General features: G+C 35.8%; 5 protein-coding genes across 15 annotated transcripts; 3 read left to right on the top strand and 2 right to left on the bottom strand.

The window, feature by feature from the left end:
- Positions 1 to 194,197: 194,197 nt before the first annotated feature.
- Positions 194,198 to 710,005, top strand: GRIA4 (glutamate ionotropic receptor AMPA type subunit 4; the record flags this gene model as incomplete). 3 transcript variants are annotated; one of them, XM_081240207.1, is made up of 16 exons in its annotated part: positions 194,198 to 194,578; positions 195,777 to 195,935; positions 370,400 to 370,639; positions 535,261 to 535,445; positions 572,552 to 572,605; positions 620,829 to 620,987; positions 625,452 to 625,619; positions 634,151 to 634,255; positions 640,046 to 640,156; positions 647,823 to 648,029; positions 653,611 to 653,981; positions 659,725 to 659,923; positions 665,911 to 666,158; positions 703,066 to 703,180; positions 705,360 to 705,494; positions 709,841 to 710,005. In XM_081240207.1, exons 1-16 carry the CDS (start codon positions 194,491 to 194,493, stop codon positions 710,003 to 710,005), a joined length of 2,709 nt encoding a protein of 902 aa, XP_081096333.1. In that variant the 5' UTR covers positions 194,198 to 194,490. The 3 variants fall into 3 exon arrangements, with proteins under 3 accessions (XP_081096333.1, XP_081096334.1, XP_081096335.1); XM_081240208.1 differs by lacking the exon at positions 703,066 to 703,180 and adding an exon at positions 696,658 to 696,772; XM_081240209.1 differs by lacking the exons at positions 647,823 to 648,029; positions 653,611 to 653,981; positions 659,725 to 659,923; ... (2 more) ...; positions 705,360 to 705,494; positions 709,841 to 710,005 and adding an exon at positions 641,499 to 641,531.
- Positions 710,006 to 748,619: 38,614 nt separating this feature from the next.
- MSANTD4 (Myb/SANT DNA binding domain containing 4 with coiled-coils) lies at positions 748,620 to 762,417 on the bottom strand. 4 transcript variants are annotated; one of them, XM_081239056.1, is made up of 4 exons: positions 762,303 to 762,417; positions 761,896 to 762,025; positions 751,445 to 752,062; positions 748,620 to 751,093 (listed from the first exon to the last, which is right to left on the bottom strand). In XM_081239056.1, exons 3-4 carry the CDS (start codon positions 751,904 to 751,906, stop codon positions 750,518 to 750,520), a joined length of 1,038 nt encoding a protein of 345 aa, XP_081095182.1. In that variant the 5' UTR covers positions 751,907 to 752,062; positions 761,896 to 762,025; positions 762,303 to 762,417; the 3' UTR covers positions 748,620 to 750,517. The 4 variants fall into 4 exon arrangements, with proteins under 4 accessions (XP_081095182.1, XP_081095181.1, XP_081095180.1 ...); XM_081239055.1 differs by lacking the exon at positions 761,896 to 762,025 and adding an exon at positions 752,629 to 752,709; XM_081239054.1 differs by lacking the exon at positions 761,896 to 762,025.
- An 80,654-nt stretch (positions 762,418 to 843,071) lies between these two features.
- Positions 843,072 to 892,754, bottom strand: KBTBD3 (kelch repeat and BTB domain containing 3). Of its 2 annotated transcripts, XM_081239053.1 has the most exons (4): positions 892,500 to 892,754; positions 851,546 to 851,690; positions 848,723 to 848,967; positions 843,072 to 844,795 (listed from the first exon to the last, which is right to left on the bottom strand). In XM_081239053.1, exons 3-4 carry the CDS (start codon positions 848,953 to 848,955, stop codon positions 843,193 to 843,195), a joined length of 1,836 nt encoding a protein of 611 aa, XP_081095179.1. In that variant the 5' UTR covers positions 848,956 to 848,967; positions 851,546 to 851,690; positions 892,500 to 892,754; the 3' UTR covers positions 843,072 to 843,192. The 2 variants fall into 2 exon arrangements, with proteins under 2 accessions (XP_081095179.1, XP_081095178.1); XM_081239052.1 differs by lacking the exon at positions 851,546 to 851,690.
- A 62-nt stretch (positions 892,755 to 892,816) lies between these two features.
- Positions 892,817 to 922,551, top strand: AASDHPPT (aminoadipate-semialdehyde dehydrogenase-phosphopantetheinyl transferase). Its single transcript, XM_081239061.1, has 6 exons — positions 892,817 to 893,074; positions 895,058 to 895,283; positions 907,241 to 907,362; positions 907,992 to 908,153; positions 918,603 to 918,674; positions 920,511 to 922,551. The coding sequence occupies exons 1-6, from the start codon at positions 892,892 to 892,894 to the stop codon at positions 920,673 to 920,675; spliced, it is 930 nt and encodes a 309-aa protein (XP_081095187.1). The 5' UTR covers positions 892,817 to 892,891; the 3' UTR covers positions 920,676 to 922,551.
- A 5,717-nt stretch (positions 922,552 to 928,268) lies between these two features.
- On the top strand, positions 928,269 to 1,136,399 carry CWF19L2 (CWF19 like cell cycle control factor 2). 5 transcript variants are annotated; one of them, XM_081241069.1, is made up of 19 exons: positions 928,269 to 928,424; positions 929,969 to 930,079; positions 930,837 to 930,956; positions 950,560 to 950,670; positions 951,427 to 951,546; positions 971,839 to 971,932; positions 986,306 to 986,412; positions 992,143 to 992,801; positions 1,004,716 to 1,004,812; positions 1,006,418 to 1,006,510; positions 1,037,286 to 1,037,402; positions 1,039,403 to 1,039,540; positions 1,046,932 to 1,047,144; positions 1,060,165 to 1,060,281; positions 1,065,241 to 1,065,396; positions 1,067,351 to 1,067,431; positions 1,078,721 to 1,078,822; positions 1,081,583 to 1,081,712; positions 1,084,384 to 1,088,347. In XM_081241069.1, exons 1-19 carry the CDS (start codon positions 928,332 to 928,334, stop codon positions 1,084,413 to 1,084,415), a joined length of 2,691 nt encoding a protein of 896 aa, XP_081097195.1. In that variant the 5' UTR covers positions 928,269 to 928,331; the 3' UTR covers positions 1,084,416 to 1,088,347. The 5 variants fall into 5 exon arrangements, with proteins under 5 accessions (XP_081097195.1, XP_081097198.1, XP_081097196.1 ...); XM_081241070.1 differs by lacking the exon at positions 1,084,384 to 1,088,347 and adding an exon at positions 1,136,359 to 1,136,399 and having other exon boundaries at positions 928,272 to 928,424; positions 986,303 to 986,412; XM_081241068.1 differs by having other exon boundaries at positions 928,272 to 928,424; positions 986,303 to 986,412.
- Positions 1,136,400 to 1,153,433: the final 17,034 nt, after the last annotated feature.

Below are 1,153,433 nucleotides of genomic sequence, written 5' to 3'. Positions count from 1 at the left end.
TGGTTTGATTGCTGATCGGCACCTGCCCTAGATATTGAGCAGTGCTTCCCCTTTGCTCTGTGGTGTTCACTGTCTTGTTAGGAGCAGGGGCTGCTCCCTAGTTTTTGGAGTAAAGGCCCTCAGATCTGTTTCTTTGATGTGATTCTGATCTGCAAAGTGAGGTATGTGGGATTGGAGCATTCCTACAGGGAGAGAAGGTACTGATTATTCCTCCTCTGGAGCTGTTCTCCTGTGAATATGTTCTGTTGTGTCCACTTTCACCCATTGTGCATGCTCACAAAGTATACTGTTGTTGGCACTGCTCTTGGTCCTGCCTTAACTGTCGGTATGCTAACAATTTGTCCTTGTGACTCTCAGGCATTGTTTTCACCCAGCTACTGGTACAGATCCACGAGGTCAGGTCCCAGGACTGCAGCAGTCATGCACCTGGACCCTTTGTGGAAGATATGGAGGTAACTCGGACTCTGTTCTGGCCAAACCCCTATGTGTACATGCCTACAAAGTCCACAGCTGCTAAAGCCAAACCTGTCCCAGCTACAAAAGCACTTGTTTTCCTTTTGGATATTTCACAGACACTGAATTTAAGAAGCTATCAGTGGAGGTGCAACTCCACAATTCATGCAGGCATGAAGAGAGATTTCAATGTTTCTTCCTTAGTCACACAGCTCCTGGTGTTCAGCTGTGGTTACATCTCTTCCTCTGAGAGGATTTCTTTGTGAGGGTTGCCATCTGCACCCTCCCAGGGCAATGGGGTGGGTCCTGGCACCCACTGGCAGATTTCCTAGAAGTGAGAGGTTTTCCTATACACTTGGGACAATGGGGGCAGGTCCTGGTAACTCCTGATGGATTTCCTAATAGGGAGAGTTATCTGTGCCCTAATGGGGCAGTGAGGCAAGTCCTGGCAACCACTGGTAAATTTCCTAGTAGTGAGAGCTATCTGTGCACTCCCAGGACAGCAGTGTATGTCCCAGTACCCACTGATGATTTCCTAGTAGCAAGAACTATCTGCACACTCCTGGGACAGTGGGGCAGGTCCCGGCATGCACTGGTGGATTTCCTAGTGGGGGGAATTAGCCACATGCTCCTGGGACAGCAGGCCAGGTTCCGGTACCCACTGATGGATTTCCTAGTAGTGGCAGCTATCCAAGTGACCCCAGCACAGGGTGGACAGGTCCTTGGACTTGTGGCATAATTCCTAGTGGTTGGAGCTGTCCATGCCCTTCTGATTCAGCCAGGGTAGGACATGTGGCCAACTGGCAGAATTCCTAGTGTCAGGAGCAGTCTTCGCACTTCCAGGTCAGCAAGGACAAGTCCTAGTGTCTGCCTGTGGGTCTGGAAGAGGCGGCCAGTGCCTGCCTCTGGAGCCCAAGATGGCAGTGGTGACTGACGTCTGCCCCCAGAGCTCCTGCAGGTTATGTCCTGTTGCCTGGGAACACTCACATGGAAAGAAGTTCCTTTGGTCGTCCCTCCCCTCTCCTCCTGCACATCCTAACATTGGTGCCTTGTCTCTCTGGCAGGCCCAAGCTTCTTCCTAATACACATTCATTTGCCATGGTATGACCTATTCAGGCTGTTGCTGCACCTAACCCGTCTTTTCCCTGGGTCTGAGCTTTGTAGTGTGAGCTTCAGCAACCAACCCCCACCCTCACCAACAGAGGAGTATCTCAGGTTAGGGAACGCAGGCTGGTGGTTCTGACCCTCTGAGCTGGTTACTTTCCATTTTGCCTTCCACAAACCAATCGCTACTCTCCCCTCTTAGGCTCTGAAACTCTCCTTCCATCCAGTCTAATCTCTTTGCTGGTGGGGAGCCTTCCCAAGGTGAGAAAACCTTTCCTCCTTCACAGTTCCCTCCCTGGGTCACAGGCCCTATCCCGATTCCTTCTTTTTCTTTTCACTTTTTTCCTACTTGGTTATGTGGAGGCTTTCTTATCTTTTTGGACATCTGAGGTCTTCTGTCGGTGCTCAGTAGCTCTTCTGTGTGAATCGTTCCACTTGTAGATGTATTTTCAATGTTTCTGTGAAAGGAGGTGAACTCTGCTTCCGGCTCCTCTGCCATCTTGATCCCAACCCCATACTTTTAAATTAATAAAAGACTCCAGACATAAGGGAAAATATTGAAGGGGATAAAGTAAGGGTGCATTTATATAACATTTTATTTTTCATTTTCTAAAAGAGTTCTAGATTTTATTCTGAGTGGTCCTTTCTTTTAATAAAGCTGAGAACCTAATTGGGGATCTTATAATGTTTATAACAATATTTCTTGGATTGTTCAGCTATGAAAATTTTAGTTATTCTTTTCACATTTCAACTCTTTAACATCATGATACTGCAGATTTTATTTTATAATTCAAATACCATATTTATAGAAACATTCTAATTTTCTGTATAATATTTGCATGTCAGTTGCAGTTATATGCACAAAATTACTTATGTAAACATGTTTTAAATATTTCCAAAATTTAATATGAACTTCTGAATTGAGTTTGTCTGATTTTCTCTCATTTTTCTTCCTAATTAAAAGTTCATAAAGATTAGAGATTAAATGTAATGTTACATCAGATTTTGTAGCAGTCTGTCATTTATGAAAACCAATAGAATTTTCACCAATTAAAGCACAGATGAGGTCCTCGGCTATCATGACAGTTCCTAGTAGGAGGACGATAAGACTGGAATCTGTGACTGACGGTGGAGACATCCCATTTCCCAGGACCAAGTTGTCAGGACCAAGCAGAGGCAGGACAAACTCAGAGATGAATGCATGTGAAAAGGTCCCAGGAAGCAAAATTTAATGCTGGAAGCATCCTCCAAGTTTGAAAAGTTGTTTCACAATTTTAGGTCAGAGGCTGAAAATGATATAAAGAAGAAAACAGATTTGGGGGATGGGACAATTTCTGCCCATTCTGCTCAGAAGGAACAGTGGATGAAAAGGCTAAATCTAATGGATCTATAGGACAAAGAGACAATGGAAATTTAATGCAAATTCTTGAAGTAAGGATTCCAAGTTTCAGATGAGTAAGCATTCCTTATTTCTCACCTCAAATCCTATCAGTCCTTTGTTTCTCTTCCCTACAGAGTATAATCCAAACTCTTGAGCTTCACCAAGTCCTCCAAAAGGACTGGGACAATTCTCATGAATGATGATAGCCCAAAGAAAGTTGTTCATATAACTTTAACAATTTCCCCACTATCCTTCTCCTCTAATCAACATTAATTTATTTAGCTAGTTAAAATTGTCACATTCTTAGTTTTGTCTGGATTCTCTGAGGAAAAATAAAGTTATGTAAGAGCTTAGGCCTTACTCTCAAAATATTTAGTAGCATTTACATATAATTTAGAGCTTTCAAATAACAAAATCAACAAACAGAAAAAAATAATAAATGGCAAACAAAATAGATGAAATAAAAATATGAGTGCATATGACATTGATAAGAAAGCAACTTAACAAAAATCAGTGGATATAGTGGTAATGGAAAACATTGTTAGATTTAACTACATACAAATATAATACTAAAGAAATCTAATAGAAAAACACTTATAATAGAGTGTTAGAAATAAACATGATTTTCCGGGAATTAAGTTCTTTAATACATAAAAGATTATTAAAGCCCAAATGAAAAATGTCAATTTCCAGTTAAAACACAAAGAACAAAAGACAAAGGACTTGTACAGAGGAAATAAAAACATACATGAAAAATATACCAATGTTACTAATAATCAAAGAAATAAAATTGAATCTATAGAAGTTGTTATTTAATGATCTCATTAGCAAAATGTACAGAGAGAATGGCACAAAGCTCATAATCTCAAGAGTAAATGTAAAACTAACATTTTTAAAAAGCAATTTGTCAATGACTACCAGATGTCTAAATAATATTATTACTCTTTGATGTAGTAACACAGAATAGAATTTGTACTGAAGATATAATTGTAGATTAGGTAAACATCTATGTGCTAGAATAATAATTATCCTCTTAAAAATTAATTGAAATTAGAAAAATGTCTCTTCTCTGATATTATTTTAAAAAGAAATTAATTATAATACATGAACCCAATTCAGTGTTATGCAGTTATTAAGATTATGTTTTAAAGGCTGTGCAATGGCATGATAAAATATTTAGATTATAAGGTTAGGTGTAAAGGTAAGATGGTCAAACAGTATTAAGTATTGGATTCCATATCCAAATTGGGTAAAAATATATATGCTTATTTATAAATAAAAGATTGTGAAAGAAACACATGAGACCACTAACAGTGGTTATACCTGGATGGTGAGATTACAGATAATATTTTTTAACTCTTTTTATACATTTTCAAGTTTGAAAAAATAGATGTGTGGTATTTATTTATTTGTTATTTTTTAATTTGAGGATGTATTTTAATAACTTGTACTTTTAGTAACAGTTTTGAATTTACAGAAAAATTGCAAAGATAGTACAGAAAATTCCCATATGTTCTACATACAGTTCCTCCTATTATAGTGGCTTACATTAGTATGCTACAGTTGTTAAAATTAATGAGCTGATATTGGTTCATTATTATTAATTGTCTATAATTTATTCAGATATCATTACTTTTTACCTAGTGTTCTTTTCTGTCCAGTATACCACCTTACCTTTAGCATTCATTTCTCTTTAATCTCCTTTCAGGTGTGACAGTTTCACACACTTTCTTTGTTTTTGATCACCTTGAAAATTTTTAGGAGTACTGGTCTGGTATTTTGTAGAATGCTGTCAGTTGGAATTTGTCTGATTTTTTTCATGATTATATGGTTGCCATGAGTATTGGGAGGAAAACCATAGAGGTAAAGTGCCATTTTCAACACATCATAACAAGGGTACATACTATCAACATGATTTATAGCTGTTGATGTTGACCTTGAACATTTGGGTGAGCTAGTGTTTGCCAGATTTCTCCACTGTAAAATACTTCCTCCCAATGTCACCTTTCCATTCTGTATTCTTTGGAATGAAGTCTCTATGCATAGCCTACTCTAAAGGAGTGAGGAGTAATGCTCCATTTTCCTGATGGCCGAGTATCTATACAAAGTATATTTGGAAATCTTCTGCATGGGAAATCCCTCTCTTTGGTATTACTGTTTAAATAAAAACTAAAATATAATGATAATTCAATATTGAAATAATATAATGTCAAAGAATTTGTCATAAATTTTTCTGAATATTTTACTAAGAGCTTTTAATCACTTTTTTCAAGTGCAATTTCAAGTACAAACATATATTTGTTAGAATTTCATTTTGTTCCCTGGGGAATGTAAAAAGAAAAATACACCATAATATTAAAAAAAAATTTAAGTACTAAATAAAACATATTTAGGGAAAAGTAATTTTTCCATTTTAATTTAGCTTTTTTAGAATTCCTATTAGAAGAATGATATCAGTCTTGCAATCAACATAAATGCTGGATTTAAAAGAGGACTTGTACACATATAATTGAAGAAAAAGTAGACATAATAAAATGGATATTTGAGTTAATTTTATTATTCTTTTTAAATTAATTAATTATTATTTTTATTTATTTATTTATTTATTTATTTTTGGCTGCATTGGGTCTTTGTTGCAGCACACGGGATCTTCGTTGAGGCATGCGGGATATCTTGTTGCAATGCATGGGCTCTTCATCACGGCACGTGGGCTCCTCTCTGTGGCGTGTGGGATTTCTCTCTCTAGTTGTGGTGAATGGGCTCCAGAGCACGTAGCCTCAGTAGTTGTGACATGCGAGCTTAGTTGTCCTGTGGCATGCAAGAGCTTAGTTCCCTGACCAGGGATGGATGCACGTCCCCTGCATTGGAAGGCAGGTTCTTTACCACTGGACTACCAGGAAATCCCTAATTTTGATTTTTATATTAAATTTAACAAAAAGTGACAAGTTGCTCTATATCATATCTTTCAAAAAATAAAATGTTTGGTGACTTATGATGTGACCAAGCAGAAGTAAATTTATGCTATTAAAGATTGCATTAATGCCAGTGTGCACAACAGTTAAATAAAAATTATATTGTTATCTTACTATTTATAACAAAATGCATTTAAAAATGAGAAAAAAAAACCTTTAAACGTTGCTTTAGGTATATAACACATCTCTCACCTTACTAAACCCATCCTGAGATGGTGAGGATTTTATTTTTATACTGTCATTAATTCACAAGTAAGAGGCAATGTCAATGCAAATTTAACATATAGATCAAATATATATTTATGTTTTGATGAATCTAAAATGTTGATCTAGTTGTGGAAGGTCACATTACTATCATTAGCTTTGCTATTAATCTGTAAATATTTTGCACTTTATTAAAATCTCTCTCCTTTGATTGCTTATTTGCTGGAATTTAAACACTGGAACCAGATTTTGTGGGTTGAAATCTCACCTTTCCACCTTACTCTGTGATCATGGGCAGATTACCTAACCAAAGACGTCTTCTTTCTCAGTTATATCATAAATAACATTACCTCTGTCAAAGACTATAGCTGGGGCTTCCCTGGTGGCGCAGTGGTTGAGAATCTGCCTGCTAATGCAGGGGACACGGGTTCAAGCCCTGGTCTGGGAAGATCCCACATGCCGCGGAGCAACTGGGCCCGTGAGCCACAACTACTGAGCCTGCGCGTCTGGAGCCTGTGCTCTGCAACGAGAGGCCGCGATAGTGAGAGGCCCGTGCACTGCAATGAAGAGTGGCCCCCCCTTGCCACAACTAGAGAAAGCCCTCGCACAGAAATGAAGACCCCACACAGCAAAAATTAATTAATTAATTAATAAACTCCTACCCCCAACATTTAAAAAAAAAAAAAAAAAAGACTATAGCTGGAATATATTTAGAAAAAATGAAACAGTTTATGGCATATAACAAGCACTCAATGTATGTTAACTAGTTAATTATGATTATGATTGTTCCTATTATGATGTAATAACCTGCAGTCCAAAGATGGTAGATAACAGAATGAAGAAAAGATTTCTTCAGAAAAATAATATAGTTATATGTATGTATATTTATTGTAATTGTGCACAGTTTTATAAATATGCATGTAACATATAGATACATATACAGAGTTTCTGTAATAGATATTCTAATGTTATAAAAAAATAATTGAATTCAAATGCTGAATATTTGATCAGTGATTCCAGAGACCTCATTGGAAATATTTAACATGCTTTGAATGACATTCTGTCATAAATATGATGTATTTTAAAGACAGTAAAAACTTTGAGTTCTAAAATATTTTATATCCCTATATATTTATTATACTCATCTAGACATTTATTGTTAACAGCAGTAGTCAGGAAATTAAACAGTAATCCTGATATTGATTCAAAGTAATTTTTTCTTTTTATAATCCAGACTTAATGAAAGAGCTATTTTTATCAATGCTTAAGAATATTATATTTTTCTGAAGTAAATTCTGTCATATTTTATTCATTGATGATCTTTCTTTTATTCTTATAGAGGTTTTAGCTTCTCACACTTTATTTGATTAAATGGGAAAAGAAGATAGGTTGTGATCCATAAGTCAATTTCAAATCACTGAAATCTCATTGGCTTTTCTTTATTTGAAAGTTTAAACAGGAAACAAAACATTCTAGCAGGAAAGACAGACAATAAGGAATTTCTATCTGTGTCTATCTATCTATTTATCTATCTATCTATCTATCTATCTATCTATCTATGATCTATCTCTCATCTTCATCATCATCATATTTTTTCACATATACACACTGTATTTTATTTTTACAAGAGATAAATAAACTGACACCAAGCATTGTAAATGGATGACCACAACAAAAGCAACAATGATTGCAATTACTAAACACAAAACACACTCATACTATGTCATAATATTGACATTCAATCCAGTAATCCTCCACTGTAACAACTCCTTTACTTTGCAGTGAAAATTGATTTGTACATTCTTTGCCTCTGAGTCCTTGTGGGATTTTTTTTTATTCAAACAGAAAGTCACAAAAATTATAATCATCCTCATCAGTTCACTCAATCCCATGTAATTAATTTTCTTTCATCTTAATCTTTTGTTAGCACTTTTATGAATTCATCAGTTTTGCATTAGACTTCTGAAAATGCTTATTCATTCAGTTCATCAGTATAGTCAGTTACCAGAAACCTGTACTTGTCAGAGTCTTTTTCATGAATTCCTTGAAGATGAAACCTTTTATAGGAACATTTTTGCAAAAGCATCAGAGTACACCCAGAACTCTCTGTAAATGACAAAAGACTTAAAAATGACCATGGTTAAAGATTTGATGAATGTTCATAGTAATGCAATTGATAAAGAAATTTCTGAGATATACATTTTAAAATAATAACTAGAATTATGACTTATAACATTATACCAGAATATATAAGGTTTTTTTAGAAATTTCATGTAATGTCTGAAATATTTATATTACATATTTCCATACAAATAACCCAAAGAAAGTTTAGTATTAGTTGTTTTTTCTGTTTGTTTGGTTTTTTACTACTGCAAGTTCTTATCAGCTATCAATTTTATACACATCAGTGTATACACATCACTGTATGTCAATCCCAATCGCCCAATTCAGCACACCACCATCCCCACACAACCGTGGTTTTCCCCACTTGGTGTCCATACATTTGTTCTCTACATTTGTGTGTCAACTTCTGCCCTGCAAATCGGTTCATCTGTACCATTTTTCTAGGTTCCACATACTTGGGTTAATATATGATATTTGTTTTTCTCTTTCTGAATTACTTCACTCTGTATGACAGTCTCTAGATCCATCCACGTCTCCACAAATGACTCAATTTCATTCCTTTTTATGGCTGAGTAATATTCCATTGTGTATATGTACCACAATTTCTTTATCCATTTATCTGTTGATGGACATTTAGGTTGCTTCCATGCCCTGGCTATTGTAAATAGTGCTGCAATGAACATTGGGGTGCATGTGTCTTTTTGAATTATGGTTTTCTCTGGGTACATGCACAGTAGTGGGAATCTTGGATTATATGGTAATTCTATTTTTATTTTTTTAAGGAACCTCCATACTGTTCTCCATAGTGACTGTATCAATTTACATTCCCACCAACAATGCAAGAGGGTTCCCTTTTCTGCACACCCTCTCCAGCATTTGTTGTTTGTAGATTTTCTGATGATGCCCATTCTAACTGGTGTGAGGTGATACCTCATTGTAGTTTGATTTGCATTTATCTAATAATTAGTGATGTTGAGCAGCTTTTCATGTGCTTCTTGACATCTGTATGTCTTCTTTGGAGAAATGTCTATTTAAGTCTTCTACCCATTTTTTGATTGGATTGTTTGTTTCTTTAATATTGAGCTGCATGAGCTGTTTATATATATTGGAGATTAATCCTTTGTCCGTTGATTCATTTGCAAATATTCTCTCCCATTCTGAGGGTTGTCTTTTCGTCCTTTTTATGGTTTCCTTTGCTGTGCAAAAGCTTTGAAGTTTCATTAGGTCCCATTTGCTTATTTTTGTTTTTATTTCCATTACTCTAGGAGGTGGATCAAAAAATATCTTGCTGTGATTTATATCAAAGAGTGTCCTTCCTGTTTTCCTCTAAGAGTTTGATAGTGTCAAGTCTTACATTTAGGTCTCTAATCCATTTGTAGTTTATTTTTGTGTATGGTGTTAGGGAGTGTTCTAGTTTCATTCTTTATGTGCAGTTGTCCAATTTTCCCAGCACCATTTATTGAAGAGACTGTATTTTCTCCATTGTATATCTTTGCCTCCTTTGTCATATATTAGTTGACCATAGGTGCCTGGGTTTATCTCTGGGCTTTCCATCTTTTTCCATAGATCTATGTTTCTGTTTTTGTGCCAGTACCATATTTTCTTGATTACTGTAGCTTTGTTGTATAGTCTGAAATCAGGGAGTCTGATTCCTCCAGCTCCATTTTTTTTTCCTTCAAGACAGCTTTTGCTATTCGGGGTCCTTTTTGTCTCCATACAAATTTTAAGATGATTGGCTCTAGCTCCATAAAAATTGCCATTGGTAATTTGATAGGACTTGCATTGAATCTGTAGATTGCTTTGGGTAATATAGTCATTTTCACAATATTCAGTCTTCCAATCCAAGAACATGGTATATCTCTCCATCTGTTGACATCATCTTTAATTTCTTTCATCAGTGTCTCATAGTTTTCTGCATATAGGTCTTTTGCCTCCCTAGGTTGGTTTATTCCTAGGTACTTTATTCTTTCTGTTGCAATGGTAAATGGGAGTGTTTCCAAAATTTCTCTTCCAGATTTTTCATCATCAGTATATAGGAATGCAAGGGACTTATGTGCATTAATTTTGTATCCTGCCACTTTAACAAATTCATTGATTAGCTCTAGTAGTTTTCTGGTGGCATTTTAAGGATCCTCTATATATAGTATCATGTCATCTGCAAACAGTGACAGTTTTACTTCTTCTTTTCCAATTTGTATGCCTTTTATTTCTTTTTCTTCTCTGATTGCCATGGCTATGACTTCCAAAACTATGTTGAATAATAGTGGTGAGAGTGGACATCCTTGTCTCATTCCTGATCTTAGAGGAAATGCTTTCAGTTTTTCACCATTGAGAATGATGTTGGCTGTCGGTTTTTCATATATGGCCTTTATTATGTTGAGGTAAGTGCCCTCTAAGTCCACTTTCTGGAGAGTTTTTATCATAAATGGGTGTTGAGTTTTGTCAAAAACTTTTTCTGCATCTTTCAGATGATCATATGGGTTTTATTCTTCAATTTGTTAATATGGTGTATCACATTGATTACTTTGCGATATTTCAGAATCCTTGCATCCCTGGGATAAATCCCAATTGATTGTGTTGTATGATCCTTTTAATGTGTTGTTGGATTCTGTTTGCTAGTATTTTGTTGAGGATTTTTGATCTATCAATGATATTGGTCTGTAACTTTCTTTTATTTTAGTATCTTTGTCTGGTTTTGGCATCAGGGTGATATGGCCTCATAGAATGAGTTTGGGAGTGTTCCTTCCTCTGTAAATTTTTGGAAGAGTTTGAGAAGGATAGGTGTTAGTTCTTCTCTAAATGTTTGATAGAAGTCACCTGTGAAGCCATCTGGTCATGGACTTTTTTTTTTTGGAAGAGTCTTAATCACAGTTTCAATTTCATTACTTGTGATTGGTCTGTTCATATTTTCTGTGTCTTCCTGGTTCAGTCTTGGAAGGTTATACCTTTCTAAGAATTTGTCCATTTCTTGCAGGTTGTCCATTTTATTGGCATAGAGTTTCTTAGTAGTCTCTTAGGATGCTTTGTATTTCTGTGCTGTCTGTTGTAACTTCTCCTTTTTCATTTCTACGTTTATTGAGTTGAGTCCTCTCCCTCTTTTTCTTTATGAGTCTGACTAATGGTTTATGAATTTTGTTTATCTTCTCAAAGAAACAGCTTTTAGTTTTAATAATCTTTACTATTGTTTTCTTTGTTTCTATTTCTTTTATTTCTGCTCTGATCTTTATGATTTCTTTCCTTCTGTAACTTTGGGTTTTGTTTGTTCTTCTTTCTCTAGTTCCTTTAGGTGTAAGTTTATTGATTTGAGTCCTCTCCCTCTTTTTCTTTATGAGTCTGACCAATGGTTTATGAATTTTTTTATCTTCTCAAAGAAACAGCTTTTAGTTTTAATAATCTTTACTATTGTTTTCTTTGTTTCTATTTCATTTATTTCTGTTCTGATCTTTATGATTTCTTTCCTTCTGTAACTTTGGGTTTTGTTTGTTCTTCTTTCTTTAGGTCCTTTAGGTGTAAGTTTAGGTTGTTTACTTGAGATTTTTCTTGTTTCTTGAGGTAGGCTTGTATAGCTATAATCTTCCCTCTTAGAACTGCTTTTGCTGCATCCCGTAGGTTTTGGATTGTCGTGTTTTCATTGTCATTTGTCTCAAGGTAGTTTTTGATTTCCTCTTTGATTTCTTCAGTGATCTCTTGGTTATTTAGTAACGTATTGTTTAGACTCCATGTTTCTGTTTCTTTACAGTTTTTTCCCTGTAATCCATTTGTAATCTCATAGCATTATGGTCAGAAAAGATGCTTGATATGATTTAAATTTTGTTACATTTACTGAGGCTTGATTTGTGACCCAAGATGTGATCTATCTTGGAGAATGTTCCATGTACACTTGAGAAGAAAGTGGAATCCACTGTTTTTGGGTGTAATGTCCTATAAATATCAATTAAATCTATCTGTTCTATTGTGTCATTTAAAGCTTTTCTTTCTTTATTTATTTTCATTTTGGATTATCTGTCCATTGGTGTAAGTGAGGTGTTAAAGTCCCCAAATTTTATTGTGTTACTGTCGATTTCCTCCTTGTAACTGTTAGCAGTTACCTTATTTATTGAGGTGCTACTATGTTGGGTGCATATATATTTATAATTGTTATTTCTTCTTCTTGGATTGATCCCTTGTTCATTATGTAGTGTCCTTCCTTGTCTCTTGTAACATTATTTTAAAGTCTATTTTGTCTGATATGAGAATTGCTACTCCAGCTTTCTTTTGATTTCCATTTGCATGGAATATCTTTTTCCATCCCTCACTTTCCATGTGTATGTGTTCCTAGGTCTGAAGTGGGCCTCTTGTAAACAGCATATATATGGGTCTTGTTTTTGTATCCATTCAGCAAGTCTGTGTCTTTTGGTTGGAGCCTTTAATCCATTCATGTTGAAGGTAATTATTGATATGTATGTTCGTATGACCATTTTGTAATTTTTTTTTTTTTTTTTTGCGTTACACAGTCCTCTCACTCTTGTGGCCTCTCCCACTGTGGGGCACAGGCTCCGGACGTGCAGGCTCAGCCGCCATACTTTAAATATATCATGCCACTCCCTTCTGGCTTGTAGAGTTTCTGCTGAGAAATCAGCTGTTAACCTTATGGGAGTTCCCTTGTATGTTATTTGTCATTTTTCCCTTGCTGCTTTAAGTAATTCTTCTTTGTCTTTAATTTTTGTCAATTTGAGTACTCTGTGTCTCGGCATGTTTCTCCTTGGGTTTATCCTGTATGGGACTCGCTGCACTTCCTGGACTTGGGTGGCTATTTCCTTTCCCATATTAGGGAAGTTTTCAACTATAATCTCTTCAAATATTTTCTCTGGTCTTTTCTCGCTCTCTTCTCCTTCTGGGACCCTTATAATGCGAATGTTGTTGTGTTTAATGTTGTTGCAGAGGTCTCTTAGGCTGTCTTCATTTCTTTTCATTCTTTTTTCTTTAGTCTGTTCCACAGTAGTGAATTCCACCATTCTGTCTTCCAGGTCAATTATCCGTTTTTCTGCCTCAGTTATTCTGCTATTGATTCCTTCTCATGTAGTTTTCATTTCAGTTATTGTATTGTTCATCTCTGTTTGTTTGTTCTTTAATTCTTCTAGGTCTTTGTTAAACTTGTCTTTCATCTTCTCGATCTTTGTTTTTCCGAGGTCCTGGATCATCTTAACTATCATTATTTTGAATTATTTTTCTGGAAGGTTGCCTATCTCCCTTTCATTTAGTTGTTTTTCTGTGGTTTTATTTTGTCCCTGCATCTGGTATATAGCCCTCTGCTTTTTCATCTTGTCTATCGTTCTGTGAATGTGGTTTTTGTTCCTCAGGCTGCAGAATTGTAGTTCTTCTTGCTTCTGCTCTCTTCTTTCTGGTGGATGAGGCTATCTAAGAGGCTTGATGGGAGGGACCCCATAATCATCATATTAATCTATAATGTATTTATGTAAATAGATCTAGATTTACCTACTATATTATTTCTGGAAAAAAAATGAGTACAAAAATGAGAAAAAAATACAGTGATGGGAGAATGCTATTTTAGTATAATGCCATTTGCTTAAGCCACTCTTTCCAAAGTGGGTGTCAGTATGTATTCAATATCTATCTTCATTAATACACTTATTAACCAGTATCTTTAAACATTTATTTTGTTCCAGCCACTGTCCCATATGATGTGTGTACAATGGTGAACAATACAGACTTGCACACAAGTATCTTTAAGTCTAGTTAAATTATAGCAATTAAAACTGTCGTTGAGTGGCTGACATGCAGTAAATATTATACAAATATATAAAACAATAAAATATCATGTAGTCTTATAAAAAGATTTAAAAATTAGCTTAAAAATTCTTGGGCTATAAAAAAGGAAATACTCCCCCAATTTGTAAAGAGGGAACATTTCTAGAATCAAAAGAGCAGAAAGCATAACACTTTTCTAATTTTTACTTAGGGTTCTATAGATTAAACATTTTCCTATTTAGCTGCACCTTAATTGTATTTCATTTGAAGTGTCTCATCTAGTCACTCAGGTAATTTGTGATAGAGTTTGGTTAAAATTAAAATAACAAGTAATAATCTAAATGCCTGAAAATTCTTGTGACTATGTAGTCCTAATAGCTTCTAAAATTAATTAAAACTAAAACATATTGAAAATTCAATTATTTTGCTTTCAAGTTACCTACCCCATATTTTTTTCTCTTACCTTTTTGCTCTTTTTGGTTCTTTACTGATTAATTAGGTTTTTGCCTTTTATTATTATTATTTTTTAATGAACAGAGGAGTCTCAAAATCTTTGTAAGAAAATTATCACAAGTGTTGTAAAAGATGGTTAACTTCAAATGATTCAGTTTGGGTCCTATGTGAATTAAGAAAAAAAACAACTATATTTAACCCAGGATATTCAAATACTTGATTTGCAAATAATAACCACTCTTTATAACCAGCTCTAAGAAAAATATGAATGGGAGATCCATCCTACATTGCACTTACCCTTAAGAAAGGAGATTGGTATTGCTTTTCATTTCAGAATTTTACTGTGCATATGTAGATTCCTGAAATCAGGAGACTCTGAATTTCCCAAACCCTTGACCACCACATCCTCTATTCCCATTAACATATCTTGACTATATTCACAACATGCTTTTCCACAGAAAGGGTGAATAAATAGTCCTTGGGTATATTTTGAAGTAGAAATGTAAGGCAGCAAATGTACTAAATTAAATATTGTATGTAAAAATTCTGACATATATATTGCCTTCAATAACTTTACTTTTTTTCTTATTTTTGTTTTAATCTCAATTGAGGACCCAACCATCATTTATTACATTCATAAATTAGAAAATATTTTTATATTCCAAACTTAATTTGATTAATATTAATATTAAAATGCAATGTTTTAATACATTCGTTGGAAGTTGTCTAAAATAAAACTATTACCCCACACACACATGCATGCACAATTTTTGTTTAATATGGTAAAGGCTTTTACATGCACAAATGCACAGATATATTTACATACACACACTGCATATGAGTACATTCATTGTATGATTTAAGAAAAACTTTTTGGAGTATAATTGATTTACAATGTTGTGTTACTTTCAGGTGTACAGCAAAGTGAATTAGTTATACATATACATGTGTACACTTTTTTTTTTTAGGTTATTTTCCAGTATAGGAACTCTACTCAGTAGTCTGAGTAGAGTTCCCTGTGTTATACAGCAGGTTCTTATTAGTTATCTATTTTATATATAGTGGTTTGTATATGTCAATCCCAATCTCCCAGTTTATCCCTGCCCCCCTTATCCGCTGGTGACTGTAAGTTTGTTTTCTACATTCATGACTCTATAAGTTCATTTGTACCCCCTTTTTTAGATTCCACATATGAATTCTGAGATTAATATTTTGTATCTGATAACACTTAGACCAGCAGATATCAAGTCTTTTGAGAAAAATTTTCTTTTGTATTCTAATATTTATACATCCAGATCCTGTATATGAAATAGAGCAAGAAGAGAGAGCACATGTAACATGTCCATATTGATCTTACTCACTTAAGTTGATACTTCTAAGAATCAAGATATCTAACTTCTTATGTGTGTGTTCAAGTCTTTTATCCATATATTTTTTACTCGTTTTAGACTGTGTTTTTATTTTTGTCTTTTTATTGTTGACTTGTAAAAGATATTTATATATTCTGGATACAAGGTCTTTGTCAGATAGTAGCAAATATTTTGTCACTTTCGCTTGTTTTTAATTTTTTTAATGATTTCTTTTAAAGAATAGAAGTTTTCAACTTGTGGTAACTTCTGGGCAAAAATCCACTTAGTTGTGGACCTTATTCTTTTTATATATTTCAGTATTCATTTTGCAAACATCTGTGCTTATATTTATGAAGGATATATGCAGTTTTATTTTCTTTCAATGTCTTTCAAATTTTTCTCTTCAGGTTTTTGCTGTCCTCATGAAATCAGTTGAGGAATGTTTCCTGCTCTTCTATTTGCTAAAAGTATATAAAATTGGTATTATTTTTTCCTTTAGTTTTTTGACAAAATTCACCTGTGAAACTATTTGGAACATGTATTTTATTTGTAGGGACTACATCAATTTCATAAATTTCATATATCAATTTCATAAGGCTGTTCAAAATTTTAGCTCTTCTTGTATCACTTTTAGCAAGTTGTATTTGTTAAGACATGTGTCTCTGTAATTTAAGTGGCTGAATTTGTTGCATGTTGGTCATAATATTCCTATATTATTCTATTAATGTTTGAAGCAGTTATAGTATATCTCTTTTTCATTTCTGATGCTTTATTTTACCTAAATTCTAAGGTGAACAATTAGATTTTCATTCTTTCTTGTTTTCTAATATAATTATTTAAAGCCATACATTTTCTTCTAAGCATAGATGTGCTTCACAAATTATGAATGTTCATTGTCATTTGATTTTTAATTTTCATTATGATTTCTTCTTAGACATGAATTATTTAGAAGTCTGATGTTTAATTTTTAAATATCTTGAACTTTTCTAGATATCTTGTTATTAATTTAAATTTTAATTCCAATTCTGTTGCACAACATACTATGTAAGATTTCAATCATTTGAAATACATTAAGACTTATTTTATGGCCAAGCTTATGGCCTATCTTGGTAAACGTTTTATGTGAAAATAATGTGTATTCTGTAGCATGGGGTATACTCTTCTGTCAGTAAGATTAAAAGTGTTCATCAAAAGTGTTGATCAGATCTGTTATATCCTCATTGTTTTTTTTGGTTTTTACTTGTTCTGTCAATTACTAAGAATATGTTCTTCAATCTCCAACAATTATTTTAGATTTTTATATTTCTCACTTTATTTCTGTCAAATTTTCTTCATGTATTTGAAGGTATGTTATTTATAACCTATTCATTTAAGATTGCTATATATTTATATTAAATTGGTCATTTCATTATTGTGTAATATTCTTCCTAACATTTCTTTTTTCCTGATATCTATATAGTCACACCACCTTTCGCATATGGTGTACAAGGTATATTTTTCCATCTTTCACTTGTAATTTGTTTAAAGAAATATTTTTTAGATAACATATTACTGTGCAGTTTCTTTTATTATTATGATAGCCTATATCTTTTAAGTGGAATTATTTAGTCTTTTACTTTTAATATAACTGTGAGTTTTAAATTTTGCATCTTGTAATTTTTTTTTCTTTTTCTTTTACTAGCCTTATCCTTACAAACTATTTCTCTTTTTCTATATTCTTTGGGGTAAATTAAATATCTTAATTGTTCTATTTTATTTCCTCTATCTGTTTTTTAATGGTTCTTTTAGTTTTCTATCTTAGATTAATATATGAATTACACAACATAAAATCCCCCAATTATAAGTAAATAAATTCAACAATTTTTTTTGGTAAAATTTTCAAGTTGTAAACATCATCTAATTTGGTTATAAAAACGTTTGCCTCTTGCTAGATAATCTCCTCATTTCTGATTACAACTGAGTCGTGCTCTCACTCACAACCTTAGTAAACAACTGGTCAGCTTTCTGTCTCTATTGATTTCATTTTTCTGAAATTTCACATAAATAGAATCACACACTATGACATTTTTTTGTGTTTCAGGTGTAGTGTAATGTTTTGAAATGCATTTATAATGTAATATATATGGACACACCACATTGTGTTTATTTATTCATAAGTTGATAGAAATTTAGATTTTTCCAGTTTTACCTGCTATAAAGATTTTTCTATGCATATTTGCATACCAGTCTTTGGGTGGACATGTATTTTTATTTTTATTGAATAGATACCAAGAATGGAGGGAAGTTGCTGGATCATAATTGCTTTATGTTTAACTTTTTAAGAAGCTGCCAAACTATTTTCAAAAGTAGATATATGTTAGCTAGGACTTCCAAAACTATGTTGAATAGAAGTGGCAAGAGTGCAAATCCTCATCTTGTTCCAGATCTTAGAGGAAATGATTTCACCTTTTTACCAATGAGTACAATGTTAGCTGTGGGTTTGTCATATATGGTTTTTGTTAAGTTAGATCAGAGAAGAAAAAGAAATGAAAGGAATCTAAATTAGAAAAGAAGTAAAACTGTCACTGTTTGCAGATGACATGATACTATATATAGAAAATCCTAAAGATGCTACCAGAAAACTACTAGAGCTCATCAAAGAATTGGTAAAGTTGCAGGATACAAAATTAATACACCAAAATTTCTTGCATTCTTATGCACTAACAATGAACAATCAGAAATAGAAATCAAAGAAAGAATCCCATTACTATTGCAGCAAAAGTATAAACTACCTAAGAATAAACCTACCTAAGGCATCAAAAGACCTGTACTCCAAAAACTATAAGATGTTGATAAAAGAAATCAAAGATGACACAAACAGAAAGGTATACCATGTTCTTGGATTTGCAGAATCAATATTGTCAAAATGACTATACTACACAAAGCAATCTACAGGTTCAATGCAATCCCTATCAAATTACTGATGACATTTTTCACAGAATTAGAACAAAAAAAAAAAACACTACAATTTATATGGACACACAAGAGGCCCTGTATAGCCAAAGAAACCTTGAGAAAGAAAAAAGGAGCTGGAGGAATCAGGCTTCCTGACTTCAAACTATACTACAAAGCTACACTAATAAAGTATTGTACTGTCACAAATACAGACTTATAGATAAATTGAACAAGATAGAAAGTCCAGAAATAAACCCAGGCATGTATGGTCAATTAATCTACAACAAATGAAGAAGAATATAAAATGGAGAAAAGACAGTTTCTTCAATTAATGGTGCTGGGAAAACTGGACAACTACATGTAAAAGAATGAAATTAGTACATTCCCTGACACCATACAAAAAAATAAACTCAAAATGGATTAAAGACCTAAATGTAAGATTAGATACTATCAAACTCTTAGAGGAAAACATAGGCAGAACACTCTTTGACATAAATTGCATCAATATCTTTTTGGATCCACCTCCTAGAGTAAAGAAAATAAAAACAAAAGTAAACAAATGAGACCTAATTAAACTTACAAACTTTTGCACAACAAAGGAAACCATAAACAAAACAAAAAGACAGTCCACAGAATGGGAGAAAATACTTGTGAAAAATGCAACTGACAAAGGTTTAATCTCTAAAATATACCAACAGCTCATGCAGCTCAATATCAAAAAAGCAAATAATTCAGTCAAAAAATGGGCAGAAGATCTAAGTAGACATTTCTCCATAGAAGACATACACGTGGCTAAAAAGCACATGAAAATATGCTCAACATCACTAATTATTAGAGAAATGTAAATCAAAGCTACAATGAGATATCACTTCACACTAGTCAGAATGGCTGTTATCAAAAAGTCTACAAACAATAAATGCTGAAGAGGGTGTGGAGAAAAGGAAATCCTCCTACATTATTGGTGGGAATGTAAATTAGTGCAGCCACTATGGAGAACAGTACAGAGATTCATCAAAAAATTAAAAATAGAGTTACCATATAATTCAGCAATCCCACTCCTGGGCATATATCTGGAGAAAACCATACTTCAAAGAGATATATGCAATCCAGTGTTCATAGCAGCACTATTTACAATAGCTAAGACATGGAATCATTCTAAATGTCTATTGACAGATGAATGGATAAAAGAGATGTTGTACATATATACAGTGGAATATTACTCAGCCATAAAAAAGAATGAAATAATGCCATTTGCAGCAACATGAATGGAGCTAAAGATTATCATACTAAGTGAAGTACACTTGACAGAGAAAGATGTGTCATATGGTATCACTTATATGTGGAATCCAAAAACTATTATAAATGAATTTATTTACAAAACTGAAACACACTCGCAGACTTAGAAAACAAACCTATGGTTACCAAAGGGGAAAAGTTGGGGGCAGGGATAAATTAGGAGGTTGGGATTAACATATACACCCTACTATCTATAAAATAGATAATCAACAGGGACCTAATGTATAGCACAAGGAACTCTACTCAATACTCTATAATAATCTATATGGGAAAAGACTCTGAAAAAGAATAGATACGTGCATATGTATAACTGAATTACTTTGCTGCATGCCTGAAACTAATATAACATTGTAAACAAAGTATATTTCAATATAAAATATATTTTTTTAAATAAGTGGATATGCCATTCCCTAGTCTGACCAGCAGGAGAAGTGTTCATTTCTCTATAGTCTTCATAGCATTTGGTATTATTAGACTTTTGATAATAGTCATTTTGTGGTAACTTGTTACACTTTCAATTTGTATTTATCATATGACTAATGATGTAGAGTATGTTTTCATGTGCTTATTAGCTATTTGCATATATCTTTTTTGTACAATATCTATTCAAGTATTTTGCCAGCTTAAAAAATTGGGTTATTGTCTTCTAATTGAGCAGTATTCTGGATACAAGTTTTTAAAAATATGTGATTTGCAAATATTTGCTCTCAGTCTGTAATTTGTCTTTTCATGTTCTTAACTGTGCCTTTTGAGAAAAAAAAAAAAACTTCTAATCTGAAAGAAGTATCTTGATATTTTTGATAGTTTGTGTTTTGCTGCTATCTCTAATAAATTATTGCAAAATTTAAAGTCACAAAGATTTGCTCCTGTATTTTATTATGGAAATTTTATAATGTTATTTGCATAATTAGGTTTATACACCATTTTGAGTTAATTTTTGTGTATTGAAGATTTTTTAAAAAGTTTGTTTGAAATGTACACTTGAGAAATTTTATGTTTATTTTTCTTCATCAAAAAATATGCAAATATAAATATTTTAAAGATGTTCTTTTCCAACATGTTTTCCAAAGCATAGCAATATGCTCATATATATTTTAAAAGTAATAGTTATTTAAAAGTACTATTTACATAATTGTTTTTTTAGTTTTCTGAAACAACCAAGTACCATACTATTTTCAACACTGTTTTTAATGAAAAAAGCTAAAAATTTTTGAACATTTTTTCTTTGAAGAAGAAAAATATGTAACCATAGCCTATAAGCGTTTGCCACAGATAATTAAAAAATCTTTGTGTGGTACCAAAACACCCCTTTTAATCCGTATTTTTCTTATTAGAAATATTTGCTACAATTCTCCTGTGTGTTAAATTGTATTAAAAATAAGTTGGCAATCCCCACCAGAGACCATTTTGGAATATTTTAAAATCATTTGTGGTAATGGTTGCACAACTCTGTGAATATACTAGAAAGCACCAAATTGTATACTTTAAACAGGTAACTTGTATGCCATGTGAATTCTATCTCAATAAAGCTACCATAAAATTTGTCAATGATAAAATGTAGGTGATGGGTATATAGGTGTTTACTGTAATGTTATTTCAACTTTAAATTTTTAAAAGAAAATGTTCCTAAGAAAAAAATTCATAATGTATTTATAGATAACACAATATCTACACCATTCATTTTCAAGTGACTGTGTAGCAGAGTTTGAAATTAAAATTTTCTATTGGTGCTAAGTCTCTCACCATTCTTGTTTCAGTTAAAGGAGATGATCCATCAATGGAGAAAATAAAAGTTTTACCATAAAACATTTTCCTTTAAATTAAGGAATAATCAGTCTTAATAGAATGGTGAGGTGGTGCATCAAGGCTTGAAATCACTGGGACACAGCTTGATCCAGAAAATTTGGAACCCAGTCTCAAATTACACCACCAGAGGAATGGATGTATCCCAACTAAGAATGCTGAAGTGGCAAAAAAAGCCAATGGTCTCACTGGTCACAGCAACAAATATGTGATGGATACCAGTCCCTGATCATTGCCAAAGAAGGGCCAGGTGTTTCTCTAATCATGGATTTTATAAATTTCATAGTCCAAAGACTAGGATCCTTCTTCCAAAATATGGTATCCAGCTTTGTTAGAGCTCATTTCATTGCCACAGAGCAAAATGAGCAATGGGGAAACTCTGTGCCTGCTACTTCCCTTGCTTTTTATGTTTTTCAGAAATGCTGTTCTGAAACTTGTGTACATACTACTTGGTCCATGTCATTTGACCTGATACACTTGGCAGGCTCAAAAACACACAAAATTTATTCTTCTTATTATTGTTGATTTGGAGTCTAGTAAATATAATAAGCAAAGAGATGTTACAAAGGCTCTAAGTTAATCTAATTGTATATCAAAACTTCACACTGCATGTTTTTCTTAATACCTGTTTTTCACACCTTTAGTAATGTTTTCTATGAAATTTCCAACATTCTTGGCAGAGAAAAGAAAGTATTATATTTTCAGTATGTCCTTTCAACCATTTTTATTGCAGCAGAAAAAATGAGTGTTTTTGTCTTTCACGACTAGTTAATAAACCTAAAAAGAGGTTTATAAACACTTATCATTTAGTACATTGAAACTTTATAAAGCACTTGAGTGTGTAGTGTGTGACTTTAAGAATGAAAAAAAATAATGTAGAATTTGTGTCTGGATTCTGTTTATATCTTGATAATATTACGAGTAACTAAAAATTTGGGGCACTACATACCCAATGGACATTCTTAATGATAGACAACTGGATCCTTATTTCACACAAATATCATTATTATTATTATTCTATTTCTACAAATGAGGGAATTTTGGTTCAGGAGAGTTATATTCTTGTCCAAGATCACATGGCTCAAAGGCAAGCCACTATTTCCAAGTCTTTGCTTTCTCACATTTTTCATGGCTGCTTAATTGTTTTAAACCAGGATCAAAAAATGCTTCCATGTTTGGGAAATATACTCATGTGTGTCCCTGGGAGTGCTACTTCAATGACTAGGGTGATTATTCTGAATAAAATGCTTCACAGAAGGTAAGTACTTGATATAGAAATTATGCATTTTGTTGCTGCAATGTTATGTACAATGTTGTGTCCCAAAACAGATTATGCAAAACATCGATACCTCCCCTTTCTCCTGAGTTATATACTTTTTGTAGGTCAAGCATTTTTAATAGATGCATATGTATTTTTATATTATATATATATGTAATTTATGTGACATAAGTAGCAATTCATTTCGTGTTCTGAGCATTTCAGAAGTAATGTGCCATAGGATTGTTAAATTGTTAAATCATTATTTGATTTTAGAGATTAATTGTTTAAATTAATGCATTATACTTCTTTTGTTAAAAAGCCTTATATAAAAATCTGTTATTTAAATGTATTTGAATTTTTATCAATTAACTAAGCAGTAACATCTGATTTTTCTCTCTTTTTTTTATAATAAACTTTCCTACAGCAATTTTTTTAGGTTCAGAAAATGCCTTTTGGTGAAGCATTTACTCATACATTAAAGTATGATAATTAGCTTACCTAAATTGTTGGCAGATTTGCCTCTTAGGAAATCGCTTATTTATTTGGCTAGCAGATTTGTAAACATCACTTAAAAAGTAAGTAACACTTTAAAAGATTGATTAATGCATAATTTCAAAAATGGACATAGATATATCTGAAATCTAATTTTAGGATATTTCTGTCCTAATAGAACTAGGTTACTGTAGTAAATAGTTTTCCATTACATAATTGCTCCACTGCATAATATTTCACTAAATTTCCAAGAAAGGGATGCCATATACAGAAGAGCAGCACAGAAAAAAGGGAGATAGAAGTGAATCCTAATATATTTTCTCTACTAAGAGTTCTTTGACCAAGAGTGGTGCATCCCCTAATTCTCTAAATTGTAATGTGTCTATGAACATTCAGTTAATAATCAAGTTAAGAAGAAAAAAGAAAATTTTATTCCAAGACAAACTGAGGAATATAAACTGAGAAATAGACTCTCAGAAGTGCTGATAACTGTTCTGCCTGGTAGAAGTTGAAGGCATAGTCATATACATTTTTGAGACAAGTGATTGCACATCAAAATGAAGTACTGATATTTTACATAAATTTCACCAAGAATACATAGTGCAGGTAAGCACATACAAAGCAAGAATCAATTCACCATGACTCCCTACAGAATTGGGAAAGACCGCCATTCTTTTAAAAAGTTACATTTCTAATGTCAGAAAAAGAAAAAAAAAAAAGATCTTTAGGGTCAAGCAGGCACTAACATCCTTGAGGAGCTCTGGCTAATGTGTAATGCAGATACACATTGCACATTAGGGAGGGAGGGAAAGAACATGCCTGAACAAAGAGAGAATTTTATATTTTAATTTTTCTTGTACTGCCTTAAAATATAAATTTTATTTCATCAAATTGAAGATGGACGTTTTATGAAAAATTTGTGCTGATCACCCACATTGTCTCATAACTTTTGGGGACCCAGAAGCTATAAAATATGAAAGGAAGCTATTTGATCTGCTTTTGCTGTTTCTCTGGAAAATCCCAAGTCCAGAGATTCCTAATATAACCGAAAAACTTTACTAAAATCAACCTTTCTACCAGAATGCTCTATATCTGCCCTTTGTATCAGTTTGTTCAAGGTCAATTACCTGCTTAGTAAAATAAATTGATTATCGTTATGGTTTGGTTTTCACAAGCTCAGCTTTTTCACTATTAATGAAGTTTAATAAATCATGAATAATCCTCATATTTGGGAAAGAGAAGGTGAAGGTTTTTAAATATTCCCAATGGAAAATTTAAAATAGGAATGCAGATGGGCCTTATCATAAAAGTTCATTTTTGGGGTAAAATATTTCATGTTTTGTCACCAGTTATATAAATTTACATTCAAAGTTTGTTCCACACAGGAAAGTGTTTAAAATAAAGCAAGTACTATTTGTGGGTGGGTTCTTTTTTGGTACCTTATTACTAGGCCACTATGCTGTGTCTTTAGAGATGGCCTTGCTTTTACCCTCATCTATAGGATCTTCCTTGGCAGTTTTATTCCTTTACTACAAAATCCATGATTTCCAGTGCCACACTTAAATTAATTTCACCATTGCAGGAAAAGAATCATCACATCAAAATTTTCCTACGTACACAGTTGTCACAATATTACTGAATTTTTTGAGGTTATCTTGCATATTTGGGTTCCTAATTTAACTTCAGAAAATTAGAATTGGGGAATACCCTGTCTCACCTTCCAGTTCACAACCCTCCCTAGTGTTGTGCTATTATCTGTTCATGTTCCTATTTCTTTATTCACATTAAATAAAAAGGTTCAATTTTAATCACCAACACAACTTAGAATAGATACCGTTTAACATCAATTAATTACCTTAACTATGTATATAATGTGTAGATGTTTCCTAAGGAGAAAAAATAGAACACTGAATCTTTTCAGGTCAGAGAAAAACAATAGCCTTATATTGTATCATATTTTGATATGAAATACCATAACAGTGACAAGCCTTAAGTAACTTTCAAGTTTTTCTTTTTATCTATTAAAGTATTATCATAAGTAGATAATTTTACCAAAAGTCTCAATTTGAAAATGTTTACATTCTCAAAAAAGTTTTTAATTAATAATTATTATTTTAATGTCCTTGACATTTTTTTAAATTTCAGATACATTTTTATGATTATAACATTTATTAGAAATAGGTTCTATATTTTACATTAAGTTTTAAATTTCTATAGAAGTCTTGTGCCCTTTAAAAAACAAGGTTTTATCCAGAGCACATAAGCTAGAGGAGAAAGTAAAGCTGTTTGTTGCTGTAATTGTCTGGGTTTAGGTTTTTCGTCATGGGAGCACAATGAGCAGAGAAGAGAAAAAAATGGAGAAAGGACACTGGCAGAAGAAACCAGCAGACATCACATGTAATTTAACATACCAAATGAATCCAGTTAGTTTAGGATCTCTCTTTGGGATGCTCCAAAGGTCCTTTAAAGCATCCCAAAGTTAGCTGAAGGTCAAAAGAACTTTAATTAGAATATGATATTTGGGAAGTCTGTCAAAAATTTCAAAAAGTTTTAAAACACCCAGGATCATAGGTTGCTGTGAAACAATAACTATTCATTGAGCTAAGTTGAAAAAAAGATCCCAAAAGTAAATACAGATCACTTAAAGACACAGAATTTCACAAGATCTGTTACCGAAAGCAGCATTCTAGGAAAACTTTGTTCTCGTATGACAGAGACAAACCAAATCCAGTTTTGCATCAGCCTACTCATTTTTTTTATTATAATTGCTTTACAATGTTGTGTTAGTTTCTGCTGTACAATGAAGTGAATCAGGTATATGTATACATATATCCCCTCCCTCTTGGACCTCACTCCCACCCTCCCATCCCACCCAGCTAGGTCATCACAAAGCACTGAGCTGAGCTCCCTGTGCTATACCACAGGTTCCCACTAGCTATCTATTTTACACATGATAATGTATTTATGTCAAACCTAATCTCCCAATTCATCCCGCCCTCTCCTTCCCCCTCTGTGTCCACACGTCTGTTCTCTACATCTACGTCTCTATTCCTGACTTGGAATTAGTTTCATCGGTACCATTTTTCCTTCTCGATAAAATCCACTTACCTAATTAAATTGAATCCAAACTTAGAAAGTCCTGACCACATACAAAATTCTTTCCCCAATATTCCTTTTCTGCAAACATTTTGCAACTTTCTGTAGCTATATTATTTTGTCCCTTTTTTTCCTATTCAGAAATAACCAGTTCTAAGGAAAAAATCACCCTTTTTCCTTTAACAAAATATTTCCATTTCGCATACCTTCATTTACTGAAAACACACATCCTATTTTCCTTAAGTAACCATAAACTGAATTTTACATTAGCATTCCCTGATTGAAATATTGCATAACCTCTAGAAACATGCATCTTCCCCAAACACTATTTCTTTCCTTAATGTGGTATGTGGTATGAGACATGTTAAGTCTTGCATTTGACCTTGGGCTTCATCTCTGCTACATTCCTTTCATCTATATGAAGTATTCATTAATATTAGTGATTTAGGAAACACTCTTTTATAGAGACATGTTCTTATGGTTTTGAACAATGCTACCCATTGTAACCATTCATGGGCAACAACCTTATATGGCAGATAACAAGTATGATCCAGGCTGCTTTAATCCATCCAAATTCACTCTCCCTTTCTTCCAGAGAAAGAGAATAATGGACTATATTTACTAGATTCCTCTAGAGCTAGGTGTGGTGATGTAACTACATTTGTTGACCATGGAATGTGAATGGAGAGGATATGAAATTATGAGATTTAAGGCCTTGAACATGCAGGCCTCCATGCACCGTTGTCCTCCAGTCAGCTGGAACATGGCCATGTCTGTGTCTTGTTCGACTTTACAGACACAAATAAGGCTCTAAGAGGTGGTAAAGTAACATGGTGGAAATAATTTGGGTCCCTGAATATACTGATCAGGTTGGACCACTCACTTTGGAAAAGTTGTACGAAAGAGAATTCAATTTTATGTTCTTTGAGCCACTATATTATTGAGTCCCTTTGTTTCAGCAGCTTTGCTTTTCCTCTGAATAAGTTCACCAAGTTAAAGACTACTATCTAACATTGATTGAGCATTTACTGTATAAAGGCAGAATTGCCATACTGCAGAACACTTCTCTGAATGATCTATATGTATTACAATAGTTAAAGTTCACAAAAACAGTTTGAAGTAGGTACCATTATTTTCTACTTTTTACAGATGAACTAACCTAGGCACAAAAAGGTTAAGTAACTTGCCTGATGTCCTGTGCTGAGGAGATAGCACAGGTGGTATTTTAAACCACCTCAGTCTGGTTCTAAATCTAAACTTCTTTATCTCTATACTGTATTGCCACTCAATTGGAATATACAAAGAGAAAGATAATTTTCTCATGTTTGCATTTGTATATCCACTCATTTCCTATCAATATATGTATATAAATCAAGTCATAACATTGTAAATATTTATATTTATCAATAAACTCACATATACTGATCACCTAACATTTTATTCAGTATTTTAATGAAGTTTCCAGATTACTCAAATGTAAGAGGTATAACTAATAATATACTCAGAGGATTAGCAATTGGAAACAGTGATGATTGATTTTTGACTACGAACAAAAATTTAAATGTACCTTAAGAGGTTAAAGTAATGCCTACATAATAAAAGTAACCAAATGAGCATTAACAGTGATATATTACACTTGGGTCTAAAAAGAAAACCTTCTCAACAGAATTAGAAGGAAAAAAGTCATTGTGTTCAGGTAAAATGTAAATGGCTTAAGGTGACTGCAAAGTTGAAACAATGCTCTGGTTACTTAAAATCAAATAAATTTTAGTCTGAATTTTATGAGGACTTTGTCCAAAATAATGAACATAATAGTTACAGTTGAGTGATTAGATCTTATAAGAATTTTGAATTTAGATTTCAGGACTATATTTATAAAAATAAATCCTTACTGAAATATAACATATACAGAAAAAAATGACAAATTGTTGGAGCTGCATGAAATTTCACAAGTTGAGCAGAACTATGTAACTAGCAGCCAGTAGTCAGCTGTTCCATCCTGGAGCTGGTCCTATTGCTGTAGTCATCTTGTAGATCAACTGGGGCTGGATCTAAGATGGCAGCACTGAACTGTCGGGTCATTCATGCTGTCAGCTGGGCCTCTCTCTTAATGCGTTCTTTCATTCTTATAGGGGCTAGCTTGGACTTTTCACTGGTACTCCTCTTAAGTAACTTCTGTTGCATTTTAATTGTCACCTAAAATCACAAGTCCAAATAAATTCAAAGGAATGGATGGAGAAATAGGTTAATATGGCTATGGCTCCTACTGAAAGGAGGAGGGCAAAGTCACTTTTCAATGAGATGTGAGTACAGAGATAGGAAGAATAATGAGCATTTTTAAAAAATTGATCAGAGTGATCCCATAATTCATTATCCAAATCAGAACACTTTTGAGAATGAAATGGTCACTAATTGGAAGCAATGCCAGTAGATGTAGACCAGGACTATTTTAGGAAATATGGGTTCCCTGTTCATTGACTGTATGGAAATTTTCTTTCCTGAAGTGTTTAGTCTTTTTTCCATATTTCTGGTTTTGTTATTTTTAAAAAAATAACTTGGATGAGTTTTAAAATGTATATCCTGGATAAGGGTTCCTAGTTATATATATAGCAAATGTCTTTACTCAATCTGTGACCTTCATTTTTATTTTTATTGATAATTTGTCTTGAAAGTTCTTAGTATTAATGTTGCCCAAGTTATCAAATTTCCCTTTATGATTAGTGCCAAAGAAATATGTGCCTACCTTGAAAAGTTGAGTTTTTAAAAAACAAATAGCTTCTAAAAGATTGGCTTATTTACCATTATCATTTGGATATGCAATCCACCTAGACTGAGTATCCTTTGTAGTGTGAAATATTGGAAAATATTTTTTCAACATGGATAGCAAATTAACCCAGAACAATGGGGATTGACATCTACACACTGCTATATTTAAAATACATAACCAACAAGGACCTAATGTATAGCACAGGGAACTCTGTTCAGTATATAACAACCTAAATGGGAAAGGAATATGAAAAGGAATAGATATGTGTATATATATAACTGAATCACTTTGCTGTACACCCAAACCTAATCAACTATACTCCTATATGAAATAAAATTTTTAAAAAGATTGACCTTCAACTACTGCTCAAGAGTCATATCTTTGTCACATATGATATCTATATGTATATATCCCTATTAGGGTTTCTGGATTCTACTCTATTTGTCTAGCCTTGTTCTAATACCATGCTATTTTAATTATTGTAGTTTTATAATGATTGTTGCTATTCAGTATTGTCCTCCATTTTTTTCTTCTTAAAGAACTTTTTGGTTATTCTTGGACCTTACATTTTCCAAATAAAATTTATTTTATTTTTCTTCCAGTGTATTTAGATATAATTGACTAACGGCACTGTATAAGTTTAAGGTGTGCAGCATAATGATTTGACTTACATCATGAAATGATTACAGTAGAAGTTTAGTGAGGATCCATCATGTCAAAATCTTTTTACTTTGATGTAATCCTATTTGTTGATTTTTTTCTTTTGTTTCCATTGCATGAGAAGAAATATTCAAAAAAATGTTGCTAAGGCATTTCAAAGAAGGTACTGCCTATGTTTTCTTCTAGAAGTTGTATGGTTTTAGTTCTTACATTTAAGTCTTTAATCCATTTTGAGTTTTTTTTTTTGTATATGAGAAAGTAGTCCTCTTTAATTCTTTTATGTGTAGTTGTTCAGTTTCACAACACAATTTATTGAAGAGACTGTCTCTTCCATATTATCTGTTGTTATTGCTTTTATCATAGATTAAATAACCATGTAAGTGAAGGTTCATTTCTGGACACTCTATTCTGTTCCATTGATCTATGTGTCTGTTTTTGGGTCATTACCATACTGCATTTAAATATTTTTTGAAATATAATTGATTTAAAAAGTTGCATTAGTTTCAAGAGTACTGCAAAGTGATTCAGTTATACATATATGTATATATATATATATATAGTTTTGCATTCTTTTCCATTATAGATTATTACAAGATATTTTGCATTGTTCCCTGTGCTATACAGTAGGTCCTTATTGGTTATCTATTACACATACTACATATTTTACATATAATAGTGTGTATATTTTAATCCCAGCTCCTAATTTATCCCACCCCCCTCCCCTTTGGTAACCATAAGTTTATTTTCTATGTCTGTGAGTTTATTTATGTTTTGTAAATAAGTTCATTTGTATTTGTATTAATATTATTTATTTAAATTCCATATATAAATGATATCATTTGATATTTGAATATCATATGATATTCTAGGTCCATCCATGTTTCTGTAAATGGCTTCATTTCATTCTTTTTTATGGCTGAGTAATATTCCAGTATATATATATATATATATATATATAATATGTGATATATATGTATACATATGCATATATATGTATATATATATATATATATATATATATCACATCTTCTTTACCCATTCATCTGTCGATGGACATTTAGGTTGCTTCCATGTCTTGGCTAGTGTAAATAGTGCTACTATGAACATTGGGGTGCATGTATCTTTTGGAAGCATGGATCTCTCCAGATATATGCCCAGGAGTGGGATTGCTGGATCATATGGTAATTCTATTTGTAGTTTTTTGAGGAATCTCCATACTGTTTTCCATAGTGGCTGCACAAATTTACATTCCCACCAACAGTGTAGGAGGGTTCCCTTTCCTCCACACCCTCTCCAGCATTTCTTGTTTGTAGACTTTTTGATGATGGTCATTCTGACCAGTGTGAGGTGATATCTCATTGAAGTTTTGATTTGCATTTCTCTAATAATTAATGATGTGGAGCATCATTTCAAGGGACTTCAGGTCATCTGTAAGTCTTTTTTGGAGAAACATCTTTTTAGATCTTCTGCCTATTTTTTGATTGGATTGTTTGTCTTTTTGATAATGAGCTGTCTGAGCTGTTTGTATTGTATATTTTGGAGATCAGTCCCTTGTCAGTCACATAATTGGCAAACATTTTTCCCCATTCTTAGGTTGTCTTTTTATTTTGTTTATGGCTTTCTTTCCTGTGCAAAATATTTTAAGTTAAATTAGGTCCCATTTGTTTTTGTTTGTTTGTTTGTCTTTATTTCCATTATTCTAGGAGTTGGATCCAAAAAGATATTGTTGCAATTTATGTCAAAAATTGTTCTGCCTATATTTTCCTCTAGGGGTTTTATAGTATCTGGTCTTAAAATTAGGTCTTTAATTCATTTAATCCATTTTGAATTTATTTTTGTATATGGTGTTACAGAATGTTCTGATTTCATTCTTTTACATGTAGCTGTCCAGTTTTCCCAACACCACTGATTGAAGAGACTGTCTTTTCTCCATTAAATATTCTTGCTTCCTTTGTCATAGATTAATTGATCATATGTGCCTGGCTTTACTTCTGGGCTTTCTATCCTGTTCCTCTGATCTCTAAGTCTATTTTTGTGACTGTTTTGACTATTGTAGCTTTGTAGTATAGTCTGAAGTCAGGAAGCCTGATTCTTACAATTCCATTTTTCTTTATCAAGATTGCTTTGGTTATTTGGGATGTTTTGAGTTTCCATACAAATTGTTAAAAAAAAATTGTTCTAGTTCTCTGAAAAATGCCATGGTTAACTTGATAGGAATTTCATTGAATCTGTACATTGCCTTGGGTAGTATAGTCATTTTGACTACTGATTCTTCCAATTCAAGAACACAGTATATCTTTCCATTTGTTTGTGTCATCTTTGACTTCTTTCATCAACGTCTTATGCTTTTTGGAGTACAGGTCTTTTACCTCCTTAGGTAGGGTTATTCCTATATATGTTATTTTTTTGGTGAAATGTTAAATGAGATTGTTAATTTCTCTTTCTGATCTTTCATTGTTAGTGTATAAAAATGCTACAGATTTCTGTGTATTAATTTTGTACCATGCAACTTTACCAAATTCATTGATGAGGTCTAGTATTTTTCTGGTAGTGTCTTTAGGAATTTCTATATATATTATATCATCTGCAACACTGACAGTTTTACTTCTTCTTTTCCAGCTTGCATTCCTTTTATTTCTTTTTCTTCTCTGATTGCCAAGGCTAGGAATTCCAAAACTATGTTGAGTAAAAGTAGTGAGAGTGGACATCCATGTCTTGTTCCTGATATTAGAGGAAATGCTTTCAGCTTTTCACTGTTGAGTATGTTGTTAGCCATGGGTTTGTCATATATGGCCTTTGTTATGCTGAGGTAGGTTCCCTCTATGCCAAATTACCATACTCTTTTGTTTACATCAAATTTGTAGTAAAGTGTGAAATCAGGGAGCTTGATGCTTCCAGTTTTTTTTTTTGTTGTTGTTGTTGTTCTTTTTCAAGATTGACTTGACTATTCATGTCCTGAAATTTTGTGTTTCCACACAAATTTTAGGATTATTAGTTCTAGTTCTCTGAAAAACACCATTGGTATTTTGGTAGGGATTGCACTGAATCTGTAGATTGCCTTGGGTAGTATGGCCATTTTAACAATATTAATTCTTCCAATCCATAAGCATGACAATTCTTTCCATCTGTTTGTATTATTTTCAATTTCTTTGATAGGTGTCTTATAGTTTTCTGAATACAGGTCTTTTACCTCCTTAGTTACATTTATTCTCATTATTTTATTCTTTTTGATATGAATGTAAATGGGATTTTTTTTCTTAATTTTCTTACTGGTATTTGGTGTTTAGTGTATAGAAATACAATGGACTTCTGTATATTAATTTTGTATTCTGAAAATTAATTGATAATTTCTAGGAGTGTTTTGGTGATATCTTTGGGATTTTCTATGTATAGTATCATGTCATCTGCAAACAGTGACCTTTTTTTTTTTTCCTTTCAATTTAGATGTTTTTAATTTCTTTTTCTGATTGCAGGGGCTAAGACTTCCAATACTATGTTATATAAAAGTGGCTGGAGTGGCAGCCTTACCTTGTTCCTGATATTAGAGGAAATCATTTCAGCTGTTCACTGTTGAATTTAATCTTAGCTGTGGGCTTGTCAATATATGGCCTTTATTATGCTGAGGTACTTACCCTCTATACCCACTGTGTTGAGAATTTTTATCATAAATGGAAGTTGAGTTTTGTCAAATGATTTTTTTGCATCTATTGAGATGATCATATGATTTTTACTTTTAGATATGTCAATCTAGTGTATCACATTGATTTATTTGCAAATATTAAACCATTTATGCATCCCTGGGATAAATCTCATTTTATCATGGTGTATTATCCTTTTAATGTATTGTTGAATTCAGTTCACTAATATTTTGTTGAGGATTTTTCATCTATATTGATCAGTGGTACTGGCCTGTAATTTTCTTTTTTTATGTCTTTGGTTTTGGTATAAGAATGATACTAGCCCTGTAGAATGAGTTTGGAAACATTCAGTCTTCTGTAATTTTGGCGGGTTTTTTTGAATATTTTGAAATGAGTAGGCTTTAAACTTTCTTTAATGATTGGTAGAATTCACCTGTAAAGCTGTCTAATCTTGGACTTTTGCTTGTTGGGAGTTCTTAAATTACTGATTCAGTTTTATTACTGTCAATTAATCTGTCCATATTTTTTTTTCATCCTAATTCAGTAATGACAGATTGTACATTTCTAGGAATTTGTCCATTTCTTCTAAACTGTCCCTTTTTTGGTGTATAATTATTAATAGTAATCTCAAATGATCCTTTGTATTTCTGTGGATTAAATTGTGACTTCTCTTTTATATCTGATTTTATTATTTTGGGCCCTCCTTTTTTTCTTGATGACTCTGAGTAAAGTTTTATCAATTTCATTTATCTTTTAAAAGAACCAGTCCTTTGTTTCATTTTTTTTTAGTTTATATTTTATTTATTTATGTTCTGATCTTTATTTTCTTTCCTTCTACTAAATTTGGGCTGTGTTGTTCTTCTTTTTGTATTTCCTTTAAGCATAAGGTTAGGTTGTTTATTTTAGATTTTTATTGTTGCTATAAACTTCTCTTTCAGAAGTGCTTTTACTGTATCCCATAGATTTTGGAATTTGTGTTTTTGTTTCCAAGTGTCTCCAGATATTTTTTGATTTCCACTTTGATTTCTTCAGTGATCCATTTGTTGTTTAGGAGCATATTGTTTAGCCCTCGTGTGTTTGTGGGTTTTGTTTTGTTTTTCAGATGTTTCTTTGTTGATTCCTATTTTCATAACATTGTGTTTGGAAAGGTGCTTTATGTAATTTCAATCTTCTTAAATTTACTAAGGTTTGTTTTTTGGTCTAGCGTGTGATCTGTCCTGGAGGACATTACATGTGCACCTGAAAATAATGTATATTTTGTTGCTTTTGAATGAAATGTTCTATAAATATTTATTAAGTTCATTTGGTTTAATAAATTGCTAAAGGACAGTGTTTTCTCATTGATTTTCTATCTGGGTGGTCTGTCCATTGATGCAAGTGGGTCATTAAAGCTCCCTACTGTTACTGTGGTACTGCCCATTTCTCCCTTTAAGTCTTTTAATATTTCCTTTTTGTATCTAGGTGTTACTCTGTTGGATGCATATATTTACAATAGGTATATCTTGTTGGATTGATCCTTTTATCATTATGTATTGCTCTTTCTATCTTGTTACACTCTTGGTTATAAAGTCTATTTTGTCTGATATAAGTACTGCCACCCCAGCTTTCTTTTAATTTCTATTTGCATTGGATACCTTTTTACATCCCTTCATTTTCAGTCTGTGTTTTTAGATCTGCATTGGGTCTCTTTAGGCAGCATATATATGGTTCTTGCTTTATATCTATTCAGCCAGTCTATGTGTTTTGATTTAAACATTATTCCACTTGTAGTTAAAGTAAGTATTGATTATGTACTTATTGCCATTTTGTTAATAGTTTTCTGGTTGTTGTTATGGTGCTATTTTGTTCCTTTCTTCTTCTTTTGCTCTTTTTCCTTGTGATTTGATGACTATATTTAGTGTTATGTTTGGATTCCTTTTTCTTTTTCTTTGTGTGTATCAATTATAGATTTTTGGTTTGTAGTTACTTTACTATGAAGTTTATATATAGCTCTATCTATCACCTATCTATCTATCTATCTATCTATCTATCATCTATCTATCATCTATCATCTATCTACTTACCTATATAGAGATAGATATATATGTTTGTTTTAAGTTGCTGATCTTTTAAGTTTGAATGCATTTTAACAATCCTGCATAGTTACTCCCTCACACATTTAATGTTTTAGGCATGATATTTTACATCATTTTGCTTTGTGTATTACTTAACTACTAATTATGGACATAGATGATTTTAATTATTTTGCCTTTTAACATTCCTTCTAACTTTATAAGTGGTTGATCTACTACCTTTGCTATATATTTGCCTTTACAAATGATATTTTTCCTTTCATAATTTTTATATTTCCTTTTGCAGCCTTTTCTTTTTCACTTAGAGAAGCCCATACATTTCTTGTGAAGCTGTAATTCTTTTAGCTTTTCTTTTCTGTAAAACTTGATCTCTCCTTCAAAAATGAATTTTAGCATGGTCAGTTAGAGTATTCTTGGTTGTCAGGTTTTTTTCTTTTATCACTTTAAAAATATCATGCCACTCATTTCTGGTATGCAGAATTTCTACTGGAAAGTCAGCTGTGAATCTTATGGGAATTTCCTTCTAGGCACCTTGTTGCTTTTCCCTTGTTGTTTTAAATAACCTCTCTCTATCTTTAATTTTTGCCATTTTAGTTACAATGTGCCTTTGTGTGGTACTCTTTGGGTCCAACTTGTTTAGTACTCTTTATGCTTCCTGGACTTAGATGTCTGTTTCTTTTCCAAGGTTAGGGCAGTTTTTAGCTACATTGTCTTCTAATATGTTCTCTGTCCCTTTCTCTCTCCTTTTCCTTTGGGATTCCTATAATGTGAACATTCATACAATTCATGTTGTCTCAGAGGTCTCTTAAGCTGCTCTCATTTTTAAAATTCTTTTTCCCTTTTTTAGCTCAGCTTCAGTGTTTTCTACTACCCTGTCTTCCAGTTTTTGAATGAATCCTTTCCTCTGCATCATCTAATCTACTATTGATTCCTTATAGTATATTTTCTAATTTCATTTATTTTATCTTTAGGTCCATTTAGTTCTTCATATTTTCTAACTCTTTATTAAAACTCTGTTCAGCCATTCTTCTCCTGAGTTTTTTGAGCATCTTTATGAACTTTATGAGCATCTTTATGACCTTGAACTCTTTATTGTATAGATCACTGATCTCCACTTCCTTTACTTCTTCTTCTTGGGTTTTATATTGTTCCCTCATTGGGAACATATTCCTCTGTCACCTCATTTTGCCTAATTCTATTTTTATTTCTATGTATTTGGTAGTTTGGTTACATTTCTTGATCTTGGAGAAGTGGCAGTATGTGTGAGATGTCCCATGGGGCCCAGCAGTGCACCCCTTCTCCTCACCAGAGCTGCTCTAGGGTTCTGTCTCTGTGGAGTGCATGGGCCCTTCTGTATTGGTAGTCTGACTACTATGGCTGTTTTGGTAAGCATGGCTATCACCCAGTCTGTTTGGTTGCTAGGCCCTTTCTAGTGCAGAGGCAGCTGGAAGCTGGTGCGAAGGCACAGGTCCTGACAAGGCTGGCTGCACAGCTCAGAGGGTGCTGGGTGGTGCAGTCCTGCTGGTGGGCAGGGTTGGATCATGAGACAGTCAGTTGTGGGGCCCTGTAGGGTCACAGGGCTACTGTTGGCCCACTGGTCAGCTGAGCTGAGGCCTGGCATGGCTGGCTGTGCTGCTGGAGTTCCCAGAGTTAGTGTTTGCCTGCTTATGGGCAGAACCATGACATGTTAGGTCCTAATGAAGGGCTGGTGACAGCCTGCTGATAGGCGAGGCTGGTACCTGACATGGCTGGAAGTCTCAGAGTTGGTTTCTGCTCACTGATTGTTTGGGTCTGCTCCTGGGGCAGCTGGCTGAGGGGTTCAAGTGTCCCAAAGCTGGTATTGGCCTGCTCATGGGTGGAGTAGGGCCCAGGGGATCCTGGGGCTGGTACCTTCCCACTGTTTTCTGGAGCCAAGTCCTGGGGTTTTTATCTGTCTGCCCTGGGTATCTCAGAACTTCTGTATGCCCATTACTGGGAGGAGCCAGGTCGAGGGTCTTTCTTTGCAGGGCCTTGGGAGTATGAGAGTTGATATTGGCCCACTGGTGGGCAGGGCTGCATCCCATGGGTTCCTTGAGCTGGTGTCCACCCACTGGTGGGTGAAGCAGGGTCCTGGGGTATGTAACTGTGGTGTTTGGAGTTTCCTGGCGCTGGTGTCAGCACCCTGATGAGTTAGGCTGGAACCCAGTGTGCCCTAGCATTAGTGTCAGCCTTTTGGTTGATGGGGTTGGGTCCTAGGGCCTCTGGCTGCAAGGGCCCTGGAACTCCCAGATTTAGTGTCTGTTTTCTGGTGAGTGGAGCAAGTTCCTGGGGTGGTTGGGGTCTCTGGGGTCCCTATTGCAGCCTGCCTGCTATTGGGTCAGACTGTGTCCCTGTCCAGGTAACTGCCTGGCCTGGTATGTCCCAGGACTGCTGGCAACTGGATGGTGGGTGGGGCTGGCACCAGAGCTTGTAAGCTAGAGAGAGCATTCCAAAATGCTGCTTGCTAGCGTCAGTGTCCTCACAATAGGATGAACTCCCGCAGGAGGCTACTGCCAGCATCTATGTGTACAGGGTGAGTCTCAGTTACCTCCTTCCTCTCTGGTAGGCTCTCCAAGACCAGCAAGCAGGTCTGACTCAGGCTCCTTTTAAATTACTGCTTCTTCCTTGAGTCTGATAGTGAGATTTTGTGTACACTCTTTAAGAGTAAAGTCTCTATTTTCTACAGACCTCTGGCTCTACTGAAAGTAACCCCCATTAGCCATCAAAGGTAAACTTTGTAGGGGTTTGTCTTTCTGCTGCAGGAGCCCAGGCCAGGGAATGTGGGGCTTAAACCCTTTGCTCTTTGGGGAGAAGCTCTGTAATTGTAATTATCCTCCTATTTGAGGGTTTCTCACTTAGAGCTTTGGGTTTTGACTATACCATGCCTCTGTCCTTCCTAGCTGTCTGATTGTGATTCCTTCTTTATATCTTTAGTTTAGAATACTTTTTGTGCTAGGCCTCATGTTGTTCTTATTGATAGTTGCTCTGTAAATAGCTGTAATATTGATGTGCTTGTGGGATGCGGTGAGCTCAGGCTCTTCCTATTCTGCTATCTTGCCTACTCCCTTTTTCCCAAATAAATTTTAAAATTGTAAATTTTCAGACATGCCATACACCCAAGTTGTCTAGGATTCTGATTGTAACTGCACCGAATTGATATACATTTGGGAGAATATTTTTATATTATTTATTCCAAAAAATAAACTTGATAGACTGGAAGAAGTTCACTGGGTTTTATTTAATGTGTTATATTTTACTGTTTGTTGGGTTTCCTTTAGTAATATCTCTTCTAAGATATTTGATGTTTTTAGTGCTATAGTGATTAATATTTTAAAATATTTATATTTAAAATATATTACATATATAGCTGCTATATAAAAATTATATCAAATATTTAAATATTACCCTTGTGGGCGATATTGCCTTTACATCAATCAATCCAAAATATTTACTATGTTTTATTGTGATGTCTTGTCTTATTTGATTCATGAGATATTTATAAGTTATTGGTTATATATTTTAGAGATTTTCAATTTTTGTTTTGATTTCTAAAATAATTCTTTTATTGTCAGAGAACACATTCTATATAATTTTATAACATTTATTGAGACATTTTTATGGCATCATAATATAGTTTTTCATAAATGTTTCATGTGCATTTGAGAAAATATGTTCCTGTAGTTCATTTATGTAGTGTTCTATGTCAATTACATTATATTATTTAATCATGTAGTATTCTACATGATTGTCTACTTGATCTATCAGTTATTGAGAACTGCATGTTAAAATCTCCAATGATGATTGTGAGTTAGTTATTTCTCCTTTTAGGACTGCAGTTTTTGCTTTGTGTATTTTGACACTAACTTAATAGAATCATGCACCATTAGAAATGCTGTATTTTCGCTTGTAACCCTATTTATCTCAAATAATGCTTTATGCCTTAAATTACACTTATATTGATATTAGTATATATTTTTTAACATTTTATTTTGAGACAGTCATAGATTCATATGCAGTTGTAAAAGGCAGTATGGAGAGGTTCAGTGTACCATTTACCCAGTTTCCCCCAATGGTAATATCTTGTAAAACAATAGTATAATATCACAGCCACAATATTGACACTGATACAATCAAGATACAGATTATTTCCATCAACACAAGAATCTCTCATGTTGTTCTTTTGTAGCCATATCCATTTCTCTCCCACCTCAATCCTCTCCTTCACCCATGGCAACCAGTAATCTAGTCTCCATCTAAAATTTTCTAATCTCAAGAGTGTTAACCAATGGAATAATATAGTATGGAACCATTTGGGAAACTGCCAAATTGTTTTCCAGAATGACTGTACCATTTTACATTCTTACTGAAATGTATGAGTGATCCATTAACTTTATATCTTCTCCAGCATTTGGTGTTGCCTCTATTTTTAATTTTAGCCATTTTGATAGTTTTGTAATGACACCTTACTTGATGTTGTCTTTTTTAATTGAAAATTATTCTCATTTATATAAAATATATTTATGTATATAAATTCATAGAAAAGAGAGTTGTTTACTCTTTTTTAATTTTTTATTTTATATTGGAGTATAGTTGATTTACAATATTGTGTTAGTTTAAGGTGTACAGCAAAGTGATTCATTTATACATATACATATACAGATACAGATACGTACACATATACCCATTCCTTTTCTTCTTTTCCCATATAGATTATTACAGAATATTGAGTAGACTTCCCTGTGCTATACAGTAGGGCCTTATTGTGGTTTTAATTGGCTTTTCTCTTATGGCTGCTGATGTTGAACATCGTTTCATGTGTTTACTTGCCATCAGTATATCCTCTTCAAGGAAATGTCTTTTTATGTCTTTTGCCTAATTTCTAATTGGATTTTTTTTAAACTGTTGAGTTTGGGAATTCTTTTATTGTATAAAAATTGGTACTTCGTTGGATATGTATTTTGAAAATATTTTTTTTTCAATTTGCTGCTTGTCTTTTCATACTCTCACAGGGTATTTTGCAGAGTAATAGTTTTTAATTTTGATGAAGTCCAATTTATTTTTTTTTCCTTTTATGTACCATACTTTTGATGCCAAGTGTAAGGACTGTTGGTCTAGCCCTAGAGCCCACATATTTTCTCCCAATTTTTTCCATATTGATTTATACTTTTACATTTAATTCTGTGGTATATTTTGAGTGTTTGTATAAGGTGTGAGGCTTAGATTGAGGTTGCTTTTTGCCTATGGATGTCCATATCTGCCAGCAGCATTTGGTGAAAAGGCTATCTTTCCTCCATTGAATTGTTTTTATGCCTTTGTTAAAATCAGTTGGGCATATTTGGTTGGATCTATTTCTGAGTTCTTTTTATAGTTCCATTGATAAAGTGTCTATTTCTCTAACAATATCATGCAGTCTTGATTACTGTAGCTACATAATAAAATTTAAAATTAGGTAGACTGATTCTTCCTAACTTTTCTTTGTCAAAATTATTTTAGTTATTCTGGTTCCTTTGCTTTTCAATATAAATTTTAGAATAATACTTGTCTATACCTACAAAAATGTGCTGGGATTTTGATAGGAATTACATTAAGTGTATAAAATTTGGGTGGAGAACAGATATCTTTTCCATATTGAGCCTTTAAATCCATGAACATAGTATGTCTCTCCATTTATTCAGATATCCTTTGATTTCTTTCATCAGCATTTAGAACTTGTCAGCATACAAGTACTGTACATATTTTATACAATATTTTAAGCTTTTGAGTGATTTTAAATGATATTATATATTTAATTTCAGTGTTTGTGTTGAGTCTGTTTTTTAAAGATTTCACTTCTCTGCTTAAATTCTTCACACTGTAAGTCTTTTTCTGGAATAAATTGATCAAAATTATTTTAAAGTCTGCTTCTGGATACAGAAATATCTTTAATCTCATGTTTCTATTTTATATTTTTTTCTCTTAGTTTTTCATCACTTTGTTTTCTGCTGGACTTGGTGAACTTTTATTAAATGCCAGTCATTTGGTATGAAAACGTATAGAGTTAGTTTACAATTATTTTAGTCTTGGTATCACTATTTTTACTTAAAGATGATTTTTTTAAATTTTATTTTTTCTTCTTGAAAGTCATTTAAGGAAGAGGCACATCACTATAATATATGCTTAGATTGAAGCTATTCACTTCAGATTATTTGAAAGTCATTCTATTTGAACTTTGTTCTTACTATTGTTTGTGGACCTTCAGAGGTCTCAACTGAGAGGTTGGCATTTTACCAGGACATCTCCTCTTTGGCTAGCTCAGAACTCTAATTTCTCTCAGCAGCCCCATGTGACTGCTTAGTGCTCTGCAAAGATTCAGTTTCTTAGAAAGCTTTTTTTTTTCTTTACATATATGTGTATATGTATATATATTCATTTTTAGATTCTTTTTCACTATAAGTTAGTACAAAATTTGAGTATAATTCCCTGCACTATACAGTACGTACTTGTGTTTTACCTATTATATATATATATATATATATATATATATATATACACACACACACACATAGTAGTATGTATATATTAATCCCAAACTCCTTATTTATCTCCTTCCCACCCCCTGCTATCCCTTTTGGTAACCATAAGTTTGTTTTCTATGTCTGTGAGTCTATTTCCTATTTTGTAAGTAAGTTCATTTGTATCATTTTTTAGATTCCACATATAAGTGATATCATATGATATTTATCTTTCTCTGTCTGACTTCACTTATTATGATAATCTCTAGGTCCATGTTGCTGCAGGAAACCTTTTTCTTTTCTCAGCTTTTGGCTTCTCAGCTAAAACTCAGTAGTGACAATTTCCTTGATGGGAAGTAACACTTGAAAGTTTTGGCTTATCTCTTTATATTTTCTTTCTGTCTTTGATCTTTTTCCTTAAGTACTTTGCTTTCTTAGGTAACAGAATTCTTAAAATAAGTGGCATACAAACTACTTTGCTGTGTTTTCCTACTTTTCATGTTTGGAACAGTTGTGGCATTATAAGGTCATCTGTCATAGTCAAAAGCAGATATCCTGGACACTATTTTTATTTTAAGAGATATGTTAACAATTCCATAATTAATTCCTGAAGTAAAAATGATAAAATGGTGAAGAGTCTAGAAAGAACATAATTTGAGAAACAAATCTGTTATCAATAGCTGGCTGAGAAAAGAGAAAATATAGGGCTGTCATAATGATATTTTCATATATTTAAATGGTTGTTATAAAGAAGAAAAAATATTTTACTTAATGCTACATTGTAATAATCTACTAAAACTGACAAACAAAAGTAAATTTTGGTTCCATTATACAAGTTCGTGCTGATAATTCAAACTGTTTATAAATAGAACAAGCTGTTCTCTAAAGTTCAATGCTCTCTAGCACAGGGGATGGCTAGAAAGAGGCTTGCTGAATCCATATTAAGAATAAGAGGTTTCAAAATGAGGACAAAGCTAAACTTTAAATAAGCCTTGACAAATTGTTAAGGATTAGTGAATAAATAAAGTAGAGTGAATTTTCCAGAGAAGAGAAATGTTTTATGGAAAAATGTATTGATGAAGAAGAGCAAAGTTCTTTGGCTAGAGAGGGTTAATGAATAGTTTTGCCTGGATAAAGACTTTAATTTGGTCAATCACAAAGGTATTTTCTACTAGGAGAAAGCTTCGTTTTTTTTTAATTTTAATTTTTATTTTTTATTAGTTTCTGCTTTATAACAAAGTGAATCAGTCACACATATACATCTGTTCCCACATCCCTTCCCTCACGCATTTCCCTCCCTCACACCCTCCCCATACCACCCCTCCAGGCGGTCACAAAGCACCGAGCTGATCTCCCTGTGCTCTGCGGCTGCTTCCCACTATCTATCTACCTTACGTTTGGTACTGTATATATGTCCATGCCTCTCTTTTGTTTTGTCAAAGCTTACCGTTCCCCCTCTCCACATCCTCAAGTCCATTCTCAAGTAGGTCTGTGTCTTTATTCCCGTTTTACCCCTAGGTTCTTCATGACATTTTTTTTTTAATTCCATATATATGTGTTAGCATACGGTATTTGTCTTTCTCTTTCTGACTTACTTCACTCTGTATGACAGACTCTAGGTCTATCCACCTCATTACAAATAGCTCAGTTTCGTTTCTTTTTATGGCTGAGTAATATTCCATTGTATATATGTGCCACATCTTCTTTATCCATTCATCCGATGATGGACACTTAGGTTGTTTCCAGCTCCGGGCTATTGTGAATAGAGCTGCAATGAACATTTTGGTACATGACTCTTTTTGAATTATGGTTTTCTCAGGGTATATGCCTAGTAGTGGGATTGCTAGATCATATGGTAGTTCTATTTTTAGTTTTTTAAGGAACCTCCATACTGTTCTCCATAGTGGCTGTACCAATTCACATTCCCACCAGCAGTGCAAGAGTGTTCCCTTTTCTCCACACCCTCCCCAGCATTTATTGTTTCTAGATTCTTTGGTGATGGCCATTCTGACTGGTGTGAGATGATATCTCATTGTAGTTTTGATTTGCATTTCTCTAATGATTAATGATGTTGAGCATTCTTTCATGTGTTTGTTGGCAGTCTGTATACCTTCTTTGGACAAATGCCTATTTAAGTCTTCTGCCCATTTTTGGATTGAGTTGTTTGTTTTTTTGCTATTGAGCTGCATGAGCTGCTTATAAATTTTGGAGATTAATCCTTTGTCAGTTGCTTCATTTGCAAATATTTTCTCCCATTCTGAGGGTTGACTTTTGGTCTTGTTTATGGTTTCCTTTGCTGTGCAAAAGCTTTGAAGTTTCATTAGGTCCCATTTGTTTATCTTTGTTTTTATTTCCATTTCTCTAGGAGGTGGGTCCAAAAGGATCTTGCCATGATTTATGTCATAGAGTGTTCTGCCTATGTCTTCCTCTAAGAGTTTGATAGTTTCTGGCCTTACATTTAGGTCTTTAATCCCTTTTGAGCTTATTTTTGTGTATGGTGTTAGGGAATGATGTAATCTCATACTTTTACATGTCCCTGTCCAGTTTTCCAAGCACCACTTATTGAAGAGGCTGTCCTTTCTCCACTGTACATTCCTGACTCCTTTATCAAAGATAAGTTGACCATATGTGTGTGGGTTTATCTCTGGACTTTCTAGCCTGTTCCATTGATCTATCTTTCTGTTTTTGTGCCAGTACCACACTGTCTTGATTACTCTAGATTTGTAGTATAGTCTGAAGTCAGGGCGCCTGATTCCTCCAGCTCCGTTTTTCGTTCTCAAGATTGCTTTGGTTATTCGGGGTCTTTTGTTTTTCCAAACAAATTTTGAAATTTTTTGTTCTAGTTCTGTGAAAAATGCCAGTGGTAGTTTGATAAGGATTGCATTGAATCTGTAGATTGCTTTGGGTAGTAGAGTCATTTTCACAATATTGATTCTTCCAATCCAGGAACACGGTATATATCTCCATCTATTTGTATCATCTTTAATTTCTTTCATCAGTGTCTTATAATTTTCTGCATACAGGTCTTTTGTCTCCTTGGGTAGGTTTATTCCTAAATATTTTATTCTTTTTGTTGCAGTGGTAAATGGGAGTGTTTTCTTGATTTCATTTTCAGATTTTTCATCATTAGTGTACAGGAATGCCAGAGATTTCTGTACATTAATTTTGTATCCTGCTACTTTACCAAATTCATTGACTAGCTCTAGTAGTTTTCGGGTAACATCTTTAGGATTCTCTATGTATAGTATCATGTCATCTGCAAACAGTGACAGCTTTACTTCTTTTCCAATTTGGATTCCTTTTATTTCCTTTTCTTCTATGATTGCTGTGGCTAAAACTTCCAAAACTAGGTTGAGTAAGAGTGGTGAGAGTGGGCAGCCTTGTCTTTTTCCTGATCTTAGTGGAAATGCTTTCAGCTTTTCACCATTGAGGACAATGTTGGCTGTGGGTTTGTCATATATGGCCTTTATTATGTTGAGGAAAATTCCCTCTATGCCTACTTTCTGCAGGGTATTTATGATAAATAGGTGTTGAATTTTGTCGAAAGCTTTCTCTGCATCTATTGAGATGATCATATGGTTTTTCTCCTTCAACTTGTTAATATGGTGTATCACATTGATTGATTTGCATATATTGAAGAATCCTTCCATTCCTGGAATAAACCCCACTTGCTCGTGGTGTATGATCCTTTTAATGTGCTGTTGGATTCTGTTTGCTAGTATTTTGTTGAGGATTTTTGCATCTATGTTCATCAGTGATATTGGCCTGTAGTTTTCTTTCTTTGTGACATCCTTGCCTGGTTTTGGTATAAAGGTGATGCTGGCCTTGTAGAGTGAGTTGAGAGTGTTCCTTCCTCTGAAATTATTTGGAAGAGTTTGAGAAGGATGGGTGTAAGTTCTTCTCGAAATATTTGATAGAATTCGCCTGTGAAGCCATCTGGTCCTGGGCTTTTGTTTGTTGGAAGATTTTTATCACAGTTTCAATTTCAGTGCTTGTGATTGGTCTATTCATATTTTCTATTTCTTCCTGATTCAGTCTTGGCAGGTTGTGCATTTCTAAGAATTTGTCCATTTCTTCCAGATTGTCCATTTTATTGGCATAGAGTTGCTTGTAGTAATCTCTCATGATCTTTTGTATTTCTGCAGTGTCAGTTGTTACTTCTCTTTTTTCATTTCTAATTCTGTTGATTTGAGTCTTCTCCCTTTTTTTCTTGATGAGTCTGGCTAATGGTTTGTCTATTTTGTTTATCTTGTCAAAGAACCAGCTTTTAGTTTTATTGATCTTTGCTATCATTTCCTTCATTTCTTTTTCATTTATTTCTGATTTGATCTTTATGATTTCTTTCCTTCTGCTAGCTTTGGGAGTTTTTTGTTCTTCTTTCTCTAATTGCTTTAGGTGCAGGGTAAGGTTGTTTGCTCGAGATGTTTCCTGTTTCTTAAGGTGGGATTGTATTGTCATAAAGTTCCCCCTTAGAACTTCTTTTGCTGCGTCCCATAGGTTTTGGGTCGTCATGTCTCCATTGTCATTTGTTTCTAGGTATTTTTTTATTTCCTCTTTGATTTCTCAGTGATCACTTCGTTATTGAGTAGTGTATTGTTTAGCCTCCATGTGTTGTATTTTTTACAGATCTTTTCCTGTAATTGATATCTAGTCTCATAGCATTGTGGTTGGAAAAGATACTTGATACAATTTCAATGTTCTTAAATTAACCAAGGCTTGCTTTGTGACCCAAGATATGATCTATCCTGGATAATGTTCCATGAGCACTTGAGAAAAATGTGTATTCTGTTGTTTTTGGATGGAATGTCCTATAAATATCAACTAAGTCCGTCTTGTTTAATGTATCATTTAAAGCTTGTGTTTCCTTATTTATTTTCATTTTGGATGATCTGTCCATTGGAGAAAGTGGGGTGTTATAGTCCCCTACTATGAGTGTGTTACTGTCGATTTCCCCTTTTATGGTTGTTAGTATTTGCCTTATGTATTGAGGTGCTCCTATGTTGGGTGCATAAATATTTACAATTGTTATATCTTCTTCTTGGATCAAACCCTTGATCATTATGTAGTGTCCTTCTTTTTCTCTTTTAATAGTCTTTATTTTAAAGTCTATTTTGTCTGATATGAAAATTGCTACTCCAGCTTTCTTTTGGTTTCCATTTGCATGGAATATCTTTTTCCATCCCCTTACTTTCAATCTGTATGTGTCTCTAGGTCTGAAGTGGGTCTCTTGTAGACAGCATATATATGGGTCTTGTTTTTGTATCCATTCAACCAATCTGTGTCTTTTGGTGGGAGCATTTAGTCCATTTACATTTAAGGTAATTATTGATATGTATGTTCTTATTCCCATTCCCTTAATTGCTTTGGGTTCGTTATTGTAGGTATATTCCTTCTGTTGTGTTTCTTGCCTAGAGAAGTGCCTTTAGCATTTGTTGTAAAGCTGGTTTGTTGGTGCTGAACTCTCTCAGTTTTTGCTTGTCTGTAAAGTTTTTAATTTCTCCATCAAATCTGAATGAGATCCTTGCTGGGTAGAGTAATCTTGGTTGCAGGTTTCTCTCCTTCATCACTTTAATTATGTCCTGCCACTCCCTTCTGGCTTGTAGAGTTTCTGCTGAGAGATCAGCTGTTAACCTGATGGGGATTCCCTTGTGTGTTTTTTGTTGTTTTTCCCTTGCTGCTTTTAATATGATTTCTTTGTGTTTAATTTTTGACAGTTTGATTAATATGTGTCTTGGCGTATTTCTCCGTGGCTTTATTCTGTATGGTACTCTCTGTGCCTCCTGGACTTGATTAACTATTTTCTTTCCCATATTAGGGAAGTTTTCAACTATAATCTCTTCAAATATTTTCTCAGTCCCTTTCTTTTTCTCTTCTTCTTCTGGAACCCCTATAATTTGAATGTTGGTGCATTTAATGTTGTCCCAGAGGTCTCTGGGACTGTCCTCTGTTCTTTTCATTCTTTTTTCTTTATTTTGCTCTGCAGCAGTTATTTCCGCTATTTTATCTTCCACCTCAGTTATCTGTTCTTCTGCCTCAGTTATTCTGCTATTGATCCCATCTAGAGTATTTTTCATTTCATTTATTGTGTTTTTAATTGTTGCTTGATTCATCTTTAGTTTTTCTAGGTCCTTGTTAACTGTTTCTTGCATTTTGTCTATTCTATTTCCAAGATTTTGGATCTTGGAAATAGAATCTTGGATCAGCTTTACTATCATTATTCTGAATCCTTTTTCAGGTAAGTTGCCTATTACCTCTTCATTTGTTAGGTCTGGTAGGTTTTTATCTTGCTCCTTCACCTGCTGTGTGTTTTTCTGTCTTCTCATTTTGCTTATGTTACTGTGTTTGGGGTCTGCTTTTTGCAGGCTGCAGATTCGTAGTTCCCGTTGTTTTTGGTGTCTGTCCCCAGTGGCTAAGTTTGTTTCAGGAGGTTGTGTAGGCTTCCTGGTGAGGGGGACTAGTGCCTGTGTTCTGGTGGTTGAGGCTCGATCTTGTCTTTCTGGTGGACAGGTCCACGTCTGGTGGTGTGTTTTGGGCTGCCTGTGGCCTTATTATGTTTTTAGGCAGCCTCTCTGCTAATGGGTGGGGTTGTGTTCCTGCCTTGTTAGTTGCTTGGCATAGGGTGACCAGCACTGTAGTTTGCTGGTCGTTGACAGAAGCTGGGTGCTGCTGTTGAGATGGAGATCTCTGGGAGATTTTCACTGCTTGATATTATGTGGAGCTGGGAGGTCTCTTGTTGACCCATGTCCTGAAGTTGGCTCTCCCACTTCAGAGGCACAGCACTGACTCCTGGCTGCAGCACCAAAAGCCTTTCATCTACCTTGTTCGCCAGGATGGAATTTCTTTTGGACTCTGCCATGTACCTTCCACTCTCTCCTCTTCAGAAATAGAACAGCCTGTAGTCCTCCCTCCAAGAAATGGTGAGCTAAGTCATGATTGCCCCAAGTAAGGAGAACAGCAGGGATCTTTCCAAAGCAGTGTCTCCCCTAGGAGAAAGCTTCTATCAGAAATTCTTTAATAATTTGTTGTAGTTATGTTTGTGTTTTTTTGTAATTTCCTACAAAACTGTAAATAATTTAATAGAAGGGATAATAATTTTCATCTCTATATCCTTTCCTGCAGCAACAAGTATTCATAGGAGCTTTCAAGGAGAAGTAAAAAAGCTGACATCAGTATTTTAGAAATATTAATTTGAGGGTTACCAGAAGAAGGACAGAAAACCATGCAGTGTAAAAACATCAATCCTAGTTAGGAAGCTTTCAGTAGTGGAAAAATTTTCTGTAGTGGAGACAAAGAGGAAGAATAAAAAACACCATGCAGGAAGAATTGAAACAACTCAGTAAACTGACTGTAGTAAACCAAGTAAAGAGAGAAGTGATTCCCGGGCTATATGACTGGGAGAATATTAATTTTATTTATAGAAACTGACAAGAAGCACTCCTGTACCATGAGATACTTTCTGTAACAGTGTTCTGATTTTTACACCTTCATATCATGTATTACAAATTATAGTGAGTGTTTCACTTTCCAGTGTCTAATATCTACCCCTTACATGGCATTTTCAGAGACTTCTGCATTTTTCATTGACAACCCTGTACTCCCATAGCTTTTATAGTCTTTGACACATCTTTGCGTAATTATAATCTGATGGCATTTTGCTTGCTGTTGTGTTAAATGAATGGCTCATATGTTTTCCAACTAGATTATAAGTTCTGAGTGCTGAAAACTTATAAATTCTATCTGAATGCTGAATCCAATCATTTAATTTTTGATATATTTTATTGAATGAGAGTTGCACTTAAATCAATCTTTATTAATGAATATAAATAATTTATCATCAACATACCACAATATAGGTATTCTTGTAGCTTTTTAACTTTTAACTTGAAATCAAAGTGACAGAAACTCTTACAAATGGTAGCTTTACTGAATTTGCCAAATGTGTTTTGAGTTCCTAATTACAGCTAATGTTCACTTCCATAGTCCAATTTGGTTTCTGCTGTAGCTAACCTAAGTGTAATCTCTTGAGGGTTTGCAATTTGAGTAGCCTTTCCACCGAATTTTAAAGGTTAAAGAATTGGATTTTTAAATTATAGTAAAAGCCCATCTGAAACTGGTTTAATTAATGTAGGAATTTGTTATCTCATATAGGAGGATATATAGGTCCCACGTCCAGCAGGTCAGAAACCTATCCTCTATTAGATGGGTTTACCCTTAACTAATTTCAGCAGTTGCAGGTATCACATATAAAAAGCATAATAGCCAAAGTACAAAGAAGGGCTGTCTCTTACTTTATCTCTTTATTAAGAAGGAGGGACTCCTTTTTGTCGTTCCTTAACAGATTTGTCCTTATGTCTCCATCAGAATCACACATTCAATCCTAAATCAATTAATCAATTGCTGCAGAGCACAGTGAGATTACCATGATTATCTTGGGCTCATCAAAACCCACTGTCTGATATTTTATTTTACTTTTATTATTATTATTTATTTATTTATTTAATTTTTTTGTGGTATGTGGGCCCATAACTGCTGTGGCCTCTCCCATTGTGAAGAACAGGCCCCGGACGCACAGGCTCAGTGGCCATGGCCTACGGGCCCAGCCACCCCGCGGCATGTGGGATCCTCCCGGACCAGGGCACGAACCCATGTCTCCTTCATCAGCAGATGGACCCTCAACCACTGTGCCACCAGGGAAGCCCTGTCTGGTATTTTAAATGGGTTCTTTTTTTTTTCCTTATTCATGTGGAGAAAAGGGTGGATAGTTGAATAAAATCTGGGTGATTTTAGAAAGCAGAAGGGAAAACATGGAAATGTGGAGGATAAGCAATAGTGTGAACTCTAGAAGTTCTCCAATGTTAACTTCTCAAAAGGAAGAATTTTCTTTGGGGAAAAGTCTTAACTAATTTTGTACAAAAAATAAAGCTAATTGCATCCATATATCATGTACAGTAAGATTATATATGATGAAGTTAAGAAATAATATAAATCATTAAAATTTCCTTAAGAATAACCCTCAGATCTCAAAAGGCCAATTATCACAAATAATAAACTCAGAACCATGTTAGAGTATCACATAATATTCCAGGGTACATTTTAAAGGATTAAATTTTGCATACTTTACTTATAATGTTATCTGGTGACAGTTGTAGGAATGTTGCAGGAGGGTCTGAAGATTCCGGGTCCCTGTAGATTAAGTTAAAAATGGTTTTCAAGCTTGTTCATGAAAAGTGTCATTTATCACTTGGTAAAATGATGGTAAATGCACCAACATGCAAATATATGTTTTGGAAATTTTTTAAAATGATTCATTTAAAAATTACAGCAAAGAAAAACATTTCTAGTATTCCAGCAATAATCTCTCTCTCTCTACCTACCTATCTACTCACTATTAATTTATCATTGTATTTATAACTCAATCTTGTAACCATAGCCAATACACACAGTACTTTTAGGATCTAAATCCAATATACATATTTTCCACTCACATTTTCCTCTATTCTTCTCTGACATTGAGTTTTATAGAGAATATAAACATTGTTAAATTCTTGAAGGTAAGTGGAGTCTTGAGAAACACTCTGGTTGACAGAAAGTGGGAGTGCAGTAATTCCTCACACAGACCTTCTATTTGGCAATACCCACCCTCTGCCTTCAGATCAATTTATTAGCTATTTTCTCTTTATTAAGATAGAGTTTTAATCCTTATTTAGATCTCTCTACAGTTTTAGCCGATATAGGACCAATAAACATTTATAATAAAAAAAGGATCTTGGATGATTATCTATTCTTCTTAATATTAGAATGAGGCAGCAAGTGGACTATTCCCTCCTCTGATAGACATGGAAGATGGCTTCTCAGTCTTCCTGATTTCTTTGGAGTCACAACAATTTTGATAATGGAAATGGTCCTAGGATCATAAGACATAACAGGCAACACTTCTGGGAAATTCTGTAAAGTTTTTTATTAACTTGTGGGGTTTGGTCTTGCTGTTTGGCTTAAATGGGCTCTATATTAGCAAATAATGTGGATTTTCATCCCCTTTATGGCTAAGCAAATGAGGACCTTCATTTTAAACCATTTCAATTTGTTTATTTCTTCTTTTGCCATAGTGAAGATGTTAACAGTGTGTGTAGTGGTGTTTGTGTGGGGTTGAACATTGAGGATTTGTATTTGTAGAGTTCAGAGACAGATATTAAGGACAGCTAAGATTGTACATATTGGAACAATGGTCACTCGAAATTTCAAGGGATAACCTGGTCACCAAGTCTGAACAGCTGGGTGAGAAATATGATCCTGTCAGGGGATGACTAGTAATTGCCATCAAGTCTGACTGTTGTCTGTGTGAGTATTAGCTAATCATATAAACTCCTAGTCAGGAAAGGAGCATCAATGTAGGCACTGAGAGCTTGATTAGACTAGTAAAGTAAGATCAGACCATGACAGTTTTGTGGCAGCATATGGTCCTTCACCATAACTAATGAGAAAAACTGATGATTCTTCCATTGTATGAGGAAATGTTGTGGATACTCCTGCTTCTAAAAACCCTGACCACCATCAGCGCCATCACATCCACAAAGGCATAAAGAGGAGTCAGTATGAAAGGACGAAGAGAAAGGCTGCAAGTTATATCTATAGAGGGAATAAAGGGATTCTGAAGCCAGACACAAAAATATGTGCACATAAGTTCAAAAATATATATTTTATTCCAAGCTGGCATTAAAATCAATTGAAATAAATTTTAAAAGAGAAAAATTTTAAATTTAATAATATTTATTGAGTCTGTAATGTATAGCACTGAATTAAAAAAAAACCTGAAATATTTTCCTTGTACTTGACTGGATAATTATAGTAGCTATAATTCATTGAGAACTTCCTATCTAATAGTTGCTATGCATAGTGATTGATGTTTATCATTTCATTTAAACTTTAAACAACCTAAGAGCTATATGCTGTAATTATCTCCATTTTACCTATAGAAAAACTAAAGCTCAGATGGGTTAAGAATCTTGTCTAAGATCACATGACTTGCCAAGATGAATAGCTAGAATTCTTATCCATTTCTAACTCCAGAGCTGACACCCTTAACCAGTTTGCTACACTGCTCAAGTAGTTTAAGGAAATAATAATGTTAAAATCGAGTCACATTTGTTTCCGTCAAACACATGAACTATTTTTTTTCTTTCAACTCCCATACAAATATTCTAATAAGCTCTTAAATATCTACATTTCCATGGAATTCAGATTTAAATATAATGCAGTGGTCATGCTATGTGACAGCAAACTTGCCAATTAAGCAGCAGTCCTAATTGGAAGAATTTTGTACTGTGCAAACACATTTTCTGTATTCTCAGTGAGCTTACATCTGCTGGCTTAGACATCATTAGAATCTACGAAAACAGCTATTTCCAAGTGAATATCAACATACTGCAAACATATGTCAGAAAGGGAAGACATTTGAATAGATTTTAGTGAATGGGAAAGAGGAGTGTAATAAACCAAGTGGAAGATTGCCTGAGGTCAAAGTTGTTTCTAATAGAGAAGTTGGATCCTTAATGGAAATGAATGGTCAGAAATTTTGTTTTTCAATTTATATGACAGAAGTTACAAATATGATGCTTATTTTCCTTTGTTCTCTTATTTGTTTTATTTTAGGATTTGGGTGTGTGTGTGTGAGGGTGTGTGTGTGTGTTTTAGTATTCAGAAGATAGAATTATCTTCTGTGTTTCATGGCTCTTTCTAAATTCTCTTAGATATCATGGGTACTGTGCCTAAACATTTTTTTTCTCAAAGCAATGCTGTAGTATTTCTTCCCTGGAGGACAAGGTTGTTGGTTTTGTAAACTTAGTTGTGCAAAGAAGAAAACATATATTTAAAAAAATTTAATAGAGACCCTATTTAAAATTAAATAGGGTCCTTTCCCCAATTTTATTTTTTAATTCAAATGCTATAGCATATTCTTGAACAATAAGGCTTAATAAAATCAACCTTCACTCAGGTAACGTAAAACATAGTCTCTGCATCGCACACATAATAGTATGTGGCCGGATTTTGGACTACATTCAAATATGAGAGTTTAATCCGATTTTAACCATCCACATAAAAGTTCTGTTAAAGTAAAAACTCTGAAAATATTCCTTAAAAACTTTATAAGTGTACAATTCAATGATTTCAGTAAATTTATGGAGTTGTACTATTATCACCATAATCCAATTTTAGAACATTTTCATCACCTCAATTTTGTTATTTCTTGCTCTTACCCAGGGCCTTAGGGAACCATTGTTCTGCTTTCTGTCTACAAATATGTCTCTTTAAGACATTTCATACAAGTGAAATCATAACATGCAGTCTGTCACAACGGGCTTCTTTCACTTAGCATAATGATTTTTAGGTTCATCCATTTTTGAAACAAATTTTAAACTATTCTCTTTTGTTCAAATGTTTTTAAAAGTATTCAAAATTGGGGTGGGGGAAGATTTCTCCTTAAAAGGTTTATTTTAGCAAATAAGTGACATACACAAAATAATAACTAACATGAATTAAAAGCTTACTAGATGCCAGCCACTCTTTTAAGTGGTTAAAGTTTATAAATTACTTTAAATATAAGAAATCTCTATGAATAGCTTTTTTTTATTACTTCCACTTTATAAATGAGAAAATGGAAATCTAACGAGGGTAATTTGCCCAAAGGCATCACTCTAGTTAATGAGGAAGATGGAGTTTGAACCCAGGAAATCTGGCTTCAAAACCAATACTTTTATTTATTTATTTATTTATTTATAGAAATTTTTTATTTGTTTCTGCTTTATAACAAAGTGAATCAGTTATACATATACATCTGTTCCCATATCCCTTCCCTCTTGCTTCTCCATCCCTCCCACCCTCCCTATCCTACCCCTCCAGGCGGTCACAAAGGACCGAACTGATCTCCCTGTGCTATGTGGCTGCTTCCCACTATCTATCTACCTTACGTTTGGTACTGTATATATGTCCATGCTTCTCTCTTGCTTTGTCACAGCTTACCCATCCCCCTCCCCATATCCTCAAGTCAATTCTCAAGTAGGTCTGTGTCTTTATTCCTGTTTTACCCCTAGGATCTTCATGACTTTATTTTTTCTTAAATTCCATATACATGTGTTAGCATACAGTATTTGTCTTTCCCTTTCTGACTTACTTCACTCTGTATGACAGACTCTAGGTCTGTCCACCTCATCACAAATAGCTCAATTTCATTTCTTCTTATGGCTGAGTAATATTCCAGTGTATGCATGTGCCACACCTTCTTTATCGATTCATCTGATGGTAGACACTTAGGTTGTTTCCATCTCCGGGCTATTGTGAATAGAGCTGCAATGAACATTTTGATACATGTCTCTTTTGAACTATGGTTCTCTCAGGGTATATGCCTAGTAGTGGGATTGCTGGGTCATATGGTAGCTCTATTTGTAGATTTTTAAGGAACCTCCATACTGTTCTCCATAGTGGCTGTACCAATTAATATTCCCACCAGCAGTGCAAGAGTGTTCCCTTTTCTCCACACCCTCTCCAGCATTTATTGTTTCTAGATTTTTTCATGATGGCCATTCTGACTGGTGTGAGATGATATCTCATTGTAGTTTTGATTTGCATTTCCCTAAATTAATGATGTTGAGCATTCTTTCATGTGTTTGTTGGCATTCTGTATATCTTCTTTGGAGAAATGTCTATTTAGGTCTTCTGCCCATTTTTGGATTGAGTTGTTTGTTTTTTTGCTATTGAGCTGCATGAGCTACTTATAAATTTTGGAGATAAATCCTTTGTCTGTTGCTTCACTTGCAAATATTTTCTCCCATTCTGAGGGTTGTCTTTTGGTCTTGTTTATGGTTTCCCTTGCTGTGCAAAAGCTTAGAAGTTTCATTAGGTCCCATTTGTTTATTTTTGTTTTTATTTCCATTTCCCTAGGAGGTGGGTCCAAAAGAATCGTGCTGTGATTTATGTCATAGAGTGTTCTGCCTATGTTTTCCTCTAAGAGTTGGATAGTTTCTGGTCTTACATTTAGGTCTTTAATCCATTTTGAGCTTATTTTTGTGTATGGTGTCAGGGAATTATCTAATCTCATACTTTTACATGTCCCTGTCCAGTTTTCCAAACACCACTTATTGAAGAGACTGTCCTTTCCCCACTGTACATTCCTGCCTCCTTTATCAAAGATAAGGTGACCATATGTACAAGGGTCTATCTCTGGGCTTTCTATCCTGTTCCATTGATCTATCTTTCTGTTTTTGTGCCAGTACCACACTGTCCTGATTACTGTAGCTTTGTAGTATAGTCTGAAGTCAGGGAGCCTGATTCCTCCAGCTCCATTTTTCGTTCTCAAGATTGCTTTTGCTATTCAGGGTCTTTTGTTTTTCCAAAAAATTTTGAGATTTTTTTCTAGTTCTGTGAAAAATGACAGTGGTAGTTTGATAGGGATTGCATTGAATCTGTAGCTTGCTTTGGGTAGTAGAGTCATTTTCACAATATTGATTCTTCCAATCCAGGAGCATGGTACATCTCTCCATCTATTTGTATCATCAATAATTTCTTTCATCAGTGTCTTTTAATTTTCTGCATACAGGTCTTTTGTCTCCTTACGTAGGTTTATTCCCAGATATTTTATTATTTTTGTTGCAATCGTAAGTGGAAGCATTTTTTTGATTTCAATTTCAGATTTTTCATCATTAGTGTACAGGAATGCCAGAGATTTCTGTGCATTAATTTTGTATCCTGCTACTTTACCAAATTCATTGACTAGCTCTAGTAGTTTTCGGGTAGCATCTTTAGGATTCTCTATGTATAGTATCATGTCATCTACAAACAATGACAGCTTTACTTCTTCTTTTCCAATTTGGATTCCTTTTATTTCCTTTTCTTCTCTGATTGCTGTGGCTAAAACTTCCAAAACTATGTTGAATAAGAGGGGTGAGAGTGGGCAGCCTTGTCTTGTTCCTGATCTTAGTGGAAATGGTTTCAGTTTTTCACCACTGAGGACGATGTTGGCTGTGCGTTTGTCATATATGGCTTTATTATTGTTGAGGAAAGTTCCCTCTATGCCTACTTTCTGCAGGGTTTTTATGATAAACAGGTGTTGAATTTTGTCGAAAGCTTTCTCTGCATCTATTGAGATGATCATATGGATTTTCTCCTTCAATTTGTTAATATGGTGTATCACATTGATTGATTTGCATATATTGAAGAATCCTTGCATTCCTGGAATAAACCCCACTTGATCATGGTGTATGAGCCTTTTAATGTGATGTTGGATTCTGTTTGCTAGTATTTTGTTGAGGATTTTTGCATCTATATTCATCAGTGATATTGGCCTGTAGTTTTCCTTGTTTGTGACATCCTTGCCTGGTTTTGCTATCAAGGTGATGGTGGCCTCGTAGAATGAGTTTGGGAGTGTTCCTCCCTCTGCTATATTTTGGAAGAGTTTGAGAAGGATAGGTGTTAGTTCTTCTCTAAATGTTTCATAGAATTCGCCTGTGAAGCCATCTGGTCCTGGGCTTTTGTTTGTTGGAAGATTTTTAATCACAGTTTCAATTTCAGTGCTTGTGATTGGTCTATTCATATTTTCTATTTCTTCCTGATTCAGTCTTGGCAGGTTGTGCATTTCTAAAATATTGTCCATTTCTTCCATGTTGTCCATTGTATAGGCATAGAGTTGCTTGTACTAATCTCTCATGATCTTTTGTATTTCTGCAGTGTCAGTTGTTACTTCTCCTTTTTCATTTCTAATTCTATTGATTTTAGTCTTCTCCCTTTTTTTCTTGATGAGTCTGGCTAATGATTTATCAATTTTGTTTAGCTTTTCAAAGAACCAGCTTTTAGTTTTATTGATCTTTGCTATCGTTTCCTTTCTTTCTTTTTCATTTATTCCGCATCTGATCTTTATGATTTCTTTCCTTCTTCTAATTTTGGGGATTTTTTGTTTTTATTTCTCTAATTGCTTTAGGTGCAAGTTTAGGTTGTTTATTTGAGATGTTTCCTGTTTCTTAAGTTAGGATTTTATTGCTATAAACTTCCTCCTTAGAACTCCTTTTGCTGTATCCCATAGGTTTTGAGTCATTGTTTCTCTATTGTCATTTGTTTCTAGGTATTTTTAAATTTCCTCTTTGATTTCTTCAGTGATCACTTCGTCATTAAGTAGTGTATTGTTTAGCCTCCATGTGTTTTTATTTTTTACATATCTTTTCCTGTAATTGAAATCTAGTCTCATAGCATTGTGGTTGGAAAAGATACTTGATACAATTTCAATTTTCCTAACTTTACCAAGGCTTGATTTCTGACCCAAGATATGATCTATCCTGGAGAATATTCCATGAGCACTTGAGAAAACTGTGTATTCTGTTGTTTTTGGATGAATTGTCCTATAAATATCAATTAGGTCCATCTTGTTTAATGTATCATTTAAAGCTTGTGTTTCCTTATTTATTTTCATTTCGGATGATCTGTCTATTGGTGAAAGAGGTGTGTTGAAGTCCCCTACTATGAGTGTGTTACTGTCAATTTCCTCTTTTATGGCTGTTAGTATTTGCCTTATGTACTGAGGGCTCCTATATTGGGTGCATAAATATTTACAATTGTTATATCTTCTTCTTGGATCAAACCCTTGATCATTATGTAGTGTCCCTCTTTGTCTCTTCTAGTAGTCTTTAATTTAAAGTCTATTTTGTGTGATATGAAAATTGCTACTCCAGCTTTCTTTTGATTTCCATTTGCGTGCAATATCTTTTTCCATCCTCTTACTTTCAATCTGTATGTATCTCTAGGTCTGAAGTGGGCCTCTTGTAGACAGCATATATATGGGTCTTGTTTTTGTATCCTTTCAGCCAATCTGTGTCTTTTGGTGGGAACATTTATTCCATTTACATTTAAGGTAATTATCGATATGTATGTTCCTATTCCCATTTTCTTAATTGTTTTGGGTTCGTTATTGTAGGTTTTTTCCTTCTGTTGTATTTCCTGCCCAGAGGAGTTCCTTTAGCATTTGTTGTAAAGCTGGTTTGGTGGTGCGGAACTCCCTCAGCTTTTGCTTATCTGTAAAGTTTTTAATTTCTCCATCAAATCTGAATGAGATCCTTGCTGGGTAGAGTAATCTTGGTTGCAGGTTTTTCTCCTTCATCACTTTAATTATGTCCTGCCACTCCCTTCTGGCTTGTAGAGTTTCTGCTGAGAGATCAGCTGTTAACCTGATGGGGATTCCCTTGTGTGTTTTTTGTTGTTTTTCCCTTGCTGCTTTTAATATGTTTTCTTTGTGTTTAATTTTTGACAGTTTGATTAATATGTGTCTTGGCGTATTTCTCTTTGGATTTATTCTGTATGGGACTCTCTGTGCCTCCTGGACTTGATTAACTATTTCCTTTCCCATATTAGGGAAGTTTTCAACTATAATCTCTTCAAATATTTTCTCAGTCCCTTTTTCTCTTCTTCTTCTGGAACCCCTATAATTCGAATGTTGTTGCATTTAATGTTGTCCCAGAAGTCTCTGAGACTGTCCTCAGTTCTTTTCATTCTTTTTTCTTTATTCTGCTCTGCAGTAGTTATTTCCACTATTTTATCTTCCACGTCACTTACCCTTTCTTCTGCGTCAGTTATTCTACTATTGATCCTATGTAGAGTATTTTCCATTTCATTTATTGTGTTTTTAATAGTTGCTTGATTCATGTTTAGTTTTTCTAGGTCCTTGTTAACTGTGTCTTGCATTTTGTCTATTCTTTTTCCAAGATTTTGGATCATCTTTACTATCATTATTCTCAGTTCTTTTTCAGGTAGACTGCCTATTTCCTCTTCGTTTGTTAGGTCTGGTGGGTTTTTATCTTGCTCCTTCACCTGCTGTGTGTTTTTCTGTCTTCTCGTTTTGCTTATCTTGCTTGGCTTGGGGTCTCCTTTCTGCAGGCTGCAGGTTCGTAGTTCCCATTGTTTTTTGTGTCTGTCCCCAGTGGCTAAGGATGTTTCAGTGTGATGTGTAGGCTTCCTTTTGGAGGGGACTGGTGCCTGTGTTCTGGTGGATGAGGGTCGATCTTGTGTTTCTGGTGGACAGGTCCAATTCTGGTGATGTTTTCTGGGGTGTCTGTGGCCTTATTATGTTTATAGGCAGCCTCTCTGCTAATGGGTGGGATTTTGTTCCTGTTTTGCTAGTTGCTTGGCATAGGGTGTCCAGCACTGTAGCTTGCTGGTCACTGTGTGAAGCTGGGTGCTGGTGTTGAGATGGAGATCTCTGGGAGATTTTCACCATTTGATATTATGTGTAGCTGGAAGGTCTCCTGTGGACCAGTGTCCTGAATTTGGCTCTCCAAACTCAGAGGTACAGCACTGACTCCTGGTTGTAGTACCAAGAGCCTTTCATCCACCTGGATCAGAATAAAAGGGAGAAAAACTAGAAAGAAAGAATTAGTAGAAGTAGAAATAAGGAAAGTAAGAAAGAAAGAAAAAAGGAAAGAAAGAATGGAGGGAGGGAGGAAGGATGGAAGTTAGGAAAAAGAGAATGAGAGAAGATAAGTAAAATAGAATAAAGTATGATAAAATATAATAGTGTTTGTAAATTTAAAAAATAATTATTAAAAAAAATTAAAAAAAAAAACAGACGGATAGGACCCTGGGACAAATGATGGAAGCAAAGCTATATAGACAAAATCTCACACAGAAACATACACAAACACATTCACAAAAAGGGGAAAAGGGGAAAAGGTCATAAATCTTGTTCTCAAAGTCCACCTCCTCAATTTGGGATGATTCGTTGTAAAAAGAGGAAAAGGGGAAAAAATCATAAATCTTGTTCTCAAAGTCCACCTCCTCAATTTGGGATGATTCGTTGTCTATTCATGTATTCCACAGATGCAGGGTACATCAAGTTGATTGTGGAGATTTAATCCCCTGCTTCTGAGACTGCTGGGAGAGATTTCCCTTTCTCTTCTTTGTTTTCACAGCTCCCGGGTCTCAGCTTTGGCTTTGGCCCTGCCTCTGCATGTAGGTCCCTGGAGGGTGTCTGTTCTTCGCTCAGACAGGACGGGGTTAAAGGAGCAGCTGCTTCGGGGACTCTGGCTCTCTTAGGCCGGGGGGAGGGAGGGGTACAGAGTGCGGGGCAAGCCTGCGGAGGGAGAGGCCGACGTGACGTTGCACCAGCCCGAGGCGCACCGTGTGCTCTCCCGGGGAAGCAGTCCCTGGATCCTGGGACCCCGGCAATGGCGGGCTGCACAGGCTCCTCGGAAAAGCGGCGTGGATAGTGACCTGCGCTCGCACACAGGCCTCTTGGCGGCGGTAGCAGCAGCCCCAGCGTCCCACGCCCATCTCTGGGGTCTGCCATTTTAGCTGCGGATTGCGCCCGTCTCTGGAGCTCCTTTAAGCAGTGCTCTTAATCCCCTCTTTTTGCGCACCAGGAAACAAAGAGGGAAGAAAAAGTCTCTTGCCTCATCGGCAGGTCCAGACTTTTTCCTGGACTCCCTCCCGCCCAGCCATGGTACACTAACCCCTTCAGGCTGTGTTCAAGCCATCAGCCCCAGTCCTCTCCCTGTGCTCTGACCAAAACCGGAAACCCGAGCCTCTGCTCCCAGCCCTGCCCGCCCCGGCGGCCGAGCAGAAACGCCTCTGCGGCTGGTGAGTGCCGGTCGGCACCGTTCCTCTGTGCGTGAATCTCTCCGCTTTGCCCTCCGCACCCCTGTTGCTGTGCTCTCCTCTGGGACTCAGAAGCTTCCCCCTCTGCCACCCACAGTCTCTGCCCACGAAGGGGCTTCCTAGTGTGTGGAAACCTTTCCTCCTTCACGGCTCCCTCCCACTGGTGCAGGTCCCATCCCTATATTTTTGTCTCTGTTTTTTCTTGTTTCTTTTGCCCTACCCAGGTACGTGGGGAGTTTCTTGCCTTTTGGGGTGTCTGAGGTCTTCTGCCAGCGTTCAGTAGGTGTTCTGTAGGAGTTGTTCCACGTGTAGATGAATTTCTGGTGTATCTGTGAGCAGGAAGGTGATCTCCTCATCTTACTCTTCTGCCATCTTTCCACACAACCCAAAACCAATACTTTTAATCCTTAAGCCCAGGAGTTATTAATGTTACATTCAAAATGTTTTCATAAGATTAATGTTTAAATGAACTAAATGGAAATGTCTGGTAATATAAGATACACAAAAACATTTAAAATCCTTTTCCCTGGAAGAGAATGGCTAGTAGAAAGTGTAACTGGAAGTATTAACTAAGCAACGTTAACAAATAGGTTGATTTTTACAAGTGACATCAGGGAACACAAGTCACAGGGACAATCTGTGCTTTCTAGACAAAGGAAACTGCAGAATATGCAAGGGTTTAATGCTCTGAACATGTGTGGAACTCTAATTACCTGGACAGAGGAAAGGTTCTACTCTGAGGAGCTAGTGTTATTAAAAAGGCCTTTACGTATATTCATACTGTAGTATTTCATAGACACAGAAGTATATATAAGTTATGGGGCAAGATAATAAACATCAGTAAAACCATCACCCAACTTAACTAGAAAATTATTAATACCATTGAGATGACTCGTGTGTGATTCCTCTATCCTATCCTCCTACATTTCCACTGTGCTGAATGGTGGGTTATCATTCCCTTGTATTTTTGAAACCATATGTGAAGCCTAAACAAAATAATTTAATTTTGCTTGTTTCAAAGCCTTATATGGTATTTAAATTTCTGAAATGTGTTTATTATTTATTATTTGTTGAAGTATAGTTGATTTACAATATTGTGTTAGTTTCGGGTGTACAGCATAGTGATTCAGTATTTTGCAGATTATATTCCATTATAGGTTATTACAAGATAATGTGTATAATTCCCTATGCTATATAGTATATTTTGTTGCTTACTTATTTTATATATAGAAGTTTGTTTCTGTTAATCCTATGCCCCTAGTTTGTCCATCCCTTACTCCCCTCTCCCCTTTGATAACCACAGGTTTGTTTTCTATGTCTGTGAATCTGTTTCTGTTTTGTATATACATTTATTTCTATTTTAGATTCCATACATGTGATATCATATAGTATTTGTCTTTCTCTGTCTGAAATTTCACAAAGTATAATATTCTTTAGGACCATCCACATTGCTGAAAATGACAGTATTTCATTCTTTTTATGGCTGAGTAATATTCCATTGTATACCACTCTTATTAATCCAATCATCTGTCAGTGGGGCTTTGGGTTGCTTCCTTATCTTTACTATTGTAAATAGCTCTGTTATGAACATTGCATGTATCTTTTTGAATTAGCGTTTTTGTTTCTTCTGTATATATAACTGAAAGTGGGATTGCTGGAATATATGGTAGCTCAATTTTTAGTTTTTTAAGAAAACTCCTTACTGTTTTTCATAGTGGCTGCACCAATTTACAATCCCACCAACAGAGTAAAAGTGTTCCCTTTTCTTCACATCCTCTCCAACATATGTGATTTGTAGACTTTTTGATGATAACCATTCTGACAGATGTGAGGTAATAACTCATTGTGGTTTTGATTTGCACTTCTCTAAAAATTAGCCATGGTCAGCATATTTTCATGTACCTGTTAGCCATCTCTATGTCTTTGGAAAAAGTCTATTCTTCTGCCAAATTTTCATTGAATTGTTTGTTTCCTTTTGTTTGTTTGTTTGTTTTTTGACAATTAGTTGTATGAGCTGTTCTTATATTTTGAATATTAACCCCTTATTTGTTACATCATTTGCAAATATTTCTTCCATTCCATAGGTTTTGTTTTCATTTTGTTGATGGTTTCCTTTGCTGTGCAAGAGCTTTTAAGTTTAATTACAGGTAATTTGTTTCTTTGTGCTTTTATTTATTTTGCCTTAGAAGACTGATTCAAGGAAATATTTCTACAATTTATGACAGAGTGCTCCACCTATGTTCCCTTCTAGGGGTTTCATGGTTTCATGCCTTAATTTAGTTCTTTAAAGCATTTTGAGTATATTTTTGTATATGGTGTGAGGGAATGTTCTAATCTCATTGTTCTACATGTGGCTGTCCAGTTTTCCCAGCAACACTTATTGAAAAAACTGTTTTTTCTCAATTGTATATTGTTGCCTCTTTTGTCAAATATTGATTGACCATAGGTGTGTGGGTTAATCTCTGGGTTCTCTATTCTATTCCATTAATTTAAGTGTCTGTTTTTGCTCCAATACCATGCTGTTTTGATTACTGTATCTTTGTAGTACAGTCTGAAGTCTGGGAGGGTTATAATTCCAGCTTGGTTCTTTTCTCACAGTATTGTTTTGGCAATTCTGGGTCTTTTATGGTTCCATAAAAAGTGTATGATTATTTGCTTTAGTTCTGTGAAAAATATCCTGGGCATTTTGATAGAAATTACTTTAAATTTGTAAGTCACTTTGAGTACTATGACCATTTTACTAATATTAATTCTTCCAATCTAAGAGCAAAGGAGATCTTTCTATTTCTTTGAATCATCTTCAATTTCCTTCATCAAAGTTTTACGGTCTTTTATTATTATTTTTTTATTTTTTATTAGTTTCTGCTTTATAACAAAGTGAATCAGTCATACATATGCATCTATTCCCACATCCCTTCCCTCCTGCGTCTCCCTCCCTCCCACCCTCCCCATCCCACCCCTCCAGGTGGTCACAAAGCACTGAGCCGATCTCCCTGTGCTATGCAGCTGCTTCCCACTATCTATCTACCTTACGTTTGGTACTGTATATATGTCCATGCCTCTCTTTTGCTTTGTCACAGCTTACCCTTCCCCCTCCCCATATCCTCAAGTCCATTCTCAAGTAGGTCTGTGTCTTTATTCCTGTTTTACCCCTAGGTTCTTCATGACATTTTTTTTTCTTAAATTCCATATATATGTGTTAGCATACGGTATTTGTCTTTCTCTTTCTCACTTACTTCACTCTGTATGACAGACTCTCGGTCTATCCACCTCATTACAAATAGCTCAGTTTCGTTTCTTTTTATAGCTGAGTAATATTTCATTGTATATATGTGCCACATCTTCTTTATCCATTCATCCGATGATGGACACATAGGTTGTTTCCATGTCTGGGCTATTGTATATAGAGCTGCTATGAACATTTTGGTACATGTCTCTTTTTGAATTACGGTTTTCTCAGGGTATATGCCTAGTAGTGGAATTGCTGGGTCATATGGTAGTTCTATTTTTAGTTTTTTAAGGAACCTCCATACTGTTCTCCATAGTGGCTGTACCAATTCACATTCCCACCAGCAGTGCAAGAGTGTTCCCTTTTCTCCACACCCTCTCCAGCATTTATTGTTTCTAGATTTCTTTCTTTTTTCTTTTTTTATTAGTTTCTGCTTTATAACAAAGTGAATCCGTCATACATATACATCTGTTCCCACATCCCTTCCCTCATGCATCTCCCTCCCTCACACCCTCCCCATCCCACCCCTCCAGGCGGTCACAAAGCACCGAGCTGATCTCCCTGTGCTCTGCGGCTGCTTCCCACTATCTATCTACCTTACGTTTGGTAGTGTATATATGTCCATGCCTCTCTTTCGCTTTGTCACAGCTTACCCTTCCCCCTCCCCATATCCACAATTCCATTCTCAAGTAGGTCTGTGTCTTTATTCCCGTTTTACCCCTAGGTTCTTCATGACATTTTTTTTTAAATTCCGTATATATGTGTTAGCATACGGTATTTGTCTTTCTCTTTCTGACTTACTTCACTCTGTAGATTTCTTGATGATGTCCTTTCTGACTGGTGTGAGATGATATCTCATTGTAGTTTTGATTTGCATTTCTCTAATGATTAATGATGTTGAGCATTCTTTCATGTGTTTGTTGGCAGTCTGTATTTCTTCTTTGGAGAAATGTCTATTTAAGTCTTCTGCCCATTTTTGGATTGGGTTGTTTGTTTTTTTGCTATTGAGCTGCATGAGCTGCTTATAAATTTTGGAGATTAATCCTTTGTCGGTTGCTATATTTGCAAATATTTTCTCTCATTCTGAGGGTTGTCTTTTGGTCTTGTTTATGGTTTCCCTTTCTGTGCAAAAGCTTTGAAGTTTCATTAGGTCCCATTTGTTTATCTTTGTTTTTATTTCCATTTCTCTAGGACGTGGGTCCAAAAGGATCTTGCCATGATTTATGTCATAGAGTGTTCTGCCTATGTTTTCCTCTAAGAATTTGATAGTTTCTGGCCTTACATTTAGGTATTTAATCCATTTTGAGCTTATTTTTGTGTATGGTGTCAGGGAATGATCTAATCTCATACTTTTACATGTCCCTGTCCAGTTTTCCAAGCACCACTTATTGAAGAGGCTGTCCTTTCTCCACTGTACATTCCTTCCTCCTTGATCAAAGATAAGTTGACCATATGTGCGTGGGTTTATCTCTGGGCTCTCTATCCTGTTCCATTGATCTATCTTTCTGTTTTTGTGCCAGTACCACACTCTCTTGATTACTGTAGCTTTGTAGTATAGTCTGAAGTCAGGGAGCCTGATTCCTCCAGCTCCACTTTTCGTTCTCAAGATTGCTTTGGCTATTCGGGGTCTTTTGTTTTTCCGAACATATTTTGAGATTTTTTGTTCTAGTTCTGTGAAAAATTCCAGTGGTAGTTTGATAGGGATTACATTGAATCTGTAGATTGCTTAGGGTAGTAGAGTCATTTTCACAATATTGATTCTTCCAATCCAGGAACATGGTATATCTCTCCATCTATTTGTATCATCTTTAATTTCTTTCATCAGTGTCTTATAATTTTCTGCATACAGGTCTTCTGTCTCCTTAGGTAGGTTTATTCCTAGATATTTTATCCTTTTTGTTGCAATGGTAAATGGGAGTGTTTTCCTGATTTCACTTTCAGATTTTTCATCATTAGTGTACAGGAATGTCAGTGATTTCTGTGCATTAATTTTGTATCCTGCTACTTTACCAAATTCATTGATTAGCTCCAGTAGTTTTCTGGTAGCATCTTTAGGATTCTCTATGTATAGTATCATGTCATCTGCAAACAGTGACAGTTTTACTTCTTCTTTTCCAATTTGGATTCCTTTTATTTCCTTTTCTTCTCTGACTGCTGTGGCTAAAACTTCCAAAACTAAGTTTAATAAGAGTGCTGAGAGTGGCAGCCTTGTTTTGTTCCTGATCTTAGTGGAAATGGTTTCAGTTTTTCACCATTGAGGACGATGTTGGCTGTGGGTTTGTCATATATGGCCTTTATTATGTTGAGGAAAATTCCCTCTATGCCTACTTTCTGCAGGGTATTTATGATAAATAGGTGTTGAATTTTGTCGAAAGCTTTCTCTGCATCTATTGAGATGATCATATGGATTTTCTTCTTCAATTTGTTAATATGGTGTATCACGTTCATTGATTTCCGTACATTGAAGAATCCTTGCATTCCTGGAATAAACCCCACCTGATCTTGGTGTATGATCCTTTTAATGTGCTCTTGGATTCTGTTTGCTAGTATTTTGTTGAGGATTTTTGCATCTATGTTCATCAGTGATATTGGTCTGTAGTTTTCTTTCTTTGTGACATCCTTGCCTCATTTTGGTATCAAGGTGATGGTGGCCTCATAGAATGAGTTTGGAAGTGTTCCTCCCTCTGCTATATTTTGGATGAGTTTGAGAAGGATAGGTGTTATTTCTTCTCTAAATATCTGATAGAATTCACCTGTGAAGCCATCTGGTCCTGGGCTTTTGTTTGTTGGAAGATTTTTATCACAGTTTCAATTTCAGTGCTTGTGATTGGTCTATTCATATTTTCTGTTTCTTCCTGATTTAGTCTCAGAAGGTTGTGATTTTCTAAGAATTTGTCCGTTTTTCCAGGTTGTCCATTTTATTGGCATAGCGTTTCTTGTAGTAATCTCTCATGATCTTTTGTATTTCTGCAGTGTCAGTTGTTACTTCTCCTTTTTCATTTCTAATTCTGTTGATTTGAGTCTTCTCCCTTTTTTTCTTGATGAGTCTGGCTAATGGTTTGTCTATTTTGTTTATCTTCTCAAAGAACCATCTTTTAGTTTTATTGATCTTTGCTATCGTTTCCTTCATTTCTTTTTCATTTATTTCTGATCTGATCTTTATGATTTCTTTCCTTCTTTTAACTTTGGGTTTTTTTTTTCTTCTTTCTCTAATTGCTTTAGGTGCAGGGTCAGGTTGTTTACTCGAGATGTTTCCTGTTTCTTAAGGTGGGATTGTATTACTATAAACTTCCCCCTTAGAAATGCTTTTGCTGCGTCCTATAGGTTTTGTTACTGTCTTATCATTTAGGTCTTTCACATCTTTGTTTAAATATATCCCTATGTATTTTCTATGTGATTTTAAATGGGATGTTTTTTACATTCCCTTTCTGATATTTCATTATTAGTGTATAGAAATGCAACTAATTTCTGTATATTAATCTTATATCCTGCTACCTTGCTGAATTCATTTTAATTTTAATAGTTTTTAGGTAGAGACTTTATGGTTCTCTATATAGAGTATCATGTCATCAGCAGATGATGACAGTTTTATTGCTTCCCTTCCAATTTGGATACTATTTTTTTTCTTGTCTGGTTGCTATGGCTAGGACTTCCAATACTATGTTAAATAGAAGCAGTGAGAGTGGGTTTTCTTGTCTTGTTCCCAAATTTATTGGGAAGGCTTTCAACTTTTCACTGTTGAGTATTATTTTGGCTCTGAGCTTATTGTATTCAAAATATAATATGGGGACTTCCCTGGTTGCACAGTGTTTAAGAATCCTCCTGTCAATGCAGGGGACATGGGTTCGATCCCTGGTCCAGGAGGATCCCACATGCCACAGAGCAGCTATGCCTGTGTGCCACAGCTGCAGAGCCTGCGCTCTGGAGCCTGCGAGCCACAACTACTGAGCCTGTGTCCCACGACTGCTGAAGCCCATGTTCCTAGAGCCTGTGCTCTACAACAAGAGAGGTCACTGCAATGAGAAGCCCATGTACCACAATGAATAGTAGCTCCCACTCTCTGCAACTAGAGAAAGCCTGTGCACAGCAATGAGGACCCAACACAGCCAATAATAAATTAATTAATTAATTTAATTTAATACAATATGTTCATTATGTTGAGGTGTGTTCCCTGTATACCCATTTTGATAAGAGTATTATCATGAATGGATGTTGAGTTTTGTCAAATGCTTTTTCTGCATCTATTGAGATTATCATGTGGTTTTTGTTTTTCCTTTTGTTACTGTGGTGTATCACACTGTTTAATTTACATGTATTAAACCATCCTAGTGACCCTGGAATGAATCTAACTTGATTACGGTGTGTGATCCTTTTTATGTGTTGTTGGATTTTGTTTGCTAATATTTTGTTGAGAATTTTTTCATCAGAGATATTGGCCTGTGATATTCTTTTTTGTAGTGTCTTTGTCTGGTTTTGGTATCAGGGTAATGGTGGCCTCATAGAATGAATTTGGTAGGGTTTCCTCCCATTAAATTTTTTGGACCTGTTTGAGAAGGATAGGTATACCTTCTTCTTTATGTTTGGTAGAAATCTTCCAGGAAGCTATCCATTCCTGGTAATTTGTTTGCTGGGAGATTTTTAAATTACAGATTCTATTTCACCTTTAGTGATTGATCTGCTTGGATTGTCTGCTTCATCTTGACTCAGTCTTGACAGGCTGTATATTTTTAAAAATTTGTCCATTTCTTCTAGGTTGTCCAATTTGTTGGAATATAGCTGTTCATAGTATTCTCTTATAATATTTTTTATCTCTGTGATATCAGTTGTTATTTCTCCTCTTTCATTACTTATTTTATTTGGGTACTCCCCTTTTTCTTCTTGGTGAACCTGACCAGAGGACTTGCTTAAGAACCTCTGTGCTTCCTACACCTGGATATGTTTCCTTTATTAGGTTTGGGAGGTTTTCAACCATAATTTATTCAAATATATTTTTGTTCCCCTTCTCTCTCTCTTTTCCTGGAATCTCTATAATGTGTATGACACATTTTATATTATTCTATATACTCCCATGTTGCTTTCATTTTTAATTTGTCTTTCTGTCTGTTGCTCTGATTAGATGATTTCCATCATTCTATATTCCAGATCATCTATATATTCTTCTGTGTAATTTAGTTGACTATTCATTTCTTCTAGAGTGCTTCTTATCTCAGAAATTGAATTAATCTACTTTTGATTGAGTCTTCTTTATAGCTTCTAGTTCCTGTTAAAAGGAGCTGTGTATAATTTATCCAAAAAAAACATACAGATAGCCAATAGGCACATGAATAAATGCTCATCACTGCTAATTATTAAAGAAATACAAATCAAAACTACAGTGAGGTACCACCTCACACTGGTCAGAATGGTCATCATTATAAATGTCTATAAATAACAACTGCTGAAGAGGGTGTGGAGAAAAGAGAACCCTCCTACACTGTTGGTGGGAATGTAAATTGGTGAAGCCACTGTGGAGAGCAGCATGGAGGGACCTTAAAAAACTAAAAAAAATAGAGTTACCATATGATCCAGTGATCCCACTCCTGGGCATATATCTGGAAATGATAAAAACTCTAATTCAAAAAGTTACATGCACCCCAATGTTCATAGCAGCTTAATTAATAATAGCCAAGACATGGAAGCAAACTCAATGTCCATTGACAGATGAATGGATAATGAAGATGTAGTATGTCATACATACCGCATCTTTATCTATCTAGCTATCTAGCTACCTAGCTAGCTAGGTAGCTAGATAGCTAGATAGTTAGCTATAAAACTCAGCCATAAAAAAAGAATGAAATAATGCCATTTTCAGCTACATGGATGGACCTAGAGATTATCATACTAAGTAAAGTAAGCCAGAAAGAGAAAGACAAATGCCATATGATATCACTTATATGTTAAATCTAAAAAATGACACAGATGAACTTATCTACGAAACAGAAACAGACTTACAGACATAGAGAATAGACTCGTGGTTGCCAAGGGGAAGAAGTGTTTAGGGAAGGGTTGGATTATGAGTTTGGGTCTAGCAGATACAAACTATTATATATACAGAAAGGATAAACAACAAGGTCCTCTTGTATAGCACTGGGAACTATTTTCAATATCCTGTAATAAACCATAATGGAAAAGAATTTTTAAAATCTGTGTTTAGATCAATTATCTCTCTTAATTCCATTAGCATTTTCATTACCAGCTTTTTGAACTCAGAGTCTGGTAGACTAATTATCTGTTTCATTATTTTTTCAGGGCTTTTCTCTAGCTCTTTCAATTGAGAGTAACTCCTCTGCCTTTTATTTTACTTAACTTTCTCTGTTTCTATGAATTTAGAAACAGTTACCTATTGTGGTCCTGAAGAGGTGTTTTTATGTGGGAACATCCTTACATAAACTGCATTTGCCCAATGTCTTTGGTGCGAGGCCTGGATTTGAGGCTGATACCAGTCACCTCTTTCCTCAGGGTGTTCTGGCAGCTGTCAACTTGATAGGGGGTGTGGTTGATGTTGGAGGAGCTAGAGCCTGTACAGTGTGTGAGGTGAGACTTGATCTCTGCTCAGTGACAGTCAGTCTTGTCACAAGTAGGGTCTGCTCCCACATTGCTGGGGCAGAATCCATGAGGTTCGGGCTCAAGGTGGCTCTGTTCCCTTTAAGTGTTTCCTTTTCCTTCTCCCCACACTGGAGCCTTTGTCCTGAAGGAGGCGAGTGCTGAAGTAAGTGAGGTTTGTGTGTTTCCAGTGGTCTGATGTAGGTGTCTGTGGCTCCTCTCAGACATAGTCCAAGGTAGCATCCTTTCCCCTGTTGTGGACCTCGCAGACCTAGTGCAAATATATGGCATGGAGCAGATGGGGCTGGAGCATTCTCTTGGCTGGGACTGGACGTCAGGGCATTGTGGTCATGGGAATTGAAGAGGTTGTGCCACCCTCAAAAGTTTGAGCTTCTGGGTCAGTTTCAGTAATCACCAAAAATGGCCACCACTGCCCCACTTGGAGCACACCCCAGACCCCAGGGGCAGCCTCTGCATTCCTAGATTGAATAATTTCCCAGAAATTGGCATTTCTAGATCCAGTGCCAAGCTGTGGTGTGGAGTGAGTGGGGCCTCACTTTATACTCAGGTTGGTTTGGGGAGTGTGGTGAAGCCACAGCCACTAAGGCAGACCTTTCTCTGTTCTGTCTCGTGGCAAGCCAACACCCATGCACTGCTCCTCTTGAGTGGAGTTTAGGCTTCTCCAGCCTTTCTTTCTGCCCCAGTGGTTCTCCATGCAGCCACAGGGTCTTGTCTACTCTGCTTAGGACCCCAGGACTGGGCACCTCAGTCTGTGGTTAAACCCACTCATTCTACCCGGGTGGTCTTCCTTTTCCTCTTAGTTGTCTCCCAGGGGCACAGTTCCCAACTTGATGCATTTTTCCCCCTGTCCTGCCAGATTATCTGGAAATGGAGTCTTTCTTACAGGCTTGGTTGTTTAAGAATTATTCTGCCCATTTCCAGTTAATTTTCCATGAGAATTTTTCTACATGTAGATGTATTTTCGATGTATTTGTGGGTTTGTGGAGGGGCAGTGAGCTCCATGTCCTCTTACTTCTCCATATTGATCCGCTTCCCTCTTCAATTCTGTTTCTTGATTTTTGCTATGGATACTATGCAGGCACTAAAATATGTTAATAGAGTTTATATTTACAATTAATATCAGTGTAATACATTTTTGCTGGTATTTATTCAAGCAAAGAAAACAAGCTGCATCCCTCTCTTCCTTCTTATTCTTCTTCCTACATCCCTCCACAACCATGGTTTATCTAAGAAAATTCTGTCATGTTTCCTATGATTAGTGGTAAAGATCTTATGTACTTCCTATCACTAAACTTAATGTAGATTGTAAATATCTCAATTTACATTTTACTTAATTATTTCTAACCATTCTCAGCTCACTCCATGGAGGCCAGTTTTTGCTCTACACTTCTGTTTCAATCTCCTGACTCTCCTTCCACCTTTACACAGCATACCTTCTAACTACCTTGCTTTTTCTCTTCTACTGTCAGCAAAGTATTGAAAAGCAGTAGGAACTCACTGTCTGCATTTTCTCAGATTTCCTTCATTCCTCAGCCTCCTGCAGTTTGACTTTCTCCCCAGCCAAGCAGGTGAACCTGTTTTCATGAAGCTTAATGATGGCCTCAACACACACAATGGAAACTTTTCAGTATTTACAATTTCAAGCTTCTCTAACACATTAGATTCTGTTGAACACCTTATATGTTTTGGCATTTTCTATTCCCTTGCCTTCAATATCCCCATGCTCTCCTGAGCATATAGTTGCATACTTTTGACTGCTTATTCTCTGTTTTCTTGATGAAATCCTCATCCTCTTCCCACTCTTTAATTGTGATTCTTCCTGTGTTTCCATCCTTAATCTACTTTCCTCCACATGTTCTCCTTGTGGAATCTTATACATTCTTATGATTTAAGTACCTAACATTCTTGAAAAAACATATAATGATGTCCCACTAACTACAGAATCATCTTCCTATCAGCCACATCACACATATTGAGCTCTTATTATGTGCAAGGCATATACTTACACAAGACCGTTCATATTTTTGACTCATTATTTGATGTACAGTATTATTACTCTAATTAAATCTTTACTACAGCCCTTCAAGAAAGGGTTCATTGGGCTTCCCTGGTGGCGCAGTGGTTGAGAGTCCACCTGCTGATGCAGGGGACATGGGTTCGTGCCCTGGTCTGGGAAGATCCCACATGCCGTGGAGCGGCTGGGCCCATGAGCCATGGTCGCTGAGTCTGCGCATCTGGAGCCTGTGCTCCACAACGGGAGAGGCCAAAACAGTGAGAGGCCCGTGTACAAAAAAAAAAAAAAGGGTTCATTATTCCCATTGTTATAAAGAAAGCCAGTTCCAAGCTCAAAGAATGTAAGTAAAATGTCCAGATAACCCTGATGGTTATGGCAAAGCCAAGATTGAGAACTGAGGTTTTACTAACTCCATAATATATAAACTTTCCATTATCAATTTTACCTTTGTAGTCCTTATGCTCAAAGGGCTTACATTTTTTGCTAAGTAGCTGGCATATATAAAAGTCTGAGATTCAAAGGTCTAAGTCATAAACTACCCCTTCTCTGATCCCTGCATAATCATGACCATTCCAACTTTCAAACTTTTTTTGCCATGGAAGTGGTGAAGAATTATTCAATGCCTATCAAAACTTAAGTCATGTGTTGATCTTTATCATGAAGCCCTCTTTAGATCTTCCTACTAATACTGAGTGCCACCTCCCAGTTCTGAACCATTAAAACCATTTTCTTTCAGCCCAAATTCTAGAATGCTTTATTTTGTTACTTCATCATTTCTTAGTTTGCTTGGGGGAGACCTCAAGTAAAGTTAGAAGCTTGTGGTTGTTAAAGACTTGGGATTTGCTGCAGTACATAGAAAAGTACTAGCAGAGAACTACTGCTCAATAAATATATTCTTTTTTTTTTTTTTTTGGTACGTGGGCCTGTCACTGTTGTGGCCTCTCCCATTGTGGAGCACAGGCTCTGGACACACAGGCTCAGCAGCCATGGCTCACGGGCCTAGCCGCTCCACAGCATGTGGGACCTTCCTGGACCGGGGCACGAACCTGTGTCCCCTGCATTGGCAGGCTGACTCTCAGCCACTGAGCCTCCAGGGAAACCCAATAAATATATTCTTAATTTTATTGAATTTAAAGTTGAACTGAATTGCTTTGTGACCCATTTCAATGCTGTAAAATGGGGGGAAATCTTAGTAATATAAAACTCATGCTGATTTGCAAGGAAGGCAACAAATGATTGATTATACAAGTCTGTAAGAGGAAGTGTTTTTGCAGCTATTCCAAGCTCAGTAAATCAAAAATAGCTTGCCAGATGTGACTCATACTTTTCTATAAAATTCATCTTTTGCTACATTTAAATAGCAAATAAAGAATTTTATAAATAGCAGCACATAAAGAAAATTAGTCCTCCCTTCTATCTATCTATCCATCTATCTATCTATCTATCTAATTAACATCATCTACCTTTAGATCTTCATATTTGTATAAAACACACTTGAGTATGGACATTGAGTTGAGTTGGGAAAATTTTTAATTTCTGAACAAATAGACTTTAATATATTAAGGATTTGTGATGTTGATTCAATAACAATAAATAATTGAACTTGGTGACTTTTGAAGACTCTCTAGTTCTATGATTCTCTGATTCTGTTAATGTAGCATTTTTATAACTAGAGGCTAAATATTCAACAAAACTTAAATTCCAGGTTAAGCTTGATGACTTTCAAATGTAGCAAGCTCTATATTGCAACTTGTCAGTCTCTTCATTATCTTTATACTAATTAACATTTATTTAATCCCTCAGATGATAGACCCTCTCCCTCTACACTATCTCCTGTCCACACAAACCTCTACTTCACTTCTGTCACAAGACTATATACCTTGAAAGTAATATTTTCCGTTCAGAATTATCCCATAAAACTCTTTCAGTTATTACTTTATCTTAGAAACCTGGCCATATGAATCACAGTTTGAAAGCACAGTCTGTTTGTTTATGTTCTCATATATTGTCCACAGCCATATTTTATTACAGTGAATTTCAAAACCTTGGTGTCTGTAAGATTCATGGGGGATATTTGTAAAAATGCATGTTCCTACTCTCTATTCCTCCATTCTATCTATCTATCTATCTATCTATCTATCTATCTATCTATCTATCTATTACCCCAAGAGCTATTAGTTCTTGGGGAAAGCTGAGATGTTTCAGATTTTAATAAGCACTCCATGTAATTCTGATGTTGCTAATATGATATTTTTTTCTGGAAAAAACTTTGAGAAACTCTGGTCCTTAATATTAACTCTTTTTTAAAAAATATCTTTATTGGAGTATAACTGCTTTACAATGGTGTGTTAGTTTCTGCTGTATAACAAAGTGAATCAGCTATATGCATACATATATCCCCATATCCCCTCCCTCTTGAATCTCTCTCCCACCCTCCCTAACCCATCCCTCTAGGTGGTCACAAAGCATGGAACTGATCTCCCTGTGCTATGCTTCCCACTAGCTATCTATTTTAAATTGGGTAGTATATATAAGTCCATGCCACTCTCTCACTTCATCCTAGCTTATCCTTCCCCCTCCCCATGTCCTCAAGTCCATTCTCTATGTCTGTGCCTTTATTCCTGTCCTGCCCCTAGGTTCTTCAAAACTATTTTTTTTAGATTCCATATATATGTGTTAGTATACGATATTTGTTTCTCTTTTTCTGACTTACTTCACTCTGTATGACAGACTCTAGGTTCATCCACCTCACTACAAATAACTCAATTTCATTTCTTTTTATGGCTGAGTAATATTCCATTGTATACATGTGCCACATCTTCTTTATCTAATCATCTGTTGATGGACACTTAGGTTGCTTCCATGTCCTGGCTATTGTAAATAGAAGTGCAATGAACATTGTGGTACATGACTCCACTTTTTGAATTATGGTTTGGTCAGGGTATATGCCCAGTAGTGGGACTGCTGGGTCATATGGTAATTCTAGTTTTAGTTTGTTTAAGGAAACTCCATATGGTTCTCCATAGTGGCTGCATCAAGTTACATTCCCACAAACAGTACAAGAGGGTTCCCTTTTCTCCAGACCCTCTGCAGCATTTATTGTTTGTAGATTTTTTGATGATGGCCATTCTGACTGGTGTGAGGTGATACCTCATTGTAGTTTTGATTTGCATTTCTCTAATGATTAGTGATGTTGAACATCCTTTCATGTGTTTGTTGGCAATATGTATATCTTCTTTGGAGAAATGTCTATTTAGGTCTTCTGCCCAGTTTTGGATTCAGTTGTTTGTTTTTTCTTTTGATATTGAGTTGCATGAGCTGCCTGTAAATTTTGGAGGTTAATCCTTTGTCAGTTGCTTCATTTGCAAATATTTCCTTCCATTGTGAGGGTTGTCTTTTCGTCTTGTTTAGGGTTTCCTTTGCTGTGCAAAAGTTTTTAAGTTTCATTAGGTCCATTTGTTTATTTTTGTTTTTATTTCCCTTTCTCTAAGAGGTGTGTAAAAAAGGATCTTTCTGTGATGTATGTCATAGAGTGTTCTGCCTAAGTTTTCCTCTAAGAGTTTTGTAGTGTCTGGCCTTACATTTAGGTCTTTAATACATTTTCAGTTTATTTTTGTGTATGGTGTTAGGGAGTATCCTAATTTCATTCTTTTACATGTAGCTGTCCAGTTTTCCCAGCACCACTTATTGAAGAAGCTGTCTTTTCTCCACTGTATATTCTTGCCTCCTTTATCAAAGATAAGGTGACCATATGTGCGTGGGTTTATCTTTGGGCTTTCTATCCTGTTCCATTGATCTATAATTCTGTTTTTCTGCCACTACCATACTGTCTTGATTACAGTATCTTCATAGTATAGTCTGAAGTCTGGGAGCCTGATTCCTCCAGCTCCATTTTTCTTTCTCAAGATTGCTTTGGCTATTCAGGGTCTTTTGTGTTTCCATACAAATTATGAAATTTTTTGTTCTAGTTCTGTGAAAAATGCCATTGCTATTTTTTTTTTTTTGTCCAGTACGTGAGCCTCTCACTGTTGTGGCCTCTCCTTTTGTAGAGCGGAGGCTCCAGACACGCAGGCTCAGCAGTCATGGCTCATGGTCCCAGCCGCTCTGCGACATGTGGGATCTTCCCGGACCGGGGCATGAACCTGTGTCCCCTGCATTGGCAGGCGGACTCTCAATCACTGTGCCACCAGGGAAGCCCTCCCATTGCTATTTTGATAGAGATTACATTGAATCTGTAGATTGCTTTGGGTAGTATAGTCATTTTCACAATGTTGATTCTTCCTTAATATCTTGATAACTCTTTTCATGCTGAATAATTTTATTTTACCACAAAATATCAAATATTACAGAATTTGTTATAACTTTAGAAATTATTTTTTATGCAATGACATATACTTTTATGAGTATAAAGATGTACTCTTTCAACCCAAAATATATGCTGAATATTGTTTTATGAAATCATGTTGAAATGCTAATAAAATTGTTCACAATCTTATATAACATACTTTTCAATGTTAAAAACTTAGTTGATAAGCTAGTTGTAATCACTGTATTACATAATTTCTAGTTAACTCCTTGTTAACAATGGATCTCTCAGGCACCCTGATGTCTAAAGACATAAGAACACAATCTGGAATACTACCTTACAAGATAAAGTGTTTTTTAATGAAGTACTTTTGGTAATTCAGCATCTAACTCTACTGAATGGTATCCAAAAGAGGCATGCCTAACCACAAACTATAGTCCACAGAAAACCATATTACAACATACTTCTGGGTTACTTCAAGGCTAATTTGTAGTGCCCTTAGTTCAAATAGCTAAATTAATTAAAGCACCAAAATTCAGAAATAAGGGATAAAAAAGAGCTCTCATCAGGGAAGATTAGCTTAATGTAATTTTCAAATTAAAATAAGTTTGGAGGCTGTCGAGTCTCATTTGCTTTACAAGGTAGGAATTTTTTTTTAAATCATCCATTCTCTAAATTTATCAAGGAGCAGGAAAGGATCTACTTTTTTTTTTTTTTGAGATGGTCTCATCTCCTGATGGACAGCAATATTTATTAGAACTATGTTCCTTATATTTAACCAAAATCAATATTCTTGTAATTTTGTAGCTTGAATTTATCATGAAATAGTTCTGCTTCTTATTTCACATGACAGCAGGAGAAAATGTGGTGTTTTGTAGGCTGGGCTAAAGTAACTTCTATTTTGTCTTCTGTGTTAGGTGTTTGACATGTATTAGGAATTTTTCTCCTTATTTGATCCTATGAGGAAGGTATTATTCCCCTCTTCTCTCATTTTATAGACAAAAGGACTGAGACTTAGAGAAATTAAGCAACTTGTCTTTGGTCACAGTTTATAAGGATGGGAGTCAAACTAGAACATAGATCTTCAATCCAGTTCATACTTTTAACATTCTAAATTGTCTAATGTATTGAGCACTGTCATTTAACCTTGACTTCTTGCACATCTATTGTGTGCCAGGCATGTTAAGTACTGAAAATATAATGAATAACAAATCACATGGTTTCTGGTCTCAAAAACTTTAAATCACCTTTAAGGTGATTATTTGACTCATTTTACATTAAATGATAACAGATTTCAGGAGAATTTCTTAAAAGAAATACAAACATTTTTGGCAACCTAATGTCTGTAATCTCTACAGTGTGTTGGGTATTTGGCTCATGGCATTGAACATGACAGGTACAGTTTTTGCTCTTCTATATCTAAGAGAGTTGGGTAAAAGATACAAGCTCAACAAATAAATGTAGGAGTATAATGAAACTACGGAAACATATGATGTAGGAAATTTACCTAGTTTTGGAAGTTAGGAAAAGGCTCCTGAAGTACCTGCTAAACAGCCTCAGGCCTAAAGAATGAATTTAATGAAAACTAGGAAGGAAGAGCATTCTAGGCAAAGAGGCTATGATGTGTTAAGACTGAAGATTGGGAAGTGTATGGAATGCATGTTTGGCATCCCATTCTTGTTTGGCAGAAGGCACAGCATCATCATATACTGAACTGTCACTTGCTTTGTCATGCATTCTCAATATATTCCACACTTCCAATATCCTTTTGTTTTCTGATGTGCCGACTGCAAGTTATATCAATTACTCAAGATATTATGCATTTCATTATAGCCACAAAAATTAAGGAGTAGATTTGACATGCAAGTTTCCACTTAAATGTGAATAGAGAAAGTTATGATTTTATTTTGAAATTGAAATATACTAGAGATGAAATATCACTGATTTATTAATAGAAATTGATATTATTTTTCACTTGTGCACAGTGTAGACTTGGGAAATTACATATCCTTTTTGGACCTCATTTTCCTAATCTATTAAATAAGAATTCAGAAAAATTTGTATAGAATTTTTAAAAAGTTGTTCTAGAATTAAAAGTCCATGTATATGTTATAATCTTTACTTAAGATTATAAGTGAGTGAAGTATATAAACTACATTACATATAAAAGCTATTTAATTAATACTATTAAATAATTTCAAATGCCAAGCTTTTTCTAAGAGCAAATAAGAGCAAAAAGAAAGATGCTTTCTATTGATGTGTCAATGATTATTATGTTTTTTGTGAATGTAATAATGACAGTAAACCTTTATACAATACTTACCATGTCCTAGACATTGCTTTAAGTGCTTTTCATTTATTAACTCTAAATTCTCACATCTCCTCAAAGGAGGTACTAATGTTAACATTATATAATAATGAAGGAACTGAGGCATAGAGAGATAAAGTAACTTAACTTTCTAATGATCACAATCAGAATTATGAATTTTAATACTTGTGCCCCTGTGTCTACACTTGTCTATTATACTATGTTTATTTGCTGCAAAATTTACTAGTGAAGCATCAGAGAGAGGAGCATTGTTTCTTTAAGAATCAATCCAGGAGTTATGAGGTCTATTCTTTAGACTAGAGGTGATCTTGGAGAGGTCATGTCATCTCTCAGTCCTGCCACAGATATCTCAAAGCCAAGATTTAGGAACTGAAATAATTCATTTTGTTTTCTTCTATGCTTTCAGAAGATGGCTGGTATCTAATAGTTGGGTTCTCGAAGCCTGTAATCAAATAATTAAGATAGATCTTTATTTACTGAAATAAAAATAAGTGAATGTATAGCAAATTCTTATTTCTTAATTCTCTAATTATAAATACTAGAATCTAAGAGCAGATGAAATATTATTGAACTCATTATCAAATACTTATTTTAATTTATAACAATATTTGTGATATTACTAATAAAAAAGAGCATTAAAACTTTCATTTGCTGATATCTTTAACAAGATTGAAAACTAAATTAGGTGGTTTTTAAGACCTTATAGTTTTTTAGTAGTTAGTCTTCAAATAAGGCTCCCAAATGAACTATAATTCCAAGAAATTCTGTTGCTCTCTTCCCTAATTCTGGGACAGTCACTTTTAACAAGTTGAATCTGACTCAGACAGGCATCTTTGTATACTCACTCTTGGAGCCCTGAGCATCATGGAAGAAGTCCAACTACCCACTGAACAGAAATTCTGAGGACAAGAGGGTGAGAATCTGAGCTCAGGCTTCCAGTGGCCCCACTAAGATCCCAACTATGTGAATGGAGCCTTCTTGGACTCTCCAGATTAGACCAACTATCAGCTAAATACTATTGAGTAAACCCAGTTGCCATTATGTGGAACAAAATAATCAGCCATCTGAGTATCCACCAAATCATGAGATATAATAAAATGAGTGCTATTTTAAGCCTCTAGGTTTTAGGGTAGTTACACAGAAACAGATAAATGAATAATTCTAAAGGTAAATGGTTCAATACATTATAAAGTCAACACTTCATTATCAGATTTTATCTCAGTTTGTTCAACAAGTGGCCCTGGTCAAAATGATGATGATGGTGAAACAGTAAAAGTATCCAGCAATGAGTTTGTAGTCAGAAGTAATTCCAACCTTAGCATATAATATACTCTGTGACAAACCACTCTTTTAGCCTCATCTACAAAATAAGAATAATACTACCTATCTCATAAAGGATTAAATATAATATTACACACAAAAGATATAATTATTATTAGTAGTTGTTATAAGTTGAATTGTGTTCCTCAAAATTCATATGTTAACCCTTGTACTTGGGAAAGTGACTTTATTTGGAAATAAGGTTGTTGCAGATGTATTATAATTAGTTAAGTTAAAGTCATACTGGATTAGGGTAGACTTCTAATACAATACAACCAATATTCTTATAAAAAGGAACAATTTGGACATAGACGCATGGTAGAGGGAAGATGATGTGAAGAGACATAGGGAAAAAACCAGTTCAAGCCAAAAAGAGTGGCCTAGAGCAAGTCCTTCTATCAAAAGCCTCAGGAATAACCAACTCTGCCAACACCTTGATTTCAAGTTTTTAACCCCCAGAGTGATGAGACAGTAAGTTTGCTTTTTAAGAGCCACCATTTTGTGGTATTTTGGTATGGCAGCTCTAGCAAGCTAATACCGTAGCATTGTTGTTTCCATTTCTAAATTCATAGTGACAATTCTTCCCACAGGTATCCAATTAGTCACTCAACCTGAATCTCTCATTTCAGAAAAATGGTCTATGAGCTAGTAATTTATAACAAGGTATTTTAGGAATTTTTTATTTTAAATAGATCATCTGAAAAACATTATTTTTAAGAATTGTCAATGTCACTGATCATCAGAATATTTTTATGAAAAAAAGGTTCCTGGTCATCCTCAACAATTTAAATAAAAATTTATGATCAGTACTGAGGTGCTGATTAGGACCTCAGTTTTTGAAGGAATATTTAAAGGCTTAGTTTACAGGGCAAAGAAATCTCTTTGTAATACAAAATTGATGCTAGCATATTAATTTAAAATACATCCAGTTGGAACAAACTAGGGAACAAATTAATTCTAACCAAAAAATAATCCATTTTGTCACTAATGGTGAAAACAATTGACAGAAAGACTGTACAGACTGTTGCTCTCCTATAAACAGTGAAATTACCATGGCTGAGACAACTGAATAATAAGGAAATAGTAGCTGTAATTGGCATTTGACATATATGTATTATAGAAAACCCTGAGAATAATAAGATGTTTTATAAGGTGACTTTTGGTTTACTCTTATTTAAAATTATCAAGCACTATTTGTGTATCTAATAACTTCATTATGTCACATTAATTTATTGGAAAGGGTCAAAATACATATACTAAATTAACAGCATGAAATAGGACTTTTGAAAATATAATATCAGATGATAAACATACTTATCAAACTAAGAAACATACAAGTAGATGTCTGATTTATGCATGAACATTTGTACAGGTAGAGATTCCACAATGGCACTCACTAACAAATTCTGAAGTCATTTTGAAGTTCAACCATCAGAAATCTCCTAATTTTCTACAGCTAACATCATACCCAACAGTGAAAAGCTGAAAACATTTCCTCTAAGATCAGGAACAAGACAAGGTTGTCCACTCTCACCTCTTTTATTAAAAATAGTTTTGGAAGTCCTAGCCATGGCAATCAGAGAAGAAAAAGAAATAAAAGGAATTCAGATTGGAAAAGAAGCAGTAAACCTGTCACTCTTTACAGATGACATGATGCTCTACATAGAAAATTCCTAAAGATGCTATGAGAAAACTACTAGAGGGCTTCCCTGGTGGCGCAGTGGTTGAGAATCTGCCTTCTAATGCAGGGGACACGGGTTCAAGCCCTGGTCTGGGAGGATCACACATGCCACGGAGCAACTAGGCCTGTGAACCACAACTACTGAGCCTGCGCATCTAGAGTCTGTGCTCCGCAACAAGAGAGGCCGCAATAGTGAGAGGTCCGCGCACCGCGATGAAGAGTGACCCCCGATTGCCACAACTAGAGAAAGCCCTCACACAGAAATGAAGACCCAACACAGCAAAAATAAATAAATTAATTAATAAACTTCTACCCCCAACATCTTCAAAAAAAAAAAAAAAAAGAAAACCACAGCTTAAAAAAAAAGAAAAAGAAAAAGAAAATTACTAGAGCTCATCAATGAATTCAGGAAAGTTGCAGGATACAAAATTACTACATAGAAATCTGTTGTATTTCTATACATTAAAACTAAAGATCAGAAAGAGAAATTAAAGAAACAATCCCAGTTACCATCACATCAAAAAAGGAAAAAATACCTAGGAATAAACCTGCCTAAGGAGAAAAAAGACCTGTACTCTGAAAACTATAAGATGCTGATGAAAGAAATCAAAGATGACACAAATTGATGAAAAAAAATACCATGTCCTTGGATTAGCAGAATCAATATGGTCAAAATGATTATACTACCCAAGGCAATCTACAGATTCAGTGTAATGCTTATAAAACTACCAATGACGTTTTCCACAGAACTAAAACAAAAATTCTTAAAATTTGTATGGAGACACAAAAGACCCTGAATAGCCAAAGCAATCTTGAGAAAGAAATTGGAGCTCAAGGAATCAGGCTCCTTGACTTCAGACTATACTACAAAGCTACAGTAATCAAAACAGTAGAGTACTGGCACAAAAATAGAAATATAAATCAATGGAACAGGATAGAAAGCCCAGAAATAAACCCATGAACTTATGGTCAATTGATCTATGACAAAGAGGCAATGGAATAAAGGCAGTGTCTTCAATAAATGGTGCTGGGAAAATTGAGCAACTACATGTAAAAAAAAATGAAATTAGAACATTCTTTAACACCACACACAAAAATAAACTCAAAATGAATTAAAGACCTAGATGTAAGACTGGATATAAAACTCTTAGAGGAAGACATAGAGGACACTCTTTAACATAAATTGCAGCAATATCTTTTCCAAGCCATCTCCTAGAGTAATGGGAATAAAAACAACAATAAACAAATGGGACGTAATTAAACTCAAAAGCTTTTGCACAACAAAGGAAACCATAAACAAAATGAAAAGACAACCCACAGAATGGGAGAAAATACTTGCAAATGATGCAACAAGCAACTCATGCAGCTCAATATCAAAAAAAACCAAACAACCCAATGAAAAAATACACAGAAGACCTAAATAGACATTTCTCCAAAGACATACAGATGGCCAAGAGGCACATGATAAGATGTTCAACATTGCTAATTATTAGGGAAATGCAAATCAAATCTACAATGAGGTATCACCTCACACCAGTCAGAATAACCATCATCAAAAAATCTACAGACGATAAATGCTGGAGAGGGTGTGGAGAAAAGGGAACCCTCCTAACACTGTTGTGGGAATGTAAATTGGTACGGCCACTATGGAGAACAGTATGGAGGTTCCTTAAAAAACTAAAAATAAAACCACCATATGATCCAGCAATCCCACTCCTGGGCATATATCCAGAGAAAAACATTGATTGAAAGAGTGCATGCACCTCAATGTTCATTGCAGCTCTGTTTACAATAGCCAAGACATGGAAGCAACCTAAATGTCCATCAATAGATGAATGAATAAAGATGTGGTACATATATACAAGAGAATATTACTTAGCCCTTAAAAAGAATGAAATAATGCCACTTGCAGCAACATGGGTGGACCTGGGGATTATCATACTAAGTGAAGTAAGTCTGACAGAGAAAGACAAATATCATATATAGCTTATATGCAGAATCTTAAAAAAATGATATAAATAAACTTATTTACAAAACAGAAACAGACTCCCAGACTTAGAGAACGACCTTATGGTTACAGGCAGAGTGGGGGAAGGGTTGGGGGAAGGGATAGATTGGGAGTGTGAGATTGACATGTACTCGCTGATATGTTTAAAATAGATAATCAACAAGGACCTACTGTACAGCACAGGGAACTTTGCTCAATATTTTGTAAAAACCTAAATGGGAAAACATTTGAAAAAGAATAGATAAATGTATAAGTATAACTAAATCACTTTTCTGTACACCTGAAACTAACACAACATTGTTAATCAAATATGCTCCAATATAAAATAAAAATAAAAAAAAGAAATATCTGGATCTTAACCTAAGTACCTTTCATTTTCTTGCCCCTTCAGAATGGAAAAAAAACTAAATTTAAAACACAAAATAGTCCTTTTTGCCAGAAAATGAACTTAAAGTCTCAACCTTTAGGCTTCTATTTATAAGATAAAAGTGACCACTTCCATTTAATTCATTCATTCAACACATATATATTTAGGTCTGAGATGTGTCAGGGACTGTCCTAAGCGCTGGAAATAAAGAAGTGCTGGAGATAAAGAGGTAAAATCCTTAATGGAACTTATGTTCTAGTGAGAAAGAAAGGCAGTACAGAAAAAAAAAAAAAAAGAAAAAGAAAAAGCTAACTAATGAATTCAATTTAAAACATTCAGATAAATGTAAATTCTATGAAGAAAAATATTGCAGGTAAAGTTAGGGGTCTGGAAGGTGAGGGACTGAATTTAGTTAGGTGGTCAGAGAAGGCCTCTGAGTAGGTATATAAATGATATGAAGGAACACACTTCACACAGGACTAAGCAGTCAACTTTCCAGATGGAGGGACTATTAAATGCAAATTCTCTAAGGTGGAAAATGCTTAGATACTAGAAGATAAACAGAAGGCCAATATGGGCTGGAGAATGAATGAGGGGGAGGACACTAGGGGAGGAGGTCAGAAGTGGACAGAGGCCAGAGCATGTTGACTGACCCCATCCTGGCATATTTGACCTAAGCATAATATATAATTAACAACAAGGATAAGGGAACTTTATAATAAATAGTTATCAAATTTTAACATTTCAAAAGATAGGAAAGACTTCCTATATGTTAAAGGACAAAATAATAATTCATTGTGATTTAATAACATAATCATAGTTGTGCCACTAACTAACTTTATACTAGTGGACATCAACTCAGTTAACATATAATAGATCTTAGTTTCTCTATCTTTTTAATAAGAGGATTGGATTACATTATTGTACTTTTTTTTCAACTCTGAAAATGGATTTAGAGAATTTTCCTCCTATGGAATGAAACAACAATCCAAATCCAGCAAAAAGAAATAAACAAGGAATAAGTGGAACCATAGTGTTCTTTAAATTTTTAAATTATCTTTCAGATGAGGAAGTTCTGTAATGCTCTGAAAATCCCTAGGAATTTGCAACTACTTTTAGGTTTCAGGAAATAATATGATCATAAAGAAAAAGTAAAGTACAGAAGTCTAATACATTCTGATTTAAGGCTTTAAGGGTCAATTTGTATCTATTTTTTTAAAATTCTCTAATCAAGTTAACTTTTTATGACATTTCCAAATATATATTGCACACTGGCCCTATTCTGATTTATTATGTTTTGAAATGTCATTCATATACTATAAAATTCAGCATTTTGAAGTACAAAATTCACCAATTTGAAGTATAAAATTCATTGGTTTTTAGGATATTTACAAGGTTGTGTGACCATCATCACTTTTTAATTCCAGAGTATTTTCATCAACCCCCAAAGAAATCTTGTGCCCCTTAGTAGTTACTCTCTTCCCCCTTTACCCCCTCCATGGGCAAACATTAAGTTGCTTTCAGTTTCTATGGATTTCTCTACTATGGACATTTAATATAAATGAAATTATACAACATGTGGCATATCTTTAGCTTGGCTTCTTTCACTCAGCATGAGGTTTTGAAGTTTCATCTACATTGTAGCATGTATCAGTATTCCATTCGTTTTTAGCAGAATAATATTCCATTGTACGAATATGACAGATTTTATTTATCCATTGAGCAGTTGATGGGCATGTACATTTCTTCTATTTTTTGGCTATTATAAATAATGCTGCTATGAACTTATATGCAAGTTTTTGTGTAAACATATGTTTTTTAGGAGTAGAATTCTGGATCATATAACACTATGCTTAACTTTTTGAGGAACTGCCAAACTATTTTCCAAGGTAGCTGCACCATTTTACATTCCCACCAACTTTGTATAAGGGTTCCAGTGTCTCTACATCCTTGCCACTCCAGCATATTTTTGGACTAATCAATGGATGTGGTTTGGAAGAGAGAGGAGATAGGAATTTTTTTTCAGATCACATATAGAGTAATTCAAATTTAAATAAATTTAAAATGAACTGTTTTGTAAACAAACACTATTTACTATAGCTGTTTTATAAAGTTAGTCTCCTTTAAGATAATTACAAAGAAGCCAGGCATGTGTATGCTATAATTGATTCTTATGATAGTGTATTTTTATCCATAATATATTCAGAATAACACTTTATTCCTTTTTTATAATTCAGAGACATTTTATGTGTTTGATATTCTATAGGATGGAAAGGAAAATTTACAGATGATGCCTATCACATCTCAGAGTGGACTGACAGGGCATAACTGCATGGTCACAAAAAGGTGAAACAGAATAAGATTGGGGCCTAGGGCTAGACTCTAGTTCAGCTGCCAATGGACATTATTGTGTCCTTGGAGCATTCAAGTCCCAAATTATTTCTCAGGTATATGATCAGCATCAATAGTGAAACTATACCAAGATGTTCCCTCAGCGAAAAATGATCCTTGAAAAGGCAATCAGCAGATATTCAGAGCTCCAGAAAGACAGTTTTGGGGACATGTGAAAAATAGGTAACTAGTTCCTTGCTCCAGGATGAGAAATTGCTGACAGTGTTTTAGTTCCAGGGGTGTGGACCTAGCAGAAGTGTGACTGTCTTAGGAGAGGTCTGAAATACTAAGCAGGTTACAAAAATAAGCATGTGAAAAAGGGAGCCAAAATCAAAACCAGATAGGCAGAATTATGTGTTAACATAGGCACCTGATCTTAGATGCAAGAGTCTCATTATTGGAAAAAGAGCATAAGATGAAAAATGTGACCTGAGAGAAGTCATTGGTCAGCAATGGCTGTGCTCCAGGTTAGAGGGAAGCAGATAAAATTCTTAAAACCCAGTAATGAGCCCTGGGGCCTGATGTCCCTAGTTGGCCTGACAGGGGGTTGACTCAGGAAAAACAGTTCATTGGTGGTTAACAGGGGTTCTGTATGCCTGGGAAAGTGATTTAAATCTGAATCTGAAATTGCTTAAGTATTTCCCTTCTCTAGTTTGTTTTATTCTGAAAACTGGGGAATTATTCTGAAAATTAGTGAAACTCTGGTTGGGAGAATAGGGTTTCACCTTTGAGAGGAGACAAGCATAGGTAGGAGAAAATAAGAAAAGGGCTCCTAATATCTACAAGTTATTACATTTAAGAAGGAAAACAAGATTAAAGTCATCATCAAGGTAGGTGCATTTTAACAAAATGGGACTCATCCTTCATTTTTTTCCCATTATTTCACCTCCTCACACCCCAAATACACACACACACACATACACACACACAAAAACACGCACACACAAATCCAGTCACCATGTCTTATAGGTTCATTTTTATTAATGTGCCTCATACCGGCCCCATTCTCTCTATCCTCCCTCTTTAGTACCTCATGATTTTTTTTTAATTGCAGAAGTTCCACAGATTACTAGTCCTTTTCTCTTGAGACCACTTTTTCCAATGCTTTTCACTCCCCCCTTCATCAATTTCTACAACACTGTCTGAAAGATATTATAAAGTCTCAAACTACTCGCAATATTCCCATGACAAAAATCTTTCGAAGCTCTACATCACTTTTAGGGTAAAGTCCAAAACTTGTAGGCATTATGTCTAGATTTGGCCCCTACTTACCTTTCCAGCCTCATCACATGTGAGGGCCTTTTTTTAAATTCCATGCTTTGCTTACATAAAACTAATTTAAAAGTTACCTAAAATCACAATTTTTTTGCTAATTTTAGGTATTTACAATTTATGTTTTTCTTTCTTGGAAAGATTTTGCCTCCTGACTCTTTTTGACCATTAACTCCTTCTATGAGCTTTCTACTATTCTATAGAATATATCATGGCATATTACAATTTCCTTTTGTTCTTTTGGTTCAACTGCATTAATATCACTGTCACCTCTAGGGTGTAAGCTCCGTAGAAGAATAGATTCTGTTTTAGTTCTGTTTATTTATTAAAGGCTTGGCCCATAGTAATGCGCTCCATAACTCTTTGATTAGGAGTGAGCATGCATGGCCAAATGTATTGGTAATGAAGACAGACTTAGAGCTTTATTTTATTGATAAAGTTCTTAGAACCTGTAGTATAGAACAGTACATCACCATTTACTACCTTGACATAAACAATGACACGTCATTATTAACTTTTCTGTGTCTTAGTTGCCTCATATGTAAAACAGGATTAATACATATAGCTACTGTAGGACGTTAATATACGATCATAATAAAATGAGATAAAACATGAAAAGGGTTGGGAAAGTGTCTGGCACACAGTAAGCATGCAACAAATGTGTGTGATAGTGATGATAATGATGATAGTTTTGATGGTTATGATAGTGATAGTGATGTTTACCATTTGATTAAGCTAGTCCTGTATTTGTGTCTTTTTGAAAACTGTGGAAAGGGGAAATTAAACCATTATGTATTAAGTACTGCTACTTTCATAATTTTTTTTTTTTTACTTAATCTACTCAGGCCATTTTTATTAGTAAGGAAGCTGACTTAACAAAGGGAAAACATTTATCTAGTGCACATGTTAACTGTCAGACATTCTATTTAGGACTCTAACATGGGTTATATTGGATCATATCATTACTTTGATAAAACTGTTTTGAACAACTGAGGATGACATATTTCCATATCTATAATCATAATTATTAAAATCTTGCCTCTGCTGAAACTCTTACAAGGACGTGATCCAAACTGAAGTATATATTAAAGAAAATTGTGTAGGTCCTTTCCTTTTAGTTCTTAGAATTCTATGAAGTATATCTTAAAACAAAAAATAATAGTTTCTTTCTTTTAGTTCTTACAATTCTCTGGTGTAATGAAAAGCACTTGAGATTTGGAAAAAGAAGTGTTCCTGCTCTGCTTTGCTTCTTAGGCAACACCTAAGTATGAAGATTCTTTTAAAAGGATATAAACAAGTTGAAGCAGTCAGAAGGGAAAGATCAGGATTATGAACTGACTCTGAAAGCAGGTAATACGGAAAAAAGTGGGAGGAACCAAGGAAAAAGTAGACTCAAGGAACAAATAAATGGCTTTCGTTGAATATTTGATATTCTGTCATGTAAATAAACATTTTCATACAACTATAATAGGCAGAATTGTAACCACTGGTTATAAGGCACAGAGAAATGTATTTGGCCTCAATATAAGATTTTTTTTCTAATAAAAAGAGTTGTAAAAAGAAGGGCAAGCTTACAAGAACCAAGTTCCCAGTACCTGGAGGTGATTTCAAAGGGAATTCAAAATGATCTAATTTGATGACATTCAAGATGCCATCCAACTCTGATAATCTATCATCTTGGCTAGTTCATGGAGAATATATGATGTTCCTAGTATTGTCAACCTCATTTACCTTTCTTATAATCTTATTCCAGGTAGATTTAATTATTATTTTGTGCATCTACTGTTATGATGTGATACTGTAGAAGGATTATGAACTTGTAATTAGACAGACTTGATTTCCAATCCTGAGTTTGCCACTTACTTTTTGAGGACATTGTACAGTTTCTCTAGGCCTCAGTACTTTTATTTCTAAAATAGGAATACTATTCATTTCGTAGCAAGGTTTAATAAAGTGACATCTGTGAAGTACCTACCACATGGTAGTGGTCAACAAATAAAGCCATCAGTACCATCTGATGAACAATTTTGACATGAAAGGCTATTGAGAGAAAATATTTAATTTATTTTCCAGTAAAGTTTTTGTTAAAATCTAACATACATACAAGCAAACGCTCAAAGTACAAAATAAATAATTGGCTAGATGAATTTTCTTAAAGTAAACTGTCTTTTTAAAAAACAAATTTTAACATTCATGTGGGAGGATGATATTCAATTTAAAGGAGATAATAATCACATATTATTAGGTATGTGATATAAAAAGAACTGAGGATTGGGGCACTATATTTTTGCCATTTTATTATTTTATATATATAATTAACAAATTATAAGTGTGTATATTTATGAATATTGCCAAGGTAAATACCTTGTAGCTAGCATCTAAATAGAAAATTACCCCAGGAGTTCCTTCATGTTCCCTCTCAGTCTTTAAGAATAGATTTCTTTTCAGTATATGGCATGTAGCAGATTTTTTACATACATTGATTTTTTGCATATATATGTATATATATATATATATATGTATATATGTATATATATATATATTCTTTTTGCACTTAGAATAGTGCTTCTAAAGCTAAGCATGCATCTGAATTACCTGGAGGGTTTGTCAGAAACTGAAATCTGAAGCCCCACCTCCAGAGTCTCCAAATCAGTAGGTCTGGAGTGGGGACTAAGAATTTGCAGTTATAACAAGTGGTACTGAGTCTCAACTATTCTCAATTGGTACTGATGCTTTTGGCCCAGGAATCACATTTTGAAGCTTATTGATCTATAGTACTCTATTCAATGAATATACCATACTTATTTATCCATTATACTGCCGATATAAATTTGGATATTATGAATAATGCATATTTGGTCACACTTGTATATTTGCTTGGGTGGGTAGATAGATTAATAGATAAATAAAAATTATAGGGTCATGGTTTATGCATATATTTATTCATAGATTATATTGTCAGAAAGCTTAAAAGTAGTACCACTAACTTGTAATCCCATCAGCAAAAGGGAGATCTAGTTGCTTTATACATGTAACAGCTTTTACATTAAAAAAAATTATCTACACTATATATGTAATGGTACCTTATGATTTTAACTTGTATTTCTCTGATAACTAATAGTATTGAATATATTGGCACATGCTTCATTTAAATATCCTCTTTTGAAGTACCCTTTTAAGATCTGTTCAATTTTATACTGGTTTATCTGTATTTTTCTTATTAATTGATAGGACTTCTTTGTCTATTTGTTGGATATAAGGACTGTCTATATGGGGTGTCTAGGAAGATGAAGACAACAGATGATCTCACAGAGATATCCATGGTCCAGAGCAAAGGAAAGAAGCACCAGAATTAAGTTCTAGCTCTCAATGGTGAAGGAGAAATGTATGAAAGATCTCTCAGACATGAAGGATATTTATGGAAATGAGAGGCATCACTGAGGCAACCTGTAAATATCCCAGTCCAGATGGGAGGACAGGAATCTCCACAGATACCTTTGAGTATAAATGACTTGAATGCAGAATGACCCCTCTTCCAACACCTCAGCTCTACATAAGACCACCAAAATTTAGGCAAAAGCAGAGGAAAGGGGAGATGGAAACTAAATAACATTAAGTTTCTCCTATCCAGCAGGATAAGCTCTCAAAATTGGAATGATTTTAAATCAGAAAAATACACTTAAAATTCCTGCTCACTTGAATTTGTGAATAAAATTGTAACGAAAACTGGATGATATTCTCATTCTTCAAGGAAGATTTCATTTTCATAATTTTTATTTTTAATTTAAATTTTAATATTTATTGGAGTTTATGTTATTTCATTGCTTCTTTCTCAAATTGCAATCCATGTATTGGCTTAAATCAAATTTCAGGCTGAGAAAGTTACAGTGCTAAAAGATAAAATGCTGCTAATTTTGTGTCTTTGTCACCAAGAGTCTTGTGACTGCATACAAGTAGCAAAGGAGGAGAAACAAGATTTCTCCATATTAAAGCAAAAGATTCCATTTTCATTTGACCAATAAATGTAGCGTATCTATTCAAGGAATGCTAGGAAAAGGGAAATAGTGACCTACACAGGTCCTTCTTTAACCAATGTTCTCAGGACTATGCATGCCTGACACAAAAACCATATTCTGTGTCCGTAAGACTGTTTTAGATTATGTGGAAAATAAAGCATAGCAGTAAATATCAGAAAAACAACTTATAAAATGACTAAATCCTTCCCCTAGAACCAGTGACTCTTAGAACTATTTTTGATTGAATACTTTTAGATCTTTTCCAAACCAATGCTATACTAAAATGCAAGCCATGTTCTATGACTATCCTTAGCTGACTCCCATGATTTTTCATTTCTTACAGAGTTGTAATGTTCTTCAGATTCTTGCAGTGATTAGTGAATGAAAGTATTAGAAAACAGTAAAATCAGTTAATTACCTAATGTTCTAAAATGGAATACATATTTAAATTGCAGTTCTATTTTTATAAGAAAAGTATAAAAGCATGTAACTTTTTATAAAAGCATGCTATAAATCTTACAGACATGTCATTGTACTTTTTATATAACTTCATGAAAGAATTTAAAACCAAGACTTATTCAACAATATTTTATTTGGAAAAAAACAGTGATTACACAGTTCATACTTATATATTTTGAAGATAAAATGATCTTTTAGCTTCTTCAAAAAATAATCTAGAACTGAAATATTTTAAAAATATCCAAAACTAAAATTTCTGACTCGTAGTACTGTGACACCTTAGATACAGGTAAACTTAAGATATAACAAGTTTCTTCCATCTTCTGAAACCTAGAATGTTTTTTTTTCTGAAATATCATATATGTTGTTGGAAAATTACAAAATGCTTTAATACTCTAAGTGTAAAATGTATAGAGAACAATATCATAAATATTTGTGAACTCACAAGCTGCTTTGTCACATTTACTTCAGATATTTCATTTTTAAAAGATAAAATAATGCAGTTGGGGTTAAAGTTCTCCTTTTAACATTATCTATTTCATTTCTCCTCTCCCTGCCTATGCTATGGTTACCATTAGCCTGAAATAAGTGTTGTGGCAGATTGTATTTTACAAAAATGGCCACAGTAATATCCGGCATCTTACATGTGCTTCTCAATGTGACTGTGAAAATGTTGCAATAAGAGATAGAGCTTATTGCTTCTTCCCCTTGAATCAGAGCAACTGCTGAGACTGCTTTGACCAATGGCAGATGTGATGCTAAGTCAGTTCTGAGCAGTCTTCAACTGGCTTGCACTTTCTGTCTCCTGTCTCATAAAAGCCAGCCACCATGTAAGAAGTATGACACAATTGAGATTGCCACGTTGTGGGAAGTTAAATTCCATGGAGAGGCCCTGGAATGTGAAGAAAAAGAACAAGGAGTATCCAGGCACAGAACTTTCTAGTGACTCCAATCCAGCTGCTGTACTTTGGCAGCCCTAAGAAAAGTCCAAGCATAAACCATCCAAATGAGCCCAATCAGCTCACAGAACATGACAAAATTAATAAACTGTTTCAAACCATCAAGTTTTAAGGTGATTTGTTACATAGCACTAAAAAACTGAAAGAGGTGTGTGTAATCTTACACAATGTTTTCATATATCTATATGTATCCAGAAATATAGTATTTTCACTTATTTTTTGAAATATACATAAATGTCATCACATTTTATATATTCTTTTGAAATCTACTCTTCACTGAATATAAATATGCTTATTCATTTTTATCATTTTTTATTTTATTATGAAATGTTATGCCTGCTAAAGAATATGTATATACTTAAATGCAAAACTATTGTAAATAGTAATAGTAACATAATGAACATAGTTGTACTTACCATCTAGTTACAAGATTATAACTTTAATACACTTATTGAAGCTATCATGTATTATATCCTTATTGATCTATTTGTTACCATCCCTCTTCCACACAGGTAACCACTATTCTTAATATTTTGTTTACTATTCTTTTGATTTTATTTAATTGCACTATATGTGCTAATATTTAAAGCAAAGTATTTTTGTTCTAATATTTTATATACAAGTTGAACTGTTGAACTATACTACCTTTTTTCCACCTTAATACTTGTGAAGTCTTATGTAAGTTTGGTTAATTCATTTTCAATGTTTTATATTATTTTATTGTAAAAATATACATTCATCCATTATCTTGATAAATATTTGAATGATTTTGAATATTTTTGCAAAGAAGAAATCTGCTATGAATATTTTATATTATAATAAATGTCAATTGTAAATAAACTAATAAATTATATGAAACAATCTGACAGAAAGGATCAAATATAACAATAAAGAATTGATCAGTTAAAAAGGCAGAAAATGAGGATGAAGAAAGAAAAATAATTGAATAGTTTAAAATGAATAACAATACAGTGAGTTAAATCCAACTACATGAATATTATATAAATATCTAAATATGTGTGCATCTATAAGGAGAGCTTCAAAATGTATGATATAAAAACTGATGGAAATAAAGGGAGAAATAGACAAGTACACAAGCATGGTTGGATATTTGAAAGCCCCTCTCTTTGTCACTGATAGAACAATTGTTAGAAGAAAACACTGAGGATATAGCTTTGAAATTCTTCTCCAATGGTAACATGACCGATCAGTCAAATAAAATTTGACTTTATAGAATGGACATTTTTAAGACATTATACCTAATACCTGCACAATACACATTATTTTCCCAATGGCATATGGAATATTCTCAAGGAAGTTGATATGTTGAACAATAAAACAAGTTTCAATTTTAAGATATTGGAAGTTATAGAGTATATCCAAACCAAAATAGAATTAAATTAGAAATCAAGAATAATAAAATGATTAGAAAACACCCACATATTTGGAAACTAAACAAAATTCTTCTAATAATCCATGAGTCAAAGAAAACTTAATCAGGGAATTTATAGAACATTATGAACTGAATGAAAATAACATTACAACATTTTATAATTGTGAGGTACCAATAGTGTTCAGAGGAGATTGCAGTTTTAAATGCTTATATTAGATAATAATAAAGGTTTTAAATCAATCAGCAATAGGAAGCTATAAAGTAAGGGCAAATCAAACCAAAACAAGGGTAAAATGAGGGAAATAATAAAGGTATATAAAGACATGAACAGAAATCAGTGTATTAGAAAACAAACCAACAATAGAGAAAAATCAATAAAACCAAAAGTTTGTTCTTTTAAGATATTAATAAAATTGTTAAATCTCTAGAAAGGGAAAATTCAAATAACCAATATCATAAATGAATTATTAAATTTTATAGAAATTAAAAGGATAACAATATTTTATGAGTAAATTATCCCAATAAATTAGAAAATGTTGATGAAACAGATAAGTTATTTGAAAAACATGTGACCAGGGACTTCCCTGGTGGTCCAGTGGTTAAGACTTCACCTTCCAATACAGGGGGTGTGATCCCAGGTTGGGGAGCTAAGATCCCATATGACTCGTTGCCAAAAAAACAAAACAGAAGCAATATTGTAACAAATTCAACAAAGACTTTAAAAATGGTCCAAATCTAAAAAAAAAAAAAGTGACCAAAAATTACAAAAGAAGATTTTTTTTTTAAATGTGAATAACGGGCTTCCCTGGTGGCACAGTTGTTGAGAGTCCACCGGCCAATGCAGGGGACACGGGTTTGTGCCCCGGTCTGGGAAGATCCCACGTGCCACGGAGCGGCTGGGCCCGTGAACCATGGCCGCTGAACCTGCGCATCCAGAGCCTGTGCTCTGAAACAGGATAGGCTACAGCAGTGGGAGGACCCTGTACGGCAAAAAAAAAAAAAAAAAAAAAAAAAAGTGAATAGCCATGTATCTGTGAAAACAATTGGATTTGTAATTAAATATCTTTCCACAAAGAAAATCCCAAGTTCAGATTGATTCATTGGTGATTTCTATCACTTAGGGAGAAATGCCAGCAATTAAAAAAATATATATATATATTTATTAATTTGGCTGCATTGGGTCTTCATTGCTGTGCATGGGCTCCCTCTAGTTGCAGCGAGCAGGGGCTCCTCTTCATTGTGGTGAGCAGGCTTCTCATTGTGGTGGCTTCTCTTGTTGCAGAGCACAGGTTCAAGGTGTGGGGGCTTCAGTAGTTGTGGCATGCGGGCTCAGTAGTTTTGGTGCATGGGCTTAGTTGCTCTGCAGCATGTGGGATCTACCAGGGCCAGGGATTGAACCCGTGTACCCTGCATTGGCAGGCGGATTCTTAACCACTGTGCCACCAGGGAAGTACAGCAATCTTATACAAACTGTTGCAGAAAATGGAGGAAAACAGAAAACTTCTCAACCTTTTTTATGAGGTCAGTTTAATCCTGATACCAAAAGTAGATAAAGATATTAGAAGGTGAGAAAGTTAGTATTTCTCATGAACACAGATGCTAACAACCTCAACATAATTTTAGTAAATTAAATCCAACCTTACACAAAAAATGATAATACTTATGAAGTGCTCAAATAAAAGACATAAAGTTTGGAAAGAGTAATAAACCTTTCTTCATAGATTGTCTTATTGTGTATATAAAAATATCCTAAGGAAGGTATTGAAACAACCTTAAAACTAATAGTGATTTATTTTCAACACAGGTCAACATACAAAAATGTTCATTTCTATGTATCAGCAAGAAATATTTGGAAAAAGAAATAAACAATACCATTTTAATAGAATCAGAAAATACAGAATACTTAGAAATGAATTCAATGACTGCCAAGATCTCTACGATGATAATTGCAAAAAAAATTCTGAGCAAAATCAAAGTCCAAAAATACATTGAAATAAATAAAATGTATAAAGACCTATACACTGAAAACCCCAAAATTTCTAAGAGAAATGAAAAACAAACTGAAAGTGAAATATGATGGTCATGGATATTTTAAGTTATCAAGTCTTTCCCGTAAGATTTTTTTTTAAACATCTTTATTGGTGTATAATTGCTTTACAATGGTGTGTTCGTTTCTGCTTTATAACAAAGTGAATCAGTTATACATATACATATGTTCCCATGTCTCTTCCCTCTTGCGTCTCCCTCCCTCCCACCCTCCCTATCCCACTCCTCTAGGTGGTCACAAACCACCAAGCTGATCTCCCTGTGTTATGTGAAGATCTTTAAATTGAATACAATCACAATAAAAACTCCAACAAGCATTTTTGCTGTAAAATGACACTAAGATTAAAATTGACACTAAGATTGCTCAATTTAGCTGGAATGAAAAGAACTTGGAGGAGTCAAATCACCTTCAGAAGGAAAATTTAAGGATATATGTAAAATAACAGAAACCAATAGAGTATGGTATTGGAATAGAAAGACAATTAGACCCGTGGAAGAATGGAATTCAGAAATATACAGACACACATACAGTCATCTTATTTTTCCCAAGTATCTATTCAATACAATTAGGAAAATAATGCATTTTTAAAGAAATTTTGCTTGAAAAAATAAACTTCATTTATCCATATATTTATCATTGTACTGTTTGCTATTTCTTCTTCACTTTTCTATCTTCCATATTGAATCATCTTTCTTTAGCCCAAAGGAAATATTTTGGTATTTTATTTATTACTTGTCCATTTCTGAACAATATTTTTTCACTTTTTTCCTGAAATTTTAATTTCTATTTTGTTTACTGTGTAAGGAATTAGGGACTGAAAATATTTATTTCATTGTCTTCTTGCTTTTGTTTTTTCTGGTGAGAACTTAACTGTTAGTCTAATTGTTTTTCCTTTAAAAGTATTATGTGTTTTACCTCACTGACTTTGATTTTCAGAAATTTCCCTGTGATGTTTCTATGTTAAACTTCTTTTAAAATTTTTCAGTCTACAGGTTCATAGGGTTTCTTTAATTCATGGTTTCTTGTATTTTATGGATTGTTTTAAGAAATTTCTAAGCCATTATCTTTTCAAATTGGAAATTATATTTGGAAAAGTAATTGTTGCAATAATTTGAGTTCTAGGAATCTTTTTTCAGAGAGGATTTTATTTTCATTATTTGGTGGCACTGGCAATCTAAAGTCACTTTAATCCAAAGTCAGAGAGTCAGAATTTTTGAGAGTTAGAAATTTACTTGCCTAAAGCTGGACAACTTCTGAATTATGTCTAGTTAATCTTTACTCCCAGCATGCAGCCCTTCAGATGGGAAAAGAGTCATGCTTTTTGCCTTTGTCAGTATCTAGGTTCCACTTTTATTTCCAAGACCTGAGTCTATCAGATGTCCTGCTCAAAGTTGTGCCAAACACTCTCAGGGAAAAGCATTTCAAAATACAGAGTTCATTCTCAGAATTTCCCTTAACCTCATTACTTACTATTTTATTTGTATTCTGCCTTCCATATAATTTTAAAAATTATTTTGCCCTGTTATGGTGGCTTTCCTCAATAAGATTTACTAGTCAAACTATGTTAATCTATTGTTGCTGGAATTAGAAGACCAAGGGCACTGTTTTTTCAAGTATTACATTTCTTTCATTATTTCTATTGCATCTCACTGAAACTCTCATTAGACGTATGTTAGAACTTCTGTCTTCAGAGTTTTGTAATATTTCTTTCATATAAGCAATCTTTTTATCTCTTTCTCTTTCTTTTGGGCAATTTTCTTAGCTGTGTCTTCTAATTATCCAGTTGTGAGTTATCTGCTTTTTAATCCACTTAGAATCTACTTTTATTACATTAGCTTTCATATTTAAGATGTTATTTTCTTAATATTTTCAAATTAGGTGACAATTTTCCCCCTGTGTTTATTCTTGTTCATTGTGGTTTCCCTTCCATCTCTTAAAACATTTTAAATGTACCATAGTACATTTTAGATAAGTCTATAATTTCTACTTCTTGATGTCTCAGTTCTCTTATTGATTGTGTTGGGTGACTTTCCCTCATACTGGTTTCCACATTGTCTTAAAATATTTATTGAAAACTCCCTTTTAGGGAGAGTTTGCTTTTTATATTTCAAGAATCTCATACATTCCTGTTGAACTGACCTTATGGTGTAATTTTAATTTTTTTTCTGCTAGAACTCTGTGGGTTTCTAGGGTCCTAAAAATTTTTTTTGGTCAATTCCTTTATCTTGGGAGTCTCACATCTTCAGGAGAATTTAACATGCATACATGCATAGCTTATATGCTTGGAGTCTTAATTTCTCACAGGAAATTGTTTCTCTGTCACCAGGGGTCCCAGAAAAAGCAAACAGTTTTACTGCTTTAGGTGCTTTTCACGGTTGCATAGCCTTTTTCGGTTCTAGCTTGATACAGTTTTTCAACTCCCATTCTGAACTTGACCAAGTTCAATGTTATTTATTATTTCCCTGTGTGGTTATTAAAACACTAGATACTGTTTTGGGGGGCTCTTTTTTAGATCTGATACCAAATGATATCAGACCACTTTTATCAGTATGACTTTTAGTTCCTGCTTTATTCTGACAATTGGGATTTACCTCTGTTATTATCTAACTCTGTATTGTTACTTTTTATTGTTTTAAGTTAATTTTTGTTGGAGTTTAGCTGCCTTACAGTGTTGTGTTAGTTTTTACTGTACAGCAAAATGAATCAGTGCTATATATATATATGTATATATATATGTATTTATATATGTGTGTGTATATATATATATATATATATATATATATATATATATATATCCCCTCATTTTTGGATTTCATCCTATTTAGGTCACCACAGTGCACTAAGTAGAGTGCCCTGTGCTATACAGTGAGTTCTCATTAGTTATCTATTTTATACATAGTATCAATAGTGTATAGGTGTCGATCCCAATCTTCCAATTCCTCTGACCCCCCCACCCCCCCCGCTTTCCCCCTTGGTATCCATACATTTGTTCTCTATGTCTGTGTCTCTATTTCTGCTTGTCAAATAAGTTCATCTATACCATTTTTCTATATTCCACATATATGCTTTAATATACATTTGTTTTTCTCTTTCTGATTTACTTCACTCTCTAGGTCCATCCATGTCTCTACAAATGGCCCAATTTTGTTCCTTTTTATGGCTGAGTAATATTCCATTTTATATATGTACCACATCTTCTTTATCCATTCTTCTGTTGATGGACATTTAGGTTGCTTCCATGTCCTGGCTATTGTAAATAGTATTGCTTTGAACATTGGGGTGCATGTGTCTTTTTGATTTATGGTTTTCTTTGTGTATATACCCAGAAGTGGGATTGCTGGGTCATATGGTATTTCTCTTTTTAGTGTTTTAAGGAACCTCTATACTGTTCTTCATAGTGGAGAACATCAATTTACATTCCCACCAACAGTGCAAGAAGGTTCCCTTCTCTCTATGCCCTCTCCATCATTTATTGTATGTAGATTACCTGATGGTGGCCATTCTGACTGGTGTAGGTGATACTTCATTTTGGTTTTGATTTGCATTTCTCTAATGATTAGTGATGTTGAGCATCCTTTCATGTCTTTGTTGGCAATCTGTATATCTTCTTTGGAGAAATGTCTATCTAGGTCTTCTGCACAATTTTGTATTGGGTTGTTTGTTGTTTTGATATTGAGCTGCAAGTGCTGTTTGTGTATTTTGCAGATTAATCCTTTGTCAGTTGCCTCATATGCAAATATTTTCTCTCATTCTGAGGGCTGTCTTTTTGTCTTGTTTAAGTTTTCCTTTTCTGTGCAAAAGCTTTGAAGTTTAATTAATTTCTATTTATTTATTTTTGTTTTTATTTCCATTATTTTATTTTTGGAAGTCCTAGCCATTGCAATCACAGAAGAAAAAGAAATAAAATAGAATTCAAATTGGAAAAGAAGAAATAAAACGGCCACTCTTTGCAGATGACATGATACTATACATAGAAAATCCTAAAGATGCCACCAGAAAACTACTAGAGCTAATCAATGAATTTCATAAAGTTGCAGGATACAAAATTAATACACAGAAATCTCTTGCATTCCTATACACTAACAATGAAGGGGCAGAAATAGAAATTAAGGAAACAGTCTCATTTACCATTGCAACAAAAAGAATAAAATACCTAGGAATAAACCTACCTAAGGAGGCAAAAGACTTGTATGCAGAAAACTTAATGTACTAATGAAAATAATCAAAGGTGACACAGAGGGAGAGATATACTATGTTCTTGGATTGGAAGAATCAATATTGGGAAAATGACTATATTACCCAAAGCAATCTACAAATTCAATGCAATCCCTATCAAATTACCAATGACATTTTTCACAGAACTAGAACAAAAACTTTACAATCTGTATGGAAATACAAAAGATGCCGAATAGCCAAGGCAATCTTGAGATAGAAAATCAGAGCTGGAGGAATCAGGCTCCCTGGGTTCAGACTATACTACAAAGCTCCAAGCAATCAAGATAGTATGGTGTGGGCACAAAAACAGAAATATAGATCAATGGAAAGAGGTAGAAAGTCCAGAAATAAACCCACACACTTATGGTCACCTAAACTATGACAAAGGAGGCAAAAATATACAATTCAGAAAAGACAGCCTATTCAATAAGTGGTGCTGTGAAAACTGGACAGATACATGTAAAATAATGTTATTTTTTAACTGTCATGTTTTCTCCAGCATTTTAATTTTTTTTTATAATGAAAGGTAGTTCTATGATAACTCAGTCAGTCATGTTGTTAGAATCTAGAATACTGATCAATAGGTACATTTTTCTCAACATATTAATATGAAAAATTATAATAGAACATCAACTAGTTTAAGAAACTAGTTTTCTGATTAAGGTTGCAACATTAACTAGATGATTAATTCTTGGGCAAATCCTTTCAGCTCTTCATGTTTTTTTGTCAGGATCAAAGAATCATTTGGTGTCAGATAAACCTGAGAACATGATTCCAGCTCTGTTTGTTAGCTCTGAAGTCCTAGAAAGGTCTTCAAATTTTCTGAGCCATGGCTTCTTACAACATTGAATTCAAATATATAAAATATGTATAGAAATATGATATATTGCAAATATAGACATAAAATATAGATTTTTAAAAATATATTAATACAATATGTGAAAATATATAGAATATATATTGTGAATATAGAAGTGTGAATATAAATAATATGGTAATATGCCTCATATGAGGCATAATGTGTGTATATAAGCAAAATATTTGGTATAATAAACTGACTACAGCTAAAGAATTTTAACTACTGGACCTTAGGGTTTAATTTTACCTGCAAAAATACAACTTTGAAAGATTTAGTCATTTACAAACTTGAAAGGTTTATAGCACTCACAAATTTCCATTTGTTGCCAGTTTTAGGCTATTTGATGTGAAAAAGTTAATTGTGCCAGATTGTCCTTGATTAATCCTTGACAATGAGGTGGCCTCTGGAAGCTAGGAATTGCCCTAAAGTTATAGCCAGCTCTAAGGATAAGTGTTAGACAAGAATCCAAGTCACATGTATTGATCCAGAATAACACATTATTTTGTAGAGACTTATGTTTTAAATTTTAAATGTTAAGAAATGTTTTCTAAAAATAGTTATATTCATTATATTATTTGTTATTTTTATATTTGCACTTTTGTTTTATTTGTATAGATTAATAGCATTATTTTCATAAAGGGAAATAAAATTTGTTATGTAAATTAATCCATGAATTTAAATTCATTTCATATGAGTTCTGGTGTAATATTAACAGCATATTAGAAAAATATTTCATAATCTAAAACAATAAATATTGTTTCAGAATCATTAGCAAGTAACTTTAATGTGACATGATAAAGTTGTGAGTGCAGAGAGGATTACTGAGTGTATTTAGGATTTCCCAGGCTCAGCTTTCATTACTCTGAACATCACATTTACATTTTATGTGGTTGTCTCCAAGACATGTCATAATTTCTTAAGAACAGTCATATTCTCTATCTATTATTTCAAGAGTGTCTAGCATAGTGTGTGGCACAGAGTAAATGCTCAATAAATGTTTCATTTTATAGAAGGAAAGTATTATAAGGGGGAGTTTTAATGCTAAATATAAGTTATTCAAGGGGGCATCAGGTGGTGTTTGTGGCAGAGTTGCCAGATTCTTAAGGATATTCAGGGATGTACATTTTGTTTGAGTGGCTGGAACATAAGATGCCAGGCAGGAATGGCTTGTGAGATGTGAGGCTGAAGGTATAAAATGAAGAATTTCTATAACATATTAACGATGATGCACTTAATCTTGTAAGATATAGGGAGCCATCACAAAAGAATTTTAAGCAAGAAAAATTTTAAAGGGTTGTTTTTGAGATAGAATATTCTGGTAGCTCATTGAGGATGTTTTGGGAGAAAACAGAACTAGGAGCAAGAAAAGCAATGCATGTGATATAAATTAAGAAAAATAAGATAAAATAAAGTAAAGAGGGAATGAGCTAAGCACTAGTGGTAGGTATGGAAATAATGGGAAGATTTAAAGATAATATTAAACTTAAAATTAGAAGAATGTGTGATGGATTAGTACCATAGCAAGAAAGCTAAGAAAGCAAGCTTTAGAGATGGTGTCACTTGCATTTGAATCCTGATTCTAACATTCTCTAACTCTGTGAATGACACTTAGCAATTTATTAGTCTCTCCCAATTTTTTTCACCTGTAATTATAATGCCATCTCATGAGACTGTTGTGAGGAGTTAAGTGAAATAACACATGCAGAGCATTTAGCATGGCAGCTGGCACATTCTAAGCATTTTTTGGTGGGGAGAAAAGACATCTGAGTCTGCTTATTTCTGTTTCAGATTGACTTTCCTATTTAAGGTTTACCTACTACCAGTCTTTCTCAAGGACCTGTAGCATTTGAAGAACTGAAGTTTGACAAAGTAATGTAGCCATTTTTCCAAAGGCAAAGCAAGCAATGACCCAGGGACTAATGTGCTGAGCATGATTCAGTTTCTAACATGGAATGGTGTCAGAATTTTTTTTAAATGTGCTTATGTAATCAGAGAAGGAATTAGGAAGAATAGCCCAGTAAGAAAAGTTTATTTTTATCTAGGTCTCTTCTGTCTAAATACTCCCAGTATTTTCTATATCTGTCTTAAACACCCTGCTTTTAAAACTCCACATACTCTGTGGGTCTTGTATCCTTCCTGTGATGAAAGAAAATGATTTGGAAGGATGATTTCTCCAAATATATCATAGGTTACTTTAACAAATGTGTGTGTGTATATATATCTATATCTATATCTATCTATCTATCTATCTATCTATCTATATATATATATATATAATTTTTATTTTATTTTGGAGCATAGTTGATTAACAATGTTATGTTAGTTTCAGGAGTACAGCAAAGTCAGTTACACATATACATGTATCTATTCCTTTTCATTTTTTTTCCTATTTAGGTTATTATAGAATATTGAGCAACATAATAAATGTATATATTTTAAAATTAAATATTTCTGGAGAAGAATATTTAGCCAAAGGGAGCTCTATCAACACTTATTCTATGTGTGTTCCATCCTGTCTATATCTTAATAACAGTCTGTGTGCCATCTACACCCAAATTTTATAACCAGCCCTGTCCTTTCTCATGCGCTCAGTCTTGCATATTCAACTTCTTGCTTTCAGACTTTACTCATATGTCTAATATACACCTCAACTGATCTCTTGGGCTTTCCCCAAAACCTGCTCTTCTTACAGTCTTCTCCATCTTAACTGATGACAGCTCTATCCTTTCAGTTACTCAGGCTGTCAGTCTTGGGGCTATATATGATTCTTCCTCATCCTCTACATCCAATCTGTTAGGAAATCCTGTTGGTTGTACCTTCAGATGATAGCTAGAATTGGATACTTTTTCACATTCATGGCTACCACCTTTATCCAAATTATCATTTCTCATCTGATTACTGCAATAGCTTCCTAACTCTTCTCTTTGTTTCACCTTTCCTCCCACCTTCCAAAGCGTTTTCTCAACACAGTAATTGTATTTGTTTTCTGTTGCTGCTGTAACAGATCACTGTAGACTTAGTGGTATAAAATAATTAAAGTTATTGTTATATGGTTCTACATATCAGAAGCTTGGTAAAGGTCTCATTGGACAAAAATCAAGGTGTTGGCAGATCATACTCCTTCCTGGAGATACTAGTAGAGAATCTGTCTCCTGTTTATTCCAGTTGTTGGCAGAATTCAGTTCCTTGTGGTTTAAGAACAGAGGTCCCCATTATCTTGAGAGCTGGCTATAACTTGAGAGCAATTCCTAGCTTCTAGAGGCCAACTCATTCTTTAGTTGCTGGCCCTTTTCCATCATCTTCAAAGCTAGCAATGGCAAATAGAGTCCTTCTCATGTTGCATCTCTGATCCAGCCTTTTGCTTCCCTCTTCAATTTCTGAATTTCTTCACTTAGGGGATCAGATTGGATCCACTTAATCACATCTGTAAATTCCCTTTTGTCATGTAAGGTACAATAGTATATTTATAGATACCAAGTATTAGGATGTAGACATCTCTGAGTGCCCATTATTTTGCCAACCATAGTAATTAAAGTGATTCATTTTACACATAAATTAGATCCTATCACTTCTCTGTTCAAAAACCCTTCAATGACTTTGCATTTCATTCATAGTAATAGCCAAATCCTCTACAATAACCTATAAAGCCCTCCATGAGATGATCCTCTTTAAGCCTCATCTTCTATTATTATTTGCTTCTCATTTACTCAATCCAACCATATCAGCCTCCTTCTAGTGCCTTGAATACGAGAATGCTCCCTTGTTAAGACCTTCACACTGGCTCTTCCTCTGCTTGAAATATTTTTCCCTCTGCCTGTATGTTGTTTCCTTCAATATCTGCATAGCTAATTCCCTCCTTCAAGTTTAATTCAAATTCCATTTTCTGAATGAGACTACCTTGAATATCTCATTAAAATGGCAACCATCACCTGTTCCTAATCTAGGTACTCCTAATATTCTTTTCCTGTCTTATTTCTATTCTCCAAAGTACACATCACCTTCTAACATACTATTTAATTTACTTGTTTAGTATGCTTACTCTTTCTCTGCCCACCCCCCATAATGTAAGCTCCATGAGTGTGGAGATGATTGTTTTATTCACAAACATATCACATCTATTTAGTGCCAGGCTTAGAGTAGATTTTCAATAAATACATTAAAATTGCCCAATAAATGAATGACAGCATCTAATTGTGGCAACTTATATGCTAGTAGTTGTATTTGACTTTTTCTTATTGCTTGTTCAATTACATACATAGTCATGTACCTGTGTTGCTTTCACAAAATGTTGAATTCAAGTATTATTATTACTAAATTAATAGGGAACCATGAAACTATAATACCAATGCAAATTTTCAAACTGAATTAATGTTATAAATTTGGGGAAATTATATATTTTTTGTATTTCTCATCACCTTTATGGAGAATAAATTTGCTTTAGGTACTCTATACAATGGGTTTTACAGACAGTCTTTCTTCTCCAGGAAATTAAAATTGATTGTTATGATTTTGTTCTTAGTGTATAAATTGGCTCTTAACATTCATTACATGTTCTTGAATGATTTGGTACTTGCTAACCTCTGCATCATTTCTCATCAGTCTGTCCTATCAAAGTGTGTGATTAAAAAAACTATGCTTCAGCTACTTTGTAGTTCAAATTCTTAATTTCACTTTACTCCACCTGGACTCAAGAATTCTATACATAACATTCCATCTGCCTTTAGGCCTTGATCTTGCCTCCTTTATGTGGATAACGTACTCATTCACTTGGAACACATTCACCTTAGAACACTTTTTCAGGAAACCATCCCCAACTCCAGGTATTTAAGATGTCTCACTATAATGCCTACATTTTCCCAAGAATATTTCTTTCAAACTTTATTTTCTGTATCTTCCTTTATTTTCTGTATCCTCCTTCTGGACCAAAAGCTCCATGAGAGTGGGGAATATGGCACTTTTGTTTATCAATATATATTCAGGGCTTAGCAAAGTATCTAGTACTTAGATGATCAATACATGTTTGTTATGGACTGAGTTGTGCCTTCCTCAGATTCTTATGATGAATCCCAGTCCTCCTGTGTGAGAATATTTGGAGGTGAAGTCTTTGAGAGATAATTAGGTTTAGATGAAATGATAAAGGTAGGGCCCTCATGATGGGATTAGTTCCCTTATAAGAGAAGGTACCAAATAACTTTCTTTTTTCTTCCTGTCTGTCTGTCTCTGTCTGACATGTGAGGACACAGGGAGATATCCTCATTTTACAAACTGGCAGAAGGTCCTCACTAGAATCCAATCATGCTAGTATCTTAAAATCAGACTTCCAACACTTAGAACTATGAGAAAAATAATTTCTCCTGTTTGAGCCACCCAGTCTATGGTATTTTGTTATAGCAGCCCAAGCTTATTGATTAAATGAATAGGTAAACAAATGAGTGATTGGGTGCTTGGTTGCTAATATATATATCTTATGATCCCTGGACACTTTGGTGTCTTAGTTGGCCTGATACCTTGGAGTCTATAGATGTTATATTTGCTCACTTTTCTTCTTCCCTTAAACAATAAGAAATAATTGACCTTTCCTTAAACAATGATACAAGGCCTCGCACTTCCAGGTCCCCTATTTTATAACAAGGCTTTTGATTTTATGTTAGAAAGTTATTTTTCAAGCTTGATTTATGGAGAACTATGTGTCTGTCTGTTGAAATATTGCTACTACCAAACACAACATATTCATTCTTTTTACCATTTAGTAACCACTGCTGTAATTATATTAATTACATTGAAATAAAATTCTAACCCAGAAAGGTACTGATATGAGGAGATACGGATTATCTCATATACACAAAATAAAGTCATGGAATAAGTAGAGTACTTACATTATGAACATCATAAAGATAAATGTATTTGTGGGAAGGAGAATGGAGAGAGTTTTTTTGCTCTTGATGGATTTTGGGAGACAGGAAGCTTGCTGAGGGAAACTATCTGCCCTTTTTACTGTATATTTAGGAATGACTTCTTCAAGGAACTTGGCTTCTTTAGTTGAGAAGTCACTCTGATGTTGAGTAAAAAGAATTTGTGTACTTTTTGAACGCCTGAGTTTTTGTCAGAGAGTAAATGGTGATTTACTAATTCATGTGAACTCTGTGAGACTTTTTTTCCTGTTAAAATACATATTTACATTAGATAGATTTTGTTTGGCAATGAACAATCCTGTTACGTTAGAAGTAATCTAGATTTTGTTGGGCTCATCTGAGATTGGTGGAGATTTGTTTCATGACACCTGCAGTCTTTTTCTAAAACATAGGCAGAAAAAGGCACCACTATTTGGAATACACTGTCTTCATGAAAGCAAGAGAATTTCTGGGGGCAAGTTGAAACATCAAAACTCTGAAAGCCTATGTTCACAGTTGACACACTGACACTTGTACATTCTCTCTATTGATCAAGTTGAGTCACACGATCCAAGTAAAAGTCTGAGGTTGATGATGTACTATACTTTGTCTACTAGAAGGAAGAAAATTGACAGAAGCAATAGTTCAATAGATCACACTACCCCACTGAGTTTTTGAGAGAGTTAAATATATATATTTTTTGTGAATAATATATATTTATGTATAATTATTAGCATGAATCATAAAAGGAAGCAAATTTATCCAATGGAACACTAGTGTAGACATTAGTGATAGATAAATGAAGGCTAAGAGTCAGAGAAAGAATAACTAAAAAGATATGACAATTAAACTTACTGGAATAAAATAAAGTTAAAAATTTATAAGAATAAAAGTGGAAGAAATACCATAGTTTGAAGAAGCTTGGTGATGAATTTTAAATAAGAGGCAGAGACTATCATAAACGTGACCTAGTATCATCTAGGTTGGCACAGAGTTTTACTAAAGTAATGCTTACTTATAAATAAGTTCTGTCCAGAAAATATTATGCAATATGTTCTAACAATCAGTCTCTAGAAGAATCATTTTGTTGTGAACATTTAGATGTATTGTTAGGTTTAATAATTTTTATTTTTGAATTAGCAGAGCAAGCACTATGTGTTTCTGTGCCTACTGAGCATTGCAATTTAATATTGTTTCTCTTATCCCAACCTCTAAATAAGTATTGAAATGTATTATACACGTATGCTCTACTGCCAGAATGCTCCGAATCTTTCTACCATCAATTATCCCCTCAACATCTTTACAGTGGTTTCTTTTTCTGAGAACACAGAAAGGATTAAGTTTCCACTACTAATAAGGGGAATGGAAAACTCACTCTCAAATCTGTGTTTTGTTTTGTTTTTTTCCCCTACTTAACACTATGATTGTTGAATCATCAGCCTGGATCTTTGTCAGCTCTATTTTTTATCTTCCATTTCTTCCTCACTAATCACATTGTATAATTTTGGCTTTAACATATAGCATGGCTAAGATTAACTTTATTTGTTATATTTTAAAGCCAATGAAAGTACAGTCAAATTGACATAGTTTTTGCTGAATAAATATTAACTTCCTATTTGGATGATATGTTAAAACTTTAAAAAAAGTGATTATGTACATTTTTCAAAGTGACTTTATACCTGAAGAAATCAGTCAGTCATAGTAACATGACAATGGAAAATTTGTTGATATATTTTAATATATATATTAAAATATAAATATATATAGATAATATATATATTTAGCACCTAATGAATTGCCATTTACAATGGCTGCTAAAGGAATTAAGTTAAAACAGTAGCTTTTAGGAGGAGACCTTCAAGATGGTGAAGGAGTAAGACATGGAGATCACCTTCCTTCCCACAAATACATCAGAAATACATCTACATGTGGAACAACTTCTGCAGAACACCTACTGAGTGCCAGCAGAAGACCTCAGACCTCCCCAAAGGCAGGAAACTCCACCTGTACCTGGGTAAGGCAAAAGAAAAAAGAGAAAACAGAGACAAAAGAATAAGGACGGGACATGGACATCTGGGAGGGAGTTGTGAAGGAGGAAAAGTTTCCACACACTAGGAAACCCGTTAACTGGTGGAGACGGGGGTCTGGGCGGGTGGTGGGGGGAAGCTTCAGAGCCCCGAAGGAGAACGCAACAATAGGGGTGCAGAGGGCAAAGTGGAGAGATTCCTCCACAGGTGATTGGTGTCGACCAGCACTCACCAGCCTGAGAGACTTGTCTCCTCACCTACCAGGGCAGGTGGGTACTGGGAGCTGAAGCTCCAGCTTCGGAGGTCAGATCCCAGGGAGAGGACTGGGGTTGGCTGCATGGACACAGCCTGAAGGGGGTTAGTGAGTGCATCACAGCTAGCTGAGAGGGAGTCTGGGAAAACGTCTGGAACTGCCTAAGAGGCAAGAGACCATTGTTTTGGGGTGCGTGAAGAGAGAGGATTCAGAGCACCACCTAAATGAGCTCCAGAGATGGATTTGAGCCATGGTTATCATTGTGGACACAAGAGATGGGCATGAAATGTGAAGGCTGCTGCTACAGCCACCAAGAAGCCTGTGGGCAAGCACAGGTCACTATCCACACCTCCCCTCCCAGGAGCATGTGCAGCCCACCACTGCCAGGGTCCCATGATCCAAGTACAACTTCCCTGGGAGAACACACAGAGCACCTCAGGCTGTAGCAATGTCATGCCCACCTCTATCATCACAGGCTCCCCCACATTCCGTACAACTCCCTCCCACAGGCCTGAGTGAACCAGAGACCCCTAATCAGCTGATACTTTAACCTTGTCTGGGTGGGAAACAGTTGCCCTGATATACAGAGGCAGGGCCAAATACAAAGCTGGACCCCAGGAAACGTGCAAGCAAAGGAGAGAAAGGGAAATTTCTCCCAGCAGCCTCAGGAGAAGGAGATTAAACCCCCACAATCAACTTGTTGTATGCTGCATCTCTGGAATACCTGAATAGACAATGAAATTTCCCAAAATTGAGGTGGTGGACATTGGGAGCCACTGTAGACTTGGAGTTTGCTTTCTGCATCTAATTTGTTTCTGTTTTTATGTTTATCTTAGTTTAGTATTTAGTGTTTATTATCAATGGTAGATTTGTTTATTTATTTGATTACTCTCTTCCTTTTATATATATATATATCTTTTTCTTTTTTCTCTTTTTGTGAGTGTGTTTGTGTATGCTTCTTTCTGTGATTTTGTCTGTATAGCTTTGCTTTTGTCATTTATGCTAGGGTTCTGTCTGTCCATTTTTATCTTTTGTTTTGTTTTGTGTTTTAGTATAGTTTTCACTGCTGGTTATAATTGGTGGATTTGTTTTTTGGTTTGGTTGCTCTCTTCTATGTTTCTTTTTCTTATTATGTTTTAATTTTTTTATTATTAATAATTATTTTTTATTTTAATTTTTTTATTTTATTTTAATCTTTTTTTCTTTTTTCTCCCTTTTCTTCTCAGCCAGTTGGCTGACAGCATCTTGGTGTTCCAGCCGGGTGTCAGGCCTGTGCCTCTGAAATGGGAGAGTCAAGGTCAGGACATAGGTCCAACAGAGACCTCCTGGCTCCATGTAATATCAAAGAGTGAAAGCTCTCCCAGATACCTCCATCACAATGATAAGATCCAGCTCCACTAAATGACCAGAAAGCTACAGTTATGGACACCCTATACCAACAAATAGCAAGACAGGAACAAAAACCCACTCATTGCAAAGAGGGTGCCTGAAATCATAATAACGTCACAGGCATCCCAAAACACACCACTGGATGCAGCCCTGACCACCAGAAAGACAAGATCCAGCCTCATCCAGCAGAACACATGCACCAGTCCCCTCCACTAGGAAGCCTACACAACCCACTGAGCAAAACTTAGCCACTGGGGGCAGACACCAAAAAATATGGAAACTAAGAACCTGCAGTCTGTGAAAAGGGTATCCCAAACACAGTAAGTTAAGCAAAATGAGAAGACAGAGAAAAACACAGCAGATGAAGGAGCAAGATAAAAACCCAAGGAACAAAAAAAAAAAAAGAAGAAGGGGAAATAGTCAAACTGAAAAAGAATTCAGAGTAATGATAGTAAAGATGATACAAAATCTTGGAAATAGAATGGGGAAAATACAAGAAACTATTAACAAGGACCTAGAAAAACTAATGAGCAAAGAAACAATGATGAACAGCATAATAAATGAAATTAAAAATACCCTACAAGGAATGAATAGCAGAATAACTGAGGCAGAAAAACGGATAAGATATCTGGAAGATAAAATAATGGAAATAACTACTGCAGAGCAGATTAAAGAAAATAGAATGAAAATAATTGAGGAAAGTTTCAGAGACCTCTGGAACAACCTTAAATGCACCAACATTCGAATTATAGGGGTCTCAGAAGAAGAAGAGAAAACGAAAGGGACTGAGAAAATATTTAAAGAGATTATAGTTGAAAGCTTCCCTAATTTGGAAAGAAAATAGTCAATCAACTTCAAGAAGTGCAGAGATTCCAATACAGGATAAATCCAAGGAGAAACACACAAAGACACAGGTTAGTCAAACTAAAAAAATTAAATACAAGGAAAAAATATTAAAAGCAGCAAGGGAAAAACAACAAATAACACATAAGGGAATCCCCATAAGGTTAACAGCTGAACTTTCAGCAGAAATTCTGCAAGCCAGAAAGGAGTGGCAGGACATATTTAAAGTGATGAAAGGGAAAAACTTACAACCAAGATTACACTACCCAGCAAGGATCACATTCAGATTCAATGGAGAAATTAAAAGCATTAAAGACAAGCAAAAGTTAACAGAATTCAGCACCACCAAATCAGCTTTACAACAATTTCTAAAGGAATTTCCCTAGGCAGGAAACACAAGAGAAGGAAAAGACCTACAATACCAAATCCAAAACAATTATGAAAATGGTAAAAGGAGCATACATATTGACAACTACCTTAAATGTAAATAGATTAAGTGCTCTAACCAACAGACATAGACTGGATAAATGAATACAAAAACAAGAACCATATATATGCTGTCTACAAATGACCCACTTCAGATCTAGGGACACATACAGACTGAAAGGAAGGAGATGGAAAAATATATTTCATGCAAATGGAAATCAAAAGAAAGCTGGGGTAGCAATTCCCCTATCAGAAAAAATAGACTTCAAAATAAAAACTATTACAAGAGACAAAGAAGGACACTACATAATGATCAATGGATCAATCCAAGAGGAATATGTAACAATTGAACAATTCTGCACCCAACATAGGAGCACCTCAATACATAAGGCAAATACTAACAGCAATAAAAGGGAAAATTGACAGTAACACAAACATAGTAGGGGAATTTAATGCCTCACTTTCACCAATGGACAGATCATTAAAAATGAAAATAAAGAAGTAAACACAAGCCTTAAATAGCACATTAAACAAGAGGGATTTAATTGATATTTATAGAACATTCCATCCAATAAATAAGATTATACTTTCTTCTCAGGTGCTCATGGAACATTCTCCAGGATAGATCATATCTTGGGTCACAAATCAAGACTTGGTAAACATACAAAAATTGAAATTGTATGAAGTATCTTTTCCAACCACAACACTATGAGACTACATAACAATTATAGGAAAACAAATCTGTAAAAAATACAAACACATGGAGGATAAAGAAGACACTACTAAATAACGAAGAGATCACTGAAGAAATCAAAAGTAAATTAAAAAATACCTAGATACAAATGACAATGAAAACATGATGACCCAAAACCTAAGGGATACAGAAAAAACAGTTCTAACAGGGAAGTTTATAGCATTATAATCCTACCTCAAGAAACAGGAAACATCTCAAATAAACAACCTATCCTTACACCTAAAGCAATTACAGTAAGAAGAACAAAAAACCCCATAGTTAGCAGAAGGAAAGAAATCATAAATATCAGACCAGAAATAAATGAAAAAGAAATGAAGGAAATGATAGCAAAGATGAATAAAACTAAAAGCTGGTCCTTTGGGAAGATAAAAAAAAATTGATAAACCATTAGCCAGACACATCAAGAAAAAAAGGGAGAAGACCAAATCAATAGAATTAGAAATGAAAAAGGAGAAGTAACAACTGACACTGCAGAAATACAGAAGATCATGAGAGAATACTACAAGCAAATCTATGCCAAAAAAAATGGACAACCTGGAAGAAATGGACAAATTCTTAGAAATGCACAATGTGCCAAGACTGAATCAGGAAGAAATAGAAAATATGAACAGACCAGTCACAGACACTGAAATTGAAACTGTGATTAAAAATCTTCCAACAAACAAAAGTCCAGAACCAGATGCCTTCACAGGCAAATTCTATCAAACATTTAGAGAAGAGCTAACACCTATCCTTCTCAAACTCTTCGAAAATACAGCAGAGGGAGGAACACTCCCAAACTCATTCTACGAGGCCAACATCACCCTGATACCAAAACGAGACAAGGATGTCAAAAAGAAAGAAAACTACAGGCTAATATCACTGATGAACATAGATGCAAAAATCCTCAACAAAATACTAGCAAACAGAATCCAACAGCACATTAAAAGGATCATACAGCATGATCAAGTGGGGTTTATTCCAGGAATGCAAGGATTCTTCAATATATGCAAATCAATCAATGTGATACACCATATTAACGAACTGAAGGAGAAAAACCATACAGTCATCTCAATAGATGCAGAGAAAACTTTCGACAAAATTTAACACCCATTTATGATAAAAACCCTCCAGAAGTAGGCATAGAGGGAACTTTCTTCAACATAATAAAGGCCATATAGGACAAACACACAGCCAGCATCGTCCTCAATGGTGAAAAACTGAAACCATTTCCACTAAGATCAGGAACAGGACAAGGTTGCCCACTCTCACCACTCTTATTCAACATAGCTTTGGAAGTTTAAGCCACAGCAATCAGACAAGAAAAGGAAATAAAAGGAATCCAAATTGGAAAAGAAGAAGTAAAGCTGTCACTGTTTGCAGATGACATGATACTATACATAGAGAATCCTAAAGATGCTGCCAGAAAACTACTAGAGCTAATCAATGAATTTGGTAAAGTAGCAGGATACCAAATTAATGCACAGAAATCTCTGGCATTCCTATACACTAATGATGAAAAATCTGAAAGTGAAAACAAGAAATCACTCCCATTTACTATTGCAACAAAAAGAATAAAATATCTAGGAATAAACCTACCTAAGGAGACAAAAGACCTGTATGCAGAAAATTATAAGACATTGATGAAATAAATTAAAGATGATACAAATAGATAGAGAGATATTCCATGTTCTAGGGTTGGAAGAATCAACACTGTGCAAATGACTCTACTCCCTGAAGCAATTACAGATTCAATGCAACTCCTGTCAAACTACCACTGGCATTTTTCACAGAACTAGAACAAAAAATTTCACAATTTGTATGGAAACACAAAAGACCCCGAATAGACAAAGCAATCTTGAGAACGAAAAACGAAGTTGGAGGAATCAGGCTTCCTGACTTCAGACTATACTACAAATCTAGAGTAATCAAGACAGTATGGTACTGGCACAAAAACAGAAAGATAGATCAATGGAACAGGATAGAAAGCCCAGAGATAAACCCACGCACATATGGTCACCTTATCTTTCATAAAGGAGGCAGGGATGTAAAGTGGAGAAAGGACAGCCTCTTCAATAAGTGCTGCTGGGAAAACTGGACAGGTACATTTCAGAGCTTGAGATTAGATCACTCCCTAACACCATACAGAAAAATAAGCTCAAAATGGATTAAAGATCTAAATGTAAGGCCAGAAACTATCCAACTCTTAGAGGAAAACATAGGCAGAACACTCTATGACATAAATCACAGTAAGATCCTTTTTGACCCACTTCCTAGAGAAATGGAAATAAAAACAAATGGGACCTAATGAAACTTCAAAGCTTTTGCACAGCAAAGGAAACCATAAACAAGACCAAAAGACAACCCTCAGAATGAGAAAATATTTGCAAATGAAGCAACTGACAAAGGGTTAATCTCCAAAATTTACAAGCAGCTCATGCAACCCAACAACAGAAAACAAAAAACCCAATCCAAAAATGGCCAGAAGTCATAAATAGACATTTCTTCAAAGAAGATATACAAACTGCCAACAAATATATGAAAGAATGCTCAACATCATTAATCATTAGAGAAATGCAAATCAAAACTACAATGAAATATCATCTGTCAGTGGTCAGAATGGCCATCATCAAAATATCTACAAACAATAAATTCTGGAGGGGTGTGGAGAAAAGGGAACCCTCTTGCACTCTTGGTGGGAGTGTAAATTGATACAGTCCCTATGGAGAACAGTATGGAGGTTCCTTAAAAAACTAAGAATAGGGCCTCCCTGGTGGCGCAGTGGTTGAGAGTCCGCCTGCCGATGCAGGGGATACGGGTTCGTGCCCCGGTCTGGGAGGATCCCATATGCCGCGGAGCGGCTGGGCCCGTGAGCCATGGCCGCTGGGCCTGCGCGTCCGGAGCCTGTGCTCCGCAACGGGAGAGGCCACAACAGTGAGAGGCCCGCATACCGCAAAAAGAAAAAAAAAAAAAAAAAAAAAACTAAGAATAGAACTACCATACGACTCAGCAATCCCACTTCTGGTCATATACCCTGAGAAATCCATAATTCAAAAAGAGTCATGTGCTGCAGTGTTCATTGCAGCTCTATTTACAATAGCCCAGAGACGGAAACAACCTAACTGTCCATCATCAGATGAATGGATAAAGAAGGTGTGTCACTTATATACAATGGAATATTACTCAGCCACATAAAGAAACGAAATTGAGTTATTTGTAGTGAGGTGGATGGATCAATTTTCTGTCACACAGAGTGAAGTAGGTCAGAAAGAGAAAAAAATATATATTATGCTAACACATATATATGGAATCTAAAAAAAATAAAAAGTAAGAAATGATCATGGAGAAAATAGGGGCAAGAGGGAATAAAGTCACAGACATACTAGAGAATTGACTTGAGGATATGGGTTGGGGGAAGGGTAAGCTGGGACAAAGTGAGAGAGTGGCATGGACATATATACACTACCAAACTTAAAATGGATAGCTAGTGGGAAGCAGCCGCATAGCACAGGAAGATCAGCTCGGTGCTTTGTGACCACCTAGAGGGTTGGGATAGGGAGAGTGGGAGGGAGGGAGATGCAAGATGGAAGAAATATGGGGCCATATATATATATGTATAACTGATTCACTATTTTATAAATCTGAAACTAACACACCATGGTAAAGCAATTATATGCCAATAAAGATGTTTAAAAAAATTGAAAAGATTTTGATCTCTTATCCAACTTTTTACATGTCTGTTATCTAAACATTTCCCTTATCTTCCAATAAACAGTGTTTATAACTTAATAAACCTAATATACATTAGTTCTTCTAACAGCAATATCTAGATAACTCAGAAATAGAAGCTTTTTTAAGTTGTAGAATTCTATAAGCTTTGCAGGTAAAGTTCTATATAATGATCAGTATGAAATGAACCACCACAGAACTTCTGAGAAATAGAAGTAATACTATTCCTCCTAAATAATTGTAAGAATTATTGTAATCTAAGAAAGTTGCAGAATAAAATAAGTGACTTTTCCATTTCTGGGAAACAAAACAAAACTGTCAGACAGTATGCAAAACATTTTTTTCCAGGAAATGTGATAACACATTTAAAGGTAATTTATTAATCTAAGTAAATAATCCATTTCCAAAAACTATTCCAGGCAGAGTGAGTGGCAGTAGTAAAATCACTGAAATAGAAAAGTTTGGGCTTCAGAAATACTTGATTACTATCTTAGAGAACCTGTATGAAAGTAGTGGGTTTGGGGCTGATAGAAAATTAAAGGACCTTGATCTGGGGTAATGTATTGTTATCACTCATTAGATAATGAGTACCAATGAAGTTCTCCAACAAGAGAGTTCTTGAAAAAAAAATTTGGGAAAGAACTGTTGGGAAAAATTGCAGTTAGAAAAAAAGTGTGGGAATACCATCGAGAAATATGCTAAGTGAAATCAGCCAAACACACAAAAAAAATAAAAAAGCAACTGTATGACATATCTTATATTTTGTATCTAAAAAGTTGAATACCTAGAAGTAGAGAGTAGAATGGTGGTTACCAGGGGCGGGGAGGTGGGAAAAATTGGGTGATGTTTGTCAAAGTGTGTAAAGTCTAAGTTATGTAAGATGAATAAGTCTAGAGATTCAGTGTACATCATGATAACTCTAGTTAAAAATACTGCATTGCATACTGGAAATTAGCTAAGAGGGTAGATTTCATGTGCTTTTATCACACATACAAAAAATGTAACTATGTGAGGGCATGATATTTTAGCTTGAGTATGGTATTCATTTCACTATGTATATGTATCATCATGTTCACCTTACATACAATTTTTATTATTAAAAGGAAATATACATCTAGTTATGTAATTTTGTTAATTAAAACTTTACACTGCCTTTTCATTGCTCTTAAGTACAAAATATATTCATCTATCCATCTATCTATCCATCCATTTATCTATACACTCAATTATTCAACAAGTATTTTAAAAGCAGAAGAAAGATGGATAGAAAGACAATACAATAAAATGTATGTGGTCAGATACATAAAGAGACCAGAGATTGGGTACAATAAAATCCTGGAGCAGAGAGAGTCTGACCGAGGTTCTAATGAAAATTATTGCAGAGTTAGAGGAAATTGAGATCAAGAATGAAGCTTCCAATTTGGAGATTTTAAAGTCACATGAAGGCAGTCTTCAAATGATCACTGTTGTGAGAATGTAAGTATAAAGTATAAAGCCAGAAAAAAAGTGGGTAAAGTGTCAGTAGGTGGTAAGAAAATGGAAAAAGTTAATATGCAGTACTATTTTAAGAAATGAACTTTTAAATGGTTATAACACAGCTATGATCACTTTTACTGATCTTATACAGGTTCCTCAATGTTCTCCATCCCACTTCATAATCAATCATTGATTTGTTTATTTGCTTTAAAATTTCCAGCTTTATTGAGGTATATTTGACATATAGCTTTATATATGTTTAAGGTGTACAGCCTGATGTTTTGATTTATGTACATATTGTGGATTGATTACCACTAAGTGTTAGTTAACACAACTGTTACCTCACATAGTTAACATTTGTGTGTGTATGTGTGAACACTTAACAACTTTCAAGTATATCATACAGTATTGTTTACTATAGTCACCATGCTGTACATTAGATCCCCAGAACTTATTCATCTTTTAACTAGAAATTTGTACCCTCTGATCAGCATCTGCTCATTTCCCCTACCTCATAGCCCTTGACAAGCACCATTCTACACTCTGTTTTTATGAGTTAGATTTTTTTTTAAGATTCCACATATGATGAGATCATGCAGTATTTTTCTTTCTCTATCTGATTTATTTCACTTAGCATATTGCCCCCAAGGTCCATTCATGTTTTTACAATAGCAAGATTTTATTTTTATGGCTACATAATATTCCACTGTATATGTATACCACATTTTTAAAAATACATTCATCCTTCAGTGGATTCTTAGGCTGTTTCTATGTCTGGCTATTGTGAATAATATTACAGCAAACACGGGGGTGCACTATCTTTGAGATAGTGTTTTTAATTCCTTCAGTTATATACATAGAAGTTGGATTGCTAGACTATATGGTAGTTCTATATTTTATGTTTTGAGGAACCTCCATACTCTTTTCCATAGTGACTGTACCAATCACAGTCAACTCTTTGAAACAGTGGGTCTAAAACAAGACTAATGCACAAGGTTTGCATGGGAGCCTTATGATCAGAAACATTGTTATGTATTTGTTCTATTCCTTGAAAATGAATATGTTGAGGTACCTCCCAGTACCTCAGAATGTGGCCTTAGTGGAAATAGGGTTATTGCAGTAGATTATTTAAGATGAGGTCATACTGAAGTGGGCTAGACCCCTAATCCAATAGGACTGGAGTCTTTATAAAAAGGTGAAATTTAGAAACAGATACACAGGAAAGCTCCATGTAAACATGAATCACAAATAAATTGTTACATCTACAGTTCAAGAAACGCCAAAGATTGCTAAGAGAAAGGCATGGAACTGATTCTCTCTTACAGCTCTCAGAAGTAACAAACTCTGTTAGCACCTTACCTTAATCTCAAATTTCTAGCCTCCAGAACTGTGAGACAAAAAATTTCTATTATTTAAGCTACTCAATTTTGTGATACTTCGTTATGGTAGTTTTAGCAAACTATTATAGCAATCAAGGACTAAATCTATGGAAGCTGGATTCTATTTTCAAATCTGACACCAAAACTGAATCAAAGTTAGAAGATCTAGAGTCCATGAAGTCAGTGAAACACATTGAAAAAAGGAGGACAGATATTAAAATTGAATATTTCATTGATTTCTGAAAAAATGGAGCTGTAGGTCACATGTGTGCCTGTGTGTCTGTTGGCTGTTTAAAGAAAGAGCTTGGCTAGACAGTTTCTTTGTGATTTCTGACTTTTCCTTTACCTATAACTATTCCCCATAGCTATTTATGAGTCATGGGCTCCTGTGCTTGACAAAATATATTAAAATAATCAAAGCAAAAATAATCTAGACTTAGAGTCAGTCACACTTGGAATTTTAGTTTGCTTGGGATATTTTACATCTACAGACAACTGCCTGCCTTGACCGTTTCTGTTTTCTCTTGCTATATTCCTACTTTTTGTGTTTTCGGCTTTCTCCAATTTAGTCAGAACTGAAATTGTATAAGCTTCATTTCAAGGACTTGAGGTCCAGATCACTGGCTGTATATGACTTGCAGAAGTCCTTAACCCTTAGCCAGTTCATCTGCAGCCTGAGCTACTGCCCAGTTTGACTGCTGACCAGCTTTATTCATCTGCTCTTCATGTCTAGAATATAAAAGGAAGATTGGATTTTTATGCTTACATCAAACAATAGAAAAGTCTCCTGCTACTTCTGTATTCAGGTGAAGAATTTTTGAAGTCATTTCTTCTTGTAGTGCACAACTTGATATGTAGCACAGCTGGAGTAGCATAGATGTTGTTTATTGTCTGATGGCTGAGTCTTCAAATGTAAGTATGTTTTATGGTCAGTAAACAAATTTATTTTTTACATAAAGTGTATACAAAGGAGCATAAATTTTCACGATTCCTTAAAATTATATTTTGTAAGAAATGTGTAGGTGATGAGATGTTATTTTAAAGTAGGTTATATTTTTTCTTGATATTTTAAGATTGCTCTCACTTTTTAAATGATTTCTTATCATTTGAAATCTTTGCTAATAAAATGTTACAAAGTTACAAGTTTTCTATGTCTAATGCTTTATACTATTTGAAGATACTCTGTCTTAAAAATGAAGAACTACATTTATGAAATATCCCATTATAGTTAAGCATAAAAGATCCTCATTACCCTTCACCATACATTTTTATATTCCTGGCTGTAATACCAAGACAGGTGTTTAGGGACAAGATCTTTCTCTCAATGTTTACTCAGCATTTGTTTGCCCAGTAACCTCTCTGTGGCTCTTCATATACTTCTGCCCTCCATGACAATTCAGTTCATGTTAACATTTAATGAAACCTCTCTGCTTTCACTAAACTATAGTTGATTTTGCTTTCTTCCAATTTTGTTTTGATTGAGACATTTGTGTTGGGGACTTCCCATTCTTTCAAGTACCCTAATGCATTTCTGTACAGAGCAGATTTATTTTTGAATAGTTATTTAATAATACAGTTTATATTGTAAAACTAAGAAAACATGAAATGAAAGAGATGGGAAAGAAAACTAAGAAAAAAGTAAAGAAGCAAAAAAGGAAGAATTAATCTGTGACAATATATAGCTACCTATTAGGACAGAAAACCAGTGTGGGAGACTAAAAATAATGGTGTTAGAGAGTGACTCTTAGTTCCAACCCCTTGACCTCTCATGAGGAAAGACACTCTAGGGTAATCTTGACCTGTCTCCCTATGCCTTTTTGTCTTTACTCCCTGGGATGGAGGTAGATTTAGGTGACTGATGAATTTGAGAAAATGAATTGTTTATTCTTGCCCATTGCCAAATGCGTTTGCTTTGCTTCTACATGACATTAGTTTTAAAGGCACAGCCCCTTTGGAGAAACTCTGGGGTATTTCAGCATGGTTAATGACTAGATGAATAAATTTAATTCTGGAGTACAGCATTAAGAAGCCACTGTTGCCATAGAACTAAGCCAAGCTCCTCAAACAGTCTTACCTGTTATAAAGCGGCATTTTGATTTCCATTTGTGTGATTCCTGCTTCTCTCTCTCCATTATTTCTACATTTGCCAAGAAATTAGGGAAGTTACTTATTGATTATAGAACTCCAAAAGTAAACGGTGGAGTGTATTATGGGGAGTTTTTGATTTCCATCTAAATTTTCTTAGTTGGATGGTAGAGCCTGTCAGTGGGGACTGCCCAGTCCCACCCCCACACACGCCCCCATAAGTGAACTGCTCCATTTGGCCTTGTTGGAGAGACAGTGATTCCTATGCTATGTTTTGTATCACATGACCTAACCCCTTGACAACACACAACTAGACTGGTTTGGCTTTAATATTGAAGCCAGGTTTGGGAATCTGCCCTGACATAGGCAATAGTCAACTATCATAGGATATCTTTAAGAAGTTGTCTATTTTATAATAAGCTAATATAGAACCAAAATAATGGCAAGGTCTAAATCCCAGATTTTCATATTTATTATTTGCTCATTATACAACAGGTTTTCCAAAATATATAATCCTCTAGAAATTACAAAGTTTATATAGGCTAAAAACACTGGCATTCAAGATTTATAGAAATTCTTAGAAATTACATTAACAACAAATAAATATTGTTAATATTAAGCACTCATGATGTTCTTTGAAAGAAACATTGCTTTTCAAAATATTGTTTTCTTTGTTTTTTTAAAGAGATGATGTTATGAATTTATACTTCTGTCCTCTTTGATCCAATCACACCATATGCCACAGTTTCATTTTATAAGGTCCTAGAATTTTGGATGTATTTCCAATAGAAAAATGGAATTTGGGATTAACTTCTGTTGCTACTGAGTACTGCTAATCTATCTAGAGTAAAGATGTTCAATTTTCTTATGTAATAAAACAGATTGAAACTGTAGGAAAAAGAATGTTAGGAGACATAATTCATAATTTTAAGAATGAAGCATTAATGTAAAAGAAAAATAGCTATTGGGCTTCCCTGGTGGCACAGTGGTTGAGAGTCCGCCTGCCGATGCATGGGACACGGGTTCGTGTCCCCGTCCGGGAGGAACCCACATGCCGCAGAGCAGCTGGGCCCGTGAGCCATGGCCACTGAGCCTGTGCATCCGGAGCCTGTGCTCTGCAATGGGAGAGGCCACAACAGTCAGAAGCCCGCATACCAAAAAAAAAAAAAAAAAAAAAAGAAAAAAAGAAAAATAACTATTGATTGACCCATTCACCGAATATTTATAAAGCAACTTTTACATGATAGTGTTAAGCCATATGCTAGGCATATAGCCATGAACATGACAGAAAAGGGTGGTCTTACTATTCCACTCTAGTGGCAGTAATATAAAAGTGGATAAATACCTAAAAACATTTTTTTTTAAGTACCATCCAATAATATATACATATGGACACTCAGGTATGGAAATTAACTTAGTGACTACAGAGTCATAAGGATAATTAATTAAAGAGAATACTTATTTGGCCTTAAAGTTTCAACTATTTGTCTTTAAAGCTGAAACCCAGTGTTTAGATAGAAACTCTGAGGCAGAGCTATGTCTATTAGAATAAAGTACCATCTGGCTTTCTTTTAGGATGGCCTCATCTGCTACCCCATTTACCTTTCTGGTTATTGATTTAGTCATTCAGCCTATACCTTGCCATCTTACCCACTGGATTTTCTGTCCTTTGCTTGATATCTGCTGTTTAACTCTGGTTTTGACCCTGGACTCTGCCGTGACCATGTCTGTATTTATTTGCTGCTGACTCAGTGCTGGTCTCCTATGCCCTTGACTTCTGCCTTCCTGTGTCAACCTTCGAGCTTTTAAGTAATAATTACTATGGATAAGTTTTGGATATAACCACTATACCATCTTAATTTCAGCTCACTTCACCTGTGTCTTATCCCTTTAACAATAAATAAACTGTCACTTGTTTAGAGCAAGATCTGAAAGCTATTAAATTGTTTAATGCTAGCTTATTGATATTGCAATTATGTGTAAATTTTAGGGAAATAATATTTTGTGTTTGAGATACAATAGACTTTTGTTAACACAAAGCTCTCTTGCCAATTTGAAGTTAAGAGTTTAAAGCAGTGGCTATTTGAGTTTGTTTTTTTTTGTTGTTTGTTTGTTTTTGAAAAATGACTTAAGTGAGACCAAAATCCAGCTTCACTAAATACCCATAGATTATACCATATACATTTTAGAATATTTGGTTTGAGAAGTAGATGTTGAAATTGAATGATTTGCTGACTTAGCCCTACCTCCACTCCCGTTTGGATCATTTAGGGTTTTCAGGGGTTTTTGTTTTGTTTTTTATTATTAGTTTTTTTTTTCAATTAAATTCCACAGCTATTCTTTCCAAAAAGAAATGTTTTAAATGTAAAACCAGCAGGACTAAAGGGAAAAGAATATATTTTTTTCCGAGAAGATGGTTTTCACAGAACTTGACATCCTGAAAAACTGAGACTTTTATGTGTTGTTTATGAGATGTTGTTATTTGGGCCAAAAAGTCAGATGTTAATAAATGAGCCAGATTGTCCCCAGTGCCCGAGTCACTCTGAAAACTCAGCATAGCCAGCTGGGTTCAGCCAGCCTTGATGAACACTGGAGGAGTTCCCTGTGGTGAAAGGGAGCAGGGGATTGAGAACAAAGAAGTGAAAGTTTGGTTTTCAGTCTTATGAGTCAAATCTCCTTGATACACTGATGTCACTGAAGAGAGAAAATATGAATGAATAGTATAATTGCTCTTAACCAGCTATACTAATATCAGGACCACAGTAAACAAAGAAACAAAAAAGTGGATGCCTAAATTAGATAAGCAAATACAGTTTAAACAGAATTTAGAATTTGAAAGGAGGAAAAGAAAATGACAATAAAAACCTAAGAAACCTAAAACAAAGGATAAAGTGAAAGCTTTCCAATCTTCATATTTAATTCTTAAAGCAAGAGTTAACAAATCAAAATTGAATCAAGGAACATAAATATATTAACACCAGGTCAAAACTAGGACTATTTTAACCTTTTATTTTTCTACAAGAATGCAAATGGGAGATAAGTTTAATCTTCCCTATTTTGGTAAACACATCTGGGGAGAAAATAGATTAACTGAGAAAGTAAATATTTGTGAACTCATGCGTCCATTAAAGTATACAAAATGGGTAATTGGCACCCCTGAAGTGTTCTAAATGCCACTTATTTAGTGACTATTCTCTGACAAGATGAAATTCACAAGGAACTGATTTCTTCCTGTTGGAAAATAAAAAAATGTAATTCATGCTCTTAACGGCCAGGCTAGGAATGGGGGGATTGCTGAGTAGCAGAATCAGATTGAAAAATCTTGGATATTTCAAAGTAAAGTTAATGAAACAATTCTGAGCTAAGCACACCAACAGGCTTGAATTTATAGCTTTGCACAAAAAGTGAATCTTTGTGAAGAAGCTAGCAACAATAGACTTACTTGCATTTTTTTCTCAAGTTGGTCAAAAAGTGATGACTGTAGCTGTTTGTTTGACAAGACTAACTAGTGCCTTTGATTCCACAGTTTGAAGTTTTGCTCCCAGTAGCTTTCCCTTTCACTCGACCTTGCAGTGATGGTAACATAGCAACTGTTAATTTTAAATATATTGCTCTATGTCAATAGATAGCACACTACATTTTCTTAAGTCTATTTCCAACCTGACCATTCCCCTTCCCTGCACATCACAGGCTACATCAGGGAAGTTCTTCAAAATTAAATTTCATACATAGAACTACATAGATGTAGCATAAATAAAATGCTTAATAGAAAATAAAGTGATCAAATATCTAACAGACAGTGCTTTTATATGTTCTTTCCTGGTTTAAATCAGCAATTTTTATTATGTATCCACTGATGTAGAGGACTTTATGGGATAGAGATCTCTTTAGAGATGAGAACTTTGTAATAAAGTAAAAGACATTTTACACCCACAGAGAGTTTATTTTCTAACATGGCAATAGAATAATGATATTAACAGGAACTACAGAAACATTTTCTCATTGTGTGTAGGTATCTAAGTCCTTTCCCAGCCAACAGATTAATTGCTCTTCTTCAAGAAGGGAAAAAATGAGAATGATTAAATGTACAAGTAAATATGAGGAGCCACATTAATGAAATTCTTCAGAGTAACTGCAGCCAAGTTGCTAATTTTCCCTTATCTTGGAAATAATGTGACAGGAAAATGACATTGATGACTACTGAAAAAAAAGTCAGCTTAATATCAATATTATAGTTGTTCCATTATTGCAACAGCAAAGTCATGAGCTTTTTTCTCTATATCTCTGAACGTATAAAAATAATACCCTTTCAGAGGAGCTTCAAGATGGCAGAAGAGAAAGGCACAGAGATCATCTTCCTCCCCACAAATACATCAGAAATACATCTACATGTGGAACAACTCCTACAGAAAAACCTACTGAACGCTGGCAGAAGACGTCAGACCTCCCAAAAGGCAAGAAACTCCCCACATACCAGGGTAGGGCAAAAAAAAAAAAAAAGAAAAGAAAAAGAAAAAACAGAGACAAAAGTAAAGGGACGGGACTTGCACCAGTAGGAGGGAGCCGTGAAGGAGGGAAGGTTTCCACACACTAGGAAGCCCCTTCGCAGGCAGAGACTGTGGGTGGTGGATGGTGGAGGGGGGAAGCTTCGGAGCCATGGAGGAGAGCACAGCACCAGGGGTGCGGAGGGAAAAGTAGAGAGATTCCCGCACAGAAGACCAGGGCCGACCAGCACTCACCAGCCCTATAGAAGCTTGTCTGCCCACCCCCCGGGGCAGGCAGGGGCTGGGAGCTGAGGCTTGGGCTTTGATCAGATCTCAGGGAGAGGACTGGGGTTGGCTGCATGAACACAGTCTGAAGGGGATTAGTGCGCCACAGCTGGGCAGGAGGGAGTCCAGGAAAATGTCTGGAGCTGCTGAAGAGACAAGAGACTTTTTCTTGCCTCTTTGTTTCCTGGTGTATGAGGAAAGGGGATTCAGAGCGCCGCTTAAAGGAGCTCCAGAGATTCGTGTAAGCCGCAGATATCAGGGCAGACCCCAGAGACGGGCATGAGATGCCAAGGCTACTGCTCACGCCACCAAGAAGCCTGTGTGCCAGCACAGGTCATTCTCCACACCTCCCCTCCCAGGAGCCTGTGTAGCCCACCACTGCCAGGGTCCCATGATCCAGGGACAACTACCCTGGGAGAATGAACGGTGCACCTCAGGCTGGCGCAAGGTTACGCCGGCCTCTGCCGCCGCAGGCTAGCCCCGCATCCATAACGCTTCCTCCCCCAGGCCTGAGTGAGCCAGAGCCTGCAAATCAGCTGCTCCTTTAACCCCGTCCTGTCTGAGCAATAAAGAGACACCCTTAGGCAACCTACATGCAGAGGCAGGTCCAAATGTAAAGCTGAACCCTGGGAGCTGTGTGAACAAAGAAGAGAGAGGGAAATTACTCTCAGTAGCCTCAGGAGCAGAGGATTAAATCTCCACAATCAACTTGATATACCCTGCATCTGTGGAATACCTGAATAGACAACAAATCATCCCAAATTGTAAAGGTGGACTTTGGGAGCAACTATATATATATATATATATATATATATAATATTTTTTTTTCCTTTTTTCTCTTTCTGTGAGTGTGTATGTGTATGCTTCTGTGTGTGATTTTGTCTATATAGCTTTGCTTTTACCATTTGTCTTAGGGTTCATTTTGTCTGCTTTTATTTTTACTTAAAAATTGTTTTTTCTTAATAATTGTTTTCTATCTTAATAACTTTATTTTATTTCATCTTCTTCTTCTTTCTTTCTTTCTTTCTTCTTTTCTCCCTTTATTCTGAGCTGCATGGAGGACAGGCTCTTGGTGCTCCAGCCAGGTGTCAGGGCTGTGCCACTGAGGTGGGAGAGCCAAGTTCAGGACACTGATCGCCAAGAGACCTCCAATCTCCATGTAATATCAAACGGGGAAAATCTCCCACAGAACTCTTTATCAACGCCTAGACCCAACTCAAATAAATGACCAGCAAGCTCGAGTGCTGGACACCCTATGCCAAACAACTAGCCAAACAGGAACACAACCCCATCCATTAGCATAGAGGCTGCCTAAAATCATAATAAGGCCACAGACACACCACCAGATGTGGACCTGACCACAGAAAGACAAGATCCAGCCTCATCCACCAGAGCACTAGTCCCCTCCACCAGGAAGCCTACACAACACACTGAACAAACCTTAGCCACTGGGGACAGACACCAAAATCAATGGAAACTACGAACCTGAAGCCTGCGAAAAGGAGATCAAAACACAGTAAGTTAAACAAAATGAGAAGAAAAAGAAACACACAAAAGATAAAGGAGCAAGGTAAAAACCCACCAGACCTAACAAATGAAGAATAGTCAGTCTACCTGAAAAGGAATTCAGAATAATGATAGCAAAGTTGATACAAAATCTTGGAAATAGAATGGAGAAAATACAAGAAAAGTTTAACAAGGACCTAGAAGAAATAAAGAGCAAACAAATAAACAGTGATGAACAACAGAATAAATGAAATTAAAAATTCTCTAGAAGGGATCAAGAGCAGAATTACTGAGGCAGAAGAATGGATAAGTGATCTGGAAGATAAAATAGTGGAAATAACTACTGAAGAGCAGAATAAAGAGAAAAGAATGAAAAGAATTGAGGATAGTCTCAGAGACCGCTGGGACAACATTATTTGCATGATAGGTGTCCCAAAGGAAGAAGAGAAAAAGAAAGGGACTGAGAAAATATTTGAAGAGATTATAGTTGAAAACTTCCCTAATATGGGAAAGGAAATAGTCAATGAAGTCCAGGAAGCAGAGAGAGCCCCATACAGGATAAATCCAAGGAGAAACTCACCAAGACACACATTAATCAAATATCAAACATTAAATACAAAGAAAAAATATTAAAAGAAGCAAGGGAAAAGCAACAAATAACACAGAAAGGAATCTCCATAATGTTAACAGCTGATCTTTCAGCAGACACTCTGCAAGCCAGAAGGGAGTGGCAGGACATATTTAAGGCGATGAAGGAGAAAAACCTACAACCAAGATTACTCTACCCAGCAAGGCTCTCATTCAGATTTAAGGTAGAAATGAAAAGTTTACAGACAAGAAAAAGCTGAGAGAATTCAGCACCACCAAACCAGCTTTACAACACATGCTAAAGGAACTTCTCTAGGCAGGAAACACAAGGGAAGGAAAAGATCTACTATAATAAACACAAAACAATTAAGAAAATGGTAACAGGAGCATACATATCGATAATTACCTTAAATGTAAATGGACTAAATGCTCCCACCAAAAGACATAGACTGGCTGAATGGATACAAAAACAAGACACATATATATGCTGTCTACAAGAGACCCACTTCAGACCTAGAGACACACACAGACTGAAAGTGAGAGGATGGAAAAAGATATTCCTTGCAAATGGAAATCAAAAGAAAGCTGGAGTAACAATTCTCATATCAGACAAAATATAGTTTAAAACAAAGACGATTACAAGAGACAAAGAAGGACACTACATAATGATCAAGGGAACAATCCAAGAAGAATATATAACAATTGTAAATATTTATTCACCAAACATAGGAGCACCTCAATACATAAGGAAAATACTAACAGCCATAAAAAGGGAAATCGACAGTAACACAATCATAGTAGGGTACTTTAACACCCCACTTTCACCAATGGACAGATCATCCAAAAAGAAAATAAATAAAGACACACAAGCTTTAAATGATACATTAAACATGATGGGCTTCATTGATATTTATAGGACATCCCATCCAAAACAACAGAATATACATTCTTCTCAAGTGGTCATGGAACATTCTCCAGTATAGATCATATCTTGGATCACAAATCAAGCCTTGGTAAATTTAAGAAAATAGAAATTGTATCAAGTATCCTTCTGACCACAATGCGATGAGACTAGATATCAATTATTGGAAAAAATCTGTAAGAAATACAAACACATGGAGGCTAAACAACACACTACTCAATAACCAAGAGATCACTGAAAAAATCAAAGAGGAAATCAAAAAAAACCTAGAAACAAATGACAATGAAAACACAACAACACAAAACCTATGGGATGAAATAAAAGCAGTTCTAAGAGGGAAGTATAGAGCATTACAATCCTATCTTAAGAAACAAGAAACATCTCAAATAAACAACCTAACCTTACACGTTAAGGAATTAGATAAAGAAGAAAAAAAAACTGCAAAGTTAACAAAGTGAAGAAATAATAAAGATCAGATCAGAAATAAATGAAAAAGAAATGAAGGAAACTAAAGCAAAGATCAATAAAACTAAAAGTTTGTTCTCAGAGAAGATAAGCAAAATTGATAAATCATTAGGCACACTCATCAGACAAAAAGGGAGAAAACTCAAATCAATAGAATTAGAAATGAAAAAGGAGAAGTAACAACTGACACTGCAGAAATACAAAGACTCAGGAGAGATTACTACGAGCAACTATATACCAATAAAATGGACAACCTGGAAGAAATGGACAAATTCTTAGAAATGCACAACCTTCTGAGACTGAACCAGGAATAAATAGAAAATATGAACAGCTCAGTAACAAGCACTGAAATTGAAACTGTGATTAAAATCTTCCAACAAACAAAAGTCCAGGACCAGATGGCTTCACAGGCAAATTCTATCAAACATTTAGCAAAGAGCTAACACCTGTCCTTCTCAAACTCTTCTAAAATATAACAGAGGGAGGAACACTCCCAAACTCATTCCACAAGGCCACCATCACCCTGATACCAAAACCAGACAAAGATGCCACAAAGAAAGAAAATTACAGGCCAATATCACTGATGAACATAGATGCAAAAATCCTCAACAAAATACTAGCAAACAGAATCCAACAGCACATTAAAAGGATCATACACTATGATCAAGTTGGTTTTAACCCAGGAATGAAAGGATTCTTCAATATATGCAAATCAATCAACGTGATACACCATATTAACAAAGTGAAGGAGAAAAACCATATGATCATCTCAATAGATGCAGAGAAAGCTTTTGACAAAATTCAACATCAATTCTAAAAAAACCCTCCAGAAGGTAGGCATAGGGGTAACTCTCCTCAACATATAAAGGCCATATATGACAAACCCACAGCCAACATCGTCCTCAATGGTGAAAAACTGAAACCATTTCCACTAAGATCAGGAACAAAACAAGATTGCCCGCTGTCACTACTATTACTCAAAATAGTTTTGGAAGTTTTAGCCACAGCAGTTAGACAAGAAAAAGAAATAAATGTAATCCAAATAGAAAAAGAAAAAGTAAAGCTGTCACTGTTTGCAGATGAGATGATACTATACATAGAGAGTCCTAAAGATGTTACCAGAAAACTACTAGAGCTAATCATTGAATCTGGTAAAGTAGCAGGTCACAAAAGTAATGCAGAGAAATCTCTTGCATTCCTATACAGTATTGATGAAAATTCCGAAAGTGAAATTAAGGAAACACTCCCATTTAACATTGCAACAAAAAGAATAAAATATCTAGGAATAAACCTACCTAAGGAGACAAAAGACCTGTATGCAGAAAATTATAAGACACTGATGAAAGAATTTAAAGATGATACAAATAGATGGAGAGATATACCCTGTTCTTGGATTAGAAGACTCAACATTGTGAAAATGACTATACTACCCAAAGCAATCTACAAATTCAATGCAATCCCTATGAAACTACCAATGGCATTTTTCTGAGAACTAGAACAAAATATGTCACAATTTGTGTGGCAATACAAAAGACCCCGAATAGCCAAAGCAATCTTGAGAACGAAAAATGGAGCTGGAGGAATCAGGCTCCCTGACTTCAGACTCTACTACAAAGCTACAGTAATCAAGGCAGTATGGTACAGGCACAAAAACAGAAATATAGATCAATGGGACAGGATAGAAAGCCCAGAGATAAACCCACGCAGACATGGTTGCCTTATCTTTGATAAAGGAGGCAACAATACACAATGGAGAAAAGACAGTCGCTTCAATAAGTGGTTCTGGGAAAACTAGACAGCTACATGCAAAAGAATGAAATTAGGATACTCCCTAACACCATTCACAAAAATAAACACAAAATGGATTAAAGACCTAAATGTAAGGTCAGAAACTATCAAAGTCTTAGAGGAAAACATAGGCGGAACACTCTATGATGTAAATTCCAGCAAGTTCCTTTTTGACCCACCTCTTAGAGAAATGGAGATAAAAACAAAAATAAACAATTGATACCTAATGAAACTTAAAAGGAAATCATAAAGAAGACAAAAAGACAACCCTCAGAATGGGAGAAAATATTTGCAGATGAAGCAACTGACAAAGGATTAATCTCCAAAACTAAAAGCAGCTCATGCAGCTCAATATCAAAAAAACAAACAACCCAATCCAAAAATGGGCAGAAAACCTAAATAGACATTTCTCCAAAGAAGATATACAGATTGCCAACAAACACATGAAAGAATGCTCAACATAATTAATCATTAGAGAAATGAAACTCTAAACTACAAGGAGATATCATCTCACTCTGGTCAGAATGGCCATCATCAAAAAATCTGTAAACAATAAATGCTGGAGAGGGTGTGGAGAAAAGGGAACCCTCTTGCACTGTTAGTGGGGATGTAGATACAGCCACTATGGAGAACAGTATAGAGTTTCCTTAAAAAACTAAAAATAGAACTACCATACAACCCAGCAATCTCACTTCTGGGCATATACCTTGAGAAAAACATAATTCAACAAGAGTCGTGTACCAAAATGTTCATTACAGCTCTATTTACAACAGCCAGGACATGGAAGCAACCTAAGTGTCCATCAACAGATGAATGGATAAAGAAGATGTGGCACATATATATAATGGAATATTACTCAACCATAAAAAGGAATGAAACTGAGTTATTTGTTGTGAGGTGCTTGAACCTAGAGAATGTCGTACAGAGTGAAGTAAGTCAGAAAGAGAAAAACAATTACAGTATGCCAACACATATATATGGAATCTAAAAAAAATGAAAATAAAAAGAAAAAAATGGTCAGAAAAGACTAGAGGTAAGACAAGAATAAAAATGTAAACCTACTAGAGAATGGACTTGATGGTATGGGGAGGGTGAAGGATAAGCTGGCACAAAGTGAGAGAGTGGCATGGACATATATACACTACCAAATGTAAAATACATAGCTAGTGGGAAGTAGCCGCATATCAATGGGAAATCAGCTCGGTGCTTTTTGACCATCTAGAGGGGTGGGAGGGAGGGAGATGCAAGAGGGAAGAGATATGGGGACATATGTATATTTATAACTGATTCACTCTGTTATAAAGCAGAAACTCACACACTATTGTAAAGCAATTATACTCTAATAAAGTTGTAAAAATAATAATACCCTTTAGTTCAATTAAATTTTAAAGTATCCTTTCAATCTATGCTGATTATAAACAATGAACATGTAATATTAGTTTTGAAGGTAACTCTGGCACATAATAATTACTAGTACGTTTATTTTTTAAAAGAATTCACATTTAAAATTTTACACAGGTACTTATTTTGTACCAGTATTTCTAAGGTCACAGAATTGATAATTTAGGAGCTACTTTTGTTTTGAACTCCTGATACATATCAAATGTTTCACAGTTTAAAATAAGTTATAATCCTCCACAGTAGTTCTTCAAGTCAATCTTATCCTTACTTTTCCCATGGATAAACTGAAGCCCAAACTTGTTAAATAATTAGCCCAAGGTCAACAGATATTAAGTGACAAAATAATATTTTGACTCAAGAGCTCAAATTCTTGCCACTGCAGCATATTCCTTTCAGAGTTGTAGAATATGATATATATTTGGGATTTAATTTGAACTTAATCTAAGTGCTACAAAACTTGTATTAGACATAATTATTTCACGGAGCTGCCCCTTCCATTGACCTAGGCTTTCTTCTGTTTTTATTCTATAGTTTCTTCCTAGGCTAATTTAAGTCAAAATCCTCAGTCATTTTTTATATCTTACTTATTCCTAGAAGAATATTTAAGGAAGGCATCGCTTCTGAATTTAAGACATTAGATGTCTCCAGGTGACTGTAAACACCTCTTATCCAACTGGTCCAATTTCAATCTATTTCTTCCAAACCTGGTTAGTTTTTAGTTGCTTACTCAGGAAATAACACCATCATCCAACTACATTTTTAGGTCAAAAGGTAAAAAGACCCTCTTGCTATCCCCCTTCTTTCACCTACTCTTTCTAATGCATCACCAATTTCGGTTAACTTTACCTTTTATATTATTTCTCATATTGGTCCATGCTCCTAAATCTCCTCTGCCACAAGCCTACTACGAGCTGTCATCACCTCTTATCTTGATTGCTGTAGAACCTAATTTACTTCTTATTTTTCACTTGGATCCACTTCCAATCCACTCATACTACATACAGCTAGAGAGGCATTCTCAAGACACGCATCAGGTCATGTCATGTAAGCTAAAATCCTTCAATGACTGACCATTGTTTTTAAGTTAAATTCACTGAGTCAGCCTGTAAATCCCTGCATGACTTGCCTCCCAAGCCTCATTAAATACACACTCCCTCACCCAGGAAATGTATCCAGCTCAAATTCCTGGAGGGATATTTGGGTGCTGTACAATCCTCTTCATCTGATATGACATCCTACTCTAACAATCATTGGACAAACGACAGGTGATCTGCCCTGCCCTGAAGCAGGGATGGGCTGCAAACTTCAATGAAAGTCTCATTTGGGGAAGAGAAGGATGGGAAAGTCATAGCAATGACAAAATCCTACGGGACTGACTTTATAACAACTCTCTGCCCTGGTAATAGAGAAAGTTAGTTAAGTAGACTTTCTTCTCTGGGAACAAATCTTTTGTCCACTTCTTTTTTCTGTAGTCTAGGGCAACATTTGTAATGGGCATTAGGGAATATTCCTCCTTGGAGAATTCATATTCTGTAGCCACATCCTGCAAGTACAAGTATTTTTAGGCCAAGCTTATGGTTTATTTGGAAATACAGTTCTTGAATAAATTAATCTTATCACCTCAGTCAGTACCACATATCTGTAAATATATTCAAGTTCTCTGCTAGATGTAATTATCTAGCATGATTTATTTATTTGAGTCTTACCTCCTTGATTTTCTTTCTTTCCCTCTGAAATTAATGACATATGATTTGAACCCTGTTAATCAGTCCTCCCCATTCTTAAACCTCTGTGTACAGCTAAGTCCTTTGTTCAACTAAAATGTCTTTTTCGGCCTTTCCCAGGTGGGGATGTAGAAGCAGTTGACTTTTTCAATCTGCAAGTCTCAGAATTTTTTATTTCTTCTGGTTTGAATTCATTTCTGCTCTTAAACTAGCCAATTCTTCCTGAGGCTCATCTCTTTTTTGTTGTAACACTTTGCTGTAAGAATCACTTTAAAAACATACTGATACTCAGCACACATAACTGATACTCTGCTGTGTAGCCCTTTTCCTCTGCAGTGATCCAGATTTTCAAAGGAAACTATTTTACAAAATATTTATCTTTTACAATAATATGCATTGGCATCTTTCCAGTGTTTGATAACAACTTCCTCACTGACTGCCATCTGCTAACTAAGCTAAATGAGGTATGTTAACTTTTTATTTATTTTTATTTTTATGATGTATAATTTCCATGTAGAGAAATGCATAGATCATCCTTAATAGTTTAGTATATTTTGGCAAATACAAAAACTTGTGTAACAAATACTTCAATCAAGATTTAGAACTTTTTCACCATCCCAGAAAATGTCTTCATATCCCTTTCCAGTCAATGCCCCTACAACAAGAGGCATCAGATTTGATTTTTATCATCACAAATTTGTTTTGCCTTTTCTTGAAGTTTAAATAAATCAAATCATGTGGATGTACTCTTTTGTATAAGGCTTCTTTTGTTTTAGGTACTGTTTTTATTTAATCCATTTTGTTGAATATATCAGTTGCTAACTAATTTTAATTGCAGAGTAGTGTTACATTGTATAAATATACATTTTAAATTACTCATCTATTTATAGACAACTGGAATGTTTCCAGTTTTTTGGAAATACTTGGGGCTTTGAACATTCTTGTACTATTTTTTTGTGGATATATGTTTCCATTTCTCTTGTAAAAAGAAATAGGAAATTGAATTATTGAGTCATAGGAAGGTGGTACTGAACTTTATAAGAAACTATCAAATGATTTTCTAACTTGGTTCCATTTCATATTTACATTGTCAGTGAATGAAAGTTCTGGCTGCCTCATATCCTCACTAATATTCATGTTTTCATTTCTTCTTCATATTTTTACTATGTTAGTTAGTAGAGTGGTATCAAATAATTTTCTTTCTCTAATGACAGTTGGAGCACATTTTAATTTGCTTACTGTACAGTTGTATATCCTCCTTTGTGAAATATCCAAGTCTTTTGTTCACTTTTTAATTGGGTTATTTGATTTTTAATATTGGGTTTAGGAGCTTTTCACATCTTCATATGTGTCTTGTCAAACATTTTTATTGTGAATATTTTAACCTATGTTATAGCTTGTCTATTTTTTGATGATGACTTTTGATGAGCAGAAAATGTTCATTTCGAAAGAGACCAGCTTATCAATTTTCAATGGTTATACACTTGTGTGTGTGTGTTACTGTCAAAGATATCTTAGCAAACCACAAGGTCATAAAGATATTCCTTTATATATTCTTTAAAAAACAGCTTTATTGAGATATAATTTATATGCCAAAAGTTTACCTGTTTAGAGTGTAAAATGTATTGGTTTTTAGTATAAGTACCAACTTGTATAACCATCATCATAGAACATGTTCATCACCCCAAAAAGAACCCCACATCCATTAAGGGTCAATTCTTATTCTCCCTCTCTCCAATCACAGCTCTTGCTGATAGGAATCAATAGCAAAAGGGGGAAATTTGAACTGAAGTGATATAGAAGTGATAACAGAGGTTTTCTGGGAAAGGCATACTATCTAACCAGTGGTCAACAAAGATATGTTAATGGCTTTATGTAGTTCTATACTTTTAGTAAACTAAGAAGCATGATCATCACCATAAGAAAAGGAATGAAAGGGGAAGAAGGGAGTGCTAGAGTTTTAATAAGAGTAGAAGAAAGTATAAAATTGTTGCCTAGAAAAGCAGATGTGACTGAATTAAGCAAAAGTAGCATGATTGTTGATTAACATGGAGGGCCCATTTGAAGTCAGGTATTGTAAATTTCAATTTTTGACCAAAAACATTGTTGAAGTATTTTTCCAATGATGTTCTGGATGGGGACATATGAAGTAGTCAGAGAACTGGAACTAACTGTGGTTGGGATTTTACCAGATGAGAATAGCAAAGCAAAAAATGACATGAGAGTTAGGGACTTTACTTACATAAGAAAGTGAAGATTATAATGAATCAAGGAACTTAAGCTGGATAAGGTGGGAACTGAGCACATGAGCAGTGAAAATATGGTAGGGTCAATGGATTATAACTACAGATGTTGTTGAATAATTGTTGCAGTGAAGGCATCAGAACATATCATAAACATTCATAAACATTTAGTTTCAATCCTGCAAGTGCCATGTTATACCAAATACAACTATTAATGGAGGCCATTATTTTCCAGTTCAACTATATCACACTCATATTGGTCTTAGGTTTTAAAATTCTCTCTTTCTCCTTTTTACCACTACCAAACACACTAACTATTGAGGTAGTAGAATGTTTGAAAATAAATAGTGTTGATATTTCTAACTAGATTTCTTCCCAGTCGTTTTTATTCCTGGTTGCAAGAACAGAAATCCACTCAATTTAACTCAAATATATTTAGAAAATCGGAATTGTAATAATAATAAAACTTAGAAAAAGTATAATAAATGAAGTAAAAGTTTAAAATGAAGTAAAGCCAGATACCATGAAAACAGTGTTTAGGAACACAGGAACTAAAGTCATATCCTCCATCTTTAAGGGTTGCCTAATCTCTCTCATCTATGCTTTTCTGTGATTCTTTCTTCTCTGGGCTGGGCTATACTGAATACACTTGCAACTCTATGACTTCTAACTCTAGAACTATGCTTGTTGTAAAACCCATGACCATCTGACTAGCTTATGTGCATGGTATTTAAATGTGTTTAGGCTTACCCTTTGGATTGGGTCAAGTGTGCACTACTAGTCTATTCAGCTCTTTCCAGGGCAGGGAAGTGGAGATATGTAGCCATCCTTTCAGCAATTCAATTAAATTATGTTGGTTGAGCAAATAACTTCCAATTATTTGGCCACTTAACTTGCATCCATCAATATCTAAAACTGGATTAACTAGTCTTTTCTCCAAATCAGTTCCCTATAGTTTCGTTACATGTACATCATTTTCCTAGTTACCCAAAATAAAACCTTCCAAGTTATCCTTGAGTGCTCCATCACCTTTGCTTCTTTTATCTAATTAGTTGTTTTCCCTCATAGTTGATCCTTTATGTTCCCTTTCCATTACTTCCAGCTTAATTTAGGCCCTGTAATGGTTAGTTTTATTTTTTAAAAAAGTCTATACTATAGTAGCCATCTCTGCAATCAAACGCTAATCTAGGCATTACGTAGATATTTTGTAGATGGTGCTTAATATCCGCAATCAGTTGATATTTAGTAAATGAAGGATTAACCAGTCAGTTGAAAGGCCTTTAATAGCAAAACAGGTTTCCATGAGGAAAAAGAAATTCTGCTGGTAGGTGGACTGAAGCATCAGTTCCTACCCTAGAGTTCATATTCCTGCCTGCCAAATACCTTTCTCCCTTATATATCATGATGATTATACATATACTACTGGTTCTGTTTGGTGGAACTCTAACTGATACAGATCCTCATCACCTTTTGCCAGAATTTAACTGGAGTAATATTTTGTTAAATATTGATTTAATTTCTTGTTCATATTTCTCTATGCAAGACTTTATCTATAACTAGGTTGAGTTATCTGCATAAGTGAATAGATGGAAATGTTTATTAATTGGGATCATTTCAAAAGTAATAAAGTCAGATAGAGTTAACAGTAAGCACCTGACAATTAACATAAGGTTATGTGTCAAAATACCAAGCTTTATCATTAGATTTGGAAAAGAAACAAAAGAATTTTCCAAAATCCTTTAAAATAATAATAACCAAGTCTAAATACTTAGGTGACAGAATTTCTTCTATAAGTGTAGAGAAGTTCCTTCTGCCAGTAGTAGTTATGAATTTTTCTATTTAAGAGTAGTAACAAAATATGGTAAAGGAAGAAAGATGCTTATGCCCACCTTTTCATGTTTGGACCTCAAGTTCTCTACTTGGGAAATGACCAATGTTTTATAAATATTCAGTGAGGGATGAGTAGCTCAAGAATGTAAGGATTTGTATCATGCTTCTCTTGGGACACTAGAAAGAGTCTGTAAGTTTCTGGGGATATGCCTAAAAGCAGCGAATTTTAAGATGGTACAGACTCATTGATAGGAGGTATCCAAACAGATGATCTTAGAACAGAGGTCCTGGTTGTCAAAAGTTATTATACTGTAATTCAAGGAATTCCTGTCTGCCTTGAGGACAGAGGTATAAAGGAAGGAATATAGATCGGGATGAGAAGCTGTTGAAGGTTTGGTCTTGAAGACCAGGAATAAATGATCAGGACCACTGCAGTGGGTAGTAGTCATAATATTTAATTTCCCAAAGGAGTCAGGTAGAACCATTTGCAGGTCATCAGTCACTGGTTCAGTTTTCACCCAGACAAACTGTTCAAATATTGTAAATTGTGTGGTTCTTGAAGAGCCCTGTGACTATGAGCATCCCTTTTCCTGTAAATCCTCAAAGTTATTTAAACCCATACTTCCTCCACCATATAGTCAGATACCATTTTATAAAGAAGCAGGAGCAGGGAGGGGAAATCTGAAAGAATATCTTTCCCAGACACGAAAATATAAATAACAACCATATAATACTTATTTTTATAACCCCTGAATTATCCATCAAAAAGTTTGACAGATAGCCATGGCTTAATTTGAAATGACATTTAAGGGCAAAATTGGTCAGTGATAAAATACTATAGCTCATCTTGGGTATGGTTACTAATGTCAGGATTGGGGACCGTCCATGCTATGTGTAGGTGTTAAGTATCCTGGAATTGCCAGTTAAGGGAAAATTAAAATGAGATGACCCCAAGAGGGAATCAGATTTATTTGATTATGTGCTGATATTGAAACATAGGCCTGGATGTTCTACAAAAATCTCTAAATTTTAATGCTGTCCTTCAAAGTCTAGCTAAAGTGCTTTGAAGCTTCACTGGACCACATAAACCTTAGTTTCACTATTCATTTAACAGTTGTATAATATCCAATTACACCTTTTGAACCAGTATTGCATTCCAAGTTAACTCATTATTATTAATTGATTTTTCATTTGACTGAACATTTCCTTCTAACCTAAATTATAAACTCCTTGAGGACAAAAAGTTGACATCTCTTTGTATCCCTCTAAGGTCTTCTTAAAGTAGAAATTTCAAAATGTTCATTGGTTAATAAATAGCTTAATTTATGTCCCAGTGTCAGGGACATACCTAACTTCACAATTATTCTGAAACAATGCCTTAGAAAAAAGCAGGTCTTAATTTTATTTTGAAATTTATGAAAAGCAACAACCAGGAATTGCCTGAAATTTAGCAAATTACAAGAGAAAAAATTTTTAATGAAAGAACACAGCACAAATGCAGTTTTGATATATGAAAAACATAAAAATATTGTAATTTCAGTATTTCTGAAGAATATCATTTTGTGATTAATCCACATATTTAGAATTTCAGTGAAGGGATGCCAACATAATACCCTATTACAGATTACAAAAAATCATTGTTAATGACGTGTTCTATCTTTGAAATTTCAGCCAAATCCATCATCTTCTCACTGGAATATAGAAATAGACAGAAGCTGAGTTAATTAGGAAACTCAGTTCAGTGCCAGCACAACTCATGAGTCTTGTTGTGTAGAGAGAACAGAGGAGACACACAGAAAAATTAAGAGTATGATTTAGATAAAAGGGAATAAGAAAATAGAACATTTCACCTATTAATCACCAGTTTATAATGTCACTGAGCAAATGTGAAGATCAAGAACTTGCTTTGAATTCAGCTTGAGTTCTAAACTTGACAGCATATTAATAACTTCTAAATGGCTGAAGAAACAATCACCTGACGTGATTTTTGTTGGCATTTTATAGATTAGTTCAGTAATTATTGAGGTGGCATGGTGAAATTACTACTGGAATATGTCATTTCTTATAAAATGCTAGTAAAAATATTGCAGTGCCTACTGCCAGGTGAGTTGACTGTGTCTTTTCTGCTATGTTAAATGATAAATTTAAAAGTAATACAAAATAACTTTGCCAATGAATTCAAAATTTTCAAGGTGGGATCATTTCACTGACAAAGAAAAATAAAAAAAGGCATGGTAACTTACTCATTTGAGTGTTCTCTATACTTTTAAATACAAATCAGTACTGAAAACATGCATTATAATAATAAAAAAAATCTTCCTATGCCAGAAAATGTGTTTAATTTGAGAGAGAGCAAGTGTCTCCCTGTTTAAAAGTATCTCTTTATTACGTGCTAATTTGCTTAAATTGCATTATTAAAGCCATTCATTTGGATTGGGATATGGGTTCCAAAAGACTTCACTGAAAAGACAACTATGTTTTCTTAAACTATGTGTCCTGTGCTCTTACATAAGCATGAACAATTTTTGTTGTTGTTTTTGAAGTATAATCAATTTACAATATTATGTTAGTTTTAGATGTACAACATAGTAATTCAATATTTTTATAGATTATTCTCCATTTAAAGTTATTACAAAATAGGTGAGGGATAAAGGTGGTGGCAGAGTAGGAAGTAGAGTTCAACTCCCTCAACAGAAACATTGAAAATACATCTACAAGTGGAACGATTTACACAGAACAGCTACTGAGTGCTGACAGAAGACCTAAGATGTCTGAAAAGATAAAAAAAAATAACCTCCATGGGTAGGACAAGAGGAAAAGGAATCAGGATGGGGCCTATGCCCCAAAGAGGGAGCTGTGAAGGAGGAAAGATTTCCTGCACCTTGGGAAGACTCCTCACCAGTGAAGAAATTAGACTGGATGGGGTGGGGGTGTGGTTAGAGCATAAAAGGGGAGAGCATCAACGAGTTTGTGGAAGGCAAAAATGGAGAGTAACCTGCACAGCAGGTTGGAACTTTACCCTACTCGCCCCAACCTGAGATATTCCCCTGTTGGTGAAGTTAGGTTTTGGGTGCTGAAGCCCAGACTCTGAAGCTCAGTCCCAGGAAGAGGACAAGGATTTTGTACAGAAGCAGCCTGAAGAGATCAGGCTGTGGCAACGGAGGGTGTACTAAGAAGAAACCTGGGACCACCAGAGAGACAAGCCACCATTATTAGGAGAGGCACCAGGAGAGGGACAGGACCACCATAAAAGCTTCTTTCTCTGTGAGCACCCCCAGGCAACAGGCCTACAGGAGCTCAGGGGATGAACACCAATCGCTGCCACCATCTTGGGCTCCAGAAGTGGGCACTGCCTGTCTCTTTCATGTCTACAGGAAGACTCCAGGTCCTGCCTCTGCGGACCTGGAACGGTGCTGACAGTTCCTGAAATTAGAAATTCCACCAGTGGGTAACAGGACCCACCCCTGCTGACCCAGAGAGGCTTGGAAGGATTCAACCACTGGGAATTCTTACAATGGTCCCCAGGACCTGCTCTTGATGTTCCTGAAGGGTGCAGATAGCTTCCATGACTGAGAAATCTGTCAGTGTGTGCTGGAACCCACCCTGCTGTCACACTGAAAGCTCTTGCTACTGGGAAATCTGCCAGTGGGTGACAGGTTCTGCACTGCTGTTCTGGGAGGGTGCAGATAACTCTCCACACTAGGAAATCTGTCAGCAGGTGCAAGGAGCTGCCCTGCTGTCCCAGGAAGGTGCAGTTACCTGCTCCCCACTAGGAAATTCACCCAGAGGAGGGGCTGAAACCACAGCTGAGCCACAGGGGATATGTGACTAAGGAAGAAGAGCTGAAATGTTTCCTCATGCCTGCATGAACTGAGGAGTTACACCTTGGCTGACAGCTTCCTAAGTTCAGTGCCTGTGAAATATCTGGAAAGACAACAAGTGCTCTTGCAGCTGGGATGGGTCTGTCTTTAGCAGCTGTGGGCTCTCTGGGGGGTAGGGATGGATCACAGTTTGAGCTCCCTCCATAGCTCCCACAGCAGGTCCAGGTGCACAACTACTGCAGTCCTGGGACCTGACCTCAGTGGACCTGCACCAGGTCTGCACAGTCTCAGAGACCTCTGGAACAATGTTAGACACACCAACATTTGAATTATAGGGTTCCAGAAGAAGAAGAAAAAGAGAAAGGGCCTGAGAAAATATTTGAAGAGATCATAGTAGAAAACTTCCCTAAGATGGGAAAGGAAATATTCACCCATGTCCAGGAAGCACAGAGTCCCATTAAGAATAAACAAAGCGAGGAAGATGCTGAGACACATATTAATCAAACTAACAAAAATTAAATACAAGGAAAAAATATTAAAAGCAACAAGGGAAAAGCAACAAATAACATACAAGGGAATCCCCATAAGGCTATCAGCTGATTTTTCAGCAGAGAATCTGAAGGCCAGAAGGGAGTGGTAGGATATATTTAAAGTGATGAAAGGGAAAAACCTACAATCAAGAAAGCTCTACTCATCAAGGCTCTCAATGAGATTTGACAGAGAAAAAAAAGCTTAAGAGACAAGAAAAAGCTAAAAGAATTCACCACCAACAAACCAGCTTTACAACAAATGCTAAAAGAACTTATCTAGGCAAAAAAGATGACAGAAGAGAACAAAAGAGGAAGAGAAGAAAAAAGACCAACAAAAACAATCTGAAAACAACTAAGAAAATGGCAATAGAAATATACATGTAGATTACTGGCTTAAATGTAAATGGATTAAATACTCCAACCAAAAGACAGAAACTGGCTGAACGGATACAAAAACAAGACCCATATATAATATATGCTGCCTACAAGAGACCCAATTCAAACCTAGGGACACATTCAGACTGAAAGTGAGGGAATGGAAAAAGATATTCCCTGCAAATTGAAATAAAGCTAAAGCAGTAGTAGCAATAGTCATATCAGACAAAATAGACTCTAAAATGAAGACTATTACAAGAGACAAGGGAGGACAATACATAATGATGTAGGGATCAATCCAAGAAGAAGATATAATGAATGTAAATATATATGCACCAAACATAGGAGCACCTCAATATATGAGAAATACTAATAGCCATAAAAAGGGAAATCAAGAGTAACACATTAATAGTGGAGGACTTTAACATCCCACTTACAAAAGACAGAAAATTAATAAGGAAACACAAGCCTTAAATGACACATTAGATGAGAAAGGTTAATTAATCTTTATAGGAGAGTCCATCCGAAAGCAGCAGAATACACTTTCTTCTCAAGTGCACATGGGACCTTCTCCAAGATAGATTACATCTTGGGTCACAACTCAAACCTCAGTAAATTTAAGAAAATTTAAATCATATCAAGCATCTAATCCAACCACAATGCTATGATATTAGAAATCAATTACAGGAAAAAAATGTAAAAACACACAAACACCTGGAGGCTAAATAATATGTTACTAAGTAGCCAATGGACCGCTAAAGAAATCAAAGAGGAAATCAAAAAATACCTAGAAACAAATGACAACAAAAACATGACAACCCAAAACCTATGGGATGCAGCAAATGCAGTTCTAAGAGGGAAGATTATAGCAATACAATCTTACCTCAGGAAAAAAGAAAAATCTCAAATAAACAACATAACCTTACACCTAAATCAACTAGAGAAACAAGAATAAACAAAAAGCAAAGTTAGTAGAAGAAAAGAAATAAAGATCAGAGCAGAAATGAATGAAATAAAGAAAAGAATAGCAAAGATTAATGAAAATAGAAGTCAGTTCTTTGAAAAGATAAACCTTTAACCAGACTCATCAAGAAGAAGAAGGAGAGGACCCAAATCAATAAAATTAGAAATGAAAAGGGAGAAGTTATGTCTCACACCACAGCAATACAAAGGAACATGAGAGACTACTACAAGAAACTATATGCCAAAAAAAAAAAAAAGGACAACCTGGATGAAATGGACGAATTCTTAGAAAGGTACACTCTTCCAAGACTGAACCAGGAAGAAACAGAAAATATAAACAGACAAATCACAAATAATGAAATTGAAACTGTGATTTAAAAACTTCCAACAAACAAAAGTCAAGGACCAGATGGCTTCACCAATGACTTCTAGCAAACATTTAGAGAAGAGCTAACACCTATCTTTCTGAAAGTCTTCCAAAAAATTGCAGAGGAAGGAACACTCCCAAGCTCATTCTACAAGACCACTATCACCCTGATACCAAAACCAGACAAAGATATCCCAAAAAAGAAAACTACAGGAAAATATCACCAATGAACATAGATGCAAAAATCCTAAGGAGAATACTAGCAAACAAATCCAACAACTCGTTAAAAGGATCATACACAATGATCAAGTGGTATTTATCCCAGGGATGCAAGGAGTTTTCTTTAAATGCAAATCAATTGATGGAATACACCATATTAACAAATTGAAGAATAAAAACAATATGTTCATCTCAATTGATGCAGAAAATGCTTTTGACAAAATTCAACATCCACTTATGATAAAAACTCTCCAGAAAGTGGGCATTGAAGAAACTTAGCTTAAGATAATAAAGGCCATGATATGACAAACCCACAGCAAACATCATTCTTAATGGTGAAAAACAAAGAATTTTATCTAAGATCAGGAACAAAACAAGGATGTCCACTCTCACCACTACTATTCAACATAATTTTGGAAGACCTAGTCACAGCAATCTGAAAAGAAAAAGAATAAAAGGAATCCAAATTGGAAAAGAAGAATTAAAACAGTCACTATTTGCACATAACATGACACTATAAATAGAAAATCCTGTAGATGCTACCAGAAAACTACTAAGACTCCTCAATGAATTTGGTAAAGTTTCAGGATACAAAATTAATACACAGAAATCTCTTGCATTCCAATGCACCAATAATGAAAGATCATCAAGAGAAATTTATACAACAATCCCACTTCCCATCTCAACAAAGAATAAAATACTTAGGAATGAACCTATTTAAGGAGGCAAAAACTTGTACTCTGAAAACTATAAGGTACTGATGAAAGAAATCAAAGACGACAAAAACAGATGGAGAGATATACCATGTTCTTGGATTGGAAGAATCAATATTGTGGAAATGAGTATACTACTCAAAGCAATCAACAAATTCAATGCAATTCGTATCAAATTATCAATGGCATTTTTCACAGAATTAAAACAAAAATTTTACAATTTGTATGGAAACAAAAACCAACCAAAATAGCCAAAGCAAACTTGAGAAAGAAAAATGGAACTGGAGGAATCAGGAATCAGGAATCTTGACTTCAAAGTATACTACAAAGCTACAGTAATGAAAACAGTATTGTACTGGGACAAAAACAAATATGCATCAGTGGGACAGGATAGAAATCCCAGAGATAAACCCACACAACTATGATCATCTTATGTATGACAAAGGAGGCAAGAATACACAATGAAGAAAAGACAGTCTCTTCAATAAATGGTGCTGGGTAAACTGGACAGCTACATGTAAAAAAAATGAAATTAGAACACTCCCTAATATGATACACAAAAATCAACTCAAAATGGATTAAAGACCTAAACTTAACACCAGACACCGTAAAACTCTTAGTGGAAAACATAGGCAGAACACTCTTTGAAATAAATCACAACAAGATCTTTTTGATCCACCTTCTAGAGTAATGAAAAAAAAACAAAAATAAACAAATGGAATATAATTAAACTTAAAAGGTTTTGCACAGTAAACGAAACCATAAACAAAAAGAAAAGACAACCCTCAGAATGGGAGAAAATACAAACAATGCAATGGACAAGGGAATAATGTCCAAAATATACAAACAGCTCATACAGCTCAATATCAAAAAAACAAGTAACTTAATCAAAAATTGGCAGAAGATCTAAATAGACATTTCTCCAAAGAAAACATATAGATGGCTAAAAAGCACATGAAAAGATGCTCAACCTCACTAATTATTAGGGAAATGAAAATCAAAACTACAATGAGGCATCACCTCATACTTGTCAGAATAGCCATCATCAAAAAATCTACAATCAGTCAGTACTGGAGAAGATGTGGAGAAAATGGAACCCTCCTACACTGTTGTTGGGAATGTAAATTGGTACAGCCACTATGGAAAACAGCGTGGATGTTCCTTAAGAAACTAAAAACAGGAATACCATATTATCCATCAGTACTACTCCTGGGCGTATATCTGGAGGAAACCATAATTCGAAAAGATACATGCACCTCAGTGTTCATTGCAGCAATATTTATAAAAGCCAGGACATGGAAGAAACCTAAATGTCCATCAATAGAGGAATGGATAAAGAAATTGTGGTATATGCATACAATGTAATATTAGCCATAAAAAAGAACAAAATAATGCCACTTGCAGCAATATGGATGGTCCTAGAGGCTGTAAAACTAAGTGGACTAAGTCAGACACAGAAAAATAAATATCATATGACATTTCTTACATGTGGAATCTAAAAAACAAAAAATGGTATAAATGAACTTATTTACAAAACAGAAGTAGAGTTACGACGTAGAAAGCTAAATTATAGTTACCAAGGAATAAGGGAGGGAGGGATAAATTGGGAGATTGGGAATGACATATACACACTAGTATATATAAAATAGATAACTAATACGAATCTGCTGTATTGCACAGGCAAAACTATTCAATACTCTGTAATGGCCTGTATGGGAAAAGAATCTAAAAAGAAAAGAAAGAAACGAGTAGATACTTGTATATGTATAACTGAATCACTGCTGTACACCTGAAACTAATACAACATTGTAAATCAACTATACTCCAATAACAGTTTTTTTTAAGTAAATTCATTGTAATTCTGGAGTTTTATTAGGAATCTCTTTGAGGTATCATTAAGGGAGTTTCAGAAAAGTTTTAAAATTTGTGGGAAATTATCATAAACTCCCCTGATATATGGCACATTCATTTGAATCAACTCAAATTATGGTTCATAGTTTATATTTAACAGCTGTGTTTTTTTAAGAAAGATAAAAGGAAAGTTTAAAGGAAGTTACTGCATTCATTCCAAAAATGGGTAATAAAGTTGAGAGAAAATTACTTTAAAAAATGTATATGGCTTCCTTCATCGTGCAGTGGTTCTGAATCTGCCTGCCAAAGCAGGGGATACAGGTTCGAACCCTGGCCTGGGAAGATTCCACATGCCACGGAGCAACTAAGCCCATGCACCACAACTACTGAGCCTGTGCTCTAGAGCTCATGAACCACAATCACTGAGCCTGCATGTCACAACTACTGAAGCCTGCCCACTTAGAGCCCATGCTCTGCAGCAAGAGAAGCCATTGCAATGAGAAGCCCACATACCACAATGAAGAGTAGCCCCTGCTTGCCACAACTAGAGAAAATCCATGCACAGCAAAGATCCAACACAGCCAAAAATAAATAAATCAAATAAATACAATTTAAAAAAATGTTTACCATTAAAAAACGTATGAAATACTGAATATTTCTGATCAAAATCCTGTTATTTTTATTTTTAGTTAATTAGAATATTCTGGAACACAGTATTATAAACTCACATGACATTTCATCTCCCCTCATATTGTCTATAACATTAAAATCTCCATGTTGTCTAATCAAGTAAATGAAAAAAAAATAATTCTTTTGACCTACTTACCAAAAGTGTCACTTTCAGAGAGACAGAAAACCAAATTAGCTTTTGATTTTGTATTTGACCTGTATTTCTGCACAGATCAAATTTGATAAGATTAACATTGACTACCCAGTCAACCTTGTATAACCTGATATTACTCATCGGTTTTTAAATTACCAGTAGGGATTTGTATAGAATAACTCCGTCTAGGAGGATTCTCTTTCTTTCAGCTTTGAAAGTTCTGCATATTATACATGCCTATAAACATCAGCTTTATTGACAGAGAATGCCACTGACATCACCCATCCTCTGATAAACTTCCAATTTTCTTTTAAAATTCAACTTAGAAAATCTCTCTTCTGGAAAATTCCCTTGTAATGTAATGTTCTCTTAGCACATTTAATCACTTCCTTTCTTTACAATCCTTGTATTACACATGAATCCAATGTTGTAGTCATCATACTGTGTTATATTTTATAACTTTATACATCTGTATCTTGCCTAAGAACACTGTAAGGAAAAGTACTATGTCATTTTTCCCTATGTACCTCTCATGTTTAACATATATTTTAGAAGTATACTGGGCCTCACATCTTTCCACTAAGTAAGGGATCTCAGGATAAGAAATTGTAAATCAGAAGGTTCTTTGCTGACAGAAACAGAAAAGCTGGAGTCTCCTCAAGACAGACGTTTCTGTCATCCAGAATCATCCAAGCTGGTCATCCAAAATCAGGCAATTTCTTTCTGAAGAGAGTTGAATAAACTGAGAGAATTACTCTATCTGGAAGGTCGTAATTTTCAAGACTTTTAGCAGATCCCCCCCCCAAATTTAACAAATTATTATTATCTCTAGAATATATTTACAAGTTAACTTATGCATTTGTACAGGTTCATTTTCATAGGTTTCATTCTTTTTCTTTACATATAGTCATTGTATTAGTTTAAGAAATTCTGCTACCTAGATTAAACTAAGAAATACTTCAGTCTTCAGACTGAATTTTGAAACCATCTTTTTCTTAATGGAAACTTGTTATCAAGTATAAACCTGGTATAAACTATCTGTTTATACTGCGAATTTTTCCCCTGATTGGTAGAGTAATGTTCATCTTAGGATGTTGCAAAAGACATAAAAATTTAAAGACTCAGAAAAAACTAAACACCTGTGGTCTCATCACTTGGACCAACACTTTTGGCACTTTGATAATCTTTAATTCCTGTCTCTTTTTTCTTATGCACCTTATTTTTATTTGTGATCTATCAAATTATTCTTTTTTAAAAAATTAACATTATATCATAAACACTTTTTCATCATTAATGACCTTCATAAATATAATTTCAAAGACTTCATAATATTGACTTGAATTGATATATAATAATTTATCTATCCATTAAACATTTGGGTGACTTTTTCCAACATTTTTTATCACAGATAAAACAGAAAAGCATTTCTGCACATAAGTTATATTGACTTCTGGTTCTTTATTTACTATAAAAGAGTATGGGGATCATGAAAGGAGAATAAATAATTGAATAATTAAGAAACCTATACTGGTTATATTCTCTCTTGTGATATATTTTTCTCATCATAAAATCACCAGTATTGAATATTAAGTTTAAAAAATGTGCCAATTTTATGAGTATGAAAGCAACTTTATAAGCTTTATTTACATTTTTATCACTAGTGAAATGAAACACTTTTATGTATGTATTTTTATATACTCGTGTTAATTATGTACATGTGCTATTGGGGTAATATGGTTTTCTTATATATAGGTTCTCTCTATATTTCAGTTTCTTGTCCTAGAGCTTACAAAGAGTTACCTCAGAGAAACTAGTTCTTAAAATAATTGCTTTATACATGATTAATTGATCTCATCTATATTATGCTCCTGATGTGAAAGAAGTTGATCTTCCAAAATTCATGCAACAATATTTCCTGAACATGTTTCCAAAATGAAATAGCATTGTCAGGAAATGGATTATAGTATTCTAAGGACTAATTATAATAGACTCAATAAATATATAAAGAAATTATATGCCTTCATCACAATCAGACTCTAAAACTGTCTTACATATATTGCAAAAAAAAGTACCAAATTACTGCAGTATCATTTCTTACAAACAACCTAAGTTTATAAATTACATTTTCCAATAAATTGAATTAGACTAATACCTATAAAGTAAGACATGAATAATAGGAACAAGGCATTCGAATGACATAAATATAGTTTAGTTTACTACTAGTGGGTGACAATTTTATTTTTTATATTTTATTTTTTATTGAGTAGAGCTGAGGTACAATATTATCTCAGTTTCAGGTACAATAGAGCAATTACATATTTTATAGATTGCACTCCATTTAAAGTTATTACAAAACAATGGCTGTATTTCCCTGTTCTGTACATTATATCCTTGTAGCTTATCTATTTTATACAGAGTAGCTTGTACCTCTTAATCCCATACCTCTATATCTTGCCCCTCCCTTATTTCCTCTCCCCATTGGTAACCACTAGCTTGTTCTCTATATCTGTGAGTCTCTTTTTGTATTGTTTTATATCTGGGCCTTCTGTTCTGTTCCATTGATTTATGTGGCTGTATTTGTACCAGTACCATGCTGTTTTTATTACTGTAGCTTTGTAGTATAGTCTGAAGTCAGGGAGCAGAATACCTCCGGCTTGGTTATTGATTTTTTTCTCAAAATTGCTTTGGCAATTCAGAGTGTTTTGACGTTCCATATAAATTTTAAGGTTATTTGTTCTCGTTATGTGAAAAATGTCGTGGTATTTTTGAGGCACTGCATTATACCTGTAGATTGCTTTGGGTAGTATGGAAGTCTTAACAATGTTAATTCTTCCAATCCAAGAATATGGTATATCTTTTCAATTCTTCATATCATTTTCAAATTTCTTCATCAATGTTTTATAGTTTTCAGAGTAGCATGTGACAACTTTATCATATAGCCCATGCATACAAAATGTATAGACTATGCTTTTTCTAACCCTATACATAAATAAATTTTTAAATAATGAGTTTAGAAGTATTGGAGTTTGGAGTTCTTCAATTATTTGAAAGAGATTGAGGATAATTGATATTAATTCTTCTTTAAATTTTTGATAGAATTTACCTATAAAATCATCTTGTCCTGGACTTTTTTGGGGAGAAGTTTTTGATTACTGATTTAATCTCCTTGCTTATTTTTGGTCTGTTTAAATTTCCTATTACTTCATGATTCAGTCTTGGTGAGTTGTGTGTTTTTAGGAATTTATTTCTTCTAAGTTGTCTAATTTGTTGGCATATAATTGATCATAACAGTCTTCCATGATCCTTTGTATTTCTGTGGTGTCAGTAATGTCTCCTCACATGTTTATAATTTTATTAATTTAAGAAATCTCCCTTTTTCTTAATTTAGCTAAATATTTGTCAGTTTTGTTTATCTTTAAAAAAAACAACTGTTTTGTTGATCATTTCTATTGTCTTTCTTTGTTTCTATTTCTCTTACTTCAGCACTAATATTTATTATTTTCTTCCTTCTGCAAAATTTAGGCTTAGTTTGTTCTCCTTTTCTAGTTTCTTGAGGTATAAAGATGAGTTGTTTGAGATCTTTCTTTTTTCTTAATAAAGGCATTTATAAACTTCCTCCTGCTTAGAAATGCTTTTGCTGAATCCCATAAGTTTTGGTGTGCTGTGTTTCCATTTCTGTACAACTCAAGATTTTTTAATTTTCTTTTGTTTCCTTTTGGTGACACATTGCTTGTTCAGAAGTGTACTGTTTAATTTTCACATATTTGTTACTTTGCTAGCTTTCTTCCCATTATCAATTTCTAGTTTCATATCATTATGGTTGGAAAATCATATGCTTGCTTTAATCATATCAATCATATGCTTGGTACTATTTCAATCATCTTAAATTTGTTAATACTTGTTTTGTGATCTAGATTTATCCTGAAGAATGTGCACTTGAAAAAAATGTGTATTCTGCTATTGCTGGATGGAATATTCTGTATATGTCAGTTAAACACAATTGGTCTAAAGTGTAGTTCTGGTCAATTATTTCCTATTGATTTTCTGTCTGAATGATCTACCTGTTGTTGAGAGTGGAGTACTGAAACCCCCTACTATTATTTCATTGCTGTCTATTTTTGCCTTCTGATATAGCTCATTTTACAAGACCAAAATTATCCTGATAGTGAAACCAGGTAAGGATAACACAAGAAAAGAAAATTACAGGCCAATATCCCTGATGAACATATATGCAAATATCCTCAACAAAATACTAGCAAACTGAATTCAAAAGCATATTAAAAGGATTATACACCATAATGAAGTGGGATTCATACCTGTGATGCAAGGATGGGTTAATATATGCAAATCAACCAATGTGATACACCACATTAACAAAATAAAGGATAAAAGTTATATGATCATCACAATAGATACAGAAAAATCATTTGACAAAGTACAACATTGTTTCATGATTAAAAACCCTCAACAAATTAGGTATAGAAAAAATGTACCTCAGTAAAATAAAGGTCATATATGACAAGTTCACAGCTAATATCAAACTCAGCAGTGAAAAGTTAAAAGCTTTTTCTCTAAGATCAGGAAGGAGACAAGGATGTCCACCCTCACCATTTCTATTGAACATAGTCCTGGAAGTCTGAGCCATAGCAGTCAAGCAAGAATAAAAATGCATCCATCTTGGAAAGGAAGAAATAAAAGTATCTCTGTTTGCAGATTACAGATCTTATATACAGGAAATCCTAAAGACTGCACACACACAAAAATAAAACAAAATAAACAAACAAAAAAACTGTTGAAACTACTAAATGAATTCAGTAAAGTTGTAGGTTACAAAATCAACATACAAATATCAGTTGTTCCTATATATTAACAATGAGCTATCTGGAAGAGAAATTAAGAAGGCAAGAATCAAAGTGGTGAAAGACCTGTACACTGAAAACCATAAGACATTGATCAAAGAAATTAAAGTAGATACACATAAATTGAAAGATGTCCCATTTTCTTATATTGGAATAATTAGTATTTTGAAAATGTATATAGAACCCAAAGTGATCTACAGATTCAATGCAATCCTTATTCAAAATTCCAATGGCATTTTTCACAGAAATAGAAAAAAAACTATCATAAAATGTGTATGGAACCATAAAAGACCCCAAATAGCCAAAGAAATCTTGAGAATAAAGAACAAAGCTAGAGGCATCATACTTCCTGATTTTAAGATATATTACAAAGTTATAGTAGTTGAAACAGTGTGTTATTGGCATAAAAATAGAAACATAGATCAGTGGAGCAGAAGAGAGCCTAGATATAAACCAATGTGTATACAGTCAATCTAATTTTGACAAGAATGCCAAGAACACACAATAGGAAAATAATAATCTCTTCAATACATGGTGCTGGGAAAACTGGTAATTTACATAGAAAATAATAAAATTAACCCCCTATCTTACACTACTCACAAATATTAACTTGAAGTGGATCAAGACTGAAATGTAAGAAGCCGTAAAATTCCTAGAAGAGAACTTTGTGAAATAACTCCTTGACTTCAGTCTTGGCAAAGATTTCTTGGATAAGACACAAAAAGTACAAGTAACAAAAGCTAAAGTAAACAAGGGGGACTACATCAAACTAAAAAGCTTCTGTACAGAAAAGAGAACAGTCAATAAATTGAAAAGGCAACCTATAGAATGGGAGAAAATATATGCAAACCATTTGCCTTGATAAGGGGTTAAAATACTAAATAGATAAGGAACTCATATAAGTCAATGGCAAAAATGTAAATAATCCAATTAAAAGATGAATAAAGTACCAAAATAGACATTTTCCCAAAGAAGACATGCAGTTAGCCAATAGGTATATGAAAAAGTGCTCAACATTTTTAATCAGAAGGGAAATGCAAACCAAAACCACAATAAAATGTCATATCTCACTTGTTAGGATGGTTATTATCAAAAAGACAGAGATAACTAATGTTGGCAAGGATGTGGAGAAAGGGAATCCTTATACACTGTTTGTGGAATGTATATTGGTACAGCCATAAGGGAAAACAGTATAGCAGATCCTCAAAAAATTAAAAATAGAAATACCGTATGACCCAGCAATCCCAATCCTGGGTATATATCTGAAGAAAATAAAATCACGATCTCAAGATATCTGCACACCTGTATTCATTGCAGCATTATGCACAGTAGACAAGATATGGACTTAATTGTCCTTCAGTGGATGGATTCATAAAGAAAATGTGTTATATTTTTCAGCCAAAAATAGAAGGATATTCTGCCACTTGTGACAACGTGGATGAACTTGAAGAGTGTTATGCCAAGTGACATAACACAAGTAGAGAAAGAAAAATACTGTATCATAATCATTTACATGTGGGAAAAAAGCTGGTTTTGTAGAAACATAGTATGCTGGTTTCCAGGAGCTAGGTAGAAGGGAAAATGAGGAGATACAGGCCAAAGGGTACAAAGTTTCAATTATAAGGAGAATAGACTCAGAGGATCTAATACACAAATGCACAGCATGGAGATTATTGTTAATAGCAAGGTATTGTGTACTTAAAAGCTGCTGAGAGTAGATCTTAATCATTCTCACCAAAAAAAGAAAAATATAGTTAACTAAAATGATAGATGTGTTACTATCTTAATCTTGGTAATCATACATATTTATATATGAAAGGGAATATCTATATAATATCTATCTATTTAAATATAGATAAATGGTGAAATCATATGCATTAAAAGTATAAAATTGTATTTGTCAATTATTCCTTGATAAATTTGGGAAAATAAAGTATACCATAAATAATAAATGCTTATATATGAACATTTAAAGTAATTATCTTAGGGCTTCCCTGGTGGCGCAGTCATTGAGAGTCCACCTGCCAATGCAGGGGACACGGGTTCGTGCCCCAGTCCGGGAAGATCCCACATGCCGCGGAGCGGCTGGTCCTGTGAGCCATGGTTACTGAGCCTGCGCATCCGGAGCCTGTGCTCCGCAAAGGGAGAGGCCACAGCAGTGAGAGGTCCGTGTACTGCAAAATAATAATAATAATAATAATAATAATAATAATAATAATAAATACATAAATAAATAAATATCTTAGGACTGGTTAAGTGGCTTATATTAGTGAGATAATCTCTCATGTTCATTCACTGAATCTCTTAGACCTTTAAAAGTATAAATCTTTATCATCAGCAGCTTCATTTCAGATGCCTTATTAAGCAGGGACACATGAACTGGAGAAAATAGACATTCTAAACGTTAATCTATTTCTACATCCAATTATACAAATATTTATTTCATTGAATCACTTTGTTTCAAAATGTCTGAAAATCAAATTCTAATCAAGAAGGTTGCCACTATCAACTTTTGAGTAACTAGGTTGAAAGAACGAATTTCACATTTCATGGGGAATCTGATCCTAATCATTCTTTAACAAATTTTGAAATAAATCTTCTTTTGAAATAGTTTAATAACCTTCATGAAGTGACCTTAACATTAATGAAACTTTTCAAATTGGATCAATTCTCAGTATTTGTTTTATTCTATTTACAAATTAAAACTTCACCTCAATTTACTTGCAAATGAGTTTTTGAATGAAATATGCATATATAGATATACCTAGCACTATAATGCATCCTGTATAGGTATAAAATTTTAATTATGAATATAATAGTTGTCCTCAAAAATCTTAAAATTTTAATGAGTAGATAGCTCAAAGAAATTTTCAAAGATATTAATAAAGATAAAGCCAGCATCAGGAAACCAAACATCAAAATATGGGAACTTTCCTCCAATATTTTAATTCTACTAAATCATTCTGACAAAATAATTATCCAGCCTATTTTCAAATATCTCAAATTACTGGAAGGCCAATACTTTTCAAGATAGGACATCTTTTCTTCGGATGGCTCTGCATATAGAATTGAAGATTTCTGTATTCAGTGACATTGTCTTCTTGAAGTATCTAGCACACTGATGTTTTCCTAGAATATAGTGGGGACATTCAATAAAACGTATCTTCCTCATGACAGCCCATCCAAATCTGTTGCTGCTTCTCTTCAACAGTAATCACTTTTCTCAACTAAACTTCACTTAGTCTGCATCTGTTCCACTTTTGTTCCAATTTCTAGCCTAATCACCATCTCAGTTGCTCTCTTATTAACACAGCAAACTTATCTACATATTTCTTAAAATGTGGGGTCCAAAACTGGAAACAATATTTTCTGTAACACAACCACATAAGCTTTTACAGACCTCAGGCAAAATACTTGTTATGGACTGAATGTTTATATCCTCACCCCAAATTCATATGTTGAAGCCCAACCCCCAATGTGACTCTATTTGGAGATAGGGCCTTTATGGAGGCAATTAAGGTTAAATGAGGTCATAAGGATGAGACGTCAATCCACTAGTATTAGTGTCCTTATGAGACCAAACAGGAGAAAGCTATCTCTCTTGCTCTCCTCCATGTGAGGACACAACAAAGAAGCACATACCTGGAACCAAAATGACCTTGGCCAACACCTTGATCTTGGACTTCCCAATCTCCAGAACTGTGAAAAAAATAAATTTCTGTTGTTTAAGCCGCCCTGTCTATGACTATTTTATGGCAGTCTGAGCAGATTAAAACAATAATCTTTTTATTTCACCTTAAAGTAGCCAAAGAATACACCAAATTTTTGGTAATTATATCATATAGTTATTTCTATCAAATTAACTGCCACATAAAACCTTCAAGCTTGTTCCACACATACTACTACTAAACTGTGTATGCTCTATTCTAGATTTATATTTATTTATTTTCTACGGAGACATTTGTGAGTACTGACATATCATCCTGCATTTTTCTGTATTTCCTAGCTACATGTTTTCCACTGCTAAAGAGCATTCCTATGTTTCTTCATCCAAGACATTGGTAAACATGTTCAATAAACTTGAGAACAGAGCTTTCTGGAATACCAGTAAAATGTTCCCATCAGATAGGTATCAATTGATTAACCAACTTTTTTTTTTTTTGGTATGCGGGCCTCTCACTGTTGTGGCCTCTCCCATTACAGAGCGCAGGCTCAGCGGCCAGGGCTCACGGACCCAGCCGCTCTGTGGCATGTGGGATCTTCCCAGACCAGAGCACGAACCCGTGTCCCCTGCATTTGCAGGCAGACTCTCAACCACTGTGCCACCAGGGAAACCCGATTAACCAACTTTTAAGTTATAAGTATCAAGAAGATTTTCATGGTCTACAGGACTTCAAAATTCTGCTTATTTTTAGCCAATTTTAATGGTGTCTTACCAGTGTACATCATGGTAGGAAATTGCTGCCACTGCTGCTACTATGGTAATTATTATCACTAATTTTAGAGTGTCCTTCTAAAATTTCTATATGGGTGTTAAAATATCTAAGGAATAGACCATAATCTGTTAATTTCTAAATTTCCAGTGTCCAGAAATTCCATAGCATGCAATGTATAATCATTAACTATTTCTTAAACTATAATACATGTTGGAATGTCCTAATGATACTGCTATAGAAATCTAATTACAAGAGTCAGGATTTATTAGTAATAGGAATATGGTGGGGAGAGTAGTGGAAGTGTCAATCATTTGATAAGTATTTTAAATTACTACCTTTATTTTCCAGTTTAACTAACTAATATTTTAATAAATATTCTATTTTATCTGCTACCATTTTATTGGAAATTCAATTAATCCATTAAAATTTTTAAATTTAATTTGTATCCCTTAGTTTTGCCATATATTATTTAAAAAATGATTAAGGTGGCTTACAAGAATTCAAGGAACTCAGGAAGCCATAATGTATGTTTAATATAAGTTAGAAAAATGATGCAAAGAGAAAACAAAATTTGTGAAAGCAAATGGAGACAGTAATGAGGTCAGTATACAAAATTCATGCCTTCAAGTCTTATGCACTTTTTGGAGGTGGGCCACAATTTGTCTTTAATATTGGAGCAATCAACAGAAACAGAAAAACATGATTCACAGTAGTTTCTAATACTGAGACTTATATGCTGTGTAGGACAAAACTTGCATAGGAATTACCTATGTTACCTCTGGTGCAGTCTCCATATCCAATCCATCACTCTGTCAGTGATTTTTACCTCCTAAATAATGTTTTATGAGGTAGTACCCTCTCCTAAAACATTACTTTTCACAAATGCAATAGCCTTACAACTGGTGTCCCCACACCCATGTTGACCCCCCCAACCCTAACACATTTTTCACATTGCAACCACAGTGATTTTGTAAAATGCAAATAGGATTCTATGAGGTCTTTTCATAATGCCTTTTAGAAACCCTGTATTTCCCTCAGGATAAAGGCTCAGTATGGTATATAAAGTCTTATGTGATATGCCTTCCCAACACACAAGCCCAAATAATTTAACTACATTTTGTGTGGGTTTAGCTAAATGGGCTTTAGTTTAGTTCCACAAAGTTACCCTGCTTCCTCCAAACTCAGGCCCTTTGCATTTGCTGTTCCCTCTGCTAGACTGTTTTTTTTTCTTCATTGTTCAAATATTATACATTTAGTGGTGTCCAAACACATTTCATGTAAATAGATATCAGAACATTCCTCTGCAAATGTACATTCAACTGCCTATATGCTATATAACATATGTATCATATATAAAAACTTTTTAAATATATAGGATAGTTTTAATAAATATTGTATGAAAAAGACTATATTGACTAGATTGGTTAAATAGTGCTAACTTATCAGGATTGTTAGATTAACTCTACACCATCAACTCAAAAATTTATTTTTCCTTAGAGTAAACAAAATGAGTATTCTGCATTTAATATTCTTTACTTAGCTCAATAAAAATGTTATGGTTATGTTTCACAAATATAAAATGTTGAACATTTAAAATAGTGTAGACTTTAAAAATATTAAGGATCAAAAAGCTGATCTGAAATATGAAGAAAACAAATCTGACATCCTATAAAAATAAAACTTATTTAACAATCAGCTTTTCTACTGCTTATTCTATAGAGCTATAATTTAAATTTCCTATTTCACCTCTTCTTCTCATCTTTATGAAGTAATCATCAAAACATGTTTGTAGGGAGACAGACTACAAAATCTTTGAGCTTCCCATCAAATGATCCTATAAAGCCCAGGATAAATCTATTTCTAGTCACTATGTTGAAAAGATATATATGATACAAGGGTATTAATAACACATTTTGTTCTGTAGATAACATTGTGTTAATAATAATCATCCTTCTAAAATTATACTCCTTAAATTACTTTATAAAAATGTCATAGGAATAAACTATAATTTTTGTTATTCTTTTGGCAATTAAAGAAAACGTTATGACAATATAACATTTTAAAGGCACACTGAAAGTAAGGAGGAAATGCCAACTTTGGAAACATTTTTTTCAAGAATAGAAAGATAATGACACAAATAAAAATCAAGTGTTAATACAGTGATTTTCTCTGGATTTAATGGAGTTTTATTATGATATTTTATTCAAGAAGATACTTTTCTTGAAAATTATATCCCTGGTGGATTTATGCAATCTAAGTAATGTTAGATTGCATAAATCCACGAGAGCTATATTAAACAATACCAATTAAATTTACACTAGAAAATTATCGAAAGCATGAATAAGTGCTGAAATTTGAAAGGTATGATTGTTGTATAAAAAGAATGAAGGAAAATAAGAGAAGGAAATTAGCTACAGCTATCAATGCTCAAAGAAAGCACTTTTATATGCTCTAAACACCACATCAAAGGCAATTACTTGTTCGTGCTTATTGTGGTTATTGATACTGATATGTGATAAATTTTCTGTATATGATCAAGAATCACTATTGATCAAAATAAGAACACAGGCATTCATCTAATAGTAGAAATTGTATTTGCTTTTGGAAGTAATGGGTAAACATGGTAAGAACTAGAGTTATACACACACACAAACACACATGTATTCTTCCACTATCTCTACAAGCTCCTCCAAATTTAAAGATCTCTAAAGTTACCACTTAAAATTTTTATTCATATGTTTTAATGAATCTATATTGTATTTATTCTGTTACATTTTATTCTATTTAGTTTCACTGCATCATCTCACTGATATTCGTTTTTTAGTATTGGTTGGAGAAAAACAATGCAAAAAAAAAAAAAAAGAAGAAGAAAAAAAGCAGAGAATTTGCTCAGGATGGATATGTGAGTATTGATCACATACTCAATTGGAAGGAAATAGCTTCCTAAGCCATTTCATTAGCCAGAAAATGGCCCCTTTCATGTAAATCAGAGTCTGAAAATAGAATTGAATAAGAAGCTCTGGCCAGGCATACAATACTGGCTTTCTGCTATTATTTTTTTAAAAAGCAGAAGTTCTTCTCTTTAGGATTCCATTATTTTAACCATGTTCAGTATGGATAACCAATACCAACCCGAACAGAATTCCAGTAGAAACTCAAAATAATGATAGCAGAATATTTAAAAGTGACAACCGTTACAACAATTGTAGTTACACAAACATATAGAGAAAAATTGAGTAGTATTTCTACATCAGGATAGTAATATATGGTTGGCTCTTTTCATTTCCAGAGCAAAATATGATTACATCACAGTTTCACCATACATAAACAAAATAACTATACTAATCCACCTTTGTTCAGGTATTTATAAGGGTTTACAGTATTTAGCTTAGACATCTCTGGCATCAAGGAATCAATAAGTATTGAATACTCAGCATCAGTAGTTGGTGACTTCAAAGTTTATAAATAGGAATTAGTAGATCACGTATAAAAAGACAGATAACCAAGCTGGGATAAAATGGAGACGTTTTTAGTGCTTGGGGTTTATTAACTCCTTGTCTTTTTTATCCTTGATTCTTAGTGTTCTTTATTCTATGCTTTAAATCTATACATTTCTTAATTGTTCTCTGCTTCACAGGGTCTCCAGTGAATCCTTGAATAATTGAAAACATTTACCTCCCCAGTGGTTGAGCTTTGGTCACTGTGGGACTGCAAGAGCTCAGTAAACTGATCATTGTGTTCATGTAAAGATATCAGATTTTAAGATGGAGTGATATAGCTTCAACTCTGTGGCCTCTTTTCATTTAGTTAATTACACCAAATCATTTTTATACTGCAGTGTTTCATATTCAAGTGCTAGTTATGATAGCATGGACATTAAAATCTAATACGGATCTGACCTGGTGTCATAGTTATAATTCTTTCTACCTCCTCAAATATATATTAAAAAAAACATCATTTTAACCCTTTAAATAATATTATGCAATTAAAAAGATGGAATATTTTGAAATATATTATTGCCAATGAGATGGTCATGGAACAAAATTTTAAAGTAAACCAATGAAAAAGAAATATCAGTAAGCAGAATCATAAGTCTAGTGATGGCATCTATATGTTAGGATTAAACACTACAACAGGGCTTCCCTGGTGGTGCAGTGGTTGAGAGTCCACCTGCCGATGCAGGGGACACGGTTTCGTGCCCCGGTCCAGGAAGATCCCACATGCCGAGGAGTGGCTGGGCCCGTGAGCCATGGCTGCTGAGCCTGTGCGTCCGGAGCCTGTGCTTCACAACGGGAGAGGCCACAACAGTAAGAAGCCCGCATACTGAAAAAAAAACAAAAACAAAAACACTACAACAGGCAAAAGTAGAGACTAGAACAAGACAGAAAAATAACCATTCATATTTTCATGTGACCTTCTATTCTCAAAGCTAATGTTTTTGAAACTATAACAGAACTCAGAAATATTAGTTTACCTTATTTTCTCTATAAAATAATTATAAAATTGAAATATACTGTAAAGTACAGCGTTGATTTGCTAATGGTAATGCACTTAAGCTAAGTGGAATTATTTTACCTGTTTTAAACCTAAGCCAGAAAATATATATCACAATGATACAATATCACCGAATGAAGAGGAGAATCCAAATAGAAAGTAAGTAGAAAGATTTAATTTAAAAAATTTAATCATAAAATATCTATTTCTATTACTCAGTAAAGAGCAACAATAAAACATTAGCCCTATAATCTAAAAGTTAAAAATATTGTTCATGATAATCAAAGAAATCAAATTACAATCCAAAATGTAATGGTATGCACTACAAATGGATTATAGTTTATATAGCTCATTATTTTTATGTTTAAAATTATATTTTAAAATTTTAAAGGAATTTTTGTAAAGAATTTACATAATAAAAGATATAAGAAAAAGGTTTAAAATCACCTAAAATTAGGCTATTCCTGACATAATAATCAACACTTCAGTGAATATCTTTTCATAAATATCTTTATGAATTATACATATGAATTATATATAAACCCATACTTTTATGTAACTATATATCATATGTACTGTTTTTATCATAGACAATTATATTTTATCCCTTTCCTCCCTCTTCCCCACATCTCTTACTTCCAACTTTCTACCCTAAGATAACAATGGTCAATAACCTGGTGTAAACCCTTCTATCTTCTCTATAAATATGCACTCAATCATATATACATATGTGTGTATGTACATGCACAGTATATAATATATACACACATATAAATATATATAAGTGTACATGTCTATATATACATGTATAGCACATATACACATGTAGGCCATTTTCAGAGTTTGTATTACAGAAATAGGATAATTATCTATAAATGCCTGTGAATCTTGCTTTTCTCACTTTACAAAACAGACTGGAAACCCCTCCATACCTTTCTTTCTTTCTAGTAATTACACGATATTCCATGGTAGGGATATATCATAATTTATGAAACCATTCATTTTTTCCCTCCCTCCCTCCCTCTCTCCCTTCCTTCCTTCCTTCTGCCTCATTTTTTCCTTCTTTCCTTCCTTTCTTCCTCCCTTTTGTTAATACTAAAACTGCCACAATTGATATCTTCCTATATATAATCTGATGTATTGATGCATTTTTTCCTATGGGGTACATCCATAGGGCTTGGATTGTTGCATCAAATTATACATGAACTTTTCATCATAATAGATGTGGCCAGATTGCTGTGGAAAATGGTTGCAGCAATACTTAATTTCACAATTAATATATAAGTGCCATATTTTTGTCAGTACAGTGTTAGTACTGTTTAGCTTTTGTAGTACAAAATGTTAGTATTCTTTAACTTTTGTGTTAATTTGCAAACTTGGAAGCTTTTTGGTGAAATCAGAAAGAGATCCCTGTACACCAAGATCAAGGAAAGACCAAAGAGGCAGACCACTCTAGATCGGTACACAGCAGATTTAATAAGCAAGGGAATGTACTTACAAGCCTTATCTTGTGTGGCTGCATCTGAATCTGAAAAGTTTATATAGAGGGCTTAACTGGGTTCAGTCACATATTTAGTCCAGGTGGTCTCTACAACATTGCTCTCTGAAGTTTGTGTCCTTGAATATGGCTCCAGCCGTGGGAACAGTGGGCAGAACTTACATTTGAAGGTCAGGGGAAGGTGTGAGAAGCCTCTAATTGCCTGGGTCCAGCTCACTTGTCAACCACTGGTCATGTCCCCTCTATTATCTTCTCCAACATTTTGTCAAACTACTAAGTGTAAATGTTATACTTTTATTGTCCTAGCTCTTCATTACTTTCATTTGTATTTCCTACAGAAGTGGAGCACCTCACGATATATCTTGGGTCATTTTGTTTACCCTTCTGAATTGTCTATTCCTATCATTTCCTTGTTGCACCATTAGAATTATCAGTTATAAGAACTTTTAAAATATTATAGCTATTAACCCTTTAAGTAACACAATAATTTTTCTCAAACTATATATTTCCACTTTGTTTATAGTATTTTGCTATCATAAACATTTAATGTATGTATAAACATATCTATCTTTTAAATATTAGCTTTAGCTCAGTTGAAAGTTCTTTACAAACTATAGGTGGTAAAATAGATTATCATAAACTTCATTGTAATTTATCTAAATGCACTGATTATAGATGGAGAGTGTCAGAATAGATGTTTTTAAAAAGACCCAACCACATGTTGTGTTGTCTATAAGAACCCACTTTAACTATAAAGACACTGATAAGTTAAAAGTAAAGGGATGGAGAGATATACCATGCTAACACTGATCAAAAGAAAGCAGGTGTTGATATACTAATACCTGACAAAGTTGACTTCAGAACAAGGAAGGTTATTGGGGTAATGAGGGACACAACGTAATGATGAAGTGGGCAATTCTCCAAAAGACATAAAAGTTCTATCTGTGTAGGCACTTAACAGAGCGTGAAAGTACATGAGGCAAAAATTTATAGAACTGCAAGAAGAAATAGACATTCACTATTATAGTTGGAGCCTTCAACACCTCTGTCAGTAACTGATAAATCTAGCAGGAAGACAATTAGTGAGGATAAAGCTGATCATGCACTATGGATCAATTGACCTAACTAGTATTTATAAAATACCCTATCCATCACAGCAGAATGCACATTCTTCACAGAATCACATGGAACATAAACCAGGACAGACAAAAATGTACCATATTAGTGAAAGATGCTAATAGTAGGGAACTGGGTGTTGGGATTATGGGAATTGTTTATACTATGTTTGTAATTTTCCTATTAATATAAAGCTACTCTAAAGTAAAAATTATATTAAAAATATTATATGTATTAAAAAAGTATATTTAGAATTTTTAATATAATATTTAGAAACATATACATTGAAAAATCGTAACTGCATTTAAAATTTCTAAAAAATGTACAAAATATTAAGTTAAATTTTTTAATTTGTTACATATTTAGGAAGAACAGTAATTAACTTTCAAGATATTAAAATTATTTTTCATATTAGCAAATATGTATATGTTTAGCAAAGCTGATGATTTTGATTACATCATGTTGTTTACCCATATGAAATATATTTCAACATTTAATCTATTATTTATACATGAAATAACTAATCTGAGAAAATATTTTTGTTCCATTTTTTAATTTTCTTTTGATGTTTTCCTGAACAGAAGGCTTTAAAGATTGATATCAACGTCATTCATAGTAACAGGCAGTTTCATGAGTATCAAATGCTACTACAAAGCATTATGAAGCATTTAACATTAACTATTAAAATGTATTCAATAAGAAAAATATCATTGCATAAAATGGCACCTAATATTTCAATTTTTTGCAAGCCATTAACAAGCCAGTCAATAAACTATTTAATATAGTGGTAATATAAATATTTCATGACAAAAGTCAGTGGTCTCCTGCTGACAACTGATAAAGTCATTGCAGCAAATCCTTAGAGCTACGTTCTAGGGAGTAAGGTGTACAGTATTTCATGCAGAGAATATAAGTTAGGATTATGCTTCCTTGAAAATAATTTAACATTTAATAATTTGAGACATTATTTTATCTTCTAGTACATGTATCTTCCTAGAATACTTTGAGTACATGAATTATTAAAGAATCTCAGTCTTTGCATGCTCTTACAATCTGCTGCAAGAATTAAGAATTCTTTCATAGATCAGACTCATATCTCATATTATTGTTATTCAAGGAGTATTACCAAATTAGTGAATATAATCAAAAGTTTTCTTGAATCAGAAAGAAACACAAATTATATTTTTATTTTTCAGACATTGCTTTACTGTCATTTATCTTTTATAAACAAAAATGTTGGATTTTTGAAAACTTGCAAATTGCTTTGATATTGCTATGTAAAAGATGAAGAAACTGTCAAGTTTTAAAGACTTATGTGCTTGTTACATATTTGAAATGAGTTAACTCCTGTGGATATAAAATAATCACTCTTAATCAGTGCATTCTCACAGTGTTGTGTTCATACCCTTATTGGGTTTACTGTACTCCATTTTGTACTACAGTTACTTGAGATATGTATGTCTCCAAGCAGAGCATTCTTATATATTTTGGAATCCTGCTTCAAAACACAGCATCTTGATGTTAAAGGTGGTTAATAATGACACAAGCTTTTGTACCTCTCAACTATGTTTGACAGTGGCTATCACTCTTTCTTCTTTAGGTTCTATTCTCTATAGAGAAACTCCTGAATTCTGTAATGGACAGTGTGTGTTCTTAGAGCTGACTGTTATTTCCTTTCCATCCCTTTTCTTTCTATCCCTTTCCTTTCATTCTATGGATAAAACATTTTGCTATGTGCTGTAGAGCAGAGCTTTCCAATAGATCAATGGTGCACTGTAGAAGGCTTATAGGTATGTCATAAGATACTGACTTCAGTCCTTGGGATGAACAGGTGGAGCTTAGAGCTTCCAGACTCTTTTGTTGGTCACCTCCAAATTAAAGTAAACATTTCCCTGGTTTTTGTGGGAGAGGTCTGTGTGAAATTGAGTCAATCCCTTCTGTCTTGCAGGCAGTTAGCATATTACAGATCATGAGCACTCACTGCTCATATACCAGGTACAGAGGACAACCACAAAGGTGTTCGACCACATGAAGGTCTACCTCATCAGCCAGCTACAGAACAGCTACTGTCCACTACAGAGGGGTGGAATTTTTGGAGGAATTCCTTTTCCAGTGTGCATGGAGCTTTTCACTCAGCCCAAAGTACTGCCAATTGGGGCCTAGGGAACAGAAAAGTTGAATGAGGCTCCTGACAGATGACTCTTCAGGTAGCCACTCCCAAATTTTGTCTTCACATATGCTGAATATTTCTGTCCCTTTGCAGCTGATGTTCATTGCACTGGCTTTACATTGGATGCCCAAGAATGTATGTGAATTCTATAAATCAAGGATAATTATTTTGAAATACTTAATAATATGAAAACTTTGATTATATCCAAAGTCCATACCTATTGTTGCAATAAAGTCCAATATAAAGTTATCAATTAAAGAAAATTTAAATTATTTAATCATTTCAACTCAGGAAAAGTGTTAAATTATTATTAAATAAAGGATTAATATTTTTATCACCAAACTCTGAACAAAGATTCTCATAGATGAAAATTCACAAACACATGAATAGATCACAAGTAAAAAGTTATGAATTCACTTAACCATTCAAAGCATAAAACCTGATTTTAAAAGAAATTAATATTCACAGGAAGCTCAAGTTTCTCCTTAGAAAGTGGAAAACATTACTTTGAAGTTGGATACGAATTCATAATTTACTATTTTCCTTTTTAATTTACAGTTAATTACTCATTATAATTATTCAATATATTGAAGAGTTGATTCGCCTTTTCAACAAGCCCCATAGAGATGCCTTCAAAAGGTGGGAGGTCCTGCCTCAATGAAACAGGATCAGTCATAGCTGCACCACTAGCTCTGAGGAGCTCCACCTCTCATAAGTTACATGAGCATGAACTGAAATGTCTGCAATAACGTATGACACTAGTAGTACCTGGTGCTGTAGAAATGCAAACAATTGAGTAATTGTATTTAGCTAGAGAATCAGGAAAAGAGTGAAGATTGGGGGAAAGAAAGTAAGGGAAAACAAAGATACAAAGGTAAAGGAAAAAGCTTGCTTTAGATTTAAAAAAATGGTTCGCTCAAAAACACAGAAGTGGTTGTCAACTTAGTTAATTTCCACTGATGTTCTTGCTGTCATTTCCTATTTGCCCTCAACCCACTAAAACTGGGTTCTTTCACTGACTGATAAACTGAAATTGTTTTTGGAATTCTATCATCAGTTTTTCATTTCTAATGACCAATTTTCAGATTACATTTTGTCTGCTCATTATAGCATGTGGCACAGTTATTATTCTCTCTTTTCACTTGAAATCTATGACACCATTTTTCCCTTGCAGTGTTCTTAGTATCACTTGTCTTCATCCTTCATGAGCTTCTTTTCTTTGCCCACTCTATTTCTACAGGTTTCTTAGCTCCTCTTCTCTTCCCTCTATACACCACTTCTCTTAGTTTCCTTGTCACATCCAAGGTGTGACCTATCACATGTTTGATTCAGATCTCAGCTGAGCCTTGGATCCATATATTGTATTGCCAAGTACAGGTCTCCATTATGTATCTTGAGGTAATCAACAAGCCACAAATTCATTGCATGTCTTACCTCAAATCTTTTCATTTTTTAATTCCTATATTGCATAACATAATCATCAACCCATTTACTCAAGTTGGAAATCAGCAACCATCTTTCTTTTTCTTGATCTCTAAATTCTATTCCCTTAGTCCAGCCTATCCTGCAGTCCTATTAATGCTCTCGGAAATCTGTATGTTTCTTTATGCCACTTCTCTATCTAAAAATGAGAGAAATACATTATATGAAGGGTTAATATATGGATTTACATAAGAGGGTAAGAACCCACCAGAGGACCCAGGACCCAGCCCCATAGTCCAGTGCACAGGCACTACTCCTGGGAGGCACCAGGGTCCCATAGTCAGCCATCCAGACCCAGGCCCACATAACAGCTGGCCATATAAACTCTGGGAATCCTAGGCCCTGCAGCCAGAGACACCAGGACCCAACCCACCCATCAACAGCCTGGCACCAGCCCCAGGACTCCCTGTATCCTGGTCCTGCCCATCACCAAGCCAACAGCAGCTCTGGGACAACTTGAAACCCTCAGCTAGCTTCCCTGGTCCCACAACTAGTGTGCTGACACCAGTTCTGGGACAAGCCAAGCCTACCAGACAGCCCACAATAGTCAGCCCACCACAGCAGCTACATAGAAGGAACACTTAGAGCATATAGCTCTGGTGACCAGAGGGAAGTATGTTGCAGGGCCCCATAGGACATCCCCTCTATAAAGCCACTTCTTCAAGTTTGGGAAAAGTAAGCAGCCTACCATATATAGAGAAATAAAAACAGAAAATTAGGCAAAATGAGACAACAAAAGGATATATTCCAAATGAAGAAATGATATAAAACCCAAGAAGAACTAAGTGAAGTGCAGATAAGAAATCTACTTGAAGAAGAGTTAAAGGTAATGATTGTAAAGATGATCAAGAGCTTGAGATAAGAGGAACACAATGAGAAGTCAGACATTTCTAACAAAGAGTTAGAATATTAAAGAAGAATCACATAGATATGAAGAATAAAATAACTGAAAGAAAAAATACACTAGAAGGAATCAACAGAAGATTAGATGATACAGAGGAATGAATTAGCAAACTGGAAGACAGAGTAGTGAAAATCACTGAAGCTGAAGAGAAAAAAAAAAGATTTTTTAAATGACAACAGTTCAAGAGACCTCTGAGACAACATCAAGAGTACTAACATTCACATTATAGTGGTCCCAGGAGAAAAGAGAAAGAAGCAGAGAACACAGCTGAAGACATAAGAGTAAACATTTCCTTAACCTGAGAAAGAAAACATACACTCAGGTCAAGGAAGCATAGAGAGTCCCAAATAGGATCAAGCCAAATAGGAACACACCAGATACATTGTAACTGAATGCAAAAATTAAAGATAAAGAGAATGTTAAAAGCACCCTGGGAGGAACAACAAGTTACCAGGGAACTCCCATAAGGTTATCAGCTGATATTTCAGCAGAATCTCTGCAAGCCAGAAGGGAGTGTCATGGTATATTTAAAGTGATGAAAGAGAAAAACTTACAACCAAGAATATTCTACCTGACAAGGCTTTCATTCAAATTTGATGGAGAGATCAAAGGTTTACAGGCAAGAAAAATCTAAGAGTTCAGCATCATCAATCCATTTTTATAAGAAATGTTAAAGGAACTTCCTTAAAAGAAAAAGAAAGGGCAACAAATAGAAATATTATAATTACAAAAAGTCTCATTGGTAAAGGCAAATATATGATAAAGGTAATAAATCAACAATTATAAAGCTAGTAAGAAGGTTAAAAGACAAAAGCAATAAATCATCTATATCCACAATAAGTAGTTAAGGGATATGCAAAACAAAAAGATAAAAAACATGATGTCAAAAAGAGTAATCATTGCAGAAGAGTAGTAAAAATGCAGGGCTTTTAAAATGCATCTGAAATTAAGAGATCAGCAACTTAAAATAATTACTTTTATATAGATTGATATATATAAATTTCATAGTAACTACAAATCAATAATCTCTAATAGATACACAAACACAAAAAGACATGAATCTAACATAACACTAAAGTTAGTTGTCAAATCACAAGGGAAAAGAGCAAAAGAAGAAATTAACAAGTGAGATTTACCCCAGGAATGCAAGAATAGCTCAGTATTCCCAAATCAATCAACTTTATACACTACAATAACAAAACAACAGTATAAAAATCATACAATCAGGAGGGGTCAAGAGGTGGAGGTCACCTCTTCCCACAGGGACATCAAGAATACATCTACAGTAGGACCTTGTTTTTTATCCATCCTATATATAATAGTTTACATCTGCTAATCCCAAACTCCAACAACAAGATCCTACTGTATAGCACAGGGAACTATATTCAATATCCTGTGATAAACCATAATGGAAAAGAATATCAAAAAAAGAATGTCTATATGTGTATAACTGAGTCACTTTGCTGTACAGCAGAGATGGACACACCATTGTAAATAAACTATACTTCAATAAGAAAAAAAGAATACATCTACAAATGGAACAATTCTCACAGAGCACATGCTGAACACTAGCAGGGGACCTCAGACACCTAAACGGACAAGGAAATATCCCCATGTAACAAGGTAGGATGAAACAGAGGAAAGAAAAAAAAAAACGAAAAGTGGAAGTGGGACAGGACCCGTGCTCCTGCTGGGGAGCTGAAGGAGAGGAGAGGTTCCTGCACACAGGAAGCCCCCTCACTAGCAGGGAGATCAGCAAAGACAGAAGGGGAGTTTCAGGGCTCAGAGGAGAGTGCAGCAACCAGTCTGTGGCAGGTAGGACAGAAAGACACCTACCCAGGTGGTCCATGCCACAGCCTTGCATTCCCCAGCCTGAAACATGTGTCCACTGGTGCTGATGGGAACTGGATGCTAGACTGTGGGATTTGGAGAGGAACCTTGGGAGAGGATGGCTGTTGGCTGTGTGGAGACAGCCTGAGGAGACAGGAGTGAGGAGCTCCACAAATGTGAATGCTCCTGGAGGAAGCCATTGAAGCACCACTGTTGAGTGATGCATGCAGGGAAGGGCTGCCATTACAGCCTCTCTCTCCATACATCAGCCCCTGCCCACAGAAGGTGCTAGGAGTGGCTCCTGATGGAGTGGGTTTGCACACCTGTCAGTTTCTGCCTCTTTCCCCACCCCTGGCAATCATGTGCGCCCCTGTCAGTCACCACCTCCACCCCATCTCACCTGGGCAGGGAGCAGGTGCCTGTGGGTGGCCCACATGTAGATGTAAGACTGAAACCCAGGGGCTGTGGAACTAAGGAAGAAGAGGTGAAAGCAGAAAGCTGAAGAAAGCAGCTCCTTGCAGCTGCACAAACCATGGATTAAACCCCCATGACACGCTTGATAAATGCAGCACCTGCAGGACACATGAATGGACAATGAGTGCTCCCACCACTGAGATTGGTCTAGCTTTAGCAGCTCTGGACTTTGTGGGCAGGTACATGTGGAGGTTGGACCAAGTCAGAGTCTGAGCTGCCCCCATAATGCCCACAGTGGTCACAGATCCATGATTACTGCAATTCTGGGACCTCACTTCAGTGAATCTACAATGGTGGCCTGGTGAAAACAATGCTTGAGAGACACCAGGGCCAATTGTTGGCATACCAACAGTTAAGATGGGCCTGAGAGCAGTGCCAATAACAGAGTAACTTGTGAGCTTGCACAATGGGTGAACAGTGACACAACAGAGCTCATTCACAGGTGAAGAGCTCTGGAGGAGGAATACTCAGTGGCTACTCTCCCCATGGAAGTGCTCCAATCCCAGCTACCTTTCACTGCAGATCAGAAGCACAGCTAATAAACAGATGTGGGGGTATCTATTCCAACAAGTAAGGAGCTGATCCTGCCCCAGAAAGGGGCAACCACAGACATCCACAGAGCACAGGGAAGGCCCCACTCAATATCCAGAGCAAGCTCTGGTCACTACAACACCAGTCAAACCCCCTATCAAGGGGATAATGGAACAAGCCTCTGGATCAAACTCACCCACCTGGGGGCAGACTCCAGAAACAAGAAGAACTACAATCCTGCAGCCTGTGGAAAGGAGACTAGAAACACTGTAAGTCAGACAAAATGAGACAACAGAGAAATTTGTTCCAAACGAAGGAGCAAGATAAAAACCTACAAGAACAATTAAATGAAGAGGAGATAAGCAATTTATCTGAAAAATAATTCAGAGTAATGATAGTAAGGATGATCCAAGATCTCAGAAAAAGAATGGAGGCATGTATCAAGAAGATACAAGAAAAGTTTAACAAAAGGCTAGAAGAACTAAAGAACAAACAGATGAACAGAGTTATTATTGTCTTAATAACTGAAATGAAAAATACACTAGAAGGAATCAATAGTAGAATAACTGAGGCAGAAGAACAAATAAGTGACCGGGAAGACAGAATGGTAGAAATATCTTCTGCAAACAGAATAAAGAAAAAAGAATGACAAGAAATGAGGACAGTCTCAGAGACCTCTGGCACAATACTACATGCAACAACATTTGAATTACATGGGTCCCAGAAGAAGAAGAAAAAGAGAATGGACCTGAGAAAATATTTGAAGAGGTTATAGACGAAAATTTCCCTAACCTGGGAAAAGAAATAATCACCCAAGTCCAGGAAGTGCAGAAAGTCCCACGCAGGATAAACCCAGGGAGGAACACACCGAGACACACAGTAATCAACTTCACAAAAATTAAAAATAAACAAAAACATTAAAATCAACAAGGGAAAAACAACAAATAATGTACAAGTGAACACCCATAAGATTATCAGCTAATTTCTCAACAGCAATTCTGCAAGCCAGAAGGGAATGACACAATATATTTAAAGTAATGAAAGGGAAGAACCTACAACCAAAAATACTCTACCCAGGAAGGCTCCCACTCAGATTTGATGGAGAAATCTAAAGCTTTACAGACAAGCAAAAGCTAAGAGACGTCAGCACCACCAAACCAGCTTTAAAAGAAATGTTAAAGGAACTTCTCTAGGCGGGGGTGGGGGGGGAGGCCACAACTAGAAACAAGAAAAACATAAATGGGAAAAATCACTGGTAAAAACAAAAATGCAGTAAAAGCAGGAAATCATCCACACACAAATATGATATCAAAACCAGCAGCCATGAGACGGGGAGAGTACAAATGCAGGAAATGGGAATTGCATTTGAAATTAAGAGACCAGCAACTAACCACAAACTTGTGTGTGTATAAATATATATATATATACACATATATATATATTTATATAGACTGTTATATCAAAACCTCACGGGAAATGCAAACAAAAAAAATTACAATAGATACACACACAACAAAGAAGAAGCAACCCAAATGCAACACTAAAGATGGTCATTAAACCACAAGAGAAGAGTACAGAAGAAGGGAAGAAAAAAACCTACAAAAACAACCCAAAAACAATTAAGAAAATGACAATAGGAACATGCATATTGATAATTACCTTAAATATAAATGGATTAAATGCTCCAACCAAAAGACATAGACTGGCTGAATGGATACAAAAACAAGACCTGTATATATGCTATCTATAAGAGACCTATGTCAGACCTAGGGACACATACAGACTGAAAGTGAGGGGATGGGTAAAGATATTTGATGCAAATGGAAATCAAAAGAAAGGTGGAGTAGCAATACTCATCAGACAAAATAGACTTTAAAATAAAGACTGTTACAAGAGACATGGAAGAACACTACATAATGATCAAGGGATCAATCCATGAAGAAGAAATAACAATTGTAAATATATATGCACACAACATAGGAGCACCTCAACATATAAGGCAAATGCTAACCACCAAAAAGAGGAAATTTACAGTAACACAATAATAGTGGGGGACTTTAATATCCCACTGACACCAATGAACAGATCATCCAGACAGGAATCAATGAGAAATCACAAGCTTTAAATGACACACTAGACCAAATAGACTTAATGGATACTTATAAGACATTCCTTCCAAAAGCAGAAGAATATAATTTCTTCTCAACTGCACACAGAACATTTTCCAGGATAGATCACATCTTGGGTCACAAATCAAGCCTCTGTAAATTTAAGAAAATTGAAATCATATCAAGCATCTTTTCTGACCACAACATTATAACATTAGAAATAAATTATAGGAAAAACTGTAAAAAACACAAACATGTGGAGGCTAAACAATATGTTACTAAACAACCAATGGATCACTGAAGAAATCAAAGAGGAAAAAAAACCCCCAAAACTTAGAAACAAATGACAATGAAAACCCGATGATAAAATTCTATAGGACACAGCAAAAGCAGTTCTAAGAGGGAATTTTATAGCAATACAATCTTACCCCAGGAAACAAGAAAACTCTCAAATAACTAACCTCACCTTACACCTAAAGCAGCTAGAGAAAGAAGCACAAAGAAACTCAAAGTTAGCAGAAGGAAATAAATCATGAAGATCAGAGAAGAAATAAATAAAATAGAGATGAAGAAAACAATAATAAAGATCAATGGAACTAAAAACTTATTCTCTGAGAAGATAAACAAAACTGACAAACTTCTAGCCAGACGCATCAAGAAGAAATGGGAGAGGACTTAAATAAATAAAATTAGAAATGAAAAAGGAGAAGTTACAACTGACACCACAATAATACAAAGGATCATAAGGTACTGCTACAAGCAACTATATGTCAATAAAATGGACAACATAGAATAAATGGACAAATTCTTAGAATGGTACAACCATCCAAGACTGAATCAGGAAGAAATACAACATATAAACAGACCAACCACATCAAATGAAATTGAAACTGTGATTAAGAAAATTTCAACAAACAAAAGTCTAAGACCAGATGGCTTCACAGGTGACTCCTGTCAACATTTTAGGGAAGAGTTAACACCTATACTTCTCAAACTACTACAAAAAGTTTCAGAGGAAGAATCACTCTATAGCTCATTATACAAGACCAACATCATCCTAATAACAAAACCAGACAAAGATACCACAAAAAGATATTTATAGACCAATATCACTGATGAACATAGACACAAATATCCTCCAAAAAATACTAGCAAACTGAATCCAGCAACACATTAAAAGGATCATACACCATGATCAAGTAGGATTTATCCCAGGGATGCAAGGCTTATTCAATATATGTAAATCAATCAATGTGATACACCACATAAACCAACTGAAAAATAAAAACCATATGATCATCTCAATAGATGCAGGAAAAGCTTTTGAGAAAATTCAACACCCATTTATGATAAAAACTCTCCAGAAGGTTGACATAGAGGGAACATACCTCAACATAATAAGGGCCATATATGACAAACCCATAGCAAACCTTATTCTCAATGGCAAAACATGAAAGGGCTTCCTCTAAGATCAGCAAAGAGAAAAGGATATTCCTTCTTGCCACTTTTATTCAACATAGTTTCAGAATTCTTAGCCATGGCAATTAGAGAAGAGAGGAAAGAAAAGGAATCCAAACTGGAAAAGAAGAAGTACAACTGTCAGTCTTTGCAGATGACATGATACTATACATAGAAAATCCTAAAGATGCTACCAGAAAACTATTGGAGCTCATCAATGAATTTGGAAAATTTGTAGGATACTAAATTATTACACAGAAATCTCTTGCATTCCTATACACTAACAATGAAAGACCAGAAAGTGAAATTAAGAAAACAATCTCATTTACCATCACAACAAAAAGAATAAAATAAATAAGAATAAACCTACCTAAGGCAGCAAAAGACCTGTACTCAGAAAACTATAAGATACTGATGAAAGAAATCAAAAATGACACAAACAGATGGAGAGATATACCATGTTCTCAGATTGGAACATTTAATATTGTCAAAATGACTATACTACACAAAATAATCTACAGATTCATTGCGATCCCTATCAAATTACCAATGGCATTTTTCACAGAATTAGAACAAATATTTTTACAATTTGTATGGAAACACAAAAGATGCTGAATAGCTGAAATAATCTTGGGAAAGAAAATCAGACTGGAGAAATCAGATTTCCTGACTTCAAACTATACTACAAAGCTACACTAATCAAAACTTTATGATACTGGCACAAAAACAGAAATATAGATCAATGGAATAGGACAGAAAGTCAAGAGATAAACCCAAACACCTATAGTTACCTTATCTATTACAAAGGAGGCAAGAACATACAATGGAGAAAAGACAGCCTCTTCAATAAGTGTTGCTGGGAAAACTGGACAGTTATATGTAAAAGAATGAAGTTAGAACACTCCTAACATGATACACAAAAACAAACTCAAAATATATTAAAGACCTAAATGTAAGGTCTAGTACCGTAAAACCTTTAGAAGGAAACATAGGCAGAACACTCTCTGACATAAATTGCCACAAGATCTTTTTTGATCTACCTCCTGGAGTAATGAAAATAGAAATAAAAATGAACAAATGGGACCTAATTAAACTTAAAAGCTTTTGCACAGCAAAAGAAACCTTAAACAAAATGAAAAGACAACCCTCAGAATAGGAGAAAATACTTGTAAACAATGCAATGGACAAGGGATTAATCTCCAAAATATACAAACAGTTCATGCAGCTCAATATTAAAAAAAAAACAAACCCAGTCAAAAAAATGGGCAAAAGATCTAAATAGACATTTCTCCAAAGAAGACATTCAGATGGCCAAGAGGCATATGAAAAGGTGCTCAACATCACTAATTATTAGAGACAAGCAAATCAAAACTACAAAGAGGTATCACCTCACACCAGTCAGAATGGCCATCATGGAAAAATCTACAAACAATAAATAAATTTTGGAGAGGGTGTGGAGAAAATGGAACCCTCTTGCACTGTTGGTGAGAATGTAAATTGATACAGCCACTATGGAGAACAGGATGGAGGTTCCTTAAAAAACTAAAAATAAACTACCATATGACCAAACAATACCACTACTGGGCATATATACAGAGAAAACCATAATTCAAGATGATGCATACACCCCAGTTGTCATTGCAGAACTATTTACAATAGCCAGGACATGGAAGCAACCTAAATGTCCATCAACAGATGAGTTGATAAAGAAGATGTGATACATACATATAATAGAATATTACTGAGCAATAAAAAAGAATGAAATAATGTATTTTGCAGTAACATAGATGGACCTAGAGATTGTCATACTGAGCATAGTAAGTCTGACAAAGAAAAAAAATATCATATGACATTGTTTATATGTGGACTCTTAAAAAAATGGTACAAATGAACTTATTTACAAAACAGAGCTGTAGAAAACAGACTTATGGTTACCAGGGGGAAAGTGGGGGTGGGTAGGGAGGGATACATTAGGTGATTGGGGTTGACATATACACGCTACCATATATAAAATAGATAACTAATAAGGATCTACTGTTTAGCACATGGAACTCTTCTCAGTACTCTGTATGACATATTTGGGCAAAGAATTGAAAAAAGAGTGAATATATATATATGTATAACTGATTCATTTTGCTGTACAGCAGAAACTAACTACATTCTTAATTAACTATACTCCAATAAATTTTTTAAAAAAGACAAATCTTATGATAATCTCAAACTGATGCCAAAAACAGCTTTTGACAAAATTCAGCATTCATTTCTGATAAAAACTCAACAAGGTGAGTACAGAGGGAACATACCTCAACATAATAAAGGCCATATATGACACACACAGCTATCATATTTGACAGTGAAAAGCTGAAAACTTTCCTATTAGATCAGGAGTAAAACAAGGATGCCAACTCTTGCCACATTTATTCAACATAGTTTTGAAAGTCCTAGCCTTAGCAATCAGAAAAGAGAAAGAAATGAAAACACTGTAAATTGGAAAGGAAGGAGTAGAACTATCACTTTTTGCACGTGACATAATACTATACATAGGAAATCCCAAAGACATCACCCAAAAGTTCTTAGGACTTATCAATGAATTCAGTAAAGCTTTAGTATTCAAAATTAATATATCTACTGCATTTCTATACACTAACAACACAGTATCAGAAAGAGAAATTAAGAGAAAAATCTCATTTACAATCATATCAAAAAGAATAAAATAACTGGGAATAAATCTCCCTTAGAAAGTAAAAGACCTGCACTCAGAAAACTTTAACATTGACAAAAGAAATTGAAAATGACAGAAACAGATGGAAAGATATACTGTGCTCCTGGATTGGAACAATCAGTATTTTTAAAAACCACCATACTTCCCAAGGCAATCTACAGATTTAATGCAGTCCATATCAAAATACCAATTACATTTTTCACAGAACTAGAACAAATACTTCTAGAGTTTGTATGGAAACACATAAGACCCTGAATAGCCAAAACAATCTTGAGAACAAAGATCAATGATGGAGATATCATGCTCCCTGATTTCAAACTATACTACAAAGCTGCAATAATAAAAATAATATGATACTTGCACAAAAACAGGCCCATAGATCAATGGAACAGGAGCCCAGAAATGAACGCACAATTGTGTGGGCAATTAATCTATGTCAAAGGAGGCAAGAATATACAACAGGGAAAGACAGCCTCTTCAATAAATGTTGCTGGAAAAACTGGACAACTACATGCAAAACAATCTAAGTGGAGTACCCTCTGACGCCATGCACACAAGTCAATTCAAAATGGATTAAAGACTTAAATATAAGACCTGAAAACATAAAACTTCTCGAAGAAAACATAGGCAGTACACTTCTTTATAGTGGCCTTATTAATATTTTTGGATGTGTCTCTCCAGGCAATGGAAACAAAACAAAAATAAACAAATGAGACTACATCAATTTAAAAAGGTTTTGTAGAGCAGAAAAACTGTCAACAGAAAGGAAAGGCCACCTACTGAATGGGAAAATATATTTGCAAACAATATATCCCATGAGGGATTAATATCCAAACTATACAAATCACTCATACAACACAACATGGAAAAAAAATCCTATTAAAAAATAGGCAGAGACCTTAACAGACATTGTTCAAAATAAGACATACAGATGGCCAAGAGGCATATGAAAAGACAGTCAACATCACTAATCATAAGGGAAATGCAAATCAAAACCACAATGAGATATATCACCTCACACTTGGCAGAACTTCTATTATCAAAAAGACCACAAACACTGGTGTCGGCTAGGATGTGGAGAAAATGCTACCCTAGTGCACTGTTGGTAAGAATGTATATTGGTGCAGCCACTATGGAAAACAGTATTGAGATTATGCAAAAAGTTAAAAATAAAACTACCATAAGATCCAGCAATTGTACTCCTCGGTATTTATCCAAAGAAAACTAAAACACTAGTTCAAAAGGATACATTAAACCTTAGGTTTATTGCAACATTATTTACAATAGCCAAGATACAGAGGCAACCTAAGTGCCCATCAATAGATGAATAAGTAAATAAGATGTTATATATATATATATATATATATATATATATATGATGTTATATATGTATAAAATTGTATACACACACACACACAGACACACACACAATGGAATACTACTTAGCCATAAAATAAAGAATGAAATCTTAACATTTTCAACAACATGGATGGTCCCAGAGGGTATTATGTTTAGTGAAATAATTCAGACAGAGAAAGACAAGCACTAAATATTTCACTTATATGTGAAATCTTAAAAACAATATGATGGAAAAAATGTAACAAAGCAGAGACAGACTCATAGATGCATAGAACAAACAGATGGTAACCAAAAGGGAAGGGAAAGGGGAGAGGAAATAAATAGGTGAGGAAGTTTAAGAGGTACAAACTTTCAATTGCAAAATAGATGAGCCATGGTTATAAAATGTACAGCATAAAGAATACAGTCAATATTCATGTAATATCTTTGTATGGTGACAGTTCATGACTAGGCTTATCATAACTAGATGGTCATTTTGAAATGTATAGAAATATCAAGTCACTATATTATGTACCAGGAACTGACATAGTTTTGTAGGTCAATTATACTGCAAAAGCAAACAAACAAACAAACAAACTCATATAATAAGATCAGATTTGTGATTACCAGAGAGGAGGGGTTTAAGGGGAGGGGGAGCTGAATGAAGGCAACAAAAAGTACAAGCTTCCAGTTTCAAGATAAATAAGTACTAGGAATATAATGTACAACAGATAAGTATAATTAACACTGCTCTATGTTGTATGTCAAAGTTGTTAAAAGGATAAATCCTAAGAGTTCTCATAAAATAATAATAATAATAATAATTGAATACAAGGTTTCAACACATAGAGTTTGAATGATTAGTGGGTTGGATTGAAAAATAAATATGGTGACTGGATAGCACAATACAGTAAACTTGTTCCATTTGAATCTGTATATCTTTATGGTGCATTTTCAACTTTGATAGCCATTAAAACCAGTACTAACACAAACCAAAATTATAACCAGATCTTCAAATGTCTGTATCATAAAGAATTAAAGCAAAGCTAATGAAGCACATTTGATCACACTTCTCTCTCACAAACTATTAATAAATAAAAACATACTGTAAACCAAAGAACATGATGTTATTAGATTTTATTAACAAATTATAAAAACAATATTTTAGGGAAAAATCAAAAGATTTTCCACTTATGGAAATAAAATGAAACTGAAATATTCTTTATTTACTACCTTTTAATGTCCATATTTTCATGTTTTACCTAAGAATGAACATAAGTCTGCCATTAGAAAACATATAATCACTCTTCAACACATTTTTATAGCCTGTCTGATACTCAAGTTTCTCTACCCATTTGATATGTTCCTTCTCTGTCTTACCAGGGATTTCACTTATTTGATATGGATTCTACTCCAACCAAGATATTATGCATGCTTTTATTCTTGTTCTAGAAGTATTTGGTTCATTTCATTATATACATTTTATTTCTTCCAATTACAAAGGAAGCACAGCCACATTTCTCCACCAATTGGTTTAATGTCCAAATATAAACCAATAATATATTAAATTAATGTTCAAATATATGTTAGGGTGAAAATAAATGCAAATTATTTATAAATACCTCTAAAGATACATTAGAATGTATGCTCATTTTTTTATTGATAGAAGGATGCAGAAAAATTTGGATACCACTATTATCTATACACAGTATTAAAAGTATTTCATAATATAGCTGTTGATGCCATGTGGTTCCTTTGTCTACCATCTATCTTACCTATGTTCTAGCTTTCTTTATGCATATAGAATAAACAATCTAAGAATGGATACAAAATATACAGAAATCTGTTACATTTCTACACAGCAAAGTATCAAAAATAGAATGCAATCCCATTTATAATTACATTAAAAGAATAAAATATTTAGGAATTAATCTAAGGAGGTAGAAGAACTTTACTCAGAAAACTATAGGGCACTGACAAAAGAAATTGAAGATGACACAAACAGATGGAAAGATACAGCATGTTCATGAATTGGAAGAATTAATATTGTTAAAATGACCATACTACCCAAGTCAATCTACAAATCAATGCACTCCCTATCAAAATACCAATGGCATTTTTCACAGAACTAGAACAAGTAAATCTAAAATTTGTATGGGAACACAAAAGACCCTGAATAACCAAAGCAATCTTAAGAAAGAACAGAGCTGTAGGTATCATGCTGTCTGACTTCAGACTATACTACAAAGCTACAGTAATCAAAACAACATGGTATATATATATATATATATATATATATATATATATATATATGCAATGGACTATTACTCAGCTTTAAAAAAGAGTGAAAATTTGCCATTTGCGACAACATGGATGGACCTAAAAGGTATTAAGCTGAGTGAAATAAGTCAGACAGAGAAAGACAAATACTGTATGTTATGACTTATATGTTGAATCTAAAAATTAAAACAAACAAATGGATTTAACAAAAGAAAAAAGACACAGATATAGAGAAAAATCTAGTGGTTACCAGTGGGAAGTGGGAAGAGGGAAGGGGGGAGGGGGCAAGATAAAGGTAGGGACTTAAGAGGTACAAATTAGTAGGTATAAAATAAATAAGGCACAAGGATATATTGTACAACACTGGGAATCTAATCAATATTTTATAAAATTTTAAATGGAGTAAAGTCTTCAAAAATATTGAATCACCATGTTGTATAACTGAAACTGATATAATATTGTAAATCAACTACACCTCAATAAATAAATAAAAATAAATTCAATACAGACCAATTTAGAAAATTTTGAAAGTACATAAAGTATGTAAAAGAAAATTAAAATACCTATGATCCCACATTCTCCAAATAACCACTAGTAATATTTTCTTTGATGTACATCTGATTTACATGCAATATTCTATTACATATATGTATGTATACTTTATAAAAATATATTTTTGTATTTTTCTAATAAAGATATTGAAATAATCAGATTTTAAGAGTTTATCTGGGGATAGCAGTAATTGATCACTTTCATAAATAGCTTATCTATAATCTCTCCATTGGACTAAGAAGTATATTGGCTGACAAAAATTTTGCACAAGACTGTTTTGAACATTCAGGAAACCAGACAAGTTTGTGAGTAGAATCATCTTAAAAGTGAAGTCAGTATGGCTCCATGTTATTTTTGTTTAAAATGCTATGCAAAATGTATTCAGTCACAGCCAAGGATATTTTCAAGGGAAAGAAGTTGGATATGGTATGACTAAATACATACAACTCACATTTTCTTAGGTAATAAAAAAGGGAGGAAAAAAATGGAATCATAAAAAAGTTTAGAACTTAAATGTAATAAACTGGGATGTATATGATTTATAATAGGGAGAGGGTAACTCTATTATAGATCAACCATTTGAGTTGTTTCAAGTACCAGATGGTTATATAACTAGAGTGAGTATGCTTATTTCCCTTTATTTAGATTCTTTTCCTTCCTAACCAATCAAATATTTATATTTGTTAAACTGGAAGAAATTATTATTATTGATCTAACTTTGCTACCATGACACTTATGTTAAATGACTTACTCAGTACTAATATTTCTACAATATTAGAAAGTACATAATTTTTCTTTCATTAATTAAGCATAAGCTTCAGCTTAAGTCAGAGCCATGACAATAGGTGCAAACAAAACACTTGGCTTTTCTTATAAATATATGTGATATATATGGAACTGGATATTTCTTTGAATCCTGCTGTACCATTACTAGCTATGTGACATCGGGCTTCTTACTTAAACATTCTATGCTTTAATCTTCTCATCTCTAAAACAAGGCTAGTAGTAACTAAATTGAAAGATTGTTTTAAGAACTAAAAATTACATTCTTAAATCATTGTAGTTGCCTAATAAAGAACAATTATAGGGCTTCCCTGGTGGCGCAGTGGTTGAGAGTCCGCCTGCCGATGCAGGGGACACGGGTTCGTGCCCCTATCCCGGAAGATCCCACATGCCGCGGAGCGGCTGGGCCCGCGAGCCATGGCCGCGGAGCCTGTGTGTCCGGAGCCTGTGCTCCGCAACGGGAGAGGCCACAGCAGTGAGAGGCCCGCGTACAGCAAAAAAAAAAAATAAATAAAAAATAAAAAAATAATCTTCTCATCTCTAAAACAAGGCTAGTAGTAACTAAATTGAAAGATTGTTTTAAGAACTAAAAATTACATTCTTAAATCATTGTAGTTGCCTAATAAAGAACAATTATAGGGCTTCCCTGGTGGCGCAGTGGTTGAGAGTCCGCCTGCCGATGCAGGGGACACGGGTTCGTGCCCCTATCCCGGAAGATCCCACATGCCGCGGAGCGGCTGGGCCCGCGAGCCATGGCCGCGGAGCCTGTGTGTCCGGAGCCTGTGCTCCGCAACGGGAGAGGCCACAGCAGTGAGAGGCCCGCGTACAGCAAAAAAAAAAAAAAAAAAGAACAATTATAGCCATCGCAATTAAACTGTCCAAAGTCAAATTAAATTTTAAAATACTAAACACATAATTTGTGAATGTGTTCAGTGCAGTTGTTTAAACTGGAAAACACAATATAATATTCAATTTTTAAATCTGAAATATCATTTTGGAGGAGTTTGATTATCAAAGTAATTTCATCAATTCTCCATCAACTGCCTGTATATGAATCAAGTTAAACAAACAATCCATGACTCCATTATTAAAAGAAATACAATAGTATTTGTTAATAAACAAGGTCAAGGAGAAATGTATGTCTCAACACCCTATTTTGTATCATTTTCCAATTTGTTTACAAAATATTTATTTCATGTCTACATATGCCAAGCTCTTTAGAGTCTGGGTTTATTAAACTCCTGAGTCCTACTGGCTACCAATCCCCATAATGATTCCCATCTCTGGGCTACTCATTGCTCCTAATGAGCACCCACTTCTTTCTTCTGTCTGGAATGCTCCTCCATTTCTCAACAAATGATAACCTTCCAGTTTTTTATAATCATGCTCAAATACTGACTTTCCCATGATACTTTACTTGGCTATTCCTATCCTTGAATAGGTATTAAGATGAGGAGTTAGTGCTGCTGTAGGGGTAGATTCATGTTTAATACAACATAATTCCTGCCTTGAAGGAGATCAATCACATCAGGTTTCTACCACTAATGTAAGGTTTACAACATATTTTTTTGTACTCACTTGGATATGTGTGTTTATGTATATGTGTCTGTATTTGGGGTCTTTTAATTTTAAGGAACAAATGCCATAAAGGCTAAAACACTTTTTCATTCCTTCATGATACCATGGTCCATAGTAAATGTTCTAAAAATAAATGGTGAATGAATGAGTGAATTAGTCTTACTTGGTGGCCCCTTTCAATTGCAGTGACTCCAGAGAAGAATGAGGAATGTAAAACAAGGAAAGTAATTTTTTTTTGGTGTAATAAGGATTCTGTGGTTTTGAAAGAGAGATAACTTATCATCATTTAAATCATGCACAATGTCAATCAGTTTCATGGAGAGACCATGTGAGGTAGGTAGATGGGAAAAAGACTAATCAAGCAACTGCTATAGGGCAAGATTAGTGTGCTGATTTCAAGTAAGTTTAACAGATAGATAAAAAGGTACAGCAATGCACTCTATGAGGCACTAGGGTATTGTTCCTATTGCTGGAAAGTGATTGCATCAAACTATATGAAATTCAAAAAGTATCAGTTTAGTTGGGGAAAAATATATACATATTGAAAAATCTAGGCCCTGTCAAGAAATGATTTAGCTAATAAATACATAAATAAATTTATTAAATTGTTGGTCTTAGTCTGGATAATGCACCTGCCTCTTATAGGACAGATTGCCATAAACAATGTCATCCATTTATATTAATGTCTATAGAATTCAGTGTATTCCAGGCATGCAGATAATCAACAATAGTATACATGGGTTTTCAGTAATCACCAGTGGATTAAAACAAAAATATGGTATAAAAATTAAATTGTTTTGTAAAACTTAAATTTAGGCTTATATCATAAGTAAATGTATTTTACTTGATTGTTGGAACCAGGTTTCTCATAGTTGGAGAGAAATTATGAGTTGCTTTCCTAGCATTATATAAAGGAGACTGGTGAGACTGTTGTCTTTTTAAACTCATCATTATAATGTCATAGATTTAATATTTATATGTTATAATATATGGCAGATATCATTTCTTTTGATATCTAAACAAGATAAGGAAGAAAGGAAGCTAGAACGAACTCGTCAGTGCTGCATTTGAGGTGGAGAAATCAGTATGAACTCATATTTAGCTTAATACATATATAGATGGGTAGCTAGAGAAATAATTTTTGATATGTATGTATACATAGGTTAGTGTACAAGCTCTATCCTACATGAAAACCTGGAAACAATGACAACCCAGTAACAATGAGCAAACCCACTGTCCAGATTTTGGGTTTTAAGTATCATCTTCCAATAAGAACAAACAGGACTCCTTGAAGAAATGTACCATACTAAGTCTACAACAGAAAATGTACAAGATGATCCTGGATTATCTTGTAATTACAATAAGCATGGAAGTGTTCAAAAAACAAAAGGATGGGGGAATAATTGTAGCTCCAAACGTCCAAAGCTGGAGTAATTTAAGCAACAAAATAATTAGTAAATAATTTAACATTGGATTATAACCCAAAGTATAAAATAAACATAAATCCACACTGGTATAAATAAATGATTAAATTTAAAAAATGAGGGAAGAAGAGACAGATCTTCCTTACAGAATTCCAAGTAATATATGTACATATTCTCTCACCCTAGAGAGTGAGCCATACTTTTTGACTCACTTCTATGGAATAGATTATGGAATGGAAAAATTGTAACTTTACAGTGGAGAAACCTTGCAAATACACTTTTACCAGTTGATGAAGGTTATCACTAGTGATGTCATTGGGAATACCATGGAACCCCTGGTATGATATGATACTCTATGGTATTCTTACCAAAAATCCAAAACCTCAGTTAGCATGAGAAAAACATCAGACAAATCCAAACTGGGGGACTTTCTACAAAACTCCTGATTAGTACTCATCCAACTGTCAAGGTCATGAAAAACAAAGATGACAAAACTGTTGCAGAATAGAAGAGACCCAAAGATATATGACAACTAAATGCAATGAAGTATTCTGAATTGGATTCTGGAACAGAATAAAACACTAATGAAAAACTGATAAAATCCAAATAAAGTCTGGAGTTTAGTTAACAGTAACATGCTAGTGTCGGTTTCTTAATTTTGGTAAATGTGCCAGAGTAATGTAAGGTAACACTAAAGAAATCTGAAACTAGGTGAGGGGTATAGGGAAACTCTCTGTAGTATCTCTCCAACTATTCTGTAAATCAAATATGCCAAAATGAAAAGTTTATGTTAAAAAATTTATTAGTTGGTTTCCTAACTAACATAAAGGAGATTGATGAGGCTTCTATCTCTTTTCAAAATTATCACTATGATGCTGTGGATTTAACAGTGATGTGTTATAATATGTTGCAAGCATTATTCCTTTCGATATCTAAATTTTCATATCTTCAGCCACTGAAAAGATCTTCCAGTTGACTGCTGAAAACTCTTGACATGAACTCGGTAATAATAATAGCTTCATATATTTTTGTTACGACACAATGTTCCAAGTGCATTTTGTACAGTTCCTTCCATAGACCTGGAATGAGTCATTTCCCTAGACTTGGAATGTCTTTTAGTAAGGTATAGTATTAGATACCACAAAATGTGTACAAGAAGTGTTGATTTTAATAAGTTGGTCATTATTTCTATGCCTTTACTGTATAGAACTAGAAAATACATATTTCATTGAAAATATGAAATAAATCATTAATCCATACTGAAACTTCCAATTCAAATTCAAAACTACCAGGTTTTTTACTTACCCTCTTTGATCTTAAACATGTATCACCTTTCTCTGATGCTTTTTCCAACAACACCAGCATAATAATTCATTGGTTTTATGCAACAATATATACACAACATTCTCAGAACAGCAATATCAATACTAGCATCAACAATATGATTAGTGAAAACAGTGTAAGTTGTTTTTTGCAATTATTTTTGTCTTTAGGAGATACCCCACTACAGAGAATGCCAGAATTATCTGCTTTTAAATAAATTAAGATAATGTAACTCTGAGTACCTATGGAAGGTTTATTGTTTCTTTCTCTTTACCCTGATTTTCTGTCCCTAGAGAAAATACTCCTTCTTTTAGATAAATGCTAGTGTGCACATACTTGTCCCTACCTTCCTTTTTCTCACATAACATATCCTTGAGATCACTCCACAGTGGTATATAGAGGCAATTCTATTTCACTGAATAACCCCAATGTTTAGATATACAATAGCTTGTAAGGTAGTCTCCTCTCAAAGAACATATGGGTTGTTTGGGGTTTTGCTATGATAAATAGTACTGTTATACATAGCTTTGTACATAGAACTTTTATAATTCTGCTAGTGTATATGTGGTATAGAAACCTAAAAGTATAACTTCAAGTAAATTCGACTGTTATTAGCTTTGTTCACACAATCATTTTTCACCTAGACTATTTCTACAGCTTTCAAATTTCTCTTCCTGCCTCCAGCCTCACTGTATAGCATTTACTACAGATTTCAAGATTTTGGATCTAAAATGAAAATCTGATCTTTTTACCCCTTTGCTGATAATGTTTTTTTTTCTATGTCTATGAGATTCAGACAAAACTGCTAAATGGAACAGTTCATAACCATCCCTTGCTTTGCTTTCCAAACTTACTTCCAGCACTCCCCCTAATACAAACTTAAGTCCAGTTATACTAAACTTCTAGTAGCTTACAGAAAGGCATATGCCCAATGATGTATTGCCCATATTTTTTTTCTCTTTACCTAATCCATAAAACACACCCATAAAGATTCAGTTCAAATTCTCTTTGTGTGTTCTTCCTGGGTTCCCTAAAAATCAGAATTAGACTTCCTATTTTGCTCATGTAGTACTCTGTGCCTCCCTCTATTGGAACCTTGATCACATTTTTGGCAACTCTTTATTAACAAGAACTGCCTATGATGTGCCATAACTGTGCTGAAAATTTACATATATTCTACCAGAATAGAAAGGTTAAGTAATGTATACATGCTAATGTAGCCAAGGCACTAAAGGTCTATAATCTGAACCCACTTATTTTAATCTAAAAGCCTGAGGTCTTTGAAGACCATACTACTTTTCTAAATATTGTGGATTCTTCCAGTTTACTTTTTAATCTTCCAGACCCCTCTTTGCACCTTGAACTCATTAACTCAGTAGGTTTTAATGAGGACAACATGGTCTCTGAAATCAGACAGACCTGAGTTTTATCCCTAGCTCTTGGTTTTATCAGTTACTAAGAATATAAATTTATGTAAGAATTTTAACCTTTAGATGGGTTTCCTAATCAATTTAATGATACCTAAATTTTTCTGTAGATCAAATGATATATGTAAGGCCTTAGCAAAATAGTGAGGGTTCACAAATATTAGGAATCTTCCAGTAATAGCCAGAATTTTGTTTTGTTCACCACTATAACTCAAGCACTTAGACATGGTAGGTGCTCAATATATAACTATCTGAGTGTGAATAATTTGATGAAAAGCCTATTTCCCAGCAAACTTTCCCTTTCTCCTAACTTCCTTTTCCCAACTGAAGATATCTAGGTGAACAAGCTAAGAATTGGTTAACCTTGATTAATACTCTATATGAAAGTAATGCCATTCTATTTAAATAAAAAATTAGATTTTGTTAAAAAATAAAAACATAAAACTTGTCCTGCACCTATAGTGATTGTGGCATTACATTATTTGAAACCTCAAATCTTTCAATTTTGAGAAGAACAAAAGTTAATTATTGCCTCTGTGCATTAGGGGGAGCTAGACTAGTTGCCCAACTAGGTGATGAATTTAATGATTTGGTGGGTTTTGAAATTTTAATTTCAGTTAAATTCAACTTGAATTTTATGTGGCTTATTTTATTGTCTTCTTATAAGAGAAACAGAATAATCTTATTACAGCTTGGTTTTTACATTGATAGAAAAGACAAAAAGGAAAACATTTCAAATCCCACTTGACTTGTAAGACTAAAGCCTTATAAACTGAAATGACAAATGTATGATTTGTGGTATCCAATTACTCACAATTAAGATGTTTTTGTAATAACAATCTGTTGTGAAATGTAACAGAAAGTGGATAAATAACAGCAACAACAAAAAGATGTGAATTTAAAAGCAAAATTCAGAACTTAGAGAAGCACTCTGAAGAAAAGCACTCTGAGGATTTAACAGAGGATTAATTGAGGATTATTAAATGTCATCCTCAAACTCCAACTATAGGCAATTTGTGATATCTAATGAAAGGAGACTTGAAGGAGTAAAGGCAGTACATATTTCAAGAAGTCTTTACCAGGTGGGCCACACTGATCAATTCTTTCTCCTCTTTTCCCAAATGTTACATCAGATAAACATAGGTACTTACTATATTCTTTTGTAAACTGTAATGGAAGACAGTACGTTAGGTGTAGAAGACACTAATATGAAGGTATGATACCAGAAGATTTCTAAAATTTCTTACAGTTAACCTTTAAGGAGAATCCCTCCCTCTAATGATTCGTCAAAAGCTTCGCTTTAGCTGATGTGACCCAGCCTTCCAGACTCTAAAATAATATGATTCAACCAATGGCACCCAAAGAACTGTAAAGATTTAAAACACTTTTTCTCTCACAGTTTAATGGAATTAGGGGATTAGATATACTATCTAGGTCAGGAGACCTCAAACCATAAACAGGAAATCAGAAAACTTGCATTCAGTGCTCCTGCAGTCACTCTCTCTGGGTGTGGTACAGACTCCATCCAATACAGCCAAGTGAAATGAAGTCTTAAAGGTGACCCTTGGAGAGGCAATGACACCATAGCTCTAAAACTTTCTAGAATAATTAATTTTCTTCTACCCATTTAAAACAACTATTGACATCATCAAGGCAGTGCTTAAGTATTCTTGGAGTGACATGGAGTAGAGTGAGTATTCTGAAGCTCCAGCTAAGAAAAGATGTGCATGAAAAATACCCCATTTTTCTATCAGGCACAAATACCAACTCGTGTCCACTGCTCCAAGCACTGCCCGTCCCATTCTTCTTCATCAGCCCCTGAATTATGTTCTTGCTACTCCTGAAGTGGGTCTAGCACAGAGGAAAAGTGTCTCCTGAAAAGGTGACTAGAGAGAAAGAACTCTTTAATTACCTTTCCTACTCCTAGTTCCAAGCCTTTCAAAGAACAAGTAGACCCCCTATTCAGTTTTCACTTCTCAGTCTCTTCCCTACCCCGTTCGTCACCCTATTTTGTTATTTAAATTAACTTTTTCTTCCTTCCTCTCTTTCCTAAAATGGTTTGACCTCTTTGTGTCTCTTCTCCAGCCTGACCTCCATCAATTCTTTCCTCCTTGGTTCCAGCTTCTTAGACCTGCCTGAGGCTGCCCTTTGCCCCCTTTTCTCATCCTTTCTCTTGAGTCCCTTCATCTCGTCCATTCCCGTCTCAGGCTCTCCAGATTCCCGGGCTGTTTGCTGGTGAGAAATATTTGCTGCAGCGAGGACCGGAGTCCCCCGCGCGCAGCCCAGTGGCAGAAGAGGGCGAGGCTGAGAGAAAGGCTGAGCTGAAGGAGAGGGAGGCAGCCGGTCCTCCCCGAGAGCCTGCAAGAATGCGGCAGGGGGCCGGGGGCATGGGGAAGTACTAACTCCCCAAGGCCCTGTTCGGGGCTTGAGGACCTGGCCCGCGGGTGAATTTCCTGCCAAGTGCAGCCGCGAAGCAGAGGCACTGGAAAGCAAAGAGAGGGACGCTGGGGGTGCCTATCCCCAGAGTAGGACCCACTGCGAACGCGGGAAGAAGAGAGGCGGGAGTCGTGAAAAGGAAAAACCTGTCTCCAGACTGGCTCTGGAGCGTCGAAGAGACTGAGGCGCTCGGGTGAGCACCCAAGGGGTGAAGCCTGCCGAGTAGTGGGCGAGGGGCGTGCGGAGGGAGTGCTGCGCGCTCGCGGAGGGGGCGCGAGGCTCCGGGCTGGGGTAGGCTTTAGGTGGCTGTTGGCTGAAAGGAGCAGCGGAGAGCGTGTGGCGGCCGCGGCGCTAGTGTGTGTGTGTAGGTGAGAAAGCGAGGGCCGAGCGCGAGTGCGAGCTAGGCACAGAGAGAGCGCATGTCTCCTCCCTGCGAACAGCCAGTAGCCGCTCCACCACCATCTTTTGCATGTGTAACATTTGCAGCCGGACAGAAAACCTCTCCCAGGGCTATGGAGACTGCGGGAAAAATCTGGCAGCTCGGGATGGATTGCTAAAGGGAAATAGTCATAACCCTAAACCACCCAAACCTCTCTCTTCTGTTTTTTTTTTTTTTTCTTTTTTGGTTGTTTTTAATTTTAGCGCCATAGTCCTCAATGCCTCTCTGAACAGCCTTTAGGAAGAGTGCGAGAGAAAGAGAGCGCGCGCCAGGGAGAGGAGAAAAGAAGATGAGGATTATCTGCAGACAGATAGTCTTGTTATTTTCTGGATTTTGGGGACTCGCCATGGGAGCCTTTCCGAGCAGCGTGCAAATAGGTAAGCTCTGCTCCGGTGGGGTATGCGTGTGGGTGGCTGTAGCAGATATCTGAAAGTGAGTCAAATGAGTTACTGATAAGCAATTTAGGGGAACCTTCGGCGGCTCCTTTCCCCTCTGCTTCCCTCTTCCTTTCTCCCCTTTATAAAAAGACTGCCTCTTTGGTGCAGGTTCAGTTAGAACAGCACAGAGCTGCCCACCCATCCGTCCTCAGTCTATACTCCTGTTTCCACCTTTGGCTCACGTCGCTTAAGTAGGATTGCAATAAGTTGGGGGAAAAAAAAAAAAAAACCTCCGTGGGGTTTGGTAGCATTTTATCTGATATTTCTTTTCATTTCTTTCTCTAAAGCATGAAGGGATATAGAGTTTGTTTAAACAAAACAAAACAAAACACCGCCCCCCCACCTTCTTCCCGTGCTGTACGCAGCAGCTTTCGCTATTACAGAAAGACACTGTTTGTGCAAAAAAAGCATTTACACCCACACCTCCTTGTCTTTGCTTGCTACCAGTTAACCGATTCCAAAGTTAGATCCCTTTCCCGGAACCTTTTCTTCTTTTGTTTTCCTCTTGAATCTTTTGCCCTTAATCCTCCCTCTCGACTCTATTTCCAGGGACCCTATCCGTCCTTGGCTTTTCTTGCTATTCTCTCCTGTCTTTTAATGGGAAGCAGCAATTGAATTTCTTCCAGCTAAGCCCAGCCTCAGACTGCATCATTTCTCGTAGACAGTGCACAAAACGGTGCTAATTAGGCTGAGTCCAAGAGCTGCATAAAAACAAAGTTCATGTCTCCTTTCTTATTTCCCTCTAACCTGCACGTCACCACATCCCTTCATTTCTGTATTTTAATGCAAATTATCTTTTCTTCCCATCTGCATGCATCTTAGAAATGCCCGGAGCTGGCTTCTGTAGCAGTGTGCTGAGAATCATGGGGAGGGCAAGAGAGAGAAAGGAAAGCACACTAAATGATCTGTCTCAGAGGTCACTGTGATCATGACAAATTGGGACAAGAAAAGGCTGAGCTGTCTTAAAGACTAAAATATTAAGCACACACCTTAGGGACAAAGGCAGTCTCCCAAGATGTGGCAGTCTCCTTAATTCTATATATTGGTGAATGGCAGTGGATTTGACAGTTCTTGGGGTGGGTATAGTAACATTTACAAGAGGAGACACTGAATGTGCTTTTTCTGCTGTTTTTAATAGGTGGTCTCTTCATCCGAAACACAGATCAGGAATACACTGCTTTTCGATTAGCAATTTTTCTTCATAACACCAGCCCCAATGCATCAGAAGCTCCCTTTAATTTGGTACCTCATGTGGACAACATTGAGACAGCCAACAGTTTCGCTGTAACAAATGCTTGTAAGTAAAACATAAGTTGTAGGTAAATGAGAAGAGAATTAAAATGGGGCAATAGAGAGTCCCCTTCCTCTGTATTATTATTATTATTATTATTATTATTATTATATTTTTTAGAAAGACATTCAAGATCTCCACAGTTTGCTGGTTACAGTGCAAATCAGCTAAAAGTAAGATTTAGTCTCAGGGATATTTAGCTGGTCTTTCTTTCCCTTCCTTCCTTCCCCCCTCCCTCTTTCTTTTCTGCCTCCCTCACTCCCTTCTTCCTTCTTTCTTTTTTCTTGAAATTAATTGAAGTTACTTTCTCCTTTAACATTTCAGTATTATTTCTACAACCTGAATATCAAGTTAGTGAAAATTGTACTCTATCTAGTTTTTGATTTCTGTTCCTTGGTTTTTATTTGCTTTTCACTTGAGTAAGCATATGTCTTGCTTTTAAAGAAGACATGCTCTCTTATACTGGTAAAAGCAATGGTAGGTTTGCTAACAGTGAGAAAGAGGGGAGCAGTGGTGTGGAGGATATATATTTGAGTCGGTTGGCTGACACTGCAGATGATCTGGTGATGTCACTTGAGACTGCCCTGCTCTTATATTCTGGGTTGTAAATGTCTCCTGCTATCAGGTAATGCATATATCCTGTGAATATAACTCCATGAATCCTTACCTTGGTGGCAAATCATGTTAGTCTCCAATCCACTGAATTTGCAAACCAACCCGGCTGGATCTGTTACTTTACACAATAAGATTGAGATTTGGTGATCTTACTTAACGCTATAATTAAACAGTTGTACAGAGCTCCCCTTCCAAAATACTGTATAACAATGTAAAAATATAATCAACTCTGTATTAATTTAAAAATCACTAAAATATGATCAGTCAATGGAACATTTAGATTGCATTTTCACTCTTGAGGGAAACACGTTTCACATACCTCCTTATTTTTACATGCTAATTTACTACTGCTCAAAATTTACATGTTAAGATAATGGTTATAGATTATGTAAGACATATAGGAATAGTTTCTATATAAAATTTTGCACAGCAGTAGTAAAATATTCAATCTGCACTGATGATATTTTTATTATATCAAGTTGAGCATATTTTAATTTTGAAAGTCCTCTTTCTGAGTACAAGAATGTGTATGCTGAACAAACTAGTGAAATTGAAAACAAGGAGTTTTTATGTTAGGAGGATATCTGTTTGATTAATTATTTTAATTCATATATATTTGCCATTAATTCGTCTAACAAGTGACATGATCACGTTTCCTTAATTTTTGACATCTAATTACTTTACTTTAGAACTTGGTTTCATAAGGAGGTTAAAGCATTTGACTTTTTTTTAAACTGCTACAATTGTATTAATTTGTAGGAATTCTCTAGTTCCTTTGGGTACTACTTAATTAAAAAAATCATTTTTTGTATTTAGTAATAAAGTCAATATCCATTAGAATGATAATTATATGGGAGTTATTTTTAATCAGAAATGAACATAAGTTAGAGTTAAGTTTGTGGATAGTCATTTTTGAAAATGTCTTGTTATTAATTTTTGTTCCAAGTTTTGATACAGATGTTAACATTTCAAACAGTTCTAGGTATAAAATATTCTTAGTATGTGAATATTATCTGTTGATTTAAATATTTTTCTTGTGTCTCTCTTGAGATTCTGTCAACAAAACCATTTCTAAGTTTAAAGATAATTCATGATTCAAATATATTTGAAGGTACTTTGTCTACAGTAACTTGCTATTTAAGTATTCATTTTTATTATTTAGTTAATGAAAGAATGTCTTAAAATTGGAGCTATATTAGTTTTATTTTTTCTAACTAAGTGCTTAAGTATTTTAAAGTTTGTGTTATGGCTTCCAGCTATATAAACTATAAAGTGATAATGCTTTCTTCTTCCATATCATATGTTAATCTCATTCAGGAAAATTTTAATTAGTATTATATTATTTATGTAATAAAAATATTGTATAAAATAAAGTGTTACTGGTAAAGAACCTGTAAACATAAGAAATTGCTAAGAAGCTGTACACAAAATGAAAAAGTAAAAAGTGGTTTAAAATATAGGTAATATGCTAATTTTTTTTCATGTTAGAATTGAGAAAATTAAAGCTGAGTAAACTAAGTCTGCTTATTTTGATTCCAAGTGTAAGGCAATATTAGTGGTGTCATGTTTTGCATAATCACATATAATTGACTTTGTGTACATGCTTAAAATATTTTTAAAAAACATAAATTGTAAATAAGGAAAAAAAAATTTCTAGTGAAGACAAGGAAAAATTTTTGACAAATGAGTATGCCAAATGTCCTTAAGGCAAATCTAAGCAGAATTTGGGAAAAATCAATGGTCAGACAGTGTGGGTCAGGTGATTGTTAAATGGACTGACCTAGAGCATGTAGACGCGTGATTTTCTAGTCTAATTAAAGGTGAAATGTAAGCAATAAGTATGAGGCAAACTCATATATCAAGTTGTATGCCTTTGGGTACAAAAGGATAAAAATAGTGTTCTGGAGAATTAACATGGAACTTATTCCTCACAGTGATACAGGCTAGATTTTGAATTTTTTCATGTTGGATTAAATATAAATATAATTTTTAAATATAAAAAAATATCTATGTGTCCGGCTAGGTTTATTTTAAATACGATTTTCCTGCAGTGTGCCCTTATAAAACTTCATAATCTAGTGTCTTTGTGAATAAGGGCCACTAAACAGGATATGTTTATTTTATGAAATGTATAGTAAAGACAAAAAAGGCAGATTAAAGAATAAAGAGTATTATGGGTCATCTATTGGACAGATGTAATTTAATGTTGGTTCTTCTGCCTCAAAATTAATTTAGCACTCTAAGAATACTTCAGACAATCTAAACATTCTGTGTATAGAGTTTACATACTGCGTAAGTATAAACCCAATTAACTCAAATTTTTCACTTTTGGTATAAATCCCAAGTTGCTGAGAGAGGGTGGGGATAATTTTGGCTTATAGTTTCACTTTATTTTTTACAATATTTGTATAAGATTAAATTAAAATATTGTTCTCTTTTTAAACTCTTCACATGGTTGAAAAATCACACTTTGCTAAGTATAAAACTGAAATTATAAGAAATACAGATAATATAGAATTATGACATATTTCAATAACAAAGTATAGGTGAAATAAATAGCCCAAGTAGTCAAATTTCAAAATGTAATTAAAGGTATACACTTCTTTGTTGTAATCTATTCAAAGTATGGGGTATGGCAAAATAGATATTTAAAACATAAATTCAATACGGAATGTCATTTAATAAAATATTATACAGTTGACCCAAAATAGTTATCCTTGCAAAAAAAACATGCTAGTTAAATTGAATATGTTCTTTACAAAACATTTGAGACAACCTGAAAAAGCAGGCTATGTTCTTATATTTTTCTAATAATTAATAAAGATATTTTGGTTTGGAGGATGATGTATCTTAAATTGGGCCAAAGAAGTAATAACCAAAATACTAAAGTAGTCTATCCCAAGTGTTCTAAAAGATAAAATGATGAGACATTGCAATTATTAATTCAGTCCAGTTATGTTAGCTATCTTGTAAAAGAATCAGTCCTTTAGTAAGGAAGGCAGTCTCTTTACAATATAATCCACAGATGTTCAGTTTCTCAAATGATTCTTTTAATTTCATATGAGTAATAGGAAAAACATAGTGAAATATATCAAGTACTCATGTATTGTCCCTTAGGTGAAATAATAAGAGAATTTTGTGGAATATTTCTAACTTTTTAAACTTGGATAGGAAAGGCCACTGGTTAATATATATATTTTTTTAATTTTTTACAAAAATTATGTTTATCTTACTCTCCTTTTCTGTCTGAAATCTGTCTGTTCAGTGGTTTACAACATGATGGATAGGAAAGTTGTATGTCAAAAATAGAATGCATATTATACCCTAGTAATGATGAGAAAGTTGTTCTTTTTAAGTTAAATATTAGTTTTGTTTGTGATGGGTTTAGTTATCAACTTTAAATACCCAGTTGTGTGCTACTTGTAAAAGTAGGTTGGTATGTAAAATATACTTGTTTAGTTAATCTAAATACATTGAAAATGTGACACTATATCCAGTAGGCTCTGCAGGCAGAGCTTATATAATAGGGACTTAATTCAAACTTGTTTAAGGGTACTAAATAATACAAACTTTTGGCTTTAATTCAACAATGTTTAAGTTTTGTACATTTTCCTTTTCAAGGACATGAAGTCCTAAACAGACATTCTAAGAGTTTATATTGGACTGATATAATAATCTTAAAAATGCTAAAAATAAAATTCTGATGGTTTGACCTGCAAAGCTGTTAGCAGAAATACGTTTAATACTATTTGACTTTTGATTATTTTTAGGGAAATGAGTGACTGTCATTAGGTTTCCTTATTTTGAATTGATAGCAAGATTCTATGTTGATTTGAAATAATTCTTTCATTTTATAATATTCTTTCCCTCTTTTTCTTAATTTTCCCCATGAGATTGATGACAAAGATGAGTCACATTCCTATGGCTTGTCCCTTTCTTAAATGATGCACAATTTGCATTGATATATTTCAGAATTGTCACAGTACTAAGCTTTCTTAAAGCCATTTGAAAATCTCTCTAAACTTGTTTTTTCTTGTGGATTCTCCCAAGTGTTTTTAATTTCTCAAAGAGGAAAAAAAATTACTTTCTGACATTGGGAAATATGTATATGTCTTATTTACAGAATTTTACTATAGTCTAAGAATTTAAAATGAAGAATAAATACCATACACCTTACAATTTACTACAACACATAGTTTTTAAACTGCCTTTATGTACATGATTTTATTTGACCTCAAGCTAGTCTTCGAGTGAGACTGTCTGAGAAGATGGTCATTATTTTTTAGTTAAGCCAGCTTTGGCTCAAAGAAGTTACTTGACTTGCCAAAGACCATGTAGTTAATAAGCTGCAGAGCCTGAGTTTGAACTCAGGTCTTCGAATTACTATCCTAGTACTTTAACCAGGAGACCATAGGATGTGAAAACTACATCTGTATTGAGATTACTTGAATCAAGAAAGAAAACAATTGTCATTTTTTTTTTCTAATTTAATTGTAACATCTTGAAGAAAATAGGGCAAGACATTTCTGGCAACTTATTCATTAATCAGATGGCAGTGAGTGATATAGCAAAGACTGAAGCCATATTGTGTAGTGAATTTGTCCATTCATTCACTAGATTAGATAATAAACATATCCATTTATTCATGAAACACATTTATCAAGGTTAACTATATTTAAGACACTATACTAGAAAGGAGCATACAGAAACTTATAAGAGTAGTTGTTGCCCTCAAGAAGCTAATAATCTAGGGGGGGAAATGTACAAGCCAGTTATCACAGTACAGTAAGACAAAGTATTATGACAGAGAAACAGAGTGCTATGACAGACATTAACACAGGAAGGAACATCAAACTTGGCATGGTATCCTAGGGGAGATGTTATCTGATCTGGGTGTTAAGACTCTAGTTGAGTTATTTGACAAATAGAAAGGAAGGAAGGCATGCCTGGCCAAAGGAGCAGAACGTGGCAAGGCACCAAGGTGTGGCAGGGCCAGGTGTGATTGAGCCACTGGATATGGTTTAGTCTGGCTGTAGTACTGATTGTGCTGGGAAGTAGAGGTGTGCTAAGGGGCAGGGCTTTGTAGATCCACACAGGATCTTGTAGCTCTTGTAAGGAGACTCTTCTGAATAAAAAGGGGGACCCATAAATGATTTTAAAACAACAGTGACATGATGAGATTTATGTTTTACAAAGAACAGGATGATTTCAAGAAGGAGAATGTATTAGAAGGGGGCAAAATGGGAAGAAAAAATCAGTTAGTTGAGTCTTGAAGTAATGCAATTTAGGATGATTATGTGCTTGAATAAAAGTAGAAGCACTAAAGAGAGAGAAAAGTACATAGATCTAAGAATACAAAACTGTTGACAGAACTTAATGATAGATTGGTTCTCTGTGTGGGAGAATGGAAAGGAAGTATGGTAAGAATTAAAGATGATTTCTTCAATTTTTGGTCTGGAAAAATGATTAGATAGCAGTACCATCAACTAGGAAGGGACACACAGGAGCAGATTTGAATGGGGAAGGTGGGTATAGTGTGGATGTACTGATTTTGAGGAGTTTAAGAGACATCCAAATGCAGTAGAGAGTTGGACATGTGTATCTGGAGCTCTTGGGCTCAGTTTGAACTAAAGAGAGTCATTTGATAATGGCTGAAACCATGGATGTGGGCAAAATCCTACAGAGAGAGCAAAAGCAGTGAACAGAATGTTGAGGACAAAAATCCAGGAAATACGGTACTTGAGGGACAGGGAGAGAAAAAGAGACTGAAGGAAATGGGTCAGTGAGTCCAGAGGAAAATGAGGCAAGAGTAATTTCACGGGAGCCAAGAAATGGAAAGAATTTCAAGTAAATAGTCATCAACCTTGCCACTGGCTGCAGAATTTTAATAATGAGTTGCACGGATAATTGATCTTTAACAAGTTTTTCCTTCTCTTTTCTTTAGTGTTCTTTTGTATTTTGACCAGCAAAAAAGCAAACTTTATTAATCCCACATAAATTCTATTAATACATACTCTTTCATGTATGTTGGCCTAGAATAGGCTTATCTTTTATTTAGAGGTAGGGAGAGTCTTTTCTGGACTTTTGAGCCAGATAGTCTTCAATTTACAATCTGATAGCGGGTAAGTTACTTAACAGTTTTGAGCCGCAGTTTCTTCATTCATTAACATACAAAACACATGAGTTTTATGAATATTAGAAAAGCGTTTGGAAAATATTTAGCCTATAACTATAACTCAATTAAATTTAGTTGTATTACATTCTCTGTCATATAGAACATTTATTTCTGAACCAATGCTAAAACTTCGAGTTTATTTATATTTTCTGTTTATATTTTGAAAAAGCAATTTACGTTTTGAATAAATATATTCTGTTGATATTTCATAGGAATTTTTTTGACCTCTAACTGAACTGTTAATTTTAATTTATATACACAAATCTAAATACATATTTGTCAAAATTATTTCTAAGTCCTATGAGAGGGTAACTTTGTCTGGGATCTATGGACCATTTGGAGAGAGAACTGGTTCATGGATGGATTAAAGAGATTGATGAATTCTCATAATTGCATGCAAAATTGTGTGTTCATGAGCACAGTGTGTGTGTGTGTGTTTTTACAGAGAGACAGTCTAAACTTTTGAACAGCTTCTTAATGAACTCCAGTTACAAGAAAAAAAAAAAGCCCACAGCCCTAAAGGAGCTACACATATATTAGATAAACACATAAACACACAGCACTTCATTCTCTACCTTCTTCATTTCCAAAAAAAAAAAAAAAAGAAGAAGAAGAAGAAGAAGAAAGCCAATTGGATTTTATCTTTGAAACTAACCTGGAATTTTCCCATAAACTCCATCTCCAGTACCTTCTTCCTTGTCATAGAAAATAATCAGTGTGTCCTAGCTGGAAAAATGCTTGCCTTGGTCCTCTGCCTCTTAAACTGTCATCATATTATTTTTATTACTTCTCTTACTATCAAAAGTTCTACATATTCCACATCAGCTCCTTCTATTTTTATCACGATTTACTTTCTCCCTTAACCATCACCACTCCTGCAACAGTGTTCTTGAAGGTCATCAGTGACTTACAGATTAGTAAATCCCATTGTTCCTTAGTCATTGTCTTTTAATTTTGTAGTTTGCAGGATTTGACATAGCTGATAACTCCCTGTTCTTTGAAACTCATTTATCCTCGATAATAATAATAGCTACTGATTATGTTCCAAGTCTCTGTGTTAGTTACCTCAATTCTTACACAACTCTAGAAGCAGGCATCATTATTATTTTAATTATTTATGTGGAGAAACTGAAGATCTGTAGTTAAGAAAATGTGCCTAACGACAAGTATCCAGGGCATCAGATCCTGAAGTCTGTTTTTCCTGCCATTCACACTATAGTATCTTGGTTAGTACAGTATTCACAAGATAGCTATCACTATGTGACAGTAGCTAGATAACTCCTAATTTAAATAGAAAGATGTTTTCTTCAAACTTAGTTCTTTAACAATATTAATTTACTCCAGTGTATATGTCCATTTTACATTGGGCATCGAGATTTCTATGTGATTTGTAAGGCAGCACAGAAATTTGAGTATTCTAAATGATAATGCTCTCATTACTTTATATTTCCAAATTCATGTTATAAATACCACCAGGTGTAAAAATTAATAAGTGAGTCTTTATATGTTACACAAACAGTGTTGGATACTTCATTAGTTGGCCAACCTACATAAGTTTTATAGGAACGTTATTTGATTTCAGAATAACTACATCTATTCGAAATGAAACATATTTTCCCCAGTGCTTTAAAGATTTGCTTAGCTGTCAGGGATTTCATTTCAGGTTTTCCTTTACAGGTTTTTGGATTCCAATAAACATAGTGAGGATTGTCTTAAAGATCATCACCCTAAGTCAAATTTTCTTCAGTCTTCATAGCATCATCACTTGTCTCCAACTTAATAAAACTACTAGTGTCATAAATAAAAAGTTCAACGTTATCTCAGAAATAAAGGGTAAAAAAATTGAGATGTAGTATTTTCTTTGAATAAACCATTGTATTTCTCCAGTTACAGCAAAAATTACACCATAAGATGTAATCGTTGTTTGCTTACTTTTGTTGCTTATCTGCTTTTTCTAAGATAGGCAGTTTCTCATCAGTAACTTTAAATATATTATACCCTGTGTTCTTTCCATTTTTCATATTTTTATCTTTTTAAACTGACACAAAAATTTCGAATAATTTAGAAGTCTTAAAAAACCAAAATATTTTTGCAGTCTCACCACATAGAGGTAATCACAGTAAATAGGGTTTATAGATCTTTCCAGACTTCTTTTCTTATCTGTATAGACCTAGGTAGAGAGATAAAGAGTATTATAAACATAAGGTACTAATATATATCTATTGAATAAATAAAGCTTTTTAATAAAAAAGATATTAGTCTATACCTATATTTTATTATTTTATTTCATTTATCATAAAAAGTTTTCTGTCAGTTATATACTATACTTATATAGAGCTATCTTATTTTCTTTTACTGCTACATAATGTCATTGTGCAAAGTTACTATGATAAATGTACACTCTGGATCAACATTTAGGTTGTTTCCACATCTTTTATATTACAAACAGAATAGCAGTAAAACTATTTGAATACCTGTGTGAATATTCCTGTAGGATTAATTCCTGGAAATGAAATTACTATATGAAATAATGTGGATTTTTGCTTTTAGTACATATTGTCACTGTCTTGTCCTCAAAAACAAAGTATTATTTAAATTTACAACCACCTAGATGTGAGAATAATTGTTTTTCTATGACCTGCTAGCACTAGTCATTATCAGTCTCTTGAATCTTCACTTGTCCTGATGGGTAAAAATGACATCTAACTGCTACTTTAATTTGCATGTTTTTGATTAACAGTGTGGCTGAGAATATTTTCCTATATTTATAAGACCATGTATATATTTCTGTGTGAACTGTTGTTCTTTTACTTTGCCAGTGTTTTCTTTTTTATTTGAGGGAGTGTTTTACATGCTAAGAAATGAACCCTTTGTCATGTATGTTGCAAATTATTTTTCTACTGTGCCTTTGGCTTCCACCTTCATTTATGATGCCTTTTACTGTACAGGCATTTTAAATTTTTATGTAGTCAAATCTGTGAGTCATTTTCTTTATGGCTTCTGGGTTTCATGCTATGCTTATAAAGGTATTCCTGTCCTTAAAACTATATAATATTATTCCACATTTTTCTAGTATACTTTATGGTTTTAAATTTATTTATAATGCTAACTCTTTTGGAATTTATTTTCTTATGTGTGTTAGGAATTGATCTTTATATTTTTTCTGCTCTATTTATTTGAATAAGCTATTCTTTTACAACTTCTTTGAACTGACATATTTGTGCAGATCTCCTGTGATCATGACTGAATTTGAGCTTGAGCAGAAGTTCTGCATATTACCTCTTCTCAAGTTCTCCTATTTGCTTTTCTTCATCTACCTTTCCTGACAGTCCCTAGTGGTCATATTGCTAGTTTTGATATTTTTATCATCTGCTTTCTTGCTCCATCTATTACTTTCCTAGGTTTTTTCCTGTTGTCATTTAACATCTGACCAGGTCCTCTTGCTTCTATCTCCAAAGTACATTACAAGTATTTCCACCTTTCTCCATTTCTATCCCAGAGTTCTAGTCCAAGTCAAGGGTACTTTTCTAAAAATTTCATAGTTAATCTGCTTCTACCTTACCTCTCCCCATCCACTTTACATACAGGAGCCAGTGGTTCCCTTCAGAATTGAAAGAAGAGACATTTTTCTTTACTTAAAACCCTCCAATGTCTTTTCAGTCTCTTGGTGTAAAATTGCAACTCTTTAACAGGCTCTGACTATAAGCATGATATGACTCCTGCCCATCTTTTTGCCTTGTTCTCCATGCTGGAGTTTGCTCATTCTTCTTTTTGTTTCCTGAACATTCTTTAACCCTTTCATTCTTTTTTCTATACCTTTGTACTTTCCATTACCTTTTTTTCGAGAGGGGCTGTTCCTCCAATCCAGTTATTGCTTGACTAACTTTTTCTGAATCTTCAGGACTCAGGTCAAAGTCATCACCTAAGAGAAAACTTCCTTGCCAACCTCTCTAGAGTAAGCTTTCCCACACCCAAACTCCAATCACTTTATATTGCATTACCAACCATACGATAATCTTTGCATTTATTACAATCTGTAATTATTATTTTCATTTGTTTACATATTTCTCATCTATAATTCCCCACTAGAAAATAAACTCCCAGAACTAAGGGCTTTATCTGCCTTGTTAAACAATATATCCTCATAGCCTTGCACAATACCTGGTACAAAGCAAGGATCAGTAAATATCTTTGAATATATTAATGAACAAGATGTGATGAGTTTTCTCTCCACTTATCTTTGGGGCATCCTTAAGATAGCTAAGACTTTTCATGTGTTATCTTAGAAAAAAATGAGCAGAACATATAAGGACAATGAGGTAGTGGATCCAAAATAAATGTTATGTGTCTTCCTTATCTTAAGCATGCTTTCTTCTCATTTGTTTTCATTAGAGTCAATTGATGGAATGGGTTAAAAAAGGAGGAAAATAAGTCCTATAAAGTACAAAGTGGGACTGTTAATGCAAATTGACGTACATTGTGCTGGCCAGAGAGCACTTTGATGAATTTAAATCTGGTAGAAGAGAACTTCTAGGTACTTATAACATGTGGTGTCTGCTAACAAAAGAACTAGTAAATGCTGATACAGTCCTCTTTCAGAATAGGAGAAAGCCTATGTGGAAAGCCCAGGTGTACTAGTAAGCATACCAGGTGTACTAGTAAGCATACTCAGGAGAACCATCTGTTCAGACTTTGACTGCTTCCTTAGCACTTCTTAAGGTTCACGAAACTAGAAGACTTGTGAAAGAAGGGATCTGGAATCAAACGTATGATGAAAACCTGTCAATTCTCTCTCTCTCTCTCTCTCTCTCTCTCTCTCTCTCTCTATATATATATATATATATATATATATATATATATATATTTTTTTTTTTTTTTTTTTTTTTTTTTTTTTTTGCGGTACGCGTGCCTCTCACTGTTGTGGCCTCTAACGTTGTTGAGCACAGGCTCCGGACGTGCAGGCTCAGCAGCCATTGCTCACGGGCTTAGCTGCTCCGCGGCATGTGGGATCTTCCCAGACTGGGGCACGAACCCGTGTCCCCTGCATCGGCAGGCGGACTCTCAACCACTGTGCCACCAGGGAAGCCCAAACCTGTCAATTCTTGATTATCCACATTGCTTTTCTATAGTAAATTTCACAATTTGCTAGTTTCTATAGCCCTTATCCCTCCCTCTTTTGAAATTAGTTTACCCTGTGTAAATTACTTAAATTTTAAACTATGTATATAATCTTACCTTGGCAAGTTTGAAAGACATTTCACTACTTCTCTGCTCCAAAGATCTAGAATCAAGATAAATATTTTTTTTTTCTGAAAAACATATGCATGCTTTCTTTTTTCTTAATGAACACTTGTAAGTCCAAATGTTTCCCTTTTTCCTCTGATAACCAAGGAGCTCAATTTCACATTTACTGATCAGTAACAACATTGATCCCATTAAAAATTAGCTTTGTTTTTATATTTGGATTTAGATATTTAGTCTTGGTTGGATATTATAACAACTAATTCTTAGCCAGAATTGAATAACATAACATAAATCAACCTCTTCTCTATATGACTCAAACCCTTCACATTTTTGAAAACAAATATCACAAGTCCCCTTTGTACTTCCCCAAGCTAAATAAAATTTCCTTGTATAACATAGTTTCTAAAACCTTTAACATCCTAGTTCTGGCATTCTGAATATCCCATGGATTTATCATAATTTTATTAAAATATATTGACCTGAATTAACCCAATTCTCCTGTCATGATCTGTCAAGAATTAAACCACATTTTCGACACTCATGATTATGATCTGACATGATCTGTCCAGGTGAGAATGTTAATTCCAATTATTTAGGCATTTTACACATAAAGTGTGGGCCAAAATTATTTGAGTTTTTAATTAGTCTGTTACATCACTCTGTTCTTGTTAAATTCATGGTCAATTAAAACTTAACACTTTGTTCTTTTTTCCACATGAATTGCTACAAATCAACTTCTCTATAGGGCATTTTTAAAAATGAAAGATTTTACATGTACACTCTTAAATTTCAACTTGTTTGGAAACATCAAGACCATCTTGAATCATAATTAAGTTAGCTATAAACAATTTTAAATTCCATGTGACGCTTCACTATATGATTATCCTTACTGATGATTAAAATTGAAAATAGGCTGTGATACCAGGTCATGAACCAATACTCTTTAGGTATGTGTGGTAGTTAAATGTGAATTATCCTAAAATAATTTATTTGATCAAATTTTTCCATGTTATTTATAAAGATTGTCATTTCACTGCACTTGTATTTTTTAAACATTAAAACAAACACAAAGGCCATCAAATTTAATTGAAAAAGAAAATTTCAAATTACTCAAGATGGCTGGTGCATTTAAAATTGATACAAAGTTTTTGAAAATCAATTTGTCACAATGTATCAAAAACATTACAAATTGCGAATCATTTGAACTCATGAATACAGGTAAATCTCTAGTCATGAATATGCTCATTAAAGCATTACTTAGCAGTATTTAGTTGGAGGAATGGTTAAATTAATAAAAGTCTATCCAGACTGTTTAAGGAAGAATGTCAGTCATGACAGTCCTCTGTCTGACTTGTCCCAGCAGTTGAGTTCAGGAATTTTAGTTCAGCTTACTATCTCAACCATGTATCTTCAGACTGCAAAACAGGCCTTTTATGATAATAGGCAGGTTGAAAAAGAGTTGGTATCTCTGGGAGTTAGTATCTGTTGGGATCTGTGGGAGGGAAAAAAATGAACAAACAAGCATCATTTATAATGTGTTTAAATGCAATTAAGTCTCCTGAAAGATTGGTATAGATGGTGATAGAACATGGCATATACATTCCAGATGAAATTTCAGACTATTCTCCCTTTTTTTAGTTATCAACCTTCGTAGAAGTGTATAATTTAATTTAGTTGGCACAAATGAGCATCTATACTAAAATTGTGATTTGTCACTCAATCACATATAGAGTTTAAGAACCGGTTTTAAAAAAGTAAGCTGAATAATTGTAAGATGAGAATAATAATTAGTACAGTTACAAATAACTTTGTAAGTAATTTTATATTGTTATGCATAGATATAAAAATATATAGCATATACATCACAATCTATTGTGTACATATATAATATATACATGCCTTTATCATTTAGTTCTTGTTATTTTCACAAAATTTGGTAATGACTGTATGTTATGAAAACATAAGTGGCTGTGAAAATAAGCTTCATTTTACAGAAGTGATAAAATCTCAGATTAGAAACCAAGTGTGAATATTCTATTGAGAAGGAAATCTTGCTACAATGAAAAAAAAAAATTAAATAGCAATGTCTTTACCTCTCCTACACTTTATTTTATTTCAAAGGGTAATTTTTCATTTAGTGATAGTAATACTCTAGTGCTTTTAAATCAATAGACTGCAGCCAATGTGCCCTCTACTTGGCAGAATAGTAATAACTGTTAATAATTTAGAGACACTTAATATATGGGAAATATAAAAGATATAATGTCAGTGAAAAAATATAGACTGTTTTTTGATTCCAATTTCATAAGAACCATAATATATACAAGAGATTGAAAACTAGCATACCAAAATTTGGTAGTGACTATTTTTGTTCAATGTTACTATGCAGAATTTTTATTTTTAATTTACATATTTCTGAGTTTTTTTATATATTTACAAAAAACATACATTTATAGTGTTCTGATTAACAATATTTAAATAAAGGAAAATGTTGTGATCTTACCACTAAGTATTGTGTTTGTCTTGCTCTGTTCAAATGGGACAGATAACCTAAGGAGCTCTTTAGACATTTAAGCCAATATAGGTTGTTGTCAGAATATCATGTCCACTTAGCAGTTGCCATGTTTGATCTCTTTGTTTACACACGTTCATTATTTTAAAATGAAAATATCAGCTTGAATTAATTAAAAGTATTAAATTAAGTCATTATGTTTACTTTAAAAGAGCCAAGAAAACAGTTGGTGATTACAAGCATTTTTCATTGCCAATTGAAATATATAACTTACTGAGTCTAATTGCATATATTATTTTCAATTCTGTAGAAAGCACAGTAGCTGTGTGAGTGAGTTGATGGCTCTTGGATATCTGGTCACTGTCTCTGGGTAGACTTTTCTGATCACCCTAGGCTGGTTTAGCTCCACTTTGCTATGATCCTTGTGGCATCCTGAGCTTCCCTTTTAACACTGTATTATTGTTTAGTTGTACATTCTCCCCCTGGAATGTGAACTCCTGGATGACTGGGATACTGTTGTATTTGTGAATGAATCCCTAGTGCTTGGCTCATGGCACATAACACTAAATTACTACCCACTGAGTTTATGGATATGAGACTGGAGGGATTTGGGAATTGATGGTTAGATACTAGTGTTTTAAATCAATTTTTTGAGCATCCAGTTCAGAATTGTGGCAGATTCTGTGTTTGTGACTGTTGAGACTATAAAAACAATTCTTTATTGACATCCCCATATGAATAGATGACTGGTGAAGGATTTTAAAGATTACTACAATGATTATAATTGTATAAACACATTGCCTTCAGAATTTAGAGGTGAAGAGTTCTATAATTATAGTCTCCATGCAAGAAGGGACAGTCTTACAAGTTGCCCTCCCTCTGTGTTCCTATGTCTCATGAGGATTGTTTCACCTGAATTATTGATACTGCCAGGATACCTGCCCATGGACAGGGATGTCTCAGCTCTCCATTTAAAATTCTGATCCAAGCATCAATGATTCATTATCATTTCTACCCCAGACTTTTTTACACAGCATCCATAAAAATTTAGACTCCAAAAAATTCTCACATTTCTACTTGGTTTCCAAGACAATTTTTTTTTTTTTTTTTGCGGTATGCGGGCCTCTCACTGTTGTGGCCTCTCCCTTTGCGGAGCACAGGCTCCGGACGCACAGGCTTAGCGGCCATGACTCATGGGTCCAGCCGCTCCACGGCATGTGGGATCTTCCCTTACCGAGGCCCGAACCCGTGTCTCCTGCATCGGCAGGCGGACTCTCAACCACTACGCTACCAGGGAAGCCCCCAAGACAACTTTTTGTGTGTCTAGTGTCCTAAACCATATTCCATTCTGGGGACACAGCCTCTTTGCTCCTAAGCAGCACACAATTTAGTGATGACTACTGAAAATCTCAATGCAATGTGACAAATACTATGATTACATTGGAAAGGAGACAGCTAGCTCTGCCTGCCTTAGTGTTTTTATAATGTACTTTAAAAGTCATTTTCTCTTTTTTCTCCTCAAGGGGAGAAAGACAGTTTGACTGTTTCTTATAAGGCCAAGATAATAGACTCAAGAAAAGGATTCTACATTATAAACACTAATTTGATTAATGAAGTATGATTGGATTGATTTACTTAGATGCCAGAATTTATATGGAAAGAATAAAACCAAATTCTTTGTCAGCTCCAGATTTGACTCAACACCTATGAATCTGAACGACCCTATTGTCTCAGAGACATCAAGTTACTTATCACTTCTATATTCTATATTCCTTAAGCATCTGTATGTGTTTGCTACCAAGTTATTATGCCCCTGTTAATATGCAGCTTTTTAAGTGTTCGGTTGTCACTTTAGTTAATTGAATGTTCATTTGGCAACTGTCTTGCTTCCTTAATTGTACCACACATTTTATTGAAAATAAATATTAGATGTGATATTTTACCACAAAAGGCTTATAATCTGCTGGAAAAGTAAAAATAGTGTAATGTGAAATAAGGGCACAAGAAGGTGTTAAATTAGAATACTGTTGTCTAATAATCACCAAAGAAGGAATATCAGAAGAAGCCAGACTTTATCAACATAAACCTTAATAAAGTGTAATTTAATCTTGTCATGAAAGTAACGGGAAGGGAATGGAGAGACATAAAAGAGGGTTGAGCATAGTAAGCAAGCACGGTGACCTTGAAAAGGTGGTAGGACAGCCCAGGAAAATGACTCATTGGATCCATGTAGAGTTACAGTGAAGGGAGTCAGATGCTGGAGCCCATTGTAAATTCAGGACTTTCTAAAGTTTTGGACAGGGGACTAGCATTATGAAAAGTGGAATTCAGGGACCATTGTTCTGGCATATGCAGGATCAACTAGAGAGAAAAGAGGGTAGATGCAAGAGCATAAAATGATCCAGGGCAAAGTCTCACTCATCTCTAATCACCCCTCATTGTTCTGGGTTCCCTTCAATCTATAGCTTTAACTGACTTCTCTCCTCATAAGGATCTACTCTAGACATGTCTGTTTACTTATACTTCTCACTTTCTAGCCTCTGCTCTCACTTCTACCCAGTTCAAAGACAATAAATAGCACTGCTTTAAATGTATTTCCACTTTTGTTGCATATGTAGAAACATTTCCATCCTTCCAATCTCTGTGAAGGGAGAAAACATAGGCTCTGGAGGCAAACATGGATTCAGTTTCCATCTTTGTCACTCACTAGCTGTGTGACTTTTTTTTTTGAAAGAATTTAATATTTCTGAAAGTATCAAAGTCACCATCAGCACACTGATGGACTTTGCCACATGTATTTTATTTATTGATTGATTGATTTTTAAAATATTTATCTATTTGGCTGTGTCGGGTCTTTGCTGTGGCATGCAGGATCTTTGTTGCCCTGCTCATTGCAGCGCATGGGCTTCTCTCTAGTTGTACTGACGGCTTTTCTCTTCTCTGGTTGTGGCACGTGACCTCCAGAGTGCATGGGCTCTGTAGATGAGATGTGCAAGCTCAGTAGTTGTGATGCATGGGCTTGGTTGACCTGCAGCATGTGGGATCTTATTTCCGCAACCAGGGATTGAGCCTGCGTACCCTGCATTGGAAGGCAGATTCTTTATCACTGAACCACCAGGAAAGCTGTGTGAATTTTTGACAGGTTAATCAACTTCTTTGAGTTTCAGGAATATAAATTATAAATTAAGGGAAAAATTACTTTGCTTTCAATTGGAAACATAAAAACTGTGCACTAAAATAGGTCATATGAAGTGTTAGGTATTGTCCTCTGAGGATTAGTGTAACTGCAGTAATCATTGAAATAATAATATGTATCACTCACTCAGCCTTATGTGAACAAAATAAAATGCAGACTTCAATGGCTGATGGAGGTGAAGGAGAAGGTGCCTCTAGGATCATGACTTAAAAGATAGTGGAGGGTGTTGTTGTTAAGTAGGATATGGAATGAAGTTAGAATAAAACAGTCTTAAAGCAATTTATGCTTTCATTTTGGAGCTAATCCAATTAGGGATTTCTGTCTGCTGGAGGAGCTCTGAGGAAGTTGAGTATTCAAGTAGCTGTAGAAAAGTCTGGGATGAAGATACGGGTTTTAGAATACTCTGCAGGTAGGTGACAGTTAAAACCATGAACAAGAAGCAGATTGCTGGAATATATCTAGTTAGCATTATATATATAAAAAAAAGCATTCCTGGGGAAGAGTAACATCATGAGAAAGAAGATAGCAAACTGTTTTGTTTGGTTCACAAGAATTTAAAAAATTAATTTGTTGCCAACCTAAAAATCAGTGGATTGTACATAAAATTTTGGATTTCTGACTTCTCTGGAAAATTACAAAATCCTCATAACAATGTATCAGAATTTCCTAATGGCAACAATGATCTGGAGCTTAGTGAGTGGCCCCCAGTTTAAAAAGGTCTGTTCTCTCTAGTTGGGTCTTAGAAACCCAGAGGGCCTACTTCCCATCTAGGCTTTATAGGCATTTGACTTTATGACCCTTGAGAAAAAGACCAAATAAGCGAGAACTGTTTCTCAGAAGCCACAGAGAATCACAACCCTTGCATATGCCTTAGATAGGCATGGGAAGTAAAACTGAAATATCTGTGATTAGGGAGAGACTCCTCTGCTTTAAGATCATTTAAGAAGGCAACCTCCCAAATACCTTGCAGTATTTAGAACAAATCAGAAGATAAACATAGAAGCTCCTTAAAGGTAGTTACCCCATAGTGTTCTATGTTGTATTTTATATATTATCGGAAATATTAGTTCTATAGTGCTCAGTAATTCCTAAATGACCTTAACAAAATGTACAGTTTAAATAGAGGAACTTTACTCTTCCACATATGTGGATTTCTGTTTGAAAATTACCTTAAAGTCAAGGTTGATTTTTTTTTTTTTAGTCAGGAGTGGTTTTCACAACTGACAATATTGCTATTTCTTAGAAGATTTATATATCTATCTATCTAAAGTATTTATTTTTCTGGTTGTCAGATTCAAAAAAACTGATTCCAAAGTAAAAATTTACAAATTATGCACAAGTTGTAAATCTGATCAGTAGAGTATAAGCTTCTCAGGGACAGTCTCCAGCTATGTTTCTGTTTTATCCCCTGAACTTAGAACATAGCACAGTGTATAAATTGTAATAAACTCTCAGGAACTATTTTTTAATGTAAATTTGCATTATTTTTCAAGTTGTTCAAGCTGTAAGTCCACAAATCAAGTGTAATTGCACTGGAGTTTTGAAGCCAAGTATGGAAATCTCTTGCACCACAGAAATCCAGACTATATAGGTCAAAGGGCTGTATTCCAGACCTAGTGCAATAACAAAATCAGAATCCAAGACCTGAAAGATACCTTTTGAAATAACAACCACATCATTTACAAAACCTTTCATACAGCTTATGTCATTTGGTTTTCAATAAAACCCCGAGAAATAACTAGAAATATTAGTCTGGAACCTGAGACTCCTAGTACTAGCCTGGTGCTTAGTGCTCTTAGGTTGCAAATGGTTTCTGCCACTTCCTAGACATCATGACCTTAAGCAGATTATTGAAACTTTTTGAGTCTCAGTTTCCTGATGTGCGAAACAGGGAAAATAGTAGTAACTATTGATGGAGTAACTATTTGATGGAGATTTTGCTTGTAAAGTGCCTAGAACAGTGCCTACCACGTGGATCAGTCCAACTGTGACTATGACTACTTTGCTACTTGCCCAAGGTCCCTCAGCCAGTAAGTGGACTCCAAACTGAAAGCTTTTGACTCCAGATTCCAGGCTGTGTTTTCTATTCCACAAAAGGCTACACAGGCTTGAAAGTTGCCACTCTTTAATATCTCAGACTCTGGCAGTCCCCGGATTTCCTAGGTTGCCTGTGTGGACTTATTATGTAATACAGTATATGGAAAATAATCTTCTGGAATGGCTGCCTGATTGTGAAAATAAAACATTGTCAGATATTCTAGGTATAGGTGAATGTTGGAAAAGTTTTCATAAATTCCATTCTAAAAAGTGCACACTTTGTAGTCCATGCACCAATATTTTTATTAAATGATTTTGGGGTGTGTACTTTTGGTCTGAGACTTGAAGAATATGAATACCTTTGTATAGCTGTGATAATAATACCTCACACATGTATAGTACTTCACAGTGTTTCAAAAATAAGATATTTAGAAATTAGATGATATACAGAATTCTGACAACAGTATTGTCAGTTAAAACTACAATTTGTGTCTTTTTCTTAAATATCTACAATCAAATACAGGAATCGTATTTAAATATTCTCTAAAATAACACTATCAGAGACTTCAGAAATAAATTATCTCTAATTTTCTTTGGAACATAAAATAGAACCAGGGAATTAACCTCTTTGTAGGAAATTAACTGCTGAAAGTAAAATAAAATGTCATTATTTGAATTACAGTCATACTAAGAAATGTATAATTTGTGACTTAGGAGCAAAAACCAGTATTTTAAGGGGAAAGACAATATAAAGAAGATCTGTAATAGTGCTGATAAATGATGCTTCCACAGTAAGAGTTAAGCATAATAATATACATTATAAATTTCTTTGGTTTTACTTTAGGAGAAGTGGCTAAGTAAAATTGAAATATGAATTGTGGAAATTATATTTTTGTCAAAGGAAAAACTTGAAGGACATTTTGTAACTTCTGTGGGACTCACTGAGGTGAGACTTGTCCTGGATTCATGCCATTTCACAGGTCATTAGAGACATGAGAAGAGGCTGCTCTTTCTTGCCTGGCTGGGCTGTGAGCATTCCATGCAGAGCCTCCCAGCCAAACAATCCCCTCGAGTGACCCTCACCATCATTTGCACTTGAAACTGTTAGTGGTTAACGGCCTTGAATACGGACCAATATGAACTATTTCTTACATTTTTAATTTACCATTTCAATATCACAGTAAACTCTAACCTTATTTCAACTCTTCTCCATAAACTCAAATCCTAAAAAAACAACATATATACATTATTGCATATACTCAAGATGGTTTAGAAACAGGAAGGTATAGAAGATGATCTCTGTAGTTTGACATGGAATGCTACTGGAAGACCTGAGAGCTGAGTATTCCACATCAACCCAGAGACATCTCTGCCGCACATCTCTGTTACCATCAGTGTGTGCAATGCTAAACACTGACTCTTAATTATCGAGTATATTTGGAATCCGTTAAATGTGAAGCAGACAGTTTTGGAATACAAACTGAGCAGCTTCCAATACAGAGCAAGTAAAAGACAAATGCCTTCTTGCTTTCCATCATTTGTTTCTATTAGATGATTCCCCACATGGAATGGCTAACAGTATAAAATTTTCATGTTTAGTAAAAGTAGATAATGTTCATGAAATATATATTTTAAGACAATGGTGAACAAAATTTGCAGAAGTGTAAATAGTATAATTTTCTATGTTTTTTTCTAATATCCTGCTCTCTTCATTTTATCCCTCAAGAATACTTTGCCATTTTTCATTTTTCACTTTTAAATTTCAAAGTGACCCTTTATTAAGAATCTTATTTACTTTCCTTACCCCACATGACCCACATACCAAATCAAAACATCATATATTTTCATCCTTTTCCTTTCTTTATAGGTACAATAAGTAACCTATACATTATCAGGGCTAACATGGAAAAGAGTGCCCCCTCCATTTTCCCTAGTGTTCCCAGGTTTTGGAAGTCCATGGTCTAAAGTCTACCCTCATTTAATGCACACCATATGGTAATGCTTCCCCACTGTTGTGACAATGTCATTGTAAACATATGCTTTGGAAAAAGGATGCTTATTTAATCCATGAACTCTTTGTAAAGAAAAATCCTAAAATGATGACATGGGATGACAGTATCTCTCAACAATGAATCATTTCAAATAAATCACAGAGGCAGAAGTGCTCAGTTCTAACTGCACTTGGCTAGAATTGAATCAGTGCATTATCTGTCATGACCATCAAATCAACCAGGTCCCCTCAGTCTGATGTGTTTGAATTTTACATGATCGTTCAGTTTCTTTACTTTTCAGTTGGTATTAATAAAAAAATGACCTCAGCATGTACCAATACAAAACAATGGTGGGATTTTTATGGCATCTAAAATATTAACTATAGAGACAGAAGAATTTAGAACATTTATAAGATTAAAACTCTATGTAATGCTGTTTAACTCTGATATTTGTACTCCACGTTATTGTTGAGAATAATCAATCATTTGAAAATATTTCCCTGTGAAGTTAGATAATCTTAATGGTGTGAGGTTTGAATAGAAACTTTGTTGCCTTTAACACTAGAAATGGAAATATATAATTAACTTAATGAATTTAATGATGTTAACAATAGAATTCTATGAGTTTTATGCCTGTCACCTTTAAAAAATCCTTTTGCTTACAACAGAATTATATAAAATCTTATTGTAATATTATTGCCATTTTAAAGGTAATACTTTTAATTAGACTGTATATCTCAGGGGAATAGAATCTCTGGATTTTGTGCATACTATGTGATATGAATCATCTCAGATAAAACATTTACATTTGTTAAAACAAGTATTTATAAATATTTACTGAGTGACTACCATGCATCATACCATACTAGACACTACAGAGGATTCAAAAAAAAGCTTGGCCTCCTGATGTTTAAAGTCTAAAAGGAGAAATAAGACATGTAAATAAATGACCATCATACAAACTAGATAGTGGTAAATACCACAGTGTGTTCTGCAGGTTCTAAGGACAGAAAAAATTCTAGCCAGGAAAATATGGCATTGTGTCTTAAACCTAGGCATATTATGGGCAACTCATATTTTAGAGTCATTATAGCATACTGTTATTTTAGAAGCTAGGTAAAATAGAATGCATTTGAACATGAAAGTTTTTAAAAGCTAACCCAAGTGAGAATGATCATGAAGGAAGAAGATGATTCATCAATGGAGTTCTAGTTCCAATTAACATGGATATCTTAGATCCTGAATTCTTATAAAGGTATATTTTTGTTACCAGTACGTCATGTAACATCAAACTAATTTCACTGTCACCTGATAGATGATATAGGTTGCTTTTTTCTGAAAGAAGTAAAGTAGCTCTTATGTCGAGTTCTTATGCAAGAGTGGAATTGTGAAGTACTTCTCCCAAGGAAATCCTGAAGTTGAAACACTAATTGAAACACTAATGGAAGCTGTGCAATATTGATGGTGATTGTTGTGAAACCAAAGCATCAGACAGATCATGCTGATATGAACAGGGAGAGATGTGGTGGAAGAGGCGGTTCAGAAACATTGTGTTAACAGAGGCTATCAAGACCTGGGGCATCCACAAACGATACCCAATAAGCAGAGTGTAAATGCAGCTGCCTTGAATCTGCTGAACACCTGTTGCTCTAAATCTTATTATTTTATTCCATAAATAATATATAAATTCATTTTCAAACAAATGCCATAACTACAAAGTGGTGATATTATCAAATAGTTTTTCTCCTCAGGGGGTACCTTTTTTTCTCCATACCTGATTACTTCATATTATTTGTACCCCTTTTAAAATAATGTCTTCTATTATTCAGATTTTCTTTTTAGTAAAAACTCACTATTTTCATTTACTCTAATATTACTCTAATATTTCAAAGTCTCTTCATTGACCTTAGGTTTTCACACTTTAGCCTCCATTAGAAAATTTACTGTGAGCTACCATTTTCACTTTATCTCTCCTCCTTGAGGGAAGTGCTTTCTTTCTTTAGTCATCTTTCTTTGAATTATTTGAACTCATTTTCTCTAAATTTTTCAGGATAAAATTCATTCTTCGTTTTTCTTCTCCATTATCTTTTACCTTTTTTATTAGTGAAGTTGTCCACATATCCTTTCCTAATATGTATTCTCAGTTCTCAAATTAGGGTAGTACACATAGTAGATAGTCAGAAAATATTTGCATAAACAATTAATATTTCACTAACATGCCTTCATTTTCCCTTAAAACAATAAAGCAACAAAGAAAGAAAACAAATCATCATATATAAAGCAGCAAATACACCTTATCTCACACTTACTTGGAAAGGGAATATTTATTTAATCATATTAATTATTAAGTACACTGATTCACTTTTTTCCTTTATTAAAGTATTATTTACCTACAACACTGTGTTAGTGCCAGTAATGTGCCTGTTAGGCAATTTGAAAAATACAGTTATAACAAATAAACCAATTAAAATCACAGTAATTAAACTACCAAATAATAAATCTATGGATACTAGTTTTACTGTTTTAAAAACAATTATCTGTAAACTATGTTGTGTGCTTTGAATTAACATTTTATTTTAGGCATTTTCTCAATAAATATTCAAAGATAATGTTTTAATGACCAACTAATAGTTTAGTCTATGGAAGTTAATAATGTACTTAACTAACATTTTTTTAAATGTTTTTATTTTTTCCAGTATTAACAAATATAAGTAACAATTTGACCATATTTCTACTTATTTCCATTGGATATGTTTCTAGAAGAATTACTGGATGAAGGAGCATGCACATTTTTAGGCTCTTGATGCATACAGTGAAATTGCTTTCCAAATAGACAAACATGACCATCAAGAGTGTATGATGATGCTCTTTTCATCATAATGCATATTAACTTTTATTCATTTTTTAATTAGATGGATAACTGGTCATAGCTAATTATTTTTTTGTTGTTTTGCTTTCTTTGTAATGTATTTTTAATTACATTTCTTTTGCTTAATTTTTACTTTTCCTTTCATCTAACATGTAAAAATAAACTGGTGTTTTTAAACTTCAGAACATATTTTATAGCATTATTCTTATCCTAATTATCATTTTTATTGTAAATTACTATGTTTTAAATTATGCAACTTTGCTCTGTAAGCTTTTAATGAGCACTTACAAACGTTTATGTGTGTTTATTTATCCAGTATTTGTCATGATAATATTAAAGAAACTAAAAGTAAAATAAAATAAAACTTTGATTTATCATTTAAATCTAGAACTTTATTAGCTTTAATGAGTAAGTAATATAAAATAATTATTACTTCTTTTTTAATAAAATTCTGAAATTAGCAACTATATTAATTTTTAATCAGAATTTAATTTTTATGGAATTTAGATCTAGTGGTCATTTAACCTAAATCGTTGTATTAAATTAGGCTTTTGCTCCCTACTCACCCCAGCCATTATCGTCTCTTCTGAATTTGTTTCCCAGTTCAATCTGGTCACTAATGTTTATTTTAACAGTTAAATGAGCAGAAAATTGAGAGGAATTTTTCTGCTTAATGTTTTAGCTGAGACTAGTAATGAGAGCAATTAAATGGCAACAGACTTGGCAGGTAAGATATCTCTGATATGGGAGATTTTTTTTTTAATCTCCAAAGAATCCTTGAATATAGCAAGAGAGAACATATCTTAACAAACATATGGGCCAGCATATGATATCATTCTATGTCATCCCTGATTTTGATCATGTGGATCCTATGGGTCCTGTTGTGATGTCATTCACCAATTTCACTTCCAGCCCATAGAAGGTTAGCCACCTCTCTATCCTTCTGTACCTTATTGAAGGAAAAATGTTCTCCAGTGCATGTGTGTTACTGGTCCACAAAGCAGTGTTACCTGTATTCTATTTCTTGCAAGATACAAAATTGCCCTTTCCAACCCTTCTTTCACAGGAATCCACATTTGAGGGAGGAGGAGTGGGCAGCAGATAAGAACACACATTGCATCAAACAAAGTCATCCATCCATCTTGATGGAAACCCGTTATTCATGAAACGAAATTGCACACTTTGACTGTGTTAACTATTATGGTGAAATTTTGTCCATGCTGTTGGGTCACATCCAACAATCCTTGGAAAGTTAAGGGGTGATCCTTGTCCCTAAGTAGGGCCCTCAACCTTAACAGTCATATAAAAGCCTCAAAATTATTAACTAGACTATACTGTCAATATTCTCAATTTTTATGCAAATACATAACAGGCAGCAGAAGTCCTCCCCACCTACTTTACTAGTTCCTAAAAAGTTCTGGAAAAGAACAGATGTATCTAAATTGATCTAGATCACATGTTCTAGATCCTAGGTTTAGGCTATCAGACTTCTATTAATTCAAGATAAGTTTGTATTATATTGTTGAATCAGACATATCTACCTTAAAATATTGTCTATTTTTAATTCTGATGCAAAGCCACATCTTCCATATTCTATAAATATTTAGGTAATTTATTTAAAGTACAGCATTTTATATTTCTTCTTATGATTTTTGTTTTGAATACAGATCATAGTTCAATACAATATGTTTGATATATTTACCATTTTATCTGCTTCTTGCTTTCTGAAAATATTGTGATAAATATTCAAGGGAATGATAGTAATATCAGTGTAGTATAGGAACATGAAAAAGATAAGATACTGTAAAATTTTTTTTAAAAATTATTCCCTTTAGGAAATGTTGATGTCTATTGATTGTCAACAGCCATTTATCCAGTTACAAAGCCCCTGTCTTTTCTATTGGGATCCCATGTTTCCTTATGATTTACTTAGAGATTTTAAAGAGATTCTACAATAAGCTCTGCTGAGGTACCAATAAACTAGGTGCACCTTGTTTTCCTGGTCTTCTTCATTGGAACTGGTGGAGATCATCCTCACTGTAGTAACATAGGTAATACTAGTAGTTATAGAATTGGAAGTAAGACTATTTCTAATACTGTGTTGCACACAGTTATTCCTGCTGCAGTTTAACTGAGTTACCAATATGATTGATGTCAGATATAAAAGTAAGTATGAGAAAAGTTCTGCCTATAAAGATTTTCAAGGGAAATTACTGAAAACCTTATTGCATGTGCCAAAGCTGAAGAATGACAAAATCCAGATATGCTCCTTGGCAAGGAGTCAACTGATTTGGAAAGAAAGTGGGAAGAAATAACAAATGCAGAATGCAGCTGTCCATTGCCTCAGGCCCTGTTTACACCCTCTTTCAAACAAGTGAATAAGTAAAGCACCCAGTTCAAAGAATAAGGAGAAGATTCCAACAGCATCTGTTTAAACAGGGAGGGGAAATAAAAGACACTATTTTGGGGCAGTCAGCACTATTTTGGGAAGTTAACAGGAATGGATGGAACTTCTTGAAGTCAGAAATAAAGTGTATAAAAACAACAAAAGCAACAAAGAATATCATGATAACTCTAAGATTTCTGTTACATTGACATAAGGGAATATAACATGCAAAGGACAAATGAGGAGTATTCATTTAAATGTATATCCTAAGAAATAAGAAGAAAATTAAAAAGCAAGTGTTTGAACGTTTAAGAAAATTTAAGAGACCATGAGATCTAAGAAATGAATTATGAGTAAAGAAGGAAGATACCTCAAGAGATGAAAGGGAGCTGGCAAAATTAAGTAAAGCATTTGATTAGAAAAGTAAAATCATCTCAAAACTTAAACTTACATTAGCAACATCAATAAGTAGAATTAGCAAGTTTAAAATAAGAAGGATAGAATAGAGCAAATATCACACATTGTAGAGCTACAGAACTAGAACCTAAGTAATGATAGATTATTAAGTAACGATAGATTAGCTATTGTAGCTATGGAAGATAATGTTGATCAAATATATAAATAATTGACTTTTCTGAAGATGGGGAAAAATGTAAGAATGAGTACAAGGAAGTTCCAGATAATGCAAAAATGTTCATCTGAAGTTCTGTGTAGAGAAAGCTTGTTATATTCTGTGAAATAAAACTCACATATTATAGCAAGACAAAAAAAATTAAACATAAAATATTTTCTCTGCCCTTTTGCCTCCTCTCTCCCTCCAAATGTGTATTGTGTATCTTCTTATGCATTGACCAAATCTCTCCCATCAGCAGAAATACCTGCTCAACCATAAAGAGCAACATTCTCCTAGCATAAAAGGGTGATTCCTTAAAAGATAACATACATTCTTGATCTTGTAAGGGGCCACAATGATGCTTAGATGTGGATCGTATCAACTGTCAATAATATTGTAACTCATTTAATATACAGCCCTCTGATATTAATAAATTGAAGGATAAAAACCATATGATAATCTCAATAGATACAGAAAAAGATTTTGACAAAATTCAACATCATTTATGATAAAAACCCTCCAGAAAGCAGGCATAGACGGAACTTAACTCAACATAATAAAGGTCATATATGACACACCTACAGCCAACATCATCCTCAATGGTGAAAAACTGAAACCATTTCCAGTAAGATCAGGATCAAGACAGGGTTGTACACTCTCACCACTCTTATTCAACATAGTTTTGGAAGTTTTAGCTACAGCAATCAGAGAAGAAAAAGAAATAAAAGGAATCCAAATCGGAAAAGAAGAAGTAAAGCTGTCACTGTTTGCAGATGACATGATACGATACATAGAGAATCCTAAAGATGCTACCAGAAAACTACTAGAGCTAATCAATGAATTTGGTAAAGTAGCAGGGTACAAAACTAATGCACAGAAATCTCTGGCATTCCTATACTCTAATGATAAAAAATCTGAAAGAGAAATTAAGGAAACAGTCCAATTTACCATTGCAAGCATGAGAATAAAATACCTAGGAATAAATCAACCTAAGGAGAAAAAAGATCTGTATGCAGAAAACTATGTGACACTGATGAAAGAAATTAAAGATGATACAAACAGGTGGAGAGATACACCATGCTCTTGGACTGGAAGAATCAACATTGTGAAAGTGACTATACTACCCAAAGCAATCTACAGATTCAATGCAATCCTTATCAAACTATCAGTGGAATTTTTCACAGAAATAGAACAAAAAATTTCACAATTTGTATGGAAACACAAGACCCTGAATAGCCAAAGCAATATTGAGAAAGATAAACAGAGCTGGAGGAATCAGGTTCCCTGACTTCAGACTATACTACAAAGCTACAGTAATCAAGACAGCATGGTACTGGAATAAATACAGAAATATAGATCAATGGAACAGGATAGAAATCCCAGAGATACATCCATGCACATATGGTCCTTTGATAAAGGAGGCAAGAATACACAATGGAGAAAAGACAGCCTGTTCAATAAATGGTGCTGGAAAAACTGGGCAGCTACCTGTAAAAGAATGAAATTAGATCACTCCCTAATACCATACACAAAAATAAACGCAAAATGGATTAAAGACCTAAATATAAGGCCAGAAACTATAAAACTCTTAGAGGAAAACATAGGAAGAACACTCTATGACATAAATCACAGCAGAATCTTTTTTGACCTACCTCCTAGAGAAACGGAAATAAAATCAAAAATAAAAAAAAATGGGACCTGATGAAACTTAAAAGCTTATGCACAGCAAAGGAAACACTAAACAAGATGAAAAGACAACCCTCAGAATGGGAGAAAATATTTGAAAATGAATCAACTGGCAAAGGTTTAATCTCCAAAATTTACAAGCAGCTCATGCAGCTCAATATCAAAAAACAAACAAGCCAATCCAAAAATGGGCAGAAAACCTAAATACACATTTCCCCAAAGAAGATATACAGATTACCAGCAAACACATGAAAGGATGCTCAACGTCATTAATCATTAGAGAAATGCAAACCAAAACTACAATGAGGTATCACCTCACTCTGGTCAGAATGGCTATTATCAAGAAATCTACAAACAATGAATGCTGGAGGGAGTGTGAAGAAAAGGGAATCCTCTTGCACTGTTGTTGAGAATGTAAATTGATACATCCACTATGGAGAACAGTATGAAGGTTCCTTAAAATACTAAAAATAGAACTACCATATGACCCAGCAATCCCATTACTGGGCATATACCTTGAGAAAACAATAATTCAAAAAAAGTCATGTACCAGAGTGTTCATTGCAGCTCTATTTACAATAGCCAGGACCTGGAAGCACCCTAAGTGTCCGTCGACAGATGAATGGATAAAGATGTGGCACATATATACAATGGAGTATTAGTCAGCCATAAAATGAAATGAAATTGAGTTATTTGTAGTGAGGTGGAGGGACTAGAGACTGTCATACAGAGTGAAGTTAGTCAGAAAGAAAGAAACAAATACTGTATGTTAACACATATATATGGAATCTAAAAAAAACAGAGGTTCTGAAGAACCTAGGGGCAGGAATAAAGATGCAGATGTAGAGAATGGACTTGAGGAAAAGGGGAGGGGGAAGGGTAAGCTGGGATGAAGTAAGAGAGTAACACTGTGCCACTGACATATATACCCTACCAAATGAAAAATAGGTAGCTAGTGGGAAGCAGCCGCATAGCACAGGGAGATCAACTTGGTGATTTGTGTCCAACTAGAGGGGTGGGATAGGGAGGATAGGTGAGACGCACGAGGGAAGGGTTATGGGGATATATGTATACCTATAGCTGATTCAGTTTGTTATACAGTAGAAACTAACACAACATTGTAAAGCAATTATACTCTGATAAAGATGTTAAATATATATATATATATAAAGATGTTAAATATATATATATATATATATATATATATATATGTACAACCCTCTGTCTCAAAAAACCTACATAATTGTGTTTTGACTTCTAACTGGTGGAACAGTTCTGGGAGCTGTCTGAGGTGCTGTTCCCAGGTTATAATCCTCAGTTTGGCTTGAATTAAATTTTCTGTTTCTTTCTTAGATTGATTAAATTTTTTGTTGACAATTCTAAGGAAAATTATTAAAGATTGGCTAAGACATAGTCTGGTGTATTGTTTCAAATTAGGGTAAGGAAAGATTCCTATAGGGACTTCCCTTGTGGTTCAGTGATTAAGAATCGTTCTTGCAATGCAGTGGACCCTGGTTCGATCCCTGATCAGTGAACTAAGATCCCACATGCTGTGGGGCAACTAAGCCCGCACACTGCAACTATAGAGACCACAAGCTCTGGAGCTCACGCTCCACAACTAGAGAGACGCCCAGGCACTGCACCGAAGAACCCATGGGCCACAACAAAAGATTCCACATGCAGCAACTAAGATTGACACAGCCAAAAAATAAAGAAATTTAAAAACAAACAGACAAAAGAACTACCACAAAAAAAAGAAAAAGAAAAAGAAAGAAAGAAATATTCCCACAGGCCATGAGGGGAAAAGAGGAAGATCACCTACAAGGTAAAAAAAAAAAAAAAAAAAAAAAAAATCAGGCTGTTCTCAGACATCTTCTCACCATCATTAGCTAAGAGATGGCAATGTGACGTTATCTATAGCTATTGAGGGGAAAACTGTTAGTTAAGCATGTGTTACCAATTATATGGTTACTCAAATATAAAAGCAATATCAAACGTGCAATAAATCAGGACATAAACCACCACTTTGCTCTTTCTAAAAATAATATTGGAGAATGTATTTCAATAAACAGAAAGTTTTATCAAATACTTAAACTTAGTAGGAAATTTATGGTATTGAAGATCTGGAGGTAAATATAATTATTTAAATAGTAATTAGTCATAAAACTCTAATAATTATTGTTGAAAACTGGAAGCATGTTTAATTCTTAAAACAAAGTATAAAAATAATATTAAATTAAATATAATTCATTGTTACCAGAAAAAAAATATTTTTCAAAAGTGAACACTAGAAAGTAAATTTCAGAGTGGAGTGAGATATGATAACAGACACTGTTAACAGTTAAAGTAGATACATTAGGAAATAAGCATATTATTTAGAGTTATATAGGTAACTACCTGTTACCCTCCAAATTACCAGTAGGGGAAAAGCCTAAAGAATATATAGGGTGTAACAAAAATGATAGATATAAAAGAAAATATTAAGGAAATCAAGAAAATTTTTAAAAATTGTAAAATAGGATGATAAAAATCAAACGTTTTGTTATAATTTGATAGCCTCATTTATTAAAATATAATGTTTCTTATATTGTATAAAAATAATACTTCATACTGTGAAGAAGACACAGTCTATTCAGATACCTCAGAGAGTTTAAAAATAAAATATTTGTAGATATCTTAGGAAATGCAAAAAGAAACCAGGAAAGGAGAGAGGGAGAGAGAGAAAGACATGCTGGAATAATAAAAAGGGAGGGAGGGACAGAGAGAAAAAAGGAGAAAACTTCTCTAAGCTTTAACAACCCCTTGAGTAGGTACTGTTATTGCCATTTTACAGATTGCAGAATAGAGAGCTAACAGCTTTGCCCAGCGTGTCACAGCTTATGGGAGGCAGTGCTCAGGTTCCAGCTTAGGCAGCCTGGCTACACAGCCCATGATCTTCATTGCCATGCTCATGCTATAGTGCTTATCAGACAAAGTCAATGTTAATGTGAAAAACATTAAATAGGATAAGAAAGGTCACTTGCTACTTAACAGCTGTAGAAATTGTCACAACGAGGTTTTCATAAATCTTCAGACATGAAACATATTATTGACATATAGAAAGCAAAAGCTATAAAATAGATTAGGAAGAAAATATAAATACAATATTAATAATAGAGCATAATAGATCAGAGAGTTAAGAAATAGAGCTATAATGGGTTGAAAATATAATTAATTCTTCAGTTTACCTCAGCAAAATATTTCTGAGAATGTTTCAGCATTTTTACTTATAAGGTCTTTGAATACTTCAGTATAGAACATAAATTATTTTAGAAAATAATGTTATTAAATTATTTCAGGGCCTCCCTGGTGGCGCAGTGGTTGAGAGTCCGCCTGCCGATGCAGGGGATACGGGTTCGTGCCCCGGTCTGGGAGGATCCCATATGCCGCGGAGCGGCTGGGCCCGTGAGCCGTGGCCGCTGGGCCTGCGCGTCCGGAGCCTGTGCTCCGCAACGGGAGAGGCCACAACAGTGAGAGGCCCGCATACCACAAAAAGAAAAAAAAAAAAAAAATTATTTCATCCATTCTTGGCCGTTAATTGTATCTTTAAAATGTTGTTTATTATTGTATTGTTCTGACAGTTCTATCTGACAGACAAGATTTAAGACAGAAAAATCAAGGACTTAGGCTTTTTTTTCATTATGTATTAACATTGGCTTGTAAATGTGATCTTTTTTCCTTGTATAAACTAAAAATCACCTATGCAAAAACAGCATGCCAATTCATAACAAATTGGTGAAATTCAAAGAAGGATAAACGTTAAGCTGTGTGAGATTTCATACGTGGGGTTTATCATATACTTCTAGTGAAAGTTTAAATTTGTTTACTTATTCTTTTTTTTCTAAGATTTTTTTTTGATGTGGACATTTTTAAAGTCTTTATTGAATTTTTTTACAATATTGCTTCTGTTTTATGTTTTGGCCCTAAGGCATGTGAGATCTTAGCTCCTCCACAAGGGATAGAACCTGCTCTACCTGCACTGGAAGGTGAAGTCTTAACCACTGGACCACCAGGGAAGTCCCTGGTTTAGTTATTCTGAAAAGCAATTTTAATATTATTTTTATTATTTAACAAGAAATTTTAAATACACACAACTGTTGACCTGTAAATTAATAAATATTTCAGCAACACAGAAGTAGATTTCAGCATTATATATAATATTGAAAATTCAAATACAAAATAAATGTACACATACAAGGTAATGATTACTGAAATAATGAGTCACCTACACAGTCAACTCATATGAAGACATTAAAAGGATAATGCTAATAATTTTGAACTATCTGAGAAAATAACTATGAGAGAAGATAATATAAAACATAGAACATCAAAGACATGTATACTATATGATCTCAACGGTCCCCACTTACAATGGTTCGAGTTAAGAGTTTTCCACTTTATAATGGTTCGAAAACCATACACACTCAGTAGAAACAGTACTTCAAATTTTAAATTTTGATCTTTTCCTGGGCTAGTGATATGCTGTATGGTGCTCTCTTGTGATGTTGGGCAGAAGCAGTCAGCCACAGCTCCCAGTCAACCATGTCATCATGAGGATAAACAACCAATATAATATAACCTTCTTGTGCCCACACAACCATTCTGTTTTTTACTTTCAGTACAGTATTCAACAAACTACATGAGATATTTGACACTTTGCTATAAAATAAGCTTTGTGTTAGATGACTTTGTCCTATTGTAGGCTAATGAAATTGTTCCAAGTATGTTTAAGGTAGGCTAAGCTAAGCTATGATATTTGGTAGGTTAGATGTATTAAATGCATTTTTCTTATGATATTTTCAACCAATGATGGGATGGGCTTATCTGGATGTAACCCTATTGCAAGTGGAAGAAGACTTGTGTATAAAGATAAGACATTTTAAAAAAAGAAAAAAAAAAGAAAAAAGTGCCAAAATATTCACTGAGTCTTTCTGAGTGTTGGGAGAATAAATAAATGATGTTTCATTAAACTGTTCTGCATTTACAAATGTTCCAAAGTATAATTTGAAAATGGTGGGAATACTTCCTTTTATTTGTTTTGCAAGTCTCACCCATTTGGGGACTTTTCCATTCATCATCTTCATGAGGGAAGTCCTGGAGAGTAGAAATCTCTCAAAGAATATTTTCTCAGAAGAGAGGGACTGCCAGATAAATAAAACAGTGTGTCCTGTTTCCATGTAGTGCTAACCCCTAGAATTTACACAGCCCTTCAGGCTTCCTTATACTTAAAGCAGCTTCCTGAGAATGGAAAATAGGATACCAGTTATAATTACTTATAAGATTTAAATATTTTATTGTATAACAACCAAAGAGTATGAAAGAATGTTTCCATTATTGAAAAAGATGACACCAACATGAAACTCTTAAACATCAAGACAAAGAAAAACTTTAGAATCTCTGAGTGGGGTGGAAAGGCACTTAAAAAAAAACAAGAATTCCTCGACTTAGCCTCTCAAATTTTGATTCAGTTGATCTAGGATAGGGCACAGGAACTAGAATTTTATATATATATATTTTTTTTGATGTGGACCATTTTTAAAATCTTTATTGAATTTGTTACAATATTGCTTCTGTTTTTCTTTTTTTTTTTATGTTTTTGTTTTTTGGCCCTGAGGCATGAGGGATCTTAGCTCCCCGACCAGGGATCAAACCCACGCCCTCTGCATTGGAAGGTGATATCTTAACCACTGGACTGCCAAGGAAGTCCCAGGGGCTAAAAAAAAATTTTATGAGGGTTCTCAGACTGTTTATTCAGAAGGTCCATGAAGCACATGCATTTTATACATTTATTTATTTATTTATTTTTGGCTGTGTTGGGTCTTTGTTGCTGTGCGTGGGCTTTTTCTAGCTGAGGCAAGCGGGGGCTACTTTTCGTTGCGGTGCATGGATTTCTCATTGCAGTGGCTTCTCTTGTTGCAGAGCACGGGCTCTAGGTGAGCGGGCTTCAGCAGTTGTGGCGTGTGGGCTCAGTAGTTGTGTCTTACGTGTTCTAGAGCACAGCCTCAGTAGTTGTGGTGCACGGGCTTAGTTGCTCCACGGCATGTGGGATCTTCCTGGACCAGGGCTCGAACCCAAGTCCCTTGCATTGGCAAGTGGATTCTTAACCACTGCTCCACCAGGGAAGCCCAGCACATTCATTTTAGACTTTCAAGTGACAAGCTGGCTTTTCCTATAGAAATTTCAGAAAGGAAGATTGTATATAAATATTCTCCCTAAAAATAAGCAGTGTTTGAATAATATACAAATTATATTCAATAGGCCCCTCTTATAGCAAAATCATGTCAGTCAGTAGGGTAGATCCAATCTTAAAGTAGTGGCTATTTGAGCAAACATTTTTCAGTGTAATCAGTTGAAATTGGACATTTATAAGGAATCCAAGTTTTATAACTTTATGTTAAAAAATGAAATTTCAGGCAGATCAATATTTCATCATGGATTTTTCTTATGAATTTTCAAGCAATTGATTAAACAAGAAAAAAATTCCACCTATCTTAGGTAAACATAAAAACTCACAAAATATGCATATTCATACCTAATTTATAGTTCATGAAAATACTATTCTGAAATGACAATCAGTATAAATATTATATTTCAAATGCTATTTTCCTCAAATAATGCTACAGTTTCATTTGTCATACAGCACCTTTGCAACATACAGCTACACTGAGTGAACTGAAGCAAACCTGCATCACAATTACCTGAGGTATTTATGAAAATGCACAGATATTCGTTAGACTCAAAAATTTTGCTGAGGAAATGGAAGTCAGGTGGGAGAAGGACACAAATATCTCTTTTTTTAAGAAAAAATTACAGATAATTCTGATGATCAATCATGTTTGAGGACCATTATTCTGAATGTAACTAGCTAGAATGTACCTGAACCATTAGTCCTTCTCTACCAAGACCTATACTTAGGCTTCATGAGATACTGAAGAGAGATTCTCATATACACCCAAATTGCTTATGATACTTTGATAACCTTTACATTGTTTCCATATCACTGCAGTGTTTTCCTCTGCACACTTCCATTTGGGGTTGCATTAATTTGGCTCAATAGATAGTAACAATTATAGTAGTCTGTTGTCATTTATCATTCCCACATCAGCTTTACTGTAGTAGGAATTGCTTCAATGCCAGAAGAATGAGTAATGCTTATCCCTGAGCTAATCAATGGAACTCTGTCACTTTACATCCAAAATAGTAATTAAGTATTGCTGATGAAACAGGTTTAAATTTCACGCACAAAGTGAGCCATTTTACAGATCTTTAACATATTTTGGAGCTTCCAGTATTTAACTCCAGAATAAACAAATCTGTGCTAAGGAAATAATTATTGTTAATTGATGTAAGCTCAATCTTTTCCCACTCTTTTTATGGGCAACAATCAAGCTTTTCAAAAGTTACTCATAGTATTCAAAAAGATTTTACAAATAATGGAATAAGTTTTTCTTTTCCTTAGTTAACAAAGGAAATATCATGATTCTTAGATGTGTTATTGGTCGTCCATTGATTTACCCTTAGTATTATTGGTTGAGAACTGCTAACCTAATGTTAAAAGTGATACTAAAATCTGAAGAATAGATGCAGGGGCTGGTTTATAACCAGCTTAGTCATTGCTAAGCCTCTTTAAGTTACTACAAAACTGTCTTTCCAGATCCCTTGGAATATCTGATCCAATGTGTCTCAGAGTATTCTGAATGCTGTAATACCTTTTTAGGTTCAGGTTCATAATCAGCTACCCACTGATGACATCCAGCAATGTTTCCAGTTTTCATCTGCTCATGATAGTATACTCAACTGTCAAGTTGCCTGAGACATAAACTACATGATTGTACACTGCTCATAAATTTGTCAAGTGGGCACAGTAACCTGAAGTCAAATCAAAGGAACAGCACAAGACTTTTTATTTGTAATGTAGCACTTTGAATTTAAAGGCCATTATAGTTTAAAAAACTGAGCTAAACTAAAAAAAACCCAGAAGAGTGTTGTGCAAATAAATAGCAATAAATAGACTCATACTTTAAGGATGAAAACTTAAAAATGGATTGTTACCTAGGACATATCCAGTACATTTTCACTGTGGCTTTACTGGTATTGTCAATCAATTGACATGACATATTTACTGTGAACTTGTAAGAGTCAACAGTCTTCACCCTTGACCTTGTCAATTTGCCTGACTAGGATGATACTTCAGAGTAAGTAGAATTGCATTCCATTGCTCCCTTCCACTTTCAAATATTGTTCATCTTCATAAGGATCTATTTGCTACAACTTTGATATATTTTTTAGACTTTCTACTAAATAGTAATTCAGATTATCAGAAAATTGGTTAATCTATTCTACTGAACAAGAGACTAAATTTTCATTGGAACAGTGGATGTTGTCACCCATGTAGCTCAATGGCTATGTGAACAGAGAACTAGAATTAAAAATGTATCTCATGTTCAGTACTGAGAAGAGAACTCTCTTCTTCAGGAAAGATAAAATTTTCCTTTAAACATATGTGCCTTTTCAACACTCAGCAAGTTTCTTCTGGATTTATATCTGTATTTGGAGAGCAAAATATTTCCTTTATTTAGAGTTAGTAAATACTGATATCTCATCAATGGAGTTACTTTATAGTCATTCAGTTTTGTAAAATCTATGTTTAGAAGGTATGGCAAATTCTTGAAGAGTATATATATTGCATCATAAACATAACACTTCAGTGTGTCTTGGACAGCCACAAAGTAAAGACAAGTGACAAGCAAGAAGCAGTGGATTACAGGACATAGAGAAAATGTGGACTCTATTCTTAGAAATATTAGAATCTGTTTATTATTTGTTGCTATAAAACTCTTCCTCTATATGGAAATTTCACCTTCAAAGGTTGTAACTTAAAGCAATAGTTATGAGGTTAATGGTTTAAATAGTGACATATATATTATTTGATAAGTGAACAACATATACAAAAATATACAACTGTGTATTGGACTTTCTGATTGAAGTTTGACATGAATCTTGCATTTTATTTAGTAACTACATTAATTTAAGAGTCTAAATCAAAGTAGTCTATTTGAAAGGAATGTTTTGTTGTTTATGCAAAATTAGATTAACTTAAATATGAAAAGGAAAAATAAGATTTATATATTTAAAGAAAGTACAGATGGAAGGCATTTTCTTTGTCATCAAAAATTTTAGATTTTTATTATATCTTTTAATTTAAATATTTGTGTTTACAACTATTTTATCATTAAATTCCTCACTTTAAATTTTATTTTAGAGAAAATATTAACTAGCATTTTTCATAAATATAGGAAAATTTAAAAGTTGAAGACTATTCATATAAATGTCATATAGTCTCAACTTACAAAATGTTTTGTGTGTCTGGTCTTTCTTAGTTTCCAAGTAATCAGCAGTATTACTTAAATATGTATAGAAATTAATATTATATATATATATTTTTTTTCAACATTCAAGTTATGTGATGGACATTATCACCATGTACCAGAAAAGATTAAATTTATTAACAATTTATATACTTATATACTTAAATTTTCAACTTAGTATTTACAGAGAGAAATAGTGATGAAAACATCCTTTACCTGTTTGAAGAAAATGACAAAACTAATGTTATAAAGTACAAAGTGAATTTCCTAATTTAAAAAAATGTTGAACTTATTATTTATTTTTAGTGCTTACTTATGGGTATAGAAATGTTATACTTTCTACTGTGAATGTATCTAGAAACCTGAAGCATTTATGCAGAGGTACGATGCTGAGCTTGGACTAAATTGTCCTTTATAAAAAAGCATCATGATTTTTCATAGAGGAGTACCATTAATGCAGTAGGTATTATAATAAATTACAAATATTTGGGCTGAATATATATTTAAGTGCATCTCTTTTAGGTTTAAGTTAAGATGTCTTTAGGTGAATATGCTACATGCCATGAGTTTATAAGATAAAGAATGAAAGAACTGAATTTTCGTTTTTTATACTGAATAGATTTCTTCTTTTAAAACTTGTAGTTTACATAGTAAAAATAAGGCTCAGAAAAATAAGTAACTGATCTTTAAACAGAGTGTTTTAAATGGCCTGGAATTCATAAAATAATCTACTGTATTACAAAGGAAATTCTGAAATGTGTCTAGAAAAAGAAAAGAGAAAGTTCACTATTTTAGATAAAAAGATGTGGGATTAAGAGAGGTGATTTCTGTGGGAACAAACTGGTGGAGGTCTATCTATTCAATATGCATAAATTAATGCAGAAAGAAATAAGGGTCTGAAAGGAAAATTATTGACAAATAAAACAACAGGTAGTAAAAATTATTTTGGCTGCGATATTTCACAGTGTCAAGAAAAAATTTAGAAGGATATAGGATTCAAGTATGAAATGAACAACGACTTCCACAAATCTATGCTGAATTTTTGGAGGAAGTTTCTAAGAGATGTTGTCTATGGAAAAGTAGCAGAATGTAATAAACTAATAATTTCCTCCTTAATTGTGACTTGAAAAGTAGGTTGATAATTAAAACCCCTGTTGAATTTGAATTTTAAACTTTCAGGTCAAGATGATAGATTGAATTCACACATTAATTTCTTCTTCCAAAACCCTAAAAATGATATTCAAATAATTAAAAGATATAAATCCACATTGATGGAGGTAGTAGGGAAAGGCCATCAGTAGATCCCAAAATGCTCACAGAAACAAAGCCAAAAAGGAACCAATGAATTTAGCCAAACTCCAAGGAGATTCATGAAACAAAAATACCTGGAAGTTCCATAATATTAGTTCATTCCCCACCCCCATGTGACAGCTGCTTGGGTTATTAACCCAAATGTCACCTATGTCAACCCCCACACTTTTCCTTATTGGAAGAGATGGCTGTCACCATCAAAGATAAAAGTGCCAAATACTCATTTTTGAAGGATCCCTTATATCTTGGTCACGAGCATTTGACCCAGCCCTGATATGTTGGATGGGAGGAAGTCTTAAGAGACTTCTGGGGAAGGTTTTTGTCACTGAGGTAAAAAGTGTTAGGAGAAAACGTCTTTTTTCTTTATCATATTTGTCATGTCTACCTAGGATACCTGGAATTGCCACAGCCTTTTGGGACTAAGGGCTAAGCCTATGACCTCTTCCCTAAATAGCATCATTGAACTTATGAATTAAACCCTGGAATAACCTACCGTCATATTTCTAGATGTTCCACACTGTTTAAGGCATTTTATTTAATTATTGTGTTACTTCAGGCCAAAATTCTCCCAACAGACATCCTCAAATAAAGCCTCTAATTGACAAACTCCTACCATGTCCAGAGTCCCAGTCAATTTTTTATTGCTTTATTCTAAAATATGAACAAATAGGCACCAGACTTTTGAGGAAAGCCTGAAACATAGTATTAAAAGAATATCAAAAAAAATACCACAGGAAAAAAAAGATAATTCAGTGAAAAGAACATAAATTTAACACTAAAACCACTAATTATATCATCAGAACATTCTATGTCCCTAGTAACTTCTGAAGTCACAAAAAAAAAACAAAATGTAATATGTAATATATGTATCCTGTTTAGATTCTGATTCAAACAGCCTTTTTGGGAAAAAAAAATCATTTTGAGATAAATAGGAAAATAAGAATATGGGCTGAATGTTAGATGAAATCAAGGAATTAACTGTGTAGGTGAGATAAGGTCATCATATTAGATAGTGAAAATTTACGTACTTTTAAAGAAATTGATGCTTAATTCCTTGTACAGACAGATGTATAAAAATGATGAGATAACATTATGTCTGGGCTTTGCTTTGAAGTATAATCCAGCTGAGACAGGAGGAGCAAAAGAAGGGGAATATATAAGTAGTATGGTAAACTCTTGATAATTATGAAATTTAGGTGACAGGATATGGGGGTTAAGTAATATATTTTGCAAGCATAGTTGACCCTAGAGAAGACTTGGTTAAGGAAAGGACTTTCTATACCACTTGATTTTTCTGAAAATCATACTCATATATTTCAATAAAAAATCTTAATGAATTTATTCTAGTAGAACCATTAAGGAACTGTAAATTTGAGGTGATAAGATTTTTAACTATGCAAAGTGTGTTTGATTCTATGTGTGTGTGTGCACACCAAATGTATTTAAAAATATGAACTTAATAGTATTTGACAAGGTTAAAGAATGTGATGTGGCAAATCAGGCAAGATTTAGCAAAGCAGATGATATTTTATTTGTCATAGAGTAATAATGGGTCATGTACATTTAAGCTACTCAATACACAATTAGACATTTGGCAGTCCACCATATCATCTTATATAATCCTTATAAAATATCCATTTCATAGGGTGGATAGGATGGGAAGTGAGAATGCTAATAGACCAAAGTGAGGAGGTTAAGTTAAGAAGGAAAGGGGGATCGGTCAGATCAATAAGACTAAACCATAGTAAACAAGTCCATAGTAAAGTGAAATTATTGAACTTTTAGAGAGAAACACTGTTACTCTATACTCATTTTGAAGTAGAATTTTAAGAAAGATGGAAAATACTACATGGCAAAGCAAATTCTACGTAATAAAAAAGGGATTCATAGAAAGGTGAACGTAAATGATGTAGGAAAAAGCTGAACATTTCAGAAAAGATAATGGTTGAAGTCAGAAAAAAAGAAGTTACAGACTGAGGATGAGATTTCCTTAGAGTCAGTGAAAAGAATGATGGAAGGGCATCTCTATGTTCTTTAAAATACAGATGGAGGTATCATTGTAGTGGCACTCACACTCTCTCTCACATTAAATCCTCTGTTGCTTTCAGCTATGACACAGAAAACAAAATACTACATAATAAAATAGTTTCTAGAGATTAGTGAACAAAAGCAATTTTGCCAAAAATGTTTACATAGCAGATAATACAAAGTGTCCTTATACCTTTATGAAGAAACATTGTTATTGAATACCAGTAATTATTATAAACTTATGTCTCTGAGAATGAAAAATCTTAAAAAGAATAACTGTATTGAAAACCATAAACCCTTTATATCAAGTCCTTCAACTTAACCAATTTTCAATATAGAGAAGTTTATATATCTTAAGTGCATAAGATTTCTGATTCAAAAGTTACTTCGTTAGACGCAAAAGGGAGGGGATATGGAAACATATGTATATGTATAACTGACTAAATTTGTTATAAAGCAAAAAAATTAAAAAAAAGTTACTTCATTAAGAAAATTCATTATATTATAAAGCTCTCTTCAATACATAAATTCAACAAAAATATCTCATGTTAGTTATTAGTAATAGAAGTTGTCTAAATTCATCTGTTTCTTCAACAAATATTCATTGCAAATCTATGTTTCAGGCATAAGAGTTATATAGATAAATAAGGCACAGTCATTACTCCCAAGGAACTCATAGTCACATGTGGAAAATCAACATGTAAATATGTTTTTTTAATAAATTTATTTACTTAATTAATTTATTTATTTTGGCTGCGCTGGGTCTTCATTGTTATGCACAGGCTTTCTCTAGTTGCAGAGAACGGGGCTACTCTTCATTGCAATGCACAGGCTTCTCATTGTGGTGGCTTCTCTTTGTTGCAGAGCACGATCTCTAGGCACATGGGCTTCAGTAGTTGTGGCTTGGGGCTCTAGACCACAGGCTCAGTAGTTGTGGTGCACAGGTTTCGTTGTTCCATGGCATGTGGGATCTTCCTGGACCAGGGCTCAAACCCCAGTCCTCTGAATCGGCAGGCAGATTCTTAACCACTGTACCACGAGAGAAGTCCCTGTAAATATGTTTTAAAGTGACAATTGCTTCAATAGACATCTGTATAGTATGACATGAAAATGGAGATGATGATACACAGTGCTCAAGTTTTCATTCATATTTGCTAGTAGGTTAGTGAAAAAATAAGAGTTCTGGAGCCAGACACACCAGATGGTGAATCTGGGCCCTTACTAGTTATAAATCATAATAATAATATTTACCTGGCAGGGTTGTTAGGAAGACTGAACAAAATACTGTATGTATCACTAGCAGCACAGAGACTATCACATAGTAAGTGATTATTCCACTACTCAACAAATAATGTATTGAGTGTCTAGTGTACAGAGTGAACTAATCAATATGTTGGGGATACCTTAGAGAGAAGGCAGCAAAGTGTTGCTTTCATGGCTCGTAGATTCTAGTTATGGGAGTGGTTAGGAGAGGTCTCTCATTTGAAGTCCATTTTTAGCAAAGATGTGAATGACTCAGAGTCAGACAAATGAAGATTAGGAAAAAGAAAGTCTAAACTAGGGGCCCTGTGATAAAAATGAGCTTGCTGGTTTTGAAACAGAAGGAAAACCAGTGTTTCCAGCATGAGGACTGGGTGGCAAGTAAGAAAGAAAAATGTAACAAGATGAGATCCAAGAGCTATGGGCATGTAAGGACTTTGAAAACCAGAATAAGGAGCTTTGATTTTTATCCCAAGTTGGGATAAAGCAGGAAAGCAACATAAGCTGATGTATAAATTAAAATGATAACTCTAGCTATATTATATGTATTTTGTAGCTTTGATGCACATTGCCACAAATATTATCTGACACTTCTGTGGCAGAACCAGTCGTCTTTTCTCTCTGTAAAATAACTTGCTAAAATAACCAATTAAAATCTTATTTTGTTAAACTAGTGTGATTTCATTACCCCTCTGTACAAGACAGCGATATTCTGGTCTGTCTTCAGAGGATAAATCATTGTGTGACCAAGTGGTTAAATCAGATAAGATGCCAAAGGGGACTCCAATCAAGATGGTGGAATAGGAGGGCATGGAGCTCACCTCCTCCCGCAAATACATCAAAAATACATCTACATGTGGAACTGTTCTCACAGAATGCCTACTGAACACTGGCAGAAGATCTCAGACAGCCAAAATTGCAAGAAAGATCTCCACCTAACTAGGTAGGATGAAAGACAAGGAATAAAAAGAGGAATCAGGATGGGACCTGCACCCCTGGGAGAGAGCTATGAAAGATTAAAGGTTCCCGCACCCAGGGAAACCCCTTCACCAGTGGGGGGGGGTCAGCTGGGACAGAAAGGTAGCTTCAGAGGAGAGTGCAGAAGCCAGTTTGCAACAGGCAGTACCACACAGAAGGTCCCTGCTACCTCCCTGCACTTCCCAGTCCAAGACGTGCATCCTCTAGTGTGGGCAAAGGCTCAGTGCTGAAACTTGGGTTTCAGAGGACAGACCTAGGGAAAGGACTGGGATTGACTGCATGGAGACAGCCTGAAGTGGCTGGAGTGTGATACAGGCTTCATCTGAGTGTGTACATGGAAGAAGACCAGGTCCATCATGGAAGGGAAGCACCATTGTTAACAGGGGCATGAAGGGAAGGAAAGGGCCCTCCATAGTAGTCTCTTTCTAAGCACACTCTCAGGCAGCACACCATCACCTCTATGAGCTCTGGAATCCTGCACATGCCAGTGGGTTGCCCACATGCAGAGGCAGGGCTGAAATATGAGCTGATTCCCAGGGACCATGTGACTTAGGAAGCAAGGATGAAATCTGAGCCCTCTTTCTGCAGGTGTGTGATCAACAGGTTTACAGCCTCTGGGGCTTCCTGCCCGACATACCAGTGGACTACAGGTGTTCCTGTGGCTGGGGCGAGTCTAGTATTAACAACCATAGGCTGAGTGGGCACAAATATGTGGAGGTCAGGCCAGGGTCTGTGCTGCTTCCATAGCTCCCAAGACAGGTCCAGGTGCATGACTGCTGTCATGGTACCTGACTTCAGTGAAAATACACCTACTATCTCTGGTGGATTGTAAACACAGCACCTGAGGGACACCAGGGCCGATTGCCTGCATTCCCATGGTTGAGGCAGGGCCAAGGGCAGTGACAACAAAAGTGTACTTTGTGAGCCTGTGCAGTGGGCGACAGGCAACACCACAGAATGCAATCCTTTGTGGAGAGCAAAGGATTACTCAGTGGCTCCTCACAAGAGGAGTGCTCCAATCCCACCTATGTCACACTGCAGCTCAGAAATGGATCTGGGGGCTTCTACTCCAACAACTAAGGAGCAGACCCTACCCCTGGCATGGCTGTGACAACAACAGAGCAAAGAGGAGAGTCCATTTAGTATCCAGTGCAGGCTTTGGTAACAACACCACCAGTCACACCCACGATCGAGGAGATAAAGGCCAGCATACACTGAGGAAAGATGCAGCAGGCATCCATACTAAAAACAGCCCTCATACCAAAAATATTAAAGCCACTCATGCTACACAGGGATGCTCACACATAAAAGAAGCCCTCCAAGACCACAATGGATAACTGTTTCCTCCAAACTCATAGACTCCGTGAAATATAAGTAAAATGGAGAAGCAGAGGAACCACTCCTAATTAAAATATCAAGAAAATTTCCCTGAAAGAACAAACAATGAAATAGACCTTTTCAGTCTAATAGATACCAAGTTCAAAAAGGAGGAAATGAAAATACTGAAGGAATTAAGAAAGGCTATTGATAGAAAAGCAGATTACTATAAAAAGGAATGAGAGGGCTTCCCTGGTGGCGCAGTGGTTGAGAGTCCGCCTGCCGATGCAGGGGACATGGGTTCGTGCCCCGGTCCGGGAAGATCCCACATGCCGCGGAGCAGCTGGGCCCGTGAGCCATGGCCGCTGAGCCTGCGCGTCCGGAGCCTGTGCTCCGCAACGGGAGAGGCCACAACAGTGAGAGGCCCGCATACTGCAAAAACAAAAACAAAAACAAAAAAAAAAAAAAAAAAGGAATGAGAAACTATAAAGAGGAACCAAGAAAACTTAGACAACTCATTTTCCAAGACAAAAGCCGAGCTAAGGGCAATAAATAGCAAAATTGAATAATGTAGAAGAATGAATAAGTGATCTGGAAGATAGAATAATGGAAATCATCCAATCAGAACAGCAGACAGAAAGACAAATAAAAGAAAAGAAAAACAATACAAGAGAACTATGGGATAATATAACACTTGCCAATCTATACATAATAGGGATCCCAGAAGGAGAAGAAAGAGAAAAGGATATCAAAAATGTATTTGAAGAAATTATGACTGAAAACTTTCCAAATCGGAAGAAGAAAACAGATATCTGTGTATGGGAAGCACAGAGGGTTCCCCAAAAGATGAACCCAAACAGACCTATAACAAGCATATTGTAATTAAAATGGAAAAAGTTAAAGAGAGGATTTTAAAGGCAGGAAGAGAAAAAAAAATTCAAAAAAAACCCCAAAAGGCTATCAGCTGATTTCTCTACAGAAACAATGCAGGCCAGAAGGGAGTGCAAGATATATTCAAAGGCCTGAAAGGGAAAAACCTGCAACCTAGGATCCTCTGCCCAGCAAGATTATCACTTAGATTAGAATTATAGAAAAAGAATTTCTCAGACAAGCAGAAACTAAAAGAATACAGCAATACTAAACTTATTTTAAAAGAAACACTAAAAGGTCTTCTCTAAAAAGAAAAGAGGCAAAAATCTGTAGGAAAGAGAAAATCCCAAATGGAATGTAAATCACCTAAATAAGCCAGAATACAGATTTGTTTTTAAAAAATCAAAAATTTTTGTGAAAGAAATGATAACCACAATGAACACAATGAACAGCAAAAAAGATAAACATAAAGATGTAAAAGTGGACATCAAAAAATCATAAAGTGTAGAGGGTAGATTTTTTAAAATGTGTTTGAGCCTATATGATTACCAGTCTAAAGCAAGTAGATATAGGAAGGGTTTAACATACTTGAAAAACAGGGTAATGTGTTTTTATGTTACCCAATTCAAAAACATACAAAAATTTCACAAAAACCAAAAAGAAGAGAACACAAACATAATACAAAAGAAAACCATCAAACCACAAAATGAAAAACAAAAAGAAAAAGGAACATAGAAAAAAATACAACTGGAAAACAAGGTTTAAAATGGCAATAAATATGTATCTATCAATAATTACCTTAAAAGTCAATTGACTAAATGTTCCAATCAAAAGACATAGAGTGGCAGATTGGATAATAAAATAAGAGCATACAATATGCTGCCTACAAGAGACCCACTTTAGGGCGAGGACACATATAGATTGAAAGTGAGGGGATGGAAAAAGATATTTCATGCAAGCAGAAATGTCAAGAAAGTAGGGGTAGCAACACTCATATCAGACAAAACAGACTTTAAAACACAGGCCATAAAGAAAGATAAAGAAGGACACTATATAATGATAAAAGTATCAATAAAAGAGGATATTACACTCGTTAAAATATATGCACCAAATATAGAAGTACCCAAATATATAAAACAAATACTAACTGACATAAAGGGAGAAATTGATGGGAATACAATCGTAGTAGGAGATTTTAACACCCAACTCACATCAATGGACAGATACTCTAGACAGAAAATCAATAGAGATAACAGGACTTGCCTTTTAAGAGGCAACAGAGACCTTAAGTGATACAATAGAACAGTTGACTTAATTTATATTTTCAAGATATTACATCCAAAAAAACCAGAATACACATTCTTTACAGGTGCACATGGAAGATTCTCTAGAATTGACCACATATTAGGACACAAAATAAGCCTCAACAAATTTAAGAGGATAGAAATTATTTCAAACATCTTTTCTGACCACAACAGCATGAAACTAGAAATCAACCACAGAAAAAGAAATGAGAAAATTTAAAAAAAGAAAGAGTTACATGGAGACTAAACAACATGCTACTGAAAAACCAGTGGGTTAGTGATGCAATCAAAGAGGAAATTAAAAAAAATACTTTGAGACAAATGACAATGAAAACACAATGATACAAAATCTATGGGATACAGGAAAAGCAGTTTTTAGTGGGAAGTTCATAGTGATGCAGGCCTTCCTCAAAAAACAAAAAATCTCCAGTAAACAACCTAAGCTACCACCTAAAGGAATTAGAACAAGAAGAACAATCAAAAACTAAAGTCAGCAGAAGGAAGGAAATAATAATCAGAGAGGTGATAAATAAAATAGAGATTAAAAAGCAATAGAAAAAAGTCAATAAAACCAAGAGCTGGTTCTTTGAAAGAGTAAACAAAATTAGCAAGGGATATGATGAGCAATTATATGACAACAAATTGGACAACCTAGAAGAAATGGACAAGTTTCTAGAAATATACAGTCTACCAAAACTGAATCAAGAAGGAACAGATGATTTGAACAGATTGATCACTAGAAGTGAAATAGAATCTATTACACTATTACACTGTTTATTACATTATTAACACTCCCTACAAACAAAAGTCCAGGACTGGATGGCCTCACTGGGGAATTCTACTAAACATACAAAGAAGAAATTACACCAATCCTTCTCAAACTTTTCCAAAAGATTGAAAAGGAAGGAACACTCCCAAAATCATTCTGGGAAGCCGTCATCACCCTGATACCACAACCAGAGAAAGACACTTGCCAAGAAAGAAAATCACAGGCCAATATCTTTGATGAATATAGATGCAAAAATTCTCAACAAAATATTAGCAAAACAAATCCAACAACACATAAAAAAGACCATACACCATGACCAAGTTTGATTCATCCCAGGGTCACAAGGATAGTTCAACATATGCATATCAATCAATATGATAAACCACATCAAGAAAAGAAAAGGTAAAAACCACATGATCATCTCAATAGATGCAAAAAAGCATTTGATAAAATTCAACATCCATTCATGATAAAAACTCTTACCAAAGTGGGTACAGAGGGACCGTATCTCAACATGATAAAAGCTGTTCATGACAAACTCACAGACAACATAATACTCACTGATGGAAAGCTGAAAGCGTTCCTGCTAAAATCTGGAACAAGACAAGAATGCCCACTCTCACCACTTCTATTCAACATAGTATTGGAAGCCCTAGCCACAGCAATCAGACAAGTAAAAGAAGTAAAAAGTACCCAAATTGGAAGGAAACAGGTAAAATTGTCATTATATGCAGATGACATGATATTCTATATAGAAAACCCTAAAGAATCCACAAAAAATTGCTAGAACTGATAAATGGATTCAGAAAGGTAGCAGGATACAAGATTAACATACAGAAATCAGTTGCATTTCTTTACATTAACAATGATATATCAGAAAGGGAAAGTTAAAAAAAATCCCTTTTAAAGTTGCATCCAAAAACATATTTAGGAATAAACCTGACCAAGTAGGTGAAAGACTTATATGCTGAGAACTATAAAACATTGATACTGGAAACTGAAGATGATTCAAAGAAATGGAAATATATCCCATGCTCTCAGATTGGAAGAATTAATATTGTCAAAATGGCCCTACTATCCAAAGCAGTCTACTGATTTAATGGGATCCTTATCAAATTACCCTTGAGGTTTTTCACAGAACTAGAAAAAATAATCCTAAAATTTATATGGAAACATGAAAGACCCAGAATTGCCCAAGCAATCCCGAGGAAAAAGAACAAAGCAGGAGGCATAACCTTCCCCATCTTCAGACAATACTACAAAGCTACAGTAATCAAAACAGTGTGGTATTGGCACAAAGACGTATGGATCAATGGAACAGAATAGAGAGCCCATAAATAAACCCACACTCCTATGGTCAATTAATCTATGACAAAGGAGGCTATAATATACAGAGGAGAAAAGACAGTCTCTTCAGCAAGTGGTGTTGGGAAAGCTGGGCAGCCACATGTGAATCAGTGAATCAGTGAACACTCCCTCACACCACACACATAAATAAATTCAAAATGTCTTAAAGACTTAAATATAAGACATGACACCATAAAACTCCTAGAAAAGAACATAAGCAAAACATTCTCTGACATAAATTGTAACAATGTTTTCTTAGGTCAGTCTACCAAGGCAATAGAAATAAAAGTAATAATAAACAAAGGGACTTAATCAAACTTACAAGTTTTGCATAGCAAAAGAAACTATAAACAAAACAAAAAGACAACTCCATTTATTTGGACCTACCCATGCTGACTCTCACTTCAGGTTTTTAACCATTACTCTTTATTGTTGTAGCACTGTCCACAGAGAAAGGCATTGGCAGAAGACCAGGTGGGATGCTGCAAGGAACTAGTGCATAATACAAGGTACTGGGAACTGGAAATGAAAGGAGGCCAGAAAGTAGGAAGCACAAGTGTGAAGTGATTTATCTGACTGTAGTATATAAACAAAACTATTAATTAATTCTTGTTTTTTACAGAGCCAAAATAAAATATATAAAGCACTGCTAATTTCTCAACTCTTACTTGAATTCAAAAACTCTCCTTTGGGGAACAATTTATGTCAAAATGACTTCATAAGTATTCAGATGAAATTAGGAATATGTTTATACATCACATCTATTTGTGAGACACTTCCTACAATGAATTTAATGCTGAAAAAGTATTTTCACAGAAAGATAGTACACGAAGTTTGGTCTCCATGCCATATTTTGAAGAACGTTTATGCTTACTTGCATGCAGGTATGTGATAGATGGATGCTTTTGGCCAAGAAGGATCCTAGTCATAGTTTTCACCTGAACATGGAATAACAACTAGGAACAATCAAGTGAAATTCAGTTATTTATCAAAACCAAGGGTCTTTCCACCTTTAAAAAAAATTGCGTTATTTTAATGTTTTTCTGTTTAGAGGCAAAATGAGGGCTGTGAATAGGTAAGACTGTGTACTAAATACTTTAAACCACGACCTGAGAGTTCTAAAAATGTAGTTATTAATGACAGTGTGTTAATAACCATTGTTTTGCTCTCTCAAGGGACAAAAAATGAAAGAAACCATTTTATTTTATATAAATCTCAAAGCACAATTTCTTTTAATTTCTATCGATTGTACCCTATTTTTCACTGATCCATTCAAACAATATTTATTGAATATCTATTATGTGCTGTGTACTATGTTAGTGCTAATATATATTTCCATAAATGTTTATGATGTCTTTCCTAACTCTCTATGGAAAACTGTGGGGGAAAGATGACAAGAAATAAACTACATTTTATCAAAGATTCATTCATGTGGATATTAACATGAAAGTATTCCTTCATGACTTCTGAATTAACTGGTTTAAGCAGATATTCTGGAAAACTTAATCTCTTTTTAAAAATATGAGATAATGTTTATACCTAATTGAGTCAGTGTTTGGCATAGGTGTTTATTGTTATTTTTGTTGGTATTATTCAAATTGTATGATTAAACTACTGAAGAGAATCTTTAGTATCTGGTATGTGTTACTTTGTTCATTTTTGAATTAGTTATTCATAAAAGAATAGCTAAGTAGATGTTGTGGTTACCTTACCTAAATTATACTGGCTTTCTTTCTTTTTGGTTTTAACTTCTTAACCTGATCATCATCTGCCTTATATGCAACATTATTTAATTTCTTCCTTTGTTTGCTTTTGCTTCTGAACACTTTTTGACTTAAAAAAATAATCATGCTTCTTTTTGGTCAAGCTTAAACTGTCAATTTCTTAAGCATCTTCCTGAATTGATTACCTACTCTCTCCACGGAGTATTGGAAACACATGGTCTCAAGATCACAGTCTCTTCAGTTGTTCAAGTGGAGCATGAAACAAAAGGCAGTAAATACTTCCTACAAACAGTCCTCTCTAGCTATAGTGAAAATACTTTCAAAGCCACACAATGTAACTACCCATATTCAGAGCCATTTATGCACATATTGCAGGCAGGGTAATTCAACTTTCATACATTTTTTTTTTAATTAAGAAAAGGCCAAGTAGCTATGTACCTTGTGCTGGATTCTGTTTCCTTCCACCAAATAAAGCAGATTTGATGGCAAAGTACTTTGTATGAAAATACCCTACATTTATCTTCTCTGGATTTAATGTTTATTAGAGGTTATGATATAAACTACTATGGTGATAAACATAGAGAATTGATAACTGCAAAAGGCAGTCAATGCCTAGAAATCAAAATGGTGTAGAATGGAAATGAAAATGAAGGTGTCAAGGACTGGCGTAACCCATATCATTAGACTGTTTTGAAAAATATCTCAGAAAGAAATGACCTCGCTTTATTTGTTTGATTTTTACTATTTTTAATTGCACAAGTAATCCTTTGCCACACAGTAGAGATTATCATACTAAGTGAAGTAAGTCAAAGGCAAATATCATATGACATCACTTATATGTGGAATCTAAAAAAAAATGATACAAATGAACTTACCTACAAAACAGAAATAGGTTCACAGAGATAGAAAACAAACTGATTATTACCAAAAGGGATAGTGGTAAAACAACAAGGACCTATTGCCTAGCACAGGGAACTATATTAATATCTTGTAAGAACCTATAATGAGAAAGAATCTGACAAAGAATGTGTGTGTGTGTGTATATATATATATATATATATATATATATATATGTCTGTATATATATGTATAACTGAATAACTTGTTGTGCACTTGAAACTAATACAACATAGTGAATTAACTCTACTTCAATTTTAAAAATCTGAAAATATTAAAGAACTAATAGTCTCCTTTGAGCTTGGCTTAAAAGGGAATTTCCTGGTGGTCCTGTGGTTAGGACTCAGCACTTTCACTGCAGTGGCCCAGGTTCGATCCCTGGTCAGCGAACTAAAATCCCACAAGCCACACGGCATGGCCAAAAAAAAATTAAGTGAATAAAACCTGAATTCTTAATCCCAGTATCTTTCCTGAGCTTTGTTCATCTGTTTCTAACCTTCTTCTGCTGGACATTGCCAACTAGATGCCCCTGGCACAATGTCCAAAAAAAATTTACTCCTCCATAATTTGCTGCTTTTTTTAGAGTACATACATTTCAGTCACATATGTCAGAAAACTGGGAGTCATTTTTATGTCTCCCACACTTCCTATACATTAATCAGTCACCAAACTCATGATACCCCCAGAATTTCTCTCTTGTTCTGTGTCCTTTCTTCCACTTTTATAGCCTCTGTTCTAATTTTGTCTTCTCGCTGAATTATTACAATAACCTTTTTCACATGTACCACCTTTACACTAATCTCTTTGGACTTCAGTCATTTTCCATACCAGAGTAAAAACATCTAATTTTATATGTATAATAATATATTATATATATATATATATTTATATTTATATTTATATTTATATATATATATATATGTGTTATTTCTTCGTTTGTTTAAAACAAAAACAATATCCTTGGCATATGATCACCTTCAAAATTCTTTCCTTATCACCTTCAAATTCAGCCATACAGGATATGCAGTCACTGTGATTTTATTCATGCTGCTCTTTCTGACTGGGAATATTTTAACCAAACCCTTACATAAACAGATAAAATCTCACAATCTCTCACACAAGCCCAGCTTCACTTTTTCACCCAGAATGTAAAATGCTATGATTTATTTTCTCACAAATCTATTTTGATCCTTTATCACAGGATAATCACAATGCATTGCACTTCATGATTAACTTGTTGGTCTCCCCAACCCTATTCCCTTATCAAACTTAGAAATCAGAGACTTTAAATATATGTGTATATTTTCCTGTATATCAGGTACCCAGTAGAGTGTCTGCTGACATTAAGGAGGTTTGTGAGTGAGGTTTGTGTAAGGAGGTTTGTATTTCATATCCACATGATCTTATATTGTCAGTCTTTAGTCCTTCCCAAAGAACTCCCTTAAGTCCCCCTTAAGTGGGACCAAAGATGTACATTTTCCAAAATTGTTTCTACAGGCTGCTGATCCTATATGAGTACACCTGTTTTACATATTTTAAATAGATATCTGTGTTTCTAACCCACTGAAAGAATTGTTCAGAAAACACTTTATGGACTCCCAAGCCACCACTTCTTCGCTTTAGATTCAATGGGCATAGTAAATACGAGGCATTATAAAAATTTAAGACAACCTCCAGAAAAAATGAGTTATTAAAAGTATCATTTATTTAGTAAATTTACTTCTAGATTCTAGAAGCGACCAAGAACCTTAAGATGTATTGTGCCTATGTATTCAAGTATAGGACGCACAGAAAATCCTTCTGTTGTTTCCTTTAATATTGATTTATTTTGAGGTAACTTAATTCCCATGGATATTTTACTATAATATTTTAAAATATATTTTCAGGACATTTTTAAGTTCATCAGCTGGCTTTTGCATAATTGCAAACAGAGACCCTAAGGATGAGGGCCAGGCATTATCATATTGATTTTCTAGATGAAGAATGATGTACACAGAAAGGGGGACTGTTTGTCTAAGACAACCAGAGCTAAGAAGTGGTAAATGATCTAGATCAACTTTAAGATTATTTCTACTAAACTATTTCAGTGTCTCAGCAGTTAAAAGTGTATGCAACAAAGATATTTTTGGTGATAGCCTTCAGTTCTAAATATCTTTGTGTGTTACATGCAATTGTGTATGTTGTAAATCTCTAACAACCTTAGCTAAAATTTGAAAAACTGAATTGATAATAACTAGAATATCTTTTTCTCATGACAGATACCAGTCATACAGGTACTTGTATCCTAAACAAATAAACATAGTCAATGCCTTCTATATCCTATTTCTGCCAAAATAAATTACCATAAATTCAGTGGCTTAAAACAGCAATTTTTTTTTCTTATAATTCTGGAGATCAGAAGCCTGGTAGGGCTCTCACTTGGCTAAAAATAAATGTCAGGAGGGCGTCATCCCTTTCCAGCAGCCCATGTCTGTTTTATTAGTTTCCTTGCCTTTTCCAGCTTCTAGAGGCCATCTGCATTCCTTGGTTCCTGGTCCCCTTCTTCCAGACTAAAAAATAACAACAATGTATCTTTTTTTTTTGAGATGATTTTTTTAATTGAAGTATAGTTGAATTACAATTTTGTGTTAATTACTGCTGTACAGCAAAGTGACTCAGTTCTATATATATATATATTGATGTTGAATATATATATATATATATGTTGAATATATATATATATATACATTCTTTTTCATATTCTTTTCCATTATGGTTTATCACAGGCTATTGGATATAGTTCATCACTAATTATTAGAGAAATGCAAATCAAAACTACCATGAGTTACCACTTCACACTAGTCAGAATGGCTGTGATAAAGTCTACAAATAACAAATGCTGGAGATAACAAATGCTGGAGAAGGCGTGGAGTAAAGGGAACCCTCCTACACTGTTGGTAGGAATGTAAGTTGATACAGTAACTATGGAAAACAGTACGGAGGTTCCTCAGAAAACTACAAATAGAATTACCGTATGATCCAGCAATCCCACTCCTGGGTATATATCCAGACAAAACTGTAATTCAAAAAGATACATACACCCCTATTTTCATAGCAGCACTATTCATAATAGCCAAGACGTGGAAACAACATAAATGTCCAGCAACAGATGAATGGAGAAAGAAGATGTGGTATGTGTATACAATGGAATACTACTCAGCCATAAAAAGAATGAAATAATGCCATTTGCAGCATGCAGATGCATCCTTATGCCTTTCTTCCATAGTTACTTCTCCCTCTCTGACCACTTCTGGTAAAGGTCCTTTGCTTTCATTTGTACATGTGATTAGATTAGGCCTACTTGGATAATACAAGATAATCTCATCTCAAAGTCTTTAACATTAATAATTTCTGCAAGGTCCCTTTATCTCTGCAACCTGTATTCACAGGTTCCAGGGATCAAAACATGGATGCCTTTGTGGAACCATTTTTCTACCTACCATGCCTTCTTTTCAAAATAGAGAAATGGCTTGGGGAAGTGTGAGAGGGGGTTAAAAGGACCATACAGAGGAGGTGGTCAACAGAAGTTTCATTTCTGAGGTAGATAATAAATCAAATGAGGTTCAAAATAAGAATTTAAGTACCTATGGAATTAATTGTATGGTCAATATCATATTAGGGGAAGAAAAGTTAGATAATTATTATAATATCACCTACTCTTAAGGAAATATCTATTAATACTGGTAAAGTTCTATTCCATTATTACAACTGATATTTATAGACTCTGTTAAAATGTACAACCCAGACTCCACCCACCATAGATGCTGATTCAGGAGGCCTTTGCTGAGGTGTAGAATTTTGCTTTTTAACAAGTATAGCAGGTGATTTCTGATGACTGTGTCCATTTACTACCATCCTTCAAGAAATGATGCTGTGGTATTTATTTCTTTACCACTGGAGCCAGAACAGCTTAATTGCTCTAACTGGAATTTTGAACTGCTGACTCTGGAGAACATATATTATTCAAAAGTGACATTTAGTATGAAATAGAATAGCACAGTATAGAATTTTAAGTTCATGTAAACAGAATGATTGGGGCTTATGAAAAATACAACATTTTAATCAGTTACTACAATTCTTTTGTCATTTAAGGATTGTGTACAATTAAAATGAGTTGAATATCAAAATAACTTCATTGATTGGCCACTCTACACATAAATCTGGGCCAACTGCTCTGTGAGGATCAAAGGAGTATTCTCTGTAGTCACACCTTTAGAAAACATATTTGATCTTACCCATCCTGCTTTAAAACTAAAGAGAAAATAATTTCTCTAATGGAATGTTAATGGAAATATAAAGTAATGTAGCTCATAAATTACCAAAGAAAATATTAGTTTTAATATTACTGTATTTAGTTTACTATAAATATAATACAAATTGAAGGACACTTTCTAATACTAAAGCCCAGCTATGAAACTTTCCCAGAAAGACAAGTACAGTAGTCCAGCAGAAATAGATTGACATTTTAACATAAAATTGAGAATGACTTTCTGATGCAGAGCTTAATATTGCTTTGTAGTGACAATGATAATGGTATCCTCAGAGCCAAATAATTGGGTATAACTTTATTTTACTGAATTACCACCTGTTATTTAACCCAGAGATGCAGTCATTTCCATGAGTTAGTTAACCTGTGAGTACTATAAGAAAAAATATATGTTAATTAAAGGATTATTAGAAAAATTAATTTTTCTAATTTCTGATTATTTTTACCAATCTAAAACTTGTTTTCTACTTTTATAGTGTTGTTATCAATTTTCATACATATTACAGATATTTATTAAATACCAGCATTCATTTAACAATTTATTTTTAGATTAGGTAGGTCACATATTTCCTTGTAGCTGAATTGAACTTTCCTAATTGAAAATCAGATTGGATAGTTCACTTAACTTTTCTAATTAAACTATTCTAATCTATCCCCTTTGCTCTTAAAATAACTCTAACCAGTTGAACGGGGCTGAAAAGGTCAACACCATCTGACTCTTACTCCCCTCTCCAGCCTGACTTCATACACTTACCTCCACCCACCAAAGTTATAGCTATTATAGTTCAGTTGCTGGGAGCCATATTTTCTGTGCCTTCTCTGGACCTATGTGCATGCTTTTCTATGCCAAGAACACTCCACTTTTTCTCCATGTCTTGCCTGGATACCTACAACTACATCCAAATTAGCACTATGAACTCAGTGCAAGTTATCATTTTACCCATCTTACTGTATTGTATTTGTCTACACTGTCCCTAAACTAATAAGTTTGTAGAAAATAGAACCCAAGAATAAGCTAACTGAAAAAAAGTGCTGTCTTGGTACTGAAGAGGTGATTAAGACTAGGATCCTGGCTCCAAGTAGCTCACAAATATTGGAAACAAAAAAAAAGAAAAGAAGGCACCTTGAAAACACAGGTTAAAGTGTTATATGGCAAGAGACATTAACATAGAACTATTCATATGTAAAATAGGGTGTACAAATCCAAATAAGCTTCCTGACCTTTGCACTGGAGTTGGCAAAATGTAAAAGTAGAAGAACCCCTTTATAAATTGATACAAATAAAATAAATGTTTTATTCTATATGAAAAAGAAGCAGTTTTACTCTTTACTCCCCCTTATGTTAGGACTTGGACTTTTATCCATTTGCTATGAATTTTATGAAGCATGACAAGATGTCAGCTCACAATTTACCACTCTCATTTTTTCCACAATCATCTCTCATGAAATAACTCTACTGTATCTATTTTAAAGTTCCCCATCTTACTTAAAAATAAATATTGGACTATTAATTAATATTTGTTTAATTAATTAATTAATTAAAGACAAGAAAGTACTCAAAACAGGTGCGTGAGTTATTTATTATTACATTCAGAAACTTTATGACTGATAAAACTATTTCTTAAAGTTATCTACATAGAATTATGAGATCAATTGAATATAGTTTTAAAGGCAAAAATTTTAAATAGCAGGGTATATCTAATGTTTTTTAAATGTAAGTGGATTTTCATGTGTTCCTAGATTTTTTTTTTAATGTAGTGAGATTCAAGGAAAGGACTGTTTAACAACCACCTGCATATGCAATCCATTTAAAGTTATCTCTATATTTGAAGTATAATGTGTTACTTACCTGAATGACATATGAAGCATGAAGAATGTGAAAATATATGTGGAAATGGAGAAATAGTACTTGAAATATCTATTTATTCTATCTAATAGTGAAATATTCTACCAATTTCTTGCAATCGTGTTTATGTATGTATTTTGATAACCTGTATATTCCATGGTGTATTAACATTTTGCCATGGAAGTAAATCAGTTTTATAATTAATTTTAGCAATGTTGGATTAAGATGAGTTTAGCAAAGTAGACAATGTGTGAGTGTGTCGCAAGAGAATTGGGTAATCTTTAAATTTATTCAAAGAAACCAAGTCCACATCTCTATAACTTGATACCTACTAGATGATTTAGAAACCCATTTGCCTAGGATGATTTTTGTTGAAAGAAAAAGGATGGAGTAGACTTCTGAAGATAGTAGCAACACTGTGGCCAAATACAGGCTACATTACAATTCAGTCATGGACAAAAATTATGAATTTCTATCTAGTGGACAACATGGCTTCAGTATGTCAGCAAATCTGAAATTGTCTGCATAAGTAGTGAACCCAACTATTCCAGTATTTCCATTAAGATACGTATACTGCCTCCAAAGCCTATATATATTGTATTATCACATTTATCACTACTGGGAATTAAAAGTATGCATCAAAAGGACAGCCTAGTTTCCAAGTTTAAAAAAGGAGTATTCCAAGAAGAAAATGGAGGGTTACTTTAGTATCCTTATCTGTAAATATGAAACAAATCTTTTATGCCATGAAAAATAAAACAAATGCTGATTCAGGTGAGAAGCTCAGTTATAAAATCAAAACCTCAGTAGCACTAGGCCATCATCTCAGATGAAAGTATTAACCTTCTCTTAATCTTCAGGGACTTGTAGAGAATTAAAGATATAAGTGTCTATGTAAAAAAAGGAAATCTCTGCATGGAGAACATTTTTAAAGTACTAAATGGGCTCCTTGGGGATATGTTCTTACAGTAGCTGACAGGCAGAGACTTATGTTCTTTTCAAGATTTTCACTATAGCTGAAACTCAGGAAAGCTAGTCAATTAATGGCACAGACTTTGAGTTGATTTCTATTTTCAGGTAATTAGGTATGAATTGATGTCAACATATAAAAATTCCCATGGATAATTGTTTCCCCCTTGTGCTGATGCTCTCTTTGTAGATAGCTACCTGCCATTTATTTGTATGAAACTTTTTTTTAAATGCATGATATTTGTGACCCAGGGTAACTCTTAACTGAAATCTTCTGCACATTTTGAATTCCATAAGAATATAATTACTTGAGTCATCTGCTTGTTGGCATGATCAAAGAACAATATTTAGGAGTCAAAGCACAGTTTATTGACCAGAAGATTTAATTAATCTTTAGAATTCCTCTCTTGCTTAATTTTTAATAGAAAACACTGAGGAATTTAATAGAAAGCATACCTGACACTTAAAAACTCTATCTCAGGTGTCATACTCTTCCCCAATTGGAATTCAGTTTTAATTTTTGAACTGTTTTCTTAAGAAGGAGATCTATAAGGATCGTCAAACATTAGAGTTATTATCCAATTAATTTCAGTGTTTTTTTAATAATCTTGGACTCAGAAAATCTACTTCACTGTAATATTTGATTGCCTATAATAGTGCTGTCTTATTTTCAGAATCAAAAAAATCATATTTTAAATTATGGAATTACAGGTTTTTGGCAAATGTGAGTATTTATATGTTATGATATTTATACTATTTCAATTATCCAATTTAAAAAATATGATACATAGCTATATTCCAGATATATTTAGTCATTTTATTAATATTTGTTCCTAGACTAACTGTAGTGATTCTAAGAATACATGAAAGACATTATCAGTATGCCTTTGATCCTGTCACAGTAGTCTTCTCACATTTATAAATGTATTAATTTATTCAACAAGTATTTAATAAACACCCAATAACCAAAATATGTTAAGCACAAGGGATATGTTAATATATAAAATAGAGAATGTTCTTTTTAAAACGTAGTGTATAATAAGGATGTTAAGTACTGGAAATAATAAGAGGAAGTAGGTGAGCTCTTACACTACTGATAGATAAAAAATTGTTATAGCCACTGTATAAGGAAATTTGGTAGTAAATAACATTATTAAAAATAGGTGCATATTCTTTTGGAACCAGCTTTTGGTATCTGCTCTAGAAAAATACCTGCACAAGTATACAGAAGGCCATTTCATTATTTTACAGCAGAATTGTTTGCTTTAGATAAAATAGAGAAACAAACCAAATGTTCTTCCATTAGTAATGGTTAAATAAACTACATTGTAATACTATGCAAGAATTTGAGTGAATAGGACAAAAGTTTCTTTTGGTTTGTAGAACATATTCACTAGATATATTATATTTTAAAATATCTATAAAAACAAATCAAGATATTTACAGGGGTATGTGTGTGTTTATAAACTCATAGTAAGAAGTCAGAAAATGTATACATGAACTGATAATAGTAGTTCCTTGCGGGGAAAGAACTAGGTATGTGAGTGATGGTAAACGTTAACTTCAGCATTATTTCTCATATCATAATATAATATTTGTAAAATTAAAAATAAATACCAAAAAATAAAATTTAGTGTGATGCATGCTGTAGAAACATGCAGGAGTGAAGAACAGTAAGTGACTAATTTTAGGTGGCTCTAGAGCAGGGAAATAGTTCACATTACTGAGTTCAACAGACATTCACTGTATGTGTTATGTTCCAAAGTGCATTTTACCAATTTATATCTTAAAGATTTCATGGAGGTATGATATAGAGTTTGTGCAGCTTTTCCCATGACAAAACTTCCTACAGTGGCATTGGATATTGTTTACCCCAAAGTCTCACACTTAGGGCAGCTACTCCTCTCCCTCTCCACTGCCCACCCTGCACCCTATGCTGTTTCCTCTTTGGTGTCCTCCTTCCTGGTCCTATGAATCTCATGCAGCCCTCTCTTATCAAAATCTTCTAGAAGTCACACATGACCCTCCCACCTCAGTATACCTGTGGAATTAAAGTATCCTATTCTCTAGTCTGTTGCTTTTCTCATGAGGAAAAGCTCTCTCTGGAATTCTTGCCGCTGAAATGTTTCACCTTGTTATGAAGTGTATCTGCTAAACAATGCAGTGGGTGCTGTGCCTATCAAATGAGTTAGGTAAAATCTCATCTTCAATAAGCTTCATTCCTAAGAGGGGAAAAAAAGACAGGTTGACCAAGAAGTGTGCTAACATTGTGTAAATATAGAAATAGAAGTATGTAAAGAAGACATTGATCATAAACAGTTAAATTAAATGGAAAGGATGGAAAAATGTTTCACAAAGAAGGTGAAATTTTAAGTGAACATTGAAAGAGCAAATGTTGCATTTTTCTGGACTCTGAAGGATGAGCTTAATGATTCAGCTCAAGGTAATATATTTTATTAACCACAGAAATGTTCAAATACTTCAGTATTGCTAGAGAAAAGAAGTCTTGGGGAGCAGAACTAGAGGGAGGTGAACATTTCCCTTTGCATACCTGCTATTGAATACTTGGTAATTACATATGAATATAAGTATATTGCATAGGTCACATGCTTTTAATAAGAAAAATGAGAAATTTTTAAAATTCAGTAATACTAAGTACAGAATTTGTAATGCACAGAAGTAGCCTTATATAATGTTATTGTTAAATAAGTACATATATGTGAAAAAATCAGACTTAAAGATAAAATTATTATCTTCAGTATTTCCAGATGAGTGACAAACAAGTGATTCAATCTCTAATTTTTATTTATCTTTAGAATAAATAAATAAAGATAACCATTAAGCTATAAAACCTTAATTGTAAACTGCCTTTGAGCAATCATTGTAACTTTCTGGTGTGTCCTCTGGTGAAGTTAAGAGAAGGACAAAGTAATAACCACAGTCGAGCAACGCACTCTTGATGCATGTAATGTTAACTGAACAAGCAGTTAACTGGGCAAAAATAAGTTAAGGTAGCTTTCTTCTGTTTTACTCACCAGGAAATATTCCTAATGAACTGCATGATCAGTTAATAAAGTATCAACAAATTAAGAAGATGCCAAAAAAACAGGAAAAAGGTCATGCAATATAACTAGCATTTTTTTTTTGAAAAGGAATTTACAAATTCAAACAAAGAAGAGTTTACCCTCCCTAAATGAAACAAAGCAAAACTTCAATTCAGATCTTGAGAAAGTGCTGTATATTGTAACTATCTTTTTAATGTGTTTTAGACCACCACATCTCAGATTCTTTCTTGTCTTTCATACCTAGTATTCCCTAGTAGTCACTTAAAAAATAGCATAGTCACACAGCAATTTCAGTCTAGAAAGAAGATAATATTTGAGTTGAGGCCTGAATGAGGGAACTAGCCAAGCAAAGATCTACAAAAAGAATTGTAGGTTCAGGAAACAGCCATTGCAAAAGCCAATCTGGCTTGTGTGCATGAACTATGGAGGTATTCCTAAAAGGTGAGGTCACAGAGGCAGATAGACTAAATAAATATTTGTAAATTATGATAAGGAATCTGGATGTGTTGCACTGTAATCATCTATTTGTCTGCATCTTCCATAAGCCTGTTCAGAGATTAACTCCATCTCATCTCCCAGTGTATCACTGAGGTTCATACTGTGCCTGGCACTAAGTAGACACTCTGTAGATATTTTTGGATGAAATGATAGATGAACAACTTATTTTATTGGAATTTGGTACTTCCTTATATAACTTCTATTCAAGTATGTACTTTAAAAAATATTATAATTTATGTATTTGAAAGCCTGAGAGCAAGCTATATTTAAGCCAGGATTTGGGTCACTAGCAATAATAAGAAAGTTCTCTATGAGTAAAGGTAAAGGTCATGTGGGGGTCCAATTATGTAGATGCTTTAAGCTAAATCTAGTTCAGCATTGATTTTGATGTTTCCTTTCTCACGTAGAACTCTAATGAGCTTTACCCATTATCTTGATCATTAGTGAGCAATCATTTCAGAAGATTAAAGACAGCGGTCAGAGCTGAAAATGGTTCTCACTTGTCTTATTCACTTTAATTATATATTTAATTGGGGAAGCTAATGCTTTTCTATTTCAGTTTTCTATTCATAATTGTTGCCTCATGAATGCAGTACGGCTTTTGACATTTCATGTAAGCCACACAAAATTTGTATTCTACGTTTATTTAAGCAACTCTCATAACCTGTTGTTTCATGAATAAGTTCTATGTTTAGCATCCAAAATTCACCTCTGAATTTCAGCTTTTGAAATTAATTTCTGAGTGTTTTTTCACAGAAGCTTCTCACTGAAATTGCCATTCAGACTGATGTCAGTGAAGCACATCAAGAAATTATGAGATGAGACTGAATAAGTCATTCTAGATAATTTTTAAATATATTTAAGCTAAAAGCATATTTAAAAAGCATAGTATTTGCAGAAATAAATAAAATTAAGCTGATATTTAATCATAGAGGGTGGGATGTGAGGTTTTTTGGGGGTCTATGGGTAAGTTAGGAGAGAACTGTAGTTAATTTTCCCACTTGAAGAGATTTAACCCTGAATGTCTTTGAGAATATAGTTTAATGAAAAGAAAAAGACAAGATTTGGAGATTCCACTAAGGAAATTGTGATTTAGTGAATGATTAGTCAGGGTTCTCTAGAAAAATAGAACTGATAGAATGTGTATTTATATATGGAGAGTCAGAGAGATTTATTTTAAGGAATTGGCTCACATGATAATAATGGAGGCTGGCAAATCCAAAATCTGCAGGGTGTTTTGGCAGGCTGGAGACCCAGGGAAGAGCCATGGTGCAGTTCAAGTTCAAAGGCCCTCTGCTGGCAGAATTTCTTCTTGATTGGGAAGGTCAGTTTTTGTTCTATTAAGGCCTCAACTGATTAGATGAGGCCCACTCACACAGCAGAGGCCATCTGCTTTACTCAAAGTCTACCAATTTAAAGGTTAACCTCATTCAAAAAACACTCTCACGGAAATATCCAGAGTAATGTTTGACCCAGTATCTGGGCACTTTGCTCAACCAAGTTGACACATAAAATTAACAATTACAAATCTACCCCTTGTCACCTTGTCACCTATATGCATCTCCTAAACTATACTTAATCTCTCACAAAGGACAATAATAAGGTTATAATTCTGCCTAACATGATACAACTAGCCTGCAGACAACTGAAAATGGCTAACCCTTTTTCAAGAAAAGCATGCAAAGTCCTTGTGTGATGCTTACTATTCTCCTTGACTTAAATATATCCTGTAACTTAAATATTATGATGTAAAGTTAACAATACTTGAATACTATACTATAAAGTGAATGCATCTTCTGTTACATGATAAGAGGATAAGAGAGGACAGAAAACACTTTTGTTTCAAATGTGTTTTCATATGTGAAAACACATTTGTAACAAAATAAAGAAAATATTCATGACAATTATAGTTCTGATTTCTATATGGTCATGTGGTCAGAGCAAGCATCTCAGCTGGTCATGGTTCATTACTTGGTGGGGAGACCCAAACCTTCATTTCTGAGACATAGATATTTGGATGTTGTTTGCTACAACCATTCAGGTTTTCTAGGAGCTTCTAACTGAAGACAAATTTATTTTTGACTTTCTTCAGTACTGTTTCCAAAATATTAAAAAGGAAATACCATTAATGGTGAAATAGTAAATATACTGAACCATTTTATCCCCTGTCTCTCTTCAGGTTGGAATCCCTCAGTGGCAAAAAACAAGACATTTCTTTGAAATTTGTAATTTTAGCAACAAAGTGCATACAAAACTACTATTTAACTCCATCAACTTTTATTTGATTTACAAAATAGTGCTTTTCAATGACTTTCTGTCAAGTAAAATGAGCACTTCAAGGATCGTACACGGCTCTTTTCATTGGAGACCAGTATAAGCTATGTGTTCAGAAGATATACTTAGGGTCTCTCTACTTAGCAGTGGGATTTTAAACAGATAGCAAATAATGCACTTCTTGACTAGAGATGTGGTCAGCCCTACACTTACTTACGGTTCCAGCCATGTGCATTACTTAACCCTGTGTACCAAAAGCAGTCATGATCAGATTTTTGCTGTTTCACACTGTTATTTTAACCCAGCACTGCAGTTGGCTCAGATGATTAATTAAGCAACACTACAATTTAAAGAAGAGCAGAGCTTGGAACCCCAACATTAATCTCTAGGAAATGACAGTCACTTTCACTGTCATTTCATTGGACAGCGACTATAGTTGTCTTTAGCAAAAACTGTATGCTTGAACTGATGATGCATAGTCCTGGTGTGAAGAATGACAAAACCTTCACCCATCATATAAAAATATGCCATAATCTATCCATTATTTTTGATAGGTCAAATCCTCCCAGAGGGGAAAAAGATCTATCCTCTAATATTAATACTACCTTTGAAATACATAACCTATTTATAATAATGGTAGGTCTTCGATTTTTCTAATCGTAAAACTCTAAGGAAATAAATTGACAAACTGAGGTTAAAACACTTAAGATAGAGAGGATGTATAAGAAATTTAAAAATCTATGTTCTCTGTATATTAAACATATATATTAATTTTTCAGGCATTTCATTCAATGATATTTAATGTTATATTTTAAGTTTGTATTGTACTTGATATTTTGCAAATGAATCATTGTATATGGTGGTCCCTAAAATAATATGTCATTAATTAATATTAATTAGTTGTTTTTTATTTGCTCATACCCAGGATCAATCTGAATCAGCAAATAACTAGTATTTTTGACACTTTTAAAAATCTACAGTTTGATTGGAAAATGTGTGATAACGGACAATATTTACTTAACTTGAAACTAAGCTTAAAACCAAGGCTTCTGAAGGCCAAAGGAATGTTTTTTTTCCAGTATAAAATAATATATAACCAACTTTTTAGAAACTTCCTTAAATTTTAATTTATGACTCTTTTATGCAATATTTCATCAAAGAGCATTTATATATAAAATATTTCACTTCATTTGTTATTCATGGAAATATTTGCTACTACTTTCTAACTCTTGTCTGGTGTGAATAATAACATATAAAAAAACCCTTGCATGATTACCATCATCTTTATCAAATAATACACAATACATTGATTTGACTATTTGATCATAATATTTAGACAGTGCAGTGTTGTTCAGTACCATACAATTATGAGAAAAGCAGGGAGGAGCAAAATGAAAGTCTTAAAAACCTAATGGAAAGAGTGAAAATGGGGAAAGTGGAAGATATAGAGGAAATGGAAATAAATGCATATTATTGGAGTGGAGGTGTGCCACACAGACTGTTTCAAGGGAAGCTTAGTGTCAGTATGATAGATTTTGCATCATCAGGATAGGCTGAGCTTAAGAATTTCATAGACGACATTGTACAAATAGGGAACACAGAGGTTGCATGATTTGTTCATCATTATACCATGTATCTGTTACAACCATATGTAATCCTAATGCTCTGTGTCTCAGTCATTTGTTTGGATGAATGAGTTTCTTTTGTTTCAATTGCTAAAATAAAAACATATGAAGATTTTGTTGGCTTAGACTGACCACAATAAAACAAAAGAAAACAAAACAACCTTAGGTGATTTTCTTTTCTGAGGAAAAATAGGGTAAATAAAATAACCTAGGGGAAAAAAATTAGTCCTGCTTATTCTTACTTGAGCAGAGAAGGAAAAGAATTTGGCTTACTTAAACTGTGTCTATTCTAAAGGTGAACACTTTAGAAATAGTATTAACTTTTCAAGAATTGTTAATATTTCTTAAGTTGATGCAACAGTATTTCTTAATATACTAGAAAATAGTAGACTAATGTTCTCATAAAGAAAGTATATTTTTTAAAATATCCTTTATCTTAATTTCATTATAAAGATTGCTCAGTATTTTGTGTATGCCTTGTTTCCCATAAGTCATGTAAAGATTTGGAATCTTGAACAACTATTTGCATTGATTTTTCTTGTGAATAAAAATAATATGACTAATCTCCTGGCTAAAAAAGAATATTCCTCATATGTCTGGGTTATAGCATTTATTATTAGGTAACACATCTATTTATTGATTATTTGTCACCTGAATTCCTTTGAGTCTGTGGTTTTGTAACCAAAATCCTAGCTACAAAAACAGAGGGAGAGAGAGAAGGAAGGAAGGAAGGAAGGAAGGAAGGAAGGAAGATAGGAAGGAAAAAGGGAGAGAAAGACAGAAAGAAAGAAAAAAAAGAAAAAGAAAAAGAAAGAAAGAGAAAGAAAGGAGAAAGAAAGAAAGAAGAAAGGAAGAAAGGAAGAAAAGAAAGAAGGAAGGAGAGAGGCCAGGAGGGAGGGAGGGAAAGAGGAAGGAAGAAGGAAAGAAAGGAAGAAATAAAAATTCTTCACACACCCATAAAACTGAAATATGCCCACTGGCTGTAGCCTATCTTCAGAAATGGATGTCACTTCATAAAAGTGAGATTCTCAGCCAAAGCTCTAATTTTAAAATAAAACGTGAGCTTTAAAAAATTTTGTGTTCAAACTTACTGGACTTGGCCCCTGGTTTGAAATCACTGCCAAATTTGCTCTGTGACAGCATGAAAATATAATGTTAAATCCTATGGATTTGCCATTTTAAATGTCAAAACTGACAAGTGACAGCACTTTGATATAATTCAACCTAATAGAAGAGTAATACTCTCTACAGGGTATAAGGAGCCAATATAAGATATGTTTGTCTGCTAATAGTTCTTAATTACATAAGAGAAAGAAGTCAAGTATAAAAATTATGTTTTATATATTATTAGAAAAGTTTTAAAGTGGATTAGATTGGATTGAGAATGGAAGTAGGATGGAAGACATTCTAAGAGAAAAGAGAAATACCAACAAATATATGAAGGTAGGAAAATGTAGACTGTATTGGGAGAGTTATAACATAAAAAGTAGACTTCTATTGGATGCATGTGAAAGAATAGAGAGAGGCAAGAATCTAAGGACCAACAGTGGCCAGATTTTAAAGATCTTTGACAGTTACATAAAAAATATATGAATCTAGTATATAATAGAAAAAGCAATAAAGGCTTTTCATTCAGAAAAGTCACATGAGCTGTCCTGAACTGTTTTAAGATGGGTAAGGCAATGGTGTGTATATTGGGCAAAAGGTGTATGAGCAGACTCTCAAAGCTGAGAAATAAAATTGAAACTATTTTAGCAATAATAATCTGGTAATAAAGCTAGAACAAAATTGGCAGAAGAAATGGAAGAAAAAGAGGGACTTGAGAAGCACTGTGAGGAGTTAATCTACATTTGTTACTCTCTTCTATGGACATGGTTAATTGCTATGAAATATCTAAATTTGGTCTCCAAGGATCTTAGAGTGTAGTAAACAGTATAGCAAATATAAGTCAGTGTCTATTATTAGTATTATTAAATTTTGTGGCCCTTCTACATGCCAGACTACTCCTAGTGCACTAATAGGTAGAAGGCAGAAAGTGATATTACTGGAGAGACAGTGCTAGGGAGCTCCCTCTCGGGAAGAGACAAGAAGGGCACTGTGAAGAAGGGGAAATAGTATTTACATCTTCAAATAGTTGTAGACTTTGGACACATCAAGATGACTTGGCAATTAATTCAATGTGGGGGAGTTAGCAATTAAAAAAGAAGAATCAATGATAACTAGATTTCCAAATCTGAATGACAATGCTCTCTAGGGAAATAAAGATATCTTGATTGAAGGGTGAGATAGTTCTCAGAGGAATGATGATGACTTCGTTTATAGCCAGGCTGAAGGTGAGAGATGCCAGTGCAAGTGCAGGGTTGTGAGTACTGAGAGAGCTGAGTTAGGCAGGAGACACTTGAAATACTAAGACCTTCTCAAAACTCCAGGCACTCAATATCACTATAATATATCATTTTCCCCTTAAAATGCAATAATGTATGGCTGATCCTTAATGTTTCTACATACGTTTATAAAATCATTTGTATCAGTTTTTTTAGTTCTCTGCATTTTTCTTCATTTTTATCATCAGCACCAACAGCTGCATTTGTTTATAAGAAATGAACTTTTTAATCACCATCAAAGAATGGTTTCATATGCAGCACTAAGCAGAAAGCAAGAAACTGGCCTTATGAAGAAATTAGGTTTACTTCCATCCAAAATCAGTCTCAGTCTGTGACTGTATGTCTCTCTCTCTGTCTCGGCCTTTCTCTCTTCTCTCCCTCTATCTCTGTCTTTCTCAAATATCTGGTAACTGACACATTCCACATTTCAGGGTCTTGGAAAATAGAAACGAGAAAAATATGATGAAAATAAGGTGGAATAGGAAACAAATACATACTCTCAACAATATATATTAACTACCAATATGCAACAGGATTGCATAGTGCTAGAGATACAATGTTTAATGGAATAAAGGGTCACATTTTTATGGTACTTACAATCTATTCACCATGACTTCAACACAGTTACATTTCACACATCTGCTATGAGAAAGAGATTTTGGTAGCAGAGAGGTAGGTAGTAATATACAGCTAATACACCATTAACAAAAATGGCTGTGCTAGAAAGAAAAAGTCTCAGATGCTATTTATATCAGGAGGATCTGACCTAGCCTAGTTGCTCAGGGAAGGTATTTCCGATGAGGGGACATATAAACAAACAACAGAAGAGTGACTTATCCAGTATATTAATTGTGCCAAACATATTCTAGACAGATGAATAGCAAGTGTGAGAGAGTGGTTTAGGTAAAGTAAGAGAGGATATATGTTTAGATTTTCTGTTATAAAAGAAATTAAACAAAATATAAGATCATTTTCTTTTTAAATCAATACATGTATTTTTATGATGAAGTGGTTTAATTATTCATGGCCCTGGTTAGTTGGAGGGGACACAAAGTAGGGGTGGTATTTGGTTAAATTGGAGACATTGTAAGTGGGCAAAAGGAATCATGTATTAGATTTGGGGACAAAACTTTTGTTATCATTTAAGAAACAATGAAAGGCTCAATTAGCTTTCTCCAAACCCTTGCCTGCTCTTTGATACAAAAATTTAAGGCATTGTGTTTGACTGAAAAGCACACTGTGAGTTGTATACATCCTTACTGATCCCTTTTATGACCCAGAACTTGTATTTCAGTTCTATTGTAAAACCAGACAACTGTGAATTAAACTGAATTTGGGGTAAATTAAACCAGGTCGTATACTTCTTCTTCTGTAAACAGGCCTCTAAAATTCACAGAGTATTTAACCCATTTTGAGTTTATTTTTTGCGTGGTGTTAGAGAATGTTCTAATTTCATTATTTTACATGTATCTGTCCTATTTTTCCAGCACCACTTAGTGAAGAGACTGTCTTTTCTACAGTGTATATTCCTGCCTCCTTTGTCATAGATTAATTGACCATAAGTGCATAGGTTTATTTCTGGGCTTTCTATCCTGTTCCACTGATCTATGTGTCTGTTTTTGTGCCAGCACCATACTGTTTTCATTACTGTAGTTTTGTAGTATACTCTGAAATCAGGGAGTATGATTCCTCCAGCTCTATTTTTCTTTCTCAAGATTGCTTTGGCTACTTTTTTTTCTCAAGATTGCTTTTGTGTTTCCATACAAATTTAAAGATTACTTGTTCTAGTTCTGTGAAAAATGCCATTAATATTTTGATAGAGATTGCATTGAATCTGTAGATTACCTTGAGTAATATGGTCATTTTAACAATATTGATTCTTCCAATCTAAGAACATGGTATATCTTTCCATCTGTTTGTGTCATCTTCAATTTCTTTTATCTGTGTCTTATAATTTTCAGAGTAGAGAGTAGAGGTCTTTTGCCACTTTAGGTAGGTTAATTCCTACGTATTGTATTATTTTGATGTGATGGTAAATGGATGGTTTCCTTAGTTTCTCTTTCTGAGAGTTCATTGTTAGTGTATAGAAATACAACAGATTTCTGTATTAATTTTGTAGCCTGAAACTTTACCAAATTCGCTGTTGAGCTCTAGTAGTTTTCCAGTTGCATCTTTGGGATTTTCTATGTATAGTATCATGTCATCTGCAAACAGTGACAGTTTTACTTCTTCCTTTCCAATTTGGATTCCTTTGATTAAAGACCTAAATGTAAGACTGGATATTATAAAACTCCTTGGGGAAAACAGACAGAACACTATTTGACCTAACTCGCAGCAATAGTTTTTTGGATCCATCTCCTAAAGTAAAGGAAATAAAAGCAAAAATAAACAAATGGGACCTAATTTAATTTAAAAGCTTTTACACAACAAAGAAAACCATTGACAAAATGAAAAGACAACCTACTGAATGGGAGAAAATAGTTGCAAATGATATGACCAATAAGAGATTAATATCCAACATATATAAACAGCTCATAAAACTCAATATCAAAAACAAACAAACAAACAACCCCATTAAAATATGAGCAAAAGAACTGAGTAGACATCTTTCCAAAGAGGAAAGGCAGATGGCCAACAGGCACATGGAAAGATGCTCAGCACCACTAATCATCAGGGAAATGCAAATCGAAACCACAATGAGATACCACCTCACACCTCTAAGAAGGGCTATCATCAAAAAGAACACAAATAACAAATGTTGGCAAGCAAATGGATAAAAGCGAACAATTTTACACAGTTAGTGGGAATGTAAATTGGCACAACCACTGTGGAAAACAGTATGGAGGTTTCTCAAAAAAACAAAAATAGAACTACCATGTGACCCAGCAATTCCACTCTTGGGAAAAACACTAATTTGAAAGGATATTTGTACCCAACTGTTCACAGCAGCATTATTTACAATAGCTGAGATATGGAAACAACCTAAGTGTCCATCAACAGATGAATAGATATAGAAGATGTGAGATATATATATATATATATATATATATATATATATATATATCACATATATATAATGGAATGCTACCCAGACATAAAAGAGAATGAAATTTTGCCATTTGCAGCTACATGGATGGACATGGAGGGTATTATGCTAAGTGAGATAAGGCAGGAAGAGAAAGACAAATACTCTATGATACCACTTATATATGGAGTCTAAAAATATAACAAAAATAAAGAAGACTCACCAATATAGATAACAAACTAGTGGCTACCAGTGGAGCGAGGCAATACAGGGGTGGAGGAGTGGGAGATATAAATTATCAGGTGTAAGATAAGCTCAAAGATGTATTACAACATGGGGAATATAGGCAATATTTTGTAATAATTGTGAATGGAAAGTAACCTTTCAAAATTGTATTAATTTTTTTCAATTAAAAAAATAAAATTATCAGAGTCATAATTATTTTCTTAAGCAGATTTAAAATTGTATTGCCAAAATATTGCCCTATAATTTACAGAAGTAAATCATAATTGATACCAAAAGAGTACCACCTTCAAGAGAAGGCTTTTCAAAACATCAAGCAGAATACTTTGTTTCTAATCGGTCTAGGTCACCTTTATTACAATTTTATTCTCTCTTTTACTTCAGTGTCAACAAGTCATGTGATAGAATCCCTCTCATGCAGTCAGCCTGGAACTTTGTGCTTCAGAGTCCAATCTCTCTAGAAACTAGCTTTTTTGAAGTAGGACCTCAAGAGGTTGTAACCGAAGCACAATTATTTCTTAACTTTGAAACTTAGTCCATCTTGGCAGGAAAGCCTTCAAGTTCCTACCAGCAACTTCTGGTCTAATCCTTACACCTTAGCTATCCTTAATTAGTGCTTACACCTTAGGTAACCCCCTTACCTAGAGCAGCCTTCTGCTACCCATGGCAGAAAAATCATTTTACTTGCATTTTTCCCTGACACCTATCCTTACATATTTTTTTCTTCAAAGTTAGAGAGTGGAAGTATGAGAGAGAAAAGAAATGCAATGTTTCCATCCCTCTTGATCTCATGATTTTTCTGCCCTTTCGGAAAAGGAGTATAACTTGATTTACATGACAAACCCACTGCTCCAGCCTTTAGCAAGTTTATACTTATTTTTTCCTTATATTTAATAGAACTGACATTATTCTTCTTAACTGAGCTCATGTTCATTTGCTGACAGAAGCTGCTTTTTTTTTTAAAGGATCTTACATTGTCATACTGAGTGAAGTAAATCAGACAGAGAAAGACATATCATGATATCATTTATATGTGGAATCTAAAAAAAAATGGTACAAATGAACTTAACTACAAAACAGAAATAGAGTTACATATGTAGAAAATAAACTCATGGTTACCAGGGGATAGGGTGAGGGAGGGATAAATTAGAAGATTGGGTTTGACATATGCACACTACTATATATAAAATAGATAACTAATAAGGACTTACTGTATAGTACAGGGAACTCTACTCAGTACTCTGTAATGGCCTATATGGGAAAAGAATCTAAGAAAGAATGGACACATGCATATTTATAACAGATTCACTTTGCTGTATACCTGAAACTAACACATTATAAATCAACTATACCCCAATAAAAATTTTAAAAATAAATAAATAATAAACAAATAAAAGGATCTTACACTTTGGGAGCAACTTTAACATTTGAACATTCTGCAATACATATGTGGCTAAATTTGTTCTGTGTAGGTTAATCAGTCACTTTTACCTTAGTGGACATCAACAAATTCTGATAGGTTTACTCTTAATAGAGTTAGGGGAGAATAGGGTCTAAATAGGGCTGTTAACATAGAAAGGACATTCTTAAAATAAGGATTCAAAATGAAAGGATTGGGGATGAACATAAAGCTTATTTCACAACTTCTGTGGTCAAGTTCTTTAAATAACAAAAATATGTATGCATTTTAAATAAAAACATGTATGCATGCTCTATCTCAAAATTTTGAGAATATTCACCCACCCACCATGGATAGTCATTTTCTTGCCAAGGCTGGAGATCGATCCAAGTGACCTTTTCTAGAGATTTTTTAAAAATCACATCTCAGATTCCACTCATATTTAATAAAGGCACAGTTACTAAAGAATTACAATAATTTCAAGATTAAATATTTAAACTATGTGCGTTAATTAATTTGCCTGTTTTCTTCCTTTTCTTCCTCCTTCTCTGTGTGTTTTATATTCAGTTTTTATTTCCTCATTTTTAAAATAAGAAGGTTGAACTTGTCATAAGAACCTGAGATTTACATGGAGATTAATTAGAACTGGGCTTTTATGACACACTGTGTTGTGTGTATGTGTTTGGGGTGTGTGTGTTTGCGTGTGCTTTTGTATGTGTGCACACTTGTGGGGAAGGAATCCTTGTTACCATGCTCTTATATAAAAATAAATGATTGTGTCAGTTTTCTTTATTATTAAGGACTTTTAAAAATCTTGAAATAGAATATAGATGGGTACTTTTCTTGGGTGAAGCATGTATTCCTCTTATGTTAGTACTTAATTTTAACAGCCAAGGGCAGAGAGTGGAAATCAAGAAGTGCGGTGATAAAACCCTGAGGCGAATAAGCAAGATCAGGTGCTTCCTGCATAGTTTGTACTGACTCAGAAGAAAATAATCACGGTGCTAAGACAAAGATGAGAGGAAAAGTCACCTACTCCTTGTTAAGGGTTTTTATTTTTCTAGTTACTCAGTAGGTTAGATAATTGGCTAGTTAATGAGTTAGTTTTTAGCTTAAGACTAGCATGCTGAAAAGTGCATGCAGGTATGATTCCTTGGTATAGATTTTTGTAAGTAAGTTACATCAGCCAAGTTAGACAGACTGACTGATGTGTGCCTGCTGAAGATGACAACATTGAGCAATCAAAAAGAAATGTAAGCTTCCAGATTGTGTTGTTTAAATATAGAAAATAAAAGTGAGGAAATACGAACAAGACAGAATAAAAAAATTTCTTAGAAAGAAATAGTCTATTTCCTTTGTAGAATTTAGCCAGAAGGAGAAGTTAAATTTTCTTATGAAAATCAAACATGCACTCTGTAAGAGTCTGAATAATACTTTGCTTAGCTTAATTAAAATTTAGTTTTAAACAACTGAGCCTCAGTTTCCACATCTATAAAATGAAGATAATGATAGTAGTTACATCATAGGACTGTTTTGATGATTAAATGAATAATTTTATTGAAGAGTATTTTTAAATGCTATCACATAATATTAAATAATAGCTATAGAAATAATTGCTAGGTTTTAAAACCATACACCTAAGGGAATATCTAAAATCAACAAAAACCAAGTTACAAGTTAACCCCATGGTGCTGACCTATTTGAAATATACATGATCCCTAAGATGTACAGAATGCAGGGATTGTATAAATTTGATGGTATTGTGATGTTGATGACAAAGACGATGATAATGGTGAGAAAAAGAGTAATAGTCACCATTTATTTTTTTAAATAAATGTATTTATTTATTTATTCAATTTTTGGCTGCATTGGGTCTTTGTTGCTGCACGCGGGCTTTCTCTAGTTGCGGTGAGCGGGAACTACTCTTTGTTTCAGTGCACTGGCTTCTGGTTGTGGTGGCTTCTCTTGTGGAGCACGGGCTCTAGGTGCGTGGGCTTCAGTAGTTGTGGCTCGTGGGCTCTAGAGCACAGGCTCAGTCAGTAGCTGTGACACACGTTCTTAGCTGCTCTGCGGCATGTGAGGTCTTTCCCGACCAGGGCTTGAAGCCGTGTCCCATGCATTGGCAGGCAGATTCCTAACCACTGTGCAACCAGAGAAGACTTCACTATCAGGTTTATTTAAGTACCTTCCATGGGTTAGATCTGTACTGGAAACATCGTATATGTAATTACTTATTTTTTTTAAGTTGGCATTTACTGAGTGATTTTTAGGACTAAAGCACCATAATAAACATTATTGGGAACACAAAGACTCCAATGGTGCCTCTGATCTCAAAGCACCCAGTGCTATTGGAGAGATATGATATGAACTATGGCAAATTAAATATCAATGAGATATTTGCAACTGCTCCAAACTTCCATAGCTTCATCCTTTTGATTAGAAAGTAGTACTGTATTCAAATGTAAATAACTCATAAAATGAACTAGGGAAAAAAATCCATCTCAACATGTTCCCTTGAAATCCAAATCAAAAGGATAGACTATCATACCCATTTCACTGCTAAACTTAAAATAGCTATTTGTCTAACTATGCTTTTACATAACTTTTTGGTAACTTATTTCAGCTTTAAGTATGGAAGATATTTGAACCATCTGAGAGAGATATGGAATTCTGAATTGTAATCATCCAAAACTACAATGATCTCATCTGTAACGTATCAGTTGGGTAATTTTTCCTCTAGGGGTTAATGCAAATAATTTAATATAAATTACTAAACTAATTTATAGTATTCTTTATTTCAGCTAAATTATGCAGATTTGAGCATTGTGAAATATAAATGGATATGAAATATGTAAAATCAAATTACAGCACTTTTGGCATATATTGATTGTGCTTTTTGGGAAAAAAATATGCTAGACTCTAGAGCCATAGTATTTTGCTGTTAAGTCACTTGGTCATCATCTGGCAGAGACTTCACCGAAGGCAGGGAGTTGAAAGCTTCAGCTATACCCATATGACTTTATGTTATTAATATTAATAGATTGTATTTTTAATATTTTCAATCACCCAAGATTAAAAGTCATAACTAAATAAAACAATGAGTCAAATCAAATCAAAGTTCAGAAAAAAAAGAGTGAAAATATAACTAATAATAATGTCTGCTGTTTAGTCTCTTACAAACTGAAATATTTGTGCATGTTATGAAAATAATTGTTATATATGACTCCATTCTTGCACCTGATTAATATGCAGTTTATCAGCAAACTGGCAAATGGCAACTGGTCAAGGGAAAAGGAAAAATTTGTTGGGGTTTAGGATTTCTAAAATTAGTTATTAAAAAAATCTCAATTGGTGTTTTTGATATTTAAAAATATAACTGTAAAAAATATTTGATTGTAGAGCAGTCTATATTTTTTTAAACTCTAGGATTTCAAAAAGAGAGGATGTAAATATTCCTAGAGATGTGCTGTCCCTAATGGCCAGAGGGAGAAACTGGCATTTCTTCCTGTGTCTTCACACAGTGCAGTACTCTTTTTAGCATGTTATTACACTCTTCTTTTTATTATTTTTAGCTTACCTGTTTATTTATTGTAAACCCTTAAACTGTGCATAGTATTGATTTCGGACGCAGGTGGCAGTAAGCGGCAGGTGGCAGTAAGCGGCAGCTTGCAGCAAGCAGTAGCTGAAAGCAAAATCTCAGCTCCCTGACGGGGAATCAAACCCAGGTTGCCTGGATAGAAACCAGGATTTTAACCACTAGACCACAGGGTCAGCAGCCAGAACCTAAATCCCCAGTGCTTTATATACCTTGAAATGAAGAATCTGACAAGGTGTTGGAAGGTATAGAAGAAAGTAAAGTATTTATTAGAAAAACAGAGTACATGCAAAAAGATGCACAGGCAAACTCAGCGGGAGAGTCGTGAGAGTTGTGCCTTTGGGAAGTTTATATCCTTTTTAAGGGGGCAGTCTTGCGGGTCTTTGTCTTCTTCTGGGCCAATCATATTGTTCTGTTTTGACTCCATGGCGAATTTGCCTCTGGACTCTCCCCATGGGTGTGCACGCACTCCTCAGTCAAGATGGATTTCATCGCAAAGTCCTCTGGGAGGGAGATAGCAGGACTTACTATGGTCTGGCATCCCCTGCCTTTTTGACCCTGTGAAGGTTTTTTTCCCATGCATAGTGTCTCCCTTGCCCCAAGGATGGGAAATGTATGACCTCTTGATCTTTTAACAAGGTTTAGGTCCTCTCTGTCCCTGCTATAAAAGTGCCCAAAGTCCGGTTATCTACCCTATTCCTGTTGCTGTTTCTTATATTGAGGTGCACATCTTGAAATATAGACAGGAGTCTGGTTATAAATATGTAGTTCTGGAGCCCGTTTGTTTCTTGCCTAGGGAAATGTAAACAGGGGGCTAGTAATGAATGTCCAGCCTGGAGTCCATCTTCTTCTTACCCCAGGAGGTGTGAACAGGAGGCCAGTTGTAAATGCTTAGCCTGGAGCCAATCTATCACCTACCTCATTATTTTATATTTATTTTCTTCTTTTCTTCCTTCCTTCCCTCCTCCTTTCCCTTCCTCTCTCCAAAAGTATGTTCTTACAGTCTACCTAGTACAGACCTCTAATATCTTGTTTCTGTGTGCTGTGTATACTCTGTGTTGTGCCTTCACTATTGTTTACCAACCCTTCTTCCTGTGAGACTCCCAGTTTGTCTCTAACTCTAGGCTATTTCAATGTCTGAATGTAGTATCTTACAATATAAGAATCTAACTAAAATTTTACTGCCTGTGGAAATAACTTTCCTCAAAATATATTTATTTAAGGACAACTATGTGCCAGGTATTCTTTGAGGTGCTAAAGATACAGCAATGAACAAAACAGAATCCTTGTCTCCTAAAGTTTATATTTTATATTTTGCCTAGAGGAGTCAAACTCAGAGTGAACTCTTGTTTGTATTGTCTGTGGTGTTTGTTTCTGAATTCAATTTAGAACACTTTTAAAAATTATAAAGCATTTTTAAGTTCTAGCATCCATTTACTATGGAAACTTCTTTTATCTTTTTGTGTCATCAACTAAATTAATAAAACTGAGGAATTATATTAACCATGCCCTAAATTGAATGTTATAGTCTTTGAAGTAAGATACTACGTGTGTGTGTATGTTCAGTATATATATGTATATGTATATTTGTGTATGCATGTACACATTTCTCTTAGGAATTATTTCTTCTACTTCTAAGTATGTAACCTTAGGTAAATTTTTTAAACTTTACTAAGTTTTTCTTATTTTGATAATGTAGATAATAGGGTCTATTTGACAGTGCTATTGTGATGATTAGAAATATTGTAGGAAAATGGTCAATGAAGGACCTCTTACTAAGTCACAAAAACCTAAACAGATGTGGAATCTAGGGGTTAAAGTTAACAAAGTTATTTGTCCAAGGCTGTAACTTGCCCAAGAAAGTAGCAGATCTGAACTCAAGATCTTGCATCATTATATCTTTTTATTTTTTTTTACAACTTTATTGGAGTATAATTGCTTCACAATGGTGTGTTCGTTTCTGCTTTATAACAAAATGAATCAGTAACACATATACATCTGTTCCCAAATCCCTTCGCTCTTGCATCTCCTTCCCTTCCACCCTCCCTATCCCACCCCTCCAGGAGGTCACAAAGCACCGAACTGATCTCCCTGTGCTATGCGGCTGCTTCCCACTAGCTATCTACCTTACGTTTGGTAGTGTATATATGTCCATGCCTCTCTCTCACTTTGTCTCAGCTTACACTTCCCCCTCCCCATATCCTCAAGTCCATTCTCAAGTAGGTCTGTGTCTTTATTCCTGGTTTACCCCTAGGTTCTTCATTACATATTTTTTCTTAAATTCCATAAATATGTGTTAGCATATGATATTTGTCTTTCTCTTTCTGACTTACTTCACTCTGTATGACAGACTCTAGATCTATCCACCTCATTACAAAGAGCTCAATTTCGTTTCTTTTTATGGCTGAGTAATATTCCATTGTATATATGTGCCACATCTTCTTTACCCATTCAACCAATGATGGACACTTAGGTTGTTTCCATCTCTGGGTTATTGTAAATAGAGCTGCAATGAACATTTTGGTACATGACTCGTTTTGAATTATGGATTTCTCAAGGTATATGCCCAGTAGTGGGATTGCTGGGTCATAGGGTAGTTCTATTTGTAGTTTTTTAAGGAACCTACATAATGTTCTCCATAGTGACTGTACCAACTCACATTCCCACCAACAGAGCAAGAGTGTTCCCTTTTCTCCACACGCTTTTGAGCATTTATTGTTTCTAGATTTTTTGATGATGGCCATTCTGACTGGTGTGAGATGATATCTCATTGTGGTTTTGATTTGCATTTCTCTAATGATTAATGATGTTGAGCATTCTTTCATGTGTTTGTTGGCAGTCTATCTTCTTTGGAGAAATTTAGGTCTTCTGCACATTTTTGGATTGGCTTGTTTGATTTTGGTATTGAGCTGCTTGAGCTGCTTATAAATTGGGAAGATTAATCGTTTGTCAGTTGCTTCATTTGCAAATATTTTCTCCCATTCTGAGGGTCTTTCGGTCTTGTTTACAGTTTCTTTTGCTATGCAAAAGCTTTGAAATTTCATTAGGTCCCATTTGTTTATTTTTGTTTTTATTTCTATTTCTCTAGGAGGTGGGTCAAAAAGGATCTTGCTGTGATTTCTGTCATAGAGTGCTCTGCCTATATTTTCCTCTAAGAGTTGGATAGTTTCTGGCCTAACATTTAGGTCTTTTATCCATTTTTAGCTCATTTTTGTGTATGGTGTTAGGGAGTGATCTAATCTCATACTTTTACATGTACCTGTCCAGTTTTCCCAGCACACCTATTGAAGAGGCTGTCCTTTCTCCACTGTGCATTCCTGCCTCCTTTATCAAAGACAAGGTGACCATATATGCCTGGGTTTATCTCTGGGTATTCTATCCTATTCCATTGATCTATCTTTCTGGTTTTGTGCCAGTACCATACTCCCTTGATTACCGAAGCTTTGTAGTATAGTCTGAAGTCAGGGAGCCTGAGTCCTCCAGCTCCATTGTTCGTTCTCAAGATTGCTTTGGCTATTCAGGTTCTTTTGTGTTTCTGTACAAATTGTGAAATTTTTGGTTCTAGTTCTCTGAAAAATGTCAGTGGTAGTTTGATAGGGATTGCATTGCATCTGTAGATTACTATGGGTAGTAGAGTCATTTTCACAATGTTGATTCTTCCAATCCAAGAACATTGTATATCTCTCCATCTATTTGTATCATCTTTAATTTCTTTCATCAGTGTCTTATAATTTTCTGCATACAGGTCTTTAGTCTCCTTAGGTAGGTTTATTCCTAGACATTTTATTCTTTTTGTTGCAATGGTAAATGGGAGTGTTTTCTTGATTTCACTTCAGATTTTTCATCATTAGTGTATAGGAATGTCAGAGATTTCTGTGCATTAATTTTGTATCCTGCTACTTTACCAAATTCATTGATTAGCTCTAGTAGTTTTCTGGTAGCATCTTTAGGATTCTCTATGTATAGTATCATGTCATCTGCAAACAGTGACAGCTTTACATCTTCTTTTCTGATTTGGATTCCTTTCATTTCCTTTTCTTCTCTGATTGCTGTGGCTAAAATGTCCAAAGCTGTGTTGAATAAGAGTGGTGAGAGTGGGCAACTTTGTCTTGTTCCTGATCTTAGTGGAAATGTTTTCAGTTTTTCACCATTGAGGACGATGTTGCCTGTGGGTTTGTCATATACGGCCTTTATTATGTTGAGGAAAGTTCCCTCTATGCCTACTTTCTGCAGGATTTTTATCATAAATGGGTGTTGAATATTGTCGAAAGATTTCTCTTCATCTACTGAGATGATCATATGGTTTTCCTCCTTCAGTTTGTTAATATGGTGTATCACATTGATTGATTTGCATATATTGAAGAATTCTTGCATTCCTGGGATAAACCCCACTTGAGCATGGTGTATGATCTTTTTAATGTGCTGTTGGATTCTGTTTGCTGGTATTTTGTTGAGGATTTTTTCATCTATGTTCATCAGTGATATTGGCCTGTAGTTTTCTTTCTTTGTGACATCCTTGTTTGCTTTTGGTATCAAGGTGATGGTGGCCTCGTAGAATGAGTTTGGGAGTGTTCCTCCCTCTGCTATATTTTGGAAGAGTTTGAGAAGGATAGGTCTTAGCTCTTCTCTAAATGTTTGATAGAATTCTCCTGTAAAGCCATCTGGACCTGGGCTTTTGTTTGTTGGAAGATTTCTAATCACAGTTTCAATTTCAGTGCTTGTGATTGGTCTGTTCATATTTTCTATTTCTTCCTGATTCAGTCTTGACAGTTTGTGCATTTCTAAGAATTTGTCCATTTCTTCCAGGTTGTCCATTTTATTGGCATAGAGTTGCTTATAGTAATCTCTCATGATCTTTTGTATTTCTGCAGTGTCAGTTGTTACTTCTCCTTTTTCATTTGTAATTCTATCGATTTGAGTCTTCTCCCTTTTTTTCTTGATGAGTCTGGCTAATGGTTTATCAATTTTGTTTATCTTCTCAAAGAACCAGCTTTTAGTTTTATTGATCTTTGCTCTCATTTCCTTCATTTCTTTTTCATTTATTTCTGGTCTAATTTTTATGATGTCTTTCCTTCTGCTAACTTTGGGGGTATTTTGTTCTTCTTTCTCTAATTGCTTTAGGTGCAAGGTCACATTGTTTATTTGAGATTTTTCCTGTTTCTTAAGGTGGGATTGTATTGCTATAAACTTCCCTCTTAGAACTGCTTTTGCTGCATCCCATTGGTTTTGAGTTCTCATGTGTCCATTGTCATTTGTTTCTAGGTATTTTTTGATTTCCTCTTTGATTTTTTCAGTGATCACTTTGTTATTAAGTAGTGTATTGTTAGGCCTCCATGTGTTTGTTTTTTTTGTTTTGTTTTGTTTTTTTGTGGTACGTGGGCCTCTCACTGTTGTGGCCTCTCCCATTGTGGAACACAGGCTCTGGACGTGCAGGCTCAGTGGCCATGGCTCACTGGCCCAGCCACTCCACAGCATGTGGGATCTTCCCGGACTGGGGCACGAACCCGTGTCTCCTGCATTGGCAGTCAGACTCTCGACCACTGCGCCACCAGGGAAGCCCTGTGTTTGTATTTTTTACAGATCTTTTCCTGTAATTGATATCTAGTCTCATAGCATTGTGGTCGGAAAAGATACTTGATACAATTTCAATTTTCTTAAATTAACCGAGGCTTGATTTGTGACCCAAGATATGATCTACCCTGGAGAATATTCCATAAGCACTTGAGAAAAATGTGTATTCTGTTGTTTTTGGATAGATTGTCCTATAAATACCAATTAAGTCCATCTTGTTTAATGTATCATTTAAAGCTTGTGTTTCCTTATTTTAATTTTGGATGATCTGTCCATTGGTGAAAGTGGGGTGTTAAAGTGCCCTACTATGAATGTGTTACTGTCGATTTTGCCTTTTATAGCTGTTAGTATTTGCCTTATATATTGAGGTGCTCCTATGTTGGGTGCATAAATGTTTACAATTGCTATATCTTTTTCTTGGATTGATCCCTTGATCATTATGTAGTGTCTTTCTTTTTCTCTTCTAATAGTCTTTATTTTAAAGTCTATTTTATCTGATATGAGAATTGCTACTCCAGCTTTCTTTTGATTTCCATTTGCATGGATTATTTTTTTCCACCCACTCCTTTCAGCCTGTATGTGTCTCTAGGTCAGAAGTGGCTCTCTTTTAGACAGCATATATAGGGGTCTTGTTTTTGTATCCATTCAGCCAATCTGTGTCTTTTGGTGAGAGCATTTAGTCCATTTACATTCAAGGTAATTATCGATATGTATGCTCCTATTACCATTTTCTTAACTGTTTTGGGTTCTTTATTGTAGGTCTTTTCCTTCTGTTGTGTTTCTTGCCTAGAGAAGTTCCTTTAGCATTTGTTGTAAAGCTGGTTTGGTGGTGCTGAATTCTCTCAGCTTTTGCTTGTCTGTAAATGTTTTAATTTCTCCATCAAATCTGAATGAGACCCTTGCTGGGTAGAGTAATCTTGGTTGTAGATTTTTCTCCTTCATCACTTTAAATATTTCATGCCAATCCCTCTGGCTGGCAGGGTTTCTTGTGAAAGATCATCTGTTAACCTTATGGGGATTCCCTTGTGTGTTATTTGTTGTTTTTCCCTTCCTGCTTTTAATATGTTTTCTTTGTATTTAATTTTTGACAGAGTGATTAATATGTATCCTGGCATAATTCTCCTTGGATTTATTCTGTACAGGACTCTCTGTGCTTCCTGGACTTGACTAACTATTTCCTTTCCCACATTAGGGAAGTTTTCAACTATAATCTCTTCAAATATTTTCTCAGTCCCTTTCTTTTTCTCTTCTTCTTCTGGAACCCCCATATTTCGAATGTCAGTGTGTTTAATGTTGTCCCAGAGGTCTCTGAGACTGTCCTCAGTTCTTTTCATTCTTTTTTCTTTATTCTGCTCTGAAGTAGTTATTTCCACTATTTTATCTTCCACGTCACTTATCCGTTCTTCTGCCTCAGGTATTCTGCTATTAATCCCATCTATAGTATTCTTAATTTCATTTATTTTGTTGTTCATCATTGCTTGTTTCATCTTTAGTTCTTCTAGGTCCTTGTTACATGTTTTTTGCATTTTGTCTATTCTATTTCCAAGATTTTGGATCATGTTTAGTATCATTATTCTGAATTATTTTTCAGGTAGGCTGCCTATTTCCTCTTCATTTGTTAGGTCTGGTGGTTTTTATCTGCTCATTCGCCTGCTGTGTGTTTTTCTATCTTCTCATTTTGCTTATCTTACTGTGTTTGGGGTCTCCTTTTTGCAGGCCGCAGGTTCATAGTTCCCATTGTTTTAGCTGTGTGTTCCCAGTGGCTAAGGTTGGTTCAGTGGGTTGTGTAGGCTTCCTTGTGGAGGGGACTAGTGCCTGTGTTCTGGTGGATGAGGCTGGATCTTGTCTTTCTGGTGGGCAGGTCCACGTCTGGTGGTGTGTTTTGGGGTGTCTGTGGACTTATTATCATTTTAGGCCGCCTATCAGCTAATGGGTGAGGTTGTGTCCCTTTCTTGCTAGTTGTTTGGCATAGGGTGTCCAGCACTGTAGCTTGCTAGTCGTTGAGTGAAGCTGGGTGCTTGTGTTGAGATGGAGATCTCTGGGAGATTTTCACCGCTTGATATAATGTGGAGCTGGGTGGTCTCTTGTAGTCCAGTGTCCTGAAGTTGGCTCTCCCACCTCAGATGCACAGCACTGACTCCTGGCTGGAGCACCAAGAGCCTTTCATCCACAGGGCTCAGAATAAAAAGAGCAAAAGTAGAAAGAAAGAATTAGTAGAAGTAGAAAGAAAGAAAGCAAGCAAGCAAGAAAGAAAGGAGTGAGGGAGGAAGGAGGGAAAGAAGGAAAAAAGAAACAAAGAAAGAAGATAAAGTAAAATAAAATAAGATAAAATAAAATAAATTTATTAAAATAAAAAATAATTATTAAGAAAAAGAAAAGGATGGATAGAACCCTTGGACAAATGATGGAAGCAAAGCTATACAGACAAAATCTCACACAGAGACACACACATACACAGTCACAAAAAGTGGAAAAGGGGGAAAAATCATAAATCTTTCTCTCAAAGTCCAACTCCTCAATTTAGGATGATTTGTTGTCTGAAGGAGGGAAGGAAGGAAAGAAAGAAAGAAAGAAAGAAAGAAAGAAAGAAAGAAGATAAAGTAAGATAAAATAATATAAAGTTATTAAAATAAAAAAAAATTATTATTAAGAAAAAATAAAAAATAAAAGAATGGATAGAACCCTAGGACCAATGGTGGAAGCAAATCTGTATAGACAAAATCCCACACAAAAGCATACACATACACACTCACAAAAAGAGGAAAAGGGGAAAAAATCATAAGTCTTGTTCTCAAAATCCACCTCCTCAATTTGGGATGATTCGTTGTCTATTCATGTATTCCACAGATACAGGGTACATCAAGTTGATTGTGGAGTTTTAATCCGCTGCTTCTGAGGCTGCTGGGAGGGATTTCCCTTTCTCCTTTTTGTTTTCACAGCTCCCTGGTCTCAGCTTTGGATTTGGCCCCACCTCTGCATGTTGGTCATCGGAGGGTGTGTGTTCTTCGCTCAGACAGAACGGGGTTAAAGGAGCAGCCTCTTCGGGCACTCTGGCTCACTCAGACCTGGGGGAGGGAGGGGTATGGAGTGTGGGGCGAGCCTGCGGCGGCAGAGGCTGGCGTGATGTTGCACCGGTCTGAGGTGTGCCGTGCTCTCTCCCAGGGAAGCTGTCCCTGGATCCGGGGACCCCGGCTGTGGCAGGCTGCACAGGCTTCCTGGAAAGGGGGCGTGGACAGTGACTTGCGCTCGCACACATGCTTTTTGGAGGCGAAAGCAGTGCTCTTAATCCCCTCTCCTCGTGCACCAGGAAACAAAGAAGGAAGAAAAAGTCTCTTCCCTCTTCGGCAGGTCCAGACTTTTCCCCGGACTCCCTCCCGGCCAGCCGTGGTGCACTAACCCCCTTCAGGCTGTGTTCACGCCGCCAACCCCAGTCCTCTCCTTGTGCTCTGACCGAAGCCCGAGCCTCAGCTCCCAGCCCCCGCCCACCCCGGTGGTCAAGCAGATAAGCCTCTCGGGCTGATGACTCCCAGTCAGCACTGCTCCTCTGTGTGGGAATCTCTCCGCTTTGCCCTCTGCACCCCTGTTGCTGTGCTCTCCTCCGAGGCTCTGAAGCTTCCCCCATCTGCCACCCTCAGTCTCTGCCCACAAAGGGGCTCCTAGTGTATGGAAACCTTTCCTCCTTCACGGCTCCCTCCCACTGGTGCAGGTCCCGTCCCTATCATTTTATCTCTGTTTATTCTTTTTTCTTTTGCCCTAACCATGTACGTGGGCACTTTCTTGCCTTTTGGGAGGTCTGAGGTCTTCTGCCAGAATTTTGTAGGTGTTCTGTATGAGTTCTTCCACGTGTAGATGTATTTCTGGTGTATCTGTGGGGAGGAAGGTGATCTCCGCGTCTTACTTCTGCCATCTTCCCCAGAAGTTGCCTCATTATATCTTTTCTCCAACTTCATACTCAGAAAACTTTTTTATCTTTTACATGCTAAAGCATTGTTTACATGCTTGTTTAATTTGAACCAAAAATCTTTAGGAAAAATATTAACTACACGTTTCTCACTTGTGTATTAGCCTTGCAGAGCACTACATTTCTCATCTCAGGCTTTTTGGTTTTATTTTGTTTTGTTTTTGAAAAGCTCAGTTTTATCTGCCATCTATTCCCAAGTGATTTCTTCTCTGTTGTGATGGTGTCTGTCAGTCACTGCCCTATCAGTCTTTCTCAATCCATGGAATGGCTCCATAGCCAGTGTCACTGTTTCTCAGCGGATTTGCCTTCTTTCCTCTTATTTCCTCTTCTTCTTATGTTTTCATCCTGGGGAGAGGAGGAAGTGATGGCGGGAGAGGTCTTTTCTTGCTTCTCCCTTTTGTCTTACTTTAATTTGAAAACAGTGGCCTTTCCTAAAAACACCAGTTAGTCAGTGTTTCTTCCCTAACCTGTGTTTGGGGCACAGCCTTAAAGTCCTTTATTCTTTATAGTCACATGTATTTGGTTTTGTCTGCTAAATAGCTATTTCTTTAACAAGAAATGAATTTAGTTTAGGGTTTTTTTTCACTTATTTATTGACTAGGAGCCATTTCTTACATCTGAAGATTATGGAAAACAAATTCTAGAGGCCTGAAGTATTCAAACTAATTTCACTCAACTATTAACTTCTAAACACTTTAAATGTTGAATAGCATTGCATTCTTGTCTCCAATTTGCATCTCCCTTTTTTTTTTTTTTTTGTTTAAGTCTTTAGTGGATCCCTATTGTCCTCTGAGTAAGGGGCAAGCAAAATCTTTTAATAAAGGACAGAATCCTTTGGTATTTTAGTTCTCTGAAGGTGGCCTCCTCCCTGGCAGTCTGGACTTTTTATGTTGGCTGCCCCTACTGCTGGTTCATTGATCTCACACCACCTCCTCCCCATCCCGTCTCCCTTGGGAGATACTAGTCAAGACAGGAGTTACTTCCTCTTTGCAGCTTCCCCTAAGCGCCAAAGACTTGTTAGGCATTTGACCTTTGTTTTATAGGGTCCTGGGTATGTCTTCAGAATAAGGCTTCTGCTACACTATAACCCTGAAGACAAGGGAGTGGTGTCTTATTCTCATTTTACTTCTAGTCTAGCATATACCATAGAGACCAACAAAAAAAGCAGGACCTCAGTAAATATGTATTGAGTCAATTGAACTATCTTTAATGTGCAAATAAATTGCTGTTGTTTATAGTCATTATATTATACTTGTGGGCTTCCTAAATGCATTCAGAATGCATTGAAATGAAGTGTTCATTAAAGGTCTTTAAAATTTAATAATAATAATTACTCAATAGTTTGCAAGATACTACTTCTTACTAAAATTTAATTAAATGATTGCACCTTATAAGGATTTTTAAAGTGTATTTTATTCTGCATAAAATGCAGTTCCAAGAAATATAAGAATAGCATTTTCCTGATAACATATTTTATATTCTAAACTAACTATAGTTCATATTTTCTAACATACTTATTACTTTATTACTTTCTGGAAAATATTATTTTCTGGAAACAAGCACTTAGAAACCAGTGAGAGACATTTTGTTGATGTGTAAAGTCATTTAAGGGTAGTTCTTGAGTTGGAACACAACATCCTTTTGAAGACTGATAAAAGCTATAGGCTCTTTCTCTCCAGAACAATGCCCAAATGCACATATGCTCAACAATTTTGCCTACAATTTTAAGATTCTTGTGTTTCATTCAAGAAAAATAGGTTAAGAAATCCCAAGCTAAAATCAACCTGAAAAGAACATGGACTCAGCCAAGAGGCGGGACAAAGGTGGAAGGACAAGAGTGTTAAAAATGGTCAAGAAGTATGTGCTTCAGAAAAGGCTGCACAATGGTTTATAAATCTGAAATACTTCCTAACTTGAATGCTACCTAAAAAGATGATTTCAATTGTTTGGAATCAAAAAAACTTGTATTCATTCACGCATCCAGCCATTCAATTGGCCACTGTGCTAGGAGCTGAGAGGGTGGAGGGGAAGTGCAACTGTGGAAGAATAGTTATTATTTTAAACTAGGCAATTTCTCTGTGTTTCTCACATAAACTAGCATATCATGCTAGAGATAAGGAAAATGAATTCATCATTTGTTTGGAAGTTTCTACTTACTATGGCACTGACTTTATACCCAGTAGCCATTTTTCATTTCTAATTGATATTATGTGCAAATAAATGAAAATTTTAATGAATTCTAGAATCACAAAATATGATTTAATTATATTAATATTAAATGACTAGAATGAAAAGTATTAATGTGACATATAATCAATGCAGTAATATTGTAAGGTTATCGTTTTAAGCATAACAGTGCCCAAAATAGGATGAATATTTTTATAGAAATTTAATGGAAAATATGGCATCTTTTGATTACCCTGAAATTATTTACATGCAAAGGGATATCTCAAATTAAGATAACAGTTTTTGTGGCTTCAGTCAAACTCAGGTGGGATTAGAGGTAATTTTAATTCTCTGTGACATTCATTGAGACTCAGGCTTGGGTCTGTTTTCCTAGTAACATGGAACTTCTTTGCAATGATACACCAAGGGAGACTTTGATCAAATCATTGTAGAAGTAATTGTGGCCTCAAGTAAATTGCAGTGGAACCAAGAAAAACTTTTTCTATATAATCTGTCAGGAAACCAGAGAGAATGTGGGTAAAGAATCACCTTGGAAAGGAGGGCATAGCACTACATGTATATGATATTGTTATCCACCATACTTGATGACATATTATGATCCATGTGCGGGTGTGACTGAAAGACCTATTTGTGAACAATGGGCCTTTTCATGCTGCACATGCTAGGATGATTCTCTGCTTTTGCAGCTGCAACTGCTATTTGTAAAGCATGCTGCTGTTTAAAGGGCATCCATTTAAGTGTGAAGCCAATCCCAACTCTGCACAAAAGAGCCACCCAATTCCTGAATATACCATGACAGTTTGATCTGTCTGTGCTGAGTTACCTAACTTTTTACAGCTCCATCATATTGCTTTCCCCAAATACTCCTGTACTCTTTACTAATGCTGAAACTGACAAGAATTATGTTTTCATGTATATCATTTAAACTTAGGGCATTTGTTTTCTCTTCACTCATTTATCCACTCATTCAGAAAAGATTTTTGAAGACCTATCATGTCCCTATCTCCTTCCATATGCTGCATGTGAAGAATAGAGCAGGAAGAAGACAAATACTTTCCCTGAACACTGTTTTTGGCTGTTCCAAACCTGCTACTTGATTTTTATTTTTATTTTTTTTACATCTTTATTGGAATATAATTGCTTTACAGTGGTGTGTTAGTTTCTGCTTTATAACAAAGTGAATCAGCTATACATATACATATATCCCCATATCTCCTCTCTCTTGCATCTCCCTACCTCCCACCCTCCCTATCCCACCCTTCCAGGAGGTCACAAAGCACCGAGCTGATCTCCCTGTGCTAGGCGGCTCCTTTCCACCAGCTATCTACTTTACGTTTGGTAGTGTATATATGTCCATGCCTCTCCCTCACTTTGCAACAGCTTAACCTTCCCGCTCCCCATATCCTCAAGTCCATTCTCTAGAAGGTCTGTGTCTTTATTCCTGTCTTACCACTAGGTTCTTCATGACATTGATTTTTCTTATATTCCATATATATGTGTTAGCATACAGTATTTGTCTTTCTCTTTCTGACTTACTTCACGCTGTATGACAGACTCTAAGACTATACACCTCATTACAAATAGCTCAATTTCGTTTTTTTTATGGCTGAGTAATATTCCACTGTATATGTGTGCCACATCTTCTTTACCCATTCATCTCATGATGGACACTTAGGTTGTTTTCATCTCCAGGCTATTGTAAAAAGAGCTGCAGTGAACATTTTGGTACATGACTCTTTTTGAATTATGGTTTCCTCAGGGTATATGCCCAGTAATGGGATTGCTGGGTCATATGGTAGTTCTATTTGTAGTTTTTTAAGGAACCTCCATACTGTTCTCCATAGTGACTGTACCAATTCACATTCCCACCAGCAGAGCAAGCATGTTCCCTTTTCTCCACACCCTTTCCAGCATTTATTTTTTCTAGATTTTTTGATGATGGCCATTCTGACTGGTGTGAGATGATATCTCATTGTAGTTTTCATTTGCATTTCTCTGATGATTAATGATGTTGAGCATTCTTTCATATATTTGTTGGCAGCCTGTTTATCTTCTTTGAAGAAATGTCTATTTAGGTCTTCTGCCCATTTTTGGATTGGGTTGTTTGTTTTTCTGTTATTAAGCTGCATGAGCTGCTTATAAATTTGGGAGATTAATCCTTTGTCAGTTGCTTCATTTGCAAATATTTTCTCCCATTCTGAGGGCTGTCTTTTGGTCTAGTTTATGGTTTCCTTTGCTGTGCAAAAGCTTTTAAGTTTCATTAGGTCCCATTTGTTTATTTTTGTTTGTATTTCCATGTTTCTAGGAGGTGAGTCAAAAAGGATCTTGCTGTGATTTATGTCAGAGTGTTCTGCCTATGTTTTCCTCTAAGAGTTGGATAGTTTCTGGCCTTAGGTCTTTAATTTAGGTTTTTAATCCATTTTGAGCTTATTTTTGTGTATGGAGTTAGGGAGTGATCTAATCTCATACTTTTACATGTACCTGTCCAGTTTTCCCAGCACCACTTATTGAAGAGGCTGTCCTTTCTCAACTGTGCATTCCTGCCTCCTTTATCAAAGATAAGGTGAGCATATGTGCGTGGGTTTATTTCTAGGATTTCTATCCTCTTCCATTGATCTATATATCTGTTTTTGTGCCAATACCAGATTGTCTTGATTACTGTAGCTTTGTAGTATAGTCTGAAGTCAGGGAGCCTGATTCCTCCAGCTCCGTTTTTCATTCTCAGGATTGCTTTGGCTATTCAGGGTCTTTTGTGTTTCCATACAAATTGTGAAATTTTTGGTTCTAGTTATGTGAAAAATGCCAGTGGTAGCTTGAGAGGGATTGCATTGAATCTGTAGATTGTTTTGGGTAGTAGAGTCATTTTCACAATGTTGATTCTTCCAATCCAAGAACATGGTATACCTCTCCACCTATTTGTATCATCTTTAATTTCTTTCGACAGTGTCTTATAATTTTCTGCATACAGGTCTTTTGTCTCCTTATGTAAGTTTATTCCTAGATATTTTATTCTTTTTGTTTCAGTGGTAAATGGGAGTGTTTTCTTGATTTCACTTCAGATTTTTCATCATTAGTGTATAAGAATGGCAAAGATTTCTGTGCATTAGTTTTGTATCCTGCTACTTCACCAAATTCATTGATTAGCTCTAGCAGTTTTCTGGTCACATCTTTAGGATTATCTATGTATAGTGTCATGTCATGTGCAAACACTGACAGGTTTACTTCTTCTTTTCCAAATTGGATTCCTTTTATTTCCTTTTCTTCTCTGATTGCTGTGGCTAAAACTTCCAAAACTAAGTTGAATAAGAGTCTTGAGAGTGAGCAACCTTGTCTTATTCCTGATCTTACTGGAAAAGCTTTCAGTTTTTCACCATTGAGGATGATGTTGGCTGTGGGTTTGTCATATATGTCCTTTATTATGTTGAGGAAAGTTCCCTCTATGCATACTTTCTGCAGGGTTTTTATCATAAATGGGTGTTGAATTTTGTCAAAAGCTTTCTCTGCATCTGTTGAGATGATCATATGGTTTTTCTCCTTCAGTTTGTTAATATGATGTATCACGTTGATTGATTTGCGTATATTGAAGAATCCTTGCATTCCTGGAATAAACCCCACTTGATCGTGGTGTATGATCCTTTTAATGTACCGTTGGATTCTGTTTGCTAGTATTTTGTTGAGGATTTTTGCATCTATGTCTGTCAGTGATATTGGCCTCTAGTTTTCTTTCTTTGTGACATCCTTCTCTGGTTTTGGTCTCAAGGTGATGGTGACCTCGTAGAATGAGTTTGGGAGTGTTCTTCCCTCTGCTATATTTTGGAAGAGTTTGAGAAGAATGGGTGTAACCTCTTCTCTAAATGTTTGATAGATTTTGCTTGTGAAACCATATATTCCTGGGCTTCTGTTTGTTGGAAGATTTTTAATCACAGTTTCAATTTCAGAGCTTGTTATTGTTCTCTTCATATTTTCTATTTCTTCCTGATTCAGCCTTGGCAGGTTGTGCATTTCTAAGCATTTGTCCATTTCTTCCAGGTTGTCCATTTTACTGGCATAGAGTTGCTTGTAGTAATCTCTCATGATCTTTTGTATTTCTGCCGTGTCAGTTGTTACTTCTCCTTTTTTGTTTCTAATTGTATTGATTTGAGTCTTCTCCCTTTTTTTCTTGATGAGTCTGGCTAATGGTTTATCAATTTTGTTTATCTTCTCAAAGAACCAGCTTTTAGTTTTATTGATCTTTGCTATCAATTCCTACAATTTTTTTTCATTTATTTCTGATCTGATTTTTTATGATGTCCTTCCTTCTGCTAACTTTGTTTTTTGATTTTTTTGTTGTTGTTGTTCTTTTTTCTCTAATCGCTTTAGGTGCCAGGTTAGGTTATTTATTAGAGATGTCTCCTGTTTCTTAAGGTAGGATTGTTTTGCTATAACCTTCCCTCTTAGAACTGTTTTGCTACATCCCATAGGTTTTGGGTCCTCATGTCTCCATTGTCATTTGTTTCTAGGTATTTTTTGATTTCCTCTTTGATTTCTTCAGTGATCACTTCATTATTAAGTAGTGTATTCTTTAGCCTCCATGAGTTTTTATTTTTTACAGATCTTTTCTTGTAATTGATATCTAGTCTCATAATGTTGTGGTCAGAAAAGATACTTGATACAATTTCAATTTTGTTAACTTTACCAAGGCTTGATTTGTGACCCAAGATATGATCTATCCTGGAGAATGTTCCATGAGCACTTGAGAAAAATGTGTATTCTCTTGTTTTTGGATGGAATGTACTATAAATACCAATTAAGTCCATCTTGTTTAATGTATCATTTATAGCTTGTTTTTCCTTATTTTCCTTTGGGATGATCTGTCCATTGGTGAAAGTGGGGTGTTAAAGTGCCCTACTATGAATATGTTACTGTCGATTTCCCCTTTTATGGCTCTTAGTATTTGCCTTATGTATTGAGGTGCTCCTATGTTGGGTGCATAAATGTTTACAATCGTTATATCTTTTTCTTGTATTGATCCCTTGATCATTATGTAGTATCCTTCTTTTTCTCTTCTAATAGTCTTTATTTTAAAGTCTATTTTATCTGATATCAGAATTGCTACTCCAGCTTTGTTTTGATTTCCATTTGCATGGATTATCTTTTTACATGTTTGATATTAGGTGTAGCTGTGAGGTCTCTTGTGGACCAGTGTCCTGAAGTTGGCTCTCCCACCTCAGAGGCACAGCACTGACTCCTGGCTGGAGCACCAAGAGCCTTTCATCCACACGGCTCAGAATAAAAGCAAGAAAAAGTAGAAAGAAAGAATTAGTAGAAGTAGAAAGAAAGAAAGGAGGGGGGTGGGAGGGATAGAAGGAGGGAGGAAGAAAAAAAGAAGGAAAGGGAGAAGATAAATTTTAAAAATAGAGTAATATGAAATAAAATTATTAAAATAAAAAATATTTATTAAAAAAATTTTTAAAAAAACGGACTGATAGAACCCTAGGACAAATAGTGGAAGCAAATCTATACAGACAAACTCTCACACAGAAGCATACACATACACACTCACAAAAAGAGCAAAAGGGGAAAAAATTCATAAATCTTGTTCTCAAAGTTCACCTCCTCAATTTGGGATGATTCATTGTCTGAAGGAGGTAAGGAAGGAAAGAAAGAAACAAAGAAAGAAGATAAAGTAAGGTAAGATAACTAAAATAAAGTTGTCAAAATAAAAAATAATTATTAAGAAAAAAAATTAAAAAAAAACAAAAAACGAATGAATAGAACCGTAGGACAAATGGTGGAAGCAATGCTATACAGACAAAATCTCACACAGAAGCATACACATACACTCACAAAAAGTGGAAAAGGGGAAAAAGTCATAAATCTTGCTCTCAAAGTCCACCTCCTCAATTTGGGATGATTCGTTGTCTATTCATGTATTCCACAGATACAGGGTACATCAAGTTCATTGTGGAGCTTTAATCTGCTGCTTCTGAGTCTGCTGGGAGAGATTTCCCTTTCTCTTCTTTGTTTTCACAGCTCCCGGGTCTCAGCTTTGGATTTGGCTCTGCCTCTCCATGTATGTCGCTGGAGGCCATCTGTTCTTCACTGAGACAGGACGGGGTTAAAGAAGCAGCTGCTTCGGGGACTCTGGCTCACTCAGGCTGGGGAGAGGGAGGGGTATGGAGTGCGGGGTGAGCCTGTGGTGGCAGAGGCCGGCGTGACGTTGCACCAGCCCGAGGCATGCCATGCGTTCTCCCAGGGAAGCCGTCCCTGGATCCCGGGACCCTGGCAGTGGTGGGCTGCACAGGCTCCCCGGAAGGGTGGTGTGGATAGTGACCTGTGCTCATTCACAGGCTTCTTGGTGGCAGCAACCTTAGTGTCTTATGCCCATCTCTGGGGTCTGTGCTTTTAGCCATGGCTTGCACCCATCTCTGGAGCTCCTTTAAGCAGCGCTCTTAATCCCCTTTCCTTGTGCACCAGGAAACAAAGAGGGAAGAAAAAGTCTCTTGCCTCTTCAGCAGCTCCAGACTTTTTCCCGGGCTCCCTCCCGGCTAGCCATGGTGCACCAACCCCTTCAGGCTGTGTTCACGCCGCTAGTCCTCTCCCTGTGCTCAGACCGAAGCCCGAGCCTCAGCTCCCATCCCCCGCCCGCCCCGGCAGGTGAGCAGACAAGCCTCTCAGGCTGGTGAGTGCTGGTCGGCACTGATCCTCTGTGAGGGAATCTCTCCGCTTTGCCCCATGCACCCCTGTTGCTGTGCTCTCCTCCACGACTCTGAAGCTTTCCCCCTCGCCACCCCCAATCTCTGCCCACAAAGGGGCTTCCTAGTGTGTGGAAACCTTTCCTCCTTCATGGCTCCCTGCCACTGGTGCAGGTCCTGTCCTTACCCTTTTACCTCTGTTTATTCTTTTTTCTTTTGCCCTACCCAGGTACGTGGGCAGTTTCTTGCCTTTTCAGAGGTCTGAGGTCTTCTGCCAGCATTCAGTAGGTGTTCTGTAGGAGTTGTTGCACATGTAGATGTATTTCTGGTGTATCTGTGGGGATGAAGGTGATCTCCATGTCTTACTCTTTCGCCATCTTCTGCCCTCCATCTGTTACTTGATTTTAAAGATGGCTTACAAATAAGGTTTATAGAATTACTCAAGAAACAAGCAGCCCTCTCTGCAACAAAATCATGTCACATGACAATACTGAAATTTGAACAGACCCATAACTTCAGGTATTGTCAACCTTCTGTGATGTTTGGATATGGATACAATGATACAAATGATGCAAATACATTTATATCATTTGTTACTCCAGTTTTTCATCAGTGTTTTGTTTCCCAATCCATTCTGCCAGAAATAATACCATAACGTTTTCTGTATATTGACACCTTCTTCTTTGTACCTTTTTATCTTCTGCATTAAGGTATATGTTCATTGGGGGCAAGGGCTTCTTTATCTTTGTTTCCTTTGTTAAACCTTGCATATAACCTGGCATATATATAGTTGGTGCACAATAAAACTTATTGTTCCTTGACTACAGGAATATGTTCCTGCTTTGATTTTGCACAGCCTTTGCACTTACTATTCCCTCTATGTGAAATACTCATCTCATGGATACCCACATGGTTCACTCCCTCAACCCTTCACTCTGTTTGAACATAATCTCATCAGAGAGGCTCACCATAACCAAACTACTTAAATTAGAAACTTCACAACTCTCCTATTCCACCACTGACTACATTTCTTATCCTATTCTCCTTACTCTGATTTATTGTTGTTCATAGCATTTATCACTATCTGTCACATTTGTTTATCATCTGTTTTCAACTACCAAGAGCTCTGTGAAGGTAGGAACTTTGTTTTATTCACTGTTTTATTCCCAAGGCCTGGAACAATGCCTAGAACCTAATGGAATACTCAATAAAGATTTGTTGAATAAATGAATGAATGAATGAATTATATAAATCCATGCATATCATATACTGCTGAACAAAGCACAGAGATGTGATGGTTTATTGTATGACACTGGTAGTATGTGAAGAGTTCAGGTAGATGCTTCTGTAAATGTTCCTCTGGGATGATGACACAACTCCCAGTAGCAAAAACTTTTTGGAAAACGATTGACTTGATGTGATGCAATAATTGCATAATTGCAGAAAGAGAAGAATGAATCCGCTCATTTCTGGTATAACACTTGAACCATAGATAGGTGAATACATTTCCAGAATTCTACCATATCAACTTCCTCTTGTTTAATTAGTGAAATGATTGCTTTGACAATTGCAAGCTTATGCCAGGCACATTTTGCTAAACTGGAGTAGATCATTTCTACTGGTAGTTTCAGTCCCATGTGGCCCTATTACTTTCCCCCATATTTATGCCTCACTGTGAACAGAAATGCTCAAATCCCATGTGATAATTAGTTAGATGCTGGCAAATTTTCAATGAATCTGTCTAATCCTGCACTGAATGTCTCTTTCCCTTTTCCGTTATTTGTCAGAAGATATATATACACTAATGGTAGCTTACCTTTACCCATATGCCCAGGCCAGAAGCTGGAGTAGCATCCTTGATCCCTCTTTCTTCTTTAGCCCCAAATCCAAGCATTAAAAATAGTAAGTCAGCTCTGTCTTGAAACTGACCTCTTTTAATTCCCACTGACATTAAATTAGTGTAAGCCAACATCACCTCTTGTGAAGACTAATGCATTACCTTCTCCCTGGGTTTCCTACCTCTGGTCTAGTTTCTCTCCAATGCATTCTCCTAAAAGAATACAAGATAGTTTTTCAAAAATGCAAATCTATACTGGCTTCTCTTAACTTCAGAATAAAGTCAAATTCTTCAGCTTGGCATGAAAGGTCATTTATGAATAGACACCTGACTCATTTTTCAGCTTCCCAACTACTCCTAATCCCTTTGAGCTCCAGTTCTTCTGAGTTATCTGCAAAATCTCTGAAAAAGTCATGGTTTTTCTTGACTCTGGACTTTGTACATGTTATTCCTTATACTTGGTAAAACTTCTCTCCCATTTTTAGTGGGGTTTATTCCCCTTTCCTGATTTCAGTTTGGAGACTATCATATTCAGAGTTTTCTTGATCCCCTGAGACTGAATTAGGTGTCTTTCATCTGTGCTTATTTGTCACTTTGTGATCACCCCTATCATAAGATTGAAAACAAATGGTGCTGAAATTGTTTATTTACTTTCTTCCTTACCCACTAGCCTACAGCTATATCTTCTGTGTTCAACACAGTGCTTGACATACAGTAAATGTTCAGCATCATTTGTTGAATAAGTTCTTAACTGCAATGAAAGTGTATTTATATTCATGGAGATGGTATGTTTCAATATTACGTCTACCTAGAAGTCACTTTTGGAAGTTCACAGATCCTTCAAGACAATCAGAGGCTTTAGAATATATACAAACGTGATTTTAAATTAAAGCTTTTCTTTATTTCAAAGCAGGATGTATCCATTACATGTTGATCAAAAATTCACTTCGATTATTGGAGAGAGTATGTGTGTTCATATGAATATGTAACAAGGTTTATTTAAAGTATTGGCTAACACTTTCATCAAGTGTAAGGCAAACATAATTTTTAACCTCCTTGAATGCAATTAAACAGTGTGGATAAATCATTGATTAAGATTACACTTTATTTAGCCTCTTCTACCTGAAAAGTGTTAATTATTGGATTTGTGACAACACCAGAAAATGAGTAAGAATAAATTAATAAGCATAATACACATTCAAACCTATACTATCAAACTTTTTTTTTTTTTTTTGTGGTACATGTGCCTTTCACTGTTGTGGCCTCTCCCGTTGCGGAGCACAGTCTCCGGACGTGCAGGCTCAGTGACCATGGCTCACGGGCCTAGCCACTCTATGGCATGTGGGATCTTCCCAGATTGGGGCACGAACCCGTGTCCCCTGCATCGGCAGGAGGACTCTCAACCACTGTGCCACCAGGGAAGCCCTAGTACTATCACACTTTAAAGTGACTTCCCCTAAAGTTAGGTGTGTGACTTAAAAATGTAATTTTTTTTATTTTTATTTTTTGCTGTAGAGGAAATATTTGACCCCAGTAATATATATTATTTTTTTCTCAAGGCACTTTTATTCTTACACACTTTTTCCTAGTTTTGAAGAAAAGATAACTTATAGCTATCTACAGCTTCAAAGACAAACCACAATAAGTTCAAATTAAATAAAAATAAAATAAAACAATTGAAAACAAAATTTAATATCCAGGTCATTCAGTAGATTCTGAAGTAATACAGGAAAATACAAAGGTAAACTGATAAATATAATTGTAAGATATTTAACTACACACACACACACACACACACACACACATATATATAAAACTAAAAAAACAAATAAAATAAAATAAAATAAATAAAGATAATAAGAAAACCAAAGAATGGGAAACGTAACTAATGGCTGATGGAAACAGGAATAGAAAGAAATTCATATAATAAAAATATTTTTTAAGTATTAACAAATCACAGTAATGATACTAACATGTATAATTTTTAAAAAAATTTTATTGATATATAATTAACATAGCATTATGTAATTTTAAGGTGTACAATGTAATTTAATATATTTATACATTGCAATATGATCACCACCATAGAGTTAGCTAAAACCTGTATCATGTCTCATAATTATAATTTCTTTTTTGTAGTGGGAACAACTAAGATATAGCCTCTTAGCAACTCTGAAATTTATAATACAGTATTGTTGTCTGTAATCACTATTCTGTGCATTACAACTCCAGAACTTATTTATCTACTAGTTGCTAGTTTGTACCCTTAAACAACATCTTCCCAATTCTCCCACCCTCCGTCCTTTGTAACCATCATTCTACTCTCTGTTTTTATGAATTTAGTTTCTTAGAGTCCTCATATAAGTGATATCATACAGTATTGTTTTTCTTTGTCTGACTTATGTCACTTAATGTAATGTCCTCAAGGTCCAACCATATTGTTGTGCAAGTTGCAGGATTTCTTTCTTTTTTCATGGTTGAATAATATTCCTCTGTGTGTGTATGTGTGTGTGTGTGTGTGTATAATACTAGCATATCTGATTTTATTGCTCTTCACTTAATTGTGCTTCATTGATTGCATTTTTTTTTTACAAATTGAATGTTTGTGGCAACCTTGTATAGAGCATGATTGCTTTGGCTATTTGGAGTCTTTTGTGAATACATACAAATTTTAGGACAGTTCTTTTTCCATTTCTGTGAAAAATGTCACTGGAATTTTGACAGGGATTGCATTGAATCTATAGATGGATTTGGGTAGTATGTACATTTTAACAATATTAAGTCTTTGGATCCATGAACCCAGCTTTCTTTCCATTTATGTGTGTCTTCTTCAGTTTCTTTCATCAAAGTCTTGTAGTTTTCATTGTACAAATCTTATACATCCTTGGTCAAATTTACTCCTAGGTACTTTATTGTTTTTGATGCTACTATGAATGTGATAGTTTTCTTTATTTACTTTTCAGCTCTTTTGTTGTTTATGTATGGTTGTTTGTGCAACTGATTGCTGTATGTTGATTTTATACATGGTACTGATACATTTATACATTTATACTGATAGCCTAATGGAGGTTTCTTTGTAGGTTACAATCAATCCCTGGCTGCTTTTAGAATTTTTCTTTATCTTTGATTTTTGACAGTTTCCTTACAATGTGTCTTGGAGAAGGTCTTTTTGCATTGAAATAATAGGGTGATCTATCAGCTTCATGAACCTGGATGTCCAATTCTCTCCCAGGTTTGGGAAGTTCTCAGCTATTATTTCTTTAAATAAACTTTATATCCCCTTTGCCCTCTCTTCTCCTTCTGGACTCTGGTTATTCTTTGTTCTTTTTATGGAATTCCATAGATCACATAGACTTTCTTTGTTCTTTTTCATTCTTTTTTTCTTTGTTCTGTTCTAAGTGAGTTATTTCAACATCTATGTCCCCTAACTCATTTATTACATCTTCATTTGTCCTGCTCTACTGCAGATGCTCTTTATTGTATGTTTTACTTCATTCATTGAATTTTTAAGCTTCAGAATTTCTGTTTAGTCCTTTTCATAAATATCTCAATTTGATCATGTATTTTTTTCATGATTTCATTGAAATGTCTTTCTGAGTTTTCTTGTAGCTTGTTGAGTTTCTTTAAAAACAGCTATTTTTAGTTATTTATGAATTAGATCATGAACCTCCATGATCTTGAGCTCAGTTATTGGAGAATTATTTTTATCTTTTCATAACAACATTCCCTTGATTTTTGATGTTCTTTGTAGTTTTACATTGCTGCTTTCATATTTGACATAGCAGACACCTCCTTAAATCTTTGCTAGTTTCCTTCAGCTGGGTTATTCTGTTAACTGGTGCTGTATCTTTTCCAATATGAGACCCCAAGAAAAAAACCTGCACTTTTCTCTGCCTTTGTATAGGTACATTCTACTCTTCTTGCTCCCTCTTGTGGCAGAATTCTTAAGCTTTGATGTCTTATCTGGTTCTTACAACTCACCAGGCTGCTACTGGAAGCCTCTCTTTTGTTTTTCAAAAGGTGGCACCATAGCTGACATTTGTGGTTTCTCCCTTGCCCACAGACCCTGGCCTGTTTTCTGAGTGTATTTCCTGTCTGCTGTAGCTCACTCTTCCCTCTGCACTTTGGAACATGCACAAGAAGCTGCCTCAGTGTGGTGGGTGGTGGGTGTTTACCACTTGTGGCATTGGGGGTGCCTGCAGACCTTGTAGGGAGATACTCAGGTGAGGTACTCCCAGAAACTCACAGTGGGCTTCCTGATGAAGTCTGCAGTGCAGTCTACAGGAACTGCATCCCTTTAATCCCTTTGATATCGTTATCTTCCTCTTTCTTGATCAGCTCCCTCCTCCCAGTCATGGAGATCCTGCCTCAGTACTCTGGGTGCTGCTGGAGAGAAATGGGCTTACTGCTGTCCTTTTTCCTTGCAAGAAAAGTGGCCACTGCCTGATAGGTCATCCCCATGTGGTGTTGCATGGGATGGGGCTGTGGGAGTGGGGACAGCACTGCTAAAATTCTTACCATCTTCACTGCATTCTATAACTCATATACATTTTTTTCTCCAACGGTGTGCTAGAATTTCCCCTTAAGAGGCTGGACTTCTACAGTTTCTCTCTCATTTGTGGGTATCTTACCAGGTCAGCACTCTCCAGGTTTTTTCCTGACCTTGGCAACAGGGGTTGAGGCAGGTTGGCTACTTTGCCAGTTCCGCAGCCTGAACAGTCTGTCTGCCTGGTTTGGATGCACAAATGGGCAAGACTTCTCCTAGGTCCCTTGTCATGTAATGTTGAATCCCACAACTCCCAGAAAATGTGATTTTGTTCATGGAAGGGTGTCTAATTCTTGGTTGAAAGGGGACAAAAGGTAGAAACATTTCACCTCACCATGATGCTGATATCACTCATACATAGTGTTTGAGGTATGCCAGCCATTGTTCTAAACATTTTGCATATATTAATGCATTTAGTCCTATAAGATATGTGATATTATCACCATTTAAAGTTAAGGAAACTGAAGAACAGATAGGATAAATGACTTGCCCGGTGTTGGCAGGGGTTCTTGTCCACATTTAATCATGTATTTAAAATAAGGACAATCAAACTACACATGTGAAGATGCAATAGAACAGAGAGTCTTATGAATAAATATCAATTAAATAGTAATTTGTTATAGTTCTCTTGGAGAAGAATTTAATATTAAAACAAAATTATTTTATTCAACCTTCTGATTCATAATGTCATTTCTTATAATTTATTCCAAAGAAATAATTCAAAAATTAAGTAATTAAAAAGTTCTGTACAAAGACATTACAACATGTTTGCACAGGGAGCTGAGTAGGCAGGGTTGTGTAGTTGCAGTAATTCCTAAAAAAAAAAAAAGAAAAAAAGAAAAGAAAAACTCAAAAATTGATAAATTGTCAAATAGATTGGAGATGTCATTGTAATGAAACTTATATTTCCATTAAAATGATATGTTTCAGGGACTTTCCTGGTGGTCCAGTGGTAAAGGATCTGCCTTACAATGCAGGGGACACAGGTTTGATCCCTGGTCAGGAAGCTAAGATCCCTCATGCCACAGGGCAACTAAGCCTGCATGCCACAACTACTGAGCCCGTGCACCTCAACTAGAACCCGTGTGCCACAAACTACAAAGGCCACGTGCTCTGGAGCCTGCATGCCACAACTATAGAGCCCATGCACCCTTGAGCCCATGCACCACAACTAGAGAGAAGCCTGTGCACTACAACGAAGAGCCCACGTGCCACAACAAAAGATCCTGCATGCCTCAAAGAAGATCCTGCATGCTGCAGTTAAGACCCAATTCAGCCAAAAATAAAACTAAAATAAATAAATAATAAAGACAATTTAAAAATGATAGGTTTCAAAAATATAAAGCAATGCTGAGAAGTATTTGTGAAATAATATTAAGTGAAAGGTCAAAATAGAATTGTTATTGGAGTGTAGTTGATTCATAATGTTGTGTTAGTTTCAGGTGTACAGCAAAGTGAATCTGTTATGCATATCCACTCTTTTTTTTTTTATTCTTTCCCATATAGGGCATTACAGAGTATTGAGTAGAGTTCCCTGTGCTATGCAGTAGTTCCTTATTAGTTATCTATTTTATATACAGTATTGTGTATATGTCAATCCCAATCTTCCAACTTATCCCTCCCCCCATGCCCCTTTATCACCTGGTAATCATAGTTTGTTTTCTACATCTGTAACTCTATTTCTGTTTTGTAGATAATTTCATCTGTACCCTTTTTCTCAGATTCCACATATAAGCAATACCATATGATATTTGGCTTTCTCTGAATGACTTACTTCACTCAGAATAACAATCTCTAGGCCCACCCATATTGCTGCAAATGACATTATTTTGTTCTTTTTTATGGCTGAGTAATAGTCCATTGTATATATGTACCACATTTTCTTTTTTTATTTTTTAACATCTTTATTGGAGTATAATTGCTTTACAATGGTGTGTAGTTTTCTGCTTTATAACAAAGTGAATCCGTTACACATATACATATATCACCATATCTCTTACCCCTTGCATCTCCCTCCCTCCCACTCTCCCTATCCCACCCCTCTAGGTGGTCACAAAGCACCGAGCTGATCTCCCTGTGCTATGCAGATGCTTCCCACTAGCTATCTATTTTACGTTTGATAGTGTATATATGTCCATGCCACTCTCTCACTTTGTCCCAGCTTACCCTTCCCCCTCCCCATATCCTCAAGTCCATTCTCTAGTAGGTCTGTGTCTTTATTCCTGTCTTATCCGTAGGTTTTTCATGACCATTTTTTTTTGATTCCATATATATTTGTTAGCATACGGTATTTGTTTTTCTCTTTCTGACTTACTGCACTCTGTATGACAGATTCTAGGTCCATCCACCTCACTACAAATAACTCAATTTCGTTTAGTTTTATGGCTGAGTAATACCACATTTTCTTTATCCATTCCTCTGTTGATGGACATTTAGTTTGTGTCCATGTCCTGGCTATTGTAAATAGTTCTTCAGTGAACATTGGGATGTATGTATCTTTTTGAATTATAGTTTTATTTGGATATATGCCCAGGAGTGGGATTGCTGGATCATATGGTAGTTCTATTTTTAGATTTTTAAGGAACCTCCATAATGTTCTCCACAGTAGCTGTACCAGTTTACATTCCCAGCAACAGTGTAGGAGGGTTCCCTTTTCTGCACACTCTCTCCACCACTGATTGTTAGTAGATATTTTGAAGATGGCCATTCTGAAGGTGGTGAGGTGATACCTAATTGTGGTTTTGATTTGCATTTCTCTAATAATTAGTGATGTGGAGCATCCTTTCATGTACTTTTAACCATCTGTATGTCTTCTTCGGAGAAGTGTCTATTTAGGTTCTCTGCCTATTTTTTGATTTTCTTGTTTGGTTTTTTGATATTGAGATGCATAAGCTATTTTTATATTTTGGAGATCAACCCCTTGTTGGTTGCTTTGTTTGCAAGTATTTTCTCCCATTCTGAGGGTTGTCTTTTTGTTTTGTTTATGGTTTCCATTGTTGTGCAAAAGCTTTTAAGTTTAATTAGGTCCCATTTGTCTATTTTTGTTTTTATTTTCATTACTCTAGGAGGTGGATCAAAAAAAGACCTTGCTGTGATTTATGTCACAGAGTGTTCTGTGAATCTTTTCCTCTTAAATTTTTATAGTATCCAGCCTTACATTTAGGTCTTTAATCCATTTTGAGTTTATTTTTCTTTATGATGTTAGGGAGTATTCTAATTTCACTCTTTTACATGTAACTGTCCAGTTTTCCCAGCACCACTTATCAAAGAGACTGTCTTTTCTTCATTGTATATTCTTGCCTTCTTTGTCATAGATTAGGTGACCATATGTGCGTGGGTTTATCTCTGGACTTTCTTTTTCCATTGATCTATATTTCTGTTTTTGTGCCAGTACCATATTGTCTTGATTACTGTAGGTTTGTAGTATAGTCTGAAGTCAGGGAGCCTGATTCATCCAGCTTTTTTCTTTCTCAACATTGTTTTGGCTATTCATGGACTTTTGTGTTTATGTACAAATTGTAATTTTTTTTGTTCTAATTCTCTGAAAAATGCCATAGGTAATTTGATAGGGATTGCACTGAATCTGTCGATTGCTTTAGGTAGTATAATCATTTACAGTGTTGACTCTTCCAATCCAAGAACATGGTATATCTCTATCTGTTTGTGTCCTCTTTTATTTCTTTCATAGTATCTTATAGTTTTCTGCATACAGGTCTTTTGCCTCCTTAGGTAGGTTTATGTCTAGGTATTTTATTCTTTTTGTTGTGACAGTAAATGGGATTTTTACTTGATTTCTCTTTCTGATCTTTCGTTGTTAGTGTATAGGAATACAAAAGATTTCTGTGTATTAATTTTGTATACTGCAACTTTACCAAATTTATTGATTAGCTCTAGTAGCGGCATCTTTAGGGTTTCCTATGTATATGTCATCTGCAAACAGTGACAGCTTTACATCTTCTTTTTCAATTTGGATTCATTTTATATGTTTTTCTTCTCTGATTGCCATGACTAGGACTTCCAATACTATGCTGAATAACAGTGGTGAGAGTGGACATCCTTGTCTTGTTCCTGCTTTAGAGGAAATGCTTGCAGTTTTTCACCATTGAGAATGATGCTTGCTGTGGGTTTGCCATATATGGCCTTTATTATGTTAAGGTAGATTCCCTCTATGCCTTCTCTATGGAGAGTTTTTACCATAAATGTTGTTGAATTTGTCAAAAGCCTTTTCTGCATCTATTAAGGTAATCATACGGTTTTCATTCTTCAATTTGTCGATGTAGTGTATCACACTGATTGATTTGCCGTTATTGAAGAATTCTGTTATCCCTGAGATAAATCCCACTTGATCATGTTGTATGATCCTTTTAACGTGTTGTTGGAATCAGTTTGTTAGTATTTTGTTGAGGATTTTTGCAACTATGTTCATTGGTGATATTGGCCTGTGATTTTCTTTATTGTGATATCTTTGTCTGGTTTTGGTATCAGGGTGATGGTGGCCTTGTAGAATGATATTGGGAGTGTTCCTTCCACTGCAATTTTTTGGAAGAGTTTCAGGAGGGTAGGTGTTAACTCTTCTCTAAATGTTTGATAGAATTTGCCTGTGAAGCCATCTGGTCCTGGACTTTTGTTTGTTGAAAGACTTTTAATCACAGTTTCAATTTCAGTAATTGGGAAATTATTGAATTTACAGTGATTGTGTTCATGTATTCTATTTCTTCCTGGTTCAGTCTTGGAAGGTTTTACCTTTCTCAGAATTTGTCCATTTCTTCTAGGTTGTCCATTATTTTGGTATATGGTTGCTTGTAGTATTGTCTTATAATATTTGTATATCTGTGGTGTCAGTTATAACTCCTGTTTTTTCATTTCTAATCTTTGATTTGAGTCCTCTCCCTTTTTTTTCCTTGATGAGTCTTGCTAAAGATTTATTAGTTTGGTTTATCTTCTAAAAGAACCAGCTTTTAGTTTCATTGATCTTTGCTATTGTTTTTTTCTTCTCTATTTCATTTATTTCTGCTCTAATCTTTATGATTTATTTCCTTCTACTAACTTTGTGTTTTGTTTGTTCTTCTTTCTCTAGTTTCTTTTAGGTGTAATGATAAGTTGTTTATTAGAGATTTTTTTCTTTTATCTTGAGTTAAGATTGTATTCTTATAAGCTTCCCTCTTAGAACTGCTTTTGCTGTGTCACATAGGTTTTGGATCACTGGATTTTTGTTACCACTTGCCTCTATATATATATATATATATATATATATATATATATATATATATATATATATTTATTTCCTCTTTGATTTCTTAAGTGATCAATTGATTATTTAGTAACATATTTTTTTAGCCTCCATGTATTTGTGCTTTTAACATTTTTTTTCCTGTAATTGATTTCTAATCTCATAGTGTTGTGGTCAGAAAAGATGTTTGATATGATTTCAATTTTCTTAAATTTACCCAGGCTTGATTTGTGATCCAAGAGGTGATTATCCTGGAGAATATTCCATGTGCAGTTGAGAAGAAAGTATATTTTGTTGCTTTCAGATGGAATGTCCTATAAATATCAATTAAGTCTATATGTCTAATGTGTCATTTAAGGCTTCTGTTTCCTTATTAGTTTTCTGTCTGGATGATCTGTCCATTGGTGTAAGTGGGGTGTTAAAGTTCCCCATTATTTTCTGTTACTGTTGATTTCCCCTTTTATGACTGTTAAAATTTGCCTTTGTATTGAAGTGCTCACTATGTTGGGTGCACATATATTTACAATTGTTATATTTTCTTCTTGGATTGATCCCTTGATCATTATGTAGTGTCCTTCCTTGTCTCTTGTAACATTCTTTATTTTAAAGTCTATTTTATCTGATATGAGTATTGCATGGAGTATCTATTTCCATCCCTTCACTTTCAGTCTGTATGTGTCCTTAGGTCTGAAGTGGGTCTCTAGTAGACAGCATATATATGGGTCTTGTTTTTGTATCCCTTCACCCAGTCTGTGTCTTTTGGTTGGAGCATTTAATCCATTTACATTTAAGATAGTCATCAATATGTATGTTCCTATTGACATTTTCTTAATTGTTTTGGGTTTGTTTCTGTAGATCTTTTTTCTTCCCTTCCTCTTTTGTTTTCTTGTCCTGTGTTTCTCACCTAGGGAAGTTCCTTTAGCACTTGTTTTTAAGCTGGTTTGGTGGTGCTGAATTCTCTTAGCTTTTGCTTGTCTCTGAAGCTTGTGATTTGTCCATCAAATCTGAATGAGAGCCTTGCTGTGTAAATTATTCTTGGTTGTAGGTTTTTCCTTTTCAATATAGCCTGCCACTCCTTCTGGCCTGTAGAGTTTCTTCTTTATAAACAGCTGATAACCTTATGGGGATTCCCTTGTATCTTATTTGTTGTTTTTCCCTTGCTGCTTTAAATATTTTTCTTTGTATTTAAGTTTTGTTAGTTTGTGTCTCAGCATGTTCCTTGTTGGATTTATCCTGTATGGGATTCTCTGCACTTCCTGGAGGTAGATGACAATTTCCTTTCCCATGTTAGGGAAGTTTCCTAATATAATCCCCTCAAATATCCTCTCAGTCCCTTTCTCTTTCTCTTCTTCCTCTGGGACCCCTATAATTCTAATGTTGGTGAGTTTTTCTTGTCCTAGAGGTCTCTGAGATTGTCCTCATTTCTTTTCATTCTTTTTTCTTTATTCTGTTCCATGGCAGTGATTTCCACCATTCTATCTTCCAGCTTACTTACCCTTTCTTCTGCCTCAGTTATTCTGCTATTGATTCCTTCTAGTGTATTTTCATTTCAGTTATTGTATTGTTTATCACTGTTTGTTCCTTAGTTCTTCTAGGTCCTTGTTAAACATTTCTTGTATCTTCTGGATCCCTGCCTCCATTCTTTTTCAGAGATCTTGGATCATCTTTACTATCATTGCTCTGAATTCTTTTTCAGGAAAATTGCCCATCTCCTCTTCATTTTGTTGGTCTTATAGGTTTTTACCTTGCTCCTTCTTCTGCAGCATATTTCTTTGTTGTCTTTCTTTGTCTGCTGTGTTTGTGGTCTCCTTTTCACAGGCTGCAGGGTTGTAGTTCTTCTTGCTTCTGGTGTCTGCCCCTGGTGGGTGAGGTTGGTCCCAGGGATTGTGTAGGCCTCCTGGTGGGAGGGACTGGGGCCTGCCCTCTGGTGGGTGGAGCTGAGTCTTGTCCCTCTCGTGAGCAGGGCCATGTCAAGCAGTGTGTTTTGGTGTGTCTGTGAGCTTAGCATGACTTTAGCCAGCTTCTCTGCTGTTGGGTTGGGCTGTGTTCCTGTGTTTCTGGTTGTTTGGCCTGAGGCGTTCTAGCACTGGAACTTTCAGGCAGTTGGTTGTAACTGGGTCATAGTGCTAAGTTGGAGACCTCCAGGAGAGCTCACACTGATTAATATTCTCTGAGGCTGGGAATTCCCTAGCAGTCCAGTGGCCAGGACTCAGTTCCCTGCAGGAACCTAGACGCCACAAGCTTTGTGGCACAGCCAAAACAAAACGTTCAAACAGACAAACAAAAACCAAGACAAACAATAAAAACAAAAACCAAGACAAAAACAAAGTAAACAATGAAAAAAAACCCAGAAACCATAACAAACAATAATAACAAAACTAACAAAAACAGAAAAACCCAAACAAAAAATCAAAGAAACAAAAACAACAACAACCAAAAAACCTCCCCAAATCAAACCCCCCAAAACAAAAAATAATATAAAAATAAAGAAATAAAAAATATGTTAAAAAATGTAAGAAATAAAAATAATAAATAAGTTAAAAGATTCCCTGGGTCCTCTGCTATCAGTGTCCTTGCCCCCACAGTGAGCCACAGCCAAACCCTGCCTCCCCTGAAGGCCCTCCAAGACCTCTTAGTAGGTCTCTGGACCCACTGTGGGCACTCTAAGGGCAGCTCAGACTCTGACCTGGCCCTACTTTCATGTACACATGCTCACAAAGTCTACAGTTGCTAAAGCTAGACCAGTCTCAGTTGTGGAAGCACCCATTGTCCATTCAGATGTCCTGCAATTGCTGGGTTTACCAAGCTGATCACAGGGGTTTAATCTGCAGCATGTGAAGGTGCAGTGAGAGATTTCAGTTCTTCTTCCTTAGTCGCATAGCCCCTGGGGCTCAGCTTTGGTTTTGGTCCCACCTCTGCATGTGGGTCACCCTCAGGCATCTGCTCCCCACCCAGGAGAGATGGGGTGAAGGCAGGGATTGGGGGCATGATGGCCCATTTTGGTGGGATGGGACATGCAGCTACTGACTGGGTCACTCTTGTTCGCTTAGGTTGGGGGGGCAAGAGGCGGTGACTGACTGAGGTACGAGTGCTTGCTTTGGTGGGAGTTCCTCCCATTGCCCATGGAGCAGGGGCTGGTGTGTGAAGAGAGAGGCCTCGATGGTGGCCCTGCTCTTCATGCACTACTCAGCACTGACGCCTTCCACTGCAGTCTGTGCTTCCTCCAGGAGCATTCCTGGCTGTGGAGCCCCTCGGTCCCATCCCCTCAGGCTGTCTCTATGCAGCCAACAGCAGTCCTCTCCTTGGGTCTCCTCTCCAAACCCCATGTTTCAGCATCCAACCCCTGCCAGCACTGGCAGACCCCTGTCTCAGGCTGGGGTGCCCAAAACTGTAGCATAGACTGTCCGTCAAATCTCTCTCTGTCCTACCTGCCACAGGCCGGCTGCTACAATTTCCTCCGATAGCGCCCAAAGCTTCCCTCCATCTCAGCTGATCGAGCTGCCAGTGAGGGGGCCTCTCCAGTTGTTTTAATCTCTCAGCTCCTCCGCCAGAGGTGTGGATCTAATCTTGTTTCCTCTTTTCTTTTTCTTTCTTTTCTCTCTTTTGTCCTACCCAGTTACGTGAGGATCTTTTCTTGTTCTTTTAGGTGTCTGAGGTCCTCTGCTAGTGCTCAGCAGGTGCTCTGTGTGAATTGTTCCACTTGTAGATGCATTCTTGATGTACTTGTGGGGAGAAGTGAACCCCAGGTCCTCCTATTCTGCCATCTTGACCCACACTCTGCATGACTCTTCCAGAGTACCATTTTTAAGTGTACTCTTCTTAGAACTATTTTAAACCTATGTGTACCAAAAAATAAATATTGGTAAACAGAAATAGTAGTTATTGCATAATGGAGACAAAATGATAGATTATTTTTAAATGTTCCTTTTAAATATTTTACATTTCTGAAAAAATAAATTCACTTTTTGATGCACTTACAAACATAAAAGAAAATTAAGACTACGGCTTTATTTTTAATTTGCCAAATTATCAAACCCATTTCCTTCTGCCTTTTCTGCATTAGATTCCAAAGTCTATTGGGATGTATAAAAAATGAACTGTTTCTTGTGAATTTTTATAGGACTAATCTATTATACTTCATCTAATATTTTAGTCATAGTACATTCAGGTGCTGACAATGTTTTTCTGTAAGAAATAAAATAAAATAAAATTACCAGTACTTAATTGATTTTGCACAAATACTCAAAAAAGTAAAGAAGAAAACCCAAAACTTCACTGATATTTTATAATTATAAATTTATCTTTGTTATCTAATTTATTTCAAAAGCTTAGAGATATCTCCAACTCTGTAAATATAATAAATACTTATTTAATACAACTTAACATGTAATACTTGTTTAAAAGGACACATTTACTTTCTTCATTCTGTGAGGGTCTATAATACACAACACTCTCTGGCAGCCACCAAAGAAATAATTATTTCCCCATAAGTTTTTATTAATCAATTTATAACCTAATTAACTATTTAATTCCAATTGCAGGGAATGCTAATAAAAATTATAGGTTCTATGAGAGCTTGCAAAATGTTTGCTGAATTTAGGGATCAAGAAAGATATACTCAAGATAGTGACTGATCTGAGTAATGAAGTGACTAAGAGGTCACTAGGTGAATGAATAGTAGTTAAGTGCAGAGGAACATTTCAGGCTGAGGGAGTAGGGGGCAAAGGCCCCACAGAAAGAAAAATGGCCAGTGTAGTCAAAGTCCACAGAGAAGTGGCTGTATAGGCCAGAAGATGGAAGACTTGTTAAGCCTAGCTAGGAACTTGGTCTTCATCTTAATGTAGAAGCTTCTGAAGGACTTTGAAAGAAAATGAACAAATTTACATTTTTAAAAGATCACCCTGGATCTGGTGTAGAGAAAGGATTGAAGGAAGATATGGATGATTGCTGGGAGTTTCTTATGTAGTCTAAGAAAGATATGAATGGGTAGAGAAAACCCCTTTAACAACTGCAACAAAGAAGATTAAATATTTTGGAATAAGCTTAAAAAGAAATATGTGCTACCTCTATAAGGAAAACTTTAAAACATACCTGAAAGATGTAAAAGTATACTTGAACAAGTAAAGAGACAGCCCCTCTTCCTGTATGAGACTATTCAACATTATAAAGATGTCAGTTCTCCCTTAATTAACTTATAAAATTAACTCAATCTTAATCAAAATATTAGCAAGGTTTTTTATGGTGTAGAAAATAATAATAAAGTTAATAATAAAGTTCATATGGAAAAATAAACACACAAGAAGAGGCAGGAAAACACTGAAAAAAAATCTATGAGAGGATATTAGCCCTGCCAGATAGAAAGCTATAAAGATATACTTCAAAGTAGCTGTAATTAAAATAGTGTGGTACTGGCACATGAATAGATAAAGAGAACAGAGGAACAGAATGGAAAACCCAGAAGTAGATTCAAATACATAAGGAAGCTTATTATATGATCAAGATAATCTGTGGGGCATCAATGAGGCAAAGGTGGACTTTTTAATTAATGGCTGTAGAATAACTGGGTAGCCATTTGGAAAAAAAATAAAATTTGATAAATATCACAAACCATATACCAAAATAAACTCCAAATAGATCAGGAATATAAATATTAAAAAAATGAAAACAAGAACTAGAAGAACACTGGGATGAATTTCTCTTTATCCTCACAATAGGAAAATACTTTCTATTTCACAAACTCTAGAGGAAATGAAAGAAAACATTGATAAATTTGACTACGTGAAAGTGAAAGTTTAAAAAAAGAAGCTAATATAATAACATAAGCAATATTACAGACAATTTATTAACTGGGAGAAAACATTTGCAATGTGTAACACAAGAGCCGATATCCCTAATACATAAAGAACTCTTAAAATGGAAGAAAAAGGAATCAAAAACCCAATGGCAAAATAAGAAAAAGACCTAAGCAGACATTCACAGAGACAGAAAAAGTGTATTTGTTAAAAATATTGCCAATGATACAAATGAAAAGACTGTAGGCCCACAACCACTGCTGCCCTACTGATATACTCTATTACCAAAGACAGCTTAGAGAAGATTAGCAAAGGTCTTAAGCCAGTGGAAATCAGAAGAGGTGTAATGTTCGCTATAGGTGCTGTAATTGCTAAAGTTAAGACACAGTCTAAACTTGTACCAACCCTTTAAGAAATTGCTGATTGCTAAGATGTCTGCAAACAAAGAAATTGACAATATAATTTCCAATGCAATGAAAAAGATTGGAATAAATGGTGTAGTCATGTTAAAGGATAGAAAACCCCCGAACAATGAACTAGAAATTATTAAATTATTAAGTTAGAGTTTAAGTTTATATTTCTTCATATTTTGTATACATCAAAAGATCAGAAATGTGTATTTCAGGATGCCTGTATTCTACTGAGTAAAAAGAAAGTGTCTAGTTCATTATACTGGCCCTTGAAATTGCCAATGTTCATTGTAGCCCTTGATAATAATTGCTGAAGTTGTTGATGGAGAGGCTCTAAATATACTTCTTTTGAATAGGCTAAAAGTTGGTCTTCAGATTGTAGCAGTCAAAGCTCCAGGTGTTTGTGACAATAGAAAAAAAAAAAACCTGCTTAAAAACATGGCTATTGCTACTGGTGGTTCAGTGTTCAGAGAAGAAAGATTGACCCTAAATCATGATGATGATGATTTTCAGAATCATGACTTAGGAAAAGTTGGAGAGGTCATTATGGCCAAAGATGAAGTTCTGCTCTTAAAAGGAAAAAGTTAACAGTCTCAAATTGAAAAACATATTCAAGAAATCAATGAGCAGTCAGATATCATAACTAAAGAATATGAAAAGGAAAAACTGAGTGGACTCTGGCAAAATTTTCAGTAGAATAGCTGTGCTGAAGGTTAATTAAATAAGTTATGCTGCAGTAAATGAAAAAAAATTTACAGATGCCCTTGATGTTCCATGAGTTACTGTTAAAGAAAACATTGTTCTGGGAGGGGGTTGTGTTCTGCTTTGCTACATTTCAGCCTTAGGCTCACTAATTACAGCTAATGAAGATTTATTTAAATGATATAGAAATTATTAAAAGAATACTCAAAATTCTTGTACTGATCATTGCTAAGAATGTAGATGTTGAAAGATTATTGATAATTGAGAAAATTATGCTAAATTCCTCAGAAGTTGGTTATGATGCTATGCTTAGAGCTTTTGTGAATATGGTGGAGAAGGGAATTATTGATCCAACTAAGGTTGTAAGAACTTCTTTATTGGATACTAAAGAAGAGAAAGATCCTGGAAGTCAGTGGAATGGGTGGTATAGGGGGTGATAAGTTCTAATTCCTAGAACAGTGCTTCACCATTACTAATGAACTATGACAGGATGCTTGAGACAATGTTTCTCACCAATAATTTCAGAGAAGTCAGTTGAAGAAAATGAAGAAAAGGCTGTCTGATATTTAAGAAACTCACTATAATCCTCAATTACTAGTTTCAGTTGACAATATATGATGATTTTCATTGTCCATGCTTATAATTTATTTTGTATTTTTAAATAAAATGTCATTTGTACAATCATGAAAAAGAAGATATGTGAAAGAGTACCTATAGTATGCAATCCTTTATGTAAGCAAAAAAGGGACAATAAAAAAACCACATTTATCCACTAATCTCTTCAAAAGAAATATCAGAAAGATAAATCAGAAACTAATGAGATTGGTTACCAATATAAGGTGTGTAGGAATGGAGATGAAAGAATGTAAAAGGAATGATACTTCTTTAAGTATACTTTTCTGTGTAGCACTGTCTTATAGGATGTACCCTTAAAAAAATATATATGATAAAACCAGGATGTAGGGGGAGCCCAAAATGGAATACAAAAAATAATAATACTAAAAAATACCTATGTTACAAATGAATGGCATAACCATACTTGAAGGGGATAGAGAAAAAAAATAATTCACTTAGTAATTTGCAGAAACTATATTTTGATTGTATACCATACACAAATATATACTACTGTCGGCTTAAAAAATATTCATAACCTAAAAGTTGAGAGTTATGTTCTATTTGGTGGGAATTTTTAGGACTTCAAGCCTGGGAGGCAGCATCTCAAGTAACCTTGAGAGAACTGCTTCAAGGAGGCAAGGAGGGAAGCCAGGTTATATATTATAATAGTTTTGCAACAAAGGGCAGGGGGTCTGAATGTCAAAAGATTATTTTTAATTAAAGAAAACTAGACATCTCAAGTTAAGTAATTTAGCGCTTTCCTATGTATGGGAAGATGTAAGAGTCTGGGCTCACTGAAATCATTCCTCATGATATGTATCTCAGCTACCTGGGGCCACTATCCTGTATTTTCACATCCTGAGTTTCCTCAGGGCTCACCAGCTCACCGTTGGCAGTGGCTGCAATCGATGATGACTGTGACATCCTTTGTTTACTGATATGGCAGTCAGTGTTCCATTTATCAGCCACATTATTAAGCAAACATCAGTTTATTTATTTGAAAATCATAAATATCAATATAGTGAATCATTGCTAAAGCAGACAGATTATTGTCAAAGTATACACAATACACCTCTGACCTGTGTAACTCAAATTTATTCACCTAATTTGGTTCAAAACAACATTCTAAAAATAAAATTATGAAGAGAAGAAAAATTATTCCTTCATGTGTTACAACATACTTGTGTGTTAGTCTGTCCAAACTTTTTCTCATTATATAGAACTTGATTTATATGGATTTCACCTATACATTCCCTTTGGGGAAAAAAACTGAAAATGAACAAAATAGAAGCCACTCTTTGAAAATATCAATAAAATACTCTTCTTTAACTTGGAACACTATTTCTATGAGAGCGATTTTAAGAAGATATTACAGGGATGGTGATATAGGAAAGAGAGGTTATTTAATGAAATAAATATTGATTAAACATGTTCCACATATTATAGGCAATTTTGTTGATATAATCTTTCTAAGATGAGTCATCAGTCCTTAAGGATTTGGAACTATATAGTCCTTGAGGCTCAATTCTATTCTGGCTCAGCAATTTACTAAAGCTGTACTATTGGACAAGTTTAAAACCTCTCTAAACTGCATTTTCACCCTCGTAAAACGGGGATACCATAACACTTATTTTGAAAACTTGTGAGAATTAAAAGTAAAATATTCTGAAAATAATTGGCTGGAAATAAATGTCTGTGTTTCTTTCCTTTACCCTTTATGACAGCATTTTTTGAGAAGATTCAGCTTTAAAATACATGGATGTTATAGGTTATAAATCATTATATATCTAAAGAATTGTTATTATGAATAATTAGAAAAATGGCTTCAATTTACTCTTATTTTTCAGGAAAGCCAATCTCACCAAATGAATACACGTATTGGTCAGTGCATCTCTGTGGCCAACATCTCATTCTAGGACAGTGGAAAGTATTGGTTGATTTTTTCCCCTATAATAAAGAACTGATGTATCTAATTCATGTTAAACTGTCCAAGAGATTTATATGTAGAATATCTAGATAGAAAAAGTAAAATCTTCAGATAACGAAGATAAATTAAAGGGAACTGAAAGGTCTATAGGCATATTCCTATTCATGCTATGTCAGCCAGTTAATTCACTAAATATTTTATCTTATTTGGAATGAGAAAATATCATAAAAATGGAAATGCAAACTTCTTCCCATAGACATGAAGATTTTAAAGTCAATTCATATTTGCTTCTCAATAAAAAGATTATTTCAACACTTCAAACAATCCTATTTTTGTGCATAATTTAAAAATCGCATTACTTGTACCCTTTACCATACTTAGTGAATCTTTTTCATGTAGTTTTTTTTTTTTAACACTGAAAATGCTTTGAGTGAATTACCTATGAATAAATCATTGCAGTCCAGATTTAAAAGTACATTTGACCTCAGGCCATTCCTCATAACTAGTGAATGCTCAAAAAATATGAAAACAGGGCTTCCCTGGTGGCGCAGTGGTTGAGAGTCCGCCTGCCGATGCAGGGGACACGGGTTCGTGCCCCGGTCCGGGAAGATCCCACATGCCGCGGAGCGGCTGGGCCCGTGAGCCATGGCCGCTGAGCCTGCGTGTCCGGAGCCTGTGCTCCGCAACGGGAGAGGCCACGACAGTGAGAGGCCCGCATACCGCAAAAAAAAAAAAAAAAAAAAAAAAAAAAATGAAAACAGTGTTTAAAAAAGGCACTGGAAAATGATTTCATAAACAGAAACCATATATTAAATTTAAATACAATTTAGAAAGGTAAATATTACTCTATTTTTTTGTATATGATGAGATGTTTAATTTCATGATGGAGATATAAAAATAGTGTTTATCATTAGAAATCTAAGCAAAACTCTTCTACTAAGTAACAGGTTACTATTGCAACATAGTACAGAAAAGCATTCTGAATACATTTAATTGTGTACCTATGGACACATACTCAAAGGAAATTTATAAAATGAAATTATTTGTTAAAATTATAGGATTATGGGAACTTTCAAATTTTTCTCTAATGCTTTAATGAATTAAACCCAGGCTTAATTTACAAAAACACCATCATGAATTATATATTCCAATTTTAACTGCAAGTGTTTTTTCTTTCCTGAATGATCTGCGGGAACACAAGCTTTCAATAAGTTTTCAACTACCTGTTTCTCTATCTTGTATGAGAAGCTTTTAAATTTGATTTTGTTGTTAAATTACTCAGGGAAAATAGTTCAGGGATTATTAATTAATATATGCTAATTAAGGGCATAAAATATTTTAAAGATGCACAAACAGAAACCAGAATGGAAATTTAAAGTAGCTCATGACCATTAAAGTAACAAAAGGACAATTTAACAATTATTAGCAACTGACCCAGAGGACCAGTAGTAGGTACAGCTGTCAGGAAAACAATTAACTTGTGCAGTGGCAGGCTTTGGAACTTGTACGGTACTTAGTGAGCACAGCTATGCTAAGCTAATTTTCTTTGTTATAATGATAATATAGAAACCACTAAGCTTAGAAAGGCCTTTAGACAAAGTCTACATGATTTAGGTTTTACAAAATATTTTTTGAGCTTCTTTTATGTGAGAATTGTAGAAATTATATCTCAACTTCCAAATTCAAATTTACAGAAACATTATTTAGAGGCTATATTTGATAAACTAAAATTAAATATTTTTTGCTTTTTTAGGAATTGATGATCTCAATCTTATTTTTGTAATTTTAAAGTAAGAATTACAAAAATTAGTTGTGAAATACTTTAAATTCTAAAAAACAAAAAGAAACCAAATCAACATATAACTGAGACTTAAAGTTATTGGTGCAACTTTTATATATAAGATATTGTGCTGGAGAATATGTGTCACAAAATTAGACTGTGTTCAACTTCTTAACATTTTAATGATCTGATACCACTTCTACATAACCTTGTTGACATTTCCCTATAATAAATGATGGACAAGTCCCCATAGTAGAATAATGATATGTCACAAATTAACAACACCCTCAATCAACAGTTGAACCTGGTACCTAAATATTATTAGACCTAAGACTAGTATAATCTATTATAAAATAACATCAGTTGTCTTTCAAAATGTAATTGGTTCATATTTAGTAAACCTATCTTAATGGATGTATTTTCAAATAATTATTTTATTCAGATCCACCAGGAATCTGTATTGCTCAAACTAGACATGCCAATGCAGATATTTATTCAACTGCAATGATAACATCTGCTTTAGAATGTAATACAGTTATACTGCACAGAATGACTCTGTGATCTTAAGCAAGTTGGAACAGACCCAGAAATCTGTGTGTGTGTGTGCATGTTTGTGTATATTCTGACTGTTTCATCAGGTGTCTTTAAAAGCCTTCTATTAATAGAGCCTAGATTAGGTTTCCTAATGTCCACAAAATGATAGCAGTCAAAGCAAATGTTTTTCTGGTCTGAAATGCAATGGATTCGCCATCAACCAACAACTCAGAACATGCTGTCATCGAGGTCAGACTTGATGACAATCACAGTCACAATTGAAAACTGTTCAATTCTTCTTTATTTTTTTTAATCTGGCATACAGATATTATATCTTATGAAGAATTTCTAAACAGTGTGTTGTCAAATAAGTATAAGACTGATCTTTGGATTGAGGCAGGAAAACATCAATTACTTGTTTACTATGTTTCACTTTGTCACCCTGCAGACCTGCCAACCATGACAATCAAAAGATGGTATAACTTACCATACTATTGCATCTATTCATTACATTTGTTGCAGGCATGTTGTTGAGTGTGTTTTCTATTATATATCACTGTCTTCCTTATAAGAAGTTCCATGTTTGAAACATATTTTAGAATTTAACACTAGAGAAATCTTTCTTTCCATCCATGATCTGGCATATTTTGTACCCACCGGAAGTAAGAATATGGAACTTTTTCTGTTTTGATGGCCAAGAAGCCTACAGGCAGATGTTTCACTCTAATTAATAGTCAATAGATTAGTATAAGAAATCTGATAAGGAAGAAACCATTTACATCAGGATAAAAGTAATAGGAAGGCTGCACAGAAGATAGTGAATTTGAGCCAGGTCTGAGAATATGGAATATATTTGGATATTAGACAGGCATAAAGGACTCAATATAGCTCTGTTCTGGCTAGAATACGATAGGTTGCTATAACAAAAAGACCCAAATATTTCAAGATGAAGAAAAGAGAAGTCGTAACTCAATAGTGGGTTTTCAAGTTAACGGGAGAAAGGCTTTCCTCTATTTGGTGTCTGGGGACCCGGGATCCTTTCATTTTGTGGTGTTTGCATCCTATAAAGCCATCCCTGGCATCTGCTGTCAGCTAGCAGGAAAAAGTACAAAGTACACATAAGAGGTGAAATATGTCAAGCTTGAAAGTGGCTCATATCATTTCTACTCGATTTCCATTGGGAAAGACTTACTTGCTCAGCCACCAGTAACTGTAAGCGAGACCCAGAAATGTAATGTAACTGACTGCCAGGAAGAAGTGAATAGATGCTAGTGGACTCTGCCACAAATATTAAAAATAATAAATTACATTTAAAATATAAATAGGCATAGTAACAAGCATAATTTTTTCTTAGACAATGTCTATAATTTCTCTGTAAATTTCTTATCCATTACAACTACTTCTTTGTCCATATGCAAAAATTTTAGCTATATTCTCAAAGGCTTTGGTTCTACAAAAAATCCTAGATTGATAGGACACCAGCGTACACTATAGCACATTTTATAGCTCTGATTAAATGTAGATTTCATTGAGAGCATAGAAGGAAGAACAGACTTCTATTTACATAAAAGAGTAAAGGGCTTCCCTGGTGGCGAAGTGGTTGAGAGTCCGCCTGCTGATGCAGGGGATGCGGGTTCGTGCCCTGGTCCAGAAAGATCCCACATGCTGCAGAGTGGCTGGGCCCGTGAGCCATGGTCACTGAGTCTCTGTGTCCGGAGCCTGTGCTCCGCAACGGGAGAGGCCACAACAGTGAGAGGCCCACGTACCGCAAAAAAATAAATAAATTAATTAATTAATTAATTAAAATAATTTTCTTACTTCTACAGTCCAATTTGATAATATATACATTTCAAATGATTTTCAGAGGTTTTATGTATCACTGGACTCTCAACTACCTTAACTTTAATATTTTTTTAACATCTTATTGGTTTATAATTGCTTTACAAGGGTGTGTTAGTTTCTGCTCTATTACAAAGTGAATCAGCTATATGTATACATATATCACCAAATCTCCTCCCTCTTGTGTCTCACTGCCACCCTCCCTATACCACCCCTCTATGTGGTCACAAAGCACCAAGCTGATCTCCCTGTGCTATGTGGCTGCTTCCCACTAGATATCTATTTTACACTTGGCAGTGTATATATGTCCATGCCACTCTTTCACTTCATCCCAGCTTACCCTTCACCCTCCCCATATTCTCAAACCCATTCTCTACGTCTGCATCTTTATTCCTGTCCTGTGCCTAGGTTCGTCAGAAACATTTTTTTTTAATTCCATATATATGTGTTAGCATATGGTATTTGTTTTTCTCTTAATGACTTACTTCACTCTGTATGATAATCTCTAGATCGATCCACCACACTACAAATAACTCAATTTCATTTCTTTTTATGACTGAGTAATATTCCATTGTATATACGTGCCACATCTTCTTTATCCATTCATCTGTTGATGGACACTTAGGTTGTTTCCATGTCCTGGCTATTGTAAATAGAGCTGCAATGAACATTGTGGTACATGACTCTTTTTGAATTATGGTTTCCTCAGGGTATATGCCCAGTAGTGGGATTGCTGGGTCATATGGTAGTTCTATTTCTAGTTTTTTAAGGAACCTCCATAATGTTCTCCATAGTGGCTGTATCAATTTACATTCCTACCAACAGTGCAAGAGGGTTCCCTTTTCTCAACATGCCCTCTAGCATTTATTGTTTGATGATGGCCTTTCTGGTTGCTGTGAGGTGATACCTCATTGTAGTTTTGATTTGCATTTCTCTAATGATTAGTGATGTTGAGCATCCTTTCATGTGTTTGCTGGCAATCTGCATATCTTCTTTGGAGAAATGTCTATTTAGGTCTTCTGCCTATTTTTGGATTGGGTTGTTTGTCTTTTTGATATTGAGCAGCATGAGTTGCTTGTAAATTTTGGAGGCTAATCCTTTGTCAGTTGCTTCACTTGCAAATATTTTCTCCCATTCCAAGTGTTTGTCTTTTGGTCTTGTTTATGGTTTCCTTTGCTGTGCAAAAGCTTTTAAGTTTCATTAGGTCCCATTTGTTTTTTTGTTTTTTGTTTTATTTCCATTTGTGTAAGAGGTGGGTCAAAAAGGATCTTGCTGTGCTTTATATCATAGAGTGTTCTGCCTATGTTTTCCTCTAGGAATTTTTTAGTGTGTAGCCCTATATTTAGGTCTTTAATTGATTTTGACTTTATTTTTGTGTATGCTGTTAAGGAGTGTTCTAATTTCATTCTTTTACATAGAGCTGTCCAATTTTTCCAGCACCACTTATTGAAGAGGCTGTCTTTTCTCCATTGTATATTCTTGCCTCCTTTATCAAAGATAAGGTGACCATACCTGCATGGGTTTATCTCTTGGCATTCTATCCTGTTCCATTAATCTATATGTCTGTTTTTGTACCTTTACCATACTGTCTTGATTACTGTAGTTTGTTAGTATAGTCTGAAGTCCAGGAGCATGATTCTTCTGCTCTGTTCTTCTTTCTAAAGATTGCTGTGGCTATTCGGGGTCTTTTGTGTTTCCATACAAATTGTGAAATTTCATGTTCTAGTTCTATGAAAAATGCCATTGTTAATTTGATAGGGATTGTATTGAATCTGTAGATTGCTTGGGTAGTATACTCATTTTCACAATGTTGATTCTTCAAATCCAAGAACATGGTATATCTCTCCATCTGTTTGTATAATCTTTAATTTCTTTCATCAGTGTGTTATAGTTTTCTGCATACAGGTCTTTTGTCACCTTAGGTAGAATTATTCTTAGGTATTTTATTCTTTTTTTTGCAATGGTAAATGAGAGGGTCTCCTTAATTTCTATTTCATATTTTTCATCATTAGTGTATAAGAATGCCAGAGATTTCTGTGCATTAATTTTGTATCCTGCTACTTTCCCAAATTCATTGATTAGCTCTAGTAGTTTTCTGGTAGCACCTTTAGGATTTTCTATGTAGAGTATCATGTCATCTGCAAACAGTGACAGCTTTACTTCTTCTTTTTCCAATTTGGATTCCTTTTATTTCTTTATCTTCTCTGATTTCCGTGGCTGAAACTTCCAAAACTATGTTGAATAAGAGTGGTGAGAGTGGACAACTTTGTCTTGTTCCTGATCTTAGAGGAAACTGTTTCAGTTTTTCACCATTGAGGACAATGTTGGCTGTGGGTTTGTCATATATGGCCTTTATTATGTTGAGTAAGTTCCCTCTATGCCTACTTTCTGGAGGGTTTTAATCATAAATGGGTGTCAAATTTTGTCAAAAGCTTTTTCTGCATCTACTGAGATGATCATATGGTTTTTCTCCTTCAATTTGTTTATATGATTTATCACATTGTTTGATTTGTGTATATTGAAGTATCCTTGCATTCCTGGTATAAATCCCACTTGATCATGATGTATGATCCTTTTAATGTGCTGTTGGATTCTGTTTGCTAGTATTTGTTGAGGATTTTTGCATCTATGTTCTTCTGTGATATTGGCCTGTAGTTTTCTTTCTTTGTGACATTTTGTCTGGTTTTGGCATCAGGGTGATGGTGGCCTAATAGAATGAGTTTGGGAGTGTTCCTCCCTCTGCTATATTTTGGAAGAGTTTGAGAAAGATAGCTGTTTACTCTTCCTGAATGTTTGATAGAATTCACCTGTGAAGCCATCTGTTCCTGGGCTTTTGTTTGTTGGAAGATTTTTAATCACAGTCTCAATTTCAGTGCTTGTGATTGGTCTGTTTATATTTTTCTGGTTCAGTCTCAGAAGATTGTGCTTTTCAAGGAATTTGTCCATTTCTTCCAGGTTGTCCAATTTATTGGCATTAGTTGCTTGTAGTGATCTCCCATGATCCTTTGTATTTCTGCAGTGTCAGTTTTTACTCCTTTTTCATTTCTAATTCTATTTATTTGAGTCTTCTCCCTTTTTTTCTTGATGAGTCTGGCTAATGTTCATGTGCACCTCTTAGCCAAGATGGATTCTGGTGAAGAGGCCTATGGATAGTTGACATTACTTACTATGGGATGGCAACCCCTCCTTTTTCGACCTCCAAGGAGTTTTTCTGCACGTGTGTAATCATGGATGTCTCCTTGACTTTGAGAATGAAGAATATGTGGTCTTTTATCTCTTATCTGAGCAGGACCCAGCCCCCTCCATCATTCTGCTTTTATGGAGTTTCTGTCCACAGGGGACAAACTTCAGCTGTTTGGCCTGACACCCATCTATCTCTTACCTCAAATTCCCCCTGAGAGATATGAACCACAAGAAATCTTTATTGGGAGGATGAAGGGCAAATGTCTGTCTTCCGTAGCTTCTTCAGGCTGGCAAGGGGCTTATAGACCTTACCTAGTTGGGTCACAGAGCTCTCACTCTGTCTCTTTAAGGGGCCCAGGGTGACTTCTGTTGTTTTTCCAGCAGGATCTGTTCCAAGGAGTGGCTGGAAACTCTGCCTAACTGTCATCTTGTCTGGGAAACTCTTGTGCCCTTAGAAAGAACAAGCTGTACAAGTAGATTCGAAAGGCACAGGCCAAAAATCAGTCAAATAATTATTATAAGCAGGGGCCAAGCAGGAGTAAGAACCAGGTTACATATGATAGCAATTTTGATCCTGGTCCAGATAGGTCAGTGCTTCAGTTACCCTGAACAAAGGAATGGAGCCATTTGTGATGGTCTTATACATTTTTGATGTACTCTTCTATTAGCTCAATATTATTGATATAGGTTTAACAGATCCAGTTAGATGTACTTGGACAACTTGAACATTAGTAGACAAAATAGATCTCATTTCTTTTCAGGAGAGTAAGGCTGAAACCCAATCTGGACCTGGTACTTTGGAGGGACTTGTAGCCAGGTAGCCAGTTGTCTAGTTTTATCTAAGCAGGTTTTAACTTTTAATGTGGTATTAACACATAGATAACAAGTGCTATTGGTCATTATACATGTCCCTTCCTTTTGTTAATGTATGATCTGAAGCAATTTCATTGTGTAAAAAACATAATAGTTCCAAGAGGAGACCTTTAAAATGTAAGGTTGTAGTCACCAGCTACCAACTGACATTGTTTTGAGAGTGGCTGGTGGCATCCCAAGTCTGACATAGCTCAGAAAACTCAAGTACTTAGCAATACAAGGACTTGTCTGAAATCACAACCATAGTGTCACCTAGCTATTTCCTTGGATGTCTGAACCATAACTACTCCATTTTGACTTTTAGTTGTAATTTTCTCCTTAATAGCCAAAGCATATGTCACCATCAATGATGTTAGTGTTTCTCTAGGTATGAGAAGATGTAAGAATTGAGGCTTACAAAATCTTCTCCTGAAAGTATTTAACTATCTGAAGACCTGTTCTGCAAGTTTTTCCCAGAGCACAGAGTGCCTCATTCCTGACATCCACCCTGAACTCCTTTCAGGGGGTTGAAAGTCAGCAGCTGCAGTGGCCATGATTTAATCTTCATAGAGGTAAATAGCAAGTACCAGTTTCCAGTTCATAGGGCCCCTTCATGGTCATAAATTCGACCATGGTTTGAGGGGGCATTTCATGACCATTTTGTGCTAGGAGTGCTCATTCCCAGGTCTGGCAAAGATTTCACTGATAGGCCGCTCAATGTGCTTTTACAGGACTAGGCCTTGCAAGTAGCAAAAATTCTCTGGGCCACCTGTCTTACTAGTCTCTTATGATCCAGGAAAATATTCCCTCTTGTTGCTCCTTCTCATATGTAGAGTTACAATATTACAATCATTGATCTCATATAGGACTATATATCATCATTTTGTCAGAGGCTGAGTCATACATTTGGTAATTTAAGAAACAACAATTTTCTGAAACAGGCAATATAGAAAATAATATATCTAGCAGTATTAGTAAGTTCACAATTAAGAATTTAAGTCAGGACCATCCATTAGGTGTAGCTCAGTATATCCTCAGGTCATCTGACTTTGTCTGTTCTGTACCAATCCTTATCATTAAGGGAAAGTATATATTGGTACTGTCCATAAGGTACCCAGCTCAGTTTTCTAGTGTTACTAGACTGTTTAACCTTAGAAGGATTTAGTTGTTCCCAGCATATAGGAGCCTTTAAACTTAAATTACCATAGCCTGGTGTGGTAAATCCATCCCATAATTGTAGGAAGTTTTATTTCTTGGCTGAAATTCTGCTTGCTGCTCTGATTGAGCTTAGGTAATAGAGGAAAATTCACATTGATGACCAGAGTCAGAGCAGGTATTATTAATCAGCTAGGTGAGGGGATCCCACCTAGTAATAGCAGTAGTGGCTTGAACATGACTGTAATTCTCTCTTCTAGAAAAAATTCCCTAACAGCTGACCAATTAGAGCCTTGAAGTGGAGAAAACCACCAAGGTGACCCATAAGGGCTAGAAAAAATAATTGGCCACAAACCCAACAATTGGATTGATTTTACAACTAACGTAGGATCGTGCCCATGATAGGAAAACATTTGATTCATATGCAAAGGTACAAAAATTCAAGAAAACATTAAGCAACTGGAAAAAGGAGAACAAAGAAAACCCAAAGTTAGTAGAAGGAAAGAAATCATAAAGATGAGAGCAGAAATAAATGAAATAGAAATGAGGAAAACAATGGCAAAGATCAACAAAACTAAAAGTTGGTTCTTTAAAAAGATAAACAAAATTGATAAACCTTTATCCAGACTCATCAAGAAAAAAAAAAGAAGACTCAAATCAATAAAATAGAGGTGAAACAGGGGAGATCACAAATGATGCCACAGAAATACAAAGGATCATAGACTACTATGAGCAACTATATGCCAATAAAATGGACAACCTGAAAGAAACGGATGAATTATTGGAAAGGTACAACTTTCCAAGACTGAACCAGGAAGAATTAAAAAATATAAACAGACAAATCACAGGTAATGAAATTGAAACTGTAATTAAAAATCTTCCAACAAATAAAAGTATAGGAACAGATGGCTTCACAGGCGAATTTTGTCAAACATTTAGAGAAGAGTTAACAACTATCCTTCTAAAACTCTTCCAAAAAATTGCAGATGGAGGAACATTTCCAAACTCGTTCTACAAGGTCAACATCACCCTGATACCAAAACCAGACAAATATACTATAAAAAAAGAAAATTACAGACCAATATCACTGATGAACATAGATGCAAAAATCCTCAACAAAATACTAGCAAACAGAATCCAACAACACACTAAAAAGATCATTCATCATGATCAATTGGGATTTCTCCTGGGATGCAAGTATTCTTCATTATACTCAAAACAATCAATGTGATATACCATATTAGCAAATTGAAGAATAAAAACCACATGGTCATCTCAATAGATGCAGAAAAAGCTTTTGACAAATTTCAACACTCATTAATGATAAAAAATCTCCAGAAAGTGGGCATAGAGGGAACCTACCTCAACATAATAAAGGTCAGATACGACAAAACCACAACAAACATCGTTCTCAATGGTGAAAAACTGAAAGCATTTCCTTTAACATCAGGAACAAGACAAGGATGACCAGTCTAGCCACTGTTATTCAACATAGTTTTGGAAGTCCTAGCCATAACAATCAGAGAAGAGAAAGATATAAAAGGAATCCAAATTGGAAAAGAAGTAAAACAGTTACTGTTTGCAGATGACATGATACTATACATAGGAAATCCTAAAGATGCTACCAGAAAACTACTAGAACTAATCAATGAATTTGGAAAGGTTGCAGTGTACAAAATTAATGCACCAAAATCTCTTGCATTCCTATACACTAACAATGAGGATCAGAAAAAGAAATTAAGGAAACAATCCCATTCACCACTGCAACAAAAAGAATAAAGTACCTAGAAAGAAACCTACCTGAGGAGGCAAAAGAACTGTACTCAGAAAACTATAAAACACTGATGAAAGAAATCAAAGATGACACAGATGGAGGGATATACTATGCTCCTGAATTTGAAGAATCAATATTGTGAAAATGACTATACTACCAAAAGCAATCTACAGATTCAATGCAATCCCTATCAAATTACCTATGACATTTTTCATGGAATTAGAACAAAAATTTTTACAATTTGTATGGAAACACAAAAGACCCCGAGTAGCCAAAGCAATCTTGAGAAAGAAAAATCATACTGTAGGAATCAGTCTCCTGGACTTCAGACTATACTACAAAGCTGCAGTAATCAAGACAGTATGGTACTGGCACAAAAACAGAATTATAGATAAATGGTACAGGATAGAAAGCCCAGAGATAAACCCACACACCTATGGTCAACCAATCTATGACAAAGGAGGCAAGAATATGCAATGCAGACAATACAGCACCTTCAATAAATGCACCTGGGAAAACTGTACAACTACATATAAAAGAATGAAAGTCGAATACTACCTAACACCATATACAAAAATAAACTCAAAATGGATTAAAGACCTAACTGTAAGACAGAACACTTTAAAACTCTTAGAGGAGAACCTAAGACCAACACTCTTTGATATAAATCACAGAAGATCTTTTATGACCGACCTCTTAGAGTAATGAAAATAAAAACAAAAATAAGTGAATGTGACCTAATGAAACTTAAAAGGTTTTGCACAACAAAGGAAACCATAAAGAAGACGAAAAGGCAACTCACAGAATGGGAGAAAATATTGGCAAATGAACCAACAGGCAAGGGAGTAATCTCCAAAATATACAAATAGTTCATGCAGCTCATTAGCAAAAAAAAAAAACCAAACAAACCAATTAAAAAATGAGCGGAAGAACTAAATAGAAATTTCACCAAAGAAGACATACAGATGACCAAGAGGCATATGAAAATATACTCAACAGTGTTAATTATTAGAGAAATGCAAATCAAAACTACAATGAGTTATCACCTCACACTGGTCAGAATGATCATCATCAGAATATCTACAAACAACAAATGTTGGAGATGGTGTGGAGAAAAGGGAACCCTCTTGCACTGATAGTGGGAATGTAAATTGATACAGCCATGTGGAGGACAGTATGGAGGTTCCTTAAAACACTAAAAATAGAACTACCATATGACACAGCAATCCCACTACTGAGCAAATACCCTGAGAAAACCATAATTCTAAAAGACACATGTACTCCTCTGTTCATTGCAGCACTATTTACAATAGCCAGGACATGGAAACAACCTAAATGTCCATTGACAGATGAATGGATAAAGAAGATATGGTACATATATATATAATGGAATATTACTCAACCATAAAAAGTAATGAAATTGGGTCATATGTAGAGATGTGGATGGACCTAGAGTCTGTCATACAGAGTGAAGTATGTCAGAAAGAGAAAAACAAGTATTGTATATTAATGCATATGTGTGGAAAATAGAAAAATGATACAGATGAACCTATTTGCAGGACAGGAATAGAAAGGCAGACGTAGTGAACAGACGTGGGGACACAGGGGTAGAAGGGGAGAGTGGGATGAACTGGGAGATTAGGTTTGACATAAATACACTACTATGTGTAAAACAGATAGCTAGTGGGAACCTGCTGTATAGCACAGGGAGCTCAGTTTGGTGCTCTGTTGTGGCCTAGTTGGGTGGGATGTGGGGGAGAGGTCCAATAGGGAGGGGATGTGTGTATATGTATCGCTGATTCATTTTGCTGTGTGGCAGAAACTAACACAGCATTGTAAAGCAACTATACTCCAACAACAACCAAAAAAAGGAAACAAACAAACAGAAAAAACATTATAAATGATCGTACAAGTCAGGTCCAGGATCTTGGGCTAGCTGTCTACTTCTGGTGTCGTCTTCTTTTCGTACTAGTGTGAGTGTAGTTTCTCCTCTGTTTGAGCATTGTTTTAAGGTGCATTTGAGGTCAGCAGTCCTCCCTATAGGCCAGTCCAATTCAGGGGCCCTTTGTGAGTGGAAATTAATTCAAGAGTCAGTTCCCTTTAGTTTCACTGTGCATGAGCTAGTTAAGAGTACCTGATAAGGGTCCTTCCATCTAAGTTGGAGATAGTCCTTTAAATTATGTCTTTTCCAGTATGCATAATCCACTGGTTGCAGGTCGTGGGGCATCTGACATTCATTCGAAGATAGATTACTGAGATAAGCTTCAGAAACAAACTTAGAGTGTCCTTTAAATAATTCAATTAAACTTTACATTAACATAACATAACAGCAAGGAACTATCTGGGAGGTGTGTCTTAGTAAATACATACCTCCATTAACAAAATTGGAATTTAATATTCACTGAAATATAATCTTTTTCTCTCTAAAGTTACCCTTGTTTATACCAAACATAACCAAATTAAGAGTAATTTGTTTGCAAAATAAGCCTGGTTTCAATAAAATTAGCCTACTATACTTGATCATACAGGTTTTTTGCTTGCTGAAACTTTTATAATGAGTCTCAGACTGGACTTTAAAAGACCTCTCAGTACTAGGAAATTCACGCCAAGGGCTTATCACAGATTTCGCCTAACAGACCTAGGTGAATTCATCCCTTTTCAAAGCTCCAAAATACCTGGAGATTTCTGTAATGGTTAGTGAGGTGTCCTTCCTAATTTATCTGATAAAGCTGCTGGGAACCTAAGAGTTTCCTATCTCTGGAGTGAGCAGATAGAGAGAAAAGATAAATGTTTCAATTCTGCTTACAAAAGTATAATTTACCAAATTACTGTAAGTCATAATAAGTTTGAGGGGAAGGTTTCCTTATACCTGGAAAACACAGATTCAAACTCGTAATTTTTCAGATAGAAGCCATAAAAATTATAACCATATTTACCAGTTCAATCTGTTCTTTTGTTAACTTTTTAGGAAGCCATCAGGTTTTTCATTAGAATTCTTCAACTTCTTACACAGTTAAGCATTATGGTCTGAAAGTCAGAAACTTGTATTAATCAAAAAGTACTTTCTATGAGTCTTCTTGAAAAGGAAGCATTTTTGCAAAGCATTAGAGTGAAACTGTGTCTATAATGACAAAAGCCTTAAAAAGGCACGTTTAAAATCTGATTACAATGCAACTGAAAAAGAAACTTGGTTTCTGATGTGACATACAACAGTTTAAGAAAATAACTAGAATTATGACTGATAACATTTTACCAGGGCATCTCACAATTTTAGGAATTCCATATAATTTCTAGAATAACTATATTAATAGCATTTACCATACAATATAACATAAGAATATTTATTATTCATTAGACAATAGTTCCCATGTACTTTAGCATACCAAATGAACCTAATTAGTTTAATATCGCTCTTTGGGATGTTTCAGGGGCCCTTTGAAGTATCGCAAAGTTAACTACAGTTCAAAAGGACTTCATTAGAATTTTTTGTTTTTAATTTAATTTAACTTATTTATTTATACAGCAGGTTCTTTTAGTTATCTATTTTATAGTTATTTGTGTATATATGTCAATGCCAATCTCTGAATTCATCCCAGCACCACCAACCCACCCTGGCTTTCCCCCCTTTGTGTCCATGCATTTGTTCTCTACATCTGTGTCTCTATTTCTACCTTTCAAATCAGTTTATCTGTACCATTTTTCTAGATTCCACATATATGTATTAATATATGATATTTGATTTTCTCTTTCTGACATACTTCACTCTGTATGACAGTCTCTAGGTCCATCCACATCTCTACAAATGACCCAATTTCATTCCCTTTTATGGCTGAGTAATATTCCATTGTATATATGTAACACATCTTCTTTATCCATTTGTCTGTCGATGGGTATTTAGGTTGCTTCCATGACCTGGCTAGTGTAAATAGTGCTGCAATGAACATTGGGGTGCATGTGTCTTTTTGAATTATGGTTTTCTCTGGGTATATGCCCAGTAGTGGGATTGCTGGTTCATATGATAAATCTATTTTTAGTTTTTCAAGGAACCTCCATACTGCCCTCCATAGTGGCTGTATCAATTTACAGTCCCACCAACAGTGCAGGAGGGTTCCCTTTTCTCTACACCCTCTTCAACATTTCTTGTTTGTAGATTTTCTGATGATGATCATTCTGACCAGCATGAGATGATACCTCATTGTATTTCTGATTTGCATTTCTCTAATAATTAGTGCTTTTGAGCATCTTTTCATGTGCTTCTTGGCCATCTGTATGTCTTCTTTGGAGAATTGTCTATTTAGATCTTCTGCCCATTTTTTTAATTGGGTTGTTTGTTTTTTTAAATATTGAGTTGCTTGAGCTGTATATATATTTTGGAGATTAATCCTTTGTCTGCTGATTCATTTGCAAATATTTTCTCCCATTCTGAGGGTTGTCTTTTAGTTTGTTTATGGTTTCCTTTGCTGTGCAAAACTTTTAAGTTTCATTAGGTCCCATTTGTTTATTTTTGTTTTTACTTCCATTACTCTAGGAGGTGGGTCAAAAAAGATCTTGCTATGATTTATGTCAAAGAGTGTTCTTCCTATGTTTTCCTCTAAGAGTTTTATAGTGTCCAGTCCTACGTTTAGGTCTTTAATCCATTTGGAGTTTACTTTTGTGTATGGTGATAGGGAGTGTTCTAATTTCATTCTTTTACATGTAGCTGTCCGGTTTTCCTGTCACCACTTATTTAAGAGACTGTCTTTTCTCCATTGTATATCCTTGCCTCCTTTGTCATAGATTAGTTGACCATAGGTGTGTGGGTTTATCTCTGGCCTTTCTGTCCTGTCCCATTGATCTATATTTCTGTTTTTGTGCCAGTACCATATTGTTTTGATTACTGCAACATTGTAGTATAGTCTGAAGTCAGGGAGTCTTGTTCCTCCAGCTCTGTTTTTTTTCCTCAAGATTGCTTTGAGTTTTGGAGGTCTTTTGTGTCTTCATACAAATTTTAATATTTTTTCCTACTTCTGTAAAAATGCCATTGGTAATTTGATAGGGATTGCATTGAATCTGTAATCACTTTGGGTAATACAGCCATTTTCACAATATTGATTCTTCCAATCCATGAACATGGTATATTTCTCTGTGTGATGGTGTTATCTTTTATTTCTTTCATCAGTGTTTTATAGTTTTCTGAGTACAGGTGTTTTACCTCCTTAGGTAGGTTTATTCCCAGGTTTTTTATTCTTTTTGTTGCAATGGTGAGTGGGATTGTTTCCTTAATTTTCTTTCTGATCTTCATTGTTAGTGTATAGGACTACAAGAGACTTCTGTGCATTAAGTTTGTATCTTGCAACTTTACCAAATTCATTGATTAGCTCTAGAAGTTTACTGGTGGCATCTTTAGGATTTCCTATGTATAGTGTCATGTCATCTGCAAACAGTAACCATTTTATTTCTTCTTTTCCAATTTGGATTCCTTTTATTTCTTTTTCTTCTCTGTTTGTTGTGGCTAAGACTTCCAAAACTATGTTGAATAATAGTGGCAAGAATGGATATCCTTGTCTTGTTCCTGATGTTAGAGGGAATGCTTTCAGTTTTTCACCATTGAGAATGATGTTTGCTGTGTATTTCTTGTATATGGCCTTTATTATGTTGAGGTAAGTTCCATCTATGTCCACTTTCTGGAGAGTTTTTATCATAAATTGATGTTAAATTTTGTCAAAAGCTTTTTCTGCATCTATTAAGATGATCATATGTTTTTTTTATTATTCAGTTTGTTAATATGGTGCATCACATTGATTGATTTGCAGATATTGAAGAATCCTTGCATCCCTGGGATAAATCCCATTTCATCATGGTGTATGATAATTTTAATGTGTTGTTGGATTCTGTTTGCTAGATTTTGTTGAGGGTTTTTGCATCTATATTCATCAGTGATATTGGTCTGTAATTTTCTTTTTTTTGTAGTATCTTTGTCTGGTTTTGGTATCAAGGTGATGGTGGCCTTGTAGAATGAATTTGGGAGTGTTCCTCCCTCTGCAATTTTTTGGAAGTGTTTGAGAAGGATGTATGTTAACTCTTATCTAAATGTTTGATGGAATTCACTTGTGAAACCATCTGGTAATGGAGTTTATTTGTTGCAAGATTTTTAATCACAGTTAATCACAGTTTAAATCACAATTTCATTATTGGTCTGTTCATCTTTTCTCTTTCTTTCTGGTTTAGTCTTGGAAGGTTATACCTTTGTAAGAATCTGTCCATTATTTCCAGGTTGTCCATTTTATTGTCATAGTGTTGCTTGTATTAGTCTCTTACGATGCTTTGTATTTCTGCAGAGTCCATTGTAACTTCTCTGTTTTCATTTCTAATTTTATTGATTTGAGTACCCTCCCTCTTTCTCTTGATGAGTCTCACTAAATGTTTATCAATTTTGTTATCTTCTCAAAGAACCAACTGTTAGTTTTATTGATTTTTTTATTGTTCTCTTTGTTTCTATTTCATTTATTTCTGCTCTGATTTTTTATTTCTTTCCTTCTACTAACTTTGGATTTTGTTTGCTCTTCTTTCTCTAGTTCCTTTAGGTGTGAGGTTAGATTGTTTATTTGAGATTTTTTTGTTTCTTGAGGTAGGATTGTACTGCTATAAACTTTTCTCTTAGAACAGCTTTTGCTGCACCCCACAGGTTTTGGATCATTGCGTTTTTGTTCTCATTTGTCTCTAGGTATTTTTTCATTTCCTCTTTGATTTCTTCAGTGATCTCTTGGTTATTTAGTAACCTATTGTTTACCCTTCATGTGTTTGTGTTTTTTTTATTTTTTTTACCTGTAATTTATTTCTAATCTCATAGTTTTGTAGTCAGAAAAGATGCTTGATATGATTTCAATTTTCTTAAATTTACCAAGGCTTGATTGTGAACCAAGGTGTGAATTATCCTGTAGAATGTTCTGTGTGCACTTGAGAGAGTGTAATCTGCTGTTTTTGGATGGAATGCCCTATAAATATCAATTAAATCTCTCTGGTCTATTGTGTCATTTAAAGTTTGCATTTCCTTTTTAATTTTCTATCTTGATGATCTGTCCTTTGGTGTAATTGAGGTATTAAAGTCCCCCACTCTTATTATGTTACTGTCGATTTCCTATTTCATAGCTGTTAACATTTGCCTTATGTATTGATATTCTCCTATGTTGGGTGCATATACATTTAGAAGTGTTATATCTTCTTCTTGGACTGATCCCTTGATCATTATATAGTGTCCATCACTGTCTCTTGTAATATTCTTTATTTTAAAGTCTATTTTATCTGATATGACTATTGCCACCCAGCTTTCTTGTGATTTCCATTTTCATGGAATATGTTTTTCCATCCCCTCACTTTCAGTCTGTATGTGTCCCTAGGTCTGAAGTGGGTCTTCTCTAGACAGCATATATATGGGTGTTTTTTTTGTACCCATTCAGCTAGTCTATGTCTTTTGGTTGAAGTGTTTAATCCATTCACATTTAAAGTAATTATAGATATGTGTGTTCCTATTATCTTTTTCTTAATTGTTTTAGGTTTGTTTTTGTAAGTCCTTTTCTTCTCTTGTGTTTGCCACTCAGGGAAGTTCCTTTAGCATTTGTTGTAGAGCTGGTTTGGTGTTGCTGAATTCTCTTAGCTTTTCCTTGTCTGTAAAGCTTTTGATTTTTCCATTGAATCTGAATGAGATGCTTACTTGTTAGAGTAATCTTGGTTGTACATTCTCCCCTTTCATCACTTTAAATATACTGTGCCATTCCCTTCTGACTAGTAGAGCTTCTGCTGAGAAATCAGCTGTTTACCTTACAGGAGTTACCTTGTATGTTATTTGTCACTTTTCCCTTGCTGCTTTTAATAATTTTTCTTTGTCTTTAATTTTTGTCCGTTTAATTACTATGTGTCTCAGCATGTTTTTCCTTGGGTTTATCTTGCTGGGGCTCTCTGCACTTCCTGGACTTGGGTGGCTATTGCATTTCTCATGTTGGGGAAGGTTTCAACTATAATCTCTTCAAATATTTTCTCAGGTCCTTTCTCTCTCTCTTCTCCTTCTATGACCCCTATAGTGCGATTGTTGTGTTTAATGTCCCAGAGGTCTCTTAGGCTATCTTCATTTCTTTACTTTTTTTTTTTTTCTTTATTGTGTCCCATGGCAGTGATTTCCTCCATTCTGCCTTCCAGGTCACTTATCCATTCTTCTGCCTCATTTATTCTGCTATTGATTCCTTCTACTGTATTTTTTGTTTCAGTTATTGTATTGTTCATCTCTGTTTGCTTGTTCTTTAATTCTTCTAGGTCTTTGTTCTTTAATTCTTCTAGGTCTTTGTTCTTTAATTCTTCTAGGTCTTTGTTTAACATTTCTTGAATCTTCTCAATCTTTGCCTTCATTCTTTTCCCAAGGTTCTGGATCATCTTCACTATCATTTTTCTGAATCTTTTTCTGGAAGGTTGCCTATCTCCACTTCATTTAGTTGTTTTTCTAAGGTTTTATCTTGTTCCTTCATCTGGTGCATAGTCCTCTGCCTTTTCATTTGGTCTATCTTTCTGTGAATGTGTTTTTTGTTCCCCAGGCTGCAGGAATCTAGTTTTTCTTGCTTCTGCTGTCTGTTCTCTGGTGGATGAGGCTATCTAAGAGGATTGTGGAAGCTTCCAGATGGGAGGGACTTCTGGTGGGTAGAGCTGGGTGTTACTCTAGTGGGAAGAGCTCAGTAAAACTTTAATCCTCTTGTCTGCTAATGGGTGGGGCTGAGTTCTCTCCCTGTTGGTTGTTTGGCCTGAGGTGAACCAGCACTGGAGCATACGTGCTCCTTGGTGGTAGGAATGATAGACTCCAGGAGGGCTCACACCAAGGAGTACTTCCCAGAACTTCTCTTGCCAGTGTCCTTGTCCCCGTGGTGAGCCACAGCCACCCCTTGCCTCTGCAGGTGACCCTCCAACAGTAGCAGATAGGTCTGGTTCAGTCTCCTAAGGGGTCACTCCTCCTTCCCCCTGGGTCCTGATGCACACACTACTTTGTGTGTGCCCTCCAAGAGTGGAGTCTCTGTCTAGCCCAGTACTGTCAAAGTCCTGCAATCAAATCCCACCAGCTTTCAATGTCTGATTCTCTGGGAATTCCTCCTCTCATTTCCAGACCCCTAGGTTGGGAAGCCTGATATGGGGCTCAGAACCTTCACTCCAGTGGGTGAACTTCTGGGTATAATTGTTCTCCAGTTTGTGAGTTATCCACCCAGACGTTATGGGATTTGATTTTATTGTGAATGCACTCCTCCTACTGTCTCACTGAGGCTTCTCATTTGTTTTTGGATGTGGGGTATTTAGTTTGGTTAGTTCCAGTGTCCTCCTGTCAATGATTGTTCAGCAGTTAGTTTTGACTCCAGTTCTCTCACAAGAGAGAGTGAGCGTACATCCTTCTACTCTGCCACCTTGAACCTATCTATCTCCCTCATTAGAATTTGATTTAGGAAGTTTTGTCAAAAATATCAAAAGGGTTTAGAACAGTCAGTTAGGATCATAGATCACTGTGAAACAAAAATTATTCACTTAGCCAAAGTAAGAATAAAAGATTTCAAAGGCTAATACAGAACAGATAACATAAAAGGTAAAAAAAAACCTTAAAATCTGTTATCAAAGGCAGTTCAACATTTTAATAAAACTTGTCCTCTTAACAGAGAGGAAAGCCAAATTCAAATTTTGCCCCAGCTTACTTTTAAAATTCCTTTACTCAATTAAATTTCTTCTAAACTTAGTCAAACCTGACCATGCACAAAACTCTTTTCTCAGGGTCCACTTTCCACAAAGATTTTTAACACTTTCTGTACTCATCACTTTATTTTTCCATCCAAAAACAGCCACCTGTAAGTCAGACCTACTTCCTTTTCCCTTAATAAAATGCAATTTAATTCTTTATACCGTCTTTAGTGAAAACACACATCCTACTTTCTTTAAGCAACCACGAACTGTCCTTTATGTTAGCACTCTGTAGGTTGGTTAACATAAATTCAAATAATTCTTTGAAAAACACTTGCTTTATTATAGAAAATATCTCAGTGTGATACCAAACATAGTTATTAATAGTTCTAAACCCTTTGTTTCACTGTAAAAGAAGGCTAATGTTCAGTAATTTATGTTTCAGTATTTATTTTATTCCTAAACTTCACCCAAAGTTTTTATGTGATTTGCATTTTCTTTCCATAAAGTTCTTCACATTGAGTTACTTTCCTTGCTGACAGATTTGTAACAGAAACAAGATTTTGTTTAACTTATATTAAACCTATGTGAAATAAAAGATTATACTTAGTGTTGATGACTCTAAAGACATGTCTATATTAATTAGATTGACAAACTTATACATTAATACCAGATATTAATTTAATACTGAATTTTTCCCAGTTCTCATGAATCTGAAATTTATTTAGCTTAATTTATTTTGCATTTAGAATTGTTTGATTTGTAAGCACTTACTTTTTTTAAGCCAATTAAATAGAGCTCATTTACAAATTAACCTCAGCAATATTATTCAAACACAGAGACACATACTGGGACATACATATCTCCAGACAGACACAACGAGAGATCTAGCTTCTTTTTCTAAATGTAGTCATGGATCAGATGTCACAATATAAAACTCACTAGTTTATAAATAACAGTTGGAATAAGAAAAAATTTAAAAGGCTTCTTCCAGTTTTGGTGTTTTTTTTCCCCTCAGTCTCAAGAATTAGAGATGGTCTAGGTAAGTTAAGTGTTCCTGAGATCCCTGGTCTTAAGGCACAGGGAGTTCTCTCAAGGTCAGAATTCCGAAAAAAGTATTTTAACAAGCTAGCTTTCTCTAATTGCACATGAAAAGAAGAACCAGTTTTGCAATTTCAAAAAAAGGCTTTTTTAACAAATTTTCTCTGGAGTCCAAAGAATACTGTGTTCACACTGTCAAAAATCATCTTTCTTTTTCTGTGGTTATAGTTTCATAGCTAAAATTTAGACCAGATAGTACTCAAATTGGCCCTGATGACAGGAGCAGACTGGCTGATAAAATGTCTCAGTAGGGATTGTCTCTCCGGGGAGGTGGGGGTCTTAGTTTGATCAGAAGAATCTGAAGGATTAAGGGAACTTGCAAGAGTGAGGGAAGCTTGGTTTCCCCCCTGAGAGTTGGGAGAAGTTAGAAAGGGACATTTAGAATGTCAGGAGAGTTTTTCTGATTTCTCAGGCTTTTGATTATAGGAGAAAGTCCCGGACATAAGGGAACTTCAATCCATTTTCCCATCCTATAGCAGTAAAAATCTAATTGTAAGAGATCCATTTTCAAGCCATTTTCCCATCCCCTAACTTAAATAAAGGCCAGGCAAATGTTAGAGCAGAACCTAAGTTTTCCTTTTCTCAGCCCATCTGGCTTAACTGCACTCCTAGAAATGAAGTCCAGCATCCTGCAAACATTATTAGGGGGTACCTGAAGGAGATTCACAGTGTCCTCTGAATTTCCTTTGAATCCTGTGCTTGATGGAATTTTGAGCATCCTCTACTCTCCCATGAACCCCTGATTAGATGTGTCTGATCAACCAGGCCCCTTGCATGAAGGGTCCCCAATAGGAGACGCTTGAACCATTGCTAGTGCATTGCTAGGGCTGTCCTTGAGCATTGTGGTCTGCTTAAATGTGGCCAACCCAATAGGCTGTCCATTGCAGTGTATGGACTGCCAAGGCCTGGAGTGAAGGGGGAAATCCTGGAGGAAGTGGAGTTGGCCACAATGGAAAATTCCATGGGGGTCAGGACCAGAGGGCTTGAGGGGTGGGACTGGAAAAGAAAGTGAAGCAGAGAGCAAGAGAAAGAGAGCAAGAGGGAAAGTCTGAGGCCTCAAACCACAGCTGGGCGAAGGCCGCAGTTTACCTTGAAGTCCCGGGTTTCAACACCAAATATGATGTCGGGTGGCCTCGGCCTAAAGCTGCTTGAAGCAGGGTTTCAGTTTCCAGCCAGAGATTGAGGTTGGGCAGCGGCAGTGAGAGCGCTGAATCAGGGACAAGGCCCTGGCCCGTCAGCTGTGTAGAAATGAATTTCCACATTGAGATGGAAAGTAATGAAGCAAGTAAAGTGTTTATTAGGAGGAAAAAGAGTATGTGTGGATAGACACATGGGCAGGCTCAGAGAAAGTTGCGCCCTCATGGTAGTTTGAATCATTTATATGGGGCAAGTCTTCTGGGTTTCCTTTGACCAATCATCTTGGTTTTGAGTCAGTATTTGGTATATCTCAGGGTCCTCCTATGTGTGCATGTACATCTCCTAGCCAAGATGTATTCTAGGGAAAAGGACTATGGGTAATTGACATCACTTACTATGGGGTGGCTTCCCCTCTCTTTTTGACCTCCAGGGAGCCTTTCTGTGCATGTGTAGTTGGGGAGGTCTCCTTGACTGCGAGGGTGAGGAATATGTAGTCTTTTATCTCTTATCTGGGCGGCGCCCAGCCTCCCGCATTATCCTGATTTTATGGAGGACGAACTTTGCTGTTTGGCCTAGGGCCCATCTATCTCCTACCTCATTTTTACGAGAGTCTGGAAGATCTCACAGGTTGTGATATGACAGAATGCTATTATTCATAAAGATTCATTGGTAGAATCTTCAGAGATAACATATTTGTCTCTCTGAGGGATTCTCAATTTAAAAATGTGTAGGCAACTCTCTTTATAAGAAAATTTGCATACTTTTTACTTCAGTGAGAGAGCAATTTATTAAAAGAAACTTGATAGCAGAGAGTTAAAAAGACCAGTCACCTAAAATACAATTGATTATTTTCTTACCAAATGATATGCATATTCAAAGTCCTAATTGAGGTCTCTTTTTCTTTGTTTTTGGTGGCAGTGATAACTTTTTTACCTAGTAAACTAATGTCTCTTGAAGGGAGCTAAAATGGAGGCCTGAGTTTACTGTTAATGCAGGCACTGATGAAAGGAGAGGGAATGCCGTTCCATTCTATTGCTCCCTTGGCAGCTTATTCCTTTGAGCTATCAGGGTATTGAAATGGAAAAGATTTGTGCTTGCTGAAACTACTAGAGCAGAATTCTTGTCAATTTCAATCAGTGGCCTACTTAGAAATTTGGAACCAAAAACGGGACACAAGGTGAACACATGAATGAGCTTACATCACAGGTATGTCTGTTGAGCTCCATATTTGAGCTATTGACAGTGTTGCAGCCTTTATTCTTAAAAAATTGCTCTCTCTCTCAGTCGCTCTTCCAGTCTCTCCCTCTCTCTCTCTCTCTCTCAACCTCTTGCTCTCTCTCTGTTTTTCAATATGAATAATTGACTTTTTGAATCATTTTTAAATTTAAAAGAAAGTCGACTGATAACAGTTTAACTGTATGGCATTTATTTCTAGAACAGACAAGCTGAACCTCTTCAGACATTAGTACCTGCTCTTGGTACTCAATTTTTTAATTTTAAGTTTAGAAAGTGCTACAAAGAGTTCTCGTTTTGGGCTTCCCTGTTGGCGCAGTGGTTGAGAGTCTGCCTGCCGATGCAGATGACACGGGTTCGTGCCCGGGTCCGGGAAGATCCCACATGCCACGGAGCAGCTAGGCCCATGAGCCATGGCCGTTGAGCCTGCGCATCTGGAGCCTGTGCTCCGCAGCAGGAGAGGCCACAACAGTGAGAGTCCCACGTACCGCAAGAGAAAAAAAAAAATTCTAGTTTTCACCCAAAGGGTAATAATGACTAACAGAATTCTCCATTTTCCCTGCCACTTATTGTGTTTGCTAGAGAGAATTGTGATTGGTATTAGGAATTATCAAAACGATTAGGTAATTACAGTATAGAGTTTTCCCCTGAGCCACTATGTTCTGGGAGGTTAGGATTCCTGATCTGTTGTGGACATAACTCTTACCAAACCAGCAGTCCTTTGTGTACATGTATGCTTTTAAGTTTTGTAAATATTAGAAACAGGTCATTGGAGAATTCTGAGCAGGTAGAAACACATGTATAATTATGAACCACTTTAGAGCAGGAACCAAGTTTATGGAGTCCTCAGGACATGGCACCATAGGCAGCAGGCACATAATAGGCGCTCAAAACAGAGTTTATTTTTAAAATAAACATGTATGATCAGTTTATTCTGAAAACTATTGAGGAAGCCCTCATCCCTCATGGGGTTTTTCTTCTTGAGGGCCCTGAGTACAGGGATATAAATATATACCACAAAGTTGTTGTTTCACTTTTTTATTTTACAAATGACTCAGATGGACTTTGGCTAAGTGGGAGGGAGAAAGCCATTGATGGAGAAAAGGAGCCTGACTTGGCATGGGTAATATTCCAAGCAATGACTATTGAAACTATAAATGTGGAGGATTTCCTGTTCTATATTGTATTTTTCACAGCAAATAACATTCTTTAAAATTACATTGCTCACATTAATGCCAATTAGTCTTTCACTCAGCATATTTCATCCTCAGATTCCTCATAAGCAGTACTAACTATTGAAATGTATTCTTTATTCTTTATTTATGTGTTCATTTCTTTATTGTGGTAAAATTTACACATAGTGAAATGCACAGATCTTAAGTGTACAATTTAATGAGTTTTGATAACTGTATTGACCTCTATACCCCATATCATTCCAGAAAGTTCCTTAATGATTCCTTCCAATCAATCCTCACCCCTATAGACAATAACTGCTCTGATTTCTTTCACATTGATTATACTTATTTATTCTTGAATTTCATGTAAATGAGTCATATGAAATATACTCTTTCTATTGCTTAACATAATGTTTATGAGATTCATCCATGTTGTTGAATGTATCATAGCTCATTCTTTTAAATTGCTGAATAGTATTTATACCATGATTTTATTCTGTTGATGGGCATTTAGATTGTTTCCAGTTTGGGTGATTATTAATAAACCTACTACTTTTGTACAAATCTTTCAGTAGACATGTGCTTTCATTTGTCTAGGGACTAGAATTGCCGGAATGCAGTGTAGGTGTATTTTTTACTTCGTAAGGAACAAACAATTGTCTGAAGTGGTTGTACTATTTTACACTCCCATCAGCAATATATGAACGTTTCAGTTGTTCCTTTACTTAATATATATGTCAATCAGAGAGGTCCCTGATTATTATTTTTTTAATATTTTTTATTTAGGTATAACATTGATTTATAACATTATGTAAGTTTCACATATGCAACATTATATTTCTACTTTTGTGTATACTACAGTGTGCTTACCACCGACAATTTAGTTGTATTAGTCAGCATACAATTGATCTCCTTTATCCATTTCACCCTCCCCCCCTTCCCCTCAGGTAACCACTATTCTGTACTCTGTATCTATGTGTTTGTTTTTGTTTGGTGTGATTTGTTCATTTATTTTGTTTTTTGTTTGTATTTTTTTATATTTTACATACAAACAAAATCATATGTGATTTGTCTTTCTCTTGTCTGACTTACCAAAATGAAGATACAAACTACTGAATGGAAGAAGATATTTGCAAATCATATATCTGATAAAGGATTAACATCCAAAATATATAAAGAGCTCACACAATGCAACAAGAAAAAAACAAACAACCCAATTAAGACGAACAGAGGAGCTGAATAGACATTTTTCAAAAAATACATACAGATGGCCTACTGGCAAGTGAAAAGATGTTCAACATCACTAGTTATTAAGGAAATGCAAATCAAAACCACAATGCGATAATACCTCATGGTATTCATGAATACCATGAATACCTCATGATATTCATCACAGCATTATTTGCAATAGTGAAGACATAGAAACTACCTAAGTGTCCATCAACAGATGAATGGATAAAGATATGGTATATACATACCGTGGAATTATACTCAGCCATAAAAAAATTGAAATCTTGCCACTTGCAACAACTTAGATGGACCTTGAGGGTGTTATGTACTTTATTCTTTAATGTGTTGCAAAATATATTCACCTGCCATCTGTGAAAATAATCTCTTCCGATTTTCTACACCAAAGGTGAAAAATTGTGTCAACGTGCCAAATTTGACCTCCAGACTAGTATTTTTGTTAGCCAACAGTAATTTTTTAATTTCAATTATGGTCTAATATTTTTAAATTGTTAAGTTGCTCATAAAATTCCAAGTTTTGGGCTTTTCCCAGAGCATTTTAAGATTCAACATTCCTGGGACTATATGTCTGCATAGCAATCATTGGTTAGTGACGAGTAGCAGAAAATGGTTTCAGACAGCCAAGCACTTTTCATTTTGCCCAGAGCCTGACGCCACCCTTCATCATTCTCGAACTGTTTTTTCTATAAAGTACACTTAAAAATGAAATATCTCTTGTAATCCATGATCATATCTAACATGAGAAAAGAAAACATAAGGCCTAGAAAATTATGGCGTTTTCAAAAAATGTAAAAAAGCATGTATCTTGGTGAAAATGAAGAATGTTTAAACAAAATGTGTCTAATAAAGACAAAGCAGAGTAAGAAGTGGGCTAGTCTTACAACCAAATTGCTTGACTCACTTTACCTCTCCTCCCCTTAAGCATTATGTTTTAAAGTAACACAAGACATTAACACATGTCTTGGTGCCTGTTCCATCAGGTGTCTATTCACATTTCTGAGAAGTGTGCAAAAGTTTGGGTACATAAATCTCTAACCTGTCATATCACAGAATACTGCAACATCACAGACTGGGGCTACAGAAGAATTGGCTGCTCTTTTGGAATATTGTCCCAATCACTCTAGGGATATCAGGAATAAAACATATTTGGGAATTAACTGGATAGGAACTATGCAGTCCTCAGTAGCTCCAAGCTTTATCCAAAGTTGTAAATAGCAAGAGATGTTGGTTCCCAGAAGTCAACTGGGAATGGGGCAGTCTGACTTGAAGAATTTTCACAGACAGTACTGTATGGCTTGGGTCCTTCTTGAGACTGGAACCTTGTTCTTGGAATTGGGGCCTGCTTTCTATTTTTCATCTGGCTGATTACACTGTGATTTGGGCCTTATGTTTAGGGGCTTTTTACATCTAGGTAATCTCCTTTGCTAATTAAGGGACCCCTTGAGGTTCATTGCAAAAAAATATTTTAGGGGCAGATCACTCCCAAAGGTAGAACAGTTTTAAAGAGGGAGAATATTTCAGTTCTTCTGTCAGTGGTTTAGATTTATTTCTGAGCCCTTTGCCCCTCCTGTTGCATTCTCCTTGAATTTTCATTTCCCTCTCACCTCTCTTCTCCATTCTCACAAACTGGTTAGGGAAATCACCAGATTCAAGGACTCTTATAGTTTAATTTCTATTCTCAGCATAACATCTGGGAATATGTTATTCACAAAAAAATTTATGAACCTGGACTCCAACAGACACATTAAGGAATATTCTATGGTTAGATTTATTGCATTGATTCTACATATATTTATTAATGTTGCAAAGCACTGTACAAAGTGCAGCAGATAGATCCGTGCAGAAGGTCTAGCCTTAGTGGGTTTTACAATCAAACAGAAAAGAAAAACTTAATTAAACAAGCAATTGCACAAATTATTTGTGCAACTATTAATCCTGACCTTCATAATTTTCTACCTTCTTCCTGGAGCATTTTTCCCTCAGCTATTCCCACAGCAAGCTAAATATTATCCTCCCAATCATTAATACTGGACATGGAGTACTTAAACAGCCCAAGATAAACTGCACTAGAGATGTTGGGGAAAGCTTTGGTCTTGAGTTCAAAAACCATTTACACTTTGCAGAAGAGTCAGTTATTATCTTTATACATTCAAAATAAAGCTTATTTTTCCTAATTATAAAAGTAATGAATGTTGATTATAGTAAACTTGATATAAGCTTGAAATTATAAGAGAATATATAAAAATTTCATTTACTTGTCTCTCAAAGACAACTTTTCTTGATATCTTGGCACATATTTTTCTACTCTCCCAATTTGAAATCATATTGTATATACAATTGTGAAATTTTTCAATATTGGGAAATTAGGTAGTTTCCAGTTTCCCTATACTGATGAAATCATATTACAACCAAACAAATATTATAATTTACGCACTTAGAATTTGTCACTTCTATAAGTCAACTTATTTTAAAAGACTATTTCTTCTTTTAAATGATTTTCACTTAATTAAATATTAAAACTGTTAGAGATATAATAGCTCAGTTTTAATGACCCCACAATTCAATTCCAGGAAGAAAACAAATGGACACTCAAATGTGTCAATGAATAAGGCTGAAGAGATAGATTTTTTTGTTTTGTTTTGTTTTGTTTTTGCGGTACGCAGACCTCTCACTGTTGTGGCCTCTCTCGTTGTGGAGCACAGGCTCCGGACGCGCAGGCTCAGCGGCCATGGCTCACGGGCCCAGCCGCTCTGCAGCATGTGGGATCTTCCCGGACCGGGGCACGAACCCGTGTCCCCTGCATTGGCAGGTGGACTCTCAACCACTGCGCCACCAGGGAAGCCCGAGATAGGTAGACTTTTACTTAAAAAAGAAAGAGGGGGAGAAAACCCTCCTAATTATGCACAAATGTCTCAGCAGTGAGCAATCATGAGAAAGGAAATGCTGGAAAAGTACTTGACATTTAAATGTCAATTTAATCAAATTATGCAATTTTTAAAATATAGTTGAGTGTAATGGGCTCTTTAAATTGTTTAAACCATGCCTTTTTCTAAAATGGTCCAGGAGCATTTAGTTGTCTAAACTGTGTTTCGAAATTATATCCTTAAAGAATGACTCACTGAACTACATCATTACACTTTTAAAATAAAAATATAAATTTAAATTTCACATTTCTCAAGAATAAAATATATCAACATATCTAGTAAACAATAATGATTGGTTAGCTTTTATGATAAATTAATAAGATGATTTTCCAAAGAACAAATTCGAGAGTTAGAATATGTAAATTCTAAGAAAAATTATTCACACTATGAGGAAGAAAGGATATCAGATTCTTACTTCTTCCTCATTTTATTTACCTTGTTGTTAATAGCAATGAATCTTAACCCCAACTCCCTTATCCTCCCTAATCTGGATCATTAGCTGGATAGAAAATTAATAATTATCTTAAATTTCCCAATATATCAATTTTTAGCAGAACTATGAGAAATGGGTAGAAAATGATCAGAAAATATCTCAAGGAAATGTTGACTCAGTTTGGCCCCCAAACTCAATAAAATTTGAGCTCTGGATTGAACACAAATGATACAGAGATAGCTTTTTCTCTCTAGCTTGACCATCAAATGTAATTCCTATGTTGTTTGGGAAAAATAAAGCTCTGTGTTTGATTACACATTGTTCTCACAAAAATAATAAAGAGGATGTCTGTAGGTGCAATTAAGAGCACTAGACTTAGAAATCAATGTCACTTTGACTATCATCTCTACTATTTATTTCTGTGAGCTTGGACAAGTCTTTTCTCTCTGAACATTAGTTTCCTCATTTGTAAAATGTGGATAATTGATACTTTATTGGATTTCTATGAGGATTAAATATGATAATACATATAAAGTAATTAGAACAGTGCCTGAAAAATTTAAGTACTCAATAAATATTAGCTATTTCTAACAGTGTTCTTAGTAGCAAACAATGGAAACTAATTCTAGCTCACTTAAGTCAAAGCTAATTCATTAAAAATTTACTAAGTACTTCCCAGAATTGCCAGGAGGACTGGTTAACTAGATCCAAGAACAAGGCATGAACATTGCACAAATTGACCACAAAATGGTCCAGTGAGGACACGTGTATCATTGCCTGGCTTCAGCCCTGCACACAACATATAGCCTCTTGCACCAGGCTTAGGACTTAAACCTGACTGCCACCACAGAAGGCATGCTGTGGTTGCTACTTCTACACATAATTAATACCTGCTTGGATTAGCAAAATACAGATCATGAGCTGTGTCAGTTAGCATCTCATCATGAGCTAGAAGCCACACGATTTATTTGCTAGGGGTGGGGGGTGGGGGTGGGAGGGGAATTAATATAAAGAATCATTAGTAGAATGAAGTTAAGTACTAAAAGGCATGCAAGAGGACTCCAACGTGTCCAAAATTAGCAAATGCAAAAGAATAGCTACTATCCTAGGCTGAGGAAGAGTGAACAATAGGAATTAAAGACTAGGAGAAGATTCCCTGCCAAGGGAAGAGATTCAGACTTCTGTGAAGAGAGAGTAGCTACCGTAGGAAATTACAGCCTGCAGGAGGCAAAGAAACCTGCAGGAAGTCTCAGGCCAATCCTGGTTTCTAGAAACGGCTAAAGAAGATCTGCTGAGTGGAAGGTTCGGGCTCGCAGAATCAGATCTTCAGAAGCATTTGAAGCTGTTCTTGTTTGGAGGGTGTGATACCTACCAGGCCTTCCCCAATCAATAGAAATTGAATAGAGGCCAGGTAAGAAATTCAGGCAAGGCTTTATTGGGCCCCCTGCTGCAGCAGGGGGCAAGCTTGTTCCTTATATGGTGTGAGGGTAGAGGTGTGTACAGGGGTCAGGCCAGAAAGGTGGCTTAGGTGTTTTGCCCACCCCTTAGGTGGTGTTGACTGCAGGAGGCATGCTCAGTACCTTGCTTTTGCTCCCAATACTTTGTTTTGGCTCCAGGCTCTTCAGAAGTGGCAGCCGAGTTTTTTGTTCTTTTGTATCTTTTTGTCCATAGTTTGCCCCAACTGCACATGCACACAGTTATTTTTAGTCCCATATAGATTCTTTGTATTTTGTTTGTCCAGGTGCAAGCATTGCAGCACTGCAACAAAGGGTCTTAGGTCCCAGCTTGTCTCAGGTGTACAGGTTTATAGAACAGCTGTGTGTTGCTAGAGTGTTCTAGTGGGCTGGAGAAGCTTGGAAGTCTCTGGTGAGAAGAGTGTGGCCTGGGGGTGCTGCTGGAGCTCCTCAGAGGGAGCTGCTGTATTCCTGCATGGAAAAGTAATAATGGAGGACCAAACCCTAAAGCCAATATCTGTCTGCTACTATCACCTTGTGCCCTCTGTGATGAAGCCTCACATTCCACCAGATGGCAATAGAAAATATTCACATGATCTAGCACCAGTGTCACAAAGCAGGATCCAGAGCCAGTATCACACAAAAACATAGATTTGGAGCTGAGAGAAATGTCACATGAGTCCACAGCTTAGTTTCCAGGGAGGCTGGGAAAACAATATCTCGCATTTTCCGGCTCCAAGATTCATGAGGTGGTGAATTTACTAAACACAGGCAAGCATTTCCAACATCAGGCAGCCGAAAAGAATAACTAACATCCATTGCACTCCTATCATTAATTGCACAGTTTACACATTGCTTTCACATTCATTATCTCATTTGATGTATCTAACTGTCCAAATTGTAACATAAACATCATCTTTATATCTTATGTTTCATAACTTCTTATTTCTTGTGCACATATCAGTGTCTAGGAGTAAATTCAGTATATGGGCAAACTGGCTTTGTCAGATATATCATGTATCTTTAAAGGCATCATTGTTATTTTGAAAGAGTTAATACAGTTTCATAAATGTCTACCTCATTGTCATAAAGTTACCCGACTCTAAGAAAATAATTATAACCAGTAATATCTTTAATATCACACTATTGGATGAAACAACACTTTATATAAGATGCTGTATTATTATATGCATATGGGTAGATAGAAGTGATAAGGCTGTATACATGTTACATATATGAAACAGACATTTATTTGCAAATAGACATCAATAGACTCCCACATAATATGGAATGGATGTATTATTTGCTCTCATTCCTTGGTTTATCTTTGGTTTCCAATGACTTCTGCTCTTATCCTGCTTGATGCCCCCACCCCAGCCCCAGCAGCATTTGATACTAATGACCCCTTATCTTTTTTTTAATTTTTAAAAAAAATTTATTTATTTTTGGCTGTGCTGGGTCTTCCTTGTTGCACATGGATGGGGTGAGTGGGGGCTACTCTTCGGGGCCGTGCACGGGTTTCTCATTGCAGTGGCTTTTGTTGTGGAGCACGGGCTCTAGGCGCGTGGGCTTCAGTAGCTGTGACTCACGTGGGCTCTAGAGCACAGCCTCAGTAGTTGTGGCTCATGGACTTTGTTGCTCCACAGCATGTGGGATCTTCCCAGACCAGGGCTCGAACCCAGGTCCCCTGCATTGGCAGGCAGATTCTTAACCACTGCACCACCAGGGAAGTCCCCCCTTATCTTTTCTGAATCACTTTTTTCTATTTGATTCCATGATATCACATTGTACTGACTTTCTCCTCATTCTCATACCTTTCCTGCTAGGGCTAGCCTCACTCTAAGTTTTTTCTAAATGTTTCAGCTTCTCTAAATTCCGAGGGCATTTATTTTTAATACGTGCAAATGTTCTATCTCCAGCTTTAGATGTATGTACCCAACTGCCTAATTGGCATTTCTCTTTGAGCTTCTTTCAGGCATCTCAAACTCAGTATGTACAAAAATAGACTCAACCGCCCATAACTTACTCCACCTTAGTGAATGGTGAACACTCCAGCTATCTTTCAGCCAGTTGCTTTAGCAGGAAACTGAGGTGTGAATTTGCCTAATATTCATATGTTATTAATCTCCAAAGTCTATTAATTCTATTTGCTAAGTACGGCTCGAGTCCATGTATTTCTCTCCATCTTCACAGCCCCTGAATTCTAAACTATCATCAGCTTTTGTCTGGACTACTACAATAACAGCTATCAAGTTTCCTAGGATCCATGACTAGCCCTGTTTAATTTTAACACATAGCAGCTAGTATTCTAAAAACACAAACCATAGTACTTTACTCTCCTACTTCCAAATAGGAGAGTTGCTTCCCATTGCCCTTAGGATAAAGTCCAAAATCCACACTGTTCTTACACTGTTCTCCAAGACCTGGCTTTGTACTTCCTCTTCAGCCTTATAGGTTACCATTTCCCCTCCCTCTCTAGGAGGGGAAACAAAATAGTCTTTCTTTAGTTTCTTTATAGCTCTTTGCAGTTTTCATTTGTTGTATCTGAAAAAGTTTTCCTCACCTTATGACTGACATACTCTTAGTTAGCACTCATTAAATATGCATCCTTTACTCCTCTCCCCTTTTATAAGCATTTATTCCATTTGTCATCATTTGTTCAGTGTAAGAGTAGGGATCACATGTGAATTATTTATTGGGGTGTCCCCCAGCATCTAGAACATTGTGAAACTCAAAATAGATGCTTAATATTGTGGAATGAATATTCCAGCCCTGCTGGAATTAAATACTGTTACATAAAGTTCTAATTTTGCATATTCTCAAAATTATAGACTATATTTTACTTATTTTTATTTTCCCAGTGCCTAATAGAGGACCTGAAACATAATACACAAATCGATCATTATATGCTGAATTAATATATAGCTACCTCATCCACAAAATATTATTCAAAATAATTCACTTTTATATTTTCTAAATATAAAAATATAACTTCTAAACATAAAAAAATTTATAAAAACTTTAATATAAAATATCCTTAGAAATTTTACCCATGACATCTGCAAGCATTCTCAGAAAAGAAAAATCAAGTTGCAAAAACAAAAATCTGCCTAAAGACTCAATATAGTGCACTATGGCTTATATGTCTGTTTGCCTGTAAGTGAATAGAAGAAATAAGCAACTTATTTGTCTTGATCAGCAGAAGAAAAAGGAGAACAGTTTACACAAAATGAAGCACTGATTAAATATTTGAGTAATTAAAATGTACTCGGACCCATAATGAAAATCTACAGAAGTATCTGGCAGACTCTCTGAGCTCAACGATTTCATGAAATATAGTTTAACACCACGACACAAGACAGTGTACAATTTCCTTGCTCACAGAGCTCCCTGCATTACCAGTAACAAATAATACACTCTATAAAATTTAAATATCTATTAATTCATGTTAAGATCTTGTTACTGTTTCTCTCATTTGGATGGACTTTTTTTTTTTTTTTCCGGTACGCAGGCCTCTTACTCTTGTGGCCTCTCCCACTGCAGAGCATGGGCTCCAGGAGCGCAGGCTCAGCGGCCATGGCTCACAGGCCCAGCCGCTCCGCGGCATGTGGGATCCTCCCAGACCGGGGCACGAACCCGTATCCCCTGCATTGGCAGGTGGACTCTCAACCACTGCGCCACCAGGGAAGCCCTGGATGGACTTTTGACTTGTACTGTTTGTCTAAGCTAAGGATGTCTGCTTTACTTTGTCCGTGTCCAGAGGCCATAGGAAAGCAACTGTGTAATAAGAATTCACTTTCCTCCTTCACAAAGGAGATAGTTCATCAGGGTAGTCTCTAAGGTCTCTTCCAGTCACCAAATTGCATAATCTAGGAAAGATATTTTCTCTTTGGCACTGGAAATATACACACTTAAATACTTATACATAATTTTTAATACTGAAAATAAACAGCTCAAATTTAAGAGCACCAGGTTAAAAAACATTGTGAAGATCATAAAATTTAGTTTGGCAATATATTGTCAAACCTAAATGAACAGAGGACAGCAATAGTCTCAGAAAACTGTCAGTTCTAGGAATTATGCTGACCAGAAATAAAAGTTGTACTGACCCAGTCTACAATAAATAATGTTTCAATTGTTGGCCAACATTTAAAAATGAGCAGATTACTCACAAATATTCATATTTAAATATTTTGTCAAAAATTCTGAATTCCCAGCCACATTGAGTCATTAATCCCTCTTGCCACAATTACATGGAAATGAGAGTGGCTAGCCCCCTTAAATGGGCAAGTCCTCTTAAGTTCATTGTTGATGTCACCACACTTCCCTGTTTCGCCCATCCACATTCCCCACCTAGCAAATGCAGGGGTTGAATTTTGCAGTCTTCATTTAGAGGCCATTAATGTTAGGTGAATAATTAGGTGGCTGGAGAGCCAAACTGAAAAAGACATTTATTATTGTGCACTTCTCTAAAAAATGGTTGGTTATGTTAGAAAACTATTGTATTTGAAAAGTACATGATTTTTCAGAACACTGTGGATCTTAGTGTTATATAATTTCTGAAATCTCTTTTCTTTTGTAGAGTGCCAAATAAGTTGTTTAGAAAAATTTTAGAATCGCCCTGTGTACTATATCTTACAGTATACATCTCTGTCAGTCTCTTCAACACTTGCTATAAATTTCTTTATATACATAATGAAATCTCATATTGCATAATTTATTTTCCTTAGGATAGAATGAATAACCTTCTCTTCATTTTATTGGCTAAGAAATAGATGTACATAAATTTCAATTTTTTTCAAAAGTCTATGTTCTAATATAAAGTCAGTTTTTCGTCATGAGGAATTTTAACTATTCTAAGAAAAGTTATTAGAAAAAAGGTTATTTTAGTATAAAAGCAAAGAAATATATACTTCAAGCTTTAATGCTTTTAAAAGTATTGTGATTGTAGTGATTACTATACTAAGGCATATTCTAATTTCTCAAAACCCAAAAGTGTTTTCTGTTTTCATTACACACACACTCAGACACACACACAAACACAGTCAAAGCAAATTATAAATAGTATTCTTTGAATAATAAATCATCGTTTAATATCATAGGGAATGAAATAGCATTTTTATTAGACACCATTATGTTCTATAATATCCTAATAGCTTAGAGCAAAGCAGTAAAGTGCTTTATAAATCAGAGTTTATTTAACTATGAAAACTTTGGAAATAGTTCTGAAAACTCAAAAAACTTAAAAATATAACTTTGAAAAAGTAACTGGAGTGGCTCATTGTTTCTATTTTGTGTTTTCCTTCTCAGTGTACAGTTCAGATGTTTGATAATTGTTCTTAAAATTTGATTATAGATAAAATAATGTATCACAACACACAATTAAACCAACCATTTTATGATATTTACTAACATCTGACTACTGGCTCTAATATTATATTCTAGAACGGGAAAAATCTTTTAGTAGATGTTTTTATAGATGAACCAACTAAACCATGCAAATGTTTAGTATTTCCATCTAGTCATGGTTACTTGTAAATTCTCTTTCAGGATTTTGTGCAGGGTGTTTTAGAAATGCATAATTAGAAAAAAAATTGAAACAGTAGATACTGCAATCTTACTTGTCTGAGTTACGTATGTGTTTGTCCTTTTTAAATTGACAGCTAAAATTTGGTTTGCTTTAAGAAGTGGCTTTTTAACACAACATCAATTTTCCATAATCCTGTAAGACCTACTTCTGTTTCCATGAAGTATAAGTACACTTATTGTGCCTCTTCCAGTAGTATAGAGGTATAATGGCCAAAATCCTTTCAGTAGAGCAGAATGGAAGAAGTGCTTAACCAGTGATTTTCTTTTCAAGCAGTAGAGTAGAATGAGCATGAACTTTGGAATCAGACTTGGGTTAAAAATTGCTCTTTCCCCACTTAGATGTAAAATTGTATACAAGTTATATAACTTTACCAAATTTCATTTTTAAAAAAGAAAAAGAAAAATGAGAATAATGCATAACTTGTAGGGTTGTAGAAAGTTTGAATGAGATAATGAATATAAAATGACTATTATTACAGAGGCTGACACACAATAGGTATTTAATAATTGTCAAGTTGTCTTCCCTTTCCCTTCTTCAGCTAGCTGTCTGGATGGCTCCCTCATGCTTGGAACATGACATTAGAACATTTGTACATGTATCCTTAGCTTAAAGCACAGAGCATGCAGTCCCATTAAAAGTATGTAAGCTGCGGGACTTCCCTGGTGGTCCAGTGGTTAAGACTTTGCCTTCCAGTGCAGTGGGTATGGGTTTGATCCCTGGTCAGAGAGCCACATGCCTCATGGCCAAAAAAACAAAACATAAAACAGAAGCAGTATTGTAACAAATTCAATAAAGGCTTTAAAAAAAATGGTTCACATCAAAAAAAAATCTTAAAAAAATATATGTAAGCTGTGAGTTCCAAACAAGCTGTGTGTAAATTAACTTTGGTAAAATTGTGTCATCTTAAATACAATGAGGCATAATTATACTTTGTGCAAACACAATTTTACATGTTAGATTTGCTTGAAATGGCTGCTTGCTTCATTCAAAATATTCGTTAGGGCCAAATGTATTAATGAATCACAAATACCTTTCACACATAACCTCTTCTTTGTGTCCATTGATTTGGTTATTCATTCAGCAAATATTTGCTGACCACCAACTATGTGCCAAGAACTATGCTGGATGCTGGAGGAAAAAAGATGATGATTAAAGCAGCCAGAATACTTGCTGTCACAGAATTATGTCTAGTAGTACCAACAGACATTAAACAAATGTCACAAATTATGCATCCAAAATAAGTGATGACATTTCATTTATTCAAGAAGCATAATATTCATGAGAACAATTTCTAAAACCCACTCAAATATCTGGCAAATATTATTCCATTCCATTTTTAATTGATGTTATCCACCACTTCCATGATGTATTTAAATGCTTTTCAGGAAGACAGCTGTGTCTCCTCTGATGAAGAAAAGCTTTCAACGTATTATTTAAGATCCTTGAAAAAGTGTTTCTCCAGCATAAGAAGAATCTACTGAAATTATGCAACCGAGTTATATGGTATAAAATACAGATGATGAGTCAAATTTTTCCATTAAGGAGGCACTTAAAGGTAAAAATATACTCCAGATCCTTGAATGCTAAACAATAAATCACTGGTTGCCCTACCTTCTATACTTTCTTCATGATTGGAAGTTGACAAGTAAAGAACCAAACATACTTGCTACGATTTAGGTGCTTTTTAGAATTGGTTTCTTCCTCTCCTTTCACCTTCTTTCCTTCTAAAGATTCACTTGTTGGAGTCCTTCAGTTATATATTAGTAGCCTAAAAGAATGATATGATCTTCACACCACCCAAACTATTGCCAAGGAAGCCACCTTACACTGAATGGAATCTTGTTTCTCATGCTGAATATTGCAAATAAGCTTCTGCTTATTCCTTTATAGGCCTTGAAAGAAAAATGAGCCATGTGTTTCCATTACAATGTCCTGACTGCAGAAAGAAATGTAAAAACAAGTCTGTATGTTTTTACTAAGCTTTCAATTAGTTTAATTTAGAATTTAAATCTTCTTTCTAGCTGAGACACCATTAAACTGAAGGGGAGCATGTACAGGGCTGTGCAAGTGCAGCCCATGATTATATTTCATTGTGGTCTTTGATGGCCTTGTGTGGAGCATCTCCAGAGAGGACATTTCTGAGAAAGTGAAAGAACTTAATTGTTATATAATTAAAGTGAAATATTTTTTGTGTAATTTGCATTTCAACTTGTCATTTATGGTGAAGAACTTCAGTAACTTTATGTACTGTAGCTACCCACCATCTAGACATCTAAGAAAATCAGCATTTATATATTAATAACCTATAATAATGCCTTAAAGACATAAATTAATGAATTTTGGGTACAGTGTGCACTACCTACCATCAGATTTAGCCTGTTCAAATCTGAATATGAGGAGCTTATCATTTTAACAGCAAATACTTGGAGAAAGAGGAAGATGCTTAATGAATACTTTCTGACTTTTTAAATATTTCATATAAACTGTTAGTGTTTTAAGGGAAATTATTTTATCACCAGATGGGTGATAATATTTCTTTTAGAAGAAAAATAAATGGCAGGATTCTAAAAATTAACAGGTAGAAGTTAGATGAACTCATGGTGGAAAACAGTAGTCAGGAAACTGTAGGACCAGGAGCTGTGCAAGATGAGGTTCAGGAGAGGCTGCAGGACCAGGAATTAATAGAATTTCACTTGCAGCTCCAGAATCTATGCTGCTGGGTGAAATCATAGCATCATCATCTTCTAGGTAGTGAAAATTAAATGCATAAAAATGAAATTATAACATTGCTCTGATAAAAATATGAAATAAAAAGTATGTTTTTTGTCAATTGTGAAGGAGAGGATTGTCCTATTACCTGGATTTTAAATTGTTAAAAAATTAATATATAATTTTGACTACAATCGGTTTCCTTATATAGAATCATTAAATTTCTATGTCATAATAGCTGGCAGTTTTCAGAGACTAAAATTTAATTAAAAACTAATAGTAAATTGGCACACAGTTGAAAGGGAAGAGAAAAGGCACATAAACATGGAAAGTAAATTGTCTAGACTCACAGTAGAAATGAAAATGTTTAACTACTGACGTCAACTCATCAACCTGAAAGTAGATTTTTGTGACTTCATTCAGTCAGTCATTCCACCCTCTCCTAGTCTGTCTTATTTCCTTACTTCTTTTACTAGAGACCATGATTTCACTCATTTAGCAAATATTAATTGAGCACTTTCCATGTGCCAGTTTTAGAACCTGAGAATACATCCGTGAACAAGGAAGTCAAATTATCTGCTCTTGTAGCTCCTTTATTCTGCTGGATAAAAGAGATGCATAAGCAAGCAAATAAATAAGATAATTTCAAATAGCGGTAAGGACTATACAAAAAATTTAAAAAGATCATGTGGTAGAAAGTAACTGTAGCTGTGGGAGCCTCATTTCATAGAGGTGTCAGGGAGCTCCTCTCTGAGGAGTTGAAATTTTTGCTGAGACAAGAACAGGGAAAATTCCAGCCATAGGAAGGCCAGGAAGAGGGATCAGCTAAGGCAAAGGCCCTACAGTGGGGTGAAAAGGGAGTGTTTGGCTGAGTGTACGAGAGAGGGGACAATGGTCAATGAGGCTAATGAAGGCAAGATCATTAAAAGTTTTTTAAGACCACATGAATATTACTCTAAATATGATGAAAAGCCACTGAAATTTTAAGTAGGGATGAGACGCAATCTTATTTGCATTCTCTGCTGACTGTAGAGTAATTGGGGAGGAAGAAAACTGGAAGTAGGAAGTATAGTTAGTATACTTATAGACTTTTGTAGTATACTGGGCAAGATAATGGCAGCATAATGGAGATATAGAGGACTGAAGGGACTTAGATATTATTTTAGACATATTGGAGTTAAAACCATCAAGATTTGCTCACGACTTCAATATGGGGACCAAAAGAAGATAAAAATAAAGAACATTTTGATAAATGGTAATGCTTTTAACAAGGATTGGGGAAAACAGATACCAGGTTCTGGAAAAAAATGAAATTATTCTGTTTTGTCCCAGGTGGATTTTAAGTGCTGAATAGACAATCAAAGGGAGATGTCAAGCATTGATATCTGAGTCAGAAGCTCATCGGAGATGACAAACCAGATATTTATCAGAGATATATTGGCACATGGATGATATTTGAAATCATAAAAATAGATGAGATTATCTAAAGAAAGAGTATAGAAGAAGGGTTATGTCATTATTTGAAGATAAGTCATAGTGTCAATTATATCTCAGTAAAGCTGGAAAAGAAAGGAAAGGAAAGAAGGAAAAAGGGAAGGAAAGAAGAAGCAAAGGAAAAAAGGAAGGAAGGAAGGAAGGAAAGGAAGGAAGGAAAGGAGGGAGGTCAGACAGGGAGATACAAGCAAGGAAACTGAGAATAAGTGTTCAGGTAAGAGGAGACCCAAGAAAGTGTGCTGTTAAGTAAGCCAAGAGAATAATGTGTTTCAAGAAGAAAGACAGTAATAAACTCCTAAACACCAACTTCTCTTTATTATTCCCTTGATCACCATCCTTGTGCTGAGCCTGAAGAAAATCATGAATTTCTAAGTTGCTGCCACTTCCAACTCACATTTTTAGCTCTTGTCTTTTGTCAGCATTCATTTAATCATACATATTGTTTTGTCATTCATTCAATAAGGTTTTATAGGGCACTTACTAAATGCCAGGTATTGTGTTAAATATGTTGTGTTAATTACAGTTGCGGATAAAATAGGCATTGTTCTTTATCATCATGGAATTTATAAGCCATTTTATATGTTCTTGTTTTAGTTTCCTCTCCTACCCTCTGCAAACATTTGAAATGTGTGCCACTTTCAAACACCTTTATCAAACCTCACTGATACAACATTGCCTTTTATATCAGTGCAACTAGAAAACTATCAGCCCACATATATCCTATCTAATCTTTTCATCTGTGAAATCTATGGAAAGAGGTACCCTTCACGCACCTGCACATCTCATTCAAGGCCAACCTTATACCCATCCCTGACCCCAAACATTTTATATTTCTGGGGCCTTATTTAATCACTGCACCCTTTCTTTTCTGTATTCTATCTCCCTCTCTACTGTCTCCATTTCCTCAACCTATAAACATGCTCAAATTTCTCCTGTCCTCCCTCAAGGATCCCCCCCCAATATATATATATATATATATATATATATATATATATATATATATATATATATATATATATATATATATATTACCACTTGATATTCTGAGAAGTCATATTCCTTTGAAGATAAATTCAGCATCAGATCATTAATGAAGACAACATTTTATTGATATCTAATCCAATTGTTACTGGAATCATGAATCTGAAATATATTATTAGAAACTCACTATTACTAGTATTGAAAATTAACTCCTAGAAGTTATGTATAGCAACTTTAACCTGGAGTTCCTGCATCAGAAACCATGTCTCTCCTACAGTGACAAGAGCCCCATCGATCCCATGGACCAAACAGCATTCTCTGGCTTCTCCTTTGTGAAACCCAAATTCAAGAGGATCCTGGAAAACTGAAGTTTCCAGACATGCCCGCCAGCCCACCCCAGCCAGGGAGCATGGGTCAGCCAGTTCAACCTGCCAACTCAGCCCAGGCAGAGCAAGCTGGACTCCCCACTTCATTGGCACCTGTCTGCCCCCCACAATAAGCAACAGTGTGATAATTGTGATTTCTGCTGCTGCCCACTCCCCTCAATACCCAGAGAGGCCTCAGTTCTTGTCTGGTTGGGCTTTTATGGTACAGGATCTCTATAGTATGTATTTGCACAATGCAAAGATAAGAGTAACAATAACAAAATATCAATAATAATGAATGAGGTAATATATGTGAATGTTCTTTGTAAAATGTAAAGATCTATCTAAAGGAATAAGTTGTTATCTTTATTATTTTTAATCTTCTGCTGACACATTCTAACTCTTCTTGTAGCAGAAAAGGTTGGGGAAATTATTCAAGGCAATAGATTTTCACAAATGCTAACAGCATCAGCCAATTTGCCAAAGCCATCAGAGTGGGAGAATGTGTTTAATTCTTGGGTATCCACTAGTGTAATAATGACCATCAGGTAAAACAGGTGAAGTAACATATAAGCACAAAACACCTATTATGTTTGCACTGACTAATCCATGAGAAGGGAGAAACAACAGATTTGCAGTACCAAGCCAATATCCCCAGCATAACAATGCCTTTTATTTCACAATCCTCACCTCACCTATATCTGGCTCACAAATTCTTCCCTAGTTCTATCTGCAAAATGTAATTACTACTTCATTTTCATTCTAATTGCCATTTTTAACATTATTTGCATTGGTGAAATATCATCAATATAAGGAGGAAGCTTATAACCATGACTGCTAGCAATGAGACCTGTGTAGTTCAATTTATCCTGAGACTCTTGTCCAACATGGCCTTGTTCCAACACATTCTTAAGTAACCTCACTGCCGTGATCATTGGAATGTAAATATCCTGTAGTCTCCTCTGTTTTAGCGTGCCTCCTTCTCCTCAATGTTTGCTTGATTATTCCTCTTCCCCTGAACTTACTGACTCAACACATTCCAGTTCTGGTAAATAAAACTAACACATTCCCCTTCTGCAATATTAATAGATGAAATTTTTATTAATATTACCCAACAATTATTGCTGTAATATGTTTATAAACATTTATGCAATATGTCTATAACGTGTAATGTCTAATCTTAATTGTATATACAAACCTAGTAGATAAGAGAGAAACAAGTAACTTTATTACAGTGTAATAATAGAGACGAAGTAATAAAGTTTCTGAGAGAATAATATATCAGATTATATAAAATGATAATCTTCCTTAAAATATTATTGTACTTTATTTATTCACTTGTTCAGTCAACACAATATCCATTGGGGTATGTAAGGTGAATAAGACTCCCAGGAATCTTATGGCTATTGCTAGGGATGGACAATATCAAAAATAACTATAAGAAATACAGCTAAGGAAGGTCAGTGTTTTAAGAAATGCACAGAGTATGAGAGCACAAAAGAGAAGGGGCCTCTAATTCAGCCTAAGGGAATCAAGGAAGGTTTACAAGTAAAGGAAATTTCTGCATAATTAGGATTGATAATTCATAGAAATGGCAAAATATTTTAGAGGCTATGCCAAACATAAGTTTGGATGAAATTTCTACCTTAGACCACAGCATCTGCATATACAGTAACACATGCAGCAAAGACTTTCAGTTACAGAATTATTACTGATTCTATAACATAAACATACTTTTTAAAAGCAATTATAAGTATTAGATTTTTTTTTTTTTTTTTTTTTTTTTTTTTTTTTTTTTGCTGTACGCGGGCCTCTCACTGTTGTGGCCTCTCCCGTTGCGGAGCACAGGCTCCGGACGCGCAGGCCCAGCGGCCATGGCTCACGGGCCCAGCCGCTCCGCGGCATATGGGATCCTCCCAGACCGGGGCACGAACCCGCATCCCCTGCATCGGCAGGCGGACTCTCAACCACTGCGCCACCAGGGAGGCCCAGTATTAGATTTTTTAAATGTATGTTGAGTTTACAAGAAAATAAAAATGTGTATATCCAAAGGACAGAACTGGGGAACTGAAAACAATAATAATTTAAAAACAAGAGTGGACACTGTGGCTTTCCTTGAGGAGATTTGAACTAAATGTCTGAATGGGAACATGATCTTAAAGACATTGGACCAACAAGTAGCATGAAGTTGGAGCTAAGACTACCATAAAAACCAGGCTATAGCTTTAGTGAGAGAGTGTAATTTTAGTGGCTTGCCAGGAGCTCTGTATACAAAAGTAATCATAATGATGGTCTCTCATGAGAATTTTTACACATTGTCTGCTCTCATGTAAGTTTCCTGTACAAATTTATGCACTCTGCATTTTCCAAGAGACCATAAGCTGAGACTTATAGGTATGCATGCACACACACACCAGCACCGCCACCACCACCACCACCACATGTACAAATACACTGGGATGCTTGGCAAACACAAAATCACTTTTGAGAAATGTTTATCCAAGCAGGTTTCTCTAAGTTCTCACAGACAGACTTTGCTAAAATGAGCTGACAATTCAAAGCTATGAAACTAACATGTTGACAATTCACCTGGAGTAAGAATTATAATCCACACAAAGGAGTGTTAAATTACCAAGGGTTTCAGTTAATAGAAATATTGGATAGAGGCTATGATGTGTTTAAAATATTTAAACACATGTGGAACTACAATATTGAATAATAATAGCATGTATGACAGGGGCACGATTTCTAGGTTAAAATGCTTAAATGTCCTTGTGTTATTCAGATGGAATGTGGAGATATTTAATAAATTTAGAATTTTATGACCAAGATGGCAGTGTAGGAGATCCAGGCTCTGTCTTCCTACAAAGAACAACAATTAGGAAGCTATCCACAAATGAAAATAACCCGGAGCTCAGGAGCCCACTTACAAAGCTTCAGCAACACAATAGAGCAAAACTCTGAGAACCACACAGAAACGATAGGAAGAAAAGTTTCATTTTGCCTGCATCATCCCTTCCCCAAGACCAGCACTGTTTAGTGCCAAAAGGGAACTCCCAACCCAAGAGATTTTTCTTGGCCCAGAAAAGGAGAGGAGGGTGAGTGACAAGCTTCCCCAGTCTTTTAGCGAACTGCACAAAGTACCCACTGTGGTTTCACCCCATCCAGAGACCAGCAAAGCTGAGACATCTAGAGACATTTAGGAACAAGGAAGAAGTGAAGGGGTTACCAATAACAGCCATGTGCAGGAATGACCTTGGTTCCCAGTAGCCTGCTTCTCAGAGGATCCTAGTAGACTTCACTACTAAGGATCTCAGAACCCTTAAAGATATTGCAGACTAGCACAGCTTTTATCACTGGACCCCAGCAGACTGGTCCACAAAGGACCCAGGCAGATTTCTCTATTGAAGAAACTAATAATCAAAACAACCATCGCAGATCCCCTGACTACTTCATGGCTGAAACTTTTGGCCTACAGAGTTTCACATTCACAGATGCCAGTTGCCTGAATCCCTTCCTTTTCTCTTCCTTCCTCCTCCTGCCAGAATCCAAGATCAGTACTAGCAGCCAGTCCCAGCCTCTGCAGCTATGTGCATACAAGATGCCAGCCTAGACCCCTGCAGCCAACTCCCACTGCTGTGTGCATTATTAGCCCCTGTAGCCACATTAGTGCCCACAAACAAACAAGGTCCCCACACGTGTTGTGGTCCTGGATCTGGTCCTGACCTTTTTCACTGGCCTGCCCTGCAGTTGGTTGCCTGCAGCTTGTCCTAGTAGTCAAGAACCTGCACGATGCCTGCCCTGATTCCCATCACCAGTCCCCACCACCATATATGCATTTGCAGCTAGCCCATGCTCTTCCATGACTACATGCCAACAACCAGGGCTCCAGAGGCTGCTTGTGCTCCTGCAATTGGCCCTGACTCCCCTTGGCCCCAGCTCTCACAACTGTGTGTGTGTATGCAGTCAGCCAAGTGTATGCACACCACTGGTTCTGGCCACCACTGCCACCTTCCCCAGTCCCTAGCTGCTGGACCTGGAGGTGCTCTTGAGAACCCCAGCAGCCTTAGTAGCCAATATGAAACCCCCATAGCTCTTGCCAAAGACTTTGCAGTTTTCAGTGTCACAGACCCCAGCTGCCTGAGCTGACAAGACACAATGCCCCTCAAGATCTGGAGCACTGACACACACCCCTGCACTTGGCTCTCTGTAGTATTAGACTAGGCTGGAGTCACAAAATGTTCCAACATGCCCCAGCTCACAGATAAAGAAGTCAGTCCATAAAGTCTGGAAGATGAGATGTTTTCTTAAAATGTGCAGACACCTACCCAAGTTTAGAGGGATCACAAAGAATCAGAAAAACATGACACCACCAAAGGAACACAGTAAATATCCAGTAATTGACCCAAAGGAAATGATGATCCATGAATTGCCTGACAAAGAATGCAAAATAATTGTTCTAAAGGTTCTCAGAGAGCCACAAGAGAACACAGATAAGCTATTTAAAGAAATCAAGGAAACAATACAAAAAAATGAGAAGTTCAACAAAAAGATAGAAAATATAAAAAGAACCAAACAGGAATCTTGGAGCTTAAAAATATAATAACTGGCTGAAGGCTTCAATAGAAAGCTTCAACATCAGACTCAACCGAACAAGTGAAAGAATTAATGAGCGTGAAGCCACACCATTTGAAAATATCTAAGTTAGAGTAACAGTAAAAAAAAAAAAAAAAAAAGAAGAAAATGAAGAAAACCTACAGGACTTATGAGACACCATTAAGATAAACAATCTATGAATTATGGGAGTTCTAGAAGGAGAAGAGAAGAAGATAGGGACAGAAAGTTTGCTTAAAAAAATAATGGCTGAAAATTTCCCAGATCTGTGGCAAGATTTGTATATTTGAGATCATGGAGCACACAGGTCACCATATTCAAGTCAAAGAGTTCTTATCCAAGCACATTATAATAAAAGTATTAAGAATTAAGAAGTTTGTCACTTATAAAAGATATCCATAAGGCTATCAGTGAGTTTCTCAGCAGAAATATTATAGGCCAGGTGAGAGTGGGAAGATATATTCAATGTGCTGAAAGAAAAAAAAAATTCAACCAAGAATACTTTATCTGACAAAGTTGTCCTTCGGAAATGAAGGAGAGGTAAAGGCTTTCCCAGACAAACAAAAGCTGAGGAAGTTCATCACCACTAGACCTGCCTCACAAGAAATACTGAAAGGAATTCTTCAAGCTAAAATGAAAGCATTCTAATTAATAACATGAAAATGTATGAAACTACAAGGCACACTGCTAAAAGTAACCATATAGGCATATTCAGAAAACTCCAATGCTGTAATATGATGGTATGTTAATCACAATTCTAGTACAAAAGTTAAAGGACAAAAGTATTAAAAATAACCATAATGGATATATTATATAAAAAGATGGAAATTGTGACATCAAAAACATAAAACGGGGAGGAGTAAAAGGGTAGAGCTTTGTATGTTATTGAAGTTAAGCTGGCATTAGCTTAAAATAGACTTATATCTATAAGATGTTTTATGTAAGCCTTATTGTAACCATAAAGTAAAAACCCACAGTTGTTACACAAATCATAAAGAGAAGGGAATCGAAATCACTATGGAAAATGATTAATTCACAAAGACAGCAAGAGATGAAGAAAGGAGAAAGGAATTACAAAACAGCCAGGAAACAATTATTAAGATGGCATTAAGAAATGGGTAAATTCCTAGAAACATACAACCTACCAAGACAGAATCATGAAGAAATATAAAATCTGAACAGATTGATAATAAATAAAGATATTTAATCACTAATCAAAAACTTCCCAGTAAAGAAAAGCCCAGAACCACGTGGCTTCATGGGTGAATATTTGAAGAAGCATTAATACCAATCCTTCTCAAACTCTTCCCAAAAATTGAAGAGAAAAGAACACTCTCAAATTCATTTTACAAGGCCAGCGTTACCTGACACCAAAGCCAAATAAGGACATGAAAGAAAAGAAAACTACAGGTCAATATCCCAGATAAATATAGATGCAAAAATTCTCAACAAAATACTAGCAAACAGAATGCAACCACACATCAAATAGGATTTATTTCAGGGATGAAAGGATAGTTCAACATCTACAAATCAACAAATATTATAAACCATATTAATAGAATGAAAGATAAAAATCATGATTATTTCAATAGATGCAGAAAAAATATTTGACAAAATTCAACATCTTTTCATAATAAAAGCTCTTAACAAAGAAAGCATAGAAAGAGTACCTTAACAAAATAAAAGTCATATATGATAAGCCCATAGCTAACATCATACTCAATGGTGAAAAGTTGAAAGATCAGGAACAAAATAAAGGTGCCCACTTTCACCACCCCCATTGAACCAAGTATTGGAAGTCCTACCTAGAGCAATTGGCAAGAAGAAGTAGTAACAGGAACCCAAATCAGAAAGAACAAAGAAAAATGTCTCTGTTTTCAGATGATATGCTTTCATATATAGAAAATCCTAAAGACTCCACCAAAAAACTATTAGAACTAACAAATGAATTCAGTAAAGTTTCAGGATATAAAATCACCATACCAAAATCAGTTGAGTTCCATATACTAACAATGAACTATCTGAAAAATAATTTTAAAAAATTTACAATAGCTTAAGAAACAATAAAATACTTAATAATAAACTTAACCAAGAAAGTGAAATATCTGTACACCAAAAACTGTAAGATATTGATGAAAGAAATAAATGGAAAGATATATCATGCTTAGGGATTGGAAGAATTAGTATTCTTAAAATGTCCCTCCACCAAGGAAATCTACAGATTTAATGCAATCTCTAGCAAAATACCTATGACATTTTTCACAGAACTAAAACAAATAATCCTAAAAATTTGTATGGAACCACAAAAGACCTCCCAAACCAAAACAATCTTGAGAAAGAAAACCAAAGCTGGAGAAACCACACTTCCTGATTTCAAACTACATTACAAAGTATTGTAATTAAAACAGTATGATACTGGCATAAAAACAGACACATACAACAATGAAACAGAATCAAGAGCGCAGAAATAAACCCATATACTTAGGGTCAACTAATATTTGTCAAAGGAGCCAGGAATACTCAATGAAGAAAAATAGTCTCAATAAATGGTTTTGGAAAAACTGAATACTCACATGCAAAAGAATGAAATTGGACCCCAATCTTATGCCACTCACAAAAATTAATTCAAAATGGATAAAAGACTTAAACTTGTCATAGCAATGACTTTTTGGGATATGGCACAAAAACCACAGGCAACGAATGCAAAAATAAACATCAAACTAAAAAGTTTCTGCACAACAAAAGAAACAATCAACAATATGAAAAGACAGCCTACATAATGGGAGAAAATATTTGCAAATAATATATCTGATAAGGAGTTAATATTCAAAATATATAAGGAACTCATACAATTTAATAACAATAATAACAATCTGATTTAAAAAGGAGTAAAAGACCTGAATTGACATTTCTTCAAAGAAGACCAACAAATACATGAAATGATGCTCAACATCAGAGAAATCAATCAATCTGGGAAATGCAAATCAAAAGGACAATGAGATATCGCTTCACACCTGTTAGAATGGCTATTATCAAAAAGACAAGTGTTAACAATTGTGCAAGGATGTGGAGAAAAGGGAACCTTCATAAACTGTGGGGGGAGAGGGATATAAATTGGTATAGCCACTATGAAAAACAGTATAGTTTCCTCAAAAAAATTAAAAAAAACAGGACTACCATATGATCCAGCAATGCCACTTTGGGTATATATCCAAAGGAAATGAAATCACCACCTCAAAGAGATATCTGTATACCCATGTACATTTCAGCATCATTATACATCATTATTATATATTAATATACAGTAGCCAATGCATGGAAACAACCTAAGTATTCACTGATGGATGAATGAAGGAAGGAAAGATGTAAATAAAATATATATATTTTATAAAAATTTTATGAATTTATATGAAGTACAATATTTTTCATCACCAAACTGAAAGTCAGTATCTTAGATTTGAGTTCTAAAGCTCTTTACAATTTTTTTCAGGAAAGTAAAATAAAAATTAATTGAACCAGATTATCTACTATATAAAGATTGAGAGTGGGTCCTCAACTTGCATGAAAATCAAAGGAACAAGAAAATATGAAATAAGAAAAGCACTCAGTAACTCCAGGTTATAGGCCAAATGTATAGTACTTACATAAATATCTCCAAACTTTGGTGGAACATTCATGAGGTTAAGGTCCAATTCAGCAACTTGATTTATTTGGTCCCTTAAATCATAGAACTGAATTGAGTTTAGGCCTAAGATATTCATACGTTAAATTATGATGTTTCTCATAAGTTGCAGGAAAGTTATAGCCAGTCACACTGTCAGAACAAGCTTTCCAGGTTGGTCAATCTACTCAGGTAATCAACTTCTAGTTTCTGGTAAGCATAGAATTAGCATTGGATGTTTTTTCTTGATAGTATTTCTTTATTAAATATTCATGAAAATAACTGGTATTTGTTATAAGACTCTGAATACTTGGTTGTGGATCAATTGTGGTATTTTAGCCTCTAATCATTTTACTCTTTTGTTAAATAATAAAAATACTAAACTTTATACATGCATGTAGAAAATTTGTGTTCATAAAATCTGCCACTTACTAATTGCCTTGTATATCCTCATAGGATAGCAGTTTTAGATACATTACCCCATATAATCCTTGGCATATTATATATTCATAGTTGAGACAAGCAATTTTAATGAATTTAGCCAAGGTTACCTGGCCAATAAGCAAAATCACAATGATTTGAATTTACTTGTAAAGTTTGCAGTCTTCCCCTTATATGTTTTTTTAACATCTTTATTGAAGTATAATTGCTTTACAATGGTGTGTTAGTTTCTGCTGTATAACAAAGTGACTCAGCTATACATATACATATATCTCCATATCTCCTCCCTCTTGCGTCTACCTCCCACCCGCCCTATCCCATCCCTCTAGGTGGTCACAAAGCACCGAGCTGATCTCCCTGTATTATGCGGCTGTTTCCCACTAGCTATCTATTTTACTTTTGGGAGTGCATATATGTCCATGCCACTCTCTCACTTCGTCCCAGCTTACCCTTCCCACTCCACATGTGTTCAAGTCCTTCTCTATGTCTACATCTTTATTCCTGTCCTGCCCCTAGGTTCTTCAGAAACATTTTTTTTTTTTTAGATTCCATATATATGTGTTAGCATATGGTATTTGTTTTTCTCTTTCTGACTTACTTCACTCTATATGACACTCTCTAGGTCCATCCAACTCACTACAAAAAAACTCAATTTCATTTCTTTTTATGGCTGAGTAATATTCCATTGTATATATGTGCCACATCTTTTTTATCCACTCATTAGTCGATGGACACATAGGTTGCTTCCTTTTCCTGGTTATCGTAAATAGTGCCTCAATGAACATTGTGGTACATGACTTTTTGAATTATGGTTTTCTCAGGATATATGCCCAGTAGTGGGATTGCTGAGTCATATGGTAATTCTACTTTTAGTATTCCAAGGAACCTCCATACTGTTCTCCATAGTGGCTGTATCAATTTACATTTCCACCAACACTGCAAGAGTTTTCCCTTTTCTCCACACCCTCTCCAGAATTTATTGTTTGTAGATTTTTGATCATGGCCATTCTGACTGGTGTGAGGTGATACCTCATTATAATTTAGATTTGCATTTCTCTAATGATTAGTGATGTTGAGCATCCATTCATGTGTTTGTTGGCAATCTGTATATCTTCTTTGGAGAAATGTATATTTAGGTCTTCTGCCCATTTTTGGATTGGGTTGTTTGTTTTTTTGATATTGAACTGCATGTATATTTTGAGCTGCTTGTATATTTTGGAGATTAATCCTTTGTCAGTTGCTTCATTTGCAAATATTTCTCCCATTCTGAGGGTTGTCTTTTCACTTGTTTATGTTTTCCTTCACTGTGCAAAAGCTTTTTAAGTTTCATTAGGTACCATTTGTTTATTTTTATTTTTATTTCCATTTATGTAGGAGGTGGGTCAAAAAGGATCTTGCTGTGATGTATGTCACATAGTGTTCTGCCTATGTTTTCCTCTAAGAGTTTTATGGTGCCTGGCCTTACATTTAGGTCTTTAATCCATTTTGAGTTTATTTATGTGTATGGTGTTAGGGAGTGTTCTAATTTCATTCTTTTACATGTAGCTGTCCAGTTTTCCCAACACCACTTATTGAAGAGGCTGTCTTTTCTCCATTGTATATTCTTGCCTCCTTTATCAAAGATAAGGTGACCATATGTGTGTGGGTTGATCTCTGGGCTTCCTATCCTGTTCCATTGATCTGTATTTCTGTTTTTGTGCCAGTAGCATACTGTCTTGATTACTGTAGCTTTGTAGTATATTTTGAAGTCAGGGAGCCTGATGGCTCCAGCTCCGTTTTTCTTCTCAAGATTTCTTTGGCTATTTGGGGTCTTTTGTGTTTCCATACAAATTGTGAAATTTTTTGTTCCAGTTCTGTGAAAAATGCCAGTGGTACTTCGATAGGGATTGCATTGAATCAGTAGATTATTTTGGGTAGTATAGTCATTTTCACATTGTTGCTTCTTCCAATCCAAGAACATGGTATATCTCTCCATCTGTTTGTATCATCTTTAATTTCTGTCATCACAGTCTTATTGTTTTCTTCATACAGGTCTTTTGTCTCCTTAGGCAGGTTTATTCTTAGATATTTTATTCTTTTTGTTGCAATGGTAAATGGGAGTGTCTCCTTAATTTCTATTTCACATTTTTCATCATTAATGTATAGGAATGCCAGATATTTCTGTGCATTAATTTTGTATCCTTCTACATAACCAAATTCATTGATTAGCTCTAGTAGTTTTCTGATATCATCTTTAGGATTCTCTATGTATAGTATCAGGTCATCTGCAAACAGTGACAGTTTTACTTCTTCCCTTCATATTTGGATTCCTTTTATTTCTTTTTCTTCTCTGATTGCTGTGACTAAAGTTTCCAAGACTATGTTGAATAATAGTGGTGAGAGTGGGCAACCTTGTCTTGTTCCTGATGTTAGTGGAAATGGCTTCAGTTTTTCACCATTGAGGATGATGTTGGCTGTGGGTTTGTCATATATGCCCTTTATTATGTTAAGTTCCCTGTATGCCTACCTTCCAGAGAGTTTCTATCATAAATGGGTGTTGAAATTTGTCAGCTGCTTTTTCTGCATCTAATGAGATTATCATATGGTTTTTATCCTTCAATATGTTAATATAGTATATCACATGGATTGGTTTGTGTATACTGAAGAATCCTTATATTCCTGGGATAAATCCTACTTCATCATGGTGTATGATCCTTTTAATGTGCAGTTGGATTTGGTTTGCTAGTATTTTGTTGAGAATTATTGCATCTTTATTCATCAGTGATATTGGCCTATAGTTTTCTCTTTTTGTGGTATATTTGTCTGGTTTTGGTATCAGGGTGGTGGTGGCCTCGTATAATGAGTTTGGATGTGTTCCTCCTTCTGCTATATTTTGGAACAGTTTAAGAAGGATAGGTGTTAGCTCTTCTCTAAATGTTTGATAGAATTCACCTCTGAGCCATCTGTTCCTGGACTTTTGTTTGTTGGAAAAATTTTAATCACAGTTTCAATTTCGGTGATTGTGATTGGTCTGTTCATATTTTCTATTTCTTCCTGGTTCAGTCTCAGAAGGTTGTGCTTTTGTAATAATTTGTCCACTTCTTCCAGGTTGTCTATATTTTGGCCTATTGTTGCTTGTAGTAATCTCTCATGATACTTTGTATTCCTGCAGTGTCAGTTGCTACTTCTCCTTTTTCATTTCTAATTCTATTGATTTGAGTCTTTTCCCTTTTTTCTTGATGAGTCTGGCTAATGGTTTATCAATTTTGTTTATCTTCTCAAAGGAACAGCTTTTAGTTTTATTGATCTTTGCTATCATTTCCTTCATTTCTTTTTCATTTATTTCTGATCAGTTCTTTATGATTTCTTTCCTTCTGTTAACTTTGGGTTTTTTTTGTTCTTCTTTCTTTAATTGCTTTAGATGTAAGGTTAGGTTGTTTATTTGAGATGCTTTTGTTTCTTGAGGTAGGACTGTATTGCTGTAAACTTCACTCTTAGAACTGCTTTTACTGCACCACATAGGTTTTGGGTCATCGTGTTTTCATTGTCATTTGTTTCCAGGTGCTTTTTTTTAAATTTCCTCTCTGATTTCTTCAGTGATTTCTTGGTTATTTAGTAGTGTATTATTTAGCCTCCATGTGCTTGTATTTCTTACAGATATTTTCCTGTAATTAATATCAAGCCTCATAATGTGGTGGTCTGAAAAGATATTTGATATGATTTCAATTTTCTTAAATTTACCAAGGCTTGATTTGTGAACCAAGATATGACCTATCCTGGAGAATGTTCCATGATCACTTGAGAAGAAAGTGTACTCTGTTGTTTTTGGATGGAATGTCCTATAAATACCAATTAAGTCCATCTTGTTTACTGTATCATTTAAAGCTTGTGTTTCCTTATTTATTTTCATTTTGGATGATCTGTCCATTGCTGAAAGTGGGATGTGAATGTTCCCTACTATGACTCTGTTACTGTCAATTTTTCCTTTTTTGGCAGTTAGCATTTGCCTTATATATAGAGGTGCTCCTATATTGAGTACATTAATATTTATAATTGTTATATCTTCTTGGATTCATCCCCTGATCATTATGTAGTGTCCTTCTTTGTCTCTTATAACATTCTTTATATTAAATTCTATTTTGTCTGATATGAGAATTGCTACTCCAGCTTTCTTTTGATTTCCATTTGCATGAGATATATTTTTCCATGCCCTCACTTTCAGTCTGTATGTTTCCCTAGGTATGAAATGGGTCTCTTGTAGACAGCATATATACAGGTCTTGTTTTTGTATCCATTCAGCCAGTCTTTGTTAAACATTTCTTGTATTTTCTTCCCTCTATATCCAATATTTTGGATCATTTTTACTATCATTATTCTGAATTATTTTTCAGGTAGACTGCCTATTTCCTTCTCCTTTGTTTGGTCTGGTGGGTTTTTACCTTGCTCCTTCATCTGCTGTGTATTTCTCTGTCTTCTCATTTTGCTTAACTTACTGCATTTGTGGTTTCCTTTTCGCAGGCTGCAGGTTCATAGTTCTCATTGTTTTTGGTGTCTGCCCCCAATGGCTAAGGTTGGTTCAGTGGGTTGTGTAGGCTCCTGGTAGAGGGGACTGGTTCCTGTGTTCTGGTGGATGAGGCTGGATCTTGTCTTCTGGTGGGCAGGACTATGTCTGGTGCTATCCTTTGGGGTGTCTGTGAATTTATTATGATTTTAGGCAGCCTCTCTGTTAATGGGTAGGGTTGTGTTCCTGTCTTGCTATTTGTTTGGCATGGCTTGTCCAGCCATGTAGCTTGCTCGTCGTTGAGTGGAGCTGGGTCTTACTTTTGATATGGAGATCTCTGGGAGTGTTTTCACCATTTAATATTATGTGGGGCCTGGAGGTCTCTGGTGAACCAATGTTTTGAACTTGGCTTTCCCACCTAATGGGCTCAGGCCTAACACCCGGCCGGAGCAAAAAGACTTTGTCAGCCACATGGCTGCTAGTGATCTAGTTTCTCCTGCAGATGGGGGGTGACTGTGCCTCACTGCAGGGAAACAGACACTGGCAGCAGAAGTTTTGGGAAGTACTACTTAGTGTGAGCCCCCCCCAGTGTCTGCAATTAGCCCCACCAAAGAGCCGGGTAAGCTCCCCCTATATCTCAATGTCAATTCTATCTTAGTCTTTTTTTCATGAATGTAAACTCTGGTCCCTTAATTGGGCTTTAGTTTTTCCAGAACATGTGTGTATCTCTTACAGCATATCATCTAAAGAAAACCGGTAGCAATTTATTTTCTGTTAATTGTTACCTTCTTCTTCTTTAATTAAATTTCTTAGACTCTATCTCCAGTTTTAAGAGGCACAATAAAAAAGAACAAAAGAAATACCTCCAGATTTTATTAATTTATCTTATTTAATTATGCTTCATAATTTCCTAAAACTCAGATATAGAATATAGATATAGACGTTATCAGGATAGTTAATTTTTTTTCAAGAGACTATAACTGCTTTAACAAAGAAAAATCTAATTTATTTGTTTCACAGGGAACTACTCCTAAGATAAATGCCTCTAGATTGTCCAACACCCTAGGCTTCTTATTGTCACACTTAAAAGACTGTAGCATAGGATTTGTCACATTATCATGGAGTGTTATATATTACTTCATTTTAGTCAAGTTTTTCTTAATTCAAATTGGCTTCTTGAGAAAACCCCTTGTTATCTCATCTACTACAGGGCTTTGAGTACAAGCTTAACATTTCACTAATTGATTATACAAATAATTGCACACTTCACTTTTACTCTTTCCTTATATTATATTCCTGACATATCAATGACTCAGAGATTTTGTTTGTTTCATAAACTGTAGATGTGGAGTCAACAATTTTAGAGTGTGCTAATAGTTTACGTTTTTTTTTGTTGTTGTTTGTTTCTTTTATTTCAGTCTGTTCCCAGTATTCTAGAGGAGTATTTGCCATTTTTGGACTCTATGATAAGAGGTCAGTACATACCTTGACCTCATTCTGCAGCGCCTTACACATCTCCCTCATCACACCAAGTTTCCCTACTGAGGGAGAGAGCCAGTTTGTGCTGCAGCTAAGGCCTTCCTTACGAGGAGCACTCTTGAGTCTGCTGGATCACTATGAATGGAACTGTTTTGTCTTCCTGTATGACACAGACAGGGGTAAGTGGCAATTCCACATCTACATAAGTAAAACTCTAATTTTCTATCTGAAATGACTTTGTATCAATTGTGTGAGCAACATATTTTGATCCCTAATATGGCTAAAATCAGAAAATGGTCAATGTGCATTTTCAGTATTTTTATGTTGACTCTGGCGAAAAATTTTTAATTAAATGAGCCTCAAATTCACAAGGTTACTTGAGTAAACCATGCTCTTTAATTGAAATTAATATATATATATATATTTTTTAATTTCCATGATGATATTTCAGGCACAGTCATAAAATATGTATGTCCTTTACCTCAAATGCAAATTATTTCATGATTTGGAAGATTTTTAAATAGTATCAGGTTGAAGCATAACATTGAGTTTGAAATATAAAATGTTAAATGAGTAATTGAAGGGTCATGATGATGAGAATAAAGATTTGGTGGTAAGGCTTCTGCTTGCTGGCAACCTTTCACTTTATCTTTACCTATCAGTCTGTAAAGATTAATAAGTGGTATGATCCATGTGTTGTAGAAACAAGGTCGATAACTAACACTAAATTATTGTCAATCCATAAAATTCTGTACAATGATGATATACTTTGACTTTTGGTTGGAGACATAACTTAAGGAATTCCAATTTTTTTCATTTCTGCTTTTTATTTAGTGACCAGAATCATAGCAACATATTATGTTTCAAAATAAACATCAGGGAATCACCTGTGGGGTTTTGTTTTCAGTTCTTTTTCCATAAAGTGTAAGATTTAGGAGCAGACAAGAAGTTATAGTAAAAGTTCAAACAGGCAACATTTCAAGAACATACTTTAATAAAAGTCTACTTGTGAACTGAGTAAAACAATAAATATAAAACAATAAACAAACAAAATAAATCATTTGAAGATATAATTATCTTCAAAATCCAAATATTCAGAATCCTATATTGAGACAAAAACTTATTAAATAAATTCATATTTCTCATTTATATTTACATATTTAATTAGATGGAAATGTAAGTCATATAAGATTTCACACCAATGATAGTCCTTTGCTTATATTGGCATTCTTGGTAAATTTACATTTGGAAACAAGCTCAGAAAATTTAATATCATCAGGGTATTTTCTTCATGGTTGTAGCATACTCTAATTCTCATTTTGAAATTTGGGAGTCTATCTATATCTCATGGTATCATTTTCCAATAGCTAAGAATGCAAAGCATCCTAGACAATGTATTATAGATTAGAGAAATTATCACCCTGTTCACTTCAAACTTTTGGAAATATTCTTAAGCAAGAGGACACTGAGAATTGAATCATAATGAAAATTAAAACAACAATGAGATACTACTACATGTCTATTAGAATGGAAAACATTTAGATCAATGACAACATCAAATGGTGGTTAGGAAGTGGAGTAACAGGAACTTTCATTCATTGTTTGGGGGGAATGTAAAATGGTACAGCCACTTTGTAAGACAATTTGGCAGTTTCTTACAAAACTAGATTTACTCTTACTATATGATCCAGCAATCATGTTCCTTGGTGTTTATACCCAAACCACACAGAAACCTTCACAAAGATGTTTATAACAACTTTATTCATAATAGCTGAAACTTAGAAGCAACCAAGATGTCCTTCAGTAGGTGAAGGGATGATTAAACAGTGATACATTTAGACAATTCAGGACTGAAAAGAAATGAGTTATCAAGACATAAAAAGACATGGAGGAAACTTAAATGCATATAACTAAGTGAAAGAAGTCATTCTGAAAAGGATACATGTTGTATTATTCCAACCATATGACATTCTGGAAAAGGACAAACTATGATATAGTAAAAAGATCAGTGGTTTCCAGGAGTGAAGGGGAAAAAGGGATCAATAGGTGGAGCACAGAGGATTTTTAGGGCAGTGAAACAGTTCTGTGTGATATTATAATGGTGGATGCATGTCAATATACATTTTTCCAAACCCATAGAATGTATAAAACAAAGGATGAACCCTAGTGTAAACTAGGACTTTGGGTAATAATGTACCAATGTAGGTTCATCAATTATAAAATCTGAGTGTCAAGTGAAAAATATTCCACTTAAAATTGATTTTAAGTGTTTAAAAAATTGAATCATAATGTCAAGGAATATATACTGGAATATGGATGAGATGGTTCTCCCTGTGGCTTGTTATGACACAGCTCAGTTTGTCACTTTGGGCAGAAGATCTTTATCTTATGGCATCTTGGTCTTATTGAAATACCAGTGGGACCTGTCTCACTTCTTTCCTCTGCCCTTGTGCAAACCAATCTCTGGCAAGGAGAGGATTCTAGGCATTCATACATCAGCCTCCCCACCAAACAGGGATTAAAATTAATGCTTTGCTTTTGCACCAGTTTGTAATTTTTAGGATCCCCACTCCTGCATAACAAGTCAGATGATCCAAACTTAGGCCACCTCCCATTACTTTTTATCATGGGATCTCTCTAGTATAAGCAGATAATACTTGGTTATTTAACAATTCTTTCTCCTGGTTAAATTTCTGCCATCAAAGGCTTAAACTCGTCATGGTACCAGCACTATTTCTTCTAATAAGGCATTCTGTAACTTTAATCTACCTATTAACTTGCTGCATAAAAAGCCTACTTTTTCCTGTCATCACCCTAGAATTTAACTGGTTACTTTTAAACAGTTGATATAATTACTCTCTAGTAATTCTTAGTTCTCTCCAATACTTACTTTGGGATGAATAGCTAGTCCTTTGAATTGCCTTCTATTATAGTAATTCAACCCAACTTCAAAGTATACACCTTTAGGGACTTCCCTGGTGGTCCAGTGATAAAGAATCCACCTTCCAATGCAGGGGACGCGGGTTGATCCCTGGTCAGGGAACTAAGATCCCACCTGCTGTGGGGCAACTAAGCCCACGTGCCACAACTACTGAGCTCCCATACTTCAACTAGAGAGCCCACATGCTGCAAACTACAGAGCCCATGCTCTCTGGAGCCCACACGCCAAAACTAGAGAAGAGAAAACCCACATGCCACAACTAGAGAGAAGCCCACACGCCACAGTGAAGAGCCCATGTCACAAAAAAGATCATGCCTGCCTCAACAAAGATCCTGTATGCCATAGCTAAGACCCAATGCAGACAAATAAATAATTTTTTAAAAAATTACAAAGTATACACCTTTATTCCAAGTGGTAATTGAATGAATGAAAAATAACATGTCAGGAAAATGGCCATTTCTTATGTTCAGATGGCTCACTCTGCCATGATACTACCATTTTTCTCAATATTCTGGGTCTTACTTAAGTACTTGCAAAGGATGAGAATAATTTTCCCCCTTTGAAATTATTGTGCTCATTTTATGAATTTAGGATCACAAGCCCAATTTACCTCCTCTTAGATACAGTGTTTAAAATTATGTATCACTACCACCAACTGAGGTGTGAACCTCAGTTATGAAAGTATGATTAACTTCTGTCATAAATATAGTTTTCTAAGAGTCATCCATATTTTCACATAATGAATAATTAAAAGATCAACATTAAAGATCAGAGTTTTTAAATATAATGCACAAAATGAAGTGTAAAGAAATAAGATAGTATGGTACATTTTAGTACTTTTCTCTAATCCTCTACTGTGATAATGAACTGCTCATCTAAACATTTTTCCTGTTCTAAGTAGCTGCCTTAATATGACCCTGAATTTCTCTGAACATGAGTGGAACCTGACTTTCTGATGCCTCATAAATTCTTACTTTGGAATAAGTTATTTCATTGATCCACTCAATTATTTCTGAAATTGTAATCACTATAGTGATACAGTGATATCTTAAGATACAAGAGCTTCACTCTATTAAAACTTTAAGTAGTGCTTTTAAATGTTGAATTGCAATCAATAAAAGAAATCATACTTTATTTCATCTGATATAAAACCTGTGTTCTATTCCTGGTCTGCTGTTGATGAGCTGTGTGAGCCTGTCTATATTTTTGTCCACACCTGAAGAAAGGAAGGAAGGAAGGAAGGGAGGAAGAGAGGGAGGGAGGGTGGAAGGGAGGAAGAGAGGGAGAGAGGGAGGGGGAGAAAGAAAGAAAGAAAGAAAGAAAGAAAGAAAGAAAGAAAGAAAGAAAGAAAGAAAGAAAGAAAGAAAGAAAGAAAGGAAGGAAGGAAGGAAGAAAAAGAAAGAAAGAGAAAGAAAGAAAGAAAGGAAGGAAGAAAGAAAAAAAGAAAGAGGGGACAGGGGCAGGAGGAAAGAAAGTTGAACTGCACTTTCTTTAAGGCTCATTCAAACTATCTTTAAGGTTTCTTGATTTTTTTTATTTACTTATGTTAACATAAAAAGTTTTAATTGTCATTTTTAAATGAATCAAGAATAAATATTTTTAATTTCTCTGTATTAATTATTTATACCATAAATATTCATAGATATGAGCCACCTAAAAAAAGGAACTCTCTCTTGGGTCCTCAATAATTTTCTGAGTGTAAAGGCATCCTAAGATTAAAAAAAGAAGGTTAAGAAACATCGGTCTATAGAATTTGTCCTTTTTTCTTTTTTCTTTCCTGTGAAAAGGTGTTTTATTTGGAGCCTAATTTATCTAACTTTTTTTTTCAACTTCATTGGAGTATAATTGCTTCACAATGGTGTGTTAGTTTCTGCTTTATAAAAAAATGAATCAGTTATACATATACATCTGTTCCCATATCCATTCCCTCTTGCGTCTCCCTCCCTCCCACCCTCCCTATCCCACCCCTCCAGGCAGTCACAAAGCACCTATCTGATCTACCTGTGCTATGTGGCTCCTTCCCACTAGCTATCTACCTTATGTTTGATAGTGTCTATATGTCCATGCCTCTCTCTCGCTTTGTCACAACTTACCCTTCCCCCTCCTCATAGCCTCAAGTCCATTCTCAAGTAAGTCTGTGTCTTTATTCCTGTTTTACCCCTAGGTTCTTCATGACTTCTTTTTTTTCTTAAATTCCATATATATGTGTTAGCATACAGTATTTGTCTTTCTCTCTCTGACTTACTTCACTCTGTATGACAGACTCTAGGTCTATCCACCTCATTACAAATAGCTCAATTTCATTTCTTTTTATGGCTGAGTAATATTCCATTGTATATATGTGCCACATCTTCTTCATCCATTCATCTGATGATGGACACTTAGGTTGTTTCCATCTCTGGGCTATTGTAAATAGAGCTGCAATGAACATTCTGGTACATGACTTTTTTTGAATTATGGTTTTCTCAGGGTATATGCCCAGGAGTGGGATTGCTGGGTCATATGGTAGTTCTATTTGTAGTTTTTTAAGGAACCTCCATACTGTTCTCCATAGTATCTGTACCAATTCACATTCCCACCAGCAGTGCAAGAGTGTTCCCTTTTCTCCACACCCTCCAGCATTTATTATTTCTAGATTTTTTTTTAAAGGGCTCTTTATTTTTTTTTTAGTAATTTATTTATTTATTTTTGCTGTGTTGGGTCTTCGTTTCTGTGCGAGGGCTTCCTCCAGCTGTGGCAAGCGGGGGGGGCCACTCCTCATCGCGGTGCGTGGGCCTCTCACTATCGCGGCCTCTCTTGTTGCGGAGCACAGGCTCCAGACGCGCAGGCTCAGCAGCTGTGGCTCACGGGCCCAGCCGCTCCGCGGCATGCGGGATGCCCCCAGACCAGGGCTCGAACCCGTGTCCCCTGCATTAGCAGGCAGACTCTCAAACACTGCGCCACCAGGGAAGCCCTAGATTTTTTGATGATGGTCATTCTGACTGGTGTGAGATGATATCTCATTGTAGTCTTGATTTGTATTTCTCTAATGATTAATGATGTTGAGCATTCTTTCATGTGTTTGTTAGCAGTCAGTATATCTTCTTTGGAGAAATGTCTATTTAGGTCTTCTGCCCATTTTTGGATTGAGTTGTTTGTTTTGTTTTTTTTTTTTTGATATTGAGCTGCATGAGCTGCTTATAAATTTTGGAGATTTGTCCTTTGTCAGTTGCTTAACTTGAAAATGTTTTCTCCCATTCTGAGGGTTGTCCTTTGGTCTTTTTATGGTTTCCTTTGCTGTGCAAAACCTTTGAAGTTTCATTAGGTCCCATTTGTTTATTTTTGTTTTTATTTCCATTTCTCTACAAGGTGGGTCAAAAAGGATCTTGCTGTGATTTATGTCATAGAGTGTTCTGCCTATGTTTTCCTAAGACTTTGATAGTTTCTGGCCTTACATTTAGGTCTTTAATCCATTTTGAGCTTACTTTTGTGTACGGTGTGAGGGAGTGATCTAATCTCATACTTTGACATGTACCAGTCCAGTTTTCCCAGCATCACTTATTGAAGAGGCTGTCCTTTCTCCACTGTACATTCCTGCCTCCTTTATCAAAGATAAGGTGACCATATGTGTGTGGGTTTATCTCTGGGCTTTCTATCCTGTTCCATTGTTCTATATTTCTGTTTTTGTGCCAGTACCACACTGTCTTGATTACTGTAGCTTTGTAGTATAGTCTGAAGTCAGGGAGCCTGATTCCTCCAACTCCATTTTTCATTCTCAAGGTTGCTTTGGCTATTCAGGGTCTTTTGTGTTCCCATACAAATTGTGAATTTTTTTGTTCTAGTTCTGTTAAAGATGCCAGTGGTAGTTTGATAGGGATTGCATTGAATCTGTAGATTGCTTTGGGTAGTAGAGTCATTTTCACAATGTTGATTCTTCCAATCCAAGAACATGGTATATCTCTCCATCTATTTATATCATCTTTAATTTCTTTCATCTGTGTCTTATAATTTTCTGCATACAGATCTTTTGTCTCCTGAGGTAGGTTTATGCCTAGATATTTTATTCTTTTTGTTGCAGTGGTAAATGGGAGTGTTTTCTTGATTTCACTTTAGATTTTTCATCATTAGTGTATAAGAATGGCAGAGATTTCTGTTCATTAGTTTTGTATCCTGCTACTTCACCAAATTCATTGATTAGCTCTAGTAGTTTTCTGGTAGCATCTTTAGGATTCTCTATGTATAGTATCATGTCATCTGCAAACAGTGACAGCTTTACTTCTTCTTTTCCCATTTGAATTCCTTTAATTTTCTTTTCTTCTCTGATTGCTGTGGCTAAAACGTCCCAAACTATGTTGCATAAGAGTGGTGTGAGTGGGCAACCTTGTTTTGTTCCTGATCTTAGTGGAAATGCTTTCACTTTTTCACCATTGAGGACGGTGTTGGCTGTGGGTTTGTCATATATGGCCTTTATTATGTTGAGGAAAGTTCCCTCTGTGCCTATTTCTTGATATTTTATATTCTAAATATTCTTTTCCTTCCATGGAAATTGTGGGTGGTAAACAAAAGTAGTAGGTGGCATAAGTGATCTCTTTGCCAGCAGAAGACTTAGTGCTCCTGTGCGTTTGACTGACTCTCAAAGAAGAAAAAAAAATATGTTCATTTATTTATTCTTTCAATGTATCCATTTATCCATTTAGCATTTAATATAACTTTGTTCAGTTTTCATCAGGTACTTTCATAAGTATTAATAATGCAAGAATGAGCAAGCCACTATTGAAAATAAATTAACTCTCTTGCTATGACTTCATTAGGAAATAGTGCACAACACTCTACATGACAACTAGAAACTTGTCTTTGATGCATAGCTTGATTTTTTTACAATTTTAATTTGGAACACAACTATTTTCCAAAAAGATCATTGCCTTTTTGGGAAAAACAAGTAGAAAACATCATTTAAACACAAACTTTGATAAGATTTTTGTGTTAATAAATATGATACTCTTGTGATTCTAAATGTGGCTTTATGTATTTAAAATGTGGCTTATGTATCTACCTGAGAAACTGAATTTTAAATTTTGCTTAACTTTAATTGATTAATTTAAATAACTACATTTGCCTAAAAACTAGTGTATTGGGCAACATAGCATATCTAACCACAGAGTTTATCTGCAGTAACATATTTCACTTTGAGTGAAATGTCCTAATCTCTTATTGATTCATATTTTACTATGTGAGAAAAGAACTTAGAGAACCTCCTGCACATAATCCTTTTTATAGTAATTTTCATACTGCATTTTGTATACATTTACATATCTTTTCTTCCCTTAGAAATATGTCCTTCTCCAGTTATTGTTATATCTTTTTATATTTATACCTTTCATGTTTAGCATAGTAACCCCTGATAGGCATACTATAAATATGAAATAAATGAATTAATCAAATGAAGTCATTGACAATAGTATCAAATAATTTTAGAGCTCTAATAACTAATCATGTAACTTATTTTTTATTAATGGCACCATATTTTAATGAACCAAATAGTTTATAGAGTAGTCAAAATGAAAAATTCTCCTGTAAGAACGGTACTTGAATTGAATGCAATTTTATTATGATGACGAAATGTGGAGAAGGCTGAAAAATAACATTCTTAATTTAGACATATTAAATTAAGTATTTAGAATAATTTTAAATAATATTTTCAGTTATATAAAATCTTGAAAATTTTTTTCAAATTTAATTAATATGTCATTTTCCTTGAGAGAAAAAGAGACATTAATTTAAATATTTATAAGTATGGTTGTTTTTCAATAAATCTTTTCAAAATAACATATTTTTTACCTGCGTCTGTTGCCCAGCATTTTAAGTATTTGCGATGTGTTTAAGGCCATTTCTAACACAACTGATATCAAGGTGAATTTAAGGTCAAGGGAAAGATGAGACATAAACCTAACACTTTTTAAAATTCTTATGATCACTGTCGGTATTTTTCAAAACTGTTATGATGACCAGCAACTTTGACCTCATGTCTAGTGTAAGCAATGGCTTACACTGACCTTATTTTACTTAGTCCTGCTTCTCTTTAACATTTACTGCTCAGTGTTTTAGCTACATTAGTGCTTTCCAGGTTAATGATATTTCACAGGTTGCTAAATATCTTGTATCCATTATCTTAATAAATATTATAACATTATGTAAATTGTTTCTAGGAGAGATATATTTGGCAAAGCATAGAGGATAAATCTTTACTTTGGCTAGTTTGGCTTGTTTCCTTTGGTCTTTTTTTTTTCTTTTTAGCACTATTTTTTACAAAAATATGTTCTACACATTGCACAACATATTTTGAGAAGTCTAGGAAAAAATGCTGTGGATGGCATAATATGTATATACTGCTATCCCATGATAAATCCAGTGCAAGTGATGAGGGGATGGAAAAAGGAGTATGTTTGCATGGTGAGTGGAGAGATCTTCCTATTTTATTTCTGCTTTTTGGGTTTCAATGCATGCATACCTTTTATTTTTAAACTGCTTTAAAGCCTTTTACAAAAAAATTGAGATCTAAGTAATAGAAAAAGGAGTAAATGAAAAGGAAGAGGCATGAGACAACTTTTGATATCTCTTTTATTTCCCCAAAATTAAACCTGTATAAATCACTCCAGAAAACTCTCCTATCTTCCTTTTGGGTTCAGTTCCAATTCTCTTCTTTATTTTTTTCTCATACTGTTTCATTTTATTGCTCTTTCCCTCTTTCTCTGCCTTCCCTCAGAACCTAGAGAGAGCAGGCAAAATGAATGATTTCAGGCACACTGGGAACCTTAAACTTTCTCTCATTCATTGCCAGTTATGGACTCCTAGGATCCCTTTAAACTCAAATTCATAATAATATAGAGGGATGACAGAGCAGATAACTCTAAGGAACAGAGTCTAATGACTTCAGTTCACACCAAAGTAAAATTACTGATATCTGCTCCTTCTTTGAAATCCCTTTCAGATAGGGGTGGGATGGGGAAAATCAGGGGTAATTATACAACCCGTCAACTGGACTTGGCGTGCTTAGTGTCTACAGTGCTAATTACAAGCACCTTTTGTTCCTCATTCCCCCCCATCTCCAATTCCTAATTACCACACATACTGATACTCTGCTAGCACACATCTACCATTAATTGTGCCACTTAAAATGTTTCTGGGCCATTTTTCTTATTAAAAACAAAATTAGAAACACAATAGCAAAACAGAGTTAATTGACATATAAGTTCAGGAGAAGTAAGAATCTTTCAGGTTCTAACTGGGTATTATCCAAGAAAGGATGAATAATTTATCTTTAATTCTTTACAACATTAAGCCCTATTTTCTACTTATTTTCTAATCCTGAAAAAAAAAACTTTAAGTCTAAAACTCTCACCAGGATGAAGAAGAGTTCCCTTTTTGTAAACCTACCATGATAACTTTCAGGCAACTATCTGATTATAGTGAACCCATTAGGATTTAGACTATATTTTATAGCTCATCCAAATTTATTTGCTTACTGACTTTTATTACATTTATGGTCAGTCTGACAATGCCAAATATATACTTGTTGCCAGTTGCCAAATGTGAGGAAAATCCATTCCAACAGGAGGAAAACAACACTTAACTGTATCTTTCAAGTGTATCACTGCCTTCCTGCTGGATCCAGGCCAGTGGGAGAGCAAAGGAAAGTACAGGTATAAAAATAACAATGGTTCTTCCTATAGAGATTTTAACTTGTAATTGAGGGAGAAATAGTACAGTAGTCTCGCCTTATCCATGGAGAATATGTTTCAAGACACCCAGTGGATGCCTGAAACCATGGATAGTACTGAACACTTTATGTGTTATGTTTTTACAGTGATAAAGTTTAATTTATAAATTAGGCTCAGGAAAAGATTAATAACAATAACTAATAATAAAATAGAAAATTATAAACATGTACTGATATTTACTCTAAAAATATCTTACTGTAAAAATTTAATGCCCTTTCTATCTTAACTGAACACTTACCACACACTGTGACCATAACTTTTGCAGTTTGAGGTGCAACAACAAAACTAACAGAAATTTCTATTTTCTTTTCACACTTTCATGGACAGAAGATTCATTCTAACCATGGACCTTAGTAACCTCAGCATACTATTTTTTTTCTTTTCTTATTAAGTCAAGAACTTTCACCTTCATTTTTTTTATTTTTTTGGTGGGGGTACGCTGGCCTCTCACTGTTGTGGCCTCTCCCATTGCGGAGCACAGGCTCCAGATGCGGAGGCTCAGCAGCCATGGCTCACGGGCCCAGCCGTTCCGTGGCATGCGGGATCTTCCCAGACGGGGGAATGAACCCGCATCCCCTGCATCAGCAGGCGGACTCTCAACCACTGTGCCACCAGGGAAGCCCAAACTTTCACCTTTTTACTTAAAGGAAGCACTTTATGGCTTCTCTTTGGTATATCTGGATTGCCAGAATCACTAACCTTGTGCTTTGGGACCAAAATTAAGTAAAATAAGGGTGACTTGAACACAATCACTGCTATACCACGAAGGTTGATCTGATAACCAAGCCGGCTACTAAGTGACTAAGGTGCAGGATGGCTGGACAAAGGGAGGATTCACATCTCAGGCAGAATGGAACAGGAACAGTGGGAGATTTATCATGCATCTCAGACGGCCACACAATTTAAAACATAAATTGTTTATTTCTGCACTTTTCCACTGAATATTATTGGACCATGGTTGACCAAATGTTACTGAAACCATGGAGAGTGAAGCCTCGGATAACAGGGACTACTGTAATCAGGAAGAGGTAAGGCATTCTCTGCTCCCTTCATAGCATCTCCATTGGTTGTCACTGCAATGTTTATTCCCTGACCTTATTATTCCAGATTCTACAGGCTGTTACCACAATGGGCTAGGAAGAGGAACAGTGTACTAAGGGGTGAGTAGATGGGATGAAGGACTATTGGTGGGTGTTTTGACAAAGAGGGTTTGTGTCTAATCCTTTTTCCTTGGTGAGAGAAGTCAAAGAGAGGTGCACATCTCTTTGTCACCTCCCACTTTCCCTGGTTATAGAATGAAAGATTTGAGGGCAATGCTGGAAGTTGTATGCTGAAAGAATGGTGAAATCTAACAAGGAGAATGAATCAGAACAGGACTGCCAAACAAGGCAGAGATTAGCAAAGAACAATGACATGAAGCTAAAACAAGGGTAGTCAAAGAAGAGAGCAGAGCAAGGAGCAGCAAAATAAGCAGTGGGTTGATAGGATGGAGAAATTCTCTGATGAAATACAGAAGCCTACATTTGCTTTTGTGGTGCCAGCAGCCTCTCAAACATTCATTTGAAAGGTTAAAGAAGCCTGAGTGGGATGGCAGAGAAAATAAGTTTGCACATTCCATGAATATTTGAGCTGGGTCAATTTAGTTGTCACTTAGTAGGCACTAGACACATATTGTTGACTGACTGACAGATCACCTGTCTGGATGTTCTTCCTTTCTCACTTCTTTCCCACCATCAGTGTTCAGGCTCTAAATAAAAAAAACTAAGAACATATCTGGGGTAAAAGATCAAGGTGGCAGAGTAGGAGGACACGGAACTCACCTCCCCAAAGAACACATCAAAAATACACCTACTGTGCTTCCCTGGTGGCACAGTGGTTGAGAGTCTGCCTGCTGATGCAGGGGACACGGGTTCGTGCCTCGGTCTGGAAAGATCCCACATGCCATGGAGTGGCTGGGCCTGTGGGCCATGGCTGCTGAGCCTGTGCGTCCGGAGCCTGTGCTCCACAATGGGAGAGGCCACAACAGAGACCACGTACTGCAAAAAAAAAAAAAAAAAAAGAAACACCTACTTATGGAACAATTCTCACTGCACCTAAATGGAGACTGGCAGAAAGACTTCTGTACAAACAAGGTTGTAAGAAAGATCCACACAGAATACGGTGGGAAGGGAAGAGAAGCAATCAGGTTGGGACTTGTACCCCCCAAGAAGGGACACAGAAGAAGAGAGATCCTCCCTGGGGAGTGAGTGGTTCCAACCACATATTGGACTCCCAGAGCCAGGGTCTGACATGGGGAACGAGTCTGTTTGGCTTGTTGGAGGTCCAGTGGGACTAACAGGAGGGCTGTGGAGAGCCTAGACTCCACTCCTGAGGTGCACACACACACTTGCTTATTCCTGAAGCAGGGCAGAGAGAGCGGATTGAAACTGCACCAGGTCACTGGCCATTTTCCCGTGACAACCCCTGAACATACTTCAGCCTAAGCCAGTTGCTTAGGACACAGCTGTCCATTGGGGTGAGGGCTGCTGCAGCTGAGGGGAGAGCTCAGCTGGGAGGGGCAAAGTTAGCTTAGATCCTGAGCTGCATCTGAGCAGGGCAGGGTCAGCCATGATGGCGTTTACAGAGGCAGTGTATCAGAAGCATCCTGGGGTTCCAACTACGATGGGACCACCATAGCCCATGTGCAGACCCAAGTGGACAACACACACCAGCCCCTCTTGCCCAAGCACTGGTCTCCTCAGGGGTGAGGGTGCAGGTGCTAGAAGGTGGTAGAACACACACTTAAATGGAATGGAGCCAGCTTGGATTTAACCCTCAGGACCAATGTCTCAGCAACTTAGGACCCACTTGCACCTCAGATCGGGTAGTGAAGGTCACTGAGCAGAGGAGAAGCCCCAACTACACGTGACTCTGGTCTAGCCACTCCATCTCAAGCCCCACATCCTTCCAAGGTGATAGCTATCAGCACACTCTGGGGAAGGGCATGTCTTGTGTTCACATTAGATCCAGCTCTACCAACAAAGTCATTGGGCACATGCAGAGTATATACAGACACACCTACACAAAGATGCTCTCCTTCAAGACTGCAGTAGGTAACTGTTTCACCTAATTTCATAGAGACAGAGAAAGTTAAGCAGAATGAGAAAACAGAGGAATTTGTTTCAATTGAAAGATCAAGAAGAACCCATGAAAAATAACTAATAAAGCAGAAATAATTTACCAGATAAAGAGCTCAAAGCATTAGTAATAAGGATGCTAACTGAATTAGGGAAAAGAATAGTAATAAGAATGTTAACTGAAATAGGGAAGTTCAGTGAGAATTTTAACAAGAAACTAGAAAATATAAAAAAGAAGCCATCAGAACTGAACAATGTGATAACTGAAATGAGAAACACAGTAGAAGATTTTGCACAACAAAGGAAACCATCAACAAAACAAAAAGACAAAACAAAAAGACAGCAGACTAGTTGATACAGAAGAATGCATAATTGATCTGGAAGATAAAATAATGGAAATCACCCAATTAGAACAGCAAAAAGAAAAACAAATTTTTAACCTGAGAGCAATTTAAGGGACCTCTGGGACATCATGAATTGTACCAACTTTCACATTATAGGGTCCCCAGAAGGAGAAGAGAGAAAGAAGAGAGTCAGAAATGTATTTAGTGGGGCTTCCCTGGTGGCACAGTGGTTGAGAGTCTGCCTGCCGATGCAGGGGACACGGGTTCATGCCCCAGTCCGGGAAGATCCCACATGCCATGGAGCAGCTGGACCCGTGAGCCATGGCCACTGAGCCTGTGAGTCTGGAGCCTGTGCTCTGCATCCGGAGAGGCCACAACAGTGAGAAGCCTGCATAATGCCAAAAAAAAAAAAAAGAAAAAGAAAAGAAAAGAAAAAAAGAAATGTATTTAGTGAAATTATGGCTGGAAACTTCTCAAACCTAAAGGAGGAACCAGATACCTAGGTACAGGAAGCACAGAGGGACCCAAAGAAGATGAACTGAAATAGCTCACACCAAGACACAGCATAATTAAAATGAGAAAAGTTAATGATAGAATTCTAAAAAGCAGCAAGAGAAAAACAAAGAGTCATATACAAGGCAACCTCCATAAGACTATTAGCTTATTTTTTTGCAGGAACTTTTCAGGCCATAAGGAAATTGCATTATATATTCAAAGTCCTGAGAGGGAAAAACCTGCAACCTAGGATACTCTACCCAGCAAGATTATGATTTAAAATAGAAGTTGTTTTTTTTTTTCCTAAAATCAGGAACAAGACAAAAAGCCCATTCTCACTCCTTCTATTTAATTAACATAATATTGGAAGTCCTAGCCACAATGCTCAGAAAAGAAAAAGAAATGAAAGGCATCCAAATTGGATGGTAAGAAGTAAATTCTTACTATTTGAAGATGACATGATTCTATATAGAGAAAACCCTAAAGTCTCTATCAAAAAACCATTAGAACTAATAAATTAATTCAATAAATTTGCAAGATACATGATTAATATACTATAATATCCATACACTAATAAAGAACTACCAGAAATAGAAATTAGGGGGAAAATCCTATTTACAATCAAATCAAAATTATAAAATATCTGGGAATGGGCCTCCCTGGTGGCATAGTGGTTGAGAGTCCGCCTGCCAATGCAGGGGATACGGGTTCGTGCCCCGGTCCGGGAGGATCCCATATGCCGCAGAGCGGCTGGGCCCATGAGCCATGGCCACTAAGCCTGCGCATCTGGAGCCTGTGCTCCGCAATGGGAGAGGCCACAACAGTGAGAGGCCCGCATACCGCAAAAAAAATAAATAAATAAATAAAAATAAAAATAAAATAAAATAAAATATCTGGGAATAAAGTTAACCAAAGAGGTGAAAAACTTATACTTTGAAAACTATAAAACATTGATGAAGGAATTTGAAACACAATGATTCAAAGAAATGGAAAGATATCCTGTGTTCTTAGACTGGAAGAATTAATATTGTTAAAATGTCCATACTACCCAGGGAAATCTACAGATTTAATTCAATCCCTATAAAAATATCCATATTTTTTGCAGAACTAGAACAAATAATCCTAAAATGTATATGGAACCACAAAAGACCCCGAATTGCCAAAGCAATCTTGAGAAAAAAGAACAAAGCTGGAGGTATCATGCTCCCTGACTTCAGACTATACTACAAAGCTACAGTAATCTAAACAACATTGTACTGGCACAAAAGTAGACACATAGGTCAGTGGAACAGAATAGAGAATCCAGAAATAAACTAACATGATCAATTAGTCTACAAAAAAGGAGGCAAGAATATTAGTGGGAAAAGACTGTTTCATCAATAAGTGGTGCTGGGAAAACTGGACAGTTACATGTGAAAGAATGAAATTAGAATATTTTCTCATATAACATGCAAAAATAAACTCAAATTGGATTAAAGACCAGAAACCATAAAGTTCCTAGAAGAATACATAGGCAGAATACTTTTTGACATAAATCTTAGCTATATTTTTTGGATCTGTCTCCTAAGGCAAAAGAAACAAAAGAAAAAATTAAAAAATGGGACCTAATTAAACTTAATAGCTTTTGCACAACAAAGGAAACCATCAACAAAACAAAAAGACAACCTACTGAATGGGAGAAAATATTTGCAAAGGATATGACTGATACAGAGTTAATATCCAAAATATATAAACAGCTCACACAACTCAATATCAAAAAAGCAAATGATATAATTAAAAAATGGGCAGAAGACCTGAATATATATTTTTCCAAAGAAGATATGCAGGTGGCCAACAGGCACATGAAAAAATGCTCCACATTGCTAATCATCAGAGAAATGCAAATCAAAACCATAAGAAGATATCACCTCACACGTGTCAGAAAGGCTTTCATCAAAAATTCCACAAATAACAAATGTTGGTGAGGATGTGGAGAAAAGAGAACCCTAGTACACTCTTAGTGGGAATAAAAATTGGGGTACCATTATGGAAAACAGAATAAAGATTCCTCAAAAATCTAAAAATAGAGCTACCATATGATCTAACAATTCTACTGTTGTATATATGTCTGAAGAAAACAAAAATATTAATTTGAAAAATTACCTATTGTTCCCAGCAGAATTATTTACAATAACAGAAATATGGAAGCAACCTAAGTATCCAACAACAGATGAATGGATAAGGAAGATCTAATGGAATATTACTCAGCCATAAATAAGGATGAAATTCTGCCATTTGCAACAACATGGATGGACCTAGAGGGTATTATGCTTAGTGAAATAAGTCAGATGAAGACAAATACTGAATGTTATCACTTGTATGTGGAAAATAAAAAGTGAAACAAACCAATGCATATAACAAAACAGAAATAGACTTGAAGATATAGAGAACAAAGTTGTGATTACCAGTGGAGAGAGAGAAAGGGCGAGGGGTGAGATAGGGGTACAGGGTTAAGACATACAAACTACTATGTACAAAATAAATAAGCAACAAGGATATATGGTACAGCACAGGGAAATATAGCTATTAATTTTTAATAATTTTAAAAGGAATATAATCTATAAAAATATTGAATCACTATGTTGTATACCTGAAAATTATATTATAAATCAGGTATACTTCAATAAAATATATAAATAAGTAAAGTATTAAAAGAACAGATCTGGATAAGACCTTTGGAGGCCCTACTCACTGGAAAGGTGATTATGCCCTGCCCAATGGAAATTCAAAATTCAAACAAACAAATTACAAAGTAAATGTATAGGAGTCCAAGAGAGTTCTATTTTTTCCCATGTGACCATTTTAATGCTTTTTTTGAAATATTAAAAATTTTTAAAGCCTTTGCTGTGTCAGAGCCCTGAGCATATGCTGAATCTGTCATTAGGGTTATTCAGCCACATCTGAGGACCAAGGGGAAGGAACACGTTCCTTGAGAATCCTTAAATTGATGGAATGTGAGGATAAAGTTTTAGCAATTTTTTTTTATCCTAAAAGGTCAAACTGCATAAGCTTTCTCATGATTCCACCTTTTCAGTGACCCACAACTTTCAAAAGCAGTAAGTCTGCAAATGACTTGCAATTTCCTGACTACTTCTTTGTTTAAAAATAATATTGCTTATTTGAAGATCTGAGGGGAAAAACTTTCTTTTAGAGCTCTGATTGAATACAGTGCCTCAAGATAATTTACATTGTCTCAATTAATTTTCATTCTATTATAAAAATGGAACAAGACGTGCATGTAGTGACAATGCACAATTAAGGTTAAAATCCTTACGGCATAAAACTTATGTCAGAGGTAAAGTTTACTCAATGGTGTTTTTAGAGTTTATTCACCATGTTATAATACATACGATATCAGGACTATGGAAAGCAGTAACTTACTATTTGAAGCAATGGAAAGGAGTTCTTAGATATAACTTCCTTAGTTTAATATATGATAGCCCTGACAATCTTTTGTATGTTTAAACAGAAATAGCTCCAGCATTCTTTCTATGGCCCAGATTTTGTCTGTGGAGGACAGTCCTAAGACCATAATATTAAGTGCCTGAATTCAAATCTCAGGTGTATTACTTATTAGGTGTTCCTTAACATAGTTAGATCTCAGTTTTCTAGTCTGAAAAATAGTATTAATAATCAAGTCTATTGGGTCACTATGAGTTATACATGAAGTGCTTATCAAATTCCTGGCATATAATAAACTATATAAGTTATAGCTATTATTTTGTTGTTGCTGTTGTTACTATATTTATTAATAGTAGCAATTAGTGGTAATAGTATACTAATACCATAATTTATGCTTAAACTCCAATAAATATTTATCATTTTTAAAGGGAGTTTTTAATAAATGTATTTATTTGTTTGTTTATTTATTTATTTATTTATGGCTGCATTGGGTCTTCGTTGCTGTGCGTGGGCTTTTCTCTAGTTACAGCGAGCGGAGGCTACTCTTCCTTGTGGTGTGAGGCTTCTTACTGCAGTGGCTTCTCTTGTTGTGGGGCATGGGCTCTAGGCTCATGGGCTTCAGTAATTGTGGCACATGGGCTCCGTAGTTATGGCTTGTGGGCTCTAGAGCGCAGGCTCTCTAGTTGTGGCTGGAGCATGGGCTTAGTTGCTCCATGGCATGTGGGATCTTCCCAGACCAGGACTCGAACCCGTGTCTTCTGCACTGGCAGGCGGATTCTTAACCACTGTACCACCAGGGAAGCCCTATTTATCATTTCAGTATTATTAATCATGAATCAAAGGTGTTTGGTTAATATTTTATATAATATTTTATATTATGAGACAATTACTTATTATAAGATAATATTTTATTAGACATAAACCTTCATAATACATAAGACATTTCTGCGTATAAATGCTAAATTGATGAAGAAACAGACTGAAGCATAAGTTCGTGATTTCTTATTTTTCATCTCCTTTATAGACTTCCTCTAACCTCTCTTAAAATGCTGGCATTTCCCCCTGGGGTCTGTCCTCAGCCACTTTGCCTCTGTAAATTTCTTAAACACAAAGCTGCATATGCCCCATTCTTGATTAGAATTTATTTCATGGCTTTTCATTACCATTCCTATAAAGTTCAAATTCCTTAAATGATGCTTTACAGTCCATCTCTTGGTTGCTTCTCCCATATCATTATATAGTCCACTTCTCCTGAAACACCAAGCCCCAGTGAAAATGGCGTTTCTAAAGATTTTGAGCCCTAGGTTCCCTCACTTGCCTTGAAAGCTCTGCAAATGCCATTTCCTCAACCTCAAACATGTATCGCATATCTCTGAAGTAATTCCTATTCATCTTTCAGGTCTGAGAATAACTTGCTTCAAGGAGTCTTTTTCTACACATTTACCCTCGAATGAGTTAACCCCCCTTCTGTGTGCTCCTATAGCATTTTGTATTATCTCTATCAACCTGGTATTCCAACAGTTTAATTCTATGCCTTTGTCATTGGACTATTTAAGGTCTATAATAGCAAGAATTCTGTCCTACTCACTGAGTTTCCCTGAACAAGGACTGGACCAGTTATTTAGTCACACTCAGTAATTATGAATGAATGAGTCTTATGGTCTCATATTCACTTGTATGACTCATTTACATAGTAACTATTGTGTCCCATTTGTATCTAAAAACTCAGCATTTCAAGAATGAATCTATCACCTGCCCCCTCAAACTTGTTCCTTTTCATATATTCTCTACCCTAGAAGGTGGCGCTCTGCCTTGCATGCTAGTCTTGCTCCTTTTTCTTCAAACCAATCATCAGTCTTGTCAAATGTGTGCCATATAAAAATATGCCAAATTTATCCCTTCCTCCATGTAAGTGTACAGAAGATAAATTTGAGGAGGATAGTAGTGAAGCCTTTGCTCAGGCCCTCTTCATTCTCCTGCATCAATCAACTTCTCTCCTTGGATCCAGTACTGTCCTTCTTAAACTCATCTTCTGTTCACTTGCAAGGGTGAACTATTTGCAACACAGACCACAGATATGCCACTTTTGTGCTTTAAAATCTTCAGAAGCATTCAGAAATTGTACATTGTACTTACAAATACTTGCCAGGAAGACTCCCCTATGTATTTGGAAAGAATAATTCATGAGACACTTGTGTGAAGTGTGATATTTCTAAGGAAAGTACAATGGAAAATTACTACAAACTGTTTTCTATCTTGGTTTTGTATTAAATAAGAATAGTTTAGGCCACAAATAATAACAAATACAAAATAACAGTATATGTATGCATACACTCACACATGCATAGATATGTATATATATATGAAGTACATTTAGTATGGCGCTATTATATAACTGCTATGGAAGTCCCATTATCTTCTGGCAATCAGACTTCTATTATTGTTGCTATGACATCCTCAACATGTGGCTTCACTTTAAGATCCATGGTGGCTACTTAAGCTCGAATCATATATCTGTATTAAAGTCAACAGTAAGGAGTGGAGGAGAAATAAAACCACATCACCCCCTTTACCGGACATGTCATTTTACACATGTAATTACAAATGGATTTTTGTAGCAAGGTTATATTAGCCTTCTAGAATATGTTGCAGAATATTATGTATTTTTATCTTTTCTGGATGTGTTTGTATAATGTTAAAATTAACTTTTCCTCAAAAGTTTGATAAAACTTGCCTTAAAATATTTGGGCATGAAGTCTGAAGAACCTTTTTAAACCATGCTTCAATTTCTTTCATGAGTCAGTAGCCTCATTCAAATGTTTCATTTGTCCTTGTGTCACATTTGTTAAGATATATAAAATTCATTTGTGTGAAGCGCTTAATGAATTCTAACAGAAAATGTGTTCTCTATGATACTAATTCTTTGAAACTTCTTAGAATTTTCTTTGTGTTCCAGTACAAGTACAATTTTAATAATATTTCATGAAGAATTTTTCTATATAATCATTATACATTTTTATTCAAATCCTTTATGTTTTTTATTAAATTTCTGACAGTTTAACCTAATTGAGAAATGTACATGGAAACCTCCCACTGTGATCATAGATTTATCAATTTCTTACTGTATTCATATAGATTTTCGCTTTATATGTGACAGATATATCTTATATAAAATACTTTAGAATTTTTAGCATCTTCCTGGTAAATTGAACCTTTTTTAATATATATTATAGGGGTAATGAACCCCTCTCTCCTCAATGATGCTTTTTGTCTTAAGGTCTATTTTTTCAATATTAACATAGCTACCCAAGTTTTCTTTTGGCTCATATTTGTCGTGTATCTTTTGCCATTGTTTTATTTTCTTTCTTGTATCCTTACATTTTAGGCATATTTTGGGGCTCTACAACTATCGTATGCACTAGGTTATTTACTATGTATGTTATATACTTAATTCTCCCCAAACCCAAAAGATAAGTAGAATTATTATCCTGTTTTATTCCTGAGACAATTAAAACTTAGAGAGTTTAAATAATTTGCGCATAGTCACAGAGCAGTCAATGAGAGAGCTAGGCCTCTTTAGTCGACAAACTCTTGCCTTTAACCACTATGTTATACTACATACCAAAAAAAAGTTTACATTATGTTCATTATGCCTTACTTAATGAGGGAGGATGATCTATGCCAAGGGTCAGCAAACTTTTCCTATAAAGAGCCAGATAGCAGATACTTTAGGCTTTGCAGACAATTTGGTTTCTGTTACAACTACTCAACTCTGATGTTATATCAAAAAGTAGCCACTGATAATACTAATACGTAATACATAAATGAATGAGCATATCTGTGTTCTAATAAAATTCTATTTATAGACACTGAAATTTGAATTTTATATAATTTTAATGTGTCACAAAAATTTATTTTTATTTTGTTTCACTCCCCTCCAAACATTTAAAAATGTAAAAACCATTAATTCCTTATAGGCCGTACCAAGACAATTGGGGGCCTTGTCCATGAACTGTAGTTTGCAAAATGTGTACAGGTCTCCATTTTTAAAAAAATATAATTTCTAAGCATTGTGTTGTTGTTTAATAGGGTTAACTGTATTAAATTAAAAACTCATTAAGGTGTTAGAAATGGTTCTCCAATTATATAGGTAAATGGAGTGTTACTACCCATGTATGAGCCTGCACACCTTCCCAAGATAGCTCTTACTCATACTCCTTTGGGATGTCTTGATATTTAAACTCTATAGGACATGAACCAGATACTCTTTGATAGATTTTTGTTTAGAGTCAAACTAATAATTTTTCTGACAATTATTTTCTTTGTGGTTTTTGTCTCTAATTGGTTAATGACTAGAATAAACTTCTGATCTCCAAAATTGAAATCCAGATCTCCAACCTATGTGGTATTAGCTTGTTTGGGAACTATGTATTTGCCATAAATATTTTTGTTTGCTTTGAGGATTTTTTATATCACAGTTCATCTGTATACCAACAGATTACATAACAGTAAACAAAATAGCATAAAGAACTATTTGAGATCAATGTCAGGAGCAACTGTTGAATCAAATTTAAGGACCATGTTTCAGTGTGATATATGCATGGTTCTATGCTAGTTGAGCAGTGGGTAGAAATACAAAATAAAAAAAGGATATGGGTAAATACCAGGTTCAAAGTAATAGGAGATTCTAATATTCTTTTGGGAAGGACAAAAAGAGTCTGAAGAAATAGGATTTTCTAGAAGAAATAGGAGTGAGAAAAGAGAGCACTCTAGGTACAGCAGGCAGCACAAACCAAGACGTGAAAGTGAAAAGCTCATGGACTTTTGCAGATGCTAAGAAGTCTGGTTTGGTTAAAAAGTTTGGCACACAGGGTTTACAGGGAGGTGCAAGTTGAGGCCAGCAAGGTGGCTGTGATGACTACGTTTCACTAAGAGTTCACTAAGATTATGCATTGGACCTGTGCCATTGTGCATTTACTAAAGCTACCTTTTAAAACTCCTGAGTGGGCTTCCCTGGTGGCGCAGTGGTTGAGAGTCCGCCTGCCGATGCAGGGGACACGGGTTCTTGCCCCGGTCCAGGAAGATCTCACATGCCACAGAGCGGCTGGGCCCGTGAGCCATGGCCACTGAGCCTGCGCGTCCGGAGCCTGTGCTCCACAACGGGAGAGGCCACAACAGTGAGAGGCCCGGGTACCGCCAAAAAACAAAACAACAACAACAACAACAAAACTCCTGAGAGAGTTTGGAATGTAACTAGAATCATCAATTCATGGCAGAATAGATAAGATCTACTGGACAAACAGAATATACCAGAAGATTTGGTATCTAAACACAGTAATCATTGTCATACAAAAGATTACATTCTGGCTATTTTTCAAACTTTATTTTAAGGTTTTATTCTGTTTTTGATAGTTGCCAGATTAAGATCAATAACAAGCAAGGATTCTTCCTCTACTAGAGGAAATTAGCATAAATGCCCTCCTTTGTAACACTCTGCCACTTTAATTTGGAAAGTAGAGAAAATAATTTTGTGAGGGACATTGCTCTCTGGAACTTTTACATTTTTGCCTACCATAGCCTGTCAGAAAGGATTCTATGTCATAGGGTATTTTATATGAGTGCACATGTTACTCTCTTCCTCTCTCACTTCATTGGGAATCATTTAGCTTTTTTCATATGAATTTTAGAAAAGGATATTTAAAAGGTACCTTTCTATCAATTCAAATTTAGGGAAGATTTGAGCTATGACTCATTTAAAAAATGTGTTTACTTGTATCTTAAAATACCCCCAAACACGACCTTAAAAGGTCAATTCAGAAATAAACAATAAGTAGAATATGAAATTAAAACTAACATTTGTCACTGATATATCTTAAAGAGATTATTTTTCTGTAGTTTTATATTAAACTTGATGATTTATATTAATTATTTTTTTTACATTTTTACCTGAAATGTATGTTATTTAAAGCATTTCTGTTACTTCATTACGTGAATTTTATATTATCTATTTACATTATCTAAGTTTTCACTCCGTTATTTAGGAAATAAATGGTATATAGAATCGAAGAGTATACATGTCTATTAAGTCTAAAAATACCCTTCTAAATTTAATTTATATTAGAAAGAGTTTCTCCCTACTCCTACCCCAGTTCCAACCCCCTGAAAATCTGCATTGGTTTACATAGGAACTATAGATAGTGTATTAAGGAGTTAGCAGGTTTTAAATGACAAAATGTCTGTTCAGCTAGAATGACAAGTTTGAGAGTGAGTTGTGTTCTTAAATATTAAGCATATGTTGGCTGCATATTACTGTGCTCAGGGAAAGGCAGGTTGTATTTTAAAAGAAGAAGAGGAAAAAGAAGACTTAAAGAAAGGGAATTTTTATTTTCTTAAGAAACAGTCTTCTTAGTAGCACCTGAGCTGGAAATTATTGTTTCTTGTCAAAAACATGAAACAAGGGCCTCCCTGGTGGCGCAGTGGTTGAGAGTCCGCCTGCCGATGCAGGGGATACGGGTTCGTGCCCCGGTCTGGGAGGATCCCATATGCCGCGGAGCGGCTGGGCCCGTGAGCCATGGCCGCTGGGCCTGCGCATCCGGAGCCTGTGCTCCGCAACGGGAGAGGCCACAGCAGTGAGAGGCCCGCATACCGCAAAAAGAAAAAAAAAAAAAAAAAAAAAAAAAAAAACATGAAACAAGGTAGATCCTTACTAGATTCAAGAGGACTATTAAAGCCATGCAGTTGTCAGAATAAGGCCAGGGCTACCCACTGGGCCAGGTGTTACTACAGCCAAGCAGATCAGCCCCCAGAATTATGTGACCAATGGTGCTTTCATCCCTATGACTGTACAGATTCTAAGATATGCCCTCAGAAAGAGAGGACCATTAAAGCAGTATAACCTTGAAAATTGGATTCAAAGAGCATCCCAAGTTAGCAAAGGCTGTGATGCAGCAGAACTCAATACAGATTAACACAGGTTACAAAATGGAACAGATCATGAAATAGTTAAGATTTTTCTGATCTAACATAGAGAAATAATCCTATTCAGCACTGTATTTCTGTACACAGATGTTTAAATTAAAAATACAGAGTAATGTTTTTAAAACTAGCAACTGTAGAATTGCATGAACAACAAGGGCAAGAGTTAAGGTACTGAAAACTCATGTACATTAGACAAATCAGAATGAGTTTAAAGAAGCACTGGAGCTAGCATATTGCTAATGAAATCACTGATAAGAAAATGAACTGCTTAGTGGAAATAAATGTGGAACGGATATTGCTGAAGAGCATAGACAGGACCAAGTCTGAGAATTGTGCCTTTGAGCATCCATAATAACTAGAATTTACCAGTTACCACAAATCTTCATAGGTCTGAAACTTTTCACTCCTAACTTCTAGAACAGGACTGAGCAAACTACATCTGGAGGATCCATTCTGGCCAACAGCTTTTCTTTGCAAATAAAGTTGTATTGGAGCACAGCCACACACTCATTTTTCTATCATCTGTGGCTGTTTTCTCACTACAATGGCAGAGCTGAGTAGTTGCAACAGTGACTGTATGACCTGCAAAGTCTAAAATATTTACTACCTGACCCTTTACAGAAGCTTGCTAACCCCTGACTTAGAATCTTCATTGAAAATTGATTATGTCAATAGAATCATCTTACGTGAAAAAGTTTAAGTTTCTGTTTGTTCTGTGTATGCTTACATTGCTAAGTAACCAAATTTGCATAATACAAAAATATCTTTTAAAAATTATTCATAAAAGTAACTCACTAAATATTTGGGCAGCCAATTTCAGGATTTATGCAAGAGTGTGAATATGAGTACTATGGAAATTGTATTTATTATAAATCTATAATACCTTGAACATAGGTGTTTATACCTGATATATTGCATTCCTGACCTAACAAAGTTTTAGTTTTCATATCTTTCACAATGATAATGAACTATTCCTTTCAATTACTAGATAAAGAGAACTCAAGTCTTTCAGTTTAAAGAATGATATTTCCTATTCTTCAGGACACCCTATAATCATAAACCTGATCAAAGCCTCTAACGTGAAATACCAAACTAGGGATTATTTGTTTGTTTGCCTTTACGCACGAGATTTCTCTAGGAGGGGAAAAAAAACTATTTATTGAAGGCATCCAAGCGTATAGAAGTTTTTACTGTTTATGTATATATGGTAGATGAAGAAAAACAACATAAAATAATGTTGTCACTTATCCCAAGTCATATTTAGGGTTTTTTGTTTGTTTGTTTTATGCTGCCTTGTATCTTATGTTAAGTAATAGATATGGACTTTGGAAATTAAACTTGGAACCACTGTGATGTAGTACCAGCAGTTTTAACTTTAGAATGCATTTACACATATTTCCAAAATCTTAATTGGGCCTGCATATATGGCTTAGCTTTGTTTTATGACTTACATACTTAGTAACTCAAATAAAAAGTAGATCAAAGGCAGAGGCACCATCATATCTAAGCTGGATTTCTACCATAGCTTCCTTTTTGTTGTTGTTGTTATCTGCTCTGCTCTTTACTATTCTGGCATTCTGTCTTTATTTTTTTTTTCTTTTAAAAAAAAATTTTATATTATATTAGATCATAGTTGATTAACAATGTTGTGTTAATTTCAGGTGACTCAGTTATACATATACATGTATCATTCTTTTACAAATTCTTTTCCCATTTAGGTTATTACAGAATATTGAGCAGCATTCCCTGTGCTATACAGTAGGTTCTTGTTGTGGATTGCTACCATAGCTTCTTAACTGATTTCTCTGCTTCCGTCCTTACCCCAATCTGTGTCTTCATAATGCAATAACCAGAGTGAACCTTCTAAGATAGGCAGATCACAGCCCTCTGCCCAAAGCTACTCAATGGCTTCCTACTCACTCAGTGTAAGATCAAAGTTCTTATGACGGCATGCCAGGTACATTGTACCCTCAGGGCCTTTGTAACTGCTCTTTGCTCTGCCTGGAATACTCTTTCTACAGAAGTAAAAAGACCTCTCCGCCTCTCCTTCAAGTCTTTTCTTAATGTCACCTTCTCAGTGAGATTCTCTCTGACCACCTCCATTCTCCATCCTGGTATTCCCCATTGTCCTTTCCTGCTTTATTTTTCTCTATAGCACATTTCACCAATCTGCTTTCTAAATATTTACTTACTTAACATAAGCTCCATTACAACAGGATGTTGTGTTTATTTATTCATTGCTGTACTCTCAGGGTCTAGATTTGTACCTGGTACATAGAAGATACACCATACATATGTGTCAAATGAAATTTGATAAATGAATTAAAAATTGGCAAGTATAATGATAAAAAAAAAGGACTGGAACATGTACCATCATCTAATCGTTATTTCAGGAGATGGTGGTCTGGAGTTCCTGAGGCCCAGGAATGAATGAACAGAATTGCTTGGCTTCTAAGACAGACATGGGATTCATGGAGTTTCTGATATCTTATCACTTATTAAGTTATTTATACTTGAACTAGGAAAATATTTTTTTCTAATTTTTTTTTTTTTAATTTTATTTATTTATTTATTTATTTATTTTTATGGCTGTGTTGGCTCTTCGTTTCTGTGCGAGGGCTTTCTCTAGTTGTGGCAAGTGGGGGCCACTCCTCATCGCGGTGCGCGGGCCTCTCACTATCGTGGCCTCTCTCATTGCAGAGCACAGGCTCCAGACGCGCAGGCTCAGTAATTGTGGCTCACGGGGCCAGTTGCTCCGCGGCATGTGGGATCTTCCCAGACCAGGGCTCGAACCCATGTCCCCTGCATTGGCAGGCAGATTCTCAACCACTGCGCCACCAGGGAAGCCCCTTTTTCTAATTTTAACACTTAATAATTTGTGACTGTATAAATAAGAAGTGGTATAATATGTTCTTAAAATATTCTAAAACATGTTCGAGTCCCCCCACCAATGTGTTTTTGATGACTCATGCATTTTTTTATAAACAAGAAGCATATGCTACAAAAATGCAAATGGAAAAAGAAAATTATGGACAAGGAAAAAGGCTAATCATAGGTATTAGAGGAATATTGCTTTCAAGTGGTGTCTGAGATTCTTCGAAAATTTATAATCTAGTAATAATAGCAAGCACTTATATAGTGCATACAGTGTATAGGCATGGTTCTAAAAGCTATACATATATAAACTCATTTCTTCATCACAGTATTCTGAGGTAGGTGATATTAATATTTCCATTTTACAGATCATAAAACTGAGGCCTACAGAGGTTAAATAACTTGTCCAAGGTAATACAACAAGTCAGTTACAGATCAAGGCTTCAAATTCTGGGCAGTTGTACTTCAAAATCTGTGCTCAACACACTACGTTATGATACTAATGAGGACCTCCACCTTTAATTTGAATCAGAGATAGGGAATTCCCTGGCAGTCCAGTGGTTAGGCCTTGGCGCTTTCACTGCCAGAGCCCGGGTTTGTTCCCTGGCTGGGGAACTAAGATCCCTCAAGCCTCTTGGCACGGCCAAAAATAAAAATGAATCAGAGATAGCCAAAGAAGATAGCAGAGTAAGCAGGTCCTGGACACTTCATATGTAACACTATGCAGCACTGGGAAATCCCAACAATTCCTGAAAGGCCCAAAAGAAGAACCAGTCACAGATCCAAATATTTCAGCTTTAGAAATTTATTTCAGCATGGACATCTGAGTCCTGCAGCTGCTGTGTATGGGCTTTTGTGTGGTCACAGGTGTTGGCTGTACTACTAGAGCACATAATGGAGAGTGACAAGGCAAGCATAGTGGCGACTGCCAGACCCAAGAGATAATGTGCCAAGTTTAATACTGAAAGTCAAAGATATGCATGTGCCAGTTTTCTTCTAAATGCATTTTTACTTAATAAAAACAAAGTTGTCTTCTAAAAACATCATCTGTAGATGGATAAAGGATGATACTGGCATAAAAATAGTAACATTAGCAGGCTTTAAAAATAAAATTTTATTTAAAAACTGATGATAACAGAGTAATGAAATGAGACAGTTACATCAAGGAATGACTACTTGAATATCAAGTAAACAATCAGAATCTACAGATTTCTACTTTAGGAAGTCAAAGTGTTGTTTACATTTTCATGGAAAAAATATTTTTAAGAAAGAAAAGTGAATAAACAAACCATACCCAGACCTTTAAAAAAAAAAAAAAAACCTGGTATTTTCTATAAATAGAGGCTTCAGTGAACATAATAAATGATGCTTTGGTGAAAATGAGCTAGAGCCTTCCTTATATGAGTTAAATCATCCAACTGAATTAAACAAATGTTTGTGGATGATTAGCCATGTGTACCATGCTACATGAATATATGCATAAACTATAGATTTTGATAGCAAAAAGAAAACAGAACACATATCAGTGTAATAGAAAGTACATTAAGAAAATAACATAAATAGGGAGGGAGGGAGGGAGATGCAAGAGGGAGGGGATATGGGGATATATGTATACATATATATATGATATATATATATGTATATGATTCACTTTGTTATACAGCAGAAACTAACACAACATTGTAAAGTAATTATACTCTAATAAAGATGTTAAAATAAATAAATAAAATGGTGATCTAGCAAAAAAAAAGAAAGTAACATAAGAAAGTTACAAAGAAAATGTTGGAGTTCAAAGACCCCCATATCAGATTTGAGACTAAGATGGGCCCTAAGTAGGAAATAGAATTTGAATTGGTGCCTAAGAAGTTAATGTATGCTTTCAACTACAGGAAAGGGAAGGCATTCCAGGGAGAGGAAATTGAATGAATAAAGGCGTAGAGGTAGGAAGGTAAAGTTTCAACATGAATTGAGAGCTGTCCACATTTTCTGGGGCACAGGCTTAGTAACCTGGATAACATTAGCATTTAGTAAGAGAAATGTGGACCAAAGGACAAGTAATAGGTCTTGTTCAGACTCCTCAGACGTGTGGCTGATATATAACAGGTGTTTGGAATGTAGGTGAAATTAAATAACATGTAGGTGAAATGTTAAGTGAAACACTTTGTGTAATCGTATTTATGTAGATGACCATTATTTAATGTAAACCATGCTCTAATTGAGGCATATACAATACAAGACTGTGCACAGGTACACAGAAGCCAGATTAATTTGCCTAGACAGTCAGAGGAGGCTTCAGAAAGGATAACATTTGGTCTAAGTAGATCTTAAAGACTGACTAAGAGATTTCCAGATGAAGTGAGGGAAGAATGGTGTTTCTTAGAGGCAACAGTATGATATGTTATGCAAATGATAAGTAACTCAGTATGGCTCAATAAAAAAGGGAGTGGGAGATGACTGTCAGGGAGAATGGGGCTGACTGAGGATGTCTGGAACAGATGAGAACAGATAATGTCAGATTGTATACGCCAACCTGAGAATTTGGACTCTGTGCCCTAGGTAAAGGGGTGCCAATAGTTATTTTAAAGTAGAGTGTTGACATGATAAAAGTTTATGCTTCAAAAATAGAACACCAAAGCAATATAGACAATGAACTGAAGGTGGTCAGATTCTGCAGGGAAGAAAAAGCAACCAGGAAAATTAGAATGTGATACATAAACAAGTGAAAAAGAGCATAGTAAAACCTATATACATAAATGCTAAGAAGGTGTCAAGTACATGAATCATCAGAGTAGGCTGCCTTTAGTCAAAATTTATCATTAAGGATTTGGAGCCAGATTTTATTTTTAAAAATTTTCCTCCATTTTAACTTTTAAGTTACTTTTAAGTAACAAAAACAAGGTATTACTTTAACTCATGGGTTCTTACATCAATTCTGTATTTCAATATGTACTACAGATGCTAATAACATCAATATAGACATTTTTTATGTCATAATACATCATTTATATTATTATTTTGTGTATTTACATGATACACATATAGAATGTGGATGATAAAGTGCTCTAGTTTGCTACAGCCTTGTAATGCACATAACATTCTGATGTAAGGAGAGTTTGACTGTGATGACACCTGAATACTTAAAATATTAAGTATTTTAATACATGGCTTAACAGTATCCTCCAATTTAACATAATTTTTTTAATAAACCCAGTCATTCAGTCTTTTTCTATTTCTAGACTGCCAAGTAGTCCTGGAGAAAGACATAAAATGGGATCACTTTGTGCCATTACAGACTGACCGAGGCCCTCAATTCTGCTGAGCGATTTCTGCTCATCCCTAGTTAAAACCTTATTACTTTCCCCAAAGCTCTTATTTCAAAGTTTTACCAATTTTCACGGATATCAAGATGGACGTTTTTCTACTCCCTTAGTTCTCTGGAGATCAGGGTACTTTTATTGAGGCCATTTAACATGAATTCCCTCAGTATTCTATCCACATCAAAATGATCTGAATACTCTATGTTCTTTCTGCCTTCAAGAAATAGTCTTTGCCTTCATTCAAGGCTAACCCTCCAAATGTTTTCTCTCATATTTCCCTTCAATTATCTACATAACCTCTTTGACCTTTAGTTTCTCTCTTTTTGTCTATATACAAGACCAAACTTCCCCAACTCTAAACAAGCACTCAACACCCTTTATAATTTGAGCTCTCCTGAACCACTATGCTAAGTCTCTCATCATCACATTCATTGAAATACAGTCTACAAAGTTCTTCCCCATTTTCACTCCTTAGTTCTTTGCAATTTGGGTTCTACCTACCAGCTCCCCAGAATTTAACCTCTTCAAAAATTAACCTTCAGCTCTCCAAAGGAAATCCAAAGATGTTCCTGATATTTCATATTCTTTTTTTAATGGATTTTCTTTTTTTTATTAGTTTATTCTTTATAACAAAGTGAATCAGTTATACATATACATCTGTTTCCATATCCCTTCCCTCTTGCGTCTCCCTCCCTCCCACCCTCCCTATCCCACACCTCCAGGCGGTCACAAAACACCGATCTGATCTCCCTGTGCTATGGGGTTGCTTCCCACTATCTATCTACCTTACGTTTGGTAGTGTATATATGTCCATGCCTCTCTCTCGCTTTGTCACAGCTTACCCTTCCCCCTCCCAATAACCTCAAGTCCATTCTCAAGTAGGTCTGTGTCTTTATGATATTTAAATATGATATTTCATATTCTTAAGTGCTTCTTATTCTTTATCCTCTTAAATTGTTCTTTGGTATCTGACATTATTTTGCACTAATTTTTGAAACATTATGTTCCCATGATCATCTTCAGTACAGTCAGCCCTCCATATCCATAGGTTCCACATCTGAAGATTCAACAAACTGCATCAAAAATATTTGGAAAAAAATCCAGAAAGTTACAAAAATCAAAACTATTTACATAGTATTTACATTGTGTTAGGTATTTTAAGTAATCTAGAGATGATTTAAAGTATGTGGGAGGATGTGCTTAGGTTTCATGCAAATATTACCTTTTATATAAGGGATTTGAGCAACTGTGGATTTTGGTATCCACAAGAGTCCTGAAACCAATACTTCACAGATACTAACGTACAACTGTGCTGCCTGTTTTTTGCCTTATGTTCCTGATCCTAAACATTAGTATTCTCTACATTCAGTCCTTACTGCTCAACTCTGCTCTCTCAACATTCTCTCTGGAGCCAATGCTGCTTTTACCATTGCTTAACTGTAATTTTGATCTGAATGATTCCCAAATCCCTGAAGCACTGAAATAACTAGGATTAAAGGATCATGATGTATGCATTTTGTTTCAGAAAAAAAGTACATATAACCCATGGAATATATACAAGTGTCTGTGTGCATATATATATATGTGTGTGTGTGTGTGTGTGTGTGTGTGTGTGTGTGTAAAATGTTAACTATAGGTAAATTTTTATAAAAGGTGTATGGGTCTTTCTTGTATTATTATTTTATTTATTTATTTATTTATTTATTTATTTTGTGGTATGCGGGCCGCTCACTGTTGTGGCCTCTCCCGTTGTGGAGCACAGGCTCTGGACGCGCAGGCTCATCGGCCGTGGCTCACGGGCCCAGTCGCTCCACGGCATGTGGAATCTTCCCGGACCGGGGCATGAACCCGTGTCCCCTGCATCGGCAGGCGGACTCTCAACCACTGTGCCACCAGGGAAGCTCGCTTGTGTTATTTTTATTCTTAAACTTTTCTGTAAGTTAAAATTATTTCCAAATGTAAATTATAAAAATATGTGGGATGTAACTGAAGTTGTACTGAGAAGAAATTTCATACTTTTGAAGACATTTATCATAAAACAAGAAAAATAGATACAAATAAACTAAGCTTTCAACTCAAGAAGCTTAAAAAAACAAAAAGACACATTATATACCTAAGTTAAACATGCAGAAAAATCATTTAATAATGCAGTCAAGGGCAGAATTTAATATATGTGATTAATAAAACTGAAATAAATTTTCACCTACCTTTATTGCTAAATAGTTCTCCATTCCCTCCCCGTAGAGATGAAACATTCTATTTAATATTCATACATATTGCCTTACATTCTCATATTTTATTTAAATAAAATTTATATTCATCTGACTAAACTAAGCCCTTATTCATTTTATTGCATAATCATTCAGGAAAATCTTTAACGTTGTTTCAGTGGTGTCCCAAATAACACATTAATCAAATAATGTCTTTTAAAAAATCTTTATGATTCCAAATACCATCAGGATGAAGACTAAGTTCGTGGAAATATAAAAGAAGGCCTGGTAAAGTTCAGCTTCTAGAACCCATTTTACATATTAGAGTGACAGCCATTCATCTCAATAATTTTCATAGGAATAATTAAAGTACAATAACAGTTCCAAAAGTGTTACTTCTTGCAACCCCTCACTTGAAAGTAACAGAAAGTGATGACAGTGTGTGTGCACGGGTGCTTCATTGGTCCCAAAGTCAGGAATACAAAGAGGCCTCATAAGGGAAAGGGACGAAGAACTGAAAAACCACCAGGCTAGGCAGGAGGATTCTCTTCTGCTTCAGGTTTTCAATCATAGTTCCTATATTTCAAAAATGGATCAAAGATAGTCACTCCACAGATACTGATTCATGAGACTAAGCCAGACTGAACTAGGTTAGGTCCTCTTAGTTTTTATTACAAATTTCTGTTAAAGGGAATTCTTGGCCCAGATTTGGTAAGGAATTCCCCTTGTCCAAATAACTAAAGAAAATGGTCTCCTCATATGTAGTTTCCCTGATGCTTTTAAAAGCCTTCTAGTTTCTATTACTGAACATTATTTCATCATAAATTCAGGGAACCCACCTAATAGATTGCATGTTCAAAAAAGTGGATCATTTGTGCCATGTGGAAACCCCTAAATATATTTTTTTCAAAGATGCACACGTCTTTTACAAATGCCTTTTTGGTTTTATTAAGCGAATGTAAATAAAATCTTTAAATCACTAAGTAAAAGAGGAGCTGATTAAGACACAAACCAAGCATAGGAAAACATTATTAAAAGTCCCATCAATGTTATAGAGTATAGATCTCAGCTCATACTCCATTTATATTATCATAGTAAGTTATCCAAGTAAGAATAATATCCACATTTATATTCAATAGCTCACATTTATGGACTTTGCATTTCAATTGAATAGTAGTTGTTTGAAAGCTATGGAATGTCTGTTTTCAATGGGGCATCAGTTGACTCAAAGGGTTGCTTCAAATAATAAAAGCATTAGGATAATGGAATTACAGAGCACTGATTAGTGCTCAAAGAGATGAGTGCCTCAAGGCTACCCTGACTGCCTGCTTACAGTGGTCTCCTCATGTGTAGCCTTCCCTCAGGCTTTAAAAGCCTTCTAGGTGTTAGACTCTGACAGGGACATCTTAGCTGTGGATCTCTAGTTCTTCTCCTATCTTTGTTCACCCATACCAACTCCTGTTCTATTTTTTTTTAATATTTAGTTATTTTCCTTTTTTTTTTTTTTTTTTTTTGGCTGTGTTGGGTCTTTGTTGCGGCACACGGGCTTCTCTCTAGTTGTGGTATGCGGGCTCCAGAGCGCGTGGGCTCTGTAGTTTCTGTGGCAGGTAGGCTCTCTCGTTGAGGTGCGTGAACTCAGTAGTTGTGATGCATTGGCTTAGTTGCCCTGTGGCATGTAGGATCTTGGTTCCCCCGACCAGGGATTGAACCCACATCCCCTGCATTGGAAGGCGGATTCTTTACCATTGGACCACCAGGGAAGTCCCATTCCTGTTCTTTTTTAATTCCACCATTCAGAGTCTAATTTTTTAAATCAAAGATGAAGTTTCTAGATATATAAATTGCATAACTAATTTTTTTTTTAATTTTTGTTTCACAATTTTGGGGGTACATTTCATTTTATATCAGTGATTATTTTGTTACTCATGGAAAATAAAAATTAATGCTTCTGTATAGAATTAGATCCTACAGGAAAAAAGAACTGTTTCCTCACTGGTATTTTTCAATTTATAGCTAGTTTAAATTCAAATCACAAGTCTTTAAAAAATCACTTATAATCCTCATAGGAATCACCTAGGGCAATAATACACAGTGTAACTTCTGCTTACTATTTTTTGAGGTTGAGTATTTTTTTTATTTGATTATGTGAATTTTTTTCTCTGGGGAACTCTCTTTATCCTCTATTTTTAATATATATATATATATTTTTTTTAAGTGTATATTGCCCATTTGTATAACTTCTTTTATTTCCTTTTTTATTGAAGTACAGTTGATTTACAATGTTGTTTTAGTTTCAGGTGTACAGCAAAGTGATTCAATTATACATACATATATATATATATATATATTAGATTCTTTTCCCTTATAGGTTATTACAAAACATTGAGTATAGTTCTCTGTGCTATAGAGTAGGTCCTTGTTGGTTATCTATTTTATAAACAATAGTGTGTATGTGTTAATCCCAAACTCCTAATTTATTCCCCCTCTTTCCCTGTTGGTAAACATAAGTTTGTTTCCTATGTCTGTGGGTCTATTTCTGTTTTGCATAAAAGTTCATTTGTATCACTTTTTTTTAGATTCCATATATAAGCAATATCTTATGATATTTGTTTTTCTCTGTATGACTTGCTTAACTTAGTACGATAATCTCTAAGTCCATCCATAGTGCTGCTAATGGCATTATTTCATTCTTTTTTTAAGGATGAGTAATATTCCATGTATGAACATACCACATCTTCTTTATCCATTCATCTGTCAGTGGGCATTTAGGTGGCTTCCATGTCTTGGTTATTGTAAATAGTGCTGTAAGGAACATTGGAATGCATATATCTTTTCAAATTATGATTTCCTCTGGATATATGCCCAGGAGTGGGATTGTAGGATCATATGATAGCTCTATTTTTAGTTTTTTACAACATACTCCACAGAAATACAAAGGACCATAAGAGACTACTACAAGCAACTATATGTCAGTAAAATGGACAAGCTAGAAGAAATGCACAAATTCTTAGAAAGGTACAGTCTCCAAGACTGTACCAGGAAGAAATAGACAATATGAACAGACCAATTACAAGTACTGAAATTGAATCTGTAATTTAAAAACTCCCAACAAACAAAAGTCCAGGACCATATGGCTTCACAGGTGAATTCTAACAAACATTTAGAGAAGAGTTAACACCTACCCTCCTAAATCTCTTCCAAAAAATTGCAGAGGAAGGAACACTCATAACATCATTCTAGGAGGCCATCATCACCCTGATACCAAAACCAGACAAAGATACTAAAAAAAAGAAAATTACAGGCCAATATCATTGATGAACATAGATGCAAAAATCCTCAACAAAATACTAGCAAACCAAATCCAACAATACATTAAACGGATCACACACCATGATCAAGCGGAATTTATCCCAACGATGCAAAGATTTTTCAATATCTGCAAACCAATCAGTGTGATACACCATGTTAACAAATTAAAGAATAAAAAGCCATATGATCATCTCAATACCTGCAGAAAAATCTTTTGATAAAATTCAACATCCATTTATAATAAAAACTCTCCAGAAAGTGGGCATAGAGGGAACATACCTCAACATAATAAAGGTCATATATGACAAATTCACAGCTAACATCATACTCAGTGGTGAAAAACTGAAAGCATTTCCTCTAAGATCAGGAAAAAGACAAGGATGTACACTCTTGCCACTTTTATTCAACATAGCTTTGGAAGTTCTAGCCACAACAATCCGAGAAGAAAAAGAAATAAAGGAATCAAAATTGGGAAAGAAGAAGTAAAATTGTCACTATTTTCAGATGATTTGATTCTATACATAGAAAATCCTAAAGATGCTTACTTTTAAATTTCTAGTGCACCCAAGGGTAAATTATACCTAGGGGGCCTAGGAAAAAATGGTTGGAAAAAGAATCTCTCCCCACCTCCAAAAAGAGAAGCATTTATTTCTTCATTGCAGATTTATTTTACAATTAACAAAAGGGTGTTTGGCTTTTAAAGTAATGCTTGCTTAAAGATTCAGAAAAGACAGTAGAATTTTGTTAACTGTAAAATAAACAAATCTGAATCAGAAGCAGAAGATGATGCCTAAGATAAACTCATTGTATTTTTTAAATCATAAATATAAGCTTGCAAACTGTTCCTCTTGCTGAATTTAAGACCAGTTATGATCAGGTCACACATGGTGTATCTGGCCTGGGGCTAAGTTCTCTATCAGTTGTAGTATCAATAACCCTTCACCTGCACAGTTTAGATTTCTTTCCCACAGGGAAACATCTATCTTTTGCCTCATTCCCTCAGGATAGTTCTAGATATTTACTAATTAATCTCACAAATTCATCAGCACTATTTTTTTAATGAATGATTCTGAATAAATATGCATCCTACCAATATGTGTTTGATGTTAACATAGTTTCTTTAATTTATTTATTTTTATTTATTTATTATTTTTGGCTGTGTTGGCTCTTCATTGCTGCACACAGGCTTTCTCTAGTTGTGGTGAGTGGGGGCTACTCTTCATTGAGGTGTGCAGGTTTCGCATTGCAGTGGCTTCTCTTCTTGGGGAGCATGAGCTCTAGGCATGCGGGCTTCAGTAGTTGTGTCACACAGGCTTCAGTAGTTGTGGCTCGTGGACTCTAGTGTGCAGGCTCAGTAGTTGTGGTGCACGAGCTTAGTTGCTCTGCGGCATGTGGGATCTTATCAGACCAGGGCTCGAACCCATGTCCCCTGCATTGTCAGGTGGATTCTTAATCACTGCACCACCAGAGAATCCATAACATAGTTTCTTAGAAACAAAATTCCACATCCCAAAGTTTTCATACTAAAAAATTCTCAAGTTTTTGAGGCTTTTAAAATGTATGCTCTCATTTCAATAATAATAACAGAAAATTAATGAAGGTTTATTGAATATCCTTTTATAACAAAGTGTGCATGATTTCAGTATGTCTATCAATGTGTGAAGTTTTACTCTCCATTACATGGCCTCAAACCATACAGCAAAGTTACAGGGTTCACTTTTTAAGGTGGTGTTTCTCACATTAGGATTCACGGACTCCTAGGGGTCTGAAGATATTCTTTTGAGTCTGTGATTTCTAAAGTTTGAGAAGCACTACCTTAACTTGAAGACTGAATCAAATGGATAAGCGTCAGGATGGAGCTTAGGCACTGTTGTAGGTAGATCTTTGTGTCCTTCTCAGATCATGCCAAGGAACTCCCCACTCCTCATCAACAAAAGCCCAGCTGACTTCATAAACAGGAAGAGAAACGCTAGTGTGCTATGGAAAGGTCAAGGACTTGAGGTTCAAACAGACCTGGCTCGGGTTTGGATTCTGGCTTCAGCATTTTCTGGCTGCTTATTCAACTTTCCAAACCTCTAGTGGGACTGAGGATAGAGTGAAATAATAAATGTAAAGTTATAGCAGTACTCAAATCAATACTTAGCCCATGAGTTGCTTAATAAAGGTTATTCCCACTTTACTCATAATTGTGCATAAAATTGAGATCTTCTGACACTGAATTCTATGGTTTTACCTTTATAACGCTGTGCTGCCCTTGAAAAAATTCAAAATTAATATAATTCAGGGAGAAATGCCTTTTACTGTTATTCTTTTTTTCCCCAAATATTTAACTCTCTATGAAGAAAAGAAAATGTATGTATCAACTTTATCATTATAGTGGATTAAAAGGCATTTTGAACTCATCTAATATGAACAATTTAGTGTATCCAGTTCTCAAACACTTAAGAAAGTTTAAATTCAAAATTAAGGGAAAACGAAGCCACACAATCTTTTCACTTCCAGAGTCACTTTCAGTCTTAACCCCACACAGCTGTTACACTGGGAATTATCCAATTGCACAGAGATAGATCTCTTTCCACTCATTTGCATAATTCTGAATTCCTTTCAGAAGATGCATAATGCCAGTGCAGAAGTATAAAGACTCAATAACGGTCATCCTAAGGAAGGATTCAACCAACTAGAACAGCTGCTCATCAGAAATGCTGCAAAGCTTCCTTTATTATCCATATGTTTCTTCCTGACAGTTGCAATTCCAAAATTATATTGAATACTATTTATTTAGGCATAGTATTAAAATATTTTCTCAATTGTGCTATTCAAAATATGGCAGACCTTCAAATAAGAAGAGATAAAATAGCTTCTAGTTGTGTGTGTGTGTGTGTGTGTGTGTGTATAAAAGAGAAAATATCTTACCAGTCTATTACATAATTGAAACAATAAAGTATAAGGTCAAGAGACAAAATTAATTTGAGAAAATGCACCAGCATTTAGCTTCATATTACTCAGTTTTATGAAGTTACATTGAAATAGATTAATCAGTTACAAGCTGATTTAGATGTAGCAAAATTATTACAGCATAATTGTCTTCAATGCAAGCCTACCTGTATTTACAAGCTGACTTTACCTCCTATATTTGTGTGAACTTGGTTTGCTTATCTCTCCGTATCTCATTCTAACTTGTCAAATGGAGACAATAATACTACCTTCCCCACACACTTGTTTTGGAAGATTGAGTGTATCTATGAAAAGTGCTTAGAACAGTGCCTAAATCATCATAAATACTATATAAGTTACAGTTTTCATTATTAGCATTATTTATTATCCCATAAATTTATCCTTATGTTGGTTTAGCAAATTAATTGCAATATAATTTGGTGACCTTGTTATCAGATTTAATTTGGAAGACATTTAATTTGGAAGGCAAAAAAAATTTTCTGTAGTCTGTTAGACATCTCAACATTTCTATAATTTACATAGAGGCTAGACAAATAGCTATTAAAAATTCACTACTGTTATTAAAATATTTAATTCAATATTAATTCTTGAACTCAGCATATTGTTTAAATTGCATGAGTACAGGAGTCTGTCCCCCTCTAACTCATCTTTGTAACCTTGGTAATTAGCACAGTACTGGGCATGTCTGAGCACTCATTCAGTACATGTTGAATGAATGAAAGCTATTTAGTAAATAGTGGAGATTGACTTAGACTTCTTGAAATTTCTTATTTTTTTGTACAAATCATCTTTTCTACTGTACCACAATAAACTATCAATTTTCCATTTGTAAATTATGTAAACTTTAAATTTTACAAGTATTTCTTGCAGTCAAAGATTTACCCATACACATTTTGCTGGTATAAATCACATCTGTGTTGTTAAAAAGAAAGGACTTGTTAAAATATAACCTCTTTTGAAAGGAAAAAATAATTTAAAAAAAAGGATTAGCATCACTTAATTGGAAAGACTATAGCTGTGATTCTCAATACAGATTCTGATTTAGTGGGTATGGGGTGGGTTCCAGGAATCTGAAGAAATTCACCAAAACATATATATGTAAAGTATGCATATATTAATTATTGCTATTATATTGATCAATTATATCAGTCTTAAAGGCAATAAATTTTGTTTCCAATATCAAATGGGGAATAAGCAAGACATTGCAAAAAGGACAGAATGAAAAAAAATGTTTAACAAATAAAACATTAATTAGCAGTGATCTAATTTATTGCTATAAAGTACCAAGGAGACCCAAATTGTTTCTTGGGAAGTTATAACTAATCATCATCTTCAGACATTTCTAAAGCATGAACTAGGCATGTGTTGATATAGCTTGGACTTTTAGTATTTTTTCAAATGATAGTACTTTCATAGGAAATTTACAATATAAATCAAGTTATGCTCACATCTTTAAAATTACATAACATCAAATGTTACTTGTTTCAATTTAACATCTGATAGCTAATCTCTCCTAACTGCTATATTCTGCTTTTAATCTAGTACTAAAAGCAAACAATTGAAGCAAAAGAAAATAGTGGGGAACTCTTACCAATGGTATCAGCTGTCTGGGATAAAAGTATTCATGCCTAGAATGAAATGTCTGCTATTAATCAGCAGTTTATGACAATGTTTCATAAAATATTGCCCTTGTTACAGCCGTTAAGATCACATCATTGAGTTGAATCTCCTATTACAGTGGATTATTGCAATTCATGGGGGAAATGAAGCAATAAATTGTTTCTTTTTATGTTCATTCATTATAACAAATTTCAAAATCTAATCATTTAAGCAGTGTAGATTTTACTTCTCCATATATTATTGATTTGTGAAACATTTACCTTTATAATGCTTTAATTTCTCCTTATGTGAATTTTTTAGGTGAAAGATAGCATACTGAACAGAATCTAAGACTGGATTAATTAATTATATTAATTAATTCACTGGTTAATTCGTTTAACCAAAAATTTTCATGTGCTGATGTGGTATCATGTAGTATGCTAAATTCTGGTTATTAAATGATAAATAAGGTATAGTACATATTAGTCTTTCTCTTCTAATTCAGTAGAGGGAAAAATCTTGACCTATGGCAAGGTCTTTTATTAAATGAGGTTATTTTGCTTTTTTTGTAAGGTAAGCTTAAAAATAATGTTACCATTACTCTGCAGGAGAAGCTCCATTTAAAGATTTAATCTACAAAACAGTGGTTTTAATCAAATCACTAGCAGTTCCACTGTGAATTAGACTCTAAACATGCTGTTAAGGTGCATCTTGGACTTTCAGAAAAGAGAAATGGACTCCCTCATGCAAAGGGAGAAATCTCCTTCAGAGAGGAGGTAAAGGAAAAGCTATCAGAGCTGGCACTCACCCCCATGGAGATGAAGGTATTGTTCTCTGACTCTCCCAGCTTCTCAGAAAACATAGCTGAAAACAGAGCTGAAACATTACAGTGATTTCCATTCTTGCCATTCTGTTGAAAAGACCAGAGAGAATCTATTCTGATAGTTCAAGCCAAAGACAGTTTCAGAATCGTTCAAAATCCATTTTTCTGTGAATAAAAGAGTCAAAAGGCATTTGACTCTACTAGATTATACTCAAAACAATTAATAAATGATTATATAATACTTTATAATGTAAAGTTGAGCAGACATAGTGAATGAGCAATGGTGATTACTTTTCCCCAATCAATTAAAAGTACATGAAGCCCCATTGTTTGTGTAGAGCTGTATTAGACCCCCTTGAAGAATACAAAAAACAAAAAACAAACAAACAAAAAAACGTGAAATGTTGTCCATGTAGTCATGGAGTTTAGATAAATCTAAGACCAAGGAAACATTTTGTAAGCAACATTATACAGTCTGTTAGAGGTGAAGAATTCTGTACATTGATCTGTTCTCAAGTTCAGAAACAGAAAAGCTGATAAAGACTGGGAGAATCTTGCAAGTATTATTGATATCATACAAGTTTAATGTTTTTAAATGTTGTTTAAATATTGTTTGTAATAAAATATAAAAAGTGAATTGCTAGTGTCCCTAGTTTGGAGTTTTGTGTTTGTTTTGTTTTCATTTTATTAGCATTAGCACTGAAAATATAATGTTTTTATAATAGTATACTTCTATTTAATGAATAGGAGTATACTGACTGTTCATTACAAAGAAGAGATTCTCCCCCTAAATCAAAGAAAGAAAAGCACATGGAATTACTCCATGTTTGATTAATAACACTAATATCAAAAAATATTGTTGATAATAAATTAACATTCAATAAAAATAAAATTGAATGACTATATGACAAAAATACCATTTTAGAAATTGCAATATGCTGTATGAAAATGGGATTAAAATATTCTAAACAAACCCATAAAACTCTATGTGATCGTTCTAAAATTAATAGAATTAAGATGCCCTACAATATCACTGTTACTTTCAATAAGCAGTTGCAAATATCCATGCAAATAAATGGTAGGGGAAAAATGTCTTTCCACCATTAGTCAATATCTTCAGGACTGGTTGGATTGACAACTGGAAGTCCGGTATGAAATAATGACAATCTATTAAAGCCCTTGAAAATTCTGATAATTAAAAATTCTAATAAAATATCTTCATATAAAAACTAGACAGTGACATGAAGATTGTGCTTAAAAATGTTGAATGATGAAATCTGGAATTCTCGAGTCAAAGGAAATTAGGGATCATGACTAAAATATCTACAGTCAAATGTGGGAATTAGGCATTTCTAGCCACACACAGGAAGATGAAAGCATTAAATGGCTTCTACCCTAATTCTAAAGGTAAAATCGAACCAAGAGGTAAATAAGCGCTTTTTGGAAAAAAGAACATTAAACTTTGTATAATTACAAGTAGAACTGATAAAAGCCAAAAAGACATAAAAGTATGCAAGACAAATTAATATTTTAATTCCATGATATGATGAAATATAGATCTATAAAAATAGTAATAGGCTTCTAGTCTGGTGAATTGCAACTATAAACGGCCATTGAGTTTAGAATCTTACCAATGGTTCAAGATCTCAAACTGCTGGGGAAGCTTCCCATGACTACTAAAGCCCCCACTAATTTTTATTTTTTCTGAACTCATCTAGAACATGAAAAATCTAACACCAATTTTAGCAGGTATGTATGCCAAGTAAACTGAATATTTAAACAAATTTCCGGAGTATTCAGAGACAAGATGTGTGTGTCCTACTGGAGCCTCCTTTGTTCTTGCAACATAATCTGCCTCAGTGCTGGACATGAAGGGCCCTTTACTTAACTTGCCCTGTTGTGCTGACAGTTCTATCTCTTTGGCCCTTGTTTTTTTCAGTTGAAAAATAATTAGAGTCAATCATACCCTCAACTGATTACAGCACCAACAATTCAAATTTTTATCTTATTTGTGTTGACATTACTTAAAAGAAAAACACAGAAGATAATATTCTGACCTGTTGAAGTAAAATTTAAGCTTATATAAGCAGATTCTCTAAATGAATACCTTTAATTTCATTGTTGCTCAGGATGATTTTACTGACCAAAAACAGCAGCACACACACACAGAAATGCTGAGTGAAGTCATTGTGATATTCTTAACAGTCCTAAATGTCAATTTGAAGAATAGGCTGCTTCTTCTGAAGCACTCCTCTTTAAAACATAGTGGACAGCAACACTGATGGATGATCAAGGCAGTCTGAGTCACACAAGGGGACTTTATGCTTCTGCAAATGAGGAGAAAAATACAGAATTTTTTTCTATCACTCTCACACAGCTATGAAATGCTGTTAGCTATTCAAAATGCAAAAACGACTACCAAAATCTGAGAGAAGATAATCTTTTCTTTCCTTCCACCTGCATGGATAATAACCACAGGCTGGGTGGGAACTTCTCCAAATTTCTTTATTCTGTCTCCTTTTCTACATCCTTTTACTATAAAAACTGTTTTCTCTAGCTAACCTGTCAAAGAGACATCTGTTACCTTTATAGAAGCCAACTCACATTGGTGTATGTCAGGTTTTGGTTATTCCATGCCAACATTCTGCAACAAATCTTACTAAGCTTCATCTGGAAACTCTGTTTAGCTGCGTCAATCACTAGTGACACATGTGTTGCTCATCTTCAGTTTCAGACACTGGTAGCAGGTGATCTGTGAGCTTATTTACCTTCTCCCATGCTGCAGAAATGACATGCTACCTCTATAACTCCCTTGCCAGTTTTTAAACTACACTGTCAAGCACAGAGAATAAAGAAAAAATTGTGAAGCATCCCTAATACAACCTTAATGCCCTTGTATACCATTCTTCCATTACATTTCCCCTTTCTATCTCAAGTCTGGGAACTAAAAGAATTAGATGTAATGCTATAAATTGAAAACTGTGACAGTCAGTGGAAGCCTTAGTAGAGGTTTGCAAGACGCAGGAGCTTATTGTGTTACTCTTGACACTTTAAATATTTTGATTTATTTATTTATTTTTGCCAGTTAGTTTTAGTTAGTGTGTTTGTTTTATTGAAGTATAGTTGATTGACAATGTTGTGTTAGTTTCAGGTGTACAGCAAAGTGATTCAGATATATATATATATTTTTTTTTCAGATTCTTTTCCCTTACAGGTTGTTACAAAATACTGAGCATAGATCTCTGTGCCACACATTAAGTCCTTGTTGATTATCTATTTTAAATATAGTAGTATGTATACATTAACCCCAAACTCTTAATTTATCCCTCCCCACCCTTTCCCCTTTGGTAATCATAAGCTTGCTTTCTATGTCTGTGGCTCCATTTCTGTTTTGTATATAAGTTCATTTGTATCATTTTTTTAGATTCCATATATAAGTGATATATGATATTTGTCTTTGTCTGGCTTACTTCACTTAGTATGATAATTTCTAGGTCCATTCATGTTGTTGCAAATGACATTATTTCACTCTATTTTATGGCTGAGTAATATTCCACTGTATATATACTGTTTCTTAGTGTATAAAATGAGGCTATATAGTGCCTATTTCATAAAATTATTGTCAAGATTAAATGAGTAATTGCACTTTAGATCCTTGGAACTGTGCCCAGTCTACAGTAAAAACTATACATGTGAGTTGCCACTGCTGCTTCTTTTGTAACTGTTATCAGCATTTCCGTCTCCACCATCTTGGGTAGGTCAATTCTCTAAAACTCAGGGGTCAGCAAGTTATGCCCCTTTACCATTTTTTCATCAGTAAAGTTTTATTGGTATGCAGCCACTCTCATTCCTTTTTTTATATATATCACATCTTCTTTATCCATTCATCTGTCGTTGGATACTTTGGTTGCTTCCATGTCTGGGCTATTGTAAATAGTGCTGCAATGAACATTGGGGTGCATGTGTCTTTTCAAATTATGTTTTTCTCTGTGTATATGCCCAGGAGTGGAATTGTTGGATCATATGGCAACTCTATTTTTAGTTTTTGAGGAACCTTCATACTGTTTTCCATAGTGGCTGCATCAATTTACATTCTCATTAACAGTGTAGGAGGGTTCCTTTTCCTCCTCACCCTCTCTAGCATTTATTATTTGTAGTCTTTTTGGTGATGGCCATTCTGACCGGTGTGAGATGATACCTCGTTGTGGTTTTGATTTGTATTTCTCTAATAATTAGCAATGTTGAGCATGTTTTCCTGTGCTTTTTGGCCATCTGTATGTCATCTTTGGAGAAGTGTCTACTTAGATCTTCTGCCCATTTTTTTATTGGGTTGTTAGCTTTTTTGATATTGAGCTGTATGAACTACTGTTTGTATATTTTTTTTAAAAAAGTTTTTTAGATCTGAAGAAGGTGGTGAGAAGAGCTAAGGCCTGAAGAAACAAATTAAAATGATGATTGTTGCATGTAGAATAATGTATATTTTCATTTACTTCTTATGTGACTTGATCATTTGCATGCTTTTCTACCCTAAAGAACATTGGTTGTCCATTGAAAAACCTTTTCACATAGACAGCATTCTACCTTATTTATCATCACCCAAAGTCTGTGTCAGCAGATCCAATGGCTTCTGTGAGTATTGCCTTCCCACTGGATGGATGATAAGTTTGAGTGTTCCATCCCTTTAAGTGTTGAAGAATTTCACCCATAGCCTTCTTGCTGCTTATGCCTGAGGGTTGTTTTGTTTCCTTTCTTTCCCATCTAAGTTGGTTCATTTAATATAGGGTTTATCTTATGCAGTTTGATCTGACCCAACAAAAAAAATAATACATTTGAATTATGAATTACAGTGCTGTTTTAAAAACTAAAGACAGTAAAGGTATTTTCCACAGTGTTAAAGAAAAAAAAAGTTGTGATATGTGCTTATGTGTATCAATAGTAACAGGTCCAAGTATACTCTATTTTGTTGCTTGGTCTCAAAAAGCAATGTGAACTTCATACACACAGTCCTTCTATAAAAGACATTGTAATTGTTTTTCTAATTCACTTTTTAAAGCTTAAAAATATTACATATTCAATATACACGTGAGACTGCCATCTTCATTGTTAAGGGAGGGTGCCCCTATTTCATTCCTAAATTCTTAGTGTATTTTTCTTCACCAGTCACCAAATTCTGGCACTGTCCTGTCTTATCAACTACCTGTAACATGTATCTACACAAAAAACTTGTTCCTAGTTATACTAGCCACTCAGTAATCTTTCGTCTGTTCCAAAGGAATGACCTGGCCCAGCTTATAGAGATTATGTCATCATAGAGAGTGCAGAAATATGATACACTCAGAGGTATAGAGATGCTATAGCAATATGAATTTTGCTATTAGTTGAATATCCACTTGAAATTAATGTTAGAGATGTAATTCCAAAATGAATTACACTTCGGCAATGCCATCTGTGTTCTAAAACATTAAAGCTTAGTAAAAGGATTTCCCCCCCCATATGATCAATAGGTGATGTAGAAGGCTGAAAATATTCTCATGGAGGGTCATGTAAGAAAGTTGGTTCTAATGGAACCAAACTAATGTTAGCTAAATGAAAAAAGACAGAAGTAGAACCATCACTTCCCCTTATAAGAGTAGTAGAATGCTTTTAAAATAGTTTATAAATGCCATATGTTAAAAAAAATAGAAAAAATTTAAGAATGCCAAAGAGTAAAACTGCACTTGGTTCTTCTCATATGAAAAGCAGAAATAAAATACTATTTTATTGAACATCATATAACTACTAAGTCTGTAGGATGACAGTCAATGTCAGGCTATGGAATTTGAAAAAGTAGATATAAAGTACAAGAAACAAACCAGCATCAAAAGTAAGAACATAAATGATCTTTTATATATTTTAAATATATTCAGATATAAAAAGTAATTTTCAAGGGGAGTGGCCATAGTCAAATATGCGCTTTTATGGCCTAAGTTTAGTCAAGAAAGTTCCTATAAAAGAAAGTTTTTTGCTTCTAGTAGTGAAAACAAAGTCTTAACACCTTACAATTAAAAGCTTTGGATATTTACATTTATATCATATCCTTCTAAAGATTTATTGCCAAGAACAAATTAGGTCCTTTTCATATGGAAGACCAACACAACTCTTAATCAAAACTTTGATGCTCAAACACGTTCAATCCCCCCAATATAATTTTATATACATTAACTGTATTTTGAAGGTGTATGTGTTTTAAATTAAAGAACACATATTTTTAACATACCTGAAGATATTTCTTTAGTTCTTCCAATAATTATAAGTAAGACGGAAGACACTTAATAATTATACATATCTTTTGAGGGGGATCTTTATCTAAACTGTTCATTTAAACAAATATGATTTAATGGGTTAAGACATTGCCTTCTAGAACAGGATATAGACACTGATAAAGTGATATTTTATAATTTTTTCCCAGTTTTATTGAGATATAATTGACATACAGCATTGTATAATTTAAGGTGCACAACAATTATTTGATTTGCATACATCATGAAATGTTTACCACTATAAGTTTAGTGAACATCCATCACCTAATATAGATACAAAATTAAAGAAATAGAAAAAATATATTTTCCTTGTGCTGAGAACTCAGGATTTGCTCTCTTAACAACTTTCATGTATAACATATATCAGTGTTCATTATATTTATCATGCTCTGCATTACATCCCTAGTACAGAAAGTCCCCTACATACAAACCTTCAAGCTGTAAACTTTCAAACGTGTGAACGTGCATTCGCATGTCCAGTCACGTAAGTTAGTTTATGTGTCTGGTGTACATTGCCACGTGTGCATCCTCTATAAGTGGTTGTACTTGTGTGTACTTTACTGTACAGTACTGTATAGAGTACAGTAGTACAGTATCTATGTTTCAAGCCCAGTATGTCTGGAAGCAAGCATAAAAGCAACAGTTATGTAGCTGGTACTATACTGTACTTTTCAAGGTACTGCTCTGTAAGATTTAAAATGTTTTATTTATTTTTGGTGTTTGTTTGCTTTTTATATATTATTTGTGTGAAAAGTGTTATAAACCTATTACAGTACAGTACTATATAGCCGATTGTGTTAGTTGTGTACCTAGGCTAACTTTGTTGGACTTATGAACAAATTAGACTTATGAACATGCTTTTGGAACAGAACTCATTCATATATGGGGACTTAACTGTACTCATTTATCTTATAATTGGAAGTTTGTACCTTTTGACTGCCTTCATTCAGTTGACTCTTCCCCTGCCATCACTGCTGGTACACATAAGTCTGATTTCTTTTTCTACGAGTATGTTTGTTTCTTTGCTGATTTTTGAAGTATAACTGACCTACAACACTTTTGTTAGTTTCTGGTACACAACATAGTGATTCAATATTTCTATGCATTTCAAAATGATCACTACAATAACTCCAGTTACTATTTGTCACCATAAAAATATATTACATAATTATTTATATTCCCCACACTGTACATTTTATACTCATGACATTTATTTGATTTGTACCTCTTAATCTCCCTCACTTATTTCTATCCTCTCCCTAAACCCCTCCTTCTGGCAACCACCTGTTTGTTCTTTGAATCTGTGCCTCCGTTTCTGTTTTGTTATGATTATTCATTTGCTTTGTTGTTTAGATTCCACATAAGTCAAATCATATACTATTTATATACCTCGGTCTGACTTAGTTCATTTAGCATAATACCTGCTATGCCAATCCATGTTGTCACAAAGCACAAGATTACATTCGTTTATATGTCTGAGTAATAAATCATTGTGTGTGTGTGTGTCTGTGTGTGTGTGTGTGTGTGTGTGTATATATATATATATATATATATATATATATATATATATATATACAGCATCTTCTTTATCCATTCATCCATTGATGGGCACTTAGGTTCCTTCATATCTTGTATATTGTAAATTATGCTGAAATGAACATAGGGGTGTGTATATCTTTTTGAATTAGTATTTTCATTTTCTTCAGATAAATACCCAGGAGTGGAATTACTGGATCATATAGTAATTCTATTTAATTTTTTGAGGAATCTCCATAATGTTTTCCATAGTGGTTGCATCAATTTACATTCCCATCAAGAGTGTGCATCCCTTTTCTCCACATCATTGCCAACATGTTATTTGTCATCTTTTTGCCATTCTGACAATTGTGAGGTGATATTTCATTGTGGTTTTGATTTACATTTCCCTGATTATTAGTGATGTTGAGTATCTTTTCATGTCCCTGTTGGCCATCTCTCTGTCTTCTTTGTAAAAATGTCTATTTAGATCCTCTGCCCATTTTTTCATCTGATTATTTGCTTTTTGATTTTGAATTACAAAAGTTCTTTGTATATTTTGGAAAGTAACCCCTTATGGCATCTGTCATTTTTAAATATCTTCTCCCATTAGTAGGCGGCCTTTTCATTTTGCTGATAGTTTCCTTTGCTGTGCAAAAGCTTTTTGTTTGATGTGATCACATTTGTTTATTTTTGCTTTTGTTTCCCTTGCCTGAGGAGATATATCCATAAAATCATTGCTAAGACCAATATCAAAGAGTATACTGCCTATTTTTATTCTAGAAGCTTTAGTTTCAGGTCTTAAATTTAAGTCTTTAATCTATTTTGAGTTTATATTTGTATATGGTGTGAGAAAGTAGTCCAGTTTGATTATTTTGCATGTAGCTCTTCTGAACAACATTTATTTAAGAGGCTGTTTTTCCTCCATTGTATATTCTTGCCTTCTTTGTCATAGATTAATTGACCATATAACTGTGGGCTCATTTTTGGGCTCTCTATTCTGGTCCATTTATCCATGTGTCTGTTTTGTGCCAGTACCACACTGTTTTGATTACTGTAGCTTTGTAGTGTAGTTTGAAATCAGGTAGCTTAATGTCTCCAGATTTTTTCTTTTTTTAGAATTGTTTTCTTTCTCAAGATTGTTTTGGCTATTTGAGGTCTTTTATGTTTCCAACAAATTTTAGAATTATTTGTTCTAGTTCTGTGAAAAATGTCATTGTTTTTCTTGATAGGGATTGCATTAAATCTGCAAATTGCCTTAGATGGTATGATCATTTTAACAATAGTAATTCTTCCAGTCCATGAGCATGTTGTATCTTATCATCTGTTTGCATGGTTTTCAATTTCTTTCTTCTGTCTTATAGCTTTCCAAATACAGATCTTTTACCTCCTTAGTTAAATTTATTGCCAGGTATTTTATTTTATTTTTTTGTTGTTGTTGCAACTGGGATTGTTTTCTTAATTTGTCTTTCTGATAGTTTGTTGTTACTGTACAGAAATGAAACAGATTTCTGCATATTAATTTTGTGTCCTGCAATTGTACCAAATTCATTTATTATTTCTAAATTTTTTTGGTGGTGTCTTTAGAATTTTCTATCTATAGTGTCATATCATCTACAAACAGTGACATTTTTATTTCTTCCTTTCCAATATTAATGTCTTGTATTTCTTTTTGTCTGATTGCTATGGCTAGGACTTTCAATACTCTGCTGAATAAAATAGTGAGAGTGGGCATCCTTGTCTTGTTCCTGATACTACAGGAAAAGTTTCAGCTTTTCATCATTGAGTATGATATTGTCTATAGACTTTTCATTTGGCCATTATTATATTGAGGTATGTTTCCTTGATACCCACGTTGTTGAGTGTTTTTATCATAAATGGATGTTGGATTTTGTCAAAAGATTTTTCCTCATCTATTGAAATGATTATATGATTTTTATTCTTCAATTTGTTAACATGGTAATCACATTGATTGATTTGGGGATATTGAACTATACTTGCATCCCTGGAATAAATCCCACTTGATCATGTTGTATGATCCTTTTAATGGATCATTGAATTGGGTTTGCTAATACTTTATTGAGAATGTTTGCATGTATGTTCATCAGGGATATTGGCCTATAATTTTCTTTTTTTGTGATATCTTTGGTTTGGTGTCAGGGTGATTCTGGCCTCATGGAATGAGTTTGAAAGCATTCCTTCCTCTGCAATTTTTTGGATAATTTAAGAAATATGGGTAGTAATGCTCCTCTAAATGTTTACTAGATTTCAACTGTGATGCCATCAGGTTCTGGACTTGTTGCAAAATTTTTTTTTAATTAATGATTCAATTTTATTACTGGTAATTGGTTTGTTTATATTTTCTATTTCTTCCTGATTCAGTCTTGGGACATTGGACATTTCTAGGAATTTGTCCATTTCTTCCAGGTTGTCAATTTTATTAGCATATAATTGTTCATAGTAATCTTTTATGATCTTTTGTATTTCTGTGGTATTAGTTGTAGTGTCTCCTTTTTCACTTCTGATTTTATTAATTTTGAAAGTCTCTTTTTTTTCTTGGTGAGTCTGAATGAAGGTTTATCAATTTGCTTATTTTTTAGAGAACTAACTCTTGGTTTCATTGATCAATTCTATTGTTTTTTCCCTCCCTATATCATTTATTTCTGCTCTGATATTTATGCTTTTTTTCCCTCTACTAACTGGATTTTCTTTCTTCTACTTTTTCTATTTTAATAAGGTATGTAATTAGGTCATTTATTTGAGATTTTCTTGTTTCCTGAGGTAAGCTTCTATCACAGTAAACTTCCCACTTACAGCTAATTTGTTGCATTCCATAGATTTTGGATCATTGTGTTTTCATTTTCATTTCTCTCGAGGCATGGTTTGGTTTTCTCTTTGATTTCTTCAATGAACCACTGGTTGTTTAGTAGCATATTATTTAGCCTCCATGTGTTTGTGATCTTTTGCATTTTGTTTTGTTTTGTTTTGTTTTCCTTGTAGTTGATTTCCAGTCTCATAGTGTTATGGTCAGAAAAAATACTTTATGTGATTTCAATCTTCTTATATTTATTGAGACATATTTTATGGCCTGCCATGTGATCTATCCTAGAGAATGTTCCATGTGCACTTGATAAGAATATGTATACTGCTGCTTTGGATGGAATGTTCTATTATCATTTAAGTCCGTCTGCTCTAATGTGTTCATTTAAGGCCAGTGTTTCCTTACTGACTTTCTGTCTGGATAATTTGTCCATTGATGTAAGTGAGGAGATAAAGTCCTCCTATTATTGTGTTACTGTCAATATTTCACTACATGTCTGTTAATATTTGCTTTATGTATTTAGGTGCTCCTATTTTGGGTGCATATATATTTAAAATGTTATATTTTTTTTCTTAGATTGATCCCTTGATCATCTTATTACAGTTTTTGTTTTAATGTCTATTTTGTCTAAGTATTGATACTCCAGCTTTATTTTCATTTCATTTGCATAGAATACCTTTTTTTCCATCTCACTTTCAGTCTATGTGTGTCTTTATATTTGAAGTGAATTTTTTGTAGGCAGCATCTATATGGGTTTTGTTTTTGTATCCATTCAGCCACCTTATGTCTTTTGATTGGAGCATTTAGTCAACTTACATTTAAAGTAATTATTGTTAGGTATGTACTTATTTTTTTAATTAACCATTTTGTTAATTGATTTTGGATTGTTGTTGTAGTTCTTTATGGTCCTTTCTTCTTTTGCTATCTTACCTTGTGATTTGATTACTGTCTTTAGTGATATATTCAGATGTCTTTCTCTTTTCTGTAGGTGTATCTATATTTTATATTTTTGGTTTGTGGTTGCCATGAGGTTTATATATATATATAGCATCCTATATATACATGATTATTTTAAGTTGCTGATCTCTTAAGTTCAAATGTATTTTAAGAACCCTGCATTTTTACAACCCACCTGCATTTACTGTTATGACATCATATTTTACATCTTTTTGCTTTGTGTATCCCTTAATTACTTACTGTGGATATAGATGATATTACTACTTTGGTCTTTTAACCTTCCTACTAGCTTTATAAGTGGTTGATTTACTAACTTTACTGTATATTTACCTTTACCAATAAGATTTTTCCTTTAATCCATTTCATATTTCTAGTTGTGGCTTTTTCTTTTCTGCTTAGAGAAGGCCCTTCATCATTTCTTGTAAAGCTGGTTTCATGGTGCTGAACTCTTTGCTAGTCTGTGAAACTTTTGATCTCTCCTTCAAATCTGAATGAAAGCCTTTCCAGGTAGCCTTCTTGAATGAAAGCCTTCTTGGTTGTACATTTTTCCCTTTTCTCATGTTTAAATATATCATGCCATTCCCTTATGGTCAGCAAAGTTTCTGCTGAAAAGTGTGCTGATAGGCTTATGGGAGTTCCCTTGGGTGTAACTTGTTGCTTTTCCCTTGTTGACTTCAATAATCTCTCTTATCTTTAATTTTTACCATTTTGATTACAATATGCCTTGGTGTGTTCCTCTTTGGTGTGATCCTGTTTGGGACTCTCTGTGATTCCTGGACCTGAATGTTTGTTTCCTTTCCCAGGCTAGGGAAGTCTCAAGTTATTTTGTTTTCAAATATGTTCTCTGCCTCTTCCCTCTCTCATCCCCTTCTGGGACCCCTATAATGTGAATGTTAGTATGCTTGCTGTTGTTCCACAGGTCTTTTAAACTGTCCTCATTATTTTATTCTTTTTTCTTTCTTCTGTTCAGCTTCAGTGACTTCCATTTTTCTTCCAGTTCATGGATCTCTTCCTCTGTATCATCTAATCTATTGTTGATTCCTTATAGTGTATTTTCTATTTTGGTTATTGTATTCTTCAGCTGTTTGGATATTCTTTATATTTTCTAACTCCTTGCTAAAGTTCTCACTGTGTTCGTCCATTCTTATCTCAAGTACTTTTGAGCATCTTTATGATCATTATCTTGAACTCTTTTTTGAGTAGATTGCTTATCTCCACTTCACTTAGTTCTTCTGGAGGTTTATCTTGTTCCTTCATCTGGAATATATTCTCTGTCCCCTCATTTTGCCTAATTTGCTGTTTTTATTTTTTGTTTTTGGTATGTTGGTTATGTCCCCTGATCATGGAGAACTGGCCTTTTCCATGGACATCCTATGCTTCCCAACAATGCAGTCCTCTGGTCACAAGAGCTATGTGCTCTAGGGGAGCCCCATATATGAGCTGCATGGACCTTTCTGTTGTGGCAGGCTGACCACTGTGGGCAGTCTTGTAAGTGTGGCTTTCCAACAGTTTCGTTGGTTGCCAGGCCCTGCCTTATGCAGCAAATGCTGGCCATTGTGGTCATGGCCAGATCTCAAGATGGTTGGCTGTGTAGTTTCAGGCTGTTCCTGGCCCACTAGTGGGTGGAGCGGAGTCCTGGAGTGTCTGGTTGTGGCCAGGGGATCCCAGATTTAGTGTTGGCCTGCTGGTGGTTGAGGCCAGTTCCTGACACAGCTGGCTACAGGGTCCAGAGTGTTCCAAAGGAGGTGTTGCCCTGCTGGTGAGTGGTATCAGATCCCTGGGTGGCTAGATTAGGGACCCAATGTCTCTCAGACTGGGTGCAGCCTGCTGGTGGGAAGCGTTGGGGCTCAGTGGGGTGCTAAGGTTGCTGTCGGCCTTCTGGTGAGTGGGACCAGGGCCCGGTGTATCTCAGGGTTAGTGCATCCCACTGGTGGATGAAGCCATTTCCTGGAGCTATTGCCAGCCTACTGGTGGGTGGTGTTGGGTCCTTGGATCTGTTGATGCAGGCACAGGGTTCTCAGAGGTGGTGTCAGTCCACTGGTGGGTGGGGCAGGGGCCTAGAGATTCTAGGGGCTAGTGTCAGCCCACTTGAGTATGGAGCTGGGATGTGCGGTCTCTGACTGTAGGGACCAAGGGTCCCTGAGCTGGTACTAGACCACTGGTAGGAGGGACTGGGTTCTGGCCCCTCTGATGGGTAGGGCTGGGTCCCAGAGCATCTGGGGATTCAGGGGTATCCTGAGGCAGCCACCTTGCTGGTGCATGGGGCTATGGTCCCGCCTAGCTAGCTGCTTGGCCTGAGGCATCTCAGTACTGGTGCCATCAAGCTGTTGGGAGGGTTAGGTGTGGGTATTAGTAAAAGAGGATTCCAAAATGATGTTTGCCAATACCAGTGTACTTGTGGCAGAACAAGCTTCCAAAAATGGCTGCCTCCAGTGTCTGTGTCCGCAGGTTGAGTTCCATTTGCCTTTTGCCTCTCCAGATCTCAGCAGGTGCATCTGACCCAGGCTCCTTTCAAATCACTGCTTCTTCCCTGGGTCCTGAGGCATGTGACATTTTGTGTGCACCCTTTAAGAGTGCAGTCTATTTCCTGCAGCCCTCTGGCTCTTCTGAAAGTAAGCCCCACTGGCCTTCAACACAAACATTCTGGGAGCTCATCTTCCTGGTTCATGATCCCTGGTCTGGGGAGCCTGATGTGGGACTTGGACCCATTGCTCCTTGGGGAGAACCTCTGAAATTGTAATTATCCTCCTGTTTGTGGGTCACCCATCCGGGGATATGGTTCTTGACTATACCTCATTTCTTCCCCTCTTACCCATTTCATTGTGGTTTCTTCTTTACATCTTTAGTTGTAGAAGATCTTTTCTGCTAGTCTTCAGGTCTCTCTCAACAATAGATGTTCTGTAAATAGTTGTAATTTTGTTGTGCTCATGGGAGAGGTGAGTTCAGGGTCTTCCTCATCCACCAACTTCCTAAATTGATATTTAAAGTACCAATCAGGCATCTGGTCAAGGCTATGCCAGTTTACCAACTGGTTGATCCAAAATACAAAGTTAGGTGGCATATCATCCCTATTGTCTACTCATAAATTAAATTATTAAGATTTTTAAATAATACCGCCAAAATCATATCAGATTCTCACACGTTCCTTTATTATCTTATTTAAGGAAAATTGTGCATTATCAACAGAAAAACATTTTCTTGTGCCAGCAGGCTAGAAGTCTCAAAATTTTGTTAAAATCATTTTGGTTCACTTCAGGAAACATTTCTAGCTAACTACCATATGCTGAACCCTGTGCTAACTCCTGGAGATATAAATAAAAATAAGAGTGGGCTACTACTCCCTGGGATTTTAGGCTACACAAAGTAGATGTAAGTGAGGTCTGGCACGTCCCTTGGGAGTTTACCTGAAGCCAACGCCATTTCCTATGCTTTTAAAGATATAGACAGTAATAAAGATACTACACAGTCCCTATTCTACACCTCCTCATGGGTAAATAGAGGATGAGGTATAATGCCAGTCAGGTATTAGGGTCACAATATCTAGACACAATCCCTGCTGAGTCCCTCTCCTACAGGGAGATAGTCCATAGAATCCAACAGTAGGGAGCTCAGAAAGTGCATATAATGTCATTTGGAGCTTTGAGAGCCCCAAAATGCAGGCATTCTGCTACCTCTCTTAAAATTGACCTTTAAACATTCTCAATAAAGCAAGAATGAATGTTCTCAGAGTTGAAAGGTTTTCATCCCCACAGGGAATTCAGAAGCAGTGCTTCAGTAGAGAGAGCAATGTGCCTGCTTTACTGAGGGCCTTGTAGTCTAGCAGAGACAGAGGGTCATATAATTTAAAGGAAGGAAAACGAGGGTATGAATACACAGGCGGATAATTTCATTCATGTCTGTCAGCTGTTCAAAAATTGATATGCCCAAAGTACTTCTTGAACACCAAGGAAGAATTCCAAACCAGAGTGGTGAAGCTATGTGGGGAGAAATGGAGAGAAATCTCCGCAGAGTAAGTGATATCTCAGTCTTGAAAAGTTAGTAGTTAAACAAAAAGAGTAGGATCTCAAGGAAGGGAGAATTGCATAAGCTAGGACACGAAGATGTAAGAATTATGATTCTCTATCAAGAAGCCCTAAATGAGCAGACAGTTATGAAAATGTATGTTTTAAAGGGCAATAACAATTTCTCTCCATTTTAAAATGATCTCTTTATTATCAGCCAATTAATTCAGAACTTCAATACCTGACTATAAACTGCTATAGTAGCAGTTTGTAGGCACTTATTGATCTTAGAAGAGTTCAAAGTAAAAGAGGAACATTCAATTCCAGAAACAATATGAGTGTCTGTGATGTACTTTCCTCTCCCGCTAGAATGAAGGCTCCATCAGACAGTGTTTTTCTCTTATTATTCACAGCTCCATCTCCAACACCTAAAACAGAAGGTGTTATATATGTAGTTATGTTATAGTTACTGTTATATGGTTATATAGTAAAAAAAAGAAAATGGTGATTCAATGATAGACAAGACAGATCTGGTGCCTCTCCTTATTGAGTTGACCCACTAGTAGAGAGGTTTTATCCTAGGATAGCGAAAGAGGAGTTGTAAACTAGTATGAGGGAAAAAATTGACATCTTTATTTTTCCTAACCTGTAACTGAAAATTAGCATTAAATTTAATTATTAATATAGGCCACAAATTGCAGAGGTATTAGTAGTACCTGTGACTGTCACCATTAGAAATTAGAGATAACACTTTTCAGTGCTACAGATATCTGAAAGTATCATTTTTGCTCATCATAATTTTTAAGTTGTTTGCTATTGACATGCCAGTAGGTTTCATTACTCAATGCAATAATTAAAAAGCAAATATATTAGTGTATCAATATATCTTGAAATTGTACTTCAATATCTTGAAATACAATTTTGATATCTTGAAATTTTATTTCTATATAACTGGTTTCTTTTGTTATCCTAAGTAATCTGTCTTATGCCTTTAAAAAGACCTCACCAGAATACTAAATAGATTCATGATACAAAAAATTGTTAAGAACTCCAGGTCTAGGGGTATAAAAGAAATTAATTTAAAAAGTAATTATTATTCAATGATATGGCAAGTGTGCTGATATGATGCTATCACTGCACATACATAGGATAGATGGGGTGTCTTGCAAGGGTTTCCAGAGAAGTCATGCCTCTGCTCCCTCTGAAGCATTAGTAGGAGAGTATACATGTTCGAGGAACTGAAGGAAGTTTACTGTGAAAGGAACCAGAGTGACTGTGTGAGTAAAGGAGGTGGGTGTTTGGGGGGTAAGAGATAGAACTGGAGAGATACACTTAGGCTAAGTAAGATTTGAACTTTATTCTAAGGATAGTGGGAAGCTATTGATGAGTTTTAAAAACAGAGTAAAAGATCACTCTGGAGTGAATTGATTTGGGGAGGGGCAGCCATTAAGCAGGGAGAGCAATTAAAATAGTTACAATAATTCAGGAAGATTGTCTGAGGCCTGCACTGTCATTAGAAAAATACAGACATAAAATCAACACAGTGTTAGAACTTCAATGCTTATTATGTTTTCATATTCAACTTTACTACAATTATTTTGTTATTAGTAGCATAAACCTTATTTATCTTGCCTGATACAACTATTACATTTCTTTTAGTGGTTAAAGGAAGTAAGGTATGAGCTTCAGCAGATGACAAATGCCATTTTAGCTGTGAGTCCATGCAAGAAAGACTGCCAGCCAACTGCCTGAAGTGGAACCCATTTCTAATCATCATTCTAAGCTTCCAATCTTGACATAGTGATTTTTTGATAAGCTATATCATTTCAAAGGACATTTATATCAGTTGCTTCAATTTTAATTTTATCTTTAGCCAAATCCTCTCTTTCCTATACTACTAGCTCCCCAGGATGCAATTCAATATTTTCATTGATTCCATCCAACTAATCCATTTTCCTAAAATCAAATGCAGTACATTGTTTGGCAAGATTGTCCAATATTTTGCTCTTTCTAGCATGTACTCATTTATTTGGGTATTTTCTGTTGATTAAATGTTAAATATATTGTTTTCTTTCTAAATTGATTGACACGTGATACAAATTTAATTTTGTTTATATATAATTATCTTATATATGAATTTTATATATAATTTACATATTATTTTTAAAGTTATATATGTTGGAGACAATGAGTGACCTCTGGAAACTATGAGCTGGCCTCTTAAAGCATTTAGTTTCCACTGTACCAAGTCTCATGAATATCAGTGTCCATTGTAGTCATACATTTCCAATATTTGACAAATATTGTGTCATTACTTAATTTACCTTCAACTAATCTTGTTGTATGAGGTGATTTCCATCAGTGTTCTAGTTCCTCCATCATCCTGTGAGGTACAAGAGAGGACAAATAGGTACTAGGTAGTTATCTAGAGCCTAAACACATGGGAAACTAAGAAAATAAGAAAGAAAAAAACATCTTCTTTATAAAGTGACTCTGTAAATAAATAAAATAGAATTTATTTTCCTCTGAACATTTTTTAAATAGTTGTACCAAACTTACACTGAGCAATAGATTAACTTTCATAGCTACTGATGATTAGTCTTATAAAGAGTTCATAAAAATTTTTGTCATTTTTCTTTTCCACACACTGTAAACCTTAATATCTTATTTTGGTAATGAGAAGAAAGAAGCCCAAAGTAAATCAGAGACTGTACAGAAAGCACTACATTAGGAGCAATGACATATAATAAATACTAAAGAATTTATGTTTAAATGAGAAAAAAGACATAAATAAGGCTCACTCTAAGTAAGGTTATAGAATAAAGGCTTAATGGGTGGTGTACACCTTTTAGAAGATAATTATGGTGTATGTGTAAAAAGAAAAATTTAACTGTTTTGGTTCTACAAATATGAATAATCAGGAAACCTGGTTATACAGTGAGATTTTGGGTCTATCATTACACTCTAATTCTCAATTTAACACTGCATGCTTATGTATTTTTATTGGAATACCATCACCAAATTAAAATTTATTCCTTAATTTCACTCTTAAGCCATTCTAATTAGTCAGGTCTCCAACATTCTTCCAATCTAACTCATGCTTTATCCTCATTATCTGGCTAAATATCACCCATCACTTAAATCAGCTTAATAACTACACCACCTTTTTGAAACCATAATGGATTCCTTTATATCTTATTCATTTCCCCTTCTTAGCACTTGTCATCAGTACCATACCATTGGCAATTAATTATAAGCCAATTTCTGCTACTTATTGTTGGCTTCATCTGTTCTTCAGCAAGAATGTAAACTCTATATCAGCATGTCTTCTAGTATACAGCATAGAGCTCAATGTATTTGTTTAGGTGACTGCTGACTACAATTTAAATAGAAATTACATGAATTTTTTGAACAAGATAAGTCTAGTTTGAATTCTTCCTCTTATGTATCCATCTACTTAGCAAATATATGTAGAAACCACTTTGTGCCAAGAACTAACCTAGTTTAACTATATAAGCAAGACAGATGAAATCACAATATGCATACACAAAAAATCACACACACACACACACACACAGCCAGCAATACATGCTATACCCATAGAGCTTGTGTTCAAATAGAGAAAAGGCAAACAATAAAAAGATATGTTAGATGACAGGTTGACAAAGAAAAAAATAATAAAGCTAGGGAAAAGGATATGAATTGTTAGTAGAAGGGTGGAGTCATCTGTGGAGGTAACTTTGAGGAAGTTTTGAAAGAATTGAAGGCTTAGCCCTCCCATCTATGGGAGAGTTTTCAGGCAGGACAAACAATTGCAAAAACCTGAGCAAGAAAGCAGGTTCCTTAGAGTGCTTGATGAATACTGATAAAATGAAGTGGCTGGAAATACAGGAAGAGGAGGAGAAGAATAGGAAGTTAGCTCAGAGGGGTGATGGATGTTATATTACATGGGACGCTGCAGGATCTAGTTTTGAATGAAAAGAGAAATGACATAATATGACTAGCATTTTAACAGGATCTCTATGGTTACTGACTGAGAAACACGAGACCATTTAGGAGACTGTTGCAATAATCCAGGCAAGAAATGCATAGACTTGCACTGGGGGTGGTCACAAGTGGTTAAATTCAGGATATGTTTTGAAGAGAGTCAATAGAACTTGCTATTGTGGAGTGTGAGGGAAATGGAGGAAACAACATTGACATCAAGCGTTTAGGCTCTAGCAGCTAGAAGTGCAATTATCATAACTGAGATGTGGACAGACAAAAGGACATTGGTGGGGAGTGAAGGAGAACTCAGGTTTTAACATGCTAACTTTGAGGTGTTTATTGTTAAATCTCCAAGTGGAAATGTTAAGTAGACATATATGTTGGTCTAGAATTCAGAGGGGAACAGGATTAAGATATAAATTTGGGAGTTATTAGTATTAAGATGGTATTTAAAGTCATCGCCATCACAAGAGAATGTCAACACATAGACAGTGAGGGTAGAAAAATAAGAGAAATCCAAGTAATGAAATCTGCCCTGGGCACTGTGATCTATAGAGATGGATGAGATGAAAAGGAACCAACAGAGACTGAGAAATCAATGGCTAGAAAGAAGGAAAAGGAGGTGAGTGTGGTAGTTCTAGATGCCAAGTATCAAGTGGTTTCAAGGAAGAGTGATCAACTGAGTAAAATGCTATTTATAAATTGAGTATGATTAGACCTGAGAAATTCCCATTATTTAACAAAATTGTGGTCATTGATGATCCTCACAAGAGCAGTTTCATTGGAGGGGGTGAAAATCTAATTTGTGTTCAAGAAAGAACAGAAGGAGAGAAATTTAAGACAGGAAAAATAGATGACTCTTTCAAGGAGTTTTGCTGTAAAGAGAACAATAAAAATGAGGCAGTAGCTGGAGGGAAAATAAGATCAAGATATGGAAGAAATAATAGCATGTCTATACGCTGATAAATGATCTAGAGAGGAAAAAAATGGTGATGCTGGAGGGAAAGGAGATGTCCTTGAGTAGGTAAGGGCAGATGGAATCTAAGGTACACATAAAGGAGTTGGTCTTAGCTAGGAACACAGATAATTCACTCATAGTAACAGAAGAGAAAGTAGAATATTTCCACACAGAGTCAGATGCATGGGCAGATATAGTGGTAGGAGCTTGTGGAAGTTCTTTTTTGAAAGCTTCAGTTTTTAGACAAAACAGGAGTTAAGGTCTTCTGCTGAAACTGAGCATGTGAAAAAGTTTCATATTTGAGGAAAGAAAAGATTTAATAATCATCTAAGATAGTAGGAAAGAGAATGAATTAGGTTTCCAGACACCATTAAAGACACTAGTTGGTATGACTGTAAGTTTTTATCCAGCCACATTCAGCTATATGGATGTAGGCTCAGCCTGATTAAGAATTGGACTTAATCTGGGTTAGAATTTTGCCAAATGAATATGATAAACTGGAGAGAGGTAAAGGAGTTGAGAGTGTATACAAGTGTAACTATGATTATCCATGAATTATAAGCTGGTTTAGGAGACAAGAAAACACATAAGGACAATGAGGGAGAGAACAAAAGCAGTAGGATCAATGGGTTGATGATTCTAATGGGGTCAAAGAATTGTTGGAGTATGTCTCTAGAGGGAATTAGATGGAGGCATAGGAAGTGAAGTTTAAAGGGTGACCAATTGATTATGTAGCGATTGCAGTTTTTGTCAACGTCAAGATTATACCCATGGGAATGAATGGCTACAGTGCGATTGGGTGAAATCAAGATCACTTGAAAAAAAGAAATAACAAAGCCAAAATGGCATTTGTTAATATTGTGACCACAATCTACTAACTATAACTTTGGGCATGTTACTTACATTTTCTGAATGGTGGCTTTTTGTTTCCACTCTTATTATCCATGGGGAGAAAAATCTTTTAATTGAAAATTTTGAGTTGTAAATAATAATAAACACTATGATTTATTGTATTCATTGCATAAACACTATGCTCATTTTTAGGCCAACCAGGGAAAAAACTATAGTGAGCTTGAATTTGACTCAAAATAAGAAAGAACTTTGTAACAAAAGTATAATGAAAATGGAATTGAGTTCCTTAGAAGATACTGTGCTTCTGATCACTGGAGGTGTTCAAGAAAATATTTCATAATATCTAACTAAAATAGTCTATAATGCTAAGAGTGTGATACCTAGGTATGAGTCACAAAGTGAAGACAAGAAGAAGAGCAGTATTATTAGACAAGGTTGAAGAAAATTGGCATCTGGCATGCCAATTCTAGCAGAAAAAGGCAGGCAATTAGTGGATATCTAAGAAAGAGAATAACTTAACAAAGACTCAGATGGACAGGCGACCTGCTTAGGTCCAGATGGGAATATGCTTCCATTTCAAGGAGATACATCTGTTTGGTCAATGACCCAAAACAAACTTGCAAACCCAGGACATCTGAGTTCCAGAGATTAGCAGTGGGAAAATGGAGCATAAGAACAGAAATAGCCAAACGGAGGCTGGAGTTCAAGAGCAAGAATCCATCTGCTGGCAGAACATCAAAGGAAAGCCAGAATGGCAGTGCTAGACAAGATGCTGAAATAGAGCTTCTTCTATGCATTCCTATTTAAGAGCTGAGTCAATCACTCTTAGATTTAGAACAATCCGAGATAAATATGTACTGGCAGAATAAAGATGAGTAGGCATACATTAATATCAAATAAAATCCAAGGACTTAGTTAACCTCATCAGTGACCTTAGCTGTCAAGATGTAGAAAGTATTAACTAATTGAACTGTGGGAACAAAATGAGAAAAATGGTTTGAGACACAACCAAGCCTATCAATAAAGGTAATTATTATTAATATTTCTGAGCCTATTACAATAGGTAAGATATTCCCTCTCTTCTCAGCACCAGTAAAGCTATTAAAAGTTTTCCTGGATATTGCTTATTAAATCAATCAGAAATTCTTACAAATAAAAATACTGGTAATTTCTTTAATGTTTACCAAGAATTGTTTTTCTTTTTTTGTTTGTTTGTTTTTGTTTGTTTTTGAATTTTATGTTATTTTATTTTTTTATACAGCAGGTTCTTATTAGTTATCTATTTTATATATATTATTGTATATATGTTAATCCCAATCTCCCAATTCATCGCACCACCACCACCACCACCCACCCTCCTCTTTCCCCACTTGGTGTCCATACGTTTGTTCTGTACATCTGTGTCTCTATTAAGAATTGTTTTTCTTTACAAGCATATTGAATATAATTTTTCTTACAAAAGCACATCCTATAACTTAATTTCAAAGCTTATGTCCTTGAAGTATCAACATTTCTTTTTATCTTGCTTCTTTCAAAAATATTATTTATAGCTATATTTTATTAATTTATATTATTATAATATATTATAATATATAATATATTCATATATCAATTTATATTAGGAATGTAAATATTATACACACTATGTACCTGTATAGACACACTGCATGTATACACAGGCATAAGCACACATACTAGAACCTCTTAATAATAGTATTCACTATATACTTTAAATTTTTTGAGACAGCATAACAAAAGAGCTGGGCTTTGTAGTTCAGATAGAAAATAAAGATGAATCCTGGCACTATTTACTAGCTGTCCAACTTTTGAAAAGTTTCCTACCTTCACTAAAGCTAAGTTTACTTAATTGTTGGAACTCCTACTTCACTGGATTGCTGTTAGGTTCAGTAGCTTATGTAGCATGTACAAAACATGTGTCAATTTTAGGCTTTTTTTTTCCCTGAAAACCTTTCTTGAGGTCTCAAGATTTGAATATATATCACCTTTCTGACCTAGGAGTCTGTCTTTTTTTTTTTTCTGAATTGCTCTCTGTTTCATATCCAAGTATATGAAAATATGTTCAAACCAACTGTCTTTCTCTACTTCCTCTAGCTCTAGTCATTGCTGTTCTATTTTCTTTTGACCTTTTGACCCCCTTCATCCATTTTTCCCACCCCCTGCCTCTGGCAATAAACACCAATTTGTTCTCTGTATATACAAACTTGTTTTGTTTTGTTTAGACTCCACATATTAGAAAGACCTTACCATATTTGTCTTTCTCTGTGAATTATTTTACTTAGCATAATACCTTCTAAATCCATCCATGTGGTCACAAATGGCAAGATTTCATTCTTTTTTATGGCTGAGTAATATTCCAGTGTGTGTGTGTGTGTATCATAACTTCTTTATTCATTTGTCCACTGATGGATGTACATTTGTTGATCAATTCATCCATTAGGTTGCTTTCATATATTAACTATTGTATATAATGCAGCAATGAACATTGGAGTGCATATTTTTTTTTTCAAATCAGTGTTTTTGTTTCTTCAGGTAAATACCCAAAGGTAAAATTGCTGGATTGTATGGTAGTTCTATTTTTAATTTTTTGAGGAATGTCCATATTGTTTTCCATAGTGGCTGCACCAATTTACATTCCCATCAACAGTGCACAATGGTTCCCTTTTCTCCACATCCTTGCCAACATTATTATTTGTTGTCTTTTTGAAGATAGCCATTCTGACAGATGTGAGATAATATCTCATTGTTGTTTTGATTTGCATTTCCCTGATGATTAGTAATATTGAGCATATTTTCATCTGCCTATTGGCCATCTATAGGTCTTCTTTGAGAAAATTTCTATTTAAATCCTCTGCCCATCTTTTCATCAGGTTGTTTTTGTTTGTTTGTTTTGGGTTTTTTTTTTGATGTTGAATCATATGAGTTCTTTGTATACTTTGGATATTAACCCCTTACAGCATATATTTGTCATAATATATGATATATCATATATTTGTAACGATATAATGATATATGATATATCATTTTTGTTTTGTTGATAGTTTCCTTCACTGTGAAAAGCTCTTTAGTTTGATGTAATCCCATTTGTTTATCTTTGTTTTTGTTTCCATTGCCTGAGGAGATATATCCAAAAGAATATTGCTAAGACTGATGTCAAAGAGTGTATTGAGCATGTTTTCTTCTAGGATTTTTAAGGTTTCAGGTCTTACATTTAACTCTTTCATCCATTTTGAGTTTATTTTTGTATATGGTGTGAGAAAGTAGTCTACTTTGATTCTTTTGCATGTAGCTGTCCAGTTTTCCCAATACCTTTTATTGAAGAGGCTGCCTTTTTTCCTGTTGTATATTCTTGTCTCCTTTATCATAGATTAATTGATTATATAACTGTGGGTTCATTTCTCAGCTCTCTATTCTGTTCCATTGATCTATGTATCTGTTTTTTTTTTTTTATCTGTACCATACTGCTATAGTAACTGTAGCTTTGTAGTATATTTTGAAATCAGGGAAAATTGTTCTTCCAGCTTTGTTCTCCTTTCTCAAGATTGTTTTGGCTGTTTGGAGTCTTTTGTGTTTCCAACAAGTTTTAGAATTATTTGTTCTAGTTCTGTGAAAAATGTCATTTGTATTTTGATGGGGATTGCATTAAATCTGTAGATTTGCCCTGGGGAGTATGGTCATTTTGACAATAATAATTCTTCCAATCCATGAGTATGGTATATCTTTTCATTTGTTTTGTCATCTTCAATTTCTTTCATTAATAGCTTACAGTTAGATGAGTACAATTCTTTTACGTCCTTGGTTAGATTTATTCCTAAGTATTTTATACTTTTAGATCAGTTTGTTTTCTTAATTTCTATTTCTGATAGTTTGTTGTTAATGTATAGAAATGCAGCAGATTTTTGCATGTTAATTTTTATACTGCAACTTTATAAATTGAATATATGAATTGAATACATGTATTTCATTTATTGCTTCTAATAGGTTTTTTTTTTTGGTGGCATCTTTAGGATTTTCTAGGCATAGTATCATCATCTGCAAACAGTGACACTTTACTTCTTCCTTTCCAATTTGTATTCCTTTTGTTTCTTTTTCTTGTCTGACTGTTGTGACTAGGACTTCCAATACTCTGTTGAATAAAGGGGGCAAGACTGGGCATCCTTGACTTGTTCCTGATCTCAGAGGAAATTCTTTCAGCTTTTCACTGTTGAGTATAATGTTGGCTGTAGTTTTGTTGTGTTTGGCCATTATTATGCTGAGGTATGTTCCCTCTATACCTAATATGTTGAGAGTTTCTGTCATAATGAATGTTGAATATTGTCAAAAGAGTTTCTACATCTAATGAGATGACTATATGATTTTTATTCTTCATTTGTTAATGTGCTGTATCACACCGATAGGTTTACAGACTTTGAACCATCCTTGCATCTGTGGAATGAATCCCGCTTGATCATGGTGTATGATCCTTTTAATTAATCATTTAATTGAGTTTAATATTATTTCTACAATATAAAGAAGACTGGGGCTCTAGGATTTTGGATTATTGACACTTTGAAGTCTAGATTCTTTTTTAGCTAATTATATATTTATGTCCACCTATATAAATAAATACATCTTCAATATACATATAGAGACATATACAGGCATATATATATATAACAGTCTTATGTATGATATTATGGCTTCATAAAGCATAACATAAGTTAGGTATTCATGTTAATGTGAAAGCAAAGTTACACTGAAAAGTTAATTATTTGTTTTAACTGCTTTAAGGCATAATTGAGGTAACTAAATCCATAGACTTTTCTGAAAAATATTTTAGAGCAACATTCATGAACAGCTAAATAAATTGAGGTGTTATTTCCATCATAATTCTTAATGAGTTAAGCAATACACATTGTAAGTCTTCCAGATAAAGAACACTTTATGAGCTCTTAATGAGGTTTGTTTTAGGCTTCAAAAATGCGGATATGGTGCTAGTCTCAAAGTAGGCTTATAATATATTTGGTAAGTTGAATAGATAAGTGATTCTACTTGGTGCTATACCAAATAAATAAATAAATAAATATCAAGATATTGATATCTTGAAGTTTACAATTAAGACTGGCTCTCTGTTGTATGCTTCATATTTCCTAGATTTGAAAAAGCTAAAGTTAAATTTGAGATAAGAAGAGGAGGTATTTGAGCATGGAAAATTAGCAAAGCTGTTCATTTGCTATATTTGGGAAGTTTATTGTAGAATGCTTTGTTATTTACTTGTATTTGATGTTACATTTATTTAAAGTGTAAATTACTAATCTAGTGAATCACTCTTACATTACACACATAGGACATGTTAAGTAAACATCCTAATTAATAAATTTGTATGATATTGTTACCAATCCTCAGAAGGTCAGTGACCCCTCAATGGGTCATTTGCCCTCTAGAGTCACAAATGTAAATCAAATGAAGCCAGGTTCAGCAAAGCAGAAACTATTTCATTGACCAAGAAATGAAGAAGGGAGAGCTCATGCTCTAAAAACACGTTCTTCCCAAAGGAAAGGGAGTGAGGGAAGTTTAAGGGGTAAGAAGCAGACATGTCATCAGGGCTCTAGGAAAGGGGCAGAGATTTGCCAGGGGAAGCTGGGCAGATGGGGCATGCACAGTCTTCCACATTACTTTCCACATAGCATGAATTGTGCCTAGTAGAGTATGAATCCACCCTTGTGCGGAGATCTTATCATGGTAATGACACAGAGGTAACTTTTGGACACCTCCAGGTCTAATCTGTACAGGCATGTTCCTGTGGTCAAGTCAGAGCCAGTTCATGGCTGTTGACCACTGCATATCTCTTAAAGCACTGCTGTGAAATATCTCTGTTAAACACCAGGTGCTTTTGAAAAAAACACGGAGTTAAATCAAGGCAAGGATCCTTTAGCTTTCAGGGGCAGGTAGGGGTGACAAAATAACTTCTTAAAATAATTTCACCTATACTTTGAAAAATGAAAACCTGGGAGAGGGATAAATTGGGAGATTGAGATTGACATATACACACTACTATATATAAAATAGATAACTAATAAGGATCTACTGTACAGCACAGGGAACTCTACTCAATATTCTGTAATGACCTATATGGGAAAAGAATCTAAAAAAGAGTGGATATATGTATATGTATAACTGATTCTCTTTGCTGTACAGAAGAAACTAACACAACATTGTAAATCAACTATACTTTAATAAATATTTGAAAAAAAGAAAAATATAAACCTGATTATTAGAGTCATATTATGATATAAAGTGATCTTTAGCTTTCCCTAATAAATAAACACAATTTTCTGAACATCAAGTGTTCTTGCTTCCATTTAATTGAAACATGCACACACATCACACCACACACACCATTCTCAGGAAATGATACATGTTTTGAATTTAAAGGAAAAAACAGAATTATCTTCTAAACAGATTTTTTTAACTATGAATTGTATTGAAAAAGAGATAAAATGAATTCTGGTTGTGTACTCTTGCACAAAAAGAAAAATGACAGTAGACAGGAGGAGGTTCTGATAAGGATTGTTAAAGCTGTGAAGAGGGTAACTAAGCACTGGCTAACTGTAGTTGGTTGGAATAAAGGAGAAAACTATTATAAAACTAAATAAATTTTCCATGGATGATTGCACAACTTAAAAATTCTGAGAGCATGGTAGTAGCAAGTGGTAAGTTAATGATTTTTTTTTTTTTTTGTGGTACGCAGGCCTCTCACTGTTGTGGCCTCTCCCATTGCAGACCACAGGCTCCGGACATGCAGGCTCAGTGGCCATGGCTCACGGGTCTAGCTGCTCCACAGCATGTGGGATCTTGCCGGACTGGGTCACGAACCCATGTCCCCTGCATCGGCAGGCAGACACTCAACCACTGAGCCACGAGGGAAGCCCTGAATTTCATTTTTTTTAACCACTCGGCTTCTCTTAATGTATGAAAAGTACGCTTTGATTGAAAACTATTCCCATGTGAAAACCACTGGGGAAATGTATCAGATATGACCATTGCAAAGCTATTTTCAATTCAATGATTGGAACACAGTAGTTTGTCTTTTTCCAAAGAGAACATTAAAATAACTATTTTTTAAAAAATTACTTAATATGTGTGAGTACCTAGTAGAAAACTACACTTTAGAGATTATCTTATCCTCATAAGTTAAAGCAACTGATTTCAAGGACTCTTCCCTTTCAGACACAGAATTCTTAAATTTAAAACAATTTTATACGGGATTGAGAATTTAGCTGCTAATATTTTAAATTAACACTTTGTTATATTGATTAATTTAAGCTGGTCTTTCCCATTCCATTTCTGCAATGCTGACATTGTAATATGAAGTTTAGTTAGGAATGAGTAAGAAGGCAAACAAAGATTCAGAGTATTGTTTCATAAACAATCAGTATTACTTAATTAATATGACTCATCTGAGAACAATTGATCATGAACATAAAATAAAAAGAGTGAAGAGATCATCCATGATTTAGTAAGGCAGCCCACTCACCAGTAATTGATGGTTAAGAAAGTAAACAAAACAATTAAACCTAAATTGGCTTTCAAGTTAATTGAAATTTTCAAAATGTCCAAGCAGTGTAAAGCTTAACCTTTACTTAAGTGAATAAGAAGAAATTACAAAATCAAAGGAAACAGCTACAAAAAGATAAACACATATCAGAAGCCAAAAACTGGAATAATAGGAACAAAACCACTAGTCAAAGTCAAAGCATTGTCATAAAATTCATGGATTAATTAAGGTAATACAATATAAATGCCAAAACAAAAAAATTCTAGAATGTTAAATGTCAGTATATGTGATCAAATGCACGTCCCACTTTCTTCTCAAGTGCTCATAGAACATTCTCCAGGATAGATTAAAGCTTGGGTCACAAATCAAGCCTTGGTAAATTTAAGAAAACTGAAATATAACAAGTATCTTTTCTGACCACAATGCTATGAAACTAGATATCAATTACAGGAAAAAATCTGTAAAAATATAAACACATGGAGACTAAATGATACACTACTAAATAACCAAGTGATCACTGAAGAAATCAAACAGGAAAACAAAAAATACCTAGAAACAAATGACAGTGAAAACACAGCAACCCAAAACCTCTGGGATGCACCAAAATCAGTTCTAAGCAGGAAGTTTATAGCAATAAAATGCTACCTCAAGAAACAAGAAACATCACAAATAACCAACCTAAGTTTACACCTAAAACAATTAGAGAAAGAAGAAGAAGAAGAACAACAACAACAAACAACCCAAAGGTAGCAGAAGGAAAGAAATCATAAAGATCAGATCAGAAATAAATGAAAAAGAAAAGAAGGAAATGATAACAAAGACCAATAAAATTAAAAGCTGGTCCTTTGAGGAGGTAAATAAAATTGATAAACCATTAGCCAGACTCATCAAGAAAAAAAAGGGAGAAGACTCAAATCAACAGAATAAGAAATGAAAAAGAAGAAATAACAACTGACAATGCAGAAATACAAAGGATCATGAGAGATTATAACAAGTAAAAATATGTCAATAAAATGGACAACCTAGAAGAAATGGACAAATTCTTAGAAAAGCATAAACTTCCAAGACTGAAGCAGGAGAAACATAAAATATAAACAGATGAATCACAAGCACTGAAATTGAAACTGTGACCAAAAATCTTCCAAAAAATGAGCCCAGGATGAGATGACTTCACAGGTGAAATCTATCAAACATTTAGAAAAGAGCTAACACCGATCCTTCTCAAACTGTTCCAAAATATAGCAGAGAGAGGGACACTCCCAAACTCATTCTAAGAGGCCACCACCACCCTGATACCAAAGCCACACAAAGATGTCACAAAAAAAGAAAACAACAGGCCAATATCACTGATGAACATAAATGCAAATATCCTCAACAAAACACTGGCAAACAGAATCACACAGCACATTAAAAGGATCATGCACCATGATCAAGTGGGATTTATCCCAGGAATGCAAGGATTTTTCAATAAACACAAATCAACCAGTGTGATACACCATATTAACAAAGTGAAGAATAAAACCATACGATAATCTCAGTAGATGCAGAAAAAGCTTTTGACGAACGGCAACAGCCATATATTAGAGAAACTCTCCATAAAGTAGACATAGAGGGAACTTACCTCAACATAATAAAGGCCATATATGACAAATCCACAGCCAACATCATTCTCAATGGTGAAAAACTGAAACCATTTCCACTAACATCAGGAACAAGACAAGTTTGCCTACTCTCACCACTATTATTCAACATAGTTTTGGAAGGTTTAGCCACAGCAATCAGAGAAGAGAAGAAAAAGAAGTAAAAGGAATCCAAATGTGTAAAGAAGTAAAACTGTCACTGTTTGCAGATGACATGACACGATACATACAGAATCCTAAAGATGCTACCAGAAAACTACTAGGGCTATTCAATGAATTTGGTAAAGTAGCAGGATACAAAATTAATGCACAGAAATATCTGGCATTCCTATACACTAATGATGAAAAATCTGAAATAGAAATTAAGGAGACACTCCCATTTACCATTGCAACAAAAAGCATAAAATACCTAAGAATAAACCTACCTAAGGAGACAAAAGACCTGTATGAAGAAAACTATAAGACAATGGTGAAAGAAATTAAGGATGATATAAACAGATGGAGAGATATACCATGTTCTTGGATTGGAAGAAGCAATATTGTGAAAATGACTATATTACCCCAAACAATCTACTGATTCAATGCAATCCCTATCAAACTACCAATGGCATTTTTCACAGAACTAGAAAAAATTTTTCACAATTTGTATGGAAACACAAAAGATCTCGAATAGCCAAAACAATCTTGAGAAAGAAAAATGGAGCTGGAGGAATCAGGCTCCCAGACTTCAGACTATACTAAAGCTACAGTAATCAAGAGAGTATGATACTGGAACAAAAACAGAAATATAGATGAATGGAACAGGATAGAAAGCCCAGAGATCAACCCACGCACATATAGTCACCTTATCTTTGATAAAGGAGGCAAGAATATACAATGGAGAAAAGATAGCCTCTTCAATAAGTGGTGTTGGGAAAACTGGATAGCCACATGTAAAAGAATGAAATTAGAACACTCCCTATCACTATATACAGAAATAACCTCAAAATGTATTAAAGACCTAAATGTAAGGCCAGGCACTATAAAACTCTTAGAGGAAAACATAGTCAGAACACTCTATGACATAATCCCAGCAAGATCCTTTTGACCCACCTCCTTGAGAAATGGAGATAAAAACAAAAATAAACAAATGGGACCTAATGAAACTTAAAATCTTTTGCACAGCAAAGGACACCATAAACAAGATGAAAAGACAACCCTCAGAATGGGAGAAAATATTTTCAAATGAAGCAACTGACAAAGGATTAATTTCCAATATTTACAAGTAGCTCATGCAGCTCAATACCAAAAAAACAAACAACCGAATCCAAAAATGGGCAAAAGACCTAAATAGCCATTTCTCCAAAGAAGATATACAGATTGCCAACAAACACATGAAAGCATGTGCAACATCAGTAATCATTAGAGAAATGTAAGTGAAAACTATGATGAGCTATCACCTTACACCAGTCAGAATGGCCATCATCAAAAAATGTACCAACAGTAAATGCTGGAGTGGGTGTGGAGCGAAGGGAACCCTCTTGCACTGTTGGTGGGAAAGTAAAGTGATACAGCCACTATGGATTATTTTGGAGGTTTCTTAAAAAAACTAAAAATAGATCTACCATGCAACCCAGGAATCCCATTACTGGGCATTTACCCTGAGAAAACCATAAGTCAAAAAGGGTCATGTACCACAATATTCATTGCAGCTTTATTTACAATAGCCAGGACATGGAAGCAATGTAAGTGTCCATCGACAGATGAATGCATAAAGAAGATGTGGCACATATACACAATGGAATCCTACTCAGCCATAAAAAGAAACAAAATTGAGTTATTTGTAGTGAGGTGGATGGACTTAGAAGCTGTCATACAGAGTGAAGTGAGTCAGAAAGAGAAAAACAAATACCATATGCTAACACACATATATGGAATCTGAAAAAAAAAAAGTGGCTCTGAAGAACCTAGGGGCAGGACAGGAATAAAGACACAGACAGAGAGAATGGACTTGAAGACATGGGGAGGGTTAAGGGTAAGCTGGGATGAAGTGAGAGAGTAGCATGGACATATATACAGTACCAGATGTAAAATAGATAGCTAATGGGAATCAGCCTCATAGCACAGGTAGATCAGGTTAGTGCTTTGTGTCCAACTAGAGGGGTAGGATAGGGAGGGTGGGAGGGAGGGAGACGCAAGAGGGAAGAGATATGGGAACATGTGTATATGTATAACGGATTCACTTTGTTATAAAGCAGAAACTAACACACCATTGTAAAGAAACTATACTCCAATAAAGATGTAAAAAAATTAAAAAACAACAAAAAAACAAACAAAACAAAATAAGATACACCCACTAATTAAAAGAAATCAATATTATGCACATAGTCAGTTTAACAAGACAACTAGTTCCAAAAGGCATGAAAAGAAAAAGATCTTTCCTTTCTAACCTCAGTTTTCATTCCTTAGAGATAAGCACTTGTAACTCCTGACAGTTTTGGACTAGATCCTAAATATCTAAATACATAAATTCTAAATATCATACTTAAACTGCTATTTTCTTTGCCTTTTTTCAATGTTAAATATTATCTATTGACTTTTTGCCATTAAAGATGAAGACTGAGCTATCTCCCTCCTCTTTAATACCCACCCATGTACCCTACCTCTATTCTCTTCCTTCTAATAAAATTGTTATCCTTTGAAGTAAGATCAGTGTACAGTGTTATTTTATTCCCAGTTATTTGAATCAGGACACTTTGTTACTCACTGTGGAAGCTATTAGTACCTGTTCTTTTTTTCTCAGTGTTGTTAAATTATAGGATGAAGAAGCCTGAGTGTTTTCCTCCCATTACTTGTGCTGAACCATCTGTGGATCTCCTCAATTTGGAAACTTTATCCTTGGAGTATATGATATTTTCAGTTTCCTCCTTTAGAAATTCCTACTCTTTGGACATTGGGTGTCATGGACTGATTATCAAATTTACTTGAATTTTTCACTCCTATTTTTCCTTTCTTTGTCTTTTGGTTGCACCTCCTAAGAGATTTTGCCAATTTTATACTTCATTGTTTTACTTTTCTATGTTTTGGGGGATTGTTATCTTATTTTTACTTTTCAAGAGCTTTCTGTTGTTGTTTTTCTCTGAATAGTCCTTTTTAATAGCTTCCTGCTCTTTTTTCATGCATACATAGCATTGTCTCATCTATTAAAAAAAGTGTTTTGACATATTCTCTGGCTTTCTTATTGAAGTCTTTTCACTTGAAAATTATTTTCTTTGTTTTGTTTGGGTGAATAATTTTCCAGTTGGGACATTTTTCAAATTTCCCATGGGGTGACTGCTAATATGTATAAGTAAGGCACTAAAAAACTAACTAGGAGAGGATTACGATTCAATATGCAGATTTTCATTTCACAGCCTATTTTCATCATGGCACATCTTCCCTAAATTCAGCTTCTTGTCCTCAAGTCTAGAATACCTTTGCTTTATTCTCTTTATAAATTATTCATTTGGATTTGCATGGGTAGGAGATAGGCAAATGCCAGTTGCTTGATTTAGGAAAGAAGTGGGGTGTTCAAAATTTTTTTAAGGTAGACTTTCAGCCAGTGTACCTATTTCTAGCCCCAGAGGTATTCTCTTTTCAATGAAATTGGTGCCTTCATTCTTGAGCCTTTCTGCTGGGCTCTGTGCTTCTAATTGTCCTTCCTTAGGTCTTTCAGCTTCCTCCATTATGCTAAGTCAAATACTTAGAATCTCACTACTTTACAGATCCTCCAATTCATAGATCCCCCATTCCCATTGTATTGAATAAAGAAATAAGTTCAATTCTTATATAACTAGAAGTTTAACTGTTTTAACTTAAAATAAGAAAGGTAGATTATTTTTATTGCATTGAAAAATGAGGATAGATTGGACTTGTCTTTTGCAATTACAACTTTCTTTGCTTCTGTTCTGTTTTAAGCCCTCTATAATCCTTAACTTTTCACTTTTACTTTATTTTTTCTTCTTTAACCACAGCACTTTTTTTTTAAATTTCTTAACATCTTTATTGGAGTATACTGCTTTAAAATGGTGTATTAGTTTCTGCTGTATAACAAAGTGAATCAGCTATACGTATACATATATCCACATATCTCCTCCCTCTTGCATCTCCCTCTCACCCTCCCTATCCCACCCCTCTAGTTGGACAGAAAGCATTAAGCTGATCTCACTGTGTTATGCAGCTGCTTCCCACTAGCTATTTTACATTTGGTAGTATATATATATGTCCATGCCACTCTCTCACTTCATCCCAGTTTACCCTTCCCCCTCCCTGTGTCCCCAAGTCCATTCTCTACATCTGCACCTTTATTCCTGTCCTTCCCCTAAGTTTTCAAAACCACTTTTTTTCTTTTTTTTAGATTCCATATACCTGTGTAGGCATACAATATTTGTTTATCTCTTTCAGACTTACTTCACTCTGTATGACAGACTCTAGGTCCATCCACCTCATTACAAATAACTCAATTTCATTTCTTTTTATGGCTGGGTAATATTCCATTGTATACATGTGCCACATCTTCTTTATCCATTCATCTGTCGATAGACACTTATGTTGCTTCCACATCCTGGTTATTGTAAACAGAGCTGCAATGAATATTGTGGTACATGACTCTTTCTGAATTATGGTTTTCTCAGGGTATATGCCCAGTAGTTGGATTACTGGGTCATATGGTAGTTTTTGTTTGTTTGTTTGTTTGTTTTTAGCTTTTTAAGGAACTTCCATAGTGGCTGTATCACTTTACTTTCCCACCAACAGTGCAAGAGGGTTCCCTTCTATCCACACCCTCTCCAGAATTTACTGTTTGTACATTTTTTGATCATGGCCATTCTGACCAGTGTGAGGTGATACCTCATTGTCGTTTTGACTTGCATTTCTCTGATGATTACTGATGAGCATGTTTTCATGTGTTTGTTGGCAATCTGTATATCTTCTTTGGAGAAATGTCTATTAAGGTCTTCTGCTCATTTTGGATTCTTTTTTTTTTTTTTTTTTTTTTGGTATTGAGCTGCATGAGTTACTTGTAAATTTTGAGATTAATCCTTTGACACTTCCTTCATTTGCAAATATTTTCTCTCATTCTGAGGGTTGTCTTTTCATCTTGTTTATGGTGTCCTTTGCTGAGCAAAAGCCTTTAAGTTTCATTAGGTCCCATTTGTTTATTTGTGTTTTTATCTCCATTTCTCTAGGAGGTGAGTCAAAAGGATCTTGCTGAGATTATGTCATAGAATGTTCTGCCTATATTTTCCTCTAAGAGTTTTATAGTGCCTGGCCTTACATTTAGGTCTTTAATACATTTTGAGTTTATTTCTGTGTATGGTGTTAGGGAGTGTTCTACTTTCATTCTTTTACATGTGGCTATCCAGTTTTCCCAACACCACTTATTGAAGAGGCTATCTTTTCTCCATTGTATATTCTTGCCTCCTTTATCAAAGATAAGGTGACCATATGTGCATGGGTCGATCTCTGGGCTTTCTATCCTGTTCCATTCATCTATATTTCTGTTTTTGTTCCAGTACCATACTGTCTTGTTTACTGTAGCTTTAGTATAGTCTGAAGTCTGGGAGCCTGATTCCTCCAGCTCCATTTTTCTTTCTCAAGATTGTTTTGGCTATTCAGGGTGTTTTTTGTTTCCATATAAATTGTGAATTTTTTTTCTAGTTCTGTGAAAAATGCCATTGGTAGTTTGATAGGGATTGCATTGAATCAGTAGATTGTTTGGGGTAATATAGTCATTTTCACAATATTGCTTCTTCCAATCCAAGAACATGGTATATCTCTCCATCTGTTTATATCATCCTTAATTTCTTTCACCATTGTCTTATAGTTTTCTTCATACAGGTCTTTTGTCTCCTTAGGTAGGTTTATTCTTAGGTATTTTATGCTTTTTGTTGCAATGGTAAATGGGAGTGTCTCCTTAATTTCTATTTCAGATTTTTCATCATTAGTGTATAGGAATGCCAGATATTTCTGTGCATTAATTTTGTATCCTGCTACTTTACCAAATTCATTGAATAGCCCTAGTAGTTTTCTGGTAGCATCTTTAGGATTCTGTATGTATCGTGTCATGTCATCTGCAAACAGTGACAGTTTTACTTCTTTACACATTTGGATTCCTTTTACTTCTTTTTCTTCTCTTCTCTGATTGCTGTGGCTAAACCTTCCAAAACTATGTTGAATAATAGTGGTGAGAGTAGGCAAACTTGTCTTGTTCCTGATGTTAGTGGAAATGGTTTCAGTTTTTCACCATTGAGAATGATGTTGGCTGTGGATTTGTCATATATGGCCTTTATTATGTTGAGGTAAGTTCCCCCTATGCCTACTTTCTGGAGGGTTTTTATCATAAATAGGTGTTGAATTTTGTCAAGAGATTTTTCAGTATCTTTTGAGATAATCATATGGATTTCCCCTTCAATTTTTTAATATGGTGCACAACTTGGATTGATTTGTATATAATGAAGAATCCTTGCATTCCTGGGATAAACCCCATTTGATCATGGTGTACGACCCTCTCAGGTTGCTGCTGGTCTCTGCCTAACAGAACACTACTGAGGATTTTTGCATCCATGTTCACCAGTGACACTGACCTGCAACCTTCCCTCCCCATGATATTTTTGTCTGGACTTAGCCTCCGGCTGATCGTGGCCTTACAGAATGAGCCTGCAAATGTTCCTCCCTCTGCCATACCCTGGAAGAGTTTGAGAAGGATAGGTGCCAGCTCCTCTCTAAATGTTCGATAGAATTCTCCTGTGAAGCCATCTGTTCCCAGGCTCTTGTTTGTTGGAAGGTTTTAATCAGAGTCTCAGTTTCAGTGCTTGTGATTGTTCTGTCCATATTTTCCATTCCTTCCTGGTTCAGTCTCAGAGGTCCACGCTCTTCTAAGAATTTGTCCATTTCATCCAGTTTGTCCATTCCACTGGCATATAGTTGCCTGTAGCAATCTCCCATTATCCTCTGTCTTTCTGCAGTATCAGCTGTCACCTCTCCTTTTTATTTCTAATTCCATTGATTTGTGTCTTCTCCCTTTTCCTCTCAATGGTTCTGGATAATGGTTCACCAATTTTGTTTATATTCTCAAAGAACCAGCCTCTAGTTTTATTGATCTCTGCCATCATTTCCTTCACTTCCCTCTCATTTATCTCTGATCTGATCTTTATGATTTCTTACCTTCTGCCAACTTTGGGCTTCCTCTGCTCTTCCCTCTCCAATTGCTTTAGTTGTAAGGTTAGGTTGCCTGCTTGAGATTTCTCTTCTTTCTTGAGGTAGGATTGCATCACTATAAACTTCCCTCTTAGAACTGCCCCCACTGCCTCCCATAGGTTCTGGGCCATCATGTCCTCACTGTCACCCTTTTCTAGATATTCTTTGATTTCATGTTTGATTTCTTCACTGATCTCCAGGCTATTCAGTAGTGTATTCTTTAGCCTCCATGCGTTTGCATTTCCTACAATTTTTTTCATGTAATTGATATCTAGTCTCATAGCATTGTGTTCAGAAAAGATAATATGATTTCAATTTTCTTAAATTTACCAAGGCTTGATTTGTGACCCAAGATATGATCTATTCTGGAGAATATTCCATGAGCACTTGAGAAGAAAGAGTATTCTGTTGTTTTTGGATGGAATGTCATATAAATATCAATTAAGTCTATCTTGTTTAATGTGTTATTCAAAGCCTGTGCCTCCCTATTCACTCTCATTTTGGACGATCTGTCCATTGGTTAAAGTGGGGTGCCAAAGTCCCCCACTATTATTGTGTTACTGTTGACCTCCCCTTTTATGGTTGCTAGCATTTGCCTTATGTATTGACGTGCTCCTATGTTGAGTGAATAAATATTTACAATTATTATATCTTCTTCTTGGATTGATCCCTTGATCTTTATGGAGTGTCCTTCTCTGTGTCTTGCAACAGTCTATATTTTCAAATCTATTTTGTCTGATATGAGATTTGCCACTCCAGCCCCACTTTGATTTCCATCTGCATGGAATATCTTCTTCCATCCCCTCACTTTCAGTCTGTATGTGTCCCTAGGTCTGAAGTGGGTCTCCTGCAGACAGCACATACATAGGTCTTGTTTCTGCATCCACTCAACCAGTCCATGTCTCTTGGTTGGAGCATATAATCCATTTACATTTAAGGTAATTATCAATATGTATGTTCCTATTACCATTTTCTTAATTGTTTTAGGTCTGTTATTGCAGGTCCACTCCTTCTCTTGTGTTTCCTGCCTAGAGAAGTTCCTTTAGCATTTGTTGTAAAGCTGGTATGGTGGTGTTAAATTCTTTTAGCTTTTGCTTGTCTGTAAAGTTTTTCATTTCTCTGTCAATTCTGAATGAGATTCTTTCTGGGTAGAGTAGTCTTAGTTGTTATTCCCTTGTATATTATTTGTTGCTTTTCCCTTGATGCTTTTAATATTTTTTCTTTGTATTTAATTTTTGATAGTTTGATTTATATGTGTCTTGCCATGTTTCTCCTTGGATATATCCTGTATGGGACTCTCTGTGCTTCCTGGGCTTGATTGACTATTTTCTTTCCCATATTAGGGAAGTTTTCAACTATAATTTCTTCAAATATATTCTCAGTCCCTTTCTTTTTCTCTTCTTCTTCTGGGACCCCTATAATTCGGATGTTGATGCATTTAATGTTGTCCCAGACGTCTCTGAAACTGTCCTCAATTATTTTCAGTCTTTTTTCTTTATTCTGGTCTGTGGTAGTGATTTCCACTATTTTATCTTCCAGGTCACTTATCCATTCTTCTGCCTAAGTTATTCTGCTATTGATTCCTTCTAGAGAATGTTTAATTTCATTTATTGTGTAGTTCATCATTGTTTATTTGCTCTTTAGTTCTTCTAGGTCCTTGTTAAATGTTTCTTGTATTTTTCTCCCTTATATTTCCATGATTTTGGATCATCTTTACTATCATTACTCTGAATTCTTTTTCAGGTAGACTGTTTATTTCCTCTTCATTTGTTAGGTCTGGTGGGTCTTTACCTTGCTCCTTCATCTGCTGTGTATTTCTCTGCCTTCTCATTTTCCTTAACTTACTGTGTTTGAGATCTCCTTTGCGTAGGCTTCAGGTTTGTTGTTCCCATTGTTTTTGGTGTCTGCCCCCAGTGGGTAATGTTGGTTCAGTGTGTTGTGTGGGCTTCCTGGTGGAGGGGACTGGTGCCTGTGTTCTGATGGTTGAGGCTGGATCTTGTCTTTTTGGTGGGCAGGACCACGTCCGGTGGTGTGTTTTGGCATGTCTGTGAACTTACTATGATCTTAGGTCTCCTTTCCGCTAATGGGTGGGATTGATTTCCTGTCTTGTTAGTTGTTTGGCATGGGGTGTCCAGCACTGGAGCTTGCTAGTCGTTGAGTGGAACTGGGTCTTAGCATTGAGACAGAGATCTCTTGGAGAGCCCTCCCCAATTGATATTACATGTGGCTGCAAGGTCTCTGGTGGACCAATGTCCTGAACTCAGCTCTCCCACCTCAGAGGCCAGGCCTGACACCCAGCTGGAGCACCAAGACCCTGTCAGCCACATAGCTCTGAAGAAAAGCGAGAAAAGAAAGAAAGAAAGAAAGAAAGAAAGAAAGAAAGAAAGAAAGAAAGAAAGAAAGAAAGAAAGAAAGAAAAAGGGAAAGAAAGAAAGAGAAAGAAAGTCATTAAAATAAAAAATTTAAAAATGTTATTAAAAATTTTTTAAGTAATTAAAAAAAAAAAGAAGAGAGCAACCAAACCAAAAAACATATCCAGCAATGATAATAAACTCTAAACACCAAACTAAGTCAAACACAAAACCACAAACAAATTAGATGCAGAAAGCAAAACCCAAGTCCGCAGTTGCTCCCAAAGTCTATGCCCTCAGTCCTGGGATGATTCACTGTCCACTCAGGTATTCCACAGATGCATCACACATCAAGGTCACTGTGGAGATTCAATCCGCTGGTCCCAATGCCGCCCAGGGAGACCTCCCCTTCTCCTCTCTGCTTGCACAGCTGCTGGGGCTCAGCTCTGGGCCTGGCCCTGCTTCTGGTTGCAGGTCACCTGAGGGCATCCATTCTTCACCCAGACAGGAGGGGTTTAAAGGAATGGCTGATTAGGGGGCTCTGACTCACTCAGGCTGGGGGGAGGGAGAGGTAAGGAATAGGGAGGGTCGAGCCTGTGGCAGCAGAGGCCAGCATGACACTGCAACAACCTGAGGCATTCCATGTGTTCTGCCAAGGATTCTGGATCATGGGACCCTGGCAGTGGAGGGCTGCAAAGCCTCCTGGGAGGGTAGGTGTGGATAGTGACCTGTGTTTTCATACAGGCTTCTTGGTGGCTGCAGCAGTGACATTAGTGTTTCATGCCCGTCTCTCATGTCTGTGCTGAGAGCCACGGAATCCCCTCCCTTTGCGCACACCAAAACAATGGTCTCTTGACTCCTAGGCAATTCCAAACTTCTTCCCAGACTCCCCCCCAGCTAGCTGCAGCACACCAGCCCACCCCCAGCTGCGCCCATACAGCCAACCCCAGTCTTACCCCCGGCATCCAAACTCCAAAGCCCGAGCCTTAGCTCCCAGCCCTTACCCACCCCGGTGGGTGAGCAGACAAGCCTCTCAGGCTGGTGAGTGCTTGTTGGCACCTATCCTCTGTGAGGAATCTCTCTGCTTTGCCGTCTACAGTAGTGGGTGTGTTTTGATATTAATTACTACTTATTTGATTTTTGTAGAGTTCAGTGAGATCCATATTACCTGATTTAAGTATCTTTCTCTGGTTCTGAAAAGTTGAAGGGTTTTTTTGTCCTACTCTATCACTAATTATATCTGTCCTTTATTTTCAGAGACTTTAGTTATTCATATTGTAGCTCTCCATATCTCCGACTCTGATTATCTTTGCTCATATTTTTCGGATTCTTTACTTGCCTCTTTCTTTTCCTGGATATTTCTCACAATTATCTTCTGTGTAACTTCAGATAATCTCTATTACCTCTTACTTTTTACTGTTTTCAATATTAATTTTATTTAGTCTATTTCAGTTTTCATATCATGGTCCATTCTTTTGATCCTGTCTTGTTCTATTTAATAAAAATAGCTATTTCTAGCATTCATTTCTTTGAAATCTATTAAATCTAATTAAGGAGATATATCCTTTTCTACATTTTTACAGTGTTGTCCATTTTTAATGTGTGTGCTAAGAATGTTTTCCATGAATTTAATTACTATTTTCTATTTATTTATTCCGTGTGTTCAATTTGTTGACCAATCAATCAATTGTGGCCTCAATCAATCTTGAAGGGCTACTTAATATCCTACCCCCAGAGTCGTGGTTGAAATAGAAAATCCTACCCAGGACTGGAGGGGAAAAATAATAAAGGGGGAGGAAGCTTTTACTTATTTTTCTCATATGGCTTAGGAGCTCAGAATTCCTTCTCTCTGGATCCAAGATTAGAAGACAAACTGGGAAAAGATTAAAATGAAGATCCATTTCCACTGGAAAAACTTATGATACTAAACCCTCTCAGGGTTTGTAACAGTCCCTCTCCTTTTCCATTGTTGTTGCTTGATCAAAAAAAAAAAAGTTTTGTTTTTTTTGCTATTTGATTTTTAAAAATTTTTATTGGAGTATAGTTGATTTACAGTGTTGTGTTAGTTTCAGGTGTACAGCAAAGTGAATCAGTTATACATATACATATATCCACTCTTTATTTAGATTATTTTCCCATAAAGTCCATTACAGATTATTGAGTAGAGTTCCCTGTGCTATGCAGTAGATTCTTTTTAGTTATTTATTTTATATATAGTAGTGTGTATATGTGAATCTCAATCTCCCAATTTATCCCCCCCTACCCCTTATCCCCTGGTAACCATAAGTTTGTTTTCTACATCTGTGACTCTACTTCTGTTTCATAAATAGGTTCATTTGTACCCTTTTTCTAGATTCCACATATTAGCAATATCATATGATATTTGTCTTTCTGTGTATGACTTATTGCACTCAGTATGATTATCTCTAGGTCCATCCATGTTGCTGCAAATGGCATTATTTTGTTCTTTTTTATGGCTGAATAATATCCCATTGTATATATGTACCACATCTTCTTTATCTATTCCTCTGTTGATGGACATTTAGGTTTCTTCCATGCCCTGGCTATTGTAAAGAGTGCTGCAATGAACATTGTGGTACATGACTCTTTTTGAATTATGGTTTTCTTAGAGTATATGCCTAGTAGTGGGATTGCTGTGTCATGTGATAGTTCTATTTTTAGTTTTTTAAGTAACCTCCATACTGTTCTCCATAGTGGCTGTAAAAATATATTAATTATGATAAAGAAATTCAGAAATGGCAAGATCTTTGCTCTTGCTTGTATTCACTCCTGTCCCCAGAGGTGATAAAACAAGATCACTGGCAGATCAACAGACAAACTTATTCTTAGTTGACAGAGACTTTTGATCAAAAATATAGTTAAGTACATCTTTTCCCCAAATATGAATAAATGCCAGTATCTAACCTGTCTCACAAGTAGTAAAATACAGATTCAATCTATATCCCCTGAAATTTAAAGTAACTAAGTTAAAAGTCTGTTAACTAATAAAAACTAAAATATGAATAACAAATGAGGAACAAAAAAATTCTGCAGCTAATTCATAATGTAACAGCAAATGTAGAATTGAATGAATTCCAAAGAAAAACAAATAGCTCCATAAATTTATGGAATAAATGCATATATTTAATTATTTATTCAGATAATAATCAAATAAAGACAATGCTAAGCATCATTTTTAATAGTTTTTAAAGAGTTTTCAAAAACTTAAACTTGCTATCTGTTACACGGAAGTGCAACTCATTGATTTCTGTTTTTTTCTCCATCTCTTCCAACGATCCATCACTATTGACCTCTAAGGATAGGGATAGCTTTCATTTTGCTTTGGCTCACAGCTTTCATTTGTGGAGCCTGGAGTTTAGCTTGAGGTTTCCATGTTTGAACATTTCATCTTCTTTGTATCAAAACAAATAATATTTATTTTCCACCTGAAACAGTAACAATGATAACCATGAATGTTCTAGGATGGGGATAAGATTCCTAAAAACAGGTACATAGTTAATATGAAGCACTATATGATTGTCACTAATACAATTCTTTAAAAAAATATTAAACATAAAGACAGTTTAAGAGATACACTTTTATACAAAGAAACATATTCTATTTGTTACTACACTGTTGGCTAATGAATTAACTAACAGTCATGTTATAGCAGTCCTGTTGTGGGGTGGCAGTTGTAGTCATATAACTTAGTTTTAGCTCTAGAAGGCAGCTTGCCAATTGTTAACCTCTTTCTTTCCTCTGAGAGGAAGGGCAAGAGTGAAGGACCTAGACCTCCACCTGACTGAAAGCCAGGATCTGCTGTTCTCACTAGCCATCTGGCCACATATTGAAGGTGATTTAAAGGACTCCAGGCAATGACACTTGCCAAGCAACTCAGTTTAGTGAACCTGTCACAGTAAAAACCTATCTTTAAAAAGTTTATTCCATTAGGTCCTAGAGGAATCAGTCTTCAAGGGGGCTAAAATGGGTCACAACTCCTGTAAATCTTAATATAACCAAGCAGCATTTCTTGAATATGGGTGGCCAAGGTGAGAAGGAAAAGAAATTCCCCAAGGAACTTTTCCAAAATATACCTGTCTCCAAGCTTCTCCCCGAGGCCTAGCTGACTCTCTAAAGAAGAGGTTATATGTAAATGCTAAAGCTTGCCTGGATATTCGGGTAAACTTCCCTTACTATCTCCCTAGCATCTTTCAGAATTTCAACTGATACCTGAAAACAAGAATAAGCAGATATTTTTACGTAAGCTACAATATGAGAAAAGACAAATGTTTGTTGGCCTCCTTCTTCAGAATTATTTTTGTAAGAAACTGCAATATTTGCAACTGTGTTTAAGCATTTTTAAAATGTTGATTACTGTTTGCTTTTTTTTTAAGCCTGCTATTTCTGAAGCTGTCTAGCATGCACTGCAATACTGATTGCAATGTTACAACTTTTAGCAAATTATATGCAAGATGAGATTTTGTATATTTGAGAAGAGGCGGGAGAGAGATGAGTTATTTGGAAGTGATGAGTTGCATTTTTATTAGAGTGCAATCACCCCTTCTCCTAATTATAAAATTATCCATGCAGGGAGTCTTAAGTGGCAAGAGGAGAAAGGAAGCTGCCAGTATGACCCATGGTTGAGAGAGCTGCAGGGACTGCAGAGAGTGAATGGTGAGGGAATTATATTAAAAACAAGTTGTGACTTTAAGATTTACCTCAACAGTCTTAGACTATACAATGAAAATTCTTACGGCAACATATCTGGGAACCAGAGGCAGGGAGACCTTTAACCTATGTCTTCAGTTCTTTTTTCTCTTACCCTATCTCCCACAATCTTTTGGTGTGTCAAGTCCCAAATGTCAAGTCCCCAAAGGTAGCCTCTGGTGTCAGAGACTTCCAAGCCTCAACCTGGTAGTAAACAAAGGGTTGACTGGAATTGCTCAGTCTCAGGAGGAATTTTTTTAATGCCCACTTATGAATGAAACAGTGATATTATCTGTATGCTTTATTGTCTTTAAAAAATGAAAGACTGGGCTGCCTGATGAAATACAGGATACCAAGTTAAATTTGAATTTCAGATAAACAATGAATTTTTTTTGAAAAGTATATTCTATATGCTGCATGGAAAATACTAAAAAATTATTTGATGTTTATCTGAAATTCAAATTTAACTGAGCATCATGTATTTTTACTTACTATATCTGGCAATCTTAGATCACCTCACAAAGCTAGGCTATGACAAAGCAAGCAAGGACATTTATACTTTGTACTCACTCTCCTTAGTAAGTGCTTCTGCTGGGCTAGAATTCACAAAGATCAGCATCCTTGCAGTAATCATTAGTTCCCTTCTATCCCCACCATCCTTTGCTTTACCTCTCCCTCTCTTGCTTTTCAGAAAGGAAACCTGTGGACTCTGATTTCAGAGTAAGATGGTTCCATTAATGTACCCAGAAAAGACACCTGGACAAGTGGGAGAGTATTGAGGAGGAGAAAGGAAAGCACTTGAAGTAAACCTTGAATATCTCATTATTTTGCCAAGGATTATCTCTGTTATTTTATAATTTATTCATTTATTCACAAATGCTTTTGAGTTTCTACTGTGAACTGGCATTCCTTTGTTCTCTCCAGATTATTGCCCATTTGCTTTCTCTGCCCTTTCCTAAGTAGCATACAGGGATTCTTTCATATTTATTTGATAAGCATTTATGGATAAGCCAAGCTTCATGTAAATGTTGTGAATAATTGGCATGAAGAATTACTTTAAGTTTGATTTATTGGAACTTTTGGAGACCCTTTTCCAGCCATCTCATTCTCCAGATTAGAACACTGAGACCCAGGCAAGTTCTGACTTGACCTTTCCACTACCTGGTGCCATCTTCTAGTGTGATGTGAAGGATCGCACCATACTCAGACTTTTGACTCAGTCACACCACAGCTTGAATCCCATCTCTGTCACCTACTATCACCTTTGTTCCTTTAGGAAATTTGTATAACTGTTACAAACCTATTTTCTCCTCTTTGAAAAAGTGATAATAATAACCTAATTGGTGTTTGGAATAAATTAAATAAGAATATGAATATCAAGTAACTAATACAAAGTGAGAACTCAGTGTTCTTCTCTTTCCTCTCCTCGCCCTTATAGGACCTTGTCACAAATACATAATGTTATAACCTAAATTACAACTTCAGGCTTCTGATTCTTACCTTCTCTCCAAATCATTCTGCTCATAGACAGAGGTACGACAGGAAGATTAGGGAAAAGTGTTTTGGTTCTTATTTAAAGGATGATTACAAAGAAATTAGGAATGACTAGCTGGTCTCTTCATCTAAGTTAGGAAGTAAGTACCAAAGTTACCCTGAAGAGTGAAACATGTCATTTTTTATAAAGGTAAGTTGGAAGGGAAGAAGGAGAAGGAATCATAGAACCACAGCTTATCTATTCATATTGAGATAATAGATTAATTGGAGATCCTCAATAAGGAGGAATTCATCTATTATGTAATTTGTTTCACATTTAGCAATGTTATGTAGAGCTTGAAATATTTTCAGGAATTGAACAGCTGTAATAATATTCATAGTGTGATCCTGAGTCACTAAAGTGCCAAGAATAGTTCTCCAAAATGAAGAAAAATTCTAGAAAGAGTTGAAGGTAGAAATATTCCTGCCTTATACTTTATAAATGACTGGGGAAAATGGTATGGAGACACTGTTACTTAGTTCCAACTCTAATTAGGATCTATGAAAACTCCAAACAAATAAGGATAGCAAGTGTACAGGCTCTGGAGTCAGGTAATAAGGCTGAATGTGGACTCTGACACTTAGTAGCTATGCAACATTTGGACACTTGACCTAATCCCACCTAACAACTAATTTCCTTATTAGTATAAACTAGGATTCTGATAGTGTCCTGTTCATAGGAGACTGTGACAACAACCTTCTCTTCAAAAAGTGCTGAGTGCCTAGTATGTGCTTGCCTGTGCTCAAAGTACTGAGGAAACATGAATACAAGATAGACGTTTACAGGTTATAAAAGAAAGAAAACAAATAAGAGGATATGCAAGAGAGTAAGGGGGTGGGGGTGAGGGGTTTCTTTAGATAAGTGGTCCTGGAAAGCCTCTTTTTCAGGTTGCATTTCAGCTGAGACCTGAAGGATAAGAGAGAATCAACTCTGCAGAAAACAACAAAAAAAGGGCAAAAACTTTCCGTAAGATGTAATAGCAAGTGCAAATGTGCTGAACTAAAAAAGAACTCAGTGTGTTGCAAAATTAGCAAGAGGACAAGGGGTATGATTTGAGGTTAGTGAGAGAAGCAGGGTCTTTTAACCCTTGTTAAGAAGTTTGGGTTTCCTTGTAAGAGCAAAATGTATCAATGAAGATTTTTAAACAGGTGATAGGAGATCTGATTTAGTCGACTTATAGTTTAAAGAAATCATGTGGCTGCTACACAGAAAATGAATTTTAGTGCCTGATACATACTTAATGTCCAATAAATGTTAGCAATTAATATTTTATTATTACTTTATAAATAATACCTCTGTTAATCATTATTGTTGATATTACTCTAAATGTACAAGCAGAGTATTAGTGACAGTGTCATGTGCATGATGACCATTTACAGAAATTAAAACAACATGGTCTTAAGTAGGATAGATTATTTTGTACATATGTTGGTTTCTGTGTAGCCTTGAGCAATTAATCTCGCTGGAAACTCAATGTTTTGATTTGTAAAATGGTAACAATGGTAAGGCTGTTGGGATTCAAATGAGAAAACATAAAATGCCTAGCAAAGAGGCAAATAGTAGGCAAATAACAAATGCTGCTCATTATTATTATTTTAAATGTATACACAAAGGGGAAAACAAAAGTGGATACATTTTCAGTCTCATATCCTTAAGAACACATGCAATATATACAGAAAAAAATGCATAGTAATTCATGTGAACATCTATTGTCATATATTCCTGGCAGTTCTTCCTGTTATTCCTTTCACTATGGGGTATCTCTACTAATTCATAGAGAGCCCCTTCCAAAGATGGGGTAGATCTTACTTGCCATTAACTCCATTAACACATAACTCATGGTTGCCCAAATTATAATATCCTACCCCCAGCCAGAGTGATTAGTTCAAAGATGGGCAAGTGATCCAAGCTTTGCCAGTCAGGGACTTTTCTGCCACAGCAATAAGAAAAAAATTTTGTTGGAGTGAATAGGTAGATAAGTTGAGTTTGGGTTTACCAAGAGTCCTTTTTGCTCATTGAGAAATAAACTCCTGATGACAGTGTGTAAGTCTCTAAATCAAGAAACACACAGCCAGCCTTTCCACTGGACATCTCCAGTTACATGAGTCAATAAACCCCCCTTTTTGCTTAAACCAGTGTCATGAATCAAAGATTCCTATCTAATAGATCAATGCAATTTAATGTCACTTCTGGACATATATTCATCCATTTTGGACACAAAGTAAATCCTTTCCTCGGTTTCAAAAAGGGATTTAGAAATAGAGTCAGCTAAGACAAGAAATGTCACTAAGATTCTTTCGCCTCACAGAGAGGTAAATGGGAATGTCCTTCCCTTCCCAGAGCCTTGCTGTTACTCCCACTCTTCATCTGTTCTCTTACCTGACTCCTGACCTCCCTCACCTGCCAGGTCACCCTCAATTCTAAGATCTCTCTGTGTCCTTTCTCTTACCTAGCCCATCTGCTATTGATGTTGCTCCAGCTGCTACCACTGAAGGCTGAGTAAGAAACTTTTAGATACACTGACAGTTACATATTTGAGTTTATATAATCAAAAAATGACAAAACAAAACAAAACAAAACTTGTATGAATGAGTCCTAACAGGATTTCTTCTTTCTTACTTCCAAAGCATTAGCAGAGTTGATAGAGTTTGGAGAGAATTTCTGCTACATCTAAATTTTAATAAATATTTTAGGAAGTCAGATAGCTTCAGGGAGTGTATAATTTTAATAGGAAAAGGTCATAATTTCTTATGAAATTTCTCAGTCACTTTAAGGTTGATTGAATTTACTAATGTTCCAACATATTCATTCATTTTTCTACATTTCCAGGAATTAATTAATTAAGATACAACTCCTCCTTATTGCCCAGTAGCCCACCTGATGTCATATATACCACTCTGGGTGTGTGTGATACAACATGATGTAGCATAGCATAATGGAGAAAGCATAGGCTTTAGATTTCTTATGCCTGGGGTCTCTGCTCACTCATCCTAGGCCTATAACAAGCCACTTCTCTGAGCTTTAGTTTCCTTTTCAGTAAAATAATACCTACTTCATAAGGTATTCTATGTTTTGAAATAGTACATGTATGATTTCTAATAGGGTCTTATATATTATAAGTGATAGACACTTGTAAATATTATGTGACTATTTTACTTTCTGCCCCATTCCAGTTTTCTTGCAAACAAACCAAATGCCCATCAACTAATGAATAGATAAACAAAATATGGTCTGTTTATATAATGGAGTATTATTCAGAAATAAAAAGAAATGAAGTACTGATACATGTTACAACATGGATGAACCTTGAAAACATTGTGTTAAGTGAAAGAAGCCATAGATGAAAGGCTACATTCTGTATGACTCTATTTATAGTAAATGTTCAGAATAGGCAAATCTATAGAGACAAAAAGTAGATTAGTGGTTGGCAGGAGCTGTGAAGAAGAAGAAATTGGAGGTGACCATTAAAGTGTACAAGGTTTCTTTATGGAGTGATGAAAATCTTCTGGAACTAGATAGTGGTGATAATTGTACAACATTGTGAATATACTAAAAACTACTAAGTTGTACACTTTAAAAGAGTAAATGTTATGGTATATGAATTACATTTTGATTCTTTTTTTTTAAGACAGCATATTCAAGAATAACACAACTCCAATGCTTGGATAACAAAAATCTTGTTGAATATCTATAGATTTTACTTTAAAAACATTTATCACATTCAAATCATATTTAAATATGGTGAAATAAAGTTAGCTACCTCACTTCTTGGATTTTTCCACAATAACAAATAAGAAAATTTAGAAACAATCATAAAGTCCATCATTGGTGAAACCAGAAACCTTAAAACAAACTAGAAAGAGAAACCTTAAAACAAAACAAAACAATTATTTATTTATCTATAAAAAATTTACCCAAAACACTATCAAGCAGGGTTGTGGTAGAAGGGCAATTTAGAAAAGACATCGAAGCCACAGATTTCAGAACTGGAAAATTATGTGTCTTAAAGTGAGAGGCACAACCTGAGGTATAAAGCCTCAATTTCACATCTATGACAGCAACAGATCATAGTGCCAGGAGCTTCCCTGGACTGTTTTGTTCCAAGAAGTAGAGGAGATATTGCCAAGTAAGAACTAACACAGACAATCTGTATTTGCAAGATGAATCCCCATAGCTGATAGAGGGAGTCTGGGGAGAAGAAAGGGTTTACATTGCCAGCAATCTAGCATCTGTCTTTCTCCACTAGATGGGGAGAAGTAAAAGTGAAATAGACCCATTGGCAAAACCCTGGCTCTGAAAGAAAATGTGTCTCCTTAGAAAAGAGCTCCACCCCTCCCTCTCCAATATATATTGTCTACAAATAGATACTTAAGGAAGAAAATGACCTCCTTCAAAGGTTAATAATCAAAAAGTATGGGAGGGGGCAGGGAGGTGGGAAGGATGGAAATAAATGGAGAAAACAAACAACTAAAGAATATACACCAACAAATTGAATCCAGCAAAACTTATGGTAAACAAGTTTTTGGAACATTTATTTTTTAAATTTATTTTCTTTTATTCTAATTGTATTGAGATATAACTCACATGAAGCACTGTATAAGTTTAAGGTATGCAACATAATGATTCGACTTACATACATCATGAAATGATTATCACAATAAGTTTAGTTAACATCCGTCATCACATAGAAATACAAAATAAAAGAAAAAGAAATGAATGTGTGTGAGGAGAACCCATAGGATTTTTTATCTTAACAACTTTCATGTATAACATAGAGCAGTGTTAACTCTATGTATCATCATTTACATTATATCTCTAGTACTTGTTTATCTTAAAACTGGAAATTTGTAGTACAATTTGGCTGCCTTCATCCAATATCCCCTGTCCCCACTCACTGCCTCTGGTAACCACAAATCTAGTCTCTTTTACTATGAGTTTGTTTGTCTGTTTGCCAAACATTTCAATTTAATGATGCAAGCACTTAAATGAAGAAAGAACACAAAGCAGAGATACAGATGCTCAGGAAAGTAAAGGAAAATAAAAGAAAGAAAGATGAAATTAGAAGGACAGGAGAGAATTAACATTGCTAAAAGTATAGTATGAGTCATCAAAAGTGAGCCAAATAAAGTGGTTTGCTAAAGACTTTTAAGAGATTAGATAGCAAATTGCAGTTATGGAAGACAGGCCCAGGAAATCCACTCAATGCATAATTATAATTCCAAGTGTTGGTTAGGAAAAGGTGGTGTTTGGTTTGGCATCTAATGAGTTAGAATTGCCTGTGCCACCCTCATATGGAGATGTCCCATAGAGAGTTGGAAGTACAGGTCTCTTAATCAGGAGAGAGATGGATGCAAATTCACAACATTTTTTTCACATTAAGAGAGTGACCTGGGTAACCTATTGCACAGCAATAACTTGCATATATGGCTGGTGATAGTTCCACCCATTATTAATCACTGATACTAATCTCCATCTTCCTTGCTTATTATGCTATTTTTCTCCAAATATTTAGTTAATAATTTATTACACATAATAACAGTGACAGAGGTAGTTCAGATGGATGACATTCTTAGAATGGTCACAAATGTCCTCCAAGTGAAACTTCAGTCACCTTAGAGCATAAAATGCCTGCTGAGAGCAATTTTGTGACAAATGCAACATTTAAAGGCTGACCTCTTCCCTTCACGTACATAGAAGAGAGCATAATGGGAACCAAATGGCCAAAGGGCAACAGCAGGACAGAAAATGCAGCCAAGAAGGGCTTCTGCTTAATAGCCATACATAAGTCACCTTTATTCCTTGATGCTGACATGCCTCTGAAAATTGCTAGAAGTTTGATATGGGATTTTAGAAGTCATATGTTTTAAACCTAAACACTTCCTCTGTCTTTAATCAAATTTTTATGATTGTATAAGAAAATCAAGGTATGTGAATTGTTAGATTTCATGACCATCCGTTTTAGACAAGGAAATCAGGACAATGGAAGAAAATGTTTCCTTCATCTTTCTAAGGCATATGGATTAAGGACCTAAAAAAGCAGGCTTTCAAGTTTGGACACTGTCAGTTTATTTTAGTATATAATTTTTTCCCTTGAGGCATGGTAAAACATTGTATGGTTTCAGTAAGAACTAGGGCATCAAGGGTAGAAAAGTGGAAATGGATCTTTACTTATTTATCTGCAAGCTATTGCTGAGAGACATATGGAGCAGAGTTCGAGAACCTGTGCTCTAATCATCATATCTGGTTTTGGATCCTGGCTCTTCCTCTTACTATTTTATGTGACCTTCTGCAAGGCAGTTAACATCTCTGTACCTTACTTTTCCCATCTGTTAAAGTGAGAATGGTCATGAATTTATTTGGGTGACAATTATTTCATATAATTTCACAGCAGTGCTCAGCACATAACCTGCACTCAAGTAATTTTGTATTTTATAACATGCATACATTATCGTACACTATCATATGTAAGCCTCTCAACAATACAATGAAATATGTAGGCATTACAATGCCTCTAACTGATTGAATTGTGTCCCCTTAAAAAAGACACATTGAAATCCCAACATCCAATACCTCAGAACATGACCTTATTTGGATATAGGCTCCTCGCAGATGTATTTAGTTAAGATAAGGTCATACTGGAGTGGGGTGCTCTTAATCAAGTATTACTAGGGAATCCTGATAAGAAGACAACATGTGAAGCCAGAGACACAAAGAGAGAATGCCGTGTGACAACTAAAGCAGAGATTGAAGGCATGCAGCTCCAAGTCAAGGACAGCAAAAATTGCAAGCAAACCATCAGAAGCTAGGAAAAGGAAAAAGAAAGATTTCCCTACAGGCTTCAGAAGGAATAGAGCCCTGCCCACACCTGGATTTTGGATTTCTAACCTGCAGAAGTGTGAGACACTGAACTTCTGTTGTTTTAAGCTACCACATTTGTGGTGTTTTGTTACAACCTCTAGGTATTTTGTTACGCTCTAGGAAACTAATACAATCCCAATTTCACAAATAAGGAAATTCAGGCCCAGAGAGTAAAAGATTTATCCAAGATCACATAATTAGTAGGTAAAGGAATCCACATGATTTGGATGGAAGACCCAACTCTTTGTATCTTTCCATCATTCCTTTTTACACCTTCCACTCCAGCCATGCTCCTCAACTAATCCTTCCCCACTGCCAGGCATGCACTTTCTGTGTACTTGGTCAATGGGAGGAAAATGTAATTATTGACTGGTTCCTCCATGCCAGGCATCACACTGGGCAATTTGCATATGCAGTGTTCTCTCAACCTGAAATGTTTTCCTCCATTTTCCCTTCATGAAAATACTTACCCTTCAAATTCTAAGTCAAACACCCCCAAATCCATGTTTTTCATCTACCTAGTCAGAATTACTCCTTTTTTTTTCCTGTTTATACCCACATCCTATCATTATTCATTATTTCATTTAGCTCTCATTTCATTCAGTTGTGCTTGCAGGTGATTAGTAACCTGTAGTAGGCTGTCAACCTCATGAATTTTAAGTTCCTTAGACTCAGGATCAGTAAACTAAGGCACTCACAACTTTTAAATATAGGCTTTTTTGTGTATACTTATGCCATATGTAATCTCTGACCAATTTTCCAATCCAGAAATTGATCAACAGGCAGTTAGGGACAGAAGGAAGACTTCCATGACAGTTATGAAGCCTGGGCTTCCAGTAGTTTGTTGCTGATACTGTTGTGTATTAACTGGTTCTCCATTTACACCACCATTGACCCCTTTTCCTCTATTGTGTGCCTTCTGTTAAATTCTAAATTTCACTGAATCTTTAGAAGACCCTGAACTAAGAGCTCACTTCACCTCAATACTCAAGAAAATGGTGAGATGAGAACTTAGACTCAAAAGTTGCATTTTAGAAATTGTTTTCAAAAAATATGTTAAAAAAAAGGGAAAACTCAAAATCTGAATGATTTACTTAAAACTGTATTGAAGTAATTTAATTTTGTCAATATCACTCCTTCTGAAGAAATTTTCAAAGGATCTTACTAATTTGAATTCTATAGTTTTTATTTCTTGTCCATAATTTCCCCAAAAAAATTATGTTGAAAAAACTCTACACACATACACACACACAGACACCACATTAGGCCAAAAGCTGGAACAAACCATGACTTATCATATTAAGCATATTAGGCTGATTTCACTGCTGCTCTTAAGTACCACATAATGCAGCAGAACTATTACAACTGCAGATGAGCTAGTCTAAGCTTTGCTAGCCATAAAGGTTCCCAGAACTGGGAAAATCCTTGTGCTGTAGAACAATTTGCATTACAAAGAGATGGTAATACCAAAAGCTTAAGTGGAACTGAAAATGCTTAGCTTAAAGCCAAGCCATTCCTTTGTGTATGTAATGTTATTTTAACTCCTGTAGCACATTTCATACTTCAAGGTAATGGCACTTGACAAATATATGGTTTCATGACTAGTATGCAGTAATAACCAAGATAAAGTTTAAATGCCAGCCAGAAGACTTTGCTAGGAGTGCTGCCTGAAGCCTACCCCAAAGGAAAGCAGAAATTTTTTGAGAAAAAGAATCTGAGGTTTATTGACATTTCTGTTTTCTTTTGGTTGATTTTAGAGAATGATTTGTAAGTTTGGGAAAGTTAGGTACTTACTCTAAGTGTTTGTGCAGGTTGATGTCACCAAGCAGATTTTAAACTCTTAGGAAAGAAACGTGTTTTAAACACTTTTGCATGTATATAACATTTAGCATAATGTTGGCAAACAATAGGGTGTTCAGTAAATGCATTGATTTTTTTCTACCCTGATTTTACTTTTACCATATTTGCTCACATTCTTATTCTATGTCCTTGTAAGCTTACTTAAATTTTGTTGTGTTTTGGTAATCGAGTAATTAATTAAAGTGTGATGAACTGGGATTTAATTAGCCTTGTCGACTGAAAAAAAATGCACAACCTAAAAGTTGAGAGTTATGATTTATTTGGTAGACATTCTTAGGACTTCAAGCCTGGGAGACAGCATCTCAAATAACACTGAGAGACTGCTCTGAGGAGGCAAGGGGGGAGTCAGGATATAGAGGAGTTTTTGCAACAAAGGGCAGGTGGTCGGAACATCAAAAGATTATTGTTCATTAAAGAAAACCAGATATCTCAAGTTAAGGAATTTAGGGCTTTTCTATGTATGGGGCATGTGGTAGCTTGATGGCTGCAACACCCTTTGTTTACCTATATGGCTGGCAGCATTCTTAGTTCACAGCCTTATGATATGTCTTAATTATATATCTTCTTAACATAATAATAGTATAATGGCAGGAAAAGAGCAAAACTATCTGAAAAAAGAAGGTACAGTTAATATGTCACAAAGTGATATAACAAAAATGGATTTTTTTTATGGGAGTGTATAATATTTGAGCATTACTTTGCAAGGTCTGGATACAATATATTTTGTTGGCCAATCCCTTTCTGCTACCTTTAGTACAATTGATGCTTCTGAACATCCCTAGTTTCATAATGTTCTAAATACTCAGTTCTTTTCAGTATGTATAGGCTATTCCCAACGTTTCCTGTTCTTTTAGAATGACAGTGGTACTAAGCAATATATTAACTCTCTCTCAGTTCAATCTCATTTCATGTTTCACCATTAATTTTGTTTAGTATTTCTGTCAAGATATTCTCAAATGCATTGCGATAAAGCAGGATTCTTATCACTGCTTACAAAAATGTATTTGGAATCACAATGTTTGTTGGCACATGTCTCCCAAAGGAATTTCCAGAGTTGGTTTTGACTTATTATAGAATAGAGTTTGAATTACAGAACTAATTACAAACGATAGAGGTGAATTTCTTTTTCTTCTCTTGTCTTATCCAATTTCATCTAAGAATAGGCAAGAATTCTGTGGTTAGGTTCTTGTAGAAAAAAATAAGGTACCAAGCTAAAAAAGAGAAGAGGTCAAAAAATGGGGGAAAGAGGACAAAATAAACAAATTTGAAAAAACATAGATAAGTAGCTTGAAGAACTGCTTGTGTGAGCTCAAGAAAGCAGGTGATGGAAAGGGTATTTTGCAAGATTGAGTGGAAACAACTGACAAAATAGTAAGGGTGGCATTCTCCCAAGATATTGTGGTTACTGCTATCTTGCTTGAAACATGATAAATGGATCTAAAATTAAATGTTACTTTTCAAGTACTGACATATTTTACAAAGTATATTAATACCTATGGATATTGCCGTTAGAGCTAAAAATGAAGTTCAAAACTTCAGATAACTATCAAGTGCTACATGGTTTAAATCTGAAGGATGTTTCTGAGATAGGATATTTTTCAATTATTTTAAATAATGCATAAGTTATGGGCTGAAATTGCATTGCCCCCAAATTCATATATTGAAACCCTACCCCCCAAAACCTCAATGTAACTATATTTTGAGCTAAGGCCTTTAAAGAGTGATTAAGTTAAAAGGAGAACTCTAGGATGGGCCCTAATCCATCTGACTTGTGTCCTTATAAGAAGAGGAAATTTGGACACAGAGAGAGACACCAAGGATGCACAAGGAAAAGACCATATGAGGACACAGAGACAAGGCAGCCATCTGCTAACCAAGGAAGGAGTCCTCTGTTGACTAAAACATATTCACGACCTAAAATTGAGAGTTATGTTTTATTCCGTGTAAATTTTTAGGCCTTCAAGCCCAGGAGGCAGCATCTCAAGTAACCCTGAGAGAACAGCTCCGAGGAGGCAAGGGGAGGGCAAGACAGGTTATACAAGAGTTTTGCAACAAAGGGCAGGTTGTCTGAATGGCAAAAGATTATTGTGAATTGAAGAAAACCAGATATCTCAAGTTAAGGAATTTAATGCTTTTCTGTGTATGGGAAGATGCAAGAGTATAGGCTCACTGAAATTATTCCTTTGATATGTACCACAGCTATCTGGGACCAGTGTTCTCTGTTTCCATATCCTGAGTTTTCTCAGAGGTCACCATAGGGAGTGGCTGAAGTCTGATGGCTGCTAGATGGCAGGTATTCCTGAGTTCCTGAGTTCCCTCAGGGTTCATGGTGGCTACAATTGCTGATGACTGTGACATCCTTTGTTTATTGATATGGCAGGCAACATTCCATTTCTCACCTCAGAAGGAATCAAACCCAGCAGCATCTTGATCTTGGTCTTCCAGCCTCCAGAAATATGAGAAATAAATTTCTGTTGTTAAACCCCCCAGTACAGTATTTTGTTATGGCAGTCCTAGCAAACTAATATAGCATGCATATGGTTTTAAAAGTCAAACAGTTTAGTTAGGCTTAAAAACACCCTGTAGTTTCCTGCTCCACCCCCTGCTCATTCCAATTCCCACATCCCACTTCCCACTCTACAAAGACAATTGCTACCAGGTCTTTTAGTTTTTCTTCCTGGTGTTATATACCTACCTATTTTAAAATAGCACTTTACATTATTTCTTAAATTTTTCATTAAACAATATCTAATGACTTCCTATTAAGAAAGATGGGGATTTAGCTCTTCAGTGGCTTATTCCGCTGAAGAAACACAAAAACACATCTACGTACACATTTCATTTCCCCCATCTTTACAATATAGATTCATCATAATATTTGATGTTTTCATTTCTGTGCTTATTGAAATATTATTCATAGTTGAGCCATGTAGAGCACCATGATTATAACTGGACAATATTTTGTTTTCCCTGGAGTTAATAATTGCCTCACAGATTGTACACAAATAACAAGTCATTTATCTCTCCAAGAAGATCTCCCAACAAACCAAGTGTGGCCTCGTTTTGAAGAGATCACCACAGTCATCTGAAGGCTGCAAGATCTACTGCAGATATTTCCTTAAACACTTGGGGCCATTTATTTTATTCCCAGTCTGTTATGATGGATGTGTTGTCATTGCTAGTACGATGATGCATCTAGGAAGAAATGGTGGCAATCTGAGTGGTTCAGGCTCAATCAGCCCTTGATTCCAGTCTTATCAGAGAATGGACCCATTCCCATTAGTCACTGAGGCCAGTCAATGACTCAGTATAATCAGAGTCACAATTTTTTCCCACAGTTTGTGGTCTCAAAGAGGAGATCACTAATCTGCCAATTTATAGTTTTCCAAGTGTCAGGCCAAAAAGCTAAGGCCAGTGGCAATCACACATGAGTCAGTAAAAATATAATGAGGTTTATGAAGGGAAGCATTAGCCAGAGCTATGAGAATGGACTTGAGTTCTTCCCACTAAACAAAACGACCACATCCATTTTCAATTCTGTGTGTTTGGTAAAAGCTGCAGTATTTCAGTGGATATCACTAGACTTCAGCCTAGCTGAATCATCAGTAACCATCAGTAAACTAGGCCCAGGCATTTAGAGAAATTGCTGTGAACTGGAGATAACACTGAGCCAGAGATTTGGTTTAGGCAGTGCAATTTTTTACCTAATATTGATATGCTGCTGTGTCTAAGTCAGCTACATTCTTTAATACATCACAGCTGTCTAACAGTTGAGGCTTGCTGGACCCTTTTACCTTATTAGGCACTGAGTGAAAGTTGACTTACCCCAAAATGGGAATGTCAGGTCAAAGAGTCAAAAAACTTCTATGCTTCAGACATTTGATTTCAGCAAGAACCTAGAAGCAAATTAATAGCTGCTTTATAAAAGGATGTACCTGGTAGCTGTGCTAAGGACACAAAGAGTCCCAAACCCCAAGGGTGTCTCTGGGTAGATATTGCCTCCTTTTGCCAGAGGTTTCAATTGGCAAAATCATCAGTCACAGAGACATTTATCTCAAAGGGTCTTTAGGGTTGTAGGCAGATACTATCACCTCTCCAACTATAGCTTTTGTCATTTGGGAATTCTCCTTTTGGCATTTATGAACATTCATAGTACAGGCATGCATGCAATACCAATTATATATTCTACAGAGGAAGCCACGAAAATAATACATCAAATTAGCACAAAAGGCCTGTCTCACAAGGTCATTTCAGCTCCTGTCCCCACTGTGAACTCTGTTCAAATCCTGTCAGTTAAATGTGGGTGTCTTCTCTCCTGAGCAGGACAGACTGGGATAATGGGCACCTATATCCAACAGTGCTGTAAAAGTTTGAGTCCCTTCCCTCCCTGACATACTTAGACATGTGTACATAACCTTCAGTTCCCCTTGAGGAGACCTGACCCCACCATTAAACATCTTTCTCCTTAAAGCAGCTGATGTTGGGGTAGTTGGGAGGGAGGAGATGTGGAGACAGGAGAGGACTTGGAGGAAGAAAGCAGCTCTGTAGCAGCAGGTTGTTGCTTTTGCTTTCCATCTCAAGCTGTGTTGCTGCTAGACTTTTAGACTTCTTTGGGTCAGTTTCTCATTCTGCAGTGTGTCAACTGCATCAGTGTTACAACCAGGGCACTAAGAGCCCCCAAACTAGTCAATGCCTCATCTGTAGTTTCTGATTAGAGTTCATTTTTTGGGGAAATCTACCCCAAAGGGCCAAACCTCCGTTTCTACAACCAATACCCACTACAAAAACAAAGAACAACTCTTAGATATTTTGTTATTGTGTCTGAATGGATCAGAGTTTGTCAGCATAGACTGCAAAGGTGCTAAGTCTGATGATGGCCTTGCTGTTGACATTATTCCTTAACAAGCATTATATACCCCACCCCCATTTTCTAAGCAAACCAGACAAAATTGTAACAAATTTCTCTCCTTTCTCCCTCTATGAGAGTGCACAGCTCTGAAAGTATTATGTGAAAGGTGGGAAAACCTTCTTCCCATACAGAATGAGCAGTAGTAATGCTCATTACAATAGGGCAGACCTGAGACTGAATACCACACTGGCAAGGAAATCCCCTATCTGGAATAGAGTTAACAATAACTAGGGCACTATTTGGGCAGCTGTCTTTGAACCTACTTCCTGTTACTCAGTCAGCAACCACATCTTCAGTTCCTTCTCATTAACAGGCTATAAAGTGGGGGATAATTTACTGCCTTGTTTGAGGATATAGTTTAGTCAACATTTTTGCTACTGATTCCTATGGATTTCCTTTAAAGGCTGTCAATAAACCTGTGAGATACGTACCTCTCTGCTCTCAGAAAGCCATTATCTCTCCACATCTCATCCTCATTGCCAAAACTGTCAAGAGTTGTAATGGGTCTGAGATTTTACCCTATCTGTAGGCTAATTATTTATCCTGATACTGTTTTATGAATGCTGGAAGAAGACAAAAGTCTTCTGGATCAAAGATGAAGGACAGTTTATTACTCATAGAAATCATAGTAGCTAGGGTATCATCATTTTTGTATTCATTCCCCAAGCTCCAATTTTCAGAAGGTGAAACAAAAAGGGACAGGTGATATCTGCATACACAGTACATTGCATCTAAGGAAAGGAACCCTGAGCTGAGGAATACTGATTTTTTTTTTTTTTCATGAGCAGTAAGGGTGCCTAACCCTATGCTCCAGAGGACACACTATCTTCATCTTCCAGAGCTGTAAACAAACCTACTATTTGCCCCGGAAGTAAATACTATCTCTATTTTCCAAGGCTGTTTGTTATACAAATATCTATGAAAAGATAGTCTGTAACAAAGGCAGTTCTCACAAGACATGCATAAATGTGAGAGGTCATGACGAATTGTCTCCCAAGTAGGTATGAGATAAACATTTGTTCTGTAATTAATTGTTCTGAGTAAATTGTTTCAAAATTCTTGCCCTTTGCTTCTGGGAGACTTTCTTATTGTTCCTTTGGTAATTTCTTCTTCTCTGTGTTCTCTGTTTCCCTTTCTAAAACTCCTATTATTTAACTATAAGATTTTCTGGACTTATCTTCTAATTTTTTATGTTTTCTCTTTTTTCTTTTTGTTCTACTTTATGAGAGATTTTTCTTAACTTTTTCTTCCAACTCATTTACTAAATTTTTCATTTCTGCTGTCATTTTTTTAGTTTCCAAACTTAAGTTTTAAATTTCTTCTTTTAAGTTTCTGAATGTTTCTTTTCAAAAGCTTACACTTTTTTGTTTCATGGGTACAGTACTTTTTCTTAGTTCTCTGAGCATACTGATTATGTTTTTGTTTTGTTTTGTTTTGTTTTGTTTTCTGAGTCTTGTTCTGCTCCCTGAATTGCTGTGTTCCCTTTAAGTTCTTTTTTGTTTTGATCTCTATCTTTAATCTTACAACTTTTCTTGGATGTGTGATGTTCCTTGCCTATTTACCCTTATTTAAGATTGAGAAAACAAAAAAACTGACTAGAAGCTCTGTAACAATGGCTGGAGTTTGTCAAATGATTGGCCTCATTATAGGATGACTGGGGAAGAACCTAGCCATTTCAACTCCCTAGGTCTTTCTTCTTGGACTAGTCAATATCCCCAGGAAGATTCATCAATCTCTTGCTTATTGTATGTAACCTTAGCAGCCACAATTCTTGGAAATGAGCTGGAGAAAGGGACTGAGATTCTTCGCCTTTTAACATATAGACTTTCACATTATCCTCTCTGTTCAATACAGTACTCTTACCCTCATCTCTGCTGGTGTCCTCTCCAGGCAGTAAACTACTTGATTCCTGCTAGGATTAAAGAGAGAATCTGGAAGACTAACCCACTCTATTTCTGTTATTTAGCCTTACTGATTTTCCAACCTTCAGAAGTAACTGACACCTCCAAATCCTGACACATTTGTGTTTTGCAGAATTATTTGTCTTGATACTTGCTTCCCTCACTGCAAACAAATAGCTTTCATCTGCCTCTGCTTGTCTAAATAAGTCACCACTTGTCCATCTGCTTTTCAGCTTCCAATATTTTGTTGACATCTCATGTGTGCTCTCTCATATCTTCTCCAATTTTCTGTGCTTCTGTGGGTTTTTACCTTAGTTTTATCCCTTCGCAATGTCATTTTAGTTGGATTTAAGGAGGAAGAAAAAATATTCATTTGCATTCAGTCTGCCATATTTAACCAGAACAATGATAGATTTTTAAGGAAGGGAAGGCCTATGGAGATACAAAGAAACAAAATAGGAAAAGACTCTCACTTCCTATAGATGAAATGGGGCTTCTTCATATGTTAATTGAGCATCATTGTTTGCAAAGCTGCAAAGATACCAGAATAGAAGTTTTTTAAGCTCAGCAATTGCTTTCAAATGACCTAGCAGAATATCTAGGCTCCCACTTGAAAACATGAGATAAAAATGGTTTTCAAGCTTGGGTAATTCTAGTGTCTACTTGAAATCTGAACAGATTCCAAAAGTATACATTTAAATCAAAAATTCATAAAATATTGCCATAGCAAAATAATATTTTTATATACAATTGTTTAAGATGATTAAAGAAGACAATTTGCAAGCAAACTTTATTTAACACTTCCTAAAGCAGGCAGTCTCTGTTCCCAAAGTCCAGAGAACTGCAAAATGAGGCAGAAGGCAGGAAGCTTTTATAGGATAAAGAATAAGAAATAAGAAAGAGAAAAATAGAAAATGAATAAAGAACAAGGAAATATGTATAGAGCCTATGGTTGGCTTGGTGTTTGAAGACTGGCTGACTGGGTATACTAGGTTTCTGGTTAAATAGAGCATTTACAGGGACACAGAAGTGTCGTTGGAAAAAAGAATGCACAACCTAAAAGTTGAGAATTGTTTTATTAGGCGTAATTGCTAAGGACTTAAGCCTGGGATGCAGCCTCTCAGATAGCTCTGAGAGAGTGCTCCAAAGAGGTAAGGGAGGAGCCCAGGGTATACAGGAGTTTTTGTAAAAAGAGCAGGTAGTTGGAACATCAAAAAATTACTGTTAATTAAAGAAAGCCAGACATCTCAAGTTAATGAATTTAGGGTTTTTCTATGTATGGGAAGATGCAAGAGTCTGAGCTTATTGAAATCATTCCTTTGATATGCATCTTAACTGTCTAGAGCCAGTACCCTCTTTTTCTCCATCCCTAATCCCTTCAGGGTGCACAGTCAGGGGCAGCTGCTGATGTGATGATGGATGCAACATCTTTTGTTTACTAATATAGCAGGCCACATTTTTTCATTCACAAAAGTTATCTAAGTTTCAGTCTGCTGACATGGCCCCCCTGGCAGGACTGGCTCCATCTTGGGCCTAGTAATTTAAGTCAATACAAGATACCAATGTCAGTGACATTGTATTTGCTAAATTACATTGCTAATTGATTACTATTGTCAACTTTAAAAAATGCACAACTTGAGAGTTGCGGGTTAATTTTATTTGGGGTAAAATGAGGATGACAGCCCAGGAGACAGCATTTCAGATAGCTCTGAGAAACTGCTCCAAAGAGGTAGAGGGGAAGGTCAGTATATATGTGATTTTGGTGAAGGGGGAGTACATGCAATCAAGCACATATTTTTTGTAGAAGGTTTCTGCTAGTCTCTTGAAGGTTACTGCTAGTCATTAGGAGCAGACATCATCATGAAGGCTTTTAGTGTTTTTCTAGGTATGAAGAGATACAAGAATTGGCCTCATAAAATTGGCTCCTGAAAATACCTAACTATCTGAAGACATGTTCTGCCAGTTTTTCCCAGAGCACAGAGCTCCTCATTTCTGCTCTCCACCCTGAACTCTTTTCAGGGGGTGTTGAAAATCAGCATCTGTAGCAGCACATGATTTAATCCTTGTAGAGGTAGATAGCAAGTGCCAATGGTGAGTGCCAACTGAAGTTGACACTATGAAGCAAAATATAAAACATTTAGAAAAGAAACAGTAAACTGGAAAAATAACCTAAAGTTAAATTTCTATTTCAGAAAAAAATTTTCACGTTAAAGCAACTTATCTTAAAATCAATCCCTTTCATTTCATGGGTTTACTAAAATATTGTATAATTTTATTTTATAGTTAGGGGATGAGAAGAGGATGGCACAGCTATCCTGGTATCACTTTCAAAAAGTCTTCAAAAAGTAAAAGATAAAGAGAGCTAAAAATTTGGTGAAATTCTCTTCCAATCATCAGTGCTACAGAGCTAGAGAGGAAATAGAGCTATATGATATTACTGCTGATTATTTTATAATTTTCATCATCAAAAGAACAGAGGAGAAACTAATGGGGATACCAAAAGGAAAACTATGCATTTATTTATTAAGTCTCCTTACATTTTATTACACTGCATAAATATTTTAAAATCAATAATTTCTATTTAAACCAATGAGCATTAAGTGAATTTGCTTTCTTATATATACAAGGATTAAACAATGAATCACAGATTCTGCCAAACAACTTGGTATGTTTCTGGTATAAAGAATTTTAGTACACATAATAAAAGACCATTCAGCAAGCACTTCTAATATGTTGTGCTTTGTTAAGATACCATCAGTGAAACAGGACTGATTTTTTAGGTGGAATTTTTATTGCAACACTATTTTTAGCCATTAAATATAGGTTCATAAGATTTTTTTTTTTTTTTTTTTTTTTTTGCATTACACGGGCCTCTCACTGTTGTGGCCTCTCCCGTTGCGGAGCACAGGCTCCGGACGCGCAGGCTCAGCGGCCATGGCTCACGGGCCCAGCCGCTCCGCGGCATATGGGATCCTCCCAGAATGGGGCACGAACCCGTGTCCCCTGCATCGGTAGGCGGACTCTCAACCACTGCGCCACCAGGGAAGCCCTAGGTTCATAAGATTTTATTTCTACTTGACAATTGACATCACAAATATAAATTAAATAAGATTAGTCATTTTAAAATATACGTGAAGGGGAACAACTATGGATATTTCAAACATACTATTGTTTCTCCTCCACAAAATTTAATTTATTTCTTAACTGAACAAGGGCTTCTGGACATTGTTGAGGGAAAATAAAATCTCCCAAGCTGTTTTGCTCTATTTAAGATCCACTGTATCCACGCTGAGTCTAGAAGCATTTTTAAAGTTGGACAAATGACATAGCCAAGCACGCATTTCTTACACATGAGAAACTGGTTGACACAGTAGCCACCACTGACCTTGTATGTGTTATGTACCCAGATGATTCCATACGTTGGAAATGCAGCTAAGCACTGTTGCTAGTGTCTACCTGAGGTGGCCAATACAGGGTACGGAGGCTACTAAAATAGATGAAAATCATATTTAAGAAAGCCTGTACCTCCTGATCACAATTCAAAATAAGGAGAGATTTAAACATGATATTTTGCCAGTCAGCAGACTTTCTAGAGGATGAAAGACAGGTGAGGCAAATATCAGTGTTTTCATAAAAAGAGTGTAAGGCTTTCAGATTTTCAGTTTTTGTGTACCCCATGATCTGACTTTTCATACATGGTGTAACAAAATTTTCCAAGGACTGTAGCACAATTCTTGAGAAATGTTTTTTCTGAAAACATCATAACCTCATATCTTTGGGGATTACCTCTTGTTCCATGCAGTGTTACAGATGTGATTTTTGACATGAGATTGCTTATATTCAGCTACTTAAAGTATTCCAAATGTATAGAGACAATTTTCAGATTTACCTCAGAGAATAGCTTGCTGACATTGCAAATTGGAAACTGCTCTTCAGTGGGGAGGAAGACATAGAGTTCCCAGTATTCCCAGACAGACCTGCAATAGGAAAAAGAGTCATAGAATCACCTAATAATAATAGCTCTATTTATTGTGTGCTATGTCAGTAATGTTCACACATACACACATATGTACGCACAGACTGACAATCTCTAATTCTCAGAAGATACCATTATAACCCTTTTACAGATAAGAATATTGAAACTATTTAGTAACTTATGGAAAACCATCCAGCTTGCAAGGAAGAGAGAGATTTGAACTGAGGACATGTCTAAATGAAGAATTGAAACATCAAGACCATTCTAAGCTGAAGTCCAAATTTCTGGCAATGCAAGAGCAATAACTAACTCTTTAGCAGAAGCTACATGGAGTCAAGAAATATGTCCTAATATTTAATTTTCTCAGTGAACCTGCTACAAACTGAGAAGAGTTCAGAGGATGTCTGTAGAATCATTTTAATTTACCAGCCTCATCTGCCAGTGACAAAAGTAGCAATGACTGCTGGCTTCTGGGAACCATCCCTGGAGTTGTCTTTGTGGAGACTGAAGGGACTGTGCCAGGCAGTTTAAATTGAAACATGATTAACTACCCACAGAGAGTTAATCCTCATGCAAGAGAGACCACTTAAAATGGCCCAGTTATAAGATATATTCCCTACTTCATGTCAACATATACTAACAGAGGTGCTGATATTTGTTTGGGGAGGTGTTCAAAGGAAAGGGAAATATTTATCTGATCTATTAGGACTAGCTCCATTTTCTTTTGATGACAGAAATTGAAGGGAGAAAAGCAGAAAGCTTTTTTATCTATATGTAAATATAAACTTAAATTTGTAGACTCAAACAGAGATAAGTATAGGGAGGTCTGAGTTAGGGAAACATGTGGCTAGGAGTATGAATTGGAGCATGAGACATGTGCAGATTAAAATGAAAAAAGGATAAAAAAGAGATCCACAAAAAATAGTTGCTATAAACTAAAACTAACAGGCTTCTTAAAATCAAGAGGAATTAATGAACCTGATATTGAAAGACATTTTCAAAATACTACTTTGATTATTTTACTCTCGCCTGAAAAATCATTATACCTATTCCCTATTGAATAAAACCCAATATCTCCCATCCCTGTTGCTCTTAACAATTACTCCATTCTGTGTGTTGAGAAATTCAATATCACATGTTCTAACTGGGCAGTAAAGTGACAGATTTGTGTTTTAAAAAATCACTGACAGCAGAATGGAGTATTAATGGAAGGAAATAGAAGCTATAGACAGGGTAATGATTTAGGAAACTAGTGTAGTGGTTTAGTCTCAAAGATGAAAAGGCTATAAACTAAAATAGTGAAAGTGGGAATGAGAATTGCATTGGACTTGAATTTCAGAATGCTAAGACTTATCTAAGTTTTCTCAAATGCAGAATGTTTTGTCTCAAGGCTGTTTAGACAAAATCTGGAGGATCTACATTAGATAAGGACTGGGAAGAGAGAAGCAAGCTCCTCCCTGCTGGTTCCTAGCTCCCATAGAGTTGATGATGGTACTAGTCCCATAGATGACAAGCTACATCTCAGCAGGTTTTCTGGTCCTACAGACAAGTCACCAGATGGTAGGTTCTCTATGTATGGAACTTAAAGGTGGAAGAAATGTTTGAAACTCCTCAATCTTCACTTGCTTCCCTTTTATTCATTTGCTTGAAGTTTTATCAACTCAGTTAGGCATAGATATGACATACAGAAGGATAACCAGAAGCTTAGATTATGAGACTCATTGTCCACATTCTCCACCCAGGATCAGGCCCTGTTCTCCTCATCACTGGGGCATTCTCTTCTTTTCTATTATTTATCCCATGGCCTTAACTGGCGGTTTTACTGAATATTGGAGAGAACTGTTTTGGAAACTGTTCCAAACAAAAGTATACATACACTTTTAGCTAATGGTCTTTTTTGCCTTTACCTTAGGCTCCTTAAAGAGATGAATTAAATACACACTCATGTGTACACACATACATATACTATCTTTCTTATCTATCTCTGGATAACAAACCACCCCAAACTTAGTGACTTAAAAGAAGCATTTATTATTCCTAATGACTTTTTGTGGAGACTTGCTCAGCTGGGCAGTCCTGTGACAATGGATAGGGCTATAGTCATTTGGGGACTTGAATGGGCAAGAACATCCAAGATGGCTAATTGACATGACTGTCAAGTTGATACTAGCTGTCAGTTGGGATCTCAGCTGGGTCTATTAACCAACATGTCTCTTTGTATATTTCTCAAACATGGTAGCTAGGTTCTAAGAAGTAGTGTTTCAGAAGGACAAGGCCAACGTTCACACACTCCGTTCAAGATTTGGCAAGTCTTCAGTTGAATCTCTTCTATAATATCCCATAGACCAAGGGTAGTCACAAGATTAACACAGATTCAAGGGTAGTCACAAGATCAACACAGATTCAAGGGAAGGGGAAATAAGCTCCACTTCTTGATGTGAGGAGCAGCATGTGCATACAGGGAGAGGGGATTTTTGAGGACTATCTTTGTATACTCTCTACTAAACACATATACACACACATAAACACCACATTCACCTGTATGCGGTATTAAAATGTATGTGTTTAAATTAATACAAAAACCTTCCTGCATTATCATTTTCACCTATAACAGTCCATACTCAGAATACTGTCCCTGACTTATTAACTAAAAATAAACTGCGATAAAGTGTCATGAATGTTTAAGTGGGGTCCTCTGATAAATTGAGAATTGTCCAGGCTTCTCTCTATTGTAGAAAATCAAGGAATAAATGACCATTGAGATAACAGAACAAGTGGTGGAACTGTTGAGAGGACAGCCATGTTCAGTTGTGCAGGTTGTACACCGCACAACATTGGCTGCATTCACAGAGACTACTGTATGAATGGCATCCCTTAGAGTTATGCAGTGCAAAACTATCCATCACATCCTTGGTTCTATAATTTCAAAATTGAGAAACTGGGTAAACAGCAATGTAACCTACTGAGATAGAAAGCCCAGAAGAAGAGGTAAGTGTAGTAAGGAAGACAATGAATTCCATTTTGGACATTCTGGGTTTGAAGTACCTATTCAACATCTATGTCTATGTGTATGATAGGAAGTGTTCATTTGGAGCAGAGTAAGGCAGGGGAATAGATGAGATCACCAAAGAACAAGAAGTTCATATAGAAGAGGAAGAGCCTGGAATGTAGGAGACAGAATGATGGGAGCAGTGAAGCATTCTGAGAAAGAGCAGACATGACGTGATGTGTATCTGCTAGTTGAGACAGATCATTAAAAGCCATTTTCTTAAAACAAATGTAAAGATCTCTGCTTAAAACAGGGACAATTAACTTTCTATCACTGTCTTTACACTAACTCTCTGAGACAAGGTGTTAATTCACAGTAAACCTGCTTTTTATTTCTGACTTCCTCCCTGCTACAGAGTATCAAAAATAACCTTAAATAATGATAAGTTGCCTTGGGTAGTGCTTTACAGTTTACAAAGCATGTCACTTCCTTTATCTAATTTGTGATCTACCATTACCCTCAGAAGTACTCAAGGCAAGTATTAGTATCTTCATTTTACAGAGGAGCAAACTGAAGCAGAGAGAAGTGATTATTCCAAAATGGAGCTCTGTCCTCTGACACCTAATTCAGTTCTGTTCCCACTGAGCTGCTCTGTTACATTAAGGATCAAATCTTTGCTCTTCATTCATCTACACAGGTGCCTGAATTATCCAAACTGAGAATTTCCTGCCTTAGAGTTAACAGCTCTGACAGGAAGGGTGTGGCAGCAGCTGGGCCTGTAGGGTGGCTGGTACATGTCCTTCCATGTTTTTGTGGCTGTGCATTCTACTCTTTCTCTTTCTGTGGCATGAATTTCAGAGTATATGTTACTTCTTCCACATGATGAAGAAAGTTAATTGGTTATCACTGTCTTTACAAATGCACTTGAACAAAGCTCACAACTAGGAAATCAAGCATGCCTTTTTACTGATAGAAGCATCTCTCATTATCTTTTCAGCTCCCAAATTCATGTAATTATAAAACATATTCTTAAGAGTTTAACAGTACTATTTCTTTCAAATTCCCACATCTTTCACCAACCCCCTTTTTAACACTCCCCTGTCAGAACTTTATTATGAGGGTGTCCACTGCTCTACTTTGTATTTCTAAGCAGAGTTTCCTTTCTCATGGCTCATGCAACAAATATTTATTGAACACTTACTAGGTGTTAGACACTGTATAAGATTCTTGAGTAAGAACAGAGTTATTACCCAAAAATAACAGGTGTCAATATTTGATGAACATTATTTCAACTATTTCTAGGTAGATAGACAGATATATCTCCATAATCCTACTTCATATTTCAATCCTTCCATCTCTGTGTAATATCTAAATTATTTAAGATAATAATTATTGACCTTGTAAATTAAGCTGTGATAATATAATGGAAGATATCAACTATATGTAAAAGGTAGGATGGAAATAATTTCACATAATTGACTTTGAGCAATAATGTAATTTTTTTTTTTTTTTTTTTTTTGCGGTATGCGGGCCTCTCACTGTTGTGGCCTCTCCCGCTGCGGAGCACAGGCTCCGGACGCGCAGGCTCAACAGCCATGGCTCACGGGCCCAGCCGCTCCGCGGCATGTGGGATCCTCCCAGACCGGGGCACGAACCCGTGTCCCCTGCATCGGCAGGCGGACTCTCAACCACTGCGCCACCAGGGAAGCCCTGTAATTTTTATATATATAATAAATATTCTACTTGAATTCATTAGAAGACAAGGAAAAAGCAATTGATAAACTTCAAATAAATTCATTTATGACAGAAGATATTACTTCTCAAGAGATTATTTTAATTTTGAGAAAAAGACTGAAGAATATTAAGAGGCTGGAGTCATCATGGTCATTTTTGTTGTCTTAGAGACATGTTTTTATATTTAAAAAAAAATTTTATTGAAGTATAGTTGATTTAAATATTGTGTATTTCAGGTGTACAGCACAGTGATTCAGTTATTTTCTTCTGATTATATTCCATTATAAGTTATTACAAGATATTGAATATAATTCCCTGTGCTATATAATTCCCTGTGCAGTAAATCCTTGTTGCTTATCTATTTTATATACAGTAGTTTTTATCTGTTAATCCTATACTCCTAATTTTTCCCTCCCTCCCTCTCTCTCTCTTTCGGTAACTGAAAGTTTGTTTTCTACATCTCTGAGTCTGTTTCTGTTTTATATATAGATTTATTTATATTATTTTTTAGATTCCACATATAAGTGATATATAGTATTTGTCATTCTCTGTATGACTTACTTCACTAAGTATAATATTCTCTAGGTCCATACATGTTGCTGCAAATGGCAACATTTCATTCTTTTTTATGACTGAGTAATAATTCATTCCTCTTAAGCTGGTCTCCTGTTGATGGGCACTTGGGTTGTTTCCATATCTTGGCTATTGTAAGTAATGCTGCTATGAACACTGAGGTGCATGTAACTTTTCTAATTAGAGTTTTCATGTTTTCTGAATATATGCCCAGGGACTGCTGGATCATATGGTAGCTCAAGTTTTAGTTTCTTAAAGAACTTCCAGACTGTTTTTCATAGTGGCTGCACCAATTTACATTCCCACCAACAGTGTAGGAGGGTTCCCTTTTCTCCACACCCTCTCTAGCATTTGTTATTTGTGTTATTTTTGATGATAGCCACTCTCACCAGTGTGAAGTGATACCTCATTGTGGTTTTGATTTGCATTTCTCTAATAATTAGCAATGTTAAGCATGTTTTCCTGTGCCTGTTGGCCATCTGCATGCCTTCTTTGGAAAAATGTCCATTTAGGTTTTTATCCCATTTTTCAATTGGGTTGTTTGTTCCTGTGATATTGAGTTATATGAGCTGTTTGTATATTAACTCCTTGTCAGTTGCATCATTTCCAAATATTATCTCCTATTCCATAGGTAGTCTTTTCATTTTGTTGATGGTTTTCTTTGCTGTGCAAAAGCTTTTAAGTTTAATTAGGTTCCATAGGTTTATTTTCACTTTTATTTCTTTTGGATTGGGATACTGATCTATAAAAATATTGCTGTGATTTAAGTCATGGAATGTTTTGCCTATGTTCTCTTCCAGGAGTTTTATGATGTCATGTCTTGCATTTAAAACATTTGGGTCTTATTTTTGTATATGGTGTGAGGAAGTGTTCTAGTGCTCTAGTTTCATTGATTTGCATGTAGTTGTCCAGCTTTCCCAACACTACTTGTTGAAGAGACTGTCTTTTCTCCATTGTGTATTCTTGTCTCCTTTGTTGTAGACTAATTGACTGTAGGTGCGTGGGTTTATTTCTGGGCTCTCTATTCTGTTCCATTGATCTATGTCTGTTTTTTTCTGCTATATCACAAGCTTTTGATTACTGTAGCTTTGTAGTATAGCCTGAAGGCAAGAAGTGTTGTACCTCCAGCTTTGATCTTTTTCCTCAGGATTGCTTTGGCAAGTCTGGGTCTTTTGTTATCCCATATAAATTTTAGGATTATTTGTTCTAGCTCTGTGAAAAATGTGATAGATATTTTGATAAAGTTGTATTAATCTGTAGATTGCTTCTGGCCATTTTAACAATACAAATTCTTTTGATCCAAGAGAACAAGCTATCTTTCCATTTCTTTGAATCATCTTCAAATTCCTTTATCAATGTTTTATAGTTTTCATCGTATAGGTCTTTCACCTCCTTGGTTAAATTTATTCTTAGCTTTTTTTTTTTTTCACGTGATTTTAAATGGGATTTTTTTTCTTTTTTTACTTTCTCTTTCTGATATTCCATTATTAATGTAAAGAAATGCAACAGATCTCTGTATATTATTCTTATATTCTGCTAACTTGGTGAATTCATTTATTAATTCTAATAGTTTTTTGTGGAGACTTTACAGTTTTCTATATAGAATTGTTGAGAGTGGGTATTTTGGTCTTGTTCCCAAATTTACTGGGAAGGCTTTCAGCTTTTCACTATTGAATATTATGTTGGCTGCAGGTTTGTCATAAATGGCCTTTATTATATTGAGATATGTTCCCTCTATAGTCACTTTGGTGAGAGTTTTTATCGTGAACAGATGTTAAATTTTGTCAAATAATAATAATTTTTCTGTGTCTGTTGAGATGATCATGTAGTTTTGTCTTCCCTTTTGTTTATGTGGCATATCACATTAATTGATTTGTGTATGTTGAGTCATCCTTGCAACTCTGAAATGAATCCAAGTTGATCATGTCTATGATCTTTTTTATATATTGCTGGACTCAGTTTGCTAACATTTTGTTGAAGATTTTTGCATCTATATTCATCAAAGATATTGGCCTATAATTTTCTTTTTTATACTGTCTTTGTCTGATTTTGGTATCAGGGTGATAGTGGCCTTATAGAATGTATTTGGGGGTGTTCCCTCCTCTTCAATTTCTTGGAATAGTTTGAGAAGGATAGGTATAAGTTCTTATTTGTATATTTGGCAGAATTCCCCAGTGAAGCCATCTGGTCCTGGACTTCTGTTTGCAAGGATTTTTTTTTTATTACAGATTCTATTTCACTTCTAGTGATTTCTTTTCAAATTATCTGTTTCTTCTTGAGTCACTTTGGCAGGCTGCATGTTTCTAGAATCTTGTGCATTTCTTCTAGTTTGCCCAATTTGTTGGCATATAACAGTTTATTATATTCTCTTATGATTTTTTTAATATTTCTGTGGTATTGTTACTATTTATCCCTCTTTCATTATTTATTTTGCTTATTTGGGTCCTCTCACTTTTCTTCTTGGTGAGCCTTGCTAGTGGTTTGTCGATTTTGTTTATCTTTTCATAAAACCAGATCTTGGTTTTATTGATCCTTTTTATTATTTTTTTAGCTCTATTGTATTTGATTCCTCTCTGATCCTAATTATTTCCTTTTGCTGACTTCATATTTTGTTAGTTTTTCTTTTTCTAATTCTTTTATGTGTTAGTTTAGGTTGTTTACTTCAGATTTTTCTTGTTTCTGAGGAAGGCCTGTATCACTACAGACCTCCCTGTTAGGACTGCTTTTGCTGCATTTCATAGATTTTGTAAATTTATGTTTTCATATTTGTTTTTCTTAAGGTATTTTCTGATTTCTCCTTTAATTTCATTGTTGACCCATTGGATTTTTAGTAGCATGTTGTTTACTCTCAATGTGTTCATTCTTTCTCATTTTTCTTTCTGTGGCTGATTTCTAGTTTCATACTGTTGTAATCAGAAAAGATGCTTAAAATAATTTCCATCCTCTTAAATTTGTTGAGGCTTGTTTTGTGACCTAGTACATGGTCTATCCTAGATAACATTCCATTTGTGCTTGAAAAGAATATGTATTCTGTTTTGGTGGGATATAATGTCCTGTAGATGTCAATTAAGTCCAACTGGTCTATTGTGTCATTTATAACTTCTGTTGCCTTGTTGATTTTCTATCTGGATCATCTGTCCATTGAAGTCAATGGAGTGTTAAATTCTCCTACTATTAGTGTATTATTGTCAATTTCTCCCTTTATGTCTGTTAGTATTTGTTTTATATATTTAGGTACTCCTATATTGGGTATGTATATGTTAATGAGTGTAATATCCTCTTCTTGTATTGATTCTTTTATCATTATATGCCCTTCTTTGTCTTTCTTTATAATTTTTTGTTTTAAAGTCTATTTTGTCTGATATGAGTATAGCTACCTCCACTATCTTGTCATTTCCCATTTGCATGAAATATCTTTTTCAATCCCCTCACTTTCAGTTTGTGTATGCCATTTGCACTGAAGTGAGTCTCTTGTAGGCAGCATATTTCATGCCCTTGTTTTATTTTTTAACCAATTGCCACTCTATGTTTTTTGATTGACACATTTAGTGCATTGACATTTAAAGCAATTATTGATAGGTATGTATTTATTGTCATTTTAATCCTTCTTTTCCAATTGTTTTTGTAGTTCTTTGTTCATTTTTTCTTCTTTGTTTTTCCTTTTGTGGTCTGATAATTTTCTTTTGTAGTGTGCTTGAGCTCCTTTCTTTTTGGTTTTTGTGTATCTGTTGTATGTTTTTGATTTATGATCACCATCTAGTTCAGGTATGTTGATCCATACTTGCTTTAAACCGATAGTCATTCAATTTCAAACATATTCTAAAAGATCTACATTTTTTTTTTTTTTTTTTTTTTTTTGCGGTATGCGGGCCTCTCACTGTTGTGGCCTCTCCCATTGCAGAACACAGGCTCCGGACGTGCAGGCCCAGCGGCCATGCTCACAGGCCCAGCCGCTCCATGGCATGTGGGATCTTCCCGGACCGGGGCACAAACCCGTGTCCCCTGCATCGGCAGGCGGGCTCTCAACCACTGCGCCACCAGGGAAACCCAAGATCTACATTTTTATACTCCCCCAATATTGTGATTTTGATGTCCTATTTTATGTCTTCATGCTTATCCTGTTACTGTTTATCATAGTTATAATCACTTTTACAAATTTTAAATGTTTTTTTAATCTATGTACTGATGTATTTAAGTGATCTTCAATCTTATCATATATTTGCCTTTCCCACTGTAATTTTCCTGTTCCTACAGATTCTTGCTTCTTTTCCATTTAGAGAAGAGCCATCAGTATTACTTTTAGGGTAGGAATAGTATGACTGAATTCTTTTAATTTTTGCTTTTCTGAGAAATTCTTTCTCTTTTCTTCTATTCTAAATGATAATCTTCCTGGGTTGAGTATTCTATGTTGCAGACTTTTCCTTTTCATTACTTTGAAAATATCATGCCACTCCCTCCTGTCCTGCAAAGTTTCTGTGGAGAAATCAGCTGATAGCCTTATGGGAGTTCCCTTGTAACAGAGTTTTGGGTTTTCTCTTTCTGCCTTTAGAATCTTCTTTATCTTTAAATTTTGCCATTTTAATTATGGTATGTCTTGGTGTGGGACTGTTTGGGTTTATCTTTTTGGGACCCTCTGTGCTTCCTGTACCTGGATATCTGCTTTCTTCTTGAGATTTGGGAACTTTTCAGCCATAATTTCTTCAAATAGCTTTTGATCCCCTCTTCTCCTAGGCATCTTTATATTATCCCATAGATTTTATATGTTGCTTTTATTTTTTTCAGTTGTCTTTCTGTCTGCTGCTCTGATTGGGTGATTTCCATTATTCCATCTTTCAGATCACTTATTCTTTCTTCTGTTTTATTTAATCAGCTACTCATTGCTTCTAGGTTGGTTTTTATCTTGGCAAAAGAATTATTTATTTTTGATTGGTTCATCTTTATAGTTTCTTGCTCCTTTTTACAGTGATCTGCATTTCTATAGATAATATTTCTTAATTCAGTTAGGATTTTTATTACCACCTCTTTGAATTTGGGGTCTGGTAGATTGGTGAATTCTGTTTCATTATCTGTTCTTTCAGGGGATTTCTCTTGTTCTTTTCATTGAGAGTAGTTCCTCTGTCTTTTCATTTTACTTAACTTTCTCTGTCTCTGTGCATTTTGGAGAAACAGTTGTCTACTGTGGTCTTGAAGGAGTGTTTTTCTGTGGGAGCATCCCTGTGTAGACTGTGTGTGTCTAATGTCTTTGTTGTGAGTGCTGGTTTTACTATGGATGCCAGACACATCTTTCTTCAGTGTGTGCTGGCTATTATCCCTTTGACAGGGTATGTGGTTGGTGGTGGGGAATTTAAAACTTGTGCAGGATGTGAGGTGAGACTTCCTCCCTGCTCCATGGCTGTTGCTGCACTGTCAGGAAAGGGGTCTGCTGAAACAAGGCAGGCTCATGCAGTCACAGAGGACCTATGTGCTGCCTATGGATGTGTTCTGGTTCTACTCAGAAATAGTGCAAAATCTCGTCCCTTTCTCTGTTGTATTTATCCCAGATCTAGTGCAAGTCTGTGTTGTAGAGTGAGTGGGGCCAGTGTGTTTATCTCATTCAGATTGGGGGTTGTGGTGAGGTGGCAGCCACCAGTGCAAGACTCTCTCTGCCCTGATTGTTGGCAAAGCAGCTTGCAGGCACTCCTCACAAATACAGTCTCAGCTTCCCTAGACCTTTCCTCCATCCCAGTGGTTCTCCCAGCAGGCAAAGTTCTTTTCTCCTCCATGCAGGACCCCAGGACTGTGATGCCCAGATTGTGGCTTGACCTGCCCACTCCCCAGGGCTCAGGTCTGCCCGTACATACTACTTCTTCATTACAGATCCCTCCAAGGGGCACAGGTCCCAATCTGATGCCTCTTTTTTTCCCATCCTACCTGGTTTTGTGGAAATATTTCTTGCAAATTTAGTTGTATAGGATTTCTTCTATACAGTTTTGGTTTTCAGTTTGTTTTCTGTGAGAATTGTTCTATATGTAGATGCATTTTTGATGTGTTTGTGGGGGAAGGTGAGTTCCATATCCTCCTACTCCACCTTTTTGGTCCCCCTATATGTTTTATCTAAAAGGTGCTGATTGGCTCTGTGCTATATAAGCCATGGTATATAGTGCCCTTACATTTTCTCCTACCTATCTCCAACCATCTTCAAATTTTGTTTGTTATGTTACTATTTTTACATGATTAATATTTATTACATTCATTTTTTGTTTCTATAAACATAATTCCTGGCTTTTAAGTCTCCATTTACAAAATACTTTATTTTAATTCATATGTTGATTAATTGACTATTTCAATACAGTCAATGTAAAGAATAGTTATAATAAAGTATTGTAATTGTCCTGACTTGGGAAATACAAGATATTACGATGTGCCAGTAGGAACATCTGAGCATATCATAGTCAGAAAAAATTAGAGGAGGGACAGAAGAGCTGACACTGTTCCAGAGGTTGCTGTCTTTATGCTCATGCACACACACACACACACACACTCCATCTTCCATATCTCAATTTTTCAATCTTTTCATAATATCTAAATTATCCAAGATAATAACTATTAACATGGTAAATTAATCTGTGCAAATGTAATGGAAGATCAATGGGAAAGTATTTAAGGACAGATGAGGGCTCAGAGCCCAAATTATCCCACATATGTTGCTTATACACTTGGCCCTATCCATTACAAAGCTCTGACCATTCCATGTTAAAAATGGCACAGACTTGAGTACAGAGTCTCTAAATAGAGAATGACATGGTAGCATGCTGTCCCCACTAATGAAATATGTTTGGGAGAGCAATGCTAATATTTTCTGTGGGAAGCACACTAGCATTTTAAGGATAAGAAGATAGAAAAGATCTTAAGTATATCAAAGAGTTATGGAAAATATGGTTTTCACCTAGAAATATGCAGTGAAACATAAAGAGTTATTTAAATAAATTTGCAGATGTAAGTATTATAGTCCTGCTACATAAAGACCTTTTTTAGCTACCATGCTGTGTGACCTTAAGGGATAAGTTCAGTTTCCTGGGGGTTCAAGCAGACATGCAGTCCTTGAGTATACCTGCATCAAGTTGATGTTCTAACAAACAGAAAACCTATTCAGGCTGATTGTTTAAATTTCAACTTGCTGCAAATAGTCTTCAATAGATTTTAACATCATCCTAATAAATACATTAGTGTAGTGCATTTGATTCAAGGTTTTCTGATCAATATATGTATGAGATTGGGGGATATTTAAGACTTCCAATTATTTAGCTTTTGTCATAAAATACAAAGTAATCCTTACCTTCTGTTTCTAGAAATGTTAATATTAAACTGAAAATCCAAAGAGCTGGAATATGTTATTGTCTATTCCATGTATTTCATAATATATTTAAATGTTTAAAAAATATTTTAATTTTATTATTAAACATTGTACTTAATTATTTAAAAATTTGAGCAAAACAAATCAAAAAAGATTCATTATGTTGACAAATTTTAAATGGAGAATGTTCTTCATCAATTAAAATATCCCACAATCAGATTATAAAATTTGATTTACACATGAGGGATGCATCCATTACATGATTTGGTTTTTACTAATACATTAGTAAATATTTGATTTGTAAATATTTACAAATTTATATATAATATACAAATAATACAAAAACTACTATAAATTGTACAAAGTCTATTAAACACAGATGTATGTGATGTGATTTTTATTTAAATTATACTATACTATGATTTTGCATTCTCATCCTCCATTTTAATGAATTAGAAATAAAGCAATGAATTAACAGTGGGCAGAATCAAATGGTGATGAAATGTAACCAATTATGTCCAAATAATGATTGACAAATCCATGGGCTTTTATTAAATATCACACTAATACTTGTGATCAATTAACAGTTTGGCCAATGGATTCCCAGATGATACATATTAAACTCCATAATTCTTTTATAGCTTTTAATCAACATGAAAAAGAGTGAAAGTCATTTGATTTAGAAAAGCAGAGACCATTGGTGTTGTTTGAGAGTGGTGTCTTTAAAGTGGGGGGCTAGAAATAAAGGGGGTTGCAAGAAAATGAGTTCAGCAGGTAAACACTAGTCATTTGAGAAGTTTGATAATGAAAGAAAGAAGAAAAATAATATAATAATTAATTAAGATAAGAGGGGGAAAAGATAAACAGTTTATCAAGATGGAAGGGTCTCAGTATGTTTGAGGATAGAAGGTTAGATCTGATAAAAGGAGATTTTGAGTATCAGGGAGAAGAAGGGGATAAAAGTGATAACAAAAATATATTGTGAATTAATAGAATTTCAGCTCAATATTATTCCCTTAGCTTTTCTCAATAATAAAGAGTTAAGCTCCTAGGCTGGTAGAAAGGGAAAGTAAATAGTCATCACAACATGGGACTCTTGAAGCAGCAATTTTGTTATATTCCTCTCCCCTCCTCCTTTCCACTAGACTCAGAGCATAAAAGAGAAAGGAGAAAGTACTGGATGCTGACTTGCTCTATTTGACTTACTTATCTTGTGAGCAGTAGGGGGAGGAACTAATATTGGGACCACCTCACTTAATTTCAGTGAGAAGACTGTCCAAAGAGATGGAGTGGTGACTCAAAACTTTTAGCCATTGAACTAAGAGTAATCATGAGGTCATACAGTGATATCAGGAGCATGGACTAGATGATTGGTGGAGTTCCTATCCTCCCCATGAAGCCATTGCCCTATGTTTACTCTGGGTTCCTTGCTTTGGCAAATCTTCCTTCATATTATGGACACTTTTCTTCACCTTAGGTTTCAACTTCAGAGCACTCATAGATAATATTACCTTTGCCATCATATTAAGTCAATGACTCTCAAACTTTATTTTCCATAATAATCACATGCAGAGCTTGTGAGTCCCACACCCAGAGGGTCTGATTCAGTAGGTCTGGTGTAGAACCCAAGTATATTATTTTTAACAAGCACAGTGGGTAATTTTGATGTAGATGATCTGAAAATAACATTTTGAAAAATAGTCTTAAGTGATATACAAGGATGAATTTATTATGTGTGTGCATTACTTTTAATACTGATAACTTTGATTTTATATTTAATATATGTGATAATCCATACTCCAAAAATATTTGCATAGTATTCTTGAACTATCAGCAGGATGATTCAGATGACATAGTTAAAATTAGTGATTCCCACTAGTGAGGATATTCCCAGAAACACCTTAGGACTATTTTGGATCTTCACATGCTATATCCAAGACCACAGCTGGAGTCATTGGCATTAGAGGGAAGAAGACGCACCTTCCAGTAGCCCCTCCATTATTGAGGAAAGGGCAAGAAGCACAGTCTAGATTCACATGCTAAGGAGTGCTTAAAGGACATCCTTCCAGATGTCTTTCATATTCTCAGTCAAGTAGAACAGTAAGTCCAACTTCTGAAGGTAAGATTAATACAGGACAGAAAGAGACTAGATCTACAAGTCAAAAGGGAAAAGAGAAGCATTCTGCAGAACTCAATCCAGAATCAATAAGTGCATTCCATACTGCCATGGAGTAGGTTCTCATGGTATGAAGAAATGTTTTTAATCAGGAATTCCTGAATTTTGCCTGATTTTTTAAGGTCTAGTATGATATTTATTGTTACTATCTTTTAATTAAGTCAAAAATATTACAAATTAGAGTGTTAGCATATTATGATTTCCAAATAAGAACTACATATCATTGTGAGTTGCAGTGCTGAGTGAGAAAACAAGACAGAGTAATTAACTCTGTTTCTATTACAATCACTTATCTTCCCAGTACACTGCAATGGGACTAGAGAGCTAAAGCCTTCTCTGTTCCTCTCATCTGAGTACAATTTATTTAGATTGTTTTCAAAATGATTGACACATTTCTGGCAATTTTCAAAATCACACTAAGGTTTTGATCATTAAAATAAATGAAAATTTGATTACAGTGCTTGATAAAGTGTAAAGGTAAAAAAAATGAGTATTTTTTTAATAAAGATAAAAATCACCTAACTAAATAATTATGGTTGTCTTTTTTGTGAGTTAAAATGTTTTAACTTTTAAATTAAAACCTGGAATTTCCAGTTCTACAAATTATGATAATATGAACCTTTTCTACATGATGATGTGGCATGTGTTAATAGGCACAGGCCTATTTCATTCTGTGTAAAATAATGCAGTTTCTTCTGCTGTGGGGCTCACAGGCCCAGCCTACTACTTTAGAGATACATACCTTCTTATACTCCCCAGATTCCCAGGTAAATGCTTGCCTGTGGAGTTCTGGTTCTGGCCATGCAGAATGATCTAAGTAGTATTGACTAAAAAGATACAGAAGAGTTGACCCTCATCTGACCCCTGAAACAGTCTCAAATCTACCTGAAGCAGAAGCACTGCTTCCCAAGTCAACTCAGAGAACTACTGCATTGATGAAAATATTGCCTCTCTCCTGGGGACAAGATAGTGACTAATGACAGACCCCTGAAACATGACCATTCCATGAAATTGACATTCAGGCTCCTACTAGCACAGCTTTCTTCTTTGGGAACTTTTCTAGTTCTTGCTACTCAACTGTATTTCATCTGCTTCTTCAGTGTCTCCCATGTCCCCATACCCATTTTGAGAGACAAGGCCCTCATCCTACCCCATCCATATACAGTCTTCCTCCAGCCTGTCTTCTACTGATATAGCTTAGTTTCCTTCCTTTCTGATACTATAAAGATATACATATGGCAGATTCTACTCATTCTAGAAAAAGAAGTTATTGTTACTGAAATTTTACAGTAGTGTATCTAGATCTCTCAAATTATATCTACTAATTTCATCCCTGTAGGAAATTTATTTATATACATGCCATCTTTCCTACTATAGAGAAGGATTCCTGCCCCTCCTGATATAGTGTGAGCTGTTCATGGGCATGGGACAGTTTTATTTCTCTTTATTTCTCAAGTCTAAATCACTATATCTAAATATAGAAAGGTGTTCAGTAAATATATATTGAAAGAATGGATACCGAAGAAACAAGATTCTCTCAATTCTAGTTTCTATTCTGATAATAGTTTCCTTTTTTCAGGTCATTTAATCTCTATCTCATTTTATTTGGCTATAAAATGGAAAAGATGTCATTCTTCCTTGAAAATGTATCACATGTTTGTATGGGATGTCGTGTCAAAATCTTATATAAACACAGTCAATAATTTCTAAGAATTAATGGACGAAAGACTGAAAATAAGGATCCCAAATTACACACTTAGCCTTATCTCTAGTTTGTTAATAATGGTTGATACATAATTCCTATAATCAACTTCTCTATTTGTGAAATGGGAATAATCATAACTCCCTCCATCCCCCTTATTTAAAGGTGTAATGATAAATGGGTGGGTATAAGTTAATATATTATTAGTTTCTTTTTTAAAATCTATTTTAAAAATATCAAGTATTGAAAGTCTAGTAAAAATAATGGAGGTAGACTTCTTTCTGATACATTCAAACTTCAATAATATGAAATAATCATGAATCAGTGTTACAGGACATTTTAACAAAAATAAAATTTTATGTGAATCAAGCATATTCAATACCATGCTGTTGACCAACCATTGTGAGCAAATAGAACTCCTCAGAGGTTTTCTATAATATACATAACCATTATTTATAATTATCATAACTATTGTCTTATACAGAAATGTTTATCTAATATATTTGTAACCAGAATATTATAATTTCCATAATCATCTTATAAAGAAATTTTTCTAAAGTATATTTTTAACCATAATCAGCTTTAATTTATTATTTTATTTTAATAATATTATTTTCTTACAAAATTTCATTAATAGCTAAGGGAAATGTAAACCTGGGCCTACCTTATCTGAACTTTTTACAAGTGCTGAATTAGTTAATTCTATATAAGTCTTTTTAGATTGTTTTGTTATTACTGCCAAAACAAAAGTTCTATGTTTTAAAACAATTAACTAATATTCCACAAGTTATTATAGATAGATAACATTATGACATTTCAAATAATTCTTATTTACTTTGAATAGTAGATTAAAATCCCTGAAGACTTTTATTCATTTTTCCTTTTTTTTTTTTTTTACTGAAGTATAGTTGATTTACAATATTAGGTTAGTTTTGGGTATACAGCAGAAAGGTTCAGTTATATATATATTTTTTCAGATTATTTTCTATTATAGGCTATTATAAGATATTAAATATATCTCTATGCCATATAGTAAATCCTATTTTGTGTATAATAGTTTGTATCTGTTAATCCCATACTCCTAATTTATCCCTCTCTCCTTCCCTTTCCCCTTTGGTAACCATAAGTTTCTCTGTTTCTGTTTTGTATGTAGATAAATTTGTATTGCTTTTTAGATTCCACATATAAGTGATAACATATAATATTTTTCTCTGTCTGACATCGTCCACTTAGTATGATATTCTTTAGGTCCACCCACGTCGCTGTAAATGGCAATATTTCATTCTTTTTTTATGGTTGAGAGGTATTCCATGATAGATGGATAGATTAGATAGGTAGATAGATAGATAGATAGATAGATAGAAAGATAGATAGATTATAGATATAGATAGATATCACATCTCTTTAAACCAATCATCTGTTGATGGGGACTAAGGTTGTTTACATGTTTTGGCTATTATAAATAATGTTGCTGTGAATATTGGGGTACATGTATTTTTTTGAATTACACAAGTCAGAATGGCTATCATCAAAAAGTCTACAAATAATAAATATTGGAGAGGGCATGGAGAAAAGAGAACCCTCCTACACTATTGGTGGGAATATACATTGGTGAAGCCCATATAGAAAACAATACGTAGGTTTCTTAAAAACTTAAAAATAGAGCTACCATGTGATCCAGTAATCCCCACTCCTGGGGATATATCTGGAAAAGATGAAAACTCTGATTTATTCATTTTAAGTCAATAGATTTTTCTTTTCATAAATTAAACTAACGTTTTTTTCCATTATAAACTCTTGAACACAAGCCTTTTGTCACTGAAGCTGTTTAAAATATTTAATAACCAAATTACTACCTACAACAAAGTGCATCACCCTGTTATTGACACTAAAACATATGTATTCTTCCACAATGTATAAGCCACTAATAAGTGGTCCATAAGTACATTATTCTGTTTCAAATTCCAGTACAGTCCCTCAAAATTGACAACATAACTCATGGGGGAACTTAATAAGCATAATATGATAGGTGAACATGAAATGATTTGTTTTGATAGAAATTTCCAAATATACCTGCAGCATGTACCCACAGCATTTAGAATGCCTTATTAATATAGCATAATGGATCCTGATGTGCTGTAGAATACTGGTGGTGATGTGCTGTGTTCACATGTATGCAGAAGGTTTAAATGATGCAGTTTCTTTACAATATTATAAGATACCCCAAAATTGTTTCAAGGAAGCTCTCAACTTCAGTATATCGTCTGTAAGTTTAACTTGTGACATCAAAAACTACAAATATCTCACAGACTCAAAATATGGTGAAAACTGTGCATTAGTTAGAAAGCCAGTCTTATAAAGAAATTGAAATCTGAACTGCTCCTCCATTTTAGTGTGCCTGCGGTTTCATACATTGTTCATTATCAGCTATTATTAACCAAGAGGTTTGACTTTTTCTTACCTTTTAGACTTTTTCATAATTAAGCATCCTAAATCCTCAAAAAATATACTGTTTCCCTCTATGTCTTATGGAAAGCTTTAAAAGCAAGCAAAGGTGTCAGCCTGTGTAGAAATGACTGTTTATTTATTAAGAAGCCCTAAAAATTTGAATTTGGTTTTGGGCTTCTTAAGCTTCCAATCTGCTCCAAGGCAAAATTCAGATGATTAACATTCTTCCTATATGTTTTAATGGTTTCTCTTTAACTCTCATTTATTGATGATATGATTTCTCTTTGGTAAAGTCAAATAAGTCAACATTCAGATATTTGAACTGCAAAAAGAATGCAGAATGGGTATTCCCAAGAACAGTTTTCAAGTCTTAAAATTTTCACTCTTGTTCCTACATACAAAGAATGAGTTTTCTCAAGAAAAGTCCTTAAGTATTAAATTTTTCACTCTTGTTTCTATATACAACATCTTAACCCAAAAACCTTTTCTTAAACCCTTAGCTTTGTCTTTTGATAAAGTGAAGACACAAGCACTGTTCTGTCTTGCAGCTTTGTGGACAGAGGGAGCCTGCTCTCTCTGTGGATGGTTGGGACTCATTCACAAGCAGGATTGCAAGTCTAGAGTCCAAAGTTCATGTCTCTTATGGACTCACCTACCATAGTGAGTATAGGAGAAAAAATCAAGAGATTGTAGAGAGTTTCTGTGAAGCTAATTTTTTAATTTGAAGAAATGTTCCTTATTTTAAAACTGTATCTTTCCTACTCTTTTAGAATTAAAATGTTTTCTCATATAAAATTGTGCAGGTATAAATGGTAGTTATAAGGTTTTTGTGTACTTTTTATCATCCTGATTTGTTAAAATAAAAACAAATTCAAGTGGGTACCTGCATTTTCATTGTTGCTGTTGTTCCAAAGATTGTAGTCCTGAGTCCAAAGTCACATGGAGATTTCACTCCAGTTCTGGATTTGCAGCCATCAAATCTACACATGTTATTTTATGCTCCACAAGAGAAGCTAGAGACAAGAAGAGATGCTTAGTGCTGATAGTTGTGAATGTCACAGATAATGGGGCACAAGTGATTGTCCTTCATTCACTGAATTAGTATTTACTGAGTACCTACCACATACTAACCACTGGGGATATAGGTTTTACTTTTTAAACTTTTTTTAAAATTTAATTTTTAAATGGTATGCTCAGGGAAGGTCTCACTGAGAAGGTATTATTTGAGTGAAACTTGAAAGAGATGAGGAAGCTGTGTGGCTTTCTGAGGGAAAAGCATGGAAGATAGAGGGAATGGCATGTGCAAAGCCTTGAAGAGAGAGTATGCCTTGTATAATTAACGAATATAAATGAAGTCAGTTAACTAGAACAGAGTGAGCAAATTGTTGAGGAAAGGTAAAGAAGTCCAAGGGTGGGAGGAAAGTGCCATTGTAAAAACTTTACTTTTAAAAATTTCTACTTATTTTATGTATGTATGTATTTTATGTATGTACTCCCCGAGAGATATGGAAAGCTATCGGAGGATTTTGAGCAGAGATGTAGAATCAGAACAGGATCAATCTGACCACTGTGATGAGAATAGACTGGAAGGAGACCAGGACCAAAACAGGAAAAGCTGTTAGGAGGCTATTGCAATAACTTAGATGAGAGATTATGGTGATTTGGACCAGAGCAACAGGAGTGAATATGTTGAGAAGTGTCCACATTAATTTTGAAGGCAGAACCAAGAGAATGTAGAGAGTACAGGATCTGGCAATATTAGATTATACTTTCCTGGAAGGTATGGATAAATGACTTCCTAGAGCATTCTACCAGCAAATACTTTAACTGTATGTTTGCTTAAGTAGGCCATGAGACAATCATATGATAATTTTCAACCCATACTCTCTTGATCTCTTCCAAAGATGTGGCAACCACTCCTCTTAAAGGAGGAATGAAAGAGTGAAAGCAATGAGATACAATGGAAAGTGGAGTTTCATTTCCACAGAGTCTGGAACCAACCAATCATTGAATGATTTAAGAATTCTTGATACAAACCTATTTCTAGAAAAATATGAAGCTGAGGAAAAAGAAAACCAAACCTTTGATAATCCTTAAGAGACTTCTTAATATATTTATTTTAATAGGAACTCAATAGGCACGTTATTTTGCTCTTTTTCCTCTTTTGCTTTATTCTGCCCAAAGCTAATGGAAGTCCAAATCCTTTTGAGGACAGCTGACTTCTTTTTAGCTTTGCCTCATCCAGATTTCCCCAATGACAAGGACAATGTTCTCAGAGACATGAGAAGGTTATTTTTTTTAGATCCTTCTCTGCCACAAATCAGCTTCCCATAACTAGCCCTTTGCCTTGGACAAGTCATATAAGCACACTGGCTCAGTCTTTGTGTTCACATCAGAAGTTTGATTAAATTGCACTATAATTCCTCCCAACTGTAAAATGCTTTGATTCAACATAGATTAGAATTGGAAGTGAAATTTGCTTGCCTGATAAGGTCACTTGATCTTCAAATTTACTAGTCTATGTTGTTTTGTTTAAAAAGGTACTATTATGTTTATTTCTTAACACCTTTAAATTGGTTTGGAAAGTATAAAATATAATATGCAATAAACAAAGCTTCAATAAATAAGGTATTAGGCCTATTTTTGAATTTTCTTATATGTCTAAAAGTTAATTTGGCCTTTCAGGAATAGAATTCATTGAATCCATTCTATTAACCCAAGTGCATCACCCTTTTAATATCTTTCCAAACTGAGAAAGCTTGAATTGCTTTCCACTGGGCCCAGAACTCTCTGATCTCAAACATCAGATCCTTGTTCCAGATCCCCAGCTCTAGACACCTCACAGAATTTCTATTATCCTAAGTTTCTGAGATATGAAAAAAAAAAAATAGAGTGTTGATAGGTTCACATGTAAGTCCTCAGAGACATGGATTAATTAACCTTTAGCCAAGTAAGAACAAGATAAACAATAAAGGAGACTCAGAGACTGCCTGGACAACTAAGACCACTTCACAGATAATACCTCTGGACTTTCACATGACCTCTCCCATTGATCATTTTTTTCTGTCAATGCTTTTGATCAGTTCTCAATTGCAATATAAGAGAAATTAAAAAATTATGAGCTGCTTGCAATACCTTATTTACCTCTGTTGTCCCCAGAACATAGACTTACAGCTGACCCCTATATTCTGGTTTGACTGCAAAGTTCTGGTTTACACCTGACACTCTAGTGTAATATTAACAGTGTCCCCTTTTACTCTTGAAAATATCTCAGTTTGCATGATAAATTGTACAATCATTCTACTTATAAGCAAGGTTAAATATTGTTGGGCTAAGAAATGACCAATCCAGTCTGAATGAATTTGAGACGCAGATCACCGTCAGCCATGCTTGAAAAAATGTCAGATTATTCAATGGATGAATAGTCTATTACTAGTGATCAAGATGGCAAAGTAAGAAGATCCTGAGCTTAATCTCCTCTAAAGGACAAATCAAAACTACAACTACATATAAAATAACAATCTCTGAAAACAACCTGAAGACTAGCAGAACAGCTCTTCTACAATTAAGGATGTAAAGAAAAAAAACTCACCAGGATGGCTAGAAGAAGAAGAAAATTGATCTAATCAGGATCCACAACCCTCAGCAGACAACCCAAAAGAGGAAGGGGCTATCACAAACTCAGAGGTCCTCCGTAAGAAGCAAGGGGTTCAAGCTCCACATTGGGCACCTCAACACCAGGGGCCATCACCGGAAAGATGAGCCCCATTAACTGGTTTTGAAAACCAGTTTACCACAGGGAGAGCCAGAGGGCTGTAGGAAACCAGACTTTGCTCTTGAAGGGCACAAACACAAATTTACTGTCTCCAAGTCACAACACAGAGGCAGCAGACTGAAAAGCACCTGGTACTCTAGCCAGCCTGCCAAGTCCACCCTAGCACACCCCCAGCCCATATTTGGCTCCAACACCACCTGCCAAAGTTGCAACTCCCAGTGCACCCCAGGAGAAGACCTATCCCATGCCAGGCTTCAGCTCTAGCCGCTCCAGCTCCAACACCCCTACCAAGACAGCAATCCTGGTGAGTCCCAGAAAAAGCCCCAGCCCACACTCACTTCAGCTCCAGGTCTCCCACAAAAGCCACTGAGTTTGTGCGATAAGTAAGTAAGCACTCATGAACTATGGTTCATGCAGTTTCTTCTTAGAGGGAATGCTTTCATTTGTCAAAGCAAGAAGAAAAATAATTGATCATTAACTAGTCATGATGTGTTTGTCTGTAAAATAAATGATAAGAATAAGTTCCTGATGACAATATTTAAATACTTTGGGAATCTACATATACATACTTATTTTGTATATATAATGGTTCTTTGTTAATAATTCTAAAAATTAGGAAACTTGTATTTGGAATTTGGAAAACAAACCCCATTTTTAAATTACTGATTTTTCTAATGTCCATTGCATGTAAATTGTTTTCACAACATCTGCAGTTAGTTTTGAAGAAGAGAAGAAATTATTTTTACATGAATTCATATGAAATTTCAGAACATATTTTCATACATATTCATAACTTGATTCTTAACAAAATGGACCTGAGATTGTTTTAAAACATAATGAAAATATATATACATAATATACTATGGATGCACATATATGAAATTGCATATTTATGTAATTATACACATATGTGTATATGCATTACATATATATCTGAATATCACACACATATATGAATATCACACACACATTTTTTTTTTTTTTTTTTTTTGCGGTACACGGGCCTTTCACTGTCGTGGCCCCTCCCGTTGCAGAGCACAGGCTCCGGATGTGCAGGTTCAGCGGCCATGGCTCACGGGCCCAGCCGCTCCGCGGCATGTGGGATCTTCCTGGTCCGGGGCACGAACCCGTGTCCCCTCCATCGGCAGGCGGACTCTCAACCACTGCGTCACCAGGGAAGCCCTGTATATTATTTTAAAAGAAATAAAAGGCATGAAAAAGAAGGAAATAGCAACTATGGAAACACAAGGGCTAATACAGTTATAATAATTGAATATAGCATTTGTCCTGAACTGCTTGGTAATCAGTGGGGACAAAAGGAAAAGTATTGATTGTGTAATCCCTGTTACCATAAAATATTGAGTTTACAAGTTCTCCAGGAGGGATCATCCTGATGATGAAGTCATAAAAATAGGTTAAATGTGAGACTTATTTGGAAGACATTGGGTAAAAAATATTTTCTTTAGAGATAGTTTACAACAAATGCAGAAACGGCCTAAATAGCGTTTCTCAATAAAAGTTGAATATATAATATTATAAGATATTTGTGAACCCAATTCTGTAGGTGGGGCTAAACAGGTGCCATCCAGTAACCCATTTTGACACAGGCTATAGTGTAAAATGTGTAAGCAACTAAAGGGTAAAACTAATCAACCTCTTTTTCTCTATCAGCACTTAATGAAAGGATAGCAGATTACTCGAGTATATTTAATGAGGTCCTAAAACACTGTTTTTTGTTTTTTATTACTGACTGAGACAGCATCCATATGTTTTGAGAATCAGATGATCAGATGGCAGGATAAGATATTTTATTTTGAATGCCGAAAAATTACAGAAAAGGTATCCCCATCTCCCTGTAGAAAATAATTTGTAGACAAAGCTGGAATGTTTCCCACAAAGCATCTTTGTACCTGTCAAGTCAAACATTTGTATACTTGTTTGACTGTAACCCCAAAGTTCCAAATCATAAGGGAGAAATATTTAGATTTGGAAAACTTTAATAACAAGTATTAAAACTGACCCACTTGAGTCACTGAAAATCCCCTATTGAGGTCCCTATAGACTATCTGGTTATGAATCACTTAACCATCTGGTGTGCCTGCCAGCCTGGGTGAACTAGAAAATGTACTCAATGTAATTTAAAACATGCTGTATGAAGTTTTGTAGAACTAAACAATTTAATTTTGGATAACGTCTAACAAATATAATCTTGATTTTGATAGGTTTCTTTGGTCAAGTAAGCCAATCTTTGTGGCAGCAATTGGAAGACAAAAGCCTTTGTCTTTTTTTGTTTGTTTGATTGTTTTGTTTTGTTTTTGTTTTTGTGGTACACAGACCCCTCACTGTTTGGCCTCTCCCCTTGCAGAGCACAGCCTCCGGACGTGCAGGCTCAGCGGCTATGGCTCACGGGCCCAGCCGCTCCACGGCATGTGTGATCTTGCCGGACCGGGGCACGAACCCATGTCCCCTGAATCGGCAGGCAGACTCTCACCCACTGCACCACCAGGGAAGCCCAAGCCTGTGTCTTTTCAAATCATATCTGTTTCATAAAAATGATATATCACTAACATAACGGAGAATGTTTGCTTATTATTTGTTATAAAATAGCCTTTGTCTAAAATGTAAAAGGAATTCAAGATCATTAAGGTACAACCCAAAAATAAGGAGGACCAGAATACTGCTCTTTTTTATACTATTTGAAATTGTAAACTGTTGCATTAGTTCTTCTTAATTTTTGAAGCAATATTAAAATGTAGCCTATTTGGAAATAGTGATATCTTGGATAAAGGGTTAGCTCACACGCTTTTCTGACTACAGAAAGAAATAATCACACAGCTAAAGTAACAAACTGTCTTATGCAGTTTTTGGAATTTTTATTAACATGAAAGATGTAACAGGATAGGTAGAATAATTATACCTATAATATCCTTCTACCAAACATGTATTTCTTTGGACTCAAGCTACTTCACTTAGTTGCGATGCTGGGAGGAAAAAAAAAGTGCACTGTAATTGGGTAGTTGCTATGGTCTGAATGATTGTGTTCCACCCCCTTCCAAAATTCATATGTTGAAATCTTTTCTTTTTTTTTTTTTTACATCTTTATTGGAGTATAATTGCTTACAACGGTATGTTAAGTTCTGCTTCATAATAAAGTGAATCAGTCACACACACACATATGTTCCCATATCCCTTCCCCCTCCTGTCTCGCTCCCTCCCCCCCTCCCTATCCCACCCCCCGAGATGGTCACAAAGCACCGAGGTCATCTCCCCGTGCTATGCAGCTGTTTCCCACTAGCAATCTATTTTACGTTTGGTAGTGTGTATATGTCCATTCCACTCTCTCACTTTGTCACACCTTACCCATCCCCCTCCCCGTATTCTCAAGTCCATTCTCTAGTAGGTCTGTGTCTTTATTACTGTCTTACCCCTGGGTTCTTCATGACTTTTTTTTTCTTAGATTCCATATATATGTGTTAGCATACGATATTTGTCTTTCTCTTTCTGACATACTTCACTCTGTATGACACACTCTAGGTCCATACACCTCACTACAAATAACACAATTTCGTTTCTTTTTAGGGCTGAGTAATATTCCATTGTATATATGTGCCACATATTCTTTACCCATTCAGCTGATGATGGACACTTAGTTTGTTTCCATCTCCTGGATATTGTAAATAGAGCTGCAATGAATATTTTGGTACATGACTCTTTGTGAATTATGGTTTTCTCAGGGTATATGCCCAGTAGTGGGATTCCTGGGTCATATGGTAGTTCTATTTGTAGTTTTTTAAGGAACCTCCGTACTGTTCTCCATAGTGGCTGTATCAATTCACATTCCCACCAGCAGTGCAAGACTGTTTCCTTTTCTCGACACCCTCTCCAGCATTTATTGTTTCTAGATTTTCTGATAATGGCCATTCTGACTGCTGTGAGATGATATCTCATTGTAGTTTTGATTGCATTTCTCTAATGATTAATGATGTTGAGCATTCTTTTATGTGTTTGTTGGAAGTTTGTGTATCTTCTTTGGAGAAATGTCTATTTAGGTCTTCTGCCCATTTTTGGTTTGGGTTGTTTGTTTTTTTGTTATTGAGCTGCATGAGCTGCTTGTACATTTTGGAGATTAATCCTTTGTCAGTTGCTTCATTTGCAAATATTTTCTCCCATTCTGAGGGTTGTCTTTTGGTCTTATTTATGGTTTCCTTTCTGTGCAAAAGCTTTGAAGTTTCATTAGGTCCCATTTGTTTATTTTTGTTTTTATTTCCATTTGTGTAAGAGGTGGGTCAAGAAGAATTTTGCTGTGATTTCTGTCATACAGTGTTCTGCCTATGTTTTCCTCTAAGAGTTTGATAGTTTCTGGCCTTACATTTAGGTCTTTAATCCATTTTGAACTTATTTTTGTGTATGGTGTCAGAGAGTGTTTTAATCTCATACTTTTACACGTACCTGTCCAGTTTTCCCAGCACCACTTTTTGAAGAGTCTGTCTTTTCTCCACTCTACATTCCTGCCTCCTTTATCAAAGATAAGTTGGCCATATGTGCGTGGGTTTATCTCTGGGGTTTCTATCCTGTTCCATTGATCTATATTTCTGTTTTTGTGCCAGTACCATACTGTCTTGATTACTGTAGCTCTGTAGTATAGTCTGAAGTCAGGGAGATTGATTCCTCCAGCTCCATTTTTCGTTCTCAAGATTGCTTTGGCTATTCGGGGTCTTTTGTGTTTCCATACAAATTGTGAAATTTTTTGTTCTAGTTCTGTGAAAAATGCCAGTGATCATTTGATAGGGATTGCATTGAATCTGTAGATTGCTTTGGGTAGTAGAGTCATTTTCACAATGTTGATTCTTCCAATCCAAGAACATGGTATACATCTCCATCTATTTGTATCATCTTTAATTTCTTTCATCAGTGTCTTATAATTTTCTGCATACAGGTCTTTTGTCTCCTTAGGTAAGTTTATTCCTATATATTTTATTCTTTTTGTTGCAATTGTAAATGGGACTGTTTTCTTCATTTCACTTTCGGATTTTTCATCATTAGTGTGCAGGAATGCCAGAGATTTCTGTGCATTAATGTTGTAATCTGCTACTTTACAAAATTCATTGATTAGATCTAGTAGTTTTTTTGGTAGCATCTTTAGGATTTTCTACGTATAGTATCATTTCATCTGCAAACAGTGACAGCTTTACTTCTTTTCCATTTTGGATTCCTTTCATTTCCTTTTCTTCTCTGATTGCTGTGGTGAAAACTTCCAAAACTATGTTGAATGATAGTGTTGAGGGTGGGCAACCTTGTCTTGTTCCTGATCTTAGTGGAAATGATTTCAGTTTTTCACCATTGAGGATGATGTTGGCTGTGGTGTATCATATATGGCCTTTATTATGTTGAGGAAAGTTCCCTCTATTCCTACTTTCTGGAGGGTTTTTATAATAAAGCAGTGTTGAATTTTGTCAAAAGCTTTCTCTGCATCTATTGAGATGACCATATGGTTTTTCTCCTTCAATGTGTTAATATGGTGTATCACATTGATTGACTTGCATATATTGAAGAATCCTTGCATTCCTGAAATAAACCCCACTTGATCATGGTGTATGATCCATTTAATGTGCTGTTGGATTCTGTTTGCTAGTATTTTGTTGAGGATTTTTGCATCTATGTCCATCAGTGATATTGGCCTGTAGTTTTCTTTCTTTGTGACACCCTTGTCTGGTTTTGGTATCAGGATGATGGTGGACTCTTAGAATGAGTTTGGGAGTGTTCCTCCCTCTGCTGTATTTTGGAAGAGATTGAGAAGGATAGGTGTTAGCTCTTCTCTAAATGTTTGAGAGAATTCACCTGTGAAGCCATCTCGTCCTGAGCTTCTGTTTGTTGGAAGATTCTTAATCACAGTTTCAATTTCAGTGCTTGTGATTGGTCTGTTCATATTTTCTATTTCTTCCTGAGTCAGTCTTGGCAGGTTGTGCATTTCTAAGAATTTGTCCATCTCTTCCAGGTTGTCCATTTTATGGGCATAGAGTTGCTTGTAGTAACCTCTTATGATCTTTTGTATTTCTGTAGTGTCAGTTGTTACTTCTCCCTTTTAATTTCTTATTCTATTGATTTGAGTCTTCTCCCTTTTTTTCTTGATGAGTCTGGCTAATGGTTTATCAATTTTGTTTATCTTCTCAAAGAACCATCTTTTAGTTTTATTGATCTTTGCTATCGTTTCCTTCATTTCTTTTTCATTTATTTCTGATCTGATCTTTATGATTTCTTTCCTTCTGCTAATTTTGGGTTTTTTTTCTTCTTTCTGTAATTGCTTTAGGTGCAAAGTTAGGTTGTTTATTCGAAATGTTTCCTGTTTCTTAAGGTAGGATTGTATTGCTATAAACTTCCCTCTTAGAAATAGTTTGGCTGCATCCCATAAGTTTTGGGTCATCGTGTCTCCATTGTCTTTTGTTTCTAGATATTTTTTGATTTCTTCTTTGATTTCTTCAGTGATCACTTCGTTGTTAAGTAGTGTATTGTTTGGCCTCCATGTGTTTGTACTTTTTACAGATCTTTTCCTGTAATTGTTATCTAGTCTCATAGTACTGTGGTCGGAAAAGATACTTAATACAATTTCAATTTTCTTAAATTTACCAAGGCTTGAATTGTGACCCAGGATATGATCTATCCTGGAGAATATTCCATGAGCACTTGAGAAAAATGTGTATTCTGTTGGTTTTGGTTGGAATGTCCTATAAATATCAATTAAGTCCCTCTTGTTTAATGTATCATTTAAAACTTGTGTTTCCTTATTTATTTTCATTTTGGATGATCTGTCCATTGGTGAAAGTGGGGTGTTAACTTCCCCTACTATGAATGTGTTATTGTCAGTTTCCCCTTTTATGGCTGTTTCTATTTGCCTTATATATTGAGGTGCTCCTATTTTGAGTGAGTAAATATTTACAATTGTTATATCTTCTTCTAGAATCGATCCCTTGATCATTATGTAGTGTCCTTTTTGTCTCTTTTAGTAGTCTTTATTTTAAAGTCTATTTTGTCTCATATGAGAATTGCTACTCAGCTTTCTTTTGGTTTCCATTTGCATGGAATATCTTTTTCCATCCCCTCACTTTCAGTCTGTATGTGTATCTAGGTTTGAAGTGGGTCTGTTGTAGACAGCATATATATAGGTCTTGTATCTGTGTCCATTCAGCCAGTCTGTGTCTTTTGGTGGGAGCATTTAATCCATTTACATTTAAGGTAATTATCGATATGTATGTTCCTATTCCCATTTTCTTAATTGTTTTGGGTTTGTTATTGTAGGCCTTTTCCTTCTCTTGTGTTTCTTGCCTAGAGAAGATCCTTTAGCATTTGTTGTAAATCTGGTTTGGTGGTGCTGAACTCTCATCTTTTGCTTGTCTGTAAAAGTTTCAATTTCTACATCAAATCTGAATGAGATCCTTGCTGGGTGGAGTAATCTTGGTTGTAAATTTTTCTCCCTCATCACTTTAAATATGTCCTGCCACTCCCTTCTGGCTTGCAGAGTTTCTGCTGAAAGATCAGCTGTTAACCTTATGGAGATTCTCTTGTGTGTTATTTGTTTTTCCCTTGCTGCCTTTAATATGTTTTCTTTGTGCTTAATTTTTGACAGTTTGATTAATATGGGTCTTAGCATGTTTCTCCTTGGATTTATCCTTTATGGGACTCTCTGTGCTTCCTGGACTTGATTAACTATTTCCTTTACCATATTCAGAAGTGTTCAACTATAATCTCTTCAAATATTTTCTCAGTCCCTTTCTTTTTCTCTTCTTCTTCTGGAACCCTTATGATTCGAATGTTGGTGCATTTAATTTTCTCCCAGAAGTCTCTGAGACTGTCCTCAGTTCTTTTCATTCTTTTTTCTTTTTTCTGCTCTGCAGTAGTTATTTCCACTATTTTATCTTCTAGGTCACTTATCCGTTCTTCTGCGTCAGTGATTCTGCTACTGATCCCATCTAGAGTATTTCTAATTTCATTTATTGTGTTGTTCATTGTTGCTTCTTTCATCTTTAGTTCTCTAGGTCCTTTTAAATGTTTCCTGCATTTTCTCTATTCTATTTCCATGATTTTGGATCATCTTCACTACCATTATTCTGAATTCTTTTTCAGGTAGACTGCCTATTTCCTCTTCATTTTTTAGGTCTTGTTGGTTTTTATCTTGCTCCTTCATCTGCTGTGTGTTTCTGTCTTCTCATTTTGCTTATCTTACTGTGTTTGGGGTCTCCTTTCTGCAGGCTGCAAGTTCGTAGTTCCCATTGTTTTTGGTGTCTGTCTGCAGTGGCTAATGTTGGTTCAGTGTGTTGTGTAGGCTTCCTGGTGGAGGGGACTAGTGCATGTGCTCTTGTAGGTGAGGCTAGATCTTGTCTTTCTGGTAGGCAGGTCCACGTCTGGTGGTCTGTTTAGTGGTGTCTGTGGAATTATTATGATTTTAGTCAGCCTCTCTGCTAATGGGTGGGGTTGTGTTCTTGTCTTGCTAGTTGCTTGGCAGAGGGTGTCTAGCACTGTAGCTTGCTGGTTATTGAGTGAAGCTGGGTCTTGGTGTTGAGATGGAGATCTCTGGGAGATTTTTGCCATTTGATATTACATGGAGCTGGGAGGTCTCTTGTGGCCCAGTGTCTTGAAGTTTGCTCTCCCACCTCAGAGGCACAGCACTGACTCCTGGCTGGAGTACCAAGAGTCTTTCATCCACACGGCTCAGAATAAAGGGGAGAAAAATTGAAAGAAAGAAAGAAAGAAAGAAAGAAAGAAAGAAAGAAAGAAAGAAAGAAAGAAAGAAAGAGGATAAAATAAAATAAAATAATGTAAGAAAAAATAAAATAAAGTTATTAAAATAAAAAATAATTATTAAGAAAAAAATTTTATGTGAAAAATATGAAAAAACGGATGGATAGAACCCTAGGACAAATGGTGAAAGCAAAGCTATACAGACAAAATCTCACACAGAAGCATACACATACACACTAACAAAAAGAGAAAAAAATAATTAATCTTGCTCTCAACGTCCACCTCCTCAATTTGGGATGATTCGTTGTCTATTCAGGTGTTCCACAGATGCAGGGTACATCAACTTGATTGTGGAGAATTAATCAGCTGCTTCTGAGGCTGCTAGGAGAGATTTCCCTTCCTCTTCTTTGTTCGCACAGCTCCCAAGACTCAGCTTTGAATTTGGCCCCACCTCTCCGTGTAGGTCAACGGAGGGTGTCTGTTCTTTGCTCAGACAGGACAGGGTTAAAGAAGCAGCTGATTCGGGGGCTCTGGCTCACTCAGGCTGGGGGGAGAGAGGAGCACGGGGTATGGGGCGAGCCTGCAGTGGAAGAGGCCAGTGTGATGTTGCACCAGCCTGAGGTGTACCATGTGTTCTCTCAGGGAATTTGTCCCTGGATCCCAGGACTGTGGCAGTGATGGGCTGCGCAGGCTCCCCCAAAGGGAGGTGTGAATAGTGACCTGTGCTCGCACACAAGCTTCTTGGTGGCGGCAGCAGCAGCCTTAGCGTCTCATGCCCGTGTCTTGGGTTCACGCTGTTAGCCGCGGCTCACGCCCATCTCTGGAGCTCCTTTAAGCAGCGCTCTTAACCCCCTCTCCTCCCACACCAGGAAACAAAGAGGGAAGAAAACGTCTCTTGCTTCTTTGGCAGGTCCAGACTTTTCCCCGGACTCCCTCCCAGCTAGCCGTGGTGCACTAACGCCCTGCAGGCTGTGTTCATGCCGCTAACTCCAGTCCTCTCCCTGCGTTCTGACCGAAGCCGGAGCTTCAGCCCCCAGCCCCGCCCACCCTGGTGGGTGAGCATACAGACCTCTCGGGCTGGTGTTAGTTGGCACCAATCCTCTGTGCGGGAATCTCTCCACTTTGCCCTCCGCACCCCTGTTGCTGTGCTCTCCTCCGCGACTCCGAAGCTTCCCCCTCTGCCACCCACAGTCTCTGCCCACAAAGGGGCTTCCTAGTGTGTGGAAACCTTTCCTCCTTCACAGCTCCCTCCCACTGGTGCAAGTCGTGTCCCTATTATTTTGTCTCTGTTTATTCTTTTTTCTTTTGCCCTACCCAAGTACGTGGGGAGTTTCTTGCCTTTTGCGAGGTCTGAGGTCTTCTGCCAACATTCAGTAGGTGTTCTGTAGGAGTTGCTCCACCTGTAGATGTATTTCTGATGTATCTGTGGGGAGGAAGGTGATCTCCATGTCTTACTCTTCTGCCATCTTCCCCCTCTCCCATATATTGTAATCTTAACTCCCATTGTGAAGGTATTACTAAGTGGAGCCTTTGGAAAGTGATTAGGTCATGAGGGTGGAGCCCTCATGAATGGGATTAGTGCCCTTAAAAGAGATCCCAGAGAGCTAGCTCACTCTCCTTCTCTTCCTGCCATGTGAAGTTACAGTGAGGAAACAGCTGTCAATGTATAAGCTGGCCTGCACTGTGGGCCATGATCTATTCTGTCCCAGTGCCATGGTCTTAAATTTCCCAGACTCCAGAACTGTGAGAAACAAATGTTTGTTGTTTAAAAGCCACTCAGTTTATGTTATTTTTGTTATAGCAGCCAGAACAGACTAAAACAGTAATCAAGAACTGCTTAAAAATTGTTGGCAGGGTTTAGGGACACCAACAAGAAAAAGGATGGTGCTATATCCTCAAGCTAGCAACAGCAAGGAGACTTTACCTCCATAAGTGTGAATGCACAAGAAAGTGGAGGATATGTTTGTATGGAGAGTGTAGCTGTATGGAGAATGCTGAATGGCAGGTTATTTAATGGATGCAGTCACCCCACATTGACCTGGCAGGAAAGGAAACATGGAAAGAATAGCCTAACCTCACTCTTCTCCAGCTCTTTTGTATTCTTGCAACTGACTTCCTTTAATCAACTGAACTGGAAGCCAAATATCATAAATTCAGACCACATTGTTCAGGCTTCTCTTCCATCAACCCAAGGCAAGATGGGGAAAAATGAAAAGTGTATCTGCTAACCCCAAACTCCCAATCCATCCCTCCCCACTTCCCTTCCCCCTTGGAAACCACAAGTCTGTTCTCTATGTCTGTGAGTCTGTTTCTGTTTTGTAGATAGGTTCATTTGTGTCATATTTTAGATTCCATGTATAAGTGATATCATATGGCTAGCAGATAAAAGCTATTATATATAGAATGGAAAAACAACAAGGTCCTATTTTATAACACAGGGAACAATATTCAATATGCTGTGATAAACCATAATGGAAAAGAATATAAAAAAGAATGTATACATATGTATAACTGAATCACTATTCTGTATAACAGAAACTAACACAACATTGTAAGTAAACTATACTTCAATTTTTTAAAAAGCGTATCTGGATGGACAATCCAGCACAATTCCCAAAGAAACACTTAGCATAAAATCTGAGTAGAGATAACTAGCAAGATAATAAGTCTATAGTTTTGAATTTACAAGCTTGCCTTTTTAAAAATGGATAGCTAGTTGAGTATTGGAGTGGTTAATTTGGCAATGATGTTGAACTACCTGTTTAAAAAAATCAACAGCAGCAGCACAGCCAAAGTAGTTTTAGTGTGAAGTGATGGATCAAATAAGGTAGAGCCAGTGTACATGCCTCAGATAAGGACAGTCTAAGCTACATAAACTTGCAAGAGGTTGTTCTAGGACTAGTAAACTAAGATAAATAGAACTTCAAACAATAGTAGTGATCCCTTCCTTTCTGCAACCTCGACTACCAAAGATATGTTATGGATATAAATATCTCAAGCTTTACATTCATAATTAGCCCTAAAAACAAACCCTAGGATTTCCTACTGGAATTTATCATTCTCAAAAAAATTTTAACAAAGTTTCTAAAAGGATTTGAACCTAATAAATCAGTGTATTTTCTGTGTTCTATATGTCTTATTGCCTTACTAAACTTTCCAGTTTTAGAGAGATGATAACGAATGTTTTCCCAAATAGAAAGCAAATAAAATGGTTTAACATTATGAATATCTATTGACACATAATACCGAACTACCTCTATGGAGTTGAAACAGTTGAAATGGAGCATTAGAAGCCATATATTGATTACCATATTGTTTACAAGAACAAAAATAGAACAATCTTAATAAGGATACAAATGAGCTTTAGAAAACCATCATGAACTAATATTAAGCAGCCTTTAAAATAGTGCTTGTTAGGTTTTTAATAGCAGAGATAAATAATTATTTTAAGAAACAAAAATATGTATACAACATTAGCATTCATGTTGGTGATAATATAAATAAGAAGAACTAGAAGAAATTCAATAAATATTAATAGATAGTTTGGATTGTGGATATATGGTTGACTTTTTAAATTTTTTATTGGAGTATAGTTGATTTATAATGTTCTGTTAGTTTTATCCATACAGCAAAATGAATCAGTTATATATATACATATATTCACTCTTTTTTAGATTCTTTTCCCATATAGGCCATTACAGAGTATTGAGTAGATTTCTTGTGCTATACATTAGGTCTTTATTAGTTGCCCATTCTATATATAATAGTGTGTATATGTCAATCTCAATCTCCCAAATTATCTCACCCCCAGCCTTACCCTCTGATAATCATAAGTTTGTTTTCTACACCTGTAACTCTATTTCTCTTTTGTAAGTTCATTTGTAGCCATTTTTTAGATTCCACATGTAAGCGATATCACATATTTATCTTTTACTGTCTAACTTATTTTACTCAATATGACAATCTCTTGGCCCATCCATGTTGCTGCAAATGGCATTATTTTGTTCTTTTTTATAGCTGAGTAATATTCCATTGTATATATATATATATACCACATCTTCTTAATTCATTCCTCTGTGGTTGGATATTTAGGTTGCTTCCATGTATTGGCTATTGTAAATAGCACTGCAATTAATATTGTGGTGCATGTATCTTTTGAATCATAGTTTTCTCAGGATAATGCCCAGGAGTGGGATTGCTGGATCATATGGTAGCTCTATTTTTAGTTTTTTAAGGAATCTCCATACTGTTTTCCATAGTGGCTCTACCAGTTGGCATTCCCACCAACAGTGTATGAGGGTTCCTTTTTCTCCACATTCTGTCCAGCATTTATTGTTTATAGATTTTTTGATGATGGCCATTCTGAAGGGTGTGAGGTGATACCCTATTGCAGTTTTGATTTGCTTTTCTCTAATAATTAGTGATGTGGAGGATCTTTTCATGTGCTTTTTGGCCATCTGTGTGACTTCTTTGAAGAAATTTCTATTTAGATCTTCCACCCATTTTCTGATTGAGTTGTTTGTTTTTTTGATATCAAGCTGCATGAGCTGTTTGTACATTTTGGAGATTAATCCCTTGTTGGTTTCTTCATTTGCAAATGTTTTCCCCCATTCTGTAGGTTGTCTTTTCACTTTGTTTATGGTTTTTTAGCTGTGCAAAACCTTTTAAGTTTAATTAGGTCCCATTTGTTATTTTTGTTTTTATTTTCATTACTCTAGGAGGTGGATCAAAAAAGATCTTCCTGCGATTTATGTCAGAGAGTGTTCTGCCTATGGTTTCCTCTAAGAGTTTTATAGTATCTGGCCTTACATTTGAATCTTTAATCCATGTTGAGTTGATTATTTTTTGGTGTTAGGGTGTGTTCTAATTTCATTCTTTTACATGTGGCTGTCCAGTTTTCCCAGCACCACTTATTGAAGAGACGGCCTTTTCTCCACTGTATATTCTTGCCTCGTTTGTCATAGATTAGGTGATCATAGGTGTCTGGGTCTATCTCTGGACTTTCTATCCTGTTCCATTTATCTACATTTCTGTTTTTGTAACAGTATAATACTGTTTGATTACTGTAGTTCTGTAGTATAGTCTGAAGTCAGGGAGTCTGATTCCTCCAGCTGTGTTTTTCTTTCTCAATATAGCTTTGGCTATTCAGGGTCTTTTGTGTTTCCATACAGATTGTAAAATTTTTTGTTCTAATTCTGTGAAAAATGCCATTGGTAATTTGATAAGGATTGTACTGAATCTGTAGATTGCTTTGGGTAGTATAGTCATTTTGACAATATTGATTCTCCAATCCTAAAACATGATATATGTCTTCATCTGGTTGTGTCATCTGTTATTTCTTTCATCACTATCTTATAGTTCTCCGAGGACAGGTCTTTTGCCTCCTTAGGTAGTTTTATTCCCAGGTATTTTATTCTTTTTGATGGAAGGATAAATGGGATTGTTTCCTTAACTTCTCTTTCTGATCTTTCGTTGTTAGAGTGCAGGAATGCAAGAGAATTCTATGTATTAATTTTGTATCCTGAAACTTTATCAAATTCATTGATGAGCTCTAATAGTTTTCTGGTAAGATCTTTAGGATTTTCTGTGTATAGTATCATGTCATCTGCAAACAATCACACATTTACTTATTTTTCCAATTTGGATTCATTTTATTTCTTATTTTTCTCTGATTACCAAGGTTAGAACTTCCAAAAATATGTTGAATAAAAATGGTGAGGGCTTCCCTGGTGGCGCAGTGGTTGAGAGTCCACCTGCCGATGCAGGGGACACGGGTTCGTGCCCCGGTCCGGGCAGATCCCACATGCTGTGGAGCAGCTAGGCCCGTGAGCCATGGCCGCTGAGCCTGCGCGTCCAGAGCCTGTGCTCCACCACGGGAGAGGCCACAACAGTGAGAGGCCCGCGTACCACAAAAAAAAAAAAAAATGGTGAGACTGGACATCCTTGACTTGTTCCTGATCTTAGAGGAACTGCTTTCAGGTTTTCACCATTGAGAATGTTTGCTGTGGGTTTGTTGTATATGGCCTTTATTATGTTGAGGTAAGTCCCCTCTATGCCTACTTTCTAGAGAGTTTTTATCATAAATGGTGTTGAATTTTGTCAAAAGCTTTTTCTGCATCTATTGAGATGACCATATGGTTTTTATTCTTCAGTTTGGTAATGTGGTGTATCACATTGATTGCATATATTGATTTACATATATTGAAGACTTCTTACATCCCTGGGATAAATCCCACTTGATCATGGTGTATGATCCTTTTAATGCGTTGTTGGATTTGGTTTGCTAGTATTTTCCTGAGGATTTTCGTGTCTATGTTCATCAGTGATATTGGCCCATAATTTTCTTTTTTTGTGTGATATCTTTGTCTGGTTTTGGTATCAAGGTGATGGTGGCCTCATAAAATGAGTTTGGGTGTGTTCCTTTCTCTTCAATTTTTTGCAAGAGCTTCTGAAGGGTAGGTGTTAACTCTTCACTAAATGTTTGATAGAATTTGCCTGTGAAGCCACCTGTTCCTAGACTTTTGCTTCTTAGAAGATTTTTAATCACAGTTTCAATTTCATTACTTGTGATTGGTCTCTTCATATATTTTATTTCATCCTGGTTCAGTCTTGGAAGGTTGTACCTTTCTAAGAATTTGTCCATTTCTTCTATGTTGTCCATTTTATTGGCATATAGTTGCCTCTAGTAATTTCTTATGATCCTTTGTACTTTTGTGGTGTCTATTGTAACGTCTCCTTTTTCATTTCTAATTTTATTGATTTAAATCCTCTCTTTTTTTTTCTTGATGAGTCTGGCTAAAGGTTTATCAATTTTGTTTATCTTTTCAAGGAAACAGCTCTTAGTTTTATTGATCCTTGCTATTGTTTTCTTTGTCTCTATTTCATTTATTTCTGCTCTGATTTTTATGGTTTCTTTCTTTCTACTAACTTGAGGTTTTGTTTGCTCTTCTTTCTCTAGTTGCTTTAGGTGTAAGGATAGGTTGTTTATTTTAGATTTTTCTTGTTTCTTGAGGTAAGATTGGATTGCTATAAACTTCCCTCTTAGAACTACTTTTGCTGTGCTCCATAGGTGTTGGATCGTCGTGTATTCACTGTCATTTGTCTGTACGTATTTTATTTCCTCTCTGATTTCTTCAGTGATCCATTGGTTATTTAGTGTTCTTTTGTGTTTATTTTGTTCCATGGCAGTGATTTCCACCACTCTGTCTCCCAGCTCTTTTATTCTCTCTTCTGCCTCAGTTATTCTGCCACTGCTTCCTTCTAGTATATTTTTCATTTCAGTTATTGTGTTTTCATCTCTGTTTGTTCTTCAGCTCTTCTAGGTCTTCATCAAACACTTCTTGTATCTTGTTGATCCATGCCTCCATTCTTTTTCTGAGATCTTGGATCATCTTTACTATCACTATTCTGAAAAATTTTTCTGGTAGATTGCCTTTCTCCATTTCATTTAGTTTTTCTTATAGGTTTTTATCTTTCTCCTAAGTCTGCAACATATTTCTCTGTCATCGCATTTTGTCTAACTTACTGTGTTTGTGGTCTCCTTTCTGCAGGCTGCAGGTTCTTAGTTCTTCTTGCTTCCAGTGACTGCCCCCTGGTGGGTGAGATTGGTCCAGATGTTTGTGCCAGTATCCCTTTGATAGGGGGTTCAACTGGTGTTGTATTGACCAGTGCCTGCCCTGGATATTTAGTGGGACCTCCCCTTTGCTCTGTGGTTGTCAATGTCCTGTCAAGGGTGGGGTTTGCTCCCTAGTTACTGAAGTAGAGGCCCCTAGATCTGTTTCTTAGCTGTGTTTCTGATCTGCAGTGTGAAGTAGGCAAGGTTGGAGCATGCCAACCAGGAGAGAAGCCACTGAGTATTCCTCCTCTGGACATGTTCACATGTGTATGTGCTCTGTTGTGTCCCCTTTCACCCACTGTGTGGGCTTACAAAGTACACTGTTGTTGACTTTGTTCTCAGTCCCACCTTAACTGTGGGTATGCCAGCAATTGGCCCTGCTGACCTTCAGATGTTGTTTTCACCAGGCCACTGTTGCAAATCCACTGAGGTCAGGTCCCAGGACTGCCATAGTCATTCACCTGGACCTGCTTGGGAGCTATGGAGGAAGCTCAGACTCTGACCTGGCCCAACCCCCAGTGTACGTGCCCACAAAGTCCACAGCTGCTAAAGCCAGACCCTTCTCAGCTGCAGGTGCACTTGTTATACTTTTGGATATTCTGCAGGGGTGTAACTGCAGTTCGTGCAACTGTAAGGAGAGATTTCAGCTTTTCTTCCTTAGTCACACAAACCAACTGCAGCAGGAGCCCTCCCTGGTGCCCATGGAGTCATGGGTTGGTGCATGGGGAGTGAAATTGCAATGGTGGCCCTGCCTCTTGCACATCACTCAACAATGGCACTTCACTACTTTGATGGACTGGGCTTCCTCCATGAGCATTCCTGGTTTTGGACCTACACACTCCCATCCCCTCAGGCTGTCTCCTCATAGCCAACTGCAGTCCCCTCCCCAGGTCTGCTCTCCAAACCAGTACCCAGCCCCTGTGTACATCAGTGGACACCCAATCCAGGCTGTGGCACACAGGGCTGTGGCACAGACCATCTGTGTAGGTCTCACTCTGTCCTGCCTGCCACAGACTGGTTGCTGGGTTCTCCTCTGAGCCTCCAAATCTCTCCTTTGGTCCTAGCTGATCTCCCCAGTGGTGAGGTCTTCCCCATATGTGGAAACCTCTCCTCACCTTCAGTTCCCTGCCAGGGACACAGGTCTCATCCCATTCCTCTCCTCTTCCTTTTCCCTTCTCCTTTCTTTCATCCTACCCGGTTACATGTAGATCTTTCTTGTCCTTTTAGGTGTCTGAGTTTCTCTGCTAATGTTCAGCAGGTGCTTTGTGAGAATTGTTCCATTTGTAGATGTATTCTTGATGTATTTGTAAGTAGAGATGAATTCCACATCCTCCTACTCCTCTGCCATCTTGAGGATCTATATGGTTGATTTTTTTAATTTTTGTTTTACTTTGTGCATATCTCTTGCTATCTCTTTCTTTCTCTCTATCTCTCTCTCACCAGATAGTTAGATAGATAGATAGTTACATAGATAGACAGAGATTTGGATGAATTACTTTTAGAAATAGGAAAACATTAAATAGCTACAGTTGATAAAAACACATGGAAACCTTAAAAATTTTCTTCCGGTATCAGAAAGTTGCAAAGGTGTACCTACTTGAGCACAGTCTTTTTTCTAAATTTTGTGTTGATTTGCCATCTGAGATATTTTTGAGTGACAGCAGAAACGTTTCGTTCACCTGATCAAGGCTTATATTCAAGAAAGACCCAAGACAGTTCCAGTCATGGAAGAGAAGTTAACTCATCTCACACTTTACCTGCTCTCAGCTCTAATAATGTGTTAAAACTGAGATTAGAGCCTTTTGAGGCAAAAGAAAGACAAATACACAAAAGCACATTTATTTTATATGATTAAATCTCTCAAATGGCACATTTGATTTATTTTCAAGTATAAGATATTCTTTGTTCTTTTACATTTACATTATTTAGGAGGCTTTAAAGTTTTTAGACTGAAGCTTGAATGTAAAGACCTAAGTAAACGTGTGCATGCTCACACATACACATGCACACACCCACACATGAAGAAAAGAGAAATCAGTTTGATTTTATGTGCAGTTTTAAATATACATGGAAGGATTTTTGCCAGAAAGAGAATACTCCAATACTATTTGGTTTCTGTTTATAAAAGCCAAAAAGTTATATTGCAATTTAGTAATTACATATTTATTGAAAACAAAAATGATTTGTAATGTTTTAGCCTGTTTTTTATTCCTCACCAATTTATCAATTAACATAGATTTGATCTGAATTACATTTTAAAATGAAAAATTTTGTTTTTGTTTATAATAAGAAAAAAGTTGGAATAACCTAAATGTTAAATAAAATTTGACACACCATGCGATAGCATACTGTTACCATTAATAATCATGATATAGTTATATGTTTTTGACCTGAAAAGATACAACTGATCTATTATTAAAGAAAAATGAGGGTTACAAAAAAAGCACATGTATAGAAATGATATTCTTCCCTCCAGGACCATGCCACACCAGTGATCATTTTGAATGACCAGTATTACATGATTTGTTAAATATTTTGTATATCATGTCTATATGTATAGTAAATCATTTTGTAAAGTGAAATGTAATTAGTGTAAATAATCTTAAGTGTAGTAAGATGAAATGATAGATAAAGAAAGGAAGGAGGGTTAGATGGATGGGGAGAAACAGAAAGAAATAGAGGAGAAAGAGAATGAGAAGAATGAGAGTGAGAAAGAGAGACTTCTGGATCCTCATTTTATGTGTAATATTTCATAGTCTCCAGTCTTCAGCTACTGGATTTGCCATTGACTTCTTAAGAGGTGTCTAGCATCTCCTCTACCTAAGACTCAGTTCCCTTATTTATAAAATGAGAGTTTTCTTCTCTCTTTAAAATTTTATGATTGCTAAATATGAAAATAGTGCTCAGCCACATTCAGTAACTACTCAGCCATATTCAATAATTTTAACTTATTTTCCTACAGGCCTCCAACATTTACAAACACACCTTCCCATTCCCTACCTGGGCCACTTGTGATCATTAGCTTACATTTGGTAGCATAATAATAGTTGCTTTGCATTTAGTGCAACAATATTTGAAACATGACATCATAATACAATAGAAGTATACTCATCAGAGAAAGATATACCATGATTTTAGCATTCAGTCTTATCTTTCTTGGATCTAAAGCAAAACAGGAGACATGTTTAGTTAAATTTTTATTCATACTGTTTTACAAAAGGATATAGATTAGGAAGATCTAGATTCGGATCTTGATTTAGAGAGGCAAACTCTTTCTTCATTTGCATTATAAAAGGAATGTATCAAGGTTCTTTCTTCTACAAGGGCCATTAAGAATGCTTTATTACCTTGCAAAGTATCTGATGCTACGGTCCAAATAAATAAGTAGAATATAAAGATTCATATCTGATAATTAGATCCTTGGTGAATAGCATATTCGTTATATCACTTTCTTCAAATAGTAACTGCTAGCTGGAACTATATAACAGGAAGATGAGACAGTGATATGCAGGAAAGTATACCAATTTAGAAGTCAGGAGACCTCTGTTTTAGTGTCTACCATACCTAGCACTTACATCTTGGTAAGTCCTTTTGGGGGGTGGGGGCCTTCATTCCCTCAAGTTCAAGAATTTGGACTACATTACCCCTAAATTGTCTTTGGGTTGCAAATAGTCAATGAGATCTTAGATTTGCTAGGGGAGCAGAATTGCATTCCCAATTGCAGAGAGAGTCTATATACTTTATGTAAAAGATATACAGATGGCAAAAATCAACATTTTGTTACAAAATTCAGAAATCCAACTTATACTCTCTTCTGGACCCAAGACCACCCCACATCTACAAAGAGGTGAGTCCCAAGAAAAAATAAATGTCTTTTTTGAACTCTAGAGATTTTCAATTTGATTTAAAAAAAAAAACAAAACAACTTTTTTTCCCAGATTGTACTTAAACAGTGCAATCTACAAACATTGCTAGAATTATCAAGGGGGTATCATAAAATGCAACCCATGTTTAAAGAAGTCAGCATTATTTGAGGAAATATTGCATATAAACTCATTTAATTCTAAGTATTTATCTGCAAATGGGCATAATTTCAGAAATGGACTATAATATATTTTCACAAACCCCAGCACTAAAAGCTTTTTAGAACAAAGACAATAGTTGAGTTCAAGTATTATCTTTTCTTTTCTTTTTTTTTTTTTTGACTCTGTTGGGTCTTCTTTGCTGCGTGCAGGGATTCTCTAGTTGTGGCAAGCAGGGGCTACTCTTTGTTTCAGTGTGCAGGCTTCTCGTTGTGGTGGCTTCTCTTGTTGTGAAGCACAGGCTCTAGGCACACGGTCTTCAGAAGTTGGAGCACGCCACTCAGTAGTTGCAGCATGTGGGCCCCTAGAGTGCATGGGCTTCAGTAGTTGTGGCACTCAGGCTCAGTAGTTGTGGCACATGGGCTTAGTTGCTTTGTGGCATGTGGGATCTTCCTGGACCAGGGATCGAACCCGTGTCCCCTACATTGGCAGGCAGATTCTTAACCACTGTGCCACCAGGGAAATCCAAGTATTATAATTACATTAATAACATTATGAGCCTTGAGGGAACACTTGGTGTTTAAAATAGTCAGAATATAATTATAATTCAAATTTTACATTTTAAAAGCACATAATGAAGAAATTTGTACCAACTTTATGAATTAATTCATCGGATGCTTTATAATAACTAAACCAATAAAAATCAAATTAACTAACACAACTAATTTGATAGTGACTTATTAGTTTCATCAAAATGAACCTTGAAAACCTTGAGTTTCAGTCAAGATGTCAGTGGTACATAGACAATCTATAGATTGTTGATTCAGAAACCAAAGCAGACACTGATTTACTGACATTGCCCTATTGCACATAGCTGATTGAAAAAAATGAATAGCTTGATCTGACTTTTCATCCTGATTATACAAACTTGGCTCAAATTTGTTACAATAATAAAAGTGTATACAATTGTTTCTAAATCCATTACAATGTTCAGGCAACCTTATTCTAATTAAAAATGCAAGTATTTTTGGTTTTACTATCTTAGTACCTATTCAAATAAGTCACCTACATTAATCTCTCCATCAGCAAAAGGCATCCCATATTGTGATTCAAGTATAACTTATGAAATACTGCTGTAGGGTTTTGTGACTCCTTCTAGAAGGGAAGAACTTGGGCAAGCATATAGATAGATCTAAATAGTAATTCAAAAGCTTTTTCACCAGAGTTTACCTAATTCTATGATTTAATGTTTGATATCCTTACAGAGAGAAAGCAGTTGATGGTATGTCCTGAGCAGTGCCAGGGATGACATCATTAACCAAACTTGACCACAGGACAGCATTCACAGGCTATTGTCAAAGAAGAAACTTTGTGTTATTGTAATATTTTCAGTGACTGTAACATTTGGATCAGATCTGCCAGAAATTGCTGGGGAGTCAGTACTGAAGGGAAGGTGCTTCACTTCTCTGTGGACCTAGAATTAAAGCAGCAAGCATATCTCCAGCATGAATAGAGGACACAGCACTCCTTGGAAATATCCATGGTACCTAAGAGTGCTTCATATTCAGGGATATTTCTGTGGCAGAAATTAATTCTTAATAGGGGGATAAAATTAACCCAAACAGAATAGAGTTAAGTGTTTATTGTATTACAGACCATATCATAGAGGAGAATAAAAGGGAGACTTTAATATCAGACAGAATGAGGCTCTACCACTCAATAGCTAAGTAGTTTGGGCCAAGAATTTAACTTCTCTGTCATCAGTTTTCTTTATACAAAATGAAGACAATAAAACTATCACCATGCCCATAAAGCAATTACTACAGTCTATTATGGATTGTGTAGACCGTCAATGATTGTTAGTTATTTTTATTATCTTTATTATTATTAGGCTTGATCAAATGAGGGAGGGGTTATATAAAAAGGCAGGATTTTTACCCTGCCATTCAATTCAATATAACTCATACTGACCATATTCTTTCCTTTGTGTGAAAAAAAAAAAAAACTAGAGAAACAAAAATGAATAAGAACTCATCCCATACTTAAAGAGAACTAGACAGGTAAACTAGAAATTGCAATTATTGTAATTCAAACCCTTGAGATAAATAACTGTGACTCACTGTATACTTAGTACTTTCAAAAGTAGCATATAGTGCTTACTTGATAAAAAATTTAATTAATTCAGTGAGACATGAGGTATAATTATTGTAGAGATAGCTAGGGAAATATAAAGAAAAAAGACAACAACTCAATATAAAAAAGTCAGAGAAGTCTAAAATGGCCTAAAGCTAAGGCTGAGGCTTAAAGTAGGATTAGAAGTTACAAATGAGAATAAAGAATACAAACTCTCTTAGCACAAGGAACTGCCATTGCAACGCATTAAGGCAAGATAGAACCTGGTTTATTCAGCGAACTACTGATCTTTAGTATTACTTGAGTGACGTATACCTAAGAAAGATTGGTTTGGAAAGATAAGCACCCCTCCCACTGTCATCTCCAGTCATTTCTGTCCTGTCCTTCCTTCATTTATTTTCATAGCATTTACCACCTCTTGTCATTATACTATAAATGTATTTGTGTATTTGTTTGTCTGGCTCAGCCACTGGAATGTAAACTTCATGAAGGTAGGCATCTTTTACTGTTTTTATTATTTCTATACTTGCAGCCTCTAGAGCAATGGCCTGACATATAGAAGACCCTCAGTAAATATTCATTGAATGAAAAATGAAAAAATAAGTAGGGATTTTCTTATTAAAGACCTTAAAGATAATATTTAGGAAGGAATATCAGGATTGACTTGGTGTAAGGGTAGAGAAGAGTGCCAAGTCTGAGAGTATCTCCTGGGTTTCTGACTAAAGTGACTGAGTAAATGGCTAATAACCAAATATGGATTCAAGAATAAGAGTTAAGTTTTTGTTTTCATTTTTGTGATGGTGTGGGATGTTGAGTCATACATTATGATTCTCCCAGAGTTGTAGTGAGGAATTCCCTCACCTATGAAGAATTCACAAAATATTTCCTTCAAATGTACAACAGCATTCTACATTCATTCTACCATAAGGAATGAAGCTGATTTTTATTAACAGCTATAGAGCAAACTATTACAACTAATAAAATCCTACATTATCATCTTCATTGCATGGAAGTCAAAAGTGGACAATTGAGAAATTCAAATAACCTGCCTCAGAGCCATATAGTTGAAATGAGAAAAACAATTTTTGCAGTTGAACATAACTGAGTCTACCACTGAACCCATCATTTGTCACCTGACATGTTGTTGAAGAAGTTTCTCTTTATTTAGATGGTAAACTCAGCATCATTTCCCTACTAAAGAAATTTAATAGTGAGTAATTAAGTGTATTCATGCTCATGGTCCCTGCCATGAGTTTACAATTACTTCTTGGAACTGAGCTAGCCTCAGTGGGATATAAAAATTAGGCTAATCATATGGTGAATACTTACTTCATCCTGTGCTTGTCCCTACTAGAAACAGAAATTGTCTCACTAACTGTATGCAAATCCTTTTACCAGAATCATCACAGAAAATTATGTATTGCTACTCCTTTTCTAAACAGAAGGCAAAAGTAACATTTTAAAATATCACTTTCAAATCAACAAAAATGAATTGATTTGGCTTTGTGTGTAAAAGCCAGATCCAAATTAATATTATTTACAGTACACAATTTGGAATTTAAATCTAATAAACTGATATTTAATATGTTGTCAAACACTTCTGGATGTTTTGTTGTTAGTGATGTTTTCATGATTAATTAAGGAGATATATTGGCCTCAAACTTCAACATAGTGTATTGATGAATAAGTTAATTGCTGTTTTAATAACCAGAATTCTATGTAGAGCATTGGCTCTCCTGCATCCTTAACTAATGAACCAAATTTTTTTTTTTTTTTTTTTGTGGTACGCGGGCCTCTCACTGCTGTGGCCTCTCCCATTGAGGAGCACAGGCTCCAGACGCACAGGCTCAGCGGCCATGGCTCATGGGCCCAGCCGCTCCGCGGCATGTGGTATCTTCCCGGACCGGGGCACGAATCCATGTCCCCTGCATAGGCAGGTGGACTCTCAACCACTGTGCCACCGGGGAAGCCCTAATGAACCAACTTTTCAGGGTTAACTGAGGAACTGTTTTTATGAACCAAAAGTATGCCTGTTTTTATCATTCAGTATATAGTCCTTTCTAAAATGGATTTCACAATTTCTTTAATTCTACATTTTTTGAGACTTATTTTAGCCTTTATTAATGACTCAATAAGGTTGCTATGAAGACTGATCATGAAAACTTTAGGGCAATTTCCAGGGATAACCTAAGGACTTGCTGAGGTGTGCAGGGCTCTTGGCTCATACCACTCGTGACCTCCCTCTGCCCTGGTTTGGGAGTTTTTGTGTTTACTTGTCACATTCTTTTAGGGTCTAACTATATAAACTAAGTCATTTTCATATCACTTTAATTCTACTGAATATTATTTATTATAGATTCAGAAATTAGATTGAACCATAAGACATTTGCTGAAATTTGAATATTTTAGGCTAACAGAAATGGAAACTTCTTATGGTTCCACCTGATATAATGAAAAATCTCCTGACTCTTACATAGATAAATACAGAATGAGGGAAAATGTATAGAATTTAGAGAAAAGCAAGCAACTGACATTCTCCTTTCTCTCTATTTTTTTCAGAACCTATCTAGATTAGAGGAGTTACTGCATTACACCTATATTAATTTTAGTTGCCACCTATTTGGACTATCTTTCTCTCTTCTCTTTCTACTTGTATCCTTTATTTCCTCTAATATTATAAATTCTACTATACTGAAAGCAATTTCATAAATCTGTCTCCTCTCTGCTCCATACTCTCCAGAGTTTCCCTGTAAACTCTGTAAAAGTAAAATTTAACTCTTAGTGGTTTATTTTTCAGAAGTTTCACTGAGTGCTTTTCAGTTGCCAGGCACTCTTCTAGCACTGTGAACAAAACAAAATCTACCTTCATGAGCTTATATTCTAGTGGGGGAAATAGACAATAAACAAGGCTAACTGAAAAAAATATATAATATGTTAGATGGTGATGTTAGGGAAAAATAAAGCAAAAAAGGGCAATAGGAAATCTGAGGACAAAAGTTTGGAGAAAGTAGCCTAGGATAGGCCCACTGAAGAGAGAGCATTTGGGTAAAGACCTAGAGGAAATGAAAGGATAATCCTTGAAGACTCACATTGGAGAGAGCACAGGAGGGCAAAAGCCTGAGTAGGAATATCACCTGTCCGGTTATTGCAACTGCAAAAAGGCAAGTTTGCAACTGACGTCTGAGAACGAGAGTAGATGAGGTCAGAGATGTGGGACTATGCAGGCTACTGTAAAGAATCAGTGAGAAGCTTTGGACTGTGAGTGATATGATATGACTTGGTTACTATGGCTAGTCTGAAGAAGGCAAAGGCCAAGCAAGGAGACTTGTAAGGAGATAATTGTAATAACCCAGACAAGAAGCAATGTGGCTTGGACCTAGATGTTGGCAGTGCCTATAGGGAGAAATGGTCAGATTCTTGATATATTTTAAAGATAGCACTGACAGAATATGCTAAAATATGAGATGTGTTTGTGAATGAGAAGAGTTGATGATGACTGTTATTTAAAGGCCTTCACAACACAGCCTCAACCTTCCTTTCTAGTTTTATCTCCTGCTTTCCCTGTTCACTAAAGTGTGGTGAAAAAGTCTCTAGAATTGAAAATGGAAGGCCTGAGTTCAAACTGTGGTTCTGCCACTTATTAGGGTAATTATTTGACATAAATCACATAATCTATCCTTATATCTTCACTTATAAGGCGGGGATAATAATACCTACTTCACAGGGCTCTTAGGTGATTCAACTGTATTGTAAAATGATAATAAAGCATAATACAGTTTATGAATCTACTACTCCAGAAAACTAGTCTATTAACTATTAATAATTTATTAAGTATTCTTTTGTTTGTTTGTTTTGTCTTTTGTGGTACACGGGCCTCTCACTGTTGTGGCCTCTCCCGTTGCGGAGCACAGGCTCCAGACGTGCAGGCTCAGCGGCCATGGCTCACGGGCCTAGCCGCTCCGCAGCATGTGGGATCTTCCTGGACCGGAGCACGAACACGTGTCCCTTGCATCAGCAGGAGGACTCTCAACCACTGCACCACCAGGGAAGCCCCTATTAAGTATTCTTTAAGCTTCCACCTCTCTGTCTTTGCCTTATGCTGCAGTAACTCCTTCCTCTTCACCATCTCCACCCATTAAACCCTCCCTGGCCTCTAAGGACCAAATCATAGTACAGGTCATTCTCGCTGCAGTGAAGTTCTCTCTGAGGGGCGCTATTCCTCCTCTCAATTCAACACTTTGCTTTCTCAAAGTGTTGGCATATAACTTTAACATGAAAATTAGGTCTTAAGTACTTTAAGTGTTTAATATGAGGCAAACATTATTTGGGTGACTGTTAATTCATAAATCTATATTTTAATCTCCTTATGAAGATATAATGGTTGTATTTTATGCAAGTTTGAATTGTGAACTTTATATATTGTGATATTAAAAAATAGGTAAAATCAGAATTGTGAATTTTATGTAGTGTGCTATAAAAAGTAGATAAAATCTCAATTGATGAGCAAAATAGTAACTATATAAATTATGCTAGATACTTATTTCTTTAGGAAATTGGTCTTTAGTCATTTGGCTTTAAAATTACACAAATTTTTCAAGAATGCTTTTCTTGCATAAAAAGAGATTCCCTTATATTATAAAAAGATATTGATAAATATCCATAGTGCTGAGGAGATAAAAAATGCTAGAGCCAAGCTTGAAAAAATATCCATTCATTCTTAGGGAATATTCAAAATCTACAGAGATGGTCTCTAGAAAAATTGATGTTTATAGCAAGAGAGAAAAGTGGGTTTCTCAAACCTGTGTCAGAATTTAGCATACTGCTTTGGGTGATGAGGGAGGTGACTGCAAAGACCATATCATTAGAAGTTACTTGACATCTGAAATCCAAATAGAAAAATATTTGCTTCTTCAGGAGATCAAAAAGACCTAAGAGTTTCTTCTGAAAACAAGTAAAATGAACACCAGAAGAACAGATTGTTATTATGCTCAAATCTTCCTTCTCCTTATTCCTTATGTTTCAACAATAACCAAGTTGATTTATTCTGCCACTTTAATCTAGAAATTACTCTCCTTCCTTATTATCTCTCACCTGGATTACTTCAATATGGCATCCCAAATGGTTTTCCTGGTTTTTTGTGTTACCTTCATCCATTGTATCCTTCACACCTTAGCTAAACGATCCCTCTAAAACACATGCAGTTCTGTCAGTCTCTTCTTAAACTCCCTGAGGAGTAAAGGCCAAATTTTATAATATGGTAGAGAAGGCCCTTATGAGATGTCCCTTGCTTGTTACCTCTCCAGCCTTTGAAGCTCTTCCCACAGTCCACACCAATTTTCCACACCCTCCTTGTTCTTCCAAACACACAACATAATCTGAAGTATTTGAAGTTCCTGAATGTGACCTGCCATGCTTCTTCTGATCCTCCTGACATCCTGATTCATCTCTATGAAATTCCCATTGATTTATTTCTGTGTTCAGACAACTCTTTGCTGAGCATCTACTGAGAACCACTAGACTAAATACTGAGCACAGAAATACTTCTTTCATGGAGCCTACTGTATGGGAGTGGGGGGAGGAGAGGGAAGGCACTAATCAGATCATCATTCAAAATATATGGTTAGAAACTGTTAAAAAAAATCTCTGAAAGAAATGTACAGCAAGCTGTAAGAGATTATATGAGGGGGAAGTGATCTAGTTAGAAGGTAAGTTATGTCTAAGGTGAGGTCTGAAAAATGAATAGAAGGCAAATGTGGAAGGAAATAATCTTTTAAAGGGAACACTAGCATGTGTAAAGGCAATGAGGTGGAGATGCATGCTACCTTTTAAAACATCTGAGACAGGTTCCCTGGTGGCGCAGTGGTTGGGAGTCCACCTGCCGATGCAGGGGACGCGGGTTTGTGCCCCGGTCTGGGAGGATCCCGCATGCCGCGGAGCGGTTGGGCCCGTGAGCCATGGCCGCTGAGCCTGCGCGTCCGGAACCTGTGCTCCTCAACGGGAGAGGCCACAATAGGGAGAGGCCTGCGTACCGCAAAAAAAAAAAAAAAAAAAAAACATCTGAGAAGGACAATGTTGCTAGAGGTTAGAAAGCAAGAAGAGTAATGGTACAAAATGAGACTAGAAAGAGGGAGGAGAAAAGTTTGACCAGATTTTGGTATGTATCATAAAAGAATAGGAAAACATTGAAAGCTTCACTCAAGGAAGTACCATAGAGTTTCCAGACAGAAACAAACTAGACAAAGATTAGTCTAGTTGCCATGTAAACAAGTGAAATAAAATTCCCCAGTGGTCTAGTTCTAGAAAAGCCCAAGAGAAATAAGAAAATAACGCATGCCTGGGAGGAGGAGTTTAGTGCCTTGAACCTGTGGCAAATAGTTGAAAATATTTGCTATATGCCTGTATAAATAAGGATTAGGTTCAGTTGCAACTGACATAAAACTTTAAAGTTTTAAAGTATCAAATTCCCCTGTTGATATCTCTGAATTAAATATGGACATTATAATGTAGTGGTCAAGAGACAATAAATGTTATTGTCAGAAAATACAAGAGGTCTTAGGGAAAATCTAAGACCCAAAATAACCATCTTTGAAGAAGGATTTTCTATTTTTTACTCTTGATATTTTGTAGAAAAGGGAAAACTCAAGACATTCCATCTTACCTCAGGTTTACATGTATGGCTTCAAACTGTGTAAGTTGGCAGATCTTTGTTTATTTTCACTATGCCCTTCTTGAACTATGGCATAAATAAATGCTATAGTCACAGCTGCAGATAATTTTAACCAAGCTACAATGTTGGTTACTCCTTCTGTGTTCTGAGATTTTAGAGTTCAGACTGTAGCCTTTGAACATGTTATTTCAGTACCTAAGCTGCTTTGGAAAGAGTCCAAACCAAATGGTTTCTAAATCGGCTCTGTAGTGCCATCATGATGGCGTTAAATACCGTGAGGATTACAGAATCATATTCCTCTCTATGACTGAGATTAAAACACAGTATAAAGTAGACTTTCAGACATACACACCTTTCTCTTGGAATATACTAGCTTTGGATACCAGTAATTATGCCAGATCAGAGAAATTGGGTAGTAGTTGGTACCTGCATAGCAATCTATAAAATTAATGAAAGAGGCTTTAATTTGAGTAAGTACAAACGGCTGCTATATCCCTTTGTCACTTCTTTTTAAGCTCAATGATGCCACATGGGACAGACCCAGTCCTCTCCTTCCCAAATGAGTTCCCATGGCCTCAATGTTTCTCTACCTCATACATATAAAGGCATATCCTTCATCTCATTAAATTAATTATTCTGATGATATTCCTCCATAATTTCTACATTTTCACTTCCCATTTTCTCAATTTCTTACTTCTCTGAAATATGACTCCTATATTCAGCATTCCATTGATGCTACTCCTGTTGTGTGCACCAGTGACCCTCTAATTAAAAAGCACTTTTCTATCCTTATCAAAGAGAAGGGTTTTTAATAGCATACAGATAACTCTCTCCTTTTTGAAATTATACCCACTCTGACATAGATATTACCTGACTCTCCTCCTGCCCCTCCATGTGCAGATAGTTGAATCAAATAACTCTTTCAAAAGAGAACATCAGATAAATAAACCCAGTTTGTGTTGCAAGCAGCTGAATATCTGGATGGTACTACTCACCCAAAATAGGTCATTATTCATGGGTGATATAAAAAGTGTTGATGTGTAAGAATACATTAGCTCAAGACTGATTAAATCACTATGATTCTATTTAGCATAATTAGTAATATAATTACATAATATAACATTTTAAAAATATTTGTATGTGTAATTGATAGTGTTCTTTAATAACCATGAAAATGCCTTTAATCATTTATTTTAATCCAACAATGTGATCTTGTCCATCATACATTTTCACTACTATTCTAATAAAATTATTTTGGGTCTTTTGAAGTTACTTACACAATACAGTGTAATTTGCATAATAGTTACTTAAATATCAGTTTTGCTAGATCCTTGTCAAGACAAGAATCATAAATTTGTTTATCCTGGCATATCTTAAAGAATCTTGAATGTCTTGGTTTTCCATAAATTATATTAGATTATAATGTTAGACAGCTTTTAAATAAAAGCAAGACAAAAATTCTTTACAGTAGTGAACTCCCCATTACTCTTGCGATATTAACCTAAAACTGTAGTATTCATTTTCTGACCAACAATATTGCACTACAGATTTTCTAAGAAGTAGAAGATACAAATCGTAAGCAGTTGTAGAACTAGTATGACTTGACTTGTGATTTTCTAGTTTATATAACAGCTAAGTTACACAATCATAGATTCAACAGCAGTATTTTCTCTGAATTATAATATATTCCCAACTATCTTGGCAAATAAATAAGACAGGCACATCTGAGTTGCAATGCATAAGATAGGATATTAAAATCAAACACAGCTTGTAAAAGAATTCAAATTTTCAACTGGGCTCTGAAACTATAACTGTGTGTCCTTTGCATTAAAAAGATGCCATTTATTTATGACTATGATTAATGGTTCTTTTTAGGCAGCCAAATTTCTTTGCCACTTAACAAAGATTGTGTCCTAGGGTTTTGTTTTATCTCAATTCTAGTGTCACTTCTAAATCTGAAAAATCAGATAACAAAATGTTGAACTTGAATTATAATTTTGTTTTATTAGTGTGAATCTTTCAATATCTGTTATGCAACTGGGAACATATATAAATTTAATCAGAAGATGTGTGGCTCTATATTCTGTAAACTTCCTGTAGTTAGGAAAATAACAGCCTAACACTGACATGAAGCCTGATATCCACATGACGTGATGATAAAAAACAAAGGCAGTATCTAAAGAACTGTGCCAAGCTGTGAATTGGTCACAGGGATGGTGTGTGTGGACATAGTTATTATTTTTACAACATGCAAGAAAATCAAACAAAAAGTTTTAAAATTATTTTGGTACTACAGTAAATAAAAGGAGAAAAGGGAAAATAAGATGTCAATTGGTATTTTTAAAAAGAACATGTTCATAGGTGTCAAAAATAAATGAAAGAACATTGATTCACTAGCAGAGAGCAAATCCCAGTAACAGGATAAATGAGGTATGAACGTGTACATTAATGTTGTCTAACCCAAATTTGTGTGCTAGATGCATAGTGAGGCCAAACAAACAAAAACGTTGGAGTTTGGATCAGAGAAAGGTTTACTGATCTAGAGGGTGCTGCTCTCCAGAGAAGATGGGAGATGTAGGTTTGTCTCAGATCCATCTTGCTGGTTGGCCAGGGTGCAAGGTTTTTAAAAGCAAAAAGGGTAAAAGGGGAGGGGGCTTTGTAATTTCAGCTTCCCATAGATCTCAGTTGCAGACTTCCTGCCACCATCTTATGACTCGATGTGTCGTTGGTGATTTTGATTGATTGTTCCTGCAAAGCAAATTAGTAAATCATGGTCTTGTGATCCTTTAACTTCTTTCTAGGAGAGAGCAAAAACAATAGTTGAGACATTTTATTATTTACTTAGAGCATTATGTGATGGTCAAGAATTTCATTTCCCAGTTGGCCCCTGATGTTTTTTTCTGTTAAGACCTTTTGGGCTTTGTGTTTTCTCCAAGACCATTTGAGTTTGCTTCACCTTTGTTTCTGTGTTCCCTCACTTCCCTAATTAGTAACTGATGTTCTTTGGAACTCAGAGAAGGACTAGAAGACTAAAGCCTTTCTCTAAAAACAAGAAATGGGGCACACTGAGGGACTTTTGAACCCAGGAGGACCCCTCAGAGTCCTGTTTGATTTCATTAAAATAGGATGCAGACCATCATGTTACATACACATATAATAGGAAACAAGGAAAGAGTACTGGATTTGGGGCAGGGATAGGGGGAATCTACGTAAGATTTGAAAAGATAATTACAGGCATACATTACAAAAGGAAAGACTGAACAAAGCAATAGATATACTAGAATAATTATATAGTAATTAACATGCCCTCTTTCTTCCTCTTTAGGGAATATTTTTCATTTTGATAAAAATTAATCCTGACTGCCACAGTATTTCATTTGGCAGGATATCAGGTAATTTATATTTCAAATATGACCTCATCATCAGTTCCATCTGTTGATATTAAATGAACATCCGTAATGTTTGAAACTCTGACTTGTAGAAAACATACCTAAAAATAAAAATCCTTAAATCTGAGAGACTCACATACCAAACAGAAAACTGAGTAAAGTGTGCTCTTATCTAGCAAATGCTTTGCATTCATTTTAAGTCTTCACGTTTAATCCACCCAGCTCTCCACTCTAAATCCAGGGACCAAGGGAGGGAGAAACTATAGGCAGCTGCTGCCATAGAATGAGCTCAAATAAGTGTTAGACCTTCTTAAAGAGGACTAGCATGTTTTTTATGCTAAGCCAAAAGAGGAAAATATAACAGGCTCTGATCCTAAACAAGCTTTGTTTAAATGTTATACATAGATTCAAAGAATGTTTTTTTTTCTTTTTTTCACATTCCAACTCGAAACTGAGAGCTCAGAAAAGCAGGATTTCAAGACAATGTTGTCATGAAGAAAAATTTTAAGTGCTGGGTTCATGAGTTTGCCCCTTCGTCCTTAACCGAGATATTAAGACCCATGACTTCCCTTCCACATGCAGAGAGATCTGAATGAAGAACAGGGTAAAGACCATTCCATTCCCTCTGGAAGTCTGTCTCCCGCTAATAAATGCTCCTTTTTCAGCAATCTTAAAGGCACCTTTTCAACCTTCAAGACCCAATTCAAGTTGTTTCTCCTCATGGCATTTTTCCTGGTCCCATTAAGGCAGATTTAACCAAACTTTCCCTTGGGCCAACACTTTCCCTTGAGTACGGCTATCATTACACAGTTTTAAACTAAGTTTCATTTGTTTATTTGAATGTCTGTTTCCTCTACTAGATTATGAGCTTGAGTGCCATTGCATCACCTAGTTTTCATTCAATTCACCCCCAATCCACATCATTCCCCTACCAAGACAGGAATAGTTAAATAATGCCTTCTCCATTTACAATAATGCGTCCTCAATAAATACTGTTGCAATGTTTATTTTATGACACAGTTGAACCCAAAAATGTTGTTACTATTTTGCTCAAGGGGAAAATCAATACAGTTGTTCAAAATTAATTCTGTCTAGTGAGTAAAATTAGCAAAAAGTTTATGAAATTGTTCTTGACTACAGGTGGTACTAGATTTTGTTTTTGGTTTATCTCATCAAAAATGTATCCAAAGCAATGTAATAGTCTTTAGTCGAGTGATTTTGAGAGCTTACTCAAGGTATGATGTTACTACTTCATTCAAGCAATATTTTTAAGGAATGTTTTTGCCCTAAGTAAAGAAAGTAAAATTGAATGATTCAGAAATAACCACTCATGTTTTTAAATTTCTAATAATTCATTGTATATTTTGGAATATAAAAATATTGATGTAGACTCAGTGCCTGCATATTATTTAAGGGCATGTTTTTAGTAACCCCTCTGGATTTTTTTCCCCGCTAGGATACTCGATACTTCAAGCTATCATGGAAAAAGCAGGACAAAATGGTTGGCATGTCAGCGCTATATGTGTGGAAAATTTTAATGATGTCAGCTATAGGCAACTTCTAGAAGAGCTTGATAGAAGACAAGAGAAGAAATTTGTAATAGACTGTGAGATAGAGAGGCTTCAAAACATATTAGAACAGGTAAGTACTGGACTTTATGTTATTATTAACCTAGACCTTCTACAAAAATAGTTGACTTTTTTTGGCCCATCAATATCTTCTTCCAACCATTTAGCCTGAAGTGTGGAGTTTGGGAGTTTTCATTCCATGATTTATTTATCTCCAAGACTAAATCATAATGTTTTATCACCGAAGGTCATTGTGGTTCTCAATGAAGTTAGAAGTACTTTTCCTCACACATTTTTAAGACATACAGTAGACAGGACTTTTTTGTGACTCAAGAGCTCTTGACCTCCTCTTTTCATAAGCACTAAGATTGAAGATTAATTCCATCTAAAATATTAGAAAATGTGACTCTGTAATTTTTATAACCTTTAGAGAAATAGCTCTGTGAGAAATATAACATGAATTAATAAAGCAATGAAATAAAATAAAATTAAGTGGCACAGTGCATATAGCATATTTTCTTACATTACCACCACAGTGAAGATGGCTTTCAAATCTCCTCACAAGGAAGAATCCTTTAATAAAGCTTTCAGTAAGTATCTGTTGATTTGATTTGAAGCATACAGGAAAAGATAAAATTGAACTTTGTCAGTGTGTTATATGAAAGAAAAATATCATCAAATAATGGATAACACTTGCCCCTAATCCTGCATATCATGATAAAGCTTTAAAGGTTGTATTTGGCCAAAATTGCAGTAAATGAATGCCATCTAGTGGTTTTATAAATGTTTGCTCATATTTATCTACAATATGTTAGGTTAGCTAGACAATAATGTAGCATGTTTTATTGGTTAGTTTGCTACATACAGTTTATTTGCATAACAATATGATTTGATTCATAGTAACAACTTACCAATTTGGAGGTTTATTTATAAGAACAAGTTAAGTACTCAACTATACATATCAAAGCCAAGATATGTTTCAGAGATTTCTCCTTAATATCCAGGGACGCTGAACTAGATGCCATAAGTTTCCTTCTTCAACTATAATTAGCATTTGTAAATGTTAAAAGTAAAAAAGCATGTAGAATTTCTTTTAAAGTTCTCGTGAAGCCAGACTATACTGTAAGGAAAAATGACAGAGTACTCTCCTCCTGTTACCCTTTTATAAAAGAAAAAAAAAACATTTGATTGATGAATTCTGTTATTATTCTATTAGAAAATGTTAATTTTAACCTGTACATCACTCAGGTTTATTCCTCAGGTAATCCAAGAAATCATTAAAGTTGTGATTATACGAGGTATATGAAACTTTTAGTGTGCATTTATGGAATCCAAGAAAAAAAAATCTCCTACTTTCTTAAGTAAGACCTGGTCACTTCAGCTCAAACTCCCATTCTCTCTCCCTCCCACTCTACCCCTATGTTGAGAGTTTGATTATGAACAACTGAAGCTTTGTAAATAACTCTTCATGAATCCCACAGAACAGTCAATTCTAACATCTTCCTGTCAGTGGGTGAGTAAGGCTCAGAAAGACCCTCTAGTTGCTAAAAGACTTGTGCTTAAAAGGCCACATCTGGAGAAGGCAATTGAGTGCCTAAATCATATTGACCCATTTCAGAGGCTTAGCAGGTTTCTAAGAAGAAAATCAGCACACCCAGGTGCTATGGATAAACTTGTTGAATAAATAAGCCTTAAATAATCTCTCACTAAGGGAACCAAGCATCTTACTTTTGTTATGATTTCAAAGAAATTATTTTTTTTTATTTTTTCCAGCTTTATTGAGATATGATTAATATATAACATGGTGTAAGTTTAAGGAATACAACATTATAATTTGATACACAAATATTTTGTGAAATGATTACCACAGTAGGACTAGCTAACACCTCCGTCACTTCACATAATTACCATTTCTTCTTAGGGGTGGGAACATTTAAGGTCTACTCTCTTAGCAAGTTCTAAGTGTATAATACATTACTGTTAACTATAGTCACCATGCTGTACATTAGATCCCCAGAGCTTAGAAAACTTGAGTGTTTACCATTACCATTTCTATTTTAATTTCTTCAGAATTCTAAAAGGTTTTTTTTTATCATGACTGCATAGTAATAATGAGACTATTAATAGACTTTTGTCTCTTTAAAATGCGGCTCAAATATAAATCTCATAAATTGTAACAAAGTCTACTCTACTGTAAGAATATATTGTGTTCTTAATTGTCCTATAAAATTTCTCCCCAAGAAAAACTGTTTTCTATTCTGAACATTTTTTAACTGTCTATATTTTAATTCCTGTAGCTCTAAGCAAAATCACTTTTAATGTTTCTTGACTCATCTAAAAACAAGAGCTAATCCAAACTTTGTCAGGAACTTGTACATTTACTTCAATAACTCTGTTTCAATATCCTCCTTAATAAAATGAAATAACAATAGAAAACAATTTTAGAGACTCAAACAAAGCATTTTTAAAAAAGTAAAATGCTAAGTAATCTTGATCAGAAAAATGTCTCTGACTTTTTTTCTATTAAAGTATAGATGATTTTAAGGTGTACAACATAGTGAATCAATATTTTCATAGATTATATTCGATTTAGAGTTGTTATAAAATATTGGCTATATTCCCTGTACTGTACAACATGTCGTTGAATCTTATTTATTCTATACATAGTATATTGTACCTCTTAATCCCCTACTCCTGTCTTGTCCCTCCCCCCTTCTCTCTTCCTGCTGGTAACCACTAGTTAGTGCTCTATAACTGTGAGACTGTTTCTGTTTTGTTATGTTAATTACTTAATTATTTTTTAAATTCCACATATAAGTGATAACAAACAGTATCTGTCTTTCTCTGCCTGACTTATTTCACTAAGCATAATACTCTCCAGGTCCATCCATGTCATTACAAATGGCAAAATTTTATTTCTTTATGGCTGAGTAATATTTCATGCTATATATATATGTGTGTGTGTGTGTGTGTGTGTGTGTGTGTGTGTGTGTGTGTGTGTATATATATATATATATATATATATATCACATCTTCTTTATCCATTCATCTGTCAATGAACACTTTAATTACTTCCATGTCTTAGCTATTGTAAATAATGTTGCTGTGAACTTTGGGGTGCATGTATCTTTCTGAATTAGTGTTTTTATTTTCTTCAGATATATATCCAGGAGTGGAATTTCTAAATCATATGGTAGTTCTATTTTCTAATTTTTTAAAATACCTCCATACTATTTTCCACAGTGGATGCACCAGTTTACATTCCCACCAAAATTGTACTAGGATTCCCTTTTCTCCATATTCTTGCCAGCATTTATTATTTGTGGGCTTCTGACGATGATAACCATTCTGAAAGTGTGAAGTGCTACCTTATTGTGGTTTTGATTTGCATTTCTCTAAGAAATAGTGATGTTGACCATCTTTTCTTGTGACTGTTGACCATCTCTGTCTTTTTTGGGAAAATATCTGTTCAGGTCTTCTGCCCATTTTTTAATCAGGTTGTCTGTTTTTTTGATCTTGTGTGGACTGTTTATATATTTTGGATATTAATCCCTTATCAGTCATATCATTTGTAAGTAATTTTTCTCATTATCTAAGTTTTCTTTTTATTTTGTCAATGGTTTCCTTTGCTGTGCAGGTTTTAAGTTTAATTAGGTCCCATTTGCTTACCTTTGCTTTTGTTTCCTTTGCTTGAAGAGAATGATCCAAAATATATTGCTATGACTTATGTAAAATAATGTGTTCTGCACATGTTTTCTTCTAGGATTTTTATGGTTTCCAGTCTTACATTTAGGTCTTTAATCCATTTTGAGTGGTTTTTTTTTGTATATGATCTGACAAACTGTTCTAATTTCATTCTTTTATGTGTAACTGTCCAGTTTTTCCAGAACCACTTATTGAAGAGACTGTCTTTTCTCCATTGTATATTCTTGCCTCTTTATTGTAGATTAATTGACCATAGGTTCATGGGTTTATTACTAGACTCTCTATTCTGTTCCACTGATATATGTGTCTTTTTGGTGTCAGTACCATACTGTTTTGATGACTGTAGCTTTGTAATATAGTCTGATGTCAGGGAATGTGATACCTCCAGCTTTATTCTTTTTTTCTCAATCTTGCTTTGGCTATTCATGGTCTTTTGTGGTTCCATATAAATTTTTGGATTATTTGTTCTAATTCTGTGAAAAATGTCCTTGTATTTTGATAGGGATTGCATTAAATATGTACATTGCTTTGGGTAGTATGGACATTTTTAAAATGTTAATTCTTACAGTTCATAAACTTGGGATACCTTTCAAGTCTTTGAGTCAGCTTCAAATTCCCTTCATCAATGTCTTATAGTATTCAAAGTATAGGTCTTTAACTTCCTTGATGCAATTTTAAATGAGATTGTTTTCTTGCTTTCTCTTTCCCATAGTTCATTATTAGTGTATAGAATAGCAACAGATTTCTATATATAAATCTTGTATCCTGCAACTTTATTAAATTGTTTTATTAGTTCTAATGTTTTTTTAGTGGAAACTTTAGGGTTTTCTATATATAGTAATATGTCATCTGCAAGTAGTGACAGTTTTACTTCTTCCCTTCCAACGTGGATGCTTTTTATTACTTTTTCTTGTCTTATTTCTGTGGGTAGGACTTCCAATACTATGAAAATAGAAGTGACAAGGCTGGGCATCCTTGTCCTGTTCCTGATTTTAGAGGTAAAACTTTCAGCTTTTCACTGTTGAATATGATGTGACCCGTGAGTTTGTTATAATACTAAACCGACTCTACAAGAAGTGTTAAAATGGAAAAGAAAAGGCTACAAGAAGTGAGAATTTATAAGAAAGGAAAAAATCTCAGTAGTAAAGATCAGGCGGGATCAGAGCAGACACCTGGAGCAGGCTCAGGCACACACTGTGACAGCCCTGGCCTGCCAGTTAGAGCCCCAGGCCAATCCCAAACTGCCTCCTCTGCACTCAGTACACCCTGTTTAGGTGCAGGTCTAGGTCCCAGCCAGTACCATCGTCTACCTTCACCCTAGTGGAGAGTTGCAGCAGAGCAAGAGGGGTTGGAGCAGGCTGCCAGTGTGGGCTGGGGTGTGCTCTGGGGAAGTTACAGGAAACTGGTCAGAACCCCAGGGAGTTTTCAATCTGCTTCCTGTACCTTTTCCCAAAAGCAAGTGTGTGTGCACATTCTTCAAAAGTAAAGTGTCAATTTCTTACAACCTCGTGTTAAGTCCAACTGGTTTGCAAACCAGCTAAGGGGACTTGTCTTCTCAGTGCAAGACCTCAGGTATGCAGTGCCCAATATGTGGTTCGAACCCCTCACTCTCGAGGGAGAATGTCCAACCCCATAATATTCTCCTCCTTTTCTGTGTTTCTTGCTAGGGATGGGGGTTCTGACCTGATTTCTTCTCTTCTCTCTCTACCCATCTCTGTGTGGATCTTTCTTACAGTCTTGTTAGTGGAAGAGCTTTTCTGCCAGTTTTCAGTTGTTTACAGCTAGAGTTGCTCCACATATAGATATATTTTTGATGTGTTTGTGGGGGGAAGTGAGCTTGATGTCCTCCTTCTCTGCCATCTTTATCTCTCATCAAAAAATACCTTTGACAAAAGGTAGCCCTTTCTCAGAAGATCGTGAAATTAATACAGTGAGGATAAGGGGATGGGTTAGTAAATTTCTAGAAGGATGGGCACACTTCATACTGTGGTGACATGCTGTCAATAATTACTTCATTGACACTTTAATTTGTATCAATTTTCAAAAACATAATGGAAATAGCTCACAATTTTCTCTCAAAATATGTTAATGAACAACTGCTTCAAGAAGCACTTTATCTTCTGTACATGTTTTCCAAATTATTTTTATGCTATGAAATAATTAGTTCTTATAAATGTATTGCTAGTTAAAATAGCAGTTAACCACATATTCATTCATTCAAACATCTCAGAACATGAGTTTCAAAACAAGTATTTGAAAATGTGTTTTAAAGTTATATTGACTTTTCCACCCTAAATTACACCATAGAAAAAAAAATGAATTTATGTAAATATCACTCACTGAACTATTTAAGGCAATAGAAATATAGCAAAACTACCAAGTTAGATTTATTATATTAAAAAGTCCCTAATGATTTTATCTTATGCCTTATCAGTTGGACATTTAAGTGTCAGACTTTGATTCGTATGTATAACCCAGTATACAAAAAAGCAGCAACAAACTTTTTTTTTTTTTTTTTTTTTTGCGGTACGTGGGCCTCTCACTGCTGTGGCCTCTCCCGTTGCGGAGCACAGGCTCCGGACACACAGGCTCCGCGGCCATGGCTCGCGGGCCCAGCCGCTCCGCGGCATGTGGGATCTTCCGGGATCGGGGCACGAACCCGTGTCCCCTGCATCGGCAGGCGGACTCTCAACCACTGCGCCACCAGGGAAGCCCAGCAGCAACAAACTTGATCTTAACTGTCTTTCAGGCATTAAAGATTATTTGAACAAAATAGCACTTAAGGCTAACGGTTGTTCACATATTTTTAATCCACCATGAAAAATACCCAAGAGTCATGCAGCTAGATTTCTGTGTTCTATAGTCAGTGAAACCCTCCTTTTCTGGAATACAGTCTGGGCAGTGGGATGGCATGTTCCTTCTTCTACCTCTTCCTTTGGTCATTTGACATATTCCCAAAATAATGATGTTTCCAAAAATGATGAATTTTTTAGTTTTTGTGAGATGGGTAAGAAATCTTCAATTGTTAATTTTTAAAATGTAAGTGGAGTAATTTAATGCCTATGACTCTTATTCTCCTTACTTTAAATAAAAAGCATTGGGCTGAGATGATCTTGTAAAACCCTTCTCACTCTAAAAGTCAATAATGTTATTTCCAATGAAGACTTCCTGATAATTGCATTTGATCCTGAAGCAATATATAATTTTACACATAGGCTATATGTTGAAAAGCAGCATGAAGTAAAGCCTCAGTCAAGTGGCCATTTCCGTATATTCATTCATTCTACAAATATTTATTGAGCATCCACTTTATTTAGGTTGGGCATTATGCTCTGCTGAAGATAAATTTATGAGCAATTTCTGTTCTAGTTAGTTACTCTTATCTGGTTAACTAAGGCTCAAACCAAAAGCATTTCCTAAAATCCCACTAAAATATATTCTTTCTTTTAGAAATATAGTACATATAAAATAATCAAACATCTCAGGAATTTTGCTATGAGTGCCAGTTCTTATTCAATACATGATGATATGAAAGGCATTAGATAGAGAACTGGAACTATATTGGCCCTAGGACAATTTATTTATTTGGCCGTAGGATGTATTTAAGGAGTCTAACCAAGTATTTATCAGGAGAAGATGGTATGGGCCAACCTTACAGTATGAAATAGTTGTTTAACAAAAGAATGGGGAAAAATGTCTCTACAGTTGGCTCACAGTTATCTCAAACTGCCTGTAATACATACTCAAATTGGTGCCCCTTTCAACAGTAGTCTTGCTTTCACTATATGACAGGGAAACTCAGTGTCCCACTAAACACTCAGATAATTGGCAAACCCAGTGACCTTGTCATATTGTTTGAAAATTAATCAAAAAAGCCTAAAAGCCATGACTGACCTCTCAGAGGTTTGTTACATCACCAAAGGAAGCCAATAATTCTAGCTCAGGGCATGATCAATTAGAAAAAGGAAAATTCCTTACAAACAGAAATATGGCTGTTTGCACGTAAGTGGTGAAATGTGGACATAGCCCCCAGCTAACTTATTCTAAATCCAAGGCTACCTCCTTACCTAGTACTACCTAAATGGGATGTCAGATCCCAGACAGGATTTTTGGCATGTTGCCAAATGTGTGGCAACAGATAAGACTCTGTTTATTTAGAGCCTGAATTTACAAATTTTCAGAATGCTCTAGCATAAAAAATTGCATTAAATCTAGAACTCTACTCAATCCACCTCCACTTCCAAAAACATGTCTGGCTCTGAATAAAGCATCAAAAACAACCAAAGGCTTCAGTAGCCTGCCTCTTATGCCATAACTGGTTGCATCATTATCTAGAAGGAAATACACGTTTTATTTAGTTACTGGCTAATGGCCATAACGTAATGTTTTCACACTAAAATTTTAAAAGAAAACAGAAAAACAAGAGTAAGAGATAGACGAGACAACAAAAGCACAAAGAAAAGAGTAAAGCTACCTTCAGTTATAAGGTGTAGTCACTGAAGAAGAAATCTGATAATTGGAGATAATAGCTTTGATTATTTGAATCATCTATAGGATTAAACACACATTCTAACAGTAGGAATGAGTCAAGAGTAGTAGACTAGACAATTCTGCCCTTGATTCCTAATATGTTAATTCAACATCTATGTGCCAGACATCATTCCAGGCACTGCAGGGCTGTACAAAGATGAGCAAAACATGTTCCCTACACTGAGAATGCTTACACTCAAGCTGGGAATTCAGAAACATGAATAAATAATTACAAAACAATTTGATGGGTTCAGAAACAGAAGTATTACAAAATATATCAGGAACCCAGAAGATGTGGTGACTGAATATAATCAAGACAGTCAGAAATGTTTCACAGAGAAAACAGACATTTAAATTGAAAATGCATTGTATATTTCCAGGAACAGAAAAAAGTAAGGATATTCCAGACATAAAAAATTGCAAAAACAAGGAGGTCTGTAAAAGCTCAGAAGGTAGATACTGTTGTGTGAAAACCCAAACAAACTTCTTGGACAACCCATAGTTCTAGCTGATAAAAATCGGGCGGGAGCAAATGTAGAATTAGAGTGGCACAGTAATTTAAGATGAAGTGGTAAAGACCTGTAGTAGCAAGAAAATGGATTCTTTGTGTTGTATTAGTTTAGCTATCTGTCTTTGCTGTTGACATATCTCCATCAGAGCAGGGTCTATTCTTATTATTTACCAATATATTCCCAGTGATATGAAAGAGGATCAAAAAATTATTGTTAATTAAATGAAAGTCTGAATGAGTTTCACTTGAAGACACAGGCAAGAGATATTTCTTTTATGTGTTCAAGGGAAGAGCACCCAGTAGCACCCAGAGTTTCTGAAGGTAAGCTCTCAGTTACCTGAGAAGAGTTCTTGTCCAGAATATCTCACCCACCAAAGATGATGAGAAATTTGTGTTTTCTAGAGTTTTCTGTATAAGCTGAAAAAAGCATGAGTTTAATTTCCGTATATTAAAGTAACGATGCATAAGGTGCAATGGGAACAAATCAGGCACTCAAATTACTACAGCAAAGAAATTATATCAGCAATTTCCTACACTACACTACTGGCAGAGCTTGCTGCTTTTGCTTCATTATAAAGCTGCTTTTGCATATAGAGCTTTGCTCAGTCAGGAGCTGCAACAAAATAAGAGGAACTTAAAAGACATAAGGTTATGTCCAAAAAAAAGGAAAATCTTACTTCTTTCATTTTACTTTTTGCCAAGTTGATTTGAATGTACAAGCCCCATTACAATTTATGGGGTTTGTTGTTTTCATAGAAAATGAAAATACATTTACATATCTCAGTCAGACTAGTATAAATTTGTGGGAATTAGAAAGGGGTCTCTAATTGTCTCTTAACTACTGTTGCCATGGATGGAGCTATTCCTAATTTTTTTTTTTTTTTTTTTTTTTTGCGGTACACAGGCCTCTCACTGTTGTGGCCTCTCCCGTTGTGGAGCACAGGCTCTGGACACGCAGGCTCAGCAACCATGGCTCACAGGCCCAGCCGCTCCACCGCATGTGGGATCCTCCCTGACTGGGGCACGAACCCGTGTCCCCTGCATCGGCAGGCAGACTCTCAACCACTGTGCCACCAGGGAAGCCCTAAATTTTTTTAAAAAGATAAATTGAAAAATAAAGCAAACAAAGAATATAAGTTTTTTTGAAAAAGAAAAATATAATTTTGTCTTAAAAGAACTGTGAATTCTAGGATTAAATTGTATTCAACTAAATTTGTTTTAGTTGATACTGCAAGAACACTTATTAGAATAGTTTCCATTATTATTGTTGTCAGAAACATTCAAAAGCTCAGCTTTAAAAAAAAAGATAAAGAAAAATATTCTTGATAATTTTAGAAATATAAAATAAATTAGTTTTACTAGCCCTAAATAGAAAGCAGCTGCATAGAAGTATCTACTATGGTTTAGGGAAAGACAAGCACTATTTCTCTTTAAATAGAAAAGAGAACTGCATAATTTATTTCAGTAGAATTTTGCGTATACTCTTCACATGTTTAAAAGACAGTGAAATTAACAAAAAAGAAGTAAAACATTCAACAATACCTTTGAGGACACTCTTCTGAATCTTGTAAACATTATAAATATATTTACTCTTTATAAATTCTAGAGTATATTAAATAGTTCAGTGATAAAGTAGACTATCTGCCAGTAGATGAAGTGATTAATCTTTTTAATCACTTTGATTCAGTCAGAAAGGTAAAGGAACAAATTCACTCCTAATTCTCCCTTTAAGATCAACCATATAATCATTCAATATTCTCATACTGATTTTCTGTGTTTTCTCCGAGCTCATATACAACCAATGAGAAGTTTAAAATCATATTGTGGCAGAAAATTAAAGTGGTCTTGTTCTTACAAAAAGGAAAAAATAAGGAAAGAAGGAAAGAAAGAAAGAAAGAAAGAAAGAAAGAAAGAAAGAAAGAAAGAAAGAAAGGAAGAAAAAGAGAAAGAGAGGGAGGGAGGGAGGGAGGGAGGGAGGAAGGAAGGAAAGAAGGAAGGAAAGTAGGAAGAAAATAAAGGTTCACATAATCACTGGCAAATGGAAGAAAGATCAAGATTAGATATAGGGAATTTATTTTCTATTTTTTAAGGTTTTTTTCAAGGTCACATACCAAATGGTTGTTACATTCTTTCAAAGTACAGGCTTAAATTGTTTCTGTACTTGCCCTATGTTTTTCCCTTTAAAACCATAGAAACTATACTAGAAATATAGATATTTGAATTCTATTTTTATAATTAATTTGTGTCTATTTCTGCTGATTGCTATCATAATGTAAACTTAAAAGTCAAATATTCTGTGTAAGATAATAATATATTACAAATATCTTGCAGCTAACAGAAGAGAAACAATTTTTCTTGTCTCTGCCCACCCCACACTATCATTTTGCTTTCTTAACATGTATACAGCACTCATCTATTTGCTCATTTATTCAGCAAACATTTATCTAATACCTACTAATTTCCAAACATTGTATACAAAGTTAACCAATTTCAATCCAGGAATCAGGACAAGGTGGCAGAGTAGGAAGATCCTCGACTCACTTCCTCCCATGAACACACCAAAATTACAACTATATGTAGAGAAACTATCTCTGAGACCAACCTGAAGACTAACAGAAAGACTTCCGCAGCTAAATATAAAAAGAAAAAGTCACACTGAGATGGATAGGAGGGGCAGAGACATGCTCTAGCCAGAACCCACACTCCATCACTGCAACTCATTGCTGGAAGGAATATCATAGGCTCAGAGGTAGTCCCTGAGGAATGAGGGCTCCAAAGCCCACATTGGGCTCTCCAGCCTGGGGAACCTGCATTGGGAACATGAGCCCCCATAATGTCTGACTTTGAAAACCAGCAGGGCTTATTTCCAGGAGAGCCAGAGGGCTATAGGAAACTGAGAATCCACTATTATAGGGTTCACACTTAAAAACTTACCCTCTCCCAATTCCCAGCACAGAGACAGTAGTTTGAAAAGCACCTCAGTCATACATGAAGGAGATTAATCAACTAATTTTAGGGCATATGCTTGAGGGGCAGGGATCTGTTGGAACTTTCTCTGGGTACAGAGGAACTGGTGGAAGCCAGTTTGGTGGTGTGGGGGAGTGGAGGTTGTGGCTCACTGTCCACCTTGCTGGCCCAGCACTATCAGGTGTCATTTCTGGTTCTCCCTATCTAATCAACACCACTTAATTTGCCTTGCATTCACCTTGCTTTGGACCAGATCCAGCCAGCAATCCCCCAAAGCAGACCTGGCAGGTTCCCTCAGTAGGCACTGGAGCCCCTCCAAAGTGGCTCCCCACACCACCAGTCCTGTCAGGCACCCATGGATGTCACTGATGCCCCCCAAAGTGGCTCCACAGAAGGGCCCAGCCCTGCACATAAAAGCTTTTGTAACAGTTGCAGCTGGGCCTTAGAGTCAGACTCACCAAAGTCCAGCCCCACAGAGCAGCTCTCCAACAGTAAGCCACAACAAGAGGGCATACACACCCAACACAGAGGATACTCCTGTAGGACGTGACTCTGGTGACCAGGGAGACCATGCTGCTGAACCCCAAAGGATACCTTCTACGCAAGGCCACTCTTTCAAGACAGGGAGATATAGCTGATCTACCTAATACATAGAAACAAACAGAGAGTTAGGCAAAATGAAGAGATAAAGGAATATGTTCCAAATGAAAGAACAAGACAAAACCTCAAAAAAAGAGCTAAGCAAAATGGAGATAAGCAATCTTCCAGATAAGAATTCAAAGTAATGGTCATAAAATGTTCATTGAACTTAGAGGAAGAATGAAGAAACACAGTGAGAACGTTTTTACAAAGAAAACTATTTATGAAGCAATTATTGATGAGAAGGACCTGAAGACTAGCAGAAAAGATATTTTACAACTAAAGATATAAAGAAGGAACCACAACTAGACTTATAGGAGGGGTGGAGACACAATATAGTCAAGTCCCATACCCCCAGTGGTTGAGCCACAAACAGGAGGATAATTACAATTGTGTCAGCAATTTTGGGAAGTTCCTTCTACCACAGGGACACTGGTGCTAGCAAATGCTATTTTGGAATCCTCCTTCTAGCTTATGGTGCCAGGACCTGGACTTGCTCACCAGCCTGTTGGCACCAGTAGTGGGGTGCCTCAGGCCAAGCAGCTAGCAAGGCAGGGACACAGCCCAATCCATCAGCAGGCTGACTGCCATAGCTTCCCCTGAGCCCCCAGCCACCCTAGGGCCTGGACCCACCCACCAAAGAGCCCAGGACCAAGACCCACCTACCAGTGTGCTGGCACTAGCCCCAGTATCCCTGAAGCCCTGCAACCAGAGACCCCAGGACCTGACTCCACCCACCAGTGGGCTGACACTAGCCCTGGGACCAGCCTAACCCATCGCTGGGCAGGCAGCAGTCCCAAGGCCCCTGCGCCCTGGCTCTACCACCAGCCAGCTGAAACCAACTCCAGGACATCCAAGGCCCTGAAGCCAGAGACCCTGGGACTCCACAGGACTCTGCTGTGCCAGCACTCACCTCTAGCCCAAGGCACCACCCTTCAAGGTGCCAACACCAACTGTGAGATCCCTGGAGTCCTGAGCCAGAGACCCCAGGACCCACCCACCAGTAGATCAATACCAGCTTTGGGACACCATGCATGCCATAGCCAGTGGTGTCAGGAATTGGTCTTGCCCATCAGTGGACAGACACCAGCTCCAAGATCCTCAGGGTCCTGTAGCCAGAGAGTCTGGAACCAGAATCCATCCACCAGCAGACCAGTACTAACTCTAAGGACCTCTGGGGCCCAGCCCTGGCAATCAGCAGGACAACACCAGCTTTGTGACAACTTGGGCTCCTCAACCACCCACACTGGGACCCAGCCCCACTTACCCATAGGCCAGTACCAACTTTGGGACATCCCAGATCCCACAGCCACCCATTTCAGGAGCTGACCTTTCCCATCAGGAGGCCAAAACTAGATCCAGAACACTTGATCCCAAAATCACCCACCCAAGGGCTTGAATCCATCCACCAGCACTAGCCCTGAGACACCCCCTCCCCAACCAGGGCTCTACATTCAGCCAACCCATGACCAGACCCCACCCACAAGCAGCTGGCAGCCTCTAAACAAGGGCAGAGCCTGACAACCAATTGGACCAGGTGTCAGCCATGCTAACCAGATCACCCACAGTAGTTAGCCCACCACAACAGAAGAGCCCATGCAGCCCACAGAGGAGGAACCTCTAACTATATAGCTCTTGTGGCCAGAGGGGAGTGTGCTCCTGGGATGCACAGGACATCTCCTACAAAAGACCACTTCTCCAAGATTGGGAAATGTAATCAACCTACCAAATACATAGAATTAAAAACAGATAATTAGGCAAAATGAGGTTATAAAGGAATGCATTCCTAAAGAAGGAACAAGATAAAACCAGGGAAGAAGAACCTAATGAAGTGGAGATAAGCAATCTACCCAATAAAGGGTCTTAGGTAATAATCATAAGGATGCTCAAAGAACTCGGGACAAGAATGCATGAACACAGTAAGAATTTTGTAAAAGAGTTAGAAAATATAAAAAGGAACTAACCAGAGTAAAGAATGCAATAACTGAAATTAAAATACACTAAAAGGAGTCAACAATTAATTAGATGATACAGAAGAATGGAGCAGAAATACAGAGTAGCAGCTATCACTGAAACTGAACAGAAAAAAAATAATTTTTAAAAATGAGCACAGTTTAAGAGACCTCTAGGACAACATCAGGCATACCAACATTCACATTATAGGAGTCTTAGAAGGAGAAGAGAAAAAGGAACATGGAAAATATTTAAAGACAGAATAGCTGGAAATTTCCCTAACCTGGGAAAGGAAACAGACCTCCAGGTCCAGAAAGTACAGAGGGTCCCAAACATGATCAACACAAAGAGAACCACACTGAGACACACTGAAAGTAAAGTGGCAAAACTTAAATATAGAAAATATTAAAAGCAGCAAGAGAAAAGTAACAAATTATGAACAACAGAACTCCCATAAGGCTATCAGCTGCTTTTCAGCAGAAACTCTGCAGGCCAGAAGAGAGTGGCACAATATATTTAAAGTGATGAAAGAGTAAAACATGCAACCAAGAATACTCTACTGAGCAAGGCTTTCATTCAGATTTGAAAGAGAGATCAACAGTTTTAGATCACAGTTTTAGATCACAAAATAGTACACAAAATAAGTCTCAGTAAATTTCAGAAGATTGAAATTATATCAAACATTTTCTAACATGATGCAATGAGACTAGAAGACAAGCAAAATCTAAAAGAGTTCAGCACCACAAAACCAGCTTTACAAAAAATGTTAAAGAGACTTCTCTAAGCTGAAAAGGCCACAACTAGAAATATGAAAATTGTGAAAGGAAAATCTCATTAGTAAAGGTAAATACATAGTAAAGATAGCAAACCAACCATGTATAAAGCTAGTAGGAAGGTTAAATGAAAAAAGTGATAATATCATATATATCCACAGTAAACAATTAAGGAATACACAGAACAAAAATATGTAAAATATGATGTCAAAAGCACTAAACGTGGACAGGAGAGTAAAAATGCAGGGTTGTTAAAATGCATTTGTACTTAAGAGATTAGCAACTTAAAATAATCACATGTATCTATATGAATTGCTATATACAAACCTCCTGGTAACCACAAACCAAAGATATATAATAGATATACACATTAAAAAAAAAAAAACAGAAAAGAGTTCAATCATTACACTAAAGATAGTCATCGATCACAATGCAAGAGATCAAAAGAAGAAGAAAGGAACAAAAAAAAAAACTACACAAACAGCACAAAGGCTGTTCCTCCTACAGTGTAGATTAGCCACTTAGTAGCTGCTCCTATACCCTTCCAAGTAACCAGGCTATTAACTTTCTTACTATTTGTAATAGTATATCCCCAACTTTCTGATCTAGCACTTAACCTAAACTCCTTAACTCTTCCTTGACCTGAGGAATACCATGCTAATCAGTTGTGTTACTTTGCATGTACCTGTGCTTAACAGCTAGAACAGTGAACCAGTACATGGGAGGGAGGAGGAAGAGTGCCTTAGTCACTCTGGGGGCAGTTTAGGTGCTGTGAAATTAAACCTGTTCTAAGTGTACTTGTACGCATTAATTGTAATATTATTTGTTGAATGTAGTAATTACATATATATGAATTTATTGCTGTAGTTTATGACAACATCCAAAAAATAAAATCTTCCCAAATCATAAAAATACCCAAAGTCAATTAACAAAATGGTAATAGGCACATACTTATCAATAATTATTTTAAATGTAAATGTACTAAATACTCCAATCTAAAGACATAAAGTGGTTGAATGGATACAAAAACAAGACACATATATATGCTACCTATAACAGACTCACTTCAGATCTAAAGGCACAGGCACACACAGACTGAAAGTGAAGGGATGAAAAAAGATATTCCATGCAAATGGAAATGAAAAGAAAGCCAGAGCAGCAGTACTTATTTCAGACAAAATAAACATTAAAACAAAAATTGTAACAAGAGAAAAAGAAGAACATTACATAGTGATCAAGGGATCAATCCCTTGAGAAGGTATAACAGTTGTAAATATATATCATCCAACATAGGAACACCTAAATACATAAAGCAAATATTAACAGACATAAAGGGAGAAGTTGACAGTAATACAATAATGGTAAGGGACTTTAACACCTCACTAACATCAATGGACAGATCATTCAGAAAGAACAGAGAGAAAATTAATAAGAAAACAGTGACCTTAAATGACACATTAAACTAGCTGGACTTAATAGATATGTATATAACATTCCATTCAAAAGCAGTATTCTATCCATTTTTTTCAAGGGCACATAGAACATTCTCCAGGATAGATCACATGCTAGGCCACAAAATAAATTTAAAATTTATTTTTAAGTAAATAAATTTAAGAAGTAAATTTAAGAAGATTGAAATTATATCAAACATATTTTCTAACACAATGCTATGAGACTAGAAGTCAATTACAAGAAAAAAACTGCAAAAAGCACAGACAGGTAAAGGCTAAACAATATGCTACTAAATAACAAATGCATCACTGAGTCAATCAAAGAAGAAATAAAACCATATCTGGAGCCAAAGAAAAATGAAAACACAATGATCCAAAACCTATGGGACAAAGCAAAAGCAGTTCTAAGAGGGAAGTTTATAGTGGTAAAAGCCTACCACAAGAAACAAGAAAAACCTCAAATAATCTACCTAATCTTACACCTAAAGGAACTAGAAAAATAAGAACAACAAAACCCTAAGTTAGTAGAAGGGAAGAAATCATAAAGCTCAGAGTAGAAATAAATGAAATAGAAACAAACAAACAAAAAAACCCACAACACAATAGGAAAGGTCAATGAAATTAGAAGCTGGTTCTTTGAAAACATAAACAAAATTGGTAAAACTTTAGTGAGATTCATCAAGAAAAAAGAGAGTGTGTCAAAATCAATTAAATCAGAAATGAAAAAGGAGAACTTATATTCAACACCACAGAAATACAAAGGATCATAAGAGCTTACCACAAACAATTATACACCAATAAAATGAACAACCTAGCAGAAATGCACAAATTCCTAGAAATGTACAATCTCCCAAGACTGAACCAGGAAGAAACAGAAAATATGCACAGATCAATTACCAGTAATGAAATTAAATCAGTAATTTAAAAAAACTACCAACAACCAGATGTCCAGGAGCAGATGACTCCACCAAATATTTAGAGAAGAGTTAATACCTCTACTTCTCAACTTTTCCAAAAATTTGCAGAGGAAGGAATGCTTCTGAACTTATTCTACAAAGCCAAAATCACCCTGACACTATCCAGACAAAGATATCACAAAACAAAGAAAATTACAGGTCAATACTCCCAATAAATATAGGTGCAAAAATCCTCAATGACAAATAATTTCATGATACATTAAAAGTATTATACACCATGAAGTGAGATTTATCCCAGGGATTCAAAGATGGCTAAATATCCCTATATCAATCAATTTAATACACAACAATAACAAAACAAAGGATAAAAATCACATGATTAGCTCAATAGATGCAGAAAAAGCTTTTGACAAAATTCAACATCCATTTATGATTAAAAAAAACCTCTCAATAAAATTGTTATAGAGGGAATATACCTAAACTTAATAAGGCCATATATGTCAAGCCATCAGCTAACTTCATACTCAAGGGTAAAAAGCTGAAAGCTTTTCCTCTAAGATCAGGAACAAGTCAAGGATGCCCACTCTCACCATTTTTATTTAACATAGTATAGGAAGTCCTAGCCACACTAATCAGACAAGAAAAATAAATAAAAGGAATCCAAGTGGGTAAGGAAGAGTAAAACTAACACTGTTTGCCAATGACATGACTACACATAGAAAATCCAAAAGACACCACCAAAAAATCCTAGAACTCATCAGTGAATTGAGTAGAGTTACAGGATTCAAAATTAATATACAGAAATCTGTTGCATTTCTATGCACTAACAATGAACTATCAGAAGAGAAATTAAGAAAACAATCCAATTTACATCAGAAATAATAAAATAAATTAGGAATAAATCTAATAAGGAAATAAAAGACCCATACTCTGACAACTTTAAAACATTGATGAAAGAAATTGAAGACAGTACAAATAAATGGAAAGATACATGGTGCTCATGGATTGAAAGATTTAATATTGTTAAAATGTCCATACTACCTACAGTAATCTATAGATTTAATGCAATCCCTATCAAAATACTCATGGCATTTCTCACAAAAGTAGAACAAATAATCCTGAACGTATAAAACCACAAAAGACCCTGAATAGGCAAAACAATCTTTAGAAAAAAAAGAACAAAGCTGGAGGTATCATGCTCCCATATTTCAAACTATACTACTCAGCTATAGCAATCAAACTGTATGGCAGCAGTCCCCAAACTTCTTGGCACCACGGACTGGTTTCATGGAAGACAATTTTTCCATGGACCAGAGGAGAGAGGATGGTTTCAGGATGATTCAAGTACATTACATTTATTGTGCACTTTATTTCTATTATAATATACAATGAAATAATTATACAACTCACCATAATGCAGAATCAATGGTAGCCCTGAGCTTGTTTTCCTGCAACTAGATGGTCCTATCTGGAGGTGATGGGAGACAGTGACATCCGAAGTGTGTTGTTTATGTCCAGTCTACTCCATAATCTCTTTTTTGTTGTTGTCACTGCTGAAAACCCTGCTTCACAATGATAGGATGTAGGAAATGAAAGCAGGCTTTTCAGTGCTTTTGTGGCAATCTCAAGATATTCCACCTTGAAGTTAATCCAGAACGTATGGAGATTTGAAGTTGTCTCAAACATACTTTTAAGGCCACCATCATTTGCAATCTCAAGCAGTTGATCCTCTTCTAGCAAGACAAAGTTGATTCACCTGGCTTATTCACAAATGGTCTTGGATCCATTCCTTCCCAGTTTGGGGGTTTTTTGTGGTTGGGAAGTAATGCTCAAACTCTGGAAACCTGAGATAGGTGATCATGTACCAGCTAGGAGAAAGAAGGACCTGGATCAGTCTCTTTCAAAATCTCTGCTAATGTTTGAAACATGTCAAAAATCCCAAAGTTCACTCATCGCCCCCATAATTCTAGTTTGGCTTTGACTGCAGCCACTTGATCTACTGACTGGAACACAGTTGTCTTTCTCCCCTGAAGTGACAGATTGAGTTCGTTGCACAGGTTGAATATGTCACACAAGTAAGCAAGTTTTGCGACCCATTCTATGCCACTGAAATGTACTGCCAGTGGTGACTGTTTTTCTGTAAGAAATCTCTGAGGTAGCCTTGTAACTCAAAAACTCTGGCCAGTGATTGACCTTTAGAAGGCCATCTCACTTCTGTGTGTAAGAGAAGACATGTGTGCTCTGAGTCCATCTCCTCACAGAGCTGTGCAAACAGAAGTGAGTTAAGGGCATGTACTTTTATGTGGTTGATAATTTTAATTACATCCTACAAAACGTTGTTAAGTTTAGGTGACATGTTTTGGCTAACCAGCATTTCTCTATGGATGACACAGTGCATAGAATCACATTCAGAAGCAATCTCTTTGACCCGAGTAGTGAAACCTGAAAGTTGTCCAGTCATAGCAGCTGCTCTGTCTGTGCATACACCGACACAAAATGACCAATTCAATGTTCCTGATATGTAATCATTCAAAGACTTGAATAGTTCTGCAGCTGTGCTGTTGGTTAAGCGCACATAACATATCCTCATGCACATCCTCCTAAAAAATATGTCACACAAAAACAAGCATTGTTGCCTTGTGGTCAACATCAGTAGACTCGTCAACCTGGATTGTGTGCCACCGTGACTCATTAATCTTCTCTAACAATTGTACCTCAATATCCTCTGCTATTTCATCAGTTCATCCAGTTATGGTGCTAGCTGAAAGAGGAACACTCTTTGAACTGCACCTTTTGAACGGCAGCCTCTCTTAAAAGTTCACAACAAATGTCCTTAGCAGCAGGCAGGATCAACTCTTCACGAATACTAAAAGGCTTCTTAGCTTTAGCAATGTGGTTAGCCACTAAGAATGATGCTGTCAGTGCAGACACATTTGATGAAGTGGTGGCCTTCAATAATTGCTTCTGTTCTTAGTGTTCATGCTTTTTTCTTTTGAAAAACTCCAAAGCCTTATCTTTGAATGCAGGGTGCTTGGAGAATGTGAATCACCTGTTGCAATGAACCCATAATTTAAGTAGGACTCTTGGTATTTTCTTTTAAATGCAGCTTTCTTTTTGTTGGCAGTCTTAGAGTCTTCTGCTGTCTCATCATTGGGTCTTTCTCCCTTATCGAAGAAGCTCTCCAGCGACGTTTGTTTTTTACTCATTCTGGCTAGGGTTAGCTTGTGGGCTTACCAAGACTGTGACTGAGACAAGTGTGCAGTGAGGGAAAGAGGTGCGGACAGAAGTGGTAAATAAAATAATGGATGGGCCACGCATGGACTAAAATAAGTGTTGGATTCTGACTTAAAGCCTGCCACCAGATACAACTGTACAATTGAAGTACATCAACTCACTTGCCATTATAAAGTCTTCCACCAGATGCAGCTTGTCACTTGCCACTCATTGATAGGGTTTTTTTTTTTTTGCTACATTGGGTCTTCATTGCTGCGCATGGGCTTTCTGCAGTTGTGGCGAGCGGGGGCCACTCTTCATTGTGGTACACAGGCTTCTCATTGCGGTGGCTTCTTTTTTTGTGGAGCATGGGCTCTAGGCATGAGAGCTTCGGTAGTGGTGGCACACAGGCTTAGTAGTTGTGGCTCGGGGGGTCTAGAGCGCTGGCTCAGTAGCTGTGGAGCATGGGCTTAGTTGCTCCACGACATGTGGGATCTTCCCAGACCAGGGATGGAATCCTCGTCCCCTGCATTGGCAGGTGGATTGTTAACCACTGCACCACCAGGTAAGTCCCTACTGATAGGGTTTTGATATGAGTCTACAAGCAATTGATTTATTATGTTCTCTGTTCAGTCATACCTCTCTACTAATGATAATCTGTATTTGCATCCACTCCCCAGTGCTAACATCACCACCTCAGCTCCACCTCAGATCATCAGGCATTAGATTCTCATAAGGAGTGTACAACCTAGATCCCTCACATGTGCAGTTCACAGTAGGGTTTGCGCTCCTATGAGAATCTAATACTACCAATGATCTGACCAGAGACGGAGCTCAGGCAGTAATGAGAGTGATGGGGAACAGCTCTAAATACAGATGAAACTTCACTTGCTCACCCACCACTCACCTCCTGCTGCACAGCCCAGTTCCTAACAGGCCACAGACCAGTATCTATGGTCCAGAGGTTGGGGATCCCTGCTGTATGGTACTGAACAAACAGACAAAGAGATCAATGGAACAGAATACAGAGCCTAGAAATAAACCCACTCCATATGGCCAGTTAATCTATGACAAAGGAGCAAGAATACACCATGGGAAAGAGTTGCTTCATCAAAATGTGTTGGAAAAACTGGACAGCTATATTCAAAAGAGTGAAACTAGATAATTTTCTCACACCAGATACAAGAGTAAACTCAAAATGGATTGTAGACTTAAATGTAAGACCCAAAGCCATAAAACTTCTAGAAGAATAATGGAACTAGGAACACCTTCCATGTATGTTCTTATTCAATTAAACAATATGTTCAGATAGATTATTTGAAGAAAAGGAACTGTGTCTTTGTTTCATCATGAGAAAGGTGGTTTTTTCTTATAAACAAGTTTTACATTCATCAAATATCTAGTGTGATTTTAAATGTCACTCACAAATATGTTTTATTCATTTTTCTCTTGTTCAAGATAAATTAATATTGACCAAAAATATATCATTTATCCGAATTGCTTTGGCCTAAGGAAGGCAACAGGGTGTAGTGAAAAAAGTATGAAAATTCTAGCCAAAAGACCCAAGCTGGAGTCCTACCTACATCATGTAATAACTGTATTTATTCTGTGTTTTTATTTATGAAAGCAAAGAATTGCTTCCTCCACCTACATCTCATTAAAATTATTTTTTACATAGCTTCTTTAAAAAAGTCTGTTAATTAAAGAAGAACATGCTCCTCACTGGTTCTTTCAATCTATAACGTGCATTTCAAATTCATAATCACAAATTCCATAGAATCTTTTGTGCCTCTTTGCAAATATTTTAAATCATTAAATTAAAATTCAGTTAAAATGGATGTCTGCTAAGAGATGTTCATAGTTAACATGAATGAGAATCATTTTAGCCAAGCTTTGTGGGTATAGAATTTTAGAACCACTATAATAAGCAGAGAGAAGGATATACTCTACAATGTGATTTTCTGAAGCTATTGGCAGTTACCATAATGAGATGGAGTGTCATGGAGTGGAAATGAAACACCCAAATATCAGCACTTGCTTTTCACTCATAGTTCTATGACCCTATTCAAATTATACTGCTTATAGGGCCCTGAATGAGGGAGAGGTGTATATAAAGTGATCTGTGATCTGAAAGGATGAAAGTGAAGAATTTTTTTAACATTTGCAATAAAGTCAAATAAAGAAACAAAAGCAAACCAGTACTAAGAATGGATGTCCTTAAGGTATATAAGACAATATGAAGGAGGAAATCATGGGTCAGGAATATAAAGGTACTGGCTGGTGGGCTTCCCTGGTGGCGCAGTGGTTGAGAGTCCGCCTGCCAATGCAGGGGACACGAGTTCGTGCCCCGGTCTGGGAAGATCCCACATGCCACGGAGCGGCTGGGCCCGTGAGCCATGGCTGCTGAGCCTGCGCGTCCGGAGCATGTGCTCCGCAACGGGAGAGGCCACAACAGGGAAAGGCCCGCACACCACACACACAGAAAAGGTACTGATTGGTTCCTATTTCCCTATATAAGAGAATAAAGCTTTTTCAGAAACTTTGGATATCTAAATAAAAGTATTTTATGAAACTTGAATCCTTGATTATACATACAGATTAGGGCCACAGAATATAATGTAGATGTGCTACACTACAGAGATGAAAAGTTTGGGACAATTTGCCAACAAAAAGTAAGTGTTTTTTACATTATTGATTTCACTACCACACTGGTAAGTTTTTTATTGGGAGGCTGTCTTAGTTTGGTTTCCCCTAGAAACAGATCTTAAGACAAAGATGTATGTGTAATCAGTTGGTTTAGGAGGGGAAGAACACACTAGGAGCGGAGTGGAGAAATGCAGTCAATAAAAGATGCCTTTATCTAGGAGATTATCATGTGAGTGACAGGGGCTTAATCTCATTTGAAATTAGTGTAAACTAATTAATGGAAGCTAGTGTAGAACATACATGTCAGAATCTTCTCACTTGTGAGGCAAGGAGTTGAGAATATTTATGCACCAGCTTCTGTCAATTGTTGTATAAGGGCTGCTGAGAAGGAGGGTATTAATTCCCTGGCACTTCTAACCTCGTCTCCCCACCACCAAGGGCAAAGTGGGCTCTAGAGATCAGAGAAGAACCTGAGTCAAGGAAATTCAGGGGCTGGCAGTTAGAAGGTGAGCAAGTATGCACTGAAATAGTAAGAGGAAAAACGTAGGTGGAGCATCAGTAGTGTTTATTACACCGACTAACAATACAGACATAGGAATTTAAGTTTGTACAGGATTCTAGAGCTCAAAGAAGGGTACTCAAAATCTTTTACTTGTAGTCAGTCAGTATCTGCTAGGAACTTCCAGTGAGAGAGAGATCACTACTTTAAGAGGCAGCCATCTTATTATGGGCAACTCTCTTCCCCTCCTTTTCCCCTAAAAAGTGTTTGTCCTAATTAGAAACTTTTATAATTTTTAACATTTCCAAGTATAGAATAAAATGCATATTTGTATACACCTCTTTATCTTTAAATATATGAAGAGAGTTCTCATTCCCTATCTTCTCCCTGAATCTCTTCTCACACTAAACAACCTTAGTCCTTTTTGGTCAGGGATTCCTTATTTTCCTCTCCCCATCTGTGCATCATACTGAGGGCCTGCTGTTATCTTACAAGTTGTAGTTTAAGTCTGCTGGTTGTGTGCAAAAGTCCTTTGCCTTATGTCTTACTTTGATGGAACTGAAGTAAACTAAACAAACTAAAGCTTTTGTTTTTATCAATAATAATATATTTTGAAACATCTTAAAAATCAACGTTCAGGGGACATTTTGGACTTTGGAATCTCTAGATAAGAGCTTATATTGGAATGTCTATTAAAAAAAAGTATTAGTGACAGTGACTGCCTTCATGATAATTTTTCCAACATTTACCAAGCATCATGTCCCTATCACCACCAAATATGTTGTACTCTTTTCTCCGTGTCACTGAATTCTCTGGAACATAATAACAATTAACAATTCCTGGGAGAGGAATTTCCAGCTAACGTATGAAATCAAATTAAAAGGGAAACCAAAATCATTCATACTCGAGTGTGCCATTGCTTAAAAAGAGTGCTCAATATAATGATCATAGCTTTATAATAATAATTTGAGGTAATATAAGCTCTTATCTAGAAAGACATCTGAGTGCTTTATAAGTCATTGAAATATAAAGAATTAACATAAAATCAGATTGTGGATTGAAGGCTGAACTATCATTCATTTGGGAGTCTTGAGTTGATCTTAATAAACTAGTGTTTGTGACATTTATATCCTCATTAACTTCTTTATATTTCAATCAATACTTATTATCTGTTCTCTCTTTAAAACTACCTATTATCCTAACCAAGTGATACCACTTCTCCTTAAAACCCACAGCACCCCATTTACTCTGCTCTGCATTTCAGTCATTTCTATTTAAATCTTATACCCTTACGAGAAAGTAAACACCCTTATAACAGCAGCACTGACTTACTTTATAGTCCTTGAATCTCCTTACGCCAAACTTGTACATAGGTAACAGCTATTGAATTAATTTTCTCTAAAGGTGGGATCAAGATAGAACTGTCCTGGATCCATTTTCCCTAATATTAAAAAATTAATAAATATTTAGAGGTCACATTCATAAATATCAATTATGTCATAATTTGTTAATAAAACAATTGTTGGGATCTCATCTGGAGTTTACCATGATAATATACATAGGCCTAATTTTAGAACTGACTCATTTGGCCAGCACCAAAGATACTTCTAGACAGCCGTTTGTTTCCTAAAAAACAAACAAGAAAACGTAATTAAAGGACTCAATTAGTCACTTTCTGTAAGTATTTTATTCCTGTAAAGATGGACTCCTTTGAAAGAGAATGATCAATGTAACTTGTATAATCTTTCCTAACCCATTACTTAGAACTCTAAACAGACACTTGATCATTATTCTTCGTCTAGTTGCATCCTCTGTGTCTTTCAAGAAGGTAAAAAGAATGGAGATGCAGATTTTCTACTCCTACATTTTTATGTCTCTATGAAAGGCCATAATTAATTATTGCAACCAAGTCCTCACCCTAGGCATTGTTGTCTCTTAATGACTTGGCCAAACACACTGTATGAGGTAATGTTATTTTTCTTTTTCTTTCTTTCTTTTTTTTTAATTTTTGCAACTGTATTTTCTTAATGGTTTATTTTATTTCTTTATTTTAACATCTTTATTGGAGTATAATTGCTTTACAATGGTGTGTTAGTTTCTGCTTTATAACAAAGTGAATCAGCTATACATATCTTTCACCTCAAGCTGTTTATTTTCCCTCTTTATAAAAGAATAACATCAGAAATACAGAGACACAATGTTTGATCTGCATGCAAAATTAAGTCACTCAGATTTGGTTTTTTTACGGGATAATCTTCACTTTGGTTGTGATGATGAAAGTTATGGAAAACCATACTCATGACATTGTCAGTTTTACACAGTCATTAAAAAAGAAAACCTTAGACAAATGACCTTCTAGGTGTAGGACAATTTACTACAGAGTATAAATTAGGGTTTTTTTCACAAAGAAATTTCCATCTAGTGGTGGATGTTGGCAGAGGGACCAAAATCTGACCTTACACCATGGCCACACTAGGTTAGGGTGGTGAGTGTTTAAAGGCAATGAGGCTTTTGCAACAGTTTGTCTAGCACATTTTTTTTTTTCCCAGCCAGGATCTGACTCAGCAAAAATGGTATTCTGTCTAGCATAACCAGCCAGGTAAATAAATCTTCAGATCTCTGGCCCTTGAGTTCTCAGTTTCCAGAATATTGATACATATCAAGCTGTTCAAGGCCTTTTCTGCCAGGATTTATGTCACTTTCAGTTCTTTGTGGTTTTGTTAAATCCTCACCTCTTGAAAATGTATTATGTAAGCTCTAGTTTATTATAGTTATTTCTAGCAATCTAGAACAAAGAGTGGTTTCTTTATGGAGATACCTAGTGCAGAATTTCCATTGGTTCCATATCTTTTTAACATTTACAAGTGTTTATACTTTAAAATGAATTTAAAAGAAATCAGAGGTGATTGACTACAGCCACACAGAAAATGCAAGCTGAGATAGAAGAGGCAGGAGGAGTAAGGGGGTTAAGGAGAGTGAATAAAAGTCTTAAATAGCCACACTAGAGAAAAGTTATAGTGAATCAGCAAGAGATAAATAATTGATTGCCAAGTGGCAACAATCCTTGCTGAGACCAAATAGCAGGAATCTCTAGTAAGATTCAACAATAGAGTATGCAGTTTCCCAAATATGTACCAACCATCTTTGATAATTATCTTTGCAAAAGCTGTAACTGAGCTTCCCAGAGAATAAGAGGGCTCCAGTCTGCTCAGCCCATGCTAAATCACTCAGATTTGCATTACCCAATAACATGAGTAATTAAACTGCTTATTTACCAAACTTTCTTTATACTGGAAAATCTAGTTATTGCTTGTCCTCATCTTTATGGTGAGATTGTCAAGGGGATTTCAGTTTTAAATAAATTATGGACTACATAAATCTGGCAATATAAAACATGTAGAAATACTATGTAGAACATTACAAATGTATAGCTGAACTTCAAAGAAAGTAAAGAAAATCTTCAGGGGCCAAGAATGCAAGATAACTGTGCTGAGGGAAGTTGTCAGATTGGGTAGCCTGACAGGGGATTTTATGCTCACTCAAGAACAGGAACTTTGTGCTCAGTCAAGGCAATAAGTTAGATCTTAGATCCCACATAAAGCGAGACTATTGAAAGGAAACATCTCAATAAAGAGGAAGAGTAGAAAAAATATACTTTTAAGTGTTTTCTCTCTTGGCCTGGGCTTAGTGTAGGGAGGGAGATATCTTCGGTGAGAATTTGTCATCACAGCCTTCATTAGGCAGATTGTAGTTTGAATTTATACCACACGCTGTGATCTGGGAATCTGGAAACTGGAAAATTATCATAAAAGTGACCCTTAGGCCAGTGATACCAACATTGTAGTATCTGTTAGAAGCAAATAGAAAATATCTTTGAATGTATATGTTATGGCATATTGGCTGAGAGTTACCCAGAATTGTTGAAGTACAATTCTTATAGTCAGGAAACACAAAAATGCTGAACGAAGTAAACAAAAATTAAAAAGTAAAAATCCAAACTCATTGTAATGAAACTGCAGAATCTTTAATACAAAGAAAAGGTCTTAGATGTAATTGAAAATAAAAGATTAGATGAACAGAAACTCCATTTCACCAAAAGCTATGTATGCAAAACTCTGTTTTCCAACACAATTTATAAATTCTGGATTTAAAATAAAAGGGTTGAGGAGTCAAGATGTCAGAGGAGTAGCAGGATGTAGAGTTCAACTTTGCCCACAAATGCATCAAGAATACATCTACAAATGGATCACTTCTCACAGAGAACCTGCTGCACACTAGCAGAGGACCTTGGACACCTAAAAAGACAAGAAAAATCTCTGCATAACCAGGTAAGATGAAAGAAAGAAGAAGAGAAAAAGGAGAGGAGAGGAAGCGGGACAGGGCCCACATCTCTGTGGGGAAGCTGAAGGAGAGAACAGGTTCCTGCATCTGGGGAAGCCCCTCACCAGCAGGGAGATCAGCTGGGACAGAAGGGGAGTTTTGGGAGCTCAGAGGAGAGTGCAGCAACCAGTCTGTGGCAGGCAGGACAGAGTGAGATCTACACAGAGGGTCCAAGTCACAGCTCTGCATATCCCAGCTTGAGACATGTGTCTGCTAGTGCAGACAGGACCTGGGTGCTGGAACGTGGGGTTTGGAGAGCAGACCCCAGGAGAGGACTGCTGTTGGTTGTGAGGAGACAGCCTGAGGGGATGCGAAAAAGGAGCTCCACAGCCAGGAATGCTCCTAGAGGAAGCCCAGACCTCCATAGAAGTGAAGCGTCATTGTTGTGTGATACACAAAGGGCAGGGCTGCCATTGCAGCCTCTCTCCCCATGCTCCAGACCCTGCCTCCCCAGCACACTAGGAAGGGATCCTGCTGGGACTGGATATCTCGCACCTGCAGCCACTGGCCACACCTCAGGTCCCATCCCTCCTGTGGCCAGTTCTCTTATGCCCTTGGCATCCTGCTCCACCACACAGAGGTGGAGCCAAAACCAGGGACACTGAAACTAAGGAAGAAGAACTAAAATCTCTCCTCACAGATGCACAAACCACAGAATTACACCCCCAAGACTGGATTTGTAAACTCAGTGACTGCAGAATATCTGAGTGGTCAATGAGTGCTCCTGCAGTCAAGACAGGTCTAGCTTTAGCAGCTGCGGACTTTGTGAGCACGTACACCAGTGATGGGCCAGGCCAGAGTCTGAGCTGCCCTCATAGAGCCCACAGTAGGTCCAGATCTATGATTACTGCAATCCTGGGAGCTGACTTCGGTGGATCTATGTTGGTGGCCTATTGAAAACAATGCCTGAGAGACCCAGGGGCCAATTGCCGGCATACCCACAGTTAAGGTGGGGCCAAGAGAAGTGCCAACAACAGAATAACTTGTAAGCTCACACAACGGGTGAAAGGTGACACAATGGAGCATGCTTACAGGTGAACTTTTCCAGAGGAGGAAGACTCAGTGGCTTCTTTCCCAGTGGGAGTGTTCCAATCTCACCTACCTCGCTCTGTAGATCAGAAACAGCTACGAGACAAATCTGGGGACCTCCATTCAAACAACTGGGAAGCAGACCCTGCCCTTGACTGGAATTGACAACCACAGAGTAAAGGGGAGACCTGGTTTATTATCCAGGGCAGGCCTGGTCACCACAAAACCACTCAAACACCCTATCAAGGGGATAATGACCAGCATACACTGAGGAAAGAGGTGGCAGACATCGATACTAAAAACAGCCCTCACACACATGCAAAAAAAATTAAACCTGTGGAGGTTATATAGGGATGTTCCCATATAAAAATAACCCTCCAAGACAGTCTGAATGTCTGGCATCAGGAGGAAGAACCCCCCAGAGCATTTAACCTTGAAGGTCAGCAGGACTTGAGGACAGGAGTTCCACAGGGTTGGGGGAAACAGATACTCCACTCTTGGAGGGTGCACACAGGGTCTCACATGCACTGGGACTGAGCATAAAGCAGTACCTCCATAGGGACCTGGGTTATACCTACCCAGGGGTCTTGAAGTGTCTCCTGGGAGGGCGGGGGTTGGCTGTAGTCCACCATGGGGCGAGGACACTGGTATCAGAGGCTCCAGGGAACATTAATCTGTGTGAGATCTCCAAGAGGTCCTCATTTGACACCAAGACCTGACCCCACCCAAAAGCCTGCAGGCTCCAGTGCTGGAATGTCTCAGGCCAAACAACCAACAAGATAGGAAAACAGCCCCACCCATCAGCAGACAGGCTGGCTAAAGTCATACTGAGTTGACAGACACCCCAAAATACACCACTTGACATGGCCCTGTCCACCAAAAGGACAAGACACAACTCCACCCACCAGAGGGAAGGCATCAGTCCCCCCCTATCAGAAAGCCTGCACAAGCCCCAGGACCAAATTCACAAACCAGGGGGCAGACACCAGAAGCAAGAGGAACTAACACCCTGTGACCTGCAGAAAGGAGACCACAAACATAGTAAGGCAGACAAAATGAAATGACAGATAAATATGTTGCAGAGGAAGGGGCAAGATAAAAACCTACAAGAAAAACTAAATGAAGAGGAGATAGGCAATCTACTAGAAAAATAATTCAGAGTAATGATGGTAAAAATGACCCAAGATCTCGGAAAAAGAATGGAAGCACAGATTGAATAGATACAAGAAATGATTAACAAAAAAAAAAATAGAAGATTTAAGAAACAGACAAACAGAAATGAACAACAGAACAACCAAAAGGAAAAATACACTAAAGGAATCAATAGCAGAATAACTGAGGCAGAAAATGAATAAATGAGCTGGAAGACAGAGTGGTGGAAATCACTGCTGTGGAACAGAATAAAGAAAAAAGAATAAAAAGAAAGGAGGACAGTCTCAGAGACCACTGGGACAACATTAAACACACAAACATTTGCATTTTATGGTTCCCAGAAAAAAGAGAGAAAGAGAAAGGGCCTAAAAACATATTTGAAGAGATTATAGTCCAAAACTTCCCTAACATGGGAAAGGAAATAGTCACCCAACTCAAGAAAGCACAGAGAGTCCCACACAGGCTAAACTCAAGGAGGGACATGCCAAGACATATTAATCAAACTAACACAAATTAAATACAAAGAAAAAATATTAAAAGCAACAAGGGAAAAGCAATAAATAACATACAAGGGAATTCCCATATCATTATCAGCTGATTTTTCAGCAGAAACTCTACAGCCAGAATAGAGTAGCAGGATATATTTAAAGTGATGAAAGGGAAAAACCAACAAAGAATACTCTACCCAGAAAGGTGCTCATTCAGATATGACATAGAAATCAACAGCTTTACAGATAAGCAAAAGCTAAGAGAATTCAGCAGCACCAGAACAGCTTTACAACAAATCCTAAAGGAATCTCTCTATTCGGGGGGGAAAAGAGGCCACAATGAGAAACAAGAAAATTACAAATGGGAAAGCTCACTGGTAAAGGAAAACATACAGTAAAAGTAGGAAATCATCCATACACAAATAAGATATTAAAACAAGCAACCATAAGAAGAGGAGGGTACAAATGCAGGAAATGGGAATGCATTTGAAATTAAGAGAACAGCAACCTAAAACAACCTTGTGTGTGTGTGTGTGTGTGTGTGTGTATATATATATATATATATATATATATATATATATAGAGAGAGAGAGAGAGAGAGAGAGAGAGACTACTTTATCAAAACCAAATGGGAAATGGAAACCAGAAAAGTACAATAGGTACACATAAAAAAAGGAAAAAGCAACCCAAACACAGCACTTATGATGGTGATCAAACCACAAGAGAAGAGAGCAAAAGAGGCATGGAGGGACAAAAACAAACCCAAACAATGAAGAAAATGGTAATAGGAGCATACATATTGATACATATATATTGATAATTACCCTAAATGTTAATGTATTAGGTGCTTCAACCAAATGATATAGATTGGCTGAATGCGTACAAAAACAAGACCCATAGGAACCTGCTGTATGGCACAGGGAGCTCAGCTTGGTGATGACCTACATAGGTGGGATGGGGGGTGGGAAGGAGGTCCAAGAGTGAGGGAATATATGTATACATATAGCTGATTCACAATGTTGTACAGCAGAAACTAACACATAATTGTAAAGCAATTATACTACAAAAAAAAAAAACACAAGACCCATACATATGCAGTCTACAGGAGACCCACTTCAGACCTAGGGGTGCATACAGACTGAAACTGAGGGGTTGGAAAAAGGTATTCCATGCACATGGAAATCAAAAGAAAGCTGGAGTAGCAATACTCATATCAGATAAAATAGATTTAAAGACTGTTACAAGAGACAAGGAAGGACACTACATAATGATCAAGTGATCAATACAAGAAGAAGATATAACAATTGTAAATATATATGCACCCAACATAGGAGCACCTTTATATAAAAGGCAAATGCTAACAGCCATAAAAGGAGAAATTGACAGAAACACAATAATAGTGGGGGACTTTAATACACCACTTTCCTCAATGAACAGATCATCCAGACAGAATATCAGTAAGGAAACAAAAGTCTTAAATGACACATTAGACCAGATAGACTTTGATATTTATAGAACATTCCATCAGAAAGCAGCAGAATATGCTTTCTTCTCAAATGTGCATGGAACATTCTCATGGATAGATCACATCTTGGGTCTCATATCAAGCCTTGGTAAGTTTAAGAAAATTGAAATAATATCAAGCATATTTTCTGACAACCCTATGAGATTAGAAATTAATTACAGGAAAAAAATGTAAAAAACACAAACACATGGAAGCTAAATAATATGTTAATAAACAACCAGTGGATCACTGAAGAAATCAAAGATGAAAAAAAAAATACCTAGGGACACGGCAATCTAAAACCTATGTGATGCAGCAAAAGCAGTTCTAAGATGGAAGGTTATACCACTAGAATCTTACCTCAGAAAAATCTCAAATAAACAACCTAACTTTACACCTAAATCAACTAGAGCAAGAAGTACAAACAAAACCCAGAGTCAGTAGAAAGAAAGAAATCATAAAGATCAGAACAGAAATAAATGAAATAGAAATGAAGAAAACAATACCAAAGATCAATGAAACTAAAAGCTGGTTCTTTGAGAAGATAAACAAAATCAAGAAACTTTTAACCAGACTCATCAGGAATAAAAGGGAGAAGACTCAAATCAAGAAAACTAGAAAAGAAAAAGGAGAAGTTCCAACTGACACTGCAGAAATACAAAGGATCATAAGAGACTACTACAATCAACTCTATGCCAATAAAATAGACAACCTGGAAGAAATGGACAAATTCTTAGAAAGATACAACCTTCTAAGACTGAATCAGGAAGAATAGAAAATATGAACAAACAAGTCACAAGTAATGAAATTGAAACTGTGATTAAAAATCTTCCAACAACAAAAGTCCAGGACCAGATGGTTTCAAAGGTGAATTATACCAAGGATTTAGAGAAGAGTTAACACCTATCCTTCTCAAACTCTTCCAAAAAATTACAGAGAGAGGAACAGTCCCAAGCTCATTCTACAAGGCTACCATCACCCTGATACCAAAACCAGACAAAGATATCACAAAAAAAGAAAGCTGCAGGCCAATATCACTGATTAACATGGACACAAAACTCCTGAACAAAATACTATCAAACAGAATCCACAACACATTAAAAGGATCATACACTGTGATCAAGTGGGATTTATCCCAGGGAGATAAAGGTTTTTCAATACATGCAAATCAATCAATGTGATAAACCATATTAACAAATTGAAGAATAAAAAACAAATGATCATCTCAATAGATGCAGCAGAAGCTTTTGACAAAATTCAATACCCATTTATGATAAAATCTCCCCAGAAAGTGGGCATAGAGGGAGCTTACCTAACATAATAAAGACTATATACAACAAACCCATAGCCAACATCATTCTCAATGGTGAAAAACTGAAAGCATTTCCTCTAATATCAGGAACAATACAAGGGTGCCCACTCCCACCACTATTATTCAACATAGTTTTGGAAGTTTTAGCCATGACAACCAGAGAGTAAAAAGAAAAGCAGTCCAAATTGGAAAAGAAAAAGAAAAGTAAAAGAAAACAGTAAAATCACTGTTTGCAGATGACCTGATACTGTACATAGAAAACCCTAAACATGCCACCAGAAGACTACTAGAACTCATCAATGAATTTGGTAAAGTTGCAGGATATAAAATTAATATGCAGAAATCTCTTGCATTCCTATACACTAACAATGAAAGATCAGAAACAGAAATTAAGGAAGCAATCCTATTTATCCTTGCATCAAAGTGAATAAAATACTTAGGTATAAACCCACCTAAGGAGGGAAAAGAACTATACTCACAAAACAATAAGATAACGATGAATGAAATCGAAGATGACACAAGCAGATCAGATGGAGAGATATACCATGTTCTTGGATTGGAAGAATTATTATTATCAAAGTAACTATACTACCGAAAGCATTCTACAGATTCAATGCAATCCCTATCAAATTACCAATGGCATTTTTCACAGAACTAGAACAAAAAATTTTACAATTTGTATGGAAACACAAAAGACCCTGAATAGGAAAAAAAAACAGAGCTGGAGGAATCAGACTCCCAGACTTCAGACTACAAAGCTACAGTAATCAAGACAGTATGGTACTGGTCCAAAAACAGAAATATAGATCAATGGAACAAGATAGAAAGTCCAGAGATGAACCCACGCACTTATGATCAACTAATCTATGACAAAGGAAGCAAGAATATACAATGGAGAAAAGACAGTCTCTTCAGTAACTGGTGCTAGGAAAACTGGACAGCCACATGTAAAAGAATGAAATTAGAACACTCCCTAACACCATACAAGAAAATCAACTCAAAACAGATTAAAGGCCTAATTGTAAGGCTGGATACTATAAAACTCTTGCAGGAAAACATAGAACACTCTCTGACATAAATCGCAGCAAGATCTTTTCGATCCACCTCCTACAGTAATAAAAATAAAAACAAAAATAAACAAATGGGACCTAATTAAACTTAAATCTTTTGCACAACAAAAGAAACCATAAACAAAATGAAAGTCAACCCACAAAATGGGAGAAAATATTTTCAAATGAAGCAATTGACAAGGGATTAAACTCCAAAATATACAAACAGGTCATGCAGCTCAATATCAAAATAACGAACAACCCAATCAAAAAACAAACTTAGGGTTACTGGGAGGAAAAGGGGAGAGGGACAAATTGGGAGATTGGGAATGACATATACACACTACTATATATAAAATAGATAAGTAGTATGGGCTTACTGTATAGCACAGGGAATTCTTCTCAGTACCCTGTAATGACCTATCTGGGAAAAGAATCTAAAAATGAGTGGATACATGTATATGTATAACTGATTCCCTTTGCTGTACAGCAGAAATTAACACAACATTTTAAATCAACTATACTCCAATAAAAATTAAAAAAAAAACTGGATTGGACTCTTTGGGAAAAATAGATTGATAGAAGGGGAAGAACAGGTGAACATATAAAACAGGGGGGAATTAACATGAGTCCAACTTGGCTCTGGTTAAAAACTAACCAAGGAGTGGAGTAGAATGTAAACAGTGACAGTTAGTGCACCTGTTGGCCTCCAGCTGTTTTCCTTTTCAGCTATAAATAAGATAGGTTGTTTCTGGTGCTGGGCAGCTTGCAAGGTGTCAATATTGCACAAATTAACCCCAACCTCTCAGGAATACAATTTGCACCTGCATGAAAGTGTGGTTATGGGACATGAATAAGAATGGAAATGAGAACCCTATTGTAGCTCCCTAGTTCACAAATATTGTTTGGAATAAGCTGGTACTTACTAGCAGTAATTCTCACAGTGAATTCTCTGACTGAAGTTCTGTTGAAACATTTCTGGGATTATCTAAACATTTCATTAAATTGAATTGTTTTATTAATTAAACATGTAATACTCATACAGCAATTTTTAAAATACTGGATATCACCAATGCTTTAATTGTACAAAGCTGTGCAAGCTTCAGAATAAAGCTGCTTCTATCTTGAAAAAAATAATATTAAAATAAACTGGTTTTCCTGTGTTTCATACACAAGTCACTAATTTACAAATAATTATTTTAGAAGATATTAAAATACTAAAAACAATTCAATTTTTTCTTTAATGAAAAAAGTATATGTAGGGCTTCCCTGGTGGCGCAGTGGTTGAGAGTCCACCTGCCGATGCAGGGGACACGGGTTCATGCCCCAGTCAGGGAAGATCCCACATGCCGCGGAGTGGCTGGGCCTGTGAGCCATGGCCACTGAGCCTGCGTGTCCAGAGCCTGTGCTCTGCAACGGGAGAGGCCACAACAGTGAGGGGCCTGCATACCGCAAAAAAAAAAAAAAAAAGTAAATGTAAATCTTATATTGTGTTGTTACCTTTGAGGACACCAATGAGGCTACAAAGCTGCTCATTAGTAACTGTCACTAGACTTTCTCTAATTAAAGACATTTTCAGCTTCACAAAATAAGAATTTTAATTTCTAGTACAGAAATAAAGTTGTACGTTTTAAAATATCTGATTGCTTTTTTCTAAAATTTCTTAGTTTCTAATTTTCTAAACATTCCTAAAAAACATTCATAGAAAAAGATTAATGTTAGCAGAAGGAAAAGTCTCTTGATGTTGTTTTGTCCTTATTCTTTTTATCATAATAAAATATTGCTATATCCATAGGCAGGTGAGAATTACCTAAGTATTCTGTGGTATCAGAGGTATCTAAAAACAGAGATTTTGCCTAAAAAAATCTTACCTGCTTTTCAGGACAATGATCCAATCCACTCATAGAAAGTGATTCTCACCAGTTGAGGCACCTAACAGTCTATCATGAATTCTTATAAATCATCAATAAATTAAGTACATCTAAGTTCTTTGAACCAAAACCAGTTGAGGCACCTAACAGTCTATCATGAATTCTTATAAATCATCAATAAATTAAGTACATCTAAGTTCTTTGAACCAAAATAATTTTCTTTCTTATGCTAAAGTATTCTTTTTTTAGAAATATATGTAAACTATTGGTTTGTCTCATAACATTGTCATTCTCTTTGAGGGGATTATAGCATAGTAGTTTTCTGAACAAGATATAATGAAATGGTTTGTCATTTATACAGTGGGATTGAAATTACAAGGTTTTTTTTTTTTAATTCAACCACTTTATTTTTAGTGTGGCTTATGAATTTCTTCTAATCAGGATAAATCACATTCATAAGAAAAACGATATCATTTTCTCAACATGTTTCCACATGGCATTATGCTAGAATAGTTAAAATTCTGTTTTTAAAAATATGATCATGCAGTAAAGTTAAATTGGTTTTCTCATATTTCCTTATATCTTCACAGATTGTGAGTGTTGGAAAGCATGTTAAAGGCTACCATTATATCATTGCAAACTTGGTAAGAACTCTTTATTTTCTATTTTTCATAAGAATTGCTCAAACATTCAAGATTATGTTAATTGTGCCTTGAAATAGTGTTCTATTATTAAACTATGTTACTTACTAAGCTTTTTATAACACATAGGATAGTACTCTTATGCGTCCACAAAAAAATTAATGGTCAATCTAAGAAAGAAATGGAAAATTTTATTTAGGCCTACCTGAGGATTATAACCCACTAGATAGTCTTTCAGAAAGCTCTGAGGACTGTTCTGCCCATTAGAGGTCAAAGCAACGAGATTTTCTGCACAACTTAGAGATCAAAACATAAGTTTTTGAGATAAAGGGTTATGAAACAAAGAAACATATTGACAGTTTACATAGTCCAACAGGGCAATAGTGGGTCATTGTGACCCCTTACAGGATTGAGAAAGGAATGTTATCTCCTAATCTCCTAAGTAGTTATCTTGCTGGTGCCAGGAGGAAATTGCTTCTTTTTCTTTCTTTATTTTTATTTTTTTTCTGAGTAGGCATTCCTGGGCCTTCTAAGAGGATCTAGCTAATGTATTAATGTATAATGCAGATGCACAATGCACACTAAAGGGGAGGAGGTGGTAGCTCAAATGGTGGAAAAAATTTATGTTAAATTTTTCTTGTCTTTCCTTAAAAACAATTGTATTTCATTAATCACAGTGATCATTATATTTCTAATTCAATATATTTTGGTGCAGATAAGCTTGATATCTTCCATAGTTACCTTTAAAGCTAATTGTAATGTTTGTTTTTCTATAATATTACTTGACAAATTAGATAATGGCCTTTTGTCTGTGTGAATGATAAATGTGCTACTTTATGGATGAAGATTGCCAATACTTAGGGGTATTACAAGAATGATTAAAACTGATGACCCATGTTTTTTTTTAATTTTATGAAAAACAAGTTTGAAATGGCTATTTAAGAAAGTCTTTTGTTGGGAGTAATCCAAATTATTTTAATAGTGTCAAATTTCACATATATATAGATGTTTATTGTACAAAATACAGGCATTAGTATAAAATTCTTAAAGGTGTAAGTCAAGTCCTTTTAGATTTCTTGGCAAGTCTCAAATATTTCTTGTTAACTTTGCAAGTGTGGGGGGAAAATGACCATGCAGAGGGACATTCTCCTTGATTTATCAGAGTACCCTGATAAACAGGGCAGTATCAGATCTGCCCTAAGGGCTTGATCTCAAAAGTGGTTTATCCTAGAGAAGTTAAGAATGTGTTCTCTTTTTTCTCTTTTCCCACCACATATTTCTTTGGTGAGGGTCTTGCACTCAAAGCAGGGAAAGAACAAGGCTGCAAAACAGATTCATATTCATCCACTCTTTTCATGTGACAAGTGGGCCATCACACTTTGAGACAGGAATTTTAAGTCTTTAATGAACTAGGTTTCACTATGGAGTTGAGATATTAAAATGTAAACTCTAAAGTCTTATTGTATTGCATTTCTTGAATAAAGTATAATTTTGTTACTTAATATTATCATGAAAATACTGAAAATACTGAGAAATTTTCACTTATTTTTTTCCATTGCTTTTAGTAGGCCTGTAGTCTGGATATTTTAACATACTTTATAAAACTAAAAATCTTAAAGCAAATATATCCTGATATTAATCACCATAAGAAAAAAAGACATAATGTCACAATGACATTAGACAAGGAGACTCTAGCAAATAGAAGGTTTTAATACCATCTATTCTTTCCAAACAATGGAATTCAGAAGGGAAAAAAAAGACAATATGTTACAGATTATCATGCCAGAATGGAATTGCTGACATTGACAAACCATACAAAATTAAAAGAATTAGTAGTTATAATATCCTAATGGGTATAACAGCCTGTATTAAACAGCCCTAGTAGATGGCATCACATTCAAATTATCTGTATAATGACTAAGTAACAACATATGAAGTAGAAAAGACTGATTTAGTTGGAGGGATTACGATGGAAATAAGGGAAGCTCTTGAACTCCCTTTCTCCCACAGACACACATACAGAGCAATTCCTCTGAGAAAAATCAAGAAACTAGCTGAGTGACTCCTACACATCGGGCAGCTGAGAAAACACCCACACAGAAATGGGTGGGAAAGTGTGCGGCACACTCTTTCCATAAACACTACTCCCAGCATAGTGCCATACAATCGGAAGGGAATCCTCAACCCTCAGCTTCTACATGAAGAGCAAAGGATTTGGACCACATGTTTAGCACCTCAGTTTTTAAGGCTGCCACTCAAGAGATAGCCCCTCAAAAGCACCTAGGTCCAAAAGCCAATGGGGCATGCATCCACATGACCACAGTGGTGTGAAATTAGAAATTAATTACAAAAAGAACTGGAAAATCTACAAATATGTGGAGATTAGCCAAATGCTCCTGACAACCACTGGGTCAAAGAAGAAATCAAGAGTGAAATAAAAACGTACCTTGAGACAAATGCAATTGGAAATGGAAACATACCATACCAGAACATATGGAATACACCTCAAGCAGTTCTAAAAGGAAAGTTTATAGAAATAGATGCCAAGATTAAATAAAAATAGAGAAATTAACTAAAGAACTTTTTACCTCAAGGACTAGAAAAATGAGAACAAACTAAACTCAAATTTAGGTGAAGGAAGGAAGTAACAAAGATCAAAGTGGAGATAAATGAAATAGAGACTAAAAAGACAATAGAAAATATCAATGAATGTAGTTTTTGGAAAAGATAAACAAAATTGACAAATCTTTAACTAGACAAAGGAAAAAGAAAATTTGAAAAATCATAAAGGTAAGATCAATTGCAACTAATACCACACAAATACTAAAGATCATAAGAAACTACTGTGAACAATAATACCCACAAATTATATACCCAAGAGGAAATGAATAAATACCTAGAAACATAAAACATATCAAGCATGAATTATAATTAAAAAGAAAATCTGAACTAACCAATAACAAGAGAGGAGTTTGAATCAGTAACCAAATCACTCCCCCACAAAAAAGTCCAGGACCATATGGCTTCATGGATAATTTCTACCAAACCTTTAAACAAGAATAATTACCAAAACTTTTAAAATTATTCCAATAAATAGAAGCAGAGAGAACACTTCCAAATTTATTTTCAAGGCCAAAATTACACTAATACCAAAGCCAGACAACAACACTACAAAAAAACTAAATTTCAGACTGATTGTTGAACATAGATGCAAAAATCCTCTACAAAATATTAACAAACCAAATTAAACAGTACATTAAAAGGATTGAATGAAGATCATATCAAGATCAAGAGGGATTTGCCCAGAGATGCAAGGATGGTTTGATATCGGCGAAGTGACCAATGTGATGGCACCACATTTCGAAAAGAATAAAAATCATATGATCATCTCAATAGAGGCAGAAAAAGCATTTGACATAATTCACATTATTTCATGATAAGAAAATCTCAAGAACCTGAGTATAGAAGGAACATACTGCACTATAAAAAAGGCCATGTATGACAAGCCCACCTCTAACATCATATCTAATGTTGAAAAGCTGAAAGCTTTTCATTTAAGATGGGGATGTCTTCTCTCACCACTATTTTTCTTTTTTTATTTTTATATTTATGTATTTATGTATTTATTTTTGAATTTTATTTCATTTTTTTATACAGCAGATTCTTATTAGTTACCCATTTTATACATATTAGTGTATATATGTCAATCCCAATCTCCCAATTCATCACACCACAACCACCACCCACCCACCCCCACTTCCACCCTCGATTTCCATACAGTTGTTCTCTACATCTGTGTCTCAATTTCTGCCCTGCAAACTGGTTCATCTGTACCATTTTTCTAGGTTCCACATATATGTGTTAATACACAATATTTGTTTTTCTCTTTCTGACTTACTTCACTCTGTATGACAGTCTCTAGATCCATCCACATCTCTACAAATGAACCAATTTTGTTCCTTTTTCTGGCTGAGTAATATTCCATTGTATACATGTACCATATCATCTTTATCCATTCATCTGTCAATGTGCATTTATGTTGCTTCCATGTCCTGGCTATTGTAAATAGTTCTGCAATGAACATTGGAGTATGTGTGTCTTTTTGAATTATGGTTTTCTCTGGGTATATGCCCAGTAGCGGGATTGCTGGTCATATAGTATTTCTACTTATAGTTTTTTATGTAACCTCCATACAGTTCTCCATAGTGGAAGTATCAATTTACATTCCCATCAACAGTGCAAGGGGGTTCCCTTTTCTCCACACCCTCTCCAGAATTTAATGTTTGTAGATTTTCTGATGATGCCCATTTTAACCGGTGTGAGGTGATACCACAGTGTAGTTTTGATTTGCATTACTATAATAATTAGTGATTTTGAGCAGTTTTTCATGTGTCTCTTGGCCATCTATGTGTATTCTTTGGAGAAAAATTTATTTAGGTCTTCTGCCCATTTTTGGATTGGGTTGTTTGTTTTTTTAATATTGAGCTGCATGAGCTGTTTATATATTTTAGAGATTAATCCTTTGTCCATTGATTCATTTGCAAATATTTCTCCCATTCTGAGGGCTGTCTTTTCGTCTTGCTTGTACTTTCCTTTGCTATGCAAAAGCTTTTAAGTTTCATTACATCCCATTTGTTCATTTATGTTTTCATTTCCATTACTCTAGGAAATGGATCAAAAAAGATCTTGCTGTGATTTATGTCAAAGAGTGTTCTTCCTAAGATGTCCTCTAAGACTCTTATAGTGTCTGATCTTACAATTAGGTCTCTAATCCATTTTGAATTTATTTTTGTGTATGGTGCTGGGACTATTCTTTTTTTAATTATTTATTTATTTACTTACTTCTTTATTGGAGTATAATTGCTTTACAATGGTGTCTTAGTTTCTGCCTTATAACAAAGTGAATCAGTTATACATATAAATATGTTCCCATATCTCCTCCTTCTTGTGACTCCCTCTCTCCCACCCTCCCTATCCCTCAAAACCAGGTGGTCACAAAGCACCGAGCTGATCTCCCTCTTCTATGCGGCTGCTTCTCACTAGCTATCTATTTTACGTTTGGTAGTGTATATATGTCCATGCCACTCTCTCACCTTGTCACAGCTTACACTTCCCCCTCCCCATATCCTCAAGTCCATTCTCTAGTAGGTCTGTGTCTTTATTACCATCTTACTCCTAGGTTCTTCATGACGTTTTCTTTTTTTCTTAGATTCCATATATATGTGTTAGCATATGGTATTTGTCTTTCTCTTTCTGACTTACTTCACTCTGTATGACAAACACTAGGTCCATCCACCTCACTACAAATAACTCAATTTCGTTTCTTTTTATGGCTGAGTAATATTCCATTGTATATGTGTGCCACGTCTTCTTTATCCAATCATCCAATGATGGACACTTAGGTTGTTTCCATCTCCTGGCTATTGAAAATAGAGCTGCAGTGAACATTTTGGTACATGACTCTTTTTGAATTATGGTTTTCTCAGGGTATATGCCCAGTAGTGGGATTGCTGGGTCATATGGTAGTTCTATTTGTTGTTTTTTAAGGAACCTCCATACTGTTCTCCATAGTGGCTGTACCAATTCACATTCCCAGCAGCAGTGCAAGAGTGTTACCTTTTCTCCACACCCTTTCCAGCATTTATTGTTTCTAGAATTTTTGATTATGGCCATTCTGAGTGGTGTGAGTTGATATCTCATTGTAGTTTTGATTTGCATTTCTCTAATGATTAATGATGTTGAGCATTCTTTCATGTGTTTGTTGACAATCTGTATATCTTCTTTGGAGAAATGTCTATTTAGGTCTTCTGCACATTTTTGGATTTTGTTGTTTGTTTTTTTGTTATTGAGCCACATGAGCTGCTGTAAATTTTAGAGATTCATCCTTTGTCAGTTGCTTCATTGGAAAATATTTTCTCCCATCTAAGAGTTGTCTTTTGGTCTTGTTTATGGTTTCCTTTGCTATGCAAAAACTTTGAAGTTTCATTAGGTCCCATTTGTTTATTTTAGGTTTTATTTCCATTTCTCTAGGAGGTGGGTCCAAAAGGATCTTGCTGTGATTTATGTCATAGAATGTTCTGCCTATGTTTTCCTCTAAGAGTTTGATAGTTTCTGGCCTTACATTTAGGTCTTTAATCCATTTTGAGCTTATTTTTGTGTATGGTGTTAGGGAGTGTTCTAATCTCATACTTTTACATATACCTGTCTTGTTTTCCAAGCACCAATTATTGAAGAGGCTGTCTTTTCTCCACTGTATATTCTTGCCTCCTTTATCATAGATAAGGTGACCATATGTGCATGGGTTTATCTCTGGGCTTTCTATCCTGTTCCATTGATCTATATTTCTGTTTTTGTGCCAGTACCATACTGTCTTGATTACTGTAGCTTTGTAGTATAGTCTGAAGTCAGGGAGCCTGATTCCTCCAGCTCCATTTTTCATTCTTAAGATTGCTTTTTCTATTAGAGGTCTTTTGTGTTTCCATACACATTGTGAAATTTTTTTGTTCTAGTTCTGTGAAAAATGCCAGTGGTAGTTTGATAGAGATTGCACTGAATCTGTAGATTGCTTTGTGTAGTAGAGTCATTTTCACAATGTTGATTATTCCAATCCACGAACATGGTATACCTCTTCATCTATTTGTATCATCTTTAATTACTTTCATCAGTGTCTTATAATTTTCTGCATACAGGTCTTTTGTCTCCTTAGATAGGTTTATTCCTAGATATATTATTCTTTTTGTTTCAGGGGTAAATGCGAGTGTTTTCTTGATTTCACTTTCAGATTTTTCATCATTAGTGTGTAGGAATGCCAGAGATTTCTGTGCATTAATTTTGTTTCCTGCTACTTTACCAAATTCATTGATTAGCTCTAGTAGTTTTCTCTTAGCATCCTTAGGATTCTCTATGTATAGTATCATGTCATCTGAAAACAGTGACAGTTTTACTTCTTTTCAGATTTGGATTCCTTTTATTTCCTTTTCTTCTCTGATTACTGTGGCTAAAACGTCCATAACTATGTTGAATAGCAGTGGTTAGAGTGGGCAACCTTGTCTTGTTCCTGATCTTAGTGGGAATGCTTTCAGTTTTTCACCATTGAGGATGATGTTGGATGTGGGTTTGTCATATACAGCCTTTATTATGTTGAGTTAAGTTCCCTCTATGCCTACTTTCTGCAGGGTTTTTACATTAATGGGTGTTGCATTTCGTGAAAGCTTTCTCTGCATCTATTGAGATGATCATATGGTTTTTCTCCTTCAGTTTGCTAATATGGTGTATCACGTTGATTGATTTGCATACAATAAAGAATTCTTGCATTCCTGGAATAAACCCTGCTTGATTATGGTGTATGATCCTTTTAATGTGCTGTTGGATACTGTTTGCTAGTATTTTGTTGAGGATTTTTGCATCAATGTTCATCAGTGATATTGGCCTGTAGTTTTCTTTTTTTGTGACATCTTTGTCTGGTTTTGGTATCAGGGTGATGGAGGCATCGTAGAATGAGTTTGGGAGTGTTCCTTCCTCTGCTGTATTTTGGAAGAGTTTGAGAGGGATAGGTGTTAGCACTTCTCTAATTGTTTGGTAGAATTCGCCTGTGAAGCCATCTAGTCCTGGGCTTTTGTTTTTTGGAAGATTTTTAATCACAGTTTCAATTTCAGTGCTTGTGATTTTTCTGTCCATATTTTCTATTTACTCCTGTTTCAGCCTTGGCAAGTTTTGCCTTTCTAAAACTTTGTCCATTTCTTCCAGGTTGTCCATTTTATTGGCATAGAGTTGCTTGTAGTAATCTCTCATGATCTTTTGTATTTCTGCAGTGTCAGTTGTTACTTCTCCTTTTTCATTTCTAATTCTATTGATTTGAGTCTTCTCCCTTTTCTTCTTGGTGAGTCTTGCTAATGGTTTATCAATTTTGTTTATCTTCTCAAAGAACCAGATTTTAGTTTTATTCATCTTTGTTATCATTACCTTCCTTTCTTTTTCATTTATTTCTGACCTGATCTTTATGATGTCTTTCCTTCTGCTAACGTTGGGTTTTTTTTTGTTCTTTTTTCTCTAATTGCTTTAGGTGCAAGGTTAGGTTGTTTATTCGAGATGTTTCCTGTTTCTTAAGGCAGGATGGTATTGCTATAAACTTCCCTCTTAGAACTGCTTTTGCTGCATCCCATAGGTTTTGTGTTGTCATGTCTCCATTGTCATTTGTTTCCAGGTATTTTTGTATTTTCTCTTTGGTTTCTTCAGTGATCCCTTCGTTATTACACAGTGCATTGTTTAGCATCCATGTGTTTGTATTTTTTTACAGATCTTTTCCTGTAATTGATATCTAATCTCATAGCACTGTGGTCAGAAAAGATACTTGATACAATTTCAATTTTCTTAAATTTACCAAGGCTTGATTTGTGACCCAAGATATGATCTATCCTGGAGAATGTTCCATGAGCACTTGAGAAAAATGTGTATTCTGTTGTTTTTGGATGGAATGTCCTATAAATATCAATTAAGTTCACCTTGTTTAATGTGTCATTTAAAGTTTGTGTTTCCTTATTTATTTTCATTTTGGATGATCCCTCTATTGGTGAAAGTTGGGTGTTAAAGTCCCCTACTATAAATATGTTACTGTCAATTTCCCCTTTTATGGCTGTTAGTATTAGCCTGATGTATTGAGGTGCTCCTATGTTGGGTGCATAAATATTTACAATTGTTATATCTTCTTCTAAGATTAATCCCTTGATCATTATGTAGTGTTCTTTTTGTCTCTTCTAATAGCCTTTGTTTTAAAGTCTATTTCTTCTGATATGAGACTTGCTACTCCAGCTTTCTTTTGGTTTCCATTTGCATGGAATACCTTTTTCCATACCCTCACTTTCAGTCTGTATATATCTCTAGGTTTGAAGTGGGTCTCTTGTAGACTGCATATATATGGGTCTTGTTTTGTATCCATTCAGCCAGTCTGGGTCTTTTGGTGGGAGCATTTAATCCATTTACATATAAGGTAATTATTGGTATGTATGTTCCTATTCCCATTTTCTTAATTGTTTTGCATTTGTTATTGTATGTCTTTTCCTTCTCTTGTGTTTCTTGCCTAGAGAAGATCCTTTAGCATTTGTTGTAAAGCTGATTTGTTGGTGCTGAACTCTCTCAACTTTTGCTTGTATATAAAGTTTTCAATTTCTGCATCAAATCTGAATGAGGTCCTTGCTGGTTAGAGCCATCTTGGTTGTAGATTTTTCTCCTTCATCAGTTTAAATATGTCCTGCCAGTCCCTTCTGGCTTGCAGAGTTTCTGCTGAAAGATCAGCTGTTAACCTATGGGGATTCCCTTGTGTGTTATTTGTTGTTTTTCCCTTGCTCTTTTTAATGTGTTTTATTTGTGTTTAATTCTTGACAGTTTGATTAATATGTGTTTTGGCGTGTTTCTCCTTGGATTTATTCAGTACGGGACTCTCTGTGTCTCCTGGACTTGATTAACTATTTCCTTTCCCATATTAGGGAAGTTTTCAACTATAATCTCTTCAAATATTTTCTCAGTCCCTTTCTTTTTCTCTTCTTCTTCTGGAACCCCTATAATTCGAATGTTGGTGCGTTTAGTGTTTTCCCAGAGGTCTCTGAGTCTGTCCTCAGTTCTTTTCATTTTTTTTTTCTTTATTCTGTTCTGCAGTAGTTATTTCCACTATTTTACCATCCAGGTCACTTATCCATTCTTCTGCCTCAGTTATTCTGCTATTGATCCCATCTAGAGTATTTTTAATTTCATTTATTGTGTTGTTCATTGTTGCTTGTTTTATCTTTAGTTTTTCTAGGTCCTTGTTAAATGTTTCTTGCATTTTCTCTATTCTACTTCCAATATTTTGGATCATCTTTACTATCATTATTCTGAATTCTTTTTCAAGTAGACTGCCTATTTCCTCTTCATTTGTTAGGTCTGGTGGGTTTTTATCTTTCTCCTTCATCTGCTGTGTGTTTTTCTGTCTTCTCATTTTGCTTATCTTACTGTGTTTTGGGTCTCCTTTTTATAGGCTGCAGGTTCGTAGTTCCTGTTGTTTTTGGTGTCTGTCCCCAGTGGCTAAAGTTTGTTCAGTGGGTTGTGTAGGCTTCCTGCTGGAGAGGACAAGTACCTGTGTTTTGGTGGATTAGGCTGGATCTTGTCTTTCTGGTGGGCAGGTCAACGTCTGGTGGTTTGTTTTGGGGTCTCTGTTGACTTATTATGCTCTTAGGCAGCCTCTCTGCTAATGGGTGAGGTTGTGTTCCTGTCTTGTTAGTTGTTTGGCACAGGGTGTACAGCATTGTAGCTTGTTTGTCATTGAGTGAAGCTGGGTGTTGCTATTGAGGTGGAGATCTCTGGGAGATTTTCCCCATTTGATATTATGTGGAGGTAGGACGTCTCTTGTGGACCAGTGTCCTGAAGTTGGCTCTCCCACCTCAGAGGCACGGCACTGACTCCTGGCTGCAGCAACAAGAGCCTTTTATCCACATGGCTCAGAATAAAAGGGAGAAAAAGTAGAAAGAAAGAAAGAAAGAAAGAAAGAAAGAAAGAAAGAAAGAAAGAAAGAAAGAAAGAAAGAAAGGAAGAAAGGAAGAAAGAAAGTAATATAAAACAAAATAAAGTAAGATAAAATAAAATAAAGTTATTAAAATAAAAATAATTATTAAGAAAAAATTTTTATAAAGTAATAAAACAAAACAAAACAATACAAAATAATGGACGGATAGAACCCTAGGACAAATGGTGAAAACAAAGCTATACAGACAAACTCACACAGAAGCATACACATACACACTCACATAAAGAGAAGAAGGGGAAAAACTAATAAATCTTGCTCTCAAAGTCCACCTCCTCAATTTGGGATGATTCGTTGTCTATTCAGGTATTCCACAGATGCAGGGTACATCAACTTGATTGTGGAGTATTAATCAGCTGCTCCTGAGGCTGCTAGGAGAGATTTCCTTTTCTCTTCTTTGTTTGCACAGCTCCCGTGGCTCAGCTTTGGGTTTGGCCCTGCCTCTGAGTGTAGGTCGCCAGAGGGTGTCGGTTCTTCGCTCACACAGGACGGGGTTAAAGGAGCAACTGACTCGGGGTCTCTGGCTCATTCAGCCCTGGGGGAGGGATGGGTGCAGATACTGCTCAAGCCTGTGGCGGCAGAGGCCGGCGTGACGTTTCACCAGCCTGAGGCCCACCGTGCGTTCTCCCGGGAAGGTGTCCCTGGATCCCAGGACCCTGGAAGTTCCGGGCTGCACAGGCTCCCTGGAAGGGAGGTGTGTATAGTGACCTGGCTCACACAGAGGCTTCTTGGTGGCGGCAGCAGCAGCCATAGCGTCTCATGCCCGTCTCTGTGGTCCGCGCTGTTAGCCACGACTCACACCAGTCTCTGGAGCTCCTTAAAGCAGTGCTCTTAATCCCCTCTCTTCATGCACCAGGAAACAAAGAGGGAAGAAAAAGTCTCTTGCCTCTTCGGCAGGTCCAGACTTTTCCCCGGACTCCCTCTTGGCTAGCTGTAGTGCACTAACCCCCTGCAGGCTGTGTTCACGTCGCCAACCCCAGTCCTCTCCCTGCACTCCGAAGGAAGCCTGAGCCTCAACTCCCAGCCCTGCCCTCCCCGGCGGGTGAGCAGACAAGCCTCTCGGGCTGGTGAGTGCCGATTGGCACCGATACTCTGTGCGGGAATCTCTCTGCTTTGCCCTCCTCACCCCTGTTGCTGTGCTCTCCTCCGCGGCCCTGAATCTTCCCCCCTCTGTCACCTGCAGTCTCTGCCCACGAAGGGGCTTCCTAGTGTGTGGAAACCTTTCCTCCTTCACAGCTCCCTCCCACAGGTCATGTCCCGTCCCTATGCTTTTGACTCTGTTTATTCTTTTTTCTTTTGCCCTACTCAGGTACGTGGGGAGTTACTTGCCTTTTGGGAGGTCTGAGGTCTTCTGCCAGCGTTCAGTAGGTGTTCTGTAGTAGTTGTTCCACGTGTAGATGAATTTCTGGTGTATCTGTGGAGAGGAAGGTGATCTCCTCGTCTTACTCTTCCATCTTCCCAGGAGTCCCTGTTAGGGAATATTCTAATTTCATTCTTTTATATGTAGCTGTCCAGTTTTCCCAGCACCACTTATTGAAGACACTGTCTTGTCTCCATTTTATATCCTTACCTCTTTTGTCATAGATTAGTTGACCGTAGGTGCATGGGTTTATCTCTGAGCTTTCTATCCTGTTCCATTGATCTATATTTCTGTTTTTGTGCCAGTACCATACTGTCTTGATTACTGTAGGTTTGTAGTATAGTATGAAGTCAGGGAGTCTGATTCCTCCAGGTCTGTTTTTTTCCATCAAGACCACTTTGGCTATTCGGGGTCTTTCGTGTCTCCATACAAATTTTAAGAGTTTTTGTTCTAGTTCTGTAAAAAATGCCATTGGTAATTTGATAAGGATTGCATTGAATCTGTAGATTGCTTTGGGTAGTATAGTCATTTGCACAATGTTGATTCTTCAAATCCAAGAACATGATCTATCTCTCCCTCTGTTTGTATCATCTTTAATTTCTTTCATCCGTGTCTTATATTTTTCTGCATACAAGTCTTTTGTCTCCCTAGGTAGGTTTATTCCTAGGTATTTTATTCTTTTTGTTTCAGTGGGAGTGTTTCCTTAATTTTCCTTTCAGATTTTTCATCATTAGTGTATAGGAATGCAAGTGATTTCTGTGCCTTAATTATGTATCCTGCAACATTACCAAATTCATTGATTAGCTCTAGTAACTTTATGGTGGCATCTTTAGGATTCTTTATGTATAGTATCATGTAGCCTGCAAAAAGTGACAATTCTACTTCTTCTTTTCCAATTTTTATTCCTTCTAATTCTTTTTCTTCTCTGATTGCCATGGCTAGGACTTCCAGAACTATGTTGAATAATAGTGGTGAGAGTGGACATCCTTGTCTTGTTCCTGATCTTAGAGGAAATGTTTTCAGTTTTTCACCATTGAGAATGGTGTTTGCTGTGTGTTTGTCATGTTTGGCCTTTATTATTTTGAGGTAGGTTCCCCCTATGCCCTCTTTCTGGAGAGTTTTTATCATAAATGGGTGTTCAATTTTGTCAAAAGTTTTTCTGCATCTATTGAGATGATCATATGGTTTTTCTTCTTCAATTTGTTAATATGGTGTATCACATTGATTGATTTGCATATATTGAAGAATCCTTGCACTCCTTGGATAAATCCCTCTTGATCATGGTGTATGATCCTTTTAATGTGTTGTTGGATTCTGTTTGCTAGCATTTGTTGAGGATTTTTGCATCTATATTCATCAGTGATATTGGTCTATAATTTTCTTTTTTTTGTTGTATCTTTGTCTGGTTTTGGTATCATGGTGATGTTGGCCTCATAGAATGAGTTTGGGAGTGTTCCTTCCTCTGAAATTTTTTGGGATACTTTGAGAAGGATGTGTGTTAGCTCTTCTCTAAATGTTTCATAGAATTCACCTGTGAAGCCATCTGGTCCTGGATTTTTGTTTGTTGGAAGATATTTAATCACAGTTTCAATTTCATTACTTGTGATTGCTGTGTTCATATTTTCTGTTCCTCCCTGGTTCAGTCTTGGAAGCTTATTCCTTTCTAAGAATGTGTCCATTTCTTCCAGGTTGTCCATTTTATTGGCATTCAGTTTCTTGTAGTAGTCTCTGAGGATGCTTTGTATTCCTACAGTGTCTGCTGTAACTTCTCCTTTTTCCTTTCTAATCTTACGGTTTTGAGTCCTCTCCCTCTTTTTCTTGATGAGTCTGGCTAATGATTTATTAATTTTGTTTTTCTTCTCAAAATACCAGCTTTTAGTTTTATTGATCTTTGCTATTGTTTTCTTTGTTTCTATTTCATTAATTTCTGTTCTGATTTTATGATTTCTTTCCTTCTACTAACTTTGGGTTTTGTTTTTTCTTCTTTCTCTAGTTCCTTTCAGTGTAAGGTTAGATTGTTTATTTGAGTTGTTTGTTGTTTCTTGAAGTAGGGTTCTATTACTATAAACTTCCCTCTGAGAACTGCTTTCGCTGCACCCAATAAGTTGTGGATTGTCTTGTTTTCCTTGTCATTTGTCTCTAGGTATGTTTTGGTTTCTTCTTTGATTTCCCCCATGATCTCTTGGTTATTTAGTAACGTATTCTTTAGCCTCCATGTGTTTCTGGTTTTTACTTGTTTTTCCCTGTAAGTGGCTTCTAACTTTACAGCATTGTGGTCAGAAAAGATGCTTGATATGATTTCCATTTTCTTAAATTTACTGAGGCTTGATTTGTTGCCCAAGATGTGATCTATCCTGGAGAATATTCCATGCGCATTTGAGAAGAAAGTGTAATCTGCTGTTTTTGGATGGATTGTCCTATAAATATCAATTAGATCTCTGGCCTATTGTGTCATTTAAAGCTTGTGTTTCCTTATTAATTTTCTGTTTGGATGATCTGTCCATTGGTGTAAGTGAGGTGTTAAAGTCCCCCACGATTATTGTGTCACTGTCAATTTCCTCTTCTATACCTGTTAACATTTGCCTTATGTATTGAGGTGCTCCTATAGTGGGTGGATATATGTTTATAACTGTTATTTCTTCTTGTTGGATTGATCCCTTGATCATTGTGTAGTGTCCTTCCTTGTCTCTTGTAACATTCTTTATTTTCAAGTCCACTTATCTGATATGAGTATTACTACTCCAGCTTTCTTTTGATTTCCATTTGCATGGAATATCTTTTTCCATCCCCACACTTTCAGTCTCCATGTGTCCCTAGGTCTGAAGTGGGTTGCTTTTAGACAGCATATATATGGGTCTTGTTTTTGTATCCATTCAGCGAGCCTATGTCTTTTGGTTGGAGATGTTAATCCATTCACGTTTAAGGTAATTATCGATATGTACATACCTATTACCATGTTCTTATTTATTTTCAGTAGTTTATGTCGGTTCTTTTCTTCTCTTCTGCTTCCCACTTAGAGAAGTGCCTTTAGCATTCGTTTTAGAGTTGGTTTGGTGATGCTGAATTCTGTTAGCTTTTGTTTGTCTGTAAAGCTTTTGATTTCTCCATCAAATCTGAATGAGATCCTTGCTGGGTAGAGTAATCTTGGTTGTAGTTTCTTCCTTTTCATCACTTTAAATATGTCATGTGACTCCCTCCTGGTTTGTAGAGTTTCTGCTGAGAAATCAGTTGTTAGCCCTATGAGAATTCCCCTTTATGGTATTTGTCATTTTTCCCTTGCTGCTTTTAATAATATTTCTTTGTCTTTAATTTTTGCCAATTTGATTACTCTGTGTCTCGGTGTGTTTCTTCTTGGGTTTATCCTGTATGGGACTCTCTGTGCTTCGTGGACTTGAATGGCTATTTCCTTTCCCGAGTTAGGGGAGTTTTTGACTGTAATCTATTCAAATATTTTCTCGGGTCCTTTCTCTCTCTCTTCTCCTTCTGGACCCCTATAACGCAAATGTTGTTGCATTTAATGTTGTCCCAGAGGTCTCTTAGGTGGTCTTCATTTCTTTTCATTCTTTTTTCTTTATTCTCTTCCACAGCAGTGAATTCCACCATTCTGTCTTCCAGGTGACTTATCCATTCTTCTGTCTCAGTTATTCTCCTACTGATTCCTTCTAGTGTATTTTTCATTTCACTTATTGTATTGTTCATTTGTTTGCTTGTTCTTTAATTCTTCTAGGTGTTTGTTAGACATTTCTTGCATCTTCTCAACCTTTGCCTCTATTCTTTTTCTGAGGTCCTGGATCATCTTCACTATCATTGTTCTGAATTCTTTTTCTAGAAGGTTGCTTATCTCCACTTCATTTAGTTGTTTTTCTGGGGTTTTATTTTTTTCCTTCATCTGGTACATAGCTCTCTGCCTTTTTTTCTTGTCTATCTTTCTGTGAATGTGGTTTTTGTTCCACAGGCTTAAGGATTGTAGTTCTTTCTTCTGCTGTCTGCCCTCTGGTGGATGAGGCTATCTAAGAGCCTTGCGCAAGTTTCCTGATGGGAGGGACTGGTGGTAGGTAGAACTGGCTGTTGCTTTGCTGGGCAGAGTTCAGTAAAACCTTAACCTGCTTGTCTGCTGATGGATGGGTCTGGGTTCCCTCCCTGTTGGTTGTTTGGCCTGAGGCGACCCAACAATGGAGCCTACCCAGGCTCTTTGGTGGGGCTAATGGTGGACTCCAGGAGGGTTCACACCAAGGAGTACTTCCAGAAATTCTGCTGCCAGTGTCCCTGTCCCCACAGTGAGACACAGCCACCCCCTGCCTCTTCAGGAGACCTCCAAAAACTAGCAGGCAGGCCCGGTTCAATCTCCTATGGGGTCGCTGCTCCTTCCTCTGGTCCCAATGCACACACCACCCTGTGTTTGTCCTCCAAGAGTGAATGAAGTCTCTGTTTCCCTGAGTCTGGTCAAAGTCCTGCAGTCAAATCCCGCCAGCCTTCAAAATCTGACTGTCTAGGATTTCCTCCTCCCATTGCCAGACCCCCAAGTGGGGAAGCCTGACATGGGACTAAGCACCTTCACTACAGTGGGTAACTTCTGTGGTATAAGTGTTCTCCAGTTTGTGAGTCACCCACCCAGCAGTTATGAGATTTGATTTTATTGTGATTTTGCCCCTTCTACCATCTCACTGTGGCCTCCCCTTTGTCTTAGGATGTGGGGTATCCTTTATGGTGAGTTCCAGTGTCCTCCTGTTGATGACTGCTCAGCAGTTAGTTGTGATTCTGGTGCTCTCACAAGAGGGAGTGAGCGCACATCCTTCTACTCCGCCATCTTGATTCAATCTCTCACCACTATTTTTCAATATAGTACTGAAGTCCTAGCCAGAGCAATGAGCCAAAAAATAAATAAATAAAAGTATTCAAATTAGAAAGGAAGAAGTAAAATTATCTGTGCATAGATGACATTGTAGTATTGATAGAAAAATTCACCAAAAAAGATTCCAAAAAAAAGTTTAGAATAAATGACTTCAGTAAATTTGCAGGATATGGAATTAATATAGAAAACTCAGTTGTGTTTCTATACAATAACAGCAACTATCAGAAAGAAAAATTAAGAACAGCTGGAGGCATTACATTTCCTGATTTCAAGCTCTATTACAAAGCTATAATAATCAAATCAATATTGTATTGGAATAAAAACAGACACATAGATAAATGGAACAGAATATAGAGCTCAGGAATAAACCCCAGCATATATGGTCACTTAACTTTCAACAAAGGAGTGAAGAATATACAATGAGGAAATGTTAGTCTCTTCAATAAATAATGTTGGGAAAACTGAGTGTTCACATTCAAAAGAATGAAAATGGACCTTTATACTATATAAAATGGATTACTGAAAATAAGATCTGAAACTGTAAAACTCCTAGAAGAAAAGCTAGGTGGTAATCCCCTTGACATTGGTCCTGGCAATGAGTTTTTGGATCTGATACCTAAAGCACAAGCCAAAAAAAAAAAAAAAAAAAAGAGAAATAAGTGGGACTACATCAAATGAAAACTCTTCTACACAGCAAAGGAAACCATCAACAAAATAAAAAGACAATCTACTGAATGGGAGAAAATATTTTCAAACCACATATCAAATAAAGAGTTAATATTGAAAATATACTAGGAATTCCTACAGCTGAATAGAAAAAAGCAAGTAATTTAAAAATGGGCAAATGACCTAAGACTTTTTTCCAAACAAGACAAATTATCAACAGTATATGAAAAGATGCTCAACATCATTAATCATCACAGAAATGCATATCAAAACCCCAATGAGATACCACCTCACACCTCAAACTCATTAGGGTGGCTATTATCTAAATGGATAAATGGATAAATATATAAATATATATATATATATAAACATGGTATAACAAGGTCATTATAGTTATTAATATTATATTATTGAAATTTTCTAAGAGAGTAGAAATTTTGTTCTCATCAAAAAGAAATGTGAAGTGTTGGGTGTGTTAATTAAATCAATGGTTGGTATCTGTCACAGTGTGTACACATATCAAATCATCAGTTGTACAGTTTGAATATATTGTAATTTTATTTGTCATGTATCCCTCAATAGAGTTGAAAAAATACTGATTTAATGAGAATAGTAAGAACTGATTCCTAAAATAAAATTTCTTACTGGTTACTGAAGGCTACAAATATTCCAGAAAGTTTCAAATATTCTGTAGTCATCAAGTTGAAAATCAAAACAGAAAGTATGAAGTCCAATTTATATTTAACAAAAAGAGAAGAATGAAGCAAGGCACACATCAATATGGGATATTTAAAATTATATCATGAATTTAAAAGCATATTATTTTTAAAATTGAAGTATAGTTCATTTACAATATTGTGTTAATTTCAGGTGTACAGCATAGTGATTTAGGTGTGGGTTTTTTTGCAGATTATATTCCATTATGGGTTATTACAAATTATTGAATGTAATTCCCTGTGCTATACAGTAAATACTTGTTGCTTATCTATTATATATATAGTAGTTTTGTATCCATTAATCCCACCCTCCTAATTTGTTTCTTCCCCTTCCCTCTACACTTTCGTAAACATAAGTTTCTTTTCTATGTATGTGAGTCCATTTCTGTTTTCTATATAGATTCATTTGTATTCTTTTTTAGATTCCTCATATAAGTGATATCATATAGTATATGTCTTTTTGCTGTCTGACTTACTTCACTAAGCATAATATTCTCTAGGTCCATCCATGTTGCTGCAAATGGCATTATATCATTCTTTTATGGCTTATAATATTCCATTGTGTTTGTATATATATATATATATATATATATATATATATATCCCATATATTTTAAGCCTGTTGTCTGTTGATGGACACATGGGTTGTTTCCATGTCTTGACTATTGGAAATAGTGCTGCTATGAACATTGGGCTGCATGTATCTTCTTGAATTAGAGGGTTTTTTTTTTTTTCTGGATATGTGACCAGGAGAGGGATTTCTATATCTTATGGTAGTTCTATTTTCAGTTTTTCAAGGAATATTTATTCTGTTTTCCATAGTGGATGAACCAACTTACATTCCTACAAACAGTGTACTAACTCTTTCCAGCAATTATTATTTGTAGATTTTTTGATAATAGCCTGATGTGAGATGATACCTCAATGAGATTCTGATTCGCATCTTTCTAATAATTAGTGATGTTGAGCATGTTTTCATGTGCCTATTGGTCATCTGTATGTCTTCTTTGGAAAAAATATCTATGTAGTCTTCTGTCTATTTTTTGATTGGGTTATTTATTTTTCAGATATTAAGCTGTATAAACTGTGGGTATATTCTGCATATTAACCTCTTGTCAGTTGCATCACTTGAAAATATTTTCTCCTATTCCATAGGTTGTCTTTTCATTTTGCTTATGGTTTCCTTTGCTTCACAAAAGCTTTTAAGTTTGATTAGGTCCAATTCGTTTATTTTTGCTTTTATATGTTTTTCCCTCGGGAGACTGAACAAGGAAAATATTACTATGATTTATGTCAAAAACTCTTTTGCCTGTGTTCTCTTCTAGGAGTTTGTAGTGTCCTGTCTTACATTTAGGTCTTTAAACCATTTTGAGATTATTTTTGTATATGGTGTGAGAGAGTGCTCTAATTTCATTGAATTACATATAGCTATTCAGTTTTCCCAACAGCACTTGATGAAGAGATATTTTTCCCTTCTTTGTCATGGATTAATTGACAGTAGATGCATAGGTTTATTTCTGGGCTCTATATTCTGTTCCATTGATTTATATGTCTGTTGTTGTACCAATACCACACTGTTTTGTTTACTGGAACTTTGCACTATAGTCTGAATTGTGGAAGGGCTGTACTTCCAGCTTTAATCATTTTCCTCAGGATTGCTTTGTCAATTCTGGGTCTTTTGTGGTTCCATATAAACATCTTTATTGGAGTATAATTGCTTTACAATGTTGTGTTAATTTCTGCTATATAACAAAGTTAATCAGCTATACGTGTACATATATCCCCATATACCCTACCTCTTGTGCCTCCCTCCCACTGCCCCTATCCCACCCCTCTAGGTGGTCACAAAGCAGTGAGCTGATCTCCCTGTGCTATGCAGCTGCTTCCCACTAGCAATTTTACATTTGGTAGTGTATATATGTCAATGCTACCATTTCACTTCACCCCAGCTTACCCTTCCCCCTCCCTGTGTCCTCAAGTCCATTCTCTACGTCTGTGTCTTTATTCCTGTCCTGGCCCTAGGTTCTTCACAGCCTTTTTCTGTTTTGTTTTGTTTATATTCCAAATATATGTGTTAACATACGGTACTTGTTTTTCCCTTTATGACTTACTTCACTCTATATGACAGGCTAGGTCCATCCACCTCACTACAAATAACTCAATTTCATTTCTTTTTATGGCTGAGTAATATTCCATTGTATATATGTGCCACATCTCTTTATCCATTCATCTGTTGAGGGACACTTCGGTTAGTTCCATGTCCTGGCTACTGTAAATAGTGCTGCAATGAACATTGTGGTGCATGTCTGTTTTTGAATTATGGTTTTCTCAGGGTATATGCCCAGTAGTGGGAATGCTGGGTCATACTGTAGTTCTATTTTTAGTTTTTTAAGGAAATTCCATACTGTTCTCTATAGTGGCTGTATCAATTTACATTCCCACCAACAGTGAAATATGGTTGCTTTTTCTCCACATCCACTCGAGCAGTTATCCTTTGTAGATTTTTTGATGATGGCCATTCTGACTGGTGTGACGTGAAACCTCATTGTGGCTTTCATTTGCACTTCTCTAATGACCAGTGATGTTGAGCATCCTTTCATATGTTTGTTGGCAACCTGTATATCTTCTTTGGAAATATCTATTTAGGTCTTCCCCCTAGTTTTGAATTGGGTTGTTTGTTTTCTTGATATTGAGCTGCATGAACTGCTGTGTATTTTGGAGATTACTACTTAGTCAGTTGCTTCATTTGCAAATATTTTCTCCCATTCTGAGGGTTGTCTTTTCATCTTGTTTATGATCTCCATTGTTGTGCAAAAGATTTTAAGTTTCATTAGGTGCCATTTGTTTATTTTTGTTTTTATTTCCTTTTCTCTAGGAGGTGGGTCATAAAGGATCTTGCTGTGATTTATGGCATAAAGTGTTCTGCCTATGTTTTCCTCTCAGAGTTTTATAGTGTCTAGCCTTACATTTAGGTTTTTAATCCATTTTGAGTTTATTTTTGTGTATGGTGTTAGGGAGTGTTCTAATTTCAAACTTTTAAATGTACCTCTCCAGTTTTCCCAGCACCACTTATTGAAGAGGCTGTCTTTTCTCCACTGTATATTCTTGCCTCCTTCATCAAAGATAAGGTGACCATATGTGCATGGGTTTATCTCTGGGCTTTCTATCCAGTTCCATTGATCTATATTTCTGTTTTTGTGCCAGTACCACACTGTCTTGATTACTGTAGCTTTGTAGCACAGTCTGAAGTCAGGGAGCCTGATTCCTCCAGCTCCGTTTTTCTTTCTCAAGATTGCTTTGGCTATTTGGGGTCTTTTGTGTTTCCATACAAATTGTGAAATTTTTTGTATGTATGTATGTATGTATGTATGTCTCCATCTGTTTGGATCATCTTTAATTTCCTTCATCTGTGTCTTACAGTTTTCTGCATACAGGTCATTTTTCTCCTTAGGTAGGTTTATTCCTAGGTATTTTATTCTTAATGTTGCAGTGGTAAATGGGAGTATTTCTTTAACCTCTCTATCATATTTTTAATCATTGGTGTAGAGGAATGCAAGAGATTTCTGGGTATTAATTTTGTATCCTGCTGCTTTATGAAATTATTGATTAGCTCTAGTAGTTTTCTGGTAACATCTTTAGGATACTCTATACATAGTATCAGTCATCTGCAAACAGTGACAGTTTTATTTCTTCTTTTCCAATTTGGATTCCTTTTATTTCTATATTGTCTAATTTCTGTGGCTAAAACTTCCACAACTATGTTGAATAATAGTGGTTCGAGTGGGCAACCTTGTCTTTTTCCTGATCTTAGTGGAAATGTTTTCAGGTTTTCACCTTTGAGAACGATGTGGGCTGTGAGTTTGTCATATATGGCCTTTATTATGTTGAGGTAAGTTCTCTCTATGCATACTTTCTGAATGGCTTTTATCATAAATAGGTGTTGAATTTTGTTGAAAGCTTTTTCTGCATTATTGGGATTATCATATGGATTTTATCTTTAATTTGTTAATATGGTTTATCACATTGAATGATTTAGTATATTGAAGAATGCTTGCATTCCTGGGATAAACCACACTTGATCATGGTGTATGATCCTTTTCATGTGCTGTTGGATTCTGTTTGCTAGTATTTTGTTGAGAATTATTTCATCTATGTTCATTAGTAATATTGACTTGTAGTTTTCATTTTTTGGACATCTTTGCTTGGTTTTGGTATCAGGATGATGTTGGCCTTGTAAATGAGTTTGGGAGAGTTCCTTCCTCTACAATATTTTGGAAGAGTTTCAGAAGTATAGGTATTAGCTTTTCTCTAAATGTTTAATAGAATTCACCTATGAAGCCATCTAGTCCTGGGCTTTTGTTTATTGGAAGATATTTAGTCACAGTTTCAATTTCAGTGCTTGTGATTGGTCTGTTTTATTTTTTATTTCTTCCTGATTCAGTCTCAGAAGGTTGTGCTTGTCAAATAATTTGTCCATTTCTTCCAGGTTGTCCAACTTATTGGCATATAGTTGCTTGTAGTATTCTCTCATGATCTGTTGTATTTCTGCAGTGTCAGTTGTTACTTCTACTTTTTCATTTCTATTTCTGTTGATTTGAGTCTTCTCCCTTTTTTTTTTTGATGAGTCTGCCTAATGATTTATCAGTTTTGTTTATCTTCTCAAAGAACCAGCTTTTAGTTTTATTGATTTTTGCTATCATTTCCTTCATTGCTTTTTCATTTATTTCCTATCTGATCTTTATGATTTCTTTTCTTCTGCTAACTTTGGGGGTTTTTTGGTCTTCTTTCTCTAATTGCTTTAGGTGTAAAATTAGGATGTTTATTTGAGATTTTTCTTGTTTCCTGAGGTAGCATTTTATTGCTCTAAACTTCTCCCTTAGAACTGCTTTTGCTACATCCCATAGATTTTGGGCTGTCGTGTTTTCATTGTCATTTGTTTCTAGGTATTTTTTGATTTCTTCTTTGATTTCTTCAGTGATCTCCTGGTTATTAAGTAGCATATTGTTTATCCTCCATGTGTTTTCATTTTTTACAGTTTTTTTCCTGTAATTGATATGTTGTCTCATAGCATTGTGGTTGGGAAAGATACTTGATATGATTTCAATTTTCTTAAATTTACCAAGGCTTGATTTGTGACCCCAAATATGACCTATCCTGGATAATGTTCCATGGGCACTTGAGAAGAAACTGCATGCTGTTGTTTTAGGATGAATGTCCTATAAATATCAATTAAGTCCACCTTGTTTAATGGGTCATTGAAAGCTTATGTTTCCTTATTTTTTTTCATTGTGGATAATATTTCCATTGGTGAAAGTGGGGTGTTAAAGTCCCCTACTATGATTGTGTTACTGTCGATTTCCCACTTTATGGCTGTTAACATTTGCCTTATGTATTGAGGTGCTCCTATTTTAGGTGCACAAATATTTACAATTGTTATATCTTCTTCTTGCCTTGATCCCTTGATCATTATGGAGTGTCCTTCATTGTCTCTTGTAATAGTCTGTTTTATCGTCTATTTTGTCTGTTATGAGAATTGCTACTTCAGCTTTCCTTTGATTTCCATTTGCATGGAACATCTGTTTCCATCCCATCACTTTCAGTCTGTATGTGTCCCTAGATATTAAGTGGTTGTCTTGTAGATAGCATATATATGGGTCTTATTTTTGTATCCATTCAGCCAGTCTATGTCTTTTGGGTGGAACATTTAATCCATTTACATTTAAGGTAGTTATCAATATGTATGTTCCTATCACCATATTCTTAATTGCGTTGGGTTTATTATGGAGGTCTTTTCCTCTCTTGTGTTTCCTGCCTAGAGAAGTTCCTTTAGCATTTGTTGTAAAGCTGGCTTGGTGGTGTTGAATTCTCTTTGGTTTTGTTGTCTGTAAAGGTTTTAAACTTCTCCTTCGAATCTGAATGAGATCCTTGCTGTGTAGAGTGATCTTAGTTGTAGGTTTTTCCCTTTCATCACTTTAAATATGTCTTGCCACTCCCTTCTGGCTTGCAGAGTTTCTGATGAAAGATCAGTTGTTAACCTTATGTGGATTCCCTTGTATGTTATTTGGGGGGTTTTTTGCTGCTTTTAATATTTTTTCTTTGTATTTAATTTTTGATAGTTTGATTAATATGTGTCTTGGCATGTTTCTCCTTGGATTTATCCTCAATGGGACTCTCTGTGCTTCCTGGACTTGATTAACTATCTCCTTTCCCATATTAGGGAAGTTTTCAACTATAATCACTTCAAATATTTTCTCAGTATCTTTCTTTTTCTCTTCTTCTGGGACCCCTATAATTCGAATCTTGGTGCTTTTAATGTTGTCCCAGAGGTCTCTGAAACCATCCTCAATTATTTTTCCTTTATTCTGCTCTGTGGTAGTTATTTCCACTATTTTATCTTCCAAGTCACTTTTCCGTTCTTCTGTCTCTGTTATTCTGCTATTGATTCCTTCTAGAGAATTTTTACTTTCATTTATTGTGTATTTCATCATTGTTTGTTTGCTCTTTAATTCTTCTAGGTCCTTGTTAAACTTTCTTCTATTTTCTCCATTCTATTTCCAAGATTTTGGATCATCTTTACTATCATTACTCTGAATTCTTTTTCAGGTAGACTGCCTATTTCCTCTTCATTTGTTTGGTCTGTTGGGTTTTTACCTTGCTCCTTCATCTGCTGCTTATTTCTGTGTCTTGTCATTTTGCTTAACTTACTGTGTTTGGGGTCTCCTTTTCACAGGCTGCAGGTTTGTGTTTCCCATTGTTTTTTGTGTCTTCTCCCAGTTGGTAAGGTTGTTTCAGTGAGTTGTGTACACTTCCTGGTGGAGGGGACTGGTGCCTGTGTTCTGATGGATGAGGTCAGATCTTTTCTTTCTGGTGGGCAGAACCGCATCCTGTGATGTGTTTTGGGGTGTCTGTGAACTAATTATAATTTTAGGCAGCATCTCTTCTAATGGGTGGTGTTGTGTTCCTGTCTTGCTAGTTGTTTGGCATGGGATGTCCAGCATTGGAGCTTGCTGGTTTTTGAGTGGAGCTAGGTCTTAGTGTTGAGACGGACATCTCTGGGGGAGCTCTCACCAGTTGATATTACATGGGGCCAGGAGGTCTCTCGTGGTCCAATGTCCTGAACTCAGCTCTCCCACCTCAGAGGCTCAGGCCTGTCACCTTGTTGGAGCACCTGGACCCTGTCAGCCACATAGCACTATTTACATCTTCAGTTGTTGTTAGTCCAGGTGCTATGTCCGGATGCAGGGGCACTTTCTCCTCCTAGGCACATCGAAGGGTACTGCTTGCAGTTCCAGATCAAACTCCATGTGTCTCAAGGTCGCAGAACTTGCCTTCTCTATTGGCCAGACCTCCTGTAACTAGGGCCATTTGGAGATTCAGAGACTAGGCTGGGAAACACAGCAGAAAAGAGGTGATGGGGTCCCTCTTGCCACTGTCCAGGGTCGAGGCACAGCAAAGACTCAGCAGCAGGAAACTGTTGGGGATGGGGTGGGCACAGGCGGCAGGCACATATGTGTTTTTGAAGTAGTGTTTTTATTTATTTATTTGTTTGTTTATTTTGTATATATACCCAGGAGTGGAATTGCTGGATAATATTGTATTTCTATTTTAGATTTTTGAGGAAATTCCATACTGTTTTCCATAGTGGATATACCAATTTACATTCCCACCAACAGTGTATTAGGGTTCCCTTATCTCCACATCCTTGCCAACATTTGTCATTTGTGGTCTTTTTTACAGCAGCCTTTCTGAGAGGTGTGAGGTAATATCTCCTTGTGGTTTTGATGTTCATTTCTCTGACGATTAGTGATGTTGAGCATGTTTACATGTGCCTGTTGATCGTGTCTACATTTTGTTTTAAAAAATGTCTATTCAAGTCTTCTACCCATTTTTTTTTTTTTTTTTTTTTTTTTTGCGGTGCGCGGGCCTCTCACTGTTGTGGCCTCTCCCATTGTGGAGCCCAGGCTCTGGACATGCAGGCTCAGCGGCCATGGCTCACAGACCCAGCTGCTCCACGGCATGTGAGATCTTCCTGGACCAGGGCACAAACCCATGTCCCCTGCATTGGCAGGCAGACTCTCAACCACTGTGCCACCAGGGAAGCCCTTCTACCTATTTTTTTTAATGGTTTGTTTGTTTTTTTAGTGTTGAGTTGTATCAGCTATCTGTATATTTTGAATATTAACCCTTTCTGATCATAGCATTTGTAAGTATTTTCTCTCATTCAGAAGGTTGTCTTTTTGTTTTATTGATGGTTTCCATTGCTGTCAGAAGCTTTTAAGTTGAATTAGTCCCTATTTGTTTATTTTTGCTTTTGCTTACTTTGTCTTAGGAGGTGGGCCCCCCAAAATATTGCTGTGATTTATATCATAGAGTGGTCTGCCTGTATTTTCTTTCAGTAGTTGAATTCGGTTTGCTAATATTTTGTTGTGGAATTTTGCATCTATATTCATCAAAGATATTGGCTGTAATTTTCTTTTTTTGTAGTAACTTTGTCTGGTTTGGGTATCCGTGTAATGGTGGCCTTGTAGAATGAATTTGAATGTATTTCCTACTCTTCAATTTTTTGGTTTTCAGTCTTACCTTTATGTCTTTAAACCATTTTGAGTTTATTTTCATATACAGCGTGAGAAAATGTTCTAGTTCCATTATTTTATACATGTAACTGTGCAGTTTCCCCCAGCACCATTATTGAAGGGACTGTCTTTTTCCCATTTTATACTCTTGCCTCCTTTGTTGTAGATTAATTGACCATAAGTTTGTGGAATTATTTCTGGGCCCTATTCTTTTCCATTGATCTATGTGTCTGTTTCTATGCCAGTACCATACTCTTTTGATTACTTCATCTTTGTATTTTAGGCTGAAGTCTGGTAGTGTGATACCTTCAGGTTTCTTCTTTTTTCTCAAGGTGGCTTTGGTTATTCAGAGTCTTTTGTGGTTCCATATAAATTTAAGGAGTATTTGTTGTTGTTCTGTGAAAAATGTCATTATATTTTGATAGGGATTGAATTAAATCTGTTGATTGCATTGGGTAGTGTGTTCATTTTAACAATGGTAATTTTTCCAAGTCATGAATTTGAAATATCTTTTCATTTCTTTTTATCACCTTCCATTTCCTTCATTAGCATCATACAGTTTTCTGAGTATAGGTATTTCACTTCCTGGGTAAGTTTATTCCTTGGTATTCTATCCTTTTTGTTGCAATTTTAAATGGGATTATTTGCTTGCTTGCTTTCTGAAATTTAATTATTAGTGTAAAGAAATGGAACAGATTTCTGTATATTAATCTTGTATTCTACAACTTCCTTGAATTCATTTATTAGTTCTAAGAGTTTTTTGGTGGGAACTTTAGGGTTTTGTATATATAGTTTCATAGCATCTGCATATAGTGACAATTTTACTTCTTCCCTTCCAATGTGGATGCCTTTTATTGATTGCTGTTGCTAGGACTTCCAACACTATGTTAAATAGAAGTTGAGGGTAGGTATCTTTGTCTTATTCTGGATATTAGAGGAAAAGCTTTTACTTTTTCACCACTGAGTATGATATTAGCTCTTGTATGATCATATATGGCCTTCATTATTTTCAGATAAATTACCTCCATAGCAAATTTATCATTAACGGGTACTGAATTTCTCAAAAAATTTTCTGAGTCTATTGAGATGATCATGTGATTTTTATCCTTCCTTGTATTAATATGGTAAATCATATTTATTGACCTGTGAATATTGAGCCATCCTTGAATCTCTGGAATAAATCCCACTTGATCATGTTATATGATCCTTTTTATATATTGTTGAATTCAGTTTGCTAATATTTTGTTGAGGAGATTTGCATCTATATTCATCAAAACTATTGGCTCTAATTTTCTTTTTTTGTAGTAACTTTGTCTGGTTTGGGTATCAGTGTAATGGTGGCCTTGTAGAATGAATTTGGATGCATTTCCTACTCTTCAATTTTTTGGAATAGTTTTAGAAGGAAAGGTATTAGCTCTTCTTTTCATGTTTGGTAGAATTCCCCTATGAGGTAGTTTTGTCCTGGACTTTTTTGTTTGCTGGGAGTTTTTTGATTACTATTCAATTTCACTACTAGTGATTGGTCGGTTCATATTGTCTGTTTCCTCCTGATTCACTCTTGGATTATATGTATTTAGAAATATATCCATATCTTCTAAGTTGTCCAATGTTGACATATAAATGTTCATAGTATTCTCTTATGCTTCTTTTATCTCTATGATATGAGTTGTAATTTCTCCCCTTTCATTTCTTTTCTGTTTATTTAGGTCCTGTCTTTTACTTTTTCTTGATAAGCCTGTGTAAATGCTTATCAATTTTGATATTTTTTTCCAAAAAAAATAGCTCTTGGTTTTATTAATATTTTCTATTATTTCTTGAGTCTTTATTTTATTTGTTTTCTCTCTAATCTTTATTATTAGCATCCTCAGCTGATTTTGGGCTCTCTTTGTTCTTTTTCTAATTACTTTAGATAGTAGGTTAGGTTGTTCATTTGAGATTTTTTCTTGAAGTAGGCCTGTATTGTTATAAGCTTCCCTCTTAGAGTCATTAAACAAGGATTTATGGAGAGAGGTCAAGATGGCATGTTAGGAGGACCTGGGTTTCACCTCTCCCAGCAAGTATATCAAGAATACATCTACAAGTGGAACAATTCTCACAGGACACCTGCTGAACACTAGCAGAGGACCTCAGACACCTAAAAGGGCAAGAAAAATTCCCCACATAACTGGGTAGGCTGAAGGACAGAAAGGGAAGAAAAAGAAAAGAGGAAACGGATAGGGCCCTCATATCTGGGGGAGAGCTGAAGGAAAGGAGAGGTTACTGCACCCAGGGAGGCTCCTTTACCAGCAGCAAGATCAGCTGAAATGGCGAGGAGGTCTTCAAATGTTATTGGATGAAAGTAAAGCAGCCAGTCTGTGACAGGCAGGACAGAGCAAGATTTGCACGGACAGTCTGTGCCACAGCCCTGCAATCCCCAGCCTGAGGCAGGGTCTGAGTGCTGAAGTGTCAGATTAGGAGAGCGGACCTGAGGAGAGGACTGCTGTTGGCTGCATGAAGTCAGCCCAAAGGGACAAGAGTGAGGAGCTCTGCTGCATGGAGACAGCCTGAAGGAACAGGAGTGAGGAGCTCCACAACTGGGAGTGCTCCTGGAGGAAGCATGAGCTGCTATTGAAGCAAGGCACCATTGTTGAGTGGTGTGCAAGCAGTGGGGCTGCCATCACGGCCTCTCTGCTCACTTGCCAGCCCCTGCCTCCATAGGCACTGAGAGGGTCTTCCACCAGAGTGAACACTCATGCTTCAGTCATTGCTGCCTTGTCTCCCTCATGCCTGAGCTAGCATGTGTGCCCCACTCTGTCACCATCTCCTGCCAACCCCTGTGTGCACAGGCACTAGAGGGGGATCCCAACAGAGTAAGCACACAAGGCCTAGTCATTGCCACCTTATCCCTCTCCCACCTAAGCAAGCATACATGCCCCCATCAGTCACTCCCTCTTGCCCCTTCCACCTAAGCAACCAAGAGTACCTCAGTCAGCTGTTGCCTTCACGCCCTCTTGCCTGGGTGGGGAGAGGACACCTTAGGGTGGTCCACATGCAAAGGAGGGGCCAAAACCAAAGATGAGCCCCAGGGGCTATGTGACTAAGGAAGAGGAACTGAAATCTCTTCATGCAGCTGCACAAGCTGCAGATTAAATACCTGTGATCAGCTTGGTAAACCCCATATCTGTGGAATATCTGAATGGAAAACAAGTGCTCCCACAACTGAGACCAGTCTAGTTTCAGCAGCTGTGGACTTTGGGAACATGTACATGTGGGAGCTGGACTTTGGGAGCATGTACACATGGGAGATGGGCCAAGTCAGAGTCTGAGCTGCCCCCACAGTACCCACAGCAGATCCAGAGACTTACCAAGAAGGCCTCATGGGGAGGTAGGAGTTGGCTGTGGCTCACAGTGGGAGAAAGGACATTGATAGTGGAGACACTAGGGAATTCGTTTTGTTTTGTTTTGTTGTTTTATTTCTTTTTATAATTTTTTATTTTTAAAAAAAGTTTAGTAAATTTTTTATTTTTCTATTTTTATTTTATTTTTTATTTTGATTTTTCTTTGATGTTGCTTTGGTTTTTTGTTTCTTTATTGTTTCTATTTTTTCTATCTTCCTTTGTTGTTTTTTTTTGTGTCTGGTTTTTGTTTTCTTTACTTATTTGTTTCTTATTTTTTTGTTTGGTTTTGTTTTTATTATTTGTCTTATTTTCTATTTGTTTGCTTTCTTTTTTCTTTTTTTTTTTTCTCATGTTGGGTGGCTTGTGGGGTCTTGGTTCCCCAACCACGGGTCGAACCTGAGCCCTGTGGTGGGAGTGTCAAGTCCTGGCTGCTAGAGGCCCAGAGAATTCTTGGCCCCAGAGAATATTAATATGTGTGAGCTCTCCCAGGATTCCTCACCTTGGCACCAAGACCCAACTCCATGCAATAGCCTGCAAGCTACAGTGCTGGATCCCTCAGGCCAAACAACCAGCAAGACAGGACAGAAACCCACCCATCTGCAGACAGACTGCCTAAAGTTATACTAAGCTCACAGACACGCCTAAACACACCCCTTGACACAGCCCTGCCAACCAGAGGGAAAAGACCCATCTCCACCCACCAGAGCGCAGACACCAGTCCCTCCCAAAAGGAAGCCTACACAAGGCTCTGGACCAAACTGACCCACCAGGGGACAGAAACCAGAATCAAGAAGAACTAAGACCCTGCAAAGGAAACCACAAACACAATAAGTTAAACAAAAAGGGACAACAAAGAAATATGTTGCAGATGAAGGAGCAATCCAAAAATTTACAAGAGCAACTAAATGAAAAGGAGACAGGCAGTAAACATGAAAAAGAATTCAGAGTAATAATAGGAAAGATGACCCAAGATCTCAGAAAAAGAATGGAAGCATGGATCCAGAAGATACAAAAATGTTTAAGAAGGACATAGAAGAACTAAAGAACAAGCAAACAGTGATGAAGAATACAATAACTGAAATGAAAAAATACACTAGAAGGAAACAATGGCAGAATAACTGAAGCAGAAGAAAGAATAAGGAAGCTGGAAGACAGAATAGTGGAAATTACTGACACAGAAGACAGTAAAGAAAAAGAATAAAAAGAAATGAGGACAGTAATAGAGATCTCTGGCACAACATTAAATGCACAAACATTCAAATTATAAAGGTCCCAGAAGAAGAACAGAAAGAGAAAGGGTCTGAAAAAACATTTGAAGAGATTATATTCAAAAACTTCCCTAACATGGGAAAGGAAATAGTCACGCAAGTCCAGGAAGCACAGAGAATCCCATCTATGATAAACCAAAGGAGAAACACACTGAGATACATATTAATCAAACTAACAAAAAATTAAATACAAAGAAAAAGTACCAAAAGCAGCAATGGAAAAGCAACAAATAGCATACAAGGGAATCCCCATAAGGTTAACAGCTGATTATCCAGCAGAAATTCTGCAGGCCAGAAGGAGTGGCATGATATATTTAAAGTGATAAAAGGGGAAAACCTACAACCAAGAACACTCTAACTAGTAAGGCTGTCATTCAGATTCGATGGAAAAATAAAAAACTTTACAGACAAACAAAATTAAGAGAATTCAGCACCACAAAACCAGCTTTACAACAAATGCTAAAGGAACTTCTCTAGGCAGGAAACACAATAGAAAGAAATGACCAGCAAAAACAAATGCAAAACAATTAAGAAAACGGCAGTAGGAACATACATAATGATAACTACCTTAAATGTAAATGGATTAAATGCTCCAACCAAAAGATGCACACTGGCTGAATGGATACAAAAACAAACACATATATATGCTGTCTACAAGAGACCCACTTCAGACCTAGGGACAAATACAGACTGAAAGTGAGAGGATGGAAAAAGACATTTTATGCAAATCAAAAGAAAACTGGAGTAGCAATAGTCATATCAGACAAAATAGACTTTAAAATAAAGACTGTTACAAGATACCAGGAAAGACATCACATCAAGGGATCAATCCAAGAAGAAGACATAACAATTGTAAATGTATATGTACCCAATATAGGACCACATCAGTATAAAGGCAAATGCTAACAGTCATAAAAGGTAAAATCAACAGTAACACAGTAATTGTAAGGGACTTCAACACCCCACTTACACCCATGGATAGATCATTCAGACAGAAAATTAATAAATGGGGAGACCTTCAAGATGACAGAGGAGTAAGATGTGGAGATCATCTTCCTCTGCACAAATATATCAGAAATAAAACTACATGTGGAACAACTCCTATAGAACACCTACTGAATCCTGGCAGAAGACCTCAGACTTCCCAAAAGGCAAGAAACTTGCCACGTAAATGGGTAGGGCAAAAGGAAAAAGAAAAAACAGAGACAAAAGAATAAGGATGGGACCTGCACTTCTGGGAGAGAGCTGTGAAGGAGGAAAAGTTTCAACACACTAGGAAGCCCCTTCACTGGCGGAGACAGGGGGTCGGCAGAGGCAAAGCTTCAGAGCCACGGAAGAGAATGCAGCAATAGCGGTACACAGGGCAAAGCAGAGAGTTTCCCGCACAGAGGATCAGTGCTGACCAGTACTCACCAGCCTGAGAGGCTTGTCTGCTCACCCACCAGGGCGGGTGGAGGCTGGGAGCTGAGACTTGGGCGTTGGAGGTCAGATCCTAGGGAGAGGACTGGGGTTGGCTACATGAACACAGCTTGAAAGGAGCTAGTGCACCACAGTTAGCTGGGAGGGAGCCCGTGAAAATGTTTGGGATTCAGATTACCACCTAAGCGAGCTCCAGAGTTGGGCACGAGCGACGGCTATCAGTGCAGACACCAGAGACAGGCATGAAATGCTAACTCTGCTGCTGCAGCCACCAGCAAGCCTGTGTGTAAGCACAGGTCATTATCCACAACTCCCCTCCTGGGAGTCTCTGCAGCCTGCCATGGCCGGGTTCCCGTGATCCAGGAACAACTTCCCCAGGAGAACACATAGCGTGCCTCAGGCTGTTGCAACATCACATCGGCCTCTGCCACCTCAAGTTCACCCAGCATTCCATACCTCTCCCTCCCCCTGGCCTGAGTAAGCCAGAGCCCCCTAATCAGCTGCTACTTTAATCCCGTCCTGTCTAAGTGAAGAACAGACACCCTTAGGTGACCTCCATGGAGAGGTGAGGCCAGATCCAAAGCTGAACCCCAGGAGCTGTGCAAAGAAAAGAAAGGGAAATTTCTCCCAGCAGCCTCAGGAGCAGCAGATTAAATCTCCACAATCAACTTGATGTACAGTGCATCACTGGATACCTCAATAGACAGTGAATCATCCCAAAATTGAGGTGGTGGACTTTGGGAGCAACTGTAGATTTCGGGTTTGCATTCTGCATCTAATTTGTTTCTGGTTTTATGTTTATCATAGTTTAGTATTTACAGTTTATTATCATTGGTAGAATTGTTTATTGATTTGGTTGCTCTCTTCCTTTTTTTTATATAGATATATATATTTTTTTCCTTTTCCTCTTTTTGTAAGTGTGAATTTGTATTCTTCTCTGTGATTTTGTCTGTATAGCTTTGCTTTTACCATTTGTCCTAAGGTTCTGTCTGTCCCTGTCCTTTTTTGTTTTTTTGTTTTTTAGTATAATTTTTAGGGTTTGTTATCATTTGTGGATCTGTTTATTTGTTTGCTTGCTCTCTTCTTTCTTTCTTTCTTTTTTATGATTTTTTAATGTTTAAAATTAAAAATATATTTTAATAAATTTATTGTGTTTTATTTTTTCCTTCTTTCTTTTTTCCTCCTTTTCTTCTGAGCCGTGTGGTTGACAGGGTCTTGGTGCTCCAACTGGGTGTCAGGTCTGTGCCACTGAGGTGGGAGAGCTGCATTCAGGACATTCATCCACCAGAGACCTCCCAGCTCCACATAATAGCAAATAGAGAAAGCTCTCCCAGAGATCTCCATCTCAAGGCTAGAGCCAGCTCCACTCAAGGAACAGCAAGCTACAGTGCTGGAGACCCCATGCCACACAACTAGCAAGAGAGGAACACAACACCACTCATTAGCAAAGAGGCGCCAAAAATCATAGTACTGTCACAGACACACAAAAACACACCACTGGACCTGGTCCTGACCACCAGAAAGACAAGATCCAGTCTTATCCACCAGAACACAGGCACCAGTCCCCTTCAGTGGGAAGCCACTGAACCAACCTTAGCCACTGGAGGCAGGCACCAAAAATAATGGGAATTACAAACCTGCAGGCTGTGGAAAGGAGACCCCAAACACAGTAAGTTAACCAAAATGAGAAGACAGAGAAAAACACAGCAGATGAAGGAGTAAGGAAAACCCACCAGACCATACAAATGAAGAGGAAATAGGCAGTCTACCTGAAAAAGAATTCACAGTAATGATAGTTTGATGATCTAAAGTCTTGGAAATAGAATGGAGAGCATACAAGAAATGTTTAACAAGGACCGAGAAGAACTAAAGAGCAAACAAACAATGATGAATGACACAATAAATGAAATTAAAAATTCTCTAGAAGAAATCAATACCAGAATAACTGAGACAGAAGAACAGATAAGTGACTGGGAAGATAAAATAGTGGAAATAACTACCACAGAGCAGAATAAAGGAAAAAGAATTGAGGACAGTTTCAGAGACTTCTAGGACAACATCGAAAGCACCAACATTAAAATTATAGGGGTCCCAGAAGAAGAAGAGAAAAAGAAAGGGACTGAGAAAATATTTGAAGAAATTATAGTTGAAAACTTCCTTAATATGGGAAAGGAAATAGTTAATCAAGTCCAGGAAGCACAGAGAGTCCCATACAGGGTAAATCCAAGGAGAAACACGTCAAGACACATATTAATCAAACTATCAAAAATTAAACACAGAGAAAAAAATGTTAAAAGCAGAAAGGAAATAAAACAAATAACATACAAGGGAATCCCCATAATGTTAACAGCTGATCTTTCAGCACAAACTCTGCAAGCCAGAAGGAAGTGGCAGGACATACTTAAAGTGATGAAAAGGAAAAACCTACAACGAAGATCACTCTACCCAGCAAGGATCTCATTCAGATTCGAAGGAGAAGTTTAAAATTTTACAGACAGGGCTTCCCTGGTGGTGCAGTGGTTGAGAGTCCACCTGCCAATGCAGGGGACACGGGTTCATGCCCCGGTCCAGGAAGATCCCACATGACACAGAGTGGCTAGGCCAGTGAGCCATGGCCGCTGAGCCTGCACATCCAGAGCCTGTGCTCCACAATGAGAGAGGCCCCAACAGTGAGAGGCTTGTGTACAACAACAACAACAAAACTTTACAGACAAGCAAAAGCGAAGAGAATTCAGCACCACCAAACCAGCTTTACAACAAATGCTAAAGAAACTTCTCTAGGCAGGAAACACAGAAGAAGGAAATGACCTACAATAACAAACCCAAAACAATTAAGAAATTGGGAATAGGAACATACATATCAATAACTACCTTAAATGTAAATGGATTAAATGGTCCAGTGAAAAGACATAGACTGGCTGAATGGATACAGAAACAAGACCCATATATATGCTGTCTACAACAGACCCACTTCATACCTAGGGACCCATACAGACTGAAAGTGAGGGGCTGGAAAAAGATATTCCAAGCAGATGGAAATTAGAAGAAAGCTGGAGGAGCAATTCTTATATCAGACAAAATAGACTTCAAAATAAAGACTATTACAGGAGACAATGAAGGACACTACATAATGATCAAGGAATCAATCCAAGAAGAAGATATAACAATTGTAAATATTTATGCACCCAATATAAGAGCACCTCAATACATAAGGCAAATGCTAAGGGCCATAAAAGGGGAAATTGACAGTAACACAATCAGGGTAGGGGACTTTAACACCCCACTTTCACCACTGGACCGATCATCCAGACGGAAAATAAATAAGGAAACACATGCTTTAAATGACACATTAAACAAGATGGACCTAATTGATATTTATAAGACATTCCATCCACAAAAAACAGAATACACATTTTTCTCAAGTGCTCATGGAACATTCTCCAAGATAGATCATATCTTGGGTCACAAATCAAACCTTGGTAAATTTAAGAAAATTGAAATCATACCAAGTATCTTTCCTGATACAACACTATGAGATTAGATATCAGTTACAGGGAAAAATCTGTAAAAAAATACAAACACAAGGAGACTAAACAATACACTACTAAATAACCAAGAGATCACTGAAGAAATCAAAGAGGAAATCAAAAATACCAAGAAACAAATGAAAATGAAAACACAACGACCCAAAACCTATAGGATGCAGCAAAAGCAGTTCTAAGAAGGAAGTTTATAGCAATACAATCCTACCTCAGGAAACAAGAAACATCTCAAATAAACAACATAACCTTACACATAAAGCAATTAGAGAAAGAAGAAGAAGAAGAAGAACAACAACAACAACAACAACAAAAAGTTCGTAGAAGGAAAGAAATCATAAAGATCAGATCAGAAATAAATGAAAAAGAAATGAAGGAAACAATAACAAAGATCAATAAAACTAAAAGCTGGTTGTTTGAGAAGATAATCAAAATTGATAAACCATTAGCCAGACTAATCAAGGAAAAAGGGAGAAGACTCAAATAAATAGAATCAGAAATGAAAAAAGAGAAGTAACAACTGACACTGCAGAAATACAAAGGATCGTGAGAGATTACTACAAGCAACTATATGCCAATAAAATGGACAACCTGGAAGAAATGGACACATTCTTAGAAAAGCACAACCTTCCAAGACTGAACCAGGAAGAAATAGAAAATATAACCAGGCCAATCACAAGCACTGAAATTGAGACTCTGATTAAAAATCTTCCAACAAGCAAAAGCCCAGGATGAATACTATCAGACATTTAGAGAGGAGCTATCACCTATCCTTCTCAAACTCTTCCAAAATATTGCAGAGGGAGGAACACTCCCAAACTCATTCTACGATGCCTCCATCACCCTGATATCAAAATCAGACAAAGAGGTCACAAAGAAAGAATACTACAGTCCAATATCACTGATGAACATAGATACAATATTCCTCAACAAAATGCTAGCAAACAGAGTCCATCAACACATCAAAAATATCATACACCATGATCAAGTGGGATCTAAATCAGGGCTACAAGGATTTTTCAATATCCACAAATCAATCAATGTGAAACACCACATCAACAAATTGAAGAATAAAAACCATATGATCATCTCAACAGATACAGAAAAAGCTTTCAACAAAATTCAAAACCCATTTATAATAAACATTCTCCAAAAAGTGAACAGAGATGACCATATATATCAAACCCACAGCAAACATCATTCTCAATGGTGAAACACTGAAAGCATTTCCTCTAAGACCAGGAACAAGACAAGGATGTCCACTCTCACCACTTTTATTCAGTATATTTTTGGAAGTCCTAGCCATAGCAATCAGAGAAGAAAAAGAAATAAAAGGCATTCAAATTGGAAAAGAAATAGTAAAACTGTCATTGTTTGCAGAAAACGTGATACTATTAATAAAAAAACTTAAAGATGCAACCAGGAAACTACTAGAGCTCATCGATGAATTTCATAAAGTTGCAGGATACAAAATTAATGCACAGATATCTCTTGCATCCCTATACACTAGCAACGAAAGTTCAGAAATAGAAAGTAAGGAAACAACCCCATTTACCATCACATAAAAAAGAATAAAATACCTAGGAATAAACCTACCTAAGAGGCAAAAGACCTGTACTCAGAAAACTATAAGATACTGATGAAAGAAATAAGAGACGGCACAAACAGATTGAGAGATATACCATGTTCTTGAATGGAAGAATCAATATTTTCAAAATGACTATACTACCCAAAGCAATCTACAGATTCAATGCAATCCCTATCAAATTACCAATGGCATTTTTCACAGAACTAGAACAAAAATATTTAAAATTTGTATGGAAACATGAAATACCTGGAATAGCCAAAGCAATCTTGAGAAAGAAAAGCAGAGCTGAAGGAATCTGGCTCCCTGACTTCAGACTGTACTACAAACCAGAGTGATCAAGACAGTATGGTACTGGCACAAAAACAGAAATATATATCAATGGAACAGGATAAAAAGTCCAGAGATAAACCCACACACTTATGGTCACCTTATCTATGACAAAAGAGCCAAGAATATACAGTGAAGAAAAGACAGCCTCTTCAATAAATTGTGCTGGGAAAACTGGACAGCCACCTGTAAAAGAATGAAATTAGAACACACCCTAACACCATACCAAAAAAATCAACTCAAAATGGATTAAAGACATATATGTTATGCAAGATACTATAAAACTCTTAGAGGAAAACATAGGCAGAACACTCTTTGACATAAATCGCAGGAAGTTTTTTTTTTTTTGATTCACCTCCTATAGTAATGAAAACAAAAACAAAATAAACAAATGGGACCTAATTAAACTTAAAAGTTTTGCACAGCAAAGAAACCATAAACAAAATGAAAAGACAACCCTCAGAATTGGAGAAAACATTTGTAAACAAATTACCCAACAGGGGATTAATCTCCAAAGTATACAAACAGCTCATATAGCTCAATATCAAAAAGACCAGCAACCCAATCAAAAAATGGTTGGAAGATCTAAATAGACATTTAGAAATGTCTATTTCTAAATAGACGTTCTTCCCCAAACAAGACATACAGATGGTTAAAAAGCACATGAAAAGATGCTCAACATCATTAATTATTAGAGAAGGACAATTCAAAATCACAGTGAGGTATCACCTCACACCAGTCAGAATGACCATCATCAAAAACTCTACAAACAATAAATATGGAGAGGGTGTGGAGAAAAGGGAACCCTCCTACGCCATTGGTGGAAATGTGAACTGGTGCAGTCACTATGGAAACAGTATGGAGGTTCCTTTAAAAACTAAAAATAAAGCTACAATATGATCCAGCAATCCCACTCCTTGGCCTATATCTGAAGAAAACCATAATTCAAAGTTAAATGCACTTCAGTGTTCATTGCAGTGCTATTTACAATTGCCAAGACATAGAAGCAACCTAAATATCCACCAACAGAGGAATGGATTAAGTTGATGTGGTACATATATACAGTGGAATATTACTCAGCTATATAAAAAGAACAAAATAATGCCATTTGCAGCATGTGAATGGACCTAGAGATTGTCATTTTGAGTGAAATAAGTCAGGGAGAGAAAGACAAATATCATATATCATTTATATGTGGAATCTTAAAAAAGGCTATAAATGAACTTATCTACAAAATAGAAATAGAGTTACAGATATAGAAAATAAACTCATTTTTACCAGGGGGTAAAGGGGGGCAGGATAAATTGGAAGATTGAGATTGACACATACACCCTACTATATATAAAATAGATGACTAATAAGGACCTACTGTACAGCACAGGGAACTCTACTTAATACTGTGTAATAGCCTATATGGGAAAAGATTCTACAACAGAGTGGATATGTGTATGTTATAACAGATTTACTTTACTGTACACCTGAAACTAACACAACATTGTAAATCAACTATACCCCAGTAAAATTTAAAAAAAAATAAAAATAAAAAAAATTAGTTAAAATTAAAAAAAAAAAATTTTTTGAAAAATAAAAATTAAAAAAAATTAACAATGAAAAGAAACTTCCCTCTTAGAACTGCTTTCACTGCATCCCATTGTTTTTGGAAATTAGTATTTTTATTTTCATTAGTCTCAAGGTATTTTCTGGTTTCCTCTTTGAATTCTTCATTGACCCATTTGTTTTTAGTAACATATTATTTATTCAACATTTGCTTGTGTCTTTTCCATTTTTCTTCCTGTAGTTGATATCTAGTTTCATACTGTTATGGTCAGAAAAAATGCTTGATATAATTTCTATTCTTTTAAATATGTTGAGGCTTGTTTTGTGGCCTAGCATGTCATCTATTCTGTAAAACATTCTGTGTACACTTGAGAAGAATGTGTATTCTTCTGTTTTGATATGGAATATCCTGTTGATATCTATTAAGTCCAACTGGTCTATTGTTTATTTTACAATCTCTGTTGCACTAGTGATTTTCTGTCTCAATGACCTGTCTATTGATGTAAGTTGGGTGTTAAAGTTCCCTACTGTTTTTGTATTATTGTTCATTTCTTCCTTTACGTCTATTAGTAGTTGCTTTATATATTTAGGTGCTCCTATTTTAGGTGTGTGTATGTTAATGATTGTTATATCCTCTTCTTGTATCAATCCCTGTATCATTATATCATATCCTTCTTTGTCTTTTGGTATAGACTTTTTTGGATACTCTGATTTGTCTCATATGAATATTGCTACTCCAGCTTTATTTGTCATTTCATGAGTATATTTTCCATCTCCTCACTTTCAGTCTGTGTGTCTTTAGATCTGAAGTGTGTCTCTTAAAGGCAGCATATAGATGGGTCTTGTTCTTTTATCAACCATCCTAAGTCTTTTGATTGTAGTATTTTGTCCATTGACATTCAAAGTGAGTATTGATAGGTATGTACTTATTGCCATTTTGTTACTTGTTTTCTTCTTGTTTTGTAGTTCTCTGTTCTTTTCTTTTAGTTTCTTCACTTGTGGTTTGATGATTTTCTTTTGTGGTATGCTAGTGTTTGGTTCTCTCTAGCTTTTGTGTATCTATTGTAGATTTTTGATTTTTGGTTACCATCAAGTTCATAAATGCTGACCTCTAACTATATCTACTTGTTTTGAACTGATAGTCACTTATGTTCAAACACATTATAAACCATCTACTTTTTTACTCCCCTCCCCCACATTTTGTGTTTTGGATGTCATATTTTACATCTTCATATCTATTTCTTCACTATTTGTTGTAGTTATAGTTGATTTTCCTTTTTTTTGTCTTTTAACCATTATACTAGCTTATTTAAGTGGCTAATTCACAACATTTACTATATATTTTTCTTTACTAGTGGGGATTTTTTTCCTATAAGTTCTTCTTGGTGTAGCCTTTTCTTTTCCCCTTAGATATGCCCCTTTAACACTTCCTGTATGGTTGATTTAGTATTGATGAACTCTTTTAGTTCTTGCTTGACTGATAACTTCTCTAGCTCTCCTTTAATTCTGAATGATAATCTTGACAGTTCGAGTATTGTAGGCTGTAGGTTTTTCCCTATTTAGCACTTTAAATATACCATGATTCTGCCTTACTGACTGTGAAGTTTCTGCAGAAAAATCAGCTGATAGCCTTTTGGGGTTTTCCTTTTATGTGACTCTTTGTTTTTCTCTTGATGCCTTTAAAGTTCTCTCTTTATCTCTAGATTTTGCCATTTTAATTATAATATGTCCTTGGGTGGTTCATCTTGTCTATGACTCTCTATGCTTCCTGTACCTGGATATCCGTTTCCTTCTTCAGATTCGGGAAGTTTTCAGCCACAATATTATAAAATATATTGGCAATCATTCTCTCTCTCTCGTCTCCTTCTGGGACCCCTATAATGCCAATATTAGTACATTTGATATTGTCCAAGAGGTGTCTAAAATATCCTCATTTTAAAAAATTTGTTTGCTGTTCTGATTGGGTGATTTCCATTATTCTATCTTCCAGATCCCTTATGTGTTCTTCTGCATCACCTAATCTGCTGTTATTCTTTCTATTTTTCATTTCAGTTATTGTATTCTTCAGTTCTGAATGGTTCTTTTTTATATTTTTTAGTTCTTTGTTTAAATTCTCATTGTTTTCATCTATTCTTTTCCCATGTTCCATTACCATTTTTATCACTAATGCTTTGAACTCTTTATCTGGTAAATTATCTCTGTTCTATTAGTTGTTTTTTCAGTTTTTTTTCTTATTGCTCCATTTGGAACAAATTCCTCTTTCTTTTCATCTTGCTTAATTTTCTCTTTCTCTATAAAATTGGGTGACACAGTTACCCATCCTGGTTTTCAAGGGGTTTCCTTGTGTGCGAACATCTCAATACCATCTACACGTGCCCAGTGGCTTTCGTGGGAGGTCTGGATCTGAAGTGATCATGTTTCATGTTTTTCCCATGCCAGAATGTACTGGAAGCTATCATTTTGACAGGAGATGGTGCTGATGATGGAGAGACTTCATCTAGAGCCAAGTGTGATCTGGGGCTTTTCCGATGCTTAGTGGCTATCACTGCCCTATCATGGGTGGTATTGGGTCCCAAGTTGCTGGAGCAGATGCCCCAAGGTTTGGGTCAGAGCTAGTTCCATTTCCTCTAAGTGTGTGCCCTCCCCACTCCCAATAATGGCACCTTTGCCCCAGAGGGGAGCAGTGCTGGAGAAGAGGGACCAGAATATGTACCAGGTGGGGGCTGGCACATGTGTTGGGACAGTCTTGGCACACCAGTCAGAGTTCCATATTGCTCCTGATCTGCCACCTTCACAAACCCCAGTAATGACCACCCTTGCCCCTTTCAGACACCATGCCAGCTCCATCCCCACCAATTGTGCACTCTCCTCAGCTATGGTAGTTTTTGCTCTAGTTGGGAGTGGCTGGAGCAAGAGGGGCTGGAGGAGGTGTTCATTTTAGGCCAGGGCACATGCTGGGGCAGTCATAAGTAACTGGCCAGAGTCCCAGGCTGTTTCAATTTGCTTCTTCTTCCTTGTTCCCACAGGTAAGCAAGTGTGTTTGTGTTCTTCATGAGCAGTCAATGTTTCTTACGGCCCTACTGTTAGTGCCACTGGTTTCCAAATCAGCTAAGGGGATTCATCTTCCCAGTGTTGGACCCCAGGGTTAGGATGCCCAAAATATGTGTGTATATGTATGTTTTATTTACACATCTAGAGGTACTGGTGAAAGCATATGGTATCTCAATCAATTAAGCTTTGTTCTAGAAATTTCAAAGAAACATAGATACAGGAAAACTGTCTCTCTGGTGGTTTAATGTAGTCTGTTTTTCAAAGATTTAAATAAGAAAATTACTTGCTTACTTTGCTCTTGGTCTTTCTCTTTTCCAGTTATTTGTTCACTTTGCTCCCTGTTATTTTTCAAAGGCACGTATGGTTATTTCATTCCCCTGCTTAAATTATTTTCATTGGCTCCAGGCTGCAAATTCAGTAAAAGAATTCATGCCCTTCATAAAAGGGAAAGACCCCTTGGTCTTTCCAACTCTACCTGCTTCCATCTCATCCTGCCACTGACTTCTTGCATTTCTCTCAAAATGACATACTGCAATTGCACCCATTGTTACCATCTCCTATCAGAGTAAGCATTCTAAATCTAAGTACCACACTACTAAAATCCTTTAGGATAAAGGATTACACTACTTACCTTAATGTACAAAGCTCTTTAAGATTTATCCCTGCTTAACCCAAGAGTGTCTCTCCCACTCCACCCTATATATGTCCCTTCCTAAAACCAAATTAATTCCCAGACCTAATGTTGCTTTTATGTTTGCAGCTTTAGCTTATGCTGTTTTCTACACCAGGAGGCACTTACCCCACCCAGCCTTAATTAACAGTTACTTCTTTTAGAAAGCTGTCCTTATATACCTAATCAGATAGCCACTCTTCTGGGTTCACAAATCACCCTTTACACTAATAGTACAGAAGACATTCATTGTTTTCCTTTATTAAATCAGTATTTTATACTTCCTCTGTGCCAGATATTGTCCAACTTCCTGTAGCCTAGCAGCAAATGAGACATTAGCACCTCACAAGATCATTAGGGGAAGAAATAATGTCTTTTTTGACCTTGTAAAAAGGGCCATTATCCTTACTCTTTATGTGTTGAATAGTTTTTTATCCTCCAGCACCCAGCTTATGTTACTGTATTTATTTTGTTACTATAATTTTTCTAATTAATCCTCAAAATAGATAAACATATATCAGAAAATGGGGTTCAGTATAATTTACCCAAGATCACACACATCTAAGTCTCAAAATCAAGATTGAAGCTCTGTGCTGTCTAGTTGCAAAGAATAAATAAATTCAAATAAATAAACTCAAGGTTAGTAAATAAGTTATATAGCCACAAAGTGACCATTCATTTAAGCATTTCCTATACCACCCTTAAGGGGAAATTTGGCCTTACAAACATCCTCTGTATTTATATTCAGAGCATTCTTCATCTCTCCTCCAGCAGTCAGATGATTTAAATACGGTCAACAGTAACAATAAGGAACTGTTGATGTTTGTTCCAAGGCAATTTCCTTCAAGGTACATTCTTAAAATCGTACTATCATTTAAAATTTACTGTCACATCTAGGAAAACACCTGGCTCTGTCATAAAGTAGTATAAATTATAGAATGTTCAGGTTATATCATTAAAAATTAACAGAATATATTCCTTACCTATTCCACACCACCACACACAGACACACACATGCACACACCATTCATGCTTCATTTAGAAAGTAAGGAAATTAATACACAGAGAGGAAAGTGACTTGTCCACATTTAGTTGTCTGGTTAGTAAGAATGGAGACTAAAACTCAATTTTTGAAATTTGGAGTCTAGCAAGTTTTTACTCAAGTGCAATGACCCCAGTTAAAGATTCCATTAATTTGGAGACATTATTTTACTTTTTGCTTGGTGCTTCCTATATTTTTCAACTTTTCTGCATTGAGCATGTCTGACTCCACCATCTGTCTACATGATCATCAAAACCGCATACTTTAAGTCAATTTTTAACCTAATTTTTAAAAGGTGTTAAGACAGAATCTCTCCCACTCTATTTAAGGTTCCTTGTTTTTAACTGCACCCAAGCTGTCTCAGTATGATTTAGTCAACCTGTGAACCTGAAATGCAAAACAGCAGAAATGTTATCTTAATTAGAAAAAACATAAAATAAGGATTTATTAAACACCTATGATGTGATGGATGTATATAGATTTACATGAGTAATCATCAGGATATCTGAAGTTCTATAATTTATTAATTTCACTTTCCCCCTTATTCCCAGAGGATGTATGAACTCTAAATGAAAATTTAAAGGAAAACCAAGTTGGAAATTAATATTTTCTTAGGATGTCACTAACCATTGTGAAATTCAAGCATTGTTGAATAGCCCATTTCAACAAGCAGAAGGCCTCTACCCTGGTTTCCCCTCTGCCTCTGGGACATTATTCACTTAGTTACTTAAACACTGACCACCTCCCTTCACTGCCCCAGGACTATAGAGTTACAATTTTATTACAGTGTTTCTCAGAACTTTCAGTTCCACAATACTCTCTGGGTGAAAACTGAAATCTAAACAGTCACCAAAGTAACCATTTCCAAGAAAACTTCTTCACAATCTAGATCCTATCAATTTGCTGTATAAAATTATTTTAAAATATATGAAGGAAAAAATATTGCCTGTACTCAAACAGACATAGCTAAAATTAACTGAGCCACCCACCATTCTTTCAGATCATAACTAAAAGGAGCTTATAATCAGATGTGGTAATATTTTCACCTTTACCTTCAGCATAGCAGCAGGTGTAGAACAAAGTGATTCAGTTATATACACATACACATATGTGTGTATATATATGTGTGTGTATATATTTTTTTTCAGATTTTTTCCATTATAGATTATTACAAAATATTGAATAGAGTTCCCTGTGTTATATAATAGGCTCTTGTTGTTTATCTATTTTATATGTAATAGTGTGTATCTGTTAATCCCAAACTCTTAATCTATCCCTCACACCCCTTCCCCTTTGGTAACCATAAGTTTGTTTTCTATGTCTGTTGAGGCTGTTTTGTAAATAAATTCATTTGTAGCATTTTTTCAGATTCAACATATAACTGATATCATATGATATTTGTCCTTCTCCATCTGACTTACTTCACTTAGTATGATAATCTCTATGTCTATCCATGTTGCTGCATGCATTCATTCTTTTTATGGTTCAGTAATATTCCATAGTGTATATTTACCACATCTTCTTTATCCATTCATCTGTCGATGGACACTTAGGTTGCTTCCAGTCTTGGCTACTGTAAATAGTGCTACTATGAACACTGGGGTGCAAATGTCTTCAAATTAGAGATTTCTCTAGATATATGACCTAGAGTAGAATTGCTGGATCATACGGTAACTCTATTTTTAGTTTTTAAGGAACCTCCATACTGTTCTTCATAGTGGCTACACCAATTTACATTCCCACCAACAGTGTAAGAGGGTTCCCTTTTCTCCACACCCTTTCCAGCATTTATTATTTGTAGACTTTTTGAAGATGGCCATTCTGATTTGTGTGAGGTGATACCTCATTGTGATTTTGATTTGCATTTCTCTAATAATTAACAATGTTGAGCATATTTTCATGTGCCTTTCAGCCATCTGTATGTCTTCTTTGGAAACATGTCTATTATATCTGTTTAGGTCTTCTGACCATTTTTTTGATTGGGTTGTTTGTGGGGGTTTTGCTATTAAGCTGTATGAGCTGTTTGTATATTTTGGAAATAAAGTCCTTATCGGTTGCATTATTTACAAATATTTTCTCCCATTCTGTAGGTTGTCTTTTCATCTTATTTATGACTTCCTTTACTGGCAAAAGCATTTAAGTTTGATTAGGTCTAATTTGTTTATTTTTTGCTTTTATTTACTTTGCCTTGGGAGGCTGACCTATGAAACCTTGTTCAACTTATGTCAGAGATTGTTTTGCCTATGTTCTCTCCTAGGAGTTTTAAGGGATCATTTCTCATACTTAAGTCTTTAGGTCATTCTGACTTTATTTTTGTGTATGGTGTGAGGGGATATACTAACTTCATTGATTTATATGCAGCTGTCCAGCTTTTTCAAAACTACTTGCTGAAGAGATTGTCTTTTCTCCAGTGTATATTCTTGCCTCCTTTGTCAAAGATTAACTGACTGTAGGTGTGTGGGTTTATTTCTAGGCTGTCTATTATGTTCCATTGATCCATATGTCTGTTTTTGTGCCAAGACCATGCTGTTTTGGTTACTGTAGCTTTGTAGTACTGTCTGAAATCTGGGAGGGTTATGCCTCCACCATTGTTCTTTTTCTTCAAGATTGCTTTTCAATTCTGGGTCTTTTGTGGTTCTGTATAAATTTTAGGATTACTCATTCTAGTTCTATGAAAAATGGCATGGGTAATTTGATAAGGATCTCATTAAATCTGTATGTGCTTTAGATAGTATGGTCATTTTAACAATGTTAATTCTTCCAATCCAAGAGCATGGGATATCTTTCCATTTCTTTGAATCATCTTCAATTTCCTTTATCATTGTTTTATAGTTCTTAGGATATAAGTCTTTCACCTCTGAGGTCAAGTTTATGCCTAGGTATTTTAATTGTTTTTGAAAGTTTATTTTTTACACTTTCTTTTTCAGATATGTATTGTTAGTGTAAAGAAATGCAACAGATTTCTGTAGGTTAATCTTGCATCCTTCTACCTTGCTGAATCCTTTTATCAGTTCTACTAGTTTTTATGTGAAGTTTTTAGGATTTTCTGTATATAGTATCATGTCATCTGCATATAATGACAATTTTACCTCTTCCCTACCAATTTGGATACATTTTATTTCTTTTTCTTCTCTGATTGCTGTGGCTAGGACTTCCAATACTATGTTAAATAGAAGTAGTGAGAGTGGGCATCCTTGTCTTGCTCCAGATTTTAGGATTAAAAATAAACCTAGAAGTAAACCCACACACCTACAGTCAGTTAATCTTTGACAAAGGAGGCAAAAGCTGGACAACAAGAAGGCTTTCAGCTTTTCACCATTGAGTATTATGTTGGCTGTGGGTTTGTCATAAATAGCTTTTATTTTGTTGATATATGTATCCTCTATACCCACTTTGGTGAGAATTTTTATCATGAGTGGATGGTGAATTTTGTCAAATGCTTTCTCAGTATCTATTGAGATGATCATGTGATCTTTGTCTTTTCTTTTGTTGATGTGGTGTCATGTATTAAATTTTGAGTGACAGAATTTAACAGCAAAATTGGATCTTCCATCTGTTTCTAGCCATCACTTTATTAGAAATCATATTGGTTACCAATTTATGTTACCATTGAAGAGCCAAATGTATAATAATAAACTAAACATAACAAACTGTCATATTGCTTTATAGGGATTCAAGGATATTTCTCTTGAGAGGTTTATACATGGTGGAGCCAATGTTACAGGATTCCAGTTAGTAGATTTTAATACACCTATGGTAACCAAATTAATGGATCGCTGGAAGAAACTAGATCAGAGAGAATATCCAGGATCTGAGACACCTCCAAAGGTATTTGTTTGTTTTTATCTTATTTATTTTTAGAATTTTTAGTATTTTTTAAAATTTAAGGTAAAAAGCCCATTATGCAGTTTTCCTAGTAATACTTTTCCAGACACAGTGTGACATAGGGCAGAAATATTTTGTCACTCTTTGTCACACAGCCCTTAATAACTTCTAAATTTCTATATTTAAGAGAGGAGTTGTTAGACATTAGTTCAAGTAGTTTACTATATTATATTATATATTATATTATATTATATTATATTATATATATTATATTATGTTATGTTATATTATTTTATTATTACTTTGTGTATGAATTTCCATGAAGAAATTGTAACTTCTTAAAAATTTGTATTAACTAAATATTTCAAATGTGAACAATCACTGGTAGCTATTCCACCCAGATAAAAATATATTTGCAAAGTGATTTACAAAGAGTAGGGAAATTGGGAAATTGGTAGAAATGTAAAATGTATAAGCTTCTGCAAAATTTCTCTTTCAAGTTAACAGTAAAATGTCAGATTTTTTAATTTTATGTAACAGATATTGCAGAATTATGTTATTGGTATCTACAAAGGAAGCTGGTAAATTTCTGATCATAAGCACAATTTTTTCTCTCCTGAAAAAATAGATGACTTCCTTAGATATCATGTAAATAATGGCATAATGTTTCTTAAACTCCAACTCCTACATGGTTTTGAATTCCTACATAAAAAGGAATAATCATTTCAATAACTTTTACTAATCTCTCACTGTGTATTCTAGTAAAAAGTTTTCAAATATAATTTGGAAATTCAAGCCTAGAAAACTATAATCTAGGGGTAGAGCAAGTCGGTTCTTCCATTTCCTAATTATAAAACTTTCCCTACTATCCATGTCAATTTCTTCTCTGTAATATAGGAATTTGGCTAGTCATAATATTTTCACTACTCTATAGAAGCATGGAATTTCAAAAGAAAGCATTTATTGAGTATCCACTATGCTCAAGCACTGGAGTCCAACCCTCTGATTTTACAGATTAATAAATGCAAGATATTAAATGGTATGTTAATTGGCTGTCCCCGAGTCAAGGACCAGGTTTGTGGATTTCCCAGGACCAAGTCATGGGTTCCCTGAGTCTTAGGCAAGTGCATCGTCCACTATATTACACCACTTCTCATGCTTAGATAATACATATGAAAGCATATTAAAAAGCCAAAAAAATTTTAAGATGTAAGCCACCTTCAGGATTAAAAGAAACTTGAGAAGTCTTTTAGTCTTTTTGCCTTCAAGCTGGTTCAGAGAAAAATCATCCCCAAAGCTCAATTATATCAAGTATTAATACACAAGGAGAAAAGTGTAAATCATCCTTCTAAACTCATTGGGACACTTTGCTTTACAGCATATTCCCCTCATTCTGTCATCAATGTATGTAGAGACTCACTTGCCCTTCTCTTCTCTATTTGTATTTCTTCCTTCCTCACATCTTTTTCTCAGCCATTTTTTATCTCAGCATTTTTTTCTGTAAACCATCTCTTCAAGTTCTTTTTACCCTTACAATTTTAGTATCTAGAATGGGCTTCAAAGTTCTTGGCAGTGTTTTGCAGCACCTTGTGACTTTTTTTCATTTCAGTGATAATATATAATAATATGTGTCCACTGTGGTCCTCCTGTCTGGACACACTGGTGTGGTTTGTCCTTCCCTATCTTGCCTTTAGCCTATCAAAATGTTTACTATTTGATCATCTCCAACCAGACTTATCTATGTCAAAGCTTTGGGCACTTTGTTTTATATATAAATACATATAATTTTCTCATCTTTCACAATTTTCTTAGCATAATAGTAGTCACCCAGTGGCCATTTAATAAATAGATATAGCCAGTTCTTATTGTTCATGGTAGTTCCATTCTATAAAGTTGCCATGAACACTGAATGAGTGAATACTGAACACTTACTCCTAGGGGAAATTACAAGATGAGGTCACAACATTTTTGTCAACCAATCAACACATAACACTTTGTTTTATGTGTGTTTCTGATTAAAGATATCTTATTTAAAACATTGTTGATAAATTAACATTGAATTCATGGCCAATAACAGTATAACTCAAGCCTAAACAAAACTTATCTAACATGTATTTTCTTCCATAAGACACATCACAACTTTCTTGTACTGAGGAGCACTAGACAGCCATCTTTTGGACCATCTTTGTAGTCTTCACTATTCCTAGCCAGTATCTAGCTCTCAGATATGCTATGAACTTCAATCCTCACAAGTACCACAGAAGATAGTCATTATTTTGTTTGATTTTGTTCTGCTTCATAGCTGAAGAATGTACAACATATTCCCATAAAACTATGAGTAGCAGAATTAGAATTCACCTAGTTCTCAAAACCTAAATTCTTGTCACTGTGCTGTGATTCTGCCAAACTCTATCTTTTTATATACAAATGTTGATAAACAGAATTCATCCCACCATTCTAATCACTGGTTAAAGCAGTGAATAGCTCTAGGTCAAGACTTAGTTTTACTCTCCTCCAAAATGAAGAGTATGTTTAATAAGAATTTCTAGATACCATCTAGAAATGCATGCCCATAAATATGATTTCTTGGACTTTAGCACAATAAGACACATGGAAAAGAATGAAATCCTTTAAAATGGTAAAACCAGTTTAAACTACTGCTTCTTTCCATCTATCAGCTCTATGACCCATCAAAAGCTTTTGCCACTCTGGCTGAATGTCTGCTTTTCTCTGCTCCACTCTATACGATATGTGTTCTCTTTTCTAGTTCACTTGTTTCATAAAAATGAATGGACTTTTTAAAACACAGCAAGTGCTTTTGCTTTTTTGTAGTCATATCTCTCAGCTTCTTTCTTCCTATTAGAAAAGCAACAATAGTTTTCTTTTCTTCTCTCTTGATCCTAAAATGCTAGCATTGCATTTTTTCTCTTGCCCTCTATATCTTTGATAAGTTCTACTTTATTTCTTGTTTTTATTTTCTTGCCATCCAGAAAGATAATTTGATGGCTTTCTGTACTCAGAGGTATGTTTCTCTAGGCAGGGGAGGAGCTATGTCCATTTTTGGCTTAGTACCTTGGTTAAGTACCTTAATTTCCTTTGACCACCTCATTCCAAATATGAGGGTGTATGCTTACCATTAAGCCTATTTTATCATGTCCTTGAAGAATATATAGCAAGGCTTATAATTTATAAGTCACACATAAATATTTCTGATGAAGCTTTAATTAGATTCTCTGCCATTGAAAGGTTCTTTGTTAGAATTTATATTCTTTATCTTATCCATGTTTTAGTCCTTCTCTTCCCAGGATCACTGACTGCTATGCTTACCAGATATATTGCCTAAGTTTACTTTCTATGATTTAAATTTCAAATGATTTTTATTAATTTATAAGCAGCAAATCAGGATCATTTTCCACATTCCATAGCACAAAAGTACCTCTCGTATAGGCTTAGAATATGTTAATCATATAGAATTGCCCATATGGAATTCCTGAAAGAGATAATGTAGTTTTTTGTTATGATTAGCAGTTGATGCTCTGCCACACTTCAAGAAAATTGTTCCATATGTTTCATATGTTTAGGAATTTTCTAATCAAACTTTACAACTGTTCCCTGTTCTTTTTATTTTCAGCTTAAACAAATCACATTTTCTTCTCAGATTTTCCTCATTTCCTCTCCTAACCTTAATAATCTTTTCCTGAGGGTTTTGTCTTTTCTCAAAGAGAAGCGTGGGACGATCATCAGAAAACAGATGATCTATACTTCATTTCTCCACTTTATCCTAAGTTACGATAGAAACTTAGAGAAATGACTTAACCTTCCTGAGCACACTCAACAGGCATGGACATAACAATACTTGTGCTTATTTAGCCATGTGTATACACACTTGTTAAATAAATAGATGTTATTTCTGGCATTCTATATCTGAGTAACAGTAAACATTCCCACTCATTCTTCTGAGAAACTGGACAGAGTTATATACTCCAGGTCAATAAACATATATTAAATCTCAGGGACCCCTGATGGGCATTTGGAGAAGGAAAGAGTGAGACATTCCAGCCCCCCTGGAGTTCAAACACAGCAAGAGATTACAAGGTAGATTTTGGAAATACGGCATTTAGCCTTTTTTTAAATCTACTTTAGCTGTTTCACTTGGACACAACAAAAAGACCACACCTAGAGGGCTTGCTTCTCCCAACTGAAGGAAAATTGTGCATTAGAATTTCTATTTTTCAGAGTGTGTTTTCTCCTTTCAAAATCACAATGTTAAGAATAGATATACAGTCTTTGTAATAAAGCAATAATAGAAATTTCTGAAGCTAGAGGCAATTAATTATCAGTAATTTAACTGCCCTTCTGGCAGCATGGTACTTTATGTCATAAACACACAGTCCCCAGACTAGTCCCCAATTCTGGTGATTGATAAGAATTTAACATTTACCATTATAATTACTTTCATTTTGTTAGTATACATCTGCTCTGACTTATGATGGAGTCCTTGTGATGGCTGAAACATTCCGAAGTCTTAGGAGACAGAAAATTGATATTTCCAGGAGAGGAAATGCTGGGGATTGTCTGGCAAATCCTGCTGCTCCATGGGGCCAGGGGATTGACATGGAGAGGACGCTCAAACAGGTAACTCATAATTTTATTTACGTTCAATTTATTTCACAGTCATTTTTTAATGGAGTATTCAAGAAAACAGAATAATCTATCTGTGAATAAATATATATTACAATTGCCATTCTATTATATTGAACCATTTTCATTTCTGAGACATTTCTAAATAGGATACTGGATAGAATACTGATGTTTATATGATATGTAGATGCTTAGCCAGGATAAGTTGGTTATGCCACAGTAATAAACAACCCCAAGTCACAGTGGCTTAAAACATCAAAAGAGTATTTCTCACTCACAAACACCAGATTAGTAGGGGCACTTTGTTTATTACAATCACTCAGGGATCCAAGCTGACATAGCAGCTACCATCTTGAATGCTACAAAGTGCAAAGAGTTGTGGAGAGGTTTCTAATTGGCAATTAAATGCTCTGGCACTCATCACATCTGTTTACAACTCATTTGTCAGAAAGAGTCACATAGACCTAGCTAAACAAAAAGGGTGCAAGAAGTACAAGCCTACCTTGGACAAGAATGAGGAAAAACCTCAAACATTGGCAAACACTATTAATCTACTTATCTACTGACTACCTCAGTAGATCTTTATTTAATTTTTTTAACATCTTTATTGGGGTATAATTGCTTTCCAATAGTGTGATAGTTTCTGCTTTATAACAAAGTGAATCAGCTATACATATACATATATCTCCATATCTCCTCCCTCTTGTGTCTCCCTCCCATCCTCCCTATCCCACCACTCTAGGTGGTCACAAAGCACCGAGCTGATCTCCCTGTGCTATGCAGCTGCTTCCCACTAGCTATCTATTTTATATTTGGTAGTGTATATATGTCCATGCCACTTTCTCACTTTGTCCCAGCTAACACTTCCCCCTCCCTGTGTCCTCAAGTCCATTCTCTACATCTGCATCTTTATTCCTGTCCTACCCCTAGGTTCTTCAGAACCATTTGTTTTTTAGATTCCATATATATGTGTTAGCATACGGTATTTGTTCTTCTCTTTCTGACTTACTTCACTCTGTATGACAGAATCTATGTCCATCTACCTCACCACAAATAATTCAATTTCATTTCTTTTTATGGCTGATAATATTCCATTGTATATAAGTGCCACACCTTCTTTATCCATTCATCTGTCGATGGACACTTAGGTTGCTTCCATGTCCTGGCTATTGTAAATAGTGTTGCAATAAACATTGTGGTACATCACTCTTTTTGAATTATGGTTTTCTCAGGGTATATACCCAGTAGTGGGATTGCTGGGTCGTATGGTAGTGCTATTTTTAGTTTTTTGAGGAAATTCCATACTGTTCTCCATAGTGGCTGTGTCAATTTACAGTCCCACCAACAGTGCAAGAGGGTTCCCTTTTCACCACACTTTCTTCACCATTTATTGTTCGTAGGTTTTTTGATGATGGCCATTCTGACTGGTGTGACGTGATACCTCATTGTAGTTTTGATTTGCATTTCTCTAATGATTAGTGATGGTGGGCATCCTTTCATATGTTTGTTGGCAATCTGTATACCTTCTTTGGAGAAATGTCTATTTAGGTCTTCTGCCCATTTTTGGATTGAGTTGTTTATTTTTTCATATTGAGCTGCATGAGCTGCTTGTAAATTTTGGAGATTAATCCTTTGTCAGTTGCTTCATTTGCAAATATTTTCTCCCATTCTAAGGGTTGTCTTTCCATCTTGTTTGTGGTTTTCTTTGCTGTGCAAAAGCTTTGAAGTTTCGTTAGACCCCGTTTGTTTATTTTTATTTCCCTTTCTCTAGGAGGTGGGTCAAAACGGATCCTTCTGTGATTTATGTCAGAGTGTTCTGCCTATGTTTTCCTCTAAGAGTTTTATACTATCTGGCCTTACATTTAGATCTTTAATCCATTTTGAGTTTATTTTTGTGTATGATGTTGTGTTCTAATTTCATTCTTTTACATGTAGCTGTCCAGTTTTCCCAGCACCACTTACTGAAGAGGCTGTCTTTTCTCCATTATATATTCTTGCCTCCTTTATCAAAGATAAGGTGACCATATGTGCGTGAGTTTATCTCTGGGCTTTCTATCCTGTTCCATTGATCTATATTTCTGTTTCTATGCCATTACCATACTGTCTTGATTACTGTAGTTTTGTAGTATAGTCTGAAGACCAGGAGCATGATTCTTCCAGCCCTGTTCTTTCTCAAGATTGCTTTAGCTATTCAGCGTCTCTTGTGTTTCCATACAAATTGTGAACTTTTATGTTCTAGTTCTATGACAAATGCCATTGGTACTTTGATAGGGAGAGCATTGAATCTATAGATTGTTTTGGGTAGTATAGTCAGTTTCACAATGTGGATTGTTCCAGCCCAATAACAAGGTCTATCTCTCAATCTGTTTGCATAATTTTAAATTTCTTTCATCAGTGTCACATGGTTTTCTGCATACCGGTCTTTTGTCTCCCTAGGTAGGTTTATTCCTAGGTATTTTATTCTTTCTGTTGCAGTGGTAAATGGTAATATTTCCTTAATCTCTCTTTCAGATTTTCATCATTAGTGTATAGGAATATAAGAGATTTCTGTGCATTAATTATTATTAATTAATTATGATTACTAGTAGTTTTCTGGTAGCATCTTTAGTATTATCTATGTATAGTATCATGTTATCTGCAAACAGTGACAGCTTTACTTCTTTTTTTCCCATTTGGATTCCTTTTATTTCTTTATCTCCTCTGATTTCTGTGGCTAAAACTTCCAAAACTAAGTTGAATAATAGTGGTGAGAGTGGACAACCATGTCTTGTTCCTGATCTTAGAGAAAATGTTTTCACTTTTTCACCATTGAGAATGATGTTGGTTGTGGGTTTGTCACATATCGCCTCTATTATGTTGAGGTAAGTTCCCTCTATGCCTACTTTCTGGAGAGTTTTTATCATAAATCGGTGTTGAATTTTGTTGAAAGCTTTTTCTGCATCTATTGAGATGATAATATGGTTTTTCTACTTCAATTTGTTAATATGGTATATCACATTGACTGATTTGTATATATTGAAGAATCTCTGCATTCCTGAGATAAACCCCACTTGATCATGGTGTATGATCCTTTTCATGTGTTGTTGGTTTCTGTTTGCTAGTATTTTGGGGGGAATTTTTGCATCTATTTTCATCAGTGATATTGGCCTGTAGTTTTCTTCTTTGTGACATCTTTGTCCAGTTTTGGTATCAGGGCGATGGTGGCCTCATAGAATGAGTTTGGTAGTGTTCCTCCCTCTGTTATATTTTGTAAGAATTTGAGAAGGATAGGTGTTGGCTCTTCTCTAAATGTTTGATAGAATTTACCTGTGAAGCCATCTGGTCCTGGGCTTTTGTTTGTTGGAAGAGTTTTAACCACAGTCTCAATTTCAGTGCTTGTGATAGGTCTGTTTATATTTTCTATTTCTTCCCAGTTCAATCTCGGAAGGTTGTGCTTTTCTAAGATTTGTTCATTTCTTCCAAGTTGTCCATTTTTTTGGCATATAGTTGCTTGTAGTAATATCTCATGATCCTTTGTTTTCCTGCAGTGTCATTTGTTACTTCTCCTTTTTCATTTCTAATTCTATGGATTTGAGTCTTCTCCCTTTTTTCTTGATGAGTCTGGTTAATGGTTTATCAATTTTGTTTATGTTCTCAAAGAACCAGCTTTTAGTTTTACTGATCTTTGCTATCATTTCCTTCATTTCTTTTTCATTTATTTCTGATCTGTTCTTTATGATTCTTTTCCTTCTGCTAACTTTGCAGTTTGTTTTGTTCTTTTTTCTCTGATTGCTTTAGGTGTAAGTTTAAGTTGTTTATTTAAGATGTTTCTTGTTTCTTGAGGTAGGATTATATTGGTGTAAACTTCCCTCTTAGAACTGCTTTTGCTGCATCCCATAGATTTTGGGTCATCGTGTTTTCACTGTCATTTGTTTCTAGGTATTTTTTGATTCCCTCTCTGTTTTCTTCAGTTATCACTTGGTTATATAGTAGCACATTGTTTAACCTCCATGTACTTTTATTTTTTACAGATTTTTTCCTGTAATTAATATCTAGTCTCATAGTGTTGTATCAGGAAAGATGCTTGGTATGATTTCAATTTTCTTAAATTTACCAAGGTTTGATTTGTGACTTAAGGTATGATCTATCCTGGAGAGTGTTCCATGTGCACTTGAGGAGAAAATGTAATCTACTGTTTTCAGATAGAATGACATATATATATATATATATATATATATATATATCAATTAAATCTAACTGGTCTATTTTGTCATTTAAAGTATGTATTTCCTTATTAATTTTCTGTGTAGGTGATCTGTCCATTGGTGTAGGTGAGGTGATAAAATTTCCTACTATTATTGTGTTACTGTCGAATTTCTCTTTTATAGCTGTTAGCATTTGCCTTATGTATTGAGGTACTCCTATGGTGGGTGCATAGATATTTATAATTGTTAAATCTTCTTGGATCAATCCCTTGCTCATTTTGTAGTGTCCTTCCTTGTCTCTTGTAACATTCTTTATTTTAAAGTCTATTTTATCTGATATGAGTATTGCTACTCCAGCTTTCTTTTGATTTCCATTTGCATGGAATATCTTTTTCCATCCCCTCACTTTCAGTCTGTATGTGTCCCTAGGTCTGAAGTGGGTCTCTGTAGACAGCATATATATGGGTCTTGTTTTTGTATCCATTCAGCCAGCCTATGTCTTTTGGTTGGAGCTTTTAATCCATTTACATTTAAGGTAATTATCAATATATATGTTCCTATTACCATTTTCTCAATTGTTTTTGGTTTGTTATTGTAGGTCTTTTCCTTCTTTTGTGTTTCCTGCCTAAAGAAGTTCCTTTAGCATTTGTTGTAGAGCTGGTTTGGTCATGCTAAATTAACTTATCTTTTGCTTGTCTGTAAAGGTTTTAATTTCTCCATCAAACCTGAATTAGATCCTTGCTGGATAGAGTGATCTTGCTTGTATGTTTTTCCCTTTCATGACTTTAAATATGTCTTGCCACTCCCTCTGGTTTGAAGAGTTTCTGCTGAAAGATCAGCTGTTACCTTTATGGGGATTCCCTTGTACATTATTTGTCATTTTTCACTTGCTGCTTGTAATATTTTTTCTTTGTATTTAATTTTTTGTAGTTTGATTAATATGTGTCTTGGCTTTTTCTCCTTGGATTTATCCTGTATGGGACTCCCTTTGTTTCCTGGACTTGATTGACTATTTCTTTTCCCATATTAGGGAAGTTTTCAGCTATAATCTTTTCAAATATTTTCTCAGTCCCTTTCTTTTTCTATTCTTCTTCTGGGACCCCTATAATTCGAATGTTGGTGCAGTTAGTGTTGTCCCAAAGGTCTCTGAGACAATTGTTGTCCTCAGTTCTTTTCATTCTTTTTTCTTTATTCTGCTCTGCAATAGTTATTTCCACTATTTTATCTTCTAGGTCACTTATCCATTCTTCAGCTTCAGTTATTCTGCTATTGGTTCCTTCTAGAGAATTTTTAATTTCATTTATTGTTTTGTTCATCATTGTTCATTTGCTCTTTAGTTCTTCTAGGTCCTTGTTAAACATTTTTTGTATTTTCTCCATTCTATTTCCAAGATATTGGATCATCTTTTCTATCATTACTCTGAATTCTTTTTCAGGTAGACTGCCTATTTCATCTTCATTTGTTTATTCTGGTGAGTTTTTACCTTGCTCCTTCCTCTGCTGTGTGTTCCTCTGTCTTCTCGTTTTGCTTAACTTACTCTGATGGGTTCTCCTTTTCATAGGCTGTAGGTTCATAGTTCCCATAGTTTTTGGTTTTCTCTCCCAGTGGGTAAGGTTTGTTCGGTGGATTGTGTAGGTTTCCTGGTGGAGTGGACTGCTTCCTGTGTTCTGGTAGATAAGGCTGGATCTTGTCTTTCAGGTGGGGAAGTCTGCTTCCTGTTGTTTGTTGTAGGGTGTCTGTGACCTTATTATGATTTTAGGCAGCCTCTCTACTAATAAGTGGTGTGGTGTTCCTGTTTTGCTACTTGTTTGATTAGGGTGTCCAACACTGTAGCTTGCTGGTCATTGAGTGGAGCTGTGTGTTAACATTGAGATGGAGATCTCTGGGAGAGCTTTTGCTGTTAGATATTACGTGGAGCTGGGAGGTCTCTGGTGGACCAATGTCCTGAATTTGGCTCTCCCATCTCAGAGGCACAGGTCTGACACCCAACCGGAGCACAAAGATCCTGTCAGCTATATGGCTCAGAAGAAAGGGGAGAAAAAAAGAAAGAAAGAGGAAAAATATAAAATAATGTTATTAAAATAAAATTTTAAAAAATTATTAAAAATTTAAAAGTAATAATAAAAAAAGAAAGAAGAGAGCAATCAAACCAAAAAACAAATCCACTAATTATAACAAATGCTAAAAACTGCACAGAAAAAAAAAAAGGGACAGACAGAACCCTAAGACAAATGGTAAAAGCAAAGCTCTACAGACAAAATCACACACAGAACCATACTCATACACACTCACAAAAAGAGAAAAAGGAAATATATATATATATATTTTAAGAGGAAGAGAGCAACCAAATCAATAAACAAATCTACCAATGATAATAAACTCTAAATACTAAACTAAAATAAACATAAGATCAGAAACAAATTACATGCAGAAAGTAAACCCCAAGTCTACAGTTGCTCCCAAAGTCCACCACCTCAATTTTGGGAACATTCATTGTCTATTCAGGTATTCCAGAGACGCAGCGTACATCAGGTTGATTATAGAGATATAATCCGCTGCTCCTGAGGCTGTTGGGTGAAATTTCCTTTTCTCTTCTTTGTTTGCACATCTCCTGGGGTTCAGCTTTGGATTTAGCCCTGCCTCTGCGTGTAGGTCACCAGAGAGTGTCTGTTCTTTGCTCAGACAGGATGGGGTTAAAGAAGCAGCTGATTGGGGGCTCTGGCTCACTCAGGCCGTGCGGAGGGAGGGGTACAGAATGCGGGGCCAGCCTGCGGTGGCACAGGCCGGCATGACGTTGCAACAGCCTGAGGCGTGCCATGTGTTCTCCTGGGGAAGTTGTCCCTGGATCACGGGACCCCGGCAGTGGTGAGATGAACAGGCTCTGGGAGGGGAAGTGTGGATAGTGACCTGTGCTTGCACACAAGCTTCTTGGTGGCTGCTGCAGCAGCCTTAGCATTTCATGCCCGTCTCTGGTGTCTGCTCTGATAGCTGTGGCTCGCGCCCATCTCTGGAGCTTGTTTAGGCGGTGCTCTGAATCCCCTCTCCTTGTGCACCCCAAAGCAATGTTCTCTTGCCTCTTAGGCAGTTCCAGACATTTTCCCAGACTCCCTCCCAGCTAGCTGTGGTGCACTAGCCCCCTTCAGGCTGTGTTCACGCAACCAACCCCAGTTCTCTCCCTGGGATCTGGCCTCCGAAGCCAGATCCTCAGCTCCCAGACCCCACCCACCCTGGTAGGTGAGCAGACAAACCTCTCAGACTGGTGAGTACTGATCATCACTGATCCTCTGTGTGGGAAACTCTCTGCTTTGCCCTCTGCACCCGTATTGCTGCGCTCTCCTCCGTGGCTCTGAAGCTTCCACTCCGCCACCCCCCATCTCCGACAGTGAAGGGGCTTCCTAGTGTGTGGAAACTTTTCCTCCTTCACGGCTCCCTCCCAGAGGTGTAGGTCCTGTCCCTATTCTTTTGTCTCTGTTTTTTCTTTTTTCTTTTGTCCTACCCAGTTACATGAGGGAGTTTCTTGCCTTTGGGAAGTTTGAGGTCTTCTGCCAGCATTCAGTAGGTGTTCTGTAGGAGTTATTCCACATGTAGATGTATTTCTAATGTATTTGTGGGGAGAAAGTTGATCTCCACGTCTTACGCCTCCACCATCTTGAAGGTCTCTTCTCAGTAGATCTTTAAATTGCCTGTATCCTTGGATTAAGTGTTTGTTTATTTTAGTCTTTTATAGTTAACACTAACACTATTTTTCAAGTGATTAATGTGATATGTGTGTATTTTTAGTATTACATCTTAAATGTTCTGAAATGCCATGGGTTCAGAATGTAAGTTAAGTATAAATGAATTAAAAGAAAATTTGGAATAAAGTACACTTGAATATTTGCAAAAATATGTTTATTTTTCTGAATTTCTTATATCTTAATTTTAATATTAGTGAGGAGAAATATGATCCGATATGGTTATCAGGGCTATTTAATCTGTTATGTGGATATGCAGATAAAACAGGAAAGTAACTATGAAACAAACCATATTTCCATTCCTATAAACAATATTTCTATATTGAGGAAGTATTCTGTTAGTTACAATGGGAACGTCATAATAAAAAATAAATAAATAAAACATGTTCATCTTCCAAACACATAACAGAATTGCTTATATATTACTTTGATATTCCTCTTTCAGATTCTATCCCAGTAGCTCAAATATCCCATGTTTTTTTAGTGAGTTACTTATAATTTATAGTTCCATACCCATGTATAGTCATAAGCCTAGCAGATGAAGTCAAGATTTCTGTAATTAAAATGGCAAGTGATTACATGTGTGGATTGTCTCTTTCATTCATAGGTTCAAATTCAAGGGCTGACAGGGAATGTTCAGTTTGACCACTATGGACGTAGGGTCAATTACACAATGGATGTGTTTGAACTGAAGAGCACAGGACCTAGAAAGGTGAGCCACACTTCAACTGTTTTCTTAGTTTTCATTTGACATTTTTAAAGCCTTATAGGTGAAAGGTAGCTGGATAGTCTACATTTTTTAAAAATTGTGAATATGGTTGACCCTTGAACAAAGTGGGAGCTAGGGGCTCTGACCCTCCACACAGTCAAAAATCCAGGTCTAAATTTAGGTGAGCCCTCCATATATGTGGTTCCTCCATAGCTGCAGTTCCGCATCTGAGGATTCAACCAACCACAGATTGTATAGTACTGTAGTATTTACTATGAAAAGAATCTGTGTAAAATTGGACCTGAGCAGTTCAAACCTGTGTTGATTAAGGGTCAACTGCACTTACAAATAATACTTTCTTGATAATTCATGCTGAAATAAATTATTGTGTCCTATGACTGATATTTAGTGGTGTACCAAAGCTGAAATGAACTAAGTTACATGCTGTTTACATCCTTTATCCAAAATAGAAGCAATTTTTTTAAAGGCTTAGCAGAAAAATCCCACAGAACCCATAATGTACTCTTCAGGAAAGCACACAATGTAGGTAAGAGACTTACTCACTTCCATGTAGTCATTTATGAAACTATTAGAGAGACAACAGAGAAGACTACTTCTAAAGGGCATATTTAGAACAGGCTAAATTTTCCTGAAATAAGCAAGTAAATATTCAAATGAGCAAAGAAAAGAGGAGATGGAAGATAATATTGTTAAGATTATTGTTAAGTTGAAGAGGGAGAGAAACACCTAAGAACATCAGCTGAGGAGCCAGGGAGGTTGTTTAGGAGGCTGATGATGAAAGATTTTTGGATTTCAGAAGGTAACTCTGCTAGTCTTCTTATGATGTGATTAAGCATAGTTTTCCCAATGTCCAAAAAGTACTTTATATAATGGACCAATGCAATTCCACCACAGTAATTGGCTATAAACATTTTATACTTAACACATATAATTTTTTAACATTCTTTTCTCTAGCATTAGCTAGGATGCTCAAGGAAAGACATGCTCAACTTACCTTATCTAAAAACTATTTGTTTCAACACTTGGCTGTTCAAAAATACTTCCCCAAATATACTTTCCTTTGTTAGTAAAATAATGATAGTTACAATTTATGAAATGCCTGCTGTGTCCCAACCACTGGACTTGGTGTAATTTAATCCTCACAATAAGCCTGTAATGGAGTACTATTATCTCCGTTTTTCTAGTGAGAAAGTTACAGTGCAATAGGCTATGGTTACTTGTCTAAGGCCTACAAGTGAGAAAACAAAGATTTTTAATTCAGATATGTCTGACTCCAGAACCTTTCTACCCAGTATCCTGCCTCAGTAGACTCTGCTCTAAAGGAGTTTATTTTCTAGTAGCATAGAATATAGTAAGTTCCATACTACAGTTATAGAGAAAGCATGTGGAAAGTCTAAAGAGGAAGAGATCACTTCCAGCTGTAGAAAAGCAAATCAAAGAAGGCTACATGGGAGAGATTTAAAGTCAGTCATGAAGTTAGTTTGGATAGGTTGAAATCGTAAAGGCAAGAACCCGAGGACAGGCTGGAGGCAGGATAATTAAAGTCATACATGGAAGATGGCAAAGGCTTTCCAAGCTGTGTTTTGCTCCAGTCTGTCATAGCATGTGCTTCTGCATATGTGAGAGGAGAGATTTGGAGCTGCCATGCAAACCATCTCTAGCTTTTCAGCCTTTTAGTGACATCTCCTTTAGTGCAGGCTGCCAGCTAATACAGGGTAAGCAGGAGCCTATCTGATCCAGATCAGGTAAGGGCAAGAGATGGAATGACAGCTTGAAAGCCAAGCTGTATGATGGCTTCTCTTAAGGGTACCACCCGAAGAAAGGGACTGACATGCTCCCAAGAAGAAATTTAGGAAGTTCCATGTAAACACCAATTTTACCCACTCTGTCAGCACACAGCCAGCAACAAGAAACAAAGGAGCCCATTTTAAGCAAAGTCCCTCTGCTAGCTGTGGAGCAGACAGAATATTCCATAAGCCCTTAAAAATATTGGCTAACTGGTGACCAGCCTCCCACAAACCAGACTCTGCAAAATTAGCCATTTAAGTAGAACCTTTCTAAAATGCAAAAGACAATTCCATATTTCACAAAACAATAAGTACAAAAAGTAAAATGATCTCTTTATAAAAGAAAGAATAATGGAATAAGGAAGCTTGTAGTAACTAGTGGTAACATCAAGTGGGCTACTTACAGCACTGAATCTTTTCATGGCCTATGGAAACATTATGGTAACAAAAATTAAGGTTTTTAGAGGAGAAAGTTAAAAGAATAAGTTGGAAAAGTGATGAACAGTACATCTTCACACTCAGTTGACATTTGTCTAAGACTCTTAAAAGAAATATGAAGTGTGAAATGGTGTAGACTCATCCACCTTTGTTTTTCTTGGGCACTCTGTCAGGAATATTAAACTTAAAAATGAACTACCATGAGAAACACTCTGCTGGTGAGACTTGGCAATACGTCTGAAAAACGAGCAACCATTCTTTTAAACTGAACACTTGCCAGTAAGAGAGCTATCTTTGAAAATAGATCAGAGAGTTAACCTATCAGTTTGTCTGACTTCCGTAACAGGTAAACTGAGTGAGAGTCTCATTAAGCAGAAGCCACAAAGCTCTTTCTGAAGTCTCAGCTCCTAAGTATGGTGGAATCTTCTTGCCATTCCAGTGATCTCTCAAGAATGCTCTAAAACCAGGCTTACATGGTTTCAGGAATTCTTAATCATAAAAATTGTATTTATTGAGAGCAGGTTATACACCAGACACAGTAAAGGGAAATTGATGTGCATTTTAATATTTAATCCTTACAGCAACCTGAAAGTAAGATGTATTTTTCTCATTTTATAGAAGAGAAAAGTAAGGCTCAGAGAAACTAAGTAACATGCTCAGGGATGTTAAACTAGAAAGAGATGGAGCTGGGGTGGAGACTAAGGCTCATCTAGCTTCAAAGCTACTCTCTTAACTGCTACAAAATATTATCAGTCCCAAGGCCCATAACTTTTCCCTTGAGGGTTAGTATGAGAATTAAGCCATATCTTTCAGGACAGGTCTGGTCAAATCAGTTCTCCCAGGAACCAACTTTGAGTAGAACAGAGGCTTCTCATAGCCCCTCAATCTCTACACAATCCCTACATTGCAGGCAAAGTCCACCATAAATATGGAGATATATTATATTATGGTTATATTTATGCCCAATTCACCTTTAGGAATCCAAAGAAGACAAATACTTCTCTGACATTTCCTGCCAGTTTAGCAATTTAAATGCTTCCATATTTTTGCTTTAACATTACAAAACTATTTTTCACCGAATTTCTGTCTCTAGGGAAAAAGTGCCTCTTTCCCTGTCTAATTAAATGAGATCAGGTATGGGAAGTGTCCCTAGTAAATTGTAAAATGTTGTGAAAAATTGGAGAGAAAAACTCTATCTCATATGAAGTTCTAGGTACAAACTTTAATATTCCTTTCTTTAAGAAGTGACCCTTAGGGGCTTCCCTGGTGGCGCAGTGGTTGAGAACCCGCCTGCCAATGCAGGGGACACGGGTTTGTGTCCCGGTCTGGGAAGATCCCACATGCCGCGGAGCGGCTGGGCCCGTGAGCCATGGTCGCTGAGCCTGCGCATCCGGAGCCTGTGCTCCGCAACGGGAGAGGCCACAACAGTGATAGGCCCGCGTACGGAAAAAAAAAAAAAAAAAAACAAGAAGTGACCCTTATATCACTGTTCACCCCATACTGTCCTACTTCCCAAAAAGTCCATGGCCTACATGAGATCTATGCACAAACCATGGCTCCATATCACAAACCATGGTTTTCTTTTTCACCAGAATTTCAAGCAGATATAAGGCAAATAGATACATTTGGGTACAATTTTGCCTATGATTTTAATTTGCCAGTACTTCTAAATCATTTATGTTTGGGTGGGGAGAGATAGTCATGAACCCACAGGTTGTTCTTAACTGCAAAATGTCAAGGTCTTGTCAACATCTGAAGACTCTCTAGAATGTGTCCCAGATCTGTAGTTTTTCTGTTGTGGGAACACATTAATAAAGAAAAATTGCTTTTCCCAGAAAATGGGCTGCTGAGATCTGGAAGGTGGCTGCATCTTAACGGAGTACTAAACTGTGAAACCTATTTTTATGTTGTATAACTGTCAAGTGGCAAGGAAAACTAACAGGAAGCAACTATGTTTTTTAAGTTATTTTTTAAGTACATGTAGGAATTGAAGAGAGGATAGGTCTCAAAGTCATACTTGTTTTGTTTTAATTAAATTTTTCACTGACGCATTAAATAAATGTTAGCTATATATAAATTCATATGGGCAATTGAAAATAATTGCTGAATTGATTTATACTCATAATTTTGGCTCAAACTAAGCAATATAGCAAACCATATTAATGAAAATTTTTTTTTGTCTATTCTGTTATTGAATATTTGTGAATAATATAGTGTCTCTTTCTGATATGCTAATGCTTACTTTATTTTAAAATGTTCACAAATACTAACATGAGAGTTAAGAACTTGGAGGAAGCAAGAGAGACTTTCAAAACATATTGGGACAAATAGTGATTACAGACCAGTGAGCAATTACATACATCTTATTGGAAATATGAGTTTTATCAACTGCATCCAGAAATTAAAGAAAGAAGTTTGGCAAGCATTAAACGAACACCCATTTGGGGAGTTTATGTAGCATAATAGCAAAGTATATGGACTTGTAATTGCACCTACCTTTACATTTGCTGTGTGTATAAACTTTAAGATGCATATGTTTTTTAAATAGCATTCATTACAGTGTCTGCCAGAGAGCAAGCAGGCAAGAAGTGGTAGCCATTATTATTACTTAGTGGTCTGCATGATAAAAAGAACCCTAAATTTCCTTTAGGACCCCATTTAGTTACTTTGTGTTAAGTGTTTAACTAATTACTTCATATATTTTATGGAAAGGAGTTTGTTCCACATCTAAATGAGAAGTAATATAAGGATTTAAAGTGAAAATTTAAAAAATTTCAAAAGTGAAAATATTAAGTAATAGTTAATATTAACATCTGATGTATTTAGCATTTAAAAATGGTGAGACTAGTGGCTAGGTTATGTGAAACCAAAAACTATTTCCATATTGCTTTAAAAATACACAAGTCTGGGCTTCCCTGGTGGCGCAGTGGTTGAGAGTCCGCTTGCCGATGCAGGGGACACGGGTTCGTGCCCCGGTCTGGGAAGATCCCACATGCCGTGGAGCGGCTGGGCCCGTGAGCCATGGCTGCTGAGCCTGCGTGTCCAGAGCCTGTGCTCCGCAACAGGAGAGGCCACAACAGTGAGAGGCCCGCGTACCGCAAAAAAAAAAAAAAACACGTCTTTTTTCTTGAAAACATCTTGTATGTGTACCCTATGTAAATCTGACTATTCCCTTTACCATAAAACCTGTAACATTATTGATAAAATCATGTAAATTAATTACAGAAGGTGCCAATCAATCTCACTACAAGAGGATCAACACAAGTGGTATTCCATCTGTATCCACCTTCTTTTTTGAACCTATCCATTCCCAATGTCTTGGCTACTCCATGATTGTAAATTGTAAAGTTGCCAAATGTATAACTAGGCAGTATCATTAGCATCAGGAAAACTGGCTCATTATCAATTAAGAAAACTTCCAAACACATTACTGTGTGCTTTATAAATTTGTTTTGTTTGCTTACTTATTAATACCTCTCATTGCTCTGATAAGAACTAAAGAAAGCTCTTCTAAAATGTGTTTTCAAGAATTTTCTGTATTTGGCAGGTTGGGTACTGGAATGATATGGATAAATTAGTCTTAATTCAAGATATGCCCACTCTTGGCAATGACACAGCAGCTATTGAGAACAGAACAGTCGTTGTAACCACTATTATGGTAAGTTTTGGTCTGTGTTTTATGATGTTCCATATTGTTCACAGGCAATTTTAATTCCCCAGCTACAGTGAAAAGGGAGGATGAAAGCTGCATCTTAGTGATGGTGGCATCAAAAGTCTATTGAGGTTTTGAATAAGTTTGTCTTGAACTTTGAGTACATTTAGTACTTTTATTTGTATTATCTTTTGTTGCATTGTTGTTCTTGGAAAAATGCTCAGATGTTAAAAATTGAAGCTCTCTAGTTGGAAATGTATGAAATGCTAAGATTTCAAAGGACAAAAGAATAAACATGAAAAAGATCAACAACTAATCACATAAAAATATCCAGTAGTAAACATCATATCATTGTTGTTATTATGTTTTTAAAAACACCAATGTAATAATCGTTAATAGTTTTTAAAATTATAATTTTCAGGTACTTTATTCATTTAATAATGATTTGCATTGTCTGTTTATAATAGTGGAGGTATGAATGTGAAGATTTTAATGAGTATGTTTTACACAACTATGCTTTAGAAATAAATTTATTTTATCATATTTATTTTTAATGCATAAAGGGGTTTTTATACCGATTATTTTTCTCATTGACCTGTGATAAATACACAATAAAATGTATTGGAATTCTCCTAGGAATTAAGAAAAATGATATTCATTCAGTCACATCATAAAATGAAAAATACTCTAAATTTTAAGGCTGCTTTTTCAAAGAGATTCTCGTGAACTTATCTTTTAAATAATATGATGCCTCATATTTTTCTCTTCTAAATTCAAACATGCTTTTTAGAGTCAATGCTAGTCAAAGGAGATCAACAATCGGTAACCTTTTCTATCTAATTTAAAGTTATATATCCTCAGCTCACTGTCTCGTTAGGCAGAACATATTTTTAACTACTCTTGAAGTTCTTACTCTAAATAAAGTGGAAGTATTTTATGTAATTTAGTTTTTAGCTTGTGTAATTTTAATTTTATGCTTTTAGTAAGTCAAGTTGTTTCCAAAATTTTGACATGAAGGTGAAAGCATGAAAATGCCAGATAAAAGCTTTCATCATGTTGCAGTTAATTTTATCAGTATTGCATCACCAGCTAGAAACTTAATGTTAATCTGTCAAGACTTAGTTGGAAGTTATAATTTTAGGATGCAAACCAACCAACAGCAGTTTTTGTGTAAGAATGCAATATATATATCTTCTAACTTAATTGTGTAATATTTGCATGGGACTTAAATATATATATATATATATATATATATATGTATGTATATATATAATATACATATATATATACATTCCTAAAAAAGACAGTAATGGAAAGTCATACTTCAGTTCAGTCCTCCTCTTTTCAGCCTCTGATGAAGAATCCTATTTTAAGGAATTGATCAAGAAAGAAATGAGCTCCACGCTGTTCGACCATTCCTAACTAAAGCTCAAGTCTTGTTCTCCTGTGTAGTAAATTTAAGCTAATTTTTCATGTGGGATTCTTCTTGGATGACCAACTCTGGACTACCAAAAAAAAAAGTTTTTAAGTTCTGTGACTTTCCTGAGATACTAGAACAAAAGAAGAATTAATCTTCATCTTTTTCAAGAAAATAAATGTTGAAAAAGAGTCGCTTAATTCTGATGTATCCATTCCCATATCTGGAAATGAGGTCATTGTATGTAAATGATGGAATTATAATGCTTCTAATTCCAAGCGTAGATTTTCTAAAAGTAAATATCTGTGAATTTGCGTCCTTCTTTTCTGAATACACGTAGTTGTTTTCTTTAACGATTTTTTGAAATTTTGCCTGTTATATGTGAAATAAAGTGTTTTAATGTGCATTATAGATATAATGTAGAGAATCTCCTTTTTTCCTGTTATTAAAGGAGCCGGAGATATAATTCTTAAAACCAAAATACTGAATTAGTTTTGCAAGCATGGCTATGTTTCAGGAAGCATGCTGTCAAAAAATAAGTACAAATTACAGAAGAATCCAATTGTTTCCTATATACATAACAACTATTCTGTAAAGTTATCTGTTCTTTGACAGTGATATCACCAATATTTTTGCAATCAAAATAGTACAATACTAATATCTGTCTTTTGTATAAAAATGTAGTCTCCATATAAATAATGCCTCTGACCTTTGCAACTTCAATAATTCAAAAAAATTCTAGAATCCTTCTTTGTATTTGCTTTTGTTGAAAATGGTATTCCAGGACCTATGACATCTCCATCATCTCATTCATTTTGAAAGAAATATCCTTCCTTATAAATGAATGAGATATTGGCACCAGTGTATAATAACCCCTCAAATTCAGTTGAAATCTTCCAACAGCAATGGAATTGGTTAGACATTAAACTATGTGCAAGACAGATATCTAGACACAAAACAAGGCTGAGAGTGTTGTGGCACTGGAACTCACTCATTTTGATCGAAATTGATATGGCCTTGCTGTTCTCCCATTTGTTTTTCCTTTGTGTATATTGTTATTTACATGTTGATACACTGTAATAGTATATGATATTGTTAAATAAAGTTGATTGAGAAATTCATTTATTCATTCATAAATATTTATTAAGCGTCTGCTATTTGCTGGGCACAGTTATAAGCCCGGGGATATGTTAGCCAACAAAACAGACAAAAATCCTGCACTCTCAATTGAACTTTCATTCTAGTGAGAGAAAGCAGATAAGAAACATGATAAATAAGTATAGTAGATATCATTCTTAAATAAAAAGTGTCTTTAGCTTTTTGAATTTCTGAAATCTATTTGTTTTATATCTACATGTGATCTTCATTTTAATGACTAATGTATTCTTCCTGAATACAGTCATACTAAATATAACTTAACTAAATCTAAATAAAAGTAAAATTGACAATATCATCACATGAGAATCATGACTACAAAGTTGAAGAGTCTAAAGTTTTAGATTCAGATGCTCATCATTTTTTCTCTTTAAGTCTTAGTGACTAAAAATGTTATAAAATGTGCAAAATTTATGAGATTGTAACCATACTGATTTAACATTTTACATTCAAAATAAACAACCTAAGGAAGCCAAATCTGTGCCATGTGGTTTGGTTAAGTGCAGCAATTGAGGAAAAAGCAGTTTGCAGTAGACGTCGTAGTGGTGATTTCTTCTGTAATCTCACTACTTTCTTTGCCTGAACTCTCTGGAAAAAGAGAGATGATGCAGTTATATTTCAGCCAAGCCCATTTTTCCCCAAATCTTTACCACTGAAGGTAAAAGAGGCTGATGATGCATTACTAGACTAAGTATGTATTTCTTGCCATCATAGGAACATAACAATCCTTTTGGAAATTTTTCCATAAAATCCACATTTATTCACCATAGACTCAGAATTACATTGTAAACCTTAAAGCAATTTTACTTATACCACTTAGTCCTTCCAGGAATATTTTTTATACTTTTTATGAGTTGTTTGATATTTTATCTTCTCTATGTAGAATTTTGTAAATGCACTATACATAGATGCATGTGTGTATACAATATACATATGCATATTTATATACACATATATGTATATACTGATACAGAAAATACAGATATTTTTATTTTCTTCCTGTACCAGATATCAATCTTTCCCATACATACACCTGCTTCCAAAGAGCTTATAACTCAATGTTTTTAAATAAGTTATTTTTAATAAGTTTAAAACTGTGCCACCATTAAATTTACTCATTTTTTATGTATTGAATAATAACATTTTAATATTCACTTTTAAGAATTTTACACATGGGATAAATTATCTACATTAAGATATTTGGAGAAAAACAAATATCCACACAGCAAATAACTTTTGTTGATGCTACTGATTTTATTATTTTAACTGTTTTCAAGTAGCAATTTTAATGATTATATTTGTGATGTTTAGAAAATCTTAAAGCTTTTCTAATAAATATATATATTTCAACAGTTTTACTTTTGCTAAATACAAACAAGAATTTCCTCAATAGGAAAATGATACTTTATTGATTGAAAATCATCTTAATTCATTTACACAAACATTTTCATAAGCAAACCCTAATGTAGTAGCTTTAAATGGAGATTGATTTCTTTCCTGAAATTGCAGAGCAGATGTAGAACACTATGCATTATGGAAATTGTGGTAATAAACTCATAGTCACTAAGAAATAATGCATTTCAAATAACTTCTAAGGAATTATTGTCCCACAGAACAAAGTAGTTGATAACAAAGATGGTAGGTTATATTCCATTTGTATTCACAGTTGAACACCTGGGGCTCCATAAGGTTGCATAACAAAAACGGCCCACAAATACCCCTTAATGATTGGCTATAACTCATTTTTTATTATATTGAGAAGCTTGGTATTTTCTTCACCTGTAGTAGCCCCCAAACTTTGTATTGAATCTCCTCAAGTATGCAGTGTTTGAAGGGCTACTTGTGGGTAAATTATCAGATTCAGGATGGGTCAAATGAAGAGGTTGGGAAAGTGTTGAGGATTTGCTGCTAATTTGGATTTGATGTGAAAGAAAAGGAAAATGAGACACACTCAAAGAAATTGGGAAGAGCTGAGCAACTATGAGAGGTTTTGTGCAAGAAATGCCTAGCAATTCTCTCCCTTTGTTCTTCCATCTTTCTGAGTGTGATCATCTTATTTCTCTTAACTTCCATGCACCAATATCTGAATATCAACAATTATGCATGCCCTTGTTTGTGCAAAAAGCCTGGCTAAATTTCTACTCAACATCTTCAGTAAGCTGAAGGTTTATTTAGCATTTGTTGGTTCGTTTGTGAGGAAAACAAAGACCTGATGGGCCCCTGCTATCCAAAAAGGAAACTGAAAAAGACAAAAACACTAAATAAATTTGTATTTATATATACATATACCTGTTTCAGAAGAGGTGACCTGGAAGTTGTCAATATTTACTTTCCTTTTGAAGGTCTGAATAAGAAGTTTTAATACAATTACTTTTCCATGATATTCTTATTTAGGAAGCACTGATAGACAAGGAGATCTTTATATTTATTGAATGATTTATATTTATTGAGTACCAGACATGATGAGGAAATATGGAAATGTTTTATCTACATTGTTTACTCAAGATTTCATATAGAGAATTTCATTCACTAAAAAAATAGAAATTCATTTATCTAATCTTGTCACCTTGCTTGTTAAATCATATGAAATCTCAAATGGTTGCATATATTTTGACAGATGCAACAATAGCTTCAAAAATGTCCAGATATTTCAAAACATAGGTTCAACTCTCACTCCTGCTAGTTCTGTGAAATTGAGCAATTTGTTGAACCTGTCTAAGCTTAAATTTTCCATCTGCAAAATGGGAAATGCCTACCTCAAAATGGCAGTGTGAAAAGTAAATAAAAGAGCACAATTAAAGAACAATTAAGAACTTAGAACTCTGTAACTGACACAGAGTAAGCACTAAATAAGTGAGGGCTAATATTATTTTTTACTACTATATTTTATTATTGTCCCCCACCACTCTCACTCCTTTACCTTTATTACAAAGAATTTAACCTTAATCACAAGAGGACAAAGGGGATATTTTATTTATTTGTGTACCCCTAGTTCCCAGCAAGCTGCCTGGCACACAGTGGGTGTTTAACAAAGGTTTAAGTAAATACTAAAAATGCAACTTTGAATGAAGCAAATTGTTCACTATATAATGTAGAGGGGATTTTGCAAATTAGATGATAATACTAGCTGGAGAAACTTCTGTACACAAGCTAATATGGTAGTATACATATTTGAGGGCTAAAATTCATGTGTTCAAATATTTCAGACACTAGAATTTATCAACCTTAGTACCAAATGTGAACCTTAGCAATATTCCTTTTGAAAACCTCTCAAATTTGTTATACTAGCAGCCATTTCAATTAGAATGTTAAGCATTTTGCAAATGTGTGATTCTTGATTTTTTATACATATTCTTCCATATTTTAGTTAGCTATTTCAAGAAAAAATGAAAGGATTAGTTCATTTTAACTACTAATATTCCATAGCATAGCTTAGAAATTAACAATGAATTGTAACAACTCACCGATTTTCATAACCACATTCATAATTTGCAAAATGCTTCATATTTGGAGAATGTTTTCTGTAAGTTAACAAATAATTTTGATCTATCTAAAGAGACAATTAGTGGCCTTTATTTTGTTGGTGGAGAAACTTTCTTTACCCAAGTCCAGTGTTAGAATATTCATCAAATTCAAGGAAGAAGTGAGAGACTTCTGGGTCACTTGGCCATGTCTACCTAAGGCAGGATTTAAGAAAACAATACAAGGAGCAATGCTATACAATTTCCCACAATAGAGTTATTTAGACATCTCTATGAGAGAATCATATATCATGTAATGTACAGTTTTATTAAGTTTTTAGAAATAGTTTCTACATTTACAAAGTACTTAAAAACAAAATCAGAATTAGTGTAGACTGCCATGTAATACAAAGTAAATTACCTTCTAATCCAGAGTTTTAAGAGCAAGTTCAACTTTCCCAACTACAGATTTCTGGGAGAAGAGAAAAGATTCGTATTAAAATTACTAAATGTCACAGTACAATTTTATAAAATATAAATCATTACTTCAATGACACTGTGGTCAAAAGTGGTCACTCCTTGTCTGCAAATGATTAAAAAATCTGAAGTGTGACCAGGAGTTCTGTATGTACTGTGTGTTCGCCAGGCCTATCTTTGAGTTGGTGGCATTAGGTTTTATTTATAAAATCAAGTATTTTTTGCTAACATGTCTCTTTAGTTTCACAGACTTTAAATTGTTGGTTTAGAGGGGTGTGTGTGTGTGTGTGTGTGTGTGTGTGTGTGTACTGAAAACTGTTCATTTATTATTAGTTAACAGTAATCTTTTTCATTTTATAAGTATTTTCACAATAATTCTTCATGCTATTTTGTCTTACTTGTTTCAGAAACTAAATGAGAATATTACTTGAAGTGTGTGAAGTGTGTCACAATTGGGGAAAAATTATTAGCTTCCATTGGAAATATATTTTATAATAGAATAAAAACTCATGGAACACAGCCCTAATTAAAGCCAAAATATAGAACAATTTTAGGAAAGCCAATTTAATGTAAATTAGTGTATAAAATTTTAAAAACTACTAATTCATTTCTTCTTTGAACTTGCTAATAATGCCTGCTCTGAGAAAGGCATATTGCTAAATACTAAAGAGCAAAGAAAAATGATACAACTCTTTTCCTAAAGAAAGTCTCAGTTGAATGTGACTAAATAAGATGCAGAATACAGAGAACTGTTACTTTGAATGAGTCTTTTATTACACAAAGCTGACTCCTAAATAGTCTTCAGGTCATGAGATACTTTGGAAATAGTAATTTCATTGCCATAGATGATAATTTATGCTTCTCTAGTCTATTATTAATGTATATTTTTCCTATCACAGTCACAGTGCTAAGTATGTAATAATCACTCAAGAGAAAATTATTTTAAAGATTTAATTTTTAGTATCCAATGTAAAGCAACTTAATATACTTCTAAGCACATTTATACATTCATCTGTTTTACTATCAAGTTCTTGTCACACAAAATCAGTGTGTGTACTAATACTAAATATAATATTTTGTTAAATTCTGAAACTGAAAAGTTACATAAAATTTTTGAATGTTTTATAATTTCTCCCTTACAGTTCTACTTCTCTCATTATAGGAATCCCCATATGTTATGTACAAGAAAAATCATGAAATGTTTGAAGGAAATGACAAGTATGAAGGATACTGTGTAGATTTGGCATCTGAAATTGCAAAACACATTGGTATCAAGTATAAAATTGCCATTGTCCCTGATGGAAAATATGGAGCAAGGGATGCAGACACAAAGATCTGGAATGGGATGGTAGGGGAACTTGTTTATGGGGTAAGCAAACAAATCTATTGAAAATTTACTTACATAAACCTGAAGATTTTTTTTCATGTGGGCATATATCAATTTTTAAATGTCTACTGTTGTCTTTTAAATCTGCAGTTACATTCAAAGAAGCATATATGATGTCAAATGTTTCTCTATTTCATTAATAATGCAATTTCCAAACAATGGGAGAAACTAATACTTGATAACTTCGAAAAGATAAAAATTCAGAATACAATGTCCTATGTTATAAAAAAAAAACACTGACATCAGTATCTGCCATGATTATTCTCTTAAGCCTGATGCTGCTATACCATAGACATGTTGTTTTGAGAACTGTTTTGAGAGTTACTTATATCCCTGTTGGTTATATTTACTGGTAAATATCTTTTAAGTTATTGGTGAAGCGATCAGTAAACTATTTTAACATATATTAAAGTATTCATCAATAATGTGAGGTTCGGGCTTCCCTGGTGGCACAGTGGTTGAGAATCCGCCTGCCGATGCAGGGGACACGGGTTCGTGCCCTGGTCCAGGAGGATCCCACATGCCGCGGAGCGGCTGGGCCTGTGAGCCATGGCCGCTGAGCCTGCACGTCCGGAGCCTGTGCTCCGCAATGGGAGAGGCCACAACAGTGAGAGGCCCGCATTCCACAAAAAATAATAATAATAATAATAATGTGAGGTTCTTACAACTCTGCTGAACACAATAAATTTAAACTTAATGCAACAACATCATTTTTTCCTACATAACAAAACACAAAAGCTAGAATTTATTCTATAGTGGGCTTCACATGAAAGCATGTCATGCCCTTCTCTTTGAGTTCACAAGGTATTGAGTGTGTATATTGAAAGCCAAGGGCAAATTCAATGAAGACATTCCTGCCTGAACCAGAACAAGATCGGTCTCTTCAGGTTCCACTGCAAAGTGTTAAAATCAAGCCAACAGTTATCAAATGCTAGTGAAGGTATGATATTTCCAAAGTCCAGAAACCAAACCTAGAGTTCACAGTAAGCTCTATTCATCAAGTAACCAATAAGTCATGTACACTTGAAATGTATTCTGAAATTTTCTATAAGCTAATTCATAGTTCACAAATTTCACCTTCAAAACACATTCTGTCTGATTAATTCTCACAAGACCCCTTTAAAAATAAAGAATTACACAAGAGTCTTCCTTCGCCAGGAAAGAATAAAGGTAGAACAAGTTAGAGCAATACTGAAATATATAGAGGGGCTCACTTTCCGAGCCAGAACTGCAATTCAATAGTTTTGTGGTTCTGCAGCCTGCTTTTCAGACCGTGAAGCAATGAACATTCTCCACACAGTCCAGTATGGTAGCTATAACCTCAGCAGCAAGAGGAAATTTTTTGACCTTAAAGAGCAATTAGTTAGTTTTATATTCATTTGAAAGAACTGCTGACTGGTTAGGTGCCCTAAGTGAGGAAAACAAAATTCGCAGTTTTAAAAAATCACAAAGTACTTTATCACAGGGTTCATCAACAGTTTGATATTGAGTTTTAAGTCCCAAAGAAAAAGGGTTCCTAAAGCATGTGCCCGTTGGTAATATTTTAAACTTTTAGACTTTAAATGTGAACATTAACCTAATTGTTGGACCTACACTAATTCATTTCCTTCAGAAGACACTACTGAGTATTTGATCTCAAAAACTCATTCCTGGATTACCACTTAATTATGAACCGGATAACTAACCAGAGTTACTTTCTAAGACATTTGTTACATATCTCTCCTCTGGAGTCCTTACCAATTTGGCAGCCCAGGCTCACCCCTTGGCAAGGATTCTGACCACATTTTATTGGGAGAATATTGTTTAAATAATGAAAACAGCTGATATGAAGAGAGTAACATAATTAACAACAAAAAACTTGTATCAATAGTACTCGTGTCACAGGCACAGAAAGTCTCAAAGTCAGGCAGTTCTCAGAGAGAGAAGATAACATAATGGTTATTAATGCTTATTCATTCATCAGCCAGTCTGCTAGGGTTTAAATAATCTGATCTTTGCCACTTGAGTTGTCCAGTTTTTTCCCAAAATGAATCTTTTTCCATGTCTCATACACTTTCCACAGATTTGATATTTTCCATTCTGGTGTCTGCAAAGTCTTTACTTGTTTCTCAACTACTTTTTTTTCTTTTTACTGCTAATACTTACATGAAATCCCAGTTTGCAGGGCCCTAAATAAAACTCCATCTATATTCTTATACTCAACAAAGCCAGCAAGATGATTAACTTTGAATCCATTTTTTTTTTACTTTATTCTTTGCAAACTTTGTTACTGTAATTTTTAGGAATAGATTATTTGTGAGACAGGCATATGTAATCTCAGCACACCACCAGGTGGTTACGCCAATGATCAAAACCTCTATCAAAACCTCTAAAGGACTCTCAGGTCCTTTCTGCCTGTCACACCTGCACACTGCAGCAAGTTCATTATATGATCTTCTGTGGTACACTGCTCCAGGGCCTTCTTCTAGGCCCCTCTGTACTTGTGTGTGTATATTTTAACCCAAGGGATTATTTTCTCAAAGCAAGTTCCATGGCCTGCCAACACCAGAATTACCTGTGGTGTGTTAAAATGCTGGTTCATCAGCCTTACTCCAGAGGTCTTTGAGAATCCAAATATTATCAGGTTCTTACAGGAGATATTTCTCACAATTTTGGAAGTCACTGAGAGTTAATGGAACAAGGCAAACACAACATCTCCAATGTTAGCAGAGAAAACTCAGATGTATCCGCTGTTCACTGGCCTCTTTCAAATCACAAATTTCAGAACTTCAAATGTGTCCTCATTGAACATTGCTGTCACACTATCATCTAATGTTTGCTTTCCATTGCATCTAGTTTTATGTGTTGGAGACTCCTTTATTTCTCTTCATGCTTCTCTACTTTTAAGGCTCTTACTCTCATTAGTGGTAACTTGTATAAATAAAAAATCTCAGAAGACACTACACATAACAATGTAGTATGTGAAAGGTGGTATTTCAAATCAGTGAAAGGATGCATTATTCACTTATTCCCACTGGGAAAGCAGGACAATTTTGTAATACATTATCATGCAAAATGCTAGATAAATTATAGAGGGAGCATAGGTACTAGAATAAAATATATGATTGAGATTAATCATGATATGAGAAGGAGTTTTCTAAGCATGAAACCAATGGCTGAAAACACAAAAAGATAATTTTATATGGCTACAACAAAATTTTAAAATGTATATAATGCAATAAAGTACCATGAACTAAGTAATGTAAACAAAAATTGATGACTGGGGGAATATTAAAAACATATATGAAACATAATATTTTTAATATTTGTTTTAAAACACATAAATTAGTAAGCAAAAAAATGAGTACCCCATATGGAAATGGGACAGATTATAACAAGTAGTATGTAAAAAGAGTAAAAGTGGCTATATGTTTTACAAAAAAAAAAAATTCAAATAAATACAATGAGATTAGCAAATTGGTGAAGATAGATGAGAATAAAGATACACAGGGGGTATACAAGGTTCAAAGCCGAAGGTGCTTTCCCACAGTGCTATTTGCATGATCTTTCTGGAGAAAAGTTGGGCAAAACATGTAATGAACATTAAAAAGATTGTTACCATTTACACCAGCAATCCCTTTCTAGAAATTTATTTTAAATAATAAAGATATGTGTGAAGATTTGTCTTCAAAGGTGTTCACATCACCATTATTATAAATTGTGAGAAACTGGAAAAAAATACCCCCAAAACAATAAATTGAGTAATTGTTGATGCTTTAACATGATAAAATATTTGCAATCATTAAAACTTATTTTTATTATATATGTTGAAATAACTCATTCTCTTGAGAAAAGGAATTATAAAATACACTGCTCTATATTATCCCATTTTAAAATAAGAAAAATAATATTCATAAAACAATGTCTAGTAGGGCATATATAAAGTAAAAAATAAGAGTAGGTGAAGGAAATGAAGATAAATTTTCCTAAATTTCTGGTTCTGCTTTTATATACTATTTTTTCTATATATACTTCATATATCACTGTATATGAATCATATATCACTGATATATATCACATATATCACTTCATATATCACTTCATATATCATCTGTATAATGAAAATTATACAGATAATAATAACTATGGGGAAATAACCTCTCAGCAATGATTCTCTGGCTTTTGTATTTTATGTGGGCATTTGTGATGTGAACTAAGTTTATTCCCACTTGAAAGTGTATGCAGTTAATTCTCAGTCACCCAGTGGAAAACGTGACAGCCAGAGTACATTCCCCATGCTAACCCTCCAGTTGCCTTTGTATCAAGCTGATGGCCATTGTATCAATCCAGGGGCCTGAGGAGATATAGAGTGAATGTAAGAGTGGCAGCCACTGTGTAAGAACATATATGTCTGTGTTTCAGATTCCATTTTAATGCCAAATATTTTCCTTTTAAAATAAATAATCAAAAAACCTTTTTTCATTTGTAGATCATGTAACAGTTTACAGTTTTTTTCACCACACTTTATTTCATTTGATTTTAGAGATGGCATGATTTAATAGAAGTACAGTCTCAAATTGCAGAGCTGCTATGATGTGTAAAACTCATCTGAGTCTCAGTTTCATCATCTATAAAACAATGATAAACATAAGCTTGTTTATCTCTTTAAGAAGGTTAAGTGAAAAGCCATTCCAAATATTTAAATCAGCATAGACACATAATCCCTCATTAAATGCTTACTATTGTTTTATTAAGATTTGTTTAACAGATAATTGCAATAACACAATGAGGTAAACAGGAAAGAAAATGTCTTCATTTTAGAGATAGGGAAAAAGGCTCAGAAAAATTACTCAGAATCACAAAATGAAAATGGAAGCTGGCTTCTTATTAATAATATATGAGACTTGAATCCACTGTTTTCCAAAATCGCTTTTAGAAATTGAAAGTAGAAATCAAAGTATGTGAATAGGAAGAAATAAATGCCAGTTTCCAGATTTGTGCGTGTATGCTAAGTCAACAAATATTGTCAAACAATAGGTTTCTTTTATCTCACAAACACAGACTTTATGATAGGTTTTCTCATAACTGGAAAGGAATAAAAAAGAAAAGACTGTTTGAAATTCACAATTCATAATATTAAGGAATGGCCAAGTAATGAATCAGTGGCAACATTCCAAATGAAACAGAAAAGACTGCAAAATAGCAGCAATTCTGGCTAAGAAATTCAGAAATTCAGCCATATGGAAAAACTATCGTGTATCCTCCTCTGCGCCATCTCAGACCCTTAAAGACTAAGGCAGTTATTTGAATTCAAGTTATTTTTGCTTATGTCTACTCTTTTTCTCTTCCTCTCATCTAATTACTAGCACCAATAAAAATATTCTGTGCAATTAAAGTGATATAATATTTTATGAAAACAAATCTGTTCATCTTTGTATTTATCACTGGCCTTATTTATTGTTGGTATTCCCCAAAAAATGTAGAATAAATACATAACTGGTTAACTTTGAATGGATCAATCCAGTACTACTTGCTTCATGAAATCTATTAACCTATATGTTTTCATGTGTCTTTTCTTTTATAGAAAGCAGAGATTGCTATTGCCCCTCTGACAATCACTTTGGTCCGAGAAGAGGTCATTGACTTCTCTAAGCCCTTCATGAGTTTGGGCATATCTATTATGATCAAAAAGCCTCAGAAATCTAAACCAGGAGTGTTTTCCTTCTTGGATCCTCTGGCCTATGAGATTTGGATGTGCATAGTCTTTGCCTACATTGGTGTCAGCGTGGTCTTGTTCCTAGTTAGTAGGTTTAGTCCATATGAGTGGCACACAGAAGAGCCAGAAGATGGAAAGGAAGGACCCAGCGACCAGCCTCCCAATGAGTTTGGCATCTTTAACAGCCTCTGGTTTTCCCTGGGTGCTTTTATGCAGCAAGGATGTGACATTTCACCCAGGTTAGTTTCAAAACCCTTAAGTTCTTCACCAATTCCACAGTAACTCTAAATATTGTGCATAACATCTCTCTATATGTTCTTTTCCTGGAGGCAGAGCATTGCTTGAAACACAGAAAAACCTTGCAATCCCAAATTAATCTAAATATACTCATAACCGATTTTTCCAAATTAGCACAAAGTATGGATACATCATAAAGATTAATTTCCCAATGGAAAAGTAACATATGGAACCCATCAGAATGCTCAAAAATAACTTAGTATTAATATTTCTTTCAGTGATTACAGATGGAAACTAAATCTAAATTCTTAAGAATAGGAATTTATTTTCATGTTGTCTCCTTTTCAAAATCAAATGTTTGTTGTTCATTTGTGAAAATTAATTTTGAAGTCGATTTACATCCCATGTAGCTTAATGGAGATTTCTACCATGGAGTTACCTAAAAGCTGAGTTACTATAGTAGGTTCCAGATATACATTGTTCTATCTAATAATCATAAACAAGCTAAGCAGTAGGCAAGAGTCAGCAATATAAACACTATATTTGTTTTCCTTATCGGTGGAGTCATGGCTCATATCCATAAGGATGTGTTTCAGTTATGTTTGTCAAAAACACAGCCAACCTCCTGTTGCAAGAAAAATACCAAATTTCTCTCAGAAAAATAGCTGAAGACAGGAGAATCTAAGAATTGAATTTAAATAGTGACTTATATTAGCATCGTAAATATATGTATTTTTAAAGAAATACTTCCTCAAAAAGAGACATTTAGGCTACAATGCAGTTTGCATTCCTGTAGAATGTAAGAACCAGGAACACTATAAATGTGCTTAAATTCCAATAACATAGAAATTTGAGTCAATAATCCTCAATGAAATGAAAAGAAATCAAAGCAAATCAAGTAATAGTTTTATGGGTTTTTAAAAATTTATTTGTTTTTTATACAACAGGTTCTTATTAGTTATCTATTTTATACATATTAATGTACATATGTACACTAATCCAATCTCCCAATTCATCCTATCACCACCACACCACACACGCTTTCCCCCCTTGGTGTCCATATGTTTGTTCTCTACATTTGTGTCTCTATTTCTGCCTTGCAAACTCGTTCATCTGTACCATTTTTCTAGATTCCATATATATGTGTTAGCATACAGTATTTGTTTTTCTCATTCCGACTTACTTTACTCTGTATGACAAACTCTAGGTCCATCCACCTCATTACAAATAACTCAGTTTCATTCCTCTTTATGGCTGAGTAATATTCCATTGTATATATGCACCACATCTTCTTTATCCATTCATCTGTCAATGGGCATTTAGGTTGCTTCCATGACCTGGCTTTTGTAAATAGTGCTGCAATGTACATTGGTGTGCAGGTGTCTTTTTGAATTATGGTTTTCTCTGGATATATGCCCAGTAGTGGGATTGCTGAGTCATATGGTAATTCTACTTTTACTTTTTTAAGGAATCTCCATACTGTTCTCCATAGTGACTGTATCAATTTACATTCCCACCAATAGTGCAGGAGGGCTCCCTTTTCTCCACACACTCAGCAGCCTTTGTTGTTTGCAGATTTTCTGATGATGCCCATTCTAATCAGGGTGAGGTGATATCTTACTGTAGTTTTGATTTTCATTTCTCTGATAATTAGTGATGTTGAGCAGCTTTTCATATGCTTCTTGGTCATCTGTATATCTTCTTTGGAGAAATGTCTATTTAGGTCTTCTGCTCATTTTTTGATTGGATTCTTTGTTTTCTTAATATTGAGCTGCTTGAGCTGTTCATATATTTTGGAGATTAATCCTTTGTCCATTGATTCGTTTGCAAATATTTTCTCCCATTCTAAGGGTTGCATTTTCATCTTGTTTATGGTTCCCTTTGCTGTGCAAAAGCTTTGAAGTTTCATTAGGTCCCATTTGTTTATTTTTGTTTTTACTTCCATTACTCTAGGAGGTGGGTCAAAAAGGATCTTGCTGTGGTTTATCAAAAAACTTTTCATTTCTTCAGTGATCTCTTGGTTATTTAGTAATGCATTGTTTAGCCTCCATGTGTTTGTGTTTTCACCGGTTTTTTTCTTGTAATTTATTCCTACTGTCATAGTGTTGTGGTCAGAAAAGATGCATGATATGATTTCAATTTTCTTAAATTTACCAGGGCTTGATTTGTGACCCAAGAAGTGATCTATCCTGGAGAATGTTCCATGTGCACTTGAGAAGAAAGTGTAATCTGCTGTTTTTGGATGGAATGTCCTATAATATCAATTAAATCTATCTGGTCAATTGTGTCATTTAAAACTTGTGTTTCCTTATTAATTTTCTGTCTGGATGATCTGTCCATTAGTGTAAGTGAGGTGTTAAAGCCCCCCACTATTATTGTGTTACTGTTGATTTCCTCTTTTATAGCTGTTAATATTTGCCTTATGTATTGAGTGCTCCTATGGTGGGTGCATATATGTTTATAATTATTATATCTTCTTCTTGGATTGATCCCTTGATCATTATGTAGTGTCCTTCCTTGTCTCTTGTAACATTCTTTATTTTAAAGTTTATTTTATCTGATATGAGTATTGCTACTCCAGCTTTCTTTTGATTTCTGTATGCATGGAATATCTTTTTCTATCCCCTCACTTTCAGTCTGTATGTGTCCCTAGGTCTGAAATGGGTCTCTTGTAGAAAGCATATATATGGGTCTTGTTTTTGTATCCATTCAGTAAGACTGTATCTTTTGGTTGGAGCATTTAATCCATTCATGTTTAGGTAATTATCAATATGTATGTTCCTATGACCATTTTCTTAATTGTTTTGGGTTTGTTTTTGTAGGTCCTTTTCTTGTGTTTCCTGCTTAGAGAAGTTCCTTTAGCATCTGTTGTAGAGCTGGTTTGTTGGTGCTGAATTCTCTTAACTTTTGCTTGTCTGTAAATCTTTTGATTTCTCCATCAAATCTGAATGAGATCCTGCTGGGTAGAGTAATCTTGGTTGTAGGTTCTTCCCTTTTATCGCTTTAAATATGTTGTGTCACTCCCTTCTGGTTTGTAGAGTTTTTGCTGAGAAATCAGCTGTTAACCTTATGGGAGTTCCCTTGTATGTTATTTGTCGTTTTCCCCTTGTTGCTTTAAAAAAATTTTGTCTTTGTCTTTAATTCTTGTCAGTCTGGTTACTATGTGTCTCAGAATGTTTCTCCTTGGATTTATCCTGCCTGGGACTCTCTGTGCTTCCTGGACTTGGGTGGTTATTTCTTTTGCCATGTTAGGGAAGTTTTCAAATAATCTCTTCAGATATTTTCTTGGGTCTTTTCTCTATCTCTTCTCCTTCTGGGACACCTACAATGCGAATGTTGGTGTGTTTAAGGTTGTCCCAGTGGTCTCTTAGGCTGCTTTCATTTCTTTTCATTCTTTTTTCTTTATTCTGTTCTGTGGCAGTGATTTCCACCATTCTGTCTTCCAAGTCAATTATCCATTCTTCAGCCTCTGTTATTCTGCTATTGATTCCTTCTACTGTATTTTTCTTTTCAGTTATTGTATTGTTCATCTCTCTTTGTCTGTCTTCTGGGTGTTTGTTCCTTAATTCTTCTAGGTCTTTGTTAAACATTTCTTGCCTCTTCTCAGTCTTTGCCCCCATTCTTTCTCCAAGATCCTGGATCATCTTCACTATCGTTATTCTGAATTCTTTTTGTGGAAGGTTGCCTATCTCCACTTCATTTAGTTGTTTTTCTGGGGCTTTATCTTGTTCCTTCATCTGGTACATAGCCCTCTGCCTTTTCATTTTATCTATCTTTCTGTGAATGTGGTTTTCATTCTACAGGCTGCAGGATTGTTGTTCTTCTTTCTTCTGCTGTCTCTCCTCTATTGGATGAGGCTATCTAAGAGGCTTGTGCAAGCTTTCTGATGGGAGGGACTGGTGGTGGGTAGAACTGGGTGTTACTCTGGTGGGCAGAGCTCAGTTAAACTTTAATACTCTTGTCTGCTGATGGGTGGGTCTGAGTTCCCTCCCTGTTGGTTGTTTGGCTTGAGGTGACCCAGCACCGGAGCCTACAGGCTCTTTGGTGTGGCTAATGGTGGACTCTGGGAGAGCTCAAGGAGTACTTCCCAGAACTTCTGCTGCCAGTATCCTTCTCCCCACTGTAAGCCACAGCCACGCCTCTCCTCTGTAGGAGACCCTCCAACACTAGCAGGTAGGTCTGGTTCAGTCTCTTATGGGATCACTGCTCTTTCCTCCTGGGTCCTGATGCACACACTACTTTGTGTGTGCCCTCCAAGAGTGGAGTCTCTGTTTCCCCCAGTCCTGTCGAAGTACTGCAATCAAATCTCGCTAGCCTTCAAAGTCTGATTCTCTAGGAATTCCTCCTCCCATTGCCAGACTCCCTGGTTGGGAAGCCTGATGTGGGGCTCAGAACCTTCACTCCAGTGGGTGGACTTCTGTGGAATAATTGTTCTCTCATTTGTGAGTCACCCACCTAGTGTTTATGGGGTTTGATTTTCTTATGATTGTGCCCCTCCTACTGTCTCATTGCAGCTTCTCCTTTGTCTTTGGATGTGAGGTAATTTTTTGGTGAGTTCCAGTGTCTCCTGTCGATGATTGTTCAGCAGTTAGTTGTGATTCCAGTGCTCTCACAAGAGGGAGTGAGCGCACATCCTTCTACTCCTCAATCTTGAACAAATCCCCAGTTTTATGGTTTTAAAACCAGGATTAAGCAAATAAGTTAAAACCAACAGGTGTCACTTATATAATAATGGTTAAGAAGGGAGCATTTTAAGCTAGAAATGCCATTGAAAATATGAAATCTTTCCTCATATTAAGAAAATGTTTAAAAATATTTTGTCACAGGAATTTTAAATAGTCTGAGGGTCCTGTTGAATGAGATCAATTATGATTATGCTCTGAATTTTTTATTCATTTCATTCTCACTTTTCTTCTGCTCACCCACACATCCCTGATAACCAGAGAAATGGTGAAGAGAAAATGTTTTTTTGAGCTCTAACCTCAGTTTTCAGTGCTGTTACACTGCATATTAATAAGTCACATGCTTTGGTCTCATGTTGGAAGTGACAGATAACATTTTTATACCAGTATGTAAAGCACTTTAAGACATAGCTCATCCTCCATTCAGATAAGAAATGGAATATCAATCCAACCAACAAACAAACAAAACATTCTCAACTATGGTTACTTTGAGACCAATCCTAGGTCTTCATGTGGTCCAGCCCCACCTTGGCATATGTCCCATCCATCTTGGCATAGCTCTGACTGAAGGTAAAAACAAGTTCTCTCAGAAGAGCATCTGCCATCTTGTATCAAATCTAAGAGCTCACCAATTGTTAAGATGTATTGCTATTTTATGTGCCACCGAGAGAGAAAGAGTGCTGCCAATCAAACTGTGGTACTGTGTTTTATCTCATCAAACATAGGCTGCATCTTAATTTCAGAGATGCTAAAGTGCAAAAGGGATCAATGAATTTAAGTAAGCATTCCTCTTCTGGACCTGAAGGAAAGGCTTTCTGTTCTACATTTCTGCCAAGTAAGCAATAAAAAGGAAAAGTATTCTAAATGCGGCATTTATACATTCAATATAGCAAAAAAGATGTCAAGTGATACAGAAATATTAGAACCATTCTGAGTAGACTATTCAGAACATAAAATGATGCTTGTAATTTTTATTAAACATACATGGTGAATTGATGGTATTTCTTTTCTTTCTCTATGTTGATTATAGAAAAGAAAATGTTATTATCTTATCCATGTTTAGATCCCTCTCAGGTCGAATTGTTGGAGGTGTTTGGTGGTTCTTTACACTCATCATTATATCATCTTATACTGCTAACCTCGCTGCTTTCCTGACTGTTGAAAGAATGGTCTCCCCCATAGAAAGTGCGGAAGACCTGGCCAAACAAACAGAAATTGCCTATGGAACATTGGATTCAGGATCAACAAAAGAATTCTTCAGAGTAAGTTGAGGGGGAAACTAAAAAGGAAATGTTCATAACTCAAATTCAGGCAAGTTTGCCAATTATTATATTATGGGCTCTAGCTATTATAAGTTTTGCGAACACAATGGTAACTGCTATGTTTAAACATAGCAATGCTATATACTTCTACTTGGATTCTATAATCACTTTAATTTGCAAAAGCTAATTGATTTATTCACATTGCAAGAGGGACCCTTACTAAGGAAAAGTAACAACAAAAAGGTAAATAAAGCAACTTTATAACATAATTTATCCCAAAGATTCCAATATTCGTAATGCTATGAAGATACTTCATCTGGCGAGATTTGGATTTATCTATGCTTTGGGATTTAGAGCATAAAAAAGAAATCATGTTTGTTTTTTTTTTTCAAAGAATACATTTACCTTGCTGCATTTGAATCCCAAACCTTAATTTCATGTTATAGTACCTATATGAGGTTTATTATTCTATAATCTATTCTGTAACAAAGGATTTCAAAGCAATATATTTGCTTTCTCACAAGATAATGGGAACAAGAACTACTAAGTCCTAGCACTTTTGTAAAACATTCTATGATATTGCATTTGTGCTGATTTCTTTGCTTTTGCAGATAAAATTGTTCAAACTGATATAATTACGTTTCACATATGGATATGGTTCCTTTGACTTGCCATCATGATGGCAGTTATTTTGGAGGTTTTGGGGGTTTTAGCTCTTTGTACCACTATAAGGATGAATTTTTTGATCTGTGAATCTCTTTTACTCTGCTTTTACTTAAATCCAGAAATTTCACAATATGTGATCAGAGATAAGGGGTAATTTTGTGACTTTAGAACCAAAAAACTAAAAAGCGGTCAGGGTGAAATTTTCCCAAATATTTCATTAGGTAATTGTGGCATCTTATACTTAACATCAACTGCTTAGAGACTACATATTTAGTAATTTAGAAGACAAGATGTGTTTCACTATTTCCTAAACTATTGTGTAAAATTAATGATATCCCTTTAAAGTAAATTCACACTTATATACAGTACTTGGGAGACTACATTTTCATTTTAAATGTGTATATTTATTGTTTTCTCACTCAGCTTGGAAATTAAAAACAACAAAAGATACTACTCCTTAAGCCAGCCTTAACTTTCATGCACTTGAATTTCAATAATATTCCTTTAAAAAAATCAATTATAGTATTCTTAGGTATGACAGATGTTTATGTAACACTAAATCAGGAACAAATCACTCAAAAATTGTGCCAAACCCATCATTGCACATTGTTTAAAAAAAAACCAGACAGTGAACATCTTTGTCAACAATTTCGAGCATTGCTAATAGATATAAAATTTTTAAATTAATTATAAACTATTTGTAGACTTTTCTAAAACTGTGAATAATAGTCATGACAATATATTTTATTAATAATATTCTATGGATAAACTTAATTAGTCAAATTTTTTAACTTACTGAGTGCATCCCAATCTCTAAAGCTTAATATAGTAACACACTGCTCTAACACGTTTTAGCATAATTTCGGTACTTTTCTGGAAATCTATGTTTCCACCCAAAAGAAACTAGCTAAAATTTAGTGACTTTGACTAAAAACCATTATGTGTATGCATCAAAATACAATATAAATTTGTGTTATCATTTGCATTTTACTGAAAAATGATGACTGATTTTCATGTAAATAAAGCAGATATTTGTAGCTTCATCATTTTGCCTTGAGTGAGAAAGGGGAAAAGAAATATCATATTGATTCCCTGAAAATGTTTCAAAAATAACTCACTGTAGAGCTCTTTGGCACCAAGTACATTGAGAATGTTATTTCTAATCTTTATAGAGTTTTTAAAATCTGCTCAAGTTTGAAAAACTAATGAAGTAGGTAAGAGAATATATTGATTAGAAATATAGGAATAAAGAAAGCTGCTTCCTAGATACAGAGCCTCCCATATAAGTAGTGTAGTCACCATGCCCTGTTTCCTTTCTGTGCCACCAAATTATAGTTTTAAAATTGAAAGAGTGTTATAAGTATAGGTATTTATGTTGCAGAATAGTTTGAACCCTAATTGGACAAGAAAATAATTTTCCCTGGAAGCATACTTCCAGGAATGCATAAATTTGAGTTATCTGATAAAAATCTCCTTCATTTCCTACCTTACAGAACGTGAAACAGAACGTGAAAGGTATTTTTGTCCTTGTCAAAAATGTTTTCTTATAGGAACACAGTAATGGTACATCTATCAGCTTCACTAAACTGCCTCAGGCAGTTACCTATACTCAGCATTTCAAAAAATGTTGCAGTTGTTCTGGAAAAAGAATTAGGCCATGGGGGAAAATTACAACAGGATTCAACTGTTGCCTTGGTTTTGTACCATTATGAAACTTGATGTGTTTCATATTCTGTGCCGCTTGTTAAGCATACACATAAAGGCATTTAAAGGAATTTTGTACTTGTCACTTAATGACAGGCTTTTTTAAAGGTACTTTTACATTATTATAAACCTGATTTAAACACACTGATTTTCATTTCAGTGCAAATTTTATCCTGTACCTGTTTCAGTCATCAGTGAAGTCATGAATACATAAATAAGATGGATTAGTATTTCAGGGCTTATAATGTTATCAAATAGTACATTGATAAGCTCTTACTGGAACATCAGTCTTGCTGCATAAGCTACTAAAAACAGGAAATCATTCACCTGATAACAATGTAAATATCAACTATAGTGCATGACATTTTAACATATTTTCTATTAAAAGCAGAAATGGCAAAATACTTAATTTTGAGAAATTAAAAGGATGGCACATTTTTAAATCTCCAAGAATTATTATAAGTAATGAAATAGTGCTTTAAATCAAATAGTTTCCCATGCATTGTGTTTCACAATAAAGATGAAACAAGTAAATTTGAGATTAATTTTATAATTAAAAAAAGACATATTATCTTTGCTTATTACCTTGAGCATATTCACTCCCCAAACCTGATCTTTTTTTAAAAAAAATTAATTTATTTATTTATTTATTTATTTATTTTGGGCTGTGTTGGGTCTTTGTTTCTGTGAGAGGGCTTTCTCTAGTTGTGGCAAGTGGGGGCCACTCTTCATCGCAGTGCGCGGGCCTCTCACTATCGTGGCCTCTCTTCTTGTGGAGCACAGGCTCCAGACGCGCGTGGCTCACGGGCCTAGTTGCTCCGCGGCATGTGGGATCTTCCCAGACCAGGGCTCGAACCCGTGTCCTCTGCATTAGCAGGCGGATTCTCAACCACTATGCCACCAGGGAAGCCCCCAAACCTGATTTTTAAATAGATATCACAGTTGAAGATGAAGCTGTAAAAGTCCCACTATCACTACATTTATGAGCTTACTGGGTCTGCAAAAATCTCCTCATTTTAGCCTGTCTCATCAAATTTATAAAAATTACCTTACCCTCATTCCTTAGCAAACACCCTCTTATAGTCACAAGTAAGGCACAGAGATATTATTTCCAGTCCTTTACCTCCTGAATTTCCCAACCTCACCCTCTCCACCATGTGGATTTGATTTTATCTAAACCATGCCCCTTTAAATCAGAATCAGAATTTCTAAACATTAACATAGTGACACACCATATAAATTTTTTTCCCAAAAAGTTTCTTTCATCATTCCTCTATTTTCCACTGAGAGTGTGTATTTTATAATTTCTATTATACATAAGAAATTAAGCATAATTACACTACAGATTCCTCTTTCTTCTGGACTTTAAAGGAATTAATTTAACTTCTTTTGCACTTAAGGTATATGTAATTCAATATATTTGAACAAAAGCAGTAGTAATTTTCCTCACATTAATATTACGGGAATGGACGTCTATAAAATATCAATGACCTAAAGGTATTTTATTCCTTTAAAAAAATCATTTGCTTTAATATTATGTTGCATTCTATATAGTTAAATTATCTTCATAATTACCAAGCCCTAAAAATACTCTTTTTCCATTTTGCTGCCTTAGTTTTGTTTAGTTGTTCTCTTTTCCTTTAATAAGATATAAAAAATGAGTAGAAAATTGCCAAGTAACTAGCATGATTCTCATATTCTTAAATTTTTCAAAAAATTTTAATAAAATAATACTCAGATTTTATTTCTTCTGGTTTCAATGTAGTATACATAGTGAAGCAAAAAATATATATAGAACTCTATACCTTTTGGGGTGTAACTCTGAAGTGAAGTTATCAATACATTTTAAAAAGTGATTATATGCCTAAATGATGCAGTTTAGCAACACGTCTAAATTGAAAGCATCAGGATAGATGTTTAAACATAATCAGTATCAAGTGATCCAGAGTGTTTATAATTTTCAGAAATTGGAACTCATTATAAAATGGAGTAGTTCATACTCTAGAAGAGAACTTCATTATCAGAGGTGGAGTGAATGAGGCCTGGCAACATGGCCTCCCTAGTGGATCTTATGGTTAAGGGTTCTGAATCCAGATACTCTTCTGTCCTGGAACAACATAGAATTTTTGCAACTGAATTATATTTGGCATAGAATTTTCCTAATGTGAGGATTTCTGTAGCCAGAAGTAACCTGTCATTACCTAAACACACATACACAAATATATCAGAATCTCTGAATCATGAGATATTTTCAAGTGTTAATAACATAAAAACATTTCAGAGGATACAGGATATCTATTTCCTATCTGATATTTATCACCATTTGAATATACATTAACATAAAATACCTAGGGTTTTTTGGTGTTTAGGTATGTAAATCTCTTATTGTGTGACTTATTATATAGATTTATTGATTACTAAATTTCCACCTTATGAAGTCAAAATTTTGAATACCACTTTTATCAGTTTCTTTGTTCACCTGAGTAATTTGCTTTTGTCCAAAACATGTATTCTTAAATTTGCCATTCGGGTACCTTGTTGATTATTGAAGATCTGCTTCTTGTTGGATTCTATCTTCTGGTAAACAAAACAAGGTCGGTGTAAATAAGTATACATGCTACTCAGAATTTGGTCTCATGCATAGATTTAGGTTTGACTGAAGTCTCCATTACTTTTCATTTGGATCCAGATACAAAATTTCCACATCTTGCTATTGAACAAAAGTAATTGAACCAGATAAAACTCTGTGTATCATTGTATTGTCAAACACCAAACAGGATCTGGGCTTTTCTATTTTATTAAATATATCCTTTGGGGACATTTGAGTTCATTTGGATATATCTTCGTGTGAAAAAATGTGTGGATGAAAAAATCTAATATGAACGCAGATACCGACAAAGTGAGTTGGATAAATTAAGTCCTATAAATAATGTAGATACAGCCCAAATAGATAAAAATATAAGTAAGTTTCTTGGCTGAAGTCAAGGGAGTAAAAAAACTAACTCTCCAAAATATAAAGTGGGAAAACAAGAATTACTTCTCTTTAAAGTTTAATATATGTTCTATTTGGATATTTTGTTAAAAAAGGTCTAAAAATGTTTTGGTGGACCTAGTTTGATTCTTGTTTTATGGATATTTGGTTTTTAAACTAGGGCAGATTTCTCCTCCTCCTTTGGTGTTCAAATAGTGAGTTGATAGGGACTGCACATTTTGTATATATATTTTTTAGAATGGTTTTCATTAAAACTTTGAGGCATGGAAAAATATGAAAATAAAACAATATAACAACTCTCCTTGTTTATTATAATTCAGTACAACTCTCTCTATGGCTGTCTACATTTTATAATAATAGTAAGTTTTTCTTTAAGCAGTTGAGTAAGTAGTTATTATGACATGAGGTACCTTTTTCTCCAAATATCACTTTTAAATGTCTTTCATTTCAGTGATTTTCTTAAACAGTTGTAAAAGGCAGTTTTCTAATTGTAAAAGAATAATGTTATTATGGCAAATTGCAATTAGAGGGTAACGTAGAAAGCTTTATCCTTATCTCGGTTCAGTCAATATTAACATCTTGTTCCCTTCTTTCCTGTATTTAATTTTATTTTAATTTCCTCCAGAGATCAAAAATAGCAGTATATGAAAAGATGTGGACCTACATGCGATCAGCAGAGCCATCAGTGTTCACTAGGACTACAGCTGAGGGAGTAGCTCGTGTCCGAAAATCCAAGGGCAAATTTGCCTTTCTCCTGGAGTCCACTATGAATGAATACATTGAGCAGCGAAAGCCATGTGACACAATGAAAGTGGGAGGAAATCTGGATTCGAAAGGCTATGGAGTAGCAACACCCAAGGGTTCTTCATTAAGGTGGGTGGAATAGTATAACAATATAACATGTGTTGTTATAGTATTCCACCTTCCCTGATGTCCCTGAGATAATTATTTTGTTTTGTGTGTGAACATGGTATGTTTGTTTGTTTTTCTGTTTCTCCATTTCATATTTTTTGGTCAACAATCAGGTAATTTTTTTTAATTCTAGGATAATTAATCTTAATTGACATATATCTTTTAAGGCCATATAAAAACCAAAGTGGTTGAACACTAGCTGCTTCCAGTGGGCCTAAAACATGGGTAGCATATGCTTCTATATCTCATCAACATTTTTTGGTCACTGAAATCTACATTCTCATTGTGTCAGTAATAATTCTACATGTTTTCATTATTTTAAAAATTATGCCTGCCTGCTAGTTTCTAAGAAGAAATCAATATCTTCTAGAAAAACACTTTTTTTCCATTTCAATGTTTCATTTATTATGGCATCATTATATTTTAGAAAATCCTGAGTTGTATCAATGCTAACTTTGTAAATCACATTTATTTATAAATGCAATTATGATCAGAGGGAAAACTGGGCTCTGATTTTATTGTGCTTACTCAAGTCACACTCTCTACTGTTGCAAAGGGAGTATGGGGTAAGTAAGATCTGTAAAATTAGACCCAGTAACAATTCAAAATTGTTCACACATAGACCCCTAAAATGTGACTTATGACCAAAGCATCACACATGTGGTTGATAGTCCACATGTGTTAAAAGTGGGACTTTATTTCTTAAGGAAATGTTGGTAAAATCTGCCCTTTTCACCCTTTTGGTCCTGGACATAGAAAATTCACATGTTTATGTCCAGGAGGCAGAGTTTCCTATTTTCCTTAAGTAACAAAGGCTGCTGTTGAATTGCTAGGGTTAGAGCAAAGCTGGGGTCAAAAGTGACGACTGACAAATTACTCTGGTCTCAGTGCTGCTTAGGAGAGATTCATACAAAGCACAGATTCAAGAAGAAATCAGAATCTTTGCCAAAGGAATTAACCAAGAACCTGGTCTTGAAAAATGATGTTTCTGGTAAGCCTTTGAAAAATGAAGGTAATGAGACCTGTACTGTTGCCTAGTAGGAGTGAAGACAATATAAAATTATATGATTGGTTTCAAAAAGGGAACTGCAATGTACTTTGGGTATATGTGCTGGGTGGGGGAGAAGTTGAGACAGATATAAGAAACAAATACTAGTACTGAAAAGTTTGTGTTAAACCAGTATTTTGTGTTTGCAAACAACACTGTAATAATTTGAGAGGGGTTCCATGGTATATTCAAAAGGGACAATTTTTAAAGGAGATAGAACAAAATTAGCCAGCGAAGACATATTTGGGTGTAGACTTTGGCAATACTGAAGTCAGGTTTATTTGAACAAACTTCGCATATGAAACTGGAGAAATGTGCACGGAGAAAGCCAAACAAATAAATTATCTATGATAAAATTCTACCCAAAGAGATTTCAGCCATTTAGAAACTAAAAGTGACATTAGAATATTTGGTCTTTAAGGGAATATTTTCTTTGATGCAATATAAGAAATATGTAATTTCAGTGAGGCCATATGGCAAATAAATCTCTATTGAAATAGTAGTAAATAGAAAGGGAGACAGCAACAGAGGGTGATATGTAGATTACTGTTCACACTATTGATTACATTCACTGGATGTAGCATCTGCTCTTAATTAATTCTCTGTGGATGTAGCTGCCTTGCCCTCTGTCTTGTGTCTACTGATAAAGTCAAGTTCCAGGGACTGAATTTGGCCCTCAGATAAGGGTGCGCCTGACTCCCATTGATAGCAAGAGTGTTCCCTCTTAAATGTGCCACTTTGTCAAATCCACACTACAGGGATTGTTTAGGGAGAAGCTGAAGAGCTTCATCTGTCTAGAACTGTATAATAATCAGCTATTGACCTCCCCCTCTTTTCCTGTCTTTCCCTGGATCTTGTTAATGAGGCAATTGTTAAACTCAGCTTCCTGGGTTAAGAGTTTGTTTATGTGCTTTGCTTTATACATGCCACAATTTCCTGAGCAAGCTGGCCCCTGCATGCCAAAACCACAGACATTTTGTCCTGTCTTTGAGAACACTGGAAGTGCACTGAAGGCTAACCAGCATTCACCTTACCCACACCTCCTTACTCCCCCACACCCAGCCCAAATAAGCAGGAGGCTCATTAAGCTTAAATTCTCATTCTTATTCAGCTAGTAAGCTTCTGCTTCAAAAGAGGCAAACTAATATAGAGATGGACCAATAGGCACCTTCTGTATAAATGACAAAATTCAAAATAATTACAGTCATCAGAGCAAGATCCAGAGGGCATACCTGCATCAAGAGTATCTTTGAAAACTTTCTGCCTCATTTGTTCAGTTGAGACTAAGTCTGTTTTCCCACAAGATCTATTTTTTTAACCAAGTTTTAAGGTTAATAGTTCTGGATACATCGAGACTGGTCTGTTTCATTGTCATTAATTATGGCTTTCTTCCAAACGCTGCTGTTTTGATTCATTGGGTAATATGAGACTTTATGAAAAGGAAAACAATCTTCCTTCTATATAAGTATAACCAGAGAATGCAGACAAATGACTAGCAATCTTCTGTTGATCTAGGGAGATTTTTTATTTCCAGATCTTGCTGTTTGGTCAAAATGCTTCAAAATAAATGCCACAGAAAAGAGTAAGAGTAGGACATATACTCAGGATGGAAAATCAGGACTTGGGTCTTTAATGTAGGCTTTAAAACACAGGCAATCAGGATCATCACAGAGCATATATCTGTGACTAGGGTAACAAATATTACAACAGTTACAACTGGCACTCATCTTTATGGCAGAGAATGATATGCAAAGCTCCTTATTGTTCAAAGAGACCTTATTTCAGGCTAGCGTTTGCTGGGCATACACATACATAGCATTTCACAATGTTAAAACCAGCAAGCTATCACTAACGGCTCTCATTAACAGAAGGCCAATAAGTATGCTCAGAAATTATTGGTTTATTATGCTTTGACATAGATTCTCCAATTTGTAGGTGATAGAATGCCAGGTATATTGATGTTGTTAAACTTAGAATCTATAAATTTTAAAATTAAAAAGGAAAGCAATTATAGGTAAGTGTACCTACAAACTATAAATATCAGTGAGTGAAAAACTTAAATCTTACTCCCATTATTATTTGTTTTTCTAAGTTACCTTCCAAAGAAAACTTTCAGATCTTATTGTGAGATAAAAGGGTAAAATCTCTTATGTTCCACTATCTCCCTACTTTGATATTTCTCCTGAATCTTCTTTCTACATGCACAATGCCATTTATTCTACATGAACTTCCTTCTCATCCCTTCTCCAGCACCTTTGGCAATCCAAAACTCTTGTAAAAGCCTTCACTGGTTGAGAAATTTTTAAAGGTTGTTTTAAAATAGACACTTTAGATGGCATAGCAATGTGATGTAAAGTTTAGATGAAAGAGGAAGTGTATTTTGACTATACTATCAATACTATCAACTTTACTATGCAACTTTAGTATAGATACTATACTATAGTATTTATTATCTAGGAAAGTTGTATACTTTACTATCAAAATAGTACTTTCTTTAGTGTATTATCTATATTACACTAGTTTCTAGACTCTCAACTTTACCATGCAATAAGTAAACTGAAAAGATTGTTTAGAGTAAATCATAATTTATTTAATACAGATTTACTGACTATTAAATAGTTGTTAAATGAGAAATACCCCTTTTAAAAATATTCATGGTATCTAGTATCTTCAAGTACTTCCAGGAAACAAAGAAGTGGATCATCTTTAGAATTCTCCTAGCCTTTGTAAAGATTTTGACGCTTGACCCTAATGTTTGAAGCCACGTTAAAAAACTAGTCTCCTGGGAATTCCCTGGCAGTCCAGTGTTTAGGGCTCAGCGCTTTCTCTGCTATGGTCCCAGGTTTGATCCCTGGTCAGGGAACTAAGATCCCACAAGCCACATGGCACAGCCAAAAATTCAAAAATAAAATTAAAAAAGGAAAAAGCTAGTCTCCTTTACTTTTATTATTCAATAGGGATAATTTCCATTCAAATTTTGCCTTCTCTAAAGATATTTGTGGAACTGTGCCTAATATAAGACAAATGAGCTGTCATTAAAAAAAAAAAAAAAGTCTTTCAAGAGAAAGCACTTCCAAAAGATGTTGATCAGTGGTTGAAATCTGGGAAAAAATGAGACCCAGTTGCACTTGCTGATGCCCAGTTACAGGAACCTGTGTCAAAAGGAGCTGGTCCTTTGAAACCAGGCACATCATGCTTAGTTTACAACAGGCAAATCAGAGCCCCCACAGCAATATCATAGCAGGGGAGAAGAAGTACTAAGAATGGGAATTAGAATAGTACATCTTCATTGGACTTTTTATTTCAGTATTTAACACAATCACTGGACTCATAAGACACTTGTCTCCAGCTTAAATCTGTATCAGGGTAAGTAGAGTTCTCTGTAGGACAAATTATGATTCTTCAACTTGGGAGTATTTTTTAGGGCAGATGTATTCAATTTAATATTTAAATTCATGTGTGAAAAATACATTATCTTGGGCCTCCCTGGTGGCGCAGTGGTTGAGAGTCCGCCTGCCGATGCAGGGGATACGGGTTCGTGCCCCGGTCTGGGAGGATCCCATATGCCGCGGAGCGGCTGGGCCCGTGAGCCATGGCCTCTGGGCCTGCGCGTCCGGAGCCTGTGCTCCGCAACGGGAGAGGCCACAACAGTGAGAGGCCCGCATACCGCAAAAAAAAGAAAAAAAAAAAAATACATTATCTTGAAGGAACCACTTTCCTACGTAAAATTTCTGAGACATATTTAGTCGTAAGTTCACGTGTACTTGGAAAGTTTAGAAAGAAGGAGTTTGCTGGATGTTGTGTGTGACACTAAAGTTGTAGTCTGTTTTTGGTGTTAGTAACAAGTCAATTGTTAGCACTTAATGTAGACACTAGTAAAATTAATAGTACAGAAATTTAAAGTGAGTACTTAATATTACTTAGAAGCACTTGGCCTCAAGTAAATATACTTTTAACTTGTTTTCTGGAAACGAGTTGCAGCAGATTAGTACACAAGTATGAGTGTTTTTTTTAACTATTATGGAAAGGGAGAGATATGTTTTCACTTATGAATATCCCTCACTTCATTAGGTGCCATATTAAAAGATGCTACAGATAACTTAGTTTTTGAACTTAGTTTTTGTGACCCCATTATGTTTTGGAACATAGTCTGTTGGCCTAGAGATTAGAAAACACACTCATACAAAAACCATTTGCACCTCTCAGCATAAACACACACAAGCACATGCAAATCCCCCTGGTTGTGATATGTTTAAACACTTACTCAGTTTGTTATTAGAGATGTGGGTATCAAGTATTTTACATTCACAAACTGAGATGTCACATGGTAAAGGTATCAATACTAAATGTGTCCCAGGGGAAAATAATCCCCTTTAGAATTCATACATCCCATCTTTCTCTTGCTAGGTATTGAGTGCAGTAGGAAACATAAAACTTTCTATTGCCATTTGAAATTTTAGATTTTTCATTTAGCTCTTTCCTGCAGTTAAGAGATGATTAAATTTACAGCTCCCCATGAAAAGTAAAAAAATCCTGCATTTTTCTGCATTTCTTTAAGACTCACCAAGTATTATACATTTTCCATTCTCCCCGCTTGTAAAAAGAAAAAATTGCCAATATGATTTGTCTTCATTCATTTGTCAATTTATTCAACAGATGGTTGCTGGGTTCCACCTGAGAATTTACCAGAGAGTTTTCAAGTTGTTCATTCTGGGGATGTTTTGTGGCTGCTGTAGGTAACACCACCTGAAAGTTTAAATTCAGTGTTTAACTGTATACGCCTCCTCTCCATTACACTTAGAAGCTATATTTTAGTAACTTGCCTGAGAAAAGTGGATAATTTGTGGCTGTCTTAGTTTATACCACTTCAAAGAGGATTAAATTTAATACGATGAAACTGCTACAAAGAAGTTTAACAGTTTAAGCCTTCACAACCTGATTTGACAAGAGATCTAAGTTTAGATCTCAATTTTGACAGTTCTATGAAAAGCCAGAATTCCAAGCTGTTGCTCTTTAGTCCCACACAATTGTCTTATAAACAAATACTTTAAGTATAAAGAATCCCCCAAAAGAATATCTATATCCTATAAAATTCAAGTTAATTCAACTGCAACACACAACTAATGTGAGTGCAGAACCTATAGCCAACCAAGTCAAGCAGCCTTGACCTACCCATGCCACGTGTATTTAGGAAACATAAAGTTGTATCTAAGGATAAAGTTCATAATCTGATATGTAATAAACGTGCTGTAGATGAAAGTATCCCTATATTAGTAGTGTACTTAAGTGTTTCCTCTTGATATATGTCTAAAAGCTGGACAAGTTCCATATTATGTCACTCATCTTTACACATCATCTCACTACAAGGATGGTTTCCAGAAACAATTGCAGTACTAGCGCTCAGGTTATAAAGGGGACACAAAGGAACAACAAAGCAAGTGAAAAGGGGTCTGTTCGGCCAAGATAATATCAGCCAAGATGGGGCTGGTTTATTATTCATATTTAAGAGAGGAAGATAGAATAGTTTGGCAGTCATTTGGAATGAACTGGGAAATAGGAAAGACCCTGGTTTAGAATTATATTCTGTTTTAATTTAAGTAGGGGTAAGAAACTGTAGCTCATTTATTTAAATGTTTGTTTCTCCCCAAAAATCAGTCCTATAATTCTTGTTTTCAGAATGAAATAACATACATTTGAAATAGCTTTGCCACAAACATAGTATCATACACACCTGGCAACATCTGAATAGAAAGTCACCATTCGAGTCTCTAAAATACCTAGCCTGGCCACAAGCCTTCTCAGAAATGGGCATTATATTGACTATGAGAACATTTAAAAAATAATAATCATAAAAACAGAAGTTAGAAATACTGTGAATACATTGTTTATACTCCTTAATACCAGAAATAGCTTTTTCATGATTAAAAGTAGTTTATTTTAAATGGACAGATTCCAAACTTTCTGAAAAGCTACAATTCGTTGTTAGGACTCATTCACAGAATGAAACACACTTTCAGAAACTTTGTAAAGCCATTTCAATATGTTTCTTTACTGTCACACAACTCAACAATGAAAAAAACATTAAAGGCATAAAAATATTCTTAGCATTAATTCTGCCTTTCAAAGTATACAATACCAAAATGTGGAAGAAATCTATCACTGTAAATACTATTGACCAAACAAAGTCACAACATCATATTGAAATAATCTAGATTTTATTTATCTTAACTTTTTCTCTAGGGTACTCAATGAAGAAATTAATACACAAATATTTTTTTACAGAAATGTTAAAAATTCAATCTGTTTTTCCTAAGTGTTAACTATTTGGGAGTTCACCAAAATAAAAATCAAATTGGAGTCAATCAAACAAATGTGACACAAGCAACTCACTTTCAAAGACAATGTAAGAGTATATGGATCCTCTCCATTGTTGCTTCACTACACAAAAGATTATATAAAAACTGTCAAGGGCCTCCCTGGTGGCGCAGTGGTTGAGAGTCCGCCTGCCGATGCAGGGGACACGGGTTCGTGCCCTGGTCTGGGAGGATCCCATATGCCGCGGAGCGGCTGGGCCCGTGAGCCGTGGCCGCTGAGCCTGCGCGTCCGGAGCCTGTGCTCCGCAACGGGAGAGGCCACAACAGTGAGAGGCCCGCATACCGCAAAAAAAAAAAAAAAAAAAAAAACTGTCAAGAACTACCTGCAAGGCCTCTGCTACTATAGAAGCCTAGTTGTTTCATATTTGGAGCTGACAGATTTGCAACTTCCTTTTTGATATAGTAACAGGCCAGAATTCTATTAGTAACTAAGAGAAGACATCATCAGACACCCGGTCCCTAGTTTCCCCTCTTTTCAGGAATTTGCAACTAGGACCACAAAAAATGTATTATCAACAAGTACAGCTGCTCTAAGTTGCTAACACCTTTAGCATGAAAAGTAAATTTAAAAAATAAAAAGAATATGAAATAAAAAACTTAAAATTAAACCAAGTATCCAGAACCCTAAATCAATGCCCTAACTTTTGGCTTATATTTGCGGCTAGGCTAATTAGAGGTAAATAGAAGTAAATGGGATCCAAGAAAAACTGACCTGATTGTCTTCCAGAGTAAAAATGAAGGCCATAGACTAAAAAAAAAAGAATTACTTACTATGAAATGATATAACAATGATAATATCACATAATGCAAAGAATCAGTTAATCTATTATTTAATTAATGTGCTTTTTAATTTGTTCACTTTTAAGACATAATGTTTAAATGTAGCTTAACATAGAGCTCTAAAAATTGCTGAGCAATGTATTTCTAAAGTGAAACAATAATAGTAGCAGTACAGCATTATAGCTTTCAAACCACTTCCACATATATTTTTTTTTACTTGCTCCTTTTAACCCTTTTATGATCTCATTTTGTTACAGAGGAAGACATTATAAATTAGAGACGTTAAGTGACTTGCCCACAGTCCCACACAGCTGAGATTGGAACGGAGATCTTCTGACTCTCTCCAGTGCTCTTATAGGAAAAGAACAAAGGAAGAAAAAATACTTATTAATATAAATATAGTTTACTTTGAAAACTTACTGAACAGGTTCTATGATTATTCCATGCTGTAGTTTCAGCAACATTGATAATTTCAAGGTATATTGCAAATATCCATATAAGAGCTCAAGAAACTATAAAGTTTAATTAATATTAAAAACTAAATAAACTCTTGATAAGTTAAAGAAATTACACAGAGGTAGATTTCGGGTCAACAGAAAGAAATATTTTACAACAATTAAAACTGGTCCAAAAAATGGGGGAAAATTGGCTATGATTCTCGATATCAGAGTTGTTCAAACAGAAATAGAAGGGATTCTCACATCTCTTAGAGAGTACTGTGACAGTGACATCAAAATTCCCTTCTCACTTTGGGAGTCTGAGATTCTGAGTCATGCCCTGAACTGTCTTTAACAAAACAACCAAAGAATTCTCTTATACCTCTTTGACGTTGTGGACACCTAATAACACTGGGGGAAAATTCATCCCCAGAACCTCAATAGAAGCTCATCAGGTTTTGGAATTAAGTAATTCACTAATTAAGTAAATAGCTGCTTTTATCATAGTCTGTCTACATTGTGAAATGGAAAAGTATTTAAGGAAAGCACTTCTCTGAGAGAACCACAGAGCTAGAATAGACAGAGTTCTTGTATACTTATATAGAGAGAGATTTAAAATTATATAATGACAGCAAATTTTTGGCAACGTACAAATCTGACAAAATTCTTTGGATTATATAAAAGTGGGAATAAAACAGCTAAAGTGATGCACATACATGTAGAAGGACTTACTTTGTTTTTTTAAGAATAAAACATATTTCCATATCTAGATATGATAAAAAAATGATCTATGAAATGTGGTATCCCGTGGTGGTTCAATATGTAATACTTGAGAGGGTTGATTTTTAAGAGCACCATAATAGCTCCAACAACTTTAGTACTACTTAATTTCTTTTTTATTTTTCCCTTCATTATAAAGAGCAATCAGTTTATGCCCTGAAGCATGAAGACTGTACAGCCACTGTAATTGTAACCAAGCCTGGCATTGTACCTACAGTTGTTCCTATTCATAGATTCTCAGATCATTTCAGAATATAAAGATAATTCCATCAAAAACTCTATCAGATAAGTGGGTTCCATGGATGAAGTAGGTGTTTCATAAAATATAATTTACTCTTTTTTTCTATTTATAGCACAGCTTTATGATTTTTGAATGTATCTGTTTCAGAAAAAAGGAAAGTCTCTATTTCTGTATATATTCTTTAGAATTTATAGAGTATAGTGGATAAAGGCTGGTTTGTCAAAATAACCATTCTTAGAATATTCATTAAATATATGAAGTTAAAGTTTCTAAGGAAGAACATGAGAAAACACATGTATATTTGTAGTTGGAGGAGTTCTATTGTACCATATTTATATCGTGTAACGTTAAGTTGATTAAAGTTCATAGGATGAATCCAACACTAAATAAATGGTAACAGTAATAGATGTGTAATATAGAATCTGCCATACAGTGTTTTTTCCCTGCACATTTTCATAATAGCCATTTGAGTAATGACTACAGCATCTTTCATTTTGGCATCTCTGGGATATACTGTGACAACCTGATGTTCCAAAAGTACATCCATTTTCTCACTTGATGTCATTTTACTTGATAAATAATTTTAATAAGTTACCCAAAGTTAAATAACAATAGCACATGATCTTGTATGGGTTCAGGCTCATTCTTGGTCTCCACTTTCCTCCATGTCTCACAGAATTCAATCAATTGTCTGGTATTTGATTTTTTTTTTTTTATGGGAGCTGGTCACTATCTCTGAAATTACGCCAAGGGGTATCTAGGAATTGATGCTAAGGTCAGTTAATTAGACATTGGTCTCTAAAAAGATAAAGTCATTCAAGTAAGAAAAGACCATATCATGTATAACAGACTTACTTTGCTGTACAGCAGAAACTAACACAACATTGTAAATCAACTATATTCCAGTAAAAAAAGACCATATCAGAGACCATATAAATAAAAAGGAAATAAAATTTAATAACTACTGTACTACATACCAAGCATATGTATATGAATATATTTTCCCCCACAGCCCCTTGACATTGGTTCTACTCTCTTCATGTGGACAGATGCTGTTGCTGAAATTCAAGTCAAAGAGCTGAGAAATGAAAAAACTGGAATAGGAACCCATTATTGTATAATTCCCAAATCCATGCTTGTTTCACTGTGCTGCCTTGTTTCTCTCCAAAGACACTGAGAGTCCTAGTTAGATAGAGACACATTAAGAAAAAAAAAATCCCTTCTTTATCTAACCTATGATTCCGTTTTGAAAAAATAAAGCACATAGTTTCTGATCATACCCATGTCCCAGACTTTTTCCGAATGTTCCCATCTAATGACCTATTAGGGTTTTTTTCACTTTTACAATAATTCTTGTTCCTACTAGATTTAGTACTGCTTCAAACATGGTGTTGCTTGTAGCACTATCATTTTACCCTCAAAAGACATGAAGAACATCAGGGAAATGCACAGCATGCCTTTCTCTACTTGGGGAACTTTAGGTACTCCCCATGGTACACCCTTCATGATTCACTCCAGCTGACGAAAATTACCCAATCAATGCCTTTCCATAAATATTCTGCTCTAGGTCAGTCTTCAGCTTATTGAAGCTCTAATAAAATAGACTGACTAAAGAGCAGACAATTTTGTCTCCCTTACACAGCTAATGTTCATTACCCTTTGGCTTAATCCTTAAATGTATTTTAAGTTCAATTCAATGAATGTCCCAGTATATCAGATAGTTGGTAGTGTCTTGTGAGACCTGAGGAGGGGGTCAGCCAGAACTGAACTTGACTTTAATACAAGACCATGTTCTATTATTGTTTAACTTTGGGTATTTCTCCCCTAGGAGGAGGACAGAGGAGAACTAACCAGCTCCAGGACCAAGGTAAGAGGGGAGTTTTCTTTCAAAAGAATGGGTTCCATTTATTTGAAGGAAACCCCTCCCCCACCTATTTTTAATCCCTTTTTATTTATATATTTATATTTTTTAACCCAACAGGATTAGGAAAGCAGCTTGCCACCTGTGCATAATAGTTATTTGAATATCCACTTACAAATGAAATAGCAGGAAAAAAATAAAAACCTTCACACAAGTCTTATCAGTTATATGTTAAGGTTTTCCATCATCATTAAATATCAATGCCAGTTTTCCATTAAGGATTAGATTCTTACATAGGCCTTAGGAAATTGTCATCAGTTGTTAATTTCACTACATGTAAAATATGGATAGTAACTGACAATCAAACCATAATGGATAATGAGGTTACAAAAATATTAAAAGTAAAATCCAAAGTGTTTCTATAGAAAATATATCATTAAGAAAAATTTTTATTAAAATGGGCAGCTGATATCATTTAAATGATACATAATTTGAAATATGGTCAGTTAGACTTTTGGTGTGAAGTAGTATAGGATTAATGAAATTTTTAAAGTACCCTATGAAAACTGTGGTTAGAAAAATAAGAGGAAAGGGAGGTAATATTGTCTTGAGCAGTACTTCTCCATGCTTATAGAAGCACTTCCCAGGCCTTTTGCATGCTTTTAATGGTTTCCAGTGTTACCTCTCAAGTTTTATGTTGTTGTCCATGGACATCATCAGTTTTCCCTGCCTTCTGTACTCTATTTCAAATTGGTCCTTCCATAGGGGAGAAATCCAAAGTGGGAACAAGTGAGAGAATTTACAAGGCATCCAGAATTTGAGATATTTGAAGAAATCATATGGATTATGGAGGGATCAGCTTCCAGATTCTATCTAGCAATAGTTTTTGTTATTGTCGCTCTCCAAGGAGGCTACATCTTAATGTGACTCAAATGGATTTTAGGAAAGCTTTAGGATCATGTAACTGAGAGAGTTGGGGATCAAGAAGAAGGAAATTTTAGGAAGGAGAAGAAATGTGCCAAAAGAATGAGAATTCAGGCAATGAGTTGTCAGTAAATAATCATCATCTTACAGAAACACAGTTTTTGTTTTGTTACAAATGTGTTTAGAATCTTGGCATTATCTTAAAATTGGATTGTTGGGGTTTTTAATAAAAGAAAATCATTTCAGAAGGATATATTTTTGTTGGAGATTGCTATCTTCTAAGTAAGAGCCATAGTAGTCATGTGATTAGGAATGTACATGAGAGCACACATACGAATTAGAAATTTGATTTTTATGCCAATGTATACTATTTATGTAGATAATGATATTGCAATGGTCACCAAATCCAGAAACCTAATTACTGAACTTTCAGCAGATAATGCATTTTGCCAGAAGTCAGATAGAACCTAATTTTGAGTTTCTCACTGACTGACTCCTTTAGTGAAAGGTATAGGCTATATTGGAGGCACATTATTCATTCCTAAGCAAAGAAAAAAAAAAGTCATAATATTTTTAGTGGACTATTCATGTGTTAAAATTGGACACCCACACAGATATTAGTTATGTCAGGCAGATCTGTTGTGTACTTTGAATTCTTATGAAATATATCATGGTAATCTCATTCCGAGAAAGAATTGTTTGGTGGTTCTGCAGTGACTTCTAGTTCTTTTGGATAACCTGAAATTGAGATAAAACATCATTTTTTCTTGTTTAGTCGCTCAGTAAACTGAAAAGTATTGATTTCATATTAACTGCATTCCATTTATTAAATATATTAAAAATAATTAATGAAAGTGCCCAAACTGGTAGTTTAAAAAGTATCCAACCTGATGAGGAGCTAATAGCTAAAAGACTGTGTGATATGTTCTAGTATTAACCCCAAAAGGAACAACTGTAGGCGAGACTTAATAATTTAAACATTTTGTCGTTTCTTCCTATTTAAATTTTAATAAAAATAAATGAGAGAATATGTTTCTGTTTGAAATATGATTATGAGCCCTGTTGCTCTCAAAGATAAGAGCTTGTGTTTCACTTAGAATGGCATAAATTTAAAATATTTATAGACAAGTATTTAGAATTCTTAGTCATCAGCTATTTTCAGAGAATAACAGAAAAGTCACATGCTCTCCTAGTTATGAGCCCTCCTTTGTATGGCAAGTTCAGATAGCTTCCTTTCAAGATCCCATTAGCTTATAATCTCTATTTCTCTAAGACCTATTTTTATCAATCAATTTCCTTTTTCTGTTTGTGCCATTCTCCTACCTAACCAAAATCCAACCCAAAAGTTAAGGTAAATGAAACAAGATCAATTAAAAGACATTTTAAGTTATGTATTTTGGGTTATATTTGAAGACTAGTCTATTACTAATGAACCTGCAACCTTAAATGAAAGAGAAAAATTAAAACTTTAATATTTTCTCTCAAGAACTTGATAGGAAATTTAAAGTATTTGTATATAAAGGTTAAGTAGATGCATTTAGTGAATTAAATACATTATTTATATATACAATAAAATAAATCTTAAGTTAAAACAAATACAGTTGACATTTAAAATCTGTTTATGATAAATGAAATTTTTAATTTCTAAAATGTGCTGAATTATATTGTTCTAAGTAGTAAAAATATTTCTAAAAGTAGTGTTTTATTTGCTACACTAAAATGGATTAGAACTGATCTATAAAATTACCAGTATCTGTGATTTTTGTCTTTGGGTTTAGTTGGAAGTATCAGATTTTCCCTTGATATTCACAAACAAACTTGTATTTGATTTTATCTTTTAGTATTCTCTGGTTACACAAACTGAGCTGGTGATCTCTTTAACTATCTATAATATGGAATACCTTCTTAGATTATTTTGTTTATACAAGGGACAAAATTGCTTGCCATTATTCATTAAGATGGCTAGTGTCAGTAATTTTTTATGTCCTCCTTGCCAATATTTAATAGACAGTTTTGAAGCCTTTTGCTTTATTTTGTCTTATTTTATTTTTTTGTGTTTTAAAACACTCTTCATACCAGGTCTTCCCCAAATTCATTAGGTTCCATGGTTGATTCTCTTTTGTTGTCTAACACACTATACTCTCATTTTAGTAGGTTGCTTGAAAAGTAGCACCTTAAGTTAACTCACTGAGATATCAATTCTGCATTTAGTTATCGAATGCCTACTATATTTCTTGCCCTGCATTAGGACTGACAATGGTATAAAGTACCATAAAACACAGCTGCTGTCCTCCAAGGAGGAGAAAAAATGGTACAGCTAACATTGTAAAGGAATGTTTACATTCCTTTACAGTAGGCTGGGCTACTCAGAGCAAATGTGAGTGCTCCTCAAAATAAATAGATAATTTAAAGAAGCAGGAGATAGTTAGAATCTAGAAAATTTGGGAAAGACCTGATAAAATAGGTTCAGATGTAATAGTTGATAAATATTAATTGAATGAATAAGTCAGTGAGTGATTACTGGAAAATGATAAGAATTTAGAAAAGCTAAGAGAAAAAAAAGGAATTCCTAGTAAACTTTCTATCGTGAGACTGGAATTGATTCTGCATAAAACATATTTGGGACTATAAGGAAACAAGACTGGCTAGAGGCAGAGAAGTTTTGTTTGGGAAACTAGGGGTGTTAAGAGGCTGGGCTACTGTGTTAGACAGACCCAGGTTTTATTTCCATCTTTGCCATTTACTAGCCATGTGGATTCAATAAGGATTCAGTGAGAATACAGCAAACGACACAGAGTCTGGCTCAACAAAATATAATGAAATTATACTTTAAAGATATATGTAGACTGAATTGTTGGGAAGCCTTGAATACCAGAAAAACTAGAATAGAATAGTATCTTGGAGGCAATAGGGAATCACTGAAGGTTTTTGACAAAGCACTACAAACAAGCAGAGAAACAAGGTTATTCTGACTCTGAGGATCTGAGAATGGATTGAGAGAGTCAGTGGATCTTGTCTCAGGTGATAAAGGCTTTGATAAGGTAATGCCAGTGTGATAGAAATGAAAATATAAATTTAGGAGACACTTTTCAGAAAAACAGTTCTTAATGGATAATTGGCTATAGGAAAGGAGGGGAAATGAGAATTCAAAGATGAGATTGAGTTTCTGTGACCTTCTAATTCACTGTACTGAAGCTTTATTATGATGCTGTTCTTGGAGATCCAAGATTAGGTATCATAAAAGATTATCACTTAAATCATTAAGAACCTTATATGTATCAAAATAAACCTATCTTATTTTAACCATGAGAGAAAATAAATGTTACCATCTAATGAAATCAAGTCATCATTTAGGCTGTTAGTATTGTTTTTTAAAGGAAGTCATCTACTATACTTCCTTCTTGGATATTTAGGAAGGATCAGTTCAGTTGACAAGATCACTTACCTTTGAAGATTTATCTCAGCTCAAGGAGTATTTAGCCAGAGAGAACAGGAGGTGCCACCTTCCTAGTGCAGGGAATATGAGTCAAAGCTTAATCAAGGGGTAACCCCTACCAAGCCTGAAAAACATTTCAGGAAAAAGAAGTTTCCTTAGAGAGCCATAGGAGGGATAAGCAAATAGTTTAACTACACAGGAAAGGAAGACAGGAGCAAAGATATGATAGTACTGTGGAAAAGAGCACTGGACTAGAAGGCAGAAGACCTGTGTCCCAGCTGGGCTTTGTTGAGCAAGTCACCTAACTTTCATTAGACCTCAGTGACCACATCTGTAAAATGAGAAACTTGGAGACAACCTCTAAACCACATTTTGACTCAAATATTGTAGGATTCTAGTTCTTTAAAACAATCGATGGACATTTTTAAGAATCAGCAAAGGATGGAAAAAGGAAACATGGTCATGGTTCATGGAATGGTTTAGAATTCTGGAAATTTTATAAAGAGAATAAGGAGAATGGTCTAGGAGATGAAAGAATCTAAAGTCAGGGATGGGGCAGAGTGCACACAGCAAATGACAGTCCAGACAAAGCATCTTTGTGAAAGGCCTAGTATTTTTAAATTTTATTTTAGAATGATGATAATCACAACTTAAAAAGCGAATGATATCTAGAGATAACTTGAAGCACTTCACAATCTTGGTAGTTGTGACTTCACCTTGAAATAAAGCCCTTTTGTACAATTTGATAACAGATAATGATAACCATGGGGTGGCTTAGGGCAGGGACTTTATCCCATATAATCTCAAATAGCACACTCAAAGGCCACCACAAATAAAATAAAATTTACATTATTTAATATGATTAATTTATATTTTCTAAATACTATGTAAGGGTAAATAATATCTCTTGACAGTTTTTTTTATTTTTATTGATTTAACAGACAGTCCTTTAAAAAAAAACCCATATATGATGTGCTTGCAGAATGATCACAAATTGAGTTAATACCTTGGAAATTCTTTCTTGCCAAATCACAGTCTTAAAACCTCTTTTCTTGGGTTTCTCTGGTGGCGCAGTGGTTGAGCGTCTGCCTGCCGATGCAGGGGATGCGGGTTCGTGCCCCCGTCCAGGAAGATCCCACATGCCGCGGAGCGGCTGGGCCCGTGAGCCATGGCAGCTGAGCTTGCGCGTCCGGAGCCTGTGCTCCACAACGGGAGAGGCCAACCTCTTCTCTATTAAAATTCTGGAGCCACTATGGGTCATAGAAATATTTTTACTTCTCTTACCTTTAATAGGCATACTTGAAAATCGTCATTAATTAATTTTAAAATAGATCTATTAGAATTGTCAGAGAGGGTTAGATACCCTTCCTCTACCCTGGCTGGTCTAAGAATTAAATTGATATGAGACAAATTAACAGGAGAAAAATCAAACAAAAGATTAATAACATGTATACATGGGAGAGACCCAGGAAAACTGACTAACTTGCCAAAATGGCCCAAACCCTCACCTTAAATACAATCTTCAGCTAAAGACAAAAGAAGATGTTGAAAGTACCTAGAAACAAATGACAATGGAGACACGACGACCCAAAACCTATGGGATGGAGCAAAAGCAGTTCTAAGAGGGAAGTGTATAGCAATTAAAAAAAAAAAAAAAAAAGAAGATGTTGGAGGTAGTGGCTTGGGACCTCAAAGGGGGAGGAAGACAATTCACATAGAGATGGAAAAGCAAATATTTGGCAAACAAATGCTTGGGTCATGTGGAGACAGTGGTACATTGAGTGGCCTCTGATCTCTAAGGATACCCCCACCACACCTGGTCCATATTCTTTGCAGATTTCTCTGGTGATATCTCTATTCCTATAACAGGCCCTCTATATAAATTCTTCAGGCAGTTAGCAAGAAGGTCAAAGTTTCTTCCTGAGTCTTTTGGGCCTTGATTGTTTTCAGCTTGAAATAATTCACATGCCAGATATATTTTGGGGTGGCAGATTTTGTTCCCCTACATTCTAGCCTTTGAAACTTCGAGAAGTTTCACAGTTCAGAAGTTGAATAGATATATTGCTTTATATCTCATCCAATCAGTCTCATAGTCCTGACAATAAGTCAGTTCATTTCAGGAAGCTGTGATGCAGGTAGGCTCTCAAAGTTAGGCCTATAGGGTGCAAGCAATCAGATATTTAATAAGAGGTATTTGTGGGGAGAAAAAAGAAAAACAAAGGTTAATTATTGGAGCAAATTCTAAACCCAGTGTCTGAGTCCTGAGAGCTACCAATCAAGATTTCTAGATATCAGGGTCAAAGTATCTTTTACAGTTTGAAATGTCTTCAGTGATGTCATTGGGTGTTCAGGTAAACTTTCCAAGAAGCTTACACAGCAACAGTCAAGAGGTTTGTCTAAATATAGGCAATTATGGTGATCTCTCTAAAGTTTATAACAAGTTGTTCAGCTTCAGTTTGCAGGGCTTCAGTAAAAGGGCAGCTTTAGTTCTCAATGATTCCAAGTGAAAAGGATCAGCAGTAGAAAAATTGGAAACATTAGTTTGAAGAGATGTAGTCAAATATTTGGGGAAACTATACGAATTCAGGATCCAGTCCAGTTTGCAGGACTGGATCTATATTTATACATTATAGTTTCTGCTGAAACACACATTTTTTTCTCTAAAAATTACCCTCACTTCTATCAAAGAAAACCAAATTAGGACTAATTTGTTCACAAAATAAGTTTAGTGTCATTAAACTTGGCCTGATTATTACCTAAGTCCAGCAAGAATAGTAATTGACCATATAATCTCTTTTAAATCTGCTTTGCTGCAATTATTCAAAGGAATCTCCAGATTGAACTTTTAAATGCCTCTCATACCATGAAGCCATGCCAAGGACTTGGCATCAGATTTACCTGTAATATATGTAGATTTGGGTGAATTCTTCTCTTCTTGATGTCCCGAAAATATCCTGAGGTTCTTGTGCCTGCCAGGAAATGAACTTCCTTACTCACCTGGTAAGGCTGTTGGGAACCCTGTAAGAAAGGTACCAGGCTGTTTTTCCAAAGGGCTTTATGGCTCCATGAAGTCAATCTTAGTTCCTTAAAGCTGTCTGGTCATATCTGATTCTATGCATATTCTCAAAGATGACATTCCAGTCAAAGCCTTGGTAATATAACCAATGTTTCCAATTGTGTTCTAATACAAGGAGAATAGATTCTTAGTGAACATGTGTAAATAAATATATTGTCATGAAAATAAGAATACTCACTAAGAGTTTTCAAATTCTGGAGGGATAAGGTAGGAAGAAAAATTTATTTCAATTCTATTTACAAAGGTATAATTTACCAAATTGCTATAAGCTATAGTTAATGTAAGAGGAAATATTTTTTTTAATCTGGAAAGCAAAGATTAAAAAGCCAGTAATATTTCAGACAAAAAGTCATAAAAATTATAAATCATATTCATCAGTTCATTCAGTCCCATATAATTATTCTTATTGATCTTGATCTTTTATTAGCAGTTTTATGAAGCCATTAGGTTTTTCATTAGAATTCTATAATTTCTTACTAGTTTAGTGGTATGATCTGCAAGTTATCAGAAACTTATATTTGTCCAAAAATCCTTTCTATGAATCATCTTGAAGATCTTCATTTTGTAAAAGCATTTTAGTAAAACAATAACTGTCTATAAATGAAAAAAGACAAATTAAAAATATGATTGCAATGCAATTGACAAGGAAATTTGGCTATTTCTGTGACATACAACATTTTAAGATAATAACTAGAAAAATGATAACATACCAGGACCTATATGAATTTTAGGAATTTCATATAACTTCTAGAACATTTATATTAATAAAATTTACCCATACAATATAGCCTAAGAAGGTTTATCATTTCTCATTTGACAATCCTTCCCATGTAATTTGACATACTATGTTTGTTAGTTTAACATCTCTTTTTGAGAGTTTTCAGGGGCCCTCTGAAACATCCCAAAGTTAGCTGGAGGTCAAAAGGACTTTATTTAGAATTTTGATTTAGGAAAGTTTGTCAAAGATATCAAAAGGTTTTAAGACACTTGGTCAAATAGGATTATAGGTCACTGTGAAACAATACTTATTCACTTAATCAAAGTGGCAATAAAATATTTCAAAAGTAAATACAGAAAGTTACAACAGGTTACTTGAAAGGTAAGAAATTTTACAATCTGTTATCAAAGTAGATGAATATTCCAAGAAAACTTTGTCTTCCTAACAAGAGAGAGAAAACCAAATTCTAATTTTGCACCAGCTTACTTTTAACATTAGAATTAATTCACTCAATTAAATTTATTTTAATCTTAACCAGTCCTGACCAAGCACAAAATTCTTCGCAGGGTTCCTTTTCCACAAATCTTCTATAACTTCCTTTTTCACCTTCAGATTTTGTCCTGTGATTTCTCTCTTACTCTCTCTCTCTTTTTTTAACCTCTCTTTAGGACAAAATTACTTTTTTTCCTTAACAAAAGGCATTTCCACTCATACCTTTTTTCTCCTTACATATGAAGATGTTTTCCTTATTAGTTTTAGTAGTTTTAATTATATAGATTAATTAGAATTTGTAACCCTTAGAAACCTTAATTTCTAGTGAAAACTAAGAAGTAAGCAACTGTAAACTGTTATACCAGTACTTTTTTTATTGGAAAACTTATAAATACATTTTATAATTTCCAAAAACATACATTTCCTTATAGCATAATTTTTTTTTTCAATGTGATGTATGACATGGTTCTAATAAACCCAACATCTTTAGTTTTTCTGTAATAAGTGGACAAAAGTAGACTTAGATTTGTTTAACGATTAATATTTCAGTATTTTATCTTCTCTAGAAGTGATCTAGACAGTCAATGAATTCCCATCATTTAACTTAGCAAAACTCTAAAGCTTCAAGTTACCAATAAAATTTAAGGAAATTACTTTTAAATAGATATGCCATAAAACATAATTATTCTTAAAGAGTTCATCTAAAAACTCTTGTTTTATTTAAATTTATTTAATTACTTATGAAAATTTTATCATACAAAATGTATCCTTTTTGGTGACAAATTTTGTACCAGAGATAACTGAATGTATTTAACTGTGGTAAACCTGGTAGAATGTGTTTAATTTACATTTAATGCTGATAACTCTCAAGATAAGCCTGTTTAATTAAACCAACAAATTTAAACTTGCTTTTACTTATTAAAGATTAATCCTAGATCAGGTACACTTGAAAAATATTTGAATTCATTTCTACTACATTTAGAAATGTTTAATTTACAAGTGTTTACTTTTAAGTCAATTAAAAAAAGCTCTTTACAAATTAATTTTGGTAATACCATTCAGAGATACAAAAATACCATGTCTATAATGTACACACATAGACATAGACACAACCACAGATGTCATAGCTTTCATTGTAAAAGTTTAGTCATGAATTAGGTACAACAAAAAACTCACTGGTTTATAAATAACAATTGGAATAAGTTTGTATCTGCTCAGATTGCTAAGGCTTTTTACTATGTGGAAAAGACTTTTAAGACTTGTATTTGTCCTTGATAAATCTTTAAGGAGGCTGTGAATTAGATTTTGTGTGAGGGAGCATTTCCAGCAGATTGTACTTTTTAAAAGATCTCTTTTTTTTCTTTGGTGTTTCAGGTTACCTGATTGAGTCAACCAGGCTCAGTCTCAGGCCATTGTGAGCTATATTTACATTTCTGATTTTGTAGAGATTTGCAAGACAAAGACGGTTGCTTTCCATTTCCCTTAAGAACTAGGCTGCTGCCGAAATAATATCAAAAGGCTGATCTGTTCATCCAACTACATTTTCTTTAATTCGCTTCTTTATCACAGAGAAGATTTCCAACTAAAATGGAAACCAAAAGTTTTCTATGTTCTAGAACTTTAGGATTCAAGGCATCGTGCCTTCAAAAAGTCTGCACAAAGCATTCAATAAATTCCCTCTTTCTGAGTGCACAAGGCCACCCCATAACAATTCCCTCTAGGGGCAAAATCTTACACTAGTTGTTCTTTTAGCCCCTAGATATCAGCCCCCAATTTCCATCACATATTATATGGGCTCAGGCAACCCTATTGGCTTCTTTTAGCATATTCAATTAACACTGCCTAAAGGGTGGATTTACCTGCCCTGTCTTACAATACCAGGCAAGGGAAGACAAAATGTCCATCCCCACAATGCAATCAGGCAAAAGAATGCAACCGTCTTACATAAAGCCCATTCAAATACACCAATTTTCTTATAAACTTCCATCTTAGTTCTATCAGTTCTTATACTTTTAACCTTAGTTTCCATTAGGACCCTATCAACAAGTCTCAGTCTTACAAGGAGTCCCAGAAACTTTTCCTTTTTTTCCCCCAGCCATTTTATTCATTCCTGTATAAAAGGCTTTGAGGACCCCAGTAAGAGGTTGAACCAAGGTACCCAAGCCTTTTTGTCAATCTTTGATTTGATTAATTGACCTAACTCTTGCCCCAAGCAATTGCTCGTCAGGTTTCTCAGTGTAATTTTTTCCTACCAGCTTTTAAAATTTATCCAAACTGGAGTAATTAGAGCAGATTTGTTTGGTGGCTCTTAAGGTCTGGGAGCACCAATGGGGGGTCCCTTTGGCTCATACAATCCTAGGTAGTGCTGTATTAAAAACCTTTGTTTTGATCCCATCAATGTTCGTTTTATTTATCCTAACTCTTAATAACCATCTAAAGATTTCCATCTTGCTGTGATGAGTTCCATGACTTCCCTTTCTGATTCCTCTTTATTCCACAACTTTCAATATTTGCTTTATTTATTTTATTTTTTAACAACCCTTTAAAAATTTCCATCTTGTTGGGAAGAGTCTCTTTCTCCTCAATTCTCTTATTAATTAATCTAATGTTTTTATTAGCATCTGTAAGACCCATTGAGGGGAAACGGAGACCACAAATTTAATAAGGCTTCCTGAACAGGTTTTTTGTTTTTATTTTTAAACTAAGAGAGTTCTTAAGGTTAGTTGTTATATATCATTGTATCCACCTTTTAATTTGGTCTTTCCATAGGTACCAGTAAAATAGCTGTCTATGATGAGAGCTTTCTAAAAATTGACCAATTTTGAAGTTTTTCTAATTCAAAGGATCCATCATCTGGCCATTTATGAGTAGGATCTTAATAGTGATTCAAACCAGTAAGCCAATTTATGGAAAGACCCTGAGGTAACTTTCCAGACCATGGTACCACAGACACAAGAGGCATCCGAAATGAGGGTATGGATGATGTAGTTCCCATCTTCCAAAGGCTCACTCCTAAAAATAGTCTAAGAAAGTTTGAGAAGATAAAGGCCCCTTATGGACTGGACCCCGAATGACAAAACTCCCCTGAGAGCTGGCACAGCTGGACAAAGAGACTGCTCAGAATCCCAGCCTAGTTAACTGGCTGCCAAATGTACACTGGTGTGTGCACATTTTGGATGGCAGAAACCAGAGAGATTTTTCTCATTAGTATATAAACCAAACTCTTAAGGCATAGAAGACAAAAAGAAAACTTAATCAGACCAATGGTTTTCTCCTTTTAACAAATTACACAAAAGACAGAGACAAAGAAAAACAGTAACCATCCTTGGGAGAAAAAAGATCAACAAACTAAAAGTAGTACTCTATCAAATTTTAAACCAAGAGTCACGAAGTCCAGAGATATTTTGGGGTGGCAGATTTTGTTCCCCAGCAATTCCTTGAAATTGTATATCAATCTGGATTTTGTACATTTGTGCATTTTTCCTGAGAAAGTATCCATGCTTTCATTGACTTCTAAAAGAAGTTCATGGCCAAAGAAGGATAGAAAATTCTACTCTGTGACCTAAAATTGACAAAAGTCAAGAAACTAGACTGCATGAAATATTTGTAAATATTACATTAAAAAAAACTCAACAGTAAAAATACAATTAAATGTTTTATTTATCACAATCTCTAGCTAGTGTGCTGACTAAATTTACTGGCAGATATCCTCACAAATATCATAGTGATCCTTCTAAACATCACATTCTTCAAACCTAGTTCTCAAATAGGAATTAGTCATGCAATTTCCAAAGAACACAATTTAGAGACAATTCTTGGAATCTAGCCTGGTATTAACTCAATTTGTTCAGTTCTTTTTGTTTCAACTGAATTATGAAATACAAACATTTCTATAGACTAACTTAACTGCATATATGTCATCCAAAATGCAAAATAAAGACAATAAATCCCTCATTATCAAAGTGGTTTTCAAATGCTCATTATAAATCCTGCTGGGTCTGAATTGTCTTTCCCCTTAAAAAGAATTTCCCTCTGAATTTTGATATTAAATTATTGATCAATAGTGCCATTTTATGCAAATCTTACCTGTCATCACATAAGCAAACTGGAGTGAAAACTTAATAACTTTTCTAAAAATGTTTGCGTGTATATATATATGGAGAGCAACTCAGCCCAAATTCTGCCTTTGGAAAAAAGTGCACAAATCCAATGAAGCAAAAAGAGCCTTGTGTTTGTTTACTGGAAGGAATAATTTGGGGAAAAAAGTAATAGCATAGCTACAAGTTAAATTGAAAACAGTGGAGCATTGATAAATGCTGAGAATTAGTCTTCCAGGCCTAAATAGCTGATAAACGGTAGAACTGTGAAAGCAAATACATTTCATTAAATCAGATATATTTAGTTAACCTCTTATTATTTGACAGCCTATTGATTTTTATTCAGTTTTTATATTTCCTTGAGTGATGAAATAGTTCTTTTTCTCAGCTAATTATTAACCGACTATATACATAGTTCTGGGATTTGTTGAAAATTCTCAGTTTCCCTGCTAATTTCCTTTAGCTGCCTTTATGTGGGGATGGGGGGACATCATTAAACCACAAAAGTAAAATCCCATGTGATATTTGCTGTCTACCTATCTCATCTTGTATATGGGATGGACTTCCATGTATGTAACACTTGATACAATACTGACAATATGGCCATCATTTAAATATCAGAATGAATAATCTATACAGGGTTGGTTATTATTTATTTTTCATGAAATTACTATTTTCTTATTAGAGTAGCCCTAGAAAAACTTCTGCATATATTTACCTACTACATAACAAAATTTAAATCAAATCAGTTTTCCAGTCTGGAATTTTAGTTTGATTTCAAAAAAAAGATAGAGTGAATATGTTATATGATGGAGGATTTGTTTTAATTGCCTTTTTAAAAAATTACTGCAAAACATTGAAAAAGACTTTCTTCTTAGAGTGTCTAATACTTGTTTGGAAAAGAACAAAGCTGCCAGCCATGGAATCTCTTTTTCTAAAAACAAATTTATATTCATATTTTTTTAATCACCCACTTATCAGGACTCAAGTTTATTCACAATCACATTCATTTAATCCGGCCTAAGGGAAAAAACTTTCCTTGTCTATGTAAGTTCGTGTGAAACAGCAAGGCTTCTCTCTAGGCCACTGAGAGTTCCATTAACCTCCTGCCGACCCTATCTGATGAGTAGACTCATACCTCTCTTCCTGACCTGTTCCCCTCAAATAAGGTAGAAACGTTGTAGAAGCCAAATGCATCACATTTTCTCCATTCAGCCTGTGACTAGAGACACAAAACAAAGTGAACTAAAGCAAACCACATTATCAGAACAATGAATGTTTTTCTGAGATCCTTAAGAATAACTTCTAAATTCTAATTCTTCCTCAATTTTTCTTGATCCAAAATAGAATATATATTTTGATTTGCATTAAACAATTCTATTAGGCATTATATTATAAAATAATTAAGAGAGTGTTTTTGTTTGTTCTTTACTGATTATTAAAGTGTCACTTTTCATTGCAGAAAATTTGGGGTGAGTGGAGAAGCATAAAGAACAATATGTGGTCCAAATCAATCATAATCCCACTACCTACAGATAGCTATTTGTTGTATTTCTTTCCAGTATTTTTCCATTAACATTTTAATATATATATATATATATACATATAAACATTATATATTTTTTTCTCAAATTAAGATCACAATTAATATACAAATTTGTTTCTTTTTTTTCACTCAACTTTAAGCATTTCCCTGGTCATTAAAATCGTGTAATGACTGTTAAACATTCAGTCATATGGATTATTGGTGCTTACCAATACTAACACCTCGAGAACTTTGTGAAAATGTAGATACACTGCCCCCAATTCAGAAGATTCTGATACAGCAAGTTTAGCCCTGAGCATCTGTATTTGTAATAAGTGGTTCTGACACTCAGATCAAGCTTGAAAACTACTGCTGTACACTAAAATCTACTTACTTCTCCCTTTCTGTTGGGCATATATATTGCTTTCAGCGTTTTGCTATATAAATATACTATAACATTTATTATGTTACTCTGTCAACATCACTGATTAATTTCTTAGGATTGATTCCTCAAAGGGTAATTATTATCAATAATTTTCAATATTGTCAATAATTTTCAAGGGTAAGAATTGTTTTTTAAGTTTTTGTTGTACAAAACCATATTATTTTATTTCCTGGTTTAAATTCTATATTCAGTGTATTAGGACAACATTAAATCCTTGACTGTATTGAACATTATCCTTACTTTTATCTTTGCCAATATGAATAGCAAAAAAATGAATTTGCATTTCTTTAATTCACATTAGTTTAATTCCAAGTAAGGTTGAATTATTTTTATATGATTTTGTACTTCTTCCTGCATAAATTATCTACCAATGTCCTTTGCAGGTTTTAAAGGATTTTCCTATGTGTTTTACACAGTTGCATGTTGATTCACATAATTTTTCAGTTTTTAAAAAATATATTAAAATTTATCAGGACTACAAAAAAACTTTCTAGCATCATTCAGGTAAATATTCTGGACATTTTAACACCTGATATTTAAATTTTATAGAGAGTTTAGTATGAAGAGAACACTCAAATTAAAAGAGTACAGGCCTAAAACTAAAGAGACTTTCTCATGTGTATATAATTAATGGATTTTTTATAAGGATAATAAAGCATTAGCAAAATTACACAGTAACTTAGACAAATAAAATCCATTAGGTCCATATATTATTGATATCAGGGACAATAATGAAGTGTTCAACCTTCTAAGTGAAATGTGATTGAATCTGTTTTAACCAGACTAAATATAATATTGCAAACTACTTATTCTACAAATTATATATATCCTGAATATCTTGTGTGCAAACAATGACTAAGTCTAAGGCTTGTATATCAGTCCTTTACAATAATATTCTCAAATCCAGGAAATCATAAGAATACTTTACTAAACAAACTTTTAAAAATTTCTCTGTTTATATAGGTAGACATTTTATCAGATGTAAACTTTAATATCTCACCAACAGAAAAAATTATACTATAAGAATTATGGTCTAGAAGTAAATACAATGAGTGAGGCATAAAGTAAACATTAAAGCATGTCTAAATCTATAGAATTTAATGATAACTTATTTATGGAAATGTAGAGAGTAAGAGATAAATATCTTAGCTTAAATTAAGCATGGTTTCAACAAGAAAATCTTAATTTGCACTAATTTACCCAAAATTAGTAAATGGAAAAAGTTTAGGTCTGTTAATTCCCATTCTAAAGCTTTTGTTTAGTTAACAAAAATGGGTCCCAAATGCTAGGGCAATGAGAGATGGATTTTCATAATCTCAAACTCAATTGAATGATTTCAGGAGTAAAAACCCTTGGAATTTTTCCAGAGGTCCTGGAATTTGTCCGGGTGAGCATTTTTGTTCCAGGCCTGAATTAAGTTCTCCATCACCTCACCACTATGAAAAAAGCTATTTGGAGAGGGGTTTTTCTTACCTAGGATTCCCCTAAGTTATAAAAGGAAAAGGCAAATAAGTATGTTACCTGGGTCCTATTGCAGTCTATAAAAAGGTCACTGTCAACATACCTGGGCTCTCAAATGTGGTTTACACTTCCAGCAAAAATATGATCACTTATTGTTGTTTCTTCCTCTCCTTCCATTTTTAAATGAAAGCAATCCATTTCAATTGAGTTTATTCTGTAAAAGCTGCATTTAATAGAATGAAAGGAATAATTAATTTAAAAGATAGTCCACAATATTTTTCTTCTTTCTTTTATCTGCTTGGCAGATCACTATTATGGCTTCTCTGATGCTTAATCAGGACAAGAATATCCTTATCATCAACATGAGTTACTGACATAGATTTCAAAATCTATGTCTGAAATGTATGAAGGGGATTCCAAAGTAATAGTAAAATGTGCTGCAGCAAGGATCTGCTGTCTATGTCCCTTATTTACCTGACTCCTTATGACTTCCTTAGGCTTGCTTGTAATTATTCCTTCAGGGTTCCTTTTTCTTTTTGCCTGGATAAAAAATAATTTTTAAACTAGTCTAGAAAACTGAGTAAAGTAACTTTATGTATATTTTAAAAGTCAGTTGATGGTTCTTATTAATAACATGTAAAAGTGATGCATTCTATAAAATAGATGTTCAAATAGTCCTTACAGATGTGGTTTATTGCTGCATTTTAAATAGCAATCTAAGGGTGCCTTTAGACTTAAACTGATTACATAGAGAAATTACATCTTTAGTCAGACAATTGTAGAAAATAGCAGGCACTTCTAATAGGCAAAGAAATCTTGAAATCCTAAAGACTGTCTCTAAATATTAATTACAAAGTGCCTTCATTTAAGAAAAGTAAATTTTACATGTGATAGTATTATTTGAATTCTATTGAAGGACCACAGGAAAATGTGGATTGTGAACTGGGCAGTGACTTACCTACGGGTCAAGTATATTATATTAACCAAATATAGATACATACACACACATATATAAGGATAGCAGTGTGAAACTGAACTGTTTTTACATGGCCTATTAGATGTTGTTAGAAAGACAATGTCTTAGAATAACTTTGTAGAAAGCTTTATTCCAAACAATTTTCTCAACATAAAGCTTTTTTTCCTTATCCATTTTTTAATTTTGTTTTTTTTTCTATTGTGCTGTGAAACTGTCTTTAGATATGTTTATCTTTAGAAACTGTCTTTAGATATACTAGATGGCTAGTAACCATGTTAAATAACCCTCTCATGAAATGATTTTAGTTTTATCAAAGGAATGGTCTAAACCAACATATAAAATAATTGGGATACCACTTTATTGGAAAAAATCTAATAGAAATGTTTAAGACTAAAGTGGATTATAAAACTAATTTTCTCCAAAATAGAAAACTTTAGTTGTTAGCTTCACTTCATTGAAAGACAAATATATTTAGCTTCTTATGGATGTAAAATAAATTAAAACAACTCTTTTCTCCCAACAGCATTTTAAAAAAATAGATGGCTCTAGCTTCACTGAATATTCTTTCATCCCTAGATTTCAGTCTGGTCCTTTTGGTGATTAAACTGACAACTTGGTATTGTTCACTTCAGGAAGTATATTAATTATTTTACACCACTAACATGGGACTTACTTGGAAATGTGGGGACAGCTAATTATTTACTTAGCACTTAATAAATGGTAGTCTAACTTTTAAAAACTGTTAATCCTCTCAAAGTGTGTGGTTTACTCATGGGAAATGTTTACTCTCCAAGTGGATCAGACCATTACTACACTGGAAAATGCACATCATTTACCTGAAATATTACAAAAACATTTTAAAAGAATAAATACATTAATAGGCTGATTTGTGGTGAAATGTGACATTTTATTAATCAACTAAATGATATTTCACTTGCAAATCAATATTCAAATGCTACTTATTAACATGAGGTTGTTTTGTTTTATGGGAGGCAAAACCCATGACACATTTTTTTAATCCTTTTAGAGAATAATTAGAATGTGCTACCCTTATTCCCCTAAAGAGATAAACATGGAGGAAATCTAGTGTTTGTTTGCAAAGTCCATATCAAATGCAGCATGACTTCCTGTGGTTTAATTACATAATTTAAACAGTCAAATTGGATATATGATCCTGGTTTCTAAATAGCATCTAGTGACTTTAAGAATCAACATGAAATTCAAATATGAGCTCCCTAAGAGCTGCTACTACATTTCTCTTACTATTCTATGACTTCCAGCCCAGGAAACTGAACCAACACAAATAATAAAAGGAATAATAATTAAGCCATACTCTTTGTTATCAAGAAATCAGTACACAAAAATTAGTGACTGATTTGCTGATTTGTTTATGCAATTATGTTTTTCCTTCTGGGAATGAATTTTCATTTGTCTCTTACGGGTTGTTGACATTCTTAGAGGCAAAGGAATTCAAGACACAAATCTTTCTCAATTACTAGTAAATTCAAGTTTATTACTGTTTTGCAAAAAAAAAAATCCATGTAATTGGTTGATGTTGATGTCAGTTACTTGACAAGATATGAACTGTGAAAGTGAACAACACCAAATGCTACAGGTTTAATACACTTTGAAGGAAATTACAACTGCCTGGTGGAAGGGGCTGCAGGATGACAAAATGAGAGGTTTATTTAGCGTCTGGGATAAGCTTATAAAAGAGCTTAAATCCTCATTCCTTCTAACATCTTAACAGCTGTGCAGTTTCTTACAAAATATGTTTTATCGTTTCAAGAAATGCTGTTAACCTCGCAGTTTTAAAACTGAATGAACAAGGCCTCTTGGACAAATTGAAAAACAAATGGTGGTACGACAAAGGAGAATGTGGCAGCGGGGGAGGTGACTCCAAGGTTAGCCTCAATGTCACCAAAAGCGGGTAAACAGTATGTAAAGTAATAGGTGCATCTGCTGGGAGACATAATTTAGACCTACTAATATCACCGAAGTTGCTAGTCAAGTCCCTTCGCAAACTTAAGTATGCAATTACTGTCAAAGCAAAAATATTTGCAAACAATATCAATTTGGGGACACACTAGCAAACCTAACTAAAATAGCCACTGAAAATCTCTGGCTCTGAAGAAGTTATGGATCAAACATCATCCTAGGAACCTCAGTTTTGGAAAGCAGGCTTTTGAAAGAGCAATTAGCGAAGAGGAGAGAGAACAGAGAAGTTCAGTCTGTCTTGTTTTCCTCACCAGAGCGGCCATGAAATGTTTTTAAGTAATAACAATAATCTGACTCCACTAAATCAGGTACCTACCAGAAAGACATTTCTCCACTTAAAACTCTCAGGCTTCCATTAAATAGCAAGTTATATAACAAATCAAAGGTAATCATATGAACTAGACAGTTTTTGCCTTCCGTAATGGATCAAACTAAAGAAAGATCTGGCTACAAAAAATAAGACCAACTCAGCTTTATCTTTACTGCATCCCTGTCTTATTTCCAGCTTCATAAAATAATGTTTTACTTTTATTTCTAAGCAGAAGTTATTAACTAGTGCTCCAGAACTCTTCCTCACTGTGGATAGACATAAAGAAAACAATCCAGAGATGGTAATATTCTGACTGAATTTTCTTTCCTTACATATCTTCAACTGGTATGTAAGAACATTGAAAAATTTTAAATATACACTCTTTCTTTTAAATTCTAGAGAACTGCCCAAAACAAGTAGTCCCGCTCATCTTCAGGTTCTTGTGTGGGCTACAAATTCTCTCACTTGCCTGGCCACCAAACCCAGAGAATTATGCTCTGTTTAAAAAGGGTGTATCTGTCAAGGAGGCTGCGAACCTCAACCTCTTCTAATGCTGGTAACTTCCCCCTCGATCCTGATCTGAAAAGCCTTTCAAATTCAGCTCACTTGTATATTTCCATCTTATAGACAGCCCTGTTGCAGGAGGAGAAAAAATAAACTTTGCACAATGAATATTCTGGCCACAGAAGGAGGCATGAAAAAGGAGGGGACACAGAATTGTGTGGACCCAATTCTGATCATCCATATCCTATCCTGAGGGAGAATCTGAGTCCCTGGAGAAAAAAAAGCAGAGAAAAGCTAGAGAAAGTCATCAGGGATTCTTCTGAGATTGTTCCACTTTAAGACACCTCCATTCAAGACAGCAACCGTATGTTTTCTTCAGGAGTATTATCTCTTTTATATTTTGGAGCCCCAACTTGCCTAGAATGTTCTGATCATTTCCATAAAAATATGAATACACAAATACATATATACACACATAAATAGAAAATTGCTCATTTACACTAATAATCTACTGCTCTATGCAAATTAGAAATGTAAGAAAATGTACTCTAATAGGACCAGAGAAAACAAAACTGAAGATATTCTATTCAATTAGAAAAACTTTGTTTGCAAATTTTTATTTTTATCACAAATATAAACAAAGTATAACATTGCTTAACAGATAAAATTTTCCACAAAAAATGAATAATGAATCCCTGTTTTAGTGTATATTAAAGACTCTTAGACTCTTTCCAGAGAAAAATAAGCAAGCAGAAGCAGAAATGTACACATAATGGAAAAATCTATGTAACAAAAGTCATTTTACTTTATTTAAATAAGGGATTGGACAACTCAATTGAATTTTAATCTGTTTACATCCAACATTGGCATATAATGGAAACCAAATAAATATTTGTTGTCCAAAGAAATAAATATGAAGCTAACCTTGTAGTTTTCAAAAATCAAACTGTTTATTCCTGTACTTTCACCTGTTACTTTCACCAAACGTGAACTATAAGGTGATATTCTAAAATGTTATTTCATATTTTGAGTCATTTTCTAAAATGTTATAAAAATTAACATAAAATGTATGTTAATTACATATATAATTACAGTATGTTCTATTTGCCCTCAGGAATTTTGTTTTCACACTAGAAAAATATTTCTAGTCGGTTGTATATTGATATAATATTTATCACCAATAGAATAGGTAATAATAATAATACCCTACCCTGCATTTATTTTAAAAGGTGATATTTTAAATGGCCTGACCTAACTTAGAATCAAAGTAAATTACCAGGAGACAGTTGCTGCTTTTAAATTTTTGTTCTGTAGCTCCTTTGGGTGACTGATTTTCTTTTTAAATTTACCCCTTCCATTTGGCCTGATCTTTATCGAAAGAGGTAAAAGGAGGAAAAGTGCTGAATTGGAGGAAGATGCTGGCTCTTAAGCCTTTGCTAAGTATAAAGCCAAAGCAGAAGAGAAAATTAAATACTACCAGTTTATCTACAAGGCACATTGTGTGAAATGCACACTCAGTGATCTCAGTACAAGTATACTATAATCTGGTGTGATCTGATTTTGACATACAGAATCTTAGTAGGAAAAAATTAACTTTCCTAATGGTGATTCATCTGGTGAAGGGGGGAAAGCATGGAAAGTTGTACCACACATGAATATGTTCCAGTGAGGGGCTAATTGACCCACTTGTCATTTACAGGATTATAACAAGGAAATACATCTCCAGTCTTCCATACAGCAGCACATTATTAAAGTTCTGTTTTACCTGGGCTATGCACCAGTATCTATGGGTAAAAGAAGAAATACCCACTGTTGATTGACTGATTTAATATAATCAACAACTGAATTATTTAGAGTCACAGTGGCAGCTTCCAGTTCACAAAATAATTAGCATCCCCACTCAACTGATAGCCATTCCCAGAGCATGACCAAGGCAGCCCTAGGCCAGAGGCTCCACAGAAGAAAGAAGGAAAAAGGTCTGGTATGTTAAATGAAATAAAGTGAAAAGGCATGATTTGGGAGTGGATAAATTTGTTTGAAAAATTACTCCTTTGAATGTTATTGTTCTGTGACCTTTTTTTATGGTCATAAGAAATTCATACTCATTCTTGTGAATAACAGAAATTTACTAATTGGCAATGAACCAATTTAAAAGTTTCATTGCAAAGTCTAAAACTCATATCCCCTTTGATTAATCTGATATGATTTAGTCTGAGCACAAACAATACACAGAATTTTATGCCAATTTTTATGTGAGTTGTTTAATACAGGTTCTAGTTGGAAATACTGACAATACTTGTAATCATCAATGACCCATAATGCTAATAATATCTACAAAATTATTGATTTTTTTCTGTTTGTTTTATACTTTATTCTCCTCCTATATATATAAAAATAGGCATACTCATGGATGTGAATATTCATATTTAACTCATTTTGTAAATGTGGTTACCAAATAATGAGTTCTTTAGGAATTATAGTAAATCTCACAATACCCAGTTTTTAATTTGGCATTTTGAAGAATACAGTCCATTCCTGACTTTAAAATATGTTATACTTCCAAATGGCTTTCTCCCCAGCCATGGAAACCAATGCAATAATAAAGGGATTATTATGGAAAATATGCATTCATAAGCAGGAAAAAATGTTGTAAACAAAGACCAGTAAGGGAATCTAACCCTTGAAGGACTCTCCTAGTAATGAATTTCTTGCTCAGTGCCTGACATTCCACCATTAAGCTTGGTTGTTAATAAATATCTATTATTCAAAATTCCAATCTAATCTTATCCTCTAAAACCAGACTACTGGAGTGAATAGCAGAAGGGACAAAGAGGCAAGGGGAAAATGAAGCGGGTAGGAGAAATGGTCCTTAAGAAGGAAGAGAGATAAGTCAAAGGCAGTCTTCATTTAATCCAGGGGTCCCCAACCCTGTCTGCAACCTCTTAGGAACCAGGCCACACAGCAGGAGGTGAGCAGTGGGCAAGTGACAAGCTGCATCTGCCACTCCCCATTGCCTGAATTACCACCTGAACCATCCCTCCCCCGACCCCTTGGAAAAATTGTCTTCCACAAAACTGGTCCCTGGTGCCAAAAAGGTTGGGGACCGCTGATGTAATCCATATTTTTGGATTCAAAATAGCTGTCCCGTCTATAAGAAACTTTAAGGAAACTGCTTTCATTTTCCTTCTCTTTTCAGCATTAAGTCCTCCTCCTCCCCACAAAACCCATGCAAGAAGTACAATATACACTAATATAAGGTACTTTACACGTGCGTTAAAAAGGCTTTGGTGAGCTAGCCTGGGGACGTAAAAACCCTTAGTATCAGTTAAACAAAAATGTTTGCTCTGGATTCAGAATAATTTAAATGTAATAATTTTACAGAGCCCCTACCCTGAGTCAGATATCCTTGTAAATATTTTACAAAGATGAATGAGATGTGGCTTCTATTCTCAAGAAGTTCACCAACCAACCCTCAGGTGTGGTTTTGTAACAATCACTTCATAAATGAAAGTGGGGGATGTAATGTGGCGGTGGGGACAGTAAAATCTAGATTAACTGGGGCTAACCAAGGACCCCAATTAACCACAATCCTCACCCCACACCCAAACTCAGTTTTTTAGTACAAAGCGTTAAATCATGCTGACATTAGATTTTAATCCAAAAAACAATATATTTTATGAATGTGGCAGGAAAGTGCATATGCTTAAATTGAACAATGAACCTTGTAAGATCTTTTGACATTGATGCAAAAATTAAATTGAACTCAGAAACAAGATAAACAAAAAGAAAAACTTATACTTTAGAAACTTTTTTCAGAACAACAGTACCCAAAAAAATGGATTTTAGTTTAACTGTTAATCAGAAAACTCAATTAACCAGAAACCCCTATTTCCTAAGTCTTCTGTTGTTAATATTTTTAATTACACAGACCATTACAAACCCTGATTCAGGTACTTCCTAGCTGACTAGATGGGTTAACCTCTCTGTGCTTTGGTTTCCTCATTTGTAAAATACAGGTGATAATAGTAACTAAACATGTAAAATACTTTTAATAGTCCCTGGTACATAGTAAGTGCTCAGTAAATGTTAGAAATCATCATCACCATAATTATTAATGGTAGAATTTATAGAATTAATCCCTTGGTAACCAAATAAATGTATGCTGTGTTTCTCCAAATGCACTCAACATTTCCTAGAAGAAGTGAGGCATTAGGAGATACAGCCAGACAAAATGATTGTGGCAGCCTTAAAAATGTCAAGAGGAATGCAAGGAGTCTCTCTCCGAATGTAAAAGCAAAAAGAAACAAAAACCATACAACCACAAAAACAGTAACAACAGAAGATCCTAGGCATTACTGCTTCCCATCCATCTTCCCATCCCATCCATCTTCTTAGGCTTTATTCTACACACACAGAGGTTAACATGGGAATGAAAGCCAGAAGAATTCTTAGATTCCTCAGAACACTGACACAGACTGACAAGTGAACATTTCCTCTCTGAGACTCCTTGTATAATATTTAGTATTGAAGGACTCAAAGACAGTAGAAAAGAAAAATGGAATTTTATAGTATGAGGAGTGTGTCTGTTTATAAAAATCTTGGTTACCCCTAGCCTATCATGTATCTGTTCTAAGAATTTATAGAATATATTATAGTTACTGCACTTTATACTAAGAGTATGTTCATATGGTAGACTCAAGATAGATGAAAATTATTTCTGGTGATATTATTTAAGTTAAGTACTGCAATTCAGAAGGAAAATATCAACATGGGCTTATACTTTAATGATTTACATATTTGTCTTATAAGGACTTTCCTCTGCATGAGGTGGCCCTTTGTCAGTAACACCTGACTCACCCTCCTCTTTCAATTAGGTCTTGGATGAGAGTGGCAAAGGAGTCAATTTAGTGATGGATACTGTAGCCATACATTTAAGGCATAGAGTAAAATTCCACTAGCTGAATCATAATGCCGGCAAGAAATGAAACCAGTCCTATCTAGCTTCTATTTTAAGCCTGTCAACCTATAGCCACTTCCATTAATTTTGAAAGAGAAAAAAAGGAGCTTCTGGATATTGAATGACTCCACGTTTATGGTGGGAAAACTGAAAATGCTCAAGAAACCCAACCCAGGCTAATAGTTTTGGATTCACAGTAATTGCATACATTTTATTTAAAAATCCTCCCTAGCAGTATGTGCCTGTTACCTAAAGCGATGGAGCAGGCCCCAGTTTTATGTCTGATTTGAAACCTGGGCCTTCAGTACAAGACATAACACCTACTGTGGCCTCTGCTCTGTCACTTTGCCATGCGATTCTAATGTAGTTTTACTTGAATAACATAAAATAACATATATAATGTTATTTATGTTATTTTCCACGTGAAGAACTCCTGTAAACCTTGCCGTTTTGAAACTCAGTGAGGCAGGCGTCTTAGACAAGCTGAAAAACAAATGGTGGTACGATAAAGGTGAATGTGGACCCAAGGACTCTGGAAGCAAGGTCAGTCGCTGCAGTTCGGGGCCTCCTCTTGTGTTCACAAATCAGTAAATGGGAGCAATTGTCAAGAGTATATGGAAACAGTAAAAACTAAATGTTTCTCTATACACTGCCTAAACTAGAAGCTAATGTCATAGATTTAAGCCAAAGGGAGTAGCTTCTCAGAAAATTGCAAACTGCTCCTCAATATTAAGGCTTTTAAATAAACTTAAATTAACTGTAAAAATATATAAAATAATAAAATTCCTATATTATTCTCAAATATACGTACCACTAATAAAAATAGTGCTTCCAGATTTGGTTTTTGTTTGTTTTGGAGGCAAAGACCATGAAATGTATTATTTCAAGAACCGATGTATTCTCAGAACAGGAAATGGGGAATTGATCAGCAGTCATCTACAGAAAGAATATTTTAAACATTAAATATATTTTATTCAGAAGTTCAGTCTTTTGTCACTATTTTGCCAAGCATTCCACTTTAGTTTGAAGATGACCTATTATATTTTTGTTCTGATAAACAGAGTAAACTTTCCAATTCTGTTCTATCGAAATTATTTTAATAAATCAATGTTTATGAATAATATCTTCAGCTTCTAAGATCTCATTCATGAATTTTTTTAAAAACAATGCAGGAACCTATAGGCCTGATCATGTTGAGTACAAATGAAAATAGTGTTACAAACAGTTATATTTTCATTTAAAGAAAAAAATGTAACAATTTATTAGTGAATCTAAATACCTGCACAAATTAATAGGACATATGCCTGAAAGCCATTGTTGAGGATTCTTGAAATCTTCATTTATTTTTTCCTGTAACTTCTTTTAGAAAGAAAGAAATTATTGGTTATTCTATGACATTAAATAAGTGACTTACATATATAAGAGAATCTCAGTTAATTTAAGAAAGAGACAAAGTAATGTTAACTGATCTCTATTCAGGCTTCTCCCTGTGTTTTAATCACTTTTGTCTGCCTTTGAACCAGAGTGGAATGAGAAAACCTTGGCCAAATAATGAAATAGCTATTTCAAGCCCTTATGTAAAGTTAGAGAAGCAAAAGTACTTAATGAGTGATTATTTTTAAAATGAAGTTACCCTAAATCTTTGGTCCAGTCAGTTGACTAAGAGGACAATGTACATAGTACTTTTTAAAATTAAACCTTCTCCTAATAAAACTATTTAAGCTTGCACAAAACACACTGCTGACCATGGGGCATCCTTCATGTAGTCTACCCAAAATACTTATTCAAATAATGTTATATAATATATATTCACAATTTATGAAACATTATGAATTCTTGTTACAATTTTAATATCTTCCAATAATATGCTTGACTATTTCTGAATTTATTATGAAATAATATGTATTCTAAATCTCTAGAGAATAATATGTCTAAAATATTAACTGATCAAGCATTTTTAAGTGAAATGGAATCATATTTTAAAGTCAATAAAAATAGTTATAAATCTGTCCATAAATAATTTAGTTCTCAACTGACCATGGAAAAATTTGTATACTTTTAAAGTATCTTTTTAAAAGTTTCCAATGTGTTGCATATATAGTTATTCCTAAATAGTATATAATATGTTAAAGTGACACTTTCCAGGAGATTTCTTAAACAGATGTGACTAAAAAAACAAATAACATGTACCCTAGCACACTATTTGCATATATTTGGTAAAGTCATGATGAACAAAATGTGAAACTGCTAGCTTAAAGTCCCTTAGTTCTTTAAGTAGGAAGTATGAAGTTAAATTTATTCAAAAGAAATATCAAACATTAAAAATGTTTTAATGGAGGGAAAGCCAAAAGTGGTTTCCTTCGCATGTAATTGGGTTTTAAAAATGTCATTTTCAAACTTAACAATAATAAGCCCACTTCTGCCTATGCTTGTATATGGCTAAGTATAGTGGTTTTCATTGTATATTTAGCAATGATAAATGTTATAGATTTTATTGAATGTAATTACACACAATTTATTGGTAATCATCATAACTTCACTTCTGCCAAGACCTATAAGCTTTATGTTTAGATCCATAAAGCTACACCAGTAACTTATACATGTTAAATAATTTCAGGTTAAATTAAGCATTTACTTTAATTAGCTTTTTGGATTTCATGCATTCGTTCATCTTCTGGATGTGACTTTGCACAGTTAACTCAAGTGTCTTTATCCCCCCCAGGACAAGACGAGTGCCTTGAGCCTGAGCAACGTAGCAGGCGTCTTCTACATTCTGGTTGGCGGCTTGGGCTTGGCAATGCTGGTGGCTTTGATAGAGTTCTGTTACAAGTCCAGGGCAGAAGCGAAGAGAATGAAGGTGGCAAAGAGTGCACAGACTTTTAACCCAACTTCCTCGCAGAATACCCAGAATTTAGCAACCTATAGAGAAGGTTACAACGTATATGGAACCGAAAGTATTAAAATTTAGGGGTAGGACTTAGGGCCTACTACAGTGAGTGGGTGATGCATTCTGTAAATGCAGTGTTGTGACCTGTCTGTGGTGGTATTGCTTGCTTCTAATTTAGAGCTTTACATTTTTGAAAACTTCAGTGCACTGTTCAGTTTTCTCTGGCTGCAGATGTACTGTTCGAAATTTTATGTTGCCAATAGATATCTGCATTGAAAGTGTTCAAAAGACAAAAACAAACTTCCAGAATTGCTCTGTAAAATGTTTAAAACAGTATATTCTACCTGAAAATTGGGAGAAATTTGAAATTAGATCTGGGTTTCCTTGTACACAGAACAGGCTAATCTTCTCTGGATCAAACTAGTTTTAAGGTAAATGCTAACAAAATAAGCATAAAACCTGTTTCAAATTATCAAAGCCTAGACAGTTGCCTATTTTTAATAAGGTGGTGTTGTTTTCTGAGAAAATATATGTAAAATCTCCAAGGCACATAGTAAGCACTCAATGCATTTTAGCTCCTATTCTAATTTGTTTTATATACTTTAGCCATCTTTCTATATTTTTAAAGAGTGAAACCCTGCTGTTTGTTCATCTGGCAGTAGTCCTTGAGTCAGACCTTTAGACAGGAGTGATCATCAGAATATTGACTACAATTCACATTTATTAGATGAAATTCAACTTTTATTTTCACAGCATCACTAAGGTAAACAGGCATGTTAGGCAATTTCTCCATCAAAGATGTTAGCAATATATGTTCATTAGGAGAGACACAGTAAAAATAAAAATTGCAGTGAGTATTTATTGACTTTTGTTTTCATTTCAATTGTTTTTAAGTAAGCCAGATCAGTCCCACTTATATCCTCTCATCATGTGACAACAAAAAATTATAAGCATTCAATGAAATATAGGATGGAGGTCATTTTTTTTAAGACTCTAAATGTCTAGTACTTTTTCCCTCTGATAATAGAAAATGGTTTTAAAATAAGATCTGGAAGCATGTGTTGTTGCTTTTCTTAAAGTCAGGTCTCTAAAACCCATTTTCTGAAATTATATATAATGTCCATTCTATTACAATGATAAATGAAACTTTGAACTCCCAAGAGACACTTAGTGCTTGATGTACCCTAGAGTCAAACCCAATATAATTTTTATAAGAATAAGATGTATACCTGAGGTTATGCCAGGTAAACATGCTTGATTTTGATATTTATTTATTTTAAAAAAGCTATTGAGGGAGTTTCCTGGTGGCCTAGTGGTTAGGATTCCGGGCTTTCACAGCTGTGGCCTAGGTTCAGTCCCTGGTCACAAGCCTGGTGGCATGGCCAAAAAAAAATAGCTATTGAAATACTTGTTAGTATCTTAAAGCAAAGAGCAAAAGCCATCCCTTTTTAACCAAGATCTAATTGCTTTTATCCATAATCTAGAAATCAGTGACTGAGTACAACTGTACATAGATAAGCCCAAAGTGGTTCATTCCAAATTTTCTGAAAAAGAATTGAGAACAAAATCGTCAATTCACTCATATCAGAATGTTTAGAGTATGTCTTCTAATAGCAGAACAACAAATTATGATGATGTCAAGGTTTCTTAGTCATTATAGTAATGCTTTCAACTTAATATTTACAGAATTGTGGAGAGATATTTCCCAAACAGCAAAAAACATATCTGAGAAGTTTTCAGAGCCAATTATTTGGACTTCATTCTGTGATGAATTATAAGATATCGTTTAAAAGTTTTCTTTAGCGTAGAAAATGCATTCTAGAAAAATTCTAGAAATACTCATGGATGCTAGTTCAATACACAGTTCTGGGAAATTGCTAGAAAGAGATATGAATTCCCAGGTTATGTACATAAAATTCACATGTAATAAATGTTTTTGGAGTCAGAACCTAGTACTGTAGTTCAACACATGAATTGCCTTTAGAGCTGAACTTTTAAGACAATAAATTTCAAATAAAAATAAAGCATTCAGGCTTCCCTGGTGGCTCAGTGGTTGAGAGTCCCCCTGCCGATGCAGGGGACACGGGTTCATGCCCCGGTCCGGGAAGATCCCACATGCCGCGGAGCAGCTGGGCCCGTGAGCCATGGCCGCTGAGCCTGTGTGTCTGGAGCCTGTGCTCCGCAACGGGAGAGGCCCACGTACCACATAAATAAATAAATAAATAAATAACAAATAAATAAATAAATAAATAAAGCATTCATATCCATATGACTTTTTTAAAAACTTAATGGCATTCAGAGCAAGTGAAATGATCTGATTCTGTACAGAAGACTTGAGAGCAAGCATTTTCCATTGTACTCCCATATTAAATAGAATTTCAAAAATTCTATTGACCATAATTATGAAAATGACTGATAATTTAGATAACATTGTTTCAGAATTTCAAAAACAAAACCTGAATGTCTACTTTAAAAGTGATCATCCCTTAAGGGAACACCTAATTAAGGTCACAGCCATTGGCCATAACATCCAACCAGAACCAGAACCAGATTATATGGTAAATTTATAAGAAAGTTTTCCAGTTTGAGTAGTCTCAACAGAGTCACACAAAGATGAATAGAAACAACATTTTATGTAAGAAGCAGGAGATATAAGTATAGGAAATAAGAATGCAGAGAACTAAGAATACTAAGATTTAAGGAGAGAATAAGCAGTTGTCAAAGACTTATTAACACTCAGTTGCATTAATCTATAGAGAAGGAGAGATTACTTGAGAGTACATGGGATACTTCCTGTTTTGATATTTTCTTTTCCTCATAAAGGCAATCAAGAAAATAAAGGGAAAAAATAGATTTTATGGCAAAAGCTTTCTGAAAAACTCACAATGCTCTTATTAATTATATTTTAATATTTCCTCTTCAAAAAATAAAACTAAACTAATAGATTTTTAAAATAATTATTTTACTTAATATTAAATGTTGAAAGGGAATCTGAAGAAACAAATTCAGACTGTCATCTTGGTTTGTTTTAATTTAGTGATGAGTAATTTCTATAGAGATTGTCTCCTGACTCCTGATTATAAAGATAAGTAAAATTTAATTTTTGAGACTGTTTACTAAAGGTGAACTATAATAATGACCTCGGTGTTTATCATACATACATCAGTAGAAATTTGACTTCAACTTTCTGAAGTTATCAGGGTAACTGATCTCAAAACCTTCTCATTATAACAGTTTCTAATCCAATTTTTATTTCATATTTAATACATCATTATTCTAATATTTAAGTTACAGGGCAGAATAAATACAGGGATGGAATATCCTAAAGAATTAGGTAAACTTAAATTCACAACAGGGAATTAAGACACAGTATGAGTTATGAGAAAGTTATGATAAGCCACAGCAAATTTAGGGAATATCTCCTTTACCTTATTTCTTCTTGAGTTAACTTTAAATTTCAGCTACTAGAAAGAATTTAAAGGCAATGAATGAACAGCAAGTAGATTTTCATAAAAACACTGCCTGTTTCTCCTCAGTGTAGTATTATTACCTGCTACCTAATATGACAGAACAAGAATATAATGAGGATTTCAGAGACCTGACCCCATAACATCAATCCGGGAACTTCCCCAGTGATGACTGTTCAATGCGGCATTGAAACATGCCCCCTTTCAGTGCACTTCCCTTTAAGCACTTAAAGCTTCTTAAAATATGAGCTTTAACTTCCATAGTAGGCATAGAATGAACTTTATGTCACTAATTGTCCTATTCTGGGTCATATCTATAGCTACTGTGAATGAATGAACGTATCTGTGGATAGATCTGTGTTCTGAAAACAGGAAGATGTCGTAAATAGTCTATATATATATATACATATATATAGTTTGGTTAGACAATTCATCACAATTTTAAGAGTATAATCATTTAACTGTTAAGACATTTTATGACAAAACAATCCAAATAAAGAATGTTGTCAAACCTAAAGAAGCTTTTAAGTTGGACTAGAAATACCAGGGTGTAGAGTGCAGCAAGTTAAAAGATGTGTCCTGCCCAGATTTGCCAAACAAAATCTTGTTTTATGATTTCAGAATTAGTTCTTAAACAGATAGGACCACAAACTCTAGAGTGATTTATTCTTCCAGGTAGTTGAGCTTTTCTTTCCTGTGATAAGCAGTTTTCATATGACCAGAAGAATATGGAAAAAATGCAGATGTCTAATTATTGATATTTTGGTGTTTGTTGTGTCATATTTTGTTGAAAAGACAGAAATATTGTAACACTCCACATTCTTTCTGTTTCCTTTCCATGCAACCCAGCTGACCTTTTCTGAAGCCATAAGAAACAAAGCCAGATTATCCATCACTGGGAGTGTAGGTGAAAATGGCCGCGTCTTGACACCTGACTGCCCAAAGGCTGTACACACTGGAACTGCAATTAGACAAAGTTCAGGATTGGCTGTCATTGCATCAGATCTACCATAAAAACCAAAAAAATAATTGAGTGCCTTAATTAAACTGTGTTGGTGACTGATGGAAACGCAGCCCTGAGGGACACGCTAAGTGCAGGTCTTCGCAAAAAAATCCTTTGGCTGAGAGCGGGAAGTACATCCTAAGGCGCTGAACATCAGCAGCAGCAACATGTGCATGAGCTCAGCTCGGAAACCCAAACTCAGATTTTATATCAGGAAAACTCAAAATTTAGAATTTTTTTCGGGGAGTGGGTAGGGGGAGCTGGGATGGGTGTATCAACAGCAACAGATTTCACTTGAGTGAACTTAAAAACTAATCAGACATGCGAGTTAGCACATTAAACTGTGAAGTTCTTGCTCAGAAAGGCCTCAGTCTTCACTTCAAGGGATAAAATAGTTACAGAAGTCAATGAATATGCTAACCTGTGTCTCCAGAACACCCATATATTCAATGGAAGACTATCCAGCCAAGAAAACAAAATCACTAAACTCTGATAAGAAAATAACAAACAAACATGTAAATCCTGTGAAAAAATTTAAAGGAAGTACTTACACTTGCTTTGGAGAAAACAAATACTGAAACATGCTTGCTTTTTAACTGATGTAAATTCCGTAGAGGACAACACAATTCTTTTTTCTAACCATCTTAGGGAACAATACATTGCAATAATTGAAATAAATGCCATCACTGTAAGAAACTTTAGAGACTTTTTTAAAATAAAAGTTGTTGGTCATCTTCTTGTTTGCTGTAACCTTCACTCTGTCACATGAATCAGTGTCCACAGATTACATTTGTCTCACTACCAGGAACAAAAACAAAATGAAGACAACATTAATGTAAAATCATCAGTCCACAATGTAGACTCAGAAGAGACTACAGGTCACTCATATTATCTATATTATTTATAATCTTGTTCTGTGTACAAAATCGTGGTTTTTGTACCCACCAAAAAGAATAAACAACAGACATTCTTAAAATATTTACAGAGCTTAAAGTTTTTTCTTATCGTTATAAAAGTTATTTGAGAAATTATAAGACTATAGGTGGGATTGTAGAAGTAAACTGTGGGCCATATTTAAAAATGTAGCAAGCCCTTATTATTTTTGCATAGTAAGGTACCCTTTTTAACAGATCTTTGCTTCATTAGCAGTTAAATTGTCAAAGATGGAGTGTTTAAATTGGGGAATGAATCATTGTCATAACAGCAACATACCTGGTAATTATGTACTGAAATTTTACTTGGCTGTATTTTGCTGCATAAAATAATGTGTCTCTTGGGCTCCTCCCCCCATTCTCATTGTTCCATTTAAATCATTTGAAGGCACTAATAATATTTTGTGGTAGACAACATATGAAGAATTAGTCTTTGTTGAAAATTATACATGTTTATTTACAAAAATCACCTTAGTTATGTAGGGATTAAATTAACTTGGTTCAAAAGGAGGTTTAGATCATTTGAAATAATAAGTACCATAACACAGATAAACATCACAATACTTAGAGATCTTGGCAGAAAGCAAAAGATAGGATGATTTTGGTAGTCTGGCCTTGAAGGATGAGTTGAGTTTTCATAGGTGGAGTTTTTACAGGTGTTAAAAACCTTATAGGTGAGCAGTGACCCAAACTTTGGCTTGTCAGTGGATTGTTTAAGGAGTATATGCAACTGGATAAGCTGAAGAGAAATGGGTGTGATATCATGGAAGATAAAATTGGAAAAGTTGAAAGACTGATCACCTTGCTTCAACTCTCAAGATTCTCATCCCCCATTCAATTTCTGTGCTGCAGTAAGAGCAATCATAAAAAGTGCAAATCTGATAGCTTACACCCACACACACACAAACACACACACAGAGTTCCCTCAGGAAAAATTGCAAGCTCTTGAGCAAAGCAAATGAATTGCTTTATAATATGGCCCTTACTTATTTCTTCCATGAATTCTCTCCCCCCTACCCAACTTCTGCTGCCCATAAATGAACCTCAAAAGCAGGGACACTGCATTTGCTATTTCCTCAATCTATAACACTTCCCTATTTCCTCTTTACCTGACTAACTGGTACTCATCCTTCAGTACTCAGATCATATTTTACCTGCCCCAGGAAGATTTCCATGACTATCTACCAGCCCCTGCCCATGAGACTGAGTTAGGTGTCCTTTTGATGTTTTGTCCCCATCACAGCACTTACCATACTGCATTGTAATTGCCTGTGTACTTGTCTGTTTAACTACTAGACTGTAAGCTCTTTAAGGGCAGGGACTGTCTATCTTGTTCACAGTTGTATCCCCAGCACCCAGCACAGTGCCTGGCATATTGTAGGTGCTTAATAAACATTTGTTGAATGAATGAATGGATTGATTTGAATTGAATTAATTTAATAGAAGCAAGAAAAGACAACATCTTTCATCATTAACCGTCTTTTCCTCATTAACAGTGTGCGTTAAGTATATAGTGAGTCAAAGTGAAGAGTGAAGGTTGGCTGATTTCATGGCATTGTCTACCTCATTGTCTACAGCACTAAAAAAAAAAGATCTGATTTTTTCTGATCAGATAAGAAGGTATTCCATGTAATTGTATCTAGCTATGAAGTAATTTGTTTAGCTAGAGAAACTGTCATAAGGTGATTAAGGTTTTAGCCATGCTTCTAAAAATAGCTTTCATTTAAGTCACAGAGTGGATTAGTGATATAAATTTAAGAAGTTATATTTCTTATAGTTTTATTGTTATATTTGTAATACTATTATATGTTTAAATTTCTGTGTTCCTTACAGAATAATTTTGTCAAAAACAAAATTTTAAATTTGACTTTAGTAAAAAGTGATATCTATCTAGACTCTAATCTGAAGAAATGCTATAAAGCTAGGAACTGTGATTTTAAAACATGTATGTCTAAGTTAAAAACATTTAAGCTAAAAACCTTAGTTCCATAAAGTAAAGAACTTAATTATCAAGCAAGCATGATCACCATCTAGGGCAGAATTTCCTGAACATTTTAGGAAAAGCCAATTTTGAAACTACATCAGCTAGTACACGATGACCACAATTGAAAGATATAAAGAGCCCTCAGGAGAACCACTTTGCTACACTCAATTCAATAGCTACTAATTGAAAATGCCACACTGTTACTACACTGGTTTCAGGCTTGCTTCAGGTTGCTCCCTGTTCTCCCACCTATCAACTATCAGCTCATTCCATTTCCCTAAGGCATAGCACATAGTGGGTGTTCAATATATTTGTCAGTGCATAAACACAACTTTATATAGTCAGTATCAGTGAAAAAAGTGGTCTAATAACTATCCCAGAAAATAGACTATCCCAATTTGCAAAATCAATAAAGTGTTAATAAGAATAAGAACTAAATGAAAAGTAACATCTAGGAGAGTTTCTGAAAAGACAAATTGAAATTGCACAGATTCATTTGCCTTATATTTATCAATATGATGCTGCATGAAAAGTGTGATTTTTCATGCACATTCATAAACAGTTTTTAATTTCACAGAGTCAGGCAGGCTAGAGTACTTAGCATTTGTAAAACCAAATGCAAATGTAATCAGTAGTATGTTTATATATTTTCTAAACAGCTAGTGCCAGTAATATTTTCAAAAGAGAGCTGTTCTTTAAGAAAAGATTTTGATAAATTATGAAGAGTAAGAGATGAGATTTGGAAATTGTATCTCAAAAAACAACAGAGAGCTAAATTACTTTCCATGAAATAAGAATAACCCATTTATTTATCTTGCTTTAATTTTATTTTCTTTGGGTGAAAAAGTGGACTGAAGAATGAGGAAAAATAAAAGATTAGGGAAAAAAAGACATTAAGGGAGCAGAAATTGGGTAAAAGGCCAATAGGATTTGGTGGCCTTCTCAGGACATAAACAACCTGGCTGATCTCACCATCATTAAGTTGTCTACAATTATCTATACATTATTAGCTTAGAAATCTTTATCTTCCATTCTAGTCTCACATATCCAGTCTTCTAGTGGTTATCTCTTTTTGACTTAATTGCAACTTGTCAAACTTTCACTATACATTCCTACCTCCTTTTATATTCCCTGTCTCAGTGAGTGGCACTAACATTTACCTAATCTCCCAAATTAGAAAGATGAGATTCATTCCAGAACCGCTTTTCTTCATCATTCTCACATATAATTAATCAACATCTTAAATTTCTTGTATGTCCTAAATATCTCCTTATTCTGTCCCATGCTCTTCATCCATACATTGACTGACTTAATCAAGGACTCAATCTCTCACTGTAAGTACTACAGTTGTATCCTAATAGGTTTCCTTGCTTCTTTCCTCACTTATATCCTCCTCTAGTCCATTGCTACATGGCTGCCAGAGAGATTTTTCTAAAACACAAATATGATCCTGTCACCTTCCTGATTAAAATAACTCAACATCCATTATATGAGGCCTATCAACATCTCCAGTATGATCCCTCACCCACTTTTCATTCCATTAATGCCAAATTACTATCACAGCTCTCGTTTTCAGAATGCTTCAGGTTCTTTCCCTTCTAAGTCTTACCAAATATTACCTCTACCTGAAATGTGTCTGTTTCAAAAACGATTCCTAACTATAACCAACAGAACTACTTTCGTCCAGTTAAGCAAAAAGTGAAATTATTAATGAATACTAGAGAATTCACAGAATCTCTGGAAAACACAGAGAGTCAGACATGAAGGCAAAGCAGCCAAGAACTATGCCTAACTTATATCACTGATCTGCCCCTAACTACCAGTGGACACATATATCAGAGCAAGGACACTGAACAAGGGACACTGCTGTTAGGACTTCTGTTTTCTATTGCCTCTGAAGGTAGGGTGTCTCCCAGCAGACTCTGTCACCTTCTCAGGAAATGGGCTCCATGCATGGCCTCTTTCCAATCAAAACTGCAGCCATGAATTCTAACTGGTGGTTTTCGATGATAACTCAGTTCTCTCCTTCCTTTTGCACAAGGGAGACAGGGAAACCAAATACTGGCTTCCACTTTACAGGAAGCATACTGTGGAAAATAAATGTAAGAAGATATTCAAAAGAAGCTGAGTGGGCACAAAGTGTGGCATATATCATCTGTCTCTCTGTGCCTAATTCATACTCATCCAACAAGAAGCATTCTGGAAATCATATTTTTGGGTAGACTTTCCTGATTCTCTCAGTTTGGAGATCCCTCTTTTTTGTTTCCCTAAGTACTGTGTGTGCCTCTATAACAGCTTTTATACCACTGTTACATGGTTATTTTTATAAACTTCTTCACTTTATCTTTCTAGACTCTTTGGTTCCAGAGGCAACAATGAGTACCAGAATTAGCTTTAGAGTCAGACAGAACTAAGTATAAATCCTTTCTTCGGGCATTTATTCTCTAACCTCTGGAAAAAAAGCTGGTTGTTTCATATGTAAGATAGAAACAAGAATACCTAGCATTTGATGTTGCTGTGGAGAATGTTCATAAATTGCTTATCACAGCATCTGGTAACAGGAGCTCAATAAACAAAACTATATTTATTTTATCTCTATATCCTTGGACTTCTGCTGCTACCTAGGATAGAAAGCTGCAAAATGTCACTTTCACCCTAACAAGAAAAAGCCAAATAATCAAAAAAATAAAATCATAACTTTTTTTGTGCAAGTCAGAGAACTTCTCATGGCATCCAAGTAAACTGAATTTGGAAAAAGGACAAATCCCTTCAGGGAGTGATGGGATACAGAAACAGTTTCACACTTAGTACAGCAGAGAAGTGACACTGTTCTTACCAACACAACTGGGTAAGAAGAATTCAGCTTAAATGTCAAGACATTCTTAAAGGCCAAGTGTTGGCTAGTATGTCAGTTTGAAATAGCTGAGGACCCTGAACCATGAGAATTCAAACTTACTTGCAATCTCTTTCTCATGACCCTTCACTGAGTGATCAGAAGAAAGATTGGGGCCAGGGTGGAAGACTCCTTTGGTGGAGCAGGTATGTATGAGGTGAATAGCACCTACTGCGGGACACTTAACATGTCCCGCATGACTTTCCAGACCATTTTGTTCTACAAATCAAAAGTCTCAAGCTACTGGAGGAGGAGCAGCAAATCCTTTTGTCTCCATCAAACAAAGAATTATTGCTTTTGGAGAAATAATTGAATAACTGAACTAACTGAAGCCCCCCTGAGGAGGCATAGGAAACTGTCATGGGCCCAAAATTCTACACCAACACTCTGCAGACATCTACTGCCACTGGCAAGAGGCAGGAATTTCTCACCCAAAATAGACTGCAGCCTTGATTCTAAGAGATGGAAGGGTAGGAATGTTGAGAAGGTCTCACTCTCAATGCCAAAGTAAAAACTGCCTGCCTATGACTGATGCTAGACAAGCATAACAGAAAATCCTAGTTTGCTCCCATGACAAGCCTAGTACTGATTAACAAGCAACAGCTGTCTGCTACTGAGCAGAGTGATAAGAGTGTGGAGCGAGGTCTCTACAGTGGCAAAAGTGTGAAGGAATGGCTGAAAGCTTATGGGAGGAACAGGAAGACAGAAAAATCCTCTTGCACCTCAGTCTCCACATTAAGTACAAGGTAACAGCAGCCCACAACTAGACGACTTTGAAACCTATGGGATACTGAAGGTAATGCTAAAGACAACAAAATCCAGCACAACTCCTAACTAGATTTACTCAACACCCCCAAAACAAAGTCCTGACCAAAAACAAGAAGTGCCATTTACACATGTAAATACTACTCACTTCAGTCTCTCCTGTTCTTCTGCCTACAACTTCCAGTATTTAATCAAAAATTACAAGGCACACACACAGAAAAAGCCATCATCAAGAAATAAACTAATAAACAGAATATATCCAGCTGCTGGAACACAGGTCTTTAAATAAACGCATTAGGCAAAATTCTAAGATGGCCCCTAATGAGGCAAGCTCTTGTATAATCTCAAGTGGGGGCCTTTGAATATGATACATTATGTGGGAAAATGGATTTTTTTCAGATGTCATTAAGGTCCCTAACCAGTTGATTTCATCAAAAGGGAGTTTATTATACGTGGGTCTGACCTAATAAAGTGAGTTCTTAAAAGGAGGTCTAGAGGTAAAAAGGAAGAAAGAGAGATGCACTGCTGCTGGCCTGAAAGAATGCCATCTTGTGAATAGCCATGTGGCAAGGAAATGAAGGGGCTTAAAATACATGAAAATGTAAAATTAATGACAATAATGACAAAGGAAGGGAGGGCAAAATTGAAAGTACACTATGTGAAGTTTCTTACACTGCACATGAAATACTATAATAGTATCTGAATGTAGATTTGATAAATTGAAGGCATATATTGTAAATCCTAGGTGAAACACTATGAGAAAAATTTATTTTTTTAAGAAATGTATAACTAATAAGCCATTACTGGAGCTGAAATTGAATTATAAAATATAATACAACAGAAGGCAGGAAAGGAAAATAAAAAGGAACAAAGAACCAATCAACAAATAGAAAACAGCTAGCAAGATGATAAATTTAAATATGACCATGCTAATATTTATAGCCAATGTGAATGGTCTAAATATATCCATTAAAGGTAGAGAGAGATTGAGGATCAGAGGAAAAAGCAATACTCAGCATTATACTATCTATACACAGCTATATACAAGAGAACCACTTAAAATATAACCATAACCACAAATATAGTAATTGACACATTAAAAATGCTGATTCAAATTACTGAGTGAATGAATGGAATTTATAATTGCCAGAAAAATATAGCTTATGAAAAATAAATTAAAATGGAGAGTGAGTACAGAATCAGATCAACATCATGGATGTGTACATATCTAAAACATGTTTGCCTAAAATTTAAGGTGGTTCACAAACACCCCTTGAAATCTATCTACATAAGCCCCTAGCTCTCCATGGATTTACAAGCTCAACAGTAATTTCAAAGTCTACTTCTTAGTTACAATAAATGAGATAAAGAACAAAGGCTCTCAATTCATTCATATAGTTTACTCTCTGTACTTGTGCTATGGATCAAAAATGCTAAAATTCTGTGATTCTCCGTTATACACTAAACAGTAGAAAAATTATTAAAGCCTAATTTTTTAACTTTTTTTTAAAAAATTGAGGTATAGTTAATGTACAATATTGCATAAGTTTCAAATGTACAACAAAGTGATTCACAATTTTTAAAAATTGTATTCCATAGTTCGTATAAACTGTTGGTTATATTCCTGTGATATACAATATATCCTTCTGTTCTTTTTTGTTTTTTCTGTTTTTTGTTTTTTGTTTTTTTGCGGTACATGGGCCTCTCACTGCTGTGGTCTCTCTCGTTGCGGAGCACAGGCTCCAGACGCACAGGCTCAGCGGCCATGGCTTACGGGCCCAGCCGCTCCGTGGCATGTGGGATCTTCCCGGACTGGGGCATGAACCCGTGTCCCCTGCATCGGCAGGTGGACTCTCAACCACTACGCCACCAGGGAAGCCCTCTGATCTTTATGATTCCTTTCCTTTTACCAACTTTGGGCCTTATTTTTTTCTAGTTCCTTTAGGTGGAAGGTTAAGTTGTTTACTTGAGTTTTTCTTGTTTCCTGGGGTAAGCTTGTATCTCTATAAACTTCCCTCTTAGAACTGCTTTTGCTGCATCCCATGGATTTTGGATCATGTTTTTGTTTTCATTTATATCTAGATATTTTTAATTTCCTCTTTGATGTCTTCAGTGATCTGTTGGTTGTTTTGTAGAATATTATTTAGCTTCCAAATGTTTTGTGGGGTTTTTTGCAGTTTTATTCTTGTAGTTGATTTCTAGTTTGATATGATTTCAATTTTCTTAAATTTACCAAGCCTTGTTTTGTGATCTAACATGTGATCTATACTGGAGAATAGATCCATGTGCACTTGAGAAGAATGTGTATTCTGCTCCTTTGGAATGGAATGTTCTATATGTATCTATTAAGTCCATTTGTCTAATGTGTCATTTAAAGCCAGTGTTTCCTTATTGATTTTCTCTCTGAATGATTTGTCCATTAATGTAAGTGGGGTGTTAAAGTTCTCTATAATTATTGTGTTACTGTCAATTTCTCACTTTATGTCCATTAATATTTGCTTTATGTATTGAAGTGCTCATATGTTGAGTGCATATATATTTACAATTGTTATATCTTCTTCTTGTATTGATCCCATGATCATTATGTAATGTTCTTCTTTGTCTCTTGTAACAGTCTTATTTTAACAACTATTTTGTCTGAGACAAGTATTGCTACTCCAGCATTCTTTTGATTTCCATTTGCATGGAATATCTATTTCCACTTCCTTACTTTTAGTCTGTGTGTGTCTTTAGATCTGAAGTGAGTCTCTTGTAGGCAACACATATATGAGTCTTGTTTTTATATCCATTCAATCACTCTGTCTTTTGATTGTAGCATTAAGTCCATTTACATTTAAAGTAATTTTTGATATGTATGTTCTTATTGCCATTTTCTTAATTGTTTTGGGGGTTTTATAGGTCTTTTTTGTTTCTTCTTCTTGTATTCTCTTCTCTTGTGATTTCATGACTATCCTTATTGTTATGTCTGGATTCCTTTTTCTTTTCTGTGTAGTATCTATTATAGATTTTTGGTTTGTTGTTACCATGTGGTTTTTGTATAACAAACTATATATATATATAGGATTGTTTTAAGTTGCTTATCTCTTAATTTCAAAAGCATTTTTAACAACCCTGCCTTTGTACTCTTCTCCCCTAACATTTACTGTTTTTGATAGTGTGATTTACATCTAATTGTTTTGTATATCACTTAACAGCTTATTGTGAACACAGATGATTTTACTACTTTTCACCTTTCTACTAGATTTGTGCATGGATGATTTCTTACCTTTACAGTATGTTTGCTTTTACTGATGAGATTTTTCCTTTCATAATTTTCACATTTCTAGTTGTGGTCTTTTCTTTTTCACTTAGACAAGTTCCTTTAACTTTTCTTGTAAAGCTGTTTGTAGTGCTGAACTCTTTTAGCTTTTGCTTGTCTGTAAAGCTTTTGATTTCTCCATGAAATCTGAAGGAGAGCCTTGCTGGGTAGAGTATTCTTGATTATAGGTTTTTCCCTTTCATCACTTTAAATATTTCATGCCATTCTCTTCAGGCCTGCAGTTTCGGCTGAAAAATCAGCTGATAGGCTTATGGGAGATCCCTTGTATGCTATTTGTTTCTTTTCCCTTACTGCTTTTAATATTCTGTTTATCTTTAATTTTTGTCATTTTGATTACAATGTGTCTTGGTGTAGTTCTCTTTCAGTTAATCCTATATGGAACCCTCTGTGCTTCCTGGACTTGTATGACTGTTTCCTTTCTCAGTTTAGGGAAGTTTTCAGCTATTAAATATGTTCTCAGCCCCTTTCTCTCTCTCTTCTCCTACTGGGACCCCTATAATTCAAATATTAGTGTGTCTGATGTTGTCCTAGAGGTGTCTTAAAGTGTTCTCATTTCTTTTCATTCTTTATTGCTTCTGTCTAGCATCAGTGGTTTCCACTACTTTGTCTTCCATCTTGCTGATCTGCTCCTCTGTATCATTTAGTCTACTGTCAATTCCTTTTAGTGTATTTTTCATTTCAGTTATTGAATTCTTCATCTCTGTTTTATTGTTATTTATATTTTCTAACTCTTTGTTAAAATTTTTCAACTTCTCACTCTGTGCATCCATTCTCCTCCCAAGTTATTTGATCATCTTTTATAATCACTACTCTGAACCCTTTCTTTGGTAGATTACCTATCTCCATTTCACTTAGTTCTTCTGGGGTTTTATCTTTTTCCTTTATTTGGAAAATGTTCCTCTGTCACCTCATTTTGCCTAAGTTGCTGTTTTTCTTTCTATGTATCTGGTAGGTTGTTTACACTTCCCAACCTTGGAAAAGTGACTTTTTGTAGGAGACGTCCTATGCATCCTTATGCATCCGTCCACTCTCATCACTTGAGCTACATGCTCTAGGGATTTCTCCTATGAGAGCTGCATGTGTCCTTCTGCTGGTTGTGGGGGGGAGCAGGTCCACAGACTGTGGAGCTATTGTTTTCTTATGACTGGTGTCTGCTCCCTGGTAGTTGAGGCTTGTCTAGAAGCTAGAGACTCTCAGGCTGTTGCTCACCCACTAATGGGAAAGCCATTTCCTGTGGCTAGTGCTGGCCTACTGGCAGGCAGAGCTGGGTCCTGGAGTCTGATTGCAGCACCCAGGGATCCCTGAGTTGGTGTTAGATCACTGGTGAGTAGGGCATGTTTCTGACACAGTTGGGTGTGGGTTCTGGGGTGTCCTGAAGCTTGTGGTGGCCTGCTAGTGTGTAGGGCCAGGGCTCAACCCATTTAAGTGCAGGATCTGGCCTGCCGGTTGAGGGGGGACAGGTCCAGAGACTGTGGAGCTGTTGTTTTCTCACAACTGGTGTCTGCCCCCTGGTAGGTGAGGCTTGTCTATAAGCTAGTGCAGGCTCTCTGGAGGACAGGGCTATGTATATAAGCCCGATTTTTACATAATGGTGTGATATTGTGGTTAATAATAAATATATACTTTGTCATCATCCCCATTTCTGGCATGGGTCTCCTGAAACACTTGTAATTTCCTGATAGGGGTGGCTTTCATTTTTAATGAGGAGTCTCTGTGTGGGCTCCTGGACAGCTCCTGGATGAATGGCCATTCACCAGAAAGACCAAACCATTATTTGAAGCTTAGAATTTTCAGCCCCACCCCTTATTCTCTTGAGAAGGGAGAAGAGTTGAAAATGGAGTAAATAGTCCATCATGTCTGTGTGATAACTCCTCCATAAAAATCCCAAAAGTATGGGATTTGGAAAGCTTCCAGTTCTGTGAACATCTGTACACTGAGAGGGTGATGTACCTTCCAGAGGGGCAGAAGCTTTTGTACTCAGGACACTCCCAGACCTTGTCCTTTGTATCTCTTTATCTGGTTGTTCATCTGTATTCTTTATCATATCCTTTAATAAACTGGTTAAGTGTTTCCCTGAGGTCTGTGAGCTGCTCAGCAAATAATGAAATCCAATGAGGAGCAGGTAATGGGAAGCTCTCACTTGTAGTCAAGTCTGACAGAAGCTGTGGGTAACTTGGGACTTCCCTGGTGACACAGTAGTTAAGAATCCACCTGCCAATGCAGGGGACATGGGTTCGAGCCCTGGTCTGGGAAGATCTCACATGCCGCAGAGCAACTAAGCCCATGCACCACAACTACTGAGCCTGCGCTCTAGAGCCTGTGAGCCATAACTACTGAGCCCTTGTGCCACAACTACTGAAGCCTGAATACCTAGAGCCCATGCTCCACAACAAGAGAAGCCACCCCAATGAGAAGCCTGCACACTGCAATAAAGAGTAGCCCCCACTCACTGCAACTAGAGAAAGCCCACGTGCAGCAATGAAGACCCAATGGAGTCAAAAAAAAAAAAAAAAGGAGCCGAAAAAAAAAAAAGAAGTTGTGAATAACTTGGGAACCTACTATTTGCCATTGGCATCAGAAGTGGGGTGGAAACAGTCTTATGGGACAGAGATATTAAATTAAAATTTTGAGTTAAATTATAGGACACCAGCTGGTGTTGTGGAGAATTGCTTGGTGTTGGGGAAAAAAAAACCCACATAGTTTGTGACCAGAAGTGTCAGAAGTGAAGTGTTCTGTGTGAGGAGTAAGAGGGACACATAGAAGGAAGACTGCTAAGTTTTTCTAATGCAATGGTTGTAAGTTTCAGTTAAGTATTACCAGCTTAAATTCACTCATCAAAAGGCAATTTGTAGTGGGTATGAACAGTAAGAATATGTTATGTCTTTAAACGAATCTAACTCCTTTTCCAAGGCCAATATTAGAGTGAGACCAGTGAGAGAATTGCTTTAAGATCAAAAATTAAGGGGAAATCAAATAACTCAGTAATCAAGTTAAATAATATTTTATTGCAATATTGTTTTAAAAATCAAAATTGCTACAAAACATTTTGATAAAACATCAAAATTTTAAATAAAGATAATATTCAGAGAGTTCCATGTCAAGCCATATGAGACTGTGAAGTAAAAGAAAAAATGTCCCTATATATGTGTTTTTTGTTTGTAATGGTTAGCTTTTATTATAGAATATTAAGACAGTTGAAAAAATATTGAAAATTAAAAAAAATAGATGTATTAAACCAACAATATTATTTTAGGTTTAAATATTTTACTTATATCAAAACAAAATGTATTACCTTTTTTTTTTTTGCGGTACACGGGCCTCTCACTGTGGTGGCCTCTCCTGTTGCGGAGCACAGGCTCCGGACGCACAGGCTCAGCGGCCATGGCTCATGGGCCCAGCCGCTCCGTGTCACGTGGGATTTTCCCGGACTGGGGCATGAACCCTTGTCCCCTGCATCGGCAGGTGGACTCTCAACCACTGCGCCACCAGGGAAGCCCCTGTATTACCTTTTTACTTTCTTGGCTTTAATGAAAGCAAACTCATAGTACTTTCAAACTTAACTTCTTTATCTTCTTTTCAATTGAGAGAATTGACATTTTTGACACTTTTTAAAAATAAGTAAACATCTTCAATAATTTTTAATTAACTTCAGCTTACTGAAACTTCTTTTGCAAGGTAGCAAGTTACATTTGTTTTACTATATCAATTTTTAAGTTTTCAAATTTTGTTTATCAAGAGTTTTGCATGAATTTTTTTAAATTACTTTTTAAAATTAATTTAATTTATTTTATTTTTGGCTGTGTTGGGTCTTCATCGCTGTGCACAAGTTTTCTCTAGTTGCAGCGAGCAGGGGCTACTCTTTGTTGCGGTGCGTGGGCTTCTCATTGCGGTGGCTTCTCTTGTTGTGGAGCACAGGTTCTAGGCACACAGGCTTCAGCAGTTGCAGCACACGGGCTCAGTAGTTGTGGCTCTCAGGCTCTAGAGCACAGGCTCAGTAGTTGGGGCACATGGGCTTAGTTGCTCCATGGCATGTGGGATCTTCCCGGACCAGAGCTCAAACCTGTGTCCCCTGCATTGGCAGGCGGATTCTTAGCCACTGTGCCACCAGGGAAGCCCTGCATGAACTAAAAAAAAAAAAAAAAAAAAAAAAAAAAACTGCATTAAAATAAATGTATCGATTATTTAGTTTTTTGGTGTGCCATTAAATTTTGCACCATACCAAGTGCCACATCCCGTGCTCCAGCCATAGAAAATCATTTGTCCACACCTAAGCATGACAAGAGTTAAAGCTTCTGAGTCTTTGTCCATGCAGTACCCTCTGACTGAAAGCTTTACTTTGCTCTGTTTTTGCCTTTGGTAACAAATTCTACCTAGTACCCACTCTTTTTTGGAAACTTCCTGAACACCATTCTTAAGAAAAACTGATCACTCCGTTCCTCAGGCCCCACTAAATCTTGCACGTGCTTCTATCAGATTACTTATCATCTGTCTACTCCAAATGTTTTCATTGCTACACACTCAAGGGTAGGAACAGTCTCATACAATTTTGTAACATTTGTGCCAGCACAGGCACTCAGGAACACTTCATAAATATTGAATGAAGGGAGGGAAAGAAAAAGGGGGAGGAAATGAGGGAGAGAAGCGTGTAAGAGAAGAAAGTTGTCTAATAAATATGGGGATATATGTATACATATAGTTGATTCACTTTGTTGTACAGTAGAAACTAACACAATATTGTAAAGCATTTATACTTCAATAAAGATGTGAAAAAATATATATTGCATACCTGGTTCTGGGTTGATTTAAGGCTGAGGAAATATTGGTTTGTTATATTATAGTTTGATAAAGTGAGTGGCTGGGGCATATAGACTCAAGATTGGTTGGTTTGCATATGAAATGCATGCTGCAGGCTATCTCTAAGAATTGGCTAGTCCTGAGAGGAGCAGTCTCTACCTAGTCAGAGAGGCCATAAATTGACCCTGCGATGAATGCATGCCAAACAGACAAATGCAGAATCTAGGAAAGTACAGAACAGGGAGAAATTTGCTGATTCATAAAACTGAAAATTCAGAATTAGCCTCAATATCAGGTGAGGTTTGATTCAACAGTTCAAGTGATCTCACCAAGGGCTCAACTTCACCCTCTCATTTCTATCTTCCCTGATAAGCTCTATACAGAGACTTCCCAACTGTGCCACTCAATATAGCAAAATGGCTTTATACATCTCCAGATCTCTCATCTCCATGGGAAGCTAAGATGTCAAGGGGAAGAGTGAACGTTTCTTAGAAGTTTCAACAAATACCTTCTTCTGTTTCATTGGCTCTGAATGAGTTATGTGCCTGTCTCTGAACCAACTTTGTAGCAAGAGAATGGAATATAGGGATAGGCTTGCACACATCATGCCCCACTCCTAGAGCTTGTGGTCAAGTCAACCTTACTTGGACTGTGAAGATGGGAAACGTAGTGATTTCTAGAAGAAAATCTATAAACCCAGGAAGAGCACATGAATTCTGACATACGAAAAGAAAATGCCTGTTTGTTAGTCAGAATTTTTCATATTTCTGGTACCAGTACGTACATCACAGTAGCAAAAGATGCCAGATTCCCCTTTCTCTCAGGACAGAAAAGCATGGCTTTACCTGGCAGTAACTCAAACAATCTGGGAATGTTTAGGAAACACACACACAATTTATTAATGTGTATTTTAACAAGTAGAGAAGACAGATATTACCAATACCATTTTGGTTAAACTGAAGCGTTACTCTTACTAAAGCAGTCTTTCACATCTTGGCCCACATCAAAAGTGCTAAAATTTTATTGAATTATGGTTTTCTCCAGACATATGCCCAGGAATGGGATTGCAGGAACATATGGTGGCTCTATTCTTTTTTTTTAAGGGACCTCCATACTGTTCTCCATAATGGCTGTACCAGTTTACATTCCCAACAATGGGAATGTTTCCTTTTTCTCCACACCCTATCCAGCATTTATTTGTAGACTTTTTGATGATGGCCATTCTGACCAGTGTGAGGTGATACCTCACTGTAGTTTTGATTTGTATTTCTCTAATAATTAGTGATGCTGAGCATGTTTTCATGTGCTTTTTGGCCACCTGTATGTCTTCTTTGAAGAAATGTCTATTTAGATCTTCTGCCCATTTTTTGATTGTTTGTTTTTTCAATATTGAGCTGTATAAGCTGTTTGTATATTTTAGAGATTAATCCCTTGTCGGTCGCATTGTTTTAAATATTTTCTCCCATTCTGTAGCTTGTCTTTTCATTTTGTTTATGGTTACCTTTGCTGTGCAAAAGCTTTTAAGTTTAATTAGGTCCCATTTGTTTATTTTTGTTTTTATTTCCATTACTCTAGGAGACAAATCCAAAAGAATATTGCTGCGATTTATGTCAAAGAGTATTCTGCCTATGTTTTCCTCTAGGAGCTTTATAGTATCTGGCTTTACATTCAGGTCGTTAATCCATTTTGAGTTAAGTTTTGTGCATGATGCTAGAGAATGTTCTAATTTTATTCTTTTACATGTAGCTGTCCAGTTTTCCCAACACCACTTATTGAAGAGATTGTCTTTTCTCCATTGTATATTCTTGCCTCCTTTGTCATAAATTAGTTGACCATAGGTGTGTGGGTTTATTTCTGGGCTTTCTACCCTGTTGCATTTTTGTGCACCCAATTTTCATAGCAGCACTATTTACAATAGCCAAGACAAGGAAGCAACAGAAGTGTCTATCAACAGATGAATGGATAAAGAAGATGTTGTATATATACAATGGAATATTACTCAGCCATAAAAAAGTGAAATAATGCTATATGCCTCGACATGGATGGACCAAGAAATTATCATACTAAGTAAGCAAGACAGAGAAAGATAAATATCATATGATATTGTTTATATGTGGAATCTAAAAAATATGATACAAATGAACTTATTTTCAAAACAGAAATAGACTCACAGACATAGAAAACAAACTGATGGTTACCAAAGGGGAAAGGGAGGGAAGGATAAATTAGGAGTTTGTGATTAAAATATAAACACTACTATATATAAAATAGATAACCAACAAGGACCAATTGTATATACAGGGAACTATACTTAGTATCTTATAATAACTTATAATGAAAGGGACTGTAAAAAGGGAATATATATATATATATATATATTCAATTATATATATATATATATATATATATATATAATTGAATCACTTTGCTGTACACCTGAAACTAACACAACATTGTAAATCAACAATATTTCAATAAAAATTTTTTTAAGCACTAACATTTTAGCAGCCCACTTGGAGTAAACTGGAAGATATTTAGAGGCATTTATGTGGGACTTGGTGAAAAACCTTAACTCTTTTTTTCTATATTACATAATTGATAAGAAATAAGAATATGAAGCATTAGTGAATAAATCTGTCCATGCTTTCACATCAGATATTTTCCAAATAAATTTACTGTGAAACATGAGCTTAGTTCTGTAGCCATAACTTTTGTTTTAAATCAGGTTGTATATTTAAATGCCTACCCACAATTCTCAACAAAGGAGAGACAACCTCTTTAAATCCTTAATGGTTGACATCAACCAGAAATGCTATTTGTACTAGTGATTTTTTTTTTTAAACTTTAAACCATTTTTACAACCATTCAAAAATTTACAGCAAATAAAATTATATTTAAAGGATACAAAAAATCTTCCCTTTGTCAACAAATATAATGTTGAAAGTTCTTGATAAATGTGAATAGATTTGAATCCAATAAAACTTTTTATATGAATTATTTTAAAATAATGATGAAATTTTGATGAATGTACATGCTTTATTTATTGGAGCAGTCACCCTGAAGCTCACTTGGATGCCATTAAAGAGTATATGTGACACAAAGGGATGGAAGAATCTGATAAATATAAGGACAGAGATTCTTTGCTGCTACAGCCAAGAGCTCTGCTTTGTAAAGTCTCTCTCCCTTCTCCACTTTCCACCCATAGATACCACGGCAAAACATTGGGTGAGGTACAGTGACCCTTGAGCATGCCTCCAGCAGATTTAGGTGTCCCTTGTCCATAATGGGCAGTGGCACATTCTTCAGTTGGTTACTAAAATGGATATCCAGAGGACCATCCTTGGCCCCTTGGCCTTGCACTAGGGGCAGAGCAACAGGTGCCAAGTAAATCAGAGGAAACCATGGGACTTGCTCTCAGAAGTGTCCCTGACAAGACAACCCCTAGTTTGAGGCCATTCATCACCATCCTTAGGGCTGAGGTACACCTGGAATCCATTCATGAATACCTATTAGGGACCTTTGCCCTAAAAGTACAATTACAATGCCAAATGCTAAGAACAACATACATTATATCTTCCTAAATCCTGCTAACAAATAAAATAGTAACACTTGGGGAGATGGTACTTACAGCAAAGATTGCTATTCTTCCACATCATCTATTTTCTCCTTTAAGAATAATTGAACCTGAATCCTTGATTTTTATCTGGGCACAAAACTCATTTTCCAACTTCCCTCTGTGGCTATGATTTTGTCCCTTAACTTTCACTTAAAAAACTGGATGCCTCCTAAGGACATAGTTTCCTCTGAAGCCCTCTCAAAAGAAGTCTCTTTCTTTTCTCCTATTGGATCTGAAGGTGATACATGCCATCCTTGCTCCTTATTGCTGCTGCCAGATCATTATTCCTCTCTTCTTTCTAAAAATCCAACTCCGTTTAAGGACTTGCCTTACATCTATTATTTCCATTTATTGCAGTCATCTACCATATTCCTGGTTATTTCTCATTCATTAGACATTTTAGCCCCTGACTTTCTGCCCATCTCTTTACATACATTATCACTATTTTTGGTGATTTCAGTATGCACGTAGAGAATTAATCTAAACCTTGGCCTCACTGGTCCTTGCACACATTGTCTCCATGGTCCTGTTTCCAACACATGAGGCAGCCACTAACAGTCATGCAGTCTGTGAAATACACATTAGTGAGGCTACAATAAACATTACATCCTACAATGAGACTACAGTAGTCCCCCAAGAGACAGACAGAAGCTGGTCCTTCATAATGCTGATGAACTGCCAAACTAAACAGCTCTGGAATCATCTAACCTTGGACTCTGCTTTGTAAAATCATAAATTCCTTTATAGTTTGAGCCATTTAGAGTTGGTCTTTTCCTTAATTGTACCCAAAGGTATCCTAAATAGTACAAGCACAGGTGTAACAGATGTATATCACCTATTATTAAGTAATGTCCAGATATGCATCAAAACAAATCAAAACATCCACAAGGAGAATAAATGATTGGAAGGAGAAGTAGTGCATTAATCCAAGTGAAACAGTGATGGGTTTGGGATAGTATGGTGACAGCAGAAATGGAAAGAAGGGAACAGAATGAAAAATTATTTAGAGGTAAAATCTATAAGACAACTGTGATTGATTGGACTTCTGTGTGAAAAACAAGGTTTACTCAAAGAAAAATGCCAAATTTCTAGCTTGAACTCCTAGGAGGAGGATGTTATTATTTGTTGACCTCTTGAACAGTTGAGGAAGATCAGGTTTGCAGTAGATCAAGAGTTCAATTTTAGATGCACTGAATTTGAGGTGTCTGTGAAACATTTGAACAGAACAGAGGAGAAATCTGGGCAAGAGATTGAACTTTAAGAGTCAGTATATATTCAATAGATAGTAATTGAAGACGTTGAAACGTCTGAGCACCTGTGTAGAAAGTATAGACCTGTAGCTTCCAAACTTTACCGCACATGAGAATCACCTGAAGAACTTATTTAAAACACAGATTGCTGGACCCCACCCCAGAGGTCCTGATTCAGTGGGTGTGGTGATTAGTTTTAGATGTCAACTTGGCTAGGCTCTAGTACCTGTTATTTAATCAAACACTAATGTAGGGGTTTCTGTGAAGGTATTTTCTGGATGTTGTCTACATCTATAATCAGTTGACTTTAAGTAAGGGAAATAACCCTCAATAAAATGAGTGGGCCTCGTCCAATCAGTTGAAAGGCCTTAAGGGCAAAAACTGAGATTCCCCAGGGAAGAAATTCTATCTCAAGACTGAAGCATCAATTCCTACCTGAGTTTCTCACCTGCCCCTGCACTAGAAATTCTGGACTTGCCAGTCTCCACAATTGCATGAGCGAATTCTTTAAAAAAATACATTCCCTGTTGGTCTTGGTTTTCTGGAGAACCCTGATAATATAGTAGGTCTGAGGCAGGGCCCCAGAATTTGTAAATATTTCTAACACTTTCACAAGTAATATTGATGCTGCTGGCTCAGGGGCTACACTTTGAGAACCACTGATGTAGAATAAAAAGATCACAGTGCTGAGTCTTAAAAAAAATTGACATTTAAAAGATGGGAAAAGATGCCAGGAACTGGCAAAAGAGAGAGAATAGCAATGGTCAGATATAGAACAGTGAATCAAGAGTGTGACCAGAGAAGCCAAATGAAGAATGGAAGAAAGGGGACTTCCCTGGTGGCACAGTGGTTAAGGATCTGCCTGCCAATGCAGGGGACGTGGGTTCTATCCCTTGTCCGGGAAGATACCACATGCCACAGAGCAACTAAGCCCATGCTCCACAACTACTGAGCCTGTTCTCTAGAGCCCACGAGCCACAACTACTGAGGTGCACGTGCTTAGAGGCCATGCTCCACAACAAGTGAAGCCACCACAATGACAAGCCTGTGCACTGCAACTAGAGAAAGCCCATGCACAGCAACAAAGACCAAGTGCAGCCAAAAATAAATAAGTAAACATATAAGTTTATATATTAAAAAAAGAATATAAGAAAGGAGTGGTCACCTGGTTTGGATAATATTGAAAGATCAAGTGAGATAAAGAATGGGGAGTTGAGTCAGGCAGAGTCAAAAAGGAAAAAGTCAGAAAGCTTTGGCTGTGAAAGGCATTGAGGGGAGATGGACATCTAGAAATTATTCATTTATTCAGTCACTTTTATGTATTAATTTTAAATGGTAGAGAGTAGAGCACATTTATGTAATGATGCAAAGTAGCATATATAAAGACTGAGGTTGAAAATACAGGAAAAGAGATAGCTTGTGTGTGTCTGAAAAAGCGAAAGGAATGAGATCAACACCAAGAGGATACAAGAAAATATTCTCTTTTAATAAAAGTTCAGACTACCTCTGGACTGTTTATTGAAATGATATGCTGAACTATACAGAATTGCCAATATTTAAGCACTTTTTACTTAGTATAACAATTTCATAGGTTCAAGTAATAATTAAATATAATAACTGGCCTTTACTGAGTACTATATGACAGTTCATTCTGATATTTAGGATTTTATCTTTACAACAACCCTGTGAAGTATTATCCATTCTACATAAAAAGAGTCACTGAGAAATTAGATATTTTATCCAAAATTATAGAGTTGGCAATTGGAGAATCTAAATTTAAAATCAAATATTCTTATTACAGACCCTGGACCCTTAATCACTGCTCGATATATGATCATACTGTCCTTGTTCTAAAAGGAAGAAAATAGGAAAAGAATAAGTGTAGATATGTAAATCTGGTGTCCAGAAGTTCAATAAGTTACTGTCTAGTGGCTTCTAATTCCTTAAAGTTAAGGTTAGCCACTGAACATAAAGGGAGAGGCAAAGGAAGGTCAGAGCTTTCCTGTGGGAAACCTCTTGAAATCATGTGTATTAGTTTTCTAGGGCTGCTTTAACAAGTAATCACAAGCTGGGTGACTTCATACAACAAAATTTTATTCTCTCACAATTCAGGAATCCAGAAGTCTGACATCAGGGTGTCAACAGGGCTAGTTCTTTCTGGAGGTTGAAAGAGAATCTGTTCAATGCCTTTCTCCTAGTTTCTGATAGTTACCAAGAAGGGTGTTCCTTGGTTTATAGCTGCATCACTCCACTCTCTGCCTCCATCGTCACATGTCTTTCCCTATGTGTATTCTCATCTCCAAATCTCGCACTCTCATAAAGACACCAGTCATTGGATTTAGGGTCCACCTTAATCCAGTATAACCTCATCTTAACTTGATTACATCTGCAAATACTTTATTTCCCAAAAATGTTACATTTGCAAGTACCTGTCAGGACTTCAACATACCTTTTTGAGAGACACAGTTCAACCCATAGCATGTGGTTTTGAAGAATGGAAGAGTATGCAGTCTAAAGAACCAAAGTAATATTGTCAAGTGCTGTTGAGAGCCAAGATGGGGCTGTGAATTTAAAGTAACACCAATCTGCCTGGGAACAAGAGTGAAATGGTGGTCATAGAATATGAGCTGGGAAAGAACAGATGAGAGAGGAGAAATTGGAAAGGGCACTGGACTACAAGTCCTGAGAATGAAAAAGAACTTGCAGCAAGCTGGGAGGTTTTGGAATTGTAGTCGCTGAGTTGGTATTTGAATTCATTATCATGGAGGAACAGGGTGGCTTAGCCCAGAAGAATATTGTGGGACAGAATGGGTGTTTGAGGTGAAGTGGAAGAGGTGGAACTGCTTATGAGGACACAGAGCTAAGTGGTCAAAGCTTTCAGGGATTCTCCATCTAGACACCAAAGTTACCTGGAAAGTTCCTAGAACAATCAAGTGTAGAGAGAAAATGAGCCAGTGAATGTGACAGAGAAGAGTAATGAAAAGAGAACGACACCGAGTTTTGGTCAGTGGATTAGTTTCAAAGATGCATTTTTTTAAATAAAAGAATGAAGAAGCAACAATCTGGAAAAAGCATGGGGAGTAAAGAGGACTCTAAACGAAACAACTGATCCCAACTCCCATAGGAGGGCACCAGAATACATAGCAAATATGTATGAATTGAAACATTTGTCATTCTGTCATTTGCAGAATCATTAAAAGAAACATTAGATCTGGGTCAGGATGCAAATCATCTTTAATGGGAAAGAGAATCATCCAAATGGTATGGTTACCTCAGGGAATGCAAGGCCAAGCCAAGTCCACTCCTACTGCAGTGTGTACTGTGCAGCCAAAGGAAAAGAATCACAGAACACGCACTTGGCTACCAGGGCCCACACCTATGGTTTGGGAACAGTGCTCAAATAAGTGGGGAATGAATTATAAGCTGGGCAGATTGATGTTCATTTTATATTAACATTTTTATTTAAAAGGTACCCAGGAAGACTTTGGAAGACATAAAGATACTGATTTTCAATATCAATCAAGATGGCAGAGTAAGAAGACCCTGAGCTCATCCTCCTCTACAAACTCATCAAAACTACAATTACATATAGAGTAATTCTCTTTGAGAAGGACCAGAGGAGTAGCAGAATGGCTCTTCTACAACCAAGGTTATAAAGAAAAAAACACATAGAGTATGGAAGGAGGGGAGGAGAAGAAATCTAGTCAGGACCCACACTCATGTTTGGTGACTCAGAAGAAGAGGGGAATATAATGGGCTCAGGGATCCTCCCTAGGTAGGATGAACCTCCTTGGCTGGTTTGAAAACCAGTAGGTCTTACCAGATGGTTGTAGGAAACCAAGACTCTGCTCTTGAAGAACATGCATACAGACTTGCTTGCTCTGAGTCCCAGCACAAAGGCAGCAGATTGGTGCTCTAGCCAGCCTGCCAGGACCACCCCAGCATGCCCCCAGCCCACACCAACCTCCTACTACAGGCTGTCCTGCTGTGGCACTGCTTCCTGCCAAGGTATAGACCACCATCACCCTGAGGAGAAGTGGAACTAGCTCAGAACTATGGCTCCAGCCTCTTGGGCCCTGGCCTGCCCCCAGCCAAGTCAGAGACCACCACTGACCCTGAGAGAAGCCCTTGCTTGCACCAGACTCAACTCTAGACCCTCAAACTCCAGCCCTACCCTCCACCAAACCACTGGGTGCCAGTACACCCTGGGAAAGACAATCCATGCTTCAGATCCAAGTCTCTAACCAAAACCACTGGGCAGCTACAAACCACATGAGGATGCTCTCACACAAGGACATACCTTCTGGACCAGGATAGGTAACTGTTTTGCCTAATTTCATGGATAAAAATAGAGAAAGTCGGGCCTCCCTGGTGGCGCAGTGGTTGAGAGTCCGCCTGCCGATGCAGGGGATACGGGTTCGTGCCCCGGTCTGGGAGGATCCCATATGCCGCGGAGCGGCTGGGCCTGTGAGCCATGGCCTCTGGGCCTGCGCGTCTGGAGCCTGTGCTCCGCAACGGGAGAGGCCACAACAGTGAGAGGCCCGCATACCGCAAAAAGAAAAAAAAAAAAAAAAAAAAAAAAAAATAGAGAAAGTCAAACAAAATGAGAGACAAAGGAATATGTTCCAAATGGAAGAACAAGATAAAACCCCGGGGGTGGGAGGGAACATAATGGAATGGAGATAGGTAATTTACCTGATAAAGACTTCATAGCAGTAGTAACAAAAATGCTTACTGAATTTGGGAAAACAATAGAGGAACACAGTGAGAACTTCATCAAAGAACTAGAAAATATAAAAAAGAACCAATCATAACTGAAAAATACAATAACTGAAAGTAAAAGTACACTAGAAGGAATTAAGAGCAGATTAGGTGAAACAGAAGAACACGTAAGAAACCTGGGAGACAGAATAGTGGAAATCACCCAATCAGAATGGCATAGAGAAGACAAATTAATTAGGATAGTTTAAGGAACCTCTAGGACAGAATCAAGTTACAAATATTTGCATTATAGGGGATGCAGAAGGAGAAGAGAGAGAGAAAGGGGCAGAAAATGTATTTGATGACATTATAGCTGAAAACTTTTCTAACCTGAAGAAGAAAACAGATATCCAAGGCCAGGAAGCACAGAGAGTCCCAAAAAACATGAATTCAAAGAGATCCACAAAAAGACATATCATAATTAAAAAGGCAAAAGTTAAAAATAAAGACAGAATTTTAATGGCAGCAAGAGAAAAACAAAGAGTCACATACAAGGGAATCCCCATAAAGTTATCAGTTGATTTTTCAGCAGAAACTTTGCAGGCCAGAAGGGAAGGGCATGACATATTTAAAGTGCTGAAAGGAAGAAACCTACAACCAAGGTTACTCTACCAGGCAAAGTTATCATTCAGAATTGAAGGAGAGATAAAGAGTTCCCAGAAAAGCAAAAAATAAAAGAGTTTATTATTACTAAGTCAGCCCTATAAGAATGTTAAAGTGTCTTATTTAAGTGAAAAAGAAAAGGCTATGAAACAAAAAAATAAGAAAATATATGAAGAAAAATCTCACTGATAAATGTCAATATATAGGAAATTCAATGGATAAACCATTTAAGTTAGTATCAAGATTAAAAGACAAAAATTGTAAAATCAACTATAACTGCAATCAGCAGCTAAAGGATACACATAAAATGTAAAATATTACACCAAAACCTAAAACATGGAGGGGAAAGTAAAAAATATAGAGCTTTTAGAATGTGTTTGAACTTAAATGACTATCTATTTAAAACAAGTAGTTATATTTATAGTTCAAAATATATGAATCCATGGTAACCACAAATCAAAAGCCTACAATAGATACACAAAAACAAAGAGAAAGGAATCCAAACATAAAACCAAAAAAAAATCATCAAACCACAGGGAAAACACTAAAAGAAGAAAAGAGAACTACAAAAACAACAAGAACACAAGTAACAAAATAGCAATAAGTACATATCTATCAATAATCACTTTAAATGTCAATGGACTAAATGCTCGAATCAAAAGACACAGGGTGACTGACTGGATGAAAAAACAAGACCCATCTATAAGCTGGCTACAAGAGAGTCACTTCAAGCTAAAGATACATACAGACTGAAAGTGAAAGGACAGAAAAAAAATGTTTCATGCAAAAGGAAATGAAATCTGGGTTGTAATATTCATATTGGACAAAACAGACTTTTTTAAAAGTCTTAAAACAAAGACAAAAGAAGGATATTATATAATGATAAAGGGGTCAATTCAAGAAGAGGATATAACATTAATAAACATATATACATATGCAAATATAAAGAAAATATTAACAGACATAAATGTAGAAATTGACAGTAAAACAAATATCCATCTACATCAATGGATAGATCATCCAGACAGAAAATCAATATGGAAAGAGTGGCTTTAAATATTTTAGACTAGATGGACTTAATACATATCCATTGAACATTCCATCTGAAAACAGCAGAATACACATTCTTTTCAAATGCACATGGAACTTTCTCCAGAATAGATAATATGCTAGGCTACAAAACAGTTGTCAATAAATTTAAGATGACTGAAATTTATATCAAGCATTTTTTCCAACTACAATAATTAGAAACTAAAAATCAATAACAGGAAGAAACCTGGGGAAAAGACACAAACACATGGAGACTAAGCAACATGCTACTAAAAGACCAATGGGGCAACAAAGGAAAAAAACAAAATAAAACTTAAAAATAATTAAGTTTATTTTTAAGAGATAAAAATAAACGAAAACAGAAACAAAACTTTACAAAATCTATGGGATACAGCAAAAGCAGTTCTAAGAGGGAAGTTTACACAGATACAGGCTCACTTCAACAAACAAGAAATATCTCAAATCCTTTCCATCTAATGGAATTAGAAAAAGAAGAACAAAGAAAGCCCAAAGTCAGCAGAAGAAAGGAAATATCAATAATAAGATAAGAATAAACAAATGAGACCTAATGAAACTTAAAAGCTTTTGCACAGCAAAGGAAACCATAAACAAGATGAAAAGACAACCTTTAGAATGGGAGAAAATATTTGCAAACGAAGCAACTGACAAAGGATTAATCTCCAAAATATACAAGCGGCTCATGCAGCTCAATAATCAAAAAAGCAAACAACACAATCAAAAGTCCAAGTCTCTGACTAACAGAGAACTTCAGGTCCCAGGGAATATTAATCAGTATGCAGACTCCCAAAAGTCCTCACCTCAATACAAAGACCCAGCTCCACCCAACTGCCTGCAAACTCCAATGCTGGATGCCTCAGGCCAAACATCCAGCAAGACAGGAACACATCCCCACTCATTAAAAAAAAAAAAAAAAAAAAAAAAAAAGCGAGACCACAGAAAAACATGTTACAGACAAAGGAGCAAAGTACAAACCTACACACCAAATAAATGAAAAGGAAATAGGCAACATACCTGAAAAAGAATTCAGAGTAATGATACAAAAGATGATCCAGGACATGGGAAATAGAATGGAGGCACAGATTGAGAAAATACAAGAAATGTTTAACAAGGACGTAGAAAAACTAAAGAACAAACAACAAGGAACAACACAATAACTGAAATGAAAAATACACTAGAAGATCAATAAAGGAATAACTGAGACAGAAGAACAAATAATGAGCCAGGAGATAGAATGATGGAAATACCTATAAAAAGCAGAATAATGAAAAAAGAATGAAAAGATATGAGGACAGTCTTAGAGACCTCTGTGACAACATTAAATACATCAACATTTGAATTATAGGGGTCCAAGAAGAAGAGGAGAAAGAGAAAGGGTCTGAGAAAATATTTGAAGAGATTATAACTGAAAACTTCCCTAACATGGGAAAGGAAATAGTCACCCAAGTCCAGGAAGTGCAGAGAGTCCCATACAGGATAAACCAAGGATAAACACCAAGACACATACTAATCAAACTAACAAAAAAATTAAATTTAAAGAAGAAACCTTAAAAGCAGCAAGGGAAAAGCAAAAAATAACATACAAGGGAATCCCAATAAGTTATCAGCTGTTTTTTCAGCAGAAAGTCTGCAGGCCAGAAGGGAGGGGCAGGATATATTTAAAGTAATAAAAGGGAAGAACCTACAACAAAGATTACTCTACCCATCAAGGATCTCATTTGGATTTGATGGAGAAATCAAAAGCTTTACAGACAAGCAACAGCTAAGAGAATTCAGCACCACCAAATCAGCTTTACAACAAATGCTAAAGGAACTTCTCTAGGCAGGAAACACAAGAGAAGAAGAAGAAAAGGACCTACAAAAACAGACCCAAAACAATAAAGAAAATTGTAATAGGAACATGCATATTGATAATTATCTTAAATATAAATGGATTAAATGCTCCAACCAAAAGACACAGACGGGCTGAATGGATACAAAAACAAGACCCGTATATATGCTGTCTACAAGAGACCCACCTTCAGACCCAGAGACACATACAGACTGAAAGTGAGGAGATGGAAAAAGATATTCCATGCAAATGGCAATCATAAGAAAGCTGGAGTAGCAGTATTCATATAAGATAAACTAGACTTTAAAATAAAGACTATTACAACAGATAAGGAAGGACACTATATAATGATCAAGGCATCAATCCAAGAAGAAGACATAATAATTATAAATATTTATGCACCCAGCATACAAGCACTTCAATACATAAGGCAAATGTTAACAGCCATAAAAGGGGAAACTGACAGTAATGAAAAAATAGTGGGGGACTTTAACACACCAATTACACCAATGGACAGATCATCTAGATAGAAAATAAATAAGGAAACACAAGCTTTAAATGAAATAGACCAGATAGACTTAATAGATATTTATAGGACATTCCATCAGAAAACAGCAGAATACCCTTTCTTCTCAAGTACACACAGATCATTCTCCAGGATAGATCATATCTTGGGTCACAAATCAAGCCTCAGTAAATTTAAGAAAATTGAAATCGTATCAAGCATCTTTTCCAACCAAAATGCTATGAGATTAGAAACCAATTATAGGAAAAAAAAAACCTGTGAAAAACACAAACACATGGAGGCTAAACAATACACTACTAAATAAACAAGAGGTCACTGAAGAAATCAAAGAGAAAATGAAAAAATTCATAGAAACAAATGACAATGAAAACACAACAACCCAAAATCTATGGGATGCAGAAAAAGCAGTCCTAAGAGGGAAGTTTGTAGCAATTAATCCTACCTCAAGAAACAAGAAAAATCTCAAATAAACAAACTAACCTTACACCTAAAGCAACTAGAGAAAGAAGAACAAACAAAACACAAAGTTAGTAGAAGAAATCATAAAGATCAGAGCAGAAATAAATGAAAGAGACAAAGAAAACAATAGCAAAAATCAATGAAACTAAAAGCTGGTTATTTGAGAAGATAAACTTAATTGATAAACCTTTAGCCAGACTCATCAAGAAAAAAAGGGAGAGCACTCAAATCAATAAAATTAGAAATGAAAAAGAAGTTACAACTGACACTACAGAAATACAAAAGATGATAAGAGACTACTACAAGCAACTATATGCCAATAAAATTGACAATCTGGAAGAAATGGACAAATTCTTAGAAAAGTACAGCATTCCAAGACTGAACCAGGAAGAAATAGAAAATATAAATAGACCAATCACAAGTAATGAAATTGAAACTGCAATTGAAAATCTTCCAACAAACAAAAGTCCTGGACCAGATGGCTTCACAGGTGAATTCTATCAAACATTTAGAGAAGAGCTAACACCCATCCTCCTCATACCCTTCCAAAACATTGCAGAGGAAAATGAGCTTGGGATTGTTCCTTCTTCTGCAATTCCTCAACAAAAAATTCCTCAACAAAAAATTCCTCAACAAAATACTAGGAAACAGAATCCAACAACACATTAAAAGGATCATACACATGATCAAGTGGGATTTATCCCAGGGATGCAAGCATTCTTAGATGTATGCAAATCAATCAATGTGATACACCACATTAACAAATTAAAGAATAAAAACCATATGATCATTACGATAGATGCAGAAAAAGCAATTGACAGAACTCAACACCCATTTATTATAAAAAGAACTCTCCAGAAAGTAGGCATAGAGGAAACCTACCTCAACATAATAAAGGCCATATACGACAAACCCACAGCAAACATCATTCTCAGTGTTGAAAAACTGAAAGGATTTCCTCTAAAATCAGGAACAAGACAAGGATGTCCACTCTTGCAACTATTATTCAACATAGTTTTTGAAGTCCTAGTTATGGCAAACGAGAAGAAAAAGAAAAGAAATCTAAAGAAGATCCAAAGAAGTAAAACTTCTTCTTTTCTTTGCAGATGACATGGTACTATACATAGAAAATTCTAAAGATGCCATCAAAAATTACTAGAGTTAATCAATGAATTTGGTAAAGTTGAAGGATACAAAATTAATGCAAAGAAGTCGATTGCATTCCTATACACTAACAGTGAAATATCGGAAAGAGAAATTAAGGAAACAATTCCATTTCCATTGCAAAAGAAAGAATAAAATACCTAGGAATAAACCCACCTAAGGAGGTAAAATATCTGTACTCAGAAAACTATAAGACACTGATGAGAGAAATCAAAGATGACAGAAACAGATGGAGAGATATACCATGTTCTTGGACTGGAAGAATCAATATTGTGAAAATGACTACATTACCCAAAGCAATCTGCAGATTCAATGAAATACTTATCAAATTACTAATGACATTTTTCACAGAAGTAGAACAAAAAGTTCTACAACATGTATGGAAACACAAAAGACCCTGAATAGCCAAAGCAATCTTGAGAAAGAAAAACGGAGCTGGAGGAATCAGGTTCCCTGACTTCAGACTATACTACAAAGCTACAGTAATCAAGAGAGTATGGTACTGACACAAAGACAGAAATATAAATCAATGGAACAGGATAGAAAGCCCAGAGATAAACCCATGCACCGATGGTCACCTAATCTATGACAAAGGAGGCAAGAATATACAATGAAGAAAAGTCAGTCTCTTCAATAAGCGGTGCTGGGAAGACTGGACAGCTACATGTAAAAGAATTAAATTAGAACATTCCCTAACACCATATACAAAAATAAACTCAAAATGGATTAAAGACCTAAATGTAAGACTGGACACTATAAAACTTTTAGAGGAAAACATAGGAAGAACACTCTTTGACATAAATCACAGCAAGTTCTTTTTTGACCCACCACCTAGAGTAATGAAAATAAAAACAAAAATAAACAAATGGCATCTATTAAACTTAAAAGCTTTTGCACAGCAAAGAAAAGCAAAAATGAGATGAAAAGACAACCCTCAGAATGGGAGAAAATATTTGCAAATGAAGCAACTGACAAAGGATTAATCTCCAAAATATACAAACAGCTCCTGCAGCTCAATAATCAAAAAAACAAACAACAATAAAAAAATGGGTGGAAGACCTAAACAGACATTTCTCCAATGAAGACATACAGATGGCCAAAGGTACATGAAAAGATGATGAACATCACTAATTATTAGAGAAATGCAGATCAAAACTACAATGAGGTATCACTTCACACCAGTCAGAATGGCCATCATCAAAAAATCTACAAACAATAAGCACTGGAGAGGGTGTGGAGAAAAGGGAACCCTCTTGCACTGTTGGTGGGAATGTAAATTTATACAGCCATTATGGAGAACAGTATGGAGGTTCCTTAAAAAACTCAAAATAGAACTACTATATGACCCAGCAATCCCACTACTGGGCATATACCCTGAGAAAACCATAATTCAAAAAGAGACATGTACCACAATGTTCATTGCTGCAATATTTACAATAGCCAGGACATGGAACCAACTTAAATGTCCATCGACAGATGAATGGATAAAGAAGATGTGGCCCATATATACAATGGAATATTAGCCACAAAATGGATCAAAATTGAGTTATTTGTAGTGAGGTGGATGGACCTCGAGTCTGTCATACAGAATGAAGTAAGTCAGGAAGATAAAAACAAATGTCGTATATTAACGCATGTATGTGGAATCTAGAAAAATGGTACAGATGAACCTATTTGCAGGGCAGATATAGGGAATGGATGTGTGGACATGGGGGGAGGGGAGGATGAATTGGGAGATTGGGATTGACGTATGTGCACTGCCATATGTAAAACATATAGCTAGTGGGGACCTGCTGTATAGCCCAGGGAGCTCAGCTCGGTGCTCTGTTGTGACCTAGATGGATGGGATGGGGTGGGGTTGGGAGGGAGTCCCAGGAGGGTGGGGATATATGTATACATATAGCTGCTTCACTTCATTGTACAACAGAAACTAACACAACATTGTAAAGCAACTATACCCCAATTAAAAAGAGAAGAAAAAAACAAATAAATAAACAGAAACAGACTCACAGATACAGAAAACAAACTAGTGGTTACCAGAGGGGAGAGGGATGGGTGGAGGGGCAAAATAGGTCAGGGGCTTTAAGAGGTGCAAACTACTAGGTATAAAATAAATAAGTTACAAGGATGTAATATACAGAGCAAGGAATATAGTCAATGTTATAATAACTCTGTATGGAGTATAGCCTATAAAAACATCAAATTACTATGTTATATACCCAAAACTAAGATAATATGTCAACTATACATCAACTTGTTAAAACGATACCAAATTTATATGATAAAATGTTCCAATTTTATTCAGGGAAATTCATTTTTATATTTTTAATTATGGTAGAGAATGGTAGAAATGACAAAGTCCCCAGATCAGAAGAAGCTGTTCTCTGCTGATTGTCACTCTAGGATAAAAACTGAAAAGTTCAAGTGTAAAAGCAACATGATCAAAGGAAAAGGGAAGAAAACTTCATGGAGTATTTGGAAAGAACATTGACAAACCTATTTATGTTGGTATGAGACAATCTTAGGGTAGGCAAAGAACATCTGAGGACATTACGCTTGATTCAGAAGGAATCCTTGTTACAGGGAAGAAAAATGTGTAATGTCTTTAAGCTGATTTCTAAATTCCAACTGCATTCTCACATATTAATTTTATTATTATAAACACAGTGAGAGTTAGGGCATGATATTCAATGTAATAGAGATGAAGAACCATGACTAAGAAACACCAACTGCCCCACATCACCCAGCTGATAAAGTGAAACTGAGACTGGACCTATGGTTTTTCCAGAGCTCTGCTCTTCTTCCACTAGTTCACGTCCTGTTAATTCTCAGGGCATAATGAATGCAGTATTTTATGAAATCTATTCTGGAAGTATCATACAGGGAGGATTAAATAGAAGCAAACTGAGAATCAGGAGACTCCTGAGATACAGACTGCAAATGCCACGATGCCAAAGACTACATGTGAGATTGAAGGAGGTTGGAATGAGCCATCAAAAGAAGAAAATACAGGACTTAATCAACAACATGAGTAGATTGAAGAAGGCAAAGGATTAGAAGACACCACTAAAATTTCCAACCAATCTGGTACAAATAATACCAACTGCATAGGGAAGATAATTTACAGATATGAGAGAAGGGAGTTAATGAATTTGATTCTGGCATATACCATGTTATTTCAGAAAACAGCAAAATATACATGGTGAAATGCCATATAACAATTGAAAATACAGGTTTATAGCTCAATTCAAATGTTAGAACTGGAAATTTAGATTTGAAAGGAATTGACACCAGAGTAGATGGATTTTATATTTCAACTTATTAAAATTTTTTAAAGATGAATGGGTCACATCAGAAAAATAAATGATAAATAATAAAGGGTTTTCCCTGATAACATTCATCAAGAAAGTTCTCATAATATATTTATCAATTCAAATTTTACAATCATTGTCAATTTCTCATTTCTTCTGGTCTCAGTTCAATTCAGCATGGTCTCAATGCTTCTATCTACAGAGGTAAATTAATCTCCTGAGATTTAATCAACAAACCTTTTTTTTTCCCCAAGAAGATATGTTCTTTGGTTGTCTTCCCACTGTGTTTAAGCTAAATCCTTTTTGATACGCATTGGAGAGAAATTTCAAAGTGATACCTTTGACAATTCTCATCGGGGTTTTAATTAAGGCCCTGCACAAAATGCCACCTGATATGTATGTTGTAAAGGCTCAGCATGTGTCAGAAAGAAGTTAGAGGTCAAAAAACGAAACAGGTGTTTAATATTCTGGGAGCTTTAGAAGTTACAACTTCAGGTCTAAGGATAGCAACTAGAGAGCCTTGACAAAAGATATACAGTTGAACCTTCGAACTGCATAGGGTTGAGCTGTCCACTTATGTGCAAATTTTTTCAATAAATATACTGGAAAACTTTTTGGAGACTTGTGACAATTTAAAAAAACTCACAGATGAACTGCATAGCCTAGAAATATCAAAAAATAAGAAAAAGATATGTCATGAATGCATAAAATATACATAGGTACTAGTCTATTTCATTATTTACTATCAAAATATACAAAAATCTATTATAAAAAATTACAATTTATCAAAACTTACACACACACAGACCACATATGGCACCATTCATAGTCCAAAGAAATGTAAACAAATGTAAAAATCCAGTATTAAATAACTGCATAAATTAACTGTAGTGCTTATTGTAATACTATAATTTCATAGCAACCTCTTGTTGCTATTGTGGTGAGCTCGTGTTGTATCAGCTTAAAATGCCATGTGATGCTAATCATCTGTGTGTGAGCAGTTTCTCTCTCCAGTAAATTGCACACCACAGTAAAAAGTGATCTCTCACAGTTCCTGTGTATTTTTTATCGTGTTTAGTGCAATACCATCAACTCTGAATAACACCATGGGGCCCATACAAAATGCCACTAGTGATGCTGGAAGTGCTCCCAAGAAGCAGAGAAAGTCATGACTTTATAAGGAAAAGTTGAATTGCTTGATGTGTAGAGTAGATTAAGGTCTGCAGCTGCGACTGCCCACCATTTCAAGATAAATGGATTCAGCATAGGGACCATTGTAAAAAAGGAAAAGGAAATTCATGAAGCTGTCACTGCAGCTCCACCAGCAGGTGTGAAAACCTTGCACTTTTTGCAAAATACCTTTTTATCTCATATTGAAAATGCAGCTTTTATATGGGTTCAGGGTGGCTATAAGAAAGGCATACCTATAGGCTTTAATTTGTTTCAAGAAAAAACAAAGTCATTATATGATAATTTAAAACAAAAGGAAGGTGAAAGATCTAAAGCTGGAGAATTTAATGCCAGCACAGTTTGATAATCTTAGAAAGAGGTTTGGCTTTTTAAAAATGCCAATATAATAGGAGAAGCAGCTTCTGCTGACCAAGAGGCAACAGACAAGTTCCCAGACACCATTAAGAAAATCATTGAGGAGAATGGTTATCTGCCTGAACAGGTTTTTTATGCAGACAAAAGTGCCCTATTCTGGAAAAAAAATTCCATGCAGGACATTTATTAGTAAGGAAGAGAAGTGAGTACCAGGGTTTAAGGCAGGGAGGGACAGGCTAACTACTTTTTATGCAAATACAATTGGGTTTATAATCAGGACTGCTCTTATCTATAAAGCTGCTAACACCTGAGCCTTGAAGGGAAAAGATGAACACCAGCTGCCAGGCTTTTAGTTGTACAACAAGGTCTGAACAATGAGAACACTTTTTCTGGACTGGTTCCATAGATGCTTTGTCCCTGAAGTTAGAAAGTATCTTGTCAGGAAGGGACTGTCTTTTAAAGTTATGTTGCTATTGGACAATGCCCCTGGCCACCCAGAACCCCATAAGTTCAACACCAAAGGCATCAAAGTGATCTACTTCCCCCAAAACACAACATCTCTAATTCAGCCTCTAGATCAGGGGGTCATAAGGACCTTTAAGGCTCATTACATATGGTACTCTATGGAAAGGACTATCAACACAATGGAAGAGAACCCTGACAGAACATCATGAAAGTCTGGAAGGATTACATCATTGAAGATGTCATGGTTATTTTAGAAAAAGCCGTGAAAGCCATTAAGCCTGAAACTGTAAATTCCTGTTGGAGAAAGCTGTGTCCAGGTGTGTTACATGACCTCACAGGACTTATGATAGAGCCAATCAAGGAAATCATAAAAGAGATTGTGGACATGACCAAAAAAGGTGGGGGGTGAGGGAAGGGTTTCAAGATATGGATCTTGGAGAGACTCAAGAGCTGATAGACACCACAACCAGAGGAATTAACAGAAGACTACTTGATGAAGATGAGTGCTTTCAAACCAGATGATGAGGAAGAGATGTAGCAGAAGCAGTGCCAGAAAACAAATTGACATTAGATAATCTGGTAGAAGGGTTCCAATTATGCAAGACTGCATTTGACTTCTTTTACAACATGGACCATTCTATGATATGGGCACCAAAACTAAAGCAAATAGTGGAAGGTTTGGTACCATGTTAAAACATTTCTAGAGAAATGAAAAGGCAAAAAAGACAGAAATTACAATGTATTTCCATAAAATTACAATGAGTGTGCCTGCCTCTCCTGTCTCCCCTTCTACCTCCTCCACCTCTTCTGCCTCTGCCACGGTGACACAGCAAGATCAACCCCTTCTCTTCCTCCTCCTCCTCAGCCTACTCAAGGTGAAGACTATGAGGATGAAGATCTTTATGATGATACACTTCCACTTAATGAATAATGAATAATCACTATGCTGTACTGTTAATAAACGTATCTGTTGTGTTTGTCTGCATGTGAAAATATAATAACTGTACAGCAAGAACTGTATGAGACGTTTTTGTGTCACAATCATTATCACCTAAGTATTCACTGTGTAGAACATCATGTGCAAGACTTGTATATAAGTGGAAAGCCTATCCTTATATAGGCATAAGGTGAGTGATATTTAATATGATTAGTAATGTGTTAGTTTTCTTGCTATTTTATAACTTGTTTTCAAAGTATTACATTACTGTACAGTACGTCTCTCATAATTGGAGAAACAGTATCAGCCTATCATCCCAATGATGTTTTTAAATGTAACAATGTTTCCAATACTCTATCATGAATATGACTGTATACTGTATTTCATAAAAATTTTAAAACGATTCATTCATTAGTGTATAGGCTAGGCTACCATAAATTAATTATATTGATTACACTAGGCTACCATAAAGCAATCACATTGCTGCTCCTTTATTATCAATGCATGAAGCGTTATACCTGTAAATAAATGAATTTTTCACTTTTCATTTTTGATGTCTAGTGTAATACATATAACATCTACTGTGTTTTGTATCATATAAGACAATATTGATGTAGATACTGCCAAGACAGACAATTCATCTTGTAAATAGATGATGTAGACTTACAGTATAGATAAATACAATATGGCACTGTAAATGTGTTTTCTCTCATGATTTTCTTAATAACATTTTCTTTTCTCTAGCTTACTCCACTGTAAGAATACAGAATGTAATACATATGCAAAATATGTATTAACTGTTTATGTTATCAGTAAGGCTTCCAGTCAGTTTTCAGGGAGTCAAAAGTTATATGCAGATTTTCAACTGCATGGGGGGGTCAGTGCCCCTAACCCCCACATTGTTCAATGGGTCACCTGTATTTAAAAAATTAATTTATTTAGGGGGAAGTATAATGTTAAAACAAAAGTAGAGCAACCCAGTGAAAATAATTTTGATTTTAAAACAAAAAAAAAGTTAAGGAGAGGTAGGAAAGGTAGCTACCAATCTAAAACAAAATATTCTGGAAGCACTATCACCTGTTTTTATTTTCAGGATAGAAGTGACAAAGCATGAAGAGGTAGAAAAATGAAGAGTGAAGCAAAGTAATAAAAAATGGACAAATTAGGTAGAAAACAAAAGAAGTTAATCAAGAATTCTCTTCAATCACAAAGACTATAGTGTTTATAAGCAAATTTATGGCCCCTTCCTTCTTCTAAATCAGCATCCTTACAAAAGGGATGAACGTGTTCCTCATGATCAGGATGACAATATAATTTAATGCCCATATTGGGGTATTTCTACCTAGGACAAATGCTAAACCAGATAAGCTACCAACACCACTGGTATAATACGGAGCATCCCAGGCAAACCAAAATGACTGTGTAGTCGATTATGAGAATGAACACAATTCCTCACCCCCCTCTGTATCCCCATTTTTTGCAAAGACTTTACAGCTCCTCATATCAAGAGGTGGACTCTATTCCCCACCTCTCAACTCTGGTCTGACCCGATGATTTGTTTTGGCCAGTATCGTGCAGCAGACTGAAGTGCCAGTCCTGAGCCTTGACCTCAAGACACTTTGAGAATCACTTCTTTCGCTCTTGAACTCCTGTCATCCCCATTAAAACAAATCCTGTTAAAGGATTAAACACCATCAGGAGAGCTAAGACAACCCCCCACCCTGAACCAATATCCAGTTAACATCCCCAGAAGCTGAACAGCCTAACTAACCTGCAGCTGACCATGAGAACCCAGCCAAAATCAGAACCACCCAACTGAGCTCAGCCTAATTGCCTCTAAAATCATAAGCAACATGAGCCACTGTTTTGGAGTGGTTTGTTACACAGAAATAACTAACCAAAATGACTCACTCCCAGTGTGCCTACCACTTCAGAAATGCAGCAATGAAGTTTCCTACTATAGTGACCCAACCCAATCCATCTATACCTGGGGCAGGGTTAAGAAACCCAAGGCTCCTCAACCAAAGCCCTGGAAGATATTAAGCTGATGCTTCTTTTTTTTTAAGTCTCTTACTTATAGTAACCAAGAATGCTCCATCCATAAATAATATTGGCTATCTTCAATGCTTACTTCTAGGAAATTAATATCTATGTATCTTAAATGTAACACTAATATCAACTTGCCTTTAAAATAGCATATTATTGTTTCAACACCATTAACAAAAAAAGAACTATGAAGCATAGGCAGAGCAGATATCATTACGCTCATTTTACACGAGGAAATCAAATCACAGAGTAAATGACTTTCACAAGTAGCAAGTGACCAAGCTACAATACTTATAACTACACCTACAAACTTTCAATACTCCTTCTCCTTAGAGCTCTTATGCTAAAATCTTGGGTCAGTATTGGCATATCATTTTTCAAGTATTCTGAGGCACTATTTCCTTTCTTATAAAAGTAGGGCTAACATGACTTAGCTCAGGATTGAGAAACAAATAAAATAATGTATGAAAAAGCACATAGCACAATGTCTAACACAAATGTTTAGGCCCCTTTCCCCCACTCACCATGATAAAGCTCTTTTCCAGGCTTGATAACAACCCTCATAGCACTGAGCATCACTTGAAATGATAAACGTTCACATAGTTAGTATAGGCAAATTTTATTTTTATGGTAGAAGCATTTATTTCAGTTATAGAAAAATAACACTATTTCAAAGTCAAGGTAACTAAGAAGTATATTTTTTCCTTATATACCCATACTCAAATGTCACATATGGTTTCAAGACATTCTTAAATTAACAAGGACCAAATGCAGAATCAAGGTAGTACCTGTCAATAGAAGAGATATACTAAGGCTACATATCAGCCCTGGAGATGGGAAAATACAAAGTGATCTCGTGCAGTGATTCTCAACTTTAGTGTGCATTAGAATCACCTGGATTGTGGAAGAAGTACCTTCAGGGGACTGAAGGCAAATCACCAAATTAAGCAAGCCCTTGGTCTCAGAATAAATACCAAAGGGACTAAAGATACATACTTTGTTGCACAGGGAGGGGCAAAGACAAAATACATCATGATATATGAAATTAGCCATTTACACACTCTATGACTTCTAAGCCTCAGATTCAGGAATAATAATAGATACTACTCTCAGTTTTCTACAGATTAGGTCAGGTAGTGTGCAGTAAGTGATTCCCTAATTCAAAACACACAGCTACTATCATTATTTCATCACCATCATCATTACTATTGGATACAAGGACATTCTCCCCCCACCCCCACTCCCCGTTCCAAATAGCTATTATCTATTTTAAAAATCAAATTACCACTTACTGAGTTCAAGCTCATTGACTACTGGTACCATGTTTAAATTGGTAACATTTTTACTAGTTTCAACCACTTACATTAAGATTTCAGTACATGGTTGAAATGAAAATTTGTCTCAATTGAGACAATGGAGTCAAAGAAGAAAGGGTAACTAACTAAAGCTTAAAAAGTGTGTGTGGTATCTAAAGCTAGACGAATGAACTGCTTCTCAAAGTGACCCACTTTGGACAATCTCTGATGTTCCCTACATTGTTTTCTGACTCTCACGTTATTTACAGATGGAAACGTATGAATAAAATACCTATAAGCTTCATTACTTTCTATATTCAATATACTACACAGTAATGTTTCATAGTTAAAGTTTTGGGCCATTTAAGTAACTCCCACATAAATATCTGAGGTTTTAATATTCTGAAACTGAAACAAAGCTGAAGAGGTGCTCAGTCAGGCTAGGACAGGGTTTCTCAACCTCAGCAATGTTGATATTTGGGTTGGATCATTCTTTTTTGTGGGGGGCTGTCCTGTGCATTGCAGGATGTAGGAATCCCTGGTCTCTCCCTACTACATGCCAGTAGCAACATGCCCCACTGCCCAGTTTTGACAACGAAAAATGTCTCCAGACACCGCCAAATGTCTCTTGGGAGCCAAAGTCACCCCCAGTTGAGAACTATTGAGCTAGAATTTTACAGACATAATTGTAAACTCTGAGTGCACAGATTAGACAAGACTCTATGTAATTTTATTAATTTAAAGAGTATAGAACGATAGTTTTTGCTATACTGTTTATGCAAGGGCACATAGTTTTTATATAATATACTACTTAAGCATATAATTACCCACAAATAACTATCTTTTTCCTATTGAAAACACTAATATTAAACAGGAAAAATACAGCTAATCCTGCAACCATTTTTATATTATCTAAGCCTATGGTTTACAAACGATTGATAAATGGAGACCTAGATAAATCACTGCAAGTGTCCTTCCTTCTGCATTCGTAGTCTCTCTTTCTCTACTTGTAAGCGCTCCTTTTCAATCTGCAGCTTCTCTGATTCAAATTTTAAAAACTGCAGCCTATCTTTTTCCAGTTGCAAGCGTTCTCTCTCAAGTTTTAACTTCTCTGTTTCTATATCCTGTGGTTGATATATGGACTTTTCTCCTTGACCAAGTTCATTTTCCAAAGATGGTTTCTCTGAGGTGACTATCTGTAACCTCAACTTCTCTCTTTCAATCTGCAGCCGCTCCTTCTCCAGCTGAAGCCGCTCATGCTCCATGTCTAATTGTCGCAGCCTCTCTTTCTCAATCTGTAGGCGTTCCTTCTCTACCTGCAGTCTTTCAGCCTCAATATCGAGCCGTCGTTTTTCCAATTCTAGTTTCTGTTTCTCTATGTTTACAAGCAAATGGGGCTCATCATATGCAGACCTAGATGGTGTTGAATTCAGAGTAAAAAACTCATCAATGTGGGGGAAATCAGGAAGCTCACTTTCCCTCCTGGAATCTGGTATGACTGATGACAACATTTCTTCTTCCTCTTCAATCTCAAACTAAAAGAGAAAAGTAGTTCTCAGTATTTATTTATACTTCATGGTTGTTAATTTGTCTAAGAATTTCTTAAAAGCTTTCTGTATTGTTTGAGCACACAAAACCACTTACTTTGAATTTTGAAAAATATTTACTATTACCTGACATCAATATATATAATTAAGAGAAGTATACTTAGGTGAGAAGAAAGAGATTGATGATATTAAGATGGAAAAAAATGGAATGATTTTGTTATATACTATTTTTAAGTTAGCTTGAAAATCTGGGAATTTCTTAACTGTTCCTGGTCTATAATAAACTTTCATATCAGAAATGGAGAAATAAAAAGAGGGTTCACACAAGCTAATACTTACTTCAGGACTCTGGGGATCTCTTTCTTCCTCTTCCACTTTGACTTCAGTTAAGGATCCACCTGCATCCCTGAAATCTGCCACATTTTGCCAATCAAAATTTGTATCATTTCGGAATCCAATCTTTTCATCTATCTCTTCAGTGAGAGAGTCATCTAAATCAGATGTGGGAAGGGGAAACCCCGAACCAACTAGCTTAATGTTCGCCTTCATCCTCTTTCTCTTCATAAGTGCTCGCCAGTCAAGGTACCTCCTTTTCACTTCTGTCCCTGTTCTCTGTTCTCCTTCTCCTACAGCATTCACACACTGTGCAATCTCCTCCCAAGCCATTCGCTTCATCACATTTATTGTTGTATTGAGCTGCTTGGAAAAAATGACTTCTTTCCTTTTTGTAATTTCTTTCAAAAGGGTCTGAGTTTCTTGTACACTGAAATTGCTTTTCCTTTTCCTTTTCAACTGCTTCATTTTCTAACTTAAATGCAGTTTTTACAGTAAGAGAAGATGTAAAAAGAATTTTGAGGAATGCTACGAAGTACAAAAATCAAGGACAATTCCTTTTTAGTACTTTGTTTAAATCAGAGTTTTCCATTCATCCAGTAGCACAGGCAGGATGGATGATTCCTAAAGAGAAAAAAGTAAAAATCAATCAACCTGCAACTTCTGCAATGTACTTCAACCCAATAAGCTATATAATTAAAAAAACAAAAACAAAAGACCTCTAAATATGGCTCAAAACTGACTATATTTGTGTCGCTGCCAGCATTACCACAGTCCAAGATACCATTTTCTCTCACCTAGGCTGCTGTAATGGTTCCTAACGAATTGCCAGTATTCACTCTTGACTTGATCCCTACTTCTACTCTACTCTCCCAAATTCATCCTTTCTACTCTAACTACAAAGGCCTTCTTCCAGTCGCCCATTCTTGTCAATCCCTTTCCCTGTTCAGGGCTTCTGCACACACTGTTCCCTCTGCCTAGGAAATGGATTGTTCCCTGCCTAGCCTACTTAATTCCTTCTCATCTTTCAGCTTGCAGATTAGACATCTGCTCCTCAGTGAAGCCTTTGCTGACAAGTCAAATTACTCGTTGTCTTCATCTAAATGTTACACTTGTGCTAACATACAACTAAGAATGTCTCTTTCCCATTTCATTAGAAGTTTCATGAGGACAGCAACATTTCTACTCACCATCATGTCCTCAGAGTCTAGCAGAGATCCTGGCATATGGTAGGCATACCATAAACTTTTTGAATCAATAAATGAGTCAACCTGCCAAAATGACCATTAGTTTGGGATGTCAAAAAGGAAAAAAAATTTAGACTCTGAAAGAGGGTGTACCTGAAACTTGTTAGAAAGGTAAGCTTTTCAGGCCCCACCCCAGACCATTTGAATAAGGAACTCTGGGGGCAAGATCCAGCAATGTGTGTTTCAATAAGCCTTCCAGATGATTCTAATACATGCTAAAGTTTGAAAACCATGGGGCTGACTCACACCAGTGAAACAAATGCTTCACACACCTGATTCTCTTACAGACTTTGATTTCGAGTCTTATAAATCATGCATCTGTTTGGTGGAATCTAAAGCACATCCAAATCCTCAATACAATAGCTGGGAAATGTAGTTTTTCTGCTATCTAGCCTTTGCATTATGGGAAGGCACACTAGCAAACTAGAAAAGATGTTGAATGGGTCTTTTCCTTGGAAAAGAGAATTTAAAAGTATGTAATGGGGACAAGGGCTCAGAAAGAGTAAGGGATATATAAACAAACCATGGTTTATGACTTCTAATTCACATACTGATCACTGCTACAGAGCCAATTTTTTTTCCCTTGCTTACAAAATGAGAGGGTGCGATGAGGCAGTTAAGGTCCACATTTCCTGCCAATACAAAGAAAAAAATACCAAATATCCATTAAGTTTCATGTCCTGTCATTTAATCCCCACCACAGCACTGAATGTAAGATACCATCATTTGCATTTGTATTTATACGACAAGATTCAGACAAGTTGAATAATTTGCACATTACATGGCTAGTTAAATGACCAAACTTGGATATAAATTCAGGCTCCCTTAGGCCACATCTCCTTCCACTTTATTAGCAGCTTGTGATAGCTAAATCTTAGAAATGTGTTGCTAAGTTTTGAGATGCCTTTTAGTAGAAAATTTTCAAAAAGAACAGATCCTTATCTATGTGGAAGGTTTGGATAAAGTTCTGTATATAGGCAGAAAAACTCTCCAAAGTTTCAACCAGTTATGTTTCACTCTACCATGGTTTCTTCTCTTAAAAACTAATATCTGCCAGTTTAAAATTTTTATTAGAGTGAAAAATTTTTCCCTGGTAATTAAAAATATAAATAGTATTTTCTACTGAAGCAAAAATACAGCAATTGAGTAAGGCTAACTAAATTTAATCAGAAAATGCACAAATCTTTTCTATCACTGTTTGAGCCTCTTCTCTCTAGGACTTAAAAGTGGATGCAAATCCCTTATTTCTAAACTCTAATAAAAAGGTATTTTTTTTTAAGATTTCACTAAACTTTTATGCATTTTTTCCTTCTCAAGTTTCCAGTAATCTTTTTCAACTGCCTTTGTATGTAATAACATCACCAAAAACATACCCACCACATCTTTTTGTTTCTAACCTCTGATGTAGAATAACCATCTCCTGAACTGCTACTTGCTGCTGAAATGGAGACTAGAGAGAACTAAAAGTTCAAAAGAGTAGAAAATAAACTCTCAAGAAATCACTGTCAATTTCATACACCCACAAAAAGGGCAAAGCATGCAAAAACAAAAAAAGATTGCAAACTATGCCTAAAGCAGACTTCCAAAATTTCTTGAGACATTTAATAATAAAATTGAAATCCACTAAATGAGAATGTATAATCAGTGGCAGCACTTTGGATCTTGCCCTAGGCAAATCCTGCCTTTATAGTCAAATATAAGCCTCCTGTCACTACAATATAAGCAAACATATTCATACAAAAACCATAATTCAAAAAGAGACACGTACCACAATCTTCATTACAGCACTAGTTACAATAACCAGGACATGGAAGCAACGTTAAGTGTCCATCAACAGATAAATAGATAAAGAAGATGTGGCACATATATACAATAGAATATTACTCAGCCATAAAAAGAAACGAAATTGAGTTATTTGTAGTGAGATGGATGGACCTAGAGTCCGTCATACAGAGTGAAGTAAGTCAGAAAGAGAAAAACAAATACCGTATGCTAACACATATCTGTGGAATCTAAAAAAAAAAAAAAAATAGTACTGATGAACCTAGTGGCAGGGCAGGAATAAAGACGCAGACATAGAGAATGGACTTGAGGACATGGGGCAGGAGGGGGAAGCTGGAGCGAAGTGAGAGTAGCATCGACATATATACACTACTGAATGTAAAATAGCTAGTGGGAAGCAGTAGCATAGCACAGGGAGATCAGCTCAGTGCTCTGTGATGACCTAGAGGGGTGGGATAGGGAGGATGGGAAGGAGGCTCAAGAGGGAGGGGATATGGGGATATATGTATGCATATGGCTGATTCACTTTGTTGTACAACAGAAACTAACACAGTATTATGAAGCAATTATACTCCAATAAAGATCTATTAAAAAATATATCATCAAAAGAGGTAGTGTAGTGTAATGGTTATGAGCACACGTTCTGCAGTCAGACTGCCTGGGTTAGAATCCTGACTCTGCCACTTCCTAGCTGTGTGGCCTTATTTAAATTCCCTATGTGCAATTCCACCTGTAAAATAATATTATTACTTCATAGAGATACTGTAAGGATTAAAGGTTTTAGTAAAATATGGAATAGTTCCTGGAACACAGTTAGCAAATTAGGTTCACTATTATTGCACGTAAGGCAAACCTTTAAATAATTTTGACATAGGAAACAGAAAGGCCACAATAATATTGGTATTGTTCCAGTTCATAGGTCAAGTGGTAGGTCTGTGGGTCTTTATCATTATGCTTTATAATATTAGTGGTATATTGGAGCCTGCTGATGTGAGCTGGCAAAGGTCATTGTGCACATCTCTTCCCAACTCCACATTCAGTAATGTCATATTGGGAACTAGAAACTGGCCAAGATGGCAGTATTTACAACATAGAAATTGATAAATGTTACAAACTAGAACATTTTTCTTTTGAGTGGTCAGGGAGTTACTTTACTAGCACAGTTAAAGCTACATGATTTTTGCATATTTCAAATATTACCTAATAAAAATTAAGAAAAGGGAATGTTTTAACATCTGATCCCCACAACAGTTTAGTGAACATTCTACAAGACTTGTAATTTTAGAGGATCACATTTAATTAGCACTGACCTAACATTCCTTATGTAATTCAAGGTATCAATTGGGCTGGGCAAGTATTCTGCTTTTCTCTAGAGGCAACTGAAGAATACTCATGAAATACTATATTTATAAGCAACACAAAAAAGGAACTGAAGCAAATTGATTTACACATTATTAAACCAGCCCAAATACACTTCTCTTTAGTACCTATGTTGCGGTTGCAGCATATTTCAAGGAATTACTGCAGTCAAACTTGGCTTTCCCCTTCCTCTACCATTTGCTCCACCCCTATGAGGATCTGGAAGATGGTAGCCCACCTGCTCCAAAGGCAGTATCCTGAACACATAACACTATGCCTAACAAACAGGAGGAGGTAAAAATACAACTTAAAATAAGACGGTGATTGAGGGATGCGAAAGAGAGCAGAAAATGAAATGGAAAGTAACTCAAGTAAGGTCAGCTAGCAAAACTGAAACTGCTATGGGCAAAGTGTATGTTTAAAAGCAAAAGGCAGCTCAAGTCAATATAGGCAAGAAGCAGTTTATGAGATTTAAGTGAAGACTTCAGATAAACTACCTACCCTATAACTATGCCAAACAACATAACAGTTAACAAGTTATACAAAATTCTGAAAGGAAATTTTAAATAAATAGGCTATGTTACTACTTAGGCAGTATGAACCAATGATGAGCAGGTTAGATGTCCTTAAAAATAGAACAGATTGCTAAAGTTACATCAAATTCCATATCAAATTACTTAGGATGCATTAAGGATGACTTTTTGTTTCCAAAAGATACAGAATGTTTCAGACCATTTAAATAGCTTCTTGAACCATTTAAAAAGCACTGTCATATTTAAAAGGTAGAAGCATCGTAAAAATATAAATATTCATCAATAAGGGATTGGATGAATAAACTATACTACAGCTACATAATGGAATATGATGCCCAATTAGAGTATGAATATGGCTTAGCACAACATCTTACTATGTTAATGCAAGCCAACAAAACCAGAAAAGGAATGTGTACATATGTCTATGTGTGTGTACATACTCACACAAGCTCAGTTTTCAACTTAGGAACATTTATAGAAGAACATGCTATGCTCTCCAACAGGTTCACTCACTCTGTCCACCACCAACCACCAGTTCTAGGGATCATGTATACAGTCGTTTGTCTCAGTCATATAGCTGTTTGTTTGCCTAGAGCACATCTGTTTCATTTTACCTTGAAGTGATTAACATTATATTAAAAATATACTTATGAGAGATTTTTATTACAGAAAAATACATTTTTTTAAAGTTCCATAAACCCAATACCCATAAATCTCTGTTGACTTTAAAAAAAAAACAGTAAAATACATAGATATGGTTAGAGAACCTAAATAAAGGAACAAAATTAAGTGAAAATCTCTCTCCACCAACCAGTGTAACTGATATTAATAATTTCTTGAGATGTTTTCCAGAAAATCATATATGAATATAAAAGTACATAAGTATTTATGAACACATTATATATTACACATATTACATGAATGCATATTAATTCCATTCATTAATTTAAAAAGCAGTGACTGTTGAAGATGTTGAGATGTAAAATTATTAAAAAATGAAAGGAAAATTGAAAACAGAAAAATGAGATGTATATGAATGATTCTAAAGGACAAATGAAGAGACAAAGAGGGAATCATGAATGTAAAAACTTACCACCCTCTACAATGAAAAATAATCAACAAAAAATGAAGAAAAATTATGAAATTGAAAAAATTCTAAAGATGTTGTCTCTCAAACCTTATGTATTTGAATCATCTGGAGCGCTTATTAAAATGAGATTCTGGGGCTTCCCTGGTGGCGCAATGGTTGAGAGTCCGCCTGCCGATGCAGGGGACACAGGTTCGTGCCCCGGTCCCAGAAGATCCCACGTACCGCGGAGCGGCTGGGCCCGTGAGCCATGGCCGCTGAGCCTGCACGTCCGGAGCCTGTGCTCCGCAACGGGAGAGGCCACAACAGTGAGAGGCCCGCGTACCGCAAAAAAAAAAAAAAAAGAGATTCTGATTCAGTAGGTCTGGAGTGGGACCAGTGATTCTACATTTCTGACAGATTCCCAAATGATGTTGATGTTGCTGGTCCTTGGACTACACCAATACAAATAGGGATCCACACATGTAATTTAAAATCTTCTAGTAGCCTCAGAAAAGCAAAAATGAAACGAAACCAAAAAAAAAAATGTAGAATTAATTTTAACATATTTAACCCCATAAATTCAATATATTATCTTTCCAATATATGGTCAATGTAAAAATGATTAATGAGGGAGTTTCCATTCTTGTTTTGCTACTAAGTCTTTGAATCCAGTGTATATTTTACAGTTAGAGCACATCTCACTTTTTACTAAACACATTCTAAGAACTCAATAGCATATACTAGTACAGATCTACAGCACATCAAAATCACCTAGGGAGCTTTTAAAAAATTCTTATAACCAGTCCCTATCTCTAAGCAATTAAAACAATCTTAAAATACTGCTAGGCATTGGGAGTTTAAAAAGTGCTCTAGCAGATATTAAGCATTCTCAACACATAAACACACACAGAGTTAACTATTTGAGATAATGGATGTGTTAATTATCTCTATCTTGGTAATCATTCCATAATGTATTAGGTATATCGATCATCATGCTGTATACTTTAAACATATACAATTATATTTACCAATTATTCTTCAATAAAGTTAAAAATCTTCTCCAGGTGATTCTCATTTGCAGCCAGTATTGAGAAGCACCCCGCTAGAGAATCAGTGTTAAAAGTCTACTTGCTCAAATGTGTACAGAGAGGCAAGATGGAGTAAAAATGTTGTAGCTGCTAAGAAATTTCCCTTCAGAGATCATTAAGGCTTCATCTGCCACAAGACTTACAACACAGACAAAGCTGGACTCTTTTCGGAAAAATATGCCCAGGAGAAAGCCATGTCAGGTGGAAGAGGAATATGTCTAATTGTAAGAACCAATTCACACTCCTATGTGTTGGGAATAAATCAAAGGAATACAAGCTAAGTCAATTTAGACTTAAGTAGAAATGGACTGCTCTCTTTAGAGAACCAAACTTTCTTGTAAGTCTTTAGACAGCTAGCCATATCTTTATTAGAATTAGGATTGAACTAGGAATATACATTGGAAACATCCATTACGATTGAGTGATTAAGACACAATGCTTCATTCAACAAATATGTGTTGAGTGCTTAAAACCTTTCAAAGGCTTTGTACACATTTCAGAGGTAAATTTACTCTCCCTAGTCTTACTCTCTCTCTCCCTATTACAAACCCTGAGTCCTACCTATATATCTTCATATCTACCTTTGCCAATTTTATCACCTCCAATACTAACCCCAAACATACTTTCCCAACCCACCCTCTCCAATACACGTCAGTATGGGCACACACAGTATGTCATTCTGAAATTCCTCTAAATTCTGGATCAGTGCTGTTCCATACAAATATAATGAGAGTCACATATATAAGTTTAAATCCTCTAGTAGCCACATTAAAAAAAAGTAAAGAGAAACAGGTAAAAATTAATTATGATACGTTATTTAAACTAATATACCAAAATATTATTACTTCAATATTTAAACAATATAAAAAGCAATCGAGACATTTTACATTCTTTTTTTCTACTAAGTCTTCAAAATCCAGTGAGTATTTTGGACTAGCCACACTTCAAGTGCTCAATAGCAATCTATGCCTATCGGCTACTGTATTGGACAGCCCAGTTCTAGCTTTCATGACCCCTACCTTAGGACTATCATACATGTATTCCTTTGGCACATGCTCCCAATTCTCATGGTCTCAGCTCTTTTATCTGGCCAGTGACTATTCATCCTCAGCACCTTCACTGTTCCCATTAATCTAAATCTAATGTCCCTGCTACATGCTTCCACTATCAGGCTATATTATAATCACTTACTTTACATTAGGAGCAATAAGGGATCAAAGATGAATATATTATTTCTATCAAATAATTTATAATTAAGTAAAACATACACATAAAATTTACATGAAAAAAATTTAATGGAGACTGTAAATGTCAAGTTTGAATACGGACTACGTAGGCTTATATATTAATTCCACCACTTAGAAGCTCTGTGATCTTAAGCAAATTACTTAACCTTTTAAACTTATTTCCTAAATTATCAATGGGAAAAATAATAGAATAATCCTCACGATGTTTTGAGAATTAAATGAGATAATCCAGTCAAGAAGCTTAAGCCCTTAACAAATACCAGCTATTATCCATTTCCTAGTATAGTCTGGACATAGTAAGTGAATATTTCTTTACTCGATGAATAATGTGAATGTAAGAAAAGTGCAACAAGAGAAGTTATTAACAGAATACCCTGGGTGTTCAGAAGGAGAAATCTTTGGTGGGATCAAGGGAGGTTGTGAGAAGGAATTAGCACTTGATTTGGGTCTTAAAAAACAAATAGAATAATGAGGGACAGTAATAAATGGCAGAAGTATCAGGAATCAAAGCTGGATAGCTAGGTTGGGGCCAAATGTCAGCAAATCTTTAATGTTGGCTTGTAAGAACTTATTCTTTGTTCAAAAACTTACTATAAGAGGCAAATATATCTGTGAAAATTCACATATTTTTGAAATTCAAGCAATATACCTTTTATATGGAGGCAATGTTACTGTAATAATATACAAACTATAACGTGCAAAATACAAGTGCATAATAATAAACAATGATTGCAGTTGTCAAGAGAATCCTAATTTAGGCACAAATCCATAATGAGATTTTGCTGCTCTTAGAACCTGAGATCAATTTTGTAATGATAAAAATAACAATCCTTTTAAAACTATGCTTGAGTCAATACACTCTTAAAATTTTGGCAGCAGTTGCTGTTATGTGCATATCCTGTTTCCACCCCCCAACAATTTTGTAACTCCATATCTCTATCCTACAAAAGTGGTATCCCTTTGTCCCTGACTGTTCTATGCTAAACTGATGAACTATTTCATTGACAAAATGCACTTTATTTTTTAATTTTTTTAAATGTTTGGCCGGGAGGCACGGCTTGCGGAGTTCCCTGACCAGGGAATCTTGGGTCACAGCAGTAAAACCGCGGAACCCTAACCACTAGACTACCAGGGAACTCTCAACAAAATGCACTTTAACACACATTTTTTTACCTCACTGAAATTGACATCAAAATGTATCTTAGGTTTCCAGTCAGTCATGGCTTAAGTGTGTGAAAATCTTTGACATCTGATTAGTGTTAAGACAGTACCCAAATCAAAGCAAACTTGAGTTGAAATTTGGTAGCTATGCTTGCATGAACAGAAACTAAGCTATGTTTCCAGGAATTTCTTTTTTCTCTCTTCTCCTTTACATTTTGGTACTCATGTAACAGCTTAGATTTTCATCATCCATTACCCAATAATTTACTCAAATATTTATCAAACTCCTACTATGTGCCAGGCACATATTCTTGGTGCTAGGGCTAAACACCTCACAAAATATGAAAAGATGCCATTTTAGATGTCAAACACTATCCCTTTCATATTGGTTTTCTTCCCTATCTTTACAAAAGGGAATTTAGTAGTTGCAACCTCTAAAAAATTCATAGTTCTTCCATGCCCAATCACAGAGAACAGCCATTTTCCTGAAATCCCATTTCACAATAATTCTTTCCTGGTTGGAAATAGGTATAAGTAGTTCACTTAGGTAATCCTTGTGAAGATGGTGTACCACCAATGGCATATTATACCTGGGCAATTTTTTTCAAGGACTAATACTTAAGAATGAAGTTCCTAAATATTGCACGATAAGACAGAAGTAAGAGGTCTGAGTTAAATCAGGCAGTAAATTCTGGGTCCAACATTTTTTTTAGGTAAACTCATTAGGCTGTTCAAGAAGAAAAACATCACAAAGTCTACAAACTTCCCCCAACCCCCACCCCAATCCTCTTGGAAGTGTGCTCCCCACCTCCCCCCAACCCCGCACCCTACCGTTGCCACCATATTCTTAAAGGAAATTCACTTTCCTGCCGAATAGGACGCTCTTCTCTATAAGTTGTGGTAGGTAAATGATTAAAGTTTACTTAAGTGTCGCCGGTTATCATATTAATAAAGTATCTCTCACTCCCCACCTCTTCCTTTGGAGCAGCCCCTTGGGAGAATCCAGGAAGGCTGAATTCCTGGGAGGCCAGCCAGGAGTAGGGGGCGCGCCCATGACTCGGCCACAGGGCAACGGCTGCACCTGGTAGGATGTGGGGCAACCTGGAAGAGTCCCCGCTCCTCAAATTAAACTAGAGTCGCGACTGGGCGGCCGAAAAACTTTCGCAGCCTTGTTTCAGCGGCTTGAGCCCTCCCTACCCTCCCAGGTCAGGCGGCAGCTGCGACTGGTATTTCTCCTGAACGTCGTAGTCTGCTACGCCGCAGGGCCAGGTCCAGAGCCGGCAGCGGGGGGGCAGCTACCTGACGCTGCCACGCTAGCACCCACCGGCCGCGGAGCCTCCACTTCCCTAGTAGCCTCCTCCGCGACGCAACGGCTCACCTACGACGCTGGCGGAACCTCCCCACGCTCGCCGAACCTCCCCACGCTCGCCGAACGTCCCCAAGCTCGCCGAACCTCCCCACGCTCGCCTCTGGGGTGTGTGAGGGTAGGGTGGCAAAAAAGACGCTTCATTAATTCCCCGCCCACTGACTTCGCCCACCTCCTACCGCTAAACCATTGGCTGGCGTGGCTGCCGCTCGTTTAACGAGGTTCGTCCATTGGCCCGGAGGATACTGCCATTCTAGCAGAGGGCCCGCCCTAGGTCTTCCTCACAGAGGAAATCGAGTCCCAAACCGTTCCGGGTTAGTGCCCTGGAATTCCGCCCCTTGTGACTCATGGCCTCCCGTTCAAGCTCAGTCTTTGGCGCGCGGCTCTGTCAATCAAGACCTCTAGGAAAGGATTGGCCCCTAGCGATCAGCCCGCTGGCTGTTCCGCCAGATTGGGACACAGGTCGTTCCGTCCCCAAACTCTACTCCTATCCTGACCCTTACCTGTTAAAAGGGCAAAGAGGAAGTGGGATCCTTCCGTTGCCCCAGCTGGTCCCTAGTCCAGCATCACCTTCTGCTCAGACAACTGTGACCTAGTTTGGCCTCAAAATCATTCCTCTGAGGCTGCCCCTGCCAAAGCTCACTGGTGATTTCCTTACGGCTAAATCTAGGCATCACTTCTCTGTCCTTATCTTACCTCCTCAAAAAATATTTGACTTGTTGACCTTTCTTCATTTGATTTCCCTAATGCTTCTCCTGGTTTTCCTCACTCTCAGTCCTCTTCTCTATCCCCTTTGCAGTTGCCTCTTTCGCTGCCATCTCAAGTTACGGTGTTACTAATGGGTCTTTCTATTGCCTTTGTTCTGGTCTGTCAGTTATCCTGCCAGTACGACTGTAGTCCATTGTTCACACTGTAGCCAAGACAGGCTGCTTAAAGTTCTTTAGTGGAACCGCACTCATCTTATGATAAAGTATAAACTCTTTACAAGAGTTTCTTCTGTTTTTCTCTCAGGCATATCTTTCATCAACATTCCTCCTCTTTCGTTTTCCTTCTTCCTTACCCCAATTACTTTGCTTCTGTTAGTTCCTAGATTTGACAGTGGCCTTGGGACTTAGTTTGCATTGCATTGTTTCCACCTGGAATGATTTCTTCCTGCCTATTCCCTGCTATGCCCAGGAAGCCTTCCTTTCTCTCCATTCACACTATCTCCACTTCCAAGTTGTCCCTCTAATGTAGGTTTGCCAGATAAAAGAGAGGATACTCAACTAAGTTCGAAGTTCAGATAAATAACAAATAATTTTTAGTATAACTATGCCCCATTCAATATTTGACATCCTGTATTTTCATTTGCTAAATCTGGCAAACTACTCCAGCATGCTCCCATCATAGTACCTTTCCTCTGATGGCTCTTATCACACATTCCGTGCGGGCAGGTGTTTCTTGTTCACTGCTGAAATTTCTTTGCCTAGCACAGTGCCTCAAATATAATAGTCACTCAAAAGAGATTTGGTAAATAAATAATGGAATATTCTGGGTGAATCGTGAATACTTGCTCAATATTCCTGGAGGAACTCTCTTCCATAAAATAGAAGTATTTATGAAATAATGCTCTTTGAAATGTAACAATTAGTTTAGTCTTTCATATTTTTACCTATGACTTTGTGAAAGAAGCATGTCTATAACTTGGCCTAAGTAGAACAAAAGATTTTTTTTGCTTTTGGAAAAATATAAGAACTTGTTTTTTATATTTTGGGGTTTCGTTTATAGTGGATGTTTTTTGGGTGAGTGTAGTGAGAAGGCAAGAGAACTATCCATCCTTATTATGACCAGACTCTTTCTCTCTGACCCTTTCAGAGTCTGTCTACTACTTGAATCTATTTATTTACTTCAGTAACAGGGTTAAGGCCTAGTAAGTCAGTAAGTATTAGGAACGTTCTGCTTTTATATCATGAACTCTTAAGCTTCCTCCAATTAACCTCAGTCTCCTTGCTGATTGCAAGATCTTTTCTAGATACCCTCACTATTTTTTCTCATCTGTATTTTGTCCGGGTAGACATGGACCAACAAGGGAGAGATGAAACGTAATCCAAAATGCCTAATATTAGTACCTCATTACCAACCTGATAGTCTGCTTACTGATTTGATTTTTGTAATAGTAATTTCAGGCTAGAGATTTGACCTAACATTTATTCTAGAACTGGGTTGTTCAACTGCAGTAGCCACTTGAACAAGCCTGATGAGCCCTTGAAATGTAGCTACTACAACTGAGTAACTGAATTTTAGTTGTGTTTAATTTTAAATTTAAAAACTGGTACTCAATTCAGTTACTGCATAATGTCTACACATGTTTGGGAAACTTGAGTTATGTGAATCTACTTTTTCAACTATAAATTTTTTGAAATCTAAGTACAGATTGAATATTTCTAATAAAAAATTAACATGTGAATTGAGATGTGCTGTAAGTGTAAAGTATATACAGGATTTTAAAGATTTAATATAAAAATGTAAAATGCCTCATTGATCATTTTCATATTGATTATATTGATAAGTTGAAATTATAATATTTTGCATAATTGGATTAAGGAAAATATATTATTAAAATTAATTTTACCTGTGAATTTTTTACTTTTTAAAATGAGACTAATAGGAAATTTAAACTTATATATGTGGTTGGCATTATATTTCTATTAGACAATGCTGTTCTAGACTGTGCCTGGCCACAATAAGAATATAACTGTTAACAAAAATCTTTCTATTTCATTGCTTATTATTTAACCAAAGGGAAAGAAAAAAATCACTTTTTCTTTCTTCCAGACACAGTTTAGTTAAGAAAAAAATAACCCAGTGAACATGTTATAACCTTTATTATATACCAACAGTTGCACTTAACTGTATCAATGCTGTTTTCAGTCTCCATTTTTGTCTTTGCACATGCTGTTTCTTCTTCCTTGGCACAGGTACTGCTTCCTCCTTGTCCTTACGACACACTCTTATTCCCCTTTAAAACCAACTCTTCCTTGACAATGTTAGAACAGATCTTTTCCTTTTTCATATGAGTTTTACACCTATACATGTTCTATTTAGATATCATTCAGTATTGATATTACCTTTTACCTTTTTATCTTCAGCACATAGCACATTACCCGGCACTTAGTCTGACAAAATTATATTTGATGAATTGACCTGAAAACTGACAAAAGAAAACTCACTCTGTTTTGTCCTCTGTGATAATATTGCTTGCAGTTTTTATCATCCATCAGGTAAGTTATAATGGTTTGTAAAATAACACTGAAAACTTTTCACCAGCAAATTTCATGTTTCTAAAAAATTTACATTGAATGGAAAGCCCATATGTTTCCTATAGAAATTGTTGCAATTAATTTCCTTTAGATTTTGATTTTGTTATAACTGGGAAAAATAGGAAGTGTTAGAACACAAGCTATTTTTAAATGGTAATCATTATAGCAAGAGGTAGGGATGGAAAATTTTAGTTTCAAAGATCAGTTTGGTCAAATCTTGAGAAGTCAAATGGTTTCTGGCATTCCAACCAGCATCAGCTGTGGTTAGGTTGCCATTTTTATTTATGGTGGGAGGTTTGGTTTCTACTGGAATAGCCTATGAAATACTATAGGTCAATGGTTATTAGGAGAATCATTAAAAAAAATTTTTTAATATCATTCTGGGGCTTCCCTGGTGGCTCAGTGGTTACGAATCCACCTGCCAATGCAGGGGACACAGGTTCAAGCCCTGGTCCAGGAAGATCCCACATGCCGCGGAGCAACTAAGCCCGTGGGCCACAACTACTGAGCCTGCACTCTAGAGCCTGCGAGCCACAACTACTGAAGCCCGTGTGCCTAGAGCCCATGCTCCACAACAAGAGAAGCCACTGCAATGAGAAGCTCACGCACCGCAATGAAGAGTAGCCCCTGCTCTCTTCAACTAGAGAAAAGCCCGCACACAGCAACGAAGACCCAACAAAGCCAAAAATAAAATAAATAATAAAATAAATAAATTTTAAAAAAAAGAAAAAAACAAAAAGGAAGAAAGTGTAGAATTTAAAAAATACACACACACATATATGTATATATCTCATTCTTTTCTTCATTCCAGTACACCTATACATGGAGTTGCCCATGAAAGAACCATATCAGTTGCAAATCTATTCTTGTAATTTGGAATATGTGCCCTGCTGACTATCTATTTGGAGCTCATTTTTAAAAATCACTTCTGGTTTATCTCTCCTGTTCAACAGTCAGAGGCCTCTTGTTGAATAACAATTTTAGCACTTTTGTAGGATGACCACCTGTTTCTTTGAGTCCCCTGCAGAATGAGTTTTATTTATGTGAAAAAGCCTATATTTTAACTCCCCATCCCAAATACACCCTTAATATTTAGTGAACATTGATCTAGCCTTTTTTACATCATGTATCAACAGAAAAACATATGCATAAATTTCATTTTAATAGTAAAGCTTGATCATACTGTTTTCTCAGTTTGAGAAATTGTGAATTTTCATAACCTCTTGGTTGTGCTTATGTATGTGCATTTTATTTCCTTTTATAAGAATTTCACAGATTTTTGGAGTTGGGAGCTCCAAACTCCAAGAATCACGGGCCAGTTCTCTTTCCTCAACTCATTTAAAAAATAAGTTTTGAAGACTGTTCTGTGCTAAGCACTGATCTAAGGGCTTCATTTACATTAATCTATTAGACTATTATGATAACCCTAAGTAGGAAGTCTACTGGTATTCCTCACATTTTTTAGATGAGGAAACTGAGGCAAAATGATGTTAAGTATCTTTCCAAGTTTGCAGAATTAGTAAGTGGCAGGGCTAGAATTTAAACCCAGTTAGGCTACATTTAAACCCCATGCTGTAACATCACTCAAAATGGATGTGTATTCTTGAGTTCCTTTTATAAGAATCTCACAGATTTTTGGAGTTGGGAGCTCCAAACTCCAAAAATCACTGGCCAGTTCTCTTTCCTCAACTCACTTAAAAAATAAGTCTCCTTGCACTACTTGCAAGGAGATAGTTTTAAAGATGCCAAAACGTTTGAAAAGATTTTAGTGAAGTAGAGGGATAACAAAAGTGTCCCCACAAAACACTGTCTTTCTCCTAACATTTGTTGGGCTGTATTGTAAGCTCCTCAACGGCAGTGATCATGTCTTTCTTTTGCCCCAGCACCTAGCAAAGACCTTGAATTCACAGTTTATTCCCAAACAAATTTAGATTTCAGGTTGTGGGATGGACAATAGTCATATAATTCCTCTGAACAGTAGCCTTAGTCAATGAATCTCTCATTGGTTAGCAGCTGACTGAAAGGTTTTTTTTTTTAACTTTTTATTGGCTCATAGTTGATATACAATGTTGTATTAGTTTCAGGTTACAGCAAAGTGAATCAGTTATACATATACATATATCCACTCTTTTCTAGATTCTTTTCCCATATAGGCCATTACAGAGTACTAGGTAGAGTTCGCTGTGCTATACAGTGGGTCCTTATTAGTTATCTATTTTATATAAGCTTTTCTATACTACATTTCTCATTGCTTTTACTTCACTTCTTCACCAGTTTCCGTGGAATGCCTTCTGCTAAACACCACAGCCTGTATTGTCTGTGAGAAAACTTTGTTCTCGATTTTTTTTCCTATTCACAAATTATTTGTTTATGGGGAGTAATAGTGGTTGTGATCAATATGCAGTAACAATAACACAAATGTAAATAGGATCCTAAGTTGGAACTTGCCTTTGGTTACTCAACTTATTTAAATGTTTTAAAGACAGGAGTAGTGGTTCCTGGCAAGACTTTTTGGGGAAAAAGCATTTCACAAGATCCAGAAATAAGCAGTGCCTCAAATGTTAACTTATCCCACATTTACAAGCATACAACACTGTCTTTATACTATTTAACACATTACACCATTCATATATATGCCAGTACAAGATATGAAAATACATATTTAAACCATAGTTGATAAGGTAGATAGGGGGATCCTAATGATAAATCATTTTTCAAAATAATTTTTAACTTCATGAAAAGATCAATTAAAAGACTATTTTATTATCATGCTTTTATTTATAGTGTGTATCCTTTCATTTCTGTTCTCAAGATGTTATCTTTTAATCTCCATTTTCCAAAAGAGAAAGCCTGTCCAGAGTTATTTGTGGCTTATCTAGTAACTAATTAGTAGCTAATCGGAGACCACATCAGAAGTCTGCCAGCTCCTGCTCTAGGTTCTTTCCACTATATGGTGTTCTACTTCAGAGTCATGTTCTGCCTGTTCAAATAGCATGGTCTTCTATATCAAATTATTTGATTTCTAGAAAACTTCATGATTTGAGAAACAAAAGACAAAAAACATAAAACATAATAGACCCATGTTATGTCCTTTCTGAATTCTGAATTCCTTCCATTTCCATAATTCCCAGCTAAAAAATGTAACAACTACTACAATTGCTGGACACTAACTAAATACTAGACACTATTAAGTACTTCACATGTATTATCTCTTTAAAGGGGTTTATAGTTAGGGAAAATGAGTCATAGAGTCTAGTTTAGTTTATATTGAGCTGTGTAGGCTCTTTGTATATTTTGGAAATTAATGCCTTGTTGGTCACATCATTTGCAAATAGTTTCTCCCATTCTGTAGGTTGTCTTTTCATTTTGTTTATGGTTTCCTTTGCTGTGCAAAAGATTTTACATTTAATTAGGTCCCATTTGTTTATATTTGTTTTTATTTCCATTACTCTAAGAGACAGATACAAAAAGGTATTGCTGCGATTTGTATCAAACACTGTTCTGCCTGTGTTTTCCTATAGAAGTTTTATAGTATCCGGTCTTTCTTAGCTTTTGAATCCATTTTGAGTTTATTTTTGTATATGGTATTAGAGAATATTTCAATTTCATTCTTTTACTCGTAGCTGTCCAGTTTTCCCAGCTCACTTATTGAAGACACTGTCTTTTCTCCATTGTATATACTTGCCTCATTTGTCGTAGATTAATAGACCATAGGTGTGTGGGTTTATTTCTGGGATTTCTATACTGTTCCATTGATCTATGTGCCTGTTTTTCTGCCAGTAACAGAATGTCTTGATTACTATAGCTTTGTTGTATAGTCTGAAGTCAGGAAACATGATTCCTCCAGCTCCATTCTTCTTTCTCAAAATTGTTTTGGCTATTCAGGGTCTTTTGTGCCTCCATACAGATTAAAAATATTTTTGTTCTAGTTCTGTGAAAAACACCATTGGTAATTTGATAGGGATTGCATTGAATCTGTACATTGCCTTTGAGTAGTATAGTCATTTTAACAATATTGATTCTTTCAATCCAAGAACATAGTATATCTTTCCATCTGTTTGTGTCATCATCAATTTCTTTCATCAGCGTCTTATATTTTTCAGAATACAGAACTTTCTGCCTCATTAGGTAGGTTTATTCTTAGGTATTTTATTTTTTTGATGCAATGGTAAATGGAATTCTTTCCTTAATTTCTCTTTCTGATAGTTTGTTGTTAGCATATAGAAATGCACAGATTTCTGTATATTAATTTTGTATCCTACAACTTTACAAAATTCATTGATGAGCTCTAGTATCTAGCATCTTTAGGATTTTCTATGCATAGTATCATGTCATCTGCAAACAGTGACACTTTTTTCTTCATATCTTTAAAGTTTTTTTTAAGAAATAAATACATTCAAATTTTCTTCACAGTTCTGCTTACAGTATCACTTCACAACTAATTATTCCCCTTCCCCTCCCTGAATCCTCAATTTGCTCACATTCACAATGCCTTCCGAAAATACTAAACATTTAGCATAAAGATGGGAGGAGACATGAAATGGAATGAACAATGAAGGCTGGGGGAACAGTGAAGCAAGGATTATCTACACACCTACCTACTAATTTGCCTGTCTCCCCACCCTCCTTTGTTTTGTTTTTTTTTTAATTTTTATTGGAGTATAGTTGATTTACAATGTTGTGCTAGTTTCAGGTGTACAGCAAAGTAAATCTGTTATACATATACATATATCCACTCGATTTTAGGTTCTTTTCCTATATAGGCCATTACAGAGTATTGAGTAGAGTTCCCTATGCTATACAGTAGGTCCTTATTAGTTATCTATTCAATATTTCATATATAGTAGTGTGTATATATCAATCCCAATATCCCAATTTATCCCTCCCCTTCTTTCCCCCACTGGTAACCATAAGTTTGTTCTCTACATCTGTGACTCTGTTTCTGATTTGTAAATAGTTCATTTGTACTGTTGTGATATCGTATGATATTTGCCCTTCACTGTCTGACTTACTTCACTCAGTATGACAATCTCTAGGCCCACCCATGTTGCTGCAAATGGCATTATTTCATTCTTTTTCATGGCTGAGTAATAGTCCATTGTATATATGTACCACATCTTCTTTATCCATTCCTCTGTCGATGGACATTTAGGTTGCTTCCACCTCGTGGCTATCGTAAATAGTGCTGCAATGAAACTGGGGTGCATGTACCTTTTCAAATTATGGTTTTCTCCAGATATATGCCCAGGAGTGGGATTGCTGGATGATATGGTACCTCTGTTTTCAGTTTTTAAAGGAACCTCCATACTGTCCTCCATAGTGGCTGTACCAGTTTACATTCCAACCAACAGTGTAGGAGGGTTCCCTTTTCTCCACACCCTCGTCAGCATCTATCATTTGTAGACATTTTTGGGGGGGTGGGTACGTGGGCCTCTCACTGTTGTGGCCTCTCCCGTTGCAGAGCACAGGCTTCAGACGCGCAGGCTCAGCAGCCATGGCTCACAGGCCCAGCTGCTCCGCGGCATGTGGGATCTTCCCAGACCGGGGCAAAAACCCATGTCCCCTGCATCGACAGGCAGACTCTCAACCACTGCACCACCAGGGAAGCCCCATTTGTAGACATTTTGATGATAGCTGTTTTGAACACTGTGAGGTGATACCTCATTGTAGTTTTGATTTACATTTCTCTAGTAATTAGCGATATTGAACAACTTATCATGTGCTTTTTAGCCATCTGTTTGTCTTCTTTGGAAAAATGTCTATTTAGATCTTCCACCCATTTTTTGATTGGGTTGTCGGTTTTTTTGATATTGAGCTGCATGAGCTGTTTGCATATTTTGAAGATTAATCCATTGTCAGTTGCTTCATTTGCAAATATTTTCTCCCATTCTATGGGCTGTGGTTTTCTTTTGTTTGTAGTTTCCTTTGCTGTATAAAAGCTTTAAAGTTTAATTAGGTCCCATTTCTTTATTTATGTTTTTATTTTTATTTCCCCAGGAGGTGGATCATGAAAGATCTTGCTGCGATTTTTGTCAAAGAGTGTTCTTCCTATGTTTTCCTTTAAGAGTTTTATAGTACCCGGGCTTACAGTTAGGTTTTTAATCCATTTTGAGTTTGTTTTTGTATATGGTATTAGAGAATGTTGTAATTTCATTCTTTTACATTTAGCTGTCCAATTTTCCCAGTACTGCTTATTGAAGAGACTGTCTTTTCTCCATTGTATATTCTTGCCTCATTCATCATAGATTAGGTGTCCATCGGTGCGTGGGTTTATCTCTGGGCTTTCTATCCTGTTCCACTGATCTATATTTCTGTTTCTGTGCCAGTACCATACCATTTTGATTAGCTTTGTACTATAGTCTGAAGTCAGGGAGCCTGATTCCTCCAGGTCTGTTTTCCTTTCTCCAGATTGCTTTGGCTATTTGTGGTCTTCTGTGTTTCCATGCAAACTGTAAAATTTTTTGCTCTAACAGTGATAGTTTTACTTCTTCCTTTCCAATATGGATTCCTTTTATTTGTTCTTCCTCTCTGATCGCTGTAGCTAGGACTTCCGAATCTATGTTGAATAAAAGTGGCGAGGGTGGACATCTTTGTCTTGTTCCTGACCTTAGAGTGAATGCTTTCAGCTATTCATCCCTGAGTATGATGTTAGCTGTGGGTTTGTCATATATGACCTTTATTATGCTGAGTTATGTTCCCTCTATGCCCATTTTCTGGAGTTCTTATCATAAGTGGATGTTGAATTTTATCAAAACCTTTTTCTGCATCTATCTAGATGATCAAATTGTTTTTATCCTTCAATTTGTTAATGTGGTGTATTAATTTGCAGATATTGAAAAATCCTTGCATCCCTGGGATAAATCCCACTGGATCATGGTGTGTGATCCTTTTAATGTATTGTTGGATTTGATTTGCTAGTATTTTGTTGAAGATTTTTGTACCAACTGGCCTGGAATTTTCTATTTTGTGTTTTATCTTTGTCTGGTTTTGGTATCAAGAGGATAGGGGCCTCATGAAATGAGTTCAGATATGTTCCTTCATGTGCATTTTTTTTGGAATATTTTCAGAAGGATACGTTTTAACTCTTCTATAAATGTTTGGTAGAATTCACCTGTGAAGCCATCTGGTCCTGGACTTTTTTTGTTGGTAGTTTCTAAATTACTGATACACTTGCAGTACTGGCAATTGGTCTGTTCATATTTTCTATTTATTCCTGTTTCAGTCTTAAGAGATTCTACCTATCTAAGAATTTGTCCATTTCTTCTAGGTTGTCCATTTTTTTGGTGTATAGTTGCTCATAGTAGTCTCTTATGATCCCTTTTATTTCTGGTGTGTCAGTTGTCCCTTCTCCTTTTTCATTTCTAATTTTATTCATCTGGGCCTTCTCCCTTTTTTTCTTGATATGTCTGCCCTATGGTTTATCAATTTGGTTTATCTTTTCAAAGAGCCAGCTTTTAGTTTCATTGATCTTTTCTATTGTTGTCTTAGACTCTATTTCATTTATTATGTCTCTGATCTTTATGAACTTTGTGTTTTTTTTGTTCTTCTTTCTCTAGTTGCTTTAGGTGTAAGTTTAGGTGGTTTATTTGAGATTTTTCTAGTCTCCTGAGGTAAACTTGTATCTCTATAAACTTCCCTCTCAGAACTGCTTTTGCTGCATCCCATAGGTTTTGGATTGTCTTGTTTTTGTTTTCATTTGTCTCTAGGTATGTTTTGAGTTCTTCTTTGATTTCTTCAGTGATCCATTGGTTGTTTAGTAGCATATTGTTTAGCCTCCACATGTTTGTGTTTTTTGCAGTTTTTTCTTGTAGTTGGTTTCAAGCCTCATACTGTTAAGGTCAGAAAAGATGTTTGATATGACTGAAATTTTCTTAAATTTCCTGAGGCTTGCTTACTGGTCCAGCATGTGATCTATCTGTGAGAATGTTCCATGTGCACTTGAAAAGGATGTGAGTTCTGCTGCTTTCAGATGGAATGCTCTATGAATATCAATTAAGTCCATCTGGTCTAAAGTGTGAATTAAGGCCTGTGTTTCCTTATTTATTTTCTGTCTGGATGACCTGTCCATTGACGTAAGTGGAGTGTTGAAATATCCCACTATTATTGTGTTACTGTGAATTTCTCCTTTATGTCTGTTAACCTTTGCCTTATATATGGGGGTGCTCCTATGTTGCATGCACATTTATAATTGTTATATCTTCTTCTTGGGTTGATCCTTTACTCATTATGTAGTGTCCTTCTTTGTGTCTTGTAACAGTCTGTATTTTAAAGTCTATTTTGTTTGATATAAATATTGCTAATCCGGCCTTCTTTTGACTTCCATTTGCACGAGTAACTTTTTCCAACCCCTCACTTTCATTCTGTATGTGTCTTTAGATCTGAAGTCAGTCTCTTGTAGGCAACATATATACAGGTCTTGTTTTTGTATCCATTCAACCTGTCTATGTCTTATGGTCGAAGCATTTAGTCCATTTACATTTAACTATTGATATGTGTGTTCTTATCACCATTTTGTTAATTGGTTTAGATTTGTTTTTGTAGGTCTTTTGTTCCTCTTTCTACTTTTGTTCTCTTTTCTTTTGATTTGATGACTATCTTTAGTGTTATGTCTGGATTCCTTTTTCTTTTTTATGTGTATATCTACCATAGATATTTGTCTTGTGGTTACCATGAGGTTTCAGTTTATCTATCTCTCTATCTCTCTATCTCTCTCTTTCTCTATCTATATATATACACATACATACATATATATGTATATATATATATATATGCACACACATATATATATATACACACACATACGTGATTGTGTTAAGTTGCTGATCTCTTAATTTCAAATACATTTTAAATATACTCCATTTGTACTCTCCTTCACTCACAATTACTGTTTTTGATATCATATTTACATCTTATTATTTTGTGTATTCCTTAGCTACCTATTGTGGATACAGATGAGTTTACTACTTTTGTCTTTTAAGCTCCCTACTAGTTTGTGTGTGGATGATTCCCTACCTTTACTGTATGTTTGCCTTTACTGGTGAGCTTTTTCATTCCATAATTTTCTTCTTTCTAGTTGTGACCTTTTCTTTTTCACCTTGAATATTTCCTTTAATATTTTTTGTAAAGGTGTTTTAGTGGTGCTGAAATCTTTTAGCTTTTGCTTGTCTTTAAAGCTTTTGATTTCTCCATCAAATCTGAAGGAGAGCCTTGCTGGATAGAGTAGTCTTGGTTGTAGGTCTTCCCTTTCATCTCTTTAAATATACTATGCCATTCACTTCTGGCCTGCAGAGTTTCTGTTGAAAAATCAGCTGATAGCCTTATGGAGTTCCCTTGTATGTTATTTGTTGTTTTTCCCTTGTTGCGTTTAATAGTCTCTCTTTATCTTTAATTTTCATCATTTTGATTATAAGGTGCCTTGGGATGTCCCTCTTTAAATTAATCCTGTATGGGATTCTCTGAACTTCCCAGACTTGGGTGACTCTTTCCTTTCCCATATTAGGGAGGTTTTCAGCTATTATTATCTCTTTAAATATTTTCCCAGGCCCTTTCTCTCTTCTCTCTCTGGGACCCCTATAATGCAAATATTAGTGTGCTTTATGTTGTCCCAGAGGTCTCTTAAACTGTCCTCCTTTCTTTCATTCGTTTTTCTTTTTTCTGTTCTGCAGGAGTGATTGCCACTACTCTGTCTTCCAGCTCAATGATCCGTTTTTCTGCATCATTTAGTCTATTACTGATTCCTTCTAGTGTATTTTTCATTCCAGTTATTGTATTCTTCAACTCTGTTTGGTTGCTCCTTATATTTTCTAACTCATTGTTAAAAACTTCTAACTTCCCACTCTGTCCATCCATTCTCCTCCTGAGTTCTTTGATCATCTTTGTGATCATTATGCTTTCTTGGGTAGACACTTAGTTCTTCTTCTGAGGTTTTATCTTGCTCTTCCATCTGGAACATAGTCCTCTGCCACCTCATGTTATCCAAGTTGCTGTTTGTATTTTTATGTATGTGGTAGGTTAGTTACATTTTTCAACCTTGGAGAAGTTGTTCTTTGTAGGAGATCCTATGTGTCCCAGCAGTACACTCCCTTGTTTTCACACATGAGCCAGGGACCAGCTCTTTCCAGGGTAGGTTCTGGCCTGCTTTGTGTTCTGCAGGCTGTGGGGTTGTACTTTTCTTACTTCTGGTGTCTGCCCCCTGGTGGGCAGGGCTGTTCTAGATGCTTGTGCATGTTCCTGGTTAAAGGGGTCAGTGCCTGCCCACTGGTGGGTGGAGTTTGGCCTCGGCCCTCTGGTGGGCAGGGCTGTGTCTAAGGTCATGTCCTGAGGTGGCTGTTGGCTCAGAACATCTTTAGGCAGCCTGTCTGCTGATGGGTGTAGTTGTGTCCCCACCCAGATAATTGTTTTGCCTGAGGCGTCCTAGCACTGGAGACTACAGGCTGTTGGATGTGGCTAGGTTTTGGTGCTAATGACCCAGTATGTCAACCACCAGGAGGTTTCACACAGATAAATACTCCCTAATATGTCCCTCACCAGTGTCTATGTCCCCAGGGTGAGCCACAAACTCCCCAGGATACCCTCCAACTGTAACAGGTAGCTCTGATCCAGGCTCCCACCAAATTACTGCTTTTGCTCTTGGTTCCTGTGTAGGTGAGATTTCGTGGGCATTTTTTAAGAGTGAAGTCTCTCTTTCCCTCAGTCCCTTGGAGTGCCTGCAATTAAGCCCCACTGGCCTTCAAAGCCATATGCTCTTGGGTCTCCTCTTCCTGGTGCTGGACTCTCAAGATAGGGAGCCTGATATGGGCCTAAGAACTCTTATTCCTATGGGAGAACCTCTGCAATATAACTGTTCTCCAATTTGTGGGTTACCCACCTGCGGTTTATGGGATTTGATCATATCACAAGTCCACACCTCCTACCTGTTTCATTGTTTTTTCTTTATGTCTTTAGTTGTAGATCTTTTCTGGTAAGTTTCAGTCTCTTTCACTGATGGTTGCTCTGCACCTTTTTGTGATCTTGGTATACTTGTGGGGGGAGGTGAGCTCAGGGTCTTTCTACTCCACCTTCTTTGCTGCTCACTCCTCAGACCAAATGTTTTGTTGACATCTTCAACTTTTCTTGTTCACACCCTATGTCCCATCCATCAGGAATTCTTGTAGGCTCTCCCTTCAGAAAATAACCATAATTACCACTTCTTCTGCTTCTACCTGGGCCACAATCATATCCAATATGGATTATTGTAATAGCCTCTTGATTATTCTCTCTGCTTCCACTCTTCCACTCCTGCAATCTGTTCCCAATACAACATCCAGAGTGACATCATTAAGATAAATATAGATCAGATCATCTCATTTTCCTGCTCAAAATCTTCCAATGGCTCCAAATTTCTCTAAGAAATCCAAAGCCCATAAAGTGGACCTGTTCCCTCTTATCTTTCTGACCTCCTGTCTTACTATTCTCCCCTTCACTCACTCACCACAGGTAGTTCCTCCTGAGGGCTTTTACACTGGCTGTTTCCTTTGGTTGGAATATTCTTCCCCCAGCTTTCTGTATGGCTAAATCCCTCTCCACCTTCAAAGCTAAGTTCAAATGTCACCTTCTCAATAACACTTATTCTAATACTCTGTTTAAACCTACAACCATCCCACTTCCCCTAAAGCCTCCAACCCCTCACACTCTGCTCTTCCTTTACCCATGGCACTGCTCAACTTCTAACATATTATATAGTTATATTTTATATCTCCCTCTAATAGGCTTTAATTTCTGTTAAGGCCAGGGTTTTTTGTCTATTGTTTCACTGATATATCTCAAGTACCTAATACCTGGTACATCATGGGTGCCTAATAGATATTTATTGAATAACTAAATGAAGTTTTAGAAACTGCATATATTACCTGTATCAGTGTCAGAACCAATACAAAAATAAATTTAAATACATTATAGAACAGTTTGATAATCAACATTAACTGTTCCAGGTGACAAATTTATTTTCTTAAGGTAAATCATATCTTAACGCCAGTTCCAGGTCAAATTGTCAAGAAAGGTTAATTACCCTTTCTCCCTCTACTAGTCTTCCCTCCTTATCTTATTTTTCTTACCTATATCCCATTTTGAAAGAAATCTGCTACATAAACTAACTCCTTCTAGCATATTAGTCCATTATGGCTTGAAGTAGGTACTTCATCAGAAAAATGCCTATAATTTCTTTTTTTCAAAATTCATAGTTTTCTTAAACTAATGTTTTTTGTCTTATACATTTAGTTGTCTTGTGTTTGTGAATATTTGGAAGATTTAAACTTCAATTTTGCAAAGTGGAATTATTTTTATTTGAACAAGTCACTCCTCTTTCACTCAATTCCCTTCACTAGGAATTTGGTTTAGGGAGCCAGAGGGCTCAATCACTAAGCTATTTAGCATCTTAGTGACTCAGTTTCTTCCTCTGAAAGATGAAAATATTAGTAGTTCATCATCAGAGGATCATTGTGAGAATTCAGTGTGTTAACATTTGTAGAACCCATTGAATAGTGCTATGCTTATAATAGCACCATATGATGGTTAGTTTTTATTATTGATACTCCAATTTTGAAATTTAAGTTGTATATTTATTTACAAATATAATTCTGGGGCTTTTTAGCTTAGGATATGGATTTAAAGTTAAAGAGAACAAGATGACATAACACAATTTTAAAATGGTAGCTTTGCTCAGTGATCTAACAATTACTTAATATTACATAAATCAATATATACTATACTTAATGTTTACCTGCTTCCTTCCTTATTTCATCCTAAAGTTTCTGAGGGCTAGAATGGGAGAAAATATTTGCAAATGAAGTAATTGACAGAAGATTAATCTCCAAAATATACAAGTAGCTCTTGCAGGTCAATATCAAAAAAACAAACAACCCAGTCAAAAAATGGGTGGAAGACCTAAATAGACATTTCTTCAAAGAAGACATACAGATGGCCAGCAAACACATGAAAAGATGCTCAGCATCACTAATTATTAGAGAAATGAAAATCAAAACTACAATAAGGTATCACCTCACACTGGTCAGAATGGCCATCATCAAAAAATCTAGAACCAATAAATGCTGGAGAGGGTGTGGAGAAAAGGGAACCCTCTTACACTGCTGTTGGGAATGTAAATTGATACAGCCACTATGGAGAACAGTATGGACATTCCTTAAAAAACCTAAAAATAGAACTACCATATGACCCAGCAATCCCACTCCTGGACGTATACCTAGAGAAAATCATAATTCAGAAAGATACATGCACCTTAATGTGCATTGCAACACTATTTACAATAGCCAGGACATGGAAGCAACATAAATGTCCATTGACAAAGGAATGGATAAAGAAGATGTGGTACATATATACAATGGAATATTACTCAGCCATTAAAAGGAATGAAATTGTGTCATTTGCAGAGACATGAATGGACCTAGAGACTGTCATACAGAGTGAAATAAGTCAGAAAGAGAAAAACAAATATTGTATAATATTGCTTATATGTAGAATCTAGAAAAATGATACAGATGAACTTATTTGCAAGGCAGAAATAGAGACACAGACATAGAGAACAAACATATGGATTCCAAGTGGGGGGGAAGGGGGGGATGAATTGGGAGATTGGGACTGACATTTATACACTATTATGTGTAAAATAGATAATTAATGAGAACCTACTGTATGGCACAGAGAACTTTACTCAGTGCTCTGTGGTTACCTAAATGGGAAGGAAATCCAAAAAAAAGAGGGAATATATATATATATATATATATATATATACACACACATATATATATATATATATTGCTAATTCACTTTGCTGTACAGCAGAAACTAACACAACATTGTAAAGCAACTATACTCCAATAAAAATTAACAAAAAAACTGAAAAATAAAGTTTCTGAGGACAAGAACTGCTATAATTAAAATTACAGGGGTCCCAAAGTACCTAACAGAGTACAGTCCATCCTGTGGGTGCTTATTAAAAATTTAATGATAATATTTCAGGATTCTCAAAAACATTATTTAATGTTTTGTTCTGATATTTTGGTAAAGTAAACTGCACTTTTGACCATCATGTCTTTCTAGTAGTAGAGGCTGCATATACAAATGGTATTTGCAAGGTTAAATCTATTTAAAACCAGGGACTCACTTCATCTTTCCTCTGAATATTTTATCCCTTAACAACTAAATGCAAAGACAACATAGATGTGTAGCTCTGCTGTTTCAAAGCTTAGTGGATTTTTGTTTGATTACTGTATTGATCTAATTTTTTAATGAAAATTTGTGTGGGCTGCTTGCTGAAATATTTTTCATAAATGGAATAAACTCAGGGCACTGTTTTCTTTCTTTCCCTTTTTATTCTCATTCCTTTTAAACCATGTTAGAAAGGCAAATCAAAGAAGACACTTCTTATTCAGTCCCTTAGGCTGTATAAGACCTTAAGCACAGCCGTATAGTACTCTCAGGGCAAGCCCTGTTCTATAACTTGATATAGTAGATGATTCTCTAGTTGGAGTAGCAAGTGCTAAAAGAGGAATTACCATACAGAAAACCATCTACAGGCAATCAGAAACCTTTAAATGTGATGTCCCTAAGGCCTTAGGAGAAAGATTGTATCCACTGGAAATTTCAGAATGAAGAGGGGTAAGTCAGGGGAGTCCTTTTCCCTGCACCTATAGACTGTGGGACTGTCAAATAGACACTAAAATTAAGAGTCTCAAAGAAATATGTTGTGTGTTTGTGGGGTGGAGTAGAGGGAAACAACAATGGCTGCCCTAACCTCTGGGAGCTCTTCTGGCACTGTGACTGAGTGTGGGCAGGATTCAAGTTTCCACTAACCAAGCTCAAGGGAAGCTTATATAGAAAAAAAGGACTATAAGAAAAGTTAAAATATGACCTCTGGTGAAGAGAGGGTCTGCCTCTGACCCATCATGAGCAATAACAAGTAGTGGGAGTAAAGGGTGATAGCAGTAGTTATAGAAGTGACAAGCCTGATATTAGTGATATAGGCAGCAAAATGCCCAATCCTGCCTCCAAGGTATATATCAAACAGCAAATTCCAATGAAAACTTATAGACATAAAGAATAATAATAGGTACTCTATATACATTTCTTATTCATCACACTCTAATCATATAGATATCATAATCTCCATTTTATGAGTTAAAAGATGAGTAAACTGAGGTGTAGATAGTTGTATACCTTGTCTGAAGACACACAACTAGTAAGATGAGCAGCTCAGGATAGGACCTAGAACTATTTTTTGAAAACACACTGCCTCTCTATAAAAGTTTTTATTAACCAGATTATTAAATTGACTAGAACACTTAATTCCAAGACACCATAGTTGGAAGTAGCATAGTTGTGAAACTTTATTTGATCAATGTTTCTACTTTATTACTAGAAAAAATTTAACCTTTGTTCAACATTATAAGGTTATTATCCATCTAAATTATTGAAAAGCGAGCCCTTCTGTCATTAACTAAAATGTCTCAAATTTTGAGAATGATTGAAATACACTATTGACCAACTCTACAGATTCAGTCACTCAGCTGACTATAAATTAGAAATACGCTTGCTCTATAGAAAGGAAAACAGCCAATACAATTCTATTGCTACTTTGATTTCTCATTTGCTTTTCTATTATTCAGAGAAGCACAATTGATTTTTATTTCCTCTTTCAAATTACCTTGGTCAAGAAACAATGAACCATAGAATTCCTTTAAGGCTTTGTGACTCGGTCAAACAATTAGAAAATTAGTTTGATAACTTAAAAATGTAGTATGCTTTCTAATCATATAGAACAAAAATGTATATTTGGAAAGAAAAATGCTAATATTGCTTAAAAGATTGTTATTAAAATAACATAGGATAATTTCTATGTTTAATAAAAGGTATTCCACCTAAAAATTGAAAGCTACCACAAAGGGAATACAGTGACCAAATCTCAAATATCTCAGCTTAGAATTGGAAAGAACAATCATGAGGTAATGAAAACATACATACATGGGTAAACACAAATTAGTAATATAGACACATAGACATTTTTCATGGAACAATAATAATATCTTGCCTCCTCAACACTTTCACCTATTTATCTTCTTTGAACATCAAGGCAAGTATATGAGGTAGATAGACAAGTATTGGTGTCCCCATCTTCTAGAGGTGGACCTCTTCATTCACTGGATTACTAAAAGACAAATGGAATAAGACCCTATTTTGTTTATCTATTGCTATGTAACAAAACATCCCCAAATTTACTGGTTTAGAACCACCATTGCATCTGCCACCTCCCTCCCATTTTGTGGATGAGGAATTTCAGAAGTGTTTGGCTTGTGGTTTGTTTCTGATCTGTGAAGCATCAGCTGGGCCAGCAGGTGAAGGTTCAACTTCCAAAATGGTTTCTTCATATACATGTCTGCCACCTCAGTGCTTCATGGTGTGTTTCCATCTCCACATCACATTTTATCCTCCAGGACCTCTCCATGTATGGATTTCTTACACACTTAGTAGTATCAGGGTGGTCACACTTCTTATATGGTGGCTGCCTTGCAAGAGGCAGAAGTGGAAGCTGCCATGCCAGTTAAGGGTTATGGCTGGAACTGGCGTGAAAACACTGCTTCTGCTGGTTTTCTTATTGTTGTGGTTGGAGATTTTTGTTTGTTTTGGTTTTGGTCAAGGTAGTCACAGGACCTGCCCAGATTCAAGGAGGACAAATAAACTCCCTCTCTTAATGGGGGAGTGGTAAGGTCACATTGTAGAAGAATGTGGAGGGTGGGAGATATTGTTGTGGTCGTCTCTGGAACATATAATCTTCCATAAACTCAGATTCTTTTAATCTCTATTCAGTGATGTCCCCACCACACCAAACTGCTCCATAGGAAAACAACAAAACAGATTCAATAAATGCATATGGTATTAAACTTGCATTTAAATATACCCATCTAGTAAATTTCTAATACCACCATGGATTGTACAGTATTTTGCACCAAGCTGATTTAATTATTCTTAGAGAAATGGCTCAAGACTACTTTTAACACAGCCTCTACTGTAAATTCTTGTGTTGCCGTGATACTGACACCTATCAGCCACCAGAGCTCCAACTCTGCCTGCTGTTCTTTCCCCATTTCTCACTTAAACCCCTTCTATATTGTCACTGAAGATTTTTTTTTCTTTTCAGGCATACTTTACTGTCCTGTCTAATCTTCTCACCAACTTTCAATGCTTGTCCAAGATATTGTCGATGAAAAATTAAATAATAGTCAACCTAAAAAAGAAATAAATAATTTTATTGTTGTCAACCTGAGGATTATAATTCAGCAGACAGTCTTTCAGAAAGCTCTTAGGACTGTTCTACCCACTAGAGTTCAAAGCAAGTTACATACATTTTGAGAAAAGGATTATACATCAAAGTAATATATTGACAGTTAACATAGTCCAGATCTGCACATACAAGGAGAGTAGTGGGGTCATCGTGACCCTTTACAGGATTGAGAAAGGAATGTTATCTCCTAAGGAGCTACCTTGCTGGTGCCAAGAGAAAAATTGCTCTTTTCAGTAGAGCAGGCATTCCTGTGTCTTCTAAAGTCTGGTTAATGAATAATGCGCATGTACAGTGCTCACTAAAGAGGAGGGAGGAGGCCCAAATGGACTGAGAGAAAATTTTATGTTTAAATTTTTCTTGTCTTGCCATAAAATATGAGTTTTGTTTCATTAATACTATTACCTACCTTCCTACTAAAAAGACAGGAATCCACATATTCATTAGAATGTAGCACAGCCTAAAAACATATAGACTCCTCACCTTCCCTCACCCCCTTTTTCTCCCCTAGGCAAACAATACAAAGAGACAAAAATCCCCACATGTATAAAATCCCAGATAAAAGATAGAGGCAGGATAAAGAGCTTGTTAGTAATAAGAAAACAAAGTAAAAATTACCTTGTAAAAACTCAGAAGTTATAAATGAGATGTTGGTATAAAAAAGAACAATAGGGAGCAGGATGAGGGGTAGAGGGGTTTTTTTGTTTTTTTGTTTTTTTGGGTTTTTTTGTGGTACGTGGGCCTCTCACTGCTGTGGCCTCTCCCGTTTTTTCAAGAGGAAAGGAAATAGTAAATAATTTTGAGTTAAATGATAAGTGTAAAAAGTGAATAAAAATATTTTCATTTAAAGATCTGTTTATTGTGAAAGAATGGCAACTCTTACACATGGTAAGTTATGAAAACTTGAAGAAAATTTTCGGAATAGAGCAGAAGCAAACATCTCATGGACAATCAGTGGCTTAAAAGTGGTGTGAAGCTGGCAGGAACCTGGATGGATAGATTTAAAATAAATTCAAAATGAATTTAGGACTCATATATTTATAAGTCAATGATATAGGTCATATAGTGTAAATTCAATGAGAGCAGGAATTTTTTTTATTGTTTTGTTCACATAGTAGATTCCCAATACATTTTTGTTGAATGAATAAATGTGGCAATCAAAATAAACAGTCAATGTAATATTAGCCTTCATTAACAAGGAAAATTATGGTTTGATCTGCTATGGGGAGATCCCATTTTATATCTAGAATATTGCATATCACATTTTAAAAAAGAATACTAGAAGTATTCTAAAGGACCAAGGTGTGGCGAGGCTTGAAATCCTGTTCTGAAAATTAAAGGAATTGGGATTGTTTCAGTAGAAAGTTCTTAGTGGTGCTGGGTAGATGAGATTCAAACATTTATTAAATTATTTGAAGCTGGTCACCTGTAGAGACCCTTTCACTCTTGTGATTCAGTGGCTCTCATCTTAATATCTGGAACATCTGCTATCAGTTTTCTATGGAGATTTTTCAAAATATAACAACCAAATTATTTTTGTCTGGTAGGGTAACTCTGTTACCTGGATTAAACTGTAATAATTGTTAATTGTTAAACCTAGATTAAGTTGTGATAATATCATATCCCTTATATTCTAGATATACATTATGAAACATTAATAGATGAATGAAAAATAAAAGTTTAAACCAAAGTGTTCCAAGAAAAAGAATCAATTTTTAATGACTTACATAATGAATGGGATCATCTCTCAAATTTTGAAATTATTTTCTTTCACCTTCTTTCAACCCCTTTTCACAGTTCCTTATCTTATGCACACAAGTATTTCCTCTCTAATACGTTATACAAAAGTTGCAGGAAGAATTGTCAAAGTTTGATCTCCTACTGTTTGTCTTAGAGATGTTCCAAATCAAGGGCTGATTTTTCGTTCTTAAGGGTCCATTTCAAAAGCCCTATTCATATGGATAAGGACTAATTTTCATATAGATAAGGGCTAATTCCAAGTAGACTACCTAGTATGTTATTAAGGGTTAATAAAATTTGATGCTCATAAAGTAAAACTACCACATAATGAGTTCAGTGAGAGTCTGACTTCACATAGTTATTGACAACATTGCAAACTTCCTTTTTGGGTATGGGCACATACAGATCATTGGAATCCCCAAAGTTTTCTGGAGGGAAAATTGTTATTGAATTATCTGTGTTGGTTTAATCTGGTTGTGGATTTTGACTGCTGTTAATATATTCATAAAATTTTTACTTTTGCTGATTTTTTGTCTTTTAATGATTGCTATTTCTCATTTTTATTGTTACTTTGTACATTTTCAGTATGATTAGAGTTCTTTTGATCACTGGAAAGTAAGGATAGCTGTAGTGGGTGAAGGAAAATTTTTTAAATGGAATTTAAGTGGGCCAAATCAAAAGCATTTCAAAACCACTGCTCTCTGAGAGCTCATTTCCTTTATGTAGATGTGGAAGTTGCACTAACTTCCTATTGCTGCTTTAATAAGAACACAAACTTGGTGGCTTAAAACGACACAAATTTATTCTCTTGTAGTTCTGGATGTCAGAATTCCAAATTGGAGTCAGTGGATTAAAATTCATTTCCTTGCTTTTTCCATCTTCTAGGGGCTGCCCACATTCCTTGGTTCATGATTCCTTACTCTCTCTTCAAAGCCAGCAATGTCTTGTTGAGTCTTCTCACATTGCATCACTATGATACTCTCATCCTCCCTTTTACTTATCAGTAAACTTTGTGATTAAATTGGGCCCACCAAGATAATATAGAATAATTTCCCCATCTCAAGATCCTTAATCACATGTGGAAAATCCATTCTGCCATGTGACATATTTATATGTTCTGGGAGTTAGGATGTGGGAAATTACCCTGCCTACTACAGAAGTATAGTCAGTCAGCACATTACTGATACCTAAGAATGTTTTCTGTTGCCAGAACTACCATTATTTGCTGGTGGAGACAGGCTCCTGAAATTCTGAAATGACAATGAAAGTTAACTTTGAACAATTGAAACAATTTTACAAATGGGTTAGAAATTATGGAAGTGGGACTATTATTTGTATAGCTTAGGCACATTTGGCATTACATGTATTTTTGCTGGTCAATGCAGAAACTTCACTACCATTTCACATGTTGCTTCTGTAGAATAAATGCACCTTGATTTCCCAACAACCACCTCCAAAATTAACCTTTAAATATCAGTCATTTCTAAAGTAGACTTTGAGAAAAGTGACCTATTAGGCCATTACTGTCTATTTACATATAACTTTGGATTTGGTGTTTCAGTCACCTAGTAGATCTTAGAAAACGAAAACAAAGGATATCATTTGATGAAAGCTCATTCATTCAATTCATATTTATTGTGCCCTACTATGAGCCAGGCATTACACTAGGAATTGCATTTTTTTAAACAAATATTTATTTATTTATTTTACAGGTTACTTTTTGTTTGTTTGTTTTTAACCATTTTTAAAGGTTATACTCCATTTATAGTTTTATAAAATATTGGCTATATCCCCTGTGTTGTACAATATACCCTTGTAGCTTATTTTATACCTAATAGTTTGTACCTCTTATTCCCTTACCCCGATCTTGTCACTTCCCTCTTCCTTCTCTCCACTAGTAACCACTAGTTTGTTCTCTATATCTGTGAGTCTGCTTCTTTTTTTTTTTGTTATATTCAGTAGTTTGTTATTTTTTCAGATTCCACATATGAGTGCTAACATAGAGTATTTGTCTTTCTCTGTCTGACTTACTTCACTTAACATAATGCCCTCCAAGTCCATCCATGTTGCTGCAAATGGCAAAATTTCATTCTTTTTTTTATGGCTGAATATTGTATTTATCTGTTGATGGACACTTAGGTTGCTTCCATATCTTGGCAATTGTAAATAATGATGCTATGAACATTGGGGTGCATGTATCTTTTTGAATTAGTGTTTTTGGCTTTTTTGAGGGGGTATATACGCAGGAGTGGAATTGCTGGGTCATATGGGAGTTCTATTTTTAGTTTTTGGAGAAACCTGCATAGCGTTTTCCACAGTGGCTGTACCAATGTACATTCCTACCAACAGTGTACAAGGGTTCCCTTTTCTCTATATCCTTGCCAGTATTTGTTATTTGTGTTCTTTATGATGATAGCCATTCTGACATGTGAGCGGTGATATCTCAAAGTAGTTTTGATTTGCATTTCTCTAATAACTAGTGATGTTGAGCATCTTTTCATATGTCTCTGCCCATCTGCATTTCCTCTTTGGAAAAATGTCTATTCAGATCTGTTTCCTAAAACAAAGGAAATAAAAGCAAAAATAAACAAATGGGACCTAATTAAACTTAAAAGCGATTGCACAGCAAAGGGAATCATTGACAAAATGAAAAGACAACCTACTGAATGAGAGAAAATATTTGCAAATTATATGGCCAATTTGGGGTTAAAATCCAGCATGTATAAACAGCTCATACAACTCAACATCAAAAATACAAAAAACCCGGGCTTCCCTGGTGGCGCAGTGGTTGGTTGAGAGTCCGCCTGCTGATGCAGGGGACGTGGGTTCGTGCTCTGGTTCGGGAGGATCCCACATGCCGTGGAGCGGCTGGGCCCGTAAGCCGTGGCCGCTGAGCCTGCGTGTCCGCAGCCTGTGCTCCACAACGGGAGAGGCCACAGCAGTGAGAGGCCCGCGTACCACAAACAAACAAACAAACAAACAAAAACAATCCGATTTAAAAAAAGGAACTGCATTTTCAATGGTAAGAGTGAGCACTGCCCTCCCTAGCTTTAGTCTAGTGGAAATAATTATGGGAAGAGGTAGAGAAAGGTACAAATTGGGGTCACTAGGAAGTTGTGGAATGGGGAGGGCCTTGATGAGTTACTATAATGAGAATGTTTTGTCAGCAAGGGGAGGAGGCTGCTGAAAGGAAAAGGAAAAGATAGTCAAAGGGGCTAAAATAAATTGTTGCTTGCTTTAATGATCTTGCCTCAGGTTCAGCTGTCTGGCATGCATGTGCTGTCCTCAGGTGCTATTGCTTAAAAACTACTCCATTTCAAGGTGGCAGAATTCCCTATTTTCATGAGCTCAGAAAAAAAATGATTTGAAATAGCATGAAATGACAATACAGACATGCCTTAGACTCCATGCTTCAATTTCTCTGACTGCAAATAGAAAAGATACTTATTTGAACAGAAATGGTTATTTCTATTTCCCCTGTAGGCTTTTTGTGGACTGGCTTCTTATTAAATAATGGATAGTGAAACAAATTGCTTTCATCTCTTGAAGAGCTTCTCTCTGTCTTTCAACATTTTGACTTTTTCTCCCCTTTTGGAGCATTCATATAGATAAGCATATTTTAAAAATGGAACCAGAATGTAGCAGTAAACATATTTGGTAAGGCAACTGATTGTCACTATGGCAACAGTGAATCTGTTTGACATTTAGTCTTTCCATTACTCTCTGTTGCTATAGTAATGTAATCTTGGATTCTGACACCATTTCCAAATTCTATTAAAATAAACCCCCTTCACCCCTCAAGAAGAAGGAAAGGCCAGTACTATTAATGCACAAGACGTATGAGGATGTTTTCTAGCACTAGGACGTGGACAACATGAGACACACTTTGCTGCATTTTTTTTTTTTGGTTGTTGTTGAAATTCAAATAAATATTTCTTTAACATAGAGGTTTTGTTTCTTATTTTTGAATTTTATTTTATTTTTTATACAGCAGGTTCTTATTAGTTATCTATTTTATACATATTAATGTATATATGTCAATCCCAGTCTCCTGATTCATCCCATGACATCCTCACCACCCCACCTTCCCCCGCTTGGTGTCCATATGTTTGTTCTCTACATCTGTCTCTATTTCTACCTTGCAAACCGGTTTACCTGTACCATTTTTCTAGATTCCACATATATGCATTAGTATACAGTATTTGTTTTTCTCTTTCTGACTTACTTCACTCTGTATGACAGTCTCTACGTCCATCCACATCTCTACAAATGACCCAATTTCGTTCCTTTTTATGGCTGAGTAATATTCCATTGTATATATGTTCCACATCTTTATCCATTCATCTGTCAATGGGCATTTAGGCTGCTTCCATGACCTGGCTATTGTAAAATAGTGTTGCAATGAATATTGGGGTGCATGTGTCTTTTTGAATTATGGTTTCCTCTGGGTATATGCCCAGTAGTGGGATTGCTGCGTCATATGGTAACTCTACTTTTAGTTCTTTTAAGGAACCTCCATACTGTTCTCCATAGTGGCTGTATCAATTTACATTCCCACCAACAGTGCAAGAGGGTTCCTTTTATCACCACACCCTCTCCATCATTTGTTGTTTGAAGATTTTCTTATGATGCCCTTTCTAAGTGGTGTGAGGTGATACCTAACTTAGTTTTGATTTGCATTTCTCTAATAATTAGTGATGTTGAACAGCTTTTCATGTGCCTCTTGGCAATCTGTATGTCTTCTATGGAGAAATGTCTGTTTAGGTCTTCCACCCATTTTTTGATTGGGTTGTTTGTTTTTTAAATATTGAGCTGCATGAGCTGTTTATATATTTTGGAGATTTAATCCTTTGTCTGTTGACTGGTTTGCAAATATCTTCTCCCATTCTGGGGGCTGTCTTTTAGTCTTGTTTATACTTTCCTTTGCTGTGCAAAAGCTTTTAAGTTTCATTAGGTCCCATTTGTTTATTTTTGCCTTTACTTCCATTACTCTGGAAAGTGGGTCAAAAAAGATCTTGCTGTGATTTATATCGAGTGTTCTTCCTATGTTTTCCTCTAAAAGTTTATAGTGTCCGGTCTTACATTTAGGTCTCTAATCCATTTGAAGTTTATTTTTGTTTATGGTATTAGGGAGTGTTCTAATTTCATTCTTTTACATGTAGCTGTCCAGTTTTTCCAACACCACTTATTGAAGAGACGGTCTTTTCTCCACTGTATCCTTGCCTCCTTTGTCATAGAGTAGTTGACCAAAGGTGCATAGGATTATCTCTGGGCTTTCTAACCTGTTCCATTGATTTATATTTCTGTTTTTTGCACCAGTACCATATTCTCTTGATTATGTAACTTCGTAGTATAGTCTGAAGTCAGGGAGTCTGATCCCTCCAGCTCAATTCCTTTCCCTCAAGATTGCTTTGGCTACTCAGGGTCTTTTGAGTCTCCATACAAATTTTAAGATTTTTTGTTCTAGTTCTGTAAAACATGCCAATGGTAATATGATAGGGATTTCACTGAATCTGTAGATTGCTTTGGGTAATATAGTCATTTTCATAATATTGATTCTTCCAAACCAAGAACATGGTATATCTCTCCATCTGTTTGTGTCATCTTTGATTTCTTTCATCAGTGTCTTATAGTTTTCTGAGTACAGGTCTTTTACCTCCTTAGGTAGGTTTATTCCTAGGCATGTTATTCTTTTTGTTTCAATGGTGAATGGGATTGTTCCTTTAATTTCTCTTTCTGATCTTTCACTGTAAGTGTATAGGAATGCAAGTGATTTCTGTGCATTAGTTTTGTATCCTGATACTTTACCAAATTCATTGATTAGCTCTAGTAGTTTTCTGAAGGCATTTTTAAGATTATCTATGTATAGTATCATGTCATCTACAAACAGTGACAGATTTAATTCTTCTTTTCCAGTCTGGATTACTTTTATTTCTTTTATTTCTCTGATTGCCATGGCTAGAGCCTCCATACTATGTTGAACAATAGTGGTGAGAGTGGACATCCTTGTCTTGGTCCTGATCATAGAGGAAATGCTTTCAGTTTTTCACCATTGAGAATGATGTTTGCTATGGGTTTGTGGTATATGGCCTTTATTATGTTGAGGTAGTTTCCATCTCTGCCCACTTTCTAGAGAGTTTTTATCATAAATGGGTGTTGAATTTTGTCAAAAGCTTTTTCTGCATCAATTGAGATTATCATATGGTTTTTATTCTCCAATTTGTTAATATAGTATATCACATTGATTGATTTACATATATTGAAGAATGCTTGCATCCTTGGGATTAATCTCACTTGATCATGATATATGATCCTTTTAATGTGTTGTTGGATTCTGTTTCCTAGTATGTTGTTGAGGATTTTTGCATGTATATTCATCACTGATATTGGTCTGTAATTTTCTTTTTTTGTAGTACTGTTGTCTGGTTTTGGTGCCAGGGTGACAGGGGCCTCATAGAATGAGTTTGGGAGTGTTCCTTCCTTTGAAACTTTCTGGAAGAGTTTGAGAAGAATGGCTGTTAGCTTTTCTCTAAATGTTTAATAGAATTCACCTGTGAAGCCATTTGGTCCTGGAGTGATTTTGTTGGAAGATTTTTAATCAGTTTCAGTTTCATTACTTGTGATTTGTCTATTCATATTTTCTATTTTTTCCTGGTTCAGTTTTGGAAGGTTATACCTTTCTAAGAATTTGTCCATTTCTTCCAGGTTATCCATTTTATTGGCATAGAGTTGCTTGTAATACTCTCTTATGATGCTTTGTATTTCTTCAGTGTTGCAACTTCTCATTTTTCATTTCCAGTTTTATTGAGTCCTCTCCCTCTTTTTCTTGATGAGTCTAGCTAAAGATTTATCAAACTTTTTATCTTCTCAAAGAACCAGCTTTTAGTTTTATTGATTTTTGCTATTGTTTTCTTTGTTTCTATTTCATTTATTTCCACTCTGATCTTTATGATTTCTTTCCTTCTACTAACTTTTGGGTTTGTTTGTTCTTCTTTCTCTAGTTTCTTTAGGTGTAACGTTAGACTGTTTACTTGAGATTTTTCATGTTTCTTGAGGCATTGTTATAAATGTCCCTCTTAGAACTGCTTTTGCTGCATCCCATAGGTTTTGGATCATTGCATTTTTGTTCTCATTTGTCTCTAGGTATTTTTTGATTTCCTCTTTGAGTTCTTCATTGATCTCTTAGTTATTTAATAATGTATTGTTTAGCCTCCATGTGTGTGTTTTTTTTTTACATTTTCTTCCGTGTAATTTATTTCTAATCTCATAGCATTGTGATCTGAAAAGATGCTTGATATTATTTCAATTTTCTTAAATTTCTCGAGGCTTAGTTTGATGACCAAAGATGTTATCTATCCTGCAGAATGTTCTGTGTGCACTTGAGAAGAAAGTGTAATCTGCTGTTTTTGGGTGGAATGTCCTATAAATATCAATTAAATCTATCTGCTCTATTGGTCATTTAATGCTTGTGTTTCCTTCTTAATTTTCTGTCTGGATGATCTGTCCATTTGCATAAGTGAGGTGTTAAACTCACCCACTATTATTTCCTCTTTTATAGCTGGCAGCCTTTGCCTTATGTATTGCCGTGCTCCTATGTCTAGTGCATATATGTTTATAATTGTTACATCTTCTTCTTGGATTGATCCCTTGATCATTATGTAGTGTCTTTCCTTGTCTCTTGCAACATTCTTTATTTTAAAGTCTATTTTATCTGATATGAGTTTGCTACTCCAGCTCTCCTGTGATTTCCATTTGCATGGAATATCTTTTTCCACCCCCTGACTTTCAGTCTGTATGTGTCCCTAGGTCTGAAATGGGTCTCTTGTAGACAGCATATATATGGGTCTTGTTTTTGTATCCATTCAGCGAGCCTGTGTCTTTTGGTTGGAGCATTTAATCCATTCACATTTAAGGTAATTATTGATATGTTTGTTCCTATTACCATTTCCTTAATTGTTTGGGGTTTGTTTCTTTTTATTTTAATTAATTAATTAATTTATTTATTTTTTATTAGTTTCTGCTTTATAACAAAGTGAATCAGTCATACATATACATCTGTTCCCACATCCCTTCCCTCATGCATCTCCCTCCCTCCCACCCTCCCCATCCCACCCCTCCAGGCGGTCACAAAGCACCGAGCTGATCTCCCTGTGCTCTGCGGCTGCTTCCCACTATCTATCTACCTTACGTTTGGTAGTGTATACGTGTCCATGCCTCTCTTTTGTTTTGTCACAGCTTACCCTTCCCCCTCCCCATATCCTCAAGTCCATTCTCAAGTAGGTCTGTGTCTTTATTCCCGTTTTACCCCTAGGTTCTTCATGACATTTTTTTTTAAATTCCATATATATGTGTTAGCATATAGTATTTGTCTTTCACTTTCTGACTTACTTCACTCTGTATGACAGACTCTAGGTCTATCCACCTCATTACAAATAGCTCAGTTTCGTTTCTTTTTATGGCTGAGTAATATTCCATTGTATATATGTGCCACATCTTCTTTATCCATTCATCTGATGATGGACATTTAGGTTGTTTCCAGCTCCGGGCTATTGTGAATAGAGCTGCAATGAACATTTTGGTACATGTCTCTTTTTGAATTATTGTTTTCTCAGGGTATATGCCTAGTAGTGGGATTGCTGGGTCATATGGTAGTTCTATTTTTAGTTTTTTAAGGAACCTCCATACTGTTCTCCATAGTGGCTGTACCAATTCACATTCCCACCAGCAGTGCAAGAGTGTTCCCTTTTCTCCACACCCTCTCCAGCATTTATTGTTTCCAGATTTCTTGATGATGGCCATTCTGACTGGTGTGAGATGATATCTCATTGTAGTTTTGATTTGCATTTTTTTAATGATTAATGATGTTTAGCATTCTTTCATGTGTTTGTTGGCAGTCTGTATATCTTCTTTGAAGAAATGCCTATTTAAGTCTTCTGCCCATTTTTGGATTGGGTTGTTTGGTTTTTTTTTTTTACTTTTTGCTTTATAACAAATTTAATCAGTTATACATATACATATGTTTCCATATCCCCTCCCTTTTGCGTCTCCCTCCCACCATCCCTATCCCACCCCTCCGGGCGGTCACAAAGCACCGAGCTGATCTCCCTGTGCTATGTGGCTGCTTCCCACTAGCTATCTACCTTACGTTTGGTAGTGTATATATGTCCATGCCTCTCTTTCGCTTTGTCACAGCTTACCCTTCCCCCTCCCCATATCCTCAAGTCCATTCTCTAGTAGGTCTGTGTCTTTATTCCTGTCTTACCCCTATGTTCTTCATGACATTTTTTTTCTTAAATTCCATATATATGTGTTAGCATACAGTATTTGTCTTTCTCTTTCTGACTTACTTCACTCTGTATGGCAGACTCTAGGTCTATCCACCTCATTACAAATAACTCAATTTCATTTCTTTTTATGGCTGAGTAATATTCCATTGTATATATGTGCCACATCTTCTTTATCCATTCATCCGATGATGGACACTTAGGTTGTTTCCATCTCTGGGCTATTGTAAATAGGGCTGCTATGAACATTTTGGTACATGTCTCTTTTTGAATTATTGTTTTCTCAGGGTATATGCCTAGTAGTGGGATTGCTGGGTCATATGGTAATTCTATTTGTAGTTTTTTAAGGAACCTCCATGCTGTTCTCCATAGTGGCTGTACCAATTCACATTCCCACCAGCAGTGCAAGAGTGTTCCCTTTTCTCCACACCCTCTTCAGCATTTATTGTTTCTAGATTTCTTGATGATGGCCATTCTGACTGGTGTGAGATGATATCTCATTGTAGTTTTGATTTGCATTTTTTTAATGATTAATGATGTTGAGCATTCTTTCATGTGTTTGTTGGCAGTCTGTATATCTTCTTTGGAGAAATGCCTATTTAAGTCTTCTGCCCATTTTTGGATTGGGTTGTTTGTTTTTTTGCTATTGAGCTGCATGAGCTGTTTATAAATTTTGGAGATTAATCCTTTGTCAGTTGCTTCACTTGCAAATATTTTCTCCCATTCTGAGGGTTGTCTTTGGGTCTTGTTTATGGTTTCCTTTGCTGTGCAAAAGCTTTTAAGTTTCATTAGGTCCCATGTGTTTATCTTTGTTTTTATTTCCATTTCTCTACGAGGTGGGTCCAAAAGGATCTTGCTGTGATTTATGTCATAGAGTGGTCTGCCTATGTTTTCCTCTCAGAGTTTGATAGTTTCTGGCCTTACATTTAGGTCTTTAATCCATTTTGACCACTCTTATTCAACTTACTTTTGGAAGTTTTAGCCACAGCAATCAGAGAAGAAAAGGAAATAAAAGGAATCCAAATTGGAAAAGAAGAAGTAAAGCTGTCACTGTTTGCAGATGACATGATACTATACATGGAGAATCCTAAAGATGCTACTAGAAAACTACTAGAGCTAATCAATGAATTTGGTAAAGTAGCAGGATACAAAATTAATGCACAGAAATCTCTGGCATTCCTATATACTAATGATGAAAAATCTGAAAGTGAAATCAAGGAAACACTCCCATTTACCATTGCAACAAAAAGAATAAAATATCTAGGAATAAACCTACCTAAGGAGACAAAAGGCCTGTATGCAGAAAATTATAAGACACTGATGAAAGAAATTAAAGATGATATAAATAGATGGAGAGATATACCATGCTCCTGGATTGGAAGAATCTACATTGTGAACATGACTCTAGTACGCAAAGCAATCTACAAATTCAATGCAATCCCTATCAAACTACCACTGGCATTTTTCACCGAACTAGAACAAAAAATTTCAAAATTTGTTTGGTAAAACAATAGACCCCGAATAGCCAAGGCAATCTTGAGAACAAAAAACAGAGCTGGAGGAATCAGGCTCCCTGACTTCAGACTATACTACAAAGCTACACTAATCAAAACAGTGTGGTACTGGCACAAAAACAGAAAGATAGATCAATGGAACAGGATAGAAAGCCCAGAGATAAACCCACGCACATATGGTCACCTTATCTTTGATAAAGGAGGCAGGAATGTACAGTGGAGAAGGACAGCCCCTTCAGTAAGTGGTGCTGGGAAAACTGGACAGGGACATGTAAAAGTATGAGATTAGATCATTCCCTAACACCATACACAAAAATAAGCTCAAAATGGGGTTTGTTTATGTAGGTCCTTTTCTTCTGTTTTGTTTCCCACTTAGAGACATTCCTTTAGAATTTGTTGTAGAGCTGGTTTGGTGGTGCTGAATTCTCTTAGCTTTTGCTTGCCTGTAAATCTTTTTATTTCTCCATCAAACTGGGATGCAATCCTTGCCGAGTAGAGTAATCTTGGTTGTGGGTTCTTCCTTTTCATCACTTTACATATGTCCTGCCACTCTCTTCTGGCTTGTAGAGTTTCTGCTGAAAGATCAGCTGTTAACTTTATGGGGATTCACTTGTATGTTATTTGTCTTTTATCCTTTGTTGCTTTTAATAATTTTTCTTTGTCTTTAATTCTTGTCAACTTGATTAGTATTTGATTACATGTCTTGGTGTGTTTCTCCTTGGGTTTACCCTGCCTTGGTGCTCTCTGCACTTCCTGGAATTGGGTGGCTATTTCCTTTCCCATGTTAAGGAAGTTTTCAACTATAATCTCTTCAAATATTTTCTCGGGTCCTTTCTCTCTCTCTTCTCCTTCTGGATCCCCTAAAATGCAAATGTTGTTGCTTTTAATGTTGTCCTAGAGGTCTCTTAGGCTGTCTTCATTACTTTTCATTCTTTTGTCATTATTCTGTTCTGTGGCAGTGAATTCCACCATTCTTTCTTCCAGGTCACTTATTGATTCTTCTGCCTCAGTTATTCTGCTAGTGATTCCTTCTAGTGTACATTTCATTTCAGTTATTGTATCGTTCATCTCTGTTTGTTCTTTAATTAATTCTTCTGGGGGTTTGTTCTTTAATTCCTCTAGGTCTTTTGTTAAACATTTTTGCATCTTCTCAATCTTTGCCTCCATTCTTTTTCTGAGGTCCTGTTTCATCTTCACTAATATTATTCTGTATTCTTTTTCTGGAAGGTTACCTATCTCCACTTCATTTAGTTGCTTTTCTGAGGTTTTATCTTGTTCCTTCATCTGGTACATAGTCCTCTGCCTTTTCATTTTGTCTCTCTTTCTGTGAATGTGGTTTTCGTTCCACAGGCTGAAGGATTGTAGTACTTCTTGCTTCTGCTGTCTGTTCTCTGGTGGATGAGGCTATCTAAGTTCTTGTGAAAGCTTCCTGATGGGGAGACTGGTGGTGGATAGAGCTGGGTGTTGCTCTGGTGTGCAGAGCTCAGTAAAACTTTAATCCCTTTGTCTGCTAATGGGTGGGCTGAGTTCCCTCCCTGTTGGTTGTTTGGCCTGAGGCAACCCAGCACCAGAGACTACAAGCTCTTTGGTGGGGCTAATGGTGGACTCTGGGATGGCTCATGCCAAGGAGTACTTCCCAGAACTTCTGCTGCCAGTGTCCTTGTCCCCACAGTGAGCCACAGCCATACCTTCCTCTGCAGGAAACCCTCCAAAACAAGCAAATAGGTCTGATTCAGTCTCCTATGGTGTTACTGCTCCTTCCACCTGGGTCCTGATGCGCACACTACTTTGTGTATTCCCTCCAAGAGTGGAGTCTCTGTTTCCCCCAGTTCTGTCAAACTCCTGCAATCAAATCTTGCTAGCCTTCAAAGTCTGATTCTCTGGGAATTCCTCCTCTTGTTGCCAGACCCTGAGGTTGGGAAGCCTAACATAGGGCTCAGAACCTTCACTCCAGTGGGTGGACTTATGTCGTGTGATTTTTCTCCAGTTTGTGAATCACCCACCCAGCTGTTATGGGATTTGATTTTATTGTAATTGAACCCCTCCTGCCATCTCATTGCAGCTTCTCCTTTGTCTTTGGCTCTGGGGTATCTTTTTTGGTGAGTTCCAGTGTCTTCCTGTCAATGACTGTTTAGCAGTTAGTTGTGAATCCAGTGCTCTCACAAGAGGAAGTGAGAGCATGTCCTTCTACTCTGTCATCTTGAACCAATCTCCTGCTACATGTTAATCAAACTAAAAAACATGCTTAAAAATAGAAAAATATCTAGCAGAAAACTACGAGAGTAGAACAAAAGTAAAGCAATCTTTTTGTTATTAAGAATCAACCTTTTACATTAAACCTGTACAAAAACAGCTTTAATTTATGAGATGTTACATTTAAATTGAATATTAATAGATAAAGGAGAATATTTTTGCCTGTTTTTTGGTGAAATAAGTAGGAGAATAATGGCAATTAAGGGCCACAAAAGTTAGTAAGGAAATTCCCTGAGGTTTTAAGGGACTTTTTGTGTTAATATATATATATATATATATATATATATATATATAATATGGAGAGTGGCCAAGATGGCAGAGTAGAAAGACCCTGAGCTCACAGCCTCTCACAAGCACACCAAAATCACAACTAACCACATAACAGCCATTGATGAAAAAAACTGGTACCTACCAGAAAAGATCTTCTACAGCAAAAGACATAAAGAATAAACCTCAGTGAGATGGGGAAGAAGGGCAGATTCAGAATATAATCAAATCCCATACCCTTCAGTAGGGTAACCAACAAATGAAAAATAATTATATTGCCGTGGTTCTCCCATAGGAGTGAGAATCCCCACATCAGACTCTGCAGCTTGGGAGGCTGGAATTGGGAAGACAAGCCCCCAGAGCATTTGGATGTGAGGGCAAGTGGGGAATAATTGCAGGAGCCCCACAGGACTGGGGGAAATAGAGACTTCACTCTTGAAGAATGCACACAAAACCTCACACACACTGGAACCCAGGGCAAAATCCATAATTTGATAGCAGCCTAGGCCAGATGTACCAACTGGTCTTGGAGAGTCTCCTGCAGAGGCAGGGAGGGGGGAGTGTGGCTTATCCTGGGAACACAGACACTGGTGTCAGACATATTGGGGAACATTTAGTGCCATGAACACGGCTGCTGTAAGCAGCTGCCATTTTCACTCATATTTGCCAAAACCTAGCACCACCCAACAGCCTGGAGATGCCAGTGCTGGGAACCCTCAGGCCAAACAACTAACTGGGTGGGGACACAGCCCCACCCATAAGCAGACAAGTTGACTAACAACTAAAGAGCCCACAACTGCCTCTGGACACACCATTAGACAAGGTCCAGCCCACCAGAGGTATAAGACCCAGCACCACCCACCACTGGACAGGCACAGGCCCTTCCCACCAGGAAGCCTGAACAAGCCTCTAGACCAGCCTCACCTACCAGGAGGCAACCAGAAGCAAGAGAATCATAATTCCACAACACAGGGCACTCTCTACCCTGGGACCAGGTGGACCCTGGTCCTGCCCACTAGCAGGCCAATGCCACCTCCAGGACACCCTGCACCCCATACTCAACTGTGTCAGGAATTGACACCCCCTCCAACAATTATTTGAAACAAAGTCTGTGATCCCAGGATTCTGCGTCCAAATTCCAGGAACTAGTTCTGTCGGCCAGTGGTCTTACACTAACCCCCAAATCTGGCTTTACCTGGCAGGGGGTCGGCAACAGCTCCAGATCCATTGGGACCCTGACTCCGCCCACCAGTGAACCAAAACTATCCCTGAGGACAGCACAGATTCTGCAACCAGCCAACGTGTGACCAGGCAGCCTAAAGCCTAGGCAAAAGTCAGGGACTCAACTAGTAGACCACCCACAATGTCAGCCTGCAACAATAGAAGGACCCATGAAGCCCTCTTAAAGGGAACCTCTAGAGCATATAGCTTGGATGATGAGAGGAGAGTGAACTGTTGTGACATATAGGATGACTCCAACAGAAGGCCACTGCTCCAAGGTTGAGAAATGTAACTAAGCTACCACATACATAAAAATACAAGCAGCAACTTAGACAATATGAGGTGGCAAGGACTATGTTCCAGATGAAAGAGCAATATAAAGCCCCAGAAGAAGAACTAAGTGAAGTGTCTACCCAAGAAAGCATAACGATCACAAGCATGATCAAAGAAATAGGGAGGATGGATGCAGAGAGCGAGAAGTTAGAGGTTTTTAAAAACGAACTAGAAAATATAAGGAGCAACCAAAGAGAGTTGAAGAATACAGTAACTGGAATGAAAAATACACTAGAAGGAATCAGTAATAGACTAAAAGATGCAGAAGAACAGATCATGGAACTGGAAGACAGTAGTGGAATTCACTCCTGCAGAACAGAAAAAAGAAAAACGAATGAAAGAAAGGAGGACAGTTTAAGAGACCTCTGGGACAACATCAAGCACACTAATATTTGCATTATAGGGGTCCCAGAGAGAGAAGAGAGAAAGGGCCTGGGAAAATATTTAAAGAGATAATAATAGCTGAAAACCTCCCTAATATGGGAAAGAAAACAATCACCCAAGTCTGGGAAGTGCAGAGAATCCCATACAAGATAAATTCAAAGAGGGACATCCCAAGGCACCTTATAACCAAAATGTTGAAAATTAAAGATAAAGAGAGACTATTAAACGCAACAAGGGAAAAGCAACAAATAACATACTAGGGAACTCCATAAGGCTATCAGCTGATTTTTCAGCAGAAACTCTGCAGGCCAGAAGTGAACGGCATAGTATATTTAAAGAGATGAAAGGGAAGACCTACAACCAAAAATACTCTACCCAGCAAGGCTCTCCTTCAGATTTGATGGAGAAATCAAAAGCTTTAAAGACAAGCAAAAGCTAAAAGATTTCAGCACCACTAAACTATCTTTACAAAAAATATTAAAGGAAATTTTCAAGGTGAAAAAGAAAGGGTCACAACTAGAAAGAAGAAAATTATGAAATGAAAAAGCTCACCAGTAAAGAAAAACATAGAGTAAAAGTAGGGAATCATCCACACACAAACTAGTAGGGAGCTTAAAAGAAAAAAGTAGTAAACTCATCTGTATCCACAATAAGTAGTTAAGGGATACACAAAAGAATTAGATGTAAATGTGATATCAAAAACAGTAATTGTGGGGCTTCCCTGGTGGCACAGTGGTTGAGAGTCCGCCTGCTAATGCAGGGGACATGGGTTCGTGTCCCGGTACGGGAAGATCACACATGCTGCGGAGCAGCTGGGCCTGTGAGCCATGGCTGCTGAGCCTGCACGTCCGGAGGCGGTGCTTCACAATGGGAGAGGCCACAACAGTGAGAGGCCCACGTACCGCAAAAAAAAAAAAAAAAAAAAATCTAATTGTGAGTGGAAGAGAGTACAAAAGGTGTATATTTTAAATGCTTTTGAAATTAGGAGGTCAGCAACTTAACACAATCATGTATGTATGTGCATATATGTGTACATATATATATATATATATATATATATAGACTCATACTGAAATCTCATGGTAATTGCAAGCCAAATAACTATGGTAGATATACACACAAAAAAGAAAAAGGAATCCAGACATAACACTAGAGATAGTCATCAAATCAAAAGAAAAGAGAACAAAAGTAGAAAGAGGAACAAAAGACCTACAAAAACAAATCCAAAACAATTAACAAAATGGTGATAAGAACACACATATCAATAGTTAAATGTAAATGGACTAAATGCTTCGACCATAAGACATAGACAGGTTGAATGGATACAAAAACAAGACCTGTATATATGTTGCCTACAAGAGACTGACTTCAGACCTAAAGATACATACAGAATGAAAGTGAAGGGTTGGAAAAAGTTATTCATGCAAATGGAAATCAAAAGAAGGCCGGATTAGCAATATTTATATCAAACAAAATAGACTTTAAAATACAGACTGTTACAAGACACAAAGAAGGACACTACATAATGAGCAAAGGATCAATCCAAGAAGAAGATATACATGTAAATATACATGTGTGCAACATAGGAGCACCCTCATATATAAGGCAAATGTTAACAGGCCTAAAATGAGAAATCAACAGCAACACAGTAATAGTGGGGTATTTCAACACTCCACTTACATCAATGGACAGGTCATCCACACAGAAAATCAATAAGGAAACACAAGCCTTAAATGAAACTTTAGACAAGATGGACTTAATTGATATTTATAGAGCATTCCATCTGAAAGCAGCAGAACACACATCCTTTTCAACTGCACATAGAACATTCTCCTGGACACATCATGTGCAGGGCCACTGAGCAAGCCTCGGTAAATTTAAGAAAATTGAAGTCATATCAAGTACCCTTTCCAACAACAACGGTATGAGGCTAGAAACCAACTACAAGAAAAAACTGCAAAAAACACTAACATGTGGAGGCTAAACAATATGCTACTAAACAACCAATGGATCACTGAAGAAATCAAAGAAGAACTCAAAACAAGCATAAAGACAAATGAAAACAAAAACAAGACAATCCAAAACCTATGGGATGCAGCAAAAGCAGTTCTGAGAGGGAAGTTTATAGAGATACAAGTTTACCTCAGGAGACTAGAAAAATCTCAAATAAACCACCTAAACTTACACCTAAAGCAACTAGAGAAAGAAGAACAAAAAAAACACAAAGCTCATAAAGATCAGAGACATAATAAATGAAATAGAGTCTAAGACAACAATAGAAAAGATCAATGAAACTAAAAGCTGGCTCTTTGAAAAGATAAACCAAATTGATAAACCATAGGGCAGACATATCAAGAAAAAAAGGGAGAAGGCCCAGATGAATAAACTTAGAAATGAAAAAGGAGAAGGGACAACCGACACACCAGAAATAAAAGGGATCATAAGAGACTACTATGAGCAACTATACACCAAAAAAATGGACAACCTAGAAGAAATGGACAAATTCTTAGATAGGTAGAATCTCTTAAGACTGAAACAGGAATAAATAGAAAATATGAACAGACCAATTGCCAGTACTGCAAGTGTATCAGTAATTTAGAAACTACCAACAAAAAAAGTCCAGGACCAGATGGCTTCACAGGTGAATTCTACCAAACATTTATAGAAGAGTTAAAACATATCCTTCTGAAAATATTCCAAAAAAAATGCACATGAAGGAACATATCTGAACTCATTTCATGAGGCCCCTATCCTCTTGATACCAAAACCAGACAAAGATAAAACACAAAATAGAAAATTCCAGGCCAGTTGGTACAAAAATCCTCAACAAAATACTAGCAAATCAAATCCAACAATACATTAAAAGGATCACACACCATGATCCAGTGGGATTTATCCCAGGGATGCAAGGATTTTTCAATATCTGCAAATTAATACACCACATTAACAAATTGAAGGATAAAAACAATTTGATCATCTAGATAGATGCAGAAAAAGGTTTTGATAAAATTCAACATCCACTTATGATAAGAACTCCAGAAAATGGGCATAGAGGGAACATAACTCAGCATAATAAAGGTCATATATGACAAACCCACAGCTAACATCATACTCAGGGATGAATAGCTGAAAGCATTCACTCTAAGGTCAGGAACAAGACAAAGATGTCCACCCTCGCCACTTTTATTCAACATAGATTCGGAAGTCCTAGCTACAGCGATCAGAGAGGAAGAACAAATAAAAGGAATCCATATTGGAAAGGAAGAAGTAAAACTATCACTGTTAGAGCAAAAAATTTTACAGTTTGCATGGAAACACAGAAGACCACACATAGCCCGAGAAATCCTGAGAAAGGAAAACAGACCTAGAGGAATCAGGCTCTCTGACTGTAGTACAAACCTACAGCAATCAAAATGGTATGGTACTGGTACAAAAACAGAAATATGGATCAATGGAACTGGATAGAAAGTCCAGAGATAAACCTATGTACTGATGCTCACCTAATCTATGAAAAAGGAGGCAGGAAATGACAATGGCGAAAAGACAGTCTCTTCAATAAGCGGTACTGGGAAACCTGGACAGCTACATGTAAAAGAATGAAATTAGAACACTCTCTAATACCATATACAAAAAACAAACTCAAAATGGATTAAAAATCTGAATGTAAGGCTGGGTGCTATAAAACTCTTAGAGGAAAACATAGGCAGATCACTCTTCGACATAAGTCACAGTGCGATCATTCATGACCCACATCCTGGGGAAATGAAAATAAAAACAGAAATAAACAAATGGGATCTATTAAACTTAAAAGCTTTTGCACAGCAAAGAAAAGCTTAAATGAAATAAAAAGACAACCTATACAATGGGAGAAAATATTTGCAAATGAAGCAACTGACAAGGGATTAATCTCCAAAATATACAAACAGCTTATGTGGCTCACTATCAAAAAAACAAACAACCCAATCCAAAAATGGGTGGAGGATCTAATAGACATTTTTCCAAAGAAGACATACAGATGGCTAAAATCACATGAAAAGTTGTTCAATATCAGTAATTATTAGAGAAATGCAAATCAAAACTACAATCAGTTATCACCTCACACCAGTCAGAATGGCCATGATCAAAAAGTCTACAAATAATAAAAGTTGAGAGCGTGTGGAGAAAAAGGAACCACCCTACACTGTTGGTGGGAATGTAAATCACTAAGGAGAACAGTATGGTGTAGACTCTAAGGAGAACAGTACAGACAGTCCTTAAAAAACTAAAAATAGAGTTACCACATGATCCAGCAATCCTACTCCTGGCATATCTGGAGAAAATTCTAATTCAAAAAATACATGCAGTTCGGGGGACCTTCAAGATGGCAGAGGAATAAGACGTGGAGATCACCTTCCTCCCCACTAATACATTAAAAATACATCTATATGTGGAACAACTCCTACAGAACACCTACTGAATGCTGGCAGAAGACCTCAGACTTCCCAATGGGCAAGAAAATCCCCACGTACCCAGGTAAGGCAAAAGAAAAAAGAAGAAACAGAGACAAAAGAATAGGGATGGGACCTGCACCTCTGGGAGGGAGCAGTGAAGGAGGAAAAGTTTCCACACACTAGGAAGACCCTTCACTGGCAGAGATGGGGGGATGGGCGGGGAGGAAGCTTTGGAGCCATGGAGGAGAGCACAGCAACAGGGGTGCAGAGGGCAAAACAGAGAGATTCCCGCACAGAGAATTGGTGCCGATCAGAACTCACCAGCCTCAGAGGCTTGTCTGCTCACCTGTTGGGGCTGGGAACTGAGGTTCAGGCTTTGGATGTCAGATCCCAGGGAGAGGACTGGGGTTAGCTGCATAAACACAGCCTGAAGGGGGCTAGTGTGCCACAGCTAGCTGGGAGGGAGTCTGGGAAAAAGTCTGGACTTGCCTAAGAGGGAAGGGGCCATTGTTTTGGGGTGCGTGAGGAGAGGGGATTCCTTCCCTGTCTGCGCGTGGAAGACAGAGCAAACACCTAAACGAGCTCCAGAGATGGGCACAGGCCAGGGCTATCAGTTCAGACCCCAGAGATGATGTGAATTGCTAACGTTGCTGCTGCTGCTACCAAGAATCCTGTGTGCAAGCACAGGTCACTATCCACACACCCCTGGGAGCAACCTGTGCAGAATGCCACAGCAAGAGTCCCATGATCCAGAGAAAAGTACCCCAGGAGAACACATGGTGCGCCTCAGGCATTTGCAATGTCAGGCGGCATCTGCCACTGCAGACTCACCCTGCATTACAAATATAACTACCATACCCCTCCCTCCCCCAGCCTGAATGAGCAAGAGCCCCTAATTAGCCACTGCTTTAACCCTATCCTCTCTGGGAAGAACATTCTTGAGGGCGACCTATACGCACAGGTGGGTACAAAACTAAAGGTGAACCCAAGGAGCTGTGTGAACAAAGAAGAGAAAGGGAAATTTTTACCTGCATCCTCAGGAGAATTGGATTACAACTCCACAGTCAACTTGATGTACCCTGCATCTGGGGAATACTTGAACAGACAATGAATCATCACAAAATTGAGGCAGTGGACTGTGGGAGCAACTGTAGACTTGGAGTTTACTGTCTGTGACTGATTTGTTTCTGATTTTATGTTTATCTTAGATTAGTTTTTAGCACTTGTAATAATTGGTGGATTTGTGTATTGTTTGGTTGCTCTCTTCTTTTTTATTATTACTATTGTTATTTTTTATTTTAATAAATTTTAAATTTATTATTATTATTTTCTTTTTTCTCCCTTTTCTTCTGAGCCTTGTAGCTGACAGGATCTTGATGCTCCTGCCTGTTGTCAGGTCTGAGCTTCTGAGGTGGGAGAGCCAAGTTCAGGACATTGGACCACCAGAGACCTCCCAGCCCCAAGTCATATGAATCAACGAGAGCTCTCCCAGAGCTCTCCATCGCAACACTAAGACCCAGGTCCACCCAATGGCCAGAAGCTCCAGTGCTGAACGCCCCATGCCAAACAACTAACAAGACAGGAACAAAACCCGACCCATTAGCGGAGAGGCTGCCTAAAATCATCATAAGTTCACAGACACCCAAAAACACACCACCAGACATGGTCCTGCCCACCAGAAAGACAAGATGCAGCCTCATCCACCAGAACACAGGCACCAGTCCCCTCCACCAGGAAGTCTACACAACCCACTGAACCATCCTTACCCACTAGGGGCAGACACCAAAAACAACATGAAATACGAACCTGCAGCCTGCAAAAAGAGACCAAAGCACAGTAAGTTAAGCAAAATGAGAAGACAGAGAAATATACAGCAGATGAAGGAGCAAAGTAAAAACCCACCAGACCAAACAAATGAAGAGGAAGCAGGCAGTCTACAAGAAAAAGAATTCAGAGTAATATAGTAAAGATGATCCAAAATCTTGGAAATAGAATGGAGAAAATACAAGAAAGGTTTAACAAGGACCTAGAAGAACTAAAGAGCAAACATACAATGATGAGCAACACAATAAATGAAATTAAAAATTCTCTAGAAGGATTCAACAGCAGAATAACTGAGGCAGATAAACGGAAGTGGTCTGGAAGATAAAATAGTGTAAATAACCACTGCAGAGCAGAATAAAGAAAAAAGAATGAAAATAATTGAGGGCAGCCTCAGAGACATCTAGGACAACATTAAATGCACCAACATTAGAATTATAATAGCCCCAGAGAAGAAGAGAAAAAGAAAGGGACTGAGAAAATATTTGAAGATATTAGAATTGAAAACTGCCCTAATATGTGAAATGAAATAGTCAGTCAATTCCAGGAAACACAGAGAGTCCCATACATGATAAATCCAAGGAGAAACATGCCAAGACACATATTAACCAAACTATCAAAAAATAAATACAAAGAAAAAATATTAAAAGTAGCAAGGGAAAAGCAACACATAACATACAAGGGAATCCCCATAAGGTTTACAGCTGATCTTTCAGCAGAAACACTACAAGTCAGAAGGGGGTGACAGGACATATTTAAAGTGATGAAATGGAAAAACCTACAACAAAAATTACTCTATCCAGCAAGATCTCATTCAGATTCTACAGAAAAATTTAAACCTTTACAGACAAGCACAAGCTAAGAGAATTCAGCACCACCAAACAAGCTTTACAATAAATGCTAAAGGAACTTCTCTAGCCAGGAAACACAAGAGAATGAAAAGACCTAAAAAAACAAACCCAAAACAATTAAGAAAATCATAATAGGAACATACATATTGATAATTACCTTAATTGTAAATGGATTAAATACTCCAACCAAAAGACATAGACTGGCTGAATGGATACAAAACAACACCTGTATATATGCTATCTACAAGAGTCCCACTTCAGACTTAGGGATGCATACAGACTGAAAGTGAAGGGATGGGAAAACATATTCCATGCAAATGGAAATCAAAAGAAAGCTGGAGTAGCAATTCCCATATCAGACAAAATAGACTTTAAAATAAGGACTATTACAAGAGAGAAAGAAGGACACTACATAATGATCAAGGGATCAATCCAAGAAGGAGATATAAAAATAGTAAATATCTATGCACCAACATAGAAGCACCTCAATACATAAGGCAAATGCTAACTGCCATAACAGGTCAAATCAACAATAACACAATAATAACTGAGGTGAAACCTCAGTTTCACCAATGGAAAGACTATCCAAAATGAAAATAAATAAGGAAACACAAGCTTTAAAGGACACATTAAACAAGATGGACTTAATTGATATTTATAGGACATTCCATCCAAAAACAACAGAGTACACTTTCTACTCAAGTGCTCACGGAACATTCTCTAGGATAGATCATATCTTGGGTCACCAATCAAACCTTGGTAAATTTAAGAAAATTGAAATCACATCAAGTATCTTTTCTGAACACAAAGCTATGAGACTAGATATTAATTACAGGAAAAAAAACAAAAAATGCAAACACATTGAGGCTATACAATAAACTACTAAATAACCAAGAGCTCACTGAAGAAATCAAAGAGGAAATAAAAAAATACCTAGATACAAATGACAATGAAAACACAATGACCTAAAATGTATGGGATGCAGTAAAAACAGTTCCAAGTGGGAAGTTTATAGCAATACAAACCAACCTCAGGAAACAAGAAAAATCTTAAAAAACACAACCTAAACTTACACCTACAGCAATTAGAGAAAAGAAGAAGAACAACAAAAAAAACAAAGTTAGCAGAAGGAAATAAATCATAAAGATCAAATCAGAAAAAAAAAAGAAAAAGAAATGGAGAAAAAAATAACAAAGATCAATAAAACTAAAAGCTTGTTCTTTGAGAACATAAACAAAATTGATAAAACCATTAGCAAGATTCATCAAGAAAAAAAGGGAGAAGAACCAAATTAACAGAATTAGAAATGATAAAGAAGTAACACCCGACACGGCACAAATACAAAGGATCATGAGAGATTACGACAAGCAACTATATGCCAATAAAATGGATAATCTGGAAGAAATGGACAAATTCTTTTTTTTTTTTTTAGGTGTGATAGTTCTCTTTATTATTATTATTTTTTTTTAATTTTTTAAATTAGTTTCTGCTTTATAACAAAGTGAATCAGTCATACATATACATCTGTTCCCACATCCCTTCCCTCATGCATCTCCCTCCCTCCCACCCTCCCCATCCCACCCCTCCAGGCGGTCACAGAGCACCGAGCTGATCTCCCTGTGCTCTGTGGTTGCTTCCCACTATCTATCTACCTTACGTTTGGTAGTGTATATATGTCCATGCATCTCTTTCACTTTGTCACAGCTTACCCTTCCCCCTCCCCATATCCTCAAGTCCATTCTCAAGTAGGTCTGTGTCTTTATTCCCGTTTTGCCCCTAGGTCCTTCATGACTTTATTATTTTTTTTTTAATTCCGTATATATGTGTTAGCATACGGTATTTGTCTTTCTCTTTCTGACTTACTTCACTCTGTATGACAGACTCTAGGTCTATCCACCTCATTACAAATAGCTCAGTTTCGTTTCTTTTTATGGCTGAGTAATATTCCATTGTATATATGTGCCACATCTTCTTTATCCATTCATCCGATGATGGACACTTAGGTTGTTTCCAGCTCCAGGCTATTGTGAATAGAGCTGCAATGAACATTTTGGTACATGTCTCTTTTGGAATTATGGTTTTCTCAGGGTATATGCCTAGTAGTGGGATTGCTGGGTCATATGGTAGTTCTATTTTTAGTTTTTTAAGGAACCTCCATACTGTTCTCCATAGTGGCTGTACCAATTCACATTCCCACCAGCAGTGCAAGAGTGTTCCCTTTTTTCCACACCCTCTCCAGCATTTATTGTTTCTAGATTTCTTGATGATGGCCATTCTAACTGGTGTGAGATGATATCTCATTGTAGTTTTGATTTGCATTTCTCTAATGATTAATGATGTTGAGCATTCTTTCATGTGTTTGTTGGCAGTCTGTATATCTTCTTTGGAGAAATGCCTATTTAGGTCTTCTGCCCATTTTTGGATTGGGTTGCTTGTTCTTTTGCTATTGAGCTGCATGAGCTGTTTATAAATTTTGGAGATTAATCCTTTGTCAGTTGCTTCATTTGCAAATATTTTCTCCCACTCTGAGGGCTGTCTTTTGGTCTTGTTTATGGTTTCCTTTGCTGTGCAAAAGCTTTGAAGTTTCATTAGGTCCCATTTGTTTATCTTTGTTTTTATTTCCATTTCTCTAGGAGGTGGGTCCAAAAGGATCTTGCTGTGATTTATGTCATAGAGTGTTCTACCTATGTTTTCCTCTAAGAGTTTGATAGTTTCTGGCCTTACATTTAAGTCTTTAATCCATTTTGAGCTTATTTTTGTGTATGGTGTTAGGGAATGATCTAATCTCAAACTTTTACATGTCCCTGTCCAGTTTTCCCAGCACCACTTATTGAAGAGGCTGTCTTTTCTCCACTGTACATTCCTGCCTCCTTTATCAAAGATAAGTTGGCCATATGTGCGTGGGTTTATCTCTGGGCTTTCTATCCTGATCCACTGATCTATCTTTCTGTTTTTATGCCAGTACCACACTGTCTTGATTACTGTAGCTTTGTAGTATAGTCTGAAGTCAGGGAGCCTGATTCCTCCAGCTCCGTTTTTCGTTCTCAAGATTGCTTTGGCTATTCGGGGTCTTTTGTTTTTCCAAACAAATTTTGAAATTTTTTGTTCTAGTTCTGTGAAAAATGCCAGTGGTAGTTTGATAGGGATTGCATTGAATCTGTAGATTGCTTTGGGTAGTAGAGTCATTTTCACAATATTGATTCTTCCAATCCAGGAGCATGGTATATCTCTCCATCTACTTGTATAATCTTTAATTTCTTTCATCAGTGTCTTATAATTTTCTGCATACAGGTCTTTTGTCTCCTTAGGTAGGTTTATTCCTAGATATTTTATTCTTTTTGTTGCAATGATAAATGGGAGTGTTTTCTTGATTTCATTTTCAGATTTTTCATCATTAGTGTACAGGAATGCCAGAGATTTCTGTACATTAATTTTGTATCCTGCTACTTTACCGAATTCATTGATTAGTTCTAGTAGTTTTTCGGTAGCATCTTTAGGATTCTCTATGTATAGTATCATGTCATCTGCAAACAGTGACAGCTTTACTTCTTCTTTTCCAATTTGGATTCCTTTTATTTCCTTTTCTTCTCTGATTGCTGTGGCTAAAACTTCCAAAACTAGGTTGAATAAGAGTGGTGAGAGTGGGCATCCTTGTCTTGTTCCTGATCTTAGTGGAAATGGTTTCAGTTTTTCTCCATTGAGGACAATGTTGGCTGTGGGTTTGTCATATATGGCCTTTATGATGTTGAGGAAAGTTCCCTCTATGCCTAGTTTCTGCAGGGTTTTTATCATAAATGGGTGTTGAATTTTGTCGAAAGCTTTCTCTGCATCTATTGAGATGATCATATGGTTTTTCTCCTTCAACTTGTTAATATGGTGTATCACATTGATTGATTTGCGTATATTGAAGAATCCTTGCATTCCTGGAATAAACCCCACTTGATCATGGTGTATGATTGTTTTAATGTGCTGTTGGATTCTGTTTGCTAGTATTTTGTTGAGGATTTTTGCATCTATGTTCATCAGTGATATTGGCCTGTAGTTTTCTTTCTTTGTGACATCCTTGCCTGGTTTTGGTATCAAGGTGATGGTGGCCTCGTAGAATGAGTTTGGGAGTGTTCCTTCCTCTGATATTGTTTGGAAGAGTTTGAGAAGGATGGGTGTTAGCTCTTCTCTAAATGTTTGATAGAATTCGCCTGTGAAGCCATCTGGTCCTGGGCTTTTGTTTGATGGAAGATTTTTAATCACAGTTTCAATTTCAGTGCTTGTGATTGGTCTATTCATATTTTCTATTTCTTCCTGAGTCAGTCTTGGCAGGTTGTGCATTTCTAAGAATTTGTCCATCTCTTCCAGGTTGTCCATTTTATGGGCATAGAGTTGCTTGTAGTAATCTCTCAAGATCTTTTGTATTTCTGCAGTGTCAGTTGTTACTTCTCCTTTATCATTTCTAATTCTATTGATTTGAGTCTTCTCCCTTCTTTTCTTGAGGAGTCTGGCTAATGGTTTATCAATTTTGTTTATCTTCTCAAAGAACCAGCTTTTAGTTTTATTGATCTTTGCTATCGTTTCCTTCATTTCTTTTTCATTTATTTCTGATCTGATTTTTATGATTTCTTTCCTTCTGCTAACTTTGGGGTGTTTTTGTTCTTCTTTCTCTAATTGCTTTAGGTGCAAGGCTAGGTTGTTTATTCGAGATGTTTCCTGTTTCTTAAGGTGGGATTGTATTGCTATAAACTTCCCTCTTAGAACTGCTTTTGCTGCATCCCATAGGTTTTGGGTCGTCGTGTCTCCATTGTCATTTGTTTCTAGGTATTTTTTAATTTCCTCTTTGATTTCTTCAGTGATCACTTCGTTATTAAGTAGTGTATTGTTTAGCCTCCATGTGTTTGTATTTTTTACAGCTCTTTTCCTGTAATTGATATCTAGTCTCATAACATTGTGGTCAGAAAAGACACTTGATACAATTTCAATTTTCTTAAATTTACCAAGGCTTGATTTGTGACCCAAGAAATGATCTATCCTGGAGAATGTTCCATGAGCACTTGAGAAAAATGTGTATTCTGTTGTTTTTGGATGGAATGTCCTATAAATATCAATTAAGTCCATCTTGTTTAATGTATCATTTAAAGCTTGTGTTTCCTTATTTATTTTCATTTTGGAAGATCTGTCCATTGGTGAAAGTGGGGTGTTAAAGTCCCCTACTATGATTGTGTTACTGTCGATTTCTCCTTTTATGGCTGTTAGTATTTGCCTTATGTATTGAGGTGCTCCTATGTTGGGTGCATAAATATTTACAATTGTTATATCTTCTTCTTGGATCGATCCCTTGATCATTATGTAGTGTCCTTCTTTGTCTCTTCTTGTAGTCTTTATTTTAAAGTCTATTTTGTCTGATATGAGAATTGCTACTCCAGCTTTCTTTTGGTTTCCATTTTCATGGAATATCTTTTTCCATCCCCTTACTTTCAGTCTGTATGTGTCTCTAGGTCTGAAGTGGGTCTCTTGTAGACAGCATATATATGGGTCTTGTTTTTGTATCCATTCAGCCAATCTGTGTCTTTTGGTGGGAGCATTTAGTCCATTTACATTTAAGGTAATTATCGATATGTATGTTCCTGTTCCCATTTTCTTAATTGTTTTGGGTTCGTTATTGTAGGTCTTTTCCTTCTGTTGTGTTTCTTGCCTAGAGAAGTTCCTTTAGCATTTGTTGTAAAGCTGGTTTGGTGGTGCTGAACTCTCTCAGATTTTGCTTGTCTGTAAACGTTTTAATTTCTCCATCAAATCTGAATGAGATCCTTGCTGGGTAGAGTAATCTTGGTTGCAGGTTTTTCTCCTTCATCACTTTAATTATGTCCTGCCACTCCCTTCTGGCTTGTAGAGTTTCTGCTGAGAGATCAGCTGTTATCCTGATGGGTATTCCCTTGTGTGTTATTTGTTGTTTTTGCCTTGCTGCTTTTAATATGATTTCATTGTGTTTAATTTTTGACAGTTTGATTAATATGTGTCTTGGCGTATTTCTCCTTGGATTTATTCTGTATGGGACTCTCTGTGCTTCCTGGACTTGATTAACTATTTCCTTTCCCATATTAGGGAAGTTTTCAACTATAATCTCTTCAAATATTTTCTCAGTCCCTTTCTTTTTCTCTTCTTCTTCTGGAACCCCTATAATTCGAATGTTGGTGCGTTTAATGTTGTCCCAGAGGTCTCTGAGACTGTCCTCTGTTCTTTTCATTCTTTTTTCTTTATTTTGCTCTGCAGAAGTTATTTCCACTATTTTATCTTCCACCTCACTTATCCGTTCTTCTGCCTCAGTTATTCTGCTATTGATCCCATCTAAAGTATTTTTTATTTCATGTATTGTGTTTTTAATCGATGCTTGATTCATCTTTAGTTCTTCTAGGTCCTTGTTAACTGTTTCTTGCATTTTGTCTATTCTATTTCCAAGATTTTGGATCTGGGAAATAGAATCTTGGATCATCTTTACCATCATTATTCTGAATTCTTTTTCAGGTAGACTGCCTATTTCCTCTTCATTTGTTAGGTCTGGTGGGTTTTTATCTTGTTCCTTCTCCTGCTGTGTGTTTTTCTGTCTTCTCATTTTGCTTATGTTACTGTGTTTGGGGTCTCCTTTTTGCAGGCTGCAGGTTCGTAGTTCCCGTTGTTTTTGGTGTCTGTCCCCAGTGGCTAAGGTTGGTTTAGTGGGTTGTGTAGGCTTCCTGGTGGAAGGTACTAGTGCCTGTGTTCTGGTGAATGAGGCTGGATCTTGTCTTTCTGGTGGGCAGGTCCACGTCTGGTGGTGTGTTTTGGGGTGTCTGCGGACTTTTTATGATTTTAGGCCACCTCTCTGCTAATGGGTGGCGTTGTGTTCCTGTCTTGCTAGTTGTTTGGCATAGGGTGTCCAGCACTGTAGCTTGCTGGTCGTTGAGTGAAGCTGGGTGCTGGTGTTGAGATGGAGATCTCTGGAAGATTTTTGCCGTTTGATATTATGTGGAGCTGGGAGGTCTCTTGTGGACCAGTGTCCTGAAGTTGGCTCTCCCACCTCAGAGGCACAGCACTGACTCCTGGCTCCTCAATTTGGGATGATTTGTTGTCTATTCATGTATTCCACAGATGCAGGGTACATCAAGTTGATTGTGGAGCTTTAATCCGCTGCTTCTGAGGCTGCTGGGAGAGGTTTCCCTTTCTCTTCTTTGTTCTCACAGCTCCTGGGTCTCAGCTTTGGATTTGGCCCCGCCTCTGCGTGTAGGTCGCCGGAGGGCGTCTGTTCTTCGCTCAGACAGGACAGGGTTAAAGGAGCAGCCTCTTCGGGGACTCTGGCTCACTCAGGCCGGGCGGGAGGGAGGGGCACGGAGTGCGGGGCGAGCCTGCAGCGGCAGAGTTCGGCGTGACGTTGCACCAGCCTGAGGCGCGCCGTGCATTCTCCCAGGGAAGCCGCCCCTGGATCCCGGGACCCCGGCAGTGGCGGGCTGCACAGGCTCCCGGAAGGGCGGTGTGGACAGTGACCTGCGCTCGCACACAGGCTTCTTGGCGGCGGCAGCAGCAGCCCCAGCGTCCCACGCCCGTCACTGGGCTCCGCGCTTTCAGTCGTGACTCGCGCCCGTCTGTGGAGCCCCTTTAAGCAGCGCTCTTAATCCCCTCTCCTCGCGCACCAGGAAACCAAGAGGGAAGAAAAAGTCTCTTGCCTCTTCGGCAGCTCCAGAGTTTTCCCGGACTCCCTGCCGGCTAGCTGTGGCACATTAGCCCCCTTCAGGCTGAGTTCTCGCCGCCAGCCCCTGTCCTTTCCCTGCGCTCTGACCGAAGCCCGAGCCTCAGCTTCCAGCGCCGCCCGCCCTGGCGGGCGAGCAGACAAGCCTCTCGGGCGGGTGAGTGCCGCTCGGCACCGATCCTCTGTGCGGGAATCTCTCCGCTTTGCCCTACCCAGGTATGTGGGGAGTTTCTTGCCTTTTGGGAGGTCTGGGGTCTTCTGCCAGCATTCAGTAGGTGTTCTGTAGGAGTTGTTCCACGTGTAGCTGTATTTCTGTTGTATCCGTGGGGAGGAAGGTGATCTCTGCGTCTTACTCTTCCGCCATCTTACCCGGAAGTGAAATGGACAAATTCTTAAAACACCAAAACCTCCTGAGACTAAACCAGGAAAAAATGGAAAATATAAACAGACAAATCATAGGCACTGAAATTGAAACTGTTATTAAAAATCTTCCAACAAACAAAAGCCCAGGACCAGATGGCTTCACAGCGAATTCTATCAAACATTTAGAGAAGAGTTAACACACATCCTTCTCAAACTCTTCCAAAATATAGTAGAGGAAGGAAATTCCCCAAACTCATTCTAAGAGGCCACCATCACCCTGATACCAAAACCAGACAAAGATGTTACCAAAAAGGAAAACTACAGGCCAATATCACTGACTAATATAGATGCAAAAATCCTCAATAAAATACCAGCAAACAAAATCCAACAGCACATTAAAAGGATCATACACCATGATCAATCAAGTGGGGTGTATTGCAGGAATGCAAGGATTCTTCAATATACACAAATCAATCAATGTGATACACCAGATTGACAAATTGAAGGATAAAAACCATATGATAATCTCAGTAAATGCAGAAAAAGCTTTTGACAATATTCAACACACATTTATGATAAAAAAACTCTGCAGAAAGTAGTCAGAGGGAAACTACCTCAACATTGTAAATGACAAACCCACAGCCAACATTGTTCTCAATGGTGAAAAACTGAAACCGTTTCTTCTAAGATCAGGAACAAGACAAGGTTGTCCACTCTCACCACAACTATTCAACATAGTTTTGGAAGTTTTAGCCACAGCAATCAGAGAAGAAAAAGAAATAAAAGGTATCCAAATCAGAAAAGAAGAAATAAAATTGTTACTGTTTGCAGATGACATGATACTATACATAGAGGTTCCTAAAGATGCTACCAGAAAACTACTAGAACTAATCAATGAATTTGGCAGGATACAAAATTAATGCAGAGAAATCTCCTGCATTCTTATACACTAATGATTAAAAATCTGAAAGAGAAATTAAAAAATAACTCCCACTTACCATTGCAACAAAAAGAATAAGATACCTAGGAATAAACCTACCTAAGGAGACAAAAGACCTGTATGCAGAAAACTATAAGACACTGATGAAAGAAATTAAAAACTATACAAACAGTTGGAGGGATAGACCATGTACTTGGATTGGAAGAATCAACATTGTTAAAATTACTATACTACTCAAAGCAATCTAAAGATTCAATGCAATCCCTATCAAACTACCAATGACACTTTCCAGAGAACTAGAGCAAAATATTTCACAATATTTATGGAAACACAAAAGACCCCGAATAGCCAAAGCAATTTCGAGAAAGAAAAATGGAGCTGGAGGAATCAAACTCCCTTACTTCAGACTATACTACAAAGCTATAGTAATCAAGGCAGTATGGTACAGGCACAAAAAAAGAAATATAGATCGATGGAACAGGATAGAAAGCCCAGAGATCAAACCACGCACATATGGTCACCTTATTTTTGATAAAGGAGGCAAGAATATACAATGGAGAAAAGACAGCCTCTCCAATAAGTGGTGCTGGGAAAACTGGACAGCTACATGTAACACAATGAAATTAGAACACTCCCTAACACCATATACAAAAATAAACTCAAAATGGATTAAAGACCTAAATGTAAGGCCAGACACTGTAAAACTCTTAGAGGAAAAGATAGGCAGAACACTCTATGACATACATCACAGCAAGATCCTTTTTGACTCACCTCCTAGAGAAATGGAAATAAAAATAAAAATAAACACATGGGTCCTAACGAAACTTAAAGGCTTTTGCACAGCAAAGGAAGCCATAAAGAAGATGAAAAGACAACCCTCAGAATGGGGGAAAATATTGGCAAATGAAGCAACTGACAAAGAATTAATCTCCAAAATATACAAGCAGCTCATGCAGCTCAATATCAAAAAAACAAACAACCCAATCCAAAAATGGGCAGAAGACCTAAATAGACATTTCTCCAAAAGAAGATATACAGATTGCCAACAAACACATGAAATGATGCTCAACATCACTAATCATTAGAGCAATGCAAATCAAAAGACAATGAGTTATCACCTCACACCGGTCAGAGTGGCCATCATCAAAAAAATCTACAAACAATAAATGCAGGAGATGGTGTGGAGAAAAGGGAACCCTCTTGTAGTGTTGGTGGGAATGTAAATTGATATGGCCACTATGGAGAACAGTATGGAGGTTCCTCAAAAAACTAAAAATATAATTACCATATGACCCAGCAATCCCCCTACTGGTCATAAACCCTACGAAAACCATAAATCAAAAAGAGCCATGTACCACAATATTCATTGCAACAGTAGTTACAATAGCCCGGACATGGAAGCAACCTAAGTGTCCATAATAGGATGAATGGATAAAGAAGATGTGGCACATATATACAATGGAATATTACTCAGCCATAAAAAGAAACGAAATTGAGTTATTTGTAGTGAGGTGGATGGACCAAGAGTCTGTCATACAGAGTGAAGTAAGTCAGAAAGAGAAAAACCAATACCTTATGCTAACACATATATATGGAATCTAAAAAAAGAAAAAAAATGGTCGGACGAACCTAGGGGCAGGACAGGAATAAGGACGCAGACATAGAGAATGTACTTGAGGATGTGGGTGGGGGAAGGGTAAGCTGGGACTAAGTGAGAGAGTGGCATGAATATATATACACTACCAAGTGTAAAATAGATAGTTAGTGGGAAGCAGCTGCATAGCACAGGGAAATCAGCTCTGTGCTTTGTGACCACCTAGATGGGGTAGGGTGTTTGGGAGGGAGATGAAAGGGGGAGAGTATATGGTGATATATGTATATGTATAGCTGATTTACTTTGTTATATAGCAGAAACTAACACAACACTGTAAAGCATTTATACTCCAATCAAGATGTTAAAAAAAAAGTTACATACAGAAAGAACATAAAGATTTGGAATCAGAATATGGAGGTGTGGGAAGATATGGAGTTTGCTTCTCCCCACAACTAGTGTGCCTGCGAGATGTTGGTGGGGGACTTTGATGCCCAAGGACATGGGAGGAACCCACAAGTGAACTGGTAGGACGTGAGGGGATTCAGGAGTGAGGAGAAGTGGAAGCCAGACAGGACCAGCACCCCTGAGGGGTCTCTGGCAGGGGTAAGTTGTCCCCATGACTGGTGGGACCCTTCGGAGCTTGGATCATGGGGGAGTGCACCGAATGTTTCCAGTGCCCAATTGGATCAGGAAGCCTGCCCAGCTTTTGGGCCAGGTCCTATGACATTAGAGGCCCCCTCCAGACCATGTTGGTCCTGGGGGCATAGGAGGGAGGTTGGGGGAAAACAGAAGAGGCAGGTGGGAAGGGCCTTGCAGGACTGTAGGAGCAGGAGAAGAGCGGAGGACATCTGCCCCGCCCACTCAGCAGGGAAACCTGCTGGGCTCCCAGGTCGGAGTCTCCCTCCAAAGCCTCTTCCAGGCCACATGGTCCTGAGGTTGTAAGAGGGAGGTTGGAGGAGAACAGGAGAGGCAAGTGGGAGGGGCTCCCCAGGACCAGAGGAGTGGGAGAGGAGTGGAGGGCATTTGCCCTGCCCACTTGGTCATAGGAAGCCGGCTGGGATCCCAGGCCATGTCCCCAGCCCTCTAAGACCAGAGGCCCACCTGGGCCCCTTGTGTTCTGTTGAGCCTAAGCCCCCCACACACACTCCCCCCCACCAGGGCCTTTTACAGCCCTGTGGTCCTAAGCATAGGCCCCGACCATGGCATAAACCCACCCCTGCCTAAGCCCCAACCCCACAGCCAAGGCCTGTTCCGCACTTTTTTTCTTCTCTTTTTTACTCTTGTGGTTCTGTTTTAACTTCCAGTTGATGTTTCATCTATATTTTAATTTTTATATTCTTTCTAACATATCTATTAGTTTCCTAGTCTAATTTTGTTTTTTACTCTTTGTTATTGTTCTCTTCTTTTTTTTTTTTTTTTTTGCACCCCATCTGGCTTGCAGGATCTTGGTTCATGAGTCAAGTGTTGGGCCAAAGCTCCTATCGTGGGAGCTCCAAGGCTGAACCACTGGATTAACAGAGAACTTCAGACCTCAGGGAATATTCATCAGAGGGAGATCTCCCAAATGTCCTTATCTTGGCACCAAGACCCACTCTACCCAACAGCCTACAAACTCCAGTGTTGGAAGCCTCACTCCAAACAACTAGTAAGACAGGAACAAAATCCCACCCATCAAAAAAAAAAAAAAAAAAGAGATGGCAAAGAAATGTCACAGATGAAGTAGGAAAGTAAAAACCCACAGGACCAAATAAATGAAGAGGATATAGCAATCTACCTGAAAAAGAATTCAGAGTAGTGATAGTAAAGATGATCCAGAATCTCGGAAATAGAATGCAGGCACAGATTGAGAAAATACAAGAAATGTTGAACAAAGATCTAGAAGAACTAAAAAACACAGATGAACAATACAATAACTGAAATGAAAAATACACTAGAAGGAATAGATAACAGAATAACTGAGGCAGAAGAACGAATAAGTGAGCTGGAAGACAGAATGATAGATATAATTGCCAAGGAGCAGAATAAAGAAAAAAGAATGAAAAGAATTGAAGACAATCTCAGAGACCTCTGGGACAACAGTAAACACACCAATATTTGAATTATAAGGGTCCCAGAAGCAGAAGAGAAAAAGAAAGGGTCTGAGAAAATATTTGAAGAGATTATAGTGGAAAACTTCCCTAACATGAGAAAAGAAATAGTCACCCAAGTCCAGGAAGTGCAGAGAGTCCCATACAGGATAAACCCTAGGAGAAACACACCAAGGCATATTAATCAAACTAACAAAAATAAAATGCAAAGGAAAAATATTAAAAGCAGCAAGGGAAAAGCAAAAAATAACATACAAAGGAATCTCCGTAAGGTTGTCGGCTGATTTTTCAGCAGAAACTCTACAGGCCATAAGGGAGTGGCAGGATATTTAAGTGAAGAAAGAGAAAAAGCTACAATCAACATTACTCTACCCAGCAAAGATCTCATTTAGATTCGATGGAGAAATCAAAAGCTTTTAAGAGAAGAAAAAGCTAAGAGAATTCAGCACCACCAAACCAGCTTTAAAACAAATGCTAAAGAAACTTCTGTAGGTGGGAAACACAAGAGAAGAAAAAGACCCCCAAAATAAGCCAAAAACAATTAAGAGAATGGTAATAGGAACATACATATTGATAATAACCTTGAATGTAAGTGGATTAAATGCCCCAATCAAAGACAAATACTGGCTGAATGGATACAAAAACAAGACCCATATATATGCTGTCTACTAGAGACCCACTTCAGACCTAGGGACACATACAGACTGAAAGTGAGGGGATGGAAAAAGATATTCCATGCAAATGGGAATCTAAAGAAAGCTGGAGTAGCAATTCTCATATAAAACAAAATAGACTTTAAAATAAAGAATGTTATAAGAGACAAAGATGGACACTACACAGTGATCAAGGGAGCAATCCAAGAAGAAGATATAACAATTATAAATGTTTATGTACCCAGCATAGGAGTTCCTCAATACAAAAGGCAAATGCTAACAACCAAGAAAGGAAAAATCGACAGTAACACAATCATAGTAGGGGATTTTAACACCCCATTTACACCAATGGACAGATCATCCAAACAGAAAATAAATAGGGAAACACAAGCTTTAAATGACACAATAGAACAGATGGATTTAATTGATATTTATAGAATATTCCACGTGAAAGTGTCAGAATACGTTTTCTTCTCAAGTGCACGCAGAACGTTCTCCAGGATAGATCACATCTTGGGTCACAAATCAAGGCTGAGAAAATTGAAATTGTATCAAGCATCTTTTCTGACCACAATGCTATGAGATTGGAAAACAATTACAGGAAAAACAACTGTAAAAAAGCACAAATACATGGAGGCTAAACACTGCACTACTAAATAACCAGGAGATCAGTGAAGAAATCAAAGAAGAAATCAAAAACTACATAGAAACAAATGGCAATGACAACACAATGACTCAAAACCTATGGGATGCAGCAAAAGCAGTTCTAAGAGGGAAGTTTATAGCAATTCAATCTCACCTCAAGGAACAAGAAAAATCTCAAATAAACAGTCTAACCCTATACCTAAAGCAATGAGAGAAAAAGAACAAAAAACTCAAAGTCAGTAGCAGGAAAGAAATCATAAAGATCAGAGCAGAAATGAATGAAATAGAAATGAAGGAAACAATAACAAAGGTCAATAAAATTAAACGTTGGTTCTTTGAGAAGATAAACAAAATTGATAAACCCTTAGCTAGACCCATCAAGAAAAAAAGGGAGAGGACACAAATTAATAAAATTAGAAATGAAAAAGGAGAAATCACAAATGACACCACAGAAATACAAAGGATTATAAGAGACTACTACAAACAACTATATGCCAATAAAATGGACAACCACAAAGAAATGGCCAAGTTCTTGGAAAGGTACAATTTTCCCAGACTGAACCAGGAAGAATTAGAAAATATAAAGAGATATCACAAGCAATGAAATTGAAACTGTAATTAAAATTTTTCCAACAAACAAAAGTCCAGGACCAGATGGCTTTACAGGCAAATTCTAACAAACATTTAGAGAAGAGCTAACACTGATCCTTCTCAAACTCTTCCAAAAAATTGCAGAGGGAGGAACACTCCCAAATTCATTCAATGAAGCCACCATCACCCTGATAGCAAAACCAGACAAAGATATAACACAAAAATGAAAATTACAGACCAATATCACTGATGAATATAGATGCAAAAATCCTGAACAAAATATTAGCAAAGAGAATCCAACAACATATTAAAAGGATCATTGACATTGATCAAGTGGGATTTATCCCAGGAATGCAAGGATTCTTCAATATATGCAAATCAATTAATGTGATACACCATATTAACAAATTAAGGAACAAAAACCATATGATCATCTGAATAGATGCAGAAAAAGATTTTGACAAAATTCAACACTCATTTATGATAAAAACTCTCCAGAAAGTGGGCATAGAGGGAACCTACCTCAACATAATAAAGGCTATATATAACAAACCCATAGCAAACATCATACTCAATGGTGAAAAACTGAAAGCATTTCCACTAAGATCAGGAACAAGACAAGGATGCCTACTCTCACCACTCTTATTCAACATAGTTTTGGAAATCCTAGCCATGACAATCAGAGAAAATAAAGAAATAAAAAGGAATACAAATTGGAAATGAAGTAAAACTGTCACTGTTTGCAGATAACATGAATGACACTATACATAGAACATCCTAAAGATGCCACCAGAAAACTACTAGAACTAACCAATGAATTTGGTAAAGTAGCAGGGTACAAAATTAATGCACATAAATCTCTGGCATTCCTATACATTAACAAAAAAATCAGAAAGAGAAATTAGGGAAACAATCCCATTTACCATCGCAACAAAAATAATAAAATACTTAGGAATAAACCTACCTAAGGAGGTGAAAACTTGCACTCAGAAAATTATAAAACACTGAAGAAAGAAATCAAAGATGACATAAACAGATGGAGAAATATACCATGTTCTTGGATTGGAAGAATCAATATTGTGAAAATGACGATACTACCCAAAGCAGTCTACAGATTCAATGCAATCCCTATCAAACTACCAATGTTATTTCTCACAGAATTAGAAGAAAAATTTTACAATTTGTATGGAAACACAAAAGACCCCGAATAGCCAAAGCAATCTTGAGAAAGAAAAATGGAGCTGGAGGAATCAGGATCTCTGACTTCAAACTACACTACAAAGCTACAGTAATCAAGACAGAATGGTACTCACACAAAAACAGAAATATAGATCAATGGAACAGGATAGAAAGCCCAGAGATAAACCCTCACATATATGGTCACCTAATTTACCACAAAGGTGACAAGAACATACAATGGAGAAAAGACAGCCTCTTCAATAAGTGGTGCTGGGAAAACTGAACAGCTACATGTAAAAGAATGAAATTAGAGCACCACCTAACACCATACACAAAAATAAACACCAAGTGGATTAAAGACCTAAATGTAAGACTGGACACTACATAGGAAAACCACTCTTTGACATAAACCATAGCAAAATCTTTTCTGACCCACTTCTCAGAGTAATGAAAATAAACAAATGAGACCTAATTAAACTTAATAGCTTTTGCACAGCAAAAGAAACCATAAACAAGATGAAAAGACCACCCTCAGAATGGGAAAAAATATTTGCAAATGAAACAACAGACAAAGGATCAATCTCCAAAATATACAAACAGCTCATGGAGCTTAATATCAAAAAAGCAAACAACCCCATTAAAATATGGGCAGAAGATCTAAATAGACACTTCACCAAAGAAGACATAGAGATGGCCAAGGGGCACATGAAAAGATGCTCAACATCACTAATTAGTAGAGAAATGTAAATCAAAACTACAATGAGATACCACCTCACACTGGTCAGAATGGCCATTATCAAAAAATCTACAAACAATAAATGTTGGAGAGTGTGTAGTGAAAAGGGAAACTTCCTGTACTCTCGGTGGCAATGTAAATTGATACAACAACTATGAAGAAGAGTATGGAAGTTCCTTAAAAAATAAAAATTGAACTACCATATGAACCAGCAATCCCACTACTGGGCATATACCCTGAGAAGACCATAATTCAAAAGAGACATGTACCACAGTGTTCATTGCCACACTATTTACAATGATAGGTGAATGGATAAAGATGTGGCACATATATACAATGGAATATTACTCAGCCATAAAAAAGAACGAAATTGAGTCATTTGTAGAGATGTGGATGGACTTAGAAACTGTCATACAGAGTGAATTAAGTCAGGAAGAGAAAAACAAATATTGTATATTAACGCATATAGGTGGAATCTAGAAAATGGTACAGATGAACATATTTGCAGGGCAGGAATAAAGATGCAGACATAGAGAATGGACTTGAAGACATGGGTGGTGGGTGGGAAGCTGGGATGATGTGAGAGTAGCATTGATATATATACCCTATCAAATGTAAAAGAGATAGCTAGTGAGAAGCAGCAGCATAGCACAGGGCAATCAGCTTGGTGCTTTGTGACTACCTAGAGGCGTGGGATAGGGAGGGTGGACAGGAGGCTCAAGAGAGAGGGAATATGGGGATATATGTATGCATATGGCTGATTCACTTTGTTGTACAACAGAAACTAACACAGCATTGTGAAGCAATTACACTCCAATAAAGATTTATAAAAATAAAATGGATACATGCACCTCACTGTTCATTTTAGCACTATTTACAATAGCCAAGACATGGAAGCAACCTAAATGTCCTTCAACAAAGGAATGGATAAAGAAGATGTGGTATATACACACACACATATATATATATATATATATATATATATATATATACACACATTTATATAATAGAATATTACTCAGCCATAAAAAGGAATGAAACAATGCCATTTGCAGCAACATGGATCGACCTAGAGATTATCATACTAAGTGAAGTAAGTCAGACACAGAGAGACAAATATCATATGATATCACTTATATGAGGAATACAAAAAATTGATACAAATGAATGTTTTTACAAAACAGAAATAGACTCACAAACACAGAAAATGATGGTTACCAAAGGGGAAAGTGGGTGAGGGATATATTAGGTATTTAGGATGAACAGATACACATTACTATATATAAAATAAATAAACATCAAGGACCTACTCAGGGAACTATGTTCAATATCATGTAATAAGCTATAATTGAAAAAGAATATATATATTCTTTCATATATATATATATATATATATATATATATATATATATATATATCTCCTCTCACCTTCTGAGATGGCCCACACTCTGTGGAGTGTGTTTCTCTCTAAATAAATCCACTTTTTACCTACACTTTATCTCTCACTTAATTATTTCTGTGATTAGGCATAAATAACCTGAGCTTCATTAAGTCCTGAGACAGTGTGTGATCTCAATTAAAAGAGAGTGGGTTCTGGCTGGGTTCTAGTCCCTGCACGTGGGTTAAAGTCCAATCTGAGGTGAACGGTTTCAGCTGACATGTTAGAAGGGACACTGAGCCAGCTGTACCAGGGAGGCTGCTCTGCCAATGTTTGCCTATGTTTGTCAGGCTGGTCAACCCCAAATGTTTTGGGACTCTGATCGGGAACCTAGGTCCAGACCAGGGGAATGATGGCAACTGGCATGGTTTGCTATAGAAAGATGGTGTGGAATGGCTATGCTTATGCACATACAACAGCACGTCCAGGACAGAATTGTTGTTGCAGGATTTGATAATCTATACTCATCTTGACTCTGAGGTTTTTCTCCTACATTCTATATTCATGCCTGTACCATTTCTCTCTTTCTTTCTTTCTTTCTTTTCTAAACCCCAGAAGACTTGTGTGGCTGCCAAGATGTACTTTTTATTGATAAGTGCTGACCCTTTATTTGCCACTTACAGCTAGGCCAACTCCCACTCATTGTCAACACTGTCAGGGCCACATTCTGTACATTTGTTTGCATCAACTTTTGGGGCACTATCACCTGGTTGGGAGACTACTTTGGAAGGGATAGCATCTAAAATCCTAAGTGCCAATCTTGACCAAATTTCCTGGTTGGTTTTGTCATGAAAGTGGAATTTTGGATAGTATGGTAATTAGAGACATCACCTCAGGCTTGGGTCTGAAATGGATCATGCTGCATCAATCCCGACCAATACCCCCCTGGGCCATACATTCCACAATTGAGAAAAATTCTGACAACAGGAATTAAAAAGGAAAAAACTTATTAGGTTATGTAATCATGTTTGGCCACAATCTGAGTTAGGAAATTTAAACGGAGTGAAGTACCATATGTTCAAATTTTCACGGCCTTGTATTTAGGCAATGAACCCCCCTAAAAATTAAGGCATGTGTAGCTCAGAGGGATAACTCTAGGAAAGACACAGAGGACATTTTAACAGACCCACCCTATGGGGCCATGCAGTACACCAGGTGGGGAACAACACTGTCCCACGGTGAACTCACAATGGAATTACCAGGTGAATTCTATTGATAGGGATAGACAGGACCATATGATTACCTGTTTAATAGAGCTTATGAAGAAACTTACAGTAAAACCTGTTAATTATGAAAAAGTGAAAGAGGTCCAACAGGGACAGGACGAAAATCCTGCAGTCTTCCAAGGGAGACTAATGGAGGCTTTTAGGAAGTATACAAATGTGGATCCCTCCTCCCCAGAGGGACAGGCCCTTTTGGCTATGTATTTCATAGCCCAGTGTACCCCAGACATCAGGCACAAAATTCAGAAAGCAACTGCTGCTCCTCACACTCTGATGAATGATTTGCTCCAATTGGATTATTCGGTTTTCAATAATAAGGATATGACTAAAAAGACTGAATGCACCCAGAGAAATATGCAAAAGGCCCAAATGATTGCAGTGGCTTTGTCCTCTCAGAGACCACCAGTGGCGGGGGGGAGGGTCAGATTTTCTGGGCCAATCTGTCCCTGGTGGACCACTAGACCCATGGGTACCCAGACGGGACCAGTGTACCCTGTGTGGACAAAAGGGGCAATGGAGGAAGGATTGTGATCAATGCACCCTTTGCAAACAGCCAGGACATCGAAAGAGGGAATGCCCCAGATGCCAGAGAGCAATGGGGGTCCCTCGGCCGTTGATGGTTTTGCAATCAGAAGACTTAAGTGGCCACAGCCCAAAAATGACTCTGTCTAGAAATACCATCTACATAACTAATGTCAAGCTTTGGGTGGTCATTGATGTGGTGGGCCACTTGATAAAATTTTTTATAGATGCTGTTGCAACCTTTCCAGTCTTAACCAAAAAAACTGGAAACCTTAGCAATCATAAGGAGTATATAATGGGGGTGTTAGGGAAGAGGCAGGGGCACACTTTCCTGGAACCCCTTTTGTGCAACATCAATGGCCAGTTGTTTTTACATTCCTTTCTGTTTGTGCCTGATTGTCCCATCCCTTTAATGGGAAGAGATTTATTACCTAAGCTAGGGGCCACTCTGTTTCTTGAGAGGGAAGGTAACCACCTTCATCACCAAATGATTCTAACAGAAAGTGGAAAGGAACAGATTGAATCTGGAGCTGAAATAGAAGCCTTAGTAGACCCTGGAGTGTGGAATATCGAGGTTCTGGGCTTGGCCAAAGATATCCAGTTGGTGGTTATTAAGTTAAAAAGGGTTAGAGAGTGTCTACATATAAGACACAAATTTCTTTAACCAGGAAGATCCTTGAAAGGGTTTGTAAATAGATTACTAAATGGGAGGCTACTGGTCTAACTAAACTAACCATAGATGATATTCAGAGCCTGATAGGAATTTTGAGGGAAAGTAAAACCTTACAACATTGGTGAATGGGTGTGTCAGTCTTTTGATGTCATTGAGGTGGCTAGCCAATTCTTTGAGAAAGAAGAAAAAGAATAAAAATATTTTTCTGGCCTCAAGGGAACAAAGTCATCCTAGAAGGAATTTGCCTGTGCCTTTGAGATGCAAATGTTCTACCTGGTCATCTCTAGTAACCCTTATGTCCACCATCTTTTTAAAATGCAAAATTTGAAAAAATGGATAAAGTAATTTAGTATTTGGATAAATAGAAATCCTAAGTGTCTTTTTATAAACATTAGTAAAAAGTGTTTAGCCATCTAGACATGTAACCTTGATTTGGTCCATCTTCCAGAAGACCAATTTGAATCCAACCCCTTGTAACTGATGGATTTTATGTTGTTGTGCCTGATTCATGGCTGAAATTGTGAAATGAGAACTATGAGGTCTCTGTGTTTGTTTGTGTGTTTTTATGTATCTATATGTGTGTTGCAGATGTATGATATTGTCAAAATTAATTCATAAAAGAGCTCTATTTAATTGGCTTAAAGGAACTTAAGTGCTTATACAAATACCATAAATATGAAGACAACCAGCCAAAATGAATTTTGGGTTCAAGTGATCTAGGAAATATTCAACATTAAATTAATATCTGCTATTAAAGCTGGCTTAAGCTTGTTGGTTTGATTAATATAGACATATCTTTAGAGTTATCATTTGTTAAATATAATACTTCTGTAGTACTTAGGTTTACTGAAGTTCAAGTTTATGTTATTCCTGTTACAGAATTTATCAGCAGGAAGAAAAATACTAAATTAACTAGGATTATTTGGTATGTTAATGTAGTCATTTGTAATTCTGGCTATTGTAACCAAGTTCATCAATTACACCATAATCAGATGTTTAACAGTGCCTTTTAAGTCTTTTGTCATTTATAGATAGTTATCTTTTACTCTGATGCTGTTACAAAAAGTGCTTCATCATCAAGAAGATTCATAGGAAGGCCAAGGAAACAGTTACAACAGTTCCACATCAAGATGATGGCTATGAGAGGGTTCCAGCCCATACCAACTTAAAACAAATAGCTCTCCTGCCCCTGGGGCACCTAGATCAGGCATCCAGAGAGTTTTACTCCCTGACAGGCAGGGTCAACACCCCTACTCAGCTGTTACAGAAGATGGACCTTTGCCCCTCTGCTTCCCATAAGAATATGGGAGTAAAATCTCTGAAGAGAGGATGAAACAGGAGGAAAGGAGGTAGGGCACAACCTTTAAAAGAATGACATATCCATAGGAAATTACAGAAACTGGTTAGAACCAACTAGGTCCAAGATGGTGGAAGATTCGACTTCCAGTAGATCTTGAGCCTCATTAGATGTTCATTGTAATACATTAACATGCTAAATGACACACCCACAGGTTCCATGACAGTTCAGAGGCTAACCATAAAAGGCCAAAAAGTGGGTGGTGGCCCATTTCCTGGAAATCCATGCTCTTCCCCCAAATTATTGGAATAGTCCTCCTACTCATTAGCCTATGAAATTACCCAACTCATAAAAACTAACCACACCTCTCACCTTCTGAGATGGTTCACCCTCTGTCTGTGGAGTGTGTTTCTCTCTAAATAAATCCACTTCTTACCTAAACACAACAAACAAACAAAAACAACAAACATGCAAAAAATATTTGTAACTGAATCACTTTTTTGTACACCTGAAACTAACACAATCAAGTATACTTGAAGTAAAAAAGGAAAAAAGAAATAAAAGAAAAAAAAACAGAAAACTTTGTCCTGAGGAAATAAAGTAGAGATGCCATTACAGAGCTGTAAGATAGTATAGTAGTTTAGTTTTGGAAACCTTAAGTTTTTGGTGAATATTGTATATGAAAAGAGATAGTTTGCTCAGCCATAAAAAAGAATGAAATTGGGTCATTTGTTGAGACGTGGATGGATCTAGAGACTGTCATACAGAGTGAAGTAAGTCAGAAAGAGAAAAAACAAATATCGTATATTAACACATGTATGTGGAACCTAGAAAAATAGTACAGATGAACTGGTTTGCAGGGCAGAAGTTGAGACACAGATGTAGAGAACAAACATATGGACACCAAGGGGGGAAAGCTGTGGGGTGGTGGAGATGGTGGTGTGATGAATTGGGCAATTGGGATTGACATGTATACACTGATGTGTATAAAATTGATGACTAATAAGAACCTGCTGTATAAAAAAATAAATAAAATAAAATTCAAAAATTTAAAAAAAGAAAGAGATAGTTTGTAGGAATTTTGAGATACATGTCGATTAGAACTATACATTTGGAAGCCATTAACAAATGTGTAACCAAGCAGGAACCTTGGGCCTTTTCTGGTACAGACCTCACCTGCCCCCATGTCCTCTTCCTGCCTCTCATTTGTAGAAAACCTTTAGTCTCCCAGGCCTCCCCTGAATCACAAAAGGCTGGTTCAAGAATTTCTGATTGAAAGATTGTGAATATGTAATAACAAAAAATGGCAGTTGGACCAGGAGAACTGGTAACAACTTAAACAATAGATCAGCCATATAACTGAGTCACAGAATCTTTATTTTCTCCCTGAAGGACATAGATAACAGAGTCTGATGCACATTCTCAAGTTGTTTTCCAGATAATGAACCCCCTACCTGATGAATAAAAGCTAACTGCATGATCTCCACCAGCATATGGCCTCCAGACCAGCTGAACCTGAGGATTAATGATGTTAACCCCTATGACAGAACACTGTGACTTCACCATCAACCAGTAAGAGAACTGTGCATGAGCTGATCATGTACCCTGCGACTCTCTCCCTCATCTTGTCTTTAAAAACGCTTCCCTGAAATCCATTGGGGTGTTCAGATCTTTTGAGTATAAGCATCCCATACTCCTTGATTGGTCCTTGCAATATGCCTATATGCTCCAAACATTTCAGTTTGTTTGGCATCACTGTGTGTTGGGCATAGGAACTTGGATTTGACAACAAAATGGATAGAATTTAAGTCCTTGCTGTTGGATAGGATTGCCCAGGGAGTTAGTGTAGATGGAAAAGAAAAGAAGTCTTAAAAGCTGATCTCTGGGGGCACTCTAACATTAAGAGATGTGGGAGAAGAGAAGGAAGAAGCATAGGAGGCTGAGGTGGAGTTAGGCAAAAAGAAAGCCAGAACAGGGTGGAATTCTGGAAGTCCCATTAGCAAAGTATATCGAGGAGGAGGGAGTGATGAACTGGATAAAAAGCTGCTGTTAAGTCAGGTATCAAGAAGTATCATGAGGCCACTGATGGCCTTAACAAAAGCAGCTTTGGTGAAATGATTAGAAAAAAACCTCAGAGAAGAAAGATTAAAAAATGGATGCAGTTGAAATGGGGCAGTTGCTGGAAGGTATATGGAATCAACATGATTGTATGCTGGTGGAAGTGATGCATAAAAATGGGGATGCTCAAGGAGAAAGGGGGAAGAATTGTTGAAGTGAGAGGGGATTTGATCTACTCACAAGCAGGGAGTGTCCACAAGAACAGTTCATCTATTGTAAAGAGGGGGAATGCTGAGTATATGAACAAAGATGCCAGGAGGTGGGTAGATGTGGTTGGTGGTGGGAATTTATAGTTCTCATCAGATCACTTCAGTTTTGATTTTGTAAAGTAAGTATGACAAAGCAAGAGATTTGAGCATGCCATGTAAGCATGGCAGTGATCATAAACTTTGACAATGGAATTTAAGCAATTTTTACCATATGATGTAATTTTATCTTGCAATGGTAAGGGAGAAAGAGAGGATATAGAAGCAGAGGTCTGAGGGAATATGGCTGCCAAAAATAGTGCAGAGAATGTGAGTAAAGAAAGAAGAGGCTCAAAAGAGTCCAGATTCTGACCTGTGAGTACTTCCTAGAGAGAACTCAGAATTAGATTTGATATGTTGGTAGATTGTTAGAAATGACACGCAATAAATCATACCTCTTTGTTTCTGTACCCTTTACAATATGTCTTCGCTATGTGCTATGGAGTCTATTTCCCACCTCTTAACTCTGTGTTGTTTTGTGAATTGCCCTGACCAGTAGAATATAGAAGTGGTGTCTGGGATGTCTGAGCCCAGGTCTTGAGGCTCTGTAGCTATGCTGTCATAGCTAGGTTAGAGAGAAGCCAGGTACCATGGAAAGAAGTGCAGGCTATCCTGCTGGAGCCACATGGAGAGAAAGGCCCTAAAGCAGTGCTTTCTAACAGAAATTTCTGCTATGATGGAAATACTCTATATTGTCCAATGTGGCATCCACTAGCCACACATAACTACTGAGTTCTTGAAGTGTGACTTGTAATTCAGAAACTACATTTTTAATTTTAAAACATTTTGATTAATATAATTTTTGATGTAAACAGCCACATGTGGATAGTGCTTACCATATCAGACAGTGCAGCCCTAGGGGAAAGAGACTACACGAAGAGAGAAGCCCCAGGGAAGAGAACTGAGCTTTCCCATTGACTGCTAGCACAAAGGTACCAGATGTGTGAAGCCTCCATCCCTATGTGAATCTATCCAGCCCATGTAGAACAAAGATAAGATGTCCCTTCTGAGCCCTGCCTGAATTCCTGACCTATAGAATCATGAGCAATAGGATTGTTTAAGCCATTAGATTTGAGGTAGTTTGTTATGTAGCAATAGGTAACTGATATAGACATGGTGGAAAAAAGTCCTGCCATCCTATGAGAACCTGTCTGGAGTAGCCAGTTGGTCTTTTTTTTTTTTTTTTTTTGGCCTCTCCCGTTGTGGAGCACAGGCTCCGGACGTGCAGGCCCAGCGGCCAAGGCTCATGGGCCCAGCAGCCCTGCGGCATGTGGGATCTTCCCAGACCGGGGCACGAGCCCGTGTCCCCTGCATCGGCAGGCGGACTCTCAACCACTGCGCCACCAGGGAAGCCCCAGCTGGCCTTTTTTATGTGACACCTTAATGCCATGTGCTTTTGCATTCAAACTATGACACTGTTATTCTGCAGAAGTGTGGACTGCACCTAGGCCCAGCTAAATAAATTGAGGCACTCAAAGTAGAAAGAACCATTTTCATTTATTAAGCATTAGGGTCTTCATGTACAAGCTTCTCACCCCTGTTCAGAGAGATCTCTATGATACAATGGAAGTTTATAACAAGGAAATCTGGGCCCCAGCCACTGGATTTGAGTGTCTATTCTTTGGACTCAACAAAACTTGTAAGTCCAGAACCCTCCTACTTCCCATAAGATATCCTTCTGCCTTTTTTCCCCCACTCAAAGACATAGATTGTCATTAACTCCCGGCCATATGTAAGTGTAGCCCACTTAAGGCTAGAGATGTTGGCTGAGCAGAACAGGGTCGAGGAATGACTACTTACAGCAGCTGCTGATCTAACTCTTCTTATACAATCACTAGTTTCTATCTTTCAGCCCTCTCCTTACTAATGAGGTCCTGACTGCATTTTATCATCGGTATTCCTGGTCACATGGAATTTATACTACTTGCCTCTGCTTTCGTTTACTCCCCTGATGCTGCATTAATTACATTTGCAAGATCGAGGTGGACTCAAATTATAATGAGAGGGATCGTTATACATAAGTGGAATTTTTCATGACCGACCATCCTCATTTTGTATTTCTAAATATCAATAAGCTGACCTCTGCACATTTTCTTAAGTCTGTGTTATTTCGGTGAGGGGGAAACTGAATGCTTGGGGAACTGGTGAGAAATGGTAATCTTAATTTAACAGGTGAAAAAATATTAAAATAGTACTCTGCATGATATATGAGAGTTTGTCAACATGACATATTATATAGGGCTGAATACATATACCAGGGTGGGAAATGAATGAGAAAAAAGTTTTTGAATTGCGTTCAAAGATTTATACATTCTTCTACATTGCAGTTTGTGAAAATAAAACATTGAATAGATTTGAAATTCCTTGTAGACTTCTAAGAGCTCTCACCCATTTTATGACTGCTTTAGGATCTGTAATCTGGTTGTCTGACCCTCTCCTCATGTGTATACAGGAGACCTGGGCTTCATTCTCCATCTGGCATCAGCCACAGGAGCCACTGTTGAACTTGAGAGATGTGGGTCAAGGAGAAAAAGAGAATTCTCATCTGGGCAGAGCAGATGTGGAAGCCAAAGAACTTACTAAGGCACAAGGCCCTGAAAGAGAGAGTGGAAAACAAAAATGGGGCCAAACTGAAAGTGTTTGTTATCAATAGAGATCAGACAAAACTTAAATCTGGAGGGACTTTCAGAAGCAGCAGAATACTTAGTGAGTCCAAGGAGAATAGGGAACACATTTGGTTTTCTTGCTATTGTACCCTCAAGCCTAGTATACTGATGACACACATTAGAAACTCAAGAAATGCTTGTTAAATGAATAAATTAATAAATGAGATACCCATGGTTGAGCCTAAGAGGGAATGGTTAGGGCCAAGTCAAAGCTAAACTGTGTATTAGGCAAAGTTTTACCTTGTCCCATCAATTCCCTCTGCTAAGGTAGATTTGGGTACTTTTCAGGTTTAAAATTTTATCTCTTATTTTAGAATGTAAGGCTGTGGTAGCGTGTTGGAGAGTTAGGGGAAGATGGCTTCTGCTGAAATCAAACAAGAAAAAAGAGAGGAGACAAAAGACATTTATCGAACATCTCCTATTGCCAAGCATGTCACCTGCATTATTTGATCTAATTCTCACAACGACATTTTGTGGGAGGTACAACTATTATCTTAATTTTGCCAATAAAAAACCTGGGGCACAGAATGTTTAAGTAACTTGCTCAGGCTTATACAGCTTTTAAACCACTCTGTGGTGGATCTGAGATATAAACCCAGACTTGCCTGACTTGAGAGCTGGGTTCTCAATCTCTACCCCAGTATGTTTCCAGGCCTGCTTACTGATAAGAATATTTTGCAGTGCTTGTTAAAAATATTAGTTCCTAGGACCCGAATCTATTAGACTTACTAACTGAAAATCCCTCCGAGTAAGGTCCTGGATTCGGTATTTTTAACAGACTCCCAGATATGTTTTTTGAAGCAAGTTCAAGCAATACTGCCTGACACATATATTCTTGGGTAGACATCTCATAAAAATAATTATTGGTTAGAGCTTCAATATTTCATTTATCAAGGGAAGAAGTTTAGATGCTTTGAACTAGTGAATAATTCTCTTTGTGAAAATTCCTAGAAACAAGAGTGCTCATTAATTTGTGCTTGTAAGAGAAGTGTGAATTGTATTTAAATGGAAGAATATTGTGGTATATTTTACTCCTTCAGGGATAGATACAAGGTGAATACTATTTGTACAAGAAAAAATTTACTGATTTGTTGAAAGTTTGTTTAAAAAAGAGCTATAGCTTGAATTCCAATTAATGTTTCATAGCATAAAAGGGTGGGTAATCTCTAAAAGGAAAAAAATTAAGCTAATTGGATTTTTAAATCTGAAAAGGCCACAGAGAAAGGCCTTTTCTTGATTGAAAATTTTAAGCTAATTTTGCACCATATGTTTTGGTCAAGGTTAGGTAACGGTGAATAACTTCCCATGGAAGATTCACTAATGACTACTAGAGCAATATCAGTTTAAACAAGCCCTGAACTTGGAAGAAATGCAAAAATATTTATCAGGTCCAGTGATATATAACACTGTAAATACTAGGATGATCTGTTCAATATTTATGCTTAAATTCTACTTTAAGATAGGTCCCACAAATTTCTTAAGTTTTTCATGAATTTTAAGTTTGCTATCTTGGGTTTAGTTTCATTAAGCTTTATAGAAGTCTTTAGAATTGCAAAATTTAATAAGTGCAAAAAAATCTTTATCCTGGAAACATGGGTTTTATAAACATAAATAAAAATAATTAAAATAACCTGAAGTTTTGATTAATTAATGTTCATTAGGTAGATTGGTTTAGTGCCACATTGCCTAAAAATTCGATATTTTGTAGTTTCAGAAACCTCAAAACACTTTATAAACATTATTTTGAAACTCCATATTCATAGTGAAAAGAATAATTACTTTTGAGGATTATTATTTTCTCTGAAAAATATACATACAAATCTATTAAAATCTGTGTATTGGCTAAATTGCTACAAATAGTTTTTGATGAAACATATTTGTAACATACTGTAACTGCATAAGAGCCTGTAGCACAACATTAACTCTTAGTTACTTAGTGGTTGGAAAGGGGACAAACTGCTAGGTTAAATGGGTTTTGCAACTTATTTTCTGTGAATATGGAGATTAAATTTTGTCATTCAGGGTCTTTTCTCCTGTAGTGGGGAGAAAGGGACAAATTCAGGCAGTTCAGAATTTAGGGAAAGAACTTCAAATGCCAATGCCTTAGACCGAGATTATTAACATTTCTGTTTAATGGACTTGAGAGGAAAGCTTGCAAGTGTTAAAATGTTCATGAAGAGAGGAGACCTCTCCTTTGAGGGGAGCATCCCCAACAACCTGGTAACAGGTAAATTCCCTACAATATGCTTACATTTTATTTTATTTTTTTTTATTTTTGCGGTACACGGGCCTCTCACTGTTGTGGCTTCTCCCGTTGCGGAGCACAGGCTCCGGACATGCAGGCTCAGTGGCCATGGCTCACGGGCCCAGCCACTCCGCGGCATGTGGGATCTTCCCGGACCGGGGCACAAACCCGTGTCCCCTGCATCGGCAGGCGGACTCTCAACCACTGCCCCACCAGGGAAGCTCCTTTCCTTACATTTTAAATTAACTTTGTTAAAGGCTTCTGTCTAGGGGGATTAAAGAGAAGGTGATGAGTCAATATTTGATGGCAAAGTAAACTACAGAAATCTGGAAGCACATGGAGAATTGGAAGTCTGGAGCAATAAGGTTGGACAAGGATTTGCTAAGAGAGCCTAAGAAATTCAGAGAAAGTAACTAGCCTTATGCAAGCATGTGGGATAGGGACAGCTGATTTTTTAAGGGTTGGGTTTTCAAAGATGAACTCTGTTTCAACCTGAGCAGTAGTCCAGAAGAGGGCTTGGGCTCCAAGGTTGTTTAGTAAATCACAACTCACTGCATGGGAAAACCAGAAACATGATAGCAAATGGGCCTGTCCAGAAAGAGGAAAAATTATACGAGCTGGAATTAAGAGAGCAAATGTCCAATGTAAACATTTTTAAAGTCTTTTTATGGTAAGGCTTAGTCTCTCAAAGACTCTGGACCCCTTCACTAGCTTCCCCCGAGCATTTGGACACATGAGGTAGGAAGAAGGCTTATACCCTGGCAACTGGCTGATTCTTGTGAGGATGATGTCCAGTGAAGCAGGGTTGGACAGTGCCTGACCCTGTACCTTCAACTAGCTTCTACTGCTTTCATTTGTAGCTCATGGACATTTAGTCTGTTCTTTGTTAGTTCAGTCAGAACCTCGAGGTGTCTCCCCACCTATGACTCATTTGAGATCTAGCTGTATTCTATTCGTTCAGACCAGGATGTCCACCTTGAAGTCTATGTTGCTGGATATGTCATCATAGCTACAGAGTCCCTTCTGACAGTAACCCTCCCCCCACCACTACTCTCTCAGGAATTGTGAGACTCATTACAGGTACTCAGAGCATCTGGGGAAGGGGGTGGCAAGAAAATGAAAGCTTTAGCATCCACCTTTTTCTACCTTTTTTATTTCTAATAACAATAAATACAAACAGAATATATATTCTTTTCTGAGATACACTTTAATACATTAATAATTATTTTATATAATTGAAATGTTTTACTACATGTTACTATGGTTAACATGGACCTGCAAAAATGCTGATTTTATGTCTCATAGCATATGGCAAAAGCCCATATTCTACTAATAGGAAATGAAGTAAATCACTTATGTATGCAACGTAAGTAGCTTTGAACAGTCTCCTCAAGTGGGAAAAAAGTCACTAGAGCTATTATGCTCTTGTAGGAGAAATGGGTGCTGCATGTTTACTAATGAAAGTTTCAGTCATTGTCTTATCTATTATTGCATTTGAAAGGAAACACAGAATTAAATATTATAATTAAAATTCAGAGAATAATCTCAAGCACTAAAAAATTAAGGAAATAAATTATTTTGAAGTATAATTTCACTTTTCAAGAACCAAATATACATATACTATACAACTATACAACCAACTATACATGTTCTCCAAACGAGGGCAATGTACTGTGTAATGCAATTTCATTCTCAAATAAAAAATACTTCATCATTAACTTTTCCATATACTAACAAAAATTAATATACAACATATACTAACAAAAAGTTGTATAAATTACCTAGCCCAGACTTTGAACATGAGCAAGATATCAAATATTACAAAAAGAATTAACACATACATTAGTAGATAACTAAAGTACAATGTGAAGAATTCTTAAATGTAAAATGCTAATGTAAATTAATTTCTTTTGTACATGAAAATAAATTGCAAAATGTACATTTATATCTAACCCATTCAATAACAATATAACTATAATAAATTTTGCTTCATATATTGACTTCATAGAATGTTAGTTTATTAAATGCCTTATTATATGCAAGCACTGTGCTAATTGCTAGGTCCAGAAATGATAAATATATGTCCCTATTCCTAAGAGTTTCCAATTAAATAAGGAAGTCAGACATGTAAAGAAATATTTACACCACAATGTGATACTCAGAGAATGTACTCTGAGTTATTCCAGCAACCTTGTTACGCTTGGAACCAATAGCATAATTTGTTGAGCTAGTTAGATATGACTGAGAATGTTGTCAAAGTTAATGAGATGAATAAAGAAAGCTACCTGACCTATAGAGTTATTTAATGATGGCATTGTTTTATGGAATTATCATGCTCTATCCAACTGAACAATCAACACAGATGAATCTCCAAACTTAGATTGTTACCATAAGGCTGGTTTTTATTCATTCATTGTGAGCAAACTGCCCCTTCATTAACTACCAAGGATATGACTGCTTTGGTTTCTATTTTTTGTATACTTTTTAGGGTCTCTTTTAGAAGTGTTTTTAAAATTCTGAAAACCATATCCAATGACAAATGATCAAAAGACACTAAAATTTGGCTTTAGAATTCCTCTCTCAGAAAATATGTTTGTGATTATGTTGACAGGGGGTAGAAGGAGAGAGATACAGCAAGGCTCTAGACGATATTGGATTTATAAGAGCTAGAGAACTGGTTAAGGGAATGAGATGATTGCATTATCAAGAGATTCTGCAACGCTGGTTATGCTCAACACACCAAAAAAGCAATAGAGTTAGGATAGATTCTCTGAGGCAACTGTACAAGGAGAAGGCATGTAATCCTGGCCATTGTGGCAAGTTTTAAACTGTTAAGCATTTGAACAAGAAGGAAAGTGAGGACTTGGTTTTAGAGGAATGGAAGACATGCTGTTTCCAATACTTGGAGACAGCAACCTAGGACCAGGGATTGAAAGTTATTACAGGGAGGCAGAGTTGCTTTCAATGTTAGGAAGAACTTTCTAATAGAACTGTTCAAAAATGGAGGTAGTGAGCTCTTTTCCCTGAAAGAACTGAATTAGATTTTGAAAAAAAAATCATCTGTCAAGGGTATTTTAGAATTTAGAGGGGCTTTCTATACAAGGTTGGAAACTGTATTAGATTCTAAGGTTATTTTCAAGTTTGAATATGAACCTATGATTTAGAAAAGTTATCTTTTGATTAGTGTGTAATATCATGCTGTGATTAAATTCCCTATAGATTAAATTTGATTAAGCATCATAGTGCCATCAGATATAATTTATAAACATATATAGATTTTTAAGATGTAAAGATATTCTTTCAAATCACATAATCTTTAATTAGAATCATTACATTTAGCTATATAGCTACATTTGCAGCGAAATAAGAACAATTCAGGAGAAATTTAGGTACTGGTCTTTCAGCTTCTATTCACTATAAAACAAATGTGCACTTATGGTAGACAGAAGGAAAAATCCCTATTAGCAGCTCACTATAAATGTCAGCACCCTTTACAGACTTCTTCCTGAGTGATTAAAAAAAAAAAAAAGAAAAAAGAACAAGTTTCCTTCAACAAGAATGCTCCTAAAATGATGTAATTTTAAGATTCATGTCTTATTGAAATATTGAGTATGCAGAATCATTGAAATCAAGTTACTCAGAATGCTTAAACGCTAAATAAACTGAAGGAGGAAGAAATTAGTCAAGCGTCAGAAAACTATTAACATAAAAATGTGTAAATAGAATGTAGAAATCTTTGGTTGTGTACTCCTGTGTAGGAATTATTTGGGCTAATCATCTATCTGCCATATGCTACAGTCTTTGATAACTAGTCTTATTCTAAATATGGCTTTATAAAGTGGAGTAAAATTGCTTCTTATGTTGAACAGAAATCTCCTTCCTTATAAATTTCAGCCTTTGTTTTTAAGTTGCTCTCAAGAGCTGCCCATTGAAGACATTTTTGAGTCTTACACATTTAATTCTAGACATACGAGTTTCCAAACATTGGATCCAATTAAACTGAGATGATGATCTAAAAGTAACACCATGTATTCAACAATGTTTAATCATTACATTTATTGCTTCCAAATCTCAAAAGGTAAACAGATGTCTCCCTCTATACTTGACTCTGATTTTCAAATCATATGCCTTGAGCTAGGTACCCTGTACATGTATTCAATTGCTCTTCTTGATATCTGGGAAAAATAGAATCATGTTTCAGGATGTGGTTGCTCTCAAATAATATTCTAGCTTTCAAGGGTAACATATAATGAATACGGCTGTGATAAAGACCTCTTTCCCTCCCCAAACCAGAGTTGAGTGTTATGGGAATGCAGTAAATTTTGATTAGGCAAATATTCTCCATACTGCTTAGTCTCACAGGCAGTAGATGAACAAAAGGTGCTCCACATTGTAAATCAAGCTTGAAGATCGCTCTAAAAATGTTCATTAACTTTGATCTCGTATAAATGTTGAATTTAATCTTTTTTATATTTAATAGTGACACATACCTACTTTCAATTTTAGAAGACATTACAATATTGGAAATTTTTTGCGTGCATAAGCCAAATGTAGTGGATCCGAACAAATGATAAAGGATTTAGAAATGTTAATTAGAATTTTTCCACAAGAATGAAAGCAATCTGGATAATGAGTATAATTATTTTGTATCTTACACTGCAGCACTGGCTGAAGGATGATAATGAAAGGAAAGCAGACTTTAAAGAAAAAAATAAAGACTAAGGGAAGAAGTCATAAAGGGATATTTCCTAACCTTACAGACAGGAAAGATGGCTCCTTCTGGGTACTGAGAACAGACTTGAGAGATCACTGAGATTTGCATGTCAGAAATACAATATGGAGAGCAAGGCCAGAATAATATATGGTTCTTAGTGAAGCCACAGTGATTGGCAAGATCGGAAAGATATCAATAATACCAATTCAGTCACTAACCATGTGTGTATGTGATTCGGTTCCTTGAGGATTTTGAACACCCAGAACCATTTTTCAACAACCATTTGATAGATCAAATGAAACTGTTACCTTTACCAGATGATGCAAAATTAGAGAGAACAAGATCAATTATTAACAGAGCCAAGCCCAGCACAGATTGCTATGGTGTCAAGGAAAAAGAACAGTAAGTAAAGGAAGAGTTCGGGGTTTTATGACTAGACAGACTACTTTTCTTGCAGTTATAACTGATGAAGAGCACTCAGGTACAGATGTAAAGGGATGGCAATAAGTGAAAATGATTAAGAAGTAACCTGCAGCAATTGTAGAAACTAAAGCAGAAAGTCTTGTGCATTAGAAAGTGTATTAAATCAAATGCAGAGGGAGCCACCTAGGCCTTGATAACAAGGATATTTCTAGTAACATCAGAAATCAATGGCCAATGAGAAGAATGGTAGAAATCAAGATAAAATTAATGAAACAAGATCAGGAAGGGATTCTATTTTGCTTTAGTTCTCCCTTTCTGGAAATACTTGTTTATATATGCTTACGTTAACAATTTAGTCCCCACTGTGTTATGGTCTTTCTCAAATAACTTGTTTCCAGAATGCCACGTAAAACGTAAAAGAAAGCCTCCATTGAATTTTCTTTTTTTCTTACACACACAATACACACACAGAGGAAAGGGCAGAGTCAACTAAGGTAGGAAGCCACCAATTCTACAGAATACTTTTTATGCAACTGTCATCTGATTACAGACAATCCCCAATTTTGGAATGGCACGCTAATTCAGTCTAATATTCTGTTCTATTTTTAAAAATATATTTGAAACTTATGATTGCAAAAATTTATATGGTAAAATAAAAGGACCTTCATTTAAGTATATTTCCACTTCTAAAGAATATGTACATTTACAACAGATTAACATTTACTACAGTGTGTGGGAAACTACATTTCATTCCACAGAAATATAACCTGCACATTACCTGAGATATGTCAGGTATCTTAAAACCTAAAATACCTATATCTGTAAAACTGATAAAGAAACATATCCTTTTACAAGGCAGAATCATCTTAGCTGAAAACAAGGATGATTAACACTCTTTCATTGTTTGGGTTAAAGATGATTAAACATCTAACAAGACGCAAGTTTCAAATACTACTATCAATACCAAAAGCCTAGTCATATTTTTAAATTTAGAAAATAATTCACTGTGAATAATTTACTGAAGTAGTAAACATACCCAGCACTTTACAGCTGGTATATAACATCACAGAAAACTGATATGGTACTAATTTAAACGCTGAAATTTCTTAATGTAACTCAAATATGGACATATAAAAGTTTAAGAAATGCCAACAATAGTGGTCTACTTATCTAGAGGTCAGATTTTCTACATCCTCACTTACATTGGAAACTGGCAATGATACAGAAAAAGTATTTTAGGACTACGATCCCAGAAACAAGAACTTCACTAAATGGGTTACATGTCAAGATAAACTCAGGTCAGGTATAACTTATAACTGATTAATTAAATCAAAAAAGTTAATTTACCGAGCTTGAGCCAGAAAATAAGGTATAATACTGCTAAAAACTGAAACCAACTAACACTGAAAACTAATAGAATCAGCAAATTTTGACATTTCAGTAGCTGCCAATGGCACTATGGCATTACAGCACAGTACATTATGCTCTTAATGAAGAGTCGAATCATGAAAAGAGTTAAACCATGTTTAGTGTACAGTTTAGAAGGCTGGGGAAATATACTGCATTTCAGAAAATGTTCTGACTAAAAAATGGTGAAAGAAAAGAAAGGGATTAAAAGCAGCTAACCAGTGATCAGAAAAAAATAGGGATTCGACAACTCTTATACCTGTAGTAACAAGATAGGATTCTCGCCTCTAATTTATTTTTCACTTCATATGATACAGAGTGTAAATAAATCATTTTTACCTAAAGAGATTTCTCCCATCTTAACTAAAATTCAGTGAAGTTTGATTTGTTTTTAACTAGTGTTTCATGGATAAAGTACTTTAAAAATCAAAACATCAAAGCCTGAGTTTTATTTACATATGAAAATAGTAATATTCTAGACTCTCCAAGATTAAATTAAATACAATATAATTTTTGGTAAAATTTATATTGTATTTTAAGTTTCTGGGAACTGCTTATTCATATATGGTATACATTCATAGTAATTCTCTCATAGAAGGTGCATTTATGTTATTAAGCTGTAAAGACCGTTTTACCAATAATTAAGGTTAATAAATTTACTGCAAGTTTCTAAAACTGCAATAGTTTTAGAATGTCTAATCACACACTACTTTTAGAAATGATTAGAAAACCATGGGTCCCTGTATTTATTAAACTGAATCACCTGGCAGTAAAATTCAGTTAAGGCTCTTGGCATTGGTGAAACTTCTTCCCACTCAGACCTGCTGCTGTGGTAGACCTGCACTTCATCTGTGATTTCATCTGGTGCATAATCACCACCTAATATATAAATTTTATCTTCAATTCCAACTGCACCTGCGTTGAAGCCTGCACATTCAAAAGACCCTTCACCCTTCCAAACACAAGTATCTGGACAAAAACTATAAACCTTATAAGTGGAAAGGTCACATATATACAGTGTACAGTTTACTGGGACAGCTTTAATTAGTGTTGCATGGAAAAACTGCCCAAACTCTGCTACTAGTTCAGACCACTGATCAGTTGTAGCATTGTATTTAAAAAAGCAATCAAGTGAGGGGTTAAAAGCATCTGTAATCTCTACCTCTGATCCAAGAACATAAATTACATTTTGGCATGCACTTGCTTCAGGATAGTATATGCCCCTGGGTAATGGGCTAACAGATATCCATTCTTTGGAAAGAGGGTTGTAAGATTCAACATCTAAGAGACTTCTAATGTCCTGGGATCCTCTAGTCTTTCCACCTATGACAAATAATCTGTTGAGAGCCATAACTGATGTATGCATGGTTCTTGGTGTTTTCATAGTTGATGCCAGGAAAAAATCATTTTTGACCGGACAGTAGCACCAGGTTTGATCAGTGGCATCATGATATGACTCTGCAATATGAAGCCGAACTGTTCTACAACATGGCCCTTTGCAACCGCCTGTCAAGAATATTTTCTCCCCATAACTAGACAGACTAGATCCTGGCAAGTCAATCAGGTGTGATTGTGGCAGTATCTTCCATGAATCACTTTTAATATTATAGCAAAATGTATATTGATCTTCTCCATTTTCCTCAGTTTTGTGAACAAATATGTATTTTTCAGTTGTGGATGGTCGAGCATCAGGGAAAAGTCCACCAGAACCTTGCACACACTTAATTGCATCTATGATTATGTCAAAACAGTTTGTGCTTTTGAGTAAACACTCTTCATTGAGTAAACAATCTTGAAGTGTCTCCTCAGATAACTGATATAATCTTACTTTTTTAATCAAATAAGGCAGATGCTTTTGCCTTGATTCTAAGTTATGTTTAGTCCAACTAAGGACAACTTGCAGTACAGTTTCTTCTTCAGGAACATTTAATTCATCTGATTCCAGACATTTTTGCAGTACTCCAAAATTCATCTCTAAGAAATCACTGGATTTAAATAATAAAGAAAAGTGATGTTGTACAAAGTATAAAGCATGATCAAACAAACGGGCAGAGCCATAGCTATCTGATATAGATAATAACTGTAAACAATTCACAAGATTAATACTTTTTATTAAAAAGTCACTGCAAGCTTTGGACAGGAAGGAAACTTGAAGAAATGATGACAACTGGAAGAACATTTCCACATTATCATCTGTTATCTTTGTTTTTCCAGTATAGGCATAATCAAGAAATGCTTTTACTGCTTTGGAGGACAAATTAGTAATGGTAACACTTCCACCATCTCTTTCTTTCATGTTTACTTCAAACATAGCCCTGCAAAAATGAAGAACACAGGAGAACAAATAAACAGGAATATTTTATTCCACGATAATTTTCAATATTACCTTAAAGAGGTTTCCTTTACTCTTAGGTTGATGTAAAATACATTTACAAAATACATTTTTAAAGCATCCTAATAAATTAATTTAATATCTATAATAGAGACCATATTATTTATCTGTAAAATATATGTATTACATAACTCCCATATTGCAAAATATATACATTATAGCTGACCCACAGCAATGGATCCAAAGGCTACAAAAAGATTCACATTTTGCACCTGATTTGATGTTCTTATATATTATTCATAAAATTAGGGTAAAATCTCTCTAATGGCTGAATTTATTTACTTATGGGTTAATTTAGTATCAACTCTGCAGGTGATAACTAAAATTACTTAAAACATATAAAAGCTTCTGGGTTTAGGATTTAAAAGTCTTTTTCAAAATAATTTTCAATTTGGCAGCAGTGAAATATGTAAAAGATGGAATACACTGAGATATCAGATGTTTCCAATGACTCTGTCTGTGTGGGGAAATCCACCAAATAAGATAAACTTGAATACATGTCTAAAAACACATTTCATACAGCACTTTAGGAAAAAGGGAATATGATTTTATAAAACTAAACAACAGTGTACCACACCAAACTAAAAAGGCTAAAAATAAGTTTTTTTGTAGAAATAGCCACTGAAAGATGGAGATGGGTCTCCAGATTCGAATAATTAGACCAGCTTGAAATTCCTTCATAATAAATTCTAATTTATCCCCATCTGGTAAAGCTGATAGACTCTAAGGAAATAGGAAATTTTTTGGTTCAGTTTAAGCAAAAATATAAATTATTTGGAAATATTTAGGCAGGAGACTAAGATATATTTTACATTTGGCTTTGGTAAGAACAATATTGTTGTCCATCCTTATATTAATTTCATACCCAGAGTTATTCATTTTTACACTTTAAACAAACCCATTATGATGGTTTTCAGTAGAACTGCAAATAAAGATAAAGAGGAAAGAGCTACAACAAAGAACTAAAGACTGCCAGTTGAACATTCATTAAGACTAAAGATCATCTGATTTTGGTCCTGGTTTAATACTAGTTTGTATTTGTTCCAGTATTGTCCAGGACACCTTTGTGAGTAGTGCCCAGGTGCCCAAATACTCTGGGGGAAAACCAAACTTCATTATTGAAGTCTACTATAGAGAGTAACTAAAGCTACTACAGCACAAGTGTCCAACTGAAAAATATGAGGAGCCTTCCAAATACAGAATACTCCTTAGGAAAAGGATGCTAACGCCCCTTTCTACAAGGGGTGTTCAATACTTCTTAACACAATAACGAATAAATATAGTTACAAAAATTTATACATGTTACACACTATGCAGGATATTTCAATAATGTATATCAACTTAGAAACATTACCCTGTGGTGATAATTAGATTATTAAGATATCTATAGTCAGTTTAGGGTAATAATAAGAGCATGGCCTCTAGAACAGGACTGCCTGGGTGGGTATCTAGCCTATACCACTTATTAAATGTGTGACCTTGGGGAGGTTAACAACTTGATTGTGCTTCAAATTCTTCATCTGAAAATGGGGATACTAGTAGTACCTATTTCACTGAGCTGTGAGAGAAATAACTAAGTTAATTGATGCAAACTATTATTAATATCATTTTAAGAAAAAAAAAGTTTTCTAAAATCGTATGTATTTCTAATTTACCACCAACTTCCACATTTTCTTTGAGAAGACACATGTAATATATTTCTATACTTCATCCTACTCATCTTTAAAGTATCCAGTTAACTTCTATCTCAAATTTACCATGTTATCATAAAGTGGTTACACAATATGTGTGATTCTTTTTGAATCTTGTCTCCAGTGACTTTACATTCAATCATAATTTTCATTTTCCAAAAATATTATAAAGGGCATTTACCATGCACTATGTAATTTTCTATTTTAATTTTATATACCCCAATATTCCTGTGAGTTTATATCCCAATACTCCAGTGAGTTTGATCGTAACACAAAATTATTAATTAGTGGCCTTATCATACAAGAGTGTAAATAATGTAGACTTTCTATCTACATTTGTACATATTTTTATGTGAACTATATACTCATTTAGTAAAATGCTACATATAATAAAGGATCTAGGTCATTATAAAACTGTCATTTGTTTTACTTCAAAACAGATGCGAATTTTGAAAAACATGTTGTTTTAACAATAATTTTTTTTAAATTGAAAGTAGACCCCTAAAAAGCTAGGAGTAGGCTGAAAAAAGTACTATGGACAAATATTATGTGCAAATACAATTAATTAATAAATAACTTCAACATAAAGAGTAGAGGACTGCCAGTTCAAATGCTTATATGAACTTCTTACTTTGTTAACATGAAAACTTTATGAACAAATAAGACTGTGTGTTCATACCAAATTATTTCCATTTTTTGGCTAGGTTTGGCAATAATAATAATTGCAGCTAACATTAATTGAATGTAGTGGGCACTGACCTAATCATTAATATACATTATTTCATTCAACACTCATTATGAGTTAGGTCCTATTTTTATTATCTTAATTTTTTACAAATAAGGAAACTGAAGCCTGAAGAGGTTGTGTAACTTACCTAAGGTCACAAGCCTAGTAAGTGGTGGAGCTGGGATTTAGATTTAGGGCATGTGCGTTAAGAGGCCAAGTACTTAACCATTATACTGTACAGCTTCCTCTAATGAAGAGGTGATATGAAAGATAAGGGAGCAAGAAAGTTACTTGGAAGAAAAAGTGGATTAGAAGAGAGGTGGGAAGAAACTAGCGGAACCTGAGAGTGGGAGCGCATAAGAACAGTTAGGGCCCCAGTAGAGTCTGAAGAAGAATAACTTAGGACACATGAGAGAAGAAATGAAAAGAATACATGAAGACATATAGTCTAGTTAGGCAAAAGGCTAGTAAAAGTTGTAGCCCCCCTTGTCCCCAGTAAACTGTGATGCAGCACTGAGCCACTGCTCCCAAATTCAAAGCAGGAAACCCTACAGAAACAGGTGTTTTGTTAGAGATTTAAACCTTGCTTACTTAGAATAAAAATTGTTTCTAAAACTGAACATAATGAAAAATACTGCAATGAGGATTTGAGTTTATTGCAGTATGACTAGGAGGGCTGAAGGTCAGGATGTCAGCAAGAGAGGTTTGCCTGTCTGATGAATAGGCCTCACAGGTATTACCTTGATACAGTTACCACAGTACTAAGGTCATGACCCTTAATCACTGTTAAGAATCAGAAACCCACTGTCATCACAGTGGATTCTTACAGTGTCATGACTAGGATATTCCTTGTAGGACGATCTACATGCGGAACCAAATTATACTCAGAATTAGAATCAGAACAAGTTGGGTGCTCTCCAGAAATGGTTCTGGAAGTACTTTTCCCTACTGTAGGACTATCTTGGCTAAAGAGAAGAGAAATTCTCTGCATTAGAGTCCCTCTCTCCTGGACAATCCATGGGATATAATACATGACTGAAATGTATTTTCTTCTCAGACTCCTCATTTTCTTTGAACTTGGCTTCCATTTTTGCTCAATCTGTCCTTTCCTCTTTTCCCAAATTATACAGTGCAGGGATCCCCCAAGCAAAACTAACCCCAGATCAAAACAAATTTTTTCCAGAACAATTCAAGGGACTAATGCTCCATAGAACTTCCCAATCCTAGCCTGGGAAGACTTGAGCTTTAAAAAAGGTACTCTTATATTTTCATATTCAAAAATCATTAGTTAATCTAGGTTCTAATTATCTTTTTTTAAGTATTAAAGATTAGTGTTCCATGTTCTGTGGGGGGAAAATTGAGTACAGCCATAAAAAATAACTTAATTAGTGGTATCATAAAATCTGAGGGATAAATAGACAAGGTAAAGTACCTGAAAAAGTCACTGCATGCTGCTAACACACAACGATGACATGGGATTATTTCATCTTTCACGATTATTTTGAAATCATAAAAGACATTTTGTTCTCGAAAATTCTGTAGTATACTTAAGATTTTCTGTCCATGATCTTCTGACACGAGGAAGTTGTTTTTCTTCTCAGATGGAATTCCATTACATGAGCCTTGTTGATTGAAATTATATGAATTATCCATAGCCACTTCCATCTGTTCTTAGAACTGGAATGAAAAAAAAAAAACAAATCACTGATGTAACAGAGTCCTAATGAAATTTTCAGATCCAAAATTTGCCCTCTTAGTGTCAATCACAAGAACAACTGTTCACTAAGAACATTAGTGAACAATTGTTCACTAAGAACAATCATAATAGTAAATCGTGTCCTAAACACTTGTTTTCCTGACATTTAGCAATAAATTCCTTTTAAATTTTTATAAATATTGAGCTCACTGGAATAAAAAGTACATTATTAAGGGATAAAGTTCAAGGTTATATAACTGTGTTAAATAGCACAAATTATAAGTTGTATAAATAACTTATACAGGATCTGAGTACATGACTAGTCTTGTTATATGTAAGAGGTATTGCTTATATAGCAGATATCATTTGAATATTTACCCAACACATCCTTCTCCCTCCCACCTATTTTCTTCTGGCAGCGAAACAGATGTTAAAATGTTGATATTGAAGCATAGGTATATGTCTTCTGGGATTAGACTTTTAAAAGACAATTCATTGGGGCTTCCCTGGTGATGCAGTGGTTGAGAGTCCGCCTGCCAATGCAGGGGACGCGGGTGTGTGCCCCGGTCCGGGAAGATCCCACATGCCACGTAGCGGCTGGGCCCGTGAGACATGGCCACTGAGCCTGCGCGTCCAGAGCCTGTGCTCCGCAACGGGAGAGGCCACAACAGTGAGAGGCCCACGAACCGAAAAAAAAAAAAAAAAAAAGAAAGACGATTGAAAAAGATCAGGGTATTAGATTGTATTAACTGGTTATGGCCTTTAGCAAGGAAGTAAAAGGCAAACATTGGTCCAACTTTGCCTATCTGAAAGCAGGAAAGCTTTTTAAATATGAGGTCAGAAATCCAAGATACTTGAAGGCCAGATAACTGTGACTTTCCCAAACTGCTAATTTAGTTCTAAGCATAAAAGTTTATACCACAAAAAGCAAGAAAGAAAAGAAGATTGGGATCTAGGGGAGCCAGAAAAATAGGAAACCTTGATTCCTTAGCATACTTCTGTTCTGGTTATTTATTGCCTTGCAAATCACCCCAAAGCTGAGTGGCTTAAGACGACAATTTATCTCTCATGGTTCTGCAGGTTTAGATGGAACTTCTTGCTTGTGGGTTTTCATATGGTTAGAGTCAGGTGGCAGCTCTGGCTGAAGTCACCTGAAGGCCTGATTGGGTTAGAGGTCCAATACAGTTTCTTCATTCACATTTCCTTCAAATGGGATGGACGGCTAGAACAGATAGGGCTTTCTCTCCCTCTCTTGATATATTCTCTCCATGTGACTAACAATACTTCCTCATAGCATGGCAGTCTTGGGGTAGTTGCACTTCGTACATGGTGGCTGTGTTCTCCCAGAGGAGGTGTTTCAAGCCCAGGTGGAAGCCAGACACTGGAGAAGTAGTCTGAATGGTCCTATAGCATCAGTCAAAGCTTCATTCTAGGACTGAGACAATCTACTACTGTGTTGTCCAAAACAGTAACTGTGAGCCATGTATACCTATTTACATTTAAATTACTTAAAATTCAATAAAAATTAAAAATTTAGTTCCTTGGTTGGTCTAGCCATATTTTAAGCGGTCAGTAGCCATATGTAATATGATGGTTACTTTTATGTGTCAACTTGCTGGGCCACAGGGTGCCCAGACACTTGGCTAAACATTATTTCTGGGTGTGTCTGTGAGGGTGTTTTTGGATGAGTTTAACATTTGAATCAGTAGACTGAGGAAAGCAGATTGTTTTCCTTAATGTGAGTGGGACTCACTGAATCCACTGAAGGCCTGAATAGAACAAAAGGCCCAGTAAGATAGAATTCTTTCTCTCTGCCACTGTCTCTGAGAAGGAATATCAGACTTCTGCCTTTGGACTAAAACTCGGATTGCAACTTTATTATTGGCTTTCCTGGACCAGTTTTCCGACTGCGGATCTTAGGACTGCTTAGCTTCCTTAATAACATAAGCCAACTCCACACAGTAAATCAATCTCCCTATCTATCTATCTATCTTTCTATCTATCTATCTCTCCTTCCAATTGGCTCTGTTTCTCTGGAGAACCCTAATACATGTGGCTAATGGCTATTATATTGTACACCACAAACATAGAATATTTTCATTATCACAGAAAGTTACTGACTAGCTGATGTACTATATGAAGAATAATGTGCCTGTATAAGAGTGTATGTGCATGCACGCGCAGGGGCCATTAATAGGATGTAATTCACAGTAGTATTGGAAAAATAAGTTACCTGCAGTAATTTTGTGAGCAGTGTTCTGAGTAGCTGTAAGTAAATAGACATATTAAGAATGAGAGTGGGTGTCGTGGAGGGAAAAAAGGTAATGAGAGGCTTGGGAGCAGTTGTGAAGAAAAGTAAGGCAGAAAACAGTTGTATTAGAGTTCTTTAGAGAAACAGAACCAATGAACCAATAGATTATATATTTGGCTATAAGCCTATTTGTTATATATATAACTACTGGTATATGTGTGATGTGTGTGTGGTGTGTGTGTATGTATGTATATGTGTGCATATATAAATATATTATATATGTATATACATATAAATAATTGGCTCACAAAATTATGGAGGTCCCAAGATATGTGGCTGGCAAGTCAGAGACTCAGAACAACCAACGATGTAGTTTCAGTCTGAATCCAGAGGCCTGAGAACCAGGACAGCTGATGGTATAAGTTCTAGTCTGAAAGCTGGCAGGCTGGAGACCTAGGAAGAGATGATTTTTCAGTTCAAATCCAAAGGCAGGAAATAATAATGTTCCAGCTCCAGCAGTCAGGTAGGTGAAGTTTCTTCTTACTCAGCTTTTTTGTTCTCTTCAGGTCTTCAATTGATTGGATAAGATCCACCCACATTAGAGTGGGCAATAATTTACTTAGTCTATCTACTCAAATGTTAATCTCATCCAGAAACAGCCTCACAGACACACCCAGAACAATGTTTGACCAAATGTCTGGGCACCCTGCGGCCTAGTCATCACAACAGTGCAAATCTTACTTAAGAATGTTAATAACATCTGATCTAGGACGAAAAAGAATATTCCAAGTTAGAGTGGGGTACAAAGATAATCATCACAACAGTGCAAATCTTTACTTAAGAATGTTGAGGGAATTCCCTGGTGCTCCAGTGGTTAGGACTCTGTACTTTCACTGCTGGGGCCTGGGTTTGATTCCTGGTAGGGGAACTAAGATCCTGCAAGATGTGTGGCACGGCCAAACAAAACAACAACAACAACAAAAAAGAATGTTGATAACATCTGACCTAGGATGAAAAAGAATATCCCAGTAATTCCTCACCTCACAAGGAATACTTCTTAAGTCACCTGTAAAACTGTTTATAAAATCACATGTTTTTCCTCCTTTTCTAATAACTATAAAATCATATATCTTCCCAGGGGTATGATGTAATATGAAACAGAAGAAGGAGTAGGGCTTTAGAAGACTTGAGTTCCAATGCTGGCTCAGCAATATACTTGTGATATATTTGAGGCAAGTAACTTCTGATGGATCTTTGATTCTCATTTTCTTCATTTGTAAAATAAGGACAAACTTTACTTATCTAGTTGCGTTGTTGAGAAGATTAAAAATAATAAATAATTTAGCATTTACTATGTGCTAAATAAATGAAAGTTAGTACTTATTTTCTATTAGAAAGTTAACATAAAAGCCAAAGAAATCATTTAAATGACATGAATCAAAATGTTTACATTTAAAAGGTGGTAGGGGGAGGGACAGCAGAAGCAGTTCTCTAATAATTCCTAGGGCTTAAGAGGAAAGCTGAACATAAGAGCTATCATTACAAAGTAGTTTTATATGGAGTATCAGGATCAATGAAAAGAAGAAAGACAACTGGTGGAGACTTGAGCCAGCCTCCTCTTTCTGACGCCATGATGATAGAAAGGAATACTTAAAGGGACTAGCCAGGGAGTATTTATACTACACAAAGGGTAGTATAACAGAGCAGGTAACCAGTGTGATATACACCAGATAGACATGAGTTAGTGCTGTGCAAAGGATCAAAGCATCTTCTCAACAACACAAAGAGGCCAGGGTGTTACTCCTGGTCTATTTCTCAAGTCTAGCAATGGGCTAGAGCATCAATAATCTGTAACAGCAATATAGGGTCTCTCCATTGCTTGCCTCAAAGAATCACAGAATTGGTTGAAAGACTCAGTCCTTATCACCTACACACCCATTGGAACTGCTCTGAATTCTCATCCATTTAAAGATATGTATTTAAATCCTTTTTTATTAGAGGAAGTTAGATGCTGAAGATGGAAAAATAAATTTATCTCCTATAAGCTTAGATTCTTCTAGGTTTTTAAAAGTTCCCTCAAAGTTTAGGATTATAGGTGTTGACAAGGATTTTTGATCCACATGGGACAATCCACAGCAGAAATTACTACCCTGACTTCCAAGCCATCTAATCAGGGAGAGATGAAGGAAACAATTTGGGTAGATACTGAATACTTGTTTCATAATACTTTCATTCTGTATGTGATTGATTATGTATATGTGTGTATACATAATTTTTTTTTCTACAACTTAATTTTAAAATACATTCTTATTGGACATTTAAGGGTATCTCTACTTTGCAATTCTTTAATGTGGTCATAATTACCACTGGAAACTACCAAAATTTAAGTATTATCATGTTGGTTTTCCCCCCCATAACTCTATTATTTTTCTATTTCTCATCTAGATGAATGGCCGCTACACTTCCCAAGCTAGACACTTGGAAGCCGTCTTTCAGCAACCATATACATCCATTTTAAAACCACTTCTCTCCATCTCTACTGACATTCTTTTAGTTTAAGCTCTCATCATTCTCACTTGAATTGCCTCAACAGCCTCAACACTGATCTTTCTTCTATAAACTTTTATTTAAAACCTTCTGGGTTTCAAACCTGTGCATACATTTGGGAATATAAAGATAAATGAGGCACAGAATCCTTGCTCTTACAGGTTTATAGGCTAGTGTGGAAAGAAATAAGTAAACTGTATAAGGGTCATAATAGAGATATGAGCAGTGTTATGGAAGCATAGAGGAAGAACAACATTCAGACTTGCTTTCAGGGGTAGAAAGGATAAAACAGAGAGGGGAAGAGGATTGAGGAAGCCATCCTGATGAGTACAGTACTTGAGCTGTTAAAAAAAAAAAAGAAAAAAAAGGAAAATGGTTAACAAAGGGGAGAAAGACATTTCCAAGAGAAAAAATTAAGTTATAAATGCAAAGGCCTGGATAAGAGTTATTATGGCCCCTTTGGAGAAATACAAAGTTGAGAACAGGGGATAGGGTAAAAAAAGCTTAAGTAGTAAATAGGGAATGGCTCATGCAAAGTCTTACATACCATGCAAGGGGGCTTGGGTTTCATTCTACAGGTAATGAGGAATATTTAGAAAACTTTTAAGGAGTGGCATTATACCACTGGATTTACATTTTAGAAAGATCATTCTGCTAAGAATATAGCAGTGAGTAATAAAGATGTGGCTCCTATTCTCATGGAACTTACTATCTAATGGGACAGATATGCATGTTCACTGGCATTGGTAATGAGAATATCAATTTAAAAAAATCCAAACACTTTTTCTTAATGAAAAACAAATTTAATTTTGTTAAGCCACTTAGATGTAGCTATTACAACAAATAGGATTATCTTAATTGATGAATATTAATTTTAATCCCAGCAACTCAATAAGCACATTTATTAATCTAAATATTTATCTGTTGATTCTCTATTGTTTCTTGCACAAAAAATTACATCATTTGTAAATATTAAGGTTGCTTTTCTTTCCTATTTTTTACCAATATTATTTTTTTTTGTACTACAGTAGTAGCTAAGATTTCCTGTACAACGTTGAATAAAAGCAACATGGTTTGCAATACATTTAAGTATCACTGTATGTGTATATATAATTTATACCTAATTATTTATACCAAGTTATAATACATATATAAATAATTTGGAACTTGGATTAAGTCAGTTACTGAGGCTCATAGTTCACAGATAAGAAATGAAACCAATGATATATGTATATTGTAATTTTTATTTCTATAACTAGTAATGTAAGTAAAATGGCTTTATTTGAAATTTTCAAATATCAACTAATACATCAGCATTACACACAGGTATTCACTTTTGTAAAGTGGTTAAAAGTTAAAGCCCTCCATGTTTACTCTATGTAGAATGGTCAAGCAGAGAAGCTGAAACGTCCTATTTTGTCAATTTGGCTTGAGTGAATTTCTACATGGAGACTTTACTTAATCAACGATTATAAGCACAATCAAAGAGAAAGGGCACTGCAAAATATATGAAAGGGAAAGAGGGATCTGATCCACAAGATAACTAAAGCCATTGAAATTAATAAAAATCAATCAAGGAAAATAAGTAGAATTAGTAAAGAAGAGGGCCAAGGATGGAACACCAAGGATAACTAATATTAAGGGACAGACAATTTAAGTTGAAGAATTATTTATGCAGCATCTGCTACATATCAGGTGATGGTCTACACAAACTGAAAATATAATGGAAAATACAATCTGTAGTAGGTACAGATGAAAAAGTTCTACAGCTGAGAAAAAACTCAAAAAGAACAGGAAGAGAAATGCAAGAAAATTAGGAAAGATGGTGGAAGTCAAAGGAAGAGAATTTCCAGAATGAAGCAGTTCCCATATTATCAAAAGCTAAGAGAGATTAGGTAAGGTAAGGACTGAAGTCCCTGATGATTTGAGGGTGGGGTGGGGAGAGGCCAGATTACAGTGGTTTTAAGAGGGAATAATGAACAAATTTTGTATAATTTTTTCTTTTAAGTTCAGTGAGGTTGGGACTAGAGGAGCAATTCTAAGAAATATTGTTTTGCTTTAGATGGGAGAAATTTGAGCATGTTAATACACTGGCAAAAAAGGGGAGATATGGAGGGAAATTTTTGATAATGATTACAACAATCTAAATTAAGCACTTACATCCCTATCAAAGCGAATCATTTTGGACCTTTAAAGCAACAAATCAGAGAACAATACTATATGGCACAACTTTCATTTCTGTTAACAGGTAAACACTGATAAGCAAATGAATGGTTAGAGACTCAATTTTCATAGTTTATTTGTGATATAACAAACCTGAAAATATTAGAATTTATAATAAGTAATTTATACAGCTATTTCATTCAATGTTCATAATCCTTTAAGATTAGTATTAATAATGACTTTTTCAAAATGGGAAATTGAGGCTGAGATTAAACAATAAGGTGTAAGACACAAAACTAACAGAAACATGCTTGTTTCACTCAAAGTCCATGCTCTTTTCAATACTATTCTGACTCTGGATTTTAATATCAAATGAAAGCTCAGAAAGTAATTTTAATGCTCAAAAGATCCAACCATAAATGTACTGGTCAAAACTTACCATGACAATTTAAGATCATTCTGAATAAGAAAGACATATATGACAAAAATAAGAGCTAACATTTATAGAGCCAGTACCCTGCATCAGGTACTGGGCCATGGGTCTCACAGAGCATTTAATTTAATTCTTATAAATATTACTCCTATAAAAAAATGAGACCTCTGCTTTAGTAAAGTAGAGTAGACATACCTTTCCCTGTTTCTCCTGCTAAGCACAACTAAAAACCCTGGACATATATAAAAATATATATCACAAACATACAGAGCCTGTGAGAAGTGGAGAGAAACAAGCAGGGTGGCTAGTGAACTTGAGACCCAAGGAGCAAGACAGTGATGAGTTCCTTGGGTTTTATTTTTGCCTAATATATCATAGATAGTGAAGAAGCTGACAACACTGAACACCAATGGGCACACACATAAAGAGATCCAAGAAAAACATGATTTCTTCAGGCAAAGGACCAGGAAAAAGAGCAACCTAGCAAGACAGAAGTTTTGACAAACACCACAAAAAAACGGGCTCTATCCCACCAACGTCAGCAAAAGTGGAATGGAGAGCCAAGAATTCCACCCTTGCCAGACTGTAATGAGGTGCCTCAGCTCTCCTCCTACCATTCCCCCAAAGGAATGGTGTCAGTGAAGGCTGAGTGGGGAGTCAGGACATTAATCATTTCTGGGTGGTAACAAGTGGCCACCAACAACCCCCCCCCAATCAATCAGCTGGAGTAGAGTCAGAGGCCAAGTAAAGAATCAGGACTTCCACTACCGATTAGCAGCAACAAGGCCATCCCCAATGATGTCAATGGAGGCCACGAGAGGAGCAATAACAAGGTGCCTCTTGTTATCAGAGGACAATCTGAGGCTGAGATTGGTATCAGAGGATGCAGAGAGGGGAGCCTAAACTTCTAATTCTGTCCAGCAGTAGAAAGGAGCCCTTCCTCTCCTGGGTATCAACAGAGGTATAGTGGAAAGTCTGGACTTCCATCTCAACCTGGCAGCAATAAGGTGGTAAGCTAAACTGAGAAGAGCAGTGTCAAAAAACCCCCACTAAAATCCAAGATTTAAATAAGATCTAGAGTCTTACACAATACTCAATAGAGCCAAGAACCAGGAATATATCAAATTAAATAAGAAAAACAAATCAACAGACAACAGTGAGATGACACTGATGTCAGAATTATGTGCCAAGAATTTTAAGGCAGCCATCATAGAAAAACCTCAGTGAGCAATTATAAAGTATATATTATATACATGCACATATATATATATATATTATATACAGTTGTCCCTTGGTAACCACAGGGGATTGGTTCCAGGACACTCCTCCCCATCCAATACCAAACTCCTCAGATGCTTAACTCCCTTATATTAAATGGCTGGCATAGTACGCTCAGTCTTCTGAATGTGCAGATGTGGAACCTACAGATATGGAGGGCTGAATGTATACATGTACATATGTAAATGATATAATCCTAGAAAAACCTCTAAAGCGTCTATACAAAGAGATACACGCAGAATCATAGCAGAATGAAAACAGAAAATGGAATCCTAAAAAAGGTTCAAGTAACCCAAAGGAGGCAGAAAAAAGAAAAAAGAGAAATTAAAAACAGAACAGAGAACAACCAACCAAAAAGCAAACTTAAGTACTAACATATTCAATATCTGTACTAAATGTAAATGGTACACACACACACACACACACACACACACACACACACACACATAAACACGTATCAATTAAAAGACAGAGATCAGCAGAATAGATTTAAAAAAAAAATAACCCCAACTTTATACTTCTTAAAAGTAACTCACTTCAAATAGAATGATGTAAGTAGGTTGGAAGTCAAAAGATAGAGAAATATATACTATATAAACATGAATTAAAAGAAAACAGGTGTGGCTATATTAATATCAGGTAAAGTAGACACCAACAAGGAAAAGTATCAGGGACACAAAGATATATCACATAATGTCAATCCCACAAGAAGACATAGCAAACCTAAATGTGTACATATCAAACAAAAGAGGTGCAGTAATGGGAAGCAAAAACTGATAGACCTGAAAAGAAAAACAGACAAATGCATTTATTATAGCTATAATGCTAGAGAACTGAATGTCCTTCTCTCTAAAATTAATAGAACAAGAACACAATAAATCAGCAATGATACACAAGAACTCAATAACACCAGCAACCAACAGCATCTAATCAACAGAATACACATGATTTTCAAGTGCCTATGAAACATAGAGCAAAAGTGACCATATCCTGACCTACCCTTAAATGATTTAAAAGAATTGAAGGCACACAGATTATGTTATGTGGCCACAATGAAATGAGACTAGAAATCAATTAAGAGAAAGGTTAACACTAAAATCTGAGGGGGCAGAGTCAAGATGGCAAAATAGGAGGACACAGAGTTCACATCTCCTTACAACTAGGGCACCTACCAGGCACTTGTGAGGGGCCACAGACACTGGAGGGGATGGGAAGAACCCCCAAGAAACCAGGTAGGATGTGGCGTGGGGGAGAAGAAATGGAGGCGGGATGGGATGGATGCCCCTGAGGGGCAGCTGGGGGAGGGGAGGGGTTACCACACCTAGAGTGGCCCACCCACAGTGAGGGGAGCAACGGGGATGCAGAGAGACCCTTGGGAGATTGGAGGATCAGAAAGGAACAAAGCCAGTGTTTCCCCTGCCCACCTGGGCCATACAGAGCCTGCTGAGGTCTTGGGACTGATCCTCTGCACTCCAAGGCCACCACTGGCTGCGCTAAGCCCAAACCCTGCCCCTGCACTCTAATCCACACTCTGAGGCCCCCTCCAGCCATGTTGTCCTTTCCGGCTGTGCAGGTCCTGAGCTTAGGGCCTGCCCCCGCCCTAAACCCCACCACCACCTAAGGTCCGCAGCCCAAGCCAAGGCTTTTTCCAGTCCCTTTTCCTTTTATTCATTTTTTTCTTTCTTTTTTTTTTTTTTAAACATTGTGGTTCTGTTTTACCTTGTGGTGGTATCATTTATATCTTTATTTTTTCTATTAAGTCTTTTATATTTCTAATTTTATTTTATCTTTTACTCTTTGTGATTGTTCTGCTCCTTTTGGTTTGTTCCCTGCCTCTTTTTTTTTTTTTTTGCTGTTTTGGTTCTGTTTTATCTTGTTGTTGTTGTTTCATTTATATTTCTAGCTTTTCCAATATATTTTTTATTTTTCTACTTTCACTTTATTTTTTATTCCTCGACATCATACTCCTTTTTTTTTTACTTCTTTTTTTTTTGCCATGCAACATGGCTTGCAGAATCTTGTTTCCCTAGCTGGGGGTCAGGCCTGAGCTGCTGAGGTGGGGGTAACAAGTCCAAACCGCTGGACTAACAGAGAACCTCAGACACCAGGAAATATTAATCAGAGTGAGGTCTCCCGGAGATCCTCATCTCGGCACCAAGACCTCACTCTACCCAACTGCCTGCAAACTCCAGTGCTGGACACCTCAGGCCAAACAACCAGTAAGACAGGAACAAAGCCTCACCCATTAAAAAAAATGAGTTGACAAAAAAATATGTTACAGATGAAGGACCAAAGTAAAAACCTACAGCACCAAATAAATGAAGAGAAAATAGGCAACCTACCTGAAAAGGAATTCAGAGTAATGATACTAATAAAGATGATACAAAATCTCAGAAATAGAATGAAGGCATGGATTGAGAAAATACAAGAAATGTTTAAAAAAGGCCCAGAAGAACTAAAGAACATAAAACTGTGATGAACAACAAAATAACTGAAGAAAAAAATACACTAGAAGGAATCAAGAGCAGAATAACTGAGAAAGAAGAACAAATAATGAGCTGGAAGATAGAATGGTGGAAATAACTGCTGAGGAGCAGAATATAGAAAAAAGTATGAAAAGAATTGAGGACAGTGTCAGAGACCTCTGGGACAACATTAAACACACAACATTTGAATTATAGGGGTTCCAGAAGAAAAAAAGAAAGAGAAAGTCTGAGAAAATATGTGAAGAGATTATAGTTGAAAACTTCCCTAACATGGGAAAGGAAATAGCCACCAAAGTGCAGAAACTGCAGAGAGTCCCATACAAGATAAACGCTAGAAACCACCAAGACACATATTAATCAAACTAACAAAAATTAAACACAAAGAAAAAATATTAAAAGCAAGGGAAAAACAACAAATAACATACAAGGGAATCCCCATAAAGTTATCAGCTGTTTTTTCAGCAGAAATTCTGCAGGCCAAAAGGGAGGGCCAGGATATATTTAAAGTAATAAAAGAGCAAAACATACAACAAAGATTACTCTAACCATCAAGGATCTCATTCGGATTTGATGGAGAAATCAAAAGCTTTAGGGATAAGCAAAAGCTAAGAGAACTCAGCACTACCAAATCAGCTTTAAAACAAATGCTAAAAGAACTTCTCTAGGCAGGAAACACAAGAGAAGAAGAAGAAAAGGACCTACAAAAACAAACCCAAAACAATAAAGAGAAAGGTAATAGGAACATATATATCTATAATTACCTTGAATGAAAATGGATTAAATGCTCCAACCAAAAGACACAGACTAGCTGAATGTATACAAAAATAAGACCTGTATATATGCTGTCTATAAGAGACCCACTTCAGACCTAGGGACACATACAGATGGAAAGTGAGGGGATGGAAAAAAGGTATTCCATGCAAATGGAAATCAAAAGAAAGCTAAAGGAGCAATACTCATATAGACAAAATAGGCTTAAAAATAAAGAATGTTCCAAGAGAAAAGAAAGGACACTATGTAATGATCAAGGGATCAATCCAAGAAGAAGACAAAACAATTATAAATGTTTATGCACACAACATAGGAGCACCTCAATACATAAGGCAAATACTAACAGCCAAAAAAGGGGAAATTGACAGTAACGCAATAACAGTGGGAGACCTCAACACTCCACTTACACCAATGGACAGATCATCCAGAGAGAAAATAAGGAAACACAAGCTTTAAATGACACAATAGACCAGATAGATTTAATTGATACTTATAGGACATTCCAGGTGAAAGCAACAGAATACACTTTCTTCTCAAGTGCACACTGAACATATTTCAGGATAGATCACATCTTGGGTCACAAATCAAGCTTTGGAAAATTTAAGAAAATTGAAATCATATCAAGCATCTTTTCTGATAACAACACTATGAGATTAGAAATCAATTATAGGAAAACAACTGTAAAAAACACAAACTCATGGAGGCTAAACACTGCACTGCTAAATAACCAAGAGATCACTGAAGAAATCAAAGAAGAAATTTAAAAATACCTAGAAACAAATGATAATGAAAGCACGATGACCCAAAACCTAGGTGATGCAGCAAAAGCAGTTCTAAGAGGGAAGTTTATAGCAATTCAATCTCACCTCAAAAAACAAGAAAAATCTCAAATAAACAATCTAACCTTACACGTAAAGCAACTAGAGAAAGAAGAAAGAAAACCCAAAGTTAGCAGAAGGAAAGAAATCATAAAGATGAGAGCAGAAATGAAATAGAAATGAAAAAAACAACAGCAAAGATAAATAAAACTAAAAGTTAGTGCTTTGAGAACATAAACAAAATTGATAAACCATCAAGAAAAAAAGAGAGAGGACTCAAATCAATAAAATTGAAAAAGGAGAAGTTACAACTGACACCACAGAAATACAAAGGATGATATGAGACTACTATAAGCAACTATATGCCCATAAAATGGACACTCTGGAAGAAATGGACAAATTCTTGGAAAAGTACAACTTTCCAGGACTGAACCGGGAAAAAATAGAAAATATGACTAGACCAACCACAAGTAATGAAATTGAAACTGTAATTAAAAATCTTCTAACAAACAAAAGTCCAGGTCCAGATGGCTTCACAGGTGAATTCTACCAAATATTTAGAGAACAGCTAACACCAATCCTTCTCAAACTCTTCCAAAAGAATGCAGAGTGAGGAACACGCTCAAACTCGTTCTACAAGGCCATCATCACCCTAACACCAAAACCACAGATATCACACACACAAAAATTACAGGCCAATATCACTGATAAACATAGATGCAAAGATCCTGAACAAATAAATACTAGCAAACAGAATTCAACAGCACATTAAAAGGAACATACACCAGGATCAAGTGGGATTTATCCCAGGGATGCAAGGACTCTTGAATATATGCAAATCAATCAATGTGATACACCATATTAACAAATTGAAGAATAAAAACCATATGATCACTTTGATAGATGCAGAAGAAGCTTTTGACAAAATTCAACACCCATTTATGATTAAAAGTCTCCAGAAAGTGGGCATAGAGGGAACCTACCTCGACATAATAAAAGCCAAATATGACAAACCCACAGTCAACATCATTCTCAATGGTGAAAAACTGAAAGCATTTCTTCTAAGATCAGGAACAAGACAAGGTTGCCCACTTTTGCCACACTTATTCAACATAGTTTTGGAAGTCCTAGCCATGGCAGTCGGAGAAAAAAAAAGAAATAAAAGAAATCAAAATCAGGAAAGAAGTAAAACTGTCACTGTTTGCAGATGATATGATACTATACATAGGAAATCCTAAAGATGCCACCAGAAAACTACTAGAACTCATCAATGAATTTGATAAAGTTGCAGGATACAAAATTAATGTACAGAAATCTCTTGCATTCCTATATAATAACAACAAAAGATCAGAAAGAGAGATTAAGAAACAATCCCCTTTACCACTGCAACAAAAATAATAAAATACCTAGGAATAAACCTACCTAAAGAGACAAAATACCTGCACTCAAAAAACTATAAAACACTGATGAAAGCAATCAAAGATGACAAAAACAGATGGAGAGATATACCATGTTCTTGAATTGGAAGAATCAATATTGTGAAAATGACTGTACTACCCAAAGCAATCTACAGATTCAATGCAATCCCTATCAATTACCAACGGTATTTTTCACAGAATTAGAGCAAAAAATTTTACGATTTGTATGGAAACATAAAAGATTCCAAATAGCCAAAGCAATCTCGAGAAAGAAAAGTGGAGCTGGAGGACTTCAGACTATACTAAAAGCTACAGTAATCAAGACAGTATGGCACTGGCACAAAAACAGAAATATACATCAAAGGTACAGGATAGAAATCCCAGAGATGAACCCATGCACCTATGGTCACCTAATCTATGACAAAGGAGGCAAGAATATACAATGGAGAAAGACAATCTGTTCAATAAGTGGTGCTGGAGAAACTGTACAGCTACATGTAAAAGAATGAAATTAGAACACTCCCTAACACCATACATAAAAATAAACTCAAAATGTATTAAAGACTTAAAGGTAAGACCAGACACTATAAAACTCTTAGAGGAAAACATAGGAAAAACACTCTTTGACCTAAATCACAGCAAGATCTTTTCTGACCCACCTCCTGGAGTAATGAAAATAATAACAAAATAAACAAATGGGACCTAATGGAACTTAAAAGCTTTCGCACAGTAAAGGAAACCATCAACAAAATGAAAAGACAACCTTCAGAATGTCAGAAAGTATTTGCAAAGGAAGCAACGGACAAAGGATCAATCTCCAAAATATACAAACAGCTCAATAACAGAAAAACAAACAATCCAATCAATAAATGAGAGGAAGACCTAAATAGACATTTCTCCAAAGAAGACATACAGATGGCCAAAAAACACCTGAAAAGCTGCTCCGCATCACTAATTATTAGAGAAATGCAGAACAAAACTACAATGAAGTATCACCTCAGACCAGTCAGAATGGCCATCATCAAAAAATCTACAAACAATAAATGCTGGAGAGGATATGGAGAAAAGGAAACCCTTTTGCACTGCTGGTGGGAATGAAAATTGACACAGCCACTGTGGAGAACAGTATGGAGGTTCCTCAGAAAAATAAAAATAGAACTACCATATGACCCAGCAATCCCACTACTGGGCATATACCCTGAGAAAGCCATAATTCAAAAAGATACATGTACCTCAATGGTCGCTGCAGTTGTATTTACAATAGCCAGAATGTGGAAACAACCTAAATGTTAATCGACAGATGAATGGATAAAGAAGATGTGATATATATATATATATATATATATATACACATATATATATATATATATACATATATATATATATATATATATAATGGAATATTACTCAGCCATAGAAAGGAACGAAATTGGGCCATTTATAGAGATGTGGATGGACCCAGAGCCTGTCATACAGAGTGAAGTAAGTCAGAGTAAAACAAATATCATATATTAACGCATATATATGGAATCTAGAGAAATGGTACACACGAACCTATTTGCAAGGCAGGAATAGAGATGCAGACGTAGAGAATGGAAATGTGGACAGGGGAGAAGGGGAGGGTGGGATGAACTGGGAGATTAGGTGTGACATAAAAACACTACGATGTGAAAAACAGATAGCTGGTGGGGACCTGCTGCATAGCACAGGGAGCTCAGCCTAGTGCTCTGTGATGACCTAGACAGGTGGGACTGGGGGAGGGGAAGGGGGTCCAAGAGGAAGGGGATATATTTATACACACAGCTGATTCACTTTATTGTACAGCAGAAACTAACACAACATTGTAAAGCAATTATACTCCAACCAAAAGAAAATTTAAATAAATAAAAATTAAAATCTCCACGCACCTGGAAATGAAGTAACACATTTGTTAACAATTCATCAGGCAAAGAGAAAGTCTCAAGGGAAAGTTTTTAAAAATGCATTGAGTTGAATGAAAACGAAAACACAACATACTTAAATGTGTGGGAGGTAGCTAAAACAATGCTGAGAGAAAACTATCTCAGGAAATGATTACATTACGAAAGTATAAAGGTCTCAAATCAATCACCTAAGCTCCCGCCTCAAGAAAACTAGAAAAAGAAGAGCAAAATAAACTCAATGTAGGTAAGAGAGAGAAAATGATACATAGCAAATTATCTATGAAATTAAAATTTTAAAAATGCAGAGAAAATAATGAAACAAAGAGCTTATTCTTTGAAAAGTTCAGTAAAGTAGATGAACCTCTAGCAAGACTGACAAAGAAAGAATAAAAGAGAGAAAACACAAATTATTAATATCAGGAGTGAAACGAGAATTAATACAGACCTTGAAAACATCGAAAGGATAAAGGAATACTATAAACAACTCTATACATAACAATTAGATAGTTCAGATGAAATAGACTAATTCCTCAAAAAACACATTACCACAACTCACTCAAGATGAAATATAAAATTTGAATAGTCATGTTACTATTAAATAAATTAAATTTACCAAATGTTTAAAGTATGAATACCAAATCTATACAATTTCATCCACAATATAAAACAGGAGGGAATACTTCCCAACTAATTTTATTAAGTGAGTTTTACTGTAGCATCCCAAAGACACTACTACAAAAATAAAAAAGACAAATATGATGTAAAAATTATTTTAAAATTTATCAAAAATAGTTCAGCAATAAATAAAAGAAATTATATACTACAACCATATACAGGCATGTAAGAGTAGTTCAATATTCAAATATCAATATAATCCACCATTGAAGGATGCTATGAAAGAAAAAATCAAATGATCATGTAAACACAGTAAAAGCATTTAAAAATCCAACACGTATTAATGAGAAAAACTCTAAGCCAACAATGAATAAAGAGCTTCCTCAACTTGATAAGGAACATCTACAATAAAACCTATTGCTAACACTACACTAAATGGTAAGAGACTGAATACCTTCACTCTAAGATGAGAAAATTGACAAGGATATCCACTCTTACCGCTGCTTTTCATCACAGTACTGGAAGCTCTAGCCAGCACACCAAGGCAAGAAAATCCTACACAAAGCATACATATTGGAAAGAAAGAAATAAACTGTCTCTATTTATAGGCTATAAAATTGTCTATGAGGGCTTTCCTGGTGGCACAGTGGTTGAGAGTCCACCTGCCGATGCAGGGGACACGGGTTCGTGCCCCAATCCGGGAAGATCCCATGTGCCGTGGAGCGGCTGGGCCCGTAAGCCATGGCTGTTGAGCCTGCACGTCCGGAGCCTGTGCTCCACAACGGGAGAGGCCACGACAGTGAGAGGCCCACATACCGAAAAAAAAAAAAAACTTAAAAAAATTGTCTATGAAAAATCCCAGGTAACCCATAAATATATATATATATATATATATATAGAGAGAGAGAGAGAGAGAGAGAGAGAGAGAGAAAGTTCAACAATGCCACAGGATATAATATTAACATACAAAAATCAATTGTTTTTCTATAAAATGGCCGTGAACACATGGAAACCACAATTTAAACAATAATACCACTTGCAATAGTGAGGGAGGGAGAGAGAGAAAGAGACATTAACAGGTATAAATCTGACAAAAATGTACAGGACTCGTACACTGCAAACTACAAAATGCTGATATAAGAAATCAAAGAAACCTAAATACATGGAGAGATATGCTACATTCATGAATTAGAAAAATCAACATAGTAAGTATGTCAATTCTCCCCATATTGATTATAGTAGTTTAATACAATCCTATGAAAATCCCATAAAAATTTTTTTTGAGATGGAGATAAGTTTACTCTAAAACATATATGGGATGACAAGGAAAACAGAATAGCTGATGCAATTTTGAAAAAAAAATAATAATGTGAGAAGAATCAGTCTACCTGACTTAAAGGTTTACATAGCTACAGTAATCAAGACTGCCTGATACTGGTGAAAAGACTAATACATAGATCTGTGGAACAGAGAATATAACTAAGAAGTAGCGCCACTCAAGTAAAGTCAACTGATTTTTGACCAAAGTTCAAAGCAATTCAATGAATAGTAATGAAGCAAATGATATTGAAGCAAATGGACATCCACAGGCAAAAAAAATGAAAAAAGAACCTTGATCTAATCCTCACACTTCATAAAAAAATTAACCCAAAATACATCATAAATTTAAATATAAAATGTAAAACTATAAAACTTTTAGAAGGAAGAAATTATAGGAGAAAATCTTTGTGACTAGGAGTTAGTCAATGAGTTCTTAGATATGACAGGAAAAGTATAATCCATGAAATAGAGAAAAAAATTGGTAGGTTGAATTTTACCAAAACTAAAAACTTTTCCTTTGTGAAAGCCCATGTTAAGATAATGAAAAGACAAGATATGGGCTGGGAGAAAATATCTGTAAATGAAATCTGATAAAAGATTCATATCTAGAATAAATAAAGAACTCTCAAAACTCAACAGTACAAAACCCCAAACAACCTAATTAAGAAATAGGAAAAGGGCGTGAAGAAATATTTCACCAATGAGAACATACAGATGGTAAATAAGCACTTTAAGAGATGTTCAGTATCATTAGGCATTAAAGGCATACTTCATTTTATTGCACCTCACAGATATTGTAGTTTTGATGATTTGTGGCAACCCTGTGATGTCAGATGGCTGTTAGTATTTTTTAGAAATAAAGTATTTTAAAATTAAGGTATGTACATTGTTTTTTTAGACATAGTGCTATTGCATATTTAATAGACAATAGTACAGTATAAACATAACTTTTATATGCACTGGAAAAACAAAAACTCAATATAACTTGCTGTAGTGCAATATTTGCTTTATTGCAGAGGTCTGGACCAAACCCCCTTTATCTCTGAGGATTCCACTATGAAAATGTAAAATTAAGTCCACAGGGAACTATTACTATTAGAATTGCTAATATAATATTAAGAATAAGAACACCAAAAACTTGTAAGGATTCAAAGACACTGGACCATTCATACATTGCTACTGGAAATTATTTGGCAGTTTCTTAAAAAGCTGTTTAGTTTGTGTTTTCAAGACAGTGATCTCATTTGGCCAGGGAACTCAATGTGCAATTCTGCCTGATGTGAGACCCAAACAATGAGTCTTGCTGGCTTTTTAAAAAATATCTTTATTGGAGTATAATTGTTTTACAATGTTGTTTTAGTTTCTGTTGTACAACAAAGTGAATCAGCTATAAGTATACATATATTCCCATAACCCCTCCCTCTGGGGCTCCCTCCCATCCTCCCTGTCCTACCTCTCTAGGTCATCACAAAGCATCAAGCTGACCTCCCTGTGCTATGAAGCAGCTTCCCACTAGCCTTCCATTTTACATTTGGAGGTGTATATATGTCAAAGCTACTATATCACTATGTCCCAGCTTCCCCTTCACCCCTCTGTGTCCTCAAGTCCGTTCTCTACATCTGCGTCTTTATTCCTGCCATGTCACTAGGTTCATCAGTACCGTATTTTTAGGTTCCACGTATATGCGTTAGCATATGGTATTTGCTTCTCTCTTTATGACTTACTTCATTCTGTATGACAGTCTCTAGGTCCATCCACCTCATTACAAATAACTCAATATCGTTCCTTTTCATGGCTGAGTAATATTCCATTGTATACATGTGCCACATCTTCTTTATCCATTCATCTGTTGATGGACATTTAGGCTGCTTCCATGTCCTGGCTACTGTAAATAGTGATGCAATGAACATTCTGGTACATGTATCTTTCTGAATTAAGGTTTTCTCAGGGTATATGCCCAGTAGTGGGATTGCTGGGTAATGTGGTTGTTGTATTTTTTAGCTTTCTAAGGAACCCCCACACTGTTCTCCACAGTGGCTTTATCAATTTACATTCCCACCAACAGTGCAAAATGGTTCCCTTTTCTGCACACCTTGTCCAACATTTATTGTTTGTAGATTTTCTGATGATGCCCATTCTAACCGGTGTGAGGTGATACCTCTATTGTAGTTTTGAGTTGCATTTCTCTAATAATTAGTGATGTTGAGCAGCTTTTCATGAGTTTTTTGGCCATCTGTATGTCTTCTTTGGAGAAATGTCTATTTAGGTCTTCTGCCCATTTTTGGATTCGGTTGTTTGTTTTCTTGATATTGAGCTGCATGAGCTGCTTGTATATTTTGGCAATTAATCTTTTGTCAGTTGCTGTGTTTGCAAATATTTTCTCCCATTCTGAGGGTTGGCTTTTCATTTTGTTTATGGCTTCCTTTGCTGTGAAAAAGCTTTTAAGTTTCATTAAGTCCCATTTGTTTATTTTTTTTTCAATACTCTAGGAGGTGGGTCAAAATAGATCTTGCTGTGATTTATGTCAAAGAGTGTTCTGCCTATGCTTTCCTCTAAGAGTTTTATAGTGTCTTTCGTTACAATTAGATCTTTAACCCATTTTGAGTTTATTTTTGTGTATAGTGATAAGAAGTGTTCTAATTTCATTCTTTTACACGTAGCTTTCCAGTTTTCCCAGCTCCACTTACTGAAGAGGCTGTCTTTTCTCCATTGTCTGTTCTTGCCTCCTTTGTCAAAGATAAGGTGACCATATGTGTGTGAGTTTATCGCTGGGCTTTCTATCCTGTTCCATTGATCTATATTTGTTTTTGTGCCAGTACCATACTGTCTTGATTACTTACTGTAGCTTTCTAGTGTAGTCAGAAGTCAGGGAGCCTGACTCCTCCAGCTCCATTTTTCTTTCTCAAGATTGTTTTGGCTATTCAGGGTCTTTTGTGTTTCCATACAAATTGTACAATTTTTTGTTCTGATTTTGTGAAAAATGCCATTGGTAATTTGATAGGGAGTGCATTGAATCTGTAGATTGCTTTGCATAGTACAGTCATTTTCACAATGTTGATTCTGCCAATCTAGGAACATGGTATATCTTTCCATCAGTTTGTATCATTTTTGATTTCTTTCATCAGTGTTTTATAGTTTTCTGCATATAGGTCTTTTGCCTCCTTAGGTAGGTTTATTTCTAGGTATACTATTCTTTTTGTTGCAGTGGTAAATGGGAGTGTTTCTTTGACTTCTCTTTCTGAATTTTTGTTGTTAGTGTATAGGAATGCAAGAGATTTCTGTGCATTAATTTTGTATCCTGCTACTTTACCAAATTCATTGATTAGTTCTAGTAGTTTTCTGGTAGCATCTTTAGGATTTCCTATGTATAATATCATGTCATCTGCAAACAGTGACAGTTTTACTTCTTCTTTTCCAATTTGGATTCCTTTTATTTCTTTTTCTTCTCTGATTGCCATGGCTAAAACTTCCAAAACTATGTTGAATAATAGTGGTGAGAGTGGGCACCCTTGCCTTGTGCCTGATCTTAGAGGAAATGCTTTCAGTTTTTCACCACTGAGAATGATCTTGGCTGTGAGTTTTGTCATATATGGCTTTTATTATGTTGAGGTAGGTTCCCTCTATGCCCACTTTCTGGAGAGTTTTAATCATAAATGGGTGTTGAATTTTGTCAAAAGCTTTTTCTGCATCTATTGAGAGTATCATATGGTTTTTATCCTTTAGTTTGTTAATATGGTGTATCACATTGATTGATTTGCATATACTGAAGAATCCTTCCATTCCTGGGATAAACCTCACTTGATCATGGTGTATGATCCTTTTAATGTGCTGTTGGATTCTGTTTGCTTGTACTTGGATGAGAATTTTTGCATCTATGTTCATTAGTGACATTGGCCTGTAATTTTCTTTTTTTCTGAACATCTTTTTCTGGTTTTGGTATCAGGGTGAGGGTGGCCTCATAGAATGAGTTTGGGAGTGTTCTTCCCTCTGCTACATTTTGGAAGAGTTTGAGAAGGATGGGTGTTAGCTCTCCTCTAAATGTCTGATAGAATTCGCCTGTGAAGCCATCTGCCCCTGGGCGTTTTTTTTGTTGGTAGATTTTTAATCACAGTTTCAATTTCAGTGCTTGTGATTGGTCTGTTCATGTTTTCTATTTCTTCCTTGTTCAGTCTTGGAAGGTTGTACCTGTCAAAGAATTTGTCCATTTCTTCCAGGTTGTCCATTTTATTGGCATATAGTTGCTTGTAGTAGTCTCTAATGATCCTCTGTATTTCTGTGGTGTCAGTTGTTACTTCTCCTTTTTCATTTCTAATTCTGTTGATATATCTTCTCCCTTTTTTCCTGATGAGTCTGGCTAAAGGTTTATCAATTTTGTTTATCTTCTCAAAGAACCAGCTTTTAGTTTTATGGATCTTTGCTATTGTTTCCTTCCTTTTTCATTTATTTCTTACCTGATCTTTACCATTCCTTTCCTTCTGCTAACTTTGGGTTTTTCTTATTCTTCTTTCTCTAATTGCTTTAGGTTTAAGGTTAGGTTGTTTATTTGAGATTTTTCTGGTTTCTCGTGGTAGGATTGTATTGCTATAAACTTCCCTCTTAGAACTGCTTTTGCTGCACCATATAGGTTTTGGGTTGTTGTGTTTTCATTGTCATTTGTTCCTAGGTACTTTTTGATTTCCTCTGATTTCTTCAGTGATCTCTTGGTTGTTTAGTAGCAAACTGTTTAGCCTCCATGTGTCTGTATTTTTTACATTTTTTCTTTTAATCAATATCTAGTCTTATAGCATTGTGGTCAGAAAAGATGCCTGGTATAATATCAGTTTTTTCAATGCTTGATACGATTTCAATTTTCTCAAATTTACCGAGGTTTGATTTGTGACCCAAGATGTGATCTATCATGGAGAATATTCTGTGTGCACTTGAGAAGAAAGTGTATTCTGTTGTTTTTGGATGGAATGTTTTACAAATATCATTTAAGTCCATCTGGTCTTCTGTTAGGATGATCTGTCCATTGGTGTAAGTGGGGTGGTTAAAGTCCCCTACTATTACTGTGTTACTGTCAATTTCCCCTTTTATGTCCGTTAGCATTTGTCTTATGTATTGAGGTGCACCTATGTTAGGTACATAAACGTTTATAATTGTTACATCTTCTTCTTGGATTGATCCCTTGATCATTAAATAGTGTCCTTCCTTGTCTCTTGTAACAGTATTTTAAAGTCTGTTTGTCTGAAATGAGTGTTTTTACTTCATCTTTCTGTTGATTTCCATTTGCATGGAATATCTTTTTCCATCCCCTTACTTTCAGTCTGTATGTGTCCCTAGGTCTGAAGTGGGTCTCTTGTAGAGAGCATATATACAGGTCTTGTTTTTGTATCGATTCAGCCAGTCTGTGTCTTTTGGTTGGAGTATTTAGTCCATTTACATTCAGGGTAATTATAAATATGTATGTTCCTATTAACATTTTTATTGTTTTGGGTTTGTTTTTGTAAGTCCTTTCTTCTCTTTGTTTCCTGCCTAGAGAAGTTCCTTTATCAATTGTTGTAAAGCTGGTTTGATGGTGCTGAATTCTCTTAAGTTTTGCTTGTCTGTAAAGCTTTTGATTTCTCCATCGAATCTGAATGAGATCCTTGATGGGTAGAGTAATCATGGTTGTAGGTTTTTCTCCTTCATCACTTTAAACATATCTTGCCACTCCCTTTTGGCCTGCAGAGTTTCTGCTGCAAGATCAGCTGTTAATCTTATGGGGATTCCATTGTATGTTATTTGTTGCTTTTCCCTTGCTGCTTTTAATATTTTTTCTTTGTGTTTAATTTTTGTTAGTTTGATTAATATGTGTCTTGGCATGTTCCTCCTTGGGTTTATCTTGTATGGGACTCTCTGCACTTCCTGGACTTTACTGACTATTTCCTTTCTCATGTTGTGGAAGTTTTCAACTATAATCTCTTCAAATATTTTCTTGGACAGTTTCTTTTTTTTGTTTTCTTCTGGGATGCCTATAATTTGAATGCTGGTGCACTTAATATTGTCCCAGACATCTCTGAGACTGTCCTCCATTCTTTTCATTCTTTTTCCTTTATTCTGCTCTGTGGCAGTTATTTCCACCATTCTATCTTCCAGCTGTCTTATCCGCTCTTCTGCCTCATTCTGTTATTGATTCCTTCTAGAGTATTTTTCACTTCAGTTATTGTGTTCTTCATTACTGTTTGTTTGCTCTTTAGTTCTTCTAGGTCCTTGTTGAACATTTCTTGTATTTTCTCTATTCTATTTCCAAGTTTTCGGATATCTTCACTATCATTACTCTGATTTCTTTTTCAGGTATTCTGCCTATTTCCTCTTCATTTATTTGGTCTTGTGCGTTTTTACCTTGCTCTTTTGCCTGTAAGATATTTCTGTCTTCTCATTTTGTTTAATTTACAGTATTTGAAGTCTCCTTTCCCTAGGCTGCAGGGTCATAGCTCCTCTTGCTTCTGTTCTCTGCACCTGTGGTAGGGTTGGTCCATTTTCTTGTGAAGGGTTTCTGATGGGAGAGACTGGTGCCTGCGTTCTGGTGGGTGGAGCTGAGTCTTCCCTCTGATGAGTAGGGCCGTGTCGGTGTGTTTTGGGGTGTCTGTGAACTTAGTATGACTTTAGGTCATCTGTGTGCTGATGGGTGGGTTTGTGTTCCTGTCTTGTTTGTTGTTTGGTATGAGGCATCCAGCATTGGGAGCTGCTGGCAGTTGGGTGGAGCTGGGTCTTGGATTTAGATCGAGGCCTTTGTGAGAGCTCTTGGTATTGAATCTTCCCTGGGGCTGGGAATTCTCTAATGGTCCAGCATCCTGGATTCAGTGCTCCCACTCCAGAGCCTCAGGTCCGACTTCTGGTCAAGGGATCAAGACCCCGCAAGTGGCTCATCCCAGCAATAAACTGGATTAAAAAAAAAAAACTAACAAAACCCCAGACAAATGGCAGAAAATAAAATTAAAGAAGCAGAAACAGAAACAAGGAAACACACACACACAGAAAAGAAACAAAAACAGAACCAAATGAATCAAATAGCAAGAGAACAACCAGACAAACAAAAGAACCCAAGAACGAAATCAAACAATTAAGAAGAAAGCTGACAAAAACCCAAATCCAAAAATCAAAACCAGAGTGCCAACTGAAGAATGAAGCAGAAAGACAATACAAACTGACCAAAACAGTATTTTTTAAAAAAGAGAAAGATGACAGAACAAAAAAGCAATACAGAAACAGAATTAAAAAAATAGAAAATATATTAAAGAAAAAAAAGACACAGAAAACCCCAAAGAAATGGTAAAAACAAAATCAAAAAACAATAACAGAAACAAGGAAAAAAACACGTAAAAGAAACAAAAACAGAGCCAAATCAAACAAAAAGCAAGAGAACAATGAAACAAATAGAAGAACTCAAAAATGGAATCAAACAATTAGGATTGAAATTATACAAAAATACATAACCGCAAAACAAAACCAAAGCAGTGTGCCAAGTGAAGAATAAAGCAAGGAAACAGAACAAACTGATAAATATGATTTAAAATAATAATAATAAAATAAAATTTTAAAAAGGGAAACAACTCAGGACAACAGAAAGACAAAGTATAAATGGAAATATTAAAAATATATATTAAAGTAAAAGAGAAAGAAAAAATAAGGGAAAAGAACACAGAAAAACAGAAAAGTAAAAAGAAAAATGTATAAAAAATATATAAAGATATGTTATAGAACACAGAGATCCCAAAAGACTAAAAAAACTAAAACAAACAAAAAAAGGAAACAAAAAAAACCCACCTAAAACCAATTAATCAAGACATAATAACATTAATAGTAATAATTATGTTTCCCTGGGGTCTCCAGTGTAAGTGTTCTTGTATACACCGTGAGCCACATCCCACCTCTGCCTCCCCAAGAGGCTCCTCCTGCTTCTGGGCTGGACTCTGGACCTGCTGTAGGCCCTGTGGGGACCACTCAGACTCTGATCTGGCCCAATTCCTGCGTGTGCTTGCCCCCAGAATCCACAGCTGCCAGAGCTAGACCGTTTTCATTTGTGGGAACACTCATTGTCTATTCAGATATTCCATAGATGCAAGGTCCACACAGCTGATCCTAGGGATTTAACCTATAGCTTATACATCCGATAGAAAGATTTTTGATATTCTTCCTTAGTCACCCCATCCCTGGGGTTCAGCTTTGGTTTTATCCCCACCTCAGCATGTGGCCCACCCACAGGAGTCTGGTCATGAGGCTGTCTTGGAACTCTTGGGTCTGCCCCTGTGAGGACCAGGTGCAGAGGTGGTATGACTGCTTGGATTGCAGGAGCCCCAGTGGGACCAAATGCACAGGGAAGCTGGCAGCCAAGGGTGCAAGAGATATGGCCCTACTGAGGGTCTTTTCTGGCACCCAGTGTAAGGCACATGGGGGCCAGCCCTGGCCAGGGTTTTTCTGGCACCTGGCAGCAGGTGTGCAATGGCCAGCCCTGAGAGGGCTTTTCATTTTTGTCCTGCAGCCGGCGCCTGAGGGCCAGCTCTAAGGGGGCTTTTTTTATTGCTCGGCAGCTGGCAAACAAGAGGCAGCCTTAAGCAAGCTTCTTTTATTGTCCGTTGGCAGGCATCAGCGTGTGGGGAGAGAGAGGTTACAATAGTGGCTCCTCCCCCTGCATATGACTCAGCAATAGCACCCTGCTTCCATGGTAGTCCAGTCTTCTTCCATAGGCATTCCCTGCTGCAGATTTCCTCTCTCTCATTCCCTCAGTCCATCTCCCCACAGACAACAGCAGTTCTCACTCTGGGCCTGTTCCCCAATCGCCATGTACCAGCTCTCAGCCCCCTTGCACACCTGTGAACACACATTCCAGTCCGGGGCATGTAGGGCTGAGGTTCGGACCACCTGTGTATTTCTCACTCTGTCCCATCTGCTGCAGACTGGCTGCTTCACCCTCTTCCAACTGCCTTAAATGCTTCCTTTCCATCCCAATCAATTTCCCCATCGGAGAGGGCGTTTCTCCAAATTCGGGACTCTCTCCTCTGCTTCGGCTCCCCCACCCTGGGGTTCAGGTCCCATCCGCTTCCTCTCCTCCTCTCTACTTTTTTTCCATCCAACCCAGTTATGCAGGAATCTTTATAGTCATTTCTGGTGTCCAGGGTCTTCTGCTAGTTTTCAGCCAGTGTTCTGAGAATTATTGCACCTATAGATGTATTCCTGATGCACCCTGTGGAGAGAGATGAACTCCAGGTACACCTACTCCTCCGCCACCTTAAATCTCCACCTTGCTGGCTTTGATGCCTGTTTTGCTGCTGCTGCTGGCCCAAGCAGGGAAGCTAATTCCTAGCTCTACCTATTACTGAGCACAATCCCAGCCCACTTACCTGGAAACCTGGCCAGAGCATCCAGGAAACAGAGCAGTTCAGCAGCACTTACAGAGCACCAAGCCAGTGACTCTGTTCATCTGCAGAGCCCAGCTAGTGAACCTGTCTGACCAAGGAGCTTTGTGCACAGTTTTGCCTGATTCAGGTCCCTGGCCAGCAAGCCATACCAGCTGTGAATGCTGTTACACAGCCCCCAAGTTGGGAAGCAAATTGAAAGCCTGACCTAGGGCTGAATACAGCTTCCATGCCTGCCCAACAAGAAAAATCAATCAGAACACTCAGGACACTGCATAGCCCAACCTACCGCCCTGCTTACAACAGCAATGGAGCAGAGAGCTGAGCCAGCATGTCACCATCAAAGGAAAGTAATAAAGCTCCAATAACTGACTCTAAAGAAATGGAGATCTCTGAATTGTGTGCAAAGATTTCAGAATAATACCTTCAAAGAAGTTTAGTGAGCTTTACAGACAATTAAACAAAATGAGAAAAATAGTGCATGAGCAAAATAAGAAGTTCAACCAAAAAATAAATGCCATTAAAGAAAACCCAGAAATCCTAGAGTTGAAGAACACAATGACTGATCTGAAGAATTCAATGGAGAGCTTTAACATCAGACTTGGTCAAGCAGAAGAAGGAATCAATGAACTAGAAGATAAGGCATTTAAAATTATCCAGTTGGAGGAGAAAAAAAAATGCAAAAGAGTGAAAAAAGCTTATGAGAGCCACAGGACACCATCAAAAGAATAATATTTGCATTATAAGAATCCTAGAAGAAGAAAAGAGGAAAGGACAGAAAATATTTTTAAAGCAAGAATGGCTGAAAACTGTACAAACCTGGGGAGAGAAATGGACAGCCACAGTCACAAGACCCAAAGGAGACCAAACAGATTGTACCCCAAAAGAGCTACAGAGACACATTTTAATTACATTGTTAAAAGTCAGACAAGAAAGAATTTTAACAGGAGCAGAAGAGCAACACATTATATACGAGGGACCACCCCCACAGACTACAGGCAGATTTCTCAACAGAAACTTTGTAGCCCTGGAGAGAATGGAGTGATGTATTCAAAATGTTGAAAGAAAAAAAGCCTGTCAATTAAGAATACTGTAACTAGCAAAGCAGTCTTTCAGAAATGAATGAGATAAAGACTTTTCCTAACAAAAACTGAGGGAGTTCATCACCACTAGATCTGCCTTAAAAGAAATACTAAAGGGAGTTCTTCAAGCAGAAATGAAAGGATGTTAATTCACATCATAAAAAAACATGAATGTAAGTGTAAAACTAACTAGCAATGGTAAATATACAAAGTGAGATTCTCTAATATTGTAATGTGGTACATAATTAACCATTTACCATTGCAACAAAAAGAATAAAATATCTAGGAATAAACCTACCTAAGGAGACAAAAGACCTGTATGCAGAAAATTATAAGACACTGATGAAAGAAATTAAAGATGATACAAATAGATGGAGAGATATACCATGCTCCTGGATTGGAAGAATCAATATTGTGAAAATGACTCTACTACCCAAAGCAATCTACAGATTCAATGCAATCCCTATCAAACTACCACTGGCATTTTTCACAGAATTAGAACAAAAAATTTCAAAATTTGTTTGGAAAAACAAAAGACCCCAAATAGCCAAAGCAATCTTGAGAACGAAAAACGGAGCTGGAGGAATCAGGCTCCCTGACTTCAGACTATACTACAAAGCTACAGTAATCAAGACAGTGTGGTACTGGCATAAAAACAGAAAGATAGATCAGTGGATCAGGATAGAAAGCCCAGAGATAAACCCACGCACATATGGCCAACTTATCTTTGATAAAGGAGGCAGGAATGTACAGTGGAGAAAAGACAGCCTCTTCAATAAGTGGTGCTGGGAAAACTGGACAGGGACATGTAAAAGTTTGAGATTAGATCATTCCCTAACACCATACACAAAAATAAGCTCAAAATGGATTAAAGACTTAAATGTAAGGCCAGAAACTATCAAACTCTTAGAGGAAAACATAGGTAGAACACTCTATGACATAAATCACAGCAAGATCCTTTTGGACCCACCTCCTAGAGAAATGGAAATAAAAACAAAGATAAACAAATGGGACCTAATGAAACTTCAAAGCTTTTGCACAGCAAAGGAAACCATAAACAAGACCAAAAGACAGCCCTCAGAGTGGGAGAAAATATTTGCAAATGAAGCAACTGACAAAGGATTAATCTCCAAAATTTATAAACAGCTCATGCAGCTCAATAGCAAAAAAACAAACAACCCAATCCAAAAATGGGCAGAAGACTTAAATAGGCATTTCACCAAAGAAGATATACAGACTGCCAACAAACACATGAAAGAATGCTCAACATCATTAATCATTAGAGAAATGCAAATCAAAACTACAATGAGATATCATCTCACACCAGTCAGAATGGCCATCATCAAGAAATCTAGAAACAATAAATGCTGGAGAGGGTGTGGAGAAAAGGGAACACTCTTGCACTGCTGGTGGGAATGTGAATTGGTACAGCCACTATGGAGAACAGTATGGAGGTTCCTTAAAAAACTAAAAATAGAACTACCATATGACCCAGCAATCCCACTACTAGGCATATACCCTGAGAAAACCATAATTCAAAAAGAGTCATGTACCAAAATGTTCATTGCAGCTCTATTCACAATAGCCCGGAGCTGGAAACAACCTAAGTGTCCATCATCGGATGAATGGATAAAGAAGATGTGGCACATATATACAATGGAATATTACTCAGCCATAAAAAGAAACGAAACTGAGCTATTTGTAATGAGGTGGATAGACCTAGAGTCTGTCATACAGAGTGAAGTAAGTCAGAAAGAGAAAGACAAATACCGTATGCTAACACATATATACGGAATTAAAAAAAAATGTCATGAAGAACCTAGGGGTAAAACGGGAATAAAGACACAGACCGACTTGAGAATGGACTTGTGGATATGGGGAGGGGAAAGGGTAAGCTGTGACAAAGCGAAAGAGAGGCATGGACATATATACACTACCAAACGTAAGGTAGATAGATAGTGGGAAGCAGCCGCAGAGCACAGGGAGATCAGCTCGGTGCTTTGTGACCGCCTGGAGGGGTGGGATGGGGAGGGTGGGAGGGAGGGAGATGCATGAGGGAAGGGATGTGGGAACAGATGTATATGTATGACTGATTCACTTTGTTATAAAGCAGAAACTAATAAAAAAATAATATTTACGAAAAAAAAAATCTAACTAGCAATGGTAAATATACAAAGTGAGATTCTCTAATATTGTAATGTGGTACATAATTAACTTATAACTCTAAAAGTTAAAAAATAGGGCTTCCCTGGTGGCACAGTGGTTGAGAGTCTGCCTGCCAATGCAAGGGACATGGGTTCGTGCCCCGGTCCTGGAAGATCCCACATGCCGTGGAGAGGCTAGACCCATGAGCTATGGCCGCTGAGCCTGCACGTCCAGAGCCTGTGCTCCGCAATGGGAGAGGCCACAACAGTGAGAGGCCCGCGTACCGCAAAAAAAAAAAAAAAAGTTAAAAAATAAACATAAGGAAGTAATAACTATAATAATGTATTTGATGCACAATATAAAATATATTAACTAAAACGTCAATAACTTAAAATGGAAAAGGGGGAGAAGTAAAAATGTAAAGTCTATGTATGCTATCAAAATGATGTTATCAGATTAAAATAGGATGTTAAAAACATGAGAAATTTTATGTAAGCCTCATGGTAACCAGAAAGAAAAAAACCTATAGCAGTTATACAAACAATTATGATAAAGGAGTCAAAGAATACCACTACAAAAAGTCATCAGGTCACAAAGAAGACAGAAAGGTAAAAAACGAAGTCAGAACACTATTAACAAAATGCCAATAAAAGTCTTTACTATTAGTAATTACTTTAAATGTGAATGCATTAAATTCATCCATCAAAAGACACAGAATGAATTAATGGATTTAAAAAACAAAAATCTAACCGTAAGCTGACTACAAACGATTCACTTTCACTTTAAAGACACACATAGACTGAAAGTGAAGGAACAGGTAAAGCTATTTTAAGCAAATGGTAATCAAAAGAAAGCAGGGATAGCTATATTTGTATCAGACAAAAGAGATGTTCAGCTAAAAATGGTCAAAAGAGACAAAGGGCATTATATAATGAAATTGGGATCAATCCATCAAGAAGATATAACAGTTGTAAATATTTATGCAACCAACATCAGATATCTAAATATATATTTTAAAAAATACTAGTAGAACTAACAGGAGAAATAAATAGGAATACAGTAATAGTTGGGGACTTTAACACCCACTCTCAACAATGGACAGATTACCCAGAAAATCAATAAGGAAACAGCATATTTGAACAACATTATAGACCAAATGAACCTAATAGACATACACAAACATTCCATCCAGCAACAGCAGAATACTCATTCTTAAATGCACACAGAACATTTTCTAGGCTAGAATATATGTTAGGCCACAAAATAAGTCTCAGCAAATTTAAGAAGACTGAAATCACACCAACTATGTTTCCTGGCTACAATCATATGAAACTATAAATCAATATCAGGAGGAAACCTTGATAATTGGCAAATATATGGAAATTAAATAACACACTCCTGAACAACCAATGTATCAGAGAAAAAATTAAAAAGAAAAGTTAAAAAGTATCTTGAGACAAGTGAAAATGGAAATACAAAATACCAAACCTTATGGGGTGGAGCAAAAACAGTTCTAAGAGGGAAGTTTACAGCAATATACACATATATCAAGAAAAAAGAAAGACTTCAAATAAACAACCTAATTTTATATTTCAAGCCCAAAGTTAGCAGAAGTAAGGAAATAATAAAGATTAGAACAGAAATGAATAAATAGAAAACAGGATGACAAAATTAAGAGTTGGTTCTTTGAAAAAAGTATACAAAATTGACAAGCCTTTACCTTGACTAACCCAGGGGGAGGGGAGAGAGACAGAGGGAGAGACAGAGACAGAAAGAGACAAAGAGATTGAGAACCTATATAAAGTATGAGTAAAAGAGGAGACATTACCACTGATACCACAGAAATACAAAGGATCATAAGAAATTACCATGAATAATTATATGCCAACTAACTGGACAACCCAGAAGAAATGGATAAATTCCTGGAAACATTCACCTACCAAGTCTGAATCATGAAAAAATAGAAAATCTGAATAGTCCAATTTCTCTAAGAATAAATCAGTAATCAAAAGTAAATTCCCAATGAAGAAAAGTCCAGAACCAGATGGATTCATTGGTGAAAGTTACCAAACACTTGAAGAAGAATTAAAGCCAATTATTCTCAAACTCTTCCAAAAAAAGTGAAGAGGAGGGAATACTCCTGAACATATTTTACGAGACCAAGATGACTGTGGTAACAAAGCCAAATAAGGCCACTACCAAAAAAACCCCAAAAACTATAGACCAACATCCCTGATGAATACAGATACAAAGATTCTTAACAAAATACTAGCAAACCAAATTCAACAGCACAATAAAAAGATCATATCCCATGATTCATCCCTGGGATGCAAGAATGGTTCAACATATGCAAATCAATAAATGTGATTCATCACATTAACAGTCAGATAAAAATCATACGATCATCTCAGTAGATACAGAAAACGCATTTGAAAAATTAACACCCATTCACGATAAAAATTCTCAATGAACTGGGCATAGAAGGAAAGTACCTCAACATAATAAAGGCCATATATGACAAGCCCACAGCTAACAATATACTCAGTGGTGAAAGGCTGAAAAACTTTTCCTCTAATGTCACTACCAGGATAAGGGTACCCACTCTCACATAGTACTGGAAGTTCTAGCCAGAGTAATCAGGCAAGAAAAACAAATAAAAGGCATCAGATTCAGAAAGGAAGAAGTAAAATTGTCTTTGTTTGCAGATGACATGATTTTATATATAGAAAATTCTAAAGACTCCAAGAAGTGTTAGCACTAATCAATTCAGTAAAGTTACAGGACACAACATCAACATACAAAAATCAGATTTCTACATGCTAACAACAAATTAACTAAGAAGTAAATAAAGAAAACAACCCATTTACAATAGCATCAATAACAATAAAATACTTTGGAGTCAATTTAACCAAGTAGGTGAAAAATTTACACACTGAAAACTATGAGACACTAATGAAAGAAATTGAAGAAGACACAAATAAATGGAAAGACAACCCACGTTTTTGGATTGGAAGAATTAATATTATTAAAATGTCTGTTCTACACAAAGCCATCTATAGATTCAATACAATCCCTATCAAGATTCCCAAGGCATTTCTCACAAAAATAGAAAAAAATTTTTACAATTCATATGGAACTACCATAGATGCCAAATAGCCAAAACAATCCTGAGAAAGAGCAAAGCTTCCTGATTTTAAACTCTATTACAAAGCTACAGTAATCAAAACAGTTTTGTACTGGCACAAAAACAGACACATAGACTAATGGGAAAGAAACAAGAGCCCAACAGTAGACTCACACACATATATGTTCAAGTAGTTTGACAAGGAAGCCACAAACTCAATGGTAAAAAGACAGTTTCTTCAATAAATGATGTTGGGAAAAATGTATATTGACGTGCAAAAGAATGAAATTAGATCCCTATTTCACAATATCCACAAAAATTAACTCAAAATTGATTAAAGACTTAAATGTAAAACCTGATACCATAAAACTCCCAAAAGAAAAATAGAGAATAAGCTCCTTGACATTGGTAATAGCAATAATTTTTTTGGATATGACACCTAAAACATATGCAACAAAAACAAAAATAAACAAGTGGGATTACAGCAAACTAATAAGCTTCTGTACAGTAAATGAAACAACAAAATGAAAAGGGAACCTATAGAATGGGAGAAAATACTCTGAAACCACACATCTGATAAAGTGTCAATTTCCAAAATGTATAACAAACTCATACAACTCAATAGCAAAAACACTCCAAATAATACAATTAAAAGTGGGCAAAGGACTCAAACAGACATATTTTCAAAAAAGATATTCAAATGGCCAACAGATACATGAAAAGGTACTCAACACTAATCAACAGGGAAATGCTAATCAAAACCCCAATATATCACCTCACAATTGTCAGCATGGCTACTATCAAAAAGACAAGCAATAACAAGTGCTGTTGGGGATGTGGAGAAAAGAAACCTTTGTATACATTTGTTGTGAATGTGAATTGGTATAGACAATATAGAAAATAGTATGCAGGTTCCTCAAAAACTTAAAGATAGAAGTACCATATGATCCAGCAATTCAACTTCTGGATATAAATCCAACAGAAATCAAATCACTGTCCTGAACAGATATCTGTACCCCCATTTCACTGCAGCATTACTTACAATAGCCAAGACATGGAAACAACTTAAATGTCCATGGGTAAATGAATGGATAAAGAGAATATGATACACACACACACATACAGAGGAAAATTATTCAGTCATAAAAAAGAAGGAATCTTGCCAGTTGTGACAACATGTATTGACCTTGAGGGCATTATGTTAAGTCAGACAGAGAAAGACAAATACTGTAAGGTGTCAACTTATATGTGGGATCTAAAAACCCTAAGTCATAGAAACATAGAACAAACGGGTGTTAGCCAGAGGTGGGGATGTGTGTGTGGAGGGAGAACTGTGTAAATGGGGTCAAAATGTACAAATTTCCAGTTATAAGATAAATACTTTCTGTAAATGTAACATTCAGCATGATGACTATAGTTAACAATATTGTATTGAATATTTGAAAGTTGCTAAGAGAGTAGACCTTACAAGTTCAAATCAGAAAAAACTGTAACTGTAGGTGATGGATGTTAACTAAACTTATTGTGGTAATCATTTAGCAATACATACATATATCAAATCATGTACACCAAAAATACAATGTTATATATCAATTATATCTCAAAAAAACTGGAGGGTGGGGAGCTAAACATATAACATACTACCCAATAATCATAGACCTGGGCATTTATCCTAGAGAAACAAAACCTTACGTGGGCTTAAAAACCTGTACATAACTTTTCATAGCAGCTTTATTTATATAGTCAAAAACTGGAAACAACCAAAATGTTGCTCAATAAATGAATGAGTATACAGACTGTGGTACATTCTTACCATGAAGTATAACTCACCATTAAAAAGGAACAAACTACTATATACACAACAGCTTAGATGGATTACAAGGACATTATCATGAGTGAAAAAACTCAATCTCAAAAGGCCACATATTGCTTGATTCCATTTCTATAATATTCTTGAAATGACAAAATTATAGGCATGAAAAAGAAAGTAGTGGTTTCCAGGGATTGAGGACTTTGTTGTGGGGAGTCGGGGGAGGTGGATATGCACAAAGGAGACTTGACTATGGCAACAGTTACAGGACTCTACGCAGGTGATAAAATGACATGGAATTATACACACACTGTATCAATGTTAAATTCCTGGTTTTGAATTTGGACAATAATTATGTAAGATATAACCACTGGGGACATTGGGTGAAGGATACATGTGATCTCTCTGTACTATTTTTGTAACTTCCTGTATATCTGTAATTATTTCAAAATAAAAATTAAAAGAAAAAGACAATGATATATAAATTCAAATCAGAAACTACTTTGACATTACAGTTTTGTTCTTCTTCAAAACACTTAGAACATTCAAAGAAAATTTCCTTTTATTTTTGGTGGCTCCTCAGTTTTTAAAAATAAGTTGAATGTAAAACAAAACAGCTAAAAGGTATCCAAACCTGAGACTTTCAAAAGGATAAACACTATATTTCTTCATAGTGGCATAGGTCTTGAGAACATCAACTTAAAAAACTCAACCACAAATTTTTTACATTAAGTTCATTGTCATTAAAAATATGAATGTAATTTGGATCTGTGTTGGATTAAGTCAATTATTCAGTCTCACTGTTCATGAATAAGAATTAAACACAATGATATAAGTATAAAGAAATTCTTACTTCTACAAAGATAGTCACAAAAAGCAAACTTTCTAGAAATTTTCAAGTATTCTCAAATATATTAGGATCACACACAGCTAATCACTTTCATAAATGTTGTTAAAAGATAAAGCCTGCCATGTATACTCTACACAGAATGACAAATCCAAGAAGCTGAAACTTTCATGTCTCAAATTAGGTTTGAGTAAGTCTGTACTTATGTATTTTGCAAATGGCAAAGAACCTGGGATTAAGAGCTGAAGGAAAAGGGTCTTAGATGATCCATCACTTAGTAGTGACCCCTACTGAGGCTCTTTAAGGCTTTGGCTTCCTCATCTGCAAAGTGGACATGCCAATTACATTGTACTGTTGTGATGTTTAAATGATACTGATGTTAAATTAACGTTGTCAAATGGTATATAAAATATTAATGTTTAAAATCAGTAATAACATATACTTTGCCAATAACATTATTAATTGTTAAACAATTCTTAAATCTTGGTAAAAGATCTGTAAGGCAACTTTTTTCCTCCAAAATATTCTGTAAATTCAACATTATATTTCACTAATTTTAAGACACATTCTTTCACACTTAACATATCTGAAATTGATAGATAGGTATCTTATAATCACTTTAGTTAAATAACACATAACATATTTGTCATTACATGTGTATGTGCATCAAAATATGAAGGATGTGTATCAGTGTCTTTGAAGAAAACCCTAAAGATAAAAATGGACACTCATTTAAGAAATGATACGTCATTAATGCTCCTGATAATGGAGAACAATATTATATACAAAAACATGGACACTGAGATGCTGAGGCAAAGGTGAATTAGGAGAGTTAGATTCTGAATGTGAGCATCTCAGCTAATTGATTTTGCTTACTTTTTTTTAATGTGTGTACAAGGTTGATATGATTTTTTTTTAAAGGGCTTTCCATAAGTACGAAAAATTCCAAGTCATGGAAAGCTGTGTCATGGTTTAAACAGCACTTTTCTTCTTTCTTAGTAGCACAAAAAACAGTCCTGTATTTTATAAGAATGAATCTCAGCTTCAACAAAATACCTTCCTGCCGAAAACACTGAATCAATTTTCAAAACTATTCTCTTGTTTTTTCTTTTAATGTGTTCCATTAAAATTTGATTTAAAAAATTATTCAATAAAAGTACACGAATCAAGTCTAAGAACCAAGCCTTTGATATTAAGTAATGACAAAAGAGCATATGCAACTTGATAAAGTGGAATATTAAACTAAAGTTGTGCTGTGACTGATGTGGGCTTTGATTTCATTGGGTCTTCCACTGATATTAGTTTGGTCACTGATGTTTCAATATAGAGCATGTTTTCTGGCCTATTCTATTCATTATTTATTACAGAGTGCTAACTATATGCCAGGTACTGAATTAGGCACTAGAGAGAGCATGGAGAATAAAGGCAGACATGATCCCTCCTTTCCTGATGTTTAGTATCTAGAAAAGACTTTCAAATTATAAACTGCAATAAATACTGTGAAGAAACAACTAGGAAATAGAGATAAAAATGAACAGCAGGTTAACTTCAGATAATGACAATGTTAACAGTGAACACTTATGCAGTGCTTACTCTGTGCCAGGCTCTGTACCACATGCTTTACACACTCTTTAATTTTCAAAACAACTACTATAAAATAGATAATACTATTATCCCTATTTTATATACAGGGAAAATGAGGCTTAAGATATCTGAAATTGATAGATAGATACCTTACAATCACTTTTGACAGGCAGCAATCATGACATATTTGTCATTACTTCTACATGTGAATTAAAATGTGAAGAATGGGTTTTCAGTATCTTGGAACAAAACCCTAAAGATAATAATGGATAGCAAGTAAGCAAGGAGATGGGATGTAAACCCAGACACTCTGGCTCCAGAGCCCATGCTCTCATCCACTACAATATTAGGAAGAGCCTTTCTGAGAAGGTGTCATTTAAGCTGACACCCGAATGATGACAAGGTAAGGGGTTGGTGAGAGAAATCATGTATAAAGCCCTAGAGTGGGAAAGGGTCCTTCAGTTTTAGGATATGAAAGAAGGCCAGCATTGCTGGAGTATAGTTAATGAGAGCAAGAATGTGGGGAGATAGGGTTACAGAAGGCTGGTGCTACCTCATGCAGGATTCTATAGGCCACAAGGAACTGGAATTTTGTTCTAAGTGCAAATGGAATTATGGAAGACTGAACTAGACAGTGACATGATTTGATTTACTTTTTAAAATAATCTTTCTGGCTGATGTATGAATGATGAATTGAGAGAGGTAAGATCAATAGAGTCCAAGTTATTCATTTATTCAACAAATAATAGAAAATTTATGAAGTAATTATTATTGTGGTAAGCACTATTCCAGATATTGGGCATACAGTCAAAAACAATAGAGACAAGGTTCTCCACTCTGGAGTACACTTTAGAGTGGTGAACACACCTACAAACTCCTACATCCACAATTTCTCCCACTCTATTGAACATTTTTGATCAATGTACAAATTTTAGTTTCTCCCATCTTTAAACAGATATAAACAAAAATCTATCCTTTGATCTTTTACTCTCCCCTAGCTACCATCCTATTTTTTTACTCCCAGAAAAACTTCTTTAAAGAACTATCTGCAGTAACTTTGCCACCAGTTATCATCACAAGCCACTACAATCAAGTTCCTCTTTTTCACTCTATTCAAATTGCTCATTATCACTGGAACAAATTTTTTTTTTAATTTGCCTGGAATACAAAAGACCCCAAATAGCCAAAACAATCTTGAGAAAGAAGAACAGAACTGGAGGAATCACACTCTCTGACTTCAGACTATATTACAAAGCTACAGTAATCAAAATAGTATAGTACTGGCACAAAAACAGACACATAGATAAATGGGACAGGTTAGAAAGCCCAGAAATAAACCCATAAACTTACAGTCAATCAATCTATGATGAAGGAAGCAAGAAAACACAGTGGAGAAAAGACAGTCTCTTCAATAAGTGGTGCTAAGAAAACTGTACAGCTACATGTAAAAGAATAAAATTAGAACATTCTCTAACACCCTATGCAAAAATAAACTCAAAATGGATTAAAGGCCTAAATGTAAAACCAGATACCTAAATGTAAAACTCCTAGAGGAAAACATGGGCAGAACACTCTTTGACATAAATCACAGAAATATTTTTTTGGATCTCTCCCCTAGAGTAATGGAAACAAAAGCAAAAATAAACAAATGTGATCTAATTAAACTTAAAAGCTTTTGCACAGCAAAAGAAACCATAAAAAAACAAAAACAAAAAGACAACCTACAGAATGGGAGAAAGTATTTGTAAATGATACAAACAAACAAGGGCTTAATTTCCAAAATATACAAACAGCTTATACAACACAATATCAAAAAAAAAAAACCAAACATAAAATGGGCAGAAAACCTAAATAGACATTGCTCCAAATAAGACATACAGATAGCCAATAGGCACATGAAAAGATGTTCAACATCGCTAGTTATTAGAGAAATGCAAATCAAAACATCTGTCAGAATGGCCATCATCAAAAAATCTACAAATAATAAATGCTAGAGAGGGTGTGGAGAAAAGGGAATCCTTCTGTACCGTTGGGGCAGTATAAACTGGTGCAGCCACTATGGAGAACAGTGTGAAGGTTCCTTAAAAAACTAAAAATAGAATCATCATATGATCCCACTCCTGGGCATATATCCAGGAAAGACAAAAACTCTAATTAGAAGAGATACATGCACCCTTGTGTTCACAGCAGCACTATTTACAATAGCCAAGACATGGAAGCAACCTAACTGTCCATTGGCAGGTGAATGGATAAAGATGATGTAGTGTGTGTGTGTGTGTGTGTGTGTGTGTGTGTGTGTGTGTGTAATGGAATATTACTCAGCCATAAAAAAGAATGAAATAATGCCATTTGCAGCAACATGGATGGACCTAGAGATTATCATCTAAGTGAAGTAAGTCAGACACAGAAAGATAAATATCATATGATATCACTTATATGTGGAATCTAAAAAATGATACAAATGAACTTATTTAAAAAACAGAAATAGGCTCACAGACATGGAAAACAAACTGATGGTTACCAAAAGGGAAAGGGGGGGGAGAGATAAATTGAGAATTTGGGATTAAAATATACACACAGCTATATATACAATAAACAACAAGGACTTACCATATAGCACAGGGAGTTGTATTCAATGTCTTGTTTGAAAAAAATATATATATATTATATATATATATATATATATATAACTGAACCACTTTGCTGTACACCTGAAACTTTATACATCAACTATACTTCAATAAAATAAATGAATAAAATAATCAAAGAAAAATGAAAATAAAATAAATAAAATTGCTCATGTCAATGTCACCACACTACCATCTTGTAGTCAAATGCTAACTTCACTCCCCTCATGTTATTAACCTCTCAGAAGTATTCACACTGTTAACTAGTTCCCCATTCTTTTCTGTGCCACGACACTTTTCAAGTTTCTTATCTCCTTCTCAGTCTAATTAAGGAGGCCTATAGCACTGTGATTTAGAGCATGGACTTCTAGACTTAGCTCTGACGACAGGTTGTTTCAGGAGTGCTTATGGCATGGAGGACAGACACAGCAAGAGAATGTTTCTCTTTCTTGAGCAAGATAGAAAACTAATCAGTATTTCAGGTGAGAAATATGGTGGTTAAGACTAGAGACTGGAGATGGAGGGAAATAGATTTTAGCTCTATTTTAATAGTAGAACCAATAGAACTTTGGGATAGAACAGATACAGGAATTAAAGGAAAAGGGGTAATCAAGGTTTTGCAATAGAATAAAAAGCTAATGAACATTACCTAAAAAAATCACCAAATCTTAGAGAAGATCTCATTTGATGCTTTTCCATTGAAACTGATACCTGGGAGAGGTTATGTGATTTACCCAAAGTCACATAGATAATTGGTGATAGAACTGAAACTAGAACACAAGTCTCTCAGAATTCTAAGAAGCCACAGATCAGGATCTGGAAAGATGACTACTACAAGCTTGCTGAGCTATCACTTTAGTCCTTTTTCCCCCTAACCAATGCAATAAAAAATACTATAATACATTTTGGGGTTTATTGAATATAGTTAGGCAAGCTATTAACTGCACACTTTATACTGCCTTAAGAAAAAAGGGAAGGAAGTAGACGGAATATAAATATCAGTATTAGCTCATGAAGAGTAAAATCTACTCTAAAAGTTCATCAAAAACATTTGCTGAAGTATACTATTTGTAAAAGGCAAGGTACACATGAACTCCCCCTCGAGCAGTTACATTCTAATTTGCAAGATAACACACATATAAATAATTCAGGCCAATAAGGCAGTGCTAGAATAATTGCCAAATGAATTATATAAACAATATATATATTTTTAAGTACTCTGTGGTAGTCCTTTAGGAAAAGTAAGGCTTGAGCTAAGCCCTGATGGACAAGTAAGAATTTAAAAAGTAGATAGGGAAGGGGATTAAACAAACCGATAAAGAGTGTCCACTAAGGTACTAGGCTCGGGGCTGGGGGATAGGGAGTGGGAAGAGTGAGCTTTTTATACATGTTCTGTGGAGACATTCTCTTTAGTATGACATTTGAGCTGAGACCTGAATGACAAAGAGGAACAAGGAATGTGCTGATGGGAGGAGAAGAGAACATTCTGAGTAGAGAAAACAAGTACAAATAACCACTACATTACCTACCTTTATTAGGTTCTATAGATTGAATACACAGAGCTTAGCTGAAAGGTAAAAGAGTGGACCATACGCTCCTAAACCTGAGTTTAAATAATTCCACAAATTCTCTTTCTCATCTGTTTCTCCATCAGTTAAAAATTACTGCATAGAAGAGCATGGGATCTAATGGACATAGAAGTGTTTTTAGAAATAGAAAAGTAAATATACCAAAATTGTAAAAGTCAGTTCAAAAAGACAAGAATGGAAAACTGTTAATATGGTGCTTAGATACATAAAGTTAAAAGTGGACAAATGACTTAAAATCATTGCTGGTATGGGTAACAGTACTTTATACTTTACATATCTTTACATTTTCTCTTACTGTAGTTTTTTGTACATGTCTTATCTTCTTTGCCAGATTGTAAGCAGATTTAGCACCTGACACATAGTATTAGCTCAACTGATGTATGAAGCCAGCACTTCATTTTACAGCCCTTTGAGGATTTGTGTTTGTGTATGTTCAAGATCCCATTTACTTGCAAATGATTGGAGGGGAATGATGATATCACGAAAAGTTAACAGAAACAAATATAGATGAAAACAGAATAAAACCTATCTTAAAGAGGATGGAAATAAGCCGCAGGTAACTGTGTTAATTACTACTGCTGGCTTTTAGTTAACATTCCCTGGCAGCCAAAGGAAGAAGGGAATCGGCTGAATCCCAGTGTCGCATTTAATCTACTACAAAGTTAGGCATTTAAATTCATCTACAGAGATCAACTTTTCCCTGGACCAAAACCCGCAAGGATCTTTGATCACAAGCAAATAACTGAGCAAAGGCACAGAGTTAATTATGAAGGGCTCCTGAAATTATGCAACTTGTTTCTGTTGCTTTCAGAGCAAAGACCTCTGATAACAATGGGACCACCGGTGCCTCAACAACAGAAGCCTCAGTTTTCTCCCTAGGGCTCTGGCCCAGGCTTGGCAGCCACAAAAACCGCACCTGGGTCACTTTATGGCCTCAACACAGTTAGCTCCTTGGTAAGCAGCCTTGGATTCAGGCAGGGTCCGCGCCCTGCACTGGAGGCAATGCAGTCTTTGCCCCAGCCTTAGAAGGCAGGTTTCAGGGAGGGCTGCTAGGATTGGAGTGTCTAGATGAGTTTCGGCCTAAGGGGACGGGGGAGGAAGGCAACTCAGGGCCGCGGGAAACACAACTCTTGGGGGCAACAGCAGTCCCCTTCCTGCCACAGAAACCTCTCCCGCCCTGGAACACGAAGGAGCGGCATTGGTAGCCGAAGCCAAGAAAATTCTGTGGATAATAGGGGCCGATCCTGGTCCCCAGGAATAAGACGCTACCATCCCACTCCTCTCTCACAGCTCAGAAATCACCCACCTGGAACTGCAGTCTCCGAAGTCTCCACCCCAGTCTCTGCCTCCACAGGCCTGATTGCGATTGGCTTGCACCTCTGTCCCGTTATCTCTTCTCCAAGTGTGAGTGGCGTTCTATACGCTCCTGGCCTTTGTCCCTCCCTTCGCTCGCCTCCGAAGCCCCGCCCCACGTGACGGTCACGCGTTGCCGCAAAGCGCAGAGGAGGGTCTCCACTTCCGCTCCCGGGGGAGGAGGTGGCAGAGTCGGTGGCGTGGAAGTGAGGGCTCTCGGTGAGCAACGTGCAGTTGACGTAGCGCGACGCTCCGCCCCCTCCGCACGGGCGCCGGGAGGAAGTGGGTGGGGCACCTTTAGCGTCCGCGCCATCAAGCCCGAGGTGGCGGTGAGGTTTTCAGTGTATGGTTTTCCCCGCTAAGCGATTCTGCTTGGTGCCAGCAATGGAGGGCGTGCGCTGGGCCTTTTCCTGTGGCGCTTGGCTGCCGAGCCGAGCCGAATGGCTGCTCGCGGTGCGATCGATCCAGCCTGAGGAGAAGGAGCGCATTGGCCAGTTCGTCTTTGCACGCGACGCTAAGGCAGCTTTGGTACTACAGGTCTTTCGTATTGAGGGCTGAGGAAGCAGATGTTGGGGATGGTGGGCCGGGCTGTAGAGACTCCCCCCCTCCCACGCTAGCGTCGGCGCCAGCTTGTGGCCGCCCCAGGGCGAGAGTGGTAGTGCTGACTCTCCGGTGTGTGCGCGCGGCCTGGTCTCCACCGTCTTTGTAGTCTCCTCGGAGGCCTCGTCTGCCGTAAAAATTAGCCCCTCCCCCGTTGTAATTGAAAATAGAGATCGTGCTAAACCCTAAAATAGGTGTTGAGAAGGCCTACAAAGTAGTTTTTTTCCCCACAGTGGTTTTTTTCTTATTTTTAAGTTATCAACATTTATTTTTCCTTGCTTGGGCCCATAGCACATTCGTAGCCTGTTAAGTATCCTACCGTTCTCCATTCTCCTGCACGTGATAGGCCCTAAGAAATATTGACAGTATGATTTACTTTAGCCTTGCACGCCGTGGAACTGGAAGAGTCCAGCCTCCTTTTACCAGGGAAACTGAAGTCAAGGAAGGATGCAGTCCTAGGCATACCTTTCTGACTAAATAGCTTGGGAAACAGTACTTTAGATATAATTGTTTATTTTACTTACGTATTTTTAGCAACAAATGGAAACGGGTTTCAAAACGACTTCTGTGTATATAGCGCAGTTTGAAACAGCTTCTAATTACCATCAAAGACTGTTACCTTGAAAATGTTCCTCTATCAAAGTACTTTTTCGTTTGAAATGGGGGCTGATTGATTTTTGAAGGCATATTGGTGAATATTTTTATATTTTATGTAATTTGTAAGAAATTGTGAAATTCAAAGTCGTGCAGTATTTAAAAGTCATTGTTTAGAACTGAAGGGAAAAAAACTTGAAAGATTTTTTAAAATATTATCTGCCTTGTTATACCCTTAGGTATTTTTGTGTGATTTTAGTCATTTGTTTCTTTTTTTTAATATACATATATTTTTAAAAATTTATTTATTTCATTTATTTATTTTTGGCCGCGTTGGGTCTTCGTTGCTGCACGCAGGCTTTCTCTAGTTGCGGCGAGGCGGGGGATGCTACTCTTCGTTGCCGTGTGCGGGCTTCTCATTGCAGTGGCTTCTGTTGTTGCAGAGCACGGGCTCTAGGTGTGCGGGCTTCAGTAGTTGTGGCACGTGGGTTCAGTAGTAGTGGCTCGTGGGCTCTAGAGCGCCGGCTCCGTATTTGTGGCACACAGGCTTAGTTGCTCTGCGACATGTGGGATCTTCCCGGACCAGGGCTCGAACCCGTGTCCCCTGCGTTGGCAGGTGGATTCTCAACCACTGTGCCACCAGGGAAGCCCCATTTCTTTCTTAATAATTAATGGAGGGAGAGAGTGGATGAGGTATATGTGAAAAAAGATAGGTCATGCATTGCTAATTGTTGAGCCCAGTGATAAATATATATGATCTAGAAATACACGCACATATGCACAAACATGTAAGTATAACAAGGTTGCTCACTGGGGAATTTTTTTATAATAGTAAAACTAGAGCCAGCCTAAAATATCCAACAATAGGGGAATAGTCAAGATGTGGTACCTTGATAGTATGAAATGCACAGGCCAGATGGTTATATACAAACATAAAATAATCCCCAACACTTAGAAATTTAAAAGATTATACATGGTAGAATAGTACATATAGTAGGATTTCATATAAATGGATAGATAGTAAAAGCAAATGAACATATTTTGGGTACTTAGAGAAAAGACTGAAGGGATGAATACTTGATAACATTGGTTGGTTACTTGTTAAGGGGAGGGAGGGAATTGCTAAAGAGGGACTTTAAGTTGTCTGTCTTCATAAGCATTTCTTAAATCTTAAAGCAGGGTATTTAATACTTATGTACTTTTAAAAACTTTAAGAAATGAATATTTTAGAAACAAAAATAGACTTTGTATGTTATAGGCAGTGTTACCTAAATCTTTAGTATAGACATCAATACTTACCAAATGTTTTATTAACAGGCTGGTCGTCTGATGATGAGGAAATTAGTTGCAGAGAAATTGAATATACCTTGGAATAATATTCGTTTGCAAAGAACTGCAAAAGGAAAACCAGTCCTTGCGAAAGACTCATTGAATCCTTACCCCAATTTCAACTTTAACATCTCTCATCAAGGAGACTATGCTGTACTTGCTGCGGAGTCTGAGCTACAAGTTGGAATTGATATAATGAAGACTAGTTTTCCAGGTAATGTTGCATTTTTGTAGTACAAGAGTTATTAAGTGTCTTGTCTTAGTTCTTACCTGTTGAATAATATCAGACAAGGAGATGTAGATATTTAAGTTTATGAAAAATGTGCTCAGTACTCAAGGGTAGTATATCTGAGAGAGCAGGGTATTGTCGACTGAAAAAAATGCACAACCCAAAACTTGAGAATTATTCTGCAGACTTTCTGAGGACTCAAGTCCGGGAAGCAGCCTCTCAAATAGCTCTGAGAGACTGCTCCAAAGAGATAAGGGAGGAAGCAGGATATATAGGAGTTTTTTGCAACAAAAACCCAGTAGTCAGAACATAAAAAGATTACTGTTAATTAAAGAAAACCAGACATTTCATTAATGAATTTAGCGCTTTTCTATGTATGGGAAGATGCAAGAGTTTGGGCTTACTGAAATTATTCCTTTGGTATGCACCTTAACTGTCTAGGGCCAGTATCCTGCTTTTCTCCATCCTGAATCCCCTCAGGGTGCACAGTTCGGGGTGGCTGTTGGCTTGAGGGCCCTAACATCCTTTGTTTACTATATATTTTCTTGAATGTTAACAGACTTCTACATAAAAGATAGATTCTCCATTACTGGGGATTCATATAATACTTTGCCTAGAGGCAAAGTGAAAACAAAGGTTTTTTTTTTTTAATTATACCTCAGCTTGTTAAGTAAGACTAAATTTGAAACTATTCTCAAAGACTGTTAAATTTTCTAAGGAACAGTTTTTCCATAGCTCCGTTTTTTTTTTTATTTAAGTAATAGATGTTCAATCAAATTGAACTCAACAGAGAGTCAATTTTGAGTATCATTCTATTAAAAAAATAGTAATTATATGTATTGTAAGAACTTGGTTTCATTTAAGTCTTTCCCAGAATTAGCCAATTAGTTGTTGGTTTGTTTAAAAAATAATAATCTCAGTGGTAAAGTATATTGTAGTCCTTAAGTAGAGATAACATGTACTGTATCTAAATGTAGCTCTTTGTAGCACATTTATAGAAATGGAAATGAAGAGCAAGCAATTATTAAAATATTTTAAGTTGTTTATATTTTGCCTTAGAAATTTGTAATTGGTGGCTGTAGGAACTGCTAACATTTATTGTGGGGTTGACTATACCTAGGTAATTTTACTAGAACACAGGTTCTCTCAACTACTCTATAATTTTCATCATCACTAACATTAGTGTGCACTTACTGTGTGCCATGGCATTTTCCTAAGTGCCTTACGTATATTATGGGGTGGGTGGGACACAGCATACTATCATTTTTATCAGAAGATAAGTAACAAGATAAGAAGAAAGCTATTAAAATATGAGAACCAACATTTTCCTAATTTCATAGTGCAGTTCCCTAATCTCCACACTGTGTCTACCACAGGATCTTTGCTTATGTTTCCCTTGGACTGGAATATTTGTAATAACTTTATCCCCCACCCCCATTTCTGCATAGGTAACTTATTTACTGGTTAGCTTTCACTTTAGTCTTACTTTAGGGAAGCCTTTGTGGACCTTCAATCTAAGCCAGGTTCTTTTGTTCTAGGCTCTCATAAAGTATATTTCCTTCATTCCAATTATATATTTCATTTTATAATTATTTTTCAGGATGTTGATTTTCTTCCCACTGGTCCTTACAAGCTGTATGAGAGCAGGAACTATGTTAGCTACATCTGATAGTAGCTATATCTACTATCACGTCTGGCACCCTACCTAGTTCAAAATAATGTGCAATAAATATTTGTCAAATGAATGAATAAGCACTCTGTGCTGCAGTAGTTAGGCCTCAGAGTATTGCTGTGAATCTCCTCTCATCTTTATTGTCAGTGTCTTTACTTTGAATTTTCCCACCAACAGCTTTTTCTCTGACCTGCTCATAAATCTATTAAAACTCTATTCTTAATTTTGTTCAGAAGGAGGCTATACTAATGATAACAGGGGTTCTTGACCCTGGATAAGCATCAAGTCATTTTTTTTTTAACCTCTTGAAATTGTTTGCTACATTTTGTATGCACAGGTACATTTTTCTCAAAGAGAGGATCTGGTTTTTGGCAGGGTCATAGAAGGCTTATTGTGAACCTTATCAACGAACCACTGTTACAGAGGATTCAGAGTGAGCATGCAAATCAGCCCATAAATTTCATAGCTTTCTGTGGTCCTTATGTGACCTTTCCCTAAAAATCAGAAATTATTGGAGAGACCATTGCTCCTTAGAATGCAGTCAGCACAATTTTACAGTAATGGTTGGCTCATCAGGTTGATATCTGCTTGGAAATTATGCCTGTGAGACACAGATTTAATTACAGTTGGCTTAATGGGCAATGTTGGCTTATGGTCAATATCAGATAAACAAGTAATTACTAATTGAAACTTAATAAATGATAGGAAGGTAATTGAGCAAAAAAATGAAGATTCTGTTAATTATATTTTATTAGACTTTTTTTATTGCTCTTGTTTGACTAATCACAGTATCCAGGCCTTTTCCTATTTGGCTGTTTCATTGCCAGAAAGCTATTGATATATCCAGTAATGCATTGGGGAAGAGCTATTTACCAGTTGTCATTAGTATTGTTACTGTGTCACTAGTGTCTGAAAGATTAATGGACACAGCATCATTTCTCAGGAAAGCAGACACTGGTTTACTTCACTGCCGATTCATTTGAAATGCTCTGCTTATCAGAGTAAGTGAGGAAATTGAGCAGGGGAAGTTTCCAAGAGTTGCTAAATGGTGGAGGGTAAAACAGTATAGGAGAAAGGGAAGTATTGTACTTTGTTCCGGGCGTTGTTATTAGATTATCAACTCTCAAGAGGGAGTTAGACTTTGGGGGCATCGTGAGTATATTGTAAGACTCAGTTCCATTACTCCCATTTTGTCTGCAGGTAAACATCATGTAGGAACTTGTGGAGTCTTTCCTTAACACATTAGACATTTCTGCTAGGTGCAGATCATTTCCCACCATCTCCCAGTTCTCCCATTGCTGCTATGTCAGGGCAGGAGAGAATATATTGATGGATGTAAGAAGTTTTGGGTTTCTCCCTTCTAGCCAGATGCCCACAATTAAGGACCCTATTGTAACCACCACATTATTCTCTGCTTAATGGATAGAGGAAACTTATACAAAAGTAACTGGTGCATACTTGACACTCAGTAAATAATTGTTTAATGGATATCCAGAGAAGAGGGATTATAAGATATTGGGGGCCCTAGTATAGATAAATTGCCAGTGCAATACAATACCAACCTTGGGGTCAGGGGTGGGCTGAGGTGTTTTGTAGGTCATCTTTATAATTTGCTGTACCCAATTGAGAAATATTGGTTGTTTTTCCTTCATTTTCTAATTTTTATCTACCTCTAAAGGCTTTTGCAGTTAGAAGTATAAAAGTAAGGATTGTATAAAGTATAAAAGTATGAATTGTTCAGTTTTGTTCCCATGTTTACAAGGCAAGATAAGAGATACAGTATAAAAATTACTAAAATTTGGGCTTCCCCGGTGGCGCAGTGGTTGAGAGTCCGCCTGCCGATGCAGGGAACACGGGTTCGTGCCCCGGTCCGGGAAGATCCCACATGCCGCGGAGCAGCTGGGCCCGTGAGCCATGGCCACTGGGCCTGCACGTCCGGAGTCTGTGCTCCGCAACGGGAGAGGCCACAACAGTGAGAAGCCCGCGTACCGCAAAAAAAAACAAAAAAACAAAAAAAAAAAAACTAAAATTTGGGAAAAGACCGAAAATATTTTTCCCCACAGGTTTATACTTTCAAGTTCACATTTTTGTTACAAACTTTGCTGGATATTAATTGGCAGGACAAAATGACTCAATATTTTGAGATTTAATACTAATTTAATAACTTTGAAATGACTGTATCTTGGAACTGCTCCTCTTGAACAGTTGTTATGTAAATTAAGTACAGTAAGTATAAAGTAAGTGGTGATATTATATGATGGCTATGGTAGAGCCTATTTGTTATCTCTTTCCACCATACTATTTATAGCACTATTTTAATAGCTTCCTGTTTGGTTCCCCCTCTTCACTTCTGTTCTCTCTCAGTACATTCTCGGTACAGAGTTAGAGTGGTCTTTAAAAATTTCCTTAAAGCAATTTTCTTAAAACTTTTAGGTTGGTTCATAATAAAATTCAGTCCCTTTAACATGACTGTATTGTCTTATTCTCATTTATCTCTCCATCTGCATTTTTAGCTGCTCTCTGCTCACTATTTTCTGTCCATACTCATCTTTTATTACCTTGAATGTAGCAAACTTTTTCCTGTTCAGGTCATTTCAGAAAAGCTGATTCCTCTGCCTGTTCTTCTCCCCACTCTTTCGTGAGCACCTTAGACATGAAGGATGAGAAGTAGCCAGTACCAGTACCTCCTCAGAAAGGACTTTCCTGACCACCTGATCTTGTTTTCCTTCATGGCCTTTCTCATTTGTAATTATAACTTAGTTATTTGGTTATTATCTGTTCTCCTTCATTAAATAAGTTCAGGAGCTATTCTTGTTTTGTTTTTGCCGCAGTATACCTAGTACTTAGCAGGGTGTCTAGCACATAGCAGGTGCTCAGTAAATATTTATTGAATGTACAAATGATAGGAGTTCTCAATTTCACACAAATATTCCTAAAATTTGTTGAAAAATTAAGAAGTGGGTATGCAACTACAGTGAAAAATGATATTCATATCAGATTCTAGTTGGAATATAAACTGTTCTCATCAGTGAGTTGTGATTAAAAATAGTTCTTCCTTTGAGTCTTCTTCCTCACCCTGCATTTATCTCCCTAGCTGCTTCTCTCCTCCATTTGCATCCATCAGATTCGGTTTCCAACTTTGTTGCTGCTACAGTCTATAGTGTCCAACTTAAAATTTTTTCAACTTTATGATGGTTTAAAAGCAATTCAGTAGAAGCCATACTTTGAATTTTGACATTTTCCTGTGCTAGCCATATGCCATTCCATACTCATAATGCTGGGCAGCAGCAATAAGCCAGAGCTCCCAGTCAGCCACACAATCACGAGCGTAAAACAACTAGTACAACCATTCTGTTTTTCACTTTCAGTACAGTATTCAGTACATTTCATGAGGTATTCAACACTTTATTATAAAATAGTCTTTGTGTTAGATGGTTTTGCCCACCTGTAGGCTAATGTAAGTGCTCTGAGCACATTTAAGGTAAGCTAGCCTAAGCTGTGATGTTCCGTAGGTTAGGGGTATTAAATGCATTTTTGACCTAAACTATTTTCAACTTAACAATGCGTTTATCGGGATGTAACCTTATCGTAAGTCAAGGAAGATCTGTATTCCACTATTGTTTGTGATCTACATTCTAAGCTGATCTACATTCTTTTTGGATCTGCATTTTGCAGGATGTGCAAAATGTTGTTTTTTGTTTTTTGTTTTTTTTTTAACTTGGAGATTTACAGCCAGCAAGCAGCTTAAATAAGTCACACTTCTCTTTATGCTCTGAACTTACTGGAAAACCAGGGCTCTACTGGCAGGTAGTTTTCCCCCTTTCCAAGTTACAGAATGGGTCTTTTCCACTGTGCAGAGGATTTGAGTGGGATCACAACATAGAGCTAGTATTTATTGAGCAACTTCTGTGTGTTAAATGCTTTCTATGCATTATCTTATTTCACACTCTTAAGCCTAAGTTGTAAGTTATTGTTATTTTATAGAGTAGGTTAAGACATTTGCCCAAGGCAACTAAGCTGAAAAGTAGAATATCATGGATTTGAACCCATACCTCAAAGCCTATATTTTTAGACACTGCATTCTATAATATATGACCTCTCAATACTAGATTTTATTGATACCTGTTTAAGGATTTGCAAGTACAAAATCTGTGAAAAATTCCATGGAACTGGGTTAAATGAATTTAAAGATTTTATGAAGGAACTGATGTCTAAGAAGAGTATACAAAGTTTAGTGAGAGGGAACTTGCCTTACAATTTTTTAAACTTATATTAGGCATTGTAAACAAAAGAGTGTGGTGTTAGCAAAAGAATAGACAGCTAGGAGGGTTAAGAGTTAGTGCCCAGTATTTATACATAATATTTCAATTCAGCGGTTAAAGATTATTTATTAAATGGTGCATTACTCTAATCACTAGGGTAGCTTGTTGGCTACTTGAATTTGCTCTTCTGTGAACTGCTTATTAATCTTTTCTAATCCATGTATAAAAGCTCTTTATATATTGTGGATATTGACACTTCATTGACCAAATCTGTTACAACTATTTTCCTACTCTATTATTTGTTTATCTTTTGAATTTGGTTGTATTTTTTGCCATATGAATTTTGTCTTTTATTTAATTAATATATCTAACTTTTCCTTGATATATTCTGAACTCTGTCTCATTAAAAAAAAAATAATTAAGTTGGTAAAAGGGGCTTCCCTGGCGGCGCAGTGGTTGAGAGTCCGCCTGCCGATGCAGGGGGCACGAGTTCGTGCCCCGGTCCGGGAAGATCCCACGTGCCGCGGAGCGGCTGGGCCCGTGAGCCATGACCTCTGAGCCTGCGCGTCCGGGGCCTGTGCTCTGCAACGGGAGAGGCCACAGCAGTGAGAGGCCCGCGTACCGCAAAAAAAAAAAAAAAAAAAAAAGTTGGTAAAAGATTTACTCCAACCGTAGGTTATAGAGTCTCCTAGATTTTGTTCTAAAATTGCACTTTTTTTTTTTAACATTTGAATCTTTAATTCCCCTAGAACTTGTGTGTATATGTTTTACATACTGATGGCTCAACAGTTATACCACCACCAGCATTGGCTAGATTGGGAATAAACATGTAAAGTGCCTGGAATTATTAAGTACTTAATAAGTAAATGTTAGCTCTAAGGTTGTTGTGATAGTTGTTACTGTTACATGTATAGAATGGTGTTTCTGAAATGGTGGTCAGGATATTAAAATCAGCCAGGATGGGGCTTCCCTGGTGGCGAAGTGGTTGAGAGTCCGCCTGCCGATGCAGGGGACGCGGGTTCATGCCCCTGTTCGAGAAGATCCCACATGCCGCGGAGCGGCTGGGCCCATGAGCCATGGCCGCTGAGCCTGCGCGTCCGGAGCCTGTGCTCCGCAACAGGAGAGGCCACAACAGTGAGAGGCCCGTGTACCACAGAAAAAAGAAAAAAAAAAAAATCAGCCAGGATGCCTGTTAAAAATGCAGGTTCCTTGAAAAAATGCAGGTTCCTTGAAACCCTCCCAGACTTCTTCAACTAGAATTTCTTAGATACAAGCAAGGATTCTACATTCAGACAATTTCTCAGGTGATTGTTAGACATATTAGTGTTTGGGAAACACTGTATTAGATGTAATTTATAGAGCCAACAAAAAGAAAGATTGTAACCCATCAACTTTTTTTTTTCATGAGTCAAATCGTCTGAAAGCCATTAGATCCTTGTTACACAGTGTACAACAGAATTAATTAGAATTAAATTTTAATAACAATTACTAGAACACAATAGAATTGTATATTTGACCAGATTTCTGAAAGAAGGATGCCTTTTAAACTTAGAAAGATAAGAAGAACCCACAAAGTTAGTGTATGTGATTGATTTCATATTAAATCTCTTCTCGCAAACTGGGGCAAATAAGACAGAGATTAATATTGTTAATATTTAAAATACTTGTAAGTATTGATAGAAAAGCCACTTAAGACTCACCTAATGGGCACAGTGAAAATCCACCTGCCAACGCAGGGGACATGGGTTCAAGCCCTGGTCCGGGAAGATCCCAATGCCACGGAGCAACTAAGCCCATGCGCCACAACTACCGAGCCTGTGCTCTAGAGCCCACATGCCACAACTACTGAAGCCCGTGTGCCTAGAGCCCGTGCTCCCCAACAAGAGAAGCCACCGCAATGAGAAGCCCGCACACGTCAACTGGAGAAAGCTGGCAGGTAGCAACGAAGACCCAACACAGCCAAAAATAAATAAATAAATTAATTAATTAAAAAAATTAAAAAAAAAGACTTACCTAATGAATGGACAAAGACGATAAAACATTTCACAGAAGAGGATATATATATATATAACAACTACCACAATAGCCTTAGAGCTAACATTTATTAGGTACTTAACAGCTCCAGGCCCTTTATATGTTTATTTCTTAAACTACCCAGCTCTTTTCCCCTATTTTATAGCTTAAGAAACAGCCATAGTGAAGTTAAATAAATAATAGTAAAAAGTGTTAGAGCCAGGATTTGAACATTTGACTCCAGGGGTATAACACTAAAGCTATGAGTATATGAGTGTGTCAGTATAAATGAATTAAATTGTGTACATGTATGTATTAGTTTCCTAGGGCTCCTAACAAAGTACCAAAAACTTGGTGTCTTAAAAGAACAGAAATTTATTCTCTGACAGTTCTGAAGGCCAGAAGTCAAAGTGTTGACAGGGTCATGTTACCTCTGCAGATTCCAGGGAAGAATTTTTCTTTGCTTCTTCCTAGTTTCCTGGCAATCTTTGGCATTCCTTGGGTTGTAGCTATATCACTTTACTTTCTACCTTCATTGTTATGTTGCCTTTTTCCCTGTATTCTCTCTTCATGTCTAAATGTTTCTCCTTATATGGACACCAGTCATTGGATACAGGACCCACCTTAATCCATCCTAATTTGATTGCACCTGCAAAGACTATTTCCAAATAAGGTCACATTTTTAGTTTCTGTGTGGGCATGAGTTTTGGAAGACATGGACCCTCACAGTTCAAACCCGCCTTGTTCAAGGCTCAACTGTTTAAATTAGTTTGTTGTAGGTTACTATTGTAGGTTACTACTCTGTTTAATAAACTTTCTAGTTGCTCTGTGACCTTGGTTAGTTGATCATTGCAGAACACTTAGTTAATATCTAGTGCTGCTTTCTCTAAAGATTAAGCTATAAGATGAGGGATCTGGCTTTTCTAAACCTGGTTAGTGGTTCTATATAAGTTTTTCAGTTATTTTATCTTTTTTTTTTACTTAAGTTCTTATATGTCTATTAAATCGAAGATTGTAATAGACATGAATATGTGTTGGTATTATTAGGAGGCTTTGCCAACTTATGTGTCTAATAATTGTGCTGTCTCAGCTAGTTTGAGGGGCAAACATACTATTCTGGTATTTCCTACTGATTTTTTTTTAATTCCAATTTCCTAGATAAACTAAGTCCTTAACAGAGTACTCATTCACTGTGTATTTTCACCATAATGCCACAATGTGGTGCTGTTGTCTTTGGCTGAATATTTACAAAGTCATCTCTTTCTGTTGCTGTCAGTCTCTTATTTTGTGGGATATGATGCTCTCAAAAGTATCTGAGAACACACTCATTTCGGATATTTTTTTAGCTGTACATGATCAGTTATGATTGCTTTCCAGTGGTTGTGCTAGATTGCTTTTTATGTTAAATGAGTTTTTTTTTATTAGCGTGAATATTTACATTTTTTCCTCGATTGCCCCATCATATTTAGGTAAAAATCAGGGGGTTTCTTGAAGGTTATGGAACTATAACTTGAAGAAACCAACAAACATAATGACACTATAGATGACAACAGGCATATCTTTTTAAATTTTAGGCTTTTTGGATAGTATTCTGTTAAAACTACAATTCCACTCAAAATATATAATGCTGTCTTCCAAATCCGAGGTAGCTGTTCTTCTCATTGTTATTATTTACACTATTTGTACCCGAATCTATTCAAGAGGAAACAGTTTACGATTTATGTAGGTATAGTGCTCCCAGTGTTTAAAATCTCCAGATTTACTTTTGTAACTTTTTCAAGCTTGCTTTCTTTACTTTCTTTAGTGTTTTATCTGTCAAGCCAGTATGCAGTAGTGATGCATTGCATTTTAATAAGACAGTCTTTATTTAAGGGGCTTGAGGAATAAGCACCAGACTATCAAAGGGGGTTCATAGACCCAAACGGGTAAGAATCTCCTGCCCTGCCCTGGGACTCCTAAGGTCCCAGTTTAATATTTCAGTGCTGTTGCATGAAATGACTTTACAGCTTTGCAGGGCTGCTTTTAGGAAATAATAGCCTTTTAACATTAATATGAACAGATACAAACAATAAACATTAGTTGATTGATAAAAATGGATTGTAAAGTTATCTTTCTTATGAATAATAGAGGGCTAAGGAGTAGACAGATTAATTAAATGAGTCTGTTGAACTTGAAAACAAACAAGGATCTTTGCCTTGAAGTGAAGAACCACATATCACTGGAAGGTCATTAGAAATATTTCCTAGGTAAACAAGAGGAGACTGTTTTGACTGTTTTGAAGTAAGGATGGTGGGGGAATTGTAGACAATTTTGTGGGAGAGCTCGTTTTTAATATTTTCTACCCTTGAGGTAACTATGGGAAAGGTACTTGGTTACTGTAGGAGAAACTGTAAACTCTCTATGAACATAAGGACCCATGTCTGTTTTGGTTATCATGATATTCCTGGCATCTAGCACTTGGGTATTTTTAGAGTGAATGATATAGTCGTCGTTCTCAGTGTTGAATTCTCATGGGGTTAGTTAGTGGTTAAATGCCAGTAAAGCATTAAGTAGGGGGATTTGACATATTTCTTCTTTCCAGACATGCTATGGTTGCAGCCAGTTGGGAACGTCAGATTTTGGAGTTGAGTATTTTAGAAATGGGAGTTGCGAAGTAGACAAGCTATGTTAACAAAATCTGCAGAGGGACTACTTTCAAGAGGCTTACTGGAAGTAATGTAATCATGAACTAAGGATACAGGGCAATAGAGCATTTAGGAATAGTTTACCACATAATTGTTAATGTACATTTATTCATATAGTAAACATTTGTGATTCACCTACCTTGTTGCCAGACTTTCTTATTGACCAATTAGGCTGTAATTGTGTGAGGCTAAGAACCACGACTGATTTGTTTTTAACCATTAGTTCAGTTCATATTGGTATAGTATTTGTACACATTCTACATACTTGTAGAATAAGTAAATGAATGACGATAGAAGGTTTCTGCTTAGCAGTAAAGATAGACAAACACATAATTATAATATTTTGAAAAAATATAATATGAAAGACATACCATATATTTTAATTTGTGTCTTAGCTCTTAGTTCTGGGAGTCAGATCCTTTGAGTTCTATTTATTTTTAGGATGCTATGTAAAATTTTATTGTCTATGGAACAGTGGAGCTAAGGATATACTTGAGATTTTATTAAAAATGAGCCTGGGCTTCCCTGGTGGCGCAGTGGTTGAGAGTCCTCCTGCCGGTGCAGGGGACACGGGTTCGTGCCCCGGTCTGGGAGGATCCCACATGCCGCGGAGCGGCTGGGCCTGTGAGCCATGGCCGCTGAGCCTGCGCGTCCGGAGCCTGTGCTCCGCAACGGGAGAGGCCACAACAGCGAGAGGCCCGCGTACCATTAAAAAAAAAAAAAAAAAAAAAAAATGAGCCAATAGAACAGAAATAAAAATCTGTTTTTATTTGGAAAAGTCATATTAGAAAACATGTTTAAAAACAGTTATTGTGAAGGAAGTAAGTGTATATTAACTTTCCAGTCATGTTAATAACTTAGGATAAAAGAACACTGCTTAGCTTTCTACCAATTCTCCCAAAATTATAGTAAAGAAATTGTTCCCTGATTTTCCTGTGAAATAGCAAAGCAAAATTTTAAACCCCAGCATACTATTGCTCTATTTTAAGAGTACCTGTTTTGGATTTCTGATATTCTCTCATATATAGGAAATTTCCCCTAGTTATTTAAGATTTATAATAGGTTGGCTGCTAAATTTTATCAAATTTTTGGTGAGCATCTATATATAACCATATGTTTTTTTCTCCTTAATTATTTAATAATTCACAGAATTTCACTGTTCTCTTAAGCTACCCTTCTCTCAACTTATTTTGATTTGCTGATATTTTGTTTAGGATTATTGTGACTGTATTCAAAAGTAAAGTTGGACTATAGTTTTCTTTTATGCGCTGTCTAATAGTTTTGGTAATTCTCTGTTTCCTCAATTGACAGGTCGTGGTTCAATTCCAGAATTTTTTCATATTATGAAAAGAAAGTTTACCAACAAAGAATGGGAAACAATCAGAAGCTTTAAGGATGAATGGACTCAGCTGGATATGTTTTATAGGAATTGGGTATAATTTCTTTCTAGTTTTGAGAGTAAGCCCCTGTGTTGATTCCATTTTCTTTGTTAAAAACAGGAGCAAAAGTCCTGTGGTAAACCTGTAGTTCATACAGTGTTTGAAGTAAATAAGTCATTACTTGGGAACTTCGTGATTTTTATGTACACATTTTTATATTCTAATGACATTTAAGAAAATTTAACATATATTTAATGCTCAACTAGAAGATACTCTTAAAGCTAAAAACAAGACAGCTTATTTATCATTATTTATAAATAAGATTTTCTATCTTAAAGAATCTCATACACATGAGACCTTATGTAACATATAATATTTATTATGTGCCTGAAAACATTATTGTAAGCCCTTCATAAGTTAGTTAATTATCATAATAACCCCACTAAGAAGGTACTACTATTATTACATGTTATACATGAGGGAATGGAGGCAAAGGGAGCTTAAATGATTTGTCTTAAGTTCTCACAACTTCTTTGTTTCCATACTACTATAAGGGTAAAAATAAATAGCTTATAGCTATAAAGTAGTAAAGAATTAAAAATCCATATGTTTTGGGGACAGTAGATTTTATGAACAATTTTATCTGCTAAAGCTCTAAGCGAAAATGTCTGTCTGTATCTTAGGCACTGAAAGAAAGCTTCATAAAAGCAATAGGTGTTGGATTAGGATTTGAATTGCAACGGCTTGAATTTGATATATCCCCATTAAACCTGGATATAGGCCAAGTTTATAAAGAAACACGTTTGTTTCTGGATGGGGAAGAAGAAAAAGAATGGGCATTTGAGGTAAGAAATTTATCAGAATTGCTGTAACTATAAGAATTTTCTTATTTTGTGCATGTGAGTATACGCTTAACTTGGGGAGGCTAGTCATTGAAACTAGACACATTTGGAATCCAGTCTGTGTGCTCTGAAGGTAAAGTCAGGAATACTCTGAACGCAATAACATTTAAGCTGATACGTGAAAGATAAGTCATATTGCATTAAGTAAAAGAGAAGGGAAAAGAGGCCCTGGAATAAAACAGCTTTGTATGTATGAACAACTAAAGGATGCCATTTTGTCAGTGTACTGTGTTGAGGGGATTTGAGAGAGATGCTATGTTAGGCTGATGAGATCGTGTAGGGCATTATGGGTTGGTTAATATTTTGGTCTCTTTATTTAGTTTTTGTCACTAGCAATTCTTGTTTGCTAGTAAGAATAACCTAACACAAGTTCATTTTAGCCAAAAAGACATTATTGTAGGTTACTAGAGTGATTCATATAACCAGGTTTCAGAATTGGCTAGAATTAGGGACTGGAAAACTGAGAACTCTTTATTTTTTGCCTTCCTGCCTTTAGTTTTCTCCCACCCACATTTCTCATTCTGTACACCAGCTTTCTTAACTTTATCTGGTCTGTGTGGCAGGAAACATGACTGCCTGCCACTCTTATGTGTAACAGTTTGTAGTTTAAAAACCCTCAGAGATTGGTGAACTCCCTTTCTGTTCAAGCCCTATAAGCCCTGGAGAAAGCCTTAAGTTGGGTGTTAGGTGCTTATCTCTTGACCAATCATTGTAGCCAAGGAAGTGTGTTACAACTTGTATCAAGTGTCTAGAGCCCAGCAAATGGATTGTATTATAATGTGGTTGTTCCCATAGTCATCAGAATTGTGTACAAAGTCAGTATCCAGAATAAAGAATTCATGACGAATGGATAAAGTATTTGTTCACTAATTTTCTCAAGGGATTTTAACAAGGTTTAAATAGAGAGTGGTAGGAGCAGAACTGTATTTTAAGACCAAGTTCTGTCTATGATGGTATATGGAGGTTAAGAAAGTGAGGTGATAAAGATGTTATGATCAATTCTGTGACTTATATGACCATCTGTTGAGATACTGAATACCAGAGAACAAGTGGGATTTAAGTTTGAGATACCATAAAAACATCTAAGTGAAGTTGTCAAGCAGGCGAATAGAATGAAAGGCCGGGCTAAAGGGAAAAAATCATAATCATTAACACGTGGATGGTAGTTGAAGCCATGGGATTTACAGTTGCAGCAGTGAGATTACCTAAGGTAGAATTGAGAAAGACCGAGGACAGAGTCCTGAGAATACTTTTTAAAGGTGGAGTGGGGAGGAGAATGAGAAAGAATGACCAAAATGGTAAGAAGTAAAATATGAAAGTAGTGTTAGGGGGATCCAAGGGCAGAAAGTATCTTGAGAAAGAGAGTTGTGTCAAAACTGCTAAGATACCATGTAAAGTAGGGATTCTATGAATTAAAAAGTAAATTATATTTAGGATACTGTATTTTTTAATACAATTTAAAAAAAATAATTCATACTGAAAGGGACAAACGTCAGCCATTTCATTCATGGGAAATCCTTTATGGTGCCAGATGGAGTAGGCCTAGTAGCAGGGTGAGGAGGGAAGAGTCAGTAATTGGGCCAGCTGTGCTTAAACTTTTTGGATGACAAAGTTGTCTGAGTTCCTGTGGACCAAATAGATGCTGTGGAAAATGGGCCTGAAGTGTCTTGAAAGGACCCTACCCAAGAGGAATTCCAAAAAGAGGCATTGGGCATTCTACTGTGTATTAATTGCTGAGGGTAAGAATTACAAGAAGTCAGCTGTTAAATGCACTGCTAGTTCCAGGCAGGGGTACAGGACAGAGGAACTAGAAGTAGTTCTTTGAAAATTCCTCAGATGCTCACTAAGCCAGCATTTGGATACTTGATATGACCCAGAGTTCTAAAAACTAGATTACAACAGCATTGATCATTACTTTGCCTGTTTCCTCCATCCCTTTCCTCTCTGCCACCTACCTTAAGGAGACCAGAGCAGAAGAGCAAGGTGAGGCCAAGGAGAAGAATGTGTTCTAAGAATTGAAATGGGATTTTTTTTTTAAGCTGAAAGTGACTGAAGAACTATGGGGTTTGTCTGAGGGCTTATTCAGGAGGTGGGAAGGGAGATCCAGTAGGGCATATCTGAAGACATCTATGGAAGAAAAATTAAATTCTTTACTGAATGTACCTGGGTGTTTTGCCCATTCAGTGTACCAGTTAGAAAAATATAAAAATAATATATGTTAGAGGCATATATTTAAGTGTGGATTATTTTTATACTATAAACAGGCCTGGAAGGGGAGAGTGAACTTAACAGAATGAATCTGGTGGTATGGATAGCCAGAAGCCAGGGTTTGAGGGGAGAGTGATGAGCGTGGAGCCAGGAGAGGCATACCTAGAGTCAAGAAACAGACGGGAGGTTCCTGTCTGGGCATCTCCAAGTACCCCCACAAGATAAAGAACCAGTCTTTAGGTATGCAGCTAAGGAAGGGCTATGGTTTCAGTGTACAACCGTGGCGTGAATGATCTTCACTGTCCTTTCCTCCCTTTTGTTCAGTCTTTTCCTTTCTCACTCATACATACTAAATTCACCCACACTAGAAGAACTAGAGGTGGCAGCATAGTGAATGAGGGAGCATCTGCAGTTAGGAAGAGAGGAAATCAATTCCTTTCCCTATTGGAGACTTCCAACCCTGAATTAGGTTTGAGCTAGGATAGTGGGAGGAAGAATTTCTTATGAAATGAGAATAAAATTTAATTTGGGTCAAACATTTTTCAGAGAAAAGTCGATACTGAGAATGACCAGAAATGTCATTTATGAGATCTGATCAAGATTTCATCCAGGGAAAGAGAAAAATGAATTGTAAGAACTTGTTTAAAGGGAAATGGTGAGAGAGAATAAGTTGCCTTCTGTTCCTACTCTGTAGAGTCCAGCTCCTTTAGTAAACTGAAAACAAGGTAGGAAGAAGTTTCAACCCTTCCCTACTTTTCATGGGTAACTCCAAATGAAACCTCTGCACAGGACAACTTTGTAGCCATCTTGCTCTTCTCTCCTTTCTGTACTGTGTAGACACAACTTCCTGAAACAAGAGTCATAGCCAAACATGATTAGCCCCATGGCTTGGTTTTTTCTCCATAAGTATTTGATGACTAAATTTAAGCACACAGGGTATTTTAGAAAGTACCTTTAAAGGTATTTTAGAAAGTACTGTTACCTGGGTTGGAGATGGGACAAATCCCTAGAAATAGTACATGTCAGAGACTGTAGTTTTCATTAATTAATGCATATAGCCAATGAATAACTGAACTACTTCAAACTCATAGATTTTCTTCCTAGTGTGAGAACTGATAAGCTAAGCGGAAAAAATAGTCCTGTTCCTGCAGGCAGCATTAAAAGACTGCCTTCAGGATACCAGAAATAGGGTCTAGGCTGCACGTGTGGATATGGAAGGTATCTATTGGCACACAAATTAATGGTGCAGAAGGCTAAGGATACTATCCTCATTTAAGCAGAACTAAAGGACAGTGCCATCATAGGACATACGGTAAAATTCTGCATCCCGGGAGAAAAAGGAGCGTTTATTTACTTGGAGACTCAAAAGAAGAATATGAAATGAAAATTATAAAGCAAATGAGGATTTAAAAACAAATCTGCTTAGTGTTTTGAATAACATTCAAGACGAGAGTTTAGCTATGAAATAGAAGCTGAGAGCTTTAAGGAAAGAATAGGCTTGTCATTAAATGACAGCTGTTAGTGGAAGGTAGTCTGTGAAACCATCTAGAAGTGTATAGAAAAGAAGACAACAGACTGAACCCTAAAACTCTTATATTTAAGAAGTACATTTCATTGCCACCTTCTAAGTATAGACATTTTCCCAGGCATCTACTGTTTTCATGGATCCACTCTCACAATTAGCAGTTTCAAGCACACTACCTTTCTGCGTATGACTACCAAATCTTTAACTCAGTTTCTTTCACTCTTCAGACTCCTATTTCTCACTGCTATGTATTTCTCCTTGAACACTACACAGACACCACAAATTCTGCAGATAAGTCAAAATAATAATTGCCCTTCAAGTTATTTTCTTTTTCTAACTTTACTTTTTTAGATGGTACCACCATCCAGTCATCCAGGATTAAGAAAGCCCAGACCCATTTTCAGTTCCCCTCCTCCTCCCCTTGTTATACCAAACCCTCTAATTAACAGTGACGTGCTCCCCTCTGAAAACGCTTAGTGTGGGCACTGTTTACATCCAACTTAGACTAATGCAGTAGCCTCCTAACTAGGTTCCTCTTCCATTATTTTGCTTCATCCTTCTTCATTTTTGGCCGTCATTTCCCTATATACACTCCACATTGCAGCCAAATCACAACCTGCTATCTGCTATTCTTTAAATACCTCCAACCCTCTTGTATTTATATTTGTTTTAATTCTTCTGTGTCCTCACCACCACCCACCCATCCACCCTACCCCAAACTCTTCCTTGCCTTCTCCTTTAACAGTTTAAATCCATTTCAGGTGCCTTTTCTTTATTTCATTTAAGACCAAGCTTTTTTTTTTTCTTTCTTACAACATACCACATTTTACCTCATAATCTTTGTACTTGTCTACTTGCTTTACTTTCCCAGGGCTCCCTGAACGCAGGGGCAGTATCTTACTTTGCATTGTATCTGTTGCAGACTGAAAATGCTAGCGTGGACATAATCAAGAATCCGTTTTTTATTACAACAAATCCTCCAAAGGATTTTCCACTTACCTGACTATTGTATCTCACACCTGGAAAATTAATACTCTACGAGAAATATGAATTATTATGCCAAGAGGAATCTTATGTTTTCATAGGCTCTCAGTTTTCATAACCAGTTTCTGTTAAGAAAGTTAAATTTACCACCAAAAAGTTTCAAGTGATGAGATTAGATGAAACAGAAATTCTTTGCTTTTGAAAGAAAGTGCTTTAAAAAGTAGAAATATTGGATGTTGTCCTAGTGTCCTGATACCAGGAGGCCAGGGATTGCAGGAAAAGGGTCTTTTTTGTCTTCATTCACTTTCCCCCCTCAGTTTCTGAAATGATTCTCCAGAATTTCTCCTCATAAAAAAGCCGTGTGGATGAAAGGCTCTTGGTGCTGCAGCCAGTAGTCAGTCCTGTGCCTCTGAGGTGGGAGAGCCAACTTCAGGTCACTGGTTCACAAGAGACCTCCCAGCTCCATGTAATATCAAATGGCAAAAATCTCCCAGGGATCTCCATCTCAACACCAGCACCCAGCTTCACAAAAAAAACCCAAAGTTAGCAGAAGGAAAGAAATCATAAAAATCAGATCAGAAATAAATGAAAAAGAAAGGAAGGAAACGATAGCAAAGATAATAAAACTAAAAGATGGTTCTTTGAGAAGATAAAAAAAATTGATAAACCATTAGCCAGACTCATCAAGAAAAAAAGGGAGAAGACCCAAATCAGTAGAAATGAAAAAGAAGTAACAACTGACACTGCAGAAATACAAAAGATCATGAGAGATTACTACAAGCAACTCTATGCCAATAAAATGGACAACCTGGAAGAAATGGACAAATTCTTAGAAATGCACAACCTTCCAAGACTGAATCAGGAAGAAATAGAAAATATGAATGGGCCAATCACAAGCACTGAAATTGAAACTGTGATTAAAAATCTTCCAACAAACCAAAGCCCAGGACCAGATGGCTTCACAGGCGAATTCTATCAAACATTTAGAGAAGAGCTAACACCTATCCTTCTCAAACTCTTCAAAAATATAGCAGAGGGAGGAACACTCCCAAACTCATTCTATGAGGCCACCATCACCGATACCAAAACCAGACAAGGATGTCACAAAGAAAGAAAACTACAGGCCAATATCACTGATGAACATAGATGCAAAAATCCTCAACAAAATACTAGCAAACAATCCAACAGCACATCAAGAGGATCATACACCATGATCAGGTGGGGTTTATTCCAGGAATACAAGGATTCTTCAATATACGCAAATCAATCAATGTGATACACCATATTAACAAACTAAAGGAGAAAAACCATGTGGTCATCTCAATAGATGCAGAGAAAGCTTTTGACAAAATTCAACACCCATTTATGATAAAAACGCTCCAGAAAGTAGGCATAGAACAAACTTTCTTCAACATAATAAAGGCCATATATGACAAACCCACAGCCAACATCGTCCTCAATGGTGAAAAACTGAAAGCATTTCCACTAAGATCAGGAACAAGACAATGTTGCTGAGTCTCACCACTCTTATTCAACTTAGTTTTGGAAGTTTTAGCCACAGCAATCAGAGAAGAAAAGGAAATAAAAGGAATCCAAATCGGAAAAGAAGAAGTAAAGCTGTCTCTGTTTGCAGATGACATGATACTATACATAGAGAATCCTAAAGGTGCTCCCAGAAAACTACTAGAGCTAATCAATGAATTTGGTAAAGTAGCAGGATACAAAATTAATGCACAGAAATCTCTGGCATTCCTATACAGTAATGATGAAAAATCTGAAAGTGAAATCAAAAAAACTCCCATTTACCATTGCAACAAACAGAATAAAATATGTAGGAATAAACCTACCTAAGGAGACAAAAGACCTTTATGCGGAAAATTATAAGACACTGATGAAAGAAATTAAAGATGATACAAATAGATTGAGAGATATACCATGTTCTTGGATTGGAAGAATCTACATTGTGAACATGACTCTAGTACGCAAAGCAATCTACAGATTCAATGCAATCCCTATCAAACTACCACTGGCATTTTTTACAGAACTAGAACAAAAATTTCACTATTTGTATGGAAACAGAAAAGACCCCGAATAGCCAAAGCAATCTTGAGAACGAAAAACAGAGCTGGAGGAATCAGGCTCCCTGACTTCAGACTATACTACAAAGCTACAGTAATCAAGGCAGTATGGTACTGGCACAAAAACAGAAAGATAGATCAATGGAACAGGATAGAAAGCCCAGAGATAAACCCACGCACATATGGTCACCTTATCTTTGATAAAGGAGGCAGGAATGTACAGTGGAGAAAGACAGCCTCTTCAGTAAGTGGTGCTGGGAAAACTGGACATGGACATGTAAAAGTATGAGATTAGAACACTCCCTAACACCATACACAAAAATTAAGTTCAAAATGGATTAAAGACCTAAATGTAAGGCCAGAAACTATCAAACTCTTAGAGGAAAACATAGGCAGAACACTCTGTCATAAATCACAGCAAGATCCTTTTGGACCCACCTCCTAGAGAAATGGAAATAAAAACAAAGATAAACAAATGGGACCTAATGAAACTTCAAAGCTTTTGCACAGCAAAGGAAACCATAAACAAGACCAAAAGACAACCCTCAGAATGGGAGAAAATATTTGCAAATGCAGCAACTGACAAAGGATTAATATCCAAAACTTACAAGCAGCTCATGCAGCTCAATAACAAAAAAACAAACAACCCAATCCAAATATGGGCAGTAGACCTAAATAGACATTTCTCCAAAGAAGATATACAGAGTGTCAACAAACACATGAAAGAATGCTCAACATCATTAATCGTTAGAGAAATGTAAATCAAAGCTATAATGAGATATCACCTCACACCAGTCAGAATGGCCATCATCAAAAATTCTAAAAACAATAAATGCTACAGAGGGTGTGGAGAAAAGTGAACCCTCTTGCACTGCTGGTGGGAATATGGATTGGTACAGCCACTATGGAGCAGAGTATGGAGGTTCCTTAAAAAAAATCAAATAGAACTACCATGTGACCCAGCAATCCCACTACTGGGCATATATCCTGAGAAAACCATAATTCAAAAAGAGTCATGTACCAAAATGTTCACTGCAGCTCTGTTTTCAATAGCCAGGAGATGGAAACAACCTAAGTGTCCATCATCGGATGAATGGATAAAGAAGTTGTGGCACATATATACAGTGGAATATTACTCAGCCATAAAAAGAAACAAAATTGAGTTATTTGTAGTCAGGTGGATGGACCTCGAGTCTGTCGTACAGAGTGAAGTAAGAAAGAGAAAGACAAATACTGTATGCTAACACATATATATGGAATTTAGGGGAAAAAATGTTATGTAGAGCCTAGGGGTAAGACAGAAATAAAGACACAGACCTACTAGAGAATGGACTTGAGGATATGGGGAGGGGGAAGGGTAAGCTGTGACATAGAGAGTGGCATGGATATATATACACTACCAAACGTAAAATAGATAGCTAGTGGGAAGCAGCCGCATAGCACAGGGAGATCAACTCTTTGCTTTGTGACCACCTAGAGGCATGGGATAGGGAGGGTGGGAGGGAGGGAGACGCAAGATGGAAGAGATATGGGGACATAGGTCTATGTATAACTGATTCCCTTTGTTATAAAGCAGAAACTAACCATTGTAAAGCAATCATACTCCAATAAAAACGTAAAAAAAAGTAGAAATATTAACATTTATGACAGATTTTCTTCAGTACTTTACCATTGGGAAAACATTGTAAAACTTGAATGATTTAAGTTATACCTTAAACTTTTATTTTACTTTGTTTATAACGTGAAAATACATACAAAGAAAATGACATACAATTTGACTAAAGCAGGTGAATCTTTGTAATCTAATGCTAAACTATCTCCTGAAAAAGTAAAATATTCTTGCTCCCTTTGGGTTTGTTGGCGATTTTGAGGAAATTTTGGTATTCACAATAATTTTATGGATAAAAAACTGTAAGCTTAGGAAACTTTTGGAAACTTGTAAAGTCTTGAAATTAAGTCTTAAGTTCAGTAGCATTGAATGTACTGGCTTAACTAGCTAGTTAGCTTGCTGGTTTCATTTCTTTTTTCAACTAATATTTATTATAGATGTACTAGGCAGAAAGGATTTAGGGCAAAGGTGATTACCTCATAGAACTTTTATTCTAGTGAGATATCAAATATTAATGTTTGATAAACTGGAGTCATTGTAAAATAACTTCTCTAGTTTTGCTGTTTTCAAATTTAATATTCATGTGATGATGAGGGCTGAGTAGATATGGTGAATATTTTGAAATCAGTCTCATTGAATTTTGGCTTATAATGAGGTAAGTAAACAAATTGAGCATTTTAGTGGCATTTAGTGGACAGGCTGGATGAAAAGTAGTTATTGCCCGCAGTTACCTCTTGATATTCCGCCTTACAGACACTACAAAACTGCTGATCTAAGTTGTCTTCCAAAAATAACTATAGCCAAAACATCTCTGTATGTTAGTGTTTATATTATTGATACATTCAGTGTAAAGAATGGGAGAACCATGTTCAAAAAGAGTAGTTTTGTTTACAGTAACAAACTTTGACCTATTAAATGTTTTCTTCTTAGCTAGTTATTTTTTCTTCTCAAAGTGTTTTCCTAAATTTATCTCTTTTGAATTTCTTTTATTGATTGATTGATTGATTGATAATTTGGATATCTTAATGTATGAAGATATGAGAAAGAGGATGAAGGATGAAAAGTCCCTAAGTAATACTATTTCTGATTGTAGTTTCCTATTTCAACTCATGTCTTATGGAAGACTGCCTTAGTAAAGTGGCTTCTTGGTGAAATTTTGTTTAATTTTTAACAGTTGTTCATACTTCTCTCTGGTAACTGCCTCAACGTCTATTATATTTTAAAGCCCCCTCCCCCTTTGTATCATACATAGGGGAAAATAGGAAATTACATATTTTTTAAGTCTTACCTATGAATTTCCACAGGCTGTAGTATGTAGTTAACTAAATGCTTATAAACCAGTGTTGCAATCTAATTTTTTTAAATGTACACTTTTAAGCATATACAAAACTAACATCACCAGTGAGGTCAGATGGCTATCTAGATGTGCCTCTAGATAGGATACTTTATCTATATAGTATTCTTATTAAGAATGTATAATATAAATGTAATCATTAAGAACCATCAGACTGAAAATAGCCAACGTTTATTAATAAAAAGTGGGGGATGGGGCCTGTATTTTAAAATACTGACATCATAAAAGACAAAAGAAAAGCTAGCAAGACAATGACAACTGAATGTAATACTTGACCCTAGACTGCCTCCTGTACTGGAGGTGGGGAAATGGTATAAAGGACATTACTGGATTAATTCACAAACGTTGGAGTACAGAGAGTAGATTTAAGTATTATTTTAATGTTAAATTTACCAAAGTTATTAACTACAGTGGTTATGTGAGAGAATGTCCCTATTAGGAAATATATATTGAAATATTACAGAGTAAAGGGCCAAAATATATGTGACTATTCCTTCAAGTCAGGGGGAGTGGAGATATATATGTATGTATGTGTGTATATGGTTGGGGGGAGTGAAATTTTTAAAATGTAAGTAGAAATATATCTAAGTTTCTATATTTAGTATTCTCTATTTACTTATGTTTTATTTTTCAGGAAAGCAAAATAGATGAGCACCATTTTGTTGCAGTAGCTCTTAGGAAACCCAATGGATCTAGACATCAGGATGTAAGATTTCTCTGATTTTTTTCTAAAAAACATGTATTAAAATTGAATTTGTTATTTATTGATGGAACTAATCATTTGGTTTATATCAGGTTAGAGGTTTTGGCTTTTTTTTTTTTTAATTATAGACTTTAGAAGTGTTCATTATCTAATCCTTAAGATCATCTGGGATTTCACAGAAATGTTTTAAAAGTATGTTACCTGCTTCTTCACATTCAAATATACTTAAATATGACAAAGAAAAAAATTTGGTGGTACTGTCCTAGTATTCATATATTCAGTAGATATTCAAGATAGTCACTGTCTTGGTCATCTTAACAGTGGTTTATTTCCTGGTGAATTGGGGCTGTCTTTGAATATTAAGCGTACCAAGTTGAGGGATAGCAAGTAATGGAATTATCTATCAAATTGAACTCCTTCCCCTTTTTATAATACTCTCCTAAATTACTTCCAAAGTATCAAAAATGTGAGAGATCTTGTGATATATTCTAGCATAACATCAATTCTTCCAATCAAAATCGATTTTTACTTTCTTCTGCTATTTAATAGGTAAGTTGAGAAATTTTTTAAAAAAGAAAACTTAGGGTCTTGACTCTCAGCCTACATATAGTTGTGATTCTGTGGAAGTATTTATTTAAGGAATACTGATAATGTCACAATAATTGAAACTATATGCTTATTATTATTTTTAGGGAATCTGCGTGAGAGAATGTAGTGTGATCAATGTGTATGCATCATTACTTTTAGAAAAAAAGCTCAGTCTACAGATCATGCCTTTGACTGATTAAAAAGATTAAAATTCTTCATAGATTATTTTCTTTTAAAAGGGATGACATGTTAAAATTGACTCCTGTAATCTGAAGATGTTCCAACCCAGGTTACCTGTCCTTGTGTGCTGAAGTCTCAGCATTACCCTTTCTGCTCATACCTTATGATTCCATAGAGCTTTATATTTTTTGTAATGTCTGCACATGGCAGTACTTTCTTTTTATTTCCCTGGAGACAGCCTATTTAGGCAGCAGTGGCATAGTGAGAAAAGGGTGAGGGTACTATTCAGAAGACCTGGCTGAGTTTCAGGCTCAGGTCTACCGTTTAACCTGTGTTGTAAGCTTGTATAAATTGATTGATCTTACTGAGCCTCAATTTCCCCATCTCTAGAGTTGAGGTAACAACCATATCATCATAGTTATGAGAATTACATCATATAAAATAGATATTAACCTTGTAAAAGCACTGTAGAAGACCCAAGTACTATCTTTAGTAGAATGTATAGAATGTTAAAGACAGTCCACACTGGGCTGAGTTGTGAACAAGGGCTCTATCACAGAGTATAAGATATAGTTTAAATTTAGTGTTGAATGAGTCATTTCCTAATGAAGTGTTGCATCTCTGTGTGGTTATGGGTATTTTATCAGACATACCCTCTAGAGTATTTCTCAAAAGTTTGCCTGGTGGCCCCTCTTTATCAGAATAACCCACCTGCTTGTTAAAGTTATATATTTGGGGATCCTTTTTGACTCATCTACTGAATCAGAATTGTTGGATGTGTGGCTCAGTAAATCTACATTTTAAACAAATACCACAGGTTATTGTTGTCTACAAAAAGTTTGAGAATCAGGTTATTTCATATTTTTCTTGATTTGTTATATTGGCAACACTAATATAAGGAGTAGAAGCAATTATCTAGAAATGCTACTGTGTTGTAATTTAATGTTATTGAAGTATAATTTAATATTGCTGAAATGTGATTACTGATTGCTTATTTTCCTAATTACAAAATTGACCATAAGATTAATATGCAGTATAACATTGAGGTAATCTAATTTTTTATCCTTTTAGGTTTCATTTCAAGGTGATTCTAAACCAACCCAGAGGCAGTTTACTATTCTCACCTTTAATGATTTAATATCATCTGCTGTTCCTATGACCCCTGAAGATCCTTCATTTTGGGACTGTTTTTGCTTCACAGAAGAAATTTCAATACGAAATGGTACAAAGTCATGATATGATTTTCTAAGTAACAAAGGGAAATGAAAACTGTAATCTTCTGTATTCACTAAAAAATAAATGCCTGAGAGTATCAAATTTTATTTCACAAAACAGTTTAAAAAAGAAGAAAGAACTTTTCCTATTAAAAAGGCAGACTCCCAGTTCAGGATAGCTCACTAGAATACATGTTTACCTCTTCTTCCTCCCCAAAATCGCATTGGATTTACTGAAGAAATAGAAACTGGTGGGAGAATCTTAAAGTGATATATGTTCATTTTAGAAAAACAACAGAAAATGTGAATTCACAAGAAGGGAACATTCAAATTCCTATCTTTCAGAGATAACTATTTCAGAGGTAACTATCCCTAAAACCTGGAGTATCTTCCCAGACCTTTTTCTTGGCAAATGATTCCATCTCAACATAGTTAATCTTTTTTTAAATGGGAGCATACTATTTTTCTTTTTTTTTTTCTCTGAACTGTACATCTACTGTTCATAAATATACTGCTGTAGCGTAACTTTTAGTGACTCTAAAGTATTATGTTGTACGGCTTCTATCAGGATGCTATTGACCAGAGGTAATAATGTTCAAATATAATCGACTTCAGTAACCAAGGACATTTATTGTCTCACATAAACAGTTCAGAGGTGTCATTAAGGACATTTATTTTTGCCTCAGCCTCAGCTTATTGGTTTTGCCTTAGGCTTGTCTCCCTCATGGTTGTAAGAGCTGCTGCTGTGACTTCCAGCTTCACATCTTCATAAAAATTACATCTAAAAGGCAGGAAAAGCTGTTTTTCCTCTCACATCTCAGTTTTGTCAGTGAGGAAGATTTTTTCCTCTTAAGAGCCCCCAGAAAATTTCCCCAAAGTTTCTGTTGACTCAGATCAGGTCACTGAGAAAGTTGAACTCTGACACTTTTGGGTTGGGTAACGAAGAAGCTAGGGCAAAGTCTGGGGGAATGACATCTAGGGGAAGCCCCCTGTCTGCCATAATGGAGGTGTGCCACAATTTACTCATTCTTTCTTCTGTGTTAGACATTTTGAATGTCTGCAGTTTTTACTATAAGCAGTGATTCGTTGAATATCCTTGTAACCACATTTTGAGGTACATGTTTAATTATGTCCTTAAGAAAGTAAATTTCTAGAAATGGAATGATAATGATTAGTTCAAAGGAATTAAATAAACATTTTTAGAGCCTCCATAAGTATTGCCAAATCATTCTCTAAAAAGGCTGTACAACTTATACTTCTAGTTATTGTTATATGTGTGACCACTCTCTCACCCCCCACCTACATACTCTCTGGTCATCTGTAGATAGGCTCTTTTTTAAAAAAAATTAATCTATGCCAAAATACGTGAAAATTGTATCTTATTTTTTAAATTTGTGTTTCTTTCATTACAAATGAGGTTGGTATGTCAGTGTTGTTATTTGCTGTTAGTATTCTTTTTTTATAAACTTCCTGTTCATTATCTTTGCCTGTTTCTATTTTGGTAAATAGGACTTAATTTAAAGTGGAAACATTATATATAAGATGCCAAGACCATCATAATGATGACAGAATCTATTTTGTGGTTGTAGTGCATGTCTTGGGGAGTTAAAGTCTTATAATTGTTGAATGTCAAGAAGTGAAATAGTTTCATTGGTTAAAAGTTGTGTGTAAATTGTATAAAATTAGATACCTAAGTAAAAAAAAAAATTTGGAATGTTTTATAATTTTTTATTTCATTAAGCATGCCCAGATATTCCAAGCATAGTAAATAACATGTTTTAAAAAGATCAAATAGCATTTATAGTAGAGGAAGCATTGTTATTCCTAGCATGAGTGTAATGGTGATATGAAAAATTGTCATCTTTCTTGTCATTATAATAATAAAATAATTAACATTATTGAATTTTTATGAGCCAGGTACCATGCTAGATTTCTGGGGGGCAGGGGTGGGGGGTTCTGTTATTTCTTAAAGTTTCACATAGAGTCAAATGGATTCACATAGTTTAGAATCAAATAGATCTATAAAATATTCTTTTTCTAAATGAAAAATACCACTCCCTTGACCTTCCTCTCCTATTTCCTGTCCCCAGAGCAAGCTGTTTCACTGGTTTTATTTTGTTGTTATTTATTACCATATCTTCAGGTAACATGCTTATATTGCTTTTACTTGTTTTCAGTTTTAGGTTTTTAATTCCTGATATAAAGCTTTGTTCTTCTGCTTCCCAACCATTGCACTTTCCCTTCCTGCTCCCCCTTTCCCAGCATCTGTAATTCAGTGTTTACATTATTGACTGTGATTAAGAATGTTTACATCATTAAGATTATGTAACACTGTACAGCTAAGTGATGTGTTATTCTTACCCTGTACTGCATTTTTATTTCCTAGACTTAATAATTTATTTTGTTTACATAGGTTTCTATATACTTATTGCTAATTAAGTCCAAAACTCTATGTTCAGGCATACCAGTTGTTTTATCAGTTTCATCCATCTTGAAGAAATTGCTCCTGGAGCAATAATCTGTTTTGTCCAGTCTGGACTTTTTACCTTCTGTGACTGGTGCACAGCTGTCATCCTGGAATCTCTTTTCACCATCATCCTAGGAATTGCTTGTGTCTCCCCTATATTGGATTCCCTGATTTCCCATTTCCTATATCTCATGTCTGTCTTAGATTTACGCCTTCATTTGTGTGGATCATATCCTCAAGTTGCTTCCTGAGAACAAAAGGGACACAGGAAATACATTTTTTTGCAGAGTGGTATAGGAGATCTAACTATAGATGCATTCACCATATCAACACTACCTTTTGCTGCCATCCACACTAGCACTATTCCTGAGCTCATTTTTGACAGTTTTAGTTTCTTTGTACAGTAAACATAATTCAGCTCTGGCAAAAAGAAATGGTTTCTGTTAATAGTTTCCTGCATAGGAACTCTGATGGATTGATTTTTAAAAATGGATCTATTTGTGTACGTATGCACATAGACATATTCACATACCCCTTGCTATTCAAACTCAGGAATTGAATAGATTTGGATATGTTTTTCAATTAAAATATTCACCATCCTTACTACTAAGTATCTGAACCTCAGAAACTAATTAGATTTGGGTAACTAAACAGCCTCACTGGCTGAAGGACTACCATCTGAACTTGAACAACTAAACAGATTTATACATACATGTATATACATATATACATCTTTGATCAAAAATATGCCTGAAAACAATTCCATCTCCTAGTACTAGATCATATTAAAAGGGATGTGAAGAGAGCTAATAATTATTTCATTTTATGGGGAAAGTATGCCATCAGTGTTTGTGAATTTGGGATTGGCAGAAGTCTTTGGACATATCTCCAATTAATATTCTTTGTCTGAGAGTGTTTATAGTAGAATACCTGTCTTCCTTAGTAAGTGCTTCACATGTAACAAGCTCTTCAATCCTCATAACCTTATAGGGTAAGTCCTATTATCCCCAGTATACTGGTGGGAAAAATAAGGTACTGAGATGTTAAGCAACTTACTAAATAAAGATCATACCACCATTATACAGTGGACTCCATATTTGAACCACATAGCCTAGATCCAGAGTCTGAACTGTGCTGTACTAAATTCAGTGATATGCTGTAAATGAATATAAGCAATCCTGGGGCAGGGATGATTGGGCCTGGGAGGCTTTATTTGTAGTTTTTGCTGATTTCATGAAATAATGCCAGGTGTGTTACCAACAACTAGTTTAACACTATTTTGCCATATTTGCCTCAAATTTTTTATCCCAAAGATACTGCTAAATAGCTCTCACCCCTGAAACCAAGCAGGACTCTGTGGGGCTCTTGGGCATAGAAGCCTTTCTGTGTTCCCTGTTCCTTGTGACTATAAAGACTTAAGTTACATACTAAGTGTTACAAAGCAGAAAAGGAGGAACAACACGGTTCCTGGACCTTTAGGCTCCTTATTACATTACACTTTGTTTGATTAAACCATGGATTTCTATTGATGTGGCCAAAGGCAAACTAGTAAAAACAACTTACTTTACCTTATTTTTCTATATCAACCTGTCTAGTTCCCCTCCGATGCCAGCATTTTTTGTTGGTAATTTTATTGGTTATTGTATTCACAAAGTAATTTATAGACAACTGATTTCTTTATGATGTTGAGCCTTCTTCAAGCACATGGTATGCCTCTTCATTTGTTCTAGTCTCTTCTGTGCCTTAAATAGGATTTAAAAGTTTCTGTTATATAATTTTGCATTTTTCTGCTATTATCACCAATTTTTTGACCCCACAATTGATGCAGGGGGTAAACAGACGCTTTTCTGAATCCCAAGAGAACCTGAAAGAGTAGAGTGATATTTGGGTTGCTTATGACAAAAATCAGTCAAGTTGTCACCAACGACGGTTCTTGGCCTTCCTTAATCAATAGATATTGATGAGGCTAGACAAGAAATTCAGACAAGGATTTTTTAGGGCTCCTGCTGCAGCACGAGGGAGCAAAAACAAGTAACAGTTTCTCTTGCTCACTTGGCGGGGGAGGCAAGCTGGTTCCTTATGTGGGCTGAAGGTAGGGGTGGGTCCAGGGGTTGGGCCGGAGAGGTGGTTTGGGTGGTTTGCCCACCCCTTTATTTATCTGGTTGCTCGAGGAGGTATTTGTCCAGGTGCAAGCACTGCAGCGAAGTGTCCCAGGTCCCAGGTCCCAGCCTGTCTCATTTCCGAGAGGAGTGATGCTGTAGTTGCCTGACGTCCACTCTCTTGGATGGATAGGACAGAGAAAGGAGAAGTAGAGAGATATCAGGAGAGGGAAAGGGACAGAAGGGAGAGGGAAAGCATTGCCTGAGTGAGGGTGCTGAAGTCCTCGGGCCAGGAAGGCAGACTTACCAAACTTGGTGACCCCCAAACAAGAGGTTCAGGTGGCCGCTTGACACCCATGGGAAAGCTGCATTCAGTGGTCCCAGAGGTGCCCAGATTCTCTCCCAGGAAGGGGACAACTGCCCCACACTGGGTGCCACAAAGTCTGTTACTGACCAGGGTTCTTGGCCTTCTTTAATTAATAGAAATTGGTAAAAGGCCAGACAAATTCAGGCAAGGCTTTATTGGGGCTCCTGCAGCAGGAGGGGGCAAAAAGAAGTAACAGATAACCATGTTTGCTTGCTGAGTCGGGCGAGCTGTCTCCATCTATGGGGTGAGGGTAGGGGTGGGTCCAGGGGTCGGGCCAGAGAGGTGGTTTAGGTGGTTTGCCCACCCCTTTGGGGGTATTGTGTACAGGGGTCATGCTCATTACCCTGCTTTTGCTACTGGTACCCTACTTTTGCCTCCTGATTTTGTTCCTGGCTCTTCAGAAGTGGCAGTTGGGTTTTAGCCTTTTTGTATCTTGTTGTCCATAATTTGCCCCAACTGTGCATGCACACAGTTATTTTTAGTCCCATGTAGTTTCTTTGTATTTTGTTGCTGGAGGAGACGTTTGTCCAGGTGCAAACACTGCAGCAAGGTGTCCCAGGTCCCAGCCTGTCTCAAAGTCACAGTGGGTTAAATATTTCAAGGTTAATTCATAAATTAAAATTCACTTTTCTGTAACAAAAATGCAATGAATACATCTATTTTGAATATCAAACAAGTAAACACTACATGTTTGAAGTTAAGATTTTCACAGATAGGTGAAATAGAAACTCCTGGGAAAGCTTCTTGGAAACACAAATTCAGTTTTATGAAACCTTAAAGTGAAGCATATTTACCTGATAAATGGAATATTGCCTGCCATGTCAGTAAACAAAGGATGTCACAGTCATCAGTGATTACAGCCACAACCTATGATGAGCTGCTGAACCCTGAGGGAACTCAGGAAGGAAAAGAATACCTGCCATCTAGCAGCCATCCGACTATACCCACTCCCCATGGAGAGCCCTGAGGAAACAGGATATGAAAACATAAGATATGGGCCCTAGATAGCTGAGGTGCATATCAAAGCAACGATTTCAGTGAGCCCAGACTCTTGCATCTTCCCATATATAGAAAAGCATTAAATTACTTAACTTGACATATGTGGTTTTCTTTAATTAATAATCTTTTGACTTTCAGACTACCTGCCCCATGTTGCAAAACTCCTATATATCCTGGCTCCCCTCTTCGCCTCCTCGGAGCAGTTCTCTCAGGGTTACTTGAAATGCTGCCTCCCAGGCTTGAAGTCCTAAAAATTCCCACCAAATAAAACATAACTCTCAACTTTTAGGCTGTGAATAATTTTTTAGTCGACATACTTCAATCTGGTTTATGTTAACTATATTTAATGTTTTAAAAGTATCTAGTTTGTTATTATTCTCCAACCTTCTTCTTTATCTTTGTGATTATATATAAGCTCGGTGTTTTGTAGTCCCAAAGCACTTGATTAATACTTTAGAATGTCTTATTCTTCATGGAACTTAAAGTTTTATGTTTGGGAGATGTTGCCAAAAACCTTGACTTTCTGTGCACCGATGCTGAACAGAATACAGAAACAGAGATTTTGGAGGATAAGAGAGGTGGATTTATTCCTCTGCCAGGCAGAAGGGAAGACATGGCAGGTTAGCACCTCAAGAACTGTGCCCCCCCTTGCATTCTTTTCCTCCTTGCATTTCTTCAGAACAGTCATAGCTGGCATTAGGCAGCCTGGTAATTGGGTCCTTTTGTCTCTGGTTTATAGGCCGGTGACCTTTCTGAAGCGCAAAAGCTACAGGGGGTGACTTCTTACAAGGGAGCATAGTAAATGTAAACACCGGGAGGAGGATGTAATTTACACAAAGTTAGGGAGTGATAGGTTAGCTTTGTGAAGTACAAATCTAGTTACAGACCCTACAGATTAGTAACAGTTAAAATAAAATAAGGGGTGATTAACTCCTTCAGGCCAGGTTATGTTTCTTCTCTAGCCTGTTCACTGTTCCCTTTATTTTCCTTGTTCTCAGGAGAGGGAAGGAAGAAAACCCCTCACTTCTATTTTTATTGTAGCACAGACACAAACATAAAACAGGAACAAATCACACAAATAAATAGGTAATTGCACACTGTAATGAAAAATGCTTGAGTGAATAAGTATGAACAAATAATATGTCAGTCAAAAAATGTTACACTTTAAATAAGCACGTATAAATTATGAAGTGCAATGCAAAATTCACATGACTTTTTCATATACTGTACTTAAAGTCCACCAAAGCAAAACACTGGCTCTTCAAAGCAATTTTGCCCTCCTGCTACCTCGCATTGCTTTTCTGGCCAGCCTTCCTTCGTTCCATTCCTCCAGCACAGGGGAACCTCCTTGGCGGGAAGGGCGCTTTGGTGAAAATCTTTGAGAGGTGCGGATTTAACCTCCCTGAGTGTCTAACTTACTACGCAGATTTTAAGAGGAGATAGCTGATAGCTGAAAATGCCGTCAGAACCTTGCAAAACGCGTAACAAATGTACACTGACACCAGTCCTGCTCAGCGCAATCTCAACATACGAAGGAGGGCAACTCCCTGGCTAAATCTTCCTGCTTTCTCTAAAACCACGGGTTAAACAACTCACCCGAAGAGTAAGCGACAGACAGATCTGCGCATGCTCTGCTCGTGGACAGCGCCCTTCCTCCTCTTAGTCGGAAGTCCCGGTTTGTTTAGTAAATTACGACAGTCGTAAACTGAGATTTTGTGACGGCTTCCCAACTTTACGACAATCACTATGGCGGCTGCCGGTGGTGGATTTGAAAGTGCGAGCGATGTCGACGAGCGTAAAGAACAGACCCGGATTGCCAGGACCGAGGTGTTGCGACAGGTACCTCAGTTTGGGGGCTTCGGGAACCATTTAGAATTGAGAGAGTGGAGGCTTTCTGGGAGCCAGGCCTCTGGTTCTCCTGCCTCCCCGCAGCCTCTATCTCACCTTACCTGGTTGTGTGGGGGTAGATGTCTCCCTTTGGAATGCCCGCAAATTCTTGGGTATCTTCTGCCTCCTAGATGCTCTGGCAGGCTCCAGTTGCTCATACTCTTTTCAGTAAGACTTGTTTATTTCCTCTGAATTTCCTTATCTTTTAAATAATCCATTCTTGACATTTCTATCACCTGATCACCTGAGCTGCGCACTTTCGAAGAACTCCGCCACTTACAAGGACTGTCTCTGCGTTTTTTATAGCCTCAGTCCTCGCTCTTGCTATATCTGAAATGAAATTTTCCGTTTTCAGGAACACATGTAAGCCTTGTCAGAGTAGACCGTTTCATTCTCCTTTTAAACTATTTATATCAGTGATTGGCTTATTGTAAATCCTTACTGATGCAAACAAGGATTGAGACAAGAGACCCAGAGAATTCAGCCCTTCGAAAAAGGTTGAGGAGCATTCTATTTCTCATTAAGATTGAGATGGGGTAGAGGTAACATAAAGAATGCAGGAAGTGAACTGTACTATTGAATTATCTGACAAGATGTAAGAAGTGTAGCAATGAAGGGGAAAAGTTGTAGTTGGAGAGCAGTGTAAGGTGAAACAAGTGATGGTTTTTGTTTTAAGCTGGAACAGTTTAAAACGAGTTTAAATTGCAGATGAGAAGGAGCCGGTATAGGAGACAGGAAGGAGAAGGTGTAGCGAGTACAGCCAGATTTACAGGGCAAGAGGGGGCAATAAGTCTTAGGTGAAATGTTGGTGTTGTTCCCTGATTTCAGCATATGTAATATACGTGTATAATAAATATTCTTCATCCTTGTCTTTGATATTTCAGGAAGTTTTTGGAGAGAGTAGGGTTTGTGATAAATTGTATAGTAGAGCTACGTACAGAGGTTTGAGAAGGACCAGCCCCAGCTTTGAAATTTGGGGGGAGAATGAAAAGGCAGGAACAACTTCCTAGAAAGATCTTACTTTATTTGACTGTTGTTGAAAGATGAATAAAAATTAGCAATATAATCATTTGTTTTTAGAAAGGTGATTCTTCCTGAAGCATTTTGGGGCTGTTGGTAGAGAGGTTTGGGCACTGCAGACTGAAGGTGTGGAGGTCAGTCCCCAAACAGTTACAAAAGTATCAGGCAGTGTCCGTGGGATAGTGAAGGGAAAAGAGATTCAAGTCATATTTGAGGTAGGGAGCTTAGGGAGAGGGAAGGGTCTACAGTAGGTCCCCGGATTCTGTCTTTGATTGGTGGCTCATTTCACTAGAGATTGGTAATTGGTAATGCAATTGGTAATGTGGAAGGAGAGTTTGTTTGTTTAAATCTTTCTTACACTTTGGTAGAAGTAAATTCCTGGTAAGCCTTATATGAAAGTGGGAGAAGTTTTTGTTTTGCTTTTTTGTGAAAGGCAAGTGGATCAATTGTTAATTTTTCTTTTTTCACTGTTTTAGGCTAAAGCCAATTTTGAAAAGGAAGAAAGGCGTAAAGAACTTAAACGACTTCAGGGTAAGGAAACATGGATGCTACCTGATGTGAATAAGCGAGTTGAACAAATCTCACAGGTGAGTACTAACAGGCTTACTTGATGTAAGCTTATCTGTCTTTTTTTTTTTCTTTTTGTACTTTTTCAAGTTAATATTGGAGGAGTAACTTTATAGACTATTTTTGCAAGTTACAGAATGAATATCACATAGTTGGCATTACTGAATATTTTCTCTCTCTGGCCAAAGTAGTATATTTTAATATTTTGGACATAATGGCATTGGAAAGATTTTGTTAGTTGAGTTGGCTGGTAGAAAGCTTAGCTTCAAATTTCTAGCCCACTTGTGGCAAGTTTATGGATCTAAAAAGTTATACGTTTTAAGCTTAATGTCATGCTTTTGTTTCTTTTTCTTTTTTTTTTAGGGGGGTTGTCTCAATCGTTTTTTTCTCGTCCCACAGTTTATGCTATCTTGTTATAGTTTATGTGGCTAGTAATCTTCTATAAATTGTTTTGGGCCTATTGAAGGAGATACACACACACATATGTCTGTGCATATATGTGTTTATTTGATTATATCTGTCTGTCAATGTATCTACAAATAAAACTTCCCTCATATTTTTCTAAGAAATTTTAGCTATATGATTTATTAGTAGTGGCATATATTATAGAAGTATGGTAAAGTTTCTTAGAAGAAATTATTTATTTAGTCATATTCCTTGTCTCTTTTCATGAAAGATTTAAAGTTTTTTGGAATATAGAGCTTTCTTTTCCTCAAAATACTTCCTTTTAAAGTAAGCTAAACTAAATTCTTACCTCTTCAACATGATTATTTATAGGAACACTCTGTGAAGAAAAAGAAGAAAAAAGACAAGCATTCAAGAAAAGTAAAAAAAGAGAAGAAAAAAAAGAGCAAGAAACAAAAGTGTGAAAAAAACGAGTCAACTGATAGTTCATCAGTAAGTATGTACTAAAACTAACCGAAGCTACAATTTTTTGAGAAAATTATATTTAGAGGAACAACATATGGGAACCTAAAATATATATGAGAACTTAGATAATATTATTAGTTAGGATATGAAAATGCCTGGGAGACATCTACTTGGAGATGTTCAGGAAATGGTAGAAATATGGATCTTAGGTTATAGATAAAGGTAAGAGGATGGACATACATTTTGAGAATCATTGCTCTTTGAAGCCATTAGGATGGATGAATTGCCTAGGGTAATTGAAAAGAAAGAAGAATACCAATACTGAGGAGCCAGACAGAAAGTAAAGGATATTAAGTAGAAGTAGTTGGAAAATTAGGAGAAGCAGGAAAGAGTAGTACTTTAAGGGAAAAGAGTGCCAAGATATTTCAGAGTCTGTTACCTCTGTTTGCTTTTCATAGAAATTAACATTTAAGTCTTTAAAATAGGTTGTATTTATATATTTATCTTTGGGACAAAAAGGAAGAGGATGCTGGGTCTGCTGTGTCTCTAGCCAGGTCTGGGGTGAGAGGACTCACGGAGGATAGGAAAGCAGGCCAAACCCTCATGCTTATTTTCAGGAAGAGAAAGGTATGCTGTGCTTAGTGAGTGATGAGCTAGAGATGTTTAGGAATAATTGGACTCATAGGTACGATCTTCGGAGGGTTATACTCTCAGTTGAATTATCATGTTTGACAATCTGGCCTTCTTGTAGTTTCAGAAATTAAATTTTTGGCAGTATACCCTGAGATGATAATTGGCTCATGAAAGCCTGTCTTATTTGAGAACGCAGTATCTTAATTCATAGTGAGAAATACACCTGTATTGTTTTATTGACTATCCAGCATATTTTGTAATGGTAGGAATATTATATAGAAAAAAAATGTTTTGGAATATAACTCAGCACAAAGGGAGTTAGAAAATCTTAATGTGAAAAGAAGATAGAGGCACTTTTTCCACAATTATGGGATTGAGTTGCTGACCCCATTGAGAATCTGATAAAAGTGATCTTTTCTTCAAAAAGAAATTTATATACAAAGTTGTTTACTTCAGGGGAGTTTGTAAAACTCCCAGGATTTTACACAAGGATCACAGGTTAAGAATCCTCATCCCATGGGGATATATCTGCCATGGCAACTAAACATTTATGTCATTTGATTAAGGGCACTTGCTTCCCTTTATCAGAGACACACTGTCCTGTTCTTTGTTGTTCTTGTTGCTATTACTGTTCTTCTCTGCAGCATACGTAAGTCTTTTTGTTGCAATGTATAGCATGTACATTTATACATACCTATTAAGTTGTATAACATATACCTTAGAGAGAGTAGTTTGAATGAATGCTCAGTGCCCACATCACATTGAGGTTGACTGAAGAAGAACAGAGAAACTTATACTGACAGTGAAGGGTAGGAAGGACAGAATGATAGCTAGGGGAATCAGTTTGGTTGAGAGGTCTTTTTGAGAAAATGTTTTTAGGAAGAGAGGGATAAATATTACTGAAGAGAATGCTAAGTTTGGGTGAGCAAGCTTCCAGGGGAAGGGGTAAGCTTAGATGGGAAGTAGGATCACCTTCTCTTCTGAGCTAGAGGGAAGTAGTAAAGATGTGTACAAATACAGATAAATAAGGAGGAGGTAGCAGATAAATAAGAAGGGGAGCAGATTATTGATGGTGTTTCTGCTTGGTGTTCTCTGTTTCCTTTGTGAAGTAGAAGGTAAAATCATCATCTGAGATGACAACTTGGGAGTAGAAGTAGGATGGAGGGATTGAGGAAATAGTATAGATTTGAAACAACTTTGCTTAGGTAATAAAAGAAGCAAATGAATTGCTGGGAACCATTGAGGATCCATGTGAGGCTGGAAAGCATATCTTGACTGTCAAGCTCTCTATTTTTTTTCTTTTAACTTTTAAAATAAGCTTTACTGAGGTATAATTTATATATAATAAAATAATCCTATATTAATTGTACTATTTAATGAATATACCTTTTTAACTCTGTCAGTTAAGATAGCATTTCCATTCCCCATAAAGTTCTTCGTGTCTCTTTGCAATCAATTCCTCCTCACCCTCCCTCCTCCTTCACTCTGGGATTGGGCAGGCATAGATCTGCTTTAGCACACTATAGATTAATTTTCGCTGTTCTAGAATTTCATATGAATATTCATATATGGTTGACTCTTGAACAACACTGGTTTGGACTGCACAGGTCCATTTGTACGTAGATCTTTTTCGAGAAATATGTACCATAGTACTGCACGATCTACAGTTGGTTGGTTGAATCTGCGGATGTGGAACCATAGATATGGATGGCCAACTGTAAAGTTACACGTGGATTTTCCACTGCACGTAGGATCAGCACCCCTAACCCCCACATTGTTCAAGGGTTAACTGTAATATGATCCTTTTTGTGTCGGGCTTCTTTGGCTTTACATAATGTTTTTGCAACTCACATAATTGCATGTATCAGTATTTCCTTTCTCTTTATTGCTATATTCCAGTGTATGAATATACCATAATTTGCTTATCTGTCTTATCTGTTCAAAGTCATTTGGGTGGTTTTTTAGTTTGCACTAGTATGAATAAAGCTACTGTGAATGTTTGTGTACAAGTCATTTGGTGGACATGTTTTTCTCTTGGAAAAATGCCATAGTTTTCCAAAGTGTTTGGACCATTTTACACTCCTGCCAGCAGTATATGAGAATTCCAGTTATTCTACATCTTTGCAAGCACTTGGAATTTTAAGGCTTTGTACTTTTTTGGCCATCCTACTATATGTAGTAATATTTCATGTGATATTTCCCTGAACACCAGTGATGTAGAGCATTACTTTAAGCCTTTATTGGCCATTCTGTTTTCTTTTATGAAGTCCAATTTATTAATTATTTTCTTTTATCATTAATTTTTCATAGTTACTGCTTTTAGTGTCCTAATTTTTGCACATCTCAATGTTGTGAAGATTTTCTCCTGTGTTTTTTTCAAGAAGTTTTGTAGCTTTGGCTTTTTCGTTTATCAGCGATTCATTTTGAGTTAATTTTTGCTTATGGTATGTAGTAAGTGTCAAAGTTCAGTTTTTTCAAATGGATTTCCACTTGTTCCAAAATCATTTGTTGACGAGGCTAACCTTTCTCTGTTGAATTACTTAGGCTCCTTTGTTTTAAATACAATTGAGCATATATATTTGTGGGTTAATTTCTAGACTCTGCCCTGTTCCCTTGGCTTGCGTGTCTGTCCTTGGCCAGTAAATAAACTGTCGTAATTACTGCAATTTTAGGGTAAGTCTTGGAATAAAGTAGTGTAAGTTCTGTGATTTTGTTCTTTTTGAAAATTGTTTGCTACTCTAAGTTCTTTGCATTTTTAAAATAAATTTTAGAATCACCCTATCACTTTCAACAAAAGTGTGTACTGATATTTTGATTGGAATTGTTTTGCATCAATAGATCAATTTTGGGAGAATTAATATCTTAAAATAGAGAGTCTTCCAACCCATCATGCATGTGGTATATCTATCCATCTCTTTAAGTCTTCTTTTATTTCTCTCACGGTGTTCTGGAATTTTCAGTGTAGAGGTCTTACTATCATCTTTTGTTATATTTTTTATATTTTCTTGGGGTGCTGTTGGAAATGTAATTAAAATAAATTTTATTTTTTGTGTATTTGCAGCTAGCACATACGTTTACAGTGGATTTTTGTATATTTACCTTGTATCTTGTCACCTTGCTAAATTCACAAGTACTAGTGTTAGGTTTTTTCGGTTGATTTCTTAGTACATGATTATGTTATGTGTGAATAAAGACACTTTTTTTTCTTTCCGATCTCTAGGCGTTTTATCCCATTTGTTAATTTTTTGTTATTTTATTTCACTCGCTAGGCCTTCAATATAGTGTTGAATAGAAGTGGTGAGAGTGGACATCCTTACCTGTTCTTTATCTTAAGTGGAAAGCATTTACCTTTCACCTTTAAGCATGATGTTAGCTGTGGACTTTCCATGTATGCCCTTTTAGACTGAGTAAATTCTCCTCTATTTTTATTTTTTTCTAAGAGTTGGTGTCTTGAATAGCATTGGATTTTGTCAAACACTTTTTCTGCATCTATTTATATAATCATGATTTTTCTCTTTTATTCTGTTAATATAGAGAATTACATTGGTTGATTTTTGAATGTTACAGCAACCTGAATTTCTGGGATATACTCTATTTGGTTATTTTTGTTTATTTAATTATAAAATATTTTATATATACTTACAAGCGCATTTTATTTTATATATTTTTTCTGATGTGATTTGCTCACAATTAGTTGAGAATTTTTGCATCTGTGTTTATGAGGGCTATTGGGTTTTGTTGTAAGGGTAATGCTGGCCTCACGTATGAATTAGGAAATATTCCCTGTTCTTCCATTTGTAGAAGAGTTTGTGCAGGATTGGTGTGATTTCTTCCTTAAAGGATTGTTAAAACTCACTAGTCAAACTGTTTGGGCCTGGAGTTTTCTTTGTGGGATGCTTAAAGCAGAAATTTAATTTCTTTAATATCTGTATTAAATGTTTTCTCTTTATTCTTGAGTTAGTTTTAGAATGAAGGTTTGCAAGGAATTTGTTTATTTCATCTAAATTGTTGAATTTATTGTCATAACATTGTAATATTCCTTTATTGTCCTTTTAATGTCTGTCGAGTCTGTAGTTATGTCCCCTCTTTCATTCCTGATTTTGGCTATTTCTATTTTCTCTTTGTTTCCTTGGTTAGAATAGTTTTAGGTTTATCAATTTTATTAATCTTTTCAAAGAATTGCCTTTTAGGTTCATTAATTTTCTAGTTGTGTGTTTTCTATTTTGTTGATTTCCACTGACTTTTTACTGTTTCTTTCCTATTACCTATTTTGTATTTAATTTGCTCTTCTTTTTCTAGCTTCCTGAAGTGGGTTTATAGGTCTTTGATTCTAAATCTTTCTTATTTTCTAATGAGTATTTAATCTACATTTTTTCTCCTAGCACTGCTTTATCTCCATCTAACTAATTTTGATGTGTTATGTTTTCATTGTCATCTTTTCAAAATATTTTCTAATTGATTTTGTTACTTTTTTTTAAACTTACAGACTATATATGAGTTTAAAATTTTCCAGGTATTTGTGGATTTAACCAGTTTTGTTTTTGTTTTTGACTTCAAATTTAATTCTGTTGTTGTCATAAAACATACCCTGTATAATTTAGTTTAAAAAAATCATAGAGACTAATGTTATGGCCTAGCCTATGCTCTATCTTGGTGAAAATTCCTTATGGAATTGAAATGAATGTATATTCAGCTGTTGTTAGTTGTAGTGTTCTGTGAATGTCAACATGGGAAAGTTTATTCATAGTGTTAAGTCATCTGTATTCTTACTGATTTTCTGTTTTCCTCTTCTGTCAGTTACTGTCAGTTACTGAGAGAGCAGCAGTAAAATCTCTGTGTTGTGGATTTGTCTTTTTCTTCTTTCAGTTTTGTCAGTTTTTGCCACATGTATTTTGAAGTCTTGTTAGATACATACACATTTAGGATTGTTGTATCTCCTTGATGAATTGACGATTATATCATGAAATGTTCCTCTTTATTTCTGGTAATATTCTTCTTTAAGGTCTACTTTTGTCTCATAGTAATAAAGCCTTTTCAGTTTTCTGACTTTTTGTTTTCATGATGTATTTTTTTAATCTTTTAGTTTTAATGTATCTGTTTATTTTATATTGAAAGTGTATTTCTTGTGGACAGTCTGTGTTTGGGGCTTGCTTTTTTATCTAGCTTATCAGTTTCTTCCTTTTAAATTAGAGGATCTTCTCCACTATATAATATGACAGCCATATTGACTTTAACATTTTTGGTTAAAATTTACTGAAGTTATATCAGGTTGAAAGTTCATTTCTTCAGTCTCACTAGCCAAATTTTTTAAGTGTTTGTAGACACAAATGGCTAGGTTAGTGGCTACCATATTGGGCGGTGTAGGTATAGAAAGATCCTATTAGATGGTGCTGGTTTAGATTATTTATGTTTAATGTAATTACAGGTATGTTTGAGTTTGTCTGCCATCTTGCTTTCCCTTTTCTATTTGTCCCATTTATTTTTTCTCTTCCTTTTCCTAGCTTCATTTGGATTAATTGGTTTTATTTTAGTGTTCTTATTTGTTTATTCATTCATTGATTCATTCTGTTTTTTTAGTTGAATGAAAGATTTTTTTAAATTCTGTAGTGCCTTATACTTTTCAAAAGTTTCACAGACATGATTTAATATAATCCCATAATAACCCTTAATTTTAATCCCCTGTGCCTATATTGCCCCTTTCCCCTTCTCTCTCCCCACTGTTAACTACTAGTTTACCCTCTATATCTATGAGTCTGCTTCCTTTTTGTTTTATTCACTCATTTGTTATTTTTAGATACCACATATAAGTGATATTTTGTAGTATTTGTCTTTCTTTGTCTCACTTACTACTTCATTTAGCATAATGCCCTCCAGGTCTGTCCATGTTGCTGCAAATGGCAAAACTTCATTCTTTTTTATGGCTGAGTATATTTATATATATATATATATATATATATATATATATATGTATATTCTATTGTATATATATATATATATATATATATATATATATATATATATGCCATATCTTTATCCATTCATCTGTTGGTGGACATTTCGGTTGCTTCCATACCTTGGCGACTGTAAATAATGCTGCTCTGAACATTAGGGTTCATGTATCTTTTTGAATTAGTGTTTTTGTTTTTTGGGGGTATATACTTGGGAGTGGAATTGCTAGATCATATGGTAGTTGTATTTTTAGTTTTTTGAGAAACCTCCATACTGTTTTCCACAGTGGCTGCACCAGTTTACATCTCACTAACAGTGTAACATGGTTCCCTTTTCTTCACATCCTTGTCATTTGTCATTTGCGTTCTTTTTGATAATAGACATTCTGACAGGTGTGAGGTGATATCTCATTGTGGTTTTGATTGGCATTTCCATGATGATTAACGATGTTGAGTATCTTTTCGCCCGTCAGCCATCTTCATTTCCTCTTTGGAAAAATGTCTGTTCAGAGCTTCTGCACATTTTTTAAATGGGTTATTTGTTTTTTTGATTATGAGTTGTATAAGTTGTTTATATATGTGGGGTATTAACCCCTTATCAGTCATATCATTTGCAAATATTTTCTCCCATTCAGTACGTTGTCTTTTCGTTTTGTCAGTTGTTTCCTTTGCTGTGCCAAAGATTTTAAGTTGAATTAGGTCCCATTTATTTACTTTTGCTTCTGTTTCCTTTGCTTTAAGAGACGGATCCAAAAATATATTGCTGTGATATATGTCAAAGAGTGTTCTGCTTATGTTTTCTTTTACGAGTTTTATAGTATAGGTCTTACATTTAGGTCTTTAATCCATTTTGAGTTTATATTTGTATACAGTGTTAGAGGATGTTCTAATTTCATTCTTTTACGTGTAGCCGTCCAGTTTTCCCAGCACCACTTATTGAAGGGACTGTCTTTTCTCCATTGTATATTTTTACCTCCTTTGTCATAGATTAATTGACCATAGGTGTGTGGGTTTATTTCTGGGCTCTCTATCCTGTTCCATTGATCTATGTGTCTTTTTTTTTTGGTGCCAGTGCCATACTGTTTTGATTACTGTAGCTTTGTAGTATAATCTGAAGTCTGGGAGCATGATTCCTCCAGCTCTGTTCTTCTTTCTCAAGATAGCTTTAGCTATTCAGCACCTTTTGTGTTTCCATACAAGTTTTGCAATTATTTGTTCTAGTTCTGTGAAAAATGCCATTGGTAATTTGATAGGGATTGCAGTGAATCTGTAGATTGCCTTGGGTAGTATGGTCATTTTAACAGTGTTGATTCTTTCAATCCAGGAACACAGATATATCTTTCTGTTTGTGTCTTCTTCAGTTTCTTTCATCAGTGTCATATATTATTCTGAGTACAAGTCTTTTACCTCATTAGGTAGGCTTATTCCTAGATATTTTATTCTTTTTGATGTGGTGGTAAATGGGGTTGTTTCTTACATTCTCTTTCTGATAGTTCACTGTTAGTGTATAGAGATGCAACAGATTTCTGTATATTAATATTGTATCCTGCAACTTTACTGAATTCATAGATAAGCTCTAGTAGTTTTCTGGTAGGGCTTGTAGGATTTTCTATGTATAGTGTCATGTCATTGCTAGATAATGACAGTTTTACTTCTTCTATTCCAATTTGGACTCCTTTTATTTCTTTTTCTTGTCCGATCATGGCTAGGACTTCTAAAACTATGTTGAATAAAAAGTGACAAGAGTGGGCATCCTTGTTTTGTTCCTGAACTTAGAGGAAATTGAGCATGACATTAGCTGTGGATTTGTCACATATGGCCTTTATTATGCCCACTTTCTGGAGAGTTTTTATCATAAATGGCTGTTGTACTTTAACATAAGCTTTTTCTGCATCTATTGAGTTGGTCATATGGTTTTAATTCTTCAATTTGTTAATGCGGTGTATCACATGGATTGATTTGTGAGTATTGAAAAATCCTTGCATCCCTGGGGTAAATCCTACTTGACAAAGGTGAATGATCCTTTTAATGTTTTGTTGGATTCAATTTGCTTATCTCCTGTTGAGGATTTTTGCATCTATCTTCAGCAGTGATATTGGCTGGTAATTTTTTTTCTCAATATGTTTGTCTGGTTTTGGTATCAGGGTGATTCTGGCCTCAGAGAATGAGTTTGGAAATGTTCCTTCCTTTGCAATTTTTTTGGAATAGTTTGAGAAGGATAGCTGTTAACTCTTCTCTAAATGTTTGGTAGAATTCACTTGTGAAGCCATCTGGTCCTGGACTTTTGTCTGTTTGGAGTTTGTTTGTTTTTTTTTAATTACTGATTCAGTTTCATTACTGATAATTGATGTATTCATACTTTTCTATTTCTTCTTTGTTCAGTCTTGGGAGATTGTACCTTTCCAAGAATTTGTCTGTTTCTTCTGGGTTTTTCATTTTATTGGCATATAGTTGTTCTTAGTAGTTTCTTTCGATCTTTTGTATTTCTGTGGTGTTGTAACTTATACTTTTTCATTTCTGATTGGACCATTTCTCTTTTTCTCTGATGAATCTGGCTAAAGGTTTATTGTTTTTGTTTATCTTTTCAGAGAACAAGCTTTTAGTTTCATTGATCTTTTCTGTTGTTTTTTTAGTCTCTGTTTCATTTATTTCTGCTCTGACCTTTACGGTTTCTTTCCTTCTACTAACTTTGAGTTTTGATTCTTCTTTTGCTTGTTTCTTCAGGGGTAAGTTAGGTTCTTTATTTGAGTTTTTTCTTGCTTCCTGACATAAGCTTGTATCGCTGTAAAATTCCCTCTTAGAACTGCTTTTTCTCGTCCCATATGTTTTGGATCATCATGTTTTCAGTGTTATTTGTCTCTAGGTATTATTTCCTCTTTGATTTCTTCAGTGATCCATTGGGTTTTTAGTAGCAAATTCTTTAGCCTCCACATGTTTATGTTTTTTGCAGTTTTTTTTCTTGTACTTGGTTTCTAGTCTCACAGCATTGGCAAAGATGCTTGCAGTTTTCTTAATTTTACTGGGGCTTATTTTGTGACATTTCTCTAAGTTATTGTTTGTCTGAAATTTTGTTTTGTTTAGTCTTCATTTTTAAAGTTTTTTTTCCTAGACAGATAATTTTAAGTTTATAGTTCTTTTCCTGTACTTTAAGATGTCATTTCATTGTCTTTTACCTACATTGTTCCTAATGAGAAAAATTTGCAGTCATGTTTATCCCCTTCTCTCTGTATATATTTCTTTCTGCTCTGAATGCTTTTAAAATTTTTTCTTTATCATTTTTTTAGCAAATCAATTATGATGTTTGATATTGTTTTCTTTGTCTTTATCCTGCCTTGGGTTCATTGTGCTTTTTGTATTTATGAGTTCATAGTTTCCATCAAATTTGAAACTTTCTGGCTATTATTTCATGAAATGTTTTTTGTATCCCCTCTTATTCTGCCAGTATCCTTAATTCTGTCCCATAAGTCACTGAGCCTTTATTTACTTTTGTTCTAGCCTTTTCTGTTCTTCAGTTTGGATAAATTTTACTGTTGCATTTTAGGTTCAAGTTCACTAGCCTTTTCTTTTGTAGCATCTAGTTGGCTGTTATCCCCAGTCATTAAGGTTTTCATTTCAGTTATTGTATTTTTCATCATTAGATATTTCATTTGGGTCTTTTTTATATCTTCATTTTGACTTCTATTTGTTCATGCTTTCCTTTCCTTGTGCATATTTATAATAGCGGTGTCAAAATCCTAGTTTGCTATGTCATTATCTCTTTAGTTCTTGTTCTGTTTTGATTAACAGATTTCTTTTCTTGTCTTTGGGTCACATTTTCCTGCTTTGAATGTCTAGTAATTTCTAATTAGATGCTGAACCTTGTGAAAGTTATATTGTGACTACTGGATTTGTTGTCTTCCTTGAAAGGTTCTTGAGTTTTCTTTTGGCGGGGAGTAGGTTACTTGTGTATTAGCTTAATACTTTTCAAAGGCTGGTGTTTAAGTTATGTTTGTGTGCATCTAGAGTAGCCATTACTTCTAAGACATGCTAAGGCGCGCCTTTGTGGTTTCTCTGCTTATTGCCCTCGGTATTCAAGGAGATTTCTCTATTCTGGTTGGTGGGAACTAGAATGTCTTCTAGCCCTTTGTGAGCTCTGGGGATTTCTCAGCTCATAACACTCTAATAATTGTTCCTTCCATGATAATTATTCTTTGTCTATCCTTGTGGACTTGCATCCTAAGAATGTTCAGTTTGGTATTCAGTTAAAGACTACAGGGGTCTCTTATATAGTTTTCTGGAGTTCTTTTTTTGTGTAGCTCCCTTTTCGTGGATGCTCTATCTCGGCCATCACAAAGTAAAAATTCTGTTTTCTTATCTCAGTGAGATTGTCATATTGGGCTTGAGTTACCCTGCCTTGTGCCATGGTCTAGAAAGTACCACTAGGCAAAAAGCAGTAGAGTGTAATTGTAGCACTCACCTCGTTTGTTTGCCTTTTCTCAGATATCATAGTCCTGCACAACTGAGATTCAATGTCTAAAAACAGTTGTTTCTTATATTTTTAATTTTATTTCCATTTCTGTATGTTTTTCTAGTTTGATGTAGCATTTATTTTTTCATGGCCAGTGCAGAAGTCTTCAAGTATCTTTGAGAAACATATATATTTATGTAGGTACTTTATATTTTAAATATAAAATGTGTGCATTTTATGTGTATTATGCAAATATAAGTACATGTATCTTATATACATATGTAATACTTAATATATATATATATATATATATATAAAATATGTACATTTACATATGTTTTTATTGGTGGCACTTTTCTGTTTTGGTCCTGTATTTAGGTTTTGACTGTTAGATGGGATTAGGGGTGTGGTTAATTATGATGGCTACACATGAGAAGAAGAGTCCTGGGAGCTGTCTTAGGTCAAGAGGCACATTGATGGTTTATGAGTTCTTCAAGGTAGGATGGAGGATTGAAACAGCAGGAGAACTTAGGTCATAGCGTGGGGAGAGGGGAACATAAGTCATGCTGAAGTGGTGAGGTGAGTGAATAATAGTGAAAATTAGCAATAAAATTAATAGAAAGGGAATGGAGGCAGGAGAGTTGTACAGAATGGTCCAGTTGTTGTGTAAATGAAAAATGAGTACTAGCTGTATCACATATGCTTCTTTCATTCAGTACCTAGTATTTAATGCAGGCTGCTGCTTAAAGTTTCTGACTTGGGCTTTTGCAAGGGTGGATTGAGTTAATTTTAATGCACATTTATTGAATGCCAACTCTTTGCCAGGCATTTTATATACATGGGGAATACGAATACATAGAGTTCAAACCTTTGGGGAACTCATTTTATAATTAAACAGACACATACTTCCAGTATGTAATCTCATGATGCCAAGGCATTTCAAGGTATTAAGGGAAGGAGGATTTCATATGCAGGTTTTGAGGAAATGATGCTTGAGTTGAGACTTAAAGGAGGAGTAAGAATCACCCTGGCATATAGAGGTGTGTGTGCACAAGGAATTGTGAGAGCAAGGCGTGGAAGTAGGAGATAACATAATATAAAAGTGTCTGTGTGTGCATGTGTGTTTATGTATGTATGTAGGTAAATACAACTATAAACAACTTAACAATATTAGATTATAAAACGAGGAGAATGAATGGAGATGAAATTGTAAGAGTTGAAAGGACTTTGTAAACCAAGAAGTTTGAATTATTCAGTACGGAGTATATCATCAAATTAGGTTCATTTGTGTTATTAGAGAACCCCAGAATAGCCATTGGTTAATATAAAACATATAGAATATAAAAATAGTTAACTTTTTTATTTTTCTGAATTTTATTTTTTTATACAGCAGATTCTTATTAGTTATCTATTTTATACATATTAGTGTATATATGTCAATCCCAATCTCCCAATCTATCCCCTGCACCCCCCCATTTGGTGTCCATACGTTTGTTCTCTACATCTGTGTCTTTATTTCTGCCTTGGAAACCTGTTCATCTGTACCATTTCTCTAGGTTCTAAATATATGCATAAATGTAGGATATTTGTTTTTCTCTTTCTGACTTACTTCAGTCTGTATGACAGTCTCTAGGTCCATCCATGTCTCTACAGATGACCCAATTTTGTTCCTTTTTGTAGCTGAGTAATATTCCATTCCATTGTAGATATGTACCACATCTTCTCTATCCATTCATCTGTTAATGGGCATTAGGTTGCTTCCATGACCCAGCTATTGTAAATAGTGCTGCAGTGAACATTGGGGTGCGTGTGTCTTTTTGAATTATGGTTTTCTCTGGGTATATGCCCAGTAGTGGGATTGCTGGGTCATATGGTAATTTTATTTTTAGTTTTTTAAGGAACCTCCATACTGTTCTCCATAGTGGCTGTATCATTTTACCTTCCCATCAACAGTGCAAGAGCATTCCCTTTTCTCCACACCCTCTCCAGCATTTGTTGTTTGTAGATTTTCTGATGATGCCTGTTCTAACTGTTGTGAGATGATACCTCATAGTTTTAATTTGCATTTCTCTAATAATTAGTGATGTTGAGCAGATTTTCATGTGCCTCTTGGCCATCTGTATGTCTTTGGAAAAATGTCTATTTAGGCCTTCTGCACATTTTTTGATTGGCTTGTTTTTTTTTAATATTGAGCTGCATGAGCTGTTTTCATATTTTGGAGATTAATCTTTTGTCAGTTGCTTCATTTGCAAATATATTCTCCCATTCTGACTGTTGCCTTTTCCTCTGGTTTATGGTTTCCTTAGCTGTGCAAAAGATTTTAAGTTTAATTATGTCCCATTTGTTTATTTTTGTTTTTATTTTCATTATTCTAGGAGGTGGGTTGGAAAAGATCTTGCTGTTATTTATGTCAGAGTGTTCCTCTTATGTTTTCCTCTAAGAGTTTTACAGTATTTAGTCTTACATTTAGGTCTTTAATCCATCTGGAGTTTATTTTTGTGTATGGTGTTAGGGAGTGCTCTAATTTCATTCTTTTACATGTAGCTGTCCAGTTTTCCCAGCACCACTTATTGAAGAGACTGTCTTTTCTCCATTGTATATCCTTGCCTCCTTTGTCATAGGTTAGTTGACCATAGGTGCATGGGTTTATCTGTGGGTTTTCTATCCTGTTCCATTGATCTAAATGTCTGTTTTTGTGCCAGTACCATATTGTCTTGATTACTGTAGCTTTGTAGTGTAGTGTGAAGTCAGGAAGTCTGATTCCTCCAGGTCCATTTTTTTACCTCGAGATTGCTTTTGCTATTTGGGGTCTTTTGTGTCTCCATAAAAATTTTAAGATTTTTTTGTTCTAGTTCTGTAAAAAATGCCATTGGTAATTCGATAGGGATTGCATGGAATCTGTAGATTGCTTTGGGTAGTATAGTCATTTTCACAGTATTGATTCTTCCAATCCAAGAACATGGTATATCTCTCTGTCTGTGTCATCTTTAATTTCTTTCATCAGTATCTTATAGTTTTCTGAGCACAGGTCTTTTACCTCCTTAGGTAGGTTTATTCCTAGGTATTTTATTCTTTTTGTTGCAGTGGTCAATGGGATTGTTTCCTCAATTTCTCTTTCTGATCTTTCATTGTTAGTGTATAGGAATGCAAGAGATTTCTGTGCATTAATTTTGTATCCTGCAACTTTACCAAATTCATTGATGAGTTCTAATAGTTTTCCTTCCGGTGGCATCTTTAGGATTTTATATGTATAGTATCATGTCGTCTGTAAACGGCGACAGCTTTACTTCTTCTTTCCCTATTTGTATTCCTTTTATTTCTTTTTCTTCTCTGAATGCCATGGCTAGGACTTCCAAAACTATGTTGAATAAGTGTGGCAAGAGTGGACATCCTTGTCTTGGTCCTGATCTTAGAGGAAATGCTTTCAGTTTTTCACTGTTGAGAATGATGTTTGTCATATGGCCTTTATTTTGAGGTAGTTTTCCTTTGTGCCCACTTTTTGGAGAGTTTTTATCATAAATGGGTGTTGAGCTTTGTCAGAAGCTTTTTCTGCATCTATTGAGATGATCATAGGGTTTTTATTCTTCAACTTGTTAGTATGGTGTATCACATTGATTGATTTGCATATATTAAAGAATCCTTGCATCCCTGGGATAAATCCCACTTAATCATGGTGTATGATCCTTTTAATGTGTTGTTGGATTCTATTTGCTAGCATTTTTTAAAGGGTTTTTGCATTTGCATCAGTGATATCGGTCCGTAATTTTCTTTTTTTTGTAGTATCTTTAGTTTTGGTATCAGGGTGATGGTGGTCTCGTAGAATGAGTTTGGGAGTGTTCCTTTTTCTGCAATTTTTTGGAAGAGTTTGAGAAGGATGAGTGTTAGCTCTTCTTTAAATGTTTGATAGAATTCACCTGTGAAACCCTCTGGTCCTGGACTTTTGTTTGTTGGGAGATTTTTAATCACAGTTTCAGTTTCATTACTTGTGACTGGTTTGTTTATGTTTTCTGTTTCTTCCTGCTTCAGTTTTGGAAGGTTATACCTTTCTAAGAATTCATCCATTTCTTCCAGGTTGTCCATTTTATTGGCACAGAGTTGCTTGTAGTAGTGTCTTATGATGCTTTATATTTCTGCGGTGTCTGTTGTAACTTCTCCTTTTTCACTTCTAATTTTATTGATTCGAGTTCTCTCCCTCTTTTTCTTGATGAGTCTGGCTAAAGGTTTATCAATTTTGTTTATCTTCTCAAAGAACCAGCTTTTAGTTTTATTGATCTTTGCTATTGTTTTCTTGGTTTCTGTTTCATTTATTTCCACTGTGATCTTTATGATTTGTTCTACGAACTTTGGGTTTTGTTTGTTCTTCTTTCTCTAGTTCCTTTAGGTGTAAGTTTAGATTGTTTATTTGAGATTTTTCTTGTTTCTTGAGTTAGGCTTGTATAGCTATAAACTTCCTTCTTAGAACTGCTTTTGCTACATCCCATAGGTTTAGGATCGTCATGTTTTCATTGTCATTTGTGTCTAGGTATTTTTTGATTTCCTCTTTGATTTCTTCAGTGACCTCTTTGTTATTTAATAATGTATTGTTTAGCCTCCACGTGTTTGTGTTTTTTACATTTTTTCCCCTGTAATCTATTTCTGATCACAGCATTGTGGTTGGAAAAGATGCTTGATATGATTTCTATTTTCTTAAATTTACTGAGGCTTGATTTGTGACCCAAGATGTGATCTATCCTAGAGAATGTTCCGTGTGTACTTGAGAAGAAAGTATAATCTTTTTTTTGAATGGAATGTCCTATAATTATCAATTAAATCGAGTTGGTCTATTTTGTTGTTTAAAGCTTGTATTTCCTTATTAATATTCTGTCTGGGTGATCTGTCCATTGGTGTAAGTGAGGTGTTAAAATCCCCCACTATTATTGTGTTACTATCGATTTCCTCTTTTATAGCTGTTAGCATTTGCCTTATGTATTGAGGTACTCTTGTGGTGGGTGCATATATATTTATAATTGTTATATCTTCTTCTTGGATTGATCCCTTGATCATTTTGTAATGTCTCTCCTTGCCTCTTGTAACATTCTTTATTTTAAAGTCTAGTTTATCTGATTTGAGTATTGCTACTCCAGTTTTCTTTTGATTTTCATTTGCATGGAACGTCTTTTTCCATCCCCTCACTTTCAGTCCGTATGTGTCCCTAGTTCTGAAGTGGGTCTCTTGTAGACAGCATATATATGGGTCTTGTTTTTGTATCCATTCAGTAAGCCTGTGTCTTTTGGTTGGAGCATTTAATCCATTCACATTTAAGGTAATTATCGATATGTATGTTCCTGTTACCATTTTCTTAATTGTTTTTTGTTTGTTCTTGTTTTCTTCTATTTTGTTTCCCCCTTAGAGAAATTGCTTTAGCATTTCTTGTAGAGCTAGTTTGGTGTTGCTGAATTCTCTTAGCTTTTGCTTGTCTGTAAAGCTTTTGATTTCTCTGTTGAATATGAATGAGATTGTTGCTGGGGAATGTTGCTTGTAGGTTCTTCCCTTTCACTTTAAATATATCGTGCCACTCCCCTCTGCCTTGTAGAGTTTCTGTTGAGAAATCAGCTGTTAACCTTATGGGAGTTCCCTTGTATGTGAATTGTCATTTTTCTCTTCTTGCTTTTAATAAGTTTTCTTTGTCTTTAATTTTTGTCATTTTGATTACTATGTGTCTTGGCGAGTTTCTCCTTGGGTTTCTCCTGCCTAGGACTCTCTGCGCTTCCTGGACTTGGGCAGCTATTTTCTTTCCCATGTTAGGGAAGTTTTCTACTATAATCTCTTCTGATATTTTCTCGGGTCCTTTTTCTCTCTCCTGTCCTTCTGGCACCTCTATAATATGAATGTGGGTTTGTTTAATGTTGTCCCAGAGGTCTTTTAGGCTGTCCTCATTTCTTTTCATTCTTTTTTCTTTATTCTCTTCTGCGGCAGTGAATTCCACCATCTGTCTTCCCGGTTACTTATCTGTTTTTCTGCCTCAGTTATTCTGCTGTTGATTGCTTCTAGTGTATTTTTCATTTTAGTCATTGTATTGTTCATTTCTGTTTGTTTTTTCATTCTTCTAGGTGTTTGTTCTTTAATTCTTCTAGGTCTTTGTTAAACATTTTTTGCATCTTCTCGATATTTGCCTCCATTCTTTTTCTGATGGCCTGGATCATTTTCACTATCATTATTCTGAATTCTTTTTCTGGAAGATTGCCTATCTCCACTTCTTTAATTGTTTTTCTGGGGTTTTATCTTGTTCCTTCATTTGGTACTTAATCCTCTGCCTTTTTATCTTGTCCATCTTTCTGTGAATGTGGTTTTCGTTCCACAGGCTGCAGGATTGTGGTTCTTCTTCTGTGGTCTGCCCTCTGGTGAGTGAGTCTATCTAAGAGGCTTGTGTGTTTCCTGATGGGAGGGACTGGTGGTGGGTAGATCTCAGTGTTGCTCTGGTAGGCAAAGCTCAGTAAAACTTTAATCTTCTTTTCTGCTGTTGGGTGAGTTCCTTCCCTGTTGGTTGTTTGGCCTGAGGTGACCCAACACTGTAGGTTAAAGGCTCTTTGGTGGGGCTAATGGTGGAATCTGGGAGGGCTTACACCAAGGAGTACTTCCTGGAACTTCTGCTGCCAGTGTCCTTGTTCCTGCAGTGAGCCACAGCTGTCCTCCGCCTCTGCAGGAGACCCTCCAACACTGGCAGGTAGGTCTAGTTCAGTCTAGACCCATGCTCCTTCCCCATGGGTCATTATGCACCCAGTACTTTGTGTGTGCCCTCCAAGAGTGGAGTCTGTGTTTCCCCCAGTCCTGTTGAAGTCCTGCAATCAAATCCCACTGGCCTTCAAAGTCTGATTCTCTGGGAATTCCTCCTGTTGCCATACTCCCAGGTTGGGAAGCCTGACACGGGGCTCAGGACCTTCACTCCAGTTGGTGGACTTCTGTGGTATAATTGTTCTCCAGTTTTGAGTCACCCACCTAGTGGTTATGGGGTTTGATTTTATTGTGATCGCGCCCCTCCTACCATCTCATTGCACCCTCTCCTTTGTCTTTGGATGTGGGGTATCTTTTTTGGTGAGTTCCAGTGTTCTGTCAATGATTGTTGAGCTGTTAGTTGTGATTCCAGTGCTCTCGCTAGAGTGAGTGAGCGCACGTCCTTCTACTCTGCCATCTTGAACCAATCTCTAACTTTTCTTTCATATAGAAGAAATCAAGTAGGCAATTTAGTGTGGTCTTCTGGGACCAAGTCTTCTAGTTTTGTTCCTCCATTGTCTTTAAAAAGTACCTCTTAGTCTAGGTAACAGGAACGAGGATGCCCTCTTTTTTGTAACTTCCAGAAAGTCCTACATAGTACTTTCATTTCCACCTTATTGGAGACTTGATTAAGGTTTCACTCTCCAGCAAGGGAGGCACATTACATCTCCAAATAAAGTTGGGTTCTATTGGTAGGAAAGAAAAGGTGTAACAGTCGTCTTTATGACAGGGAGTCAAAGAAGAGGAGTACTGTGGTCAGATACGCCTTTTATAATACTCTAAAGGTTTTTAGGGTGGGGGTTGGAGAATGAAAGGGAGCAGGAAAGAATAGGGTTTTGGAGACTAATTTGGTTTTTCCAGTTGTCTAAGTGAGAGATAAGCAGGTCTGATCTAGGGCTGCTGCTTTAAGAATGGGGAGGAAGGAGTATATATTTGTTGGGACTCTTGGTTGTAGGTAGCAGAAACCAAACTTAAATTGGTTTAACCACCCTCCCCCCAAAAAGGGGAGGGATTTATTATTAGAACACAAAAGTCTCATAGGACATATAGGAATGCACCTGGGTTTTAGGAACAGCTCAAACTAGAGTCATGAAAGCTTTTATGAATCTTCTTACCATCTTCCTTTTTTTCCCCTCTCAGTTCTATTTTTGCTTTTCTTGATATAGATAAATTTTTCCTGAATTCTGTGCCTCATGACAGAAATGGTCTCTGCCAATGCCTTTCGAGTTCTCCTTTGTTATAGAGTAAACCATTTAGCCTTGGTTTCAAATTCCTGCAGAGTGACTATGATTGAAATTAATTGGTTCAGGTGCCTACCTCTGAAACAGTCAGCTGTGGCCAGGGATGGAGGTGAACTCCCATGATAATCATTTGGTGTTCACTGTAGTTGAGAAATCTTTTGGAAATGACAGCCATAGGTTTAGATGGGAGGAGTAAGGTGATCCTGAGATTTCTGACTTGGGTAAGTGGGTGGTTGGTGATGCCAGGTATCTCAATTCAAATATATAGAAGAAGGATCAAGTATTGTGGAAGTAGATGCTGGGTTCACTTTTTGTTCTTACTGCGTTCAGCATGGCATTTAAATATTGTAGGCAGTTGTTTAAATCACAGAAACTTTAGGTGGATAAATTAGAAAGATATCAGTATAATTGTGGTAGTTTAAGTCATGAGAGTGGATTTAATGTCCCAAGTGGAATGTCTAGAGATTAAAAAGTATAGTTGGCGAAGACTGGAAACCCAAACAAAGTTGATATTTAAGGGTTGAGAAAAGGAGGAAGAGTGGACCCACACAGAGTTTTTATATGCAAGTATGTAAATTTGAGAATTCTACTTATATGTTAAATATTCTTAGAGCTCTGAAGATGAGTGGGTTGAGGCTGTTCCCTCCCACACTTCTGGCAAGGAAAAGGCCTGGAAGGTGAAAGATGAAAAGTCAGAAAAAGAAGACAACCAAGTTATTCAGGTAAGCAGCCTGATTTTAAACAAAGAAGCGTCAACTTACAAGAGTAGATGAATGTTAAAATGAAAGATGATTGTAATTTAGTCAGAAGAAAAACTAGACTTTGTAAACAGTATACTTTTCTGAGTAATTTTAGCAATAATGCTGTTTGCTGATCCTTTTCACTCCCCTTCTTCTCCTGTGGGAAAGTTAGCATTTATCCCTATTCTAGTCCCTCAGAGGGTTTCCTACCTCTGGTTGTTGATAAGGAAGTGGCACTTTTCCCCTTATGTACTTGAAATTTTGTATTGTTACATCTATCTGACTTTTCTACAGCGAGTAGAGTTCAGTCACAGGTTTTCTTTCCCTTCACTTCATGCCATAATTTTCTTAGCAATGCTTATAGTTGAATAGTTCACAAATTTTGGGTTATAGTTCATACGCCTGAGGAAGAGTGCTATATTTACACTGTTAGCAACAGTGAAGAAAGAAAGGTGAAAAGAACTATGTTTGAGTGCCTGTTGTATATCCGGCATTGGGCTAGATGCCTTAAGTCAGTTTTCTTGTTAACTCCTTAAAACATTCCTGAAAGGTAGGTATTTTAACCCATTTTTACAGGGGAGAGAAGAAGGCTTAGAGAGACTAAGAAACTTGCTTTAAGTTACACAGCCATGTGGGATTTAATCCAGGTTTGAGTGCCTCCAGAACCTCTAATTTATTGTTAAGTGTTTAGTGTTGTTCTAATCAATTTAGATTGAAGTGACTTCTTTTTCTTAACAGAGGGATGAATGGATGACTGTTGATTTTATGTCTGTTAAAACTGTGTCATCATTATCACTCAAAGCTGAAAAGGAAACTATAAGGAAAATAGAGCAAGAGAAAACCCAAGCACTTGAACAGGTAAGAGAACATTTAAAATGCTTTAACTTTCTGATTTGCCTTTAACTGATACACATTTATGTAAATGCAGTTTTACTTGTAAGATATTATTTTTTGTGGTATTTAATAAATCAGTGGGAACAACTATGAAATGTGATATGTTCTTTTAAATTTTTTTTGTAGGAAGTGAGTTTAAATCTATATTATATTTATAAATCTAGGGCATATATGGTTGAGTACAGAATTTGGTTTACAGCTGAAAATCTTCAAGGTGAGAATTTAAAGCATTCTTGAGTTGATAGTGCCTTGAAATGATTGGCAGAAATAACTACCAGTCCTTTCTAAAGGATGACACTGTCAATTTAGGCCTCACAGGTCTCCCAGAAGCAAGTTCTATGGCATTTAAGGTCGTAATCTAAAATCATACTGTACATGAAAATGTAACAATAGTCCATGAATGAGAGTCATCTGAAACAATAAACAACAGAATCAGGCTCATAAAACCTTTATCTTTTGGAATATTTAATAGCTTGTATAGTAATAGTAGGTATAGAAAATATGAATAAGGGTTAAAAGTTTAATAAGAAGGCAGATTTGAAAAAGAGCCAATATTAGAAATGAAAAACATTAGAGTTGAAATTAGAAACTTGTAAAATGGTGAAACAACAAACTGAATACAGCTGAAGACAGAATTAGTGAACAGGAAGATAGTCTTTAAGAATTTAGACTATCAAATTCAAGAATTTGAATGCAACATAGAGGCACAAATAAATGAAAATTATGAAAGAGTGATCATGAAGTCCTATGATCAATGTTTTGTGTTTTTGTTTCTTCCCCAGTTTGATTTTAATTCTAAAAATGTTGGTGTGGTAAACTGTATTGACTTTATAATTAAGTAGCTGCCCATTTGGAACTTCGGGGCCAGACGTTTTTGGAATATCTTTGCTAAGTTCTGTTTTGTCTCTGAGTTAGACCTGAGGAAGTTAGGGGGAAAGTACCAAAGGGGTGTAACCAGTGGGTAGTAGAGCAAGAAAGAGGAGCTGCATGAAGTCAGGAAGTTGATTTTACCCATTGTGATTACATGCTTTCTTCTGAAATCATGCTCTGCTGTTTGTGGGCATGAATGGTCTGGTATGTTCAGGTATCCCTGGCTTATGATCTTAGGTTTTGCATGTATTCGTCTGTTCTCTATATCAAACAACGGAATGTAGTAAACTCTTGAGTATCTTTAATACATTGAAATAGTGATTAGTTTTTCTTAGAAATACTGTTACAGAAAACCACCTTTCCTTTCCTAAGAAGCTATAGTACTTTGTCATGCTTATCTTACCAACTTTCCAGCATTGAATTACAGCTTTTCTAATTAATATAATCTTTTCTTACAAATTCTTATATAGACTTCTCTGATTCAAGTAAGTCAGTGTCTGTTGATTTGCTCATTTGCTTATGCAGTTTTTGTCTTTTTTTTTTTTTTTGCATCTATATCATCTTTTCCATTCCTGCTGCTACTCCTAGTTTAAATGCCATTTGTTAGTTGTATGTCTTCACCTCTTTGTCTCATTTATATCATCTTTACTGGAGCTGAGTTAATATATGAAGTGAACTGAAGACAGCCCCTGGAACTAAGAACCGGTTAACGTTAAATATTATTATGGTTCAGGCCCTAATTTACTCTTGCCTGGGCAGTTACAATAACGTTTTTGTTTTTCAGCATCCTGCAACTGATGTCAGACTAACTTTTTCAAAGTATAGCTTTTGTCATGTTGTTATTCTGTTTAGAAATCTTCAGTGATTGAAGTTAAGGGGAATGTGTCTTTGCTGTTTATAGTATTTCCTTTTCCGTGGATGAAGCTCTGCTAGTGGTGTTTCATGCCACCCTCCTTTCTCATTCTGTCCTTGAGGATATGAAGTACATTTTCTACTAGAAAATTTGCAAAGAATAAACTGGGCATACTTGGCGTAGCCCTGCCTTTCCTGCTTATGGAACAGACTGCTTGCAGAGATTGTGTGGGGAATGATATGAAGTGGGGGGTTGGTTCAGTGCATTCTATACCTGGGAAAATCTGCCTCATTATGGGGTTCAGTTAACAGATGCATTTGTTGTTCACTGAAAGAAAAATTCCAATTTAGCCTTTATTAGCAATAAAGGTAATTTTTGTCTTTTATTTCTTATGCTTTTTTTATGTTTCTTAACTTGCTCAGAGCCTAGATTGAAAAGAAAGGTGCTATATTTATTATTCTCTTTTAAAGACCACAAAATGCTGCCTGCAAATAGAGTCCAAACACATTCGATTGGACTCTTTCCTTTGGGTGATCTGCATCTCAACCAAAATAGTTTAATTAATTTCTGTTGTATTTCTCTGCAAATTCCTGTCTCTGAATTTTTGTTCATCTGGATTTTTCTAAGTACATGCCCTCTATCCCTGTATGACTGCATCCTGTTTATCCTTCAAGGCCTAACTTGATATATATGATGAAATTCTTATTATTTTGCTTGATTGAAATAAATCTCTGCTTCCTTTATGTTCCCATAGCACTTTATTTGTTCCTTTACTGTATAGTACTTGTAGTTTTCTATAAAGCACTATAGTTTAATAGTCTTATCCTGTTTCCCTTATGAGATTATAAACTTTTTGGGAAACTGTAGGTGCTTCTTTTTTTTTTTTTTTTTTGTATATTTGAAATTTTACAGTATTCTTTTACCAATGAGTTTATTTTGCTGCTCTGTAAATGCCTGGATTTAGTCCTGATGTATGATAACCTGTAGTAATTTTTGATTTTTGCTTAGGTAAGAATTCAGATTATTGTGTACAGAAGTAAATCATTTAGACTAATGAGTGAGACAAGCCAGTTTTCAAACATCCATATATTTTCTTTCTTCAAATGATGGTTACAGTTTTTATTTTTATAATAAGTCTTTAAAAGTTTTATTGTATTTTTAATTTAATCTAATTTTTTTATTGAAGTATGGTTGATATACAGTATTAGTTTCAGGTGTGCACCTTAGTGATTCAATATTTTTATAGATTATACTCCATTTAAAGTTATTATAAAACAATGGCTGTAATTCCCTGTGCTGTACAATATATCCTTGTAGTTTATTTACTTTATACATAGTAGTTTGTACATCTTAATCCCCTACCTCTGTTGAGCCCCTTGACCTTACCTTTCCTTACTGGTGACCACTAGTTCTATCTGTGAGTCTGTTTTGTTATATATTCATTTTATTCCACATATAAGTAATAACTACAGTATTTGGCTTATTTCACTAAGCATAAAATCCCGTAGGTCCGTCCATATTGTTGCAAATGGCAGAATTTCATTTATTTTTATGGTTGAGAAATATTCCTCTGTGTGTGTGTGTGTGTGTGTATGTATCACAACTTGTTTATTCATTCATCTATTGATGGATACTTAGGTTGCTTCCATATCTTGGCTGTTGTGAATAATTCTGCTATGAACATTGGGTGCATATCTTTTTGAATTAGTCTTTTCATTTTCTTTGAATATGTACCTCAGGAGTGGAATTTTTGGATCATATGGTAGTTCTATTTTTAGTTTTTTGAGGAAAGTTCTTATTGTTTTCCATAGTGGCTGTACCAATTTACATTCCTACTAGGAATGTGCTAGGATTCTCTTTTCTCCACGTCACCAACATGTTATTTGTGGTCTTTTTGATGATGGCCGTTCTGACAGGTGTGAGGTGGTACCTCATTGTGGTTTTTGATTTGCAATTCCTTGATGATTAGTGAAGTTGAGAATCTTTTCATGTGTCTGTTGGCCATATGTATGTTTTCTTTGGAAAAATGTCAATTCAGGTCTCTGCCCATTTTTTTAATTGGGCTGTTTTTTTGATAGTGAGTTGTATGAGCTGTTTATATATTTTGAACATTAACCCCTTATCAGAAATATCATTTGCAAATATTTTCTCCCATTCAATAGGCTGTCTTTCCTTTTGTTGATGGTTTCCTTTGCAGTGTCAAAGCTTTTAAGTTTAATTAGGTTCCATTTGTTTATTCTGGGTTTTTTTCCTTTACCTGAGGTGACAGATCCAGAAAAATTCTGCTACAATTTATTGGAAAGAGTGTTTTGCCTATGTTTTCTTCGAGATTTCTGGTTTCTGTTCTTACATTTAGGTCTTCAATCCATTTTGAGTTTATTCTTTGTATATGGTGTTAGAGAATGTTCTAATTTCATTCTTTTACATATAGTTGTCCATTGTCCTAGCACCACTTACAGCAGAGACTGTCTTTCTCCATTGTATATTCTTGTCTCCTTTGTCATAGGTCAATTGAACCACCAGTGTGTGCATTCATTTCTTAGCTGCCTATTCTGTTCTATTGATCTATGTGTGTGTTTTTGTGCCAGTACCATACTGTTTGGATTACTACACTTTTGTAGTAATGTCGAAAGTGAGGGAGCATGATACCTCCAGCTTTGTTGTTTTTTCTCAAGATTGTCTTGGCTATTTGGGGTCTTTTGTTGTTCCATATAAATTTTAGGATTATTTATTCTAAATCTTTGAAAAATGTCTTGGGTATTTTGATAGGGATTGCTTTGGGTAGTATGGACATTATAATAGCATTTTAACAATTTGTGAACATGGTATATCTTTCTGTTTCTTTTATCGTCTTTAATTTCCTTCATGTTTGTTATATAGTTTTCAGAGTATAGGTCCTTTACCTCCTTGGTTAAGTTTATTCCGAGGTATTTTATTCTTTTTTTGGGGGGTGGGTACGCGGGCCTCTCACTGTTGTGGAGCTCAGGCTCCGGACGTGCAGGCTCAGCGGCCATGGCTCGTGGGCCCAGCCGCTCCGCAGCATGTGGGATCTTCCTGTATTGGGGCACGAACCTGCATCCCCTGCATCGGCAGGCGGACCCTCAACCACTGCGCCACCAGGGAAGCCCTTTTATTCTTTTTTGATTCAATTGTAAATGGGTTTTTTTCCCTTGAATTCTCTTTCTGATAATTCATCACTAGTATTAAGAAAAGCAACAGATTTCGGTATGCCAATCTGTATTCTGAACTTTTATAAAATTTATTTCTTAGTTTTAATAGTTTTCTGGTGAAGACTTTAGGGTTTTCTATATATAGTATCATGTCATGGGCAAATAGTGTCAGTTTTACTTCTTCCTTTCCAATTTTGATGCCTTTTATTTCTTTCTCTTGTCTGATTGATGTGGTTAGGTCTTCCAATACTGTGTTGAATGAAAGTGGGGAGACTGGGCAACACTGTCTTGACCCTGATTTTATTTTATTTTTTATACTTGATTTAATGAAAAAATTTTTTATTGGAGTATAATTGCTTTACAATGTTGTGTTAGTTTCTGCTGCAGAACAAAGTGAATCAGCTATATGTATGCATATATTCCCTCCCTCTTGAGCCTCCCTCCAACCCCCACCCCATCCCACCCATCTAGGTCATCACAGAGCACCGAGCTGAGCTCCCTGTGCTATACAGCAGCTTCCCACTAGCTATTTACTTTACACATGGTAGTGTATAAAGGTCAGTGCCACTCTCTCAATTTGTCCCACTCTCCCCTTCCCCCACATGTCCAGAAGTCCATTCTCTACATCTATGTTTCTTTTCCTGCCCTGGAAATAGGTTCTTCAGTACCATTTTTCTAGATTCCATATATATGCCTTAATGTACAGTATTTGTTTTTCTCTTTCTGACTTAACTTCACTCTGTATGACAGACTCTAGGATCATCCTCATCAATAAAAATGACCCAATTTTTTCCTTTTTATGGCTGAGTAATATTCCATTGTATATATGCACCACATCTTCTTTATCCATTCATCTGTCGATGGACATTTAGGTTGCTTCCATGTCCTGGCTATTGTAAATAGTGCTGTAGTGAACATTGTGGTACATATATCTTTTGAATTATGGTTTTCTCAGGGTATATATGTCCAGTAGTTGGATTGCCGGGTCATATGGTAGTTTTATTTTTACTTTTTTAAGGAACCTCCATTCTGTTCTCCAAAGTGGATGTATCAGTTTATGTTCTCACCAACAGTGCAAGAGGGTTCCCTTTTCTCCACACCCTCTCCAGCATTTATTGTTTGTAGATTTCTTGATAATGGCCATTCTGACTGGTGTGAGGTGATACCTCATAGTAGTTTTGATTTGCATTTTTCTAATAATTAGTGATGTTGAGCATCTTTGCATGTGTTTGTTGGCCAGTTGTATGTCTTCTTTGGGTAAATGTCTATTTAGGTCTTTGACCCGTTGTTGGATTGGGTTGTTTTTTTGATATTTAGCCATATGAGCTGTGTGTATATTTTGGAAATTAGTCCTTTGTCACTTGCTTCGTTTGCAAATATTTTCTCCATTCTGAGCGTGGTCTTTTCTTCTTGTTTATGGCTTCACTTGCTGTGCAAAACTTTTAAGTTTCATTAGGCCCATTTATTTATTTTTGTTTTTATTTTCATTACTCTAGGAGATGAGTCAAAAAGGATCTTGTTGTGATTTATGTCAAAGAGTGTTCTTCCTATGTTTTCTTCTAAGAGTTTTATAGTGTCTAGCCTTACATTTAGATCTTTAATGCATTTTGAGTTTATTTTTGTGTATTAGGTTAAGGAGTGTTCTAATTTCATTCTTTTACATGTTGCTGTCCAGTTTCCCCTGCACCATTTATTGAAGAGACTGTCTTTTCTCCATTGTATATTCTTGTCTCCTTTGTCAAAGGTCAGGTGGCTGTAACTGTGTGGGTTTATCTCTGAGCTTTCTTTTCTGTTCCATTGATCTATATTTCTGTTTTTGTGTCAGTACCTTACTGTCTTGATTACTGTAGCTTTGTAGTGTAGTCTGAAGTGAGGGATCCTGATTCCTCCAGTTCCATTTTCTTTCTGAAGATTGTTTTGGCTATTTGGGGTCTTTTGTGTTTCCATACAAATTGTAAAATTTTTCCTGTAATTCTGTTCAAAATGCCATTGGTAATTTGATAGGGATTGCATTGAATCTGTAGATTGCTTTGGGTAGTATAGTCATTTTAACAGCGTTGAGTCTTCCAGTCCAAGAACATGGATCTCCCTATTTGTTTGTGTCATTTCTTATTTCTTTAATCAGTGTCCTACAGTTCTCTGCATACAAGTCTTTTGCCGCCTCAGGTAGGTTTATTCCTAGGTATTTTATTCTTTTTGTTGCAGTGGTAAATGGGATTTTTTCCTTTATTTCTCTTTCTGATTTTTCAGTGTTAGTATGTAGTAATGCAAGAGATTTCTGTATTAATTTTGTGTTCTTTGCCTTTACTAAATTCATTGATTAACTCTAGTAGTTTTCTGGTGGCATCTTTAGGATTTTCCAAGTATAGTATCATGTCATTTGCAAACAATGACAGTTGTACTTCTTCATTTCCAGTTTGAATTCCAGTTTGTATTCCTTTTATTTCTTTTTCTTCTCTGATTGCTGTGGCTAGGAATTTCAAAACTATGTTGAATAATAGGGGTGAGAGTGGGCATGCTTGTTACTGATGTTAGAGGAAATGCTTTCAGTTTTTCACCATTGAGAATAATGTTTGCTGTGGGTTTGTCATATATGGCCTTCATTATGTTGAGGTAGGTTCTCTCTAAGCCCACTTTGTGGAGAGTTTTTATCATAAATCGGTGTTGAATTTTGTCTAAAGCTTTTTCTGCATCTGTTGAGATTATCATATGGTTTTTATCCTTCAGTTTGTTAAATGGTGTATCACATTGTGTGATTTGTGTATATTGAAGAATCCTTGCATCCCTGGGATAAATCTCACTTGATCATGGTGTATGATCCTTTTAATGTCTTGCTGGATTCTGTTTGCTAGTAGTTTGTTGAGGATTTTTATATCTATGTTCATCAGTGGTATTGACCTGTAATCTTTTCTGTGTGATATCTTTGTCTGGTTTTGGTATCAGGGTGATGGTGGCCTCGTAGAATGAGTTTGGGAGTGTTCCTCCCTCTGCGATTTTTGGGAAGAGTTTTAAAAGTATAGGTGTTAGCTCTTTTCTAAATCTTTGTTAGAATTTGCCTGTGAAGCCTTTTGGCCCTGATCTTTTGTTTGTTGGGAGTTTTTAAATCACAGTTTCAATTTCAGTACTTGTGATTGGTCTGCTTATATTTTCTGTTTCTTCCTGGTTCCGTTTTGGAAGGGTGTACCTTTCTAAGAATTTGTCTGTTATTTCCAGGTTGTCCATTTTTTGGCATATAGTTGCTTGTAGTAGTCTCTTAACAATATTGTATTTCTGTGGTGATAGTTGTAACTTCTTTTTCATTTCTAATTTTATTGATTTGAGTCCTCTCTCTTTTTTTCTTGATGAGTCTGGCTAATGGTTTATCAATTTTGTTTATCTTCTTAAAGAACCAGCTTTTAGTTTCATTGATTTTTGCTATTGTTTTCATTGTTCTATTTCATTTATTTCTGCTCTGATTTTTATGATTTCTTTCCTTCCGTTAACCTAGGGTTTTATTTGTTCTTCTTTTCCTAGTTGATTTATGTGTAAGATAAGTTTGTTTATTTGAGATTTTTCTTGTTTCTTGAGGTAGGATTTATTGGTATAAACTTCCCTCTTAGAATGGCTTTTGCTGCCTCCCATAGATTTTATGTCCTTGTGCTTTCATTGCCATTTGTCTCTAGGTATTTTTTGATTTCCTCTTTGATTTTTTTCAGTGATCTCTTGGTTATTTAGTAGCACATTGTATAGCTTCTGTGTGTTTGTGTTTTTTTACAGTTTTTTTCCCTGTAATTGATAGCTAATCTCATATTGTTGTCCAAAAAGATGCTTGATATGATTTCAGTTTTCTAAAATTTATTGAGGCTTGATTTGTGACCCAAGATGTGATATATCCTGTGGAGAGTTCCGTGTGCACTTAAGAATAAAGTTATTCTGCTTTTGGATTGAATGTCCTGTAGATATCAATTAAGTTCATCTGGTCTAATGTGTCATTTAAGGCTTCTGTGTCCTTGTTAATTTTCTTTCTGGATGATTTGTCCATTGGTGTAAGTGTAAAGTCCCCCACTATTATTGTGTTACTGTTGATTTCCCCTTTTATGGCTGTTAGCATTTGCGTTATGTATTGAGGTGCTTCTATGTTGGGTGCATAAATAGAATTGCTATGTCTTCCTCTTGGATTTATCACTGAATCACTATGTAGTGTCCTTCTTTGCCTCCTGTAATAGTTTTATTTTACAGTCTCTTTTATTTGATATGAATATTGGTACTCCAGCTTTCTTTTGATTTCCATTTGCATGGAATATCTTTTTCTATCCCCTCACTTTCAGTCTGCATGTGTCCTTATGTCTGAAGTGGGTCTCTTGTAGACAACACGTATAAGGGTCTCGTTTTTGTATCCATTCAGGCTGTCAGTGTCTTTTGGTTGGAGGATTTAACCCATTTACATTTAAAGTAATATGTATGTTTTTATTACCATATTTTTAATTGTTTTGACTTTGTTTTTGTAGGTATTTTCCTTCTCCTGTGTTTCCTGCCTAGAACAGTTCCTTTAGCATTTGTCATAAAGCTTGTTTGGTGGTGCTGAATTCTCTTAACTTTTGCTTGTCTGTAAGGCTTTTGATTTCTCCATTGCATCTGAATGAGATCCTTGCTGGATAGAGTAATATTAGTTGTATGTTTTTCCCTTTCATCAATTTAAATATATCTTGCCTCTCCCTTCTGGCCTGCAGAGTTTATGCTGAAAGATCAGCTGTTAACCTTATGGGAATTCCCTTTTATATTTTTTGTTCCTTTTCTGTTGCTGCTTTTAATATTTTTCGTTGTGTTAATTTTTGTTAGTTTGATTAATATGTGACTCGGCGTGTTTCTCCTTGGATTTATCTTGTATGGGACTCTGTGTTTCCTGGACTTGACTGACTGCTTCCTTTCCCATGTTAGGTTTTTGTCTATAATCTCTTCAAGTATTTTCTCAGACCATTTCACTTTCTCTTCTCATTCTGGGACCCCTATAATTCAAATGCTGGTGTGCTAAATGTTGTCCCAGTGGTCTCTGAGACTGTCCTCAGTTCTTTTCGTTGTTCTTTCTTTATTCTGCTTTGTGGCAGTTATTTCTACCATTCTTTTTTTTGTTTTGTTTTGAGCATGTTTATTGGCGTATAATTGCTTTGCAATGGTGTGTTAGTTTTTGCTGTATTTCCACCATTCTGTCTTTCAGCTCACTTATCCGTTCTTCTGTCTCAGTTATTCTGCTATTGATTCCTTCTAGTGTATTTTTAATTTCAGTTATTGTGTTGTTCATCACTGATTGTTTGTTTTTTAGTTCTTCTAGGTACTTGTTAAACATTTCTTGCATCTTCTCGATCCTTTCTATTTCCGAGATTTTGGATCATCTTTACTATCATTACTCTGAATTCTTTTCAGATAGATTGCCTATTTCCTCTTCATGTATTTGGTCTTGTGGGTTTTTACCTTGCTCCTTCATCTGCAAGATATTTCTCTGTTTTCTTATTTTGTTTAACTTACTGTGTTTGAGGTCTCCTTTCCGCAGAGTTCCTCTTTCTTCTGGTCTCTGCCCCCAGTGGGTGAGGTTTGGCCAGTGGCTTGTGTAGGCTTCTTGGTGGGAGGGCTGGTGCCTGTGTTCTGGTGGGTGGAGTTGAGTCCTTTCTATCTGTTGGGAAGGGCCATGTCATGTGGTGTGTTTGGGGTGTCTGTGAGCTTAGTACGACTTTAGTCAGCCTGTCTGCTGATGGGTGAGTATGTGTTCCTGTTTTGCTTGTTGTTTGGTGTGAGGCAACTAGCTCTAGGAGCTGCAAGCAGTTGGGTGGAGCTGGGTCTTGAATTCGGATAGAGACCTCCATGAGAGCTTTTGCTAATTAATATTTTCTGGGACTGGGAATTCTCAGGCAGTCCAGTACCCTGGACTCTGTCCTCCTCCCCCAGATGCTCAGGCCCAACTTTTGTTCGGGGAGCCAAGACCCCACAAGCAGCTTGTCATGGATTAAAGAAAAAAAAAAGAGACAAACAAAACCCCAAATGGTAAAAGCAAAATCAAATGAGCAAAAACAAAGAAACAAACACACACACAGACACACACAGAAGAAACAAAAACAGAACCAAAGAAAACAGAAAACAAGAGAATAGCCAAAGAATCCCAAAACGAAATTAAACAATTAAAAACAAAACTAACAAAAACAAAAAAACCAAAAGCAAAGCAGAGTGCCAACTGAACAGTAAAGGAAAGAAAACAAAACAGACAAAAATGATTCAAAAAAAAAAAAAGAAATGGGTACAAAACCCACAGAACAGGAGAGCAAAGGGAAAATGGAAATACAAAAAAATTTAAAAAATATATTAAAAAACGATGAAGAAGTACAGAACAACAGAAAAGCAAAGTAAAAGTAGAAATATAAGAAGATCAAAAGTATGTTAAAAAAAACCCTTGAGACTAGATAGAAGTAAAAATAAAAAAAAAGACCCAAACCAACAGCAACAACAACAAAGAAAAAAAAACAAAACAACAGATTTAACAACAGAATGAATCAAAACTGAGTAAAATTAATAGTAATAATAATGTTTTCCTGGGGTCTCAGCTGTTATTGTCCTTGCCGTGAGCTACAGCCCACCTCTGCCTCCTCTGGAGACCCTCCAATGCCTCTATGATGGTCTCTGGACCTGCTTGGGCCCTGTGGGGGCAGCTGAGACTCTGATCTGGCCCCACTCATGTGTGTGCTTGCCCCCAAAGTCCACAGCTGCCAGTGCTAGACCGTTTTCATTTGTGGGAATACTCATTGTCCTTTCAGATATTCCATAGGCACAGTATCTACTTAGCTGATTATGGGAATTTAATTTGCCACTTGTGCAACTGATGGAAAGATTTTTGTTGTTCTTTTTTAGTTGCCCCACCCCTGGGACTCAGCTGTCTTTTTATCCCCATCTATGTGTGTGGGCCACCCATAAGAGTCTGCTCCCGAGGCTTCCCTGAAGCAGTTGGTTCTGTCCCGGTGAGGACAGGGCACGGAGGTGGCACGGCTACTTGGATAGTGGGAGCCCCGGCGGCGCCAGGTGTGTGGGGAAGCTGGCGGCCATGGGTGCAAAAAATATGGCCCTAGTGGGAATCTTTTCTAGTGCCCAGTGGCATGTGTGTGAGGGCCAGCCCTGGCCAGTCTTTTTTTAGTGCCTGGCGGCAGGTGTGCAAGGGCTAGCCCTCTCTGGGGTTTTTGTAGTGCCCAGCATCAGGCACGTGAGGGCCAGCCCTGGCAGGGCCTTTTGTATTGCCTGGTGCTAGGCACTGGCGTGTGGGGAGAGACTGGCTACAATGGTGGCTCCACCCCCTCCATGTGACTCAGCAGTAACGCCCTGCTTCCATGGCATTCCAGTTTTCCTCCATAGGCATTCTCTGTTGCCATTTCCTCCCTCCTGTTCCCTCAGGCCATCTCCCCACAGCCAACAGCAGTTCTTGCCCCGGGTTTGCTCTCCAATCCCCATGCTCCAGCTCCCAGCCCTCAGCCCCCATGTGCACTGTTGGACACACATCCCAATCCGGGGCACTTAGGGCCACGGTACAGACTGTCTGTGTAGTTTTCACTCTGTCCCATCTGCTAAGGTCGGTCGCTTCACCCTCCACTGACAGCCTCAAATTCTTCCCTTCTCTCCCAACTGTTTTCCTCATTGGTGAAGGGGATTCTCCGGTTAAGGGAATTTCTCTCCTGCTTCAGCTCCCACCACTGGCATGCAGGTCCTGTCCCACTTCCTCTCCTCCTCCTTCTCCCTTCTTTCTTTCTTCCTACACAGTTATGCAGGGATCTTTATAGTCCTTTCTGGTGTCTGAGGTCTTCTGCTAGTGTATAGCTGGTGTTCTGTGAGAATTGTTGCATCTATAAATGTATTCCTGATGCATCCATGGAGAGAGAGGAACTCCACATCCTCCTACTCCTCCACTGTCTTCGAACCCCTTTGTTCCTGATTTTAGAGGAAAAGCTTTCAGCTTTTCATCATCAAGTATGAGGTTAGCTGTGGATTTGTCACAAATGGTCTTTATTATGTTGAGGTATTTTTCCTCTATACCAACTTTGCTGAGTTTTTGTCACCAAAGGACGTTGAATTTTGTCAAATGCTTTTTAGCGTGTCTGTTGAGATGATCATGTGATTTTTTTCCTCCTTTTGTTAATGTGGTGTATCATATTGATTGGTTTGCAAATATTGAACCATCCCTGGAATAAATCTCACTTGATCATTATGTATGATCCTTTTTATATATTATTGAATATGGTTTGCTGATATTTTCTTGAGGATATTTGGATCTTCATTCATCGGAGATATTCACCTGTAATTTTTTTTTTGGTAGTGTCTTTGTTTTATTTTAGTATCAGGGTAATTAGCGATGGCCTCATAGAATTAATTTGGGAATGTTCCCTCTTCTTCAGTTTTTTGGAGGAGTTTGAGATATTAGATATTATAGATGTTCTTTTATATATGTTTGGTAGACTTCTCCCAGGGGTGGATTTGTTCCTGAACTTCTGTTTGCTGAGAGTTTTTTAAAGTACAAATTCAATTTTGTTACTACTGATCTTTCTGTTCATATGGTCTATTTTGTCCTGATTCAGTCTTGTAAGTTTTTATGTTTATAGAAGTTTGTTGATTTCTTCTAGGTTGTCCAATTTGTTGGCATATTAATTGTTCATAGTATTCTGTTTTGATATTTTTGTATCTCTGTGATAGCTGTTGTTATTTTTCCTCTTTCATTTCTTATTTTGTTTATTTGGGTCCTCTCTCTTTTTTTCTTGATGAATCTGCCTAAAGGCGTATCAGTTTTGTTTATCTTTTCAAAAGATCAACTCTTGGTTTCATTGGTCTTTTCTATTTTTTTTCTTTTTTGTTCTTTGTTTTATTTATTTCCTCTCTGATTTTAATTGCTTTCTTCTTTCTGCTTTTGTTTGTTCTTCTTTTTCTAATTCCGTTGGATGGTAGGTTAGGTTGTTGATGAGATTTTTCTTGTTTCTTGAGGTTGGCCTTTTACTGCTATAAACTTACCTTTAGAACTACTTTTGCTGTGTAGCACAGATTTTGGAAAGTTGTGTTATTTTCATTTGTGTAGAGGTTTTGTTTGATTTCCACTTTGATTTCTTCATTGACCCATTGGTTTTTCTTTTAGTAGCATATTATTGTCTCCACATTTTGTGTTTTTTCCATTTTTCTTCCTGTTAATTGATTTCTAGTTTCATGCCTTGTGGTTGGAAGAACTGCTTGATATAATTTCTGTCTTCTTAAATTAGTTGAGACTTATTTTTTGGCCTCCTATGTGATCTATTCTGGAAAATGTTCCATGTGAACTTGAAAAGAATGTGTATTCTACTGTTTTTGGATGGAATGTCCTGTAGATATCTACTAAGCCCATCTGGTCCAAAGTATCATTTAAGGTTACTGTTTTATTGTTTTCCTGTCTGGATGATTTGTTCATTGATGTAAATGGGGTGTTAAAATCCTCTGCTATTATTTGTTATTGTCAATTTCTCCCTTTATGGCTGTTAATATTATATATATATATATATATATATATATATATATATTTATTTATTTAGGTGCTCCTATATTAGGTGCATACATGTTAATGAGTGTTATCTCCTCTTCTTGCATTGAAATCCTTTTTGTTAATAATGCCATTATCTTTTTTTATTGACTTTATTTTAAAATTTGTCTGAAATGAGTACTTCTACCCCTGCTTTCTTGTCATTTCCATTTGCATGAATAATTTTTTTCTATCCCGTCACTTTCAGTTTATGTGTTTGTCTTTATGTTTGAAGTGAGTCTCTTATAAGAAGCATTTAGATGGGTCTTGTTTTTTTTTTTTATCCAATCAGCTGCTCTGTGTCTTTTTATTGGATCATTTAGTCCATTTACATTTGAAGTGATTATTGATAGGTGTGTCCATTTTGTTACTTGTTTACTTGTTGGTTTTTCAGTTCTTCTTTGTTCTTTTCTTCTTTTAGTTCCTCCCCTTGGGGTTTGATGATTTTCTTTAGTGGTATGCCTGTGTTCCTTTTTCTTTAGATTTTTTTGTATGTAGTACAGGTTTTCGATTTGCAGTTACCATATGGTTCATATATGTTGACCTATAACTATATTTACATGTTTTAAACTGGTAGTCATTTAAGTTCAAACACATTCTAAACGATTTACATTTTTCTAATCCTCTTCACCACACTTTGTGTTTTTAATGACGTATTTTATATATTCACATTTTCCCTTAACTGTTCATTGTAGATATAGTTGATTTCACAGTTTTTTGCCTTAATCTTAGTAAGAGCCTATTTAAGTGATTGAGCCATGGGCTTTACTATATATTTGCCTTTACTTGTGGGATTTTCACTTTCCCATAGATTCTTACTTGTTGTAGCTTTTTCTTTTCCACTTAGAGAAAATGCTTTAACATTTTTTTAGGGTTGGGTTAGTACCCTCTGTGCTTCCTGTACTTGGATTTTTGTTTCCTTCTTCAGGTTCTGGCAGTCCGTAATTTCATCAAACACATTTTTGCCCTGCCTCTCTCTCTCTTCTCCTTCTAGGTCCCCTATAGTGTGAATGTTGGTATGCTGAATGTTGTCTTAGAGATTCCTTAACTGTTCTCATTTTTTTTAAACCTTATTTTTCTTTTTCTGTTCAGATTGAGTTAATCTTTATTTCATCTTCTTCTGTATCACTTTGTCTGCTGTTGGTTCCTTCTAATGTGTTTTGCATTTCAGTTAGTGTGTTCTTCAGTACTGTCTTTTAAAAATGTTTTTTAGTTCCTTTTTAAAATTCTCTGTTCATCTATTCTTTCCTCTAATTTAGTCAGTATTCCTATTATTAATGCTTTGAACTCTTTGTATATTAAGTTGTTCATTGCTATTTCGTTAGTTGTTTTCTTTAGGGTTTTTCTCTTTTTCTTTCAGTTGAAACAGTTTTCTGTCTTCTCATTTTGCTTAACTTTCTCTGTGTCTGTGATATTAGGTGAAACATTTACCTACTCTGATCTTGAAGGAGTGTCCTTGTGTGGGAGCATTTCTCTGCAGTCTCCATGTACCCAGTGGCTTTGATGGGAGAACTGGATCTGACCTGAGCATGAGTCACATCTTTCCACAGGGTGTGCTGGCAGCTATCACCTTTGTAGGAGGTGAGACTGGAAGATGGAGGGACTAGAGTCAGAGCCAGGTGTGAGCCTGGGGTTCTTCTCTGTTCAGTGACCAACACCACCTTATTGGAGTTGGGGTAGGGCCCCAATTTCCTGGAGCAGAAGCCCTGTTATTTGGGAGTGAGCTGGCTCCATTCCCTTTAAGTGTGTACTCTTTTCATTCCTAGCACCAGTACTTTGCCCCAGAGGGGACCAGTATTGGAGCAGGAGGGGCCAGAGTGGGTGCTCGGGAAAGGTCAGGTGTGGGCTGTGGTGTTCCGGACCCCAGTCTGAGTTTCGGACCTCACCCAATGAGCTGCTTCCATAATCAGCTGCAGTGACTGCCGCCTCCCCCCACCCCCGTCAGATGCCATTCTGGGTCAGGTTAGCTCTGTCCCTCAAAACAGCATACTCCCCTCAGTCCTGTAGCCCTTGCCCCAGTTTGGAGCTGCATGGCATAGCAAGAGGGGCTGGAATGGGCACTTGGCTTCGGTCAGGGAGTGTGCTGTGGTGGTCCCAGACCAGTCAGAGTTACAGACTGCTTCTGATGCGCTGCCTCGCCAGGCACCTTCATTGGTTGCCGTCACTCCATTCAGATGCAGTTCCAGATCTGAGCAGGGTTCATTTCTCACAACTGTGTACTCTTCTTGGGTGCAGCATCCCTTGCCCCAGTGTGGAAGTGAGCCATGGAGCAAGTGGTGCTGTAGTGGGCACTTGGCTTAGTCTGGAGCATGGGCTGGGGGTGTTGTAGGAAACTGGCCAGAGTCCTGGGGCAGTTTAAGTCTACTTCTGCTGCCTTGTTTTGAGAGTAATCAAATTTGTGTGTGTTCTTCATGAGCAGAGTCTACGTTTCTTACAGTCCCCCTGTTAGTCCCACTGGTTTTCAAGTCAGCTAAGGGGACTTGTCTTCTTGGCATTGGACCCTAGGGCTAGGGAACCCAATATGTGGCTTGAATTGCTCACCCCCCAGGGAGGATCTCTGAGTCCATGTAATCTCCTTCCTTTTCTGTGTCCCCTCCTAGGGTCACAATTCCTGACTTGGCTGCTTCTCTTCTCTTCCTACCTGAATCTGTGTGGATTTTTCTTACAGCCTGTGTAGTATAAGAGTCTTTCTACCAATCTCCTGTTGGTTTTCAGTGAGAATTGTTCCATATGTAGATGTATTTTTGCTGTGTTCTTGGAAGGAAGTGAGCTCCACATCCTCCTACTCTACCATCTTGATCTCTCCTTCCTACATCATCGTATTCTTAACACATGATAAATGTTTGGTTTATTTTGAGGAAAATATGGCTGTTGCCTTAGAATCAAATGATAATTCTTATAATGGGAGTGAAAAAAATGAAGATCATAGGAAGAAGACTAAAATGATGGTCCTTAACTGAAGCTTCAGTGTGAAGCATGTTGATTTCATGTCTTCTTTATATTGAGGATATCATTTCTTTTGTGCTTTATGCTAATGTTTTTCATATTGTGAGTCAGAAATTTATTGCAGTCATCATTTAAAAATATAAAATATCAGCATGTATTACGTATAACAAATATACGTTTTGTTTCCTAAAACCTTTGTTTTAGATACACATACACACAGAAAATCTCTCTATGGGTCAAGGTCACAGAAAAGCTTGAAAGCCAGTACTCAAGTCTTTGTGTCTTCTTGGCTCCTTATGCCCACATTGTGCCGTAAGCTACAGATCTATGGCACATATCTATAAAACCAGTCTATAGCATATAGAGATGCATACCAATTTTTCAACCTTTTTTCATAAGCAGGACATCTCCTCACTCCAGTCCTTTGCTTTGTTTCCATTCCCCTGTATATACTGGAGCACCTTTAGTATTTATTATGTTTTAGAAATTGAACTAAGGACTAACATTTTCTGCTTGCACATAGAGCCCAGTAGTCATGTAGCTTCAGTTATGCTTACTGCTTTGCATTTCTCTTCTGTTTCTGGTGTACCGAGATGGGTTTATCTTGTTTTGAACTTAGCAGTGTTTTATATTTTGTATATCTTTTCGGTTTGTTCTGAGCAGAGACAAACATGGCAACATGAACTGAACTTTAATAAATCTCTTGACTAGAAGGTCTGAGCATGTTTTAGAGATTGATTCATGTTGATATATTTTATTTCTATTTCATTCCTTTCAATCACTATATAGTCTTTCATAATCTAACTCTGCCATTCTGTAAATATCCATTCCTCTTGGAATGGATATTTTGTTTTTCACTCTTACAAATTATTACAAGCAGTGCTAAATTTCTCCATAGTGCATATTTAGAAGTGGAATTGCTAAGTTATTAAGTACACATCTATTTTCTCTTACAAACACTTGCAAAGAGATTATATCAATTTATTGCGCCCCAACAATGTGTTTCTTAACCATACTTAGTATCTGTATTGTCAAACTTTAAAATTATGTCATGCTGAATAATGTGTGAGAAATGGTATTTCATGTATTAATATGCATTCCTCTGATTACTAGGAGAGATCTTTTTTTGTCATTTAGATTTCTTATAGTATGAACTGCTTGTTTATGTTTTTTGTTGTTTATCTTTTTCTTACTGATGGTAATTCTTTATATACTCAGTCTTGTGTCTTGTGTACTTTCAGATAGTATCTCATAATTCATCTTACCAGTTGTCAATTGTCCTCCTCAGTTTGTAATTTTAGTCTTTGTTATCCTGTTGAGTATCTGATGTGTATCTCTCTGAGTGTCCAAATAAGACCACTGGAAGAAATTGTAGATACTGTGAGATTTTACAGTAGGTTAAAACGGGAGGTGGCAGAATCTTTTTGCGTGTACATTATGAGAAGTCAAATGCTTACTACTTTGCTTATCCCTCTAAGTTAACCTTTAACTTAAAAACTTTTTGTTTGTTTTTTTCTATTTTTTTGCCGCACCATGTGACGTGGGATCTTAGTTCCTAGACCAGGGATTGGACCCGTGCCCCCTGCAGTGGAAGCGCGGCATCTTAACCACTGGACCGCCAGGAAATTCCTAACTTAAATTTTGTTCTTTGGAGATTCTGTACTTTTCTGTCAGCTCATGAATACATTTTAAATGCTTTTTAAAAATTTTTTATCCAACATTTTTGTTTTCAAAGGTTGGTTGTGGAAGCTAGCATTTAACTGTTTCCATTCTTCTCTATCTAATTGCCATTATTATTTCTAATAATTGCCATTATTAGTTCTAAGAAGCATTTTCTGACCCCCTAAGTCAAATTGGATGCCCCTAGTATATGTTTCTATAGCAGTCTTTACTTTCATAGCACTCTTCTATATTAATATTGCTTGTCTTTCTCCTTTCTCACGGCCATAATTTCTTTGATGGTAAGGACTATGCCTAGCTTATTAATTATAGCCCCAGTACCTGGCATAGTGCTTGGAACACAGTAGACACTTGCACTGTGACTAGGCTACTGTCATCTTTTTCCTGATTACTGCCACAATCTTCTTACTGGTTTCCTACCTATAATGTTGCTTTTCTCCAGTCTTTTCTCCACTCTGAAACCAGTTTGCTCTTTGTGTAACACAAAGCTGATCATGTTTATGACTCACCATTGCCGCAGCAGAAAGCTCCAATAGCAGTTTAAAGTGGTTCCTGTGGCCTAGTCCCTGATTATTCTACAACCTAATCTCTTATTTGCTATTCATTCATGCTTCTCAAGTTTCAGCCAGTCTGAATTACTTTCTTCCCTAAAAGTGCAGTGCTTTTTCTTTCCTCTTGGGTTTTATGAACATGCTTTTATTCCTACACTTGGAACCTCTTAATTCTCTCTTTTCCCACAGAAGAAACTGGCTAATTCTTGCTCATCCTTAGGTCTAATAGTACTCCTGTTACTTCCTTTAGGAAGTCTTTGATCTGTCAGCATGAGAGGAGTTTGAATTGTGTATGGCTTTAATACTCTGTACTTATATCTTGAATGCACTTGTCAGTTACTTGTATATTGTCTGTATTCCTCACTATCTCATAAGCTAGCAAGGGCTGTGTTAGGCATATTGACTATTACATCTTCTGCATCTAGCACAGTTGTGATTCATGGTAGGCATTCAAGAAAGGCATTGAATAAATGTTAATTTAGACATTATTTCCTGCAAGTTGGAAAAGAGTGTGTCTTAAGAGTTTTTAAAGTATTTCCCTAAGGTTACAATTGTTAACTGAGTCTCAGATTTTTAATTTATTAATATATTATATGGTGAGGTTATTTTAAAATTGTGACCTCTGAAAATGTTTTGTTCCAGTTGAGACTGCTGGAAAGAGAATTGAATCCATACTGGAAGGATGGTGGGACAGGTCTTCCACCAGAAGACTGTAATGTGTCATCAGTTACTAAAGGTATCTTCATAATTTGATTGTAGCCACACAGGCATTTCTTATAACTTGGTATTCCTAAGGGACTGAACTGAGTCTGCTAGTAGATTGGCAAGATGTATTATGAATTCCAAAAATGAATAATAATCCAAATCAGATTTTGAGATGTATTAAATCTAAATTTTATCCCTAGGTATTATTTAAATATTTCTGCTTGATGCTGTAATTTTGATCAAGTCTGCAAATATCTGTGTCTGTTTATGTATTTGCAAAACTGATGTATATTGATTATCTGATGTGAAATTTGTATGGTTTTATATTATGAGCATCTATGGATTATTACTAAAGGTTCACAGTTCACATATAGGAAAACAATGATAAAACATATGCAGTCTTTTAAGGCCTCATTTAAATTATTAGTACTTGGGAAGATTATTTTAACTATAATATGTTAGCAAATTGGTTAAATATTTTTATACTCGATAATGTTTTTATTTGAGTTTATATTTTGAATGGATTAATGAAAAGCATGGTTCTGTAAGGATGTAATCCTTTGGTTTGTTACAGTCTATAACAAAATGTAAAAAGTATTAAAGCTCTGAAGTTTCATGAAAATGATGTATAAATATTAAAGATGTGATTTCATATCTTCAGAAATTCTTACTTTGCCAGCATTTACAAATTTTAGTGATGTTAAGATAGTGCTGTTACTTTCCAGCAGATGGAGACAAAATACTTGTGTCACGTATTCATACCTTTCACCATAATTTTAAAAAGTACTTATATGCTAATTAAGTGTTACATTGACAACTCAGTGAAAAGTTTGATTAATTACAATTAACCCAGTATACACATAGTAGTATTATAAATTATCTTTTCATCTTAGTCATTTCTCAGCAGAATGTTTTCCTGCTTTTTATACATAGTTTATTTTTATTTTGGCCATTTGTTATATTCTTTTGTATTTTATGAGAGATGTCCCTGGTGCCACCGTATAGGTTCCTTTTTAATTTATATTTATTAGTTTTACTGAAGTTATTAGTAATTATAAGATTTTCTTGCCTTTCAGCTTGGGCAATAAAGAAATGTCTCTGCTGGGCTATATAATAATAACTGTAGTCATATAAGGGTCTCTTTGAAATACTGATGTTTAGAAATTTAAGAGTTTGGGAATCATAAGTTTTCTCAGTGAACCATTACTATGTAGGGCTGACCCAAGCTTTTACCATTCTTGTTGTCAGAGGACAGTCAGTAAGTTCATCTATGGGGAAGACTTAGAATTGGCAAATTCTGTCTTTGAGTATATGTAGTCAGCAGGTTCTTAACTTCACTGATTGGAGAAGACCCAAAGTTCTACCTTAGGTAGTATCTTTCAGCTTGCTGAACCAGTAGAATCAAAGACACTAGGAGAAAAATGACCTTACATAAAGGTTTTAGAGAGCCTTTCTCCCTTCTCTTTCATATAATGCTTTCACGATTTCCCTTTCTCATATTTAATTAGAAGGAGAAAGAATGACAGAAAGCTCTGAATGTCTGTCAGAGGTTCAGATCCCAGAGTTGAAATTAAGCTTTAAAAAATGATTTCTAGGTTTTTCTGCATATGCAGATAGTGTAGTCATTCTCTTTAGACTAGTGGTAGAGTTGAAACTGTGAGGCACCTAAAAGTGTTATAACAGTAGTATTAAGAGGTATGTAGAGGTGCTATAGTGTTTATCTTTAAGGGCTTAGACTTTGGAGTTTGGCTTCTTGGGATTAGAATTTTGGCGTTTCCACTCATTAGTTCTGTGATTTGGGGAATGTTTCCTGACCTCTCTGAGCCCATTTGAAACATTGTGCTAGGGAATAATGGTATTACCTGTCTTATATGGTTATTGTGAGGATTTATCACAGAATCTGGAATATAGTAAATACTTCATAATGATGTTGTCAAATATTTGTCCTTATGATGAAATGTTTTGGGAAGATTTTATCAACAGATTTTTTGGTAATAATTGAGGTGCCATATACACAATAACTAATTTGGTACTCTTGATATTTTTTTTCCTTAGAGAAAATTAAGTAGAAAAATAAATAAATTTTCACTGTCCATACAAAATTATCTTAAATCATATTTTAGTAATGGGACTATTTGTACAATTTTTAAGTGTACAAAATAACACGTTTTTGTATCAGTTTATTTTCAATAGCAGCCATGTGAGGGTAGCAAAGTAGATGTCCCAATTGTATAGGAAGCTAATACCTAATGTTCAGGAAACTATGGCTGAAATTGGTCAAGTTCTTTGCCTATAGTCATGTGAGTAGTACCAGAACCCAGGTCTTCTGATTTTAGTCTAGGGTTAGTTACTCTAGGTTTTCATTAGAAGACTCTGTTACCATGTAGTTAGTAGATATTCTTGCTTAAAAACTCTGTATTTTTATTCATCCATATAGATTTTTTTTCCCCTCTTTATTTTTTGGCTTTCTCTTACAGAATCTTTTGAGAAGTTGTTTCAAAGGTGATTTAAATCAACTGCCTTATTTTGCAGACAAAGAAGCAAAATTTAAAAGAGTTAATGACTTGCTTAAGGTCCTGCAACTATTTAATAACAACAGCAAGACTAAAATCTAGGTCTCCTGATATTCAGTTTATTGCTATTTTTATATTAGCCTGTCTTCTGAGAAAAATGAGGATGTAGCCCAGATTCACTTGGTTATATTTTGTCTATAATAATATAACTTTTAATTATGGAAGCATATACTCAGTCTCTTAATTTTTGACTTATAGAAAACAGACATCAGCAACAGGTATATATTAAGTGCTCCATACCAATGAATTTACTGTAATTGATATACCTTTATCTCAGATAGAGGACAGGGACCATGCCTTATTCATGATTTTTTTGTTTGTTTTTTTAAAAAAGTTATTTTTTAGTGAGTAGATACCCCATTCACCCATGGTTTACCCCCTTATTATGTTTTGATTTCCTTCTGTGTTTAACAGATTTTCATATTCATAGTAAGTGTTCACAAAATATTTGTTGGATTTAATTTCTTGAGAGATGGTTCTGTAGTTGGTACTTTTGTTTGCTTTTTAAATATTCAAGTTGTTGAATTCTCTTGTTATAAATATTTTATTATTGCTATTGTTGGGGCCCAGGGTACATTACCCCAAAGTGTGCCTCAATGGCATATTGATTATTTTGAATTAAAGTTACTTAAGAAAGAGCTGATGCAAGAGGGACACTTTGAGCCTCCTCTCTGTCTTCCTGAAAGTAGGGAATAAATTGCATATGAAAAATGAAGGTAGAAGGAAATTCTTATCAACAGAGATAGGGAATTTGAGGTCAAAAAGCCTATACAAACAGACCATGTTACTTTAATTTATTACCCCAAGCTCGAACTCAGTTTAGATTCTTCACTAATTGAGCACCCAAAGCCTAAGTTATTTTTGTCCTATAAATTCCTTATAAATTTAGTGTTTCTCTGTCTAAAAAGTATAAAAACTGGCTCCTTTGGTCCTTTCCTAGGTTTCTATGAGAACTCCATGAGCATGAATTAAAATTTTCACTGTGTCCATCAGTTTGTCAGTAGATAACTCCTTGGAATAAAAATTTTAATTATATAGCTAGACCACTAACATGGGTGTTATTTACATTGGTTGTCTCTTATCACTGTGTAAATTGCAGATTTAGACTAACTTCCTTGAGTAGCTGCATTGCTAATTTTGAACTCATAGAATATATAAATTAAAAAAAAGAGCAAGAGCAAAATAAACTTAAATGAAAAGTGAATCATTGAGTTAACTAGAGACCTGGATTTGAAGTACACAGTATTTTAGGCATGTAAAGTAAGACCCGTTATCTTAGAAGAGATAGCTTAGTGAAGATAAACTTTTGAGATTTGCGTGAGGGACAGAATTAATTTCAGAATTGAAAAATCTGTTTTTTTTTAAAGTAAACGTTTTATTTACGTTCAAAACATATATAGAAAAGTACACAAATCGTTAGTATACAGATTGATTACAATTGACCGTTGAACAACATGGGCATTAGGGGCACCTACCCTCTGTGCAGTTGCAAATCTGCATATGACTTCTAGTTGGCCCTCTGTATTTGCGGATTCAACCAACCACGTATCCAGCCAACTGCAGGTTGTGTAGTATTGTAGTATTTGGTATTGAAAAAAATCCAAGTGTAAGTAAACCCACATAGTTCACACATGTTGTTCAAGGGTCAACTGTATTTTTACAAAGTGAAAACATCTGTACAATCAGCATACAGTTTAAGAAACAGAACATTATTATCATCCCAAAGATTCGCTTTGTGGTTCTTCGAGTCACTGTGCTCTTGCCAGAGGGTTCTAGCACCAAAATTCTGCTTTGCCTGGAATCATATACTATGCCCTCTTTTGTTTCCTGCTAGTATTGTGCCCATTTTCAGATTCACTTGTGTTGTTGGGTATATAGTCATTTATTCTCATTGCTATGTAGTAGTCTATTTTAGGAATATATATATCATCTATAATGTATATTCATTTTACTGAAGATGGACATTTGGGTTGATTCTAGGCTGGGATTACTGCAGGTTTCTTGCTATGAAGATTCTTGTGCATGTCTTTTGGGGTCTCTGTATTTTGTGGGTTATAGAGCTGGGGTGATCTAAACTAGTTCTATTTTTGAACAAGGAAAATCAGGAACAGTTTTGATTTATTTATTGATTAGATTTCCTATATGCAAATGAAAAGTGTCATGCATATAGAAGGAAATATTAGCAGCCTAATAAAGTTTGTTGGAGGCATTCAGATTTCCATAGTTGGTAATCACAACTAGAATAATTTGTTTCATTGTTATTATAGTTCTGTGATAATATCTGTATTACTATCTATGATAATACAGTTAGTTCTGTATTATCTGTAATTTCCTTATTCTTTTTTTAAAACTATTAATATATTTTATTTCATTTATTTATTTTGAAAAAAATTTTATTGGGGTATAATTGATTTACAATGTTGTGTTAGTTTCAGGTGTACAGCACAGTGAATCTGTCACACAAATACATGTATCTGCTCTTTTTAAGATTGTTTTCCCATAGAGCCTATTACAGAGTATTGAGTAGAGGAGGTCCTTATTAGTTACCTATTTTATATATAGTAGTGTGTATGTGTCAATCCCAATCTTCCAATTTATCCCTCCCCCACCCTCACCCACCGGTAACCATAAGTTTATTTTCTACCTCTGTATCTCTATTTCGGTTTTGTAGATAAGTTCATTTGTAGCCTTTTCTTAGATTTGACATGTAAGTGATATCATATGATATTTGTCTTTCTTTGTCTGACTTAAGTCACTAAGTATGAGAATCTCGAGGTCCATCCATGTTGCTGCAAATGGCATTATTTTGTTCTTTTTTATGGGTAATATTTAGTTGTATATATATGTGTCACATCTTCTTTATGCATTCCTCTGTTGATGCACATTTAAGATGCTTCCATGTCCTGGCTATTGTAAATAGTGCTGCAGTGATCATCAGGGTGCATGCATCCTTTTGAATTCTGGTTTTCTCCGGATATATGCCCAGGAGTGAGACTGCTGGATTATATGGTAGCTCTATTTTTACTTTTTTGAGGAACCTCCATACTGTTCTCCATAGTGGCTGTACCAGTTTGCATTGCCACCAACAGTGTAGGAGGGTTCCCTTTTCTCCACACCCTCTCCAGGACTTGTTTGTAGACTTTATTGATGATGGCCATTCTGACTTGCGTGAGGTGATACCTTATTGTAGTTTTGATTTGCATTTCTCTAATAATTAGTGATGTTGAGCATCTTAGCATGTGCTTTTTGTCCATCTGTATGTCTTCGTTGGAGAAATGTCTATTTAGATCTTCTGCCCATTTTTTTGATTGGTTTGCTTTTTTTATATTGAGCTGCAGGTAAGCTTTGGAGATTAATCCCTTGTCAGTTGCTTCATATGCAAATATTTTCTTCCATTCTGAGGGTTGTCTTTTCGTCTTGTTTATGGTTTCCTTTGCTGTGCAAAAGTTTCTAAGTTTAATAAATTAACTGGGTCCCATTTGATTATTTTTGTTTTTATTTCCATTATTCTAGGAGGTGGATGGAAAAAGATCTTGCTGCAGTTTATGTCAGAGTGTTCTCCCTATGTTTTCCACTAACAGTTTTATAGTATCTGGCCTTACATTTAGATCTTTAATCCATTTTGAGTTTATTATTGTGTATGGTGTTACAGTGTGCTCTAATTTCATTCTTTAACATGTAGCTGGCCAGTTTTCCCAGCGCCACTTATTGAAGAGACTGTCTCTTCTCCATTGTATATTCTTGCCTCCTTTGTCAAAGATAAGGTTACTGTAGGTGTGTGGGTTTATCTCTGGGCTTTCTATGCTGTTCCATTGATGTATATTTCTGTTTTTGTACTAGTACCATACTGTACCATAGTGTCTTGATGACCATAGGTTTGTAGCATAGTCTGAAGTCAGGGAGCCTGATTCCTCCAGCTCTGTTGTTGTTTTTTTTAAACATCTTTATTGGAGTATAATTGCTTTACAATGGTGTGTTAGTTTCTGCTTTATAACAAAGTGAATCAGCTATACATATACATATATCCCCACATCTCCCCCGTCTTGCGTCTCCCTCCCAACCTCCCTATCCCACCCCTCTAGGTGGTCACAAAGCACTGAGCTGACCTCCCTGTGCTATGCAACTGCTTCCCACTAGCTATCTGTTTTACATTTGGTAGTATATATAAGTCCATGCCACTCGCTCACTTCATCCCAGCTTACTCTTCCGCCTCCCTGTGTCCTCAAGTCCATTCTCTACATGAGTCTTTATTCCTGTCCTGCCCCTAGGTTCTTCAGAACCATTTTTTTTTTTTAGATTCCATATATATGTCTTAGCATACGGTATTTGCTTTTCTTTTTCTGACTTAACTTCACTCTCTATGACAGACTCTAGGTTCGTCCACCTCACTACAAATAGCTCAATTTCATTTCTTTTTATGGCTGAGTAATATTCCATTGTATATATGTGCCACATCTTCTTTATCCATTCATCTGTCGATGGACATTTAGGTTGCTTCCATGTCCTGGCAATTGTAAGTAGAGCTGCAGTGAACATTGTTGTACATGTCTCTTTTTGAATTATGGTTTTCTCAGGGTATATACCCAGTACTGGGATTGCTGGGTTATATGGTAGTTCTGTTTTTAGTTTTTAAGGAACCTCCATACTGTTCTCCATAGTGGCTGTATCAATTTACATTCCCACCAACAGTGCAAGAGGGTTCGTTTTTCTCCACACCCTCTCCAGCATTTATTGTTTGTAGATATTTTGCTGATGGCCATTCTGAATGGTTTGAGGTGATACATCATTGTAGTTTTCATTTTTATTTCTCTAATGATTAGTGATGTTGAGCATCCTTTAATGCGTTTGTTGGCAATCTGTCCTTCTTTGGAGAAGTGTGTATTTACGTCTTCTGCCCATTTTGGGTTGGGTTGTTTTTTTTTTGTTATTGAGCTGCACGAGCTGCTTGTAAATTTTGGAGATTAATCCTTTGTCAGTTGCTTCATTTGCAAATATTTTCCCCCATCCTGAGGGTTGTCTTTTCATCTTGTTTGTGGTTTCCTTCGCTGTGCAAAAACTTTTAAGTTTCATTTGGTCCCATTTGTTTATTTTTATTTTTTATTTCTATTTCTCTAGGAGGGGGGTCAAAAAGGATCTTGCTGTGATTTATGTCACAGAGTGTTCTGCCTATGTTTTCGTCTAAGAGTTTTATAATGTCTGGCCTTACATTTAGGTCTTTAATCCATTTTGAGTTTATTTTTGTGTATGGTGTTAGGGATGTTCAAATTTCATTCTTTTACATGTAACAGTCCAGTGTTCCCAGCACCACTTATTGAAGAGGCTGTTTTTTCTGCATTGTATATTCTTGCCTCCTTTATCAAAAATAAGGTGACTGTATGTGTGTGGGTTTATCTCTGGGCTTTCTATCCTGTTCCATTGATGTATATTTCTGTTTTTGTGCCAGTACCATACTGTCTTGATTACTGTAGCTTTGTAGTATAGTCTGAAGTCTGGGAGCCTGATTCCGCCAGCTCCGTTTTTCTTTCTCAAGATTGCTTTGGCTATTTGGGGTCTTTTGTGTTTCCATACAAATTGTGAAATTTTTTGTTCTAGTTCTGTGAAAATGCCAGTGGTAGTTTGATAGTGATTGCACTGAATGTATAGATTGCTTTGAGTAGTCTAGTCATTTTCACAGTGTTGATTCTTCTGGTCCAAGAGCATATCTCTCCATCTGTTTGCGTCATCTTTTACTTTTTTCATCAGTATTTTATAGTTGTCCGAGTACCGGTCTTTTGTTTCCTTAGGTAGGTGTATTCCTAGGTATTTTATTCATTTTGATGCAGTGGTAAATGGGATTGTTTCCTTAAGTTCTCTTTCTGATTTTTTGTTGTTAGTGTGTAAGAATGCAAGAGATTTCTATGTATTAATTTTGTATACAGCAGCTGTACCAAATTCATTTATGAGTACTAGTAGTTTTCTCATAGCATCTTTAGGATTTTCTATGCATAGTGTCATGTCATATGCAAACAGTGACAGTTTTACTTCTTTTTTTCCACTTTGGATTCCTTTTATTTATTTTTCTTCTCTGATTGCTGTGGCTAGGACTTCCAAAACTATGTTGAGTTGTAGTGGCAAGAGTGGTCATCCTTGCTTTGTTCCTGATCTTAGAGGAAATGCTTTCAGCTTTTCACCATTGACTAATTGTTAGCTGTAGGTTTTGTTGTATAAGGGCTCTTTTGTGTTGAGGTAGGTTCCCTCTAAGCCCACTTTCTGGAGTTCTATTTTGTCATAAATGGGTGTTGAACTTTGTTATAGTTTTTTCTGCATGTATTGAGTTGATCATATGGATTTTATTCTTTAGTTTGTTAATGTGGTGTATCACGTTGTTTGATTTGTGTATATTGAAGAATCCTTGCAACCCTGAGATAAATCCCACTTGATCAGAGTGTATTATCCTTTTAGTGTGCTGTTGGATTCGGTTTGCTGAGGCTTTTTGTTTGTTGAGGCTTTTTGTGTCTATGTTCATTAGTGATATTGACCTATAAATTTTCTTTTTTTGTGGTATCTTTGTCTGGTTTTGGTATCAGGGTGATGGTAGCCTCATAGAATGAGTTTGGGAGTGCTCCTTTCTCTGCAGTTTTTGGGAAGAGTTTCAGAACAGTAGCTGTTATCTCTTCTCTAAATGTTGGATAGAATTTACCTGTGAAACCATCTGATCCTGGACCTTTGTCTGTTGGAAGATTTGTAATCACAGTTTCAATTTCAGTACTTGTGATTGGTTTGTTCATATTTTCTATTTCTTCCTGGTTCAGTCTTGTAAGCTTCTGTCTTTCTACAAATTTGTCCTTTCTTCTATGTTGTCCATTTTATTGGTATAGAGTTAACTGTACTAATTTCTTATGATCCTTTCTATTTCTGTGGTGTCCATTGTAACTTCTTTTTTCATATTTATAATTTTATTGATTTGAATCCTCTCCCTTTTTTTCTGATGAGTCTGGCTGAAGGTTTATCAATTTTGTTTATCTTCTAAAAGAACCAGCTTTTCGTTTCATTTATCTTTGCTATTGTTTTCTTTGTGTCTATTTCATTTATTCTGCTCTGATCTTTATGATTTCTTTCCTTCTACTAACTTTGGGTTTTGTTTGTTTTTCTTTCTCTAGTTACTTTAGATGTAAGGATAGGTTGTTTACTTGAGTTTTTTCTTGTTTTTCGAGGTAAGCTTGTATTGCTATAAACTTCCCTTTTAGAACTACTTTTGCTGTGTCCCATACATTTTGCAGTATCTTGTATTTGGTGTCATTTGTCTCTAGGTAATTTTTGATTCCCTCTTTGATTTCTTCAGTGATCCATTGATTATTTAATAACATACTGTTTAGCTTCCATGTGTTTGTGTTTTTTACATTTTTTTTCCTGTAATTGATTTCTAATCTCATAGCATTGTGGTCAGAAAAGACGTTTGATATGATTTCAGTTTTCTTAAATTTTTCAAGGTTTGATTTGTGACCCAAGATGTGACCTATTTTGGAGAATGTTCCATGTGCACTTGAGAAGAAAATGTTTTCTGCTCCTTTTGGATATAATGTCCTATAAATATCAATTAAGTGTATCTGGTCTAATGTGTCATTTAAGGCTTGTGTTTTCCTTAACTTTCTGTCTGGATGATGTATCCATTGGTTTAAGTGGGATCTTGATATCCTCCACTATTATTGTGTTACTGTCAATTTCCCCTTTTATGGCTGTTAGCATTTGCCTTATGTTGAGGTGCTCCTATGTAGGGTGCATATATTTACAATTGTTACGTCTTCTTCATGGACTGATCCTTTGATCATTATGTAGTGTTCTTCCTTGTCTCTTGTCTGTATTTTAAAGTCTATTTTGTGTGAGATGAGAATTGCTATTCCAGCCTTCTCTTCATTTCCATTTGTATGGAATATATGTTTTCCATTCCCTCACTTTCAGTCTGTATGTGTCCCTAGAGCTGAAGTGGGTCTCTTGTAGACAGTATATATACATGTCTTGTTTTTGTATCCATTCAGCCAGTCTGTACCTTTGGCTGGAGGATTTGATGTGTTTGCATTTAAGGTAATTATTGATATGTATGTTGCTATTGTTATTTTCTTAATTGTTTTCAGTTTGTTTTTGTAGGTCTTTTTCTTCTCTGTGTTTCTTGCCTAGAGAAATTCATTTAGCATTTGTTGTAAAGCTAGTTTGGTAGTGCTGAATTTCCTCTTAGCTTTTGTTTGTCTGTAATGCTTTTGATCTCTCAGTTGATTCTGAATGGGAGCCTTGCTGGGTAGATTAATCTTGGTTGTAGGTTTTTCCCTTTTATTACTTTAAATTTATCCTGCCACTCCGTTCTGGCTTGCAGAGTTTCTGCTGAGATACCAACTGATAACCTTATGGGGATTCTCTTGTGTGTTATTTGTTGCTTTTCCCTTGTTGCTTTTAATATTTTTTCTTTGTATTTAATTTTTGTTAGTTTGATTCATATGTTTCTCCTTGGGTTTATCCTGTATGGGACTCTCTGTGCTTCCTAGACTTAGGCAACTATTTCCTTTCCCATGTTAGGGAACTTTTCAACTATAATCCCTTCAAATATTTTCTCAGACTCTTTATCTTTCTCTTCTTTTTCTGGGACCCCTATAATTTGAATATTGGTTCCTTTAATGTTGTCCCAGAGGTCTCTGAGACTGTCCTAATTTCTTTTCTTTATTTTCTTTATTCTGTTCCACTGCAGTGATTTCCCCCATTCTTAAAGCTCACTTACCCATTCTTCTGCTTCAATTATTCTGCTACTGGTTCCTTCTAGGGTAGTTTCATTTCATTATTGTATTGTTCATCACTGTTTGTTCTTAGGTTCCTCTAGGTTTTTGTTAATAATTTCTTGTATATTTTCGATCCGTGCCTCTATTCTGTTTCTGCTATCTTGCATCATCTTTACTATCATTACTCTGAATTCTTTTTGGGTAGATTGCCCAGTTCCTTTTCATTTATTTGTTCTTGTATGTTTCTATCTTGTGCCTTTGTCTGCAGCATATTCCTCTGTTCTTTCATTTTGTGTAACTTACTATGTTCATTGTCACCTTTCCGCAGGCTGCAGGGTTGTAGTTCCTCTTGCTTCTGGTGTCTGCCCCATTGTGGGTGATGGTGGTCCAGGGGCTTGTGTAGGCTTCCTGGTTGGAGGGACTGGTGCCTGTGCTCTGGTGGTTGGAGCTGGGTAGGCAGGGCCATGGCAAAGGCTGTATTTTGGGGTGTCTCGAGAATAGGATGACTTTTGGCAGCCTGTCTGCTGATGGTTGGGGTTTTGTTCCTGTCTTGCTGGTTGTTTGGCCTGAGACATCCAGCACTGGAGCTTGCAGGCTCTTGGAGGGAGCCAGGTCTTGTTGCTGAGATGAGGACCTCTGGGAGAGCTCACACTGATTAATATTCCCTGGGGCCAGGAATTCTCTGGCAGTCCAGTTTCCAGGACTTCACACTTCCACCACGGGGCTCAGTTTCAACCCCCGGCTGGGGAACCAAGGAAGAACTTGCAAGCCGCATGGTGTGGCCCAAAACGAACAAACAAACAAACAAAATAAAAAAATAAAAAAACAAAAAAGAGACAAAAACCAAGAGAAACAGAAAACCAAAAGGAAGCAAACAAAACCAAAAAGATCCAAAAAAAACCCACAAAGAAAATAATAAAGTAGACAACCACCAACCAAACAAATATACCTCAAAATGAAAACAAACAATAGAAACATAACAAACAAAAACAAAAGAAAAACAGCACAAAAAGCAAAGACGACAAAAAATAAACACACAAAAATGACAAGAAAACAAAACGAAACAAACAGAAAAAGAGAAAAAAGCTTCAAAAGAAAAAAGAAGGCAAAAAGAAACAAAAAAGACAAACAAAAAACCCCAATAGACCAATAAAAAATACATTTAAAATTTTAAATGAATAAATTAATTTAAACAGAAAAACAAAACAGAACAAAATAATTCCCTGGGGGCTCTGCTGTCAGTGTCTTTACCCCCATGGTGAGCCATTTCCAACTTCCACCTCCCCAGGAGGCCCTCAAAGACCTTTCAGGTAAGTTTCTGGACCTGCTGTGGGCAGTGTGGTTGCAACACAGATTCTGACTTGCCCCAACTCCCATGTGCACATGTCCCCAAAGTCCACAGCTGCCAAAGCTAGACCCATCTCAGTTCTGGGAGCACTCATTTATTCAGTTGTTCTGTAGGTGTTGGATATACCAGGCTGATCATGGGGGTTAAGTCCGTGGCTTGTGCAGCTGCATGGAGAGATTTTAATTCCTCTTCCTTAGTCGTTCAGCCATGGGGGCTCAACTTTGGTTTCAGTCCCATCTCGGTGTGTGGGCTAACCTCAAGCATCTGCTCTCCACCCAGGCGAGAGGGGGCGAAGGCAGCAACTGAGTGGGAGACTCTTACTCGCTTAGGTGGGATTGGCCAGAGGTGGTGATCAATTGGGGCATGCATGCTTGCGCAGGCAGGAGGGAATAAGGTGCCTACGACTGGGGCATGCACATGCACTCAGGTGTGAGGGGGACAAGGTTGCAATGACTGGGGCGTGGGCACTCTGTTAGGAATCCCTCCCAGTGGCCATGAAGGCCGGGGCTGGCGTGTGGGGAGAGAGGCTGCGATGGTGGCCCCACCCCTTGTGTGCCACTCAACAATGGCACCTTGCTTCTAAGGCAGTCCTGCTTCTTCCAGGAGTATTCCCAGCTGCAGAGCTCCTCACTCCGGTCCCCACAGGCTGTTTCTGTGCAGCTGAGCTCGTCACTCCCGTCCCTTCAGGCCGTATCCACACAGCCAACAGCAGTCCTCTCCCTGGGTCTGCTCTCCTAACATCTCGTGTCAGCACCCAGCCCCTGCCCACATTGGCAGACACCCATCTCAGGCTGAGGTGCGCAGGGCTGTGGTACAGACTGTCCATGAAAGTCTCTTTCTCTCCTGACTGCCACAGATCAGCCATTGCACTTCCTTCCAATAGCCCCTGAATCCACCCCTCTATTACAGCATATTTTGCCACTGGTAAGGGGGCCTCCCTGGGTGTGGTAATCTCTCCTCTCCTTCAGCTCCTCCCCAGGAGTGTGGATCCCATCCCATTTCTTCTTTTCCTTTTCTTCCCTTTCTCTCCTTCATCCTACCTGGTTATGCAGAGATCTTCTCTTGTCCTTTTAGGTGTCCAGGATCCTCTGCTAGTGTTCAGCAGGTGCTCTATGCAAATTGTTCCACTTGTAGATGTATTCTTGATGTACTTATGGGGAGAAGTGAACCCCAGGTCCTTCTATTCCACCCTCTTGACTGCTCTCAGCTCCTTATTTGTTCTTTGTGTTGTATCTGAAATAGCTTTTCCACCCTATGTGTGTACCTTTACTCCTTATTTATTTCTAGGAATGCCCTTCCTACTCTTATCTTTGATTATAGAAATCCAACTCATTTTTCCAGCCTGGTTTGTGACATTTTCCCTGACCTCACATTTAGAGGCAATCCTTCCTTCTTTTTTTTTCATTTTTATATAACTTTATAGCTATTTATAATATTTATCAAATATTATCTTTGTTATAATTAATTTATTTCCTTTTATCCTCATTCTCTTAGATGGCAGTGTTTTTGAGGGTAGTTTTATTTTTTCCTTTCTCATAATTGTGGAACCTTGCATTATGTACCTTGCATATATAGGCACTCAAGTATGTGTTGAATTTTAAATGTATTTATGATTTTTATATATTCAAGGAATAATATGTAATTTTATAGTTAGAAATCATTGTAGTAGCAATAAGTATTCTGTCATAACTGTGTGAAAAGTATAACTGACATTTAATATTGGAACTTAATTTCAGTAGTAGAAGATGGTGGTTTAAGCTGGCTAAGGAAGTCTTACCAAAGAATGAAGGAACAAGCTGAGAAACAAAATAGAAATTTTGAAGACATTGTAGCTGAAAGATATGGGGTAAGTATTAAGGAGGTACATATTATTTTCAGAGTTATATGAGAAATTAACTTTGTCAGTGTTTTGTGCCAGGAAACACTTTTGAATTGACTTGATACTAAATTTCAAATGTGTATATTGCTATAGCCATTTTTTGCTTTTCATTTTTATGTAAACCTATGTAGCATATTTGAATATAAAACTCAATGAATATAAAACTTAAGTATGTAAAATTTAAGTATGCATGTGTTTAATGTAAAATCAACATTTTCTTCTTGTGAGGAAATTTAAATAATATAGGAAAGCCTCCATAGTATATACCTCTGGACATAACCACTGTTAAAAATTTTGTATATTTTAGAGCTTTTATTTTATTTCAGAGTTTTTGTTGTATTCCAGATTTTCAGATTGTAACAGTTTTTTTGTTGTTGTTTAGAGAGTGCGCATGCGTACTCTTTTATTTTTGCTTTTAAATAGTGAAATTTATCTTTCTTCCAGTTTTATTGAAATATACTTGACATACAGCACTATATAAGCTTAAGATGTGCAGCATAATGATTTCACTTACATACATCATGACATGATTACTAAGTGTGTGTGTGTGTGTGTGTGTGTGTGTGAGTGTGTATGTGTATGTATAAAACAATGGAATCATGCAGTAGTATATTTTAGAACCAGCTCCCCCATGGGTGAATAATCTTTCTGTTTCAGTAGCTATTGATGTCCTGTTTTTATTTTTTAATTTCAGAAGAAAGAAGGTTTAGGAAGGAGTAGGCAAACAAAACTGTGAGAGAAAAACTATCCTTTGTTTTAAGAGAATCTTTGTTAATTGATTTTTTTTTTAGATTTTTTCTCTGGTTATTATATACTTTTAAAATAAACAGTTTTATAAAAGTAGGCTCATAGAATACATCCTGCTTCTTTCACTTAACACAAACAGACATAGTTGGATGCCAGTAAATGTATATATGTTAATGACCTCTTAATATTTATATATATATTTATATGATTTTACCATTATTTAATTGTCAATGGAGGGACATTTATATATTTTTATTTTCTCCCCTGTTAAACAACACTGTGCTGATCATCTTTTCCAATGCATTTTGCATACTTACCTGGTTATTTTCTTACATGAATTACTAAAAGGGAAATTGTCAATTTAGAGGATATAGACACTTAAAGTGAGATATGTACTGCAAAATTTCTGTACAGAAATATTGAAGAAATTATACTCTCAGTAAAATGACTTTTATTACATGATTTTCAGTAGTAGTACTATCATTCTTTATAGTCTGTGCTACTGTGATTGGTAAGCAGACTTATTCTTTGCTTTTATTTTTATACATTTGTTTACTAGCAAAGTGGGCTATTTTTTCATATTTTTTTGGCCATCTGATTGATTATTGATGGTATTTACCCATTTTGGGATATTAATTTAAGACCTCTTAATAAGTCTGTTCAAATTTCTTCCTGCTAGTTTCATGTTTATTTTTTACTTTGTTTATATTTGCTATGAATATATTTTAAATATTTTTACCAAACAAAACCTATCAGGTTTTTCTTTTATGACTTAATGTTCTTGGTATAATTCATTGACAGGCCTTCTCCACTCCCAAGATCGTAAAAATGCACACATATATTTCCTTTGAGAACTTGTTCAGTTTTATTTTTATGGATAGCTTTAATATTTTTGAAATACATATTTGTGTATAGTTTAAAGTAAGCATTTAACTTTCCTTAACTCTTTAGATAGTCATTTATAATATATTGAATGAATTATTTTTTCCCACTAATTAGAAATGACACATTTATTATATATGACATCATTTTTTATAAAATCAGTCTATTTCTTTACTCTCAAATCTATTTTATTGATTTTTTTGTTGTTTCCTGGTATTAGTATCATACTATTTTAATTACTGTAGTTTTCAGTAACTCACGCAGACAGCAAATAATTAGTGAACACCTACTATGTGACAGGGTAAGTCTTCTTTTATTAGTCACTAAAAAGTAACTTTACATTCTTATGTGTGCTTTTTTTTGTTAAATTTAGAATCAATTTTGTCACATTCAAGCTCAAAAGAAAGTTTTCCAAAATACATTATAAATTTACAGATCATTTTGGAATTTTGATTTAAATTTAATTAAATTTATAGATAAATCAAGGACAATTAATATCTTTGTAATGTTGACTAATCTCATCCTAAAATACTGCTTATTTCTCAATTCAAAAATTTTTTAAATTTTTATTGGAGTAGGGTTGTTTTACAATGTTGCATTAGTTTCTACTGTACAGCAAAGTGAATCAGCTATACCTCTATATATATCCCCTCTTTTTCGGATTTCTTTCCCATTTAGGTCACCACAGTCAATTCAGATTTTTGTTTATGCTCTTCAGTACATTTCTCCATTCAGTTGTTATGCATGTATCCTAAGATATTTTTATTTTTTCAATTGTATGCTGAATCTTTGTTCTCTTATGTTTTCTGACTTGCCTGGTGTTAGTCTGCCCATTTTTTTAAACTCTTGTCATTAAATCTATAGTGTTTTTTTTAATTGGGTTATATGGGAATATAGTTATATGCAAATTGTGATTACTTTTGCTTTTGCTACTCCATATTACAATATTTAAACTTTCTTGTATTCTTGAAGTAGAATTTCAGAACTTTGATTAATAACACTTTTCTTTCTGTGTTTAAGTCATAACTTTTTGCATTTAAGATGAAGATTGTCATCTTTAGAAAGTATCTTTGCATTCAAAGTTTATTCAAAAGTGTTTTTTTGTTAATTTACTTTTGCTTTTAAATTAGGAATGGGTATCTCATTTTTATGAAATAACTTTTTTGGTATCCTTTGAGATAACTGATTTTTTTTTCTTTTGTTAATGAGATGAATTGCCTGAATACATTTCCTAACATTGGACCATTCTTGCATTCTTTGACTCCTATTTGATTATGGCATTTCCTTTAATATACCACTACATTAAATTTGTTAATATTTTATTTTGAGTTTATATCTTTCTTTATACATAACATGGCCTTTAGTCTTCTTCTTATGTTTTTTAGGGGTTATTGTGAGTTTATGTTTTGAATTGTGAACTTTTATATAATTTCTTTTTTTTTAAAACCTTTTTTTAGATTTTTTTTTGATGTGGACCATTTTTAAAGTCTTTATTGAATTTGTTACAGTATTGCTTCTGTTTTATGTTTTGGTTTTTTGGCTGTGAGGCATGTGGGATCCTAGCTCCCCAACCAGGGATTGAACCCTCACCCCTTGCAATGGAAGGTGAAGTCTTAACCACTGGACCACCAGGGAAGTCCCTTATATAATTTCTTAATGCTCTAGAACAGTTAAGAATCACAGAGTGAGACATTTTAACATAGTAGTTAAAAACATTGGCTTTGTAGTCAAATAGTCCTGAATTTCAATACAGTGTTTGTTACTCTTGCTATGTGACCTTAGCTTCATTTTTATTTTTCATTTAAAAAACACGGCTATTAGTATCAATATCATAGAATTGTTGTGAGCATTAATAATAATTTGAATGCTTTTCATCTGCCAGGTATTGTTAAAATACTTCATGTATAATTAAACTTATTTAATACCCATAATTGTACTATTATTCTTGTTTGCTAAATGAGGAAACTGAGGCAGACAGAGTTTAAATAACCAAGATTACGTAGCTCATGAGTAAATTTGAACCTAGGCATTGTATGTAGAGCCCACTTAAATGATACAAAAGATGTAGTAAAATAAACATTGGATAAATTGTGGTAACTGCTGTTTTTGTTTTTATTATTACCATATTTTATTTAATCTAAGAAGCCACTAATTGTAGATACATCATTAATCTATGTGTCACCAAGAAAAAAAAATTGCCTATGAGTCAATGCTTAAATTATGAAAATATTTCCCCCACTGCCATCAGTTTGACTCTACTGATGTTGTCATTAAATTTAAGAAACATGTTAAACCTGAATTTTTAAAATAATTTGAAAAAATGAAATATAATGGATTATCTCTGCCTAGTCTAAGATGATAACTTTCCATCTCAACTCACATATTTTATTGAAATAATTTGAAATTTTAGTTAGTTTACTATAAATTTAAAAAATATGCATGTTATTCTTGACAGTTATATTCTTCACAACTACAAAAACAATTATTTAGACTTAACCATTACATTTGCCATTTGGTTTATAGCATGCATTCCTTTTCTCAGAGATCTTTGCCCTAGTTCATTTATGGTTTGGCTTAATGATCCTGAGTAATTTCCCCCCAGAATTAGTAAGTGATTTACTTTTTGATTCCTTTCATTTTGGAAAATGACTTTCTTTTGTCCATGTCAAGGAAGGATAATTTGACTGAATTGAATTCTGTATATAGAATTATTGCCTTATAATTTTTTATCAAAATTTGATCTTTATTCCATTATCTTCTAGCATTTAGTATTGTAAGCGAATAGTTGATAACAGTCTGACTTTCTTTCCTTTGTAGGCAATGTGTTATTTACCTAACTTGCATTTATTTACATGCTCACACTCCCTTCTCCCCGATCCTATCTTTGTGAAGAATTTTTTTTTCTGAATGAATTTTGAGACTCAGGAATTAGGATTTTTTATGTATGAGTCTTTGTATACTTCACTTTCTCCCCTCCCCTAAGGCTGTTGGGTGAGCCCTTTGGATATAGAAAGTTAGCTGAGGAAATTTTCTCTCTTTTTGTTAAAGCTCCTATTATCTTTGCTTTTTCTTTCTGAAAGTACTAGTATATGCATATTAGATTCTGTAGACCTATAGCTTAAATCAGTTTACCATTTTTTCCTAAGTATAGTGAATTCCCAGGCTAGTGTTGAATTCACAAATTTGGATTCAACACTTTCTATTCTTCTACTCACTACATGCATATTTTTGAACATAGTTTAATTATAAGTCTTTATTATTCTTGAGCTGCTCTTTTTTATGAGAATCTATTTTGTTTTAGCATTTTAGTAACATCTTGACGCTCACTGACCGTAGGAATTATTTTTTAAAAAATTATGTTTTTATTGTTTTCTGAATTACATTTTGTTTTAGTGCTGGTCATTTGGTCAAAGGGCTCCTTTTGAGCTCCCAGGATTTATTCATTATTTGGTAATTTTTCATTGGTTATTCATATTTTTTTAAGTATTCATTTTATGGTAGTGTGTTTCCTTGCTAGGGCTGCCATAACACAGCTCCACAGGCTGGGTGGCTTAAACAACAGAAATTTATTTTCTTACAGCTCAGGAGAATGGAAGTCCAAGATCAAGATGTTAGAGGGTTTGGTTTCATCTGAGGCTTCTCTTCTTGGTTCATAAATGGCTGCCTTCTTGCTCTGTCCTCACATGATCTTTTCTCTGTGTGTGTGTATTCCTCATGTCTCTTTGTGTGTCCAAATTTCTTCTTCTTACAAGGACATCAGTCATACTGGATTAGGGCCTAACCCAATGACCTCATTTTAACTTAATCACCTCTTTAAAGATCCTGTCTACAAATGTGGTCATATTCTGAGGTATGTACTAGGGGTTGGGGTTCAACAAATGAATTTGGGGGGGGACATATTTCAGGCCATGTCAGGTAGGATGATTGTATGGGTCTTTTATTACCCTTTGTTGAGTTTTTCTTTTGTTGTGCTACATGACAGTGTATCGTGACACAGTGGCATGTGGGGTACAAGTCATTGAGTCATTTTTAATTTTAAATATCTTGTTAATTTTTCCTCCTTTCTAGTCAGTGGAAATCTTCCAGATGAAATTAAAAGAAGCTGAGAAAACTGCGTTTATGAAAGAAGACTGTAGACGAGAACGGTGGAGGAAACCAACATACTCAGATAGAGCACAAAGTAGTCAGGAAAGTAGAAAATCAGACTTGGCAAAATATAATAAAAGTTCAAGAGATAGATATAATACAACAGATATTGCAAAGAATATCATTAAAGATAAGTTTAGTGGTGATAAAAAAGATAGTAGATCTGGGTCTTTAGAAGCATGTAGAAGAGAATCCAGTCCAAAACAAAATCAAGAGTTTCCTTCTCATATAAATTTGAGACCTAAATTCCTAAGACCTTCTGATGAAGAACTGTCATTTCATAGCAAGGACAGAAATTTTGAACCATCTAGTTCATCTTCAGCACTGGTCTCTCAGGATTCTGTACATTGTGGTTTTCGAAAATCCACAGAGAACAGTGAAGAAAGTTTGTCATGGTGGAGTCGATCTGATGGGAGAGAAGGAGACAGGAAACATTCAAATCGAAAACCATTAGAAGCCAGTCACAGTGTTGACCGTGGACAAGTTTCAGAAGACGTGAGAGAAAAATCACAGGGTGAAAGCTTGAGAGAGGACTCTCTGAAGAAAGAACACCTACAGGATACAAAGTCTTCGCTTGCTGGGTATTTTTTCATTTATTTTTTAAACTGATAACTGAATATTAAGGTCCAGAGGATTCAGGAAACTGAACTGTAATTTTAGAGCATCAGTTACTAATTAGATATGAGTTATGATTTTCTATTTCTTAAATTCGATGGAAGAGGTAGGATATGCACTTTTAACAATTCAGTACCATTTTGTGGATTGTATTTCATTTCACAGTATATTTAACAAAAAGAGCTGGAAGATGAATTTAGTAGCTATATATTTCCTCAAAATTTATTGCTTTTTTGCCATCTAAAAAACTAAATGCGTTTAGTAATTCTTTTAAATGGATATGCTACAAGAAATATTTTGGTAGATTTTGTTAGTACTGCCGTATTACTTCCAAAGGAAATTGCTGCATTTTACAGTATAATCATAATTGTAAATATTGCATGCCTACTGGAGGTCTGGGAGACTGAAGGAAAATATGCTGCCATAGCCCAAATATAAAGTGAAAAAGATATGTGAAAGATCCTGCAGAGGGAAGTGTGAATTTTGGTGGTGGTTTTGCAGAGAAAGAAATCCACTTTGATAGTTGACGGGTTTTAAAGCTAATGTTGGAGTTCTTTTTTTTTTTAATACACACATCTTTTAAAAAAATTTTATTTATTTACTTAGGCCGCGTTGGGTCTTATTTGTGACATGTGGGATCTTTAGTTGCGGCATGAGGACTCCTTAGTTGTGGCATGCATGCAGGATCTAGTTCCCTGACCAGGGTTCGAACCCAGACCCCCTGCAGTGGGAGCACAGAGTCTTACCCACTGGACCACCAGGGAAGTCCCCTAATGTTAGAGTTCTGAAAGCAAAATATAGATAGGATAGTGGTTGTACCCATAATGATTAGGAAAATAGGCAGCACTTATTGGTTTTATTATTCTTGTACCTGCAGCACTTATATATAGGGCTGAGTCAGTCGATCAGGAAACCCAGGTTGAATGGGATCAAACCTAGGAAGACTTGATTTAGCCATAGGGCTGGCACTATTTGAAATAGCCATAAATAGAAAATGAGTATCTAAAGGATAATAACTAACTTATACTTGAATGATCATTAAAATATGTTTTAAAATGCCACCAAATGAATGGGACACTGAAGGAAGAGGTTTTAGGAAATAATAGAATTCATTGGTGGCAGTAGTAGGTATAAGCATTGTGGTTTGGAGTCATGAGTCTGGTAAATCACTTTTGTTAGTGACTCAATCTGAAGCTGTGGATTATAGAGCACACTGTGTAGCTTTCAGTAGGAGGGAGGCAGGGAAGCTGGCAAAATCTGTACTGAATGATGGGAGGCCCAGTCACATAGGCTCTTGTTCATGTCAGGGCTTTGTTCCCAAGAAAGGAAAGGAGAAATCCAGTTGTACTGACTGGATAAACATGGCAGGGATTAGAGAATGTCTAAGGCTGTATACATATATAATTGTCCAGGCTTCACTCCAGGTACTCTGGAAGGTAGACTAGTTCGTCACCAGTTGCTAGTGGGATGAGGCTCTTATTTCCTGATATCACTAGGATTGGCTTAACATTTGGGTGATCTGTAGGTTTTTACTTCTGTGACTGCAGCTAAGCAGAATATGTAAGCAATCTTACATTGTTAGTATTCTTTCTGGTTCTATAATTGCTTCATGTTTATATGTTGTAAGCTTCTGATAGATATACTGTAATACAGGAACTCATTAAAAGCTTTATGTTTTGGTCTGAAGACGTATTCTTTTTAGCTTTGTTAATTTTGATGTTACAGATGTTTTGAGGCTTTCCATGAATTCCATGATTGGCTGGAGAGGGAAAGGACAGTCTAGGAATATTCCGCATATATGTAAAACAAAAAAGAATTCCTGAGCATGTAGAGTGGTATAAAGTGAAAAAACAAGGGTGGGACCTTGAAGAATGCCTGTTTTCAGGGAGTGGAAAGATTCAGTGAAGGATTGTTAGAAGCTGTTAATTTGTCTGAACATTATTCTGGTATATGTTGAATTCTTTACAAAATGCCAGAATTTTAAGGAGCTTTAGAACCAATGAATTTTAGAACTAGAAAAAAAAATCATAGAACTGATTCTAGAACTAGAAGAAATTATAGACTGACCTGGGCATTTTCCAGATGCAGAGTCTGAGGCAACTGAGATTGTGACTTGCACAGTGCTATGTAACTGGGGTTGCCAGATTTAGCAAATAAAAATGTTTGGACATACTTAAACTAAAAAAAAACATTATTTTTTACCTGAAATTCAAATTTAACTGGGTGTCATGTGTTTTATTTGGCAACTGTACATAGCACTTGGCCATTTCTTGGGTCTGTGACCTTTTTACAAGAGATTACATAATTATAATCATCTCTGGGTATCCACCAGGGGATTGGTTCCAGGACCCCAGCAGATTCCCAAATCTGGAGATGCTCAAGTACGTTATATAAAAAGGTGTAGTAGTATTTTTATGTATAACCTACGCACATTCTCCCATATTCATTCTTAATTCCTTCCTTCCTTCCTTCCTTCCTTCCTTTTTTCCTTCCTTCCTTCTTTCCTCCCTCCCTCCCTCTCTCCCTCCCTTCTTTCTTTCTTTCTTTTTTTTTGATGTGGACCATTTTTAAAGTCTTTATTGAATTTGTTACAGTATTTCACTGTTTTATGTTTTTGGTTTTTTGGCTGCGAGGCCTGTGGGATCTTAGCTCCCTGACCAGAGATTGAACCCACACCCCTCCATTGGAAGGCGAGGTCCTAACCACTGGACTGCCAGGGAAGTCCCCTCTCCCATATACCTTAAATCATCTATAGATTACTTACAATACCCAGTACAATGTAAATAGTTGTATATGCAGTGTAAATGCTATGTAAATAGTTGCCAACTCTTGCCAAATTTAAGTTTTGTTTTTTGGAACTTTCTTAAAGTTTTTTTCTAAATATTTTCAATTCCTGGTTGGTTGAATCTAAGGATGGGGATCCCATAGATACTGAATGGCTGACTGCCATTTTATATAAGGGACTTGAGCATCTGCAGATTTTGGTATCTGCATTGGGTCCTGGAATATACCAACAGATAACTGTACTATTCTGAATCTTATTTTTTCCAATCAGTATTATCTTAAAGACCTTTTCACACCAGCCCATATGTATGTGCTTTTTTTCATTTTGAAGTCTCTGATATTCTGTTGTAAAGCTTAGAGATAAGCTAGTATTTCTCATCAGTTTCCTATTGATGGACTTTAAGGTAATTTCTAGTTTGTTGCTCTAAATAATACTACAGTGAATAGTTTTGTATGTGTATTTTTGCATACTACTTAAATATAGCTGTAAAATAAATTCCAAGGAGTGGAATTATATTTATATATTTTGTTGTACTAACCAATTTACACTCTTACCAGTCATGTATGAGAACGATTTTTCTCTTCCTGGCTGATAGTATTATTGAGGTTTTTAATCTTTGCCATAGATACATAGTTGAGGAAGAGAAGCTTTCTTTGGTTTGCATTTATGTAACTATGGGTGAAGTTTGGCATATTTTTATAAATGTTGTTAATTTTAATTCTATTTTATTAACCAGTCATATATTTTACCTAGTTCTTGAGGTTTTCTTTTTTGTGTGTGTGAGCACTTCTATAGTTGTCATGTGATATATATATAATTTTTCATCATCTTTAGATTTCCTCTTTTTGTGTTTTTACTTTTTTTTTTCATCTATTTTTTCATTCATTCTTACTGTGATCTGATTTATCATTCTTTTCCTTTGTGCTTTTTAGGCCCTTAAGTAGCTGGAAGACATCCTCTAATAGTGGCCCATGTAATTAAGAATCTTAAGCTTTTTATTCCTAGAAACAAAATGTGTTTGTTTATAATTTTGCTTTATTGGAAAATATATTAGCTATATATATTCAAGAGTTTGAAACCTAGGATAGTATGTAATATGAACAAAAATTAATGTGATGTCCTTAATTTAGATTTTATCTAAGTTGATATCAGGAACTAACTCATTTTATATAATATAAAATATTATATAAGGTTAAAAAGGTTAAAAGCCTTGGCAGAGTTTGCTATGATAGCCTAGGAGGACAAGAGAAGGATACCAGGTTCTGAAGGGGTTGAGTTTAGTCATGAGATCCTTAGGGGAGAAAGTTCGGGAACAAGTGGTAAGAAAAGAAGAATTAAAGGGACAAGATCTTTGAATACTGTCAGCAGGCAAAGAATAATTGCAATATACTCAAGGTTTCTGAAATGTCATTGGGCTGGGGCTTTTTAAATTATTTTTTCCTCAAAAGTTTTCAGCCAGAGTTTGTGTTGTGTGTCTGTGTTGTGTGTGTGTTGTAAAGAGAGTCCGTTTTAGTGGGAAAATTGGATTTGCTTTTTAGAAAATAATTGTGAAGAGGGCTTTTGAAATACAGCAGTAATCTGGGAAAATGAGAAGTGCTTCTACATTTTTATTTTTATAGGATAATTGCAGATGTCATGGTGATGTTTCTTTCAGAGCATCTGCTCGTCATTATAAATGCTTAGAGTCTTCCATTATAAATGGAAGAGTCTAATCTGTTTGTTGCAGAGCAGTGTCTTTGCTATGGTATTAATAATAATGTGTTCTTCAGTCATTGATGCCCAAGAACTTTAATTTTAATGTCTTTATTTGATACCTATTACTGTTCTATCAATACTAAGTGTGTTGAAGTATCTGTTAATACTGAAAATATCAGAGATGTTCAGAATTCTTCTGTATCATCTCATTTATCCTGATCTACGTTCCATATACTAATAAACAATTCCTGTTAGAAAATACACCCCCCCCAGCCCAGTCAAAACAAAACAAAAAAAGATGTGTGGAGTATGGATTTCATGACCATGAAAGTTGCCTCTTTAAAGGTCTCTTGAGATTCCAGTTATCTTCTTGGAACTTGTGAACTTTGGTTGGACGTCAGCACACCTTCCTGATTGCCCTCTCTTGATTGATTCTTTAAGCTTGCATCCTGAAAAGTGAAGAGAAAAGTAAAGTTTCTCAAAAACAGGGGGCTTCCCTGGTGGCTCAGTGGTTGAGAGTCCGCCTGCCGATGCAGGGGACGCGGGTTCGTGCCCCGGTCCGGGAAGATCCCACATGCCGCGGAGCGGCTGGGCCCGTGAGCCATGGCTGCTGAGCCTGCGCGTCCGGAGCCTGTGCTCCACAATGGGAGAGGCCACAACAGTGAGAGGGCTGCGTACCGCTAATAAAAATAATAATAAATTTAACCTTCCCTCGTGGGGACATGCCTTAAAAAAAAAAAAAAAAAAAAAAAAAAAAAACAGGGAAGAGTCTGATAAAATGACAAAGATGTGTCTTTGGATAGACAGTAACACAGGTCTTCAGCAATTTAATCAAGAATATTATCATTGTAAAAGAAGATTTATAAGCCAGATTTCATAGTCTCAATTATGACTATGGGTTATGATATGGTAGAGATAGAAAGTGTATGTGGGAGACATGGGTAAAATGAAGTGCTTCCCTCACTCCCATTTTTTTTAAGGTGCAGATACTTGAATATATTTAGATATTAGTGGAAAAGAGTTGGTATCAGCTTTAGAAGAAGCTAAACATATAGAGTGATGTTGGATGGGGTAATTCAGCAGGATCTCAAGGTTAGTGTGGATGTATGTATGATCCAGTGTACTCACACAAGTAGAGAAGGATTAGCCTTGAGTGGAAACATTAAAGAAGAGGAGAGTGTAGCTAGGGGTGTGGGTGATGTGAAAAAATTTTAGGAATTCTTTCTTGATGACTTAAGTCAGTTGTTTTTTAACATATGGTTCCCAGAATATTGGTGTTCCTTTTCATCTGTATATGGACCACATACACACAAAGAGTGATGTGACAATTTGGTTTACACACAGCTCATAAAATTGAAATGTCTCTCATTGTTATGACTTACTGCTATAAGCATATTTTATTTTTACAAAAAATACTAATGAACCTTTGGAATAAAATTGCCTTAAAATTATTCCATGTGCACGTTTCCTTTAAGTCATCCTTAGAAACTGAAAGTGAGAGAAATAGACTGTTTCTTTTACTCATTCAAATTTGAAAAAAATTATCTGGTCTTGTGTGACAAAGAATTAAGTAACAAGGGAGGTTGTTTTTGTATCAGAGATATTCCTTGGAACTTAAATCATATGACTTTGACAAATTCCTTCTGCTATTCATCTCATGTTTTTTGACATTTTTGTAGAAATATTATTGGGTTGCCTGAAATTCAAATAAATTACATTTACAATACAATAAAAATGATGTATACCTCAGAATTTAATTTGAAAAAAGTTACTGAAAAATATTTTCTATACAAAAAACGTACAACTAATGATACAAGCAATATCTTTCATTAAATCATATAAAAACGGGGTTTCCCTGGTGGCGCAGTGGTTGAGAGTCCGCCTGCCGATGCAGGGGACACGGGTTTGTGCCTTGGTCCGGGAAGATCCCACATGTCGCGGAGAGGCTAGGCCCATGAGCCATGGCCTCTGAGCCTGCATGTCCGGAGCCTGTGCTCCACAACGGGAGAGGCCACAACAGTGAGAGGCCTGCATACCGCAAAACAAAAACAAAAACAAAAACATATAAAAACGAATAACGTTCTCCTGCTTACACGACTGCAGGGTCCCCACTGCATTGGTTTTAAAAATGTAGACTGAAGGAACTTGAGAGGGAACAAAAATATGTTTTTTTCTAATGGTGCCTTACCTGAAATATTTTACATTTCTTAGTCTAAGCACCATAGTATTGCCTTTCCTTTCACCAATATGAGTAGAAATAGGTTTTTTTGGATTTCCTACAGAGATTAATATCTGTGGAAAAAAACAAACTCAAATGCTCTCTATTAACAGATTTCTTTTTTTTTGCCCAAAAGGAATTCAGTATTTAAATATAATTTCCACATATGGTTGTTAAAGTTTTGATTTTGAGCTCTTTGTATGTTTTGCTATTACTTGCTCAGAATATATGTTGAAAACTCAGGTTAATTTCAATAGAGTATGATAAAATCTAGATATGGAGGAAAACTAGTAATATCATAGATATATTCTTAATATTTGTGATTATGACTGATTTTTTGCTGCTTTAAATTGTTTTATCACTCCTTTGAGGGTTTTTAAAAACAACTGTTTATTGAAGTATAATCTGCATAAAACTGCATATGTACAAACTGCATATGTATATAAAGTGTACAGTTTGGTAAGTTTTTGAAATGTGTATATTCTAATAAAACCATCACCCCCAAAAGTTTCCTGGTGCCCTTTCATAATCATCCCTCCTGCCTCTCCACACTTCCTAGCAACCTCCCTAGACAACTACTCCTCTTTTTTTTTTTTTAATTATAGACTGGTTTGTATTTTCTAGAGTTTTATATAAATGGGATCATACCTCATACCTTATACACTTATTTTTTTTTTTTGCTCTGGCTTGCTTCTTTCATTCAGCATGATTATTTTGCATTTCATCCATGTTGTTGCATGTAACAATAGTTTGTTCCTTTTTGTTGATGGATAGCATGCCATTAACAGATATATTGTACCGCAATTTGTTTTTCCATTCACCTGCTGGTGGACATTTAGAATGTTTTTAGTTTTTGGCTGCTATAAATAAAGCTTCTTTGAACATTCATGTACAAGTCTTAGTATGAACATACACTTTCTTTTCTCTTGAGTAAATACCTAGGAGAAGAATGGCTAGATCATATGATAACTATATATTTAAATTTTAAGAAACTGCCAAACTGTTTTACCAAGTGGTTGTATCATTTTACACTACCACCAGCAGTGTGGTAGTGACTTCCAATTCCTCTATCTTCTTGTAGGAACTTGGAATAGTCAGTCTTTTTAATTTTCAGTATTCTAGAGGATGTGTAGCAGTATCTCATGGTTTTGTGTTCCCCTAATGACTGTTGATGTTGAACATCTCTTCAGGTGCTTATTTGCCTTCCAGATAGCTTTTCATAAAGTGCTTAGAATGTGTGTTCATTTTGCTTCTATCATTTCTTTATTGGTAATTTGTATCTTTTTTTTTCCTGATCAGTCAGGCTAGAAGTTTATCAGTTTTACTGATTGTCTTAACCAGTTTTTAGTTTCATTGAATTTCTTTACTGTTTCTGTTTTTTATTTACTTCCACTTTGATTTTTATTACTTCTTATATTTTGCTTACTTTGGATTTAATTTGTTCTTTTTCTGCTTTCTTCAGTTGTAAGCTGATATCATTGATTTGAGATCTTCTTTTCTAATATAAGTATTTAGTGTTATAAATTTCCTTGTAAGTAATGCTTTAGCAGCATCTCACAAATTCTGATATGTTGTGTTTATATTTTTATTCGGTTGAAAATACTTTTAAATTACTCTTTGATTTTGTTCTTGACACATGGGTTATTTACATGTATGCTAAATTAGTTTTAGTTAGTTTAATTAGTTAGTTTCCAAATAGTTGAGGATTTTTGCATATGTCTTTGGTAATTTCTAATTTAATTTCACTGTGGTCAGAGAACTTACTTTGTATGGCTTAAATCCCTTTATATTTATTGAAACTTGTTTTATGGCTCAGGATATCGTCTATTTGGTAAATGTTTTATATGCACTTGGAAAGAATGTGTATTCTGTTGTTGGGTGGAGTATTCTGTGAATGTTGATTAGGTCATATTAGTTGCTAGTGTTATTCAGGTCTTCCATATCCTTGCTGATTTTCTCTTTACTTATTCTATCAAGTATTGAGAGTGGGGTCTTGAAATCAGCAACTATAATTGTAGATTTGTCTGTTTCTCTGGAATTCTGTCAGTTTTTGCTTTATGTATTTTGTTGCTCTGTTATTAGGTGCATAAATATTTACGGATTCTTCTGTACTCTTGATGGATTGACTTCTTTTTCATATGAAATGACTTTCTTTGTCCCTGGCAATACTTTTTGCTCTGTATCTAATTTGATATTTAGTGAACCTCTTCAGCTTTCTTCTGCCTAGTGTTAAAACATGTTACATCTTTCTTCCGTCATTTTATGTTTAACATGTCTTTATAGTGCATTTCTTGTAATTGAGTTTTGCTTTTGTATCCATCTGATGATTTCTGCCTTTTAATTCAGGTGTTTAGATCATTTATGTATAGTGTGATATAATTAGGTTCAAATCTGGAATTTTCTGTTTGTTTTCTCTTTGTCTTATCTGTTTTTTATTCTTTTTCTTCTTCTTTTTAAAAAATATTTCCTTCCTCCCTCCCTCCCTCCCTCCCTTCCTTCCTCCCTCCCTCCCTCCCTCTCTCCCTCCCTTCCTTCCTTCCTTTGAGCTAGGTCTTTGTTGCCTCACATGGGATCTTCATTTGTGACATTCAGGATCTTTTAGTTGTGGCATGTGGACTTTTAGTTGCAGCATGCAGGATCTAGTTCCCTGACTAGGGATTGATCCCTGGTCCCCTTCATTGGGAGCGTGGAGTCTTAACTACTGGAACATCAGTGATGTCCCATTCTCTTTTTCTTCTTTATCTGACTTCTTTTGGATTGAGTATTTTTATGATTTCATTTCATTTCCTTAGTTGTATACTTTTCATTATTTTAATGATTTCTTTAGCTTTGACAGCATACATCTTTAATTTATCTACCTTCAAGTGATATTATGCCACTCCTGTATAAGAACTTTACAATAGTTTATTTACATTTCTCCCCATCCTGTCCTTTTTGTTAGTGTTGTCATACAGTTTACTTATACTTGTTATAAACCACTGTTGTTATTTTTGTTTAAATAGTTATCTTAAAGAGATTTAAGTAATAAGAAACAAGTATTAAATATTTACCCTTGTAGTCATCATTTCTGTTGCTCTTCCTTCCTTTGGGTTTATCCATATTTCAGTCTGGTATAATGTTTCTTCTGCCTGAAGGCTTTTCTTTAATATTCTTTCAGCTTTTTATGTCTGAAAAACTCTTCACTGCACTTTTTTTAAAAGATATTTTCACTTGATATAGAATTCTAGATTGGCATTTTAAAGTACTTTAAAGATATTGCTACTCTCTTCTTACATTTTTTCTGATGAGAAATCTGCTGTCATACTTTCCTTTGTTTCTATGTGCATAACTTTTTTTTCCTCCTATGGCTGCTCTGAAATGTTCTCTTTATCACTAGTTTCGAGCAATTTGATTTTGATGTGCCTTGCTGTGGTTTTTTTTCAGGTAGTTTTTTTGTCTTGTTTTTGTACTTGGGATTCTGTGAGCTTCTTGGATATGAAAATTGTTTAGTTTTCAACATATTTGGTAAATTTTGGCCTTTGTTTCTTCTGTCTCCCATTTCTTTCAGGGACTCCAGTGGCATGAATAATAGGGTATTTAAGTTTGTCCCATAGCTCTCGGTTGTTCTTTTCCTTTTTTTTTTTTTTTTTTTTTTTTTTGCGGTACGCGGGCCTCTCACTGTTGTGGCCTCTTCCGTTGCGGAGCACAGGCTCCAGACATGCAGGCTTAGCGGCCATGGCTCACGGGCCCAGCCACTCCGTGGCATGTGGGATCTTCCCGGACCGGGGCACGAACCTGTGTCCCCTGCATCGGCAGGCGGACTCTCAACCACTGCGCCACCAGGGAAGCCCTTCTTTTCCATTTTTAAAATTCTTTTTCTCTGTGTGTTTCATTTTGCATAGTTTCTAATGCTTCAAGTTAACCGATTTTTTCTTTTGCAGTCTAATCTTACATTAATCCTTTTCAGTGTATTTTTTTATCTCAGACATTGTAATTTTCACTTGTAGAAACTAAATTCTTATCTATTTTATATCTTAGTTGTCTCTAACTTTTTGAACATATGGAATAAATTTATAATAATAACTTTTAATGCCCTTGTCTGCTGTTTCTTACATCTGTGTCAGTTCCTGGTTTGATTGATAGCTTTTTCTCTTAATTATGGGTTTTACTTTTCTACATCTTTGCATGTCTGATAATCTTTAATTGGATACTAGATATTATGAATTTTATTTCCCACTAATGAAGCAAGACCCTTAATATTCTACCCAGTGCTTTCAGAATTATGAATTTTCCTAGTCTGACTTGTAGGACCAGGCACTATTACCAGGAGTGCTGAATACTCTTCCTTTAACCCTTTGGGATAGTTCTTTCCCTGACTCCAGGTAGTCTTGCTGAATACTCAACGGGAGCTCTCTGCACTTCTTTGGGATTCTTAAACTGTGTAGCTCTCCCCTCTCTAGCTGCCTTGGATTCTTAGCTATGTCTCTCTCATTAAGGAGTCCTTCATGCTCTGCCTGGGTTCACCCTCCCTGCACTGTAGTCTCAAATCTTTCTTAAGGCAGTAAGTTGGGACAACTTTGTATATTCCAGGAATCTGACCTTGGCTGGAAATTTATGTTTCCTTCTGTGAGGCTTCCATAGTATAGGTTTCACATGTGATATTAGTTGTAAATTAGTTTATGTTGTCTAATTCTGGGTTGACTTTGCAAGAGCACATGGTCACTGTTTTTATTCTTTAAATGCAGTTAAATGTAATTTCCTGATTATAGTTTCTTAGAGTATCAGTAATTTATCACACTGAATGAGAAGAGTTTCCCTAGCTGTGTAGAGTTATGGCCTGATTCTAGAGTTTTACTTTTTGTTTGTTTGTTTCTTTTTTAGAATGAGTATGGTAATATTAAGTAATGAAGAATAGCTGACTTATATTATTTTTCTCATTGCTACTGGATCTTTGGTCAGATATTATAACTGCCATAGGCCATCATGGCATTGTAACATAGAATCTTTAAGTACTGATTTATGGTGGAGCACTGAGGGTTATTTATTTATTTAATGTACTAGAATCATGATCTATTTGTGCTGAATGCTTTGTTAAGGTCAATTAAAGTAACATTTGAATATTGGTGATGTTACTTGCAACAACTTACTTGTTGTTAATATGTACCTGTATTTCATATGCTCTTAATCTGTCCTGTTCAAACAGGAGTAGTCCAGTGGATGACTCTATCCACATCTTGAGTGTTGATGAGAAGAACAAGTTGGGAGCCAAGATTATCAAGGCAGAGATGATGGGAAATATGGTAAGACTTACATGTTGTTCTTTTGGAGAATAATTGCTAAATATTTAACTTCTTACAAGTAATTTTGGAAGTTCCTTAGCTATGTGGATGTAGCACTCTGAAAATAACTGCTGCTTATTGATTCTTTGAAGAAATTCTTGAACACTTCTACGAACAGTACTGTCAACTTCTAAGTAAATTATGTAATTTGTCAAATTTCTGAAATTTAAGATTCTAGGGAACTAAATGCTTTTTAATTTGCTTTTTAACTTGGATATTTGCTTTATTATTGTATTTATAACTTATTGAACGTATTTGAGGGAGATAAAGATGTCACTGTCTTCTTTCCCTTTTTTAGTCATATTTTGTTAAGAATGTGTATTACTTTCTTAAATTCCCTTACTTAGGAACTTTAAAAATGAGCTAATAAAAAGGATGGTTAACTCATTTTTTCAAATCTTAAGGCAACATATTTGTGCCTGACAATGTGTTAAATGCTTTGTGTGGATTAGCTCACTTTATTCCCATAATAATGTTGTGATTTGAAACTTACTTAACTCACAATTGAATAGAAATCAGAATTATTTGGTAAGAGTGGCACCTATCTATTATATTGTCATATTTATATTATACAAATACTGTTACATTGCACATGGCAGAATAACAAAGTCAGGCAGCTTTCCATGTCATGACAAAATTGATTCCCTCATGGTCATATGTATGTACGCATCTCAAATCCAAATATAAGTGATCTTAAGTAGTGTTCTGTTTTGGTGTACCATCAGTATGACACTCTTTAATAGAACAGAAAGTAGCCAAACATGACAACTTCTGTTTTTATTAGTTTATATCTGTAATAAAAGTCATTTCTTGCATTTGCTGCAATCTGGTAACACTGAACTTAAGCTCAACCCAGAAATTAGTAAGCAAGACAGACCACCACCAACAACAACAGCAAGAAAATAACATATGAGTTTTGAAAGCACAATGAAATTAGTTAAAATAGTAAAAGATCACCAAGTTAAGAGGTTAACATATATTAAAAGAAGTGTTCTGTGTTCATGGAACCACTGCAGTGGAAAATGCTGTCTTTGCTTGTCATATAATTCTGTTTATTTAATTTATTTCATTGTGATTTATTGCTTTATATGTCAGTTTTATAATATAAATTTTTATAGATTTCCTAGAGTAAAAATGAAACACATTCAGAATTTTTATCTAAATTACTTAACAATAAAGAAGGTAATATTTTAAATCTTGTGATGGCTTTCTTTTTACAAATAACTGAAATTCTGAGTATTGGAAGTTTATAATATCTAAGGAATTATAAAAATGCCATTCTTAAGGTTATGTATTTCTTTCATTTCCCTATCTTCCCTAAAATATATGTCCTGGTAATTATTTACCTTCAAAGCATAAACAATTTCTACAGGTATTTGAGAATTTTGTTACCCAGATGAGTTCATTAAAAAGTAATATACTAGGCGTGAGTCGGTAACTAGATTTAGGTGAGAGCTACTTGGATGTTTGCTGTGCTGTTTTCCCTATTGTTACGTGAATTTGAAATATTCTACAAATGAAGAAACTATGTTATCACACCTATTTTTCTTGTCTTTCTATTTGAAGGAATTAGCTGAACAACTTAAAGCCCAGCTTGACAAGGCAAATAAATTCGAAGACCACATAACGCAGATATCATCAAACAAATCTGGGGTAGAGGTAAGTAATAAAAGTTTGTTTATAGGTAGCCAGTTACCTTGTATAATACTTCTACTTGGCAGTGGTAATATTTTAATGTTGAATGTGTCTACATCTGTGTCAGTGTGCTTGTATGTATTTATGCTTGTTTGCTTGTTTTTAAAATGTATTTGCATATGTATTCTCTTATGTTCCACCATTGTGTCCTGGTGGAAAAAAGTCTAGGCCTACATCTAGGCCTAGGGCCAAGGAGACCTGTTTTTTTCCTGGGATCTGACATTTACTGACTGACCTTGCACAAGTCAAGATCATTATCTCCTCCTCCAGAATGAGAGACTTGAATTTGGTATCCATTTCATGTAAAATATTTTGTTCTAGGATTCATTCACCTATCTGTTGGTCAGTAAAACAGATAAAAACACCTGTCTGCATGGAGTTTTATTTGGGTAGTAAGAGAGAGATAATAAATAGTAAAAATTTAAAAAATGTTATATATCTTAGGCAGGGTGGTAGGGATCTTGAGTGCCAGGTATGCTGTATGTTTATGTGTATGTGTATGTCTTGGAATGCACAGGCTAATTCTCATTGAAAAAGTGGCATTGATACAAGGACTTGAAGGAAGTTAAACAGTGATCTTTGTGGATCTGAGTGAAGAGCACTGTGGACATAAGGAACAGAGAATTTAAAGTTCCAAAGATTGGACATGTGTCCAATGTGTAGGAAGAACAGCAAGGAGACCAGTGTTGTTGGAGTGGAATGAATGAAAGAGAAGAAAGTAGAAGATCCAGATTAGAGAGATTGTGGGAGGCCAGATCATGTTAAGCTTAAAAGTCATAGTAAGGAAGTATTGGGTTGGCCAAGAAGTTCGTTTGGGTTTTTGTACCATCTTATGGAAAAATCCGAATGAACTCTTTGACCAACCCAATAGGTTTTTATTCTGGGTGAAAGGTAAAGCTATTTAAGATTTTTGAGCAGAAAATGTATTTTGATAGGACCATTCTGGCTTCTTTGTTAAGAGTAGATTGGGGGAGAATAAGGTCAGACACAGGGTCTAGTTAAGCTTTTGCCATAATACATACGAGAAACGATAGTGGACTTGACCAAGATAGTAGCTGAAGAGATGGTTAGAAGTGATTAAATTTTTATATGCGTAAATGTTTTCTGTGTATATTTTGAAGGAGGGCAGACAGGATTTTTATGATGGTTTAGATGGGAGGGGAATATGAATTAAAGAGAAGAGGAAAAATAGACTCCAGAGATTTTTGCTTGAGTAGCTAGAAGACTAGAATGGCCATTATTTGAGATGTGGGAGAAAGTAGTTTTGGAGCAAAGATTGGAAGGTCTGTTTTGGGTATATTGAGCTTGGATGTCTTTTAGATGTGAAACAAGTAGAGCTATCAAGTAGGCAGATGAATATAGTTGGGAGTTGAGAAAAACCTGAACTGGAAATAGACATTGGGGCGTTATTAACATATAAGTGGTGTTTAAATTCACAGTACTGCACGAAATCACCACAGGAGTAAATGTAGATAGAAAAAGGCAAAGAATTGGTTTGGTTGCATTACAGTGTTGAGAGGTTTATAGAGTGGTTTGTAACTGATTTTAAAGGACTATTCTCAGATTAATTTATATAATTTGATGGTAGTGTGAGAAGAGGTGAGAATCTATGGAATCAGGTTTCATAGAATTTTTTCAAGCTTCAATTATTAATGACTTAGATAATAGTACAGAGAATATATTTATGAAATAGGCTGTTTTTACTAAGTTGTGCTAGTCATGTTTTTATAAAGTGGATAATTTGGAGTTTCTTATATAGATTAAGGAATTAAGAATGGGAAACTATAAGTAGGATTAAAAAGTAGGGATAAAAGAGTATAGCTAAAACTAGTTATACTGTGTACACTTTTGCCAGATTTATTTTTTCAAGTGTCTTTGTGGTCATAATACTTTTGTACTCTGAAACTTTTATGTGGTTTCTTAGTGCTAACTATATTAAGTACTAGATCTTCCTGCAGTATATCCTTCCAAAGTATAACCCCATTTTCCAGCCTTACCTCCAAAGCTTTTTTATACGTAACCTACATGTTTCTTTGGCATTTACATATGCTATTAATTATCTGTGCCGGATATCACCCTCTTGAGGCTATCCACTTTTCATTTTGTCTTTATTCCATTATGAAGTCTTTTTTCTCATCCTTTGAACAGCTGTAACCTTTTCTTCTTTTGAAACTTAAAGACTTTAAAAATATTCACTATGGAATTTGTCTTTTCAAATTATATATATTTGTATTATTGTTATACCTATCTCTTTTGATACTTGTCACTTTATATGAGAAGGTTCTAAAACTGTGGCTGAATTTCAGGGGATTCTTGAAATTGAAAGCAGTTCATCTGAAAAAATTGAAGCAGATCTTCTATTAAATAACATTTCTTCTACTGTTCTAAGAATATCGTAGAGTACTGACAGACTATATCTCATCCCTTGAGCATATATCTCTATACCACTGCTGATTTCTTTATGTTTTTCAGCTCCTCCTAGCTTTTGAGCATTGTATCTCATAACTCAGGGAAGTAGAATTCAAAGTTGTATTCAAAGTAGAATTTCTATTTGTGAGTCTCTTTTGGAAATTGTATAGCCCTTTGAAGCTTCAAATAGAAAGGTTTTTATTCTATGGATTCTTTTTTTTTAACATTTTTTCCTAGTTTTATTGAGAAATAATTGAGATACGTCACTGCTTACAGTGTAGAGCATGGTGATTTGATTTACATATGTAGTGAAATGATTATCACAACAGGTTTAGTTAACATCCATCATCTCATATAGATATAATAAAAAGAAAAGAAAAAATCATTGTGATGAGAACTCTTAGGATCTACTTTCTTAACAGTTTTCCCATATATCATACAGCGTGTTAACTATAGTCAGCATGTTGTGCATTACATGTCTAGTACTTATTTGTCTTGTAACTGGAAGTTTGTACATTTTGACCACCTTCCTCCAATTCCCCCACCCCTAGGATGTTCACAGTTTAACTGTGAAAAAGCACCTATTAAATTCATACAAACGAATGGAGTGATAATTATAGGAATTTCAGGTATCAGCAGTGTTTTTCTTTTGGGGATGGTGGTGTGTGGATGTAACGTGGGAGAGACAGCTATACAGGGTGGCCAGGGAAGGGGATCTTTCTGCAATTTCTGAAACTATACCTGTAGGTTGTCACTTTTTATGTATTTATTTATTTATTTGGTTACAAGTATTATTTATTTATTTATTTATTTGGAATATAGTTGATTTACAATGTTGTGTTAGTTTCAGGTGTACAGCAGTGTGAATCAGTTATACATATACATATAATCACTCTTTTTTTTTTTAGATTCTTTTCCCATATGGGCCATTACAGAATACTGAGTAGAGTTCCCTGTGCTATACAGCAGGTTCTTATCTCCTAAGGATTCTTTGACCAGAAAAGAAAATTTAATTCTTCTCTGCAGAGATAGGGCACTTGCACATTTAGTTAGAGCTTTACTAGGCATATATGTAAAACAAACCTTTGCCAACAATTCTGAAAGAATTCTCTTTCAGAGAATTCAAAGAATGCCATTAAAGTCATTTATTCTATCAGGGTCAGCAACTTGGTTTATCTACCTTTCAAAGTAGTTTGTTAATAAATGAAAGTACAAAATTGTTTACTACAACAAAGAAATGTGCAGATATTTTAGAGGAAAATCCTGAAATACTTCTGATAGAAATTTTGCCCTTTCAGAGGAAAGAAAATCCCACTCATAGAACATTGAACATTGTTCTTTCATTACTTAGCTTATTTGTTAGAAATGTTAGATTGTACAAATAGGGTAAATCTCCTGAATCAGTGATCTATGAACGTCTTTTGGGCTTTAGTGAAAAACCATCAGCACTTGTAATTGTTGGTTTGCTTATTTCTCTTACCCTTTAGAAGTTGAACTTTTTAGTGTTTAGGACAAGGGCTATTTCAGTTCATATATATAGTGTCTAGGGTAATGCTTGGCATATTGTAAGCAATCAGAAAATAATTGAAATGTTTGTTTTATGAATGTCCTTGATTTATTTTGTTCCCCACAGTTTTCTTTTTTTTTCTTTTTCATATTATTTTCCATTACGGTTTATTATAGGATATTGAATATAGGTCCCTGTGTTGTACAGGAGGAACTTGTTGTTTATCCATTTTATATATAATAGTATGGAGCTCCTAATCCCAAATTCCCGATCTATCCCTCCCCAATACCCCCTCCCCCTTGGCAATGACAAGTCTGTTCTCCATGTCTAGGAGTCTCTTTCTGTTTCATAAATAAGTTCATTTGTGTCATATTTTAGATCCCACATATAAGTGATATCATATGGTGTTTGTCCTTCTCATTTTGACTTGCTTCACTTAGTATGATAATTTCTGGGTGCATCCATGTTGCTGCAAATGGCTTTATTTCATTCTTTCATGGCTAAGTAGTATTCCATTGTATAAATATACTACATATTCTTTATCCATTCATCTGTCAATGGACAGTTAGGTTGTTTCCGTGTCTTGGCTATTGTAAATAATGCTGCTATGAAAATAGGGGTGCATGTATCATTTCAAATTACAGTTTTGTCCAGATACATGCCCAGGACTGGGATTGCTGGATAATATCGCAACTCTATTTTCAGTTTTGTGAGGAACCTCCATACTCTTTTCTGTAGTGGCTGCACCAACTTACATTCTCATTAACAGTGTAGGAGGGTTCCCATTTCTCCACACCCTGTCCAGCAATTTTTATTTGTAGATTTTTCAGTGATGACCATTATGACGGGTGTGAGGTGGTACCTCATTGTACTCTTGATTTGCATTTCTCTAATAATTAGCAACATTGAGTATCTTTTCCTGTGCCTATTGGCCATCTGTATGTCTTCCTTTTTTTTTTCTTATTTCTGAGATACACATTTTAAAGTAATAATTAGAATTATGACTTATAACATTATACCAGAACATATAAGATTTTTAGAAATTTCATGTAATGTCTGAAACATTTATGTTAACATATTTCCATACAAATAACCCAAAGAAAGTTTAGTATTAGTTGCTTTTTTGTTTGTTTGTTTGTTTATACTGCAGTTTCTTATTAGTCATCAGTTTTATACACATCAGTGTATACATGTCAATCCCAATCGCCCAATTCAGCACACCACCATCCCCACCCCACCGCAGTTTTCCCCCCTTGGTGTCCATACGTTTGTTCTCTACATCTCTGTCTCAACTTCTGCCCTGAAAACTGGTTCATCTGTACCATTTTTCTAGATTCCACATACATGTGTTAATATACGATATTTTTTTTCTCTATCTGACTTACTTCACTCTGTATGACAGTCTCTAGATCCATCCACGTCTCAACAAATTACTCAATTTCGTTCCTTTTTATGGCTGAGTAATATTCCACTGTATATATGTACCACAACTTCTTGATCCATTCGTCTGTCGTTGGGCATTTAGGTTGCTTCCGTGACCTGGATATTGTAAATAGTGCTGCAATGAACATTGGGGTGCATGTGTCTTTTTGAATTATGGTTTTATCTGGGAATATGCCCAGTAGTGGGATTGCTGGATCATATGGTAATTCTATTTATAGTTTTTTAAGGAACCCCCCATACTCTTCTCCATAGTGTCTGTATCCATTTACATTCCCACCAACAGTGCAAGAGGGTTCCCTTTTCTCCACACTCCCTCCAGCATCTGTTGTTTGTAGATTTTCTGATGATGCCCATACTAACTTGTGTGAGGTGATGCCTCATTGTAGTTTTGACTGGCATTTCTCTAATAATTAGTGATGTTGAGCAGGTTTTCATGTGCTTCTTGGCCATCTGTATCTCTTCTTTGGAGAAATGTCTACTTAGGTCTTCTGCCCATTTTTGGATTGGGTTGTTTGTTTCTTTAATATTGAGTTGCATGAGCTGTTTATACATTTTGGAGATTAATCCTTTGTCCGTTGATTCGTTTGCAAATATTTTCCCCCAATCTGAGGGTTGTCTTTTTGTCTTGCTGATGGTTTCCTTTTCTGTGCAAAAGCTTTTAAGGTTCATTAGGTCCCATTTCTTTATCTTTGTTTTTATTTCCATTGCTCTAGGAGTTGGATCAAAAACGATCTTGCTCTGATTCATGTCAAAGAGTGTTCTTCCTATGTTTTCCTCTAAGAGTTTTATAGTGTCCAGTCTTAACATTTATGTTTCGAATCCATTTTGAGTTTATTTTTGTGCAAGGTGTTAGGGAGTGTTCTAATTTCATTCTTTTACATGTAGCTGTCCAGTTTTCCCAGCACCACTTATTGAAGAGACTGTCTTTTCTCCACTGTATATCCTTGCCTCCTTTGTCGTAGATTAGTTGACCATACGTGCGTGGGTTTATCTCTGGGCTTTCTATCTTGTTCCATTGATCTATGTTTCTGTTTTTGTGCCAGTACCATATTGTCTTGATTACTGTAGCCTTGTAGTATAGTCTGAAGTCAGGGAGTCTGATTCCTCCAGCTCTGTTTTTTTCCCTCAAGACTGCTTTGGCTATTCGGTGTCCCTTGTGTCTCCATACAAATTTTAAGATGATTTGTTCTAGTTTCGTAAAAAATGCCATTGGTAATTTGATAGGGATTGCATTGAATCTGTAGATTTCTTTGGGTAATATAGTCATTTTGACAATATTGATTCTTCCAATCCAAGAACATGGTATATCTCTCCATCTGTTTGGTATCATCTTTAATTTCTTTCATCAGTGTCTTATAGTTTTCTGCATACAGGTCTTTTGTCTCCCTAGGTAGGTTTATTCCTAGGTATTTTATTCTTTTTGTTGCAATGGTAAATGGGAGTGTTTTCATAATTTCTCTTTCAGATTTTTCATCGTTAGTGTATAGGAATGCAAGAGATTTCTGTGTATTAATTTTGAATCCTGCAACTTTATCAAAATCTTTGATTAGCTCTAGTAGTTTCCTGGTGGCATTTTTTAGGATTCTCTATGTATAGTATCATGTCATCTGTAAACAGTGACAGTTTTGCTTCTTCTTTTCCAATTGTATTCCTTTTATTTCTTTTTCTTGTGTGATTGCCATGGCTAGGACTTCCAAAACTATGTTGAATAATAGTGGCGAGAGTGGACATCCTTGTCTTGTTCCTGATCTTAGAGGAAATGCTTTCAGTTTTTCACCAATGAGACTGATGTTTGCTGTGCATTTGTTGTATTTGGCCTTTATTATGTTGAGGTAGGTTCCCTCTGTGCCCACCCTCTCGAGTGTTTTTATCATAAATGGGTGTTGAATTTTGTCAAGAGCTTTTTCTGCATCTATTGAGATGATCATATGGTTTTTATCCTTCAATTTGTTAATATATTGTATCACATTGATTGATTTGTATATATTGAACAGTCCTTGCATCCCTGGGATAAATCCCACTTGATTGTGGTGTATGATCCTTTTAATGTGTTGTTGGATTCTGATTGCTAGTATTTTGTTGAGGATTTTTCATATATATTCATGAGTGATATTCGTGTGTAATTTTCTTTTTTTGTATTATCTTTGTCTGGTTTTGGTATCAGGGTGATGGTGCCCTCGTACAATGCATTTTGGAGTGTTCCTTCCTCTGCAGTTTTTTGGAAGAGTTTGAGAAGGATGGGTGTTAGCTCTTCTCTAAATGTTTGATAGAATTCACATGTGAAGCCATCTGGTCCTGGACTTTTGTTTGCTAGAAGACTTTTAATCACAGTTTCAATTTCACTACTTGTGATTGGTCTGTTCATATTTTCTGTTTCTTCCTTGTTCAGTCTTGGAAGGTTATATCTTTCTAGGAATGTGTCCATTTCTTCCAGGTTGTCCATTTTATTGGTGGAGAGTGGCTTGTAGTAGTATCTTATGATGCTTTGTATTTCTGCGGTGTCTGTTGTAACTTCTCCTTTTTCATTTCTAATTTTATTGATTTGAGTCCTCTCCCTCTTTTGCTTGATGAGTCTGGCTAATGGTTTATCAATTTTGTTTATCTTCTCAAAGAACCAGCTTTTAGTTTTATTGATCTTTGCTATTGTTTTCTTTGTTTCTATTTCATTTATTTATGCTCTGGTCTTTATGATTTCTTTCCTTTTGCTAACTTCGGGTTTTGTTTGTTCTTCTTTCTCTAGTTCCTTTAGGTGTAAGGTTAGATTGTTTACTTGAGATTTTTCTTGTTTCTTGAGGTAGGCTTGTATAGCTATAAACTTCCCTCTTAGAACTGCTTTTGCTGCATCCCATAGGTTTTGCACCATCGTGTTTTCATTGTCATTTGTCTCTAGGTGTTTTTTGATTTCCTCTTTGATTTCTTCAGTGATCTCTTGGTTATTTTAGTAACGTATTGTTTAGGCTCCATGTGTTTGTGTTTTGTACGTTTTTTTCCCTGTAATTCATTTCTAATCTCATAGCGTTGTGGTCAGAAAAAAATGCTTGATATGATTTCAATTTTCTTAAATTTACTGAGGCTTGATTTGTGACCGAAAATGTGATCTATCCTGGAGAATGTTCTGTGTGCACTTGAGAAGAAAGTGTAATCTGCTGTTTTTGGATGGCATGTCCTATAAATATCAATTAAATCTATCTGGTCTATTGTGTCATTTAAAGCTTCTGTTTCCTTATTTATTCTCATGTTGGATGATCTGTCCATTGGTGTAAGTGAGATGTTAAAGTCCCCCACTATTATTGTGTTACTGTTGATTTCCTCTTTTATAGCTGTTAGCTGTTGCCTCATGTATTCAAGTGCTCCTATGTTGGGTACATATATATTTATAATTGTTATATCTTCTTCTTGGATTGATCCCTTGATCATTATGTAGTGTCCTTCCTTGTCTCTTGTATCATTCTTTATGTTAAAGTGTATTTTTTCTGATATAAGTATAGCTACTCCAGCTTTCTTTTTTTTGTTTGTTTCATTTCATTTTTTATTTTATTTTATTAGTTTCTGCTTTATAACAAAGTGAATCAGTCATACATATACATCTGTTCCTACATCCCTTCCCTCATGCATCTCCCTCCCTCCCACCCTCCCCATCCCACACCTCCAGGCGGTCACAAAGCACCGAGCTGATCTCCCTGTGCTCTGCGGCTGCTTCCCACTATCTATCTACCTTACGTTTGGTAGTGTATATATGTCCATGCCTCTCTTTCGCTTTGTCACAGCTTACCCTTCCCCCTCCCCATATCCTCAAGTCCATTCTCAAGTAGGTCTGTGTCTTTATTCCCGTTTTACCCCTAGGTTCTTCATGACATTTTATTTTAATTCCATATATATGTGTTAGCATACGGTATTTGTCTTTCTCTTTCTGACTTACTTCACTCTCTATAACAGACTCTAGGTCTATCCACCTCATTACAAATAGCTCCGTTTCGTTTCTTTTTATGGCTGAGTAATATTCCATTGTATATATGTGCCACATCTTCTTTATCCATTCATCCAATGATGGACACTTAGGTTGTTTCCAGCTCCGGGCTATTGTGAATAGAGCTGCAATGAACATTTTGGTCCATGTCTCTTTTTGAATTATGGTTTTCTCAGGGTATATGCCTAGTAGTGGGATTGCTGGGTCATATGGTAGTTCTATTCCAGCTTTCTTTTGATTTCCATTTGCATGGAGTATCTTTTTCCATCCCCTTACTTTCAGTCTGTACGTGTCCCTAGGTTTGAAATGGGTCTCTTGTAGACAGCATATATATAGGTGTTGTTTTTGTATCCATTCAGCAAGCCTGTGTCTTTTGGTTGGAGCATTTAATCCATTCACGTTTAAGGTAATTATCGATATGTATGTTCCTATGACCATTTTCTTAATTGTTTTAGGTTTGTTATTTTAGGTCCTTTTCTTCTCTGTGTTTCCCACTTAGAGAAGTTCCTTTAGCATTTGTTGTAGAGCTGCTCTGGTGGTGCTGAATTCTCTTAACTTTTGCTTGTCTGTAAAGCTTTTGTTTCTCCATGGAATCTGAATGAGATCCTTGCTGGGTAGAGTAATCTTGGTTGTAGGTTCTTCCCTTTTGTCACTTTAAGTATATCATGCCACTCCCTTCTGGCTTGTGGAGTTTCTGTTGAGAAATCAGCTGTTAACCTTATGGGAGTTCCCTTGTATGTTATTTGTCATTTTTGCATTGCTGCTGTCAATAATTTTTCTTTGTTTTTAATTTTTGCCAGTTTGATTACTGTGTGTCTCGGCGTGTTTCTCCTTGAGTTTATCCTGTGTGGGACTCGCTGTGCTTCCTGGACTTCGGTGGCTATTTCCTTTCCCATGTTAGCGAAGTTTTCAACTATAATCTCTTCAAATATTTTCTCGGGTCCTTTCTCTCTCTCTTCACCTTCTGGGACCCCTATAATGTGAATGTTGTTGCATTTAATGTTGTCCCCGAGGTCTCTTAGGCTGTCTTAATTTCTTTTCATTCTTTTTTTTTTTTTTTTTTTTTTTTTTTTTTTTTGCGGTATGCGGGCCTCTCACTGTTGTGGCCTCTCCCATTGCAGAGCACAGGCTCCGGATGTGCAGGCTCAGCGGCCATGGCTCACGGGCCAAGCCGCTCTGTGGAATGTGGGATCTTCCCGGACCAATGCAAGAACCTGTGTCCCCTACATCGGCAGATGGACTCTCAACCACTGCGCCACCAGCGAAGCCTCATTCTTTTTTCTTTAGTCTGTTCTGTAGTAGTGAATTACACCATTCTGTCTTCCAGGTCACTTATCCATTCTTCTGCCTCAGTTATTGTGCTGTTTATTCCTTCTAGTGTAGTTTTCATTTCAGTTATAGTTTTCATTTCAGTTATTGTATTGTTCATCTCTGTTCTTTAAATTTTTCTAAGTCATTGTTAAACATTTCTTGCATCTTCTCGATCTTTGCCTCCATTGTTTTTCCAAGGTCCTGGATCATCTTCACTGTCATTATTCTGAATTCTTTTTCTGGAATGTTGCCTATCTCCACTTCACTTAGTTGTTTTTCTGGGGTTTTATCTTGTTCCTTCATCTGGTATATAGCCGTTTGCCTTTTTCATCTTGTCTATCTTTCTGTGAATGTGGTTTTTGTTCCACAGGCTGCAGGATTGTAGTTCTTCTTACTTCTGCTGTCTGCCCTCTGGTGGATGAGGCTATCTAAGAGGCTCGATGGGGTGTATGTCTTCTTTTGAGAAATGTCTGTTTAGGTCTTCTCTCCACTTTTTGATTGGGCTGTTTGTTTTTTGTTGTTGTTGTTGTTATTGAGTTGTATGAGTTATTTGTGTATTTTGGAAATTAAGCCCTTGTCTGTTGCATCATTTGCAAATATTTTCTCCCATTATGTAGGTTGTCTTTTCATTTTGTTTATGGTTTCCTTTGCTGCGCAAAGGCTTGTAAGTATGATTAGGTCCCATTTGTTTATTTTTGCTTTTATTTCTATTGCCTTGGATGACTGACCTAAGAAAACATTGGTATGATATATTTCAGAGAATGTTTTGCCTATGTTTTCTTCTAGGAGTTTTATGCTGTCATGTCATATATTTAAGTCTTTGAGCCATTTTGAGTTTATTTTTGTGTATGGTGTGAAAGTGTGTTCTACCTTTGTTGACTTACATGCAGCTGTCCAGCTTTCCCAATGCCACTTGCTGAAGAGACTGTCTTTTCTCCACTGTATATTCTTGCCTCCTTTGTTGAGGATTAATTGGCTGTAGGTGTATGGGTTTATTTCTGGGCTCTCTATTCTGTTCCATTGATCCATATTTCTGTTTTTGTGCCCATACAACGCTGTTCTGATTACTGTAGCTTTGTAGTATTTTCTGAAGTCTGGGAGGGTTATGCGTCTTGTTTTGTTCTTTCTCCTCAGGAATACTTTGACAGTTCTGGGGCTTTTATGGGTCCATATCAATTTTAGGATTATTTGTTCTCATTCTCTGAAAACTTTCATGGGTAATTTGATAGGGATCACATTAAATATGTAGATTGCTTTGGGTAGTGTGGCCATTTACTAGTATTAATTCTTCCAATACAAGAGTTTGGGATATCTTTCCACTTCTTTGAATCATCTTCAATTTCCTTTAGTAATTTTTAAAGTTCTTAACATATATATCTTTTCACATTCTTGATCAGGTTTATTCCTAAGTCTTTTGTTTTGTTTTGATGTGATTTTAAGAGGAATTTTTTTTTACTTTCCCTTTATTTTATTGTTAGTGTAATGAAATACAACAGATTTCTGCATATTAATTTTGTATCCTGCTACCTTGTTGAATTCATTTATCAGTTCTAGCAGTGTTTGTGTGGAGTCTTTTGAGTTTTCTATATATAGTACCATCTTCATATAATGACAGTTTTATCTCTTCCCTTCCAATTTGGATGCCTTTCATTTCTTTTTCTTGTCTGATAGCTGTGGCTAGGACTTCCAATACTATGTTGTATAGAAATGGTGAGAGTGGGCATCCTTGTCTTGTTCCAGATTTTAGTGGCAGCGCTTTCAGCTTTTCACCTTTTTGAGTATTATTGGTGGTGAGTTTTTCATAAATAGCTTTTATTATGTTGAGATATGTTCCCTCTATACCCAATTTGGTAAGAGTTTTTGTCATGAATGGATGTTGAATTTTATCAGATGCTTCTTTTGCATCTATTAAGATGATTATGTGGTTTTTGTCTTCTTTTGTTGTGGTGTGTCACATTGATTTGTGTATGTTGAACCATTCTTATTACCCTGGGGTGAATCCAGGTTGGTTGTGGTGTATGATCTTTTTTATGTGTTGTTGGATTTGGTTTGCTAGTATTTTGTTGAGAATTTTTGCCTCTGTATTCATCAAAGATATCAGCCTGTAATTTTCTTTTTTGATAGTATCTTTGTCTGGTTTTGGTTATTAGGGTGATAGTGGCTTCATAGAATGACTTTGGGAGTGTTTCTTCCCTTCAGTCTTTTGGAAGAATTTGAGAAGAATCAGTATATAAATTCTTATTTGTATATCTGGTAGAATTCCATCAGTCTGTTCAAATTATCTATTTCTTCTTGATTCAGTTTTGTTGGGCCCCTTGTTTCTAGAAACTTGTCCATTTCTTCTAGGTTGTCCAATTTGTTGGCATATAATTGTTCATAGTATTTCCTTATTTTTTTTTTATTTCTGCAATATCAGTTGTTATTTCTCTTCTTTTATTTATTTATTTTTTTGCTTTTTTGTGTCCTCTCTCTTTTCTTAAAGATCATGGCCAGAGATTTGTTGATTTTGTTTATCCTTTCAAAGAACCAGCTCTTGGTTTTATTGATTTTTTCCTACTTTTTACAAAAATCTCTATTTTATTTATTTCCTCTCTGACCTTTATTATTTCCTTCCTTCTGCTGACTTTGGGTATTGTTTGTTTGTTGTCTAATTCTTCTAGGTCATAAGTTAGGTTGTTTATTTGAGATTTTTATTGTTTTTTGAGGAAGGCTTTTATTGCTGTGAACTTTTCTCTAAGAAATGCTTTTGCTGCATCTATTTGATTTTCTATGGTTGTATTTTTATTGTCATTTATCTCAAGGTGTTTTTTAATTTCCTCTTGATTTTGTCATTGACCCATTGGTTTTTAAGTAGTATGTTGTTTAGTCTCCATGTAATTCTTCTTTTCCCGTTTCTCATTCTGTGTTTGATTTCTAGTTTCATGCCATTGTGGTCAGAAAAGGTGCTTGAAATAATTTCTGTCCTCTTAAATTTGTTGAGGCTTATTTTGTGACCTAGTTGATGGTCAATTCTAGAGAATGTTCCATGCACACTTGAAAATAATTATTTTGTTTTTTTTGGATATAATGCCTTGAAAATATAAATTAGGTTTAGCTGTTCTGTTGTATCATTTAGGATCTCTGTTGCCTTATTGAATTTCTATCTGGAAGATCTGTCCAGTGATTTGAGTTGTGTATTAAATTCTAATGCTATTTTTGTATTCCTGTCTGTTTCTCCCTTTATATCTGTTAGTATTTATGTCTTTGGGTGCTCCTGTATTGGGTGCGTATATATTAACGAGTGTAATGTCCTTTTCTTGTACTGATCCTTTTATCATTATGTAGTGTCCTTCTTTATCTTTCTTTATGGCCATTGTTTTAAAGTTGATTTTGTCTGATAAGAGTATTGCTACCTCTGCTTTCCTGACATTATGTTTGCATGAAATATCTGTCTCCACCCCATCACATTCAGTCTATGTGTGTCCTTTGCCCTAAAGTTGGTTTCTTGTAGGCAGTTTATTGTAGGCTCTTGTTTCATTATCCAGTCAGCCACTCTCTGTCTTTTGATTGGAGCATTTAGTCCATGGACATTTAAGATAATTATTGATAGGTATGTATTTATTTCTCTTTTAAACCTTGTTTTCCTGTTGCTTTTATATTTTTTCTTTGTCCCTTTATCTTTTGGGGTTTTTTTCTGATTTAATGGTTTCCTTTTATATTGTACTTAAGTGCTTTTCTTTTTGGTTTTGGTGAATCTATTATGTTTTTGATTTGTGGCTGCCCTGTTTTTCAAGTATGTTAACCAATTCCTATATCTACTTGCTTTAGACTGGTAGTCATATAGGCTGAAACATATTCTAAAAAAAACCCCCAAAAACTATATTTTCTTACTCTCCTCTCACACAGTTTATGATTTTAATGTCCTCTTTTATGTCTTCACGATTATCCTTTCGCTGTTCATTGTAGTTACTTCTTTTACAAAAATTTTTGATTTTTTAAAAAAATCTGTGTCCTGGCTTATTTAAGTGATTTACTTTCTAATTATCATTTTTCTCTTTCCTGTAGATTCTAGCTTTTTTGTAGTTAGAGAAGACCTTTCAATATTTCTTTTTCTTACAATAGGTTTAGTATTGCTATTCTTTTAGTTTGGGTTTGCCTGAGAATTTTTTTTTAATTTATTTTGTTGTGCCAGGTCTTAGTTGTGGTGGGTGGGCTCCTTAGTTGTGGTCTGTGGGCTGCTTAGTTGTGGCTCACTGGCTCCTTAGTTGCAGCATGTGGGCTCCTTTAGTTGCGGCAGGCAGGCTCCTTAATTGTAGCTCATGGGCTCCTTAGTTGCGGCTCACTGTCTTCTCTGTGGCATGCAGGCTCCTTAGTTGTGACATGCAAACTCTTGGTTGTGACATGCATGTGGGATCTAGTTCCCTGGCCAGAGACTGAACCCGGGCCCCCTGCGTTGGGAGCACGGAGTATTAACCACTGTGCCACCAGGGAAGTCTCTGAGAAATTCTTTATCTCTCCTTCTAATCTAAATGACAGTCTTGCTGGGTAGAGTATCCTAAGTTGCAGGTGTTTCCGTTTCAGGACTTTGAATATATCTTGCCACACCCTTCTGGCCTGCAACATTTCTGTAGAGAAATCAGCTGATAGCCTTATGGGGGTTCCCTTGTAATTAACTCTTTGTTTTTCTCTTGCTACCTTTAGAATTCTCTCTTTATCTTTTGCCATTTTAATTATAAAATATGTCTTGTTGTAGGTCTGTTTGGGTTCCTCTTATTTGGGACCCTCTGTGCTTCTCTACCTGGATATCTGTTTCCTTATTTAGGTTTGGGACGTTTTCAGCCATAATTTCTTCAGATGCATTTTTGATCCTCTTTTCTCTTTCTTCTCCTTCTGGGATCCCTATTGTGTGAAGGTTGGAACACTTTGTATTATCCCATAGGTCTCATATATTGCTTTCATTTTTTTTTCAGTGTCTTTCTATCTGCTGTTCTGATTGGGTGATTTCCATTATTCCATCTTCCAGATCCCTTATTTGTTCTTCTGCATCATTCAATTTGCTCTTTATTGCCTTTAGTTCAGCTTTCATCTTGGCAAATGAATTTTCTAATTTTTTTTGGTTCCTCTTTATAGTTGCTAGTTCCTTTTTACAGTAACCTGCATTTCTATTGATGGCTTTTCTTAATTCTTTCAGTATTTTTATTACCTCCTTTTTGAACTCAGAGTCTGTTATATTTGAGTGCTATGTTTCATTGTGTTCTTCTTTCAGGGGAATTCTCTTGATCTTTTAATTAGGATTGGTTCTCCTGCTTCTTCATTTTACTTATATTTCTCTTACTCTATGAGTTTAGGAAAAACAGTTATGTAGTGTGGTCTTCGAGGACTATTTTTATGTGGTAACATTGCTCTGTAGGCTGTGTGAGTTTAATATTTTTGGTGCAAGGTCTGTTTTTAGTATGGATGCTTGTCACTTATTTCCTCAGTGTGTGCTGGCCATTCGCCCCTTGTTAGGGGTTGTGACTGCTGTTGTGGTGATCAGAGAGCCTGCAGTAGATATTTTCAGGGCCTCCTCTTTCCTCTGTGGTTGTCACAGCCATGTCAGGAGCAGGGTCTTTGCTCTCCAAATGTTGGAGTGGAAGCCCCCAGGTCCATTTCTCAACTGCACTGTGAGGTAGGCAGGACTGGAGCATTCCTTCTGGGAAAGTAACCACTGAGTATTCCTTCGCCGGACCTGTCCACTCAGGAGTGGGCTCTGTCATCCATTATGTGGGCTCACAAAGCACACTGTTGTTGGCACTGCCCTTGTCCCTGCCTCAGCTGTAGGAATGCATGCAATCAGCCCTGGTGTCCCTCAGGTGCTGTGTTCACAAAGCCAACAGCTCAGATCTGTAGGCACAGATCTACTGAAGTCAGGTACTAGAACTGCAGTAGCGGTGCACCTGGACCTGCTGTGGGAGCTGTGGAAGCAGCCCAGACCCCAGTCCTGCCTCCTTGTGCATTTACCTGCAAAACACACGGCTGCTAACACCAGGCATGCACACCCGTAGTCCACTCGGATGTCTGGCAGGCACTGAGTTCACAGAGGGCCCGGTGGCTGCATTGAAAATCTGCAGGTCACACAGCAGCGAGGAGAGGACTCAGATTTCAGCCCTGTTTCCTAAGTCGTGTGGACCCTGGGTATGGTCTCTGATTTCAGCCCTGCCTCTGCATGTAGGCATCCTGCTGGAGCTTGTGCATTCCCAGAGCTTCTAGAGGAGGTGCCAGGCCTGCTTTGAGTATGCCAAGAAAGAGGCTTCTATGGTAGCCCCTACCCCTCTCGTCACAAATCCATTAACAGTGGCACTTTGCTTCTATGGTGGGCCCAGGCTTCTTCCACATGTAGCCCCTCAGTTGAAGCCCATACCACTCTTCAGTCCCTTTAGGCTGTCTTTGCTCAGCCAACCCTAGTCCTCTCCCCTGGTGTGTCCTCTGAAGCCTGAGTTTCAGCACCCTGCCCCTACGTGCACTAGCAAAGGCATGACTCAGGCTGGGCAATGCAGTGAGGTGGCATGGACCATCTGTGCTGGTTCATCTCTCTCTGTTCTGCCTTCCACAGACCAGCTGCTTCACTCTCCTCCAAGCCTCTGAAACTCCCTTTCTGTCCTGGCTGATCGCCCTACCTGTGAAGGGGCTTTCCAGGGTGCAGAAACCTTTCCTGTTTCATAGCTCCCTCCTGGGGCACAGGTCCCCTCCAGATTCCTTTTCTTATTTCTTTCATCCTACTTAGCTATGTGATAATCTTTCTTGCAATTTTGGATGTCTGAGATCTGCCAGCTTTCAGCAGGTACACTGCATGAATTGTTCCACATGTGGATGTATTTTTGATGTATTAGTCGGAGTAGATGAGCTCCATGTCCTTTATTCCACCATCTTGATTGGAGCCCTCCCCATAGTTTTCTATTGTAAATCTTAAAAATGGCCCATGAACTTTGAAATCCTCTAGACTGGCCTTTCCAAGTACTGTAGATTCCTTATTTAAACAATAACTCAGCTATATTGTATTTCCATCTAACTTGTGCATGGACTATGAGTGATGAGAGCCATTGAGTTTTGGAAGATTGCAGTTCTATATCAGGACAAATCTAGTCCTAATTCTTTAATGTATTAGATCCTGATCTGCCCTTCTAAAATTTCTACCTTGTTAATAATCTTTCAATGGAGTTACATCATGGGTCATTAAACCTAATGGAATTCAGCCCTATAATTTTTTCTTTTTAATAGTGCAGGAAGTTCAGCTCATTTGCAGTAAACAATTAAATAACTACTCTATAATGATGCAGTATCTTTTAAGTTTTGTTTGCATTGCTGGCAAAGAAGAGAAGTACATTATTATACTCCCTGGGCACTTGAGTGGGGAGGGTTGCATAGTCATTCTCTGGAAAGAAATTGAGGAAGTAACTGAGGGCCTTAGAAGGCCATAGAGAAACATTAACTAATAGTTAATTAGTTAATGGCATTTTATACATAAAGCCAGGTACTTGACTGGTGATTTACAGTATTTCAAATAGCATTTTCACTATTATTGATTATTGGCTTTTAACACTGTCAATCTGATTCTTATTGTGAGTTCACTATTATGTAATGTGGTAATTGTCAGACTATGTGTATGCCAGACTGTTTTTTTTTCTTTTTTTATTGGAGTATAGTTGATTTGCAATGTTGTGTTAGTTTCAGGTGTACAGCAAAGTGATTCAGTTATACATACACATATATCCACTTTTTTTTATTTTTAGATTCCTTTCCTCTATTGGCCATTACACAGTATTGAATATAGTTCCCTGTGCTATACAGCAGGTTCTTATGAGTTATCTATTTTATATATAATACTGTGTATATGTTAATTCCAACCTGCTAATTTATTCCTCCCTCCCCACCTTTCCCCTTCGGTAATCATAGGTTTGTTTTCTACATACCTGACTCTACTTCTGTTTTATAAATAAGTTCATTTGTACTTTTTTTTTTTTTTTAGATTTCACAAATAAGTGATATCATATGGTTCTGTCTGACTTCACTCAGTGTGACAATCTCTAGGTCCATCCATTTTGCTGCAAATGGCATTATTTTGTTCTTTTTTATTGCTGAGTAATACTCCATTGTATATATGTACCACATGTTCTTTATCCATTCCTCTGTTGATGGACATTTAGGTTGCTTCCATGTCTTGGCAACTGTAAATACTGCTGCAGTGAACATTAGGGTGCATGTATCTTTTTGAATTATGGTTTTCTTTGGGTATATGCCCAGGAGTGGGATTGCTGGGTCATATGGTAGTTCTATTTTTAGTTTTTTAAGGAACCTCCATACTGTTTTCCATAGTGGCTGCACCAGTTTAACATTCTCACCAACAGTGTAGGAGGATTCCCTTTTCTCCACAGCCTCTGCAGCATTTATTGTTTGTAGATTTTTTGATGATGGCCATCTGACCAGTATGAGGTGATACCTCATTGGAGTTTTGATTTGCATTTCTCGAATAATAGTGATGTTGAGCATCTTTTCATGTGCTTTTTGGCCATCTGTATGTCTTCTTTGGGGAAATGTCTATTTAGATACTCCACCCATTTTTTGATTGGGTTATTTGTTTTTCTGATATTGAGCTGCATGAGCTATTTGTATATTTTGGAGATTAATCGTTGTTTGCAAATATTTTGTCTCATTCTGAGGGTTATCTTTTCGTCTTGCTTATGGTTTCTTCTGCTGTGCAAAGGCTTTCAAGTTTAATTAGATCCCAGTTGTTTAATTTAGTTTTTATTGCATTAGTCTAGGAGGTGGGTCAAAAAAAATATTACTGTGATTTATGTCAAAGAGTGTTTTTCCTATGTTTTCCTCAAAGAGTTTTATAGTGTCTGGCCTTACATTTATGTCTTTAATCCATTTTGAGTTTATTCTTGTGTATGGTGGTAGAGAATGTTGTAATTTCATTCTTTTACATGTAATTGTCCAGTTTTCCCAGCACCACTTACTGAAGAGACTGTCTTTTTTCCATTGTGTATTGTTGCCTCCTTTGTCATAGTTTAGGTGTCCATAGGTGTGTGGGTTTATCTCTGGGCTTTCTATCCTGTTCCACTGAACTGTATTTCTCTTTTTGTGCCAGTGCTATACTGTCTTGATTAATGTGCCTTTGTATGATAGTCTGAAGTCAGGGAGCCTGATTCCTCCAGCTCCATTTTTCTTTGTCAAGATTGCTTTGGCTATTGGGGGCCTTTTGTGTTTCCATACAAATTGTAAAATTTTTTGTTCTAATTCTGTGAAAAATGCTATTGGTAATTTGATAGGGATTGCATTGAGTGTGTAGATTACTTTGGGCCATACAGTCATTTTGACAATATTGATTCTTCCAATCCAAGAACGTGGTATATCTCTCCATCTGTTTGTGTCATCTTTGATTTCTTTCATCAGTATCTTATAGTTTTATGAGTACAGGTCTTTTGCCTCCTTAGGTAGCTTTATTTCTAGGTATTTTATTCATTTTGATGCAATGGGATATGGGATTGTTTCTTTAATTTCTCTTTCTGATCTTTCATTGTTAGTGTATAGGAATGCAAGAGATTTCTGTGTATTATTTTGTATTCTGCAACTTTACCAGATTCATTAATGAGCTCCAGTAGTTTTCTGGTAGCATCTTTAGGATTTTGTATGTAGAGTACCATGTCATTTGCAAACAGTGACAGCTTCTTCTTTTCCGATTTAGATTCCTTTTATTTCTTTAACTTCTCTGATTGCCATGGCTAGTACTTCCAAAACTATGTTGAATAAAAGTGGCAAGAGTTGACATCCTTGTCCTTTTCCTAATCTTAGAGGAAATGCTTTTAGTTTTTCATCATTGAGAATGATGTTTGCTGTCGGTTTGTTGTATATGGCCTTTATTATGTTGAGGTAGGTTCCCTCTATGCCCAGTTTCTGGATAGTTTTTATAAATGGATATTGGATTTTGTCAAAAGCTATTCCTGCATCTATTGAGATAATAACATGGCTTTTATTCTTCAATTTGTTAATATGGTGGATCACATTAATTGATTTGCATATACTGAAGAATCCTTGCATCCTTGGGACAAATCCTACTTGATTTGTGTATGATCCTTTTAATGTGTTGTTGGATTCTGTTTGGTAGTATTTTGTTGAGTATTTTTGTGTCTATATTCATCAGTGATATTGGTCTTTAATTTGCTTATTTTGTGATATCTTTATTTGATTTTGGTATCAGGGTGATGGTAGCCTCTTAGAATGAGTTTTGGAGTGTTCCTTCCTCTGAAGTTTTTTGGAAGAGTTTGAGAAGGATAGGTGTCAGCTCTTCTCCAAATATTTGGTAGAATTAGCCTGTGAAGACATTCGGTCCTGGACTTCTGTTGGAAGATTTTTAATCACAGTTTCAATTCCATCATTTGTCATTGGTCTGTTTCTATTTTCTGTTTCTTCCTGGTTTAGTCTGTAAAGTTGTGCTTTCTAAGAATTTGTCCATTTATTCCAGGTCCATTTTATTTTATTGGCATTGTAGTAGTTGCTTGTAGTTGCTTGTTGTAGTGTCTTACCATCCTTTGCATTTCTGTGGTGTCAGTGTTACTTCTCCTTTTTCATTTCTAATTTTATTGATTTGAGTCCTCTCCTGTTCTTTATTGAAGAGACTGCTTAAAGGTTTGTCAATTTTTTTTTATCTTCTCAAAGAACCAGCTTTTAGTTTTATTGATCTTTGGTATTGTTTTCTTTGTTTCTATTTCATTTATTTCTGCTCTGATTTTATAGCTTCTTTCCTTCTACTAACTTCATGTTTTGTTTTTCTCTAGTTGCTTTAGATATAAGGTTCAGTTGTTTATTTGAGATTTTTCTTGTTTCTTGAGGTAAGATTGTATTGCTATAAGCTTCCCTGTTAACACTGCTTTTGCTGTATCCCATAGGTTTTGGGGCATTGTGTTTTCATTGTCATATGTTTCTAGGTATTTTTTGATTTCCTCTTTGATTTCCGCAGTGATTCATTGGTTACTTAGTAGCATACTGTTTAGCCTCCATGTGTTTGTGCATTTTCCAGTTTTTTCATGTAATTGATTTCTTATCTCATAGTGTTATGGGAGGAAAACGTGCTTGATATGATCTCAATTTTCTTAAATTTACTATGGCTTAATTTGTGACCCAAGATGTGATCTATCCTGAATTATGTTCCAAGTGCACTTGAGAAGAAAGTATATTCTGCTGCTTTCAAATGGGATGTCCTATAAGTATCAATTAAATTTATCTGGTCTAATGTGTCATTTAAAGGTTGTGTTTCCTTATTAGTTTTCTGTCTGGATGATCTCTCCATTGGTGTCAGTGGAGCACTAGAGGCCCCCACTATTATTGTTACTGTTGATTTTCCCTTTTATGGCCATTAACATTTTGCTTATGTATTGAGGTGCTCCTGTGTTGGGTGCATAAATATTTACAATTGTTATATCTTCTTCTTGGATTGATCCCTTGATCATTATGTAGTGTCCTTCTTTGTCTCTTCTAATAGTCTTTATTTTAAAGTCTATTTTATGTGATGCGAGTATTGCTACTCCAGCTTTCTTTTGATTTCCATTTGCATGGAATATCTTTTTTCATCCCCTCACTTTCACTCTGAATGTGTCTCTAGGGCTGAAGTGGGTCTCTTGTAGACAGCATATATAAGGGTCTTGTTTTTGTATCCATTCAGCCAGTCTGTGTCTTTTAGTTGGAGCATTTAATACATTTACATTTCAGATAATTATCAATATTTATGTTATTATTGCCATTTTGTTAATTGTTTTGGGTTTGTTTTTGTAGATCTTTTTTTCCCTTCCTCTTTTTTTCTCTTCCCTTTTGTTTCTTGCCTAGAGTAGCATTTGTTGTTCCTTTAACACGTGTTGTAAAGCTGGTTTGGTGGTGATGAATTCTCTTAGTTTTTGCTTGTCTGTAAAGCTTTTGATTTCTCCATCAAATCTGAATGAGAGCCTCACTGTGTAGAGTAGTCTTTGTTGTTCCCTTTCGTCATTTTCAATATATCCTGCTACTCCCTTGTGTCCTGCAGAGTTTCTGCTGAAAAATAAGCTGATAACCTTATGGGCAATTCCTCTATGTGTTATTTGTTGCTTTTTCATTGCAGCTTTTAATATTTTTTCTTTGTATTTAATTTTGTTAGTTTGGTTAATATTAGTCTCAGCCTGTTCCTCCTTTGGTTTATCCTGTATGGGACTCTGCGTTTCCTGGACTTGAATGAGTGTTTCCTGGACTTGGATGATTATTTCCTTTCCCATGGAGGGAAGTTTTTGACTATGATCTCTTCAAATATTTTCTCAGGTCCTTTCTGTTTTTCTTCTTCTTTTGGAATCCTTATAATTTGAATGTTGTTGCATTTAATGTTGTTGCAGAAGTCTCTGAGACTGACCTCATTTCATTTGTTCTTTTTTATTCTCTTCTAAGGCAGTGATTTCCACCATTTTGTCTTCCAGGTCACTTATCCTTTCTTTCCCTCAGTTATTTGGCTTTTGATTCCTTCAAATGTATATTTCATTTCAGTTATTGTCTTTTTCATCTGTTTGTTCTTTATTTCTTGTAGTTTTTTTTAGACTTTTCTTGTATCTTCTCAACCCATGTCTCTATTCTTTTTCTGAGATCTTGAGTCATCTTTAGTATCATTACTCAGAAATCTGTTTCAGGTGGATTGCTTACCTTCTTTTAATTTAGTTGTTCTTGTAGTTTTTTGTCTTGCTCCTTCATCTGCAATATAAGAGAATAAGTAGATACCCTTTAAAATATGACTTTATTAATTAATGCTAATTGATTAATTGAAAAAGAAAAGTACTGATAATATTCACTTAGTATTGTGTGTGAATGTAAGATCAGTAATTTGTATGTATTTTTTAATTTCATTTCAACAGAGGAACTAAACCTCTATTAAATGAAATTGAAATGCATTTTAAATAATTAATTCTTATTGGAGAAGTAACCTGAAATGTGAATAATTTTCTTGCTCTTGTTTCAGATCGATTTTTAATAAAGTAGTTATCTAATATTCTTTATGTGATTCTTTATTAAAATGTTTTCAATAAAATTGTTTTTAATTATAGAATACAGTTTTCTTTTTTCTATATGATACCAGTTGTCTATTTGACTAAAAGTTCATATGAAAAAGATTATGTATTGAAAGTAAGTGGGATATAACTTCTTCTTCTGAAGAGTCAGAAAAGTGAAAAGCATTTGAGGGCTCTTAATGGAACAAATAGAAGTTGTGTGGAATATCATTGTAGTAGCTAATTTAGCAAGTTCATTTTGTTATCTAATTGATTTCAAGTTTAGTAGGATATTTATTTTTTTTACACTTTAACCATATACAATTTTATATATCAGCATATATCACTAAAGGTATGAAGGCGACAGAATGTGGAATCTCAGCCCCTTCCTCCTAAGTCAGAATTGGCATTATTTATTTTTTTTATTTTTAATTTTTATTGCAGCATAGTTAATTAAAAATGTTGTGTTAGTTTCATGTGTACAGCAAAGTGATTCAGTTATACATATACATGTATCTCTTCTTTTTCAAATTCATTTCCCTATTAGGTTATTACATTATATTTAGAAGAGTTCCATGTGCTATACAGTAGGTTCTTGGTGGTTATCTGTTTTAAATATAGTAGTGTGTACATGTCAATATAGTAGTGTGTACATGTCAATCACAAACTCCCAATCTATCCCCACCCATCCCCTCTGGTAAGCATAAGTTTGTTCTCTAAGTCTGTGAGTCTGTTTCTGTTTTGTAAGTAAGTTCATTTGTATCATTTTTTATTATAGATTCCACATACAAATGATATCATATGATATTTGTCTTTCTCTGTCTCAGTTACTTCACTTAAGTATGATAGTCTCCAGGTCCATCCATGTTGCTGCAAATGGCATTATTTCATTCTTTTTAATGGTTGAGTAATATTCCAATATATATATATGTACCACATCTTCTTTATCCATTCCTCTGTCGATGGACATTTAGGTTGCTTCTATGTGTTGGCTACCATAAATAGTGCTTCAGTGAACATTGGGGTGCATGTATCTTTTTGAATTATGGATTTCTTTGGGTATATGTCCAGGAGTGGGATTGCTGGATCATATGGTAGCTCTAATTTTAGTTATTTAAGGAACCTGCTTACTGTTTTCCGTAGTGGCTGCACCAATTTACATTCCCACCAACAGTGTAGGAGGGTTCCTTTTTCTTCACATCCTCTCCAGCATTTCTTGTTTGTAGATTTTTTGATGATGGCTATTCTGACTGGTATGAGGTTATTTCTCATTGTAGTTTTGATTTGCATTTCTCTAATAATTAGTGATGTTGAGCATCTTTTCATGTGCCTCTCAGCCCTCTATATGTCTTTTTTGGAGGAATGTCTATTTAGGTCTCCTGTCCATTTTTTGATTGGGTTGTTTGTCTTTTTGATATTGAACCACATGGTTGTTTGTAAATTTTGGAGACTATTCCCTTGTTGGTCTCAACTGATTGCAAATATTTTCTCCCATTCTGTGAGTTGTCTTTTCGTTTTGTTTATGGTTTCCTTTGCTGCTGTTAAAAAGCTTTTAAGTTTAATTTGATCTCATCTGTTTATTTTTGTTTGTATTTCCATTACTCTAGGAAACAGCCTTGGAAAGATAGTACCTTGATTTATGTCAAAGAATGTTCTGCCTGTGTTTTCCTCTAAAAGTTTTATAGTATCTGGTTTTATATGTATGTCTTTAAAGCATTTTGATTTTTTTTCAATAGTAGCTGTCCAGTTTTTTCAGCAACATTTATTGAAGAGATTGTCTTTCCTCCATTGCATAGTAATGCTCCTTTGTCAGATTAATTGACCATAGATATGTGGGTTTATTCTGGGCTTTCTATCCTCTTCCATTGATCTATATTTCTGTTTTTTGTGTCAATACCATATTGTTTTATGACTATAGCTTTGTAGTGTAGTCTGAAATCAGGGAGCTTGATTCTGCCAGCTCTGGTTTTTCCTTCTTAAGATTGCTTTGGCTATTCAGGGTCATTTTTGTCTCTATCCAAATTAAAGATTTTTTTTTTAGTTCTAAAAACAAGCCATTGGTAATTTGATAGGCATTGCATTGAATCTGTAGATGGCCTTGGGTAGTATTGTCATTTTGACCATATTGATTCTTACAATCCAGGAACATGGTATATCTTTCCATCTGTTTGTGTCATCTTCGATTTTTTATCATCGTCTTATAGTTTTCAAAGTACTGGTCTTTTTTGTCATTAGGTAGGTTTATTTTTAGGTATTTTATTCTTTTTGATATGATGGTAAATGGCATTGATTCTTTAATTTGTTTTTCTGATCTTTCATTGTTAGTATATAGACGTACAAAAATTTCTGTGTATTCTTTTTTTATCCAGCAACTTTGCTGAATTCATTGATGAGCTCTAGTAGTTTTCTGTTATTATCTGTTGGATTTCCTATCTGTAGTATCATGTCATCTGCAAACAGTGACAGTTTTACTTCATCTTTTCCAATTTATATTCCCTTAATTTATTTTTCTTCTCAGAATGCCGTGGCTAGGATTTCCAAAGCTATTTTGAATAAAATGGGTGAAAGTGGACATCCTTGTCTTGTTCCTGATCTTAGAGGAAATGCTTTCAGCTTTTCAATCTTCAGTATGATGTTGGCTGTAGGTTTGTCATAAATTGCTTTTATTATGTTGAGGTATGTTACCTCTGTAACCACTTTCTGGAGAATTGTTATCATAAATGGGTGTTGAATTTTGCCAAAACCTTTTCCTGCATCTATTGAGATGATCATATGTTTTTTATTCTTTAATTTGCCAATGTGAGGTATCACACTGTTTGATTTGCAAATATTGAAAAATTCTTACAACACTGATCATGGTATATGATCCTTTTACTGCATTATTGGATTTGGTTTGCTATTATTTTGTTTGAGGATTTTTGTGCCTTTGTTCATCAGTGATATTGGCCTAAAATTTTCTTATTTGTTGTATCTTGGTCTCCTCTTGGTATCAGGGTTATGGTGGCCTCATAGAATTAGTTTGGGACTATTTCTTGTGCAATTTTTTTGAATAGTTCGAGAAGGATAGATGTTAACTCTTCTCTAAATATTTGATAGAATTCTCCTGTGAAGTGGTCCTGGACATTTTTGGAAGGTTTTTTCATCATAATTTAAATTTCAGTACTTGTGATTGGTCTGTTCGTATTTCCTGTTTCTTCCTGGTTCAGACTTGAGAGATTGTAACTTTCTAAGAATTTGTCTGTTTCTTCTAGGTTGTCCATTTTATTGGCAGATATTTGCTTGAGGTAGTCTCTTATGATACTTTGTATTTCTTTGTGCTGTTGTAACTTCTCCTTTTTCATTTCGAATTTTATTGATTTGAGCCCTCTGCCTTTTTTTCTTGATGAGTCTGACTAAAGGTTTATCAATTTTGTTTATCCTTTCAAAGAACCAGCTTTTATTTTCATTGATATTTTCTATTGTTTTCTTCATTTCTATTTCATTTATTTCTCCTCTGATCTTTACAATTTCTTTTTTTCTACTAACTTTGTGTTTTGTTTGTTCTTCTTTTCTAGTTGCTTTAGGTATAAGGTTAGGTTGTTTGTGAGTTTTCTTGTTTCCTGAGGTAACATTGTATTGCTATAAACCTCCCTGTTAGAACTTGTTTTGCTGAATCCCATAGATTTTGGATAGTTGTGCTTTCGTTTTCATTTATCTCTAGGTATTTTTTGGTTTCCTCTTTGATTTCTTCAGTGATCCATTGGTTGTTTAATAGCATATTGTCTAGCCTCCATGTGTTTGTGCTTTTTACAGTATTTTTTTTGTAGTTGATTTCTAATCTCATAGCACTGTAGTCAGAAAAGATGCTTGATATGATTTCAGGTTTCATAAATTTACCAAGGCTCACTTTGTGATCTAGCATATTGTCAATCCTGGAGAATGCTTCATGTGCTCTTGAGAAGAAAGTGTGTTCTGCTGCTTTTGGATGGAATGCTCTCTAAATATCAATTAAGTGTATCTAGTCTAATGTGTCATGTAAGGCTTGTGTTTCTTTATTGATCTGCTGTCTGGATGATCTGTTCATTTATGTAAGTGGGGTGTTAAAGTCTCCCACTGTTGTTGAGTTAATGTCAGTTTTTCCTTTTATGGTTGCAAGTATTTGCCTTATATATTGGGGTGCTCCTGTGTTAGGTGCACATATACTTACAGTTGTTATATCTTCCTGGAATGATCCCTTGATCATTATGTAGTGTTTTTTGTCTCCTTTAACAGTCTTTATTTTAGTCTATTTTGTCTGATATGAGTATTGCTACTCCAACTTTATTTTGTTTTCCATTTGCATGGAATACCTTTTTCCATCCTATTAGTTTCAATCTGTATATGTCCCTAGATCTGAAGTGGGTCTCTTGTAGGCAGCAGACATATGGGTCTTGTTTTTGTATCCATTCAGCCAGTCTGTGGTTTTTGGCTGGAGCATTTAATCCATAAACATTTAAGGTAATCATTGATGTGTGTGTTCCTATTGCCATTTTCTTAATTGATTTGGATTTGTTTTTTGCAGGTCTTTTTTTTTTTTAACCATTCCTCTTTTGTTTTCTTCTCTTGTCATTTACTGAGTAACTTTATTGTTGTTTTTGGATTCCTTTTTCTTTTTTGTGAGTATATCTATTGTAGATTTTCATTTTGCAGTCACCATGAGGATCTGATATAGCAGTCTGTATATAACAAGATTGTTTTATGTTGCTGGTCTTTTAATTTCAAATGCATTTCCAGTATCCTGCATTTGTGCTGTCCTCTTCTCACAGTTGCTGGTTTTGATATCATATTTGTGTGCAGATGATTTCCTACCTTTATGTTTGCCTTTACTGGTGAGCTTTCTCATTCATAATTTTCTTGTTTCTATTAGTGGTCTTTTCTGCTTAGAGAATTTCCTTTAGCATTTGTTCAAAGGTATTCTGGTGGTGCTGAATTCTCTTAGCTTTTCCTTGTCTGTAATGCTTTTGATTTTTTTGCTGAAGCTGAAAGAGAGCCTTGCTGGGTAGCGTATTTTTGTTTGTAGGTTCTTCTCTTTCATCGCTTTAAATATATAGTGCCAGTCTCCTCTGGCCTGCAGAGTTTCTGCTGAGAAACCAGCTGATAACCTTTTGGGCATTCCTTTGTATGTTAATTATTGCTTTTCCCTTGTTGCTTTTAATATTTTTTCCTTTGTATTTAATTTTTGTTAGTGTGATTATTATGTGTCTCAGCATGTTCCTCCTTGGCTTTATCTTGTCTGGGACTCTCTACATCTCCTGGACTTGGGTTACTGTTTCCTGTCCCCTGTTAGGGAAGTTTTCATCTATCATATCTTCAAATATTTTTTCAGGTCCTATCTCCCTGTCTTCTACTTCTGGGACCCCTATAATAAGAATATTTCTGCATCTAATGTTACCCTAGAGGTCTCTCAGACTGTCCATTTCTTTTATTTATTTATTTTTTTAATTCTGTTCCCTGGCAGTGATTTCCACCATTCTGTCTTCCAGGTCACTTGTTTTTCTACCTCATTTATTCTGTTGTTGATTCCTTTTAGTGTATTCTTCATTTCTGTTATTATATTGTTCATCTCTGTTTGCTTTTTAGTTTTTCCAGGCCTTTTAAAAAAATTTCTTGTATTTTCTCACTCTGTGCCTTCATTGGTTTTCTGAGATCTTGGAGCATCTTCGGTATCATTTCTCTGAATTATTTTTCCAGTAGATTGCCTGTCTCCCTTCACTTAGCTTTTCTTCTGGGGTTTTATCTTATTCCTTCATCTGCGACATATTCTTCTGTTGTCTCATCTTGTCTAACTTTCTGTGTTCGTGGTTCCCATTCTACAGGCTGTAGCACTGTAATTCTTCTTGCTTCTGCTGTCTGACCTCTGCTGGATGAGTTTGTCTTAGAGGCTTGTATACACCTCCTGCTAGGAGTGCCTTTTTCCTACCTGATGGTGGGTAGAGCTGGGTCTTGTCCATCTGCTGTGCTGGGTCATGCTCAGGAAGACTTCAAGCAGCCTGTCTTCTGATGCATGGGGCTGTGTTTCCGCCCAGCTGGTTGTTTGGCCTGAGGCGTCCCAGCACAGGATCATACAGGCATTTAGATGGGGTTATGTCTGCAGGGGTGGGGGGGATGACATGGCAGCCTCCATGGGGGCTCACACTAACGAGTACTTGACAGAGCTGCCCCTGCCAGTGTCTCTGTCCCCTCAGTGTGCCAGAGCCATGCCCTGCCTTCTCAGGAGACCCTCCAATACTAACAGGTAAGTCTGACCCAATCTCTATGAGCTCGCTGTATTTTTACCTGGGTTGCGTTGCACATGAGACCCTGTCTGTGCCCTTTAAGAGTGGAGTTTCTATTTCCCCCAGTACTGTGGAAGTCCTCTGATCAAACCCCTCGGGCCTTCAAAGCCAGGTTCTCTGGGAGCTCCTCCTCCTGTTGCCAGATCTGCAGGCTGGGAAGCCTGATGTGTGGCTAAGGACTTTCACTCCTGTGGGAGAACTTTTGTGGTATAATTATTTTCCAGCTTGTGGGTTGCCCACCTGGCAGTTATGGGATTTGATTTTATCACGATTACGCACCTCCTACCATCTCTTTGTGGCTTCTTTTTTGGTAGGTTTCAGCAGTGGTTTTGTCGATGGTTGTTCAGTTACTTGTGATTTTGGTATTTCTGTAACAAGGGTTGAGCCTACGTCCTTCTACTCCGCCATCTTGCAGGCAAGCCAGGATATTTAAATTGAAGACACATTTATTAAATATGACATCTGCTTCATACGTGATGGGCATTCTCATACAATGCCTGTTTGAATATTGGTGCTTTGTCATCTTTTAATATTGTCTAGAGGAAAACTATATTTGAAGTTTGCTTCTGTAATTGTTTTAAAAAATTAAGTAAGCTTTAGATATTTTTCTTCACCTTTTCATGAAAAGATTATGGTCACTTTACATTATAGTGGATAATGAAAGTCCGTGAGGCTTAAGATAATCCATAATATTATGTGAAAACTAGAATCATTTTTATGCTCTTTTGGCTATTAAACATAAGGTTTCAAGACTCTTCTCAATAAGTACAATTGTTATCTCTAAATCTTTCCACAGAATGAAGATCAGGAAGAAGTGATCCTTGTCAGAACAGATCATTCTGGAAGAGTCTGGCCTGTGAACACACCACGGAAACATCTGGAATCTAAAGGAGGGAGAAGGAAGAGACTGATTGTATGTTTAACATATGTCTTTTGTTTATTAATTCAGAATTCATTTTTTCCCTTTGTATCAGACTACAGTTGACCCTTTAACAACATGGGTTTGAACTGCAAAGGTCTACTTATACACAGAACGTTTTCAATAAATTACATACTGTAGTACTGCACAGTCTGTGGTGACTTGAATCCGTGAGTATGGAACTATAGATATTGAGGACCGACTCTAAAGTTATAGTCAGATTTTCAACTCCATGGGCATCACTGCCCCTAACCTTCTCATTGTTCAAGGGTCAACTCTATTTCAAAATATTTTCTGAAATGTTGCTTAATAATGCAAACATTAGAAGGAGTAAATCACATTCTTACTTTTATTTTGGTTATGATCCTCTGCCTTTTACAAAGTGAATTCTAATTCAACAATAGTTTTCAAATAATTGTGAACATTGAATTTTTAAGGCAGTTTTAATTTTAGTGTATATTTCTTTGACATTATTTCTAGCTTCTTTTTACATACTTATCATAACGCTTAGGGAAAACCTTGGTGCTATAGACCTGTGTTAGATCCTTTGTAAACCTTAATTTTCTTTTCCATCTTCTAGCTGCAGCAGTTAATGTTTAGCACTACCTTGAGGCTCTTAAAATGGCGAAAACAACATATTCCGTTTCCCAAGTAGATTTTTTGTTTTAAATTTGAAAGATCTTATAAGTGGTAATTGGGTCCACAGAAGATTTGTTCATTTAGAATTCCTCTGTCAAATGTTTACTATCTGCCTGTTGAGTGCCTGTGCTGCTAGAGCTAGTAATTGATTTGTTCAGCAAATAGAAATGGGATGGATATCTCTCCTAAAGAAATGGGATGTATTAGGGGTTTGAAAGGGAGATGTGGGAGAAGAATAGTAAAGGTTTGAATTGTATGAAATGACAGAACTGGCTAGGGATTCATAGATGCATTGCCAGATGGCATTGAATACATTTTTTTTTTTTTTTTTTTTTTTTGCGGTACACGGGCCTCTCACTGTTGTGGCCTCTCCCGCCGTGGAGCACAGGCCCCAGACGCTCAGGCCCAGCAGCCATGGCTTACGGGCCCAGCCGCCCCGTGGCATGTGGGATCCTCCTGGACCGGTGCATGAACCCGCGTCCCCTGCATCGGCAGGCGGATTCCCAACCACTGCACCACCAGGGAAGCCCTGAATACTCTTTTGAATTGCTTACTACTGAGTAGTCTAGGTATAGGAGTTAAGAGTATACACACATTCATTCAGGATTGAGGTTTGTTTTCTGAGTATAGTGAAAGGATAAGAGGACCAGAAAGGGGTTTGGATCCAGAGAGTGATTGAAGTCATGGAATGTGAGATTTAAGCTTGTGAAGACAGGAGTAGTAATGTGGGGAAAAAATATTGGGAACATGGTTGTAAAGAAGTTGAAGACCAGGTTTTATTTGGATAAGGGAATGTGAGAACAGTGTTGAAGAGATTTGATTTGGTAGACAGTACATAGCACTTTTCTTTTCCACGTGTAGGTATGGAATCAACTGACAGGAAAACCCAGAATTGATTTAGATGAGAATCAGAATATCAGCTTTTTTTCTGATAGAGCTGTTTAAAGTAGGTTTGCTAATACTTCACTTTTGTTCTTGATATGCTTACTTGATCCCTGGGTAACTGCTGACTTCCCTTCACAGTGGTAGAGAGTATTTACTACAAGGAGGGGAAGAGCATAGAGGAGAGAAGAAAGCATAAAACAATTCTCTCCTTTCCTTAAAACTCAGAAATCAGATACTATCATGCTTCCATCCTTGGGGAAGAGGAAAAAGTAAAGGGACAGAAGAGGTAGGGAGTGTTATTCTAATGGAAACTTTTCCACGTGGAGGCAGACAGAATAGGGATATACTGGAAAGAAAGATTATGATACACAGTGGGATTTTTACTTTTAATATCAGATTTATAGATAATTCATTAAAATACTTCAGAGACTTGTGTTTTCACTAAACTAATAATGTTCATTTTGTCATAGGCTTCTACCTATGAGGAAAAAGAAAGGGTCAGATACTTTCATGATGATGATACTCTAAGCCTAAATGATTTAGTCAAGAACGAAAAGATGGGAACAGCAGAAAATCAAAACAAACATTTTATGAAAATGACATCTAAGGTAAGATATATTCCTAGGATACCTTTGAATTTTGAGAAGCTGGTTACTCAGTCTACAATGATCTACTTTTCAAGACAGCTAGTTCTTTATAATCGTGATTTGTTTTATTAAATTAAATCCTTTGTAAGACATATTGGAAATGTGCATTTTAGAATTGACTTGATTGGGGAGTATACTTTTGGTATTCAGTTGTTTTTTTTTTAAATAAGAATTCTGGGTTAACTTTTTAATGTATTCCATGAAAATGTTAACTATATATTTGATCTACCATTTAAGGGAATGTTTGGGGCCAGACTTTAATGTCAACAGTGTGCTGCTAGTTAGGTGACCAGTCTGTTTTATCTTGATGCTACACTAGTTCTTCATAATTATGCCACAAGGTATATATATTTGGAGTAATATATATCATAAAGAAGGCATCTTGGAATAATCTTAAGTCTGTTTATATGAAAATTTTGTATGTTTTTAAATGTATGTCAATGTTTCATGGGTAGTAGGATGAATTTTTTTATTTCAAAATAGCATTCTTTGTTGAAAACCCTTCCATTGCAGTCCCTTCAAACATTACCATTAACACTTTTTATCAAAGAGACATATGTAAAGTTAGGGTTTGACCACACTGGAAGGATTCAGCTCACTGCCTATATTTACAAATGAAGTTTTATTGGAATACAGCTATTCACTTTTGTTTACATGTAGTCTAAGGCTGTTTTCGCTTTATAACAGCTGAGCTGAATAGTTGAGACAGAGACTGTACAGCCCACAGAACTGAAAATATTTACTGTCTGGCACTTGACAGAACAAATTACCCTTCCTTGCTTATGACAGCACTGGTGATGGGAATTTGAACCTAGGGATCTGAGGGACAGGAGGGAGCCTTTTTACTGTATACCTTATTAGACTTTTTCTTTTAACTATATGAATATATTACCTGATGAAAAAAATTAACTTAATGAAAACTAGAATACAGGTAACGCAAGGTATCAAGTGGGTGTATGTGTATATCACAGAGAGTAAAACAAACTTGGGTTAAACAGAAATGATTAAAAAATTTTATGGGATCTTAACTTTAGCCCATTAGGATAATTTTACTTTTCTTTATTTTGGGGGAAATACTAGAAATATTCTAGGGTCTGGAAGTTCACTGCAGAAAGAAGGGCATATTTTTATGAAAATTTCCTTCTCAGAAATGGGGCAGTGGGACCTAATGAAACTTAAAAGCTTTTGCACAGCAAGGGAAACCATAAACAAGACGAAAAGACAACCCTCAGAATGGGAGAAAATATTTGCAAATGAAGCAACTGACAAAGGATTAATCTCCAAAATTTACAAGCAGCTCATTCAGCTCAATATCAAAAAAAACAAACAACCCAATCCAAAAATGGGCAGAATACCTAAATAGACATTTCTTCAAAGAATACATACAGATTGCCAACAAACACACGAAAGGATGCTCAACATCACTAATCATTAGAGAAATGCAAATCAAAACTACAATGAGGTATCACGTCACAGCGGTCAGAATGTCCATCATCAAAAAATCTACAAACAATAAATGCGGGAGAAAAGGGAACCCTCTTGCACTGTTGGTGGGAATCTAAATTGATACAGCCACTATGGAGAACAGTATGGAGATTCCTTAAAAAACTAAAAATAGACCTACCATATAACCCAGCAATCCCACTACTGGGCAAATACCCTGAGAAAACCATAATTCACAAAGAGTCACGTACCACAATGTTCATTGCAGCTCTATTTACAATAGGCAGGACATGGAAGCAACCTAAGTGTCCATCAACAGATGAATGGATAAAGAAGATGTGGCACATATATACAATGGAATGTTACTCAGCCATAAAAAGAAACGAAATTGAGCTATTTGTAGTGATGTGGATGGATCTAGAGAGTGTCTTACAGAGTGAAGTAAGTCAGAAAGAGAAAAACAAATACCATATGCTAACACATATATATGGTATCTAAAAAAAAAATGATTCTGAAGAGAAACGGGCAGGATAGGAATAAAGATGCAGATGTAGAGAATGGACTTGAGGACACGAGGAGGAATTGTAAGCTGGGACAAAGTGAGAGAGTGGCATGGACATATATACACTACCAAATGTAAAATAGATAGCTAGTGGGAAGCAGCCACATAGCACAGGGAGATCAGTTCGGTGCTTTGTGACCACCTAGAGGGGTGGGATAGGGAGGGTGGGAGGGAGACGCAAGAGGGAGGGGATATGGGGATATATGTATACGTATAGCTGACTCACTTTGTTACACAGCAGAAACTAACACACCATTGTAAAGCAATTATACCCCAATAAAGATATTGGAAAAAACATGAAACGGGGAAGATCATTTTATTTGGAAGTCTGAATTAAATATAGTTTTAATAATTTTATCATAATCCATTCATGTTTATACACAAGATTTAAAAACCTCATTAAAAACTTACTATTTTTTAAATTAATATAAACATAAATAAATCATTGCCAAATTCAATGTCATGAAGCTTGTCCCCTATGATTTCTTCTAAGAGTTTTAAAGTTTTAGCTTTTAAGTTAGGTCTGTGATGCATTTTGAGTTAATTTTTTTACATGGTGTGAGGTAAGGGTCCAACTTCATCTTTTTTTGCATGTGAATATCCAGTTTTCCCAACACCATTTGTTTAAAAGACTGTCATTTCCCTGTTCAGTGGTCTTGGCACCCTTACTGAAAATCATTTAACCATATATGAGTTTGTTTATTTCTGGGATCTCCATTCTATTCCATTGGTCTATATATCTTTCTTTATGCCAGTATCACATTATTATGATTTTTTTTTTTATGTTGGGGGTAGGAGTTTATTTATTTATTTCTTTATTTTTGCTGTGTTGGGTCTTCGTTTCTGTGTGAAGGCTTCCCCTAGTTGTGGCAAGCGGGGACCACTTTTCATCGCGATGCGCGGGCCCCTCACTATTGTGGCCTCTCTTGTTGCTGAGCACAAGCTCCAGACGCACAGGCTCAGTAGCTGCAGCCCACGGGCCCAGTCGCTCTGCGGCATGTGGGATCCTCCCAGACCAGGGCCCGAACCCGTGTCCCCTGCACCGGCAGGCAGACTCTCAACCACTGCACCACCAGGGAAGCCCAGTATCACATTATTTTGATTATTGTAGCTTTGTAGTACGTTTTAAAATCAGGATGTGTGAGACCTCCAACTTTGTTCTTTTTAAAGATAGTTTGTTTATTTGTAGTCCCTTGAGATTCCATATGACTTTTAAGATGGAATTTTCTATTTCTGCAAAAAGCATCATTGAGATTTTGATAGATGTTGCATGCATTGTAGATCACTTTGGGTAGTATTGACATCTACTCTCCTTTCTTTTATCTTATTCGTTTTAATGTTATAACTATTTTATCACATTTTTCTTATTTATTTGGAAAAGAGATTCTCATAGTTCTAAAATTTATGATATACTATCTTGATCTTGTACCATCTAATCAATTTTCTTTAGGACTCTATCTAAATGAAAAAGAGGCATATTTTCATGCCCCTCTTGTTTTCTTCACCTCGTTTCCTCCAGCAAATATTTTCACTTTTCCCCTTCTTGGTCTTATATTCTCCACTATCTAACAACAGTCTGTCCATTAAATATTTTTGGTTTGGTGTAAGGTCATAGATGTGTACGTGACTGATAAAGGTAAAAACATGTTGTGTCAAACCCCAAAGAGAAGACAATGGGAAAATGCAAATAATTAGAGGATGTAGGAGGAGGAAATTATTGTTCTGGGATAGATGAGTATCATATTTCAGTTGTGCTGAAGAATCATTCAGACTTAATTTGCAAGACTGTCCCCTATTTAAGTCAAAAACTATGAATAGATCAGAGAAGTTCAGCAGCATTCATGGAACATAGATTTAAAAAATAGAAATACTGTCTTCTGTTTTCAACTGATTTTATTTAAATTGAATATATTCCCTGACAAGTTATGAACTGATTTTTAATAACAATATTTTAACACTATATCATATGAAAGTAAAGTTACATGTTAGAAGTACATGTTTTGCTCACTGGTGTGTTTTAGAAAAGATCAGATATCTGTGTTCTCTTTTAATAAGTACCTTAACTTGATTGGGTATGTTTATTCTGGATGAAATTTAAGGTTTCTTCTAATTCTTTGTTCTGCTTCATAGACTATATTCACAATATTCCCTTTCTATGTTTTAAAGATGGGTTTTTTAAGTGAGAGAGGCTCACTATATGCCGGGCACTCTCAGTTTTACAATCAAACTGTGTTTGATTCCTGGCTCTGTCTCTTAATAATTATGTGATTTTGATTAAGCTGTTTAGTCTCTCTTAGCCTCAGTTTTTTAATGTCAAGTGAGAATGACAGTTACTATGTTGTAGAGGTATTTGGCTGAGAAAATACTTAAAGTTTCTATTAAAATCTAGCATATAGTTAGTCACTATTTTCATGAAAATTTTAGTGACCAGTTTGGACATTTTTCAAAATTTGATATATTATGGTTGAGATAAAGGTCTGAAGTTAAAATAATAATTTGTAAGTCAGGAGACTACATATAAATAGACAAACCTGAAAGAATAGAGAGATCATCAAGGATTAATAAAGAGAAAAAGTAGAAGATAAAAATTAATTTCTGAAGCTAATGTGCTCTGAGGAATACCTTACTGATAATAATCTTTTTACCTGATTCTATCAATAATGACATTTTAGAAATTTTCTTCTGTTTACATTTAGTTTTACTTCTCTTTTCTAGTTTTTTAAGTTGGAAGATGACATCATTGATTTAAGGCCTCTCTTGTTTTCAAATATAAGTGGTTAGTTCTGTAATTGTCCTTCTAGGTACTGCTTTCACAGTACACCACAAATTCTCACATGTCCTGTTTTTGTTTTATTGTAGTTCAAAAAACTTTCTAATTTTATTTTTTATTTTTTTGATGATCCGTGGGTTATTTGGAAGTACACTATTTAATTTTCTCATACTTGACTATTTTCCATATAGCTTTCTGTTGGAATTTCTAGTCTAATTCCATTGTTTTCAGTGCACATACTCTATGTTACTTGAATCCTTTTAAATTTATTGAGAGTTTGTTTTAAATCTGAGAATGCCGTCTGTCTTGGTAAATGTTCTCTGTGCACTTGAGAAGAATGTTTATTCTGCTGTTGTCGGATACAATTTCTGTCAACGTTGGTTACGTCAGATTGGTTGATAGTTTGTTCAAGTCTTCTATGTGCCTATTGATTTTCTATTTGTTTTATCAATTATAAAGAGAGTGGCATTTAAATTTCTGACTACAGTTGTGGGTTTGTCTATTTCTCCTACAGTTCTGTCAAGTTTTTGCTTCATATATTTTGAAACTATTATTAGGTGCATAAACTTTAGGATTGTTTTGTCCTCTTGATGGTATAAGTCTTTTATTATTATGAAATGACCTTCTTTGTCCTTCATAATATTCTTTGCTTTGAAATCTACTTTCTCTGACAGGAGTACAGGCACTCTGGCTTTCTCCATATCTATTTAAATATCTGGTAAGATCAAAACAGTCATTTTCTTTTTGGTATTTAGTAGACTAAGTAAAAGTTAGTCTAATGGAAGAAAAACATAAGTTAATGAGCTGTTTTGATACAGTGTGGTCCTCATGAAACTGATGTCAGTATAGTACTGAAGGAGCTTGGACGATCTAGAAAAGTTCTTTCATACAGGTGACAACTAAATCTAAACCTCAGATTAAAAAATGAGTAGGGGTAGGAATGGCAAAATTGAGGCCAGAATTGGTCGGAGAGCAATATGTGCAAAGCCTGAAGGTAACAGTACTTTTGGGGGCTAAAGTAGGGTGGCAAAGTGTGGAGTTTGAGTAGGGATGTGATCACATGTGACTGAGATGACTCACATTTATGAGTCCTTATTGTGTGCCAGGCATGTGTTGTAAGGATGAAGAACGATAACCCTATTAGATGGATAATATTGTTATAGCCATTGTAAAATGAGGAAATAAAACAGAGAGAGAGCACAGAGAGATTAAATAACTGCCCAAGATTATATAGACAGGAGATAGAATTTTACCATGGTTATTCTGACTATAGAACCCAAGCTCTTAACCATTATACCGTTCTATGACTTAGTAGGCCAAACAACAGTTTGAACTTGATCCTGTTCACAATGTAGAGCTCTTTGAGGATTTTAAGTAGGGACATAAATAAAATAAGTAAATAAATTTTTTGTTTTAAAAACATCACCCTGGCTAAAGTTTATGTTGGGGGAGGTATAGAGAAGGTGCCTTGAGATACAGTTGAAAAATGTTTTATGTTCTATGTGGAGTGTATGCTAATTTTTTTTCATAGATGAGGTTCTGGGATTTATTTTTTAATAAAAATAAACTTTTAATTCCTAATTTAAATAAATTAGGAGTTTGGGTTTAACAGATGCACACTACTGTATACAAAACAGACAAACAAGGACCTACTGATAAGCACAGGGAACTACACTCAACATCCTGCAATAACCTATAATGGAAAAGAATCTGAGAAAGAACACACACACACATACACATACACATACATATACATATTTATTTACACATATATATATAACTGAATCACCCTGCTGCACACCCAAAACCAACACAACATTGCAAACCAACCACACCTCAATAAGATAAATAAATAAATAAACTTTTAGCAGAAGTTTTTAGCATTATCACAACACCATTTTCACACACACCCAAATTAACAATAGTTCTTGATACTGTCAGTGGCTGTTAGCCAAAGACCACCAGGGGCACACAGAGTTAAATAACTTGGGTTTATTACTTATTGGAGCAAGGCAGAATGCACACCGTGTTGAATTGCTCAGTATCTCAGTAAGAGGGTGTTAGAAAAGACTTATTAAAGAATTTGGTTTTGTACACATGAAACTTACATAGTTTTATAAATTGTTGTTACCTCAATAAAAACAAATGAAAAACAAAATTATTTTTAAAAGAGAAAGGGGAACATTGCTCTCAACGCTCTCAATATACATATTAGCAAATTCGCTGGTAAGTTTAATAGAGCGTATGCTAATTTTAAGGTGAAGGTTGTTCTTAACCTCTCTGTGGTTCAAGTTCCTCATCTATTAAATAGAAATGATAATGGTTCCCTTATCATAGGAGTATAAAACAATCAAACTGCATAGAACTGTACATAGTAAATACTCAGTAAACTTTAGCTGTGATGATGATAATAAATTGATCCTTGCAGGTCAAGCTTAAATTTTAATCATGTTTTCTTTTTTCTTTTAATGTAAGAGTCTTATTACAGGACTTACAGATATGACTTCAGTATGCCACAGTACAATAGACTGAATTGACTACTACCTTCTCCCCACTACTATTATTTTGTTTTTTCAGTTTATGGGAAAAACAGATGGAGACTATTACACTCTGGATGACATGTTTGTCTCCAGAGCAGCTGAGAGAGAATGTTTTGGTGAAGAGGAAGAGAATCAGAAGAAAAAAGCTATTGCTGAGCACCGGAGTCTTGCTGCACTAATGGAAAAATGTCTGTATTGTTTTGACAGCTCTCAATTTCCCAAGCACCTTATTGTTGCAATAGGTGTTAAGGTAAGATATATAACGTTTATTGCCCTAAGGAAACGATTCAGTGGTATATGTAAATTTGCCTCTTTCCTCATATTCTTATAAGATTCTAAGAAATCTGTTTTGTCTCATTCTGTTTCAAATATTTTCTTTTCTAAGTTCCCATGATTATTAGAATCTTCTTTAGAGTGAGTATAAATATCTAAATGATATGAAGCTCCCATTTTGTGTAATTCTTCTCTATAGAGAGGCAGAATTGAGTAGTGCTCAGGCCCTAGACTTTGGAACCATACCACCTGGATTCAAATTCTTGCTCTGCCATTTACCATCTATGTGATCTTATTTTCATGATTGGCACTTGATTCTCAGTATTAAAATCACTTCAGAGCTACTTAGTCTAAAGTAACTTCTGCTTCCCTTACTTTCTCATAGAACCTTTTTGTTTCTTTATAGAATATCTCATAATTTGAAGAAGTTTATTGTACAGTTGTTGCTTGGTATCCATGGGGGATTGGTTCCAGCAGTCTCTCTATACCAAAATACACAGATGCTCAAGTCCCATAGTCACTCCTCCATCTGCACTTCCACATCTGTGGATTCAGTCAACCCTGGATCATATAGTACCACAGTATTTATTGAAAAAGAGTCCATGTATAATTGGACCCATGCAGTTCAAACCCATGTTGTTCAAGGGTCAAATGTATTTTGTTTTACTTGTTGAGTGTCTCCCCCAGTAGGCTGTAAGTGCTCTAAGGGCATAGATAACTTTTACTCATCATTGTATACCACACATGTATCCCATTATATACCAAGCATGTATGTTTATAGTCACTTCTTTCAATAAATGTTAATAATCACTTATTTAATAGTCACTAATAATAGTCACTTATTTCAGTATTTGGCAGTTTAATTCTTTTTTTTAACATCTTTATTGGAGTATAATTGCTTTACAATGTTGCGTTACTTTCAGCTTTATAACAAAGTGAATCAGTTATACATATGTTCCCATGTCTCTTCCCTCTTGTGTCTCCCTCCCTCCCACCCTCCCTATCCCACCCCTCTAGGTGGTCACAAACCACCTAGCTGATCTCCCTGTGCTATGCGGCTGCTTCCCACTAGCTATCTGTTTTACATTTGGTAACGTATATGTGTCCATGCCACTCTCTCACTGTGTCCCAGCTTACCCTTCCCCCTCCCCATATCCTCAAGTCCATGCTCTAGTAGGTCTCTGTCTTACTCCCGTCTTACCCTTAGGTTCTTCATGACCTCTTTTTTTTTCTTAGATTCCATATATATGTGTTAGCATACGGTATTTGTTTTTCATTTTCTGACTTACTTCACTCTGTATGACAGACTCTGGGTCCATCCACCTCACTACAAATAACTCAATTTTGTTTCTTTTTATGGCTGAGTAATATTCCATTGTATATATGTGCCACATCTTCTTTATCCATTCATCTGCTGATGGACACTTAGGTTGCTTCCATGTCCTGCCTATTGTAAATAGAGCTGCAATGAACATTTTGGTACATGACTCTTTTTGAATTATGGTTTTCTCAGGGTATATGCCCAGTAGTGGGATTGCTGGGTCGTATGGTAGTTCTGTTTGTAGTTTTTAAGGAACCTCCATACTGTTCTCCATAGTGGCTGTATCAATTAACATTCCCACCAACAGTGCAAGAGTATTCCCTTTTCTCCACACCCTCTCCAGCATATATTGTTTCTAGATTTTTTGATGATGGCCATTCTGACCGGTGTGAGATGATATCTCATTGTAGTTTTGATTTGCATTTCTCTAATGACTAATGGTGTTGAGCATTCTTTCATGTGTTTGTTGGCAATCTGTATATCTTCTTTAGGGAAATGTCTATTTAGGTCTTCTGCCCATTTTTGGATTGGGTTGTTTTTTGTTATTGAGCTTCATGAGCTGCTTGTAAATTTTGGAGATTAATCCTTTGTCAGTTGCTTCATTTCCAAATATTTTCTCCCATTCTGAGGGTTTTTTTTTTTTTTGGTCTTGTTTATGGTTTCCTTTGCTGTGCAAAAGCTTTGATGTTTCATTAGGTCCCACTTGTTTATTTTTGTTTTTATTTCCATTTGTCTAGGAGGTGGGTCAAAAAGGATCTTGCTGTGATTTATGTCATAGAGTGTTCTGCCTGTTTTTCTCTAAGAGTTTGATAGTGTCTGGCCTTACATTTAGGTCTTTAATCCATTTTGAGTTTATTTTTGTGTATGGTGTTAGGGAGTGTTCTAATTTCATACTTTTACATGTAGCTGTCCAGTTTTCCCAGCACCACTTATTGAAGAGGCTGTCTTTTCTCCACTGTATATTATTGCCTCCTTTATCAAAGATAAGGTGACCATATGTTCGTGGGTTTATCTCTGGGCTTTCTATCCTGTTCCATTGATCTATATTTCTGTTTTTGTTCCAGTACCATACTGTCTTGTTTACTGTAGCTTTGTAGTATAGTCTGAAGTCATGGAGCCTGATTCCTCCTGCTCCATTTTTCGTTCTCAAGATTGCTTTAGCTATTCGGGGTCTTTTATGTTTCCATACAAATTGTGCCACTCTTATTCAACATAGTTTTGGAAGTTCTAGCCACAGCAATCAGAGAAGAAAAAGAAATAAAAGGAAGCCAAATTGGAAAAGAAGAAGTGAAGCTGTCACTGTTTTCAGATGACATGATACTATACATAGAGAATCCTAAAGATGCTACCAGAAAACTGCTAGAGCTAATCAATGAATTTGGTAAAGTAGCAGGATACAAAATTAATGCACAGAAATCCCTTGCATTTCTGTACACTAATGATGGAAAATCTGAAAATGAAATTAAGTAAACATTCCCATTTACCATTGCAACAAAAAGAATAAAATATCTAGGAATAAACCTACCTAGGGAGACAAAAGACCTGTATGCAGAAAATTATAAGACACTGATGAAAGAAATTAAAGATGATACAAATAGATGGAGAGATATACCATGTTCTTGGATTGGAAGAATCAACATTGTGAAAATGACTCTACTACCCAAAGCAATCTACAGATTCAATGCAATCCCTAATTCTTATATGAAGTAAATAATTATTGTGTACCTGATGTATACCAGAACCTAAGTAGTCACTGGGGATAAGTAGAAAATCAGATATACTTGTGGAGCTTGTATTCTAGTGAAATGGAGCAGAGAATAAAAAATGCAATTGTTTGCCCTGATTTAAGAAAGTGTTGTTATGAAGCAGATATAGAGAGGAAATGTAATAAAATAATGAGAGAGTATTTTTTGCAAAGGTGGTCTAGAATGCTTCTCTGAGGTATTTTAGTAAAGGTATGAAAGATGAGAAGAAGCAAGCAACATGAAGATATGAATGAATAATATTTCAGAAAGAGGTATCAGTGAATGAAAAGCCTTGAGGAGGAAATAAGGCAGGCATTTATGGAACAGAAAAAAGATCAGTGTAGCTGGAGTGAAGTGAGTGAGAAAAATTGGTAGGAGCGGAAGTTGAATGAATGCTAGTTTCAGGAACTAATAGTTTGGGGAATATACATATACATATTAATTAATTTGTTTGTTGTGTATACATACTTACACACACACACACACAAGCACCTGTGTAGCCAAAGAACTGGCATTGACTTTTCCATTCCAATTATAGTCTTTAATATCTTTAGGTCATTAAGACAGTCAGTTTATCAGTTTGGATTTTGGTTTCTTTATTTCCTTACCCTTTCTTTTTCTTTCTTTTCCTCTAAACTTTATCAAAAATAAAAGTAAAAAATTTCATTCAAAATTTAATGAATCAAAAACCCCACCTTAATCACTTACTTGTATTAATTTTTCCATGTTCTTTTCTAGATTGTTACATAAACATTTGCATTTTCATAATTGTGACATTATATATAAATATTTCATTCCCCTTTAGTCTAGTCCCTACCTTTAAAAAATGTAAGAATAAAGTAAACATAAAGTAACACAAAGTTTTCAATAATTCTTTTCAAGAAGTTTGGGTTTTTCTCAATGACTTCATTTTCCCTAATGCACTGAAGACAGGCCAGGTCCAGGGGAGGCCAAGAAGTGTGAAGTGTACAAACCTTTTTTTAGCCTTCTGCTTTATAGGCCGTGTCCCAAAGTAGGCATTTCTCAATTAACTAGTTAAAGGAAACTGTTGGCCAGTAAAGAGACATTTTCTATTTCTTCAACTCCTATATTATTTCATACATTCCTTTTCCTATTCTTCTCAGTTTTCCTCTTCTGCTGTGAGGTATCCATATTTTCCAATTAGAGATTTCTAAAGGTATTAAATCTTTTGCCTTTAACTTACTGAGCATTGGCTGATCTGTTTCTTCCCTCTCAGACTAGTTGTTTCATTCTGGTTTCATTTAATACCATTTGAATCTCTTTTCTTGGTCTATGCTTTATTATGCTATCTTAGCTTTAAAAACTGCTACCTAGCTTCAGCCTTTCATCCGTGAATATTTTAATATAGAAATGTTTGAAATATTGGTTCGAAGGAATTTCATCTATTTGCTACAATATCTGACTGCTTATCCCATCTATTGTAGCTAATAGGTTATTTTATTAATCTGAATAAACAGTAAGAAATTATTCCTTTTAGTTGTTACCTAAGTTAATTATATATGATTATGAGTTTCTAAGGAATTACTTTGTGTTAGGTAGTAATAATTAACAGTATTCTAAAGCAGTTCAGCAATTCTCAGCTTAAATTTCTAATACTTAAAGTTAATGTCGTAAATCCAAATGTATTAATGAAGCTATGTGAGTACTCATTAGAGTCAGACAGTTATGTAAGTTTCTGATCATAAATTGTCCCTGCCTTCTCCCTCTTTCTTAAAAATAAAAGTTATCTCTCCCCTTCTTGTCTTAACACTATCCTTTACTTAAAAAAAAAAAAACGTACTTTGATTTTTAGAGCAGTTTTAGATTTACAGAAAAATTGTAAGGCAGTACAGAGTTCCATATACCCTGTGCCCAGTTTCCTCTATTATTTCCATCTTAACATTAGTATAGTAAAATTGTTACATCTAATGAATCAGTACTGTTTTTTGTTTGTTTTACTTAATATAGTTGATATACAATATTATGTTAATTTCAGGTGTACTATGTAATGATTTGACATTTGCATACATTATGAAATGATCACTATGAGAAGTCTAGTAACCATCAGCCCCATACAAAGTTATTACAATATTACTGACCATATTCCTTATGCTGTATATTACACCCCCATGACTTATTTATTTTGTAACTGGAGTTTTAATACCTTTTCATCCCCTTCACCTATTTCGCACCTCCATCCCCAAACACTCCCCTCTGCCAACCACCCATTTGTTCTCTGTATCTATGAGTGTGTTTTTGTTTCATTATGTTTGTTCATTTGTTTTGTTTTTTTGATTTCACATATATGTGAGATGATATGGTATTTATCTTTTTCTGTCTAACTTATTTCACTTAGCATTTCAATCCATAGTGTTGCAAATGCCAAGATTTCGTTTTCATTATGGCTTATACTTCATTGTATATATGGTACATATATATACACACACACACACACACACACATATATATATATACACACATACATATATACCATATCTCCTTTATCCATTCGTCTATTGAAGAACACTTAGGTTTCTTCTATATCTTGGCTATTGTAAATAATGCTGCAGTGAACATTGATATGTATATATCTTTTTTAATTAGTGGGGTTTTTTTTAGGTAAATACTCAGAAGTGAAATTGCTGGATCATATGGCAGTTTTATTTTTAATTTTTTGAGGAAGCTCCACACTGTGTTCCATAGTGCCTGCACCAATTTATATTCCCACCAACAGTGTAGCAGGGTCACCTCTTGTCCACATCCTCACCAACACTTGTTATTTGTTTTTTTGATGATAGCCATTCTGACAGGTATGAGGTGGCATCTCATTGTGGTTTTGATTTGCACTTCCCTCATTGTTAGTGATATTGAGCATCTTTTCATGTGTCTGTTGGCCATCTGTATATATTCTTTGGAAAAATTTCTGTTTGGTCCTCTGCCCATTTTTTAATCATTTGTTTTTTTGGTCTTGAGTTATATGACTTCTTTTGTATATTTTGGATATTAACCCCTTATCTATCATTTGCAAGTATTTTCTCCCATTCAGTAGGCTGCCTTTTCATTTTGTTGATGATTTTTTTCACTATGTAAAAGCTTTTTAGTTTGACATAATCCCATTTACTTATTTTTGCTTCTGTTTCCCTTACTTGAGGAGACATATGCAAAAAAATGTTTCTAAGATCAATTTCAAAGAGTGTACTACCTATAGTTTTCTCTAGAAGTTTTCTGGTTTCCAGTCTTACATTTAAATCTTTAATCCATTTTGAATTTTTTTTTAATATGGTGTGAGAAAATAGTCTAGATTGATTCTTTTGCATGTACCTGTCCAGTTTTCCCAACACCATTTATTGAAGAGGCTATCTTTTCCCTTTTGTATATTCTTCTTTTGGTGTAGATTAATTGAACATGTAAGCACGGGTTTATTTCTGGGCTCTCTATTCTGTTTCATTGATCTATGTGTCTGTTTTTAATGCCAGTACCATTCTATTTTGATTACTATAGCTTTGTAGTATAATTTGAAATCAGGAAGTGTGATACCTCCAACTTTGTTCATCTTTCTCAAGATTGTTTTGGCTGTTCAGGATCTTTTGTATTTTTATACAAATTTTAGAATTATTTGTTCTAGTTCTGTGAAATATGCCATTGGTATTTTGATAGGGATTGCATTGAATCTCCAGGTTGCCTTAGGTAGTATGGTCATTTTAAACAGTATTACTTCTTCCAGTCTATGAACACAGAATTTCTTTCCATTTATTTTTGTCATCTTCATTTTCTTTCATTGATGTCTTATAATTTTCAGAGTATAACTTGTTTACCTCCTTGGTAAGATTTATTTATAGGTATTTTGTTATTTTTGATGCAACTGTAAATGAGACTGTTTTCTTAATTTTTTCTTTCTGATTGTTTGTTATTAGTGTATAAAAATGCCACAGATTTCTGTGTATTAATTTTGTGTCCTGCAACTTTACTGAATTCATTTATTAGTTCTAATAGTATTTTTGGTAGCATCTTGAGGACTTTCTATATATAGTGTCATGTCATCTGCAAACAGTGAGTTTTCTTCCTTTCCAGTTTAGATTCCTTTTATTTCTTTTACTTATCTGATTGCTGTGGCTAAATACAAATGGCAAGAGTTTGCTTCCTTTTCTTTTTATTTTATTTATTTGTTATTTTTTAATTGAAATATAGTTGATTTACAATATTGTGTTAGTTCCAGGTTTATAACATAGTGATTCAGTATTTATATAGATTATACTCCATTTAAAGTTATTACAAAATAATGGCTATATGTCCCTGTGCTGTACAATACAGCCTTGTTGCTTATTTATTTTATACATAGAATTTTGTATCTCTTAAACCCCGATCCCTATTTTCCCCTCCCCCACCCCTCTCTCCACTGGTAACCACTAGCTTGTTCTCTGTATTTGTTTTATTTTATTCATTTGCTTATTTTATTTTCTTTAGATTCCACATATAAGTGATAACATACAGTATTTGTATTTCTTTGTCTGACTTATTTCAGTCAGCATTATACCTCTTAGATCCATCCACATTGTTACAATTGGCAGAATTCATTCTTTTACTATGGCTGAGTAATATTCCATTGTGTGTGTGTGTGTGTGTGTGTGTATATATATTACATCTTATCTATTCATCTGTTGATGGACACTTAGGTTGCTTCCATATCATGGCTATTGTAAATAATACTGTTGTGAACATTGGGGTGATGTGTCTTTTCAATTATTGTTTTCATTTTCTTCAGATGTATACCTGGGAGGGGTACTGCTGGATTGTATGATAGTTCTATATTTAGTTTTTTGAGGAACCTCCATACTGTCTTCTGTAGTGACTTCCAATTTACATTCCCAACAACAGTGTACAGGGTTTCCTTTTCTCCACATCCTTGTCAACATTTGTCATTTATAGACTTTTTGATGATAGCCATTCTCACAGATGTGAGGTGATATCTTTATGGCTTTGATTTGCATTTCTCTGTTGATTAGAAATGTTGAGCAACTTTTCATGTGCCTATTAGCCATCTGTATATCTTCCTTGGAAAAATGTCTATTCTAGTTTTCTGCCCATTTTTCAATTGGGTTGTTTTTTTTTTGATACTGAATTTTATGAACTGTTTATATATTTTGGATGTTAACCCCTTATTAGTCATATAATTTGCAAATATTTTCTCCCATTCAGTAGGTTGTCTTTTCATTTTGTGGATGGTGTCTTTTGCTGTGCAAAAGCTTTTAAGTTTAATTAGGTCCCATTTGTTTATTTTTTCTTTTGTTTCTTTTGCCTTAGGAGACTGATCCAAAAACATAAACCATGATTTTTGTCACAGAGTGTTCTGCCTATAGTGTTCTTCTAGGAGTTTTATGAGTTAATTTTTGCATATGGTGTGAGAAATTGTTCTAATTTCATTCTTTTACATGTAGCTGTTCAGTTTTCCCAGCACCCCTTATTGAGGAGACTGTCTTTTCCTTTGTATATTCTTGCCTCCTCTGCCATAGATTAATTGACCATAGGTTCATGGGTTTATTCCTGGGCTTTCTATTCTACTTCATTGATCTCTGTGTCTGTTTTTGTGCCAGTACCATACTGTTATGATTTTACTGTAGCTTTGTAGTATCAACTGAACTCAGGGAGCGTGATACCTATGGTTTGTTCTTTTTTTCTCAAGGTTGCTTTAGCTATTCAGGGTCTTTTATTCTGTGAAAAATATCATGGTTATTTTAATATGGGTTGTATTAAACTTGTAGATTGCTTTGAATAATATGGACATTTTAACCGTGTTATTTCTTCCAATCCATGAACACAGGATATCTCTCCATTTCTTTGTATCATCAGTTCCCTTCATTAGTGTCTTACAGTTTTCAGAGTATAGGTCTTTCACATGATTAGTTAAGTTTATTTCTAGGTACTTTCTTCTTTTTGATGCAGTTTTGTATGGGATTTGATTTCTTGCTTTCTTTTTCTGATAATTTATTATTAATGTATAGAAAAATAATAGATTTCTGTATATTAATCTTTTTTATCCTGCAACTTTACTGAATTCATTTATTTGTTATAGTAGTTTTTTGTAGCATCTTTAGGATTTGATATGTATAGTATTGTGTCATCTGCAAACAGTGACAGTTTTACTTCTTTTTAATTTGCAGTCTTTTTTTGTCCTTTTCTTCTCTGTTTGCTGTGGCTAAACACAGATGGTGAGAGTGGGCATCCTTTTTATTCCTGATCTTAGAGGAAATGCTTTCAGCTTTTCACTGTTGAGTATAATGTTGGCTGTGAGTTTTTCATGTATGGCTGTATTATATTGGTGTATGTTCTCTGTATACCCACTTTGTTGAGTTTTTGTTATAAATGGGTCTTGAATTTTGTCTAAAGCTTTTTCTGCATTTATGGAGATGATCATATGATTTATACTCTTCAGTTTTTTTTATGTGGTATATCATGTTGCATCAAATACAATCTTTTGTTTTCTCACTTTCAGTGTGTATGTCTTTAGATCTGAAATGAATCTCTTGGAAGCAGCATATGTATCATTCTTGTTTTTTTTACCAAATTAGTTGCTCTGTGTCTTTGTTGCTATTTTGTTCATTGTTTTCCTGTTGTTTTTTATAGTTCTTCATTCCTTTCTTCTCCTTTTGCTCTCTTTCCTTGTGATTTGATGACTGTCTTTAGTGTTACATTTGGATTTCTTTTTCTTTTTTGTGTATCTATTACTGGTTTTTGATTTTTTAGTTACCATGATGTTCATATGTAACAACATATATATTTACATATATATATATAAAATCTTCATTTTAAATTAATGATCTGTTAAGTTTATACTCATTCTAACCACACTACATTTTACTGCTCTCCCCCCAACATTTAATGTTTTTGTTGTCATATTTTACACCTTTCTGTTTTGTGTATCCCTTAACTACTTATCGCACGTATGGATAATTTTTTTACTTTTATCTCTTAACCTTCCTACTAGCTTTGTAAGTGGTTGATCTACTACCTTTAATGTATGTTTGCCTTTCTCAGTGAGACTCTTCTTTTCATAATTCTAGTTATGACCTTTTCTTTTCTCCTTAGAGAAGTCTTTTTATCATTTCTTGTAAAGCCAGTTTAGTAGTGCTGAACTCTTTCAGCTTTTGCTTATCTTTAAAACACTTTAACTCTCCTTCAAACCTGAATGGTGACATCGCCAATCAGAGTATTGTTGGTTGTAGGTTTTTTCTTTTCATCTCTTTAAAGATATCATGCCATTCCCTTCTGGCCTGCAATTTCTGCTGAAAAGTCAGCTGATAGCCTTATGGGAGTTACCTTATATGTAACTAGTTGCTTTTCTCTTGCTGCTCTTAAGATTCTCTCTTCATCTTTAATTTTTGCAATTTTAATTATAATGTGTCATGGTGTAGACACATTGGGTTCATCTTGTTTGGAAGTCTCCATAGCTTCCTATACCTATATCTGTTTCCTTCTTATGGTTAGGGAAGTTTTCAGCCATAATTTCTTTGAATACACTTTCTACCCCTTTTTCTTTCCCTGCTCCTTCTGGGACCCCTATAATGTGAATATTAGTATGCTTCATGTTGTCTCAGAGGTCTTTCTTAATTTATCCCCATTTTTAAAACCCTTTTTTTTGTTGTTGTTCAGCTTGAGTGATTTCCACTACTCTGTCTTCCAGATCTTCCAGATCTCTGATCAGTTCCTCTGTATGAGTTCCTCTAAATCAATCTACTGTTGATTCGTTCTAGTATATATTTTTCTTTTAGTTCTTGTATTCTTTAGTTCTCTTTGATTCTTCTTTGTATTTTCTAACTCTTTTTTGAAATTGTCACTGTGTTCATCCCTTCTTCTCCCAAGTTCAGTTAACATATTTATGATCATTATCTTGAACTCTTTATTGGGTCAATTGCCTTTGTTTAGTTGCTTTTCTTTTTTTCCTGAGGTTATGTCTTGTTCCTTCACTTGGGACATTTCCTTCATCTCCTCATTTTACCCAATTCTGTGTTTTTTTTACTTGGTGTTAAGTATGTCAGTTACTTCTCCCCATCTTCAGAAGCAGCTTTATATAAGAGACATTCTGTGGGACCTGGCAGCATGCACCCCTTTGGTCACCAGAACCCTATTCCTAGGTGTGCCCCCTATATGGGCTGCATGTACCCTTCTGTTGCAGTAGGGTCAACTTCCATTGGGGAGCTGGTATGTGGGGCTGAACCCCAGCTTAGTTGGCTGTGGTGCCTCTTGGCATGACTTGCAGGCCTGCTGGAGTGCAGGGTAGGCTTTTCTCATGGTTGTCTGTTTCAACCTATGGGATGTGGGGCTGCTGCTGTCTGCTGGTAGGTGGGGTAGGCTTCTCAAGTGGTTCATTGCATGCCCAGCAGGGCTCAGGGCTGATGCCAGTTTGCTGGAGGACAGGCCTGGTCCTTGGCACTGATAAGCTAGAGGGAGGATTCTGAAATGGTGCTTGCCAGTGCTGGTGTTACTGAGGTAGAATAAGCTGCCAAAAATGGCTGCTACCAGCTTTTCTGTCCCCAGGGGGAGTCCCAATTGCTTCCTGCCTGTTTCGGAGGCTCTCCAAGAACAGCAAGTGGGTCTGAAACAGGCTCCTTTCAAACTAGTGCCTCTGTGCCAGGCTAGGACTCAGAGCATATGAGATTTTGCAGACAACCTTTAAGAATCGAGTCCCTATTTCCTATTGCCCTTGGGATCTCTCACATATGCAAACCTTGCAGGCCTTCAAAGCCAGACATTCTGGGAGCTCATCTTCATGGTGCAAATCCCCTGCCTGGGAGCCCAGTGTGGGGTTCACACTCCTTGCTTCTTGCGGAGGACCTCTATAATTGTAGTATTCCTCTGGTCTGTGGGTTGCTGACCTGGGGGTGTAGGTCCTGACTAAAGTGCATCTCCAGCCCTGTTGCCTGTCTCATTGTGGTTCCTTCTTTATGTCTTTAGTTGTGGAGTATCTTTTCTGCTGGTCTTCAGGTTGTTCTTACAGGTAGTTGCTCTGTAATTAGTTGTAATTTTGTTGTGCCTGTGGGAGGAGGTGAGCTCAGGGTCTTCCTAGTCCAGCGTCTTGGCCACCTCTTCAGTGCTTATTCCTGATATTGTTTTTAATTGTGGATATTTTGGGGATTTAACTGTAAATTTAAGTAGATAGCCATATCCACATACACTCCTAGTTTCTCCTCTTACAGTGAAGTTTTAAAAATTTACATAATTTTGTAAAGCAATTAATAAATAAATTTATTAATTCATTAATTAATTCTCTTACATAAAATTTTTCTAGCTAAAACCTAGCAAAAAATTATAGAAAATAGGATCAAGCCTCTTGAAGAATATTTATGGTTCTATGAACACCTTTTCCTCTCTACATATATACTAATTGACCTTTTTTATTTTTAGACAGTTTGTGTAAAATGAAAAAAATAGTACCAGCTTGTAGGTAATACATGTATGTAAATAAATAGAACTTAACCAGTTCTGTAAAGCCATACAGAGGTTATTTCTCTTTTCTCAGCCAATGAGAGAAGTAAGACCTGATTAATAGGCATCAGTTTAACTTCCGTATCATTACAAGGTCATGTATTTCTTTTATTTTTGCAAAATTTGTGCTGTTTCAAGGGCTTTGAAGGCATATAGCTTTCTCAGGTGAAGGATAAAGTGTCATTCATTCTACCCTTTGGTAAGCTTAATCTTTGAGGTATAGCAGTCAAAATTGAGACTTATGCAACAAATTTCTTGTTATTGAAAGACAGATTCATGGATTTTAAAATTTTAAATAGTGAACGTCTTTAAAATATTAAACTATAATATATTACTTATGAGCAGGTTTATTTTATTAACTGTTAGCCATGTTAACCTACGAGGGGCTCATATTTCAAAACTGAGAATAAACAGCAGTAACATTTCACCTTTGCATCTTTTTTTCCCATAGGTTTATTTATGTTTACCCAACTTTCGATCTCTTACTGAAGGGCACTGCTTGATAGTCCCTTTGCAGCACTATAGAGCAGCTACCTTATTGGATGAAGACATCTGGGAGGAAATTCAGGTCAGCATGATAATGCTCATGATCATTGTAATGATCAAGAGCAGTTTTTACACACTATTGTGATAAATTCTAACAAGTTTTATGCCTTCATTCAATGATTTTACTTTCTGAATTTAAACAAGTATACATTTCCATAGTTGTGTATATCTGTGGGTCATGATGTTTTCACCACTCACTACCTTTTTACTTTATTGAAAGCTTTAAATAAAAATATTTATTGAGGTATAATTGTCATATAATACAGTAGTTCCAGGTATACAACTGAAAGCTTTTGTCTACTAAATAAACTATGATCAAGTAATAATTATTTTTACTTTAAAAGAAATCAATGTAAGATTTCTAATATTTGTTTTCGTGGAACATGAAATAATCATTCTTACCACAGTAAGCTAATAAATTACAGCCAAAGGAAAGATGTTTTCAGATAATAAAAAATAATTTTTGGAACTTAGTGGTTTACATTTAGCAATTGTCCTATTTTCCTGTAATGGCATTGACCTTTTCTGCTGCTGTGTTTTTGTCATGATTTTGTTACCAGCTTTAATTTCCATACTTTTCCCTTATAGCCTTTTGGATTCAGGGATTGTGTGTGTGTGTGCATGTGTGTGTGTGTGTGTGTGTGTGAATGTCTGTGTCTGTGTCTGATCTTCAAGAAATTGAAAGGCACAACGTGGGTGAAATTGCTGCTGAATTGCAAGACCTTATAATGACCAAAAGAGAGAGAGAGAGAGAGAAAGGGAGGGAGGGGAGGAAGGAAGGAAGGGAGAAAGAGAGAGAGAGAGAGAGAAAGAGAGAGAGGAAGAGAGAAGGAAAGAAGGAAAGGAGGGAGGGAGGTCCTGTTTTTCTAATGACTGACAAGTGAATAGGGGTTATAGGAACCCCTAGTTAGAAAACACGAAAATTTTAAGACTTCTAAAGAGACTAATACTAGTCTTTGTATCATGCTGATAAAGATGCCAAGAGAGGAGATATTTTGACTGTATTTCATGAAATACCATCTTTTAACTCCCTGAAATCTTTAAGTTTATGCTGTGAAAGTTAAAGGGCAGACTGTTTTAATGCATCTATGGCCCAGCAAGGGTAAGAGTGTGGATAAGTGTATTTGATGTGAAAACAGTTTTTCTTTTTCTAATAGTGGATGCCAGTGCAATAAATAATTTCAAGTGGAAAGTGTTGCAGATTTAGTTTTCAGGATTATTTGGGGACTTTTCCAGAATGCTTTTTAAAAATGTATACATGCAAAACTGATTTAACTTAGAGCAAAAGTAAAGTGCCAAAAAGATTTTAAGTTATACAGGAATCTAGTCTGTATGTTATATGTTTCTATAAGAAATTAAGTTACTTGATGAAAAACACTGAGTTGGATAAAGAAGAAATTTATTCAGTTCAGGAGATACTGAGTGCATGAGTGTAAGATAATGCAGGTGTTGTAAGAAATGCAGAGATAAAATCACTCATTAATTCTGCCCAAAGGTGTGGTATATACTAGTATAGGTTACATTATGGTTTAGCAGGTTTTGTAAGCCAAATGCATTATAGAAAATTGAGTGAGGGAGGAAAAGCCAAATTTTTTATGTAAATAATGGCATTATAGCTCTCTTTTGTGATAAAAGAAGTTGTTAGAAGGTTTAAATTACTCTACGATAGTGAATGAAGAAAACATCTGAATTCTAGCTTATTTAAAGAAATGTACTTTTTTTCAATTTTTGTTTTTACTTTCAAATATATACAAAAACTCTAATTATGCCCTGGTTAATACCCTTATGGTCATTCACCTCTTTTAGAGAATATATGTTAAAAATGATTTGACTTAGCAAAAAATTATGTTTGCAAATTCAGGGTCCACTTCCTTCAAGTAATTTTTATCACCATTCTCTAGTAACATTTAAATTTAATTTTAGACCTTGTGTTTAGTAGAATATACAAAGATATTCAGCAGCGCATGTGGGAATAATCACAGATTTCTAATGATAATATCTAAATTTTTAGTTTTATTAAATATATAGTGAAACTTGTTCCCCTTTAAGTTTATTCTTATCAGTTTGACAAATGAGCTTGAACATATGTTATAGTCAGACACTGTAGGTCCATTTTTTAAATATCAAATTAGCAGTATGGTGGTGGGATTGTTAATGCTTATCTACAGTGGGCTTCACTGTGGGGCCATTTCAGTGGAAAACTTCCAGTGTTAGTACCATTAGGTCTTTTTCTTGGGGCTACTCAGACTCTCCAGAAAACACTCTTTCGATCTCTTGCTTAGAGCATCTATGTCTGCTTTCCAGTGTTCTGGGAGCTGAGTTGGGAAAGAAGGCTGGTGTGGCAGAATGTCAGACATTTAAGAACACTAAGTAACATTTTTTTATGATGCCCCTGTTTTCAGACTGTATACTCTCAACTGTGGCTGGTTTTCCTAGCCCAGCAACTTTGTTGTTTGCCTTCTCCAGAAGGTTATCCTATAGTGTTCTGCTGGTGTGGAGGAGGGGATCTGGTGTGTTATTTTTTTTCAAAAGACTTTCATCTGTGCCATCTGTTTTTCATTACACCTTCACCTCTAGTTCCATAATTCATTGGTGCTGCCAATTCCTGAGCCTTTTGAGGATTCTGCAGTGCAGCATGAGTTTCTTCTTTACCATCCCTGCTAAACCCCCTCCTCCTATATCACCCAACTGTGAACCAGCTTTCCAGTGTTTAAGTCAGATATTATGGGGTTATCTGATTTTTAGTGTATTTTCTCTCATTTTCTTTGTTCTAATAGCTTTATGCTGTTTTGAAAATTATCTTAATGTCATTTTTGAGGGGTCACTTCATGAAGGGTGTAGAATTAAATGTGTATGTTCTGTACTATCGCATAACATTTATCTTTGGATAATCTTATCTTTAGACATGTTCTATTTAGAAAATTTGAATAAATTATAGTATTAATATTATATCATCAGCCCTAAATAGCTTTGGTATCTTTAATGAAAATACTTTAATATTTATTTTAAATTCCTTTACTCGTGTTTCTCTGAGTTTTTTTGTAATGTGATTTGTAATGTGTAAGAATTGTAACACTCGAGTATAGACTAATTAAATATATTGTAAGGAATATAAGTCCAGATGTGTTAACTAAATGAGGAATTGCAATTAGGTGAGTAATCATAGTTTAGAAACATGGAAAATAGTGATTACCTGAAGGATGAAGTGTTTTCTACTAGTAACACGGGAATTTTATTTCGCCCCTGTAACATGAGATCTCTACATCTCTGTGAAGCATAAAATAGTTTTGTATCTTATGATAATGAACTAAAACACTTTCTTCATTGTTTAGTTTTCATATAAATTTTAAAGAATGCATATTATTTAACTATGTATAGTGTACTTGTTGTATTGAACTTGGGGAAATCCTGCTTTAATGGAGGTGATAACCTCAAATTATACCATTAAACTCACATTTTTAAATTAAAGTATTATATATATATATATATATATATATATGAATTACTTAAAAGTGTGTATTGTCCTCCTTGAGGCTATAAGTATGATGTTTATATATTTTATAATATTTAACTATTCTTGCATCACTACTACTTTAGTACTTTTGAGTTTTCATTTATAATCCATGACATCTTCAGTCTGTCTTCTTCGCTATTGTCCAGATAGACTCTAGAACAGTCATCCAACAGTTAGACCTAAATTTTACCACCTAAATGTGATTTTATCTCTTTTCTTATTTTAGTTTACTGGAACTGTTTCCAATATGTACATAATACTGAGCAGAGTGAGTTTCAGTTAAAAATATGTTGCTTAACTATGTGAAATTATGTGGTAGATTTAGAAAGTAAAGTAACTATAAGGTAACATTGTAGAGTTTAAACATTGTTTACTATTTTTTTTATCTTAAAAAATGCTGAGCTTGGGGCTTCCCTGGTGGCGCAGTGGTTGAGAGTCTGCCTGCCGATGCAGGGGACACGGGTTCGTGCCCCGGTCCGGGAAGATCCCACATGCTGCGGAGCAGCTGGGCCCATGAGCTGTGGCCGCTGAGCCTGCGCGTCCGGAGCCTGTGCTCCCCAACGGGAGAGGCCACAACGGTGGGAGGCCCGCGTACCGCAAAAAAAAAAAAAAAAAATGCTGAGCTTATATATACAGCTGTGGTTAGAAATGTAGAGCGAATCCTGTATCTGTTGCTTACTAGGTACCTTTTTAGTTTACCTCAAATTATAATTATTTGATTTTTTTTCCTACTTGTTCTTATTTTATAAAATGAGTGGAAAATAGAATAGTGATGAGTGATCAATAATAAGTGATCAGAGGAGACCTGGTTGGAACCCAGAACTCCCAACCCCTACCCAGCAGTAATTTGTAGCCTTTCTTCTTTTTGGGTGTCAACAAAGGCTTGAATGGAAAACCTGAACTTCTATCTCCACATGGCCATAACTAGGCAGGGTCTCAACAGCAATCTGGTTGAATCTCTAGGGAATTATGCTGAGTGAAACTTTGCAAGTGAAGGATCAGAAGACATATGAAGGGAACCAGCAAATGAAGTTACTTTGAGGATAGAAAAACAATTGGAAGTGAATTCTGCATGACTGTTACTGAATTTAAGGATGCCTACATGCTCAGAGTACCTTTTTTGGTTTTTGAATGTTTTCCTATGATTTTACTGTCAGTTCTATGTATTTTACCACCTAAATTTGATTTTTCTCTCCTCCTTTTCTTATTTTAGTTTACTGGCACTGTTTCCAATATATACATAATACTGAGCAGAGTGCGTTTCAGTTAAAGAAATATGTTGCTTGCTTAACTATGTGAAATTATGTGGTAGATTTAGAAAGTAAAGTAACTATAAGGTAACATTGTAGAGTTCAAACATTGTTTACTATTTTTTTATTTTAAAAGAATTTATTATACTTTTTATTGTTTTCATATTTTGAATCTCTTCTCAGTGAGTTATTTACCTAGCCATTTGCCTCTCTTCAGATGTTTAGAAAATCATTGGTAAAGATGTTTGAAGATAAAGGATTGGACTGTATCTTTTTAGAAACGAACATGAGCTTGAAGAAACAGTATCATATGGTTTATGAATGCATTCCTCTCCCAAAGGAAGTGGGTGATATGGCTCCCATCTATTTTAAGGTATTTATGGATAGTCTTTACAGGCATACTTATTTTTTGCTATATTATGGTTTTATGAATAGTTATCTTTATTCTGATATTTTTCTCCTATGTACTTATCAAATTTTATATCATACAAAGAAATGAAGTAAAGCACAAAAAATTCTACTATATAAATTTCTGTAGAAGAAATTTGGGATTTTGACCTTTAAAAAGCATGCTTATTTGTAAGTATGAATATACTATCAAATGGTAATTTATAATTTCTATTTTAATTTCTCATTTCTCAAATGAAAAATCAAGTTCTACCTGGAAGTACTTTCAAGTCAAAATTGTGGTCATAACTCTAGAAAACTTATAATTTAAATTCCTTAGAGCCAAACATAGTTACATGCAAACAGTACAAATTACAATGGCTAAAAAAAAAAAAAAATTACAATTGCAGAGACAAGTTATTGCTGCAAGTTTTAGTATTTAATACCTCATCATGCTTTTTGTAAAAAGAAACTAAAATCTAACCTTGACATACATCTTTGGACATTGTAATAAATGATTAGAGTTCTTAAGCAATTGTGTCATTATAATATTCAAGCAGGTTTAACTAAATAGCATTTGTTTGATACTGACCTGAGTGCAGTGTAATTTATAGACTAATATAAATTTGTAAATGTAGAACCATATATGAAATAGTAACGTGTACAATTAAAGAAGAAGATAATGTTTTGTGAGGTGGTATAGAAACTTGCAGAGGCAACATTTAGACAATATAGGATGGTAAATTTTAATTAATATGGACTGTAAATCCCAATAAAAAGAATTATTTTAAAAAAGGATTATTAAACCTGTTAAGGTTGATGAGGTGGTGAAAATCAACTTTTCCTATAGAAATTTTTAAAAACAATCTGATTATTTGCTTTGAAGTCATGCTATTAAAGTATAGGAAAACAAGCCAGATAATTCCCAAATCCATGTCAGTCCTGTATTAAAGAGAATCAATTGAGAAAGAGATTATTATGCTTTCTTTCAATTTTTTTTTTCTCTTGTACTTCCTCAGTGAGCCCTAGGAGATTGTGACTATAGGTATTGAAGTACATAGGGCACAACATAGAGCAGCTACTGTTGCTCATGGTGAGTGACAGAAATGTCATCTCTTAGCAGAATGGTATGCCACTTTTATTTTGTATCTTTTATATGATCGTTAAAGATGTACTTATTTGATTTAGCTTCAATTTTATATTGAATGTGCTACATTATAGTGTCAACACAAGCAATCCATGTCTTTTAAATAGGGAGCAGCAGTATACCTGATGTATTTAAACTATGCTTATTTGAATGTTAATTTCACCTTTAGAATTTGCTTCATTAGTAATGATGTATAAAATGACATTATTTTATAATTATCACCATGGATTTTCTTTCTATTAAATATTTATTTACCATAAACACTAGTCATATTGATTAGCTTAGAAAGTCTTATAATTCCATGTCTATGTATTTTTTTCCATGCATTTTTACTCCTTTTTTCTATGGCCAGAAATAGTTCAAGTATTTGGTTGCCAGAAAGCACATAAATTACTGTTCTTATATATGGAAGAAGAACAATAAAACAAAATGAATTTATTTGAGTAGATGTCTATGAATGGCGTAAGGAATTTGTGAACTTTATGTTCATAAATTACGTTCAATATTAAATTGCTTGGTCTTACTAAGGATTGTTTTTGTCATGTAAAGGTGAGCTAAAGTTAGTACAAGAGTTGAGAATGAGTAAAATACTATTATTTTGGCTAAAGATAAGACTTGTATGAAATCAAGAAATTCCAATTTCAAATAACAGAAATTAAAGGCTTAATTCGTTCAAAATAATAACCTAACATGTACATTATACCTTACAATTAATTCACCATATTACTTCACTATTAAACTCTTTGTATTTACTTGTGTATTACTTTTTAATTGACAAATGGCTATTTCTTAGAAAGCCATAATGGAAACTGATGAAGAATGGTCTATGAACAAGAAATTAATTGATCTCTCTTCAAAAGATATCAGAAAGTCTGTAAGTATTATTTTTTTAAAATATAAGAAATAACCCTACTGGTTAGGATCTTTGTAATTTCCATATCTTATTTGAGAAAGAGACCATTTGGCTGAGTGATCAAAGGTGAAGTAAATATAATTCCATAAATAAATAAATTATTTTCATCCTACATGGTCTAGCAAATCCTTATTTCTTTAATTGCTTATTTGAATGTTTATTCCTGATCTTTTGGTGCTCTGCCACTGTAGTCCCTATGATTGTTCATGATAACCATAAGACTCTGCCATGAAAGTTCCTCTTAACGGGATTCTCAGCCTCTTGGACAAGTGAGGAGAGATGCCTTCTTGTTACTGAAATTATAATGAGGAAAACATTTTCCTAAAGGCTCTATTTTGAACATGGAACTCTCTCTCTCTCTTTTTTTTTTTTTTTTTTTTTACTTATACAAAGGTTCACTGTTATGGTCCTTTAAAACAGTAGTTGAGTTAGATGATGGGTACATTATTCTTTTAGAGACTTTACTAACCATGCTTCATAGTTTAATCTTGATTTGAAGATCAGATTTTAGATACAAGTTACCCTTAAGTTGAGTACTTCTGTAATGACCTCCCTCTTTTCTAGAAATACACATTAAATGGAATAGATATATAATAGAACTGTGGATTGCTTTTTCTATTTCAAGAGTATTATATGAATGTTTATTGAGTGCCTGCTATTTACCAGGCACTGTTCTAGATGCTTTTTATACATAATGGAACAAAACAAAGGCTTTGTGTAGCTTATATTCTAGTGCAGGAGTTGGGAACTGCACTCTGTGTGCTAAATCCAGCCTGCTGCCCGTTTGTGTAAATGAAGTTCTATAGTAATGCAGCTAAATCCCTTTTTTTTTCTTAACATCTTTATTGGAGTATAATTGCTTTACAATAGTGTGTTAGTTTCTGCTTTATAACAGAGTGAATTAGCTATACATATACATATATCCCCATATCTCCTCCCGCTTGCCTCTCCCTCCCAACCTCCCTATCCCACTTCTCTAGGTGGTCAGAAAACACTGAGCTGATCTCCCTGTGCTATGTGGCTGCTTCCCACTAGCTATCTATTTTACATTTGGTGGTATATATAAGTCCATGCCACTCTCTCACTTCTTCCCGGCTTACCCTCCCCCACCCCGTGTCCTCAAGTCCATTCTACGTCTATGTCTTTATTCCTGTCTTGCTGCTACGTCTTCATAACCTTTTTTTTATTTTAGATTACATACATATGTGTTAGCATACGGTATTTGTTTTTCTCTTTCTGACTTATTTCACCCCGTATGACAGACTGTAGGTCCATCCACCTCACTACAAATAACTCAATTTCGTTTTTTTTTTGTGGCTGAGTAATACTCCATTGTATATATGTGCCACATCTTCTTTATCCATTCATCAGTCGATGGACACTTAGGTTGCTTCCATGTCCTGCCTATTGTAAATAGAGCTGCAATGAACATTGTGTCACATGACTCTTTTCTTTTTTTTTTGGCCGTACGCGGGCTCTCACTGTTGTGGCTTCTCCCGTTGCGGAGCACAGGCTCTGGATGTGCAGGCTCAGCCACTGTGGCTCATGGGCCTAGCCGCTCCGCATGTGGGATCTTCCCGGACCGGGGCACAAACCCGTGTCCCCTGCATCTGCAGGCGGGCTCTCAACCACTGTGCCACCAGGGAAGCCCTGTTTTCTTTTTAACAGAAGCCGTTCTGAAGGTGTGAGGTGATATTTCATTGCAGTTTTGGTTTTGATTTGCATTTCCCTGATGATTAGCAATGTTGAGCATCTTTTCGTATGCCTGTTGGCCATCTTCATTTCCTTTTTGGAAAAATATCTATTCAGTTCTTCTGTCCTTGTTTTAATCGAGTTTTTTGGTTTTTTGATATTGAGTTGTATGAGCTGTTTATATATGTTGGATTTTAATCCCTTATTGGTCATATCCTTTGCAAAAATTTCTCTCATTTAGGAGTTTGTCTTTTCATTTTGTTGATGATTTCCTTTGCTGTGCAAAAGCTGTTAAATTTACTTAGGTCCTATTTGTTTATTTTTGCTTTTATTTCATTTACTCTAGGAAACTGATCCAAAAAAATATTCCTGTGATTCATGTCAATCAGTGTTCTGCCTGTATTTTCGTCTAGGAGTTTTATAGTATCAAGTCTTAAATTTAGGTTTTAATCCATTTTGAATTTTGTTTTTGTATGGTATTAGAGAATGTTCTAATTTCATTCTTTAACATGTAGCTATCCAGTTTTTCCAGCACTACTTATTGAAAAGACTGTCTTTTCTTCATTGTATATTCTTGTCTCCTTTGTCATAGATTAATTCACCATTAAGTGTGTAGGTTTATTTCTGGGCTGTCTATTCTATTCCATTGATCTATGTGTCTGTTTTTATGCCAGTATCATACTGTTTTAATGACTGTAGCTTTGTAGTATAATCTGAAGTCAGGGAGCATGATTCCTCCAGGTTTGTTTTTCTTTCTCAAGATTGTTTTGGCTATTCAGAGTGTTTCAAAGGTACAATCTCCCAAGACTGAACTAAGAATATAAAAGATGAACAGACCAATTACCAGTAATGAAATTGAGTCACTAATTTTAAAATTCCCAACAAACAAAAGTCTAGAACCAGATGGCTTCACAGGTGAATTCTACCATTTATCCTTCTGAAACTATTCCAAAAAATTGCAGAGGAAGGAACACTTCCAAACTCATTTTCTGAGGCCAACATCACCCTGATAACAAAACCAAAGATATCACAAAAAAGAAAATTACAAGTCATTATCACTGATGAACATAGATGCAAAAGTCCCCAACAGATACTATCAAAATGAATCCAACAATACATTAAAAAGATCATTCACCATGATCACGTGAGATTTAACCCAGGGATGCAAGGATTTTTCAGTATTCACAATTCACTGTGACACACCACATTAACAAATTGATGAATAAAAACCATATGATGCAGAAAAAGCTTTTGATAAAATCCAACGTCCATTTATGATAAAAACTCTCCACAAAGCTGGCATAGAGGGAACATACCTCAACATAATAAAGGCCGTATATGGCAAACCCACAGCTGACATCATACTCAATGGGGAAAAGCTGAAAGTGTTTCCTCTAAGATAAGGAATAAGAAGAATGTCCAGAGTCACCACTTTTATTCAACATAGTTTTGGAAATCCAAGCCATAACAGAGAAGAAAAAGAAATTAAAAGAATCCAGGGGCTTCCCTGGTGGCGCAGTGGTTGAGAGTCTGCCTGCCGGTGCAGGGGACGCGGGTTCGTGCCCCGGTCCTGTAGGATCCCACATGCCGCAGAGCGGCTGGGCCCGTGATCCATGGCCGCTGGGCTTGCGTGTCCGGAGCCTGTGCTCTGCAGTGGGAGAGGCCACAGCAGTGAGAGGTCCGCGTACCTCAAAAAAAAAAAAAAAAAGAATCCAAATTGGAAAGGAAGACGTAAAACTGTCACTGTTTGCAGATGACATGATACTATACATAGAAAAATCCAAAACACACCACCAGAAAACTACTAGATATCATCAATGAATTCAGCAAAGTTGCAGAATACAAAATTAATGTACAGAAGTCTGTTGCATTTCTATACACTAACAATGATCTATCAGAAAGAGAAATTATGGAAACAATCCCATTTACCATCACATCAAAAAGAATAAAATACCTAGGAATAAATCTAACTAAGGTGGCAAAAGAGCTCTATTCTGAAAGCTATAAGGCACTGATGAAAGAAATTGAAGATAAAACAAAAAGATGGAAAGATATACTATGTTCTTAGACTGGGAGAGTCAATTTTGTTAAAATGACCCTACCACCCAAGGCAATCTATAGATTCAGTGCAATCCCTATCAAAATACCAAGGGCATTTTTCACAGAACTAGACAAATAATTTTACAATTTGCCTGTAGTCTTTTTCTTTTCCCTTGCTGGTGAATTGGGACGGACAGTGTATTGAAAAACAAAACAACACCCCACAAATGTCCAATTCATGATCTTATAGAAAAAGGTATCTAATGTACATACATCTTTTGTGCTTAAGTTTTTCACTTCTCATATCATAATTTCCAATGCCATTGAATATTTTTTTAGAACATGATTTTAATGGCAGTTGAAAATATTTTAGGGGAGGGGTGGAATCAAAATGGTGGAGTAGCACGACGCTGAGCCCACCTCCCCTCACAAACACATCAAGACTACAACTACATATAAAACAAGTCTCACTAAAGGTGACTTAAAGACTAGCAGAACAGCTCTTCTGCAACCTAGACTGTAAAGAAAGAACCACAGAGTCTGATAAGAGGGGGGGAGAAGCGATCTAGTTGGGACTGACTCCCCTAGAGAGTGACCTAGAGAGGAGAGAGATATCACATGTTTAGGATCTTCCTTGGGGAGCAGAGCATTCAATCCACACATTAGGCATTCCATCTCTGTGGTCCAGCAAGAGGAAGATGAGCCTGTCTGGGTTAGAAGAACAGTGGGGCTTACCTGAGTGCTGTAATAAATGGAAACTCTGCTCTTGAGGAGCTTGCACACAGACTTGCTTGCTCACAGTCCCAGGATGGAGGCAGCAGATTGAAAACTTGATGATGCTCTGGCCGGCTTGCCAGGACCACCCCAGTGTTCCCCCAAGTTTGCACTGGACTCCTACTCTAGCCCCTGCTGCTCTGCTGTTGCTCCCTGCTAAGGTCAAGGCTGCAGTTGCCAACAAGAGTGCACACACTCGTAGGGAACAGGACTTGGTTGGACCCTGGCCCTGCCTCTGACTAGGATGGGAGCAACACACTTGGGAAGGAGTGGAGGCAGCTCAGTAGTGTGGCTCCAACTCCTCCAACCCTGATCTAGCCTCTTACCAAAGTACGTGCATCAAGGAAAAAGTGGAACCACTTCAAAGTGCAGCCCCAAGCCCTCAGTCCCTGACCATGCTCACAATTAAGGTGGAGACTGCCATCACACCTGGGAGAAGTGCAGGTTCCTCACGGCTCCTGCTTCAGCTCTTGGGCCTGGATCCCACCCCCAGTAGGGCAGTGACTGCCATTGAGCATAGGAGAAGGCCCAGCTCAAACATGGCTCTGGCTCTACCTCCCACCAAGGCAGTGGCTGTCAGGGCACCCTGGGCTTACTTCAGATCGAGCTCTCACTGAAACCACTGTGCACACACAAACTGCATTGGGATGCTCCCACACAAGGACATATCTTCAAGACAAGTATAGGTAACTCTTTGACCTACTGTCATGCAGACAGAGGAATATGTTTCAAATGAATAAAACCCTACTGAAACAGAGATAAATAATTTACCTGATAAGGAGTTCAGAGCAATAGTAATAAGAAAGCTAACTCAACTTGGGGAAAAAAAATAAATGAACAGAGTGGGAATTTTAACAAAGAATTAGAAAATATAAAAAAGTACCAATCAGAGCTGAAGAATGTAATAACTGAAGTGAAAAATACACTAGAAGGAATTAACCAGAGATTAGGTGATATAGAAGAATGCATAAGCAACCTGGAATACAGAATAGTGAAAATCACCCAATCAGAACAGGAAAAATAAAAAAAAAATTTAAATGAGCCTAGCTTAAGGGACCTCTGGGACAACATCAGACATTCTAAATTTGCATTGTAGGGGTCACAGAAAGAGAAGAGAGAGAGAAAGGGATAGAAAATGTATTTGATGGAATTTTGGCTGAAAACTTCCTGAACCTGAAGAAGGAAATATATATCCATGTATAGGAAGCACAGAGAGTCCCAAAGAAGATGAACCCAAAGAGAACCACACCAAGACATATAATAACTAAAATGGGAAAAAATAAAGGTAAAGAGAGAATTTTAAAGTCAACCAGAAAAAACATTTATGACAAGGGAATTTCCATAAGGCTATCTGCTGGTTTTTCAGCAGAAACTTTGCAGGCCAAAAGGGAGTGGCATGATATATTTAAAGTGCTAAAAGGAAAAAACTAAAGAGTTCATCCGTACTAAAGTGACCTCACAAAAAATGTTAAGGGGTCTTCTTCAAGTGAAAAAGAAAGGACCACAACAAGAAATAAGAAAATACAGGAAGGGAAAAACCTCACTGTTAAAGGCAAGTAAAGGCAGTGGATCAACCACTTAAATGAACAATTAGAAAGGTTAAAAGACAAAGATTTTAAAATTAAATATAACTACAATGAACAGGTAAGGGATAGGCATAAATAGGTAAAATATGACATCAAAAATAGAAAACATGAAGGGGGAATAAAAAAATATGGATCTTTTAGAATGTGTTTGAACTTAAATGACTTATCAGTTTAAAACGATAGATATAGATATACATCAACATATATGAACTCCATGATAACCACTATATATGCAGTATTTTTACTGGTAAGCCATCTAGTACCTATTGTAAGGTTGTTTTTTAAAACCTGGATATATACCTAAAATAAGTACCTAGAGGATTTTAATATTTTAAAATAACCAATATAGACAGTAAGAAACATACAGATTCTTGGAATGGTTGTTGTATATTCAACTTTGAAGTGTTTTCTTTTCTAAATCACCACATAGCGTTTTATCTGAGACTATTTGAGAGTAGCTGGGGAATGAACCAGATGACCTCTTGAGGTCACTCTTATCTTAGGATTTGATAATTATGTGGATGGAGTTGTGAAGAGAACTTGAGTATAAGAATAATTTCAAAGCAGGTCACTTTTTACAAGGTTAACAAACTTTCCAGTGTCTTTTTAAAATGATAATTATGTTTCTGAGCATGAAGTGAGCAATCTTGATTTATTTTAACATTATTTTTATTCAGAAGAAACCCCATTATCCTTCTTTTAAAAAACTCTATATCCTTAGTAGTTTCATAAAGTATTTTATGTGTGTGTTGTGGATGTGGTGATTTTTTCTTCCATAGTGGATTCTTGGCTGTTAGTAGAGATTCACATATTTGTAATTCATTCTGATTCTCTGTTGATTTATGCTTTTATTCGTGTGAGTATAAGCTTCTCTTTTTTATGTCTATTTTCTTTATTTTCTCTGGGGCTTTTGATTTCTTTGCAGTGTAGTGTGGAGTTCATGGAAATATACAAGAAAAACACATCTGAATGTTCATTGCAGAGGAGTTGCATAATATTCAGTAACTTGTCAAGAAAGTGGTCTTTTTTCACAAGACAATTTTATTGAGATTTCACATGAATTCTTCCTCAACTTTTTAATATAATTTTTAAATGAAATTTTGTGATTACTATAGCATCTAAGACATCTCGGGTTTGACTTTCAGAACTAAGCAAAGTCCACCTCAAGGAAAATTTGGGTTTACCCTAAGACTGTCAAATATGAGGACAATTATAGGAAGTCAGGATTAAAATCTGGAATATTAAAAGGGGAAAGCTCAAATACTACTGTTTTCCTATCATCAATAAAATTTTTTGCTGTAATTCAGTCAGCACTCTTCATGGGTGGTACCAAAGTTCCAACTTCTATCCCTCTGGCTGGTCAAGGCAGGAAAAGGAAAGTGCTAAATGTACATATACTTTGATACTGGATCCTTTGCAATGCCTACTGACTCACAACTCTTCAGGCAAGACATTAGGTTGTACCTTTTGCAGCCTGCAGTGAGAGAAGAGTTGCTTGTGGCAGCAACTGTTCTTTGTTTAGAAATAATGTGTTCATTTTGCCATCTTGGCAATTATGCCATATGTTGTTGAGCTCTGGTATGTATTGATATATACAAATTACCACAAACTTAGTGCTTTATAAACAACACATTTGTTATCTCATAGTTCAGAAAGTCACAAATATGAACTGGGTTTCACTAGGCTAAATCAAGGTGATAGCAGGCCTACTTTTTTTTTTTTTTTTTTTGGAGGCTCTCAGGGAGAATCCATTCCCTTGCCTTTTTCAGTTTCTAGAAACCACCTGGATTCTATGGCTTGTGGTCCTTTCCTTTGTGTTCAAAGTCAACCAGTATAGGATCTTCCACTCTTTCTCTGACTCTGACCCTCCTATCCTATGCTATATAACCCAGGATAATCTCCCCATTTCAAGATCCCTAACTTAATTGTATCTGCAAGGTCCTTTTTGCCATATAATGTAACATATTCATGGCAAATATGGGATAGGAACATTGACATATTTAGGAAGCCATTTTTTCTGCCAAACACAGTGTAATACAAACAAAAAACATGGGCAGTGTCGCCATAAATTGCTTTCTGAAGTTATCTCTTCCTCGAAGTACTGTTCTTTAATTAATGTAGTCTACAACATGATTTTAGCCATTCAAATTCATGTCTCACACATGTTGATCTACTTCAGATAGCAAAAATATTTTAATGATAATAAAGGCCATATATGACAAACCCACAGCCAACATCATCCTCAATGGTGAAAAACTGAAACCATTTCCACTAAGATCAGGAACAAGACAAGGTTGCCCACTCTCACCACTATTATGCAACATTGTTTTGGAAGTTTTAGCCACAGCAATCAGAGAAGCAAAAGAAATAAAAGAAATCCAAATCAGAAAAGAAGCCTCTTCATAAGTGATGCTAGGAAAACTGGACAGCTACATGTAAAAAAATGAAATTAGAACACTCCCTAACACCATACACAAAAATAAACTCAAAATGGATTAAAGACCTAAATGTAAGGCCAGACACTATCAAACTCTTAGAGGAAAACATAGGCAGAACACTCTATGACATAAATCACAGAAAGATCCTTTTTGACCCATCTCCTAAAGAAATGCAAATAAAAACAAAAATAAACAAATGGGACCTAATGAAACTCAAAACTTTTGCACAGCAAAGGAAACCATAAACAGGATGAAAAGACAGCTCTCAGAATGGGAGAAAATGTTTGCAAATGAAGCAACTGACAAAGGATTAATCTCCAAAATTTACAAGCAGCTCATGCAGCTCAATATCAAAAAAACAAGCAACCCAATCCAAAATGGGCAGAAGACCTAAATAGACATTTCTCCAAAGAAGATATACAGATTGCCAACAAACACATGAAAGAATGCTCAACATCACTAATCATTAGAGAAATGCAAATCAAAACTACAATGAGGTATCACCTCACACCTGTCAGAATGGCCATCATCAAAAAATCTACAAACAGTAAATGCTGGAGAGGGTGTGGAGAAAAGGGAACCCTCTTGCACTTTTGGTGGGAATGGAAATTTATACAACCACTATGGAGAACAGTATGGAGGTTCCTTAAAAAACTAAAACTTGAACTACCATATGACCCAGCAATCCCACTTCTTGGTATATACCCTGAGAAAACCATAATTCAAAAAGTCATGTACTGCAATGTTCATTGCAGCTCTATTTACAGTAACCAGGACATGGAAGCAACCTAAGTGTCCATCGACTGATGAATTGATAAAGAAGATGTGGCACATATATACAATAGAATATTACTCAGCCATAAAAAGAAATGAAATTGAGTTATTTGTAGTGAGGTGGATGGACCTAGAGCCTGTCATACAGAGTGAAGTAAGTCAGAAAAAGAAAAAGAAAAACAAATAGCGTATGCTAACACATGTATGGCATCTAAAAAAAGAAAAATGATCATGAAGAACCTAGGTGCAGGATGGGAATAAAGACACAGACCTACTAGAGAATGGACTTGAGGACACAGGGCGAGGGAAGGGTAAACTGGGACAAAGTGAGAGAGTGGCATGAACATATATACACTACCAAATGTAAAACTGATAGCTAGTGGGAAGCAGCTGCATAGCACAGGGAGAACAGCTTGGTGCTTTGTGACCACCTAGAGGGGTGGAGTAGGGAGGATGGGGGCGAGGGAGGTGCAAGAGGGAAGAGATATGGGGACATATGTATATGTGTAGCTGATTAATTTTGTTATAAAACAAACTAACCATTGTAAAGCAATTATAGTCCAATAAAGATGTTAAATATATATATATATATTTTTTAATGGAGTCTTCCATTCCTTTTTCTTTGACTACCAGATTTGCACAAAGCACTATTAATAGATGGAAATGAAAGTCATATTTGAATAATATTCTCTGTGCCAAGCATTTATATGCATTTTTCTATTTGATCTTCATAGCAAACTTCTGAGCTCTTCATATTTCTCATGAGACTCACAGATGTTAAATAACTTGCCTGAAGTTACATAGTTATAAGTATCAGAGCTGTGATTATAGCCTTGTCTGTCTCTTTATTTTTTTCCTAATTGTCTATGTCATACATGTTTTCACATTTTATTTTAAAATGTGAAAATATTTTTAAAAAGCACAAAGTAGTAACCCATTTCTCTGCATTTTACATATTGTACTATTTTGTAAACTGATTACTTTTTCATTATGCTTTTCCTATAACCTGAACAACTCTTTATAAGCCCCAACTTTAATTGCTTTATACTATTTCAAGATGACCACTCTTCTTCCACCATACCATACTATCTCTTTCCAAGTCATGCCTTCCTGAGGACACAATACAAAATATATATAGTTAAGTAGAAATATGTAATTCACTGCCAAAATTAGTAAATGCTGACTGTATAAGGGGATTAGAGGGGAGAGATATTACTTTAAATTGACCAGTTTGAATACTTTCTAGTGACAGAATAAGGGCTTGGAGGAAAAACTTGCAAGGACACAAGATCTACTTAATTTTTAAAGCTAGAAATTATGGCCTTTTCCAATCAAGACAGAGTTTAAAATACTTCATGCATGCACACGTGTGTGTGTTTGTGTGTGTGTGTGTGTCCGTGCTTGAGTGTGTATAGAAAGAGGGAGGGAAAAAAGAGAGGGAAAGATAATAGTTAATCATGGAAATATTTTGAAACAAGGTTGGTAAACTAAAAATTTCTATACCCACCCCACCAGTTAATAAAAACTATGATTGTTCATGTTTAATTTATCTTTGATCAATAAATAGTAGTAAAATCTCAGGGATGTTATACCTCTGCATTGTGAGGAAAATATAAGAAAGCATATCCTTAATCTCTATTTGCATAGTCTAAGGAAAATTACTCGGTTGTTATATATTTTAAAAATGCCTTTTCTTTCCTGTTTCCCCAAAAGACAGAAAAATAATTGGTTCTGATTATAATTGCTGGATATTATAAAGCACTATCTAGCTGAAAGACTACCAAATGAAATGTTTTATTTAAGAAGTTAAGTTATTGTTTAAATACCTATAGAACTGGAAATTCAGTGTGTACGTTTGTCTTGAGGGATGCTTAAGTAGGAAGAGGGATTAAGCATAACTTTCTGATTTCATGCTGTATTCATGTGTGATTTATCTGTTTATTTAGGTACCCAGAGGCTTTCCTTACTTCTCTGTGAATTTTGGCCTCCAGGGAGGGTTTGCCCATGTCATTGAAGATCAACACAAATTCCCTCATTACTTTGGAAAGGTATGCTCACAAATTTAGTAAAATACCAGAGTTCAGCAATTTTGTAACACTTTTCTTTTGAAGGGAATTCAAAACTTTGGGCACAATATATAGTGAAGTTGGTTATTACTGTTCCACCCAAGTTTTAGAGGGAGTACCCAGAAACTGTTAATAAGTATATCCCAGAATATTTATAACAGGAATATTACTTTGTAACCAAACATTTGTTGACAGTGTCAATGTTGACTATAATGCTTTCCTGTGGAGTCAGCCAGGCTTGTGCTGAGAGTGATGATAACTGATAATGATGATAACCCACTCATTGAGGATTTACAATGAGCCTGGTGCTGTTCTGAGCACTCATTTAATGCTCACAATAACTCTATTATTATGTAGATATTTTTATACTTTCATTTTATAGATGATGAAACTGAGCTACAGAGAGGCTATATAACTTCCCCATGGTCATGTGCTAATAAGTGACAGAAACAAGGGGTGCATAAGCTCATGGTTGAACTAGAGAACAAATGATCTCACATCTTCATTTATAATTAAGAACGATATAGTCCGAGAAGAATGTGTCACTCATTTCACACAGATAGTTTCTGGACAGGTACTAGAGTGTAGATCTTTCATTTTTTGCTAATGGGTTCTTTCCGTTACTACAGATTGCCTTCTAGGGGTATAGTCCTAAAATTTAAGGTCTACTGAGTATTTGGGAAGTATGTAAGTTAGTATCAGGGACTAGAATGAAATTAGTGAAGCCATTGGAGCAATCAAAAGAAGTCTAGGCAATAACAGCTCTAGAAGTGACCTTTCAATCTAGTGTAACTCAGGCCTTTCTCTCTAAATTAGAGGAGCCTAGATGAACTCTGTCCATGGTTCCCTGTTCTTCCTCCCCACTTTCATCTCCTGTGTAAGATCATTTTCTAAAAAGAATAGTGACATGTAAGAGGTTTGGACTCAAAACTTTTTATGCTGTTATCCTTAAAGGTTAACTAGAGGCCTAAAATCACATTCATCTATGAACTGTTGAGATATGTTACAGAAACTTGTCTGAGAATTTTTCAGAATATCTTTTCCCACAGTTAACTAGAAAGAAATTTGTTTTCATTGCTCTGAAAAATTCTGTTTTGTTATACAATAGAGCTTTATAACTCAAAGCTTTATGACTCTGCATTTATTTCTTTCAAAAAAAGAATACTTAATTCTAGTGAAAATGAAGTAAAATATCAATTTTTTAACTTGCATAAATTTAATAGGGAGATCGCCCCCCCAAAATATTATGCATGTACTATGGTTTTTATGAGACTGTTTTAATGTTAAAAGGAAAGCTTCTTTAGTTAGCATTACATCATTGATCCGTTTTCCCCAAAATCTGCTTTCCAAGAAACAGCCTATGAGACCAAAACTCCCTTCAGCCTGCAGTTGTTTAGAGAGCAAGAAGGGTTGGTCTCTTTCCATTAACATCTGCTTCAGTAACAGAACAAGAATCAGTCCTTATATGGTACACATGAGACAAAACTTGATGCTTTGTAGACAGTTTTAGATCAATTTATAAGCTAGGCTTTCTTAAACTACATTGCTAGTGATTGGCTGGTGCCAAGAAACTCTTGCATTAAATCTAAATGTGCCCTCTTTTTAAACTATGTCTCTCTTAACCCCTTTATTTCCCTTTCCCACTGAAAAGAGGTTTCCTTTTCCATGAAGCTTTTCCTGATTTATCCAACAATTAGAATCTTCTTTCTTTTAGAGTTTCCATGTAGTCTGCTTTCACATTTGCCTTATTCTGCTTTATAACTCCCACCACAGCTCCACATTCTGTTATGAGCTTTCTGAAGACAGAGAAATGTATTTTAGTTATCTCCATATCCCCTACAATATTTGGCACTTGCTTGTACATAGTAGGTCCCTTTAGTATATTTGTTAAGATGAAGAACCTATGTCTTAGAATGATTATGTCCAAGGTCTTACCACACAATCCTGTAGACCTAGACTGAATATACAGAACTCAACCCTTAGCCCAAGATTTTCTGTATTACCGTACTTCCCTTCCTCGAAGCATTATAAATCTCCCCCATGTCTTTCTGTACGTGGATACTCACTATCATAAATTTGATTAATTTCTGTAGCTGATAGCACAGGAAGAGGATCATGAAGGAAATGATCTACAATAATAAGCAGACAGTCAGAAATCCATTCCTTTCAGGGCTTGGGAATGTGACTTTTTAAATGAAGGTGATTTATAATTTTTAATTCTTGGTTTGCTTAGATTAGTACTAAAATATGATTTTGTTTCCTGAAAAAAGATCTACAGCTAATAGTACAAGAAACTGGCTTTTAACTATACTGGGTAGTAGAGAGAACATTAGCCTGAGATTCAACTGTAGTTGAACAACCAAGTTAATAATTGCTATGTGTTGATCAACTTTTTCTTCAAACTTTTACCAGAGCAGCTAATAAGGACCAAATTAGTTAAATTTCATTTTCTCTTCCTCCCCTTTGCTGCTGTCTGATAGATGTGCTAACAAGCAGCAAAATAGACAAATTGTTTGACAGGAGACACAGCTAGGACCCCTAGAATCACAGGGTTTGCATAGTTAGAACTAAATGAAAAGAAGGTTTATTTTTAACTTGAAACTAATACCTATGTAAAATTTGAGCATCCTCACGGAGAACTACTTAATGTTATATTTAGTAACAGAATAAATAGAAATAGTTTCATTCCTGTTTTTAGTATTTATACATGCACGTGTTTATATTTTTCTCATTCTTTGAAAGGAAATCATTGGTGGAATGCTGGATGTAGAACCAAGACTTTGGAGGAAAGGGATCCGAGAAAGCTTTGAGGATCAGAGGAAGAAAGTACTGCAGTTTGCTCAGTGGTGGAAACCATTTGACTTCACCAAAAGTAAAAAATGTTGAGACATACCTTTCATTTTTTTATTTCCTCTTCAGATTTCTTTCAGTTTTATTTCCATTGCATCTAACTAAACAACTGATCATCAGGTAATAGGAAGAGAGTCATGATCTGGGTTTATGACAACTGCATCACTGGATTGTGTTGGTTTCCTTCCCCACCTGCTCCTGTGGACTTCATTGTAGTAACTGTGGAGCAAGACCAGTTATGTTGTGTGACCTGTTCATGTCCTGTTCTGTACCTATGTCTTGGTATTCTGAACTATTAACACATAGAAAGACTTTTCTGAAGGATTATCTAGGAAGTACAGCAAATCATTGCTTCAGAGGGAAGCGGGTCTGCTTCAAGTTTAAGTCTGCTGACTAGCTTCTTTTGCATTTTTTAAACTAAGGGTTGGCATATTTAGTAATAATGGAAATTTCTTTTCACAGCATTTTATAGAAGCTCTTAATTTTCTACCAATAGCATATACATTACTACTGTTCTTTTAATTAAAGGAAAAAAGAATGTCCCAAAAGTAATTAAGAATTAAATAAGGTATATAACGTATTCATGATTTGTTTTTATTTCTGCATTTTTAAATAATGTCTTTGAATTTTGGTGATTTTAAAAGTAATTGTTCGAAAAATTACAGTTTACATTTGTTTGGGGTTTGTATGAAAGTTAAAAATTTTAGCCAAATCATCATTTTGGGGTTGTATTGATTATTACAAAATCTTAAGTAATGTAAGTATTTTTAGTGTCAGGAACACATTCTGTTGTCCCATTTGATCTGAGGTTCTTCATTTTCCTTTATTCTTACACTTGGTGTGAAGAGAAAAACCCTATACATATAAAATATGGCCATGGTCTCTAAGAGTGTTCCTACTTTATTTTTTATATGGAAGATATTTTTGTAGTAACCCTTTTTCAAAGATGTTGATTTTTTTGGAGCAGAACCTTGACATTTTGTCATGAAATGTTGAATACTTAGAATCAATGTGACATGTACTCTAGAGTACCTCCTAACTCGACGTAGTTATTTTTAATATTGACATCTCATTTCTTTAGTATCTTGAAAAAAGAGAAATGTTTATGTTCTATCTGCAGTTTTAAAATTTTAATAAAAGTTGGAAGTTTAATGGTTTCAGATTCTCAATATTTGAAAATTGGATTTAAGTTATTATCACATTGATACTTGATAGTATTTTATTTATTGCTGTTTTCAGACTCTTTTGGCCTTGCTGCAAAGTCGCAGAGGAATCTTTAACATTCATTTATTCAATCAGTGAGTTAACAAACATTTGTTTGCAGGGCATTTTGTTGCATACTGGTAGTACAAAAATAAAAAAATACTTCCTATACCTTAAATTATTTCATAGTTTAGTGGTGCAAGAGACATGTTCAAAAATAATTGCAGCACAATATAAGTTCTAATGCAAGATATGTGCCAAGTGTATTCAAGTACAGTGCTAAAGGACTATTTACACCTCCTCTGTCTTCATTCTTAGCTGATGAATCTTGCTTCCTATTTTACTGAGAAAATAGAACTAAATAGAAGGGAGTTTCTACCACATCTAATTAATATACCTGCATCTGTACGCATGTACTCTGCTTCTCCTCTTGATAACTGTAGGTAAATTATTTTGTTGTCCTTACATAGAGCTGGTCAACTCATTTATATACTACTAGATTTCATCCTTTTTCACCTACTCAAATACCTCTACCCTCTGAATTATTAGATTTTTTCCTCTCTATAAGATTATTTCAGTTAGCATACAAAACCTTTTATAATATATCAACAACAAGCCCTGGCATCATACTGCCACCCCTAGCCATTTCTCTTCTCCAGTTGAGCAAAATTCATTTTAAAAAAGTCTGTTTCCTTTCCTTCCATCTTCTTCCTGTTCTCAGTAGTTAGACTTCATTCTCACCATTCTACTAGTTTTAGTTTTGTTTATGGTAAGGTCCTCAGTTCCTTCCACATTGCCAAATCAAATAATTTATTGTCAGTGCTCATCTTACTCTACCAGCTTCATTGGCATACTTGATCACCTCCCCTTCTTGAAACACTATTTTTACTTTGCTTCTAGAACACTGTCTCTTATTTATCCTCTTTCCTTACTGGCTGCATCCTCTCAATCTCCTTTGCTGGTTTCTCCTCTTGTCAACTTCTAAGTGTTGAAATGCCTATTCTCAAACCATAACTACTGTATTCACTCTCTCCCAAGGTAATTTTCTCAATAAAATGGTCTTAAATACTATTTTTAAGTTGGTTCATTTACTCAGCAAATATTTGAGTGTCTTCTATATGCCACTCACCGGTCTGTGTGCAGAGGTTACATTAGTGAAGAAAACAAAAATCCCTGTCTTTGAGGAGTTTACATTGTATCAGAGAAGACAGATAGTACACATTAGACAATAAATAAATTGTCTAGGAGATGTCAGAGGTGATAAGTACTATGAATAAAGGAAAATAGAACAAAATAAGGAGGTTGTTTTCCAAATTTTTATTCACTTTGGACATCTTCACTGAATTCCAGAATCACATATCCAAATACCAACTTGACATCTGTTCTGTAACTGTATCGGTAGTAAGCATATATAAAATGAACTCCTGATTTTCCTCCTGTTCTAGTTATTTATAATAATAACCATTTCATTATATCTCATGGTTTTATAGGGGAGACTTTTGGTCAGGGTTCAGCTGGATGATTTGCCTCTGCTTCAAGATGTCCGGGGCCTCAGCTGGGATAGCTCAAATGTCTGGAGATGACCGGGGTCATATGTCTGGATACTCTGTTCTTCATACAGTGTACGCTGAAGCTGGAATAGTGGAAATGGTTCCTTTACTCACATGTGTGTTGCCTATAGTGGAATGAATGGAACAGCTGGGGACATGCTGATAATACTCTTTTCTCCTATGGTAATTTCAGGGTAGTTGGACCTGCTATATGGCTTCTGGATTCCTCCAGAGCAATCATTCCAAAAGACAGTTCCGAGAGATAAGAGGTAGAAGGTGCCAATCTTCTAGAGTCTGGTACAGCTTAACTTTTGCTGTGTTCTTTTTATGATTAAGTTGTCACAGAGCCCACCTACATTCAAGAAGAGGGGTCATAACCCTATCTCTCAGTGGTAGTAGTGTCAAATAATTTGTGGTCATCTTTAATCTACCACAGTCCATCCTCTAGCCACAAACTTATACTCCTCCTATGTGAAAAACATATTCAAATCCACCCAGGAAAGTCCCATTCCAGCAGGGCATTAGGCTTAGGCTCAAAATTCAGGATCCCATCTAAATCAGGCCCAGATGGAGATGAGGTTACTCAGGTGCTTCAATCTGAAGACCTGTGAACTTAGACAAATTATCTGTACCCCTTACACACACACACACACACACACACACACACACTATCAAACATGCAGTAGTAAGAGAAGTATATAGTTACTGCAGTAGAAACATTCATTGAAAAAGATGGAAAACTTGATGCACATTTTAGTCACTGTTCGCTAGTAATTCTAAAATTAAGTCAAGCATATGTTGCCAGTTGCTTGATTAGGGCCCCAGTCCTGCTTTTTTTTTTTTTCCCCCAGTCCTGCTTCTTGAGAATGATTCCATTGGGCTCTTTGCTCTGCCCTTTGCACTCTTGGTTCAATGCTCAGTCAGCCTTTGTTTTTCATAAGAAATAACTCAAGACTTACACTTCCAGCTAAGACAAAGTAACCGCATTATCTACTTGTCCAAAACAACTGAAAAATAGACAACATATATGAAAGGATGGTTTTTAAGACATGGGATATCAGGCAAGAAAGTGTGATGAGCCCTGAGAGATGGGGGGAAAGTGAGATAAACCCTGTATTACCCTATCTTATTGCTGTGAGAGTTTCCACCTTGTGGTACAAGTTGGGAGAATCCAGGCAGAGCCCGTTGAACTGAGTTGAGGAAGTAGAACTATGAGTCTGGGGAGACTAAGACAACAGGACTGGTTACTAGAGAAGAGATTGCTACAGAGAATTCTAGAGATCTTCAGAGGGTCCCCTTCTAGTATCTGTACAGTGACTAATTGTATGCATGTGAGGAAACTACCCAAGGCCAGGAAAAGATTGATCTACCCGAGATGATTAGAGGGAACCTTTCTTGATAGCTAGAATGGAAAATTTCAAGACTGACTAGGAATTGGGTAGAGTACACAGATGGTAATTGCAGTGCAGAATAATTATTCCAACACTTAGCACTGATCTAGTCTTGACAGACATCTTAAAAGCAAGAGGCAAAAGGCTCAAACTGTTTCCAAGTAACTGCACCTCGGAACAGAGCTTAAAAGTATGTATAGGAATAAAAATATATCCAGAAGTCACAATATAAAATTCAAAGTGTCTGGCATCCAGTCAAAAATTACAAGGCATGCAAAGAAAGCAGCTACATGGATAAATATATAAGATTTTTTTCTTTAGATTTCTTTAAAAGATATTTTCCTTCTATAAACAAAAATCGTATGAGGTTTATAACATATGTAAAAGCAAAATAAATGACAATAATAGCACAAGGGTGGGAAAGGGAGAAGTGAAAGTACAAGATATTGTACTATATTTGAAGCAGTATAACATAACTTGACTGTAGGCTGTGATAAAGATATGTAATTAAAGCAGATCCTAAGATAAAAAAACAAGCAAATAAAGATTTATAGCAAAAACCCAACAAAGAGGGTAAAATGAAACAAAATAATAATCTAAATGAAGGCAGAAAAAGAACAGGGAAACAAAGTATAGGTGGGATAAAGAGAAAACAAATAAGATGATGGATTTAAACCTAAACATTATATTAATAATATCCTTTTTTGATTGCCATATAGCAAATTACAACTTAAGCAGCTTAAAGCAACAAATCTTTAATATCTCAGCTTCTGTGGGTCAGGAGTTCAGGCACAGCTTGACTGGGTCCTCTCTGCTTAGGATCTCACCAGGCCAAGGTGTCAGCTAGAACAGAGTTTTCACCTGGAGACTGAACTCAGAAAAGATTCACTTCCACACTCACATGGTTCTTTGCAGCATTCAGTTCCTTGCAGCTAGAACTGAAAACTTCAGTTGGTTAATGGCTGTTGGCCAGAAGGTGCTCTGTGCTTCTCTAGGCATCAGCAATTCCTTACCACATGTGGTTCTCTAACATGGCCTATTGCTTCCTCACAACCAGCAACAGAGAGGGAGATTCCAGAAAGATGGCAGCTGAACTCTTACATAATATGCAAAATCACATACATCTGTTCCCATATACTATTCGTTAGAGGCATGTCACAGGTCCTGGATCCCCACACTCAAGGGGATGCAATCACAAGGTTGTGAACACCAGGATTGGAACATAATGGAGGCCACCCTAAGAGTTTGTCCACCAAAAATATGCCATTTCACATTTTAAGAAACTTTCTTAAAACTTTCTTCTTTCATTTTTCCCACCTTGCCCTTTGTTTTTCTACATTTTATTTCTGTGTCTATTAGAATCTACAGAATACATTGTTATTTTTGCTCTAAACACCTAACTCTATTTTAAAGCAACTTCTTAATGAGGAAAAAAATTATATATACTCAAGTATTGCAATTTCCAGTACTCTGCATTCCTTTTAGTTGATCCAAATTCACATTTGGTGTCACCTTAGTAAATGGACATAAAGTCAGTTTGATTTTTTTAGCCTTGTCCTGTGTACCTGTTGTTCCTAATTTATTTATTGATTCTGTAGCAATGTTTGTTTGTTGTTTGGTTTCTCATTTTTTATAGCTAAGCAGTCTTCCTAATTCTATTTTTTAAATCATCTTGTTTTTTGAGCTTTTGTTTATTGCATTTAGATTTTCATCAAGTTGCTCAAGAAGTACTTTATGGAAATTTATTTTGTGTGAGTTTTCTTCTAGTCATGCTCTTTGTAGTTAGCATGCATTGTTTCAATTCATTTATACATTTATTCTTTACTCCTTTTTCTTTTTTTTTTTTTGCCATGGTGTATTTACAGAGTTGCCAGAATGTTTCTTTTCATCTTGTTCATGCTTGGAGGTCTGTGTTGTACATTCTATCAGCAATAAAATGGCTTGGCTTTCTTCATACTTTCTAACTTGAACCAATTTGTTTTCCAGTCAGCACTGTAGTTTGAGGCCTGGATAGTTCCTATTCTATCTACTTTTTCATAGCCTGAGGGAATTGTGGGGAAGGGTGGAGAGTGGAGGTGTGATTGAGATGTTTTGTTAGAATTGCTGAGCTCTGTAAGTCTCTCTGTGAGATAGTAAATATTGTGTATCATCATTCATATTGCCTAGTAGAAATCTTTCCATTCCCATTGGGAAAGATATGTGGGTTTTAAATTATTTCTCAACTCAGTGTTTAGCACTGGAGCATTCACTTCAAAAAGTCATCTCCGTTGTGCACTTTTTCATAAGTTAGCCCATTTCTCTCCAGCCTTTTCCAGTATTTCCTCAATGACAAAATGGAGGCAAATAAGAGGGAAAAGATAGGGGTAATGACTGAGTTTGTTTCTTTTCATAATTTGGGGTATTGGGTATTAGTGACAATTCTGAAAAGTTAATACTCATTGAGGTTTTCCTTAATTTATGAATTTAATTCATTTATTCTTAATTCTTTTATTGATCAATATTTTTCTGCTTTTTTAACTACATGTCATAGATTCTGATATAAAGTGTTTTCATTATTAGAAAATTTTACTTTCAATTCGAATTTCTCATTTGACCCAAGGATTATTTAAAATAAGGTTTATTAATTTCAATAGAAGATCATTTTTGCTTTTTGGATTTGTTAATAATTTCTAGTACTACATTGTGATCAGATATTTTTTGTTAATATTTCTACTTTACGGAACTTTGTGGCCTCATATATGATTACTTTTTATGAATAGTTTATATGTACTTTAGATGGTATACAGTCTACTCTCAGTATGTCAAGTTTGATTTATAGTCATAGAGTCTACGTTATGTTGTGTAGGTCTTCTATATACATAGTCATTTTTTGTACTTATTTTGTCCTGTACTTTGTTTTGTTTGTTAACATCTTCTACTATTAGTGCAGTTCTATCTTTGTCTTCCTGCATCTTCTGGTTGCAGTGTTATTTGGCACAAGATAACTATTATCTTTATTGTGAATTGTGGCTCTTAGCATTAAAAGAGAGCTTTCTTTGTCACAAATTTCCTTTTTTGGCCTAGATTATACTTTGCCTGGTACCCTTACTTTCTTATTGTTTTCATTTACCTAGCATTCCATTGTCCATCCCATTATTTTTAGCCTTCTTAAATAACTTTGTTTCTTATATGTGTCATACTGTTGGTTCTTGCTTTGAGAGCCAGATTGGAAGCACTTTTCCTTTAATAGATGTGTCAAACCCACTTATATTTATTAATATGACTGACTGCTTGGTCTCAAGTCTTTCAGAAAATTTTATAATTATTACATTTACTCTGTTTATTTCTCCATGTAATGTACGTTATTTGCTATTTTGTTAAAAACTTTGTTTATATTTAGGAGGTTTGAATTTTTGTTCTAGTGGTTACCAATTTACTTATACTTTACCCTCATTGTCATTAAATGCTTACTTTCTGATTTATCAGGTTTTTAAAACCCTTAATTCACACCTATTGCCTATGTAGCATACAGCAATCAATGAGCTTATTCTAGCTTCTTCTTTATGTTCCATTTTTTAGTTATCTTATTTCTACCTGGTCACACATAAAATGTTTATATATTGGTTTTGCATTGTCATCCCTATTACTCATTTGTCATAAAGCTTCTATTAAATATGATAAATTCTCAGTGTCATTTTAATTTGTTTATTGGCTGAAGTTTTCTCAAGTCATCTCTTGAATGAAGCTCATTCATTACTAGATTCCTCATTAGTGGCTCATCTGTACACAATTATCTAAGTTCTTATGTTTAAGGATGTTTTTCTATAGTACTGATACTTGAAGGATGGCTTAGCTGAATATAAAATCCTTGATTCACACTTGTTCAGTTTTCTGAAAATTCTTTTCCATTGTTGCCTTGCCATATACATGTGTGTGTGTGTGTGTGTGTGTGTGTGTGTGTATGATTTTGAGAAGACTGATGCCAGTCTAATTCTCTTGCCTTTACAGTTTATTTGATCATGTAGCCTGTAATCCTTGAGGTTTTTTTTTTTTTAATTTCAAGTCTAAATAGTTTTACCAGGATATGTCTCAGAGTTGACATTCTAGGTATACTTTTCCAGTTACCTTGAGATCCCTTTCAAAATGTAAATTCACATCTTTTTTATTTGTGATTAAGTTTTTATAATTATAGTTTTAAGTATTAATTCTGTTACATTGTTTTTATTTTCTTCTTCAGAGACTCCAATTATACATGTGTTTATTTCTCCTTTGTCCACCATTTCACTCTCTCTAACCCTGTTTCCTTTCTCATGTTGCTTGTTATTTTGCATTTCTTCTTTGCCTCTTAAATTTTCATTTAGTCTGTTCTCTATGGGCACCTTATAATTTAATCTTAATTTATGTTACGATTTTGCCTTATCTTCCATTTCTTTCTTGAATTTAATCATCTCAATTATGCCAGTTATTTTTGCCTATTTCTGTTGTTTTTTTGTTTGTTTGTTTTTTTGAATTTTCAAGTCAGGTTGCTTTTTATATACCCAAATGCTATTTGAGTGTTTTAATTCAGTTTGCTCTGTTTTGTTACAGTTTTCTATGATTGTTGTTTTGGCAGAGTTTGGTTGAATCCTTGGTTGATTGAATCTGCCGATGTGGAACCACAGATATGGAGGAACCACAGATATGGAGGGCCGACTCTAAATTATATTCTTACATTTTCAACTGTATGGAGGGTTGGCATACCCCTAACCTCCATGTTGCTCAAGGGTCAACTGTAATTTGAGGTTTGGATATATCCTATCTTTTCCTCAGGTTGAGGGTATGATTTTTGTATAAATTTATTTGTTCTTCCTGTTCTTTATTGTTTCTGGTGGATATGGGGAGACAAAGATGTAGGTAGCTGCCATTCTTCTTTATTACCTGGAGGTTCTCTCTTGTTCACTCTTAAATCCACCTCAGTGAGGCCTCCAAAGCTGTTTATTTTTGTAAGCTACAATAGTAATGTTGTTCCAGTTGCCCAATTCAAAGCAAATTAACCAAAAAGACTATTTCAGTCTTTATCTTAGTTACGTTCTCTATAGGACAGAACATTGTTGAACATTACATGAAACTCTTTTTACTTTATTGGTGGCCCTGTCTCTGTTTTCTTATTCCTCTTTGTTTTTTATTAATATAGTTTCTGGTTCATTTTTCTTTGTACACCCCTGAAATGAGTTCTTTATCTAAATACCCCATAAGATACTTCAGAATCAACATATCCAAAATAAACCATATTTTACTCATTTCCAAAACTTTTCTTCCTCCAGTAGATCCAGTTTTGGTGAATGAATCTAACCATAACCAAGTAAGCCACACCCCAAATTTGAGTCATCTTTTGTGCCTTCCACATTCAATGACCAATTGTGTCCTGAACAATATACTTTTTTAACATCTCTCAAATATCCTCCTTATTCCCTATGGTATGGCATCGCTTCAGACTTCTGTCATCTCTCTTCTGAATTGCTGTATTAGCCTAACTATTGTTTCCCTTTCAGTTTTGCTTTTTTCTTTCAATATCAGAATTATTTCTTTAAAAAATCATGTCATGCCTCTTCAGTGTTTCTTTTTTGCTTAAAGGATAAAATCCAAACAACACAGCATGGGAGAAATTATTTTCATAATATGAGTTCATCCTACCTTTCTATTGTCACTTCTTCCCTCTCATGCTCATCTCACTTCTTCTCCTAGTCAATGAAAATCATAGTGAACAACTTTAATTCCCCTAACATATCATGCTGGTTTAGCCTCTTTACCTCTGTTCATGATGTTTCACTTGGACTACTTCCCACCCTCTTTCTACAACATACACACTTGGCGGATATCTACTAATTTTGAGGACATTGTTCAGCCCAGATATTAACCTTAATGGAGATTTTTACTGACACGTGTTGAATTGATCGCTTTCTCTTTCCCAGTTGTAAAAGGCACATTCTGATGTAGCACCTATAAGATATTATTTGATTTATTTATTTACATTTCTTCCCTTTTGTAAGTTCCTAGGACAAGTACCTGAAATACAGTAGGCTCACTTTACTGGCACTTACTTAAAAGATAAGATGATAGTTTTCTAAGGCTTGCTTTGCCTCCTCCTGATCTAGGACTCTACAACTGGCATCATTGGAAAGAACTTCAGATAGTATTACTGGTTAAAGTGTTCTAGAGGTTTTTGCAAGTTACACATCACTTTTCCCTGCAAAATAATTCCGTGTCTAGAAACACAAATAATTGAAGAGGAAATATCAGAACTAACAGGAAATTCAAAAGAAGCACTTACATCAAGAAACATTTGATAAAATTCAGACAATGTCATTACGTGCTAGAGGACAAGTAAATAGTCCAAGAACTATTAACATGATCTTTAAGAAATTTTGCTGGAAATGATATGACTGGTAAGAGATTAATATCCAAAATATATAAACAACTCATATAACTCAATATTTTAAAAAAACAATCCAATTTAAAAATGGACAGAAGACCTGAATAGACATTTTCTCAAAAAAGACACATAGATGGCCAACAGACATGTGAAAAGATGCTCAGCATCCCTAATCAGCAGAGAAATGCAAATCAACACCAAAAGCACAATGACATCACCTAACACCTGTCAGAATGGCTATAATCAAAAAGAAAATAAATAACAAATTTTGGCAAGGATGTGGAGAAAAGAGTACTTTTATACACTGTTGGTAGGAATGTAAATTGGTGCAGCCACTATGGAAAACAGTATGGAGGATCCTCAAAAAACTAAAAATAGAACTACCATATGACCCAGCATTTCCACTCCTGGGTATATATCTGAAGAAAATGAAAACATTAAAAAGATACATGCACCCCAATATTCGTAGCAGCATTATTTACAGTAGCCAAGATATGGAAGTAACCTAAGTGTCCATCAACAGATGAATGGTTAAAGAATATGTATATAGATATGCAATGGAATACTACTCAGCCTTAAAAAAAGAATGAAATTTTGCCATTTGCAACAACAGGAATGGACTTAGAGGGTATTATGCTTAGTGAAATAAGTCAGAGAAAGACAAATACTTTGTGATGTCACTTATATGTATAATCTAAAAAACTAGTGAATATATCAGAAAAGATATGCAGGAGAGACTTCAAGATGGCGGAGGAGTAAGACGTGGAGATCACCTTACTCTCCACAAATACATCAGAAATATATCTACATGTGTGGAACAACTCCTACAGAACACCTACTGAATGCTGGCAGAAGACCTCAGACTTCCCAAAACGCAAGAAACTCCCCACATACCTGGGTAGGGCAAAAGAGAAAAAAAAAGGCAAAAGAATAGGGTCGGGACCTGCACCAGTGGGAGGGAGCTGTGAAGGAGGAAAGGTTTCCACACACTAGGAAGCCCCTTCTCGGGCGGAGACTGTGGGGGTCGGAGGGGGAAGCTTCTTAGCCACGGAGGAGAGCGCAGCCACAGGGGTGTGGAGGGCAAAGCGGAGAGATTCCCACACAGAGGATCGGTGTCGACCAGCACTCACCAGCCTGAGAGGCTTGTCTGCTCACCCGCCAGGGAGAGTGGAGGCTGGGAGCTGAGGCTCCAGCTTCGGAGGTCAGATCCCAGGGATAGAACTAGGGTTGGCCGCGTGAACACAGCCTGAAGGGGGCTAGTGCGCCACAGCTAGCCGGGAGGGAGTGCGGGAAAGTCTGGACCTGCCAAAGAGGCAAGAGACCATTGTTTCGGGGGTGTGCGAGGAGAGGGGATTCAGAGCACCGCTAAACGAGCTCCAGAGATGGGCGCGAGCCGCGGCTATCAGCGCAGACAGCAGAGACGGGCATGAAAGGTGAAGGCTGCTGTCGCAGCCACCAAGAAGCCTGTGTGCATGCACAGGTCACCATCCATACCTCCCCTCCCAGGAACCTGTGCAGCCCGCCACTGCTAGGGTCCCGTGATCCAGGGACAACTTCCCCGGGAGAACACACGGTGCGCCTCAGGCTGTTGCAACGTCACATCAGCCTCTGCCGCCACAGGCTCGCCCCGCATTCCGTACCCCTCCCTCGCCCTGGCCTGAGTGAGCCAGAGGCCCCTAATCAGCTGATCCTTTAACCCCGTCCTGTCTGAGCAAAGAACAGATGCCCTCAGGTGACCTACATGCAGGGGCGGGGCCAAATCCAAAGCTGAACCCCAGAAGCTGTGCGAACAAAGAAGAGAAAGGGAAATTTCTCCCAGCAGCCTCAGGAGCAATGAGGAGTTTATTTTTGTATATGGTGTGAGAAAATGTTCTAGTTTCACTGCTTCTCATTGCTATTAAGGTTTATTAACATGACTTTATGACAAAGGAAGTTTCCAGCACAATTGGTTTAAATATCTGTACTCCAGGTACATAAATACTAAGATGGCTGGCAGACGTACAAAAGCTGCAATGGTGTTTTTTCTTAGAAAGCCAGGTTTGAGACTAATCCTACTGAAAAATGAGACATTGTCATCATAGTTGTTAATATTTAGTGAGCACTCTCTATGTGTCCATGTCCTATACTAAACATTTTTCATACATTATCTCACTTAATTTTCACAATACCAAATTAGGTAGATACTCTAAATGCCTCTGTTTAATGTCCCTATTCTGCACATGAAAGAACTAAGGCCTGGAGAGGATATGCAATTCAAAGCATGCCAAGGCTAGCACATTGCCCATCTCCAGGGGACCCACATCCTAGCCTAAGAGATCCCTCGGAGGTGAGCAGTTCACACTTTGCACAGTTTTCACATGCTGATAACATGCAAGACAAACACTGCGGACATCCATATATTTCTGACTCCAGAGACTGCTAAATAGACTTGGAGCTGTGGGCCCAGCTGGAAGGAACAAGTATAATGTTTAATACTGGAAGACAAAAAAGTGACTCCTGTTAACAGGTCTCAAACTGGAATCTGAAGGGAACGTGTATTATCCCAGGATCTTCTGATCTGAGAGTGAAAATAATCACCACCATTTTTCTATGATGCAGGCGGCTAGTAAGTATTCAAACATTTTATAACAGCCTTCAAAGCTGTAATCCAGACAAGGACTCTAATCTAGGTATAAATGTTATAATAAGTTCCTTTAATAAATTCTGAGTTCATGACAAACCTGATTTATGCTTAATTCTATAGGATTATTAAGGGAAAAGTCTAGAGAATCTCCCATGTTGTTTTCTTAATAATGACACACAGAGATTGTTAATTTACATACTTTATTTCAGTATTTTTAGTATGTTTCTATTGAACCTTAAGTTGACTGGAAACATGAAATGAGTGTGTTCTTATAATTTATTCCATTCCATTTCCTGATTAGCTGTCTAAATCTTTAGTCTTTTGACTTTCACATTAAACAAAATAGTCTACACATTGCTATAACAGCATTCATTGTCTTTCAAAGCTAAGAATAGACAATAAATACTCTGGCATTTTAATTAGCTGCTTCTCTTTCAGCAACAATCTAGCAAAACTGAATAATGGATGACAGATTGATGTGACATCAGACATCCCCATCCCTCTAATTGCATCACAATAGACAACACAGGAATGTAGGATGAGACCAGTGTTGTTCACTTTTTATTTTTCCTTAAACTGTACCTTGCTATTCTTTGTCTACAGCTATTCCAGTTCACTCAATGGCTTTCTATCCTTTCAGCAGTACAATGATGCCTGCCATCTTAATACATAGTTATTCTCTAAAACATTGCTATTAGAATATGATATGAGATAATAACAGTACAGTTTTCCCAGCCTCTCCCTCTCTCTTCTTTGTCTCCTACACCTGACAGCTGGGTGCTCAGGTTACTGGGTCTGGGCTGCCCACCCAGGAACCTAGGACCAGGTGACACTACTGTCTCTCAGAGTATGGAGCTGAATAGAGAAATTCACAGGCTGCCACCTTGGTCAACCTCTGTCAAATCTGGGTAGACCATTCCAATTGGGTTGTTGATCCAAGAAGGCTAAGCAGAGAGGGAGAATCTAGGTGGGAAACAGTAGGTTGAAAAAACAAAGAAACCAGGTAAATGCTAGAGGATTTGAAGCAAATGTGTGGACTAGATTCAGGAATTACTGAAACCTTGCTGTGATAGGGTTATACTACAATGACAGGCAAGACGTGATTCCTATCCTCAGAAGAGCTCAGATAACAACTACAATATAGGGTGATGTGTTAGAACAGAAGTTTGCACAGGTACTGTAAAGGAAATGAAACTACTTGAGGTAGTGAGGCAGGAGACAGGTGGGCTCCAGGTTAGGCATTCACAACTGGCCTCCTGTTTACATTGCTTGGGGCAGGAAAAAGGTGCGCTTCATGCCCGACACTTAAAACTAGCTTCCTGTTTGCGTTTCCTGAGACAGGAGATCGGTGGGCTCCAGGTTAGGCATTTCCAATCAGCCTCCTTTTTGCTCTTTAAAATAGGAATAACAACAGAAACAGGGTAAACAGCGAGGCTTTGTCTCCTGAGGACACTTTAAGATAACAGTCCTGGCAGGGACAGAGAGTGGCTAAACCCTGTTTGAGTAAAGGATCAAGAAGTCACATATTTCCCTTCCTTAGGGCAAGGGAGACACTACACATGCACAGAAATTCTCTTCGGTGGTCAAAAGGCAGGGGACACCAGGCCATAATGAGTCTTGCCATTCCCCACCTCCCCCAGACACCCGTGCACTGAAATCCATCTTGGCTGAGGGGTGCATTCGCACCTAAGGGAAGGCCCTGAGACAAATTAGCCAGGGGGGGGCGAAGCAAGACAATTGGCGAGAGGGGAGACAAAGACCCAGAAACTGCCCCCTTATAAATGATTTAAACTTCCCAAAGGCATGACTCTTGCTGAGTTTGCCTGTTTGTCTTTCCCATGTACTCTGCTTTTCCAATAAATGCTTTACTTTTCTCTTTACCTTCCACCTCCTCATCAGAATTTTCTTGTCAAGGCAGGCAAGGACTGGGGATTTAGGCTCTAGCTGCTGGCCTTCATGGTTTAGCGGTTAGGACTCCTGGTTTTCACCCAGGTGACCAGGGTTCGAATCCTGTTCAGGGACCTAAGGTCACACTTCCAGCTGCTGCTCACTGCGAGCTACTGCCACTACTGTGTGCATCCAAAATCAGTAGATGGGGGCAGGAGGAAGGTCAGCAACCCTGTAACAGGGAAGAAGAGTGGGAACTGAGCCTAGAAGAGTAAATGGGATTAAAATAAGGGAGAACACTCCAAAAAGAGAAAACCTAGTGCAAATTCGCCAAGTTGTCATATAGCAAATGGAGAAGACAAAGATTTTAGAATGGCTGTAACCCAGGGTGAGAATGGAGGAGATCCAAGAACTGATACCGGTGAGGTGGGAAGGGGTCAGGGCATAAAGGGACATCTATTCTATGCTCACAATTTAGGACTTTGTCTGTGGGTAATGGGGATCATTAAAGATTTTAAGGTAGGGTACAGAGATTAGCAGATTTGTTATTTAGGAAGACCACTTTGGCACTCATGTAGAAGATGCCTTAGAAAGACCTGACATAAGAAAAGGGAGGTTAATTTATAGGCATTTGCAATATAGTCTATTCAAGATATGAAAAGGAGCAATGAAATTAGAACATTTTCTTACACCATAAATAAACTCAAAATGGATTAAAGACCAGAAACCATAAAATAACTAGAAGACATACATAGGCAGAACACTCTTTGACATAAATTGTAGCAATATATATTTTTTAATCTGTCTCCTAAGGGAAAGGAAACAAAAGCAAAAATAAACAAATGGGACCTAATTAAAAGCTTTGGCACAACAATGGAAACCACTGACAAAACGACAGCCTACAGAATGGGAGAAAACATTTGCAAATGATATTTTAGGTAATATCCAAAAAATATAAACAACTCAATATCAAAAAAAGCTAATTTTAAAATGGAGAGAACAACTGAATAGACATATTTCCAAAGAGGAAATGAAGATGGCCAACAGGCATATGAAAAGATGCTCAACATCACCAATCATCAGGGAAATGCAAATCAAAACCGAAACCACCATGGGATATCACCTCACACCTTCAGAATGGCTATGAGCAAAAAGACCACAAATAACAAATGTTGGTGATGACGTGGAGAAAAGGGAGCCCTTGTACACTGTTGTTAGGGATGTAAATTGATGCAGCCACTATGGAAAACAGTATGGAGTTTCCTCAAAAAACTAAAAATAGAACTACACATGATTCAGCCATTCCATTCCTGGGTATATGTCCAAAGAAAACACTAATTCGAAAAGATATATGCACCCCAATGTTCATAGCAGCATTATTTACAGTAGCCAAGATAGGGAAGCAACCTAAGTGTCCATCAACAGATGAATGGATAAAGATGTGGTATAAACATATACAATGGAATGTCTCTCAGCCATTAAGAAGAATGAAATGTTGCCATTTGCAACAACATGAATGGACCTGGAGGGTATTATACTTAGTGAAACAAGTCAGATGGAGAAAGACAAATACAAATACTGTATAATGTATGTATCATTTATATGTGGAACCTAAAAAATAAAACGAATGAATATAACAACACAAAAATCTTCATTCTGCAATAGGGGAGTAAATAAATTATGATTAATAAAATAGTTATAAGTAGTCTTTAAAGACATCAGAAATATAATAATATTAATAATAATATAACTTTACAGTTTTAAAAGTACACAAAATAAGAATAAGCTAATCTCTCCCACATTAAAAGATGTGTACATATTACATATTTACACAGTAAAAAGATTAAAAGGAAAAAATGAATAGGGATGATTCCTATATATTTTTGAAATGTCTCAACTAAGACTTTTTTTTTTTTTTTTTTTTTGTGGTACTTGGGCCTCTCACTGTTGTGGCCTCTCCCGTTGCGGAGCACAGGCTCCGGACACGCAGGCCCAGCGGCCATGGCTCACGGGCCCAGCCGCTCCGCGACATGCGGGATCCTTCCGGACCTGGGCACGAACCCGCGTCCCCTGCATTGGCAGGCGGACTCTCAACCACTGAGCCACCAGGGAGGCCCTCAACTAAGACATTTTTGAAAACCAAAAGTAACTAAAATGTTATGGAACCTAGTGAAGAGGAAAAATGGGTTTGACATAGTTTCATTGGGTGCTACGTGTTATGAAAAAAGTTTTCTTTTTTTTTTATTCCAACAATTGAGACTCCTCAATAAACTTGTTGTGCCATTTGGCATCCATCTCTATGGGAAGCCACTCTGATTCTCAATGGAAAGCCACTATTCCCTAGCTCATTTTAAAAACAATTGCTAATGGGTGACAAGCTCTGTTTTTCAGGGGACAGTCTTAAAAGGATACTCACTAGCAGTTGATACTTAATGTGAGTGCTTTCTAATGTAACTTCATTCAAAGCTAATTTTGTTTAATGAACCTGGGAAAGCTGTAATGAAGCAACACATTCCTGTAGCACAGAAATATTATATTTCCTCTAGTGTAGAAACAGTATAGAGCCAGGACACTTAAGCACATTCAGCAAAGACATGGGGGAAAACGTGGCTGCAGTTGGGTTACAGCCAGTAAAGTTTGTCTGCCCATCTAACTTCAGTATAGGAAAAAGTTAACAGTTTCAAGAATTATGAATTTTGGGGAACTAAAGTTAGGCAGATGGAGCTGGGGTTGAAAGCTATGATGTGATACCTTTCCTTCTCCCTCTCCTCCCCTAACCTGTCTAGATCCCATCTCTTTTCTTTATTAAGCTATCTCTTCTTATTTATTCAATCTGTCATCCTTCAATTAAAAACAATATTCGTTTCTTTTGCTTAAAGGAACAATAATAGGTAGCCTATTAAGGCAGAAATCATACAGGGTGCTTATTGAAAAATGTTCTTCAAATACCCAGGGTGGAGACTACAAGTCACTTGAAACAGGAAGTGTCAGTTGGCTGCCTCAACTTACTTATGCAAATTTAATCCAACTAGACCACGTTGAGAGTGTCCTTCAGTTCTGTATGCTTAGAAGGAGTTGGTCATCTTGTCTTAGGAGGTGGCTGTAAGAAGGTCTTATAGAATTTGGAGTGGCTGAAGAAAATGCATTAGTTCTGAGGAAGAAAGGCAATGACTCCAATTATTGGTGCTGCAATTAGGGTCACTCTGTCACAGTGCTCATTGTTACTGGGCCTAGCTTGTCCTTGGGCTATGGCTGTGAGGGTCACCTCTGAACCCAAGCATGAGTCCCACTGCAGCTGTGCCAGGCTCAGACCTGACATCACTGTGGGGGAGAAGCCCATGGATCTACACGGGTTTTTGTTTGAGTTGAACTGAGAAAGTTACAAGGAGAAAGCAGCTTTATTCTTTCACACTACTGCCTTTAACCAAGATTTATTGCAGCTTTCTTTACTTCTGGATGAAGTCTTGAGAAAACCCCATAGCTTTATGAAGTTATTTTCAGGTATTAATGAATAATTCCATTTTTCAGATGTTAAAAGTTCAGGCCAGTGTAATCTATAACCTTCAGCCTCTCATCTAATTCATAGTTTCTCCCCACTCCCCACCGCAAGCTAAGCCTGTCTAGATTGGTAAACCTGCATTGGAAAGGAGATAGTGGTGATGCTTTAATTATGTCCTCCCCTTGCTTGATTTGCTAAGTTGCCTCTGGCTCAATCACAGTTGGAGCAGGAGAGAACAGAGAGAAAAATAGCAAAGCAAAACAAAACAAAACAAAACAAAACCCTTATTTGTGACCTGGTATTGGTCCCTCTGGGGGTGTCAGGTGTTCCAAAGCTGATCTTTTTCTGATAAGATAGGTCTGGGGGATCTTCAGAGAACCCCATTACTAGGAGCTCTTTTTTCCATAGTTCTCCAATACAGGTACTGCCCCCTTTGAATTTCTGCAGTCTACCCCACGCAGAACCCTTTTTGGGAGTCACTCAGCCCACCGAGATGGTCCTCTGGGCTGGGATTTTTTTCAAAATGACCAAGACCCTCCTATTTTCTAGAAGATCTACCTCTGGGGAGGTACTGTGGAATTCTGGGATCACAGGCCGTTCCTGAAGCCACCCTTGTTCTTTGCTTTGTCACCATAGGCTGCTCCAGCCAGCTTCTCACATTTAGAATAGCGTATGTCCCTACTTCCTCCAAACTCCAGAAGAAACATGTCGGCCTCCTATTGATTCCCTGAAGTCCTCTATCCCTTCCCAAGGACGTGGTGTTATACCATAGCACTCAGACTACTTCCCTTCTAAAGAAATCTTCATATTAATCTCTAGTTCTATTAAAGGCCCCTCCTGGGTGGTGTGGTAAGTTTTGCTGGACCGGATTTTGAGGTCACCTTAATAAGTTTTGCAAACATTTGTGCTTCTCTCTGGAATGTGCGGGTATTTAATATCTTGTTCATAGCTTTGTAACATCAGCCATAACTGATTTAAAACAGGAAAGTTCCATTTTAACATAATTTTGCACTAGAATACATTGACCAGAAGCAACAGAACTTCTTGCCTGCCCTCCTCATACTTCCCTCTGTACTCCGCCAGAAGTTACATTTACTCTTGAGGCATCGAACATTAGGAAGGTTCGTCCTAGTAGTTGGCCAACTGGTTGCACTGGATCTTGCTGATGAACCACTGTCCCACATGGTCCCTTAAGGTCTGACACTCTGTGCTTAGGGCTGAGAATCTTTGTGAAGATGGAAACCCCAGTCCCTGAGGTCCAGTAGTTCCCTCAGAGGTTTCACTGCCTCCTTGGGTGCTGGCAGATAGTAGAGTGTGTGCCACGCCTCTCTCCCCATTACTGAGGAATCACTCCTCTCCTAGCTGCTGCTTCCCTTCTTGCTGTGTGTCTCCATATAATCTCCTCAGTGGTTCAGGCTTTAAGGAAACAAAGCAGAACAAGGCCCAGTTCTTTCTGAGGAATATTATAGCGAATTGTTAGACAGAAACAAACATAAATATCTCAATAAATTGGGTAAGTATGTGTTATAATAAGTACTAGGAAGGAAAAGTACAGGGGCTGGCTATAAAAATATAAAAAAGGGACCTAAATTAGCTTTGAGGTGAGGCTAGGCATTAGAGAATGCTTCTCTGAGGAAGTTATATTAAAGCCGAAACCTAAAGAGCTAGGGGAATGGAGTGTTCCAGACAAATAGACTGTATTAGTTTTAGTTTCCTTAGCTGCTGTAACAAATTACTGCAGACTTGGTGGCTTAAATACTAGACATTTATCCTCCCATGGTTCTGGAGACCAGAAGTCAGAAATCAAGTTGTAGGAAGGGCCACACTCACTCTAAAGGTTCTAGGAGAGAATCTTTCCTTTTTCTTTTTCAGCTTCTGGTAGCTCCAGGTGGTCCTTGGCTTGCGGCTACATCATTCTAATCTCTGCCTCTGTCTTCATCTTGCCTTCTTCTCACTTCTTTGTCTCTTATAAGGACTCTTGTCATTTGATTTAGGGACCACCTGGGTAATCCAGGATGATCTCATCTCAAGATCCTAAACTTAATTATATCTGCAAAGACTCTTTTCCCAAATAAGGTCACATTCACAAGTTCTAGAGGTCAGGGCATGGGTATATCTTGGGCGGGGGTTGGGGGGTGGTGGCACTATTCAACAAACTATAGGGACTAACAATGCCAAAACCTTAAAGTTGTCTCCCCTGAACTCTCAAAGTAGTCCCTCTCTGTATCACTCCTTTAACATGCCATGTTACATGGCATTTGGATAATTATCTTTGGTTTTGGGGCTGTTTTGTACCTCCAGAGTATACATTTATTGAAAGCAAGGACTTGCTATTTTTGCATCCACCTTCAGTGTTCAGCAGAATATGTGCACTTGAGACACTTGAACTGAGTTGCAGATTCAGAATCATGTCCATTCCAACTATTTGGAGACAAAGGAAATGGCAATTTTTGAAACTAGAATTAATAAAGCATCACAAATGAGTGAGATTGCCCATCTGTGGCAATCTTTTCAGGAGGAAAGGATTTGAATGAGTGTTCCTGATAAGATTAAGGAGCTTCTTTTCTCCCAGCCAGGGACCTAAGGTGCTCCCCTAAAAAAAAGAAGGCTTCAATCTAGAATGTAATTAATGAAAAACAGGCTGTCATTTTGGAAATAATGACGTGTATCTTGAGGGTATGTTGTAATAAGTCTTTGGCGACTGTTAAGGAACATTGAAAAAGTAAATATTTGAGAAAAATTTGTGATTACTAATCTGTCATTGTGAGAGGCACAGAGACACTGTATCTGGCAGATGTGAGTTTATAGTCACATTAAAGCTGACCACCTAGTGGATTAGGGCTAAGACTCAGAACATTGGGACTTCCATGGTGGTGCAGTGGTTAAGACTCTGCACTTCCAATGCAGGGGGCCTGGGTTTGATCCTTGGCCAGGGAACTAGATCCCACATACATACCGCAAGTAAGAGTTTGCATGCCACAACTAAGGAGCCCACGTGTCACAACTGAGAAGCCAGGGAGCCACAACAAAGGAGCCTGCCTACTGCAACTAACACCCTGTGCAACCAAATAAATAAATAAATATTTAAAGACTCAGAACATCACCCAGTTTCCTTTGTTTGGGATAGTATGCTTGCCACGAATCGCCTGGTGACAAGTCAGTTTCCCAGGTAATTTGACAACTGGAGGTGAGGTGACATGGTGGAGGGAGGACTACGTCCTGCACAGTAGACATGGGTATGTCAGTCGCCAATAAAGTTTGCTTTCTGTCAAATTATATTGACCCTCATGGCAGTGTCTTGTGAAACTGGATGGCATAAATCAGTTCCTAGAATGTGACTGATCCTCAGGCAAAAAAATAAAATGAATGTGCCATACATGGGACTAGATCCTAATCTCTTGGTTGTCTCTCTGAGGAGGCCCAGGCTCAGGCATCCCAAATCTGTCATATCTACCCCTAAAGTTTGCTGTTTAGAAGTGTGATTGGGTAGCAAGTCAAGAACAGCAAGTAGCAGCCCATAGATAGGGTCTTTCTTTTTTTATGCAGCAGGTTCTTATTAGTTATATATATATATATATATATTAGTGTATATATGTCAATCTCAATCTCCCAATTCATCCCACCACCACTCCCCCCTCCCCCACTTTCCTCCTTGGTGTCCATACATTTGTTTTCTATATCTGTTGTCTCTATTTCTGCCTTGCAAACTGGTTCATCTGTACCATTTTTCCAGATTCCACTTATATGCATAAACATAGGATATTTGTTTTTCTCTTTCTGACTTTCTTCACTCTGTATGACAGTCTCTAGGTCCATCCACCTCCCTACAAATGACCCAATTTTGTTCCTTTTTATGGCTGAGTAATATTCCATTGTATATATATGTACCACATCTTCTTTATCCATTTGTCTGTTGATGGGCATTTAGGTTGCTTCCATGACCTGGCGATTGTAAAACAGTGCTGCAATGAACATTGGGGTGCATATGTCTTTTTGAATTATGATTTTCTCTGGGTATATGTCTAGTAGTGGGATTGCTCAGCAATATGGTAATTCTATTTTTAGGTTTGTAAGGGACATCCATACTGTTCTCCATAGTGGCTGTATAAATTTACATGCCCACCAACAGTGTAAGAGGGTTCCCTTTTCTCCACTCCCTCTCCAGCATTTGTTGTTTGTAGATTTTCTAATAATGCCCATTCTAACTGGTGTGAGATGTAGTTTTGATTTGCATTTCTCTAATAATTAGTGATGTTCAACAGCCTTTCATGCGCTTATGACCATTCATATGTCTTCTTAGAGAAATGTCTATTTAGGTCTTCTGCCCTTTTATTGACTGGGTTTTTTTTTTTTAATATTGAGCTGCATGAGCTGTTTATATATTTTGGAAATTGATCCTTTTTCTGTTGATTCATTTGCAAATATTTTCTCCCATTCTGAGGGCTGTCTTTTAGTCTTGTTTACAGTTTGCTTTGCAAAAGCTTTGAAGTTTCATTAGGTCCCATTTGTTTATTTTTGTTTTTATTTCCATTAATCTAGGAAGTGGTCAAAAATGGTCTTTCTGTGATTTATGTCAAAGAATGTTCTTCCTATATTTTCCTCTATGAATTTTATAGTATCCAGTCTTACATTTAGGTCTTTAATCCACTTGGAGTTTATTTTTGTGTATGGTGTTAGGGAGTGTTCTAATTTCATTCTTTTACTTGTAGCTGTCCAGTTTTCCCAACACCATTTATTGAAGGGGCTGTCTTTTTTCCATTGTATATTTTTGCCTCCTTAGTCATAGATTAGTTGACCATAGGTGTGTGGGTTTATCTCTGGGCTTTCTATCCTGTTCCTTTGATATATATTTCTGTTTTTGTGCCAGTATCATATTGTATTGTTTACTGTAGCTTTGTAGTATAGTCTGACGTCAGGGAGTTTGATTCCTCCAGCTCCGTTTTTTTCCCTCAAGATTGCTTTGGTTAATCAGGGTCTTTTTTTTCTCCATACAAATTTTAAACATTTTGTTCTAGTTCTGTAAAATATGCCATTGGTAATTTGATAGAGATTGCATGGAATCTGTGGATTGCTTTGGGTAGTGTAGTCATTTTCAAAATATTGATTCTTCCAATCCAAGAATATGGTATATCTCTCCATCTGTTTGTGTCCTCTTTAATTTCTTTCATCAGTGTCTTATAGTTTTCTGAGTACAGGTTTTTATCTCCTTAGGTAGGTTTATTCCTAGGTATTTTATTTCTTTTGTTGCAATGGTGAATGGGACTGTTTCCTTAATTTCTCTTTCTGATCTTTTGTTGTTAGTGTATAGGAATGCAAGTGATTTCTGTGCATTAATTTTGTCTCCTAAAACTTTACTAAATTCATTGATTAGCTCTAGTAGTTTTCTAGTGGCATCTTTAGGATTCTCTATGTACAGTATCATTTCATCTGCAAACAGTGACAATTTTACTTCTTCTTTTCCAATTTGTATTCATTTTATTTCTTTTTCTTCTCTGATTGCCATGGCTAGGACTTCTAAAACTATGTTGAATAATAGTGGTGAGAGTGGACATCCTTGTCTTGGTCCTGATCTTAGAGGAAATGCTTTCACGTTTTCACCATTGAGAATGATGTTTGCTGTGGGTTTGTCATATATGGCCTTTATTATGTTGAGGTAGGTTCCCTCTATGCCCACTTTCTGGAGACTTTTTATCATAAATGGGTGTTGAATTTTGTCAAAAGCTTTTTCTGCATCCATTGAGATGATCATATGGTTTTTATTCTTCAATGTGTTAATATGGTGTATCACATTGATTGATTTGGATATATTCAAGAATCCTTGCATTGCTGGGATAAACCCCACTTGATCATTGTATATGATCCTTTTAATGTGTTGTTGGATTCTGTTTGCTAGTATTTTGTTGAGGATTTTTGTATCTATATTCATCAGTGATATTCGTCTGTAACTTTCTTTTTCTGTAGTATCTTTGTTTGGTTTTGGTATCCGGGTGATGGTGGCCTTTTAGAATGAGTTTGGGAGTGTTCCTTCCTCTGAAATTTTTAAGAAGAGTTTGAGAAGGATGGGTGTTAGCTCTTCTCTAAATATTTGATAGAATTCACCTGTGAAGCCATCTTGTCCTGGATTTTTTTTTGTTGGAAAAATTTTAATCACTGTTTCAATTTCAGTACTTGTGATTGGTCTGTTCAGATTTTCTATTTCTTCCTGGTTCAGTCTTAGAAGGTTGTGCTTTTCTAAGAATGTGTCCATTTCTTCCATGTTGTCCATTTTATTCGCATAGAGTTGCTTATAGTAATCTTTCATGATCCTTTGTATTTCTGCAGTGTCAATTGTTACTTCTCCTTTTTCATTTCTAATTTTATTGATTTGAGTCCTCTCCCTCTTTTTCGTGGTGAGTCTGGCTGAAGGTTTATCAATTTTGTTTATCTTCTCAAAGAACCAACTTTTAGTTTTATTGTTCTTTGTTACTGTTTTCTTTGTTTCTATTTCATTTATTTCTGCTCTGATCTTTATGATTTCTTTCCTTCTACTAACTTTGGGTTTTGTTTGTTCTTCTTTCTCTAGTTTCTTTAGGTGTAAGGGTGGATTGTTTAATTGAGATTTTTCTTGTTTGTTGAGGTAGGGTTTTACTGCTATAAACTTCCCTCTTAGAACTGCTTTTGCTGCATCCCATAGGTTTTGGATCATCGTGTTTTCAGTGTCATTTGTCTCTAGGTATTTTTTGTTTTCCTCTTTGATTTTGTCAGTGATCTCTTGGTTATTTAGTAGCGTATCATTTAGTCTCCATGTGTTAGTGTGTTTTATGTTTTTTTCCCCTGTAATTTATTTCTAATTGCATAGTGTTGTGGTCGGAAAATATGCTTGATATAATTTCAATTTTCTTAAATTTACTGAGGCTTGACTTGTGACCCAAAATGTGATCTATCCTGGAGAATGTTCTGTGTGCACTGGAGAAGAAAGTGTAAGCTGCTGTTTTTGGATGGAATGTCCTATAAATATCAATTAAATCTATCTGGTCTATTGGGTCCTTTAAAGCTTTTGTTTCCTTATTAATTTTCTGTCTGGATGACCAGTCCATTGGTGTAGGTGAGGTGTTAAAGTCCCCCACTATTATTGTGTTACTGTCGATTTCCTCTTTTATAGCTGTTAACATTTGTCTTATGTATTGAGGCACTCCTATGTTGTGTGCATATATATTCATAATTGTTATATCTTCTTCTTGGATTGATCCCTTGATCATTATGTAATGTCCTTCCTTGCCTCTTGTAACATTCTTTATGTTAAAGTCTATTTTATCTAATATGAGTATTGCTACTCCAGGTTTCTTTTGATTTCCATTTGCATGGAATATCTTCTTCCATCCCCTCACTTTCAGTCTATATGTGTCTCTAGGTCTGAAGTGAGTTTGTTGTAGACAGCACATATACAGGTCTTGTTTTTGTATTCATTCAGCCAGACTGTGTCTTGGTTGGAACATTTAATCCATTCACATTTAAGATAATTATCGGTATGTATGTTCCTATGACCATTTTCTTAATTGTTTTGGTTTGTTTTTTTAAGTCCTTTTCTTCTCTTGTGTTTCCCAATCAGAGAAGTTCCTTTAGCATTTGTTGTAGAGGTGGTTTGCTGGTGCTGAATTCTCTTAGCTCTTGCTTGTTTGTAAAGCTTTTGATTTGTCCATCGAATCTGAACAGGATCCTAGCCCGGTAGAGTAATCTTGGTTGTAAGGTCTTCCCCTTCATCACTTTAAATATATCCTGCCATTCCCTTCTGGCTTGTAGATTTTCTGCTGAGAAATCAGCTGTTATCCTTATGGGAGTTCCCTTGTATGTTATTTGTCATTTTCCCCTTCTTGCTTTTGATAATTTTTCTTTGTCTTTAATTTTTGTCAGTTTGATTATTATGTGTCTTGGCATGTTTCTCCTTGGGTTCAGTCTGCCTGGGACTCTCTGTGTTTCCTGGACTTGGGTGGTTATTTCCTTTCCCATGTTAGGAATGTTTTCAACTATAATCTCTTTAAATATTTTCTCGGGACCTTTCTCTCTCTTCTCCTTCTGGGACCCCTAAAATGTGAATGTTGGTGTGTTTAATGTTGTCCCAGAGGTCTCTTAGCCTGCCTTCATTTCTTTTTTTTTTCTTTATTCTGTCCTGTGGCAGTTATTTTCACCATTCTCTCTTCCAGGTCAGTTATCCGTTCTTCTGCCTCAGCTATTCTGCTACTGCTTCTTTCTAGTGTAGTTTTCATTTCAGTTTTTTTATTGTTCATCTCTGTTTGCTTATTCTTTAATTCTTCTAGTCTTTTTTTTTTTTTTTTCTTTTTGCGGTATGCGGGCCTCTCACTCCTGTGGCCTCTCCCGCCGCGGAGCACAGGCTCCGGACGCGCAGGCCCAGCGGCCATGGCCCACGGGCCCAGCCGCTCCGCGGCATATGGGATCCTCCCAGACCGGGGCACGAACCCGTATCCCCTGCATCGGCAGGCGGACTCTCAACCACTGCGCCACCAGGGAGGCCCTCTTCTAGTCTTTTTAAAACATTTCTTGCATCTTTTTTTATTTTTTATTTTTATTTTTATTTTTTTTGCGGTACATGGGCCTCTCACTTTTGTGGCCTCTCCCGTTGCGGAGCACAGGCTCCGGACATCCAGGCTCAGCAGCCATGGCTCACAGGCCCAGCCGCTCCACGGCATGTGGGATCCTCCTGGACCGGGGCACGAACCCGTGTCCCCTGCATCAGCAGGCGGACCCTCAATCACTGCGCTACCAGGGAAGCCATTTCTTGCATCTTTTGATTTTTGCCTCCATTCTTCTTCTGAGGTCCTGGATCATCTTCACTATCATTATTCTGAATTCTTTTTCTGGAAGGTTGACAATCTCCACTTCATTTAGTTGTTTTTCTGGGGTTTTGTTCCTTCATCTTGTACATAGTCCTCTAATTTTCATTTTTTCTATCTTTCTCTGAATGTGGTTTTTGTTCCACAAGCTGCAGGATTGTTGTTCTTCCTGCTTCTGCTGTCTGCCCTCTCCATAGATAGTGTCTTGACAGTTTACTTCACTGCTGAGGAAAGGAGGGGTCAAAGGAGGAAGGGAATAGAAGGCTATTGGATAAGGTAGACACAGTGTTTTAACTAGAAGGATGCTTGGAGATAAAGTTTCTTATGTTGCTTGAATGATGATACATTTTTCCTTTAAAGGCATGGAGATCATTTTAAATAAATCAATTTAGAGAGAATAATACAACACAGATGCCAGACTCACAAATAAGCATCTATAGCAGCACAATTCCAGGGATCTCTTAAATTTTCTTTAAGAAGATTAGATGCCTTAGTTCCATTGGGCCCTAGTAGCAATAAGGAATCTGTTCCTGGATTTATAGTTATGTTTAATCTACTTAAAAAGCCTGAAGAGAAATGTTAAAAGAAAAAAAGAAAGAAAACACATTTGGTTCTATCATAGTCACTCTGCTTTTAAGCAGATGCACATTCAATTGCAGAGTTTGTTTTCTCCAATTAGTTTCCAAATGAGTAATTCACAATTTTCATTTGCATGGTTCACTTTGTTTCCCACTGAAATAAATGATTATTTCTTGGTTCAGAGAAAGTTTTTTCAAGGACACAAGAGTCCAATAGCATTCTCATCTATTAAAAATGAAAAACTTGTCTTATAGTAGTAAATCTAACATTTTGCTGAGATTCCAAGATATTTGCCTTTTCCTCCTTACCAGCCCTGGTGTATAGAGAGATCAGTCATATGCCTCTCAGGAAAACAGGTCAGCCAAGGGATACTTCTCTCTGATCACATATGGCCCAAGGGCTGTCAACCCACAGGTCTGTGAGGTGGTCTGGTGTGACGAGCTGTGCTCAAAGAGGAAGGAGCTGGGCTGGTTGGATTCTCACTCTATGTAATCCAAATGGGAACATATGGGGATAATCAGGCAAATAATAGTGGAATCTGAAGCTGATGAGAAACATGATAGAGGCTGATCTGAGAGTCATGATGGCCCATGAGTAAGTAAGCCAAAGTTGCAAATAAGTAAAAGTTATATATATAAAAAAAATCTATACAGGATTGAGGACAAGAAAGCCAGTTGGAAGTGAGAAAAGCCATTTTTGAAGAAGAGTTGAATTATGTTAGGGTTGGAACATTAGCATGAAGATTCATGAGGATCTGAAGTTAATGACATGGGTTTTGATTCCAGATTATCTTCCCTTTTTAGGCTTCAAGAGGCCCTGTGACTCCACTATGGATTATGCCTGAGGTAATCACTTTTCTTGGTCACCTGGCTAGATGTCTATTTTCCTAGTTCTGTGTTAAACAGTTCTGCATTTAAGGTCATCATTTTGGCCCTGAAGTTCTTTTTGTTTATTTTAAATCATGAATTGAATTTATTGGCTCGAGTACCCAGTGAGTCCATAAGCAGTGTAGGCTTCAGTGGGAGAAGGACTGCTGCTCCATCTCTCTGCCATGCCAATCCTTCACCTTGGACCTCCTGCGTAGGCTGCTTTCATCCTCACACAGGCTTCCCTTTTGATGGCAAAATGTCTGCCAGCAATCCCTGGAGCTACATGCTTCTTCAGGCAAGAGAGGGAATTTCTCTTTCCTCTAATTGCTAAAACAAATTCCTAGAATTCACTCTGATTTACCAACTTGGGTCATGAACAAATAAGTGTGACTGGGTATGAGCCAGTCTCACCTTTACTTTTGGGGAAATGGAATAACTACTAAGGAGGAAGCTGCAGTGTTCTCTCCACTCATTCACTGCATATTTTTAACATGTCTAAAACCATGAATGGCTTCCCATGGCAATGAAAGTAAAATAGTAAGTTCTTAATCTTCGCCCAGGAGATCCTGCATGATCTGACCCATGCCTTTTTTCCTGACCATGTCTTGAATCTCTCTCCCTTCTCCTCCTGTGTGCTCTATCCATACTGAGTTTTTAATTCCTCAAAAGGTCTAAACTCTTTCCTACCTGAAGTGCATCACACATGCTGCTGGAACACGCTCTGCTTGAGACTTTCTTCACCCACTTTTCATCTAGCTATAAGTGAAATAAACTTACAATTTAAAATGAGGACAAGTATCCTGAAGGAAAAGTATATAGAGCTATGATAGAAAATAAGTGGGGAGGAGATCTAATTTAGATTGGGGAGAAAGGCCTTCTAAGCTGATAAATGAAGAATGAATAACTCTCATTTGTTTAATATCTGGTTCTCCTACTAGAAGGAACTCTATCAAGGCAAGGACCACTCTAATTGGTTCATTGCTTTATCTGTAGTACACAAACCAGTGCTGGCCCAGTAAACACAATATATATTTGTGGATTAACTAAATGAATACTCAGAATACCCCACAGGTTAGTGTTATTGTACCTATATACCAACGAGTAAACCAAGACTGAAATTGGTGAAGCTACTGGTCGAATGTCATCAGGGCTTGCCTCTAGAAAGTGACCTGGCCAGTATTAGAACCCAACTGCAACTCCAAACCTCTTATCTACAACCTGGGGGACCTCCTAAAGAGATTTTATGCTTTGGGTCTAAGGTGTTTAGAAGAGTACACTGACCTTCAATCAAACTGGTTATTCTCCCAAACATGTCCTGCCTCTTGGCTCCTTCTTTTTGTTCCACCTGGAAAGACTTTCCCCTCTTTCTCTGTCTGTCCAAATCTTACTCACTTTTCAGAGGTCACTTCAAATATATATATTTTTTTAATTAAAAAAAAAGTTGGCTGAGTTGGGTCTTCATTGTTGCACACGGGCTTTCTCAAGTTGTGGTGAGTGGGGGTTACTCTTCGTTGTGGTGCATGGGTTTCTCATTGCAGTGGCTTCTATTGTTGTGGAGCATGAACTCCAAGAACATGGGCTTCAGTAGTTGTGGCATGCGGGCTCAGTAGTTGTGGCTTGTGGGCTCTAGAGCACAGGCTCAGTAGTTGTGGTGCACGGGTTTAGTTGCTCTGTGGCATGTGGGATCTTCTCAGACCAGGGCTTGAACCCATGTCCCCGGCATTGGCAGGTGGATTCTTAATCACTGTGCCACCAGGGAAACCTTTTAAAGTCTTTAAAAGTCTGTACTTTTGTTGTGATGCTACCATCTACCTTTTATTAGAATTATTAATGTATATATCTCTCCTGTCAGGTAATTCTCTCCTTGAGAGATGGGATCACATCCTACTTATATTTGTAAACTTTAAAGCACTTAGTACAACACCTTGCATATAGTTGGTACTCATTAAAAATTATAAACCATGAGTCTTAAGACTTACATTTTGTTATTTTCCATAGAAGTGTTTCTCAAAAGACAGTACACTTAACGATATCTTCCTTAATCACTGATGAATGTGGACTAGAAAAAACCCTGCTTAACTTCCCAGCTTGCCTCTGCTGCTGACTAGACAAGTCATTTAATTTCTCAGGGTTTTTTTCTTCTTTTAAAACTTGGAAAATATAAGGTAATATAGATAAATATAAATTTAGATATGTATGTCTATAAATATATAAAGGTAAGCTATTATGTAGTTTGACAATTGCTTTTGAGGATCTTGAGGATGTTGGTTGGTCATACATGTTGATGAACCAACTTCGTGCTCTGACTGGCTTCCTCACATTGTTTTCCTTATTCTAGCTCTTCAGCATCTAAGTGAATGCATGCTAATGGGTTGTCAAATAAGTACAAGAGAAAGAAAGAGAGAAAAAAAGGTATTACTTTCCAACACTACATTTAATAGTCTTATACCAATCTCTTGAATGATTCAGTGATTTCATTCTTGGTCACTTGGCTATAAACCAAGGAGCTAGACTAGATAGGGCCAGACTACCCACTTCTTGAGCTTGTCTGTTGGCAGAAAGCCCAATATACACAAACACCATATCATCAGCATCATCAGGAATAGTCTGACCACTGTGTGAATTCCTGGTGACCTAATTTTCAGGAGGTAGGCTTAGGGCTCTGCCATGGTGTCCTGTATTCTCTGTAGCTTGCTTTCCTCCATGGAACCCTGTGCCTCTGGAATAACAAGGGACTTCTCTTTGCCTTTACAGAAAGCAGTCTCTCTTAACTGACCCTATGTGATGCCTTGCTGAAAAATGTCTTGACTGGTCACGTCATAATTCTAAAGGAAAATATAAGGCATCATTAACACTTGAAAGGCAGAATGCATGGCATATATGCCTGAAGCCACATGGGGGATAACCTGACCAATCTATTAGTCAAAGAGGAATAAAGCTTTGCAGATTACTGTCATTTATTTTATAAGCTTTGTCATTCATAGAAGAAAGAAATCTGTAGTAAAACTTCTATAATATTGAGTTTGAATGATTTATATTCCTGCCTAACTATTATAAAGCCTTTGGGTAGAATTATGTTTAGTCCTAACCGAAGTTTATGGAACCTTTGCCTTCAAATGGAATAAACCTGTCATCACCAGGGACGCAGTTTGCACCAAAAGATACAGTATGATGTTTTAATATAGGGTTAATGTTCTGATAAAGAGACTGTGAGTGGGAGTCATGTTGATGTTAGCTCCAGAAAGTATAGAGGTCACTGTCCAACCAAGGTGAGGCCTGGCCTGCGGTGCAGTGAGAATGGAGTGTTAGGGCAAGGAGGTGAAGGAAGTCAAGGCCTACCTCTCAGGACTTCAGAACTCCATATCCAGACTCACCAATGAGCTGTTATGAGTTCACATCTAATATGAAGTTTTCCCTGTTCCTCCTCCAAACTTTATCACAAGTGGGGTTGAATAACCTAGTGAATATTTAATTAAGGGGAATTTGGAAAATTGTACCTTTAAAAGCGAATAAATGGTAACTGTAAATCATATTTCAAAGTAATGCATGCTCATTATAGGATATTTATTCAATATAGATAAACAGAAAGCAAAAAATTTAAGTCATCAAATTAATCCACCTCCCACTGAAAACATTAACATGACCTTTAGGCCTTTTCTCTGTGCACAAACACATGATTCTTTTTAAACATAGAGTGATACTATCAATATGTTTTTGAAAACTCTTCTTTCACATGATACAGCATGAACACATTCCCTATTATTTTGAATCATAAAAAATTTTAATGAATGAAAGAGTATTCCATTTTTAGGAATGTACAACTATATCTTGGAAACATTCTATTATTAAGCATTTAGGTTGTTTTAAATTTCCATGTAAGGAATGGAAATAATTACTTCAAAACATTTTTCCCATTTTATAAGTAAATAGTAACATTTTTCATTTGAATTTATTTAAAACCATGAGGTTTTATAGATTTTCATATTTTTTTGGCCACTTAAAGTTTTCCTTTTGTGATTTACCCACTTACCATATTTATACTGATGTATTTTTTTCTAATTGATTTCTAAAGATATTTATGTTCTGATAAGGATTTATGGATTACACAAACACACGCAAATGTACACACACATTCACACACACATATTATACTTGCATGTCATATCTGTTACAAATTGCCCTTTGGTTTTTAACTTTATATATGGGAGTGTTTTTTAAGTAACTATTGAAAAATTTAAAAATTAGTTAAAACTCTCAGTCTTTTCTTCAGCTTTAGTGATATATAATTGACCAATAAAATTTTAAGATATTTCTTATATTGTTTTTTCCTTTTATGGGATACTTAGGAGGCCTTCTTTAAAATTATTTAAATATTAATCTATACTTTTTTCTTAGTTCTATGGAAGCTTGCTTTTTTTCCCTTACATTTAATTACATCTGGAATTTACTTTGATATGGTATGAGGTAGGACTCATACTGTATTGCTTCATAGATGTCCCAACACTACTAACTGCATAATTCAGAATTCTCACCATTATTTGAAGTTCCACCTTTATCATACACTACATTTTTATATACATGTTTCTATTTTATAGAACCATCTGTAGATTTGGTTAATTGTTGCTCAGCACCATTATACATCTAGGAGAGAAATCAATAACCTCAGGTCAATGAATTACCAATTTAAGGCACCATATGAAAACCAGAGGCCTCTGTGATAGCTTTTAAAGATTTCCCTGACTTATGATCTTGAAGGAAGCCAGATAAGAAAAAATGTGACATATGGAGAAGGGCCAAAGTAAGAGAAGGACCAGAAATCAAGTCAGAGCTCCAAATAAAGCGTCTAAACCCATTCTGTTTTTGGTCTTCCAGTCATATGAGTCAATAAAATTCTCTATTGCTTGAGCTAGTTGAGCTATTTACAGCTGAAAGCATTGCAAAAATTATATATGGAATTTAGTGTTAGCCTTCAGCCTTGCTGACTCAGTTCTGCTTTTTGAACACAGCAAATGCTGGTGGTGTAGCTTAATAGTAAAAGTATAGACTTTGAAATCAGAAGTACATGAGTTTAACTCCTTACTCTGCTACTAACATGTGACCTTGGGAAAGTTATTTATCCTCTCTGAATTTCATCATCTGCAAAGTGATTTAGAAATACTAGCTATTTCTCAGAATCTTAATGAAGCTAATTATTGTTATCAGAGGAGTGTGAAGATAAGATAAGCTCCATCCCCAGGTATAAAATTAGCCAGCAGAGGTCTTTCTAGTCTTACAGAGTCATTGTTTTTAAATGTGGCTTTTTTTTTTTTGGAGGGGGAGGTCTATAATAATAATAATTGCTTGTTTAAAAAAGTTCTTAAAAGTATTGAAAAAAATAAAAATTACTCATAATCCCTTTGTGACCAAGCAGCCACCACAGTGATTGGCCTTCTGGTTTAAACAGTGTCCACAAAGTAGAAAACGGAGTTGTTTGTCTGGGTTATTTTTACGACCTCTGCCAAGTCACTCCATGTTTCTGGGAAATGCTGACTTCCACAGGAGAAAAGAGGAAGCTTCCTCCCTAATAATCGAGGGCAGACCTCTAGCAATCTCTAATCTGTAGAGGCCTAGAGAGAGTTTTTCTAGAGTGTTTTATGTATATAAGTCCAGGGAGAACAGAATCTCTTTCCTACAATTAGAACCCATTCATAGGTGTTAGGGGAAATATTATAGTCAGGGGCTTATTGCATTAGTTTTCAGGCTGTAGGATGCAGAATCTTTTTTTTTTTTTTTGGCTTATTGGAATGCTTGCAAAATGTGAGTAATGTCTTCTATTTAATTCTGCTGGAACAATCTGATCCAGGACAGACATCTTAACTCTGCATTGTCTACCTCTGAATGGAATTCTTTAGTGGTTTCAAAGGGCAACTCATTTTGAGGTTGTTCCAGATTTTTAAAGTATAGAAGGGAACAAGTACAGATACATACAGAAGAGGCATTCTGGAGATGAATTACTACATACATGAAAGAGGTGGAGAAGAGACCTGTTATCTGCCAAGGGGATTATGGTTCCAATGAATAAATGGGGACGTTTTCCAGATCAAAGATACATATAATCTCCCAAACATATTGAATTGAGTACAGAACCAGCCTGAATAGCCTGAGCAGTTGTACACCAGAACATTCTGCAAATCAATTATTTCTTTACCTACATATATGGCCTTCTCTTGCACCAAACTTCCTTTCTCTTAACAATCTTACTTTACAGAATTTTAACAGCTCACACACTCTCTCTGTTAACTTTTGTTCTTCCTACATGCTACTATTATTCCTTTGCCCTGGAATGTTTTTCTTTCCCATCTTTGCCTTTTCAAACCCTACTTAATCTTCAGGCTTTAGCTTCACTGTGACAATCACAAGGAAGCTGTCTCAAGCCCTTCAGACAAGGTTGGATCCTCTGGTTTTTACTCCCAGAGCATTCTGAATTTCCTGTTTGGTTGTATAGTTACACTCAGCAGCCTCAGCAGGAAACTCTTTTAAAATATATATACTCTTTTAAGTTTTTTAAGGAACCTCCCTACTGTCCTCCATAGTGGCTGTATCAATTTACATTCCCACCAACAGTGCAAGAGGATACCCTTTTCTCCACACCCTCTCCAGCACTTGCTGTTTGTAGATTTTCTGATGGTGCCCATTCTAACTGGTGTGAGATGATACCTCATTGTAGTTTTGATTTGCATTTCTCTAATAATTAGTGATGTTGAGCAGTTTTTAATATGCTCCTTGACCATCTGTATGTCTTCTTTGAAGAAATGTCTATTTAGGTCTTCTGCCCATTTTTGGATTAGGTTGTTTGGTTTTTTTAATATTGAGCTGCATGAGCTGTTTATATATTTTGGAGATTAATCCTTTGCCCATTGGTTCATTTGCAAATATTTTCTCCCATTCTGAAGGTTGTCTTTTCGTCTTGTTTATAGTTTCCTCTGCTTTGCAAAAGTTTTAAGTTTCATTAGATCCCATTCATTTATTTTTGTTTTTATTTCCATTACTCTAGGAGGTGGATCAAAAAAGATCTTGCTGTGATTTATGTCAAAGAGTGTTCTTCCTATGTTTTCCTCTAAGAGTTTTATAGTGTCTGGTCTTAATTTAGGTCTCTAATCCATTCTGAGTTTATTTTTGTGGATGGTGTTAGGGAGTGTTCTAATTTCATTCTTTTACATGTGGCTGTCCAGTTTTCCCAGCACCACTTATTTAAGAGACTGCCTTTTCTCCATTGTATATCCTTGCCTCCTTTGTCATAGATTTAAAAAACTTAAAATAGAATTACCATATGACCCAGCAATACCACTACTGGGCATTACCCAGAGAAAACCATAATTCAAAAAGACACATGCTCCCCAATGTTCATTGCAGCACTATGTACAATAGCCAGATCATGGAAGCAACCTAAATGTCCATCGACAGACAAATGGATAAAGAAGATGTGGTACATATATACAATGGAATATTACTCAGCCATAAAAAGGAACAGAATTTGGTCATTTGAAGAGACATGGATGAATCTAGAGACTGTCATACAGAGTGAAGTAAGTCAGAAAGAGAAAAACAAATATCATATATTAATGCATATATGTGGGACCTAGAAAAATGGTACAGATGAATGGGTTTGCATGGCAGAAATAAAGACACAGATGTAGAGAACAAACTCATGGACACCAAGGGGGAAAGTGGTGGGGTGGTGTCGGGGTGTGTATGCTGTGATGAATTTGGAGGTTGGGATTGACATATATACACTAATATGTATAAAATTGGTAACTCATAAGAACCTGCTGTATAAAAAATACATAAAATAAAATTCAAAAAATATGTATATACTCTAGGGAAGAGCTAATTTGCAATTACACCTTATTGTGAATAAAGATTATAAGGTAAGTTCATTCACGTTAACCAGATATACCCAGTAGCATGGCAGCCCAGGGTGCCTTGATGAAAAGTGTCACTGAAAAAAAACAGAAAAGAAAGTGTTTGGAGAGGATTCCTGTGTCCCACAGAAAACAAAAGCTAATTCACACTGCTGTCTGGAAATGGTCCTCCTTTGTCTTTACCTGTGTGTTTATCTTTTAGCCTCTTTTGTTAATAACAGGGACACAAAACTCACCATGGCAGACATCTTGAGTATTTTCCCAATTTTAAATGGGATTTGGCACTCAAGTTACCCCTACTCACTTTCATATGCAAAGGGAAGTAATGAGCTTGGCCTGGGCTAAGGAGACAGGAGTGCTGGTTGGGGTCAGAAAAACTATTTCCTTGTGTTCCATCTTGCTAAGACCTTTGGACCATCATTTAATCCCATGTTTCCCGAGATGGAATATATGTACCTAAAAGGGACTAGATTGTATGCTTGGGTTATGGAAAGCATTTTCCTCATATATTTGGATGTCCCAGAGTAACAAATTCATTTTATTACTGTTTACTTATGAGGGACATTTTGAAGGAAAAGCTGAACAGCATTAATTTAAAATTTTTCACCCATTTCTAGTTACTTATTTTGGAATCTTTGTTCACTTTAAAGGAATTTCGTTTCCTATGGAAGTCTCCTGTCCACTGGTAGTCATTCACTGTATGTGGCTATTTAAATTAAAATTAATTAAAATCAAATAAAATTGAAAATTCAATTCTTCAGTACCACTAATCACATTACACATGTACAGTTACCCCATGTGGCTAGTGGTTACCATATCGAACAGCGCAGGTGTTAACCATTTCCAAAATCACAGAAAGTTATTTTGAATAGAACTGATAAAGAAGAGTTATGAATAGTGTATTTGAGCACTTTGGACTCGACCACCTCGGTAGAAAGCCTGATGAGTTTAGGTGCTTTACTCTAAACCCTACTCTATTTTGTAGGGTTTTCAGAAGATCTAATTATGTCCACTGCAGGAGGCAGACATACCTAGTTAAGACAGGCTCAAAAAAGACGAGTCTGACACACAGCAACAGAGTTTCCTTTTTTGACCGTGGGTGATCTTGGGCTCATTCTGTTGCTTATGACCTGGCCCAGCCTCACATATGGATATTAATGCTGAGACCCAGGAAAACTGAGATTAAGAGGAAAAAGTGAAAGTTATTTTCACTAAGAATTGTGTAAAAAAAGCATTATCTTTCACTTTACCACAGAATACCATGCAATGTTTGCATATTCACTAACGGAGCCAAGATGATAATAGTCAGTTTTCCTAAATAGTACAATTCAGAAAATTTGAACTTTCTCTTTATTTCTACCCCACTTTTGGAGAAACAAATGAAAGAAAACAAACAAACAAATGGAAGCAATTTGTTTTAATTCACTTTCTGCATCACTGCTTAGTAAGAAATAAGCACTTCACTCGACTAAAGAATCTTTTACATTTCTAATTGGGCATAAACAAGTATCATTTGGCTATGACACAGAAGAGCTGGACTCTAGCTATGAGGCAAGAATAGGGCTGGGCTCTTCTCAGCCCAAGAGGTGTGTGATCATGGTCAACTAATTCCAATTCCTCAGGGAGAATTGATAGAGTCATTCTTCTAAGCTGGGGCACCCATTCTTTTACATGCCACTTGGAAGGGCCATTAGGAACAGTGACTTCTCTGTTTGGTGACTGAGCTATAGAGTGACCCATGAGAGAGGGGAAAAAGTGAGAGAGGCCATTTGCTGGCTGACTAGACTTTTAACTGAACACTGAGGAACACCTGCTGGGACTCCCAGAAATAATTGGAAAGAGGATACTGGGGTCTGGTGGTAGTGGTTATCAGAGAACCCTGCTGACTGTTAAACAGGGAGATGTCACAAAGCTGCAGGGCGTGAGCAGTTCTCATAAGTACTAGCAAGAAAACAGTAATGAGAAAGAAGAGGAAAACGAGATAGGTGCTGCTTTTCTGAAGAAAGATTTGTCTTCAACTATACTTAATTCTAATCAGAAAGTATATGTAGCCCTCCTACCATTTACAAGGCACATTAAACCTTTCTATAACAGCAAATTCCAGTGGGAGTCCTCTTCTTGTCACCTGCTCATATTAGCTAAGAGTCTGGTCTGGCTGTGGTCAAGTGCCCATCCCTGTGCCCAGGAGAATAAAGTACAGTGTCTGGCAACCCCAACCAAAATCACATGGTTGGAGAGGAGATGGGACAGTTCCTCAAAGGAGGGTGCTGTTATGAGTAGACAAACCAATATATGTCCACTAAACTGCCTTATAAATTTTTAAAAAATTTTACCAAAGTATTGCTGATTTACAATGTTGTGTTAGTTTCTGGTATACAGCAAAATGATTTAGTTATGCATATATATATATATATATATATATATATATATATATATATATATATATATTCATTCTTTTTCAGATTCTTTACCCATATAGGTTATTACAGAATATTGAGTAGAGTTCCCTGGGCTATACAGTAGGTCCTTGTTGGTTATATATTTTATATAGAGTTGTGTATGTATGTTAATCCCAAGCTCCTAATTTATCCCTCCCCCCATGTTTCCCCTTTGGTAACCACATATTTGTTTTCAGAATTTGTGACTCTGTTTCTGTTTTGTAAATAAGTTCATTTTTGTCATATAAGTGATATATATGTCTTTCTCTTTATGACTTACTTCACTTAGTATGATGATCTCTAGATCCATCCATGTTGCTGCAGCTTGCATTATTTCATTCCTTTTATGGCTGAGTAGTATTCCATTGTGTGTGTGTGTATATATTCCATAAATGAAATATATATATATATATGTATGTATATTACATTTTCTTTATCAATTCATCTGTTGATAGACATTTAGGTTGCTTCCATGTCTTGGTTATGGTAAATAGTGCTGCTATGAACATTGGGGTTCATGTATCTTTTTGAATTATAGTTTTCAAGGAGCTAGCTTTAAACTCAGAACCTCTAACTCCAGAGTACATGAACGTAACCACTGCACCATGAGAAAACACATAGGCAAGCATCAAACACGCTGCTGAGAGCTAAGTAGGTACTCACTGATGACTAATTACTTTCTCTTTGAGACTAATTCCACTCTCTTTTCTGTGTGGGTGCAGATGTTGAGTAATAAATAACAACACAGTATAGTAGAAGCCACAAATAAGAGCTTAAGCACACATACTATAACAGAAAAGAAGAAAACAAATTGTCAATATGTGGCAGATATTAATTAAGAAGTGGATTTCTAGCTGGACCTTGCAGAAAGGGTAGTGTGAAAAGACAGAGGAGGCAGGTCAGCATTTCAAAAAAAGCAGAAAAACATGGAGCAAAGCAAAGGCATAAAACTGTAGAAAAATGTGGAGATGGGGGAAGGGAAGAAAGTTGGATATGATTGCTCTTTTGCATCTTTACAGACATACCCTCCTTTAAGCAAATTTAACATATAAAGAAAGACCTGGATTTTCAGGGAAAACAATTAGCAATCATCATAAGGTTTCAAAAGTATTCTGCTTCTCAGAAGAATAAAATAAAGAAGTTACCTTGAAATAATGAGCTTCATTTCAGAATATAAGTGTGTGATTTTCAGAAAACAAATTAACTTACATGCTTTTTTTTTTTTTTTTTTTTGCGTTACGCGGGCCTCTCACTGTTGTGGCCTCTCCCGTTGTGGAGCACGGGCTCCGGACGTGCAGGCTCAGCGGCCATGGCTCACAGGCCTAGCTGCTCCACTGCATGTGGGATCTTCCAGGACCGGGGCACGAACCCGTGTCCCCTGCATCGGCAGGCGGACTCTCAACCACTGCTCCACCAGGGAAGCCCTTACATGCTATTTTAAAATATATGTTCATTCCTAAATCAGTGGAATACATACTTTTTTAAGAGCAGAAACTTTTCTTTCAATCCAAATATTTTACAGGATCTTAATATATAAAACAGACAAAAAATGAGAGCTGTTCTGGCTGAAGCAAAAATGTTAAATGTCTTGCCTCCTGTGTAACCCTATGGAGCCTAGATCAGCAAAAAGGAGCCCTTCAAGAATGAGTAGCACCTCTCCAAGACCAAGGGATTGTGCAATTCTCTGTGTATTCAAAAAAATATAAATGACCAGCCTGTCTGGCTATTGTTGGTTGTATAATGTTACCACTGGCCAGGGTTTGAATTCAAACAGCAATAACAGGTGGCAGAAGTGTAGCTGATGGCTCCTGCCAACATGAAACCAGGTAAAGTTAACATAAGCCAATGTAGTATGTTGTTTTGTTAAGTGGTATTTTACTTGCCTTTTCTATTTCTATTTCTCTGTGTGTGATATGTTACTTTTTCATACCATTTCTTACAAGTTAAATAAAAATGTTATCCAGGTTGAGTTGGGAGAATGCCAAGTTTCTTCTTGAATATGGAACAAAACCAAGTGGAATTTTTCTCCTCTGTTATTTTACTGGCAAACATGACTTTCTGTTCTATTTTGATAAGCATGCTCCAAGTTCTCTCATTGACTCTCATTTTGTGTAGAATCACCACCACATCAAAAGAACAGAAGACTAGCATTTCTGCAATGTATAACAGTCAGGCACTTGAGAAATTCAGGTCTTCCCAATTGCTAGATTATTAAAAACTTAATAGAAGAGAAGCAATTTCCTTTCTTTAAAATCAGGTTCCATTGGGCCCTACAGAATCATTTCACTAACTAGTAATTGGAACTCTAGCCCCACTGGGATGCCTGCACAAAATGAAATGAAATGTGCAATCTTATCTGTCTCCAAAAGAAGGTGTATAAGCCCTTCCACGCAGGAGTTTTAAATTATCTACACATTACTTTTAAGTATAGCAGAAATTGGTGAGGAAATCACCTTCCATTCTCCCTCAGAGTATTCCTGATTTGTATACCTCTGGGCTCTATCCCATTCCATTGATCTATATTTCTTTTTTTGTGCCAGTACTGTACCATCTTGATTACTGTAGGTTTGTAGTTTAGTCTGAAGTCCAGGAGACTGATTCCTCCAGCTCCGTTTTTGTTTCTCAATATTGCTTTGGCTATTCAGGGTCTTTTGTGTTTCCATACAAATTGTGAAATTTTTTGTTATAGTTCTGTGGGAAATGCCATTGGTTTTTCAATAGGGATTGAATTGAATCTGTAGATTGCTTTGGATAGTATAGGCATTTTCACAATGTTGATTCCTCCAATCTAAGAACATGGTATATCTCTCCATCTATTTGTATCATCTTTAATTTCTTTCCTCAGTGTCTTATAGTTTTCTGCATACAGGTCTTTTGTCTCCTTAAGTAAGTTTATCCCTGGGTATTATATTCTTTTTGTTGCAATGATAAATGTGAGTGTTTCCTTAATTTCTCTTTCAGAGTTTTCATCATTAGTGTATAGGAATGCAAGAGATTTCTGTGCATTTATTTTGTATCCTGCTACTTCACCATATTCATTGATTAGCCCTAGCAGTTTTCTGGTAGCATCTTTAGGATTTTCTATGTAGTATCACATCATCTGAAAACAGTGAGAGCTTTATTTCTCCTTTTCCAATTTGCATAATTTTATTTCTTTTTCTTCTCTGAATGCTGTGGCTAAAAGTTCCAAAACTATGTTGAATAATAGTGGTGAGAGTGGACAACATTCTCTTGTTCCTGATCTTAGAGGAAATGGTTTCAGTGTTTCACCATTGAGAGTGATGTTGGCTGTGAGTTTGTCATATATGCCCTTTATTATGTTGAGGTACGTTCCCTCTATGCTTACCTTCCAGAGGGCTTTTATCATAAATCGGTGTTGAATTTTGTTGAAAGGCTTTTCTGCATCTATTGAGATGATCATATGGTTTTTCTCCTTCAATTTGTTCATATGGTTTAACACATTGATTGATTTGCATATATTGAAGACTTATCCTTGCATTCCTGAGATAAACCCCACTTGATCATGGTGTATGATCCTCTTAATGTGCTGTTGGATTCTGTTTCCTAGTATTTGTTGAGGATTTTTGCATCTATGTTCATCAGTGATATTGGCCTGTAGTTTTCTTTCTTTGTGACATCTTTGTCTGGTTTTGGTATCAGGGTGATGGTGGCCTCATAGAGTGAGTTTGGGAGTGTTCCTCCTTGTGCTATATTTTGGAAGAGTTTGAGAGTGATAGGTGTTAGTTCTTCCCTAAATGTTTGATAGAATTCACCTGTGAAGCCATCTGGTCCTGGACCTTTGTTTGTTGGAAGATTTTTAATCACAGTTTCAATTTCACTGCTTTTGATTGGTGTGTTTATATATTCTATTTCTTCCTAGTTCAGTCTCAGAAGGTTGTGCATTTCTAAGAATTTGTCCATTTCTTCCAGGTTGTCCATTTTATTAGCAAATAGTTGCTTGTAGTAATCTCTCATGATCTTTTTTATTTCTGCAATTTTAGTTTTTACTACTCTTTTTTCATTTATAATTCTATTGATTTGTGTCTTCTCTCTTTTTTCTTGTTGAATCTGGCTAATGCTTTATCAATTTTGTTTATCTTCTCAAAGAACCATTTTTTAGTTTTATTGATCTTTGTTATTGTTTCCTTCATTTCTTTTAAATTTATTTCTGATCTGATCTTTATAATTTCTTTCCTTCAGCTAACTTTGAGTTTTTTTGTTCTTCTTTCTCTAATTGCTTTATGTGTAAGATTAGGTTATTTGATATATTTCTTGTTTCTTAAGGTAGGACTGTGTTGCTATAAACTTCTCTCCTCGAACTGCTTTTGCTGCATCCCATAGGTTTTGGGTCATCGTGTTTTCATTTTCTTTTGTTTCTATGTATGTTTTCATTTACTCTTTGTTTTCTTCAGTGATCTCTTGGTTATTTAGTAGTGTATTGTTTAGCCTCCATGTGTTTGTATGTTTTACAGTTTTTTTTCTGTAACTGATATGAATTCAATTTTCTTAAACTTACCAAGGCTTGATTTGTGACCAAAGATATGATTTATCCTGGAGAATGTTCCATGAGCACTTGGGAAGAAAGTGTATTTTGTTGTTTTTGGATGGAATGCCCTATAAATATCAATTAAGTCCATCTTGTTTAATGTATCATGTAAAGCTTGTGTTTCCTTCTTCATTTTCATTTTGGATGATCTGTTCATTGGTGAAAGTGGGGTGTTAAATTCCCTTACTATGATTGTGTTACTGTCGATTTCCACTTTATGGCTGTTAGCATTTCCCTTATGTATTGAAGGGCTCCTATGTTGAGTGCATAAATATTTACACTTGTTATATCTTCTCCTTGGATTGATCCCTTGAGTGTCTTTCTTTGTCTCTTGTAAGAGTCTTTATTTTAAAGTATATTTGTCTGATATGAGAATTGATACTCTAGCTTTCTTTTGATTTCCATTTTCATGGGATATCTTCTTCCATCCCCTCACTTTCAGTCTGTATGTGTCCCTAGGTCTGAAGTGAGTCTCTTGTAGACAGCATATATAGGGTTTTGTTTTTGTATCCATTCAGCCAGTCTATGTCTTTTAGTTGGAGCAATTAATCCATTTACATTTAAGGTAGTTATCGACATGTATGTTCTTATTACCATTTTCTTAATTGGTTTGGGTTTGTTATTGTAGGTCTTTTCCTTCTCTTGTGTTTCCTGACTAGAGAAGTTCCTTTAGCATTTGTTGTAAAGCTGGTTTGGTGGTGCTTAATTTTCTTAGATTTTGCTTGTCTGTAAAGATTTTAATTTCTCCATTGAATCTGAATGAGATCCTTGCTGGGTAGAGTAATCTCAGTTGTAGATTCTTCCCTTTCATCACTTTAAATATGTCCTGCCACTTCCTTCTGGCTTGAAGAGTTTCTGCTGAAAGATCAGCTGTTAACCTTATGGGTATAACCTTGTATGTTATTTGTTGCTTTTCCCTTGCTGCTTTTAATATTTTTTCCTTGTATTTAATATTTGATAGTTTGATTAATATGTGTCTTGGCATGTTTCTCCTTGGATTTATCCTGTATGGGACTCTCTGCTTTTTCTGGACTTGATTGACTATTTCCTTTCCCAGGTTAGGGAAGTTTTCAACTATAATCTTTTCAAATATTTTCTCAGTCCCTTTCTTTTTCTCTTCTTCTATGGCCCTTATAATTCAAATGGTGGTGCATTTAATGTTGTCCCAGAGGTCACTGAGACTGTCCACAGTTCTTTTCATTCTTTTTTATTTATTCTGCTCTGCAGTAGATATTTCCACTCTTTTAGCTTCCAGGTCACTTATCCATTCTTCTGCCTCAGTTATCCTCCTATTGATTCCTTCTAGAGAATTTTTAATTTCATTTATTGTGTTGTTCATCATTGTTTGCTCTTTAGTTCTTCTAGGTCCTTGTTAAACGTTTCTTGTATTTTCTCCATTGTCTTTCCAATATTTTGGATCATCTTTAGTATCATTACTCTGGATACTTTTTCAGGTAGACTGCCTATTTCCTCTTCATTTTTTAGGTCTGGTGGGTTTTTGCCATGCCCCATCATCTACTGTGTGTTTCTCTGTCTGCTCATTTTCTTTAATTTACTGTGTTTGGCACCTCCTTTTTGCAGGCTGCAGGTTGAAAGTTCCCATTGTTTTTGCTGTCTGTTGCCAGTGGCTAAGGTTTGTTCAGTGGGCTGTGTAGGCTTCCTGGTCGAGGGGACTGGTGCCTGTGTTCTGGGGGATCAGTCTGGATCTTGCCCTTCTGGTGGGCAGGGCCACGTCCGGTGGTGTGTTTTGGGGTGGCTGTGACCTTACTATGATTTTAGGGAGCCTCTCTGCTAATGGGTGTGGTGTTCCTGTCTTGCGAGTTGTTTGGCATAAGGTGTACAGTACTGTAGCTTGCTGGTCATTGAGTGGAGCTGGGTCTTGGCATCGACATAGAGATCTCTGAGAGAGGTCTTGCCATTTGATATTACATGGAGCTGGGACATCTGTGGTGGATCAATGTCCTGAACTCCGCTCTCCCACATCAGAGGCACAGGTCTGGCATCAGTTCTTAGCACCAAGACCCTGTCAGCCACATGGTTCCGAAGAAAAGGGAGAAAAAAAGAAAGAAAGAAAGAAAGAAAGAAAGAAAGAAAGAAAGAAAGAAAGAAAGAAAGAAAGAAAGAAAGATTATTAAAATAATTATTAAAATTATTAAATTAAAGTTATTAAAATAAAAAATCAAAAATAATTATTAAAAATTAAAAAATTAAAAAGTAATGAAAAAAAGAACAAAAGAAGAGAGCAACCAAACCAAAAACAAATCCACCAATGATAACAAGTGCTAAAAAGTATACCAAAAAAAAAAAAAAAATGGACAGACTGAACCCTAGGACAAATGGTAAAAGCAAAGCTATACCAACAAACTCCCACAAAGAAACATACACACACACACTCACAAAAAGAGAAAAAGGGGGGCTTCCCTGGTGGCGCAGTGGTTGAGAGTCCGCCTGCCGATGCAGGGGACACGGGTTCGTGCCCCTATCCCGGAAGATCCCACATGCCGTGGAGCGGCTGGGCCCGCGAGCCATGGCCGCGGGGCCTGTGTGTCCGGAGCCTGTGCTCCGCAACGGGAGAGGCCACAGCAGTGAGAGGCCCGCGTACAGCAAAAAAAAAAAAAAAAAAAAAAGAGAAAAAGGAAAAAATATATATATATATCTGTGTATAAAAAACAAAAAGGAAGATAGCAACCAAATCAAGAAACAAATCTACCAATGATAATAAACTGTAAATACTGGACTAAGATAAACCTAAGACCAGAAACAAATTAGATGCAGAAAGGAAACACCAAATCTACTGTGGCTCCCAAAGTCCACCACCTTAATTATGGGATGATTCGTTGTCTATTCATGTATTCCAGAGATGCTGGGTACATCAAGTTGATTGTGGAGATTAATCCGCTGCTTCTGAGGCTGCTGGGAGAAATCTCCCTTTCTCTTCTTTGTTCACACAGCTCCTGGGGTTCAACTTTGGATTTGGCCCTGCCTCTGCATGTAGGTCACCTGAGAGCGCCTGTTCTTCACTCAGACAAGATAGGCTTAAAGTAGCAGCTAATTACAGGGCTGTGGCTCACTCAGGCCAGGCGGAGGGAGGGGTACAGAATGCGGGGTAAGCCTGCAGCGACAGAGTCTGGTGTGACATTACAACAGTCTGAGGTGTGCCGTGTGTTCTCCTGGGGAAGTTGTCCCTGGATCACGGGACCCTGGCAATGTCAGACTGCATAGTCTTCTGGGAGGGGAGGTGTGGATAGTGACCCATGCTTGCACACAGGCTTCTTGGTGGCTGCAGCAGCAGCCTTAACATCTCATGCCCGTCTCTGGGGTCCGCACTGATAGCTGCAACTTGTGCCCATCTCTGAAGCTCGTTTAGGCAGTGCTCTGAATCCCCTCTCCTCATGTACCCCAAAACAATGGTCTTTTGCCTCTTAGACAGTTCCAGACTTTTTCCCAGACTCCCTCCCAGCTAGCTGTGGTGCACTAGCCAGCTGTGTTCAACCCCAGTCCTCTCCCTGGGATCTGACCTCCGAAGTCAGAGCCTCAGCCCCCAGCCCCAGCCCCCATCTGCCCTGGCAGGTGAGCAGCCAAGCCTCTCAGGCTGGTGAGTTCTGGTCAGCACTAATCCTCTGTGCAGGAATCTCTCCGCTTTGCCCTCTGCACCCCTATTATTCCTCTCTCCTCCGTGGCTCTGAAGCTTCCCTCCCGCAACCTCCCGTCTCTGCAAGTGAAGCGGCTTCCTAGTGTGTGGAAACTTTTCTTCATTCACAGCTTCCTCCCCGAGGTGCAGGTCCTGTCCCTATCCTTTTTCTGTTTTTTTTTTTTTTTTTCTTTTGCCTTACCTAGGTATGTGAGGAGTTTCTTGCGTTTTGGGAAGTCTGAGTTCTTCTGCCAGCGTTCAGTAGGTGTTCTGTAGGAGTTGTTCCACATGTAGATGTATTTCTGATGTATTTGTCGGAAGGAGGATGATCTCCACGTCTTACTCCTCCGTGACCTTGATAGTCTTCCCTCTTCTTCCTCATTTTAATTGAATTTTCATCATTATTTGGAACTGCACACTGTCTTTTGCTTGTTATATTTTCTTTATTTGGTCTCCAGGACACTGCACTATCCTGGTTTTCTTCCTACTTCATTAATCATTCCTTTATAGACTCTTTTTGCTGAATCCTCCTTTTCTTCTTGACCTCTTGATATTGAAATATCTCATGGCTTGGTCCTTTGTCCTCTTTATTTTTCTATATGCACTCATTCCTTTGGTGATCTCTTGATGACAATGATTCCTAATTGTATATCTCTAATCTAGACCTCTCTCCCAAAGTCCAGACATATGTATCCATCTCTTACTTGTTATGTTCACTTAGAGAACTCCAATTCCATATGTCCAAAACTGAACTCACTGTCCTCTCAAAACTGCTCCACCTATAACTTTCCTTTTTCAACTGGCAGCAACACTATCCTTTCACACAGCTGTTTAACACAGGTGGAGTTATTCATGTTTTTTTCTTCCTCTCAATCCCAATATCCAATCTCTCAGGAAATCTTTCTGATTCTACCTTCAAAATACATTCAGGATCAGACCATGTCTCACTTTCTGTAGTGCTGTTATAATTGTGTTTCTCCAGATTGCTGATATATCGTCCTAACAGATCTCCCTGTTTCCATTCTTTCCCAACCCCCTCCCCAGTCCATTCGTAACCCAACAACCAAAGTAACCCTTTTAAATATTAGTCAGATTATGTCACTCCTCTGCTCAAAATTATGCAGTTACTCTCCCACTCCCCATCATTTTACACAGAGTATAACTCTTTACAGTGTCCTCCAAGGTCCTACATGATCTGCACACCTAACCCTTCCCCCACACTTTAATTTTTGAGTTCCTTTCCTACTACTTGGCCCTTAGTTCACTCTGTTCTAGACAAAATGGCTTCCATTATATTTTTTGAACTTTTCAGACATGGATATATTTCTCACCTCCTTACATTGTTTTGAATATCAGTAAGACCTACCCAGACAACCCTATTAAAAATGATAACCCCTTCACCTTTCTATCCATCTCATCCTATCCTATAGTTCTCCCACATACACTTAACACATTATAAAATGCATGTATAGTTACTTACCTTTTTATTATAACTATTTTTTATTCTCTCTCTTCCTATTAGAATATAAACTCCAAACGTTCAGGAAGCTTAGTTTTGTTCTTTGTTTTATTACAAACACTTAAAATAGTGCCTAGTACATTATTAGCACTCAATAAATATTTTTGAATGATTGAATAATATTTTTGAATGAATGAATAGTTCCAAAGTTAACAGTCACTGTCAGAGTCAGGGTCCCATCCTTGTAGTCAGGTGCTATAGCTTGAGCTCTTTCTCATGAATTTTACTTCTTTTCATAGCCTATATTAGACAAAGTAGATTGTGCATGTGCAAAGGCAAAGGAAATTGGCTCAAATGTTTATTACTCTGTAAGACATGACAAGATAGACATACTTATCATTCATAAAATCTCTGAAATCTATTAGGCATTGTAGGATCTGTTTACTGAAATCAATAGTAAAAGTCACATTACTAAAGAATTATGATGACAAGTTCAGTGCTTTTGATATACAGCCAAAGATATAGGCAAGCAAATCCAAAATAGGATTCAGTGTCCGTTTTTAATCCTTATTGCTTAAATATGATCAGTTAATTTAAGTTATACCTAAAATATTCTGTTAATTGTAAAGAGAGAAAAATGAATATTATTCAACATTGTGATTAACCCAAATAGTTCTGGAAGTTTGTGTAGACTACACAGTACTCCTTTCTGTTCCCCTTTAAAGAGATGATGATAATGATGATGATGATGATGGTGAGGGTGAAAATGATATTGATTAACTATATTAATAGTGATGAAGGAATAATTCAGTTCTGTCTTTTAGTTAGATATCTAGATAAAATGGAGTATTTAAATATTTTTCTTATTGCCAAGAGAGGCTGTGTATTTTTCCACACTGTCTTTGCAGATTAGACACAGATTTATTACTTTAGAAATAATTTTGGCAACATTTTAGGTAGGAAAGCTTTTCCATGTTAATTCCTAAGGTTCTAATCCCTATTATTATAATAACATGTGTGTGTATATCTTTGTGTGATGGAGGATATGGCATGTGGGTCAGTGGTATTTGTTAAGAACAGAATATACTTGTTACTATCCCTTTTCCAAAATATCTCATAATACACTAATTAATATTTAAGAATTAATATGCTCCCCTGGGGATAAAGTTTTTGTAGTTATTCACAGCATACTTGCTTGGAGTGGGTAATTTGCCTAGTTGGAAGATGTGTGTGTTTGTGTGTGTGTGTGTGTGTGTGTGTAAGAACAGGTATTGAAGCTTGCATTCCGATCTTAAGACACTTCAGTGAGAGCAAATCTGGACAGATCCCTATAAAAGAGGTCTTTGAAAATCATCATGAGATTAGCTGGTGGTGTTGGAGAATGTTGGTGAAGGGAGGTTCTAGAGTTTTGGATGTGGGGAAGAAGAAATGAAAATGAGATGTTTAATAAATATTTGTTGAAAAAATAGTTTTGGTCAATAAATGAATGAGTAATTGGAGGTTCTCTGAGTCCAGAGGGTGATACTAGAAATTATCTGACACATTCTGCAGGATGTCTACGGGCACATATATCAGAGACCACTGGTGATCAAAGTGTCTCTTTTGGGGAATAAGCAGATAATTTTTAAAAGGAGCAGTTTTACCTCTATTTTTTACCCTCAGATCTACAGACACCATTTTACCTGTCCTCATGTATTTGCCTTTAAGAGAATTTCTCTTTAATTTATTAAAATTTTCTTCATTCTTAACTTGTAAGTCAAAGAGACTATATGACCTAGACATAGTAATTTTAATTTGACTCCCTTGCAGGCAGTAGAGAAGAAAGGAAGATGACTTTAAAACCACCTTTCTCCTGGTCTTGAAAAGTTGTTTCTTATCTTTACCAAAAGCAATTTGGTGTTCTGAGGCTATGATACAGAAAAAAATTTAATATTCATTCCTTTCTTGATGTAGAAATGAAAAAAAGATACTTCTAATTAATATTTATCAACATAGACATTATTGTTGTTTTGTTCTCTTTCTCGCTCACAATGTATATATAATTTTTTTAACATTTGGTCTTACATTAGTTTAAGTTGAAGGGATAAATTATTAGGATTTATGCCTGAAGTAAGCAAAAGCTAGGGCTTAGTCAAACCTGAGGTTTATCTTAGAATATTGATGAGGTTGCATCTGGTTATGACACTTTATTTGAAATAATTTGCAGATTCTGCTATGGGTAAAAATGAAGTAGAAGACTTGAACTTGAAAGAACCCTGTAAAATTCTGAAAAGTCTACCATGGTTCTATTCAGAGCTGAATATTTATGCATCCAGAATTTTATTGATTCCAGAATTGTGGCATTTTATTTTAGTCTTAGTAACTAACACAACTGCTTCTTAAATAAGGCAGGTTTCAGTTAAGTTTGAGGAAGTTTAAATCTGTTTTAAAAAGCATCTTGAAGAAAGGATGTGTTAGGGTTCTCCAGGGAAATAGGATGTGTATAGTATATTTACATACATAAAGAGATTTATTATAAGAATTAGCTTATGCAATTATGGAAACTGACATGTCCCAAGATCTGCAGTTGACAAGCTAAAGACTCAAGAGAGCTGAAGTGGGCAGGTTTGAGACACAGGAAGAGCTGATATTTCATTTCAAGTCCAAAGTCATGAAAAAAACAGTTTCCCATCTCAAAGAGGGTCACACAGAGGAATTCCCTTTTATTTGGGAGACTGTCAGCCTTTTATTCTATTCAGGCCTTCACGTGATTGAATGAGGCCTACCCACATTAAGGAGGGCAATATGCTTAGTCCACCAATTTAAATGTTAAACTCATCCAAAAACATCCTCACAGAAATACTCAAGAATGTTTAACCAAATATCTAGGCACCCTATGGCCTCAGCCAAGTTGACACATAACATTAACCACCACAAGTCCACTCCTTGTCAACTTGGCACCCATACACATCTCCTTAAGCTATACTTAATTTCCAAATGAAGATGATAGCAAGGTCATGATTCTGCCTAGCATGATACAACAATCCTGTGCCTGAGTGGAATGTATGGACTGAATTCTTTGTCCCCCCCCCCAAATTCATATGTTGAAGCCCTGATTCTCAGTGTGGCTGTATTTGGAGATGGGACTTCTAAGGAAGTAATTAAGGTCAAATGAGGTTGTAAGAGTGGGACCTTGAACTGATAGGATTAGTGTCCTTATAAGAGTCATTTGAGCATTATCTTGAGCTTTCTCTTGGCTTACATGAAACAAAAAAATGTCATGTGAGCACATAGTGAGAAGGCAGCCATCCACAAGCCAGGAAGTGGCCCTCAACAGAAATTCAAGAGGCCAGAACATTGATTTTGGGTTTCTGGCCTCCAGAACTAGGAGAAAATAAATTTCCTTTGTTTAAGCCACTCAGTCTATGGTATTTTGTTCTGGCAGCCTAAGCAGACTAAGACAAAGGGAAACCAGTGGAAAGAGAAAATCTAATCTTCAGGATTCTTGATATCAAAAATATTTTTAAGAGCACATTCATTGCAGGTTTCAAGACACATCATTAAATGATAATAGTCATTAAAGAATAGCAAAGAGGAATAGAGAAATCTTTTTTGAGCAAGTGTTCCTATCTGCACATTGAACAAAATAGTAAATTATAAACATTCTTGTATAAATAAGTGAATCTTTTAAAATGAATATTGAGCATTTATAAAGAAAATAATTCACATAAAAAATTTAAAAGTTGTATTCACGGGCTTCCCTGGTGGCGCAGTTGTTCAGAGTCCACCTGCTGATGCAGGGGACACGGGTTTGTGCCCCGGTCCAGGAGGATCCCACATGCCGTGGGGCGGCTGGGCCCGTGAGCCATGGCCGCTGGGCCTGCACGTCCAGAGCCTATGCTCCACAGCGGGAGAGGCCACAGCAGCGAGAGGCCCGCATACCACAAAAAAAAAAAAAAAAAAAAAAAGTTGTATTCACATATATATTTCTCACATCAGTCAAAATAAGAATACAATGGAAACAACCTTGATTTTCTATCAGAAAAGGGGAGTTATATAATTTATGCTTCATCTATCCATGGAATCTTATATGATAATCAGATAAAATAGTTATGAATGCCAATTAGAAAAATGTTTATCATATATATATATATATATATATATATATATATATATATTTTTTTTTTTTTTTTTTTTTTGCATCGGCAGGCAGACTCTCAACCACTGCGCCACCAGGGAAGCCCTATCATATATTTCATATGAAAAATATAAAATGCATTCTGCTATAATTATACTCACATAAAATTGTACATGCATATCAAGACCACTCTGTTTTGCAGTAATTTTATATTAGTAAGTGCTTTTACAATAATGTTTAAAAGAATTAATGTTTATTTAATAACAAAAGGTGCCTATATCTATCATGCTGTGCAGCCTGAACTTTATCATCTTCACATGGATTATGGATTCCTTGATGAGCCAGATGGCATGCATACATCAGAGAGATCTAAGCTTGATATCTATTTGAGTCACATTAAATGTATGTTTGGTTAAATATTTTTCAACTTTCTGTAAATCATTCTTATTTAGTACTTTCTCTAAAGAGCACAGCTTTCATTTTTTCCTCTGCAGAAGCACAATTTATATTGAAGAGAAAGGAATGAGGATTAAAATCGTTAAATTATCCAGGTGGGAGAAAACTTTGAAAACTTAAACTATATTTGGAATCATAAACCTTGTTGTTAAAGGGACAATAGTCAACTTTAGCATTAGATTCATGGCAAAAAATTCCCCCACGTTATTTTTGCACACCGATGCACAGATTTTTAAGTGCTTCTAAATGGCTCCGGAGCCTATGCTCTTTAAGATGAAGAATAGGGATATGTGTTCTGGTCTGACTGGACATGGTGCTTGGATTGGAGGGTTATGGAGGACATGACTAGACAGGTAGTGCAAATCCAGATAGTGAACATGCCAAGTACACAATAATTTTATAGTCTTTATTATCTGTTTAGGTACCAAAAGTATTCTGTATCTCTAAAAAGAAAGCCAGGAAGTCCCTGAAGGAAAAGGATGAGAAATTGTGTTCTTACTGCCAAGAATTTTCATATTCATACAACCTATTTATCATTTTCATAGGTTTTTAACCTAACTATTTCTTTAGCAAAATTTCCTCTTCAGGTACATTTCTTTTTAGATATTCTGACATTTTTCTATCAGAAATTAAGGGGTTAGGGAAGGAAACTCTTTGATATTGTGCCTCCTGGACTTTTCAGGCATCATTCTAGGCCTTTGGCACATCCATTTAATTGATCATTCAGAGCATTCAACGAAATCCTTTACTACCCAGTTGCTAGGCAGTAATCTAGGACTGGGGAGAATAGACAAAAATCCCCCTTTGTGGAGTGTACGTTTTCATGGATTATGTAGGTTATTTTATTTAATCCTCATAATAGACCTATGAAGTCATTATTATTATTATTATTATTATCTACTTTTAATAAAGGAAAACCAAGGCTATGAGGGATTAAGTAGCTTCCAGCAAAGCCATGTAGTTGGAAAAGCCAGGATTCAATTCCCACTCTGCCTGATTCAGTGATTAGAAGTCTTTCCTGTTCTTGGCTTGCACAAGTGTTTTCAGTGACTAAAAATGGTGAAGATCTGTATGGATGGCTCCTCCAAAAGCAGGTTGTAGGGTAAAAAAAAATCAATGAGCTCATGCATTAATTCAACCAGTATTTAGTAAATTTCTATTATGTTTCAGACACTGTTCTAGAGCTGGTGACACAGTGCTGGGCATGACAAATAAGATCAGATTGAAGGGGGAATGCAAACAATAAACAAATAAACACATATGTTTTGATATATGACAAAATTATGTGATCTAATTTCAGGTACTGATGAATGCTATAAAACTTAAGCAAGCTGTGGACAAAGGTTATCATCTGCCATATCAGTAAACAAAGGACGTTGGGCTATTAAGCCATCAGTCTGTGCAGAAGTGCATCCTGAGGGGATTCAAGATGGAGAAAAGAGAATATTGACTCCAGATAGTTAAGGTGCACATCAAAGGAATGATTTCAATGAGTTCAGACTCTTGCATCTTCCCATACATAGAAAAGTGCTAAATTCATTAATTTGAGATGTCTGTTTTTTCCTTGAATTAACAATAATATTTTGATGTTCTGACTACCTGTTTTTTATTTATTTATTTGTTTGTTTTGTTTTGTTTGCAAAAACTCCTTTATATCCTGGCTCCTTTCTTACCTCTTTGGAAGAATCTCTCAGAGCTACCTGAGAGGCTGTCTCTTGGGTTTGAGTTCTCACTATGTCTGCCAAATAAAAAATAACTCTCAACTTTAAAGTTGTGCTTTTTTTTTTTTTAAGTCCATAAAGGTAAAGAGATGTTCACTGAGACAAGGATGGGATTACTTTTATGTATAGTGAAGTCAGAAGCCTCTCTAAAAAAGACATATTTGGACAGAGACCTAGATGAAATATGAAGTCAGGCTATAAAAATTCCTCAGGGAAAAGTGCACCAGGTAGAGGGGATGAGGATCTGAGGTATGAACAAACTTTCAAATTTTAAGAACCAGCAAGGAGGTCAGAGTTGTTTGAGTGGAGTGAATGGGGATGCAGGGAGGACGGTAGAGGATAAAGTTAGAGAAGAAGGCAGGTAACACTTGTGTGACCTATGGATTAGGAGCATGGGTTTATTCCAAGGGTAATGGGAAAACAAGATAGGGTTTTAAGCAGAAGAATTATGTTATTTTATTTATGTTTTTCAAAAGGAGTCTCTAACAAAGGAATTTTTCCTCATGAAAACCTGACCAGCCCTTACTGGATCCTTGCTAGATAACTGAAACTGCTGAACCCTTTCCCAAACTGCTTCCTAAAATAATTTGGGGGCATTAAATCTGAAAAGTTTTTTTTTTGAGAGTTTAGAAGAAAGAAACAAGGCTAACAGATTGAATAATAAGGCCTGAGAAGAAAGTTTAAAGACATAGATCTTTTTTCTCTAGCTTTACGGAGATATAATTGAGATATGACATCGTGTAAGTTTAAGGTGTACATATTGATTTGATACACTTACATATTGCAAAATGATTACCACCTTACTGTTTGCTAACACATCACATAATTACCTTTTTTGTGTGTGATGGGAACATTTAAAATCTACTCTCATAATACCTTTCAAGTATGTGAGTATTGTTAAACTATAATCACCATGCTGTATATTAGATCCCCAGAACTTATTCATCTTATAACTAGAAGTTTGTACCCTTTGACCAACATCTTCCCAATTCCCCCACCTCTTAACTGCTGTAACTGCCATTCTACTCTGTTTCTCTGAGTTTGACTTTTAGATTCAACATATAAATGATATTCATATAGAATTTGTTTTTCTCTGTCTGACTTATATCACTTAGTATAACGCCTTCAAATTTCATCCATGTTGTTGCAAATGGCAGGATCTCTTTCTTTCTTGTGGCCAAATAATATTACAATGTGTGTGTATAAATGTGTGTGTATATATATATATATATATATATATATATATATATATATATATATGTGACACATCTTCTTTATACATTCATCCATTGATAGACACTGATTGTTTCCATAAATGTCCATGAATAATGCTGCAAAGACATTAGATTTTTATTTCCTAATAAAAATAAAAGGTTTCTACAGGAGCATCTGGAGATAGGCATGGTAGGGCGGCCAGAGTGGAATCTATTTCTTTGCCTGCTATGCTTGGCCCCATGGTCAGATTATGGTGAGAAAACTCCATGCAGATGCTATAGAAGATCGTTTAGCAAAGGAATCTGTGAAACATAGGGATATAAGCTGTACTTCAGCCAGATAGGCAGTGTTAGTGCCTAGCTCTAGAGAACTTAATGAACACAGGTGCGAACACCTTGAGGGCACTTTCCAGAGGGCTAACGTATTGCCAGAGTCAGTAGTGGCAACAGATGCCAGAATTTTCAATAATAATTTATTGATGTGCTTTCATCTGAAGGCAGACAGGTGGCTGATACCTGGAAACAATTAAGAATAAGTCAGATGTTTCCTCAATTCTACTTTGCTGTTATCTGTAAGATGTGCCTCTTACTGAAAAACAACTATTTTGCAGGAATGAGGGAGGGGCAAGGTAACACAGCTACAATAGATGTCCACATTAATTTTAAGAAACATCCTGATTCCAGAAACTGTAAAATGCAGGGGAAAATGTTTCTTAGAACCAAGGATATAAGGTATACAATATAGCATATTTTAAATGGTATACCAAATATAATGGTATATTTCACTAGTATCAACTCAACTGTATTATTTTTCAGCAAACCTTGGATGTCAAAGAGGCCTGGGTTTGTATCTTGGTTCTTTAACGCTTATAAATTACTTAAGGCTTTATTTAGTTTCCCTGCTCCTCACTTATTAAATGAGCATCATAAGAGATGATTTTTATAAAGCACTTAGCATACTGAATGGCACAAGTAAGGGCTCTAGGATATTGTGATTTATAATAAGAAATATATATTTGTTTCTTTTTCTCATTTCTGGCATAGAAATCCTAAATCCCTTAGAATTTCCTAAACGAAAAAATCAATAAAGGAAGATGGCAAAACAGTAAGACGTGGGGATCACCTTCCTCCACACAAATACATGAGAAATACATCTACACGTGGAACAACTCCTAAGGAACACCTACTGAAAGCTGGCAGAAGAACTCAGACCTCCTAAAAGCCATGTGGATGACAGGGTCTTGGTGTTCCAGCAGGGTGTCAGGCCTGTGCCTCTGAGGTGGGAGAGCCGAGTTCAGGACATTTGTCCACCAGACACCTCCCAGCTACACATAATATCAAATGGTGAAAATCTCCCAGAGATCTCATCTCAATGTCAAGATCCAGCTCCACTCAATGACCAGCAAACTACACTGCTGGACACCCTAGGCCAACGACTAGCAAGACAAGAACACAACCCCACCCATTAGCAGAAAGGCTGCCTAAAATCATAATAAGGTCACAGACACCCCAAAACACACCACCAGATGTGGTACTGCCCACCAGAAAGACAAGACTCAGACTCAGCCACCAGAACACAGGCACTAGTCCCCTGCACCAGGAATGGGACAGAACCCACTAAAACAACCTTAGCCACTGGGGACAGACACAACAAACAACAAAACTATGAACCTGCAGTCTGTGAAAAGGAGACCCAAACAAAGTAAGTTAAGCAAAATGAGAAGACAGAGAAACACACAGCAGATAAAGGAACAAGGTAAAAATGCACCAGAACAAACAAATGAAGAGGAAATAGGCAGTCTACCTGAAAAAGAATTCAGAATAATGATAGTAAAGATGATCCAAAATCTTGGAAATAGAATGGAGAAATTAACAGAAACGTTTAACAAAGAGAAGAACGAAAGAGCAAACAAAGATGAACAATAAATAAATAAAACTAAAAATTCTGTAGAAGGAATCAATAGCAGAATAACTGAGGCAGAAGAATGGATAAGTAACCTGGAAGATAAAATAGTGGAAATAACTACTGCAGAGGAGAATAAAGAAAAAAGAATGAAAAGAATTCAGGACAGTCTCAGAGACCTCTGGGACAAAATTAAATGCACCAATATTCAAATTATAGCGGTACGAGAAGAAGAAGAGAAAAAGAAAGGGACTGAGAAAATATTTGAATAGATTATAGTTGAAAACTTCCATAATATGGGAAGGGAAATAGTTAATCAAGTCCAGGAAGCACAGAGAGTCCCATACAGGATAAATCCAAGGAGAAACATGTCAAGGCACATGTTAGTCAAACTATCAAAAAATAAATACAAAGAAAAACTATTAAAAGCAGCAAGGGAAAAGCAACAAATAACATACAAGGGAATCCCCATAAGGTTAACAGCTGATCTTTCAGCAGAAACTCTGCAAGCCAGAAAGGAGTGGCAGGACATATTTAAAGTGATGAAAGGGAAAAACCTAAAACCAAGATTACTGTACCCAACAAAAATCTCATTCAGAATCGACAGACAAATTAAAACCTTTACACAAGCAAAAGCTGAGAGAATTAAGCCCCACCAAACCGGCTTTACAACAAATGCTAAAGGAACTTCTCTAGGCAAGAAACAAAAGAGAAGGAAAAGACCTACAATAACAAACCCAAAACAATTAAGAAAATGGTAATACGAAGATACATATAGATAATTACCTTAAATGTAAATGGATTAAATGCACCAACCAAAAGACATAGACTGGCTGAATGGATGCAAAAACAAGACCCTTATATATGCTGTCTACAAGAGACCCACTTCAGACCTAGGGACACATACAAACTCAAAGTGAGGGGATGGAAAAAGATATTCCATGCAAATAGAAATCAAAAGAAAGCTGGAGTAGCAATTCTAATATCAGAAAATATAGACTTTAAAACAAAGACTATTACAAAAGACAAAGAAGGACACTACATAATGATCAAGGGACCAATCCAAGAAGATATAACAATTGTAAATATTTATGCACTTAACATAGAATAACCCCAATACATAAGGCAAATGCTAACAGCCGTAAAAGGGCATATCAACAGTAACAAAATCATAGTCGGGGAATTTAATACCCCACTTTCACCAATGAACAGATCATCCAAAATGAAAATAAGTAAGGACACACAAGCTTTACATGATACATTAAACAAGCTGGTCATAATTGATATTTATAAGACATTCCATCCAAAAACAACAGAGTACACCTCCTTCTCAAGTGCCCATGGAACATTCTCCAGGGTAAATCATATCTTCGGTCACAATTCAAGCCTTGGTAAATTTAAGATAATTGAAATTGTATCAAGTATCTTTTCTGACCACAAAACTATGAGACTGGATATCAATTACTGGAAAAAATCTGTAAAAAATACAAACACATGGAGGCTAAACAATACACTACTTAATAACCAAGAGATCACTGAAGAAATCAAAGAGTAAATGAAAAAATTACCTAGACACAAATGAAAATAAAAACATGATTACCCAAAACTTATGGGATGGAGCAAAAGCAGTTCTAAGAGGGAAGTTTATAGCAATACTATCCTACCTTAAGAAACAAGAAACATCTAAAATAAACCACCTAACCTTACACCTAAAGTAATTAGAGAAAGAAGAACCAAAACCCCCGAAGTTAACTGAAGGAAAGAAACCATAAATGTCAGATCAGAAATAAATGAAAAAGAAACGAAGGAAACAATAGCAGAGATTATAAAAAACTAAAAGATGGTTCTTTGAGAAGATAAACAAAATTGACAAATCATTAGCCAGACTCATGAAGAAAAAAAGGGAGAAGACTCAGATCAATATAATTAGAAATGAAAAAGAGAAATACCAACTAACATTGCAGAAATACAAAGGATCATGAGAGATTACTACAAGCAACTATATGTCAATAAAATGGACAACCTGGAAGAAATGGACAAATTCTTAGAAATGCACAATGTTCTGAGACTGAACCAGGAAGGAATAGAAAATATGAACAGACCAATCACAAGCACTGAAATTGAAACTGTGATTAAAAATCTTCCAACAAACAAAAGCCCAGGACCAGATGGCTTCACAGGCAAATTGTATCAAACATTTAGAGAAGAGCTCACAGCTATTCTTCTCAAACTCTTCCAAAATATAGCAGAGGGAGGAACACTCCCAAAGTCATTCCATGAGGCCACCATTACCCTGACACCAAAACCAGACAAAGATGTCACAAAGAAAGAAAACTATAGGCAGAAGGGTAGAAGACCTGAATAGACATTTTTCCAAAAAAGACATATAGATGGCAACAAGCATATGAAAAGATGCTCAACATCGCTAATCATCAGAGAAATGCAAATCAAAACCACATTGAGATATTATTTCACACCCATCAGAATGGCTCTCAAATAACACATGTTGGTGAGGTTATGGGAAAAAGAGAACCCTCCTCCAGTATTGGTGGGAATGTAAATTTTGCAGCTACTATTGAGAACAGTATGGAGGTTCCTCAAAAAACTAAACATAGAACTATGATATGATCCACAATTCCACTTCTGGGTATATATCCAAAGAAATGAAAATGCTAATTTGAAAAGATACATGCACCATAATGTTCATATCAGCTTTATCTTCAATAGCCAAAATATGGTAATGTCTGTCAACAGGTAAATGGATAAGAAGATATGATATATAATGAAATATTATTCAGCCATCAAAAAGAATGAAATCCTGCCATTTGCAACAACATGGAGGATATTACACTTAGTGAAATAAGTCAGAGAAAGACAAATACTATATGTTACCACTTATATGAGGAACCTAAAATATAAAACAAACTAATGAATATAAGAATATAAGTGAATATAAGAAAATAGAAACAGACCCACAGATACAGAGAACAATCTAGTGGAGAAGGAAGGGGGGAGGGGAAAATTAGAGATATGGTATTAGGAGTTACAAACTACTATCTATAGAATAAATAAGCTTCAAGGATCTATTGTACAACACAGGGAAATATAGCTATTATTTTATAATAACTTTAAATGGAATATAATAATATAAATAAAATAAAAATACTAAATCATTATGTTGTATACCTGAAATCAATATAATGTAAATCAACTATGCTTCAATAAAAAAAGAAATAAAAATTTAACTAAGTGAATAAATAAAAATGAATCCAGAAAAAAAATATCCAATTGGATCCAAAGAGAATATAATAATCAAATCTGTTCATAGGTACTATTGTGTCTTTTTACTGACAGTTCCATTGCTGAATAAAAATGGGGACATGAAAGTTTATTTAATATTCATTAACAGACTTAGGTCATTCTGAGTTTTTCTTGTGATGCAGCTACTTTTGAATTAACAGCTAGAGACAATTAATGATGTTGACATTTAGACCCCTATTTCTACCTCATACTAATTGGCATTTAGAGCCATAGGAGACATGTTTTTAAACTGAACACTGACACCATCATGCTGCTGCAGGTTTTTTTAAAGTCAAAGACATATGGTCCTGTTGACAAAATGATGTATCATTTTCTAATTGCATTTTCTTAGAGAATCTGAAATCCTGAGAACATGATTAGGTAAATGTTGTCTACTTTCACAGTTAGAAGAGAAGCTGTGTGTGAGTACATTCCCTAGTGTACTTTTCAATATCTTTTTAAAGTTAATATGTAACAAACATAATCACCCAGACATTTAGGTTTAGTAGTGAAAGACTGTTGTCAGTATTTCCTGAACTAAGAGGAAAAAAAAAAATACCTTGCTGAAATGCTCATAGCTAAGAACACTGGGCTCTTGAGCCAAAAATGGTTGATTTTGCCCCTTTACTATGCATAATTGTACAATAAATTGATTTTTGTACTGCTTGACATCTTGAGTTCATTAGACAGTATTGGGATTTATGAAAAGAGAGGGGAAAGAGGTTTAAGAAGAGGGAAGAGAGAGGAGAGATGAGACAAGAGAAAGGAAAAAGGAGAAAGGTGAATATATTTTAGGGACATGATTATACTCTGATGTAGAGCACCATTACGATTTAAGGGGTGTCGCCCTCTGAAAGGTCTCTAAAATAAGTACAGCTTCCTCAATCTTTTCTCATTTTTCCATAATCTTCCCCCCAACATTCTTTCCTCCCTCCCACTGAAAGAACATGTGGAAAGACAGGCAAGCCCTGGGTCTAACAGTATCTACCAGGGAACATTTGGAAAACAAAATCACACAAAGACAGCATTTTGTTTTATAGCTCAGATGCCAAAACATCTTTAACAGCAACTGAATGAATTGTTGGATGTCTTTCACCTTTCCCTGGATACAAAATTAATTTTTCTAAATCCTTAATCATCCCTCCTGGCATTACTCCAAAGAAAAGCTTTTTCCAGCAGCACTAAGTCTAATTAACTATCTTGGTATTACCTATTTAGGCATTCAAATTACACTGTGAATAACAGACAGATTGCTTGTCAACATTTAATTCTTGACATCCAAAGTTAATACTGATTTTAGTCATTAATCCCTAATGCTTTGATACCAAAGAGGTCATTAATTCAATTTAAAAAAATGTATCTCTTTTCATAAAAAAGATTCTTTTTCTTTTTTAACATTTCCACCAACCCTCATTTTTAAAAACACAAGAAAAAAAATTCAAATGAAAAATGTTTACTTTGCATTCTTTTAATAAGAAAACACCTTCAATGAATCTATCCTAATGCTGAGTCAAATAGACCAAACCCACAAATTTGACAATGGAATGACTGCTCACAGAAAATTGGAACCCAGAGAAAAATGACTTTCGTTATGAACAACTCAGATTCCCTGAAATCCGGATCTTTTCTTTGATTTCCAATTTAGTGCTTTCACACACATATATCCTGTTAATTTTATCTCTTAAATATTTCTCCAAGCTGCCAACCATCTTTGTCTTCATTGAAGCTTTTATTTAGCATCCCTTCTTTTGGCTATAACAACTACTTCTTAACTGGCCCCTCAATCCAGTTTCCTTCCATTCAAGTCCATTTCAACCTAATGAACTTTCTCAAGCTCAAATACGACTTTACATAGCTTTCCTGCTTAAAACTTCATTATGGCTCCCCACTACCTACAGGATAATCCAAATTTGCTTAAAAAGCACACAAGGTCCTCCAAGGCCTGGTTATGCCCAATTCTGCATCCTCATTTCCTTACCTAAGCATGCATGACATCACATTCTAATCTCCTGAACATATCATGCACTTTCATAACTCATGCCTTTGTTCATGTTATCTTTTTGTCTGGAACATCTCTCCCATTCCCTTGCCTTTTCCTACCACGTTTCATCCTTTAAGACTCAGTTTAGGTTTCATTTAATCCCCAGACAATACCCTCACTCCCAGCACCAGAACCCAAGGAATCCCTCCTTACACTCCTCCAACCTATGTGCATTCCTCTGCCATTGTACTTAACATAGACAGTAATGATCTTGAATTATCTGGAAAAGTCTATTTGCTCTAATTAAGGGCATGCATTATGACTCTATGTTCTTGGGCCCATGGTCCAAAAGTACTTGCATAAGTTTTTATTGAATAAATGTAGGAAATGTTGCTATATAGCTCTGCTATATAACTCATTTCCTGTAAGCTCCAAGGTTCTTTGCTGCTGCCCCAACATAGTACTACAGTCCATTTTGTGGTTCATACTTAAAATAAGTAAAAAATAAATAAAATAAAATGGATTTGATCAACTGAGAGTTTCTCTCTTTGGGTAGGGCAAATACAAAGAAATGCTTCTCCTTAAATATAGTGTTAAGTTAATGTTAAAATAGAGTGGTTTATAGTGAGTATGACTGCTGTTTCTAGTAAGGAGAAGAAAACTTAGCAGCAGAAGTACAAGTCCCCACCAAAGCAAGTACATGAATTATTCTCTACATTTACTCCATGAAATCACCTTCTCTAAAGGTCTGTGCATCCACAAGTATCATCTAGCACTAGCTCGCTGGATGTAGTGAGACAATCAGAACTTAAATGAAGGGGAGAAGGTAGAAGAGGAAAACCACAGAAAGGCTTTAGGAGTGCAAATGACAGGTCATTTGGGGGGAAATTAAAAAGAAAGGAAAATTCCTAATATGAATCCATGGTCAATAGAGTGCAAAAGAAGAAGACAGCCCTTTTGCCAAAGAGAGGATGTACTCCTGACCAAAGAAAATGAACTCACCTTTAGGACCTCTCTGTATCTTCCAGCTTAGCCTGGTTTCTGGATTGCGCACTTCTGTAGCTTCCATATGGTAGATATAGTGGCTCTAACTCCAAGGAAGCAGGGACAGCAGTGCAGACAGGGTTTTTATTTTTTTTATTTTTTTACAGTTTTTTTTAATGTATATTTATTTTTGGCTGTGTTGGGTCTTTTCTGTGTGAGGGCTTTCTCTAGTTGTGGCAAGCGGGAGCCACTCTTCATCGTGGTGCACGGGCCTCTCACTATCACGGCCTCTCTTGTTGCGGAGCACAGGCTCCAGATGCGCAGGCTCAGTAGTTGTGGCTCACGGGCCCAGTTGCTCCACGGTATGTGGGATCTTCCCGGACCAGGACTCGAACCCGTGTCCCCTGCACTCTCAGGCAGATTCTCAACCACTGCGCCACCAGGGAAGCCCGACAGTTTTTTTTAAATACTCTTTAAAATTATTACATGGTATTGTATGTTTATTGTAGACAAACATTTACTACAAATAAGTAAAAGGAAAAATTTTTAATCTTCCTTAATCACATGACTTAGAAATCAATGCATATATAGGATAAAAGTAGAATTATAGTACTTGAGAAACTTGCTTTTCAAAGTTAACAACAGGTTGTGAACACGTTGCCTACATTAAGTGTTCTGTGTAATGTTATTTTTAGTGACTGAAAAATATTTCATTGTACAGATGTACCATAATTTATTTAGTCAATTACATACTGATGGACATTTAGATTGTTTCCAATTTTCCATATTAGCACTTTTGTGATGAGTATCTTTATAAATAAAATTTTGAGAGTCTATAATAATTGCCTCAGAAGTTACTGCACATAGAATTACAAAGTCAAAAGATATAACTATGCTGAAGCTTTATATAAAGCCAGATCTCACTGCACAAAACTTGTACCAATTTATACTCCCAGCAGCAGGAGATAAAAGTACCCATTTCTCAATTCCCTGCAGAGTTTTTCAAAGTAATTGAAAATATTGTACAAAGCTTCTATTTAGAAACCAGTCTAATGATCACAGAGAGTTTATTCATCCACTTGGATTACATTCCACAATTACAGAGAACATTTTCTGTGCTAAGAAGTACAGATAAAACCAACACATTTAATTAATCTAATAATGCTCTAATCAATTTGGCTAAAATAGTCACAGTGGCTGATACAGAAACACTCTTAAAAATTATGCTTAAAGTATTTTATGGTTAAATTTTCCATTTTGAAATCCACTGTTTATAGTTTCTAATGCTCATTCAGTGTCCTCCTGACAGAGAGTCCACTACTGGGCAAATCCATGCCCAAGAACAGAGTTTTAGTTAGGCAAAATGATCTTTATCATCCTGAAACCAAAATTTCCCTCTGCAAATTCTATATTTTAGTCCTATTATAACCTAGGGAAGAATCCATTTCCTCTTCAAATACACTATCTGTTCTTTAGACAAACAGCCCCAATACCTTCCACATTTGCCTATAAAGCATTATTTCTAAGATCCCATTTCAACTATCTGGAATTCCTACAATTACTTTTCCTTCTTTTTGTTACATCCTGTTGAAATCCTATACCAAGGAGACCTCTTTCAAGGTCCAGCATGTGTCACCTTCCTTCATCCTTCATCCACCCTACAACCTATTCAGAATTAATTACTTCCCATTCTGTATTCCCATAGCATTTTGTATACATCTTTAGTATGTCTACATTATTTAATGTTTTGATTATTTGTTTGTGTGATTGTCTTCATGGCCCACCTGTGACCTCTATGAGGATAAAGATTATGTCCAGAGCACCTAAAACAGTACCTGTTTGACATGGTAGTTACTAAAAAATGCATACCTACATTACATGAAACAGTAGAAGTTCACAGTATAGTAGGATGAATGAGATGTATACAAATAACTATAAGATAGAAGATACAGAAAGTAGAACATATAGAAGGCAGTAAATATCAGAGGATGATTATAATTAGTTTCTGTGGAAATGCAAAAATAAGGCAGAAATTTGAATAGCCTTGAAAATCAAGCTGAGATCATTGTTTTCTCATCATAGACAATGTGAACAAATTTTGAATAAAGTCTGCAGAATAGCTCAGAGGGAGGGGCAAAGAAAAAGTCCATGAACAAGCTGACAGGGAGTCCTAACCAGGATCAATAAGAATAGGGTAAAAAGGAGAAATGAGGGAACAAATGAGAGGGAAGAAGCCTTATACTTAATCATGATTGAAATGACAAGGAAGAAAACTAATCAGAGAAGAAAAAGGAGGGACAGAAATCCCTCCAAGGTGTCCAACCTGGGTAATTAGGATAATATTCCTACCCAAAGATTGCAAATTTATAACTCTTGAGAAGATTAAGCTTACAGGTATGGATTTATGGCTCGTATACTGAGTTAACTTTTTTTATTTGAAGGCCGTTAGAGGTGATATGTTATCGTCAGTATACCACAGTTGCCACTACTGTCTTCTGTCTTAGATTCAGGGAATTTCACTGATTTACATTTCCTATTTTGTCCCTGCAGGTATTTGAATTTGTAATTCCTATAATAAAAACTGAAATTAAAAAGTCAAGACTAGATGGAACTAGTTCTGAACAAATTTGGGTGACTCAGTAGATTCCAAATATTTTTTTAGCATCACAATCCTTGAAAAAATGAAATCTTACTTGGAGGCCCCACATATAAAACAAAAAAAACAAAGGTGCTCCTGTTAACTGAATTGGAGGTCTGGGGCTCTCATTCTCACAGCTATTAACCCCATCCCTAATTAGCATCTGAGGATTTTTCATGAACCGTAGGGATCTGGAAACCGCAATTTGAAAACACTTGAGATGAATTATAAATTGAGATTTAAATATATTGCTTTTGATTTACCAACAAATCCACAGGTGAAAAGGTCCAGCAAGCAACTGAATGGTGAGAACAGAGATCAGGAGAGATCCAATCCACAGATCTAGATAAAGATTTGGGAGCCATTGGTAAGAAGGTGGTATTTGAAGCCATGGAATGGATGAGATGAGTGAAAATGAGTGGGCAGGAAGATGAAAGAATACAGGTAAGAACAGGATTTGGGAATGCCTACATTTCTAAGGTGGGTGAAGAAAGAAAAATCATCCTAATCGATGAATAATCTGACAAGTAGCAGGAGAATCCAAGTAGTATAAAATATTAGAAGTCACGGAAGCAGTTGCAGAAAAACAAGTGTGATGGGTGATGCAGTGTCAGAAAGGAAGGAAGGAATGAAGGAAGGAAGGAAGGAGGGAAGGAAGGAAGGAAGGAGGGAAGGAAGGAAGGAAGATGGGATTGAGGAAAGGTAATTTGGTAGACCACTGTGAGAATACCAAGAATGTGGCCCTTCAAGGAGCAGTTTCAGAATTGTGGTGGAGACAAGAGGCAGAGTGCAAATGAAATGTTGAGTGAACAAGCAGAGTGTCTACTCTCTTCAGAAGTCTGGAGGTCAAAGAAAAGGTATAAATATTGTAATAACATGAAAGCCCAGCCAGGAATGTGGAGAGGTTGCTAAGAAATGTCGTGTTAGGTGGAAGTCAAAAACATTTTAATGGCAAGTGGACGCTTATATTCCTTTAGTCCAACCCAACAGAAAAGTAAAAACATACCCCAGGTTCCACAAGTGGTTCCCAAATTTGTATAAGGGTAGTTAAGACTGAAAGACTAGTGAGGTCTCTTCCAGCCTTGAAGACTGAAAGACTAGTGAGGTCTCCTCCAGCCTTGAGTGTCAGTGGTTATGTATCAGGTAACAACTGAAAGCAGCTTTAATCTCTGTTTAACAGAGATTATACATCAATAAGGGTGTATTTTTTGCCTATGGGTTGGCAGAGGAAAAGGAACCACCCCAAAATATTGAGAGCAAGTGAGCCACCTGAAGGCTCAGAGACATTCTGCCAGAATGTGCCAAGATCTGCTATGATAATTTAGCTCTGCTTAAAGTTATGAGGTCACCAGGATTGAAATCCTGGTTTTAATCTCTGTGTAATGATACCTACTGTGAGTATGTAGAGTACATCACATCCAGGGCCTGAACATAAAATCCGGAGAGAAAGAGAGAAAGTGCTTCTGAACAAATTAACCTACAATGGAAAATAATTCAAAGTGATGCTGTAGAGATGGTGGGTGAGAAGAGCCATTTTCCTTTGTGAAGGGCAATAATTCTTATTGGAGCCAAGCCCAAAGTGAGAGAAGTTGGTATGTACCATGTGGATTTCAGAATCTTGGAATTGTAATAATAAAGGATATAACATCAACATTTTGATGATGAGAATGATAAGCACTATTTTTATGGATCCCCTATTATGCTCCAATCTCTTTATATATCTTGTCTCATTTAATCCTTATAGAAATCACATAAGAGTTGGTATTTCAAAAAAGAGATTCATAGAGGTTAAGTAACTGCTCGAGGTCACTTGGTTAATAAGGGATAGAGCAAGATTACATCTCAAATTTCTCTTATTTCTATGTCATTGTTTCCATCCCCCATTAGTCTACATTACCTGACAGTATTGTCAGATAGAATCCTCTGTTTCCCATGTGCAGGTTGACTGAGGTAACCCCATATCACACTTTGAAGGTCAGCCTTTCACCAACAGCTCAAGTAGTATTTGGCAGCTTTCTGCATCTGCAAGACTGTCTGTATCACTAAATTAGATTACACTTTATATGTCTCAGAAAGGTAGATTATGTCATTGAAATAGAGATACAAAACAATTTCAATCTTGGAGCAGCACCAGAAAAGAAAGGTAAAATGGTTGGTAACCTTGAAATCTTGGGGAGGTTCCAAATCAGCAAGGTGATCTTTCCCAAATGATAATACTTGAAAGCCAAGACTATCCTTATACGAATTGGATGTGTATGAGAATTTTTCCAAATGAGAGGCAGCAGATCTCTGTTTCTTCATGTAAGCTATTTTTCTTTACCAGAGCCATGGAAAGGAGGGAAAGTAAGTTTCCGCTCCATCCTGTTCTGGCAAGTGTCATAGCAGGCTGAGGAGAACTTCATTCAGAACAGTATGTGGCACAGATCATTATTATGGACAACATAATGGTGGATAAGATTTCATTCTTGCTGCCAAGGTTTACTAATTGGTTTCTCCCATTCTGGACTACTGCGAATCCTATGGTTTAACCATTTCATTTTGAAAATCTGCACAAATGACACTGAAGTTTCCTTCTCAGATATATTTGGCTCTTCTTGCCAAAATGGGTCATACACAACATAATAGGTGCTTAAGGGAAAACAAAAATACTACATTCTTCTCATTCTTGAAGGAGCTTCAGGGCATTAAAGGTTACTTGGCCCTTCCCTCTGTGCCTTAAAAAGAAAGAGTGTGGCTTGCTGGTACTCACTGTGTTGCAAGGATGAGAGCAACCTAGTTGAGGATGGGCACCATGAGGTGTAAGCTGCTTGTCTTAATTCAGGTCAAGAATGGACACAGTTCTCTAAGTCAGAGAAGTCACTGGGCTCCCTTGGTACTTGGCCAGGTGCAGGCAATAAGGAGGGATGGAGAAAGTGAGAAATGAACTGGGCCAGTGGTGTCATAATAGCTGCACTATTTTTCCTCATCAGTATAGTAAATGAGAACAATGATATTTCCCAGCACCAACATGAGTCAATAAACAGCCCACAGAGAGACTATGCACTTTAGATATACCACTACCTCCTCAGAATAACCAAAAAATGTTACTACGTAACTAGAACAAGATGGGGCACTGATAACCTACTTTCTTATTGCTGTAGTAGATTAAATAATCTTTAATGTAAAAAATAAATATCTACAAATGTATCCTTGTATAAGTAAATGAATGAATAAATAAATAAATGGGAAGAAGAGAAAAATTTCCTGTGCAGAAAAATCCAAATTATTTATGTAGATATTCTTCCCTTGAAGAAATAGAGTTTAACTCCTCATTCCTTAAACATGGGCATAGCAGTGACTTCCTTCCAAAGAGTACAATATGAAAGGAGAGAGAAAAGAATTACTTTACTGTGGAGAAACCTGACATAAACTTCCTCAACCAAGTGATCAAAGTCAATATCAACAGCAGTAATTTATTTTAATAGTATGTATCTTTGATATGATATAATAAAAATGGCACCAGGATTCCTTGAAACTGTCAAGGTCATCATAACCAAGGAAAGTCTGAGAAACTGCCACAGCCAAGAAGAGTCTACAGACACAGAGACATGACAACTGAAGGTAATGTGACATTTTGGATGAGAATCATAGAATAGAAAAGAAGGACATTACATAAAAACTAAGGAAATCTGAATAAAACATAGACATTAGTTAATAATAATGCATCAATATTTGTTCATCAATCATAGCAAATGTGCCTTATTAATGTAAAATGTTAAAAATGGGGGAAACTGTGTGAGAGGTATATAGGAACAGTCTATACCATCTCCACCATTTTTCTATATATCTAAAACTTTTCTAAGAAGTAAAGTTTATTTTTAAAAAGAATGAATAAATAAATAAATAAATGATGCCACCTTTTTAAGATCCAAAAGCAGTGAGTTCTAATGATAAAATATTTGTCCTGTTACTGGTTATGTGTCAAGCAGGCTGCCTCACCTTTCCAAGCGCTCATTTCCATATCTGTAAAGGCAGTGTTGTGTAATGATTAAGAAAATAGTATTAAGTCATCTAGAGAAAGACAAATACTGTATGTTTTCATTTTTATGTGGAAGCTATAAAACTTCCAAGAACGGATAAATGAGGTGGAAGATAAAATAGTGCATATAACTACTGCAGAGCAGAATAAAGAAAAAAGAATGAAAAGAACTAAGGACAGTCTCAGAGACTTCTGAGACAACATTAAATGCACCAATATTTGAATTATAGAGGTCCCAGAAGAAGAAGAGAAAGAGAAAGGGACTGAGAAAATATTTGAAGAGATTATAGTTGAAAACTTCCCTAATATGGGAAAGGAAATAGTTAATCAAGTCCAGGAGGCACAGAGAGTCCCATACAGGACAAATCCAAGGAGAAATATGACAAAACACATATTGATCAAACTATCAAAAATTAAATACAAGGAAAAAATATTAAAAGCAGCAAGGGAAAAACAACAAATAACACACAAGGGAATCAAAATAAGGTTAACAACTGAAATTTCAGCAGAAACTCTGCTAGCCAGAAGGGAGTGGCAGGACATATTTAAAGTGATGAAGGAGAAAAACCTACAACCAAGATTACTCTACCCAGCAAGGATCTTCTTCAGATTTGAC

Source organism: Mesoplodon bidens, assembly GCF_964165515.1.
Source record: "Mesoplodon bidens genome assembly, chromosome: 7".
NCBI classification, from domain to species: domain Eukaryota; kingdom Metazoa; phylum Chordata; class Mammalia; order Artiodactyla; family Ziphiidae; genus Mesoplodon; species Mesoplodon bidens.
This window is presented reverse-complemented; position numbering and strand designations above follow the sequence as displayed.

What these genes read in the sequence shown, in the direction of transcription:
- MSANTD4 (XM_081239056.1), bottom strand. Translation starts at nt 751,906, where the DNA reads ATGAAGCAGTTGAAAAGGAAAAGGAAAAGCAATTTCAGTGTACAAGAA. An exon ending in GAGATCCCCAGAGTCCTGAA is followed by an intron (nt 751,094 to 751,444) that starts GTAAGTATTAGC and finishes TTTCTCTTTTAG; the next exon opens with TTTGAGATTGAAGAGGAAGA.
- KBTBD3 (XM_081239053.1), bottom strand. Translation starts at nt 848,955, where the DNA reads ATGGAAGTGGCTATGGATAATTCATATAATTTCAATCAACAAGGCTCA. An exon ending in GCATGCAGTGACTTTTTCAG is followed by an intron (nt 844,796 to 848,722) that starts GTACTTTACCTT and finishes TCATTTTTGCAG; the next exon opens with GGCTATGTTTGAAGTAAACA.
- AASDHPPT (XM_081239061.1), top strand. Translation starts at nt 892,892, where the DNA reads ATGGTTTTCCCCGCTAAGCGATTCTGCTTGGTGCCAGCAATGGAGGGC. An exon ending in AAAAAGAATGGGCATTTGAG is followed by an intron (nt 908,154 to 918,602) that starts GTAAGAAATTTA and finishes TTTATTTTTCAG; the next exon opens with GAAAGCAAAATAGATGAGCA. An exon ending in ATGGATCTAGACATCAGGAT is followed by an intron (nt 918,675 to 920,510) that starts GTAAGATTTCTC and finishes TTATCCTTTTAG; the next exon opens with GTTTCATTTCAAGGTGATTC.
- CWF19L2 (XM_081241068.1), top strand. Translation starts at nt 928,332, where the DNA reads ATGGCGGCTGCCGGTGGTGGATTTGAAAGTGCGAGCGATGTCGACGAG. An exon ending in AAGACAACCAAGTTATTCAG is followed by an intron (nt 950,671 to 951,426) that starts GTAAGCAGCCTG and finishes TTTTCTTAACAG; the next exon opens with AGGGATGAATGGATGACTGT. An exon ending in AAACCCAAGCACTTGAACAG is followed by an intron (nt 951,547 to 971,838) that starts GTAAGAGAACAT and finishes GTTTTGTTCCAG; the next exon opens with TTGAGACTGCTGGAAAGAGA.